At 43.1% G+C, this 1,153,433-nt stretch overlaps 1 protein-coding gene across 1 annotated transcript; it reads left to right on the forward strand.

Moving 5' to 3' along the window:
* Nucleotides 1-478,667: 478,667 nt before the first annotated feature.
* Nucleotides 478,668-969,589, forward strand: LOC124613716. Its single transcript, XM_047142436.1, has 4 exons — nt 478,668-478,802; nt 577,452-577,751; nt 847,315-847,379; nt 969,475-969,589. Exons 1-4 carry the CDS (start codon nt 478,668-478,670, stop codon nt 969,587-969,589), a joined length of 615 nt encoding a protein of 204 aa, XP_046998392.1.
* The last annotated feature ends 183,844 nt before the right edge of the window (nt 969,590-1,153,433 follow it).

Here is a 1,153,433-nt window from a genome sequence, read left to right on the forward strand (position 1 = left end):
AACTGATTTTCGAAGAACGTAATCGTTGCATCAGTTAAATGTGTGTTGTCCAGCACACGAGTTTTAACACCATAGTGATCCAGTATGATAATGGTGCCCTGCAGCAAGTCTTCCGCACGTTAATTATTTAAGGCATTTCGTTCCCCTTACCGTTCCAGATTTGGTACTTACCAATATTTATCAGCATCCCACGCTGGTTCAACATCTTGAAGCACTTTTCAACATCACTTCCACCATTGCTGTTTATGACCACATCCAAGCCTTCAGGGTGGACTTCCAGAATTTCTTCAACGTAATCTTCATCATGCTCGAATGCGCGATCTATTCTTAGGGCATTGAGCTTTCTATGCTTTGACTCAGAGGCACTTCCGTAAATTTTGACAAGAGGTATTGTCTTCGCAAGTTCGATGACGGCCGTACCAACGCCACCTGCAATCAGATGCAATACTAGAAGTATTACCACAGTAGAATACTGCAAAAAAATTGTTTAATTTTATAATAGACAGCCGAAAACGTACCGCAAAGAAGGTAGGTTCATTATTTTCAAATTTTTAAAACACGCTACTGTATGGGATTATGGATATGCGACAAATATTGTTTGGAAGTATCATTTATTAGAAACAACATTGGCAACTTCGAAATTGGCCGAGTAGTCTCGTTACGGTGGAGAGAATTTAAATTTAATGTTAACGTTTTCGTTGGGCGATTGTTTACCATTTCCACAAACGACTAACTCAACAGCGCCTCAGACCTTATCGCCCAACCTTTAGATATAAATCGCTTTCAAAGGAGATTTTACAACTGACTCGTAGAAATCGTAATGACAGTTTTTTTTTCACCGGTAAGTCTCGATGAGGTCGGCCAAACCCATCCGTAGCACCAAGGAGAGCAATTTTGTGTGCAGCGTCATTAAGCAGGAACGCCATTTGTCATACCGTGAAAGACATCTGTGCAGAACTACGAACTGTCTATCAGCTTTTAGTTCAGAATTTCTGTTCACAGACATTCTGTTCACAGACATTCTGTTCACAGACATTCTGTTCACAGACATTCTGTTCACAGACATTCTGTTCACAGACATTCTGTTCACAGACATTCTGTTCACAGACATTCTGTTCACAGACATTCTGTTCACAGACATTCTGTTCACAGACATTCTGTTCACAGACATTCTGTTCACAGACATTCTGTTCACAGACATTCTGTTCACAGACATTCTGTTCACAGACATTCTGTTCACAGACATTCTGTTCACAGACATTCTGTTCACAGACATTCTGTTCACAGACATTCTGTTCACAGACATTCTGTTCAGGCAATGCAAAAATCCGTATAGAAAACAGTAACAGAGCAGGGAACTATCATGAGCAGGACACTAAGCAGTCTGCTGTTCAGACGTTCCGACATGAACCGAAATCCGGGAGTGACCTGCTCACGAGGCGTTTCTGTGATATGAGAGCTAGTTTCTCTAGTTACACAGGGCATAAACCGGTTAGTGGGTTAAAAAACCCAAGCACAGTTCGTGCTGAGTGGCATGGACCATTTGGTCACAGGCTATGATGAAATGGAAAGAAGCAAAACCAATCATGGCTGTGCCAGCCCTCATACAGAACGTGGAACATTGGAATTAATATTTTGTCTTTATCCACCTGGTTGACAGACTGACAGCCTTTTTTGTCCGTTTACTAGACGAAACACTCTGGACAGTTTTCGCATACAGAAGCTGTTTAACCATTGCAAGCAGTTTGTTTGGTAGTGCCAAAGGTGGAAGACTTGTTTCCGGAACTGTGAACCATATGCAACAATGGAAACATTTTTAAGGCAAATAATTTTAGAAAAAAAAGATTTGTACTGGAAAGGGCTTTATGTCCGTTCTTGCAAAAAACGCAAAAGGCGGCCCTCGTACAAATAGGCGAAAGTAATCTTACAATCCTAAAGAATTTTGACCACTCGCGTAAGTAAGGAGCTGTGGTTTGGCATTGTAGTAGGTAACCGTTTTCTCAGATTTGTCTGGTTAAGCTGCGAAAAGTTTCATCAAAATATTGAAATTTAGTGGCAGGTTACTCGGCGAAGCCCCTAACAATCTCCAAGGATAATGTGCAGGAATGTTTTGAGGATTGGAAAGAAGGAGGGAGGGAACGCAAATGTGTGTTCTCACTTCATCCTTTTCTGAAAGCGGCTTCCTCCAACTACATGAATGTTAAGAGCACAAACTTGCAGCATCAGTGGAGTGTCAATGTGGTGGAAGTTTGGTGAATCGAGGAATGTACCTGGTTTGCAGTGTCATTTCTGAGGTGCGTGCGCCTTTTCTTTAAGGGTGTATTTAGAAGCAGTTGAGCTCAGCTACAACATTTAAAAATAAATCTTGCTTATCCCTACACTGCATAGGATCTCCACTAAATCGCGAACCCTTTGTGAGGCTTACCGAAACTAATGCTCAGAACTCGCGCTAATTTGTTACCACAATTGCTGTTCAGTACTATAGCGGACAGTGTACATAAAAATGAAAGATCGCTAAACCCGACGTATTTGTGTGTAACACTAATTCAGGAAAGTCATTAGAAAATTTTTGCGAAATACATGCCTACAGCTTTACAACAAATCAGCGTGAATACAGAAAAGATACGAAACTGCTAAGATGAGTGCTCGATGTATCAACTGGTAACAGTTTTAGGTAGCACCATTAGAAAGTATTGAGGCTGAAGTACATGCTAGAGAATTCATTGGGGGGGGGGGGGGGGGGGGGGGGGGGGGATCGTAGAGGAACGTACTTCACAAATTTTAACATAGTTTAGCTGCGCAGCAACTGAATTGTTCAGAAATTAAGAGAAGCAGCCTTCAGTTGCAAAGTAAAAATGTTAGCTTATATAGTTTTCGATGCCAATAACGGTATATTTTTCAGAACCTATAAATCAACCCATACGGACGTATGTCACACATTGCAATACATCATCAATCTAATGATTTCATAATGAAGAAAATCGTAGTACTTAAAGAAACTAAATTGTTTGGAGGGCCAAATGTTGGCCATGTCACAGAATAAAATTAAAACAGAGTAAAGACGCGTAGTCATAAGATTATGTCCGTCAAAACTAGAAACATTAAGACAAACGTAGACGGAGCTACGCCAGCCAGGAATAAGAGCCACAAGTAATCAACGAGGAAACTAGGTGCCGCGAGCAGTTCCGCAGCTAGGCTCGGCCAGCGGCCAAGCGCATGCGCGAGAGCGGGAGACAAGCTGTGTCAAAATTGCTTAGAGCAAACGTAAACATAAATTGTAAACAAATTGTGACGGGATGCAGTCCCACAAATGGACAAAACTAACTATTGGTACAAGACATTAAACAATTACCTGAGAACTAGCTGCAAAGCCAAGGCATGAAAGTTTACATTCAAATATTCTCTTAATTTCTGAACGTACTTTATTTACAGACCATGTCGCCTAAGATTCTCTTCCAGTCAGATCCTGAGTATGTCATCAATCTGGGACAAAGACGTTCTGGATGAGTTACTGATTCGTCAAGTTACTGGGAGTAAGTCACTAACAATATCCAGTTTAACACTGGAGAAGATCGTTTACGTTAAGCAGAGAGAATACGCAAAGCGCACTTTAATTTTGTAGTACGTCTTGTGCTTATGAGCATTTAATATAAGTTCGGGGTTGCAGGAAGTGTTCTTTCAAGTTACACATTTCGCTCACTGTAGTCTATAGCAGATTACCGGGCGATGATTTACTTATTTTTGTGTGTATAATTGTCACCCTTATTTTCTGCTCTTACAATCAAGTAACTAATCTGCTTCATTTAAAAGACTGCATACGCGTATAGCGTGAAAGACATTTTAATTAAGTCTAGGTACCTCTAAAGGAGCATACCGGCACAGATTGCGTAGAATAGATTGTCAAATAATTGAAGTCTTTTCTGTATTATAGGTAACTTGGGTCTAGTAAAGGTTTACCTTTACGTATACGGAAATAGCCTACCTGCAATCGACTGCATAAAAATTTTATGTCTTGGTTTTAAATCGCTGAATATCGAACAAGCAGACGTGCGCCACTAAGAAGTTTAGACCAATGGCGACGGCATCTTTGAGATCTGTGTCTCTGGGCACCTCGAAACAGTGCTTCCGTGGGCACCTGAACAACGTGACGAAACAGGCCGCCCTGCATTTTTCAAACAAAGCACTTTCTGTCCTACCTGAAATGAAAGGTTACATTCTTTAGAATGATGTTCACAGCATATTAAAAGTTCAGCCTATAAACAAGTACACTACCTCAAGATCTATTATGTCTTCTCCAAGCGCGTGATGACTCCGGAACATTCACTGCCCATGATTACTGGGAAGTTATTATTTCTTATGATGCCCAAGCGTAAGTAATTGTCGGTGAAGTTCAAGCCGCAGTAACGAACCTCTATTTCAACGTGGTTTCTTGCGAGATTTTCCTCGAGTGGCGTCTCTTCGACCTAAATATGATCAATTTGCATTAGAATACTACATACAAACAACGTTTAAATTCTGAATGTCATACATACGACTAAGCCGCTAAAAGCTAAAAAAAATTGAGGAACAACTGATAAACTTTGGCGTAAAATTGTTACAGTTAAGCTAACTATTTATTCATGAACGCCCTTTGTATTTACTTTCCGCAAGCTTTGCGCAAATGTAGGGGAGTCCAACACTTTACAGTTTTACACTATCCGACAACCATTACGGAGGTTTGCTATGTAACGCTTGTATAAGGGTCCTAGGGGCAACGTTCAGTATTCGGGAATAACAGGAACGATCATTCGAAGCAATACAGTGTAGTACACATGAGCTCTGAAACTCATACCTTACGAACTATGAGCGCTGCTTCAGTGGAAGATTCGTTTCACAGTAGCGAAGATGAAGTGCTCACAGCTCTTAAGGAATGCGCTTAAGAGTCCATGTTTATCGGACGTACTTCCTGCGAACGATCGTTTCTATCGTATTCCAGAAAACTGGCCATTCCTCCTGGGACATCCTGTACAGGTTTAGTGAAACATGACCGTATGTGATCTTTACCTGGAGATTACGAAATTCAGCAATGGGTGTCCCTTTTATTAGTAACTATTACCATTACATTGCAGAAGCAATTACTGCACGGTTGTAAGTAACTCTTTGTTAAACACTTAGCTGGTTGCTATGTGTTTTGTATTATCTCAGAAGCATATTTGGAACAAACTCCCTTAGGTTAACGAGCTACTTCCGACCTTTTTCAGATGCATGCTAACTAAAGCAGCGAGCAAGTGAATGGCATGCTAACACGCTGTCCACTGCAATTAAACTTTTTTTCGTCTTAGGAATAATTACTTTTTCATCACAACTTACTACCACTGGTCTACGGGGAACGTTATCAGAGGGCAAAACTGATAAAAACTGAAATCCAATACCACAAGTTAAGCCTTCAGTCTGCCACTTTCGCATGAAAGTAGAAAATGATTGGGGGTCACGAAAGATGCGAGCGCAGTTACAAAGAAATTTTGCTACTCGTTACTTCATCACGGCAGACATACAGGGAAAAGCCGTTAACCCGAACATACGCTACATTTACAGCACTAGCAGAACAGTCACAGATACATTACTGCACTTTTATCTTGGATTAAGAGTTCTTTAATTTTCGGAGCAATACACTGAAAGTGTTCAATTTGCCCTCTTAGTGTTAGTTCTTTAACGTTATTTGAAGTTTTCCATCTAATGTCAGTTTAAAGAAACATGCATCATCGAATTAAATAATTCAGCTTACCTTGATTCTCCTAAACTGACCGTGTCCATGCAGCGTAATGGATTTCACCATACGGGTAGTATCTGTGGCTGGAATCTGAAATATTAAGCTCTTTCAGGAAACAATTGTTTAGCTTATTGATAAAGAATAGTGGCTATTTTTAACCAGAATAGCAATTTAGCTTTATGTTCTGAAGACGCTTTGGAGCGGTATACAAAAGCGGCATGTTTAACATTCCTTGAAAGTGAATATTTCCGCGATTTTTTCCGACCAACACTAAGCGTAAATCAAATATCCATCAAATCTAGGTACCCAATGCCTTACTTTAATGTTATTTTTACCGTTCTTAAGCACTAAGATAATATTCTTTGCCATTTCTATCCCGGTGTTTCTTTTTCTCTCAACATCCACGATTATGAAACCACGCTGATAAGAACTAAGCAGATGTGTTTGTTTCTCAGCCTCGCACCGCTGATCTCTGTCCAGTGACGTCTGAACTAATTAAGTTAAATCTCTTCTGAATAGTTCTCAATTACTGCAAACAGTTTCAGGATTTGAGACTACGTTCTGAATAGCGATATACCGCAAGTGGTTATTTCACAGCTTCCGTAGTCTGAAGTCTATGAATTACTTTTCCGATATTTCATGTTTACGCATGGTTTCTGGCCGAGAAGCTTGAACACATTTTTGCTTAATTAACTGAACAGTCTACTCTTACTTCAGTTAACAACGAAGTAGGTGTTTTAATCTCAGAATACTTGTGGCAATTTGGCTAGATAACTTACCACTGTGGGTGCTGTGTATTGAAGAGGAAACGAATCCATGGCTGCAGGGTACTGACTGAAATAGAAAAATGTGTTTTTAATTACTTTCGCATACTTCCATCACTTAACCCCATCCCAGTGCGAACGTCACTATGTTTCCTAATTTCGTTTTAACCGTTTTTCGTAATCAACTTTTATAGTGGCACACATTTAAAATTTACGACCTCTTCCGCTTGTGATGATACTACATTTATTACATTACACAAATATTTACAGCAACCGTTTCCGACTTCCTTTGTTGTAGCTATGTTGCTGACGTGAACCAAAAATGATTCTTTAGATTTTTTAGTAAATTAAGTACCATGAACTTTTGACTGTAGCGATGCGAATAAAGCTACAAAATATTTTGTCAATCGTTCTTGTCGGGTTAATCGTGAAAGCTCTTTCAGGACAGAAAGCTTTTAGTAAGTATCACTTTCCTTCTCATTGTAAGTGTAACAATTTTCGTTTGATCTGCCTCACACGATATTACTGAAACAGGCCACGAAATTAATGGAAAAAGAAGCAAACAAATTTAAGATCATGACCGTAATTGAAAGTTCGTTGACTGCACGCCGACATAGTCTAAACATTGATAAATACAGGATTATAGTTTAGACATAGAAACATTAACGGAAATCCAACAGCAATTCCACCATGAAATCGACACCACAGAAGGTCTACCGAAAACTAACAAACTAAATGATAGTAAAATGTTAACAGAAACAGATTTTAATTGTTCTACCCATCCCTTCCTCCACCCTCTCGCTTTAATGTTTTAAGATATCGCAACTGCTGGTCTAGGTCCTCAGGTACTGTTATTGCATGCAAGTTCTGAGAGACTTTACTATTACAAAAATAGCCTCAAATTTGAAAATAAAACCAAGAACAGTCGCATAAACCGTTAAACAATTCCATCACCAACTCAAATGAAGAATGTAGCTGGTCAATGTAGCATGATTCAACCTTTTACTATTATGAAATAATTAAACGTCACGTCTTTTCAAATATTTGATCAGTGCAGCGGTCATGTAGAAATGCAACGGTGAATCACTTTAAGAGCTAAGCGAAACACAAATAAAGGAAAATAAACACTGGCTCCGACAAATTAACTTACATTAATCAACTTCACAAATAATACCTACCACCTGACGGAGAAACCAGACGCAACTGTGAAGAATAAGTTGTCATCAGTTCCTTATAAGACGCGAGACATGGGCGTGGCTGTCTTCCACAGTAGATTGGTCGTCCGCCTGTCATGTGGTGGTACGTATACTTCTGTCAAAACAAAGCGTGTGTCATCGGGAATGGAGCTGAGTTGCTACGACTGACCGAGTCAAGTGGGCAATATGTTTACGTTATTTCAGAGACTGACGAGCTATCCACACAGAGAGCTGAATTTATTCAAACTACTAACAAAAAGAACGTTGTCCTGTCTTGTATTTATTTCGCACTCACTTAATTTCGCACGGTTTACTTTGAGCTTCTCCTCGTACTGGAGCACATCCGGCCAGAAAAATACTCCTCGCATTATCACAAGAAAACGCTTGCAGTTACATGGCCCTACAGACGCATCAACCAACCGACCGACTGACAAGTTGTACCTGTGTAAGGGTTTTGAGTGACCGACCGACGAACTTTTCTGGCTGGGGTGTCGTTCGAGGTAGGACCACCTGATTAGCAGCTCTCCTCACTCAATCTCCCCCCCCCCCCCCCCCCCCCCCCGCAATACTCAACATTCCACCCAATAAATTGCGCTTTGTGTAGAGGTGTCGTGCCAAGCCGGCCGGGGTGGCTGAGAGCCGGCACGGTAGCTCAGCGTGTTCGGTCAGAGAGCTGGTTGGCCTCTGTAATAAAAAAAAACTGAGTGGAAGGATCAACAAAAGAACTTCAACGGATGTCATGTGACGTCCGCAACTACCAACCACAACGATAAAAAAAAAGCGGTTCTAGGCGCTACAGTCTGGAACCGCGCGACCGCTACGGTCGCAGGTTCCAATCCTGCCTTGGGCATGGTTGTGTGTGATGCCTTTAGGTTAGTTAGGTTTAAGTAGTTCTAAGTTCTAGGGTACTGATGACCTCAGAAGTTAAGTCCCATAGTGCTCAGAGCCATTTGAACCATTTTGTCCTGCCAAACGCCCCACAAAAGTCCGGCTTTTGCTTTTGTCATTGCTCGTGAGTCTAAATGCTAATACACATAACAGGGTGCGAGTCGTACGAAACTTTAAGGACAGAGTTTCTGGAGAAATTTAAACTCTGGATGGTTTTGGTACGTGTTGTGCAAGGAGCGAAGGAAGCAATACAGATGCGAGAAATCAAGCACCTGTTCTATTTTTTAACGAATCGATAATGCTTTCGTGTGGCACATAAAGAGAATCCGTAGACCTTCTGTACTTCCATTTTTGAGTTTTATTACCGATACTTGCCGGGAATGAAATCTAAAAACTGAAAATTCGCCTTTCAACGGGCTTTAATTTATAAAATGTACTTGCTTCGTTGTTTAAGTGTTTAAAACGCATGGCGTATATATCCCTCATTTCTAACAATTGCTAAATGCTTCATATCTTAAGCAATCGTTACTATATTTATTAGATGATGTGCGCCACCACCATGTGTAGTCTCTCTTCTTCGAATGTGAAATAAGTTTCTTAAACTTACAGGTCATCTTTTATGCTAAATACATAGATAAATTAATAACATTTACATAAACATCTTTTATTTTATTAATGTTCCTTTAACATGACGTATTTCCTCAGTGAACTATAAACCACTTGTAAATTTCAGAAATTAGCGTAGTTAATTATTGTATGGATACATCACTGAATTTAAGGTTTTCTTAACTCCTGCCAGTGGTCAGACATCATAACGGATCTGACAGCCTCTCCTCGCAGCTTACAGTCTTTTTCAAGACTGTATTCTTTTTGCGTTGAGAGTCGTCTGGTGATCTTCAGTAGCTACGAAATGGGTGATCCATCCATTCTTGGATCATTACGAAAATCATCGGCTCCAAGCAGCTTAAGTAACAGACCGCATTAGTGACTTCTTTGTCCACAGCTTCCTCTCGACATTTTTGGCCTTGTTACCTCTAGAACAGCCAAGACAAACCCCGTTTTTTTCTATGTGTAACAAAGCGAGATCTCGTAGAGTATAAACTCAATGAACCTAAGACAAACAAATCACTGCAACAGGGCGTCGTTGTAATCGAGTGCAGTTGGTCGGAACATCTGTAAGCTACCACGAAATTGGTCGGTCGGCTGGTCGACCGATAAATTGGTACGTATATAGGAACCTTAAAGAACCGCTTTTAATGTACATTTATTTTCACTTACGTTCAAAGATCATCCGTTTTAAGAACTGAGTTATTTAGTAATTCCATTTTTACACATTTCCGTGTTTATGTAAGTAGGTGAAAGTTTGACAAGCATACCTGTACAATTATTTTGTGAAAACTTGTCAAAATTCCTTTCCAGTCAGCTTTACCGGTGTGATAGATAAATAAAAAATAGTAAATAAATAAATAAAAAGCACATACACACGGAAAGAAAACACGATGTATGGTGTAAAGACGGGTTAATGGAACGAAAATCTCACTGTGAAATACTCAGTGTGTTGACATTATATTCATAGGACAGTCATAAGTATTTCAGGACTGATAAGGAAAAGTTCGTGAACTTCCTATCACTCACAACACCACTGATTAAAAAACAGGATTCTACATTCAGAGAAAAGCTGTAACAAATCACGAAATATTGACAGCTATATTGCATTTCTCTCGAGCTGAAGGGACTATGAAACCTCCAATCCCCATCTATACAAATCTGTAATGCGCAAGTATTGACTTCTGTACTTCGCCGTCTTCTGTCCCAGATTATAAGTACCTTGCATATTCCCCATCCTTCAGTTGGGTCTAGGAAAATTTTCTGTTTAATGATAACATGTCTACTTGCGACAATAGCAGTTAATTGTAATATAATGCACATAATATCCCTTTTAGTCTTGGCGTAACAGGCTTTCGATTTCATACCCTTGAAACAAAATTTGTTTTCATATACGCTAGAAAACTTTTCCAGGAATTTGCAATTGATTTGTTGCGCACTGCTCGAAATTATGTTGCTACGAAGACGCGACAATTTGGCGTTTGATTTTAGAAGCCACGCCAGCCTCTGTGGCCTAACGGTTCTAGGCGCTTCAGTCCGGAGCCGCGCTGCTGCTACGGTCGCAGGTTTGAATCCGCCTCGGGCATGGATGTGTGTGATGTCTTTAGGTTAGTTAGGTTTAAGTAGTTCTAAGTCTAGGGGACTGATGCTCTCAGATGTTATATCTCATAGAGCTTAGAGCCATTTGAACCATTTAGAAGCCACCACAGTGTCCGTAAACACGATCAAGCCTATTAACGTTGCACAAGCTAATATAACTGAAAACCGATCTAGTCCCAAGGTGTTTAAGCGTAGAAATGTGTTAAATCTTGTGGGACTTAACTTCAAAATGGTTCAAACGGCTCTGAGCACTATGCGAATTAACTTCTGAGGTCATCAGTCGCCTAGAACTTAGAACTAATTAAACCTAACTAACCTAAATGCATCACACACGTCCATGCCCGAGCCAGGATTCGAACCTGCGACCGTAGCAGCAGCGCGGTTCCGGACTGAAGCACCTGGAACCACTCGGCCACAGCGGCCGGCCGTTCGCAAGCAGTTTGCAACAAATTACACAAACCATGGACACCTTACAAACCAGCACAAAGTTTCAATCTGTTCCTTGTTTCCCTTCGTTACCACAACAGGTTAAGTCCGCGAGTCACTGTGACTTGCGTGGCAGACGGATAGTTTTCTTCTGTCGTGTATTATGGTTTCCTCCCGTTCCACTCATGGAAGGAATAAGAGAATAATGACAGCTCGTATGCCTCTGTGTGAGTTGTTATTTGCGTAATTTTATTTTCACAGCCTCTACTCAGTCGATATTCCACGACCTCCACTGAATCGGCATGTTCAAAATGGTTCAAATGGCTCTGAGCAATATGGGACTTAACATCTTAGATCATCAGTCCCCTAGAACTTAGAACTACTTAAACCTAACTAACCTAAGGACATCATATACATCCATGCCCGAGGCAGGATTCGAACCTGCGACCGTAGCGATCCCGCGGTTCCAGACTGAAGCGCCTAGAAACACTCGGCCACTCCGACCGGCTGTGACAGTATGAATAGCACTTCTGGTCATGTGAGCAGAGGATTCTAAATACCAAATCAAATAGCGGTAATGCAGGAATTATTTTAGTAATGAATAAGAAAATAGAAATATGGATAAACCACTACGAACGGCATAGTGAACGCATTATCATAGTCGTGATAGAAAGCCAACATCCATCACAGTAGTGCTACTTTATATGCCAACCATTCCCGCAAACGATGAAGTGACTGAAAAAACGTATGACGAGACAAAAGGAACTATTCGTATAGTTAAGGGAGAAGAAAAATTAATTGTGAGAGGAGACTGGAATTCGACAGTAGAAAGAGGAGGAGAAGAAAATACAACAGGTGAAAGTGGATTGGGAGAAAGGAATGAAAGATGAAGCTGCCTGTAGAATTTTGCATAGATCACAATTTAATCATCGCTGTTTAAGAATTATGAGAGAAGGCTGTATACCCTGGGAGAGACTTGGAGACATAGGAAGGTATCAAATTAAGATGGTAAGAGAGAGATTTCGACAATTCTAAGACACTCCCAGGGGCAGATGTGGACTCTGACCACAATTTATTGGTTATGAACCGTAGATTAAAACTGTAAAAACTGAAAAAAAAGGTAGGAAATTAAAGAGATGGGACCTGGATACGCTGAAAGAACCAGAGGTTGCTGAGAGTTTCAGAGTGAGCAGTAGGCAATGATCGACTGAAACAAGGGAAAGGAATACAGTAAAAGACGAATGAGTAGCTTTGAGAGATGAAATAGTGAAGGCAGCAGAGGATCAAACAGGTAAGAAGATATCGTTGCATATCACAGAAGATAATATAATTGATGAAATGAGAAAATATAAAAATTCAACAAATGAAGTAAACGAAGGAGGATACAAACGTTTGAAAATGAGACTGACAGGAAATGCGAAATGGCTAAGCAGGAATGCCTGGAGGACAAATATTGCAGCATGTATAACTAGGGGAAAGATAGATACTCCCTACAGGAAAATAAAAAAAAGAACCTGGTGAATATCAAGAGTTCAGATAGAAAACCAGCTCAAAACAAGGAAGAGAAAGCTGATTTGTCGGAGGATTATACGGAAGGGCTATGTACTTGAAGGCAATATTATAGAACGAGAAGAGGATGTGGATGACGATGAGTTAGGAGATGATACTGCAAAAAGAATTCGAAAGACTACTGGAAGACCTAGCTCGAAACAAGGCCCCAGAGTAGATGACATTTTGTCAGAACAACTGATATGCATGAGAGAGCCAGTAATAACAAAACTATTCCACCTGGATGCAAGATGTACGGGAGAGGCGCAAAATCCTAATTTCAGGAAGAGTGTAATAATTTCAGTTCCAAAGAAAGCAGTTTCTGACCAGTGAGAATGTTACCGAATCATCAGTTTAAGAAATCATGGTTGTAAGATACCAACACGAATTGCTTACAGAAGACTGGAGAAACTGGTAGAAACTGACCTCGGGGAAGATAAGTTTGGATTCCGTAGCAATGTAGGAACACGCAAGGTAATACTATAGTCACGACACTCTTGTTCGTTTTTGTCAACACTGTGGCAGCTGCTTTCCAGTCGTACATAAAGCTACACTTCTCAAAACGATATCGAGTGACTGAGAACAGTTACGTTCATACTGATTTGTAACATAGTTTTTACAATACGGAGCGTATGTAGGGCAAAAAAAAATCGCCAGTAACTAATAAATTACGCCACATTTGTAATTCTTTATTTTCTTAAGGATCTTAGGAGGTATAAAACGGTACACTACAAGTAAGTGCATTTATGATTCTCTTATAACCTACAGATATATAACGACGAATGGCTTTTTCTTTTAATAACAAAAAATGGCTAGTAAACAACAGAAGGCCTGTTTTTTTTCAAGAAATAGATCGTATATCTATTCAACGCTTTTTTTTTTTTTTTTTTTTTTTTTTTTTTTTTACACTTCCACTCAAATAGGATCGGCACGAATGTGTATTGTGAGAGTGGAATGTTGGAAACTTGTATGGTATTCAGTACCTACATTAGGCTTAAGCCACCACATCTGTAAATGAAAGGTAAACCACTCAGACCTGATAACAAAACGTCAAAACCAATAAAATCGGTTCAAACACAGAACACCATTTCCACAATTGTTGCTGCATCTGAGCCATAAATGCCAAAAATCTTTAACACATTCGCTTTTGATGCAAATGTAATTACTTTTACAAAATTGTTTGTGTATCAGTTAGTCCAGTGAAGTTTAAGGTGTGAATCATTAGACTTCATACAAAACACTTTTTGTCGAGAAAAGTGCTTACCATAATAAGAACGGACAACAACAGAAGTATAGGCTTATTATGCATGGAATATTTGTTTACATTCTCTGGCTTTCAGTGGGGTAAGCTGCAATTCAAGTTTCTTCGTGAGTAAGTTGTAGCTTTGGCCTATGTGACTGATAGAATGAGATTCGGCGGTTCTTACATTTATTTCCCGACCGTTCATGTCTCCCGATCATTTACTAACGCCTAGAACGCAAAAATATAATAACTGTTTCATTAATGAAGTAGAAAAATAATCGGAAACAGACATTAATCTTACGGTTGGCTTCCTCGGCGCCACCGAGCGAGGTGGCGCAGTGGTTAGCACACTGGACTCGCATTCGGGAGGACGACGGTTCAATCCCGTCTCCGGCCATCCTGATTTAGGTTTTTCCGTGATTTCCCTAAATCGCTTCAGGCAAATGCCGGGATGGTTCCTTTGAAAGGGCACAGCCGATTTCCTTCCCCATCCTTCCCTCACCCGAGCTTGCGCTCCGTCTCTAATGACCTCGTTGTCGACGGGACGTTAAACACTAATATCCTCTTCCTCCTCCTCGCCGCCAGGGGCACTTATCATCCATTTCGTAATGATTGACCACTGACTTCTGAATTTGGGCTCGTGTTTTGGCCACATCGCATTACGAATATCGATATGTTATACCCTGCTGGAATCGTGGAAACGTTTACTTTTGTTTAGGGTATGAATATTATATCTCTGTTGGAATGGGGGTGACATATGCGGTAACATTTAAGAGAAACCGTACTTTTTCTAGCTTTGTTTCGGCGAGTATCGACTTCAAGGACGCATAAAATTCATACCGTAACTATGAGAAAAATTTCCTCAACGTAATTTAAAGATACAACCTTTTTCTATTTACAAGCGTATTTTCGTAATTTTTCTGATTGTTCGTTTTTGCTATAATGTCAAACGCAAGATACTGCGACTGAGCTTACCGTTGTAGCTATTGCGACGGAAAAGACACTGGCGTTAAGCTTGAACTTTCGTTGATTACTTCATATGAACGCACTAATGAATGTTCCTCGTGATTGTTATAAGAGTTTGTAAAGCAATTGTTTTAGTTGCCGCAAGGTACGTGTGGCTGTGATGGGGCGCAGTTGCCACATCAGCGCGCAGCTATTGCTGTATTGTGCCATAAGCGCCTGTTCTTCTGAAAACAACTGCAACTTCATAATCGCCAAATAAATGCTCGATATGCACATTTCAATAGCAAATGGAAAAGTCGGTTAGCTCGAATAAATTTTGCAGTAAAGGATGATGACTGAAACAAAACCTAACTAGAAGGTAGGAGACGAGATACTGGCAGAAGTAAAGCTGTGAGACCGGGCGTGAGTCGTGCTTCGGTAGCTCAGTTGGTAGAGCACTTGCCCGCGAAAGGCAAAAATCCCGAGTTCGAGTCTCGGTCGGGCACACAGTTTTAATCTGCCAGGAAGTTTCAAAACCTAACTTAGTCGTTTGCGTTGCTGGCTGAGGTCTCGATGCTGCTGTTGCAATAGTCTACTTGGGTCACCAACGGTTCTATTGCTATGTCAAGACAGTGGGCTCTTTGCGCACAACTATTTTCAAGCTTGTGTACACGACTCACTGAATTCCTCGACACACTTTCCAGAGAGGAACGACACAACTGTAAAGTATAATTTATTTTTTTTCTCCTTTGCTAGCCTGTTCTTAACAAATTCCCAAATAATTTTTATGGCGTTCAATTCGCAGTGCGCTACAGGCAACCACAGAAGTTTAATTTCCTTGTCCAGTGATCGCAATATGCTTTCCAAAAGGAAGGGCGGTCGTGCATGTTTCAGTAGGCCAGCTTCGGCAAATCCCTCATATGAAGTGTCATTCGATGGAAGCTCTAATTTATTACTTTCCACCCATTCAGTAATTAGAATCCTTTCTCCATTCCGTAAACGGATTTCGTGTTACTGGATTTATCATCGTGTGATACGGAGCCTGATAGAAAACAATCGCAGATCTATTTATTAATTTTTCGAGAACGCTCCAAAACCACTCTTCTTAGTATCCGTCATTCATTTCAGAATGATAATCTGCACCCCCTATTTGTCCAATAAAAATAAGCCAGCATTTTATACGAACCCATCTTCGTTCCCAGTGTGGCACATTGCAGTCCTTTTACCAGAACCGGACGGTGTTTGAATGCTTCCTTTCCAGTCATTCCACTCTTCAACACTTTCTCTGTGTTAATCGTATATATTTTCTGATGGGTAAGGCATTTCTTGTCCCCGCCAACCAAACTTTCTGGAATGATTTTCACCACACCAATTCTCATCAGTTTAATAAGTAGTCCATCTAGTACTGAGCAAGCGTCTTATTTCCCGCAAGAACCCGTTTCCTGCTACATGACTGTTTTCCAACAGCACAGGTTTTTTATTGAACTTTGTGTATTGAAGCCTAATTTTCGAATATCACACCAAGGGGTTGTTTCACTCATATCAGGAAAATCTTCCACTTCAGTCTCCAACTATTCCAACACGGCTGCCACTGCTGAAAACTGCTTTTCCACATAGAAATTGTGGATTTTTTTTCTTATGAGTCCCCGTGTAAACTCCAATACAAACGTCTGTCACCTGCCAGATATCTTTTTTGGTGATGCAAGACATGTATTCTCTCGATATTCACTTCACTATACTTTCATTAATACAGAGACACTCAGAAGTTCTCTTTACTGGCTATGATACGGAGCTGCTCGCGCACTGTCTCGAAGTAACCAAGTGCACAGATCACCATAGACTTTTCACACAAGCACAAGGCAACAATTACGTTACGAACACTGTGTCACACGAATACACAACAACGCATGGGAACACGATTGTTTCCTATCTGTCGGGACGCCGGAATGTAAACACTGTATATATGAACAATGAAATGGGGGTACTGTTCAGAGATCCGGTAACAGCACACGCGAGCACGCAGCGCACAGAAACGCAAAAGCAAATAAACTAAAGATGTGATGTTAACAATTTATGTAGATTTACGTGCATATAAACAAGACGGCTGTGAAAGCCAAAAACAGAGCTTGCATTTACACTTTCCGTCTTGATAATATGTACCACAATTAGATGAACTGCAGCAGTCTACGTCCATCATCATTAGGACATAACGGCTAATTGGAAAGCTACGAAAATTGGTCTGTAAGTTGAGGATGGTTGTCGCTTTAAACTTGCAAATAAAATTTTTCTCCTAATTGCGGTCTGCCCTCTATGACTCCTCAAATTGCCACTCGCCAAAAAATGGCCGAAAAAGCACGCTTTCTCTTAAATACAGGGTGGTCCATTGATAGTGACCGGGCCAAATATCTCACGAAATAAGAATCAAATTAAACAACAACAAAGAACGAAACTCGTCTAGCTTGAAGGGGGACACCAGATGGCGCTATGGTTGGCCCACTAGATGGCGCTGCCAGAGATCAAACCGATATCAACTACGTTTTTTTTAAAAAAATAGGACCCCCCACTTTTATTACGTATTCGTGTAGTACGTAAAGAAATATGAATGTTTTAGTTGGACCACTTTTTTCGCTTTGTGATAGATGGCGCTGTAATAGTCACAAACGTAAAAGTACGTGGTATCACGCAACATTCCTCCAGTGCGGACGGCATTTGCTTCGTGATACATTACCGTGTTAAAATGGACCGTTTACCAATTGCGGAAAAGGTCAATATCGTTTTGATGTATGGCTATTGTGATCAAAATGCCCAACGGGCGTGTGCTACGTATGCTGCTCGGTATCCTGTACGACATCATCCAAGTGTCCGGACCGTTCGGCGGATAGTTTCGTTATTTGAGGAAACGGGAAGTGTTCAGCCACGTGTGGAACGTCAACCACGACCTGCAACAAATGATGATGCCCAAGTAGGTGTTTTAGCTGCTGTCGCGGCTAAACTGCACATCAGTAGCAGACAAATTGCGCGAGAATCGGGAATCTCAAAAACGTCGGTGTTGAAAATGCTACATCAACATCGATTGCAGCCATACCATATTTCTATGCACCAGGAATTGCATGGTGGCGACTTTGAACGTCGTGTACAGTTCTGCCATTGGGCAGAAGGGAAATTACGGGACGATGCAGATTTTTTGCACGCGTTCTATTTAGCGACGAAGCGTCATTCACCAACAGCGGTAAGGTAAACCGGTATAATATGCACAATTGGGCAACGGAAAATCCACGATGGCTGCGACAAGTGGAACATCAGCGACCTTGGCGGGTTAATATATGGTGCGGCATTATGGGAGGAAGGATAACTGGCCCCCGTTTTATCGATGGCAATCTAAATGGTGCAGAGTATGCTGATTTCTTACGTAATGTGCTACGGATATTACTAAAAGATGTTTCACTGCATGACAGAATGGCGATGTACTTCCAACATGATGGATGTCCGGCACATAGCTCGCGTGCGGTTGAAGCGGTATTGAATAGCATATTTCATGACAGGTGAGTTGGTCGTCGAAGCACTATACCATGGCCCGTACGTTCACCGGATCAGACGTCCCTTGATTTTTTTTCTGTGGGGAAAGTTGAAGGATATTTGCTATCTGGATCCACCGACAACGCCTGACAACATGCGTCAGCGTATTGTCAATGCATGTGCGAACATTACGGAAGGCGAACTACTCGCTGTTGAGAGGAATGTCGTTACACATATTGCCAAATGCACTGAGGTTGACAGACATTATTTTGAGCATTTATTGCACTAATGTGGTATTTACAGGTAATCACGCTGTAACAGCATGCATTCTCAGAAATGATAAGTTCACGAAGGTACATACACATTGGAACAACCGAAATAAAATGTTCAAACGTACCTACGTTCTGTATTTTAATTTAAAAAACCTACCTGTTACCAATTGTTCGTCTAAAATTGTGAGCCATATGTATGTGATTATTGCAGCGACATCTATCACAAAGCGAAAAATGTGGTCCAACTAAAACATTCATATTTCTTTATGTACTACACGAATATGTAATAAAAATGGGGGTTCCTATTTAAAAAACGCAGTTGATATCCGTTTGACGTATGGCAGCGCCATCTAGCAGGTCAATCATAACGCCATCTGGTTTCCCCCTTCAAGCTAGACAAGTTTTGTTCTTTGTAGTTTTTTCGTCTGATGCTTATTTCATGAGATATTTGGCCCGGTCACGATCAATGGACCGCCCTGTATAATCGTGTATAGCGGCTGCTTTTGAAATAAAATTTAATATTCATACAGCAAATGAAAGTAGACAGTTTCATGATTACATCAAAGTATAACACATCGACTTCCGTCATGCGATGTGACCAGAATATCAGCACAAAGACATCAATCATTATGAAATGGATAATAGTGACGCTCCACCTGGCTGACGATGCCGTTATTTACAGCAGTGAGTGGCGTGCCTGTATATGTTAGACCATAGTAATACTGATTCTAAGACGTATCTTAGATGCACATCTGAATACTCCAATTCTTGCACACTCAGAACTGTCACGTGATTTTTGATCGGCTACTGATTCATCAAATACTGGGATAGGTGCTCATCTGTACCAGGAATTTGAGGCAAATGGTTCCATTGTGCAAAGCAGTATAGCTTTTGCTAGTCGTGTTCTAATTAAATCAGGAAGAAATTATTCGGTAACCGAACTAAAGCTCTATAAATCATTTGGGCATTTTCTGAATTTCGTTTTCTCTTTTCTGGCAAACACATTAAATTCCACACAGACCAATGTGCACTACAGTTTTTAACATCTTCAAAACTGAATAATGACAGGCCAAAATGCTGGGTACTGTATCTTCAAGAATTCTTTTTAACTGTAGTTTATATTCCTGGCTCACAAATTATTGTCACTGACACTTCATCTCGAGCATCCACACGCTTAGAAAAAAGTAATATAGAAACGAGTCTTGAGAAAAGCTTCAGTATACTGTATACACAGAAGGTTGACTTTGAGAACTTTATTTCTTCCTTTTTGAAAGATATTGCACCGAAACAGGATTGGGATCCCATCTGGAGAGACCTGAAAAATAAGTGGCAGAACAAAACAAACACGGAGGTAAGACTTGAGTGCCTTGTACGCAAGAACATTCTCTTTAAGCGATGTACTTTTAACTACTCACTACGGGTTATGAGTCTTATGTATTCCCGATGATTTCTTAAAGAAACTACTTTCGTACAAATATCTCAGTTACGCTCATTTTGGACGTGTTACTTCAAAGACATGAAAAAGAGAATCAGGTAAGTTTTATCTGTATTCAAACTGTGTCAAACAGCAAAGCCGCGTACTGTTACCACTGAGCCCCACTACTTCCTATCACCTTTAAAAGAATTAGCAGCTGTAGATCTCCTTGGCCTACTCGTAAGAAATCAGAATGGATTTTCATATGTTTTTGTTGCCGTAGAGCTGACTTGTAAATTTGCCTCATTCACACCATTACAGAGAACAACTAAAAAAGCTGTATCACATGTTTTTGCAAACCGTTTCCTACGGGAGGTAGGAGATGTTGAAAAGGTAATTTTGAGCAACAACTCCCAGTTTTGGTGAGGCTTCTGGGCAATAACTTCAATAAATCACAAGTTTAAATCCATATGCATCCCTCTCTACTGACCACAAACTAATTCTTCTGAACCCCTGACGTAAGAAGTCAATAAAGTTTGCAGATTATACTGTGACCAACAATACCGGCATTGGGATAGACACATGCACGTGTTTGAGAAGATTTCAAACGAATTGACACATTATTCTACTTCATTGCCTCCTACTTGTACTTATGAATAAACGTTTACCGGACCGAATCAGCGAACCACTTCCTTACTCTCACAAACTAGGTCAGAAAGAAGTAACAGACTTACCAATAAGTAACACCGAGAAAGCTGCAGAGCGGAAAGTTAAACGCTCGTCAGAAAGTAGTGAAGTTTGAAGTCTTGTTCCACAACACTGTTCACATGCACGACACAGGATCCACCAACTGTCACTAGCGCTCAGCAGCTGAATATGAGATCTAAAGCACACTTTGCACAGAGAGAAAGTTTTTATAAAAGATTATTCAGTACTTTCATTTAGAGATAAATTTTATGGAAAACTTACATTTTCTGTAATGCATTGTGTAGCTGTTTGTATTGTTGCAGTCTTGCAGAAGACTTGCGCCTCACATATGATCGTACAAAAATAATGCCTTAAGAGAAAAGTTAAACCAATTTTAATGTCCTGCTTGACAGATTAGTTCATTCTATTCTGGGGGTATTCTAATGTCCATTATCCTTATAAACACTTCACTGATGCAATATGTTTGCTGTTGGCAGTAACTTTTTGTAACAAACCACATAAATATCCCTCGCAAGTTGGATTATATAGCGATAAATGATATAGTTCAAATGTTGACACAACTCCCATGAACGGAGGTTAGTGTTATGAACAAATGCCTCCACCCCAACAAAATAATCCTTTCACAGACTCAAATAAACTCGCGGGGCAGCTATTCTCTCGCGGACAAACAAATGGCACTGGAAAATCATTTGCAGAACACTGCAATATGAAATTTAAAGTTTCGCGAGAGTTGGCAGAGTTTATGACAGTGAAGATGAAATTTCATAAAATTATTAAAAGTTGTGACTGGGTTGTGGCTTTGAGTTTGGTGGTGGGAACTCAGGTACCGCTGTAACTCAGTATAGAATCACCTGAAGAACTCTGTCGACACGGGTTGCATAGTATTAGAGTACTCCGCCCGAGCACCACCACTTCAAGAAAATACTAAGACTTCCTTAGATGTTGTGACGAATTCTCATGCCAGGCCTTGGGACTTCGGTGTGACAAGCTATGAAGTTAACAACTACCACATCTCCTTGTGCGAGATTGCATTTCTGCGTCAGGTGTCAAAACGTTTGATTACGTCATTATCCATTATAGTAGGTGCAGTAGATTACAGGGCGGTATAAAAAGCTTTTAGCGTAATTTGAGTTAATAGGAGTATGCCTCGAGTGTAGAGACCGTATTTCAGTACACGGCACAAAAACCGAATGGATCATACTGACTCCAATAGCTGTCTTACTGCTGTTTTCAGTGGTTATTGCATTAGCATGCTGAATGGCCGTCTTGTCTGGATCACTAATTCCCGACAGATCCTTATTGGTTAACGGTGTCGTTTGTGATATTCAATCATTGTGAAGATGTTTATGGTGGAGGCCGCTGTACAACAGGTTTTCGTCTTCCATTTTTCGTTTCGATGAAGACAAGACCGTGATATTTGAAGGTACACAAAATCAGAACAGTTATGTGAATGGTGGGAGAAGGTGCCTTTGCTTTTATACTAACCTTTCTTTGGCGCTACTTCCCATCAGATTGCTTTAACGAAGACAGAGTTTCAATTGCAAATTTCTTTGTTCCTACTGTGAACTATAACGATACTTCTTTAACGATACATAACTTTATTTAATTTGCTCTTATTACGACCCCCAAATTGCATGTTACTACGTTTGAGGTTACCAGGCTGGGAGAGTAAGCCGGCCGCGGTGGCCGAGCGGTTCTAGGGCTTCAGTCCGGAACCGCGCGACTGCTACGGTCGCAGGTTCGAATCCTGCCTCGGGCATGGATGTGTGTGATGTCGTTAGGATAGTTAGGTTTAAATAGTTCTAAGTTCTAGGGGACTGATGACCTCAGATGTTAAGTCCCATAGTGCTCAGAGCCATTTGAACCATTTGGAAGAGTAAAAACCATACCAATATCCCATCTTTTTTCAGAGAAAAAGCATGTGAGCTTGATTTCTGCTGCTTTTGCTGTAATAATTTATATCACAGGTAAATGAAAGGTACATATCCGAATTTTAAAAAAGTCACTTTAGGTAAGAAAGTAATACGCGTAAGACTAACAGTGAGAGGGGACGGGATCATAAGACAGCGTATTAACTTGCATGTAACTGTAGGGAGCGGTGGAGAGCCTATATTGTACGCGAAGGCGAAATAGAATATATTAGACAAATAATGAAGATATGGGATGTAAATGCTACTCCGATACGAAGAGATTGTTACTGTAGAGGAGACAGTTGCGGACTGCGTCTAACCGGTCAGAAGATTGATGACTCCTAAATGTAACAGAAGAAAAGATATTATCAGGTTCCTCGAACTCACAGTTTTGACAACACTCGTAAGTGGTCAGAAAGTGGGGTCGCTCTTGTCACTAAACGAGAGGACGTGTTCATATAATTCAAACTTTCATCTACGGTATTTACTTATTTAATGAAAATGTTTTCTTGCGTATTTCGCTGTGGTCTCAGATGTGATGTAAGCTTACGATTACACACAGAAAATTGGCATCCTGACGAAGAATCTGACAAGGATTTCGCGAAGTTTGGGCTGATTTATTAGAACACTTTATTCACATTAGTATGACAGGGCATTATACTGCGTTAGGCAAACAGGTTCTTGCCTGTTCCCTACCGTCGCCAACCCTTGCAGGTTAGACATTTTTATGAATGGTACGTAAGCGAGGAAGAGTTGCTTGGAAACATGAGCTAGATCCACTTGGTGTTTTTTTATGCTTAAATTTTTTCGTCCGTCTAGAGTATACAGTATACAGGGTGAATCACCTAAAACTTGCATCGCAAATATTGCGGAAGTAGAAAGTCCTATTGACGTGCGGTTTTCACAGAATGGATAAGTATTCAGGGACTCGTATTGTTAGCCAATACCCAGAGTTCAATAATTCTTAGAAAGTTTATTTTTGTGGAAATATTCTCTTTTGTAAACGGAACATTGCCTATAGACATTAACAAACTAAAAGTAGGGTAAATTAGAATGGTGTCTTTTGTTGCAGGAGTCTAATGCGAGTCGTCTACAAGATATCATAATGTGCAAAGTTTCCACGTCGACGCTTGTTTGTTGCACTCAACCTGCGTAGTCTCTTGGTACGATGTTATGTTTGCTTACAGTGTGCTTTGTGTTTTTCGTGAGTGGATTACGACTTGCAAGTCAGTGTGTGACAGTCCAAGCATAGGCTGTGAGCGGACTATGGGATTTACCAATTCAGAAAATGCTGACATGCTCATTATGTATGGACAGTGTAGGAAGAATGCAGTTCTTTCTTGTACGGTGTATGCGGCAAGATATCCCATTAGACGTCAACTATATTGACAACTATTTACCAAAGCCGGCCGGAGTGGCCCAGTGGTTCTAGGCGCTACAGTCTGGAACCGCGTGACCGCTACGGTCGCAGGTTCGAATCCTGCCTCGGGCATGGATGTGTGTGATGTCCTTAGGTTAGTTAGGTTTAAGTAGTTCTAGGGGTCTGATGACCTCAGATGTTAAGTCCCATAGTGCTCAGAGCCATTTGAACTATTTTGAACCATCAAAAAACGTTCATTCAAACGTGTGTGAATTCCTAAGGGACCAAACTGCTGAGGTCATCGGTCCCTAGACGTACGCACTACCTAAACTATCTTAAACTAACTTATGCTAAGAACAACACACACACACACACGCCCGAGGGAGGACTCGAACCTCCGGCGGGAGGGGCCGCGCAATCCGTGACGTGGTGCCTCAAACGGCACGGCCGCTCCGCGCGGCAATTATTTATCAAACTCTTCGACTAGTTACATGAAAGTGGTAGTGTAACGATTACACAACGTAACAGACGAAAACAAACGACGATAGAAGAGGAGTCCATTAATGTTCTTGCTGCTGTTGTAATTGATCCACACGTTAGTTCCCGCGCAACCGCACAGAGAAGTGGTATGAGTCGTCCTGATAAGGATGGAACATGGGTCTACGAAGAATGCGCGGGACACTTGTCTGACTGCATTCTTCTTACACTCTCCGTACATAATGAGCATGTCGGCGTTTCTCTCCGTCAAGAGCTGCTTCGAAACCATTATGAGAATGGGCTTTAAGACAGGATACTCCAGATGTATCACGTATCTTGTTTAGTGGCGAATCCGCAATTAGCAATTAAAGCAAGGTAAACAACCGAAACATGCGCTTTTGGGCTGTCAACAACCTCCGTTCTTATATAATTGGGTAGGCTTCCGCGGCCAGAGTCAGTCGACATAAAAGTTTTCTGGGTATGGTACCGCGTCGTAATGTATAAAACTAGTGCTGCTGGAGAAAAACCAACGTTTCGGCCACGGTTGCAGCGGACTTCTTCTGGGTCTAACCCCCGTTCTCTTCGCCAGCGTCCATGGAGTATAAACGTGTGAAGTGAAATAGTGAACCATCAGCTCACATGCCCGTTTATCGTAGACGTAAAAATGAACGAGCACATGTATCGTAGCCTTCTAGCAGACCATCTACTATAAGTGCTAGAAGAAGTTCATCTGCAGACTAGGAGGAACATATTGTAGCAACATGATGGCTGTCCAGCCCATAGTGCACAAAGTACTACAGCACGTCTACACCAACTGTTTCCAAGTTGTTGGACTCGACGCAGAGAACCTGTATCTAGATCGACCCATTATCCTGATTTGACGCCTGCGGACTTTTTCTGTGGGGAAAGCCGAAACTATCTACAAGGACATACCAACTATACCCGATAATATGCAACGCCGTATTACTGAAGCCTTCTCGGATATCGCCGCTGAAACGCTAGCACGTCTGCAGCAGTCTTTCCATACCATGATGTAAGCGTGCAGTGTATCTGCCGGTGGTTATTTTGAACACAACCTGTGATGTTTTACTGTCTCGTTACTGGTCAGAATCCACATGACTAGTGCATGCACCTGTGTTGTTCTTTAGTGTGAGCTACCACAGGTATTGTATAAGTTGTAACACCAGTAATCGATAGATTTATCTATATTCCCTGTAACATTTCTGGTGATATTATACAATAATGTATCTTCATAGTTAAGATCTTTGCTTGTTTAAATATGTAATAATTATGTAAAATATTTTGGCGTTTAAAGAAATTCTATTGTATCTATACCTTTGGTTTTATGTGTAATACTCTGTGAAAGTAATAATTTGTAAAAAGTCTGTACATTTTACTGATCTTAAGTAGGAAAGTTAAATATAAAACCTGTAGTAAAGCCGCACCATACGGAAGTAGTTTGGCACAACTGGAAAAGATGGAGTTGGTGCGCAAGGCACTTGATTCCTTTGTGGCGAGTGGCGTAGCAGATTTCTGACTGTGATACTGAGTGTTTAACGGCAGCCTTGGTCAGCTATTGTGGTTCATTTGCACGCATTACTTGAGGCAAGGCGAGCTTGCGAGCATGTAAATTAGCCTCAGATGGAATATTAAGTGACCTATCGACCATGGTATCATTATTGGCCCTGTTCGGTTAAATTTACGACGCCAAGAAGAGTTATATCAGGGAGTGGCTAACATCAAGAACCATGGCTGCTCTGCCGCCTGTTCTGTAGCCTTTGTAATTTGTCGTAGGCGCTACCACCTTCAGTAGAATTTCTCTCTAAATATGTACGTCCAATGGACCAGGTATAATGTATTGTATAACAACTTTTTGGTGGAACTTCTAAATCCCGTGTGCACACATGATTATTCTCAGTCACATTCCTAGAGAGGGACCTTTCCAAGTGAACTAAGTCCGAGTTTCCTGCTTTAATTAAACTGACAATTTTGGCAGTAAAACATTTTGAAGTTCTTATTAACTTTGTGGAGGAAGAAGTTTGTTTGGTTTTCTGAACAGTAGTATATGGTTTATTCCATACAATTTTTCATCTTAAAGTGTCCTAAAGCATATTAATAAAGAACGCTTTTCATGAAATAAGAAGCTCCCATTAAGAGAACCAATGACAAAAATACAAAGTGCTTATAGCTGTCTGTAAGTAAAAGTTATAAAAAGACAGCAGTAACATTTCACTTTGAACAGATTTGTAAACTAGTAATTGTTTGTTTCTTTGTATATCTTGTTTCAAAGTAGTTTTTCAAGTTGTTTAGTTATTTACAAAACCCGTTTGACTTTGAGTACAATGAGAGACTTGTTGCTAGGTCCTTTGTTAACTGTTGAACAAACTTTGCGTTATTCATTACACTTAAAGTTGTTACTAAAGTTATTCGCCAATTTCTTAATTTTGTGTGTTGCCATTTACAATTGATAATGGTTCTTCAGACCATACCAGTTTAAGGGATCCCGTAAGCTACTTAATTATGTGATAAACGACAGTAAAGACTCTTTCTGAACAAGTGCGGCAACCGGTACAATTTATTTTGCATTCTTGTGAGTAATAACTGTATTGTCCATTTCTCCAGGGTAACTTCATGTGATGAAGCTCATAGTAATCAGTATTGTTTCAAAATCATCGTCTATTTTGTGATAGTTAATTAAAATAATAGTAATTCATGCTATTACCAGTCAGACTTCTTTAGTACGTTTATATATCCTACTGCATTTGTTCATTATACTGCACAGTAGTTGTTTTGTCAGTAGTAAGTGTTACTGTGAGACAGTGTGTATTGCTGCGCTTATTGGTTCAAAATGGTTCAAATGGCTCTGAGGACTATGGGACTTAACATCTGAGGTCATCAGTCCCCTAGAACTTAGAACTTCTTAAACCTAACTAACCTAAGGACATCACACACATCCATGCCCGAGGCAGGATTCGAACCTGCGACCGTAGCGGTCGCTCGGTTCCGGACTGAAGTGCCTAGAACAGCTGGGCCACTACGGCCGGCACTTATTGGTCATTATTCTACTTTCTGCATAAGGATTTGGTGTTGTGTTGTTCGCTAGGGCATGTTACTGTATAATATTCAGAGTAACTATGTTAGAAGAGATTAGTTAGGGTATTCCGTGAGGTTAGTTTTCTTAGGTGAAGTTTATTTCTGCTTTGCCACAGAACTTGATATCACATTGTCTAAGGAGGCTGGCGACCGCATATATATACGCTGGTGTCCAAAATTAAAGCAACAAACCACTGTTTCCTCGACCTGCATCTAATTCACGATATAATCATACAAACTGTTCTGCACGGAAGATGGCATTTCGGTCAACGGAAAACAACGCCAACGATGACGTCAGGGCACCTATCAAACGGAGTAGTGTTTGCCGGGTAATCGCACATCCACAGTCGCTGTGTACGCAGTCACAGACGGTGCAGTATTGCAAGGAGAAGATGCCTACCAGACTCTCTGCGGTGGAGGACCACAGGAAAAATGGAAGCAGTACAGTAGGAAACTGATGTGGCCCGATAGCTTAACGTGAATAGTTCTGTTGTTTCTCGGATGAGGCGACAGTTTATAAAGACCGAAACTGTATCCCGAAGACCAGGACAGGGCCGACCACGTTTGAAATCAGAAAGACAGGACCGTTATTAGGCTGTACGGGCACGACCGTACCGCCTTGGTACTGCGCAACAACTCGCGTCTAACCTCGCACCGTCCACTGGACGTGAGGTATCGAGGCAAATGGTGTAGAGAAGGCTTCGACACAGCGGCCTTTATTATCGGAGACCTGCTGTATGTGTGCCTCTGACGCGTCTTGTGAGAAGGGAACGTCTAGAGTGGAGTCGTCAAAATGCCACCTGGACACTCGAACAGTGGGCCAATTTTCTTCTCACAAATGAATCCCGATTTGGTCTGGAGAGTGATTCTCCACAGATTCGCATCTGAAGAAAATGTAGAACACGATTCCGAGACCCGAACAGTGTGGAAAGGGAGCGAATAACGGGGAGGATGGCTAATGGTGTGGGCAGGGATTGTGTTGATCAATCTAACACCTCTTCATGAACTTGTACGGGTGAATCAGCAAGGTTTAACTGCTGTCAGCTATCGTGACGAGCTCTTGGGACCTCATGTACGCTTGTTGCGAGGTGCTGTGCACTCAGACTTTGTATTGATGGACGGTAGTGCTCGACCTTGTAGAGCACGAGTGCTTGATGTTTTCTTGGAAACGGAAGATCCGGAACGCATGGTGTGGCATGCTCGCTCTCACGATTTGAATCCCATCTGGGATGCACTAGGCAGACGGGCTGCGTCACGTAAGGATCCACCAACCACTCTCTAAGACTTGCGAGCTGCTCCTCAAGAAGAGTGGGTGTTATTGCCTCGACATGGCACTGATGACATTTCACTTGGAGCAGCTCCTCAGGAAGAATGGGCGTTATTGCCTCAACATGACACAGATGACGTTATTCACAAGCATGCTCCGTCGTTGTCAGGCATGTATTGCTACCAGAGGTGGTCACACCCCATAAAGAGCACATTAATCAGTTGTCGGAATGTCTGTGCAAGTCTATTAAGTTAGAAAAAACGAAGAACATTTTCTTCTACTGTTATGCATGTTGTAGTTGTTTACCTTCTGTATTTTTTACATTGTTTCTACTTTGCTATCACCAGTTTATACTGTTTTTGGCAATATAAATACAACCTTGCAACCACCACTGAAATTCTAATTTACCGTACTTCAACGTTTTTAACGTCAACAGTCATTGTTCCACTTAAAAAAGTGTAAGTGTGAGAAAAATACACTTTCAAAGTATTATTATAATCAGTTGATTGGCTAACAATTCGCGCTCCTGACTACCATTCTATTCTGGAATACCACACATCAATAGTACCTTCCATTTCAAAATTTTATTTTTGTGGTGGTCCAGAGCCTAAACGTGTTTTGAGAATGAAAATATAGTCCAAACAGGCTGTGCGATCCAATTTCCATCTAGGCCGTTTTCAAGCTTAAGATGCGTTTTCGTTGTAAGATACGTGCTTGAAAATGATCCACGGTTGAAACTGGCCAATTACATACATAATAAAAAGAATACATCCCACTTTTACCATGTTTTCATTCTCAAAACTTTCTATTTCCGCAGTATTTGCGGTGCAAGTTTCAGATGATTCACCATGTGTATTTTTAATGCTGAGTTTTCACTGTCATCCAACCAATTTCAGATCCCAATATTTTGCTTACAAGAATAAACCGTCATATCATATGAGAAATGAGCATTCTAAGACGTTCTAAGACTGTATCAATGTGGACTCTTACTTCACAGTAATATATAAATGAACTGGACAATCCTTACCCTCTCGCGTCTAGTTGAAAGGAGTCAGTCATTCCACCTCTCGTATAGTTTTGGTGGTTACGCCTTGCCACGTTCGGCAGAATATGCTTCCTCTGTCTACATCTGGTAGTATTTTCCATGCTCATATGTGCATGCCAGGGTGTAAGATCTCTCCTTAACGACATCTGACCGTCGGGTCAACCTACAACCACCTGTCCCAAACATGGATGATTGTTCATTTGGAATGAATGTGAGCCTAATAACAAATGCTTGTAGCTATGCAAACTCAGGTGGAATCTCTCAGTTTGGGTATGCAGCATCAACCTGGAAAGGCAGCTGAACGTTTCTTTCGAAGCTACATTCGTTGGCGGCATTCTGGCGCTACTCCGTGTCGCCAGAAGCAGCCAAGCATCTCCAGGCGTGGAGCTTCGCGGTTGGCTGTTTCCATATCCTAGCATTGAAATGCAGTCTTCAAACTTTCATCCGTTGAACTGAATGGAAAATTTTGCACCGATAGAAGTGGACGTTTTCTTTGCTGCGTTCTGACTGGAGGAAACGCATGCTCTTTCTAAAACAAGCAGTTTAGGGATTGGTCAATCTGCCCCCGCAGAGGTTTGTCGCTCTGTACGCATAGGCGAGGAAGTTTTGCAGCGAAAACTTACCCAGACGTGAACTGCTTTATTAACTGAGTAACGAGTCTGAATGGTAGTTAGTTTCGATTTCGAGTTAAAATTTTATGACGATGAAACTCCGCCGGTAAGAGCAGTGCGGAATTCTCGCTTGTGACGATTTCAGTATCGTTTTAAGCCGGCCGGTGTGGCCTAGCTGTTCTAGGCGCTTCTGCCTGGAACCGGCGACCGCTACGGTCGCAGGTTCGAATCCTGCCTCTGGCATGGATGTGTGTGATGTCCTTAGGTTAGTTAGGTTTAAGTAGTTCTTAGTTCTAGGGGACTGATGACCTCAGATGTTAAGTTCCCTAGTGCACATCACACACGTCCATGCCCAAGGCAGGATTCGAACCTGTGACCGTAGCGGTCGCTCGGTTCCGGACTGAAGCGCCTTGAACCGCTCGGCCACCGCGGCCGGCTGATTTGTACATATCTTGTCGTCCTTTGACTAGTAATTTACAGATCTGTGTAATTCACAGCCGGCCGGAGTGACCGAAGTGTTCTAAGCGCTTCAGTCTGGAACCGCGCGACCGCTACGGTCACAGGTTCGAATCCTGCCTTTGGCATGGACGTGTGTGATGTGCTTACGTTAGTTAGGTTTAAGTAGTTCTATGTTCTAGGAGACTGATGACCTCAGACGTTATGTCCCATAGTGCTCAGAGCCATTTGAACCGTTTGTAATACACAAGACACCATACCATGCAGGTTGTAAAATACTGCCTCTCTTCAATATTCAGAAGACTTCCTCTAAGGTCTTTGGATTATTGGAAAGACAAAGCCAGCGCCTGTGGCCGAGCGGTTCTAGGCGCTTCAGTCCGGAACCACGCTGCTGGTACGGTCGCAGGTTCGAATCCTGCCTCAGGCATGTATGTGTGTGATGTCCTTAGGTTTGTTAGGTTTAAGTACTTCTAAGTCTAGGGGACTGAGACCTCAGATGTAGCGTCCCATAGCGCTCACCGCCATTTGAACCATTTGAATGACAAAGTACGTAGTGTTGCTGCTCACTGTTTCTAATTGACTATGCTGCATGGTCTTTGAGTCCATGCTACATGTTTGATTATGACATTCTTAACAATATGAGAATCATAATTAAACTCATCGGTTACATACTCGCTTTTGTTCGGTCACTGTGGTTGAAAATGGCCCTCGTACTGCAACATCTCACATATGGCGATGTCAAACACAGCCAACGTCCTAATTATTTACTAGTTTCATATTTCAACCTAGTGCCACGTGCTGGTACTATACAACGAATTCAAAATTTAAATTTCTTCAGGTATTAATTCGTTAAAAGTACATTCTTTGACATAAAACCTGGCCGGCGGCCGGTCACTACAGAATCTAAGCCCATGCTGATCGCGAAACGGGGAAGATCACATGGCCATATTGATAATAATCTAAGTCCGGCTATCTGCAAAAAGTGGCAACATTGTAGGCTGCAGCAGTTACTGGAGGAAGACTCCTGTTTCAGCTGTTATGCTATATCTACCGACGTGTCAGGTGGTAAAATGGTTCAAATGGCTCTGAGCACTATGGGACTTAACTTCTGTGGTCATCAGTCCCCTAGAACTTAGAACTACTTAAACCTAACTAACCTAAAGGCATAACACACATCCATGCCCGAGGGAGGATTCGAACCTGCGACCGCAGCAGTCCCGCGGTTCCGGACTGCGCGCCTAGAACCACTAGACCACCGCGGCCGGCCCGTGTCAGGTGGTAAACCGCACGTCTTCTGAATGCAACTTCTCACGGTCGAAACTATTCGTTACCTGAATTTTTATAGAGCTTTTCATCTGAACGCTGTTTTTACGGTACATATTGTGGTGTCACCGCCAGACAGCACACTTGTTAGGTGGTAGCCTTTAAATCGGCCGCGGTCCATTAGTATACGTCGGACCCGCGTGTCGCCACTGTCAGTGATAGCAGACCGAGCGCCACCACACGGCAGGTCTAGAGAGACGTCCTGGCACTCGCCCCAGTTGTACAGCCGACGTTCATAGCAAAGGTTCACTGACAACTACGCTCTCATTTGCCGAGACGATAGTTAGCACAGCCTTCAGCTACGTCATTTGCTACGACCTAGCAAGGCGCCGTAGCAGTTGATAATTGATATTATGAAGCATGTACCGTAACGAGAGATGTTCTACAATTGTGGATTAAAGTTAAGTGTTACATCATCTACGTACTTTATTTGGAATTCTCAAGATATTGTCCTGTTCCAGACCTCACGCCAGTCAGCGTGTAATTAAACGCGTGCATTTCGGCCTCCTCTAGAAAAACAGTGTTGGCTCTTCTGCCAACACTACACATATTATCCCAGAAAAGTGTAAATCATCAGCTGTAAAATGACGAATGCATATAATTTTATATACGAATTTTTCGTTTACGACTTACACTCGGTTCCTGGAAAACTATATGCAATCACAATTTCTAATTTTTTTTCCTTTCTCTTTCCTGCCTTTATGAAATTTATTGATAAATACCACATATTAAATATATTAGTAATGTAAAAATTGAAAATATAAAAAAATAGCCTACACACACGGAGTCGAAGCCACGACCCTCAGCTTAGCACTTTCTCCACTGTGTCAGCCAATCCTAATAAAACAGGATGCTATAAATGCTCTATGCCTCGCCCGAGCCGCGCCGAAAATCCTATTTTCTTTCAAACGCCCGTTCGCTTGGAGCTCCCTCCTACTTCTCTCCCGAAGCGCTGCATATGTCATAAATCCGGACGAAATCGGTGATGAAGAGTAGACTCAGTCCCATTGTGAGCTGCAGACTATTTGCTCGTGATGTGTTAAGATAGCACGCTCGCCGCCAGCGCACTCAAATAAACTGCAGTACTGTAACTTCTACGCTGGAGCGTCAAAGGAACTGGTGTAGACAAGCGTATTCAAATACAGAGATATGTAAACAGGCAGAATTCGACGTCGAGGTCAGCAACACCTATGTAAGACAACAAGTGTCTGGCGAAGTTGTTACATCGATTACTGCTGCTACAATGGCAGGTTATCAAGATTTAAGTCGACGCACGAGCTCTGGGACACAGCTTCACCGAGGCAGCGATGAATTGGGGATTTTCCCGTACGACCACTTCAGGAGTGTACCGTGAATGTTAGCAATCCGGTAAAATATCAAATCTGCGACATAACTGCGGTCGGAAAAAAGTCCCTCAAGATGACGACTAAAGAGAGCCTTTCAACGTGGCGGAAGTGCAATCCTTCCGCCAATTGCTTCAATGCTGGTCCGTCAACATGTGTCAGTGTGGGAACCATTCAACGAAACATCATCGATATGGGCTTTCGGAGCCGAAGGCTTACTTGTGTACCCGTGATGGCTGCACGACACAAAGCTTTACGCCTCTCCTGGACCCATCAACAACGACACTGGACTGTTGATGACTGGAAACATGTTGTCTGGTCGGGCGAGTTCCGTTTCAAATTGTGTCAAGCGAATGGACGTATACGAGCATGGAAACAACTTCATGAATCCATGCACCCTGCACGTAAGCAGGGGACCATCCAAGCTGGTGGATGCTCCGTAATGGTATGGGGCGCGAGCGGTTAGAGTGATATGGGACCCGTGATACGCCTAGACTCTGACAGGTGGCACATACGTAAGCATCCTGTCTGACCACCTGCATCCATTCACTCCATTGTACATTCCGACGGACTTGGGCAATTCCAGAAGGACAATGCGACACCACACACGTACAAATTGCTACGTTGTGACCCCAGGAACAATCTTCTGAGTTTAAACACTTCCACTGGCTAACAAACACCCCAGACATGACTTTATTGAGTATATACCTTGCAATGTGCTGTTCAGAAGAGATCTGCGCCCCCCTTCCCTCCTCGTACTCTTACGGATTTATGGACAGCCTGCAGGATTCATGGTGTCAGTTCCCTTCAGCGCTACTTCAGACATTGGTTGAGCCCATGCCATGTCGTACTGCGGCACTTCTGCGTGCTCGCGGGGGCCCTACACGATATTAGGCAGCTGTACAAGTTTCTTCGGCTCTTCAGTGTATTTCTCCATACTGCAGCGACTGTAGAGAGATGTGGCTGGCTTTCCTACTTTAAAAACATCTGCTATAAGTTAGTTACTTTTTGTACACAGTAATGTGTCACCTAAAATAAACTAAATGTAAAGTAGACGGCGACCACATTTTTCACTGTCAAGCTTTCGAATTTTATGCTAGAGAGCGCATGGAAATGATGTATCACAGTGACTATGTCCCATATCGAAAAACGACACTTCATTATCAAACTGTGATATGAAACTATAAGACAAGAGACAAAAAAATTATTCATATGTCAGTCGTTTTCCTCAGAATGTAATGAGAGATAACATGTACAGTACTGAACAAGAAGCAGAAAATCGGAACAAGTTGTTCATAATTTTTTAACGAAATTGAAGAACATGTAGCGAAACCTAACTCCAAGAGTTGATGTTTCTTTACTTTATTTACATGCAGTACTTTTTACAGTTTAATGAGCTTCTATTGTATACAACAAGAAAATCGGAAACCTCATTTTTTTTCATACACTGCTATCAGCTCCTTTTGGGAACCGCTCATTACTTTCCTGTGTGTTCCTTTCTCTTACAACTGCTCATTATACACGTATAATTATGACTTTAACAGTACATCAAACAACTGTTTACTATAAGTAGCCATAGCATTTGAAATGTGCAATGAATAAAATAAACAAAACGTATCCATTCACCTTTGACTTCAAACACGGCTGTTTACTCTCTATTCGTGTCATGGTCGTAATCAAAAAGTCGTAGCTATCTGTAGCAGTCGCAGAGACCATAATACATATAAGGTTGTTGAGGGATGTACTGCGACACGCATTTATCTGTTTTCACGATGGTAATTCAACAGTAATTGTTGCACAGCTCTGCCTACGTCACCGGCCTCCTTTTGTCATCTTTTCTTACTGGGCTTCTTCTATTGCCCTGGAAACGATATCGGCCAGGAATTTAATGCTACCTGACGCAGCAAGCTATTGTAACGATTACACCTCAATAGTAATTTCCATATGAATATGTAAATATTTTTGTACTTACAACCCTTGTGGTAGCAATCAAGAAGTAAACTTGGAGGAAACTTGCACTGTCTCAACCCTTCATCATGTAATATGGTAAACCTGCTGCCCTTATTATTTTGTTCCTTTCTATCTGAAATGTACTGCAAATTGGAAAAGTTTGTCTGCCAGATGCTGTTCTCATGTACTGATAAAGCTTCCTGAGTGACCATGCAGTAAACATTATATGTAGATGACACTTTTCGTTCTTTGAAAGTGTAGATATATAGACAGAAGGGCAATAAACTGGAGTTGAATTAAGCCAGTTTTGCCTTGTAGGTGGCAAAAGATTTGATAGTGGCAGAAATAAAACTCATATAAAATACAGGCTGGCGGAAATAAGAACAGTTTTTCTTAAAAGATAAACACGCTGATATCAAAGACAAATTTGAGTGTTAGGAAGCCTTTGCTAAAAGTATTTGTCAGCTTTCCTGCTGTTATTTAATGGCGTATGTTGTTGTCTGTATTCATAAGCATTATCCGTAGCTAATCATTACCCATGGCCAGAGTCACAGAGATGGTGTAATATTCAGTTTTCTACTCTTTCTAAGCAGCTCGCCACACCACATACTGTAACTAGCAGGGGTACCCGGCTTCGCTGGGGAAGTTGATATGAGATTGTGTAGTAGTTGGAATAAAATGATTAATTTTAAAGCATAAGAGGTAAAAAATGTTTATTGGAAACATGTTCTGTTTGCAATACTCTGCCTACGTCACCGGCCTCCTTTTGTCATCTTTTCTTACTGGGCTTCTTCTATTGCCCTGGAAACGATATCGGCCAGGAATTTCATGCTACCTGACGCTACCTGATGCTTGAAAACATATTCTAACCATTCACAATACTTGCTTATAAATAAAATTTTTGATTTCGTTAGCTGGGGCATATAAATACAAAATTTCTAGTTTCCTACTCGAGTGCAAGCTGCATACAGCTGGTCGTGAGAGAAGCAGGAGTCTTTGAGATTGATGCTGCAGTATTTTAAAGTTTGTTCTTGCGCTTTGTTCATTGTAAAACTGTAGGCTAATTTGACTGGAAATTGCAATATTTTAAATTGGTATTCTGACGATAAATAGTGTATGTTCTTTGTACTTTCCAGTCATAAGTCCGGTTTCGATGATGTTGTTCTATAGCTGTTTGACGGTCATTCTTGTTCCATTACAAGGTTTTGCTGAGTTAAGGATCCAATTTTAAGTCTAAGGCAGTGTAATGGCATTCCTGGCACTTATAAACAGCTTAGAAATTCTGTAGGAAAGTTTATAATTTCTTCAATGTTTACCATCGTGTAGATACATTTGTATATTCTCTCTTCACCGGGGATTTTCTTTTGAATATTAAAGTTGATATCGTCGAAAACATTATTTTAGTTGCCAGAATTGCGGTTTCAAATAGCCAGATCGAGTTGGTACAGTTGTGAACAATATTTGGATAAATTTGTTCAATGAGTTCGTTTTTAGCAGTGCCTATGTTGCAGAATTCATTGTTGAGATTAATGATGTTGGTCGTCTGGTCAGTAGGATATGAGCCTTCATATATTTGTAAAAGTTGTTGAGCAAAATGTACTGTTGTTTCGTCTTTCTACAATTCAACTCTTATATTATTTTTTAGTTGCAATATTTGTGTGTGTGACCAGCAATGTGATATTTTGAAGCTTTCATTGACATCGTCTGCTGGTGTTGACTTGGAATAACTGGAAGTGTTTGTCTAAAAGCTCCTGAGAGTATGAGTAGAACTTCTCCCATCACTTCAGAATTTCCTCACAAGTTTTGCAATGTTCTGTCTGTGGCTTCAGTGATTTTTCTTTTATGTCCCATTGTTCAATCGTGCCAGAAGATAATTTTAGCTTCCTTTAGAAGTTCAACCAGTCCAGATGCTCTTTAGATTTTACATACTGGAATTCTTCTTCGTCAATATTCAACGGTAATTATAGGGCGGAGTGGGCAGTTCGTCCTCTCTCGGTAAGTGTGGCAGCAATGCCGTATGATGCCAGTGAAAATGCGATGAGTTGTTTAGGAAGTACTTCCACCAGGAACAGATTTATTGGAAACATTATCCCGGTGCTGCCTGCTGCGTCCAAATAAATAATTCCGCCGGTGTTGTTGTCGATCCGGTCCACGATACCGTTGTAAATTTTCTTTTGATTGACACTGAGGAGTGATTTGTTGTGAGCAATGTATTGAAGTAGTTCACTGATGGTGTAGCTTTTTTCCTTTGTACCTTCGAAATTTAGCACAATTGTAGCTTCTTTTCGTGTTGCTTGCATCCCAAGTTGTACTAAGGTTTGACTGTTTATTGCTAAACATTTATATTCTGGGCGAAAGAGTGTTTCCCTGAAGATGTCGTTGAATTCAATGGTCTGTTCAGGACGGGTTTGTCGGATATGGTACACTTGTACTCCCTTTGAAGGAGTCCCATAGCTGTTTTGGATTCGATGGGCTGCATTTTGTTAAAATTATGGCAAATAATTCTCTCATTTGTTCAGCTGAGGCTGTGAGTGAGGCTCCTTGTAGTGTTAATGCCCAGTGGTTGTCGTTTCCCTGCATGCCTCTCTGTACGTCTGGCAGAGGTAACCGTCAACAGTCTTGAGATCTCTAAAACTTGTTAGTATCGTATTTCGTGTAGCAAGATCCGGAGACAGAAACATTCGGTGTTACACGATCCGGTCTAGTGCGCAATTTTTCATGATTCCTGGATGATTTTCTACTCGAATTTCTTGTTTTCATCGTTGAGAGTTTTCTCTTGTGTTCCTCGTATAATAGGTTGGGACATCGATATATAGTAATGTTTTCGCGGATGGATTCGTTTGGATTAGTTGGTTAAAAGGTTAATGTGATGTTCTGAGATGGTTCGTTGCAATTTTTCTGGCGGTCCCTTTTGTGCAGTAAATTCTCCGTCCATTCTCCAAATGCACTGCTAGTTATTGCACAGTTGGTTCGCGTTCGTGTACGGGAAAACCGAATTTCCGCCACGGTGTTTCGGTACTGTAGATGTATCTTCCCATTTGGAGGTTCTCATCGCTTCTGACTTGCTGTTCGCTGTCTTTGGCTGTTCGAAATACTGCATGTCACTGCCTTTCTTCACATACTCACAGACATATTTGATGGATTTACTGAACTGCAGTATTCTACGCTTATGTGTGCTTGGAACGTTTTGTAAAGTACTCTGTTATATGGTACTGCCAATTGATTATTTCCAGTACGTCGCTACCACGTATTCGTATTTATGCTGTAAAGCCAAAGCCGTCTTCTGTATTTGGGACAGCCATCAACATTGGTTTGTGTGTCGTCCAAGTATGGTCTTTTCCGTCACTCATACATGGCGAATTGGGGTTTAATGGTCCGCATGGTCCGTGAATCGTGTTTTTCGCTACTATATCGTACAGTTCCGCTTGGATGAATTTATCGATATCTGTGAGATGAATTCTGTTGTGTAGCCTATGAGATTGTGTGAGTGAAGCAGTCCTCGTTTTTGCCATTCGATTGTGTACATCCAGCATCTAACGGTTAAAAAGGTGATGACTTCAATAAATCTCTTTTGTTTTTGTTGGAAAACTCGGGCTATTATGTCATGTCGATGAATGAGAGCTTCTCCGTATCTTAGTTGTTCTTTGATTTCTGGCCACGAGGAGCTGCATGTCAATGTTATGAAGAGGTCGCGTCGTCTTTTTTTTCTTGTGTAGGTCATGACATCTCAATTGTATTTGTCCAATGTGTCTCGGACTTCCTATGTCTGATGCATATAACCATTATTACAATTGCGTCAATGTTTCCGTCATTTATAATTACGTCTCTTCCGAGCGTAGTTTTTTCTGATTCAGCCTTACGTAAAGCAACCTCTCCGCTTCTACTTCTGCTTACATATCTACCAGGAATTGTTGGAATATACGGCGACTGATGACAATGTGTCTATATGTTTCATTGTCTGTGATAATTAAGCGGTAAGCACAGAACTGCTTTGAAATGACGTTTTTGTATGTTTCTACTCCTGTTTAGGGTTGGATTTGTTCCACATTAAACTGACATCCGTCCTCTCCGTGTAGAAATATTAATAGATATTCCACGACAACATATAAATGGTGTGTCTTTGCAATGCGTTTCAATCCTTCTCTTCTTCGTTGTACAGTTATGTCATTGTCCACATGTCATACAGTGGTCACAATTACTTCATCTATCCGGATACATTAAGTAGGTTTTCGTGTTCTCCAGGTGGTCTTTCGTCGGCTCGAATTATAGCTTCACAGTCATCAGAAATCATTCGGTCTAGTGCTGTTTTGAATATTTTAACCAGTTGATTGTATTTGTTTAAGATCCTCTGTACATCTTGGGCTACTTATCGTCCCAGTCCACTGATATCTGCCGGCCGAAGTGGCCGTGCGGTTAAAGGCGCTGCAGTCTGGAACCGCAAGGCCGCTACGGTCGCAGGTTCGAATCCTGCCTCGGGCATGGATGTTTGTGATGTCCTTAGGTTAGTTAGGTTTAACTAGTTCTAAGTTCTAGGGGACTAATGACCTCAGCAGTTGAGTCCCATAGTGCTCAGAACCATTTGAACCACTGGTATCTGTACATTGTCAATCAGCGACTGCTTCTTTATTTTCGATGAAATTACTAGCAGAAATTTATGGTCTTCGCTGGGTAGTGGCAGCAGTAATCCCATGTTGTGTTAGATCTGTCCTTGGATGGAAAAAATTAACTGATTTCATCTGTTTTAGTATTAATTGATTTGACACCGAAAGAAGACATTTGGAACTAGGCGTTGTGCACGTCTACATTTTGAAGTAATTGTTTTGATTCAGGAGTCTCCACTACCATATAACGTAAAAATTACTACGGGGGTTCGCATTCGGGAGGACGACGGTTCCATCCCGCGTCCGGCTTTCCGTGACTTCCCTAAATCGCTCCAGGCAAATGCAGGGATGGTTCCTTTGAAAGGGCACTACCGACGTCTTTCCTCTTCCTTCCCTAATCCGATGAGATCGATGACCTCGCTGTCTGGTCTCCTCCCCTAAAAACAAACCAACTACGGAGGTCTTTCCAGTACGGTAACAGAGTTTTTCCATTAATGCAACAGATTCCTACTGTTTCTCTACTGAATTTTTTGCGTTGCCAGACTGACAAATTTTCTTCATTTTTCCAATTACGATGTGTTTGCGTTTGATATATTCTTTCCTCGAGGCGTTGTGGAATGCTTCATTTGCTAGGTTGTACTGTTTACTTGTCTTCGTCCGCGCTTCTCGTAGGGTGATATTTCCATGGCTGGATTGACTTCGCAGTCTCTTATTATAAGATTGCGTCGGAATACTTGATTCTTCATATCGTTCATTTCATTGTTCTTCGGTTTTCTGCGTCTCACAGTGCTCATTCTCGGTCGTTGGGAACTTAATGGAGTCTCACGCTCTTGGTCTGTTTCGTTTCTTCGCTGTTCTTTACGTTTTCGCTGTTTTACTTCAGAACCGGCGAGATCTCCTCCTCTTTTACATTTGGGCATTGTCGAAAATATAAATCAAAACGCTTATTAAAAGCAAATACGCTACGTACATTTTAAACACTATCCACACATTAATTTCGATTTTCATTCAGTCACTCTGTCACTCTGACTACTCGCACTTAACTATCGTCGTTATTCACTCTCTGTACTACTTTTTCGCTTCCTCCCTTCCTCACTGATAAGCGCTTCCTCCCTTCCTCACTGATAAGAAACTGACGTTCGAACCCACAAGGTGTACTTACCAATGGGAAGCTCCACCAGTGAAGAATTCCAGATCATACCAACAAGGCTTCGAATGGTCCACAATGTTCAGAACATTACACAACATTCCATAGTGTTGTGGAGTTTTCCACATTGATCTGGGATGTTCCCGAACATTCTGGAATCTTCCCGAATATTCCAAACTATTCCCGAACATTCCACAACATCCCGGATCATTGTGAAACATTCCGGAACATTCTAGAATGTTGTGGAATCATGTCAAATACTATCGAACGTTCTGGAACGTTCCAGAAATTTACAGAGGGCGATACTTCATATCCTTTATACCTTTAAAAGTAAGCCCTTCAGGTAAAAACGGGAAGCTTCTTCGTGGATGGGGATAGAAGGCTGCACACCATACAACTCCCTCGATCGTAATGGGACTAGTTTCAGTGTTTTACCGGAACACACTTTGTACACTTGCTTTTATAGTTCATATTTACTGATTAAAAAAACGAGGGTGGATTTTCATCCTTCACTATCTCTAGCTTATACACTGACGAGTCAAAACGTTATGACCCCTTATAACTTGTTGGTCCATCTTTGGAACCAAATCGTCGCAGATTCTACGTATCATGGATTTGACGGGTTGTTGGTAGGGTTGTGGAGATGTGTCTCACCAGATGTCCACACACAAGTAATTTCCTTCAGCAGCGGGCCCCCGATTAGCGTACGCAGCGTTGGTGCCTGATAGCGACCCAAGTGGAGTCCACTGGCTTAAGATCAAGCCAATTTAGTGGCCGAGACATCAATGTGAGTACATTATCACGCTCCTCAAACCACTGCAACACGGTTCTGGCTTTGGGAAATGGACAATTATCCCGCTGGAAGATGACATCGGCGGCGGGGAAGGCATCAAGATGAAGGGGTGCAGGTGGTCCACAACTGTCAGCGTGTCTTCAATTACTACCGCAAGTCCAAAGCGAGCGAAGGCGAATATCTCCCACAGTACAATAGTGCTCTCACCAGCCTGCGTCCTTGGTGCAGTCCACTTTTCCAACCGGCGTTCGCGTGGATGACAGCGTTTGTGGAGACGACCATCGACCCGGTGTAGCAAAAACATGATTCATCCGACGAGGTGACACGTTTCCATTGATCGACGGTCCAGTCTTGATGATCCCTTCGCCACTGCAATCGGAACTGACGATGTTGTTTTGCCAGCATGTGTGACGATGTTGTTTTGCCAACATGTGAACATGTAGGATTCGTCTCCTGCGGAACACCGTGTTCGGTGGAGTACGAAGAACGGTGTGCTTCTAAACACTTACGCACGCACCAACATTGAGCTGTTCAGGCAAAGATGCCACAGACAGCAACCTATTCTGCTTTACATAGCAGGCGGTGGCCTCAGCACTGTGGGACCTTGTGACATGGACCGAATGAATGGAGCTCTGTAGTGGAAACAAATAAATCGTTTGGAAAGTTCTCGCCCAGTTTTAATATGGCTCCTCCTGACAATCACCTACTGCATTTGGTGTCAATGCGCCGCATTTGGCGACTGATGCCACAACAATACAGTGTTCGGATGGCACGGACCGTTTCAATGCCGTCAAACAAGTCAGAATGGCGAGGGTGCACTGGAAAACTGTATGCGAAAATATGGGAAACGCAACCCAAGGGGAGCTCCTGATGCGACGATGGAAAGAAGTGAAAAATGAGTCGCTGATCGATTTTCACCAACTTATGATACATTTTCAACCTGATATTTTGAATTCCGTTACTGCCAGATGATTTCTCATTCTGCACAGGAAACTATCACACATGCTGTTTCTCAAGTCTATCAAATTTTGCCTCACTTTACTTGTTCTCTTGACGTGGCATCCTATGAATTCGCCTTGTTTCCTCGGATGAAAATATAGTTGAGTGACTGGCATCTCCAGAATGATGACAAAATGATTTCTGAGGCAGAACATTCCTGAAAGGTTAAACTGTAGAACTGTACAACCAAATTATTCTCCAAGCCGTTCATAGTTGGGATAAACATGTCTCATTGAATGGTGACCATACAGAGAAGCACTAAGAACATCATCAAGACTGATGTTCTTAGCCCTTCTCTGCATAGTCACAGGTAGATTTATTGAGATGATATTTAAATTTTTATAATATGTAGTACTCGTGGTGAAAGATGGTTTAAAAAACGAAACAACTGCGCTCTGAGGGTTCCGTACAAACTTAATTTTGTAGATAGATAATAATCGTTTGTTGTGGCTCAATGACCAGGTGCAAGTCTTGCTACTGGATGCCGCTTCGGCAACTTGAGTGTCCCTAACCTAACCCAGTTACCCAACCGGGGAATGGGGCCGACAGTTTGACGTGGAATCCGAACCACATGTTGTTTCTGGCAATTTCTCACACCGCCGGGAGGTGAAGACTATCCGTGGCTTGACTAAGATTGGATCCCGCGTGCCGGCCGGTGTGGCCGTGCGGTTCTGCGCGGAATACTACTGTATGTAATCGATTTGTTCTCTCTGTAGTAGACGTATCAAGTTACTGATCAAATTCTTTACTAGTAACGTAGCCGGCCAGAGTGGCCGAGCGGTTCTAGGCGCTTCAGTCTGGAACCGCGTGACCGCTACGGTCGCAGGTTCGAATCCTGCCTTGGGCATGGATGTGTGTTATGTCCTTAGGTTAGTTAGGTTTACGTAGTTCTGAGTTGTAGGTGACTGATGACCACAGATGTTAAGTCTCATTGTACTCAGAGCCATTTGAACCATTTTTCGATCCCGCGACCTTTCGGTTTGCAGGCACACGCTTTACCGATTGACCACCAAGCCAGACACGTAAACGGATAGTTCATCTGTAGGTTTTGATGAGTGAGTTTGTGAGTTCCAAGACATATTACATCCATGGCGGTGTCTTACGATTGCATTGACTTAGAAGCTTATATTATTTACACAACGAAGGGACCGTAGTCCTTAGTACTTGACATAAATTTCAGCTTGATACCTCCACACGTTCCTACGGAAAGGGAGTCTTAACAGTCAGTCAGGGAGACAAACGGACGGACGGCAAGGTGATCCTGTAAGGGACCTGTTTCTACCAACTGGGGTGCGAAACACTAGAAAAAGGAACAAAGCGGTGCAACGACTGACTCAAAGGATTCGTAAAATGCGGGAACGAAGTATACCATCCGACGCTTTAATCCTCATGTCATATCATGAAAATACGGCGAAAAAGACACACAAACAAACGATGACGGATGTATGAGGGGCAGTCAAATGAAAACCGAACACCCGCTATGGTTCCGTTCAGAAGTAATTATCGCACTCGTTAAAACATTTACCCCAGTTGGAGAGGAGACGCTCACTTCCTGTTTCGTAGAACGCGGACGGCCGCTGACAGATCCACAACCGCACCCATCCCTGCAATTCCTCTTCCGACTGAAACCGACACCTACGCATGTTCTTTTTCAGGTCGTCAATGAAATGAAATTCACACGGTGAAAGATTCGGGTAGTACTGAGGATGTTGTAGTGTTTCACAACCAATTTGCTGAAATGTAGCCTTTATTCCGTTGGCAGTGAGGGGCTTTATCGTGACAGGACGATTCCGTCCGAAAGCATTCCTGGACGTTTTGACTTTAGGGGGCGTTGCCGTTTCTTCAAAGTGCCTTCATAATGCTGCGCATTGATAGAAGTTCAACACTCGAGGAATGCAACGTGCAGTGTCCCTGCAGTCGAAGAAGAGGGTCATCATGCCCTTCCCGGAACCTATATGAACAACTATGGATGTCTTTGGCGGGGGAAATGTGGGATATTCCGAATGATGGCCTCGCCGTTTGCCCTCGGGCTGTCACAATGCTGTCTGACGGAATCGCCTTGTCGCACGATAACGCCCACCCCACACTGACAATCGGACGAAAGCTACGCTATGGGGACTTTACTGGGAGCACTGCAGTACCTCTGTACAGCCGGGCTCTTTTACTAGTGTGATTGTCACGTATTTTGCGGAGTAAAGAAAGACTTGCGTGGACGTCGTTTTAGTCGGACGCGAAAATACAAGACTGGGTGCGGTTGTGTATGCACCGGCGACTGGCCGCGCTCTATGAATTAGGAACTGATGGTCTCGTCTCCCAGTGAGGTAAATGTACTAATGCGTGTGGTGATTACTTTTGACTCGACCCATTCCATGGTCCCATTGTGGTGGGTGTTTGGTTTTCATTGGAATGCCCCTTATAGTTGGAACCTTTCACTGTACCTATCGTCTTTTTCGTGGGTGTGTGTCTATCTGTTCTTCAGGTCTGATTAGGATAGTTGAAAGATCAGAAATGCGATTGTTTGCTAATAAACAGTAGTTTTACTTATGAAACAACCATCACGCACTGAAGTTTCCCTCCTGTCGCCGTGATTATTCCACATCGCGTAGAATCCTCACGTTGGCAGAGCCTTCTCCACCGGTAAATAAATCACTGAGAGGCTCAACATGTAACTGTCTTCAGAAAAAGACTTTAGACAGTCTTGAGATATCCGCATCGACGATATAAGGACACACTGCACAGCAGCTCAGCCATATCCTCATTTTCTTTGCTCCCAGCTTGAGCACTCGTCTCTTCGTTATCACACTTGTGTTGTCGTAAATTTATCTACAAGTTGTCTCATACCAAAGAGGTGCTTCCACTCTGAAAGTTGATATCAAACCTTCTCACTGTTAGAATATGGTAAATCCCTAAAAGGAAATGGAAAAATTTGCGCCTTGTCCTTTGTTTTTATACTACTAAGTCGCTCATTTTCGTGGTAGTAATTAGTAACTATTGCATTACTAAAGACGTTCAAATGTGACGAATAAAAGTCATTTTCGTTATATATATCCCGTCTTGCAGCGCAAAGGGTTTCTTCATACACTGCCTGATACGAAAAGTGAAGCGCTCGGAAGAGGAGAAAGGGAAGAGAAAACGGGAAAGCGCCCAAGTCATAACCTTAGAACGCCAATAAGTAAAAGGAATTAAAAACGACCGTACTTCAAGTCTAATCGACAGAAGGGAAGAGAGCTAACAGCAAAGACTTCCTCGTAGAGCAAGGTGCACAAAATACGTCGTACAGACAACGAAGTTCCCTAACCAAAGATTAAATGTCTTTCGCCATATTGCTTCGACGGATAGAAAAGTAAAATGCGATCGAAAGCCCGCGCGTCGTTCGATAAAACGACCTCTAACTCCGACGGCAAACGTATACCGGACGTAGGCGGTTAAAGAAAGGGCATCGGATCAGGAGATAGCGAACCCTCAGAGGTTGATAAAAATGAGCACAAAGTGCTGGGGATCACCACTTAACAAATGGTTATAGCTAAAAAGGCAGTGTCCAATACAAAACCTTATTAAATGTACTCCTCACGACGAGTCGACGAGAGCAGGTCGGCCAAGCCTTTGGGAGGGATTTAATTCGACGGAACTTGTCCCCGTGAAGAGATGACCAGTGGCGAAGCCGAAGTTACACCGAATTCCGACCGACAGACACACAGATGTCACCCGAATGAAGGAAAGAGGTAGAAGGCCGGGGTAGGACTGCAGCCATGGCAGCAGGGTCAGCAGCCTCATTTCCCATCAGACCGACGTGACGTGGAACCACATGAACATCACCGTGAACGTACAAGATTATCACGGTGACTGCTTCAACAGCGAGCAAACGGAAGCTTTCTTGAACCCTTGAACTAAGGGATGCTCCGTGTACAGCAAACAAACGCTCTGAAGGGCAGTGAGAGAATCGCAGCATACGACGCAAGTAAAAAGCCAGTGTCGCAGGATCTACTGGGTGGCTTGATAAAGGGCGAAGAGTTATGCGGTAAAAGTCGAGCAGTGTTCTGGAAGCCGATACCGAAAATGAGTGAGTGTGTGATGGTATTTCAGTGTTTATAAAATAAAGTAAAATTTACAAAAACTCTTGACAGTATGAGTACACTGATCGGAATGACGTTGTACTCTCTCCATCCTGCATGCATGCTGTAATTCCGTTGGGATGGGTGTTGAACAGTGATTTATTTTCAAAGAATATTCGTAAGGATTTATTTTATTTACTAGCGATTCATCAAGAACATTAACACATTTAATCACACTATGTAAGCATGGAAGTAGATGCCAGGAAGTAACTGATGAAATCATAACCAAATTCCTTTTAACAAATGGGAATTTTATTCACTTTAATAGTGCCTAAAAGCATTTTTTAAAGAAACAGATTCAAAATTATAATCAGAAAGCACCCTCTAAATATCAAAGTTATAATTTTTTAAGAGACAGAAAGAAACAAGTTTTGACTGTATAAGCTTTCGGGCAGAGAACCTTGCCGCTCCCTTTTGACACGGCCGTAGTTACGACCGCTCAAACAGCCGTTGAAAGACTACACTGGTGCAAATCTGCAACACACCATATTACTTTAAACTAAGAGTTTTAACAACTTACACAAGCACACAAAGGGATGGAAATGGTACAAAACACTAAAAATTAAAATATTAACCTTGCCACCAAAGGTGCAACTTGATTTTAACTTCAAAGAAAAATCTTACAGTGAAAGGGTGGCAAATATATACACTCCTGGACATTGAAATAAGAACACCGTGAATTCATTGTCCCAGGAAGGGGAAACTTTATTGACACATTCCTGGGGTCAGATACATCACATGATCACACTGACAGAACCACAGGCACATAGACACAGGCAACAGAGCATGCACAATGTCGGCACTAGTACAGTGTATATCCACCTTTCGCAGCAACGCAGGCTGCTATTCTCCCATGGAGACGATCGTAGAGATGCTGGATGTAGTCCTGTGGAACGGCTTGCCATGTCATTTCCACCTGGCGCCTCAGTTGGACCAGCGTTCGTGCTGGACGTGCAGACCGCGTGAGACGACGCTTCATCCAGTCCCAAACATGCTCAATGGGGGACAGATCCGGAGATATTGCTGGCCAGGGTAGTTGACTTACACCTTCTAGAGCACGTTGGGTGGCACGGGATACATGCGGACGTGCATTGTCCTGTTGGAACAGCAAGTTCCCTTGCCGGTCTAGGAATGGTAGAACGATGGGTTCGATGACGGTTTGGATGTACCGTGCACTATTCAGTGTCCCCTCGACGATCACCAGTGGTGTACGGCCAGCGTAGGAGATCGCTCCCCACACCATGATGCCGGGTGTTGGCCCTGTGTGCCTCGGTCGTATGCAGTCCTGATTGTGGCGCTCACCTGCACGGCGCCAAACACGCATACGACCATCATTCGCACCAAGGCAGAAGCGACTCTCATCGCTGAAGACGACACGTCTCCATTCGTCCCTCCATTCACGCCTGTCGCGACACCACTGGAGGCGGGCTGCACGATGTTGGGGCGTGAGCGGAAGACGGCCTAACGGTGTGCGGGACCGTAGCCCAGCTTCATGGAGACGGTTGCGAATGGTCCTCGCCGATACCCCAGGAGCAACAGTGTCCCTAATTTGCTGGGAAGTGGCGGTGCGGTCCCCTACGGCACTGCGTAGGATCCTACGGTCTTGGCGTGCATCCGTGCGTCGCTGCGGTCCGGTCCCAGGTCGACGGGCACGTGCACCTTCCGCTGACCACTGGCGACAACATCGATGTACTGTGGAGACCTCACGCCCCACGTGTTGAGCAATTCGGCGGTACGTCCACCCGGCCTCCCGCATGCCCACTATACGCCCTCGCTCAAAGTCCGTCAACTGCCCATACGGTTCACGTCCATGCTGTCGCGGCATGCTACCAGTGTTAAAGACTGCGATGGAGCTCCGTATGCCACGGCAAACTGGCTGACACTGACGGCGGCGGTGCACAAATGCTGCGCAGCTAGCGCCATTCGACGGCCAACACCGCGGTTCCTGGTGTGTCCGCTGTGCCGTGCGTGTGATCATTGCTTGTACAGCCCTCTCGCAGTGTCCGGAGCAAGTATGGTGGGTCTGACACACCGGTGTCAATGTGTTCTTTTTTCCATTTCCAGGAGTGTATACTAAAATGGTCATTTACATAAAAGCCCATGAAATGCAATCTTATATAAAATTCTACAATGAAAGGGTGGCAAATATATATACTAAAACGGTCATTTAAATAAAAGCCCATGAAATGCAATCTTATATAAAATTCTACAAGGTTGGCAAAACGATAGTTAAGATGCTCTACAGTACACAGATACCGCCTCTCAAGATCATAGGCAATAATATCAAAGATCACAACCTATTTCAGGTATTAGGCCGTTACAGTCCAAGCAATAAATTCGTTAACACACCATATCCGACAAACATGACAGAGGCAGCTACTAACGGACGGTAGATTGATAGGGAGATTACCGAACAACCCGACGCAGGTTGCTCTAACACGCCCCTACTCCAGAAGGGAAAAACGGACCACCCAAATTATAAAAAACCACCTTCCCGTGTGTGGGCAAGCGGAGAAGAATGGTGGGACGACCCCAAAGCAAAACGGCTGGTGACCTCACCATGAAAACAAATAGAATATAACAAAAGGAAATCAAAAAACACATCACCAATCACTTAACTTCCAACAAACTGCGATTTGTCCAGAAGACGTGGGGCAGCACCCCCAAATCGGTCTCCCGAACCGTCCGCTGCCAGCCGCCTCAACGGACGCAGGAAGGCGAGTCGATCTCTCGTCTCACGGCGTCGCAGCTCGCACCGACCAGACTGATGTCATGCGCCGACGCTCAAGACGGACAAGTCATCTTGTGTCTCAGTGAGCGACTTACCAACCGATCGATTCAACCGCCAATGACCATTGTCTGAGCAAACTCGAGCCTAACGCGCAGACTCAGATGCAGGAACAAAGCCCCGACCGGGCGACCTCTCGCTGAGTTCTCTTACTGGCGCAGTGGAAAGACTCTCATTTTGCTTGCTTTAAAGGTTGATCCGAACAACAGACATACTAGCACTCCGAACGACAGACAGACACTAACTGCCTAACAAATGACGACGAGAGACAGGCCAGCAAGATGGGGATGAGAGACTGACCCAGACTGGCGAGCTCATAGCGCCCCTTAAATGCACGTTAACAGGCAACCTTTCCCCTTTCCCACCAGAGGGAGACACCAAAGCTGCGATTGCCACAGCGGCGCCACCACCAGAAACGGAGGGCAGCTGCTTCATGCCACGCGCAGCGGCGCGCTCTTCAAAACAGCAATTTTTACCACGGCTCAGGTGTCCTACAGTGGTTGTATCCTCTCCTGAGGCAAGCTGACACACAACAGGTCCTTGATATCCTAGATACTGGCAGTGGGACAGAGTTGACATCCAAGCTGATCGCACGGATGCTCTACCGGATCTGGGACCTCGCTGGCCACGGCAGTGCCTCAACGTCACATAGAAAGGTCACAGAGACACGGCCATGTATAGATGAACATTATCCTGTTGAAACATCGTGCCATGATACTGTCGCATGAGAGGTTACAAGTGAGCATGCAGGTCGTTTGTGACGTACGGTTGTGTTGTCACAGTTCCCTCAATCACTGTTAGCCCTACCTGGAAGTCATACCCGAAGGCTCCCCGTACCACGACTCCAGGAGCAGTGCCGATGTGCCTCTGGCGGCCGCTGTGGCCGAGCGGCTCTAGGCGCTTCAGTCCGGAACCGCGCTGCTGCTGTTGTCGCAGGTTCGAATCCTGCCTCGGGCATGGATGTGTGTGATGTCCTTAGGTTAGTTAAGTTTAAGTAGTTCTAAGTTTTTGGGGATGATGACCTGAGATGTTGAGTCTCACAGTGTTAGAGCCATTTGAACCATTTTTGTGCGTCTCTAAAACATTGGGAGAAACGGACATCTCCCCAAGTCTCCGCTGTATTCACCGACAATGCTCATGTGCCATTGTGAAGCGCCGCGATTCATCGCAGAACACAGCGTGACGCCATTAATCAGGGATCCAAGCTTTCCTGTCAGGGCACCACTCCAAACGCAGGCGTTTGTGTCGTGGTGTTACCGACAGCCTACGCATGGCACGATGTTTCCCTAGTCTGTCCCCCTGGTCAGTGGGGCGGGATGACACTGGACGTTGCACGGGGTCCATTACTTGTTCTCGGATGGCAAGCGCAGGTGTGAAGGGGTTACGATGGGCTAGGTGCACAATACGGCGATCCTACATTGTGGCGGACATATGTGCTCGATCCGAAGTTTGACGACGACTGCTCTAACCCTCACGTCCCCATACAGTCCAGCACTGGGCTACTCTCACATCTGACTGCCCCACCTGTCCTTCACAGTGATCGCTCAACATGTGGCGATGTTCACGCGTGGCACCGACACTAAACGCGGAGAACGCTAATGCACTTTGGTTAACGTTCTGAATGTAACAGACAATTGAAGCTACAATCATTACGTATGCTCCACGATGTGTACATTTAGAAAGTTACAGTGATATTCTGCGGTGTGTTTGGGTGATTAATACTTTTGTCCCTTTATAAGCTGAAACCGATGTTTTATGAGGAAAATACATGTCACCCCAACGCTTGGAGGCGTTTACGGGAACTGAGGTCTAAGCAGAAGAAGAAAATACATAACATTTCAGATACTACAGAAACGTCATTTCAAACAGAACAGGTTCTGAGGTAGAACAAATAGCAAACTAGATAATTGGCATAATATTCTGCAACAAACCATCTACTGCACCTTTGAAGTGATTTACAGTCGCTGCGAGGTAGTCTTTACAGTACAAAGGTACAGATCCCAAACGTGGACATCTGGAAGAAGCCATCCGTTTAAATTCTCTGTTGCGCAGGTTGCCTGAGCATAGTACAACGAAGTATGTGCCTAACTCTGGATGGCGCTTTGCATAATATGAAATGTGTTATCTGTTCGCGGAAATCAGCTATAGTATTAAAAAAGCGAGGTCTGTATGCCAGTACCTTATACGTTATAGGCGCTATTTGAAGCGTGGTTGCTGAGGGGTTCATACAGTATAGTGGAAAAGATCACAATTAATTTCTTTCTGCCTTAGAATAGTCTGCGTCCCCTTCTGTGCTTCTTAAAGAAACGTATTACAGCAAAACAATAATGACATAATATAATAAGGAAAAGAGCACGTGCACCTTAACTGTGACCTGCCTTACTTTATGAAGTAAGTAAGCCGCAAAATAAGTGTATGTGGCACACCAACCTCATACGTTGTGTAAAACAGATTCAATAATCAGAAGCTCAAGAATGAAAACCAAATGTGTGCAGATCACTAACTAAGCTAAATTTGTAGGCCATATACAAAATTTTATCACTTGGAAACATTTGCTAAACTGGACATGAGCAGCGGCATTCTCGTCTGGATGATGTACATGCATATTACGGTATTGTGCTCGGGAAATTATATGCCAGTCAAGACTATGTACCTACAAATAAACAAAAAATTAACTACATTAACACTGTCCCTCCTCTGGGAGTACAGGTTCTCACCCTGTTTTTAAGCGCCAACAAGACGCTGATTGCCCGATAACTATTTGGGAGTCTCAGAGAACTCTTTGGCAGCCGCAGATATTTGACTGTGTTCAGAACTGTGTTCTGAACCCTGAGATAGGAAGTTTTGAAATATTTAGTGAGGGTTGGAACGTGTATCGGAAAGACAGATTAGACACCGTAGGAGGTGGTGTCTTCATTGCAGTTGACAAAAATATTGTGTCTACTGAGGTCGAAGTAGAGTGTGATTGTGAAGTTGTCTGGACACGTTTAACAGGGATAGGAGAATTAAAGTTAATTGTTGGGTGTTATTACCGGCCACCAGGTTCCACCGTGACAGTTCTAGAATCATTCAAAGGGAGTCTATACACTCTGTGTCGCAGAAGTACCCGGATCATGCTATATTAGTCGGAGGCGACTTCAACCTACCTAGTATAGACTGGGATGTCTATGGATTCATTACAGGTGGTACAGACAAGCCGTCGTATGAATTACTTTTGAACACATTATCCGAAAACTGTCTTGAGCAGCTAAATCGACAGCCAACGCGTAATGGAAATATTTTAGATCTGGTAGGCACGAACAGACCAGACCCCATCGACGGTGTCATTGTTGAGACAAGGATTAGTGATCATGATGTTGTCATTACGACTATGGTTACGAAAGTTAAAAAGTCGGTCAAGAAGGCTAGGAGAGTATTCTTACTACCAAGAGCAGTTGTTAGCATCTCACTTAGTAAATGAATCGACTTCATTTGCTTCCGGTGCGATGGACGTGGAAGAATTATGGGCAAATTTTAAACACATTGTAGATCACGCATTGGAGAAGTATGTGCCGAAAACGTGGGTTACGGACGGAAAAGACCCACCGTCGTTTAACAGCGCAATTCGGAGAATGCTCAGGAAGCAAAGACAGTTGCACTCGCGGTACAAGAAATATCGGGAGAATGACGACAGGCAAAAGTTAGTAGAGATTCGTGCTGCTGTAGAAAGAGCGATGCATACAACCTTTACCACCGTCATACCATAGCAAAAGATCTTGCTGAGACCCCAAGGAAATTCTTGTCTTACGTAAAATCGGTAAGCGGGTCGATGGTTTCCATCCAGTCACTCACTGATCAGTCTGGCCTGGCAACAGAAGACAGCAAAACGAAAGCTTAAATTTTAAATTTAGCATTTGAAAAATCTTTCACGCAGGAGGATCGTACAAACATACCGCCGTTTGAGTCTCGTACAGATTCCCGTATGCAGGACATAGTGATAGACATCCCTGGGGTTGCGAAGCAGCTGAATGGGTTGAAAATAAATAAAGCACCAGGTCCTGATGGGATTCCAATTTGGTTTTACAGAGAGTACTCTACTGCATTGGCTCCCACCTAGCTTATATTTATTGCGAATCTCTTGCCAAACATAAAGTCACGAGCGACTGGAAAAAAGCGCAGATGACGCCTGTATATAAGAAGGGTAGAAGGACGGATCCTCAAAATTACAGACCAATATCCTTAACATCGGTTTGTTGCAGGATTTTCGAACATATTCTCAGTTCGAATACAATGAATTTCCTTGAGACAGAGAAGTTGCTGTCCACGCATCAGCACGGTTTTAGAAAGCATCGCTCCTGCGAAACGCGACTCCCCCTTTTTTCACATGATACCTTGCGAACCATGGATGAAGGGTATCAGACGGATACCATATTTCTTGACTTCCGGAAAGCGTTTGACTCGGTGCCCCACTGCAGACTCCTAACTAAGGTACGAGCATATGGGATTGGTTTCCAAATATGCGAGTGGCTCTAAGACTTCTTAAGTAATAGAACCCAGTACGTTTTCCTCGATGGTGAGTGTTCATCGGAGGTGAGGGTATCATCTGGAGTGCACCATGGAAGTGTGGTAGGTCCGCTGTTGTTTTCTATCTACATAAATGATCTTTTGGATAGGGTGGATAGCAATGTGCGGCTGTTTGCTGATGATGCTGTGGTGTACGGGAAGGTATCGTCGTTGAGTGACTGTAGGAGGATACAAGATGGCTTGGACAGGATTTGTAGTTGGTGTAAAGAATGGCAGCTAACTCTAAATATAGATAAATGTAAATTAATGCAGATGAATAGGAAAAAGAATCCCGTAATGTTTGAATACTCCATTAGTAGTGTAGCGCTTGACACAGTGAAGTCGATTAAATATTTGGGCGTAACATTGCAGAGCGATATGAAGTGGGACAAGCATGTAATGGCAGTTGTGGGGAAGGCGGGTAGTTGTCTTCGCTTCGTTGGTAGAATTTCGGGAATATGTGGTTCATCTGTAAAGGAGACCGCATATAAAACTCTAATACGACCTATTCTTGAGTGCTGCTGGAGCGTTTGGGGTCCCTATCAGGTCGGATTGAGGGAGGACATAGAAGCAATTCAGAGGCGGGCTGCTAGATTTGTTACTGGTAGGTTTGGTCATCACGCGAGTGTTACGGAAATGTTTCAGGAACTCGGGTGGGAGTCTCTGGAGGAAAGGAGACGTTTTTTTCATGAATCACTACTGAGGAAATTTAGAGAACCAGCATCTGAGGCTGACTGCAGTACAATTTTACTGCCGCCAACTTATATTTCGCGGAAACACCACGAAGATGAGATAAGAGAAATCAGGGCTCGTACAGAGGCATATAGGCAGTCATTTTTCCATCGTTCTCTTTGGGAGTGGAACAGGGAGGGAAGATGCTAGTTGTGGTACGAGGTACCCTCCGCCACAGACCGTATGGTGGATTGCGGAGTATGTACGTAGATGTAGATGTAGAACAACCACTACCTTGTTATATTCTCATGTCGTTCGCCAGTTGACAGTACGGGATATGTCACTGAAGAGAGATATACTATCACATACATCTTCCTGAGGCAGTTGCCTTAGATGCTAGTTGGTTAGTCGGTGAGGTCCTGCAATCTTTCTAGTAGGCAGTGTTAAAAAACTGACCGTCCACCTATTCTGCAGTAATGGAGTCGAACCCATCGCCTCTATTTAGGCAATATATTCATTTCGTTAGACATACATTTAGCCTAACCTTTAAGGGGAAAGACCACTATCATATGCCAGCGTAAAATATAAGCGGCGATTTAGAGTTTTTTCACGTAATCCTTATAAAAGTTTTAATGGTTTACGATCAGTTCAACGAGGCAGATACAGCGTGACACTGACATTTGCATCGTGTGAAACTTGTTTGCTGTACAGTCTCTCGCACACATTCCTTGTGACAGTCTTAATACGTCAAATAGATCTGAATTCCGTACAGTTACAAAATTCTCAAGAATCAGTATACACCTTTATCACACTCTCAATGCACCTGATAAATCTGCACTGAGAACCAATAATACGTGCGAGAAATCTGTACTGAGAAACTTTAAGAAACTCAAGATGCTGTATTCAGTTTTATTGCATTTATTTGACTAACAACATGGTAACATTCTGTTTATTGGAGTTGAAGGAAATACTCCGTCAACAACAACAGCGACATCAGGAATTTTCGCAGAGGATCCCCGGGAACTCGAGAAGGCCCGTCCACATCGAACACGCCCGGTACCGTCGCAGCTTGTATTCTCAGTACACATGGTTGTCCACGACTAAGTTGCAGCGTCTTCCCCCAGAAGTGAGAGTGAGTACGACTTGATGCAAACACCTCAGCTCCAACCTGCGAATACAAAGCAGTGGTGTCGATCTGCAAATGGGTTACGAAATGAGATGAGTTTGTAACACAGTTGGGAGCTCCTATGTAGCGAAATACCATCGGTACTTACTGACCTGAGGAAGTACTGCGCACAGCTTCGCCATTGGCATATCCATAAGCTTTAGCACTTCTTTTTCACCACCTCTTCTGTTTGTGACTATGGGATGCCCTCTCAGCTTGGTTGTGTATTACAAGCCAACGATGCGACGTCCACTTGGCTAACGAGTTCATCGCTACGAGCTAGAGACGCGATGTCCTCTTGATTTCCTTGTACACTACTAGAAACGAACGACGCGATGTCCTCTTGGCTTCCTTGTACACTACTAGAAGCGAACGACGCGATGTCCTCTTTCGTTTGGTTGTACACTACTAGAAGCGAACGACGCGATGTCCTCTTTCGTTTGGTTGTACACTACTAGAAGCGAACGACGCGATGTCCTCTTTCGTTTGGTTGTACACTACTAGAAGCGAACGACGCGATGTCCTCTTTCGTTTGGTTGTACACTACTAGAAGCGAACGACGCGATGTCCTCTTTCGTTTGGTTGTACACTACTAGAAGCGAACGACGCGATGTCCTCTTTCGTTTGGTTGTACACTACTAGAAGCGAACGACGCGATGTCCTCTTTCGTTTGGTTGTACACTACTAGAAGCGAACGACGCGATGTCCTCTTGGCTTCCGTGTACACCACTAGAAACCAATGACGCGATGTCCTCTTTGGTTTGGTTGTACCCTACTACAGGCTCTTCTCCCATCACTGAGCGTGTGACACTCTGGTGTAAAATATCCAGCGCTTTCTCTTTTATAGTTGTACGACAATACAGTGAGTGATTTCCCCGGAAACGACCGCTGACGTCATTGCTTCTCCCATTGTTTACGATTATTTTCGCTACGTACTACAATATTACACTGCATTTCACGGTCTACCAAACGATGAAAGGTATATTACTTCAGTCATTGGGCTTTACATTTTTCATCTAGGCTGAATACTTTCAGCTTATATTCGCCAGATCCATGTTAGGTAACTTGAAAACACCTTCCCAGACGCCGCGTATTAATCTTTTCCGACACTCTCCAGTTTAGTGCCAGTACTTTCCTCATTTTCAAAAAGTATTTGAACTGGCAAAACCTCACTGTATACATTTTTTTAACGTCAGACGTTCAACAGCAGCTGAACCAGCAGAATCTTAACCGAAAGAAATGAGATGGACATACGTATCTTTTTATTTTATGGCTTCCTATAATCATATGATATGAATACCGGTATCGTTCCATTAAAAGGTCACGATCCAAAAGTCATAAAGCCCCCTCCCGAGGCCTCTCTTATTTTCCGTTTTATGCTTTGATCTCCTGACTTGGTTGTGGGACAGACATTGACGTCTACCGCGAATGTCGGAGCTAACACAGCTTGTTGACTCATGAGCGGTTGTGGGACTTCCAGTTCTCGTCCAGGTTTAAGTCCCGTTGTTGGTCAGCCTAGATCGCAGCGAAGTTGAGAAGCTTCGTGAAGGAAACAAGTTACCATTTCCCTCTCAGTACTACTCTCTACGAACTTCCTAAAAAACCGAACGAACCAGTAGTCAGTAAGTACGCCAATACTGCTTTGGTTTCAGCTAACGAATATATCAATTCCCTTGTTTTTCAGCGTCTGTTCTCTCATTACTCGGTGAACTACACAGTGTGAAAGACGGCCATACACGAAATGTGCACATATATATATTCGATTGTCTGAAATTTACTGAGTTATAATACATAGATGAATTGCTTCTTGATTTCTGGGTCACACGGAAAAATCTACGTATTGTCATATGTAATAAAAATATTATTTTAAACTGGTCCCTTACTTAGTCCACTCGGAAATGTCAGGATAAACTTATTTTCTTTCTGTTTACAAACACTATTCAACCAGATATGAAACTTCTTGGCAGATTAAAACTGTGTGCCGGACCGAGACTCCAACTCGGGGCCTTTGCCATTCGCGGGCTAGTGCTCTACCAACTGAGCTACACAAGCATGACTCACGCCACGTACTCACAGCTTTACGTCTGCCAGTATCTCGTCTCCTACCTTCCAAACTTCACAGAAGCTCTCCTGCGAACCCTGCAGAACTGCAGGAGAGCTTCTGTAAAGTTGGAAGGTAGGAGACGAGGTGCTGGCAGAAGTAAAGCTGTGAGTACGTGGCGTGAGTCGTGCTTGGGTAGCTCAGCTGGTAGAGCACTAACCCGCGAAAGGCAAAGGTCCCGAATTCGAGTCTCGGTCCGGCACACAGTTTTAATCTTCCAGGAAGTTTCATATCAGCGCACACTCCGCTGCAGAGTGAAAATCTCATACTATTCTACCAGATTTTCGTACATTACTCTGTTAAATACGTAGATCACCTTATGTGTCGAACACCTTCCTGTTCACAGGCAATATATCAGCAGTAACACTTGAATTCAAACTTTGGACTTTCCATGTTGCTTCTAGAACTTTCACAGTGTTTTTGTCGATTATTGATAAACGTTGCCAACCTTTCTGGTGATGATCTTCTGGAAAGCTCCTGTCTGGGGAAAATCTTTTATGCTGTTCGAAGACAGGAGTAGTACGCAACAAACACTCATCCTCATACGTTTCTGATCCCACCTGAAAAGTGATGTTACTGATTTCTGAAATTTCACAATAATCATGATGTTTACTCGCTGTTCACTTCAAGTAAGCATCATATTTCGGCGCAGCGCAAACCCTTTCTGATATCTGTGAAATGACCTTTCTTGAAGTTCCTAAAGATGTATTAAATTTTGCCCCTGTTTCTTGTGGATGCAGTCAGTCTGCAGGAACAGAGTCAAGGGCGTGTCTGACACGACGGCCAGTGTCAAGAAGAAGTGTCATTTTGACTCTCTTTATAAACAAAATATTGTCTGAATAGTGATTTTATTTGGACAATCGTTTGAGCAACCTCGAAGCAGTGAGGTACAATACGCTCTATGAAAAAGAGTCTGTGAGGAGTCCCCTTTTGGTAATACTGATATGTTTTGCTTTTGCTTTGTGCCCGCAACAGTAATTGGAAAGAATGTATCACCGCACAAATTTCAAATCGCTCTGTATATTTTCAGGATAAAATTATAAATTATACATTTCGCTTGTAACGAGAAGCAGAACGTCGTTTTCCCTTCACTTTTGATTAGCGCACGAGGAGAGCTTTTGCGACGAGGCACTAAAGGTTTTAACAAGTCCCACGCATTCGTAACCGGCTTCACGCCTTTTGAAGGAACGTGTTCGCAAAGTGAACGTAGTGTGCTCATGTATTATTAACTTGGAAGATGAACCCATCGCCGAAATTCTGACTGATGGTTAAGCTATTACACTGGAGGATCGTGTTCAGACACTACACAGCGCTGACATTCACTTCGGTAGCGATGAGAGGCGACGAACATCCGTACGTGACACTGGCTCGAAAAATAGTCGACCAACATTTCTGCTGGGCTCACTACACGTGAGACAAAATCGTTTGTACTTCTCTGTGTCCTTTCCCTTCTACGAATATCGTGAAATGAACCCTTCATTCGGCGCCGGATAGAGCCTGACCCCATTATTCCAAGCACCTCTGCACATAAATTTTCGCAAACCTCTTTGCTCAGTACTTAGGGATTTGTACTGTTGTTCGTAACGGACGCTAGATTTTGAGCGGAATTGTCTTTCCCCGCATTCTTTATGCTTGGATCTATTGCAGCATTACATTTCTTTTGAGGAATGTTAAATGAATTTCCAACGTTAGGCAGTTTCTTCATTCGAAATAAACACTTTATTTCGTTTCCAGTTTGTTAATTTCACCACTTACAGCATTTTCAAGCAACTTAATGATGCGACTAACGACATAAATTGTGGTCAGTTTCAGATAAAAAACAAATTACATACATCCTAGGTACGTCTCACAAGAATTACATTACATTCTATTCTCACACGTGTAGGGAACAATATGGGAAAAGCAACATGTAATGTTGTCTCTTCTGCAACAAAAAGACGGTAGGTATGCTCACAAGCTTCATGTAGATACACTAACATTCTCACCACAAGCCAAAAAATACCGTCGTACCATATTTTTGTCTGTTTACTTGTTTCTTTCTTTGTTTGAAGCTGACACAATGTACGTTTCTATATTACCGTCACTTCTGTTTGTACCGAAGTGAAAGAAATTATCAAGGTGCAAATTAAATAAAGTGTATATTTAGAATACGCAACAGCCTGTGTCAAAAATACATACCGGGTAGTTGTAATTAAAGTGCTGGTGCTCACGGAGGTCCAGTGTACGCTGTAACTATCGTATGGCAGAGAAACTTGGTAGATATGGTAATGCGTTAATGCGAAACCAATTTAAGCCATTAAATGCAAATCTGACGCTGTTCATTGCTTATATGGGGGTGAAACATCCACACTGTCATTTGACAAACCATAACGAGAGTTGACAGTGTGGCTATGGAAAAGAGAGACTGTGCGATAATAGCGAAACTTTTTTACGTAAACGGCATCAAATACAGTGTTGGACTGAGAGAGTATCGCCGACTGGAAGGTCTAAGGAGACGTCAGATGTCATTAAATGGTTTAAAGAAGATGATGATAAAACTTAAAACGACGGGTCAGCTTGGTGTGGCACCTGAAAGTCGTCCTATCCCGATAGAAGTTATTGACTGAGTTGATGTTGCTTTAACTGACCATGAAACAAGAGCCCCAGGTAGTGGTGGTGCTCGCGCAGTCTCACGAGAATCGGCCATTCTATGGTCAACGGTACAGTAAGCTTTGCGGTCTGTTTTACACTCGTACCCGTACACAGCACAGACGGCGCAGCAAAGGAAACCTGACGATCCGCAGCACCGTCCTGAATTAGGTCTTCGGTTTTTGCCACGGGTCGAAGTTGACATATGGCCGGGCAATATTCTGTGGAGTGACGACTCTCGTTTTTCATTTTATACTACAGGGTGCAGTGATACATGGAACTCTGAATTAGGGGTACTTTTAAAGGCGTTTTGTGCACTAAGAGCCATTGAACTTGCGGTATGTGTATGTGTGGTGTTGATCTGAAAACACCTTTATTCTCGGTCTATTCCTCTTTGAAGAGAATACAACCAGAGGACCTGTCAGGTGTACCGCGATGTCTGCACGTTATCGAGACCCTCTCGTGCAGCAAGAGATTCCTGATGTGGAAGGGCGCAGCTGTGTGGAAAGCACCGTTTTGCAGAAGAATGGCCTACGAGACCACATGATCTGAATCCATGTGACTTGTGACTCTGAGGATATCAAAAGAACGCGTATACCAAACACACGTTCGGTCTCTACCTGATCTGAAGGTCAGCATACTGCAACACGTTACTCAGATTCCATCCGCACTGCTGAGAGCAACTGTTCATCTCGTTGCTTCAAGGATGTAGCATGTCGTCGACGTTTTCGGTGTAAGCAGCGGTTAATAATAGAATAAACATTATGCCTGCCTATTTTCACATACTTTTGCCCACGTCCGTTTCATAAACAATTACATATGAAGACATTTCTATACGCCTTTCTTGCATTAACAGTGCCAGATTTTCACCTTGTGGCCAAAATTGTAACTAATTTTCCTTCCAGCGTAGATCGATTTCTCATTGGAGCGTTAAATTGGTGTTCTATTGAGGGCAGGACACATGAGGTAGACAGGACGTACATGGAAAGTGTTGCTGCGTGGAGCTTTACCCTGAAGCTCCCTGTCGGAGGGATAAGGGCTTCAGAGAAAAATACTGCGTAGTTTCTCCACCAGGGTACCTCCTCGGAAGGATGATGGGACGAAATTACAAGAAAACGCAGACAAAAGCTTGTACTTCTCAAAGATTTATTATACATATCCCCAAACACAGTTTTACAAAATCTTTTACAAAACCGTCCTTTCTATAGACACCAATAACAAATATAATTAAAAACTTTATACAGTCTTTACAAAGGTGTATGGCATGAAGCAAGTTAAGTAAAGATTCTTCCTTTTAACTAAATAACAAATAGCCCCAGATAAATATAAATGTCAAGCATAATTTCCCACAAATTTAATAGAAATTTACCGGGACTACATCCGCATTGGTGAAACAAGCAACAGCACGGAATATTAAATAACAAATTTTAAGTAAAAAAGCAAATGCCCAATGAGAAACTTAGGCCAATAAACAGATCATAGAACAACGGAATTCCACCAATTGTATAGTGTCTTATTCCTCTGAACTCGTGAAATACCTTTCAAGTATAAAACAATATTTAGGCACAAAAGACAGTTATGTTAATAGTCAGTTTAAGTTCCACGCAACAGCGAGCACAGCCCCACGGATGACCCACCCTAAAACAAGGGTGACCAAACTACTAGGCACAGGGGACGCATCTTCGTGCTGCCCGAACACATTAACGAGAGGAATCTTCAATAGTTAGGAGATAGTATACTCAACTCCTGTCAACTACTATGGCGAACAGCGGCTCTGACAGGATACCACTAAGTAGCGCCGAGCGTCACCAAGACCTAACCGACCGAACTGACGCCGTCCGAACATATTTCAGTCAACGCGCCGTCCCCTGTATTGGTCAATCCGGAATTGATTGTGACCGCCGCTCGTGGTACACTGTAACATTAAAAAAAAAAAAAAAAAAAAGACAGAAAGACAGACAACCAAACCAAAGAAAATAACGCAGATCCTCTTATTTTACAGTTATGCCCCCTCCCTCTAAATTTAGTACCCTTAACACATGGCCGGCCGGTGTGTCAGTGCAGTTCTAGGCGCTTCAGTCTGGAACCGCGCGACCGCTACGTTCGCAGGTTCGAATCCTACCTCGGGCATGGATGTGTGTGGTTTCCTTAGGTTAGTCAGATTTAAGTAGTTCTAAATGGTTCAAATGGCTCTGAGCACTATGGGACTTAACATCTATGGTCATCAGTCCCCTAGAACTTAGAACTACTTAAACCTAACTAACCTAAGGACAGCACACAACACCCAGCCATCACGAGGCAGAGAAAATCCCTGACCCCACCGGGAATCGAACCCGGGAACCCGGGCGTGGGAAGCGAGAACGCTACCGCACGACCAAGTAGTTCTAAGTTCCAGGGGACTGATGACCTAAGTTGTTAAGTCCCATAGTGCTCAGAGCCTTAACACATGCAAGACCTCAAACAAGTAGCACGGAAAGCTATTCACTTCTTACAGATCACAGTTCTTTACGCTTACAGACAGACCCCAATAACATGGCCCCTTCAAACACAGACCACAGAATGAATCACGAGGTACTCAAGTAATTTTACAAGCACACTGTCTTAACACTGAACATAGTCTGCGCACTATCCTAGAATGACTCATGCAGCCTTCACGCTATTCACGCTTAGTGCTCCCGTCACTGAGCAATGTTTTAGTCTTAACAGCAGTATTCAACATATACCGGAACCAAGAGCGAATTCCTTACTCCTGCCACGGCGGGGATCATCACATACAAGCTACTGTTTCCGGCTGTGGACACAAATTGCGATCAGATTGATCACAAACACAACTTCAAAGAAAAAGCTGTTTCCCATCGTTAGTAGCGGCAAATGCCGAGAATCCACACAACATACACAGGCATCCAGCATGTTGTCGTGGTCTTCACTCCTCAGACTGGTTTGATGCAGCTCTCCATGCTACTCTATCCCGTTCAAGCTTCTTCATCTCCCATTACCTACTGCAACCTACATTCTTCTGAATCTGTTTAACGTATTCATCTCTTGGTCTCCCTCTACGATTTTTACCCTCTACGCTGCCCTCCAATATTCAATTTGTGATCCCTTGATGCCGCAGAATATGCCCCACCAACCGATCCCTTCTCCTAGGCAAGTTGTGCCACAAATTTCTGTTCTCTCCAATTCTATTCAATACCTCCTCATTGGTTATGTGATTTACCCACCTAATCTTCAGCATTCTTCTGTAGCACCACATTTCGAAAGCTTCTATTCTTTTATTGTCTAAACTATTTATCGTCCACGTTTCACTTCCGTACATTGCTACACTCCATACAAATGCTTTCAGGAACGACTTCCAGACACTTAAATCTGTACTCGATGTTAACAAATTTCTTTTCTTCAGAAACGCTTTCCTTTCCATTGCTTGTATACATTTTATATCCTCTCTACTTCGACCATCATCAGTTATATTGCTCCCCAAATAGCAAAACTCATTTACTACTTTTAGCCTCTCATTTCATAATCTAATTCCGCAGCATCACCCAATTTAATTCGACTACATTCCATTATCCTCGTTTTGCTTCAGTTGATGTTCATCTTATATCCTCCTTTCAAGAGACTGTCCATTCCGTTCTGCTGCTCTTCCAGGTCCTTTGCTGTCTCTGACAGAATTACAATGTCATCGGCGAACCTCAAAGTTTTTGTTTCTTCCCAATGGATTTTAATTCCTACTCCGAATTTTTCTTTTGTTTCCTTTACTGCTTGCTCAATATACTGATTGAATAACATCGGAGATAGGCTACAACTCTGTATCACTCCCTTCCCAACCACTGCTTCTCTTTCATGTCCCTCGACTCTTATAACTGCCATCTGGTTTCTGTAAAAATTGTAAGTAGCCTTTCGCTCCCTTTATTTTACCCTTGCCGCCTTCAGAATTTGAAAGTTTTTCAAATGCTTTCTCTAAGTCTAGAAATGCTAGAAACGTAAGTTGGCCTTTCCTTAATTTATTTTCTAAGATAAGTCGTAGGGTCAGTATAGCCTCACGTGTTCCAACATTTCTACGGAATCCAAACTGATCTTCCCCGAAGTCGGCTTCTACCAGTTTTTCCATTCGTCTGTAAAGAATTCGTGTTAGTGTTTTGCAGCCGTGGCTTATTAAACTGACAGTTCGGTAATTTTCACATCTGTCAACACCTGCTTTCTTTGGGATTGGAGTTATTATACTCTTCTTGAAGTCTGAGAGTATTTCGCCTATCTCATACATCTTGCTCACTAGATGGTAGCGTTTTGTTAGGCCTGGCTCTCTCAAGGCTGTCACTAGCTCTATTTGAATGTTGTCTACTCCCGGGGATTTGTTTGGACTTAGGTCTTTCAGTGCTCTGTCAAACTCTTCACGCAGTGTCATATCTCCTATTTCTTCTTCATCTACATTCTCTTCCATTTCTATAATATTGTCCTCAAGAACATCGCCCTTGTATAGTCCCTGTATATACACCTTCTACCGTTCTGCTTTCCCTTCTTTCCTTACAACTGGGTTTCCATCTGAGCTCTTGATTCACATGCAAGTGGTTCTCTTTTCTACAAAGGTCTCTTTAATTTTCCTGAAGGCAGTATCTATCTTACCCCTAGTGATAGGCGCCTCTACATCCTTACATTTGTCCTCTAGCCATCCCTGCTTAGCCATTTTGCCCTCCTGTCGATCTTATTTTTGAGACGCTTGTATTCCTTTTTGCCTGCTTCATGTACTGCATTTTTATATTTTCTCGTTTCATCATTTAAATTCAGTATCTCTTCTGTTACCCAAGGATTCCTACCAGCCCTCGTCTTTTTACCTACTTCATCCTCTGCTACCTTCACTATTTCATGTCTCAAAGTTACCCATTTTTCTTCTACTGTATTTCTTTCCCCCATTCTTGTCAATCGTTTTCTAATGCTCTCCATGAAGTTTAAAACCTGGTTCCTGTATCTCTGTCTTACCATTATATAATCTATCTGAGACCTGAATGAGATTTTCACTCTGCAGCGGAGTGTGCGCTGATATGAAACTTCCTGGCAGATTAAAACTGTGTGCCGGACCGAGACTCGAACTCGGGACCTTTGTCTTTCGCGGGCAAGTGCTCTACCAACTGAGCTACCGAAGCACGACTCACGGCCGTCGTCACAGGTAGGTACTGGCAGAAGCGAAGCTGTGAGGACGGGGCGTGAGTCGTGCTTGGGTAAGTCAGTTGGTGGAGCACTTGCCCGCGAAAGGTAAAGGTTCCGAGTTCGAGTCTCGGTCCGGCACACAGTTTTAATATGCCAGGAAGTTTCATATCTGAGACCTTCCAGTATCTCCAGGCTTCTTCCATGTATACAACCTTCTTCTATGATTCTTGAACCAAGTGTTATCTATGATTAAGTTATGCTCTGTGCAAAACTGTACCTGGTGGCTTCCTCTTTCATTCCTTAATCCCATTCAAAAATGGTTCAAATGGCTCTGAGCACTATGGTAATCCCATTCCATATTCACCTACTACATTATAAGGTAGTGCAATATACACACCTGCTAGTGTATTGGAGGTCATCACCACCAGCCCGCCGCCGACACACTCCTCAAATCAAAGCACAACGCCACGAGCAACCAGCGCTACTCTGTTTAACGGTCACTCCGAGACTCGCCAACACATGTGCCCAAGCAGCGGGCAAGCACGACCACTGGGACCTCGTAGCGGAAAAGCGAGAGAACCATAGCCGGAAGCGCCGAGCTTAAGTAGCCACCAGAAGAGGAAAGCCAAAGAGAAATCGGGCATGCCAACTCGAACCTACTAGATAAGAGAATCATTGGCGCCAGCGACTCCACCACGTCTCAGATGAGACCAACCTGCGTCCAGAAATACGGTATGATCATCACGGAAAAATCGACGTTCCTTGGGCCAAGAAAGGTCGCCTCCGCTTTAGAGAAGATCGAACACATTAATAAACATTTGAAAATACAAAACAGAAAAAAAGTTAACATGAATAGGGTGTGGGATTCTTATAGAAGCAACCCCAATCAGACAGAATGAGAACCTGATGGTTACCCATGTCACGTTTCCGCCAGTAGTTGACCCAGGCCAGTAGCTGACCCAAGTGAGGCGATCGCAGCAAACAACCGGACGTGGGTCACAGTCCGTAATGCTCCACTAAAGGGGTAAGAAACTGCATTTCCACTCCTGCTGTTCCGTTCAAATCTTCCGTAGGTGCTGAATCGTAGAGGGCCAAGGACCCTGAATTACGTGTGTAAGTGGGTGCAATATAGCCAACGCTGCGTTTCTTACTTTCTGATGTGTAACGGGATGAACTACATCCCGGCGGCAGTGACTTAATAAAGGTACGCACTCGCATATCTAGGTCGCTATGGTGAAAATGACAGTAACGCAGCATATACACATAAGGCAATGGAATCTTCTTAGCTGGATACATAACAGCAAATAGATTAAGAATCGAAAGTGTGATGCTTTCGAAATACTGACGTGTTTTTCAGGAAAAACTACTTACGTTTAAGGGCGTCTCCACTCTTCAGCTGTTGCTCTGCACCCCCGTTCGACAGTTTCGCACGATCATAGTAATCTTCTTCCTTCAGATTTCTCTGCCTCATCATTCCAGTCACCCCCGCTCTCCAGGTTTACCTCTGACGTCCACATTTCCTCATTCGTGGCAGCGACAATTCCAGGATTGCTTTTGGCCATCGCCCTTGCTCCTTTTGCCGTTCATGGCCATACCACTGCACTGCTCTATTCTCAACTCTTTGCACGACTGGTTGTTCCATACCCATTATCTCCCTAATGTCCTCATTCCTTTTCTCTGTTCTGGATATCCTGGCTGCCCTCCTTCTGCTTCTCTGCCGCTCCACCAGAGTCCATCCTTCTGCAGCGTACGTTCATATACTTTTAATTTCTGTTTGCAGAATCGTCGTCCTTGGTTCTTTTGATATTTCCCGTCTCCACAGAACTCCATTTAGCATTTTAATTGCTCCTCTTGCGTGCTCGTTTCTGCGTACCACATTTGCTTCACAGCTTCCCGAGGAATGGATAATGGATCCAAAGTTTTTAAACTGTTTTACAGCGTCAATGGTTCCCTGTGGCAGTACTAATTCCCTTCTAACTCCTCAAACTACTAGATATTATGTTTTGCTCATATTTATTCCAAGACCGCCTCGTTCAAATGCTTTCATTAACTTCTTCATCGTAAATCTGACATCCTCTCTACTTCGTTCTATCAGTACCTGATCATCGACAAATAATGATGAGTAAATAGTAGCATGCTGGAAATGAAATCCCATATCTCTGCATGACTGATTACACCGTTTCAATATATACTACAAACATATTTTAATCAGGGTCGGTGACATAGTGCAGTCCTGTCTAAACAGAGGAAAAAGCTGGCATAATAAGTATGCATGTGTACCACATGGACGTGATACCACATGACATATTTTTCCGCAAGCCTTACTCCGTTCCGTGGACGAAGTGAGAGGCTGTTGACCGAGAAATAAGAAAAAAAAATGGTTCAAATGGTTCTGAGCATTATGGGACTCAACTGATGTGGTCATAAGTCCCCTAGAACTTAGAACTAGTTAAACCTAACTAACCTAAGGACATCACACACATCCATGCCCGAGGCAGGATTCGAACCTGCGACCGTAGCGGTCGTGCGGTTAAAGACTGTAGCGCCTTTAACCGCTCGGCCACTCCGGCCGGCTGAGAAATAAGAAAAATGCTTCAGCCGAAAGTGACTGATCCATCACATTTACCGTACTGTAGTCGATTACTCACAGTAAAAGAATATAACGACCAAATACACCTCGTTTTGGATATGTGTACTATTAATAAAGTAATTCTATTAGTTTGCATGCAGTCAGATGTTCTAGAAGAACAATTACAAAAAATTCATGCAGTTTGGGCTATCTGATTGGCCTAGATCTCCACTATTCCTATTGGCAGTTCTTATTCTCCAATGAGTCACGAAATATACAATTTTTGTCCGCGCTGGCAGAAGCTATTAGTTTTGTGTTCTTATATTTAAACATAACGTAAATCCGGGTGTATTTATTATCGCACTAGACACAGTTCTCTAACCAGACACCCTAGACAAAGAAGCACTAGATTTTGATATCTACACTGCTACTCCTAAATGGGTAAAATACCTTGAATTACTGGACCGAACGTTACGTAAATTTTCACAGGCTGGAGTCACAGTTAACATGTAGAAACCGAAGTTTGGTCGTTAGGAAACAATTTTTTTTGTCATGTTATATATTCTGCAGGAATAGCACATGATACTGAATAGTGCAGTGAAAAATTTTCCCTCTCCGAAGACAAAAGGGTAGTTGAAATCCTTCCTTCGCCTTTGTTACTTTTTCGTCGGTTTTGTTCCTGGACAGTTACTTAACGGTCCAGATTTGCTGAGCCTGTTTAGGAAGAATTCTGCGTGGTACTGGTCAGAAAAATCTCGCAGATTTCGATGCAATAAAGAATTCCTTAGTAGATTCTGAAATGCTATGTCACTCTGACATGAGTTTAGATTTTGCGTTTCCATCGACGCATCCTTTTCGGGAGCAGGTGCATGCCTCTTTCAAACGGCTGAAAAGGGTGGTAATATTGAAGTTAACATAATTAGTTTTGTTAGTAGAACTCTTTAAGGGTGCGAAGGTGGATACTCTGTTTCTGAGTGAGAAGCTCTGGCCCTAATATGAGCGTTTAAGGAGTTCAGTTATTACACATGTGGAAAACACGTTAAGGTAATTTGTGACTACCCCGCTCTGAACTTTTTATTGACCTTGATTTTAAAGTCGTGCAAAGGTTGGTAACTTGCTTTAAATATTCAGAAACGTAAAACTGTGCACTTCACAAAACGGAAAAATGTAGTATCCTATAATTTGAATGAGTCACTGTGGGAATCGGCCAACTCATACAAATACCTGGTTGTAGCATTTCGTAGGTACGTGAAATGTAATGGTCACATAGGATCAGTCATGTGTAAATCAGGTGGTAGACGTCGGTCTATGTGTAGAATACTGGGGAAGTGCAATCAGTCTACAAAAAAGATTACTTAAAAATCACTCGTGCGGTCAGTTGTAGAATATTGCTCAAATGCATGGGACTCATTCCTAATACGAATAACAGGGGATATTAAACGTATACAGAGAAGGGCAGCACGAATGGTCACAGGTTTCTTTCATCCGTGGGAGAGTACCACAGAAATACTGAAGGAACTTACGACTTTCGAAGACGGACGTGAACTAGTAAACTATCCAGAGAAAGTCTGTTAACCATATTTCAAGAACCTGGTTCAAATGATTGCACTAGGAATATACTACTGTCACTGCGTATTGCTCACATGGATCGTGAGGATAAGATTAGAATAATCACTACATGCACAGTGGCATTCAGCACAGCCATTCCTCCCGCGCCCCATACGTGAACGGAACCAGAAGAAACCACAATAACAGTTACGTAGATGTAGTTGTAGTATCTGTAAGCTACTATATTCCTGTAGTACAGCTACCCATCTAGTAGTACTATGATAGCTTCAATATAATGCACATAAAAGGCAAGAACAGTGTTATGGTTGACGATTTGTCGAGTCTTCCGCAAGGAGTGACTGATGTTACGGATTTAACAGCACAAATAACTGATCATAGAACAGCGTTAATGAAAGAAACTAACTACAGACAACAGTAGGTACGTGTGACAAAATGGCTACATTATAGGATGCAAATCCGATGTGGCTTAAAATAAAGACTCTTCTTACACAAAACCAACCTGACAAAATTTTTCAGCGTTAAAAATCTCAAAACAACGTTGTATTCTGCAGATGTAGCGTTTTTCCTGACAACTGATGTATGTGCATTCCAGATACTGGTTATGTTTGGGATCATTACGATGCTACAATAGTTTAAGAAAATTATATCTATACTGCTACTTTCCAAATATGCGTCGGGAAGTTAAACAGCTATTAAAAACTTGGGTATTGTCAAAATGCAAAACTTACTAGTAAGCGCTGCCTCATGGAATTACACTCTATCTAACAAACACAGCCACCACAAATTGTATCTCTTGATGTCAACGGAATAGACCCTCTGGACGAGGTGGTGTTAAGTATTTAGTGACCATTTATGATTTTCTCTCAGAATATACCCAGCTATATGCTACAAAATCGGCGGCAGCGTCTTTTAATACTAGGAGGATCTTCAAACGTTATATGCCAACAGATGACAAGACAGTCACATTCCTCAAAGACAATGAGTGAAATTGTACGTGCAAGAAATAGAAAATATTTTTTAAAAGAGAACAGCATTAAACACATTTTGAGACCGTGGTACCACCCTCACAGTAAACTAAAAAAATGGTTCAAATGGCTCTGAGCACTATGGGACTTAACAGCTGTGGTCATCAGTCCCCTAGAACTTAGAACTACTTAAACCTAACTAACCTAAGGACATCACACACATCTATGCCCGAGGTAGGATTCGAACCTGCGACCATAGTCGCGCGGTTCCGGACTGCGCGCCTAGAACCGCGAGACCACCGCGGCCGGCCACAGTAAACTGGTTGAAAGCGTTTTCACATAACCCAGTCCATTTATAAGAACTTATGCCACTACACACACACACACACACACACACACACACACACACACACGATGGCCATAATTTATTGAACCGTTTGAAAATATTCTAAATAATTTGTCTATTTACGCAACACCATACACATCTACAGAGCTACCATAATCTAACCAACGAATGGATAAACTAATTGCTATGCCTGCCTAAATAAACCTGCTCTGGGAGAAAAAGTAAGGAACTTGCTTGTCGCACTCACTGACCACGCCAGAATTATAAAAAAACATACGACAGAAAGTCAGGTCACGTACATATCCGTTTAGTCGGATAAACAGTACTGCCCAATTCACATCCGAAATCGTCTGCTTTACATAAAAGAAATAGCAATCAGCTATTACTCTCTACAGAACCCTGTTGAATAGTCAACATACCACACACAGGTGATTATCTTTCGGCCTTTTGTACTGTCACCAGACCTGAAAAGATATCTACACGTGTAAAATTAATTATCTTGTTCTCTGATCTGAGGAAGTATTAGATGTACAGTCGTGCTCAAAAGTATCCGAACGACCTGAATTGCATTTCGCTTGATTCGCATGCAACCCGCATAACACAGCTGTCTAGCAGGTCCTCTAATCGCTCCATGGTACAGTCGTTTGACTATTGAAAATGGTTCCAACAAGTCACCACTAGAAAACACTGCTCTGTATCGCAATAACTCAGGATGTAATACCACGATACCACAAATATTAGGGAACACCTTATCACAGATAAGACGTTATTCACGAGCAGCTAGTTGAGAATATGTATGAACTTCAAATGACACGACTAACCGCCTCATTCTGCTTATGGATTTAAATCCAGGTCAGGCAGACTAAGATTTCGTGACTGACAGAGAGTAACAGTCATTCCTGACTAGGCATACAGAGAGTGATATACCTCGATTTTAGACAGTATCAGTTAGGAAATATTAACTTTAAAATACATAACGTAAACATTTTTAACGGACGCGGATTCCTAACCAGCTGTTAACGACCCTGTTAACGAACTACGAGAGAAGTTAAATATTGCTTCTTCACAAGTAGCTTACTTGAAATGGCATGAGATAAAGCTTTGCGCTGAACAAGTAATCGAACCCAGAAACTAATCGGATTCTTATCGAAGCACAAACAACTGTGACATATCAGACTTTCTTGGCGGTAACTAGATGTTTTAACTGAAATGACGAGACGAAACATTAATTTTTTCCTTCCCAGGACTCCAACCCGGCACCTATCGCTGTTATATTCTAGAGAAAACGAACGTTAAATATGGGTTTGTTACAACAGCAGCGACATGTGAGCATGTTTGAACTAGAAATAATATGACGAAGAGCTCAGTGCTGATTGGAATCCAACCGCACATATACCGTTGTTGACTACATACAAAGAGACGTCAGCTACCGAATTTTTCTCCACCAGCAGCTCGGAATAACATCCTTGAACTTACAGTGATCTGTCAAATAGTTCTGTGTGTCACTGGGAGTCAAAAACGTCAGATATCGTCAGTGTTGACAACGAATGAAAATGTATTAAAAATCAAGATTATTATCCACCAGCAGACAGGTGTTCTCATGCTAGAGCTTGTTAATATATCATGAAAACTTCAGTGCCAGGCCAGGATTCGAACCCATTCACGCGCAATGTGTGGATATGTTGAGAAATCAGCAGTTTTGAACAAACAACAAATTGTAGTCGAGCTGTATTGTCACGAAGGGATCAAATTCCGCGTTAAGGGCGGTCTGAGTTCAGAACCAATTTTATTGACATACAGAAGCTCAAATAAAAGATGGAATAAGTTTCCTGTGATCCTACATAGCGTTTGTTTCGTCACTAGAAATAAATAACTAGTATAAGAGAGGTTACTGGTGGTAGAGTTTCTACATGTCTCCACTCCTGACTTTATTGTGGTTCAACCTAACGTCTACTTGGTAGAGAAGGAATATAATGTTCAATGTGAATTTCAGACCACAATGCCATTATAGCTTCTTCACTTGGTGTACCCAGAAGTGAATAGAATCTCTCTCCCCCTATGAAAAACCATCGGCAGAACTTGAAATCGAATCCAGAAAATAAGTATAGGAACATATCATCAATCCAACAGACCACCTAATCCTTTCTCTGTGACTCATTTTTCTATCATAACACCGTTGCGGCACACTCGATGAGAATTCTGACACACAGGTTCCCTGTAGTGGTTTGCAGTATGTTCAGTACATTAATTGGTTGTCCGAATCGCCATGAACTAGTTGCCTCTGCTACCCGGTGCATACATTTGACTCTATTTTGTAGTCACTGAAGTAAAATAACGTAACTGCCACCTACACAGAACTGCCAACAGTGTTGGATGCAGAAATTTAAATAGGAAATGTTTCTTTCCAATTGAGCTACTCTATTGCGCTGTCAGTTTGTTGAAACCGTCGAGCAGTGCAAAAGAATAGTAGTAACTGTATGCCTCTCAGAAGTCTAGATCCGGCCATATGCATTATATCACAGCACTGTGGAATGCAGAAGTTCTGGAGGAAGTGTTGTTGACCTCTGGACATGCTGCAGCTACGTGACAGCTAGTAGTGTAACGGTAAGCATGGCGCACTGTGGCTAAGACGTTCACGAGTTCTATTATACACTCCTGGAAATTGAAATAAGAACACCGTGAATTCATTGTCCCAGGAAGGGGAAACTTTATTGACACATTCCTGGGGTCCGATACATCACATGAACACACTGACAGAACCACAGGCACATAGACACAGGCAACAGAGTATGCACAATGTCGGCACTAGTACAGTGCATATCCACCTTTCGCAGCAATGCAGGCTGCTATTCTCCCATGGAGACGATCGTAGAGATGCTGGATGTAGTCCTGTGGAACGGCTTGCCATGCCATTTCCACCTGGCGCCTCAGTTGGACCAGCGTTCGTGCTGGACGTGCAGACCGCGTGAGACGACGCTTCATCCAGTCCCAAACATGCTCAATGGGGGACAGATCCGGAGATCTTGCTGGCCAGGGTAGTTGACTTACACCTTCTAGAGCATGTTGGGTGGCACGGGATACATGCGGACGTGCATTGTCCTGTTGGAACAGCAAGTTCCCTTGCCGGTCTAGGAATGGTAGAACGATGGGTTCGATGACGGTTTGGATGTACCGTGCACTATTCAGTGTCCCCTCGACGATCACCAGTGGTGTACGGCAGTGTAGGAGATCGCTCCCCACACCATGATGCCGGGTGTTGGCCCTGTGTGCCTCGGTCGTATGCAGTCCTGATTGTGGCGCTCACCTGCACGGCGCCAAACACGCATACGACCATCATTGGCACCAAGGCAGAAGCGACTCTCATCGCTGAAGACGACACGTCTCCATTCGTCCCTCCATTCACGCCTGTCGCGACACCACTGGAGGCGGGCTGCACGATGCTGGGGCGTGAGCGGAAGACGGCCTAACGGTGTGCGGGACCGTAGCCCAGCTTCATGGAGACGGTTGCGAATGGTCCTCGCCGATACCCCAGGAGCAACAGTGTCCCTAATTTGCTGGGAAGTGGCGGTGCGGTCCCCTACGGCACTGCGTAGGATCCTACGGTCTTGGCGTGCATCCGTGCGTCGCTGCGGTCCGGTCCCAGGTCGACGGGCACGTGCACCTTCCGCCGACCACTGGCGACATCGATGTACTGTGGAGACCTCACGCCCCACGTGTTGAGCAATTCGGCGGTACGTCCACCCGTCCTCCCGCATGGCCACTATACGCCCTCGCTCAAAGTCCGTCAACTGCACATACGGTTCACGTCCACGCTGTCGCGGCATGCTACCAGTGTTAAAGACTGCGATGGAGCTCCGTATGCCACGGCAAACTGGCTGACACTGACGGCGGCGGTGCACAAATGCTGCGCAGCTAGCGCCATTCGACGGCCAACACCGCGGTTCCTGGTGTGTCCGCTGTGCCGTGCGTGTGATCATTGCTTGTACACCCCTCTCGCAGTGTCCGGAGCAAGTATGGTGGGTCTGACACACCGGTGTCAATGTGTTCTTTTTTCCATTTCCAGGAGTGTATTTGCTGCTACAGGTTTTAACACGCAATTCTGCTGTCTGCTGAAGTTAACAGTTTAATGCAACTGTGATCATAATTCCCTTCACTTCTCAACCCAAAATTGTCGCATGTGGAAAAGGGCTAACTTCTTCGACATTTTGTTATTTCAAGTTTAATAGACGGCCAGGCAGCAGATGCATCTCGAAGCTTTTGTATTATGTATGGGGAGAGCGCATCGTGCCAAAATGGTCAGAAAAGTATTTTTCTTTATTAGCTGTCGTCTGGTAGTGGCATTTTATTCTTCCTCAAACGTTTTTTAACAGATTTATCTCTGAACAAGTTTTTACATGCTTGTAATCAATTAACTGCATGTGTATTGTCAGACTGTTACAGATAACATAAGAGAATTCGCATATATCGTTGATGGTTAATTTCTCTCTCATGTGTGGTATTGTTTTAACAACACTAAAGGAAACCTTACGAAAATTGTGCCCTGTATTATAAGAAATTAAATAAAACTACCCACGATAACCTTACGCCGAAAGTCTGTTTTAATAAGACTGAATATGTGTACACAAGCGTGCCTCTATCGGCCTCTTTATTTCGTAAATAAAGTTATGTATTCCTAGAAACCCAAAATTTATTTGTCAGCAGCGGAAAGAGGCGTTACCTGTTGTGCAGCATTGTAAGGTTTTCACCGTTGCACTATGAGCTGCAAGTATTTTCTTGCAATTTGCTTATCAATTCGTTTCCTTCATACTTATCACCCTGGCATGTGAGTCTTAAGTGAAGAACAATATTGAATTTCATATCGTTGACGGTCGATTCGAATTTCTTCAGAGACGATTGTATTGTGAAGCAGCTTGGCAGTCAGAAAGCAGAAACGTGTGACCATTAACACAACTTACTGAGTCGAGCTACCAAGACGATTTGTTGTGTAAAGGTTTTCTTCTGATTTCGTTACAGAATTTTTTCTGGAAAATCGCAGCTCCATAAAATATACCACAAAAAGCTTGCATACGTTGGCCCCTACTATGGTTGGAACTGACGACTCCTTGAACCGTTGCAACACGAGACACGGGAGGTACCACAGGGCTACGGACACACTGCTGCTAGCATCCCACTCTCATCATGGTATTGGTCGCTCAGCCTCATTACGCATCGTGAAAGATAATAAAAGTTGTTACTTATGTCAATAATAGCATTTCCTTAGCCAAAAAATGAATTTACCGCCTCGGTGTCTTAGTTTACATGAGGATTATATAGCACGAGTCATTCAAATGGAAAGGGAATATCAAGAGAATTTAGCGAGTCAACTCAGTACGTACGATATGCGGAAGTGATTGCACTGTCACAGTGTTGCCAAATGTTTGTGACGATGTTGTCAATTCTCTGCAGTGCTAGGAACAGCTCTGTAGCGTTATTGGAGGAGAATAATGCGCTCGTGTCATAGGAGAATACGGAGAGGAGGCGCGAGGTTTGGTTAGTATGCAACGTTTTCTCCTACCAGTTGTGTCAAATATTCAAGTGCGTAATCTTCCATCACGATTATAGTTTGCCACAAAATATATACGAATAAAGCACTTTCCTTATTACTTTGTGACAAAAGATTATTTCAGTACAATAAAAAGTCTTTGGAAATCAACTTTGCCCACCTGTCGTAAAAAGTAAGATAACAAACACTTTGAACCACGAAATCGATTGCATCTATGCGCAGTCTTGTGATCATACAAATAGAATTTCATGAATTGCACGAGACTGTAGAAAACTGGTGGTGCTAATGGAAGCTGTAAAAAACACAGTTAACTAATTATTCTGTGCCAAGTAATAATCAATTCATTTGAAATTTCAGAAGAGAAGAAACTAAAAATTATGCCCATTAAGACAGAAACTAAAGGGCAGATGCGGGCACTGTGCAGATCTGCGCTTTTTCATCTTCAGATCTACACAAATAATGTATACTAACCAGAGTATTCATTGATTTCGTAATGTTTCCCTCTTGTTTAGTCTTCTAATGATGAACTGGATCCACACCCATGAGTCTGATTATTTCCTCGTATCCTTCCATCTATTATCTTTGTGTGTTATTGTTCGGTGTTCAAAGAGCAAAATATTATGCCTGCTCCCACGAGGTATTAGAACGAGGTCGCAAGAAGGCTAACGAATTATAATCAAAATAAAGAGAGACGCCAATTTGTCTGTCGTCATGCTGTTAAGTCGACAGATATAGTTGGGTGTTATTGCCTACATAACCGGCATCTCGTTGTCATCTTCTCTTACTGAGATTTTCATATTACATTGAACACAAGACGCCGAGATAATAATGTATATTCTCCGTGACGAAACATCCCGCACTCCATTCATACTGATCCATTCGTTACGTGCATCGACAGCAATGAGTGATAGGAATACTGTTGTGAGGTGCCGAATAACTATAACAGTGGTCGTAATAACAAATCAATAATCAAGAATGTTTACTGCATTACAGATGATTAACAAAATAACCAAGAAAAGCTGAGTGTTTAATTGGCGCACTGCGTAGGTGTTCTTACCACTTTGTTACTGAATTCTGTTGTCGTTGTTTACAGAGAGAACAGAAAGAACCCTGTAGCCATAGGTATCGCTAGTACAACGAGATATTACCTATCAACTATCCTTGCTTTACATCACGAGACGAACATGACATCACTGAGGTGGTATTTGAAATACATTTCTGTTTTCTCTCTCTGTCTCTACCTTTATTTTTATTTTTATTTTTTGAGGAACGCTTTGAGAAACGCGAATAATAAGCATGTAGGCATATAACCTATTTAATGTTATTTTCAAAAATGGCTCTGAGCACTATGGGACTTAACTGCTGAGGTCATCAGTCTCCTAGAACTTAGAACTAATTAAACCTAACTAACCTAAGGACATCACGCACATCCACGGCCGAGGCAGGATTCGAAACTGGGTTGCGGTCGCGCGGTTCCAGACTGAAGCGCCTAGAACCGCTCGGCCACCCGGCCGGCACAGTTATTTTCATCAGAATTCATAATGCAAAAATACAAGTCTTAAATGTATTATTGCGTAATTCCAGTTATTGACAGTCTATTCGTGAGCTTTCTCGCATTCAGTGGGGTGAAACCTGTCACAGAAGCAAGCAAAACACAAATATTTCTTGCACGATGCGCAACACACAAACGAAATCTCGCTGCACTGACGTGTTGACCGATATATTGCACGGAAAACGTATCTGATTCATGTTGCTAAATACAGCTCTATCAGACATCAATTTGAATGCGTACCAAGTGTATATAAGTATATCTTCAAATACACAGAAAGGCACATAGAGGTATTCGACTGAAACATAGCCATGAACAAGACTGTAAATGGGGTCGACAGCATCGTCGTCTACCACCTTGACAACTCGAACGGTGACAGTGCTCAGCCGGTTACTTACGTTTACTGGTATCAAAGCTACAGCATGAAAACACAAAAATGTTAATAACCCGAAGATCATTAATTTTTGGAACCCATAGAAAGTAAAGCAGTCATCAGTCGGAAGAGTGGTTTGAACACCACAGTACTGTACTAGGCACGGTCTTGTTGGAGGTGGTATGCCGTTGCTTACCTTCGATCTTTGAGTTGACTTACCTAGCCAGTTAATAGGGGAACCTAAAATTTAACGTAGCTTTCGGACCAGAGTGCAACTCGGCATTTTTACATCAACAAACACTGCCCGAGGGAAAATAAGTGTAAAATGGCACATAAAAATCGTGGGACTGACGAGGGATCGAACCTGAGACCTTCGTACCCCTAGTCTTGCTCTTTATCACCTTCCCACCATGCAGCGAACACTGTGGATCATGCTTGGCATTAAAATTAAGGATCTCTCGTTTGTGCATGCGTTGGCACTTGCGTGTCCCTTCGGAGACCTTCCCTTTGGGATTACCCTCGTATACGTGTGTGTAAACGCTTTCCAATGCCCACTCAAGGAAGACAATGATACACAGTCTAGCTTCAATATTATAAATACGCCTCAGTTTGTGGATGAACTTAGACTTAGGTTGATATGTTGACAATAATTTTGAATATTTAGCAGTGCTATAACCATTGGTGTTAAACTCGTTTAGAACCAATGATTCCAACAGCTACAGGAACACTACTTGTGATACCTCTTAGACAAAATACTTACACAGTGCTATAAGACGAAAAGATCAACCTGACACAAAAATGTGGGAAGTTTGTTTTGCAACCTTCGTACCTGGATAAAGAGCTTTTCCTATTTGAGATATCTGTTAACGTTGCTGCTTAAGACGATTTCAGAAGAAAGTAAATTCCTTAAGCTACGCCAGTGTTTAAAGAAATCGTCTTAACAGCACTAAATCGTGCTTTATGACTCGTTTACCGGACGCACTCTGCCGCATTTGGCTGACTGGAAGGCAAAAAGCTTACTGACAAATTTCACAGAAGGAAAAGGGGGATGAAATGTCTCCCACTCGAATGGGCCCGTTTAGGTCAGGCAAATTGTATACAGAAGTGGAGGAGAGAGCACCACTAAATTCTACAATCCGTATGCATTGCATACACACAGAAATTACTGTTACAATGTACTTATGGCGCCCAATGAGTGAATTGCGTATTTTCCAGTGAGAAAGAGCACTCGCAAACAGTCTTCGCTACATTAGGTTACTTAACCTGGTGTTACTCTGAGCTAGAACTAATGGTCAGGGACTAAGTGTAAAGACAATGAGTCCAATACGGGTTTTGCAACTGTGAAATACTTTCCTACATTATAGAAGCGAATATTAAATTTGAAATAATATTGCGAAAATTTTGGATTTGGATAGCTTAGAATGAAAATCTTTCTGTCTATTGCAAAGGAAAACAATTGATTTTCTAAAACATTCTCTGTCATACACAACTTGAAACAGGTCATGTCGACCAAATCATTTGGATGAACTGGCGTAAGATCACTTGGCTTTTGGTTTGGCAGTATTCGACAGCCATTTCTAGGCGCAAGTAAATGAAAAAAGGCAGAGCGTTTTGTTATCAACTAACGTCTTCATCAATTACTTTAGTTTTAATATGATCTACGAGTAATTGCTGATGTTTAATATCAACATGAAACGGATTTCGTAGACAGGGAAAGACCCTGTTCTTGGGCAACTACTTCTATAATGTCCAAAAGGCCTTAAATGATCTTCCAGGACATGTGGTCCAGTAGCGGTATGAAGAAAATGATAGTATTAATGACGATAATAATCGAATTATCCGGTAACTTCACACTTTACAGTGGGTTTTCTCGAACTAAGACATTTCCTGAATTAGTGAAAATTTCAAAATGGCTTGAAATCGAGGCTATGATGCCTGGCAGAGTCTTTACATCCAGCTAACATGAGAATAGCATAATCTCCGGGTCAGAAGGTTGCTTCTACTTAACCATTTAATAGACTCGCATTTTTTCCACCGTTACTAATTTTGTAAGCTAAGTACATCATCCGTTATAGCACATTTATGGGGCTGGGAAATGGGGTCACATTGGTTTGGTGGAACAGCTATCACAAGTGCAATGCGTGGGTTCAGGCATTTACTTTTACGAGGCACAAATAGATTTACTTTACCTTTCGTAACCTCAAGAGTCCGCATTAAACATCACGTTCCTTCACTCCCAACTGGGCAGAGACGGTTTACGTTGAGGAATGACATAGGCGGAAGTCATGGTAAACAGAAATACTGTCGCCAGTAAACTTACTTACATTAGAAAATTTTATTTTATTTGATGAACCGATAGCCATTTAAAGGAACAAGGCTCTTATTTGACTTGTACTTGATTGAACTAGAGACGTTGAAAAATTAGGTGTTGGACGGTGATTCGAATTCGTATCTCCTCTTTCGAGGATCTGGATATCTCGGAACAGTATAGTTCAATCATTTAGTTCCTTTTTCCAAGATGCAAATCTTCTCTAGGTCTCCTTCAAATGTAATTATGTTGGTCTGAATCCAGTACAAAAATATTCATAATTTCATTTCAAACCCTATCACGTGCACACCGGCCTGCTAGTGAAAATTAACGTGCATTTTTAATGTCTGTTCATGTGTTGCAAATAATTTCTGGTCAAACACGCACACATCTTACTGTTGGTGAGTAAGCAATTGATACTTAAGCTATATTCGTGGACGATAAAAAAGAACGATAGCAGTGCGGTTCGATTGTCGCTGAGGACAAAAATTTGTATCATTTTAGATTCGAACACTCAGCAGCTGGTGAGAAAAACCGATACGTAACATTTGATTTTACTTAGTTAACAATCCGATTACGTGTTGGGTTCGTATCTCCGTCACAGAACACACAATGCGCTTCATCTTTACAATCATGCACACTTTGTTACTTCTGATTGGAGGTACACCAAACATCTTTCGTGGTTAGTTAACAGGGATGAAAGGGTCTTGATAAGAGTCCCGGTTTATTACAAAAAGTGTCTTCTTTTATTTTCAAGTTAAGGTTTGATTACGGACATTGGCGAAAATTTCGGTAATTCGTGACACTTCAAGGCTAGTTAGCAATATGATTAGATTAGATTAGATTAGATTAATACTTGTTCCGTAGATCAAGAATACATTTCTTAACGAAGTGGAACGTGTCATTTTAATGAAAGATTTCTTTACATACCAGTATTTAATTTCGTTACAACAGTTTTTTGCCCTCTCTTTCATTATTTTTTTATATTATCTCTCTCTCTCTCTCTCTCTCTCACACACACACACACACACACACACACACACACACACACACACACACACACACATACGTTCTCTCTTTATTTTTATTTGTTTGTTGTGCTCAACTATCGCCGAGGCATGAAAACGTCCTTGAATGAGTTTCCTAGTTTTGAGTACAGTTATGAAAGAAATATAAAAACTATGAGAGTTACTGATTTATGATGTTTAGTTTGCAGTCAGTTCTGAGTATTATTAGTAACTACGCTCCAGTTCCTAAACCTAGTTACAGAAATGCGAATCAGACGCGTTACGTATTCCAGGCCGTAGCAGCCGCGTCTTTGAGACGCCAGCTATAGTCACTTCCCAGCCCGCTGTAGGATCACATCGGTTCGTCTTCTTCCTGCTGTTACTGTAACTGATATTTGGCAACAAGGCAAGGCATGGTTGGAAACTCTGTGATCGACGAGTTACTTCCTGGTGTGCATGGAATTAAACCTCAAATTTCACTTGATTTTTCTTGTGATATCCATTGAATAATCTGAGTTATTACCGCTTGAGGTGTAACAGAAGATTGTAAAGTTACTGTTTTCAGCCCAGGACAGTCGTTGCACATGGAAATCGTAACTAATCTCGTCCTTTAAATAGCAGTTTACGAGTTCTAGCCACTATTAGCCTCGTAGGATGAAAGCACAACGCATTCCTCTTCCCTAGCTCTGTGGTGACGTGCTGACCTGTGAAAAACTCTGTTATGGTTCGCGGTTCCAGTCTTGCTGACTGAAGTTTTTATTCCTTCTGTGAAAGAGCTACAAGCAGTCAGATCAAACATCGATAAGCAAATCGCAAGAAACTACCTTCAGCTCATAGTGCAATGGAGAAAAACTTTAAATGCTGCACAACAGGTAACGCCTCTTTCCGCTGGTGAAAAGCAAATCTTGGGTTTCTAGGAATACATAACTTTATTTATGAAATGCCATATTTGCATGCCTCTTGAGTATGACACAGCATACCAATTAAACACAGACCCAGTAGAAATCTAAGTGAGTAGTATTTTACTAATTCTTTTCGATAGAGGCACGCTTGTGTACAGATACGCAGTTCTATTAAAACAGACTTTCGTCGTAAGGTTATCGTGGGTAGTTTTATTTCATTTCTTATAATACAGGGCACAATTTTCGTAAGGTTTCCTTTAGTGTTCTTAAAACAATACTACACATGAGAGAGAAATTAACCATCAACGATAAATGCTAATTCTCTCATGTTATCTGTAACAGTCTGACAATGCACATGCAGTTAATTGATTACACGCATGTAAAAAAACTTGTTCAGAGTTAAATCTGTTAAAGGTTTGAGGAAGAATAAAATGCCGCTAACAGACGACAGCTAACGTAGAAAAAAACTTTTCTGACTATTTTGGCACAATACATAATACAAAAGCTTCGAGATGCATCTGCTGCCTGGCTGTCTATTAAACTTGAAATAACTAAATGTCGAAGTTAGCCCTTTTCCACATGCGACAATTTTGGGTTGAGAAGTGAAGGGAATTATGTTCAAAGTTGCATTAAACTGATACCTTCAGCAGACAGTAGAATTGCGTGTTAAAAAATGTAGCAGCAAATGTAACGTGATGACTGGGTGTTGTGAGCTGTCCTTAGGTTGGTTAGTTTTAAGTAGTTCGAAGTTTTAGGGGACTGATGACCATTGATGTTAAGCCCCATAGTGCTCAGAGCAATTTGAACCATTTTGAGCAAATGTAATAGAACTCGCGACGTCTTAGCTACAGTGCGCGATGCTTACCGTTACACTACTAGCTGTCACGTAGCTGCAGCATGTCCAGAAGTCAACAACACTTCCTGCAGAACTTCTGCATTTCACAGTGCTGTGAGATAATGCATATGGCCGGATCTAGACTTGACATACAGTTACAACTTTTCTTTTGCACTGCTCGACGGTTTCAACAAACAGACAGAATAATAGAGTAGCTCAATTGGAAAGAAACATTTCTTATTTAAATTTCTGCATCCAACACTGTTGGCAGTTCTTTGTAGGTGGCAGTTACGTTATATTACTTCGGTGACTACTAAATGGAGTCAAATGTATGCACCGGGTAGCAGAGGCAACTAGTTCATGGCGATTCGGACAACCAAGTAAATGAATGTACTAAACATACTGCAAACCACTACAGAGAGCCTGTGTGTCAGAATTCTCATAGAGTGTGCCGCAACGGTGTTATGATAGAAAAATGAGTCACAGGGAAAGGATTAGGTGGTCTGTTGGATTGATGATATGTTCCTATACTTGTATTCTGGATTCGATTTCAAGTTCTGCCGATGGTTTTTCATAGGGAGAGACAGATTCTATTCACTTCTGGCTACACCAAGTGAAGAAGCTATAATGGCATTGTGGTCTGAAATTCACATTGAACATTACATTCCTTCTCTACCAAGTAGACGTTAGGTTGAACCACAATAAAGTCAGGAGTGGAAACATGTAGAAACTCTACCACCAGTAACCTCTCTTATACTAGTTATTTATTTCTAGTGACGAAACAAACGCTATTTAGGGTCACAGGAAACTTATTCCATCTTTTATTTGAGCTTCTGTATGTCGATAAAATTGGTTCTGAACTGGGAATGCAACTCAGACCGACCTTAACGCGGAATTTGATCCCTTCGTGACAATCCAGCTCGACTACAATTTGTTGTTTGTTCAAAACTGTTGATTCTTCAACATCTCCACATATTGCGCGTGAATGGGTTATAATCCTTGTCTGGCACTAAAGTTTTCATTATATACATGAGAACACCTGTCTGCTGGTGGATAATAATCTTAATTTTAACACATTTTCACTCGTTGTCAACACTGACGATATCTGACTTTTTTGACTCCCAGTGACACACAGAACTATTGGACAGATTACTGTAAGTTCAAGGATGTTATTCCGAGCTGCTGGTGGAGAAAAATTCGGTAGCTGACGTTTCTTTGTGTGTAGTCAACAACGATATGTGTGGGGTTGGATTCCAATCATCACTGAACACTTCGTCATATTATTCTAGTTCAAACATGCTCACATGTCGCTGCTGTTGTAACAAACCCATATTTAACGTTCGTTTTCTCTAGATTATAACAGCGATAGGTGCCGGGTTGGAGCCCTGAGAAGGAAAAACTATCTAGCTATGCCAAGAAAATCCGATATGTCACAGTTGATTGTGCTTCGAAATCAATCCCATTAGGTTCTGGTTTCGAATCCCTGTCCAGCGCAAAGCTTTATCTCACGGTATTTCAAGTAAGTTATTTGTGAAGAAACAATATTTAACATCTCTCGTAGTTCGTTAACAGGGACAATAGATGCTGGTAGGAATTCGCGTCCGTTAATAACGTTTACGTTATGTAATTTACAGTTTATGTTTGCTAAATAATACTGTCTAAGATTGAGGTATATCACTCTCTGTATGCCTAGTAAGGAATGACTTATTTTCCGTCAGTCACGAAATCTTTGCTTAGTCTGCATGACCTGGGTTTGGATCCATATGCAGAACGAGACGGTTCGTCGTGCCATTTGAAGTTCATAGATATTCTCAACTAGCTGCTCCTGAGTAACTTAAATTTTTAATGCCATTTTGTGTTAAATACCTAGTACAGTATGTTACTTTGAAGAGGAAATCATGAATACAACGAACATACTACGTGCATTACCTACCTGACGTAATGATGAGAGTGTTAACATTTCAGGTCTCTCATTTATTGCAATAAATGTGAGCTTTCAAGCCTTAAGGACAGTCTTATCCGTGATAAGGTGTTCCCTGATATTTGTAGTATCGTGGTATTACGTTACATCTTGAGTTATTGCGGTAGAGAGCAGTGTTTTCTAGTGGTGACTTGTTGGAACCATTTTCAATAGTCGAACGACTGCACCAATGAGCGATTAGAGGACCTGCTAGACAGCTGTGTTATGCGGGTTGCATACGAATCAGGCGAAATGCAATTCAGGTCGTTCGGATACTTTTGAGCATGACTGTGCTAACATTTTCTATTTTCACAAATGAAGTGTGCGAAAACCGAATTAACCACAGAACGAAAACTACCTTTTTATACTGTGAATTTAATGTTAGTCAAATACATGCCGTGCTCATTAATTAAGGATAATTGCAGAATGTGGTTCCACACAACGTGGCACTACACAAAACTGGCTCTAATAGCATAGGCACATAGGGAACACACACGACACAGAGCTGCAAGTCCACGGTATAAGGGGTAAGTTGAGAAAACCGTCCCGAAACACATGTGCTACAAAACGCTACCGTTTCCTGCGCATGTACCTCGACATCAGTAAGGGATATGATCAACATGCACACGTACACAGGCAGCACAACGTTTTGGCGTACTCTGGATCAGGCGGTGGAGCAGCTGCTGGGGGCAAAGCCTCCCATTCTTGCACCAGTGCCTGTCGGAGCTCCTGAAGTGTCCTAGGGGTTTGAACACGTGCCGCGATACGTCGATCGAGAGCATCCCAGACGTGCTCGATGGGGTTTAGGTCTGGAGAATAGGCACATCATTCCAATCGCCTGATCTCTTCTGTTTCAAGGTACTCCTCCACGATGGCAGCTTGGTGGCCTGTGCGTTATCATCCATCAGGAGGAAGGTTGGACCCACGGCACCCTTAAAAGGCCGACATGTGTAAAATGATGTCCCGAAAAACTTGACCTGTTACAGTTCCTCTGTCAAGGACATGCAGGGGTGTACGTCCACCAATCATAATCCCACCCCACACCATCAAACCACGATCTCAATACGGGTCCCTTCCAAGGACATTAAGGGATTGGTATCTGGTTCACGCCAGATGAAAACCCGGCGAGATTCACTTTCAGACTACACCTGGACTCGTCCGTGAACATAACCTGGGACCACTGTTCCAATGACCAAGTACTGTGGTTCAAATGGCTCTGAGCACTGTGGGACTTAACATCTGTGGTCATCAGTCCCCTAGAACTTAGAACTACTTAAACCTAACTAACCTAAGGACATCACACACATCCATGCCCGAGGCAGGATTCGAACCTGCGACCGTAGCAGTCGCGCGGTTCCGGACTGAGCGCCTAGAACCGCGAGACCACCGCGGCCGGCGACCATGTACTGTGTTCTTGATACCACGCTTTACGGGCTCTCCTGTGACCAGGGGTCAGTGAAATGCACCTTGCACGTTTCCGGGCGATTAAACCATGTCTGTTCAGTCGTCTGTAGACTGTGTATCTGGGGACAACTGTTCCAGCAGCTGCGGTAAGGTCCTAAGCAAGGCTACCTGCAGTACTCCGTGGCCGTCTGTGAGTACTGATAGTGATATTTTACTCTTCTTGTGGTGTTGCACACTGTGGACGTCCAGTACTGCAGCGCCTGGAGACGTTTCCTGTCTGCTGGAAACATTGCCATAATCTTGAGATCATACTTTGTGGCACACGGAGTGCCCGTGCTACGACCTGCTGTGTTTGACCAGCCTCCAATCGCTCTAGTATTCTACCCCTCATATGTGTCCTTTGAGCCAATTTCGACACACAGTCACCATTTGCACGTCTGAGAACGTCTGCACACTTGCTCGCTGCACAATTTTAGGCGAACAGTTGGTAACAGGTATGTTTTTTTTTAATTAAAATACAGAACGTAGGTATGTAAGAACATTTTATTTCGGTTGTTCTAATGTAATACGTGTACCTTTGAGAACTTATCATTTCTGAGAAAGCATGCTGTTACAGCATGATTACCTGTAAATACCACATTAATGTAGTAAATGCTCAAAATGATGTCAGTCAACCTCAATGCATTTGGCAATACGTGTAACGACATTCCTCTCAACAGCGAGTAGTTCGCCTGCCGTAATGTTCGCACATCCATTGACAATGCGCTGCCGCATTTTGTAGTCATTGTCGGTTGATCACGATAGCAAATATCCTTCAACTTTCCCCCCAGAAAGATATCCGGGAACGTCAGATCCGGTGAACGTGCGTCCATGGTATGGCGCTTCGACGACCAATCCACCTGTCATGAAATATGCTACTCAATACCGCTTCAACCGCACGCGAGCTATGCCCCGGACATCCATCATCTTGGAAGTACATCGCCATTCTGCCATGCAGTGAAACATCTTGTAGTAACATCGGTAGAACAATACGTTGGAAATCAGCATATATTGCAACATTTAGATTGCCATCGATTACATTAACCCGCCAAGATCGCTGATGTTCCACTTGTCGCAGCCATCGTGGATTTTCCGTTGCCCAATAGTGCATATTATGCCGGTTTACGTTACCGCTGTGGGTGAATGACGCTTCAAAAATTGGTTCAAATGGGTCTGAGCACTATGGGACTTAACTTATAAGGTAATCAGTACCCTAGAACTTAGAACTACTTAAACCTAACTAATCTAAGAGCATCACACACATCCATGCCCGAGGCAGGATTCGAACCTGCGATCGTAGCGGTCGCGCGGTTCCAGACTGTAGGGCCTAGAACCGCTCGGCCACCGGGGCCAGGCATGACGCTTCGTCGCTAAATAGAAAGCGTGCAAAAAATCTGTCATCGACCCGTAATTTCTCTTGTGCCCAGTGGCAGAACTATACATGTCGTTCAAAGTCGTCGCCATGCTATTCCTAGTACATAGAAATATGGTACGGGTGCAATCGATGTTGATGTAGCATTCTCAACACCGACGTTTTTGAGATTCCCGATTCTCGCGCAATTTATCTGCTACTGATGTGCGGGTTAGCCGCGACAGCAGCTGAAACACCTACTTGGGCATCATCATGTGACGTGGTTGACGTTTCACATGTGGCTGAACACTTCCTGTTACCTTAAATAACGTAAGTATCCGGTGGGCGGTCCGGACACTTGGATGATGTCGTCCAGGATACCGACAGCATACATAACACACGCCCGTTGGGCATTTTGATCACAATAGCCATACATCAACACGATATCGAATATCGACCTTTTCCGCAATTGGTAAACGGTCAACGTATAACGAAGCAATTACCGTCCGCACTGGCGGAATGTTACATGATACCACGTACTTATACGTTTGTGACTATTACAGCGCAATCTATCGCAAACCGGAAAAAAGTTTTCCAACTAAAACATTCATATTTCTTTACATATTACACGAATATGTTAAAAAAATTGGGAGTTCCTATTTAAAAAACGCAGTTGATATCCGTTTGACCTATGGCAGCGACATCCGGCGAGCCAACCATAGCGGCATCTAGTTGCCCCCTTCAAACTATACAGGTTTCGTTCTATGTAGTTTTTTCGTTTGATACTTATTTCGTGAGATATTAGGCCCGGTCACTAGCAATGGACCACCCTGTATACAAGCTGTATGTAAGATGAGACACTGAGACAGAAAATTTAATGTTTTGGACTCCAGGATTGCCGTGCTTCACGTAAGTAACAGCTGTTCTTATCTTTAACGTTGCTTTATGAGGCTAAGCGACCAGTATTGCCAGGAGATAGACCTGCTCCCAAGAACGCCTAGTTAGTTCGGTACCTCAGCGTGTACGGTCAGAGGGTTGGCTCCCTTTGTAATAATTAACGGAGTCTAGTATTCAACGATCAACTTAGAGTGTGAAGTGACGACCATACACACCAAATAAGTGTCGAACTAAATGGAGAAAAAAAATGTAGTCCGGCACATTTACTGAACTTCAAGGGTGGTTCGAGTTGTCGGTTCGAATCGCCGCGCAGACCAGTGAAATCTAGATTCTTGTTTTCCATTTTATTTAATGTAGCTGCAAACTGCTATTATAAATTCTTTAAAAAAATCGAAGAAAATCTTATGCATTAAGTCTCCTTAGGAGCTCGACTCAGTAAGCTGTGTTAACTGCCGGACATCTGCTTTGTGAAGTAATTTCTTAAATATACAAACGTCTTTGAAGAGCTTCGACTCGGCCTACAACGAGTCGAACTTTTTGTTCGTCATGTAGGACACTTAAGCCACGGGACTAGTTACGAAGTGAGTGTAGTTCCTCTACCTAAATCTCTGTAACAGTAATGAGACACCCCTGTAGACGTTCGCTGACACTAGCACTGGAACCTGACTTCCACTCTGGGTAGCTTCAAGAATAGCGAATTTTAGAAATAATTCAAAAGCCAAGATCGCTTAAATACTGTTTACTGGATAACCCGTTTCAACACGCTAAAGATGCCATCATCGGATCTGAATGTAGATTAACGTTTATAAACCATATGGGTACAAGGACACATGAGGCCGACCAGCTGATATAAAATCATTGTCAGCAAAAAATAAAAATATCTTTTCCATAAGATATGTACAACCGAAGTCGGAAGATAAAACTATTTGGTACATGACCGCTGCTCGACTAACAACGGTCGGCTTCACACTGCACTTCGGTTTTACATATCTTATGGAAAAGAATGACCATGAGAGCAGTTTTTTTGTATTTTGGTGACAATGATTTTATATCTGCTCTTCGGCCTCATGTATCTTTGTACCAAAATGGTTTATAAATGTTAATCAACATTCAGATCCGATAATGGCACCTTTAGTGTACTGAAAGCGGTTATCCAGTAAACAGTATTTAAACGATCTTGACTTTTGAATTATTTCTACAACAGAGTGATCGCCCCACTACGCACTGTGTGGTCAGGGCAAATCAGGGAATTTTTTTGGTTTAAATTTAACAGAATACCTCAAATATCACTTTCGATCAGTGTTTACGTTCTCCATGAAAACACACGTTGACCTCAAAATGTACAGTGTGCACGCTTTGCTATAGAGCACACAATGATGGTATTCACACAGTTTTTCGCATACGTTTTCGGTAAGAAATGAAACAATGATAGTAAAATGCATTAAACCACAATTACTTACTGTGGCTTGACGAAAAAATTGCTTGAAGAAATGCTTCCAAAAGAAAAAAAAAAGAAGTATAACGCATTAATAGTAACATTAACAAGGTAATGAGTATGCTGATTGTATCACAAACTACAAAACTAATTTGGACCTTATTCGTGTCTTGTGTATTAGTGTAATACAATACACATCACATTAAAACGGGTCGTCTACCCCAGTTGCTATCTCGTGTGAAATGCAAATCGTAGACATTTATTTTGGTCCGTCACTCTACAACAGTTCATACTCTCCAGTGCGATGATCGGTAGTTGTATCTTTCGATAAATGGCGAGGTGGCCCGTAGAGACATGGCGTATGCGGCTTTAAAGGCTGATAGCCCGCACAAAAAATGACAGTTGTTGGAGTTGTTACAGGACGAAACTGTTACTACCGGTATGTCAAAGCAAAAAATGGTTGTAGCTGTGCTACCAATACACTCAGAATGTCAGCATTCAGACGAAAGGCGCTATAAAAATTTAGGTAGCGAGTAGTTTCGACCATGAGACGTTGCAGTCAGAAGATGTGCGGTTTGACACATTTCCTACTCTAGGAGTATTCATTACATTTAATTTCAGCATTCTACACTTGTGTGTTAACATTGTTTCCCTTTTTGACACTAGCTGGTAGCCTTTGCTGATTGATTGCAACGAGTACGGGAATGTTACTGAAACTTAAGTTATCAGTGAGTGCTGGAATCTCAGTGGTTATGCCCTCTCCACATTAACTGGTTGTATTCTCGCCAGCTCAATAATGATTCATATTATGAGGCACTCTTGTGTAACGATTGTCTTTACGGCACTGTTACGGTTTAGGAGACTTCTTTAACTGTCTCATTCATTCCTGGTCCTACGTTTCTATACTCTGAGAACTAAACTAGACTAAAATTTCATGTAGGATTGAAAGCTATTTGCCGGCCGCCAGCCAGGCTTTATATCGAAACTACACCTGCAGAGGGTTGATACTGTCGTGGTCAGAAGTCTACAACAGATAGTGGCAAGCAGTTTATGTTTTTTAAAACTCTTTACTGTAGAAGGAGTATATTAAGTGGAGCATATCAGTAGGTTATCTACAAACAGCAAACAAATGATGACATAACTAATTTCCGATATGCAATTCTACAATACCATTTCCAGTGATTCCCAATTTGTTACTGATGAAGTATAGTATCCTGATTTTTTTTCACTCTCTTGCCTCTGAAGCTTCGTCATCTAAGTACGTGTCCATGATTTTCGATCAGCCTTTTATACCTTTGTGCAAGTGCTTCAGAAAATTGGTCTCACCGTCGTGCAGAATATTTCCGAAGTAAATTTACTAAGAATTTGTAAGACTAAAAGATGTTTGAAAAATACTTAACGTTTTCCAAGAAATAAGCGACCATGATTATAAACTTTAAATTTTAGAGTAACGAATTAGATTATTTGCTACTGCATCTACGCCTATGCTCCGCAGATCACCTTATGGCTTGTGGCGTGTGCTCCAGTCGTGAATGGGTCATGGAAAGATCGATTCATGTTGACTCTCAGCCACAAAGGAGTCGCAGGTGACCTAGGGATAGGAATTAAAATAGGCACTTAGCTAAAGCGCACACGCAAGTTAACAAAACCATGAACTTTGAAATTTTGCATGTGTGGTGGTTATGTGAAATACTTACACGTACCGTTTATGTAGACTACAAATGATGTGGTGTGGTAAGTACTATGTAAAATCTTTATGACATCACAGAGAGAGAGAGAGAGAGAGAGAGAGAGAGAGAGAGAGAGAGAGAGAGAGAGAGAATGAATTTCTACATGACGGAAGGGCAATGCCCCTAGAAAACTCAGAAACACGACTGCGGGGAAAGAAATATAATAGTAACACACATGCATGTATCAAATTTAGAATTTACATAACCTGCCGTTACACTCAAAACTGTGAATAAATTCTCCTGACGCCGTGTGTTACGCGTGAGAAACATATCTGGCGGAGTACATTTATTATTTGCATCGTTGTATTTAGAAGCAGACATTTACAGTGGACACCTTGGCAGTCACTGAACCGTATGACAAGTAAGAAACACGTATTTCGTCAAAGAAATACTGTGAGATTCAAATGGGAACGTAGGACTCTATGCAATATTAAATTATATCCTCCGGTGTAGTTACGAATGGACCACCGCAGTAGATTCGCTTTAAGAACGAGCGTCAGGCGCTTTATCGTCGCAATATCAAATATTTTCTTACCACTTGCCGCTGGCCATCTGTTCCGTTGCTCCGAACCTGGCTGTATAAGCAAACACAAGAACCGATAGCTCCCATTGGAAGGTGGGTAAACTATCGAACAAACGGGTCACATTTCTTTCAGACCACTGCATTTATTCGGCACCAGGTCCTCTGTGTGTCCGAAAAAGATTCAGAATACTCACGATTACATTCTCTAAGATCAGGTAAAATAGTGTTCTGGTATCATCCTGTAACATTTAAAATACTCTGAGCCTGACAGTGAACTATAATCAAGGTATGGGCCTAACCACTTCGTTTGGAACCTACAATTCCCGCACTGTCCCGCCTAGAATGTGTTAGTTCCAACGTTTGCTCTCATACTGAACCAGCCATCAGTCACTGTACGGCGTCAACTACGTAACTGATTATGTGTAGCTACTTAAAGCACGTCTTCGGGCAGATTTTTCTCTAGCGCTGAAGGCGACGTAATTGTATGCAAAGTTAAGCAGCAGGGAAAGAAAATGCAGGTACTGAAGAAAACGTTACGGTGGATTTGGAACTTTTCAATTAAACTGTGTCGCATTTATAGTATTTTATTATGCTGTTAGCAATGCGTGCATGAACCAAAAATGGAATAAGTGTTCAAACCTTACAGGATAGTAATGGCTGTTGCGATAACTTCGTTAGAGCCTCACCAATTATACGGTCTACAGGAACGCGGGAAGTTTAATTTTAATACACGCAGTGCTGTGAAATACATCCAAGCGTTGAGAGTTTGTCCGATTCATTAATGGCCAGGATCACTTTCGGCAGGTAGTTGACAACGTTTCCCTTCTGTATTTTTCTGCTTGTTTGGCCATAGCGGCACCATCTTCACGTTTCGTGGAGCCCCGCCTGCTCGTCTTTGCATTCTGGACGCCCGAGGCAACCCGGGAGAGTGAATGCCGGACCTGAGACGGGAACTGGTGCGTCCCAGACATCGGTCTTCTTATCAACTGCGAGGAGCACTTTGCCACAGTTCTCTCTCTCGCAGAGTTGCGTGAGTCCGTCAACAACCTGCAGAAAAAAAAATGTTTCAGACAGAGTTTGCAATTTTTCACCGACGTCCGGTCGCAAAGCAGCTTACCCTTGTAAAAGGTTGAATGGAATGAACGCAAGGCGTTATCTTTCCACTGGAATGCATCTCAAATATTCGATCAAGAACAAATCGTATCTTCTTTGGATAAGTTTGTAGCAACCTGCCGACATTTATACCTACCATGGTGTGGTTCTTCTTTATCATTTCTACAGTTGTTACCAGCTTGCTGTCCCATGTCGGCCGAATCAATCCCCATGCCGCGGCTTTTGGATATAGAGCCGAACTGTTTGTGCCTGAAACAATTACACCACTTTCTTAATCATAATTTACTGGCTGCAAGACATCTACATGCGTGACGCCTAACATGCTTCTTTTTTATCTTTTGATGGTTGTCATTTTTACACTTCCTTTCTCTGATTCTGATGGTTAATGGCACTAATACCTATCTGATTGAATTATTTAGGTTATTTAATGATGACCACTTTGCTATTCAACCTTCGTCAGATATTAGCCATCATGGTTATTTTTCCAATACGGTTATTAACTTGTCACGTTATTCTAGCACGTTTAACGTTTCTTGTAGTCTTACGTTGGATACCTAGTGCTATTATTCATGTTAATTCTACGTAAGAAAGAGAGATAAAATGGATCCTCGTCGCTTATATTCTCACATAATTGTAGACAATAAATATGTAGGGCTAATTTTTGCATTACATTCACTCTACTGTTTATTGTTGTTTATGTTAGGTGACCGACGTGCTTATTTTAAGGTTGCATGTCGTATTGTTCGATCGTATTATCTTTCATTATAACCTGAATATTTTACTGCATTGTTGTTTTCTTTTACTTGTATGCATTAATATTTATCATCTGTTTTGTTCATGTAATAAATGGTTCAAATGGCTCTGAGCACTACCGGACTTAACTGCTGTGGTCATCAGTCCCCTAGAGCTTAGAACTTAGACCTAACTGACCTAAGGACTTCACACACATCCATGCCTGAGGCAGGATTCGAACCTGCGGCCGTAGCAGTCACGCGGTTCCAGACTGACGTGCCTAGAACCGCACGGCCACACCGGCCGGCCTTCATGTAATATTGTTTGCGACATTCTGTTATGTCTTTATCTGCTGTGTTTTAACTTTATTGCACAGGACTGAAGCTGAAGTCAATGGAACTTTGAAACATCAGAGTAACAGCTGTGAGTACAGTACTATTACAGTGCATCGACCAGCCGCAGTCCCGCGCTCCTCAACCCAGAATTTACTGGTTTGAGAATGTGAAGATTTTAGGTAACTATGTTGCTGCTATGCTTGCTCGCGCGTAATTTATGAGTTTGCGAAAGGCTAATTTTCGGCGCTTTTTCTTTATTAGTTCGGATCACCTACTTCGATTGTTGAGATTAAGCAAAATTATCTGATCGTATAGCTTGCATTCAGAGTTAGAGCCATCACTCCTTTACCTTTCTTTCAATTACTATTATGGCAGAGAAGTATTTTTCAAAAAATAAGTTATTTTTTTGTAAAGATAGTTATAAGTGTCAAGGAATTACCATTATTCCCAATATAGGTTTTGAATGCTGATCTCTTGTACATCATTCAGTAAATGCGAATCTTCCACGGTCTCGACACGAAAACTGTCTTTGTAGTTGTGTTTTGCCACATTGCACTTCGCGGAATACAGTGGCTAAAAGGAAGGGTTAACCTAATGTGCTTAGCATAACTTCAAGTCCCTGCACTGCACTTGTGCAAGGCTTTCTTTCTTTTGTCTCAGCTAGTCTGCTGCTGTGCTGCATTTCTGATGTTCACCACTGTTGAGCAGAACCAAGTTTCCGTTGCTACAGGTAAGCCGTGCAAATCTGTTAGGGACAGCTGAATATTACCAGCTAGGACACAGTTAAATCATTTACAGTTAGACATTGCACAACACAGTCATTGCACAACACAGTCATTGCACAACACAGTCATTGCACAACACAGTCATTGCACAACACAGTCATTGCACAACACAGTCATTGCACAACACAGTCATTGCACAACACAGTCATTGCACAACACAGTCATTGCACAACACAGTCATTGCACAACACAGTCATTGCACAACACAGTCATTGCACAACACAGTCATTGCACAACACAGTCATTGCACAACACAGTCATTGCACAACACAGTCATTGCACAACACAGTCATTGCACAACACAGTCATTGCACAACACAGTCATTGCACAACACAGTCATTGCACAACACAGTCATTGCACAACACAGTCATTGCACAACACAGTCATTGCACAACACAGTCATTGCACAACACAGTCATTGCACAACACAGTCATTGCACAACACAGTCATTGCACAACACAGTCATTGCACAACACAGTCATTGCACAACACAGTCATTGCACAACACAGTCATTGCACAACACAGTCATTGCACAACACAGTCATTGCACAACACAGTCATTGCACAACACAGTCATTGCACAACACAGTCATTGCACAACACAGTCATTGTACAACACAGTCATTGCACAACACAATCATTGCACAACAAAATCATCGTCAGGATCAGTTTCAGTAAAGTTCAGTTCGAACTTCACTTCTTTGTCAAACTTATTCTTACAGAGGAATGTTACATTCGCACTTTTCGTTTAATGTTTAGAACCTTATTTAATCAGTTTGTGTAGATAAATTTAGTGTGAACTTCTATAGAAGCAGTCTAGACATTTACTCCTTCAAAGATCGACTCTTAATTGTATGAAGAATTTTTACTCTGTTAGCTGTTTGAGTTGGAACTGCAAGCCACGTGCTGCGACGTCACGCATGGTAGCAATGTTCACTGCAGTGCACGGTACAGAATCTCTCAGTAGAGCTTATTTAAGATACGGTTTTACGTTTGCTATTTTTTGGCAAAAGTTAATTACAATACAGTTTTAGCATTTTAGACATTCAGTTATTCTTTATCGTATACCGTTTACATAATTACACTACTTCCATTATTCAAGATAATAATACAGACACACGCGAAGTTAAGAACAGGAAACCTGCATAGTCCATTTGCAGTTCGTAACGACAACGACAAACCCAACAAGTTACGAAATATGAGTCCACAGACGAGCCATTTGCAATACAGTAGCGACCAGTCTTCGCTGAGTTCACTCAATTTAAACGTCGTTATGTTTTACTCTGTGGACACAAGAAACGGACCGCGGTGTGTTAATGTTTACAGACACCAACAATCCACCAGGTGGTCAATGAGGCCAAAAAGCCCTACCTTACAGAGATGAATTGAAACTAACAGTGCTGCTAGTGCCAGTGGTAGCATGTGACACCTCACCGAAGCCAAATTAGAGCAGTAAGCCAAATTAGAGCAGTCTATGAATAAATGGACCACTTTGAGGTGGGCTCCGCATCGGCTGTGAGGGGGATCCGCATGTCAGAGAATGTGGCCATGGGTCAGCCAAGGGTGGGTGATGTGAAGACGACAGAGGACGGTTGATTCCATGTGAGAAGCATGCAGGGAATACTGCCACATGGTCGTGGTCTCCTTAGTTGTCCTCAGTTTGGAGAGATCAGGACAGACTATTCTGAGTGCTAGACTTCCAGCAATCTGTGTCATATAAGCGACTGAAGGTCCGATTCTGGGACCCTCATATCCAGAACCAGCCAACTGGTCAGCACATTCATTTTCCGAAATCTTAAATGACCAGGGAGTCCAAATGAAAATGACTGGCTGCCCAGCTTGATGGATGTCATAGACAAGATCCTGAATTGCCCTAATCAGAGGATGAGGAGAGTATCTTTAGTCTAATGCCTGAAGGCCACGAAGAGTGTCACTATATATCAGGATACTCTGGCCAGTGCAAAAACAAACGAGGCTAAGGGCTAGTTTAATGGCCATCAATTCAGCAGTGAAAACACTGCAGACATTTGGCAGATAGTGGAGTTCACTGCACAATGCATATGTGTATCCAAAACCTGTTCATCCATCGACTGTTGAGCCATCATTGAGTACTTCTGAACCCAGAAGGATAAGTGGCAAAAAATCGCGTGGTTAATGGCATCTTTTGGCGCAAAGGATAATTAGTGACAAATCTGAGGATGGGCCGCAAGGTATGGTGGGCGGGGGAGGGGGGGGGGCGGGGGAGGGGGGACACATGTTATATTCCTGACGAGAGGCGACAGTGGAGGAAATTGAAGTTCTGGACAGACACTGGAGGTGTGCAGTAATTGTGAACCCCAGTCCAAGTCGCTGTTGTGGAAGGTGGAGCTACGTTCCAAGGAAAAGGTCATGGTAGTTGGGATGTTCAGGGAAGCTAATGAATGCGTTTAGCATAATTCAGCAGCCATTGTTGGCACTCTAGCCTCTACTAATAGATTGTTTACATGGCTACTTCAGAGGATTCCTTTTGCAAGTCAGACTACACAATGATAAATGAGGTTTAGAATCAGCAGTGCTGATGGTGACGTGAACTATTTCCGACAAAGGAAAGAATCAGTGCTTCATAGATTTGCAAAAAGGTAGTCTTACTGAGGCAGTTAGTGTTCCTGAGCCAACAAAGTTAAATGAAATGTCCTCAGTACTTTCGCTTAAGTTGGAGAGTGTGGGCAAGCCTTATCATCCAATGATCTGACCAATCCCAAAAAACGGTTTATCTCAAATATAAATAATTGATTATCTAGGCAAAGCTTTGGATGTGAATGGCCAGTAGAACTGCGACAGAAGTGCATGACACGACTCTTGGCGACTGAAAACCAAGTGCAGTGGGTGAGAGCCCATGACTGCAACTTCCTTAAGGAGATGCATCCCTTTAGATGCTCAGCGATACACACACACACACACACACACACACACACACACACACACACACACACACACAGGCAGGCAATAATAAAGGTAAAATTTGTGATCATGTAAGTAGAGCGATACCGAAGATCCCACAGCCACTGCTAGACCATTGAAGGCCACCAGAAAGAGGGGGGCAGTCAGTACAGAGCCCCACAGGACCCCTTTCTCTTGGGTATGGGGGGAGGGTACTACGACGCGCAATATGTGGTGTGAAAGGAAGCTCTTGAAAATTGAGAGTGGACCCAGAGGCCCAACTCATGTAGTGTAGTAAGGATGTGGTGACTCCATGTCATGTCCTAGGCCTTCTGTAGGTCGAAAAATACATCGTTGAGTTGCTGATGACATTCTTAGGCCGTCCTGGTGGTAGACTCCAGGTGCATCAGATTATCAGTAGTGGAGCACCCTGTGCAACAACCGTCCTGATATGAAGCCAAGAGAGCTCAAGACTCAAGGAACCAACCCAGGTTTGCTCGCCATGTGTTCAAGCAACTTACAGTGTCAGTAAGGCTGACTGGGCGACAACTGTCCATCTTTAATAGGTTCTTACCCAGTTTCAGTACCGAAACTATCGCACTTTCTCGCCACTGAGATGGGATCTCACCATGTTCCAGATGCAACTGATCTGGCAAAGATGTAACGCTGAGAATCTACTGAGAAATGTTTGAGCATTTGGATGTGGATGCGGTCTGGGGTCTTGGAGCAATGGGCTGGGGCACTGGAGCGTTCCCTTTCACTGCACAGGGCATTACATTGCTCCAGGTGGTGGGTAGACGAAGAAACATCCATGTGTTCCACCTGCTGTTTAATGAGCTGAAAGGCGGGGTGATGGTTCTTGGAAGGAGATGTTTGAGCAAAATGCTCAGAAAAATGTTCAGCTACACTGTCTATCTCCATATAAACTGCACCATCTAAGGAAAAACTTGGTGCACCTGCAGGGGAGTGGAAGCTATAGTGGCATCTGATCTTAGCCCATATCTGTAATGGAGAGGTACATGATCCAATGGTGGAAACAGTGTTCGAAGTATTCTTGCCTTATTTGTTTTTTGAGGTAACAGCTGCAGACACAGAGTCATTTGAAGGCAGTGAGGTGCTTCAGATGCCAAGCTGGCCACCAGGATCCTGGAAATGAGGGTCACAGAATTGGACTTCAATTCATTTGCATGCCATAGATTGCTGGAAGTCTAGAACTCAGAATAGTCTGCCGTGGCTTTTCCAAGCACACTAAGGACAACTAAGGAGACGATGACCATGTGACAGTCTTCCCTGCATGCTTCTCACAGGGAATGAACTGTCCTCTGTTGTCTTCATATCAGCCACCCTTGGCTCCTGATTATGGTGTTGGGGAGTCCACCTGCTATCTCTAATGGCCACAGCGGACTCTGTATTCTACCAGGACACTGTCATCCAATGGGGCACGGCGGGTCCTGAGGAATACGGGTTTTCTTTGTTGGCTGCTGGAAGAGTGGCTGCCATTGTCTGCTTAACAGACTTGTGATGGGGAGCTAAGGACGACAAGAGAAGTGAACCCATTCCAGTCAACATTATGGACAACCAGTCAGGGTGAGCATCCAGGGGAGCAATTCTGAGGGAGGTACAGGGAAATCAGGATGTGGTCACAGCCACACAGGTCATTATCGACCCTCCAGTGGGTATATGGTGTAAGATCAGGGCTGCTGTAGCGGGACTTTGAATTTCGCCGCGCTGCAGTCGTTCCCTCAGACACGAATTGTGCCGTCACAGCGGTATGAGCGCTCGGCAGCAGAGAAAATACTAAAATTGTAACTCTTTTTTGCTTTTCTATCCGTTTCATCTTTGTCTCGTGATAGCCGAAGTTTAAAGCAGACGTAATCTGATGAAGACGTTAAAAAACTTTTTAGCTAGTCTTGATCTGATTTTAATGTGTAGACATATTGTGGAAGTTGTTAAGAAATTCGGAGGATGGAAGTAGCAAAGTAAATTAAATTGCATACAGTATCAAGATGATTTTAATTGGTATAGGTTAGTGATTCCTGGCCGATTGCAAGATTTCGGAGCAGACTTTTCACGCCGAAATGAAGGAGATTTTTGAAGACCTGGACGCCGCACGAAAGAAGACAAGTTAACCTGGTAAAGGATGAACTCTTATCTACGCCACTTCCCCCTGTCAGTTACATTTTGTTATTCTCTGTTTCTTTTCAATAATTTTTGTAGTGGAAATTTGTTTAACTTTTGCTCAAAAACGCCACAAGGACCACCCCAACTATAGCTTTTCTGTAATACGAAGTCCGATCTGCATTGCTTTCTTTCTTTCTTTCCCTTTTTTCACAGTCATTAACGATTTCAAAAAAAAAAAAAAAAAATTTCACTTACGATTTATTCCCACATTTTCAACCTTTTTTCTTTTTCTTTTCTTCTCTCTTTTATTTTTTTAATTAACCACTACAACTGGCTCCCGCGACAGGACCCCATTTTCGGATGTGTCATTTTTGAGCAAATTTGAAACTTTAATTTGTATTTTTTCCCAACAGAGAATAAACAAAAATCCTGAAGTTTAAAGGGTAACGAAAACACCAACTTTATTGTACCTAAGCAAATGATTATACAACAATATTGTAAAGAATTTTTGTAACTAATTCAATCTGTTTTCTTTTCATGGCATATATTGATGCAAAACTGTTATTTTGAGACCTTTTGGTGATTATCCGATGGAGATGTATTAAGAAAATCCATATTTTGACGAATGCGATTTACGCAGAAGTGTTTGGCCAGCCACTGCAGGACAGAAATATTAATGGTGAGTCACACAATTATGTTTCATTCAAACATTCAATAGCCAAGTGCAGAATCCATTTTTCCCTTTCCACGCACCCTGTAGTTTTCTTCTAGACTTTTCCAAAATTATCTATCTCTATTGTAGTTTGTGGTAATCATAGTATTGTTGTAGCATATGAAGATCGTGAATTTGACCGCCAAACAGTCATTTGTTACGAAAAATTTTGTCCGCCATGCTGCATCTTTCTCAACCATTGTTTGCAATAGAGCAATCATTTACATTGACGAGAAAATATTTCGTCCTAAATTTGAGTCAAATCTTTATTAATCAGACTTATATTATTCCCTTTTTGACTTACGATTATACATCCTATTACAACGGAACGCGGTAAGGTAGAGAGAGTTTCGGCAGATGAGTTACGTGAAGTAGATTCATCTTTCAACCAACAAGAAATTCCGCGTTTCCCTCCATGGACGAGTTCACAGATCAATCCAATGATTTTGCCTCAAACTCGCAACATTTGTGATAATACCCAGATGGCGATTTTAAATGACGAAATGTGGAACGGACGGGAGACTAGACCGTCAGCGCCATTGTTAACATCGATGTCAGAACCGAATATGAGACAAATTCAGCAATGTGACACAAATCGGACACAGGAAACTGACAAACTGGACCAACTATTAGAGTTATTTGCAGACATGAAACGAGACGTTAGTCAGAAAATTGACATATTAAACCATACTATGACCGAAAATTTTGAACGAACGACAAAACAGATGACAGAATCAAATAACACCACTCAAGAGCTCAGCCAGCGATTTGAGACATTGTCCGACCGAGTCACTAAACAGGAAGAAACTTTGGTTACATTCACACATGAAACAAAAAACAATATCACCCGATGTGAGAATCAGTTAACTCAAATAGTTAATGTGCAGCAGGAAGTGAACACCCGTGTCGAAGAGTTAGCTCAGCCTCACACTTCAGCTAGCTCCACCCAAGAAAAGCTGACTGAAGAAGTGGGAAATATTACCCGACAACTCACAATGGTAGTTCTTGAACAAACCCACCTCAAAGAAAAGATAGAAAAATTAGAAGACCGAGCGGACCTTGCGTCACTAAACAACGACACCAACATGGCCGAAAGAATTGTACGTGAATGTAAATTGTGTGACGACTATCTGGACAAAAAACGTGAAACAATTACACAGGACATACTTTCAAAAACAAAGATACATGTTAAAGACGAGACAAAACACATAGAAGACGAAGTGAGAAAATTACGAGATAATGTTGTTCCGTGTTTGGCGATTGGTGCAAATGCATCGACAAGGAACGACAAAACAGCTAAAACCATGGCTAATGACACAGACAGAACACCTATTGTGGAATCACCTATTTCAAGTCAAAATTACAATGTGCCGCTTTCTTTTCCACCAAATCAGCAATATTACGGTACGACACCTAGAGTAGCAAGTGACACAAACCACGTCAATACAGTCATGCCAACCGGCATGGCCGATGACACGTTTGTAAGGCATGGGTATTTCCAAACATTTTCCTGTGAGGATAAGCACAAAGTCCACCCTATGGTGTTTATTAGATCATTTGACGGTGTTTTTCCAAGTAGTTGGTCAGAAGTCGATAAAATCAGATACGTCACCAATCTCATGAGAGGACGAGCAGCTAAGTGGGGTGCCTCTATCAAGCGGCGGTGCCGTACGTTTGAAAAGTTCGATCAAGCCTTCTTGGACGAATTCTGGTCAGAGAATGAGCAACAGAGTCAGAGGAGAGAAGTGTGCAAGCCCGAGGCCTATGACCCTAAAAAAGAGACATTAAGACAATACTTTGAGAGGTACTTAGACAAGACACTGTACTGGTCCAAACCAGTCGACTTGCCAGCGATAATTGATACTTTAAAGAGCCACTTACCCTTTCCATACCGAGACAGATTAATAGGAGTACCGGAGAATGACGTTAAGACTTTCTTAAACTTCTTAGATCAAATGGACGTAGTTTATAGAGGCGATTCACGCCATTCAAATTTTACTCATATTAGTAACCAAAATCAGCACCCACCCCAAAGGAACCGTGGTGACGGTGGTTGGTGGAACCATCCCTCCGCGCCGCGACGCAGTACGATGCCTGCGCGCGAAACATATTCAAATGGAAACGTGTATGACGGTAGGAACAACCGCAGAAATTCGTGGAATAATAACAATAGCAACAATAATTATCACCCATATCAAAATGGTAACTACAAGCAAAATGAAAATCACAGACAGTACAACAACATCATCAACAACAACAACAACAACAACAACAGCAATAGGAGACGTAGGAATAACCGGTACAACCCGGGCTACTTTGACAGGAACATGCCATATAACAGACATAATTACCATCAAAACAATAACAATCCCAACAATCACCGACCGAATATGTGGAACACACAACATTCACGCATGACAAATCATAACCCTCCACGGAATCTGCCGCCGTTCCCCAGTACAGTCATGCTCTCCCCGCCACGAAGTAGCAATAACAATTGCGGCGCGCCATCAGCTGACGCGTGGGCGCCAACCGGCCGGAATGTAAACCTAGTGGAGCTGGTCAATGAACCCGGCCAAACACAGCAGACGACGGAAAACAGTCGACGACCGAGCTAAGCGCTCATGCTTCGGTCGTGAGGTGTTGTAAGAGCGCAACGGCTGAGACGGTTTGTTTCCTCAGGTACGACGACAAAATGACGGCAGAACAGGAATTAACAAACCTGTCAGGTTGATGACCTTGTTCTTTTGCGTTCACATCCCAAGTCTACAAAATTAAAACAACTGAACAGAAAATGGCAGCTATTATATTCAGGTCCTTTCACAATAGCAAGCATACCTCACCCAGGTTGTTACTCCCTAGAATACCCGTTATCTCACAAGGAGAGGGGGCTGCATCCCACAGACATTTGAAACCCTTTGTGCACTAAAACAACATAATATAATGATAGCTAAGTCGAACATGAGCAAGTTGCTGTGAAAACGAGATCATAAATATTTGTATTGAATACACGAGCATTAAGTTATACAGCCTAAGAACACAAACATTAATTTATGGAAATTATATACTGTAGTTACACTTTAACACATAATTATGAAGAGAATGTAAACCCAGGTGAGTACACTTACTTAATGAGAAAAGATATTCATATAGGAATGAGGTCTACGCAGGTTACATTGGTTGTTAGTTGTAAATTATAAGGTGAATCAATAATTAGTTATTTCAAGGCACTCTAATGACAGGAGATAATAACTGTTGAAATCAGAAATGACGTAGGTATGTAGCAGAATGAATGAGGACGTAAGAATGAATGATCAGTATGAATGAGTTAATATTTGGGTTAATATAAGAAGGTAAGTTACTGTGAAGTAGTAGATGGAGACAAGAGATTATTTGAGGAAGATGATATTGGAGTTTTATGAGAATGGAAGTGTCAGATGGCCACACGTATGTGATATATTAATGTTTGATGAGGAATATGTTTAATGTATAAGGATATATATGTTATGATGAATATGTGTGTAAGGAATGAGTGAGAATGTTTTGGTAATATTGTGATACATGGAGAAGTGAGTAAACAGTCTACATCTTTAAGATTACATAAGAATTTCAGTTTAAAGAAAACATTTGTGATGAGTTAGAACACGTGAGTACAAGGCTTTAAAGGTGAATCTATTTACAGTGCCCTTGAAAATGAACGAATGCAAGAAAAGCAGAGTGAACATAATGATGATTACAGCTGTTAAAAGAAGTGTAATAAGAATTTGACTCTGAAACACATAAGCTTTAATTTATTTCAGAAGTGTAACTTAGTAACCTTTCGTTAAGTTTTGTTAAGCCATTGTGTGGAAGAAATCATTTATAGTTCGTGTTCAGACAGGAGAATGATATTTTAAGGAACTAAGGTTGAAATATAGTTTTCACACAGCCCTCATGTGAATACATTTGTGTATATGAAAGTGAAATTTAGTGCCATGTTAGCCTTTATTATACTTACACATGACAGAAAACCCTGAGGAAACAAAAGATAGGAGAGTTATTAAGGCCGTTTTGTGATTCGTACAACACCTCCACTTAAGCGAACAGATGACCAAATTTAACTCTACTTTGAAGACAACATTTGACTTTTCAGGTAATGCAAGGTAAGTGCAAAGGAGCAGTGACCACCTGTGCAACCAACATCGAGCAACGGACACTGAGAAAGAGACATTTTACTGTCAATTATAATACTATGTTCTTTATTTATGTTTTATAGAAAGAAATGATATATATACACCACAAACATGATGTTTAACCTTTACTAAAGTAGAAGAAAGTTCATGGTTGAACTCTTGAGAGGAAATTTGGTATGTTATTACATAATACACATTATGAGAGAGACAATCTGTGTGAGATATATTTTCCATTTGTATAGACGATATCCATAAGAAGTGGAGATATCGAGGAAGTACTGAGCAGCTATGTGATTTACTCATGCAAGGATTTGTTAATGTATAATACACTTAGTCATATGGACAGTCAGAACACAAACGGAGAATCTGTCATGATGTTACACTACACAGACTTGACGTAAGGACACATTTACCCATGATTTGGTAAATTGTAAGCACCTCCTTTCACACATCCCTTGAAGGTGATGCAAACGTTATAATGTATTGTGTTCTATTTTTATGTAGTAGCTGTAGGATTTGGTAGTTTATAGGTAGTGAATAGTTTCTTCCAGTCTATCTGTCTTTCTTTATCCATTATCCTACCACCTCCTGCAGCCGGGTATTGTTTGTTTATGGAATGTAAGAATATATTGTGTGACAGTAAACTTTCAGGTATGAATAAAAAGAGATGAATATTGATGGAATTACAAGCCTGGTCAACCACTAGCCAGCCAAGATATGGAATCGAAAGAAAGAAATAAGAAATGAAGGAAAGCCCATGCTTTAAACATTAAGTCTTATATCCCTTGGCACGCCAAAACCTTAATAAGGAAAATCAAAATGACCATAAACCCCAATAAAAGAAAGTAGCCAATGGGACTTAGTATAATTTTTAGTGTAAATATTTCACATGCATATTCTTGTAAATTTGTATATATTTGTGTATGTGTTAAAACTCTGCATATTGTCAACATATTTTGAAATGTGACCACGAAATGTAAGCTTTCATAATTAACGATGTAAACATGCTGGGACACAGTGAACTTTGTTAAAATGTAAATATTGCAAAAAAGTGTTGCAAACTGTGAACGTTATAAACGAGGAATTTTGTGTTGTTTGTGAAACTTATGGTGCATAAACCAAATAACTGTTTGTAAATCGATATGAACTGCAATTTACTTCGACGATAATAAGGATTTTCACACTGCAAATGGAAGTTTGTTGGCAAGTGTAAACAACGTGGTGAAACACCTACCTTTCCAAACATCGACGCCGTTGTTCCTGGCCGGCCTTCAGTTGCTTTGGAGACAATAAACTCAGCGCCTGTCGTAGGCGATGTGGAGGCTAAAAACTACATCGACCATATATGCCCCGGGGACAATAGTCATGAAAACGCACAAGGACCTGGAGTGTTGTGTCGTAACAGAAGACATGGACGTTGCTTCAGATCACGCACACGCTCAATCTTATGGTGTCACCGCACCTAACACGCCATTTATGCTGGAATAACAACTTGTAATGAACACTATGTGAAAGTGAATACTGTTCAAGACTGTCATAACACAGCGATTTTGAAACTGCCGGACGCGAAATTCAGTAATGCTATCGGGCATGCGCAAAGACTACATGCTGCCAGAGATGCATTGGGAAACCAACGCTGGGAGCACACAACATTAACTGCGCTGGCGAGCAGCTTGTTCAAACAACCTGTATGAAAATATATATTAATTGTGTAAAAAGGATCAAAACTGTAATAATTGTATTTAGTATATAGGTTTAGAAAGTAAGTGTTGGCAAAGATTATCCCCTATGAATGCACGTGGCCTTTCCAATGAAAATAAGCATATATTGACTTTTAGGTTTGCTAGCCTGCCACGCTAAATGTTTTAGCGTGACAGTCGAGGGGGCGATGTAGCGGGACTTTGAATTTCGCCGCGCTGCACTCGTTCCCTCAGACACGAATTGTGTCGTCGCAGCGGTATGAGCGCTTGGCGGCAGAGAAAATACTAAAATTGTAACTCTTTTTTGTTTTTCTATCCGTTTCTTCTTTGTCTCTTGATAGCCGAAGCTTAAGGCAGACGTGATCTGATGAAGACGTTAAAAAAACTTTTTAGCTAGTCTTGATCTGATTTTAATGTGTAGACATATTGTGGAAGTTATTAAGAAATTCGGAGGATGCAAGTAGCAAAGTAAATTAAATTGCATACAGTATCAAGATGATTTTAATTGGTATAAGTTAGTGATTCCTGGACGATTGCAAGATTTCGGAGCAGATTTTTCACGCCGAAATGAAGGAGATTTTTGAAGACCTGGACGCCGCACGAAAGAAGACAAGTTAACCTGGTAAAGGATGAACTCTTATCTACGCCACTTCCCCCTGTCAGTTACATTTTGTTATTCTCCGTTTCTTTTCAATAATTTTTGTAGTGGAAATTGGTTTAACTTCTGTTTAAAAACGCCACAAGGACCACCCCAACTATAGCTTTTCTGTAATACGAAGTCCAATCTGTATTTCTTTCTTTCTTTCTTTCCCTTTTTTCACGGTCATTAACGATTTAAAAAAAGAACATTTTCATTTACGTTTTCTTCCAACATTTTCAACCTTTTTCTTTTTCTTTTCTTCTCTCTTTTCTTTTTTAATTAACCACTACACTGCACAACGAGCTATCAATGGCCAAATAAGTTTTGTGTATCTCACTTAAGTGCCTGGGCCATCAGAGTTTTAGAGGCAGAGATCAAGCCAAGGTAGTAATGTTTCAATATCTTTACCAGGGGCAATGATCCTAGTACACACCACAAAACATTATGGACTTTGAAGTCGCTCAAGACTAGGACAGGAGGGGGATGCTGAGAGAGTAATGCAGACAGCACATCCTGGGACACGTCATCATCAGGAGGGAGATCAACATTCCAGACGGTAAAATACTGAAGTGCCCTAATGTGAACAGCCACAGCCTCCAAACGTGTATCCATAGGCACAAGGTCACTGTATACAGAGTCCAGGGCATACATACAAGCTCCACTATCAAGTCGGTGTGATTCTTAAAGTAACTTCAGCAGCCACAAAGGGCATGGTCTTTTGTTCCAGCAAACCACATATCCTGGATGGCAGCATGGAATGCAGTGCATGTGTTCAATAGCTGCCATACCTCAGCCAGGTGGTGGAAAAATCCGTTACAGTTCCACTGGAGGATCCAGTTGTCTGAATGCTGTGGAGGCATGAAGCCAACAGGGTGGGAGGCAGGTTAGGACCCAGGCTCATGTGCTGCCACCAGTTAAGGCGTCAGGGGATCCCCTTACTTCTGAAGCACAATGCCGGGGGAGATCTGCTGCCTCGGGGACCACCAGTATCTCCACCTTGGGCATGAAAGGAGTACATGCAGAGTCCAGTGATGTGGAGGCCACTGGAGTTTCCTTCATCTTGGAGACATTTTCTTGTCCTTCTTGTCCTTCTCCTTAGTAGATGAGGCCTGGGAAGGGGTCCCTGAATTCGTTTCAGGGACAGAGGAAGAATGAGAAGCCAACAGCAGGCAGCATGCCGTTCTTTCAGTCGCCGGCTGGTGTCTGGCTGTGAACCAGCAGGAATTATGGAATGGAGACCTCCCACATCATTGGGTTTGAGCTGCCAGATTTTACAGAAGTGTGTGTCGTGCAGGGAAAGTTGTTCACTGTGGTGTGTGTGCATCAGCTCTGTGCCCCTCCATCCTGACACCCTTCCCACCCATGCCCGGGTTCCCGGGTTCGATTCCCAGCGGGGTTGGGGAATCATGGAATGGAGACCTCCAAGGAACCTCTTCCTAGCTGGAGAAGCTGGAGGAGGACGACATGCCTCTAGCTGGAGAATGAGGTCCAGTACCCCCAGCAGGTGTGGAGCCAGTGCTCAAGTGTATGTAGTGGAAGCACCAGGAGCACCCCTGAGTGCCTGAAGGGGGGGGAGGGGGGAGAAGGGGCAGCTCTGAGGGCTCATTGTAAGAGGCTCAACAGAGAAAAGCATTGTCTAAAGAGAGGGAGATGACATTGCAGTTGTAGTGTAAGATTGTGCCATTTGTATGGGGTTAAGATGCTCATACTTTTTCTCGCCTCCAGGTATGTGAACTTGTCCAGGGTCTTATACTCATGGATTTCCATCTCACACTTAAAAATTGAGGAATCTGGTGAGCACGGAGTGTGAAGTTCGCCACAGTTTACACAGGTGGGAGGTGGGGGGTTAAATGCACAAGGAATGTTCATGTGCATTTGACACCCACAATCCCTGCAGACAGAGGTGGCTGTGCAATGGGGAGATGTACATATGAACTTGATATACAAGAATCTTCTCATACAAGGAGGAGCACAGGGTTTCATATCACACTGGTAGACCTTCACCTTGATCTTCTCAGGCAACTTATCACACTCAAAACCCAAGATGAAGGGGCCAGGTAGCAACTCTGTTTTCCCTTGGTCCCCTATGAACACTACAGATGAAATGCACATCCCATCACTCCAAGTTGGCTCACAGCCAATCGTCAGATTGCAAAAGAAGATCACAGGGAAAGATGATGCCTGGACCATATTGAGAGTCTTGTGGAGAGTGACAGTCATGTCACCCAACTTTTCATGGAAGACCAATACCTCTGACTGGGCAGGAGACGACAATTTAGTCAGGAGGGAACTGTTCATCATATGAGAGCTGATTCCACTTCCCCATATTTATCTTCAAAGTGTCCCACAAAAAATAAAGGCCAAAAAGCTGCCGTTCAGTCCTGGTACATACCAGGAATTGTGGAAGGATTTTGCTCTTTGTCACCTACTCGTGCATTCCACCCATGCCATGGCAAGAGAAGGGAATGCATTGGGGCCATATTTTGTTGCATAACATGAGGCCTTTCCATTTGAAGCGACTGCTGGGTCCATGTGACCACCAGCAGGAGGAAGTGTCAACCGCTTCATGTGAGAACTATCCGCCATGATACCACCAACTCCAAACAGGGGCTCTCCCCAGGGGGGCCACCCAGGTAAAGCAACGGATATCCGGTTAGTAATCCATTCGCAGGAGTCCCCATGCCTGTGTCATGATGGGCACATACTCCATGGCATACATAGGGAGTGAGAAACACAGGCAACCTCCACAATGGGATGGCTACTTTCCTGGGTTTTGGGTGTATTACAGCGACAGGAAGGAAAGGTTAAAAAAAATGGCTCTGAGCACTTTGGGACTTAACATCTATGGTCATCAGTCCCCTAGAACTTAGAACTACTTAAACCTAACCAACCTAAGGACAGCACAAAACACCCAGTCATCACAAGGCAGAGAAAATCCCCGACCCCGCTGGGAATCGAACCCAGGAACCCGGGCGTGGGAGGGAAGGGTGTCAGGATGGAGGGGCACAGAGGTGATGCACACACACCACAGTGAACAACTTTCCCTGCACGACACACACTTCTGTAAAATCTGGCAGCTCAAACCCAATGATGTGGGCCATATAATGGCTAATGGAAGGTTGAGATAGTGCCGAGAGTTAAACTAAAAAGGACCATCCGACAATGTCAGAGGAGGTAAGATACAGCCGAGTGCCGGTTTGCAGCACAGAAAGAGGAAGTAGTGCTGAAAAGACTGGAGCCCCTTTTTGGCCTGCCAAGCACTTACTCATCGAAGATTAAACCACTGGGGCGGGGGGGGGGGGGGGGGGGGGAGGGGGATGGGGAATGGGAGGGAGAGGGAAAGGAGGAGAGAATATTTGGGCGCTAGTAACTTCGTCGTTGAGCGCCTCTAAGATGTTTCCTCTAGGATTAAGAGGTTGACGCTGAAGAGGAATTCGTGGCGGACAGCATCAATCCAGGAGACTGATAAAAAAAGTTACTCGTTTTTGATGCGACGCAAACGCATCCCGTGCTCATGAGTCGTATCAGCATTGTTTCTCATTCAATGTGTGGCTGGAGGTTACTAGGTGACATCCTCATTTGGCCACTCATTCTTTCAAAAAAACCTTTTGCACGAGGGAACTTTCGGTTTCTGTGAAGGGGTCTCCAAGACTGCTCGAGAATGCTCACAATGCTCAACGTCGGTGCATACTGCACATGCACAATAGAGCACCATCACATTTTGATGCTTTTGTAAGGAGATGTATAACGTGTCAATACAATCCGAGATGGATGAGAAGAGCAGGGTCTGTACCTTGGCCTATAAGATCTGCTGACCGCAATGTATCTTATTTTTCTGTGCGTTGTCATCTCAAAAGGGAAGTGTACAGCACTCCCGTTAATACAGCTGAAGCAGAATAGGAATTGTGCAGCCTTGTCTATCTTTGCGAGATGGCTGCAGTATCGCATCCACATGCGAAAACTACACGTGGAATACCTTCTTCAACAAGGAGAAATATACAATGAATCGAAACGTGAAACGTGGTGATGTGGGATCACATTTCTTGTTAAGACAGGCCATTTGTGACGTTTGAGCTCTAACTGGGTCGGGTCGTAATTAAAACGTTTACATTTCGAATACATTTGTGCTAACTAGAACAATATTTTGTAGTGACGTCAATTGCGGGTAGTAGGCCTAACCACAAGTTTGCATTTACCTCAGCACACGACTCATTTCTCATTTACATATAAAAGTGAACTGGAACGGTTTTGCTTCTGTTATCATATAATTTCACCCCTGTCAGTTTATCCACAAATTATGATAGATGCAATACAAAAGGATAATTGAACATAGCTTCAGATAGAGTTATTAATACGTAAACGGCTGTTTTTGCCTGGTGTGATCCTTTGCGTTTTTCTTCTTTTTTTTTAAAAGAAAATAGAAAAAACTACGTCGATGTTCATTGTTCGTCGAGATCTTACCTATTGTAATCAGCCTTCCAGAAGGTGTAAGCATTCTGAAATCTCGATCGAAATGTTTTCCTCCGCCGCTATTAATAACAAGGTCTACGCCTTTAGGATAAGCTTCCAATATTGCGTCCACGTACTTATCCTCATGTCGATAGAGACGGTCTGCACCCAGAGACAGTAATTTTTTGTGCTTTGACTCTGAAGCTGTTCCAAAGATTTTGACACCAGGTACTGTTCTTGCAAGTTTAATCACAGCGGTGCCAACGCTACCTGCAACAAAAAACTTCGTGCTCCTGTAATGCAACTTACCAGTCGGCCTATCCTTCACTAGGTCAGAAAAAGAAAAAGTACGAAAGACAGAAAGAGAAAGAGAGAGAGAGAGAGAGAGAGAGAGAGAGAGAGAGAGGAAAATTACCTTTTAACTGTCAATTAAGGTTTCTTTGTGTATGGTGACCTAATCCTAACTTCAATGTAAGTGTATAACATAGTTAACTGTAGGCAACAATGCTCTTCTTAATAACCATACCTCCAATGGAATCCATGAAAATGGTGTTTGTCCTCTTGGGGCAGCCAAACTCAAACAGACAGAGGTGAGCCACTACGAAGTTAAGACCGAGGCTGACTGCCGTTCTGAGGCTCATCGCGTCCGGGACCACGAAGCAGCACGCCTGTGGCACGTGGACGATGTGGCGGAACAGACCGCCCTGAATTCTCAAGCACAGGACCCGCTGCCCCACCTGCAATAGAGTTTTACTACAAGCTTACTTATTTCTCTCAGTTAACACGTTTGTAAATACTCTATAAATCTTGACACTCATACCTGGAGGTCTCTTACGCCATTACCCACGCCCGTTACGACACCGCAGCACTCACTGCCCATAATCACAGGGAATATGTCATTCCTCATAATTCCCAAGCGCAAGTAATTATCCGTAAAACTCAAACCACAATAGTAAACCTCTACTTCGACATGGCTGTCTGGAATACCATTCTCAATTGGTGTGTCCTCAACCTGGAAGTTAATTTTAAAATAAGGTTATGTATGTCGTTGAACGTCGATGGTTTATTGTCACATCGTGCTGTATCCTCAGTGAAAACATTACTTGGTATCCTGAAACCGAGAGGTTTTTGATCTGTTGACTCCAGAGAATATGCTACAATCGTTACGATTTTTGCAGTCAGTGCTATTAAGTGGTTCACTCTTCTATTTGTTGCATCTAAGGGAAACTATACAAGTCTTGACAATAATACACAGAATATACTGACTTATTCTACTCAAGAAAACCATGCGCTCATTTCTTTTAGATCACAGGTTTTCTACTATCGGCAAATATTCAAAATTGACAAAAGGATAGATTATCCACTGTTGGTCATGATCATCAGCGTTGTATCTTTCAAGAAGAAGTCATATACGTGAGGTTCCTTAAGGACTGCTGCAGCCTTAAGAGCCCACGCCATTGTTTTATCAGTACTGAGTAATCGGTGATTGAGAATATTTAGCAGAAATGAAAACAAACATTATAAGTATCTTATATTGCAAAGAAAAATTAACGATTCCAAAATTTGCTAATTAACCTTTCAAAATTTTTCGCATGAGAAGGATTCTAGTCCCATGCAACAGTTCTACCGACATAAGACACTATATAACTACCAAAACTGTCATACTTTATAATACATATAGATGATGTATGTTTTAAGATACTGCACTTGCCTTGATGCCTTCCATTTTTCCATGTCTGTGTAATGTAACTGACTGGACCATACGAGTTGATTCACCGGCCTCAATCTGAAAATTACATACCAATTAATCAATATGAAGGTTACCTACATTTTCCATAATAATGAATCTGTTGTTTCGTACAGTTTAGTTGGGTTCCAAAGATCAGCTCGACTTTGAAAGAGCCGAACACTTGTAACTGATGTCTGCTTTATAGATCTACTTATGTCAAGAAAAAATACATCAGTAAATTTTTTTAATGTAATGTACGTGCCAGATATTAAAGACGAATTTACATATACTACTAATTTTATACAGGAATTGTTATAACTGATGTAAACTGATTGTAGAAGTCTTCTTGAAAAGCGTTCATCTACCCTCTGGAACAACGTAAAATACGTTGTGGACAAGGTATTAAATTTTCCACAATTTCTAATAAAAGAGAGTTTTAAGGAAGCACAACACCTAGTCTGCGAATGTATGCGTACATTTCCTAATCCCATATTTCTTATGCGCTCCACCTAATGTTTCGTCTTTAATAACATAGCATAAAGTATTGCTGTAGTCCATAATTTGAGTATGAGAAAAAGTTTGTGTTTGTTTCTTTAGCGAAACATCATGGAAGTAAACGTAGCACGCACTGCAACGCATGTGGTTGAGTTAACGGAAGGCAAATTCTACACATTGCTTCAGCGAAGTTAATGAAAGTTGAATATTTTGTTAGGTTTTTATCCACTGTACGATTACGAGCGAGTACGCTGGTACTATTACTTGCGCTGCCGTTACTGAGCTGTCCTTGTAACAGCTCCGTTTGTCATTAGCGTTATGGTTGCCAATTCGACTGGAGAACTTCACATCTTGTAGACCTCTGTAGCAGGATTTCCCATACTATTTCGCGGAACACTGCTGTTCCCCGGGAAGTGAATACGGGCTCCGCGAAAAATTATTATTAAGAAGGCGTTTCCTTTTTTCGGTATTTTGCTGCTACAAACTGTTTTTTAAGTTTATTATTGTTTCTGTGTCATTAGTTATGACTTAAAACTGACGTATTCACCGAATAAAAACGTTTTTCCTCATTTCTTCAAATTTTATTAGCCTTCGAAATAGACAAGATACTACATCAGAGTACCGGGATTCTCAACGTGTTCCGTCAAAGTTTGGAAACCTCTTTTCCAGAGAATAAGTATATTATACTAACCACCTTTGCCTTGGTAGCTGCTACTGTTACGTCTGAGGAACTGAACTTCCGCTGTTTGAGAGGGCTGCATGAAAAACAAGTAATCGTAGGACATTGAACCTTACATTAGTGAGAACGTGCGGAAGTAACGAATAAAGCATAGAAAGAAACATTTTAAATTCCACATCAAAGAGTAACATTTGTTAGTTACGTACCATGTTTACGTTCCAGGTTAGACGCGTGCTCAATGTGACAACCGTCTACAGACACGGCAGCCTGGAACCGCACCAGAGGTTGATCTACTGCTGCTAAAAACTTCAGTTCTGTTGTTGGGTACCTCCCTCTCTATCATCGCCTTGCACCGCCAACTTGTGTTATCGTCTCATTGTCCTTCACATAAGACCACCCACCGTCAGAAATCACTCTGGTTCAGATCTGGTGATCTTGGTGGCCACGCTGTTTGGAATGATCGACCAATGGTTTAGTTTGTTCCAAATGTGTTACGAAGCACCCGAGTGACCTTACGAGCAATGTGAGCTTCGCCTCCTCGTGTATCAAAACAATGGAGTCCAAAGCACCTCTCTCCCATAGAACAGCGATCACATGTTGGCGAAGCAGCACACAGTAACCTGTGTCGCTCACACTGCATATTCTTGGTGTCTGAGTTTCTACCACGTCGACGTACCACTACCGGCACCTAACGGCAAATCATGTCACTACCACTACTAACGACGCAAATTGTGCAGTGCACATTTTAAGTATCATTCCTAGAAAGTTGGGTACCCGTAAGGGAAATAGTTTCAAGCAGAGACACTTTAATTTTAACCACCCTGTGTAATTTTACTCCGAAAGCCACGTCATGTTCTTTGTCGGAGGGTATTTCTACTATCACTATCTCCCGCCCCCCCCTCCCCCCCTCCACACCATTCCTTTGCGTTCTATTCACCAAAGGCACGTAGGAAAAGAATTGTCGGTTGAACTCCATATTAGGGTATATAATTTCTCAAAATTTCTACTCGTGATCATTTCGCGAGAGGTATGTTGAAGATAGTAATACATTGTCAAGGCTTCTTCTAAAGTAATCTCTCGTAGTGTCAAACACAGACGTCTCCGCGTACGCACACCGCCTCATGTAGCGTCTGCCGGTGTAGTTTATCGATCGTCTTCGTAACTCTTTCCCGTCGAATAAACGATCCCCTGACGCTTTTCGTTGGATATACTTTCGCTCTTGTATTAACGTTCTTTGATAAGGGTCTTAGACTGATTAACAATACTCGAGAATCCATCGACCGATTGCTTTGCAAGCCGCTTTGTCATACTGGGGTCGCAAAGATCCTGCAAATATGTGTTTCTAATGCGGTAGCATTTATGTTGCTTTGGACACAGGCAGTTTGCCTTCATTACATCATATGACTTTTAAGCTTCCTGCCAATTTATATTTTTTTCTCTTGTTTCATTGCAGTCATTTAGTCGGCGGCAATCTGTCATAGGTATGTGGTGCTTAACACTGATAAAACGCTTCGCTGCAAAATCTGATCGTAATGCCAGAATCGAAAACGTCTCTTTACGAATGTTAAAGTACCTCAAATTGAAGCGGAAAAATTTTGCTTTCAAAGGATAACAGTACATACCATTCTTATTTCTTGTATCAAATTCTACGTTAACACTTCCTCACGATATCTAGAGCAACCAATGCACGTATTAACATTTAAATTTTAGTTTCTATTTAACACTTAAGACTACAAACGCTTTATTGATTATCTCAGTCTATCACGCTGAAGCGAAAGCCTTTATAACAGCTCAAACACTAGAATGTTTCGCCAAAAAGATGCTACTGATAGAGAATCAAGATAGGGGTTTCTCCACTGATTTTGTAACTACACGCAATCCTCCCACGCCTAAATCGAATAAATACTCACTCTTGCTCTAGAATCCATGGAAAATTTCCGGACTTGTATTTCGTGGCATCTGCAAACTATACAAATGACGTGTGGTGCTACGCAGCTACACGCAACTTTTCTGCGCTAAACCCAAACAACTACTGGCTCCTCGCATTTCTGGCGCATGACCGCTGGCTCGTGTGCATTGACGAGCCTAACCACAAGACAACACCCCAGACGGGAAAAGACGCAGTCAGCTCCGGAAGTTCTAGAGAACCAATTATTCCTATGCGTCGCGAATGACTATGTCATACCGAGTAGAAGCACCCCTTACAAGTCTGACGCCCTCTATTACGGACACACAACAGCGTGATTCCAATACAACATTAATTTATTTCTCTCCAAGGAACGTACATCATGGAATATAAAACATTAATTCAAGGATAATCAATATTTCCAGAGTGTCTATAATTACAAATATCAACCCGCAACACCCTCCCCACCCTGGTCAACTTCTAGAGGAATGACCAGTTGAACGGGACGTGAGATTATGGATCCTTCTGAAGTTCGTAAGGTTACAGTTCGTATTTTCCAATCTCTTCCTTCATGAAGATATTCTATCCGCGCCTTGCTCCAGATGTGTCGTGACGAACATCCTCTTGTAGAAGAACGACATCACCCAGCTGGAGTCTTCTTGAACCTGGCCTTGGTTGATGAGTTTGATGGAAGTTTTTGAGCAGGATCAGATATTCTTTCTTCCACCTGTTCCAGAAGTGTTCTACCATCTTCTGCAGCCGTTGAAATTTCTTGGACACGTCCTTTCTAACTGGTGATTCTGGACCAGTAGATAGTGTTGCGAGTCGATCACCTACAAGGAAGTGTGCGGGCGTCAGTGGCTCAGATTCCTCTCCCCCTTACGTAACTGGTCTAGAGTTCAGTGCTGCTTCTATGCTGACCAGGATTGTGTTGAGACCTCCTTCGTCCAACTGTGACTGTCCTAAAACTTTTTTCAGGCAGCGTTTGATAGATAGTTTGATAGGTAGTTACTGTACGTGTAGTTGTTAAAATAGGAATCGTTGTTTGTACCATGAAGTCTTCGTCTGTTAATTTCTTCTTTTCTGGCAAGGAGTGCTCTTCCGTCTGTAAAATTCGGGGCCACTGTGTTCTATTCTTTGTTAACCAAGCAGGTCCATGGTACCATACAGAAGCATGGTGAAGTTTATCTGCTGTGGTACCTGTGTAGGTTAGATCAGCTGGATTTTCGTCACCAGGGCAGTGCCTCCACTATGACGGATTCGTTAGTCGTTGTATTTCCGTAACACGGTGTGACACAAAGGTTTTCCATCGATTAGGGTAATGTTGTATCCATCCTAAGGCCACAGTTGAGTCAGTCCACAACGTTGCACGACTTGCATTGTAGCTCGTGGCCTTACAGAAATAAAGAAGTAGTCTTGATCCAAGAAATATCGCTAGAAGTTCCAGCCGTGGAACAGTTATTTTTTTGATGGGAGCTAGTCGGTCTTTACTGCAAACTAAATGGACTGATACCATATTTGCTGTGGAGCACCGTACATAAAGGACTGCTCCGTAGGCCTTTTCTGATGCGTCGCAAAGGACATGGAATTCTGGCTCAGTGTTTTCGGATACAACGACCCATCGGGGCATTTTTATGTGTGTACATGATGGCAATGTTGATACCCACATTCGCCAGCGTTTGCTAAGATGAAGGGGTAAAAGCTCATCCCATTCAATTCCTCTTGACTAAATTTCTTGAAAAATTATTTTTGCAGTGAGGGACACAAGCGACAACAAACCTCGTGGGTCATAGAATCTAGCAGTGTTTCGTAGTACTTCTCGCTTAGTGGCAGGACGATTTATAACATTGTCGATAACATTGTTGTGAACAACACTGAGCGTATCAGTCTGTGTGGTCCAGTGGACTCCAAGTACCTCCGTATCTGTAGTGTTTCTGACACCTTCTGATTGCCATATTCCAATAAATTGGCTTTAATTGGTGGCCCACTTTGCCATTGGTAGACTGATCTGTCCCATGAGTGATGTAAGCTCATATTATAAGTTAATTACGGCATTGTCATCTTTAGCACCCGCTACATGTACATATTATCTTCAACAAGTAAAGCAGCTTGCGGAAAATTCGTTTTGCGCATTACAGCAAGTTCTTTCAGCGTGGCTGCAAGAAGAAACGGACTGCAGGTAAGTCCGAAAGGTAGCCGGGTGAAGCGGTATGTAATCCTTCTGTCAGTTGTAATATAGTTTCCTTGTTGATCTACGATTACTTTGTACCAAAAAACCCTCGTGAGATCTCTATCTTTCCTGTGAAGAACTAACTGTAGAAATGCTTGTTTGATGTCGGCAGTTAAGGCTACTTGATGTAGACGATTTCTCAGTTATATTGAAAGAATGCCAGGAAGTAAATTAGGACCTATTTCTAAAGAGACATTCAATGAACGTGCATTCTGGTCGTGCGACGAACCATCAAATACAATCCTCCATTTAATGACACTTTTCTTTATTTACTGCATGATGTGGCAGGTAAAATGTGTCATGCAATTTCTGTGCAGAAGGGGTGACTTCCACATGTTTCTTCTTTATGTGTTCTATCATTTGCACCTCGTAAATTTGTTTCAGTTTCTTGTCCTTCGTAAATTTTTTCTCTAGTGAAGCAAATCTCTTCTCTGCTTGCTGAAGATTATTAGATAACATAACGTTTGGTTTTCTGGCGAAAGGCAACACTCTTCTTTTGTCTTAGATGCAGTAGGATTTTGAGAAATCTTGCAATAACGCCAATTCCTTCTGATTCAGAGTTGTTGTTTCATCTTCTGGGATCCCCATTGTTCTAAATTCCAGAAACGTCGTAGAATATCGGCTGTTGTCGCTGTCTCTAAACTGATGTAGTTTGCCGTCACAAGGTTAGCCGTGGTGCTTGATTTGCTTCCACTAAAAATCCAACCTAGAATGGAAGGTACCAGAACAACTGATGACGTTAGTCGAATCGGAGGGGAATCTTTAACGATTTTCCAATAGTAATCTGCTCCGATAAGAATCTCTATGGGAAGATCTTCTGTACCATCCCTTAGGTGCGCAAACTGAAGTCCCCGTGTGCGTATAAAGGAGTATGTGCTTTCAAACGCAGTCATAGACGTCTTGGAATTAGTCCATATACCCTGTAGTGTGAATTCTACGGCTCTACGATGCGTTGAAGTCGCGGATGGCATTTCAAAGGAGTTGACAGATCGGTCACGACGTTCTATAGTTCTTAAATCTAGCTCATCAATCAGGAACTTGGAAATGAAGCTTGACTGACTACCGCTATCCAGAACGCAGCAAGTAAGTTTGCTTAATCCTGCGGGTCCACTGACCCAAACTCAAGCTGTCTGAAGATAAGTAAAACCTGCAGAACTTACATCGATTCTCCCAACAGATGTAGAGCTAATATGCTGAGAAGATGAATAAGAGGCAGCAATGTCAGTACAGATAGCTTTTTGATGACTTTTCTTGCACTTAGAACACGAGACCTTGCCCTTCTCACTGCAGTTTCTAGCATTATGACCTCGATTTAGACATATAAAACAGCGATTATCTTGCTTTAGTTTATCGATACGTTGTTGGCTGTCAGTTACTATGTTGCAGTCTTGGGCCCAATGAGAGTGAGCTTCGCAAAATACGCAATATGGTTGTACCGGTACTTCTCGTTTAGGCTTACGCAGATTTTTCGCTTGCTTTGAATTTATGTGAATCACTGCTGCAGTGGGCGTGAAGCTAGGAGATGACTGATATTCTGTACGAATCTTTTGTGCAGTGAGAGCACCACGAACTTCTTCCAAAAAGTTAAGTAGTTTCTGTACATCTGTTTCCGCTACTTCGTTTCTTCTAGCATGAATGACCCATTTCTGGCACCAAAATATTACGGACACACAACACCGTGATTCCAATACAACATTAATTTATTTCTCTCCAAGGAACGTACATCTTTGAATATAAAACATTAATTCAAGGATAATCAATATTTCTATAATTACAAATATCAACCCGCAACACCCTCTACGTCATCTGCATGTACACTATACTCTGCAATTCACAATGATGTGCTTGGCAGAGGATTTATCGTACCATTTTTAAGCTTTTTTTTCCACCACTCCACACACTAACAGCGAGTGGGGAAAATGAGCACTTAAATCGTTTCGTGCGAGCTCTGATTCATTATATTATGTTGATTATTTCTTCCTACATAGGTGGGCACCATTGAAACATTTTCGCAATCTGATGAGAAATTTCATAATATGATTCGGCCGCAACGAAAAACGCCTTTGTTTTAGTGATTGTCATTCCAACTCACGTATCATAACCTAGCAATCTCTCCTCTGTATTATGATAGTAAAAAACCAGCTATAGTTCTTTGGACTTCTTTAATGTACTCTGTCAGTCCCATGTGATGCCGATCCTACACTTCACGCGGAGGGCGGACAAGCGAAATGTATGCTGTCTCTTTAGTAGCCATGTTGCATTTTCTTAGTGTTGTGCCAATAAATCGCAGTCTTTTTATTTTCTTTACCCACAACGTTATCTATGTGATCGTTCCAATTTAAGTTACTCGTAATTGTAATCCCCAAGTATTTAAATGAGTTAACAGCCTTTAGATTTGTGTAACCGAAATTTAGCGGATTTTCTTTAGTACTCGTGTACTATAACATACGTTTCACGATTTAGAGTCAATTGCCTCTTTTCACAACTTAAGGATAGCTTGTCTTCATAATTTTGCGATTGGTTTTGATTATCTGATGACTTTAAAATATGGTAAATCACATTATTATCTGCAAACACACTAACAAGCTGCTCAGATTGTCTCCTATCTGGTTAATGTAGATCGGGAACAGCAGAGCCCTTTAACACCTCCTTGGGGAACGGCAGATATTACTTCTGTTTTACTAGTAAACTTTCAATCAGTTACTACAAAGTGTAACCTTTCTGACAAGAAATCACGAATCCAGTCGCGCAACTGAGGCGACACTCCAAAGGCACGCTATTTCATTAGAGGTCGCTTGTGAGGAACGGTTTCAAAAGCCTTCTGGAAGTCTAAAAATATGGAATCAATTTCACATTCCTTGTCATCAGCATTCATTCATTATTTGGTGAGAATAAAGAGCTAAATGTGTTACAAAAGAAAGATGTTTTCTGAATACATATGGACTATTTTTTAATAAATCGTTTCCTTCGGGGTAATTCATAACGTCCAAACACGATATGTGCTCAAAAATCCAACTGCAGATGAAAGTAAGTAATGTGTGTCTGTAATTCAGTGCAGGCTTTCGGAATTCGGCAGTAACTGACAGTGTTTGTTAGGTGAGTCGTGCGTTTCTTTGCCGTAAAGGTATGTGTTTAATTGTGAGCAAAACTTGCAGAAAAGTGGAAATATGTGCAGAAAAACAAATTCTTCTTTCTAATAAAAACTGTCAAGATTTTCACACGATACATTTTTGGTGAGAGGGGAGTGAAGGGAAGAGGGGACGGTGGGGTAGGAGCAGGATAGTGGGACAGGAGGGGGGAAGAGTGGAGGTAAAAGGATGTGTGAGGGAGGGGTGTGTAGATGGTGAGAAAGGGGGGCACGTGAGGAAGCGGGCCTGCGTGAAGAAGCGGGCCTGCGTGAGGAGGAGGAGGAGGAGGATATTAGTGTTTAACGTCCCGTCGACAACGAGGTCATTAGAGACGGAGCACAAGCTCGGATTAAGGAAGGATGGGGAAGGAAATCGGCAGTGCCCTTTCAAAGGAACCATCCCGGCATTCGCCTGAAGCGAGTTAGGGAAATCACGGAAAACCTAAATCAGGATGGCCGGAGACGGGATTGAACCGTCGTCCTCCCGAATGCGAGTCCAGCGTGCTAACCACTGCGCCACCTCGCTCGGTGGACCTGCGTGAGGAAGCGGGCCTGCGTGAGGAAGCGGGGTAAGCGAGAAGCGGGGTAATTGAGAAGTGAGAAAGTAGTAGGTGGAAGAGGGGAGAGGCAGAGTTTCAGGTGTGATATATATGTGTGAGTTTGTGTGTGGGGGGAGAGGGAGAGAGGAGGAGGGGGGGGGAGAGAGATAGATAGATAGATAGATAGATAGAGAGAGAGAGAGAGAGAGAGAGAGAGAGAAGTGTGGTGGGGGGGAAGGGCGGAGCTTTATAGCGACAGTACGGTGATTACTTAAAATTTGACTGTTCTGCAACTGAAGCTTCGTCATTCTGAATTGGCTGAGACTCTAGTAATTAAAGATGGAATGAGTTAAGTTAGACGCTTGACTTTTAGTGGCGCCGTTATAACTTAAGCCCGAATGTACCTCTGTATACGGTCCAATAGTTCACTGCATGCTTAACACCAGTGGAGACGAACCGCAGAAACATTCAGCACTGAGAGGTATTATAAGAAGGCAGAAGCTCTAGATACCAAAAGCAACTCACTAAATTTTTACTGAAGGCAGACACTCTGTAAACGACGGAACCTATCCAGTACCAATAAAAATCTCTTCCGTTAAACAATCTGAAGCGTCGTCAAGTAATAGAGTCCATAACACAGCCAAAGTTTGCTTTTGTGCATTGACCACTTAATCGACGTTGTGAAGGTCGATGGTTTTGTCGACACCATTTAGCGGACTAACAGCTTCCTGGATTCTATTTTTTCGTTTTTTATTTTACTTGTTTTTTACCGAACCTCTAAATTCTGAAGCTTTTAGAGATGCACAATGAGAGTAAGTAAGAAGATTAATCTTCCTTTGATGTCTTGACACCAGGTTCTTTAACCAGGTAGTAGGTAAAGCTGAAGCCATCACCTGTAATGCTGGTTTTCCCACAACTTCAGAATGCATTAATACAGCCGTTTAAAGAGGAGAGGGCGAGGTGGAGAGGGCTACGGTTAACGTAGTCTCAGTAACAACGGCGCAACTGGGTATTTTTTTTACATTTAGAAACTTTATTGAAAATGAAACAAGTGCTGTTTGACGAATATCCCGCGGACTCATAGGAGACTGAGTCCTAAAGCTTTGTATACTCTTACAGTTCTGCAGTTGAACCACTGCGCCAGACACAATACACTTGGGAAACTATGACAGCTTCTAAAGTAAATACCACTATTAATAACTTAGTCTTTTAGAGAGCGCCGCTATTTTTACGTGCTTCAACATAGTCAAACTTAGTACTTCATATTTAATTTTCCGACCAGTCACATTCACGGAAACAGTACTATGGCCCAGAGCACTATGGGACTCAACTGCTGAGGCCATTAGTCACGGAAACAGTACTGGCGTGGTTTACGAAACATAAATGTAGACCACTCCATCTGACCAACCATGTACCCCGTTTCACTATTCGGCTTGGATAGGGAATAGGAGAGTAAAATTTCACATCCCCTCAAAACCGTAAGCTACTTGATACGGAACGGTACCTCAGTTATATCAAGACAGTGAAGGATATCAGCAGTGCTCCTTTAAAAGATCCATGTCGGATTTTATTTCTAATGCCTTCTATACAGTCAGTGCTGCGATGTTACAGTGAAAGATTTCTCACCTTTGTGAAGTGAGACTGTACTGCACAGAAATGCTTCTTGTAACAATATCTACTAAGACGATGTACCCTCAGCGTTACTGATTCACTTCAGAGAACCTTGCATGACAATATTCCACCTGGTATTAAAAGCATGTCACACAGGAGAAATACTCTCAGATTTTAAAAAGAAAGTAATAACTACGATTCCAAAGAAGACAATTGCTGGAAGGACTGGATATTACCAAACCACCACTTAAGTAAGTCTTGGTTGCAAAATACTGAGACGAGTTATTTAAAGAAAAATTAAAATACTGGCAGAATTCAACCTTACGTGAGATTTTTGAGAAATGTACGAACACGCTATGCAACTGACTTAGAAGATAGACTGAAGGAAGAGAAACCTACGTTTATAACATTTGTACATTTAGAGAAAGCTTTGACAATATTGCAGGTATCACAGATAATGTACGGAAAGCGAAAGGCTATCTACAATATGCACAGAAACCAGACTGCAATTATAAAAGCTTAAGTATATGAAAAGCAGGCAGTAGAGAAGGAAAGACAGACAGGACTGCAATCTCTCCCTCTTTTTTATTCAGTCTGTACTTGGAGCAAACAGTCAAGGAAGCGAAGGAGAAATTGGTAGAAGGATTTAATGTTTATGGGTTAGAAACAAATACTTTGAGGTTTGCTAGTGACAAAGGATCTGTAAGATCAATTGAACTGAATGCGTAATGTCTTGAAAAGTGGTTGTAAAATGAATAACAACAAAAGCGAAATACAGGTAATGAATTGTAGTTGAGTTAAATCAGGTGATTCTGTGGGAATTGATCAGGAAAAAGTAGTAAATTAAATTTGTTTATGGGTCAGTGCAATAACCGACGATGGCAGAAGTAGGATACGAAATTCAGAGTGTAAACAGCAAGAAAAGAGTTTCAGAAATGAGAATTACTTTAACACGAATATAAATTTAAACATTAGGAACTGTTTGTCGGAAGTGCTCCCTTGTAAAGTGGTGAAAGGTGGATAACACAAACTTAGACAAGAAGAAAATACTAGTATTTAAAATGTGATGCTACAGGAGACATTAAGGTGTTAAGACGACCACCACCACCATCACCACCAAAACCACAACCACAACCGACAACTTCCAACAAGTAATTCTAAGGTTTTTTCTGCGTGTTCTCAATTTTTATCCATATAGATTCCCTACTTCGAGGACTACAAACAACATTCTTTCTCAGAAATAAAAAAGGTAAGTGTTAACTAGCAGCAGCGAAATTTATATTATGTAAGGTTTTAAGACTATTGTGTGATAGTATAGAGTTCATTAAGGATGTTCGCCGTTGGTTCCAGTGCGACTGTAGAAAGAAAGAAAGAAAGAAAGAAACAAGAAAAAGTTTGCATCGAGCTCATTTGAATACAGCAGCAGCTCAGTAGGGTTTGGTTAGGGCAGAAAACAAGTGGTTTTGTCTCAGGTAACTTTCTTGTACGCAAGAAATGACGGAAAAATTAGATAAAAAGAATAGCACGGCAGCGGTCATCCTTTTACAAATACGACTCCAGTTTTTAAGTTGTTTTTCCCTTGATTTATAAAGCATGAAAATACCCATGTAAGACGCATTTTAGTTCTAAAGACAAAGAAAATGTAACAGTGAAAGCAAAAATAATCTTCGATAGGAGCTAACATTATTTACATTATCCTTACAATAGAGCTAACAGCGCTCATTCTACGTAAAAGTCTTAAGAATGGGAAAACAATAAAAAAGTAATACATTCGTTAACATGCAAATGAGCTGAGTCACATGCAAACCTGCACTTGTGTCCAGTGTACGCGTCATGCCCCCACTGTTGGGCGGTGACACATTAATATATATAGAATAGCATAGACGCTAAGTTGAAAACGATTTATCTTACCACTAAAGGTGCAAAGAATCGTAGAGGATTAACTTCCATGGCTCACTGGACTTTTTCTGAAAAAAAAAAAAAAAGAGTAAATATTCATTATATATTAAACTTCGTGCAACTTGTGACAATAGCGTAGAAAATAAGTCTTAAATACAAACGATATACATACCAGTGCCTACAAGCAATGTTCACTGTGGCACAGTACACACATTTATTTAACAACCACATGACAATATACAAGAAGCCCACTTATTCAAAATGTAAAATTATAATCTATACCTCACCTCCAATTCAGAGAATGAGATACTTAACTGTCAGGAGTACTGTATTATCCTACCTCTAAGAATCCCCATTACAATTCATTTTCAAAACTCTGTTGATGTAACTATTTGTAAAGCCTCTTTTTTTCCATCAAGGTCATCGGTTGTTTCCGCTATGCGTTAATGTTGCTCCCAAAGCGTACTGAATTTTTTTCTTTTGTATGTATACAGGATATCGGAAGAACTGACGTAGCACGAAATCAACGCCCCATTTAAAACCTTCCCTAATATGTGACTGTAATGGAAAGTTGGTGGACCCATCATTCAGCCACTGTTGCAAGGGATCGTCATTAGAGTGATGTAAACGTACGTCATATTCGTAAATTTCGACTCCGATAGTGTGCGAAACGATAGTCTACAGAGCAACATATCAGTCGCATGGCCGTGTAAGTTTTAAAATGGTTCAAATGCCTCTCAACAATATGGGACTTAACATCTGATATCATCAGTCCCCTAGACTTAGAACTACTTAAACGTAACTAACCTAAGGGCATCACGCACATCCATACCCGAGGCAGGATTCGAACCTGCAACCGTAGCAGCAGCGTGGTTCCGGACTGAAGTGCCTAGAACCGGTCGGTCACTTCGGCCGGCGTGTAACTTTTATTGAGGTCAACGGCCACGGGTGATTACGACGTAAATGATTCCAAAGATACTAGCCGAGATTTAATTGAGGTTTAAAATACTATTGTCAAACTAATTCACCTGCTTGTTCTTGAAAACATGATGCTGAGAGCTGTCCATTCTCCCACGCACGTAATAATGGCTTACGTTGGGCGTACTGTATTAGTGTTATCTGTCAATATTGGATGAGTAACTTTACAGGTTGGAGGGGCCGGCCACTCAGTGTTCTGATCAAACAAAAGCAATGACTGGATCTAATGCTTTCTTGGCAATACCTTTTCATAATGAAAATGGTAACAGCGGACTTCATTCAACTGCTGTGAGATCTGTATGACAGAATGCTTCACCTCACTGTTCTCTGTAACCATCCTCTGTTCAAACCTAATCACTTCTCTTACTCATTCTCACATTAATCTTCTATCGTCGTGGCTCATTTTTCCTGTTCTTGTTTACATTTAGATCCGCAATCCGACACGTTACACAAAACGGACGTTGAAGCCCTAGGCCTCTGAACCATTCCGTTCCACATGATACTGTGTTATAAAAATACGTACCTATCATTCATATAATTCTAAACAAATTAGACCTTAGGACGGCAGCGTAATTGAATGAATTGGAAGAGAAACGCGGGAAGATTAACGATTGAAAGAAACGTCATGCAAATTAATCGTGAATTAATCTTACTTTGTAGCAGAGTGCGTGCTGTTTCAAATATTTCAGGAATATAAAAGTTGTATTATGTGCCTAAATGTCAGACCTTATCTTGCCAGCATAATAAAAGTATTACGCCTTACGGCCCACGAAACTTTACAAGCCTCCTCCACACTTTAAATTTCGTTGCCTGGCTCACAGTTTTAATCCGTGGGTAAGTTCCAAGCAATCGTATATTACCAAAGTGAAATGTTCCTTAGAAAATGGGTCTCTAAGAGTCGTTCATATAAAGTGTGACATAAATGTTAAAATACGTTAAAAGCGCGATTTACTCCTTGGAGCCTGGCGCATCCGAGCACTCGAATGCAGCCGATGTAATACGACAACAGTTACCGATGGAATAGGGGTCCTGTCAGGTTCATATAGCATCGCAGATGGAATTAGCATCAAGTAAAATACTATTCTCAAAGATATTTTTCTTCGTAACATGAGTCGCTTGTAGTGAACAGTCAATGTACGTGCTTGTCTCTCGTCTGCTTAACTTGTCATTTCGCTTTCTTTATATGAAGCAAAACATGAGAGCTTGAAAACTACAAACATTTCTATAGAAAAGCTTCGAAAGTAATCCCAATCGTGCAAAAAACGCTTCTATTAGGAAGCGGAAGCCAGTAAATCGACATAATTTCGTCAAAATGAGAGTGAAGCAAAGCTCTGGCATTGCCGATTGAACTGGTGTCTAGTTTCAATATTAAAGAACGCAGCCTGAAATTTTAAATGTTTGCTATTTCCAAACATTTTTTTCACATTGGCGGGAACTGTAACACATGCAGTTTTATTTTACGTTTTCGTAACTTCAGAGTCTGCGTTTTTTCTACTGTAATAGGTAGTACTTTGCGACATATTTTAACTTCAATTTTTGGTGCAAGTTTTTATAACGTCATTTTCGTGGCAAACTGACTTATTTCTGAGTGCCGCCATTTTGTTAAAAACTATTTTTTAATGTCCCTATGTATTAAATTAGAAATTATCATCATTTTCAAAGCAGTTTTTGAAATTTTGTCCTAGACTGGAAACAGTGGCGTTGAGACCTCCTACTAACAGCCCTCTCACTCCGCGAAGGCCTTTCGTTGAAGTCGTGTGGTGTCCTCTGGATGCAAGTTTTTTTTTTCTTTAAAGAATTCATAATACAATCGTAAGGGTGTACGATAAAGTTCTAAGGTAAGTTTTGTAAATTGTTTGTTATTTTGTTGAAAACATCGTGAGTGTCGGTTCCAAAATAGAGCTTCACCCTGGTCTACCCTTTCAAACAAAACTTTGTTGAACAGACAACTGATATTAAATGGAAGTGGCAGATTGAGTTATTCAGTAACTCACAACCGCTGCTAAGTAATTTCTCTGAACTTGAGACTGCGTGACAGTAGAACTGCTTAACGAACAAAATGTTTAATTTTTGCATCAGTTCTGACCTCATACACGGAGTGCACGTTTCATTTTTAATACTGAATCAAGTTACTATCGAAAAGAAACAAGAATGTAAGACAGGATAAATGATATACTGAAGAAAGCAATGGCAAAAATATTGTAATACGTGTGCCCTAAGGCTGAATAGGTGTCATACTATAAATACAAAGGGTCGGAGCTCCTTTCTCCACCCGTTCTGCCACTACTTCGTCTGATAGTGAATGCGACAGGTAGACTTGCGACGCGGTTCAGTCCACGCCAAACTGCGTCCTCCGGTCCAGTCATATTTAACAGAAGTCAGTATTCTTGTCGCAGGAATGGAAGGTCATACGATTTCTAATAAGGGTCTGTGCTTTGTAAATCTTCTGGTAGAGGACGCCTTCAGTTAGGGAAATCCAAGAATATGACTAAAAAAAAAGTTGGCATAGTGAAATTAGACGAAAACTGCCATCAATGGGCGATAGCGCGGTAATAACTGAAGCGTCGGAACAGTTCTTCGAGCAACACTGAAATGCAGACAGACAACAACAGCAACAACGCGGACATCACAATGCTTTAAATACGCTAAGAGAAGAGTGACAATAACATCTACGACTACTTTAGTACTTTGCAATGTCTGTTTTATAGTAAAGTGAGAGCACTAAAGCCTCTCACTTATTTGGTGCTAATAGTGTGTGTCACTTATTTTGGAGCATAATATTGTCATCAGATACATTATTATTGATAAAAGGTTGTGGCGCTTTCATGTACTAGTCGAGACTGTTTAGAATATTTACTCGCGAGACGCCTGGATTGATCTGAAAGTGACTTCAATAAGTAGATCATTGCGGTAATGTTAATGTGCCCGTAACGTCTCGTGAAAACTGTTCTGTGCCAATAAGTCTAAGGCAGAAAATATGTGACAAGAGATTTTCATGCCGTTGTGGTTAATGAAGTGATAATAAGAAATGAAATTGTTGCTATTTACTGTATATATCTATTAGTCCTGACAAGATTAGAGCCAAATAACAAGGCATCCTACAAATTTTACATATTGAAAGTGGTCTACATGTAATATAGAATCCAACATTTAGAATTAACTGCGACACAAATAATGAGAACAATAGCAGGTCCAGGAGAGAAAAACAGTTTTTATTCTTTGTTGAAATTTAGAACAAAGAAATTACAGGTGAGCACATTTAAACTATGAGCGTTAGTGGCAATGGATGTAAGAGAAGGTTTGAAAGAGGGAGAGAAACAAGTAATGAAGCTTAGGAGAGCAGGACGTGGCATGACTGACTATAAAATGTGAACGGAAGGCAGCATGACTGGGAGGAGATGACAGTATTTGCTTTACTGTTTGACAGAGTAAAACTTCCCTTAGTTATTCAATTTTAGGGAAAAATGCTATGAAGCTGAAAGGAGAAAGTGCTTTGGATGCCTATTAAACAGAGTTGGGAATCGCATTGTGCACAGCGGGCGGGGTAGATTGTTCCAGGGGCAGAGAGCCGCAACGAACTAGGAGAATAAGATATGAGAATGTTCTTGTTTTAACTATGGGCTTAGCTAGGGTTCTAGGTTATTACAAGCAAAGCGAGCACATGACAAAAAAAAACAGTTCTCAATTTATAGTTTTCTGGTTCGGTTCTCCCTGGTGCAGGAACCTCTCTCTCTTTTGTCAGGTGACTGTCAACAGCATCGATATACCTGAAAAAACGCATGATACACACTGCGCTGTCTTACAGTGTATTCATTCACATCCGGGAGGTTACGATCACGAATCATCTTCACAGTGGAGAAATATCTATTGTGTTAGCTTCACATGTTATACATGCTATTCAACCAGAACAGTATACCCCGTGGCTGACTTGAAAACGTCAGAAAATTAATTCTCATGGCGGCTGATGGTTTAAAGTCGGCTATGGTGTATACTTTTCTGATTCAATAACATATGTGACAAATTGTCACAATATATATTTTTCCACTCTGGAGATGGTCCGTGATCGAAACCGTTTGGCAATAAATATGTTGTAAGACAGCATAGTGTGTATCATTCACTTCTCTAGTCTTTAATGTTGCGAGCATTAGGTGATGAATTAAGTGGACTACGATGTAAGGATGTAGACAGTGTGGTATGCGGAAGTTTGGGTCGGTCGAGGGAGCGTGAACGGATAGCCTAAGTGATTACGGTGACCGCTCGCGAAAATCGGGAAATCCGGGTTAGAGTCCCGGTCCGCCACAAGTTTTCACGTGCCACTATTGGATAGTATATCTATACCTAATACAGTTGAAGTCAAGCAGTCTTGTTAGTGAATTAATTTCGAAGTATTTCTCAGATTATTATTATTATTATTATTATTATTATTATTATTATTATTAGTAGTAGTAGTAGAAAATCAAATGCTAATATTAACACTAGAATGCAACACGCTCCCATTATAAATTTACATGTGCTTCATTTTTCTGCATACTGCAGAGCAATGCGTATTTGCCAAAGGTAAATGGCCACCAAAACAGTATTAACAGAAGCTAATTAAATGTTTTGTTATGGTCTTCAGTCCGAAGACTGGTTTGATGCAGCTGTCCATTCTATTCTATCCGTGAAAACATCATCTCCGAATAACTACTGCAACCTACATACTGCTGAATCTGCTTGCTGTATTCATTTCTACGTCTCTCTGTATGGCTTTTATCTGCCCCCCCTCCCCCCCCTAAAACAAAAAACAAAAAAAAAAAAACAAAAAACAAAAAAAACACTGTCTCTCTCTCTCTCTCTCTCTCTCTCTCTCTCTCTCTCTCTCTCTCTCTCTCCTCTCTCTCTCTCTAATACTAAACTGGTGATGCTTTGATGTCTAAGAATGTGTCCTAACAACCCATCTAGTCAGGTTGTGATAGAAATTTCTTTTCTCCCCAATTCCATTCAGTACATCATTATCAGTTATGTGATCTACCCGTCTTATCAGCATTCTTCCGTAGCACCACATTTTAAAAGCTTCTATTCTCTTCTTATGTAAATTGATTATCGTCCTTGTTTCACTTCCATACGTGGGTACTCTCCACATTAATACCTTCAGAAAATACTTCCTGACAAATTTATGTTCGACGTTAACGAATTTGTCTTTCTCCGAAACATTTTTCTTGTGATTGCCAGTCTACGTTTTGTATCCTATCTACTTTGGCCATCACCAGTTATTTTTCTGCTCAAAAAGTAAAACGCATCCACCACTTCAAGTTTCTCATTTCCTAATCTAATTCCCTCTGCATCACCTGATTTAATTCGACTGCATTCCGTTATACTTGTTTTGATATCTGATCTGAAGTTACAAATACGCACGATCTCGCTCGACAAATAATCTTTAATCAAAGGCTAATCTTACCAGAACAACATCTGACTTCCGTTCGCATGCTATCACCAGTGATAAACAGCTGACTGCACTAGCGCCCGTTTGTTTGGAAGACAAGGAACTTGGGCACTAATCGAATGCTGTTGCAAGACTGACTGGTGGTGTATCACGTGAGTGCTAGTTGGATTTCCTCCAGTAGAGGAAGTTCCATCCACATCAGGAAACGGCGGGCAGTACGAGTACACTAATTTATATCACGCGGAATTCGAAGATGGTCAAAAGCTGATTCTGAAATACGAAACTCTTATTTCCTCGTTCGCCACTAATTGTATAAGTGGCTATTTCGAATCAGAGTCATCCATACCTCTGAGAGCGAAATCGAAGTTTGATTTGTCAACCAATGAATTCTTCAGCTGTCCTTTCTAAATGAAAATTACGAGTAACAACCTTTTCTTTTTACCTTATGAATTTTCAGGTGGTGTCAACATGGTTTGTTAACATATGTATTATTATTTCCCTATATCTGATAGCAGTATTCCTGTTTATCCCTTACGCGTTATATGGCCTACAAACACGTCTGAAGAGATCAAAAATAGGCCGACGTATGTAGTGGGAGAGCCTACAATAACAGGAAAAGTGAAAACGAAATTTGTTCAGAAGTTTTACTGGTAGTGCCGTGTACATCTCACAAAAGAGCAGAAGTACAACTGAGGCATTTTTAACAATGAAACACTTATTCCTATAGTTTCTTAGTGAATAAAATACTTATTTTGTGAAGCAATATTGGTATTTATTACCACGGGCACGTTTTCGTTTAGCTATGAGAAGTTTCCAGTGGATGATTTGAAATATTGCACAGTTTCCTCATATTAATTATTTATTCAAACCTGTTCATACCTTGATGTTTGCATATAATGCAATGGTACAAAGAGTTAATTTTACATTTCCTGACGATCTAGTTTAGCAGGCATTCAGTATTTTAAGACCTTAATTGTGAAATTGCTTCTGAGGCGCTGGACACTTTTTTGCAAGATCGGGGCTGAAATCCTCTCCTGTCAAGTAGGTTTCTATGTTCTCGGTTTTCTTAAATCGATTACAGTTAATGGCGGGACTAACCCTTTGAAATGAAGACAACCGATGTTTTTCTCAATTCTTGTCCTATACAATGTAGTGCTATGATTATACTGACCTCGTCGTCCGCGGGACTTTGTATTAAAAAAATCCTCTTACATTTCGCTTGCGAACGTTTGTCATTGTAATTATTCGGTTCTGTGAAGACTGTGTGACGTTTATACGTCACTGAAGATCTGTTCGCAAGTATAATTTCAAGTGCAGATCAGTTGGTCTGATCACTAGTACAGTTTCCTTTTCATCCGCTCACAGTACATAAGAAAACCTCTTGTTACAAGAAAAACTAACAATTTCAGCGCCAATGAAGCAATATAGATCACAAATTGGAAATGTATGGTAAGGACTATGGGACCAAAATGCTGAGGTCATCGGTCCCTAGGCTTACGCACTACTTCATCTAACTGAAACTAACTTACGCTAAGGACACCGCACATACACACCCATGCCCGAGGGAGGACTCTAACTTTCGACGGAGGGAGCCGCGCGAACCGTGACAAGACGCTATAGATCGCAAGTCAAGCGCAAAACGCGTTTTCTGCCCATTAAAACTTTCATGTAGCTACTGTGTAAAATGTTGACCACGACTAATTTGTTTGTTTTGATGCAGTAGTTTCAGTGTTCACTGACATTGTGTTAAGGAGCATAGAATAGTTCACAGATGTGTGCCACTCAACTCCCATTGAGCAACAATTTCGCCTCGTATGTGCACTGGAAGCATTATTTTACATACTGCAGTAAATACTGTTAAACAGTGACCGCCCGCAGCTGCCACTAAATCTATATCATTTTATAAACTGAAGTCCCCAGTCGCGTTTTTATGTCTGTATCTTAGGGATAATCTCAGGAACTACTGTAGAGATTTTGATAAGACTTTCACTAATAGACTAATTTACACCCAAGGTTTGTGTGTATAATTTATTATCGCCGCGCCAGTCAATTCGTTCGGGCGTAATTCGTTAGAGCTACCGTTGCGAAGCCGCATTGCGCATATATGTGAAAGCTCTCACTCTGCTTTTGTGAAGGCTTATTTTTAACTTTTTTGGTTATTTTGATAACCCAGTCTTTTTAAACTTTTTTACCCTTTCCTCCTCTTTCTCAGTTTTTCTATTTGAATGGAAAACTGTGGTAAATGACTTGAAATAAAATTTATGATAGGCCCTTTGCAGATGTTATGTTGCACACATTTATTCCCACAACGTTTATGTCATCATGATGCAGTCTTATAGAAGACTTTGGTGTACATCCAGCAGGAACTAAAGCGATGAAGAAAGAGATCACAGGATCTGAAAATGTGATACTGGATTTATCCAGGAGCTGGATAAATGCAGCAATCTCTTCTTTCCTTCAGTTACGATATTTCAAGTTATCTCGAATCATATTACAAACCCGTATGTAAAAAAGCCTTCATGTTGACCATTTACAGGTTGTGTTTCGTTTATTAATACATGTATGAATTCGTAATCACTACCCATTACTATTTACGTACTACGCAAATTGAGATTCTTCTACGGAACAGAAGCTGTCAAAAAAAAACATTTTCAGTTTGTTTTCTAATTTAAATTTGCTATCTGTTAGATGTTTTATATCACTGGGTAAGTGATGAGAAATTTTGGTGGCAGCGTTGTACACTAGAGTCTGCCATTGTTCCATTTCAGCTATAGTTGTTCATTTACAACGAACTTGATGAGGGAATAAATATATTGTAAAAAAAAAACACCATCCGAACAGGTCTTGAAGGCCCAACGGTACCAACCGGCCGCCATATCATACTCAGCCAAAAGTCGTCACCGGATGCAGATGAGCGTGTGGTCAGCATACCGCTCTCCCGATCGTTGTCAGTTTTCGTGACTTGTGCGTCTACTTCTCAGTCAAGTTGCTCATCAATTGGCCTGACAAGGGCTGAGTGCTTCCCGCTTGCCAACATAACCCGGCAGACCCGAATGGTGACCCATCCAAGTGCTAGTCAAGCCCGACAACGCATGACTTCAGTGATCTGACAGAAACCGTTGTTATTATTGCGGCAGGGCCGTTGACAAATATACTGGAAAGCAGTAGTCAAAAAGGCTAACTCCTTAAGCAGACGTCTACAAGATGATCTTGGGTGAGTGCCACATATTATTCTTGGAAAGGCGACATTTATGATGAGTTGGAGACCGCAGGGAACCGTTGTTTTGAGAATAATTTAATTATCCGGTACAACTACATTTATTTCTAACGAAATTACCGGCTTCGGTAGGCATCGACCCGCCTCAGCTTGCAAAATACAGGCCACGATTCAGTTCCACTAATGCAAAAACAACTGATAAAACCAGTAATTTCGTTAGAAATAAATGTGATTTTCCAGAATAGTTATTCTCAATCATACCGCTCTTTTTCCGGCAACGAATTCTTTCTTAAAGCTGAGATGTTCCTGCACACTATTTTCTGCATCATGCAGAGAATCGGAAAACGGTATGTTGCTTGATTTTTTTGGGTATATATGCTTATTTAGGCTTTATTGACTTAATCAGTACCTCTACAAATAATTGCATTTATGTATAATTCACATAATTTATAAAGACCTTTTTACATTTGATGTTCTACTCATCTCCTGACGTTTTAGAAGGATTATACCTACGATATACTACATGAACAAACCTATTTTAGGCGCACAAAGTTTCAAAAATTATTGAAGTTTTGTGTACTGACAACGGATAAGAATTCCAGAGATTACAAACACATCAATAACAGTTCCAAAGGTACACGACCCACAACCACAAAAATATCTTTTAGTAAAGAACTAGCTGTCAAGCATGAATTTCTAAAAGTATCGGATAGAAAAAAAAATTATTATAATGTAAGCGCAAAAGCAAATTTTCGCACAGCTTTAAAACTTTGCTTAAAATAGTATTACGGTCAACACTTACAGACAACAGTAATGGTGTATGCGAAGTTGACACACTCCATCTACAAAGTCAGGACGCGAATACATCAAATATAAAAAAATCTTTATAAATTATATATTATGTAAATTACAAAGAAATGCGATTGTTTGCATATGTATTGATGAAGGCAACAAAGCTGAAATAGCTTATATACCATAATAAAAATCAAGCATCATACTGTTTTCCAGTTCTCTGTATAATATCCGACTGTTACATGATATAGGCTGCAGGTCCCACAATAAACAAAATTCTGTATATCAATAGATGAAAAAAGGCAAAGTTAACTTGCTGGTGTTGCGTGCAAAGATATGCAATAACTCGAAGTGGAAATGTTGAGTGATCCGAGTTACTTTAGAAGTCAGTTTTTTGGAAATGAACAGGGCGACCATGAATGTCAGTTGATATGGAGATGTGCCATCTCTGAACTACTGTGAAGCACCAAAAACCACCACATATGAAACTGTTTATCGAGCGAGGTGGTATACTGGGAACACACCGAACTCGTATTCGGGACCGAGCGATATGGCGCAGTGGTAATCACACTGGACTCGCATTCAGGAGGACGGCGGTTCAAATCCACACAAAACCATCTTGATTTAGGTTTCCCATGATTTCCCTAAATCGCTCCAGACAAATCTCGAAATGGTTCCTATGAAAGGGCACAGCCGATTTCCCCGTCCTTGACTCAATCCGAGATTGTGCTCCGCCCCTAATGACCTCGATCTCGACGAGACGTTAAATCGAATCTTCCTTCCCTCTTTCGTATTTGGGAAGGCAGCGGTTCAAATCCTATACGGCGATGAAAACTTAGGTTTTCTATGATTTTCTTAAATCCCTTAAGGCGAATACAAGGATGATTCGTCTGAAATGAGGATCCGCTTCCCCTCACCGCCCTTCCCTAAGCCACTAAACCGAACTTGTGCCACTTCTCTAATGACCTTGTCGTCGACTGAACGCTAAACCGTGATCTCCCTGCTTCTGCTGCTGCTTTCCATTGCATACTTCGGCTGCAGGTAGTGTTTCCAGGTGTCCCGATTTTCGGTGGATGTCCCGCTTCTGCGGGTGTGATGACCCTACCACCGAAAGCATTGTAAGGGACACAAAATGCTCAACTTTGCGGCAGTGCTAGCAATTTGATATACAATACTGGCCATCACAATTGCTACACCACGAAGATGACGTGCCACAGACGCGAAATTTAACCGACAGGAAGAAGATGCTATGATATGCAAATTATTAGCTTTTCAGAGCATTCACACAAGTTTGGAGCCGGTGGCGACACCTACAACGTGCTGACATGAGGAAAGTTTCCAACCGATTTCTCATACACAAACAGCAGTTGAACGGCGTTGCCTGGTGAAACGTTGTTGTGATGCCTCGTATAAGGAGGAGAAATGCGTACCATCACGTTTCCGACTTTGATAAAGGTCGGATTGTAGCCTATCGCGATTGCGGTTTATCGTATCGCGACATTGCTGCTCGCGTTGGTCGACATCCAATGAGTGTTAGCAGAATATGGAATCGGGGGGTTCAGGAGGGTAATACGGAACGCCGTGCTGGATCCCAACGGCATAGTATCACCAGCAGTCGAGATGACAGGCATCTTATCCGCATGGCTATAACAGATCGAGCAGCCACTTCTCGATCCCTGAGTCAAGAGATGGGGACGTTTGCAAGACAACGACCATCTACACGAACAGTTCGACGACGTTTGCAGCAGCATGGACTATCAGCTCAGAGACGATAGCTGCGGTTACCCTTGACGCTGCATCACAGACTGTAGCGCCTGCGATGGTGTACTCAACGACGAACCTGGGAGCACGAATTGCAAAACGTCATTTTTTCGGATGAATCTAGGTTCTGTTTACAGCATCATGATGGTCGCATCCGTGTTTGACATCGAGGTGAACGCACATTGGAAGCGTGTATTCGTCATCGCCATACTGGCGTGATGGTATGGGGTTCGATTGGTTACACGTCTCGGTCACCTCTTGTTCGCACTGACGGAACTTTGAACAGTGGACGTTACGTTTCAGATGTGTTACGAACCGTGGCTCTACCCTTCATTCGATCCCTGCGAAACCCTACATTTCAGCAGGATATCACGACCGCATGTTGCAGGTCCTGTACGGACCTTTCTGGATACAGATAATGTTCGAATGCTGCCCTGGCCAGCACATTCTCCAGATCTCTCACCAATTGAAAACGTCTGGTAAATGGTGGCCGAGCAACTGGCTCGTCACAATACGCTAGTCACTACTCTTGATGAACTGTGGTATCGTGTTGAAGCTGCATGGGCAGCTGTAAATGTACGCGCCATCCAAGCTCTGTTTGACTCAATGCGCAGGCGTATCAAGGTCGTTATTACGGCCAGAGGTAGTTGTTCTGGGTACTGATTTCCCAGGATCTATGCAGCCAAATTGCTTGAAAATGTAATCACATTTAAGTTCTAGTATAATATTTTTGTCCAATTAATACCCGTTTATCATCTGCATTTCTTCCTGGTGTAGCAATTTTAATGGCCAGTGGTGTATCAGATTAAACCATACGATTCTAAACACCTTTACAAGTTTTATATCACACATTTTTGGGACTTGAAAAGGTCTATGGAACATAGTTTCATCCGATTAAAGCTCCTGTGCGTTGGTTTCAGGCAGAACTACCCCTTTAATTCTGTGCTGAGGTTCAATTCCAATACAGTTATTGAGCCTCTGTAATGCTCTATGTTCGCTTCGCCGTACCGGCAACGCATCATATGACGACGCGAAAAGTTTATTGCGTCCCTCAAAGGGGTCGACCCATGAATTGACCGAGTCGAAAAATCCATATGTCCGATGGAAGGTCGTGTGGGAAAAGATAAGGACGGGCCTGAAGCACATTGATGTTCAGTCCAAGTGGTATGTAACTATCAGTTGCAAACAGGTGACACAATCACCGGATCAACATGGCAGACTCAACCACCTCCGGCGGAACACCAGACATGGATGCACATCATCTATCCTGTGGTGAGGCCGGTGGCATCTGGCACCTGTTTCGAAAAATCCTGGCCTATTTTTTCCGAATGTCGCCGGTAAATATTGATCCACAGGCCATCCTTTTCCCTTATCAGACCTACTAACGTCGTACGAAAGCCAATGTAGTCGCATGGATCAAAGGACACGGGGTTCTTTACCTGTTTCTGAATGATACCAAAGACGTCTTGGATTTCTGGAATTACTTGAAAGAAAGGAATACCAAAACCGTTCGCATCCCGAAGTATCAACAGTTCTTTTCAAATGACCTAGGCAGTGCTTTCCGCGGCCCTCCGTGTAACTGGAACCTCCCAGGCAGTAGACGACACCCGTCCGCGAACTGAAGACTCCTAACATGCAGAACCCCATTCTGGGGAGCTAATGCATCTCCCCCTGAAGACGTACCAGACAGATACCCCCTTGAGAGGCTTTGTTTATTTCTTGTTCCTTCCATTCCATTGTCGTCGTACTGAGCATTTCGCCGTTAAGAAACACATAAATAGAAATAAAACAAAAAAGATACTATCTATCTGTATTTTCAATATGCTTCACCCTTCCTTCACCAAAAGTCAGACCCGGCAGTTGGAGATACGGGGGACAATGTGGCCAGGCCTCGAGTCCGACCCCTGGCCACTCTGCCCCCCCCCCCCCAAAACACAGCTGCCGTAAGTTAAATTAAAAGAAAGGAAAGCAGTATATGCGCGTTCGAATCCCGACCTTGGTATAAATTTTCATCCGTCGCTTCAGCCTGCTTATATGCTCATACATGTTTGAGACTCGAAAAGGTCTCTGGAACCATATAGTTTCATTTGATGTTTGCAGTTGTAAGCATTCCGGAAAATTCGAGCATCTGGCGTATTGGTTAGCGTATCTGCTTAGTGAGCAGGAACATGGGATTGAATCAAGGCCTTGGTATAAATTTTCATTCGTCTTTACAGCCTTTATATAAATATGTTATTTCAAAAATGGTAACGTAAATTGCAGTTTAAAAAAGAGCGCGTGGATGGCAACATTTAAGAAGGAATACGGTACGCTCGAACGTCTCATTCATAAAATTAGTGATTATCTACACAGGCCAATGAACTGAAAGGGCGACACAGCGCATATCGCAATTGTACTCTTCGAAGACACTTATCCGTGTGGCTTCCATTGCGGTGTTATTACCGCCGCGCCCCTCTTTTCTGAGCAGTGTTTCAACTTCTGCACCCCTCTGCCCATTGACTGCCCGCAACTTCTTTTGGAGCACCAATTAGTAACCCCATTCCATGGCTGTGACTACTCATCTCTCCCGCCCATTTGTTCGTTTCGTGCTTTTGTTTACAGCGGGAAACAAAACGCCGGAGGGTTTTAGATATATGCACGATGTCCATCGATGTTTCCAACTCATTCGGTGGAAACGCGATTGGTAAGTAATTTATAGAATTTGTTTATGTTTGGAAACACGATAAATACAAACTATTTTAAAGTAGCCACATGTCGGTTAAAGACACTAGCCTAAACATCGACCCGTCTTACGTTTCACTGGAGTTCTTAGTAAAAGCAAATCATACAATTCTGTACAACGCGACTGTTTCTTTATATTTTATCTTTTAATGAGAGTTTCTTGTATTTTTTTTTTAGATGAACTTGCCATAGATGTCAGGACGACAACTCTTTCATTCCCTGATCTTTATCCCGTATCGGTAACTTCCGGATTTGGCAGTGTTTGAAGCAGAGGGGGGTCTTCCAGCTCATGGTACGTAATTCTGTGTACTTCAAGTACGTCTCCGTCTACTGCAAATGTTTTCCAAAAGTTTCCGCATCGCGGGACCATTATTCACCTAATCGGACAACTCCTAAAATATCCATCCTAGCTGGCACACCGACCCTTCTCGTCGGACAGATTCCACCCGGGATCGGCGCACCTCCCTGAATCACGGAAGTGGCATGCTATCGCGCGAACCTGTCCGGGCGCGTGTCTGGAAGACTAATCATAGGTCTACTTTTCACATTTTTACAAAATATCTTTTATTACCAGCTAAAAGTTGATATTTTTGATGACCAAAAAATTCAAATGGCTCTGAGCACTATGGGACTTACTATCTGTGGTCATCAGTCCCCTAGAACTTAGAACTACTTAAACCTAAGTAACCTAAGGACATCACACACATCCATGCCCGAGGCAGGATTCGAACCTGCGACCGTAGTGGTCACGCGGTTCCAGACTGATGCGCCTAGGTCCGCACGGCCACACAGGCCGGCTTTCATGACCAGAACAATACTTTTGCGTGTAGGTGCACCAATTTTGTTCATAATATACTACCAGAAAACATTAAATATAAACCTAAAGATCCCTCTCCAAGTCCCGATTTCCTGCAAATTGGATCTCTCAACACTAGCTGCAAGTCTCAACGAAAAATCTCGTTGACACTTGATGTAAGCGACATTCACATCTGTTAATGGGTACGAGACACGCAGTGTAGTTTTTCTGTGCTAATGCGTTTTGTTTTAAGCTTGTTCGTCATCATCAAGCTTAATCTGTTGCCTTTTCTATGCATTTCTATCTACGTATATCTCATGGTCACGTGGATTAAGTGCACTTCTCAGTCCTTTTCCTTTTGGTGTTCCTGATTTATTTATAAGACTGGAGCTATAATTACTCTTGCAAATAATCGCTATTTTTACGAATACATCTACAATAGAGGAAAATATTGATTGGAAATATGTAAAATTGAGGGAAAACGACGAAATATGTAATATCACGAAAAAGACTTTCAAAATTACATAAACTGACTGAGAACACATAAAATTATAGTAAAAAGTACCATGAAATGCAGCGAATTGAGGTGGGTTGGGAATACCCAGACACTCAGAGAAAAGCTTAAAAATTTTTCTCTGGCTGCATTCAGTTTCAAGCGCCCCCCCCCCGTCCCCCCCTGAAAACTACGTAGGATTTCGTAACACATACTTAATAAAGGCGACATACGCTTCACACAGATGCGCTATATTAAAGCAGGCGAATCGTATATATCCCAGTAACTGTTTCTCACACATGCAGTTGGATATAGAAATTACCGAATTACAGTTGGTTCTCACAAGCAATGTTATTCCTTACATACTAAGGAGAAGAATCAAAGTTTTTTCCACATTTAAGCCATTCCATAGAGTGTTCTGTAGGAGAGTGGACTGATGCCATATATATATCTCCCTTAATTTTGTGATTGCGGTGTGTTCGATAGACGTGGTGTTAGAAGGAAATTGTCATATTATCGTAACACGAGCAAAACTACTTAATATCAGATCAGGACTTCTTTGTACAAGAGCAATGCTGCCAGATCCGTGTAGCTGCTACAGTTAACAGCAGGAATACTGTAACATTTCCTTTGGCTACTGATCGTGATGCTTACTTCCTCTTAAGAAGTTGCTGCCTCTTCGTGTGCATTTTCGTGTAGCATGGTGTGGGTGGTATCTCACTGTATGAGCTATCGAAAGTATTCATGTCGGTTTTTATTCGCTCTATTTCCTAGTGAAACAGAGCCGCATCTGTCAAAAGTGACACTACTGCTATTAATGATAGCATGAATGACGCGTGAAGTGTGGTTGAGGGTACGGACGTTTCCGACTTAAAAAGGCATATAAAATCCATTAATTTCCTAAGAGACAGAACAGTTGGTTTTCAAGCAGTTCGAGCGGCGTATCTACACTTATGATGCCTTACTAAGACACCAGAATAGTGCAGGTGGAAGTAGTTTTATCATTTTAAGGTTTGTCACCATAGTGATTGTGGTAGGAAACTTGCGGGGTGGTTCAATATCCTAAGAGACAGAGCAGTTGGTTTGTAAGCAGTTCGAGCGGCGGATATGCACTTATGATGCCTTCCTAAGACACCGGAGTAGAACAGGAGGAAGTAGTTCTATCATTTTAAAGTTTGTCACCATATTGACTGGGGTAGGAAACTTGCAGGGTGGTGGAATGTCTCATGTCGGGCAAATATATCCTGCATTAGAGTATTAAAAGCGTTAGATTCCTCACAACTAATATTTTGGAAACCGTATGGCTTTAACAATATAGGATTTTTAGGGGAAGAACCGTGTAGCCATAGGAGTGTGTGCTTATGCTCAATGATCATTTCTCTCATGCAGGTAACTTTTCGGTACTGACTCCAGACAGAGGAATAATACTTCAGAAATGATAGCACAGTTAACAAACATGAAATGTTTTAAACACCATCTGTCTGGAGCTCCATCTTCTTAACCGTCTGCTATTTCACCACAACGCTATCATGTCTACTACACACCGATAAGAGGTGCTACCCTCCTCGACATGCACCTACCTGGAGAGACCTTGTGCATTTGCGGGGGGGGGGGGGGGGTGATGTGGGTAAGATTGGTGCGGAACTGTCTTCGCCGAACAGCAGTTATGGGCCCTGTTCCTTGACGAGACGTGGAATGTAATGGGTGTAGGACCCTCACACGTCTGGTCAGTTGCAGATTAAATTGGCGACCGTTTTCCATGGAGGACTGGTCAAGGACAGTGTGGGAGGGATCTGTTCATCTCAGACTTTATCCTACGAATACGAGAACACTGCGACACCCATCCACGCAGGAAAGATGGCCAGTCGCAATCGTAAATTCTGCACTATGATCGATGCGCGGGAAATATGTTGCATCGGTATAGGATGCTGTCTGTTATACTTTGGTGTATATAGCCGAACAGACGAACTGTACAGTTGTCTATCAGGATTCGCACTCTAGTATATGGTATTTGCAAAGTAGAGTAGGAGTGATTTCGCGATGATACAGAAACTGGGAAGTACTGTGCTGTGTCATTGGCTGGCGTCGAAATTACAGAACAACTGGTAAATTTGCTAAAATTGATCGTGTTATCAAATGCAGTGCATATTACACTACGTCGGCCAATATCAACGGTGCCTTTCACGTCGCATTCTCCACTGGTATGCTGTTCATTACCACATAATGATTGACTGATACCACTTGGTTGAGATGGAGAGAAACTTGGTGGAACACTGGACATCTGCTACTTGTCACTGTGGAGCATGGGATTAAATGTACTTCGAACGTGGATTAGTCACTGGATACCTTCTGTGCAAGAAATCCATCTGTGATATTTCAACCCTTATAAAGCTATCCAAGACGACAGTTGATGATGTTATTGTGAAATGGAAACGCAAATGAATAACCACAGATAAACCAAGACTAGGCAGCCATCTTGTTTGGAAGGAGAGGGTCTGTCGAGCATTGCGAAGAGTGGTTGTAAGAAATGGCGTGAACCCGTGAGTTCCAAGGCGCTACCAGCAGTCCAGCTAGCACAATGACCGTGCGCAGGGAGTTAAAAAGATTAGCGTGCAGTGGTCGAGTAGCTCTTCATAAGCCCCACATTTCTGCAGTCAGCGCTAAGCGACGCATGAGGTGGTGTAAAGAGCGACGGCACCGGACTGTGGGTTTCTGGAAACGAGTGATTTGAAGGGCTGAATCACGGTGCACCTTGTAGTGGGTGGTGTCGTGTGACTAGGGCCTCCCGTAGGACAGACCGTTCGCCGGGCGTAAGTCTTTCGATCTGACGCCATTTCGGTGACTTTCGCGTCGATGTGGATGAAATGATGATGATTAGGACAACACAAAACCCAGTCCCTGAGCGGAGAAAATCTCAGACCCAGTCAGGAATCTAACCCGGGCCCTTACGATTGACATTCTGTCACGCTGGCCACTCAGCTACCTGGGACGGACACACCTTGTAGTAATCCCACGGAAGGTTTTGTGTTTGGTAAATCTTACTTCAGCTGTCACGCGTATCTCTGTAATTATATTTGTTTTGTACAGCTGTTTCCAATTGTACCGTTTCAAGTCAACATATGTCAAGAAGAAACTTGACAATCATTTCATACACTACTGCTGTTACCGTCTGATAGACATCACTCAGTTTCTGCCCGATCTTCTCTTTTATGTACAGACAACTTAATAAATTCAACATATTTATAATAAAGCTCCCTGGTTGATTAAAATTGTGTGCCGGACCGAGACACAAACTCGGAACCTTTGCCTTTTGCGGGCAAGTGCTCTACCATCAAATTTCATTATGTATATTTATAATAGTTCAAATACTAGTAACTTGAAAACACAATACTAATGTTCCACAATTAATTCAATACTAAACGTAAATTCAGTTAAAATTCATGGCTGTACGAAGATTGTTGTAAAACGACATGTGATATTTTATGTGGAAGAGCATGTATTTCCTGCTGGTAAAAGCTCTTGTCCTGTAGGCGTAACCATGTTTTCATTGCATGACTGACACTCTGGTCAGCTTCAAAGAGTGTTCCCCGTAGAGATGCAAGTTCCCCAAAGAGATGCAAGTCCAAGGGTGCCAGGTCTGGAATGTAGGGTGGATGAGGCAATGATGTGACAGGACGTCCCGAACGTGGCTGATCATGGAGGTCTGTTTCTGCATTTCCTGAGGCTGTAACTTTCTTTACCCATCGCCCAACTGCACTATCAACTGCAGCATCGCCATACATTGCACACAAACGTTTATGAATGTTCAGCACGGTTTCTTTTTCTGAACACAGAATTCAATAACAGCACGCTGCTTGTAACGTGAGTCGTATGTAGACGCCACTTTGACGCTGTACTACGGCTCTGCCGGTAGATGTGGCCGAGCAGTTCTAGGCGCTTCAGTCCGGAACCGTGCGACTGCTACGGTAGCAGGTTCGAATCCTGCCTCGGGCATGGATGTGTTTGAAGTGCTTAGTTAGTTAGGTTTAAGTAGTTCTAAGTTCTAGGGGACTTATGACCTCAGATGTTAAGTCCCATAGTGCTCAGAGCCATTTGAACCATTTGAATTACGGCTCTGCAATCTCCCAGAACGGTTCGAAACTCCACCGGCGCACAGAACGAACATCAAATGTGGAGCATCAAAAAGGACGTTTGTCTATGTATGTTAATGCCTTTTAAAAAAATGTGGGGCTTTACTTATTGAACAGCCCCCGTATCTAATTGTGAGAGAAATAATGATCGGTTACTGATACTTTAATAAGTGTGAGTGATGGACGTATGTTTGCTCATTAATGGCCGAGTCTGGATTTGTTGATTGGTGTTTATCAGTATCCACAATTTCAAGTAATGTTAGTTTTCTGCATTTAGTTCCTTTATGGAGAACATTACGTTTGATGTCTTATGAATAACATTCATTTTGAGCATGTTCAGCAAACGGTGGAATCTTTCTATTTCCATCTCCAACTCCTTTCACGCTCAGTGAGTCTAGTAGCCGAAAGCCGATTCAATACGAACTACTACATAAATAATTGTGGAACATGAATACTAGGTATTCAAGTTGTCTATGTTCCTCCAAGAACCTACGGAATATTCCAAAAACAGTTAAAACATTCTTAATATTACACAAAAGATCCAGTGTAGTAACACCGATGCTTGACGAGGCAGAATTGAGGGAAACGACGTGTAGATTAGGCAAAAGTAATACTCTAGCACTGAATTATTTTGGCGAAACAGCAGCAACTGTAGAGCTAGCACTTTACGGGTGTTCATTGACAGTGACCTTTGGCCAATGACGTCCAGGCAGTCCGTCGTTTTAGTCATTTTACGTCAGTTTAGTCATTCAAGCATATTAAATAAAGATTAGAGTATGATGCTGTACATTAGCGACCTAGCGCAAACGGTCAATTCAAGAAGATTTGGATATCTATTAGCGTAATGAAGTTTCCACAATTAGAATAGTTGATTGTTCTTGTAAAGTACTTCAGTTTTATTTGAAACTTAGCGAAGCGCAATAAACTTACACTGTTAAAGAACGTTTTGAACATTTTTCTGTTTTGGTTCTTGTTTTGGTTTTTCCTGCTAATAAACAGCACGTGGCTATCAAAGCACCAGACTTCTAGTAGCACCAATCCACTGCCAGATGCCGTTATCCGTCCCACGCAGCGCTTCAAGATTGGCAAGCAAACCTACCCAAGGGATACACTTCGATTTTGTCGGCTTTCAATGTGTTGTAGTGTAGAGAGACACATATTTATTTGTAAGTACCCATATGGCCGTAAGGGGGATGAAACACCTCCTTGAAAAAAACTGAGTTTAATATTTCCGAGTGAATACAGATATTAAGAAATAATTTTACATAAAAGTTCTGAGGTTTCTGATGTACGCTAAAATGTTGAAAAAGGCACTTTTTTTCGAAACCTCTCCACCCTATCCACTATTTTTTCATTTCGATATTTGACTGATAGCAAAATGTATAGCATCGTTAATACCAAGTTCAATAGTATATGATCAAGTGGTATTAGAAAGACCCATTTGTCAGCAGTAAGCTATAAATATCTCTATCACAGTACGTGTGCACGATGTGTGTCCGCTTCAATGCGAATTGTCATGTTGCGTTGTTTAACAAGTCTTTCCCATGTGGATATATTTTAAATATATGATCTACATATATTTTTCACGTATGTATTACACTAATTTTACGGGGTATAAAGTATCGTGTATTGTCTTTATGCTTTCTTTATATATTCGGTGTATTTTTTGCATTCATGTAGCAACCTTTTCAGATTTAATTGTTGTAATTGAACAACAAAGGCGCAGAACCGTTCGGGTAAAAAAAAAAAAAAAAAAAAAATTGCTGCCACGTGGGATTAGCCGAGCGGTCTAGGGCGCTGCAGTCATGGACTGTGTGGCTGGTTCCGGCGGAGGTTCGAGTCCTCCCTCGGGCATGGGTGTGTGTGTGTTTTTCCTTAGGACAATTTAGGTCAGGTAGGTTAAGTAGTGTGTAAGCTTAGGGACTGATGACCTTAGTCCCATAAGATTTCACACACATCTGAACATTACAAAAAAAAAAAAAATACAGAATGAGCTTTGATATAGAAATGCTGCTAGCTTACTTCTGGAAAATACGTCTCTCGAATACCACTTCATCATACGAGGGGCGTTTGAAACGTCTGTGCAAAGTCCGAGGGATGGCAGCACCGGGGTGTGTCGAGGTCATTTTTAGTTAGTAGGATCTTTGCATAGAGCGCACACCAAGTTTCAGCCATATTGATCTATTTCTTTGTGTTTGGCATTCGTGTGAATCAAGGAAGTCGAGTGACTGCCAAAAAATGGACGAAAAAGAATTTCGTGTGGTGATTTAACATTACTTTATGAAAGACAAAACGCCTCAGGAGACTAAAGAGAAGCTTGATAAACATCGCTTGGACTCTGCGCCTTCGATTAGAAGAGTTTATAAGTGGTTTAAAGATTTTCGGAGTGGCCATGTGGGCACAAGTGATGCTGAACGTTCTGGACGCCCTGTGGAGGTTATGACTCCAGAAATCATTGATAAAATCCATGATATGGTGATGGATGACAGAAGAACTAAGTTGCGTGAGACTGCTAGTGCTGTGTGCATCTCGAATGAACGGGTACATAATATTTTGCATAAACATTTGGGGAATGAGATATCCGCATGATGGGTTCCGCGATTGCTCACGTTTGACCAAAAACGGAATCGTGTGAAGTGTTGCAAGGATGGTTTGCAGCTGTTCAGGAAGAATCCACAGGACTTTAAGAGTCGTTTCGTCACTGTGGATGAAACATGGATACATTACTATACTATACTCCTGAGACCAAATAACAATCTAAACTATGGGTTACGAACGGAGATTCTGCACCAAAAATGGCTAAGACCATTCCTTCGGCCAGAAAGGTTATGGTGACTGTCTTTTTGGATAATCCTCATCGACTATCTAGAAAAGGGTAGAACTATTACAGGTGAATACTATTCATCCGATTGGACCGCAAAAAAGTCCTTTTCCGTCACGACATTGCACCAGCACACACCTCAGCAGTTGCGGTCAAAAAATTAATAGGAAAAGGATTCTAACTCTTTTCACGTTCCCCCTAATCTCCAGACTTAGCTCCCTCGGATCACTAACACAATTTGAAAAAATGGCTGGCGGGACAAAGATTTTATTAAAACGAGTAGGTAATTGTAGCAACTAATAGCTATTTTGTAGACTTGGACAATTCCTATTATTCAGAAGGAATCAACAAATTAGCACAGCGTTGGACGAAGTATACAAGTCTAAAAGGAGACTACGTCGAAAAATTAAAAAGGCTTACTCCAAACACGTAAGAAGTTTTTATTTTTGCACGGACTTTTCAAACGCCCTCGTATATAGTTTAATTTGTTATTACCGATGGAATACGTTTTAGTATTGGACAAACATCGAAATGAAAAACAAAATGGTGGGTGAGAGGCGACTTCGAAAAAAAAAAAAAAAAAAAAAAAAAAAAATACTCCTTCGACAAATCTGGTTGCACCATTGTAACGGACATCAAAATTCATATAACTTTTATTTGAAGCTTTTCCCTTAATATGTGTTACCGTTTAAACGGTATTCATTCAGAAGTATTAAAGTCAGTCTTTTGAAGTGGGTTTTTCACCCACTTATGGGCCGTATGGGGACGTATACAAACATTTGTCTCCTTTTTTTTTTTTTTTTTTTTTTTTTTTTTTTTTTTTGCTCTTCACTACAGCATATCCGAAACAGATCAAAGTTGATGTTTATCCCTTGAGTAGAGTTACCGGTCAGCAGCCTGAGCTTTGCCTTTCCGACGGGGCAACAGACTGTATCAGATGCCAGCTTAATGGCGTCTGTTGGGATCCGAATTCGTGGCAAAAGAGACAACTGACCTGCAGACACAAGCGACGTCCACTGAAACCCACTTCGTTCTTACACCTTGCATGTTTCACAGTGTAACTTGTTTGAAAGAAACGTTTGTTGCTGTAAACTGAACCGGATTCAATTCTTTAATTTGTGCGTGTTTATATTACAATCCAGAACAATGCAAGTTGCGTAATTACGAAAAGTATCTAATAAAATGAAACCCCAAAATTATTTGAAACTGTATAATTGTTTTTGAGTTAACTTTTATCAAATTAATTAGAAAACTGAAAATTGTATACTGAATGAGCTGTTCTGTGCAACTGTGTATCGCGAAGTGCGGTGAACAGTTCTACAACGCGCGATGTCATAGTGCTTGAGTTACCGTTCCAACACACAAAGGTAACAGAATAATTCTTCATAAATTCACCGATCGAGTTTTGAAAGAATAAATGTCCAAATTGCCTCTACCAGAAATGCCCTGTAAATTCATGTACGCAAACTGACAAAATAAAGTTCCACACGTTAAGTGACGAACATGCGAATGTAACACTGCACTCTAAGAATTTCTGCATAAGGAATGAAATTTTAACTATATTTTACCTAAATTGAACCTGATGACAATTTTTAAATGCAAAGCTTAACTGTGAATGATCTCGTTGTATCCTGACTGATGTTAAACTGGCCCTAACAAATTTTCGTGGCTTTCCTGTGGCAACAAACTCTGTACTGCTCGTAGGCTGTGAACATTAAAATACAGCGCTGCAGCAGACAAGCTGGAAAGAAAGGATAGCCGTGTGCCATACAATGCAAGGACATGCAGCTATGATAGGCATGGATATGTGCCACTCAGAGTAATGTGGTGGCACAATTGCAAAAACAAAACTTGGATGAGGAGACGATGGAAGAAATTAAAATGATTGAATTCACAGAATGATTAGAAAGAGCCTAATATTCAAAAAGTATGTCGCAAAATTGTGATACCTTAACAGCTACACTATCTTTACAAAAATCACTTCTTATTAACAAAAACATTTCTCTGCTCGGAAATTATTACAGAAATGGAAACGGTGTGGTAAATCTACAGCTTCTGAGTGCAAACCATGTAAGCAGACAATTGTGCTTAATCACGTTTTGACAATCGAATTACCCCAAGCCAAAAAAGAAAATTCCTAAAACTTTTCCTTTCTCAAACACATCATAAATTACGTACAAGTAAGCAATTCAGCGACAATATTACCTGAAAATCTTCACACTTCTGAAATTAAACTGTACAAAATCGTATTTCCAAAATTCAGCATCTTCTGCATTTGCATCTCTGGTCTCTACTAGCTATTCCCAGACCGTTCAGTACAATGACAAAAGCCGACTCTCTCTCACTTCATTCTGAATGCTACCAATAACGACAAAGGTACTAAGAACCAACGATCACATTCCTTGCACTCAGGGCTTTTGCTGCGTAAAGTGTCGATTTCTGAAGACTTCTGTTTGAAAAATATCCAGTATAAAGATATGAAGTACAACATATCGATTGAAAATAGATCTCACATTACTTCCACTGCATACCAAAGATAGGCTATAAACCTTTAAACTGCAGTTCCTTGCCGTACCGTAGATGGGCACAAATGCAGTTTGTTGAATTGTGCCATAAACTTAGAGCGTTATAGTACTTGGTAGGTTTCAACATACAAGACAGAATTAAATACAAAATACAGTTCAGTAATTGTAACGACACGAAAAAAATAAATTTGAAAAGCAAATTACAGTTATTTGGGAAGCATCTCTAATGAAAATGGAAGTTTTGCTGGAAAATACTGATATCACAGAAAAAGCAAGACTTCAAAGTAGCCGGCCAGAGTGGCCGAGCGGTTCTAGGCGCTTCAGTCTAGAACCGCGCGACAGCTACGGTCGCAGGTTCGAATCCTGCCTCGGGCATGGATGTGTGCGATGTCCGTAGGTTGTTAGGTTTAAGTAGTTTTAAGTTCTAGGGGACTGATGATCTCAGAAGTTAAGTCCCATAGTGCTCAGAGCCATTTGAACCATTTGAACTTCAAAGCAAAGTTAAGGTATTTGTCAGGAACAGATTTAACAAACATCTACAATCATCATTAAGTGTAGTATAATATGACTCAGACTGATTATAATCTCTCTGAATCGTTGAGAAAACTGACCGGATAGACAGAAAGGAGTGATTAAGCATTCTAAAGAGTAAAAATGAAACTGGAGGCATCAGAAGACAAGTGAATTAGGTCGCGGACCTTTAACGGCATACATTTTGAAAATCATTAAAGGGAAAACGAGATAGGAAAAGCAGAGATAGAAGATGATAAGGTATATCCTAAGAAGAGCTAACCGAAAGAGTTGGGAACATGACCTCTTGGAACGCAATGTTCAGCTGAAAACTGTTCCGGCAGATATATGTTTGTTACGTTTACATCATCCACCTTTACTATTCTGCTTTATAAGTGCGTCACGACGATAACTGAAGGCCTAACCTCGTATGATCACTAGCTTACGTCATTTGTTACATGTTACGCAGTCTCATTTTTAAACTCCAGAGGACTCTTTCTTCCTGCTTTTGTGATGATAGTAAATCTAAATAAATTCATATACACTGTGCTTATATTTTACGAACGGCTGCCTTATACTGTCACATGAGGCAAAAGTGACAGTATGAATTCGATAATTCAAGTACATTTCTCGAAAATGCTGATTTGCAAGTGAGAATGGAGGTAGGTTTACAGAAAATGTTTTTTATGTATTCATGTTTACTCTGTTTCGGATAACAACACTATAAACATGAAAAAATCCGTAAGAGACTTAGTAGATGTAAGTCTGTGAGATTTGGCTTACACAAATACAAAACAAAGGGAAAAATTGAGGATATGGGATAGGAAAACAAGATATTTACTTCTGGTTTTAATCAGTTGTATTTAATATTATTTCACATGACAAAAGTTACCATTTTAGCTATTAGTCATTGACTGTCCTCAGAAAACGTTCTTGACGTTTTTGCGAGTTTGTGCCGATCATACAACTTTAAAAGTTATAGAATGTGTGGTTTAAAATTAGTGTCTATAATGACATACCAGACGTAATTCTACTTCAGTTAGTGTCTCTCCATTTTCTTTATTTCATAATTGTCAAAACGGTGTTGCGTTGTTACCCAGAGAAGTTACGACACTCGTGTCTTATTGCACGGAAAATGTGAAAGAACGCTATGTCATAAATTAAGTACAGCATGACCATTAACTTGCGAAAATATAACCAAAATTTTCTTTTTTTACAAAGGATACGCTTATTGGTTTAATAAGCCATCTGCAACGTAAATGAATCTAAGAAATCTATCTTGAGAAAAAACTTAATTTCGAAGAAAAAGTGTCGAAGATTGAGTTTAGGCGCTGGAATGTATGTGGTGAACGAAGGAGGGAAGTACAATATCCTAGAGGACCTACCTACCACCGGGAACAAAATTTGAAAATCCGAAAATACCAAGCGTTAGCATGACGACTTCAACTCATTTGTTTTGAACATTCGAGGTGGCTTGGGGCTGCTTGTTGTTCACCATAAATGTGTTAGGTTTTGATATGCTGAAATGAGCAACTCTTGCTGCTCGTTTTAGTTAGTTATTAAGCGTAATTAAAACCACCTTTTTTGTTTTCAAATGTGTATCATTTGATAACTTGTAATTGCTTCAGTTTGGAAAAAATTTAGTTTTAGGACACATTAAAATTTTAATTTACAGTTCTAGCTGAATTATTTACGCCGATCGAGCACCATGTAACCTGAAACCCTCACCTGAGCCTTGTCAATGTGCGCTGACTTCTGTCGTTTCCTCTGCGACCTTATCTTTTGGTAACTCAGGGTGGTAGGATTGAACTACTTTTGGGTCCGTTGAGGAATAGTCTAGGTCTAAAGGTTAAAGAGATAGTTAAAATTAAGACTATTATAATACATTTGAACATCATAATATCAGGAAAAAAAATTGGAGTAGGTGAGCTACATTGACTATCATTGTTGCATACCATTTACTTTCCGCCAATGCTCCGAACTTTATTTCAATTCTAAAGTTTGCTTTTTCGTTTGTTTGCAATGATCAGGTTCTCCGGTTTGAAATATTTCACTGCCATTGTATTTTTATTATACAAGTAGCCAATATTATTCCTACAAGCTCTATTGTTTGATATTTTACAAGCAACACAAAATACTGATAACAAATTAATGATGAGAGGCACTGCGCACCACATTTTTCGATAATACCGGAGCCTATAATGACTATAAGTAAAGCACGTTGCATGCTAAACCAATAAATTAGCAACTGTGTAGTGATTACAGAAACACTTTCTCGATGTAAGGGATTTCACCACCAATAATACACTCATCAAAAAAAGTTTTGCATCACCTCGGTTCCGAGAGTTCCAGAATCTGTACAGAAAATTGGAATAGAAATCAACATAAACATTTCCGCTCTTTTTATTGCTCATGAAAATCACACATTACATGCTGTACCATCATACAGCGAGATCTTCAGAGGTGGTGGTCCAGAATGCTGAACACACCAGTACCTCTAATACACAGTAGCATGTCCTCTTGCATTGATGCATACGTCGATTCGTCTTGGCATACTATCCACAAGTTCATCAAGGCACTAAAGGTCCAGATTGTCCCACTCCTCAACGGCGATTCGGCGTGGATCCCCCAGAGTGGTTGATTGGTCACGTCGTCCATAAACAGCCCTTTTCAATCTATCCAGGGATGTTCGATGGGGTTCATGTCTGGAGAACATGCTGGCCACTCTAGTCGAGCGATGTCGTTATCCTGAAGGAAGTCCTTCACAAGATGTGCACTATGAGGTCTCGCATTGTCGTCCATGAAGACGAATGCCTCGGCAATATGCGGCCTATATGGTTGCACCATCGGTCGGAGGATGGCATTCACGTATCGTACAGCCGTTACGACGCCTTTCATGATCAACAGCGGCGGTCAGCCTGACCGGGTTGCCTCCAAACACGTCTCCAATGACTGTCTGGTTGAAGGCATGTACGACACTCATCGGTGAAGAGAACGTGATGCCAATCCTGAGCGGTCCATTCGGCATGTTATTGGGCCTATCTGTACTGCGCTGCATTGTTTCGTGGTTGCAAAGATGGACTTCGCCATGGACGCCGGGAGTGAAATTAAGCGTCGTGCAGCCTATTGCGCACACTTTGGGTTGTAAAACGACGTCCTGTGTCTGCACGAAAAGCATTATTCAACACGGTGGCGTTGCTGTCAGGGTTCCTCCGAACCATAATCCGTAGGTAACGGTCATCCACTGCAGTAGTAGCCCTTTGGCGGCCTGAGAGAGACGTGTTATCGGCATTCACACTCAAGACGTATTAATGTTAGCATAAGAAAGTGTAGAACAGGCATACTATGGCTCCACCCCAAGACACTGTCCCTCTCAGAGAAGACAGCAGCGGCTAAGGCTTGCTTTGGGGCGGGTGAAAAAGAATCGTTCGTCGTACTGTTCAAAATAGAGGTCCACCTACCTCAGTACGGCTTCTACTCGACGTCCCTTCACTCTGCAACGTAGATACTTAGTAGACGGCGGAAAGCAGCGTTGAAGAAAACGCCGCCTAATATCAGTCCTGCAAAGTTCTCTTAAACTCTAGTAGTATTTCAGATCCTGCAATCTCATATATATCAATATTTCGGGTATTGATATGGTACATTTTTTCTCGCAGTAAATGTTCAAAAAATTTGTAGATAAGCCTTTTTATTGCTTCCAGCACACACGAAAATGGGTCATCAATTACGAATTTACCTAAATAATGTATCTATAGCTCTCTGTTCACAGTTCATACAACTAATTTCACACGCAAAACAGCCAGATATTTACTAAGTCCGACCTGATTGATGACGCGATCTCTCAGTCACAGATCCGCTACTATAAACGAGTTTCACATTCGGTCCTGTTCAGTGGGTTTCTTTAAAAGAAACTGCTCGTCAAATACTCCATAACTGAATACAGAATATGCCACACGGAATTTTAATAAGGGCCGAAAGTTCACATGCGACTGACTTTCCAACAAAACACTCCAGAAACTCCAAACTTATCAAACTGTTCGTAGATACATCAGCGTTGGTCATGACACGTATTAAACGCGAGGAATTCAATATGCTTGAATTTTACACATAATGAGAATCATCACATTTAACATGTCTTTCTGCGTCCGAAGATGGCGAGCGACTCTCTCGATACTGCCTGACTCACAGTGTAACTATCTGTGCACGGGAACTAATTAATTCTGATTGACTGATCAGTCTGAGGGACCAATCAGAATGATCCCTTGAGATCATATTCGCCTAACCCAATCGCTGTTCTGAAAATAATTTGTCGTCCCAAAATGCAATTACTAACACAATGTTTAATAAAACGAAACGAAATAAAATTAATCTTGGAAATAATTTAGAAAACGATTGCACTTTAAACTAATAGTCTGGATTCCTTCATACAAAAGCAATCACCCCTGGACATACCCTGTCAGCTGTGTGGGTAAATTACATCTTTCCCACGTTTCAATTACGTAATGTTGTACATAATATAATATTGAATTTTTTCGTATGTCCCACGTATATACTCTCACTCATTCTCATGTATTCACACAACAACATAATTAACAGATACTATTTTTTTCTGAATTTTTATACTACGAAATGAAGAATAATTAAAGTTTTGAAAATAAAAATCCAAATTAATTGATGTGATGCACTGATAACTCTGTGAATGACTTCAAATGATAACAAAAGACAAACTGTAACCGCTCCTAACTTAATTTTTCACCTTCAGTGTCGGTTTGGTGGGTTTTAGGTAATTTTCTGGATCTCAGAACTACTGTACGTACAGCTTTCAAATTTGGAGATCTTCTTCTGAAAAACAAAAAATAATATGCCAAGTTTGAAAATAATCGGTTAATGTTTAATACAGTACGTTTTATTTAGATTTGTAGGGCGGTATGAATATACGGTCGTTCTAAGTGACACAGAAGCCAATTCTCATGCTGACTAATAGCGACAGCTGTGCTATGAGTCATGGCTAAGACACAAGTTTGCAGCCTCCTGTATGTTCACCGGGCTCCATGTCTAGATATCTTACTGCAATAAATGTTATCCCATAATGACTTGCGATGTCACAGGCTTAGCTTACCAAGCCCCAGGATCCGAACGCTACCTTGTTGACTAAGTTTACTAGCTCATCTGGCCACTGTATTCAAAAAATTATGTTTTTCCAGGATTTTGGATATTCTGCCGAATTTTTATTTTTTGTTAGACATAGAAAACATAAGATTTTTTTACCATGAAGCTAATTTTAATACGGATGTCCCATACTGATCTGGATTTTTAGCAAACCGTTTAGTCTAGTTCGAGAATTTTTTAAAATTTTGTTCTGTTAGGGAAGAATCCTTCAGTGTAGGGTAGTTTGGTGTTGGATTAATCATGTAAATAAATTCTGGGATGACGGGTTTAAATCATTTTCAAACAAGTTATTCGGTATCAACAACAGGTTTGTGCGGTTAAGAATGACTGGTAGCTCCATTTCATAAAATGGATCGTTAGATATAACAATTTAAACCACTGGCGCTTTTGTAAATTTTAACATCTTTTTTCCAGGTGTCTGAATTTATCGATGGGGAGTGAGCTCAGCCCTCGGTGCAGCTGTGGAGTCAGAAATGGGATACTGACTCCAGCATCCCATTGCTATACACCCCAGTTACATCCTTTGGCTTTTCCTACTTTTAGTCAAGGATGTAGTTTTTCCTGAAGCATACTTCAGTACAGTGTGTGACAAAATTGGTGTAAGATACGTGAATCTGGTTACAAGCAACTGATATACGACTTAATCTGGTGTAATTAGTTGTCTTTTGTTCATTGTTCGTGCTCTAACGGACATACCGAGGAAGTGGTTCTGTACTTAATCTTTGGTAACATTCTTAATAACTAGAATTTTGTTTCATTCCTTTCTTAATAATTATGAACTGTCCTAATTGTGAAACTTTTATATTTCCAGCTTATTACCCCGGTGGAGGTGATAGAGGTGGTGAAGCGAGGATCGCGTGCCATCATCGCACTGTTGAATATAGATCAACATTTTCACAAGTAGAGCCCGCTCCCGTATTTTCTTTCCACGAAATCCAAGTACCTTTGCTATTTTCATGTGGATCATTTATTAAATTCCAATTTGCTATTTTCATGGCCCTGTGTCACGAAGTTTTTCCGCTTTCCCCGACTTTTACACGAACTTAAAATATTAGGTGAATGAATATTCATTGACGCCGTAGGAGTAGCAGTTGTATGATTAACATGAAATTCTATGTCACTATTAAATTCCTGCTGTCATCAATGTGATGTGTCCCACCTTCTAAATAACTGATCGCGTAAGTTCACTTCTTACATTTATTTCGTATTTTTGTGGGATGTATTTCATGCCCATCTTCTCTTGTTATACATGGTACACAAAAACGACAACCAAGTCCGCCCGTACTTGAACAGTGCTTGTAAGCGGTCCGGCTAAAATAACTGCGTAGGTAATAGGAGAAATTTTTCGACTGTGGTCCATACCACGCATCTGAAGCTTCAATATATATGAAGATAGTATCTGTTCTCGAAAAAACAGATACCATTGATGACCGTGCAGCTTCTATAGAATAAATGACAATTAATTGAAACCCTCAGCTGCCGACAGGTGTTGTTGATATACCTCGATGGGGCAGCTGAAAATGTGTGTCCCGACCGGGACTCAAACACTGGATCTCCTGCTTACATGGCAGATGCTCATCTATCTGAGCCACGGAGGACACAGATGAATAACGCGACTGTAGGCAGTTATCCCTTGCACACCTCCCGTGAGACCCACATTCCCAACAGTCCACAGTCTACATACGTAATGTACCTAACAGATATTTGCCCATCCACTCATTACTTGCGCACTCTAAGGTGACGATTCCCGTAAGAGTTCGGGCATCCTGTGCTCATCCGCACAGACGAAGGTCAATGTCTGGGTAGCCTTTTACTATATATTTATATATATATATATATATGAAGATAGTAACTTTTCTCGAAAGAACAGATACCATTGATGACCTTGGAGCTTCTCTAGAATAAATGGTAATTAATTTCAATTAACTGCTAGGTAATGACTCCCTTTGTCCTCAAACAAACAGGTCTATATGACGGTAAAAGAAAAATGGTTCAAATGGCTCTGAGCACTATGGGACTTAACATCTGTGGTCATCAGTCCCCTATAACTTAGAACTACTTAAACCTAACTAACCTAAGGACGTCACACACATCCATGCCCGAGGCAGGATTCGAACCTGCGACCGTAGCAGTCGCGCGGTTCCGGACTGAGCGCCTGAACCGCTAGACCACCGCGGCCGGCACGGTAAAACAGATAAGACTACTGCACAATACCCACAGGAAGGAAACCCACATGTCTACCAATGTCAGCGAATCTGAGGTAAGGGACAAAAAGAAGGGGGACAGAGAAACAAAGGCAAGGAAGATGCACCGCCAAATAAGCAGCCAGAAGCCCCTGAAAGCAGAGTGCAATGAGGGGACATACACCCACAGCCCCTGCCGCTTACAAGAGGTATTCTACTTCGAGATTGCCTTGGAGAGACTAGCAACATGGATAGGGTAAGACAAGCACAGAGATACTAACAAATCTAACAGACCACATAAGATGGGGGTTGGGGGGGGGGGGGGGCGAAGAAAAGTAAAAGATAAGGTACTGTTCCGGCCGGTGTCGCCGAGCGTTTCTAGGCGCGTTAGTCTGGAAACGCGCGACCGCTATGGTTGTAGGGTCGAATCCTGCCTCGGGCATGGATGTGTGTGATGTCCTTAGTTTCGATAGGTTTAAGTAGTTCTAGGGGACTGATGACCTCAGATGTTAAGTCCCTTAGTGCTCAGAGCCATTTGAACCATTTAGAAGGTACTGTGGCGACTGGGCTGGACCACTGAGCCCAGGCAGCTGCAGTCTGGTCTGGGCACAGGCGGCAAAAGAGTGTTCGGCCAATCCTTCAGTTGGCTAATGACATCAAATTCCCCTCTGTTGAAGATAATGTAAAAGCCCATTTCCTGAATAGAACATAGAACTAAGTCAGCCACTGGGGCATCATCTAACACCAGGGGTGGCTAGTCAGGGACAGTAAGAATGCACCACAGTGTAGCTAGGTTGTAACAGTCCAGCAAAATGTAGACCACCATCAAACAGGAGCCACAATGAGAATTGGGTGGTTCTCACTACAGAGAAGATGTCAATGATTCAGCGAAGTATGGCTGATGCAGAATCGGCAAAGAATGATAGAGTGCTTGCGAGAGGATGTGGGGAGGACCTCCTTTATCAACCTGTTTAGTGTAGTTAAGTCAGAATGAGCCGTTCAGTATTCCATGCACCTGAAACTTGAGGGCGTAATACCGATACGAGGTCTGTCACCAGACTAATGACATCAAGACTCACTTCGCTGGTAGCCAGTTTGGCCAGGCTATCGCGAGTTCATTGCCTATGATCCTGAGGTGGCCCAGCGTCGAGACTGTCACTGAGCGTCGACACTCTTCAAGGGCATACAGGGAATCCTGGATAGCAATGACCAAGGGATAGCGAGGGTCGCGCTGGTCCTGAGCTTGCCAATAGCTCAAGTAGCCACTGCAGATCAGGAAGGACCGATCAAGGGACGAATATGTATGTTCCAGAGCTTGAGATATGGCTACCAACTCCGCAGAGAAATTATTACAGCCGTATGGCAAGGAGAGCAGTTCAGCATGTCCCACATGAGTACAAGCAAAGCCAACATTGCTGGCTGCCATCGAACTATCGGTGTAGACAACTTCTGAATCATGGAAATCGCCAAGGATGTTTGATTGGTTGGTTGGTTGGCTGGCTGGCAGTTTAAAGAGACTAAACTTCGTGGTTATCAGTCCCTGTTTACTCAGTCACACAAACCTAGGATTAAAAACACACCGCAAAATAATTCTACCGCCTGAGATCTGGGGAAGGAACAGAATGCGTCGAACTGTGTGTGTAGCCCCACTGAAGAAGAAAGCGAAAGTAGAAAGCCGAACTGAGAACATTAAATAAAATAAAAAAGAAATATAAAGTGTTAAAACAATTTAGCAGACAACCTTGGGTGGCTGCATCATGGATGGAGGTAAACGCACCAAGGAAGGTGTCCTCGCCCAAGAGATGGAGAATGAGCGGAAGGGACGACATCCAAAAAAAATCGATTTCCAGAAAATTGTTATGTCGAATATAGGGATTCGTTATACTTAGCTACGAGTGCGCTCTCTGACCGAATGGAGCACTAACCGTTAAACACAGATTCGAAACTACGTGGTACTGAATACCAAAAAGGATAAAGGATACATTCAAACTATCTGTGTGTTCCCTTTTCACCTAATGCTTTATTTGTAGAACCTTACGTATCGGCTGTGGAGAATATGCACTTTCTTCGAGAGCTCCCTTTAAGTGTGAGAACTCATTCAGCAGAACGTTGTCGGCAGCAATACTACGTGCTATGTCAACCAGTTGTAACAGTACGCGCCTGTAAATGATGGTGGCTGCTATTTGAATGTAAATATAAGTCGACATCCGATAAATTGCATATTGAAATTTTAGCATCAACTTCGCCTTTTTTTTTTTTTTTTTTTTTTTTAAAGCAACTGAAATTCGCTTACCGAAGAATTTAATTAACGTAGATAGTGGTTTCAGCCTGGAGTTCGGCGTTTGTTTAACAAATAAGCTACAGTGCAGCGTGAATCGATCGCGTAGCCACTCATTAAATTTATTTTGACGCCGATCAGCTTCCCTGGAACTTTTATGGGGGTAACAGTCGTTGCACAACACTTCTTGCAAACTTGACGTCATTTTGACGTTAAACACAACACCGACGATCGCATGGTAGGTTATCGACTTTATGACGGGGAAGAACATGCATGTAATTGCTTCTCGATTCACTCACAGCAATTTATGCTCTCCTCTTAGGTTCCTGCTTAACCACACACACTGAGTCGCCACCTATTTGGAAATAAAGAGCCAAATATTTATGAGAAGAAAGAATACGAATTGCTGCCCGTACCAGTCGCAGCTCTTTAAGCTGTTTTCTTAAGTTCCTGCACTGGGAAATTGTTGAAGATTTACCGGTATTTTGCCAGCTGTTGTGGCCGTGCGGTTCTAGGCGCTACTGTTTGGAACCACGTGACCGCTACTGTCGCAGGTTCGAATCCTGCCTCGGGCATGGATGTGTGTGCTCTCTTTAGGTTAGTTAGGTTTAACTAGTTCTAAGTTATAGGGGACTGATGACCACAGATGTTAAGTCCCGTAGTGCTCAGAGCCATTTGAACCATTTTTACCGGTATTTTATCCTTCGTTCTTAAATCAGACATAATACAAGCAACACCTAATACTGGAGAACATGCTCATAAGGAAGTTCCAAAATGTCTTAACAACGCTAACATGAAAAAAAAAAAGATATTTGCATGAGGCAATACGCGAACCCACACATTTCAGCTCCCGAATCCACGAATTATTCATTGCACTAGCACATAGTAAAGTGATTTTTGTTTCTTGTATTGATTATCATAGTCTCTCTCTAAGGTTTATGTCGCTGATATGTTATTAAGTGATCATGACAAGGGCGACGTCCCGTTACTTTGAAACGGCATATTGCAAATTATAATGCAAGGGTGTTTCAAGCTTAATTTGTGAATTATTGACAAAAACTCATTCCTCAGCGAGCACTCTGATATGTTGGCATTAATCATCCATAAATCATTATGTGACAATTAATTATAGCAGTAATCATAAAAAAAATAATTCCAAGGTCGACGTGTTTTTGTAAATCTCCGATACGCATGCATGAAGTCTTTTGAGAGGTCCGTATTGAACGCTAACGAAAGTCCATAGTCGATGATGTGGTCGTCGATATTTGCAGGAACGAGGCCTACGAGAAAGACAGGCTGTCGTGCGTACGTCACAGCATGTGACCCTGCAGGTCATTGGCGGGGAGCGGCTTGCCATACCATTTCCACCTGGCGCCTCAGTTGGACCAGCGTTCGTGCTGGACGTGCATACCGCGTGAGACGACGCTTCATCCAGTCCCCAAACATGCTCAATGGGGGACAGATCCGGAGATCTTGCTGGCCAGGGTAGTTGACTCACACCTTCTAGAGCACGTTGGGTGGCACGGGATACATGCGGACGTGCATTGTCCTGTTGGAACAGCAAGTTCCCTTGCCGGTCTAGGAATGGTAGAACGATGGGTTCGATGACGGTTTGGATGTACCGTGCACTATTCAGTGTCCCCTCGACGATCACCAGTGGTGTACGGCCAGTGTAGGAGATCGCTCCCCACACCATGATGCCGGGTGTTGGCCCTGTGTGCCTCGGTCGTATGCAGTCCTGATTGTGGCGCTCACCTGCACGGCGCCAAACACGCATACGACCATCATTGGAACCAAGGCAGAAGCGACTCTCATCGCTGAAGACGACACGTCTCCACTCGTCCCTCCATTCACGCTTGACGCGACACCACTGGAGGCGGGCTGCACGATGTTGGGGCGTGAGCGGAAGACGGCCTAACGGTGTGCGGGACCGTAGCCCAGCTTCATGGAGACGGTTGCGAATGGTCCTCGCCGATACCCCAGGAGCAACAGTGTCCCTAATTTGCTGGGAAGTGGCGGTGCGGTCCCCTACGGCACTGCGTAGGATCCTACGGTCTTGGCGTGCATCCGTGCGTCGCTGCGGTCCGGTCCCAGGTCGACGGGCACGTGCACCTTCCGCCGACCACTGGCGACAACATCGATGTACTGTGGAGACCTCACGCCCCACGTGTTGAGCAATTCGGCGGTACGTCCACCCGGCCTCGCGTATGCCCACTATACGCCCTCGCTCAAAGTCCGTCAACTGCACATACGGTTCACGTCCACACTGTCGCGGCATGCTACCAGTGTTAAAGACTGCGATGGAGCTCCGTATGCCACGGCAAACTGGCTGACACTGACGGTGGCGGTGCACAAATGCTGCGCAGCTAGCGCCATTCGACGGCTAACACCGCGGTTCCTGGTGTGTCCGCTGTGCCGTGCTTCTGATCATTGCTTGTACAGCCCTCTCGCAGTGTCCGGAGCAAGTATGGTGGGTCTGACACACCGGTGTCAATGTGTTCTTTTCTCCATTTCCAGGAGTGTATTTTCAATTAAATACTGATTTCCCGTAGGCCCTGCACAGAAGCGAGCGTTCACGAAGTGTGGCGGATAAGCCGATTAGTGCGACATCGCGACTTCGTTGCAACCCACGTATATCACGTTGACCCCGTACAGTGAGTGTTGTGAAACGAATGTTGACCCTTGTGTGTCTGTGGTTTAAAATGACGGAACGCGTATTGTAGCTTCAGACTGACGGCTCACTCTGAAAATTTCCGGAAAGTAAACATCGAAATATTTGGAGATGATATTTAGTGGATCAGTTGTTGCTCCGCGAAAACACGAAGATGCACTTCGGAACACAGGGTGATTAGCAGGAGGGGGTGGGGGGTGCAAACACGAGGCTTACCCCTGGCAGCAAGTAACCCCGTTTAGCAGGTGACACCTCTTTATGTCATCTGGCGGGCGTCGGCATGATGATCGACCGCACGTTGGGCAAACCGCGTGCCACCATTGCATTCGCCTGCGGCTTGATCGGTCGTGCTGGACAAGTGGGACATTCCAACTGCGGGTTCGTGTAGGCACTAGGGTTTTCACGCCCCACCGTTTGGAGGCTGTATCGGAAGCATACCTCCTTTCGAAAAACCCGCTCCCGCCAGAGTCAACGGATGACAGTCAACTATCGTGGAGTGATTGACGGCATTAGAAGTTAAGCCTGCTGGGTTTGGTGTGCCGGTGGCCACTCAACCACAGCCTTTTGTCGGTTTTTAAAGTGTTTCTAGCAGCTCAGCTTCTTGGAAGGTAAACTTAAATCAGTAGAAAGTATAGCTCTAAAATACTAAGAAATGGAATGGCAAAGCTGCTACGATTTTGTTTGACAGATGCACCTACTGAGCCGTGGCTGGCTCGTGTTACGCTCCGCATTAAACCTTGGTTGCGATTCTGTGATTAGTCTCCCGCGGTTATCGAGATTATGCTGTTATCCTCTCTGTCCGCGAGTCGCAGGAGTAGCGTGAATCACCCTTGTACTATCTGTGGTCTCGCGCTTATATGAGGGTAATCCCAAAAGTAAGATCTCCTATTTTTTTTATAAGTACAGATCTCTGTGTGGCAATTGGTCACACTGTTATGAAGAGTGCTTCACGTGCTGTGTGTAAACATGCGCACGCCGCGCTGAGGCGCTCAGTCTTGGCTTGGCAGCCGTTGGGAATGGAGCTTCCGTTGGATGTAACCGCCAAGTGCCAATTGCGCGCAGTTATTCGGTTTTTGAACGCAAAGGGCACTGCGCCGATTGAAATCCATTGCCAATTGACGGAAGTGTATGGTGAGTCGTGCATGGATGTCAAAAATGTTAAGTGGTGTAGAGAGTTTGCAGCTGGTCGGACCGAAATTCACGACGAATAAACGAGCGGGAGACCGTCAGTTTCTGAGGAGACAGTGTTGAACGTTGAGCAAAGCATGCGTGAAGATCGGCGGATCACCCTGAATGATCTGTGAACGTTTGTTCCTGAGGATTCACAAAGCACCGCTCACAAAATTTTAACGAAAACGTTGAATTACCGGAAGCTGTCTTTTCACAACATATATAAATGACCTAGTAGATAGTTTCGGAAGTTCCATGCGGCTTTTCGCGGATGATGCTGTAGTATACAGAGAAGTTGCAGCATTAGAAAATTGTAGCGAAGTGCAGGAAGATCTGCAGCGGATAGGCACTTGGTGCAGGGAGTGGCAACTGACCCTTAACATAGACAAATGTAATGTATTGCGAATACATAGAAAGAAGGATCCTTTATTGTATGATTATATGATAGCGGAACAAACACTGGTAGCAGTTACTTCTGTAAAATATCTGGGAGTAGGCGTGCGGAACGATTTGAAGTGGAATGATCATATAAAATTAATTGTTGGTAAGGCGGGTACCAGGTTGAAATTCATTGGGAGAGTCCTTAGAAAATGTAGTCCATCAACAAAGGAGGTGGCTTACAAAACACTCGTTCGACCTATACTTGAGTATTGCTCATCAGTGTGGGATTCTTACCAGATCGGGTTGACGGAGGAGATAGAGAAGATCCAAAGAAGAGCGGCGCGTTTCGTCACAGGGTTATTTGGTAACCGTGATAGCGTTACGGAGATGTTTAACAAACTCAAGTGGCAGACTCTGCAAGAGAGGCGCTCTGCATCGCGGTGTAGCTTGCTCGCCAGGTTTCGAGATGGTGCGTTTCTGGATGAGGTATCGAATATATTGCTTCCCCCTACTTATACCTCCCGAGGAGATCACGAATGTAAAATTAGAGAGATTAGAGCGCGCACGGAGGCTTTCAGACAGTCGTTCTTCCCGCGAACCATACGCGACTGGAATAGGAATGGAAGGTAATGACAGTGGCACGTAAAGTGCCCTCCGCCACACGCCGTTGGGTGGATTGCGGAGTATGAATGTAGATGTAGATGTAGATGTAGAAGATGGGTGCCACGCATGCTGACTGAGGACCACACGCGGCAACAAGATGATGCTTCCCGCGCATTTCTTCACCGCCTTGCAGCCGAACAGGACAACTTTCTGCACTCAGTTGTCACGTGTGACGAAACCTGGGCATACCACTTTACACCTCAAACCAAGCAACAATCACGCCAGTTCGTAACTTTCTGAATAGCATGGCGGCGAGCTGGTATGACATGAGCATACAGAAACTGCCACAGCGTCTACAAACTTGCATCGACAGAAATGGTGATTATGTCGAGAAATAGCTAAATGTTCAAGCTGTAAACTGATGTAAACCATTGTAGAAATAAACAGAGCTATGTACTTATAAAAAAATAGGAGACCTTACTTTTGGGATTAGCCTCACAGTTTCCGGCTGCACCATGTGCGGGCAGTTGGTCAGTTGGCGAGGAGCAGTGAGGAAGTCCCCGTGGCGCGTGTCTGGCCGGGGGCCGCTGGCGTCATCCACGCGCGGTCGGAGTGTGGTGGTGCTGTTCCCATTGCTACGAGGTCCGTGGCTCACCGATCCCGGACACGAAAGTTGAGTCTTTACTGAATCTACCAGCCAGCACAAACTGTTCACATTGTGTCGTTTGAATTTCCTTGTGGGCTGTTGGGACATTCCCGCGAGCAACAAGGTGTGTTTTCAAGTTGGCGAAATTCTAGCCGCCCTCCTGTGTAGTTTAAGATGATTATTTTGAATTGAAGTGCACCAGCGGAATCTTCTGCCTCGTGGCCGTTAACGCACCGGTTACCTGCCCTGGGCGTTGACGTAAATTCAGGCAGTGTATTTTCCTCGTCGTGTTGTGGCTGTCCAGCACGGCGTGTAGTTAGATAGCTGAATGTGGAGCTCGTTGTGGGCGCCGATACCTTCTGCGTTGTTCCATTGAACTCCCTTTTGTGTGCTGGTCGTGTGGAGCGGAAGTTGTCCAGTCGCTTGGTCCGTTGACTGACTGTCGCTTGGATTGCCGTCGGATTGAGAATTTGTTCGGCCGACTGCTTATGTCACCTAAGTGAGTGTTAGTGTTTGAATTCCAGGCCGACCCTTGGAAGCTTCTGAGGGCCGTTTGATGTGCTGCCTTTTCTTATTTGCCCTTGTTGTTTATGTAAGACTTCTAGCCGATTTTAAAATAAAGTTGTTTTGCCCCTAATGCGTGAGACTGAACGGCGCATTTGGGCAGGAATCAAGTTCTAAAATTAATGTTTGGCTTGCTCTGGTTTTAATGTTTCCTTTACTCTTGTAATGTTCATCAAATGAATGAAGTAGTATGTTCGAGTGCAACTGACAGCCACTCATTTTGGCCCCTTTCCACAAATTAAACTATCTGTCCTGTCCTGCGGATATAGCAGGGGATCTCACTGGTAGCAGAGCGTGGTTACGCTTGTGCTTGCCATTCCAGTTGCTGTCAGTTTCACTCTTGTTCTGTTTTTGTGTTGGTGTGACACCATACTGTCTTGGCTGTTACTTGTTTCAGGTGCTTATCGTAATGGCAGTCAGCGTGGGGGAATCGGCCTGCTGGGAAAAGACCACCTCGTTTACGAGTTGGCAATAAGGCGCCAGCCGATTGAGGGCAGTGTTCCGGAATTTTTAGGTCGTTTACGCGCTGCCGTTCTTCAACCGGTTGACGTCACGTCGGCGGTGGTGAGACGGGAGCGGCAATCGAATTTTTATTTGAAGGTGTTAGAGGCCTTGAGCAACCTATTTGTGTTTTGGTGGGAATCCAACCTAGTGACAGTAAGCTGGATAAGGTGCGGGCACAGTTAATGCATTTAACCAATCGGATAGCGGATTTAGGCACGTTAGCTTTCGTTGATGATCACAGAAAATTAACCGTTGAGTTCGAAACTTTGGTGAGCGCATTACAGTTTAAGCTTACGTGTTTGGAGTTGGATGGGAGGAGGATTGAAAATCGGGACTTGCTCTGTCAGGGAGAGGGTGAGAGCCAGCCCTGGGGTGGTACTGTTACATCGTCTGTTAAGTTAGATGCTGTATTTGCCAAGTTGCCTAATCCTCTGGCCTATTTCTTCCGAGATATTACTGAATTGGTTGTGGAGCGACCTGATCAGGTGGAATAACTATTATGGCTTGAGTGTCGTTACATTTGGGAAGCACAGCGGTATGAGGAGCAGTTACATCAGTATGTCAATGGAGTTCAAACAGCCTCCTTGGCCTTATTAATTGATTTACCTGAACAAGAGTTGGTCTCTATCGTTCTTAGGGGAAGGCGCGCGGCTGATAAGTCGCATTTTGTCTCCCGTAAGCAGCCTTCAACCTGGGAAGAGCTCCGTGACGTGGTCGTAGCAGTATCCGCATTACCAGTTGACAACAATGTACGTCACGAGGTTAAGGGGCAGCTCGTCGGCACTGATTCCGGATTATATACGACGGGCGTTCAGAAAGTAAGCTCCGATCGGTCGCGAAATGGAAACGACTATGAAAATCCGATAAAGCTTTGCACAGATGTGTTGGGTAGTGTCTCTAGTATAACCCCAGTTAGCATCACGTCGCTCTTCTCATTTCTGAGCTCGCAGTGAGTGCGTAAAGATGTCTAGAAAATAGTGTCTGCCGCCAAGTACGAGGGCCTGGTGAGAAATTTCGCCTGAAGCTATGCAGCTAACATTACATAACTGTCGTGCTGTTTCTTCTTCAAGACAATTCTCAGCCGCATTCTGCAGGGGCAATGAAGATGCTCCTGCATCGTTTTCAAATGGAAATGTTAGATTACCCACAATACAGTCCGCAATTGTCTCCCCCTGAGTTTCATCTCTGGTCACATGAACCGTTGTCTTTGAAGACAACATTTTGACACAGACAACGAGGTGTAGGCCAGCGTGGAGAATTGGCGGAAAGCACTGGCGGCTGCCTTCTATGCTGAGGCTATTGAAAAGTTGGTACAACGCTATGACAAAAGTCTAAGTCAGAACGGCGATTACGTAGAGAAGTAGCTGAAAGGTGTAGCTAATTGTTACAAGTAAAACATTTCTGATGTTCACTGTGGTTTCAATTTGGCAATCAATCGGAGCTTACTTTCTGAACAGGCCTCGTACATCCGCTGAAGCTATCAGAAGGGAACCCCGGCACTGTTTCAGGTGCGGCAGTACGGCTCATTTCGTGCACTCTTGTCTTCAGCCTCGTGCACCCAGAGCCGATAAATGACGCCGGGCTGGGCCGCGAACTCGGTAACGAGAATTCAGACCTTGGCGTACTCGTGTGGCCGCTCTCTCATCACCGGCCTTGCCCTACGTTTGTTCTCAGGTAGTGTAAGGTTGATGCATTAAGTTGTTCTGAAAGCAGTGCTGATATTCAAGATAATAAAACCGCGTTAAAAGCTGTGAGCTATCTGGGGAAGTTATCCTTGCATTACTGAGCAACTGTTTCACCAGGTATCCAGTCTAGTTTACCAAATTGCCAACCAGGCTGCCATTAATTATAATCTTTATATATATATATATATATATATATATATATATATATATATATATATATATATATATAAAGAGAATTTAAATAAAAATAAATAAATCAGTTTATATTTGGACATTTATTTTAACATTGATCATTGTTCCTTTAAAATTTCAGTATATTAAACTTGATTCATAACTAAACTGGTGCCTTATTCAGGACTGTGATAATGTGAGTTTGTAATCTTACGGAACACATCAAATATGGAGCCAAGATTGGGAGACTGCATACAACACTGCATTCATGAAATAACACAAGAAGAACGTTGAAACATATGCAAGAGGAAATTAACCACAAGCAACCGATTCAATTTTCACCCAAAGAAGTTACTGTCGTAGCGCAGTCCTGTCCCTCATGAAATTACCACACACTGGTATACTAAATTCATACTAACACTCTGTGAAATCTTCCCGAAAAGAATAGCTGAGGGCTACTTTGATGATTACACCACATGCTTCACGTGGTCAACTTGGTTTGCACAAGGAGTGTAACGCCACAACAATTTGGTAATTAAAATAAATTACATCGAAACGGAATTTACAAAAGAAAAACCTCGAACAGGTTCCTATCGTCATACTATTAACCTGATTGGTCAAACAATTATATAAGCACGTGGTACTGATCTCCCAGATTACACCCCATGTGGGTTGAACATAAAGAAAAGTTGCTATATTGAAAAATATTGTCAAGACGAGACTTTATAATCTCACGCACATTCGCATTTAAGATTGATTTTCTTAGTTAGAGTTACGGATCATCCACACGTGGTTCCACTTTACTCACAAACTAGTGACAGAGCAACTACTGGAAGATATTCTGAACTTCACACTCGAATTACACTGCGTTGCAATTTAAGATAACATTAGATATTTTAGAAATCCATTGTCCTACGGACTCAGCAGAGACGCGCTTAGCCAGAGATCTTGTCACTTCAGACGCTCGCCGCGGACTGACTGCGGAGGGCCTCTACCGAGGGTGCCTCACAGATACAATCGGAAGTGACCAGAGAGGCAGCTTCCTATACCACCATGACAAGGGACAGACAGGGCCATACCAAGAATAGAAACCTCCTTGCTTTTTGAAAGCATAGCCACCTGTTCCGACGTTGGTCCTACTGTTCTCTAGCTGACCGGCTTGTCTGCTACCATCAAGCATGCAACTAGAAATACATTTGCTCATTCATCCTTTCACACAGAAGGGAAGTGGGATGACAGTATCTTATCATATACACTATATAAACAAAGCGGATGTAGGTTCCATATGAGACTGTGTGACATGAATTACATATAAACTGTGTTTTAAAGTGTAGTAGTGTGACAGATCGTTCTTGTTTATGTGTAAAAGTAACATGTTCCACTGCTCAGTCTCCTCCCAGATAGTCAGAAACACCACAGTAAATTTAGAAGTGGAATGTATGCCGTAAATGACAACAGATTTAAGAAATTAACATGAAAGGAATTCAACGGAGAACTTTCGGTACGTGGCGAGCCGATTTGTGCTCTTTTGGATTCTGGTAGTTCCTTTACATTATTGAGCTTCGAGCGGTTTTTGGAACTTGAGCATCTTACGAAACTTCTGTCAGTCCCTTCGCCAGTCCAGAGATGTCGGGTGGCCAATGGCCAAGTGTTGCCTCTGCATGGTTGGCTCTGGGGAAGTATATCGGTCGGCGAATTTTCCTGGTTTATGTCTTTAGCCGTGGTTAAGGAACTGCCGGTTGATCTAATTTTGGGGTGTGATTTCATCAATGAAACCGGGTTGGTCTTGGATTATTCCGGGCACACCTTTTCCTTTAAGTACACCCCTGAGGAGAAGTTTGGTTTTTTGCGAATGCGCTAAACCTTTTGGGCATCGAATTGTCGGCGCGTTGGCGTTGCTAACGAGTTTGATCTGGCCCACCTATTGTCCAATCAGGCTTCTCAGTTACGCGATTTGTTGCACAGTTTTCCCCAGCTCCTGAGTGATAACTTGGGTGTTACTAACGTTCTTGATTATCACATCCTTCTGTCCGACAATATTCAAGTTATGAAGTCCCCATATCGCCTCTCACCCACTAAGGTGAAGATACTCAAGGCTAAAATATCTCAGATGCTCGAACAAGGAGTGATTAGGCCTTCTACATCTGCTTATGGCCGGCCGGAGTGGCCGTGCGGTTCTAGGCGCTACAGTCTGGAGCCGAGCGACCGCTACGGTCGCAGGTTCGAATCCTGCCTCGGGTATGGATGTGTGAGATGTCCTTAGGTTAGTTAGGTTTAATTAGTTCTAGGGGACTGATGACCTCAGTTGTTAAGTCGCATAGTGCTCAGAGCCATTTTAACCATTTCTGCTTATGCTTCCCCAATATTTCTTGTACCTAAAGATCAGGGGTGCGATTTCAGACCTGTGGTTGACTACCACCGTTTAAACGCTAAGGTTGTCCTTGAATCGGTACCCCTACTTGATCTACATAATTCTTTTACTTTGTTTGCCATCGCTAATCGGTTTATGGTCCTCGATTTGAATCAGGCCTATTATCAGATTCCCTTGGCTTAAGACTGTAAAAATGTTACCGCATTTTGTACTGATTGGAACTTGTTTGAGTTTAACAGAGTGCCTTTTGGGCTAGCGACTGGTGCGGTTGTGCTTACTTGTTTGCTGGATAATATCCTTGGCGACTTTAAGTTAGTTTGTGTGTATAATGATTTGGTGCTAGCACTCCGTTGCAACTAATGAAACAAACTTTTGCCATTCAAGGTTGCCACCGGCGGCAATCCTTATGTTTCACAACGGCCTCACCACGTCACAACAAAACAAGTAGAACCAAATGCAGCATCTCTAGAATGGTAGCAGCTACTCCGTAACGGTTGTTTCCGTCACTTTACTTAGGTGGGCACGCTTTTGTATTTCTCCTTACCAACAAGCAGTTTATCGAACGCAACTGTTGTCGGAGCCAATTCTTGCAACAACTCGCAACGGCCGCATCACAAAACAAGGCTAGGAAATCAGCACATCGCACTCAGTTGAAGAGTAACGCTAACAATTCGCAGTCGTTACCGACCATCTATAAGCAAATGAGCCAACGTAACTGTCTTAGTTCTCGTGGCAACATCACGTACCTTCTTATCGTCGACATGGTCCAACGGCGTTGTCTTCTTCAGGTAGAACAGCGTTACGGGTGCGCTATTCACCACTTAAGCGAACCCGGCTGGCAACGTTGAAGAAAAACAGGAACGATCAACCGAGCCTTCCCACAAATCTTGGGTACGAATTACTCTCTCTAGTGTCCTGACTGAATCCAGCTAATAACCAAACTTGGTGAACAGCAACGTGGAACTAAAGCACCACAGACATATTTCAACACTTACGCAGAGTTTAACGCCAACGGACACCCTTGCTGTTGGCAGTCACGACCCTGACCAACACAGCTCTGCCTCGTCGCTGCGGTGACCCTACGCAACCCTGCGACCGTAAACACCGGTAGTCGACAACTGGTCGCCCGGCCTAGCTTGCACTACTCTATGCCGTCACCTCTGACGCCGCTAGCACCACCGCACCGACACTTGCAGTCCTAGGCACAGCCAACACTCCGCAGAAAGCAGAGGTACAGTGGTAGACCAGCAACGGCGCGAAATACAAATTGCCGGAGGAGGAAGCCAACCGGAACAGATGAGACAGTATTCTGTCTCGCTGTGGTCACTAATTCCTGTATGCGTCATGATTCTACCTGTTTTCTCAGGATTATTTGTTGGCAAGAGGCCAAGTATTTTTTCGCAGCCATTTACGCTTCGAGTGGGCTCCTGAAATAAGTGTTCAAAATAATTTTCTGCCACTGGATTCAGAACGATTTCGGACAAAGTTGTATGCCTATCTCCGACTTTAAACATGTATTTTCGCCAACATATCGAGGGTAGATTGAAGGAGTAGGAGGAGATTTGTGTTTAACGTTCTGTCAACAACGAGATAAACAGAGACGGAGTAACAGCTCAGAATGGGGAAGGTGGGAGAAGGAAAGCGGCCGTGCCCTTCCGAAGGAACCGTCCCGGCGTTTACCTTAATCAATTTTAGGAAACTCAGGATGGTCAAACGCAGGTCTGAAACGTTGTCCTCTCCAGTTCGAGTCCAGTGTGCTGACCACTGCGCTACCCCGCTCGGTGGTAGGTTGAAGTCACGACCAACTATCTGTATGATTGGAATAGCAATTTGAAATGAGGCTCAAGTTTTCTTTGAACTGTTCAGAAACTATCATCTGAGTGGTGGGGGAGGGACTAAAAGGAACAAATTATTAATTTATTCCGGTTATCAAGTGTAACCTCTAACCATAATAATTTACAGGAACTATCTACCTCGATTTCAAAACAAGGTAAACTACTTATGACAGCAATAAACACTCCACCACCAACTGTATTTAATCTATCCTTTCTGAGCACGGTTAGGTCCTTTGTAAAAGTTTCGTGTGGACTTATTTTTTGCTTTAGCCAGCTTCCCGTACCTATAACGTTTGAAACTTCAGTGTTTTCTATTAGCGCTTGGAGCTCTGGTTGTTTTCCAACACAGCTATGACAGTTTACAGCTACAATACCGAATTTTTCTCCGTCTACTGTCCTGTGTTTGACCTGCACCCTTTTAGACTGATGCCCTCTCTGTAGTTTCCCAAGAGCATTTAACCTAAAAAAATCGGCCAGTCCCCTCCACATTGCCGTTGCTGTCTTTGTAGCCGCTTCCTCTGTGTAGTGGTCTCTTGACCTATTAAGCTGACTTCACCGGAAATGTACTATATCAAAAGCAAAGATAGCATAGGCCACAGCGTCTCGATAAAAAACATTGTCTGTATACCACTGGTGGTGTAAACAAAATAAAATTCCTTTCATAGTCGTTTTCTTAGGGCTTTCCGGCGTACAACAATATTAAGTACATTGAACTACCAAAGGTATATCTGTTTTAAGGTAACAATGCGAGTTCGCAGGAAGGCGAATTTCAGTTAGGCGGATAAGTGCTGTTCTCTATACATAAATTATCCCACGGGTAGGATGAGCAGCAATCTGCAACTGTTTGGCTATGACGTTGTAGTATGCGGGAAAATATCGTCGTTCAGTTACTTTACAGGGATACAGGACGACTGATGGGTGGCAACTTGCTCCAAATGTATAAAAATGTAATTTCAGGCAGAATAGTAGGAAAACTATCATGTGATCTTCCAGAACAATATTAGTGTTATGCTGCTTGACACAGTCATGTCGATTACATTCTCGCGTTAGTGTTTCAAAAGAGAGATGAGATGTAGCGAGCACTTAAGGACGTTAGTACGGAAGAGAAATAACCAATTTCGGATAAATTGGGAGAATTTTAGGAAAGTTTAGCTCATCCATTAACCAGAGAGTGTTTAGAACACTAGTGTGACCCATTCTTGAGTACTTCTCGAGGGTTTGGGAACCCCACTAGGGTGGATCAAACCTCCGTCGTAGCAGTTAGGAGGCGTGCTTCTAGATTTGTTATCGGTAGGTTCGATCAACGCACGAGTGCAGAGGAATGCTTGGGGCACTCATATGGGAATCCCTGGAGGGAAGATGACGCTCTTTTCGAAGGGCATTATTGCGGAAATTTACAGAAACGGCATCTGAGACCGCCAATGTACATTTCGCGTAAAGATCACGAAGATAAGTGGATGGAAATTAGTATTCGTACGAGGCTTATAGACAATCCACTTTACATTTTTTTAATTTGCTAGTGAAACAACAAAGAGGACTAGCACTGGTACAAGGTACCCTCTGCCATGCCCAGTCCGGTGACTGGAGTATTTTATGGTTGTGGGTGTAGATGTACTGTAAAGCGAATAACAGTATTGCCTGAGTTCGGCCCCGACCCTAACTTCTGCAACCAGCAGAAAAAACGGGCAGGCATAATTGCAGTCTGCTTCCGCTCCCAGTATGTTTCATACTGTCTTCCTTCCTTTCACAGTAATTCTGAACAGAAAACCCGTACCTCATATTCCATAGTTACAAATTTTTCCACCTTTTCTTAAACACCCCACTCTGCATGCCTGCGACAAAGCTGAGCTGTTGACACAAGGGGATCCACACATTAGCCACGGACAGGAGCATGTGTTACCAGATAACTCCGTGAGCCACACGTGTAAGCGTAAATCACTGATCGCAGCGATGAATCGCTGATCCTCCTAGTTCCTATGTAGTCCGGTTAATCTCAGACTACATATTGCCTATGCAATATTGATATTTAGTTGTTTTAGTGATCACAAATTAAATCTGGCCTCTCTGGATGTCGACCGCTTTCCTCCTCTTGATCTTTCGCCGTCAGTTGTGACTCGAGCGCGAGGTGGCGCTCTCTGACGCAGAAAAGGGGGTAGCCGGAGAGAGGTGAGAACAGTTGGTGACTCGCTAAGTAGTCGCAGATTTGACTGACGTCGGCAGTATTTTACGGTGTGTTGTGGACTAACCGGGAAGCCTGGGCACTTGAGAGCCGTTGACAGCTATTGCTGTGTGGATCTGGTTCACTTACCTGACAATTGGAGAATTTATGTTTTCTCTTGTGGATTCTTGGAAACGTTTTTAAGTGTTTACGTCGTCCTGTTTGAACATATTTCCTGGCCTATGTGTCTGCAGGTGTGTTTATCCTTCAGTTCTTTTAAGACGTTTGCTCTTTGCTCCTGAACTCTGAATTCATATTCAGAATTCATTGCGTTGGTCTTTGTTACTATCCGTTAAGTTCAGAGTGGTGCTGAACAATAATTCAAGGTTTCAATGGCAGGATTTGAGTTGTTACACTGACTTCATTACGTTGAAATTTTGTGATCATTGTTGGTGTTTGTTGTTTTACCCTCTCCTAGCACTTGGTCTGTTCCAGGCCACATTGCGTATTGCCGAGCAGGGGTCGTATTCGACAGCCTTTTTATTCCACCAGATATTTTCTAGTTAGTTTCGTGTGTTGCTTCTGCCCCAGGTAGACAATGACGGTAAGGCAGATTTATAATTGGATATCTTTTGATTTGGCAAATTTGATTTGGTTTTGACCCGAGCATGTTAAGATTTAAATTTCTTGCCCACTTGATTTGGCTGTATTTCCCTGTGTGTTCGTAAATCAAATTTAGTACACTCAGTTGAAATTTTGTCACAGCATAGGGGTTCTCTGGAGTGTTATGGGCTTAGTTGTGTTAATTTAAGTTGTTGTGCACGTTGTTGGGGGGGGGAGTCCGTAATGTTTACTAATGCATGCTCCGTACTCCGGGTATCTACGCTGAACTTGATTGCTTGTGGGTCTTATACGTCTATGTGCGGGTCTGAGTGTTGAAACCTGGTTGGGACTTGTGGTTCTGTCTCACATGCCCGTAGTCTATCGGTACACTGACTGTACTTTCGGTGGCTGTCGAGCTGTCACGTTAGCGAGGCATTACCTGTGGCTACTGCGGTGTGCGACGGTGTTATCGGAGCCCAATACGTGCACGGAATTCACATCCAAAATAAGTTTCATTCGCTTTGTGCTACCCTCAGACTGACACAGTTTTGGAGAGTTGCTTTAGCTTCTGCTCCCCAAAGTATCACTGAATTCCACGTCAAAGAAACGCATTTTAATTCTGTACATCACCCATCGCCTCTAGTTGTATACATAGTGATGTATTTTTATATTTCTAAAAGAAGAAATGTTCATATCGTAATGCTTTCCTAAAAATGTTGGAGGTTATGAAGAAGTTCGCCCATGGCATTCACTACGAATATGAGGGTCTCTCGTCCCCGCTAACAGTTATGACACAGTGTTCTAATAAGCAAGGTTTTGATCCCCTCACTTTCATGGATCGAGTTCTTGCCGATTATTGCCATCGTCTTGTTCTTTCTATAGAAAATTATTATTAGTATGGCTGCCGCCCCTTGGGTCCTATTTTCTGATGTAAATAAATTGTAAGAATTGTCATTATTCGTTCGACCCTTTGTTAATTGTTAAAATTGTTATTAATGGTTTCATGCGAAATGACGCGATACTTATGTCTTGCCGACTAAGGAGTTGTTTCCAAAGTTATTCAAACAAATTTTGAAATTCGTTTGGATCAAATTGTCTTTCTATCCGAAAGCTGTATATTGTATTATTTTAAAATACTAAACCTGGTTTGAGTTTAGAAAACCTTTAAATATTCATGTTTGTTTTAATTCTGAAACTTCTTATGAATAGATGATTGCGTGTTCTATAAATAGTGAATGATGATCCAAAATACTGGGATGTAGCCGATCCTCTAGGATCTTTACCCTCGATTTTAGGGCGCTAATGTTTCCCCATTATATTGTAGAACTAATACGTTAGTATCTTAGTAAGAGTAACAGCAACATTTTTTCAGGCACATCGGAACAAAGGGTCGAACGAATAATGACAATTCTTACAATTTATTTACATCAGAAAATAGGACCCAAGGGGCGGCAGCCATACTAATAATAATTTTCTATAGAAAGAACAAGACGATGGCAATAATCAGCAAGAACTCGATCCATGAAAGTGAGGGGATCAAAACCTTGCTTATTAGAACACTGTGTCATAACTAATGTGATATTCGCTATTTTTGGCTTAATTAAAACAGCAAATTCAGCCAGAAGGCAAATACTTGTTTATAAAGAATGATTAATATATATATTAAGGCGTCGCATGGCGACGGTGGAATTTTCTAGTGATGTAATTTGTCGTCTTTGGGCGGCAATAAAAACAGAAAAATACGGATAGATATACGATCCTTCACTATTTTGTTCGAGGGAGAACAAATGAAGCCTGGAGCGCTAAGAAGACTTGTACTGTTTTTCTCGAGTAAGACGGACGCAGATTTGTGGCGGTCTGATCTAATTATTTTTACTAAATAAATAAAAACGTGTTCCGTCTAAGTTTTGAGTGAAGTGTAGGAAGAAGAACTGTTGTAACTTACCGTGACGACGCACGAGCGACTCAAAGAAGACAATGGCTATATAAAAGAGCGCTAAATGGACATGATATGGACATAACAATCTACCGTCATTGTAGTATTAAGCTTAAGGTACGATATATGTTTTAGTTATAATAAATATTTGTTCTGGGAATACTGAATCATTTAGCAGTGCTCATTTCTATTATCTCCTCAGTATTATTTTCATTTTAATTATGCATTTTGCTAATATTACAGACTCCAAGATCAGCAGTCCAATGTGCGTGTTACCTTGATAAAAAGAAAACTGTTTTATCGTCTTCTTGCATCAGCTTTAATATTGAATTTCTCTTTTGTGTGATGTTACAGTTGTTTTTGCGCCCTTAAGAACTTTCTGGTCCCTTAGGAAATTTTTTTTTTGTCATAACAATAACTTCACAACCGGGTATGATCGTATCTACGATCATGAAGTAATTAGAAAGACGATAACGCAACTTCTTAATCAATAGCACGCTAGTTGTGACTGCCTCAAGCCATGCCAAACCGCAAGTAAAAACTATTCACATCTCATAATGCAATATTTTATGACAATGGTCAATCCATGATTCTTACGCCAATTGTGATTGATAAAACAGTTAGTTAAATCTCAATTTCCAACTTTCCATTGAATAGCAACATCACTTTTATTTTGTAACATCACACTTGGCGCCCGAACAGGGACTCGACCAAAAATTAGTTCAAATTCTTGGAAAATTTTCTATGTGCTTGTGTTAATAAATGTTCTGTCGTTTCATGTACACATCATCTCTCTGTGAGTAAGACAGAAAATACGCTGGTCGATAACGCAGTTTAATTATCGAGAGAAAGGAAAAGAAAAGAGACGTGAATTTGCTGAGACAACATAGCGGTATTCAAGTCATCAAAAAGTAAGTCAGAATTTTGCATACGCAGTGTAGTGCTTCAGTAGCAACGTTGCTTTTCCAAGTCGATCCACATCCTTTCTATCTCCTTCCCGCTATAGAAAATCTGCTTTATTTTATCTTTCAAAGTAAAATTCTTCGTAGTCTGATAACAGAAATTATTTCTCCCCATTGTTAGTATAGCTGTATTACATTTTCAACATGGAGGATAGTGTGTGCAATTTGCAGTGAAGAGCATCTTCATTCATTTGTCTGAAACGGTTAGGTTCCATCTTGTCTTCTTGCCAGATAGAATTTCATTTGTTGCTCACGCGAGAGTGGTGCTCTTAGCGGACTCACCACGTCACTGACAAACGACGAAAGCCTTGCGTAGCACGTGATTTACTAACGAAAATGGCAGATAGTAAACAGAGACAGGTGACAACAGGAGACGGGAGTGAAGACGTTAATAGTATTCCATACCCTTTACGATCGCGAACGGTAGGTTCCCGTGTGGAAACTGAACTAACCATGTCTGTAACAGGGGAAAGTGACCCTAAAGTCCAAATTCTTCCCGCTGCAGCTACAAATGACCTCGGTGCGTTAATGGAAATGCTGAAACAACAGTTTGACGCAGTAAATGAGACTATAAAAACACAAAATGAGACTGTTAACGCCCGATTAGATGCTGTAAGCGAATCAGTAAAAACACAAAATGAGACTATAAAAACACAAAATGAGACTGTTAACGCCCGATTAGATGCTGTAAGCGAATCATTAAAAACACAGCTAGGCACAATCAAAACAGATCTGCATAAAGAAATTACGGCTGAATTAAATACCCATTTGGGTGAGGTGCAAACTAAGATCAGTGATCAAATTCAGAAAATGCAGAAACAGGTGAAAAGTGAAATAGCTGAAGTATCTGGAACATTAAACACAATAATTCAGGCAGCTACCAAAGAAATAAACTCAGTTAGAAATGCAGTATCTGACATTGAAGGTGTAGTGGAGGATCTGTCGAGGCAGATAGACTCAATCAATATTGAAGAACAGGTTAAGAGCACCGTGAAAGCACACACGGAGGCATTGTCGGAACACTACGGTGAATGGATAAAGGGTAAAGATATTTTTATCGAAAAGAAGGTCAGGGAGGAGCTTAGGGAGACTGTCAAGGATGTAACTTATGAAATCTTAGCTGCTCCTGGTAAGTCTGGAGACACAGTGGTTTCTGAATTGGGACAGATTCGGAGGACACTTACACGGGATCTTCCCGAGTGGAAGCAGCAAGTAGTGGACGAAGTCAGAATGCTGAGAAACTGGGTAGAAAATCCGCACACACATACGCAAACTATAGGGAACAACTCTTTAGACGGTGACGAATGTCAGTCAACTCCTTATCGTTCACCGCCTGATTACATGCAAAACAACAGTCCTGTTGAGTCCCGAGTAGGGAAACTAAATGATCCGCCCACAATTGTGAGTTTAATGCAAGAGGAAAGTGTGATTAAGCATTGCACTTTTCCTGTTTTTCATCCGCAGAAGCGAGAAATACACCCCATCGTGTTCCTAAAGAATTTTTCCGGCATATTTCCCAGGAGCTGGACAGACAGACAGCGTATTCAGTTCGTCACTGGCTTTATTTCTGGTGATGCAGCATTATGGGGAACGGAAATGGTAGACACGTGTAGGAATTATGAAGAGTTTGAGAAAATGTTCTTGGCAAAATTTTGGAGTAATGGGGTACAGCAAAGATTAAGGAAGGAGGTGTATGGTGCGGAAATTTTCAATGAGAAGCATGGAAGTCTCCGGCGATACTTCGAGAAGTATCTAGCAAAAATTAAATTCTGGGATTCTCCGATTTCTTCCAAGGACGTAATTATGATTCTCAAAAGTAAACTCCCTGTGTCTATTAGAGAGAAATTAGTAAATGTGTCCGAAGAAGACACGGATGTATTCCTTTCTGTGCTGGATTCCTTAGATTTAATTAGCGAGGATGTGCGCTCCAAGGTTGGCAGCGGCAAATTCTTCCCTGGCAGCCAGCAGAATGCATCGCACGCGGACAACAATGCGCCCAAGGAGAGAGCGAGCTACTGCGACCGCTGTTACCAACCTGCCAGCGGTTATGAAAACGCAAATGGCAATAACTTTAAATGGAAGCAGAAAACCAATTACAGTAATCAGCAGAGATACCACCCAATTTACAACCACCAGGTACAACATCAGTACGGAAACCCACCCTTTAATTCTGCGCCTGAGCAGTATGGAAATTCTCCACAAACTAGTGGTAATTTTTCAAATGGGCCAGTGTACAATCAAAGTTATAGGTCGAAATATAGCAAGTGGCATGGGCAAGGCGGAGGCCACCCAGCACAACATAAGAACAACTATTCACAGAATAGAGGACCGCGGAACAATTTTCAAACGGTACCAAATGCGAACTTTCCTTCACAAGGAAATGGTTCTGCCGGCAACCAAAAGATCGGGCGACAGCAGACGTCTCAAGTATTTTATTCACAAGTGAATGCACCCAGTGGATTTGACCCCTTTACACCGGCATTTGTACCACATAACCAGCACCAATATGAAACGGAACAAACACTTAAGGCCATGAATGACAAACAGGTTAAACATCCTGCGGAAAATTAGAGGCAGCACCTTTCAGCCTCCTAGAGGTCGCTGCCGGTTCCAGTGGGGGTACTAACGAATACTCTGATTCTGAGTATGTTAATGCGATACGGTACGACCATGAGACCGACTTACGAGATGACCTTGCACCTGACCTAGAAGCTCAAGACATTAATGACATTTATGATGAACAGGTCCAGGCTTCGATTAAGATTTCTATTACTAACATTCCTGTCACAGCCATTGTTGATACAGGAGCAAACATCAGTGTGATGTCATCATGTCTTTTCATCTTCTGTTTCAAAAGTTTTATCATTGCCGATTCAGGGCTGCTCCATATCGGGAGCGATTGGTCCACTGAAATAGAGAGTTAGTTTACAGACACAGCCTCAACTGCAGATAGCATCTGTTTTGGTTTCTTACCTCTTGCGTACTGGAAATTTCCTTGTGTGAACTGTTAATGCTAAGTATTGTGTTGAACAGCGCACTGACTACATGGTAACGGCTACTACATGTCATCTTTAAGTATTAAATGCTATGTATGGAAAAATTGTTTATAGTGATGGACATGAACTGATATTTCTTCAACAAGTTGAAGCAGGAAATAGGGGTTGCACCAAGAATTTCAATTTAATTTTAAGTTAGTAATAAGAAAAAAAGTGCTTGCGAGGCGATTGCCCGGAGCTATATAAATATGTAAAGGTGAGAAATGGAGGAGGATGCGTAAATAAGCACTTCTCTCAAGGTACAAGAATATTTATAGATTTATTTTTAGTAATGTAAGTACTTGAAGTTCTGTAGTAAAAGCCCAAATTACCTGCTTAAAAAAAAAAGGGTACATGTTCAAACAGTCCAGACAGTGGACAGGAGTAGAAGAAATAGCTTAAAGTTCAGTTAAAGCGTGCTGTTAAATGGAAAAACAAGTGGTAACCCACATGTGTTCACGCAAGGAGACAATAAGCTGTAGTAAACTAAGTTAGGTGAAATACAGTACAAATAGAGGCAAACCATGAAGCATCAATAATGTAGCGTAAGTACTCCACGAGGCCACTAATTGCTATGAAAGTAAACTATTTCCCTGTGATCTGAGCCCAATGTAAAGAGTATATGAGGAATGTTAGCTGACGAATTGATTTCAGTAGAATCGAGGTACTAAATAACCACACAGCAAGCCCCCTGTATCATAAATAAGTCCAAGTAAAGATCTTCAGAAGATCTGTAGTGTAATCTAGCGACCATTCAATACCCTAATTGAAGGCTAATCTAAAGAACAAGCAATGCAGTGATATTTAAACTTAATATTGACTATAACCTGAGTAAGACGTAGAAGTAGCAAAGCATGCTGTAAGGAAGGAGGTTGAAGTTTATATATGTGCCTATGTTTATTAAGGTAATTTTATTTACATGCAGATTTTATTGTAAAAATGTCTCCTAAGACACTCCTCTTATGAAATCCATTTTCCTTGTGCCCGTTCCTTTTGATCCTGGTTCATTAACCCAGACCAAGGGTCGACTTGTAAAAGGCACGTGTGCTTCGAAGCAAAGCAGTGCTTATGAGAAATGAGACACGTAGCGTGATGAACTTCGCTAGCTTTGGTAATGTTTGTTATGGACCGGTTGCGTAAACCCAGTGAACTGTCGGTAATTCCATTCATGCAAAAAAAAAATAGTAGACACGCGTTACCCTATTTTTTTTTAACAGAGAACGATTGCTGAGTACATGAAGCGAAGAGGGAGACCTATTGTTATCCAGTCTGCCCTCAAATTTATAAAAAAAAAAAATTTGGCAAGCACAAAAAAAAAAAAAAAGATTCAGCGTTAAATGCGTACTCGTTATGTAGTAGATATGCTGCGTGGCAGTAGAAAATGATCTTGGGTGCACTAAAGAATAAATGCAACGAGTGTTGCAAAGCCTGTAGTTCTCATAATGATGAGATGAGCCCTTAAAAGAAAGTTTGAAAGAATATTTTTAGGTTCACTAGTGAAAGTAAACCTTGAGATATAAAGAGTCCATTCATAAAGCAGTTGTTCACTGGACTTAACAAAAGGAGTGACCATTAATTGTAAATATTAGCTCGTAAGTGATATTTTGTAAATAGTAGAATATAAGTCTTTCCATATCAGTGGAGGAAACGTGCAAAATTGATTGTTTTGTAAATGAACTCCATCGGCGAAGGAACTAAGCACGAATGATGTGTGAAGATGCACACTAAAGTGCGACGTGCATAATAAAAGTAACTGTTCACTGTATATTAGTGGTAGTGTTGTACTGCAAGTGTAAAAAGAAGTCAAGGCTACGACAACAGGTGCAACGCAAAGTTCAGTGTTGTTCTAAGTGCAGCGACAGCTAAAACATTCGTCGTCACTTACCTGTGAGCCTCATGGGAGGCAGTTGACAGAGAAGTATGGAGGCAACTTCAGTGTCCGGCTCCTCCGATGGGAAACGCGCGCGAGGTGTTTGTATCAATGCACTCGTGTGATACGAAGTTCACAAAAAAAAAAAAAAAAAAAAAAAAAAAAAAAAAAAAAAAAAAAAAAAGGGAGCACTCGACGACCAGCAGCTCTGTTACAGCCTGAGCGCGAACGGATACTAAGTATTGGAGCTCACGCAACACTGTGCAGCCGCTGTGAGTGGCTGACGTGTGGGTGACGAAACAATCCAAGCTTTAAACTGCTAACCGCCATGACTTCCATCATACATACTGGAGGAAAGACATTTGTACACTTGTGTGACTACATCTTCATATGTAAATTAAGCGATTTTCTTGAGTTGAAGTTAAGATGAGTGAGAAGTAGATTGTTAGATTACTCAGACCTTAAAGCCATTAATACCGGCACTCCTGAACACTGCTAAAATGAATTATAATCCTGTCTCTTGATGGACAAAGAAAATGAATGTGCACTATAGGAAGACCCTAAACTCCAGACCAGTCCCGATCCTTAACAAATGTATCCAATAGGTTATAAGTTATACTAATAATTTTCCACTTCTTCTGTTTCATATTGTAAATAAAAACCCGGGAAGCCGCATGAATTCCTGGCACCACAGTGGAAAGGACAGATGTACTGCATGATGAACGCCGTAGACAGCTAACACAGAAAGTGAAAGCATCACGAAGTGTAGTGCTACGTTATTAAACTGTAATTGAACCACAAGGAGTCAACAGATGCTCGAACATTGTCCACTCTAGTTTAGTGAAAATAAGCACTCACTGTACTTATGTATTAGTTGTTAAGCTCAAGAGAAAATAATTCCTGAATTCTATCCCCTGAAGTGCGAAATGAACGTTCACTTATTGTTATAAGCAAATATGGACCAAACTTAAATATGCACATAAATCTTAATCTTGGTATTATGGAATGAAGTGACTGATGAACAAAGAATGAAAAACTTTATTTTGAAAAATGATAAATATCTGATATATGTTTATAAATGTGATTTCAATTTATGTACTTTGTACGCCAGTAACGTTATGTAAATGTCACATCAAAAATCACGAATATCTCATGAGGACATGAGGATCGAGGTAATCCTTCGGCATTCCCTCTCTCCTCATGGGAGGCAATGTGATATTCGCTATTTTTGGCTTAATTAAAACAGCAAATTCAGCCAGAAGGCAAATACTTGTTTATAAAGAATGATTAATATATATATTAAGGCGTCGCATGGCGACGGTGGAATTTTCTAGTGATGTAATTTGTCGTCTTTGGGCGGCAATAAAAACAGAAAAATACGGATAGATATACGATCCTTCACTATTTTGTTCGAGGGAGAACAAATGAAGCCTGGAGCGCTAAGAAGACTTGTACTGTTTTTCTCGAGTAAGACGGACGCAGATTTGTGGCGGTCTGATCTAATTATTTTTACTAAATAAATAAAAACGTGTTCCGTCTAAGTTTTGAGTGAAGTGTAGGAAGAAGAACTGTTGTAACTTACCGTGACGACGCACGAGCGACTCAAAGAAGACAATGGCTATATAAAAGAGCGCTAAATGGACATGATATGGACATAACAATCTACCGTCATTGTAGTATTAAGCTTAAGGTACGATACATGTTTTAGTTATAATAAATATTTGTTCTGGGAATACTGAATCATTTAGCAGTGCTCATTTCTATTATCTCCTCAGTATTATTTTCATTTTAATTATGCATTTTGCTAATATTACAGACTCCAAGATCAGCAGTCCAATGTGCGTGTTACCTTGATAAAAAGAAAACTGTTTTATAGTCTTCTTGCATCAGCTTTAATATTGAGTTTCTCTTTTGTGTGATGTTACAGTTGTTTTTGCGCCCTTAAGAACTTTCTGGTCCCTTAGGAAATTTTTTTTTTGTCATAACAATAACTTCACAACCGGGTATGATCGTATCTACGATCATGAAGTAATTAGAAAGACGATAACGCAACTTCTTAATCAATAGCACGCTAGTTGTGACTGCCTCAAGCCATGCCAAACCGCAAGTAAAAACTATTCACATCTCATAATGCAATATTTTATGACAATGGTCAATCCATGATTCTTACGCCAATTGTGATTGATAAAACAGTTAGTTAAATCTCAATTTCCAACTTTCCATTGAATAGCAACATCACTTCTATTTTGTAACATCACACCCGAGCATGTTAAGATATAAATTTCTTGCTCACTTGATTTGGCTGTATTTCCCTGTGTGTTCGTAAATCAAATTTAGTACACTCAGTTGAAATTTTGTCACAGCATAGGGGTTCTCTGGAGTGTTATGGGCTTAGTTGTGTTAATTTAAGTTGTTGTGCACGTTGTTGGGGGGGGGGGGGGGGGAGTCCGTAATGTTTACTAATGCATGCTCCGTACTCCGGGTATCTACGCTGAACTTGATTGCTTGTGGGTCTTATACGTCTATGTGCGGGTCTGAGTGTTGAAACCTGGTTGGGACTTGTGGTTCTGTCTCACATGCCCGTAGTCTATCGGTACACTGACTGTACTTTCGGTGGCTGTCGAGCTGTCACGTTAGCGAGGCATTACCTGTGGCTACTGCGGTGTGCGACGGTGTTATCGGAGCCCAATACGTGCACGGAATTCACATCCAAAATAAGTTTCATTCGCTTTGTGCTACCCTCAGACTGACACAGTTTTGGAGAGTTGCTTTAGCTTCTGCTCCCCAAAGTATCACTGAATTCCACGTCAAAGAAACGCATTTTAATTCTGTACATCACCCATCGCCTCTAGTTGTATACATAGTGATGTATTTTTATATTTCTAAAAGAAGAAATGTTCATATCGTAATGCTTTCCTAAAAATGTTGGAGGTTATGAAGAAGTTCGCCCATGGCATTCACTACGAATATGAGGGTCTCTCGTCCCCGCTAACAGTTATGACACAGTGTTCTAATAAGCAAGGTTTTGATCCCCTCACTTTCATGGATCGAGTTCTTGCCGATTATTGCCATCGTCTTGTTCTTTCTATAGAAAATTATTATTAGTATGGCTGCCGCCCCTTGGGTCCTATTTTCTGATGTAAATAAATTGTAAGAATTGTCATTATTCGTTCGACCCTTTGTTAATTGTTAAAATTGTTATTAATGGTTTCATGCGAAATGACGCGATACTTATGTCTTGCCGACTAAGGAGTTGTTTCCAAAGTTATTCAAACAAATTTTGAAATTCGTTTGGATCAAATTGTCTTTCTATCCGAAAGCTGTATATTGTATTATTTTAAAATACTAAACCTGGTTTGAGTTTAGAAAACCTTTAAATATTCATGTTTGTTTTAATTCTGAAACTTCTTATGAATAGATGATTGCGTGTTCTATAAATAGTGAATGATGATCCAAAATACTGGGATGTAGCCGATCCTCTAGGATCTTTACCCTCGATTTTAGGGCGCTAAGGTTTCCCCATTATATTGTAGAACTAATACGTTAGTATCTTAGTAAGAGTAACAGCAACATTTTTTCAGGCACATCGGAAATGAAAAGTTATAGTGTAAATGTATGTAGCTGAACTACAACGCTAGTAAATGAAAAACGATCTGAGGACGTCGATTAATGTTTGTGGAATTAAGACATTAACAGTTGTACTGTAAAATTCTAAACAAAATCTTAATAGATACTTAATACACATTTTCAAGAAAAATGAGTTAATCCAGTAGCAAGTTAAAATGTTTGGAATATAGTAAGAAGCAGTACAGATAAAAATAATAGCCGGTAGTTCTCAAGAAAAGGCCACCGAATAAAAGAAAAATGTTACACAGATTAGCTGCCACAACAAGTTCAGTAAGCATAAATTCCCTTTTCTTCCAAAGTATTAATCGACATATGCGTATCAACTGCCACTGCTGCTGAACGAAGCGCTTCTTTGTTCATAGCAAAACATGACAACAAGGGCGTTAAAAATACGTTTTAAAATTGCTTGGTAATTCGCTCGAATGTGCTGGGGCGAAAGAGGGCGACCATTAGCGAGCGATATTAATACCGACGCTGCCAGTAAAACATCAGTCGTGTGAGGGGCACGTATATATTCTGCAGGAGAGTAAGCATTAATATTGCATTTCGGTATTTGATGGCGAGTTTTTCCAGTAGTTGGTAAGCATACCAGTGGGCCTCTAGGACGGTTGTCATGTTTTCAGTTACAGTACCTGCGTCTACTGGAACCATATACTCACACATTGAACTCTACCAATTATTTGTCATCGGTTGAAAGTAATGACACCTTCCTTCCATTAGCTTATTCTCTCGCTCTCCCATTTGTCACGCATGTAAGAGTCAGGTCAACTGCTCCGTTGCCTAGGTACCGGTTGATTCTTCGATGTAAGGTTCTGCCCCCGCTCCCGTCTTTTTTTAACAACTTATTTAATGTTTTCTATACAACATGGTAATAAATTGATTTGTCATTTAAAATGCTTTCATTTTTAGTATTTTTGGAATTGCTGGAACATTTTTCTGTGCAAAAATCAAGCTGACGCACCATGCCAGGATACGTTGACCTTTTCTCAACCCTAAACGGGTAAAAGATACTAAAACGTGGTTGGTAATGAAGCGAAAGAGTAGCTACAAGACGAAGAAGAAACTGGCATGTTCATTCAGATTTTTATGAACCCATTTGTGTATCATGTTGCTATATAAGACAGAAAAGAACAATAAAAGCCATCAGTTGCCAGTGGGCATCGATTTATATTGCTCGGAGCGGGCGTCCCATGACATCCATCGAAGTTCATCGTTGATCCATTCATTCAATTGTTTTATTAAAGAAGGCAGCTGAACCTCTGACCGAACACGCTGACCTGTGTTGGGTGGGATTCAAACCCGGGTATCCCGCTTACTAGGGACGAATGCACAACAGCGCTTAAAAGTCACTCGAAACCATGGTCAGAACGTTGCAAGACTTGCGAGGAAACTGAAGTGATGGGAGGAGCTACACTCATTCTCTCAGGAGCTTTTCGACAAACGCTTCCAGTTCTCTTCTAGTCAACACCAGCAGCCGAGATCAAAACATGCTAAAAAGAATCACGTCTCTGGCCACACATAAAAATACGACTAACAAAATATGAGAGTTGAACTATCGAAAGATGGAACGACAGCAAATTTTTCTCAATAACTTTTACAAATAGGCGAAGGCACATATCCTGCTGACACGACGACCGGCCACATTAAACTCAACAGTGATATCTGAAACATAGCCACTGCCGAAAACGAACTCATCGACGAAATTTATCCGAACATTGTTCACAAATATATCATCCGGATTGACTAATTGAAATTTCGGCTACTAAAAGTAATATTGTCTAAACTCTTTGCAAGTACCAGTAATTACATTACACAGCCTTAGACTTAATACTGGATCTCCGACCGTACTACTCAGAAATCTCAACTCACCAAAACTATGTGATGGAACAAGGGTGATCATCAAACACCTACCGAGTAACATCATGAAAGCCGAACTGGAAAGCCAACTGGGAAGTACAAAGGACACACTATTTCTCCCCAGAATACCAGTGATCTCTACTGAATTGCCATTTCAAATTAAGACTGCAATTTCCAATCAAATTATCCCACACTTTTACAATTTCTAAAGCGCAAGGACAAAGTTTAAAATATTGCGGCATGAACCTCAAAGACTCCTGCGTGTCTCGAGTAGGAAATTTGAAAAATTTCTACATACATAGGCCGGATAAGAAAATGAAAATTGTTAATAAACAAGTATCGTAAATATGTCTAATATGTTTTCAATAAAAAATTTTACCTCATAATTTAAGAACTACTGTAAATATTTAGGATATGTTTTGAATAAATTGTTTTGCCTCTTATACTTTAAACTTTATCCTTTTATTCGAACTACCACGAACCCTCATATTAACCCCCTGAGCGAAGCGGGTGCCCAGCTAGTGCTAAATAAAGTTACTAATAAAATTTTCGAAGAATGAATCACCCAAATGTATGTATAACAATGCCCTGTGAATTTACATGCGAAATTGACTGACAAAATTCTAGACGCTGAATACTACACAAGCTCATCTAACACTGCACTGTGAAAGTAAAACTGTCTGCATGAGAAATGAAATCCTAAAAGAAACCAATTTTACTGTGACAATTATTGCACATAATTGCCACTATTAGTTTACATACGTAACAGGACGTTTATTCTCTTGGGAGTGTGAGAAGAAACTGAGTGACAGATTGGAAGCTTCCAAAAGATGATGATTTGAAGAAACTGGAGAAAGGAATGTGTGTTAGCAGTTGAAGGTGTTGAAATCTCCAGTGCTGTGTGTAAATACAGCAAAACTGCTATGTTTCTTTCTACTCTTGCCGGAAAGTAAGACCTGAGGAAAATGAGCAGATGTAAGAGGAAATACGAAAATATGTCCACGACTGATAATGTTACGAAACAAATATGTGGGAGCTGTTGATTTATTATACATCATCGGCAGACACAGAATGAGCTCTCAGAAGTGGTGCCTCAATATTCTACCAACTCTTAGACATGGGCATTAGTAAATGATTTTTTTCTTTTTTACAAAAGATCAGCAGAACGTAAAGGGACTCATAAGACCATAAAGTTAAGCAAACTTGGTATGGAAGTTGCTGGATGGTATGCCAGTCTGGTGCCAGTGCACAAGAACGACGGAGATCAAGCAATGAAGCGGGACAACAAATCCGAGCAAATAAGAGTATGGGACCAACAGCTCAATTGCATCAAAGAACGTAAGACAGAATCAAGTGTCATTTTCCATTTCACTTCAAAATTACCAGGGTGTGAGGGATTACCCTGAATTTATTGTCAATAGTGTGTACTACCATTAAGCTTCCACAAAAACAAAACTTGCTTTAATTTATTTCAGATGCAACAGGATGAAATTGTTACACCTAAAATGAGTTGAAAAATGCTCTGGTCTTGCTGTATTTAAATAAATTGTTGTGCTTTTTACATAATTTCCTGAAACTTGTTTACTATTTTTTTAAAGTTTCCTTTATTTAATATCAATTAAGAAGCCTCTGTGTGAATGCACGATGTTCACTTTTTGACTGGAAGGTAACTACCAAGAACCAGTTGATGCAAAGTTGTCTTTGGCATCTTAACTGCAAAATGCGTTATGTAACTCATGTGCTACAAACCATTGAATTATAACTAACAGCCTCAAAGTAATTTCTTACTATTTTTCTGGCTTTTGACGGACTTAAATAAACCACGAACATATTTTCAATAAACAACCCATTTACGGGTTAATAAAGGAAGTCCTCTAGTCGAAATAGCGTATTAGTTATGTTCCTTTCACCCTGACCCATACGTAGCAATCTTATGCAACAAATCGCTCGTCGAAAGATCCGTACCTAAGGACCGAAGAGTTGCACATGTCACACCAATACCCAAGTAAGGAAATAGGAGTAATCCACTGAATCACTCACCCAGTAGGATTGCAGTAAGATTGGAGTAGGATTTTGGAACGTATACTGTGTTCAAACATTATAAAATACCTCGAAGGAAACGATTTATTCACGCATAGTGAACACGGATTAAGAAAATATCGTTCTTGCGAAACACAACTAGCTCTTTACTCTCACGAAGTTTTCAGTCATATCGAGAGGGAATATGAAACTGATTCCATAGTTTTAGATATCCAGAAGGTTTTTGAGTTCCTCACAAGCGACTTCAAATCAGGTTCTGTGTCTATGGAGTACCGTCTCAGTTGTAATATTGGATTCGTGATTTCCTGTCACGAAAGTGGCAACTGATGGAAGGTCAAGTGAAACAGAATAATATCTGGCATTTCCCAAGCAAATGTTATAGACCGTCTGCTGTTCCTAATCTATGAAAACGACTAGGAGTCAATATGAGCGGCAATCTCACTCAGACTGTTGGCCCATGATGCTGTCATGTACCGTCTTGTCAAGTCATCAGATGATAAACACTAACTGTAAAATGATTTAGACAGGGTATATGTGCTGCTAAAAATTGCAACTGACTAAATAATGAAAAGTGAAAAGTCATCCTCACGAGTACTGATAAGATATCTACTAAATTTCGGTTACATGATAAATTACACAAATATGAAGGTTGTGAATGCCACTAAACGGTTAGGATTTACAATTACATTAAATTGAAACGACCACATAATGTTGTGCGGAAAGTGAATCCAAGACTGCGATATTTTGGCGAAACACAAGATGCAACAGGTCTACTAAGGAGACTGCTTACACTGCGCTTCTACGACTTTTCTGGAGTACTGCTGCGTGGTCTGGGATCCTCATCAGATAAGACTGACGGAGGACATCGAAAGTGTTCAAAGAAGCACAACTCGTATCAGAGAAATAGGTGAGACGCTTATCCCGTGTGTGGTTCTATAGTGGAACGGTAGAGGAATAACTATAAGGCTGACCGATTAAACCTCTGACACACACTTGACTCGAATTGCAAAGTAACCATGTAGACGTAGATGTAGACGTGTACACATAATCTGCGAGACAGAGCAGTAAGACGGATGACCTTATAATACAGTCTGCAACAGTAACAGCTGGACTGTGCTGTCTGCCCATAAATGTTGGTTTCAAAGTTAGTGACACTGTCTCCCCTGAACGTTTCTCAATCAGCAAAGGGCATGGATGAAAAACAGACTGGATCAGCAGCTTGATCGCGGAGCCACAGGCAAAAGTCAACCCGTTGCTGATTCGTTAGGTTGTATGTATGTATGTATGTATGTATGTATGTATGTATGTATGTATGTAGAGGCTACCGATTTCGAAAAGATAAAAATTTATGTCCAGCCATTCGCAACCCTTGTAGAGTGTTCTTCAGTATAGCCTGGCCGTGCAAAAGTCCGCCACTTTTATTTTATCATTTTTCATGTAATTTGACCAATTTTTTGTGAACTCCATTTGGTTTTCTTCTCGGTATTAATTTACCTCTTTCATTCTTATGGTTCTGACTATCATATCAGTAAATCTGATTACACCGGTATTGGCACTACGGCGTTTAAGTGCCCGAGTATGGTGATTCAGAGACAACGCGATTTTTGTGTGTTTTGCACGATCTTTTAAGTGACAATCTGGTAGAACATGTACACAACCCTACACTGAAAATGTCGACACACTTCCTCCTCACAATCTGATTGAAAATTGCATGTTTTCTGCATGGTATCGAACGATACTGGACGAATAGTGGATTCCTGGCGTGTCAACCGATGTCTCCAAAATGTAACATTTCGTGTCACTATGACACTGCTTCTTATTTTAACTGAATGTTATTTGTATGCTGACTAGAGGGTACTAATCGGTTTGACTAGACATGTGCCGTCTATTTAAGCGGTCAATGGACGAGTTTAGGACGGATTTTTTAGTGACTGAGTGGTTGGCTCCTTTCCGCATCTTATATTTGTGGTCAGCACACCTGGTGAAATATTTACTGGTTATATCCAAATACTCGTAATTTTTGCAAGTAAAATTATATGTTAGTATTACCACAATTTTATTTAAGCGCGAGGCATGTGCTCCTGCTTTTGAGGTTTCATGCAAACAATCATTCAAACTTTCAGTTTTGATCAAAATAAACGCGTTACAAATAATGCTGAACATTCCTGGGATGTTAAAACTCTGTACTTGACCTAAACTCCAACCTAGGACTTCTGCCTTTTCCGATCAAGTGCACTACCGACTGACGTATCCAAGCACGACTCACGAACCGCCCTCACGGACGTGCTTTCGCCAGTATCTCTTCTCCTCCCTCAGTACAGGCTCTCTCAGCAGACAACTGTCAACTTTATTCGGGACAAATAATTTAGGTATTTAAAAAGACGTTAAATGCGTTTAGGTTCACTTTTTTACTATAGTTTTTAACTGCGCCAGTTTCGGTTATTGTGTGCACCCGCTCTACCATCAGCGATCTCCCAAAAAGAGATTACCACATATAGTCAGAAAAACTTTGTTTCCATCGAACTCCACCCCTGTAACGCTGTTTTTGACGAAAGCACTCTTCGGTCAGTACTTAATCAAGTCGTTGAGCACCATAAAACGTCGTCGTCGTCAATATTCAAGGAGTGAATGATCGCCGAACTTCATGAGTCGTGAAATGGCGCCTGGCTTTCTATGTAGACACTAGATTCAGTATCTGGTGAACTAGTTAAAGCAATGATAACAAACGATAGCCAGAGTGTCCTCGTTTTATTCGTTAATGACCTGACCGAGTTGAAGAAAATGGTAGCTGCATTATTCCTGGACGACACTGCTTTGCTCTTCAGCAGTTGTCGAGTACACGCGACGATAACCCACCTTCGGTGGTAGTTGACGGCCACGGAACAGTGGGCAAAAAAACAACACAAGGTTAAACGCAGACAGAATACACCCAGTGATGTTTACTCGCAGAACACGACTTGAGAGAGGGGCTGTTAATTATCAACACAGACGTCCAGTGGGCCTACCAGGTTAGATACCTAGCAGTGGTGCCCGATAAAAAGCCCATATTGAAACGAAGTGGGGAAAAAGATGATCCCGCTAATTTACACCATGCGTACCTTACTGTGAAGTGTAAAATAAAAGTAAACATAGAGGTTCGAATTTATAATGCAATCGTTCTACCAGCTGGAGCACAGACTGCCAAAAACAAACGTCATCCAGGTAATCCAAACAGATGCTTGAGACTAATACTGAGAGCACCCAGATGGAGCAGAACCAGGGCTGACACGAAGAACTGAACAGTCTCCCTCAGCAACATTTTTTTGTTTTACAGCAAAAAAAGGGCCCACGCCGTAAGGGCCCACGCCGTAAGGGCCCACGCCGTAAGGGCCCACGCCGTAAGGGCCCACGCCGTAACCTTAGATGATCAAGAAGTTAAACGTGACTATATGTGAAGCAAAGTCGACGGAAGGAAAGCGAGCTAAGAACAAGGACTTCTTTATGGAGAAAGGTCTACAAAACACGCTGTATAGACAGCGGAGGTCCCAAACCAAAGATTAAATGTGCTTCGCTAGACTGATACGATGGATAAAAAGTACAATGCATTCGACAGTCAATGCGTCGTTCGCTGAAACAGTCGTTAACTCAGACAGCATACGTAAAGAGAACTTAAGTACTTCCAAAAAAGCATATACTTTAAAAAAGGCATTCGGTCAGGAAAGTCTGACGATAATGAGCAGAAAGTGGTGGGGGAGACCACCTAAAAAATGGAAATGGATAGAACGACAGTGCCCAATATGCACTTAGCTAAAATGACCTCACGGCGAGAGGGCCGAGATGAGGTTGGCCAAGCCTCTGGGAGAGGTTTAATCTCCCGGGGCTTGTTCGCGTGAAGAAAAGGTTAGTGGTGATGCCCAAGTGACACCACCTGCCGACAGCCATCAACATGGAGATCATCCGAAGGGATGGAAGAACTAGTGGACCGAGGTAGGAGAACTGCAGCCTTGGCAGCAGCGTCAGCAGCCTCATTTCCCGTCAGACCGACGTGACGTAGAACCCACGTGAATATCACAGTGGCTCCATCAACAGCAAGCAAATGGAAGCTTCTTGGGCCCGTTGGACTAAGGGATGGACTGTCTACAGTACAGACTCTGAAGGGCACAGAGAATGGTAGCATTAGACAGTTAAAAAGCCTGTGTCGCCGGATGTACTTGGTGGCTCGATAGGAGGCGAAGAGCTCTACTGTAAATACTGATCAGCGTGTTGGAAGCCGATAACGAAAATGGTTGGTACCTACGACGAAAAAAAAGGCACATCCGACACCAAAATCTGTCTCAGAGGTTTCAGTGTACACGAAGGTACTACCACTAAAATTCGTGCAAAGGTCGAGAAACGGCGATAAATCGAATCCGGAGTAGTTTCATTAGGAAGCGAATGAAGCTTAAGATAAACACGGGGCGCCGCTCGAAGCCAAGGTCGTGAAGGGTTCAGTCCCATGAGGAACGTGGCAGGTAGCGCGACAATAAGCCGCCGGAGCAAAAGCCGATAGCGAACTCCGGGAGATAACAGAAGGATGTGCCCTATACTGGCAGTCATTTTCTGAAAGTACTAAATATATGTGTGCTGAAAAACTCCTTTTAGTGTAATTAAAAAGTAACATAGTAAATAAAACGTGTAACGGTCATGGGAGTTTATTTTTTATGAAACATTTTAAAACTGTCTTTTCACTGTAAGGCAAGGCAAATCTTACCACTTTCGGTCAACTGGATTACAGCCAAATCCTTGGTTAGTGTAGTAAGGGTATGTGGTCTTCCCCTGATAAAACGTAAAGTCTGTCAAGTCCATTGGGATTTGTAAGAGCAAACGCTTTCAGACCAACAGGATTTGGCTTGTTTGGGTATTACTGCTTCAGACTATTTGTACTGAAAAACGGTACAATCATCTCATCTACTGCCATGTCTGCCTCTTTTTCTTGCTTCAAACGCACTTCTCTAATTTTTGTTATCAGTGGGCGTAATTTTCATAGCCTGTCTTCTTTCTTCTTGACATAACAAACTCAACTTTCAAACTGGTCCTAATTACGAAGAATCTGTTTCTAGTCATGTTATCACTCACCACAGGTTTTCGCCATCTTATTTCAATACATACGGATAATGGGGTATTTAAGCAGCTCGTGATTAGGCATATGCCAGTAAACATTTTCAGTTCAGTCAAATGTAAACCTAAAGGGCTGCCATTCACTTTATCGAAAGTTGTATAGTTTTTCTCAACTATTAGTTGCAGTATGTCATCGTCCAGATACTGTCTAAAATAATCGACGTATTTGTAGTTCTAGTGTCTGTTGGAGGTAGTGCTGGTTGGGAAATTTTTGTTACTGAAGCTGGGTTGAATATCTTCCTCGACAGTGACACCTCGGTACAATCGGAAGACGAAACTGAAATTTAAAATAGATTGATTTGATTTATTTGAATACATGTTGATTCTTTGTTATCTGTTCATACATTAGCACTTATTACATGAAGGAGAAAATGTTTGCAAATCTCTGCAAAATTTTGGAACAGTAAAATTGTTTAATTGCTGTTCTACAAATTTGTTGACTCAGTTTCCTCCTCGGATTCGTCTTTGTCAGATTCGTTTTCATTTATCTTCTGTAGCAGTGGCGGAGTCACTATTGCGGTGGTGTTACCATTTTCTGAAACATCATCGCCGTAAAAAATCTCCTTCACACTCATCACGGCAGTCTATCAATCCTCCAGACAAGGTAAAATTTCATAATCTGAAATAAAAGTAATTACCTCTATTAGATTTTCTAATGTAATGGTCACTTATGATCATTAACAATATTAGTAACATTATTAATGAATATACTGTTCCATAAATTAAACAAGCAGTTTTTGGATATGAGACAGTAATGTCAAATTTTACTAATGAGATCAGTTAAGCTGAGTCCCGAAGTGAAGGATACTGAGCCTCTTGATTGTGGTCATTACCTCAACTAAAATTGAACACAAAATTGTTCTTTCCTTCTTAAAAGACTCCTCATATTTATAATTAATTCTTCCTTTGTTATATGTGCTAAAACGAAAGCGATAAATTGTAATTCACACTTACCTCAGAGGATGTTTCTTTCACGGCGTGAACTGGTCGCTGCCATTTCCTAAAATGGTTTAGAGAGACGTGCAGAAGATCAGGTTCAAGTATACAAAATGCTTCCTAAATGTCAGCAGTAACCGTTGAGCAAAGGAAGACTATTTCATGCTGCCATCTGGCGGAGAATTTTTTAAATTTGAAGTACAGTATACCGTACTAGGGGCCCCAAAAGGATAGGATGGATGCCTGGGCATGGCAGACAAGCAACACGCGTATCAGCTGAGGAGAACATCACGCCGGTAGTTCGGCAGTAACACGATCAAGCAACATACCAGGAAACTCCTTGGGAAAGTCGAAAATCTGAGACCAACTTCACGTCACCTACAGTGCATGGAAACAGTGAACTCTGAACGATGGCACTGTCTACGATTTCCACGCTTGGTCAGAGGACCCTGTGTAGGAATAAAGCAAAACCAGCATCTGAACAGTCCATATAGGCTAGAGCCCAAATGTCCTGTTAACGACTGACATGTCAAAATGATTGTGAGGTGTTATGTTAAGAAGTCCGGCTTCAAAGAAGGCAGTACTTCTTGGGAAATAAACGTCATTTCTATCTATATTATAAAAGCGCTCTCTATATTAAGAAAGCGTGTAGCTACATAGATGGGTGTGTTGCTAAGTACAGGAGCCTTTACTCTGCACTGCCCTAGCAGTCAACATCCACACAGCGAAGATGAGGTTGGTGGTACTCTTGTGACACTGAAAGAAGCGGGCTGCTTTAAAGGTGTACGTGCAGCTCTCTGCTTGCCACAGTTTGTCTTTATCGTTTTGTTGTGGTACAATTCTTAAAGCAGCTTAGAAACGGAGTGAAAATCTCATTCGGGACGAAGTCTGCTTTGAAACAAAAACCAACTGCGGCATTTTTAACTGTTATCAACCCACCATCTATACGCCTCAAATAGCGTATTAAACGTATAAATTGCAAGCGCACAGACAGGAGTGTTTCACAGCTGCCTGCATTTGAATTTGATTTCGGCGAGGAGTTCAAATCACAGAATACGAAGCGCCAAACAGAGAGCAAACTTAGCCTAACTTACCTCGTTACGGTATCATCAAGGTATATCTGCAACAGAGTAAGCAGTTAGCTGCCTTCCAAGCCTCCGTATTTGGAATCTGAACCTCTGTATTATGTCGAGTACCTCGCAGGTACTGTAAATCAGTTCACAAAGGAAGTATATGGTTTGTTCCAGAATATTATGCCGATTACGTTGGGTGATCTGCACTATAAATCAAACACTTCTCTCTGAAATAACGTATGTGATCCTTAATTCAATGTGCTACATGTTTGCAGTCGACAGTGGGTTATTGTTATACAAATCCTAGTATAAAAATAGCTGCCGAATTGTAAACGGGTATCTTAATGAAACGTCACAGGTACGTAGGTGTGGCAGCCTTAACCTTCTAATTATGATCTGGAAAAAATAAAGTACTTTATTTGTCTGCTATTACAGGGCTGTAGTCCTGCTACACAAAAAAGTCACCGGCCCACAATCGCGTAGCTACAGGAGCCATAGAGAAATTGGCACAACCCATTAATTCAGTGGAGTATCGTGAGGTAATTCGTTCTATGGAGTTGATGTAAAACACCGCAACAGCCAGTGCTGACTAGGAAGTAAAGAGGAACAGTTCATCATCGTTATGACACAGTGGTCACTGATCAGGGACTGAGGACTGGGAACCGCGACGGAAGAGACCCTTGTACTTGAAGGCTGGCGTGTACTCAGGCAGGCGTATCGACATTAAAGCTATAATGGAAAAGTGAAAAGTCATGGGTCAGCTTTGAACGTCTTCCACAACAAGAAAGGTCACCCTCCACTGAATTCCACGGCTGCACGGGACACAATGACACATGCAGTTTCTTTAGGCTATAAAACTTTGTCTCACTCTCAGTATTCTCCTGTTATGTCAACCACGACACCGTACGACCACCCTGGTATCACTGCTAGTAGCCACTTCATTTCTTGTTCCATTCGCAAGTAGAGCGAGGAAGAAACGTCTGCATGCCTCTGTACGCGACTTATGTCAGTGCTCATCCGTAAAATGTATTAGGTGCAGTCAAAGAAGACAAAGGCGATGAAGGAAGCTAACTGTTCATTATTTCGGAAGTAGTCGAATTTCTTGATATGTCTTTCCCACAGAGAGACAAGGCGGTCGTGCCTCGATCTTCACCTTTTTCATTACCGATCCGATTGCTATGCGCCAGTCTTCGTATAACAGCTCCTCCGCATGTCTCGTTATTCCCAGTCCTACACAGAGTGCCAATTCGACCTTCCTCATTCGGACTTGACTGATCTCACAAAGTATCTGTGTCAACTGACGATTGTGTCATGACAAAGGTGAACTCTCGCCGTATACATGCACTAACTCAGCACGGACTGTTGCGGCGGCTTTCCCCTTAAACTGTAGAAAACGAATTACCGCACAGTTCTCCACTTTATCGATGGTTTGCACTGTTCTTTTTGTCTCCTTTATGTTCGAGATTGTGGCGTGGAGATATCAGTGTCTACCGGAACTAAAGAAACCAACAAAATATTTTTTTGGAGACGATAATTACAACTTTATGACTATCTCACATACATTCTGGTGTGGGATACTTGTGTGGCTTTTAAGAAAATGGTTTTCTGTGCACTTTATATTGTTAGTGCCCTAATATCATCCTTTTTCCCCATGGGCCCTTAGTCCAGTGAGATTAAGTTTCAGTACTGCGAAAAGTTACGCTAAAAGTACGTAGGAGTACCTTTACTCTAAAAGAAACATCAAAATCTGCAGGTCGGTCGCGAATGATTTCGTGTGTTACTATGATCACTTCAGGTGTTCCTTTCACAGTCACTCGATTTTGTATACAGAAGGACTTAATGCCGCCACTAATAGCAATCTAGTGATCTGGCGATCGTGTTGGACACGTTACTGACCAGTGAGTGCTTATACACTTGTCCTGGAAAATGTCACTGCAGTTGTGATATTACAACTCAAAAAGCAGTCTTGCTTACACATTGTGACTCGAACGTCTATCTTGCTTAGCCGTATGGTTTCTCCTGTGTTTAGGGGTGTACTGTCCAGAAATGCTTGAGAGGTGTATGCTTTTGGTATCGAAAGTAGACAAATGGCAAAACGCAATCAGCACCTTCACTGGGCGACAGCAATGATATTCATACTAATGACAGTGCCACTGAAGCAGGGTTACTAATAATGGTTTTCCGACATTCCTTCGCCGAAGAAGTAAATATTTCAGAATTCGAATCCCTGACCACGTGATCCACTTACAAATAGCTCTCCTCAGTGCAGCGGACTATATACAGGGAAGTCTTCTGCTCCAGATTCTACAACAGTCAGGTTCCTGTCAGAGTATACTGAAACTATAGTTCCATACTTAGCAATCATATGCAACCTCTCACTCGTCGAAAGATCCGTACCTACAGACTGGAAAGTTGCACAAGTCTCACCAGTATCCAAGAATGAAATTAGGAGTAATCCACTGAATTATAGAACCATATTGCTAACACCGTGCTTGCTGCAGGGAACGGAGTAAGATTTACGGCAAAATATGTCATGTATCACGTCCATGTGGTATACATTTATTATGACAAGTTTTTCCTCAGTTTAGACAGGACTGCACCATCCCACTGACCCTACTTAAAATATGTATGTAGCATATATTGAAACGGTGTAATCAGTCATGCAGTGGTATGGTATTTTCTTTCCAGCATGCTACTATTTACTCATTATCTGCCGATCAGGTACTGATAGAACGAAGTAGAGAGGCTGTCAAAGTTATGATGAAGTTAATGCAAGCATTTGAACGAGAAAGGCTTAGAATAAATACAAGCAAAACGTAATATCTAGAAGTTTGAGCAGACAGAAGGGATTTAGTACTGTCGCAGGGAACTATCGAAGGTTTAAAACAGATTAAAAACTTTGGATGCATTATCCATTCCTCGGGAAGCTTTGAAGCAAATGTGGTACGCAGATTGCAACACGCAAGAGGAGCAATTAAAATGCTAAATAGAGATCCGTGGAGCCGGCAAATATCAAAAGAAACAAGGACGACGATTCTGCAAACAGAAACGAGAAGTATATTAACGTACGCTGCAGAAGGCTGGACTCTGATGGAGAGGCAGAGAAGCAGATGGAGTAAGGAGGGCAGCCAGGATATCCAGAACAGAGCGGAGAAGGAATGAGGACATTAGGGAGATAACGGATATGGAAAGAACCAGTCGTGCAAACAATTGAGAATTGAGCTGTGTAGTGATATGGTCATAAACGGCAAAAGGAGCAAGGACGATGGCCAAAAGAAATCCTGGAATTGTCGCTGCCACGAATGAGGAGATGTGAACGTCCGAGGTTAACCTGGAGAGCGGTGGTTACTGGAATGATGAAGAGAAATCTTGAAGAGGAAGACTACCATGATCGTAAAAACTGTCGAACGGTGGTGCAGAGCAACTGCTGAAGAGTGGAGAAGCCCTTAAAAGTAAGTAGTTTTTCCTAAAAAACACGTCAGTATTTCAAAAGTATCACACTAGATTCTTAATCTAATTACTGCTACGTATCCATTGCCTTGTTACGTGTATATGCTTTGCTATTGTCATTTTCAGCATAGCGACCTAGATATGCGAGTACGTACCTTCATTAAGTCACTGCCGCCGAGATGTAGGTCAACCCGTTACACAACAGAAAGTAAGAAACGCAGCGTTGGCTAGATTGCACCCACTTATACTCGTAATTCAGGGCCCTTGGCCCTCTACGATTCAGCACTTACGGAAGATATGAATGGAACAGCAGGAGTGCAAATGCAGTTTCTCTTTCCTTTAGTGGAGCAATACGGACTGTGACCCACGTCCGGTTGTTTGCTGCGCTCGCCTCACGTGTAGGTTTTTTTTTTTTTTTTTTTTTTTGTGGTTTTAGGGCGCAAAACTTCTATGGTCATTAGCGCCCAGCCCGTGACGTAGAAAACAGGAAGAAAACGAAATTTAAAATCAGCAGCAATGGGAACAAAGTCATAAAATTTGAGAAACTAAAGGCAGAAGGAATGCTTAAAAATCCACTATAGAAAGGGGTTGGTTGTCCCCCAAAAAAAAGGCTTCAAATGACTGACGTCATTTCACTGTCACTAATAAACTGTAGAACGCGGTCAGCTGAGCGCGTGTCATCTGCTAAAATCGACGATAGATCAGGCGATAGCTGTAGACGGGAGCGTAACGGATTAAAATAGGGGCATTCAATTAAAAGGTGTCTGACCGTCCACGGCTGAGAGCAGTGGGGACAGAGTGGGGGAGGATCACCGCTTAAAAGATGTCGATGACTAAAAAGACAGTGCCCTATCCGGAGTCTAGCTAAAATTACCTCCTCCCGACGACGCGATCGGGAGGAAGAGGTCCATGCGCAAGGAAGGGCTTTCACTTCCCGCAATTTATTATGGGGAAGTGTTGACCAATGCGCATGCCATAAATGAGCAACTTGGCGACATAAACCGCTCCGTAGATCGGTAAACGGAAGAGACTGAATAGCTGGCCGAGGAAGAGAGACTGCAGCCTTGGCCGCTATATCGGCCGCCTCATTTCCACAGATACCAGCGTGTCCTGGGAGCCAGAGGAACGCCACTGAGACGCCCCCCAGGTGGAGCAAGCGCAGACAGTCCTGAAACCGGTGGACCAGAGGGTGCACAGGGTAAAGAGCTTGGAGACTTAGGAGAGAGCTGAGAGAATCTGAGCAGATTACGTACTGTATCCGCTGATGGGGGCGGATGTAGTGGACAGCCTGGAGAATAGCGTAAAGCTCCGCAGTATAAACCGAACACTGGTCGGGAAGCCGGAAGTGATTTGGGGTGTCGCCAACAATATAGGCACTCCCTACACCTAACGATGTTTTCGAGCCATCGGTGTAAATAAATGTGGCTTCCGTCATTTGTGCACATAGAGCAGCAAATGCCCGACGGTAAACAAGTGTAGGAGTACCATCCTTGGGAAATTGACATAGGTCTCTGAGCAAGTCGATCCGGGGACGGAGCCAAGGCGGTGCTGTACCCCAAGTTGTCAAGAAGGTTTTAGGAAAGCGGAAGGAAAGGGAATGGAGCAGTTGACTGAAGCGGACTCCCGGGGGTAGTAGGGAGGAGGAGCGGCCTGCATACCCGACATCAAGGGAGGCGTCGAAAAAAAGGTCATGGGCTGGATTAGCAGGTATGGAAGACAAATGGCTAGCATAACGACTCAGAAGGACTGCCCGCCAATTGGATAGCGGAGGTTCAGCAGTCTCAGCATAAAGGCTTTCCACAGGGCTGGTGTAAAAAGCTCCAGACACTAAACGTAATCCACGGTGGTGGATAGAGTCGAGACGCCGAAGAATAGACGGCCGAGCAGAGGAGTAGACTATGCTTCCATAATCCAATTTCGAGCGCACTAAGGCGCGATAGAGGCGGAGAAGGACCACTCGGTCCGCTCCCCAAGAGGTACCATTCAGGACACGGAGGGTGTTAAGGGAACGCAGACAGCGAGCCGAAAGATAGGAAACGTGGGAGGACCAGCACAGTTTTCTGTCAAACATAAGACCCAAGAATTTAGCGACGTCGGAAAACGGAAGGTTGACAGGACCTAGATGTAAGGAGGGCGGAAGAAACTCCTTACGTCGCCACGTGTAGGTTGAAGGCCTGGGTCGGGTACTGGCGGAAACGTGGCAGGGGCGACTCCTTTCGACGACCATGACGTTCTCATTCTGTCTGATTGGGGTGGCTTCTACACTCCTGGAAATTGAAATAACAACACCGTGAATTCATTGTCCCAGGAAGGGGAAACTTTATTAACACATTCCTGGGGTCAGATACATCACATGATCACACTGACAGAACCACAGGCACATAGACACAGGCAACAGAGCATGCACAATGTCGGCACTAGTGCAGTGTATATCCACCTTTCGCAGCAATGCAGGCTGCTATTCTCCCATGGAGACGATCGTAGAGATGCTGGATGTAGTCCTGTGGAACGGCTTGCCATGCCATTTCCACCTGCGCCTCAGTTGGACCAGCGTTCGTGCTGGACGTGCAGACCGCGTGAGACGACGCTTCATCCAGTCCCAAATATGCTCAATGGGGGACAGATCCGGAGATCTTGCTGGCCAGGGTAGTTGACTTACACCTTCTAGAGCACGTTGGGTGGCACGGTATACATGCGGACGTGTATTGTTCTGTTGGAACAGCAAGTTCCCTTGCCGGTCTAGGAATAGTAGAACGATGGGTTCGATGACGGTTTGGATGTACCGTGCACTATTCAGTGTCCCCTCGACCATCACCAGTGGTGTACGGCCAGTGTAGGAGATCGCTCCCCACACCATGATGCCGGGTGTTGGCCCTGTGTGCCTCGGTCGTATGCAGTCCTGATTGTGGCGCTCACCTGCACGGCGCCAAACACGCATGCGACCATCATTGGCACCAAGGCAGAAGCGACTCTCATCGCTGAAGACGACACGTCTCCATTCGTCCCTCCATTCACCCTGTCGCGACACCACTGGAGGCGGGCTGCACGATGTTGGGGCGTGAGCGGAAGACGGCCTAACGGTGTGCGGGACCGTAGCCCAGCTTCATGGAGACGGTTGCGAATGGTCCTCGCCGATACCCCAGGAGCAACAGTGTCCCTAATTTGCTGGGAAGTGGCGGTGCGGTCCCCTACGGCACTGCGTAGGATCCTACGGTCTTGGCGTGCATCCGTGCGTCGCTGCGGTCCGGTCCCAGGTCGACGGGCACGTGCACCTTCCGCCGACCACTGGCGACAACATCGATGTACTGTGGAGACCTCACGCCCCACGTGTTGAGCAATTCGGCGGTATGTCCACCCGGCCTCCCGCATGCCCACTATACGCCCTCGCTCAAAGTCCGTCAACTGCACATACGGTGCACGTCCACGCTGTCGCGGCATGCTACCAGTGTTAAAGACTGCGATGGAGCTCCGTATGCCACGGCAAACTGGCTGACACTGACGGCGGCGGTGCACAAATGCTGCGCAGCTAGCGCCATTCGACGGCCAACACCGCGGTTCCTGGTGTGTCCGCTGTGCCGTGCGTGTGATCATTGCTTGTACAGCCCTCTCGCAGTGTCTGGAGCAAGTATGGTGGGTCTGACACACCGGTGTCAATGTGTTCTTTTTTCCATTTCCAGGAGTGTATAACAACCCCACACACTATTCATGTTAACTTTTTATCTGTTTTGTATTTTCAAATGTTTACTAATGTGTCCGATCTTCTCTAAGGCGGAGGCGACCTTCCGTGGCCCAAGCAACGTCGCTTTTTCCGTGGTGATCATGCCGTATTTCCGGACCCAGGTTGGTCTCATTTGAGCCGAGGTGGAGTCGCTGGCGCCAATGATTCTATCTAGTAGGGGCAGTAATCCCGTTCGAGTTGGCATGCACGTTTTCTGTTTGGTTTTCCTCTTCTGGCCGCTATTTAAGCGCGTAACTTCCGGCGATGGTTCTCTCGCTTTTCCGCTACGGGGCCCCTGTGGTCGTGCTTTCCCATTGCTTGGGCACGTGTTGTGTTGGCGAGTCTGGGAGTGACCGTTACGGAGGAGCGCTGGTTGCTCGCGGCGTTGTGCTTTGATTTGAGCAGTGTGTCTGCGGTGGGCTGGTGGTGATGACTTCCAATACACTAGGAAGTGTGTGTATTGTACTGCCTTATGCTGGATGCTGTATGCTTATGTAGGTTGTGTGGATTCTCATCGTTTGCCGCCATACACGGTGGGCATCACTTATTTCTCTGAAGTTGTGTTTGTGATCAATCTGATCGTAATTTGTGTTCATCACCGGAAACAGTTTTCGTATATAATTATCCCCGCCGTGGCGGGAATAAGGAATTCACTCTTGGTTCCGGCATGTGTTGATTAGTGGTGTTAAAGACTGTCAAACATTGCTCAGTGACGGGAGCAGTAAGCAAGAATAGCGTGAAGTCTGCATGAGTCATTCTAGGATAGTGCACAGGCCATGTTCAGTGTTACGACAGTGTGCTTGTAATGTTACTTGAGTATCTTGTGATACATTCTGTGGTCTCCGTTTGAATGGGCCGTGACTTTGGTGTCTTGTACTATGGGTTTTTATGCTCTTGCTTCGGCAGGCCGTTAACTTCTCCGGACTTATGCTTGTTGTTGGGGGTCTGCCTGTAAACGCAAAAAATTGTGAGCTATAAGAAGTGAATAGTTTTCCATGCTACTTGTTTGAGGTCTTTCATGTGTTGAGGGTATTAAATTTAAAGGTAGGGGGCACAACTCTAAAATAAGAGGGTTTGTGTTATGTTCTTTGGTTTGGTTGTCTATGTTACACTGTACAACGAACAGCGGGCACAATCAGTTCCCTATTGACCAATACAGGGGAAGGCGCCTTGATTGAAATATATTCGGCGTTAGCTCGGCCGATTAGGTCTTGGTGACGCTCGGCGCTACTTGTCTGTATCCTGTCAGAGTCGCTGCTCGCCCCAGCAGTTGACACAGGTTGAGTATTGTATCTCTTAACTATTGGAGATTCCTCTTGTTAGCGCGTTCGGGCGGCACCAAGGTGCGTTCCCTGTGCCTAGTAGATTGGTCACACTTGTTTCAGGTTGGGTCATCAATGGGGCTGTGCCCGCTGTTGCGTGAAACTAACTGACTATTAAGGTAACTGTCTTCTGCCTAAATATTGTGTTGTACTTGAAAAGAATTTCATAAGTGATTTCAGTGGAAAAAGTAGCTATACAATTGGTGGAATTCAGTTGATTTATTATCTGTTAATTGGTCTAAGGTTCCTGTTGGGCATTTGCCTTTTTACTTAAAATTTGTTATGTAATATTCCGTGCTGTTGCTGGTTTTCCCATTGGGGATGTAGTTCCAGTACGTTTCTGTTAAATTCTTCAGAAATTATGCTTGTCATCTATATTCATCTGCTGCTCTTTGTAATTTAGTTAAAAGGAAGAATCTTAACTTGCTTCATGCCATACACTCTTGTGAAGACTGTATAAAGTTTTTAATTATATTTCTTATTGGTGGCATTGTTAGGTCGGTTTTGTAAAAGATTTTGCAAAGCTATGTTTGCGGATGTGTGTAATAAAACTTTGTGAACTAGAAGCTTTTGTCTGCGTTGACTGGCGAATCACGTGAAATCATCCTTCCGAGGTTGTACCCTGGTGGAGAAACTATGCAGTATTTTTCTTCATAGCCGTTATCCCTGCGAGAGCGAGCTTCAGTGGAAAGCTCCATGCAGCAACACTTTCCATTAAGCCCTGTCTCCCTCATGTGTCCTGCCTTCAGTAGGACAACAATTTAACTCTTCAATGAGGAATTGATCTACGCTGGAAAGAAAATTAGTTGCAATTTTGACTACGAAGTGTAAATCTGGCGCTGTTAATGCAATAAAGGCGTATAGAAATGTCTTCATATGTAATTGTTTATGAAACGGACGTGGGCAAAAAAGGGGAAATAGGAAGGCATGATGTTCATTTTGTTATTAACTGCTGCTTACAGCGGAAACGCCGACGACATGCTGCATCCTTAAAACGACGAGATGAACAGTTGCTCGCAGCAGTGCGGATGGAATTTGAGTAACGTGTTCCTGTATTATACTAACCATCAGGTGAGGTAGAGTGCGAACGTGTCCTTGGTATACACGTTCTTTAGATATCCCCAGAGTCAAGTCATATGGATTCAGATCATGTGGTCTTGTAGGCCATTCTTCTGGAAAGCGGTGCTTTCCACACAACTGCGCTCTTCCACAACAGGAATCACTTGCTGCACAAGGTGGTCTCGATTACGTGCAGACATCGCGGTACACCTGACAGGCCCTCTGGGTGTCTTCTCTTAAAAAGAGGAATGGACCGAGAATGAAGGTGCTTTTGAATGAGCACCACACAGACACATACCGCAAGTTCAATGGCTCTTCGTGCGCGAAACGCGATTTAAAAGAGCCCGCAATTCAGAGTTCCGTCTATCACGGCACCCTGGAATATAGAATGTAAAATGAGAGTCGTCACTCCATAGAATATTTCCCGGCCATATGTCAACTTCGACCCGTGGCAAAAACCGAAGACCTAATTCAGGACGGTGCTGCGGATCGTCAGGTTTCACTTGTTGCACCGTCTGGGCTTTGTACGGGTACGAGTGTAAAACAGACCGCAAAGCTTTCTGTACCGTTTATCATGGAATGACAATTCTCGTCAGACTGCGCGAGCACTACCACTAACTGGGGCACGTGTTCCATGGTCAGTTACAGCAACAGCAACCTAGTCAATAACTTCTATCGGGATAGGACGACTTTCTCTTTCAGGTGCCACACCAAGCTGACCCGTGTTTTCGAGTTTTACCACCACCACCACCACCACCACCACCACCACCACCACCACCAAACCAGTCGGTGATACTCTCTCAGTCCAACACTGTAATTGATGACGTTCACGTAAAACGGTTTCGCTAACAGCGCACAGGCTCTTCTCCATAGCCACTGTTATGGTATGTCAAATGACAATGTGGTTCTTACACCGTCATATAAACAATGAACAACGCCAGATTTGCATTTAATGGCCAGAATCTGAAATAATTTGTTTTCCAGTGTAAATTGGTTTCTCATTTCGATATCTAACAGGTTTCGCTGCCATACGATGGTGACAGCTTACTCTACATCCGTGAGCACCTGCACTTTAATTACAACTACCCGGTATGTAGGTTTGGCACAGGCTGTTTCGTATTCCAAATACACACTGTATTTCATTTGCACCTAGGTAATTTCTTTCTCTTGGGTAGAAACAGACATGACGGTAATAAACGTACGTTGCGTCAGCTTCAAACAAAGAAAGGAAGGAAGTAACAGACAAAAATGTAGTATGACTATTTTTTGTCTTGCGAGAATATTAGTGCATTTACATACAGTTTGTTAGCGTATCTTCCGCCTTTTTGTTGCAGAAGAGACATTACATGTTGCCTTTTCCTTTTTCCGTACTGTTCCCTACACGTGTAAGAATACAAAGTAATTTTTTGTGAGACGTATCTAGGACGTATGTTATTTCTTTTTCATCTGAAACTGTCCACAATTTATGTCATTAGTCGTATCATTAAGTTGCTTGAAAATGCTTTAAGTAGCGAAATTAACTGGAAACGAGATAAAGTGTTTATTTAGAATGAACAAACTGCCTAACGCTGGAAATTCATTTAACATTCCTCAAAAGAAATGTAATGCGGCCGTAGATCCAAGCGTAAAGAATGCTGGGGAAGACAATTTCGCTCAAAATCTAGCGTCCATTACCAAAAACAGTACAAATCAGTGATGAGCGAAGAAGGCTTGCGAAAATTTATTTGCAAAGGTACTTGGAATAATGGGGTCAGGATCTATCCGGCGCCGAATGAAGGATTCATTTGACCATATTGGTAGAAGAGAATGGACACAGAAATAACAACGAATGTGTGTGTCACATGAAGTGGGTACAGGAGAAAGGCTGGTCGACTATTTTTGGAGGCAGTGTCACGTATGGATTTTTTGTTTTGTTTTGGTTTTAGGGCGCAAAACTGCTATGGTCGTTAGCGCCCGGTCCGTGACTTAGGAAACAGTAAAAAACGAAAATGGAAAGCAGCAGCAATGGGAACGAAACAAAAACCTGGAGAAACTAAAAGCAGAAGAAAAGCTTAAAAATCCACTACAGAAAGGGGTTGGTTGTCCCCAAAAAGAGCTTCAAACGACTGACGTTATCTCACTGGCACTAATAAACTCGAGAACGCGATCGGCCGAGCGCGTGTCATCTGCTAAAATGGACGATATATCAGGCGACAGCTGTAGACGGGCGCGTAACGGAGTAAAATAGGGGGCACTCAAAAGGTGTCTTACCGTCCACAGCTGAGAGCAGTGGGGACAGAGTGGGGGAGGATCGCCGCTTAAAAGATGTCGATGGCTAAAAAGACAGTGCCCTATCGGGAGTCTCGTTAAAATTACCTCCTCCCGACGACGCTTTCGGGGGGAAGAGGTCCAAGCACAGGGAAGAGCTTTCACGTCCCGCAATTTATTATTGGGAAGTGTCGACCAATGTGAGTGCCACAAAAGAGTAACACGATGACATAAAATGCTCCGTAGATCGGGGAAGGGAATCGATCGAATAGCTTGTCGAAGAAGAGGGACTGCAGCCTTGGCCGCTATATCGGCCGCCTCATTGCCACAGATACCGACGTGTCCTGGGAGCCAGAGGAACGCCACAGAGACGCCCCCGAAATGGAGCAAGCGTAGGCAGTCCTGAATCCGGTGGACCAGAGGGTGGACAGGGTAGAGAGCTTGGAGACTGAGGAGAGAGCTGAGAGAATCTGAACAGATAACATACTGTATCCGCTGATGGCGGCGCATGTATTGGACAGCCGGAAGAACAGCGTAAAGCTCCGCAGTATAAACCGAACACTGGTCGGGAAGCTGAAATCGATTTGGGGTGTCGGCAACAATATAGGCACTCCCTACACCTAATGTTTTCGAGCCATCAGTGTAAATAAATGTGGCTTCTTTCATTTGTGCACAGAGCAGCAAATGCCCGACGATAAACAAGTGAAGGGGTACCATCCTTGGGAAATTGACAAAGGTCACGGAGCAGGCAGATCCGGGGACGGAGCCAAGACGGTGCTGTACACCAAGTTGTCAAGAAGGTTTTAGGAAAGCGGAAGGAAAGGGAATGGAGCAGTTGACGGAAGGGGACTCCCGGTGGTAGTAGGGAGGAAGGGCGGCCTGCATACCCTACATCCAAGGAGGCGTCGAAAAAATGTCATGGGCCGGATTAGCAGGCACGGAAGACAGATGGCTAGCATAACGACTCTAAAGGACAGCTCGCCGATTGGACAGCAGAGGTTAGGCAGTCTCAGCATAAAGGCTTTCCACAGGGCTGGTGTAAAAAGCTCCAGACACAAAGTAATCCACGGCGGTGGATAGAGTCGAGACGCCGAAGAGCAGACGGCCGAGCAGAGGAGTAAACTATGCTTCCATAGCCCAATTTCGAGCGCACTAAGGCGCGATAGAGGCGGAGAAGGACCACTCGGTCCGCTCCCCAGAAGGTACCATTCAGGACACAGAGGGTGTTGAGGGATCGCAGACAGGGAGCCGAAAGATAGGAAACGTGGGAGGACCAGCACAGTTTTCTGTCAAACATAAGACTCAAGAATTTAGCTACGTCCGAAAACGGAAGGTTGACAGGTCCAAGATGTAAGGAGGGTGGAAGAAACTCCTTACGTCGCCAAAAATTAACACAAACGGTCTTACTGGGAGAAAAACGGAAGCCGGTTTCGATGCTCTAAGAGTGGAGGTGATCGAGACATCCTTGAAGACGTTCAAGAAGGCTGGTCCGTTGAGAGCTGTAGTAGATCGCAAAATCGTCCACAAAGAGGGATCCCGAGACATCAGGAAGGAGACAATCCATAATTGGATTTATGGAAATGGCAAACAGTACAACACTCAGCACGGAGCCCTGGGGTACCCCGTTTTCTTGGGATTAAGTACGGGAGAGAGTAGTGTTCACCCGCACTCTAAATGTGCGCTCTGCCATAAATTCGCGAAGGAAAAGGGGCAGCCGGCCTCGAAAGCCCCAAGAGAACAGTGTGCGGAGGATGCCTGTCCTCCAACAGGTATCGTATGCTCTCTCCAGATCAAAAATATTGCTACTGTTTGGAGTTTCCGGAGAAAATTGTTCATTATGTAAGTGGAGAGAGCAACAAGATGTTCAACTGCAGAACGATGCTTTCGGAAACCGCATTGGGCAGGTGTTAGACTGCGGGACTCCAGCCACCAAGCTAAACGGCAATTCACCATACGCTCCAAAACCTTACATACACTACTCGTGAGAGAAATGGGGGCGATAGCTAGAGGGGAGATGTTTGTCCTTTCCAGGTTTCGGAACAGGAACGACGATAGCTTCCCGCCATCGTCTGGGAAAGTACTGTCGGTCCAAATTCGATTATAAAGGCGAAGGAGGAAACGCAGACTATGGGTGGATAAATGCAGCAACATTTGGACATGGACACCATCCGGTCCTGGGGCGGAGGAGTGAGAAGAATAGAGTGCATGTTGGAGTTCCCGCATGGAGAAAACAGTATTGTAGCTTTCGCGATTTTGAGATGAAAAAGCAAGAGGTCGCACTTCCGCCGCACGTTTCTTTGGGGGAAACGCTGGCGGGTAATTTGAAGAGCTCAGAGACCGGGGAGAAACTAGGCGCGCCTGAGAACCGTCGAATCCGACTCCAAACTTCCGAGGAGGGAGTGAAGGTGTTAAATGAGCTAGTAAAGAATTTCCAGCTTTCCTTCTTGCTATCGCGGATGACGCGACGGCATCGCGCTCGTAACTGCTTATAGCGGATACAGTGGCTCAAAGTAGGATGGTGGCGAAGAGCACGTCGCCGCTCACGTATTGCGTCACGGCATGCCGCGTTCCACCAAGGAACTGGGGGGCGCCGGGGCAATGCGGAGGTGCGTGTCATTGAACGTTTCGCAGCTGTAAGAATAACGTCTAATATGTGTGACCTCATCGTCGACGCTGGGAAAGTGACGGTCATCGAATGTCGCTAGAGACGAAAAAAGTGTCCAATCGGCTTGGCCAAACTTCCAGCGAAGCGGGCGCATATATGGCTGTTGAGGCTGCAGTCTAAGGACACATGGAAAGTGGTCACTCGAGTGTGTATCAACAAGGGCGAACCATTCGAAGCGCCGAGCTAGCGGAACAGTACCGACCGAAAGGTCCAAATGAGATAAATTTGTCGTGGAGGCAGACAAAAATGTAGGGTCCCCCAGTGTTGAGGCAAACTAGATCCGCTTGGTGGAAGACGTCTAACAATAGTGAGCCACACAGACAAGGATGTGGAGATCCCCAATGCAGGTGGTGGGCATTGAAGTCCCCAACCAGCAAGTAGGGGGGTGGAAGCTGGCCAAGAAGATGGAGATCAGCTCGTGCCATTGGTGTGGACGATGGAATGTATACGGTACAAAGAAGCAGGCGAAAGCAGGCGAAAGTGGTGAGGTTAAAAGGGCGATCTTTGCGCTGGCCGATCTGACGACCGTGGCACTAAAGGTAAGGTCACAAGTCTGCGTGGCTGCCTCCTTTGTTGGCCGAGGAGAGGCAAGGACAGTGCTGTATTTTCCTGTCTGAGGTATGGTGGGCTGTCGACTGGCGAATAATTTTCGAGCAGCAAAGGTCGACACCTTTTCCTTCCCTCTGATTTCCTGAATTAGCTTTTCGTCTTTAAAAATGGGGCAATCTCGAGAGGAAGCAGCGTGGTCACCTATACAGTTGATGCAACGAGGGAATGGAGGTGGACAAGCACCCTCATGGGCATCCTTGCCACACGTAACACATTTGGCCGGATTGGAACAGGACTGGCTGATGTGATTGAACCGCTGACACCGATAGCAACACGTAGGGTTTGGGATGTAAGGGCGAACGGAAATTATCTCATAGCCTGCTTTGATTTTCGATGGGAGTTGAACTTTGTCAAATGTCAAGAAGACAGTACGGGTTGGAATGATGTTCGTGTCAACCCTTTTCATGACTATGAACTCCCGTTACGCCCTGGTCAGACAGGTAGTGTTGAATTTCCTCGTCGGACAATCCGTCTAGGGAGTGAGTATAAACGACCCCACGTGATGAATTTAAAGTACGGTGCGGTTCCACACGGACAGGGAAGGTGTGTAGCAGTTAAATACGCAGCAATTTTTGTGCCTGGAGGGCACTGACTGTTTCTAACAACAAGGTGCCATTTCGTAATCTGGAACAAGACTTTACAGGACCTGCAATTGCGTCGACACCTTTCTGAATAATGAAAGGGTTGACCGTGGAGAAGTCATGACCTTCGTCAGACCGAGAAACCAAGGAACTGTGGCAACGATGGGAGGACTGTTTGTGGCTGAGACTCATTGAACTTACGCTTGTGAGCAGACATAGTAGAAGATGAGGAAACCATTGCCAAAGTATCCCCCATGATTACCGGCGTCTCCGATGGCGCGCTCCTTCCTTGAGGGGGCCCTCTCTGAGGGCACTCCCGCCTTAGGTGATTGTTCACACCTTGGGTCACACCTCCCGACAAACAGACGGAGGGACCAATCGGCACTTTCGGAAGGTATCAGCTCGGGTAATCACCCCTCCCTGGGCCTGGTCGTTACCAGGGGGTACATGTGTCCTACCTGTCTACCCGGGGTGGGGAATTACGCGTTACCCTGTCACCGGCTATGCATGAAAATGCGTGGGTCGGCCTTCAGACACGCATAGGGAGGAAAAAAGAGAAAGGGAAAGTAAAGAAGTGGTCTCAAACGCCGCAGCGGAGAAAAGGGCAAAGAGAAGAGGTAAGGGAAAGAGAAGGACAAAGGAAGGACAAAGGAAGGACTAAGACTTGCAAGCGGAGAAAGCTAAGAATTTGTTACAGTTTCGAGCGTCCGTCTCCGGACGTAGGTACAAAACAGACTCCCAGAGGGGGAGAAAGGGAAGGGAAAAGGTGGAGGTGAGGGGGGGGGGGGGGGGGGAGCGAAGATGGGGAAGGGGAAGGATGCGGAAAGGGAAGGTATGCAGGCCGGAAAGGAAGGAAGGCCACATTAGCTCAGGGTCCCGTGCTCGCTACGCACGTATCCACAAAAGAGTTTTGAACCCCCAGGGGGTCACGTATGGATGAACGTCGCCTCTCGTCGCTACCGACATGAATGTCAGTGCTGTGTAGTGTAGGAAAACGATGCTCTTGTTCTCATTACAAACGAAATATGTAATTTATAATTTTATCCTGAAAATGTATAGAATGAATTGAAATTTGTGCGGTGAGACATTCTTTCCAATTACGGCTGCAGACACATAGCAAAAAATAAGAATCAGTATTTCCAAAAGCGGACTCCTCAGAATTTTTCATGGAGTGTATTGTACATCACTCGTTCGAGGTTGCTCTAACGATTGTCCAAAAAAAAAAAATCACTATTCAGACAATTTGTTTATAAAGAGTCAAAGTGACACTTGTAACGGAACTGAAATGATGGTGGGCTGACGGTAATTTGGAGCCCACGCGTCGGAAACGGGCGCGCTGGTGTGAGACTGCCAGGGAGTGCACCCTGATGCCATCTATTGGCGAAACTGGGAATTAGCGCTGTCTCAGACAATGCACTAAACTCTCGGAGTCAAATGTATTCTTTTGGATGGTAATTATAAGTTATTACTGTATGATTTAATGTTATAAAGTGCTAGTAGTAAATTATTATGACTGGTATGAACTCCAGGATAATAAATATAAATATTCTTAAATACTAAATGATTTTGGTGAAAAGGTGGTAGGGGAACGCCCCCACTCTTGGTGGTACGAGCGTAGCTAGAGGTAGCTGGAGACACAGGGATTGAACAATGAAATGGCCTGGGGAGTGTTGACGTGAGCGGACGTGCATAACTGTGCTCATGCAAAAGTGATTGTGCAACAGCGAAGAGGCGAATATCGTCGCCGTTTGTGGAGTAGAATGCGACGAATGTTTGTCGAAGCCGTCTCTATGCCACTGGGGCTGATTGTAAGAGTTCCTGCGCCCAGATTTCATGGCGGACGTGCAGTAGCTTATACGAGTGCTACAGCTCGTAGTTCCAGCCGCCATTAAGGGCACGAGGCGTGAAGAGGAAGAGCTGCGTTAGCCACATGCATCTCACCACCAGCACCGACACGTCTACCCAAGGCAAGACTGCTTGAAATTGTTAAGTCGAACTTTGTATACATGTAAAAGGAGAATACCAGTTTTCTTTTGTGCAAGTGCAGAGGACAGAATATAGTAATGAGTAAAATTACGACGCATGTTGTTCATTGTAAAGTGTAGTAACCTGAAACAGTGTAGTGAAATCAGACTGAGGCCACCATCGCCTCTTTCATTTACAATTCTTTTCGGTGTAGAATACTTTAGCGTATAAGAATATTGAAAAGAGCAATGGTCACACCAGAATGAGTCGCCTATTTATAGTTACTTAAATTTTTCTGAGTAACCTGTCAAGTAAAGTCACTTAACTAATTCTATAGCAATTGTCCAAAGAGTAATATCCAAAATCATTAAGTTGAAGGATAGAATTTTGTTAACCTAAGTTGCATAAATTGTCTTGGTGGTAATTACCGAGCCAACTCACAGAAATTGAGAGAGTATTTGCTTTGTAGAATCACCTAGAATGATCAGAAATAGTAATATTCAGAATTAAGTTTAAAATTCAACTCAAGCCGTTTCACTTTGAAACGAGCCAAAAAATTGATTTATTCTTTTGCTCCTTCAGAGCTGGCGACCATAGTTATAAGTATTTTCAGGGGGATTCGACGGTAAGTCTGCTGCTCTCGTCGTGCTGATAGGATTATCCACTGCTGCTAGCAGTGGTGATTGGATACATAAGCTCACTACCAAGTTAAGTGGGTCAGGTAGGCAGTGTTACCGTGTGAACTGTAGGGCACTGTAGGCCGTGGATCGAACCCGTTCAATCATCACAGCTCTTTGAGAAATAGTCCGGTTAGGAGTGTACTAATCCAATAGGTAAATACTGGCGAGTAACGGTCAAAAATGTATACGCAAGTGAATTTAGAAAGGTCCATGTAGCACCTAGTTAATGTGGTGCAATGGCGAGGGTAGGAGTGGAGTAAAAGTGAGCTGAGCTTGTGACAGCTGTGCTGTCTTCAAAGATTAATAACGTGAATCCACTACTAACTCTTACCATTAGGGCTGAGCTATTTACGGTTAAAATACGTAGCAGTAAGCGCAAAGGCGTGACAGCTACAAGTCCGTATTGGCTTTATACATACGGAAGTAGGAAGCGGGTCATTCCGTCAGTGGAGGGGTTAAAACAACCGAGTCAGTTGAGAACATACCCCATTTACTGATGGAAAGATTCGGCGGTTCGGTCGCACACTTCTTGTTGACACTGGCCGTCGTGTCAGAGACGCCCTTGACACTTCTTGCTGACTGCATCCACAAAAAACAGGGGTAAAGTTGAATACACCTTTAGGAACTTCAAGAAAGGTCATTTCACAAGTATCTGAAAGGGTTTGCATTGTGACGAAAGATGATATGTACTTTAAGTGAACAGCGAGTACACATTAAGATTATTGTGAGATTTCAGAAATCAATAACATGACTTTTCAGGTGGGATCAGAAACGTATGGAGAGGAGTGTGTTCCGTACTACTACTACTACTACTATTGTTTTCGAACAGCGTAAGACTTTTCCCTAGACAGGAGCTCTCCAGAATATGACCAGAAAGGTTGGCCACGTTTATCAATAATCGACAAAAACATTGTGAACTTTCTAGAAGCAACATGGAAATTCTTAAGTTTGAATGCAAGTGTTACAGCAGTTATGTCGTGTGTGGATGAGAAGGTGTTCGACACGTAAGGTGATATACGAATTTAACACAGAAGTGTACGAAAAGGGGTAGAATAGTGTTTGTAAACAGAAACAATGATTATTCTAACTTTTCCGAATGGACCAAGAGGAAATTTCTTAAATAATATTTAACGTATGATAACGTGGAATTTTCTGTGCAACCTAAAAACCAAGAAGCAATTCATCTATGTATTAGAGCTCAGTAAATTTCAGAAATGAGTGTGAGTGTGAGTGTGTGTGTGTGTGTGTGTGTGTGTGTGTGTGTGTGTGTGTGTGTGTGTGTGTGTGTGTGTGTGGCGCACTTTTGTACAGCTGTCTGAAATATTGTACTTACTGTTCCGTCCGTTTTTAGGAGGTGCGTAGAGAGTAGTACTGAGAGGAAAATAAGTTGTTTCCTTCACGAAGCTTCTCAACTTCGCTGCGATCTAGGCTGACCAATAACCGGACTTAAACCTGGACCAGGACTTACAGTCCCACAACCGCTAGCGAGGCAACAAGATGGGTTAGCTCCGCTATTCTGGGTAGACTTCAATGTCTGGCCCACATCCCAGTCAGGAGACCAGAGCATAAAACGGAAAACAAGAGAGCGGCCTTGGGAGAGGCTTTGGGACTTTTAGATTGTGAACTTTTACTGGAACAATACGGAATTTCGCATCATATGATTATAGGAAGCCATAAAATAAAAAGATACGAACGTCCATCTCGTTCCTTCCGGTTACGATTCTGCTAGTTCAGCTACTGTTGCACGTCTGACGTTAAAACGATGTATACAATGAGGTTTTGCCAGTTGAAATACTTTTTTTGAAAATGAGGCAAGTACTGGCATTAACCTGGAGTGTCCGAAGAGATTAATACGCGACGTCTGGGAAAGTATTTTCAAGTTACCAAACATGGATCTGGCGAATATAAGCTGAAAGTATTCCTCCCAGATGGAAAATATAAAACTCAATGGTTAAAGAAATATACCTTTCATCGTTTGGTAGACCGTGAAATGCAGTATAATATTGTAGCACGTAGCGAAAATAATAATAGACAATGGGAGAAGCAATGACGTCAGCGGTCGTTTCCGGGGAAATCACTCACTGTATTGTCGTACAACTATAAAAGAGAAAGCGCTGGATATTTTACACCAGAGAGTCACACGCTCAGTGATGGGAGAAGAGCCTGTAGTAGGGTACAACCAAACCAAAGAGGACATCGCGTCATTGGTTTCTAGTGGTGTACACGGAAGCCAAGAGGACATCGCGTCGTTCGCTTCTAGTAGTGTACAACCAAACGAAAGAGGACATCGCGTCGTTCGCTTCTAGTAGTGTACAACCAAACGAAAGAGGACATCGCGTCGTTCGCTTCTAGTAGTGTACAACCAAACGAAAGAGGACATCGCGTCGTTCGCTTCTAGTAGTGTACAACCAAACGAAAGAGGACATCGCGTCGTTCGCTTCTAGTAGTGTACAACCAAACGAAAGAGGACATCGCGTCGTTCGCTTCTAGTAGTGTACAACCAAACGAAAGAGGACATCGCGTCGTTCGCTTCTAGTAGTGTACAAGGAAGCCAAGAGGACATCGCGTCATTCGTTTCTAGTAGTGTACAAGGAAATCAAGAGGACATCGCGTCTCTAGCTTGTAGCGATGAACTCGTTAGCCAAATGGACATCGCATCGTTGGCTTGTAATACACAACCAAGCTAAGAGGGCATCCCATAGTCACAAAAAGAAGAGGTGGTGAAAAAGTAAGAAGTGCTAAAGCTTATGCCAATGTCGAAGCTGTGTGCAGTACTTCCTCAGGTCAAGTAAGTACCGATGGTATTTCGCTACATAGGAGCTCCCATCTCTCTTAAAAACTCATCTCATTTCGTGACCCATTTGCAGATCGACACCACTGCTTTGTATTCGCAGGTTGGAGCTGAAGTGTTTGCATCAAGTCGTACTCTCTTTCACTTCTGGGGGAAGACGCTGCAACTTAGTCGTGGACAGCCATGTTTACCGAAAATACAAGCTGCGACGCCACCGGGCGTGTTTGTCGTGGACGGGGCCTCTCGAGTTCCCGGGGATCCTCTGCGAAAATTCCTGATGTCGCTACTGTTGCTGAGTCTTTCCTTCGAGTCCAATAAAGCGAATGTTACAATGTTGTATACCGAATAAATGTAATAAAACTGAATACATCATCTTGAGTTTTCTTAGTGCAGTTTTCTCGCACGTTGTCTAGGCTCAGTGCAGATTTATCTGGAGCACTGAGTGTGATAAACGCGAATACTGACTCTTGAGATTTTTGTAACTACTGGATTCAGATCTATTTGAAGTATTAAGACTGAGAAACTTTCACATGATGCAAATGTCAAAGGTAGTGTAACGCTCTTCCTGCCTCGTTGAACTGGTCGTAAACGATCAAACTTTCATACGGATTACGTGAAAAAATTCTAAAAATCGCCGCTTATATTCTACACTGGATATGAGTGCTCTTTCCTCTAAAGTAAGCAAAATTTATGTCTAGCCAAACGAATATATTGCGTAAATACAGGCGATGGGTTTGACTCCAATACTTCGGAGTAGGACTACGGCCAGTTTTTTTAACACTGCCTACCAGCAAGATTGCTGCATCTCACCGACTGACCAACTAGCATCTAAAACAACTGCCTCAGCCAAATGTATGTCATATTACAGCTCTCTTCAGTGAGATATCCCGTACTGTCAACTGACCAGCGACGATAGAATAGGACAAGGTAGTGGTTGCTCTGAACACAGGCAAATACCTGCGGCTCCCAAAGAGTTCTCTGAGACTCCCAAATAGTTACCAAGCAATCAGCGTCCTGTTGGCAGCTTCAAAACAGGGTGAGAAGCTGTACTTCAGAGGATGGACAGTGTTACTGTAATTTTTTGGTGACTTGTAGGTACGTAGTCCTGACTGGCATCGAATTCGCCGAGGACACTACCGTAATATTTGGGCACATTTTCGCCGAGGACACTACCGTAATATTTGGGTACATTATCCAGACGAGAATGCCGCTGCTAATCTCCAGTTTAGCAAATGTTTCCAAATGATGAAATATATATGGCCTAGACATTTAGTTAGTGATCTGCACACATTTGGTTTCCTTGTCAGGATTCCTTTAACTCCTTTCTTCAGCTTCTGATCACCGACTCTGGATTGGTACGGTGTTGTCCGAGTGCCTAGATGTGGTAATTCTGGGACACACTGATTCTCACAAAAACGAGCATACGCAAGTGAAACACCATACCCCGTGTATCATTTTGGGTTTTATAACGGCCAGTCCACGATGCAACAGTGTGGCTGGTGCAGAATACAAGAGACGTAATGGAACTCTGGGAAGTCTTCCACGCCTTCTTCCAGCATGTCTGCTTTACACTACGTATGAGGTTCGTGTGCCACATACACTTATTTTGCGGCGCACTTACATGATACAACAGAGAAAAGTAGCTCACAGTTAAGGTGCATGTGCTGTTGTCCTTACTACTTATACTACGTCATTATTGTTGTGTTGTAATATGTTTCTCTAAGAAGCATAGAACGGGACGCAGACTGCTCTAAGGCAGAAAGAAATAAATTGTGACGTTTTCCACTATATTGTATTAACCCCTCAGCAACCACGCTTCTCATAGCGCCTAAAACGTGTACGTTACTGGCATACAGACCTCACTTTCTTATTACGATAGCTGCTTTACTACGAATATGGTTTCCGCGAACAGATACTGCATTTCATGTTATGCGAAGCGCCATCCAGAGTCAGGCACATACTTCGTTGTATTATGCTCAGGCAACCTGCGCAACAGAGAATTTAAACGGATGGCTTCTTCCACGTGTCCACGTTTGGGGTCTGAGCCTTTATACTGTATAGAGTACCTCGCAGTGACTGTTAATCACTTCAAAAGTGCAGTAGTTGATTTGTTGCAGTATATTATGCCGATTACCTAGCTTGCTATTTGTTATACCTCAGAAGCTGTTCTGTTTGAAATGACGTTTCTGTAATATCTGAAATGTTACGTATTTTCTTCTTCTGCTTATTCTTCAGTTTCCGTAAACTCTTCCAAGCGTTGGGGTGATATGTAGTTTCCTCAAAATATCGGTGTCAGGTTATAAAGACAAATTTCGCCTCTTTCAGCATGTTTCATCAAGCACTGCGTATTAATTTTAGTGAATGCTTGTGTGCAAAAGTAAATTTTGTAAAATAGAGTTACATACTATCTGAAAATGTACTTTGATATCTATTACAGAAATACACTGCCTGACAAAAGTATTCATTACCCGAAGGCACCACAGGATGTCACTAACTTTCTACATGTACACATCGAGAAGGGTACGTAATGATTGTAGCTTCAGTTCTGTGACATTTAGAACGGTAACCATAGCGCATTACTGTTCTCCGCCTTTAGTGTTGCTGCCACACCTGCTTGTGTATGTAAGACGCGGGAACATCGCCACATATTAAGCGATCACTGTGAATGCCAGGTGAGGCAGTCAGATGTGAGAGTAGCCCAGTGCTGGACTGTATGGGGACGCGAGGGTTAGAGCAGTCGTCGTCAAACTTCGGATCGAGCACGTATGTCCACCACAATGTAGGATCGCCGTATTGTGCACCGATCACATCGTAACCCCTTCACAACTGCGCTTGCCATCCGAGAACAAGTAATGGACCCCGTGCAACGTTCAGTGTCATCCCGCCCCACTGATCAGGGGGACAGACTAGGGAAACGTCATCCCATGCGTAGGCTGTCGGTAACACCACGACACAAACGCCTGCGTTTGAAGTGGTGTCCTGAGGGGGTAGCGTGGATCGCTGATTAATGGCGTCACACTGTGCTCTGCGATGAATCGCGGTGCTTCAAAACCGCACATGAGCATCGATGGTGAAGATGGCGGAGACCTGGGGAGATGTTCCTTTCTCCCAAGATTTTAGAGACGCACAAAATTGATTCACATGGCTCTAACACTATGGGACTTCACATCTGAGGTCATCAGTCCCCTAGACTTACAACTACTTAAATCTAGCTAACACAAGGACATCACACACATCCATGCCCGAGTCAGGCTTCGAACCTGCGACCATAGCGCTCGCGTGGTTCCGGACTGAAGCGCCTAGAATCGCTCGGCCACAGCGGCCGGCAGAGAGGCGCATCGGCACTACTGCTGGAGTCGTCGTGTGGGGAGCCTTCGGGTATGACTTCCAGGTAGGGTTAACAGTGGTTGAGGGAACTGTGACACCACAACGGTACGTCACAAACAACCTGCATGCTCACGTGTAACCTCTCATGCGACAGTATCACGGCACCCTCTTTCAACAGGACAATGTTCATCTATACATGACCGTGTCTCTGACCTTTCTATGTGACTGAGGCACTGCCGTGGCCAGCGAGATCCGACATCCATATCAAGAACCAGTTGTGTGCCAGCTTGTCTCTGGACAGGATACAACCGTTGCAGGACACCCATCCCAACGGAATTAGAGCATGCATGCAGCATGGGGACTGTACAACTTCATACCGGTAAGTGGACAAATCCTGTCAAAATTTTTGTGAATTTTTATGTGTTATGTAAACACTGAAATACCATCACACACTCATTTTCGGTATCGTCTTTCACAACACTGCTCGATTCTTACCGCATAACTCTTCGCACTGTTTTAGGGCACCAAGTACAGTCTCTGTGTCGTATGCTCCGATTCCCTCACTGCCCTCCTGAGCTTATGTTTGCTGTACACTGAGCATTCTTTAGTTGAAGGGTTCAAGAACGCTTACGTTTGCTCGCTGTTGAAGCAGTCACCGTGATTTTCTTGTGCGTCCAGCGTGATGTTCATATTGCTCCACGTCACGTCGGTCTGACGGGAAATGAGGCTGCTGACCCTGCTGCCAAGGCTACAGTCCTCCTTCCTCGGCCTCCTACCTCTTCCCTTCATTCAGGTGATGTCTGTGTGTCTGTCGGTCGGAATTCGGTGTAACTTCGGCATCGCCACTGGTCTTCCCATCACTTTGGCAAGCTCCGGCGAATTAAATCCCTCCCAAACGCTTGGCCGACTTCTCATCGACTCGCCGTGAGGGGAAAATTTAACAAAGGTCTGTATTGGTCACTGCCTTTTTAGTTATCACCATTTGTTAAGTGGTGATCCCCAGCACTTTGTGCTCATTTTCATTAACTTCTGACGGTTCGCTATTTCCTGATCCGATGCTCTTTCTTTAACCGCTTGCGTCTGGTATAACTTTGCCGTCGGAGTTCTCGATCGTTTTATCGAATGAGGCGCCAGCTTTCGATCGCGTTTTACTTTTCTATCTGTCGAAGAAATATGGCGAAATACATTTAATCTTTGGCTAGGGAACTTCGATGTGTCTACGGCGTATTTTGTGCACCTTCCTGCACGAGGAAGTCCTTGCTGTTAGCTATCTTCCCTTCTGTCGATTGAGATTAACGTGCGGTCGCTTTTAATTCCTTTTTACTTATTGGCGTTGTAAGGTTATCACTTGGGCGCTTACCCATTTCCTCTTCCCTTTCTCCTCTTCTGAGCACTCCAGTTTCCTTGCCAGGCAGTGCACTGAGAAAACCGTTGCGCTGCAAGACGGGATATAGGTAACGAAAATGATTTTTATTAGTCACATTTGAACGTCTTTAGTAATGAAGTAGCTACTAATTACTCCCACGAGATACTTAGTAGTTTGAAAACGAAGGACAAGCCTCATATTTTTCCATTTTCTTTCATGGGTTTACTTTATTCTAACAGAAGGTTTGAGATCGACTTTCAGAGTGCAAGCACCTCTTTGCTATGAGCCAACTTGCAGATAAATTTATAACACTAGATTGATAACGAAGAGACGAGGGGTCAAGCTAGTAGCAAAGAAGTTGAGGATTTGGCTGAGCTGCTGTGGAAAGTGTGCTTATATCGTCGATGCGGATCTCAAAACTGTCTAAAGTCTTTTCCTGAAGATAGTTACACGCTGAGCCTCTGAGCGATTTATTTACCGGTGCAGAAGGCTCTGCCAATGCGAGTGTAAGGATTCTAAGCGATGTGGCATAATCTCGGCGATCGGAGGGAAACTTCAGTGCGTGATGGTTGTTTCATGAGTAAAACTACTGTTTATTAGCAAACAATCTCATTTCTGATCTTTCAACTACACTCATCAGACTTGAAGTCAAAAGTAATCACCACACGCGTTAGCACATTTACCTCACTGGGAGACGAGACCATCAGTTCCTAATTCATAGAGCGCGGCCAGTCGCCGATGCATACACAACCGCACCCAGTCTTGTATTTTCGCGTCCGACTAAAACGACGTCCACGCAAGTCTTTCTACAGTCCGCAAAATACGTGACAATCACACCAGTAAAAGAGCCCTTCTGTACAGAGGTACTGCAGTGCTTCCCATTGAAGTACCCGTAGCGTAGCTTCTTTCGTCCGATTGGCAGCGTGGGGGGGGGGGGGGGGGGGCGTAATCGTGCAACATGGCGATTCCGTCAGACAGCATTGTGACAGCCGGAGAAGTGACAGGAAATTGGGTAAGTGGTCTACCACACAGGTCGTCATGTGCTCTCTAGTGGATAGATGGGAAAAGTTCTGGGCTGCAAATTGATAAATCAATGGTCGAGTTGTAAGGTGTCAGGCAAATCCAGCACCTTCCATGAAAACCCTGACATGATAAGCAAATCCAGTAGTATGTCACATGGCTCCGAATAAATCGTGACATTAAATTAACCAAAGTAATAGGAGTAACGAGTGAGCAAATGGAATACCACGGACTAACACAAGAATGCCAAAATGCATGTCATACCTTCCCACCGTGAGACAGACTCAGTTCCGAGGGGAGAAACGAGAACAGAAGCAGAGAGCAGAACCGTTTTAAGCTAGAAGGCCCTACGATAAGGGACGGACTGGACACACACGTCACCAGCTAGCTAACCACTAGGACCACCCCAGTTGCAAGTTTTAGCGTGAGACTTTTTCGCGTCTGTTACGTTGCAAACTTTAAAAACATTGCCCCACCACGAAAAGTATAACGTTTCTCACTGGATAGACAATTTTTGTAGGCGGAGCTTAAGGTTAACATTGAGACCCTGATTGGTCAGATGAAAACAGAGCCAGATAGTTTTTTAAACCAACTTCGGCAAATTGTATGAAGGAGAAGTTAGGAGATAGTTGCTTCCGAGACGGCGAGGTGAGCGGAGCTGTGCTGCCCACCGCCCCCTGACAAACACCGACAATGTACTGAACGCACGCGATGCGGCATAACAGCGCATAAAGCTTCACTCAGAACTGCAGAAGTCTCATCTGTTACACCCCCTATTTGCGTAATACTAGTGTCGATCGTCAATTAAAGCTCATGGTGTTCACATTTGCCACTTAAAGTAAAAATCTGAAACGCGATGATTTTTCTGTTTTATAGTTATTGAGAAGCCACTGTAATTTACGGCAAGTTAGATAAGTAATTGAAGATAATTGAGGGTCACTGTAGACCATTTTGATAGTTTTTCTCTTTTGTGAAACTTAATTTAAACCTACGTATCCAGACAGTCACAGATTCAAGGAGAGTTTGAAGGGGCACAGTTTCACTACATAATGAGTTCAGGACATTAACGCAGACTCCACCTCACACCCTATTATATTCGCTATGGTTCTTGTAGTATCCCCTGTAACTGCGAAGGGTAAGGGTCCACATTACAGGGAATCAGGTTTACTGGAGCGCAATGCAGAGAGCAGGTGTAAAGCTTAACAGTTGCTGTAACTCAGGCAGGTGGTGGAAAAAACCACCTCAGTTCCACTGGAGGATGACGATCATGAGACTGCGAAGGCATTAAAAAATGAGGCAGTCTATGCCTCAGGGTCACCTACTGCCACCGACTTATAGCTAGGTCCTCAGCAGATACCACAATCTCCTCCTCATACACAGAGCTTGTAGGTAGCGTTGGTGTGGGTGCCACCTAGTTACCTTGGTCTTTGATTTCTTCCTGGGTTTCTCACGCTAATCCGTGAGTTTCTCTGGCTGGGAGGGCTTCACTAATTCTATATCCAGGACTGAGGATGATCATGAAGCCCTACAACTAGCTGCTTTTGGGCACCTCAGCCATTGGCGCGTGACTTCTTTCCCACTAGCAGAAACCTGGGAAGGGAGAACCACACGACCCCTTCCTAGAGGAGCCAAAGAAGAATTACGCTTCTCCAGCTCAGAAGGGTGGACTGGTGTCCCTGATGGTTGGTGGGACAGTGCTCCTGAGGTAGGTGGTGTGGGATCAACAGGGAGAGTATTGCCCACCACCATCAAGGGGGCAGTTGTAGTCTTCTAGCTCAGAGCAGACTGGATGGTGGGTTCGTTGATAGTGTCACCTAAACTGCACGAAGTTTATTAGCCAGGGAGGTAGCCTCCCAAGAGTTAGCCCATGATTGTGTGAAGTGGAATTTAATATGAAGCTGTAAATCCGCCACAAGAGGGGCGGGGAGTAGGAGTGGGAAGGTAGGAGGAAGGGAGTAGGAAGCTGCTAAGGGGCAGTTAAAGCAGCAGGTGTAAGAGTCCTGTCACGAGGGAGATAAAGACTGCAAACTGTGACCCCAGAGTCTAGGTGGACCCGAACAGCAACCGCTTCCAATGTAGTTTGAAGAGGAATCCATGTGCTAGCAAAAGTCCCTATGGACCAACGTACAAACGCCACCAGAGGCTCGCAGGGGCCGACTGATTTCGACAGGAAGCATAAAAACCATTGAGGGTCGGTGAGTGATCAGTAAAATGATGTTCCTGTAGAACCATACAAGTTGCAGAGTAAAACGAAATAAGGGATTTCAACTGCAGAATGTGACATATCCAATACAATTCCATTGGAAAACCACAGAACGATGATACAAATATGACGCAAACAGGCTAAAGTCAGTCATGCCATCACTAAAAGGGGGTGACGTCTGAAAAGCAGGTCAGAGTCAGGACCCATGGCGACACCAGAAGCTTCTTGTCCCAGGACTTATGTTTCTTCTTCTGTTCTGTTTGAGATCGAGAAGGAGCCAGCTGCAGCTAGATCTGCAACAGAAAGAGTAAGCGACCTGGGGGCGCACAGACTGTGGTTCTTGTGGTCGTGGTGTGGCAGCAGACCTTTGGCCTGGAAGGTGCCGGGAAGGGGGGTTCCAGGAGTGGTTCCCTTGAATGGCAGACGAAGAAGTAGGACACTTCTCTGGCTGGGGAGGGGGAGCGGCACCCAGAGGATGGAGGGGAGAAGGGTTTAGGACTTGGGTGAGAATGGGGGAGGAAGGGGTGAAAATGTAACTAAAGCACAGCTAGATGTCATTGACACAGGATGAAGACGTGCATACTTCTTACAAGCCTCAGTGTACGTTAGATGATCAAAGGACATATACTCCTGTATCTTCTTTTGCTTCTTATAAGCTGGGCAATCCGGTGAACATGGGGAGTGATTGCCAAGATAATTAACACACAGGAGGGGGAACACTGGAACCACCCCTCATGGAGTGGACGTCCTCAGTCACCACTGAGGTGTCTGCGAACAGCAGGAAGTCTTGTCCAAAATGCAAGCACTTAAAACATCTCATAGGTGGTGGGATGTACGGCTTCACATCACATCGATAAACCATAATCTGTACCTTCTCAGGGAGGGTATCCCTTCGAAGGCCAGGATAAAGGCACCAGAATCAGTGTGATTGTCCCTTGGACCCTTCTGAACATGCCGAACAAAGTGAACACCCCACAGTCCTAGATTTTCCTTAAGTTCATCAGTTTGTAGGATGAGGTACCTGTGAAAACTTACACCTTGAACCATATTCGATGACTGATGGGGTGTAACGGACACAGGAATTGTGCCAAGATGGTCACAGGCACGAAGCGCCACAGACTAGGCAACTGAATCGGTTGATCAACAACGATCCCGACCGCAACTTGCTCAGAGAGTCCACTTCGCCAAACTTGGCTTCAATGTTTTCCACAAAAAAAATAAAGGTTGGTATTGGTGAAAGTATCAACATCACTCCTGGTGCAAACCAAATAGCGGGGGAAAGGTTTCACCTTTAGCCGATGAGCCTGACCCTCCTCCCTGGGGTTAGCCATGGAAGGGAAGGCTGAAGGAGCAGAAGAAGCAATTCTAAACGAATCCATTCAAAGAGAAGACTGTAGAGGAACCACTAGAGTTCTGAACCTGTACACGTATCATTTGCCTAGCGTCTGCCCTGATACCACCCACTCCCATCAGGGGCACTCCCCATGGGCGCCACCCAGCCACAGCAAGGGCCACCAAGCATGGCGACCCTTGCCGGGAGTTAAGCACCAGGATGGCAAGCAACCACTCCTAGGCTTACATGAGGTCACAGCTCAGGTATCAGAAGCGTGATCCCTGTGTTTTCATGGGGCTCAACCAAAAGAGTACATAGCGACGCCACCACACTGGCTGGCTACCTTGCTGGCTACGTACCCTGGCATCAGATTACGTGAACGAAAAGTTGGAAGGAACTAGGAGGGCACACCAGAGACACTAGGGGTAAGGCACTCTTCCCCAAATGGCTCCCACTACGGAATTGGAATTTAGTAAAGGAAGCCAAACCCCAGAGCGGGACGAGAGAATGCGAAAAGGATGAGATAATTACTCAGCAAAACCAAATCGCAAAGCTAACATAACCAGGAGGATAGCGGGGCCAACATTAACAAGGACACGAGGAGAGGGCAGAGGGGATAGAGCAAGGACAGGCAATGAGGGGAGTGGAAAGGAAATGCAGCCCAGGAAAGAAGGAAGGGTGCAATAGCTCAAGGCCCTGTGCTCACCACGCACGTACTCACGAAAGGACCTTGAGCCTCCTGGAGGTGGGGAGTAAGGAAATGGACAAGCTGTTGTCGGCACCTGATCTGCAGTGGTGATATCCCAGCCTCCCTGAGTAAGCTGTTGATAGCGCTAATTTGAAAGGCTCCTGTCAAGTCGTACCCGACAGTGGTGTGTCAGGTCCAGTATCCACAGTGCTGAGGGGTGATGCCGAACCGTATGCCAGGCTCCCATAATCGAAGTAGGATATTGTCAGGGCAGAAGGGTAGTGCGATCTGCATCCCAGCTGGTGTTACGCAGCGAAGTGTATTAAGGTGCAGCCAGTATTTTCGCTTAAGCTGACAAAGATGGGGAACCCATGTCAACTGAGAATGGAAGACCAGTTCTAAAAAGCAGTAAGTCTCCGCAGCATTGAATAGTTGATCGTCGAAGTAAAATTCTGGTTGTGTGTGAACAGTAGGAAGTCGAATGAAGTGCTTGACGAGTCTTGGCAACAGAAAATCCTAAGCCGTGAGTGAGAGCCCATGCCTGTACATTTCCTATGTCGCCTTGCAGTCTACATTCAGCGACACCCACGCTAGAGTAGGAATAAGGAGGAGGAGGAGTAGTAGTAGAGGATGATACTGAGGAAAGCACTGCTACGTAATTGATGGGTACTACACAGAGGGACAGGACCCCATTCTCTTGGATATGAGGGATACTGCAGGAAGCATCTACTTGAACCTGGAACGTGTTCTGCGACGAAGTACTGGCTGAAAATCTGGAGTGGATCATTGAGACCCCACTCATGGACAAGGATATGATATCACCAAGTGGTGTCATAAACCTCTCGCAGGTGAAAGAAAACACTTATAACGTTTTGACATTGGGCAAAAGTTGTCTGGATGGCAGACTCCAGGGAAACCAGGTTACCAGTAGTGGAACGGCCTTGGCGAAAACCATCCTGGGACAGAGCCAGAAGAGACAGACTCAAGGAGCCAACACAGCCATGTGCTCAAGCAACTTCCAGATAACATTGGCGAGACCTATTGGGTGATAACTCCATTTGTAGTGGGTAGCTGGAAATGACGCTTTCTCGCCATTGCGATCGGAACTCCTCACTCCAGATGCGGTTGAAGATGTGAAGGATATGACAGAATCCACCAGTAGTTGCTTATTTGGCTGTGGTGTGAATACTAGAAATATCGCCCCAGTAAGTGATGCGGTGCGGATCACGAAACAGGAACGTCTCTATAACACGGTGTCTGGCAGTCCCTGACAGCCTCTTACAAATTTCCCATACGTTTTACTCTATGTAACAGCTTCTTACTACACAAGCATCGTCCATCTAGGGCTGTGAGAGGGTACACAGACATTCCCATTCACTGAATGGAGCAGCATGTGGCTTCACGTGGAATGTGGTAGAAGATAATTGCTTTCGCTTCAACCGCTGTTTCAGGAAAGGAAGTTTGGTAACACTCAGACGCTGAATCTTGACCATAGTGCAGAGCAAAATGTTCAGCGACAGCGCCTGGGCCAGTGTAGACAGTGCCATCCAAAGTAATACGAAGTACACCTGCAGGTGTCTGGGATCCACAGATATGTCTTATCTTAGGCCAAACCTGCGAAGGAGAGGTAGGTGGCCCGATGGTATCGTCCCCAGTAGTCTTGCTCCATTCTTCATTAGGTGGTGGATCAGGCACCGAGCCACTTAAAGGCAACTTATGCACATGTTATATATATATTGCCGAACGTGCTTTATGCTTTTATGTATTTCTGTTAGGACAAACTTTTTATAATGTTCTGACTTGTCCACCAGACAACCTGATTTGAGGTTCAACGTAAAATGAATGTCTCGCAGCAAAAAGATTTTTAGCATTCAAGATGACAGCGAAGTCTGAGGAAACTAGTTTTCTTAAATATTTTATGCGATCTACGCTGATCACCGTTTTTTATCGAAATCACTCCTTCAGTACTTTCAAAATGAGAATATTCAATTTCGTAAGTATTTGCTCTTTTCACAAATTCGAACCAGCGAACATGTTGATAGCCTGAGGCGAATTCAGCTAGCGGCACAGAAAGTCATTCGCTACCTCAAGTTACAAACAATAACCGCAACCTGCGACATTGTCGCGAATTAAACAGTAACCAGAATATAGAATAAATTTCCTTTACGTCTATGGTCAAACTTTTTGTTAACAGCTTATAACAATAAAATGACCATTATGAAAAGTGCTACTGACATACATATACATTAGTGTTCTGTAGGTATGAAGAGACATACCTACATCTATATCTACATTGATACTCCGCAAATCACATTTAAGTGCCTGGCAGAGGGTTCATCGAAGCACCTTCACAATTTTCTATTATTCCAATCTCGTATAGCGCGCGGAAAGATTGAACACACATCTTTCCACACGAGCTCTCATTTCCCTTATTTTATCGTGGTGATCGTTCCGCCCTGTATAGGTCGGTGTCAACAAAATATTTTCGCATTCGGAGGAGAAAGTTGGTGATTGGAATTTCGTGAGAAGATTCCGTCGCAATGAAAAACGCCTTTATTTTAACGATTTCCAGCCCAAATCCTGTATCATTTCTGTGACACACTCTCCCATATCCCGTGATAACAAAACGTGCTGCCTTTCTTTGAACTTTTTCGATGTACTCCGTCAGTGCTAGCTGGTGAGGATCCCACACCACGCAGCAGTGTTCTAAAAGAGGACGGACAAGCGTAGTGTAGGCAGTCTCCTTAGTAGGTCTGTTACATTTTCTGAGTGTCTTGCCAATAAAACGCAGCCTTTGGTTAGCCTTCCCCACAACATTTTCTGTGTGTTCTTTCCAATTTAAGTTGTTCGTAATTGTAATACCTAGGTATTTAGTTGAATTTACGGCTTTTAGATTAGACTGATTTATCGTGTAACCGAAGTTTAACGAGTTCCTTTTAGCACTCATGTGGATGACCTCACAATTTTCATTATTTAGGGTCAACTGCCACTTTTCGCACCATTCAGATGTTTTTTTCTAAATCGTTTTGCAGTTTGTTTTGATCTTCTGATGACTATTAGTCGATAAACGAAAGCGTCATCTGCAAACAACCGAAGACGGCTGCTCAGTTTGTCTCCCAAATCGTTTATATAGATAAGGAACAACAAAGGGCCTATAACACTACCTTGGGGAACTCCTGAAATCACTTCTGTTTTACTCGATGACTTTCCGTCAATTACTACGAACTGTGACCTCTGACAGGAAATCGCAAATCCAGACACGTAACATACAATATTCCAGAAGCACGCAATTTTACTACGAGCCGCTTGTGTGGTAGTGTCAAAAGCCTTCCGGAAATCCTGGAATACGGAATCTATCTGAAATCCCTTATCAATAGCACTCAGCACTTCATGTGAATAAAGAGCTAGTTATGTTTCACAGGAACGATGTTTTCTAAACCCATGTTGACTGTGTGAATAGACCGCTTCCTTCGAGGTAATTCATAATGTTCGAACAATATATGTTCAAAAATCCTGCTGCATATCGACTTTAACGATATGGGCCTGTAATTTAGTGGATTACTCCTACTACCTTTCTTGAGTATTGGTGTGACCTGCGCAACTTCCCAGTCTGGGTAAGGATCTTTCGTCGAGCGAACGGTTGTATGATTCTTAAGTATGGAGCTAATGCATCAGCATACTCCGAAAGGAACCTAATTGGTATACAGTCTGGACCAGGAGACTTGCTTTTATTAAGTGATTTGAGTTGCTTCACTACTCCGAGGATATTTACTTCTACGTTACTCATGTTGGCAGCTGTTCTCGATTCGAATTCTGGAATATTTACTTCTTTTGTGAAGGCATTTCGGAAGGCAGTGTTTAGTAAATCTGGTTTGGCAGCACTGTCTTCGATAGTATCTCCATTGTTATCGCGCACAAAATGCATTCATTGTTTCTTGCCGCTAACATTTCACATAAGACCAGAATCTCTGGATTTTCTGCCATGTTTCGAGACAAAGTTTCGTTGTGGAAACTGTTGTAGGCGTCTCGCATTGAACTCCGCTCTAAGTTTCGAGCTTCTGTAAAAGATGGTCCATCTTGGGGATTTTCCGTCTGTTTAAATTTGGCATGTTTGTTTCGTTGTTTCTGCAACAGAGTTCTAACCCGTTTTGTGTACCAAGGAGGATCAGCTCCGTGGTTTGTTAGTTTATTTAGTATAAACCTCTCGATTGCTGCCGATATTTCTTTGAATTTTAGCCACATCTGGTCTACACTTATTAATTTGGAATGAGTGCAGATTGTCTCTCAGGTAGGCGTCAAGTGAATTTTTATCTGCTTTTATGAATAGGCATATTTTTCGCTTATTTTTCGAGGATTTGGGGATTACAATGTTCAATCTCGCTACGACAACCCTGTGTTCACTAATTCCTATATCGGTTTTGATGCTGGGTATTAACTTCGGATTATTTGTTGCTAAGAGGTCTAGTGTGCTTTCACAACAGTTTACTATTCGCGTGGGTTCATGATCTACATGCTCGAAATAATTTTCAGAGAATGCGTTTAGCACAATTTCGGATGATATTTTATGCGTACCTCCGGAATTAAACATGTATTTCCGCCAACATATTGAGGGTAAATTAAAGTCACCAACTATTATCGTATGAGTCGGGTACGTGTTTGAAATCAAACAAGTTCTCTTTGAACCTTTCAGCAACTGTATCATCTGAACTGGGAGGTCGGTAAAAGTATCCAATTATTTTATTCCGGTTGCCAATAATTACCTCTGCCTATACTAACTCACAGGAAGTATCTACTTCAATTTCGTGACAAGCGAAACTACTTCTAACAGCAACAAACACGCCACCGGCCACCTTGTTTAGCTAATCTTTTCGGAACACCGTTAGGTTCTTCGCAAAAATTTCGGCTGAGCTCATATCAGGCTTTAGCCAGCTTTCAGTGCCTACAACGTTTGGTCATCAGTGCTTTCTATTAGCGCTTGGAGATCTGGTACTTTCCGAACACAGCTACGATAATTTACAACTGTTATACCAATGGTTCTTGTATCTATGTTTCTGTGTTCAGTCTGCACCCTTTTTGACTGAAGCCCTTATGTTTTCCCGAGACCCTCTAACCTAAAAAACCACCCACTACAAGCCACACAGCCCCTGCTACCCGTGTAGCCGCCTCCTGCGTGTAGTGGACACCTGACCTATTCAGCGGAACCCGAAACCCAACCACCTTTTGGCGCAAGTCGAGGAATCTGCAGCCTACACGGTCACAGAACCGTCTGAGCCTCTGATTCAGACCCTCCACTCGGCTCTGTACCAGAGGTCCGCAATGGGTTCTGTCGACTATGCTGCAAATGGTCAGCTCTGCTTTCATCTTGCAAGCCAGAGTGGCAGCCTTTACCACTTCTGTTAGGCGCTCGAAACCAGAGAGAATCTCTTCTGATCCAAACTGACACACATCATTGGTACCGACGTGAGCAGCCACCTGCAGTTGGCTGCACCCTGTGCTCTTCATGGCATCCGGGAGGACCCTTTCAACATCTGGAATGACTCCACCCGATATGCACACGGAGTGCACATTGGGTTTTCTTACCCTCCTTGTCAGCCAAGTGCCTAAGGGGCCCCAAAACGCGGCTAACGTTCGAGCTCCCAACTACCAATAGTCCCACACTCTGCGATTGCCCGGATCTTGCAGGCAGAGTGGTTTCCTCTGAAACAGGACAGGCGACAGCATCCAGCTCAGCGACAGTGTCAGCCACAGACAGCAACTGGATCCTGATTGTCAGACTAACTGGGGAGGCCTTACGTGCCGCCGTCTGGGAAGTCTTTCGCCGCCTGCCTCGCCCCAGGGCGACCTCCCACTCGACCACAGGTGAGGGGTCAGCCTCAGTACGAGCAGTAACTGGTTTGGCCACCGGTGAGGACCGATCGGAGGACTGACGCGCTGGACGTCTGTTGGATCCCCACAGCCAGCCCACAACAGTGGTGCCCATCCACTGCAGCCTCAAGCTGTGTAACCGAAGCCATCACAGCCTGAAGCTGAGAGCAAAGTGTCGCTAACTCGGCTCGCATCCGCACATAATCGCAGTCCGTCCATACCAAAGACCGTGGAAAATTAAACTATGCAGATAAACAGACCATCGACTCGCGCTATGAAAATCTACTGCAGACCCTGACGAAAACGCACGAGCTGTGTCTAGTAATACGCAGATATTCAAGAACCTAACTACCAAGCACTCAGGTGAAACTAAATTTGCCCCTGATAAGGAACTTAATATATCACAAAATCGGTTCATTTTGACGGAAACGGAAACGCGGGAACTGTGGCTATTAGATTTCAAATTTACACGCACAAAATCAGGAAACTAAACTGTTAAAGCACACAGACGATATAAAACTCGCTCCTGGTTAGGAACTCGTAAATGTCACAAAAGCGGTTTACTTATCTGTTGCTGCGTCTGTCGCGGTCGGCTACTACTGCCTGATTGTCATAAAAACAATGTCCTTATGTACTGCAGTCATAGTGGTATCGTCAAATGTAAATTACAAAATCAGCACCAGTATCGTCAAATATATATAAAAGACAGCATCATCATAGACAATTTGCTGGTGTATGTTTTCCCACATTTTGCTGCAGACCTGAGGATGGTCATTATAGACCGAAACTGGTAATCTGTTGACAAAGTCTACTACCATAGACGCAAAGGAAATTTATACAGAAATTATTTGCAGCCATTTGTCAGAACAGTACAGTGTAGTGTTTCTGCAAATCTGGGTTTACAAATTGCTGAAGTCGTTAAAGTTGAATAAAATTTCAAGTCCTGATGGAATCTGTATCCGATTCTATTCAGAATGTGGTAGTCATTCCCTCTTTTGATCATAATATACCGCAGATTCCTCTAACATAGCTGTGCCCACTAGTATGAATGAAGTACATGTCACATTCGTCTAGAATTACTTGAGTGTTGGATCACAATCTGTACTCAAACTCTAACAAAGTAACCTTAATATCAACCAGCTCGAATCCCGGAAAAATTAGCTATTTAAAACCTAAGTATCACTTTTCTCATTTAAAATCCTGAAAGACATGCATCAAAGCAATCAGAGAGATGCATTATTTCTGGACTTCCGGAAACCTTTTGACTCTGAACAGTTAACGCTTACCAACGAAACTACGGTCGTAACAGGTACCAATCGAGATTGGTGACTGAATTGAGGATTTGTAGCTATGGAAGACTTAGCATGATTTCTTGGACGGAGATTGTGGACAGATGAAATTACTTCATGTATACGTTAGGGAAGCATGTTGTGGCCTGGCAGACGTAATAGTAATGTAAGACACTTCGAGACGCAGTCATCTACAATGAAGTATCGTCTGGAAAAAACTGCAGAAATATTAAATTAGACATTAAGATTTGAAATGTATACAAAACTCAGCCACTTGCTTTAAATTTTCATAAATGTAAAACGTGCCCTTCAAAAATAAATTCTAACATGCTAACTACTAGCAGCAGCTGGGATCGGTAAATAAATACCTGTCACCAACAATCTATAGAATCAAAATATGATTTCCCAAGCTCATGGGCAAAGCAGGTGGTATACTTGGTTCATTGTTACTGGGAAAATTTAATTTATCTACAAAGGAGATTGCTTACTCTTGCGACCCATCTTCGATTATTGCTGAACTGTGTGGGACGTATCGACATGCGTAAGATGTGGGGACATGAATATTAACATAGGTGTTGAGGTTAAAATAAGTAACTTCCTAAACATTTTGAGCACTTTAGCGTAGCGCAAGTGGTAAATATCGCTACGGGGGTTCAAAAAGTTACACTTCAGTTTTAAAGCAACTACGCCAAGATATTTATGGGAAAAACTGTAAAATATTTCTAAGAAACTAGCCCTTTCCCGCGGCTGCGCTCACACATCAGGTTTTTCTTTGTGATGAGTGACGGCGAGTAAGCAAGCTCTTAAATGCAGTAACGTCAGTTGCCCTCACATCTGTCTGACCTGTCTAGCATAGCTCGTGATTGCGATTGTGCAGTGTTGTAAATTAACGCCGAACATAAATCTGACATTATTTACTTCAGAGTAGAGAAAGGGCTGTCACATTTAACAGACATTAATACACAGATTGGGTAACATTCAAAGTTTTTGGTCGGATGAACATTGTCATCTAATATGGACTGAACACGAAGATACTGGGGAAAGGAATGTCATCAGCTTGCTATGCTCTTAGGTTTAGCGTTAGTTTGTAACAGCCTATGTCCTTTGACGTACGATGCCTAAGTAACTCAGTTCTTATCTATGGGATTAGCTTCGGCGGATCGAAGGCACAAAACGGACACAGTTTTTGAAATGGAGAAGAGGCCCATAAGAATATTAAAATAATGGCCGGACCCACTATAAAGGGATACTTTAAAAAATTGGCGTCCTTATTGCACTAAGTGAGTTCATCTGCCAATCTTGTTACCTATAAGGGAAAATTATAGAATACTTTTGCAATTACGCCAACTGACGAAAATCTCAACAGCTGAGAATTTATTAATGACGACTAGATTCGACAGAAACATCTTCAGCTTACTCCTTATGGAGTCTTAAGCGCAACTAAGAGAAGTCTTCGAGTACGATGTCTTAGTACAAAACTGGCGCCATAATCTACGTAACACTATTGAATGATATGACCAGATGGACGTCACCAGGACATACGTGGAATAACTGAGGCAGCGGCCGGATACACTTCGGTACTGGAAGATCGGGTACTTTAATTAGCCTTACGGAGTTTTGAGGACGTTATGAAGTTGAAGGTCAACAGTTTTAACTGAAGATTTGACTGCCACTTAACTAATCGTGAGTTATTAACCATTCTGAGCAGCTCCTGCTGTCTTCACTAACTGAAATGTATCCTCACAGCTGTGGTTTCCCCCTACCAAGTGATATTGTATCTTCACTAACACTTTTTCCAGGTCATAACGGGAGTGGTAGAGCAACCAGTGCGTGTGATATGAAGAAACAAGCCGTCTTCGTTGCAGTCTTAAGATTTTTTATTCCCTCCCACTGACATTTCACTTTTATTTAGGCGTCTTCGGATTGTCCAACGGAAGAAAACATTTCACAACAGTGGCGTCACACCATTTAGCGAGATTAGATTACCAAGATGAATATTAAACTTACTAATATTTGGTAACAATGGGAACATGGGGTACGGCGTATAAAATATCCCAGCAGATAATTGCCCCTTGTCAATTTTTTTTAAAAAATACCTTTCAGTTTTCGGTTGTGTAAGACAGCGATCAATGTTTTTAAAGCTTTAAGAGAGCATTTACCTGCTGAGATATTTTGTGTGAGGTATCCCACGTACCCATCGCTACCAAATATCACTAAGTTGTTTAATATTTTCTTGCTAATCTACTTACTGAACGAGGTCACGACATTATAATGAAATTTTTGTATTTCTTCCATAGGCCAATCCGAAAATGCCTAAAAGTTGAAACGCTTCATTGGGGAATAAATTTTAACACCGCAACCAAGATTGCTTGTTTCTTCATACTTCGCTAATAGTTCACACAGCGATGTGACAGAAGCCAGTATAACGGTACTTCGCGGGCAGGCGTGTCAATTAGCATCATGTTAATTAAAATGCGGGATGAATAAACTATTTTGGAAGAATTAAAAAAGGGGAGTAATACGAAACTTTAGTAACTGCACAGTATTACTGAAAAAAATGGAATTGAAGTCCCATGCTTCTTTATAGAGAGTAGGGGAACGATGCGGGAGACCTGCACCGCTTTACTAGGCAAGGTCCTAGTGGAGGTGGTTTGCCATTGCCTTCCTCCGACCGTAATGGGAATGAATGATGAAGAGTACACAACACCACCCAGTCATCTCGAGGCAGGAAAAATTCCTGACCCCGCCGGGAATCGAACCCGGGACCACGTGCTCGGGAAGCGAGAACGCTACCGCGAGACCACGAGCAGCGGACAACAGTATTACTAAGAAGCAATATAATGAAAAGTAATAGAGAGCAAAGTAGCAAAGACCAAGCGGGACAAAGGTAGGTGCGCGTTTGTTTTTCAATACATGTAAAAGAACATGTATCATTATTGAGCGCTCTACCTTCAGTTATCGCGATCGAGATAGTCGATGAAAAAGTGGTAAGCGACTGCGAAAATCGTTAAGGAGATTAAAGACTATTCAAGCACGTTTAAAATACATTACGAGTGACGAAGTGAGCACAGGCGTTTATTGTCGGCTGGAGCGGAAATGAATCCGACAACATAATTGAACTGTGTTAGCTGGGAAAAATTCTCTTGGGAAACTTATGGTTGTGGAACCCACGAAAGTTGTGTGCAACGGAAAGCTATAGTTTACGTAATTCTTTTTTATAAAATGGTGAAACGCGTGTGAGCGGAACATTAATAGAATTGTTCTTACAGCGGATGTATAATGCATGCGTGTGGCGAACTATATTGAGAAACTGAACATCCATTACGTACTTGCATGTTTATCTGCGAAAATGGTCGTTGTCGGTACATCAGCATGTAGTTCGAATAGAACCGCTGGAACATTGCAAACCATTCAGACTAATCGAATATCTAAATACGCATAATGCTAGTACCACCAGGATGTGTTCTTTCTCCTCACCCCTCTGGCAGTAATTGAATTAAGAGTCAGCCCGGAAATACTTTTAAATTAATTGACGACCATTGAGCTAGCGTCACCAATTTTCAAACGTCCACTGCCATGTATGAAGGCGAGTGACACCACGAGTGTCAACGTCGATCGAGGGGTGTCGTCGTGATCGTATTGAATGACATTGAGCGGCTACACACGCAGAAAGGAGAATAAGTTTGGCAGTACATAGGTCAATAAAAACCGAACAAGAGTCAAGAAACAGCATTATGTATCAAGGAATGAAATTTTACAACAGAAATTAAAATAAGTATTAAAATATGTTTAAAAAGGCAGCTAAGACGGTGACTGACGGGGGTTATGGGAATAAACGGCGAGATGACCAGTCCCGCGAGTCCAAAGAGAGGGGGATCCACTAAAAGTGGAGAGCAGTCAAAGCACAAAACGAGGAAGCTACAAAGCAGAGGAGAAGGTAGAAAAGGGTAGCCTAAACCTAGAAACTGGGGAAACAGGTAAGAGAGCTGTCTTTGCAAGGGCGAGTGGTCATGAAGAGAGGCCCCAACAACAACAACCACCCTACCCCTGCTACATCTACATTTACATTTATTCTCCGCAAGCCACCCAACGGTGTGTGGCGGAGGGCACTTTACGTGCCACTGTCATTACCTCCCTTTCCTCTTCCAGTGGCGTATGGTTCGCTGGAAGAACGACTGTCTGAAAGCCTCCGTGCGCGCTCGAATGTCTAATTTTACATTCGTGATCTCCCCGGGAGTTATAAGTAGGGGGAAGCAATATATTCGATACCTCATCCAAAAACGCACCCTCTCGAAACCTGGACAGCAAGCTACACCGCGATGCAGAGCGCCTCTCTTGCAGAGTCTGCCACTTGAGTTTGCTAAACATCTGCGTAACGCTATCACGGTTACCAAACCTGTGACGAAACGCGCCGCTCTTCTTTGGATCTTCTCTATCTCCTGCGTCAACCCGATCTGGTACGGATCCCACACTGATGAGCAATACTCAAGTATAGGTCGAACGAGTTTTGTAAGTCAACTTTGTTGATGGGCTAGATTTTCTAAGGACTCTCCCAATGAATCTCAATCTGGTACCCGCCTTACCAACAATTAATTTTATATGATCATTCCACTTCAAATCGTTCCGCACGCATACTCCCAGATATTTTACAGAAGTAACTGCTACCAGTGTGTTCCGCTATCATATAATCATACAATGAAGGATCCTTCTTTCTATGTATTCGCAATACATTACATTTGTCTATGTTAAAGGTCAGTTGCCACTCCCTGCACAAAGTGCCTATCCGCTGCAGATCTTCCTGCATTTCGCTACAATTTTCTAATGCTGTAACTTCTCTGATTACTACAGCACTATCCGTGAAAAGCCGCATGGAATTCCCGACACTATCTACTAGGTCATTTATATATATTGTGAAAAGCAATGGTCCCATAACACTCCCCTGTGGCACGCCAGAGGTTACTTTGACGTCTGTAGACGTCTCTCCATTGATAACAACATGCTGTGTTCTGTTTGCTAAAAACTCTTCAATCCAGCCACACAGCTGGTCTGATATTCCGTAGGCTCATACTTTATCAGGCGACAGTGCGGAACTGTATCGAACGGAAGTCAAGGAAAATAGCATCTACCTGGCAGCTCCAGGAGTAAAGCACATCCTTGTACTGGAATATAAAACCCATTTTCCAGGAGGAAACAGGACCACTTCAACCATCCGAGAATCGTCTGCTAACATTACATTTTAAGGAATCTAGGACTATACTTAGTACGAAGGGCCAAAAGAAGGGGACATTCCACCTATATATGGGATACCATCAGTCTGGTTCCACAACACACATTGTCGGGGTGGTTTGTTACGGAAGAGGAAACAGTGAGTGAGCCAGGTATGACTAATGCGTAGACGGTATAAGATAGTGGACTCCCAACGAGAGGAGCTGACGGGAGAGCAAGCCGCAGGACACGTTCTGATTCTACGGAGTTTATTAGTGTGGACGGTAGTGCACCAGATATCATTCCACTTTCGGGCAAAGAGATTTGGCGGAGATCCGCGTATCCGTAGCTGAAAACAGGAAAGGGAAATGGGTAAGTATCTGCTTCTCTAGCCAAACGGTCAGTCAGTTTATTCCATGGAATGCCCACGTGACTTGGGACCCAAAGACAACTAAGCAGGCGGCAGGCCAATGGCAGAGGGGTGGTCATGGATAGCAGAGACCGAAGGGTGAAGAGAGCGGCATCGATCGATAGCCTAAAGGCTGCTCATTTAGTCGGTACACATTAAAACACCATGAAGGGAGGCCTGAGAAACAAACTGGAGGGCTCTTAAATGGCTAGGAGCTCTGCTGTGAGCTCACTACAGGATTCCGGCAATAAGTGGTGTTCAAAGCCAGTAGGAGACGTGAAAGCGTATCCCGCCTTAGCTAAGATGTTAGTAAAGGCATACTACAAAGATTAGAGGACAGTAGTTGGTAGTAACAAAAGGAGATAACTACAACACCTCGTCGCATTGAATACATGGTCGTAATTCACTGCTTCTGTAAAAAAAATTGTGTAAATGTGTAAAATGCGTAACAGTACTATCTGCTGATTCAGTTTTTGAGCTGGAGTGACAAGCATGCTTGAATATGCGGGAATGCAGCGCAAGAGGAACAGCTATACCTTCACGAGTTCATCAGTGGTTATTTGCAAGGCAGTGAAGAGCGAAAGTTTTGTACTACAAGTCACCTGCAAAAACATGTATCTAGGAACGTTATACAATAGGGATTAACCAAATCAGGCAGTGCAGCTGTTAATACACTGGCCTCATATTCGGGAGAACAGTTGCTCTGTCCCTTGTTTTCGTAGTTCGATAAGTTAAATGCCAGGAAGGCTCCTTAACTGCCCTAAACACGCAGCAAACAACCGACCGACAAACTTGTGTAGACTTGACAGACCACCCCACCACTTCAACCAACAAACTGTACGTATGTAGCTATGTATCAACCGCCCGACGAAAATTTTTGTCACTACGTAAATGCGGTTCTAATATACATTAAAAGTGCGCGGCAGATTCGACTTTAAGGGCAGAATTTCCAGAGAAATTTAAAGCCTGCTGATATTTGTGGGACACGTGCTTGCATAGCAATATAGCAAGGAATGAAGCACTTTGCATTTTTAACGAATTCATAATGGTTTAGTGTAGTACGTAGAAAAACGTTCGTCGACTTTCTGTTTTTAGGTTTTACTTCCGATACTTACAGGAAACCATATCTAAAAATCGAAATACTACATTCAGTTAACGTTAATTGATAGATTTAATTCCTTCACTGTTTCGTGAGTTAAAGTCCAGTCTATATGCAGATCCTCTGCTATGAAGAGCAAAATGTGGGACTTGTTTTTGCCGTTTTAACAGTTGCTAAATGCTTGATTTCTCATCTATCTGATGTATTTATTAGATGTGCGCCAGCATCCTATGTAGTCTAATTTGAAATGAGTTTCTGAAACTTACGGGTCATCTTTTATAAAAACGTTTACATGAACGTCTTATTTGGCTTTAGCCAAAGTATTTACTCAGTCGACTGCAAAACAATTTGCAGGTATCAGGAATCATTTTAAGCAATAATTATGGGAACACAAGAGCACTGAAACAGAGGTGGTCTTCTGCCAGTGGCTAGAATTCGTGAGGTAACCAACACACTCTTCTTGCACGTTACAGACTCATGAATATTCACTTTCGTGAAGAACGGTTTGTTGATGTTCACCAGCTCCGAAATGCATTGTTCGCCCATTCTGGGGTTTGTAATTACGAAAATTGGTAGCGCCAAGTTGATTAAGTATCATGTGTGTAAATTCTTTCCTTGTATTAACGACTTGTTTGTCCAAAGCTTTCTCTACTTTTTGAGCTTGTTACCTCAAAAACAGTCAAGGAAAACTCAATTTTTTAAAAACCAGGCGAGATTTCGTAGAACAAACTCATTGAACTTAAACACATCACAACAGGGTGGCCCTGCAATCGCCGAATGCAGTCGGTCAGGACGCGTGTAGGCTGACGCTAAATTGGTCCGCATCCCCTGTACGCAGTTACATATGGATCGGAGCAGCAGTCACTGTGGTACGCTTTGTTCTTGACCCACGCACTACACTGGAATCTCGCAGTTTTTAAATAACATAGCGGCTTTCAAAAGTGTGTTGTTTTGACTTACGACTGTTAGGAAAAAAGATTCCGAGCTTTTCCGCTGTAATATTTTAATCGTATGTTCACCTAAGGATATGGCTTTTAGGGCCACGAAACCGGTAGTGATATGGTAATAAAGGACCAAATACAGCTGAAGCTGTTAATACCCAACATGAATAGTCATCGCTGTGGTTGCCCCACCTGGGGTTATGTTCGACGACATGTGACTTGGGTTTAGGCAGAATCGAATATGAGTTGTCTTGAACGATCTGTGACAAACCCGAAAATCTGGAGATTTACGTATTAGGACACGCATTGATACTATGAAATAGTGCACTAATAATGGCTACGCACTAGCCGAAATCTAGATTTGCCTAGTAAAACCTGAAAGAAAAGGACTACTGACTGCTGGGCTCTATCACTTTAAAGTCTTAACAGTCGTTGACTGCACACACATTCCTAATGGAAGGTAACTTGAATTTGCTTTGGTTGTTTTAGAACTAATAAGGCCAAAAAATCAGAAAAGCTGCAGGCAAAGAAATGGCCAACGCAAATAAATACATCGACGCGCTGTTACTGAAGGTGGGGGATATTATTTTCGCAATTCTGTAAGAATAGATGAAACCTGATTTTCGGAATTGCTGAACTTCGAACGATGTTGTTGTGGTCTTCAGTCGTGAGACTGGTTTGATGCAGCTCTCCATGCTACTCTACCCTGTGCAAGATTCCTCATCTCCCAGTACTTACTGCAACCTAAATCCTTCTGAAACTGCTTAGTGTATTCATATCTTCGTCTCTCTACGATTTTTACCCTCCACACTGCCCTCCAAAGCTAAATTTGTGATCCCTGATGCCTCAAAACATGTCCTACAAACCGGTCCCTTCCTGTCAAGTTGTGCCACAAACTTCTCTTCTCCCCAATTCTATTCAATACCTCATTAGTTATGTGATCTACCCATCTAATCTTCAGCTTTCTTCTGTAGCACCACATTTCGAAAGCTTCTATTCTCTTCTTGTCCAAACTATTTATCGTCCATGTTTCACTTCCATACATGGCTACACTCCATACAAATACTTTCAGAAACGACTTCCTGACAAATCTATACTCGATGTTAAATTTCTCTTCTTCAGAAACGCTTTCCTTGCCATTGCTGGTCTACATTTTATATCCTGTCTACTTCGACCACCATCAGTTATCTTGCTCCCCAAACAGTAAAACTCCTTTACTACTTTAAGTGTCATTTCCTAATCTAATTCCCTCAGCATCACCCGACTTAATTCGACAACATTCGATTATCCTCGTTTTGCTTTTGTTGATCATTTTATATCTTACTTTCAAGACACTGTCCATTCCGTTCAACTGCTCTTCCAAGTCCTTTGCTGTCTGACAGAATTACAATGTCATCGGTGAACCTCAAAGTTTTTATTTCTTCTCCATGGATTTTAATACCTACACCAAATTTTTCTTTTGTTTCCTTTACTGCTTGCTCAATATACAGATAGAATAACATTGGGGATAGGCTACAACCCTGTCTCACGCCCTTCCCAACCACTGCTTCCCTTTCATGTCCCTCGACTCATAACTGCCATCTGGTTTCTGTACAAATTGTAAATAGCCTTTCGCTCCCTGTATTTTACCCCTGCCACCTTTAGAATTTTAAAGAGTATTCCAGTCAACATTGTCAAAAGCTTTCTCTAAGTCTACAAATGCTAGAAACGTAGGTTTGCCTTTCCTTAATCTTTCTTCTAAGATAAGTCGTAAGGTCAGTACTGCCTCACGTGTTCCAACATTTCTACGGAACCCAAACTGATCTTCCCTGAGGTCGGCTTCTACAAGTTTTTCCATTCGTCTGTAAAGAATTCGTGTTAGTATTTTGCAGCCATGACTTATTAAACTGATAGTTCGGTAATTTTCACATCTCTCAACACCTGCTTTCTTTGGGATTGGAATTACTATATTTTCCTTGAAGTCTGAGGGTATTTCCCCTGTCTCATACATCTTGCACACCAGATGGTAGAGTTTTGTTAGGACTGGCTCTCCCAAGGCCGTCAGTAGTACTAATGGAATGTTTTCTGCTCCCGGGGCCTTGTTTCGACTTAGGTCTTTCAGAGCTCTGTCAAACTCTTCACGCAGTATTGTATCTCCCATTTCATCTTCATCTACATCCTCTTCCATTTCTATAATATGGTCCTCACGTACATCGCCCTTGTATAGACCCTCTATATAGTGCTTCCGCCTTTCTGCTTTCCCTTCTTTGCTTAGAACTGCGTTTCCATCTGAGCTCTTGATGTTCATACAAGTGGCTCTTTTCTCCAAAGGTCTAATTTTCCTGTAGGCCGTATATTTTGCCCCTAGTGAGGTAAGCCTCTACATCCTTACATTTGTCCTCTAGCGATCCCTGCTTAGCCATTTTGCACTTCCTGTTCTCATTTTTGATACGTTTGTATTCTTTTTTGCCTGTTTCATTGACTGCATTTTTATATTTTTTCCTTTCATCAATAAAATTCAATATTTCTGCTGTTACCTAAGGATTTCTACTAGCCCTCGTCTTTTTACCTACTTGATCCTCTGCTGCCTTCACTACTTCATCCCTCAGAGCTACCCATTCTTCCTTTACTGTATTTCTTTCCCCCATTCCTGTCAATTGCTCCCTTATGCTCTCCCTGAAACTCTGTATAATCTCTGGTTCTTTCAGTTTATCCAGATCCCATCTCCTTAAATTCCCACCTTTTTGCAGTTTCTTCAGTTTTAATCTACAGTTCATAACCAATAGATTGTGGTCAGAGTCCACATCTGCCCCTGGAAATGTCTTACAATTTAAAACCTGGTTCCTAAATCTGTCTTACCATTATATAATCTGATACCTACTAGTATCTCCAGGATTCTTCCATGTATACAACCTTTCGTGATTCTTGAACCAAGTTTTAGCTATGATTAAGTTATGCTCTGTGCAAAATTCTACCAGGCGGCTTCCTCTTTCAATTCTTAACCTCAATCCATATTCACCTATGTTTCCTTCTCTCCCTTTTCCTACTCTCAAATTCCAGTCACCCATGACTTAAATTTTCATCTCCTTTCACTACCTGAATAATTTCTTTTACCTCATCATACATTTCATCAATTTCTTCATCCTGTGCAGAGCTAGTTGGCACATAAACTTGTACTACTGTAGTAGGCATGGGCTTCGTGTCTATCTTAGCCACAATAACGCGTTCACTATGCTGTTTGTAGTAGCTTACCCGCACACCTATCTTTATTCATTATTAAATCTACTCCTGCATTACCCCTATTTGATTTTGTATTTATAACCCTGTATTCGCCTGACCAGAAGTCTTTTTCCTCCTGCCACCGAACTTCACTCATTCCCACTATATATAACTTTAACCTATCCATTTCCCTTTTTAAATTTTCTAACCTACGTGCCCGATGAAGGCATCTGACATTCCACGCTCCGATCCGTAGAACGCCAGTTTTCTTTCTCCTGATAACGACGTCCTCTCGAGTAGTCCCCGCCCGGAGATCCGAATGGAGGACTATTACCTCCGGAATATTTTACCCAATAGGACGCTATCATTTGACCATACAGTAAAGCTGCATGCCCTCGTGAAAAATTACGGCTGTAGTTTCCCCTTGCTTTCAGCCGTTCGCAGTACCAGCACAGCAAGGCTGTTTTGGTTAGTGTTACAAGGCCAGATCAGTCAATCATCCAGACTGTTGCCCCTGCAACTACTGAAAAGTCTGCTGCCCTTCTTCAGGAACCACATGTTTGTCTGGCCTCTCAACAGATACCCCTCCGTTGTGGGTGCACCTACGGTACGGCCATCTGTATCGCTGAGGTACGCAAGCCTGGGGGGGGGGGGGGGTTTCAAACGATACTAAACGAGAAAGAATGCAGCTGCGAGAGGGGCTGTAATCTGCAAGAAGAGGCAGGTCAGCTACATTTCGCCTTCTAACTACTTGCAGTAGTTGCGGGGTCAAATCTAGTTTGTATCTCCGAAGTATAATAGAAAACGAGAACTGAAACCTACAACGTGATTTACAGATGCCAGAGGAAATACTTCATGGTAAAGCAAAATAAATGAAATACGATGTTCGTGTAAACGTTAATTTACTTATGTGGAACAAAAATGTCCCCTGGAAGTTTAACAAGTTCAGTTCAAATTAGAGGAAAGACTACAAACAGTGGCTGCGTGCACCTAATACAGCAGATAAAAAATGAAGCATTTACTAACGGTTGAAACAAACATCTAGACATTCTTCATAGCAGAAGGCTTGGAAATAGGCTGGGTTCTTTCACAACTTCCAAAAAAGAATCTAGTCCACGAACAAAAGTAACTACCGTCTATATTTCGGTTTTTAGGTTTTATGTCCTATACGTAAGGATAATGGAATTAAAGTCTGATCTATTTCAGTTTTTAGATCAGAAACGAAACCATAAAACGAGATACAAAAGGCCGACGGACGTATTCATAAAATATATACCTTTTACTCTGTGCCACATGTAACTCATGGATTCCTTAATGAAACAAGTGCTTCATTTCTTCCATCTACATTGGTATACTCACACGGCGTGTCCCACAAAGATCTGCAGTTTCTAAATTTCTCCGTAAACTCTGTTATACCCACCTCTCACTCGTGTGCATATTAAACAAGCATTTAATCCTGCTCAGTTGTACGAGACAAATTTTTCTGGTGGTTGGCACGACAGCGCTACACAGGGCACGATCTGTAAGATTGAACAGTGGTGAAGGGGGTCGACCTGTCCTGTGCTCATACCCAACCGACAGACCGACCAAAAATGTCGGTCGGTGGTGGTGGTGCCAACGTACTGTTTTCCCAGCTCCAGAAACCATGTCTCTAAACGCTCTTCTGTAAAGTATTGCAAAAAGTGGGCAAACAGCTAGTGAATTCTTCCCAGAGAAAGGAACTGCAGGAGCTCACGCTTTAATGAAACTGCTGCTGCAGGGCTAATTTGGAACGTTGTTCGTCGCGAAAAATGATAGCTTCCGTTAAAGGGAATTTGATTCCACTTTGGGTAACTTCTCATTTGACCACTCATTAAGCCGAGGGCAGACAGGTAAACAAAAACACATTACAGCGAATTTAGAGCGTTCTCAGCACATACCACATTTTCATTTAAAATGCACGTAACCTCGAACAGTTTAGCCCTTTATCATAACTAAGAGCGGACTGGGCGCTTCACTGTATTCACGTCATCTCACTTGCTCACGTTAAAATAACTAAATATTAAGCGATATGTTGCTGTATCGCATTCGGAGGAAATTTAAATTGTCCTGTCAGTGTGATAGTTTTTTCCAGCCTATGTCTAAACAGAAGAATATCTCAATATTTCGTAAAAGGAAATTTTGTTCGTTGAAGGCTGTACATAGACTATTTGCTGTGCTATCCGCCAAGTTACACTTACTCCTTATCAAGCACATATACGTTAACAGTACGCACCACTCAAGAGATTTGGCATACAAATCAAGTTATTAATCCACATCTGAAGCCACGCGTGAACAACAGTATGTTCTATTTGATGTGTGTGATTCCCTACAGAACCATATACGTGCGAACCACAATCCACTAGTGGTAACACTTATTACATGTGTGGTTCGCTTATAATGTATTTCTGTAGCCAATAGACGAAATGTTCGTCAATTTACACTTCATACTTCTGATTTACACATTGTCCTTTCATTTGGATTAGAGACGAAGCATACTGTTGTGTGGCTTCACGTGAAGTGAAAGTGATGGGTTTGCAATATTTCGTGTCAGTTGGCGCAAACTCTTCGTTCATATGTGATTGATGACGTCTTAGTCGAAATTGGCCAACAGCACAGCAAATAAATGATGTAAATATACAGCCTACGGGAGTAAAACCATTTTTTTTACGAAATATTCGGAGGTTGGGAATTCGCATATGAACAAAAATATCGCAGCAGTTGTCAGAGCGACGACTGTTTCCACCTTAGTCGGTAACTAACCTTTTATGCAGCTTATGAGGAAGATAAGCTGTCCTTTACGTAAGTCTTCAGTAAATTACACACATAGTAAAGTGTGTATCAATTTTTTTACATCTTTCAAAAATATTACGTTGATGTCAAATCAGGTATTAATCAAAATTAACAAATTGCCCAATTAGGAGCCAACAGCTGTTTCAATCCAGTGCTGCGAACATGAATCAGCATTTGATGTTACTCCACATAATGGGCCACTTATAAAATTTCGTGTTCGTTTCCAAATGAACGAACGTATGTGGCAAGCTACGACGGTATGCCAGATCGGGAGTCGAAGCCACAGTGGGCTATCACCTGCACTATCCGAACACCTGAGGAACTGATTCAAAACAATATTGCTCCACACCTTATGTGCTAAGGTGTAGAGGCTCTCACGATGCACACCTGACACCGCAGTGGCCAGCGACAAGCTGAATATCAATGGACGCGTCATTCGTATTCGGTTTTTAAGTCCTGTAGCGCACTGCCTGCTAAAGGAAGGAGGTCCGGGTTCAGGTCACGTCCCATGACAATTTTAAGTTGTTACAGATGCCTGAAACAGCTGGAACACTCCGACAAATAGCTGAACTCGCCTCCACATGAAAATGCGATGGTCTGATGACAGTACGGAAAGGAGGAATGATTTTCTACTTTTTTTAATAGGAAGGGTTTCTACAGTTCTACATCTTGGAAAGATTCCGAAAACATGTCACATGCGTGGTATCGAATCATAATAAAAGTGAGAGTAAAATACTTCCAGGTTGTAACTTATTGACATAGTTCGGCAGGTTTGCTAAGAAATTAAAGCTAAAGTGCACAATAGCTCCAGACCTATAGTTCAGCCTCTGATCTACTTTATTGTAGACAACGAAATGTGTTGCATCAAGTACTCCTTATAGCTGAATTCTGTAATGAGTCCGTCGGCTCACTAGCCGTTTATGGGCTATTAATTACTTGCGACTTTGTAAAGCCACTGCAGAGTTTGTGTGACCATTTGAAAATCCATGTAGCCTTTGTTTGAACGAAGTTCTCGATTCCTTGAAGATATTCGATTCAGTAGAGAAAAACTTTAGTAACTACTTTGACAGAACGAATCCTTTCGTTCTCCATGCAAAAAAATGAGCAAAAATTAAGTTTCTGCACAGTATGAAATACATGTTTGCGTGGTACAGCTTTTGTATTTTGAAAAATGATTTTTTCTACACCTGAAACAGTTAGGTACGTTACAAATTTCACGTTTAATGCACCTCAATTAAAATTAGATTTTTTTTAGTTCGACGAGATCTAGAGTACTCTAATACGTATATAAGTGTCAACCACGTAAGTGTGCATTATCTGCACCACTTCTGAATTAAACCGGTTACATGAAACTGGAATTGCCGAAACATTCAAACTTTTAAACATACCTTCGAATCCGACAGACGTACATTGCCTGTACGAAACTGCAGAACTGAACCTCTTTATCTGTAAAATGTCTTAGTTTAAAAGACATGCCAAGACCTCATTTCCAATGCCAAAAACTCCTGTTTATGTGTAATCGCAGCCTCAGACATGCTGTACATGTACTAATCGAGACAAAGTACTGAATTAGTAATGGAATTCAGTGTGACGAAATCAGGGAGGTTATCGAAAAGTTTTGTAAAGCCCTAGAGGAAATTACAAATGATGAAATATGTCCTGTGAATCCATTCAATTCGCCCCGTCTTTGATCTTAAGTTTTGTAAAAGTTACTGAATAATAAGCAGACACTAATCGCGTTATCAGAACGTAATGAACGTATCACGGACATTTCACGATGCCGAAAGGCCTGTACCGCACTTAACGGAAGATAACAGCATCCCATAACAGCGTTAAAGATTTTTTTATAAAATGTCTTGAAATATAAACAGTGTATAGGGGCATAAATAGTCAATTGTTACTATGATTCACTCGGGGGAGAAAAATAAAATTCGAAATACGAGTAGTATATGAAAACATCCCAGAGGAAAGAAAGAGAGTCGGCAACATTGACAGCGTAATCACAAGAAGACAGAATACTTCACCGATGTTATCCCTTGGCCGGGACAGACTGAAGGCCCACAGCAACCCGTTGTCGGCAGCCGCTACATGTGAGTGCAACGCGGGGAATTGCGGCCGTTGTGCTGTCTGGGGGGCGACACCTGTTGTGTTTTGACGGAATGCCTGGCGTCGCCATCACATGACATCCTTCCGGCCAATACGTTCTGGTAGTGGCCACATTCCCGACACGCCCACAGACCACGTTCGTATAAGAGAGCGCACAGGGCTCCGTATCATTAGTTGCATCTTGGAGTCCGGTGAGGTTATGTAAGTATGTATATTGACGTAACTGTAGATGTTTGTGGACTGTGTTCACAGTCTATACTTGTTCTGGGTTGGAGTAAGAAGCTTGAATGGTGTTGGACACTCTTGTCCAGACGTAGCGTTTTGACTACGCTTAAGACGTACGTTAAAGTGTACAAGCCATTCAGTGGAAGTGATGTAAATGAATTTCGTGGGTTTTTTTTTTTTTTCGAAAAATATTGATCGCAGTTCCACGTAAAGTAAGTCGGCTCAATTTGTTTCTACATAGTTCAGAAGTCTTAAACACGGAAAATTTTATGTCTTCATGAAAAATCTCACGTAAAAATGTGTTCATCTAGTTCTAAATTTTTTTTTTTTGTTCGCAGCTGGTAACATTCGGCCATGGATATGTTTCCGCTTCAGTTCACTGCACCCCTTGTGGTAAGATGTTAATTAAATACCATTAACTTCGTGTAATAAGTTCAATAAAACTCGCCAACTGCTACATAACGTATCTACCGATTTAGAATAGGTAGACTTAATTCTTACCTTATCGGACTCGGTTGTTACCGACTCTTCAGACTGTCGGTATGAAAGCTTAACTCAACAGTCGAATAGTTACTGTCAAATAACCCTAAACATGAAAACATTTTTGTGAGTTGACAATATCCAGTAACTGTAGGCACTTGAAAATGCGGAATAACCTGAAAGGAGATACATTTGCCCCCGATATGTCACTGAAGTCAATGTCTCACTGGAGTAATTTTCGTTACTTTCTTAATTTAAGACTTAATAAAAATTTCTATATAGCCTTCCATATGCTGCTTAACTTTTACTAACATTCGGATATATCTTTAATCGTGCCTAAGATTACTAGTTTCAGCCTCCATAGTATAAAATGTTTCAGAAAACGCGAACTGTATTTTACTTCTGAAAGTAACTGGCAGTAACAATGTGTAGACCCCATATTCTGAAATGTATGGGGTGCTTAACAAGAATAACAATGTGGGTCACTTTAGTTTTCTCGGTAGATAATCATTTTAATTGCTAGCAGTACTGGTAACTAATACAATCCATAACTAGCCGCAATAAGTGAAGAATGCAGAATTTGTCGTGCAACCATTACAAAGCTGGCTGTCGACATTCACAGCTCCAAACACATTACATAGCAAAATTAATCTCTACTTACTTGGCCTTTTTGTCTTCCAGGATGTAGAATCAGAAGAAAACCATATGGTGCCCTCAGTTACACTTAACGGGCATGGAGCAATCAATAGGATAAAGGTAAATAATGAAATGTACCAAAATTTAGATTATCAAATTTCTAGTGTAAAAACTAAAATTTGGCGAAAGTTTTGTCACTTTTTCAGAAATATTCGCAGCAAGTTTTATTCCCGTGGTGGCTAAAATGTCATCCTAACATAAACATGTTCGAATAACCGGAGATAAATTTGTCAGTAATTGCAACTCAGTTTGCAGCTTCAGAATACTCTCCCAAACGACCCGTAAAGCTATTTCCAAATTAATGAAAATAGGAAATTGAGTCTGCAACTGTACTCTGCATCGTCACTTTGCAAACATTTTCAGTTAAAGCAAACACCGAAGTTCAAGGATTATATTGAACTTAACCTATCCGGCTCGTAAATATGACGAAAGTCCGTTTTACGAACTAGCATCTGGATGATAGAAAAACGTAAAACTTAAAATACAGTAAGGGAGCCACTGTGAAGTCTCATCTTGATAATTGCTATTAAGAACTCAAATCGTCCCACGGTTTGCTGAAATTCTCCAGCAAAAAACATTTTCAAGAGACTTAAACTGAATAAAATGAAGTCATGCATGGGCCGCGTTCATCCAAAGGTATGGTTAGACGTACTTGATCAATCGCTTCTTAGTCTCCCTCGGCTTTCCTTTAGGTTTGATCATCTACATCATCCAGTTTCAGAACTAGACGTAATAAAAAATCACGAGCAATAAATGTCTTTTGTTAAATTGTATCTGACATTTCTCCTGTTAACTGTTTCCTGACGCTACAAAGCGCAGGTGTTCTGGTCGTAGCGTGTTCTTCAGAATCTATAGCAGATAGTGTAGATAAGCTTTAGGACTCTCATAATATGCAAGGAAATGTTTTTCTTAACCTCAACTTATCTCCATATTAAAATGTAGAATAATACCAGCCACCGCGATGCGTCATACTACGGTTTCGGCAATAACTTTACAATAATGCGTGTGCTCCAAAGTTTAAAACATGACACGTACTGTTGCCTCTGGCTATAGATCATTCGACCCTAATGACTAGACATAAAAATTAAATTTCATATAAATTTAATATAGAATCAACGCGTATATTCACACTAAGAGTGGTCCAGCCATCGCGTTGCTAGCACTGATAGCGATAAATTTTCGTTGCACGTATTCCTCGCTTTAGTGACTCGAAATTATTCTAACAGAACAGTCCACGCAATTTTTCAGTGGAGTCAAATTGCGTTAGAAGAAAATCTGTAGAGAATTTCACGTGCCATACATGGAAATTACGAAAATACGGTGCCCTTCGGTCCCATTGTGTCGAATATTGTCTCTGAAAGCGGAAACGCCAATCCAATTTTTTCATAATTGGAAAACAGCCTCGATGTTTCTATGAAACATGACTAAACTTAATGTTAGTCAACTTAAGAGCTGTTCGACCACATTACCTTCTATTCACTTTGACTCGAAACAATTTTTTTGGAAGAGGTTACAGCTTTTAAATTACAAATTAAATAAGGTTAACATTTACCTAATGGTTGCAAACATAGAACGCATATAGATTCCTTCATATGTCTACGACGTAACAGATACTAGCGAACACTTGGTGCTTTATCGCAGTTCGCGACTAATACAAATTAGATGTGCTGCCAATTTTTTATAAAAGGTAAATCCTCATTAATTCCGATGAGCTTCCCTTAATTTAATGGGAATGTCCAAAGCTGCCAGACCATTGCTTCCACATACTCGTCACCAGTGACATTACCTCCTGTTAACAGTGTTACAGGTTGATTTTCATCGCCTATATGTAAATTCTAATAGTTTGCCTTATCTTAGGTATAGCTTCGGACTGTTGCTACATTTTTAGTCTAAAAGTAACAGCTGTCACTGTTCCTAAAGTGGCAATACGTCTTTAAAACACTTCATCGTATCAAAACGCTTGACGTGTTGACAAAACTTAAACTTTTACAGGTCGAAGATTCGCCCCTTAACAATGCTCTTAAAAGCGACTACGTCGAAGTGGAGGTAGAATACTGCGGTATGAACTTCACGGACAACTACCTGCGTTTGGGCATAATAAGAAATTACAAATTCCCCGTCGTCATGGGCAGTGAATGCTGCGGCGTTGTGACACGTGTCGGAAATGCTGTTACCGACCTGAAGGTGAGTTTGACTGAATTCGCAGAATAACGGTGATATTTGCGACGTAGATGTTGAGCAATCGGTTTGTTGCAGGCCGGGCAGAAGGTGCTGTGCTTGAAAATGCAAGGCGGCCTGTTCAGACGAATGGTCCACGTCCCGCGGAGAAACTGCTTTCTGGTGCCAGCCGATATCAGCCTCCAGGATGCCATTGGTCTTGGTCTCAACTACTTGGTAGCTCACATCTGCTTGTTCGAACTGGGCTGCATCAAAGCAGACGACGTAATTTTCATGCAGTCCATTGCAGGTATGAAGCTCAAATACTAAACAGTTAACGTAACATCTTGATTTGAGGAACTGAAACTTTCGTGCCTTTTTGTAAATGTAAACACTTAAGCACCTGGATTGTTTAATGCTGTGAAACCGTGAACTGTCTCCATAAAATGACTTAAACTTCGCACCACACAACTTGTAAGATTTAAAACAATTTTAAGACTAGTGGCTATGGTAATAAACAAATTGTTACCTGAATCCAGGTGGTGTTGGAACGGCTGTTACCCAGCTTAGTCAGACACTACAAAATGTTAAACTCCTGGGAACCGCTTCAGAATCAAAGTTCGCTGATCTAAAATCTCATGGAGTGGACCGTGTTTTCCGCCACGGCGAAGATTACGTACAAGAAATTCTCAAAACCAATCCTGAAGGAGTAGATATCATCATAAACAGCGAGGGTGGAACGGACATTGAAAGGTGCTTTAAAATGCTGAAACGTTGTGGCACTTTGATCCTGATAGGTAAGTAATGAAATAACAATTCACGACCCACTATGTATACTAAACTTCCATAGCTTCAATGACTACATTTTCAAACATGTAGGTATCTTTCAATGGTTAATACTTAATGACTAGGCTTGCGTACCTAAATCAAGTAAAAAAGCTAACTCCTGTAGCACCACTTTGTTAGTCTGTCCACCTGTCAAACCTTTTCGTCAAACTGAGTATCGAAACTTCAGCAGTGTTAGTCTATAATCAATTGGCGCTTCAAATTTCAGTTCAGGAGACCGTGTAAAACTTGAGCACTCAACCTACTGTAATACCCGTCGACCTACAATGAAATTACCGAGCGAGGTGGCGCAGTGGTTAGCACACTGGACTCGCATTCGGGAGGACGACGGTTCAATCCCGTCTCCGGCCATCCTGATTTAGGTTTTCCGTGATTTCCCTAAATCGTATCGGGCAAATGCCGGGATGGTTCCTTCGAAAGGGCACGGCCGATTTCCTTCCCAATACTTTCCTAACCCGAGCTTGCGTTCCGTCTCTAATGACCTCGCTGTCGACGGGACGTTAAACACTAACCACCACCTACAATGAAATTTAGCAACAAAGGTTCAAAGCACAGTGAAGAGTCCGAAGCTGTCAATTGGAAATTATAGCACGAAAAAGTTTGTTACCTGACTTAAGACAAACTTTATCCAAACATCTAGAACCTGGAACCGATGTCTTAACAGTATCAATGTCGATGAAGCAAAAATCACTAGTGTTCCTAGAACACATATCGATACAGCCTGAAACTTCAGACGCTCTTAGAGCATACATTCCCAAACACAAGAATAAATGCAGTGCAAACTAATTCAAAATTTAGTGAATTACTCTCTGCCATACGCTTTTGCTCAGATGTAGTTCGCTTAATATTTCGATAAATGCGCTTAGCATTTAGAAACAAGACGTCACTACTCTCACAACTTACCTTTATTTATCACTGCAAATGTTCTGCCGATTTGAAAGTGCAAATCTGCAGAATTTTTTTTTTTTGGAACCTGGATCGCTTAATAGGCCTGAAACTGAGATGGATATAAAATAGAGCAAAATATCTGACAATATTCTTCGCCAATTCATTCAGGAGTAACTTCCTTGTGCATAATTTTAAACGAGTTCAACATTAAACATTACTGTAGCCTCAGATGTTAATAACTTAGAATACTGAAATGATCATTCTGTGCGACAAAACATTTTTGCCACATAGATACCTTCTTAGTCACTCAGATCTTCGCTATAATCGTAAAATTCTGGTATTTTATGCTCAAATAACACACGGGTTTCTGTGAAGCATACTCCTAAATACAGGCAGAGGTGGTGGTTGATAGTGAGAACAGAGGCGGAGCGTGTGGGAGAGTGCTTTTCAGGCTATAAACCAGTGAAGTTGACTTGTTACCATAGCACTTGAGATCCGACAAATGATTCCATGTAACTGATCCTTGTAATATTGACAGGTTCCAACTGCACTGCTTCGTATCCCAAAACTAAAGCCTGGGGCATGATCAGGCCAACGTGGGATACCCAGACGGTGTCGTCAGCTGAGCTGATTAGCAAAAACCACACTGTGGCGGGCGTAAATATTGGGCTGTTGCTGCAAACTGAACAGGAAATGATGCAGGCCATAGTCGCAGAGATATTTGAACTACGATCCAGTGGGAAAATTGAACCTCGTATTCATTCAGTTCTGCCTTTCGAAAAGGTAAGGTTCCTTTTTGTACGGGCTGTCAAGTGCGAGTTACCACTAAAACTGGTGTCTAACGCGTAATTCTGTGTTGCAGGTCACTGAGGGTATGATCGAGCTATGCGAGAGAAAGAACTACGGAAAGATTATCTTGGATGTGAAGCGAAAAGCGGCCACGCCAGACGAGCCTGATGTTCCCGTCGCAGCGGAATCAGAACAGCAGCCTCTTCTTGCATATGAGGAACAGGGCCGGGTGGAGACAAATCAGAAGGGCGTCGAGACACAGGAACCTAGTCTGGAAGCGGCAGCGGAAGCAGAGCCTGAGCTAGCTCGTACTGAAGATACTGAGGATACTGAAGCATCAAAAGAAACAGAACCAGTCGAAGAGAAACAGCAATCCGAAGAAAAGATCGCCGAGGAGCCGAAGGATGCCAGTGGATCTCAGTGAGAAAGATGCAGCTAAAGATGTGATGTACTATTTATACTGCTGTTAAATTATTCTCTTAAATTCTTTTAAACTTGTTAAAGATTTTTAATTATGCTTGTTAAAACACTTTAAAAATGTTTTGAACGTAATTTAAACTTGAAGAAATTAGAAATTTTATTGTAATCTTCGTATTTATAAACAATAAAACGTTGAATGCATAATTCATTTAATTTATTCCTTGTAGATACGAATTAAACATGAACACAACTCCGCTCATAATACATGCCACAGGTCAGAGTGCGAAAACTATTTCATTGAGCTTGATTACTGCGTGTTGCTTATTCAGTTGACTACTAGATTAGTAGCAACCTGTACATCAGACTTGCGCATGTGTGTGAAACATGAGATATTTCACAAACAGGCTGCGACCTTCCATTCCTCATGGAAGTTGCGCGCGTGAATACTGCACAGAAGAAAGTTCCGTGCAGGTATGAAAACTGAAAACAAACACGTCGTTCCTCATTTAACTCCACATTTAACGGAGATTATGAGAGAGTTATGATGCAAACGCTCATACACTTAAGATAACTAAATTATGCAAATAGTTTAATAATAGTTAAGTCAAACGTTTCATAATTGGACATCTTAGGTAACAGACCTTCCCCTAAATGTCGGTAAGCAACGTTCAGAATACGTATACAAAGATGTAGCCACAAGAAATTCTTTACATTAAAGAATTTCGTAACTATTGCTGGTTCATGAATCCGGACAGGTCCCGAAATAGCTGAATTAAGCAAGTGACACTCTTCACTCATTCGTAGCATATACATCAGCTTTACTCACAAATCACTTGCAGAATCTCTAAAATTTCAATCACATGGACTCACACGTACTTTACTCCACCCTTATACGCATTTCTCGATGTCAGTACTAGTCGTTCAACTACTCGGTCAACATTCTAGTTCCAGGAAATGTCATACTAACCCTCTTTACCCTCCCTTCTTCAACGTTCAACAGCAGTTTCCTCTGCTTCTACACAATTAAAGCAGCATCTAGACAAGAGGAAACATACAGGGATAATACACATTTAAGAAATTTGGGGAGATGTGTCAAGAGTACCTATTTTGAGGTTTTATTTATTGTAGCGTAAACATAAATTTAGTTATTTAATCAACGTCTTCAACTGTAGGATGATGGTATGATTTAAAAATGGAAATTCTGAGAAACATATCCAATATTTAAATGTCTAACCAAGAGGTGCAGAGTAGATATCTGGCCACTTTACTTCTACTAGCGCATGTTAATCTTATACCACCCTTAAAAGCTATATCCCTGAGTTTATAGATACGTACAATTCTAACTATAGCGAAGTGTTCCATATTTTGTCAAATCATTTTCAGGCACTGCAATAGTTTTTTCACTTCTTTAAAAGACCCTGTACATTTTGCATGAATTCACATTTTGAATTTCATGCAGGTGATTATTTCTTCCATTAGGTCATCCTCGCACAACTCGTTATGCCATTGCTCTGCTTCGTGAATTTTTGTGGCGGTATTCCCGAGAAGTCTCAACAATTCCTCTTTAAAGGTGGTTCTGTAGCTCCAGATTTCTTCCCCGTTACTTCGGTTAGTTTTTCTTTTGCATGCGCTGTTCGTCAGCTCACAGGTCCCCCTATAATTTCCCTTGGATTCGGCAATATTTCTTTCGTGGACATCTTCAGCCCACTTGCCAGCGATGGGCTCTTCTGCAGTCAGGTTATGAGGCAGTTCTTTTCGTTCTGCAATGTCGAACGTGTTTTTATTTAGTTCGACGTACTCAAATGTAAGAAAGTACTCTTCCAATTCATTTTCAATGTTGTTGGATGACTACTGCAGTCAAATACTTTTGCATCACCTTTTGGATTTTCCTTTTATTTTCAGAATACTTTTAATTGTGACTTAAAATTTTATATTTGTGCACATTAATTTAAATCATGATCCTCATTTCAGGACACAGTTACAGCTAAACGTAATTCACCTGCGCTCCACTTTCCATAACACTGTTTGTTTCCATACTGTAGTTAATATCTTAAAATGAATGTTACAAAATTCGTATAACTTCTGACATTATGCTGAACTAATTGCATGCATTTTTAAAGTTCACTATACGAGCCAATTTCATCAAATTGTATCGGTACAATATCGAAAATTTACTGCTAGTTATAGGCGAGGTCTCACTTTTCGTCACTGTCAACATCCTCTCACGAACTAAACTAATACAGATTTGTGACTATCTGAAGACAAGTTTTCATGGATACTCACCCATAAAGGAAACATCATGTTGCCTCTTATCGTACAATAATAATTCTATTCGCCACGTAGATAATAAGTTCGATGGAAACTACAACAAAATCAACGCCATCATCAGACGATCTGTTCAACATGCATAACTCATGGCTGGCAATATGGCTCCAAGATGGACACAGTTCCGGCTGACGTCACTAAATGTCGGCTGGTGCAAATTGTATGCGTTTATTTGGTAGTGGTACCTATTATATGTAACATATCTCAATTAAATTCATATATCAAAGAAAAAAATTAACACGCTAAGAAAATTACCTAAAAAAAATAACGTCCATTTGATTGCAGGAGGCGTTTGGTGTAAAATACCGCTTTCCCAGCTGCATGTTGAAATTGAAGGGCCGGATCAAACGACTTATTGTTTCTTCCGAGTTATCTGGGCACTAGTGCTTATTTTCACGATACTATATGCTTATTTGCATTACGGACACCAGCGGCATCTCTAACTGGAAGATAAGAATGTTATGCTCTTTTGTAACGCAAGTATCGAAGTTTGCGGGCCGGCCGGAGTGGCCGAGTGGTTCTAGGCGCTAGTCTGGAACCGCGAGACCGATGCGGTCGCAGGTTAGAATCCTGCCTCGGGCATGAATGAATGTGTGATGTCCTTAGGTTAGTTAGGTTTAAGTAGTTCTAAGTTCTAGGGGACTGATGACCTCAGATGTTAAGTCCCATAGTGCTCAGAGCCATTTGAACCATGTTTTTTATTTTTATTTTTTATTTTCTTTATTTTTTATTAGTTTGCGGTACCCACTTTAATTACCTCAGAGCCGCCAATAACGTGGATCTCAAACTAGAAAGGCAATAGTGCTGCTAACTGGTTGTAAGTTAATTATGAACAGTGCGCAGGAAAGGCCAGGAATACCGGTATTTCAAAAGGACGGAAGGAAAATTAGGGTTTAACGTCTCCGTCAGCGAATGGCCGTTTCTGTGGCCTTGCTTTCGTCAATGCTATCATGTCACGAAATGTCTGTGACATCTGTTTACATGGACAGCTCAGACGGATCGTGATGTCACTTGGAAAACACTGGTAAAAGCAGTGACTCTGAAAGTTTCACAGCCTGCTGGCTCCTTTAGCTTTTCTGTATACGCGACTCCTCCCGCTACTACTGTGATTAAAATGCTTCTAATGAAATTACACCTGTCTAAACAGGTTTCACTCTCTGTAGAACACTAGCTGCATTCTGAATAAACGCTAAATAAACGCCTAAAGAGACAAGGTCTTGTAAACTCATCCCGCTGTGTCTGGGCGATTCTTAGTTGAAACACCTTTCTTTGCGGCGATCGGTCGTGGGTGACGGATGGTTAACAAAGAGAACACGCTTCGTAAGGGACCTGATCGTGTTGCCTAAAACTAAAGCTTGTCTATTTCCATTAATGATATTGAAGTCTTCAGTTTCGTTTATATTCATAAGCATACTTCCAATCAACGTTTTGGCTCAGCCGTACTCACATAGAGTTAAATTTTGTTCCATATTCGAGTGAAGTTTCCCATTGTTGTATTGCTTCAAGTAAAGCAATCACGCTTAAAGTTCGTGGTAACCTGCATCATAATGTTCAAGTAATTATGTAGTCCGCTAACAGACGCTACTACTAATAGTGACGATACTGTTTCGTCCACTGATTTCGTTTGTGATTACGTGCAGCACCATAAACTGATTCATTTGGATTAACCAATCCAAATGAAAACTTCCAAACCCACGACAGTTCAAGCGAAGCCCGAGCGACAACTGTCCCCGCCTCGCATACAGTGACATAAACGGTAGCGCTGGAAACTTTCCTTCCTGCCGATAAATACCTGCTCAGTTCCGACTGTTCCGGAGAACCAGCGATGTTTGAGCGGTAAAGTTTCCTGCATCTGTCGGTAGCAGTACCCATTACGGGGGATCTATACTGCAGCGTAATTCAAAAGAAAGAACAGATTTCAGTTGTTTATTACAAACTATGAATGATAGAAACATTTTGAGCATGTCACTGGATAGAGGAAGGTTCAAAGTTTTATGTTCGCGCAGGCACTATACCGTACACTCAACATGAGCACCATGTGTTTCTCGGGAAACATCGAAAACGTAGTCAATTTCATACCACACACGAATCAGAAGGTCCCTCTTTATTCAATCGATAGCGTCAACAGTTCGATTTTTCGGCTCTAGAAGGATAGCCGCCATAGTTAGGATAAAGACTCTTTTTACGTATCCCCCACAGAAAAAAATCGCGAGGTATCAGGTCTGGTGACCTGGGAGGGCAATAGATGAACAAGATCTTGTTGTCCACCTCTTCCAATCAAACGTTGTGAGATGGTATTGTTAAGATAACGCCGTATCTCAAGGTGAAACAGCATAAAAACGACATTGGAATCGGCGTGAAGTTGAGGAAGCAGCTGAATTCGCAGCATGCCCATGTGTGAGACATTTCTGTCAGTCTCCTCCACAAAAAGAATGGCCTATGAACTTTGTCAACAGAAACAGCACAGAACACATTGAGCTTCGGTGAGTCTCTTTCGCTGTCGACGACGAAGTCACAATTTTGTTACCCTAAAATTCTTTTCCCGATAGATGAGAAGTCGATTCGTCTGAAAACACATTTCATTCCTAGAGAAATGAAATGCAGAATTCTTACCTTCTGTTATGGTCGCCGGGATGAAACTGCTGCAGTAACTGCATCTTGTAAGGCTCCATATGCAGGTATCATTTCACGACACGCCACACCCTTGTTTGAGGAACGGTTTCGTGACACTAAACATGTCATCTTCAGGTTATATGTTCACATCAAGATGTGGCTTTTAGTGCCACGAAACCGATAGTGATCTAATAATAAAGGACTAAATATAGCTGAAGCGGTTTATTAATACCCAATATGTTACCACAGCCTCTATTTCGCATTCACTTTCGTTGACTTCATCGACTCAGTCTGACCTAGACATCGGGCTAATCTCTCTCTCTCTCTCTCTCTCTCTCTCTCTATATATATATATATATATATATATATATATATATATATATATATATCAGTCTCTCATCGCAACCAAATTTCACCGATTTCAACTGAACGCCATTTATATCATACTCATTTTACGACTCAAGAGAAATATTAATAGCTTAAGTGCACAAAACAAGTTGTCACGTGTAGATAGCAATAGTCAAAGTAATTTTTGAATAGTTCTCTCTCGTAGGTAGAGAAAAAAAGAAATTAGAGGAAATATCGCCGACGAAATTACCTGGATATTTCCTATATTCATTTCCTTTTGCTGCACCACAGGGCTCTGAAAGATAACAAACTGGTACGATACGTCGAAATATGGCATACCTTGGAATCTGTACTAAACTAATTAACGAAATGCAATAGTACAACTTTGTGATACTATCGCATTCTGTAAAGTTTATTTACAGGTGCCAGTGCCGGGTATATCCATGAATCATGTATGTGCATTGCGAATGCAGTTTTGCTATAGAAGTAAAGTTAAGCGGGGGGAGGACATTAGAGATGGGGGTAAAATAAAGAACACCTGATCAACTAAATCTTTCTCAGCATTTTCATTTGAGTCATGGGTCTTTGCTATGGTTTGCTTATTCTTTATCATATCATTCGAGGATCTTCGCCGGAAAGAAGTTCAGTGAAAAATACCATCCTAGTCTGTAAAAGAAATGTATAGAAACCTTTTTGCAGATCTGACAGAGTCGCCTGTAGACTCAGAAGCTCTTCACTGAGACTGGAGTACTTACTTTACACCATTCCAAAACCATATATCCACATGAATTTCTACACGGCACAACGGTTCAAAGTTCTAAAAAGATGACTCAAGAGCAAGAGCATTTAATCTAGACAATTTTACAATACTTAATGAAAAACATTAATTCCAGTATAAATCGCTCAGATTGATTGGAATTTGTAAATGTGCACCGAGGTAGCTTAGTATATTTGAAAAACATACAGGGTGCAATGGTTAAGTCCACATACTGGTACGTTAATATCTAGACACGTTTGTGTGTTGGTTGTTTTTCCTCTGTGTGGAACAGTCTTCCCACAATGTCACATAATTTACGACCTGATGTTTTCTGCATAGTCATAACTGCCCCACTAAGCCGACGAATGGACGCAAAATGATTAGCCTAGACTAAAAGTCTAGGCTGCCCAGAGGGAAATAAGCATTCCCTAGACCTTCGAGCTACCAAAATAGGGAAAGCAAACAGAATCCGAACATAATTAGAACTGCACACCATACAGTGTTAGTCCTTTGTGTGTTTTACATCCTTACAAAATATAAATTAAATTTTACAAGTAATAAAAATTAGTTGACCACTTCTGCGTTTTTATGTAACTAAAGGAATTACTTTTGAAGCACGTAAAGTTCACATGCACAACCACAACACTACTACTACTTTGTTACTTTGTACTCAATAGAATATTCTTAATTATGATTAAAGGCAAGGGTTTCCTGTTATTATTGATGGGTGTAAGTTGTTTACCATGTTTTATATAAACTTTGAAGTATTGAAGCGATGTTTGATATGGTTTTGTTTTGCATTTTTTAAATTTTTACCTTATTTTGCAGAAACTGCCTTTTCTAACGCTGCAGTCATGGACTGTGCAGCTGGTCCCGGCGGAGGTTCGAATCCTCCCTTATCCTTAGGATAATTTAGGTTAAGTCGTGTGTAAGCTTAGGGACTGATGACCTTAGCAGTTAAGTCCCATAAGACTTCACACACATTTGAACATTTTCTAACGCTACTTGAAGAATCTGTATTCTTTTATTTTTACAATGTCTCTCTGTTTCATGTTACAAATCAATAATTTTCGAATAAAATCTGGGTTAAACATTGATAATAGCAATTTTAATACAAATATTGTTTATTTTTAAGGAACAGACAGTGGGATAACTATGTAGAACAAATGTTCCATAGGTTACACATTCCTATATATATCCTCACTCACTCACTCACTGCTTCTGGTTTCTATGAGAACAAAATAGACACTGACTGCACACACGAACAAGAACAAGGTGATCGAAATGAAGTAACGCCTGACAGGTATCCAACACACCTAACATACAGGTAATGCAGTTGCGATCTTAACCGACCAAGGCTACTAGGAAAATTACTATAATCTACGCCTACTTACCATAGTTTACTCTAGCCTATGGTAGTTTTACAACTCTGCTCTTGCCACTACTCCTAATAGCTATAATTATTAGTCTACAAATGAAGTAAATACCGATGTAATGTTGTTCAATACAATGGTCACAGTCACCAATAAAAATATCTGCGCTTATATCCAATACACCCAGTATCATTGCTGAAGACAGCTCTCTTAGCGCACTTCTCCACTGACCATAAAATACATAGAGAAAACACAAATTTTACAAAAGTATGCGTCTAATCTTAAAGACACTTTACATAATATACTCTCCCAGTACCCTCCATGTAATGGTAATACTAAATTTACTACGCAAGCTTTCCTGAGCACTCCCAAACGATTGCAGAACAGCCTGTGACGTCATGTTTTAGCCCTGGGCAGAGACAGCTAGAGGGAGAGTTTGCGTTTGTCTCTAAAAATTGGCGTCGGTCGGTTGACGGAAAGCCTTAAGGTATATTTACGTATTGTACGGCAATTTCGCGGCCTCACGAGTTGCAGCCACATCTCCAATTACCTGGCAATGTTTGCTGCAGTACATTTCTGGCCCATAAGTGTTTGCAAAAGCCACACTGTGACCACAAAATGTACGATACACACCTGCTCCAGAATTTTGACAGACTGTTGAAACACGGTTTCGAACTTTTCGTTCAAGCGTTTATCCGAGAGCTGCTAAAACCGATGGAAATATAAAATACTGCATTACAGTTACAGTCCGGCTGTCGATCACCCTCCAGTTTTTAGCTACTGGTGATTCTCACAGTAGTTAGTGCACCTCTTGAAAATTAACTCTTCATCAGTAAGTCTCTCTGTAGCAGAAGAGTGCAATACTTTGGTCGAAGGACTGAAAGATTACATTAAGGTAAGTTTGAAACAAGAATACAGTTTTCATTGTCACTTCACTATTTAATTCACCAGCACCCATCACTGTTTACACTATCAATTTCTGCTTCAAGTACGTCTCGAAATAGTATGAAACACACAGCATCAAACGCAAACCGTGTGGATGAAGAGCCACCCGTCCATCTACTCTTCCTGTGCAATTTACTTAGCTTCAACTTTGGCATAGGTTCGAAGACTGAAATTTTTTTTTGTGTGCTTCATGAAGCATAATTCTGTCCCACAGCTCTGGTCGCAGGTGGCTCCAATGCACAAAACACATAGTTCTCTAGTTTGATCACTTCTCCATTGCTGAACACGACAAACTCACCACAATCAACAAATACAGAACGTGTGGCCATATTTACGCATGTAAACTTTGGAACAAATCCGAAAGGATATTGTTTTCGCACAACATATAACTGCAGCGCTGTCAGTGAGAGGAGTAGGAAACAGAAAGCGAGAGGTAAGCATTTACAGACAAGGACAGAGATAAATATTGTCATGCAATACGAAACGTTCTCCACTCGTTGTGAACAACACCGGCTAACCCTCGGCAGTAGGTTGGCAGCTTCCCACAACATCAGCAATAGTGTCCACCCAATCTCAAAACTGCGTTTATTGCAGTATTGTTGACGGCATTGCCGTAAAATATGGCCCATCTAAACGCATTCTTATTTGGCTCCACACACGTAGGCGATGAGGCCATTAAAGAGAGTAAGGTCGACTTGGGAATCATGAGATCGCCTGGATTCGACTTAATCGATTCGTAGAGACCACGTGGTTTGAAGCTTGCTCCTGTGCAAGCGAGTTAAATGTTCAAATGTGTGTGAAATCTTATGGGACTTAACTGCTAAGGTCATCAGTCCCTAAGCTTACACACTATTTAACCTAAATTATCCTAAGAACAAACACACACACCCATGTCCGAGGGAGGACTCGAACCTCCGCCGGGACCAGCCGCACAGTCCATGACTGCGGCGCCCCAGACCGCTCGGCTAATCCCGCGCGGCGCAAGCGAGTTAAAAAATGGCTCTGAGCACTATGGGACTTAACATCTGAGGTCATCAGTCCCCTAGAACTGAGAACTACTTAAACCTAACTAACTTAAGGACATCACACACATCCATGGCCAAGGCAGGATTCGAATCTGCGACCGTAGTGGTTGCGCGGTTCCAGACTGAAGCCCCTAGAACCGCTCGGCCACACCGGCCGGCTGCAAGCGAGTCCAAAGCCGTCCTCATACGGGACGAGACAGCTGACGTTGACATGGACGTAGACGGGACATACTACCTCACGAGGGACAGGATCGTCGGCTCACGGCGCGAGCTGATGTGATTCTTGTTAACAGTGCTCTCCAGCGGCCGTTGTAGGTTTCATTGGTTCGCAAATCATGTACTTTCCTTACGAAAATGGACGCGCTTAAAATAGCTGCGTTAACTCTGTTAGCGATTGTCGAAGGAGAGTGGAGGAAATTGCGAAGAAAATCTGGACTCGCCGATGGTTTCAACAGCGAACTGCTGGTAGACGAACTCTACGAAATGCTGTACAACGATCTGAGGTACATACCGGTAGAAGTCATTTGTTGACTCAGCTTAATTTTCATCCCAAAAAAATGGCTCTGAGCACTATGCGACTTAACGTCTGACGTCATCAGTCGCCTAGAACTTAGAACTAATCAAACTTAACTAACCTAAGGACATCACACACATCCATGCCCGAGGCAGGATTCGAACCTGCGACCGTAGCGATCGCTCGGTTCCAGACTGTAGCGCCCAGAAAATTTTCATCCCAAATTCGGTTTTAAAGTGAATGTAAAAGTATCATGCTTAGTGTCAGTTTGTGCACACGTAATATCCATATTCTTTTTTTATTTATGCTTTCTTGTTTTCCTTTTTTCTTTTTTCCAGTTTTCTTTTTTTCTTTTCTTTCTTTTTCTTTTTTGATTTTTTTTCTTTTTTTGTTTCTTTCTCGATGTTGCATTGACTTCCAACCTTCTGAAATAAGTTAATACATCACATAGGTTTCAAGATCGAGATTCGTTTCGTAATTTCATTCAAATGGGAGAGGGGAGTTATTTCTAAGCTGCTCGCCATCATTGAAAAAGATACACTCCTGGAAATGGAAAAAAGAACACATTGACACCGGTGTGTCAGACCCACCATACTTGCTCCGGACACTGCGAGAGGGCTGTACAAGCAATGATCACACGCACGGCACAGCGGACACACCAGGAACCGCGGTGTTGGCCGTCGAATGGCGCTAGCTGCGCAGCATTTGTGCACCGCCGCCGTCAGTGTCAGCCAGTTTGCCGTGGCATACGGAGCTCCATCGCAGTCTTTAACACTGGTAGCATGCCGCGACAGCGTGGACGTGAACCGTATGTGCAGTTGACGGACTTTGAGCGAGGGCGTATAGTGGGCATGCGGGAGGCCGGGTGGACGTACCGCCGAATTGCTCAACACGTGGGGCGTGAGGTCTCCACAGTACATCGATGTTGTCGCCAGTGGTCGGCGGAAGGTGCACGTGCCCGTCGACCTGGGACCGAACCGCAGCGACGCACGGATGCACGCCAAGACCGTAGGATCCTACGCAGTGCCGTAGGGGACCGCACCGCCACTTCCCAGCAAATTAGGGACACTGTTGCTCCTGGGGTATCGGCGAGGACCATTCGCAACCGTCTCCATGAAGCTGGGCTACGGTCCCGCACACCGTTAGGCCGTCTTCCGCTCACGCCCCAACATCTTGCAGCCCGCCTTCAGTGGTGTCGCGACAGGCGTGAATGGAGGGACGAATGGAGACGTGTCGTCTTCAGCGATGAGAGTCGCTTCTGCCTTGGTGCCAATGATGGTCGTATGCGTGTTTGGCGCCGTGCAGGTGAGCGCCACAATCAGGACTGCATACGACCGAGGCACACAGGGCCAACACCCGGCATCATGGTGTGGGGAGCGATCTCCTACACTGGCCGTACACCACTGGTGATCGTCGAGGGGACACTGAATAGTGCACGGTACATCCAAACCGTCATCGATCCCATCGTTCTACCATTCCTAGACCGGCAAGGGAACTTGCTGTTCCAACAGGACAATGCACGTCCGCATGTATCCCGTGCCACCCAACGTGCTCTAGAAGGTGTAAGTCAACTACCCTGGCCAGCAAGATCTCCGGATCTGTCCCCCATTGAGCATGTTTGGGACTGGATGAAGCGTCGTCTCACGCGGTCTGCACGTCCAGCACGAACGCTGGTCCAACTGAGGCGCCAGGTGGAAATGGCATGGCAAGCCGTTCCACAGGACTACATCCAGCATCTCTACGATCGTCTCCATGGGAGAATAGCAGCCTGCATTGCTGCGAAAGGTGGATATACACTGTACTAGTGCCGACATTGTGCATGCTCTGTTGCCTGTGTCTATGTGCCTGTGGTTCTGTCAGTGTGATCATGTGATGTATCTGACCCCAGGAATGTGTCCATAAAGTTTCCCCTTCCTGGGACAATGAATTCACGGTGTTCTTATTTCAATTTCCAGGAGTGTATTTACAGGCAGTATACAAACATGAGCCAGTCCATAAATCCAGAGACAGATGTATGTGTTTTACAGAATGTTTCATAACAGCAAAAACTTCCAGTGCCTAACTTGTGTTTACTTTCAGACGCAGACAGGCAGCCACGTTAAGATTTCTGCCACTGGTGAAACACTCCATTCGTTGGTCTTTTCAAAAAGAACTGCAGAAAATACATCCACTTTTGAGGTAATACCCGTATTAAGTGAATAAGATAGACCCAGTACCTGTTAGAAAACAAAAGGTGAGAAAAAACTTTTTGCTTCACAACTCCAGGGCTCACGATGCTATCAACTGCGCTACAGCAATCGTGTCTCCGTACGGGGTTTGGATAATTTAAAAACTTTATCTGCTGACGTAGTTACCTGATATTTAGTATTGATTTAATATTTTAAAATTGTACCAGAAAGACGCGCTTTTGATATATCACCATTCTGCCGTAGCACTGAAACGGTATAATTTCGTAGCACATAAGCTGTAGCACTAAAGCCGGCCGCAGTGGTCTAGCGGTTCTAGGCGCTCAGTCCGGAACCGCGCGACTGCTACGGTCGCAGGTTCGAATCCTGCCTCGGGCATGGATGTGTGTGATGTCCTTAGGTTAGTTAGGTTTAAGTAGTTCTAAGTTCTAGGGGACTGATGACCACAGATGTTAAGTCCCATAGTGCTCAGAGCCATTTGAACCTATAGCACTAAAAATAATACCTACAGGAAACTTTACCTACGGTTATATATTTTCCCGTCTTTTATTATAACAAATTGTAGTTAAAATGACGCGTTTTAGAGAGATCCTCAATTTGCTGGCCTTTAAATTTATAATCATAACACGTACTCTATGACAAAGAAACCCACCAAATAAGATGTCTAGCGCCATATGATAAAGCGGCTTATTTCACGCTCCCAACGTAGTGTAACGTGGAATTCCAACGAGGCCCACGAGAAAGTCGGGCCCTGGCGCGTAAGTCTTAGCACGTGACACTACAGGTCGTGCCAACAGCCGTCTCCGGCGGGTAGCGAGTAACTACACTCCTGGAAATGGAAAAAAGAACACATTGACACCGGTGTGTCACACCCACCATACTTGCTCCGGACACTGCGAGAGGGCTGTACAAGCAATGATCACACGCACGGCACAGCGGACACACCAGGAACCGCGGTGTTGGCCGTCGAATGGCGCTAGCTGCGCAGCATTTGTGCACCGCCGCCGTCAGTGTCAGCCAGTTTGCCGTGGCATACGGAGCTCCATCGCAGTCTTTAACAAAATGGCTCTGAGCACTATGGGACTCAACTGCTGAGGTCATTAGTCCCCTAGAACTTAGAACTAGTTAAACCTAACTAACCTAAGGACATCACAAACATCCATGCCCGAGGCAGGATTCGAACCTGCGACCGCAGCGGTCTCGCGGATCCAGACTGCAGCGCCTTTAACCGCACGGCCACTTCGGCCGGCACAGTCTTTAACACTGGTAGCATGCCGCGACAGCGTGGACGGAACCGTATGTGCAGTTGACGGACTTTGAGCGAGGGCGTATAGTGGGCATGCGGGAGGCCGGGTGGACGTACCGCCGAATTGCTCAACACGTGGGGCGTGAGGTCTCCACAGTACATCGATGTTGTCGCCAGTGGTCGGCGGAAGGTGCACGTGCCCGTCGACCTGGGACCGCACCGCAGCGACGCACGGATGCACGCCAAGACCGTAGGATCCTACGCAGTGCCGTAGGGGACCGCACCGCCACTTCCCAGCAAATTAGGGACACTGTTGCTCCTGGGGCATTGGCGAGGACCATTCGCAACCGTCTCCATGAAGCTGGGCTACGGTCCTGCACACCGTTAGGCCGTCTTCCGCTCACGCCCCAACATCGTGCAGCCCGCCTTCAGTGGTGTCGCGACAGGCGTGAATGGAGGGACGAATGGAGACGTGTCGTCTTCAGCGACGAGAGTCGCTTCTGCCTTGGTGCCAATGATGGTCGTATGCGTGTTTGGCGCCGTGCAGGTGAGCGCCACAATCAGGACTGCATACGACGAGGCACACAGGGCCAACACCCGGCATCATGGTGTGGGGGGCGATCTCCTACACTGGCCGTACACCACTGGTGATCGTCGAGGGGACACTGAATAGTGCACGGTACATCCAAACCGTCATCGAACCCATCGTTCTACCATTCCTAGACCGGCAAGGGAACTTACTGTTCCAACAGGACAATGCACGTCCGCATGTATCCCGTGCCACCCAACGTGCTCTAGAAGGTGTAAGTCAACTACCCTGGCCAGCAAGATCTCCGGATCTGTCCCCCATTGAGCATGTTTGGGACTGGATGAAGCGTCGTCTCACGCGGTCTGCACGTCCAGCACGAACGCTGGTCCAACTGAGGCGCCAGGTGGAAATGGCATGGCAAGCCGTTCCACAGGACTACATCCAGCATCTCTACGATCGTCTTCATGGGAGAATAGCAGCCTGCATTGCTGCGAAAGGTGGATATACACTGTACTAGTGCCGACATTGTGCATGCTCTGTTGCCTGTGTCTATGTGCCTGTGGTTCTGTCAGTGTGATCATGTGATGTATCTGACCCCAGGAATGTGTCAATAAAGTTTCCCCTTCCTGGGACAATGAATTCACGGTGTTCTTATTTCAATTTCCAGGAGTGTATTTCAATCGAGTTTAATAATTCTTGTCTGCGTGTTTAAATGCCTGCAAGTTCACGATAGCACACGACAGAATTAAGGCCTTTAGTTTGTACCTTTTCAGTTAAATATTGATTTCCTTTGGCCCCTGCACGGAGCCAAGCGTTCACGAAATGTGGCGGACAAGCCGACTAGTGTGACGTCACACGTTCGTTGCAAGGTCTGTATATCTCGTTGGTCTAGAATTCCAAGCTGGGACGTCGCCAGCTCCTCGACCACATGCATTCTCACTTCGCGTGAGAGAACACTTAACTGTGCTAACTTCTGTGTCACCTCCGTTTCCTTGTCAGGAACCGAGGAACAGAATGTTCTGCTAGGAACATAAGGAAAGTTAGCTTTCTTTGGGCTGTAAACCCAATGAAAACATAATTGTCAAAAAATTACAGGAATCTCTCAACACAAACACCATCGAAACTGAGGCACTTTTCATATCTTAGTATCTGTTGTTCGTCACTATGTTGGACTGAAAGTGGGCTACCTTGGACTGAAACCGTTCTGTCACAATTCACTCTAGCCGTTCATTGCCTTTCAAACTGTCGACAGAGTAGGAATTTTATAAGTGTACGAAAAGGTCGAAAACACTAATAGAGATTTGAGACCTTTGCTATGGGCGGTCAGGCACCCAGAAGCGCAACACGTGCTTCAGATGTGATGTTAGCGAGCCGTATGGGACGGCGCAATTTCGTGAATTGCCTGAAACGAGAATCCCTCGCCTCTAGTCCATCGCACACTCCATGCCAAGTATACCTGCAGGAAATGCCTTCTGAGTTCTTTAATTGTACAGCGCTGGTTCCTGATAAGGCGCTGCTGACCACAATCTACATAATCATAAATGATTGCATTCTGTTTCCTTTTCCTCATGGACATTTTTAAGAAATGCCTGAACTTATGCTGACTCATAATACGCTCTCTAGAATTCGGTAACCACTACCATCGCCGGTATATTTTGTGTATTTAGAATTTTTTTTCAAGGGTACGTACTGCTAGCCCGAGGAGGAGAAGGTTGGTTTGTTGGTTTAGGGGATTAAAGGGACCAAACTGCTATGGACATCGGTCCCGGAGAAGGAGGTATACGATGGGTGGCCATGCATGGCAAACAAGCGGCATGCTTATCTGCTGAGGAGGAAGCCACGGTGGTAGGACAGCAGTAGTTCGGCAGCTTCTGCGTGCAGGCTCCCAACCGGACTAATGTAAAAGATGCCAGTGCCCAAACGGTTGCCACGATGATGGATAGTATTGAGACGGCGCAACAAGGACGGACGCGCAGATGCTTGAACGAAACACCCGTAGTCTGGATTCGAACGGACAAGAACCGGTACAGACGGAGGAGAGTGGTTCGATCTGCACCCCGGGAAGTACCGCTGAGGAGACGTAGGCCATTGAGGGACCACATAGAGCGGGTAAAGAAAGTTTCCTGTCAAGCATGAGTCCCAGAAATTTCGTAGCTCCAACGAACGCGAGAGCAACAGGCTCAAGATGTAAAGACGGTGGACGAAACCAATGGCACCGCCAGAAATTCAAACAAAGTATTTTGTCAATGGAAAAACGAAAGGCACTGTCGATGCTTCATGAGTAAAGACGATCGGGACATCGCTGAAGACACCGCTCGATGAGACCAGGCCATGGAGAATTGCAATAGATGGCAAAATCGTTAACGAAAAGGGAGCCGGAGATAACCGACGGTAGACAGGCCATTATAGGGTTAATGTCGATAGCAAAAAAGACGACGCTCAGGACGGAACCCTGAGGCACACCGTTTTCCTGGATAAAGGTGTCCGACAAGGCAGAACCCACACGTACCTTGAAGTCACGGTCTTTTAAAAATTCCTGAAGGAAATGGGACAGGCGGCCATGGAAGCCCCACGTGTAGAGAGTACGGAGGGTACCAGTCCTCCAGCGGGTCTCGTAGGCTTCCTCCAAATCGAAAAACACGGCCACAGTCTGGGATTTCCGCAGAAAACCATTCGTGACATGGGTGGACAAAGTGACAATCGACAACTGTAGAACGGCACGCTCGAAATCTATACTATGCGGTGGTTAGTAAACTGCGAGACTCAAGCCACCATACCAGCCGGGCCTGAATCATACGTTCCATCACCCTGAAAACATAGCTAGTGTTCTCCATGCCAGTCTATCCTGTGTAAGTATTTCTACAAATGTGCTTCAGCTGTCTTGGTATCCAAACACAGTTTTCATCTATCCTTTTTCATCTATCCTTTCCCCCAACAATTCTCCTATTCTCCAATTTCCCGTTTATACTTCTGACTGTTTTCTGTCAACCCGTTTCTTCTTTTATTCAAGTTCTGCCACAGTTTTCTTTTCAAGCCGACAAATCTTCGATATTCTTATGTAAGGCAATATTTCAAATGCTCCCTTTCCCTTCCTGCCTACACTTTTTATTCTCCCTGTTTTATTTATATAAAACATCTTTACATAAAACACTCTTAGAAAAATTTTCCAAACATTTAAATTTGTCTTCACTGCTAACACAGTAGTCTTGCACGTAAAAAAAAAAAAAAAATATTTTTGCTAGTTACATTTTACATCTCATTACTTCTGCCAGCCATCGTCCGTTATTTTGCTACCCAAGTAGCTAAATTCACCTATTGATTTTTGTGTCTCATTTCTTAATCATGCGTATCACCAGCTTAAATTCTGCTTGTTCCACTTTTGTTAATATTCACCCCGTAACGTCTCTCCAACACAAGTTAACCCTGGTAATTTGGAATTACAAAGTGTTTATTTCAGTCTATGTTATTACTGTTTAGATACATTATCTACAAAGAAACAGTGCACTAAGAAAGAAATTTCAACAAGATTCTCTCAGGACGGCTAGCTCGAGAAAGAGTGTTACATATAATATTGCGAGAAAAGTGTTAAATGGACCAATATATTCAAGTGTTTATTAAAATATTGAGTAATATTTGCGATGATTTGTCGACTTGATAGCATAGTGGTCACGGTATGAAAAAAGGAAATTTTCCGCAGTGGAAAGCGAGCGAAGTGGCTCTGTGGTGAGACATTGGACTCGCATTCGCCAGAACGTCGGTTCAAATCCCCTCCAATCTCGAAGATTCAGGTTTTCCGTGAATTTATTAAATCCGTTAACCCCAATGCAATGATGTAGCTTTTGGAAAGGTTACAGCCTATTTCCTTTCCCTAATCCTTTTTGCCAGTGGGCAAATTTTCTACCGGAACTGTGGTTACATAAAATACTCGCCTGGCTGTGTGTCCCAGCCTGCTAAGAAACACAGGCAGCAATAACAGGACAAACCATCCGCCAAATCAACATCTTTGACATCGATCTCACCACACAATTATCTTACTACAACACTGAAATTCTTGGGACTAACTTTCGACTGGAAACTAAACTTGGAAACCTTTTATACTAACTCTGAAAAAAAAAATTGCAACAAACGACCTCGTAACATACCACACTCCTGAACTGCTCTATTTCAGAGCCTTTCACAACTCAAAGAACCTTATCCGGCTCATCCATAGCAACATTTATTGCTCTTTCCGAAGTTTATCACTCTTTACAAGTCAAGCGTATCCTGTGCTTCAACTTAACATCGTGTTCTTTACGAGTGCGTTAAGTTCCCACACCTGCACAAATTGCTAATTCCATGAATAATGGTTGTCATCCATTCCCCTTTAACTCTCATCCCACACCATCAACATTCATTCTACAACCAACATTCATAACACCAATGGCTCTGAGCACTATGGGACTCAACTGCTGAGGTCATCAGTCCCCTAGAACTTAGAACTACTTAAACCTAACTAACCTAAGGACATCACACACATCCATGCCCGAGGCAGGATTCGAACCTGCGACCGTAGCGGTCTTGCGGTTCCAGACTGCAGCGCCTTTAACCGCACGGCCATTTCGGCCGGCTTCATAACACCAAGCCCTCCCACGAAACCCATACAAAGGTCATGTTACCTGTATTAGGACACACGCCTGCACTCCACCCTCCCCCCGCCCGCCACCACACCATACACACGTCCATCGACCCACTTAAAATCACAAATATCAGCTACTCACTCGCAAGCTGTCCACAGGCTCTGAGTACTGTGGGACTTAACATCTGAGGTCATCAGTCCCCTAGAACTTAGAACTACTTAAACCTAACCAACCTAAGGACATCACACACATCCATGCCCGAGGTAGGATTCGAACCTGCGACCGTAGCAGTCTCGCGGTTCCAGACTGAAGCGCCTAGAACCGCTCGGCCACCAAGGCCGGCCTGTCCACAGCTACCAAATAGTTAACAACAAATTTCGTACAGACTTGGGATGGATTAAAACTGTGTCGGACCGGAACTCGAACCCACAATTTTTGCTTTGCTGGTCTGTGGCCTTACCGTCTGAGCTATCCACGTAAAAGTTACAAATCTCGCAAAGTTACGGAGATTTTATGTTTTTAACACCTCTCATTATTTAAAAATAGTTCTGTTTTTAAAATTTTCGTATGCTCAAGATCGCCAAGGTGACAGTTGACAGTCCACCCCATGATATGAAAAAGAAACTGTCGATAAAAAACAAAAGAAATAAACAACTCTCAGTAGTGTGCCACTGTTTGATTTGACGACTTTTCGGAGGCTTGTTTAATTAGGTTCACGCCCGGAGCGTACGAGACAGAGTGGACCCATTTCAGAATCTTCATTCTCGAGACAAATTTAGATGGTTACGAACAGTTAACGCATAACCTCTGTATTTGTAGCCAGCGACTTTAACCACAACACCGCCCCGAAAATGACGGCGTAACAGCTGGTGACATCTACGAAGTCGAGAGTATGAGCTACCGCCCATGGCGACACCTATCGTGTGTTGACGATGAGTTCTGAGTGTTGTCACGTGTCGCGTTTCGTACCAATGGAGTTTTGCGGAGGTCCAGACACGCCCTATATGCATTCTGTTTGTATAAGGTGGTTCATTCAGACTATCTCGCACAGCTTAGTCGAAGTTCTCGCTGCTGTGGTAAGTTTAATAATATAATAAATAGGTGTAACAGCCTGTCTGTCGATTGAAAAAAATTGTGGGAATCCTATATTGAGTATTCAGTGTAAGAAAGGATTGTGTTCTGATATTAATTTCTGAAAGACACTTTGACTTTACTGCAAGTGAAAACATGAAACTGAGTTAGTTCCGCGTAAGCACGTGTCAGGAGACACGGAAAGCGTGTGCGCTTATCTGTTTATGCAGCTCCATCACCAAATTTAATTTTTTAAATAATTTTCCATTGGATCACAGGGATTGCTTCATAGCGTTGATTGTGGTGGTGGTGGTGGTGGTGGTGGTGGTTTGGTATGTGGGGGCTCAACTGCGCTGTCAGCAGCGCCCAATAGCTATAATTAAAGGTACTGAAATTTAAGGTCACAAGGGTTGCAATATTTACTTCTAGCAGAAATCATTGAATGCCCGATAGTTATTTGTTAGCATGGACGGCAAGCTGATTCGTATGAACATTGGTATTGCGCTTACTCTATATATATGGGAGGGGGGGAGGGCCCGAGGATGGACTGTTGCAGATTTCCAAACTGATCTTTAGCCTGGTCGGACGTTTGCGTTAGACTGGAAGGTGGCAGTCTGGTTGAACTTCGGGGAAGGCACTGTGACATAGAGTATAACCATAACTTTTATCACCCGTATTTTGTGCATATTGCGTTATCGTGGTTTGTTCTCCATTGTGATAAGATTCCAAGGAGACGGATCGTATAGAAGGTTCAATATTTCTTAAACTATGTCGTAATGTCCTGACTATCCTCACCCTATCGTAATACGTAAATATTTTATACGTATGTTTTAATTCTTTTTGTTTCTCACATGTCCGATACTGCTCTAGAAAATGGTTTATGGACGAATAAATAAATAAATCTCTCGATTAAAAAATCCTAGTTGTATCGTAGGGTATTAAATCACTGTTTAAACTGCACCCGCAGCTAATAATATTCTCTCTTGCAGCCACTGCCCTGCAGTCATGGGTCGGTTCCCTCTTCAGTTCACTGCACCGACTGTGGTAAGAAGTTAAGCAAAGTAAATTTATTCTAGTGTTACATTTTTCATAAATGTTCTTAATGGTTTGATACTGCTTCCCATGAATTCCTCTCCTGCGCCAACCTTGTCATCTCTGAGTAGTGCTTGCAAACTAAGTCAATTATTTTCTGGACGTATCCCAGTCCCAGATATTATAAAAGATGTCCTAGCATTCCGTCCCTCCTCCTTGTCGGTGTTTCCCCACATCTTACTTTCTGAATCTCGGAAGAACCTGCTCAAAACTCGACCTGATTCAACATGCTTTTGTATCACCTCATTTCATATGCTTAGATTCTCTTCTTTCTCCGATTTCCCCAGAGTCCATACCTCACTGCCTTACAATGCTGTGCTCCAAACGTACGTTTTCAAAGATTTCTTCCTCAAATTAAGACCTGAATTCCTTAACTTCATCTAGTTCATGATGACCAATTCTGAATTTCTCTGTTCCCATTTCTACTACTTCCCCTTACTTTCGTCTTTCTTCAATTTACGCTCAATCCGTATTCTGTACTTATTAGTCTGTTCAACAGACTCTGTAATCCTTCATTGCGCCTGCCGGTGTGGCCGAGCGGTTCTAGGCGCTTCAGTCTGGAACCGCGCGTCCGCTACGGTCGCAGGTTCGAATCCTGCCTCGGGCATGGGTGTGTGTGATGTCCTTCGGTTAATTAGGTAGTTCTAAGTTCTAGGGGACTGATGACCTCAGATGTTAAGTTCGATAGTGCTCAGAGCCATTTGAACCTTCACTTGCTTTGAGGATAGCAGTGTCATCAGCGAATCATAACTGATATCCTTATCTTATTTAGTCCCGCTCTTGAACCTTTATTTCCGTCATCACTTCTTCGACGTAGTCTGAACAGCAGGGACGAATAACTATATCCCTGTTTACACGATTTCTAATCCGAGCACTTCGTTCTTTGTCATCCAGTCTTATTATTCCCTCTTCGTTCTTGTCCATGTTTTATCTTACTAGTCTCTCTATAGCTCACCCCTATTTTTCTCATAATTTCGAACATCTTGCACCATTCTACAGTGTTGGTTTTCTTCAGTCTTCCCTTATCAACCGAACGTCACAATTGCGTCTCTGGTGCCTTCTACTTCCCTAATGCTAAACTGACCATCTTTCAGATCCTCAGTTTTCTATTCCATTCTTCTGTATATTCTTGTCTAAGCTGATTGAGTGATAATTCGCGCACTTGGTGGCTTTTGCAAACTTGGTAATTGCGTGGTTTCGGGAAATCTGGTAGTATATCGCCAGTCTCACACATTCGACACTGACGTGAATAATAGTTCTGTCACTTCCGCCAATGATTTAAGAAATTCCGATGGAATGTTATTCTTCCTGTGTACTGGATTTGTCTTACAAAGTTCCTCTAAATCATAAGTGTTAACTGTGAATAATTTACTTGAAGATTTAGCAAGATGAATCTGCGATGTTTCTAATATGTATGAAACTTTCTTCAATCGCGGAGGATTTGTACTTATCTGCACTATCGACTTATAACAAATCTGGAAAATTATTTCGTATACAAATTGTTGCACTGTAATTCTCCGTAATTACTTTGTGGTATGGGTAATGCAGAGTTACGTACTTGGGCGATCGAGATGAGTTGTACAGTTAAAATATTTTGGAGAGGACTGCCAGAAAACGTATCTTGAACGTTAAGCATGCTTCAGTCGGCAGCGTCTTGCGTATAAACAGTCGATGAGTTGCGGAGATATAGACCACAAATTTATGAACGATTTGTATAAGACTGGTAAAATAAATGAATTTTCTCTATTAGTGAAATATCAGTATACTGAAAATCTGGCTTGCTACAGTGAGATATGAACTCACACAGCTTTTCGATTACGAAATATAATCACCCAGTGATCGGGTCGCATCATCGCGATGGAGATGTAGTTACTGCTTTCGCGGCAGAGCCCAACCAAGAGATGAGGCAGGAGAGTAGGTTGACCTGTACTTCGGAGTGAGACGGATACAGAACTGTTCATATGGGAGAACCATTTGCAATGTGTGTTCATCAGGAAAAGAAAAGCTTAAAAACAAAATATGCGCTGGTATTACTACGCCGTTTTACTTCTTGTTCCACGAGGGTATCGTAGGTTTTCGACGTTTCGAAGGGTTTACTTCTTGTGTTGCCTTTTTCTGTGTTTACTTGCTTCTGTTTGACCTTAATTTTTCTGAAATAGCAGATCTCCGCTAAATTAGACTAGCTGTTTTTAAAGAATCAGTAAGCTTGACGGTGTCATTAGAAACATGATTTAAGGGTGGGTTACACTATTTTTGTGAAGCTTTAAATTACACTTATTCAATTGTTTGGAAATTACACACCACCTATCCGACTCAATGAAGACAAAATTTTTGTCTATAATAATGTCGTAATGTGCCTATAGCTTGGTCAGAGAATTCGGCTGAAGTCTACATCAGGGTCAGCGGCAATCACGGCGGTGCTTAGTTCATCACAGGTTGGCAACGCGTCAGTTCGCGTATCCAATGGGATGACTCTTTGACATAACCAATGAGGCAAGAAGAGAGGAGATGTCTGGTATTTCCAGCGCCGAAACTGAAACCATTGTGTTGTTCGCTTTGGTATGTTATTGACTTTCGAGAGAAATATTTTGTGATCATGGCAGCGAGTGATTTGTTTCTGTATGCTGACGTCGTCCTTGCTGTATGTTTCATGGATTAATTCCGGAAACAGGAAAATACGTAAAATGTGGTGGTGAAATGACTATACAATCGATCTGCGTGAACACACTAAGTGGGTCAGTTTTTTAATTAAATCACGGGAGAGTCGATCAATATTTATTATTAATAAAGTCGCACGTTCGAGATACTAATAAACATTTATCCACCAACTGTATATACTGGACTCGCATTCGGGAGGACGACGGTTCAATCCCGCGTCCGGTCATCCTGATTTAGGTTTTCCGAGATTTCCCTAAATCGCTTAAGGCATTTGCCGGGATGGTTCCTTCGAAAGGGCACGGCCGAATTCCTTCCCTAATCCGATGAGACCGATGACCTTGCAGTTTCGTCTCTTTCCCCAAATAACCCAACCTACTGTATCTTCTCCCTGATTTTTAATTGAAACTGATCCAGATACATTTGCTGAAGCAGATACATTTCGTACCAACAATAAATAATTCACAGCTTTCCCGAATATATCACGAGTTGGGACGCTGTCCTTGGTTTGCAGATACTAGCACAGTGTAAATAGCTGAGACTCGAACAAGGAGCAACTAAATTACAATCCTAGTTTACAGTACTGTTTCGCCCTTTATTCTGAAGCACGTCGTCTGCCAGCTGCTTTCTCATTTGCTCCGAAACAGAAACAGCTGACAGACAACAAATACCTCACGGCAAGCGGTGACAACATTCCTGCACGAAACATGTAAGTACGCCACTGGCCCTATGCTGCACCTTTACCGAGAATTCTTAACTTGCTACTAGCGTAGTCGCAAAAGTCTTTCTAAAACTTAGGCCAATTTTGTTTACAAGAAATCTTCTACTGTGCCTCAAGGACTTACAGTAAATTACAACATCTATTCACCCCTAGCTTTAGAATTTAGATTACATGACGAGCTGTCATGACGCAGAAAATGCGCTGTAACCTTCCACGGCCAGCAGCTTGGTGATATCTTTAGGTATAAAATATGTGGTAAGATCCCGGTATGTCCGAAATACTGAGGCAAGATGAGAAATTCGTGGTGCGGAAGTCCACAGCAAACTAATGTAAAACTTCGTCTACACAAATAGAAGATAAGACCAGTGGCCAGTACTCTCACAGGTCACTAGGGGCAAACAGCTCGTTCCTCACCCCCGTCAAACAGTAGATAGAAGTCAGGCTAGTTCCGCTGCTTACACAGGAAAGCCTCAGCGTCGTTCGCGTTTATTTAGAGTTGTTACTTCCTTCCAAATTCAGCTACCATTATTATCCACATCTTAGCACGTTCTTTGGATTTGCGATAATACTGAAGTTTCGGGCTTAGCTTGGATCTGATGTGGTCACTGTGCTTCGAGAAACTGAAAATAGTGTTCAACAGTTCATTTATGTTAACTCCGGTTATTACTGCAAAAAGTTTAAATAGGTTCCGCAAAACAATTCGTCAAATTTTACCTGATATGCTACTACTGCAACTGGTTGCAAAAAATGATTCGCCATCTCAGTTGCACGTAGTTCAATGACAGATTGAATGAATAAGCAGAGGCCATTGTACACTAAAACCAGTCGTCATATTTATGTTGGTACCACAGAGCGAAACTCGTACGACATAATCACAGGTAGGGACCTCTTGCTTGGCCACAACGTCTGATCATACGAAACGCACTTCCCGCTGTTTTCATGAGGTACTGAAAGCCGTGGATCAACGTAGTCATGTGGCTGCAGTATTTGACTTCGGAGAATGTTTGACGGTGTCACAAAAATACTTCACAAAAGTTGTGAGGGTGTCAAACGAGACTCGTGAGTGGGATGAGCGTTTGTAGGAAGAACGATGCCTACTATCTTAGTGATGGACGGATGGGTGGATGTGTAAGCAGGCTGTTTAGGCTTTTATGTTGGTAACGCCAAGTAGCGCTCTATATGAAAATCACTGACTGTGCTGTGTGAAGTCTGTGGCTGGTTGGCATTGTTAAAATATTCTCTATTGTAGTGTTGGGCAGTTGGAGATGAGCCACCAACAGTGGTGGATGTGGGGAGAGATGGCAGAATTTTGAGAGCGGACGATCTGGACGTGTGTCCATCAGAAAGAGTAAATTTGTATTATTGGATATCATGAACTGATACATATATGATTTTTGAACATTATTAAAGTATAAATACATCGTTTGTTCATCAACATCTTTCATTTGTTGACAATGCCTATCAGTAGTTAGTGCCTTCAGTAGTTAGAATCTTTTATTCAGCTGGCAGTATGGGCGCACGCTGTATTGCAGTAACGAAGATTTTTGTGAGGTACGTGATTCATGAAACGTATAGGTTATTGTTAGTCAGGGCCATTTTTTTGTAGGGATTTTTGAAAGATTGCGTTGCGCTAAAAATATTATTTCAGTTTAGTGTTGATCAGAATAAGTAAAGAGAGAAATAAATGTCTAAGTACGTTCAGTTCTGCTCAGCTGTTTGAAAATCAAATAATGTAAGAGGTTTATCAGCACAAAAATTCACTAATTGTTCTAAGGGGACGTTTCAGATGGAGTTCAGAAGATAGGAAATCTGACGTTGACAGATGAAGTAACGCCAGGCGAGTCCCAGAAAAGTGTTGGGATCCTAAACATTAACGTTGTATATTACTGACTTGGCAGGCAATATTAACACGAACCTCACTTTTCAGATGATGCAGTTGTGTATAATGCTATACTATCTAGAAACAGCTGCACGAATATTGTCAAACTTTGATTTGATTCAAAAGCGGTTCAATTTCGCAATTTGGTTTAAATTATTATAAATATAAAATTATGGACTCAATAAAACGCAACTGTATGTAATATAAAAACCCCAGAAAATACCTGGGGGTAGCATTGTGTAGGGTCATGGACAGGAATGATAATATACGCTCATTAATAGACAAACCAGTTACGTGGTACAATACTGGGAAAAGACGATCGATCTAAAGCGGACGTTGTTTTCGTACATATCTACCTCGATTACATATACTCAGTGAACGGTGGGGCGGGAACATCGCATCAATGTTGTCGACTTTCTTTTATATTGCGAACGCGTATTGAGCGAGGAGAAAATGAGTGTATCCCTCAGGACGTGCCCTGATGCCATATTCTCACATTCTACATGCGAGACGTAACAGCAAGATAGTCACAATATTCTTCAGACACAAGATCTCTGTATTTATCCAACAGGGTTTCACATGCGCTATGTTGTCGTCCTTCCAGTGATGGGGATTTTCATTCGGGTTCCCCGAGCATTTGTCAGTTTAGCATGTACGGGAAAAACTTGTTAGGATTCTACCAATGCGTCTTAATTCGTTCGGTATCTGTTAGTCACGGCTACTTCACAATAACTCCAAACATTGGAATAACAGGGTCAGTCGCTCTAGCCCCTTGTATGCGACTACCTCTATATAAGCATTCAATTTTCCTAGAACCGTTCATATAAGTATTCCTTTCGCTTTCCCTAACAATTTCACATAAACGTCCCACTCAATATTACTTATCAATACCCCCATAATCTCGCGCAAGCCTACTGCCAAAGATTAAAGAACAAGTATTAAGTAAGGAACCAAGGAAATACCGTTCGTATGGCTCGGTAGGGTCCGCAAATACGACACTATTACATGCATAGACGTATTCATGCTTTCTGTACTCAAATTTAACGGTAAGTAGCCTAAATGTAGAGTATAATGGGAAGTACTAACTGTAATGAATTTCACGTTGGTCCGCGAGCGTGGATGTCGGTGTAGATTAAGATCTGGGTACTATTCAAGGACAGCTTCATCATCCTACCTGACAAACACCTGCCAGATGTCTTAATCAAGTCACTGGGATATAGTGAGAAGAGTCATTCACGGGATGGACGGATGCGACAGACTGGAGAAGCTATCCGCTTAAGGTATAATATTCTGGGGTAGTTCCTCGCTTAGGCACAAGTAATCATTGTACCAAAAAAGAAATAAGAATTGTGTGCAGTTGATACACGTACATCTTGCAGGTCTCTCTTCAAACATTAACAACCGCCTAACAGTATACATTTTTCACTTCAGATATTTATCAACAATCCCCAGTTTGAGTAAGAGATATCCACAACACGAGTTGCGTTACCATTCAGTGAACCTAACGTCGGCTCTGAAAGGTGTCAAATCAGCCACAACACACTTTGACAGTGTCCCCATGGAAGTAAAATGTCTGAAATGTTTTTGAATGTAGAATAAGTTTTTCCTTACCACATCCATCTACACTGAGAAATTCTTGACCAGTCATTTTTTGAAGGAAATTCATTAAATTAGCGAGTATGTAACGATATAAATATTTTGATTTAATGAGTTCTGTGTTTTCTTTGACACGTCCCACGTATTTGTGTATTTGGGAAATTTGTGGTAAGGTCTTATGGGACCAAAAAGCTGAGGCCATCGGTCCGTTTGTGTGTTTAATCTGTGGAACTAATTATATTCTCAAGTTGTGCTGCCGCTCACTCTGTGATTGTGCTATAGATACACCAGATGGTCTGCAGATAAGACCGCAGGTTATAAAAAACGCCCAATTGGAGTGAGGTTAGGATTAGACTTATTCGGATGGGGAACCAGTCTTGCTGTTAGATTACAGAGCATTTTTCATTTTTAACATCAGTTAAACTAGTGCCTTCACGCGCAGAGAAATCATTTCTTTAACTACCAGCCGAAAGAACCCTTCGTACGTATAAAAGACTCGAAGATAAGAAGCCTCAAGGTCGTAAATGAACTGCTGTGAAAGAAAGGACATAAGAGAGAATCTGCCAACTCAAAATGGTTCGAACAGGGTAGTCATGGATCTATACTACCTAAAACATTATTCCTGATTTATATTGCTGTTGAAAAATTTCGTCAAGTTCTCGTACGGTTTTGAATTTTTCTTGTAACTTGAGCTATAATGGGTTAGTTACATTGTCACTCAGTTGCTGCTCTTCTCCATGCAGTTTCTCTAAAGAGAACCGGTATGCTATTGGTTCCTTTCAGTATCAGTGACCTGCACTTCGGCGTGGTATTCCGGCTGATTCACTTGAATTTCTCTCAGATCCCAAACGTGCTTTCTTTTTGACATTGGTTTATAGTATCAGATTTTTCAAAATGCCTTAAGCAGTTGGCATGAGCTCCTAAGTCTATAGTGACTGACATAGTGAAGTGGCTAAGCCAGAACCTAATGGATTGTTTCCAAAGTATATGTCCCCGAAAGGAAAGTCGAGCAGTTGTAACTTGCATGTTCCACTGTAGTAAAATGTAGTAGCTGACGTTTTTAAGGTGAACAACAGACTGTTACGATCTTAGTTATTTTTGCGACACTTGTACTTGGATTTCACTTGTGCTCTATTAACTGCAGATTATTTCCAAAAAATATTGTTTGTTATTGTATCTTTAGGAACAGTTAATGAACAGATTCAAATGACTTTCACTATCAATTGTTATGTATCATAAATCCGAATACCTCTAATTGAGAACGGTAAGTTAGCTGTTTGCAGCAACAGTTCAATTCCTGCCTAAGTTTCTGTACCATACAGATCGGAAATTTCGCACTTTATTTGATAAATAAAATGGACTTGTCATGGGTGAAATTCATTACAGAGTGAAATTAAACGCCCTATGGGCAGCTAACTATAGTTGTCGTAATGGTTTGAAAGAACTGAAGTTCGCATCATACTAATAGAACATTGTGGTAAGCATATTGAAACTAGGAATAATCTTTGATTCACTTTTCAGGATCGTGCAACATGTTCTACCAGGATGATTCAGTCAGTCACACTGAGTGGCCACGGGGACCTCAGCAGGGTAAAGGTAAGCGACGCCTAGAATAAAATATTCACACGTCCCTTCCACAAGGTATCGTAATAACGAAAGCGAGTCCTTACATACGACTTGTATGATATAGTGCATACGTTTCGAAATTGAAATAGACATACGTTTCTGCACAGAAGGAAATAGACTTGCTCTCACTGTCAACCATTTTATATAAAGACCTATTGCCAGATCTTAATGTTGTTCGCCTCTTCACAAATAATTTCACCAAAGACTGGTGGTAATTTTTTTCTCCTAGAGTTAGAAATACAGAACTCGGTAATACTTTCCAAAAACCTTTGTTAAAAGTAGTACTGCTAGCAATAAACAAAAATAAATTGTCTTGATACCCATGTTATAGAAAGGATACATTTTTCGAAAATATATTTGAAAAGTCTGTTAAACAGCAACGGCTTCAATTATGGAAGTCACTAAGTCTTCTTCGACGACTATAGGCACTTTCCGATCTATCTTCCTCTATAAACTGGAGAATTCTATAGAATACACGACCGTTTAATAGCTTCGTCAGGGCCATAATTTCCTCTTTATCCCAACTGGCATTTCTAGTGCGATGAGACGTAACTGTCGATCTGGAGAAGATAATCTTTTTACTATCAGAATACTGCTGTGCGCTAAGTTATTTCTGGTGCTGCAGCATTAATAGGGTAATGGCAATAGCTCACATCTGAAACTGCTGATTGTATGAATATCAGCGAATCATCAGATTTAGTTAACAACTGCCTTCTCCAAATCGACAATTTTCATATACGCTAACATTTAATATTTCCTAAGTTTTTCCACTAACCCACACTGTACGTTAAGGAATAAGACAATAAGGAAAAAGTGTTCGTGTGACCTGTTGCAATACTTCATGCAGATCGGCAATTAAGGTTGCTGCTTTGTATAACGCTGCGCTCTGTCTGAAAGAATACTCGTACATTTGTACTAATTTTTATAGTCTTTCTTCGAGCACACTGTTTAAAACAACCCAGTATCAAGCATCAGTGCAGCTGTTTCCATCCTTTCGAAAGAAATGTGATTATCATATTTGGTATGTTCAATATATCACTACCAGCATTCCTCAAATGCTTTCAAAGTGAACTACAATTAGCCATATTTCCTTGCCATGTTGTGAAATAAGACGTTACTACAATAAAGCTCTCAACCCGAAGGTTGGGCCAGTCACCACAGTGGTGCTGTAATAAACTTTCCTATTGGAGGTGGTCTGTCTTTGCCTTCTTCCTATGAACAGACTTTCCTAATCACTTACGTGACGATTGTATACTCGAAATCACGGTGCCCGTCGGACTTGGACACCCATGATAAACTTTCTAGACCATGATATGCTCTACGTTGTACCGCGATCACGTTTATTCTTGTAGCTGTAAGTGGTGGTCAGTGGCGATGGATGTATAACCCGCAAGTATATTCGCTGGTTATATTTTGATCCGCGCAGATGTCACTCTTAAGGCTCCCTCGGCGTCGACTTCTCACACGGCTGCCGAGAAACATTTGCACGTAACTACCGCTAGAAACATTCAACAATTGTTTGTAGAATCCACTTTCCCAAAGCTCACAAGGATTACATACTTTTCCCCGAAGAAAAAAATGTACAAACATTTATAAAGTTTTACTTACAATGAACTAATGGTGCCTCAATAAGCCCCCAAAAGTCCACCGTAGAATAAAGTAAAAGAATCATCAACTGATTTGCTCCATGTGTCTAACACAAGGGCTATCCAAAATGCTGGACCAGATATTTTCATCCCGTTTCATATGCGCGGCATTTTGGAACACTAAAGGTAAGCATGCTGTTGCGCGCATACCGCTAGGACATTACTGTTACTATGTATGAGACTGTCATTTGAAAAAAATCTATGTACATACAGGTGTTTTTACCTCTGTATCAAATGCCACTGCTGATGATCTATAATCTCGGAAAGCGATTTTCGCAAATCAATATTTCTAGTGTAGCTCATGGTGTATAGATGATGTCCTTTAATAAATAACACATTGTTTCAGTGGAGAGCACCGAATCAGGAACAAATGTTTCGACACTTGTTTCTTGTTTGACTAGGATTAAAATATTTTCTCATACAGCTTGTATTAATCAAGAGTAAGGTGAAATCTTCACTGTTATATGTACCTAAAGATTGGTATCGCGGTTAGCTGACTTAAGAAGCTGTAGATTCCGTTAGCTTCAAAATAGTAGTCTCGTGTCACACTTCAGATTATTCTCCATAATTTACCACCAAGATGCATTGACTAAAATTTTAAACCACAGTCAGAGGAAATGAACGTTGACAATCTCCAACTTCTTATTTGACCATCAGAAACTGTCAAATGCGTGGAAACGATACTCAGGTGTCTTATCAGATTTGGATGTAAAAAGATAGTCGCTGCAACCTCAGATCTGCAGATGTCACGTCCATGGCCAACGTAATGTTCACCCGAAATGAGATAAACTTCAGGAAACTCATCTTGTGTCCACAAACGATTCTATTGTTGTCGCAGCTTCTACAGCTGTGTAAGGTGAAGTCACAAAATCCAACAAACAATGGCATTTGTAAAAAGAAAATCTCAAATCAACAGTGCTAAGTTTACGTGCACGTCAATAACCTACCTACATTCACATTTTATGTTTAGAAACTGTTTGGATCTGTTTCCAGGTCGAGCAGAGCGCCACGGAGATGACTCTCAGAGACGACCACGTTGAGGTGGTGGTCCATTACTGCGGCCTCAGCTTCACGGACAACTACTTACGGCTGGGTATTATAAGAAACGAGAAGTTTCCAGTCGTTATGGGAAGTGAATGCTCTGGTTATGTCACGCGCGTGGGAGGAGACGTCAAGGATCTTGAGGTGGATTCCATAATTCTTCGTGGAAATCACAATACTGAACATGAGCAGTCGTTTGTAGTTTCTGTTTTTGCAGGCAGGACAGAAAGTGCTGTGCCTGAAAATGCAAGGCGGTCTCTTCAGCAGAATTGTCCACGTCCCTCGCAAACACTGCTTCCGGTTGCCGGAAGACCTCCCTCTCACGGATGCAGTCGCCCTGGGCCTTAACTTCGTAGTGGCACACCTCTGCTTGTTTGAAATTGGCCACTTAAAGCCGAAAGACAGAGTTTTCATGCAGTCCATCGCAGGTATAAAAGTGGTGGTAAAGATTAATTTTACAGTATATTAACTTTGTAACAGAATTACTTCATTTAGCAGCTTTAATCTACAAATCAGGATCAATCCAAAGCACATTTTCGTGTTATTAGTTCTAAAAAATAATATACAAACAATAGTAGGAATCATTTTTAAATAAAGTAAAACGACACGTTACACAATTTCAATCTGCTGTTAGAACCTTTCACGCATTTTATTACACCATTCGCCTATTTAAAGTTCAACATGTATTTGCTGACTGATTAAAAAGGACTTTGCCCAAGAAATAATTTACTTGCATAAATTTCTCTTTAAGCTTGTATGTGAAATACGGAGTGATAAACAGTTTTAGAGTTTTGTCGCATAATTTTATTCGTTCATTTTGTTAAATTCTCCAAAAATACAACCGACATCTCGTTCATCTTCAGCCTTCAAAAGTGCAACAATCTGTTCTACACTTCAGCGTAGAGAAATTTCTTGCCCATTTATATGACCCCCAGACATAGCTGAATAGGAAACGCTGGTTCGTATCCTGTTAATTGAAGAAATTTTGATCACTAATATCCGAACGTTCTTCTTGGTTTATGGCTGGTGGAGTGTTAAATCACTTTTACAAGGACATTGAACACGTCATGCTCTTACAGTTCTTCAATTAATATATACTGGCAGTTACATCACTGGTTTCACAGAGATGTGAAAACTAGTCGGCCTTATTCTTACATTAGAAACTGTCCCAGCATTTTTCTGGAGTAATTTAGGCAGACCACAAACCTTTAGATAAGGATGGCTAGATAACCGGAGCTTCCACCCTTCTGAATACTGGGCAAGTCTCTTTCAAGCAGAACTACTCCATTTGGTTTCTCTCTAATGTAAAATATTGTTTTACAAGGAAGTTATTAAAAGTAAAAGGCTAGTACTAAAGTGTTTATTTCCAATATGATAAAAGATACTAATCACACCCCATTACGTAGTACACTATTCATACTACCTCCCAACATCAGGACCATATCGACGATGTTGGGTTTTACTTTTATCTAAAACTGCCTGACCTAAAGAATTGATTAAGCATTCCTCTGATTTTTGAAATGTTGATTCCAAAACGATGTTTAGGAGTAAACGTTCTGACTATTGGCATTTGCAGATATCGTCGTCTGTTCGCACCACTTCAACTGAGAATATTCATTACTAGAAATTTTGTTTATTAGTTGACACCTGTACCGTCTATATTTCAAATTTACTGTCTCCAAGCTACAATTTGACATTTTACCACGTTAAATGTCATCACATAATGCAGCCTTCAAATGAAATTGTACATTATATCCAGTATTTGCTGAAATTATACGACGGAGGTAACAAGTTCACATCGATCTTAAAATGAAGGTTCGTGATTTTATAAACCTGCTTACTGAGGTGCGTAAGGTAATGCTTAGAGGACTGCAGAATTTATAGCTCCAATTCGGTACAAATGTTAGTTTTCAATATCATAAACCGCTAATAGTATTGTGTGAAATAACCAGAACACAAACTTGATTTCGCAAAAGTTTATAGTTGAAAAATTTGTAAGTAATTGTCAAAGCATTTTTGTTCGTAGATGAAGAAACGGCATACAAGGGAAGTACGTACCAAATAACGCACAGCTCTATATACATGTAATCTCTTGGCTAGATAGGATCATAAATTAGATTCACCATACCAAAAAGTTTATGTACTTCAGTTCTTACGTCTGCAAGTAATAAACGAACCATTTACTGAAAAATTTGAAATAAACAAATTACTATATTTTAGTAAGTATGGACGGTCATCGGTTAGCACTCTACTTATGATACTTACTTTGTCAAATCTGTACGAAGGCTGATTTTCCCTCAAAACCATTTAAGTCTTAACACGTCTGTATTTCCTTACATTCTGTGTTGCACTACACGTTGAGACATGGCCCCACAAAACTTTCCATTTCGTGTCAACGCACCCCCTGTGTCTGTTCTCATTTTTCCACGTTTAATTTTATGCTTTAAAAGAATAGAATACGCTAATAAGTGTTCCTAGTTAAATGGCCATTTCTTTGTAACCTGTCCACTTAACTCTGCTGCTTAGTGAGAAATCAGTTTGCTAGTAACAAATTCATTTTCTGGATTTCTGACAGCACCGCTAACTTGATTGTTGTTGTAGCCAAAGACTTTCGGAATATTTTCCGCTCCACCATTACTTAACTGACAAGCGTTGTTTGCAGGTGGCGTTGGTACGGCTTTGGTCCAGCTGTGTCGAACTGTACCTGATGTCGAAATCTTTGGGACCGCTTCAGAAATGAAACATGATCATCTTATGACTCTTGGAGTGAAGTGCGTCTATTGCCCAGAAGAAAACTACGTCGAAAGAATGCTGCAGTTTTACCCTGAAGGCGTAGATATCGTGGTAAACAGTAACGGTGGAAAGGATACTGGAAAATGTTGTAAATTGCTTAAGCCATGCGGGACGCTGATAAATATTGGTAAGTATGACGTGCATTGGATTCTACGTAACTTTGATAAGTGTGACTCTGTGTGTGACTAAACACTCAGATAATTCCAATTTCTGAAATTCCACAAACCGTGACGCCTGTTGAAAGAAAATTTACGAACCATGCGTGTCGAGAGCGATCAGGAGAACCTATTGGCGGGCGACTGCTCTATCCTTAGGATCTCGAACAAAATTACTCGCACTATTAATCGAAACCTCTAAACAGACTATACATTCTAAGAACATGGATTACATGCGTAATAAACAATGAACTCTACGCAGAGGCTTCCCTGCGAAACTGCGTTGCTTCTGTTACAAGGCCTCAACCTACCTCCGGAGTAGAGGCACTGTGATTGGGATGTGGCTTCTCCCACTGTAAGCTCTCTGGGCTTCCCCAACTCTACCTCCTCAACCAGCTATTCTTTCATCCCTCCTTAACTCCTTTCTAATCGCGTTTAGATTTAGTATGCCTCCTTATTGCCGCATCCAATTTTCTGTTGTAGTTTCACATGTTCGAAAAATGGGCGCTCTTGACTAATGGGCCAGGGGTGGGACATTTCTGTTCATGAAGAGCCCTGGTGTTGCCCACCTGCCGACTTCCCTGTTTCTCTGCCCTTGCTTCTATTATTGCAAGATGTCCATTACGTTTTTAGTCCTCTTGCTTTTTCTGTTACTAATCTACCACCTAGATCATAAAACGTTCTCGGTGGACGTCTCTACTTCGGGATGCAACACGTCCGGATCGTGATTTTGTTTCGTCCTGTGCAGCCCCTTTCCCGCCGCCCTTCCTCCCCCCCCCCCCCCCCCCAACAACCAGCTAGGCAAGGACGGACCGAAGATAGATTCTGGTCTTCCAGCAATCGCAATAAAATTTAGTGCTATTTGTCATCATAGCATAACGTTGATACACAAACTGTACTTCATTTTTCTTGGCAAAAACAGCCAACTTACTTCACTACTAGAAACATTAATTTGGCCTGAAAGACACTTCACATTTCCTAAAGCTGCAATCACCATCTTGAAGATAAGAGAACTACGTGTGCCATGTTCCGGAAAATCCAATAATGAAAATTAAATCTACATCTACATCTATACTCCGCAAGCCACCTGACAGTGTGTAGCGGAGGGTACCTTGAGTACCTCTATCGGTTCTCCCTTCTATTCCAGTCTCGTGTTGTTCGTGAAAAGGATTGTCTGTATGCTTCTTCGTGGGCTCTAATCTCTCTGATTTTATCCTCATGGTCTCTTCGCGAGATAAACGTAGGAAGGAGCAATATACTGCTTGACTCGTCAGCGAAGGTATGTTCTCGAAACTTTAGCAAAAGCCCGTACCGAGCTACTGAGCGTCTCTCCTGCAGAGTCTTCCAATCGAATTTATCTATCATCTCCGTAACGCTTTTGCTATTACTTAATGATCCTGTAACGAAGCGCGCTGCTCTCCGTTGGATCTTCTCTATCTCTTCATCAACCCTATCTGGTACGGATCCCACACTGCTGAGCAGTATTCAAGCTGTGGACGAACAAGCGTACTGTACCCTACTTCGTTTTCGGATTGCATTTCCTTAGGATTCTTCCAATGAATCTGTCTGGCATCTGCTTTACTGACGATCAGCTTTATATGATCATTCCATTTTAAATCACTCCTAATGCGTACTCCCAGATAATTTATGGAATTAACTGCTTCCAGTTACTGACCCGCAATTTTGTAGCTAAATGATAAGGGATCTATCTTTCTATGTGCTCGCAGCACATTACACTTGTCTACATTGAGATTCAATTGCCATTCCCTGCACCATGCTTCAATTCGCTGCAGGTCGTCCTGCATTTCACTACAATTTTCCATTGTTACAACCTCTCGATACACCACAGCATCATCCGCAAAAAGCCTCAGTGAACTTCCGATGTCATCCACGAGGTCATTTATGTATATTGTGAATAGCAACGGTCCTACGACACTCCCCTGCAGCACACCTGAAATCACTCTTACTTCGCAAGACTTCTCTCCATTGAGAATGACATGCTGCGTTATGTTATCTAGGAACTCTTCAATCCAATCACACAATTGGTCTGATAGTCCATATGGACTTAATTTGTTCATTAAACGACCGTGGGGAACTGTATCGAACGCCTTGCGGAAGTCAAGAAACACGGCATCTACCTGTGAACCCGTGTCTATGGCCTTCAGTCTCGTGGACGAATAGCGCGAGCTGGGTTTCACACGACCGTCTTTCTCGAAACCCATGCTGATTCCTACAGAGTAGATTTCTAGTCTCCAGAAAAGTCATTCTACTCGAACATAATACGTGTTCCAAAATTCTACAACTGATCGATGTTAGAGATATAGGTTTATAGTTTTGACAATCTGTTCGACGTCCCTTCTTGAAAACGGGGATGACCTGTGCCCTTTTTCAATCCTTTGGAACGCTACGCTCTTCTAGAGACCTACGATACACCGCTGCAAGAAGGGGGACAAATTCCTTCAGGTACTTTGTGTAAAATCGAACTGGTGTCCCATCAGGTCCAGTGACCTTTCCCCTTTTGAGCGATTTTAATTGTTTCTCTATCCCTCTGTCGTCTATTTCAATATCTACCATTTTGTCATCTGTACGACAATCTTGAGAAGGTACTACAGTGCAGTCTTCATCTGTGAAACAGCTTTGCAAAAAGACCTTCAGTATTTCGGCCTTTAGTCTGTCATCCTCTGTTTCAGTACCATTTTGGTTCAGTGTGTCTGGACTTTCGTTTTGATCCACCTACCACTTTGACATAAGACCTAAATTTCTTAGGATTTTCTGCCAAGTCAGTACGCAGAACTTTACTTTCGAATTCATTGAACGCCTCTCGCATAGCCCTCATCACACTACATTTCGCTTCGCGTAATTTTTGTTTGTCTGCAAGGCTTTGGCTATATTTATGTTTGCTGTAAAGTTCCCTTTGCTTCTACAGCAGTTTTCTAACTCTGTTGTTGTACCACGGTGGCCCTTTTCCATCTCTTACGCTCTCGCTTGGCACATACTCATCCAACGCATATTGTACGATGGTTTTGAACTTTGTCCGCTGATCCTCAACACTATCTGTACTTGAGACAAAACTTTTGTGTTGAGCCGTCAGGTACTCTGTAATCTGCTTTTTGTTACTTTTGCTAGACAGAAAAATCTTCCTTCTTTTATATTTTTATTTACGGCTGAAATCATCGATGCAGTAACAGCTTTATGATTGCTGATTCCCTGTTCTGTGTTAACTGTTCGAAATAGTTCGGGTCTGTTTGTCACCAGGAGGTCTAATATGTTACCGCCACGAGTCGGTTCTCTGTTTAACTGCTCAAGATAGTTTTCAGATAAAGCACTTAAAAAAAATTTCACTGGATTCTTTGTCCCTGCCACCTATTATGAACGTTTGAGCCTCCCAGTTTATATCCGGCAAATTAAAATCTCCACCCAGAACTATAACATGGTGGGGAAATCTACTCGATATATTTTCCAAATTATCCTTCAGGTGCTCAGCCACAGCTGTTGCTGAGCCAGGGGGCCTATAGAGACATCCAATCACCATGTCTGAGCCTGCTTTAACCGTGATCTTCACCCAAATTACTTCACATTTCGGATCTCCGTCAATTTCCTTAGATACAATTGCGCTTCTTATCGCTATAAACAAGCCTCCCCCTTCACTGTCCAGCCCGTCTCTGCGGTATACATTCCAATTTGAGTTTAGGATTTCATTACTGTTTACGTCTGGTTTCAGCGAACTTTCTGTGCCTAGTACTATATGGGCATTGTGACCGTTTATTAATGAGAGCAGTTCTGTGACCTTTCTATAGACGCTCCTGCAGTTTACTATTAGCACATTAATATTATTCCCTGTTGCATTTTGCCTACTCCTACCTTTCCACGTCTCAGGAGCCGTCTAGTCGGGCCTAGGGAGGGAATTCTCTAACCTAAAAAACCCACATGTGCACTCCACACGTACTCCGCTACCCTTGTAGCCACTTCCGGCGTGTAGTGCAAATCCTTGTGTTTAACCCATAAAATCGAAGCTTGTTGCTGGATTTACCTTTAACTGTACTCTTTCCACAATGTTTGTACAAATCAGGCAAAATATTGATTGAATTGTCTTGGTGACTAAATATTGTTAAAATTTGTATCGTTGAAAATATCCTCGCAGATTGTCACCTGTGATATACCAACTTGTTAGTAAAGAAAACATCTTACGATTCTATCCTGAAGAATGTGGGACACGGTTTTTCAGCAGAGAACACATGTAGGGTAACAGTCGTGTCAAATTTTCACTCCAGCAGCAAATCGCATTAAATACCTCACGTGAAAACGTTGCTCCAGTGGAAGTCGCCAATTTTAATTCAACTAGTTACCTCTGATTATTACTATGATAATGTATGTGAAAAGCACAAGTTGATTTAGTTGTCTTCTAGGAATAATTGCGATGATCGATGTACCAATGAAAGTGGACTATCACGGAAGCATAATGTTCGCAAGTAAGACATACTATCGAAGCGGTTGTCATTACTGAAATAGCCTGATGGCAGATGTAAAAGTTTTAACTCCTTCATTTATCTCAGGCTAGAATTTTCTAAAGTTTTCAGTGATCGAATACCAGATGTGTCCATAACAATCCTTTTTAAATAAATTACGTCTCGGGAGATATGCAAATCTCCCTTCACTTGGCATCACCCGAAAAATACGAAAATGGAAAACAGAAAACCATTCCTAAATCGAATGACTTCAAAGAGCATCCTGTACAATCTCTCGAACAGCCCGCCCTCCTTCCTAAATGGAGGGGGTCAACGTGGCACAAAGTTTCCATTGCACCCGCTCGTTGAAACTACATAGGTATGATTTCTGACATAAATCCCAGAGTGTCAATAAGGTTAAATCTGGAGCCAACACTTCAAAGTGAGTGGAAAAGCATCAACCGTCCCTGCGCCACTCGGCGTGCCTAGAACGAAACTGTCACTTCCTTCAAGTAATCACCCACAAATCTAATTCTCAGACAGATGATTTGGCGGTGGTAAATCTGAAGCAAAATCTGAAATGTGATAAACACACTGTCAATGGGAGAAGATCCAAAGCAGCTGGTTTGTCTTTCATGTTTCACACCATAGAGTTTTGCCTTGATCCCTGTTCTCGCTCTCAAACGACATATTCATATCCGTCGTATCTGCGTCCGTAAGTCCCTAATTACTTTCCTAGTACGAACGTCGTGAAGCTCAGGTAAGAGCGAAACGGGTGATAAAAAGAAAATGGGACAATATTGAATTAAGGGTCCATTCAATTAGCCTATTAAAGAACAGATCCTTCAGGTTTTTTGGAAAAATTATGAATAAATCAACGTATCTTTCCGCGCACAATCTATTCGTGGATAAATTTGATTTTTAACGAAACTATCATTAAACCCCCCCCCCCCCAAATCCGTGGACTTAGTTGATCTGTTCAAACTGAGGTGTGCCCATGACGTAAGTCCCACAGTCAGCGAAACTTACCTAAAATCAAACAGTTTCTTTAATCCGTAGGATACTGCGCATGGAGTCGTAACACAGTCCATCGAAATTTGGAAAAAAAATTGTGGACGTTTGAAACAGATGTATTGTTTTTGATCACGTGTTCTGCAATGACTAAAAAATAAATTAAAATTAATCAGCCAGTTACTCCTTGCGACAAATCACGAGGAGTAATTCAGCCGAATTTCAGATATATTTTTATTAGTGGGACCGCAGTCCATTCCGTGACCTGGAGATAGTTTCAAGCTGACAGAGTTTGCGGGCGTATTAACAAAGACCTCTCTGTGAAATACGGCTGAACTACTCCCCAGGGATGTACACAAGGAGTATTAGGCTAATTCTTTTTAATTCATTAGTCATTGCAAAAAATATGATCATAACCACGACAGAAATAGCTTTGTTTCAAACACACTCAATTATATATTCTCAAATTTCAAAAACTGTAAAATACTACATGCGAAATATTCTATAGATTGAGGTAATAGTTGTTTGATTTCAGATACCATTGTAGACGGCAGAACTTCCGTCATGGTCACACCTCAGTTTGGTCAGAGGCTTAATGATTTCTTAAATCACTGTTGCCCAAGAATCAACAAAGGTGCAAAAAGGTCTACGTTGATTTATCCCTAATTTTATAGGCTGATTGAGAATGGACACTTAAGACACAATAGTGACGTTTCAATAGTAGTAACAATATCTATATTTGGATTCTATACTCTCCTGAATTACAAATCTAAGCAAATTTGAAGGCCTTTCGTAATTATAATTCGAGATTGGACTTACCTCATTGAAAGGTAACTGAGAGAAGGCCACTAATCAAATGTCACAACATCGAAAAGGATGTGTTCTTGTCCTAGAAAGCAGATTTTCTCCAAATTTTCTGGTTAGAGAACAGACATCATACAAGGACTTCACTCTGAGACTGAACTGCGTGATAGCAGTAAAGTGTGTATATAATACTTAGCTCCTATTGCTGGTAGCTTTACTGAAAAGTACGCGTTGCTCTTAGACGTGCAAGAAATTGATAACTGTTGAAATGGACCCAACACCGCAGTCATATATGCATTAGCATAGCTTGCTGTTGCAGGAAATTTCTAGGAAAAGTTCACCTCAAGCGAAAGTGTTTGAATGATAGCCGCAATTGACAGATTAGTCCAAAGTGAGAACAACCAGAACGTTCATTTGAGTATTATCACGTTTTACTAACATAAACCGATAGTTACACTAACCGGAGAATGTTCCACGGAAGCAATATTGTCAGCCCAAGGGATCACTGCAAGATCTCTCTTCAGTATATGCAAATCAATTGTCAAATAGGATTAGCGGCATTAAGATAGCTTGTTAGTAACGCAGTTTTGTACAGGAAAGAGCGTTGTTGGGCGATGGTAAGGAAACTGAGAAATATTTGGTCAGTTTCAACATTGTGTAATTAATACCACCGCTCATTGAATGTGGATAAATGTGAGGTAATGCCTTCAATATAAAGAAATTATTAAAATCTTCTGGGTTGTCAGGCTGCGTCCATTTTCAAGTTCTGACCCGGCTGCTGGTATGTTCAGCATCTTGTGGTGTCCACTGTTGTCTGAAAACTTCCAGAGACCAGAATTGCGTTCCATAGTTTCCCGCATTTGTACTGGAGAAATGGGATTACTGGGTACAATTCTTGTGGATACCACTGATGGATCATGGTCATTCGTTAGAATGTTTTTCCCGCAGTTTTGTTGTAGAGGTTCCTGTTAAAATTCATCCTGCTGCTAACACCAACGGGCCGTCGTCATTGGCTAGAACCGAAACTGGTAGAGTAAGAGGGGAATCTTTAACCAAAGTATTATCCGCAGGCGTGGCCTCCAGGGCGTTGCTTCTATTGCTCGCACGCTGTGGCCACGTATTCACTTCTTTGAATATGGGGATCCACGATGCCGTAAGCCTAAAGCTATCCCTTCTACTAAAGTTACATGCGTCCTTACAGATTTCAATCGCTTCTCGGATATTTTACTCTATAAATGTCGGATTTCTTAGCCAGCACACGAACATTATTGAAATGGGTGTCAAGACTGCAGTTCTCGTGGTGATCCGCTAACGCAGATTCAGATTTATGTAGCAAAGTGTGGCGTTTGTGTTCTAAATCTGCAGTTATGTGATGAGTGTTCATTAATATAAAAACACGGGAGAACTGCCGGATGTCAGTAACGTCCTGCCACGATATTTCGGCGCAGTCTTCTGGCCATCTCCAGGTGACTACCACTGTAGTAGTACTGACATCCGGCAACAATCAGTACGCCAGCAAAGCTTTAAAAATCACAAATTCCTTAATATATTCTGTAACAGTCCTTACCGTTTCGTCTATACAGGATGTTACAAAAAGGTACGGCCAAACTTTCAGGAAACGTTCCTCACACACAAATAAAGAAAAGATGTTATGTGGACATGTGTCCGGAAACGCTTAATTTCCATGTTAGAGCTTATTTTAGTTTCTTCCACCTACGCTCAATGGAGCACGTTATGATTTCATACGGGATACTCTACCTGTGCTGCTAGAACATGTGCCTTTACAAGTACGACACAACATGTGGTTCATGCACGATGGAGCTCCTGCACATTTCAGTCGAAGTGTTCGTACGCTTCTCAACAACAGATTTGGTGACCGATGGATTGGTAGAGGCGGACCAATTCCATGGACTCCACGCTCTCTTATCCTCAACCCTCTTGACTTTCATTTATGGGGGCATTTGAAAGCTCTTGTCTACGCAACCCCGGCACCAAATGTAGAGACTCTTCGTGCTCGTATTGTGGAGAGCTGTGATACAATACGCCATTCTCCAGGGAGAGGGTGAATGCATGTATCCTCGCTAACGGAGGACATTTTGAACATTTCCTGTAACAATGTGTTTGAAGTCACGCTGGTACGTTCTGTTGCTGTGTGTTTCCATTCCATGATTAATGTGATTTGAAGAGAAGTAATAAAATGAACTCTAGCATGGAAAGTAAGCGTTTCCGGACACATGTCCACATAACTTACTTTCTTTGTGTGTGAGGAATGTTTCCTGAAAGTTTGGCCGTACCTTTTGGTAACACCCTGTATACACTTTGCTGTAGCAACATTTCATAGACGCATGCATTGTGGAGGCAGTCAGGTGCATCCGTTTTTTGTCGGAAAATTCCTCTATTCTGACTAAAGAGGAATGAATAACGTTTTTCCTTAGACTTGTGCTTATACGGTCAGACCACAGAAACGGTAAAATAACTGAGAAGGCAGTTCCTCGTCATTATTATTAGCGTTATTCAAATTTCTCTTGAAAGCCATGTTCATGTACAAACTGTAATAGCCCTTGGACTTCATTCCAAGGTGTTATCGCTGATATCGAAGGCACGTAAAGGCCGAACGTTGAGCACTGCTTGCTTCTGGGCTAGGTGGTGGTGGTGGTGCGAAGCGGCGTCTAAGTAACTGTTTGTGTCAGTACTGTACGCTTGAGTGTTGTCAGATCTTCTAAGTACCAAAACAGCTAGGAACAGAAGACCGACTCACTCTCACTATAGATCTCAAAGGAAGCATGTTCTTCGTGTATACTGGGTAGTCTATTCTGGGTCAGACACGTATTGAGGACGTTCTATTTTTTGTAATAGAGCTATCCGTTCTAGGGTCTGATATCAGATTTTTTCGCTTTCCGATCGACCCTGCCCGTTGTATAGTTTTTCCAGGTTGCGATACACAAGATCAACTAACAGTTCTTCCATCTTGTGATATTCCACAGCGTTTATAGCCAGTAGCGTGCCCCTTACTTTGATTACTTGATACTTCCTGATCACGAGGTTAGTAAAGTCTTCCGCACCTCATACCCTACTCGTGTTCTCACTGGGTAAAAAAATTTACAGGAAAACTCAGTGCCTCTGTAAATGAATCAACATACCAGGAGGTAGGGCAACCGTTTCGAAAGTGTTGGTTCACTGTTCCCAGTTCTTAGCACACACAGTGTCTTCAAACATTGTCTGTCTGTTTTGTCTTCCTGCCCATGTTCTATCATCACATTTTTGTGCTAATACTGTTTTTGGGGAGTTGTGACATCTTTCCATGTGCTATACTTTATTAAATTTAGATTCGAGAGGTTGTTTTAGCCACTGTTGTTTACTTAGGCCACAGTTTTAGTAATACGCCTTCTCCAATGACATTTTATTCTCCTGTTTAAACCCGACACTTTTCGGAGCTGCACCTTTTCACGACGACATCGTTGATGTTTCTTGGGCGTTACCTCTGTTTGTTTACCACAAGCAGTAAATGCGAAAGTAGGCCTCGACGACATAGTTGCAGTGCCGAAAGGAAATGAACTGAACCAGAGTAATAAAATAGTGTGAAATGAGACTAAGTGTTACCAGCGTGAAATATTTTCAACCTATTACTTACGGAGAACCTCTGAGGAAACGCTCTAGAGTTTTTTCCTTAGTAATTTCGTTCTTACTTCTGTTGTTGTGGTCTTCAGTCCAGAGACTGGTTTGATGCAGCTATCCATGCTACTCTATCCTGTGCAAGCTTCATCTCCCAGTCCCTGCTGCAACTTACATCCTTCTGAATCTGCTTAGTGTATTCATCTATTGGTCTCCCTCTACGATTTTTACCCTCCACGTTTCCCTCTCACTAAATTGGTGATCCCTTGATGCCACAGAGCGTGTCCTACTAACCGATCAATTCTTCTAGTCAAGTTGAGCCACAAGTTCCTCTTCTCCCCGATTCTATTCAGTGCCTCCTCATTAGTTACGTGATCTACCCATCTAATCTTCAGCATTCTTTTGTAGCACCACATTTAGAAAGCTTCTACTCTCTTCTTGTCTAAACTATTTATCGTCCATGTTTCACATCCATACATGGCTACCCTCCATATATATATATATACACCTTTAGAAGAGATTTCCTGACATTTAAATCTGTCCTCGATGTTAACAAATTTCTCTTCAGAAACACTTTTCCTGTCATTGCCTGGTTACAATTTATATCCCCTCTACTTCAACAGTCATCAGTTATTTTGCTCCCCAAATGGCAGAACTCATCTACTACTTTAAGTGTTCCATTTCCTAATCTAATTCCCTTAGAATCACCTCATTTAATTAGACTGCACTTCATTATCCTCGTTTTGACACTGTTCATTCTGTTAAACTGCTCTTCCAGGCCCTTTGCTGTCTCTGACAGAATTACAATGTCATCAGCAAACATCAAAGTTTTTATATCTTCTCCATGGATTTTAATTCCTACTCCAAACTTTTTTGTTCCATTTACTGCTTGCTTAATATACAGATTGAATAACATCGGGGATAGGCTACAACCCTGTCTCACTCCCTTCCCAACTGCTGCTTCCTTTTCATGCCCCTCGATTCTTATAACTGTCATCTGGTTCTTGTACCAATTGTAAATAGCCCTCCACGCCCTGTATTTAAACCCTACCTTCAGAATTTGAAAGAGTATTACAGTCTACCTCGTCAAAAGCTTTCTCTACGTCTACAAATGATGGAAACGTAGGTTTGCCTTTCCTTAACCTATATACTAAGGTAAGTTGTAGGGTCAGTATTGCCTCACGTGTTCCAACATTTCTACGGAATCCGAACTGAGCGTCTCCAAGGTCGGCTTCTACCAGTTTTCCAGTCGTCTGTACAGAATTCGTGTAAGTATTTTGCAGCCGTGACTCATTAAACCGATAGTTCCGTAATTTTCACATCTGTCAACACCTGCTTTCTTTGGGATTGGAATTATATTCTTCTTCTTGAAGTCTTGAGGGTATTTCGCCTGTCCCATACATCTTGCTCACCAGATGGTAGTTTTGTCACAGCTGGCTCTCCCAAGGCTATCAGTAGTTCTAATGGAATGTTGTCTACTCCAGGGGCTTTGTTTCGACTTACGTCTTTCAGTGTTCTGTCAAATTCTTCACGCAGTATCACATCTCCCATTTCACCTTCACTCACGTCCTTCCCATTTCCATAACATTGCCCTCAAGTAAATCGCCCTTGTATAGACCCTCTATATACTCCTTCCACCTTTCCGCCTTCCCTTCTCTGCTTAGAACTGGTTTTACATCTGAGCTCTTGATATTCACACAAATGGTTCTCTTTCTCCAAAGGTCACTTTAATTTTCCTGTAGGCAGTATCTATCTTACCCCCTAGTGATATATGCCTCTGCAGCCTAACATTTGTCGTCTAGCAATCCTTGCTTAGCAATTTTGCACTTCCTGTCGATCTCATTTTTGAGACATTTGTATTCCTTTTTACCTGCTTCATTTACTGCATTTTTATATTTTCTCCTTTCTTCAATTAAATTCAATGTCTCTTCCGTTTCCCAAGGATTTCTACCAGCCCTCGGCTTTTTACCTACTTGATCCTCTGCTGCGTTCACTATTTCATCTCTCAAACCTATCAATTCTTCTACCGTATTTCTTTCCCCTGTGAGACGCAGCGCCTTCGCATCGCTCCTGTCACTTGTTAGGACGATATCGTTATAGGCATGAGTCATCGACAGATGTCACCAGCTGACATGGACCTGAGTTACAAAGCTGCACGTAGTTGTACTAGTAGACGGACAGTGCTGGCAGTCGTCAAAACGATGTTGTAAAGTTATGTTTGATTAATATTTAATGTATTTGCATAATTAATTGTTTTATATGTGTAGTAATTAGCAGTGTGTGTGAGTGTGTGTGTGTGTGTGTGTGTGTGTTGTATGAGTGAAGAAGAACAGAAGTAAATGAAAATTGTTTTGTTTATTCACGGAGTACCAGTTAAACTATACAGGGGATTTACTACAATTAAATGTGCAGTCAGTTTATGGTACTAATAAATCGTGAGTAGAACACAAATTAATCAGTAATTTCGGAAGGAGTAATTTTAAATTTGATACTTTTCTAAATTTATTTAGCAATTCCCATAGAACGAAATGTTGTACTATGATCGGTCATTGAAGTAAATCGAGGGTTAGCGCGTGATAATACTGCAACCTGATTTGCTGTTTGTGATATCGGCCAATCAGAAAAATGCAGGCTCGCGCCAATCTATGCTGGGAACAAAGCCTTTGGTGTGATCTAGCAGAGTTGGGACCGAGGGTTGGAACTAGTAACATCTCATTGAAAGAAGCTCCGACGAAAGTACTATAAAATCGCGGAAAATTGCTAATTACGGGTTCGCGAAGTAGTGCAAAGTGTATTTAAGTGAACGGTATAGTGGAAGTCGTGTGGAATTTCGGGCGGAATATCAGAATTATTGCTTTTGACTGTTAGATCGCACAACACGCCACGCTGTTTTAACTAAGACTGGTGCAGGTATTACGTGTAGAGCAGAGTGTACAACATTTGAGCGAGCATTTTCATAACCAAACGATCCGGTGAACTCTATTAACTTCGGTAACTGGTGTAAATACCATAAACTGGCTACGTGTGTGATTGTGGTGCGCGTGGGAACTTTGTATTGTGTAGCCACTTAGTACGAACTTTGCAGTATTAACTGTGATCTTTATCGTAAAAAATACACCTGAAAATTTACATTGCCAAGTTAAAACTTTTATCTCAGTACTAGCCACATCCCGTTTACCGGACAATTCTATGTATGTTGCGACCTGCAGTAGACAGTAGTGGTTTAGTATTTTCTACTACAGCTTTTAGCTAGACAAATGAACATTGCAGGACACTGGCAGGGCGGCAAAACGGAACGTGCCGCGCCGCACCTGTTCCTGTCAATCGTTCCCTAATGTTCTCTCCGAAACTATCTAGAATCTTTGGTTTTTTCAGTTTATCCAGGTCCCATCATCTTACATTCCCACCTCTTTGCAGTTTCTTCAGTTTTACTCTACAGTTCATAACCAGTAGATACTGGTCAGAGTCCACATCTGCCCCTGGAAATGACTTAAAATTTAAAACCTGGTTCCTAAATCTGTCTTTCCATTATATAATCTATTTGAAACCTTCGAGTGCCTCCAGGCCTCTTCCATGAATACAACCTTCTTTCATGATTCTTAAACCAAGTGTTACCTATGACCAAGTTATGCTTCGTGCAAAATTCTGCAGACGGCATTCCTACTTATCAAGTAAAATCAATTTTTGTAGGAACCAAAATTGTTCTAGATCTTAATACCAACGCTCGTTGCTAATCTTAGCTAGCCCATTCAAAAAAGAACGTTTTCCACTATGGTTTTAGACAGAAAAGCCTGACTTCAGTCGCCTTAAACATCTTATCGTCAACACACCCGAAATGAATAATTTCTTTAAAGTAAATACTTAAAAAGTCCTTTATTTATACATTTGTGTACACACTGCTTTTAATGTTGGTTCTCATCATAAACATGGGAGAGTCATTGAATACATTTCTACGTAACACGTTAATACCAGTCTCTCCAACACATAGTTTCTTAAAATTTTATACACCTCCTGTATGCTTTTCATTAACTTTAATTATTCGTTAGTGAGTTTGTTGCTGTTAACTTCATGAAATACTTTTGCAAAACATGTCGAAAGTTACAAAAACTGGAACAGTAAATCATTGCATTTCGTAAGATTAATTTATAAAAAATACCTAATTTGTTCCAGGTTCAAACAGCACTGCTTGTTACCCCAGATCGACAGCGTGGGGATTTGCGAAACCATCATGGGATACCAAACGCATACGTACAGTAGAGTTAGTCAGTCACAACTACAGGGTAGCAGGTTTGAACGTCGGAACGTGGCTAGAAACTCACCCGAACAAAGTGCAGACCATCCTAGCAAAAGTATTTGAACTGCATCAGAGAGGACTGATTCGACCTTGTGTTCATTCCGTTATACCTTTCGATCGAGTGAGTTTTCTGGTGTTGAACGTTACTTACTGCTACAAAATGCCACTAACACATGTAACGCTAATACTTGTTCTAGGTGACTGATGGGATAAAGGAGCTGTGCGAAAGGAGAAACTACGGAAAGATCGTTCTCGATCAAGAGCAGTTCTCCACCCATACCCCTAAGAGACTACGGCAGGGTTCGAAGCCACAGCGAGGAACTTCGCAATGGAGAAAACTGTCAGACGAGGACGACGATACGGAAGCAGAAGAGATGGTTCTGGACCCTGAAGATGAAGATTTTTCCGAAGACATGCCACTTCTCTAGGAACTGTCGTCAGGCTCACTAGCATAATTTCATTTTTAGTCTCCTTACTCAATTTGCGGTTTCAAAAATATCAATCCAACACATTTGTCAAATAGTTTAAGTAATGGGTGATAATTTCGTATTTTTCACTCTGAGCTCTATTAAGATTCCAAGCAAAACTCTCAAGCATTAACAATAAAACATGTGCAGTCTTAATGCGTAACTTAATTGCATAATTTACACTACTTCCATATTAGATTTACACGCTGAAACGCCAGTAAAACATCAGAAGTGATTTAACTGTAGCTCTCACTCATTGTTCTCTGCGTGTTCAGGTCATCTCGCGGGTAATAACTTTCACTGCACTTACTTCCTTTGACCCCTATGTGGCATAGGACATCAAAGAGAAATCACCATCCGTCTCTCCTTTGCTATTTCTCAATTCTCCAGAGTTCTTGCAAATTCTTTTTGCTTCCCCTTCCTCTGTTCCTTGTTCCCTAGGGATTCCATTCCAGTGCTTTTTTTCTCGGTGGCTCCCTCTGGTTTTCTCAATGTGTGCCCCAACCAACACCACTTTCTCTCGTATCTGGTCTTCTATAGGTATCTTGTTTGTTATTCGTTAGAGCTCCTCATTACATTTTTTTGTGGCCGCCAGATAATCATGATGAATCGGAGACTTATGAAAGTTTGTAACTGTGATGTTATCTTTTTATTCATTTTCCAGCTTACACTGGCGTACAGGACAGCCTTCACATTTGTATTAAAAATACGGATTTTTGTTTTGTAGCTGATATCTCTATTTTTCCATATTGGATACAGTTGTATTAAGGCAGCATTCGCCTTTTTAATGCGGTTTTTCACGTCATCTCAACTCCATCTTCCGTCCCTACACTACCCAGATACAGGAATGAGTTGTCTCCACCCGCTGCTCCCCTATTAAGTGGCACCTCCATGTTCCCAGAATTTACTCATTTCCTTTGTTTCGCCTGTATTTATCTTGAGGCCAGCAGTCTCTGCTTCTTCTTTCAGCAAGTTTAATTTAGCTTGCAAATCAGTCAGCCTTTAAACTAATAAAACATCGTCTGTAAAATACAAATCCTCCAGACGCACATGGATCCCCCACTGGATTCCTTGCCTCGTGCATGCTGTGACTCTTCTCATAACTGAGTCTAGAAAGAGTAGGACAAGTGTTGGTGATAAAATGCAAACCTTCCGGACTCCAGTTCGTACTTTTATGGGCTCTGTCATATTTCCCTTGTGGAGTACGCAACATTTCTAGCCATCATATAGATCTTTCATGGTTATTAAGATCTCGTGTGGTATGCTATACGTCCGCAACACCTGCCAGAGCACTTTGTTTCATGGAATCGAAGGCCTTTTGAGAATCAATGAATGCCAGGTACATGGTTGCTTCGAATTCTTTGCTTTGCTCTAAAATGATCCTAAGAGTGTTAATAAGGTCAACATAACTGCGTTGTCCCCTAAAACCGGCCTGTTATTTACGCAGTCGCTTCTTAAGAGACTCTTTAATTCTGTTTAAAATAACTATGGTGAAGACATTAGTGGGCACTGACATCAAAGTAATACCACGGCAGTTGTTCCAGTCTGACAAATTTCCCTTTTCTGGGAGCTTTACCACTAAACCATTTTTCCACTCCTTTAGAGATTTCTCTTCAATCCGAATATGCTTCAGCAAGGCATTGAGCATTTTAACAGTACTTTCAATATCGGCTTTTAAGAGCGCCGGTGTTATGTTGTCTAGGCATAGAGCCTTTGTATTCTGTAGGGTTTTCAAAGCAATCCTAATTTCGCCCATTGTGGGGTACTGCAGATATGTATCTTTTTCTTTTTCCTCTGGATCATCTCTTACCCGTTCCTCTTGGTTGTCTTCACAATTTAACAGTTCCTTGAAGTGAAGTGCTCCTCCCATCTCTGTAGTCGTGCCTGCTGAGTTGTAAGCATCACCCCGTCCTTGATATTAACTGGTCCTTCACGTCTGAAGTTCTTCATTGACAACCGTTTGGTTATATTGTATAGCTCTTTCATATTGCCTGGTCTTCCTGCCTCTTCTGCTAACTTTGCTTGCTCATCCATCCATTTCCTTTTATCTCGACGTACCCATGTTTACACTTTTTTGTTCGCCTCCGTGTATTCTTTACGCGCTTCACTCTTCTGCGCTTTTGTCTTACAAAGATTTAAGTTTTAGTTCTTTCCTGTGGCTGATTTCATTCCATGTAGCATGGGAGATCTAGTCCTTCCTTTGATGTGCCTTAAACCCTAATGTTCTCCCCCCCCCCCCCCATATAAATGCCTTTGATTTTTTGCCAGCATGTTTCAATTCCCTCTTCCATAAAGTTTTCTCCAGAGAGGACCTGGAATCTGTTTTGTAGTTAAAGAGCAAATGTTTCTTTGATTTGTTAGTCTTTCAACCTTGCCACATCTATTTTCTTGCTCCTGTGTTTGAGCTTCGTTCTATTTGCCACTATCTGCAGTCTTAATTCCGCCGAAAGTAGGTTGTGGCCGCATCCAACGTCTGCTCCTCTTCTATTTCTGACTTCTAACAGTGTGTCGAAACTTGCGGCTTATGGCTATGTGGTCTATTTGATTTTCGGTGACGTGGTCTGGAGAAACCCACGTTATCTTATGGCAGTTACAATGTGCCTCCAATGACTAAATCATGTTCAGTGCACGTATCAATAGTTCACCATTTACATCTCTGACCCCAATGCCATGCACACCCATGATATCTTTAAGCCCCTCATTTTCAGAACCAACTTTTGCGTTCAAATCACCCATTAAAATTTTTATGTCCCTAGAATTTGTTTGTCTAAGGACTCCGTTAAGTTCTGTATAAAATGCATCTTTTACTTCTCCTTTAGCTATTTCAGTAGATGCATAGCATTGAATTACAGTGACATATCGCACATTTGTTTTAAGGCGTGCGGTTGTTATCCGTTCTGAGACTGGTTTCCACTCCAGTAAGTTCTTATTCCTGATTTTAAATAGTTGTTAAAACACTGGACCCTTGGTATCTTCACATTCTTGATACGATGGGGTGTTCCGCATCGAGCTGCTTCAATATCTCCCTCTTGTGGTCATGGGTTGGCACTCCGACTTCGACTTTCGGCTTGCGTGTTAATCCTGGTTATGCTGCTCCAGCACGAGATGGATAACTGTTAGAGAGAAACTGAAGGAATGGTGGCACAGCAGCAACACCCACTGTAATAAAATCCGCCGTCAGATGTCTCCACCAACAGAAGCGCAAAGTTGGCATTGAGAATATGTAGGCGGTTCTGCCAAATGACAACTCATTCTTCGCTCACTTAAATTACACCTATACTGTCACACATTACTCTTTTTATGATATTCAATATGTACTTTTCCTGACTTTACGTGTAAAACAAAATATCACTCCTGAAAAATTGACTTCTATCATAAATGATAATTACGTACTTCCAAGCACTAGACCTTCATTAACTTGTCTTTCTTTCAGACCGGTGATAATCAGACATTAACTGTTTCTCTTAACACTTTTAAAATGAGTTTAAGTTAACAATTTTTTAGTGAGTAACTGCTTCTGTATATTGCCTGGATAAACCGGGCGCGTATCACTAAAGACTTCCTGGAAACGTCATCTTGAGGTCATGCGCAGGATCGACAACAGCAGGAACTGTGATAAACTTTAGTTAGCGTTTGATAACAATCTCTCAAGACTTCACACACGTGTATTGGAGATCAATAAAATCTTTCCATTCTTGGTACTACGTTTGTTAATCGTTATAATCAAACGTCACGTAACCAATTAACGACGGTTAACACTTCCATATAAGTGCTCTCTCAGGAGTGAGTTAGCGTCAAATTTCACAAATGAGGCGTGAAACGCGCTTGTCTTACAATCTCAAAACGCCGTTTTAAGATAACGGCGCAATGAAAATTTATCGCACACATTTACTCATTGAATATCAATAACGCACCAACGATATAAGCCTTAGATACTAAACGCAGACGGGAATCAAATATCACAGGGGGAGGGCTGGCGTAACGGATAATGTGGTGGTTACTGGAGACGATGGATGTAGGTTCATATCCCGCAACACGCAAATAGACTCCTGTTCAGAGAAAGACACAGAACGACTAGACAGAGGACGTCCATATTCACGAGATATGTACATTACTATGTTCTGCAGAAATAATTGGCATTCGTCACCTCGGTTCAGCATGTGTCCTGTTCTCCAGTAGGCAGAGGGTCCGCCATGGGCCCTGACAACCTGTTGCATGCGTGATGGCGTCGGCGCGTATCAGGTGCAAGTGATGTCCTGTGGTATAGCCATCCATGCTGCATTCACCTGGTTCCAAAGTTCATCTGTGGTGGTTGCCTTTGGCTCACAGTGCTGCAGCCGTAGTTTCACGGTATCCCAGACATTTCCGATTGCGACAAGCCTGGTGATTTGGCGAACAATGGCAAAAAGCTGAATCCTATGGCACCAAGAAGGCACGTGTCAGCGCAGCAACATGTGGTCGTGCACTGTCTTGCTGAAAACCGGCGTCTGGGGTGCTGGGTAGAAGCGGTATGGTTATGGGTCGCGGGATGTCATTTACGTAGGTCACACTGGACGCAGACCAATTATGATTTATGATTGTACCCAGTAGGACCGCACACCGTGAGGCCTTGAGTTGGCGCTGTATGTTCTGTGCGAGTGCAGTCACAGTGATACTGTTCCCCGGTGTGCGGCGAACCAAATTCCGGGCATCATTTTCAAACAAGACCACCATTCGTCCGAAAACACTGGTGCCAATCCTGACCCCAGTGTACGTTCCTTACACCATTGCCGTCTAGCATGTTTCTGCACATTCGTCAAAGGTAGGCGGAGAAGTGGACGACGTTTACGTAACCATGCCGTAATAAACGGCGACGGACAGTCACCCTTGATAGTGTACCACATGTTACTGTTCCACTGCTGCGCCACAGCCGAGGACGGCGCACGTCCGTCCTGCAATGCCATTCGGATGAAGTGTTCATCTTCTTGGGGTGTTGTCTGGGTGCTGCTACATGACATTTCTTCGTGTTCTACGGCCTTCCGTGAACGTTTCTGCACACACTCATTGCACTGCCGAAACACTTCGTCCCACACGGGCAGCAATCTTCCGGATGGATGTCACATTCTCTCATGTCAAAAATGCGCCCTTTATCACTCATTGATTAGATCATACGATTCGTGCGAAGCATCCTGTACCTCTTCTCAATTCACACCTTCTGTTTACAGCGCCAAGGAGAGCGGCAGTCCATTTTACCGGTTGGTGGTGTTCCGCGCGATATCGAAGTTGAGCCCTGAACCCGCAGACCGACAATGTTCAAATGCTAATCAGTTCTGCAGAACATAGTAATGTACATGTCCTGTGAATACGAACGTCCTGTCTCTAGTCGTTCAAAGTGTTCAGAAAAGAACAACATGTGTACTTTCTCGTCTCAGTGGTAACACCCTGGACAATTTCATGAATGCAACAAAGGTCTGTTCTGCAATATTCGGTGTTTAAATTTCCATCTGACTTGATAAAGAAGGATGAAGTATTTGCAATTCTAGTGTGTGGTTAGGCGGAAGCCCGTAAGACAGCTTAAATTGCATAAACAAAAATGAACAATAACATTCGTATTCTCGCTAGTCACAGTCGATTGCCGTTCCTGCGATTGTCGATAATGTACTTGACGTCATAATGAGGGAACGATTGCAGGAAGTCTTGTGAAAAGTTACCCAACGCAGGCGTGCGCACAGATCTCGCGACGGCCTATACTGTACACATTGGTGGCCAGATTTACGCGGCCCTGCTCGATCTGGCAGCGCGCCATGCCCCGATTATCCAGCGACGTAAAACGTAAGTGAAATCGGCTCTTGCAGAACTATGCCCAGCAATTAAACGCAAAGTACACGTACCTTCTCTCAATAAACCATTCTGTAAACCAAACTATACGTTAAATCGGGTGCAACACTAAACTGGTGTCATAACGTTTTGGGACTCAGTCTGCTGACGGCAGCAATTGCATGCAATATGGAGAAACACCAGTCAGCATGCCTGTATCCTTGCTTTGTCAGTTGCCTCGAGCAGCTACTCACGGAGCTCCTCATTTGCAATAGAGAGACAGAGTGCATTCATTTGCAGTCCGCCTCCCACCAACAATAAGCCCTGCAAGTGCCAGGAGCTCAAAGCTGCCCATCCGCATAGCAGTCTCTCAAGCTAATTGCTCAGCTACGGACGCAGACATGGACTCCCACTCATCTTACATTCAAATACCACTATTTTACGATTACCTTGAAGCGCATAACGCGAGTACGAGGACTGCTCCTTCAACAGACCGCGAATAAAGCTCCTCACTACGCGTATGTCCTATTCTTGACTTTAACAGAACGTTAAAACAAATTTCCCTTCATTCAGCGTAATTATGGATGGTCAGAAGTTTGAGATGGAGCATTGAGTGTTTGACTACTGTTGAATACCGATAGGAAGTCGGAAAAGTCTAGACAGTTTCGAAATTTTTTAGCGCAAAATGCCCTAGGAGCAAACAGTGTTCCGTTGAAACGTGAAAATCGAACAGACGTGGATAAGAAATTTCGGGCTACACTAGAATGTGTAGATAGGGTTAGTGCCCCTGGTTACGAAAGTGCATACTTTGATTAGTGGTAGCTGAATTACACTTTTCCGAAATGGGGGGAAAGTCTGTGGCGGGGAAATAACTACACTCCTGGAAATTGAAATAAGAACACCGTGAAATCATTGTCCCAGGAAAGGGAAACTTTGACACATTCCTGGGGTCAGATACATCACATGATCACACTGACAGAACCACAGGCACATAGACACAGGCAACAGAGCATGCACAATGTCGGCACTAGTACAGTGTATATCCACCTTTCGCAGCAATGCAGGCTGCTATTCTCCCATGGAGACGATCGTAGAGATGCTGGATGTAGTCCTGTGGAACGGCTTGCCATGCCATTTCCACCTGGCGCCTCAGTTGGACCAGCGTTCGTGCTGGACGTGCAGACCGCGTGAGACGACGCTTCATCCAGTCCCAAACATGCTCAATGGGGGGACAGATCCGGAGATCTTGCTGGCCAGGGTAGTTGACTTACACCTTCTAGAGCACGTTGGGTGGCACGGGATACATGCGGACGTGCATTGTCCTGTTGGAACAGCAAGTTCCCTTGCCGGTCTAGGAATGGTAGAACGATGGGTTCGATGACGGTTTGGATGTACCGTGCACTATTCATTGTCCCCTCGACGATCACCAGTGGTGTACGGCCAGTGTAGGAGATCTCTCCCCACACCATGATGCCGGGTGTTGGCCCTGTGTGCCTCGGTCGTATGCAGTCCTGATTGTGGCGCTCACCTGCACGGCGCCAAACACGCATACGACCATCATTGGCACCAAGGCAGAAGCGACTCTCATCGCTGAAGACGACACCTCTCCATTCGTCCCTCCATTCACGCCTGTCGCGACGGCACTGGAGGCGGGCTGCACGATGTTGGGGCGTGAGCGGAAGACGGCCTAACGGTGTGCGGGACCGTAGCCCAGCTTCGTGGAGACGGTTGCGAATGGTCCTCGCCGATACCCCAGGAGCAACAGTGTCCCTAATTTGCTGGGAAGTGGCGGTGCGGTCCCCTACGGCACTTCGTAGGATCCTACGGTCTTGGCGTGCATCCGTGCGTCGCTGCGGTCCGGTCCCAGGTCGACGGGCACGTGCACCTTCCGCCGACCACTGGCGATAACATCGATGTACTGTGGAGACCTCACGCCCCACGTGTTGAGCAATTCGGCGGTACGTCCACCCGGCCTCCCGCATGCCCACTATACACCCTCGCTCAAAGTCCGTCAACTGCACATACGGTTCACGTCCACGCTGTCGCGCCATGCTACCAGTGTTAAAGACTGTGATGGAGCTCCGTATGCCACGGCAAACTGGCTGACACTGACGGCGGCGGTGCACAAATGCTGCGCAGCTAGCGCCATTCGACGGCCAACACCGCGGTTCCTGGTGTGTCCGCTGTGCCGTGCGTGTGATCATTGCTTGTACAGCCCTCTCGCAGTGTCCGGAGCAAGTATGGTGGGTCTGACACACCGGTGTCAACGTGTTCTTTTTTCCATTTCCAGGAGTGTATTTGATCAAATAAATGGCTTAAACGGAGTTAGAGAAACAGAAGAGGCGTGAAACGTATAGGATTAGTCTAAACTGGGCGCCACAAATTTATTTATTGAGGGCAATTACTAACCATTCCCTTCTATCAATAGAAAACAATGGACATTTGAAAATGTCCCAGAAAAATGTCTCCATATTTGTTCAATTAACGTTATTTTGTTGTAGGAAAACTGTAAACACTTCCAGGGTCGTAGTTTGTAGAAGTTACATAATGTTCGGTTGTACACACACACACACACACACACACACACACACACACACACACACACACACACCGGTTCCTGAAGATGTATGTTGACTGTGGATATTGTATCACAGACACAGTCCCTTTGACTGCTCAAAGATGTCACTAAACCCGCCCAAAGATGTAAACAACCACGCATGAGCAGCGCCTATTGGACGGACGGAGTCTGACAGCCGATCACCTCAACATTCCACCAGGAAGGGGGTTCACGACTCGTGTTGTATGTAGTTCAAACATGCCTAGACGGTCAATACAGCTGTTCAGTTGCGTCCGCATTGTTGTTACTTTGTGCCAGGAAGGCCTCTCGACAAGAGAAGTGTCCAGGCGTCTCGGAGTGAACCAAAGCGATGTTGTTCGGACGTTGAGGAGATGTAGACAAGAACGGTCGATGACATGCCTCGCTCAGGCTGCCCAAGGGCTACTACTGCAGTGGATGACCGCTACCTACGGATTATGGCTCGGGGCACCCTGACAGCAGCGCCACCATGTTGAATAATGCTTTTCGTGCAGCCACAGCACGTCGTTTTACGACTCAAATTGTGCGCAGTAGGCTACATGATAGGCAACTTCGCTACCGACGTCCATGGCGAGGTCCATCTTTGCAAACACGACACCATGCAGCGCGGTACAGATGGACCCAACAACCTGCCGAATGGACCGCTCAGGATTGGCATCACGTTCTCTTCACCGATGCGTGTCGCATATGCCTTCAACCAGACAATCGTCGGAGATGTGTTTGGAGGCTGCCCGGTCAGGCTGAACACCTTAGACGCACAGTCCAGCGAGTGCAGCAAGGTGGACGTTCCTGATGATGCCTAGGGGTGGCATTATGTGGGGCCGACGTACGCCGCTGATGGTCATGGAAGACGCCATAACGGTTGTACGATACGTGAATGCCATCCTCCGACCGATAGTGCAACCATATCGGCAGCGTATTGGCGCGGCAATCTTATTCATGGACGACAATTCGCGCCACCCCCCCCCCCCCCCCCCCCCCCCGTGCACAGCTTGTGAATGACTTCCTTCAGGATAACATCTCTCGACTAGTGACCAGCATGTTCTCCAGACATGAACCCTATCGAACATTGCTGTTTATGGACGATGTGACGCACTGACCACTCTGAGGGATCTACACCGAATCGCCGTTGAGGAGTGGGACAATCTGGACCAACAGTGCCTTGACGAACTTGTGGATAGTATGCCATGACGAATACAGGCATACATCAATGGAAGAGGACGTGCTACTGGGTATTAGAGGTACATGAGTGTATAGCAACCTGGACCACCACCTCTGAAGGTCTCGCTGTATGGAGGTACAACATGCAGTGTGTGGCTTTCATGCGCAATAAATAGGGCGGAAATGGTTTATGTTCACCTCTATTCCAATTGTGTGTACAGGTTCCGGAGGTGATACAAAGCTTTTTTTGATGTTTGTCTACTAAATAAACGATTGTTAACAAATACAAAATAAAACTTCGGATGACGAAACACAGCAACACAAAACTATTAAGAGAATACAGTCTCTTCATAAACACTCCAAACTAGGTTGTTATTGGGCAGCTATTCCAAATTAGTTCTATTCATATTAAAATCAAAGCAGACGTTATGCATTTTCTGGAGAAAGTGTAACTGCAGCACCATTTACCTCAAGATTTTTCCAGTTTATCTGGAGCTATAATGCAATTGTGTAATAACATGTTAGCTAAAATTTTACCATGGATAGCAAATTCTCTTAGGTGCGTATGCCGTATTCGCCAGAGGTGTAAAATTTGTAACGTCCATGAGCTTGAGTTTCGTTCTAAGTGTTCATGGTACTTCCTCACAACACTTAACATTTTTAACTAAAGACATTTAGAGATATGTGATGCACGACAGTAACTAAGCTTGACCTACGTATTTATTTTTGGTAAAGGGATATTAAAAAAAAGCTTGACCTTGGAATTTAGCGTTTTCGCCTTTTCCCCCCGCTCTAGAAGTTCTTGCAGTCATCTGTGTACACTGATCACTCCAAAATAATTCTTTCAAAATAGTTGTTACACGACAATAGGGCAGACAGTACTCAGTTAAAGCCAAGATAACAATCTTACGTCAGGGTCACGAGACAAGACTTGCGGCTACCCACGTACTTCAGGCAATTTGGGTTACGTTCAAGGTCGGAGGAAACTCAACGTATTAGCCAATTGTGGCACATGCACCAATGTGTGACAGTTCTGGTGCCTATAATGATACATCTCAATTGCATACCTTAAGAATGACAGGAAACCTCCACACTTTTCCTATCTATACCAGTAAGGATCAAAGTGCTCCTCCCCACACAGTCTTTCATGACTGGAACAAACGCATGAGCCATGTCACTAGACGTCTGTACACAATAGGTGGAAACATTGTAATGAAGAGTCAGCAGAGACCAGACAACTACTCCAGGTAAAATAAAAATAAGACATGTACCCCCTCATATCTGGATTGTAGGAATGTTGCCTTATTTCCAGATACCTATATTTCGAGTCTAAGACCTATGTGAATTCGATTCAGAATTACTTCAGGACTTTAACAAATTAGATTGGTTCAAATGGCTCTGAGCACTATAGGACGTAACGTCTGAGGTCATCAGTCCCATAGAACTTAGAACTACTTAAACCAAACTAATCTAAGGACATCACACACTCCCATGCCCGAGGCAGGATTCGAATCTGCGACCGTAGTGGTAGCGCGGTTCCAGACTGAGGCCCCCTAGAACCACTCGGCCACAGAAGCCGGCTAATTACAATGGTACTGGGACTAATTTCTGCAATGCTTTATTTATCAATAAATACGCTTGGCAAGTACAGTATAAATTTTCCCAATGACACCTGAGTACTCGCAGTACACTTACGACGAAAAATTCACACGCAACGCGTTGCTAAGTTCACACTGTAAAAAAAGTTACCATCATACTTGACAGAAATGCCGAAAAATTAGATTCAAAATTAATGCTCACTGATCACATGAATTTCTTGATGTAATGTATTATCTTCTTTCGGGATGGTTTGATATAGAGGGCGTTAATAGGACGCCTTAGCAGAGTCGAACTAAAAGAATGTGGTACATTTGCAAACAAAGATGGAGCGTTTGGACACACTGCTGCAACGCACATTAACAATTTTGTCACCGCGGGGTAGGAATGGTAGAGAAAGTCAGTAAAAAAAACAAAGAAAACAAGTACGTGATTATCTTCTAACCAGCTTCCAGATGGCCGGGCCTGTTGCTGCAGCAAGGTGACAGTCGTCAGAACCCAACGTGCGGACAGCACATGCCTTTGCCAGCAACGGGCAATGTTTATAGGTGCTCCTTTGACTGTGAAGAGGCAGCAACCAGGGAACATAATACTATCATAGTTGAGCAACACCTGTGATGACGTATCACACGCGACGCTACCACGTGCTGGGGCTTGATGCAGACAGTACATCAGTAGAAGCACCCAGCAGCATATATTAAACACTCCAATTTTTAATTATAAATTTCTCCAATTCTTGAGGATATTTTCAGAAGATCTATGCACCACACATTTGTCAAGTACAGTTAAAAACGTTCTGCTACATTTACAGTGACAATTACACAATGAACTGTTCAATGGTTACAGGCAGAACACGACGCTGAAATAATTGAAGTCTGTGGTGTGTCTGTGGTGTGTTCAAAATACCCCTCCGCAGGCATATTGCTCGTTACTGCCCCCCCCCCCCCCCACACACACAATTCCACAATTTTACGAAAGTCTGGAGACACCTGTGTTCCAGCCGTTTAGAACACGCGTTATTTTAAAGCAAGGTGTAAGGATGAGCATGGGATACTGCACCCATTTATAGTTTGTGCAGGCGAAACTGGGAGATAATTCGTCGGCGCTGGCTAGTGTTCAGCGCGACCTGCCAAGAATAATCAAATACGGCTCGGAAGCTCCGTGGCCGGCAGTAAAGAGTAATGTAGCTTTGTATTGTTGAAAAACAATTGTAGTGACTCGAGACAGTGACTGTTTTAGTAGACGTTGAACAGCTGTTGAGTACGTGGATAGTCAGCCACGATAAAAGCTTACGTATTGTGTTCAAAAATGTGTAATTAACTGATTCTGGGTGCCCGGTAATGTGTGGGCTTATGTCATATAGTTTAGTTTTTTTTTACCCTTCGTACAAAGTGGAAATATGTTCTGGTGCATTGAATGATATTCCAAGAGTAGCTTACTTTTTAAAATAAGGGGGGGGGGGGGGGGGGGGGGGAGAGAGAGAGAGAGAATTTCCCCTTCCTAACAGTGAAATTTTCGGAGAAGCGTCCGGTGCTAGCAGAAGACATCGGCGCTGCAAAAAAAGCAGAACCAGCATTCAACTAGTACGTCCACGAAAACGCCTAACATTACACAGTGCCACCGCAAGCTGTCGCCAGAGCAACAAAGATATTTGACAGCCAGCAAGTGCGTGTCTGTCCCATCGTTTAATAACTACCTCATTGCATTATTTAATGCGAAGTATAACTAGGTGGCGTTGAAATGGATAGACTTTCTGCAACAATACCGTCAAAAATTCGTTTTTAGGGTATAGAAAGACATGTGTAGTGCTGTCATTCTGCAATAGCACACCTTGAAAAAGTGTGGTAGGTTCGTGATGTCACCAGTTTGTCAATGTAGACCATACTGCTTCAACACACAAGTGTTTGAAAAATGAGTTAGTGCCGTATTGCACCATTTGTACTAAGCCGCTGGAAACGATAGCGGCTATAAAATTCCCAGACTAGAATCCTGTATCACGTGCGTGATATTTTGGAAAATTATATCGTTTTTCAAGTGTGTTTCAGGTGTGTCGGGTGCTGTCACAGCATCTGCCAGATTCATTTGTAATATTACATTAAACTGTAGGTAATTTTAGGAAATTAATCGTTCTTGCATACTTTTTGAGTGTTTTTTTTTCGGAAAATTAATTTCTCTGGTTGTTGTAAAGGGGAAGGGGGAAGAGAGAGAGAGAGAGAGAGAGAGATAGTGCAGGTTACGAGAATTAGAAATTTGGAAGTCAAAATGGTTAATAAATAATACCACTCAACTGGAGTTAATAGCTTACAAAATACACGTATGAATCAGGTTTTTATCGTTCGCAATTGGGAACCACCTATGTGGAACCTGATGAGAACTGTAACAAGGGTGTTTCACTGTGGACCCCACTGTCTATGGGAATAGAAAATGGAAAACGCAGACACAGTTACAGTATTATTGAGGAATGATTAAAAATTTTGTTTCACCTTTCGTAGGTAATAAAATTAGGTAATACAGTGTACTTTCCTAAGAATAGCCACATCACGTCACCTGTAAGTGCTCCACTTAATCATAGTTGTGCGGTAGGCTAGGGTGCTGGCGTTGCCTCGACAGAGCCGTTCCTGTCCGAGGTTACAATGCTACGTGTAACAGCTAGCTAGCGCCTGTGTCCTATAGTTCAGCGTTTAACACTTACAACCGTGCATTACTATAAATAAATACGGTGTTACCACAAAAGGAACTAGTCGATGTTAGTGAGTACTCTTAATTTTGCAACAGCTTCGTGCAGACGATCCATGTATTATCTTATTAAAAGCTGGAGGAACACATTTTAGTGCAATTAAAGCTTGAGACAGGAAGTTCTTATTGCATTGATGGCTTATACGTACACTGGGTACTAGTTTCGGCAGGGCTGAGCTGCGATCTTCAAATTCGATTGCTTGAAAAAGATTAAAGAAGTACTAAGTTGTTGTAAATGTAATCGTAAATTAACAATCTTACACAAGTACTTCTTAATTTACCCTCAGCGTACGGCTTGTGAGATAGACTGCACTTTTATTTAACCATCAGAACGGAACGTGATTTGAAATTAAGGTAAAAGTACCTTCACGTAAGTTATTACACTAAATAGGCCTATATAAAATCCAAAATTTGCCGAAGATAACACTATCTCATGACGAAAAGAGGAAAAAATATTAGTTTACTGTCTTTATGGCAACGTAGTCGTACAGGCACGACAAACCAAGACATCCCGCATCTGTCTGAGTTGCCTGCAGGCCACAAGTATACACAACATTTATAACCAGATACCCAGAATTAACATTTTTAACAGAACGACTGGCTGATCAGATCCGTGTGATAATAAAAAAATAACAGGATACCCCAGTTAGAATTAGAAAACATCAAACAAGTACAACAAATACTGGAACAAAATAATGTGCAATCAGAAGAAGGAAATAGAGTAACGGACTCAAACATCCCAGAGTAAACAAAGAACAACACGCATCAATTAAACAATCAGAGGATAACGAAATCTTAAGACAGCCACCAGAACAACCACAAATAGAACTCGAAGTAACACACATTTTATATACAGAAGAAAAATTTCAGCTGACATATATAGAATACAAAGACACAAATACAGACATTAGACCATTCTTGCATAGACCGCCAAATAACCCACAAGTCGAAACAACAATAAAAACTATCAACACAATCATACACAACAAAATAAATGAAAACATAACTACGGAAGAGTTACAACTACTGGTTTATATAGGAGCACTCACTATACTACATATACACACTAGGCAGAGATCAGAACCAACCAACCAACACACAGAAGAAACCCACAAAACCAGTATGGCAACACAGGCTACAGATCAGAATAGAAAAACTGAGAAAAGACATCGGACAGCTAACACAATTTATAGGAAATGAAATGTAAGATAAAAACGAAAAAGGTTAGGTAAAATGTCACAACAAGAAGCGACAGATCAATTTGATGAAAAGAAGCAGAAATTACAAGCATTGGCCAAACGACTTAGAAGATGCAAAAAAAAGTGTAAATAGAATGAAACAAAACAAAACATTCAACACAAACCAAAAGAAATTTTACCAGACAATAGATAACACACACATTAAAATAAACAATCCACCAAACACAACAGACATGGAACACTTTTGGAGCAACATATGGTCAAACCCGGTATAACATAACAGGCATGCACGGTGGATACAAGCAGAAACAGATACATACAAGATGATACCACAAATGCCTGAAGTGATAATTTTGCAACATGAAGTAACCCAAGCAATTAATTATACTCACAATTGGAAAGCCCGTGGAAAAGATAAAATAACAAATTTCTGGCCAAAGAAGTTCATCTCAACACATTCACATCTAACTAAATTATTTAACAGTTACATTGCAGACCCATACAAATTCCCTGATACACTTACACATGGAATAACTTATCTGAAATCTAAAGATCAAGCAGACACAGCAAACCCAGCTAAATATCGCCCCCATAACCTGCCTACCAACAATATACAAAATATTAATTTCAGTCATTACACAGAAATTAATGACACATACAACACAGAACAAAATTCTAAATGAAGAACAAAAAGGCCGTTGCAAAGGAGCACGAGTATGTCAAGAGAAACTGTTAATAGGTGCAGAGGTGATATATCAAGCTAAAACTAAACAAAGGTCGCTACACTATGCATACATTGATTACCAAAAAGCTTTTGATAGTGTACCCCACTCATGGTTACTACAAACATTGGAAATATACAAAGTAGAACCTAAATTGATACAGTTCCTAAACATAGTAATGAAAAATTGGAAAACCACACTTAATATAGAAACAAATTCAAATACTACATCACAGCCAATACCGATTAAGTGTGGAATATACCAAGGAGACTCTTTAAGTCCTTTATGGTTCGGCCTTGCTCTGAACCCACTATCCAACATGCTAAATAATACAAATTATGGATACAATATTACTGGAACATACCCACACAAAATCACACATTTGCTATACATGGATGATCTAAAACTACTGGCAGCAACAAATCAACAACTCAACCAATTGCTAAAGATAACAGAAGTATTCAGCAATGATGTAAATATGGCTTTTGGAACAGACAAATGTAAGAAAAATAGCATAGTAAAGGGAAAACACACTAAACAGGAAGATTACATATTGGATAACCACAGCGACTGCATAGAAGCGATGGAAAAAACAGATGCCTATAAATATCTAGGATACAGACAAAATATAGGAATAGATAATACAAATATTAAAGAACTAAAAGAAAAATATAGACAAAGACTAACAAAAATACTGAAAACTGAATTGACAGCAAGAAACAAGACAAAAGCTACAAATACTTACCCTATACCAATATTGACCTACTGATTTGGAGTAGTGAAATGGAGTAACACAGACTTAGAAGCACTAAATACACTTACACGATCACAATGCCACAAATATAGAATATATCACATACATTCAGCAACTGAAAGATTCACATTAAGCAGAAAGGAAGGAGGAAGGGGATTTATCGACATAAAAAACCTACATTATGGACAGGTAGCCAATTTAAGAAAATTCGTTCTAGAACTAGCAGAAACTAGCAAAATACACAAAGCAATCACTCATATAAATACATCGGCTACACCACTGCAATTTCATAACCACTTCTACAACCCTTTAGATCACATAATATCAACAGATACGAAGAAAGTAAATTGGAAATAGAAAACACTACATGGCAAGCACCCGTATCATCTAACACAGCCCCACATCGATCAAGACGCATCCAACACATGGCTAAGACAAGGCAATATATACAGTGAGACGGAAGGATTCATTATTACAATACAGATCAAACAATAAACACCAGATATTACATTAAGCATATTATTAAAGATCCCAATACCACAACAGATAAATTCAGACTTTGCAAACAACAAATAGAAACAGTAGATGACATCACAAGCGGATGCACAATACTAGTATATACAGAATAAACCAGAAGACATGACATTGTAGTAAAAATAATACATCAACAACTTGCCAGACAACATAAATTAATAAAACACGTTCCCACACACAAGTATGTACCACAAAATGTACTGGAGATTGATGAATACAAATTATACTGAAACAGAACCATTATAACAGATAAAACAACACGACATAACAAACCTGACATCATACTCACCAATAAAAAGAAGAAATTAACACAACTAAACCAAATATCCATACCCAATACAACAAATATACAAAACAGGAGAAAAAAATTGAAAAATACATCCAACTGGCTGAGGAAGTCAAGGACATGTGGCATCAGGATAAAGTTGACATTATACCAATTATACTATCAACTACAAGAGTCATACCACACGATATCCACCAGTACATCAATGCAATACAGCTACATCCAAAATTATATATACAACTACAGAAATCTGTAATTATTGATACATGGTCAATTACCCAAAAGTTCCTAAATGCAATATAACACATACTGTACAGTTAAAAGGAAGTCACGCTTGATCAAGGTCCGCGTCACTTTCCATTTTTGACCAGACATAACGCCTGAGAAAAGATATATATATATATATAACTTTTTTTTTTTTTTTCTTTTTTTTTTTTTTTTTTTTTTTTTTTTTTTTTTTTTTTTTTTTTTTTTTCGTCAGTCTACAGACTGGTTTGATGCGGCCCTCCACGAATTCCTTTCCTGTGCTAACCTCTTCATCTCAGAGTAGCACTTGCAACCTACGTCCTCAATTATTTGCTTGACGTATTCCAATCTCTGTCTTCCTCTACAGTTTTTGCCCTCTACAGCTCCCTCTAGTACCATGGAAGTCATTCCCTCATGTCTTAGCAGATGTCCTATCATCCTGTCCCTTTTCCTCATCAGTGTTTTCCACATATTCCTTTCCTCTCCGATTCTGCGTAGAACTTCCTCATTCCTTACCTTATCAGTCCACCTAATTTTCAAAATTCGTCTATAGCACCACATCTCAAATGCTTCGATTCTCTTCTGTTCCGGTTTTCCCACAGTCCATGTTTCACTACCATACAATGCTGTACTCCAGACGTACATGCTCAGAAATTTCTTCCTCAAATTAAGGCCGGTATTTGATATTAGTAGACTTCTCTTGGCGAAAAATTCCTTTTTTGCTATAGCGAGTCTGCTTTTGATGTCCTCCTTGCTCCTTCCGTCATTGGTTATTTTACTGCCTAGGTAGCAGAATTCCTTAACTTCGTCGACTTCATGACCATCAATCCTGATGTTAAGTTTCTCGCTGTTCTCATTTCTACTACTTCTCATTACCTTCGCATTTCTCCGATTTACTCTCAAACCATACTGTGTACTCATTAGACTGTTCATTCCGTTCAGCAGATCATTTAATTATTCTTCACTTTCACTCAGGATAGCAATGTCATCAGCGAATCGTATCATTGACATCCTTTCATCTTGTATTTTAATTCCACTCCTGAACCTTTCTTTTATTTCCATCATTGCTTCCTCGATGTACAGATTGAAGAGTAGGGGCGAAAGGCTACAGCCTTGTCTGACACCCTTCTTAATACGAGCACTTCGTTCTTGATCGTCCACTCTTATTATCCCCTCTCGGTTGTTGTACATTTTGTATATGACTCGTCTCTCCCTATAGCTTACCCCTACTTTTTTCAGAATCTCGAACAGCTTGCACCATTTTACATTGTCGAACGCTTTTTCCAGGCCGACAGATCGTATGAAAGTGTTTTGATTTTTCTTTAGCGTCCATTATTAGCCGTAGCATCAGAATTGCCTCTCTCGTCCCTTTACTTTTCCTAAAGCCAAACTGATCGTCACCTAGGGCATTCTCGATTTTCTTTTCCATTCATCTGTATATTATTCTTGTAAGCAGCTTCGATGCATGAGCTGTTAAGCTGATTGTGCGATAATTCTCGCACATGTCAGCTCTTGCCGTCTTCGGAATTGTGTGGATGATGCTTTTCCGAAAGTCAGATGGTACATCTTCTTCTTCTTCAGTAGCTCTACAGCCCTTGGTGAGCCTTGGCTTCTTCAACAATCTTCCTCCACACTTCTCGGTTATTTGCTGCTCTTTTCCACCCCCGGACTCCTATATTGCTGATATCCATTATTACCTCATCGATCCATCTTCTTCTAGGTCTCCCTTTTCGCCTAACTGAATGGATCATACCTTTCATCATTTTCTTTGGAATTCTATCCTCTGCCATTCTCTCCAAGTGTCCTAGCCATCGTATTCGGTGTGATTTAACAAATTTTACTATGTCCCTGCCTTGAATTAACTCCTGTAATTCAGCATTGTAGCGTATTGTCCAGCCTTCTTCCTCCCTTATTGGCCCATAGATTTTGCGTAGTATTTTCCGCTCAATGCTTCTTAGTGCATTTTTATCGTGTTCTGTCAACGTCCATACCTCTGAGCCGTATATTATATATTAGCAATTTAGTTTTTCTTGTAACAAGGCTACTTTTGAAAAGCTGCATATTTGCAAAGTAAGCTCTGTTTCCTGCTTGTATTCTTTCCCTTATAGCCTTTCCAATACTGGTATCATTTGTTATTAGGGCTCCCAAGTAGTTAAAAGAGGACACTCCATTGAAGCATTTCCCATTGATGTTTAGGTTTTTAGGGGTTCTTCTGGCCTCAGATTGTGACATTACCATATATTTTGTTTTGTTTACATTTACTATGAGGCCAATTTTTAAGGCTTCTGTTTCCATTGCCCAGTATGTTTCTAGGAGTGTATTGGTATTTATTCCTACTATAGCAATGTCATCAGCGTATGCACATATCTAGCTAGTTTTCATAAATATGGTGCCTCTTTTGTTGATTTTATTTACTGCACTATGCAGGGCAATGTTGAATAGGACAGTGGAGAGACTATCCCCTTGCTTCACACCTTTATTAAAGTCAAAGCTTTCACTTGTTCTGCTAAGGACATATACTTTTGCTCTTGTCTCTGTCATTGTCATTCTGATTAGTCTTATTAATTTAGCACATATACCAACTTCTTTTAGTACAGATGGTACATCGCCAGACTCATATATTCTACACACCAACGTGAATAGTCGTTTTGTTGCCACTTCCCCCAATGATTTTAGAAATCCTGATGGAATGTTATCTATCCCTTCTGCCTTATTTGACCCTAAGTCCTCCAAAGCTCTTTTAAATTCCGATTCTAATACTGGATCACCTATCTCTTCTAAATCGACTCCTGTTTCTTCTTCTATCACATCAGACAAATCTTCACCCTCATAGAGGCTTTCAATGTATTCTTTCCACCTATCTGCTCTCTCTTCTGCATTTAACAGTGGAATTCCCGTTGCACTCTTAATGTTACCACCGTTGCTTTTAGTGTCACCGAAGGTTGTTTTGATTTTCCTGTATGCTAAGTCTGTCCTTCCGACAATCATATCTTTATTGATGTCTTCACATTTTTCCTGCAGCCATTTCGTCTTAGCTTCCCTGCACTTCCTATTTATTTCATTCCTCAGCGACTTGTATTTCGGTATTCCTGATTTTCCCGGAACATGTTTGTACTTCCTCCTTTCATCAATCAACTTAAGTATTTCTTCTGTTACCCATGGTTTCTTCACAGCTACCTTCTTTGTACCTATGTTTTCCTTCCCAACTTCTGCGATGGCCCTTTTTAGAGATGTCCATTCCTCTTCAACTGTACTGCCTACTGCGCTATTCTTTATTCCTTTATCTATAGCGTTAGAGAACTTCAAACGTATCCCACTTCTTTGCGTATTGATTCTTCCTCACTAATGTCTTGAACTTCAGCCTACTCTTCATCACTACTATATTGTGATCTGAGTCTATATCTGCCCCTGGGTACGCCTTACAATCCAGTATCTGATTTCGGAATCGCTGTCTGACCATGATATGATCTAATTGAAATCTTCCCGTATCTCCCGGCCTTTTCCAAGTATACCTCCTCCTCTTGTGATTCTTGAACAGGGTATTCGCTGTTACTAGCTGAAACTTCTTACAGAACTCAATTAGTCTTTCTCCTCTTTCATTCCTTGTCCCAAGCCCATATTCCCCTGTAACCTTTTCTTCTACTCCTTCCCCTACAACTGCATTCCTGTCGCCCATGACTATTAGATTTTCGTCCCCCTTTACATACTGCATTACCCTTTCAGAATCCTCATACACTTTCTCTATCTGTTCATCTTCAGCTTGCGACGTCGGCATGTATACCTGAACTATCGTTGACGGTGTTAATGTGCTGTCGATTCTGATTAGAACAACCCGGTCCCTTTTTCTGCTGCTGTTGATATTACCCGATACTCATCTGGCCAGAAATCCTTGTCTTCCTTCCACTTCATTTCACTGACCCCTTCTATATCTAGACTGAGCCTTTGCATTTCCCTTTTCAGATTTTCTAGTTTCCCTACTACGTTCAAGCTTCTGACATTCCATGCCCCGTCTCGTAGAACGTTATCCTTTCGATGATTATTCAATCTTTTTCTCATGGTAACCTCCCCCTTGGCAGTCCCCTCCCGGAGATCCGAATGGGGGACTATTCCGGAATCTTTTGTCAATGGAGAGATCATTACGACACTTCTTCAATTACAGGCCACATGTCCTGTGGAGACACGTTACGTGTCTTTAACGCAGTGGTTTCCATTGCCTTCTGCATCCTCATGTCGTTGATCATTGCTGATTCTTCCGCCTTTAGGGACAATTTCCCACCCATAGCACAAGAGTGCCCTGAACCTCTATCCGCTCCTCCGCCCTCTTTGACAAGGCCGTTGGCAGAATGAGGCTGACTTCTTATGCCGGAAGTCTTCGGCCGCCAATGCTGATTATCTATCAAAATTTAGGAAGTGGCGGGGATCGAACCCGGGACCGAAGACGTTTTGATTATGAAGCGAAGACGCTACCCCTAGACCATGGGTCGGTCCCTAAAGAATTAATAATAATAATAATAATAATAATAATAATAATAATAATAATAATAATAATAATAATAATAATAATAATTTCTGGGTTCTTTAGCAATGTGCGAACATGTAACAGTACCTGATAGAATACAATGTGAATCATTTAAATAGTACAACGTTAGTCACATAAAATTAGAAATATAGTAGATAATACTTCGACAATTTTCAAGATCGTAAAAATTATTCCCAATAAGTCAGTTAACATTAAACATTTGTTAAAGGTCACAAGAACGACGCAAAGTGGGACACAATATAGATAACTGTATGAGAGTCGATCATTTTGTAGCACTATGGTATAAAGCCTAGTTACAAATTCTATCATGTATTATACTTTTCGTCTCACAGTAGACGTCACATGGGCCGGCCGAAGTGGCCGTGCGGTTAAAGGCGCTGCAGTCTGGAACCGCAAGACCGCTACGGTCGCAGGTTCGAATCCTGCCTCGGGCGTGGATGTTTGTGATGTCCTTAGGTTAGTTAGGTTTAACTAGTTCTAAGTTCTAGGGGACTAATGACCTCAGCAGTTCAGTCCCATAGTGCTCAGAGCCATTTTTTTGACGGCACATGGAAATTTCCAATTATAGAGCAGTTTTACATACTCGTTTAATTGTAATGTATACATCGATACACAAAACATAGCACAGAAGTCATGGTATTTTGACGTATTACAATAATGGATGTGTACATGTCAAGATGATATGCCATTAATTGAGGTCTAGATTACTCACTTGAGGTGAACAATGACACTGGACAATGACACTGGACAATGCCATTTCACAGTAAGTGCTCAAATATGCATTTTCTTATGTCCTGATAATGAGATCTGGAATAAGGAAATAATGCAAGACAAATTTCAGTTGGTCAGATTTTGTCTTTCGATGACTAGGACGTGCGTCTAGGTAACAGCTTAACAGTATGATTACCGAAATGTGATGTTGTAACAATTTTAGAGACTTCATAAAGTACCGAAAGAAAGGAAGTTAGCCATATTAGAGAATTTACCGAGATATATATTTATATCGGGAATAAAAGGTCACCACGCAGAATATTGAAAGACCAATTAGCTCAACAAAACATTTTAACTTTTTTCTCTGCGTTAATTTTCAATTCTTTTGCAAGCCAAAGCGATTGATCGGGCACTTAAGAGTCGCCTAGTGAGTCGCCTAGTGGATGTGTAACTACAGAGGCCGGAAGAAGTAAAGGAAATTACTATGAAAGACATGCTTACTTGGTTGATGGTTCAAACAGTATAGTAGATGAATCCATAAGAAATTCAGGTCGTTCTATGGGGAGCAAAATGATCAATTCCGTGGGAGTATTTAAAGACGAATTAAAAACTGAATTGGAAAATTCTATGGGGTGTTTAAAAAATGATTTGAGTGGTAAAATACAGGGATTAATCAGTAAAGTGGATTATTGAACACTAGAACCACAGTTGGGTCACTAACGACCCGCGTTTATTTCCCTTTTATTATTCTGGATCATTGGGTTATTGTTACTACTAATAAATCTAATCTTTAAAATGTTGTAAATTTTATTATGAAATCAATGAAAATAAAGTAGTTTTTCACAAATTATCATTTATTATTTTAAAAATGTTACACACATTTGCTGTGGGCCTTTACTGGGTACCCTCTTAATGGTGAGTACAAATAAGTCTTTTGATGTACATTTGTTGCAGACAGTTTTTTGCACGTAGGACACATCACAAATTATATTTTTTTCCTTCACAGTTAGATTTTACGAGGCACCGTTTCGCTTTCCTTGTCTTTCAAGAGTGTCTTAGGGTGTGACAGAGGCACTACTCTCCTGGTTATTGCGTACCAAGCTCCTCCCCCACCTGCAGTAAGAAATCTCTGTGTTTGAAATGTTTCTCGTTTAGAGCATTGTGCAATACTTGGGCATTCATTCCAGCGAAATCCAGTAAGTTGTAAAGTTTATGATCAGTCAAACGACACGATGGTGCCTTGACAGAGTATTAGCGATCCGTCTGGTCAAGCACGTCCACTCCATATTTAGAGCACTTATAAAATGTAACTGTATCTGGCTTCTTTATCAAACCATCTTCAATTTTAATATGAGGATGAATAGTGCTAGAATCAGGATATTCATGTGGCTCTTTTCCTGGTAAACTGTCAGTGTGGTGTCATTCTTCCTCAACAATACTATGATGTACACTTCTTTTGCCTTCTTGATACAGAGTGTAATTTCCCTAGGCTTGCCCTATAGACTTGTAGCATTTGCTTTCAAGGTTTCAGAGAGAGCCAAGGAGGTGAAAAAATTGTCACATCTGACATTTTTTCCTTTATTGATGTAAGGTTGCATCAATTTTTCTACATCAAAATAGCCAAGACTCTTATCACTCGGCCTAGTGTTATCCTTCCCTAGATAAGGGAAGGAATTCACAAAATAGTTGGAGTATTTGTCTAGTGTCATCCAAAGCTTTTTCCTGTATTTGTCCGGTTTTGAGACCGTGAACTGTGTGAATCTGCAAAGGTACTATGGAGGAAAAAGCTGTTCGTCGATTATTATATATGGACTCAGTATGTAGCAACATTGTGCATTCGCAATGAACTCATTCCAGATCTCTAATAGCAAAGCAAACTTCTTTCAGTCGTTCTGATCTTGTCCATCTAAAGTCAAATCTGAGATAAAGCATTATCTCTCTGAATCTGTTACGAGCCGTTGTTGAGTTCACAAGCACCACGGACGTACACTATAGCTACAAAAGCCTCCGATTCTTCAGGGTTCGTAGTCCAATCGTCTGAACCCAATACTCGACGTGGTTCAGTCTCAGTGAATTTTACAATGTGTTTCAGAATGTTGTCCGTTATCGTAAGGTGCCAAGCACTGTAGCATGTCTCATTCACGTTTCGTTTTGCATGCGAAAATTGTCCTGCATGGTCTATGAAAACATTTTGTTGTGCATATCTGCCAACTGAACAGTCATATGTAACTCCCACTTTCCATGTACCTCTCTCTGCTTTCTCTACCTGAAGGAAACTGAAGTAGTCCACAACCTTGGACATTTCGTTGTCCACGACATCCACAACCACGATCTGACGTAGCCTTTTTGGGAGCTGTTCCTGTAATAGTAGTAACTATTATTACAACAATTGGTATTCAATATAATGTGGAATATTAGAACAAAAACAAATCTCTGTAAATGTAATGTAAGACTTGTAAAAAGTCAAGAAAGTATAACGTCTAAATGTGTTGCAATTGAAATCTGTGTCTATGCAGCACATACATGAACAATAATTGTTATAAAAACAAAACACACAGACTTACATATCTTCCTTATCATTATTCAATAGAACATCCTGAGGAGTAACATCATCTTCTGATGAAAAATCTGGAACTGCAGGCGGTGGCAATTCTTCCTCAGCTGATGACTCAACCAGCGCGACGTCAGATTCGTGAGCCAAAATCTCATTTAGCGCATTTATAATGTACTCTTCTGTTCATAGTCGTTTGGCCATAATAAATTTGTATGTTGCAAACAGTATATACACAGTTAGGAATGCACTACTAAAACTGTATTGCATGAAACAAAACACTATATACACAGTTAGAATGCACTACTAAAACCGTATTGCATGAAACAAAACACCGGCTACGCAATAAGTGCATACACCATTGGACGCGTTTCAACCTGCGCTCTAACTCTCTCTCTCTCTCTCTCTCTCTCTCTCTCTCTCTCTCTCTCTCTCTCTCTCTCCCCCCTCTCTCCTCCCACGCTGGAAAACTGCAACGCCAGCGAGATAAAAGGGAGTGAGACATAAGAGAATTTTGTGATTGTTGGCCAAACACAATCTAACAATAAGCATGAAGCTGCACGAAAAATATGATTGTTATAGCCACTGCAGCGGAGGGGTCAGAACTATCTGTCTGCGGTTCTAGGTGAATCTTCATATTTCTCTTTTAAGGTTTCCCCATGAAGTATAAAATTAAGTATAATCGCTAATTACCTTATTTTATAATAAGTAACAGAAATTCAGCACTCTAGGCAGTAACGTAGAAGAGTGACAAACGAAAGAATTAAGAAGCTTGTCATTAATGAGCCAGCTGCGGTTCTGGTGTAAACGGTAAAGTTTGGGAGGTGGAGAGGAATTTGATCGCCAGAACTGATACAGTTGAGACTGAACTGAGGTCTGAGATTGCTTCAGGTAAGCAGGTTATAATAAAAGGGATGAGGAAGACAAAGTAAGCTCTTTTTGAGGTGGATAGAAACGTTGTGGTTAGCTGTGATGAAACAGAAACTTTGCTGTTGGTCGAACTAACAGGCACATCTACCAGTCTGAGAAAAGAAATGAAAAGTGTGGTAGCTGTAAATACAGTAATTGTGAAATTTCTAAAGTAAACAGTAGAATAAGTAACTTAGGATTATATAGTGCTTCAGGAAATGTGGGATGGCTTATAACACAGGCACCCAGTTGTGAAAATTTTTCAGGAGAAAGTAAATGCCATGCTGAGGATTTCGTTGCAGGTTACAAGTTTTATTGAAGGGCTGAGTGACCAAAGTAAAACAAAGTTTGTTAAGTTCTGCTGGGACAGGAGCAAATCAATATGCTGATCACTTCATTTTGTATAATGTATTTGAACAGTTAATTTTGAATAGGTATTGGAGTCAAGCCAAGCAATGTAGGTTACATAATGAGTTTATGAATGGACCAGTGTGCGAGGTTGGGGGGCACATATAGTATGAGAGTGTTCTGTCACGAGAAAGTAAGAATCTGGGTTAAAACAACTGGACCATGTCGTCCAAATTCATGTTTAGGAATTAAGATAGATGTTGCATTTAGATGGATGATGAAGAAGGTTATCTGAGAATTTGTCTTAGACGTAAATACTTCACCTGAAGATGACAAGTAAGAAACATGCTGAAATGTTACTGGAGAACAATGCATTGACTTGGCTGTCAACCTGAGAAGATTTTATCATCAGTTAATACATTGTCCTACAGACTCTGTAGAGAGTTACTTAGATTTTATATAGAGAATGGATCAGACATTGAGCCTTAAGCCAAGCTCTGGGGGGTAATGATCAGGAAACCAATCACAGAAACTATACAACAATAGAACAATCCAGAGAAACAGAACAGGGATAGAAGTCATGATAACTGGAGAGGGAATAGACAAAGGACTAGGAATGGGGGGGGGGGGGAATCAATGGGAAAACAATTACAGGAAGGAACCAAGGCTAATGAATGAAAGTAGTGCTAGGATTGTGGAACTAAATAATAGACAGTAACAAGAACAGAATTCAGAAAAGAAAATGTGATGGAACCAGGGTACATTTTGGGACAAGACATAATGTAAGATCAATAGACAGGATACTGTTTATAGGCACGATATCAGGGTTTTTTATATCACTAAAGAAGTAAGGAAAGAGAGGATATATGAATGGAGACAGTTATAAGGAACAATAAGTTCTTTGGAGGCTGATTTAAACAGCATTATAAAAAAAATGCTTATACAAGAATTTCTTACAAAGAAACTGAAAAGCAAAGGACAGAAATTAAATTGGGCATCTAATCAATATAGGGGATGACAGTGTTGCGAATGTAGAGCAAAATAGTGTTGGTTTGGCATCTATGTTAAATAATGGATCACAATTGGCTGTGGAGACTGGCCAGATAAATGTGTCTTGTGATGTTGGTAGTATTTGCAACAGAAATGATACTGAAGTAGGTAAAATGGAATCTACTCGTAGTTCAGTTGAAGTAGATATCAATTGAGTGAAGGCAATAGTGCCGCAGTGTTTGTGTGAATGGGTATGTACAAGGCACATACAATGTGAGTGACATTAAGAGTTGCTGGGCAGTTATTCTTATACAAGATGATGTTGGTGACAATTTTTGCAGTATGCAGAGTATAGTTGCAGATAATGATATTTTTGTGTTAGAAGTTGTAACACCATTAATCCTAGTGATGTAACTTCTGTTGCAGACAGTATGGATGAAGATGTGGGACAGGTCCCTTTATTTGTCAAACCTTGGGAGGCTAAGCAGAAGACTGAGTTTGATTCAAGAGAGTGGGTAGCCTTAGCCAAGTGGTTTCAGAAGTAGGTGCATACAGATTGGAAGATTATTGAACATGATTATACTAGGCAGATCAGCGAGCAAAGTGAAAAGAATGCGGATAATGATTTTAAGTGGATGGGGGAGAGTATGAAATGATGATCAGCGTATTGGTATGGGTGTGTGTGAATTAAACACTGAAAGGATAGGGAAAGCTGGGTAGCATTTGAAAAATTTCACCAGCAGTTGATACAAGGGACATGAGAGAAAGTAAAGTGTAATGTTGCCAGAAGGCTTGGGTCTGGAGGGGGGGGGGGGGAGTGGAGTGCAGGAAGTTTAAAATTTAAAGAAGCTTTGAATTTATTATTTGCAGGGGATATTGAGACAGAACAGTTTAATGAAAATCAGATGTGTTCTGTGATGAAAGATTGTGTGCATGAAGTAGAGGAAGATCTTTTAGCTGAAACTGAATTAAAATATAACATCATTGAAATGGTTCAGCCTATAATAGGTATTCAGGTACGAGAAATATGAGACTGTTTTAGTAAATACTGGGAGTTTTGTTTGTGGCTTGGCAGAGGATTCACATGAGCACATTAAAAATGAGGAAACAGAAGAATTTTCAGTCAAAGGAAAAGGAATAAAAATTGGGATTTGCAGTAAGCTAGTAAAGAGGTAAGTTGTGTTACATGTAGACATTTGTGGAGAAATATTTAATCATGCATTTCTTCTGGTGCCAAATCTGAGCATAAATGTGGTGCTGGGCATTGGCTTTCTGAGTAAATATGAGGTAAATGTATACTACAAAAAAGGGGCACTTGGAATAAATGCAGAAAGTTGCAGGAAGAAAGTCAAACTTCAGAATACGTTGATTTGAAAGAACTTGGTGGCCAGATTATGTGTAGAGGTGACAAGTGAGAAGCAGGCAGTGAAATACGGACTAGGTTAAGGTGATTCAGGAATGAATGCCAGTGTATATATTAGAGTAAGCGTTAGCATATAGTTTGCAGTAAAAGTGAGCCACATTATGCAAGCAGCAGTTATTAACAGCCATTGCTGTGGTGAAATGGAATGATACGTATAAAGTGGATATTTGTCTTGGTTCAGGTTAATTTTTTTGTTGGGCGGGGGGGGGGGGGGGAGGGGGGTGTCTTATGAGTATGCATGTGGTTAAAAATACTGGAGGTCTAATGAGTATATACATGTTAGGTTCATGTTTTGGGAGCTGATTCATTTTGTATATATAAAATGTTTAGTTTAAAGGTTTTGTTTAAAGGATTTGTTAGAGCTAAGAAGTTTCTTTTGAGAGTGGAAATTGAAAATATGAACTACAGATCAAGGGGAAAGTAAAGTATTGCTCAGTAAGATTAATTGCTTATAGCAATTACTTGTTTTAATTTGAATAAGCAGAAAGGTTAAGCTGAAATGAGTTATTATGTAATATTGTTGCATTAGTGATTTTAATTTGGTCGCAAATACAACAGTCAGTCTCTTTTTGGTTTGGTTCAAAGAATAATTAGTTTATTTGCTGAATCTTGTTCATGACTTTGGTCACCTGTTTGATACTCTGAGTGTTTATATTTATGCCATATGTTGATTTTATTTGGGTTGGAGAAACTTTGTCTCAGTCTAGTACAGTGGCAATGGCCTAGGCTATTCTGGGCTTGAATGGAATAAGTTGTAAAAGATATGAAAAATCTCTGTTTAATATGCATTCCTTGCCAACAGTTCTATCTGTTTAGTTGTGTCAGTTTTCCCTCTAAGATTTAGTTTCTTGATTGTGTCAAGCCTGGATGTCACAGGAGTTGGTTTTTGATCTGTCCGATCCTTGGTGTTCTGACTCATGTAAATGCTACGTACTTATTGGCTGATCTTTGTTTCTTTGTAACCACCGAGCGAGGTGGCGCAGTGGTTAGCACACTGGACTCTCATTCGGGAGGACGACGGTTCAATCCTGTCTCCAGCCATCCTGATTTAGGTTTTCCGTGATTTCCCTAAATCGTTTCAGGCAAATGCCAGGATGGTTCCTTTGAAAGGGCACGGCCGATTTCCTTCCCCATCCTTCCCTAATCTGAGCTTGCGCTCTGTCTCTAATGACCTCATTGTCGACGGGACGTTAAAAAACACTAACCTAACCTTTGTAACATCATGCAAAGCAGCTAGCAGTAGAACTGGAAACAGTGCCAACATTCTGAGCTGCATTGTCATAGTCAACTGGGAGGCACATATCAGAACATCAAAGGTATTGTGATCAGTGTTCATTTGTGCAACAGTATAAATGGTTAAATTCATAAGCCATTACAAAAGTGGTAACAGAAACATTTGTAGAGGGCATTAAGCAATCATCGTGGGTCTGTGATCACAGAAACTGAATTTAAATTTGAATTTTAATTGTTTGTTATGTTTATCAGATTGATTGCTCTAAAGTATACATGCAAATACAGGGGAGACTAGAACCACTAACATACTATGATACATTTTGTTGCTTGTTTCATTCACACATTTGTACATAATTCTTGGTTTACACAGGGATAAAAATATTTAAATATGTTTAGGATAGGAGATGATGCCACATTTTAAATGAGCTTTCCTGAAATGTCTTTGTGTTTAAAGAGATAAATACGATATTTTTGTAAGTAAGTGTTTGGAGCTGCCTGTGACACTATTCGCTACATGTATGGAGTAGCAAGATAGGATATTTAGGCAGTACACCCTATAAATGCTTATGAAAACTTTAACAGCGAATACACAATGCGCACGTGCACTGATGTAATGCTAGCAGCTCAGTCGACGAAAGTTATGACAATCATGAAAGTGGGGTTTGACTGCTGAGGGTGCCATGCTAAGTCAGACGATCTGTCAGTAGGTGGCGGGACTTTGATGCGCAGTGACTGGCGGATCTCAGAGTCTGAGAAATCATCAGTACCAATCAGCTAGCTGGAGACACAGGTCATGTGGTGGGTGAAACTGGACTGTGTGAATGAACTGTGGAGGATAGATGCTGGGGCCGAACTACCTGAGTAAAGAAAACATGAATTAAGGGAAACTCTAAACAAAACGAGTGACAGAGATACCAGTCACATGGTTTTAAGGGCTAAAGTTAGACGAGTGTGTGAATAAAGACATGCCTTCGCTTCGAGATTTAGTTTACAAGTTATTAAATGTTAAATGTTTTGGGTATAAAATTATTTATAAAATTTAATAACTCACTGATGCCTTAGGCGATTCAGACAAAAGTAATGTCAATGGTTAGGGCTCAGTGAACACTATAACTGTTCTAATAAATTTTCTGTGAATATTTCGTATTTCAAACTATAGTCTGGAATGTATATTCCGCACATGAATAAGTGAATTTTGTAGTAAATGAAACATGAATCAGTGAAAGTAGTAACAGCATTAGCGAACAGATTAAATTATTGATGCATGACTGTAATTAGTTTAACTGTTTAATATTATTATTAGTGATATATACTCAATATTAGGACAAAAACTATTTGTGTGAAAACCATTAAACATACGCAAAACCTACGACCAGCATTGAAATGACGGTGAAATTTTCGTCCAAATTCATATGGATATATAACATTAAATTTACAGTTCATATATGTTTCCAGAAGTCGGTTGTGCATTCGTTTCACTCACGTCAGTGCAAGAGTACAAGTAACGGCTACTATTTTCGCGTGTGATGACTAGGGTTTCGGCATGCAGTTATGGTGGAGTTCGCATGCGGGTAAGATATATGTGTTACTGAAGTCACCTCGTGCATGTAACTGAAATATTTTCTATGTCTTCAGTAAATGACTTTTAAAAGTTTCACATTAGGTGACTTAGTCTACACATCTATGAACTGTTCTGCGGTTAACTTTGACGGTGATCTGCAAATAAAAAAATACCGTTACTTCACAATTATAGAACGTAAACATAGAAATGTTACATATTTTCTAAAGTCAAGCAAGTAAGTGATGCTAGTCGATTTATTTAGGTTCTCACACTGACAAATATCATTTAATAATAAATTGTTGTGAATAGTACTGCAACAAATTCAGTCCGTGAAAAGTGAGAAGTGAACATTATTTCACCACAAATTCCTGCCTGCGCATTTATTAAACTTGTGACTGATTTCATCTGGGTTAATGTGTCAGATGCATTGGTTGGCCGCTGGATAGAGATCTAGCCGGAATTTTACAATCCAACCAAGCACTAGGAGGCCCCATGAACAGTACTTTTCCTTGAATTATACAAATTTTTATTGGTGCAGATGCACGCGGGGGCGGGGGGGGGGGGTCTCACTAGTCGATCTCAGGTTGAAAAACAGTGATTAACGTCACCATTAGTAATTTATTTTTTCAACAGCAAGAAGCATGAAGAGCGGTGTGAACATTGCATTAACATTTCACATTCCCAAAAAACTTCCGTATCGTCAGACGAAATATTGTAAAACTATGTGGGGTATCTGTGTTACACATTTGATTCCATTACTCTGCTGGAGGAATGACTAGGCGTTGTAAGCAAATTGCATTTCAAATACAGCATGGGATGTATATGCCACAGAAGATTTGTTTTTGTAATGGAATGTGTGTTAATGTTGGGATGTGGTACACTATATCAGTAACTCTGCTTAAAAAAGAGGAGTCTGACAGATGTGCTGCAGACGATTTTTGTTCACATGGACTCCATAACAGACGAGATATGTATTACATTAAAGGTGGAGGCACTACTTTTCTTTTAGTGTGATATAATATGCATCGAAATTCTTTATTGAGACGAATAGCATCTACATGAACCATTGAATCGAGCAGATATAAGCCACTCCCTACTAATGATTTCCAGTAAAGTTTCATGTGTGACACTACTGTTGTTGTGCCGTTTCATCTACTGGGAAAGTCCTCTGTCTGCCTACTTTTTTCTAAATTATATACGTTTAGAAAGGTGAAGAAGAAGAGTGTTAAAAACACGACGTATGTGTTATACATAGGTGCTATATTAAAGATGAAACATATTTTTCTCAGTCCAGGATATTCTTCTCCATACTACTCTCAAATACGTCCTTGAAGGGCCAACGGTACCGACAGATCTCCGTGTCATCCTCCGCCCACAGGCGTCATAGGATGCGGATGTGGAGGGGCGTGTGGTCGGCGTCACCTTTCGCAACCGGAGACGCTACTCCCTAGTTCAGTAGCTCCTAAATTCACCTCACAAGGGCTGAGTGCACCCGACCTGCCAACAGCGTTGGCAGTCTGAACGGTCACCCATCCAAATGTTAGTCAGTTACTACAGGTCTTAACTTCAGTGATCTGACGGGAACCAGTGTTACCAATGCGGCAAGGTCGTTGGCGAGCTTTTCAAACCTGTGGAATAATTATATATAGCGATCATTTGCATTAGTAGAGTGATAAAGAGCGTCGAAATCGATTATACAGATTCCAACAGTATTTATGAATTGGCAGCCAGTTTCCTGGGTCACATCCTTGGTGAGTTGCCGATTGTACCAACTTCGTAGATATTCTCTGGCTTGCAGGATGGATCCAAATTACTGTTGGATTCTAAAGAAACTTGGTAGTGTAGGCAATAAGAGAATAAATATTCTTGTACGTTTACACGCAGATCATGGAAAATATGAAAAATATGGAACAATCGAGAAAAGTGTAGAAAAAATCCGGACACGAAAATGGGAATACTGGACATCTGTATTTAGAATTCAAATTTGCAATATAAACAGTAGATGCCCAGGAGTGAAATAGCAGCACACATACACTTAGTGAAAACAAAAAGCGTTGCACAAGGGGAGTAGCCGGAATTTGCAGTAGAAGCTGCAGGTCTTTATATTGGCACTAGCTAGATATATAAGAGCGACGGCGTAACGTATATTTGCTTTAATAGTGAAATGTCAGTACACTCTAGAGACAACACTGTAATATTAGACAACATATAGGCAATACTGCATCAGCAACAGGTATTTCGGGAAAAAAATAGCAGAAAACTGCTCGAAGCCTTTAAAAGTAAACACAAAAAGAAAATCTGTGGATATGTCATACGCCACTGTTAAACTATTGTTCAAAGGGATCAAGTGGCTGCGTGCAAATAATGCAATACTTTGAGAGATTTTTGTGACAAAATGGCTAAGATTGGCCTCGCACTATCAAACCACAAATTCTGTGTGCAAGAGGAAGGCTGCCAGGGAAGCGGATAAGTCATTTAGCATCCTTAAGAACTATTGTCATAGAGCCTGTAGGGCTTTAATGTAACTAGTAGATATATGAAATGGATGACTCTACATATATGAGCTTTAATAGTGGAAGGACTAGACGTTGCAGAGACATAGTGTCAAAATTTAACTGCCATATTCCCCTAAACATGGACCATACTGCATTAGCAACAGCCATATTAAAAAAAATAGCAATGAAGCGCTGGAAATCAATTACATTAAATAAAAGAAATCCATGGCTGTGCCATGTAAAGTGTAGCTGGGAGACGTTGTAATGCAAGACTATGCTAGACTTATTAACGAAATGGAGAACTGTGACTACTTAGTATCAAACATTCGTGAACTGGTTGGGAGCTAGAATCTGGGAGTAGGTTTGAGAAATATAAAATAATGTACAAATTAAAATTATTTGTTGATGTATGACCAGGCCGATCTCTGAATTACAGAAGAATGTAATACTTGTTCGTCACAAAGGCCAAGTTTTAAAACCATATCACTAGCCCCAGAAAAACACCCAAGATTTATCAAAATTTTTCTCAAATAACAGTTTCTGTACTAAAAATCTACAAGTATCTGTAAAGCATATAGAATAAAGAATAGAACGTGGCATCATTAAATACAAAAATTTACAGATAAAAGAATTACAAAACAAAAAAATTAAGAATTTACATACAAAGTTGAAAAAAACTAGAGGTGATTGTTCCAAAATAATTTGTGCAACCAAGGAAAGTAGAAAACTTGAAGTAACATACCCATACGTGAAGCAGACCACTGCATCGACTAATATCAATCACACAGATGAGAAAATTAGTATCAAAAATTTTTGGACTTTACATACACAGCTGTAAGACAACCAAAGGGATTGCGATTTCACTAATATGCAAAACTATAGAATACAAAAATTTTAAATAATGTACATATTATGTGAAATAGACTTACGCATCAACAAACATAAATCACACAAATGAAGAACTTCGTATAAAAACAATTCTAAATTTTACATACATGGCTGTGAAGCAGCCGAAGGGAATTGTTAGTTCAGTAATATGTGTAATCATAGAAAACAGAAAATTTCAAATAATTTTCACGTTTCGTCTGTAAATCAGACTTTATCGTCAGAAAATATCAGTCCCACAGGTAAGAATATTGATAATAATTTGTTTAGCTCTACATACGTAGCTTTGAAGCTGCCAACGAGAATTACTATGTCACTAATATGTGTAAACATTCTAAACAGAACAGTTAAAATTAATGTACTAGTCTGCGAAGCAGACTGAGAATCTTTATTAACAACAAAATCTCAAGTTACTGATGGACCTAGAGCACATGACTTAGGCAATCACAGTAATTTCTCAGTTTCGGCGACCTCTCAGATGGCTCCTTGACAAATTCTAAAACATATACACAAACTAAATGTACACAGCAAGTGGATAATAAGCAGTACAGGTACCCCCAACAACAACAGAAACATGAGGGCGTACAACTGGGTCCACTTGAACTGTTAGTACCAAAGATAAGAACAAAATTATGTAATGTAGGAGTATATCTGCAGACTGAACCGTTGAATGAAAATTTGTGCCAAGGCCGGGATTCGAACGTTGGTCTCCTGCTCATTAGGCAGGTGTGCTAAACAATACGCCACCCTGACACAGTGGCTTTGCACACCAGCACAGACTACCCTAGCAGCTCCCCTCCTCAATCCATATTCCCATTCACGCCTCAGATCACTTGGAATTCCCCCTTAACTAGAATAGCACGGCAGAGGATCTCCAACTGTGTTGGAATAGCACCACAGCACTGAACGAGATGGAGGAGCCTGCCTGAAAATCCCAGACACAGGTGCTTTTTAATACCATTCGAGTTTAGGGGAGTACCAAGTGGGCTGAGGCGTCAGTGATAATTTGGGTTGAGGAGGGAGGCATTCTAGGATAGTCTGTCCAGCAATGCAAATTACTGTGCCAAGGTGGTATGGTGGCTAGCGCATCTGCCTCGTGAACAGGAGACCGGAGTTCCAATCCCGACCTTAGTTCAAATTTTCATTGGTCGCTTCAGTATGCGTATACACGCCGTAGATGTTTGGGAATTGAAAATACCTCTGGAACCATATAATTTAGTTAAAATATATATAAATCACGTAAATACAGGAAACAGCGAACATAAAAACTTCAATTTAGAAAACACTTACGTCTACTGAAACTAATGTCCTCTTACAATTAAATTATTATTTAACTCATACAGGTTCTTATCGCCAGGCTGCTGATCCACATAAAGGCAGCGACCAGTCAAGTCCAGTAGAACGATCTGAGTTCACTGTGAAACTAAAAAACGACTCTGAGAAGTGACTGCACAAGGTGAGTTTTCTCGCAATTGTGACCAACACTTAAAGTCCACAAGAAACGGTGCTCACCGTCATTCCTGTGTCAGATCAAAGTGATTCATGAACGGTGTATGTGGCAACGTCCACCTGTCAGGGCAGCAGGAACACGACCAAAGTCCATCTCCAGAATGAGGCTCGTCACCGCACAGGCGGGATAAAGTTGCATTTCTCCAGTACGAGTAGGCTCGGTCTGCGATGTAAATATAAACCTCGTAGACATGATGAGCAACCACCACGGCTCCCAGGTAAAAGCCACGATATTACCTGGAGTTCCGTGAAAGTGGCAAACCCCAGCAGATCACGCGTCTTCTGCACACGTACTTAAATCTCTCGCCCAACTACCAATGCACCACCATTGGAGACGCAAGGGAAACGATAGATAAGTGACGCTAGGCTAGGAATATACCTGAAGATATTCTTGGAAAAGATCAGGAAGTACAGGAAGATTTCAGTTAGGTTACGTCGTAATCAGGTGGTGATTCCCAAATCAGATACTTTGTTCTAAGGCGTAGGTGAAGAAAGATACGGACTCGGATCATAGTTTCGTGATGAAGTGTAGACTGAAGTTTAAGAGACGAGTCAGGAAGAATCAATGCACAAGGACATGGGATACGGAAATACTAGGGAATGAAGAGATACGCTTGAAGTTCTCTGAGGCTATAGATACTTCGGTAATGAATAACTCAGTAGGCAGTTCAGTTAAAGATGAACGGACACATCCAAAAAGGGCAGTCACGGAAGTTGGAGAAAAAAACGTAGGTACAAGGAAGCTAACTGCGAGGACACCGAGGCTAACAGAAGAAATACTTCAGCTGATCGATGAAAGAAGGAAATACAAAAGTGCTCGGGGAAATTCAGGAATTCAGAAATACAAGTCATTCAGGGACGAAATAAGTAGGAAGTGCAGGAAAGCTAAGGCAAAATGGCTAAATGAAAAATTTTAAGAAATTCGGAAAGAAATGATTATTGGAAGAACTGAAATAGCATACAGAAAACTCTTGGTGAAATTAAAAGCAAGGGTGGTAACATTAAGAGTGCAATGGTAATTCCACTGTTAAAAGCAGGGGAGAGAACTGATAGGTGCGAAGAGTACTCTGAAGGCCTCTATGGGGCGCAGGACTTCTGGCACGACAGGAGGTGGAAGAGGAGGAGGAGATTAGTGTTTAAAGTCCCGCCGACAACGGAGTCATTAGAGACGGAGCACAAGTTCGGATTATGGAAGGATTGGGAAGGAAATCGGCTGTGCCCTTTCAAAGGAAATCCCGGCATTTGCCTGAAACGATTTAGGGAAATCATGGAAAACCTAAATCTGGATGGTCGGAGACGGGTTGGCGCGACAGAACAAGAAACTGGAGTCGATAGGGAAGAGATAGGGGATCCAGTATTAGAATAAGAATTTAGAAGAGCTTTGGCAGACTTGAAATCAAATAACGAGAAACGATAGGTAATATTGCACCGGAATTTCTAAAATCGTTGGCGGAAGTGGCAACAAAACGATTATTCACGTTGGTGTGTCGAACATATAAGATCGGCGATGTACAATCAGACTTTCGGAAATGCATTATCCACACACTTCCCAAGATTGCAAAGGCCGGCAAGTGCGAGGACTATTGCACAATCAGCTTAAGGTCTGATGCATCCACATTCCTGATAACAATAACACAAATGGTTCAAATGCCTCTGAGCACTATGGGACTTAACATCTATGGTCATCAGTCCCCTAGAACTTAGAACTACTTAAACCTAATTAACCTAAGGACATCACACAACACCCAGTATCACGAGGCAGAGAAAATCCCTAACAATAATACACATAAGAATGGAAAAAAAACTGAGGATCTATTAGATGACGATCAGTTTGGCTTTAGTACAGGTAAAGGTACCAGAGAGACCGTTTTGACGTTTCTGTTGATAATGGAAGCAAGACTGAAGAAATGCAGAATATGTACCGGAAACAAGAGGGAACCATAGGAGAGGAAAACCAAGCACGAGGTGCTCAGGTTAAAAAGCATGTAAGGCAGGGATGTAGTCTAACGTTCCTTCTGTTTATACTATACATCGAAGAAGCAATGACGGAAATAAAAGTATGGTTCAAGAGTGGAATTAAGATTCAAGGTGAAAGGATATCAATAGGATTTGCTGATAACATTGCTATCCTCATCGAAACTGAAGAAGAATTACAGGATCTGCTGAATGCGATGAACAGTCTAATGAGTAAATAATGTGGACTGAGAGTAAATAGAGGAAAGTTGAAAGTAATAAGAAGTAGTAGAAATGAGAAAAGTGAGAAACGTAGCATCAGAATTGGTGATCAAGGAGTAGACGAAGTCAAGGAGTTCTGCTACCTAGGCAGCAAAATAACCCGTGACGGACGGAGCATGCAGGACATAAAAAGCATACTAGCAGTGGCAATAAGGGAAGTTCTGACCAATACAAGTCTACTAGTAACAAACATAGGCCTTAATTTGTGAAAGAAATTTCTAAAAATTCGCGTCTGGAGCAGAATTGTGCGGTAATGAAATGTGGATTTTGGGAAAACCGGAAAATAAGAGAATCGTAGCATTTGATATGTGGTGCTACATAAGAATGCTGAACATTAAATACGCTGATGTAAGGAATGAGGAGATTCTGTGCAGAACTGGCGAGGAAAAAAATTTATGTAAATCAGGAAAACACTGACAAGAAGAAGGGACAGGATGATAACTGCTCTGTTAACACATCAGGGAATAACTTCCATGGTACTAGAAGACAGAGCTTGAAATACATCCAACAAATAATTGGCACAGGAGAGAAATTCATGGCGGGCCGCATCACATCAGTCAGAAGACTGCGCACAGCTCAATGTCGTTCGGTTTTTTGTCTGCACTTTAATTGCCATGATGCTTCGGGCATGTATGTTACAGAAGTTAAGTTGATGTTTTGGATATTCTGCATCCCTGCCTTACATCCTTTTTAACCTGAGCACCTCGTGCTTTGTTTTCCTCTCTTATGGTTCCCTCTTGTTTCCTGTACATATTCTGCATTTCTTCAATCTTGCTTGCATTATCAACATTGCATTAGGGATACACATTCGCTGATCATTGGTGACTCCTGTAGCACATCATCGCTCATTTCTGCCCCTACCAAACCATGGACACTGAGGAGGTCAGTGATGCTCTCTTAGCAATCAGCTGTCATCAGAGCAGCGAAGAAATCTCATTGCATATTTTGAATTATAGGATGAAAAATATTTTTACATAATTTACTTATTGCAATTTTTATATGAGACCCCTCTTGCTAAACCCATAACATACCTGCCACTCCCCTTCACCCCTCTCCTCCCTCCCTCATTTTCCTGCCCTCAGTACCTCTCTCTCCATTATATAATTTTCCTATTTTATGTTGTTTACAATTTACACAACTATTGTTCCTCACTAATAATATTTGAGTGATCATTATTACATAATTAGAGTTTTTGTAGTTTTAGCATTAGACCCTCTCATGTTACAGCAATGAAATTCTCACCACTGGCCCTTCCTGCTTCCTTTCCCATCACAATCACTACATTTTTCCCCTCCCTCCCTTTCCCTAATCTTCACCAGATGCCAAATTGAAACATTGACCACAGTTGCCAAACAGTACTCTATGATGTTCTGAGAGAAAAGTCGAGTTACTGAGGAAACTACTTAGGTAAATTCTGCATTTACGCACAATATTTATTTAGTATTATTTCGTTTTAAAACTAAAGATGATTCAGAGAGATCGAAACAAGTCACGTAATTAGAATCGTGCACCTGAGACTGAAGAATGAATGAAGATTGTTTTACTGTGCTGTAATGTCCAAAAACCCGGCCACAAATTGTTGCGTGGTCTCGTCCTACGCCCTTTAAACACGATCTACTATGATACTACAACTTAAACAAGAAAATAAACTCAAATGTATTGAAACAATATTCTGTTTCTAGTTAAGGTACGTTAAGAATGAAATTAGGTCCCCATTAAATGGAGACTTAATCGAAAAGTTTACATTTCAAATGAATTTCTACCAATTAGGAGAGACTATGGTGCTTATAAGCTCTCATTTGCAGTTATTTGGCGAGCGTCTCTGCCACGTACCCAAATTTATTGAAACGTTTCTGCTTATATTATCGTTCTGTCCTATGTCACTTTCCGAAATCGGTTAAGATGCACACTGTACAAGACAGATTAGACTAAGAACGGCGTTATGTAGTTTTTTTTTTTTCTTTTTCCCCACTTCATCTTTGAGTAGAATATGTCTGAGTGTGGTTAATATTGCTACTACGTACCTCCAACACATACTGCACACTGGTGTTGAAGCAAACATGAATGATAATTGCATATTAGGAAAGAGTTTCGTAGCAAGCGCCGTTGCGATTATTAGTGACGGAGCCTTTGTTCAGACTGCATAAGCTTCGCAAAAGGGAACAGCTTAGTCCTTGAACTAGCATCTGAGACAACATAACTCTATGCTGCTGAACGGGGAACTGAACCCCACTTTAGGAGATACCACCTCAGTGAGTTTGTGGCCGTGCCGATTCACTCGCTGTCTCGAGATATGTACGATCTGAGTTCCTACCAGGAATTTCATGGATATGCTTGAAGAGAAACACAGAGTGTGTGAATCAGGACTGCTGAAGAGACATTTTAACGCTCACTCCTCACCCGTCAATAGTTTTATCAGTGAACAGCAACGACTAATGTGCGTGTGCGTGTGTGTGTATGTGTGTATGTGTGTGTGTGTGTGTGTGTGTGTGTGTGTGTGTGTGTGTGTGTGTGAATCATTATACACACGATAACTGCCCTTTCGTCATCTCGTATCTGCAAAACCTTTGTTTCTGTGTCCGAAATTTCTTCATTGAGACTGATAAAAAAGTAGTCCTACACTCAAATTTATTCTGCTAGTGAGTAAAACTCTTCGATAACATCACCCAGGAAACATGAGAAATACTGCTCAGTAGCCCTCTGAAAGAAGTAGCAGTAACAACTACCAATAACTTGCAAAGACAGAGGCAAGTCAAGTTCTTTCAGAAAAAGACTTCCAAACACTTAAATTTACGTAACATGTTAAGGCACAGTCCTCTTACTCAGAAGAGTTTCTCTTGCAGTTTGGATTTCACAACCTGTTTAGTCTTACTGCTATCAGCTATTTTGCTGCCCAAGTAAACTCATCTACTGTTTTCAACGTCTCACTCATAACTCCCACAGAAACTTCAGACATAATTCGATTATACTGCATAAAGCTTGTCTTACATTCATGTGCGTTCATCATAAACCTCTTTTCAAGACAGTATACGCTCCATCCAACCGATTTTTCAAGTCACGTATCTAACAGAATTATGATGTCATTGGCAAATGTTAATTTTGTTTCCTAAAGTTTGATTTCACTTTAGTTTCACATACTGAGAATTCTCACTCTCTTCTCCATTAGTGCCTCTCTTTCACGTCCTTCGACTTCTAGAACTGTAGTGTGGTTTCTGTATAAACTGCAGAACCCCCTTCACTTCCTGAACTTTCGCCTTTCCATCTTAGAATTGATAGTGCGTTCCAGTTAACATTCTCAACAATATTTTTCTAGATCTAAGTGTTATAAAAGTGGGTTTCCTTTCCCTTGACCTATTTGTAAGCTGTGCAGTATGTCAACATTATTTCGCGTGTTCTTATATTTCTCCGAAATACTAACTAATCCTCCTTCCACGTAGGTCTCTACTTGCTCCATCCTCATCCTTCTATAGATGATTTGTGTTAGCAGTTTGAAATAGTGCTTTACGCTGATTGCTCTGCGATTGTGACTCGTGTCGGCTAACCACATGTGAATAAAATTGCTTCTGGAACGTATAGAAGCGTATCATAGGAAATTGAGCATGACGAAGGTAACGCGATAGTATATGCTCCAGCTTGTCAAACTACATCTTTCCTTATCTCTACTGATTAAGATGGTTAGTTATTCAGCACAGTGGAGTTGAATGCAGGGAGACCATCCTAAAGAGTGCAGTCATAGTCATTTAGCTTTTCTTTTTATTGCGACAGCATTGGGATGAGATATAGAACAATTGCTTATTTGGTAGGAAAACATTATGGTATTCGTGGACGGGATTTAAAGCAACCGTGGAGAATTTTAATCAGGGTGAATGCACAGAGGTCAGAATCCAGCTAATTTCAGTTGCTTTGTGTCGCTATATAGCTATTATCAGAATACTGATAATAGTGTCAGTATGTTGGTATTTGGAATGAAAGTTGGTAGTTTTTGGCGATTCCGAGACTCCAACGTGGATTCGTGTCTAAAGCGAGCAATTACCTTACCATTAGACAATAAAACCACACACTTGGTCCTACTCAAATTCTCCTTGTGAGCCTGATGTTTCCTCTTACATGCAGGACTCTTGGCTGGAACGAAATGTATCCACAGTAAGATATTTGCTATAATTGTGTAAGACTTTCACGGAAAAATTGCTTATAGAATTTGCCATGCTTCGGCCGAGTTTGGATCTCCCAAATTCGGGTAAAATAAATGATTCGTTTCTTCATAATTTCGTTTTTCTTTTCTCAGCCATTTAGCAATTTTCCGTTTCTTAAAAAGAGGGAAAACAAAACTTTCGAAATCGGTAGACGTAACAGTCTTGTAAAATAAGTGCAGTCACACAAATACGACGATAAAAGAAAGTGACAAAGTGATCCATTTATAAACCGACAGGTACATCCGCCTGCAACTTATAAACCAGTTCCTGCTAAATGTCGAATAAATTTCAGCCCGGTAAAAGTTGCAAGACACGAATGGGCTCTCATATCTTATGGAACACTTGTTTATTTACATCTGATGTCCGACAACAAGTTAGTGGTAACCTCATGGAAACATTCCGTGTGCAGATTCTTCCGTATTCTGTGGACTTTGTTTTCATAGAAGAGCCTCGATATCGCGTCACGTGATATTCCAACCAATCCGTTTGCACAGCTGATTACATCCGGGTGTTGCCCCAGTCCTGCGCCTTATTACAGGAGACACGCTCGCAAGAGACCTGATTACCTGCCACTGCTTACTGCTACGAAGGCTGGAGCATAGCACGCGCAGCTGTCGTTCGTAGCCAGCTTGCAGTGCTGATAGATGTATTGTGCAAGGTATAACGCCATTGAATATGTGATTCTATTTGTTTTTACGGTATATCTCTCATTAGATCAGGCTTTTTTAAGGTAACAGTATCGTCAGTATGTAAGATGCGTGACACTGAGATTGTAATACGAGTACTCATAGTGTACTCACATGTCACGTGTAATAAAAAAAAAGGTCTTGCTGTTAAGTAGAAATCTCAACTTAGCAATAGTCAGCGTGCAGATTTATAGCACATCCCATTTGTTTTTACATGTCAATCATTTTCGAAGTGTGGCGGTTTTCCAAATGATTAATTTTTTTTCCTTTCTCTGATAAAAATCGTTCTGAAGTTCCTCTAGCATAGTTTTTTGGCATTCTCAATCTTGCTATCGCAATAACACTGTTCAAAAAGAGAAATTTAAATTGTGTAATTAGGAAAAAGGCAGTATGCATGATCTCTGAATACAAAGGTCGTAATCAAAGTTATTCTGTATCTCAAATTAATTACGTTAAGGCTCCTATACACGCACTAACTTATCGGCCGGCAGACCGACCGACAGACCAACTTCGTAGCACCCTACACTCGTTCCGACCGACTGCACTCAGTGCCTTTCTGTTGTTATGATTTAAGTTCATTACTTATGTTCACGAGATCCCGCTTGGTTTGACATAGTCGGGGGTTTTGCCTCCGCTGTCTTAGGGGTAACAAGGCAAAAAACGCCGACAGGGAGCTGTAGAGAAAGAAGTGGCTCATGCAAGGAAAGAAGTTTACCCACGTTCTGTTACTTGAGCAGCTGGGAGCCGATGATTTTCGTTTAAAAACGGGTGAAACATGAATTTCGGAGCTGCTGAACATCATCAAACCACACTTAATGCAAAAGAATACAGTCGTTAGAGAGGCCGTGAGAGACTGTTAACTAAGTTACCATTTCTAGCTGGTGGCAGAAGTTAAGAGGACCCAAATTCATTGCTGTTATAGCCCCATAATTATTAACTAAAATGCCTCCTGAAACCTTCAATGTGATTGACAGTTGACGGAGGGAGTACATCATGGTCAAGCAAAATAAACCGAATGAAAGATGGTCGTGTAGCCATTATTAGTTTCATTATGTATGTTGCATAAAAGATTAACTGTAAGTTTAAGAAATTCATTTCAAATTCGAAGAAGACTACACACGGTGATAGCGCACATCTAATACACAACAAATACATAAGAAATTAAGCATTTAGCAGCAGTTAGAACTGAAAAAAAGAAAAAATCCCACACTTTGCTGTTCCAAGCAAGAAGACTTGGTTATATATTGTACTTTAACACTTATACCAATGAACAAAGTGTATTAAATGATTTGAAACTAAACCCGCCTCGATTGCGAAAAAAGCACCTAGGTGCTTTTTTCGCAATCGAGGCGGGTTTTTAGTTTTTTAATATATTAACCAACCATTGCTGACGCGCTGCGATGTTGAAGGTTCTTGTATTTAATGAATTAATGGCCATTAAACGTCGATATTTAGATTTTTAAATTCACATTTCCGGTAAGTATCTGAAATAAAACATAAAAACAGGATCGCTGGAGGTCGACGGACTTCTATTGTCTCTGTGCCACACGAACCATTGCGGGTGCGTTAAAAATGAGAAAATTGCTTAGTTTACAGCATCTCCATTGCTGTACGCGCACAACGTGTACCAGTGACATCTGCAGTCTGTAAATTTCTCCAAAAACTCGGTTCTTAAAGTTTCGTCCGCCTCGCACCCTGTTGTGCAGATTAAAACAGCATTTATCCCGTGAACAGAGACTAAAGACGTATTTTTGTCGGGCGGTTGGTACTACGCCACACATGGCAAAATTTGAATTTGTTCGGCATGGTGTGGAGGGGGGGGGGGGAGGGAAGTCGTTTGGCTGTCTGGTGGTCCTATACGACCGACATCTCGACAAGAAAGTCGGTCGGTCGTAGAACCTAGACGCATCAAATTTGTCGGTCAATCGGTCGTGTAGTTGGGGCGAGTGTTGGGTCCGTAAAACTCAAATTTTCGTCAGTGTGAGATAGTAAACACGAATTTACAGTAGTGGAGTGACCGGTTCATTGTCCTTGGCACATGGACCGATTTCGTTATTTCTATAAATGATTTAAGGTTCCAGAGATACCACAACCCAGCTACTACAGTATTGTGAAATACTAAAAGACTTACGGAGCTGTTTACCAGACCTTAAAAATATAATACACAACTGTACTAGAAACAGTTTCATGCAGAGCAAAGACATTTATCTAAATAGTACTTATAAAGTCTGACCAATTTTCTAATATACTAATTTTTGTGCATTTAGTCATGTTCACAAATCCTTAATAATCTGTAACCAGTATTGTTTCATCTTATTGAGTTTGATACTTAACTAGAACTTAACTAGAACACTTCAGTATGAAAGTATTCTCTTCTTCCAGCATACCGCGCAGTATGACAGATAACTCACCTCTACATTTCACTGCGCCGCATGTGGTAAGCTTAAGCTGTTTTCTCTTAATGAATAAACTCGTAACGACCACTTGAGGTCTCTTTTTTCATTAATATTTTTTCACATTATGAATATACTGTAGTGTTTAGTTATTTCGTATAGTCGTCTCTGCAACAACAGGTGGAAAATATGGTTTTCGATTTCTGAAATGTATTATCATAAAGCGAAGGGCTGTGCAACTTTTAAGGTGTTCCGCGCAGTCACGGATATGGGAGAAAAGACAGTTTATACTGTAAACGTAGAAGTCATTAGATACATGGCAAGTGTTCCGTTGGGCGGAGTGGAGTGGAAGTTAAACGTTTAGGTCAAGAAACCTCCTGAGCGTACGCCTAAAAGATAAGGGAAACTACAGATAACCTAACTCAGGATTGTCGGACGCGGATTTGAACCGCAAAGCACGGAAACTGGTATAACTGGCGTATACTGTACAACGTCATTAATAACAATATTTTTTGAAGTTACATCTCTTATGTAATAATAGGTGGCACCTGTGATGGTGGTGTTTGTATGTTTCAGTCGTGAATATTGTTCGTGTGGTTTGTTTAAATCATGAGCACGGAGGAGTACATAGTATGTTTACCCGACCTATATAGGTGTGGCAGAGATGATAACTAACGAATCCCTCTTCATCTCCCACCCCACGTGTCTCCTGCCTCTTCGTGTACCCGTTGACGCCACTCCTCTCTTCATCCCGCCGCTTCCCCTGCTGCTCCTTGCTCTCCCCTCCTTTTCCATGCTCTGACCTTTCCCTCGGCAGGTCCCACCTGGCAGGTTTATTCTTCGTCGTGTGTGCTACAAGTCGGTTTTAAGTGTGTTGTTCTGGGGTGTTTTTAATACTGTGGCCGACTTTTAACCTGTGCATGTGCATTCAGTGTCTTCTCGGCGTTTTAAGAATCGCCAATTGTGTTTAACTTTCTGGAGACTCTTTTAACTGTCCCCCATGAACGTCTCCATGTCAGTCTGTTTTTACCTCCATTTTCTCCCTTTCCTCTGTATTATGTTCCCCTTTTTTATCGCTTTATGTATGTAAAATTTTATTCTTATTTTAGTTGCCATGGCACTCGGCTGAAGAGCGGCGGATTGTGCCGTCGACAGCCCTCCCCTGCTCATATGGGGCAGGGGAATGAAATCACAATAAAGAAAAAATCACTAACGAATTTTGAAGACGGCCATATTTCCGTTCTACTTTGACTGTGACGTCATCACCGTTTCTTATTAAAGTGGTGATAACGAGCTGAACTCTAACACAGCTCGAGGCACAGATGAGGTGCAAAGGTGACATTTTGATAGACATTAAAGCCAGTCAATTTCGTGACAATTATTTTTTATGTATTCCGCATTGTAAAGTTAGATTTACGTCTTTTACGAAAGCTCGACTTTTTCAATAAAAGTCTGATATTTTCAAGTATCAATAAGCGTGAAGAAATTAGTGACACAAATCTATGCATTGATCCTTGTCTCTCAGTGGAGGTCCTATTAGTTACTGTTTTATTTTGCTAAACTTCTCACGACAGTGACGTCCTTCGTTGCTTGTTTAATTCTCCTGTCTGCATTATGCCAACGTTGTATTGGCGTGTGATCCCGTTACCCGATCCCCGTGAATCAGTAAATTACCATGAATGAAGCTCAATAGTTTCCTGACCTTCAGCAGAGCATAAACTGTTACAACATTTGCAGAAAAGTCATGTTCTGAACGAGGTTTTTAAATGACACTAGTGTCCTAGTGCTGTAAGACGGAGACATAGTTTTCGCCTATCTAGATATTTCTTTACTTGTATACGTCTCGAAAGAAGGTCTTTCAATTTGTCAAGACACTGGTTAAGACCAGTTTATACCGCCGCTAGAGATGTGGCAGCGTCATTGAGATTCCATTCTATTCCAATAGTTTAATTGATAAGACACTAAAATAGCAATGCGGATCTAAAATTGTAGTATTGGAGCCGTCCGGGGTGGCCGAGCGGTTCTAGGCACTACAGTCTGGAGCCACGCGACCACTACAGTCGCAGGTTCGAATCCTGCCTCGGGCATGGATGTGTGTGATGTCCTTAGGTTAGTTACGTTTAAGTAGTTCTAAGAGACTGATGACCTCAGAAGTTAAGTCCCATAGTGCTCAGAGCCATTTTAACCATTTTTGTAGTATTGGAGTACGAGACGTTTCGTACATGTTAGAGGGGTCGTAAACTAAAACCTTATGGGGCATAATTCGTTCAATTTTCCAACTCTCAACAAAATGGACTTCTCACCTAACCAACACAGTAGCGCACAACCTTCAGCCCAAATACGCCAGACGAAAAAAGATCAGCTCGAGTGCTAGTAATACTGTGACCATTTCCTCAAGTTATTGTTTACCTAAAACTAGCCTAGCAGTTACATATGTGTTCCGTCATACTATTGGCAGATAAGGTGAACTGGCGTATCATATTGCATGTTACAATCGTGAATATACTTACGTATTTGTAGTGTTTCTGTTATCGTGAAAGACTGTACTGCCTCTGGCTACCGCTCCTAAACGCTGCTTCATAAGTTGTAAACGAAAATTAAAAAGAAATTAGAAGTATGCATATAAATATGCTGACATGTATCCTTGTCTAGCAAATAGTAACATGTGCGTAAAAGATGAAAGAAACGTTTTCCCTATTTTTATTGTACAGAAAGTAACTCCGCTCTTACTTTCATTATTCCTATTTTGTAGTAAAGGAACTGAAGGAAAGACCGTTCCCACTAAATTACTACATCGCCAAGATTTTCTCTACGGATGACTTGTGAAGTCCCCTTGATCAGTTGCTTCTTATGTTCTGGAGAACGAGAAAAAGCAACACTATCAAAATTTCCAGTTGGCTGTACTTCATTGCTTGCAAATGAGACAACAAAGAATTTTGAAATCTGGTCTTCCTGAGATGTGAATTTTCAGTAATGAAATAATTAGTATACCAATATTTTTGTTTCTCGATGTGAAATTGAGGATCGCAGTAAGTTTTTGTTAGCATATTAGATTGCCTCCGTGTTTTGTCATGCAGCAAGTAAACGAGTGTTGTGAATAAAGTTCTGCATAAACTACATTCATCGCTCTATAGAACCAGGATAAGGAAGGAGAGAACCCTTGCATTCACCTTGCGTGACGTTCAAATACTTGAAAACCTAAGTCATTGAGACAGAAACAGGATTTAAGTCACTACTTTCAAAAATAAACTGATGTTACCTATTCGCCATGGGCCTTGTACTCCTAAGACAAATAAAAAGTAAGCCAAACCCCTACTTCATACTTTGGAAAACCGTGTATTAGCAAATGGTCCAATATTTACTTTTGCAGAGTTTCCTAAAAGTATATCGTTGCGCTAACGTCATTTTGACCACTGTCCTTGTCCCAACACAAGGCTGCCTAGACATAATCAGCACATACAAACTTAAAACAGTCCAACTGTATCAATATCAATACATACCTAGGCTGCAAATTACTAAACATCTGCAGCTGACTGGTATTTGTCTTCATTTTGACTGTCGTGTGACATGATGCTTCGTCATTGATTCAACAGTCAAATTTTACAAAAAAGTACATTGTGAAATCCTGTGCTTGTTATTCATTCTTGATGTTTGCCGTGAAAATACTTTCACTGATTAATTTCGATTGTCTTGGCCATTTATTCGCTTTTGTGTGTGCTTGGAATTCTTGTGGCTCTCTTATTATAGCGATGTTGGATAAAATATAAGCTTACCAAGTTCCAAACCGAATTTCTAACTAGGTTTATTACATACTTGCATGTTGACACTGTTGCTAAAGGGACGAAATAAGTAAAAGGAAAGGTAATTTGGGCGTACCGCCATGGCAGTGTTGCAGGGTCGTTATTGTTGACAATATTGATGAATAAGCTAGGAAACACCGTGGGGCTGCTCGCCGGCGATACTGCTGTCTACCCTAAGGCTGCAACATCAGAAGAGTGCATAAAAATGCATGAAGACATGCAGAGGATCAGAAATTGGTGCATAGTCAGTCATCCAATTGTCTTGAACGTGAATAAGCCTTGCGTATTTCGCATATAGGTGAATAGATCCAATACTGTTAGACTGCAATATTGTGGATATCTCACTAAAATCAGAACTACCGTAATATGCCTGAGAGTGGCTGTAGGCAGCTATCTGAACTGAAACTAACAGTTAAAATTAGTTGCCGGAAAAGTATATTCCAAGCTAAGGTTCATTGGAAGAATATATACTACGTGGTGCACATGTCCACCATTGTGGACAGCTGTTCATGTCGCTTCCTTAGCGTTTTATGTCAGTTCTGAGGCTGCAAATGCACACAAACTCCACTCATTGGACGCTCTCCCCTGGTGCTGTGTCCTGTGTACATTTTCAGGCTCAAGACCGATTTCGAACTCAAAGAAGCGAACACACACTTTCCACTCGGACCACAGTGACTGCTGCAGTCCCCAGACGTCGTAAACGTTTTAGACCCCTTTGTGTGACTCCTACTTAAAAGGTGGAATGATTCAAGCAGAATACCGTTCTTTTCAGAAATACTGTCAACGATTTCAAAACAGTTGTCAATTTCGGAACCAGAGAATTCAAGAAGCCTCAGAATTTCATCAGAGTGCGGCGTTTCGCAATTGACCATCTCGTTACTTTGTCCACCCATGTCATGAATGGTATTCTGCGGAAAGCCCTGACTGTGGTCGTGCTTTTCGATTTGGAGAAGGCCTACGACACCTGCTGGAGAACTGGAATCCTCCGTATTCTTGACACGTCGTGCTCCCGTGGTCGCCTGCCCTGTTCCCTTCAGGCATTTTTTTAAAGATAGTTTTCAAGGTGCATGTGGGTTCTGCCTTGTCGGACACCTGTATCCAGCAAACGGTGTGCCTCAAGGTTCCGTCCTGAGTGTCGTCCTCTTTGCTACCGCCATTAAGCCTACAATGGCCTGTCTCCGGCCGGGCATCTCCGGCACACTTTCTGTTGACGATTATGCCATCGATAGAGGTTCTCTAAGGGCCTGTCTAGCTGAGCGGCGTCTTCAGCGATGTCATGATCATCGTTACTCCTGGAGCATCGACAATGGCTTTCGCTTTTCCACCGCCAAAACCGTTTATATGGATGTCTGGCGACGCAAGTGGTTTCTCCCACCAGCTTTACATCTTGACCCTGTTGCCCTCCCGTTCAATGAAACTACGAATTGCTGGGGCTCATGCTCGATGGGAAAATCGGTCTTCCCACGTGTCGTACCTGGCAGCTAGCTGTACGCGGTTCCTCAATGTCCTACGTATCCTCAATGGTACTTCCTGGGTTGCCGATCGAACCACCCTCCTCCGTTTGTACCTGTCCCTTGTCCGTTAGAAACTCGACCATGGGGTCTTCGTTTATGCGTCAGATCGCCCATCCCTCTTACGCCGTCTCAACACTATCAACTCTCGTGGCATCTTTTTGGTCACAGGCGCGTTTTACACTAGCCAGGTTGGGAGTCTGTATGCTGAAGCTGCTGCATTACCACTGCCCTACCGCCGAGACTTTCTCCTCAGCAAGTATGCATGATGTTTGTCTGCAATGTGTGGCCACCCATCCTATTCCTCCTCCTTTGATGTCTCCTTTGTTGTCAGTATGGGGCGCCTCCCACTCCTCTGTTACCTCCTGGAGTCCGCTTTCGGCACTTGCCACGGCAGCTTGACTTCACACTACCGGCGACTTTCCCGGTGGGTGTGAACCTTCACCAATTTGGCTTCGTGAAGCGGCCCATGTTAGCCTTCATTCGTTTCCTATGTACACTACTCCAGCCTCGGTCTATCGCCTTCAGTTTCACGACCTTCGCATGGAACTTCGCAATAGTACCTTTGTATACGCTGATGGGGTCGGGTGTGCCTTCGTTATTGGCGTCCGTGTCTTTCGATAACGGCATTCGGCACACTGCGTAGTATTTACGGCCGAGCTCTTCGTCCTGTATCAGGCCACGGAGCACATCCGGCGACACAGCCTTTTGAGTCCTCTGCTCAGACTCACTCAGCGCCCTTCAAAGTCAATGTGCGCTGTACACCATCCATTCCATAGCGCAGCGGGTCCATGAAAACAGTTACTTGCTCACGCTTGGTGGAGCCAGTGTTAAGTTTCTGTGGGTTCCTCATGTCGGTCTGCCAGGAAATGACGCTGCTGACGTTGCTGCCAAGGCTGCAGTGCTTATACCTCAGCCCGCGAATACCTATAACCCCTCCGAAGATCTCTGTATGGCTGCCTGTCGGGAGGTGGTGTCCCTTTGGCATCGCCAATGGTCCTCCCTTCACGGGAATAACCTCCGGCTTACTAACCCTGCTTGGACGACCTTCTCTCGGCCCTCCCGCCGGGAGGAGGTCATTTTAACTAGGCTGCGTATTGGGCACAGCCTTTTCAGCCAAAGTTACTTGCTAAGTGGCGCTACCCCACCACTTTGTACACACAGTCCAAGTTTTAACTATCCGCCACTTCCTGAAGGAATGCCCATTTTTTTTAACATTTACGCTCACACTTGGGTTGCCGTGTGATTTGTCGGCCGTTTTAGCAAATGACCCGCGGGCTGCCGACCGCGTTCTTTTTTATCCGCCATAGCAATATGGCGAAGGCCATTTCTTAGTTTTGGGCCTCCGTTTCAGTATGTTATCTTTTTTAGCCCTTTTTGCACGTGCCTAATTTTAGCTGTCTTCTCTTATGTTAATTGGGACTGACGTATAGTCGTTATTTAACTCCTCTGTCTTCGTGTTTTATTTTGACTTACTTGCGCATGACCCCAATTTTTTGCGCCCTAAAGCAAAACAAAACCTAACCAAGAATATCATCATCAGTCAAAATGCTTCCTCATTTTACGACAAATGTTAGCAATCAACATAACTTCGGAAACACACTGCACCAAAGTAAGTCACGTATCAGCTTGTGGAAGCAGGAATATCCATTTAGCGACTCTTTAAAGGAGTAAAAGAGTAAACTTCAAACCCTCACTGTTCGGGAATAATGCATCGTGAAGTAACAACCAGAAAAGTCGCGCTTGGAGATTCTTCGAGCGCCGACTGTTAGAGAAATCACAATGTCAATGCAGTTTCTATGGACAGAGACTGAAACATGTTGCTGTATTGACATTTGGCCCACAGGGTTAAGGAACTGTAATTAGTCGACGGAAGAAGTGGCTTACAAAATACTCGTTCGATCGATTCCTCAGTATTGCTTATTTCGCGACCCGTATCAGATTACAGATAGTGAGATTGTGGATTTCGTCAGGGGACTGTTCAGTCGGGGATCGTACAGTGGCGGACGCTACAATAGATACGTTGTGCATGACGGAGAGGTTTGCTCTTCAAATTCCGACAACGTGCTCTCCAAGAGAAGTGCTAAAATATATTACTTCCTCCGACATGTTTCGCGAAAAGACGACTAATAGAAAGAGAAACTAGAGCTCATAAAGAGATTTAAAACCGTTCTCTAAATGCACGAATCGAAGGGACAAAAAGTTATACCAAAAGTATCCTCTGCTACACACCATGAGTATACATGGGCAATATATTCTAAACTGTATGTAGCAGAGTTTTCATCCATATTGTGTGAAGAGCCGACCGGAATCGGTCGCGTGCCCGTCGCAGTTACATGAGCTGCCTGTCTCTTCAGCAGGCCTCTGCATTATTGTCAACTCCGCCCCCGGATGACCTTACCTACCCACGCCTCCCGTCTGCTTCCCTGTGCCACTCCTACCACCTGGTCATTCGACTCTTCCTGTCACGCGCTGTCATTTGACTCTGCCTTCTCGACTTACGGCCCCCAACGTTACCAGCTGCTAATTATCAGATGAAAATTTCGTGTGGCTCAATGGTCGTGTGAAAGTCTGTTGGATGCCACTTTTCGGCGACTTGAATGTGTAGCCTGCTCCTCCCCCCCCCCTCCCCCTACAGTTACCCGAACACGTTTTTTAAAGTGGAATCCGCACCACGTGTCGTTTCTGACAACTACTCACGTCGTTGGTCTGTGTAGGTTGCATTAAAGACTAAAATTTGCGTAGTCCCTTCGGAATTCGATCCCATGCCCTCTCGGTGTCTAAGTACGCTAGACCACCAGTCCCGACAACGCTCTCTGAAGCTACTAGTAACGCCTCCCTTACTTATTCTCCCGTAAAGCATCGACACACATATATAGACGTCGTGCTGTTCCTTCACATTTTTATTGGGAAAGCCACAAATCAGAATAAAGTAAATAAAAAAGATATTTTTTTGTCAATAATAAAACTCAGTATTTAAGCCCACAGATAATTATTGTTTAGGAACCTCAGGCGTCGCCGTTAGGGAACAAGACGACCATTGTAAGCAAACTGCCACCCGTCGAGTATTCCTTTATTTTAAGAGTTTGCTCAGTATACGTTAGCGCCCTGAGATTTACTATCATTGTCCCAGCTGAGACTGCTCGCGTCTGATAAAACTAGTCAAATTAAATGCTGAGCGCTCTGTTTAGGTTTAAGCTGTACAATAATTCGTTTTGCAAATGAAGTTTAACAAATTACGCATTTACGCTTCTTCCTCTTCTGACTAAAGCCCTTATGCCAGTAAATCCAATGAACGGTACAAAACACTCAAGTTTTTCGGAAACATCAGTCTGTTGCAAGGTTCTTTGCCTTAAATGAGAAATTCGTATCTGCAATGAATAACTTGATATATTGCCGGCAGTATATATTCCTACAGAGTGAGCTTGCATTTCTTTTCAGTTTGTCATTACGTTACTTTGAAAAATTTATCATCTTAGGCCTACATTTTTTTGTACGTATTTCAATTTGTTTTATGTCTATTGAACAAATCTGCGACTAAATTGTTTGTTTTTTATCAAAGTTTTTCAAGAATATATGTGCAACACCAGTTTAAAATCGTTGCAAACTTTCCAGTATGTTTATTATTTGCTCGGCTTCCGTTTATTATTATAGTGCTCAAATTGTCGCCTTTAGTTAAATTATATTTTCCCAACCAACATTATATTCACTTTTTTCCCCACTTAGAAGCTTAAGCCTGAACTTTATTTCATATTATTGATAAGTCCTGTAACTTGTTTTCTGCGACTTATTAGTTCCACCACACAGTGTGTGTTACATAATGTAAACTTGTTTAAATTTCCAGAAATGTCCGTCCGATTCAGAACGTGTGGTTCCATCTCTGACGTTAATTGGACATGGAGATATTGATAGAATAAAGGTAAACTATGTCCTATAGTTAAAATCCGTGTTACTGTTCCCATCAGTTATTAATTGAACTGTTTTCATTTTATGTACACATTGATGAAATTTTACTGCCTTTAAGCATTAGGGTACCTTAAATAATTAAAGGTACTGCATATTGTATTAGAGGCATATTACTAACTCTGTGAAAAATTCGAATACTAGTTCAATAAAATCTTTTACAATCACGTTTGCAGCGAAATGTAGTTGTGGAAAGCCTTCAGCCTTTCGTATGAACGTTTCTTAATTTCCTCTCTTCATAATATTCTTTACTTTAGTCATTAGATTCGCAGATTTGATATAAAGTTTCTACCGAGACAACTTTATAAGGATATGCTATATTTTCTACAATGAACAGATCACATACAGACGATCCACACAAAAAATTGTAAGTATTTCTAAGTGAGCTTTATTATTCAAGAATACCGGGACACGGAAGGTCGAAAATTATTATTGCATCAATGCAGATATAAAAAATTTATTTTGCTGATTTCGTTTCCCCCCATGGAAAACGCAAAACGGAGCTGTATAATGTGGTTACATGTATAATTACGTAATTCTACTTCATATACTGGTCTGTTCAATACTAACGCTAATCGTTAGTGATATGAGGTGAAAGCTCTAAACTACGGTAAGAAATAACGCCATTGTGACTAGGAAGTCTCTCAACATACATAAGGAAACTAAGGCTTATTGCTGATGTAATCGTGTTACAATGGCCATATTAAAAAGTGGTTTGTAAAATGTTTACGAACGTGAAATAACTTCTGCATTGCAGGTGACAAATGCTCCCCTCCCGGAAGCCCCCAGTGCAGACGAGGTTGAGGTGGACATCTACTACTGCGGGATGAATTTCACCGATAATTACTTGCGCCTTGGTCTCATAAGGAACACTCACTTCCCAGTCATCATGGGGAGTGAATGCGCTGGAATCATTACACGCGTTGGGGCTAACGTAACTGATTTCAAGGTTCGACGAACTGACAGACTTTCAACAATACAATCGTGCTTACTCAGACTGAGTCTAGCGGTTGTGCCTGCTGTTGCAGGTTGGACACAGAGTGCTGTGTTTGCGGATGCAGGGCGGTCTCTTCCGCCACATAGTCCACGTTCAACAGAGAAACTGCTTCCTGATACCGGACCCAATCACGTTGCTGGATGCTGTCGGGATTGGTCTCAACTTCTTGATGGCCCATCTGTGTTTATTTGACTTCGGTCATCTCCGAAAGGGGCAAGTTGTTTTTATGGAATCCATTGCTGGTAAGTACATCTGTACTTACAGGGAAATCCAGATTCGGTCACTATCTTGTGCACATAAATACGTTATCAAATATTTTCTAAAATTACAGAAAGGTGTAACTAGTAACTCCAGCTGTACTTATTTTCTGCCCACCTCATGCATTTACGCACTGTAAATTACTAAACAGAATAAGAATAAACCTGTATCGGAAACCATTAAACTGAACAGAAATAACTGTTTAACCACAGGAACTTTTCCAGACTTGCCGATTAGCCAGAAACTAAGTGGCAACACTGTAAAAAAGGGGGGGAAATGAATCATGGTTAACTTTAAGCACAGAAAATGACGACATGATTGTGTATATTAAACCGCACAGTCAGACTTCTTCAAATGTTCTTTGCGAGCTCTCCTATTTTAAGCAAACTAACTTCCTGTTCATTAGCTCTTCATTTTACTTTGTATTACATCATTCTTTTAACTTACCATTCGTTTCAGTTATCTTAGAATGCTGTATAGAAGGAATACACCTGAAGCAATATCGTAAGCGCTGTCCCTTGACAAACTGATCATTCTACATACGAATGTGCCACTCGTTTACCTCCGTCGTAATTTCTCTTACTGGTCACGTAATCTCCTGCAGCATGCCAGTAATTCAGATAAACTAATAACAAAATATTTCGACGAAACTGTGTATCTGTGAACCCTCTGATGCCATAAAGTTTGTGCAAAGGGTTAACGCAACGGTCCTCAGGATGTGCAATCGGCTTCGTATCAGTAGATATGACAGACCATTCCTTTCGGATTATTTCTGTCTTCTGGAAGGAGGCGTTCACCAGGCGAGCGCACTGTGCTTGTGCATTATCTTCCCCTTTGCTGGAATGACGAGAGTACCGCTGGATGACAAACATCTTTCCCGACACTGCACAGCCTTCGGATTTTCCTATATATTTTTTAATGTGGAGTCAGACACCCATCCACGATTCTTTGAGTCATCAGTCTTCTGACGAGTTCGATGCCGCTCGCTGCGAATTTATCTCCTGTGCAAACAATTTCAGAGTAGCACTTGCAACCTACGTTCTCAATTATTTGCTGGTTGTATTCCAAATTCTGTCTTCAGTTTTTACCCTCCACAGCTCTTTCTAGTGCCATGGAAGTTTTCCTCTGATGTCTTAAGATGCCCTACCATCCAGTAATTTCTTCGTGTCAGTATTTCCCATGTACTCCTTTCCTCGCCTGTTCTACGGACAACCTCCTCATTCCTTACGTTATCGCTCCACCTAATTTTAAACTTTCTTCTGTGGCACCACATCTCAAATGCCTTAATTCTCTTCTCTCCCGGTTTTACCAAAGTCAGTTTCACTACCGCACAAAGCTCTGCTCCAAACGCACATTCTCAGAAATTTCTTCCTCAAATTAAGACCTTGATTCTAGTTGATTACTCCTGGCCAGGAAAGTCATTTTTGCCAGTGCTAATCTGCTTTTGAGATCCTTCGTGCTCCGTCCGTCACGGGTTATTTTGCTGCCAAGGTGGTAGTATTCCTTAACTTTATCTACACTGACCATCAATCCTGATAAGTTTCTCTTTTCTTCGTTTTGCTACTTCTCATTACTTTCGTCTTTCTTCGATTTACTCTGAATCCATATTCTGTACTCATTAGACTGTTCATTCCATTCAGCAGATGCTGTAATTCTTCACTTTCACTCAGCAATGTCATCAGCAATTCATATCATATCCTTTCGCCTTGAATTTCAATCCTACCCTTAAACCTTTCGTTTATTTTCTTCATTGCGTCTTCAATGTGTAGATTGAACAGTAAACTGCATCCCTTTTTAATCCGGCCACTTCGTTCTTGCTCTTCCACTCTTATTATTCTCTTGGTTCCCGCAGGACATATTGTATATTACCCGTATTTCCTTATAGCTTACCCCTATCCTCCTCAGAATTTCGAACATATTGCACCATTTTATATTGTCGTACTCTATCTCCAGGTCGACAAATCCTATTAACGTGTTTTGACGTTTCTTTGGTCTTGCTTCCATTACCAACCGCAACGTCAGAATTGCCTCTCTTGAGAAAGGTCGAAATTAAAAGCAAGGGTGGTAATATTAAGAGTGCAATGAGAATTTATTTATTAAATGCAGGTGAGTGAGCGAATGGGTGGAAATAGGAAAATGAGCCGGCCGCTGGTGGCCGAGCGGTTCTGGCGCTACAGTCTGGAACCGCGCGACTGCTACGGTCGCAGGTTCGAATCCTGCCTCGGGCATGGATGTGTGTGTTGTCCTTAGGTTAGTTAGGTTTAAGTAGTTCTAAGTTCTAGGGGACTTATGACCTCAGCAGTTGAGTCCCATAGTGCTCAGAGCCATTTGAACCATTTTTTAGGAAAATGAAGGCATCTGTGAGAAGGAAGACGCTTGGGCGACCCACGGTTACGTCGTGCGCTGTGAAGACCCGCCTGAGTGGTGCGGCGCCCGGTTGACAGTGGCCCATATTCTGGCGCACTGTCCCACTTTGACTGCCCAGCGACGAAATCTTGGATTACCGGACTCGCTGCCGCTAATGTTATCTGACAACGCCTCATCGGCTGATTTAGTTTTACGTTTTATTCTTGAGGGTGGGTTTTATCACAGGTTCTAAGGTTTAGCGGATGTCCTTTGTCCCTCTGTGTCCTCCACCCTAGTGCTTCTAGGGTGGTGGTTTTAATGTCCTGCAGAGTGGCTCGCTTCTCCTTTTTTATTCTTATGGTCAGCCAACCATAGTAATCTGCTTTGTTGTTTTAATTTCTTCATCCTGTTTCTTGCGTTTCTGTGGTTTTCTTGTCCCTCTTTGTTCATTTACATGTTTGTTGCCCTTCATCATTGTTGTGATTTTTCCTTTCATTCCGTTTTGAGTTGTCAGTCTCGTTTATTTTATTCTCACAGTTTTGTCATGGTTTTGTTTGGAACAAGGGACTGATGGCCTCGTAGTTTGGTCCATTCCCCCCCCCCCCCCCCCCTCCTTTTAATCCAACCAACCAACTTACTCGCTCTTGATGGAGTGACTGTAATGTTTATGTGGGTTCCTTGACGCGTCGGTCTGACAGGAATCGAGGCTGCTGTCGCTGCTGCCAAGGCTGCAGTCCTCGTATCTCCTAGATCTTCCATTTCCTCCTCTGATCTCTGTGTTGCCATCTGACAACAGGTGGTGCCACTTCGGCATCACCTCTGGTTCTCTCTTCATTTGAACTAGCTCTGAGCAACTAAGCCTCTCGCCGCGAGGGGTGATTTTTAACTAGGTTGCGTATTGGGCGCTGTATTTTTAGCTATCTACATTTAAGTAGCGCTCACTCGCCACTTTGTACGCGTTGTCCTCTACCTCTGAAGGTTCACCATTTCCTGACGGAATGCCCTTTTCTTAACCACTTAGGTTCTCATTTATTTTTATCGTCTGACTTGGCTGTTTTAGCGAAGGACGCGAGGGCGTTTCACTTTTATCCGTCGTAGAAATATGTCGAAGGATTTTTAACCTTGAGTTAGGATCTTCGTTGAGTCTATGGCGTATTTTATGGACCTTTCTTAAAGTCCCTGATTGTAGCTGTCTTTCTTTCCGTCGACTGAGCTTAACATGCAGTTGTTTTTGCCTGCTTTTTTTCTTCGTGTTCTACGGTTATGACATGGGAGCCTAAGACCATAGTTGCTTTGGCACCTTAAAACAAAACATGTAACGAATCCTACCAACGTTAAAATTTTCTGCTGCTGTTGATGTTACCATATACTCTCCTGAACAGAAATTCTCGTCTTTTCACTTCACTTGACTGTTAACTGACCTCTATTACATCTAGACTGAACCAATGCGTTTTACCTTCTAGATTTCTAATTTCCCTACCACTTTCAAACTTTTGATATTCCGCGCCCCGACTCTTCGAACATTATCCTTTTGTTCGTTAATCTGTCTTCTTCTCATGGTCATCACCCCTTCGGAGTTCCCTCCCGGGGATATGAATGGGGAATTATTCCGGAATATTTTGCCAATGGATAGGTCATCATTACACTTTCTCAATTACGTGCCACATGTCCTGTGGACATACATCATATGTCTTTAGTGCAGTGGTGTCCATTGTCCTTTGAATCCTCACGAAGTTGATCAATGCTGATTTTTTTCCGCCTTTTAGAGGCAGTTTCCCATCCCAAGGGCAAAAGGGTGCCCTGCACCTCTGCCCATCAATGATATTGGTCCAGAAAATGACGCTCTTCTGTTGAAACGTGAAACTGCACACCTGCCATCTGCGTTTCTACCTGATCACTTCCACACACTTTTTCATTGATCACCTGCTAAATGTTGTTTCCGAAGAGCATTCGGCGTCATCGATCCAGATTGTCTTCCAGCTGTTATATTCATCGCTAATTCTGGAGCTTCGTATTGCTCCTATAGGACTCGTAGAGGCGGTATTGATCATGCAAAAAACAGTTGTGCACTGACTCGGTCCACGCATCCATCGCAGTTGCCTATAAAGAAGCAACCCACTGTTGCATTGTCTTTGCCTTACAGATAGCAACGAGCCATAATTTGTAAGTGATGGTCATCAGCTGGAGGTAACCGTGGGCGACTCTATTACCTAGGCTTCTAGCGTTACATGTGTCTCGCGTTAGTGACTGAATGTCAGAACGACGTCGCTGTGGGGAAAGCTAATACGGTGGTAAGGTTTGTGCTGACAACCCTTCTTGAGGTAAAACGATGACGCCCTCTCGGTCTAAGCGTAAAACAACGCTTAGGGGCACGGTAACAGACTGAACAAGCCGCAACATCTCTTTCACGACGCGCGCTCTACTGACCTGAATTTGCATCGTATGTTTGTACTTTTTACCGTTTCAAATTGGTTGTTGCACTAGACTACTTTACCAAAGATAATGAATAAATACTCCAGAATTCGAATCAAGCACAGCTACAAACATGAGTAACATAGATGTAGATATCCTCGGAGTATTGAAGCAGCTTACATTACTTAATCAAAGGAAGTCTTCCGGTCAAGACTGTACACCAATTAGGTTCCTTTCAGAGTATGCTGATGCAATAGCTCTGTACCTAATAATCATACGCAACCGCTCGCTGACGAAAGATCGGTACCTAAAGACTGTAAACTTGCACACGTCACACAAGTATTAAAGAAAGGCAACTGGAGTAATCAACTAACTTGCAGACCCATATCATTAACGTCGACATGCAGCAGGATTTTTCAACATATATTGTTCGAACTTCATGAATTAGCTCGAATCAACACGGATTTAGGAAACGTCGTTCTTGTAAAACACAATTAGCTCTTTACTCACACGAAGTGTTGAGCGCTATTGGCAAAGGATTTCAAATTGATTTCGTGTTTTTTAAAGTTTCCAGAAGGTTTTTGACACCGTAGCTCACAAGCGGCTTGTAATCAAATCGTGTGCTTATGGAACATCGTCTCAATTACGCGACTGGATTCGTAATTTCCTGTCAGAGGTCACAGTTGTAGTAACCGACGGAAAGCAATCGAGTGAAACAGAAGTGATTTCTGGCATTCCCCAAGGCAGTGTCAAGGCTATCTGCTGTTCCTTAAATGGATAAAAGATTTAGGAGACTATCTGAGCAGCCATCTTAGATTGTTTGCAGATGATGCTGTCGTTTATCAGAACATCAAAAACAATGGCAAGACTATTTGAACAAGAGTTTTTTGATGCGAAAATTGGCAGTTCAGCCTAAATAATAAAAAGTGAGGCCATCCAGATAAGCGGTAGAAGGAATCTGTTAAATTTCGGATACACGATAAATCAATGAAACCTAAATACTGTAAACTCAACTAAATATATAGGAAATATCATTACGAACAACTTGAATTGGAAATAAAACACAGAACATATTGTGAGGAAGGCAAACAAAAGACTACGTTGCATTGACAGAACTCTTAGAAGAAAAGAGGGAATTAGAGCTCGCATGAAAAAGTGTAAATGTTCGTTTCTTCTGCGCGCTGTTAGATAGTTGAGTTACACAATTATTGTGAAGGTATGATGAACCCTCTTCCAGGCACTTGAGTGTAATTTCCAGAATAGTCATGTAGATACAGGTAGATCACAAGGGCTGTGCAGAACTGTTTCTGGGCAATTTTTTGTGACAAAGGTGTTGTGTAAATGTGTCGAACAGATCTTTCACTTTTTATATTCAATTTTAATAGTATTAAGTATTCTTTTACTTCCAATACTACATTCCACACCCGTTTCTCACTCCATCCAAGTGTATGGAGTCATTCTCTGACAAGTCTTTCTGCGGCTCCCAGTTTGATTTTCTGTTGCTTTCCTTGTGTCCCCTTTAAACATTTATCACGGATTTTGTTGCACAATAGACAACTGGGGGAGGATTTACACGTTTCTACGCTGTAGAGTTTTACTCGTAACAAAATATTTCTTTGTCATAAATACTTGTTTTGCTCTCCTATTAGATATGTCTCCCCTTCATACTATCGAGATAGCAGCACAGTTGCGTTGCTTAAGTCTTGAGCTGTCTTTATCTGCATGTTCGTTTGTGTAATACTGTTGCTAGTTGACCGTTTGCTTACGATTGTAGGTGGCGTCGGCACAGCAGTATGCCAGCTTGCGCGGACCGTGCCTCTTGTGACCGTCATGGGAACCGCCTCTCAAATAAAGCACGCAAACGTGTCACAACTCGGGACGCACCGCGTTTTTCTACACCAAGAGAACTATGAAGATGTGGTCGCGACCCGGTGTCCTCGTGGTGTGGATATCATAATTAATAGCAGCGGTGGAAGTTACATAGAAAAATATTCCAAACTTCTGAGACCATGCGGAAAATTAATCAATATTGGTAAGGGTATAAACAGATACACAGAACTGAATGTTTTGTTCCGCATGATTTTCCATACAAGAGAAGAGGATACCTTGGCGTTCTGATTTCAAAGTTGTAACTTCTCTGAAAAGTGATTTCCTTTGTTCAGTTCGTGTTTCCAATGTATTCCTATTAACTGGATTAATCTACAGATAGTCTGGTACATGATTTTACGGTACGCTGTTCCAGTGTGTAGCAATCTCTTCCAAATGTCGTCAATGCATTTGTTATTGGACTCTTTCACGTTTGTGACACTTGGTGCACTTGTCGATGTCATTCGTGAATATATCTGGTAGATCGTGAATCATACGCCTTACACTTGTTTCTCATTGCAAAAATAACACTAGTGTTCTTGTAGAGGCACCGGGACAGGTCAGTAACTTAATACACAAGTACTTTAAGCTGCCTACTGGTTACAGTTTACTGACCAAATTTCGTATAGCAAAACTGGTCCAGAGTGCATTGAAGTAATATAACATGAAAATGCAACATCGAAACATACTGAGACACACGCATTTATTTTTAGTGGCGTTTTTGGTGCGTTCGCTATTGATCAGCTAGTCCTGCAGTGCAGAGCGTGTCACATAAATGTTGATACTCTCATGCTCATACTTGTCCTCCTCTAATAAGAGAAATAACGGCAACTCTTTCAAAGCGCAGAAATCGAGCCTGTTTAGTGGTAGGATACAAATCGTTGATACAAAGAGGGAGTCACATTAGTAAAATTTCTCTCCTTTAATAGAGTAACTTATTTATGTACACTGTCTAAAGTACTTTCTGCTATTTTACTTCACTTGTCACTTTCCTCTAGTCTCCATTTTCGGAGTCGGTAATTCTTCCTTGTGGTTTTTTGAAGTCCGGGGATGTTATATATCATATTAATTTAGCGTTGTTGCTAAACTTGCATACTACGCTAAATTTTACGAGTTTGGCAATATTCTAGCAATACAATGTACGTAACACTACTAACGGTATTATTAGTAGTTCGTTTACTAGTAAGTAACATGGTGTTCCTCTGATGACAAATCATTTAACTCTGTGTGTAGTACTATTGCCACATTAATATCAAATGCTTCAGACTTAATATTAATTTGAGGAAGCATTTACTGAAAGTTATATGAAGATGCACTTTTCAGGTTCAAATAACTCAGCTATATATCCTGAATCATCAATTTGGGGCTTCCTGAAACCGAAATGGGATACCACGTTCATACCTACAGCAGATCTGATCAGTCGTAACTACAGTGTAGCAGGTATCAACATCGGAAGTTTGCTGCAGTCTGATCAAGATCGCATAAGACGTGTGCTTATAGATATATTTAGTCTCCACATCAAGAAGAGAATACGGTCTCACGTCGACGTAGTATTACCTTTCGAAAGAGTAAGTACATGACCAACCATAGCAGGAAAGATATTGGAAAATGTCCACTCATTAAATTGTTTTCTCATTTTACAGTTTGAAGATGGTTTTAGGCAGTTGTGTACAAGGAGCAATTGCGGAAAGATAGTATTAAGAGTAAAGATGGAGCCTGAACCACCCGCTGCGGTGGTCACGCATGTAAGTCTGGATGATCTATCTGCGCATAAAATACAAGAAACTTCTAACAATAGTAGCTGTGCTGATGACAAACACGAAGACGGTACCAAAGCACCTGAAGCAAGCTGAAAGCAGAAATTTCGACGAATCGTCCAGATTAGATTTGATGTGATGAAACGCATGTATTATTAAAAAATTTAGATTACTGTAGAAACAGAATAATACGCAGTGGTTTTGGTAAAATAGCTCAGTTTATATCTGGAAGGATAGTCCAACTTAAATTTCGTCAAACAGTATTATTATTTTATATATTATGCTAAAACCTCGATTTTTAACAGTTGTAATAATAGTTCAAACCTTGTTAATCTAAGGTTGAAGTTTTTGAATACTAAAACAAGTAAATGTTACGAAAAATAGTCTACATTCTATACCCATTTCTCTAGCATACGTCCTTCAAAATGGTCACGTGATTTAAAAAAAATGGTCTGAGCTGCTCTACAAAACTTACTATTCAAAGGAGCTTTAGCTGATAGTTTCTCATCATTTTTAAGGAGAAAAAGTGAAATTAGAGTATAAATTATGTACTTTGAACTGTGGCTTGGTCAATATAAGGTGCAAGAGTCCAAAATATATTTAAGTCTGGGATATCAACGAATTTAACGAAGGGAAGACGTTTTAGTTTGGCACCAAAAATCACGAGGTCAGCTAAATGTCTTCTACTTCAGTGTGTTCGATAGCACCAGCGTCTAGGAGATGCTCCGCCGTGTGGTATTATCACTTCGGTAACCAATTTACGTCCTATCTTGTGGTGTGCGAGGTCAGAATTTGGTTAGTGAAAATAAACGGTCTCCGCTGAAATTAAGCAAAGGTTTGTACAAACTGGATCAGCTACTGGCTGCAAGTCATGGAACACAAACACAAAAGATCCACTGTTTATTCTCCCGACCAACAATCAAATCCTCCAAGATTTGAAACTTCTCAGAACGACAGAAATACAAAACTCTTTACGAAATAATTACTATGCTACTTGCTCCTTCCATATGTTCTAAGTGAAACAGTCCTCTAAGCCGTCGAATAACTCTAACGTTTTAAATGTGATTTTTAAGTGAATGAAAAACCGAACAGAAACGTAAACATCAGTACTGAAACAGATAGGTAATATTTAGGCTATTGTTACACTGCATAGTAAAAATAATCTCCTATGATACTTATATGCGTAACAAGTGCATAACAAGCATGCTGAGGACGTGTAGTATTTAAAACTGGCTTAGCGCTCTTGTATGATACACTACCTCTTCCGAAATTCGTCAGCCGTGTAAGAACGGCAGACAAATTTTATACGTCTCTTCAACTGTACTTTCTTACAAGATAAAATTTTTATTGTTATTAAATAATTTCTGGCATAAATGACTTCGTTTATACAGAGTGTTCTTATTCCTAATATCGAGTCCTTGAACTATGTTGTTAGTCTGACATTAGTACAATTTTCGTTAAGGTAGAAGGTAATAAGCAAGGGGAAAACAGAATACAGTTAATTGAAGAGTAGTCTCAATGTGCAACATCCTGGAATTAAGCATTGAGATCATGTCGCAAGTAAGAGCAACGATGAAGTCGCTTCTAAAATCATTGGGTAAGAAAGTATCAGAACTGATGTAATTAGTTAATATTTACTTCCAAAGAGTACTTGCCAATGATAAATGTCTTAGACGGCGTTTTGTGCGATACATATTGCGCTGATAAGTTTATTATAGTTCCTATTTTTCTTAAATACGCCTGTTTCCAATTTGCAGCCTTCTTTCAAAGTTGATAATGTCGCACAATCAACACTAAATTACGTTCTTACCAGACTTTCAGTAGATGGTAGAGAATGTAGACCCCGAAGGTAGAAAATAGAGAGAAAGAATACCTTAAGTTTTCGATTACATAGTGCACTTCCGAAAGGGATGACTTAGTTTCTTGATTTGAACGTAATGCTTAAGTTTGATTTATTTACCTTAGTACAATATATACAACCTGCGGTGGGAATTCTTGTGAAGTTATTTTCTCTAAAGCTCCAGAGTAGAAGTATTAAGATGTCCGAATGCAATTTCCACTTTATGTACGAGAAGGAAAGTGAGAGGCAGGTAAATAAGTAAATTTTTTTAAACTACTAAAAGGAAACAGCTAATTCGTGCCGTACTTAAGTGATACAAGCAAGAAGATTGATCCCTAATGTAGAAAAGGAACTTCCATGCACGACATAATGGGTAGCGTGGTACTAGTCGTATCTCCGCTAGAAGACTATAAAAGAGCTACTAGTTGGTGCATCACTGCTTTTAAATATTTCGTAGTTCTAACAGCGACACATTCGTTTAGAGAATTCAGCTGCTTTGATAATAAAAAAAATGAGTTTTTGCCGTCTCACTTGCACGTTTATTTTACGGTCTGGCTTTTCTGCATCTATGTAAGTACTCAGCAACATATTCTGCTAGCCACCGTTAGATACATCGCGGAGGGCACCAATGTCGTTACTACTACTACTACTACTACTACTACTACTACCGGTACTGCTACTGCTGCTTTCCTTTCCTGGTGGAGTCTGTTCCACCGCAAATGGAGCGAGGGAAAAACGACCGTCTATACGTCTCCGTACCAGACCTAATTTCTCTTTCGAAATTAGAATTACATTAATACCTTAAGCTGCTAACGGGGACAGGTGAAAATGTGTCCCGACCGGGACCCGAACCCGGGATCTCCTGCTTACATGGCAGACGCTCTATCCATCTGAGCCACCGAGGGCACAGAGGATAGCGCGACTGCAGGTACTATCTCGCGCACGCCTCCCGCGAGACCCACATTCTCACCTTGTATGTCCACACACTACATTCATAGTGTCCCACCCCAACACTCATTACTCGTGGAAGACATTCTTACAAAGTCCCGTAGGAGTCCGGAGAATGTGTGTGCATCCGCACAGGAGGAGGTCATAGCCGGTGTTGCCGGAAATATATACTTACATGGATATGATGTCTGTTCTTTCGGACATGTCCGAAAGAACACACCATATCCATATAAGTATATAGTTTCTCTTTGTCGTGGTCCTTACGGGAAACGTACGTTGGCGGCACTAGAATGTTCTGAGATCAGCTTCAAACGCCAGTTCTATAGATTTTCTTAGTTGTGCCTCGCGAAAGTAGTAGTCTTCCTTCCAGGTGTTACCATTTTTCACGAAGCATTTCGTAATACTTGAACTGACAGCTCAATGCTCCCCGCCTTCTTTTATATTGATAGTTCCAGCTTTCGTGAAATTTAATGGTGAATTCCGCATATCATAGGGGTGTCCGTATGCATTTGATCACATTGTGGAATTGAAAGGTGATACACCCTCACACTTCAAGAACAGTGTAGAAATGCCAATTCCAAAGAAAACTAGTGCCGATCCCTGTGAATATTACGGCGCCATCAGTTTGATTCACGGGTGCAGAATACTAGCGCCAATTATTTATGACGGCGATCGTATATATTCGGAAAGCTTTGATGTGTCCGTTTACCACGATCAGGCTGTCGAATTTCGTAATTATTTCAAATACAGATTTCTCCAGGGAGGATAACTTCAGCCGCGCTTAAATTTATCCTTTTAGAAGCAGGTGGCTTGCAGTAGTGACGAAAGACTCTGCCTTTCATCTCTGCCGCCATCCTTATTCTTAAACAAGTTTAATCATTATAAGCGGCAGTGTTCCTGTTCCATTGCCGCAAATGACAAGCTGATTCGAGCTTATTGAGCAGAAACACTGCGTCGATTAAGCAATAAATTTGTGTCGTGGCTGACAGAGTGCAGTTTTCGATCGGAAACTCAGAAAAATAATTGTAGCTTTTTACAATTCATCTTATTGTCTTAGGAGCAAGTACACATGTGCCTTCTGTGATCAGTGTGTTAGTTCTGTGAGGCTAGACACAAGTCTTTGACTTTCACGTTTATTATTCGTGATTTATTGTTGGTATTTCAGATACTTAAGGTTTCCATGACTGACCGAACCATGCTTCCCATCTGCTTCTTGCTGTTGTAAGAGTACTCCCGACCTTGTACCTCAACCACTATTATTGTGGCGTCCCTACATATCGTACTAAGCGACGTGACGTAGTGTTCTCGGGCGGTATACTCATATTCGGTGGGAGTGGTATTAGATTCCCGTCTGGTCTTAAAGATTCACACTTCTACAGGTTTCTCTAAGTTGTTTTAGACAAATTTTGGTTCCTTAGAGACCGACACGGCCTATTTCATTCCCAATTCCCACATTGCATTGCACTGACTTTGTCGACGGCGAGACGTTAAACGTTCATATTTCGTCTTCCTTTCCATGCGTTTGGTTCAAAAAGTAAGGTTATCTTTGCGATTAAAGATTTATTAGATCATTACTTTTCAACATAGTTACCATGCTTGTCTATGCATTTGTTCTATCGGTCGATAGTAGTCACGGCTTCTCCACAGGAGAAAGGGTATAAACCAGCAGCATACTTTGCGTGTCCCAAAAGACTGTGGCAATAACTTTCTTGGCATCGCACCTGTGCAAGGGAGGATGAGAGGGGGAGGTTTCGAAATATGCGCTCTCCTTGACATGAATTCATTTTGAGTGAACTCATTTCCAATATTGGGCGGCGTCCTTCTGAAACATTCAACCCACTAAAACCAACGTTTCCACCGGTTCCGCAGTGTTCCTCTTCAGTACGAAAAGAGAACCGCCACAAAGGCGGTCGAAACAGACATATTAGTTGTTTCATAATGACGCGACCTAATACCCACAGTGATTTTATTGAAACTGGTACTGGCCACGGAACTCTATGAAATTAACATGGATTCATTACTAGACACAGATATCAGAAACTGTGCAGGAAGAAAATACGATCCTGCTGATACTACGTTAACTGCCGAACAGACAATCCCATTCACGCTACATTCTTCTCGTCCGAAAGTTGTCCTGGTACTCATCACGAACAAGTCTTCCTATAGCCAATTGTGTTGTCAACAGTATTCACCAAGCTGTGAACGAAGACTTTGAGTAATTACGATAGCTAGAAACAGTAATACTTACGTTGGTCTCGCCTAATTACTTATAAGAGTTGATCATTCGTTTATTTCTTCATTTAACAAAACTTTTACTGTAGAGTTGTAATACGTGATATTCAAAGTTATTGGTTCCCTTCGTCTTTATCAGAGCAAGAACAAAATCAATCGGAGTTAGTAACATTACATTCAACACCAGAGACAATAAAAGTTAATGTAACGATAATGTTCCATTTTCTTATGCAAAGAGTAACGTCTTCAGTTTCTACACACAGCACAGTATCTGACTCGGCTATTTGCATAACAAAATGTGATACATATCAACGCTCCCCTCTTGAAAATCTGTTTCGGAACGCAACAGCGCAACTATTGGCAGCATTTGAAAATTTTTATCGTCTTCTTAGCTTGACATGGAAATTAAATCGCTCTTGTTACATTGTTTATTGGACGACATAAGTAATGATGGTTAAGCCTGAGCGACGGGCGAAGCATTCACCCGTAAAAATGTGAACTCCCTGGACCAAAGTCCTAGCACAGACATTGTGACACATGGCGCTGTTTCGATTTGTGTGTACACAGTGAGCCAGGGATCTTTCCGCTTTCCACTGAGCTGGTACGTTGTGGTAATTTAGTTGAACCTATTGACCACTGTCAGCTATGAATTTCATATTAACACAGAGTTTGGTGTTAAATAAAATCGTCAGTACCCGAAATTAAATAATCTTAAATGTACAACACATGAAAACTATCAAATTAAAAGTGATTCGTACCAAATATTTTTGTTTACACATTTAAAATAATCTGTTGTCTCTCGATCTACATGTGTAATCGCCTTTTGCAATCTAGGTTGCTAGTGTGTTGACACTTGGAGAAATCATTGACGCGGAACACTTCTGCTCCTTATGGCAGAGGGGAGGGAGGGAGGGAGGGAGGGAGGGAGGGAGGGAGGGAGACGGGACGGGACTGCACGGAGGTTGACAGGACTGCACGGAGGTTGATCGACAAGTGAACCCAAGACGTCGGATTTTTGTTTATATTACAGCGTTCGTGTGTCGTCCGGCACCGTCATGCTGAAAGAGAGGATACTCCGCGTGTCTATGAACTCTTCGAATTCGTGCTTCCAGTTTTCTGACTGTTTCTCTCGCCCAAATACAGTTACATAAACACCGTTACGTTGGCTGTTATACTGGGTGTCCCAGGAGGAATGGTCAATATTCAAGGATTCTACAGCAACGCTCATTTGAAGCAAAAACTCAGTCAGTAAACCCTTCTTCCTTTCAAACAGTGTTTGAATTTTTCAGAATAACTTTCTGCATTCAGTTTTTAAATTATGATTCAAACCAGTTGTGGTTAAAGGCATCAGTTTCATGATTAACACCCTACATTAAACGAATTATATATTGTGAACCATTTGCAATAGGGCATATATCCTTAAAAAATTTTTGCTTAAATGAGCCTTCCTGTCATATTTCTGAACACTGGTCATTCCTCCTGGAACAACCTGCGTTTAAGTACACTATTTTAGCTTTCAGTTCCATTGCAACGGTTCAGTTGTAACTTAAAGCAACAGTAGGTGGCAACAGTGCTATTCTGGCAGTATTGAACATAGCTTTTAGACAGAAAGTTAACGGGAAACGAACTTTACGTGTACAACACGGTGAATTTAACCGCTCATATCTCACAGATTGCAGGAACAGAAAGTATTAGTTTCTCTTTGCTTCTTACTTTACTGTAAGGTGTTATTGCAAGATACATGGTCAGTGGTAAACTGAACTTCATTCTTACAACTTAACAAAATCGTTTTACAGTAGTCAGGAATCCCATTCGGTTACGGTAATAACTTTAATTCCTGCGCTCGATGTAATAAAGCGAGGTAAATAAAATTTGAGATAGTGATTTCCCTAAATCGTTTCAGGCAAATGCCGGGATGGTTCCTTTGAAAGGGCACGGCCGATTTCCTTCCCTAACCCGAGATTGCGCTCCGTCTCTAATGACCTCGTTGTCGAAGGGACGTTAAACAACACTAACCTAACCTAACCAATTTGAGATATTCATCGATGGGGTTTGTCGTACGCTGTTATCATCAGATATCTAAGTACAAACTCGTTTTCGGCTCTGATATACAAAAGTGCTTCTCATGTCATTTAATATATAATGACCAACGTTTCCACAATACAAGCTTTTCCGATGATATTCTATTTTATAAGAAAAATGGAGGGACTTTACGAACTAATGTGTCTAACGACTGCTTCAATTTAAATAAATTCCTGGCCTTTATGTAGCGTCGATTTTGCGTTGACCTAGATCTGATTTCTACTGGGCCAAAGACCGAGCACTTCTGAAGAGTTGATGGAAATAAGCCAGAAACGACCAACAACATATTGGGACACTGTGTATTGTCTAATGATAGTCTGGCACTCGACATTTACGTAACTTATCGGCACTGATAATGGCTAAGCACCCTCTCGTATGCAGTAGGGATGTCGAAGGGAGCGTTCTCATCAGCTGTGGTCGTCGGAGAAAGAGAGTCACAGACAACAAATGTCAGTCACAAGGCAAAATATAATCTGTCAGCATATTAATACAGCCCCATGGTTTCCATAAATAACTTCAAACGCATTAGGGAGGCTTTCTTAAATCGAATGCGACCGCTTTCTTACATCACCATTTTCTACCTGACGTACTCCTCTGTCCCTGACGATCTCACCTTTAAAGAGATACTAACTTCCCCTTCTTAAAGGAATGTAAAAACACTAACAGGTAGGGAGGCAATGTGTGTTTTAGATACGGTTTGCTGTAAGCCATAACGTTAACGAGGAATACGAAGAAGACACGAAGAGCTGGATTGAAACTGATCGTGAGTTTAAACGTAGGCTTCCGCGGACATTGTCACAGTCAATAAAATTTTGCAAAATGTAAAACTACCGACGTTTCAGTCACTGTTGCAAGTGACCTGCTTTGTTTACTGCAAGCAGGAAGGTCACTTGTAACAGTGACCGAAACTTTGGTAGCTTTACGTATTGACAATGAGGTCACAAAGACGGAGAAATTTTATTGACACTGAGTTTATTAGGTGATGAAGCTGGACATGAAATTGCTTTACGTTCATAGATATATAATCCCGGTTGACTGTCTGCGTCTTAAAGTGTGGATCAACGTTCGGCTTCAGAAGAACTGATTTTACTTTTTACGACCGTTTTCAAGACAATAGTTCCCTCAGTGCATAAGCAGTGTTAATTCTCAGGGTCTGAGTATAAAACAATTGTTTTTTTTTCAGTTGTAGGTTCGTTTATTGTCACAAGAGGAAAGCAGATTCATTTTTAGTCGGCTGAATGCCTTGTCTGGAAGACGATGTTTATTCTCGAAGATTATCTTGTGGTTCGTTTTTCAGAGTGTCATTGTACGTCTGCAAGCGCTTCATCGATATTCAACCGTTGTCTTTTCTTATCGTCTGATGGTTCACTTCAGCAAATAACGCTTCAAAATTATTTTCATGTAATGTTCAAAATTATTTCATCCTTTATAGGAAATATCAGTACTGGATAGAAAAATCTCCCAGTGCAACATAATTTATAATCACCACAAATACGGATGCACATATTCTGCAACTCGTAATAACAGTTCATGGGAACTCGACAAAATCTCAAATGTAAGTGAACGCTACATGACACATTACATTGCTGACACATAGGTTTTTTTTTCATTCATTTTATTGTTACAATGGATTATTACAATTTACTGTGGAGTCAGAGACTGGTAACAGTGAAAGGTAAGATCTTGCGATCGCTGGTTGTTCCGTAAGCTGTGGCGGTGGCAGTCTCAGCGTCCATTGCAGCTGTAACGAAAAGTCTCCTCGAGTTCTCAACATGCCGCACTTGGTCGTCGGTATGCGATTCCTCATCTCAGTTAAAGACAAAAGTGCTTGTAGCCAAACCTAGTCCCGCCAATAGATTTAATAGAAGTGGGACTTAAAAAAAAACGAAGCTCTGACAACGCTGTAACTACGTGCATCGTGCCAAAGAACAGGTAATATTAACTCTGCGATGTTCCGGAGCTCTGTCCCATTAGTTCAGTGAGAAGAGGCAACGTTCAAATAGCGTTCGAATCAGTTTCTATTCAGTTAAAGCATCAAACTGTATCCAATTTACATCTCCACAATGAGCTGACTCGTGTATTTCTTTCGGTTACTGTTACTTTTATTTAAACATTAAGACCTAATATGAACGTTTTACAGACGTTAAGGATCATTTTGTTTCGTCCATGACACAAATAAAGCCAATAGAAAATAATAGTGGGCACAGCAACGCAGTCTGTATCCCATGAGATACAAAAAGCACGATTGGTAGGCTTCACTAGATTGCGCGTTATGCTACGCACAGTAATTCCACTTTTGGTCGTTTCACGTCCAGGCTTATCTCCAGAGCCGGGTACGTACACGTACGAACAACGTTCACTTTAGAGATGATGTTCAAAGCGACCACGTTGCATCTGCAAACATTTCGCCACTTGCTGGATCATACTTCGCTATAACCAACGCAACACACTTGCATCCGCCATTGCCGAAGTGGCATGCACAAGAGGTATTACATAGTGTACATCCATGGGCCGAGTACTATAAACGTGTTACCTTAGCTGTCCCCACAAACAAAAATATAGTGGATTAAGGTCTGTCGCGTGTGATTAGCCGAGGGTCTAAGGCGCTGCAGTCATGGACTGTGCGGCTGATCCCGGCCGAGGTTAGAGTCCTCCCTCGGGCGTGTGTGCGTGTGTGCGTGTGTGCGTGTGTCCTTAGTATTATTTAGGTTACGTAGTGTGTAAGCTTAGAGACAGATGACCTTACCAGTTAAGCCCCATAAGATTTCACACACATTTGAACTTTTTTTTTAATTTGATTAAGGTCCGGGGAAAGTGGAGGCCAGAACACTGGATCTCCATGACTAATCCACTTCCCTGGGAACGCTGCATTTAAATCGTCACACACATTCACTCCAAAGTGTGGTGGTGCAGCATCATGCTGAAACCATAGCTGTCGTCGAACACCAAGGTGAACTTTGCTTAATGCGTCAGGCAAAGAATTGCGAAGGAACGTATGATACAGAGGCGCATTCAACTTGTTCGGCATTAGGCAAGGGCCAAAAAGCAGTCTTTCCACGATTACAGCCCATAGGTTTATGCCAAAGCTTGCCCAAAAGCTACTTTCACGGGTGACGTGTTCCGACCAATAACGGCTGTTGTGGAGGTCGAAAATAACTTTACGAGAGAAGCTAGGTTCATCAATCCATATCAAGCTATTTATAAAATGTTCGTTATCTTCCACTTGGTGCAACAACCGTCCACAAAACTGTACTCGTGGAATTGCGGTCTCCTGGCCAGTGGTGTTGAGTTGACATATAATGATGCAATTCTTCATCGTGAAACGCTTCAACAACCAGTCTTCGGGATATCTGGAATTTCCTTGCAGTATCACGGGTGCATGGCCGAGGTGACTGGAGTACGGTTTCGAGAATCGTGTTTTCTGCCTGTCTAGTCCTTGGCTACCTCTGTCCGTTGCTTGTGGACGAAACTTACTGTTTACCGTAGGTGTTTGTAATGGTACTTGAATTACGTAACCATTACGGCACCTCACCTCAACCTCTCGATACCAGCAATATTCTACTGTGTTTCTGTAAAGTAGTTAACATATTTCTGTGACAACATTCAGATTTGATTTCATTAATGAAGAGGTACTTTGATACATCGATATGTTTATATTGCAATGATATTACTCTTACGTGTCTTCTTTCTTTTGTCACTATGATCTTTGACGTACTTGTAACTCTGATTTTTGGGTGCGTAAGCGGTTATTAGAGAGTAAAGTCTTAGGCGTCATGTTGAAAAGACGCAAATTGTTGTCAGTTTATGAAATGTGAACTTTAACAGTGAGGAAGATATTTTCAAGTATGTTTTATATTGCGAAGTGATGTGGCAACAAAAGTAATAAAAAAGAAGTGCAACTTAAATTCGGAGTGCTGATTACTTTTTTTACATCACCATTTTCTTAAATTGCAAAAGTTTAATCTTCAAGAATGGCTTATGAAACACATCTATAAAACTTTTGAATATCGCAGAATAACACCAAGGCCTCTTTGCATCTGAGCTTGGAATCATCACTACCTAGATTTTCGACGATTGAGCCATGAGATCACCACGAGACCAGCGTGGGAAACACGAAAAGATGAATGCCTAGTTTATCCATTATTTCATGAAATGACTTAACTGTGCTCTAATGACACGTGCCACATAATGTAACTTTGTTGTTGCCCGAAAATGCAATATTTAGCAGCTTGAGCAACACGACAATCATTAATTTTTGACCTTTGTTGTGGTAGGGTTGTTAGATGTTGCACCAGGCTACGGAAAACATTCTTACCAGTGTGGCGCCTTTGAGGGTACCATGCACCCAGCGCCACAAGCATATCGACACATCCTTCGTTTGTGTACTCCGTCGGGAAGCCGCCCTATACGAACTTGACAGGACCACTTATGGCTCTGCACTGCGTGGTTAGTAGACACATGCTTAATTTGGCAATTATGATCGACATTGCGGGTGTTTTTGATAATCTCAGACTTCAAGAAGCCCAGACAACTAGAGGTACCCGAAACACTATACAACAGTCTACCAGACTACTGTGAGAACAGAGTAGTCGAATGCCAGATGGACGGCCGAAAAGTAATCAAACAAGTTACAAAAGGCTGCCCCCCAAGGGTCGATCTGTGGTCTCATCTTGTGGGACACCACTATTGAACCCATCCTGCAACTACTGGAAGGAACAATAACGACAGATGGAGTTGTCGCATACGCAGACGACCTTTTAGTCCTAGTGTCTGCTAAGAATAGGTCCCCGGTAGAAGGTAGAGCAAATGGAACACTTAAAACAATAACGTAATGGTGTCACGACAACAAACCCAAGATAGCCGATAACAAAACATACACTTGACTGAAAGGGTCTCTCCAGAGGAACCCTAGTGCAAAAGTAGGAGACACAAACATTAAACGAGCAGTCAGCACACGCTACCTTCAGGTACACATAGACAAAAGCAAAATTTCCATGAACACTTGCGCATTGTCACAAATAAAGCAGAAAAAAATGCTGCACAAACTGGCAAGACTAAATTCAGAAAAATTTAAACTCTCCATGTCAGTTACACGGACATACCATTGTGCTCTCTTCGAGTCGATACTTATCTTCGAGCCAGCACATGGGCTCACAGATTAAGTTTATCAACAAACCGAATCCTCGTCAGACAAGGACAAAGGAGCGGCTTACTCAGGCTATCGGGAGCTGTCGGCACCACGTCAGTGGAATCACTCTGTGTGGTGCACGGAATCCCCAACAGACATTACGATAAGATAAAGAGCTGTTATGCACTGGCTTAAGGTCAATAGGCACGACCAGGTTCGAAAGGTCAATGGAGAACCAACTGACACGAAACGCGAACTTAAATCTTGGAGGATGGTTATCTGGCAAGGTGAGTGGGACACAAGTGATAGGGACCGCAGGCTGCACCAGCTCTTTCCCGATGTAGGGGAGAGACTAAAACTAAACCACAACGATCCCAGCCGCGGTATGGTGCACTTCTTAATAGGACGCGGCCCTTATCCCACGGACTTAAACCACGTGTCTGAGGCAGACACCAACATGCACATATGGGGAAGAAGGCTCTACAGAACACATCGTCTTTTTCTGTGGTCGATACACAAAGATCAGACACACACAATAGACAAACCTCAACAATATTCAAGACAGCGTACACGCAATGTTCAGAGACTAAGACCAATGGGCCATGTTAAACGCACTCACTGCCGATATACCCAAAGCGACCTTTAGAGAGTATGTCCAAGACAAGACTAAGAGTCTAACTACCAGTCTATATGCAAAGACAGGAAGGAATCCACAGGTTGTAAAACAGCACTGATTCCGACATGGAATCAAGTGATGACACTGATCCCGACATGACCGTAAATGAAAATGAAGAAATGCCCTAAATAAACAACACAGGAGCCTAAAAAAAGAAAATTGAGGCTAAGGTTTGGTTATTAGGAAATCTAGAGTAGATGTTAGATTTAGATGAGGAGCTGTGAATGGCCGTCGGTGGCTTGATGGACAATCCCAAGAGACTCACCATCATACACACCTGGGGAAGGGACATTCTTCCACTATCATCTTTCCTATCTTCTGTTTTTATTCTTCCTAAAAATACGGTTATGGTTTATAATTATAGGTCTAGCGGTTCTAGGCGCGCAGTCCGGAACCGCGCGACTGCTACGGTCGCAGGTTCGAATCCTGCCTCGGGCATGGATGTGTGTGATGTCCTTAGGTTAGTTAGGTTTAAGTAGTTCTAAGTTCTAGGGGACTGATGACCAAAGTAGTTAAGTCCCATAGTGCTCAGAGCCATTTGAACCATTTTTTATATTTCCAAAATTTTGTTAATTTCATAAATGTTTAGTATCTTTTATCTGGCCATCTTAAACGTATGAATCTTGTTTATTTTAGAAAAAATATTCCCGATTTCATCATGTCTGAAACTTATGTCATAACTAAGATTTTCGTTTATTAATTACTTCCAAATTTGTAAGTATTTAAAGCTGCAATGTTATTAATCCATTTTAAAAAATAAAAATTAAGTAACATATTTTGTACATGTACAATTTCGTACTGTGAAAGTATGACAAGGTGGTAGGTCATTTGTAAATGGGAGAAAATAAATAAATAAGTAGCCACCTCTCAGCTGCAGGTCAATGGACGGACGGTGGGCCCAACGCCCACTAAGAGATCTCTACGACGAAGTTGCCTCCTTTGTACCCACCTTTGTGCAACCGCGCTCGAGCCACTCCTCGAGGGTCTCAACTGCAGGCTATCTGGCATCACCCTGCGGACCTCCGCTAGAAGGTATATGCCGACGATCTGTTACTGCGCGTTCGTTCCTCCGATGAAGTCCGCCGTGTACTAAACTGGATCGAGAGATACGGACAGACTGCGGGCAGTATTCTGGTCATCAAAAAGTCATCAGTGTTAGCTATCGGTCGCAGACTCGGGCTGAGCCCACCTCCCGCTGGTTAAGAACTGAGGCGTCTGGGAATCACGTTTACGAAGGACGTGCGAGGAGTGGCTGCGGCAAACTATCTGTGATTACTACAGATTGTAAGCATGATGGCGCGCCATAACCTTCTCTGGGACTTGAGCCAGCTGCAAGGGCGTCTACACTCAGTCACGTGGCACAGTTCCCCCCATTACCGGCGACGACAGGTCGCAGACGTCAGGCGACCTTCGGTTATTTCTTATCCAAAAGACACATATTTAAAGTACGTTACGACACTCTCATCCTCCCGCTGTATGATGGATGGATGGATGGGACTGGTTAACGTCTGCGCACAGGCAGCTACCCTCTGAATGGGAAATATGTGGAATTGGTGGACCACTAACATGCTTCCCTTACAGGCCGTCCGGTGGAGGTTTCGATGCCGGTCTCTCACGTTCCGGTGGTGCCGCGACGCAGGTCGCGACACAGCTCACCGATGTCCTCAAATACAGCGGTCTCGGATCTCCACGCAACGTGCCCGTCGAAGGCGAAAGATTCTTACATTGCCCTTCTGAGGTCGGTTACTCGTAACATGGTAGATATCAAGAACCAAATTTCCGTTCACCATGGCCGGCCGAAGTGGCCGAGCAGTTCTAGGCGCTACAGTCTGGAACCGCGCGACCGCTACGGTCGCAGGTTCGAATCCCGCCTCTGGCATGGATGTGTGTGACGTCCTTAGGTTGGTTAGGTTTAAGTCGTTCTAAATTCTAGGGGACTGATGACCTTAGAAGTTATGTCCCATAGTGCTCAGAGCCATTTGAACCATTTGAATCCATTCACCACAAGTGTGGAAAACGATACATCTACAAGTTCTTACCACCAACCCAGTGCGCGGCGTGATATTAAGTCAGGAACAAAAACTATGCAACGAGACACCGGTTGCACGCTGTTGGATTAACGAACACCTCTCTTTGCCCTAACTGTCGCCTCCTGCACAGCGACGAACGTCACTTCACATGCGTGTCTTCGTCCGGCGTTTAGCGACTGACATGGAAGATAGCTTGTTACCTCCACGTCACACATGATGTGACTGAACATCGGACCCTCCTCTGTCTAGATGAATGTTACTTACTCACCACAAAATGTCACGCGTTACGTGGCTCAGGGGAATTATCGACTACGTCTTCGGCCAGGGGGACAAAGTGGAGCTTGATTACTGGTGGTACCTGCAAAATCCTCACAACGCACTAGAACACACGCCAAGGTACTGTTCGCAAATCGTTTCTACAGTATTTTCGTTAACCGCTCCCCCCTCCCCGCAGTTGAGAAGCGTCAGGCTCAGCATCGCATTGAAGACAGAATGTTTTGAATTGCAAGCAGTGAAGGAGGAGAGAGATTGTCTGATTCATAGTTGCATTCACTGACGCATTAGCAAAGCAGAATGAATCTGCTGTAAATATGCTTACACATAGACAATGCCAATGGCAGTGGACAAGAAAAATCCAGTTGAAAAATTCCCTGAAGATAGTTTTCGCTGATGTAGCGCAGGTAATACATAAATGTTATTTTTGTTTATTATATGAATAACGTTCTAGTTTTAAAATTATGAATTTATGTTTTATAGAATTTTCATTTGTAAGCATTTAGTAATTATAATCATGTTGTGTGTGTGTGTGTGTGTAGCAAGGTGGATCTTATAACCTTCGTATAATTTTTGGGAACAATTAGGGGCAATGCCTGAAGAGGGATAGTTCATTTTTATAGTGGGATGAAAGTGGTGATGGCAAGTAGGAGTCACATTGATTTTTGTTGTAATTTGTTAAGTTCAAAGTTAGTTAGATACGTAGATAGTTAAACGAAAAAAGGAAGTTGTCAGTGCTTTAGACAACCAAACAGCTGGTTGGTGTGCGATTACTGTCGTGGCTTTTTCATTCGATATTTTTTTCGATGTATCTGTAATATTCTGGTAATCAGAATACTTTCCTTCGACTTTTTAAAAGTAAAACTTTGGGTGGTGTGATTATTATTCAAATCAGCATTTATAATGTATTGACAGTTATTTTCATCGTGATACATACTACAAAAGCAGACGAAGTGTATTACTGTGTCATTCGAACTGATCGTCTGTTCGTGAACGTTCCTGTAAATGGTTCAATGGCTCTGAGCACTAAGAGACTTAACATCTGAGGTCATCAGTTCCCTAGAACTACTTAAACCTAACTAAGCTAAGGACATCACACACGTACATGCCCGAGACAGGATTCGAACCTGCGACCGTAGCAGTCGCGCGGTTCCAGACTGAAGCGCCTAGAACCGTTCGGCCACCGCGGCCGGCAACGTTCCTTTAAACAGTGGGCCGAAAATCATAATAGAAACAAGCAACACATAAATAATTCTCGCACCACGCGCAACACAAGAACGAACTATCACCGTATTAACATGTTTTAGGGTACACTGTTCGTGGAGAACATATCTGATTAGCGTTGCTAAAAACAGATCTATCAGATATCAGTTTCGATGCATACCAATTGTATAAAAAATATCTTGAAAGACAGACGGGGACCTCTGGCTATGGAGGAACGCATGAATTTTGATAGAACCTGCCCCATCTTGTAATTCTCTGTCAAGCTGTGATTTCGGATGATTCTGAATTCGTGCGATGAAATTGTTTACCTGTCGGAAAAAGTAAACGTTACACGGTTAACAAAGAGAGGTACATTTCACTGGTATCACTTGCACGGTGCAGGTGGGTTGAACATCATCATCTACCAAAGTAGGGCCTACTGTCGTAGCCTGTCATAACGATGCCAGCAAGTATCAATCAATACCTTATATATATTATTTGTTTATTAATTACACCGTCAAATGTTTTACTTTAAAAAAGCCAAAGAAAGATATTCTCGTTATCAGAATATTATTTTATACACTGAAGAAAAGACCGAATGAAAAAATAAGCCACCACTAAGAGTTGGACAAGGAACAGCGATTTATTAGTTTCTGGCTTCGAACGTTCAACCACTTTTTTTTCCCTCTCTCTTAATTTTGTTCGTTGTATTTGGACTGGGCGGACGTCACATAACATCCGTTCACGTCCATCGTTGAGTCCTTCACTCAGCTCTTTTGCTATTATTATTGCGGAAAGCAGTCATCCATGCGTCCAAAGATGCTGGTTTACCATGGCAGCTGAGCTCCCAACCACCAACCTCGCTCTGTTAGACGCATAGTATGACAGGTACCCTAGTTACAACGTGATCTTGCGATGTATAGCACTGAAAATACGATTTTCCGTCATCAACGTCGGCATCATTTTGTTTTCAAAAACCAGGGATTGTTTGGCAAAAATCTGAATCACGTTTCTCTTTGTTTTTAATAGCGAATTTCCTTGCAAAAGCCGGCCGCGGTGGTCTAGCGGTTCTGGCGCTGCAGTCCAGAACCGCGGGACTGCTACGGTCGCAGGTTCGAATCCTGCCTCGGGCATGGGTGTGTGTGATGTCCTTAGGTTAGTTAGGTTTAAGTAGTTCTAAGTTCTAGGGGACTTATGACCTAAGATGTTGAGTCCCATAGTGCTCAGAGCCATTTGAACCATTTGAACCTTGCAAAAGTTGATCAAAATTGGTGACACACACGTCAGTACCACCTCTCGTAATTGAAAATAGACATCGAGAGGTTTGATTACAGATACAGGTTTCCCTTGTTCATGAATGCTAATGTGTGAGATGTGATAAACGCTTGTGTTTTTAGTTTAAAGCAATTCGAATATAAATTTTGCTGTGTATAAATAAGGTATCCGTACTTTCCTTTTTGTGTATCTACCCTGTATTGTAGATTTCTCTTGCACTTTTTCATCACGTGCCACCTATGGCCGCAGCTTCGATTTTTTTTTTAACAGTCCTTTCTCTGAATAAAAGCTATTATGTCCAGAAAAATAATAAAAGATGATTTGCAGTAGAAGACGCGAAGGTTTTGGTAACCACATAGTCGGTACCAAGTTAATTCATCGCACTGTTACTGATTAAAAGGTTTCAGCTTTGAGTTCCGGTAAGAAGCATGCTTCATGCAAAATCACAGGTGAATCTCAATGGTCTGCTAATTCCAGGGGGCTGCTAGAATGTTGAAAGCTTGCTGCAGATACAGAACTATAGAGTAGATAGTATGGTGGTTTTATGCAGTCAGAAAAGGTTACTCATATCTAAATTTTTGTTTAAATAAGCGTATTTCAGTTTCGTTGCGTTTAAATCTTCATTATAGCCAGATAAATAAATTTTTTGTCATATGTATTTTATTAGCAGTTCGTTGCGTCCTTACATTCATTATCAGTCCATTTCATCACTCTCATGAACTTTAATAATGAGGCTTAGTCAGATGCTCCTGTAGTCAGTATAAGTCAAATGAGCCTCGACGGAAAGTTTTTCCCTTTTTGCTAACACAGGCACTGATACTGACTCCGTGGAGTCAGTATCACTTTCTACTAACAAATGGAGTTGGCTATATTACTCGATGAATCATAGTGAACGCATTACCATAGCTGTTTGTCTGCTGCTGGCAAGTGTCGTAGGAGCGCACTTCTTCCAACTAGACCATTTTTTAATAAATGTAACACCACTGTACTTGTTAAGTTAATGAAAATTTGTCTTCAGTAATTTTTTACGTATTCTGTTCGCCCTTAATGAAAGAAAAGAAAAATAATTAATACTTACTTACTCTTACTCTCCTGACCTCACAAACTGCTCTCGGTTTTTGGCCTCGTCAAATAGCCTCTTCTACATTATTCAGTCTTCAGCATCTTCTTTCCTTTCTCTCAGTACCCGGAGATCCTTCGTAACCTGGTCCCTCCATCTGATTTTGGCCTGCCTAGAGGTCCTCGTCCTTTCGGTTTATTCTCTGAGACTTCTCTCAGTAAAGATCCGTGCTCTCTTCTATAGACGCGGCTGGTCCATATTAGTCTTCTGGTCTTGGCTTCTGCAACTACATTTGGTTCATTTACAGCTACGTCTTCTTTCTTCTTCTTTGGAATAAATATCTTTCGCAGGATTTTATTTTCAAAACTTCTATCTTTCTCTCCACTGTTTATCTATTCTCCATATCTGTGCCCCACATAGTAATACTGGTCTGATTATGGTTTTATATATTCTTACTTTGATTCCTCTTAAAAACTTTTAGATAACAATAGTTTGTTGAATGGGTACGATGCTCTGGATGCAGCTTCGATTCTCGCCTCTAGGCCGGCCGAAGTGGCCGTGCAGTTAAAGGCGCTGCAGTCTGGAACCGCAAGACCGCTACGGTCGCAGGTTCGAATCCTGCCTCGGGTATGGATGTTTGTGATGTCCTTAGGTTAGTTAGGTTTAACTAGTTCTAAGTTCTAGGGGACTAATGACCTCCGCAGTTGAGTCCCATAGTGCTCAGAGCCATTCTCGTCTCTATTTCTTGCTTCTCATCGTTTTTGTTGTTTGCTACTATCCCCAGATATTTAAACTCATCTATTCTTCGAACATTTGGTATCTATCTGCAGAGTTTCCTGTCCTTTTGTTTGTAATTACTTTCTACCCCACATGAATTTTGTTTTCATATCATTTACTTATAATCCAGCTTCCTTTGCTCTTTGAAAGAGTCTTTTTGCCACTATTTTAAGATCCTCCGGATTTTCAGCGATTAATGTTACGTCATCTGTAAAGGCCAGTAAATTTATTTTTGTTCCTGTTTTAATTCCCTCTTCTGCTTCACTTGCTGCGTCCAGCGCTTCTTGTATTACAATTCTGAACAAGAGGGATGATATGCCATTTCCTTGTCTGACTCCTGTTTTTATGTCAAACGCCTTGGAATATTCTCCATCCATTTTCACTACCCATTTCGAGCCTTTGGTGTCACTTTCACAAAATTTATAATCTTCTTCTTTGTTCCGAGTCTCTGCATTTTCTCCCACAACTTATCTCTGGATATACTGTCATAGGTTTTCTTAAAATCAACAAATAGTATTGCCATTGTTTTGTTACACTCCCAGTATTTGGATATGGCTTCTTTCAGTATGAATGGCTGGTCAGTCGTTGAGCAATTCTTCGTAAACCCCGCTTGTTTCTCATTTATTATTCCTTTCAAATATGGTTCTCATTTTGTCTGGAGGATCTTGGAGGAGACGGTGCTAGTTAATGAGATGCCTCTGTAGTTCCTGCATTGTTGTTTGTCGCTCTTTTTATGAATTAGTATTACTATCGCTTCTGTCCACTTCTCTGGCATTCTTTCTTCATTCCAGACGTTCGTAACAAGTTTGTGTATTTGTTTTGTAATTTTTATTCCTACATTCTTAAATAATTCAGCTGTTATGCCATTTCTTGCTGGAGCTTTGTTGTTTTTTAGTATTTTGTTTGAGTCTATTTTCACTGTCGGCCGTTCTACGAAGGGATCTACATTCTGATAATAGTTTTGTTGCTTCATTTCGGTAATTCTGTCTTCAAAATTTAGAATCAAATTACGCCCTCCAAATTAAATTTTCGTACGTTTGGATCTTTCCAAAACAGTGTTACCACTTTTATCCATACCAAAATCTGGCATGCTTTAACTTTAAATTTATATTGTGACGTTTCTGAAGAAGGCTACATTATTATAGCCGAAACCTAGGTAAAGTTTCTTTGCTTATGCAACTGAAGGCTGAATTTTAATATAATCACATTTTACAGTTGCTGACTCTGCTGCATCATCCTTAAACTATTCAAACTTCTAACAAGAGTTTTAGTTTCTCTATTAAAACTTCCATATGATTCCTTAGTTCCGCTGAGATCTTCTTGTAGACGTTTTTCCTTCGCTGCTCTTTTTTCTTCCACTTCTTGCTCACATTCTTCTGAAAACCATGGATTTTTCTTCCTTCTTTTTCTTTTTCCACATACTTTTAGTGCCACTTCTCCCACATTTGTTTTTATGATTTCCCAGTGGTCTTCAGTGCCAAGGTTGTCTTCCTGTCTTCCATTGTTAGAGCATCAAATTTGTTTTGTAGCTTAATTACAAGCTCCTGTGCTTTGCTGTTATCCTTAAATCTGTCTAGGTCAATGTTATGGTCTTTTTTGCTCTTCCCCCCCCTCCCCCCTTGGCTTTTCTTTGGCTATTTTTTGGCGTACCTCTGCTACGACTGGATAGTGGTCTGTGACTGCCTCGGCTCCCCTTATGGTTTTCGCATTCATGTCTTTTGATCTACCAAGATATGGTCCATACCGTTTTTTTTTCTTCCATCTGGTGATACCCAAGTTGCCTTGTGAATGTCCTTGCGAGGAAAGGGTGTGCTCATAACCCTTAGGTTGGTTGCACTTGCACTGCTTAGTAGCCTCAGTTCATCATCATTACTTTCAACGTGTAGGCATTCAGTCCCAACTACTCCCTTCCAGATGATCTCCTTTCCCACTTTAGCGTTGTCATCTCCCACAATAAGCTTCATATTATATTCTAGTGTCTTAGTAATTACCTCTACGAGAATTTCTTTTCGACCTCCGCTTCCTCGTTCGGAGCTTATATTGCAACTATTGTTGTATTTATGAATCTACCTTTAGTCTCGTGGCAGCTACTCTGTCATCAATCGGTTGGAAATCAATTACTGCCGCTGCTAAACTTTCGCTGATCATAAAACCTATTCCCTTCTGGAACTTTCCATCTTCCGATCCACTGCCAGTTTCCAATTTTTCTGTTTCTGGATATCTAATTTCTTGCAGTGCTACAAGATACCTTTCATATCTGTAGAGTTCTTCTGACAGAATATTGAGAGCTCCAGGTATCGCCAAAGTCCAAATATTCCACGTTCCAAATCGTAAGCTGTTTTCTATATTCCAAGTTTCTATTTTCCGCCGAGGGATTTTCTTGTTTCGTAACTAGTTCCTTTTTATGGGATGGGTTGTTGCCCAAAGCTCGACTTAGACGACCAGTCCAGTTATTCTTTCACGATGAGTATTTTATTTCCCCAATAACCTCCGACTCTGCTGGCGGCAGAGCCGGCGAGCTTTCCCCAATTCCATTGGGGACGCACACGATGGAGGTAACTGGATAATCCCCACAAGGGGAAAAATAGTTCATGTTGTCTTTAAATTTTAATGAGGACGGTAAAAATGTTCAGTTTAATGGATTTACACATTGCTTCTTTAGGTGAGATCAGACCCCTATGCCGTCAATGCTAAATTCTTTCAACTTTTAACCCATTATTTCTAAGACTATATACGATATCACCACCAAATTTTTACCAACTGACTATCTGAGCGTATTTAGTTCACTGATCTAGAATGGAAAAAGTACACGTAATGGAAATAGAGATACAATTTTTTATAAATATGCCTGTTTATTTGAATAAATTATTGTGTTTTATACAGCACAGCATCAATTGTACACTCCTGGAAATGGAAAAAAGAACACCTTGACACCGGTGTGTCAGACCCACCATACTTGCTCCGGACACTGCGAGAGGGCTGTACAAGCAATGATCACACGCACGGCACAGCGGACACACCAGGAACCGCGGTGTTGGCCGTCGAATGGCGCTAGCTGCGCAGCATTTGTGCACCGCCGCATTCAGTGTCAGCCAGTTTGCCGTGGCATACGGAGCTCCATCGCAGTCTTTAACACTGGTAGCATGCTGCGACAGCGTGGACGTGAACCGTATGTGCAGTTGACGGACTTTGAGCGAGGGCGTATAGTGGGCATGCGGGAGGCCGGGTGGACGTACCGCCGAATTGCTCAACACGTGGGGCGTGAGGTCTCCACAGTACATCGATGTTGTCGCCAGTGGTCGGCGGAAGGTGCACGTGCCCGTCTACCTGGGACCGGACCGCAGCGACGCACGGATGCACGCCAAGACCGTAGGATCCTACGCAGTGCCGTAGGGGACCGCACCGCCACTTCCCAGCAAATTAGGGACACTGTTGCTCCTGGGGTATCGGCGAGGACCATTCGCAACCGTCTCCATGAAGCTGGGCTACAGTCCCACACACCGTTAGGCCGTCTTCCGCTCACGCCCCAACGTCGTGCAGCCCGCCTCCAGTGGTGTCGCGACAGGCGTGAATGGAGGGACGAATGGAGACGTGTCGTCTTCAGCGATGAGAGTCGCTTCTGCCTTGGTGCCAATGATGGTCGTATGCGTGTTTGTCGCCGTGCAGGTGAGCGCCACAATCAGGACTGCATACGACCGAGGCACACAGGGCCAACACCCGGCATCATGGTGTGGGGAGCGATCTCCTACACTGGCCGTACACCACTGGTGATCGTCGAGGGGACACTGAATAGTGCACGGTACATCCAAACCGTCATCGAACCCATCGTTCTACCATTCCTAGACCGGCAAGGGAACTTGCTGTTCCAACAGGACAATGCACGTCCGCATGTATCCCGTGCCACCCAACGTGCTCTAGAAGGTGTAAGTCAACTACCCTGGCCAGCAAGATCTCCGGATCTGTCCCCCATTGAGCATGTTTGGGACTGGATGAAGCGTCGTCTCACGCGGTCTGCACGTCCAGCACGAACGCTGGTCCAACTGAGGCGCCAGGTGGAAATGGCATGGCAAGCCGTTCCACAGGACTACATCCAGCATCTCTACGATCGTCTCCATGGGAGAATAGCAGCCTGCATTGCTGCGAAAGGTGGATATACACTGTACTAGTGCCGACATTGTGCATGCTCTGTTGCCTGTGTCTATGTGCCTGTGGTTCTGTCAGTGTGATCATGTGATGTATCTGACCCCAGGAATGTGTCAATAAAGTTTCCCCTTCCTGGGACAATGAATTCACGGTGTTCTTATTTCAATTTCCAGGAGTGTATAACTCTCAAAATACTGATTGTACACCCATATCATCAGGTCCTCTATATAAACAATCCGCATAAATTTTTTGGTTCATGATAAAATGGGTCTTTTGCATGAAAATTTACAATTTTGAGAAAATTCAAGTTTAAATAAGATGTCTATAGAAACACACCTTTCTTCTTAAAAAAAAACTGGCTAAAAACAGCCTGCTACATAATCCGCTCCTTCTTCTTCACCTAAATTCTTAATTCTTCTCTTCTTTCTTGCCTCCTCGGTCACTTGATGAGCAGAAATTTCTGCTTTACGCACCCTTAATCATCCATAGCTTCCAATATAGTTGCCGTATTCTACCCTATATTTATTTCCAGCTGACCCAGGACTTTTAATCTCCCATAATTCCCATTATTGAAAGAAATAACTGCATCTCACACACCCAGTCTTTAGGTTTTTATACCTACAAACACATTTTTTTTTATCCGTATCCACACAATATTGTTAAATGCCTCATTATCATTCTGTGCCTTCCCATGAAGGTATTTCTTTGGCAAGTTTGGATGTGCTAAGTCTCTGATATAGGCTTAATGGCCTCGTTTACTGCTTCAGGTATTGAATGCTTATGTTGAAATCCATTTCATTTTCCTGATTCCTCTGCTTTTCTATACTTGCATCATGTATCTGGTGCAGACGGGCACAAGCTATGTACAGCGTTAGTGTCTGGGATAGCCTGTGAAAGTATGTTGCCCACACTGCCCTTTTCATACTTACCAAATCATGTGGGTTTTCTCTTATGGCTTTGCCATTGTATTCTGAAATTTGGCAGAAGTTAGAAATGATTTTTTGACACCACAATTTATGCTTATAATTTTAAGTTTACACACTGCTCCACTCCTAGCAATCAGATCTTCTGAAAGCAATCTCCACCACGTAACTTGCATGCTGAAGTCTCTTTCAGCACTGCTGTTAAAATATTCAAATCTGTAATTACATTCACACCACTGCATTCATGGACAGATAAAGCATCTCCTTCTCACTGAGCTTGCAGTTTTCTTTACGATACGCTGGGAAGAGTGCCAACAGTCTTCTTGCCTTTACAGCTATTATTTTGATTCAATTCGTATTATGCACAATTGGTGAAGTTCTATAGTACCTATTTCCTATGTTTTGGCGTCTCTTGGGGATACCTTTTGGTTTTGTCATTTTAATAAGAGCAACAACACACATCATTTTCACTATAAACACAGCAAACTACCAAACATGTTAACATTTCCCTTGTTTTCAAAGATATGCAAGTGTATGGGAAACGAATATTTAATAATCAGTGCAGCCAACCCATGGTGAACAATGCCAAAGAGCCTTCTAGAGCATTTATTTCTGAGATTTGAATATAAATCTGAGAGGTCGATAAAATCGCGATGTGTCAAGCAAAAGTGTAAAAAAGTGAAAAATACATTTAAACGGAATTTTTCAAAAATTATGCACCAACATCTCCGGGAAAGTCCAAATATTTACGTAGCATAAAAAAACTAAATTATCTTTTTTTTGAAAATTTGGGATCTGATCTCACCTTAAATAAGTTTTAGCTTTGTCTGAATACCCCTCCGTAGTTATTTGTCTTTTTCATCTTTTTTAAGGGTGTCATCAAACAATGGAATCATGTTCGTTTACAGTTCAAGCCCTCCATGGCAGCGGAATACCTAACACTAAAATTGCCCAAAACATGGTGTTGAGCTGAAAACTATTGGACTTTTGGTTAATATAGGCGATGCCAATGTTGGTGATAGCAACACAGTTTGGCGACCAACAAACACTAAAACAATATGAGGAATATGGGAAAGTTAAAAATTGCCGTCTCTAATTGGGCAGTTACCAGACGTCTGAATTATTGGCATGATTACCGGCATAGACGGAAGACGATCGATAGGACAACTATAAAAGACTTAATTCGTAGACAGTACTGGTGAACACATGGTTATGTCCAGCCAACAAAAACCATGTTATCAGAAAGAAATATTATTGATCGTTAGGAATTTTGTGAGAGAACAAAGAAGGTTTCTGATGCCACGCCTGAAGGAAAGAGGAAAAGGATGCAAATTTTGTTTAGAGACGAGTTGAGATTTACCCAAATCCCGGCAATTAAAATGCCCGAATCCATATAAATGAACCAGAGAAAATTACGCATCCCACAGAAGAAATCAAGGATTGAAAATAATGATCGCTGGTGGTGTCTGTGGCTATGGAAAAACTGCATGCGACTGATGCACAAAGGGCCGTCAGTGGGGATTACTACCGGGAAAGCGTTGTTCCTGTCTATGTTCAAACAGTTCAGAATGGTTCTTTCACAAATCAAGACATTGCTGTTTGTAGGCATAATGGAGCAACTACTGAAGAGGAAGTTCCCTGTATTTTGAGATGACTGACCTGAAAAGGCTCGAAAAAAACTCTATAGAGCGCCTGCGCCCCAGACTAAAGTTTGTAGCCTTCAAATAATATCGTTCAAGCAACGGTGAACAGTTTATTCATCGTCTTCAGCAGGAATGGAACTCAGCCACCCATGAAGACACAGCAGTACTCGCGAAGAGTTTTGGTAGATGAATTTAAGGATGTGTTCACAATCAGGGACACCATACAAAATACTGAAAAAGTGAAGACATGACTCTCCAAGTCATTCATTCAAATGTAGAAATGTTTTTCTGTAAAAGGAAAAAAGCCTATGTAAGAACATTCTAAAAAAACTCGAGGGAGAAACTTTCCGTCTGCCCCGTATATTCAACGTAAGTGTACGTATGGCAATCATAACGACCTACTACTTCAACTAAAAAACATTTCACTTAATTCTTGTAAGTTTTCGGTCATTTCTTTATTGTTCTGCTCCTTTTCAAACGTTTATTGAAACATTCCTTCATAAAATCACTGCTGACGAACCCACAAGCTGGTAAACCCTGCACACCCAGTCTTGTGTGAAAAGATTCATTGCTGCTCGATTACGCCATGTAACATCTAGGCGCAACAGTTCAGAGCAACGGAAAATGAAACGACCACATTAAGTTAGGTGCAGGAGGAGCAGATGTCAGGCTGAAATTCACTGGAAGAACCGTAAGAAGTTCAGTTCGCCTGTGAAAGAAGTGGCTCCACACTCATTTGACAGATTATTGAGTACCGATGGATTTGGAATTAGGATGAATACAGGAGACTGGGCGTTGGCGGCCAGTCTACGACATTTTGAGGTAGGACCGATACAAGAGGCAGGGAAGAGTTGCACGTTCACGGGAGCGTTTAGAGAGGCGTAGTGTACCGTGGAGAGATTCACGCTTAAAATTCAGAGAGCGTACACTCCAAAAAGAGCTGGGGAACACATTTCTTCCTTCCACATACATCTCGTAAATGATCACGACGGGAGAATCAGATGAATTAGAGTCCACATACTCCCACACTGACTGTCACTCTTTACATTTTCAAGTGAGAGAGGAGCGGATAAATGACAGTTGTAACCGAAGTGCCACGCATCATGATGTGGCTTCGGGAATGCAGATCTAGTACAAGATCTGTTCCTCAAACCCCTCTGCTTTGTCACTGTCAAACAATCGTTCTCCAGTGCGCTCTTCTACGTAATTTTTCATCTAGTCGCCTCAGAACAATAACAATAATCGCTTTTTTTTCCATATCATACGGGAAGTCATCTGCTGCCAGACACCATACCATGTATTCATGCGCGCGTCTGTCTCAAGGACTCTGTAGTCACTTCTCCGTCTCCTTGGACAGCTCACCTTTGGATGAAGACTATGAATCTATGTCTCAGCTAGTGGATTAAGCTTTGACGTGAGCCGGCCAATAGCAAAACTTGGAAATTAAAGGGCAGGGTTACCATCTTTGGCCCGAAGAAATTGTCTTCTTTGAGAATTTTTTTCTCGGGATGTGCTATAGATATCATTGTCAAATTTGGTCAAAACATATATTTATATTTTCTCTACAAACTAGAATTTTTTCGACCGGAAATGTCGAAGAACAAAGGCGGAAGTGCTGTGGTAACGAAACAAAATTTCGATGTAGACCTCCACGCGCGGTGTGTCACAGGTCAGCCGGCTATTCTGAAATCAAAATTGAGTTGACGTTAGAGAAGTATATAAGATTCTTTAGGAGTTGTACCTCGCTTACGTTATTTGTACCATAGGGAAAAAAATGGCGGCCATTTGAAAAAAATAGGGTTTTTTTCATCGATTTTTCTACTTCGTCGGCCAAGTAAAGATATTTATAGTTCATGGATCGGAAAAAAGTGGTAAAACTCCTAGAAAATTTAGGTAGCTTCGTCGGAAACAAAGAATCATGCCAATCGGTTCAGTAGATTTGAAGTTACCATACCCCGCGATAAAAAAAAAAACATCACTTCGAGAAAAACGCGTTTGAAGTTTTGACTACATATAAATGAATTATTATGCAACTTACTTTCAATCTGTGTTCCGGGTCTTTAAACTAGTCCCTCCTCTTCCTCATAGAGGGCGTTCTGCTGGATCTGGGCCATCCTCCGCTGCTCCAGAGCCGCACGTACGGCCTGTGACAAGCGGTTTTCGGCCGCTTGAATCCGGCGGTCGTCGGAATGCTTGGCGAACTGCGTCGAATAAAGTCCCAGGGTGACGTCCATCGTTGTCGTAGTCTTCGGAATTGCTGAATACCCTTCGTTGAAGCTACTCACTGCCAGGAAAGTCGCAATCTCCACTGTCTTCGCACCAGAATGCAAATGCTTGGGGGCTAACTTCCAAGCACATGCGTTCAAACTTTCATTTGAATTTTGTGTGTTTCCTCCCAAGCACCGGTACGATAACCCGTCCTCCGAAATAAAAAAAAACTGGTGCGTGAAAAAGGCCGATTTCAGGCAGGTGCATTTTTTTGTTCAACCGCGAATAACAGAAATTTCCGTTCCGGAAAAACCGTTGCAGGGGTGGATTCTAAACACTTTTATGGATCCAAAACGCAATTTAAAAAAAATAGATATTTTGAACCGAGAGATAGTAAACCTCCCCTCAAATCGGTTAGTGTGGTCACTTGGTCATCCGGCAATAGGGCACTTTGGTCTTTCACCTGGTGCATAAGTCTGTGCTGATGTGTTTAATATTCTTTGTCTTGTGATAATGAAATAAACAAGTTGAAGCAACTTAGTTCTGCATTTGTGTGATTGTACATATGCTACTTTTTCCTAACCTCCGATCATCTAGTATGACCGTCTATAGTCTGTCGCACTTTTGATTTCTGAACGTGCAGCGTCTGCTTAGGGGTTTCGCCTGATTTCATGCAGCCCACGTAATGTCACTGTATTGTGTCTCCTTCTTCATGACAATCTTCGGCTGCAGGTGCGACGAAGGCACCTGCAGAATTTTCCATGAGAAGTGTTCAATCACCCACCATACGACCCAGAATAGACTCCTTCTCATCTTCATCTCTTAGCTCACATGAACCGTTGGCGCAGGCCGTAGTGGCCGAGCGGTTCTAGGCACTACAGTCTGGAGCCGTGTGACCGCTACGGTCGCGGGTTCGAATCCTGCCTCGGGCATGGATGTGTGTGTTGTCCTTAGGTTAGTTAGGTTTAAGTAGTTCTAAGTTCTAGGGGACTGATGACCTCAGCAGTTAAGTCTCATAGTGCTCAGAGCCATTTGAACCATTTTTGAACCTATTGGCTATGAGGACAGCATTTTGGCACAGATAACGAGCTGCAGACCATGGCGGGAAATTGAAGGAAATTACAGGCGTCTACCTTCTATGACAAGGGTATTGGAAAATTGATACCACACTACGACAAATGTCCAAGTTGGAGAGGCGACTATGTAGAGAAATAACTGGAAGGTGTAGCTAAATGTTGCAAATAAAACACTTTTGATTTTCGCTGTGATTTCTCTTTTGCAGCCTATTGGAGATATAGCCCTAGTATGTTACGTGGTCTCTCAGATTACAGGAAATTAGAATTTTTTGGCAAGATACGTTGCAGTCCTATTTAACGTTAGGTCTTTCATCGTGTTCACAGCTTCGTTACAACAACTGTGAATCACTATACAATTTTTATTCAATCACCCGTGGTTTTAGGTTGATTATCACGCTACTCTTCCATTCATCACACAATACTTTAGATTTTAGTAAGAGTATATGTGTTCTGTATATGGGAGGTTGTGTAAGGACACATTGTCTGTTAAACGATATCTTTAAATGAAACATGAGGTATTTTGTTCAATTTCTCAGCATTATATTGTGTTCATGTACTACGGGTTTCTTAAGAACTTATTTATCACTCCTCTGATCTTTATTCAAATATCTACATGTATTCACTTAAGAACTACATTTTGGAACGTACTACGTTCGCTTTAATTACATTTAAAGCCGAGAGGGGAAAACTGCCTTCAGCAGCGATGACGTTTTTATTCAAACGAAATTTTCAGCTAAACTGCAGTTAAGTTCATGTATGTGTTGAACTTAAGACACATACTTGCGGAGACGGAGATGTCGAGTTAAATTTCTGCTACCGCACTACTTCATATCCTTACCATCCAACAGATGTTGTAGGGCGCAGAGTGCAAACACCTTCGCATCGCACGAATATAGTTGATGTGAGTGAATGCCTGAGAACTGTTCTAAGGATTATGGTTTCAGATTGTCTTGGTTAAACTCCTGTTAAAACATCCCTTTAATTGTTTCGTTGCACTATAAGAAATTTTTGGCACTACGAGATTTGAAAACAAAGTTAATCAGATTGCGTTTATTCATATATGGGTCAGATTTCATACGAAAGGGTAATATCACAGAGCAGTAAAAACTGGGGTTATAGGCTCTTGTGGATCATCTATCAAAAATAAAATAGTACAAGGCTTTCAATACGTCTACATATTTATCACCGACAATCCAATACTTTTTAGATATTTTAAATTACGGTTTCAGTTCTGAGACGTCTTTTACATGAATAATCTAGAAATATATCCATGTTTGGATTCAGCTGTTCATTTTGAATTGTTTTAAAAAAGGAACACATTGTTTATAAGCTTCTGAAATTTTTGATGACTCTCCGATCACAATAAACCACCAAAGCATTGGCCGCGGGGAATTTCCAGTTTATCCGTTCGACCGAAACCACACAACACGGCCTTAAAAACACTATAACAGAATTATTTCGAGGATAAAAGAGACACTTGAGATACGTTATTTCACAGCACTTACCGAAATAATAAAATTAAACTTTCATTTGTATCTGTGTTGTCTTTGCCATGCAGAGATCGTTGCATATTGCCCTGATATTTGCCAGTAAAAAGTATTCCTTACCCAATATGCACCTCAGTGCTTCCCCTCTCTTCGTCAAAATTATTTTGATCTGCTTTTATGTCATTGGTGAGGTGATATGTTGACTCAAACGAGAAAGCATATTACATTAGGTGCTATAGTTCAAGCACGGTTATCAGTTTTAATAAGAATTAAAAAAATGAATTAATAAATATTTTTTTCAACAAACGGCCGGGGGCGGGGCCAAATGACTTCCTGAAGTCAAGAAACACGGCATCAAGCTGAGTGTGTTTGTCTACAGCGCTATGTAGCTCAATGAGGAACAGAGAGAGCTGAGTTTCGCAGTATTTCTGTTTGCAAAATTCATGTTGATTTTTATACGGGAGATTTTCGTTCTCCAAGAATGTCATAATTCTTGAGCATAAAACATTTTCCATAACATTGCAACAGATTGACGTCAACGATGTAGGCCTACAATTACGTCCAGCATCTAGAAAACGGGAATGAACTGCGCTTTTTTCCAGTAGGTGGGTACCCTACGATAAACTGCTGCTAGAAGTTCCTTTTCAAAATCTTTGTAGAATCTTACAGGCATCTCATCTCGTCTTGATGCCTTTGCTCTACTAAGCGTTTGCAGTTGATTTTCTACTTAGTGATCGGTTTTTTGGGTTAGATGCCCTCGGGAAAGAACAGAAAGGGCAACAGCCTCAAAGGGTGTGAGGCAAAGTCAGGACATGCGGGGACGAAGCAGCAATCGGTATTGTAATCGTAGACTGTCGAAGCTGCGTTGGAAAAGTACCGGAACTTCAAGCGCTGATAGAAAGCACCGAAGCTGAAATCGTTATAGGTACGGAAAGCTGGTTGAAGCCAGAGATAAATTCTGCCGAAATTTTTACAAAGGCACAGACGATGTTTAGAAAGGATAGATTGCATGCAACCGTTGGTGGTGTGTTTGTCGCTGTTAGTAGTAGTTTATCCTGTAGTGAAATAGATGTGGATAGTTCCTGCGAATTATTATGGGTGGAGGTCATACTCAACAACCGAGCTAGGTTAATAATTGGCTCCGTTTACCGACCTCCCGACTCAGCAGCATTACTGGCAGAACTGAAGGAAAATCTGGAATACATTTCACATAAATTTCCTCAGCATGTTATAGTCTTAGGTGGAGATTTCAATTTACCAGATATAGACTGGGACACTCAGAGGTTTAGGATGGGTGGTAGGGACAGAGCATCGGGTGACATTATACTGAGTGTACTAACCGAAAATTACCTCGAGCAATTAAACAGAGAAACGACTCGTGGAGATAACATCTTGGACCTACTGATAACAAACAGACCCGAACTTTTCGACTCTGTAAGCGCAGAAAAGGGAATCAGTCATCATAAGGCCGTTGCAGCATCCCTGAATATGGAAGTAAATAGGAATATAAAAAAAAGGCAGGAAGGTTTATCTGTTTAACAAGAGTAATAGGAGGCAGATTTAATACTACCTAACAGATCAAAACGAAAACTTCTGTTCCGACACTGACAATGTTGAGTGTTTATGGAAAAAGCTCAAGGCAATCGTTAAATGCGTTTTAGACAGGTGCGTGCCGAGTAAAACTGTGAGGGACTGTATAAACCCACAGTGTTTCAACAACAAAGTTAGGAAACTACTGCGAAAGCAAAGAGAGCTTCGTTGCAAATTTAAACGCAGCCAAAACCTCTCAGACAAACAGAAGCTAACCGATGTCAAAGTTAGCGTAAGGAGGGCCATGCATGAAGCGTTCAGTGAATTCGAATGTAAAATTCTATGTACCGACTTGACAGAAAATCCTAGGAAGTTCTGGTCTTCCGTTAAATCAGTATGTGGATCGAAACACCATATGCAGACACTCTGGGATGATAATGGCATTGAAACAGAGGATGACACGCGTAAAGCTGAAATACTAAACACTTTTTTCCAAAACTGGTTCACAGAGGAAAACCGCACTGCAGTTCCTTCTCTAAATCCTCGAACGAACGAAAAAAATGGCTGACATCGAAATAAGTGTCCAAGTAATTGAAAAGCAACTGAAATCACTCATCAGAGGAAAGTCCACTGGACCTGGCGGGATACCAATTCGATTCTACACAGAGTACGCGAAAGAACTTGCCCCCTTCTAACAGCCGTGTACCGCAAGTCTCTAGAGGAACGGAAGGTTCCAAATGATTGGAAAAGAGCACAGGTAGTTCCAGTTTTCAGGAAGAGTCGTCGAGCAGATGCGCAAAACTACAGGCCTATATCTCTGACATCGATCTGTTGTAGAATTTTAGAACATGTTTTTTGCTCACGTATCATGTCATTTCTAGAAACCCAGAATCTACTCTGTAGGAATCAACATGGATTCCGGAAACAGCGATCGTGTGAGACCCAATTAGCTTTATTTGTTCATGAGACCCAGAAAATATTAGGTACAGGCCATTTTCCTGACTTCCGGAAGGCGTTCGATACAGTTCCTCACTGTCACCTGATAAACAAAGTAAGAGCCCACGGAATATCAGACCAGCTGTGTGACTGGATTGAAGAGTTTTTAGCAAACAGAACACAGCATGTTGTTATCAATGGAGAGACGTCTACAGACGTCAAAGTAACCTCTGGCGTGCCACTGGGGAGTGTTATGGGACCATTGCTTTTCACAATATATATAAATTACCTAGTAGATAGTGTCGGAAGTTCCATGCGGCTTTTCGCGGATGATGCTGTAGTATACAGAGAAGTTGCAGCATTAGAAAATTGCAGCGAAATGCAGGAAGATCTGCAGCTGATAGGCACTTGGTGCAGGGAGTGGCAACTGACCCTTAACACAAACAAATGTAGCGTATTGCGAATACATAGAAAGAAGGATCCTTTATTGTTTGATTATATGATAGCGGAACAAACACTGGCAGCAGTTACTTCTGTAAAATATCTGGGAGTATGCATACGGAACGATTTGAAGTGAAATGATCATATAAAATTAATTGTTGGTAAGGCGGATGCAGGTTGAGATTCATTCGAAAATGTAGTCCATCAACAAAGGAGGTGGCTTACAAACCACTCGTTCGGCCTATATTTGAGTATTGCTCATCAGTGTGGGATCCGTACCAAGTCGGGTTGACAGAGGAGATAGAGAATATCTAAATAAGAGCGGCGCGTTTCGTCACAGGGTTATTTGGTAAGCGTGATAGCGTTACGGAGATGTTTAGCAAACTCAAGTGGCAGACTCTTCAAGAGAAGCGCTCTACATCGCGGTGTAGCTTGCTGTCCAGGTTTCGCGAGGGTGCGTTTCTGGATGAGGTATCGAATATATTGCTTCCCCCTACTTATACCTCCCGAGGAGATCACGAATGTAAAATTAGAGAGATTCGAGCGCGCACGGAGGCTTTCCGGCAGTCGTTCTTCCCGCGAACCATAGGCGACTGGAACAGGAAAGGGAGGTAATGACAGTGGCACGTGAAGTGCCCTCCGCGACACACCTTTGCGTGGCTTGCGGAGTATAAATGTAGATGCAGATGCAGATGTAGATCTACCATTTCGACCTCCGTACGATTGTTGAAAGTAGGGATCCTATTACTATCTTCCACGGCGAAACAAATTCGGAGGAACAAATTCAGTTGTTCGGCCTTCTCTCTGTCATCATCCGTTTCGATGCTAGTACAGACTGACTGAATAGATGATTTCGAACAGCTTATTGATTTTACGTAAGACCAAAACCTCTTAGGATCTTGTAACACGGAAAATGCAGATAAAATACCTTCTGCATCGTCCAAAATTTTCGCCGTTTAATATCCGTTGATAACCTCTACTGTAAATTCTGATTCTGAATCTGTAAGCTTTGTTACAAAATCTATATTTAATGCATAATCTATGTAATAGTGTATTTATTTCTGCCTGTATATAACTGATTGTAATTATAATGAAAATGTTGTAAATTACTGGGTAATGGCCAAGGGAAATTTATTTCAATCTATCGATAGCGACGACAAATGGCAGCAGCTGTGCCGTTGTTTATCTTTGCGTATGGACAGTCTCCGTCGCGTTGCGAGCCAAGAGGAAGCAGAGCAACTATGGTGACGAAAGAGTGTGGAAGTGCTTGTTGAGTGCTCCAGGTGTGCTCGAACCAATGTAGACGCGCCTGATTCTACGACCCGCGAGTAATGAGAACACGGCAGGAGTGGACAAGCGGAGGAAGCTGCAATTGTGTTGCCTGTTCCATAAGCATCCGTGGCCCCGGAGACAACTCGGGTTTCTCATCCTGCAGCAGCAGCACCAGCGGCAGCTCAGCTTTGTTGTCCATTGCTTTCTTCGTCATCCGCACAGCTACAACATCGTAAGAGTGTAAAGTGAAAAATTGTAAACTTACTTAGGCATTACCCAGTGACATTTCTTTCACAAAATATGACTAACTTGAATAATATACTGTAATAGTTCAAACTTGTAGGACACCTGTGTTGTCATTGTCCTCAGACATTATTACCAGGCAGAGTCCCTTTCCATGCAATCACCGAGTGTCGTAAGAAAATGAAAATTCATTAACTATTTACTGCCAGTTTTGTGTCTTTGCTAATGGCTAGTTACACGGTAAATTTTCTGCATCAGTAACTGTTCATTCTCGTATTGCATAACAGAGGCTTAAATAATCTGCAGTTTAAGTAGTAACTTCATTCACTTAAGGCGACGTAAAATTTCATTGGCAAAACTAATAACTAAAGATGCAGACAAATTAAGAGTGCGCAATTACATTTTTTCTGTACTTAGCTTAGCGAGCGACTTCTGTTGGCTTGGTATGTATTTTATTGTTGTTATATTAAAAGTAAAATCAGTTGCTCATTTGCTTAAAGTAAATTCACTTCAGTCTTTCAATAATCAGAAGTAAATTGCTTGCCTGTTTCTAAATGTTGCATTCTGTTACACTGAGATTACTGAAAGTCATTTTTTACATAACAAAATTTAATAAGTAAAAGGCACCAGTTTGCTTTTGTTCTACAATATTACTTTTATTGTATATATATATATATATATATATGTATATGTATATATATATATATATATATATATATATATATATATATATATATATATATATATATATATTGTATAATACCAGTTTGCTTTTCTTCTACAATATTACTTTGATTGTAAATTACAAAAAAAGTAATATTGTAGAACAAAAGCAAACTGGTGCTTTCCATTTATTATAATGTTGTTCTACCAAGAACTGACGGAAGATTCTGTTAAAATAACAAAATTTAAGTTAAGCCAATCATTTATTTAACGAGTACCTCCATTCAACCTTACTTTCAAAATTTAGTATTTCAGAATAAGTAACTGGGAACTCAGTGATTTCTGATTAGTTTATTTTCTCGTGAAATGTTGTGCTGTGCAAAAGCGTGTCAACCTTTTGTTGCTACGCCAGTGATTATTTGCTTAGATTTCTTTGCCATTACTATTCTTAAGATTCTGCAGATTCATTGCTCTAGCGGGCTGGCGACCGTTTAATTATCTCCTTTTTAGCTAATCAGTGTTTTCTTCATGTTATCAGTAGTTTTGTAGTAAATTTACGTGGTAACCTTTTTCCCTCTTGTGTGGTTTGTCAGCGATTGCACCATATTCCACCCATTTCAAAATCATCATCAGTATTTAGCTTCAATTTAGAACATTCTTCCTTCAGAAGAGTTTCTTGTATATTTTACTCCAACTAATCCGTGTTATTTTCCTTCGGTAACGATAGCCTTACTCACCGTAAAATTTCATTAGGCATATGCGATCGCGGTCAGTTATATCGCAATCCAGTATGCCGATTAGGAATGGGGAGGTTACAGGTTTTAGTCAAATCGGTCGACAAAATTTTAGCTTTCAAAGTGATTGAGCGCTTCTCTCATTGCTCTCCTTGCGCTCGTTGTTTCCGCTTCGTTCGGCTTCTCGTCATCAGCTTGGTTTTGACTTTTCTTCAATCTTTGATGAAGATCTCTTTGTCTACGAAGCAGTTTTCTAACATGGTCATTAAACTGCGGTGGGTCTTTCCCATCCCTTGTTCGGATCATACTTGTCTAAGGCATACTGAACGATGCTTTTGAATTTTTTTTCTATTTTTGCTCCATATCTTCGTTCTCAGCGCGAATATTTGATGTTGACTACTCAGATCCTCTGCAATTTGTATCCTTTCACTCTGGACATGGACCAGTACCGTGGTGTTGCAATTGACTAAAAGAGGAGAAAAATACTCTCAGAATTAATAAGCTGGTCTTTGGTCGTGGTAAACCGGTAAAGGCAGCGCCCGAGAGGGACCAAAGCCCGTCTGTCACAATGTTTTGGTCTTTCAGAAAGTGGCCGGCCGAAGTGGCCGTGCGGTTAAAGGCGCTGCAGTCTGGAACCGCAAGACCGCTACGGTCGCAGGTTCGAATCCTGCCTCGCACATGGATGTTTGTGATGTCCTTAGGTTAGTTAGGTTTAACTAGTTCTAAGTTCTAGGGGAATAATGACCTTGAAACGTCCCCTTTGAAGAATTATACATGACTTTTTTTTAGCGCAACGCAATCTGACTTTCAGAAATCCCTACAAAAGAATGGCCCTGACTAACATTAACCTATACGTTTCACAAATCACTTACCTCACAAAAATCTTCTTTACTCAAGCTACTGCAATACAGCGAGCGCCACTACTGCCAGCTAAATAAAGGATTCAAACTACGGAAGCCACTAACTACTGATAGGCATAGTTAGCAAATGAAAGATTTTAATAGAGAACAAACAATGTATTTACCTTAATAATGTTGAAAACTCATAATATACATAGCAGTTCATGACACCCAGTTTTAAAAATTTCACAACTCCGCCACCTCTCTTCCCACATCCACCACTGCTGGCGGCTCACCTCCAACTGCGCAACGCTACGCGCTGTTCACATCCAGCTGCCGCTGCCCAACACTACAATGGCAGACAACAGTGCAAATTAGACACAGACTGCACACAGTACAGCCAGTGATTTTTATACAGAGGTTGCGTTACCAATAAGAAAACCTAAACAGCCTACTTACAACCTCAGCAGTTGAGTCCCATAGAGCTCAGAGCCATTTGAACCATTTTCTTTCAGAAAGTGCGCGATCCCGCCGGGTGGACGAGACTCTGAATCAGTTTTGTCTGGACAGAGCATTTAGGATATGTTTAGGCCACCCTCGTGGTAATTTTCCAGGTGTGTGCTAGTCATTGTCATAGTAAGACAGCAGATACAAATAAAAGTCTGAGCAGAGCGGCAGAGTGATAACTGTAGCGAACCTTCCACAAAACAACTGGATATTGGAATGTCCAGGACATAGAAATGAAGGGAGAGAGCAAGAAAGAGAGAGAGAGAGAGAGAGAGAGAGAGAGAGAGAGAGAGAGAGCAAGAAACAGAGACGGTTTGACGGTGAGTCGAATGTGAAGGGCGTCCTTGAGTGAAACATACCTGTATTGTTGTGACTGACTGATAGTGTGAGCAGGAATCCATATACGAAGAAACTTCGACGGCTGAAATTTTTTTACAATGGATATTTCGCTCTCTAGTTTCATCGTTTTTGGTCTCAATGGCGACTGTTTACTGTTATGGACGACTATTTCATTCACTGCACAGTTTATTTTGTGTGTGAGATGCAAGGTGCTATCATTCAAACACCAGATACAGCAGTACCGTTGAAAATACATGGGAAGGGTGTGAAAGATGTATTGGGCTACGTGAGCTCCTCATTCGACTCTTGGAGATAGTTCTTGAGCAGATACAGAATATCTCACATCGTTGATGTCACTTAGTCCATGTCATGCAAGTGTTCGTCCTCCTTGGTGACTAAACTCTCTATTAGACGAAAGTAATATTGATGATTTACGGAATTTTTAAACTGATGATAAAATAGTCCTCTAAAGTCATACAAAATTTACGGAATTACTGCTTCAGTATGTGACGTTATTATGCGTTGTCTCGACGTAAATCTTCATTTTAACTATCATCTTAATGATTTACGCCATCTGTTCCTTTCTCAAGGTAATTTTTTCGCAACTTCTTATATTTATTTGTTCTTTGGTTTATATTGCAGAAAATACATTGACAAAAACATCACAACACCAAAAAAAAAAAATTAATCAATGAATAGTAAAGAAATTTCGGGAATACATTAGTCTAGGTAACATATTTAAGTGAGTAACATTTCAAGATCACATTTTAATACAAGCAAGAGATAAGCCCCTGGTGTACCTGGTCCTGGCAGAGGTTCGAGTCCTCCCTCGGGCATGGGTGTGTGTGTTTGTCCTTAGGATAATTTAGGTTAAGTAGAGTGTACGCTTAGGGACTGATGACCTTAGCAGTTAAGACCCATAAGATTTTACACACATTTGAACATTTTGAGATAAGCCCCTCCAAATTTAAAATGCTGGCACATTAACAACCGGGATAACCGCCAGACTGTTGAATGCATACATGCAAACGTGTCACACAATGCTTGTCCTCAGACCAAAACTCCAGGTGTAGGTCCAATGTGCTTAGCACGCAGGCATGTTGGTTCCTGGCCCTCAACTGGCGTCCTTCTGACAAACACACGGCCGTCACAGGCACTGAGGCAGAACCAGCTTCCATCAGAAAAAGCAACCGACCTTCAGCCTTCCCTCGAACGAAATCTCACTACACACCACTAAAGTAGGAAACGGCGTTGGTTTGGGGTCAGTGGAATGTAGGCTACAGGGCCTCTAGATCGGAGCCGTCTTTGAGGTAACCGATTTGTAACAGTTCGTTTTGTCACTGCGGTGTCAACTGCGGCTGAAATTCCTACTGCAGATACAGTACGACGCGCCAGAGCCATACGCCGAACACGATGGTCTTCTGTCTCGGTAGTGCCACGTAGCCGTCTGGAACGCGGTCTTTATTGCGACTGTACTTTCTCGTGCCCACCACTGCCAGCAATCGTGTACAGTGGCCACATTCTTGCCAAGGATTTCTGCATTATCGCAGAAGGAACATCCAGTTCTCGTAGCCTTATAACGCGGCCTCGTTCAAACTCGATGAACTGCTGATAAGGGCGTCTTTATCGCCTTAAAAGCATTCTTCACTCACATCAACTCATCACGTCCAATCTCAAATGTAACTAACGCTTAAGACCGTTACTGTGTGTATCTCAAGCGAAGCTGATTTTCATCCTCGCAGTGGAAGCATTAGCGCCACATTTATGCGAGTGATGTAGAAGCGTGCCTACCAACTTTCGTTTCTGCCGCACAACTCCTTTTTGGTGTTAGGATATTTGTTCAGTCAGTGCATTTGAGATTGTATTATTGTCTATTCGTTAAGTATGCTACTTCCATTTCACGTTTCCTTGCATCCTTTTGCTATGAAAATTTCCCGTTGTTTTTGCTTAGATTCTTTGTTACATTTATGTATGACCTGTTTCGGCAACCTGTGCCTTTTGATGTGAAAATGCAATGTATTTAATTTCCAGGAGGATAACGATTCACCTTGCTTCGTGCAAAGAGCCAGTTTAGGAAAAGAGATTTGAGCGATGAATCTAAAGCGTCCAAGTTCAGGCCTGCGCAGTACCTCATTAGCGAAACCACCTGCTTGCTTCGCGCGCTGATCGATTGCCACCGAGAACAGCCCCCTTCACGAGAGCATTCGCGACGGTCCGCGCTGAGCAGCGCCTCGGGGAGTGGCCTCCCTCTTTCTCTCTCTCTCTCTCTCTCTTCTTCCCTCCGGCGGTGTTCCGGGGTCGAGAACAGCCGACCACCCAGAACGCCGAGCGCCCTCCCGTTTAATCGCAGCCGTAATTTAAATCGCCGCAGCCAGCGGCGGACTCAATTATATTTTAGCATTTCATTAATCTGCGGCTGGCAGCCGCCGCGGCGGAGGAGGAACCGGGCGCGTTGGATTTAATTAAGCCCAGCTGGGCAGCGCCCGCGTTGATGAAACCCGATAGCTGACACGCCCTCTGCCGTGCCCGAGGGGCGTGTCCCGTCCCGTAGCAGCCGGGTGCGAACCGCCGTGGAATGCCGCTCCCCTTACCTCTCCAGCCCCCCGTCTTGACGATTTTATCCTCTATTAAGAGCAGCTCACTTGGCGATCTCAGACACCTTGCGAAAATTTTGTGGTCGGGTGACTGACATGGTTGACTACTATTAGCAATTCCGTTCAGCACTTTAAGCTCAAGTAGCCACCAGTTGCACATATTTTCAGCGTCGGCAGTCAATGGTCCATCTTCTGTCACAATAACTAAACTCCGTCCGACAACAGTGTCATCGTCATCCGAAGGCGCCACTGGATGCGGATACGGAGGGGTATGTTTTCAGCACACCGCCCTCCCGGTCGTTATCAGCTTTCGTGGCCAGGGCCACTGCTTCTCAGTCAAATAGCTCCTCTATTGGCCTCAGAATGACTAACTCGTTTGCCAGCAGCGCTAGGCAGAACTGAACGGTCTACCGTCCAACTGCTGAACAAGCACGGCAGTGCTGACGGGAACTGGCGTTACCGCTGCGGCAAGGCAGTTGTCATCCCAGTAACTACCTCCTCCACATACATGTCTGCAGATAACTCCAGTCACCTGCTGGAGACCACCACAGGAACCAGAACGTGATTTTCACTCTGCAGCGGAGTGTGCGCTGATATGAAACTTAGTGGCAGATTAAAACTATGTGCCGCACCGAGACTCGAACTCGGGACCTTTGCCTTTCGCGGGAAAGTGCTCTACCATCTGAGCTACCCAAGCCCCGACGGGGCGTGAGTCGTGCTTGAGTAGCTCAGATGGTAGAGCACTTGCCCGCGAAAGGCAAAGGTCCCGAGTTCGAGTCTCGGTGCGGCACATAGTTTTAATTTGCCAGGAAGTTCCCACCACAGGAACCTTTAACAACATGCCGCCAAAATGTCCCAGTTAAACAAAAGTAATACCGAGTGAGATGACGCAGTGGTTAGCACACCGGACTCGCATTCGGGAGGACGACGGTTCAAACCAGCACCCGGCCATGCTGATTTAGATTTTCCGTAATTTCACTAAATCGTTTCAGGCAAATTCCTGGATGATCGTACCTCTCTGACATGATTCGAGCATCATTCAAGTGTCTGTGAGTGTTAGAGCAACACGATGGAGTGCACGTTTGCAGAGTACACCAACATGATTCTTTTGAATGACGAAGCTTACGGTAATGGAAGAACTGTTTGTAGTCTTCATCAAGATCGTTCTCCACAGCACACTCTTTTCGCCCTAATTATTCAACGGCTTCGAGAAAGAGTACCTTCATCGTCAGCAGGCATGAGTGTTGTGCTCCAAGAAGACACGGCACACTCGAATTGGAAGTGGATGTAATCCATCACGTTGAAGAGAACCCATTAACAGTACACGAGCCGTTTCTTTCGCTATTACTGAGTGTAATTATTAAGTAAGTGATACTCTGTGTCACGCCTCATCAACTACTTGTGAAAGTGGTCGCATTATCAAGATGTTTTTAAATCACTGTAGCACGGAAGCGGTACGTTTCCAGACACTGGTTCCAATTCAACTGGTTCACTGTCCCCTACAAGTCCTAAAAATCTATAACGGGAATTTTCGATCGCCCTGTATTTTGGATACATCAAATAAGACCTTGCCGTTGACTCCCCCCGTAAGTTACTAGAAGGCAGCAACATCTTATCGGAAGTCCTTACAGAGCTGGGGAGATATATTGCTGACTGAAGACTAATTCCAAGCAGTACCAAAACTGAGGTGTCCTGCTTTCATCTCAGTAATAAACAAGCACATCTAAAGGCACAAGTGTTCTCGACCAGTGACGTAGTTCACTGAGCCATGCGCGGCTCGTGTTCGTGCCGTTTATTGCTTGACATCTTGTCTTTGCGGTACTGCCGTCTCGTTTCTTATTCGATTTACTGGCGTCACTAAGCTGCTGACTTGCCTGCCCGTGAGTGGCAGCAGCAGCGCTTATCGATAAGAGCACTGTCGTACTGTCTTTGGAATGACCGCTAGTATTTCCGGGTCGTCGTGTGTCGGGAGCTGAGTCGGGGCGGAGCAGTAGTGAGGTCCGGATAGCCATCCATGACTCCCGCGACCGTTACCGACACACATGACTTGAGTAGGGACGACCTTGGTTGGTCATTCGGTCGGTCGTCTCATCGAACGACGTGTATTTGGTCGCCGACCGCTTATGGGTTCTCCGTGTGTGTCGACTTGTGATTCGTCCTTGTTGCTACACAGTCACTGGTCTTAGTATTGTTCGGGTTGTTTGTGGAAGTGTTTACGTGGAACCGTGAGTAGCTTGTCTGGTTCAGATTAAAAACAAAAGGAATCTTGGAGATCGATTTCTTTTTTTAAATTAAAAATTTGGAGATTGATTTTATTTAAAAAAAGAATTTTTTTTCCTTAGAATCGGTTCTATCTGAAATTGGTTGCAATCCAGGCCCTAAGCCGTTAGTTGTTTTAAGTGTTATGTGTAGCGCTCAGCCGAGGATTTACGTAACCCCTTTTAATAAGACATTCGGCCGTGTGTCTTCTTTAAAGGAAAACTTTTTATAAGAAGGAAGGGGTTAGTTTAAATTGTTTGTCTGACTTGTTGTTCAGGTCTTCAGCCGTTGTCTCACATTTGTTTGTGGCCTTCAGCCGTCCAATAAGTTAATATTTCTTTAATTAGGCTTTCGGTCGTTCTGTTGTAAGTTTAAAATGAAATTTCTTGGTTAGAAAAATTGTTTATTAATATGTTTTAATTATAGTTGTCAGCTGCTAATTGTTTCAATTGCATGTTTTTTTAAAAAGAAAAATTTTTACCTTCTATTTTTAATTACATTTGTTTTCTAATCCAGGCCTTCAGCCGTTCTTGTTTTTTGTGTGGTTTTGGGCCTTCAGCCCAGAAAGCATCTCAAGTTTTCTTTAACTAGGCCTTCAACCGCATTGTTTAGTTGTGATCTTTTAAAGCAATGTGTCAATAAGTGGTTCTTAGAAAAATAAAGTTGTGTGTTTGATTGTGCAACTCACAGTAGCGATTAACAGCCCCTTCCACAACCGTAATCTTATCCTTTGCGCTCTCTGAGTACCTACCCACCAGGTTTCATTCACTATAATCTTTCCCAAAATATTCAGTGACAATAATGGACTAAACACTATCTTTTAGAAAGCATCTAGAAAACACCGTAGGAAAACTCAACACCAGGAATAATACGCTCCATAAATTGTGCTTGGGGGGGGGGGGGGGGGGGGGGGAGGGGATTGTAACCATCCTCAACACTTATTCTTCTGTAGTCCAATCTGGTTAAATAGCCACCACTTGAAGAATGAATAAGATTGATACCAAACTGAGTGAGACCATGAGAATAATTAGTGAATATATAAAAAGCACTCCACTTCCTTTGCAACCTGTTTAAAGCCATATCACCCCTCTCCATATCCACAGACGGGAGAGATTAGTTAAGGAATACAAGAAAATTGTAGCCTACCTTCCAATGCACAGTGACCTGGCTAACGCTGTTCTACAGAGACTGCCATTATCAGAACTACTTTTGTGGGACTTACGGAGAGAACACAGGAAAGCCTCAAACTGGCTAACACTCCACCCACTATCGATCCTACTCCACCACAACCAGAAATGAAACTGTATCGCCACGTATGTAAAGCACTCAAAAGAATACGGCTGTCACATGACATCTGTGGTGACTCATTTTACAAATGAGGAATAACCGAATTACCGACCTGCCACTGAGGAGAACCTCGTCAGATTATTCACCACACTGTCACCGAATTCCGCCTTACAGCATATCCAGGAAAAAAAATGGTTTGTTTGAAGCTTCAGACTCTGTTCTGGAGTGAATAAATGATCACAGTTTTAAAATATAAATGTATATACACACTGTTAGTATATTCTGCCTTATCCTTGTAACTACATTGTGAAATTTTATCACTTTGTTTAGCACATATCATTTTTACATATAGTTGCGTTCAGTTAATTGTCTCCAGTGTTGTTCAGAGTTATGCAAAATGTCTGATTTTTTAATGACTGATGCCCTAATACCGCCCTTATGGATTCCTTCAAAAATAATTGGTGTACATGTAGTATCTTTAAACACAGTTCTTTTACGTGGAAAAAGGGAAAACTTAGTATCCATAAGGAGTAGCGAAGGTAATAAAGCCACACTGAAATTCTCTCACATTTGTGACATCCAAAGTACCACACATTAGTCAAAAATGAAAAACAAATGTGTAGTTATAACCAATAATCGAGGTGGTACATTCAATAGTTATGGATACAGTGCAAAATAGAGCATACAATAAATTTTAAATTCAGTCACTTTCAAGTTCAGCACAGCCATCTTCGCTCAATGTACACATGTTTCATAACACCATGTTTTACATTGGGCACTGAAACCAATCCTTGCTCCTTGAGGTTTTCTTCTGAGCATTTGCAACCTCCAATGTTGATGTTGCCGGTGAATCAGTATTCAACAGCACTCTGTTGAGACACAGAAATCGGTGCAAATGATGTTTCTGAGAAAATATTTTGGTTGTATGGAAGAATTCTGGTTGCCCTAAATCCATAACTAGCATTAGCACGAGTCAACAGTTTTGGAAGTTGTAGCTTCCCAGGTGATCGTCCTGAATTCTGACAACGGAAACTGTCAACAGCCTTATCGCAGTGAACTTTGAGAGATTTGGAGCTCATGACTGCAATGGGCAGGAAGGCAGAGTATCTTGTTACTCAGTTCTTCTGCTCCATCCAGTACACTGACATCCATGTGAATTCTATGATCAACCAAAGTGAGCAAGCAGTTTTCAGAAGACCGGTACGAAACGTCTCGGAAATGAGCAGACAACCTCTGTAGCCACGTAGTCGTTCCTTGTCATAGCAAATGTGCTGTCAGTTGGCAAGTGATCTCCGAAATCTTGTTTTGCACAGACGCCTTTGTAAAGGACCATTAACGGAATCCACATACCAGGATCATTACAACAAGCAACAATTGTAATTGTTTCTTCTTATTCCGCTCGTGTTACCACATGCACTCTTTCACTGCTCTTTCAAGCGAGAACTTTATCGGAACCACTGAATATTACTTGATGGCCAGTTTTATGCCCATTATAAATTCTATGTGGCAACAGTTAAGTTTGGTCATACACCGAAGGCAAAAAATCAAAAAAGTTCTTGAGTGTCTGCATTCAGACTCGCATAAGACCGCCACAACTTGAATTTTCACCTTTTCTTAAAACAATGTTTGAGTTACGCTTCAGAAATCCTTTAAAGCCATATCTTCCTGCATGCCTGACCGAGCGAGGTGGCACAGTGGTTAGCGCACTGGACTCTCTTTCGGGAGGACGACGATTCAAACCCACGTCCGGCCATCGTGATGTAGGTTTTCAGTCATTTCCCCAAAATTGCTTCGGGTGAATGCCAGGAGGGTACCTTTGAAAAGGGGACGGGAAATTTCCTTCCCTATCCTTTCCTAATAACAGCTAGTGCTCCGTCTCTAATGACCTCCTTGTCGACGGGACGTTAAACACTAACTCCTCTCCTCCTCCTCGTGCTTGATCGCCAAAGAAAGCCGTTTTTGTGCCCAAGACTGTGCTGATAACAGCTGCCTTCTTGCATAGAAGTTTTTGGCGATACCAAAACCAATTTGCTGCAGCCTAACAACTCTTTCTTTAACTCCTTTTTCAATGTTGGGATTCAACATAGGATTACGACCAAATTTCCTAGTTTGGCGTTTTCCCCTCGTCCTTGTTCAGCCAGTCTCGAAGAGATCTTCGTGGGATTTTAAATGTCCTTGAAACCTCCGAAACAGTAATTCCAGACCTAACTCCTTCAACGGCCTTCCATAGATCCTCGCAGCCCACTTTGCAAAAAGATTTTGACAGGGTTCACACATATCGTCACCTAGATGAGAAAAATACAGGAATTGCGTTATTTCTTGCTCGTATCATATTAAAGTTTTATCAAATGTACTGAAAAGTATTTAATTATTTTAAAATCTATTTATATGCTTTAATACACAAAAGAATGTATTTTAATCACATAGTAATCGAAACATGAAATGATAACGACGTTAGCAATTTATATGTACCTCCTTTAACTCACGGGAGATATTCAGCGTCAATACAAAGTAAACTTTTAGAACAAGGCCTCACTCTGACAGCTGTTCAACCCACACTGAGGTTGCTATTGTTACAAGGATGCTACAGGCATGCAGTGGTAGTTTGTTATTCGTTACTTACCCGGTGCTGCCATTGTCGGAATATTTCCAAACTAGCTATTAAACTGCACATGGCGTTAAAACCTGCACGGCGTTATTACCTTCCCTAAGGCATGCACTAAATGAATAAAAGGGGAAAATGGAAATTTCGAGGTAAAAATATCGTCACATGCCTCGGATGAATGGCGTAGTGTTGAGTGGTGTGGTGCGTTAGACGCATTTCTTTTGCTGTAATCGCCGAACTGTGCCAAAAACGTCTAAAAACTGCGCCGTCTAGAGCGGAACGGTCGATTTCCGACCACTAAAATTTCTTAGCGAGTCGAGTGTAGCGCTCGAGCCGGGAGAGGGTAAATGACGTGGGCTCGCGTTGGACACAAGCGCGGCCGTTGCCCAGCTAGGGACAGGCAAGGTACCGACGGCGCTAGAGTGCCACGGAGGAGTAAGTTTCTGGCAGAGCCAAGAGCTAGTACCTCAAGAAACTAGTGTGTTCGGGACCACACGACCACACGACAGTCTCCATGCCGGGGCTACCGTGTGGACAACTAACTTGTGGAGCGGATACCATAGTATCCGGCTGGAAGCACATCACTTCCAGTGAAGGTGCAGGAACGGCTCGTGCATGATATTAAGAAGTACTATCTGTGTGCTTCCGCACCTGATGGTGACAATCTGGGGGCACGCGGTTATATGCGAATCGAACCCTACATACAGTGTAGCCACTGGTAAGCAAATTCCTGCGAGGATACCTATGGGTGTTATGTTACCAGTTCCTTGTTATTTATGACTCACGGACGTGACACAGTGTACCTGTGACGTAGGGTGGGGATAACTGTGTTATTATTACAAGCTTTGGTAATAATTGAGCCGCCAGAGTAAATCATTTGGCTACTCCAATGGTTTTGACAGTTTGTTTTGTTTCTAGGTTTAGGTGACTGAGCCAATGGCTCACTCTTGCGGTCCGAACGGCCTGGTGTAGTGGTTAGCACAATGGTCTCGCATTCGGGAGGACGACGGTTCAAACCCGCGTCCGACAATCCTGATTTAGGCTTTCCGTGATTTTTCGTAAGTCGCTTCAGGGACTGGATGGTTCTCTTGACAGGGCACGGCCGACTTCCTTCCGTTATCGGACGATACCGATGATATTGTTGTTTCCCCCTCTACCCTCAAATCAACCAACCAACCAATCACCCGTGGCACTGTTTTGCTTTGTTATTGCCTTTGTGTGATTGAGCTGTTACATATATTGTTGTGTGAGAAGCTACTCGGTAGCAAGTATAGGTATTTTGGGAGGATGGTGAGTAGCTGGTGCCCTATTTGTCTGGTGACGGTAGGAATAGTAAGTCAAAGTGTAGTTAGACGTCGTACTACTCATCCTAGATAAGTTTAAGATTTTTTTGGGATCGTATGTTAAACAGTTGCTGTTTGTGGTCACAGGTAAGTGCCACAAAACTGTTAATTGTGTAGATTCATGCTCCGTTGTCTGTTGTAGGACAAGAATTGTATTTATTCTGTTTGCATCTACATCTACATCTACATGGATACTCTACAAATCACATTTAAGTGCTTGGCAGAGGGTTCATCGAGCCACCTTCACAATTCTCTATTATTCCTATCTCGTATAACCGCGCGGAAAGAATGAACACCTATATCTTTCGGTACGATCTCTGATTTCCGTTTCTTTATCGTGGTGATCGTTCCTCCCTATGTGAGCCGGTGTTAACAAAATATTTTCGCATTCGGAGGAGAAAGTTGGTGATTGGAATTTCGTGAGAAGATTCCGTAGGAACGAAAAGCGCCTTTCTTTTAATGATGTCCAGCCCAAATCCTGTATCATTTCTGTGACACTCTCTCCCATTTTTCGCGATAATACAAAACGTACTGCCTTTCTTTGAACTTTTTCGATGTACTTCGTCGTATCTGGTAAGTATCCCACACCGTGCAGCAGTATTCTAAAAGAGGACGGACAAGCATAGTGTAGGCAATCTCCTTAGTAGGTCTGTTACATTTTCTAAGTGTCCTGCCAATAAAACGCACTCTTTGGTTAGCCTTCCCCACAACATTTTCTGTATGTTCCTTCCAATTTAAGTTGTTCGTAATTGTAATACCTAGGTATTTAGTTGAATTTACGGCTTTTATATTAGACTGATTTATCGTATAGCCGAAGTTTAACGAGTTACTTTTAGCACTCATGTGGATGACCTCACACTTTTCGTTATTTAGGGTCAACTGGCACTTTTCGCACCGTTCAGGTATCTTTTCTAAATCGTTTTGCGGTTTGTTTTGATCTTCTGATGACTTTGTTAGTCGATAAACGACAGCTTCATCTGCAAACAACCGAAGACGGCTGCTCAGATTGTCTCCCAAATCGTTAATATAGATGGGGAACAGAAAAGGGACTATAACACTACCTTGGGAAAGGCCAGAAATCACTTCTGTTTTACTCGATGACTTTTCGTCAATTACTGTATTTGAATCTATTGTGTTATTGTTGTACGGATGACTGACAAACGTGTTGGGATCTGAAAGCTCATTGGAAAGGCACTAATACTTTACTGGTTCCCCATTAGAAACAACGTTGAGATTATTTTAACCATTTTCAGAAGATTTTGGGTAATGTGAGGTCCAACATCCTATTTTCCGTTTCCCGTTTGCTCAAAACGAACTTTACTCGGAAACCATCAGTCGCAACGTTCCCGAAAAATGTGAATGTATAGTAGGTCGGAAGCACTCTGTTTAAGGCCAAGGAACAAGAAGCCTTCATTCCCTTCGTAGAGCACTCTGGTTACTTTGTAGCGTTGTAGATTGTGTAGAACGATGAGAGGTTGCTGAAAAAGAATGCCTCCGAATTTTCAATGTGGAAACTCCTAATTTTTTAAAATAAAACAAACTTTATTAACATTCTATATCTTTGTTCTTCACGTGTGCGTATTTATTTCTCAACATTGTTACTCTCGCGACGAACATATTTTCCCAACGATAGGTGTGTTGATACCATTACTGAAACATGTTTGACCCTGTTGACGGAACCAGAATCTCACCACTGCTTGCACCACTTGATCACTGTTAAACTGTTATTTAAGTTTTGCAAGCAGATGATAATCGAATGGAGCCCAGTAGGGACTGTACGCAGTATGATCGACGACAGTGGGCCTAGGTCGTGGGATTGTTGCAGATGTCGCGGCTCCCGTGTGTGGTCTGGCATTGTCATTCTGAAGGAGAGGCTACTCTACGTCTGGACGAGCTCTTCGAATTAGTGCTTTCAGTGTCCTCATGTCTTGCAGTACCTTGCAGAGTTTGTGGTGGTGCCATTGGGTAAGAATTCCAATTGCACCACAACTTGAATGTCCCAGAATACTATAAGCATGACTCATGGCATGGACTTGAACACTTTTGGTGTTGGTGATAGTGGAACTCCATCGATGCTCTTACTTTCGGGATCAAAATGGTGAACCCAACTTTCATCATCTATCAGAATGTTGTTAAGGAACTCATCACCATCACGCTTAAAACACAAAAGAAATTGTCAATAGATATGCAGTCTCCTCTGTTTAAAGTCAGGAGTGGATATTTGAGACACCGACCCTCCATATAGTCTTCCGTACCGTAGTTCTGCAGTAATGGCCGGTACATGCCCCCGTAACATTCCACACTTATCTGAGAGCTGTGTTTGTGTAACCTGACTATTTTCCCTTATCAGACCGATTCCGCGATTCCGATGAGCCTCGTTGGTTGCTGTACACTGTCGCCCACTGAGAACTCTGTTTTCGATTTATTTGTTTTCGTCAGGTTGATCTAAAGTCTTTAATTGCTTATTATTCTGTAGCTCATATGAGAATCACACGTTGACGTTAGCACCACTGTTGTCTTCATTACGGACACGAATAACACGTCGTCGCACGTTACTGACGTCAATACGATCATCGCCGTACACAGCTTTCATTCTTCTATGCATTTCACTGGGAGGCACTTTTTCTGCCATTAGAAACTGTTCTCACGCACAGACACAGTTACGCTGCAGGTCAGAGCCCTCTAGAGGCAGCGGGCTGCAACTTGCGTCAGCGAAGTGGGCAACTCGACCGAGTAGTATGTATTGTATGTAATACCTTTGCAGATGTTGAGAACGTAATAAAATATTCGGATGTGACCATGCAGCTCTCTTAGATTGAAATTATAATTAAATCAAGACACTAAGCTGTCAAAAGGCTTTGTATACATCGACGGAGACAGCTGAAAATGTGTGCCCCGACCGGGACCCGAAGATGGGATCTCCTGCTTACATGGCAGACTCTCTATCCATCTGAGCCACCGAGGGCACAGAGGATAATGCGACTGCAGGGATTTATCTCTTGCACGCTCCCCGTGAGACCCACATTCCCTACTTAATGTCCACACGCTACATTCAGAGTGCCGCTGCCCATTACACCCATTACTCACGCTGCATGATCATCGATGGTATCAGTTCTTTCGCACATGTCCGAAAGAACAGATACCATCTTCATATAGTTAAGGCTAACCGGCCATTGACTTTCTTCTTCTGTGCTGGATGCACATGCATTGCCCGAACTCTTACGGGACTCGCTAAGATTGTCTGCCGCGCGTAATGAGTGCAATTGGCAGGGGCACTACGAATGTAGTGTGTAGACATTAAATTGAGAACGTGGATCTCACGGGAAGCGTGCAAGGGATAAATCCTTGCAGTCGCACTATCCTCTGTGCCCTCGGTGCCTCAGATGGATAGAGCATCTGCCATGTAAGCAGGAGATCCCGGTCGGGGCACATATTTTCAGCAGTCCCCGTTGATGTATATCAACGCTTGTTGACAGCTTAGGGTTTCGATTTAATTATCATTTTAAAATATTCGGAGGCCTTATATTTCAGCACGCCCTCGTAGAATCAAGCCGTCACGTGTGGGATTGGTTGTGGTGGTGGTGGTGGTGTGTATCTGTGTGATATTAGCTTGTATGAAAACAGCACAGTAAGATGAATCGACGTGGTGGCATGACAGAACGACATGAAGGAGCTCTCCTCTTTGTTCGTGCGCATGACCACCCCCAGAATGATGATGCTTTATTTGTTGGTGTAGCGAAGTGAACTGCCCAAAGTGTCTGCAAGGGGTGGTGTAAAAACAGCGGTCCTAATCGACATCTTGGACCTACTGATAACAAACAGACCCGAACTTTTTGACTCTGTATGTACAGAACAGGGAATCAGTGATCATAAGGCCGTTGCAACATCCCTGAATATGGAAGTTAATAGGAATATAAAAAAAGGGAGGAAGGTCTATCTGTTTAGCAAGAGTAATAGAAGGCAGATTTCAGACTACCTAACAGATCAAAACGAAAATTTCTGTTCCGACACTGACAATGTTGAGTGTTTATGGAAAAAGTTCAAGGCAATTGTAAAATGCGTTTTAGACAGGTACGTGCCGAGTAAAACTGTGAGGGACGGGAAAAACCCACCGTGGTACAACAACACAGTTAGGAAACTACTACGACAGCAAAGAGAGCTCCACTCCAAGTTTAAACGCAGCCAAAACCTCTCAGACAAACAGAAGCTAAACGATGTCAAAGTTAGCGTAAGGAGGGCTATGCGTGAAGCGTTCATTGAATTCGAAATTAAAATTCTATGTACCGACTTGACAGAAAATCCTAGGAAGTTCTGGTCTTACGTTAAATCAGTAAGTGGATCGAAACAGCATATCCAGACACTACGGGATGATGATGGCATTGAAACAGAGGATGAAACGCGTAAAGCTGAAAAACTAAACACCTTTTTCCAAAGCTGTTTCACATAGGAAGACCGCACTGCAGTTCCTTCTATAAATCCTCGCACAAACGAAAAAATGGCTGACATCGAAATAAGTGTCCAAGGAATAGAAAAGCAACTGAAATCACTCAACAGAGGAAAGTCCACTGGACCTGACGGGATACCAATTCGATTCTACACAGAGTACGTGAAAGAACTTGCCCCCCTTCTAACAGCCGTGTACCGCAAGTCTCTAGAGGAACGGAGGGTTCCAAATGATTGGAAAAGAGCACAGATAGTCCCAGTCTTCAAGAAGGGTCGTCGAGCAGATGCGCAAAACTATAGACCTATATCTCTGACGTCGATCTCTTGTAGAATTTTAGAACCTGTTTTTTGCTCGCGTATCATGTCATTTCTGGAAACCCAGAATCTACTATGTAGGAATCAACATGGATTACGGAAACAGCGATCGTGTGAGACCCAACTCGCCTTATTTGTTCATGAGACCCAGAAAATATTAGATACAGGCTCCCAGGTAGATGCTATTTTTCTTGACTTCCGGAAGGCGTTCGATACAGTTCCGCACTGTCGCCTGATAAACAAAGTAAGAGCCTACGGAATATCAGACCAGCTGTGTGGCTGGATTGAAGAGTTTTTAGCAAACAGAACACAGCATGTTGTTATCAATGGAGAGACGTCTACAGACGTTAAAGTAACCTCTGGCGTGCCACAGGGGAGTGTTATGGGACCATTACTTTTCACAGTATATATAAATGACCTAGTAGATAGTGTCGGAAGTTCCATGCGGCTTTTCGCGGATGATGCTGTAGTATACAGAGAAGTTGCAGCATTAGAAAATTGTAGCGAAATGCAGGAAGATCTGCAGCGGATAGGCACTTGGTGCAGGGAGTGGCAACTGACCCTTAACATAGACAAATGTAGTGTATTGCGAATACATAGAAAGAAGGATCCTTTATTGTATGATTATATGATAGCGGAACAAACACTGGTAGCAGTTACTTCTGTAAAATATCTGGGAGTATGCGTGCGGAACGATTTGAAGTGGAATGATCATATAAAATTAATTGTTGGAAAGGCGGGTACCAGATTGAGATTCATTGGGAGAGTGCTTAGAAAATGTAGTCCATCAACAAAGGAGGTGGCTTACAAAACACTCGTTCGACCTATACTTGAGTATTGCTCATCAGTGTGGGATCCGTACCAGATCGGTCTGACGGAGGAGATAGAGAAGATCCAAAGAAGAGCGGCGCGTTTCGTCACAGGGTTATTTGGTAACCGTGATAGCGTTACGGAGATGTTTAATAAACTCAAGTGGCAGACTCTGCAAGAGAGGCGCTCTGCATCGCGGTGTAGCTTGCTCGCCAGGTTTCGAGAGGGTGCGTTTCTGGATGAGGTATCTAATATATTGCTTCCCCCTACTTATACCTCCCGAGGAGATCACGAATGTAAAATTAGAGAGATTAGAGCGCGCACGGAGGCTTTCAGACAGTCGTTCTTCCCGCGAACCATACGCGACTGGAACAGGAAAGGGAGGTAATGACAGTGGCACGTAAAGTGCCCTCCGCCACACACCGTTGGGTGGCTTGCGGAGTATCAATGTAGATGTAGATGTAGATGTAGATGTAGATGTACTGGAGAGGAGAGTCTGGCTATGCCAATAACAGTCGGTTTCATATCCGACAAACATTGCTGTGTTAGTGAGCGAAGGAACTTGTGAAGCAGTTCCCAAGAGGAACTTGCTCAGACAACTGCATGGAGTGAACATTTGGAAACGGGTACCTCGCAAAGGACGGTAGATCACAGCAAAACATAAAGCTGCAAGTCTACAATTGGCCAAACAACATAAAATTGGATAATAGCTTGCTGAAGGAGTGTAGTGTGGTTCTACGAGTCGCGATTTTGTCTATCTGCACGTGACGAAAGGCGTCGAGTGCACTGACGCCAGTGAGGTATTTGATTTGCAGTGTACGGAGGCTCTACGTCAGGCCAGAAGTGGCTCTTGGATCCTTTTGGGCGGCTTTCTTACCCTGATATGTGCCCACTTATTCGGATTAACGTGAATATGAGCTAGGAGGTTTATTGCTAAACTATCGGCAACCACGTCCCGCCCTTTCTTCTACACTGTCGGATAAAATTGTACACCTGGAAAGACGACGTCGATTTTGATCCGATGACGACATATGCCTCCTGGGTGATAGCAGATGTACTGATAATGGTTTCAATGTCGTCCACCAGCAAATACCGTAGTGGCTTAACTACCAGGGCGCCATTTGAGTCTACCCTTTAATAGAGAACGCTCACAGCCAGAAGGCTCAGTGTGGTGCAAACGTGTGAAGCAAGCAGACAACCATGTCACAGAGACGTACTCGTCCTTAATACAGCCAACTGAGTAGCTCTGAAAGGGGTCGAATTGTGGCCTTCCGAGTGGCGAATGGTACTTCCGGAGAACTACCACACGAGTTGACGTGGTGCATCGCTTGTGTAATATTGCTGGTAACACAACCGTAGACAAGGTTCTGGAAGACTCCGCACCAGAGACGCCTGCCAGGATCGACGTTTTGTAAGGGCAACGGTGGCAGATCGTACAGCAACCACAGCACAGATAAGAAGAATTGTGAGTCCAGATGTGTAAACACGAACTGTTGTGAACCTATTATTAGCAGTGGGGCAATGGGCATCCACACCTCTAGACAGTCTTCCAGTCACGCCACAGAATAGACGGGCACGGCTCGACTAGTGCCTTCAGAGGATCACCTGGAAGATGCAACGGAGCGCCGTGGTCTTCAGCGATAAAAGCAGATTCTTCCTGCAAGCAAGCAATGATCGTTTGCACGTAGAACATAGAGCTCGTGATCGCTGCCTCTTAGAGTGCATTCGTCCAAGACACACATTCTCCATCCCAGGCCTTGTGGTCTGCGGTGCGATAAGCTACCACTCTCATTCATCTTTGGTGCTTCTAGAGGGGACAATAACCAGCTTTCCGTATGTGCAGAATGTTGTTAGACTCCTTCTTTTGCCACTCTTGAAATAGGAAGGCGATGCGTTGTTCCAACAGGATAATGCTCGGCCACACACTGCCCGTGAAACTCAATGTGCTCTGCAAAATGTGCAGCAACTCCTTTGGCTAGCAAGATCTCCGGCCTCCTATCAACCACATGTGGGATATGATGGGACGAGAAGTGCCTCATGTGACGCGTGAGCCAAGAATTCTTACAGAACTACCTGAACAGGTCGATCAGACGTGGCAAAACGTACCCAAGGACAGTATTCGCCATCTGTGCGATCGACTGGATGTCAGAGTCTGCGTCTATATTTGCCGTCCGTGAGGGTTACACCACGTACTAATATGAGTGTTCCAGTATGGGTCCATACCTGGTAAATTTTCTAACCTGCTTAACCTATTAATGGCAATACCAGTTTTGTTTGTCCTGATGACGACACCCTCCCGACCAGTCGCCACCTGGAGATCCTAATGGATACTACTTTACGTCCGAAATATTTTATAGAAGAATATGCCACCATCATTTGACCATACAGTAGACATGAAAGTCTTCGAGAAAAATAACGGTTGTAGTTTCCCCCTACTTTCAGCTGTTCGTAGTAACAGCACAGAAAGGCAAGGCTGGCTGATATTAGGACAGTTCAGTGATCAGTACTGTTCCCCCTGCAGCTATTGAAAAGACACAACCCCCGTTCAGGAATCATATGTTTGGCCTGTCAACAGTCACCTCTTCGCTGTGGTTGCACATACTGTACGGCTATATGTATTGCCGAGGCACGCAAACCATCCAACCACGACATTACCCGTGGTTCATCGAAATCAATTCTTTGTATAGGAATGTATATCCGTTTTTTGACGTCTCCATAATTCTTTCAACACGATAACACAAGAATGTCATGTGCTGTCCTGACGCACCTCGATACTGAGGGTGTTCAGTTGTTGCCCTGGCCAGTACGTCCTTTAGATCTCTCACCCATAGAAAACATGTGGTCAAACGTAGAAGAGGGACTGGCACATCATTATTCGCAAGCCACTGTGGTTCATGAACTTTACCATAGTTCTGAGCCAGTTTAATCATTTATTCTTCCCATAATGTTGCATATCCACAAAAAGTAAAATTTCGCTATTGCTGCCCTTGCTACTATTACCAGTAGTATAATAAGAAACCTACTAAAAAAGGTTCTTGCTATAACTTGTAGCGATTGCAGTCCGAAGACTGAGTGCCCTTCAGATCTGAAAACGTTTTGTAGATAAACGATAATGTTAACGGAAAAAATATAAGGTTTATTTCAGTCGAGGATATCTCTCTACATCAGCGGTTCGCAACCTGGGTATAATTACACCCTGATAAGTAAAATTAAATTTTCTGTGGAGTGAAAAAAGGAGGGTGGTATCTTTGTGTTTCAGTGAGGAAATTAAAATTTTTTAAAAGAGTAACACTCTCACTACTACTGCATAACACTGATTACATAAGTTACCAATAAATACATTTTCTTTCAAACACTAACATATACGAACAACACAGTGTGGTATAGGTTACAGATTGTGAAAGCAATCTGTGGCTAACGTGACCCACGACACACACACACTTCATACTTCGCACCACGCATCCATGACAGTAAAATTGAGACATGTCCCCACAAATGTTAATATATCTCATGAAAATTCCTTCTTCGAGTTGTAGGTAGTTCCTGCAACGGACCAGAACCTGTTTCATTATTCACTTCGTAACAGGTAAACGAACAAATTGATACCATAACACGACAATAACTATGCAATGGCTACCGCATTGCAATAGCGCCTACACAGAATTGTTATTAATGGCAGCGGTCAGACACTGGTACTGAAGACTTCCAGTTTCTGGCAGTTCTCAAGTAAGAAGTCCAGCAATCAAATGATTCACAGGCAGTAAGTATAGCACGCAGTAAGCGGTAACTTCCGCGATGCATTGCGAATTGCTTCATCATTCTCTATAAAAGGCTATTAGTAACGACGGGTACCAAGTGTCTCACTGATTCATTAATTCATAGTATAATAACATGCTTACAAAATCAAACTGTCACTTACTTAAGGTAGGAGACGAGGTACTGGCAGAAGTAAAGCTGTGAGTACCGGCTGTTAGTCGTGCTTCGGTAGCTCAGTTGGTAGAGCACTTGCCCGCGAAAGGCAAAGGTCCCGAGTTCGAGTCTCGGTCGGGCACACAGTTTTAATCTGCCAGGAAGTTTCATCTTTAAGCTCACCTTTCACAAAATTTTCAGTTCCACATAATAATTGAAGCTGCACATAGACAATGGAAGCATAAAACGTCTGACAAGGGTTATATTTCCGTTCAAACCTATGCCACTAGACGTGTGGTGCTATTTTTTAATCACCGATATATAATTTCGTGATACTGTATTATGACAATTCGAAACAAAAATTGCGCGATGACTTTAAAACACGTTCAGTGTTCACTGAAGTTGTAAATAATGCTATAGAGAATATCACACTAGGTAGTTCAGTCTACAAAACCCAAGTGGTAAGAGAGGTGTGGACAAGGTTGCAGTTTATAGCCACTGCTTTTAAACTTGCGCGACGAAGAAGCAATGATGTATATGACAAAAACTTTCATAAGTCGTATAATAGCACGAAGGGAAAAGATACTGCTAAGGTTTGCAGGCAACATGGACCTAACGACCAGATATAGGAAATAATGGGAATGTTAAAAGGAACTGTGAGCACTAGGATAAGCAAGGCAAAAGGAAGGTGATGAGGATTAGGTAAGAAAGAAAAGGACTAGCGTAACAACAGAAACTGGAAACAAAATTTTGTGCAATAAGTGACGGAATTCTATCTGGAAAGGAAGACTTTACAGAATGGCGGAAGCTAGACAGGTATTAGACGTCGATTATCACAGGCGAAAAGAGAGCTAATACTTTCAAATATTGATACGTAAATGAGGAAAAACTTTCTGAAAGCAGGCTATGGCACAGATGTGGAACGAGAACCATTTGGCATCCATAGAAGAAGTAACTAGAAGCACTGGAACGCACTCTTACTGAAAAATGTGAAAAATTAAATGGAAAGATAAATAACAAAATTAATGAGAACTAAGAAAATAGATAAGGAAATAAGTTTATGAAAGATCTTAACCACAATAAGGAACAGATTAGTGGGAAATCTGCTGTGGCATTCAGCTACACTCAACAGTACGCTTGAAGCAGCAGTGGAAGGCGAATATTGTAGAGACAAAAAAAAAGAGAAGATACAGAACATATTAGACCCAACGTTGATTATCGTTTCGTTGCTTGTAGCTTTTATGCAGGAATAAATGGATTAGCACAAAATAGGAAAAGGTGGGCAACAAAATCAAGCCAGTGGAAAATTGACAACACAAAACTACAACAAAGATAATCACGGCTAATCAACGCTTTAATTTCTACCAGTCGAAGCGTGATATTTGGACTGTAAATGAATAATGTTTTCTGATGCCCATTATAATAGCAACAACATGAAGGCACAACGTCAGACTGGTATGATGTATGCTACACGTTTGGATACGGAAATAATTGAAACGATTGGCATTTCAGACAAATGCGCACACTTGGTAGGAGTAACGTCATCCACATTTTATTGTTTCACAAGTCGTATTGCAGGCTTCTAGAAGTTTTAGAGAGGTCTTCGTAGATAAAGGTTTGATAAGGACCTCATGTCCGCAAGTCTACCTTTTGGAAATAAAAATTTTTGTAAACTGGATCGCTTTCAAATCACCCACTTAGTGGCACGCACAAGGTCTCTCTTGGAATTACGGCATTACTTATAATTTTAGTCAGGGGTCTCCCATCGCGGAGTACGCAAATGGCGTCTGCGTGGGGCCTAGCCGAGGCTGGCCGCGCTTCCGCTGACTCCTGCCAAATCCCCGTCTCCTTTTCTATCTGCTGCCCTGGGCCAGCTATTGTTTTTCTGAGGCCCAAGTTTATTTGGTTTCTAGGCCTAAGGGCCTCTATCCCTTTAAAACTCCTTATCGCCTATCCGTCAGAGAAGCAGTGATGAAGTTCCATTATCCTCGAGAACAAAGTTCGTGATGAATGACATCAAGTTTAAATGTTTCGAAATAGCCCCTCAGTCGGATCTCCGGGTAGGAGCAACTTTGATGGTTACTTCCGGAAGACGAAGATGTGTGAACAGCAAAATCCAGATCATACAAGTCTGCCCATGCAGTTGCCGTGCACAATTAGCCAACGATAGATTAGAATAAACTGAAGAGGAACTGGAAAAGCTTAGTTGCAGTAATGTCGATCTAACCGAAGGCTGTTTCGTTTTGTGATCTGGAAATAAGTTCTGTCGCTTTGGTGATCCCGATGGGGTTTCGTAATGGGTTTGAGTTCTTAATAAACGAAAACATTGCTGATAACATATCTATATTAGAAGGGACATCCCTCAGAAATGCTCCACTGGTTTTAAAAATTTTCTCGAGCTATACGAATTACAAATTGTACAAGGACAAAGAGCTTGACTGCTCCTACGAGAACGTTATCGAAACGCGTGAAAAAGAGAAAGATTACCGCTTTAAACCAGTTATTGTTGATTTTAACGCTAAGATAGGAACACACACAGGGGGTGAGACGGTGGTTGGTATTTACGGAGTCAACGATTTAAAAGAGAGAGGAGAGTGATTACGACAGATTGCAGAATTTACTAAAATGCCGGTGATTAACACTTTTTTAAAAATCTTCCTAACCGGAAAGGAAACAGCGAAGCCTCAATTTCAATGTTAAACATGGGACAGACTTTATACTTTCGAATGCTCCTAGTATTGTGAAAGATGTCTCAGTTTTAACACTGGCAGTGACCACTAATTTGTAAGAACAAGTTCTGAGATAAATGCAAGATAAGAAGGTGTAAACTTCTGAGACGGGAAAGAAACACTATTAACTTCCCGAAACTTGAAGAGAACAAAGAAATCTTCCAGCGAGTATTCAATGTTCGGCAGAAAATCTTGAAAAACAATTATTTCAAGAGCACAAGAAGTTGGTGTCTCAAGTAAGAATAAATATGAACTTTGTCATGAAACTAAAAATTTACTTAAACTGAGTAGGAAGTTAGATTTCAATCTGATTATGGCAAAACAGTGTTTGGGTAAAGACTTTAGAAAAGATATGAAGGTCGACTTAAAGGAAAAGAATAGGGCCATTCCAACATCCAGTTTAGAGAATAAAACAAGCTTAAATAAAGGTAAACGAAAGCTCATGACTGAAAAGAAGCAGATTATTGCAGTAGCTGGGGGCAACGGTAGAATTACCAGTAAAGATGAAATTTTAAATTTTGTCAAGAATTTTTACAGTCACCTATATGCAAAATAAAAGCTAATCACTACATTATCCGACTTTTCGCACACATTTCCTTCAGAAGTCAAATATGACACTGATACCTTGAGAAAGGGCCCTGCTCCTGGTTTTGATGAGTTGTCTGTTGATATTCGTAGGTTTGTGGTTAGGTAACTTACGAGCACCTGTCAGCACTCTTTGCCTCAACTATTGACCGTGCGAAGTCCTTGACTCATAGAACAGAGCAGTGACTGTACTGTTGTTCGAGAAAGGATGCATTCTCAACATAAAAGACTATCGCCCAATAGGCCCAATCTGGGTTTTGTGCAAAGTGTTACAAGAAAGTGTTAAATCGTAGCATTCGCCTGCCTGACACAGCTCCATCCATTGAGCAGGCTGGATTCCGCAGCAGCTTCAGCACGCCATACCACATTTTCGTTCTGGTGTAAGTGATAAGAGGAGCAAACGAAGAGCAGATCCTCTACGTATAGTCATGTATATTTTGAGAAAACATTTGATTTAGATAGCAATCCTGCTGTCGTGAAAGCGTTAGCTAAACAAGTTGTGGAGGTGGCCTATATTAGAATCCTGCGCCGTATACTGTATACGAAACTTTTATAGTTTTTGTTAGGGAACCAGCACAAGAGTTTGTAATTCACAGAGGAGTGAAACCAAGTAATTCCATCTCCCCCAAGCTGTTATGTTCCATCCTGGAAATGGCAATGTCAAAACTGCAGTGGGAAGAAAAAGGAACTAGAATCAATGAGTAGACGACATTGTACTACTTGCAAATTATTGTGACCAACTAAAGACGTTAGTATCGGATCTCACATCGGGTGTGGGACTGAGCATAAGCTAGTCCAAAACGAACTTTATGTCTAATAAATGGAGAATAATAGAAAACGTACAATTCAAAAACATTCTGCTAGACATTGTTAGAGAATATTTGTATCCTGGTCGGCTTGTAAACAGCACGGAAGGCATAAGATCGGAAATCTTGTAACGCTCCAAGCTAGGCTGATAAACATCTGTAAGACATTCAACTATCTTCAGGTAAAACATGGCTGTAAAACAGAAAAAATAGTATTTGATCAACGCCTCCCCCCACCCCCCACCTCCCCACCCCCACGTTTTGACTTACTGTCCGGACATTTCATGAATATACAAGACGGAAACTTAGAACTTCATAGGGAAACTTGGAAAGGTCTATATCTGGATTTAAAAATGAATGCAAAAAAAAAGGGCAGAAGAAATCAGATCAATTATTGACGTCAAGGACAACCTGGAGAGAACAGAACAGCCACTATATAATGGCAATAGACTGTCCATGTTGAGAGAAGAAATGATGACCGCCAAGGGCGCCCATGAGATATATTGAAGGGGTGGGGGACGGGGGGTGGAGGATAGATCAGGGGGTATGAAATATTTTTAATACTTTGGAAGAGGAATTGCGACTTCTAAGCAGCGATGAAAATGTTCCAGTTCCGAGCCTATTAAAAAGCTGCGTAATACCGACTTTTCAATCATTTTCATGAAAGAAAAACACTGCACAATATTTTTTCCTTTCCCCGAGAGTTAAGGTGACGGGGTTCCGACCTCCCCTTGCCCCCGGGTGTGAGCGTTCTTCGTAACTGCTGGAAAAAGATGGTGCTGGAACTGATTCCAAGAGAAAGGGGCAAATCACAAGGAAGACCTCCAGACCGATGGGACAGAGACCTGCTGAAGACGTTCATTGTAACCTGACTCCAAATTGTGATTATGGTGTGTGGGATTGCGGCTGGCCGATGGGTTGTATAAGTAATATTCCAACAGCGGTTACTATCATATAGCTTTTTATTTAGAATACCATTTTCGGCTCCTTGTAGCCTAAACAAAAAGTTATAAAGATAACGGCTGTTGGAATATTACTTTACCATTTACGAATCTCAGTGTCTTCACTGTGTGTGTACCGTGAAGCTGCAGATTTGAAAGTAATCCGATCTTTAAGTGCATTTACACCCTGTTATCTGCGCACATACGTACAAGGGTTTCCTTGTGAAAACTTCATCCTCGAAGTCCTCGGTACAACTCCTAGAAGCCTATTCAGGAACTTGTGTAATAGCTTGTGGAAGAAAAGATTATCCTACAAATGGGATTTCACATACAGATATCGAATGTGAATGTTTGTTATTTCTTTGAGGATCGTGTTCATGTCTCCTGTAAAAGTGACGAATGCCCATATCCAGCAGCACTTCCCGGGCTTTGGCAGCACTAGGAATGTGGTCTATGAAGACAGAGGTTTATCGTTTCTAGATATAGCTGGTTGGGATCCCATGACTGCGGTGCGAACCCCACTTATCGACTCCATGCCTGGGGACTCACCCTTATAAAATCGTGCAGCCATTTCATGTACCTTTAGGCGGGAATTGGGATTGTTTACAGCTAGAACAATATCTACATGGACAGTACGATGAAGCTCGAGCAGACCTGAGTTGCAGCATGGTGACCATTGCTATATCTTCCCTTGACGCTGCAGCAAAGAGAACTGCGCTAGCAGTGGTGCACCCGACAACAGCATTGGTCACAAGAAATGCATACCGCCCTTTTACAGCCTGATGGAAGTATCTTTGTGTGGAGGTTCTAACGAGAACGAACGCTGTCATCGTTATAGGGGCCCAGCAACTAGCTTGCTGGTACGGGATACCATCCATTACATAACATATGACCTCTGATTCACATTGACGGTAATTTGGACAGCAGCTGCCACATTCCTGACAGCTTAAGGTTCTGTCGTCGAGGGCAAAAAGGTATTATCTTTTAACATGGCAAACAAGACACCACGTGTATCTCTGAGGGCCTGATTCAACATGTTGAAGAGGGTTTTTCAGCAGTCATTGAGGGAACAGGGAGCACCTTGGAACAAATGATGCCTGTCGTCTGGGCTCTGAGGTCATACTTGGGTCATTCCAGCGACTGGCAGAGAAGTTTGAGAAGACCAGCAATATTTGCAGTACTGTCCCCAGAACTGATCGTGGCCCTTTCTTTCGAAAGGAAGGACTAAAGCAGAGACTTCCAATGTTCTGTGACAAGCTAGGCTGCAACTTCCTGGACTTGCGCCATGGTGTTGAGAATTTTAGGGTCTCCTCAAAATGGGTAAGGTGTGCACCAGACGTCGGAGACTGCTACTCAATTACCTGACTGTGTGTGGGGTGCACAGAAGCATATTTTTAGATTAGGCAACTCTTCATCCAATACAGGTAACGATAGCTGTAGGAAACCCAGATGTATCCGTGTAAGATCGAAAGAATTGCCTCCCACAGGTGAGAGTATCAAAATCCTAATGGTTAACCGACGAAGCATTTACAACAGAGCACCAAAGTTTGAAGCGATAGCAAAAACCAGTGAAGCCCACATAGTACTAGGTACAGAAAGCTGGTTGAAAACTGAAACTGATAGCAGTGAGATATTTGGGGAAAATCTGAGAGTACATCGAAAAGATAGGCAATTGGGAAACGGAGTAGACAAGAAACTCAAATCCACCGAGATGGAAACTGAAGCTGCATGTTTGATTGTATGGGGAAGACGTAATATCAGGGGTGGGTATAAAATGATAGTTGGATCCTGCTATCAAACACCAGGCTCATCTCCTGATGTAACCAAAAACTGTAGAGAAAGCCTCAGTTCACATATACGCAAGTTCCACCGTGGTACTGTGGAAACTTTTATCACCCAACAATTATTTGGAGAAATTACGGTTTTATTAGTGGTGGGCGTGGTAAGACATCCTGTGAAACAATACTAAATTTCTTCTTGGAAAACCAGCTAGTACTGATAGTTATGATGGAAACATATTGGATCTAATGGCAACAAATAGACCTGACCTCTTTGAGGATATCCACACCAAAACTAGTATCAGTGGCCAATACCCGGTCCTGGCAACAATGATAAACAAAATGCAAGGGAAACTGTAACAACCAGAAAGATATCTATGTTCATTAAATAAATAATCAGTATTGTCATACCTCAATGAGGAACTTGAAACCATAGCTCAAATTTGAAAGAACAGCTGACCATGCACTGTATAGATAAGTACGCAGTAGAACATTTCATATTGGGACAGACCCTCCATGGTACACAGTCACTGTAAAGAAACTTCGATAGAAACAGAGATTACTGCATAACAGTTGTATAACAAAATGTAGGGCTATAGACAGAGAGATGCTGAATGAAACGCGTTTATCTGTCAAGAGAGAAATGCGTGATGCCTTCAAATCTTCAATGACTACGGTAGCAGAATAGTATCAAATGATATTTCACAAAACCCAGATAAATTCTAGTTGTATGTAAAGACTGTTAGTGGCACTAAAGATAATGTAAAGTCCCCAGCGAATGAGACAAGAACTGAAATTTAGGGCAGCAAAAGTTGAAATGCTTAACTAAGTTTCCAAATCTTCCTATACAAAAGCAATCCTCTTGCCACCGAAAAGAAGAATGAAATAAGTATTAGAGTCAGTGGTGTTTAAAAACAACCGAAATCGTTAAAATTAAACAAAGTTACAGGGCCCAATGGAATCCCTATCAGATTCTATACTGAATTTGCGGCTCAATTATCCCAACTATAGCATATTATCGATCCCTTGAACAAAAAACCGTGCCCACTTCTTAGCAGAAACCACAGGGTACACCTGGTTACAAGAAGTGTAGTAAAAGTGATCCACAAAATTATCGTCCAATATCCTTCACAACGATTTGTTCAAGAATCTTAGAACACATTCTGAGCTCAAACAGCCGGCCGCTGTGGCCGAGCAGTTCTAGGCGCTTCTGTCCGTAACCGCGCTGCTGCTACGGTCACAGGTTCGAATCCTGCCTCGGGCATGGATGTGTGTGATGTCCTTACGTTAGTTAGGTTTCAGTAGTTCAAAGTCTACGGGATTGATGACCTCAGACGTTAGGTCCCATAGTGCTTAGAGCCATTTGAACCAGTTTTTTGAGCTCAAACATAATCAGACAACAGAATGACAACCAGCATGGATTCCAAAAACATCGCTCATATGAAACCCAACTCGCACTTTTCTCACATTATATACTGAATGCTTTGGAACAAGGCAGTCAGGTAGATGCAGTCTTTCCTCATTCTCTAAAAGCATTTGACTCAGTACCACGCCTACGCTTACTGTCAAAAGCACGATCATGTGGGGAATCAAGTGAAATATGTGACACTGGACTGAGGACTTTTTTGTTAAGGTGGACTTTGGATGGAGAAGCATCGCCAGATGTAGAAGCAATTTCAGGTGCAGATTATGCAGTTATCTGTGGTGAAGTACGGTCTGAAAGAAGCTGTGTAAATACTCAGTCAGCTCTGAATAAGTTTTCAAGGTGGTGCAAAGTTTAGCAACTTGCTTTAAATGTTCAGAACTGTAAAACAATGTACTTCACACAAAAAAGTAGTATGCTATGACTATAATTTCAATGATTTACTGTTGCAGTCGACCAACTCATACAAATACCTTGGTGTAACAAATTGTAGGGATGTGAAATGGAATGATCAAACAGGCTCAGTTGTGGGTAAGGAAGATAGTAGACTTCGGTTTACTGGTAGAACGCTGCGGGAGTGCAATCAGTCTACAAAGGAGATTGCTTACAAATACTCATACGAAGGGTTCTAAAATATTGCTCAATTGTGCGGGACCCGTACCAAAGAAGACTAACAGGCGATATTGAACGTATTTAGAGGAGGGCAGCACGAATGGTCACAGGTTTTATTGATCCGTGGGAGAGTGTCACAGAGATACTGAAGGGACTGAACTCAAAGACTCTTGGAGATAAACGTAAACAATCCCGAGAAAGTATGTTAGCAAAGTTCCAAAAACAGGAATTAAACGAAGACTTTAGGGATATACTACAACCCTCTACGTACTGCTCACAGAAGGACCTTGAGGATAAGATTAATTACTGCACACGCAGATGCATTCAAACAATCGCTCTTCCCACGCTTTATAAGTGAATGGAACAGAAAGGAACCCTGATAACTGGTACGGAGGGATGTACCCTTTGCCATGCACCTTACGGTGGTTTGCAGAGTATAAATGCAGATGTACAAGTAGAAGACCGTTTGTCGCCATACCGAGAGACTGTCACGCCTCCACTCGGCCAGCCACTGATATTGACGAACTCTGCCACAACGGTTGAGACAGCACGGAATGACGTGTCGGAATCTTTCATCCTAGCTCACTTCGACTCAGTACCAACCGGATTAAAGACATTAGTGGTGCCAGAAATGGCAGCCCTGTGTATGAAATTTCTCACCCTTTATACCCCCAAATCACATACAAATATAATCGCGTATTCTTCCTACAGTATCACAAGCTGCGACATTGTTGCGAATAGAACAGTGACCCATATATACAATACGTTTCCTTTATTTTACGTAAATGGTCACAAACTTTTTGTTAACAAATTACCGGTTCCGGTCTATAATGACAGATCTGATGGTTTTCATTACAGACCGAAACCGCTAATCTGTTAACAAAAAATTTGTGGCCCAAGACGAAAATTAAAGGAAACATACCTTCCTACAATATTTCACACACTATCAGTAAAATTTACTTATTTACTATCCTCTCTGTTGTTCTGGTTTCAATAGCCAGTAGCGTAGATGATGTAAGGAAGGTAATCATAAATTTGAAGCCGAAAACTAGAGAAGTAGAAAAATATGAAAGTATTTCCATTTGTCTTAATGAATGACAGCTCCTATTAAAATACAGATAATTGCTCGGAAACGCTTGAACAATGTCAGGTTCCTGCTAGTAATGGGAAACGTATTTCCTATGTAATTAATTCCGGATATGCCCTGAATTAAAAAGATACCCTCTCATAAACAATATTTAGACGCTGTCTGCGTGCTAAATTTTTAGTATATTAACTAGACAGGGAGCGCTTATTTTGTGCTGTTTACAATGGACACAGCAAAAGGAAACTGAATTTACGTGAACTTGAGCCATCATAACAAATATCTCACAACGCTTGAATGTTGGTATAAACTAATATAAATAGGGAAGTGATGGCAACGAATAGTTGATTTAAAATAACGATTGAATACAAATCTATATAATCGTCTCCAAACGTAGTTAAACCACAATAGCACATGTAACGTTAATGCTCCAAAAGCACATGGCCAATAGAGTATCCGGAAACTTGCCTGAAAATGGCTTACAAGTTCGTGGCGCCCTTCATCGGTAATTGTGGAATTCAATATGGTGTTGGCCCAACCTTAGCCTTGATGACAGCTCCCACTCTCGCAGGTATAAGTTCAATCTGGTGCTGGAAGGTTTCTTAGAGAATGGCAGCCCATTCTTCACGGAGTGCTGCGCTGAGGAGAGGTATCGGCGTCGGTCGGTGAGGCCTGGCACTAAGTCGGCGTTCCAAAACATCCCAAAGGTGTTCTATAGGTTTCAGGTCAGGACTCTGTGCAGGCCAGTCCATTACAGGGATGTTATTGTCGTGTCACCTCTCCGCCACAGGCCGTGCGTTATGAACAGGTGCTCGTGAGAGTTGAAATATGCATTTGTCATCCCCGAATTGCTCTTCAACAGTGGGAAGCAAGAAGGTGCTTAAAACATCAATGTAGGCCTGTGCTGTGATAGTGCCACGCAAAATAACAAGGGATGCAAGCCCCTTCCATGAAAAACACGATCACACCATAACACCACCGCTTCCGAACTTCACTGTTGGCACTACACACGCTGGCTGATGACGTTCACCGGGAATTCGCCATACCCACACGCTACCATCGGATCACCTCACTGTGTACCATGATTGGTCACTCAATACAATGTTTTTCCACTGTTCAATCGTCCAATGTTTAAACTCCTTAGACCAAGCGAGGCCTCGTTTGGCAATTACCGGCGTGATGCGTGGCTTATGAGCAGCCGCTCGATCATTAAATCCAAATTTTCTCACCTCTCCCCTGTCATAGTACTTGCAGTGGATCATGATGCAGTTTGGAATTGTTGTGTGATGGTCTGGATAGATGTCTGCCTATCACACATTACGACCCTCTTCAACTGTCAGCGGTCTCTACCAGTCAACAGACGAGGTTGGCCTCTACGCTTTTGTGCAGTACGTGTCCCTTCACGTTTCCACTTCACTGTCACGTCGGAAACAGTGGACCTAAATGTTTAGGAGTGTGGAAATGTCGCGTACAGACGTATGACACAAGTGACACCCAATCTCCTGACCACGTTCGAAGTCCGTGAGTTACGCGGAGCGCCCCATTCTGCTCTCTCACGATGTCTAATGACTATTGAGGTCACTGATATGGAGAACCTGGCAGTAGGTGGCAGCACTATGCCCTAATATGAAAAACGTATATTTCTGGGGGTGTCGGGACACCTTTGATCACATAGTGTATGAGAAAATAAAGCAAGGCAAAATCTAAGAAGTCGCAGAACATTGACAAAGACTCATTGCTAGGGAGTGTGACTAAATTAAATGTCGTAGCGTACGGACGGATTAGTAACAAATTGGTTCTATACCGAGTATCGAAACCTACTCTCCTTACATGGACACACGGGAGACATGCTTCCAAGTCATAAAAGTTTCTGTGTAGTCCACCTCCTTAAACTTACCTGTACTAATCAAGAAAATAGTTACCCATGAACCACCAAATCGCTCTGAATGATTAACAAAACGATATTGCAAGTGTGCTCTTCCTGCACGCGATCAAACTGCATCCTAACACTACGTTATGTCCGAAACAGCTAACAGTGCCACCCTATTCTAAAGAATACCTTCCGCTAGGCTACCTAGAAGCGCTTCTTCGAAGACTTGAGGCGGTCTGTGAACTGATTAGTCAGCTCAGTTGGAGCTCATAGAATACTTGTTGACACCTCACAGACTGACCCAAAGATAAAATTTGTTGTTCGCAATCAAGAACTAGGAGTAGAATTGGATCTTTAGAGTAGGCCTGCGCCAACTAATACGTGAAAAAATGGAATAGCGAAAGTTGCAAATTAAGTAGCGAAATCTGAGAACACAACAGCCAGCTTTCAATATACGGAAATAAACCAACAGTATCCAACTCGATGATAAAAATGTGGCATCTTTGACATGGTTTTATCTAGGGGTATTGCGAAGAATCGATAAGAAATGTGACGAATAGTGGAAATCAAAAAGAGAGAACGAGAATTAAAAATTTAGGTTTTTTGAGGCGATACGATAAAAAAGCGAAGGACTTGTAAAGGAAAACACCTAAAACGATTACCTCTAAATTATTCTCTAAGCAGCTTTTCAGATAGACATTACAGACGGCGTCTAACGTATTGAGACGCATGCGTTTGTGTAGCATCGTGAAATATTAAGTGATGCGGAAGTGTATGACGGTAAAACAGACAGCGTGCTCAAAATCGCCGATGTAGCTTCAAGACGAAAGGCGTGCACCACGTGATATGTTTTGTTATTTAGTCTGCAGTGAAATGAGGCCTGCACCAATCAGAATAGATTCCTAGAAGGATAGAGCACTTTTCACATAATTGCGTTATTGAATAACTCGGTTTGAAAGCTAGTGTATGGTTGTGCCTTGTAAAAAATTAAGGCCCGTATGATGGTGCGGACATCAAATGAAAGAGATTTTCGAGAGAGAACATATGCGCTATGTGATGAGAGAAATCATATTATTAAGTCATAATAAGTTTTTCTATAAACCTACCATTTCACTTCTGTTTTCAACAGAACTCTGGTGTTTTATTTATGATATCATAAATATATCACCTCTCGTTTTGGTCAATGGAAAGTTGTGGAATAACTGTTTTGGTATCAACAGATCGTACGTTCGTATAATAACGTACTTTGTGGCGCCTTCTTAGAAAAACAGGGATCTTCGGAATGCAATAACATTTGTGGAAAATGTAGCACCCAAGCAGAATAGTTGGAACGAGTCCAGTCTCCAATAAATGCTTGCGAAATACCCCTCCCGTATGTGACGGAAATATTTTTGCTACGCAAAGATTAGACAATGAAGAGCCTTGTGTACGAAAAGGAGCGCAACTTCAACTTCTGATGTGGACACAATGGACCCACATTCTGGAGGACGACGTTTCAAACCCGAGTCCAGACATCATGATTTAGGTTTTCCGTGATTTCCCTAAATCGCTTCAGGCAAATGCCGGGATGGTTCCTTTGAAAGGGCACCGCTGACTTTCTTCCCCATCCTTCCCTAATCCGATGGGACTGATGAGCTCGCTGTTTTGGTCTCTTCCTCCAAATCAACCAACCAGGTGTGGAACGGGAGTAATCAGCCTCTGAGAAATTGCTTCCACCTAGTGTTAAAACATCTACAACGCCAAATGAATACTCTGCATTCACAATTAAGCGCCTGGCAGAGAGTTTATCGAACCACTTCCACACTCTTCCTCTATCGTTCCTCTCTTTGACAGCGTGCGGATAATACGAACACTTAAACCTTTCCGTGCGAACTCTGATTTCTCTTATTTTATTACATACATCATTTCTCCCTATGTAAGTGGGTAACAATAACACACTTTTTTTCTTCGCATCCTAAGGTGAAGTTGGAGATTTAAATTTCGTGAAAAGATCTCTCCGCAACGAAAAACGCTTCTGTTTTAATGATTGCCACCTGAACTCGGGTATCATATCCGCGACTATATCTCACTTATTTCGTGATAATACAAAACTACCTGCCCTTCCTTGAACTTTTTCAGTGTTCTCCGTCAGTTCAGTGTCGCAAAGATCCCATACTGCACAGCGATTCTCTAGCAGAATACGAACAAACGCTGTGTAGGCAGTCTCTTTAGTAGATCTGCTCCATCTTCTAACGTTCTGCCAACAAAACGTAGTCTTTGCTTTTCCCTAAAAACAACATTATCTATGTCGTTTGTAATTGTAATTCCTAGGTATTTAGTTCAATAGCCTTCAGATTTGTGTGATGTATCACACAACCGAAATGTAACGGATTCCTTTTACGACTTATGTGGATTGCCTCACACTTTTTATTATTTAGGATCAATTTCCACTATTCTCACCATACAGGTATCTTCCCTAAATCATTTTCCAATTTGTTTTGATCCCCTGATGACTTTCTTGAGGAACACCAAATGTCACTCCTATTTCACATGATGACTTCGTGTCAATTACTACGAACTGAGATCATTCCGACAGGAGATCACTAATCCAGTCGCACAAATGAGACGATATTCCAGTGAAGCAACTTGATAATAACCCACTTGCGAGGGACGGTACCAAAAGCCTTTAGAGAATCTAGGAATCAATATGAGTTCCTCTGTCGATAGCTCTCATTACTTCTTGAAAGCTAGTTGTATTTCATAAGACCGATATTCTTTGAATCCATGCTGACAGTGTGTCAAAAGAGCGTTTTCCTCGAAGGTAATTTATATTTTTCTACCACAGTATATGTTCCTTAATCCTACTGAAAATCGACGTCAATTATATGTGTCTGTAATTAATCGGATTACCCTTACTCAGTTTCTTGAACAATGGTGTGACATGTGCAACTTTCCAGTCTTTAGGTAAGGATCTCTCGTGAAGAGACCAGTTGTGTAAGATTTTAAGTACGAGCTAGTATATCGGCGTACTATGAAATGAATCTAATTGGCATAAATTCTGGGCTTCCTATTAGTGATTTAAGCTGCTTTGTTATACCTAGGATTTCTACTTCTAAGTTACTCATTTTGGTAGCAGTTATTGATTCGAATTCAGAAATATTTACTTCGTCCTCTTCGGTGAAGGGCTTTCAGTAAACTATATTAAGAAATTCCGCATTGGTGGGACTGTCATCGGTAACATTCATTTGCTGTCGTGAAATGAAGGCGGCGAATGTGTCTTTCCGCTGGTGTACTTCGCATACGACCAGAACCTCTTTGGAATTTCTGCTAGATTTATAGACAGAGCTTCGTTGTGGAAATCATTGAAAGCATCTCGCATTGAAGTTCGCGCTGAATTTCAAGCTTCTGTAAAGTTTGGCGAATGTTGAGGATTTTGGGTTCTTTTAAATTTGGTATGCTTTTTCGTTGTTTCTGCAAACATGTTCTGAATTGTTCTGTGTATCGTGGTGGATCAGTTCCATCAGTTAATAATTTATTTGGTAGAAATCTCTCTATTGCTCGCATTACTATTTCTTTGAATTCAAGTCACATCTGGTCTACACGTCCATACTTAGTTCGGAAAAAGAATGGAGGTTGTCTCAGGAAGGCATCAAACGAAATGTTATCTGTTTTTTTAAGCATATATATTTTCCGTGTACTTTTGGAGTATTTGGTTGTTGCTGTATTCAGTCTGCCTACTAATCCAAGTATCCGTCATAATTCTCCTTATTTGCTCGGGATTATTTGTTGCTAAGAGGTCGAGCATATTTTCGCAACCACGTACACTTAGGGTGGGCTCCTAACCTAAATGTTCAAAATAATTTTATGAGTAAGCGTTTAGTACCATTTCGGACGATGTTTTATGTCTAACACCGGCTTAAAACATTTTGCCAGGAAATCTAAGGAAGAGTGAAGTCATCACCCAAGTATTATTGTATGAGAAGAGTACCTGTTGAAATGTGCCTCAAGTATTCTTTGAAATCTCCAGCAGCTGTGTCATCTGAGTCGGTAAAAGGAACGAATTATTAATTCGTTCAGGTTGTCAAGTACAAACTCTAGCCATACTAACTCACAGGAATTATCTAAGTCAATTTTGTTATAGTATACGCTACTTCGAACAGCAACAAACACACCACCAGCAACTGTATGTAACCCATCCTTTATGAACATCTTCAGGTCCTTTGTAAAAATTATCTATAGTTTTTGGCAGTTTTCAGTACCTGTAGCGATTTGTGCTTCTGTGCTTTCTATTGGTTCCTGGCGCTCTGCTTCTTTCCCGACACAGCTACGCCAATTTACTACTACTAGGATAGTACTTATGGCTCCTACGTTAGTCCTTGTCCTGCGTGTGACCTGCACTCTTTGACGCTGAAACACTTTTTGTTCTTTCCCGAGACCTTCTGACCTATGGATAGAGAAGGATGGTATAGAACGACGGACAGTGTGACCACAGCACGGGATGACTGCCATCTTGCTCGCACGGTGGCAACAAGTGTGGCCGATACTACGGTGTTGCCACTGGAGCACCGAGACAGATGTAGACTTCTGTGAGTCGACGCTACGACGACAATCGGGCAGCACGCATGCTAGTGCCTAGGTATGGGCCAAACTATTAATATATTAAAGATCAGATAATAGGTTCCAAATACCTTTTAGTTGTTTAAGGGGCTCCACGCTACCGTGAAGTACTTTGAAGCAAGCGAAATGGTTTTCATTGGTGCTTCCTGTTTTACTGTGTTATATGGTGCGGAATAAAATTACTGTATTTCAGACGTGGGTGTGCTGCAAACCGTTTCAGCGTTTTCCCCGGCGGGCTGCCTACAAGGAAAGAGCTAGATGGAGGCGCGGTACGCGTCACAGAACCTCCCAAGTAACCGAGGATGCTAGCTCACTTGTGTGCACCGGTATCTGACCTCCTAGACTGATAACATTTCTCATGACGTTTGAATGGCAAGGGAAAGAGTACCTTTGCAGCTTCAGAACACTGCACCGCGCTGCAATGCCGTAGATTCAGTTACAAATCTTAGTGCAGTGTCTTATGGAAGGAGGTTATTTGAAACTGTTGGCAATGTGTTCTTCTAAATGTAATATTAATTAAGACATGTTCATCCGAATCTGGAGTAGAATTTCACCACCAGTTTTCGCTCTCTGCCCTGTGTTTCTACATTCAACCACAAAATACAAACCCAGCACTGTAGCTACCATCACCATCACCAACACGACGTAGATGAATAGCTGTGTAGAATCCTATAGTCAGAATACACTTTTATCCAATAGGTATCCCTTGTAATGCTCACGCTGTGGAATGCACAAGGACTGACTCTGGAAACCTGCTGACTGATGCCCAGGCAGGGAGCTCGTGGTAGCGGTCAGAAGTCAGGCGGCCCGTGCAGGCAGACAAGCTGTTCCACGCTTCGAGCTTTACTCCCTATCGCTGCAACTCTGTGCGAACCAATCGGTGATTCTGAATTGACTTCGTTATTAGACGCCTGTCGCCCACAAAATTCGGTCACACAGTTCGCTCTCGTTCTCTCAGCTGACCCTCATTTCTTGTTTCCTTCTCAGTTGTCACCCGTCAGCCGTCGCAACTCAGTCTGCTCAGGCGCCGTATTACTGGCGATCTCGAGTGTCCTTTGCAATAGTCGTGTCCGCGACGCGAAGTGATTTGTCGGAGTTGCCATCTCAAATGTCTGTCCGTAATATTTTGTAGGGCCGCTACCAGGTTAAGAGTAAAATTTGTGAGAAGGTGTGGTGGAATAATGCATTAGCCACCAGTGACCGGTGAGCGAGAAGTGTCGATATTTAGGTAAAGACAACAATCGTTTGAAACTACTGCAAGACGGGCTAGTCTGGCAATGGTAATACACCGCAAAGACACGCTGATGTCGCCACCATCGGGATTTTAGTGGTATTGCCGAGCACGTGATCAGGAGTGGTGCGGTGACATGACAGGTGCACTCCTGTGCAGCAGAGACATTGACCGTCCAGTAGTACAACCAGGACGCAGGGGTGCGCCGGATGAGGAGGTGACATGGAGCCACCTGCCGCACCTCCAGGTTCGAGTCCGCACCGTGGTTCACTTCCTGCACCAAGACTGCCATTTGACTTGCTACCACAACGCAGTGTGCGTGCTCGTCACTCCTTCCAGCAGACAGCGGGTCGTGTCCCAGATACAGCGGTCATTTACCGGCAACTCGATGGGCACATCTGTTGCTGGTTGCCTTGGACGCCTGCGTATGGTCATTCATGGAAGAGGGACAGCCTCTGCAAGATTCCAGTACATGCCGCTGACGTGGGTCAAGCAGCATAGCCGTGGATCAAGAGTGCAGACGTCAGCATAGCATGGCCCCAGCACGTGTTGCAGGCATCTGGACGGACACTGGCGGCCAGGTGGCAGGCTACCAGTCCACTCCTGTAAGGCAGATGCGTGAACGCCTCCGCATCACATCGCAGTAGCAGTTTATCAACTGGAATCAAATGTTACTTTTGCTTCTTCCTAGGCCTCACCCTACGGCTCTCAGCCGCCTGTAAACGTAGCCACCCCACGACACCTCCAGATTCGGCTATAGTTTGATGCTGTCCTTATACAGGGTGAGTCACCTAACATTACCGCTGGATATATTTCGTAAACCACATCAAATACTGACGAACCGATTCCACACACCGAACGTGAGGAGAGGGGCTAGTGTAATTGGTTAATACAAACCATAAAAAATGCACAGAAGTATGTTTTTTAACACAAACCTACGTTTTTTTTAAAATGGAACCCCGTTAGTTTTGTTAGCACATCTGAACATATAAACAAATACGTAATCAGTGCCGTTTGTTGCAGTGTAAAATGTTAATTACTTCCGGAGATATTGTAACCTAAAGTTGACGCTTGAATACCACTCCTCCGCTGTTCGATCGTGTGTATCGGAGAGCACCGAATTACGTAGGGATCCAAAGGGAACGGTGATGGACCTCAGGTACAGAAGAGACTGGAACAGCACATTACGTCCACATGCTAATACCTTTTTATTGGTCTTTTTCACTGACACACATGTACATTACCATGAGGGGTGAGGTACACGTACACACGTGGTTTCCGTTTTCAATTACGGAGTGGAATAGAGTGTGTCCCGACATGTCAGGCCAATAGATGTTCAATGTGGTGGCCATCATTTGCTGCACACAATTGCAATCTCTGGCGTAATGAATGTCGTACACGGCGCAGTACATCTGGTGTAATGTCGCCCCAGGCTGCCACAATACGTTGTTTCACATCCTCTGGGGTTGTAGGCACATCACGGTACACATCCTCCTTTAACGTACCCCACAGAAAGAAGTCCAGAGGTGTAAGATCAAGAGAACGGGCTGGCCAATTTATGCGTCCTCCACGTCCTATGAAACGCCCGTCGAACATCCTGTCAAGGGTCAGCCTAGTGTTAATTGCGGAATGTGCAGGTTCACCACCATGCTGATACCACATACGTCGACGCGTTTCCAGTGGGACATTTTCGAGCAACGTTGGCACATCATTCTGTAGAAATGCGATGTATGTTGCAGTGCTCTCCGATACACACGATCGAACAGCGGAGGAGTGGTACTCAAGCGTCAACTTTAGGTTACAATATCTCCGGATGTAATTAACATTTTACAATGCAACAAACGGCACTGATTACGTATTTGTTTATATGTTCAGATGTGCTAACAAAACTAACGTGGTTCCATTTAAAAAACGTAGGTTTGTGTTAAAAAACATACTTCCGTGCATTTTTTATGGTTTGTATTAAACAATTACACTAGCCCCTCTTCTCACGTTCGGTCTGTGGAATCGGTTCGTCAGTATTTGATGTGGTTTACGAAATATATCCAGCGGTAACGTTAGGTGACTCACCCTGTATATCTCACCAACATCGTACCAGGCAAGAAAACTGGCACATTTCTCCCCAGTCTGGTTACTGTAACTACAGCTTTCATTCAGAAGATTGCGTGAATTTATTCTAACCATCCAACAATTTCGAGAACCTGGTTCACCTTCAGTCCTGAGGAGGTTGTATCGAAACTGGCTCAGATGACTTCAAGCCTTGTCATGCGAGAGTCCGATGTAATGAAATGGTCTTATTCTTAATTTCCATGACAAATAATACTTCCAATAGGATTCCGCCACTATGTTAAAGTAAACTATCGAATTTTTATGGTGAATGTGCCTAAACACTTTACTCAGTACTGCTTTGAAGTATTATTTAATCACTTCCAAGCTGGAACAATCCTTTTCGACACTAAAGTTACTACAAAGTTCACGTTCGTAGTTGCTAAACGTAAATCGCCCATCAGTAATAGTAGGGAAATGACATGGCTAACAACGAGAATAAAATTACATTAGCAATTATTCGAAACTACTTACACAATCTTCGCAGAGGGAGAAGCGAAAGATACACAGGTTAATTATAAATACACAGCGTCTTACAATACAAGCGTTGCAGAGCTATACATTTTACTATAAAACAGACACGTAAACTGACAATATAATGCACCCATATTGCAATGTTGTAAAAACAGAAACGATAAGAAAAAGATAGTACCACTTGAAACACAGACCAACGAAACATTTTTTTAAACTTTTTTCACTTTGATAGCTGATCTTTATAGATTTTATGAGATGGATCCAAATCTAGCCTTAGGTTTTTCGTATCAACCATAGTTTTCGAGCAATATGCTTTTTACTATATAGTATAAAAATCCTATGATATGGTAACGGGGGAATTAATGAAACGCTTTGTTACATTATAAGCATGGTTTGTATTTACCGTAAGCTACTTAAAACAATGATATGTGTTAATAGAGGTTTCACTTGTCAGCTGGAATTGGTTTGTATTTCCTTTCTCTTTTTTCTTTGAAGCTTCTTGTGTAGCTTTTTCCACAATGAGCCGCTTTCTGAACTTCTCGGTGAAGTGACCAACAGTAGCCACCATCATGTTGGTGTTCCAGCGTGTTTTCATAGCTTTCTTTCATATGTACAGAATGTCCAACAGGTATAGATGCATGCATGTTACCATTGTGTAATAAAACAGCCTTTAAACTAGTTGCCTTGATGGCGACCGCAGTTCGACGAGGAGAAAGTCCACAACTTTCTTGAGGTACTCTGCATCCGACTGAAGCCACATACTGATGACTGCATTCCGTAGATGTTCCAAATTGTGGGGATGCTGATTACTTCGTTTCAACAACTATTTCATATAGTTCCAGACTTTTTTATGGGACTAAAATCAAGCAGTCCAGTCGAAAATAAGGTGCCTGAGTATTCGTGAAGATCAGGAGTGAATGCTTGAGGGCCTGTTATCACGGCTGTTATTGTGAAATATTGCAGTACCCACACTGTACTCATAATGATGATGTAGAAGAAGTGGCAACACAAAATCATCGAGGATCACCTATGTCATGATACCACAAACACTTTCAAAACACCACACTATCATCTTCAACATGAACTACACTTTTCATATAATGCGCGTTAAAACCACACTAGGCCATCGTCATTTGAAAAAGAGCCGAGATCGAGATTTGTTGGTCCACTCTACACTTCTACAGTCAGCCACTGTCCATTTCTGTGTTGTTTGTCCCGTTGAAGGCGACGTACCCAAATCGATTTGTGAATTGCATCCTGTTTCTTTCGTAATGTTCGCACGGAAACTGATTGAGATAGATATTCACTGGCAGCAGAAACAACTGTCAGGTTTTAAACCAGTTGTTAACTGAAAGGTGTTACACTCTTATCCGGTCCCTCTCGGCTAAGATTGTCTTAAGACCCCATTCTCAAGCATTGTTACAATGCTGCAAGTGGTGTATTATACCTCGTACACACTCTGGACTTTCCAAGTCATCGCACAACGTCATCCATGACGTGGTCATGGGCATGTCCAGGAATTATATCTATTTTCTTCAGTCCTGTCTTGTCTCGTCACCTGATCTGACCGCGTTGATTCCAACAAAGCGAATGGCACATACACATCACTTCATTACCACGTCAGCAGGGGAGGTTCATATGACCGCCTACACAATCTACAGCGCTCCAATGTGACCAGTGTCTTGTTTTAAGAGGATGACTAAAAAAAGGGGCGATCAAAAACCTTTTCGTACGAAGGCCGTACACTCCAAAATCGGTACGCCAATCAGGCAAAATCGCCTTGAGCACTGAGGCTATTACCTTACTGATGTACCAGGTTGAAGATACCCGTTTGGTAAAACATCGTGTTCTGTTCCGCAAGGATGTCCTTAACTATCTGCTGCACATTCTCGTCCGACATGAATCGTCGACCCTTCAAAGCCCTTTCTAAGGCGTCGTAGTCGCCCACTTTGGTGGTAGTAGACTCGTTCTGCAATCTGTCCGCAAATGGCGGTTGTCTAATCTTTCTTTCTCCGTAGCGTTTTGAAAAAATAATTTTTTTCTTCCAGGGATTTTCAGCACGGAACTTGGCGGACCATTACGGAACGGTGGTTTTCATCAGACATCCTGCCCAAACACATTTTTCATTCTTCTATGGATTTCTACCTGTGTTTGTCCTTTGGAAGCCAAGAAGACTTTAGTCCTTTTGGACGCAATTGGTAATAATGTCGCCATAATTCACGTTCCCGCATTTACCACAAGCACATCGAAAAGACACGAATGCCACACTGATACTTGCCTAAGTGTCGGTGCTTACATACCCGTACTGGAGTCACGTAACGTTGCATATGCGCTGGAGCAACGCCCTTGAGCGGAAACTTGTTGATGTCCCTTTACTGCCCTGTTGGTTTGTAGCCAGATCGGCGGTAGGCAGCGACTGAGCTGCTTACTGTAAGGTAAGTGCTTCTTGGGGCTGTTGAACTATGTTTAGATATCACGAATGAAGGGCCCGCCCGCTGGTGTGCGACGTGACACGTGTGCGTCGCACCTGTGGTTGCTGCCTCGTCTACCACGTGCAAGGCACTTCCTCCCAGCCCTTCCAACACGGATGGCCTCGCTGCCTGCTCTATATTTAGAGGGGCTGGGCGCAGCCCATCATTAGCATCATCTGTTTTTAGGATATCACTCCATCGCTGCACTGCCTTTACAATACGAGATTATGTGTACGCTTTTGACTTCATAGCGTCTCACACTATGCTACACGGTGTGAAGGCTGGGAGAACTTATTTTACCACTTTTACAAGCAAAAATTAATTCTATCTTTGTCCAGAATCGTAGATGGCTTGAACAAGTATGGGCGATCTCCACATTTATGCAGCGTTCCGCAGCTGGTTAGTAACCGCTAGTCAGCTGCGGAAGACGTAAGACATTTGAAGCCTAACAGTATTGGTTAACTGAAGACAACGTAAACTAGACTATGTTGTTCAGAATTATAGCCGGCCGTTGTGACCGAGCGGTTCTAGGCGCTTCAGTCCGGAACCGCGATGCTGCTACGGTTGCAGGTTCGAATCCTGCCTCGGACATGGATGTGTGTATTGTACTTACGTTAGTTAGGTTTAAGTAGTTCTAAGTCTAGGGGACTGATGTTAGGTCCCATAGTGCTTGGAGCCATTTAAACCATCAGAATTATATATATATTTCAATATAAAAATTCCAGCATAAGAAAAGATGATGTTAAGAGTCTACAGGTGTGTAGATTATAGCTCAGACCACATCCTGTTAGGTACAAGGATGGTAGTAACATCCGGGGCCAAAGACAAATTGAGGAAGCAAATATTCCCACGAGGACAGTGGATACTTTAAAATACAACTTAGACAGATTGAAACACAAGCGTGTACTGTTTCCTTATAAATTACGGTTATCAAGCAACTGAGGCACTTAGAAGAAGAGACGGCTGAGCATATGTACCAAGAAATTAAAAAATGTATACATGAAGCAGTATTTAAACCACTGGGGCAGCAAGAGGAGGAAAGAAAGCGGCGCACACAATGGTGGGCTGCAAGCAATGAAGAACAAGTGAACCTAAAAAAGATGTTCTACAATGATCTGTTGAGAACACGGTACAAACGTGATAGAGCCTTATGTGTTACAACGAACATAGAAGTAAAAAAGGACATCTGTAAAAGGAAACAAGGAACCTGGGAGGATAAATCCGAAGAACCCAATCGATGCATATGAGGCAACAAAGTGGCGGCAGCATGGAAAATAATTGCAGAGCTGAGGAAAGAAGTAAAAGAAAGAGCAAAGGTGCCGATTATCAGTCTGGTAGAGTGGGAGAAGCATTTTAAATGTCTGTTAGAAATGACAGAGTGGAAGAAAGTAAAGTGGGAAATACAGGAGAACATGGAGGGTTAACAGGCAGAGAAAATAACTGAGAAAGAGGTACAGAAGGCGGCTACACAAATGGAAATTGGGAAATCACCAGGACCTGAAATATACTAATAGAATTAGCGAGGTAGGGTTCAAGCATTCCGTATGAATATCTAAGCAAGTTATTTAATAAATGCATGTGGGACTGGGAAGAAATTGCAACAGAGTGGAACTTCGCGTATCTAAACTCCACACATAATAAAATAAAGGAAATATGTAGCAATTGCTATGGCATAAGTGGTACCAGTACAATTAGCATGCTGTACGGGAGGATTTTGAAATTGAGGATGGAGAGGTTGTAAATGAAGTGGTAGAACAAAGTGGCTTTAGAAGAGGCAGGTCCTGTGTAGATAACATCTTTACCCTAAGACAGATCGTGAAGAAGAGATTGGAAAGGAATCTAAACAGTTATTTAGTTTTCAGAGACCTAGAGAAAGCAAAGTCCCACCAAAGCTTATTTTTCCAGGTACTCTGGTCATTGGAACTCCCAACACTTTATGTAAGAAGCATCATAAACCTCTACAAGTCAGCAGAATGTGTCATTAAAGTAGGGAAAAAATTTCTAGATGTACCTTCAAAAATCAATATAGGACTGAAGCTAGGATGCTGTCTGTCTCCCACACTCTTTATGATACATGTGCAGAAGGTACTTTAATCTGTGGTGTGGAAAGTGCACTGACATGGGGATTGAAGGAGTCCAGTGTATGTACACACTTTTCTATGCTGATAAAAAATTTGTTGCAGCAAACGACGAAGGGCATGTGTCTTACGACCTCAGAAACTTGTTGGAAGAGTAAGTAAGTAGTGTTGCGGAGAAGTTATTAACCTCGACATTGGCGGAGTTTAGAGTAGTATCCTATCACATGATGAAAGATGTGACAGAGATATCCAACAAAGGATCAGGCGGGAAAGGGTGGCTATCCAAAAATGAGTTTAAATATTAAAATTCATTTATACAAGTCTATTTTGGAGTCAATAACCTACTGGATTGAGTGCAGGGAACTCACAGAAAGCAACAAAACAGACTTGGCGCTTAGCACTTGAGAAGAGCCTGTAGGATTTCCCGACTTGACCACGTAAGATATGAGGAAATAAAAGAAAGGGCGCATACTCATTATGGTTTTACAGATGAAATAGAAGAAAGACAACTTATGATGGTTCGGGCACGTCGAAAGACTGGATGAAGACAGATGGCTCAGGAGAGTAATTTCATGGCAACTCGTGGAAGGAGAAAAAGAGGAAGGCCACGGAAAGTGTGGCTAAGTGTTATCGAAGAAGCGATGGACAAAAGCAAAATGGAAGAGGAGGGGGGAAAATGGTGAGACCGAGGCATTTGGCGACAGAGATGCTGGATGTGGGGCAGCTGTAGGACCCCCACAACAAGGAAGAAGAAGTTATGATGGCCATACATCCTGAATGGTCGATTAAGCAGCCTTCCAGACAACACCAACTTGCCTGTTTCCATACTTGATTTGTTAGATTTCGTTTGTCATTGACAGCGCAGATTTCTGATCCACATTCAAACTTTGTTGATTTTTCTCAGGCAGGTGCTTTCTAACATCACTATACTTAATATACCTGGAAATGTTTGTGAGGGTTTTTACTCGTAGATATATTACTTCCGCCAAGTCACATACACTGTTAAGGAAAGAGAAGGGAGGAATTTCAGTTACAGGTTTTATTATAAGCAAGAAAATTAACAACAGTAGGACAGATTTTGGTGGAGTCTCACACGAGAAAACAATACTGGAAATAAACGAAAGATACTTCATGAAAATCTTATAATCTATCTTCCAACGTGCTCATATTCTTTGGAGAGTTACTGTAGTTAATAAATGACAAAATATTTCACTATAGGGTGATCATGGGGAATTTTAGTGCAAAATTAGGGCCAACACTGAAGAACAATTCCCATATGATGCGAGGAATGACTGAGGTTAGCAGAATTTGGAGAGACCAGACGTGGAGAAATTACACGACTTTTGCATGTCAGGTGGTTACAAACAAGTAAGAAGCAGAGTAAAAGTAGATACAAAGCTGGAAAGATTCTGATTCGTAAAAAAGAAATTCAGAAATGATGAATATGAGATTTTATTTCAATAATGAGATATTCCATACTGCAACGGACAGTACCCTTGCTGCATGCAAAGAAACGGATGTAATTCAAATTATCAACTCAACCGACCACCTTACGCAGGATACAGAGAGTAGAATCAGTCGACAGAACATGCTAAAATGTGCGGTCGTGATCCACGAGATCCGGCGCCGGTCTCGGAAACGGCGCGCTCCGGAACTAATGTTGCAGAAAACAGGTTGGAAGTCACAATGAACGCCATTAAATGCGTACATATCACAGATGTGGAGGAAGATCTATATTGACAGTAAGCAGACAATCATAAAGAAATTTTATCGTCTTGCTGATTTCTCTGTTCCATCTACTGATTCTGTTTCAAAGCGTAAGATACTATCATTTGCAAACTTATTATTTATCCAGAATTTTTATGTGGACTAAGTCCACAGCCTTCATATTACTTAATGTAATGAGCCCTTCAACAACGTTGAAAAATATTAATTGTTATTGACATTTCGACAACTTGTCGTTTGCAAGCATACCAAAACCAAATACTGTCACCAAATGAAATGCGTAAGCATTAAAAATAAATTAACAGAACATTAAAACTACAGAAATAAGTAGTACTTACGTGGGATGTACTCCTTACGTCCTTACTCTGTATGTTTATGCCTGTATCATTTTAGCGCTGCTATGATCCAGCCACCACGTTGGCTACACGAGCGATTCGTTTCCGTGCATATTGTAGACGAAGGCTATCATTTTGTCTAAGTGGAACGCTGTTTTTCTGCTCGCTGCATGAGTCGTGCTCGCATGGCGTGTGAACGTGCAGGTATACACGACCATAAGCACAGTAAGAACAGAAAAAAACTTGAAAGACTAGAGATAGGACGTTCATATTCATAGGAGATGTACGATTAGCGTTTGAATCATGTCCACCCGCGGGTCCAAGATCAACATCGACATGGCGGCGCAACACCAAATCTACCTGCCGCTCTCGTTGTCCCTATAAACCGAAGATAATGGGTCAGAGTGACTTGAGTAGACGTGTAGGATGCCTCTCAGACGTATGCGTGAACTTTACTGACAAATTAATGAGCTTGAAAGAGGGCGCACAGTTGACTTGGAAGGATGTGATTCATCCACCCGGAAAATTGCTGCTCGTGTGGGTTACGTCAAGGAGATGCATTATCAAGTTTATTATTTAATGTAGCACTCGAGAAGGTGATTAGGGAAGCAGGCCTACAGACCAGAGGCACCATCTTCTACAAGTCAGTGCAGATGTTAGCATATGCAGATGAAGTAGACACTATAGCACGGACAGTATCAGCACTGAAAGAAACTTTTACAGCTTTAAGTCAAGCAAGTAAGAAGATGAGTCTTATGATAAATGAAGATAAAACTAAATACATGGCCAGTGGGAAATCATATCAACCCAATATGCAATCAACTTTCAGTGTGGATGGATACCAATTTGAAAGAGTTGATAGCTTCAAGTATCTTGGTTCCACAGTTACTTGCTTTAATGACATCTCAACTGAAATTAAAATTAGGCTGATACCAGCAAATAATGCATATTTCGCGTTGAGTAATTTATTCCGATCAAGACTCCTCGGCCGCCCGTTGTTATACTAGTTCTCACTTACGCTTCGGAAACATGGCCCTTGACGGAAACCGATGCAAGGCTGCTCGATGGATTTGAGAGGAACGTTTTGAGGAGAATAATTGGCCCTGCGTATGGCAGAGAACATTGGAAGAAAAGGTACAGTGTAGAATTGTACACCATATATGCCGATGCTTCTGTAACAAAAATCATACGATCAGAATGGAGGAGTCTGAGGTGATAAGGAAGATTCTCTTTGGTAATCCAGGAGGACAAAGAGGGCGAGGTCGACCTCGAGCAAGATGGTAGGATGGAGTGGAAGAAGACCTACGGAAGATCGGATGCAGAACCTGGAGGAGGGTAGCATGTGATCGTGATGGATAGCGGAAGTTTGTTGGGAAATCCAAGGTTCATACTGGACTGTGGCGCCACAGAAGAAAGAAAGAAGTGGGACGAACTGTTTCTGCAGTGCAACGGATGAGTGCAGAATGGTTCACGGAAGACCTTAGACTCGACGAGATGGGTCAGGTCACACCACTCAGACCACCCCAAGAGAAGACCGATACCTCATCGGAAGGCATTGCAACACTCATCTACGTGCTCCTCGGCTGTGGCGCGAAATTGGTCAGTGTAACCCATCGTACATCAACAGGGCAGAAAGTCTGTCATCGTTTATTACGGCATGGGTTATGTGCGCGACGTCCTCCGATTGCATTTGACAACTATGCAGAAACATGCTAGACGTCACTGGGGACTGGGATGGCATCATAAGTGTTTTCGGATAAATCCAGATTCTGTCTGTTTGAAAATGATGATCGAATTTTGGTTCATCACAGAAAGGGGTAGCAGCACAATGCCTGTTCTGGCCAATTTGACAAATGTGACCTACGTGAATGATATCCCACGACCCATAGCCATACCCTTTCTGCACAACTCCCTAGATGACTTTTTCAGCGAGACAACGCACGACCGCATGTTACTGCACGATCACTTGCCTTCTTGGTGTCACTGGATGTCAGCCATTTATCCTAGCCAGCCAAATCAGACTTGTCTCCAATCGAAAATGTGTGAGATATGGTGAAGTGATGGGTGCAGCGTTGTGAACCAATATCAACCACCACAGGCAAACTGGAACTAGCTGAATGGATGCCTATACCACAGGATGCCATTCACACCTTATACGTGTCGATGCCATCGCGCTTAGAATAAGTTATCTGGGCCCATGGAGGACCCTGTGGCTGTTAGGCAACAGGCCGCGTGCTGAACCGAGGTGACTGAAATACTAATCATTTCTGCTGTACATACTAATGTACATGTCCTGTGAATATGAATGTCCTATCTCTAGTCACAAACATTGTCGGTAGAACAGAGACGGGGATTTCAATGTCCCAGTAAGTTACCACGTAAGTACTAGCTAAGTTTTGGATTTTATATGTTATCTGATTGTATTTTCAGTGCCAACATATCTCATTTGGTGACAATAGTAGTCGAGAGATGAGGTTCTCAGCGCAGTTTTAATATGATATTGATATGCAAATCAATTAAATTGATCAGTTACTCACACTTCCACCCCCAGCCACCCCCACACCCGACCGCGCCCACCTCTGCCCACGACCACACCCACCTTCACCTCTGGATAAAAAATGGAAATGTCGTGTGGCGAGGGCCTCCCGTCGGGTAGACCGTTCGCCTGGGGCAAGTCTTTCGATTTGACGCCACTTCGGCGACCTGCGCGTCGATGAGGATGAAAATTTCCGACCCAGCCGGGAATCGAACCCGGGCCCTTAGGATTGACAGTCTGTCAGGCTGACCACTCAGCTACCGGGGGGGACCCACCTCTGGATGACGTCATGTGTTCTTCTCAGCCTGCACGTGTTGGACAGAGAGTTTAAAATGTTTATTACCTGTGAGCATACAGTATCTATCATTGTTTGACATCAGAGTTCGCTACAGACACCTACTTAAAAACCAACCTGCGGCACAGGTAACCGAAGACAACACATAATACTATAACTGATGGAGAAAAATGCGTCACAGTTCTAATTACACTTCGAAATTTTCGTGGAAATACCAGCAATCGTAAAGAATGGGTCATAATGTAGCACATGTACTGGTGAAACTCGTCGTCCTAAAAGACTGTAGAGGGGGCGGTAGTTGAACGTGCGTTCTCTTTGATGTACAGTCACAAACTGCCGAAAGTCGAGGCCCTCTTCCTCACACCTTCCTCTCCACCCCCCACCCCCCCTTCAATCATCCTGGGGGAGGACACAGGCTTTTTCAAATGGCAAGCTGCTCTGCCGAACACCTCGTAGTACGTGCTAGTCACTTCCACCCTTTGCCGTTATTCTGCAGCTCAACTGCCACCCCTCTATGGCCACTGGCCTCCTCAGTATGAGGCTTGTCTTGTGGTGACAGTCCTAGACAATAGAAAGGGGTTAATTTTGTAGCACCACCACACCCATCCAGAAAATGCTGCAGATGACTTTTCCAAAAGCCGGCTGCTTGCAAAAAGAGGAAGCCCCTTCCACCTAAAGCGAGTACAGCCTCACTCCACGGTGTCTTCAGTACCAAGCACTTCAGCGAGCATGCTGCCAGGTGGTCAGCTACGCAGACAATAGAGATTGACGCTGGTATTCCTTAGAACAAAACTAAGATAAATGAGGGCTATCCTGAGTGCTGGTTGTTTGTCTAAAGGAAGAGCCGTGGCCTCTTATGGAACTGGCTATGGTTCAAATGGCTCTGAGCACTATGGGATTAACTTCTGAGTTCATCAGTCCCCTAGAACTTGGAACTACTTAAACCTAACTAACCTAAGGACATCACACACATCCATGACCGAGGCAGGGTTCGAACCTGCGACCGTAGCGGTCGTGCAGTTCCAGACTGTAGTGCCTAGAACCTCTCGGCCACTCCGGCCGGCTCTTATGGAACTCACCCACACGCTTTTCTGAGCACTGGACTGTAGAAAACACAATCTCGACGACAATAAATGTCCTCTTTCCACGAAAATAGGCATAGTCCATTTCTTTTTTTGTTTTATTAGCAAAATCGGTATAGTTTTTACATACAGCTGCAGAATACAATTCGCATCTCATTATTTTGCTACGTGCAGTGAAGTGCACCTACACCGATCACAGATGATCACGAGTGTATTACAAACATTTGTGACACGTAAAATAACATTAGAGAATACAATCTTTCACGCCATTAGCTCACATTTCGGAAATAAACACATTTATTTTAAGTTCGACAACAACAAGCTATAATTCAAGAGGATGCTGTATCATACTAGCCTTTACGAAACAAATCGTGAAAGCCTGTCTCTCCCTGTGTAGGTGGGAGATTGAAATGTCGTTAAAAGATATCATCACAACGAAAAAAAGAAAAAAGAAAAAGGAAACACCTGTGAAGAACATTCCCTGGTGCCCTAGCCATCTCCTCGACCCACTAGGCTACACGTCATTGATATCAGTTTGATAGGCTAAGTAATTAAATTGATCATGAGATTCTATTTGCATGACAAGTAGTTTTTCTTCAGTAGTCGGATTACACTCACAAGGTAGGTCAAATGGGAATCTGTGGAGGCAAGACGTTTTCGAGGAACACTAATGAGAACCGACGTTTGAAGCTGAGTGCATAAGGATTCTACAGCCAAACCATACATTTTGCACAAGGACTGCACTATTAAAAATAGTATCATAATGACTATGTTACCGTCACCCTGCATAAGAAGTGGTCTTGAGTCTACAGGCACACAAGAGTTACTGATGGCGTTACGCTTTCTGGTAGAAATGCTCTCTGGGATTTGGTATCAAGTCTGTCTATTCTACCACATACTTACATTGGACCCTGTAGAGATGTCTTTTAATGATTACAGCCACTGATGGATCATATTCGTGCCACTTCCATATCTCGAAATGAGTCACCTTTTTTCGAGCCTATCTGCTAAGGATCTCATACTGCATAAACCCCAACCCTGTTTTTTGACAGTCCCTCTGCATCTAGTGACTACTCCTCAATCTCTGCCCTGACATACCTGCAGCTTCATCCATATGATCGTCCCGGTTTAAGTCAGACTTGAACCGAAGTCAGAGAGCGCTGTACCTAAAACCTTCTGCATCTCGTGGAGAAACAGGACGAGCCGAGCTAATGCGACAGGACCGCGTTTTGACCCCTCAGTGGAAATGCCAACCGTGTACAACGAGTAAGGCCAGTGCCAAACGAAGCTTTCCCTTGCAACATGAGGTAGTAGAAAAGATAGTATGAGCGGTTATGGTGGTGATTTTTGTTGGGAAAATTAGGAAGACTCCACATCATATATGGCATGGAGGAAGGATGAATATTTTGCTACTGCATTGCGACACATCTCCAAACTACATACAGGTACTGCAGTCTGAAGGAGATCTGCTTCTCTCTAGGTGCATTCATATCTATCACCCATACATTCTCTCCCACTTTGGTATTTTGTACCAGAGAAAACCTACGAGCTATAAAAACTCTGCTAATATCATCCGTCACAGAACTCGATAAGATGTTACCATGTCCCTTTCTTCTGAGATATCTGAAACAATCTGCTTTCCAGCGTTGACCATATACAGCGATCCTATTAAATGTTCAGGTATTGGTTCAGTGGAGCAGGTGGCTCGTGATCGAAGTCGCTTCCACAGACTAGTGTAAAGTTTCATCGTCTTACTGTTCCGGTGTTGACCACTGCCGGAAGGTGCTTTTTGCAACACACGTGAGGTAGCACACATAAAAAGAGGTACTGTTATCTTATTGGTGAAAAAAATAAAAAACAAAAACCTGTGGAGGACATCGCAGCACATGGAAATAGGATGAGTCTGTAGCAATGAGGAACGCTTCCAAACAACTGCATGAAAGCGATGACCTCTACATTTAATCCCACGCTCCACAGCGACAAGTAGTAGATATCCGATGTCCCACCAAGGCTCCCTCCTTCTTAACCGAGTCGTGTCAGTCAATCATTATGCGGTAATCAACAGCTTACCCAGTGGATGGTCGGGATGGGAATGACACCGTTGATATGGGACGATGTACTGTAATACACACCGCAATTGATAGCGAGATCAGTTTTAACAATTTTACCCAGAAGTCAGAGAGAGCTATATCTACCACATTCTGCAAACAGAGTGAGCTGCGTTAATGCTATAGGACCATGTTTTCACCACTCTGTGGAAATGGGAACATGTTGTCGTAGCTCTGCCAACCACATACGATGTGTAAGCTCAGCGCCAAACGAAGCCTGCTTCTGGAACACGACGTAAACAGTTACGGTAGTGTTTCTCATCATGCAAATTAGGAAGACTCAACGTCATGCCGCCTGACAAGAAAAATCGTGCATTTGCTCTACATTTACAAGCAATTTTAGAACACGGAACTGGAAGTGATGTCATGATCGCATGGATAGAAGTGACATAAAATCGATAAAATGACGGGAAATATGTATGAATTGAGGGTAAATACGCCGAAATGCGGGGAAAGTGAGGTGTACTTACATGTCTTCTCATTGATGCAGAACAATTCTTGTACTTAGGAACGATTATATGACAGCAAGAGGAATACGAGAAAACATTGAGATGGAAGCACTGGGAACTGGGGAAACAGTCTTATTTTTCGTCGAGACATCATTCTACTGTATCTCTGTTGAGGTAACAGTGCTGTCTTTGATGCTTTCCTGGAAAAAAAGAGAACCATCTGCCTCTAAACTTACCTGCATATGCGTTAAAGGATGACAGAGACTGGATGGAGTGATCGGTTGAGATGGAGTTGTAACGAAGTATGATGCAATGGTAGACTGATGATATTCTAGAGAGAGAGGGAGGGGGGACATGTCACTGCAAGTCATTTGACCATTTTTGTCCGTTGTCCCATCGGGATGCATCAGTTGTGTGACATAACGTGTGTTCGACTCGCATACAACTGTGTGTGTGTTCTGTGTGTGACTTAGAGCACGGTCTACTTGCGATCGTTAACAGCAAACCTCTCGGTCATCAGAGGACTTCCATCCTGTTTCGACACATTCCTCTAGACGAACGAAGATTTATGAGACGTACTCCATTCCCCTGCTGCATCTTGGGTATGAAATCGAATCTTCCGTTTCATAACTATGGTGATTCTAAGTTAGTGACAGGTGTTTGTGAGGTACTACAATTCCCATCTATACAACTGCTTGACAGATGCCCTGTTTACGGAGTTAGTGGTGGCATGACGTATTATTTCGCATGTCAAACACCTCTACTATTGTTTGTCTCTCTCTTTGTAAGAGGCTTTCTCCGTTACTAACGGTCATTTTATATAGGACTGATATGAGCATAGTGTAATTTGCGAACAGTGATCGGATGTGAACAGTGGGGACCACCCTCCTCTGGAAAGCTATATTGTACATCTATCACAAGGAATCGAAGTTTTAAGAAAGTAGTTTTTCATTTTACAGTTTGTCACAATAATTTATCATAGAGAACCCTGTAAGGAGAACGTACGTCATGCGCTGGAAATATATTTCTTACATTGGGATCGTAACAGCGTACCATTTCATACGACCAATAAGTCAGAAACAGCAACGATCTAACATAATAGCGTGCAGAGCCTTGTAGCTTTAGGAGTGCTACCTTCTTGGTGATGAACCCAGACACTAGAATAATGCTTTAGAATTGATAGCGCAGCTGACTTACGTAAAATGATGCAAACTCCATCAGTCTGGAGTTCCGTTATTCATAAAAACCACCCGTTACTTGTTCTTAACCGTTTGTTATATCATCACAACAGTTTCATATCTACTGTACAGCGATAAGTGGTGCTAACCTCCTCGACGTTCATCTGGGCATTCATCTGGAGAAGTCTCGTGCTCTTGGATTGGTGCGGAACAGCAGTTACGGCTTCGGTTCGTACTATTCCCCCACAAATCGTGCAATGTAGCGATCTACTTTTGGTCAGCTTCAGATTAAATCGGCGCTAGTGCTGCAGGGAGCGTTGCGCAAAGACAATCCGAGGAGATCTTTCGGTCTCTAACTTTATCCTAAGAATGCAACAATGCCCTGTTGGCTCCCATCCACACAGAGACATGTCGTATATTACACACTATGATCGAACTCCTAGAGGGATGTAGGCAACTGTCTGGTATACTTTGGTGTATATTTCGAGAATTAACAATGAATGAACGTACTGCGCAGTCATCTACTTACATTCGCAATGGAACTCGCAAAGTAGTGGATTGCCTGTTTAGCGATGATACAAAAACTGGGAAGCATACTCCCACGTCAATTGCTGGTGTTGAAATTACGATAAAACTGCTACTTACTGTGATGCTTACTATTACAGTACATCGACGGTGTGTTATCCATCCCATCTGTCCACTGGTTCGCTGTTGATTACCACATGATAACTGAGTGACAAGAATAAAGATAGTACCTTACAGCCCTGCCTTTTTTCCTGCCAGCTTGTAGGTGAAGGGTAGAGTTTGAGTATGTCTGTCACTAGTTTAGAGTGGTACTGCGAAATTTTTTCCAGCAGAATAACATCAGTTGTATGGTATCGACTGTTTTTGAGTTGTATAGCGATTTTAGGCCGTCCTTGTGTAGCGCCACGTTGTGTAAGTAGGTCTGATCTTTATGATTAATTACGTAATTAGTACCTATATTTACTTCATTTTCCCAACCAAAATAAGTAAAGTACACTTACCTAACCTTCCTCTCCTGCATCTGGACAGCTTCCATGTGTTGGAGGGTGCGCTTGGACTTTCCATCCAGTAGAATCAAGGTGTGAGTCCTGGAAAAGGCAACGCCATTTTCAATTTCCCGTCAATTCCAAGCGCCTCTGGTGGTATAATTGTGTTAGATTGGGGTGCACTTGGGCTTTCCATCCAGGAGGACCAGGGTTCGAGTCCCAGAAAGGGTACCACCAGTTCCTGGGTAGGGGTAGTGTGGGACGCCAGCACATCCCAGGGACAAAGAAATTCCCATCAAAATTCGAAATTCCCACCAACAAGGTAGGTTGGGGGAGGGGGAGAGCGGGGAGGGGTGAGAGGGGAGGGGGTTGGGAGCCACGTGCAGGCTGAGAAAAACACGTGACGTCGTCCGGGAGTGGGGGTGGACGTGGTCGGGGGTTGGGGTGGCCCTGGTCAGTGGGTGATAAATCGATTAGTTTAATTTATTTGTATATCAATTTGATATCAAAATTGCGTTGAGATCCCCATCTACCTACTACCGACAATATCTGCAGAAAGCCGACAGTCCAGATAAGAGGTGGGTCAATCGTGAAGGAATGTGTGCAATGGAACGGCTCACTAAACTAGACAGAAGAACTGAGGAATAACTTGTTAGGAATGCTCGTTCTCGGTTTCCTTAAAGTCGGTCTTGCTCGCTCTCAATCACGTTCGGTCGGTGTCGTTTCTCATTCCCGTTCCTATATTCCTAGTTCACATCCTGGTCGCGTTCGGTCAGTCTCGTTCCTTTTCGCTTGATCATTCAACACACAGAGCCCCGCTCTGTTGGACCTCGTTTTTTTTCCTAGTGCGTGTTTTTGAAAACAAAGTGCTCATATTTATTTCGCTCAGTATTGACTGGGAATTCCCCTGTAACTTCTGAAATATAGCAGTTTGAAATGCGTGTCGGTGTATACGTGAAGATAGACTATAGTGCTGTCTATCGCCGCCAGACAGTTTGTGCTTTGCAACACAACTTTTTCTGGCTTGCGATTATGCTGATGGCCATGGATAAGACAACACGGAAGTTGACAAACCTGGGAAATGACAGTTGGTTTCTCAGGAGGCAAAGAGTTACTCTTTTTTTGTGGGGGAACCCACCTTGTCCCAGATCTGTGTTTTGCTGGGTATCAGTTTTCAGAGGCGGCGGGGCTGTGCTGAAAAGGGCAAACCCGTTGGACGTCCAGCAATTGCTTGCAAACCGAACAATGCTCAATGTGTCAATAACTCGATAACGGAGCACAGGCGAATCAAGTTTGATGAACTACAGAAGACAATAGGTCACAGGCAAACGTCCATACCAGCATCCAAGAGGATTTGCAGAGGAAGTAGGTGTGTGTACAGTGGGAACCCCATTCCCTCATCATTGAGCAGAAATGGAAGCGTATGGAGATATGCCAACAGTTGGTGCAATAGTACAGTGCAGATCCAGTGGAGTTCATCGTCGCCGAGTCAAGGCTCTTCCATGAGACTTCAGAAAAGAAACGCCAGTCTATATAGAGTGGAAGCATATTGGCAGCTCTCGTCCCAGGAAACCACAGCTGCATGCAGCAGCAGAGACATTTAGCGACTGCGTTCTTGGATGAGGAAGGGGTAGTGTTGGTTGACTGGCGCTCTCGCAATACGATCCTCAACGGTGATCGGTACTGCAGTTCACTGCATCATCTCCGCCAACGCATTCAACAACGCCATGGCGTTCTGCTCCAACACATCAATGAGTGGCCATGTGCCGGTCGCCACACTATTGCCACCATGTACATCCCCATATTCGCCGGATCTGATTCCTAACGACTACGCCCTATTCGACAAAATGAGAGATGTCATGTGAGGTAAGAAGTTCACAATGACGAACTTAATGCTGTTATGCACCAGTGGTGCCGGGATAACCCCAGAGAATGTTTTTTTACGCAAGTACGAAAGCTACCAGAACAATAGCAAAAGTGCTTAGAGATTGGTGGGGAGTTGTTGTTGTTGTTGTTGTGGTCTTCAGTCCTGAGACTGTTTTGATGCAGCTCTCCAAGCTTCTTCATCTCCCAGTACTTACTGCAACCTACATCCTTCTGAATCTGCTTATTGTATTCATCTCTTGGTTTCCCTCTACGATTTTTACCCTCCACGCTGCCCTCCAATGCTAAGTTTGTGATCCCTTGATGCCTCAGACATGTCCTACAACCCGGTCCCTTCTTCTTGTCAAGTTGTGTCACAAACTCCTCTTCTCCCCTGTTCTATTCAATACCTCCTCATTAGTTATGAGATCTATCCATCTAATCTTCAGCATTCTTCTGTAGCACCACATTTCGAAAGCTTCTATTCTCTTCTTGGTCAAACTATTTATCGTCCATGTTTCACTTCCATACATGGCTACACTCCATACAAATACTTTCAGAAATGACTTCCTGACACTTAAATCTATACTCGATGTTAACAAATTTCTCTTCTTCAGAAACTCTTTCCTTGCCATTGACAGTCTACATTTTATATCGTCTCTATTTCGACCATCATCAGTTACTTTGCTCCCCAAATAGCAAAACTCCTTTACTACTTTAAGTGTCCCATTTCCTAATCTAATTCCCTCAGCATCACCCGACTTAATTCGACAACATTCCATTATCCTCGTTTTGCTTTTGTTGATGTTCATCTTATATCCTCCTTTCAAGACGCTGTCCATTCCGTTCAACTGCTTTTCCAAGTCCTTTGCTGTCTCTGACAGAATTACAATGTCATCGGCGAACCTCAAAGTTTTTGTTTCTTCTCCCAGGATTTTAATACCTACTCCGAATTTTTCTTTTGTTTCGTTCACTGCTTGCTCAATATACAGATTGAATAACATCGGGGAGAGGCTACAACCCTGTGTCAATGCCTTCCCAACCACTACTTCCCTTTCCTGCCTCTCGATTCTTATAACTGCCATCTGCTTTCTGTACAAATTGTATATAGCCTTTCGCTCCCTGTATCTTACCCCTGCCACCTTTAGAATTTGAAAGAGAGTATTCCATTCTCAAAAGCTTTCTCTAAGTCTACAAATGCTAGAAACGTAGGTTGGCCTTTCCTTAATCTTTCTTCTAAGATAAGTCGTAAGGTCAGTATTGTCTCACGTGTTCCAACATTTCTACGGAATCAAAAAAATGGTTCAAATGGCTCTGAGCACTATGGGACTCAACTGCTGAGGTCATTAGTCCCCTAGAACTTAGAACTAGTTAAACCTAACTAACCTAAGGACATCACAAACATCCATGCCCGAGGCAGGATTCGAACCTGCGACCGTAGCGGTCTTGCGGTTCCAGACTGCAGCGCCTTTAACCGCACGGCCACTTCGGCCGGCTCTACGGAATCCAAACTGATCTTCCCTGACGTCGGCTTCTACCAGTTTTTCCATTCGTCTGTAAAGAATTCGTGTTAGTTTTCTGCAGGTGTGACTTATTAAACTGATAGTTCGGTAATTTTCACATCTGTCAACACCTGCTTTCTTTGGGATTGGAATTATTATATTCTTCTTGAAGTCTGAGGGTATTTCGCCTGTCTCATACACCTTCCTCACCAGAAGGTGAAGTTTTGTCAGGGCTGGCTCTCCCAAGGCTGTCAGCAGTTCTAATGGAATGTTGTCTACTACCGAGGCCTTGTTTCGACGCAGGTCTTTCAGTGCTCTGTCAATGGTGGGAAGTACCTGTAATATAATATGTATTCGTTTGTGCAGTAAGTGGTACCTGTGAACACACCAAGTAATTTCTACTTTACCTCTCACAACTAATACTTATCAATGGCAATATTTTAGTGTGTAAACTCACCACAAGATGTCGAAGTCGTCAAACTGCAAACGCGAAAAGAAAACCACTGAATACTACTGAACTGGTTCCCAAAGATGAACGAGTAGATGACAGGCACCTCTAGTGCAGACGCACAGAGGACCTGATTCAACACTTTCCTGAGGTAAACAACCGGTGGCCCATCACGTGACCCACGGCTGCAATGGCGATCCCCCACCCCCTCCCCACTACCCACGGCAGAGAGCGACACGCGAGCGGCGGCGCGCCCGTAACCAGTCGCGTGGCGCGGGCCGTTGGGAGCTGAACGGCTATCTCGATCTGAGCGCGCCCGCCGCTGATTGAAACTATTTGTAAAAGGCGGCCGGCCGGCAGAGCGGGTCTCGTGGGAGCCGCGCCAGGGCGACAATTTGCATGTCAATGAGGCGGCCGCGGCCGGGTGCCGGCCCAGTGGCCTCAACCCTCGTGCTGCTCGGTGCCCCGCACCGCTCCGCAGCGCTAGCCACGTCGCTCTCTGATACCGCGGCAGCAATAGCCTCGGCCCTCTTCAAATAATGCTTCGACGGCTAGTTGCGTCTCTACTCCCGATTATCAAACAACAGGAAATACGGATCCGACTCTGTCTTTCGATCGATAAATGATCACCACCATGCTCGGAAGGTCGGTTGGATATTAACCTCCTGATGACAAGATAATTAATTTACACAGGTCCTCTTCAGTTGCCCTAATTATTTATTCCAAGCATGGCGGTTTCGGTATTTTGAAATCCATTCTTCAGTTGCATCAATTGTATTTGGTAACACATAGAATGCGGTCGGGCCAGTCAGGGGCACTGTGATCCTCGAATTCCTCGAGCGTGGAACCACAATCAGTGCATAGTTCTATGATGACACTTTGCAGAAACTGCGACGCACCATAAAGTCAATACGCCCAGGAATGCTGTCAGATGGGGTCATGCTCTGTGTCAAAGACAATTAGGCGAATAAGTACGCATAAATAATTCCTTTGGTCAGTTTTCATAAGAATCCATCCTACCAACACAGCAAATTAATTTCGAAGTTAGAATTTTGGACTTAATACAATAAAACAGCTGTCATCGATAGTATGAGACTTATTTCAATTTCCAAGTAAATAAACTGTGTAAAGTAGACTCATCCTTATATGGAGTAGCAGGATGGTCACAAGCCTAAAATACCACGTCGAAAGAATTAAGGTGCGACCATCAAAACTGGAGATGGTGTCGGTCCTACTTCAAGTATTCATCCTTCAATGCGCCACATTTTTGACCGAGCAGTTCTAGGCGCTTCAGTCTGGAACCGCGCTGCTGCTAGTGTAGCAGGTTCGAATCCTGCCTCGGGAATGGATGTGTGTGATGTCTTAAGGTTAGTTAGGTTTAAGTAGTTCCAAGTTCTAGGGGACGGATGACCTCAGATGTTAAGTCCCATAGTGCGTAGAGCCATTTGAAACATTTTTTTAGCCACATTTTCTCCAGCGGTGCATAACTTAGTGGAACGTTAGTTAAAGAAGTCTGCCTTTCACCTGCGCGAGAAACGTTCCACCTCAAAACTCTCGTCTTAGTAGTAGAAACGCCTTTCGCGCAATGGTTCCTTCTTCAGAGGAAAGAGTGAGAAGTCTTCTTCCCGTTGCGGGGATCCCACAGCTGTCGATACGTCCCGCATCTCTGTTGCCAAACGCCACGTTCTCGCCAGTCTTCCTCATCATCTACTATTCCTCATCTCTCAGCCGGTTCTTGGATACCACTTAGCGACATTTTCCGTGGTCTTCCCTTTCTTCTCCCTACAACAACGGATCAGGCAGGGAAGGAATTAAATCCTGTTCTTTGGTCCTCAAAAATGAGTTTTAAGGTTAAAATGCAATTGTACAAATCCATCGTGGAACCAGTTACGAGCTTTGGAGTGAGTACTGGGAACTTACAGAAAGAAATAAAAAGAGACTTTGAAATTTCGAAATGGACCGCTTGAGAACAGCAAGTAGAGTTTTCCGATTTGACCAAGTAAGACATGAGGATATGAGAGAAAGAACGCAGACTAACTATTACGGATAGAATAGAAGAAAGACAACTAGGATAGTCTGGTCAGGTCAAAGGAATTGATGAAGACAGGTGGCCCAAGAGAGTTCTTTCATGTCGGCCTCCTGAAGATGAAGAAAAATAAGTCTCTGAGCTCTACATCAGGATAATACGGGGAGAGGGGGCTAACATTCAATAGCCCACAGAGACAGCAGATATGCCTACCTCGCGTGCAGAATGAAGTGATGCTGTGGTGCAAAACACCTCCTTCGACAGCTCCAGCGATGTTTCGTCTTGACACCTTCGAGCAACTTGGTAAGGAGATTTTGTCAGTATGGCCCTGTGGATTTGCTTCTTACGAGAATAATCTGTTAGCATCACACCAAGGCAGTCCTAAAATTAGATCACATTACCCGATGACGGGTGGGTGTTCACCTTCGTCGGCAGTGTAGAGTCCAAGTGTTACCATTGCTTCCTTTGGTCCTTTGTCTGGAGTTCACAGTGATATACCTAGCACTCACACCTGATGATTAGACAGCTAAACAAAGCCACGTGGATCTCCATGACACAGCTGGAAAATTTCCTCTCCTGCGTCGGTTCGTCAGGCTTCTTGAATGGGGGCGAACCCAGCTGCCAGCGGCCTTTGTCATGTTCAAGATATTCTGTAAGATATTGAAAACGTGACTATTGTTAACTCTATGCACAGTCGCCTCGATTCTGACAAGCCGGCAGTCGAACATCTGGACATACTCGTGTGATCCCAGTTTTCCGGAGAGAAATGGTCTGCCACTTCGTTATTAGTCATTGAGAATTGTTTTCAGCGCCTTGGGAGCGTCTGAACCACGTAAGCATTAAGACAAATGACGGTACATAGTTGTCATAAGCTTCCACCGAACTCGCATGCAATGTAGCAGAGTTATTTTTCTTCCAGTGCAGAACACGAACTTCAGTGCGCTGCGCCATTTGGTTTGGACTCGTCTTGCAGCGTGCTACGACACTGTGGTGCGGAGATTTCGACACGTACGAAGACTACAGGCATATCAATTGCATTACTAAGAATTGCATCAGCTAATGCATTTTCCTTCTTCTTTATCTGCTGCTTGCGAGATTATGGTTTACAACCTGGCTTGCTCTCGATGAAGCTTCTAACTACACTTGTCCTACTCTTGTTGGCCCATAAAATGAATGCATGTTACTGCATGTGCGTAGCCAACGATGTTTTTCAATGCATATTGAACTCGTTTTTACGATTTGAACTATCTGAAAGTGGCTGTAAAAAGCAACCGAAACTAGTCGTCATGTTTTAGTTGTATAACGAAAATTGCGGTCGACGCATTAAAATCTTTTACATTACTTTTTTAATTTAATTAATGACGTGAAGACTGCTGTCTCCTTCCGAACAATGTCAGACTTCATTAGTCATTGATTTTGTTCGTGCCATTGTTCAGAAGGTAAACTTATAATTAAGCTGTGAGCTTATATGATTTTGTTAGCGCCATTGTATCGAAAATTATCTCTTTAATTTACCCTCCGATAGTGATCTGTTTTATCTGTCATATTATACGGAAAATTGTATTGAGAAATTTCTGTAGGTGGTAATGCAGATGGTTGATAGCAAATTTGTTTTAATGACTAGCTAGTGATGGGAGTTGTCGTAGATCTATATTTAGCTGAGTGCTAATGTAAGTAGCCTTCAGTAAATAACAGAGTTGTCTTTTAGTTTATTGTTCGTTGGAAATGTTAATTTTCTGCTGCCGCTAGGAGTCAGAAGCTGTAAACTAGAAGGTGCGATCAAGAAATTTCCGTTCGAAGGCCTTACAGTCGAGACCAATTACGCCAATCAGGAAAAATTGGCGTAAGGATTGAGCCAATCATTCCACCGATACATCATTTTGAAGACATCCGTCTGGGAAAACACCGTGTCTTGCTGCATGAAGAATTTCGTAACTGCCTGCTGCACATCCTCGTTAGACAGGAATCGTGTGGAGACTCCAAGGCCTTTTCTAAGGAGCCGATGGTGTAATAATCGCATTGGACAGGGCTATGGGGCGGGTGCTCAAATATCTCGCACTTGAGGTGTGTAACTTCTGCTTTGCGCGGTATTAGGTCGTGGTTTATCGAAGCAGCAACACCCCTTGTCGCAGTTTTCGACAGCCTGCTGCCACACGAAGATTGTTCATTCTCTAATGGATGTCTAGCTTTGGTCCTGTTTGGATAAGTTTGATAATACATCACCATAGTTCACGTTTACGCGTTTACCCCAGGCACGTCAGAAAGACACATGTCGGTGCTTATACACCCGCATCGGTATCGCGCTACGTTGCATGCACGCTGCAGCAGTGCTCTCGAACGGAAACTTTTTGATCGCTCCATATATTACTACGCCAATTCTACCTGCTGGGGTGACGTCCATTGTAATTTGTTTTCGTTGTTTTAAAGGTGTTTTCTGTTGGTAGTACCTTGTTGGGCCCTGCCTTCAAAACTCTTAAGTTCTGTTATCAAAAAAAATGTGTGTGAAATCTTTTGGGACTTAACTGCTAAGGTCATCAATTCCTAAGCTTACACACTACTTAACCTAAATTATCCTAAGGACAAACACACACACCCATGCCCGAGGGAGGACTCGAACCTCCGCCGGAATCAGCCGCACAGTCCATGACTGCAGCGCCTTAGACCGCTTTTATTTATAAATCTCATTTTGTTCGCTTTTGTTCGTTGCATCTGCTCGGGGCGGACGTCGTAAGACTTCCGTTTAAGTTCGTTGTTGATCGATTAACTCAGTTTTTTTATTACAGAGGGCAGCTAACCCTCTGACCGAACACGCTGAGCTACCGTGCCGGCTGACCGTTCGGCTAACCCCACGGGGCTCTGTTACCATTTGGCACGCCTTCACAACGCCGAGCTAGACTCCAACCAAATGCCAAGCTATAAAATAGATAAGCACACGGTCCTTTTAGGGAAGGCTGATCTCACGCGTCATGTTTCGCCCAGCGTGGGTGGCGCCATGGAGGCGAAGAAGCCGGCGACGTCACTCGACGCTCAGCGTCGCGGCGGCAAACAGCGGAGGCGGCGGGCCCGGAATAGCGGCCGCTTCCGGAGGCGCGCCTCGCTTCCGATCGCCGGCGGGGCGGCCGAGCACGTGGCCCCATTGCCGCGCCTGGGCCCAGCCTAAGCAGCGCGACTCCTGAGTCACCCGCCAGGTGGTGCGGGGGAAGCGTCAGGGCAGGACCATAATGCTTGACTTCCTAAGTTAAGCGAACAACATTACACAGCTAATCAAAACTATCCGCACTTCCATATAATCGTGGAATTGACGATTAGATGTCACGAAAGGCGGATCCGCCACTGTCAAAGAGGGTGTGGCGGGAGGGGGGGGGGGGGGGATCGTTAAGAGAGGAGCGTTAACAGTAGCAGAGTCTACATCTACATCTACAAAGATACTCCGCAAGCTTCCGTACCGTACCCTGTGCCACTATTATTCATTTCCTTTTCCGTTCCTGTAGCAAACAGGGCGACGGCAAACAAACTGTCTAAATGCCTCCACGTGAGCCCTAATTTATCGCATCTTATCTTCGTTGTTCTTACGCACAATTTACACTACTGGCCATTAAAATTGCTACACCACGAACATGACGTGCTACAGACGCAAAATTTAACCGACAGGAAGGAGATGCTGTGATATGCAAATGATTAGCTTTTCGGAGCATTCACACAAGATTGGAGCCGGTGGCGACACCTGCAACGTGCTGATATGAGGAAAGTTTCCAACCGATTTCTCTTACACAAACAGCAGTTGACCGGCGTTGCCTGTTGAAACGTTGTTGTGATGCCTCGTGTAAGGAGGAGAAATGCGTACCATCACGTTTCCGACTTCGATAAAGGACGGATTGTAGCCTATCGCGATTGCGGTTATTGGAACGCGACATTGCTGCTCGCGTTGGTCGATATCCAATGACTGTCAGCAGAATATGGAATTGGTGGGTTCAGGAGGGTAATACGGAACGCCGTGCTGGATCCCAATGGCCTCGTATCACTAGCAGTCGAGATTGCAGGCATCTTATCCGCATAGCTGTAACGGATCGTGCAGCCACGTCTCGATCCCTGAGTCAACAGATGGGGACGTTTGCAAGACAACAACCATCTGCACGAACGGTTCGACGACGTTTGCAGCAGCATGGACTATCAGCTCGGAGACCATGGCTGCGGTTACCCTTTACGCTGCATCACAGATAGGAGCGCCTGCGATGGTGTGCTCAACGACGAACCTGGGTGCAGCAATGGCAAAACGTCATTTTTTCGGCTGAATCCAGGTTCTGTTTACAGCATCGGGATGGTCGCAGCTGCAGAATCATTCGACAGTCAGCTTCAAGTGCCGGTTCTCTAAATTTTGTCAACAGTGTTTCTCGAAAAGAACGTCTACTTTCCTCCAGGGACTCTCATATTTGAGTTCCGCAACATTCTCCGTAACATTTGCGTGTTGTTCGAGCCTACCTGTAACAAATCTAGCAACCCGCTTCTGAATTGCTTCAGTGCGTTCCTTCAGTCCGAGAAGAACTCAGCGTTCTATATGCCGTCTCCCGTTAGGAGTCTTTACGAGAGGAGTAGTTACGAGAGGAGCAGTAAAATGGGAGAATTCAGTGACTTCGAATGTGGACTACTCGTTAAATGTTACCTGAACAACAAATCTGTCAGCTATATTTCAACCCTTCTGAAGCTTCCGAAGTCGTTTGTTGATGACGTGATTCTCAAGTGAAAAAGCGAAGAGTTAGACAGGAACCGTGAAACACTGCGAAGGGTGGTTATTATAAAAACTCGCATGAAATCGGCGGAAGGAATCCCTCATGAGTTACAAAGCACTAGCAGCAGTCCATCTACTACAATGACTGTGCCACTTCTTCCTCCTAAGTCATCTTCTAATTTTTACCCTCTACAGCTCCCTGAAGTACCATGAAAGTTAATACCTGATGCCTTAACAGATGTCCTGTCATCCTCTTCCTTCTATTTGTCAGTGCTTTCTGTATATTACCTTCCTCGTCGACTCTGCAGAGAACCGTCTCGCTCTTTACCTTATCACTCCATCCAGCCCGCGGTCTAACGCACTGCTTCCCGATCGGGAAGGCGTGCCGGTCCCCGGCACCAATCCGCCTGGCGGATTAGTGTCGAGATCCGGTGTGCCGGCCAGTCTGTGGATGTTTTTTAAGGCAGTTTTCCATGTCTCGGCAAATGCGGGCTGGTTTCCTTTATTCCGCCTCAAATGGTTCAAATGGCTCTGAGCACTATGGGACTTAACAGCTATGGTCATCAGTCCTCTAGAACTTAGAACTTCTTAAACCTAACTAACCTAAGGATATCACACAGCCGGCCGAAGTGGCCGTGCGGTTAAAGGCGCTGCAGTCTGGAACCGCAAGACCGCTCCGGTCGCAGGTTCGAATCCTGCCTCGGGCATGGATATTTGTGATGTCCTTAGGTTAGTTAGGTTTAACTAGTTCTAAGTTCTAGGGCACTAATGACCTCAGCAGTTGAGTCCCATAGTGCTCAGAGCCATTTGAACCAAGGATATCACACAACACCCAGGCATCACGAGGCAGAGAAAATCCCTGACCCCGCCGGGAATCGAACCCGGGAACCCGGGCGTGGGAAGCGAGAACGCTACCGCACGACCACGAGCTGAGGCCCTATTCCGCCTCAGTTACACTATGTCGGCCATTGCTGCGTAAACACTGTCTCCAAGTACGTATACACCATAAGTACTAGGGTATTGCATTGTATTGTATGTTAACGGGGGAGCTAGAAATGGCGGAGAGGCTACGTCCCCGCCGCAGCCGCAGTGGTCCGCAACCCCGCGACGACTACCGCAGTCCACTACACCCCTCCGCCACCCCACACCGAACCCAGGGTTATTGTGCGGTTCGGCCCCCGGTGGACCCCCAGGGAACGTCTCACACCAGACGAGTGTAACCCCTATGTTCGCGTGTTAGAGTAATGGTGGTGTATGAGTACGCGGAGAACTTGTTTGCGCGGCAATCGACGACATAGTGTAACTGAGAAGGAATAAGGGGAACCAGCCCGCATTCGCCGAGGCAGATGAAAAACCATCAACAGGCTGGCCGGTTCACCGGACCTCGACACAAATCAGCCGGGCGGATTCGTGCCGGGGACCAGGCGCTCCTTCCCGCCCGGAAAGCCGTGCATTAGACCGCACGGCCAACCGGGCGGGCAAGTACGAGGGTAATGTCTCCTATTTTTTATAAGTACATAGACCTGATTATTTTTGCAATGTTTTAAATCAGTTTACAGCTTGAACATTTAGCTATTTTTCGACATAATCACCATTTCTGTCAATGCATTTTTGTAGACGCTGTGGCAGTTTTCGTATGCCCGTGATATACCAGCTGGCCGCCATGCTATTCAAAAAGTTATGAACCTCTTCTTTCACCTCGTCGTCGGAGCTGAATCGCTTTCCGGCCAAATGTTCTTTTAACCTAGGGAACAGGTGATAGTCACTGGGCGCCAAGTCAGGACTATAGGGTGGGTGAATGATTGTGAAACGTCCCCTTAGAAAAATTTATGAATTACTGTGCTGGTGAACCTCTACGTTATTTGATTTTCAAACAGCTAAGAAAAACTGAACGTACTCCGACATTTCTCTGTTTACTTTTTCTGATCAGCACAATGTTTTTAAAGCAGCGGAATCTGATTATCAATAATCTCTACAAAAGAATGGCCCTGACTAACAATAACCTATACCTTTCATGAATCACTTATCTCACAAAAATCTTCGTTACTCCAATTACTGCAATACAGCGAGCGCCAGTACTGCCACCTAATTAAAAGATTCTAAAAAAGAAAAAAAGAAATGTCTGAGTACGTTCAGTTTTGCTCAGCTGTTTGAAAACCAAATGACGTAGAGGTTTACCAGCACAGTAATTCATAAATTTTTCCAAGGGGTCGTTTCAATTATGTTCCACTGAAACTGTTGCAGAAGAACAACGGTTTGCCGAGCGATTTGTCGGCGAGCGTTGTCATGGAGAATGTGTACGCCCTTGCTCAGCATTCCTCTTCTCCGGTTCTAATTGCCTGTTTCAGTTTTTTCAGAGTATCACAGTACCTGTCAGCGTGGTCCCAGCGATTCAGCGATTCACCATACAAAAACTGCCACAGCGTCTACAAAAATGCATCGTCAGAAATGGTGATTATGTCGAAAAATAGCTAAATGTTCAAGCTGTAAACTGATGTAAACCATTGTAGATGATGGTTCAGATGGCTCTGAGCACTATGGGACTTAACTTCTGAGGTTATCAGTCCCGTAGAACTTAGAACTACTTAAACCTAACTAACCTAAGGACATCACACACATCCATGCCCGAGGCAGGACTCGAACCTGCGACCGTAGCGGTCCCGCGCTTCCAGACTGTAGCGCCTAGAACCGCTCGGCCACCTCGGCCGGCTAAACCATTGTAGAAATAAATAGGTCTATGTACTTATAAACAATAGGAGACCTTACTTTGGGGATTACCCTCGTACTCTACCGCGCAAACATTTGGGGCTGCACTCGTCTGGTATGCGACGTTCCCGGGGGAGTCTACTGGGAGCCGAACTGCACAGTAACCCTGGGTTCTCGGGGCGGCTGTGAGGTGGGTGGACAGCTGTGGCCAGTTGTGGTATTGTGAACCACTGAGGGCTATGGCGGGACGAAGCCTCTCCCTCGTTTCTAGGTCACCGGTTTAATGCACACATATTACACACTCTCCATCTGATTTTCAACATTCTTCTGTAGCACTACATTTCAAATGCTGTAATTCTCTTCTGTTCTGCGTTTCCCGCAGTCCGTGTTTCACTACCATACAACGCTGTGCTCCAAACGTATATACCCAGAAATTTCCTGCTCAAAGTAGGACCTATATTTGATACTAGTAGACTTCACTTACCCAGGAATGGCCTTTTTGCCAGTGCCAATTTTGTTTTCGATGTCCACTTTGCTCCGTCTGTCATGAGTTATTCTGCATTCTAGGCAGTACAATTCCGTAACTTCATCTGGTTCGTGACTACGAATTTTAATGTTAAGTTTCTTACTTCTCAATACTTTCGTCTTTCTTCGATTTACTCCAAATCCTTATCCTGTACTCATTAGGCAGTTCATTCCAGTCAACAGATCCTGCACTTCTTATCCACTTTCAATGAGGATATCAACGCCATCAGCAAATCTTATCATTGATATCCTTTCACCTTGAATTTTAAGTCCACTTTTGAAACTTTCTTCCATTTTCGTTATTGCTCCTTTGATATATAGATTGAACAGTAGGGGCGAAAGACTACGTCCCTGATTTACACTCTTTTAATCCGAGCATTTCGTTTTTGATCTTCCATTCTTCTTGTCCCCTCTTAGTTCTTGTACAACCGTCACTCCTTTCAGCTTATCGCAATTTCTCTCAGAATTTCGAACTTTTGCACCATTTTAAATTGTCGAACGCTTTCTCCAGGTTGACGAATCCTATGAACGTATCTTGATTTTTCTTTACTCTTGCTTCTATTATCAACTGCAACGTCATAACTATGCCTCTGGTGCCTTTGTCTTTTCTAAAGCCGAACTGATGGCCATCTAACAGATTCTCAATTTTCTGTTCCATTCTCCTATATATTATTTTTGTCAGCAGCTTGGGTGCATGAAATTTTAAGCTGATTGTACGATAATCCTCGCACTTGTCGGGTCTTGTACTCTTCTGAATTGTGTGGGAGATGTTTTTCCAAAAGTCTAATGATATATCGCCAGTCTCATACATTCTACACTCCAACAAGAGCAGACTTTTTGTTGTCACTTGCCGAAATGATCTTAGAAATTCCTATGGAATATTATCCATCCCTTCTGCCTCGTTTGATCTTAAGTTGTCCAAAGCTCTTTTAAATTCTGATTCTGATACTGGATTTCCCATCTCTTCCTTGTTGACTCCCGTTTCTTCTTCTATCACATCAGATAAGTCGTCCCCATCGTAGAGGGCTTCAGTGTACTTCTTCCACGTAATCGCTCTCTCCTCTGTGTCTAGCAATGGAACTTACATTGCACTCTTAATGTTAACGGCCCTGCTTTTAATTTCACCGTAGGCTGTTTTGACTTCTCTGTATGATGAATCAGTCCTACCGACAATCGTTTCGTTTTCGATTTCTTTACATTTTTCATGTAGTCATTTAGCATTAGCTTCCTTCGCTTCCTATTTATTTAATTCCTAAGTGACTTGTATTTCTGTAATCCTGAATTTCACTGAATATTTTTGTGCTACCTTCTTTCGTCGATCAACTTGAGTATTTTCTTCTGTTATCCATGGCTTCTTCGCAGTTAGCTTCCAAATTCTGTGACATACCATTTTAGAGATGTCCATTCCTCTTCAGCTGAACTGCCCACTGAGCTTTTCATTATCACACCTGCTATATCCCTAGAGAATTTCAATCGTATCTCATAATCCATTAATACTTCCGCATCCCACTTCTTTGCGCACTTATTTGTAGTGACTAGTCTCCTAAACTTAAGCCTACTCTTTATCATTACTATACACTGATCTTAGTCTATATCTGCTCCTCGGTACGTCTTCGGAATCTCTTCCTGACCATGATGTCATTTAATTGAAATCTCCCGAATCACCCGGCCTTTTACAAGTATACCTCCTTCTCTTGTGATTCCTGAACAGAGTATTCGTTATTACCAGCTGAAATGTATTACAGAACCCAATTAGTCTTTCTCTTCTCTCATTCCTTGTCCCAAGCCTATATTCTTCCGTAACCCTTTCATCTACTCCTTCCCCCACAACTGCATTCCAATCCCCAATGACTATTAGATTTTTATCTCCGTTTACGTACGGAACTACCCTTGAATATCCTCGTATACTTTCTCTATCTCTTCATCTTCAGCTTGCAACGTCGTCATGTATACCTTAACTATTGTTGTCAGTGTTGGTTGATTCTTCTGATGAGAACAACCCTGTCACTTGAATGCTCGCTGTAGCTCACTCTTTGCCCTACCTCCCTCTTCATAACGAACTCTACTCCCGTTGTACCATTTTCTGCTGCTGATATTACCCTATACTCAACTTACCAGAAATCCCTGTATTCGCTTCAATTCACTTCACTGAACCCGAATATTTCTACACCCAGTCATAGCATTTCCCTTTTAAGATTTTATAGCATCCCTGCCATGTTCAAACTCCTGACATTCAACGTCCTGTTTCGTGGTTATTCAGTCATTTTCTCATGGCCGCCTTTCCCTTGACAGTCCCTCTCGGAGATCCGAATGGGGGACTAGTCCGGAGTCTTTTGCCAATGACAATTTTTCAATTACAGGTCATATGTCCTTTTGGTACACATTATGTGGCTTTAATGCAGTGGTCGCCATCGCCTTCTGCATCCTCTTGCCGTTGATCATTGCTGGTTTTTCTACGTTTTAGGGGCAGTTTTCGACCCTAAGGGCAAGAGAGTTCTCTAATTGTGCGTAGGGACTTAAAAAGAATGGGGTACAATTGTCGCCGGTCGTTGTGGCCGAGCGGTTCTACGTGCTTCAGTCTGGATCCGTGTGACCGCTGGATGTGCGTGATGTCCTTAGGTTAGTTAGGTTTAAGTAGTTCTAAGTTATAGGGGACTGATGACCTCAGATGTTAAGTCCCGGAGTGCTCAGAGCCATTTGAACCATTTTGGTACAATTGTCGAGTACCTTCTCATTTGTATAGTCAGTGCTAAGCGCCCATGAAGGTTGTGTAAGAACGACAGCTCGTGACAACAGGAAACTGTTTTTCTGGAGTGATGAATTATGCTATAGCTTGTTGCATTCCGAAGCAAGGGTTTGGGTTTGGCGAATGCTTGAAGAACGTTACCACCCATCTTGGATAGCACCAACAATAGTTATGGTGTGATTCCTCTACTGCACTAAAGAAAACCCTAAATGCAGAAGGATATAAACACAATTTACCTCACTGCTTATTGGGTACGATAGAGAAACATTTCGCAGACCATTATTAATTGTATCAGTATGACAAGGCACCTGTGAATATTTCGTCCATAAAGAAAGGCAAGGTAAGTGCTGCGACTGTTGATAAATCTAAATAAAACAGGTTTCTGTGTCGGTTATTTAATCATTTTGCCTCTGCGCGTTTCGATGGATCACACCATTATCTTCAGTTGGAGAACTGTCTAGTTACGTTGCTGGTGTCAGTGAAGATCGCAGACGCCTTTGCACCTAAGCAGACTAGGTGTAGGTTGTCTTACGTCTTTTGAAGGGAGACAGAATCGAAACAATGCTATACACTGCTGCTTGTTGTCTGCGCGCTTCAGTATACGTTCGTTTATGCCATAGTTTCAAAAATATTGTACTCGGCAGAGGTATATGCTTGGTGTCCTGTTAAAAATAGACTGAGAAATTATAGGTGTAGAGCAATGATAAAAAATAGAAAACAGAAACAGTGAAGGTATAAAATTTCTGTTCAACGGTGGCGACGGCCTCTTTCGGATAGCAAACTAACGCTATCGACCATTACAGCGTGTAGCCTAATCAACGCTGATTTATATCCTCTTAGTGGTGTTACTGCCGCCAATCTAATGTGATTATCGTGAAATCTAGCCAGATGAATCATGATATCTCAAAAAGAAAAATGTATATTTCCATTATTTGCACGACGATTTTGGAGGTGTAATCAAATTTTCAATATCTTTATTAGTTTAAAGTTTAGTATCTGACGGTAAATTATACAAGTAACACCCAGCAACGAATTTCCAAAATATCAACGCCTCATCCGATTTTGTCGATCGTCATGTCTTTAGAAAGTTATTAGTGTAAACCTAAACTGGTATGAATTACAGGCATGTGACTTGATTAATACATGAGTTATTGGAGGTAAAAATGGCCGATTACTATCGATCGCATCAGGCCAAAAGTACTGTAGGCGCCCCGGTGGTCCCGATCGCCTACGGTGGACTGGAGCCGAGCGGTGACCTCTCCAGTTGTCAGGATGCTAGGAAATGACTGTGGACACGCCAGAAACGCCAAAGAAACATTATTAATTCATGACACCTTTATTCATGCCGAGTACAATGTGGCCCGCATAACACAGGCTGGCTGAGCTTGGTGATATCAACGACCTTCCCCGAGTCCTCGCTGACTCGTAGCGATGACACCAGCTCCGGGCCGCACCAGTCTTGATGGCGCAGCGCCGCGTGCTGTGACGTAGCGTGGAATGCCCTTACTTCGGCCGTGCGTGGCTGGCAGCGCCCGGCTGGCCGGCCGGCTCGGCGGCGGTCAGCAGGCCGCTGCGCGTAGGAGGCTCCGGGTTGGAGTCCCAGCGCTGTCAACACGAGAGGCGTTCTCGTAGTGCGGAGTGTACTCTATCCCACCCCTGCTCCTCCTGGTGGCTCGTCCGCGGTGGACGGGCGAAATTGGCTGCAGTTCCCCAGCGTCGTCGGCTCACCCGGTTGTGACGGCGGATGCACAGGGCCTAGGCCCCGCACGATCTCGACGACGGCTCACTGATGTGGTCAGCATTGGCGGCGAGCGAGTCTGCCGCGATGTCTGCTAATCCTGGGTTGATGATTGACAGCGGCAGCAGAGAGGACCAGAGCTGGCACTGTCCCCTCACGGCTGCTGCTGGATGGGCCGCCCTTACTGCAACATCTCCTTAATAAAGATTAACATGTCGATCACCGAGCTGAGCGCTACGCAGCGACCCAGTACACGTCTAACTGCAAGTCTAACTGCCAGTGTCTTGTTGCTATCAAAGCTGGCGTATTTAAGGGAAGCACGAGCTACGTCCTGACGTCGTGCTCGTTTGTAAAGAACGCATTCGTTCCACTTATACTGCTGATTCATCTGTCGTACTCGCCCCTTAGGTGTTCTTACGTGTTTTTACGACACACTTACGCGAAGTTACGAAATGCAGTACAGCTGACGCTATACCTCTGTCTTACACTCTACGAAAGTCTCCGTCTAACACAAACCCGCGTGCTAAGCAATTCTCTCTCGCCTGTTGTGTCTAACCTGGCCACTGCCCCTGCGTGACGACACATTCCCATACATGTGCAATCCGCTTATGTCTTGGCTAACCTACTGCCTCTGGCTCTCGGCATGGGCAACGAGCCGCGGTGGTCTCGCGGTTCTAGGCGCTCAGTTCAGAGCCGCGCGACTGCTACGGTCGCAGGTTCGAATCCTGCCTCGGGCATGGATGTGTGTGATGTCCTTAGGTTAGTTAGGTTTAATTAGTTCTAAGTTCTAGGGGACTGATGACCACAATTGTTAAGTCCCATAGTGCTCAGAGCCATTTGAACCATTTGAACCATGGGCAACGAAACTTTGACAATATTCCACGTTTCCAACTCTTTACTATTCCACGACACTACAGTACTCAACAGTTACACGATAAAACGGTAGCAGTATGTTATAAATATACTTATTCATCTATGTCTTTGTTTATATCCGATATATACTATTCATGAAGAAACTGGTTAAATATTTACTGTGTTTTAGAAAGCACAGAGACATTAGGCTACTGGCCTATCTTTTGTTCCATTCGTTTGATATATGTTTATTTAATTTGTTTATGTATCTAATAATGTGTGTTAAAGCGTGTTTATGGTCCAGCCGTAGGAATATTTATATAATTTCAAGTTATTTAAATGTAAATCCAGTACTTCGAATGTGTTTCATTAGGTTCGTGTGGGTGCGTTGGCATGAAGACATGGCGCGAGCGCTCTAACCAATCACAGCGCTCGTGAATGGGGAGACTGGATGGAAGCGAGTTCGGGTTAAGAGTGCTGGGAGTACGGCAGAGGACACGGGAAGGGCTGGACGCGACGGCGCGATGGACGCACAGTCGCGGGAAAGACTTGGAGCAGTTTGCGCGTGGTCGCGCGAGAAAAAAAAAAAAATACTTCGCAGTGCCGACTTGTGCACTTGTGAGACTTCCATAGCTTCTACAGAGAAGACGTAGTGTGCATTTAGAAGTGAATATCTCGCGAGCTATGTTGTTGTTCATAACTAATTACGTGCAGTAGGAATCTATTGTTTCCCTGTTATTCAACTTATATTTTATTTAATTGCTGGACCATCGACACCAATAAGCGTTTTGCAGAAATATACCGCATTCTCAAAAGTATTTCTACTATCGTACTCATCATTTAAAGTCGATAAGATGGTACCTGCAGATTTTATTTAATTGCAGTCTTTCATTTATAACTTTATATGTTACTTTCATAATTCGCAATTTCCGAGTGATAGAAACCTTCGACCATTCGATTCATGTGTGTTTTCTTATCGTATGCTGTAGACTCAGCAGCATTTGGCCTGTAATACGGCAACTACGTATCCCAGCCTCTAGGCAACGAAACCAGCCTAAAGTTATAATATTTCAACGTTGAGTCGGAGGGTGCGTAGTTAATTGAAAGCCCGCAAGAATAAACCAACGGATGTCAAAAGTAAGAAATAGTATCAGAATTAAGATTAGTGATGAATCTAACAGATTATCACTTAGTAGATAAAGTGCAGGAATTCTGTTACTTTGGACGAAAAATAACACGTGACAGAGGAAGAAAGGGGGTCATAATAAGAGGACTAGCGCAGGCAAAGACTGAATTTCTCGCTAGAAGTCTTCTACAAACGAACATAGGCCTTAATTTGAAGAAAATACTTCTGGGCATTTATATCTAGAGCACAATATTGTATGCAAGGAAATCATAGGCTACTGGAAATCTGAAGAAGAAAAAAATTCAAGTGTTTAAATTTAGCGTTACAGAAGAATACTGAAAATTATATGGAAAACGCTAGAAGAAAGGGCAGACTGATCGGATAAGTGTTAAGACATCAAGGAGTAACATCTATGGTACTAGTGTAAGCCATAGAGAATAAAAACTGTTTCCAAAGACAGACGTTAAAAGTTATTCAACAAATAAATGAGAAAGTTTTGCGTAGCTGCTACTTTAAGAAGAAGAGACTAGCGAATTCCAGCTGGAGAAAAAAAAGTAAATCACCACACAAAAATAAATCGTCCCCCTCCAGGAGAAATCAGGCTAATAACATGCAGAAGGATTTGATAATGTACTCATTTCGGTGAGAAAGGGGGTCCACAAATCTGTGTTAACTATGCCACTTCCAGCTGAAGCCAACCACTGTTGTATGTATCCTGTACAGTAATAAAATATCGTGTAGAGCAGTCTTGATCGCACAAAAACCCATTTACTAATAAGTGGTGGCAGGTTACGACACGATGTGGATCATTTTCGGACCGTGGTCCAGTGATGACGAGTGGAGACGATGGTGCGGAACAAGATCTGTTGATACTAGCCACTGATCTCAACTACTCAGAGGGTTGCATTGACAGTTCCTGCTCCATGCCCATCGTCTCCAAACATCGTCACTGGAATGTGATACGAAGATGATACACAGCAGGTCGAAACCGGTCACCACTTATGAATAAAATGTTTTATGCGATCAAGAATTGTGTAATATTTTATTGCTGATTATTGTGATCGAGGCTATGTCCAATATGTACAGCTATCAAATTTTGTGGATGCTGATTGACACGTTTCACTCGCTCCTCCAAACTGTCATAAAAATTTTAACGTGATTAAGGTTGAATGGTTCAGCGGACCATTCGAAGGGCAATGAAGTGCCCCAGAGTTCGTCGTACCAGGAACGTAGGCATTCATATCCTTTGCATCCAGTTCCCTTCGCCGCTTTCGCTGATAAAGTGTTTAAGGTGGCTCTTCATTCGTTGACAGCAGCAGTTTCTTTCGGGCATGACAAAGTGTAATGCTAGTTTCCAGTTCCTGACTGATAGAATCTTCTTACGACTACTGTTCATACGCCATCTTACTTGGCTGCAAGGAGTACAACATGCCTTGTAGACACGTAGCACAATTCGCGTTGATACATCAATAAATCGGCCAATTCCATTCATGCTCATGTCACATCTTAATGGCCACCGGCCCTGCTACGTTGATTCCATAAGACCAACTTTCTACACAACCAACTTGCACATACGCACCGCTTCAGTGCTATGGCTTACGGCAGCGGTTGTAATACCCATATAACCGCATGGTACCAGTTTTAGAACCTTTATAGTGCTTCAAAGTGGGCAGTGTGCTCTTTTAAGGGAGTCACTAACATTCTGTGTGGCGAGCTTACGTCACTGGAGATGTGTGTCAGTCATTTCCACCAGGACGTAGCTATTAAGGCAGTGTCGTTGTACGTACGGATCCCCAAGAGTCTAGACCTGCTTTCCACTTGCCATATCTGTCCGAAGACGCCTGCATCCTGTTCATTTACTAGCTAGCGACACAGAAAGCATTTATACAGTCGTCGGTGACGACGTCCATTCCAGATACTCCTACGACGTAACGGCTTCCCATAAGACGCAGAACCACTGGAGATGCTGTAGTGAACCGTAATTGGAAGGTGCATTGCGCCATTACTGTTACATGCAGGTGCGCGCGATGACTTAAAATCAAGCGGTCAGTGGAACTTCGTGGCCACTCCCCAACACCGTTCCTTGTAGCTCTAGATAGCAATGACAAGCAAACGGTTTGAAGCAGTCGTCAGATAGTGCGTTACTGGCCTGATAAAGAAGACATCCAATCTGGAATAACACACGCTCTCTTTCGCAGACTGTGACACATATTCTACTCGTATGTGCGAGAAAAAGTGTACCGTCCAGATGGTAAAAACTGACATAGGACAGTAGTTTTAAAAAATCATATTCGGAGGCTTTCGACGAGTTTTATGCGAAAATACATCCAGGGGCGACCATAACCAGGGTAGGGGATGCCACAAACTCCTTCACCCTACCCCCCCCCCCCCCACACACACACACATACACATACACCCCTAAGCTCTTAGGGGTACTTCCAAGTCTCTATTCTTCTTCCAAAACATTAAAAATACTCCGTACATCCTGGTCTACCAATCGTAAGGGGTTCGTTGAATATATCTCTTTCCATCTTGTGACAAGCGCACCACCTTTGCACCCAACAAATCAATAATATTTTATGTATGTGCTAATCTTAGTCTGTCCCCACCGTTTACCGACTTTACTATTCGAAGTTGCAACAGCACAACATCTACTTATTTCGGTAATGATCTTGTATACTTTACTTAAAATTCTCTATAGTACTTCTTTCTTTCCACATGCAAAGCATCCTACGTTCTAGTATCACATTTGAAGCAGTTTTAGTTTTCACTTCACTACATTCCCCTTCCCTAAAATTCCATATTTCATCTCCACTTGCGCCGCTTCGTCACTTTCAAATTGAAGTCCTTGATTGTGTTCTTTAAGCTTTGGAAAAGTCGATTGCGGCCAAGTCGGAACTTTATTGAGGGTGATCAGCCACAGCCAACCCAAGGCGTCGGATTGTTGTAGATGTCGCAGCATTAGTGTATGGTCTGGCATTGACACGCCCCATGTGTGAACGAACTCTTAAAATTCGAAATTGGATTACAGCACGCTGCTTCTCACGCGCAGACACAGTAGCTTTGCACACTTCCATGTTACATGCTACATTGTGGAACCCTCTAGCTGAAGGGGGCTGGAAATATGGAGACATGAAGAATAAAGATGTAGAATGTTAATACCGGTTGATTTATTTAAAATGCTTTAAAGTTTTCACGTAAAAAATTCGGAAGTATTATTTTGTAGCACGTCTTTGTATTTTGTCTTGACTTGTACCAAGACGTCTTCGTAACAGGTTGTACTTAAATTTTGTGTGTACCAACGGCAAATAGAACGTAGCAGTCTGCCTCCCAGTTCGTGTGCCTTATGGTCAATACATCCGAATTTATACCAGATATATTTGCCAGTCTGTAGTTTCATTTAGCTGTCAGAAGCCCCTGCTAGACGGGAAGGAGTCCTTTGCCACTAAAGTCGAGGCGACAGAAGACTGGCAGGTGACATGAATTGCCCCATATAATAGTGAATCGGAGGCAGACACTTCAGATTCCAATTCACAATCGTCATTCCACATCCATTTCCTCTAGATCATCGGCACCGAAGTTACACTTACAGCTTAACACCAATTCTCCTAAAAATAAGAAAGTGTCCGATGTTTACATACGACTGTCTTGCAGCAGACAAGTAGAAATGGGAAATAGACATGTTACTGCTTCTCTGCCTTGCTGCAACCGATTTTCGTTGGACATGTTTGACACTTTCGTCTACGGTACTAACTCTGTCTCTTTGCGACGTGTGCTGCGCACTTGTTGACAAAGGAAACGTTGATAATGCCAAACAGTTCAACAGAATATTTTTGTTCTGCCTTGTGTCACGTGATAAGAAACGACCAACCCGTGACAAAGTCGGATAGAACACGTTCGTCAGAGTCATTCTTATGTGCATTTCCTTCATGGCTGGTCGCACGTAGTACTTGGTGGCAGGACGGTAATCTCATCAGATTAAATTACATCACTTTTTTTAATGGAACTCAACTCATTTTTCACTTGACTTTAAGTGATTTTCTAATTTTCGTTCTCGCATTGAATGATTGAGGGGACTAGCCATAGGTACATACAAGTGATTTATTTAACGTAACGAATTTTATAATGCAATATGATGGATGCCGTGACACTTACATGTATCTTCAGTAAGAGCACGTTAATCTTATCTGTATTAATCTAGCAAATTGCCTATGGATTTTCTATCCGTTTCCTTGAACTATCTTTCGGATAATTGATTATTCAATATATTCAGACAAGTTGCCTGTCCCCTTCAAACTGACCCAAAAGTTATGCTAAATCATATAAATAAAACAAATTGGGGGTGAATATCAAATAATGTCAAAGTACAGCAGCAAGTATAGTGTCTTAACAGCTGTCTCCTAAAAAAGAGCACAAGACAGCAACTCCATCCGTCGTCTGCACTGACCGTGCACGATCTTGTAAGTAGGCTGTTTAGGTTTTTATGTTGGTAACGCCACGTAGCGCTTTGTATGAAAATCACTGACTGTTCTGTGTGCAGTCTGTGACTGATTGGCATTGTTGGAATATTCGCTATTGTAGTGTTGGTCAGTTTGATGTGAACATCGCGTAGATTTGTGCAGTTGGAGGTGAGCCGCCAGCAGTAGTGGATGTGGGGAGAGAGATGCCAGAGTTTTAAGCGGACGATCTGGACGTGTGTCCGTCAGAAAAAGGAATTTTTTTAATTGTATGTCACAAAATTATACATATATATCTAATGACTTTTGAACTCTTTTAAGGTAAATACATTGTACTCTACCAAACTCTTTCATTTGCTAACTATGCTTATCAGCAGTTAGTGCCTTCAATAGTTAGAATCTTTTATTTAGCTGGCAGTATTGACGCTCGCTCTATTGCAGTAGTTCGAGTAACGAAGATTTTTGTGAGGTAAGTGATTCATGAAAGGTATAGGTTATTGTTAGTCGGGGCCATTCTTTTGTAGGGATTATTGAAAGTCAGACTGCGTTGCGCTAAAAAAAACTATTGTGTGTCAGTTTAGTGATGATCAGAATAAGTAAAGAGAGAACTGTCGGAGTACGTTCAGTTTTACTCAGCTGTTTTTGTATCAAAAGTTTACCAGCACAGTAAATCACAATTTTTCTAAGGGGACGTTTCAATCTGAACGAGCTCTAAGACGAAGGACTGCAGACTGGCCACATTTCTCTACTGCGTTTCCTGCAGCAAGTCTCGGTTCCTCTCCCCTTTAAACGTGGATGTGAATCAAATTTCTCGAAGTCGCTTTCTTCCGCGCGCCGACCAATCTCCAACATCGATTTTGGTTATGGTGTCAAAGCTTCTTGAACATCTTCCTACTTCATCGACAAAATGAGAACCTACGAATCGGCGTCAAGTCGGTCAAACTTCCCGTGGGAACACGCCGTGCCTACAAGGTCATCAAGTTACCGGCCAGCGGAGCAGTCGTGGTGGTTCTCAAGCCGTGCGGAATCCGCTGCATTGTCTGCGGTCACGATGGCCGGGCGCCGGACATCACAGCGTCTCGGTTCGCGACTCTTACTCAGCTGCTGCCCCTGTTCTCCGCCGAAGTCTGCAAAGACAGCCGCCGTCGACCGCTAGTCATTCCCAAGACTCCGTGTCTCGAGAGCTTCCCGGAGGGAAACGGCCTGGTATAAGCATACGCTCCCATTCTTCCCAATATTTAGCTAGTACAGCATTGCTTATATTCAGTCATCCATCATGCCCAAAAAATATGAATTAACTAAGTGTACCTGATAATGTCAGTCACACAGATGATCCAGTAACGAATTAGAACCTGTGTTGACATCTCCATTTAGTCACTTAATCAAGTAATATTGGAGGGAAGGCTCCTTGTAAGATGTCAAATACTATTACCTTAAATTCAACTGACTTAACTCGGTAATTAAGATTTCTGAAACTCGCACAACTTCATGGCATGTATATTTTCAGCGCGTTGGTTTCTCCGCCACACTGTTTCTGACGAGGTGTTTCATCAGTGAAGTAAAGCTTGATTTACAGTCATTGTCCTTTAGTCTTCTGACTGGTTCGATGTAGGCCACCCGAATTTTTCTCGAGTGCCATCCTATTCACCATAGAGTAGCACTTGCACTCTACTTCCTCAATTATTTGCTGGATGTGCTACAGTCTCCCCCTTCCCGCACAGCCATTACCCTCTACACCTCCCTGTAGTATCCGAAAGTTATTCCTTGATGTGTTATATCCTATTATCTTGTCCCTTCTACTTGCCAATGTTTCCCTTCTTCGCGGATTCTGTGGAGAACCACCCTATTCCTTATCAGATCACCTAATTTTCAGCATCCATCTACGACACAACATCTAACGCGCTTCTTATCTGGTTTTCCCACAATCCATGACTCACTATCGTACAATGTTCTCCCCTAAACGTACATTCTCAGGAATTGCTTCCTCAGATTCATGCTAGCAGGCTTCTGTTGGCAGAAATGCCGTCTTTTCCTGCATTAATTTACTTTTATGTCCTCTTTGCTTCGTGCACTATGTGCATTTTCGTTTTCGTCTTTCTTCGTTTTATTCTCAATCCATATTGTGTACTCATTAGACTATACTTCCCATTCAACACATCCTGTAATTCTTCCTCACTTTCACTGAAGAATGCGATCAGCGTACCTTATCACTGATATCTTTTCACACTGTATTGTAATCTTGAACCTTCTTCAATGTATAGATTGTACAGTAAGGGAGGAAGTCTTCATTCCTGTCTCATACACCTGTTAATCAGAGCAGTTCCTTCTTGGTCTTCCATTCCTATTATTCTCTCTAGGTGAAAACTTTCTGTAGCCAAGATCGCATAAATACTTTTTTACTTTCGATAACCGGTTTTGGCCGTCCGGTGTGGCCGTGCGGTTCTAGGCGCTTCAGTCTGGAACCGCGTGACCGCTACGGTCGCAGGTTCGAATCCTGCCTCGGGCATTGATGCGTGTGATGTCCTTAGGTTGGTTAGGTTTAAGTAGTTCTAAGTTCTAGGGGACTGATGACCTCAGATGTTATGTCCCATAGTGCTCAAAGCCATTTGAACCATTTGAACAACTGGTTTTGAGAGAATCTGCTGTCGCTTTCAGGTCTTCAAAAATTTTTGTTACAAATTTCGTTCACTGTGAGCTGGAACCTCATGCCAAATTATCATATCAATGGATAAAAAGTAGCATACCATAAACCTTTGCGTTGTAAACAAGTACGGGACTACCCTGCCCGTTGCCGCATTCGTAGGTGGGTTCTCTCCTGGGCGTGGGTTGTGTCGACGGATGGCTCCTGATGACAGAATAACAAATTTATCGATCAACTACAATACATTGGTTGCTTGCCCTCTGGATGAGGTTTGCTACCACTCATAATATTCTCGGCGGTAACGAATGCGGCCAGCGGACGTCCAAACACGCGCCCGTTGCGGCGGTTGTAGCTGTTCTATTTTCACAAGTCCGTCTTGATCACATAGATTTCTTTACACTTTATGACCGGTTTCGGCTTATCGCTATCTTCAAATTTGTTGTAAATCTCACACAATATTTATATTTACACCAGATCTGAAGATGGTGATAAGCCGAAACCGGTCAAAAGTGTAAAGAAATTTGTGTATCAAGACGGACTCGTGAAAAAAAAGCTGCTAAAAATAAAATGATCGCGGACTCATATACAGACTTTATGTCTTCAATTGACAAGGTTGTAGCTGTGCTGGCGCAACTGAAAATCCGCTGCCTCGGCAGCGCTGCTCCGGCCATGCTGTGTCATAACACAGTGGCTGGAACCACGTGCCTCGGGCCTCTGTTGTGATCGCGCCTGGGGGTTGGGGGGGGGGGGGGGGACTTGAGCCCCTGCCACAGTGTTTGTGGCAGAAACCTAGGACGATATTGCTGCAGCGCGTTACCACAACGCAGCCCAGCAATGACTCCCATTACAGGCGGCTCCCTGCTGACGGCATCCGACAATAGTGACGGCAGTGTCTACAGTGGCAGAATTACTCTGGTGCCTCCTAGGCGACGACCTGCATTACAGTAGCGACTGTTAGGATGACAGTTATGACTTCGAACTGTTGGCGGCGCTGAGAGACACAAGTCTTACGTCACTCCAACGCCTCACGAAGTCGATGATGACGATCTGGCTGCTGGTCTTTAAATACGGCTTTCTGCTGCTGATGCCTGCGCTTCTTCTTGCCCAGTATGTCAGTGGAATCTTCTGGTGTTACTCGGCAGGCGTAAATGACCCAGGTCGGTGACACAGTATTCTCCTTCGTGTTTCTTAGTACTCCGGCGACCCGCTTGCGTCACGGTAGGATACCACTGAGCTGTGCAATTCACATACTACTTCCGGCTCCCAATATTCCTTCGCATTTTTACGAACTTCATTACTGTGAAACTCCTACCTTTAACCAACTTAATCACTCTAAACATTTGAACCTCTACATTCCCCTCTTCTACGGAAAGAATGTGTCCCCGCATTCTGCCACTACATCTATTTACACTTGATTCTATTTACATGTTTTTGAAATCTCTACCAATTCTGGTCTTGTTCCTTACGTACACGGTTCAGTTCCTTTGGAACTGTATAGCGACGCTTGTCACTACTAATGACGTCACAGTTCCCTCTCTAACACACCACCGTTCGTTATGGTCCTTGAGCACACTTTGTCTTTGCCTCTATGACGGTTCACTCATTACACTTCCTTGTGGTGGGGGAGCCGTGGAATTTGGGAAACTCCTCTCTTGAACAAGAAGTATATAAGTCCAATCAGCACAAGGAACGCACAAGTGGGTGATGAATGAACCAATAACTAGCAGTTGCTGCTGCTGCTTACATCTGTAGCTTTTCACGTGCTCTAAGAGATTTTCCATGGCAACACGACCATGCTGGGTGGTTTTCATTTGATCCAGAGAGCAGAGTAGGTCCTCGTCAATGGTATCATTAAGAAAACGAAAGGTGTTCGAGAGGCAAAACCGAAGATGGTGAGTCAGGTACGTAAATTAAGGAATGGATCATCCTACGGCTATGGTTCCCGTTATCATTGCTGGTAAGTGGCAAGTGGGTCCAGATATCTCACAGCGAATTCCACTGAGTATTAACTCTTGACTCTGCAGAACCAAACTTTCTGTACCATCTAACTTGTCTTGCATGTAAAATGTCCAAATAACGACTGTCAGCGCTCCCACCGATTACAACCAGTGCTGCCGTGTAAGGTGTTAGGCAAATCCAACACCTTCCATGAAAACCCTGACGTGATAAGCAAATCCAGTAGTATGTCACATAGCTCCGAATAAATCGTGACATTGAATTAACCAACGTAATACGAGTAACGAGTGAGGAAATGGAATACCACAGACTAACACAAGAATACCTAAATGCATGTCATACCTTCCCACCGTGAGACAGGCGCAGTTCCGAGGGGAGAAACGAGAACAGAAGCCGAGAGCAGAACAGTGTTAAGCTGAAGGCCCTCCGATAAGGGACGGACACCAACGTACCAGCTAACCTCTAGGACCACACCCCAGCCGCAAGTTTTAGCGTGAGACTTTTTCGCGTCTCTGTTCCGTCAGGACTACCCCCCAGCCCATGTTAAAAGTTAGAGCCCTCCAGAAGAACAGTATAGATCTTACGATAACACAAAAAGGGCCACCCCCAGCCGCAAGTTTTAGCGTGAGACTTTTTCGCGTCGCTGTTACGTCAGGACCACCCCCCCCCCCGCCCCCCCTCCAGCCAATGTTAAAAGCTAGAGCCCTCCAGAAGAACAGTATAGATCTTACGATAACACAAAAAGGGCCACCCCAGTCGCAAGTTTTAGCGTGAGACTTTTTCGCGTCTCTGTTACGTTGCAAACTTTAAAAACATTGCCCCACCACGAAAAGTATAACGTTTCTCATTGGATAGACAGAATTTTTGTAGGCAGAGCTTAAGGTTAACATTGAGACCCTGATTGGTCAGATGGAAACACAGTCAGATAGTTTTTTTAAACCAACTTCGGTAAATTGTAGGAAGGAGAAGTTAGGAGAGAGTTGCTTCCGAGACGGCGAGGTGAGCGGAGCTGTGCTGTCCGCCGCCCCCTGACGAACACCGACAAGGTAATGAACGCACTGATGCCGCATAACAGCGCATAAAGCTTCACTCAGAACTGCAGAAGTCTAATCTGTTACACCCCCTTTTTGCGTAATACTAGTGTCGATCGTCAATTAAAGCTCATGGTGTTCACATTTGCCACTTGAAGTAAAAATCTGAAACGCAATGATTTTTCTGCTTTACAGTTAATGAGAACACCGACAAGGTGATGAACGCACCGATGCCGCATAACAGCGCATAAAGCTTCACTCAGAACTGCAGAAGTCTCATCTGTTACACCCCCTTTTTGCGTAATACTAGTGTCGATCGTCAATTAAAGCTCGTGGTGTTCACATTTGCCACTTGAAGTAAAAATCTGAAACGCGATGATTTTTCTGCTTTACAGTTACTGAGAAGCCACATCAGCCACTGTAATTTATGACAAGTTAGATAAGTAATTAAAGATAACTGAGGGTCACTGTAGACCATTTTGATAGTTTTCTCTTTTGTGAAACTTAATTTAAACGTAGTTTATAGATGTGATATGGCATAGGTCATCCTTCGACCCATTGTAGAACTTGGAAACCCACTCAGGGAATATTCGTTCACATTTTTTGTTGAACGCAGTTGGTTTTTACCATCCTGTATTAAAACATTTCCTTTTATCAATAGTGCAGTTTATAAACAATGTTTTGTGAGTAGAATAAAATTTCCAGTGGTAAACTTAACTGCTTTTTCGACGTTATTTTACCAGCTAACTAAAAATAGGGAAGCCTTGAACCCCTTCCACTAAATTTAATTAGTATTAAGATTCTTTTACAGGGAGTGCAGTGGAGCTGACGCTGAAATCATTAAGTATTTGGTTATATCATCGCTAGTCTCACTGAACTCTTCTGAACTCTGCATGTCATGTGTGGTCTGGCGTCTCCTTACCAGCAACAAGTCCCAGGTTCAAACTAGTCAATTCCCTAAAAAACACGCTCAGAGCGTCGTTGCGCGAAAGTGGTAGGGAGACACGATATAGAACAAACAGACACCATGCAGAATGTTAGAGCCGTAGCCACCGGAAGTACTCCCCCTCATCCGAGAGTACTTTCTTAGGGCATTCTGCGACCCCCTTCTTTGAACGAAACAATGCACTCTATGCACTAGCAGCGAAGGGCAGATGGAAACCAGTCCTGCGCCACAGCGTACACATTACAGTGTAGACTTTTTTTTTTTTTTTTTTTTTTTTTTTAGTCATCAGTCTTCTGACTGATCTGATGCTTCCCGCCACCAATTCCTCTCCTGTATCTACCTCTTCAGCTCAGAGTAGCATTTGCAACCTACGTTCTCAATTATTTGCTAGATGTATTCCAATCTTTTTCTTCCTCTAGAGCCATGCAAATCATCCCCTCATGTCCATCATCGTGTCCCTTCTCCTTGTCAGTGATCTCCACGTATTCCTTTCCTCTCCGATTTTACACAGTACCTCCTCATTCTTTACCTTATCAGTCTAATTAATTTTCGACATACGTTTGTAGCACCACAATTCAAATGCTTCGATTCTATTCTGTTCCAGTTTTCCCACAGTTTATGTTTCACTACCATACAACACAGTGCTCCAAACGTACATTCTCACAAATTTCTTCCTCAAATTAAGGTCTATGTTTGATTCTACTAAACTTCTCTTGTCCACGAATTCCTTTTCTGCTAGTGCTAGTCTGCTTTTCATATCCTCCTTGCTCCATTCGTCATTTGTTATTTTGCTGCATAGGTAGCAGAATTCCTTAACTTCGTCTACTTCGTGACCATCAATCCCGATGTCAAGTTTCTAGCTGTTCTCATTTCTGATTCTTCTCCTTACTTTCGTCTTTTTTCCGTTAACTCTCGATATATATTCTGCACTCATTAGTCTGTTCATTCAATTCAGCGGATCATGTAATTCTTCTTCACTTTCACTCAGGATAGCAATGTCACCAGCGAGTCGTATCATTGATATCCTTTCATCCTGATTTGCATTCCACACCTAAACTTTTCCTTTTCTTCCATCATTATTTCTTCGATGAACAGCTTGAAAACTAAGGCCGAAAGACTACATCCCTGTGTTACACCCTTTTTAATCCGAGCGCTTTGTTCTTAGTGGTCCACTCTTATTATTCCCTTTTGGCTCTTGTACATGCTGTGTATTACCCGTCTCTCCCTATAGCTTACCCCTATTGTTCTAAGGATTTCGTACATCTTGCACCATTTTACACTGTCAAAAGCTTTTTCCAGGTCGACAAATCCTATGAACATGTCCTGGTTTTTCTTAGACTTGCTTCCATTATTAACCACAACGTCATAATTGCCTCTCTGGTGCCTTCGCCTTTCCTAAAGCCAACTGATCGTCATCTAACACATCCTCAATTTTCTTGAAATTCTTCTGTATATTATTCTCGTCGGTAACTTGGGTCCATTAGTTTTCATACTGATTGTGCAATAATTCTCGCACTTATCAGCTCTTGCAGTCTCGGAATTGTGTGGATGATATTTTTCCGAAAGTCAGATGATATGTCGCCAGCCAGACTCATACATTCTACAAACCAACCTGCTACTTTCTCCAATGATTTTACAAATTCTGATAGAATTTTATCGATCTCTTCTGCCTTATTTGATCGTAAGTCCTCCAAAGCTCTCTTAAATTCTGATTCTAGTACTGGATCGCCTATCTCTTCTCAATTAACTCCTGTTTCTTCTTCTATCAGATCAGACAAATCTTCCCCCTCATAGAGGCCTTCAATGATCTCTTTCCATCTACCCGCTCTCTCCTTTGCATTTCACAGTGGAGTTGCCGTTGCAATCTGAATGTTATCAACCTTGTTTTTCATTTCACCGAAGGTTGTTTTGACTTTCCAATATGCTAAATAAGTCCTTCAGGCAATCATTTCTTTTCCGATTTCTTCACATTTTTCGTCCAACAATTTCGTCTTAGCTTCCCTGAACTTCCACTTGTTTTCTATATTCCTGAACTTCGCTGAACATTTTTGTACTTTCTTCTTTCATCGAACGACTGAAGTGTATCTTTTGCTACCCATGGTTTCTTCGCAATTACCTTCTTTGTACCTATGTTTTCTTTCCAGCTTCTGTGATTGCCCTTTTTAGATATGTCAATTCCTCTTCATCTGTACTGCCTACTGAGCTATTCTATATTGCTGTATCTATGGTCTTAGAGAACTTCAAGCGTACCTCGTCGTTGCTCAGTACAGCAGTATTCCACTTAATTGCGTATTGATTCTTCCTGACTAATCTCTTAAACTTCAGCCTACTCTTCGTCACTGCTGCATTGTGGTCCTGTATACGCCTTACAATCTAGTATCTGATTTCGGAATCTCTGTCTGACCATGATGTAATCTAATTGAAATCTTCCCGTATTACCCGGACTTTTCCAAGTATACCTGCTCCTCTTGTGATTCTTGAACAGAGAATTCGCTATTACTTGCTGAAATTTATTACAGACGCAATTAGTCTTTCCTCTCTCTCTCTTTCCTTGTCCCAAGCCCATATTGTCCTGTAATATTTTCTTCTACTCCTCCCCTACAATAGTATTCCGGTCCCCCATGAATATTAGATTTTCATCTCTCTTTGCGTACTGCTTTGCCCTTTCAACGTCCTCATATGCATTCTCTCTCTCTTCATCTTCAGCTTGCGACGTCGACATGTCTACCTGAATTATCGGTGTTGGTTCGCTCTCAATTTGGTAATAACAATTCCATCACTGAACTATTCGCAGTAATACACTCTCTGCCTTATCTTCCTATCCATAGCAAATCCTACTCCCGTTATACCATTTCCTGCTGCTGTTGATATTACCCTATACTTATCCGACCAGAAATCCTTGTCTTCTCTCCATTTCACTTCACTGACCCATGCTATATCTAGCTTGAGTCTCTGCATTTCCCTTTCCAGATTTTCTAGCTTCCCTACCACGTTCAAGCTTCTGACATTCCACGCCCTGACTAATGGAACAATATCCTTTCTTTGGTTATTCAATCTGTCTCTCATGGTCACCTCCCTCTTGGCAGTTCCCTCCCGGAGATCTGAATGAGGGACTATACCGAAATGTTTTGCCAGTGGAGAGATCACCATGACACTTTTTCAATGATAGACCACACATCCTGTGGATACACGATATGTGTCTTTAATGCAGTGGTTTCCATTGCCTTCTGCATCGTAATACCGTTGACCATTACTGATTCTTCCACCTTTAGGGGCATTTTCCCTCCCCAAGGACAAGAGACTGCCGTTGGCAGAATGAGGTGTGACTTCTTAGGCAGGTAGTATTCGGGCGCCAATGCTGAATATTAATCGAAATTGAACTTGTGGCGTGTTTCGAACCCAGAACGTTTTCATTACTAATCACAGACGCTACCCCGAGACCATGGGCTACTGCTGCCAGACTGGCTGGATGGAGTAAGGGACATTTACTGCAGGTTGCTGGACTGAAATTAACTGGAGATGCTGGAGTACATGTTATATGTAACGAGAATCTGAGGTAGGCTGAAACATTTGATGATTTTCAGGAAGGGTTAATAGAGCGATATCAGAAGAAGAACATGGGAACTTATTGTCGGGAACAACTTACTAGGTTTTTTCGTAAGCGGGATGAATGGACTGACAGTTACGCCAACTGTATCTGCAAAATCACTGTAGGAACCTATGAGCTCACGGATGATGGCAGGGCCACTCTGTAATACTGAAGGAAGCAGAGCAAAGGTGTCTTAACGAATTTTTGAGGGGATTTACAACCGGAAGTGGTAAGAAAGATTCGTTTGGAATTTCCTAAGCATTTGAGTGCAGCAATGGATGTTTCATTATCATTAGAGGAAATTGAGTCATTGGCTAGGTCATGTAAACTTTGGACAGGGTTTAGTATGGACATAAGTGGTGTTTGGTGTGGACGAAAGGGTCACGTACAAAGAGATTCCAGACAGCAAAGTTGCTGGTATTGTAAGAAATTTGGCCACTAGGAGCGGCAATACCGTAACAGAAATCAGCAACAGCAGAAGATTCAGTCGCAGGGTAGATCTTACGGGCAGCAGTTAAACAGCGCAGGGGGCAGGGAGTCAGCTGAGCCATGCTCCCAGTAAGAATTAACGTATGTAAGAAAGCAGTGGCAGACTTTTTTCTGACCAGCTATGTGGGAGATAAATTATGTAAAAATGTTGTTGGATGTCGTTTCTCAGGTATTGGTTGCAAGTAAGCGAGTATTTGGGGCAAATATGGTAAGTGCACCGCGCTGGACGTTAAGTGGCGTAGTTGGAGAGCGTGTAAATTCACTCGGTTCTGGAGCGTTGAAGTTCCGAGTGGGGGAGGTTAACTTCCATGTGGTTCAAAATGTTTCAAATGGCTCTGAGCACTGCGGGACTAACATCTCAGGTCATCAGTCCCCTAGAACGTAGAACTACGTAAACCTAACTATCTTAAGGACATCACACACACCCATGCCCGAGACAAGATTCGAACCTGCGACCGTAGCGGTCGCGCGGTTCCAGACTGAAGCGCCTAGAACCTCTCGGCCACCGACAGCCGGGCTTCCATGTGGATGCAGAAATTCTTCTGTGGTTAGCGGTAGGTACGACGTTATTCTCGGACTCGATTTCCTGGTTGCACACCGCGCCGTAATTGTCCTGGAACGATGTATAGTAGAACTGGATGGAACTTAGTTTCAGCAAGGCTCTGTGGAGTCAGAATACCCACATTGTCGCAAGGTCTACCCCGGGGTCAGGGGGAACCAATTAAACCGAGCACAAGGTCCCTTAAGGTCAACCTGAGGGATCGCATACCGACAGGTAAAGGAAAAGTAGTCTAGATTGATGTTGGTACTGATCTGCCAGTGAACCTTTGGCAGATAGCTAAGTATTAGACGCAGTTAATGATTTATACAACGTAGCGCATCCTGTATTCGGGAGGTGCACAGCACGAGGGTACTGCCTGTAAGTAATGATGAGTTTGGCCTCGAGGAAGTAAAGTTATCTCAAGGTACCCTCGCAGCGAATTTAGCAGTGTTAAATGAGGAAGACGACGATTTTACCGTAAATTACACAATGCCAGGAGCACCTGCTGACTGTTCAGCACTAAGGAGTAAGGTAACAGATCTTGAAACAAAGGGTAGAGCATTAGTGGAAAAACTGTTGGATAAGTAATTACGTAATCCGTCGTGTCCATTACTCGCAACACCGCTCGTTCAGCACCAAATTCCTACTGGAAGTGAAGCACTCTATAAACGACCGTATCGAGTACCAAGGCATTTACAGCCGATTATGGCTGAGTTTATAGATCAGCAACCTAGAGATGGCATCATAAAACCTAGTTGTAGTTGCTCCCATTGTAATTGTAAGCAAAGTCTCACCAGATGGTGGCAAATCGTATCGTTTCTGCTGTGACTATCGGTTCCTCAATCAGAAAACGGTGTCAGATACGTGTCCTATGGTTATAGTACCCTCCCAGGAAGTTCGCAGTTGTTTTGTGATTCGTGCATGGTGCCTTGGGGCCCTGAGCTATTGCAGCCCATTCTTCCTTCCCAGGCTGCATTTTCTTCACCGTGCTCCTCCCTCCCTATCCTGGCTCCTTCGCTGCTGCCCTCCTTCCCCTGTCTTGGAGTTTTTATTCATGTCGACCTGGCTATACAGCTGATTCCTTGTGATTTTGTTCATTTAGACAGTTATTTTATCCTTTTTGGCATTTTTGGTCCCCTCTTGAGGTTTGATCTCCAATTATAAACTTTCTACCTTTAGTGTGAGCCATTTGTGGAAGAACTCCCTCTGTAGCGTCTATAGCGTGGTTTCCTCTTCCATGAATCGCAACACCTCTTGTTCAGCACCAAATTCCTACTGGAAGCGGAATTCCTTCTCCTCTTCCTTGCCCACCACAGCCGTAGTGTCTGGCGCCACTAGCTCAAAGGTAGTATCGACTATCCTTCTTGCGGCCCCATTTCCGGTATGTGTGAGGAAGAGTTGGTATCTGTGGGTAGTGTCTTTAGAAGATCTTTATTTGCCGATATATATAAGGTTCGACTGCCGAAGAGAGGAGGCACCAAGCTTGAGGATTGGTGGTAGCGTCGCGACAAGAGGTGGATACGACGTCCTAGCGGCTGAAGCCACGAGTTACTCAAGGAGGATCTGTGCCGAGCAAATATTCTGGAGTACTTCACCGGGGTCAGCATCGACTACAAGCGGCAGGCCGACATCCCGTCGGTTGGTTGGTAACACTTGTGTCGGAAGACCGCTCGTGGCCTGGCTGCCCCCTTCTACCTGGCTTTCATCGGCACCACTCAGTAACCGCCGCGACGCACCGTGGATCCATGGAATGGCTTGCTGATAAAGGGGAGTAACAATCTATAATCCTCGTGATGATTAGTGTCATTGTGTACCCGACCTCCTAATTATTTTCTGGTTTGTACCCATTCCTCAGAGTTTTACTCGGTCGCCTCTTTGGTTGTAAATTTAGATCGTTGTATTGTACTAGACACTAGTTGTTTGATAATTTGTTCTAATATTATATTGCCCTTCCTTTTTAGTTTATACCCGACCATTAATTTTTTATTGAATCAGCTCCTGGTCGGAAATACAGGCGGAACAATTGTACCAAGGCACAGGTTGCCGTTAAACAAACAGGGGTCTTGTGGATACATTTATATGTTAACCTGTGCAGTTCCTTGATTGTAATTGGACTTGAGATAATCTGAACTACCTGGTGTGCCGGCCATTGTGGCCGAGCGGTTCTAGGCGCTTCAGTCTGGAACCGCGCGTTCGCTACGGTCCTGCCTCGGGCATGGATGTGTGTAATGTCTTTAGGTTAGTTAGGTTTAAGTAGTTCTAAGTTATAGGGGACTGATGACCTCAGATCTTAAGTCCCATAGTGCTCAGAGCCATTTGAACCATCTACCTGTTATACTAAATTGTGCGTTCCTGTCTTTGAAAGACCGCCGGCCGAAGTGGCCGTGCGGTTAAAGGCGCTGCAGTCTGGAACCGCAAGACCGCTACGGTCGCAGGTTCGAATCCTGCCTCGGGCATGGATGTTTGTGATGTCCTTAGGTTAGTTAGGTTTAACTAGTTCTAAGTTCTAGAGGACTAATGACCTCAGCAGTTGAGTCCCATAGTGCTCAGAGCCATTTGAACCATCTTTGAAAGACCGGGTCCTTTTTGCTGTATTTATAACTCGATCTTGTGGTTCCGCCGAGTGAGTCCTCTTGTAATAAGCGCTCATACGTGATGTTGTAAGTAGGTTGTTTAGGTTTTTATGTTGGTAACACCACGTAGCGCTCTGTATGAAAATCACTGACTGTGCTGTGTGCAATCTGTGGCTGGTTGGCATTGTCGGAATATTTGCTATTTTAGTATTGGGCAGTTGGATGTGAACAGCGCGTAGTGTTGCTCAGTTGGAGGTGAAACGCCAGTAGTGGTGAGTGTGGGGAGAGAGATGGCAGAATTTTGAGAGCGGACGATCTGGACGTGTGTCCATCAGAAAGAGTAAATCTGTAATACTGTATATCATGAACTGATATATATATATATATATATATAATGACTTTTGAACGCTATGAAGGTAAATACATTGTTTGTTCTCTATCAAAATCTTTCATTTGCTAACTATGCCTATCAGTAGTTAGTGCCTTCAGTAGTTCGAATTTTTTATTTAGCTGGCAGTATTTGCGCTCGCTGTATCGCAGTAGTTCGAGTAACGAAGATTTTTGTGAGGTAAGTGATTCATGAAAGGTATGGGTTATTGTTAGTCTTGAACATTCTTTTGTAGGGATTATTGACAGTAAGATTGCGTTGCGCTAAAAATATTGTGTGTCAGTTTAGTGATGATCAGAATAAGTAAAGAGAGAAATGTCTGAGTACGTTCAGTTTTGCTCAGCTGTTTGAAAATCAAATAACATAGAGGTTTTCCAGCACTGTCATTTATAAAATTTTTCTAAGGGGATATTTCAATGTTTTAAAACGTTCCTTCAGAACAGCCTTTATGAAAGCAATTTAACTTTCGACATATTAACAGCCATCTGTCACCAGGGCTTTAGTGAGAATGAGATTGTCGCAAGGAAGGGATTGGGATCCAGTCGCAATTTGGTTGCTGATTGAAAGGAGAAGTTGCTAGCTTTGAAGCAAGCCTTATCATTGTCAAAATTTTTTCCTAATTTGTTTAACCTATAAGCTAGGAGAGCATCTTAACCTCGAACCTTCCGTATTTTACGTCATCTGTTTGAGTAATTGAAGCACACTTGTCATCAATATTACTTACAGGTTTTCACGTGTTGCAGAAGGGCATTGAATAAGAGAAACTGTCCAGCGCGGCGTAAACACCACTGTTTCACCCGATAATGGACTGGTTGAAGGTCTGGGCCCTGGATAATTATCATGTTGTTCTTATTTGATTTCTCTTGTAAAAGCCTATTCATTCCACAAATTTGTTAATATGTGAAGAAAACAAATTTATGATTATACATTGTTAAATAAATAGTGTGGTGTCACCGCCAGACACCACACTTGCTAGGTGGTAGCTTAAATCGGCCGCGGTCCATTTAGTACATGTCGGACCCGCGTGTCGCCACTGTGTGATCGCAGACCGAGCGCCACCACAAGGCAGGTCTCGAGATACGGGATAGCACTCGCCCCAGTTGTACGACGACTTTGCTAGCGACTACACTGACGAAGCCTTTCTCTCATTTGCCGAGAGACAGTTAGAATAGCCTTCAGCCAAGTCCATGGCTACGACCTATCAAGACGCCATTAGCCTTACATAGCAAGTGATAGTTTGATAGTTATCATATGAAATGTCTCATCCAGAATGCTGTATTCACATCAAAGAATAAAAGTTAAGTATTCGAGGAGCTGCATACTTTTCTTATTAGCATTCAATACTTATCCTGTTCCAGACATTACGCCAGTCGGCGTGTGTGTACGCGTGCCTTTCTTTCGGCTACCCGTCACTGTGGACTGGCTGCCTTAGCAGTCCACATCAAATAGGTTGTGTCCATTCCACTTTTCCTTAATACCAGCAAATTCCACGTCTCACTCATGTATGAACAGTATTGTATCATTTTACACTGATTAAACTGAGGGTTTGGAATACTTTATTGCCTAGTTCAATAGCCGTCTTCGGATCTGTAAAGATTTCCAATGAAATACAAGTCAATACCTCTTAGCCAAACCGAAAATGTTATACCCATACAGTAACATCAGAGCCGTTAACCAGCATTGATATGACCGTGTAGGTGATACACAGTTGTAAATCTTTACAAATCTGAAAATGGCTAGTGAACGGACTGAAACTATCTGCGTAACAAAACTTGTGATCTGGGCAATAAAGTGTTCTCAAAGGATACCAGACTCACAAATACAGGAAATCGCCTTCTGCTTCCATTGACGATGGTTAAACTGAATTACATTTCCCTATTTCCATTACTCAATTAAGCGCCCCCAAGGATTTGGTGCATTATATATAGAAGGAGAGTGTCACGAAAATAACTTTCGAAATCTGTAGTTTATCACTAATTGACTAGTTCTTAGAAACCTATTGAAAATGCTAATTTTGGAATACTACACACATATGAACAGCGCTTAGCGGATTTTGTCGTAACAGTTCGCATATGTTTCGTCATGCCGTTACTGAACACGTGTTTCAACAGTCTGTCAGCAAAATTAGAGCTCCTTGCAGTGCTAAACACCTTTTTTCTTTACAACAACCGGAAGAGGGTGGTACTCGGGGTTGCTTAAACCTACAGTATCTCAATTTGTGTTGGATATAAAACAACCTCCAGCTGCCCCGTCATAAAGCTGTCAGTGACTTTATGTGCTGACTTAAGTAATGCCTGTGTGAAACGCCCATCTTTCAAACTTGAGGTTTTTATATGGACTCGGAACCTGGTATCATTATATTCGCATCTGTTTCCATCGCAATCAGCGTTAATTGCTTCGTTTCTGAGCTTCTGATAATTACGGCGTCAAATTGCTCCCGAGGGACCAGTAATGAGAAATACGAACTAACAGCTTCATCGCCGTCACTTTTTGCAGTCGCTGTCGGTTTTGCGTTATTTACACTTTGCCACGAAGATGATTTTTGAAACCGGAGAGCTATCACATGCTCTTGTCTGCAGATTCTCCTGTGCCATTCGTATATTATTTCCTAACATGAGGTGTTTACAGAGCTATGTGAAGTATTCTTTGAATGGAAAGCTGTTAGTAAAGGTGTAAAATTTATGGAGTTGTCCCCTTTTGAGATAAATTCCTCTTCCTTTCATTAATCTATTGTTAATAGCAGATCACACAAATGATACAGTGATTTAATGAAGCAACCGAGCTCCATTTCACAGCACGAAACGTTGTTAATGTAGTCGGCCGAGCAAAGATACGTATAGAAACACCCATTTCGTAAATCTGGGAACGTGTATCACCGAACATCGGTTTTTCTGAAAAAGAGTATAAAAGTAAACGATAACATATGTTTGTGACAAAGGGAATTAAAAACTGTGGTGACATTGTGGTAAAGATACGACTCGAAACCACAGACTGTAAACTGACTATAGAAAAAACAGCACTCCGTCCTCAGGCCACGAGTGGCCTACCGGGATCATCCGACCGCCGTGTCATCCTCAGTGGAGGATGCGGATAGGAGGGGCGTGGGGTCAGCACACCGCTCTCCCGGTCGTAATGATGGTATTCTTGGCCGAAGGCGCTACTATTTTTTTAAATCTCATTTTGTTCGATTTCGTTCGTTGTATCTGCTCGGGGCGAACGTCGGAAGACACCCGTTTCAGTTCGTCGTTGCTCCATTAACTCAGTTTACATATGCAGTATATTATTACAGAGGGCAGCTAACCCTCTGACCGAACACGCTGAGCTACCGTGCCGGTATACTATTCGGTCGAGTAGCTCCTCAATTGGCATCACGAGGCTGAGTGCACCCCGAGAAATGGCAACACAGCATGGCGGCCTGGATGGTCACCTATCCAAGTGCCGACCACGCCCGACAGCGCTTAACTTCGGTGATCTCACGGGAACCGGTGTATCCACTGCGGCAGGGCCGTTGCCCAGACTGCCTGTAGAGGCAATGATAATTTACCAAACTGACACTTGCTGTAAACCAGGTGTACCGCTACCGCCCAAGTCCGGACACCGTCTCAAGTATACTTACGGTGTACTCAACGAATGTGACGAAAAGAGTGTAAAAAGATCTTACCTCTTAATTTTACTGGTATTTACGCCCGGCAAGAGCGTGAATAGAGCACTTTCTTGGCGGAGCGAACACAAGAAAGAATCATGATAATATGTGGGACCTGAAATTATACTTTCGTAAAATAGTACTCTGAACTCTGATTATTTAACAGCGCGCGACTCGCCGCCTCGTTAGTACAGGATTCAAAAACGTAAACATAGTCTCAGGGATTGTCTTTCGTGTTATCACGTTAAAATATTGCTGCAGGATATCTTTACTATAGTGAAATTTAATTAAAAGAAATCTTTTAGTGAAAGAAAGTATTCCCCTTTTTTAAACGAAGCAATCTTCGTCTTGCCGAGAAGCGGCCACTGAACTTAACTGAATGTTCTCGGTTTTTACCCTAATACAACATAAATTAATATATTCACTTTCTTTCCCTTAATAATTATGGTGCGAGTCTCTTAAAGCCTCCGTTGATGAACGCAATGAAATTATAATGAAATTTTTCCAATGCAAGATGCCTGCCTAGAACGGTCGATTGTTCTGCCGTACTTGTTGTTTATCTCGCTTGCTGAAAACCTTACAAATAATTTTTTACTTCTGCATGAAGATCACAAGCCATATGTAAGAAAAAATGCACAGTCGGCATAAATTACCATATATTATTTAAAATTTACACCTTACAATTCGAAATGGCCGCGGTAGCGTGCGTTAGCTTTGAGATTGGAACAGAGAGGGAATAATAACGCTGGTCTTTTAGTTTCTTTCGCCAGCGAGTAAAAGAACAATTAATTACCACAAAGATCCTATATAGTTACCTTATAGAGTCTGTCTGTATCATTATTATTTCATTCCATTATAAATTAACGTTATGCAGCTAATTGTCATGAGCATTTTCAGAGTTTTTACAATTTTCATTTTACTTTATTCTGTGTCTGACTTGTCGTCGCACGATTCAATATTTTGTGCCGTGTATCGGTACACAGGGTTTTCTCTAGCTATCAATTGTGTTAAATACAAACTGTAAGCAGTGTAATCAACTAAGAAAAACAGTAATGAAACAAAATTAAAAATTGTGATACAATAATCACCACTTACTGCCTTTAACAAAGCATTGGGATAAGAAACGAATGATCATATGGCTCCCTTGTAGGTACATCATGTGGTATAGTTCGGTTCCCAGGCGTAGCGTTGGAAACATCAGAGAGTGAAAGAGGCTGCAGTCGTAACACTTTTATCACATACAAGCTACGAACAAAAGAGATGAGATCCCTGTTACTATGAGGGCGCACTGAAAAGTAATGCCCCCGAAGTTTTATGTGAAAACGCTTAAATATTTTTAAGCGAACCAAACGCCATTAATATTCCACATCCATATTCTTCATGTCTACATATTTGCTTCTCTGTGTCGCTACACGTCTCCGAATTGTAGCGAGTAACATTCCGGTGTATAATGTAACTATGTCGGTCCGTGAGAAACAGCGTGCTGTAATCGAGTTTCGAATGCGAAGAGTTTTTCCACACATGGCGCACCCTCTCCTTCAACATGAAAATGCCAGACCAGGCACGGGCGTCGCGACATCCGTAACAATTAGACGTCTTAGGTTCACTGTCATCGATCGTCCTTCATATTGTCCCGATTTGGCCCATCAAATTTTCATATGTTCCCAAAACTAAAGACCTTCGAAGACTTCACTTCGATATAGAGATGAAGTAGCGCAAAAAGAGATTTGGTTGTGGCTCCGTCAACAAAATCGAACATTCTACGGTGACGGTATCAACAAAGTGATCTCTCGATGGGAGAAATGTGTTCGTCGTCATGGTGACTATGTTGAAAATAAATGTGTAGACACCAAGAATAAAAACGCAGAATGTTGATAACGTTTGTTTTGTTTAAAAGGTCTTAAGAGTTTTCACATAAAAATTCGGAGGCATTAATTGTCAACCCGTCCGCATAGTATTTCTCGAGGTGTAATACGTCAGCGACACTGTTTTCCAAACTTCAACTACGTCCTTGCGTCCAGGCAAGTTGAATCAAAACCGATCAGTTCAGAAACAGTGCACAAGAAGTTTTTCTGCGGAGGAGTTTTACATCGACCAAGGAAATACGCATGACGTCTGACTCAAAAGAAACGAAACTATGCTGAAAACGAGTGCACTTGTCAAAAGTATTCAGTTAGGGGGAGTCACCCTGAAAGTAGGAAACGTTTTCGTTCTACTGCTACAAAATTTCTGGATCTTCTGGTCCATGAGCAAATACAACTGTTGGTATATCCCAAGCAGGCATAAATTATACTGCCTGTCGTTCATAAATGACGTCTGTTACCCCACTCCGTTAAATTGTAACTGAGGTAATACTTAAAGGTGTTCCTTTGCAGTAACCTGTGATTCTGTAGTTCAAATCAACGATAACGGAATAATGTCACACAAAATTACTGAATAGATTTGTAAATGAGTGCTGACGGCGACAGTGATGTAGATTATTGGATTTGCTAAATGCTTTCATCCCGAAGATAGATTCTGGTTACGTAGGTCCAAGCATTCCGAAGAATTGTCAGGCTCTCTGTGGAATGAAAAATGAATTCTTTTTTCATATCTGATATGACACCCAAGACGTGTTCGATCGGGTTCAGATCTGGAGAGTTGGGGGGCCAGTACATCAACTGGAACTCGCGACTGTGTTCCTCGATCCACTCTATCACACTTCTGGCCTTGTGACATGGCGCATTATCTTGTTGAAATATGCCACTGCTCTCGAGAAACATGATCGTCATCAAGGGTGTATGTGGTCTGCAACCAGTATACGATACTCCTTGACCATCGTGCTGCCTTGCTCGAGCTCCACTGGATCTATGGATGCATGTGAATGTTCTCCAGAGCATTAAGGAGACCCCGCCAACAATCCAGGTGTCAAGCGGTTGTTCCACTGGAAGACGACGGATTCGCGCCATCCCATCGGCATTATGAAGAAGGTAATGGGCTTCATCAGACCATGCAACGCTCTGACACTGCGCCAACGTCCAGTGCCGCTTGTCACATGCCCATTTCAGTCGTAGTTGCCGATGTCGTGGTGTTAACGTCGGTACATATGTAGGTTGGCGGCTGCAGAGGCCCATCTTTCGGAATGTTCGGTGCACTTTGTGTTCAAACATACTTGTCACCCAGCATTAAAGTCATTTACGCCACAGTTCGCCGCCCATCCTGTTTTACCAGCCTGTTCGACCAACGACGTCTGACATCTTGTAATATTTCTGGCTTAGTCAGCCATCATATTAGGATCCAAGAAGCTGTTCCCAGAGCAGTGGAGATGCAAGTAGTACACAGATGACGAAATGTGGTGTGAGGCACCTGTGACAGATTCGGTACCATTGCCGTGAGAAAGACCACCTGCATAATGCTACTGCTCTGTGATTGGTTGCTGTGTTCGAAGCAAGGGCGCCATAATGTTAAAGTATAGTTATTATTATTAGTTTAACTACTTATTGGAATTGTAAGTGGGCTGTTTAGGTTTTTATATTGGTAACGCCACGTAGCGCTCTGTATGAAAATCACTGGCAGTGCTGTGTGCAGTCTGTGGCTGGTTTGCATTGTTGTTGGCTATTGTAGTGTTGGGCAGTTGGCTGTTAACAGCGCGTAGCGTTGCGCAGTTGGAGGTGAGCCGCCAGCAGTGGTGGATGTGGGGAGAGAGATGGCGGAATTTTGAGAGCGGACGATCTGGGCGTGTGTCCATCAGAAAGAGTAAATTGGTGATATTGGATATCATGGACTGATATATATATATATATTATGACTTTTGAACACTATTAAGGTAAATACATTGTTTGTTCTCTATCAAAATCTTTCATTTGCTAACTATGCCTATCAGTAGTTAGTGCCTTCAGTAGTTAGAATCTTTTATTTAGCTGGCAGTAGTGGCGCTCGCTGTATTGCAGTAGCTTGAGTAACGAAGATTTTTGTGAGGTAAGTGATTTGTGAAAGGTATAGGTTAATGTTAGTCAGGGCCATTCATTTGTAGGGATTACTGAAAGTCAGATTGCGTTGCGCTAAAAGTACTGTGTGTCAGTTTAAGCACAGTCATGTATAATTTTCCTAAGGGGACGTTTCAGAATGACTTCACTTTTTAATATAAATATCTCTCAACAGCTGACTATCAATCAGTCATTTTAGAATTATTAAAAACAATTTAAATCAAAAACAAAAGACTGACGAAATTGCAGGCGAAGCATTTCGGAAGCGTTCGGGTCACGCCTTTTCTGGTAAGGCGCGTGAAGTGTGTCGGGATGTTCGTCACTCTGGATTAAGCAGTCGAGAAGAACAGTCATATTGTCTGTCGTAGGATGTGTTTCCAATTTTTATTTAAGTTCCTGTTCGTCACTCTGGATTAGGCAATCGAGATGTACAGTCATGTTGTCTGTGGCAGGATATGTTTGCCAGTATTCAGTATTAAAAGATTCACTCCGGTACTCATGAGGCGCAGACACGTGCCACAAATACTGTAAATATACATTTTCGTAAACATTGTGTTTGATCATGTACTTCGCTGTATCAGAAGGTGTTGTATTAAGATCATGTAGTCTTCTCGTGTGGCTATATTAAAATACGCGAGTGGCATCCCAAAGAAGTGATACATTATTTCAGAACAGAACCTCGTTAAAAGTCAGTTTCAGCCTCAAGATACAGAACCTGCGTGCTGTCTTCTGCGCTGGGAACATCAACTTGAAGACAGTAGGTTAGTGAACTATAACAGAACCTTCGTATTCCACACAGTGCAGTGGAAACAACTAGGCGCCTCACGTGTACTGCATGCACAGAACAAATGTGTCCAGTGACACGTCACCTGCAGTAATGCAGAGGGGGTAAAGGAGGATGATCGTTATTAACAACAACAATCAGTTCATTCTTCCTTTCTTGTTGTAATCTGTAATGATGGGTGGCCGCCCAACGTCAGGACGTGGTTTCACCATTTTATCACTCCTCGAACACACGACAAATCGTGCAGTTTCCGAAATGCTCATCCCGAGCCTCCAGGTCATCACAATCTGCCCTCGGTGAAACCCAAATAGATCGCGCGCCTTCCCCATTCGACACACGGACAGCACGCTCAGTGATGCTACATGCAGCATGCTAGTATCTGACTAGCAGTCATTCCCCGCCAGACGATGCTGCTATCGCCTGAACGGATTTATATCGATGGTATGTCGGTTGTAATAATGTTCTAGCTGATCAGCGCTGGTCGTACACATGATAGTAAAATAAGTCTGCATTCTCGCCGGGTAGTGTGGTGGAAATTTATATTTTCCCCTTACGCTAAGGGTATTTTTAAACAGTAGAGGAAGTGGCATTGCTAAGTAACACCAAAACATGTATCGGTAGGTAAAGGCTAAACGGGCAAGGATTCAGTCAAAAACATCTACACGTTAGATTTTGTATCGATAACATCGTGTATCAAAGAGTCTACTGACTTAAATAAAGAACTGTTATTTTATTTAGTATGAAATTGAAAGGGATCTATGATAAATTTGATGGCTCTGGAGTATATAGGATTGACTGCAGTAATTGTGGCAAATATTATATAGGTCAAACAGGCCGCTCTTTTAAGTTAAGGTTTAAAAATATCTCACAGCCACGAAACAAAACGGCTTTAGGACAGCATTTGTCTGATACTGGCGATTCCATAGAGAGAATTGAGAATTGTATGCGTATTCTTCACAGGGTGGAAAAGGGCCGTGCTCTTAATTTGTTAGAGCAGCTCGAAATTTATAAAGCAAAAAATAGAGAGCCAAATAAACTGCTTAACTGGCATAATAATTTTGCTCCCAATGGCTACTTAGTTTTATTTGACAATGTTTTTACCCTAATCACTTTTTTTTCTTTATTGTTATTTTAATACCTAAACAAGCAGGTAGGCTGTCAGCGGCATGCTACGCCGCTCTTCAGCCATAGTGTTGACAATAACAGAACACAGAATGGAGAATCAGAATGAACATAGTGACGTGCAAAAAAGAGTGTTCACAGATACACAGAAAACACGGAGCCGTTCACACTCGACGATAACGACACTGAAAACACGTTGACACGGCGCACAGAACACTGATGAATCCGACGGCACAAGTGAACGTAGAGGCGTGACGGCGGACACTAAAAAACACGAAACGACGTCACACACAAGAGACACAGATGGCGATGATCTCCGGCGCGCGAATGTTCACTGAGCGTGTACGAGTCCCCTAATCACTGCACGCCTCTGTTATATATAGTGTGTTCGCAAATTCACCTCGTATTGAGTGCATCACATATTAACTTCGTTTTCATACGTTTTACGCATAACTCTAGTAGGTTCTTGTTCCTTCTTTATTCATTTCATAGACTGCATTAATCTGATAATGCAGATCATCCACTGTTACGGAATTTTATCATTCCTTTCTTGCAACGGAGTACCGCAGGGTAGGAGGGGCTCTCTGCCGGTCACGTTGCTCCAACCGCTTCCCGCCTGTGCGGAATTCTGGCGTTAGCGCTAACAGGGGCCGCTGATTATGTTCAGAACTATATTTTCTTTTATTTGTGGCTCCTTTAGCGATTTGTTTTATGTTGTTTAATATTACCCGGTGCAATATCAATGGTGTTTAATATTTATGTCATTGTCTAGAATATTGGCACTAGAGCATATGTCAACCACTGTTTTTTAACTCTTCGTCTTTTTAACAATATTACTTTTGTCGTGTTCTTCTTTATATTGCTTTTTATTACTGTAACACCTTTTATACTTTATAAGCTTATTACAGACTTTAACTATTGTATCCCCCTTTTATTTTCGCTGTTTAAATTAATTATTGGAAACTAGTGTATGCCGACATTAGCGACATCTGGTCAGAACACAAACATCTTGTGGCTACTGTACGGCAGCTTGTTTTAAACAGTAGTTTTACTGACAACATGACTCGTGCATGTGATGTTATTTATATGTATTTGACGATGCTGGTGCTGATTCCGCATTTAACATTTGACGATGCCACTATGGCTGCAGTACATTAGGACTTTGTTTTTATGAAACAGGTATGCCCCTTCGTATTTAAAGCGCACAAATGTAAATATTGTACTACTTTTCAATATGCTCGGCATTCGAGGGTTGGATTCCCTCACTTCTTCATCGAAGACTTTAACTGCCTGGGCTACTCTCAGCGTGCATCTTCGACGTGGAAGACCCCCACCATTTCCTTGCCGTGTCGTCTGCTCGCCGTCACTACTGCTCGCCGCCGCCAACACCTGGTCGCCGCCTGCGGGTGCTCGCCGCCGCCGCCGTTTGGTCGCTGCCCGCTGCCGCCGCCTGGTCGCCGCCGCCGTCGCCACCTGCCGGTGCTCGCCGCCGCCGCCGTTCGGTCGCTGCCTGCAGCCGCCTGGTCGCCGCAGCCGTCAGCTGCCGCCTCGCCGCCGCCTGGTCGCCGCCTGCCGGTGCTCGCCGCCGCGGCGGCCGCCGCCGCCGCCGCCCTTCTCGCGCGCCGCCACCATGTCCCAACCCACCACCACTATCATTTTCACCTCTCCCTCCGCTGCTCCAACCACCATCACATGGAGCTCATCCTCCACCCCACTTCCCGTCCTTCCTTCTCTCCCTGTCCAGCCCACCCCTGTGCCACTTTCGGCTGTAACCACCCCCAACTCCTCCTCCCCTATCGTTGTCGCCCCATCGACAGCTACTGACTTTCCGCCGCTCCCTGCACCGCCTCCGACAGGCTCCAAGCCAGCACGGATTTCGGCTCGACGTTCCACAGTCTCTGTGACACCCACGCCCCCTCCATCTGCATCATCCGCTGCTCAGGGTGGTCCTGCCCCCCGCCATCCCCCCCTGCTACCCATCCCCCTGCCCCCTCTCCACCCGGTTGTGACCAGGAAACCTTCAAAGCACCCGAATGTTGACCCTTCCCCCTAAGTCTCCTCCAAAAAAAACCCCAATCCCCATGACCCACCCACCCCCATGGACGCGGCCCCGACGCCCACCCCCGCCACACCTGCCACCCACACCTTTGTCCTCTCCAATCCTGACCCTCAATTCCTTGATGCCCACTCCCTCACCCTCGCCATCCGGAAATACTACCCCAATGCCCCCATCTCCCTTCTGATTCCTCGCAAGGACTTAGTCCTCATTAAATCCCACAATGCTTCCTTCCACACCAATCTCCTCTCCCGCATCCCCCGTATCCAATTTGGCTGACGTGCAACCCTGACCCCCTACCACACCCCATCCTCTCCCCATCAGCCTCAACCTCCCCGACGTCCGCCAACCTTCACTGCTGTGATCAAGAAGCTTAGCCCCGTGATCACGGAGGCTGAGGTGTTGGCGGAACTCAACTCCCGGCCCGACATTGAAATCCGCTCAGCCCATCGCATCTTCAATGATGCCGGGCCGACCTTTCTCATGCGGATATTCACTGAATCCTCCTCCTCCATTGACCGCCTCCTCACTGAGGGAGCCCTCATCTGCAATCGCCATCATAAGATGGACCCCTCCTGTTCCCCAGTCCATTCCTACCGCTGCCAATGCTGTCTCACCTACAACAACCATGTGACCTCTGCCTGCAAGAACCCCCCTACTTGTCCCCACTGCAAAGCTTCACACTTCCTCAAGAATTGCCCCAACCTCACCTCTCCCCCCTCCTGCAACACTTGCAACGAACCACATCCTACCTACTCCTCGAAGTGTAAAGCGAAACCTCCACCAGTCACCCCTGAGCTCACCATCCCTGTCCATCCTGTTGATGACCCCATCCACCCCAACAACTCGCTCCGCCCTCCCCCTACTGCTGAGGACATCATCCGTTTCACCACCATTGTGCTCTAAAACATCCACCCGTTCCAGCACTCACACACTCTTTACCAAATCGCCCTCGCTGCCCATTCCATCTTCCATCTTACCACGTATGCTACATACTCCCACAACCAGGCCCACTTCACCTTCACCCCCTTCACCACCCTCGTCTAACTCTCCCCTCCCATGGTACAACAACCCTACTCTGTACCACAACATTCACTCCCTGCCCACCGAAAAAACTCCTCTTCCTCCACACCCTCCGTCAGCACCGCGTGGATGCCTTCGTCCTAAATGAAACCTTCCTTCAACCCCATATCCCCGTCTCCACGGCTCCTTACACCCAACACCACACCGATAACCCGTACCCTCTGGTGCATGGCGGAGTTGCTATAGGCCACCTCAAGCACCTCCCTGTCCGGCCCCAACCTCTCCTTAACAATCCTGCTGAGCATCTCACCCTCAGCCTCTTCTTCCCCACCCTTACCATCACCTGTGCCACCATTTATGTCCACCCTCGCACCCCCAGCCCATACGATTTCCTGGCCCACATTGACCGCACCTTCTCCACCTACTCCACCTACGTGATTGCCGCCGACCTCAATATCCACAGCCGTGATCCTGCCAACCTCCAGTGGTGGCATCAGTTTCTCACCACTCTCCAGGGCGACCTGGTTCCCCTGCCTCAGCACACCCGACCCGAATCCATCACCACTCCTGATGTGGTCCTTGCCTCTCCCAACCTCCTTGGGCGTATCACCACAGATGTACTTGACCTCATTGGCAGTGACCATGCTCCTGTTCACCTCACTATCTCTACTGGTCGCCATCCCCACAACGCTCCTCGCCCTGACGTCCCTCCTAAACTTGTCCATGATTACTCCCGTGCCAACTGGGATGCCTACCGGGACTCCGTTCACACCCAGGTTGACGGCCACGACCTTACCCTCCAATTTCCTAATGACATCTCTTGCACTGCTGCCTTCCTGCACCAGACCTTTTCTGACGCCGTCGCCACCCATATCCCCACCAAAGCCATCCACCCTCACCACCCCACCCTGCCTCCAAAGGCCGTCCTTATCCTTCGAGAGTCCCGCCACGTCTACCGCTCTTGCCCGCATCTCGTGGTCGTGCGGTAGCGTTCTCACTTCCCACGCCCGGGTTCCCGGGTTCGAGTCCCGGCAGGGTCAGGGATTTTCTCTGCCTCGTGATGGCTGGGTGTTGTGTGCTGTCCGTAGGTTAGTTAGGTTTAAGTAGTCATCAGCTCCTTTCCGGGTCCCCCCCCCCCTTCGCTTTTACTCTCCTTACCCCCCTTTATTATTTTCCCATCATCTGTCCAGTTTCCCCCCCACCTGCTCTCGGCTGTGGTATGTCAGATTTGCCAATTTTTTAGTGCAGTGTTCCAGTGACTGTTCAGTGTTGTTCGTCTTTCTCGTGTTGCGAGCAGAAACCATGCTGTCGCTAAGTGTGAATTTTATGTTTTTTGCGAACAGACACCAGACTGACGCCGTGTTTTTTAATTGTCTGTCTATTGTTTTACCTGTCTGCTTCGTATGTATTTTATTAGCCTCATCATCCCTCTGTTCTTTGTTTTAAGTTCCACGATTTCTTTTCGCTATGTTACTCTTTAAGTCTCCGATTTTGTCGCCTGTTTTTATTATTTATTCTCTTCATCTTTCTAGCAAAGTCTGTAGGCTGAAGAGGGGCATACAAAGCTGCTGCTAGCCCGCCCCCTTCGGGGGAATTGAAATTCAATAAAGAAAAAAAAAGAAAAAAAACAATATGCTCTATGTATTGTTCTTAAGCTGTATACAGTTTGCGAGTGTATTTATATTTTTCCCATTTTTGCTGCAGATCTGATGATGGTCATTAAAGACTGAAACCGGTAATCTGTTAAACAAAAAAGATTGTGACCATAGACGTAAATTAAAGAAACTTATCAGATATATGGGTCACTGTGTTTTTTCGCGACGATGTCGCAGCTTGTGAAGTTTTGTATTTAAGTTTCGAGCATGAATGTCAACAACATAATTAAGAACTATTTCGGATCTGTAAGAGACCTGAAAATTTTATGAAGTTTTTTGAAGTTTAATACGAGCATGTCTTTCTGTAGCGGAGACTTTCACCTCTAGCCTGCTCTATAATTAAAGTTTAATATATTTTCTTATTCTATTTTGAAATGATAATATTCAGTTTGTGTGTGCTGCAGTCTCTTTCTGAAACTGCAAAAATTACTCTGGAAAAGTAAGGTTTACCCATATGTGAAAATCTGTTGCAAGGTGTTCCTCGTGGGCGTGCGGTAGCGTTTTCGCTTCCCACGCCCGGGTTCCCGGATTCGATTGCCGGCGGAGTCAGGGATTTTCTCTGCCTCGTGATGACTGGGTGTTGTGTGATGTCCTTAGATTAGTTAGGTTTAAGTAGTTCTAAGTTCTAGGGGACTGATGACCAAGGTGTTCCGGCGTAAAGTCAAGCGCCGGCACGACGGTCAAGAACGTTAGAGCAGAGAGGGCTGTGAGACGACGTCAGCCCATAGTACGCTCTCTAGGACGACACCGAGACAGCAGCGCCATCTACACGAAGAGACATAAGCGCCACCCCGCCTGCCCGAGGCCCGGTTCTTCTAGCCGTTCTACGAAAGCTACAGCAGCGACCTAGGAAATGTATTGTTTCACTACTGGAATTGTATGTATTGAAGAGACTTCATATTTGTCTGTCGCCATTTGCTTGTGATACCACTGTAAATTGTCAGAGTTAAATATTGTCATTTATCTTAATGTAATAAAAATCCATTAATATGATTTTCTTGAATTGTTGTCTAGCAATCCGGGAAAGCAGGTTTCCTAGCTACCCTACATTAGACGAGGGGACAAGACGCAACACAAGGTACAACATACTCATTTACCTAGGTACAAATATCCTATTCAAATTTAAAAGTATTGGAATGGAGAAAATCTTGTCCATACTGTTTTTAATAGTCTATATGTTACATTATTATCCCACTAGTCACCAATAATCAGTAAGTAAAATCAAATGAAGAAGATGTATTACGAACTGATTACAAGCAAAAAACATTTTGAAATAGGAACTATTGGCAACTAACACAACTTTCCATTTCGAGACGGGGAAAATTCAAAAAAGGCAGCTCATTTGCCAATATCACGTGTTCCATAGTAAAAAGATCTTCTGTATAAGAGGGTGTACGTGTTCTGAAGTATAAATTAACCGTCCACACGATAAACAACTAGTTTTTAAAATGTATAGAATTATACACACCATAAAACTCTGTAACTGAAAAATTAACAATATCTTCAAAATAACTTTAATATATTATACAGCTTTTAAATGAGTAGAACTCGTAATATTTACAGACGCTGCATGAAACACAGCTTCATCTGTCGCAACCAAAACAGTAAAATTGCTGGAACTATTTATGGAGATTTCTTCTGCGCGTTTCTTCACGTGATTCTAAATCTGTCACTAGATAAACTGTTCATTTTATTGCCTACCCTTTATCTTTCCCACTATGGGGTATTGTTCTATGGCATTTTCCTTACTTATTTCTTTACGTTCGGATACAGCCATTCTGATGCTTTCCAATTTCTGATGGCTGTTTCACTGTTTAAAACCGCTCCGCTGCGGAGCAATCGCTAAGGTTGCAACGAAGTGTGTGCTCGGAGCCTGACGATGACAACTAGAGGAGCTGTCGAAATGTCGTGTAAAGAGAAAACAACCACTCGGTTGCAAAGCCAGAAAACTTTTAAAATGTCAGTTATTCCGAGAAAAACCTGAGGGACCACATTAAGCGATATTTATATTTAGCAGTATGGCCTCTTGGACAATTCATGGTAGGATACGGAAGCTCTTACTTGTTGCAGTTTCTGATAGGACTATAGTGGTAATGTCAGTGAGAAACTCAGCAAAATCCTTGTTTGGTATAATGGGAATATGTCCAAGCGATCTTGACCTACTATAACAGGAATACAACGCAGGCTGTTATTAACACTTAAGTTTCTTAGGTTCTATTTTGAAGGTAAACATGAAACAGCAGAGGCGATAAAGAGCAACTGGTAAACAGCAACTGGTCTCACTTGTGTTCAAATAACTACTTCCGGTAAAAGACTTGTTCGATAATGAGGTGAAATGTGGTTTTCTCATTTCAGGAAATGAGCAAATTGCAGAGATATAACTTAGGAGAGTCATTATTTATCACCCGACACGCAGATTCGTAAGGCGTGTCGTAAACGCTGTCATATGTAATGAGCCTTGTGCGCAGTAAACATATCAACAAATACTCATTTGTTCCTTAAACTGCTGTGGGTAAAGGTAATTGCACAAGGTCACTCGTCGAGGGACAAGTACTACCGAGAGTCAATTTTTTTTTTTTTTTAATTCTGTTCATTACCGTGTCAAAAACGAATTCATTGGCCGAAAAAGGGGTTCTTCATTTTTACTGCCAAGATTGTAGAAAAATCAGAGGCAGTTAACGGTCAATTCACTCTGCAATTGCACTTGCGAGGGACAATAAAGACGAAGTAACGTCTCAGTACTAATCGTAAAATTACAGACAGGTTCTCGGCTCCAGAACTTGTGCCACTAATTTCTGCTTTGGAGCCATGTACTAGAACAGAAGCAAGAAGGCTCCCAGTAGTTTCCATTCAGTATTTACAACCTCCAGCTTTGTCTTCAGCATATGTCAGGGCCATATTTCTTCAGTTAAAGCATAATGAGGCCAGCTCGCGGCCGTTTTTATATCCTACCTCCCAGCAGGGATACAAATCTCTCGCACAACTTATAAACGCAAAGCACCTGACTTCTGTCTCAATAAATAGCAGCGGATTCCAGACTCCTTTTGAACTGGTGCCGATTTTGCAACGTGTGATGCCACGGCTAACAACGAGATATAATTTTCTTTTCCTTTCTTTTTCTGCTTTGTACTCCATAGATATGTTTCTGATGACGTAGAATATTTTTGTTTAGTTATATAGTGTCGAACATGAAATGTGTGTGACTATGTTTACTGTGCTGTTTCTGTACGAGTTCCTTACGTAAAGACTTTGATTTTGTTTCTGGTGATATTTCAAATAGTTTTATATAATGTATTGTGTGATACGGAATGCAATAGGAAGAACTGCTACAAGAACGAGAGAGTTATCGATAGTTGTTGGGTCGAACAGTGAGTGGACAGTGGCAGATGGCGCGAAAGCTACGGAGGTGAGTACTGTGTGTTGTAATGGTGTGCGTTTAAAGCGATATTAACACTGGACTTTCTTGTCTTAGACCGGTTTGAAGTTTGACGTTATGGTGGATATTCTAAACAGACGTTTTATTACGCGAATGCTGTTGGTTTTTGCAGAACGGTGCTTGTGGCAGTGTCAATGCGCTGATGAACAGACAGTATTGCCGTCGGTTTACAATTGAGCTGCGTTACATAAACTGTCAATTTAATATTGCTCATTTTCTTGACTACGATACATGACGTGTGCTTAAACACTAACTGCCAATGTGTAAACTGTAAACCGTGGCCGGCCGAAGTGGCCGTGCGGTTAAAGGCGCTGCAGTCTGGAACCGCAAGACTGCTACGGTCGCAGGTTCGAATCCTGCCTCGGGCATGGATGTTTCTGATGTCCTTAGGTTAGTTAGGTTTAACTAGTTCTAAGTTCTAGGGGACTAATGACCTCAGCAGTTGAGTCCCATAGTGCTCAGAGCCATTTGAACCATTTTTTTTTGTAAACCGTGTTGCTACATAAGTGCCTGTTTTCGCGGGAACAGGGTTACTATGAACCAAGAATATTAACAGTAGATGGACTGTCTAGCTTCGCAGTTGGCAAAGTACAACAAGTGGAATGTTAATTTAAACACGATGTGGACTCTGCCAAACTGCCGGCCGTTGTGGCCGTGCGGTTCTAGGTGCTTCAGTCTGCAACCGCGTGACCGCTACGGTCGCAGGTTCGAATGCTGCCTCGGACATGGATGTGTGTGATGTCCTTAGGTTAGCTGGGTTTAAGTAGTTCTAAGTTCTAGGGGACTGATGGCCACAGATGTTAAGTCCCATAGTGTTCAGAGCCATTTTTTGTGTCAAACTATCGTGTGTGAAAGTTTCAGTTGCACTAATACGACTTTCTGGTGCTGCACAAGCAGTTACTTTGTTTCGGCCTACGGTAAATAATGGATGCTACGCCACTTATTACCACCTGCAGCCGAAACAGGAGGTAAGGACACGACTGGATGAACTTATAGGATTCATATCAGTAAGTTCAAACTGCTTCTACCGCCGTCGCCACATTACGCCGACCCAGAACACATGAGAATTTAAAACATTCCTCTCTTCGAGAAACACAATTGTAACCAATTCAATTGGTTTATGCTTTGTAATAGGCTATCTCTTAATGTTACTCTCTCTAAATAAAAGTAGTGTATTGTAAAGACTTTTCACCTTCAGTGATTGTTGATCCCACCCCTAACAGTAGTTATTGCCATACTTATTTGATTTTGTTTTTCGGTATATTTGTAAAATGGCTCTGAGCACTATGGGACTCAACTGCTGAGGTCATTAGTCCCCTAGAGCTTAGAACTAGTTAAACCTAACTAACCTAAGGCCATCACAAACATCCATTCCCGAGGCAGGATTCGAACCTGCGACCGTAGCGGTCTTGCGGTTCCAGACTGCAGCGCCTTTAACCGCACGGCCACTTCGGCCGGCGGTATATTTGTAAAAGTCGTTGCATGCGTTGTATGTTTCGTTTAGAAGGGCGTGCTTCGATGCCTAGGTACAGTAATTTAGACAGGAGAATGTATGTGTTGCACTGCGAAATGTGGCCAAACGTGTAAGTTGAGGCATCTGCCATTGAAGTTATTTACACCGACCAATTACAGAGGAGTCGCTTATTCGCCACTGGTTCAAGTTAGCATATTGGAGGGAACTTTGAAACTGACAGTTGTCAAAGTGCGCGATCTATGTTTACATGCTACTTAATGTCATATTCCCATTCACTCGGCGGCCGAAATGGCCGAGCGGTTCTAGGCGCTACAGTCCTGAACCGCGCGACCTCTGCGGTCGCAGGTTCGAATCCTGCCTCGGGCATGGATGTGTGTGATGTCCTTAGGTTTAAGTAGTTCTAAGTTCTAGGGGACTGATGACCTCAGAAGTTAAGTCCCATAGTGCTCAGAGCCATTTGAACCAACCCATTCACTCATGTTACGATGCAAATTTATCTGGGTTTAACTGTTACTGGTAAGCAAAATTACAGTACACTGTGTCATTATCTATCAAATTAGCTTCAGATTGTTTTGCTGTTTTCCACTATCAAAGGATTTTATTACCAGGATTTTAACAGGACTGGGAAACTTCTCATATAGAGGTGTGCTTTTGAAGTTTCCGGAAGTAAAACGGGTTCGTGAGATTTGCACAATATTAAGTTACTTCAAGTAGTTTTTCTTTAAACATTTTCTGATTAGAAATTTATGGTCATAGTAAATCTCCAGGAACCGTTTTCTTCCCTAACGGAACATTACACACGCACAGCCTCACACACACACACGCACACACACAAACGCACAAAGGATCTAAATTTCCAACACTATGACTACTGCTCTGTCTCCCAAGTGGTTCAAGCAAGATATGTATTCAAATCCATTCAACGGGCTGGTCAACCAAAATCTGTGTCAAGCACCTATCACAGTCAGGGTACGCCAGGAATGGTTTTTGTGACCTCAGAGGTCGCATCAGTAGCGTGTAGGATTCACATTGTCTGGTATATTTTGGTCTCATACTGTTCACACAAACAGAAATTATGAAGTCCTAGCAATACTTCTACTACAGGTTCGAGAAGTCCAAAAGGTAACCATATTTAAGGAGGACAACATAAAACTTCATTAGTACTGGCTACAGGGCAAGTAGATTTTACGAAAATGTCATTCAGAAAGAATTATAGAAGACTACTAGTCTCCGAATAATTTGAGAAAGTATCCTTACCTTTTTTCTGCTTCTGTATAGCATAGCCCCCTGGTAATTCTAGTAGATATAGCACAGTTTATGCAAGAAGCTGAAAAATCAATTCACATTATTTTCTTTATAATTCCTCTTGGCGTAATCTTGTCTGACGTGTGACGTACTTGTACGAAACCCAGTTCGGGATTCACAATAAGTAAAAGATCCACATAAGCAATTCATACCTTGCAGTTAGCAATGAGAAGAAAATGAAACCAAGACCACAGTATTTCTACATGTAGAGAAAGTGTTCTACATTGTTAAGCGTAATGTGACGTTCTAAATCTTGAGAGGAACGGAAGTGAAGTACCTTCAACGTCAACAAGAACGAAACAGTACCACTAAAGCCGAAAGATAAAAAGCGGTAAGATTTGATTACGAACATATGCATATTTTAACTATTGTTTGAAGTCTGTGTCCAAGGAGTGAAAGAGAAAATGTCATCAGAGCAATAAATGTGCAAAATGAACAAACAGCAACGCTAAGGTTTTCGGCAATATAACTCTTTTTCCCGAAGACTCGAAAGGACTACCGTAATGAAATGAACGTAATATGTAGAATGAAACATGGGATACGGATGAGGAAAGGCAAAAATTATAAAGAGCGCTAGAGAGAAGAGTATTAGCTTTCTTCACATCAAAACAGATAACGAATCTAGGTAGCGCAATAATTAAGACATTGGATTCGCATTTCGACGGACGGCGGTTCAAAATCCCATGCTGTGAAACTGGTTTATCCTGATTTATGTGTTCGTGCTTTTTGTAAAACATTTAGTGCAAATGTCGGGCTTCTTCATTTGAATGGAAAAGCGACGATTTTCATTCTCGGCCATCCCCAGTTCAAACTTGTGAACCATCTTGATGATCTAGTGATAATCTGAACGTTAATCTTCGTTCTTCCTTCGTTCCTAAATTCGCTCTTATTGCGAGTATTTACCACAAATATCATTAGGGAGATGCAAGATATTCGGTTATCAACTTCTAATAATCTTCTTACTCCACGCTTCAGTAGAATAAATATTTTTTTCACCTTAGTTGCTTTGCGCCAGGGTATTATGCCATGAGTATAGAATAAAAGTATGCACACTATTCTGGCAGCTTCGTCCGCAGTTCAGGAACATAAGGGGGATTTCTAAATGCAGAAGTGAACTTTTTGCTTAACTTATGCGCGTCCAAGTTATCTTAGTTTATTAGTGATCTGGAAGTCAAAGAACTTTACAAACAGAATTTTAATTGGGGTGTTTGCAGTGATCTCTGTCTATTTTTATCGTGAGTAATTTCCCTCGTCTCGAACATGGCTCTAAGTGCTGTGCTGGAGTTATGCAACTGGAAACACTACTCATAAGACGTAATAATAATAAATGGGAAGTTACTGAAAGTCGGTATTTAAACATTGGTTTCATCTTGGTTGGTACTCTTCAAGGGCAGCGTTACTGGGATCCTATTCTGTTTTTGGTTACCAAATATATTGTTGCTATTGGTGTGATGCTCTGTCTGAAGGCTTGCTTGATATAGCTCATGACGTTAACTGACCGTGTGAAACACTGTTTCCCTCCAAATAACTGCTCGTTTCACGCAGTTCACGTATATCGGAACAGTAGTAGAGTAGTGTGGTTACGAGCACACTTTTGATATCAAATTGATATGCAAATTAATTAAATTGATCAACTAATTACCCCCACTCCTGCCCACAACCAAACCCACCCCCACACCCGGAAGACGTCATGTGTTTTTCTCAGTTGCATATGTGGCCCAGCCCCCCCCTCCCCCCTCCACTCCCCCCTCGTCACCCGAACCTACCATATTACCGGGAATTTCGAATTTTGGCAGGAATTTCGTATTTTGGCGGGAGTTTCGAATTTTGGTGGGAATTTCGAATTTTTGAGGGAATTTCTTTGTCCCAGGGATGTGCTGATGTGACCACCCCACCCCACCCAACACCCCCACCTGGGAACTGGCGGGAAATACAAATCTGGGAGGGAATTTTCTTTTCTCCACTCACGTGACCAGATTTGGTGGGACACGTTCAGTCTTTCCTGAGCTGTCATTGTGGAACCATCATGATGTGTATGATCATTGAGATTAATGTGAAGGATAGAGCAGCTTTCAATGGCTGCATTACATGTACACATTCAAAGGAGGACTATAGCCACAGTTCACTACATGAGGAATGGAAGACAATGATAATGGAACAGTGTAGGAGAAAGAAGCATAAGAATTCAGTTCAGCACATTGAGACAATGTAGAGGGATGTAGCCAAGATGTATGTCGTAACCGAAACATGCTCATGCGCATGCACAAACTGTCGAGATATTACTCATGAAGTATTCACTCTCCCAAAACAGAAGAGTCGGGCAGTTGATGCCAATTCGCTTCAGTAGAAGCATATTCGTATATGTGATACATACTATTGAAGAGCAACTACTCATCCCCATTCAGTTTCCCTCCACCAACCCATCCTCGTGGCTGTGCGGAATGTGTTCCATTGAAGAGCTGTTGGTGTCTGACTGGGAGGAGCTTAACAACCATGTTGTCTGTAAGCATTCATACGATATTTTACATCCGAGGTACTTTAAATATTTTACCCGTTCTATTGTATTTCCATCAACTACTGTTTTACTTCTCACTGAATAATTTCGACAAAAATCCATTGGCTTAGATTTATTCGAAGTGTGGTTAGTTAACAATTCGTTAGTTGCTGAATAGGACTTCCAGGTCCCAGTCTAAAACTAATATTTTCGTCATGTAATTTCACTTATTGAAACAAATTTGCGTTTACAAGCGCTAAAGACGATCGCATATCTACACTACTGGCCATTAAAATTGCTGCACCAAGAAGAAATGCAGATGATAAACGGGTATTCATTGGACAAATTTATTATACTAGAACTGACATGTGATTACATTATCACGCAATTTGGGTGCATAGATCCTGAGAAATCAGTACCCAGAACAACCACCTCTGGCCGTAATAACGGCCTTGATACGCCTGGGCATTGAGTCAAACAGAGCTTGGATGACGTGTTCAAGTACAGCTGCCCATGCAGCTTCAACACGATACCACAGTTCATCAAGAGTCACTACTGGCATATAGTGACGAACCAGTTGCTCGGCCACCATTGACCAGACATTTTCATTTGGTGAGAGATCTGGAGAATGTGCAGGCCAGGGCAGCAGTCGAACATTTTCTGTATCCAGAAAGGCCCGTACAGGACATGCAACATGCGGTCGTGCATTATCCTGCTGAAATGTAGGGCTTCGCAGGGATCGAATGAAGGGCAGAGCCACGGGTCGTAGCACATCTGAAATATAACGTCCACTGTTCAAAGTGCCGTCAGTGCGAACAAGAGGTGAGCGAGACGTGTAACCAATGGCACCACATACCATCACGACGGGTGATACGCCAGTATGGCGATGACGAATACACGCTTCCAATGTGTGTTCACTGCGATGTCGCCAAACACGGACGCGACCATCATGATGCTGTAAACAGAACCTGTATCCATCAGAAAAAATGACGTTTTGCCATTCGTGCATCCAGGTTCGTCGTTGAGTACACCATCGCAGGCGCTCCTGTCTGTAATGCAGCGTCAAGGGTAACCGCAGCCATGGTCTCCGAGCTGATAGTCCCTGCTGGTGCAAACGTCATCGAACTGTTCGTGCAGATGGTTGTTCTCTTGCAAACGTCCCCATCTGTTGACTCAGGGATCGAGACGTGGCTGCGCGATCCGTTACAACCATGCGGATAAGATGCCTGTCATCTCGACTGCTAGTGGTACGAGGCCGTTGGGATCCAGCACGGCGTTCCGTATTACCCTCCTGAACCCACCGATTCCATATTCTGCTAACAGTCATTGGATGTCGACCAACGCGAGCAGCAATGTCGCGATACGATAAACCGCAATCGCGATAGACCACAATCCGACCTTTATCCAAGGCGGAAACGTGATCGTACGCATTTCTCCTCCTTATATGAGACATCACAACAACGTTTCACCAGGCAACGCCGGTAAACTGCTGTTTGTGTATGAGAAATCGGTTGGAAACTTTCCTCATGTCAGCACGTAGTAGGTGTCGCCACAGGCGCCAACCTTGTCTCAATGCTCTGAAAAGCTAATCATTTGCATATCACAGCATTTTCTTCCTGTCGGTTAAATTTCACTGCCGTAGCAAGCCATCTTCGTGGTGTAGCAATTTTAATGGCCAGTAGTGTAGTAACCTGTTTTCCGATATTTACAGTATCGTGTTAATTTGCATCTTGACTGATCGCCATAAAAAGCAATTTTCCCTTGTGGTAACCATTTTGTGTAGTCAAACGGCTTTACTGAAAAGAGATTAGATTTCCTGCAAGAAATTTACATTGTGTGTGCTGCATGCAAATGAACGCAATTCACGTCGTTTGGATACTAGTAAGGATGAGACAAGCACTTCTCAGGATCCGCCCTCGCAGCTTTACTTCTGCCAGTGTATCATCTCCTATCTCGCAAGCTCCACGTAAGTTCTCCTGCATACATCCTGGGACTAACACTCTTTGGAGAAAGGAGGTTGTGGAGCCATGGCTTAGCAACGCACTGTGGACTGCTCCCAGAATGAATTTTCATTCCGCAGCTATAAGGTCAATTGCCAGTAGACGTTTTGATTCACATGACAGAGAGAATGATGCAGTCACTGTGTGGCGGGATACTTGATTTTAAATTATTTTGTCATGAAAGAGTTCTTTTTTATCTACTTACGTGTTCTGGAAACTATTTAATGCCAAATATACTGTAATTAAGCACTGTATTGTTCTGAAAAGTTCCAGAGGTCTCATTTTCGTATTAACATTGATTGTTGGAGACTAGTGTAGAGGAGATATGTCTCTCTTTTTATGAACGTCAGTGATGAAGGGCATATATTTCCCCGAGTTCGTGAACAGATGCTTTGTGTGTGTCTAGAAAGTACGGCTTTTAGATTCCGACTGTCCATATTTAGTCCCCTCTAATTGCTTTTAACTACTTTTGAGAAATCTAGAATGTTTCTTCTATAAGCCGGCGGGGATGGCCGAGCGGTTCTAGGCACTACAGTCTGGAACCGCGCGACCGCTCCGGCGCAGGTTCGAATCCTGCCTCGTGCATGCATGTGTGTGATGTCCTTAGGTTAGTTAGGTTTAAGTAGTTCTAAGTTATAGGGGACTGATGACCTCAGAAGTTAAGTCCCATTGTGCTCAGAGCCCTTTTGAACCATTTTTTCTTCTATAAGAAAACTGCCGACACGTTTCCATACGAACAAATTTAATGTTCTCACCGTAGATGGTGTCTCAAATTCGAACTTCTCCGTTTCTTTTTCATTTCGTTCCATTTTGTAGGAGACGATAGAATGAATTCTCTCTACCTCCTTTTTACGCACGATGAAAACATTTCATAAGCATGCTTATTCTGCCTTGTTTGCTTCTGCTTGTTTTCTTGGAAGTTTCTTTTCCTGAGCATGAAGCGTGCCAGAATCCAAGTACTCCGGAAAAACGTTCCAAGTGTGCCTTTTCACCCCACAGCAAAGGCAGTTTGGCGACAGAGAAACTCATTTGAGATTCGCGGAAGCCACAGCAGCACGATGTGGTTCCAGTGGACGCTATTGAAGAAGAATGATCAGGGTTTTATGTGCCATAGACGACGCGGTCATGAGAGACGTATAACAAGCAGGGATTGGAAGGAAATAAAATTACGTGTGTTGTTATCAAAAACCTTAAGCGATTTAAGTAAACCACAGAAAATTTAAATGTATGTGACCGGACAGGTAACTGAACTCTATTCTTCCAAAATGCAAATCCAATGTCTTCCTCACTCGATGAAGCATATTGAGTTGCACACGTAAACACCTCTGACTGAATATGAGATTAATGTCATTTCTATTGAACATGCAAAGGCTCAATGTAGATATAGTAGGGGTCTGTGAAGTGAAATGGAAGGAAGACAAGGATTTCTGATCAGGTTGGTATCGGGTAATATCAACAGCAGCAGAAAATGGTATAACAGGTGTAGGATTCGTTATGAATAGGAAGGTAGGGCAGAGGGTGTGTTACTGTGAACAGTTCAGTGACCGGGTTGTTCTAATCAGAATCGACAGCAGACCAACACCGACAACGATAGTTCAGGTATACATGCCGACATCACAAGCTGAAGATGAACAGATAGAGAAAGTGTATGAGGATATTGCATGGGTAATGCAGTATGTAAAGGAGGACGAAAATCTAATAGTCATGGGCGACTGGAATGCAGTTGTAGGGGAAGGAGTAGAAGAAAAGGTGACAGGAGAATATGGGCTTGGAACAAGGAATAAAATTGAGTTCTGTAACAAGTTTCAGCTAGTAATAGCGAATACCCTGTTCAAGAATCACAAGAGGAGGAGGTATACTTGGAAAAGGCCGGGAGATACGGGAAGATTTCAATTAGATTACATCATGGTCAGACAGAGATTCCGAAATCAGATACTGGATTGTAAGGCGTACCCAGGAGCAGATATAGACTCAGATCACAATATAGTAGTGATGAAGAGTAGGCTAAAGTTCAAGACATTAGTCAGGAAGAATCAATACGCAAAGAAGTGGGATACGGAAGTACTAAGGAATGACGAAATACTTTTGAAGTTCTCTAACGCTATAGATACAGCAATAAGGAATAGCGCAGTAGGCAGTACAGTTTAAGAGGAATGGACATCTCTAAAAAGGGCCATCACAGAAGTTGGGAGGGAAAACATAGGTACAAAGAAGGTAGCTGCGAAGAAACCATGGGTAACAGAAGAAATACTTCAGTTGATTGATGAAAGGAGGAAGTACAAACATGTTCCGGGAAAATCAGGAATACAGAAATAAATAGGAAGTGCAGGGAAGCTAAGACGAAATGGCTGCAGGAAAAATGAGAAGACATCGAAAAAGATATGATTGTCGGATGGACAGACTCAGCATACAGGAAAGTCAAAACAACCTTTGGTGACATTAAAAGCGACGGTGGTAACATTAAGAGTGCAACGGGAATTCCACTGTTAAATGCAGAGGAGAGAGCAGATAGGTGGAAAGAATACATTGAAAGCCTCTATGAGGGTGACGATTTGTCTGATGTGATAGAACAAGAAACAGCAGTCGATTTAGAAGAGATAGGGGACCCAGTACTAGAATCGGAATTTAAAAGAGCTTTGGAGGACTTACGGTCAAATAAGGCAGAAGGGATACATAACATTCCATCAGAATTTCTAAAATCATTGGGGGAAGTGGCAACAAAACGACTATTCACGTTGGTGTGTAGAATATATGAGTCTGGCGATATACCATCTGACTTTCGGAAAAGCATCATCCACACAATTCCGAAGACGGCAAGAGCTGACAAGTGCGAGAATTATCGCACAATCAGCTTAACAGCTCATGCATCGAAGCTGCTTACAAGAATAATATACAGAAGAATGGAAAAGAAAATTGAGAATGCGCTAGGTGACGATCAGTTTGGCTTTAGGGAAAGTAAAGGGACGAGAGAGGCAATTCTGACGTTACGGCTAATAATGGAAGCAAGGCTAAAGAAAAATCAAGACACTTTCATAGGATTTGTCGACCTGGAAAAAGCGTTCGACAATATAAAATGGTGCAAGGTGTTCGAGATTCTGAAAAAAGTAGGGGTAAGCTATAGGGAGGGACAGGTCAAATACAATATGTACAACAACCAAGAGGGAATAATAAGAGTGGACAATCGAGAACGAAGTGCTCGTATTAAGAAGGGTGTAAGACAAGGCTGTAGCCTTTCGCTCCTACTCTTCAATCTGTACGTCGAGGAAGCAATGATAGAAATAAAAGAAAGGTTCAGGAGTGGAATTAAAATGCAAGGTGAATGGATATCAATAATACGATTCGCTGATGACATTGCTATCCTGAGTGAAAGTCAAGAAGAATTAAATGATCTACTGAACGGAATGAACAGTCTAATGAGTACGCAGTATGGTTTGAGAGTAAATCGGAGAAAGACGAAGGCAATGAGAAGTAGTAGAAATGAGAACAGCGAGAAATTTAACATCAGGATTGAGGGTCACGAAGTCAATGAAGTTAAGGAATTCTGCTACCTAGGCAGTAAAATAACCAATGACGGACGGAGCAAGGAGGACATCAAAAGCAGACTCGCTATGGCAAAAAAGGCATTTCGGCCAAGAGAAGTCTACTAATATCAAATACCGGCCTTAATTTGAGGAAGAAATTTCTGAGGATGAATTGTATGGTAGTGAAACATGGACTGTGGGAAAACCGGAAGAGAAGAGAATCGAAGCATTTCAGATGTGGTGCTATAGACGAATGTTGAAAATTAGGTGGACTGATAAGGTAAGGAATGAGGAGGTTCTACGCAGAATCGGAGAGGAAAGGAATATGTGGAAAACACTGATAAGGAAAGGGACAGGATGATAGGACATCTGCTAAGACATGAGGGAATGACTTCCATGGTACTAGAGGGAGCTGTAGATGGCAAAAACTGTAGAGGAATACAGAGATTGGAATACGTCAAGGAAATAGTTGAGGACGTAGGTTGCAAGTGCTACTCTGAGATGAAGAGGTTAGCACAGGAAAGGAATTCGTGGCGGGCCGCATCAAACCAGTCAGTAGAGTGAAGACCAAAAAAAAAAAAATAGAACATATAGAAACATGCTTGCACAACAGTTAAGAATCAATAGAAAAAATTTCGTGTGATTTTATTGGACGTTAATTTTAATTTGTGGCAAATCTGTTTTCTAGTAAGCAACATCAAAACCGCTAATTTTACAAGATAAACTGACACTACGACTTATCTTAGAAAATAGATTAAGGAAAGAAAAACCTACGTTTCTAGCATTTGTTGTAGACTTAGAGAAAGCTTTTGACAATATTGACTGGAATACTCTCTTTCAAATTCTGAAGGTGGCAGGGGTAAAATACAGGGACCGAAAGGCTATTTACAATTTGTACAGAAACCAGATGGCTGTTGTAAGAGTCGAGGGGCATGAAAGGGAAGCAGTGGTTGGGAAAGGATTGAGACAGGGTTGTAGCCTATCCCCGATGTTATTCAATCTGTATATTGAGCAAGCAGTAAAGGAAACAAAAGATTGGACAATGTCTTGAAAGGGGGATATAAGATTAACATCAACAAAAGCAAAACGAGGATAATGGAATGTAGTCGAATTAAATCGGGTGATGTTGCCGCAATTAGATTAAGAACGAGACATTTAAAGTAGTAAAGTAGTTTTGCTACTTGGGGAGCAAAATAACTGATGACGGTCGAAGTAGAGAGGATATAAAATGTAGACTGGCAATGGCAAGGAAAGCGTTTCTGAGAAAGAGAAATTTGTTAACATTGATTTTAGATTTAAATGTCAGGAAGTCGTTTCTGAAAGTATTTGTATGGAGTGTAGCCATGCATGGAAGTGAAACGTGGACGATAAATAGTTTAGACAAGAAGAGAATAGAAGCTTTCGAAATCTGGTTCTACAAGAAGAATGCTGAAGATTAGATGGGTAGATCACATGAGTAATGAGGAGGTATTGAATAGAATTGGAGAGAAGAGAAATTTGTGACGCAACTCGACTAGAAAAAGGGATCTATTGGTAGGGCATATTCTGAGGCATCAAGGGATCACCAATTTAGTACTGGAGAGCAGCGTGGAGGGTAAAAATCGTAGAGGGAGAACAAGGGATGAGTACACCAAGCAGATTCAGAAGGATGTAGGTTGCAGTAGGTACTGGGAGATGAAGAAGGTTGCGCAGGATAGAGTAGCATGGAGAGCTGCATCAAACCAGCCTCTGGACTGAAGACCACAACAACAACAACAAGCTTTGGAAGGTAAAGAAACAAGATTTTCAACATATCCTTGTGCACGTATGAGTATATATTTAGCTGTAACGCAGATTTTCGTGACTTATTCATGCAGCAAGTTTTTGGAGTTCCTGTGGTTTTCTTTACAGGTGATTATGGGAATTTTTTAAAAAATACATTCGAGAATATTTCACAAAAATATCTTGAATATGTCTTAATATTGATTGCCTGAGCATTGTTCACGTCCCGTAGTGCAATGTTTACATCATAATGGAGGTTAAATTCTTGTTGTCAGATTTTGCTTGTTTTACATTTGGGACGGAAATGAATGCTCACTGTCATGCAATAAATATTAAGTTTATTAGAGTGTCTTTAGTATGTCGAACAGTACTGTAAACTGATCAGTTCTCAGTTTATGGTTTGGGTGCTGCGGAACTTCGAAGACCGTACACCAGCCTTACTCTGATGGTTAATGGCATGTATAGCTCATTAGCGTATCAAACACAATCGTACGTTGACACAACTGCTCTCAAACATCAATGCTCCACAGAACTAACCTATGAGTTTCTGGACGGAGGTTCCCCTTGAAGCTTGCTCTCCCGCATAACAGACTAATCGTTGTCAGTATGTTTTTGATACACCCTGGAAAATGTAAAATTAATAATGTGAATTATGTGAAAGGAGGACGACAATGCAACGGTAGACAAAACGAGACTTCTTAACCGTAACATATTCGATACAGTGTTTTAGTACCTGTGTTGTTAAGAAGAACGACGCATTGTTCCTTCGGACAGGCATGTACGAGGGTTATTCCAAAAGTAAGGTCCGATCGGTCGCGAAATGGAAACGACTATGAAAATCCGATAAAGCTTTGCACAGATGTGTTGGGTAGTGTCTCTAGTATAACCCCAGTTAGCATCACGTCGCTCTTCTCATTTCTGAGCTCGCAGTGAGTGCGTAAAGATGTCTAGAAAATAGTGTCTGCCGCCAAGTACGAGGGCCTGGTGAGAAATTTCGCCTGAAGCTATGCAGCCAACATTACATAACTGTCGTGCTGTTTCGTCTTCACGACAATTCTCAGCCGCATTCTGCAGGGGCAATGAAGATGCTCCTGCATCGTTTTCAAATGGAAATGCTAGATTACCCACAATACAGTCCGCAATTGTCTCCCCCTGAGTTTCATCTCTGGTCACATGAACCGCTGTCTTTGAAGACAACATTTTGACACAGACAACGAGGTGTAGGCCAGCGTGGAGAATTGGCGGAAAGCACTGGCGGCTGCCTTCTATGATGAGGCTATTGAAAAGTTGGTACAACGCTATGACAAAAGTCTAAGTCAGAACGGCGACTACGTAGAGAAGTAGCTGAAAGGTGTAGCTAATTGTTACAAGTAAAACATTTCTGATGTTCACTGTGGTTTCAATTTGGCAATCAATCGGACCTTACTTTTGGAATAACCCTCGTATGTCCGACAGAACACTACATCGTTCGTCTTAAAAGCACAGGCTCTGCAATACCACATTTATCCGCCAATACCACTCAGCGACTTTGAATTAGAATGTCAGCGCCCGTACGGGAATTATATAATGTGTGTACGAGTACGGGTTGTGACGAAAGAACGACGACATGTGGCTGTTTGGGTCTAGCTGTGAGCCGCGCACGGATAACCAAAGCTGTTGGAAGGTGACCGCTCGCGTAGAGCAGGGAATCCGAGTTCCAGTCCTGTTCCGGCACAAATTTTCATTGTCAGCATTTCCTTGCACAGCTGGTGGTTGTCCATATTCGGAACTGCGAATACATTTAATGTATTTCGTAACATAGGCTATTACCCTCTGCTCAAAGCTAAAAGAAGCTGTGGGTCAGGAAGACCTAACTTTACCAATGGCGAATGTGAGCCACGTGCGGCTCGCGTTCATGCCGTTCGTTCTTTGGCATTTTGTCACATCGAGTGGCGTCTTGTTTCTTCCTTACTTACTGGCGTAACGAAGTTGCTGGCTCGCCTCCTTGAGTGGCAGCAGCGGCGCTTATCGATACTAGTACTTTCGTACTCTCTTTGATGGGACCACTAGTATTTCCGAGTTGTGGTTGTGTGTGTGGTAGTCTGTAGGTTGGGACGGAGCAGCGAGGAAGTCCCCGCAGCGCGGGGCCAGGCTGGGATCACTGGCGGCGTGCACGCACTGTCTGATTGTGAGGCGCTAGCTGCGAGAGCGGCAAAGTTCGTTGCCCACAGAACCTGGACGCTGAAGCTGACTGATCTGTTAACCTGTTATGAAACCTCAACTATTGTGACATCTCTTCATTCATTTGCGGGTTGTTGCTCCCTGCGCCATTCCAGCAAGTAGCTACATATGATGTGTTAGAGTTGGCGAAATCTTGCAGCCGTCTTCCTATGTTGTGATGAATTATTAAATTGACTGTTACTTGCCAGTGAAGAGCACCAGCGGTATTTCCTGCCCTGTGACCGTTAACGCCCCAGTTACCTGCCCTGGTCGTTAGCGTAGTTTTCCGGCAGTGTGCCTTTCCTCGTTGTGTTGATGCTGTCTGGCACGGCGTGTAGTTCAACAGCAAAAAATATTCAAATGTGTGTGAAATCTTATGGGATTTAACTGCTAAGGTCATCAGTCCCTAAGCTTACACACTACTTAACCTAAATTATCCTAAGGACAAACACACACACCCATGCCCGAGGGAGGACTCGAACCTCTGCCGGGACCAGCCACACAGAGTTCAACAGCCTTTTAAGTTGTTTGGTTCATATTTTGCTTAGAGTGGTTATTGTTCCCTTGGATGTTTTTAAACGCCACTTTCTGAAGATGTAGTGCTGTTCGCATCCTTGTCCCCGGCCTTTATCTTCCATCGTTGTGCCATTGGTTGGATGGAAGGGAATTGATGAAGTTGTTGGTCGGTCCTTGGGCCATCCCTAGTTTGGGTTCCCATCCGATTATTTAACTTCAACTCTTTGTCTGCCTCTCTCACCTCACCTTACATTCGAGCTACCTTCTCAGGCCGACCCTTGGAACACTTCAAAGCACCACTTTTTCTGTTTGTTTTAGATGGTGATTTTCATTTTAGTTTGATGCCTTCAGCTGTGTATTAATTCAGTTCTTTTTAAATTTTACATATAGGCCTTCAGCTGTGTTAAATTAAAATTTTGGAGATTGACTTTATTTAAAAATATATTTTTTCTTAAAATTTGTTCTATCTGAAATTTTTTGTAATTCAGGCCCTAAGCCATTACTTGTTCGATGTATTATCTGTGGCCCTCAGCCGAGGATTTACGTTAACCCCTTTTAATAAGGCCTTCAGCCGTGTGTAATCTTTAAAGGAATTTTTTTTATAGGAATGAAGGGGTTTATTTTAAATTGTTTGTCTGACTTGTTGTTCCGGCCTTCAGCTATTGTTTCAAATTTGTTTGTGGCCTTCAGCAGTGCAATAAGTTAATATTTCTTTCATTAGGCTTTCGGAAATTCTATTGTAAGTTTAAAAAGAAATTTCGTGGTTAGAAGAAGTTGTTTATTAATGTGTTTTAATTATAGTTGTCCTTCAGACGTGTAGTGTAGGCCTTCAGCCGCTAATTGTTTTCAGTTGCATGTGTTTTTTTTTTAATTTTCACCTTCTATTTTTAATTGCTTTTGATTTCTAAGCCCGGTCTTCAGCTGTTCTTGTTTTTGGTGCGGTTTTGGGCCTTCAGCCCAGAAAGCATCTCAAGTTTTCTTTAACTAGGTCTTGAGCCGTATTGTCTAATTGTGATCTTTTGAAGCAGTGTGTAAGTAAGTGGTTCTTGAAAAAAATAAGGTTGTGTGTTTGATTGTGCAACTCATAGTAATTTTGTTTACGGCCCCATCCACAACCGTAACATTATCCTGTGCGCTCTCTGAGTACCTACCAACCAGGTTTGAGAATGTTAAAAAAATGTTGGAAAACTAGGGGATCCTTATCTGAGTGCAAACTCCTGCTAAAGTGAAACGACTTCGATGAAGACTTCAGACAAGAAGAGATCAGAAGCTTGTAAACTGCATATTGCTCTATTATTCGACAGTCCGCTTTCTTTGGTGCACGATCGATAGTTTTGGGATTCCCCGATACAGTGATGGATGTGTGGTTCGCTCGTCGGTTCTAGGGACGGCACGGAAGTTAAAAGGTTTACTTGAGTGGTGAAATGGGTATTATTTGGAGGTGCAAGTATGTGTGTGTTGCTCAATATTCCAATTCAGTGCAGAATTTTAGCCAGTAAGTGCACGTTATGAACTAATATTGGGAGACATCTGCTATACAGCATTAGGTGAATCAGGAGGACTGTACAATGCTCACGAGAACGCAATCAGTAGATTTCTGTGAAAGCAATTCGGATTTATGTATGAGAACAGCGCGTATACTGTGATAGACCCAAAACTGTTACCTTAATCGGTATAACAGCACCCACTCTCTCCGTGTCGGACGTCATTTTCAGCATTTCTATAAACTACAGTGCTAAGGAGAAAGGTTCAGCCTGTGCTGAAGCTTCAAGTAGGAGATATAGGTCGCTACCGCAAAACAAACCCTCCTATCACCTACCGAAGTGCAATTTAAAGTTACACTAACGAAAAAATGCTCCTAATGGACCGCAAAAACTGGTGAATATGCTGCTGTTTAAAAGACCCTGAAAAGTGAGCTTCCTTAGCATCTTTAACAAATTTCGCAAAACATTTGACGTGCCACCATATTCACGCTCTTTTTAACATGCAACTCACTTCTCACTCCTACGAGTTCCCCTAAATGTAACCCGCTCACACCCTCTAGTCCATCGCTGTTAAGTCGCCCATACCCGTCCACTCCCACTTGCCCATTCTCACGGACTCTTTCACCTCAACTCATTGCCGTTATCTCTTTGTGCCTCTCTAACTGTACCGTCTCCTGTCTCACAGCCACAGTCTCCTTCGTTCTTCCTTACTACTACTGCCTTATCTCATTGTCACCGTCTCCCTCGTGCCCTCTCTTACTGCTAGTGTCTCATTCATGCCTTCCCACTACTGCTGTTTCTGCTCACTGTCACTGTCTCGCTCTGCATCGTTCTGAAAGTCATAGACTCTGTCTCTCGTTATCACTATCTTTCATCCACTTCCACTTTCTCCGTCTCTTTATTCCACTCACACTGGCACTGTCTCCTTCACTCATTTCCTGTCACTGTTCTGTATCTGTGAGCTACGTTCGAGTGCCGCTGTGTCCATCTCTCTCTCACGCTGTCATCGTCTCCTTCGCTGTTTCTATATCGCAACCACTGCCTATCATCTTCCAGTATTTATTACTTTCCCGTCTCTTTCCTGCTGCCATTCTACTTCTATCTCGGCATAAAAAAGCGTGAATATGTAGCATGCCAAACTTTTTTGGGAAAATTTTTGAAGGTACTGAGGAAGGCAGAACGAAGCAGCTGCTTTCAAATGGGAGCAGATTCGCCTTTTTTGTGCTCCGATAGGAGCATTTTTCCATTGGTTCCCTTCCTTTTTCTACCACAACAATGGATCTTTATTGGTCAAGAAAATTTTGATAGTTTACGTATGTGAAATTGAAATTACGCAATAGTAATTTTACTCTTCAGGTCGGATTTTAAGTACACAAAAATTCTGCATGTGCTTCAGAACTAAAAGGTAGTGTCCCAGAACCATTCTGATGATAACGGAGACACTTTACAGCATACAACTACGTTTTCGCCTCACACCAAATTTTACGTGCATATTTTATGTGTACGAGCAGGGTAACTTTCAAACTCTGTATCTCTGAAAAAATGAAATGCTGGCCAGAGTGGTCGAGCGGTTCTAGGCGCTACAGTCTGGAACCGCGAGACCGCTACGGTCGCAGGATCGAATCCTGCCTCGGGCATGGATGTTTGTGATGTCCTTCGGTAAGTTAGGTTTAAGTAGTTCTAAGTTCTAGGGGACTGATGACCTCAGAAGTTAAGTCCCATAGTGTTCAGAGCCATTTTTTTTTTTTTAATGAAATGATCGCAGGACAGTTTTGGGTGGGAGGCCCGAAACGGGGAAGTTCGGCCGCCGAGTGCAAGTCTTATTTCAGTCGACGCCACAATGTTCGACTTGCATGCCGGTGATGAGGATGAAATGATGATGAGAACAACACAACACCCAGCCCACGAGTGGAGAAAATCTCCAACCCGGCCGGAAATCGACCCCAGGCACTTTGCATGGGACACAAAAACTCAGCTAAGCAGGCGGACATCTCGGAAACAAATAAAGGTACAAGAAAATTTTCAAGGTTGATCGTTATCGGGATCTTAGAAATATTTTATAATAATTTCAGACATTTGCTATTCGTAGCCGTCTTGGAATCCGCGGCTGATTTTTGGTACGAAGAAAATTTCTTTAGGTCTTCTAAGGAACCTTTCATGATGTAATGGTGCCTCCATAACCCCTTAAGGCTCACCTAGAGTACATCACATTTAAAAAGAACCAAACGATTTCCTCTATTTGCTTGACAAGAGGAAATGTGTAATATTCGTATTTTGACCCTTTATTGTAGGGAAGCGACGTTGAGACTATCCTTCTCTTAGGTATAGCCGGCCGGAGTGGCCGAGCGGTTCTAGGCGCTACAGTCTGGAACCGTGCGACCGCTGCGGTCGCAGGTTCGAATCCTACCTCGGGCATGGATGTGTGTGATGTCCTTAGGTTAGTTAGGTTTAAGTAGTTCTAAGTTCTACGGGACTGACGACCTCAGAAGTTAAGTCCCATAGTGCTCAGAGCCATTTGAACCATTTTTTTGTTAGGTATACAAATGGTCCCTAGCCCAGTGGCTATGCAAGAACCCTGTTTTTATGTGCGGCGTTTTTGGAACCCATTAGGCAGCGCGTGCCGTCGCATGATATCGATTGTTACAGCCTGACCACTTACAGGTTGCTGAAATACGGCGCGTCAGGGAAATGCCGAAGACTAGGTGAACAGATCGGATAATTAATGAGGAGGTACAAATCGAACTGACGAGGAAAGAAATTTATGGCACAACTTGACCAAAACAAGTGATCGGTTGATTCCTGAGGCGTCAAGGAATTGCCAGTTTGGAAGTGGAGGGAAGTGTAAGGACAAAAATTTAGAGCGAGTCCAAGTTTGTACTACAGTAAGCGGGTGCAGATGGCTGTAGTTTGCAGTAGTCATGCAGAAACGAAGAAATGTACACGGGACAGGCTGACATGGGGAGCTAGACTAAATAGTCTTCGGACTGAAGACCATACGAACAACAATAACGACAACAAGATCTAGTGCACTCAGGAGTAGCACAGGTAAGTGCCTGAAAAAGATGTGCCTTCTACACTTACGTACCATCATGTAATGCCACTTCCTCGGACGAAAAATGAAAAAAGAAAAAATAGCAACCAATACCGCAAAAATTTCCCCAAAACAGGTTCCAAATTCCATGAAAAGTGAACAAGTAACCAAAGTTCCATTTAACACTATTATTTGGATAATAACCAGCAGTTGAAACAAGAACCTTATACTTAGTAATTTATCAACTTACAAAAGAAAGGTAGAATCTCAGTAAACTCAAACTCAAAATCATAGTAAATCACAAAATCATTATAATTAAAATTAGCAAAGTAGAACCAACGATATCGAAGAACACTTCGTGTGAGTGCTCTTTGAGAATCGCGAGTAATGGCTAACGAAAATTTGATCCATTGTCAGTACGTTACGAGAGTTAGCCGAAGCTGATCAGACTTGTTTGAATACTCGTTTATGTAGGCGCGGTTAGATTATTTTTCGAGGGTAGATAATTGCGATCTACTATGACGCAGTGAAACGAAACATTGACTTCAACTATAACATCGTTTAGAATTCAGATAGAGGACTACCATATATTAGGCTGAAGTGAACTTTTTAATTAGATAAATCGAACCCAACTCTAGTTAGGCATTGAACAGTGATAGACAATTAACTTCATTCGCAATTGCAAATGCGCTCTGGAACTTGGCATTAGTTTTAAAGCAGACAATTTATAAATCCCCCCCATCGGCTCTGAGCACTATGGGACGTCTGAGGTCATCAGTCCCCTAGAACTTATAACTAATGAAACCTAACTAACCTACGGACACCACACACATCCATGCCCAAGGCAGGATTCCAACCTGTGACCGTAGCGGTCACGCGGTTCCAGACTGTAGCGCCTAGAACCGCACGGCCACTTCGGCCGCCCCCCCCCCCCCCACCAGCTGGGGAGGCTTCTTCCTCACGGCTTTGTTAGGAAGTGATTGTTATTGTGAAATAATCTACCCTTTTGTGCCAGTTTGCGCATTTGTGATTCCAAATTACAAATTTTTTTAGAGACACAGCTGTGATCTTTTGCGGGCTGCGATAATACTTGATTTGTGGCGACGTCATTTATCCACTGCGCCAAAAACAGCGGGTAAAAGCTGCAGCTGATAGATATTTATCTTTGCCGTAGTCGGCTTGGTTACGAGTTGTTTATTCTTGTTAGTTTTTGATCCGTGCTTGGAAAATAAAATGTTTTCTCATCTCATGAAAAAGCTGTTACTTCATAAAATATAAAGGCTCCCATAGTGGTGACTCCGAAAAATCGTAGCAGAAGCATAAAGAAAATATATATACCGACGAGAATAATGAATTCAGAGACAAAAGCATGGGGCAGTGGAATCAAGATTGAAGACTACAGTCTGTTCGACCAAGGATCGCGGTCCACGCCCTTTGACTCGCCACAAAACGGAACGACAGATGTTAACGCAAAAGATGGGAGTACCTACGCGCGACACGGAAATGTTAAGGTTTCCGCGTTCTGGCCGACGCGCCCCCAGCTTTGGTTTACGCAGGCTGAATGCATATTTCGGCAGCGTGGGGTGTCTAACAACGTTGACAAATTTAATATAGTGTTTTCACATCCAAATTTAGAAGTGATAGAGCAAGTAGAGGAAACCTTGTCGCAACAAAATTACTTTGTGCTAAAGGAAGCTCTCATACAGCATTATACGTTGTCACCAGATTTGCGACTACAAAAAATTTTCGCATACGAAGATTTGGGCGACAAGACTACGTCACAAGTACTCAAAGCCTTACGTACATTACCCGGCCTGGGACTCCTACCTGAAGAGTCTTTACGTCTAATATGGCTTCGTAAACTTCCTGCCAACATCCGTGCCGTCATTGCAGCAGATACGGACTTACCATTGCAAGTCTTAGCAAAAAGGCAGACACCATCGCAAACACCTTAACCGAAGTTTCTGCGTGTTCCGAATTCAACTACAGCCAGGATAGAGGCCCAAGAACGTGTAGTGTGATGGAATCTGACGTCAGTGAGCCAGGAACATGCAATAATACTTCCCAACAGCAGTGCTCATTGACCGAACCCACCATACAGCAAATGGCAGCACAAGTGGCAAAACTCAACGTGCAAGTAACTTCACACCACCAGCAGCTACGAAGTCGCAGTTGGAAAAGACGAAGAAATGCTATCCAACAGGATTTGACAGATCAATGGTGCTGGTACCACAGACGCTTCGGTAACACTGCCCGTCAATGTATTCAACCCTGCAGCTACCCAAACTTAAAAGGCGGGGGTTAAAGGGCGCTAACGTTCGTCAACAACAACATAGGCGCCCGAGTGATAGCGTGATTCAAAGAGGTGAAAACGCCACGGTATCTGCAGTCAACCAATCACACCGATTGTTCATGTTGGACCTCTCTTCAGGTGAGAAGTTTCTGATTGACACAGGTTCAGAAGTCAGTGTTTATCCAAGAAAGAGAGGTGATATACTCACGACAACAACGCAGCTTGTGCTGACTGCGGCAAACCATTCCAGAATATCAACCTATGGTGAGAAACAGTTGGCATTACATCTGAATTCCAACTTCCATCCAAAATGGACTTTTGTGGTTGCTGATGTGCCGAGTCCTATAATTTTAGCGGACTTTTTACGGAACTACCGACTTATGCCCGACCTAGTTAACTGTCGTTTGGTGACAGTTCCCACAGAAGGGATATTGCCTACTGCGTCTTCCGCGTCGGTTCAAGTGCAGTGCGATGTGCCCGTGTCTTTCCGCACGAAGATTTCCGGCTCCTCTACCGCGTCATCCGCGTCGGGATATTGTGATACGATTTCGTACCCGCAACTAAGCGGGGCGCACACGTGTGCGTCACGCAAGAAGACACCCGACAGTCGTAACGATTCGTATACTGTAGGCAATATCAGAGCACTGTCGGAGGAATCACTTTTTCGTAAACTTCTTCAAGACTTTCCAGCACTTACCGAACCCGTCAACGCAACCAGGAAATGCAGACACAATACTCAACACCACATCAGCACGACACATGGTCAACCCGTTGTCTTCCGCCCGCGGCGTCTGCCTCCAGAGAGTTGGACAGACTTCTAAAAACAGGTATTGTAAGTAGGTCTGATAGTTCATGGGCATCTCCAATTCACATGGTCCGTAAAAAAGACAATTCATGGAGAGTATGTGGAGACTACAGGGCGCTCAATGCCTGCACAATTCCCGACCGCTACCCAGTACCCAACGTGACTGATTTTAACAGTACGATAAGCAATGCCAAAATATTTAGTGCGATTGATTGCGCCAAAGCATTTTCCCAGATTCCCATGGCTCCATCTGACATAAAAAAAACAGCAGTTATCACACCATTCGGTTTGTTTGAGTACAATTTTATGCCATTTGGCCTCAGAAACGCTGCCCAAACATGGCAAAGATTCATGCATGAGGTGCTTCTAGAATTACCATTCGTATTTTGTTATATGGAGACATTTTAGTATTCTCTGGTTCTGTATATCAGCATGTCGAACATCTGCGGCAGCTTTTCCGCCGTCTGACGGAGTATGGCATAATTATTAACGAAACAAAGTGCACGTTTGGAAAACGCGAGGTTAAGTTCCTGGGATATTTGGTTTCAGCAGCAGGCCTGTCACCTTTGCCTGAGAGGGTTGAAGCAGTACAACAGATGCCCCTTCCCACAACGTACAAAGGATTTCGCAGATTTTTAGGCATGCTCAACTATTACAGACGTCACTTACCTAAATTAGCTGCCGCCCAAGAGCCACTCACAACGTTACTTGCAGGTAAAAATACAACAGGAAATCGTAAAATTCCATGGAGTCCAGATGCTGAAGCAGCTTTCCATGACAAAGAAATGTCTTTCTCGGGCAACACTACTGGGACATCCAAGATTGAGCGCTCCTTTAGCGCTCATGGTTGATGCGAGCCAAACAGCAGTGGGTGCAGCGCTACAGCAAGAAGTTGATGGCAGATGGCAGCCGCTCGCATTTTTCTCTAAAAACCTGACTCGACAGCAGCAAAAATGGAGTTCTATTGACCGTGCGTTGCTTGCTATTTACTTAGCCATAAAGCATTTTCGCATGTCTGTCGAAGGGAGGCACTTTGCAATTTTTACCGATCACAAGCCGTTAGTAGCTATATTTCAACGAGACACAGAGCTCAATTCACCACGTCAGTGCAGGCAAGTCGATTACACAGTTCACAACTGACGTGCGTCACATTTCAGGAAAAGACAACCTGGTCGCAGATTGCGTGTCTAGGAATTGTGTCAGTTTAAATTCAATTCGTTGGACCGAGTTAGCGTCTAAACAACGAGAAGATCCTTTCTTGCGCCGTATAATAGAGGAACAGAGAACTGCGCTGCAGCTCAGACGTGTGTCTGTCCCAAATGTTCCAGACGGAATTTGGTGTGATGTAGCAAAAGGAAAGGAGCGACCTTACATACCAGAACAATATCGTCGCGAGATTTATAGTGCACTCACTACATAACCTATCACATCCAGGAGTACGAGCTACAGCCAAGTTAGTTTCCTCCAAAGTAGTGTGGCCTGGAATACAAAAAGCTTGTCGTGCATGGGCGCGTGCATGCCTAACATGCCAGCGTAATAAAATCAATTGACATGTCTTTGCACCTATTGCTGACTTCCCGACGCCATCTGCAAGATTTTCACATATACATGTGGACATTGTGGGCCCGCTATCACTCTCTTCAGAACAACGCTATTTGCTCACAATCATTTATCGTTTTACCAGGTGGCCAGAAGTAGTTGTAATACAAGACATTTCTGAGGAATCGGTTGCAAAAGCACTGTTGCGTTCATGGTTCTCCAGGTTTGGCGTTCCGCAAAACATAACAACACATCGGGGAAAACAGTTTGAAAGCCAACTTTTCAATGAACTTTTACTACTGTGCGGGTGCAACCAACTACGCACCACAAGCTATCATCCATCTAGTAATGGAATGGTGGAACGACTACACCGCTCACTCAAAGCTGCATTAATGAGTAGTTCCACTTCATGGCCTGAAACACTACCGCTGGTCCTACTCGGATTGAGAACGGTCGTGAAGGAGAACTTACAATGCTCTTCCGCAGAATTGGTTTATGGCGAGCAATTGAGGGTTCCTGGAGAATTTATCGTTCCAGCATCTACACAGCCGTTCGCCCCTGAGCTATGCACGCAATTCGCGGGACAACTCAGCGTTAGAATGAGAAACATCAAACCCACTAACCCTGTCAGACATGGAGACCGGAGAGTGTTTGTACATAAAGACCTGCAAGCAACGTCCCACGGGTGGCTTAGGGATGATACGGTGCGCCCGCCGCTTGTTTCGCCTTACTCTGGACCTTACAGGGTAATCACAAGAGGAAGCCGCAGCTTCAAAATCGATGAGGATGGTAAAGAAGAAACAGTCTCAATTGAGCGGCTTAAACCTGCTTACACCGAAGAGGGTACACTCGTTCCTCGGTCTGCAAAATCACCCTCAAACGTGGAGGCCAAAGAAACAGCAGATAGTCTCGCCGAGCCCTCGGCTTCAGAAGACAACGAAGCAGCAAGTGCAGAACAGGAGCAGCCATTGGCTGCACCAGATGTTTTCACGAGAGCTGGTAGAAAAATCAAGTGCAAGTTTCCCCACATACCTGGTGCACCCTGTTTCAAAAGGAGGGGGGCTGATGTGCGGACGTCATTTATCCACTGCGCCAAAAACAGCGGGTGAAAGCTGCAGCTGATAGATATTTATCTTTGCCGTAGTCGGTTTGGTTACGAGTTGTTTATTCTTGTTAGTTTTTGATCTGTGCTTGGAAAATAAAATGTTTTCTCATCTCATGAAAAAGCTGTTACTTCATAAAATATAAAGGCTCCCATAGATTGAAGCGCTCGGCGCATATATAGAAACTCTTTGACGTTAGGAAGCTACCGCAATGTTACGACTTATTAGAGATTTGAAATTACAACCAAACTATGGGGAACTTCAAGGCAGATTAAAACTGTTAGCCGAAACGAGACTCGAACTCGGGACCTTTGCCTTTCGCGGGCAAGTGCTCTACCGACTTTTTTTTTTAATCTCATTTTGTTCTGTATTGTTCGTTAGATTTGTTCGTGGCGGACGCCCGATGACACCCGTTCAGGTTCTTTGTTGATCCGTTCACTCAGTTTTTTATTACAGAGGGTAGCTAACCCTCTGACCAAGCACGCTGAGCTACCGTGCCGGCTTCGATATAGTTCGTTGCGTTTGGTCTGGGCGGACGTCACAAGACATCAGTTCAAGTTTATCGTTGATTCCTTTACTCAGCTTTTTATTACAGAGGGCAAGCAGCCCTCTGACCGAACACGCTGAGCTACTGTGCCGGTGCTCTACCGACTGAGCAACCCAAGCACGACTCGCGCCCCGTCCTCACAGCAGTTCTTCTGCCAGTATCTCGTCTCCTACCTTCCAAACTTTACAGAAGCTCTCCTGCGAACCCTGGAGAACTAGCACTCCTGAAAGAAACGATATTGCGGAGACATGGCTTAGCCACAGCCTGGGTGATGTTTCCAGAATGAGATTTTCACTCTGCAGCCGAGTGTGCGCTGAAATGAAACTTCCTGGCAGATTAAAACTGTGTGCCGGACCGAGACTCGAGTACCGACTGAGCTACCCAAGCATGACTCATGCCCCGTCCTCAAAGCTTTACTTCTGCCAGTACCTCGTCTCCTACCTTCCAAAGCCTGCAGAAGCACTTGCCCACGAAAGGCAAACGTCCCGAATTCGAGTATCGGTCCGGCACACAGTTTTAATCTACCGGAAGTTTCATATCAGCGCTCACTCCGCTGCAGAGTGAAAATCTCATTGTGGAAACTATGGGGAGGTTGGTGTCGGTGGAACTAAATTGAACTTTTCAGTAATATTTATATAGCAACTGTTAAACCATCGAATACAAACGAGTTAATTACGACAAGTAGCGTAATATTGGTCACAACTGGTGAAGTAAATATGACGCACACGTTCAGAGTTCATTTCAGCACTGTTTTTTGTAACGTCGTCTTTACCTAATAACAGTATCATCGCTCTACCGACTATCACCGAGTTTTAGCCAGGGCCGATCAATACTAATCTATCAACCACTAATTAGAAAAACCGATGACGTTACACTCAGAATTGCCAATCACGAAAAAAGAAAAGTCGTGGATGGTATTTGATTCGGAGCCACAACAGCGGTAGATATACCATGGCAGCCACTGCTGTCCCGTATTAAAACTTCCAGCCTATGCTCGAGTGATTTAACAATGTTACAATAAAATAGAACCGTATAGCAGGCCTCTACGAACATGCTACTGGAACACAATTGATATCACAGCTCGGCGACACGTCATACGTGACTAATACCTCGCAACCTTCGAGCTGTAAACAGTTCCTCCCTGCCGAGGGACTTGGCAATAGTTTTAAAGCAGACAATTTATAAATTCCCCCCCCCCCCCTCCCTCCCCACCACCACCACCTGGGGAAGCTTCTCCCTCACGGCCTTGTTAGGAAGTGATTGTTATTGCGAAATAAACCACCCTTTCGTGCCAGTTTGCGCATTTGTGATTCCAAATTACAAAATTGTTTAGAGACATAACTGTGATCTTTTGCGGGCTGCGATAATATTTTACTGAAGCGCTCGGCGCATATATAGAAACTCTTTGACGTTAGGAAGCATTCGCAATGTTACGACTTATTAGAGATTTGAAATTATAAACCAAGCTATGGGGAGGTTGGTGTCGGTGGAACTAAATTGAACTTTTCATTAATATTTTTATAGCAACTGTTAAACCATCGAATATAAACGAGTTAATTACGACAAGTAGCGTAATATTGGTCACAATTGGCGAAGTAAATATCACGCACACGTAGAGAGTTCCGTTCAGCACTGATTTTTGTAACGTCGTCTTTACATAATAACAATATCATCGCTCTACCGACTATCGCCGAGTTTTAGCCAGGGCCGATCAATACTAATCTATCAACCACCAACTAGAAAAACCGGTGACGTTACACTCAGCCGGCAAATATCTACCGAAACATCAGCAAGAATGCTCCAGACGACTCTTAGGTGTGCCGGACGCGGTGCCCGTGCGGTTCTAGCCGCTACAGTCTGGAATCGCGCAACCGCTACGGTCGCAGGTTCGAATCCTGCCTCGGGCATGGGTGTGTGTGTGTCCTTAGGTTAGTTCGGTTTAAGTAGTTCTAAGTTCTAGGGGACTGATGACCTCAGAAGTTAAGTCTCATAGTGCTCAGAGCCATTTGAACCATTATTTACACTTAGAATTACCAATCATGAAAAAAGTAAAGTCGTGGACGGAATTTGATTCGGAGCCACAACAGCGCTAGATATACCAGGGCAGCCACTGTTTTCCCATATTCCGGCCTTTGCTCGAGTGATTTAACAATGTTACAATAAAATAGAACCGTATAGCAGGCCTCTACGAACATGCTACTGGAACACAATTGATATCACAGCTCGGCGACACGTCATACGTGAATAATACCTCGCAACCTTCGAGCGGTAAACAGTTCCTCCCTGGCGAGGGTGCACGCGCCTGGGTGCAAGTACGCTTGTGCTATGGTATATGACCGTGCTTCCGCCGCGACACGGCCGCCTGGGAGGAATGCAGCCGCGAGAGCGTGCTCGGCGTCACCTCGGGGCGCGCGACAGGAGCCGTGTTCCAGTGCGGGCACCCCGCGTGCGTGTGTGTCGCCTCTCGCGCTGCAGCGGCCACGCTCTGGCCTCACAGTACAAGAGGGCCGCGGTACCTTTAAGAGCGGCGGGGTGGGGGTAGGGGCGGCGGCGACACTGACACCGACACCGACGGCGGCGGCGGGACAAGGCGCGACAACAGGACGGTGCGCGCCGCGCCGAGCCGCGCCGGATAAATATACACGCGACAGCTCCACTGCTACAGGCCATCTCGCAGACATCGGTACCGGTGCAACGAACCTACCGCGCTCGCCAACTTCGGCGTCCTGCTCATCCCTCCGATGCTGCAGCCACCGGTTCCGTGAAAAACATGCGATAGTAACCACCACCCTTGACGAGTGACGTAATAGTGTCTGTGTGATGTGGCGTCACGTGTTGGTGCGTATTCGGAATGTAGGCGTAACGACCACATAACATTACTGATTGTCATAGTTACGTTGTCTTATTTTTTATCTATGCTTCTCATGAGAAGTAAAATGTTACCAGGAAAGAAAAACTCCGTTTTGTTGAGAATTATTATACGCCATCGGCTTACAGGTATTTTTTCTTTGCGATAAATGCGTGTTTTTTTATTTCATTATTCACACGACACTCGATTCAATTTATTTCTGACGAAAAGCCTTCTTATGATGTCCGTTTCGATTTGGTTCTGATGTATACCTTATATGTAGTGGTAATTACGTATCGCTATCTCTACTTGAGCTTTCTATGTCGGGCAGACAGGAAGGTCGTTTTTTACTCGTTTTCAAGGACACACAAATGCACATAACAAGACTGCATTTGGAGACCATATGCGGGCGTCTAAGCATAAAGTGTTAGTTATACTCTGAGACATGGAGGTTTTGCATAGAGCCCCCAAAGGAAAAAAGCTTGATATTCTAGAAAACATTCAAATTTATAGAAACAAAAAAAGATACCCTAACTTATTGTCTAGTGATCAACTCGAATCTGCAGTATTTTTGACGAGGTCCTATAGAGCCCTTTGAAGCAATAGTGAACCATGGGAACGCAGTCAACTCTTTCATGAATATGGGGAGAATGTCCTATTTTAGGGCAATAGGCACGCCCCCGCCCCCTAGCCCCCCCCCCCCCCCCACGTCAGCTTAGGTGCATGTCAATTTTTGTATCATTTATAGACATAATAAGTATGTTACCTGAGTAATTTCGTGGTTTAACGTAATATGCCTAAGTTTGAATACAACTACTAACTAGTATATTAACTACCACTCCTAAATACATTACCACAGCAACATCCTCACAACCAGGATTCATTCAACATTATTTAAGTATACCGAACGTAGAACATTCCTTGGTAAATGTAAATACGGTACGTGCACATCAGACTGTGTCATAACTTGAAAGTATCCTTCTTAAACTTAATGGTTATTATTCTGCCATTTGTTGCCAAATAAAACGCTTATGCAAAAGTAACTTTCCTAATTAATCATTGATGTAGTCTTGTGGTAAATAGAGCGGAGATTGAACAGACTAATCATCTTAAAGGTTAGATCCTGGAATTTTTAAGACCTCATTATACGTTAACGAATGTACGCTGCGCGATCAAAAGTGTCCGGACACATGGCTGAAAATGACTTACAAATTCGTGGCGCCCTATATCGGTAATGCTGGAATTCAATATGGTGTTAGACCACCATTAGCGTTGATGACAACTTCCACTCTCACAGGCATATGTTCAATCAGGTGTTGGAAGGTATCTTGGGGAATTGCAGTCCATTCTTCAGGGAGTGCTGCACTGAGGAGAGGTATCGATGTCGGTCTGTGTGGCCTGGCACGAAGTCGCCATTTCAAAATATCCCAAAGGCGTTCTATAGGATACAGGCCAGGATTCAGTGCAGGCCACTCCATTACAGGGATGCTATTGTCGTGTAGCCACTCGACCAAAGGCCGTACGTTATCAACAGGTGCTCGATCGTGTTGAAAGATTCAGTCGTCATCCCCGAATTGCTCTTCACCAGTGGGAAGCAAGAAGGTGCTTAAACCATCAACGTACACCTGTACTGCGGTATTGCAAAACAACAAGGGGTGCTAGCCCCCTCCATGAAAAACACGACCACATCATAACACCACCGCCTCCGAATTTTACTGTTGGCACTACACATGCTGACAGATGACGTTCACCGTGCATTCGCCATACCCACACCCTACCATCGGATCGCCACACTGTGTACCGTGATTCGTCACTCCACACAACGTTTTTCCACTGTTCAGTCGTCCAATATTTATGCTCCTTATACCAAGCGACTCGTCGTTTGGCATTTACCGGCGTGATTGTGGCTTATCAGCAGTCGCTCGACCATGAAATCCAAGTTTTCTCACCTCTCGCGCAGCTGACGTAGTACTTGCAGTGGATCCTGATGCAGTTTGGAATTCCTGTGTGATGGTCTGGGGGGGGGGGGGGGGGGGTCTGCCTGTTACACATTACGACCGTCTTCAACTATCGGCCGTTTCTGTCAGTCAACAGACGAGGTCGGCCTGCACGCTTTTGCGCTGTATGTGTCCGTTCACGTTTCCACTTCACTATCACATCGGAAACAGTGAACCTAGGGATGTTTAGGAGTGTGGAAATCTCGCGTATAGTCGTATGACACAAGTGACACCCAATCACCTCACCACGTTCGAACTCTGTGAGTTCCGCGGAGCGCCCCATTCTGCTCTCTCACGGCGTCTAATGTCTACTGAGGACGCTGATTTAGAGTACCGGGCAGTAGGTGGCAGCACAATACACCTAATATGAAACACGTATGTTTAGTAGGTGTCCAGATACTTTTGATCACAAAATGTAGGTTATTCCGTGTAGGGACGACCATTCCTACCAGTGTACAAATAACTCTTGAAGAAAATGCTAAATTCGCTTGTCGTTTATTGCCCCAAAGAGCATAGCACAAGGTAAGTTAGGATCGAGTGTCACAGACATCTTTGAGGTTGCTAAGGCCAGCAACTGCTTGCATGGAAAAAGCAAACGAAACTAGCAATTTCATTTCAACCTAGTGCAGTAACAAACCATTTGAATCACATGAATAACAACATTCATCTCTGTCATAATCTCTGTCTCTCATCCCCCTCCCTCTCTCTCTCCCAACACCATCGCCGCACACATAATATCATCTTAATATGATAATAATGTAAAATGCTGTATTTAATATGTCATTACTGGCAGCAGTATTACTACCACATGCCTGTTTTTTGCTGCAATAGTTAGTTCTTAATACTCCAGCTTTGATAAATTCAGTTTACAGAAAGTGTACATAATGTGTAATTATTACTGTAAAAGGAACATCACTGAAAAGTTTTAACGCCTTTATTACTCTTCATCTATGCAACCAAAACTCCACAAAATTTTAATCTTTTTACAAAAAAAAAAAAAAAAAAAAAAAAAAAAAAAGTCCCGTGTCTGTTACTGCCAGACAGTGCCAGTGGTTACCGAAAAGTCGTACATGCAATACACTTAAGTGTTATTAATTGACATAAATGATGAAAGTACTCGTAATTCTCAGAAACTCGTAGCGGAATTGACTGATTACAGTAAACTGTATTTTCAATTGATCATAGATGGTGTTTAAAAATTGTGTTCCATACGCTTAAACGCGATAATAGTAGATAAAACTAGAAAACATATAAACTGCAGCGTACTGCATAGAAACTAATTTCCGTGATATTCACTAATAATGGCATTTGTCAACGATTAAATTTTCCAACCTAAAGGACTACATAACTGTTAATAAAATTGTTAAGCTAGCACTAGCTGAATTGGCTCTGAGCACTATGCGACTTAACATCTGAGGTCATCAGTCGCCTAGAACTTAGAACTAATTAAACCTAACTAACCTAAGGACATCACCCACATCCATGCCCGAGGCAGAATTCGAACCTGCGACCGTAGCGGTCGCTCGGCTCCAGACTGAAGCGCTTAGAACCGCACGGCCACTCCGGCCGGCACTAGCTGAATTACTCTGCATCGAAGCCAAGATCACCTTTTTTAAAATTCTTTCTGTAAACTACGTCGCTGAGTAAGAACTGGCATGTAGGTGCAATTGAACAAATGCAATTTACATATTGTCGTAGGCATTTTGTCTCAACACCTATTTATATGGAGCATGTTTCACTTACAGATTCTGCCAACCTAATTTCATGTTATCATCTTTGCCAGACGTGGCAAAACAAACTAACGAGTAATTTAGAGACACCAGCGTAGTATCCTGCAGCACCTGTCGCTGCCCTGACGGTGGCGACGCGTCATGCCATGAACTCCTCGAAAAGCTGAAAAATTTGGCAGCTCTCCTCTCGTTCCGTAGAACCGAGGGAGGTGACCTGAATGGCGACACAAGCACACTTGCGTTCGTGGCCTGTTCCTCAAACCATTTAGACTCATGGAATGCATGACACGCTCTGTCTATATATCCTTTATCATCAGTATCGGTTTCGGTTAATAACTACCACCACAGCATTAAATTATGCTTGTTATTTGCGTATCATGTGCTTATAGCAATATGGTAGTGTTATTAATGCAGTTCCAACTGAACTGCTGAATATCAAAAGAACAAATAGATGTACTCACTCTAGAGGCAGTGTGTCAAGTTAGGTTTTCACATCTGTCGCATCACCTGCTTAGTAATGACACCGAACTGTTCTCTTGTTGTTTATCAGTTCTGATGGGGCTGCATTAACAACGTTGCCATATTGGATATGAGTGATATGATACGTTAAATAATAAGCACTACTGGAAAATGGAAAGAGAACACCTTGACGCAAGTAAGTAAGGCATGCCATGCTTGCATGGGACACAGCGAGAGAGCAGTTAATGCGATGGTCAGACGACTCAGAAACCTCGTTATCGGACGTGGGATGTTTTAAGCTCCGCAGTAGTTGTTCCGTGCGATACAGAGCTACGCCTGTGTCTGGAACGTTGTTAGTATTCCGCGACAGCGTGGACGTGAGCTGTTTGTGTAACTGACGGAGTTTCAGGTAATGCGTGTAGTGGGCTGGCGGGAGGCAGAACTGCGCTACACGTGGGGCGAGAAGTTTCCACAGTGCATCGATGATGTCGCCAGTGGTCAGCGGAAGGGGCACGAGACGATCAGCCTGGGTCCACACAGCGGCGACGCACAGCTGTACTCCAAGACAGTCGCACCTTCAACGGAGTGTCGTATCCGATTACAAATTAGGGACGCTGCTTATCCGCGGGTATCAGAGAGGATCGTCTGGAACCGTCACAATGAAGCAGGGCTACGATCGTAACATGCCCGACATCACGCAACCTGTGATGTCGCGATAGGCGCATATGGAAGAATGAATGGGGACTTGTCGTCTTCAGTGATGGGAGTCGCTTCTGCCTTGATGCCAACGATGATCACATGCGTCTGTTGCATCGTGGAGGTGAACGACAGCGTCTGGATTGTACACAACAGAGGTAAACAGGGCCAACAGCCGGACGGTGAACGATACCTTACAACGGCCGTTCTCCTCTGGCGATCGTGGACGGAGCATCGAACTGTGCACTGTGCATCAAAAACATTATTGAATGCGTCGTGCTACGGTTCGTGCACTAACAAGACGATGTGCTTTTCCATCGTGGCAGTACACGTCCTCATACGAGATCCCATGCCACCCAACTTGCTATACGAAGTGTACGTCAACTATCCTGGCCAGCGCGATCTCCAGATCTGTCCCCCACTGAGCGTGTTTGAGACTGGACGAAACATCATCTTGTGCACTATTCAAGAACAGCAGGAAATCTTTCTTGGTTGAGGCACAAGATGGAAATCGCATTATAGGCCATCACGTAAGACTATCTTCATCACCTCAAAGATCGTCTCCATTGGAGAATCGCAGACTGCATTGCTGCAAAAGGAGTATATACTGGTTACTCCCTCGCTACTGCACTTAGATGCGTGTAGCTCTGCTATACTGATCATTTGTTTTATATATCCTCAAGAGTGTGCCAATACAATTCCACTCTGCTGGGTTCGCAAATTCATGGTGCTTTTTTTTTTCATTTTTCAGTAGTGCACGCACTTTTGTACTGTGACGATGCTTATTAACCGAAGCCAGATGTGACAATGAAGGATGTAGCCCGAGTACATGAACAGCAACCATGGCACAGCCCACAGTCATAAGTGGGTGAAAAAGTCTTTCATGAACTACGCAATGCTACTAAGGGTCCCAAAAATACAGTTTATGTTTGTTAAGCCATCCATTTCATAAAATGCTTAACAACTGTTGGCAACCACCTTAAAAAAGTTAAAACATTTTGACTCAGTTAAGCTGTGATTAAGTGATATATTTTAGTGTTAAAAAAGGACCCACCTGATGCGGCAGCTAACTCTGGATCCTTTGCCAGTCTGAGAGGATGTGAGGGTCCCCATTTAATCCCATTTCGACATCTACCACTCGATGATGTCGATGATATTTGGTTTGTGGGGCGCTCAACTGCGCGGTCATCAGCTCCCGTAAAAATTACCAACCTGTGCTCAGTCCAATGCCGCCATTTGCAGGAATGATGATGGCAACACGAACAACCAGTCATCTCCAGGCAGGTGAAAATCACTGACCCCGTGCTTGGTAAGCGAGAACGCGACCGCGAGACCACGAGCTGCGGACGCTACCACTCCACATGCTACCTGGAAACTGCCGTGATGGAGAGCGACTTGTACACCTCATTTGCTTTCCGAAATGTTTGGATTAAAAAAAGACGTAAGGGAACTATAAAGTGTTCTCCCCAACTGTTCAAACTGCACATTGAAGGAACAATTACCGAAATGGAGGTTTGTTACTCGGATTAAAATTCTGGGTGAAAGGGTATTCGTCATAAGATACGCTCATGGCGTTGTTATTCTCATTCAAAGTCAGCAAGAGTACAGGACATGTCGAAGGGCATGAAAAGTCTACTAAACAAGGGATATAGAAGACGACAGTAACTGAGGAGTAGTAGAAATGAGATTGGCGTGAGAGACGAAGACAAAGAATTCTCCTAAATTGAAAGGAGAGTGACGCATGACACACAAGCAAAGTGGTTGTAAGACACATGCAAACACAAACAAAGAGGGCATTCCAGGCCAAAAGAAGTGTAGTAGCATCAAAGACAAGCTTTAATTTCCTCCTGTTTATCCGTCGTCCCCGCCAATTCTGCCAGAAAAAACGTGTTCGGCATGTACATAACGTTCGAAGTTCAGTGTCCCTATTACGCTGTATTCCAGAAAAAGAAAGAAAGAAAAAAAAGGCCAGCAGCAACTACGGCAAAATTCACCGTCGCAGGTGGGTGAAGAAGTCTTTCACGTACTACACAAGACTGTTCAGGGCCCCTAAAGTATCGGTGCTGTTTCTTTAACAGAACAATTTAAGTGAATATGCATTTCGTATCTCATACACACTATTTCATTAGAGTTATCCTCAATGATCAGTTACTCATGCACACAAAGGCTCCTCGTTTCTGGAAATACCTGTCCTTCATCTCCTTTATACGGCACCTAGTACTGATAACAGTTGACTGTGGTTAAAATTTAAGAAAATGTTCACGTGCCATCCGTTCCACTGGCTGTGACTGTTCACAGTAATAGTGGCCTATGGAGATGGTCAAGAAAAACGTGTGTGACGCAGACACAGGTGCCGATCTGCTCTGGTGCATTGAGTTTCTTTCACGTAGTACGTCACTAATTACTTCGTCACACGCGTCACTCATCCGTTCACTTTCATTCTCATTGACACAATGTGTGTTTTGCCTACTTGTTTCGTGGATTACGCTGGTGTCTGTTTGTCATGGTGTTCACAATTGCCCGCATCTCGTAGTCGTGCGGTAGCGTTCTCGCTTCCCACGTCCGGGTTCCCGGGTTCGATTCCCGGCGGGGTCAGAGATTTTCTCTGCTTCGTGATGGCTGGGTGTTGTGTGCTGTCCTTAGGTTAGTTAGGTTTAAGTAGTTCTAAGTTCTAGGGGACTGATGACCATAGATGTTAAGTCCCATAGTGCTCAGAGCCATTTGAACCATTTGTTCACAATTTTGCGCAGCTGAGGGTTTACGTTTAATCGGTTTTCTTGTATTATCTATTGTCTAAGGAGGTTGTACTAAGGACACTGCAATATATTGTAGCCAGTCGAAGTGGCCGTGCGGTTAAAGGCGCTGCAGTCTGGAACCGCAAGACCGCTATGGTCGCAGGTTCGAATCCTGCTTCGGGCATGGATGTTTGTGATGTCCTTAGGTTAGTTAGGTTCAAATGGTTCAAATGGCTCTGAGCACTATGGGACTCAACTGCTGTGGTCATAAGTCCCCTAGAACTTAGAACTACTTAAACCTAACTAACCTAAGGACAGCACATAACACCCAGCCATCACGAGGCAGAGAAAATCCCTGACCCCGCCGGGAATCGAACCCGGGAACCCGGGCGTGGGAAGCGAGAACGCTACCGCACGACCACGAGATGCGGGCGTTAGTTAGGTTTAACTAGTTCTACGTTCTAGGGGACTAATGACCTTAGCAGTTGAGTCCCATAGTGCTCAGAGCCGAGCCAGCCATATATTGTGTTCAGGGAAACCAACCATCGCACAGTTACTTATCCTATCGTTGTTGGATTCTACAGAGGTACTGTGGATAAGGACAATGCGCCGTAGCTCCTTTCTTTCTTTCTTTCTTTTTTTTTTTTAAAAAAAACTTTGATTCCATAAGGAACCGTTGTGGGCACAGCGACAATAGACTAGAAAGAATGAGAGACATACAGTAATCTGTCGGAATCCCATTAGTTTTTATTACTCTTTTGCTTATCTAGATTTCGCCTATAAATGGCCATCTCCAGTGCATTTGAGTTACTATCCAACAAATTCACAAATCCATGGCAGTACATGTCACCGTACGATCTTACTGGTGTACAGGCAGTCATCAGAGGTTGACTGGTTTAACGCAGCCCGTCAGGAATTCTTCTCCTTTACCAACATTTTCATCTCAGAGTAGTACTTGCAATCTCCAGCCTCAATTGTTTTCTGGATGTATCTCAGTCTCTGTCTTCCTCTACAGTTTTTACGCTCTACAGCTTCCACTAATACCATGGAAGTTATTCCGTGATGTCTTAACAGATGTCCTACCGTGCTGACCCTTCTTCTTGATAATGTTTTCCATGTACTACTTTCCTCGTAGATACTGTGGAGAATCTCTTCATTCCTTACCTCATGCGTCCACCTAATTTTCAACATTCCTCTTGCGGGCTTTCAGATAGATAATAAAATGTGATGGCCCTCAACTACATACCCTCTAACTCAGAGTTGGAATATTAAAAGTTTTGGCTGATTTCGTCGTCTAGGGGCTGGGATACGTAGTTGCCGCATTACAAGCCATATATTGCTGAGTCTACAGTATATAATATGAATATACACATGAATCGAATGGTCGAAGGTCCCTATCACTCGGCAATTGCGAATTTTGAACGTAATGTAGACATTTATAAATGAAAGATTGCAATTAAATAAATTCTGCAGGTACTATTTTAACGACTTTAAATGATGAGTACGATAGCAGAAGTACCTTTAAGAATGACCTTCATTACTGAATAACTCTTAATGGTGTCGATGATCCAGCAGTTAAATAAAATATAAGTTGAATAACAGGGAAACAATAGATTCCTACTTCATGTAATTAGTTATGAACAACAACATAGCTCACGAGATATTCACTTCTAAACGCACACTACGTCTTGACTGTAGAAACCACGGAAATCTCACAAGTGCACAAGTCGGCACTGCGAAATATTTCTGTCTCCCGCGACCACGCGCAAACTGCTCCACTGTCCAAGTAGTTCCGGCGACCGCCCGTTGCTGCTTCCTGTCCAGCACTACCGAGTCCTCCCAGCACTCCTCCCCCACTTCCATCCAGTCTCCCCGTTAACGAGCGCTGTGAATGGCTAGAGCGCTCTCGCCATTTCTCCAGGCCAATGCACACTCACAAAGGTATTGAAACACATACGAAATAAAGGATTTACATTTAAGTAACTTGAAGTTAAATAAATATTTCCACAGCTGGACCCTAAACACGCTCTAACACACATTAGCAAATACATTAACAAATCAAATCAACATATAGCAAAGGAATAGAAACAAAAGATAGACCAGTAGCCTAATGTCTCAGTGCTTTCTAAAACACAGTAAATACTTAACCAATTTCTTCATGAATTGTATATATCGGATATAAACAAATACATAGACCAATAAATACATTTATAAGCATGCTGCTACCATATTTACGTGTAACTGAGGAGTACTTATGGCCTGACACGATCGATAGTAATCAGCTCCTTTGACCTCCAATAACTCATGTACTATTCAAGTTACATGCCTGTAATTCATACCATTAGGTTTGCATTAATATCTTTCTAAAGACACGTCGATCGAAAAAATCTGATTAGCTGTTTAGATTTTTGAAATTCATTGCTGGGTGTTTTTTGAATAATTTACAGACAGGTACTAAACTTTAAACTAACAAAGGTATTGAAAATCTGATTACACCACCAGAATCGTCATGCAAATATTGGAAATATACATATTTCTTTTTGAGGTATCGTGATTCATCTGGCTATTATTAATTTCTATACTAACTGTGAAATGTCTGCCATTAAGGTTTCACGAAGTCCACCATCTTTGACACTCCAGGCATATCACCTTCATCGACACTGCGTCACCATGGAATTCCCAGCCACAGGGTCGGCTGGACCACGTGGTCCGGCCATTGTGCGGCATCACACGGTTGCTAACGAGCCACGGCTTGCCGAGCGGCCCGAGCAGTGGCCACCAACTCTGAACTTAAAATATTTCCAGGGTGCCACAACTCGCCCGTTACCTCACACACATGTCAGTTGCACCTGTTCTCTTCTGTTCCAGTTTTCCTGCAGTCCATGTTTCGCTGCCATGCAATGCTGTGCACCAAACGTACATTCTCGAAAATTTCTTCATAAAATTAAAACCTATGTTTGATACTAGATGCCTTCTCTTTGGCAGAAATGCCCTTTTGGCAGTGCTCATCTGCTTTTTATATCTTCCTTGCTCCGTCCGTCATTGGTTTCTTTTTGCTGCCTAGATAGCAGATTTCCTTAACTTCATCTACTTCGTGATCACCAATTCTGATGTTAAGTTTGGCCGGCCGCGGTGGTCTCGCGGTTAAGGCGCTCAGTCCGGAACTGCGCGATTGCTACGGTCGCAGGTTCGAATCCTGCCTCGGGCATGGATGTGTGTGCTGTCCTTAGGTTAGTTAGATTTACGTAGTTCTAAGTTCTAGGGGACTGATGACCACAGAAGTTAAGTCCCATAGTGCTCAGAACCATTTGAACCATTTTGATGTTAAGTTTCTCGCTGCTCTCATTTCTGCTGTTTCTCATTGCTTTCATTTTTCTTCGATTTGGTCTCAGTCCATATTCTGTACTCATTAGACTGCTCATTCCGTTCAGTTGATCCCGTAGTTCTGCTTCATTTTCGCTGAGGACAGCAATATCATCAGCGAATCTTAACACTGGTATGTTTCGACCTTGAATTTCAATCCCAGTCTTGAATCTGTCTTAATATTTCCGTATAGACTGAACAGCAAGGCGAAAGGCTACATCTTTGACTTGCATCCTATTTAATCTGCGACCTTCGTTCTTGGTCTAAAACGGATCAAATGGCTCTGAGCACTATGGGACATAACTTCTTAGATCATCAGCCCCCTAGAACTTAGGACTACTTAAACCTAACTAACCTAAGGACATCACACACATCCATACCCGAGGCAACATTCGAACCTGCGACCATAGCGGTCACGTGGTTCGAGACTGTAACGCCTAGAACCGCTCGGCCACTCCAGCCTGCGTTCTTGGTCTTCCACTGTTACTGTTCCCTCTCGTTTCTTGTATATACTGTATATTACACGTCTTCCACCAAAGCTTATCCCTATTTTTCTCAGTATTTAAAACACCTTGACCGTTTTACACTGTCGAACACTTTTTCCTGGTCAACAAGTCTTATGAGCTTTTCCTATGTTCAGTCTTGTTTCCATTATCAGCGTCAGAGCTGCCTCACTGGTGCATTAGCATTTTCTAATGCCAAACTGATTGTTATCTAACAGATCTTCAATTTATCTCCCCATTCTTCTGTATATTATTATTGGCAGCAACTCCGACGCTTGGGCAGTTAAGCTGATAGTGTCTTAGCTAGACTTTATTGCAAACAACTGTGCATTGGTTGTGAACACCATGACTTCGTCCAGGTATCGTGCACATCCTCTGTCCAATAGCTGCTGAAGTGGCGTACAGTCTGAGGTATGAGGAGCCTCCTTGTCACCACTGACAGCTGTGTACTAGCCAACCTAAAAGCGTCCGTCTCGCTCAGGTGACCCCGTATTTCGAGAGCAGTTAGATGCCCCCGATTACGTCTCAACCTAATGGGGTGAGGGGTGCCCCTGGAGGGACAGCCGGCGGCCCGGCAGACACGGCTACCGTGTAGCCCGCGACCTTCGACAGGAGTCGGCGGCGGCGTAACACGGCGGCGGTGCACGGCCGGCAGCCGGCAGCCGGCGGCCGTCCCTCTCCCGGTGGCGGTCGTGCCACGTCCGCGCCTGTTCGCTGTCGCCCGCGCGCACGACACTCATTTGTCTGCTGACGCCGCGTGCGCAGCCTGCAGCGGACGCGCCGAGCTGACTCAGGCTCCGCAATTTCCCCCGTGTTTCACTGCTCTCCGTGAATTAGGGTAAGGTCAAAGAAACGGAGACCGGAAACCTCCCGTATAAAAAGCAACGTCGGTCTCGTAAACAGAAGAATGGCAAACTGATGAAGTTCTAGTTTTTTGAGTTGGAACAAACTCGAAACGCGAATTCCGCCAAGAGAGGAGTAAGGCATACAAATGCATGAAGATGACCGATATCTGAAATGTATGGATTAAAAATCCTAGGGCAAGAGCGCAAAAACATCTTTGTTGAGAACTAGTTTCAACTGATGGGCCAGCCATCTTCAGATCAATATAAAAGTATTACACTGTTTGCTGTGTATCATTCACGTGGCGTTAAACAACTCCGTCCGAACAGGCCATGGAAACCCAACATTACCCACCGGCCGCCGTGTCACCCTGAGCCCAAAGGCGTCACTGGACGGGCATGTTCTCAGCACTCCGCTCTCCCGTACGTCAGTTGGAGACCGAACCCACTACTTCTCAATAAATTAGCTGCTCAATTAGGCTGAGATGAATCGTTATTATTAAATTGAAATGTCGTATTGGCAACCATGTAAGCTTATTTGTCCGTCGCTGACATAGAAGACCGCAAAACTTCTTTCCTTCCCCTCTGGGCAAGCTGTGCTGTGACTAGACTACATGTAAATCCTAGCTACAATGAAGTCGATAATTCGATTGTAATATTGTCATTTTAATTTGATATCCCTCACAACTGACAAAATTTATAAAAAAAATGTGAATTTCTTTGTCCACCCACACACTCCTGAGAATGACACATTTACAATTTGCAATTACGCGCCCCTATTACCGGCAGCTGCGTTGATTAATACTCGGCACCTCACAAGGATAACTACCAGCTCAAGAATATTAGGTAAGTTGTTGGAAGTGTTTAAGAGTTGGTGAAAATCTCGCTTCTGAGCACACAGAGAGCTCTAACCGCAGAACTCTGCACGGAACACGCGTTGGTGCAGTGCTGCGATACAGACCGTATATCTCCCTTCGAAGGCGGTGGCCAAGATGCCGTCTCCAAGTCCATACCGCGCGATGGCTGAAGGCGAGGTCCGCTTTCTCCACAATTCTCCCGCCTCACCACGCGTACGAAAACGCGGCGGAAGAATACTCAGTTTCGGCCAATGTAGAACGCACTATCATCGCCGAAATCCCTCCACTGAGATCTACCCAATGATCAAGTAGGTCATAACGCCCGTAGGCAAACGAAACTCCCGTCTTCGCCACGTGTTGCCCAGCACAGATGGCTCCGGATGCCGGGCTATCCCTAAAAGCTCCGTAATGTCCCACGCTTCCGGTGACCGCTACCTGCCGCACACGGCGGCCCAGCGAGCTACTGCCAGCTGCAGACTTAAATTCCACAATTGTCAACTTCCGACACTTTTCACCAAGGCTTTAAGTTAGTGGCCCAATCATGCAGACATGCAGGGAATACTGCTCGAGAGTGCCTCATATTTATCATAATTCAATAGTCATGATCTGATGCCCTTGCCAGTCCCTTTAGTATTAATACTAATGTTGGTAAGGTAACGTGTAAGTGCCCATGTCCTGGCACCATACAAGCACATATTAAAGTAAAAAGTTGTCGTTTTCATGACGATGGCCACTTATCGTACTGCCACACTTGTTTATTAATGTAAAGTGATTGGCAGTTGTAACGGTTACATACACCATGTGTGGAGGTAAACAAGACGTGGCACGCCAGCTACAGGAACAAGAAAGTGACTTTACTACGACTGTCAGAGAACTGGCCGATATTTAGCGAAAATTCTTAACTGCCAGATGACGCTATCAACCACCTAAAATAGGTGTAAAGCCTAGTGACTGATACATGTCGATCAGAATATTAATTTCATGTTCATATGAAAATGGCTCGTCAATGAGCTGAAGCTAGTTATCAATGAAGTTATATTTGCCCTATTGGCCAAGGATTTTTAATCCATACATTTTAACGTAACAGATCCCTTGTGTCCCTATTTGATAATGTCAAATAACAAGATCGATATGTCCTTCAATATGCTTAAGGGTACACAACTCGAAACGCCATCCTAACTGTTGTCAAAAGCTTCATCCTCCACCCTGTTTACTATACCAAGCATTACTGTATAAAGTCCCCATCAGGTACAGCGAAGCTGCGACGGTCTGTAGGATTCTGACGACACCAGATAGAAGTAGCTTCACTGTCCCAGTTTGGAGTATAAGCTGTGTGCTTACTGTAACCGAAACGTAACCAAAGCAGATCCAAAGATGACAGCAAGATAGGAAGCGGCAGCCACGTGACAAACAGTTTCGTACATATGAGATTCTTCCTTTTATTTTATAGTGATTTCATTTGCATTTGGAGTTACACTAGCAATGGACGTTTCCGTTCTTCAGCTACTGGTATTGGAGTGATTCCTACCGCGTCCAGAAACAAATCTGTATTACTAAACCACTATCGCGGAACGCACTATCAGTTGCAGGTTGCCTAACTAACGGCTACCAGGGGTAATAAAAATTTGTTTTCAACATTTTGCGTGGTTACTGACCGAATTTAAACATTTAAATTTGTCACAATCTTATGTGAAAAGTATAACACAGTAAAGCAACTACTACAGTTTGTGTGTTTGTCTTGAGGCAACATAGTTGACGGCGCGCAATACCCGGACTTCACTCATCTAGTGAGCACTTAGAGACTTCCAACAGACTTCACACTCTCCCACAAAATGATGAAAGGAAAGTAATTTACCCTTACTACATTTTCACTGTTCTTGCAGGCAAACACAGCATTAGGCATGATATCTTAATGTGTTACTTATCTAGTACCGACCCTATTCGTAACGCAGTTTGCAGACAGTATCCACTTGTATCACTGAGTGTGCCTGCAAACATACATCATTGTACGATACTCAGTTCGAGTCATATGACTAGATAAACATTTCGATGCTTCAAATACTAGCTTTCGCTTAAAATGGAGCGGAGTAAAAGTTCAGCATCGTCCATGGAGTTTTAATTTATTACTACTTTACTACCAACTCTGTTCGCAACACACCCTGTAGACAGTATCTACATACATCACTGAATGTACCTGACAAATTATATCATTCTACGATACACACAGGGTGCTCACCGAGGGAATCTCTGATTTCAAAACTAAATCTCTCGTAAACTTAGATCGTCAGACGAGTGCAATAACACGCATGTTTATTGTGAAAACTGTAAGAGTTTCATACAGTAGTTTCGAAGTAGTTCGAAAAAGTGCTAAGGGATGGCACTCTACCCTGTGCATCTCGTACAGTACTACCATACATCATTAAACTCGTCCTCTGCAAGCAGTCACTGTAGTTACATAACAATCTTTTCGAAACGCCCACTACTCGCAGTTCGGAGGTGGCAACGTACAATGAAATTTGCTACCATATATTGCAGTGTCTCAGCGGAAATGGTTTCAGATGCCACACAGATCGCCGATTCAAGCTCGTCAAGCATGGTGGGATAATTCTGGTAGACAGTGTCTTTCAATGTGCCCCACATAAATTAGTCACAAAGAGTCAGATCGGGCGAATATGGAGGCCAGTCCACCCCTGCACCAGTACATTTGCAATAATTCTCGAAGTATTCAACAAGAAAGCGAGACACCGGTTTGGATCGATTTGTCTGGCCCCATGTTGCATGAACCATTAGGTGCCTGGTCGATCCTCCACCGGTAGCTGCGCGGCGACAAATTGTTCCAAAACATTCAATGGTGATCGTTTCTTGCATGACAAATGGGTCAGTAATGCCTACGCTGCACACCACAGCACAAACAGGACTTTGGGAGAATACAGTGGCATCGTCTCATACAAATGGGAATTTTCGGAAAACCACAATCGCCAGTTTTGTTTATTCACGGCTCCATTCAGATGGAAGTGTGTTTCATCTGTGAACCAGATGCATCCAAATCAAATCCTTCATTATCAGTCACTGTGAGACTTTTTTTTCCTTTAAGCACCGATTTCTACATGATGCAAATAAGCTTGGAGATTGGTGCATGGACTGGCGATTAGGAACTTTACCACGACAGCTCTGCCCCTTCCTGAATACGAAGTATTAATTACAATTTAGTCCACCGCCAGAAATCGAGCTGGTTACTTCTTCTTGCATGTAGTAACGGCGACTCTCATAAACTTCGTTTACTGGATTTATTTCATTTATATGCACCCAACCTTAGGCCACACTCTGATTCTGGATAATCACGTTGATATCGGGGTTCATCACCATATTTTTGTAGAAGTTCCAGAAATAATCGGTGTCCGCAAAACGTCTTATAGTGTTTGGTACGTATGGTAGCAATTCATTAACTCCTGGTGCTAAGATGGACTGCTGTAACACAGAATCCGGCTGCATATATACTGCCTGACAAAACAGATGAAGCAGCAAGAAGACATGGTGGGATGGTCATGTACCTTTGAACACGTACACACTGTCAGCCGGAAGCTAAATGATTAAGAATTCTACTTTTCTGTGGCCGGTAGAACGGCCTCCAGAGTGCATTACTGTTATTAGTGTTTTAGTGTTGCTAGCAGTACTAGTAGTGTACGTAACGTGAGTGAACAGCGCCACACGTTGAGTGGTCACTGTGAAAGACACGGGGATGCCGCTGCTTGTGTAAGACAGTTTTATCCACATCTGACAGTGTGAACGGAATCTCATTTTGGATCTCAATTCAGCCGGATGGTCAAGCGACGCAATATTCATATCTGTGGGACATTCGGGTGTGTCAGTGGCCCGCCTTGGACTGTATGAGAACGTGAGGGCAGGCATTCTCATCGTCAAGGTTCCCATCGACAACTTCTGAACACCACGAAGGAGGGTCTCTGTATTGTACATGAGGCACATCGTAGCCCCTTCACAACTGTGCCTTCTCATCTGAGAACAAGTAATTGACTCCTTGGATTCTTTGTCATCCCATAGCATTGGTCAGAGACCGGTAGAAGGTCTTTGGAATTAGCTGCCCTCATCACCAAAACACAAGAGGTTGTGCTTGTAGTGGTAGCGTGACCTGGAGGCGTGAACTTCTAATGAATGGCGTCACACATGAATCGTAGTGTAGCCCTACCATGGATAACCATCGTCGGAAAGTATGGCGGGAACCTGAGCAGAGATACGAGTCTTCAAATTATTGGAGAGGCACAGCAGTATTACTCTTGGCATCATGGTGTGGGGAGCCATTGGGTATGACTTCAGATCACAGGATGTAGTGGTTAAGGGAACACTTATAACACAATGGTCTGTCACGGATATCCTGAGTCTTAGTGTGTTACCTCTCACGTGGGCGATTGTTCGACAGACACCTGTCTCTGTGAAGCGTCTTCATTGTGTGGAAGTACTGCAGTAGGCAGTATGAACCCTGGATCTGTCCCCGATAGAACATCTGTGGACCAGTTCAAACATCAACTCCACCTTAGCGCCAATACCGAGGATATCAAGAACCAGTCACAACAGTTGTCCGCAACTCCCTGAGAAGGAGATGGAACAGTTTTATAACAACTACCCCACTCAGCGCATCCGTCGAAGCCAGAGGGGTTAAATAGCCACACTGTTAAATGGGCTCATACTGCCAAGTTCCTTGTAAGTTTCAATGGTTCAAATTGCTCTGAGCACTATGGGACTTAACATCTGAGGTCATCAGTCCCCTAGAATATAGAACTACTTAAACCTAACTAACCTAAGGACATCACACACATCCATGCCCGAGGCAGGATTCGATCCTGCGACCGTAGCGGTCGCGTGGTTGCAGACTGAAGCACCTAGAACCACTCGGCCACAGTGGCCAGTTTTGTAGGTTTGACTCGAGTTTACAATCATATACTTTCTCGTTTCCTCCTCCCTTTATCGGCGCTTCACTTTTCGGATCAGGCAGTGTAAATAAAATCCGTAAATACATTCTAAGACAAAAAAGAGACGAGTCACGAAAGAATTAATAGAATGGGGCGGAAACCGCTGGAAGAGATGTACGTGTGCAGACAAACAAATAATTACAATCTCAGAATAATTGGGTGATTTATTCAAGAGAAAGAGTTTCACAGATTGAGCAAGTCAATAAGGCTCTGGACCTTATGCAAGCAGTTATTCGACTTATCAATGATTGACAGTCATCGGATGTCCTCCTCAAGGATACTGTGCAAAATTCTATCCAATAGGCGCATTAGATCGTCAGAATCACTAGCTGGTTTGAGGTCCCTGCTTCAATGGTCCAAACATTCTAAATTGGGAAAAGATCTGGCGATCTTGGTGGCCAAGTGTAGGATTTGACAAACACAAGGACAAACAGTAGAAACTCTCACCGAGTGCCGGTGGGGATTATCTTGCTGAAATCTATGCCCAGGATGGCTTGCCATGAAGGGTAACAAAACGGGGTGTCGATTATCTTCTAGATATTGCGGTGCTATGAGGGTACCACGGATGAGAACCAAAGGGGTCCTTTTATGAAGAGAAATGGCATCTCAGACCGTCCCTATTGGCTGTTGGGCCGTTTGGCGAATAATAGTTATGTTGGTATCCCACTGCTGTCCTGTTCGTCTCCAGACACGTCTCCACTGGTCATTGGGACCAAATTCGAAGTGGGGCTCATCACTGAAGATAATTCCAATCAATGATATTCCATGCCAAAGAAGTGTCTAGAGACGCCCCAGACAGCAGTGGGGTAGCAACCTGGCTGTTGCTCGCGCTACGGCGATGATGGTTAGGGGTGCCATTTCTTTCAAGCAGGACCCCTTTGGTTTTCATCTACGGTCCCCTTACAGCACGGTGGTACGTCGACGATATCCTACGCCTCGTTTCGTTGCCCTTCACAGCAAGCCATCCCGGGCTTACATTTCAGCAAGAGAATGAACGCGAATAAACAGCGAGAGTTTCTACTGCTCGTCTTCGTGCTTGTCAAACCCCTACCCTGGCCAGCAAGGGCGCTCCATCTCACCCCAACTGAGAACTACAGGAGCACTATTGCCAGAGCCCTACAACCAGCTCGCTATTTTGACGATCTAACGCACCAATAGGGCAGAATTTGATGTTATATCACTCTGGAGGACATCCAATAACACTTCTTCTTCTTGGTTAGCTCTACAGTCTTTGAAGAACCTTGGCCTCCTGTATCACCTGTCTCCATTCTTCTCTGTCCATCGCCTTCCTTCTCCAATTTCTTATTCCCATCGCCTTTAGATCTTCTTCCATATCGTCCAGCCACCTTTTCCTGGGTTTACCTCTTCTCCTTCTCCCGTCAGGTTTTACCATGAAAACTTCCTTGACACTCCGACTTTCTGGCATTCTCTGTACATGTCCTACCAATCTTATTCTTCCCTGCCTAATTTTAACATCAATATCCATCTGTCCCAAAAGTGTTTGTAGTTCTACATTTTTCCTGACTCTCCAGCCATCTTCCTCTCTCACTGCTCCAAAAATCCTTCTCAGTATCCTTCTTTCCCATGTCAATAACCAGTTCTCCTCCTTTACTGTCAATACCCAGCCTCTGATCCATATATTACTGTAGGTCTTAATATGGTCGTGTATATTTTGATTTTTGTATTCTTACCATCATCCCTGGAATTAAATACATTCTGCAAGACAAAATACGATTTCCACTCGGTATCCTTTCTTGAATTTCTACTGCCACTTTACAGTCTTCCGTTATTACAGAACCTAAATATTAATTTTTTTTACTCTTTCTTATTCTTCCCATTCATTACTTTTAAATTCTTTCGTCCGTTTATATTGGGCTCACCCATCACCAAATACTTTGTTTTGTTTATGTTTACTGCTAAACCCACTTCTCTTGCTGCTTCCTCTAATGTATCGTACTTCCCCTTTAGTGCCCTAACATTCCTTGCCATAAATGCTACGTTATCCGCATATGCTACCACTTGAACTTGCGGTTAAGTATATCCAACAATTCTATCAAACTGACTAACTGCATGCATGAGGTCGAGAGGTGGACCAACGCATTGCTGACTCGCTCAACTTGTGAAATTCTTTCTCTTGAATAAATCATCAAATTTTTCAGAAACTACACTACTAGCCACTAAAATTGGTACACCAAGAAGAATTGCAGATGATAAACGGGTATTCATTGGACAAATATATTGTACTAGAACTGACATGTGATTACATTTTCACGCAATTTGGGTGCACAGATCCGGAGAAATCAGGATCCAGAACAACCACCTCTGGCCGTAATAACGGCCTTGATACGCCTGGGCATTGAGTCAAACAGAGCTTGGATGGCGCGCACAGGTACAGCTGCCCATGCATCTTCAAAACGATACCACAGTTCATCAAGAGTAGTGACTGGCGTATTGTGACAAGCCAGTTGCACGGTCATCATTGACCTGACGTTTTCAGTTGTTGAGAGATCTGGAGAATGTGCTGGCCATGGCAGCATTCGAACATTTTCTGTATCCAGAAAGGCCCGTACAGGACCTGCAACATGCGGTCGTGCATTATCCTGCTGAAATGTAGGGTTTCGCAGCGATCGAATGCAGCGTAGAGCCACGGGTCGTAACACATCTGAAATGTAACGCCCACTGTTCAAAGTGCCGTCAATGCGAACAAGAGGTGACCTAGACGTGTAACCAATGGCAATCCTGCCTCGGGCATGGATGTGTGTGATGTCCTTAGGTTAGTTAGGTTTAAGTAGTTCTAAGTTCTAGGGGACTGATGACCACAGAAGTTAAGTCCCATAGTGCTCAGAGCCATTTGAACCATTTTTGATACGCCAGTATGGTGATGAAGAATACGCGCTTCCAATGTGCGTTCACCGCGATGTCCCCAAACATGGATGCGACCATCATGATGCTGTAAACAGAACCTGGATTCATCCGAAAAAATGACGTTTTGCCATTCGTGCACCCAGCTTCGTCGTTGAGTACACCATCGCAGGCACTCCTGTCTGTGATGCAGCGTCAAGAGTAACCGTGGCCATGGTCTCCGAGCTGATAGTCCATGCTGCCGCAAACGTCGTCGAACTGTTCGTGCAGATGGTTGTGGTCTTGCAAACGTCCCCATCTGTTGACTCCGGGATCGAGACGTGGGTGCACGATCCGTTACAGCCATGCGGATAAGATGCCTGTCATCTCGACTGCTGGTGATACGAGGCCGTTGGGATCCAGCATGGCGTTCCGTATTACCCTCCTGAACCCACCGATTCCATATTCTGCAACAGTAATTGAATCTCGACCAACGCGAGCAGCAATGTCGCGATACGATAAACCGCATTCGCGATAGGCTACAATCCAACCTTTATCAAAATCGGAAACGTGATGGTACACATTTCTCCTCCTTACACGAGGCATCACAACAACGTTACACCAGGCAACGCCGGTCAACTGCTGTTTGTGGATGATAAATCGCTTGGAAACTTTCCTCATGTCAGCACGTTGTAAGTGTCGCCACCGGCGCCAACCTTGTGTGAATGCTCTGAGAAACTAATCATTTGCATATCACAGCATCTTCTTCCTGTCGTTTAAATTTCGCGTCTGTAGCACGTCGTCATCGTGGTGTAGCAATTATATTAGCCAGTAGTGTATGATCATTTGTTTGTCCCTACACGTACATCACATCTACCGATATCCCTTCCATAATTCCTTTGTGATGCGCCACTTTTTTTTTTTTTTTTTGTCAGAATGTACAGCTGATGTTATCGCTCTTACGTGAAAGATGTAACAACAGTTGTTGTCCCAGTATCCGTGAGGAGATGGGTGGACGGAGACTGGTTACCTGTTGTCCGAGCGCTACTTCAGTGGCTTCCTCGCTCATCAGACCCAGTGTCTCTGGTAGCGGCAGCGCACTTCTCCAGTGGGCGCGCGCCCCAGCACCAGTAGCGGGTCTCTGTCGCTGTCTCTGCTGCCGCCGCCGTCGCCGGCGCCGCGGTATTTTTAGGCGCCTCGCCGCGCCGCCCGCGGTCGTTTATAAAGGCGGGTGGCGCGCGCGCCGCCCCAGTACGAGTGGCGTGGGCGACGTCCGCCGCCGGCCCAGCCTCACGCACCGCGCACGCACAGTGCCGGCCGGCGACGCACCGCGACGCGACGCGCCGCCCCGCTACACGACCTCACACCGACGACCGGCGCCCGACCCGCGCCGAAGGCTACGCGCTGAGCGACTACCACACCCGACTGATACAGGTAGGTCGCCGAGCAGTACGCCGCAGTGCTCGTGGGATCCCGTCGGCCTCAGAATGGGCGCCTGTGAGCGGCGGCTGTCCAGCGCCGGTGCTGAGGGTCTAGACGGACTGTGGTTCGAAGTTGTACCTCATATTTCCGCCGCTACTGTGTTATATCGAAACTGTTACACCTCGGCGAGATGGAACGTGGCTCTTTCGTCCGACAGATAAAGAGTGGTCTTTTGCAACCAGTGTCACTGTTTGATGTAATTTACCGTCTACTAAGGTCATCCGAAGACCAGTATCGGTTGCAAAGCGATTTAGAAAAGATTGCTGTATGGTGTGGCAGGTGGCAGTTGACGCTAAATAACGAAAAGTGTGAGGTGATCCACATGAGTTCCAAAATAAATCCGTTGGAATTCGATTACTCGATAAATATTATAATTATCAAGGCTGTAAATTCAACTAAGAACGTGGGTGTTAAAATTACGAACAACTTCAGTTGGAAAGACCACATAGATAGTATTGTGGGGAAGGCGAGCCAAAGATTGCGTTTCATTGGCAGGACACTTAGAAGACGCAACAAGTCCACTAAAGAGACAGCTTACACTACACTCGTTCGTTCTCTGTTTGAATATTGCTGCGCGGTTTGGGATCCTTACCAGGACGGATTGACGGAGGACATCGAAAGGGTGCAAAAAAAGGCAGCTCGTTTTGTATTGTCACGTAATAGGGGAGAGAGTGTGGCAGACACGATACGCGAGTTGGGATGGAAGTCATTAAAGCAAAGACGTTTTTCGTCGCGGCGAGATCTATTTACGAAATTTCAGTCACCAACTTTCTCTTCCGAATGCGAAATTATTTTGTTGAGCCCAACCTACATAGGTAGGAATGATCATCAAAATAAAATAAGAGAAATCAGAGTTCGAACAGAAATGTTTAGGTGTTCGTTTTTCCCGCGTGCTGTTGGGGAGTGGAATGGTAGAGAGATAGTATGATTGTGGTTCGATGGACCCTCTGTCAAGCACTTAAATGTGAATTGCAGAGTAATCATGTAGATGTAGATGTAGCTATGATGTGTCCCCCGACGCGATTTATATTCCAGCTGTTGCAAAGCTACGGATTGATACCTACATTTATATGGATACTCAAAAATGCCTCTGAGCACTATAGGACTTAACTTCTGAGGTCACCAGTCCCCTAGAACTTAGAACTACTTAAACCTAACTAACCTGAGGTCATCACACACATCCATGCCCGAGGCAGGATTCGAACCTGCGACCGTAGGGGTCGCACGGTTCCAAACTGTAGCGCCTAGAACCGCTCGGCCACCCAGGCCGGCTATGGATATTCTGCAAACCACATTTAAGTGCCTTCACAGTTCTCTATAATTCCAATCTCGTATAGCGCGCGGGAAGAATGAACACCTGTATCTTTCCGTACCAGATCTGATTTCCCTTATTTTATCTTAGTGGTCGTTCCTCCCTATGTACGTGGGTGTCAACAATATATTTTCGCATTCGGAGGAGACAGTTGGTGATTGCAATTTCGTGAGAAGATTCCGTCGCAACGAAAAACGCCTTTCTTTTAATGATGTCCATCCCAAAACCTGTATCATTTCTGTGACACTCTCTCCCATATTTCGCGGTAATACAAAGCTTGCTGCCTTTCTTTGAATTTTTTCGATGTGCTCAGTCGGTCCTATCTGGTAAGGATCCCACACCGCGCAACAGTATTCTAAAGGAGGACGGACAACCGCAGTATAGGCCGACTCCTTAGTAGATCTGTTACATTTTCTAAGTGTCCTACCAATAAAACGCAGCCTTAGCTTAGCCTTCCCCACAACATTTTCTATGTGTTCTTTCCAATTTAAGTTGTTCGTAATTGTAATTCTTAGGTATTTATTTGAATTACGGCTTTTAGATTAGACTGATTTATCGTGTAACCCAAGTTTAACGAGTTCCTTTAGTACTATAGTGGATGACCTCACTCTTTTCGTTATTTAAGGTCAACTGCCACCTTTCGCACCATTTCGATATTTCTTTTATATTGTTTTGCAGTTTGTTTTGATCTTAAACGACAGCGTCATCTGCAAACAACCGAAGACGGCTGCTCGGATTGTCCCCGAAATCGTTTATATAGATAAGGAACAGAAAGGCCCTATAACACTACCTTGGGGAACGCCAGAAATCACTTCTGTTTACTCGATGACTTTCCGTCTATTACAACGAACTGTGACCCCTCTGACAGGAAATCACAGATAGGAGAGAGTGAACACCAAATAAAGTGTATTTGGAATATTGTTATTAAATTGGTGCTTAAGTTCGTAGCATTTTTGTTTTGAATGTTAGTATTCCGGTTGGTATGAGGTTATCTGTCGATTTTTTTATTTGTCGTTCACTGTTGCTATTCGAGTTGCATATTGTCATTTTTTGATTTGAGTAATGGATGGACCTGTGGACGCTAGAAAATAGAGTGCCAAATGGAGAAACAGAAACGTTTCCGGCATATTCTTCGGGTTGAGTTCAGTAGAGGGGTGACAGCCGCGGAGGCAGCCAGAAGCATTTGCGTCGTGTATGGGTACAATGCCACTGGACAAAGCACGGCAAGAAAATTGTTATCTCGTTTTAAGCAGGATCATTTTGACATCAGTGACTCTCAACTATCAGGATGACTTTAGGAGTTTGATGAAGACGGTTCAAAGGCATTACCTCATTCCGCTCGAGAACTGCCAAATATGATAATCTGTGATCATTCCTCTGTTGAATTCAATGAGGAAGGTTTAAAAATCGTGTGTATGGGTACCGCTTGCTCGCCAAAATCTCCAGAATCAGTGGGTGACCATATGTGCATCTCTGCTGGCCAGTCATCGAGTGGCTCGTCAACAACACTGACCACTCCTATCCTGTATCGTTAGTGGCGACGAGGAATGGTGGCTTTAAGATAACATTAGGAAAAGATAGGAATGATAGAGCCCAAAAAATAACAATTATTCCCCGTAGAAAGACCTGTCCCCATCCACAAAAAATCAGGTTACGCATCTGGAGGAACAGCGGTAGTGTGGTGTGCTACGAATTGCTTCCCCGAGATATAACCGCCATTGCTGACATTTACTGTCGACAACTGAGATGTCTTGGAGACGTAATTCGAGAACAACGACTACGAAGACTGCGTGAAGTGGTGCTACTCCAAAATAACGCCTGCCCGCATTGTCCTAGACTGTCAAAATACGCTATGCAGGATTTGGGAAGTTATTCCGAATTCACATTTACCTTGAAACTTACTGGCAGATTAAAACTGTGTGATGGACCGAGACTCGAACTCGGGACCTTTGCCTTTCGCGGGCAAGTGCTCTACCAACTGAGCTACCCAAACACGACTCACGCCCCGTCCTCACAGCTTAAATTCCGCCAGTACCTCGTCTCCTACCTTCCAAACTCCACAGAAGCTCTCCTGCGAACCTTGCAGAACTAGCACTCCTGGAAGAAAGGATAGAGCACTTGCCCGCAAAAGGCAAAGGTCCCGAGTTCGAGTCTCGGTCCGGCACACAGTTTTAATCTGCCAGGAAGTTTCATATCAGCGCACACTCCGCTGTAGAGTGAAAATGTCATTCACATTTACCTTATCCTGCCCCCTCGGATTTTTCATCTTTTCCGCTCTCTGTCGAACAATCTTCAGTCAGTTTCCTTTCCGGAAGAAAATGCGTTCATAATATGTCTCGACGAGCTCTTCACCTCAAAACTATGCGATTTCTACCGTCTGAATCTAAACGTTAACCCAGCATTGGCAGTCTATTGTAAATTGCGAAGGAGAATAGGCGATGACGAAAACTCTCTTACGTGTATCTATTGTGTTTAGCACACTTATGGACAAATGTTATGAACTTATGCACTAACCTAAGAATAAGGGTGGCTACATCTACTTATGATACGAGTGAACATGTCCAGAGAAGCTATAATCGTTGTGTGACACGCTACCTCAATCGATGGAAATTTTTGCGATCGTCTTCCAATTCAGTAGTAGTTATACGTGCCGGCTGGTTTTAAGCTTGCATACGAAAGTTAATCAGTCTCGTACATTGATTTTCGTGCTTGGCTACGAGATGTAAGGTGATGCGACGATCCATCACTTCGGAAATAGACATAGAGTTGAAACCATAGCAGTTTCGGTGAGACACCGTTGCTGGGTGCGTGATATCTCTGTCCGCTGAGGCGGGCAGGGAAGAGTGCAGTCGCTACTGGTACACCATCAGGTGTCTCGATGTTCAGCGATCTAAATGACCCAACTGTGGAAAGACCCATTGAAGTTCACAGAAGTATATTCCACTGCCCTCTAGAAATGTCACTATAGTTTTTCCAATGTTACACAGCTCGATCTAACTTCTTTCTAAACGTTGTTGGAAACACTGAAGTAAGTGAGACAAGCAATTCAGCCCCCGCGATGTCTTTCATCGATCATGAAAATTGGAAACGTTCCCCAAAACAGGATTTAGAACACGATCTACTGCCAATTTCGGGAACCAGACTTAGCAGTTCAGGCCACTGGATTATGTCTCCAGAATCATTTCGAACTCGGAATGTTTCCGATCTTTTTCTCCCAAATATTTCTTAATATCCTAACGTCTGTGATGGAACCTTACTCGAACTCGGAATGTTTCCGATCTTTTTCTCCCAAATATTTCTTAATATCCTAACGTCTGTGATGGAACCTTACCCCAACAGCAAATGTCGTCCTTCAGCTGCGTTATCCGCACATACACCGTGGAAAATGAGGATGCATGTCCGGATAGCCTTATTGGTTAAGACGACTTCTCGTGTTGAGCAGGAGATGCAAACGGGTTCAGATATAAACTGTTATATCGCAAGAATACTTTGTAAATACAGACGTCAGCAATACTATTCCAAACTCTTCTAACATAATTTCTTTTTAATATAATTTTCTTTTACAAAAACTGATTCGGAATGTTTGTTCTGATATCTTGTCTGTCCCTCCAAATGTGAAGGAATAATGAAACATGACACTGTAATTCAGGGACTCAAACCAGATGCTGGTTCCGTTTTAAGGAGCAATAATTCTGCGAGTATCCAGGTCGACTGGCTGCAGTCCAGAAACGGAAGCAACACCTTGGAAACTATTGCTCACGAAACATGCCGAAGAAAGTTGAGTCTGTTGTCGAAACACTGCGAAGAAAAAATGGAATACAGCCCGCGCATTGTTGCGCACAGTTTCTCTGCTAGCTGTATTTGTGTTTATCAAGGCCGTACAAATATTCGGACTAACAGCTTATAAACGTGACTGAAATTCCTTATATTATTCTTAACAACCATTTAAAATGTATAGAATCTTGTGTTTTCCAATAAATGTCTGTAAGACAGAGAACGGCAATTTTCTGGCCTCCAGCATTTCATAAAAGAATCGAGAAATCGAAAAATACCTATCCCATTTTTTGTAGGATGCAAAGGAACTAGTATTTTTCTGGAACTCTAATTTCTTCACTGATTTTTCTTTCGGGATGAAGCTTTCTTTTTAATGGAACCTTGATTCATATGGGACTCTACGCTTCTGGAAACAAAGAGTACAATATCACTCATATTTATGTGCAACATTTCAAAACATATATATGATGATGATGGTACTATGGCGCTAAACTGCTGTGTTACCAGCGCCCATACAAAAAATAGAGAAGAGAGTGGCTAAACTCCATTAACCTTGTAAGAATCTCAAAAACGAATAGGAACAACACACTGCTACATCAAACGGAATTCAAAATACTGACTAAAGTAAGGCCATAAAAGCAATAACAGAAAACGCAGCTAAAACCTATGCAGAGTAGTTTTTGATAAAAGGCTTAATAACGAAACGTTACAAATTTATTTTAAAATGCAGAAAGTACTGTGTCTCAGAGGCCACTTACTAATTGTGAACAACCTAGCAGTTCTGTAGCGCGCTAAATCTCCTTTCACTAGTAACTTTACATCTAAATCTACATCCATACTCCTCAAACCATATAACGGCGTGTGGTGTAGAGTGCTTTGTCTACAATAGGCATGAGCCCCCTTTTCTGTTCCATTCACAAATGGGCCTTGGTTGTTTGGTAAGTCTTTGTGTGAGCTATAAAATCTCTAATTTTACCTTCGTAGCCTTCCGGGAGATGTTCGTAGGAGAAAGCAGTATACTGGTTGACTCTCCTAGGAAACAATGCTAGCGGAGTTGTAAGAGTACAACACACCGTGATGTAAAACGTCTCTCCTGTCACGTCCACCATTCGTGTTGGCTTGGCATTTCCGTGACACATACGCGCTTGTTAAATGAACCTATACCGCAATGCGTCGCTCTATTTTGAATCTTCTCTTTCTCCTTATCAATCCTATCCGTTATGGGTCCCAAAATGACGAGTAATATGCAAGTATTGGTCGAACGAGAGATTTGTATGCTGGTTCCTTTGTGTGGAATATCTTTCATCAGATCTGATTTATTACGATTTATTATTTTTCCTATAAGTTTTATTCTTGCTTATTTATTCACTTCTTCTTCGTATTATATGTACTTTTTATTAGACACTTGCTGAGTATTCTTGTAATGAATCTCAGTGCGGCATCCGTCTGTTAGGCCAGACAGCAAATAAAATCTTACAACCGTCCCACACTTGTCTCATCGTCATTTAAAACAGTGATCAGGTCCTACGGAAGACAGAATACCAGCCCTCGGACAAGAAAATAAAACACGTTCAGCTGTTGAAGATGAAGATGAAGACAACTGTCGAAATGACTGCAATTTCATTCTAAGCGATGCGGCTTCATTCCAGTGCTTTCACAACCTCCTGAAATATATCAGTATTTTTATTCACTCTGTACCGAAGAACAAAAACACAAGTATTTTGCTGCCTTTCGCGGGAAGTAATGGATATGCATTGTTGAAGTGCCGCTAAGGTCTGAAATCAGTATCATCCGGTCTTCCGAGAACCCAGCGAAACTAGCAAGCAACCCTCTGAAGTAGTGTCAAATCAATACACTTGCCCCAAGGTGATTGTTTACAATCCCTCCTACATCTCGTTTGCTATTTAAATTTCACCGTCTGCAATCAAAAGGCATTACTCTTGTCAGACTTTGGGAATGAAAATCAGATGGCGGTAGCAGACAGCGTATGCAGACCACAGGTGTTGTACAATTTTATATTTAATTGTATTTAATGAAGTGACCCCATCCAGTCTATGATATTCCCTGATCCTTTAATTCGCGCTACTAAATGGTATTGTAGTTGGTGTAGCAATAAATGGCCCTCTCAGTGAAATCAGGGCGACATCAACGCTCATTCAAAATCCTTCTGGTAGATCGTTTACCCATAAACTGCAAAGATAAGGAAAGTGTTCAGATTAGAAAGGGTCTGTTCAGTCAGTACGTTGAGGAAGCAATGACGTAAGTAAAACAAGAGTTTAGGAGTGGAATTAAAATTCAGGATAGAAGGATCTCAACGATTCGTTTTCCGCAGTGGAAATGAAGTGAAGAAGAATTGCGCTTCTAGCTAGCACAAGCTATGGATTAAGAGTAAACCGAAGAAAGAAGAAAGTAATCAGGAGTACTACAAATGAGATTATCAAGTAATTTAACACCAAAGTTGAAAACCACTAGATGGTCGAAGTGAAGGAATTCTGCTACCTTGGAAACAAAATAACACATGACGGGTGAAGCTAGAAGGCATACGACTTGGTACATGCCTGGTTTTTGTTGAAGTATTTAAATGTGTCTGAACGGTATTTGTTTTTTGTGTGTGTTAATTCGTGTATGTCTGACATTTAGTACCAGCTAAGTTTCTTGTGTATAGTGTAGTAGGAGCGACTGCGAAAACTGCTTAAAATTGTTTATTCATTTGTAGCTGAAAGAACATTGCTCACTGCTACTATCTAGATATACTGTATTATGAGGCGTAGTTGACATTACAGAATTTTCAGCTTTTAATGTCAAGGTTTCCAGTATATTGCCGAGAATTCACTTGATTTTTATCTGTACGAAGGGACTGTTACAACTTCCGTCATGGTGACAGTTTTAAACGTTTCTTGTCTCGCTGAAGAGAACAACTGCGAAATGATAGCAGTAATTCCTTTGAAAAGCTGTTTATTTTGAATTAATGGAATCCTAAGGAAATATTTTCAGCGCTGCTGCATATGTCCCTTTTTGATAAAATAAGCCTTTTAACTAAGTTGTTTCTGTTATGTATCACATTCCCTTCCTATTAATAAAAAGCACTTTTATTGCGGCTGCGTGTCTATGGCTACAGAATATTGCTTTCTGAACTTCAGACTTTTCGTCTGCTGATGGTAAAGAAAATACTGCCAGTTTCACTGTAATACACTAAATCAGTTTTTAAACGCTGACGTTTTACATTAAAATTTAAAGGATATATAAATGGCATTAAAAGCGTATTGTGTTACTGAATGCCTTCCACACACATTAACGGATTTAGTAATACAATCATGAAATAATGTATACATAAAACATTCCAGAGCATTAAACGTTAAACATTACAGCGGATTTCCTACACTGACAAGCATTTTTTTAAGTGAAACAGAAATCATCATTCAGAGCCCCAGCATGCAAGTTTGGGTTTAACATATAACAGTGAAACTGATAGTGTTTCTATTAAGTTTGGGTATTCTGTAACTACATCTATACTGTAAATAGACAGCAATTTTTTTTGTTCGATAATATTATAAACACAGTTTTAGAACCTAGTTGTCATTTAGATTTAGGTTTTGTTTAACAGATTTGAAAATGTGTGACATTGACCAAAACCGATCATCTTGATAAAATAAAATTTTGAGAGAATAAAACAATAGTTGCCAGACGGAAAAAAAGTGTATTTTCTGGAACTAAGGTCGCGTACGATTCCCTACAGATGAGTGTGTCTGTTTTTGATAAAATAATATTTCCTTCCTAATATGCATTTTTATACAACACATTCTCTTCGCATTAATAAAAAACATCACGTAATATAAAATAATTTACGTATCATACTATATAATGTTAACATTACAAGCCTAGGCGCAGTCTACGCACCTTACACTGTTTACAAGTTTTAAACGATTTGTTTCACTGACAAATACCACAATTACAGTGAAGCGCAGTTCTGATAACCATGTGACAAACTGCCTTATCTCAAAATGAACCAAAATCTTCGAAACGAGTGGCGAATAAAAAGTAAGTAAGTTGAGCGATGGTTACAAGCATTTATTTTTTTCTAAATTAATTTTGTCCGTTGCCACAGTACTGTCGACTTCCAGCCGTTAAGCGTAATAAACAGCTCGACCGTATTATTTAGCGTGTTTACGCATCGCAGGAAGAATGTGGGCAGGCGCACAAGTCTACGGCCGTTTCCAACACCTCTGCCCAGCAACGTCATCTAAAAATAATGTCTGTAAACCGCAGCTGAGGCTCGTGGTCTTGCGGGCACAGAACAGCGTAAAACCGCAATGTCAGTTTCCGATATTATGGTCTGACACTTCGGTACCGCTCCGACAAAATTGTACCTTACAATTTTTACGTCATGTAGCTTCTGATTTGTGACCGCCTGTGAGAGTTAAATAACAGAAGAGGCAAATTTCTGCCGGTAGAAATGAGAGTAAATGTTTTGTCCAGAACGTACGTTATAAAACGATATCTGCACGCGTTGCCCAAGCGATACGGTAGGCAACCCGCTGTGTCGGCAGTTCAGCAATTTGTTTGCCAGTGTTTTATAACTTGGGGATTCCGCTGGTACTCCGTGAAAGAGCAAAAAAAGCTGTTTCCGCCGTGGTTAAGTACGCGGATACCTCGTTGTTAATTTTATCTCTCCAAGCTGGGTCGAATTTTATTTCGTCCAGGAATTTCTCGTGTTCCTAACGCTGTGTAATCTGCTTAAATCTATGAGAAAGCAAAATGAATTGGAAAAAAAGTACACGCAAGAAAAAGGACAAAGGCTTGGATTTTCGCGCGGCGAATCTCGTGTTTCCGCAACGGGGTCGAACATGTAATCCATTATTACCGCCACCGAAATAAAAGAGAATCCAGCGCAAAGAGCGGTTACAAGGAATCCAATTTATGTACCATTCACAGTATCCAGATCTGAACTTCTGATACTCGTTCTGAACCAAATAAAACTGTGTTCAGCTTGCAATAGGAGCTGAAAAAATGCAGTGGTAGCTAATTTGTAATACAAACCGTACTGTTTTAAATTTGCATTGTGACTAAACCTCACAAATTTTAGGTATTACCAGAGGCTCGCTAACAATAAAGGGTAGACCGTTAGGACTGTTTATAAATTGGCATCAGATTCATGCTTCCACTTTCCGTGGTTGACATAATGTTGCCGGATGAAATCTTTATTAAATTCTGCTGTGCCTATATCTGAACTCTTAAGTAAGGGCTTGCACTTGATTTGCAGTGAAACATAACGGACATGTCTCAGACACCTTATGTTAGGGAATTACCATGCAGCACGGTGACATCAGGGACATCTGAAGACCTTCGGGGAGTAGACTACCTTTCGTTATACAAAGATTTTTGTGACAACACCAATCAGACCGGTAACATAGACCACAAAATAACATACTCTTTTCTACAGTCTACATTCCATTAAAATGTTATTTTATCACGACCGCGGTTTCGAAATATATATGTCCATTTTTCGTGAAATGAGGTAAAAGTTGAAGATGCTACAATCAGATTTTGAGATATATGGAAATAAAGAGCTTTCACAGATAACAGAGATTAAGCACCGTCTATGTAACACTCACTGACATTAAAACAAAGGAAAAAAGTGTTTCTAATGCACTTCCAGAGATAAAACTGTTGCGTTTCGTGTTACTTAACCAGATTCCTGTAGTAGTGAGTAAAGAAAATATGTTTTATCGCTTAGTATCTGTCCACTAGAAGTGTCTAGCCCATTAGCTTTCTATCGTTCGCGACAGTGAGTACTTTTTCCACGTGTTTTAAGTATTTTTGTCTGATTTCTAGAATCTTTTGTCCAAAAGCTGTTATGTTTTTTGGTGATTCTCGAAAGTAACAGAGACTGATCAATCGTTTTATCTGTGTAATACGAACCAAATTATTTAAAGTGACCTATTCCATATCACTTTCGTTTGGGGGAGACTGTATTTACAACTGAAAAAAGTCTGGCCAATGTCCCCACTGCGCAGGAATACAACGAACATATAGCTATGTTCATGATAATGGTAAGAAATATTCCCGCACATGTCAGAACTCATAGTTTGTTGTGAGACGTTTTGGACTCCATTCTGTCGACAGTAAAATATTTTCGTTGTTTCAGAATTCTTTCGAGAGGATGAAAACGGTGAGTGTGAGATGGTAGAAGTATTTAATGCTATTTACGGTGATGATGATGTTCGGTTTATGGGGCGCTCAACTGCGCGGCTATCAACGCCCGTACAAATTCCAATTTCTTTACACAGTCCAGTCGAGCCTCTGTCACTAATGATGATGATGAAATAATGAGGACACCACAAAGTCCCTGGGCAGAGAAAATCCCCAACCCCGCCGGGAATCGAACCCCGGACCCCGTGATCCAGAGGCACCAACGCTGGCCACTAAAGCACGAGCTGCGGACGCTATTGACGGTGTTTAATTCACGGCCAAAATATTCATCTGCGTTTGGAACGTATAGCATTAGAAAAGACATCTAGAAATCGCCAAATATTGTTACATTAATAACTTTTATAACTACTCAGGCGTGCTGTCTTCTTCACTTGGCTCATCTGATTGAAGTCCACAAGGAATTCTCTTGAACAAGCTAGGATCTTACTTAGCTATGAGTGCTTCTTTAGGGCTTACAGTGTTAAGAGATTCATAACTTTTTTGACATTTATCCAGATACACTTTCGTGGTATACTGTGGGAACCCAAAACTTGCTCATCTGAAGCGGAGAATCAGAACTACATTGTGAAATCATGATGTTTGATACGGTTCACTCCTGTGTTCTGCTCGTATTTTTGATGTCATCCTCTCACGTCGTGTCGACAATATTTGTTGACCTGATGGTTTAAGTCCTAAACTAAACGAAATAGTAAAAATTTTAACAGCTTCTGGCGGTTTTAAGGTGTCTTTTCTGAATTGTTTAACGAACTGCGGAGTACTGCTTGCAGAAAGTGTGCAGCATTAAGGTGATCATCAATTGAACCACACAAATATTTTTTAAAATGTTGTTTGTCGTCGTTTTCAGGCTGAAGGCTGGATTGATGTAGTTATCCACGTCAGCCTATCCAGTGAAAACCTCTTCATCTGTGCATTACTGTCACAACGTACATCCACTTGCACCTGCTCACTATATTGAAATCTTGGCTTCCCTCTATAATTTTTACCCCGCACTTATGTAATTTAGCTTTTCAGCAACTTCTATTCCCTTCTTGTCTGACCTGTTATTCTTCTTTTTTCTATTACAAGTGCATACGCAAAGCTTGTGCAAATATCCCCGAAAAGTACCTGTATTGAGTCCATAATGACTATAGCTCTTAATTTCACACAAAGCCGAAAGTTTTTGTGTTTTTAACGTGTCAAAGAAAATCTACAGTGGTCTATAACGCACAGTATGGCTTCATAGATTATTGCATATCTACTTCTAGAATTGTCGCGGTGAACACTGAGGGATTTGGTGCTTCTTAACTTCAGTTTTGACAGTCCCCTCTTCTAACATACAGTACCACTGACTGGTGCACAATCAGAACATGACAGTATCACGGAACTTCTCACCGACGCAAATAATTTTCTAACAGAGTGTTTCATATTCAGAGTGACGTTATTGTCGAAAGATTTCGGACAGAACTTCTGTCTTTGAAGAATATCAGTAATTTTAATTACTGCTAATAGTGCTACAAACAGATAAATTGTTGTTATTATTGTAAAGATAAATTCTGGGTAATCATATAACTTTTCTAATGATGTAATTATTTCTTGACAATTAACTGAATTACACGGTCCAGTTCCATTAATTTGACCACCAGTCAAAAACCTGAATAGCAACCTTTTGTAGTTCGGACCGCTGCTAGATGGGAAGAAAATCCGTTTCTGGAACGAACCGACGGGGTTGTGGAGCCAGGCCGACTCCATTGCAGTGGTCAGGTAAGCTAGATTTCTCTGTTAAGGACGCATGGCGCAAACAGCCCGATCGAGATAGTCTCATAGATTCTCGTTGGGTCTTAATTCGAGGAGTCTGGTGATTAGGTGAGAACAGTAAACTTATCCTGGTGCTCTTCTAACCACACACATAGTGTGACTCGTTGCTTTGTCCTGCTGGTAGATGCTATCGTGCTGAGGTCAAAAGCAGACTGCATGCAGGGGCGGACATGATACACAAGGGTAGTTACATCCTTGTGTTTATCCATTGTGCCTCCCAGAATAACGTGATCATTCAGGGAATTCCCTACGGCCTGAGCTTTTCTAACGATTGTTGTAGCGTGTTTGCTTTCAGACGTTTCAAGCCGTACACGCCAATGGCTATCTGTGCGATAGAGTGTAAAACGTGATTTATCTGCAAAGGTCACCTATCACCACTCAGTGGTCATCCAGTTGTGGTATTGCCGTGCAAATTCCAGCCTTCGTCGCCAGCGAACAGCAGTCAGCATGGGTGCATGAATTAGGTGCTCGCTGCGGAGACCCACACGCAGCACCGTCGCTGAATGGCCATTGAGGAGACACTGTTGAAACCCCCTTGGCTCATCTGCTTGGTCAGTTGCTCAACAATTGCACGTCTATTCGCCTCTACATATCTCCACAGTCGTAGTTCACTCCTGCCGTCTGTGGCACGTGGTGCACCACAGCTAGCTCGGCGCCACTTTTGGATGGTGCCATTTTGCCAAGCAAGGCATAATTTAGCCATGGTGACATGCAAACATACAAACTTAGCCGTTTCGGAGATGCTACCACCCATGGTCCGAAAGCCAATGACCATGCCCTTTTGGACATTAGATAAATAGCTCCGTTTCCACGAAACGACAACGACTGCATTGTTTTCCGCATCTTCTCGACGCACTTTGTATACCTTTCACTGGTGCTGCTGTTACCGGCCGTCTGTTAGTGGTTATTCCACGTTGACGTCGCACGTAGGTGGTGCTCACATTAACGTAACTGGACCGGGTATAGGTTTTAAAAAATAGTTCAAATGGCTCTGAGCACTATGGGACTTAACATCTGAGGTCATCAGCCCCTAGAAATTAAAACTACTCAAACCTAGCCAATCTAAGGACATCACAAACATCCATGCCCGAAGCAGGATTCGAGTCTGCGACCGTAGCAGTAGCATGGTTCCAGACTGAAGCGCCTAGAACCGCTCGGTCACAGCGGCCGGCTATAGTATTTAGAGTTTCTGTATTTTTAAATAATCAACCGCTTGCGACTAAAATCTGCCTTTGTCAAAGACTGAGCAAAAGAGTGCCATTGGAGATATTGTCATTGTTGCAACTTGACAAAGACAGCAAAGAATTGCGCAACAGGATTTTCCATTCGATATGATTTTCGAATAAATGTTTAAAATCATGTGGCTGTCGTTAAATTAATATTACTTTCAGGGCAACCTGTAACGTTTAGAAATTTTATAATTAAATTTTCCCCAATATATGTAAGTCTCATCTTTATCTACTATAACTACAGTTATATATTTGATGAAACATTGTAGTTGACACACAAGAAAATATCTTTTTAAATACACACAACACATGCTAGAAAATATGCTTGGAACAAGGAACCTATGTCAAAGGAAACGAAAAGTTACGGAACACAGGGAAAATTTTATCATCGTTTGTAATTTTTGTAATTGTACATATACAAGAACAATCTCGCACAGAGGGCGGTTGGTACTCACAATCCATGTTCGACACTGCTACTCAACAGAAATAATTCATTGACGAGTGGAGTGGTACATACGTTGTGCATTTCTGCAATGCAAGCAGCTGCTAATAGAACGTGATTTTCACTGGGGTTAGTCTTGAGTGTTTGGGAACAGTATTATGTTGTTCTAAAGTGGAGTTTTGAACCTTTACACATGACCATTACACCGTCGTTTCTGTCCTCTAAAACTTGTGTTTTTCAACGAGTTGATCGTATACTGGACACCAATATCTTAACGTATTTAAACATTTCGCGTTCTGTGACCGTTTTGTACTCACAGACGCATCCATATTCTGCAAAATCATAATAAAATGCCACACGTTGTATCACATTCTTGGGTTTCTTTTCCATTCCATTGGCGTATGGAGCGCGCGAACAGTGACTGTTTAAATGCCTCTGTGCCCTGTAATGTATTTAAGCTAACCTTGTCTTCGCAGTACGTAGAGATGTGATTCGTATTCCTAGATTTCATGATTAGTACTGTTTCTGAATCTTTGTAACTATGCTTTCGTGAGATAGTTCAGGTCTATCGTTAAGAGCCTGCCAATTCAGGGTATTCCGCATTTTCAGTATGCTCTTCCGTGAGAGAAACACCTGTGATCATTATTGCTACTTTTCTTTTTGATACGTTCTGTATCCTCCGTCATCCCTGTATGGCGTGGATCCCGCACTCTCAAGGAGTATTCTAGGGTGGGTCACACGAGTGTTTTTAAAGCCATTGTCTTAGTTCTTCTTCAGCGATTCCAGCTGTTTCTCAGCCTCACTAGCACTAATATCTACGGGGTGAGCGCATGATAATGTTACAGACTTTAAGGGATGATGGAGAAGGGTAAATGCATTCATTTGAGAGAAGAGATTCTGCTCCGGAAACGACCAACTCGAAAGCCATAAGCGAAAATCGGTCTGATACCTCTGACAATGGACCTCTTCTAGAGCAAGCTCTTTGTTTTCCATATTTTGAGCGGTGGTAGTATGGACCAAAACAAGAAAAGTCGCGGTAAATATGGACTCCAAAGTGCATACATTAACAGCTATGTTCGTCTTTCACTGAACAAGTAGTCGTAACTTTTAACGTATACATTTAAGAGCCCATGTTTACTGGACATTTATTTCTTGTTTTGGTCCACATTACCTTCTCCCAAAATTCGGAAAACAAAGAGCTTGTTGTGGTGGTGGTCCACTGTCAGACTATCAGAACGATTTTCGCTTACAACTTTCAACGCGGTCTTTGCAGGACCAGGGTTCCTTATCTCAAACTGATACATATACCCTCCCCCACCATACGTGAAGATCTGTAATATCATCACAGTATGTGTACATCATTCAACTTTGCAATGATACGAGAATTAAACTGGGAAAATACCCCAGTAACTTCGTTTGTAAATGTGCTTAGCATTTCCACTTTTGTTTTGCTATACTCAGATTTGGTACCTGTGTCTTACGAGAGTATCAGAACAATAATATTCTGGTGTCAAATAACAACCTATACATTTGACAAGAATTTTTTTTGTGAGAAATCTTTCGATAAGAATCTGCTACGGTAGCGGTTAAAGGCCTTACGCGTTGCTCTGTTGAAATCCAAACTTGCTTCATTTCCCATCTCTCTGTATACATCCCTATGATTTTTTTTCCGTCTGTCGTGTAGTATTTGCTGTTTCTTTACTGGGACTGTATGCCAGGGAAGGGTTCTCCCTTCATGAACTGCTGTACTAGGTGCTTATCCAGTGGTTGGACGATTAATTTTCTTCTAACATTGAGCCACAGGTCTTCTGCGTGCTCCTTGAGAGATTACACTACTACTTCTTTTTCAAGTTTTCTGAGGATATAAATCTTTCTACCTATTTTATTCGCATTTATTACTTCAGTAACCGTTGTTGCTACTACTACCTACCGGTTAGTGATACCAGTTTCAAAGTGACCACTTTGATGTGTCGAAATAGGGAACTCAAATGCGTCTTGGATTTTCCGAACCGACTGCGTATATTGCCTGATACACTAGAGCATTAACATTTAAAACATGTATCTCCATAAGACAGATGTGTGGAGAAAACTGCACAAAAAATAAAATGTGATGGTATGCGTTTTATTATGGAACTGTAAGTTCTGGGACTGGTAATGGTCTACCTATTGAGAAACTGAAGACTACTATTCGGAAAATACGTTTCCCATACAAGGAAATTTATACAGTTTGCGACCACATTTTTTCTAGATTTATATATGAACCCTCCATCAACATTCGTATCGGGATTTTGTTATCTCCTTGAATTTAGGAAATGACTTCATTGGTCGATGTAACACCCACTCGCCTAGCTGCATGTTCCGTCCACCTCTAATAAAATTTCATTCATTTATAACTACGTCTTTTAACCAGTCTGTTAACTATTCATCTACTCATTTTTCTGTCTCTCCCCGAGATTGCCAACCAGAATGTCTCCACTGGCTCCAAAGCATCTATGATACTGTGTCTTACCGAATTTCGAAACACACGCTGAGCGTAATCTTCCGACACATCTGCAAACTGTATTTAGTTTTGCAATAGGTCTCCAGGCTGTTATCATTCCTCTGTTTATTTCTCTCTCAAAGTACCCACTTGCTGTTTTCAACTTCGCTAAATACCAAAATTCTTCTGTGTCTTATATGACTTCCTTTTTCATTTGCATAATCGTTTTCGCTGTATTGATTATATACTAAAGCGCCAAAGAAACTGGTATAGGCATGCGTATTCAACTACAGAGATGTGTAAATGGGCTGAATATGGCGCTGCAGTCGGCAACGCCTATATAAGACAACAAGTGTCTGGCGCAGTTGTTAGATTGGTTACTACTGCTATAATGGCAGGTTATCAGGATTTAAGTGAGTTTGAACGTGCTGTCACTGTCGGCGCACGAGCGATGGGACACAGCATCTCGAAAGTAGCGATGAAGGATTCGATGAAGGATTCGAACCTGCGACCGTAGCGGTCCCCCGGTTCCGGACTGTGGGGCCTAGAAGCGCTTGGCCACTCCGGCCGGCCTCCCCAGACATGAACATTATTGAGCATATCTGTGATTGCCTTGCATCACGGGTGTACTGTGAATATCAGGAATCCGGTAAAACATCAAATCTCCGACATCGCAGAGGCCGGAGAAAGATCCTGCAAGAACAAATGGCTCTGAGCACTATGGGACTTAACATCTATGGTAATCAGTCCCCTAGAACTTAGAACTACTTAAACCTAACTAACCTAAGGACATCACACAACACCCAGTCATCACGAGGCAAAGAAAATCCCTGACCCCGCCGGGAATCGAACCCGGGAACCCGTGCGTGGGCCTGCAAGAATAGGACCAACGCCGACTGAAGAGAATCGTTCAAAGTGACAGAAGTGCAACCCTTCCGCAAATTGCTGCAGATTTCAATGCTGGGCCATCAACAAGCGTCAGCGTGCGAACCGTTCAACGAAACATCATCGATATGTGCTTTCGGAGCCGAAGGCCCACTCGTGTATCCTTGATGACTGCACGACACAGAGCTTAACCCCTCACCCGGGTCCGTCAACAAAAAATGGCTCAGTCGCCTAGAACTTAGAACTAATTAAACCTAACTAACCTAAGGACATCACATACATTCATGCCCGAGGCAGGATTCGAACCTGCGACCGTAGCGGTTCCAGACTGTAGCGCCTAGAACCGCTCGGCCACTCCGGCCGGCCTCCCCAGACATGAACTTTATTTGGCATATCTGTGGTTGCCTTGCAACGTGCTGTTCAGAAGAGATCTCCGTCCTCATATACTCTTACGGATTTATGGACAGACCTGGAGGATTCATGGTGTCAATTCCCTCCAGCACTACTTTAGACATTAGTGGCGTCCATGCGACGTCGTGTTGAAGCACTTCTGCGTCCTTGCGGGGTCCCTACACGATATTAGACGGGTGTACCAGTTTCTTTGGCTCTTCAGTGTACATAATTAAGCTTAGCGCCCGTTGCTTCGCTCTCGTAGATTCCATGGTCGGCACAGACATTTTTTTTTTGTTTTTCTTAATCGAATTCGTATGTTACTTATGTGTATATCTACACACTGAGGCAGCAGTGTATATTGTTCAAACCCAGGAACCTAGTTTCAGTAAATGAGATAGTGACCATTTATATGGCTTTGCATAATTAAAGTGTTCCAACTGTTTTAATTTAATTTCGTATGGAGGGTTAAAAAAAGAAAGAGACAAATTGGATAAGTGGTTGTGTAGTTATTGCCGCCTGTCTCACGGCGTGGCCGCGTGGTTTCAGGCGCCATGTCACGGACTGCGCAGCCCCTCCCGCCGGAGGTTCGAGTCCTCCCTCGGGCATGGGTGTGTGTGTTGTCCTTAGCATAAGGTAGTTTGGGTAGTGTATAAGTCTAGGGACCGAGGATCTCAGCAGTTTGGTGCCTTAGAAATTCACACGCATTTGAATATTTTTATTACCGCCAGTCCTACACCAAGTGCTCGATTCTCTCATCTCGAACGGATTTTCCTGTACCTGAAATCGCATTAGTAATGATCATTTTCATAGTAACTACAACAAAAATAATTTTATAAAAAAACGATTTCTTTAAGAGTCATTTATTTTTTATATGCAATTCAGAAATTGTCAGTGTGTCGTGATGACTGTCAAATAGAAATATGTTGTAACATTTTTAAAGCTAAATCTATGAATATTGGCATTTAGCTTCTTTGATTTAGGTAATATATTGCAACACCTTCTAAACATTTCATGTTAATTGAGGCCAAAAGAACATGGTCTTTTCCGCATGTATTTTTGACCAAAAGCGCCGGCCGTGGTGGTCTCGCGGTTCTAGGCGCGCAGTCCGGAACCGTGCGACTGCTACGGTCGCAGGTTCGAATCCTGCCTCGGGCATGGATGTGTGTGATGTCCTTAGGTTAGTTTGGTTTAAGTAGTTCTAAGTTCTAGGGGACTGATAACCACAGCAGTTGAGTCCCATAGTGCTCAGAGCCATTTTTTTTTTTTTTGACCAAAAGCGACTCTGGTAACTGTATACCGAGATTTTTGTTACCTGCCTTTTGAGTTCCTGTGCCAATATAGAAAATTTCATCCCCTAACAGATATTTCTTTATTTCTAACCGAGAAGCTAAATGCCAATATTCATAGATTTAGCTTTAAAAATGTTACAACATACTTCTTTATTTTTCACTGAGCAGTAAAATACCACTTTTCAGAGATGTAGCTTTAAAAATGCTTTATAAGTTCTTTAATGTAGATTTATTGAAAAAATCTTTCACCCACTACTTTAACCCCACAGGTGCTGGATTTTTAAAAATGTTGAAACACGTCCTTCTTTTTTTCTGACTGAGAAACTAAATAGTAATTTTCGTGGTCCTAGCTTCAAAAGTGCCTTAATAGCGACATATTTTCAAAAAGCATTTCATCCCCCATTTCACTGCATTAGGGGTGGAAGTTAGAAAAATCGCTCCCTAACGGGGCTTAAATATAAGATCAACAGCTACTTCAGATTTCAAGCTTTTATCCTTTGCAATTTTGACTGGGCAATCATCAGTCAGTCAGTGAATCAGGACATTTAATTTTATGTATAGACTTCAGGGACACTCTGAAAAATGCTCAACTAAGTTCGTCCCTTAGTTATTGAAGGTTGTTTACGCAGGGGACAAACGGTAGAATGTCATCGGCAAAACGAAAGCGGTTTACTTATCACATTCACGTGTGTATCTTCTTCATTTCCGAGATTAGAGAACTGGAGACTTCCTCTAGTGGAGCTGCCTGAGTCTTCTTACAATTCTGCGCTTATAAATATCTTGATGAAGTGTACTAGAAGCGGTAGCACTGACTCATTTACTGAAATGGAAACTTTTAGAGCGTCGACCTCCTGTCCGATGTTTATCACACCTGCTGGACTTCCTCATCACATAACGGGTACTGAAAGATAAACTTTCACGGTATTCGGAACTGATATTCACAACAAACAACAGTATGTCACGTGAATACCGCTGTCACGAATACACTCTTGTACTTGTTGTTTCATGGAATAAACCAATTCCGAACGTCAACTTGAGGGAAAATCACATCTTGTTCAGGTGAAGTATCTTCATTTCGAAATCCATTGCCAAATACTTGAATAAACTGGGATAAACCTAGGTTAAGGTAAGAGCTTAAACGTAAATTATGCTGAAAGAACATTCCTCAAAACGGTAGTATTGGAAGTCGATGTTTTCCAACTGCTATTTGAACGGAGTCCCGGATGGGACTACGTGGCTGGACTACATGATGGGACTACGAGACTTTGTCACTATCGGAAGGCAAAGATTACGGGTTTTCATTGTAGAGCTTATATTTTGTGAATCGTTAAGTGGTGTGCATAGCTCCAGACTATACTGGAGGCTTGGCTATCCCTGCCAGCACATTCCATGCAGTCGCGTGGTTCGCACGCGGTCATCGGCAGACGCCCGACCAGTGGGTGTCACGCCGGGCAGGAAGTTGCGCAATTGTGCGTCAGCCCGAGCGGGTGCAGACAAGCGGGCGCGGCGCTGAACTATGCGTCAGTGAGGCCCTGGTCAGGGTCCGGCTGTGGGGGCGGAGGTCGTCACCGCCAGCCTCCGACACCTCTGTGCTAGCCTTCTGCACGTGACGTCTCTCGTTCCCAGCGGAGAGAGATCAGTTGTCTGACGGCATTAACGGAAATGTAAGTACGCAGCTGCAGTAAGGAATGGAATACTACAGCCGGGTCCGAAAAACAACGACTCATTGACGTCAGCTGAACACGTGCTCACACGGCAGAAGAAGTGCATTAGGCTACTCGGCGCCCGCCTTTATTTTATCCCAGTAGCATTGCCGTTCTTCCCTTGATGACTATATAGTCTGATCATTACGTTCCCAAGCTATTCCGCGTATCATACGTATCGCGTCCTCCCATTCATAACGAACGCACGTGATACTTACGGCACCTTGCGTCTCCTTCATATTGATTCATCATAGCCGGCCGATGGGGCCGAGCAGTTCTAGGCGCTTCAGTCTGGAACCACGCGACCGCTACAGTCGCAGGTTCGAATCCTGCCGCGGGCATGGATGTGTGTGATGTCATTAGGTTAGTTAGGTTTAAGTAGTTCTAAGTTCTAGGGGACTGAGACTTCACCTGTTAAGTCCCATAGTGCTCAGAGCCATTTGAACCATTTTTTTGATTCATCATAAACTTTACACGCAAACAAATTTTGTGATACAGCTCTGAGAGTAAATCGACACTATTTATGGAATACATTCACCAGTTAAATAAAGTTCACATGAGTGTCTTACACAGAATGGACCTAGTGGGAAAAAATTCCATGTACCAGGTGTTTTGTCCTTACTTGCGATCCAAGTTTCCATTTCTTATTTACTTGTTTAGAAAAACATAACTCTATAAAATAAATGTTTAACCATCAGCAAATTTGCTACTAAATGTCCTGTGTGGTATACTGGAATTCATGACATGCTCCACATATGAGACGTGGCCAGTATTTAAGCAATGACAGATGTGATGTTGTGGCCTAAAATGTTTTAAACCTAACCCGTGAAGACGGTCTGTGACTGAAACCGGTCGATATTACCGAGCGAGGTGGCACAGTGGTTAGCACATTCTAACATTCTGCGTGGTATCTGTTTGTTCTATATCGTGTCTCCCTACCACTTTCGCGCAACGACGCTCTGAGAGTGCTTTTTAGAGAATTGACTAGTTTGAACCTGGGACCTGTTGCTGGTAAGGAGACACCAGACCACACATGACATGTAGAGTTCAGAAGAGTTCAGTGAGACTAGCGATGATATAACCAAATACTTAATGTTTTCAGCGTTAGCTCCACTGCACTCCCTGTAAAAGAATCTTAATACTAACTAAATTTAGTGGAAGGGGTTCAAGGCTTTCCTATTTTTAGTTAGCTGGTAAAATAACGTCGAAAAATCAGTTAAGTTTACCACTGGAAATATTATTCTACTCACAAAACTTTGTTTATAAATTGCACTATTGATAAAAGGAAATGTTTTAATACAGGATGGTAAAAACCAACTGCGTTCAACAAAATGTGAACGAATATTCCCTGAATGGGTTTCCAAGTTCTACAATGGATCGAAGGATGACCTATGCCATATCACATCTATAATCTAGGTTTAAATAAAGTTTGACAAAAGAGAAAACTATCAAAATGGTCTACAGTGACCCTCAATTATCTTTAATTGTTTATCTAACTTGTCGTAAATCACAGTGGCTGATGTGGCTTCTCAATAATTATATAACAGAGAAATCATCGCGTTTCAGATTTTAACTTACGTAGCAAATGTGAATACCATGAGATTTAATTGACGATCGACACTAGTATTGCGTAAAAAGGGGATGTAACAGATGAGACTTCTGCAGTTCTGAGTGAAGCCTTATGCGCTCAAAAATGCGGCATCACGTGTGTTCATTACCTTGTCGGTGTTCGTCAGGGGGCGGCGGACAGCACAGCTCCGCTCACCTCGCCGTCTCGGAAGCAACTCTCCCCTAACTTCTCCTTACTACAATTTACCGAAGTTGGTTTAAAAAAACTATCTGGCTGTGTTTCCATCTGACCAATCAGGGTCTCAATGTTAACCTTAAGCTCCGCCTACAAAAATTCTGTCTATGCAATGAGAAACGTTATACTTTTCGTGGTGGGGCAATGTTTTTAAAGTTTGCAACGTAACAGAGGCGCAAAAAGTCTCACTCTAAAACTTGCAGCTGGTGTGGTCCTTTTAGTGTTATCATAAGATCTATACTGTTCTTCTGGAGGGCTCTATCTTTTAATATGGGCTGGGGGGGGGGGGGTGGTTCTGACGTAACAGAGACGCGAAAAAGTCTCACGCTAAAACTTGCAGTTTGGGTGGTCCTAGCGGTTAGCTGGCGACATGGGTGTCCGTCCCTTATCGTAGGGCCTTCAGCTTAACACGGTTCTGCTCTCGGCTTCTGTTCTCGTTTCTCCCCTCAGAACTGCGTCTGTCTCACGGTGGGAAGGTATGACATGCATTTAGGCACTCTTGTGTTAGTCTGTGGTACTCCATTTGCTCACTCGTTACTCGTATTACTTTGGTTAATTTAATGTCACGACTTAATCGGAGCTATGTGACATACTACTGGATTTGCTTATAATGTCAGGGTTTTCATGGAAGGTGTTGGATTTGCCTGACACCTTACAACATTGGAATCGCATTCGGGAGCACGACGGTTCAAACCCGTGTCCACCATCCTGATTTAGGTTGTCAGTGATTTCCCCAAATCGCTTCAGGCAAATGCCAGGATGGTTCCTTTGAAAGGGCACGACCAATTTCCTTCGCCATCCTTCCCTAATCCGAACTTGTGCTCCGTCTGTAATAACCCCGTTATCGACGGGACGTTAAACGCTAATCTCCTCTCCCTCCGGTCGATATTTGGGTTTTAAATAAAAAAGCAGCTCATGGTCAAACACACATTTTATACGTTTCTTGACAGATGTTAATAGTCACCTTCCAAACATGTTTAGAGATTGAATTCATTTTAACTTGGCCCCGTATTGTCTAAGCTGATGAGAAATCGCTGAACTCTGTACCATTTCTTATAATGAGACACAGCTGTTCTACTGTTGCTGAGTAGAATTTAGTGTGGTTAGAGAACGATCTAAACTCAATACAAAAGTTTAACATTTAAATTTTTCTTTTATTTTTTAACAAGACTAAATTAATTTTTGCTGCAAAGGTTAAGTGACTATTAATTTTCTCCACATTACCTAAGCTGGTGACAAGACATTGACATGTGCACCAGTTTTTGTTTTTATAAGATACATGGTTGTTCCACTATTCCTGAGATGACTCAAGTATAGTTTAAGCTCAAAAAGGATCTATGCTCAATCCAGAAATCGATCGCTTTTCTCCACGGTGCTCTTGTTCGTTAAAATCCTGAAGCGGTGGGAGCTGTTCAAGCTATGCTGTTCTTGCTGTAGTACACTCCTGGAAATTGAAATAAGAACACCGTGAATTCATTGTCCCAGGAAGGGGAAAATTTATTGACACATTCCTGGGGTCAGATACATCACATGATCACACTGACAGAACCACAGGCACATAGACACAGGCAACAGAGCATGCACAATGTCGGCACTAGTACAGTGTATATCCACCCTTCGCAGCAATGCAGGCTGCTATTCTCCCATGGAGACGATCGTAGAGATGCTGGATGTAGTCCTGTGGAACGGCTTGCCATGCCATTTCCACCTGGCGCCTCAGTTGGACCAGCGTTCGTGCTGGACGTGCAGACCGCGTGAGACGACGCTTCATTCAGTCCCAAACATGCTCAATGGGGGACAGATCGGGAAATCTTGTTGACCAGGGTAGTTGACTTACACCTTCTAGAGCACGTTGGGTGGCACGGGATACATGCGGAAGTGCATTGTCCTGTTGGAACAGCAAGTTCCCTTGCCGGTCTAGGAATGGTAGAACGAGGGGTTCGATGACGGTTTGGATGTACCGTGCACTATTCAGTGTCCCCTCGACGATCACCAGTGGTGCACGACCAGTGTAGGAGATCGCTCCCCACACCATGAAGCCTGGTGTTGGCCCTGTGTGCCTCGGTCGTGTGCAGTCCTGATTGTGGCGCTCACCTGCACGGCGCCAAACACGCATACGACCATCATTGGCACCAAGGCAGAAGCGACTCTCATCGCTGAAGACGACACGTCTCCATTCGTCCCTCCATTCACGCCTGTCGCGACACCACTGGAGGCGGGCTGCACGATGTTGGGGCGTGAGCGGAAGACGGCCTAACGGTGTGCGGGACCGTAGCCCAGCTTCACGGAAACGGTTGTGAATGGTCCTCGCCGATACCCCAGGAGCAACAGTGTCCCTAATTTGCTGGGAAGTGGCGGTGCGGTCCCCTACGGCACTGCGTAGGATCCTACGGTCTTGGCGTGCATCCGTGCGTCGCTGCGGTCCGGTCCCAGGTCGACGGGCACGTGCACCTTCCGCCGATCACTGGCGACAACATCGATGTACTGTGGAGACCTCACGCCCCACGTGTTGAGCAATTCGGCGGAACGTCCACTCAGCCTCCCGCATGCCCACTATACGCCCTCGCTCAAAGTCCGTCAACTGCACATACGGTTCACGTCCACGCTGTCGCGGCATGCTACCAGTGTTAAAGACTGCGATGGAGCTCCGTATGCCACGGCAAACTGGCTGACACTGACGGCGGCGGTGCACAAATGCTGCGCAGCTAGCGCCATTCGACGGCCAACACCGCGGTTCCTGGTGTGTCCGCTGTGCCGTGCGTGTGATCATTGCTTGTACAGCCCTCTCGCAGTGTCGGGACCAAGTATGGTGGGTCTGACACACCGGTGTCAATGTGTTCTTTTTTCCATTTCCAGGAGTGTATAATAACGAATGAAGTAATTTCCTTCCTTTATATATTTCGAAAGTACAGTTTATAACTGAGTCATCATATTATCACAATGGACATTCGTTAAATTTACCGTATACAAAGATATGATATTTTGGATTATTTACTACACTACAAGAATAAAGCTGAAGACTGATCGAGTACTGATCAAACTAAATATGTATGCTAGGAACTTTCGATTATAATACCACTATTACTTGCGAAAGATATAATAGTGGAAACTTGATGCAAGACTTCCAGGATCATTTTCCTCAACTGTAGTTACTGGTGTTAGTTCTACAAACTATCTATTTCGAAAATAGATAGAAACATATTCAGGAAACGAATTAAAATGACTCACGCGTATAAAGCTACTGTAAGTGGATACATCTTAAGGATGATGGTTAGTGCACATAATACCAGAACATGGGCAAAGATGTAACACTGGCCAAAGATTTAAACTGAAGGTAGACTAACAGTTTCAGAGATGTAGTATACAACAAGAATAGCTTCGCATTCGAGCACAGATGGGAAAGTCGGTCCAATGAAAATTTGGTGTTCTGTATTTGCATTATGGATACCACTCTCACAGTTAATCACGCTAAAAGTTACACTGAGCAAGCAAATCAGTTCTTCCAGTTATTTTTCTACAGTACCATTGTTAAATGCTTCCTCCTTTGAGGACTGAAAAAGAGGTAATTCCCGTGAGTCATCAAACGGATAACACTTCAAAGTTACTCTCATGGTTAGGGAATAAGCATCATTAAAATAATTCCGTGAGGTATACTTTCTAATATGCATATGTTTTGGTAGGGAATCTGCGTCACGTCGCCGACCCATAACTAAGTGGTTGCCGACAGACGTTTAAACTCCTGTAAGCTGTTCGACAATTTTACATTTGTGTCATTCAATACGACGCACACCAAGATTAACACGACCCGGAGAGCGCTTTCCCTTAATGAGGCTACTAATTTAGCGCGCCGCGCCGATGTTTTCTGAATGGTCCGCACACGAGTCCCACCCGGTGGCCTATATTTAGGAGCTTCTCGGTCGGTGAGTCAGTGACGCCTGTCGAATCTCGTCTGGACAGAACAACAGACAGGAGACCAGAGAGCCGCGTGCGGGCCAAGTCTAAGCACGACCGTCCTCTGAGGACCGCGCTCTAAAATAAGACCTGCAGTCACGGAAATGGAACACCTAACACCTCTCCAGAGGGCGCGCGGCCCGGTCCTGTTCCGAGCACTGGTAACCGCTCCCACTCGCTCACTCCTTTGTAACTGTCTCCAGGTGATCCGTTACACTTTTTGCGCCGCAATTTATGTTACAATAATTCTCCAGGTAGTGATTCCCTTGCATGTGTAGGAATCATAACCCAATTTTCCAATTGAAATCGATACAACCAAACGGAATTTTAAAAATCGTTGGCTTTGAGGATAAAAAAGTAAATATCATCATCTCTTGAACGTAACTTAACCATCGCATAACAGTATTGGGTGTACTCGTAAAATTTCGCTGCTTATTCCACTCACGTCGGCTCCAAGCGAACTTCGTGGATTATACGACATGAGTCACACGTGCTCATAAATTAGTCGAGAAAGAACTCCTCAGAAAAGAAACACTTTCATAAAAACTTTCTTTAAATGAAATGTAAGAAAAACACGACACATCACGAAGGAATCGTCTACGAATGGGTCGGAAACGGAAATCGGTAAATGCTTACAGTTTCAGAAAAATTGGATGACTTATTCAAGAGAGTGAGAGCTTCAGAGACTGACCAATACAGTAACGTGTTGGTCCACCTCTAGTTCTTATGCAAGCATTTAAGCTGCTTGGTATTGATTGATGGAATTGTTTGAAGTCCTCCTGAGGAATATAGTGCCAAACTCTGTCTAGTTGGCGCGTTAAATCGTCAAAATCCCGATACGGTCGGTGTTCCCCGCGCATAATGCTCCGAACGTTCTGGAACTGGGAGAAATCCAGCGAGTTTGCTAGCTAAAGGTAGGGTTTGGCAAACAAGAAGACATGCAGTAGAAATTCTGACCGTGTGCGGGCGAGCATTATCTTGCTGAAACGCAAGCTCAGATGGTTTGCCATTAAATACGTACATACCGTTGTCCTGTAAGGGTGTCGCGGATCATAACCAAAGGAGACTTTCTGTGAAAAGAAACGGCACCCCAGACGATCACTCCTGGTAGTCGGACAGTATAGCCGGGCGACAGTGAGGTTGGTATCCCACCACTGACCAGGGCGTTTCCAGACACGTCTTAGGCCTGTAATCTCACTGTCTGGAGTACAATTATCTTTAGTGATGAGTCCCTCTTCGAATTGAACCCAGATGATCTTCAAAGACGTTGTTCGGAGAGGCCCAAGACACTGGTGTTATACAAACCTGTCGACCATCATTTTTGTTCTGGATATAACGAAATGCTAGAATGAAAGTTTCTGCTTCCAAAAAAGTGTTGTAATGTTGTGGGAAGATCGTGTTATACCTCGCGTAAGCACAAGAAACGTTTATCATCACGTATCGGAATTCGACACCGTCAGGACAGCGGACTGTTGAGACTGAGGTTTATAGTAACGCTATTTTGCTGTTCGTATTGGTCAAGACCTCCGCTTCTAAGAAACGAATATGGTGTATATCGGTTCAGGAGAGACGTAAGTAATGCCATTCACGACCTTACCAACCTCAGGCGAATACTAGCGCGGAGAGGCAACATTATGCTGTTACATCACTGATGTTGAGTCAACTAAATAAAATCTGACACGACCCACAGACAACTCCTGACGATGATTGTGATCGAAGCCGTCCAAAGCTTGAGATGACATACATTCCGGCCGCGGAAGAAATTCAAAGAAGCATTTATCCCGAGTGTGAGCTTGTTTGCATCAAGACACGTATGACGTGTTCTCGAGCACCACGGACTGACTGCCTGGCGTTCATGCGAGCGGATTCACTCTATGTGGCAGCAGAGGCATACCATCAGCAGTAAGCTCAATGACATTACCGGACTCAGGTGACCTTACATGAGAGACCCGGTTACGCACGCAGCATCACGACGGACCTATCGGTGTGTGGAGGTTCCAGGAACCAGCATCGCCGTATTGATTTAGTTATCTTCATACTGGCCCAGCGCCTGGCGTGATAGCAGTGCTGTTGGGTACACGACACGATCACCTCTAGTTCGCATAGTTGGGAATTTGGACAGCAGCCGTTATACACGAGGGCCATTAAAATTGCTACACCACGAAGAAGACGTGCTGCAGACGCGAAATTTAACCGACAGGAAAAAGATGCTGTGATATGCGAATGATTAGCTTTTCAGGGCATTCACACAAGGTTGGCGCCGGTGGCGACTCCTACAACGTGCTGACATGAGGAAAGTTTCCAACCGATTTCTCATACACAAACAGCAGTTGACCGGCGTTGCCTGGTGAAACGTTATTGTGATGCCTCGTGTAAGGAGGAGAAATGCGTACCATCAAGTTTCCGACTTTGATAAAGGTCGGATTGTAGCCTATCGCGATTGCGGTTTATCGTATCGCGACATTGCTGCTCGCATTGGTCGAGATCCAATGACTGTTAGCAGAATATGGAATCGGTGGATTCAGGAGGGTAACACGGAATGCCGTGCTGGATCTCAACGGCCTCGTATAACTAGCAGTCGAGATAACAGGCATCTTATCCGCATGGCTGCAACGGATCGCGAGGCCACGTCTCGATCCCTGAGTCAACAGATGGGACATTTGCAAGACAACAACCATCTGCACGAACAGTTCGACGACGTTTGCAGCAGCATGGACTATCAGCTCGGAGACCATGGCTGCGGTTACCCTTGACGCTGCATCACAGACAGGAGCGCCTGCGATGGTGTACTCAACGACGAACCTGGGTGCACGAATGGTAAAACGTCATTTTTTCGGATGAATCCAGGTTCTGTCGACAGCATCATGATGGTCGCATCCGTGTTTGGCGACATCGCGGTGAACGCACATTGGAAGCGTGTATTTGTCATCTCCATACTGGCGTATCACCAGGCGTGATGGTATGGGGTGCCATTGGTTACACATCTCGGTCACCTCTTGTTCGCATTGATGGCACTTTGAACAGTGGACGTTACATTTCAGATGTGTTACGACCCGTGGCTCTACACTTCATTCGATCCCTGCGAAACCCTACGCTTCAGCAGGATAATGCACGACCGCATGTTGAAGGTCCTGTACGGGTCTTTCTGGATACAGAAATTGTTGGACTGCTGCCCTGGCCAGCACATTTTCCATATCTCTCACCAACTGAAAACGTCTGGTCAATGGTGGCCAAGCAACTGGCTCGTCACAATACGCCAGTCACTACTCATGATGGACTGTGGTATCGTGTTGAAGCTGCATGGGCATCTGTACCTGTACACGCCATCCAAGCTCTGTTTGACTCAATGCCCAGGCGTATCAAGGCCGTTATTACGGCCAGCGGTGGTTGTTCTGGGTACTGGATTCTCAGGATCTATGAACCCAAATTGCGTGAAAATGTAATCGGAAACGTGTGTGTAAACTTATGGGACTTAACTGCTAAGGTCATCAGTCCACAAGTTTACACACGACTTAACCTAAATTATCCTAAGGACAAACACACCCACCCATGCCCGAGGGAGGACTTGAACCTCCGCCGGTATCAGCCGCACAGTCCATGACTGCAGCGCCTAGACCGCTCGGCTAATACCGCTCGGCGAATATGTAATCACATGTCAGTTCTAGTATAATATATTTGTCCAATGAATACCAGTTTATCATCTGCATTTCTTGTTGGTTTAGCAATTTTAATGGCCATAGGGTGTTTCCGACGTTTTAGGACTCATGTCTGGACTCTGTTTCCAGGTCAACTTTCAACGAGACATTACAAGACAGTATGCTACCCATGGTGTCCTGAGCCATCTCGATACAGAGGGTGTTCAGTTATTTTCCTGGACAACAACTGCTCCAGATTTTCACCTACTGAAAACATCGGATCCTGGACTGCTCAGTTGACTCGATTCTCAGAAGGGATAGCCGCAATGATACTGCCAGAGGTGGCAACAGGATGTACTGAATTTCTCACCCTGCATTCACCCAAATCACATAATAAAAAATAATGTAATCTTCCTATTACATTTTGAATACACAATAAATAAAAAATTGCGTTGGTTGGTATCATTCCTAGTGTTGCAGTTCGAATGAATAGAATCGTATATCTGTGTCACACTCAGCTGCGCTAGTAATCTTTTTTTTTAATTTGTGGTAAGTCCCTATGGGACCAAACTAGGCTTGCACACTACTTTATCTACCTTAAACTAACTTACCCTAAGGACAACAAACACACCCATGCCCGAGGGAGGACTCGAACCTACGACGGGGGCAGCCGCGCAAACCGTGGCAAGGCGTCCTAGACCGCGAGGCTATCCCGCGCGTCTAGACACCTTTGAAAAAATTTATTCAGTTAGATCATTTGTATTCCAGATGTGTATGTCTTTCCTGATCAGTGCTCTTAGAGACTGTAATAACCTGTGGCATCGCTATAATTTTTCAAAAAATTTTTTACGACGTTTCTTGGCACTAGAGCATTACTGAACAAATTTTAGTCGCGTAAAATTCAGCTCAGTTTAGCAAGGACTCAAAATGACGATGGAATACAAAAATTTAAAACTGTTTGCCAGGATATCTAGGTAAACGGCCCTATCACTTGAAGTCGCTATGAAAAGTCACCAGACAGTAGTGGATACAAAAAGAAAAAAAAATTTTGCGAGCGTCAAAAGACAAGTCTGGTATTTAATCGTGCTTTGAAGAAGTAATATAATAAACTAGAGCAAAGTTTCAGAGCAGCAGTGAAAGTATGATAGCAGCAGATTACAATGTTAAGATTGTGGAGCCGAGAGTGTATATGATGTAAAAATATTGAATGTAATAGAGCTACCAACGTAGTAACGGCAACAACTGGACATCAAAATTTGGGAAGTAAATTGGCTATCTAGGAAGCTACATTGAACTAGATGACTGAACCTACGGAGACATATTTAGACTGACACAGGCACCCTTTATTCAAAAGAATTCTACTTGTTCTAATCATAAAGTAAAATTGAAAAGTGCGAGGGCTATTCGGAAAGTAAGGAACGATATGTCGCGAAATGGAAACCATAATGAAAATCAAAACTGTTTATTTGCAACAGCTGGAGCTGGCCTCAACTTCCAGCTACTATCTCCATTGTCGCAGATCCGATTTAGGCTAACTTTCCAATACCCTCGTTATAGAAGGCAGCCGCCAGTGCCTTCCACCAATTCTCTATGCTGGTCTACAGCTCGTTGTCCGTGCCAAAATGTTTTCTTCATAGCCACCCACTCATGTGAGCAGAGATGAAACTCAGAGGGAGACAATTACGGGCTAATCAAACATTTCCAATTGAAAACGATGCAGGAGCATTTTCATTGCCTCTGCAGAATGCGGCTGAGAATTGTCGTGAAGAAGAAAACGCACAACAGTTATGCAATGTTGGCTGCATAGCTTCAGGCGAAATTTCTCACAAGGCCCTCGTACTTGGCGGGAGACACTATTGTTCTAGGTATCTTTATGTGCTCTCTGTGTGCTCAGAACTAAAAAGAACGACGTAACGCGATCGATGGGCATACTAGAGACACTGCCCAAAACACCTGTACAAAACTTTATCGGATTTTCACAGTGGTTTCCATATCGCGACCGATCGTTCCTTACTTTCTGAATAAACCTCCTATATTCCTGAAACTAAGTCTGGAGGTGGTGGTTAGAGGTAGGGAGAGGAATATTACATGGGAATTCCGTATGAATCGTGGGGAAATGTAGAGGACCTGCAGGATTTTGGAAATGCAGTGCTTTAGAAAGGCGTTAAAAATGGACAGGTATGAAGAGGTAATAGAAATTAGAGAAGGGATGGGAAGTGTGTGGCCGAAGTCTATAGCCAAAGGGAGAGTTAGCCGTTACATAATACGAAAAGCACCCTATAATTCTGTCTGGAATGTTAGTTCACGAAACTGCGGCAATCATGATGCCAAATGCCTCTTCAAGTTGTTCGACAAAAACGCTATTTATTCCGTGGCAAGACATTTGTCTATTTTCATTTCTCTCTTTTTGCACGAAAGGTTACAACTGAATACTGAAGTAGTACATGCATTTCATCAGCTCACCTCTGTTCACTTGATACTGGACTACATTTCCGGCAGTATGTAAATAAGGTAAGTCTAATATGTGGCCAAGTTAATAAGAAAAGTATTTTTCTTTTCTGCCCCACAATTTGAAAGCAGTGACGTACTACCCTCATTTCTGTTCGTGCGCGGTTGTTATGTCGGTTCAGTGAATTTCATTCTAAGTGCCCCGTTGCCCGTATGTATCAAGGAAGAAATGAGAATGCTTTCAAAAGGTATGACTTTCCTTCAGGCCTCATACAGCTGATAAAACATCCAGTGTATTCAGGACCTTAGTATTGAAGTGCTGGAGCACCCAGATTATAGCTCTGTCCTAGCTCGAAGTAATTTTCGGTATTTTGGTCCGATGAAGGAGCATCCGAATGAATGTAAATTTTCGTCAGATGACGAGTTTGTGGAGGTGCTGTAAGAGTGCATGTGAATAAAACCAAAAAGCTTCTTCCAAGGCAAAATTTGGACATTTTCTAAACTTAATATTACACGACCAGAAATGTACACTAATTATGCTGTTCCGCGCAGTTATGTCGTGATCGGATATGTTTCTTGTTGAAACCCAGGCTTCCGTTTCCATCTGGAGAGCAAAGCGGTTGTATCTTTTTCGAAGATCCAATGCGCACTTCGTCTCGCTACTGACTGAAGTAAAATTCTGATCAGAGAGACAGGCCAGCTGTAGTGGAACATGCTTTGCATCACCGGATTAAATTTGATTGACAGCCACAAGCGGATACTATGAAAGATTATAGAGATTACTGAACACCGAAATAATTTCAATCAAGAGAAGGAGGGTCTGAAATTAGCTGGGATTCCAGTATTGAAGAAGATGGGCACCAGTCTTCACCATAGAGTGATGGCAACAACGGGCTATAATATGTGACAACGGTCAGTTGCGCTCTAGCTTTCAAAACATGTGACATCACATCTCTGTACTGGAGTGCGCGGAATTTTCCTTCAATTATCAGTGATCTAGGGTATGGATCGGAGCTCCGAAGAATTTTCAACTCCCTTTGAAGATGGTCTCCGCAGATGGGGACGAAATTTTGGGTTTCAATAAGAAACACATCCCACCACGACGTGATAACTTGTCAAGAAAAGTACTAACTTCACATTGGTTGAGGGAGACGATGCGGATAAATTATGTTAATTGTTATGTTATTTTATCAATAAAAAGTTTCTTTTTCAAAAATGGTATTAACGTTTTTACTTGCCCTTGAAAAGCAGCAGATACAAAACGAACAAATTAGATCACAAATGCACTGTAACAGCTTACCAAGGACAAAAAATCTGAATAATACTGAAATTTCAGGAAGAAAATACCAAAAATTGTAATAAATATATAAATAATAAACACAATTAACTTAGTTTTACAGTCTAAATAACGAGCAAGGAAAAAGAAAGATGCCAGCCACGTTCAGTTAGTTACCATCCCAAAAATTAAATTAGGTTCATTTGGGAAATATGTGGAAAAACAAAGTCAGTATTTAATAACCATTCGATATACAGAATATAATGACGCATCTGACACCGCAGTAATTGAGCATAGTAAAATTTCAGAATGAAACTTGTAAATGCTGGAGGACATTTTTTTCAGTAATAACATAAACAGTAAATTTTATGTTATTCTAAAGAGAAGTATGGTCCAAACTCTACTTTGATAGTTTAGAATGAGCTTCATTGGCTATGTAGATGTAGTATCTTTCACTTTTTGGTTATCAGCTACAATAATACAATAATTACAGTTGCCATTTTAATACTGCTTGGAAACAACTACAGTTTCAAAGACAAAACGATCATTAAGTTTGATGAGACTGTAGAAATCCATTCCCCCTGATATTTGACATGTGTGTTTCCACATGCTCGTGAACACTATGTAAAGAATAACTGATTAGAGAAGGACATACGTACAACTCATTATATTAACAAGAGGCAGAAATCAAAGCGAACTCTTTCACATGTTCAATGAAAGTGCGTGCAAAGCAAATATTAGCTGTAGATGTTCGTCTATTGTAAATCTCAGTGTGAGTGATAAATGCTGAGGTACGTGTACATCGATGTCAATATCAGTAACAAGTTTATATACAGTAGACCATATACAAACGCTAATACTTACGACTGCAACAACAAAATATGACGGAAAGCCGTAGGCATGAATCATCTATTGCTCTTGAGAAAAAATCACGGGTTGGTTATGATTTTTAATAAACTGCAGAGAGCCCGTGAGAGACCTACAAATAATGTATTCGCTTAACCTCGTGGGCTGAGATAACTCCGTTGTTCTCATAATTGATGTCGTTGCTTTTAACGTTAAAGGTCGAGGAAAAAATCTGATGAGAGATGTTTGTGGTAGTTTTAAGAAGTAATCTACAGATCAGAAGTAATCCTCAGTTCAGAAAGCGAAGAACCTTTGATCTTTCGTCTCCGTCGGCCACATCGGACTCCTTGGTTCCGGGCACCGGAGCTCCTAATATATGTGGCGCGGCTTGAGGGAAAGCAGACTCCGTCTTTCTGTATCTTTCCCGCTCTCTCGATATACGACTTTATCTCCCCCTCCCCCTCCCTCGCCCGCACCTCTCTCTCTCTCTCTCTCTCTCTCTCTCTCTCTCTCTCTCTTTCTCTCTCCCTCCCTCACTCCCTCCCTCTCTCTTCCACTAAAGTTTGATTTAAAATAACGTAAACAACATCTTGTTAAAAAGTAAACAACATTTTAATTGCCTAGATCGCTTACTTATATAAAAATTAAAATATGATGACTAGACTAGTATCAGCTATCAATGCAACTATCCTCAGATCTGTGAACAAGCACAAAAACAGTCAACAAAGATAAACATTTTTTCCAAACTCAAAATGTTTGAAGAAATACAGTCGAAAAGATAATAACACAGTCCTGGTAAAAATGTCACGTACGGAATGAACATCACATATAAATACAGCTTGAACGTGAATCACAAGCAACTTTATAGTGTTACATCACAATTCTTTTTAAACGTTGCATGCTCGATTAGACGCGGATTGCAAAAAGAAACTAAATGTGGCAGTTAAAACTATACCATGCAGTAACTTGCACCTGTATGAGAGGCAAGTTCAATGGAATTTTTTAGTTATAAAACCTAGTCTACATCTGGTCTGCATCTGAAATGCAGGAGGATCTGCAACGAATTGACGCATGGTGCAGGGAATGGCAATCGAATCTCAACGTAGATAAGTGTAACGTGCTGCGAATACATAGAATGAAAGATCGTTTATCATTTACCTACATCATAGCATGTCAACAACTGGAAGCAGTTAATTCCATAAATTATCTGGGAGTAGGCATTAGGAGTGATTTAAAATGGAATGACCATATAAAATTAATCGTCGGTAAAGCAGATGACAGACTGAGATTCATTGGAAGAATCGTAAGGAAATGCAGTCCGAAAACAAAGGAAGTAGGTTACAGTACACTTGTTCGGCCACTGCTTGAATACTGATGAGCGATGTGGGATCCGTACTAGATAGGGTTGATAGGAGAGATAGAGGAATGCAACGGAGAGCTTCGTTTCAGGATCATTTAGCAATCGCGAAAGAGTTACGGAGATGATAAATAAACTCCAGTGGAAGGCTCTGCAAGAGAGACGCTCAGTAGCTCGGTATGGGCTTTTGTTGAAGTTTCGAGAACATACCTTCACCGAGGTATATCTCGCGAATAGACCATGATGCTAAAATCAGAGAGATTAGAGCCCACACAGAGGCACACCGACAATCTTTCTTTCCACTAACAATACGAGACTGGAATAGCAGGGAGAACCGATAGAGGTACTCAAGGTACCCTCCGCCACACACCGTCAGGTGGCTTGCGGAGTATGGGTGCAGATGTAGATGTAGATGTAGGACTACACGAACCAGGAAAATAAGTAGTAAACAGTAAAACAAGATTTGTAAGGCTAAAAGCCGCGACAAAATTGAAAGGAAGAACATAGCACTGATAAATAAATCCTAATCAAACGTTAGATATAATAAGGCCATCGTTACACAACTTTGTTTTCGGGTGATTGATTCAAAATTACTGACACAATGAAGTCTTCAGTTAATGACAATGAACAGACTTTAACTTCACCGTTTATTTGCTAAAAACTTCACCATCATAATAAATTCCAATTTACCAACGTAATCGATATTTGATATGCGTGTTTTAATCATTTGACATGAACACGTGCTGTGCTGTCTGTCCTCCCCCCCCCCCCCCCCCTTTCCAGAGTCGGCAGCTACTGGCCTCAGTGCTCAGCATACCGGCAGCTGCCTACGTCTTCGAAACACAGTAGCCTCCGCCTCCTGCAATTCCATCTCTGTATCAAAACGAATAAAGGACTGTTGTAGCAGGTGTGTTTCATTAACGGCTTACTAAGCAGTTCCAGTCACTGCCATCTCTACAACACACGTCCACACAAGGAGACGCCGTCTTCCTCTCCGAACGGCCAATTCGTCCACGGTTCTCAGAGTCAACACTCCACCTCAGCAGAATAAATATGAGATGTATTCAAGAAAATAACAGAATTTTATTTAGAAACAATTTTATTTTTCCGTTCAGTCAAATGTCACCCTGTGGAAAATGGCTCCCATTACATATCGTACGCTTATGCCAGAGCTTTATCCAATCCCTGAAACACCACTGGAACTATCTTTGGCATAGCTTTTAGATCTCTCAGTAATACGTTTTTAATTTTGTCCACTCTTGTAAAACGATGGTCCTTTAAAGTTTTCTTTATTTTTGGGAACAGAAAAAAGGCCACGTATGGTGGACTGTGCGTCATTATAATATAGCTTTTGACCAGAAGTTCACGAACAAGAACCAAAGCGTTGAAAGGTACCGATTTATGTGGCATTTTCATTTCTTCCTATTACATCTTGCAAAATTTTAAACATGGCTAAAGCAGCAACTGTTGAAAATCTTCACGTTAAATGATAGCAGCCAAACAGTTGCACGATAAAGATTTATTGACGGTTTCGGTATATCTAAATATACCTTCACCGGAAGCAAAAATACACTAAAATCACATCCTGCAATGAAGATACATAAAACAATCGTGTCAAAGGCACTACTGACGACGCCTTTGGCACGATTGTTTTGTGTATCTCCACTGCAGGATGTGATTTTAGTGTATTTTTGCTTCTGATGAAGGTATATTTAGATATACCGAAACCGTGGTCACGGATTTCAATAAATCTTTATCCTGCAACTTTTTGGCTGTTATTATTATATTTTCTTTCTATGATCGCAATATTTATCTTTGCTGCACTCTACGCGAGTATGCTGTATTCAGTTTCAATTGAGCGACATAAACACTGCAGCAACATTTTTACATAGTTATTGAAATTCTAAGTCTACATGTACATGACTATTCTGCAATTCACATTTAAGTGCTTGGCAGAGGGTTCATCGAACCACAATCATACTATCTCTCTACCATTCCACTCCCGAACAGCGCGCGGGAAAAACGAACACCTAAACCTTTCTGTTCGAGCTCTGATTTCTCTAATTTTATTTTGATGATCATTCCTACCTATGTAGGTTGGGCTCAAAAAAATATTTTCGCATTCGGAAGAGAAAGTTGGTGACTGAAATTTCGTAAATAGATCTCGCCGCGACGAAAAACATCTTTGCTGTAATGATTTCCATCCCAATTCGCGTATCATATCTGCCACACTCTCTCCCCTATTACGTGATAATACAAAACGAGCTGCCCTTTTTTGCACCCTTTCGATGTCATCCGTCAATCCCACCTGGTAAGGATCCCACACCGTGCAGCAATATTCTAACAGAGGACGAACGAGTGTAGTGTAAGCTGTCTCTTTAGTGGACTTGTTGCATCTTCTAAGTGTCCTGCCAATGAAACGCAACCTTTGGCTCGCCTTCCCCACAATATTATCTATGTGGTCTTTCCAACTGAAGTTGTTCGTAATTTTAACACCCAGGTACTTAGTCGAATTGACAGCCTTGATAATTGTACTATTTATCGAGTAATCGAATTTCAACGGATTTCTTTTGGAGCTCATGTGGATCACCTCACATTTTTCGTTATTTAACGTCAACTGCCACCTGCCACACCATACAGCAATCTTTTCTAAATCACTTTGCAACTGATACTGGTCTTCGGATGACCTTACTAGACGGTAAATTACAGCATCATCCGCGAACAACCTAAGAGAACTGCTCAGATTATCACCCACGTCATTTATATAGATCAGGAACAGCAGAGGCCCCAGGACGCGTCCCTGGGGAACACCTGATATCACTTCAGTTTTACTCGATGATTTGCCGTCTATTACTACGAGCTGCGACCTTCCTGACAGGAAATCACGAATCCAGTCGCACAACTGAGACGATACCCCATAGGCCCGCAGCTTGATTAGAAGTCGCTTGTGAGGAACGGTGTCAAGTCTTTGGGGCTGAATTTTTGTTTCGACCAAGGGATTCGGTCGCGGGTGTCAGAATGTAAGGTTTTGCTCGTCTAAAAGAGACTTTCCCATTCAGGTTTCTGATTTCTGATGGTTTGTCGAGTCTGTTCTGTGCTCTGATACTGAGAGGAAACACTGCCTTTGTCTGGTGGGGGTCCACGCTGTCGTGCAGTTTCTACAGTGACTTAGGAATTCGGTGCGAGTATTTCAATTTATTTATCATGCTGAAAATTCTTCAGAGTGGCAGTCTTAGACTGTTATTACTTAGCTCCTGTAACGGTGCTAGTAGGCATGGGAGGAAGTGCTGGCCGGCCGCTGTGGCCGAGCGGTTCTGGGCGCTTCAGTCTGGAACCCCGCGGCCGCTACGTAGTAGCTCTAACTTCTAGGGGACTGATGACCTAAGATGTTAAGTCCCACAGTGTTCAGAGCCATTTGAACCATTTGAGTAAGTGCTTACGCGTCATAAAGCGAATGCTCATGGACTCAGAAGCTGGTTATCACCGTACGTTACCTTTTATCTTCAGATTGTTGTAACCTCAAGGATGTTACCCTCTCATGAAATACAAAATAGATTTGCTCGCTGAAGAATCATGAGAAATCAAAAATGTTCTGTTTGTTTGCCGTCAATATGATCTTGTGCTTATAAGCTTGAATGGCTAAGCTGGTCTTTAAGTTGGTTTAGTTTTTGCTGAGACAATACAAATCTTTATTGCTCTAAATCTGTAGGGCTTGTTCAAAGAAATCTGGTCATTCTTTGCTGTTTAATGCTGGAAATTATGCCACGTTGCATCTTGTGAACTTGCTTCACGACTCTTACCTGTTGAGCTGTTGCATTTGATTTTAGGTTCCAGGTGCTGGTAAATGTAGCTCGATGAGTGCTGTTTTGTTGATTGCTGTTCGTCAGATATCGTGCGACTTAATCTTGTCTACTACTATGGTGTTAGGTAGGAATCAGAATAAGGAATTAGTTGGTCACTCAGATGATTTTTTTCCATTTTTAAGCATCGTATTGGTGGTCACAGACTCGAGGAAACGTCCTCATAGCACAACTGGACGCTGTAATCAGAATGTAGCAAAAATAATCAGTCCACATCACAAATGGTTTTTAATTTTGTGCTATGCTACACAGGCCATCTGCAGACTACTGACGTTCCCATTGGTGACACGTGGAGTCGATGCACAGAGCTCTTGTAAGTGCAAGAGGCACCTGTCGCCACCTGCAGTCTCTGAGTTAGTTGGCTGATTTTAAGGTGGGGATCTGATAACAGATGGCAATATTTGAAAAGTGAAATCAATATTGTGAGAAGAGAGAGAGAGACTGGGACGGAGCTGTGATAGTGGTGGTAATCTGGTGTGTTCGTTGGTGGCTTGACAATGGGTCTGCGTGGGTACAAAGGTGAGTGAGTAGGCTTATGGGCTTGGGTAGCGAGTAACCATCTGACTGATGAAACAGGAAGTCATTGAATTGTTTCATTAGACGAGTTTGAATGGAAAAAAATAATCATTTTGGCGTAGGCATGAATGCAGTAAAAGGAAAATGAATGGCAGCCTTCCCTGGAAATAGTCTGCTGTGTTTTCGATAGCAGATTGGATTTAGGTATGTTTTCAGTGCTGGGGCAGTGCTTTGAATGTGGAGAAAACTTAGTTGACCATATTTTTGTAACTGAACATTTGAATAAATGTTATTTTGTAGCTCTGTTTATATTAATATGTTTCCTTCTCAGTAGTTGGTCTACAGTTCTAGTTACTTTGCATGTTTTTATATGTTTTATTTTGGTCGATGGTATCATCCCGATAATCAACCTATGTTTCACCGATCCAACGAAAAAACCGCAGATTTTCGATACAGAAATTGTCAGAAATTTTTGAAATTTTCGAAAACATATTCAGCGATCTTAAAATTTGTTAAAATTAAAATTTAAAACAGTCTTGATCGCAATTTTTTTATTAGAGTGAGTGACCGGTTTCGACTCTTTCATAGAGTCATCTTCAGACTCCAGAGCGGTGGATGGACACTGCCAGACGAGTTACACGAGCTTCGACGGTCGACGGAACTTGTCTCGCAGTGTCCATCCACCGCTCTGGAGTCTGAAGAAGACGCTATGAGAGTCAAAACCGGTCACTCACTCCAATAAAAAAATTGCGATCAAGACTGTTTTAAATTTTAATTTTAATAATTGTCAGAAAGGCTAAGATTGTCAGCCTATACCTCAAGGGCGTTTTCGGATGTAAAGCGACGGTGACAGCCCTTGGATACAGTCCATAAGATACGGAGAGAGCCAGACAGCATTGGGATGATTTGCATATTTTTTGACACCCTTGACTGGTGTCTCAACTGGTATTCGAGATACAGTATGGTTCAAATGGCTCGGAGCACTATGCGACTTAACTTCCGAGGTCATCAGTCGCCTAGAACTTAGAACTAATGAAACCTAACTAACCTAAGGACATCACACACATCCATGCCCGACGCAGGATTCGAACCTGCGACCGTAGCGGTCACGCGGTTCCAGACTGAAGCGCCTAGAACCGCACGGCCACACCGGCCGGCCGAGATACAGTATGAGACGAGAAAAACAGGTACGGTAAGTTACACAATCTACACGATATGGCATCTCGACTCCTCGTATTGAGCGCAACCTAAACAGTAACTTCCGGTTCAGAAATGTTTTAGAGCTCCACCTTGCTTTCGGCCTGCTTCATGCGACATGGATAAGGAAGATGTTGAACAACCGTAGGCGGCTATAACCAATTTCCCTTGCGCGCAAGTTCGCCAGGTAAGCTGAGCATCGAATATGTGTGGACATGGACGGTCAGAAAACGTGCCCGTCACGTTCCACCAGAGTGCTAATGCTACATGGGTTTTATAAAAATCCACGTGTGTTGAAGTACCCCAGGAACATATCCAGGCTCTGCTTAATTCCGTGCCTAGGTCTTACGAAGCTACGATTGTAGCATACAGAGGCATACACCACGTACTTTTCGGAAAACCGGATCACGTTCCTAAGCTGCAGAGCAAATGTTTGTAGCTCTAAAAGCAAGCGCTTTTGCGTACTTAATTATGAGACTTCAGGTACACTATTACGCAAGCAACTAACCATTTTACTCCCGAAACATGTTTCGAGACATTTCTGCCACAATCAATGGGTATCTTTAATCTAATATTTTTATATTTGCTGCAAAAAATGGGCTCACCAAAACACTTACTCAGTTCCTCAAACTACAAGCAAGTTTTAAACCAGCGGAAAAATGCTCCTGTCGGAGCTCAAAAAATGCGAATATGTTCCTGTTTATTAAAAAAATCCTGACTGAAAAGTGGGGGTACTAGCTGCCTCATTCTACCTCCCTGAGCCCCTTTAAAAATTTTCCCAGAAATTAGGGCAAACGAGCAAATTCACGCTTTTTTTAACATGCAACTCGCCTCAAACTCCCACAAACATCCCTAAGAGTAATTGATTCCACGCACTGGTTCATCGCTGTAAGTCGCCCGTATCTATCCACTCCCAATTCCCCTTCGTCATTCATTCGTTTGAGTCCAGTTCATTACCATTATCTCTTTGTGTCTCTTTGTCACTGTCTCCCGTGCCACAGTCACAGTGCCCTTCTTGCTGTCCTACTACTACAGTGTCCTCTCATTGTCACTGTTTCCCTCTCGCTCTCTCTTTCTGCTGAGAATTCCTCCCTTCCTTCCCACTGCTACTGTCTCTTCTCGCTGTCACTATCTCACTCTTCCTCGTTGTTATTGTCACAGACGCTCTCTCTCATTATCACTGACGCTCACTCATTTCCACTTCCTCTTCCTCCTTATTCCTGTCCGTCTGACACTTCACTCTTTTCCTAGCACTGTTCTGCCGCTGTCAACTACGCCCCACTGGCACAATGTCACTCTCTTTCTCTCACATGGTTATTCTCGACTTCGCCCTTTCTACAAAACAACCAACGTCTACTATCTTCCAGAATTTATTACTTTTCCGCCTCCTTCCCACTGCCACTGTCTCCTTCTCTCAGCATAAAAAAGCGCTAATATTTTTGGGAAAATTCTTAAAGATGCTGAGGAAGGTAGTATGAGGAACAACTGGTAATCCTTTTGTTCTTACGCTACCTTTCGACTTGGAAATAATTCCTAAACGCTTCATGCATACTTTCATGCATACATTCGTCGCCTGCTGTATGACTTCTATGCGACCTAGCAAGCTAAACTATAGTTCTACACATACTTAATTTTCATGTAGTCCGCAGCTTCCGCGGTACTTTCGCTTACTGCCACGAATGTCCCCTTTATCAAAATACTGGCCCACCGTCCTGTGTCCGCGAAGCGTTGCTCGTTTCGAGAAGTCATTCGCCCGGATGACGGCGCATCGCCACACGACCATCAACTTGGTCTAACAGGAGCATGGGTCATCAGACCAGGCCACTTTTTTCCATTGCTTCGAGGTCTAATCTTGATGATTCCGTGCATATTCCAATCATAATTGATGATATCATTGGGTCAACATGCAAAAACATAAGGGTAGTTTGCTGCGCAGGTCCCTGTAAACAATGTTTGCTGATCGATGCGCTACGAAACACTTGTTCCTGCACCAGCAACGTATTGTGTCCTCAGATCTGCCACACCACGCGCCCTATCCTGCTTTACAGAGCGGGCAAGCCACTCTCTACGTTCTAAGGCGTAGACGTCCAACACCACGTCGCTTTCTCGTGTTACTACAACAGCCAGCCATATTTACTAGAGACAGTGGCATACGAGCAGCCGATCAGCTTCGACCTTCCCTAGACGCTGGTTCGCAGTCGTCAGGACCTAACAGTAAGTCCCTGCCCAGTTTTCACTGTCAGTAAATGTCCCCCTTTGCTGTGCCTATCGTAGATGGAATGATTCCTCATTCGTCTCTGTTCCGCTTTTATAGTTTTACCCGCGACTCCGCCAGGTAAAATTCAGTCTCGCGACATGTCTTTAAAAGTAATCACAATATCTTATCTCGTCAGTGCATATCTGCCTTGGTGCTGTCATTTTCTCAAATGGTAAAGGAGAGCCGAGTAGCTGGCCGCTGTGACCGAGCGGTTCTGGGCTCTTCAGTCCGGAACAGCGCTGCTGCTTCGGTTGCAGGTTCGAGTCCTACCTCGGGCACTGATGTATGTGATGTCCTTAGTTAGATTTAAGTAGTTCTAAGTCTAGGGGACTGATGACGTCAGATGTTAACTCCCATAGTGCTTGAAACCATTTGAACCATTTTTTAGAGCCGGGTGAAATGGCCGTGGCGCGCAGAGGAGGTATTGGGGGCCTGGGTCTATAAGATGTGCCATGACACAGGAAATGCTTTAATTTATGCGCCGTGGAGGACCCAATCACCTCATGAAGTCTAAACTGATTGTTTTGCGATCTTCAGGGATATAACAATTTTTGTGGATTACCGTTATGGTTCAAATGGCTCTGAGCACTATGGGACTTAGCAGCTGAGGTCATCAGTCCCCTAGAATTTAGAACTACTTAACCCTGACTAACCTAAGGACATCACACACATCCATGCCCGAGGCAGGATTCGAACCTGCGACCGTTGAGGTCGCGCGGTTCCAGACTGAAGCGCCTAGAACCGCTCGGCCACACCGGCCGGTATTTTTGTTATAATGATGTAGAGTAAGTGGTCGGTTTGCGTATTTATCGTGGAGAGGGAGCGTGAGTGATTATGTCTTTTTAGTCATATCTTGACTCCACAAAAATCCAGCTTCAGTTACTGAAATTTCGGTAATACTATTGGGGCATTTACAGCTTGTGTCTTATGGCGTCAATAGGTGCACAGTGGCGAGTGAACGGTGTCTTTTGGTCACACTGTGAAGTGAGAAAACGTAAAAACAGCGGCCGAAAGTAGAACTACGCAGCGATATTTACAGCAAGTCTTATAAAAGTCATTTAGAAGCGACAAGTAAAGAAAGAGTAGAAAAATAAAACAAAAAGAAGGAAGAGCCGGAAGCATAGCTGAAGAGAAGAAAGGAAGAAACAACAATTGTACGTATCTCAGGAAACCCAACCCTAGAAGGGCAGTTTTTGGAGACAACAGTGAAGACAGAGTGCGTGTACTGCGAAAAAAAACTCAAATTCAAGGGCAAAGTACACTCATGCTCATAAATTAAGGATAATTGCAAAATGTGGTGCCACACAACGTGGCACTACACAAAACTGGTGCTAATAGCGTAGGCACATAGGGAACACACACAGATCTGTAAGTCCACGGTATTGGTGATAAGTTGAGAAAACCATCCCGAAACACATGTACTACAAAACGCCACTGTTTCCTGCGCATGTATCCCGACATCAGTATGGGACATGATCACCATGCACACGTACACAGGCCGCACAAACGGCTGCCACACTCTAGATCAGGTGGTCGAGCAGCTGCTGGGGTATAGCCTCCCATTCTTGCACCAGTGCCTCTTGGAGCTCCTGAAGTATCCTAGAGATTTGAAGACGTGCAGCGATACGTCGACCGAGAGCATCCAGTCGTGCTCGATGGGATTTAGGTCTGGAGAACAGGCAGGCCACTCCGTTCGCCTGATGTCTTCTGTTTCAAGGTACTCCTCCACGATGGCAGCTCGGTGGGGCCGTGCGTTATCATCCATCAGGAGGAAGGTGGGACCCACTGCACCCCTTAAAAGGCGGACATACTGGTGCAAAATGACGTCACGATACGCCTCACCTGTTACAGTTCCTCTGTCAAAGACATGCAGGAGTGTACGTGCACCAATCATAACCCCACCCCACACCATGATACCACGACCTCCATACAGATCCCTTTCAAGGACATTAAGGGGCTAGTATCTGGTTCCTAGTTCACGCCAGGTGAAAACCCGACGAGAATCACTGTTAAAACTGTACCTGGACTCGTCCGTGAACATAACTTGGGACCACTGTTCCAATGACCATGTACTGTGTTCTTGACACCAGTCCTTACGGGCTCTCCTGTGACCAGGGGTCAGTGGAATGCACCTTGCATGTCTCCAGGCGAATGAACCATGTCTGTTCAGTTGTCTGTAGACCGTGTGTCTGGAGACAGTTGTTCCAGTGACTGCGATAAGGTCCCGAGCAAGGCTACCTGCAGTACTCCGTGGCCGTATGCGGGCACTGATGGTAAGATATCGGTTTTCTTGTCGTGTTGTACACTGTGGACGTCCCGTACTGTAGCACCTGGACACGTTTCCTGTCTGCTGGAATCGTTGCCACAGTCTTGAGATCACACTTTGTGGCACAAAGAGGGCCCGTGCTACGACCTGCTGTGTTTGACCAGCCTCCAGTCGCCCTAGTATTCTACCCCTCATAACGCCATCAATAAGTTTTCTTTGAGCCATTTTCAACACACAGTCACCATTAGCACGTATGAAAACATCTGCGCACTTACTCGCTGCACCGTACTCTGACATACACCAACACACTGGACTGCTGCCAGCGCCACCGTGCGACGACCGCAGGTCAAATGCACCGCATGGTCATACCCCGATGTGATTTAAACCCGCAAACCGCCCACCAGAGCGTTGTTTCACCATGTATCAGGATTATCCTTAATTTATGAGCATGAGTGTAGTAGTGCCAGTTGTGCTCCCTCTGGACCCGCGAACTCTGCACAGGAGTTCAGGAACACATACTTTTTATAGTGAAACGTGTAAATAATTTAATCCGACTCATGTTTTACAATAAAATGTATTTAGTTGTTCGTTAAAATAGTTTACTATCCCTTATTTTTTAGTTTAAAACTACGGGACCACTTCACCCGCTCATGTGTGCAAATTTAATTAATTACTCAAACTGATTCTAATGTAATTAAACTATTCGATGTTATACTTCAATAGTTGCAGATTACAGCCAGTCTTTTCCAAGCAATCAGTCAGTTATACGCATTGCAATGCATTCCCGTCTCACCTTAAAAAATAGAAATACCTTAAGCTGGCTTCTTTGCCCGGGTCATCCCTACACTTCGAGTCGCGACGCGACTAACTGTAACACCCATTTTGCGAGGAGGAGGCAGTGCCAGACCGGCAGCAGCGGCGTCGCCGGCGCTGGTGTTGCTCTCCTCGTGTGAACGCGCAGCGGACCGTCACGTCATCGCCAGCCGCCGCTCTGCTTGCTGGATGCCGGCAGAGAAGCTCCGCCGCCACACAGAGCCGCCTTTGTCTACTTTTCGCCGCTGCTTTGCTCTTAACGTACTTTTCATCGCTACGAGGCATTGTAAACAATCCCTTTAAACTCTCTCTCTCTCTCCCGTCCACTTTTTCTTCTACCGGTCGGCGGAAGCCGTAGGATTTAAGCTGAAAGATGCAAACATTGCTGTTGTGAAAGTAAACACGTGGAATTTTTTACTGACAAACAGACAATTAATAGAATTCTGCTTTTTCACACCGCTGCATTAGTCAACGCTGTGAGATTTGTTACAACTACAGCTTTCTGAAATCTATTTGATTTGTTGTTGTTGTTGTTGTGGTCTTCAGTCCTGAGACTGGTTTGATGCAGCTCTCCATGCTACTCTATCCTGTGCAAGCTTCTTCATCTCCCAGTACCTACTGCAACCTACATCCTTCTGAATCTGCTTAGTGTATTCATCTCTTGGTCTCCCTCTACGATTTTTACCCTCCACGCTGCCCTCCAATACTAAATTGGTGATCCCTTGATGCCTCAGAACATGTCCTACCAACCGATCCCTTCTACTCGTCAAGTTGTGCCACAAACTCCTCTTCTCCCCAATTCTATTCAATACTTCCTCATTAGTTATGTGATCTACCCATCTAATCTTCATCATTCTTCTGTAGCACCACATTTCGAAAGGTTCTATTCTCTTCTTGTCTAAACTATTTATCGTCCATGTTTCACTTCCATACATGGCTACACTCCATACAAATACTTTCAGAAAAGACTTCCTGACACTTAAATCTATACTCGATATTAACAAATTTCTCTTCTTCAGAAACGCTTTCCTTGCCATTGCCAGTCTACATTTTATATCCTCTCTACTTCGACCATCATCAGTTATTTTGCTCCCCAAATTGCAAAACTCCTTTACTACTTTAAGTGTCTCATTTCCTAATCTAATTCCCTCCGCATCACCCGACTTAATTCGACTACATTCCATTATCCTCGTTTTGCTTTTGTTGATGTTCATCTTATATACTCCTCTCAAGACACTGTCCATTCCACTCAACTGCTCTTCCAAGTCCTTTGTTGTCTCTGACAGAATTACAATGTCATCGGCGAACCTCAAAGTTTTTATTTCTTCTCCATGGGTTTTAATACCTACTCCGAATTTTTCTTTTGTTTCCTTTACTGCTTGCTCAATATACAGATTGAATAACATCGGGGAGAGACTACAACTTTGTCTTACTCCCTTCCCAACCACTGTTTCCCTTGCATGTCCCTCGACTCTTATAACTGCCATCTGGTTTCTGTACAAATTGTAAATAGCCTTTCGCTCCCAATATTTTATGTTGTGGATTGGCAAGACAGCCAACCCACTAAGAGAGGAAGCCGAAAGGCACGCGTTTTAGCTCACGAAGGCGGCCTGAGGTCTGGAACAGGTAAAGGAAATGAGACTAACAAAAAACGTACGTAGCTGCTGGAATACTTAACTTTAATCCATAATTGGTGAACATCGCTCTTGACGGTACTTGTTTTACAGCATCAATAGTAACTGGTAATGGCGCCTTGCTAGGTCGTAGCAAATGTCGTAGCTGAAGGCTATGCTAACTATCGTCTCGGCAAATGAGAGCGTATTTTGTCAGTGAACCATCGCTAGCAAAGTCGGCTGTACAACTAGAGCGAGTGCTAGGAAGTCTCTCTAGACCTGCCGTGTGGCGGCGCTCGGTCTGCAATCACTGATAGTGGCGACACGCGGGTCCGACGTATACTAATGGACCGCGGCCGATTTAAAGGCTACCACCTAGTAAGTGTGGTGTCTGGCGGTGACACCACATTTTAACCCTGCCACCTTTAGAATTTGAAAGACAGTATTCCAGTCAACATTGTCAAAAGCTTTCTCTAAGTCTACAAATGTTAGAAACGTAGGTTTGCCTTTCCTTAATCTTTCTTCTAAGATAAGTCGTACGGTCAGTATTGCCTCGCGTGTTCCAGTATTTCTACGGAATCCAAACTGATCTTCCCCGAGGTCGGCTTCTACTAGTTTTTCCATTCGTCTATAATGAATTCGTGTTAGTATTTTGCAGCTGTGGCTTATTAAACTGATTGTTCGGTAATTTTCACATCTGTCAACACCTGCTTTCTTTGGGATTGGAATTATTATATTCTTCTTGAAGTCTGAGGGTATTTCGCCTGTTTCATACATCTTGCCCACCAGATGGTAGAGTTTTGTCAGGACTGGCTCTCCCAAGGCAGTCAGTAGTTCCAATGGAATGTTGTCTACTCCCGGGGCCTTGTTTCGACTCAGGTCTTTCAGTGCTCTGTCAAACTCTTCACGCAGTATCGCAGCTCACATTTCATCTTCATCTTCATCCTCTTCCATTTCCATAATATTGTCCTCAAGTACATCGCCCTTGTATAGGCCCACTATATACTCCTTCCATCTTTCTGCTTTCCCTTCTTTGCTTAGAACTGGGTTTCCATCTGAGCTCTTGATGTTCATACAAGGGGTTCTCCTATCTCCAAAGGTCTGTTTAATTTTCCTGTAGGCAGTATCTGTCTTACCCCTAGTGAGATAAGCCTCTACATCCTTACATTTGTCCTCTAGCCATCCCTGCTTAGCCATTTTGAGCTTCCTGTCGATCTCATTTTTTGCCTGCTTCATTTATTGCATTTTTATATTTTCTCCTTTCATCAATTAAATTCAGAATTTCTTCTGTTACCCAAGGATTTCTACTAGCCCTCGTCTTTTTACCTACTTGATCCTCTGCTGCCTTCACTACTTCATCCCTCAAAGCTACCCATTCTTCTTCTACTGTATTTCTTTCCCCCATTCCTGTCAATTGTTCCCTTATGCTCTCCCTGAAACACTGTACAACCCCTGGTTCTTTCAGTTTATCCAAGTACCATCTCCTTAAATTCCCACCTTTTTGCAGTTTCTTCAGTTTTAATCTACAGGTCATAACCAATAGATTGTGGTCAGAGTCCACATCTGCCCCTGGAAATGTCTTACAATTTAAAACCTGGTTCCTAAATCTGTGTCTTACCATTATATAATCTATCTGATACCCTTTAGTATCTCCAGGGTTCTTCCATGTATACAACCTTCTTTCATGATTCTTAAACCAAGTGTTAGCTATGATTAAGTTGTGCTCTGTGCAAAATTCTAACAGGCGGCTTCCTCTTTCATTTCTTAGCCCCAATCCATATCCACCTACTACGTTTCATTCTCTCCCTTTTCCTACACTCGAATTCCAGTCACCCATGACCATTAAATTTTCATCTCCCTTCACTATCTGAATAATTTCTTTTATTTCATCATACATTTCTTCAATTTCTTCGTCATCTGCAGAGGTAGTTGGCATATAAACTTGTACTACTGTAGTAGGTGTGGGCTTCGTATCTATCTTGGCCACAATAATGCGTTCACTATGCTGTTTGTAGTAGCTTACCGGCATTCCTATTTTCCTATTCATTATTAAACCTACTCCTGCATTACCCCTATTTGATATTGTGTTTATAACCCTGTATGCACCTGACCAGAAGTCTTGTTCCTCCTGCCACCGAACTTCACTAATTCCCACTATATCTATCTTTAACCTATCCATTTCCCTTTTTAAATTTTCTAACGTACCTGCCCGATTAAGGGATCTGACACTCCACGCTCCGGTCCGTAGAACGCCAGTTTTCTTTCTCCTGATAACGACATCCTCTTGAGTAGTCCCCGCCCGGAGATCCGAATGGGGGACTATTTTACCTCCGGAATATTTTACCCAAGAGGACGCCATCATCATTTAATCATACAGTAAAGCTGCATGCCCTCGGGAAAAATTACGGCCGTAGTTTCCCCTTGCTTTCAGCCGTTCGCAGTACCAGCACAGCAAGGCTGTTTTGGTTATTGTTACAAGGCCAGATCAGTCAATCATCCAGACTGTTGCCCTTGCAACTACTGAAAAGGCTGCTGCCCCTCTTCAGGAACCACACGTTTGTCTGGCCTCTCAACAGATACCCCTCCGTTGTGGTTGTACCTACGGTACGGCTATCTGTATTTGATTTATCATCAAAAAATTCGCTTCAGTTGTAAATTTTTTTATACGTACCGTCAAACGGGTTGATTTCGGACGGTTTTGTCGTTTTTTGATTGTAAATTTCGTATATATTGTTAGATTAAATTGATTTTTGTGGAAGCGTAGGGTATATGTGTAACGAATAAAATATCCCAGAACCAGAAAGTGTATGTGTAGGTATATTCATCTGAGGCAGTTAAATAAAGTGTCCGAAATCACCCCAATCCATGGGGTGATTTCGGACAGACGTGTTTTTTAAACCTCTGTCCGAAGTTACAGTATATAGAGGGCGAATTCGGACAGTTACTGCCTTTTTAAAAAAATTCTATATGCTTTTTATTTGATTTTGGTGACATTTTACTCATTTTAAGGGAGCCCTTTGCTACGAATAAGTGATATAGAATGATATAATGAATTTTATGTATTACAGATAAGTTTTTATTTTGTAAGAATTTAAATAAACAGTCTCTTTGTTCACTTCTGCACGAGCTCATTTAATATTTTCGCTTAAGCGAATGGAAAGATCTTCTGACTGTCGTTTGAGGAATAAATGCACCCATTCTTCTCCTTGCAAGATATTACGAAATTTCTTCTCTTTTTGGCTAGATTTATCAAGATAGCCTTTAACTAAATATTTAATATCCAATATAGTGAAGGGAAATCCCCAATGTGCGGCCCTCAAGATACCTTGCTTCAACATTTCTTTTTCTCATTTATTTAGCACTGGCTGTCCTCCCATTTTTTTTTCGGATATGCTTCCTGCACTTTATTTTGTAGGGTTGATTTAGGTATACCATACAAATCACATGCTTTTCTGTATGATAATTTACCACTCTGAATATCACGAACAGCTTTATCTAAATGTTCCGGGTCATAATTACACCATACTGTAGTACCATTCCTGCTCTTATATGTTCTTGGCATTGTCCGAAATCACCCCACACAGTACACAGTTTTACAAAAACCGTGGTTATTGTGTAACCTTGCACGAGAAACTCGACAAACTTGTACAGAAATTGTCTCAATGCTGTTAGCTACTGAGCACGTCGACAATAATACGGTTGCAATAGTTTCCCGCTCGGCGCAACAATAGAAAGTTTCCACTTTACGATAATGCATGGATTTTTAACACTGAGACTGTTCGTCAGTTATTCACCTAGGGAAACAATTGACACAAAATAAAAGTCGTGGAAAGCCGTAAATGCAATCTTGCGCTTAAAATAACTGGCACACGGACATGAAAATAAGTAACTCTTTGTTTCTATGCAGTAGCAAAGGCCAAATAAGCCATACTGTCCGAATTCGCCCCGGTGTCTAAAATCACCCCGTTTGACGGTACATAAAATGCGACGACATAAAAGTCGAATAATACAGGTTAAATTAGGTTATTCCACTTTCATGACATGACATGAGGTTTTCTTCTTAAGAACTTTAGTATAACTTCTGTTTAACTTTTGTGATGCTAACAATTCGGATAGGCGTCTTTATTTATTTATATCTTTGATAAATGCACCTGAAGATGGGACTCATGTCCCGAAACCCGATTGTGCTTTCCTTTTAGGAAAAAAATATTATAACTGTAGCAAATCTTACCATTGATGATTTTATCAACAGCTGTGGATGACCCGTCAAGAGACATGTGTCCTATTTGGTTTCTTTAAGTAACTCGTGATGGCCGAAACAGAAAGGATATAAAGCTCAGGCTGGCAATAGCAAGAAACGCATTTCGGAAAAAGAGGACTTTGTTAGTATCTAATATAAAATCAAGTGTTGGAAAGTCTTTTCTGGAGATATTTGGAGTGTAGCCTTGTAAGGAAGTTAAACGCGGACGATAAAGAGTTCAGACACGAAGAGGATACAAGCTTATGAAACGTGATGCCACAGAGCAATACTGAAGATTGGAGAGGTAGATCAGATAACTAACGAGCAGCTACTGCACTGAATCCGGGAGAAACATTATTAAAGGAAGGTATCGGTTGATGGAGTACATCCCGAGGCATCAAGGAATAGTCAGTTTACATATGGGGGTGGGGGGTGGAGGGATTGTAGGGAGAGACGTAGCCACGAATACATGAATACACTAAGCAGACTCAAATGGCTGTAGATGCTGCCGCTTTTCAGAGATGACAAGGCTTTTACAGAACACACTAGCACGAAGGGTTGCATAAAAAGCGTTTAACACAATGCCACACTGTAGAACAAAGGTGCAAGCAAACGGATCAGAGTAGCAGTTTCGTGAGTTGCTCGAGGACTTCCTAAGTAACAGAACCCAGTATGTCGTCATCGGCGGCTAGTGTTCATCAGAGACAAGAGTGTTGTCAGGAGTACCCCAGAGAAGTGTGATAGGACGCTCTTATTTTCTACACACATAAATGATCTGGCAGACAAAGTAAGCAGCAGTGTGCGGCTGTTTGCTCATGATGATGTGGTGTGTGTGAAGGCGTCGTCGTTGACTGACTGTACAAGATGACTTAGACCAGATTTATAGTTCGTGTTATGAGTGGCACCTAGGTCTAAATGTAGAAAAATGTAAGTTAACGCAGATAAGTAGCAAAAACAAACCCATAACGTTGGATTACGGCACTAGTAGCGTCTTGCTTGACACAGTCGCGTCGATTAAATATCGAATCGTAACGATGCAGAGCAAAATGAAATGGAATGAGCCTGTAAAGATTGAAGCAGAGGAGACGAATGGTTGACTTACGTTTATTGGAATAATTTTAGGACAGTGCGGTACCTCAGTAAGGGAGACAGCATGCAGGACACTAGCGCGACCCATTGTTGAGTACTCTTCGAGGGTTTGGGATCCTGCTTCGATAACTCAAAGGGAAATCTATGGAGGGAAGGCGACGTTCTTTTTTTTTAGTTGTGCTATTGAGAAAATTTAAACTCGGTGTTTGAAACTGACTGCAGAACGATTCTACTGCCGGCAATGAACATTTCACGAAAGGACCACAAAGATGACACCAGAGAAATTAGAGCTAGTACGTAGGCATACAGACATCCCTCTTTCTCTCGCTCTGTTTGCGAGTGGAACAGGAAAGGAAATGACTAGTAGTGTTGTAGAGTACCCTTCGCCACACACCTATACAGTGGCTTACGGAGGAAGTATGTACATGTAGATTTAGGTGTAGACACCAGTCTTAGGACTGAACATCACAACAACGACATAAATGTATCATATTTTTCCGTTCTGCTTCTCCGTAGCATGTTAACATTCGTACTGTATTTTGTTATCTTCGCTTGTTCCACTTAAAATACTACACGTGTTACTTATCTTTTTCCATTGGAAACAGCGAATATGTCTAGTTTACGTAATCTGTGGATTTCCACTTCACACTTCTTGAAATTATTGCATTTTCATTGTAAATGTCTTTATTCTTCTGTTCTACGAGTAAGAACCTGTCGCTACTTTTCTAGTTCCACGTGTGAACAAGGCTCCTAACCAGATATAGTCGCTGTACGAATAAAATTATATGCTTCCGTATGGCTCTGAGCACAGTTAGATCTCTTCCCAGGTATTTCCGTCCTCTAGCTGCAAGAACGTGTTACTCATCATGCTGGTTAAAGCTTTTCCTACTTGGAAAAGAATCAGGGAACTGCCTTAATGCCCACTCTGCGTGTTACTTTACTTGGCACTCAATTTAATTACGAATACATTATAAGATATAGCAGTCAGACGGTGACTCTTAATGGGCATCTTTTTCTAAACTGGTAGGTATGGGGCCTGTCTTCCGATAAATTAGTTATACGAAACCAAACGTTTTAGACAGGTTTTGATTGAAATTTCATAGCAGGAAATGTGAATATTTAGTTAGTGAGTTTGCCATACAGTACCGACACTAGACCAGTACTTACTTTTTCAACACTTAACAGAACGCAAACAACATCACCAATCTGAGCAAAGACGGCACCCTGGTAAAAATGGCTGATTTTTCTCTCCTGAATAATCTTTTCTGCTACACTCTTAATCTGACATGCTACTCTCTTACACCTGTGCATGCTGCGTTGGGGCTTCCTAAATCATTCGAAGCGAACAATGCGTGCTTTCGTGAGTAAGACTACCAGCTGTTTCACTCTCTATCTTGCCATCGCAGATTGAACTGTATACTCTCGAATAATATAGGTGAGAAAACCTACTGTATTCACAAGATGCAGAATTATTGTGTGATCTGATAATAAAATGTGGCACCAGTGACACAATGCCACTGAAGATGGCAGGGAGTTAAGTTGCAGAACCTCCAACAGATACTTGTCGGATAAAGAAAGATGCAGAATTTCCAGTCCACTTCTTGCTCTGGGCGGCAGCGCCTGTTCAGCTTTCAAAGTTACGTTACTTTAAATTTCAGCGCATGTAAATAAAGTTGGCAGACACACGAATGCAATATATGCTGAGCAAATAAGGTTGCGTAAAGTAATCGCAGGAAGCCATTTCTTTGAGGGGAGAGTCTTATGACCAAGTCCTGTCAATATAACACTTTCATGCATTCTGCACTAGCCGATGGAACTCGTTTCTGAATACTGAATGAGCCGCACTTGAGCAAGTCGAATAAGTCAGAGCCGGAGGTGAATTCCCAGCATACTGCTGGGAGTTTTAGATTTCTATGTTCCTTGAGATCTTACATACATCTAATATTTATCGCTGCGGTATTAACGAAAGAGGTGCCACCACCTGTACTTGTGTTTTTGAAGATTTAACGTTCATAAAGAACGAACCAGTGAAATCTGAATGGTTACGTTGACAAATTAGCCCGTTTCCCTTGAAAACGAGTCTTTTCTCCCGTTACTGCCATGATAGAAAAGAACATGAGACTTTTCGTCAGTGTTGCGTAACTAATTTCCTTGTGGCGTGTCAGTAACATTTGGATTAGATTGTAATTAACGTTATACGACTGAAAACGCACATTAGTTGAAACACTGATTTCGCGTTCGGAAGAAGTGAGATTAAAGATCCCATCCAGCTAGCCACGATTCCACTGAGTCATTTGTAAGTTTCTTGAGAAAGGCTCCGTCCAGTTCCAAACACCATCGTTGTTGAATTGAGTCAGTGCTCCATTGTAATGACACTGATGTTGACGGGACGTTAAACTTTTTTTCAACATTCTTCGGAAATTTTTTGCTTCGGGCTTTCGTGATCTGAGTACGAATCAGTAATATTCTTCTGTGTGTGTGTGTGTTCGCGCGCGTCCATGTCATGTGCCAAATTAAAAGAAACCATTTTCGACTGTTAATGAGACAGACTTCGTCAGTATGTCTCTCGTAAGGAGTGCCTCCTACAGTAACAAGGAAGAATCTAAACTGAATTTTTCTGTAGCCATATGAGACTTACCCAAAACAGTTTTCTACTGTCCAAATTCCCCTAAATATTTCACTGACTATGCCAGCTTCGACTAAACTACCATTTTTCAATATTCGATAGACCATAAGATCAGGCTCTTCCTGAGGCAACGTCACGTGGAGAGACCGTCCTCAAGCATGCGACGTTTTTAACAGTACACCTCGGTGTACATCGTGTTTCAATAGAATTCATCATATTTCAGAATACTTTTTCTTCTAAGTGAAGGCAGACAGAAACTGTAGCAAATTTTAACTTACGAACTGTCTTGTCCGTTCACGTGGTTGACAGCAGGGGCTCCTTTGTACAACTGTCTTGCTAGTACGTTCATTACCAAATGCGTCGAGTAGAGGCGATAACTCGACACCTAAAGCACTTACTCGATTCAGTAGTTCCAGATCAATTACAATTTTTCCGGTGTGATTTTCATGGAGAGTACGGCACTGCACTTTCTGCAGCTCAAAACACTCGACGGCGGCACAAACTGCGAAGACTCTGGTTGTTTGCATAAGAAGAAATTTATAGGCAGTTGTTGTGTTCTCGTTCAAGTCACAGAGTGCATTCAAGAGAGGTCTGCACGTGGTGCGTGAAAGTCTAATCGTTGTACCAGCCGAGGGATACCACTTCTCACACGACTGTATGGCGTGTTTCGCGGCGACGTTTCTCCGTAAGTCATGGAAAACACAACCACTACGAGCCATCCATGATGGTGATAAAGAAACAAAGAGATTGCTGTTATGAATTCATTTTGAGCCTGAAGATAGTACATCACAATTTCCATTGAGTGATGAGAAGCCTTTTGGACATTCTATTTTAAAGTGGAGAAGTAAAACGCCACAAAGTAAGAATATGGGGAAGGCAGCAGCTACGTGACATAGCCAAGTATCAGAGAGACCTTTTAAAGCTTCATGAATTTTGCGCTTCTTGCCGAGAATATAACTGTTGTCCGTTTTGCTTGTGCGGGAAAGATGGTTATAGAAATCACTTGCCTGGATGTGTCGGAGATCAGGCTTTTTGAACAACTGAAAGAACGTGTCGAAAAAATCATTTTTCAACAAGACGAAGCTCTGTCGCACTGGAACTGTCAAGTCTTTTCTCACGGCTTCCGTTTAGTTAATCAATCTTCTCTTGTGAACTGCTCTCACAATGCAGATTACATTCTATGAACTCTCGAAAACATGTTTCCGAACGTTATTATTTTGGCCACCTTGGAAAATAAAATTTGACGCTTTTCGGATTAGCTATACAGGGCAATTATAATTAAAGTTAAACTTTCAAACCGCTGTAGAAATAACACCACTGGTCAGAATGAAGTCAAATTGCAACGGAATATTATCGGAGAAGGACAAAAACATATGGCAGAAAAAAATAAGTAGTTACAAAATGTAGCAATAGAATAGCGCTGTAAGCATCATAATTTAATAGTCGTCGACTAGAAATGACAAATGAATCACACAACAATGAGTCAGATGTACGTTTGACGTTAAACCAACTGCACTACTCAGTGTGGATGGGTGTAGAGGTGTGATACAGTTAGTTACGTAAGCCCATCCTCCACGGCAAGGTCATATCATATCGGATGGGAAAAATCTGGTTTTAATTGTCCTGAGGCTAAAATCCGCATAAAAAGCATCACTCACATCGGTTTTCAATTGTCCTGAGGCCAAAACCAGCATAAAAATCAAATCGGATTATTAATTTCCCTGTGACTGGCACAATAAGTGTTCAATATGCTGTCCACCGTTTTCTGCAACAAGCTGAAATCGAGAAACAGCATGTTCCACAACTGATCGATGTGTTTCCGGGGTCATGTTCAGAATGCGTATCAGATAGCCTCACAGGCAGAAGTAACACGGATTAAGATCAGGTGATCGAGATGGCCAGGCTGTAGGGAAATGGCGGGTGATAATTCTAGCATTTCCGAAACGACGCTTCAGCAGCTGCTTAACTGGATTTGCAATGTGCAGAGGTGCACCATATTGCATAACATTGATCCCATCCACACATCCACACTGTTGGAAAGCTGGAATGGCGTGATTGCGCAAAAGACACTCATAGCGCTTACCAGTGACGGTACAGGTAACAGGACCGGGAGCACCTGTCTCTTCGAAAAAATATGACCCTATTATAAATGATGCCGTGAACCCGCACCAAACAGTGACCTTTTCAATATGAAGTAGTACTGGTTGATTTGCTTACGGATTTTCCATTGCCCATATTCGACAATTCTGTATATTGACATATCCTCTCAGGTGTCTGCCCACAAAATCTACCACGGCCACTTAAGCAACTCGTGCACATGGGTAATTTTGAACGGATAGCAAAGAAGGATGTTTCGTAGGATTTTAGGCACCGTGCTCACGGGTATGTCCAATGTTCGAGCAACTCTCCGTGCATTACACGTTTGCACACCACCACTCGTCTCCTCCTCCACTGCTGTGGCCACTGCTTCCACTGGCGTCGAGCCAATTCGTTTCCTCCCTCTATCAGGTTGCACACCAAAAGAACCCGTCTTTTCGAATTTCCAAATCATTTTCTCCAGACCCACGCCCGTCATCGGACCAACGCACGTTTTCAAACTCTTCAGTGTCGGGAAATTCTGCAGAGCGACGTGCACACAGTCACCGTTCTTGTAATACAGCCTTACAAGCAGAGCGCGATCCTACATTGAGACAGGCATGGCGAACGTCGCAGACGCAAAATGGAGAAAAAGCCACGTACCCAGCGTGTTTATACTAACTTCAATAGGTCGTGCGCATGACAGTTGTTCAAATGTTCGAATGAGTTTGAAATCTTATGGGACTTAACTGCTAAGGTCATCAGTCCCTAAGCTGACACACTACTTAACCTAAATTATCCTAAAGATAAACACACACACCCATGCCCGAGGAAGGACTCGAACCTCCGCCGGGACCAGCCGCACAGTTCATGACTGCAGCGCCTATACCGCTCGCCTAATCCCGCGCGGCTCATGACAGGTGTTTTCATTTACGCTTTCTGACACATACAGCGCCATCTATTGATCAATTTTCACAATATTTTTTTTTCTTCTGTCAAACGTTTCCCCCCTTCTCCGACAATATTCCGTTGAAATTTGACGTCATTCTGAACAGTGGTGTTATTTCTACAGCGTCTTGAAAGTTTAATTTTCATTATAATCACCCTGTACATGAATACTCTACTGCTACATAAAGTTCGGAATTTGTTGAAAATAATATTCCTGATTCCCGAAAAATTAGTGTAAAATAAATCGACAGACTTTTCCGTAGTAAGTGGCGTTACGTTTTGTGTGACGAGGAGAATATTCATCACCAAGTGGCGACACCGACAGATGACAAAAACGGCAGTGTCGGTTAGAAAACTGTCCTGTGTAAGAAAGGTCACCAACGGCTTGAGCAGTTTTGTCCTTAGATGCTTTCTATCGCTACTGTGGGCGCGGAAGCAGGAGACAGCGAATGGAGGGAACGAGTTGCTCCCACTGAACCAGTCCGACGAGCTATTCATAAACATGGTACCCGTATCAAACGAGCTGTACAATTTATAAAGCACCGATTTATAAAGCTCCACCTTTTTAAAGATAATACGAGAATACAGAGGACGAATATTAATCAACAAGTACGAGTAAGTTATAAAAGAGTATAGATAGAACTTGAATGAGAGTACCGACTTGTATAGTAGTTCTGTTCCCTCTGAAAAATAAAATTACAGCAAAGAATTCTTTTGGCTGTAAGGACTTCTTGTTTGATATTTCGCAGTGCTTTACTTGTCTAGTTTTTTTTGTGAAAACGTTATGAGATTAAAGTAAAACCTCCTTCTGAGAAGTTCCGCCCATTTTTCCTAATGGTTGTAATCAGTTTTCTGGAGATTTTACTGTGATTAGTCAACGAGTGTGAAATGCACTGAAGATAATAAGAGCACCCTTTCGTAATGTCTGATGGCTTTGAGCATCACTTTGCAATCGATTGCGTCACCTGGAGCACATTTTTGTCACTTACAATTTGCTGCGCACTGGGAGATGAAAATTGATGAGCAAACACAGAACGGCAGCGGCTTCAGTGCCTACAGATGTCCGTTAGTCTGTTATGGTTAAGACCTCAACAGGTTGTACGTTTGCTTCCGTGACAATCTTCAGTGATCGCTGCTCATGGTGTTACTCTCATAAGTTGTCAACTTATGATTCACCCTTGAGATAAAATCTTCAAACACTTGCGTCCAAAACCCTGAAGAGCAAGAACCTTCCCATTGGAGGTGGAGTGCTGTTGAAAGTTGTTCTGTCATTGAGAGTGTTCACCATGTTACAAGTTTACCACATTACAAGTTTACAGCTTCTGTTCTACTTCTGAAAACATGGACTGTCCCAGTCGTAATGTCGCTAATGCTGACAGCTAGCGTCAGTCTCTTCTAACACGTAGACACTGAAACCAAATACCAACTACTTGTCTCACCCTAGGCAAACTAGACCCGTTAATATGTAAACTTCAGTAACCGGCTTTTTTTTTCTGAAACTGTAATACCACGACTTTTGCAAGTGATTCACGGATACTGCGACTGCTACTACTACTATTACCTGTAACATCACTCCTTCTCGTATATAATATACAGACTACAACTAATGAGATATGACTGTGAAACTCTCCTAGTACCATTGTGGCACGGAGCGTAGTGTCTCTGTGATAATTCAATGAAACGAAAAAAGATGTGAACGAAGTTTACGTTCTAGTGTTTGCTAAAAAATGATACATACGCAACTAAAACAGTGCACGCCCACTCGTAATTAATCAACTTTTGCATATATTTACTGACAATACGAAATTGTTATTTACGTCGAACAACACAGTGGTTGCAAATGCTACTTTAGCGAAATAACCAAGTTATCTGCAAAGAAATCAACAAACCAGTTATGCTACGTGGTGTAAGAATTCATACAGTCTTCCTTGTGGATTATTCGACTAAGCAGTCGCACATCTTCTTTCATATATGGTAACAAACATTAATATTCGTTTCGGAGGGCAGCGGGATCGATAATTGTAGGTAATTACTGCCGGCACGTTCCTTGCGAAGAAACAATTTTATTGTTTCTGTTGCTAATTTACTTTATGGTAAGATTAGTTTCGATCAATGTAGATCATCCTTAAATCATGTGTACTCCATTATTTTACGATAAGTAGAAAAGCATTGCACATAACTACTTACCTTTTTCATTGGTTACTACAACGTACGCAAGTACAAAGATAAACTCAACAATTATGAGCAATACTTTCCTGCTTATTATAAAATAACCGGAAGTACATAAGTAGTATTCTTTACTTTGATTTTAGATCTGAAGCTGATAAGCTGTGATCGTACCTAGTTATACCGTAAAATAAATTTGCAACTGAGATGTCAAAACAAACGATAAGGAATTTTAAATTACTGGTAATATATGGTAATCTTTTAATTTAGAAGACACTACTAGATTTAGTCTCAGACGAGGTCATTTTTTAATGACTTCAAGTCCATGTTCAATAAGATTAACAGATGAACAATGCCAAGGCATTTGACATCATTAACCTCACTGAGCGTTTCATATAACAAGCAGTTATTTATGAAAGGTATGTAAAGTATTTATGGTGTAATGGACTCCGGGGTATCAGAAGAGAAGAGAAGGGTATTGAAGCGTATCAGATGTTCTTCTGAAAATCGGGGAGAAGAAGAATTTGTGGGAACCACTTGCTTGAAGAAGGTACAGGAAGACGAGACAATAAGATACACTAGTAAAGGAAGCTGTAGACAGCAAATATAGAGAGGTCAGAAATTTCAATATATCATATACATAATTGTGGACTACTCTGATATGAAGAGGGTGATCAGGAGAGGAAATCGTGGCCTGCCACAGCACGCGAGTCAGAAGACTAATATAAAAAAAAAAAATGCCCTACCATGTGTGCTAGCCCGGAAAACAAATCCCTCAAATATGGAACATCAAGCGTCTAAAGCGGTCAGTTCGCTCCCCTGACTTAAACCCAACCGAACACGCATGGGCACTCTAATCGAATAAGGTCTAGCCTTAAGAGCGCCACTGCAACCGCTGCTAGCAGTCGGAGGACGTTTATCCATCAATTCTGATGCGCAGTAAAGGGAGCTGGATGCATCCTGCGTTGCTAAACGAAGCCGCTACACACCGTATGATTTTCGGTATGCCGCGGTAGAGGGATAACGCATACGCGAAATCTCATACACCGACAACAGCCAGATTTCCGGATTCTCTTCCATCGCTTCAGCACGCATCTCTCTCTCCTCTGGGTACTTCTCAATGAACACGCTATCGCCTTGCCCCAACTTGTTTCGTGTATCTCGAAAAGACCTATTAAAGGATACACAGGGGTGCATCGTATTATCTATAGTGCTTTATAGCAAAGTATATTCCAACTCAAGGATTTTCATCGTGTCTGGAGCACCACTGTACCAGTCACAACGCAGAGTAAAAACATCAAACATGTAGCACTTCTACGTAGATACCCAGCAGTTCATCGTACGGCGAGGGGCGGAGGGTACCCCGTACCACTACTTGTCATTTCCTATCCCACTCGAAAACAGAGTGAGAGAAAAAGGTCTGCTATATGCCTCCATATGAGCCCTAATTTCTCGCATCTTATCTCCGGGGTCCTCACGTGCATTGGATGTGGAGGCTATAGAATGGCTTTGCAGTCTCCTTCAAATGGCTGTTCGCAAATTTCCCAATAGTGTTTCTTGAAAATAGTATCGCCTTCTCTCCAAGGATTCCATTTGAGCCGCTGAACCATGGCCGTAACACTTGCGTGTTGTTCAAGAAGTGTCACAGCACGCCTCTGAATTGTTTCGCTGCTTCCTTTAATCCGACCCGCTAAGGATCTCAGATACTCGAGCAGTACTCAAGAAGAGGTCGTATTTAGTGTCACATATGCGGTCTCTTTTACAGATAAGCCACACTTTCATAGAATTCTCCCAACAAACCGAAGTCGGTCATTCGCCTTCCCTACCACAGCCCTCACAAGCTCGTTCCATATCATATAACTTCGCAAAGTTACGCCCAGATATTTAAACGACGTGACTGTTTCAAGCAGGATACTACTAATGCTGCATCCCAAAATGACGGGTTTTTTTCCTACTCATTCGCATTAACTCACATTTTTCTGCATTTAGGGCTCTCGTTTGTCGCCGGATCGTGTTGTGTACATTCTACAATAACTTCCTCGAGGCGAATGGCCGATATCTTGAGGTTGTTGTTGTTGGTTATAGTTGGAAATCTGTAATTGCTCTTGGTACTTGCCACCAGAAGCCAGTTTCAATCACCCGAAGATGTAGAACTGTTTGTGAGGGTGATACATCCTTAAAAGCCAAAGCACTGCCTGCCATCCATCTGAATGAATCAGTGAGAATTACTACGGATACACTAAAATCCACACCGAACCATTGGCTGCACACCATCAGTAACATTCAAACACCAGAACTGCGAAGTCAAGAAGACCGATCGAGAATTGAGGTAGCTGCTTCACCCTGACTACCCCCAAGACCTTCCAGTTCATACAGTCTTAAATGACCCTCCTCTAGACCGCTTGACATCACACACTCCACTGTGACATAATGGAAGAAACAACAAAAAGTTTGACCTTAAAGAAGAGTGCTGCAGGAGATGGAATGCTGCAACAACAAATGATCAAGGTGTTCAAGATCCATCTGCCAGTCTACCAGGATTTGATCCAAAGGGAAGTGAGTGGACACGGCTGAATACGATAACAACCAGGCACGCCGGCTGCAATGCTCTGATTCATAAGTGAGGACTCACTCTCCAACCTGTGGTTGTGGGGGAGGGGGGGGGAGGGGCGTGGTCATGAACAAACCGTTAAGCATATTATCAGAGGCTGACCCCTGAGAAAGGACCCAGGGCCATTCAGTGATTTTATTAATGGTGCTCCCTCTGCTGTCAACTGGCTGCATTCAACAGCTGTTCAACTCAGATTAAATGTATCTGTTTTAATTAACGATTATAATTTTATAGTTTAAACGTCATCCTTTCAGTATTATTTAATATTAACTTTAAGAATTTGAACGTATTAGCTCTGTTCCTAAAGCCTTAAACGTATAATTGTAAACTGTATGTATTTCTCAATATTTGCTGTTGTCGCCATACGATAAATAAATAATAACATAAAAATTGAAGCACCCCGAAGGGCAGGACGAAACGAAATGAAACTTCATGTATGTGATGTTAATCAGTGGTTACAAAATCTAATCAAATTTACAAAGAACCTGGCAGCATGAGCCCACTTGCCAGCATAACGTTGCACCCTCCCTTTCCTGGTTACATGCACTGATTCGATTGGGTGTCACAAAACCGTTGCATCCTCTCGTGAGGCACGTTGAGCCACAACTGTTGCAACAGATCCTTGGCATCCTGGGTACTGCCTCTGGAATGTAACTGACGTTCAAGCGGCTCCCGCCTATCAAAGGGAACTGCTGGTCCTTTACATACCCTCCGTTGATGTGTGCGCTTACGAAGTTCGTTGACATCCGACCAGACCTTACAGGTGCTTCACCTTTTTTGGCGGGCGGTGTACTATTTTTCGACAATTTTATTAACATTATTCTTCAGTGTGGCTCTAAACCAACGTGTGACGTATACAGCAACAGTTGGTCAATCTGTATGCGGTGGCAACAGGTAATCCTAGTCTGCAGACAACGTTCAATGAACAACGTTGATGCTCGCGCGGTGCGCCAGCTGGTCAAAGGTTTGAGGTAGATGTATACTACACGATCAAAAGTACCCGGACACCCCCAAAAACATGTTTTTCTTATTAGGTGCATTGTGCTGCCACCTACTGCCATATACGCCGTATCAGCGACCTCAGTAGTCATCACACATCGTGAGAGAGCAGAATGGGGCGCTCTGCGGAACTCAAGGACTTCGAACGTGGTCGGGTGACTGGGTGTCAGTTGTGTCATAGGTCTGTACGCGAGATTTCCGCACTCCTAAACACCCCTAGGTCCACTGTTTCCGATGTGATAGTGAAGTGGAAACATTAAGGGACACGTACTGCACAAAAGTGTACAGGCTGTTGACTGTCAGAGACCGCCGTCAGTTGAAGAGGGTCGTAATGTGTAATAGGCAGAGATCTATCCAGACCAACACACATGGATTCCAAACTGCATCAGGATCCACTACAAGTACTATAACAGTTAGGCGGAAGGTGAGAAAACTTCGATTTTATGGTCGAGCGGCTGTTCGTAAGCCACACATCACGCCGGTAAATGCCAAACGACGCCTCGCTTGGTAAGGAGTGTAAACAGTGGACGATTTAACACTGGAAAAACTTTGTGTGTAGTGACAAATCGCGGTACACAATGTGGTGATCAGACGGCAGGGTGTGGGTATGGCTAATGTCCAGTGTACTTTGTCTTCCAGCGTGTATAGTGCCGACAGTAAAACTCGGAGGCGTTCGTGTTATGGTGTGGTCGTGTTTTTCATGGAAGGGGCTTGCACCCCTTATTTTGTGTGGCACTATCGCAGCGGAGGCCTACATTGATATTTTAAGCACCTTCTTGCTCCCCACTGTTAAAGAGCAATTCGGGGATGGCAATTGCATCTTTCAACACGATCGGGCACCTGTTGATAATGCACGTCCTGTGGCGGAGTGGTTACAGGACAAATACATCCCTATAATGAAGTGTCCTGCACAGAAACCTGACCTGAATTCTATAGAACACCTGTGAGATGTTTTGGAACGCCGACTTCGTGCCAGGCCTCACCGATCGACATCGATATCTCTCTTCAGTGCGGTATTCCTCAAGAAACCTTCCAGCACCTGATTGAACGTATGCCTGTGAGAGTGGAAGCTGTCATCAAGGCTAAGGATGGTCCAACACTATATTGAATTCCAGCATTGCCGATAGAGGGCGCCACGAACTTGTAAGTCATTTTCAGCCAGGTGTCCGGATACCTTTGATCACATAGTTTAGTTGTTCGGCAGCGTTTACGAGATGAGGTCGCGCTGATAAGTGCGTCATGCTACATCATCAAAAGCATTACTGTTTCTGATATGGCGCTAGATATTAAGCATTCTCTTTAGTGTTCTCACTGACTTAATGTATCATTGCGATGGGTATAACGTGAAGTCGTGGCAAACAATCATTTTTCATTGCGTCTTTTCGATAACTGGTGTTGCTGTAACAAATGAAGCAGTAAATAAGAACTCTGATGCCCACAACCAACCGTTAGAGCACGCGGTCCGTTCATTTGCCGCATCATCGAACGATTCACAATAAATTCGATCCAGAATAAATTCTCACAGTATCAAAAGTCTGAACGCAGTAAATGAAGATTAACAGCCCACAGTTTAGGAAAGAATACGACAGGATTGGAACTCGAGATGAGGACTGATATGAAACTGCGCTTTCGGTGAGAAAGTTACAAGTTTGCACGAAGACATTACATGAGGTGACAGAAGTCATCGGATACTTCCTAATATCGTGTAGGATCTCCTCTTGCACAGCGTAGTCCAGCAACTGGACGTGTCATAGAATCAACAAGCCGTTGGAAGTCCTCTGCAGAAATACTGAGCCACGCTGCATCTACAACTGTCCATAGTTGTGGAAGTACTGCAGCAATTTGTGCATAAGCTGAACTCCCTATTATCTCCCATAAATGTGCTATGAGATTCATGTCGAGTGTTCCGGATGGTCAAATCATGCGCTCGAATTGTCCAGAATGTTCTTCAAAGCAATCGTGAATACTTGTGACACGGTGATACGAGATTGTTGTTTACGAACATGAAGTCAATGCATGGCTACAAAAGGTCTCCAAGTAGCCCAACATAATTATTTCCAGTCAATGATCGGTTCACTTGGACCAGAGGACGCAGTCGATTCCACGTCTGCACTGCCCACGCTGTTATGGAACCACCACCAGTTTGCACAGTGCCTTGTTGACAACTTGGGTATATGGCTTCTTAGGGTCTGCGATACTCTCTAACCCTACAATCAGCCCTTACCAACTGAAATCGGGTCTCACATGATCGGGCCACGATTTTACCAGTATTCTAGGGTGCATCCGATATGGTCACGTGCCCAGGAGAGGCGCTGCAGGCGATGTCGTGCTGTTAGCGAAGGCATTCGCTTCGGCCGTCTGCTACCATAGCCCACTAATGCTATATTCCGTCGCACTTTCCAAACGGATACGTTCATCGTACGTCGCACATTCATTTCTGCAGTTATTTCACACAGTGTTGCTTGACTGTTTGAATTGCCAAGTCTACGTAAACGCCACTGCTCTCGGTGGTTAAGTGGTTCAAAAATGGTACAAATAGCTCTGAGCGCTATGGGACTTAACATCTTAGGTCATCAGTCCCCTAGAACTTAGAACTACCTAACTAACCTAAGGACATCACACACATCCATGCCCGAAGCAGGATTCGAACCTGCGACCATAGCGGTCGCGGGGTTCCAGACTGAAGCGCCTAGAACCGCTCGGCCGCTCCGGCCGGTGGGGGTTAAGTGAAGGCTGCCGCTCACTGCGTTGTCCGCGGTGAGAGGTAATGCCTGAAATTTGGTGTTCTCGAGACACTGTGGACACTGTGGATGTCGCAATACTGAATTCCTATGCGTCTCGCTCCAACTACACTACTGGCCATTAAAATTGCTACACCAAGAAGAAATGCAGATGGTAAACGGGTATCCATTGGACAAGTATATTATACTAGAACTGATATGTGGTTACATTTTCACGCAATTTTGGTGCATAGATCCTGAGAAATCAGTACCCACAACAACCACCTCTGGCCATAATAACGGCCTTGATTCGCTTGAGCTCTGTTTAGAGCTTGGATGGCGTGTACAGGTACAGCTCCCCATGCAGCTTCAACCCGATACCACAGTTCATCAAAGGTAGTGACTAGCACATTGTGACGAGCCAGTTGCTCTGTCACCATTGACCAGATCTGGAGAATGTGCTGGCCAGGGCAGCAGTCGAACAATTTCTGTATCCAGAAAGGCCCGTACAGGAACTGCAACATACGGTCGTGCATTATCCTGCTGAAATGTAGGGTTTCACAGGGATGGAGTGAAGGGTAGAGCCACGGGTCGTAACACGTCTGAAATGTAACGTTCACTGCTCAAAGTGCCGTCAGTGCGAACAAGAGATGACCGAGACGTGTAACCAATGGCACCTCATACCATCACGCGGGTGATACGCCAGTATGGCGATGACGAATACACGCTTCCAATGTGCGTTCACCGTGATGTCGCCAAACACGGATGCGACCATCATGATGCTGTAAACAGAACCTGGATTCATCCGAAAAAATGACGTTTTGCCATTCGTGCACCCAGGTTCGTCGCTGAGTACACCATCGCAGGCGCTCCTGTCTGTGATGCAGCGTCAAGGATAACCACAGCCATGGTCTCCGAGCTGATAGTCCATGCTGCTGCAAACGTCGTCGAACTGTTCGTACAGATGGTTGTCGTCTTGCAAACGTCCCCGTCTGTTGACTCAGGGATCGATACGTGGCTGCACGATTCGTTACAGCCATGCGGATAAGATGCCTATCATCTCGAGTGCTAGTGATACAAGCCCGTTGGGATCCAGCACGGCGTTCCGTATTACGCTCCTGAACCCACCGATTCCATATTCTGGTAACAGTCATTAGATCTAGACCAACACGAGCAGCAATGTCGCGATAGTGTACCTTTCCGCGCTCAGAGTATGTTTATTCCTGTCGTGCTGCAATAGCCACATCGGAAACCTATTCGCATGAATCACCTGAGTACAAATGACAGGTTCGGCACCGCACTGCCCTTTTATACCTTGTTGAGCGATACCACCGCCGCCTGTATATGTTCATATCGGTATCCCCTGACTTTTGTCACCTCAGAGTATTATGAAACGACCCCAAAGCGACCCAGCGACACACCGGGAACCTTCCTGTCGCGGTGACTGAACTCGTCGTCTACCACACGAGCCGGCCTGCTCGGGACAACGGGCTGGTCAGTACGGCGTGCAGCTTGGCGTCACGTGTGCGGCTGCCTGCTGGCTCCTTGCCCGGCGCCGTCAGCTGTTGCCCGTGACGTTCGCCTGCATACCACAGGCGCGTCGCGGCGTCTGGCCGACGTCTGGCGGCGCACTATATATATACACAAACAGCGTCGCGACGCGGGCGGCGCAGGCGCACTGAGTGCTGCGGTGCGCCGACAGACGGCCAGCCCGCCAGCGGCGCACAAAGCACGCACTGCCTCTCACCGCCCGTGTCGGATCATAATAAACGCCACACGTGTCTGCCACTCGTCACCCACCAAGTACGCGCAATGCATCCTCTGTCCGTGCCACAAGACGCACACCTGTTGCACAAGCTCTCGCCTACAAGAAGGTTTCTTGCGGCACAGCCTTTTCATCTGTTTAATTAAGCTTCCTGTTCCGTACAATACCAAGGAACTCTCTTCATCTCTGTGTCTATTCTTATACTGAACACATCGTCTTCAATAACATGAACTGAAGTCCTTTCTTCTGTTTTCCTCCAGAATATTTTTCTCTTTGTGTCTCTCCCGTGAACTAAGCCGTACATTAACGTCTGAAAGTTCAGTAAAAGCTGGATCTGATGAAAGTTCTCCACACTCCGCAAGCCACTGTGCGTTCTTTGCCTAACATAATTTCTGGAATTACTATCTTTTTCACCGAAAGATGCATGGGATAAAAGATTGTCGGTAAAGTTCCGTACGACCCTTGTAATTATGCTGACCTTGCGCTCGTGCTCATTTCACGAGACTTATGTGCAGGATGCAATATGTCGTGTGACTCTTCTTGCAATTTCGACAGTCTTAGTTTAGTTTTTAGTTATGTCATGTTGCGTAGATCATTTTCCCGATTATGTAACCGACATGATCAGTACCCGTGGTCTACACAGTCCGCCTTTCGCCGCGGAGCAGCTCGGACTTGTTTACGTCCCGGCTGCGAACGGTCGCGGAAGAAGCGGTGTTTACACCGTCGTCACTCGCGTGTGTTACTGTTTAAATCGAACGCAATGGCACACAATTTCCGAAAAACCACGATACAGTTCACGTTCTGTAACGAGTATGCAAGACCGAAGGCTTTCGAAATCGAACGTTTCTTGAGGGACGAAGTGCATCTTAATTACACGGAGATTATTGGAATTCATTTATCAATCGTGAGCAGCACTCTTTACGTGAAGATGATTGATGACGCAGCATGTGATAGGATCATTGAAGCCGCCAAACGAGGATTCCAGTTCCGACACTCCGATGGTCATATTGGCGAAGTTTTAGTCGCTCATTCGGGCCTGGGCGTGCGTACGATTCGAATCTACGAGCTGCCTTTCGAGGTACCCGAATCATTGGTCACTGAATCACTCCAGCCATATGGCAGAGTTATTAGTCATACGGCCGAACGCTGGGCAAGTTTTAGCACGTATCCAGTGCTCAATGGAGTCCGACAGGTGCGAATTGCCCTTACAAAACATGTGCCATCGTACATAAACATCGGCGGCTGTAGAGCTATTGTCATCTATGATGGACAGCCCAGGACATGCTCCAGGTGTGGTGGTGAAGGACATCTTCGATCAGCGTGTATGCAGAGGAGACTCGTGCAACTCCCCAGCGGAGACTTCCAGAATCCGACCACACCAACGTCACTGCCGATGACCTACGTGAAGGCACTTCGCGGGGAGGTGACGCCGAGGTCGGAGCGCACCATCGAACCGACGCCACAGTTGATTGAGGCGCCTTCGGACGCCACTGAAGAAGGAATGGCTCAGACCAACCTCCAATCTGAGACACTACAAGTGGCGCAGAAAAAGGATGAGAGCATCACAATAGGCATGGAAGCTGAAGTGGAACGGCCCCAGGGGATTGTGGCGGCGGCGGGAACGCAGGAGATGCAAGATGCGCCAACACCAGAGGCCGAGGTTAGGGCCCGCAAACAACGCTCGCCAAAGCGCCGCAAGAAGCGCCGACTAAACTCTGCGGAGACGCTCCCTTCTCTTCTAGGGAGCCCAGACGAGTCTAACACTATGGACCTGTCTGACATGGAACCACAAGCTTCGGATGTCGCAGATCATATGAATTCGGACAGTGAAATGATGTCATATCGTTCAGACGACGCATCCGCTCAGGGGCCTGCTACCCCTTCGGCGGTGGAGTCTACAGCTGCGAAAGAACAACAGATGTCACACAACAATGCCGCACAGGAAAATTTGGAGCACACCAATAGTATCAGCTGGTATGAGCAGGACGACGACATCACCGATGCGAACCATTCTATTGGTGGGGCCTTGCATCCGTCCGCATCTCAAGAAACCTAATGCCGCAGGGACACGTTCCTCGGGCGACCCTCGGCGGATGTGCAACGGGACTATCGACACGGTGAAACTTTGTCATTTTAACATTATGTGGAGATGACAGCTACTCGATCCCAGGCATACAGAATAGGGACAGTGAATGTAAATACCATTAGATCGCCCGTGAAACAGCAGTTGTTTAGGGACATGATATACGCGTCGGATGTGGATATACTGATGGTGCAGGAAATTTACATTCCTGAGTTCCAGGACGTACATGGATACATCTCCTACACCTCGCCGCACTCGAACAACGACAGTGGAACGGCGATATTGGTCCGGGACGGGATTCCGGTCCGAGACCTGGCTTATCTACCTTCGGCACGAGGACTGGCGATAACTGTTAATGGAATTCGCATTCTCAATGTTTATGCCCCTTCCGGCACAGACAACAGACGGGCGCGTGCGAGATATTATTCGGAAGAGATTGTGCCCTTATTTACCGGCAGATTCGATCATTTCATTATAGGTGGTGACTTCAATTGTGTTTTAGCCCAAAAAGACCAGACACCACATTACAATACTTGTCGTGAATTGCATGTGCTATGCCGGGATCTGGAGTTAAGCGACACCTGGGACATGATTCATAGTAACCGTGAGGGATATACTTTTTTTACCAGTCACTCGGCGAGTAGACTCGATCGAATATATGTTTCGGTTGGCCTACAGGATAAGGTGGTCGACGCGGAACGATGGCCTGCGGCATTTACTGATCATCTGGCTTACATTTGTACCATGTCACTCCCTAGGCAAAGTGTGTGGAGAAGCCGCGGGACATGGAAGCTCAATTCGTCCCTTTTGGAGGACCCCGAATGTCGTCAGAGAGTCGAGGAGGTATGGACCACATGTCAACGCCGTCTACCAACGTATACCTACGTGCTTCAATGGTGGCTCGAGTGCACTAAGCCGGCAATAAGAAGAGCTCTAATACAGTATGGTCGGGATAAGGCGAGATAGCAGAGAGACACTCTTGATTATTATTTCACCATGCTTCGTGAGCTGTCCTTCCAGGTGCCGTCTGCAGAACATCATGCGGAAGTTCATCGTGTCAAGGCACAAATCCTATCGATCACGCGACGACGACTGGGTGGCATCCCAATACGGGCAAGATGTCTTGACACCATCACTGGGGAACGTACCCCGATGCACCATGTGTCGCGGGAACATAAGCGTTACCGCCGGGCATTGGTAACAGTGCTCCACGGTTTAGATGGCCGTCAACTGACAACACAACAGGACATTGCAAATGAATTTTTAGAGCATTTCCGCCATCTCTATGCCGGTACACCGACGGACCGTCAGGTAGGGGAAGAGATACAGCAACATCTGCAAACGACACTGACAGAGACGGATAAGGCAGCGCTTATGGAGCCACTCACAGAAGACGATATAAAGGTGGCACTCACAAAAGGAGCGGCCCATAAATCACCGGGGCCAGATGGGATTACGCTAGAGTTTTATCGAGAATTCGTGGACATGATGATGCCACAGTTGGTGTCGATGTACAATGAGGCGATGAGTCCGAACATGCGCCTACCGTCGGATTTTGTGACGGGCTTTCTTCTTCCCATCCCGAAGATGGAGAGGAGTCGTAGTGTTACTCAATATCGGCCTCTCACTATGCTAAACACCGATTATAAAATTTTTGCACGGCTACTAGCGTCTCGTCTCAAGCTGGCGATATCCAGGACAATATCCCCTGATCAGGCTTGCCTAGGGGTGCGAAGCAACATCTCCTCGGCGTTAAGTGAATACCGTGACGTTATCGCCCTTGCGGAAACTTGTAAAATGCGAGCAGCGATGATATCTGTGGACTTCGACCGTGCGTTCGACAGGATAAACCACGACTTCTTGGCGTCAGTCATGAGCCGAATGGAGATTCCACCTGTTTTCATCTCCATCATTATGAGGCTAATACGAGGGGCTACATCGAAGGTGATTGTAAACGGTCGGGAAGCGGGCTCGGTTCCTATTAACAGCTCCGTCCGACAAGGGTGCCCACTCTCCATGATGCTGTTTGCGATAGCGCTTGAGCCGCTGATGTGTGTTATGAGGCGCTCACTTACTGGGATAGCGCTTAATGAGAACTCTTTCGTTTGTCGTGCATATGCGGACGACCTGATCCTTCTTGTCAGATCAGGTCATAAAGTGCATCAGGCTGTTGAATATCTAGACTCTTACGGGACGGCAGCAGGCAGTGTCATTAACATGACGAAATCCAAAATTATGCACATTGGACGGGTTCTGGAAGACATACCGGGACCGTTTCAGACGGTGGAATCGCTGAGATGTCTGGGGATCACATTTACCCGCTCACTACGGCGGTCAGCGGCGGCGAGTTCTCGGCGGCTTCTGCAAAATGTTCGTCTGGCGATACGGAACAACTCACTGAGAGCCTTTGACATGATCCAGCGTGTGGCATACACTAACGTTCACATAGCGTCACGTCTGCCCCATTTAGCGCAGATCCTACCAATACCGAAGGGTATTGCAGACCGCCTCATGGCTGCCTTTGGTTACTATGTTAGTACTGGGATGTTGTTTAAGATCACATATGACACGTTAACGCTGCACTTCCGGAACGGTGGCCTCAACCTCACAAACGTGCGAAACAAAGCTCTGGCGCTTTACATGCGAGCGATGATACGAAATTGGCAACAACGAAAGCACACCATTACGTCAGCTCTGATAGAAGTACTTGTTCCGCCTTCGTACGAACCCCCTATTGCGGTGGGCAATATTTCGCCTGCTCTTGCACACATTGCCTCATTTCTGGTTGATTACAGTTATGTTCGTCTGAAAGTACCTTCGACGAGACTACCCACGACTCGGGAGATCTATAGGTGCTTGATGGATCACCATGCCCGCAATGTAATGGAATTCAAATACCCGTCGAGAACGTGGAACCACATTTGGTGTGCAGTGCATACTCCATTACTGTCAACAGCAGCGAGATCGATGTGGTACATTCTTATAAACCGTAAACTTGTGACCAGGAGTCGATTACATACAATTCATATGGTCGATTCTCCTCTTTGCACAAACTGTGGCCTGTTAGCAACGGAAGAACATGGTTTAGTGTGTGGCGCAGCGAGGGACGTCTGGATGCTGACGTGTCGAATATTGGCCTTCCTTCGGCGCACTAACTACACAGAAATCACATCGGATGTACTTTTTCTACCGGACCTTTTTTCCCAAACAAAAGACGTATGCGGTCAATTGGATCGCTGGACATGCGACGAAATATTTGTATTCGTACGATATTAAGTCCGTGATGGATTATTGGATGTATTTACAAGAACAACACGAGCTCATACGGAGTCATACGAAATACAGGACTTACTTTTCCAATTTTTTAGGAAGTGTTTTTCACAATCCGCCCGACAGCTGGGGTGTCCCAGAACTGAGAAGACTCCTGCAGCAGAACGACTAGAAACAATACTGCGCGGCTCAGTTATATTGGCATACAGCACACTGAGAAGACAACGGGCCCCTACATGGTCGACGCAGGAGAAATACATGAATATATGCCGCCCACAAAGGCAGAAATGGTCAAGATTATATGGCTGTCTGCCAGATTTATGATGCGACACCGCGTGCTGCAGGGATTGTGATGCAGATGATAACTTCATTTTCACTCCCGCCCGTGACTAGGATTGTCATTTACTTTCTTCATGTTACACAAACAAAAAAGGGCGGCCTTAAAGTTGATTTTCTGGTTTCCAAATTGTTTTTGCTTTGTTTTTGCTGTCTCGATCATTTTCTTATCCCTAAGATAGTACAATTGTACGAATAAAGATTGTTTGTTTACCCTGCCTTCCTGCTCCCAAAAAAAAAAAAAAAAGATAAAACCATCCACTTGGAATACGGATTTTTTTTTTATTTTTTTGATTTTTTTTCACTTTCATTTAAGTTGTATGTAAATCTTATTTATGTATTTGTATAGATGTATGACATTTAAGTAAAAAAAAAAAAAACAAAGTCCGGAACCGCGCGACTGAAAAAAAAGTCCGCCCTCGAGTTAAAAAAAAAATAAAAAATAAATAAATAAAAAAGATAAAAAAAAGGGGTAGCGTCTTTGATTCATAATCAAAACGTCGTCGGTCCCGGGTTCGATCCCCCCCACTGCCTGAATTTTTATAAGTAATCAGCATTGGCGGCCGAAGACTTCCGGCATAAGAAGTCAGCCTCATTCTGCCAACGGCCTTGTCAAATAGGGCGGAGGAGCGGATAGAGGTTCAGGGCACTCTCTTGTCCTAGGGGTGGGAAATTGCCCCTAAAGGCGGAAGAATCAGCAATGATCAACGACATGAGGATGCAGAAGGCAAGGAAACCACTGCATTAAAGACACGTAACGTGTATCCACAGGACATGTGGCCTGTAATTGAAGAAGTGTCATGGTGATCTCTCCATTGGCACAAGATTCCGGAATAGTCCCCCATTCGGATCTCCGGGAGGGGACTGCCAAGGGGGAGGTTACCATGAGAAAAAGATTGAATAATCAACGAAAGGATAACGTTCTACGAGTCGGGGCGTGGAATGTCAGAAGCTTGAACGTGGTACGGAAACTAGAAAATCTGAAAAGGGAAATGCAAAGGCTTAATCTAGATATAGTAGGAGTCAGTGAAGTGAAGTGGAAGGAAGACAAGGATTTCTGGTCAGATGAGTATCGGGTAATATCAACAGTAGCAGAAAATATTATAACAGGTGTAGGATTCGTTATGAATAGGAAAGTAGGGCAGAGGGTGTGTTACTGTGAACAGTTCAATGACCGGGTTGTTCTAATCAGAAACGACAGCAGACCAACACCGACAACGATAGTTCAGGTATACATGCCGACGTCGCAAGCTGAAGATGAACAGATAGAGAAAGTGTATGAGGATATTGAAAGGGTAATGCAGTATGTAAAGGGGGACGAAAATCTAATAGTCATGGGCGACTGGAATGCAGTTGTAGGGGAAGGAGCAGAAGAAGGAGTAGGAGGGGAAGGAGTAGAAGAAAAGGTTACAGGAGAATATGGGCTTGGGACAAGGAATGAAAGAGGAGAAAGACTAATTGAGTTCTGTAACAAGTTTCAGCTAGTAATAGCGAATACCCTGTTCAAGAATCACAAGAGGAGGAGGTATACTTGGAAAAGGCCGGGAGATACGGGAAGATTTCAATTAGATTACATCATGATCAGACAGAGATTCCGAAATCAGATACTGGATTGTAAGGCGTACCCAGGAGCAGATATAGGCTCAGATCACAATATAGTAGTGATGAAGAGTAGGCTAAAGTTCAAGACATTAGTCAGGAAGAATCAATACGCAAAGAAGTGGGATACGGAAGTACTAAGGAATGACGAGATACGTTTGAAGTTCTCTAACGCTATAGATACAGCAGTAAGGAATAGCGCAGTAGGCAGTACAGTTGAAGAGGAACGGACATCTCTAAAAAGGGCCATTACACAAGTTGGGAAGGAAAACATAGGTACAAAGAAGGTAGCTGCGAAGAAACTATGGGTAACAGAAGAAATACTTCAGTTGATTGATGAAAGGAGGAAGTACAAACATGTTCCGGGAAAATCAGGAATACAGAAATACAAGTCGCTGAGGAATGAAATAAATAGGAAGTGCAGGGAAGCTAAGACGAAATGGCTGCAGGAAAAATGTGAAGACATCGAAAAAGATATGATTGTCGGAAGGACAGACTCAGCATACAGGAAAGTCAAAACAACCTTTGGTGACATTAAAAGCAACGGTGGTAACGTTACGAGTGCAACGGAAATTCCACTGTTAAATGCAGAGGAGAGAGCAGATAGGTGGAAAGAATGAATTGAAAGATTCTATGAGGGTGAAGATTTGTATGATGTGATAGAAGAAGAAAGAGGAGTCGATTTAGAAGAGATAGGGGATCCCGTATTAGAATCGGAATTTAAAAGAGCTTTGGAGGACTTACGGTCAAATAAGGCAGAAGGGATAGATAATATCCCATCAGAATTTCTAAAATCATTGGGGGAAGTGGCAACAAAACGACTGTTCACGTTGGTGTGTAGAATATATGAGTCTGCCGACATACCATCTGACTTTCGGAAAAGCATCGTCCACACAATTCCGAAGACGGCAAGAGCTGACAAGTGCGAGAATTATCGCACAATCAGCTTAACAGCTCATGCATCGAAACTGCTTACAAGAATAATATACAGAAGAATGGAAAAGAAAATTGAGAATGCGCTAGGTGACGATCAGTTTGGCTTTAGGAAAAGTAAAGGGACGAGAGAGGCAATTCTGACGTTACGGCTAATAATGGAAGCAAGGCTAAAGAAAAATCAAGACACTTTCATAGGATTTGTCGACCTGGAAAAAGTGTTCGACAATATAAAATGGTGCAAGCTGTTCGAGATTCTGAAAAAAGTAGGGGTAAGCTATAGGGAGAGACGGGTCATATACAATATGTACAACAACCAAGAGGGAATAATAAGAGTGGACGATCAAGAACGAAGTGCTTGTATTAAGAAGGGTGTAAGACAAGGCTGTAGCCTTTCGCCCCTGCTCTTCAATCTGTACATCGAGGAAGCAATGATGGAAATAAAAGAAAGGTTCAGGAGTGGAATTAAAATACAAGGTGAAAGGATATCAATGACACGATTCGCTGATGACATTGCTATCCTGAGTGAAAGTGAAGAAGAATTAAATGATCTGCTGAACAGAATGAACAGTCTAATGAGTACACAGTATGGTTTGAGAGTAAATCGGAGAAAGACGAAGATAATGAGAGGTAGTAGAAATGAGAACAGCGAGAAACTTAACATCAGGATTGATGGTCACGAAGTCAATGAAGTTAAGGAATTCTGCTACCTAGGCAGTAAAATAACCAATGACGGACGAAGCAAGGAGGACATCAAAAGCAGACTCGCTATGGCAAAAAAGGCATTTCTGGCCAAGAGAAGACCACTAATACCAAATACTGGCCTTGATTTGAGGAAGAAATTTCTGAGGATGTACGTCTGGAGTACAGCATTGTATGGTAGTGAAACATGGACTGTGGGAAAACCGGAACAGAAGAGAATCGAAGCATCTGAGATGTGGTGCTATAGACGAATGTTGAAAATTAGGTGGACTGATAAGGTAAGGAATGAGGAGGTTCTACGCAGAATCGGAGAGGAAAGGATTATGTGGAAAACACTGATATGGAGAAGGGACAGGATGATAGGACATCTGCTAAGACGTGAGGGAATGACTTCCATGGTACTAGAGGGAGCTGTAGAGGGCAAAAACTGTAGAGGAAGACCGAGATTGGAATATGTCACGCAAATAATTGAGGACGTAGGTTGCAAGTGCTACTCTGAGACGAAGAGGTTAGCACAGGAAAGGAATTCGTGGCGGGCCGCATCAAACCAGTCAGTAGACTGATGACCAAAAAAAAAAAAAGTTATAGTTATTGTACAAGTCAGATTACAAGATATACAGGGTGAGTCACCTAACGTTACCGCAGGATATATTTCGTAAACCACATCAAATATTGACGAACCGATTCCACAGACCGAACGTGAGGAGAGGGGCTAGTGTAACTGGTTAATACAAACCATACAAAAATGCACGGAAGTATGTTTTTAACACACACCTACGTTTTTTAAATGGAAGCCTGTTAGTTTTGTTAGCACATTTGAACATATAAACAAATACGTAATCAGTGCCGTTTGTTGCATTGTAAAGTGTTAATTACATCCGGAGATATTGTAACCTAAAGTTGACGCTTGAGTACCACTCCTCCGCTGTTCGATCGTGTGTATCGGAGAGCACCGAATTACGTAGGGATCCAAAGGGAACGGTGATGGACCTTAGGTACAGAAGAGACTGGAACAGCACATTACGTCCACATGCTAACACCTTTTTATTGGTCTTTTTACTGACGCACATGTACATTACCATGAGGGGTAAGATACACGTACACCCGTGGTTTCCGTTTTCAATTACGGAGTGGAATAGAGTGTGTCCCGACATGTCAGGCCAATAGATGTTCAATGTGGTGGCCATCATTTGCTGCACACAATTGCAATCTCTGGCGTAATGAATGTCGTACACGCCGCAGTACATCTGGTGTAATGTCGCCGCAGGCTGCCACAATACGCTGTTTCATATCCTCTGGGGTTGTAGGCACATCACGGAACACATTCTCCTTTAACGTACCCCACAGAAAGAAGTCCAGAGGTGTAAGATCAGGAGAACGGGCTGGCCAATTTATGCGTCCTGCACGTCCTATGAAACGCCCGTCGAACATCCTGTCAAGGGTCAGCCTAGTGTTAATTGCGGAATGTGCAGGTGCGCCATCATGCTGATACCACATACGTCGACGCGTTTCCAGTGGGACATTTTCGAGCAACGTTGGCAGATCATTCTGTAGAAACGCGATGTATGTTGCAGTGCTCAAAGATTTTTGTTGCTGAATAATGTACTCCTTTTTGAGCAACTGACAGCTTCAATAACGGATAGGAAAGACTATTAGATCATGCACAACGCCTCTCTTGTAACGTCCGCCAGTTCAGTTTATTCAATGTGACGTAACCCTGCTCTTTTATTAATCTCACTTGGTAAAGGTCCCTGGCTGATGATCAATACTAAAAAATAGGTCACTTGATGAACGGAAGTGATGAATTCGGGTCATAGCAATATATTTGCTGTTAAACATGCCATACTGTGTATTAATAATTTCTAATTGTGCACAATGTCATCAATATCACGTATCTTTGATATGTACTCGTATCCTGTTATACGACAACTGGTCTGTAAGTCCATAGATACGTCACAGGCAGGTCAGATATATCTTAACTTTTCAGCATGCGCTTCAGAATGGCTACAATTCCAAAATGATGACTGCGTAGAATAAACGAAAATTAATAATCAAATGGCGTAAATTTTTATCAAAATATTCTACACGGCTTTGGTCCCCCACGAAGGAAAGATCGTTAAGTAAAAAACAGGTCAAACAAATAGTCTTTAAGCCACGTCTTTCATAGATGAATTACATTTCCAAAACGTTATTCCTACGAATCACAGTCTGTCACTTGTATTTCCTACATTTTTTGTGTGGTCATTCCACTTAAGGTCACTCCAGATGGTTGTTCCTAGATATTTGACGGTAGTTAATCTTTCCACCGATTTGTCACTAATAGTGTAACTGTACAGTACTCGAACTCTTCGCCTTTATATGTCCAATCCGCTACATTTATTTTCGTTTATGGTCGACTGCCAGGACGTGCACCAATCGTCGACGCTCTCCAGGCCTTTTCGCATTTCGCTACAGTCTTCTGACTTTGGAACCTTTCTGTAGCGTCGTCCTCGAATGTCCTCATAGCGCCTCCAACAATATCCACCAAACTATTACTAACTACTGTGAAGACTAACGACTCTATCATACTCCCTTGGGCTACCCCGCAATTATTGCACTTACATCCGTCGATTTTGTTCTGTTATGGAGGAGGCGCTGAGTGCTATTTGCAACGCAGTCCTAAGTGAGAAAAGATGAGCGTTCGTGTCCTAATAGGGACAAGATAAAAAAGAAGGTGGCAGAGCAATGAAGTACACCTATAATGTCACAGCTATTGTGTCTTAATGGTATGTGCTTTTCCCTTGTCAGGAGACTATCAGCTGTTCGTGAAGAACGCTGCGTAAAACGTTTAGTCGGTTATGTGTTCCCACGTCTCACCATAAGAGGGTTCGTAACATTGTCGAACACGAGCGTTAGGGTACTCCAGGTGTTATGATGTGGGGAGGCATAACCTTGGATAGGCGTTTTTTTTTTTTGGTCATTAGTCCACTGACTGGTTTGATGCGGCCCGCCACGAATTCCTTTCCTGTGCTAACCTCTTCATCTCAGAGTAGCACATGCAACCTACGTATTCCAATCTCTGTCTTCAGTTTTTGCCCTCTACAGCTCCCTCTAGTACCATGGAAGTCATTCCCTCATGTCTTAGCAGATGTCCTATCATCCTGTCCCTTCTCCTTATCAGTGTTTTCCATATATTCCTTTCCTCTCCGATTCTGCGTAGAACCTCCTCATTCCTTACCTTATCAGTCCACCTAATTTTCAACATTCGTCTATAGCACCACATCTCAAATGCTACGATTCTCTTCTGTTCCGGTTTTCCCACAGTCCATGTTTCACTACCATACAATGCTGTACTCCAGACGTACACCCTCAGACGTACTGACCTTCAAATCTTGGAACACGATACACCCAGCGGTCTGCGATATGGAGACACTCTACTCCTTCCCCATGAGCGTCTCTTCAGGGGTGCATCCGGTTCTAACTTCATTTTTACTGACGATAATGAACAATCGAACAGTGAAGCTGGAGGAGCTCTTGGAACGAAAGATTATCCCGCTCGTTCCCCCGACCTAAATCCTCCAACGTGTGGGGTGCGTTGGGGTGGCGTAATGGGAGGCATAATGCAGCACTTCGTCACGCACCAACACCCATCCACCAGTTTTCAACCGTGATAGTGAAGTAATGCAAACGCCCTGCCACAACAAACACATTACGGACCTTGTGGCCATTATGCGACCACTTTGCAGAGTATCCATTGCCGTCCGAAATGACCACACATCCTATTAAAAACCATATCCCGCCTTTTCTAACGTCCAGGGGACCATCGTAAATTGTGGTGATTCCAGTCTAACTATTATCTTAGAATAAGTCGATTCTGTTCGTCTCATTGCATATTTCTTTCAGTTACCTTTTGTGCTACAGTGTAGCATTTCTTTCCATGTAAAGTTCAAGTTTCATCGAGATATTTACTTTGCAGTGACGCATCACGCGATAGTTACTTTCGTCCGAATGTTTTGCAGACCCGTATACTTACAATAAAAAGCGAGTAATGTTTGCTGGAGTTTGAAGTATTTGCGGATGGTTATAATATTTATTCGCTACAGATCCCGTTCCGCTCCATTTTGCAGACTTTTTTGGAGGTTTCGCCAAAATTCTTCCAGGCCTAAACTCTTGCTCAAACAGTTTCACACACGTTTCCCACTAACCCTGCTTCGCATGACACCCCACAATAAACAGGAGCTGTTTTATCGTGAGCGCCATTTTGCGCTGCATTCAACAGGTCACTAAGTACGTCTGACCTGTCGCTCACTTAAACGTAATCAACTTGGGAACGCGTATGTGCAGACGTTACAATAACCGATTAGTGCATATAAATCACTGTTTCTAGCATCTTTTGCTAATGAGCAGTTCTTGTACATTAACAATAGTCAACTACGCCTCAATTTTACACATATTTTCCGGGCCAGTTGTATTTTCCTCACCTAGTACGCACTCTCATCTAACATCTATTTATTGTTAAAAAGTAAAAAAATGGAAAGCCCCATATACGATGGAAAGACATCGAAATATGTATGGGTATAGACAAAAAAGCAATAAATTCTATTTTGTTCAAGGCATAACTTTAAAAACTTATTTATAATCCCATTAGATTCATATTTGGATAACCCACTACTTATGTCTTTCAATAACCGGATCTAAGCGCAATAAGCTTTGCTATTACAATAGAAATAACGTTTCGGTGCCGCTTTCTTAGAATCATAGCTTTTTTTACTTTGAATGGTTGTATTAAGTTCACAAACAATAATCTTTTGATTCAGATGGCAGCGTCCTTTCCACGTTTATTTCTAATGTAAAAACCACGACCGACTTCGGACCTCATGGCCTGATCAGGCGGTGTGTGCTCTCACAGAAAGTCTGGAATATAACCACTGGGTAATGGCATTCGAAACGGATGGGGGGTGGGGGGGTGGTTCGAAGTGAACGCGGTTTTTACAATAGAAATAAACATGCAACTGGTGCTGGCATTTTATTCAAAACCAATACTAAATTTGCGGACTCAGCGTCAACAAGCTCCTTTCGTTGGATGAGAAATTAATAATAGGATACTTACTATTGAAAGACTACAATGTCTACTGGCTTATTACGTTATCTTAGGATTCATCTACTTTGGTTGGCGTACGGTAGATTTACTTCGCAATATTTCTAGAAGTTTAATAAATGTTCAAATTCAAATGTGTGTGAAATCTTATGGGACTTAACAGCTAAGGTCATCAGTCCCTAAGCTCACACATTACTTAACCTAAATTAAACTAAGGACAAACACACACGTCCATGCCCGAGGGAGGACTCGAACCTCCGCCGGGACCAGCCGCACAGTCCATGACTGCAGCGCCTCAGACTGCTCTGCTAATCCCGCGGGGCGAAGCTTCATACCTAACCGTTTTTGCGCTTACGTAATTTTCGAAAATTTTTGTGTAGTTACCACCAGCGTCAAGGTGAACAAAAAAGCAGATGCTATTGAGGAGCCTGCACCGTGACGTCGAACCAGATCGACGTATTATGTACCACTGCAGACGCGATGCTTACGCATTTGGTCTCAGTAAGAGAAGTCGCATTCAGTGGTAAAGGATTTTCTACTGAATAATTGGATGGACAACTTTAAAACTGAGGAGCCAAAAATACGAAGAGCACGATCGATTAAACTGAACTGTTGAGCCAGAAATCTAATCTTAGTTAGGATGCAGTGATAGTAAATAGTTTTATATTTCGAGAATGGCATCTCAGGCCGGAAGTTTTAAATGAAATAAACACAGGCCGTTAAAAGCCGGAATTTTTTTTAGCTCCCAGTCCCAATTATGAGCGCTGTCGTTGAGTTTTGAGTCACAACAGGCGAATCTCGCGTAGCAGATAACAGACTACCGTCCCGTGACGAAACACAAAAGAGCGGGTTCGGCTAGCCGTTCTCACTGAACAGGCTAAGCTGGTTGCTGAGTAGGTGCACACCGATGGAGCGGTGGCTCCCTGCTGCTGGCTAGATTAGTAATTACCCCTCTGCCAAAAAGCAATGAAAGTGTACAGCAGAACATCTTAGTACCTAGTAAACGAAGCGGAATATCCTAATACAAATGCAATTAGACTGACGATGTTTTAGTGAATAAAGCTTAATGTGAAGCGAGGGTAGCGTTTGGGGCGAGTCAAGGCAGTGTGATAATGCCCCTCCTATTCATGAGATACTGCAGGAGAATGTCTGTATTCCTACGAGTACAGATACGGACAGATGTGTATATCCGCAGATAATATCTCCAGATACCCGAAATAATAAATATTTTGTGGTTAAAAGTTAAGGACAGTTTCAGTAATGATATTCTTCTATTTCATCCGCAAGTCACGATTGGTGCATGGCGGAGGGTAGCTTGTACCTAGACTATTCGTTTCCTTTCGTGTCCCACTCGCAAATAAAGAGAGGGAGCCCTAATTTCTCCTAGCTCTATGATTCTTACTCGAAATGTACGTTGGAATCACTAGAAGCGTTCTGCAGTCAGTTTCAGAGCGTCGTTCTTCCATAAGGATTGATCGATCCCACCCACAAAAAATCTAGCATTTCGTCACAGCCACTGAGTAATACTGATTATTGTTGTATTGAGCGGCAATTATTACTCATTCGTGACTGTGCCGCAGTACTGACTTGAAGGCGTAGTTTTCTAGAGAAGATGTGTTGTTAAAATCTACAAGGGCTAAAGTTCGCGACATGTCCATCCTCGTGGTTTTCCCATCTATTACAAGTACTTCCACCATCCGTATTCCTGTTTCATTTGCATTAGCAGAGGTCATTTACGTAATTAACGCAAGCTGCCACAAGGCGACACGAAGGTTATTCAAGGAAACTCTATGCATTGGAGCCTTCCATTCATGGTAACTCACCTGTCTATGTATCATGTACGATATTATTAAAGTTCGGTGTCATTGAAACCTTCAACGTTATCTTAAATAGGCAATATTTATGGGTACCCAGCGCAACCTTCAATTTTCTGTAAAATCTGGTACGTTAACATGGTATTAACTTCTTTCGTGATAATACTCAGTAAATGTCTGAAGATGGCCTTGTAAGCCGAAAACCGGTTAACAATAAAAGTAATATTGTAGAACAAAAGCAAGCTGGTGCTTTTCATTTCTTATTAACATAAGGAGAATACCACGAACATCTAATGTATGCGATGTGTGACAAGTCGTAACACAGCTTAATTTGAATTCACCGTGTTGAGGAAACATTATCCAGATAACTTCACGAACTTCTAGTCAGTAATTACGACATAATGATTTAAGTTCAGGAAAATATCACGAATATGTGATCATAAATAATTTAAATTACGAGGTCTGAATTCAGTAGCAAAATTCAAGCCAGGGGCAAAAACTACCGTCAGAACTCCGGCGTATCCAATGGCTGAAATTGATTTACAATACTTTAACATTCTAGGCTGCGGATGTAGGATCTGCAGATGGGAATTTGAGTGTGGATAAGGGACTTTTGGTTACGGATAGTATTTCTCTTTCTCGCACAGATCTCTACCTATGAGGCTGTTCACATATCCTGCAGCCTTTTTTGGAAAGATGACATGGCTACAAACTTGTTCCGGCAATTCATCAGCCTCTGGAAACCAACCAACTGTAAACGAAAGAAATAAATGCACTCTAATGTCTGTAGATAGACGAAACGGTGCAATGTTGTTTTATTACGCAATCGGCGATCCATAACTGGAATCAACGTCAAAAATCAAATATCTACGTGTTTCTTTCTGGAGCTATTTAAGGTGGAAAGACCTCATTAATCTAATCGTGCGAATAGCATAATACAATTTGATATACAGAAAGAACCTTATGGAAGTGTAATTTCCTCACGAAAGGGGTCGAATACAAAACCCTGGCTCATCAAATTCCCTCGTATTGTTTTTGATCTGGAGCCTTCGCGAGTTCATTTTTTTATTTTTTTTATTTTTATTTTATTTTGTGTCATCACTCTACTGGCTGATTTGATACGTCCCGCCATGATTTGCTCTCCTGCGCCAACCTCTTCACGTCAGAATAGCAGTTGCATCCTAAGTCCTCAATTATTTGTTCAATCTATTCCAATACATATCTTCCCCTGCAATTTTTACGCTTTTCGAGCTCTCTGGCACTACGTAAGTTATTCCTTGATGCCTTAAAACATGTACTATTATCCAGCCCCTTCTTCTTCTTGTGCTTTCCGTGTGTTTCTTTCCACACCAGTTCTACGGACAACCTCATTCCTTGTATTATCTGCCTACCTAATTTTCCATATCCTTTTACAGCACGACATCACAAATCTTCGATTTTCTTTTCCGATTTTTCCACAATCGAAAAAGCGCTACCGTATAATTCTCTACTCGAAATGCAAATTCAGAGAAATTTCTTCCTGGATATTTGATGCTACTAGACTTCTTTTGCCCAGGAATTGTAGGTAGCAGAATTCCTTTTCTTCGTTTATTTCGTGATCCCCAATTTTTGTGCTAAGTATGTCACTAATCTCATTTCTCGTACTCCTCATTACCTTCGTCTTTCTTCGGTTCATACTTTATCCATAGTCTGTGGTCATTACACTATTCATTCCATTCAACAGGTCCTCCAGTTTTTCCTCGCTTTCACTGAGAACAGCAGCGTCATCAGCGAATCATGTCGTTGATATCATTTCACCTCGAATTTAAGTCCCGCTCTTGAACCTTTCTCTTATTTCCATCATCGCTTCTCCAATATATGGATTGAACAAGAGAGGCGAAAGACTCTATTCCTGCTTTATATCATTTTCAAACCGAGCACTTCGCTCTTAGTCCTCTTCTTGGTGTTAGTACATATTGTATATTATCCGTCTTTCCCTGTAGTTTAGTCTTATTTTCTCAGAATTTCAAAACTCTGGTGCCATTTTACACTATTGAACGCTTTCTGTACGTAGATAAATCTTCTGAAAGTGTCTTGATTATTCTTATGTCTTACTCCCATTATCACGCACAACGTCAAAACTGCGTCACTGTTGCCTTTACCTTCCTTAAACGAAAACTGCTCGTCATCTGACAGATCCCCACGTTTTTTGTTTTTCTTTTTCGTTTTTCTGTGTACATTCTTCTCATTAGGGTGAATGAACTTCTTAGCTGATTGTGTGGTAGTTCTCATACTTATCTGCGCTTACATCTTGGAGGGTGTAGGGATGATACTTTTCCGAAAGACTGACGGTCTCCTCCCTGTAAAATTCTTCAATGAACACTTTCCGCCTATCCGCTCTCTTCTCTGCGTTTAAAAGTAGAATTCCAATTGCATTCATAGTGTTGCCGCCCTTGCTTTCAGTTTCAAAGGCTACGGAATCTCTCCATTCAATAATCATTTCTTTTTCGATTATTTTTTTCACATTTTTCCTGTAGTCATTTCACCTTGGCTTCCCCACGCTTCCACTTACTACATTCCTAGGTGACTTATATTGCACCGAGCGAGGTGGCGCAGAAGTTAGCACACTGGACTCGCATTCGGGAAGACGGTGGTTCAGTCCCTCGTCCGGCCATCGGGATTTCCCTAAATCGATCCAGGCAAATGCCGGGATGGTTCCTCTGAAAGGGCACGGCCGACTTCCTTCCCCGTCCTTCCCTAAACAGATGAGACCGATGATTGGTCTGTTCCTCCAAACAACCCAATCCCCCCCCCCCCCCCCCCCAACTTACATTGCTGTGCTACTGTCTTTCCCGAACATTTCATATTTCCTAAGTTTCTCGATCGTCTATGGGCCAATGTTTCTTCATCTGCATTGTACCTACGTTTGTTTGTCGAGCATCTGCAACAGCGCTTTCTAAATAAGTCAGTTCCTCCTGAAATAAAAATGCCTACTGTGATATTCATTATTGCTGTGTCTGCAGAATTAGAGAACTTTAAACATATCATTTCATCACTTCAGTATTCAACTTGTCTCCACACTGAAGCATCCGGATGATTTTCTTCAACTTCAGTCTGTTCTACGTCGATTAAGTGGAGATTAAAAAATTTTTAAATATAGATATACGATTAATTACATGTTTATTTGGACAGTGTGAGAGCTTCACAAAGGTGCTCAAGAAACTGAAGTGAGAGAGGCTTTGTACATTTCGGAGAGCCTTACGAAATTCAGTGAGCCCTTGTTCCAGCGAATCGGGAAACATACTGTCTCACACGACACCTATCTCGCGTAGTGACGAGTGGGATTAAATTAGAGAATTTCTTGCCCATGCAGAGGTGTAACAACGATTTTTCATCCGGCCCACAACTGCAAATGGAACAAGGAAAGGGGGGAAGAGGGGAAATGAAGCGGGCATGCTTTCTACCCGCACCCCACACTCCCATCCCAATTACACTCATATGGACGTCAACGGCTTCCTCAGAGTTTTTTACGAAAGATCTCCAGCTTTTCCTGTATGATTTGAAACTGGCCGATGATGCTGAACACCAGCAATTACTCTTGAAATCTTATTTGACTCTGCCAGTGAAAAACTAATTTAAAATTATTTTTTTATCAATCACGGACTGATCTCCATTACAACAGGATTGTCGTTCTCTCCAAAAGGAAAGAAGTTATGAATAGGACAACTGACAACGTTAAGAGAGGCTTGCGACGAAACAATTTGTTAGAAAGGACTCTCTCTTGGGTGTTATTTCCTCGCTGTTAGGGAGAAAATCATGCCAAATGGGAGGAAATGAATAGGAAAATCATGCCAATGGGGAGGTCTATGAATGGATGGAAGTACAGATCTGTAGCAGATTTAGCAAACTGTTCTCCTGCGGTGGACATCTCTCCAAAAATGACTTGAAGACGATCGAAATATACTTAGTGAAATGGCATCTGGTCATCTCTTCCGGCAGCATGACTCACCTTTGTGTAGTACTTCAAGTTTACACCCGCTGTCTATTTAAGGTATCAGTGAGATTGCAATACCGTTTTGAGCAAATTTATGGCCCAACTATTACATGGAAAATTTTAAAGTCTCAGTGGCTAGTTTATTTTTGTATGTCTAGTGTATTCTCTTTTGCGCTCGGTTATGATACACCAGTCACGGCTTTCTAAACAGACTTTTGAGATGAAAATTATACAAACGCCAAACGTTCAAAAAGTGAATATTTGGAAATAATGACTCAATGATTGAAAATGAATAACGCGGAATGAGGTGCAGAATGAGCTATAGGTGTGACGTGCGTGTTTGTGCTTGAACTTTGGTGGCACTACTTTGACAGACAATATACAGTCGTCTGTGTGCCTCCGCGGTAATTTTTTTTTTTTTCGTTTTGGAGTTGCATAAAGACTTTGGTGTTTGTAGCCACAATATAAATTGAAAAAAAAGTAATTTGAAAAAAAACAGCTGTTTTGTAAACTGATTAATCTAAACGCGAGAAATAATACAAATTAGAGAAATATCCACGCGCCTTTGAATGTCGCTCGAAATCACGTACAGTTAATGAGGCACGTCAGATATTTCTCAAATCTATTTTATTTCTTATTTTTAGACTAATCATTTAAAAAAAATTTTGACAGTTTTTTCCCTGTTTCTTAATTATTTCTTCATTTTCAAGTTCTGAGTGTAAAGTATGAAATGTAGTATATTTAAACTTCTATCTAAATATATTTAAACGTCGATCGGTATTCAGTTACTGCTAGCAAAGGCAGCAATGCTTCACAATCACTAATTATATATGGGAATTGGATGCACAGGGTACTTATAATTAAACTTTCGCTACTTGAGAGGGTCCAAATGAAAAATATGTGCTCGTAGGACAATGAAACTTTGTGGAAACGTTTATAAGGACATGGGTCAGAGAAATAACGCATAAACCATTGAAAGAAACACATTTTAATTTCTGCGTGAGAGGATAACATTTGTTAATTGCGTAACATGTTTACGTTCCAGCTTACAAACGTTACTCAGCGTGACGTACATCTGCTTCCTTGACAGCCTGACACCACACTAGAGATTGCTCTACTACTGCCCGAAACATCTCAGGTGGGATGTTGCCTTCCTCCCTCGCTATGCTCATCTTCAACCTCCAACGTGTGTTAATGTCGCGATTGTAAACCCTGTTCATTAGATAGCCCCACAGCCAAAAATCACACTGGTTCAAATCTGGTGATCTTGGTGGCCACGTAGTTTGGAAAGATCGGTCAATGATTCGGTTTTCTCCAAATTACGAAGTAACCGAACGACCGGACAAGCGATGTGAGGTGGAGCTCCATCGTGCATCAAAACTGTTGATTCCGAAGCACCTTCATCCCATAGAGCAGGGTTCACATGTTGGCGAAGCAGATCACAGTACGAGTAACGTGTTCCGTTCACGCTGCGAAGCAGGAGAGCTTCTGTAAAGTTTGGAAGGTAAGAGACGAAATACTGGCAGAAGTAAAGCTGTGAGTACCGGCCGTGAGTCGTGCTTCGGTAGCTCAGATGGTAGAGCACTTGCCCGCGAAAGGCAAAGGTCCCGAGTTCGAGTCTCGGTCGGGCACACAGTTTTAATCTGCCAGGAAGTTTCAATCAGCGCAAACTCCGCTGCAGAGTGAAAATCTCATTCTGGAAACATCCCCCAGGCTGCGGCTAAGCCATGTCTCCGCAGTATCCTTTGTTTCAGGAGTGTTAGTTCTGCAAGGTTCGTAGGAGAGCTTCTGTAAAGTTTGGAAGGTAGGAGACGAGATACTGGCAGAAGTAAAGCTGTGAGTACCGGGCGTGAGTCGTGCTTCGCTAGCTCAGATGGTAGACCACTTGCCCGCGAAAGGCAAAGGTCCCGAGTTCGAGTCTCGGTCGGGCACACAGTTTTAATCTGCAAGGAAGTTTCATATCAGCGCACACTCCGCTGCAGAGTGAAAATCTCATTCTGGAAATATGAACCAGTCATAAACTTTGACGTGAAGCCACATCACACAGTGACGCGTCCACTTTGCAGGGATACTTTATGTACGTTCGTTGGCTGCGAAGATACAAAAATGCGACAACTGTCAGTGTTCACTGACTCGGCGAGCGTAAAGTGTGACACATCACTTCACAAAATGTTCCAATGCCGCATGTCGTCAGCTTCAACCCTTGCAAGAAACGTAAGAGCGAAGTGTACTCGAGTGTCTGCGTCACGTGGCAAAAGTTGGTAAATAATGTGAAGTTTGTACGGATACCATTTTACCATTGTTCGCAGCACTTTTCGAACGGTGGACCATGGAATGTTCAGCTGTTGTGACACAGCTCTTGTACTGCTTGAAGAGCACAGACTGCGTCCAGCATTCTCAGCCATGGTAACAGTAATCTCTTCATCAATTTGTGGCGCAATTGACCGTCGGCCACAGTAGCAAACCGAATCATTGGCCGATCGTTCTAAACTGCTGTCCACTAATATTACCAGATTTGACCCTCTCATGTGAGAAGTGAAACGTGTTTCTTTCAACGGTTTATTCGTTACTTCTCTTCCGCAAGTCCTTACAGATATTTCCACAAAGTTTCATTACCTTACTATCACTCGTTTTTCACCGGAGCCCTCTCAAGTAGCGAAAGTTAATTATAATAGCCCAGTACTTTCTAAATTCCTTTTCCCCTCTCTCTGTTCTTGCCCTTCCGCCCTTCTCCTTGTCCATCTCCTTCGCCCTGCCCCATCTCTCTGAGAAAGAAAAACGAAACCGCACATTTCCACTGCAGATCATTTTCTTTCTCGCAGTCCGTTTTAGCAGAAAATCTGCACATTGTCGTTTAGAAACATATGTACTTAATATCTGAATATTTATAAGAGTGTCGTGTAAAAATTTGTAGTAAATAGGTCAAAAGCCTTTAGAGATTTTTGCTAACAACATTTAACCTATAAAATGTAGCCTATGTCCGTTCTAATGTTTATTGGAAAATCGTGTAAAAATCTGAAGCAAATTGGCTAAGTACTTTTCGAGAATTTTGGTAACAACATTAAACAACGTTCTGTCTTGATATAGTAGTATAGATTGAGTGAATATGATCAAGAGAGATCAGACACGTTTAATGTATGCTGTAGTTTGATATTTATTTTATTTTTTTAAGCGTGAAAGAAGGGATGCCACCATTTTTACACCAACGTAGTTTTTTATGCGTAAAATAGCTATACCGTGAAGAGATGAACTTTTTGAATGTTCGCTTACATAACTAGCAGTAGCTGTTCGTAAAATATTTTAGTTTTCCTCTTACCACTAATTTTTTTTAATTATGCTGACTACTTTCACATCATAAAACTTTTTTTTGTGCAAAACTAGAGGTCACGGTGATCAGTTTTATATCCCATTTATCCGTTCCCTCTCTTAGTTTCACTATGATAAGTCGGACAAATATTCGTTCTTTAATTTTCCCTCTAATTACTAATTAAGTTTTCCTTAATTATTCTGATGACTTTAACGCCTTTAAATACTTTTACAGTAAAAGTAAGCCTCATCGTGGCCAGCTAGAAACCTTGTCTATACATTTCCCAGTGCTCATTCGGCTGTAAAAATTCAGACAAACATTTTCCATCAAACCAGTAGCAAGGTATTTCCTAATCACCCTAATTACTTTCAACCATTATCTTTCTTCGCAAAACTAGACCTCCCGTTGGTGAATTTGATACCACCTTTGTCCATTTCCCGCTCTTCGCTACGCTACGAAAATTCGGACAAGCATGCATTGCGTAATTACTAGGGAGTTTTGTTTTCGCTTTTCCCAAACATTTGGCAAAAAGAACTGGTTAACTGGGCCCTAGCTGTTTATGTCATTGTACAGCAGTCATCAGGAATGTTTGAGCGACTGTGGCCAAATTTATTCATGCACTGACTCTGGCGATCTTTATTTTGAAGGGTTATTATAAGCTTAAGCTGTAAGTTGTTTATAGCAGTAAAAAGTAAATCTTGAGAATTTTGTACATTGTGGCGGAATGCGCTGGGCACGCAGCTGCGGTTTTTGCTGTCGTTCATATAAGCTAGTGCAACGCGTCTTCACTACCAGCTCGGTATTCGGCTGCAGGCTCCCTCCACTCCAATTGGTCATTGCTTGAAGAGCCCACTCTGCATTTAGATGAAGAAAATGAAAAGCATTTTTGTAATCTTTCACTTCAGAGTTTTGGGATTCACATCAGGGTTTCCGTATTTCTACTAGATATCATGCTTTGCCATTTTCAAGGATGCCTAATTGTGGATGGGACACCAGTTAAACCTGGCGTATGCTTCTACTGAAAATCAAATGATTATCTTTTTTAAATAATAGAATCTAGTTCTGTTAATGTATTATGTCGTAATGTACCTAATGAGACTAGCGATCGTCACTCTGAGTGTTTTCTATCATCTTTAATTGTAACTGTGAGGTGTAACTTGTTTTCCTCCTTAAAATACAAAAATATTCATATCTGATCAATTGTTCTTTATCACACGGTACTCAGTTTATGATTCCTCTCGTGTGACTCCCAACATCCTTAATTACTTGTCGGATATACAGTCTAAGTCAAAATTATCAGAATGGGGCGCGAACTCGGTAATGTGAGCTACATGTACCGACAAACAAATGGGTACAGCTTTAGAAAAATCGGATGATCTATTCTAGACAAAGAGTTCATAAATTGAGCAACTCAGTAACGCATTCGTTCATCTCTAGCTCATATCACTCCGTCTCCAGGCCACAAGTGGCGCATCGGGACCATCCAACCGCCGTGTCATCCTCAGAGGAGGATGCGGATAGGAGGGGCGTGGGGTCAGCACACCGCTCTCCCGGTCGTAATGATGGTATTCTTGACCCCGAAAAATGACAACAGCGCATGGCGGCCTGGATGGTCACCCATCCAAGTGCCGACCACGCCCGACACTTCCAAGGAGTTCTATGCTTGCTGCTTAATGATCAGAGACAATGAAATATACAGTCACATTCTCGATACTCGCCGCTATTTCGACAATTCCTGGCACAGATGAATCCAAAAATAAAAGCGGAACGAATGCCTTACATAAGACTGAATCAGAAGAAACTATGCACGGAAGAATACATCAACCTTCGAGACGCATTACCCTCATCATACATAGGACGTCCGAGACACATGCACGAGTACACTCAAGATGCCATGACCTACATAAGAAAACATGGACGACCTGACCTGCTCATAACATTCACATCCAACTTACCGTGGCCAGAAACGAAAGAACATATAAGATACGGACAAGCCCCCACACGTCGACATGACATAACAACCAGTGTTTTCCGACGAAAACAAATGAGGTTAATTGAAGTCATCACAAAACACTACATCTTTGGAATCGTTAGATGCTGGTTGTACATAGTCGAATGGCCCCACTTACACAGTCTCATATGACTACACGACAGAAGTCATCCCACAGATATCGACAAAATCATCGAAGCTGAATTTCCCAATCCCCAATAAGATCCGGAACTATACGACATAGTAGTAAAAAACATGATTCACGGACCATGCAGGTTATTAAACCTCAATTCGTTCTGTATGAGTGATGGAAAATGTACAAAAAGATACGCCAAGTCATACTTGGACCACATACAAACCGGTGTTGATGGCTGTCTCAAATACAGAAGATGATCACACGAAAACGGTGGCTTCACGGCAAAAATACGAGTACGAGGCAACGGTGAACTGGAAATAGATAATCAATGGTCAGTACTATATAATACACTATTTTCCAAAATGTTACAAGAACACATAAACGTAGTTCAGTGAAATCCATCAAATATGTCCGTTAGTACGTGATCAAAGGCAGTATTTCAGATAGCTAAAGACAGAGAACAACAAAATAGAAACGACAACATCCTCATGTTGTAAACGGGAAGATACATCAACAATAACAAAGCAGCATGGCGGATTTTCGGTTTTTCCACACACGAACGCGAACCAACTGTACATATTTGGAAAATGGGCAGAGCGTCGACTTCAATAAAGACACCGTTAGAAAAATTTGAAACGAACCACCTCAGAAAACAACACTAACAACTGTTTACAGACTGTGCCAAACGGATCCATTCACGAAAACATTGCTACATATCGAAGTCCCTACCTATTATATGTGTAACACAACACGAAAACTCTTTCAACGGCGAAGACAAGGAATTCCAGTGGAAGATCATACCGGAATCATAAAAACTGGCTCACGAGGGTGAGTACACATCGTACATCTGAACAACGCCGAATGTTTCTATCTCCGGCTGTTGCTACACGAAATACGGGAATCAACAAGTTTCACAGATCTCAAGACTGTTGACGGTTACCTATGCCAGGTGTATAGAGAAGAGTGTCAACGCTCACGACTACTGGGAAACGACAACCACTGGGATTTAACACTACAAGGAGCCTCACTCACAGCCTCAGCTGAACAAACGAGAGACTTATTCATCAAAATTCTAACAATATGTAACCAATCGAATCGAAAACAGCTATGGGACTCGGTCAAAGAGAGTATCAGTGACAACATACCGTACCAAACCCGACAAACTTATCCTGAACTGACCATCGAATTCTATGGCAGCTTCAATGAAGCACTCATTCGCCTAAAAGGTAAATGTTTAGCAATAAACAACCAGATCATACAAGGGGAGGCCGCCAATTGTGAAATTCAGATTCGATTCATACTGCGCATAATAAAAGCTCATGGCCAGAGGTGTAATGTGGCAAAGCACCAAGATGCACTTCTCAGCCGTTGTCGAGAAAATCGACAGTTAAAAGAAACCGTTGCGGTGAAATACTCTCTACGATTAATAATTTTCTACAGCGTCGTGGCGCAGCGGTAAGCGGTCGGGTTCGTAATCCACGACAAACGACTTTCAACAATTTATTATGCATATAATGCATATTATGCATATAATAAGTTGTTGAAAGTCGTTTGTCGTGGAAAAACTGGCGACTTCGAACATCATTATGTTATCCGCAAACAAAGTTGTATTTCACAGATGTTATTAATTATCTTCATAATGTTATCCACGTATAGTTAACGGAAGACGTAGAACCAATATTCCGAAACGAATACGCATAGCGTAAGTCAAACGTTCGAATTAGAATAGAGACACCACGAACACAAATTTGCTCTGGCAGGTATGAAATATAAACTCCGTTACTCGCTCGTTACACTTGAAGGACAGATGTTGAATGGGCCGAAACGAGCCCCCGCATAACAGCGTAGTTGCGTGCTAACTTCGAAAGAAGGTAGATGCGGTCCCTAGCGCAACTTATAACATCGTCGAAAATCAGTGCGGACGGGAGAACTTTGGTACACCCTGTTAAAAAAAAAAAGGGAAAAATGGAGGCGGTACAATCGGAGAGCGATCCGCCTTCACCAACATGCATAAGCAATTCATTAATAGTTATATATATATATATATATATATATATATATATATATATATATATATATATTTGAATTGCAAAAAACTAATAATAAAAAAATATTGCATGGCGCGAGATTCGATCCGGCGACCTTCGGATAACGAACCCGAGCGCTTACCGCTGCGCCACGACGCTGTAGAAAATTATTAATCGTAGAGAGTATTTCACCGCAACGGTTTCTTTTAACTGTCGATTTTCTCGACAACGGCTGAGAAGTGCATCTTGGTGCTTTGCCACATTACACCTTTGGCCATGAGCTTTTATTATGCGCAGTATGAATCGAATCTGAATTTCACAATTGGCGGCCTCCCCTTGTTAGTGCAACTGGCGATGCAAGCACCATGAAAAGGTGCTATCAGTGTGCTATACTTCGAAATTACAAAGGAAGAAAGCTACAATACCAACGAACTAATTCAATACGAAATCTGTTCAAGGAATTTTAGAACTTTGTCCACAAAATTTTTCTACGCTTACTTTTTACTTGTTGTGAATTTTCTCTTTCGAAATATTCTCCTGCACAATTGTTACACTGCTACGTTTTCACTTCCGGAACCAATTTTTGTACGCCTCTTGGTGGATCGCCCGAAGCGCCGTCTGCGAGTTTTCTTTTATCTCGTCTACCGTTGCAGATCGTCGTCCTTTCAACGGGGTTTTCAACTTTGGACGTAAAAAAATGTCCGCAAGAGTCAGGTCTGGAGAGTACGGAGGATGAGGCAGTGCAGTCACATACCAGCAGGGACGACTGGGCGGGTGCGTTATCGAGATGTAAGAGCCATGAATTGTCTCGCCACGTTTCAGGCCATTTCCTTGTCACATTTTCTCGCAGGCGGCGCAACGAGTCCCGATAGTACCACCGATTAACAGTTTGTCCCTGTGGCCTAAGCATGGCTTTGACATTTGACCTGACCTGACGAGCTTTCTTTTTTGTCTTGGAAAACCTTTCCCGACCCATTGTGAAGACTGAACCTTGGTCTCAACATCATAACCGTAGACCCAGGTCTCATCACGAGTTACGGTTCTCTTAAGAGAGATCTCATTCTCATTTGCATGTTCCAAAGGCTCTTCACAGATTGCCAGACGAAGGTCTTTCTCGTCTTGACTCATGAGCCGTGGGACAAACTTGGTGATAGCACGACGCATTCCAAGATGCTGTGTCAGGGATGTCATGACATGATCTAATTGAAATGTTACATTCTTCTGAAATCTCTCGAACAGTCAGTCTTCGACTGGCACGCACAATTTCGTTGACGTTCCTGACATGAGCGTCGTCGGTAGATGTCGAAGGGAGCCATTTTTAGACCGTGTGAATCATTCGTAACACCGAACACGGCTTAAGCACTCATCACCGTAGGCTTCTTGCATCGTCTGGTGTATCTCTGTAAATGTCTTCTTAAGTTTCACGCAAAATTTAATACAGACGCATTGCTCCTCTAACTCTGCCATCTGGAAATTCGCAAACTGTGCGACATAACGTTCTACTCAATAAAGCACTGAACAATCACTAACAGACATACAACAATGAAACTTCTGGCAGTTACACTTTAAACACAGGAGAGTGCAGGGATGCCAAGCGCATTTCACTCTAATACACCACTGATGCGAAATTACGAATGTTCCGGAATTTTTTGAACAGAGCTCTTACATTGCTCACAACAAACCACACAATCAAAACGAAGTTTACAGCGTTAACATGGAGCGCATCGACGACAATGCTGGCGGAATTATCTACTTGGACGCACCAGGTGGCACCGGGAATACGTTTCAAATAAACCTTTTTCTGGAGGAAATATAAATACATGCTAAACAACACCGACATCATCCAGCATTGCAGTCACACTTACGGAAGGAGGACAAACTGCCCATTCCGCCGTACAACTACTGTTGAATATAGCCGAAGAACCGTTACCTGTATGTAAAAATCTCAAGAGCATCTGGGCGGGGTGATCTTCTAAAGCAAGCTGAAATTATCCTCTGGGACGAATGCACACTGGCACATGAAAATCAATTGAAGCCCTGGACAGAACGTTACTAGACTTGCGGGGAAACTTCGAAATGATGGGAGGAGCTCCAGTTATAGTCTCAGATGATTTTCGACAAACACTTCCAGTTATCCCTGCAGGCGAGATCAATGCACGCTTAAAAAAATCACGTCTCTGGCCACACATATAAATACTGCGACTAACGAAAAATATGAGTGTTGAACTATTCGAAAGACGAAACAGCAGCACATTTTGCTCACCAATTTTTGCAAGCAGGTGAAGGCACATATACCACTCACCAGACGACCGGCCTCATTAAACTCAAAAGTGATTTCTGCAACACAGCCACTGCTGAAAACGAAGTCATAGACCAAATCTATCCAAACATTGTTCACAAATATACCAACCCGGACTGGATCTTTGAAAGGGCAATTTTGGTAAGTAAAAATAATATTGTCGACGATCTTAGCTTTAATGTTCAAAAGAAAATTTCCAGTGGAAAGAGAATATACAAATCGTTCGGCAAGATGGTAAATGGTGAAGAATGTGTGAACTTCTTTACAGAATTTCTAAACTCTTTGCAAGTGCTAGGAATACCGATACACTGCCTTCGACTTAACATTGGATTTCCGATCATACTACTCAGAAATCTCAAGTCACCAAAACTTTTAATGGAACAAGAGCTATCGACTAACATCATCGAAGCCGAACTTATGACTGGAAAGTATACCGAGAATACCACTGCACTGCATTTAAAAGACAGCAATTTTCAATCAAATCAACCTACAGTTTTACAATCAACAAAGCGCCAGGACGAACTTTGAGATATTTCGGTATCAGCCTCAAAGACTCCTGTTTCTCTCACGGTCAACTATACGTAGCTGGCTTTCGAGTAGGAAAAAATTCGAAAAATTTTTATATATCTACCCCGGACAACAAAATGAAAAATACAGCAAATGTATTCACAGATGCGAATATGGACCGCCATCAGCTGCAGAATGGAATGACGACAATGAAAATTCGTGCCTGACCAGGACTCGAATGCGGATTTCCCGCTTATCGCGAGCGGTGCCTTACCATTCGGCTATCCGTGCATGACTCAAGGCCGGACCCGAACTTCCATATGTCGTTATCCATACGTCTACGACCTGTACTCGTACAACCATTGCGTGTATTCCCATACAGGGGAGACGTTTCACTTGAAAGTCGTTTGCCCGGTATCGGCGGATAAATACGATATCACCGCGCCCGTGTTATTCTGAGTACGATGCAAACTTCCTTTGGACATCCATGTAGACGCCGCAGTGCCTGTTACTTTGGACGTGCATGCATGTCCAAAGTAATTTAGCACCATAATCAGAATAACACGGCCACAGCAATATCGTAAATGTTGTTTATAAACAAGTGTAGTAAATGGTTAGGATATGTTTTCAATAAATATTTTTGCTTCTTATATTTTAAAGTTTACCCTTTTATTCCAACCACCACAAAATCTCATATCAACTACCGGAGCGCAGCCGGGTACCCCAGCTAGTCCTGCATAGAGAGAAGTAAGATTGACGTCTTAATTCCCGCAGTCACTAAGATTCTTTTGCTATAAAAGTGAGCATTCACCGGCTGACATCAATCTAACTCAAACCAAACAAATTTAAATCAATATACCAGGTCTACAACTTAGCTTCCGCCGTTTTTTCTCGAAGTCCGGCACTTTATTGTGAAAAACTTACAAAACAAATATGATTCGTAATAGTGCCCATCACTGGCCACTACATTCGCCCATCTTTCGGATAGCATACGGATCCTGTGGCGGAAAAACTGGACATCTTTTGTGGAGACCCATGAATCGATTCAATTTTGCACTTGTTCATATGATCGGAAGTGCTGGTCAGCCAGACTGTATGTCACTGATCGAAAAAGGTGGTAGTCAGAGAGCAACATATGGAGAATACGGCGGAAGGGATAGGACTTCTCATTTCAACATTTCCATGGATATTTTGATAGGTTTTGCGACATGGGGTCGAACACTGACCTGCTGCAAAATTACCTCGACGTATCTATCGCTGTATTGTGGCCGTTTGTGTTTCAGTGCTGGGCTCGAACGCAACAATTGTTTTCGATAATGATGTGACTGTCTTCGTCTATTTCAGTAGCTACGAAAACGTTCTGTCTTCCACGGGCAAGTCGTACTTTGAGATCAAAATCACCGTTTTTAAGGCATTGAAAACATTCTCTGCACGTTCTTCCACTAATAGTTCCTTCACCATTGGTCTTACCCAGCATTTTAAGAGCTACAGCCGCAAATTTCTTCATGTTAAAGCAAAAAATTAAAACTCTCCGCAAATGGCGAGGAATAGGTACGTAAGTTAACGTTCTTAATCGAGAATAACCTTATGACGCAATCAAAAATCGATTAATATTTTTATGACAATATGTTTACAGATTCCTAAACTTATTTTATTACACCTATGAGCAACCACCCGAACCCCATTTGCTGCTACTGCCGTCTATTGCGAAACGGCAGAAGCAGAGTTGTAGACCTAATAAATAAAAATCAATTGGTGCATGTATGAAAGATCACCACTTGAGAACGGCTCGACCAAATGGCTTTTTTTTTTTTTTTTGTTCTTTTTTGTGCGTTCGTAATTGTCAAGAGCAGGTTTCTGCGAAAGAAATATTTTTGAAAATCTAGTCAGAAATTTAGACGGTATTTTTGAATGAAAATCTCAATGAAAAAAAGTCGCATGTTTTCATAACAACAAATTCCGCATTGAATATTGATATTTTGCGAAAAAGAATACAATTGAAAGCGACATTTCAGTGCCTTATCGATAGTGATCATATCTTTGGTGTGTTGCAAAGATTGAACTGATGTCAGTTCATGGTGTGTTGCTAACGTCCAATTGATTTCGGTTCTCGGTTTATTTGTTTGGAAAAAATTGTATCAGTGAGGTGCCAAAATATCGACCGGCGTACGCGCATCGCAGGCCAGCTACATCGTCGTCGAGTCAATTAGACCGACGTAGAGCGCAGACAGAAATAAGAATTTCTCATCACCACTTGAGAACGGCTCGACCAAATGGCTTTTTTTTTTTTGGTTCTTTTTTGTGCGTTCGTAATTGTCAAGAGCAGGTTTGTGCGAAAGAAATTTTTTTGAAAATCTAGTCAGAAATTTAGACGGTATTTTTGAATGAAAATCTCAATGAAAAAAAGTCGCATGTTTCAATAGCAACAAATTCCGCAATTGAATATTGATATTTTGCGAAAAAGAATACAATTGAAAGCGACATTTCAGTGCCTTATCGATGGTGATCATATCTTTGGTGTGTTGCAAAGATTGAACTGATGTCAGTTCATGGTGTGTTGCAAACGTCCAATTGATTTCTGTTCTCGGTTTATTTGTTTGGAAAAAATTGTATCAGTGACGTGCCGAAATATCGACCGGCGTACGCGCATCGCAGGCCAGCTACATCGTCGTCGAGTCAATTAGCCCGACGTAGAGCGCAGACAGAAATAAGAATTTCTCAAGGTCGATGCATTTATGACTCTGGAACCACGGATACAGTCTAGTTCAACTCGCTTATTTGGAGCTTCCACTACAAATAATTTTGAACGTCGACAAAGCAGACGCCAAATGTGTGTTATCAAATGGTTCAAATGGCTCAGAACATTATGGGACTTAACTTCTCAGGTCATCAGTCCCCTAGAACTTAGAACTACTTAAACCTAACTAACCTAAGGACGTGACATACATCCATGCTCGAGGCAGCATTCGAGCCTCGAGTGTAGCGTTCGCGCGGTTCCAGACTGAGGCGCCTAGAACCACTCGGCCACACAGGCCGGCTGTGTGTTATCGATGTCGATCATATCTTTGCTGTGTTGCAAAGATTAAATCGACAGTTTTTGGTAATTTGGTGTGTTGCAACAACAACGCGAAATACTATCGATAAAGCACTATCGTCACACATCCACCAGCTGGAAAGGTCTCTCACATTGCCCGCGTACGAATGATTCCAACAGATTTACTCTCATTGCCCGCGTACTAATGATTCCAACAGATTTACTCTCATTGCCCGCGTACGAATGATTCCAACAGGTTTAGCCATTCATTTTGACGTCTATTCGATGCCAAGGTTCCGTTTTCTCTAACAATATAGACTATGTGATCAAAAGTATCCGGACACCTGACTGAAAATGACTTACATCAGTCTAGATGGTGTACTGAATAATGAAACAAAGCAGTAGGCCCTGCCAGAAATATCGATTCTTAGATAATGAGCCTAATAGTGTATTTTAATACACTATGCCTACTTAGGCAATTTATAACAGTTAAAACACTTGATAATCACAGTTTGAAGCCGAAACCATGATTGTGTAAGTGTAAATGCAACACTGTAAATAAACAACAGTCTAATAGTGGTACTGACTTTAAAGAGATTTCCAGACTAGGTTTGGTGCCACTCTGCAATACAACGGATGTACAGCGGCGACAGCGAGAAACTACCGGCCGTGCGGTTCTAGGCGCTACAGTCTGGAGCCGAGCGACCGCTACGGTCGCAGGTTCGAATCCTGCCTCGGGCATGGATATGTGTGACGTCTTTAGGTTAGTTAGGTTTAATTAGTTCTAAGTTCTAGGCGACTTATGACCTCAGAAGTTGAGTCGCATAGTGCTCAGAGCCATTTGAACCATTTTTTTGAGAAACTACCGCCTAGACCAGGTGGAGGCAAGTCTTACACACTGCACGTACACATCTACCTTAAGCCTCGACACTCGCCAAACAGGGACATTATTGTCTCGGTAATGCTGTACTAATTCTTATGGCAAGTGTTTGTCGCTCAATCCTGTTAGCATGGTTATTAAAATGAAACTGATCGCTTTTCCCATTTCATCGAACAATGCAGTATTTCAAACCAACACAAATTTTACGAATAAAAGTTACTGCTTTTCTTAAAAAGGTATGTTTGAAAACGGAAAAGAATTGCATTGCTGCAGCGGTCAACTGATATGTCGGTTTTTTAGCTGGTCATTAGTTAAATTAAAAAACGCCTGCTATAACCGGGACCAAAACAATACCACAAAATGCCGGTTATTCGGAACTAGAATACCGGTACCGGTTTTAACAGGTCGGCTATGCCATCTCTGGTTTCCGGTTGCCACTTGCCGGCGTTGCGAGTAACGCAGGCCTCTTCTTTGCGACCTTGCACGTGCCCCAGATGAGGTCGAACAAATACCGAAGAATATCTCTTACTGAGAATTAAATCACCGGTGCTGGTTTTAACAGGTCGGTATTTTCCCATCTCTAGATGCCGGTTACCGCTTGCTGGCAGTCCGTGTAGCGCGGGCCTCCCCTTTGCGACCCTGCAGGCGCCCCAGATGAGGCGGCTGGCGGCGGCTCAAGATAGCTGCGTCCGCCGAGGCCTGCTGGGGGTCCCCAGGCACGCGCCGCGCCTCCCCGGGCCGTTGCCCTGCCCACTCCCTCCTGACGGAAATACGCTCCGCCCGCCGGGCGCTGCGAGCCGGAGACATCCCGCCCCCACATCGTTCGTCACATTCTCACACATCCGCACCGGCACCCCACCTTCCCAGCTAATGTGCGCACCGCCCTTCAAAGGGCTGCTATTTCGGAGCATAACGCAACAACTAATTCACGCGACACACCACGGAGGCTCCAGAATGAATTGACATAGTACAGCAAAAAGCGCGATGATGGAGATTATCACTTTACGGTGCACGGCAGCTGCGTCATTAGCGACCTTACTCGTTCCCCAAGGTACTGTTATAGGCCCTTTGCTGTTCCTTGTCTATATAAACGATTTTGGAGACAATTTGAGCAGCCGTCTTCGGTTGCTTACAGATGACCCTGTCGTTTATCGACTAATGAAGTCATCAGAAGACCAAAACAATTTGCAAAACGATTTAGTAAATACATCTGAATGGTACGAAAATTGGCTGTTGAACCTAAATAACGAAAAGTGTGAGGTCATCAACATGAGTGCTAAAAGGAACTCGTTAAACTTCCGCTACACGATATATCAGTCTAATCTAAAAGCCGTAAATTGAACTGAATACCTGGGTATTACACTTACGAACAACTGAAATTGGAAATAACACATAGAAAATGTTGTGGGGAAGGCTAACCAAAGACTGCGTTTTATTGGCAGGGCACTTAGAAAATGTAATAGACCTACTAAGGAGACTGCCTACACTACGCTTGTCCGTCCACTTTTAGAATACTGCAGCGCGGTGTGGAAGCCTTACCAGATAGGACTGACGGAGTACATCGAAAAAGTTCAAAGAAAGGCAGCACGTTTTATATTATCGCGAAATATGGGAGAGAGTGTCACAGAAATGATACAGGATTGGGGCTGGACATCATTAAAGGAAAGGCGTTTTTCGTTGCGACGGAATCTTCTCACGAAAATCCAATCACCAACTTTCTCCTCCGAATGTGAAAATATTTTGTTGACACCAACCTACTTAGGGAGGAACGATCACCAAGATAAAGTAAAGGAAATCAGAGCTCGTACGGAAAAATAGAGGTGTTCATTCTTTCCGTGCGCTATACGAGATTGGAATTATAGATAACTGTGAAGGTGGTTCCATGAACCCTCTGCCAGGCACTTAAATGTGATTTGCAGAGTATCCAAGTAGATGTAGATGTTTGCCACAAAAATGGTACGTTAGCGAGATATGAGGTGAAATACACACACCAACCAGTTGATTATTCGAGTTAGCTATATACTAAAGAATGGAAACACTGGGAGAAACTGACCTCTGGGTATAATAATTTGGATTCCGGGTAAATATACAAACATGTGAATCAATACTGACCTTATAGCGTGTCTTCGAAGATGGGCTGAAGAAAGGTGAACCTAATTTTGACAACGCTTCCAGGGTTACTGTAAGCTTTTGACCCAGTTGATTGGAATATAGAATTTCCTGCTTTAATTCGAACCAATCATCAGAGACAAAGTCTCGTCACACTACTGGTTTCGGTCCACAGTGACTATCTTCTGATCTTTCGGGAACAGTGAACAGGGAATTATATGGAAATCCATCGTTCTCAAAGACATGAGACAGTGGGCTATTCATATAAATAAAGAAAACAAACCACCATAGCCGTATCAGCAAAGAAATTTGTTTCATAAGTCTAGTTACGCCGCAACATTTACGCCGTTTTCAGGTCCACTAAAAACCATAAGAGTACTTTGATTTCTTGGCCCATGTTAGGATGACAAAATGTTGTTGAGTATACACTCCTCATGTATGCAGTCCTTGATAACTAGTACTATATTGGTTCTATGACGAATGGGCGATGAAGGTACTCTTTTCGTTTGGATAGGGAAAACCGCGTAAGTGTTGCGCTGAAACCAGTAGTTCGGAATAAATTTCTTTGATGATACGGTTGTGATGGTTCGTTTTCATAATTTGTATATGCAAACTATGGCAATTTTCGTCTTGTAAACAGGAAATTATTAAATAGTGAAAAGTCACTGAGGTCACGAACTGAAGCGCCAAAGAAACTGGTATAGCCAAGCGTATTCAAATACAGAGATATGTAAACAGGTAGAATACGGTGATGCGGTCGGCAACGCCTTTATAACAAAAGTGGCTGGCGCAGTTGCTACATCGGTTACTACTGCTACAGTGGCAAGTTACCAAGATTTAAATGAGTTACGACGTCGTATTATAGCCGGCGTACGAGCGATGGGACACAGCATCTCGGAGTAAGCGATGGAGGTTTTCCCGTACGACCATTTCACGAGTGTACCGTGAATATAAGGAATCCAGCAAAACATCAGTTCTCTAATATCGCTGCGGTCGGAAAAATTTCCTGCAAGAATCGGACCAACGACGAGTGAAGAGAATCGTTCAACATGACAGAAGTGCAATCCTTCCGCAAATTGCTGCAGATTTGAGTGCTGTGCCATCAAGAAGTATCAGCCTGCGAACCATTCAACGAAACATCATTGGTATGGGTTTTCAGAGCCGAAGCCCAGTCGTGTATCATTGATGACTGCACGACACAAAGCTTTACGTCCCACCTACCCCCGTCAACACCGATATAGGACCGTTCATGACTGAAAACGTGTTGCCTGGTCGGGCGAGTCTCGTTTCAAATTATATGGAACGGATGGATAGATACGGGTACATGGTGTGGGGCGTGTGCAATTGGAGTGACATAGGATCCCTGATACGTCTAGATTCAACTCCGACAGACGACATGTGCGTAAGCGTCCTGTCTGATCACCTGCATCCATTCACGGCATTGTGCATTCCGACGAACTTGCGCAATTCCAGCAGGACAATGCGACAGCCCACAAGTCCAGAACTGCTACAGAGTTTCTCCAGGAACACCCTTCTGAGTTTAAATACTTCCGCTGGCCATTTACCTCCCCAGACATGAAGCTTGTTGAGCATATCTGGGATGCCTTACAACGTGCTGTTCAGAGCACACCTCCATCCCCTCCTACTCTTACATATTTATGGACAGTTCTGCAAGATTCATGGTGTCAGTTCGCTCCAGCGCTACTTCAGACATTAGTCGAGTCCATGCCACGTCGTGTTGCGGCACTTCTGCGTGCTCGCGAGGGCCCTACATGATGTTAGGCAGATGTACCAGTTTCTTCAGCTCTTCAGTGTATATACAGGAAACAGGAGCTAGAAATGTGATGAAACGAACTGTTAGAAACAGAAGAAACCTAATATGATTAAGCCAACAACTTGTTTAGTCCAACAAGTGTAACAATATAGTGGAAACCAGGCCACAATTCCCGGAGTATCACAGTGTGAATGGCGTTCCTGTTCACAGAAAACTGGAGTGCTGTTGCGACACACAATAGGTCAATGAACTTAAAACGTATTAATGTTATTAAGAAGGAAATTTTTGAGTGACAGTGTGTGATGCCGAAAAAATAGTGGTTGAATCGTTGCGCGATCGGTAGCTCGAACCACGTCTCGTGGAACGCGATTTTTTGGCGTGAAGGTGGCGTGGCAAGTTTGCCGCGAGTGGCGTTGGGGCCGTTTTGCGGGAGAGGCAGTGAGTAAAGCTGCACGGACAGCGCAGACCTGCGGGGCAACGGGCTGGCTGTTTGTTTTATACCCGTGTGATCTTCAAGTTTGTCTGGCTGAGAATCTTCCAGTCACGAGGGACGTGCACCGGAAACGGGAGTGAACACATTATTCCTTTGCCCGATCAGGTCTGGACGCGGGCGGTGTGTCGCCGTCATCCACGCATTCCCTGGCGGCTCCAAGTTTTTCCACTGTTTTCCGCCCCACAGCGGCTTTGGATGCTCGATGAGCTGCTATTAGTTCGTTGCTTCGGTGTCGAGACCACGCGGCATTCGTAAATACTGATCTTGCTCCTCGCTGTGTGCGTCGTAATTGTGACTGGTTCGGTTCCTGCACGTGTTTGTGTCTTGCTGGTTCTACATCAGTTCAGCCTCCTTTTGTTCTTGTTTCTCGTTTCTGTGCCTGGCCATGCAATTTGAGGAGCGTGTCGCTAGTATGAAAACATAATAGCTTCAATTTGGTAATTGTCGAAGAGTTGTGATTTGACTGTGTATTTTAAATTACGGGGGTTTTGGATTGCTCGCGGTTATGTAAATTTCTTTTATTTTGAATGTGTCATTACTTATGACGTTCAATTTCTTTTGTGTTTTCCTTGTACGTTGTGCACTAAATCGCTAATTCGCTTTCTTTGGTTGTTTGGAGACCGCAAGCTTGTGCGTCTTATGGGGGCAAATCTTGTTGCATGTATTTTGGTGAGTTATACCTCCAAGCCAAGCTTGTGTTTAACGTAGGTGAGGTTCATCAGCCAAAATCAGGTGGGATGGGGAGTGTGTACCAGAACAGGCATCGTAGGTACAATGTCTGTAACAACGTTGGTGGTCGCTACAGCGAGCCACTGTTGTAACGCATCTGTCCAGTTTGCTTGATTCTGTGTTGTTTTCGAATAACGTAAACACGTAATGTTTAAGTGTTAATACAAAAAAATGTGCTTAAGTGATAAATGGAGGTTTTTGTTACGTTTCCTTTAGAATTGTTACCTAATAATTGCACAACGTCATGCGTAATTCAATTCCTGTAGCAGAAGTGGATGAGAAACGTCTGAATTGAAACCGTCGTAGAAAGGATACGGTACGCTTCTGAACATGTGTTCCTGCTCAAAATATTATGTACTCGTTCGCCTCTACACGTGCTAGAAGTTTGTAACGGGAATTTCCAGACACCCTGTATCTTCCGACCAGGGCAAAGACGGATTTCTTAGCTAGAGCATCTATAATTCTCACAGTGTTTCCTCTCTCAAATATACATGTTACGACTATGTCCACTTTCCAGCTGTTCTGAATTTATTTCCTTGGTTAGTCGTGGGCCTTAACTGTGCAGAAGCCTTAGTTGCACAAACAGTTTCTGCAGCGTTTGGACTAGAGTCGGGTGAAGGTGGTGGAGGGGGGAAGGAAGGGGGGAGAAGACGCATCTGCGTGGCCCACGGTATTTCTGACAGGCTGACTCAGACGAGGCAGCTCCCTCGCGCTGTAGCTCTTCCCCAAGGGCGTCGCCACTTGGGACCTAACACGTCACGGCCAGAGGTGCCCGCAAGGTTACTGGCAATAGATCAGACATCGGTGCTATGGTATTACACCACACCGCGTGGAATACGTCAAGCAGACCAGCGAAGGGTTAAGCAACACCATTAAGGGATGTAAATACAACTTTTGAATTAATTAGACTCAGGAAACTGGGGCAATTGAGACAAGAAAGTAATTCATAAGCATCAGTAATTATTATGGGAAATTCTCATAGAAATTTGGGACCTGTTGGGAGAACGGCCAAGAGAATACGTATATAGTGACCATACATAAATATAGTATTTTGCCTAGTTGCGTTAGTAAGTTACCAATTCTCGCTAAGATGGCGATTTCTGTAAAAACTTAGCGTTTCTATGAAATTGGCAGTAACAAGACGCCAGTCCCTGGCTACTTAATATCCGAAAGAGGTCCTTCTAGAGGTACATTAGTGCAGTGTCTGTATTTGACACTGTCTGTAAAGTTCAATGCAATGTTACGAGAAAACTAAATAAGTCTCTGCCTGTGGGGGGATCACATAATCATGCAGGTACTATGGGTAGCAGACACTGGGTCATATGGATGTTTGGGTCAGTCCGTGAAGCGTGCTCAGGTAGTTGAAGGTCAAGGCTACCACTCGCTTAAAGCAGGAAGCCTGGGTTCGAGTCCCGGTTGTTTCCACTCAATTGTATAGCTTTGGTGGTACCGTGCAGTTTGCGAATACATTTCATGATCTGCCAGAAATGCTGCAAAAGACAGAGGTTGCCTATAAATGTAATAAATTTGTCACGGTAAATGATGACAGCCAAATAGTTCCAGGATAAAGATTTATTAAAATCCTTAACCACGGTTTTGGTATATCTAAATATACTTTCATTAAAAGTAAAATACACTAAAATCACATCCTGGAGTGGAGATACATAAAACAATCGTGCCAAAGGCGTCGTCAGTAGTTAAAATATCGCCTGACGTTGCTCATTGATTTGTGAAAGTACGACCGCGACTGAACCTTAGGGTCATCCATGCAGCCGATTTGATGACTCTAACGTTCTGCTTATGCAGTAGCACCATCGGACAGAATATCTGTCTCTTTTTACTCCCTTTCTCCCTCTCTCTCTCTCTCTCTCTCTCTTCCTCCTTCTCTCTCCCCCCTCCCTTCCTCTCTCTCACCGGATCATTTTATTTCATCCTGTATTTCAGCATTTATTGTGTATGTTTGCCTCCAGGTGATGCATATGTTGAGAAATTTATTGACCTTGTACATATATAAATATAGAGTTTCTAAAAAAACGCCGATATTTTGAACAAGCGCTACAGAAGTACTGTTCAAATGAACATAAAATAACAAAGTTTTGTTTACAGGATCGTTGGGGTCAAACGTTGACCCTGACATGCGCAAAAAATTGCGCACTGGCGTGCCGCCACTTTGACGCGCATACCAGTACGATGTTGACGGTACAACAGAAGGTACATCCGTTCTTTCGTACACTGAGTTTAAATAAATTGTTAGTCTACAACGTCGCCTTCGGGAGACTCATCCGGAATAATATGCAGCCGATGACAAATCTGTTCGTCCATGGTTCTACCAGTTTCAGATAAAGAAAGCGTGTTGAAAGGAAAGTCACCATTTCGGCCAAAAACAAGTGAACACAAAGTTGGGGAAATCCGGTAACCTGGTATCAGAAGCCCGAAAACTTCTCTTGTCCGACGAAGTCTTCAGTTAAGGATACCTAAAACAATACTCTGCAGTGTCATGCTAAAAAGGTTACGACTGCATGGTTACAAAATTCAGATTAGACAAGAGGTAAAACCAACAGATCGCCCTAAGCAAACAAACTTCGAAAATATAAGGCTAAGTGAAATTGATGACAATCCAAATTTTCTTAAACGAGTACTCTTTTCAGGCGAAGTAACATTGTATACAGATGGTTGTGTTAATCATCACAATTGCCGGACGTGGGGTTCAGAACAACCTATCGAACATTACTAACATTTCCGTCATTCGCAAAAAGTAAACGTGTGGTGTGGGTTACTTACCATCAAATATAGGCTCTTTTGTAGGCCCTTTCGTTTTTGGTGAAATGAACAACTACAGGCTGTATTCGCTTGAACCGTTTGTTTTCCCTCAAATGGCGAAACTGAACAAGAAACTGTTCAACGCGTCATTTTCATGCAAAATGGCTCATCATCGCCATCTCGAAGTGCGCAACAAACTAGATAACAGATTTCCAAATGGTTGGATAGGCAGGGATATGCCTGTTCCCCAGCATTCCAGAAGTCCTGATCTGACCTCTTTAGGCGCCCTGGTGCTACGTAAAGGACAATGTCAATGCAAAAGAAAAAAATCGAAATACGAGTATCTGCGGAAGAGAATTTCGACTGCGTTGTTGTTGTTGGATTGTTTTTGGGGAAGAAGACCGGACTGCGAGGTCATCGGTCTCATCGGATTAGGAATGGATGGGGAAGGAAGTCGGCCGTGCCCTTTGAAAGGAACCATCGCGGCATTTGCCTGGAGCGATTTATGGAAGTCACGGAAAACCTAAATCAGGATGGCCGGACGCGGGATTGAACCGTCGTCCTCCCGAATGCGAGTCCAGTGTATTTCGACTGCCATCATGACTATAAAACCAGAAATGCTACATAACACATGGCGCGGAATCGAGTATCGCTCTTATGTCTCCAGAGCAACAAATGGAGCTCACATCATAACTTATTACGGTACGAAACAAATTTTTTTTCTCTCTTCAGTTTGACAGTTAAATTGTTTCATTATCTTGAACAGTTTTTCTGTAGAACTTGTTCAAATTGCCGCATTCTTTTTGAGACACCCTCTATATGCACCATTAGGCTTTCATAATTTTTTTTATTTTTTGCCTGGAACGTATTGCCTCAGTATTAAATGAAAAATAATTCTCAACTCCTGTTCTGACCTAGGTTTTTGGGAAGTTTCTTGGCTGCAAGGCAAATGCTGAAACCGGAAATCCTTTCCCAAATGTTCGCAACTGGGACTGCCTTTTCCCCACTGCCAGCTCGCCTGACATTTGCATGAAAAGTCCCTGTCTCTCCACTGGTCCATTACCCGAACAGCCCGCTATACCTTTACGGGCTGGGAAAGAAAAGAATTTTAAGAAATTTATAAAATCCTCAATTCAGCTAGTGGTAATTTACGGTTCAATAGCCTGTACAAACTGAATTTAAGAACGCTTTCCCATTCGTTTCAGTGCTGTCATATTCATTGATCAAACCAGCTTGCTGTATCAGTATCAGAAGGCGTTATTCAATATATGTTCTTTTAGTAAGTCGTTTAAGTAACTTTGTGATCTTCCCTCGTTTCCTTAATTTCTATTAACTCTTGAGATCAAGGTTAATTGCGCCAGCAAGTACGAGAGGAAGCTGATGCCTGAGTCAGGGTCGGACAGGTACTTGTAAGGTGAGTGCACATTTCTAATCGAGAACAGACAGCATTTGGGCAGGTTTTGCAAAAGGACCAAGAAACATCAATGGAATTATTAATCGAATTAAAGAATACTGAGTAATGGCTTTTTATTAAACAGAGGAAACAGTTACTGGCTACAGTTGAGCACTTCTTTCTCCACCCCTCATGAAACTATTACAATTTTGTTAAGAAAGACGCTATGAAATAGCGAGTTGCTGGACCACGAATTATTTGCAAGTTGAGAAGATCAACATAATAAATGAAACACTCATGAAATAACACAACTCATTTACTATCATATAAAACTTATATGCCACAGCAATTCTCTTGTGAATGCTGCTGTTCTTGTTATTTCCGTGCTTGCTAAAAAAACTTGGAGAAAATATCCGCCATATGCCAGACTCCGTTTTGTAGTTTTGTTTTCACCCAGTCATGTTTCAGCACTTTTGTGCTACCTTCAGTGTGTTTATTTGTGTATTTTCTTGCTCACATGTAGATATTGTTTGTTTATGTTGGTAGTTTGAAGAAATTTTTTACACAGTGTACAGCGTGCCATAGTTTATGGTGTTTTGGCGTTTTTCCCCTTGTTCTTATCGAGATAACACGCGCCAGAAATTCTGTGCTTGGCGAACAAGGCTTACAAAATGCATGTGTAACAACAGGGAAAGAAATAAGCGTGTTACCTCGACACTGACAGGAAGAAAAACACTATAACACCAAAAACTATAACACGCTGTAGATTGTTTATTACATTTAAAGCTACCAGCATAAACAACCAAAAGCTTCATGTGAGAAAGATGACAAACAAATAAAGCCACTGAAAATAGCACAAAAAGTGCTGAGACATGTCTGGCTGAAAACAAAATTACAAAACGGCGGAATTCCACTTCAGTTTTTCTTATACATCATAGTTATTCAGAGACAGACCTACGCTGCGTCCGCCAGGTGTGAATCCTCGTGAAGAAGTGTCTTTCAACGTTGGAACAGCATTGCCTCGTGAGCAGCTCACACAATGGGTGCTGCGTAGGTCAACCTTCGACTGACAAACCTCATTACTCTTGACCTTAACAAAAATTTTGAAGTTCTGCAGCCTTTAGTAAATCTAATAACGCATATAGGTTCGGAGGCTGAATCCATTTGCCTATGTGCCTAGGGCGTAAGTAACACTTTGGTTAAAATTAAGTCAAATACAAGCTAGTTCGCTGGTTCGATTTGGCAGAACGTGGCACCTTCCAGCACTCCTTTAGCTGCTGGATGGCAACCCTTGCCAAGTGCCAGTAGCTGTTTTTAAGCGCTAATTGCTTAAACGCACACATTGTTTGCACTTTCCTATCAAAATGGTTCAAATGGCTCTGAGCACTATTGGACTTAACATCTGTGGCCATCAGTCCCCTAGAACTTAGAACTACTTAAACCTAACTAACCTAAGGACATCACACACATCCATGCCCGAGGCAGGATTCGAACCTGCGACCGTAGCGGTCACGCGGTTCCAGACTGAAGCGCCTAGAACCGCACGGCCACACCGGACGGCCGCACGTTCCTATCCTTGTTGGTAAAATAGTAAACTGTTCTTTGGCAGCTGGACCGTGCACTTGAATTTCGCGGGTGGTGCATTAAAAATAAGCCATCTGGATAGGTTTACATGGGCTGTCTCATTATAGTACAAGCATTTTCGTAGAAACGGTGGTATTTGTGGTAACAAAACAAACAGAGGGTGCCTCATACCAAAATATTCAAAAATTGTGCCTAAACAACCTTCGAAATTTTGTAGAATGAATTCTCATGCTGCAGTGGCGTGCGCACTGATCCAAACTTCTAGGCTGATTACAACTGTGAGCAGGACTGGGATTCGGAACTTCGGGCTTTTGTGCTTTGCAGGAAACGGCTCACTTGTATCAGCCCCCCCCCCCCCCCCCCCCCAGAGATTCAGTTTATCTCATCGCTTATTGAAGTTCTCCTATATACTTTGCTGGGTTTGCACTCCTGGAAAAAAGAGTGTTGCGGAGACATGGCTTACCTACCGATAGAGGAAGGTGGGTACTAGTGGAGGTGAAGGTATGAGGCTGGCTCGTGAATCGTGGTTGCATATCTCAGTTGGTAGAGTTTTCAGGTCCGAGTCTTGGTCCAGCAATCACTTTTAATCCCCAAAATTTAGTCGATAGTGTTTGGGTTCACATTGTACGATGCCTTTTTATTTGATGAGTATTTCAAGCCCAACAATTTCAGTCCACACTCGCACTCACCATAATTGTCACAATACCATTTTCACTACTGTTAGTGTCGTTCTGAAATATTCGCTACGAAAATGTAATTAAAACGGCGTATGCTACAGTTGACTTGTGATACTTAAAACTTAAACACTACTTCTTTAGTAACTCCTTATCATCATTTTTTCATGCATATTACTAATAAATATTCTTCTTTTAATCACCTTTCTTCTACTTCACTTATAATGCGCGTTAATTTCACGTTTTATATTCATGTAAATCATTTCCTCAAAATTCTGCCTCTGGACTAAAGCAACTCGCTAACTATAAAAACGCATACGCACTCGAGTAAAATATCTCGCATTATCAACACTGCAATGCCCAAAGATAACCGGCAGACGGGGTACACTTACAGCATGCAGACCCTCTACAACTTGGTATACGATAGTTAGAAGCTTTCTTTGTAGCACGTGGGGCCTTCACAATATGCCGAGATAATATGCGCTTCTGCTATCTGATTATGTATGTATTTATATGTGCGTAATCAGTCAACTCAACATTTGTCTATCAATTGACGCTGAACTTAGTATAGCTATACACTGAACATAGAAAATTTCAATTCAGCTGATATCTATACTCTGTGTCGATGTTGCCTCGATGTTGCCATAATGTCCAAGTAACAGCTTTAGTTGTTGGCATTCTCAAGTTGCAGTGGAAAGAGAACTTGTAGTTTTGAAACGAGGAAAATGTAATTAGGATTAAGTTCGACGTTTAGGCGTTCCAAATCTCAGATGTAACCGTTTTTTCAGTGTGTGTTGATGAATTTCACCATAGTACCTGCTAGCTGTTAGGGAAGGCTGACTGAAAGAAAGGTTTTAGTACACGACTTATTTATCAGATTATCTCTCTCGGTCAAAGCGCTGTCTATTCTTCAGTATAAATACTTTTTTTCGGTACCATGCAAGGATTTCTTTTGTACAAATTCCTTTCATTTAGTTTTTATACATTATAAATTAATATTCGGCTGATAAAATTAAATTAAGACATTGCCGAGAGAAGGTGATGGTTCCGTTACTCTTTAGCTACGTCATAAAAAATGAAAGCATAGAATAATGCAAATTGAAATCGCAAGTTAAAATTGACCATACTGTCAAATAATGGATAACTTGGTTAGATTCTGCAGACGACTTGGTGATTCTTTGTTTGGATATTGCAACAAGAATAAACAGAAACAAGGCAATTTTTTTTAAAAACATCAGGAACAGTGATCGGTTACTATTATTTTGTTCTCGCTCTGTTTCCTGATAACACTACGACTGAAAATGATCAAGTACACCTGCTGTGCGCCACATACTCGTGTATTAGTTCCCCCCAAAAATTTATTTTGCATTAATTCTTTAGTTCAACAGTTACGCTATCATGATAGAGGGAGAGTCCCATAACAAGACAAAGATGTAACGAATATTGTAATACAGTAGGCTAAGTGGTTTATCAGTTCAGAGCCAAAAGCAGATCAACGCATTCAAATGTGACTCTGCAAAGGCTGCCTCTCCATGCTGCAGTGTACTTACCTGTTACTTGAAATGCATGCACGAAAGGCATGTATGAAAATATGAAAGAAAGATTACAATATACTGGACATACTAGTCTCAGAAATTTGAAAAAGGCCGTGCTCAGTGACCAAATTCACAAAGAAATTTCTTTGCAATAATATATTGCGGAACATGGACGTGACAAAAATTACAAAAACGCATGGTGGCATATTAGAGAGGCGAGCGTAAAGAAATTACAAGTATATGAAGTGGCGTGAATGAAGATCAAATTACAGTAGAAATGTCCAACATGACTTAAGTACAAATAAACTCATGTTTGACATAGATTACATAGTTCAGATGGATTGATGTTGATAACTAACATGAATTACCTCGTGCAGCTATCTGTATGCTATACCCTTGTGTGAACTACTCGAGAATTCACCGTCAAGTGTTACTGAGATGTTTTTTTTTTTCAGAAAACTTTGTAATATAAGCAACTATAACTGAAGCCATGCATTCTTGAAAAATAAACCGCAAACATCTGTAGGGCTGTTGGATAACCCTTTAACAGTACTACCGATTTCACAACGTTAGAGTCACATATTCAGATACATCTAAATGAAGAAGAATAGCACATGAGGGATATATAACTCACAAATGTTTTTTGGAAATGACAAGAATCCAGGAAGAACAAAGTATAACGTGATGTACGATACGTAGCAGTCAAAAGCAAATTTAAATATGGAGGTCACCTTATTTATTTTCAGATCACTGACATGAGAAAGCTGAGTGTATTGGACGTCCCATCATTGCCAATCGAGTAATAACAGATTCATCAAAACTGTCCTGCTTTTACAGTCGTCTTCTTCATTCAGTCCGTTTTAAATTCTGACTTTCGTCATTTTGACCAGAACATTGTAACCTGACTGGGAATAAGGGGGCGTCCAATGAGCTCGACTTCTTCATGTAAATGAACTGAAAATAAGTAAGCTGACTACTTACTCAAATTTAGTTTTGTCAGTTACGTACCGTATTTGCTTCTTCCTAGATTCTTGCAATTTCTAAAAATTTATGTTACTTTTAAATCCCTAATGTGATCTTCTATTGTGCTATTCTTCTTTTGTGCTATTCTTCTTTATTAACATGTGCCTGAAGATGCAACTCTAACGCTGTAAAATAGGTAGTACCATTAAAGGATCATACAACGTCTGTTTGCGGTTTATTTTTCTGGAGTGTATCATTTAAATTTTATTTAATGTGACCGCCGACGCCGGCCGGTGTGGCCGAGTGGTTCTAGGCGCTTCAGTCTGCAACCACGCGACCCCTACGGTCGCAGGTTTGAATCCTGCCTCGGGCATGGATGTGTGTGATGACCTTAGGTTAGTTAGGTTTAAGTAGTTCTAAGTTCTAGGGGACTGATGACCTCAGATGTTAAGTCCCATAGTGCTCAGAGCCATTTGAACCATTTGACCGCCGTCCGAAGTATTTTGATGCCAGCATTTTGTGTTACCAACCTCCGAGAATATAATGAGCTATGATGCGATCCTCTAATTTATCAAGGAATCGGGATTTTTTATATTAGTTTTCATTTGAGCCACTGAAGAGTCAGGGAATTAACGGTCATATATCAGGCGAGATGGCAGTGGGCGAGAGAGAATCCCAGATAGGAACATTTGGGAACGGATTTCCAGTTTGCCAAAGACATGTGTACGGTAGTGTGAAAATTAAATGGGACAAGACAATTAAACTTTAAATGTGCACAATAATATATACTGAATATTAATAGCTAATGCGTCCTCCTTTTGCTGTAATGACCTTATGAACATGCTGTGGCATAAATTCGACAAGGTCAGAGCAAATGTCGTCCTGAAACCACACTCTTACACCATTTAATAATATGCATTATTTCTTTAACAGTACACTGTACCAAGATACCTTTTCACAATACAACACAAATTCTCGATGGGATTTAAGTCTGGTAAATTACCAGGCCACTGTAGCACACTAATCTTGTTTTCGACCATGAAGGTATTGACCGCTTTAGAAGTGTGATACGGGCCCAGAATATGTTGAAATGTTCCTCCACCATCTGCAAAGGTCTGTAGGAATTTCACAATCCATTCGGCTGAATTCAATGTACCATCAACAGTAACTAGTTCAAATGGTTCAAATGGCTCTGAGCACTATGGGACTCAACTGCTGAGGTCATTAGTCCCCCTAGAACGTAGAACTAGTTAAACCTAACTAACCTAAGGACATCACAAACATCCATGCCCGAGGCAGGATTCGAACCTGCGACCGTAGCGGTCTTGCGGTTCCAGACTGCAGCGCCTTTAACCGCACGGCCACTTCGGCCGGCCAGTAACTAGTGCCTCACAGCCACTTGCAGTGAAGAAACACCAAAATATTTTTTTGGGATAATGTTTTACAGTCTGTTCAAGACGCACAGATCTCTCTGCTCATCTTGGGTGCTTCGCCTAATAATCCTTGTTCTGTAATCTTCAAAAATAAAATGTGATACATCACTGAAAATTACTCGTTTCCGGTCATTGGAGATCCAAGATTCATATATTTTGGCACAAGCTAACCGTTTTTTCTTTCCGAGATTTATATATTTTGACACATACTAACCTTTTTTTCTTCGTGGCAGATGTTAACAACTGCTTCCGTCCACAATCAAGAAGCCAAGTCGTACCGCTGAAGAGACAGTTCAGTCCAGTAGAGGAAAAACCTCTCTCAAGGTCCTTACTTGTCTTTTGAGAATGAGTTCTACTAAGTACAGTTTTGTCAGTTATAAGTGTGGTTTCTTGTTTTCGTACACACCTACCGTTTCTCTTTGGAGAAAACGAGACAGCATCATTATATGCCTTAATAAGTCTTGAAACACTAGATTTTCCGACACTAGGAACAAAAGCGATGCCTCCTATAGTCATACACTTATGTTCATCAAGAGCAACTATTTTTGCCCGTTCCTTATATGAAATGTCCATTTTAACATAAAGGCGGAGTTTTCGTGTCGCGAACACAGAAACAACACACGTCGTTGCTACAGATAGAGGCACTCAGTATAACTGGTGGGAACCTACAGCTGTTGTTCATCGTCAAGGCAACAACAGTGCGTCAAAACTCCAATTAAATGGCGGATTAAATTGCTTATACCTAATTAGCTTCAAATCCTTGTAAAATATGAGCATGTCCCAATGAATTTCCAAACTACTGTAGTATACCAGTGAACAATCGTCTATGGTACGACAAATCTTTATAAATACTGAGCATTTTGATGTCTTTACGGAGCTAACTCACTTCAGATGTAACGATAAATATTGAAAAAAATTCAGAAGAGATAAAAAAAGTAATCACGAAAATCTTAGGTCCAAATTACTCTGAAGAAATAACACAGACTAGGCACAAATAAGGAAACTCAAAACGGTAATTTTTTTTTCAAATATCAGAAAACGCATGCTAATATGGTTTATTTATTTAATACCGCAAGTTCTCAGACTGTCAGTTTTCGACAAGCTATCGTTGTTGTTGTTGTGGTCTTCAGTCCTGAGACTGGCTTGATGCAGCTCTCCATGCTACTCTATCCTGTGCAAGCTTCTTCATCTCCCAATACCTATTGCAACCTACATCCTTCTGAATCTGCTTAGTGTATTCACCTCTTGGTCTCCCTCTACGATTTTTACCCTCCACGCTGCCTTCCAGTGCTAAATTGGTGATCCCTTGATGCCTCAGAACATGTCCTACCAATCGATCCCTTCTCTAGTCAAGTTGTGCCACAAACTTTTCTTCTCCCCAATCCTATTCAGTATCTCCTCATTAGTTATGTGATCTACCCATCTTATCTTAAGCATTCTTCTGTAGCACCACATTTCGAAAGCTTCTATTCTCTTCTTGTCCAAACTATTTATCGTCCATGTTTCACTTCCATACATGGCTACACTCCATACAAATACTTTCAGAAAAGACTTCCTGACACTTAAATCTATACTCGATGTTAACAAATTTCTCTTCTTCAGAAACGCTTTCCTTCCCATTGCCAGTCTACATTTTATATCCTCTCTACTTCGACCATCATCAGTTATTTTGCTCCCCAAATAGCAAAACTCCTTTACTACTTTAAGTGTCTCATTTCCTAATCTAATACCCTCAGCATCTCCCGACTTAATTCGACTACATTCCATTATCCTCGTTTCGCTTTTGTTGATGTTCATCTTATATCCTCCATTCAAGACGCAATCCATTCCGTTTAACTGCTCTTCCAAGTCCTTTGCTATCTCTGACAGAATTACAATGTCATCGGCGAACCTCAAGGTTTTTATTTCTTCTCCATGGATTTTAATACCTACTCCGAATTTTTCTTTTGTTTACTTCACTGCTTGTTCAATATACAGCTTGAATAACATCGGGGAGAGGCTACAACCCTGTCTCACTCCCTTCCCAACCAATGCTTCCCTTTCATGTTCCTCAACTTTTATAACTGTCATTTGGTTTCTGTACAAATTGTAAATAGCCTTTCGTTCCCTGTATTTTTCCCCTGCCACCTTCAGAATCTGAAAGAGAGTATTCCAGTCAACATTGTCAAAAGCTTTCTCCAAGTATACAAATGCTAGGAACGTAGGTTTGCCTTTCCTTAATCTAGCTTCCAAGGTCAGTCGTAGGGTCAGTATTGCTCACGTGTTCCAATATTTCTACGGAATCCAAACTGATCTTCCCCGAGGTCGGCTTCTACTAGTTTTTCCATTCGTCTGTAAAGAATTCGTGTTAGTATTTTGCATCCGTGACTTATTAAACTGATAGTTCGGTAATTTTCACATCTGTCAACACCTGCTTTCTTTGGGATTGGGATTATTATATTCTTCTTGAAGTCTGAGGGTATTTTGCCTGTCTCATACATCTTGCTCACCAGATGGTAGAATTTTGTCAGGACTGGCGCTTCCAAGGCTGTCAGTAGTTCTAATGGAATGTTATCTACTCCCGGGGCCTTGTTTCGACTCAGGTCTTTCAGTGCTCTGTCAAACTCTTCACGCAGTATCATATCTCCCATTTCATCTTCATCTACATGCTCTTCCATTTCCATAATATTATCCTCAAATACATCGCCCTTGTATAGACCCTCTACATACTCCTTCCACCTTTCTGCTTTCCCTTCTTTGCTTAGAACTTGGTTTCCATCTGAGCTCTTGATGTTCATACAAGTGGTTCTCCTTTCTCCAAAGGTCTCTTTAATTTTCCTGTAGGCAGTATCTATCTTACCCCTAGTGAGATAAGCCTCTATATCCTTACGTTGGTCCTCTAGCCATCCCTGCTTAGCCACTTTGCACTTCCTGTCGATCTCATTTTTGTGACGTTTGTATTCCTTTTTGCCTGCTTCATTTTCTGCATTTTTATATTTTCTCCTTTCATCAATTAAATTCAATATTTCTTCTGTTACTCAAGGATTTCCACTAGCCCTCGTCTTTTTACCTACTTGATCCTCTGTTGCCTTCACTACTTCATCCCTCAAAGCTACCCATTCTTCTTCTACTGTATTTCTTTCCCCCATTCCTGTCAATTGTTCCCTTATGGTCTCCCTGAATCTCTGTACAGCCTCTGGTTCTTTCAGTTTATCCAGGTCCCATCTCCTTAAATTCCAAGTTTTTTGCAGTTTCTTCAGTTTAAATCTACAGTTCGTAACCAATAGATTGTGGTCAGAGCCCACATCTGCCCCTGGAAATGTCTTACAATTTAAAACCTGGTTCGTAAATCTCTGTCTTACCATTATATAATCTATCTGAAATCTGTCAGTATCTCCAGGCTTCTTCCATGTATACAACCTTCTTCTATGATTTTTGAACCAAGTGTTAGCTATGATTAAGTTGTGCTCTGTGCAAAATTCTACCAGACGGCTTCCTCTTTCATTTCTTACCCCCATTCCATATTCACCTATTACGTTTCATTCTCTCCCTTTTCCTACTACCGAATTCCAGTCACCCATGACTATTAAATTTTCATCTCCGTTCACTATCTGAATAATTTCTTTTATTTCATCATATATTTCTTCAATTTCTTGGTCATCTGCAGAGGTAGTTGGCATATAAACTTGTACTACTGTAGTAGGCGTGGGCTTCGTGTCTATCTTGGCCACAATAATGCGTTCACTATGCTGTTTGTAGTAGCTTACCCGCATTCCTATTTTTTATTCATTATTAAACCTACTCCTGCATTACCTCTATTTGACTTTGTATTTATAACCCTGTATTCGCCTAACCAAAAGTCTTGTTCCTCCTGCCACCGGAATTCACTAATTCCCTTTTTAAATTTTCTAACCTACTTGCCCGATTAAGGGATCTGACATTCCACTCTCCGATCCGAAGAACGCCAGTTTTCTTTCTCCTGATAACGACGTCCTCTTGAGTAGTCCCCGCCCGGAGATCCGAATGGGGGACTATTTTACCTCCGGAATATTTTACCCAAGAGGACGCCATCATCATTAACCACACAGTAGAGCTGCATGCCCTCGGGAAAAATTACGGCTGTAGTTTCCACTTGCTCTCAACCGTTCGCAGTACCAGCACAGCAAGGCCGTTTTGGTTAGTGTTACAAGGCCAAATCAGTCAATCATCCAGACCGTTGCCCCTGCAACTACTGAAAAGGCTGCTGCCCCTCTTCAGGAACCACACGTTTGTCTTGCCTCTCAACAGATACCCCTCCGTTGTGGTTGCACCTACAGCACGGCTATCTGTATCGCTGAGGCTCGCAAGCCTCCCCACCAACGGCAAGGTCCATGGTTCATGCTATCGTTATGCATGCTAATATTCTGTGGGTGATTGTTTTTCTGTATAATCAACCGGATCTCGTAACCAGCTTGTGGAATTTTTCGAAACTCACAGTAAAGATAGAACTGAGACAGTAAGATGGACCGCAGAAGTAAAAGTGAAAGTAGAAGGGATAGAACACACCAAAAACACACAGAAAGCAATTTATCGGTAAATTACGACTAGGCATTTTCAGTAAGAAAAACATTCTAGGTTTCAAATGACAGAAGAATCTTAATTTACACTATAACAGCTTTTTGAGGCATCTTCAGAATCATACATCCTTCAAGTTTATAAATATGGCTATAGCTTAGCATTGCTGCATGCCTTTGCTGAAGGTGCATCCTAAAATTTTGGCTATTTATAACTTATTTGTTACCCACAATTCCCAAAAAATTTCTCAAGATGTCTCAAAAAACGCGGAATGCGTAAATAAAGCTTCTGCTGTCATTTGCTGTCCATAATGTTTTTCTTACTGAAAATATATCACCGAGGTCTCTGCACCATATTTATGGAGTGGGAGGATTTATTTACACCTAGACAGTTTACCAGCGGAAAAACCAAAAACCGTCAGAACAATCTCTGTGTTACGATAGGAAAAGAGCCTATTCTGACACAACGGGCACTTAGGAAAGCTAAAATAAAACTCTAAAATGCCACTTATTGTTAATGTGTGTTCCAGTAGAGTCAAAATGTGAATGATAATAATAGATTAACTTTCAATGTAATTGTGAATAGCAAGTTTCTCACCAATAAAAAAATGTAACAAATTAATTTAGCAATGACGGAATCGATATTTTTATCTTTTTCCGTATTCAGTCAATCGACAACCAACCAGTCAGTCTGCCCTAGTAGTAAAGATTAGCAGAGATGTTAACTTGGTTCTAGGGAAACGTCAGAGATGTACCAAATACTAATTTTATGCTATCTCATGAGCGTTGATGCTCTGTTTTCAGTTGATGTAAGTTCGGCGATTTGTTGATATCTCGTTTACTTTACAACTGTCCGTCATTTGACAGCCCAGTTTTGTTCTTCTGGTTAAGTTTCGCAATAATTTCGTTTCTTTTGTGGGAAATTTCTCTACATTTATCACGACTGACGAAATTATGAATCCTAATTTAATATACCTGTAAATTCATCATTTTAACGCATCACTCGTTACACGGAAATCTGACACAGAATTGTGTAACATGTTGAGATGAATATTACCCATACGATTCACTCAGATTCACCAAGTAACTACATCAGTATTAAAATTCAGAATATTAACTTACAGGAAGAAACAAATGAAAGGCTATGCTTACGTAACGTGAATAACGTAGCAGAGTACCAGACAGCCATCTACTTAGCCAAACGTCGCAACTTCCATTTCACAGACTCGCAAAGACTCCACAACATATGAAGCATTTCTCAACGCAGTGTTCGGGGGTATTTTGCTACATTACCTGTGATTCACGGCCCGGGCAACAGCTGCAGAATTTAAAGTAGGCCCTTACGGACTTCTTCTGCAAGAAAGACCAATACATGGTGCTGAAACCAGATTCTGGTGAAATTGATGCGATGGGGTTATCACAAACGAGATACCAAGACACATACCGCAAGGGAACCATAAAATTCGGAAGCGAGAGAGTGGAAGAAATATCACCGCACCCAATAAACGGATACTGCGCTCCGTTCTCATGGACCGCTGCACGGTATATCAGCCACTGACTGGCTGCAAGGTAAGCCATAATACTGGACGGAAAAGCCTTTTCGCTTCAAAATTTTATTCAGAAACTTGTAAGCAGACTTCTGGCCTCTGTATAAAAATAAGATGGCGATTTTCCAACTGATAAAAGATTCGAGTGAAGACTACCCGATGGGGTAATGTTGCGGAAGCTTTTAAGTGTGGTAGCATAACGGCGGTCTTTATAAAGAAACACCCGTATAAATCAGTCTCGTTGTATATTATCCTCACTGTCGCCTTAATGGCTGGTTTTCCCTTTGCTCTCTACTTCTGCCCATACATCTTAACAGCAAAAAAGCGGGTTTGTGGAGATAGTTCAGTAAAGGCATCAGACATCGTCATCTGATCAGTTTCCCACATAATAAAATTTCAGAGACTGCCTGGAGAGTACCAGGTTTACTGCGACAAGTACATATTTCAGAGAATCTGCTTCATCTGCAAATATGTGTGCCAATGGTCGCCAGCAGTTTTTGGAAAGTTCTAGGGGTTTTCGAAGTCAGAAATTTCAAAGACTTGGTGTTCCAACTGCAGTATCACTCACGCAGCTTGTAAAAGTATTGAATTTCATTGGCTCGAAACTAGGACGGACAGAATGATCTTTTCCACGCCAACTAGCAAAACAAGTAGCAGCGAAACCTTCGATCATGCAAAACCCTACTCGCACTTTTGTCGCACAAATAGGCTGTTGAAGTATTTCTTAACTCCTGAAACCAACAGCGATTTTTATTAATAAAAGTAGGATCGTTTGGGTTATCAAGCAGAGTCTGTGTCTCGATTGAGGACGCAGAATGTTATCTTGTATTGGGAGTCATGTATTACGCTAATGACCAAATAGCAATATTAATGGTGACCTTACATGTTTTACAGATGATGTAGTTAGCAATAATGACAAAAGTACACAAAAATGTAGGCAGATCTTGAAAAGAATTGAAAGCTGTGTGAAGACTGACAACATGCTATGAACAGACACAAATGTAAATTTGTGCACTTTATGAAATGTAGAGAAGTAAAATCCTATGGCTACAGCGTCAACTTACATTCACGTCCACATCTACATCTACAATACTGGCCATTAAAATTGCTACAACACGAAGATGACGTGCTACAGACGCGAAATTTAACCGACAGGAAGAAGACGCTGTGATATGCAAATGATTAGCTTTTCAGAGAATTCATACAAGGCTGTCGCCGGTGGCGACATCTACAACGTGCTGACATGAGGAAACATTCCAACCGATTTCTCACACACAAACAGCAGTTGCCCGGTGTTGCCTGATGAAACGTTGTTGTAATGCCTCGTGTAAGGAGGATAAATGCGTACCATAACGTTTCGACATTGATAACGGTCGGATTGGAGCCTATCGCGATTGCGGTTTATCGTATCGCGATATTGCTGCTCGCGTTGCTCAAAATCCAATTACTGATAACAGAATATGGAATCGGTGGGTACAGGAGGGTAATACAGAACGCCGTGCTGGATCCCAACGGCCTCGTATCACTAGCACTCGAGATGACAGGCATTTTATCCGCATTGCTGTAAAGGATCGTGAAGCCACGTCTCGATCCCTGAGTCAACATGTGGCGACGTTTACAAGACAGTAACTATCTACACGAACAGTTCAACGACGTTTGCAGCAGAATGGACTACCCTTGACGCTGCATCACAGACAGGAACACCTGTGATGGTGTACTCAACGACGAACCTGGGTGCACGCACGGCAAAACGTCATTTTTTCGGATGAATCCAGGTTCTGCTTACAGCATCATGATGGTCGCATCCGAGTCTGGCGACATCGTGGTGAACGCACATTGGAAGCGTGTATTCGTCATCGCCATACTGGTGTATCACCCGGCGTGATGGTATGGGGTGCCATTGGTTACACGTCTCGGACACCTCTTGTTCGCATTGATGACACTTTGAACAGTGGACGTTACATTTCAGATGTGTTACGACCCGTGGCTCTACCCTTCATTCGATCCCTGCGAAATCCTACATTTCAGCAGGATAATGCACGACCACATGTTGCAGGTCCTGTACGGGCCTTTCTGGATACAGAAAATGTTCGACTGGTGCCCTGGTCAGCACATTCTCCAGATCTCTCACCAATTGAAAACGCCTGTTCAACGGTGGACGAGCAACTGGCTCGTCACAATACGCCAGCACTACTCTTGATGAACAGTGGTGTCGTGTTAAAGCAGCATGGGCAGCTGTACCTACACACGCCCTTCAAGCTCTGTTTGATTCAATGCCCAGGCGCATCAAGGCCGTTATTACGGCCAGAGGTGGTTTTTCTGGGTACTGATTTCTCAGGATCTATGCACCCAAATTGCGTGAAAATGTAATCACATGTCAGTTCTAGTATAATACATTTGTCCAATGAATATCCGTTTATCATCATTTCTTCCTAGAGTAGCAATTTTAATGGCCAGTAGTGTACATACACGCTCCGCAAACTACCGTGTGGCGCGTTCCACTCCTAAACAGAGCGAGTGTAAAACGACTGTCTTTATGTCTCTATATGAGCCATAACTTATTTTATCTTTGTGGTTCTCAAGCGAAATGTACGTTGGCGGCAGTAGCTCTGCAGTGAGCTGCAAATGTAGGTTCTCTACAATTTCTCATTAATGCTCCACGAAAAGAACGTCGTCTTCCCTCCAGGGATTCGAATTTGAATTCACGAAGCATCTCCATAGCGCTCGCGCTTTGATCGAACCTACCGCTAACAACTCTAGCATCCCGTCTCTGAGTTGCTTCGAAGTCTTCCTTTAATGCGACCTAGTGGGGATATCAAACACTCGAACAATATTCAGGAATGGCTCGTACTTGTGTTTTATATGCGGTCTGCTTCATATGTGAACCACACTCTCCTAAAATTCTCCCGATAAAACAAAGTCGACCTTTCACCTCCGCTGCTAGCGCTCTTACGTGCTCGTTCCATTTCATATCGCTTTGCAGTGTTACGCCTGGATATTTAATCGACATGGCTGTGCCAAGCAGTATACTACTAACGATATATTCGAACATTACAGGACGTTTTATCCTGCTCAAATGCGTTAACAAACATTTTTCTACAGTTAGAGCGCGCTTGCATTCATCACACCAACTACAAATTCTGTCTGTATCAACATGCACACTCCACCAGTATCGCGATTGGAAGCAGTCAATTCAGAGAAATCGATGGCTAAAACAATTTGTGTGGATGTGAAATGGAAAGATCGCAGAGGCTCTGACGTAGGTAAAGGAAGTGATACACTTTGGTTCATTGCCAGGATACTCGGAAATAATGTGTCTTCACTTATACGTCCCATATTAGAGTACTGTTGAACTGTGGGACCACCGCCAGATACGATTATAGAACGAGTAAAACAACATGTAGCTTTAGACAGTTCTGCGCAGAGCCTGCAGAGAGAAATGTTATTGCAGTGATGCCAACCTCTGAAGCTCAAAAGTCCCAACCGGGTACTCAAAATATCGGTGAAATGTGTCCCATGGTAAATAAAAACATGTGATGCCTAAAAAAATGGGAGAGAGAGAGAGAGTGAGTGAGTAGGTACAATAGAAGAAATAATGGATTACAGTTCAACAGGCAGGACGATAAACTACAGTAAAGTTGAGGGAGCATAACTATAATATTTACTACTGCTTCTACAATACTACGTAATATAACGTAAAATCAGTATTTACGTTATTGAAGTGCCTGCGTCTCCTTGCAGTAGATACACCTTTCCTTTTGTAGAAACATTACTCCCCAAACACATACTCCTCCCTCTTTTAGTCCGTATCGCACACTTAAACTTTCACTTAGTACAAGTTTTTATTTTTGCGAATAAGATTTTTTTTCCACTTCATAAGTTGTGCAGTTACGAAGCTTGAAACGAAAATCTCACAACACACATGGAATTTACATCTTGACCTCAATATCTGTTCCGTTTTCTCATTTTTAAATCACTTGCAATAGAAAATATTCTTTCGACTTAAGCATTAGAACGTGGAAGTGAAAGAACCAACTTAGCAATTTTACTGATAGTTTCAAAACGTAGCTGATCCTGGAAGTATTTCAACTTTGAGATTTCACTCCACATGCGAGGGTTGAATCAAAAGTAATGCCTCTACCTTCGTTAACTGAGTTGGAATCGGAATATTTTAATAAATCAAACGCAGAAATAATCCTTAGAATGTGGTCTTCAGTTACCAGAATTCACTTTTCCACATAATCACTAGCCAACTGCATACATTTCTCCCAACGTTGAACAAGTTTTCTGAAACCGTCACGGAAGAAGTCGACACTCTGTATCCACAACCACAATCTCACAGTTCTCTCAACGTCTTCATCAGAAGCATAATGATGTCCCCTAAGATGATGATGATGATGATGATGATGATGATTAGTGTTTTAGGGCGCACAACAGCGAGGTTATCAGCGCCCGTTCCCAAAAGTTCAATTCAGAGCCGAATCGTGAGAGAAGTGGTATTGTTCAAATTGCAAGATTGGACACAGCACATCAAAACAGGGAGATAAAACTAAAAATAAAATAGCAGTACAAACAGGGAAAAATAAGTAACGGTGGCTGAGTGACCACTTACAAATAATGGGTGACCAAACCACTGGACAGCACATTAAGACTTCAATCCCAATATTTTGGGAAGAAGGCCAGACATCACACAAAAACGTAAAACTCTAGTGACACTCGCCTCATTATTAGTTAAAAGAGAGGGTAGGTCTGGTGGGAAACTGAAATCTTCCCTCAAACCTGCATATAAAACACACTCAGTTAAAATATGCCGTATCGACAACTGTGTCCCACATGTCTGACACGTTGGTGGCTCCTCACGACGTAACAGAAAACCATGTGTCAAAGGACAATGTCCTATTCTAAGCCGTGTAAGGGCTACTTCCTCAGCGCGTCGTTGTCGCAAGGAGGTGAGCCACGGTCGGACAGAATCCTTCACCGCTCGCAACTTATTATCCCTCACGTCCAGCCACTGAGCCTCCCAACAACGCATGACCTTCCGAGTCACGAAAGACATAATGGCCTGCAGGGGGACGGAACAGCGAGCAGGAGGTGGGATGGAGCAAGCCTCCTTGGCAACCGCATCTGCAAGTTCATTTCCAGGAATCCCTATGTGCCCTGGAACCCAGCAGAAAATCACATCCTTACCCTGCTGTTGCAAGAGCAGGAGTGCGTCCTGCACCTCTTGCACCATCCGATCTGCTGGGTACATTTGTTGAAGAGCGTGTAGAGCACTTTGGGAATCGGAGCAGATGATGAATTTCGTGCCACGATGTCGGCGCATATGCTCTAATGCTTGCAGAATGGCAAACAGTTCTGCATAGTAAACTGAGAACTGCTCTGGGAGCCCTATCCGATGGACAGTATCGGGAAACACAGCAGAGCAGCCCATAAAATCCCCCTGTTGAGAACCATCCGTGTAAACAGTAGTAAAATCGGAATGGCGTTCTAAAATCTCAGTAAGTTTAATTTTAAAAAGGTGGTCCGGGGTACAATACTTCCTGTAAGCACCCAGATCAAGAAGTAATCTTGGCCTTTGTAGTCGCCAGGGAGATCCCCTACTCCATCCCTGGTGGAGGACCTTAATGCCCTCCAGGTGTACCGACTCGAGACTCTCCTTTGCACGGATGCCAAACGGCTTTGTTGCTGCCGGACGGTGGCGGAAGAGACGTGCCAGTGCCGGCTGGGAAAAAGTGTCGGACGCTAATGAAAGAGGAGTGGACTTGGTCCTGTACGCGTGCCGTACCACGAGGAGAAGACGCCGAATGGACAGCGGAGGCTCTCCCGCCTCGACACACACACTAGCAACCGGACTCGTGCGATAAGCCCCCGTTGAAAGCCTAATACCCTCATGGTGAATCACATCCAACATTTTGAGGTAGGAAGGTCTTGCAGAGCCATAAGCTTGACATCCGTATTCCAGTCGAGGTCGCACAAAGGCCTTATAAAGTTGGAGCAGACGTGCCCTGTCAGCGCCCCAGGATCTATGACTGACGCATCGAAGGACGTTTAAAGCCTTGAAACAGCGTACCTTTAGATCCTTTAAGTGTGGCAACCATGTGAGCTTCTCATCAAAAATAAGCCCGAGATATTTCACTTTTTCCATAAAGGGGAGAACAGTGTCTCCTAGTTTTAAAACAGGGAGATTAAAAAGAGAACGGGAACGGTTAAAATCTACACAAATGGTCTTCTCCAAAGAGAATTTAAAGCCCGTGGTCAGACCATTTCTCCAATCGCACGAGTGTCAGCTGTAATTGGCGTGTAGCAGCTGTGACGGAGGAAGACGCACAGAAAATGGAGAAATCGTCCACAAACAAGGAGCACTGCACGGGCCGTCGTACTGTGGACGCAATACTATTGATGGCAATTGCGAAAGCTGTCACACTGAGGACACTTCCTTGAGGGACACCGTTCTCCTGCTTAAAACGGTCAGACAGGACATTCCCAACCTTATACGTAAAATACCTGTCTGACAGAAAGGATCGGATGAGTGTGGGTAAACGCCCACGGAAACCCCACTCATAAAGCTGCCGCAAAATGGTATGCCTCCAGGTAGTATCGTACGCCTTCTCCAGGTCGAAGAAAACCCCGATAAGGTGTTGCTTACGTAGGAAAGCATCTTGTATCGCTGTTTCGAGTAGGATCAGATTATCTAGGGTGGAATGATACCTCCTGAATCCACACTGGCAGCGGGTAAGTAAGGATCTAGATTCGAGAACCCACACCAGGCGCCTATTGACCATACGCTCAAATGTCTTTCCGACGCAGCTCGTGAGACTAATGCTACGGTAGCTACTGGGTCCGGTCCGATCCTTCCCTGGTTTTAAAAGCGGAATTAAAATCGATTCTTTCCACGAACTAGGAAAGTCGCCTGTCTTCCAAATTTCATTAAAAAGTTGAAGGAGGACTTCCTTTGACCGCAGATCCAACTGCTGCAGCATGCTATACGATATCAGGTCTGGACCAGGTGCGGTATCCCGAGATATGGACAGTGCAGAGTCCAACTCCCACAAAGAGAAAGGCTGGTTGTATTCCTCAGTGTTCTGTGAACGGAAATCAAAACCAGCCCTCTCCTGTGTACCCCGATAGCGCAGAAATTCTGGGTCCTGGCTAGAATCGGCCGTAATAGTTTGAAAAGATTCTGCCAACGCCCGGGCGATGTCTCTCGGAGATGTTAGGAGACACCCCCGCTCACGTATAGCGGCTAGTGGCGGTCGAGAGTATCGCCTTGAGATCCTCCTAATGGCTTCCCATACTTTGCTTGAAGATGTGGACCTATTGATGGAATTCAGGAACTCACGCCAAGATCTCCGTTTACTCTCCCTAACGATTTTCCTCTCCCGCGCCCGTGCTATCCGGAAAGTTGTCAGATGCGCAGCAGTGGGGCACCGACGGAATCTCCTCAAAGCCGCCCGCCTGTCTCTGATGACGGTACGACAGTCGTCATTCCACCAAGGGACAGGCTGCCTCACAGGTGTTCCCTTTGACTTTGGTATGGATTCATCAGCGGCCTGGTGCATCACCGCCGTAATGTGATCCACCCAATCCTGGACGCCTTCACACCGTTCAAAAACATCCAACTGCCGGTAGAGCGTCCAGTTTCCCTTCCGGAACAACCATTTCGGCGGCTGTGCGACACGACCCATTTCAACTGGCAGATGGAGCCAGATAGGGTAATGGTCGCTGCCATGAAGGTCGTCGTCGACGACCCACTGAGCAATGTCCGCAAGCACAGGCGAACAAAGAGAGAGGTCTATGGCAGAAGACGAACCTGAAGCGGTGCTAAAATGCGTGGCCTGACCTGTGTTCAGCAGTATGACGTCGGAAGTCCTGAGCATCTGCTCAATCATCTGGCCTCTGGGGCACGTTTTGTTGGAACCCCATAATGCATTATGAGCATTAAAGTCTCCTAAAATGAGAAAGGGACGGGGTAGCTGATCAATGAGCCGTGCGAGGGCTTCACTGTCAATGAGCTCAGCGGGTGGTAAATACAAGGAGCACACTGTAACATGAACCTGGGCCAGGATCCGAGCTGCAACCGCTTGTAGCGTCGTGGTTAAGGTCACAGGTGAGGAGTGGAATGTGTCCTTAATGAACACTGCCACCCCACCCTGAGCCCTATTACCAGTCAGGTCGTCTTTCCTGTACATGTGATATCCCGTAAGTACAGGCGTGTCAGTCTCTTTAAAATGTGTCTCTTGCAAAGAGATGCAAATGGGGTTTGCCTGTACTAACAGCCGCAATTCTGCAAGGCGAGGTCTGACTCCATTCAGATTCCACTGAAGTATGGGAGCCATATCAGCGTTTCGGTTTAGATTTCCCCCTGTCTTTGCACCGCGCTGGTGAGGCACTTGTAGAGAGAGTGGCAGCAGAGGGGCTGCCAGGTTCTGGGGAAGAGGTATCAAAATCCATGACGATGTCCTCCTCATCAGTCAGGGATGCCATGACGACATCCGATGGTGCCTTTGGCAGGTGTGACGTCAAACGCCGTGCCCCTTTCCCTGGTCCCGTTTTCTTTGTGGAAGCTGGGGACGGGGGAAGTGGAGAGGCACTCTGTTTCTGGAGGGCCTTCGAAGGCTTCACTGGAGCTTTCTCTGCAATAGCGGTGGGTGCAGGCGGAGCAGCCTGAATAGCTATATCGTTAGTGGGAGTGCTCTGGCAGGTACAAACACAGGTACAGGTATTGGTGGAGGATACTGCGACGCTGGACATGGTCTGCGTCGAAGCGTCTACTCGCGACGCACGATTGTGCACCAAGGAGGCATAGGATGTGGCAAAGACAGGGGGTTTTGTAGCCCTATACTCTTTTTTGGCTTCCACATAAGGTAGCCTCTTTGTCACCTTGATCTCCTGAATTTTTCGTTCTTCCGCAAAGACGGGGCAGTCTCTGCTCCAGACGGGATGGCTCCCAGAGCAGTTTATACACAGCGCTGGAGATGTGCAGTTGGTCCCAGCTTCATGAACTGCCTTGCCACAGATACCGCAGGTTGGTTCACCCCCACAACTCATTGTCGTATGGCCAAATCGCTGACATTTGAAACAGCGCGTAGGGTTAGGTATAAAAGGCCGAACCCTAAGTCTGAGGAAACCAGCCAGAACGTATGCAGGTAAGACAGGCGAATTGAAAGTCACAATGAAAGTGGCAGATTTCTCAGTGACTCCATTATTTCTACGTGTCCTTTGTTCCACGTCTACAATCCCCTGTGTTGCCCATTCTTGCTTCAGCTCGTCGACATCGATATCCATTAAATCACGGCAGGTGACAACGCCTTTACTGGAGTTGAGGGAATTGTGCAACTCGACAGTAATATCATACTCGCCGAACTTGGGTGACTTCCGAAGCAGCTCCACTTGCGATGCCCTAGTAGTCTCAACTAACAGGGTACCATTCCTCAGGCGTTTGATAGATTTCAGTGTACCTGCGAGTCCTTCTAAACCTTTATGTATGTAGAAAGGAGACACTTTTTCAAATGAGCCCTCCTTCCTCTTAATCACGATGAAAACATTGTCATTTACGACTCCATGAGCCCTGTTACTCTTTTCCATCTGCATATCTGGAGGACTAGCCTCCCTCATGCGCTTGACTGATTGCGAAGTTGGTGAAGGGAAATACGCGGTTGCCATGTGCGTCCCACGAGCAGCTAGGGAACGAAACGTCAGCCCAGACAGAGCCCCGCATGCCTGGGTAAGCCTTATACAACTGAGGTGCGGCAGGTGCCTCAGAGGTCGCCCGCTAGCGACTGTTCCACCTCAACAGCCATGCATCTTATCGGCGCGCAGCACACCTTAAGATTGAAGGGTTTTTAGAGAGGTATGTACCATCCTCGCGATCCAGGCAATCAAGCCAAGATCCCCGGTCCCTGCGACACACAACGTTCCACCGTTGCGCCACACGGTGGTCGCTGAAGCATGCCCAGAGCTTACGGTGTCAGAGGACTGGCGGCGCACACCAGTCCCCAGCTCGGGGATCCCGGGTTCGCCAAGCCCGTACCCAGCACATAAATGCTGAGTCCCCTGAGGGGGCCCCTAAGATCGTCTTTCATTATCGGGAACGGATGGAAGTCAGACAATGCTAAATCTGGACTGTATGGGGGATGCCGTACGGTGCTGAGATACAGTCTCTGAAGTTCTGCTGTGGTGACACGTGCAGTGTGTGGTTTGCCCAGCAAAGCAATAATGTGACCAACACGTTCTTTTGAAATGCCGATTGTGCTTGCATTTTCTGTCTGAGTGATACGACGATTGTCCTGGATCTGTCAACATCTTGCTTGTGAATCTCGGTGGTTGCTGCCACAGGACGTACAACTCTTTGCCACGCAGGTCAGATGTTCCCGCCTCACCATTTTTAAACTTACTCGCCAAACGACGCACAGTACTCACATCAACACAGTCACCATGAACTGCTTTCATTCTCTGATGAATCTCCTTTGGGGTGGCACCTTCTGCTGTCAAGAATTCAATGACTGCACGTTGCTTAAATCGTATTGACCAACCGTCTGCGCAGGGTTCCATACTTTACACGGTAACAACACAACCGTTCAATTCTAAGGCCTCCCGCCATCTGAAGCTGTAGAGAAGAGGCTACAGAACAAGCCAGTACCTGCCACATACCAATGCTGTCAGCGCATTACTTTTCAATCAACCCTCGTACGATCCAAGTCCATTTCTGGAAGTTCCTTCTCCCTGTCCTCAGGCACAAGCGGAAGGTTCAAATGGTTCAAATGGCTCTGAGCACTATGGGAGTCAACTGCTGAGGTCATTAGTCCCCTAGAACTGAGAACTAGTTAAACCTAACCAACCTAAGGACATCACACACAGCCATGCCCGAGGCAGGATTCGAACCTGCGACCGTAGCGGTCTCGCGGTTCCAGACTGCAGCGCCAGAACCGCGCGGCCACTTCGGCCGGCACAAGCGGAAGGCTTCTCCATTCAAATGCTAAGGTATTTAGGTCAAATCCTCCCAACTTTGATGCAACACACGATACATCCTCTATCTGAGACCTTCTGTGAGCTGTTAATGCAATATTTGCCCCTATTAATTTTAAATTTCTAAAAAAATCCATCATGTATAGGTAGACGTTTCTTCATTTCTCCGGTTGCTGCGACATATAAATCAAGGCATTTAAGACTTAATTGACGAATTCCCCTTCCGCATCCTCTAGGAAGAGTTTGTAATAACAACATTCGCGGCCAAGATACGCTGATTCTAAAGAGAGATGAAGGCGTGGCTAAAGTGTACTAATCTTGCGCATTTCAGTGAGAACACCAGTGTTTAGAAAGTTCTGACCAATGTTTTGAAACAAACGCAAAGAATCTTCCGAAAACTTGTGAATAAATATTTTTCTCGTTTGGAAAAGGGCATTAAAACTGTTGTTGTAAACCAGAACATACATTAGAAGCAACATGTAAGCTTCAGCATACGAATTTTCTGATTCGCGAAGAATTATCTCTGCAGACTTTATCTTCAACAATTGTTAACTGGAAGTAGTGCAAAGATACATCCCAGTTTTCCAGCAGACGAACAGCACATGCACGTAAAACAAGCCGACGCGTACCCATTAATTTAAGCACCTTTATACGTTCGACTCGACAAAATTCTTGTAAAATAACGCAACGCTTTGCACTGCCAGATATGTAGCTTGTCACTTTTGTTCTGAACAACATATTTGCAAAGCATCCCAGATATGCTCAATAATGTTCATGTCTGGGGAGTTTGACGGTCGGCGGAAGTGTTTAAACTGAGAAGAGTGTTCCTGGAGCCACTCTGTAACAACTCTGGACGTGTGGGGTTCGCACTGTCCTGCTGGAATTACCCAAGTCCGTCGAAATGCACAATGGACATGAACAGATGCAAGTGATCTGACCGAATGCTAACGTACGTGTCACCTGTCTGAGTCGTATCTAGACGTATCAGGGATCCCATATTACTCCAACTGCACACGCCCCACATCATTGCAGAGCCTCCACCAGCTTGAACAGCCCCCTGCTGACTTGCAGGGTTCATGGATTCATGAGGTGGTCTCCATACCTGCACACGTCCATCCGCGCGATACAATTTGAAACGAGGCTCGTCCGACCAGTTAACATGTTTCCAGTCATCAAGAGTCCAATCGAGGCGTAAAGCTTTGTGTCGTCAGTCGTCAAGAGTACACGAGTGGGCCTTCGGCTCCGGAAGCCCATATCGATGATGTTTCGTTGAATGGTTCGCAGGGTGACACTTTTTAATGACCCAGCATTGAAATATGTACCAATCTGCGGAAAGGTTGCACTTTGGCCACCTCGAACAATTCTCTTAAGTCGACGTTGGTCCCGTTTTTGCAGCATCTTTTTCCGGTCGCAGTGATGTCGAAGATTTGATGTTTCACCGGATTCCTGGTGCTCGCGGTACACTCGTGAAATGCTCATAGGAAAAATCCACATTCACCGTTACTTAGGAAATGCTGTGTCCCATCGCTCGTACGTCGACTATAACACCACGTTCAAATTCTCTTAAATCTAGATAACCTACCATTGTAGCAGCAGTAACCGATCTGACAACTGCGCCAGACACTTGTCTTATATAGACGTTGCCGACCGCAACTCCGTATCCTGCCTGCTTACATATCTCTGTATTTGAATACTCTTGCCTATACCAGTTTCTTTGGCGCTTCAGTGTATGTTATGCTTTGGTGATTGGATACAATAGGGTGGGATGTAATGAAGAGGGTTAAGTGGTAGAGGGATTACAGGAAGATAATTAGGTTTAATTTAGCAGTGGCATTGAGATCGAAGACGAGACCCGCCAGGTTAGCCGAGAGCGCTAATGCGCTGCTTGCTGGACTCGGGTAGGCGCGCCGGCCCCGGGTCGAATACGCCCGCAGGATTACCGACGAGGGCCAGTGTGCCAGCCAGCCTGGATGTGGTTTTTAGGCGATTTCCCACATCCCTATATGTGAATACCGGGCTGGTCCCCACGTCCCGCCTCAGGTACACGACTCACAGACATTTGAAACACATCCGCTTTTTCCCGCTATTTACACTGGACACAGACAGATGGGGTACTCTGATTCCGTCGCAGGGGGTATGGGGTGGCAGCAGGAAGGGCATCCGGCCACCCTTTCACATTAACATGCCAAATCCGATTTAGCCACGCCAACCCCGTGCAAAATGCGGGACAAAGGCGCAAGCGATAGATAGAATTGAGATCGAAGACGAAACACGCAGCCAGTAGCTTTTGTAGGAGGCTTTGGGTCGTCATGGGTGTGGACGTATTATACAACTGTGGAGACAAAGTGGACGGTGCCTTGGGCGGTGGGAGAAGGACGTCGGGAGTTGACCGTTGGCAGTGGTGTGTCAGTGGGGTGAATAGGGACCTATAGTAATGTATAGCATGGGAACTGATCACAGATATTGCATTTGAGAGGGGACTGCAAGATATGTGATGATGATGATTGGATTTGCTGTGTGCGTAGATGGGTTAGTTTTAACGGTCTTATTATACCTGTATGTGGGTTCGTTATATGTGGGGCAAATTTTGGCGGTGGTATGCATGGGTTTGAGAAAATGAGTGTCGAATGGGAAATGCCATCGACAGATGATAGAATTACCGGGAAAATGTGGACAATCGATATTGGGCCAAAGTTATTGTGGATTCGGTGAACGTCTCTCCTGGGGGATGTCCTTTTCCATACGTTGGTATGAGCAATAAAACAAAGAAATAGCGCCTTGCTACCTATGTCTTGCTACACTGATAGCTAGAAGATTTATGGATGACTTTCTCTCAGATTAACATCGTAGTCATAGTCTGAATATCAGTGCAGAAGGGTAACGTGCTCGGCGCTCGTTCTACGAGAATCATTGAGCGAGGTGAACTTTAACGACCGAACGTACTCGGTGTAACAGGTTGTTCGATGCCGCTGCGAGCGCTTACCGCATCGCGGGGTGCTACGCCGTGCACGGTGGCGCTCGGCGCTAATAAACAGGGCAGCGATGGACGGCGCTGTTAAGGCACTCATTACTGGAGACAGTTGTAACTAAGCTCGGCTCATAAGTAAGGGCGTCTCTGGTCGCGGTCTGGCTCGGCTAACGAGAGAGCCGCTGCGGGGTACGCTGAAAAAGCCCTCGGTATGCGAGAGCGACTGCTCCGGCCGCGCTATCAATGGAAACCTGACTGCAAAGCGTTCGTTTGGCTACCAGAGGCTCCTTAATGAGGAGCGATCCTGCGACGAAGCATTTCAAGTGTTTTTAGCATTCGTGTGCTGATTAGGGCTGGACAGATGCTCAATGTAGTGCAGAAAGCACGCAGGCTTCACATCTGCCCTGGTGGCCCAAAGAGGAAAAGCAACATATGGTTGTTCGAGATGGACAAACGGAGCACCAGTAAGAAAGCCCTATGCGTTAAGCGTAGGAGTTTCTTAAGAGAAGATCCGCAACTGACCTACACTGAGACGGAAAGCATCCACTTTTGTTGTGACTATTTTATTATAACAACGAGCGGTTTCGGGAAAATAATATTCCTATATGTAGGTGGAAGAAACTGACACGACGATGTGGTACAGAGAGCATGGGAACATAATTTTAACGAAACCTATTCCGTTTATAATAAAACAGAGTCACAACTGAATTGGATATTTACAATCTCAACAAAGGTCGTTAGCAAACTGGTGAAGACTAGTGCTGTAAAACCAATTTGAAGGAAACGTTCTGAAAATATTGTGAAAGCATAACATAAGCAAGCAAGTAGTAAAGCAAGCAGTAAAGGAAACAAAAGAAAAATTCGGAGTAGGAATTAAAATCCATAGAGAAGAAATAAATACCGATGACATTGTATTTCTGTCAGAGACAGCAAAGGACCTGGAAGAGCAATTAAACGGATTGGACAGTGTCTTCAAAGGAGGATATAAGATGAACACCAACAAAAGCAAAACGAGGATAATGGAATGTAGTAGAATTAAATCGGATGATGCTGGGGGAATTAGATCAGGAAATGAGACACCTCAAATAGTAAATGAGTTTTGGGAGACCAAGGGATGAATACACTAAACAAATTCACAAGGATATAGGTTGCAGAAGGAACTGGGAGATGAAGAAGCTTGCACAGGATAGAGTAGCATGGAGAGCTGCATGAAACCAGTCTCTGGACTGAAGCCCACAACAACAACAACAACATAATATAGAAGTGGCAAAAGTCATGGGATACCTCCTAATATCGTGTCGAACCTCCTTTTTTTCCAGCGTAGTGCAGCAACTAGACTTGTCATGGACCCAACAAGTCGTTGGAAATCCTCTACGGAAATACTGAGCCGTGTCGCCTCTATAGCCGTTCATAATTGCGAAAGTGTTGCCGGTACAGGATTTTGTGCACGAACTGACCTCTCGATTTTGACCCATAAATGTTCGTTAGGATTCATGTCGGGAGATGTGGCTCACAAATCGTTCGCTCGACATGATCAGAATACACTTCAAACCAGGCCTGGTAACATGGAGCACTGTCATCCATAAGAAAATTCATCGTTGTTTGGGACCATGAAGTCCACGAATGGCTAGAAATGGTCTCCAAGTAGCCGAACATAACCATTTCCGGTAAATGATCGGGTCACTTGGACCAGAGGACGCAGTCCACTCCAGGTAAACACAGCCCACACCGTTATGGAGCCACCACCAGCTTGGACAATGCTTTGTTTACATACACGGCTTCGTGGGGTCAGCGCCGTACTTGAACCCTACCATCAGCTCTTACCAGCTGAAATAGGGGCTCATCGGACCAGGACACGGCTTTCCAGTCGCTCGGGGTCCAACCAGTACGGTCACGAGCCCAGGAGAGGAGCTGCAAGCGATGTCGTGCTGTTAGCAAAGGCATTCGCGTCGGTCTTCTGCTGCCATAGGCCATTAATGCCAAATTTCGCCGCGCTGTCCTAACGGATACGTTGATCGTTCGTCCCACACTGTTATCTGCGGTTATTTCACGAGTGTTGACTGTTGGTTAATTCAAATGGTTCAAATGGCTCTAAGCACTATGGGACTTAACATCTGAGGTCATCAGTCCCATAGACTTAGAACTACTTAAACCTAACTAACCTAAGGACATCACACACATCCATGCCCGAGGCAGGATTCGAACCTCCGACCGTAGTAGCCACTCGGTTCCGGACTAAAGCGCCTAGAACCGCTCGACCTCAGCGGCCGGCTGTCGGTTAGTACTGACAACTCCACTCAAACATTTTTGCTCTCTCGTTAAGTCCGTGACGAGAGGTAATGCCTGAAATTTGGTTTTCTCAGGACACTCTTGACACTGTGGATCTCGGAATACAAATGACAGCTTCGCCAATGCACTGGCTTTTTATGCCTTGTGTACGCGATACTACCGCCATCTGTTTATGAGCATACCTGTTGTGGCGTAACAAGCTTGCTACGCCACACTGGGAAGGGAGCCGAAAGAAAGGCACGCGTACACACACGCCGTCTGGCGTCAATTCTGGAACAGGATACGTTATGACTGCTATAAAGAAAATACGTAGCTTTGGAATATACTTAACTTTATTCTTTGTTGGTTTACAACGTTCTTCTTGAGACATTTATACGATAACTCTCAAACTAGGTAAGGCTAATGGCGCCTTGCTAGGTCGTAGCCATGGACTTAGCAGAAGGCTATTCTAACTGTCTCTCGGCAAATGAGAGGAAGGCTTCGTCCGTATTGTCGCTAGCAATGTCGTCCGTACAACTGGGGCGAGTGCTATCTCGTATCTCGAGACCTGCCTTGTGGTGGCGCTCGGTCTGCGATCACACAGTGGCGACACGCGGGTCCGACATGTACTAAATGGACCGCGGCCGATTTAAGCTACCACCTAGCAAGCGTGGTGTCTGGCGGTGACACCACAATACCGCTATCCCATTTTGTCATCTCAGTGTATACTGAAGAGCCTGTAGTAGATTGGGTACTCACGTTGTAGAAAGACAAGTTGGGGTTGACGAGGGTAAAGTCAGGTTTCTAGACTTCCACAACCGAGCTCTCCGTTAATGCACTCAGCTTTGGGTAAACTGTATCTTATTGAAAGGTTAATAAGTAGGGAAGGACTAGCAACCATGAGGTTTCACTACCGCAGCTTGATTTTTGCGTAGTGATACTTGAAAGTTATTGTTTTATGTTTCCAGCCACTGTTGTGTATAAGCTACCGGACGTTTGTCTCTAAGCTTCCTTGTTCACTAGTATTCACTATTACAACGTTACTTCGGGATGCTAAAAGATGTACACTACTATTCCCGGCGGGGTCAGGGATTTTCTCTGCCTCGTGATGACTGGGTGTTGTGTGTTGTCCTTAGGTTAGTTAGGTTTAAGTAGTTCTAAGTTCTAGGGGACTGGTGACCATAGATGTTAAGTCCCATAGTGCTCAGAGCCATTTGAACCATTTGTACACTACTGGCCATTAAAATTGCTACACCAAGAAGAAATGCAGATGATAAACGGGTATTCATTGGACAAATATATTATACTAGAACTGACATGTGATTACATTTTCACACCATTTGTGTGCATAGATCCTGAGAAATCAGTACCCAGAACAACCACCTCTGGCCGTAATAACTTCCTTGATACGCCTGGGCATTGAGTCAAACTGAGCTAGGATGATAATATTCTTCTCGGGTATGCAGCCGGATCATAACGTCTTCATGACACAATATTTCCGCGGTCCATCTGGCCGCCATCTTCAGGTGAGAGTGCTGGTGCACGAACTCGCCGGAACTGACTTCCTAGCGCAAGCTGCGGCCCCTATATAGGCCAGCAGAAGACACACAACGCGTGCGCGAGAAGGTGCCGTAACTGCCCTCTAGCGCAGTAAACATACCGCGCCGCCAGTGGTGGAAATAGGCGAAATCGAGATATCGCTGTCAAAAATTAAAAAACTTTTTATTCCGACGATCGAAACACAGACCGTTGTTTTTTGATGTCAGATAACACCGGGTCCCAAGTCTTACTTAAAAGATAGCCCTTGTCTCTATTAAGAAGATTGTCAGATAAACGAATCTCTATGGATTCTTTTAAAACACAGTCCCAATAGCGAGATGCAGGGGCAACCATTTGTGTCTTGTCATAGAGCATTCTGTGTCCTTCGGTGAGACAGTGCTCCGCCACTGCGGACTTCTCAGGTTGAAGCAGCCATGTGTGCCGCTGATGCTCAACACATCGGTCCTGAATGGTCCGGATTGTCTGCCCAATATAAGCCTTCCCACAGTGGCAAGGGATCTTGTACACGCCGGGCTTCCTCAAACCCAAGTCATTCTTTACAGAGCCAAGGAGCGCTCTAATCTTAGCTGGCGGACGAAAAATACTTTTGATGTGGTATATTTTCAGAATTCGTCCTATCTTCGAGGAAATGCTCCCAGAAAAAGGCAAAAAGGCCACCGATTTGCAGGTATCTTCTGGTGGTTCAGGTGAAGGTTCATACTGGAAAGCACGACGGATCTGTTTATCTGTATAGCCATTCTGCTTGAACACAACCTTAAGATGGTCCAATTCTTGTGTCAAGCTTTCTCCATCTAAAATGGAATAAGCTCTTCTCGCCAACGTCCGCAGGACCCCCGTACGCTGGAACGATGGATGACAGCTAGAAGCATGCAGGTAACGGTCCGTGTGCGTAAGCTTTCGATAAACACTGTGTCCCAGTGTCCCCTCATCTTTTCTGTACACCAGAACATCCAGAAACGGAAGCTTCCCATCACTTTCCACCTCCATGGTAAACTTGATGCTAGGATGCAGGGAATTAAAATGATCTGAACCCACCGATTCCATATTCTGCTAACAGTCATTGATTGTATCTTGACCAACACGAGCAGCAATGTCGCGATACGATAAACCGCAATCGCGATAGGCTACAATCCGACCTTTATCAAAGTCGGAAACGTGATAGTACGCATTTCTCCTCCTTACACGAGGTATCACAACAACGTTTCACCAGGCAACGCCGGTCAATTGCTGTTTGTGTATGAGAAATCGGTTGGAAACTTTCCTCATGTCAGCACGTTGTAGGTGTCGCCACCGGCGCCAACCTTGTGTGAATGCTCTGAAAAACCAATCATTTGCATATCACAGCATCTTCTTCCTGTCGGTTAAATTTCGCGTCTGTAGCACGTCATCTTCGTCGTGTAGCAATTTTAATGGACAGTAGTGTAGTTTAAAGCAAGGATGAGTGTTAACTAAAAACATACGCGTAAATAAACCTCCGCGTAATTTTCAAAAGCTGGTAATATGTTTGACACACGAACCGAATGAAGTGGGCCACTAATAAGAGAGAGAGTAGTTCATTAGCGCCGGGCTGAGTCCGTTGCTGTCTGGGCACTGAAACAAGTGCCGAGGGTGGCATTGTCCAGCTGCGCACGTGGCGGCCCGTCATTAGCGCCGGGCCTGTATCTTCATATGCTCCGAGTTACGGCACTCTCGAGCGGAGTAATGGCCGGGCCCCAGTCTCGAGCGTGGACGCCGTAAAACAGGCAGCGGGGAGTGGAGTGCGGGAGGGGGACGAGGCTGTAGCGTCTGCAGGTGGGTCGCTGCAGCAGGTGGTCGCGGGTTCAACGCCCGGGGCGCGCTGCGCAGTCGCGCCACCAGACGCTGGATAGCTCCTTGGCCGTGGCGTCCAGTGGAACACTCTAATGAGAGCTCTCACAACACCTAGGGACACTCGGATGAGTGTATCGATACTTTTTGTTTCGAGGCGAGCGGACTTCAAAAAGCGAGTTATAGATTACTACGCACATCAAGTAACTTTTACGAACATCCAGCATTGCAGGTCAGCAACTTGTGTTAACCATTACAACGGAAAAAGAGCCATCGTTGCAAATTTCACTTTTACTAAATTGACGTCTGGTATCGGGTTGGGACCCATTTTCAAATCATCGAGGTAGTCAAAATGGTATTTCTCAAAATTTGTTTGTTATCTTGATATGGTTCTAATGTTTTGAGAAATACGATTTTGACCGATTTGAAAACGAGTCTCGACCCGAAACTAGTCGTCAAGTAAATAAAAGAGAAATTTGCAATTTTGGCTGTTTTGCCATTGTATCAAGTAGCTGCATTACGGGTCAAAATGACATACATGCATGCCAGTTTTTGGTCACAAAGTCTCTGTAAACAGCGCCCGAAACTTTCTACCAGTCTCTCAATTCGTCGACGATAGAAATCAGTTTCTCGGTCTCGGAACATTTCGAAAACCGCTGTGTGAGCGGCCTCATCGTTATTTCCTCCCCCTACACTTTCGGCTTACGAAAAAAAAAAGAAATCGCATGATGCGTGATCTGGCTCCATCGAGCAGCATCACCGGCGTCTGTGAGGCCTCGGTCAAACAGCTAGCACCATTTCGCTACGGCTGGACTCTGCATTTGGTCCGTATACCGCCAGAGTCCCGCGACGAATCTCTGTGCAATTCAGACGTTTTGCTCACAAGAATCTTACTGTCCCGCGTACTTCAACTTTGTTGAATACTTCCATTTGCCGCGCAGTTTCAGTCACACGCTGCAATGCACTTCCTATCCGTACCGCTACAGAACTGTACCTGCAGGACGCCCAGAATATGTATTCTCTTCTGACAATGTGCCTCTCTTGTTGTGCTATGGTTTAGCGTGGGACTACCTGTGCATCTTCCTGAAGTCCCTTTCTCTGAAGCATCAGAATCGACATCAAGCATTCGTTAGTTTCATGGAGTCGTAAGAAATATCTGAATTTGGGATTAAAATAAGAACGTTTCACTAATATACAGGGTGTCTCTCCTAAGAGTCGTCGGGTGCATTTTCCCTGGTGTTTCAGCAGGTATTTTCGATATCGTTTTTGCACTGTGTTGCTAGTATCACCCCAAACAATTACTGCTCGTCACATCCTTCTTGCAATGCTTTCGATTATAAACAAAATTATTTTTAATCAAAATTGTTTTAGATCGAAATTTTACGTGCCCATTCGATAGAGACCTGCCGAATTAGACTAGTGCGACATTAGTTTTATCTGTATGTATTGACAGGGACAGCAAAATGCGAAGAATAAACAGCACACCAGCACCAACTCAATAGTGCCGGATGCTTGGCGGCAGCAGTCAGCGCTTGCCAGGGCAGTGCTATCGCTGCTGGAATAGTGGTTATACAAATGATTCAGATGGCTCTGAGCACTATGGGACTTAACTTCTGAGGTCATCAGTCCCCTAGAACTTAGAACTACTTAAACCTAACTAGCGTAAGGACATCACACACATCCATGCCCAAGGCAGGATTCGAACCTGCGACCGTAGCGGTCGCGCGGTTCCAGTTGAAGCGCCTAGAACCGCTCGGCCAGTCCGGCCGGCAGTAGTGGTTATTCTTCGACTTTTACTGTCTCTTCTAAAACATGTCGATAAAACAAATAACGCACCAGACTAATCTTGGAGCACTCTATCGAAAGGGCACGTAAAATTCCACCTTAAAAATTTAGTTTATTTGTAACGGGAAATAAACCCACGCTTTCCGTCGACACAGGGCCTCACATGAAGGCCGTGATCACTACTATTTATTTGGACTGACTCCAGCTACAAAATGCAAAACCGAAATTGCAAATATCATTTGAGACACCAGAAAAAATGCGTCTGACGCAGGACAGACGCCCCTGTACATTTGAAGGGATACATGTTTCCACGAAAAACTGCCCTAGTAACTGATATTGTTGATTTTAGTTCCGGCAAGAAGTACTAAGTCGACAAAGAAAACATTACAACAAAAACATCTTAGCATGATAAATCAACGTGTGAAACGTTGTATCCAAGTTAACAATGTGACAACAGAATAGCCACAGTCATGCCCGACACTAGAAGCCCTACTTGCAGATTTTAGATCTACTGGTATACGTCATACAGCTGTGACAGAACTGTCTCGTTACGTGCTCTGGAGATCATATGAGAGCAGTACAGACGGTTCTGATGTAAATTTCCATTCACCAAGACAACTGTTAACTTGAATATGACGTTTTACATGTTACCCTAACCTATCAAGAAGTATTTTTACATCGACTGGAGAATGGTACTTCCTGCCGAAAGTAGTTGTCAATAAGGCATTTATCACTAAGCACTAATATAAATTTCTTCAAACTTATTAGAGCTGTGGACCACGTTGTACAAAAAATGCTTTCACTAATAGTGCCAATAAAATTCTTCTGGGCTGTTGACCGACTTGTCAATACATAAAACCGTCCAACGTTTCGGCGACTGTTGCAAGTGGCCTTCCTCAGAGCTCTGTGCTGAGCTAACTGCTAAATGACAGAGACTTTAGATTAGTAACGGAGGAAGCTGTTTACTTAATTTGCTAGAGTACTTGAGGATAGGAGGAGGAGTGTTAGGCGTTCTTTATTGGTCTCTGTATTATTCCTTCCCATTGGTGGATAAAGACGAGCTTGGTTAGTGTTTACATTATTTCCTGCCATTGGTGAAACCAGGTGAATTCGAAACGGACGGTACCTATGACGTAGCGCTTTTTACTTGTTGCCAGATGCGGGCTGAGGCGTGTACGTACGACCACTGCTGTCTCCTGTGCGCCTGCGTGAGATGCTTTGCGCGAGATGCCGTCCCATCACTGCTGGCAGCCAGTACACGGGAAGCCTGAACCCGGCCTCTCTGTTCATGTTGGCGGACCGCTTGGCTATTTATATCGCCACTTGCAACAGTGGCCAAAGCTTCGGAAAATTTTATATATTGACAACGTGGTCAACAGCCCAGAAGAGTTTTATTGAAAGTGACAATGCCGCGGAAGCCTGCGCTTACGTTTCCACTAAGTGTTTAATGAGAGTGTAATTGTATTCAGTAGCTATGATGTTCATCACAAACATAATGCGTAATTTCACTGTCGCCATAGTGGCAACTCTTGTCAAAACCAACACAGTACAGTGAATAAGCAGCTTAATAATAATAGCTACCTATGTCTTATCAATAGCGTATTGTACATTTCATACCCACATTCTCACCATTAGGCCTTCACTTGCAATGTAAGGAGCTTTATTACGATATCAACGCGCAAGAAACGCATATCTGTAAATTTTGCTGTTTTATGTCTTTATGATATCACAGCTAAGTATCTCCACATCCAGCTTGTGGTGTTAACATCGCAATGAATATTCTTACATAACAACTGAGGCATTTCTGATGAAGCTATTAACGTAAACTATGTTAACAGCTTTCCCTCGTCGAATGCATCGGTTCTTGTCAGGACACCGAAGTTAAGCAACGTCGGGCGTGACCAATACTTGGGTGGGTAGCCGACTGGGTATGCAAAGTACTGTTGCTTACCTTCCCGTTGCCTTTCCGGCGAAGGGGAAGAGGGGTGGTGGTTTAAGGTGCTTGATCATTAGTCTTTGCAGCAATGATCTAGATTAAATTTCAAACCCCTCACGCAGTGTCACAAGAGCTGAGATCATGTCGCACTGTTGATGGTGATTGGTGATCCGTCTGTCGATGGGGACGTTAAGTTTGGCGGTACCCTTGGTGCTGTTTGAGAGGAGACACCAGGCTTCACCCTCTCCCTTCTCTCATTCAACACATGTATGATGCCATACTACACACACACACACACACACACACACACACACACACACATTCAACACATCCATAATGCCTTATTACACACACACACACACACACACACACACACACACGTCACCTATTTTTACCACACACACTTTAAAATAACACTTCATTATGCGCAAGGGACTGGGAAAGCCGTCCAATTAGGTGGCTGAACCTGCCCTCGCCGTCTCCCAGCCAACCTTTTTTTTCCTTCAAAATGTACACTGGCAAAGTATAAACGCTATTGAAAAGAGAAATGACGGACTTTATTAATTTGTCCATACAACGTACAATACTATGAACTATCGTACCATGACGGGTGTATGATGAACGTATCAGAGTTTAGCAACATACATAACATTTTGTATGTTCCCAACAGCATGTACTGTGTTGCACAACTAGACCAGACTTCATTTAGTCAACGTAACAGCTTTGATCGAAAACTGGAGCCATAGCCAGGCGCCAGAAATACTGGCTTTTTGCCAAAGATATAGAAAAGTTACATTTTCACGCAGTGCACCAAGAAAAGAATTATTAGACAAGACCAACCCATAGAGCACTCACCCCGCCCCACCACTACCAACCCAGCTCTCCCCCCTTCCCACACACACACACACACACACACACACACACACACACACACAAACTACCGACTCTCTCTCTCTCTCTCTCTCCCCTCTCCCCCTCCCTCTCCCTCTCCCTTTTCACACTCCACACACACACACACACACACACACACACACACACACACACACAAAATTCACAGACACCTCTGAAAGATTCAGAACAACTGCCAGAAACACTTTCAACTGTTCCACTGTCAGCCATCTTCTTTTTTCACCTTCAACTGTTCCACTGCCCGCCATGTTGGTTTTTAGACATGGTAAACAGTGAAACAGTAACAGTGACAGTGACAGTGGCAGTGGCAACTCAATATATAATGTTTGACAGTGATGAAGATGAGGAAAAATAAAACATAAGTGAAACATTATGTAAATAGACACACACACACATAGCATTAATTAATTTCAGGCATAGAAATAACAATTTCAAATCGTAATTTTGGCTTAAACAATTTATCTACTTTAAGGTACAAGTGGTTGCAAATGACAAACTGTGGAACAAAACAGTCACTGTAGAAACACAACACATCAGAAAAACCACATCATGTGGTAAAAAGATACAAACTCATGATTTACGTGTTGTTCTTTTTTTCAAATATCTGTAAGTACGATTTAGTTACATGCATACAAACAGTAAAGAACATTCTTTATCTTTAACATATGAGAAATAAAAGCCCAATGAACATGCTGCAACTGCAATGAAACATGTTTGGGTTAAAAAACAAAATTGTGTTTTGCTAAAGGCGGACCCTATCCAAAAACATACGTATTGTTAAAGCCAACACGGGAAAAAGTGCTTCAACCCCAAGAAGAAAAGAATAGCTCAAGTAGGCAAGACCTTTTACTAAAGAATAATTTTTATTCTAATAATGACGCCTGTGTATGTATGTACGTGTGTTCGCGTGCGTGTGTATGTATTTGTGTGTGTGTGTGTGTGTGTGTGTGTGTGTGTGTGAGTGAGTGAGTGTGAGTGTGTAACATGCAATTTACGTCAAGGCCTACACTTAAATTATGTAGAACATCGTTCTCTCACGTTTGTTACAAGTTGGTTTATGGGAACATTGTACCATTTTCACATTTCGCTTCGTATTCTAAATACGTCGTTTGTGTTAAAGAAAAGCTTAAGATGCATTTCAAAAAGAAAACCAATGACTTGCAACACAGTCGGTAACGATACTTCGTTCCAGTATTATGGACGTGTTGGTGTAATATTGGGTAGCCTGTATCAATCGTTCCATTGAGGATTAAATTAATCTCTCGTCTCACTGTAAATACAAACCAACGGGATAACGAATAGACCAATCGACCATGCAGCTAAATCAAACTATAAACAGCCGGGACACGAATCGTGACCATTGCCCTTCGTCGGTAATGCTCTGATCAGCTAAGATATCCTATCACGGACTCACTGATTCAGTCTGCCAGTGCCTCTTCCCTTCATTCAACGCACCGCTGATGTTCTCCATTACACGAGTACTTTACTGGCGTGTCATTCGTGGTACAAAATTCCGACAAAATTAGCTTCCCCCATGTTGCTAGGATGTCAGATATAGGGCGTGCATTACATCAAGAAGGGAAAATGCACGTGGGAAATATGTTACACTAGCACGTAGAAGGTCGATGATTCAATCCCTCATCCAGCCATGTTGATAGGTTTTCTGTGGTTTCCCTCAATATAGGGACAGTGGGTTCCCAACTAGCAATAATGGGATGAAATTACCTGTTCTAACATTTGCCTTACAAAGAAGTGGTAGAAACTTAATCAGAAGTCGGGCTTTCGAACTGTTTTGTAATAAATTTTTGGCACAATATAACTGAAACAGAAATGTGAACGCCAAATGGCTTCAAATGGCTCTGAGCACTATGGGACTCAACTGCTGAGGTCATTAGTCCCCTAGAACTTAGAACTAGTGAAACCTAACTAACCTAAGGACATCACAAACATCCATGCCCGAGGCAGGATTCGAACCTGCGACCGTAGCGGTCTTGCGGTTCCAGACTGCAGCGCCTTTAACCGCACGGCCACTTCGGCCGGCTGAACGCCAAATGTTTGCTTGTGTATCTGTTTGTGTAAGACAGTAAAGTTGCCGACTTAATTGACATGGGCACCGTACCTGTACCACGTGAGCGTGGATATAAAAGATTTCTCATCGGTCGCCCTGTTTCGTTTCACTTGTCCACTGTTTGCAGCACTTTACAAAGGTCGCCCTGTTTCGTTTTACTTGTCTACAGTTAGTAGCACTTTACAAAGGTCTCTCCACACACACACACACACACACACACACACACACACACACATATATATATATATATATATATATATATATATATGTGTGTGTGTGTGTGTGTGTGTGTGTGTGTGTGTCATTACACGAGTACTTTACTGGCGTGTCATTCGTGGTACAAAATTCCGACAAAATTAGCTTCCCCCATGTTGCTAGGATGTCAGATATAGGGCGTGCATTACATCAAGAATCGGCAATCCACAAACAAACAGACGCACACACACACACACACACACACACACACATATATATATATATATATATATATATATATATGTGTGTGTGTGTGTGTGTGTGTGTGTGTGTGTGTGTGTGTGTGTCTGTTTGTTTGTGGATTGCCGATCTTTTAGGCATCCAGACGCCATCTTTCCCTGGTTTCTAGTAAGTTCGCAGTCGCGACCTTACCACTGGGAGAATAGAGTTTGTGAAGAATGGCCGTAGCCAAAGAGGAACAGGAATACACAGGTGAACGTAGTGGTACCGGCCGTAGCGCCTACGTGGATTTTCTTGTTAGTAAGATCATCCTTAACGAAAGTTAAGGGTCTATTTTTGAGATCCACTTTTAGTGTGCCATTTGCAGCCAGGACTTTTACCCACATAAACTGTTTCAAGAACACTGAGCCACCTATTACTGGCGTGCCGTGTATATCACACGTTTCCAAGCTGTCCTGCTACAAAATAGGGCCCTTTTAAACGGTAGGCCTTGAATCTGTGAATCCAAATTCTTGGAACTGAAGTGATATGCATTACATTAAAACTAAGGAAACACTTCAGACGAGGGGAGCAAAGGTTCGTCTTTCGCTAACTGTAGATTCTGTTTACCTTGTGAAGCTACTCGCATTCCACAGAGTCAGATGGGAGCCTTCAAGCAGGAATTAATGTGGGTTGTGTCGTCCCTTCGCCATTATGATGACTTGAACTCTGCTGGGGACACTTCGATTGAGATGTCTGAAGGTCTGTGGATAAATGGCAGCCCATTCGTCCTCAAGAGCCGAAACCAGAGAAGGTAACGATGTTGGACTCTGTAGTCTGGAGTGAAGACGATGTTCCAACTCATCCTTGGGTGCTCCATTGGGCTCAGATCGGAACTCTGGGCAAGTCACCCACCTATTTCAGGAATGTTATTATTCGCAAATGATTGCCTCACAGATGCTACTTTATGGCCGGGTACATTGTCATGCAATCATCGTCCTGGAACTGTTCCTGCACTGTACGCAATACATAGTGCTGCACAGTGTGTTCACATTGTTCATACCCTTGCGCATTTAGCGTTTTTTTTGAGCGCATTAATCACGAGAATACTCTCTCGACCCCCTTCGACGCTCCCCCTCCTCCCCCCCGGCAATATGACAGTTAAGCGGGAGGTGAGAAAATTTGGATTTCATGGTCGAGCGGCTGCTCATAAGCCACACATCACGCCGGTAAATGCCAAACGATGCTTCGCTTGGTGTAAGGAGCGTAAACATTCGATGACTGAACAGTGGAAAAACGTTGTGTGGAGTGACGAATCGCGGTACACAATGTGGCAATCCGATGGCAGGGTGTGGATATGGCGAATGCCCGGTGAACGTCATCTGCCAACATGTGTAGTGCACCCCTTGTTGTTTTGCGTGGCACTACCACAGCACAGGTGTACATTGAGCTTTAAGAACTTTCTTGCTTCCCGCTGTTGAAGAGCAATTCGAGGACGGCAGTTGCATCTTTCGACACGATCGAGCACCTGTTCATAGTGCACGGCCTGTGGCGGAGTGGTTACACGACAGTAACATCCCTGTAATGGACTGGCCTGCACAGAGTCCTGACCTGAATCCTACAGAACACCGTTTGGATGTTTTGTAACGCCGACTTCGTTCCATGCCTCACCGACCGAAATCGATACCTCTCCTCAGTGGAGCAGTCCGTGAAGAATGGACTGCCATTTCCCAAGAAACCTTCCAGCAACTGACTGAACGTATTCCTGCGAGAGGGGAAGCTGTCATCAAGGCTAAGGATGGGTCAACACCATATTGAATTCCAGCATTACCTATGGAGGGTGCCACGAACTTGTAAGACATTTTCAGCCAGGTGTCCGGATGCCATTGATCACAGAGTGTGTTATAGAATGTGCAGCAAGCACATGTGATCAACTTGCTTTTCTTCACTACGCATTCTGTAGTTATTCATATTGCTTTGAGCATTTTATTTACAGTCCTCACTCGCATTTATGTTTTATGTTTGGCTTTTACAGTGATATGTGCAGTGATATCTAGAGCACTTTTGTAGTGTGTTGTAGAAAAACGACACTCGCCAGCAGCTTAAGAGGAACGCAATAGTCCTATAACCAAAATTTCATAAAGGTATGTTCTTTGGAACGCAAATACTTTCCTTGTGAGTGTACCCCACTCCAGTCCTCCACCATGAAAAAATTTCTCGCAGTTGTTGTTGTTGTCATCTTCAGTCCATAGACTGGTTTAATGCAGCTCTCCATGTCACTCTAGCCTGTGCAAGCTTCTTCATCTCCAAGTAACTACTGCACCCTACATGCTTCTGAATCTGCTTAGTGTTTTCATCTCTTGGTCCCCCTCTACGTTGCCCTCCAATACTAAATTGGTGATCGCTTGGTGCCTCAGAACATGTCCTACCAACCGATCCCTTCTTCTAGTCAAGTTGTGCCAGAAATTCCTCTTCTCCCAAATACTGTTCAGTACCTCCTCATTAGTTACGTTATCTACCCGTCTACTCTTCAGCGTTCTTCTGTAGCACCACATTTCGAAAGCTTCTATTCTCTTCCCTGTCTAAACTATTTATCGTCCATTTTTCACATTCATACATGGCCACCCTCCATACAAATACATATAGAAAAGCCTTCCTGACACTTAAATCTATACTCGTTGTTAGCAAATTTCTCTTCTTCAGAAGCCCTTTTCTTGCTATTGCCAGTCTACATTTTATATCCTCTCTACTTCGACCATCATCAGTTGTTTTACTCCCCAAACAGCAGAACTCATCGACTACTTAAAGTGTCTCATTTCCTAATCGAATTCGCTCAGCACCACCTGGTTTAATTAGACTATACTCCATCATCCTCGTTTTGCTTTTGATGATGTTCATCTTATATCCTCCTTTCAAGACACTGTCCATTACGTTCAACTGCTCTTCCAGGTCCTTCGCAGTCTCTGACAGAATTACAATCTCATCAGCAAAGATCAAAACTTTTATTTCTTCTCCATGGATTTTAATTCCTACTCCGAATTTTTTCTTTTGTTTCCTTACCGCTTGCTCAATATACAAATTGAATAACGCAGTATCGCGAATTAAACCCGAGGTCCTCCGCACGGATGCCTGACCACTCCGCTACCTTGGCCGACCGCAGTGTCTAACACTTTTCAGAAATCGAGATCGGCGGAATATACCCGTTCACCTGCATCTGCTATTTTTGAGATGTCGAGTGTGAATCCACGTTGAATACTGCCGTTCCGAGCAGAAGCGCAGTGTCTGACCACTGTGCCATGTTGCTTGGTGTTAACTGCAAGACTTCCGAGGCGGTATCGTGGTCTGGGCGGTGGAGAGGCGCGCCTTGGAGGCAGACTGCCGCCGCCGCCGCCAGTGGCACCTCAGAAATAGACGGCTGCTACTGGCGGCCAAACACAGGAAGCCACGACCGCAGCTGACCGCAGGCTGCGGGAGGAGACCAAGGGCCCACCGCAGGGTCACTGCCGAGGCCGCCGCGCCGGTTGAATAGCTCACACTACTTCCACAGACTTCTGCGTTCCTGGAGAAAAAATCGTATCAACAGGAAACAACACAGCTTTTTCGAATAGAGTCTTTGAAAGTCTGCTTGCCCTGTTCGTCCATCAGATCCAGTCCTGTAGACAACCGTGTCCAGGTTGATGCCGTGTTTCTAGACTTCTGAAAGGTAATCGATGTCATCTTGCCGGCCGCTGTGGCCGAGGGGTTCTAGGTGCTTCAGTCCGGAACCGCGCTGCTGCTATGGTCGCAGGTTCGAATCCTGGCTTGGGCATGGATGTGTGTGATGTCCTTAGGTTAGTTAGGTTTAAGTAGTTCTAAGTTCTAGGGGGCTGATGATCTAAGAAGTTATGTCCCATAGTGCTCAGAGCCATTTGAATTTTTGATCTCATCTTGTGAACTATATTCCAAATTACCGAATGACAGCCCAAATTTGTGACTGGATTCAGGGCTTCCTTGCAGACAGAACAAGTCGCCCATAGTGGAACGGAAGGACAGATGTAAAAGTAACTTCGTGCGTATCCCAACAGAATGTTACAGGACTGTCAGTATACACGATCCAGTCACAACATGTGATCACCGCCTACATTCGACGGGTAAACACTAACAGGCCGCTGGCGGAAACACTAGCAATGGAGCGTACATAAACGGTCTTGCAGGAACGCTCAGAATAGTGCAGTCGTTGTCGTAATGCGAAAACGGAGCAATTTATCTGATGTCCATGAGCCGTGTTGCGGCTCGCATTGGTAGGTTGGCATCGTGTTATACGGGTAGTGGCGTCTCGTTTTCTTGTTGTGTTTACTGGCGCCACTACGTTAGCTAGCGTTATCTGTCTGCGAGTGGCAGCAGCAGCATTTATAGATATCTAGTACCGCGGTACTATCTTTAGAAGGAAGACAAGTGTTTTCTGGGTCGGAGTGTGGTAGATTTCCATTGGGACGGAGCAGCAGCCAGGACATGCCGGGACCGCTGGCGGCATGCAGGCATTGCCAGATCGAGGGGCTGTAGTTGAGAGGGCCACAGCCTCATTGTCCACCGGATCCAGGACGTTTCAGTTGATTGAACATTAACCCAGTAGTGAAACCTCCACTATTTTGATATCACACCGTTTGTTCGCGCTTTGCTGCTCGCAGGGACGCTGAGACGATGAGGAACGAGTGGAGTGTTTCGACTTGGCGAGATTAGTTAGCCTTCCTCCGCTTTTTATTGTTAATCATTGAATTCCTTGTGTTTATTGGTGAAGTTCAACCAGCGGTATTTTTCTGCCTAGTGGCTGCTAGTGCCCCAGTTACCTACCTGCCCTGGAGTCCAGCGTATTTTCGCGGCAGTGTACCTTTCCTCGCCTTGCCGCTGCTGTCTGGTAAGGCGTGTAGTTCGACAGCCTCCTTGACTGTGGTCTGGATACATTGTTTCTTTTGGAATACTTTGGTCATAGTGGTTCCTTCTGCTTTTGGATGTTCTAAACATTTGATTCTGAAGACGAAATACTGTCCGCCAGTTCCGCCTTGCCTCGGTTATTCCATCGTGTACTAGTTATCAGACATTAGGTAGATGTTACAAGAGTCTTTTGGTCTGCGTTTAAATTGCCACTAGTTTGATTTGCCATCTAGTTAAGTGAACACATGTCTTGGCTGCTGTCTCATCGGTTACGAAATTCAGCGACTTTCCCAGGCCGATCCTTGGAGTACTGTTTGAGGCCCACTTCTCTGTTGGTTTGATCAAATTGTGATGACTGTTTTTTTTTAAAAAAAGAAAATATTTTAATTTTGAGTTATTACTATTGGGGCACTCAAACGACAAATAATTTGAATTCCTGGTCAATAAGGCCTTCAGCAGTGAATGCAATTTGGGTAATTTTTAATTAGATATTGTCTCTTAATAGTGAAATTTTAATGTGTTTTTTTTTCAAATATTTTAGTATCTCTTGGCGAAGTTTAACTGTTTTTAAGAATTTGCCGTCCAGGCCTTCAGCCGATAAATTGTTTTTGAGTTATTACTATTGGGGCCTTCAGCCGACAAATAATTTCAATTTCTGCTCAATAAGGCCATCAGCCGTGAGCGTAACCTGCTTAAGAATTTTTTATTAGACATCTTGTCTTAATAGTCAAATTTGATAATTGTTTCTTATTGTCAACCTCATTTGCAATTGTTTCCAAATAAGGAGTATGTGGTTAAAGAAAACTGAGCAACCAGCGGTAAGGCTCCGTCCACACCGAATCCTGCCTTTCCCAAAGTCACATCTTTCAGTCCAAAAGGGCATGATCGTTGGCTTTAGGGATAGAGGTTGAACGATTTCCGAAACGGCTGTGTCTTTAAAGGGTTCACGTGCTGCCGTGGTTTAAGTATTCCACCCGCGGCTAAACCGGCGCCGAGGCAACTGTGATGCAACACGGGCCATAGATTACAGGAGTGAACTACGGCTGCGGAGATGTGCGCGAGTGAACGGAAGTGCAACTGTCGACCGACTGACCGCCCAGATGAACCAAGGGCTACCAACAGTGTCTCCGCAGCGACCGTTCAGAGACATTCAGTGCGTACGGGCCTCCGCAGCAGACGTCTGATGTACGCACACACGGTGACTCCTGTTCACCGACGACGAAGGGTGGTTTTGCAGGTCAGTACTGCAAACGGACGTCCACTGAGTAGTGACACACGGCCATTTCGATGAATCACGTCTTCTGCTCCATCAGATTGATGGAACGGCTTGGTACTTTTGAAAGGAAATACCCCAGAACAATCTCCGGGAGGATCCAGGCCGAAGGAGGGAGCGATATGGTCTGGGAAACGTTTTTGTGGCATTCCCTGGGTGATCTCGTCGCTGTGGAGGGCATAATGGATCAACACACTACACATCTATCGTTGGGAACCATGTCTACCCCTACATGCAGTTTTTTTCCCCTCGTCTCGGTGGCATCTACCAGCAGGACAATGCAACGTGTCACGCAGCTCGCAGTGTACGTGCGTGTTTCGGAGAGCACAAGAATGAGTTTACCGTACTCCACTGGCCACCAAACTCCTCGAATTTGAACTCTATCGATAATCTGTTGGACCATCTCGATTGAGCTGTTCGCGCTATAGATCCTCAACCGAGAAAACTACCGAAGGTGGCCACGACGCTGGAGTCGGCATAGCTTCACATGCCGGTATGGTTCAAATGGCTCTGAGCACTATGGGACTTAACAGCTATGGTCATCAGTCCCCTAGAACTTAGAACTCATTAAACCTAACTAACTTAAGGACATCACACACATCCACGCCCGAGGCAGGATTCGAACCTGCGACCGTAGGGGTCGCGCGGTTTTAGACTGAAGCGCCTAGAACCGCTCGGCCACACCGGCTGGCCCTGTCGGTATCTTCCAGACCGTCACTGACTCTCCTCCTGAACGTATCACTGTGGTCTGCGCTGCAAAAGGTGGTTATTCAGGCTCTTGAGAGATGGTTGGATTAATGTGGGTAGACGTGTATATTTTTCTATATTAAAACTGGCTGCATTCCAATAATCCTGTACGACTTTCTCCAGCACACGGGGGTGACGAATGCTACAGCCTGCTAGAAGCCTTCTGCTGGTGTCTTGTCAACAGCGTATTTGTCACAGAACCGCGCGCTGGGAAAAACCTCCTTCCCGCAAGAGGCCCATGCATCCGGTCCAGCGTCAATAAAGCCTCCCTTCTGGCTTCATGTCATTTATTTTCTTATTGAAGTCACTGTTCTATAATCATTTGGGTTTTTTCGTAGTAAAATGGTGGCGATTTCACGAAGGAATAGCGTTATATACAATTTTCCTATTAAGTATTGCACTGGTCAACACTCATTTTCTTGCCAAGGATATTTGAGTGGCTTTAGGATGGGTTAGTGGTGCTGAGGACGAATATAGCAACCATTTATGCAGTTTGGCTCTAGTTTTTGAGATAATGCATGATTTATTCAAAAAATTAGAAAAAGTTGCTAATACTGAACTCGAGCGCTACAAACTACAATGAAACAAGAAAATAATCTTTATAAATAGCTTCTATGAAAACCTGATAGGCATTTGCCCACGTATAAAACATAATTGAAAAGTTTCTCTATAAGTATATCATTTTCCGTCCATGACGAACCGCTTCCTGCACGCTTTCCTTTTATAGGTCTCTTCAGAACAGTCACGTTGCAGATTCCAGCAATAATCTGCCATCATATGCCTGTCCCACCTTCCTTTATATCTTTCCTCTATTCCTTTCATATCTTGATGGAACCGCTCTCCTTGTTCCTCACTGAAATCACCTAGATTACGAGGAAATCGATCCAAGTGGCTGTGAAGGAAGTGCAATTTTATGCTCATGTTAGCTCCTAAGTTTTGAAAGTTAGTGAGCATGTTTTTGACCAGTTCCTCGTAATTGGGAGCTTTATGATTGCCCAAAAAACATTTTACAACAGCGACAAAACTGTTCCAGGCCGATGCTTCAGTGACAGTCATGACACTTGTAAAATTGGTATCGTTGATGAGCCTGCGAATTTGAGGACCATCAAATATTCCTGCCTTAAGTTTTTCACTACTGAGTCCAGGGAACGTATTGCAGATGTATGTGAAGCAATTACCATTTCTGTCTAAAGCTTTGGTGAATTGCTTCATTAGTCCTAACTTAATATGTAATGGTGGAAGAACAATCTTGTCCCTACTAACCAGAGGTTCATTAATGATGTTTGCTTCACCAACAGCCATATGTTCCCTTGGAGGCCATGTTTTCTGCTTCCAATGTTCGTGCTTTGCCCTACTATCCCACATGCAGATAAAACATGGGTGCTTTGTGTATCCACTTTGTTGTCCAAGCAAGAAGTTCACCATTTTCAAATCAACACAAATCAACCACTGGTGCTGCATATACTGAATTTTCTGCAGATGTTAGCATATGCTTCACAAAGTTTTGTTGAGTGGGCAATTGGAATAGATGCGTAACGATTGCCATTGTGTAGAAGAACACATTTTAAACTTCTAGTGGAACTGTTTATGAAGAGACGCCAGTCCTCTGGTCTATATTCCGGCAGCCCCAATTCAAGTAAAAGTCCAGGTATATTGCTGCAATACACTATAACCTCTTCTTGGTTGAAGTATGGAAGAAGGTTTTCTTCTCTCGTCCGGTAAGCTGTTATTTTAACACTTGGATGAATACAGTTCTTTTCCTTAAGCCTGGATGCTAAGAGTTCTGATGCTTGCTTTGAAAGATTGAGTTCTCGTATCAAGTCACTGAGCTCCTTCTGGTCGAACTGCTGGGGTTGTGTCTCACGTCCTTCGTATTCCGAACCACTACTTGTACATTCCTCGCCGTGCACATCGTCATCTGATGATGTTAGCGTGGGTAATGTTGTGAAGGTTGGTACAGGAACATCGTTTTCTGAACCTATTAAAACCTTTCACATTAACAATGCAAAAATAGCAATAATCTGCATGGTTCTTCTGCTCTCGCCATACCATAGGCACTCCGAAGTTTAAGCTTTTCCTTTTTCGTTTTGTCCACTGCCGTAAGCACTCCACACAGCATTTACAAACTTTATGGGGTGCCCACGCCTTGTATTGATCTCCAAGTTTAATTCCGAAATATGCCAGATACGCTTCCTTCACAAAAGGAGTGATATTCTTCCTGTTCTTTTGAAGAACGTATTCACCACAAATGTAGCAGAACTCATCTGGATGGTTCACGCAAAGACGGCGTGAAGAACTCATGTTTTCCTAAATCAAAATTGCACAAATACTACATATTATGCAGAACTTTCTTGTATTTGCATGTCAATCACATCCAACAAACATCATTAATTGTTTTGTGTGAAATGAATACTCACCTCTTATTTGCTACGTCACGATGAAAAGGTTCTATCTCCTTGAAGCTGCACTGCACATGTGTGTGACTTTCGACCATCGCCATTTTTCTTGTTTACACTGAACGCTACCTATCGGCTGTTGCGGGGATTACCTCGGCCAACAAATGAATGTCGAGTACCGCCGAATTCAAATCTGCACAACCCTCAATATCTTCAACACACGCACCGCACAACAGGACTGAACACATGCTGACAGTGTGATGTTTGCATGATGTAATCCTCAACCATACAGATGCACTCCCTGAGCACAATTGTTTAATAAAGATAGTACAATATCACTAATTAAAAAACAGGTAGCAAATACATTACACCATATATGGACCCTGCAGTCGATATTATCCACATGAAACTCTCATTTCCACAAATAACCTATATCTCAAAAACCAGAGCCAATTTGGAAAAAGTACAAATATACTCGGAATGAGTATCATAACAATATCCCATTTTCGTTCAAACTTCCCTGGCAACGAAAAAAAAATTTTATTTTGTAGAGCTGTGTTGTCTTTAATAGGATCTCAAAACAGAAAATAAGATCTTCCCATCCAAATGACAGAAGTTAAAAAAATTCTTCGCAGATCACTCGAAGACTATGTGTTGCACCATGAGGATATGAATCCACTGATGTCCTGATGTCATCTGGCAACAGCTAAGCGCTCAGTTTTATATTTATTATGATTTTGTACTATCGGTCAAGCTCTACCATTCATGTGAATGTTGTAGTTCTGCTGATAAAGAAACAAACAATGCAACGATCTGAGTTAAATAGAACTGGAACTGGATAAACTCTCACTCGTAGAAACAGTTATGAAGATACACGAGGAAGAAGTAGCAGATCAGATTTGGAAAAGTCAGAATTAATGCCCGGGAAATGGGTATACTCAATAAGGTCCTTCAACTCTACAGCCAGTGACGCCATAGACGGGATAAACCATAGACGGTCGGAATTACTTTGTTCTCTGATTCTGATATCGGAGACAATATAATTTGTAATTATCTTACATCTACTGATGATGGCTACATCGTGTCAGCTGGCAGAGAAATGGAGGCTAGTATGGTGCAGAAAAGTTAAAACTGGGGCAAAACTTTTGTTGTTGTTTTGGTATGAGGTATAAGTATCAAATGGCTCTAAGCACTATGGAACTTAACATCTGAGGTTATCAGTCCCCTAGAACTTAGAACTACTTAAACCTAACTAACCTAAGGACATCACACACATCCATGCCCGATGTACGATTCGAACCTGCGACCGTAGCAGCAGCGCGGTTCCGAATGGTTCAAATGGCTCTGAGCACTATGGGACTTAACATCTGTGGTCATCAGTCCCCTAGAACTTAGAACTAATTAAACCTAACTAACCTAAGGACATCACACACATCCATGCTCGAGGCAGGATTCGAACCTGCGACCGTAGCAGCCGCGCGGTTCCTGACTGAGCGCCTAGAACCGCGAGACCACCGCGGCCGGCCGCGGTTCCGAACTGAACCGCTTAGAACCTCCCGGTCACACCGGAATGAGATACAAGTGCATAAAAAAATGTAATATGAAAATTTTGTTTTTGTGTGAATAATGAAAAGAAGATTTCTAACCAATACGACACACGGAAAGAAAATATTTTCTAACAATTTGAAATACAGTAAAAGTGTCTGGGAGTATGAGCCATAGAACAAGGTATAGATTTTTAAATAAACTTTTTCTTTTTGTTTCACAGACAAATGTAATCTCTTTATACCTCAAAAGTACAATAGGTTAAAAAAATAAAGTCAAAACTTAAAACAGATGGACAGATTTCGTTACGAAGAATAGAATATTTGGTCCTTTCAGACAATCCAAGTTGGCTAAACAATACTTGTCTAATCATCAAAGTTGAAAGTAAAAGAATTTTTTTCTTTTTTTTTTCTTTTTTAGTATAAGGAATCTTCAGTGTACGCTCAGGCTTGATGTGCCCTGCTGTTTCACTCTGCATTTAATTTTCTTTAAAAGATTCCCCGTAAACAATGCTGGTTTGATAAGTCCCGTCTCAAGTCTTCTGTTTCCCTACAGATGATTTTAATCTCCTCTGCAGTGAAGTTCAGGAACACTAAAACGATCGACAAAAATCCTTTCGGACATTTTGCTTTCCAAAACTGCCTCCTACCATTCCCCTCGACCATCACTGACGAACTTCTCCTTGAACCTCAGCTTCGTGCCCTAAAAGCAAAACAAAAATTTGCCTGACTTTGGTATCCGACTGACATCCCACGTTAAAACATTATGAAAAAAGGAACTGGGATGAGTGAGCGGGATTACGTTAGCATAAAACAATCTACATTATACGTTTGAATACTAATAATAGTACTAAAATATTCTTATCTTAAACGGTACAAACCAATGCTGAAAATTATACCGTTCACCAGCTTCGGCTGTAAGAAAACGAAATTTGTTGGTCATACTAGCTGTACAGCTACATCACTCAAGTTCTACAAAATCTGGTGTGATGTCTGAGCTCTATTCCAAGCACTGCTTTCGTCCTCTGTCCAATGGCAATCATGCGAAACATCAAATTGCTGATACTAGCCGCCGGCCCATGCTAACAGCTGTTCCGTTACATCACTCACTAACATGCACAATAACTAGACGGAACTCCTGGTTGAAGCGAGTGAACCAAGTGAAGCTGATCAGCTTCTGTGTACTCCAACATCACTTGGACATCATCATTAAGAAGGACCTAACAGTTCTAAAGATACATGTGAGTTTTTTCACTCTCAGAGAGCTTTTACGAGCAATACTAGTCGTGTAAACAGCGCCGAGAGGCAGTTCGCTGGCCGTGTCCAAGAATGGAACTAGATCTCAGGTAGTCGCTCTCTGCGAGTTCCGACCTCTCATGTAGACGCCAGCCTCCATCTACCGAGAGCTGCTTGCCATATCTCTCAGACGAGAAAAATTCTACCAGCATTGTTGGGAGAGCTGAGATTACTTGGAGAGTGCCGAGCGGCCTGGCTGAGACAAATATTTGTACCGTATTTCACAGCTTCTAGAGACCTTGGCAACATATTTTGTCGTACTCACGTTCACATTACATAAAAGTACCCACGAATGTGCATGTTTTGAGCGTGGCCGTGGAAAGTTCCTGAAGGAAGAAATCGCCCGCTGTGCCTCCAAAACGAACAGCAAGAACGTCTGGCCCATTTCGAATGGTCTAGACTTAAACAACGCTATGCAGCAAGTAACGTATGAAAACATCGTAGACATATTACAAAGAATTAACGAAAATAAAAAAATAATTGTCACTGAAGAGACTCGATCACACATTAAAACGAAAATACGAATGAAAGATTAGCGTGCTACTCACCCCGCCACATAAAAACATGTACCAACATTGTCGGGACAGTTGAGATTACCATCGCGATGCGTCAGCGCTACGAGTGAATGTCAGCGATGTGTTGGCAAAAAATTGTTGAAGAACGCTGCCAGGAAGTGGACTCAGGAAAAAGTTGTGAATTAATTTAGTTTTTACGATGAAAACTAGCGTTGTGGAATGTGTACTTACTGGGCTACGGAATACCCACAATCTAAGCAATTTACGAGTGGTTCCTTTAGTAGATAGGTACAAGTAAAATCGTTCAAGTAACTGTATGCCCCGAACTACTTCATTTATCAGATATCAGCCCTACTTTGCATTTGAAAGTCTTTGGGTATCAGGATCAAATTGGTGCAATTTTATTTCATTTCAATCGTTCCTTTGCCAAATATTAAAGAGAATAACCGTAGCTGAAATTTGAAATATTAGTGTCACAGGCAATCTGTCTTTAACAGCAATGGATTTACGCATAATGGTATCTATACTGACAATTATTGGTCCATTTATAGATAAGTATTTCTTCTATCTGCTTAGCTATCGTTCTCGTAAAATTTCCATATTATGGGTTTTCCATCACAAGGTCTACAATGAGATTCCTTCGTGTTCCAAAATCGTCCTTCCGACTAAAAAGAAAGAAATGATTCAAATGACTCTGAGCGCTATGGGACTTAACATCTAAGGTCATTGCTCCCCTAGAACTTAGAACTACTTAAACCTAACTAACCTAAGGACATCACACACATCCATGCCCGAGGCAGGATTTTAAAAAAAATGTGTGTTAAATCTTATGGGACTTAACTGCTAAGGTCATCAATCCCTAAGCTTACGCACTACTTAACCTAAATTATCCTAAGGACAAACACACACATTCCCGAGGGAGGACTCAAACCTCCGCCGGGACCAGCCGCACAGTCTACGACTGCAGCGCCCTAGACCGCTCGGCCAATCCCGTGCGGCGGCAGGATTCGAACCTGCTACCGTCGCGGTCGCGCGGTTCCAGGCTGAAGCGCCTAGTACCGCTCGGCCACCCTGCCGCGTAATTCGCTATCTTATCCAACAAGTGCAGACTCGTTTACGTTTTTTTCTTTGCCGCTAAAAGCACTAAAAACGCAGTTGCAGGCTGCAACTTCCATTACCAGCTCTTCCTTCACGCACAGGACTACGATAGAGAAGTCTCAAGGAGAAAATTAGCCCCTAGTGTAAGCAATTCTGCGCGTACTGTCTGAAAATACCAAACTGTCTGACAGCAAAAAACTCGCACATGTATCTCAACCCTTAAGGTTTGCTGATGACATACTCGATATAATCGGATGTGAGAAAGATCTGGAATACCTGCTGAAAGTTTGCACACTATACTTGGTATAGAATATGGCTAAACAAAACAGACGCGAAGATGATGAAGAGAGACAGAAATGAGACTAATGACTTGTTTAATGCGACAAAAAAGTGGAAAATGTGGAATAATTCGCCTGTCTGGGATGTAAGATTAAGGACGACACTACAACAAGGACAGCACTGTCAAACACAGTTTTCTTCAGCAAAGGGCACTACTGTCATCAGTCATTCATATGGAAATGAGGAAGTAGTTCCTGAAAATGTACCTAAGGGGCAAACCGCTACATGGAAGCAAAACAAGGACTATCGGAAATCCGGATAAGAAGAAACCGGGACTATTTGAAGTTTGGTGCAATCGAAAAACTAAATGAAGTAGACTGATGAAGTACGAAACGAAGAAGTAGTAATCTATAGTCGAGAAAACAAGTCTGCGAAGATTGTTACCAGAAGAAGGGAAATCATAATAGGACATCTGCTATGACATGCAGGAATGGCTAACTTGGTTCTGAATGGAGAAGCAGAGGGAAATAATACACTACTGGCCATTAAAATTGCTACACCAAGAAGAAATGCAGATGATAAACGGTTATTCATTTGACGAATATATTATACTAGAACTGACATTTGATTACATTTTCACTCAATTTGGGTGCATAGATCCTGAGAAATCAGTACCCAGAACAACCACCTCTGGCCGTAATAACGGCCTTGATACGCCTGGGCATTGACTCAAACAGAGCTTGGATGGCGTGTACAGGTACAGGTGCCCATGCAGCTTCAACACGATACCACAGTTCATCAAGAATAGTGACTGGGGTATTGTGACTAGCCAGTTGCTCGGCCACCATTGCCCAGACGTTTTCAGTTGGTGAGAGATCTGGAGAATGTGCTGGCCAGGGCAGCAGTCGAACATTTTCTGTATCCAGAAAGTCCTGCACAGGACCTGCAACATGCGGTCGTGCATTATCCTGCTGAAATGTAGGGTTTCGCTGGGATCGAATGAAGGATAGAGCCACGGGTCGTAACACATCTGAAATGTAATGTCCACTGTTCAAAGTGCCGTCAATGCGAACAAGAGGTGACTGAGACCCGTAACCAATGGCATCCCATACCATCACGCCGGGTGATACGCCAGTAAGGCGATGACAAATACACGCTTCCAATGTGCATTCACCGCGATGTCGCCAAACACGGATGCGACCATCATGATGCTGTAAACAGAACCTGGATTCAACCGAAGAAATGACGTTTTGCCATTCGTGAACCCAGGTTCGTCGTTGAGTGCACCATCACAGTCGCTCCTGTTTGTAATGCAGCGTCAAGGGTAACCGCAGCCATGGCCTCCGAGCTGATAGTTCATTCTGCTACAAACGTAGTCAAACTGTTCGTGCAGATGGTTGTGTCTTGCAAACGTCCCCATCTGTTGACTCAGGGATCGAGACGTGGCTGCACGATCCGTTACAGCCATGCGAATAAGATGCCTGTCATCTCGACTGATAGTGATACGAGGCCGTTGGGATGCAGCATGGCGTTCCGTATTACCCTCCTGAACCCAACGACTCCATATTTTGCTAACAGTCATTGGATCTCGACCAACGCGAGCAGCAATGTCGCGATACGATAAACCGCAATCGCGACAGGCTACAATCCGACCTTTACCAACGTCGGAAACGTGATGGTACGTATTTCTCCTCCTTACACGAGCCAATCACAATAACGTTTCACCAGGCAAGGCCGGTCAACTGCTGTTTGTGTATGAGAAATCGGTGGGAAACTTTCCTCATGTCAGCAGGTTGTAGGTGTCGCCACCGGCGCCAACCTTGTATTAATGTTGTGAAAAGCTAATCATTTGCATACCACAGCATCTACTTACTGTCGGTTAAATTTCGCGGCTGTAGCATGTTATCTTCGTGGTGTAGCAATTTTAATAGGCAGTAGTGTAGTATAGACAATAACCACAGCCGTTTCCATTTTCCTGTGGTTTGTGGTTTCCCCTCATCACGTCGGTGGAGTCTGGGAGGAGCATTTCGACAAGTCACAGTGCAGTGGGACTCTCCTAATTCGCAAGAGCAGTTCAAGACACGTATTTCTAACTCTTTCAGCATCAAACATCGGTATTGAAACTCGAGGATATGAAGTGTGGCACATAAAAAATGAAATATGTAAACAGATTATACAAGATATAGGGTCTGTTAGTCACGTAGACACGAAACAATTAGCACAATATGAGAAACGGATCGATAACTGAATCAATCCAGTTGCGAAATTCATGGCTAAAAAACTGAATTCCTCACGGTTAACAAAAAACTTCCCGGCAATTCATGTTAGTTTTTTCAAACGAAAACTGCTTCCTTTGAGCTGCTCCTCAAACATTCTCAAAGGGCTGAGGATGCCTCATCGGACAAAATGGTAATCACTGGAGATCAGGAGCAACGAATTAGACAGTCTGATCACTCATCTACGGACGTAGAAGTTATACATGGTCGTACCGTATCTGTGTTGTCGCAGTAGCTACTAAAAGTAAAAATTTAACAGAATAGTGACTGGACATGTTCTGGCATGATGGGTCAAAGACGACAATTTTGAAGCCAGTTTGCTGGACGGTACAAATGAAGTATTCGGGGATGACAGTGTCAAGAAGAAGAGTCTATGCTGCACATACGGGCAAGCAGGTTCGTCATAAACTTTCATTACAAACGGCGAGGCGACATGGGGGCCGAGGTACGAGCCAGGTTAGGCGACATCTTATTTAATTAGGCGGGGCACGTTGGGCGCGATTTATGAGGCAGCAGCAGCAGCAGCAGCCCCAGCACGCGCCCTGCCCCAGGGCGACGGCTCGGCTGCAGCCCTAATGGCGCACCAAGATGGACGGCGTCCGCCGCCGGCCCCTGGGGGATTCCCCTGCGGCTACCCCACAGGCTGCAGCTGTCGCTCGCCGCGCCTGTTTGGCAGCTGCAGCTGCACTTTATCGCTAGCCTCTAGCTGTTCTGTTAGACCGGAAGCTACACCTGGCTGTACGCGAGTAGTCTGTAAGTTACTATGCCCGTCACATATATCGAAGTCCCCGACAGTGGCCACAGTTGAGTACCGAAGTGGCCGATGTTACTGGTTAGCAATAACCGATACGAAATTGTGATCGTGGCATCTATAGCTGTGCAGTTCTCTAGCGAATACATGCACCTACATTTCGTATCCATAGCATCGTAACAAAGTTACCACTAGGTCTGCAGGCTTTCGTGGGCGTTGTCATTGAAGTTAAAATCTTCTGAGTTATTAGGCCACGTCATATTTCCTCAAAAAAGATCGACGTTTCGACCCTTCTGCTGGGATCTTCCTCAGGATCATCAGGTGATCCGTACATTGGAGGAATAATTAATTTACTCCCCAGCATAAACAGTCTTTAAAAATAAGTGATCATCATCACACAAGGCCGTAATAATAGTATTCTCACATTATCTCTGAAATGTGATAAAACACTTATAGCCAAGCCCACTCTTCACCGTCAAGCAATAAAAATAAGTAACTCGCTCTACAGCGGTGGTCAAAGTCAAATAACTGAGGTCGAAAAGCTACCCATAAAATAACGGCATTTCTCCGTAACCATGAAAAACGGAAGAAGTCGAAAAAGGCCGTAGGTACCACAAGAACATGTGAATGCATGACGTCAAATAAACGTAGCCGAACATCAAGTAGGAGGAAAGCTGAACACATATCTTACCCGTTGCCTGCTTAGGGAGGTAACACGGCATCAAACTGAGCTAAACTGGCAGAAAGCTGCCATGGTGTCGCACGGAGATTGGCGCAAACGCACAGTTACAGAAGTTCCAAGTCGCGTGTACCGACGAGAAGGATGAAAAATGCGTTCACAGCGTTTCGAAACAAATCCTCCTAAACAAAAAAAGAAAAACACAAAAATAACAAAAGATATGAATATATTGTCATCTAAAGGCAGTGCGTAAAGAATATGCTTCTAGGAAGCAATAACCTATTTATTTAAGCAATCAAAATTAACCGAAAAATTTCCATGGTATAAATATGTTTGTGCATATGTTTTTCATCATTTTCAGTTTATGAACTAAGTACACAGGATTGATGATTTCCTCTCTGCAAAGAATTTACCGTAAGCAATTTCTCACTCGTCAAATCCGATTAAAAATTGTCGTGTTTTGTTATAAACAAACCGTTCAGTACAGTCACTGACTATTTCTGGAATTTGATTTTTTTTTTTACTTGAATCTTTGAATATCTGCATCTGATCATTTTATCTTACGATTCAATAGCTACTCTATTTTTATTTCTCATTCAGAATACAAACTGGAAACAAAGAAAGCAAAGATGATAGATTCAGTAGACAGGTTCCACAAAAGTGTTTTGAAGCTACGCTAGAAATACCACGATCGACAACCTGATATTTAACAAATTTGCAAAGCAAGTTGAAAACCTAGTGTGATAATTTGGTTGGCAGACGGGGCACAGGTCACACTTCAGGGAAAATACAAATATCACAATTTGCGTTCTGCTGTTGTGATAATAATTGAAATTCGCCACGGAAGCGCTAATTAGCTTCCTACATTCACCTTGCATGATGAGTAGCCTCTAGAACACAGAAAAATGCTTTAGAAGTTGGTGCTTCGTCAAAAATAGCAGCAATTGTTTAAAAACTCTGCGTGTTTTTAGTTGCCTCCATTATTTATACAAAGCGTCTAATTTTGGTGTGCAACTTCTTGACTCCTGTTTCGGAATTCGTCCTTTCTGCCAACAAATTGTCTTTTCTGGCACTTTGTCGCATTATTAATTATAGCTGAAAATTGTAGAAGAAAACCCTAAAAGTTTTTTTGGCAGATGGAGTTTGAATCCAGTTGTTATATGCGAGTAGCACAGGAGCAAATAAAATATCTACCTTAAGCGATCTGAAGACGTAGACACTTTTCTTGGTTGCGAGTGCTGCCTTCCCTCTAAAGGTGAAAGACGGGTCGGATATTCTGCTTTCGCTGTAAGAAGGAATGGCTCAGATCTCTGAGCCCTCTCTCTGTTCTTCTTGGGATCAGTCATCGCACCCGATCTGTGTGATGAGTGAAACGAGAACGCAAAATAAGCGGTACCTCTTTAAAGAGGCTGACATTAAGAACGACCCTACGCTAGGTATTGAATGAATTTGCCACGAAATTAGCGGTTTTCTCTTTTTCTTAATTTTTCAGATTTTCGGGGCCTACAGGCACTCCTTAGCCCAAAAACCTTACATTTCATTTCTAAGTGTAGCCAAAGTGGTACACAGAAGAAAAAGTATGATACCCTTTGATATAGGTACCCTTCGTACAGGCCAGAATTTCTCTAATTTTCGCCTTGTGATCCTTGTGTTGATGGGGTAGAGATGATATTTACCATATTTTGCATTGTCTAGCACTGCTTCCTTTCCAGTGCAGTGTACAAACGAGCGAGTCATCAGTGCAATGACCTTCCCGACACTTCTAATGACCAGTGGCGATGTTTTAACGCTCAGACTAAGCTCTGTGCCATGCGATGCGCCGTGAGTACAGGTACTCTTTACTGTGGAGATTTCTGTACCACAGGGCGAAGAGGAAGCCCCTAATTCTGCGTGGTATAGCTGCTCATTGAAAGTTGATGCCCGACACTGAATTGGTGCATGATTTAATACAATAAGATTCACAGTCCACTGGTACAATTCGCAATGATCAACGACACCACGATGTATTTGACAACTACAGCTGATACTACCAGCTTCCAAAAATCGAGATACTCGCGGTACACACTTCACATAGTAGTTCATTAAACCTCCAGTATCTATAGGAGCTCGGGGATTTAAATATGCTGCCATCGCGAGTCTTCCCCATCATGTATCTGAGTGTTGTGCCAACAGTCAGCACAAAATCAAATGGTATTCACGTTAACACATAAACTATTGTATTCGACGATGTGACAATACCGCTCTCTCAAAAGTAGCAGCTGCTTGACAAGAATTCCTGATGATAGGTTCGTATAGTATGCACACGACTCCAGTAATTTTGAGTAAACTCTCGAACCCTTGACCGCTAAAATCATACAGCATTCTAAACCATGCATTTCCCTCTGTTAACGCACAATGGGCGAAAGCCTCTGCACAACTTCGCCGCATTGCTTCTGCATCTGGGTGTATACGTTCCATGAGCAAAAGACAGAGGCAACTGCGTTGTTGTAGAAAGACCAACCCCTTCGCTAAAGCGAGTGGAGTAGTTCGAAGCCCTGTGACAGTCAATCTGTTGACCAACACCACATAGTTGGTATATTAACTATTAAGCATGTTGTAAGCACTGAGCTTCTCACGTGGTACAGCCGCCACCGGTTGAGAAAATTGGTGTGGTCATCAACTTGTACATGGCATAGAATACCTTATTCTACTGATGATTGTAATAGCAAAGGACGGACCACCGTTCAAAAAGGAAGTCCCTCAAAGAGCCAAAAAGACCATGTACAAAACTTATCTCCTGCCAAAATGATGTATAGTCTAGAGGCCTGTGTCATAAATAAGAGAGAAGAGAATAGCAAAGGACGGACCACCGTTCAAAAAGGAAGTCCATCAAAGAGCCAAAAAGACCATGTACAAAACTTATCTCCTGCCAATATGATGTATAGTCTAGAGGCCTGTGTCATAAATAAGAGAGAATAGCAAAGGACAGACCACCGTTCAAAAAGGAAGTCCCTCAAAGAGCCAAAAAGACCATGTATCTCCTGCCAGTATGATGCATAGTCTAGAGGCCTGTGTCATAAATAAGAGAGAATAGCAAACCACGGACTACTGTTCAAAAAGGAAGTCCCTCAAAGAGCCAAAAAGACCATGTACAAAACTCATCTCCTGCCAATATGATGTATAGTCTAGAGGCCTGTGTCATAAATAAGAGAGAAGAGAGTCAAATACAAGCATGTGAAATAAATTTCCTTAGATCAGCTCTACAAAAAACTAGAAGAGACAGGGTCAGGTATGATTGTGTAAGGAGAGACCTGCTGGTGACATTGACTACAGAGGACAGAATGAATGCTTTGAGATTGAAGTGAGGCGAATGCACCAGACTCGAACTCCACTTCAGTATTTGGAGATGGAGGTAACAGGAAGAAGACCAATTGGGCCACCTAGAAGGAGACGGACAGACCAGGTTAAGAAATATCTCAAGAGGAGAGGAGTAACATGGGAGGTAGTGGAGCGGAAAAAGCTATACCCGGACAAAAACCAATGGAGGCATATCGTTCACAAAGTTCCTACCCGGCTCGCTGGAAGGAAATCCTGATGATGATGATGATGATGATGATGATGAATAAATAATCCTCCTTCTTCTCTTCAGACATTATGTGAAATTACCTGTTATGGCGCCTATCGTTGAAGGGCCTACTCCCATGAACCATGGACCTTGCCGTTGGTGGGGAGGCTTGCGTGCCTCAGCGATACAGATAGCTGTACCGTAGGTGCAACCACAACGGAGGGGTATCTGTTGAGAGACAAGACAAACGTGTGGTTCCTGAAGAGGGGCAGCAGCCTTTTCAGTAGTTGCAAGGGCAACGGTCTGGATGTTTGACTGATCTGGCCTTGTAACACTAACCAAAACGGCCTTGCTGTGCTGGTATTGCGAACGGCTGAAAGCAAGGGGAAACTACAGCCGTAATTTTTCCCGAGGGCATGCAGCTTTACTGTATGGTTAAATGATGATGGCGTCCTCTTGGGTAAAACATTCCGGAGGTAAAATAGTCCCCCATTCGGATCTCCGGGCGGGGACTACTCGAGAGGACGTCGTTATCAGGAGAAAGAAAACTGGCATTCTACGGATCGGAGCGTGGAATGTCAGATCCCTTAATCGGGCAGGCAGGTTAGAAAATTTAAAAAGGGAAATGGATAGGTTAAAGTTAGATATAGTGGGAATTAGTGAAGTTCGGTGGCAGGAGGAACAAGACTTCTGGTCAGGTGAATACAGGGTTATAAACACAAAATCAAATATGGGTAATGCAGGAGTAGGTTTAATAATGAATAGGAAAATAGGAATGCGGGTAAGCTACTACAAACAGCATAGTGAACGCATTATTGTGGCCAAGATAGATACGAAGCCCACGTCTACCACAGTAGTACAAGTTTATATGCCAACTAGCTCTGCAGATGATGAAGAAATTGAAGAAATGTATGATGAAATAAAAGAAATTATTCGGATAGTGAAGGGAGATGAAAATTTAATAGTTATGGGTGACTGGAATTCGTCAGTAGGGAAAGGGAGAGAAGGAAACGTAGTAGGTGAATATGGATTGGGGGTAAGAAACGAAAGAGGAAGCCGCCTGGTAGAATTTTGCACAAAGCACAACCTAATCATAGCTAACACTTGGTTCAAGAATCATAAATGAAGATTGTATACATGGAGGAAGCCTGGAGATACTGACAGGTTTCAGATAGATTATATAATGGTAAGACAGAGATTTAGGAACCAGGTTTTAAATTGTAAGACATTTCCAGGGGCAGATGTGGGCTCTGACCACAATCTATTGGCTATGAACTGTAGATTAAAACTGAAGAAACTGCAAAATCGCGGGAATTTAAGGAGATGGAACCTGGATAAACTGAAAGAACCAGAGGTTGTACAGAGTTTCAGGGAGAGCATAAGGGAACAATTGACAGGAATGGGGGAAAGAAATACAGTAGAAGAAGAATGGGTAGCTTTGAGGGCTGAAGTAGTGAAGGCAGCAGAGGAGCAAGTAGGTAAAAAGACGAGGGCTAGTAGAAATCTTTGGGTAACAGAAGAAATATTGAATTTAATTGATGAAAGGAAAAAATATAAAAATGCAGTAAATGAAGCAGGCAAAAAGGAATACAAACGTCACAAAAATGAGATCGACAGGAAGTGCAAAATGGCTAAGCAGGGATGGCTAGAGGACCATTGTAAGGATATAGAGATCTCACTAGGGGTAAGATAGATACTGCCTACAGGAAAATTAAAGAGACCTTTGGAGAAAGGAGAACCACTTGCATGAATATCAAGAGCTCAGATGGAAACACAGTTCTAAGCAAAGAAGGGAAAGCAGAAAGGTGGAAGGAGTATATAGAGGGTCTATACAAGGGCGATGTATTTGAGGACAATATTATGGAAATGGAAGAGGATGTAGATGAAGATGAAATGGGAGATATGATACTGCGTGAAGAGTTTGACAAAGCACTGAAAGACCTGAGTAGCAAAAAAGCTCCGTGAGTAGACAACATTCCATTAGAACTACTGAGAGCCTTGGGAGAGCCAATCCTGACAAAACTCTGCCATCTGGTGAGCAAGATGTATGAGGCAGCGAAATACCCTCAGACTTCAGGAAGAGTATAATACTTCCAATCCCAAAGACGGCAGGTGTTGACAGATGTGAAACTTACCGAATTATCAGTTTAATAAGTCACAGCTGCAAAATACTAACACGAATTCTTTACAGACGAATGGAAAATCTTGTAGAAGCCGACGTTGGGGAAGATCAGTTTGGATTCCGTAGAAATACTGGAACACGTGAGGCAATACTGACCTTACGACTTATCTTAGAAGAAAGATTAAGGAAAGGCAAACCTACGTTTCTAGCATTTGTAGACTTAGAGGAAGCTTTTGACAATGTTGACTGGAAAACTCTCTTTCAAATTCAAAAGGTGGCAGGGGTAAAATACAGGGAACGAAAGGCTATTTACAATTTGTACAGCAACCAGATGGCAGTTATAAGAGTCGAGGGACATCAAAGGGAAGCAGTGGTTGGGAAGGGAGTGAGACAGGGTTGTAGCCTCTCCCAGATGTTATTCAATCTGTATATTGAGCAAGCAGTAAAGGAAACAAAAGAAAAATTCGGAGTAGGTATTAAAATCCATGGAGAAGAAATAAAAACTTTGAGGTTCGCCGATGACATTGTAATTCTGTCAGAGACAACAAAGACTTGGAAGAGCAGTTGAACGGAATGGAAAGTGTCTTGAAAGGAAGATATAAGATGAACATCAAAAAAAGCAAAACAAGGATAATGGAATGTAGTCGAATTACGTCGGGTGATGCTGAGGGTATTAGATTAGGAAATGAGACGCTTAAAGTAGTCAAGGAGTTTTGCTATTTGGGGAGCAAAATAACTGATGATGGTCGAAGTAGAGAGGATATACAATGTAGACTGGCAATGGCAAGGAAAGCGTTTCTGAAGAAGAGAAATTTGATAACATCGAGTATTGATTTAAGTGTCAGGAAGTCGTTTCTGAGAGTATTTGTATGGAGTGTAGCCATGTATGGAAGTGAAACATGGACGATAAATAGTTTGGACAAGAAGAGAAAGAAGCGTTCGAAATGTGGTGTTATAGAAGAATGCTGAAGATTAGATGAGTAGATCACATAACTAATGAGGAAGTATTGAATAGAATTGGGGAGAAGAGAAGTTTGTGGCACAACTTGACCAGAAGAAGGGGTCGGTTAGTAGGACATGTTCTGAGGCATCAAGGGATCACCAATTTAGTAATGGAGGGCAGCGTGGAGGGTAAAAATCGTAGAGGGAGACCAAGAGATGAGTACACTAAACAGATACAGAAGGATGTAGGTTGCAGTAGGTACTGGGAGATGAAGAAGCTTGCACAGGATAGAGTAGCATGGAGAGCTGCATCAAACCAGTCTCAGGACTGAAGACCACAACAACAACAACGTTGAAGGGGTCCAGAGGCTTCTTGTGGTACTAGGTTTGGGGTTATCTCCTTTACCCGATATGTCATGGTTACTTTAAGGCGCCGGAAAACTCACCTTTCGTCCTCTCCCGTTGACCATATAACGTACGTCATGCATTGATCAGAGGTAACGCAACTCATGTCTTCTTGGATTTGTTGGCAGAGCTATTTTGAATTCTTTAAGGTCTGATTCATTCATTAAATTCCAGTGGGCGTTTCTCAGAGTTTTGATTCTGAACATGTATCAGTAGCCTGAACAGACTCTGAGATCCTTTGCCAAACTCTGACATCAATAAATAACATCGTTGTCAATCAGATGTAAGGTTTTATTCACTGCACTTATAAACTATGACTTAAAACTCCAAGTTCATTAACTTCCTTTTAGAGATCACTGTAGAGTGAAACAATGCGTACTCTCGAGTATTTAGAAAGGTATGCTGAGATGTTTTGAACATACCGAGAGGATGAACTAAAGAAGGTAGACGAAACAAGTCTGCAAGATGAGTGTGGATGGGAGAGTTCAACAGGTCGACCTCTGTGAACGTACCCCAATCAGATTGAAAAAGTTTTTAGCAGTGACCAGATTAGGAGTACCGTAATCAAGTTGAGACAAGTGTAGCTACCTATAAACACTGACGGGGAGAAAATTGCAACACCAAAAAATTATTAATGTAGAGTAATGAAATATCGGCAATGCACTTGTCTAGGTAAAATATTTAAGTGATTAACATTGGAAGACCACAGGTTAATGTAAGCTCGAGATAAACCTTGCAGATGTAAAATGCAGGTACAATAATAGCGGGTGTAACCATCAGAACGTTGAATGAAAGCATGCAAACGTGCATGCATTGTGTTGTACAGATGCCGGATGTCAGATTCTGGGGTGGAGTTCAATGCCCCTGTTGCACTTGGTCGGTCAATACAGGTACGATTAATGTTTATTACGGATGATGGTACAGTTGTCGGTCGATGATGTCCGATAGGTGTCCTACTGGAGACAGATCTGGTGATCGAGCAGGCCAGGGCAATATGTTGACACATTGCAGAGCATGGTGGGTTACAACAGTGGTATCTGGGCGAGCGTTATTCTGTTGGAAAACACTCCTTGTGATTCTGTTCTTGAATAGCAGCACAACAGGTCGAATCACCAGACTGACGTAAAATTTTGTAGTCTGGGTGCCTGGGACAATCACGAGAGTACTGCTCTAGTACGAAATCGCACCCCAGACCATAACTCCAGGTGTACGTCCAATGTGTCTAGCACACAAACAGGTTGAGTGCAGATCTCAACTGGCATTCTTCTAATCAATACACGGCCATTACTGGCAACGAAGCAGAACCAGTTTTCATCAGAAAACACAACACCTCCACCTCGCCCTCCAATGAGCTCTCGCTTGGTTCAAATGGTTCAAATGGCTCTGAGCGCTATGGGACTTAACTTCTGAGGTCATCAGTCCCCTAGAACTTAGAACTACTTAAACCTAACTAACCTAAGGACATCACACACATCCATGCCCGAGGCAGGATTCGAACCTGCGACCGTAGCGGTCGCTCGGCTCCAGACTGTAGCGCCTAGAACCGCACGGCCACTCCGGCCGGCCAGCTCTCGCTTGGCAACACTAAAGTCTCAAGTGGTGGTGATTTGGGGTCAGTAGAACACGCGATGCAGGGCGCCTGGCTCGGATCTGTCCTTGAAGAAATCGACTTCTAACAGTTTGTTGTGTCACTGTAGTACCAACTGCTGCTCACATTGCTGCTGCAGAAACAGTACGATGCGCCGGAGCCATAAGCCGGATACGATTGTCTTCCTTCTCGGTAGTGCCAAGTTGCCATCTGGTGCCCGGTCTTCTTGCGACCGTGCATTCTCGTCGCCACCGCTGCCAGCAGTTCTGTGCAGTTGCTATATTTCTGAGAAGCCTTTCTGCAGTATCGTACAAGGGACGTCCAGTTTCTCGTAGCTCTATTAGGCGACCTCGTTCAAACTCAGTGAGATGCTGATAATGGCGTCGTTGTCGCCTTAAAGGCGTTCTTGATTAGTATCACCTCACCACGTCCAATGTCAAACGTGAGTAACGTTCACGATTGTTACATACATACATACATTAATCCTTGTTCCACAGATCGTGAATACGACATTTCGTAATGATGTGGAACGTGTCACTTTAACATAAGTTTCCTTTACACAAAATAATTAATTAATTAATTTTCATTACAGTTACTACTTCATATCTAAGAATTCATCTATTGAGTAGAAGGAGTTGTCATTCAGAAATTCTTTTAATTTGCTTTTTAATGTTGGTTGGCTATCTGTCAGACTTTTAATACTATTTGGCAAATGACCAAAGATTTTTGTGGCAGTATAATTCACCCCTTTCTGTGCCAAAGTGAGATTTAATTCAGAATAGCGAATTTCATCCTCTCTTCTAGTGTTGTAGCTATGCACTTCACTGTTATTTTTTAATTGGGATGGGTTGTTAATGACAAATTTCATAAGTGAATATATGTATTGCCAAGGTTCCTTAAATGAATGTCTGCAAGGTGGTCTTGGATAGGCTCCAACTATTATTCAGTTTACACGCTTTTGTGCAATGAATACTTTCTCTCTTAATGACGAATTGCACCAAAATATGATGCCATATGAAAGCAGTGACTGAAAATAGGCATAGTAGGTTAATTTACTAATATGTTTATCACCAAAATTTGAAATAACCCTAATAGCATAAGTAGCTGATCCTAACCATTTCAGCAGATCATTGATGTGTTTCTTCCAATTCAGTTTCTCACCAATGCACACACTCAGAAATTTTGAGTATTCTACCTTAGCAACAGACTTCTGTTCATAGTCTATATTTATCAATGGTGTTATACCATTTACTGTACAGAATTGTATAAACTGTGTTTTCTCAAAATTTTGTGAGAGCCCATTTGCAGAGAACAAGTTAATAATTTTCTGAAAGACATTATTTGCAATTTCCTCAGCTGATTCTTGTTTTTTGGGTGTGATTACTATACTTGTATCATCAGCAAAAGAACTAACTTTGCATCTTCATGAATACTGAGTGGCAAGTCGTTAATATATATTAAGAACAATAAGGGACCCAAGACTGAACCCTGTGGGACACCATTCTTGATACCTCCCCAATTAGAGGACTCTGCTAGTTTTTGTAGGCTGTCTGTACAGTTAATTTCAACCTTCTGCATTCTTCCAGTTATGTATGAATTAAATCATTTGGCGCTCTCCCACTCCTACCACAATACTGATTTGCATCATCATAGTGACGCTACTAGCGCTACTCTTAGGCGAATAGTGCGAAATTTGAATAGACATCTTCCTTCAGATATATAAACCCGCAGGCCAACCCTCGCTTATGTCAGACAACTCCTTCTTGGTACCGCGACTTCTTTCCGCCAGTGTAGCTTCCATTTAAACAATTTTTGTACTACTCATATTTTACTCTGTTGACTAGTGAGTTTGCCGACCACTGGACTAGGATATTCAACCATCTCGCTGCTGTGATTTCGTAAGCGTTTCTGGGTCCGATAAGTGCCTGGTGCCAGTCCTAAGCCATCTCCAGCGCTCCAAAGCGACCAATGTGCTCTTCAAAGAGGTGACTAATATCTCGTCCCGTGAACTTAAGTCAAGGACACAGGAACCTAGTGTCCGATGACGTGCACCCATTTTGTCACCTATAGCACACCACAGACAACAGTCACGATGGTTTGTGGAATATTCCAGGTCGTAAGAGCGTTTGTGTTACTCTCCAGGTCACCTAACCCCCGTCACGTTGGTTGTAACACCTGGAATAGTATTCGTGATTCATATAATCAGCTGAAGTTCCGTGAGCAATTTCCGTGAGTTTAGGATGACGCTTGAGCTGTCGTATATCTGGACTACTCCCCAGTCGTTTTTATGTCCTGTTGAATCCGTCTCCGTCATCAGGGATGCAGTACGCGACAGGTGTCGCTAATTCATTTCCGTGTAATATCATATGCTCTCCGGTGGATAGCATGGTCCCATACAGAAAGCTTTCACTATGGAGTCCGGAGACTTACACCACAATTGTTATCAATTTTCAGACAGTCGAATCTTGTCCCCTTTGAGGACAGGAAATTGATCATACATCTTAAATCGATTCTTGGAGATAGCAGTTTGATTTACCCAACGACCACGGCTCCAGTTAATACATCGAAAGATGAAATGTGAATTCGTTGCCTCCATCTAGTTAACGGGGAAAAGTCGTAAATCTTCTGCTCTTCAGAACTGCAACAGCGAGGATAAGAGGATATTATGCTGTCGCCAGTGAATCTCAGTATAATGGTGTGGCCATTACGGTAACGAATGGGTTTCCATTGACAGTTCCATAAACTCCAAAAGTGCCACCATTTTCCGTCTAAATATAATGACCTGCTAAATTACAACATAGGCGTGACCTTCTATGTGATACCGAACGTTAACACAGATGCTTTCAGAAATAAGTACGCTACATCTCTTCGATCGTTTTATTGCAGTATTCTTATTGCGCTCTGAATATGTCACGCAAAATGTGCTGAAAATCACTAATAAAATCCATGCTTTTTCTTCAAGCAAGTGCGATGACTCTACAATATAGATTGATTAACCGAAGTAAAAGATTTAAAGCCTTATCGATGAAGTCGGTGATTAAATGAAACTTCAAGTAGCGTGTCTAAAGCTTCTTCTGATCGGCTGTAAAAAGTGGTCAGCGTTAGCAATCGTATGTTACATAGCAGTAAATGCAGCCAACCTGTTGATTAATCATTGAACTTGCTTTAGCATTTTTTCTTTTGTGTGTGTGTGTGTGTGTGTGTGTGTGTGTGTGTGTGTGTGTGTGTGTGTGCTTTTGCTCTTGTTTTCTTTCCTATGCTTTCTGCTTGCATGCAGGTCCGTTCTTCAGCTTTTCCTTTTTTCAAACCCGTGTTCGTATTGCAAGAGCACAATAGAGGAAGAGGAGAAAATACTCGGATTACGTAATTATGAGACGGGAAATTAGATGTAGTATTTCAAAGGAACCATTCCCGAATTCACCCTAAGTGATTTAGGATAACCACAAATACCACATCTGAGTTGCTGGGCTGTGGCTTAAACCACTCCTTTCGAATATTATCTCATGTATGGAATGTGGTTCGCTTAGCCCCGTAGTTGATCGAATGTAGAAGCAGCGACATTGGCATCTAAATCGCCGAAGCTGTATCAGACCTAAGTGGCACAAGAAAGGAACATAAAGGCACTCCCTTGTTTTTTTTTTACGACGTACGGTTGTTATTAGATAATTAGTTTCTCAACCAGTAATGGATTTTGCCGGTCATTCGATGTTCATTCGGTCTGCTCGCGACATACTCGCCGGTGGGACTTCCGTATGTAATGAAGAGGCTAGCTTTGCTGTTGACTTTTAGCAATGTAATTTCCTTTCGCTTCCCGAGAAAAGTGTACTGCCATATTCCGAATAACTAATAATATGCGAAAAGTTTTAGGAATAAATAAATTGCTAATAGCATCACACAAGCCAAACAAACAATCGTAAAATTGTAAGATTTTGCAATACACGCTGCAATTTTACTAACAGTCACCTTTGAAAATCAAAGACTTCATAACGAAAAAGTCGAACAAATGGAGGAAAGCTGAATTTGTTTCAGGCAAGCGCCGTAACAACCCTTTAGTTAACGGCTGTATTTCCGATATGTGACGCTCGTGTAGCAGAACCTACCACGTTGTACCGGTACGTAAATAGACACATCGTGCCGTATCTAAATTCTGTAGTGGTTCCCGTCACGTCAACTCTGATAACTGCAAAAGGTAAATCATAGTTAATAATGCTGTTTTTGCACCGTAAAGTAAGCGAAGAGAACTGAACTGAGTTCAAATGCATTTCACGTCTACGAGGAGATTCTAAATTTTTTGCTCTAAGCCAGTTAACTTCCAGACACCCTAGGCAAAAAGTTTAGCCTTTACTGTTTTATGTCCTCGTTAACTTGTCACTAATATAAAGTAAGTAGCACTGCGTACAATTTTTGCCTGAGTGCATAGCAGTTATAATAAATAGGCCCAAGTAAGTTAATGTTATTATTTTCTCTGCTTGGTCTTCTACGATCACTCTGAATAACTTAAAGTAGAAAAAGAGGAAGATACTCGAACACATCCCTTCTCTACAGACTGTGATTGAATTTTACACGAGATAGTTACAAATCAGTGCTATCTACAGGCCACCTTTTCTTGACTGATCTCCATATTTAACATCATAAGAGCTAAATTTATTCGAATTAGTTAGATTTATGTAGAGCAGCTCAATCTTAACGACAAATGTTGGAAAGTGTTACGACGAGTGTTGGTGTTATTAATGTATTAAGAATTTTAAAAATGAAAATAAACGTAAAACACAGACTGCAGATCTTCTAGACTGCAGGCCATATGTAAGAATAACGACAAATAAATAAATAGAACTCAATCACAATTCCGTCAACTTCTCAAGTTTTTGCTCGTTCAGTGACGTAGTGACGTCTGTCGGTACTATCTCCTCGAGGGGTCTTGCCGCTGTAATTTATTTTTGTGATCTCATGGTCAGTTTAATTAGAGTTTTTCATTCTTAGGCACTTAATTTATAATTAATTTCCTTCTTTGTTTTATCTAGATGTTACGATCCTTTTTTCCTGCTGACTGACTACTGGTAGCCTTTTCTGCTATGTAAGCAGTAATCGAATCGCACAATCGTTCATTTACAACTTACTTGGTCAATTATTACAGTGTTTAACAATCAAATAAAATATTGTATTTGCTTCAGAGTCGAGTAATATTTATTGAAGGACAATATTTACGCCTTTGATTGTTAGCTTAAACGTTTATATATCCATACTTACCGCACGAGAAAATAAAATAGAAGTTTTTATGGTTGTAGAATTTAGTTCTATTTTCAGCTGCATTTCATGAAATTGTCAGATTTGAGGCATAGTTATAGCTTGATGTTGTAGCACCTTCGTAATCTCTGACAATCGCTTGCACTTGCACAGCAAGAGTCGAATGTCACGTGATAGTTCGAAAAGCGCTCGACAATGCATCGAGCTCTGCCGCGTGTAGGGAAATCCCGAGCCCGTTCGAACATCAGTATCGTTTTCCCAGCCCTGATCAATTCAATGGGTAAAATTTCCCGGCAGATTAAAACTGTGTGCCGGAAGTGGATTCGAACGCGGAACATCGCGTTTCTCCCGGCAGAGCTGATCCATTAAAATATGCGCGGCGGCTTCTGTGGAGTTTGGAAGGTAGAATAGAGGTGCTGAAAGAACTGAACATGTGAGTCGTGGCCGTATAGCTTAGTAGGTAAGAGCGCTACGCACGAAAGGCGAATTTTCGTGTTCGCCTCCCTTTCGGGTACACAGGTTTAATTTGCCCGGAAGTGTCAGGAGTGCATACATCCCGCTTCTGGCTGAAAGATTTGTCCTATGAACTCAGTAACTGTTCCAACGTCTCAAATGGCAATGGATGGTTCACCACCCAAGCAGCTCAAATTTAGCTCGAAAAGACCGTAAAGTTTGTTCGGAAATGAAGAAGTATTCACCGAACTGTTTCACCTCAAATGAAACATTGCAGGATATATGGCTCTAAAGGCAGACAGCACAACTTTTACAGAGAGCATAAGGAAAGCGACCTAACTGAGGCAAAATACAGTCTATAGGCTCTACTGTTTCTATACGAAAGTTTCCAAAGATAAATATTTCTCCATTTCAGAATGATCGGATAATCAGTGAGCTCGGACATTGTAAATTTCTTTAATGAAGATGGAAAAATGGAAAACTTACTTAGAAATATTTAGATTATCAGACAGGAAGTGAATTCTATAGTGTGTACTATCTACTGTGACTGACCTTGCAAAGCTACAGTACTCTTTTCTGTTGCTGATATTTTTCACTGTGATGTCCTACAATAATTTTTGGGTACACAGGGGTGTTCATACTCCACAAAAACTGTTAAGACCGAACTGCGTTTCAGTTTGCACCCTGAAATCATCCACTATTCAAGCTTTTAGTAATTTTTACATGCCACTTACTGAGCACATACCCTCTCGTGGAATTTGTAATTAAGAACGAAAGATGGTTTAGAGAAACTGCAGCATTCATTCAGTGAACATCAGATGAAAAACTGTTTCTATTTGTATAATATTTGTGAACATCGGTATGCAGTGTTTTAACGTGTTCTGCTTTCAAATAACATTGATCTCATGAGAAAGATGAACCACAATTCTCAAGAAGAAGTTGAAGTCCTTTATAGTGGCATGGTGTTTTCGTATTGTGCAGGAGTGTCTAGTAATTTAGTGACTTTCTCTGTATTATTTAACGGAAATCTCTTACTTTTTTCTTTGCATTTTTTCATTGTGGAAAAGAGGAATTTGATAACATCTAAAGTCGGTCTAAGTATTAGGAAATTTTTCTTAAAGTTTTTGTCTGGTGTGTGGCCTTATACGGAAGTGAAAAGGGGACGATAAGCAGGTCGGACAAGAAGTGAATAGAAACTTCTGAAATGCGGTGATGTAGAAGACAGATTAGGCGGGTGACTCGAATAACAGACGAGGAAGTACTGAATCGAATAGGAAAAAAACGAGATTTAGGGGCACAACTTGACTAAAAGACGGTATCTTTTGGTAGGACATATCCTGAGGGTACAGGGATTGTCAGTTTGGTAATGGAAGGGAATGTGGGGGGATAAAACTGTAGCGGGAGACTAAGAATTAAAATACAGCAAACAGGTTCAAATGGATGTAGGGTGCGGAAGTTTTGCAGAAATGGAGAGACTTCCTCAGTAGAGACTAGCACAGAGAGCTGTATCAGATCATCTTTGGACTGAAGATTACAACAAAAACAGTCAGCGTTCCGTAAACTTTAGCGCAGATGATGACACGGTAGCTGGATAAGGAAACAGAATTTTACCTGTAATTTAAAACTGGCGACATAATCTATCCCCCTTCAAGCGGTATTGCATAATTCCAAAATGACGTCCCAGAAGACTCCAGTTGATTGACAAGAAATGACATTCTTTGATTTTACCCCCCTTTAAAAGCACACAATTTCATCCTTTTAAGTTGGACTCAATGATGCTCTAGCAAGGCGGGCCCTTATGCTGATAACAAAACTGTGTGAACCTCGATGCAGGCAAGCTGCAGCTGTTCATTTGAATTACTCTCTAAACCGATTTTATGCTCTGTTTGCTTATAAACAGAAAGCAACGACGCTCTTTCTTACGCATCACTGTGTTGATCTGATACGCATCCGTGGAGCGTACGTCGGGCGCAGCAACAACCCTGAGGAAGTCTAGTAAATCTGATCGAATGATGCTAGCAACATTTCGGTCCTTTCCTATGGCGCCGAAATGGTTAAGGACAACACCTAGATTAAAAGCACTGCTGATATTACATCCAATAAATTTTTCGTTCGTTTGTTCCAGTAATATGCAGTTAACGTCCGACTACATTTAGGAAATAATTGGTATTCGACTCAGCAATTCGTTTATAACACTGCAGTAATATGCAGTCAACGTCCGACTACATTTAGGAAATAATTGGTATTCAACTCAGCAATTCGTTTATAACACTGCAGCGTAACTACTGTATCGGTAATTGAACAGCAACGTAACGTTTTCTATACGACTGAATTGACGCCAACACCAAGCAGATTCGCTACAAGATAGTGTTTTATTTGACTAACAAATAAAAACGACTGCGGGAGCAGTACACTCAAACTGCTGACATCGTAGTTATCTTCAGCAACACAATCTATTGGACAAAGTAGGACGGGCGAGGCATGAGTCATTTATGTTAGCGTAATTACAAGGCAGCGGTTGGGCAGCGGAAAGAGTACAGAACGTTAACACGAGGGTCAGGGGGTCTAATTCATACCCACAAACTTTTTTACATTTTTTAAATTTCAGTTGATACGTTACTTACACTGTAAATAAACCTAAATTGCATTTATTAATATTTTCATAAAGGAAATGAAAAGGAAATGCAAAGGATACTTTGGAACTGCAAATACATTTCCAGGGAAGGATGATGCTTACGGCATCCACGAAGGCTGTGCAAATAACTTCCCAAGAAGAGTTTTTAATTAAAGCTTACAGGACTTCAGTAAAGAATCTGACCGAAAAAACTACTATCTTATCGATGGAGAAAAGCTAATTACATCCCGAGAGGACTCCATCAAAATATTCTACAGTCCACTGTACATCACCAGCTATCATCACCAATTTAACCATTTGCTGCTAAACTGTTCGTAGAGAGAAAATCTTTTATGAATATAAACCAAGTTCGTTTCTCAACAGACATTTTAATACAACCATGTAATGTTAAAATGTGGCGTTTATAAGGCGTGCAAGATGCCGAGATAATTATTGTTTCCCCTGTTTTTGCAATGAATTTCACCCCAGCACGTGTAAATTATCAACTGAAAGATAATAAAAGTAGCTAATTTCATGTATGAAGTTAAGGTGCAAGCTTTACAATTCCTTCCTGCAAATTAATTTGGTATCCCAAATTTTCCTTTGCATTTCCTCTGCATGTCAATCATGAAATTTTCAGTAAATACACAATACTGAGTATTTTTAGGTTTATTTGCAGTATAAAACACAAAAAAATGAATATAAAAAGGTTTCAACGGAGGTATTCGATCCCATGACTATTGAACTACTATCCTACTCTCTTTCCGCAGCGCCTGCCGCTGCCAAAACTATGTTAACATAACATGGCTCATGTCCCGCCAAGCCCGCACATGAAATGCTAATTTTTTTTGCTAAACCTTTAGCCATTTGGACGTTAAAGTTCTGGCATTTTCATTTCTGTCCATGCCCCGCATACACCATAAATTTGGGACGAAATAGGTGATAAGTAGGAACGGTTAGTAATAAATAGCCACATGACTAGAGCTTCAGTGACTGTCAACCTTTATTTATCAGTGAAACTCGCAAACTTCAAAGTAGTGCAAAACTTGGCATCTTGCTTTCAATATACTGAAATGTAAAACTGTACAGTTCACGGAACGCAGAAGAGTAATATCCTAGCCGCGCGAGATTAGCCGAGCGGTCTTAGGCGCTGCAGTCATGGACTGTGCGGCTGGTCCCGGCGGAGGTTCGAGTCCTCCCTCGGGCATGGGTGTGTGTGTGTTTGTCCATAGGATAATTTAAGTAGTGTGTAAGCTTAGGGACTGATGACCTTATCAGTTAAGTCCCATAAGATTTCACACACATTTGAACATTTTTTTGAATAATATCCTGCGAGTACAATGTCAATTATTCACAACTGGAATTCGTCAGCTCGTACGAGTAAATTTACCTGGGTGACACAATTTAGATATGAAATGGAATGATCACATAGGCTTAGAATATTGCTCAACTCTGTGGGTCTCATTTATATAAGAAAAAATACAGCGCATAGAGAGAAATTTAAGAAGGCAGTCGTTTTGCGCTCAATACCCCAAGGGAACTCGAAGAAACCCTAACTTGTGGTACAATGCTAACTAGATACACTTTGCCATGTAGTTTGCATTGACTTACAAGTTTTCTGCTACCATCACACTGTTGTCCGCCATACTTACCCCACCATCAACCCAAAGGCATTGCCTCACAGAGAAAGCAGCTGATGATTATAAGATGTTTGGCTATTTTGTGTTAACCATGCGAGAAGTCGTCCTTGGTCTGGTTATGGGTTAAATGCGGTGTACAAATGGTTGTGTGATGATGACGGTTGCTACTGTTACGGGTACTAGTACTGTTAATAAAAAATGTACTCGTGGCGAAAATAAAACTGAATGTAAGTGCATGTGGTGAATATACTATTGTTGTAGTCAGTGTCAGGTTCCCTTGAATATGCATAAAGGAGTATGACCAACAGGAAAATAGCTAGCACTTTTTTGAGCACAGTATTAATATATGCCGCATGACTCACATCGACTGTATACCTAATCGTAATTTTCCTGGACGATAAAAGTACAACGAAAGTGTGAAATCAGATGTCGTAACGTAGATGAACGATGTCGACTTAATAGGAGAAATGTCTGAAAGAGTAGTATTTCTTAAGAGGAAAACACTTTCTTGTTGTGGTGCGCGATGTTTATGAAGTATTGTGCTAGTGTTGCGATCCTATTTAGTTCTGATTAAAGAAACAGATTGCCGGAATTCTTATCCGTGCAGCTGGACTGACCTTAAGTCCGTAGGAGACTATGTCCGTAGGAGAATATTAGAGAGTTGCAGGGATCTTATACCTAGAGTCTTTGGAGAAAAAGACGGCGTTCTTTCCGCGAAACGTTGGCGAAACGCCGGCGGCCAAATTAAAGTATCACTGTTCGAAACAGTTCGAATCCTTGCATTTCCCCTCTTGCACACCTCGCTAAGAAACCACGAGGCCAGGTTAAGTCTTTATGCTCGCGCCTCATTCCCGAGTGCAGCTGAAGAGAGGGAGTGGTTTACAATGGTACGAAGCCGTGTATGCAATGCACTGTACAACAGCGTATGTAGAAAAACTGAACGCTGTAATTTTGTTAAGAACCATTACATTCCGAAAATTTATATCCAAGAGAAAAGCGTTTGAATTTCACAAACACACAAAGATTTACGTCAGGGAGACTATTACGAAGAAGGGACACCCCAATAATACGAAAAGTATTTCAACAGTATAAATACATTACTTAAATATCTAAATATCTAAATTCATGACCTTCCGTCCATATCTCTCGAGATTGTTCACTGGCGACTTGGCTGTATCAATTAAGTAAAGGGAAAATCATCAGTTTCAAATACCAAATTCCTGACTCGATAATGTTTATTGGCACAAAACTCAGTAATTTAAATTGCGCTGTTCGAACTTTTATGGGCTTCTCTGTTATCTTGAAAGGTGATATTGCCGGCGCGATCTGGGAACTGAACCGACCAATAAAAGATGTACATCTTAATGTTAGCTCTTTCAAGTGCGCCGTCCGAGTAAGAAGAGGAGCTTGTTTTTTGCCAATTAGCCTATTTACACGTCTGTAAAACAACTCGGATGCTCTCCAACAATCTCAAACGTCTGCTCTTGTGGTTACTGTTCCTTGGGGGCACCGTTTCACGGTTATTTCCAGTGGAAGTCCAGGTGGTCGTTTGTCGCATGAGATAGTCCCAGCCACGAGGTAAAACATCAAAACTAAAGCTGAAGACAGCTGTTAGTACAAGTATGTTAAGCCGAAGCCAGAGACAAACATTTGTCTCGTCGATATTTGATGTTTCTGTCTTCGTACTTCGACACCCCGCGTCTGTCGCTCGTCCTTTTCTGTACAGACCACTATTTTTAGGACTTTTGTGATGTATCTTTTGGTGACATGGTATTACAGCTTGTGAAAATAGCACCGCAAGCAAACATAACCACACTGTTACCTACAGGTCGAATCCGGTAAGACTTATTTTAACCGATAATGAAAAAGATAAAGAAACTAACGAAAGTATAACCAGTCACTATTTCAGTTTTTAAATTCGCCAAAACACGTTATGCTCCATTCTCACACGCCTTACAAGTCAGTCGTCACTTTCTTGGGTACGAATGTCTCTATCAAATAATAAACCTACAATTATTATCATTGCGAATTTATAAAAGTTAATAAATCCCGTAGGAATCACGGTGCAGACGCCACACACACACACACACACACACAAATTCTGTATAACAATGGGCTTTATCGTACAATAGTTTTTTATCTTCAGAAGTTACGGAACACTCACTTGTGGAAGAGCGAATTTTATTTTCCCACCAAGAGAATTCTGCTGACGAATTTGACATATTTTGCCATGATTATCTACAATTATTATACCTTGGGTAATAGAGCATGTTCAAAAATGGTTCAAAATGGCTCTGAGCACTATGGGACTTAACATCTGTGGTCATCAGTCCCCTAGAACTTAGAACTACTTCAACCTAACTAACCTAAGGACATCACACACATCCATGCCCGAGGCAGGATTCGAACCTGCGGCCGTAGCAGTCGCGCGGTTCCGGACTGAGCGCCTAGAACCGCTAGACCACCGCGGCTGGCAATAGAGCATGTAAAACATCATGTGACGTACTCGAAAAGGCTCTGTATATAGCATTTTAAGTTACAATAGAGGAGGTCTTTGGTAATATTTACGATGTAACTTATTCAACAGGTTGTCCGCCCCGAAAGCTGAGTGGTGCCGGCACGGTAGCTCAGCGTGTTCGGTCAGAGAGTTTAACTGCCCTCTGTAATAAAAAAAACTGAGTGAACGGATCAACGAACAATCTGAACGGGTGTCATCGGACGTCCGCCACGAACAAATTCAACGAACAATATAGAACAAAATAAAAGAAAAGTGGTGCGCGCGGCGGTCCGTCACGCCAAGGGGCCCGGGTTCGATTCCCGGCCGGGTCGGAGATTTTCTCCGCTCAGGGACTGGGTGTTGCGTTGTCCTCATTATCATTTCATCATCATTAGTGCAAGGCAAGGGGAAAACACCACTGGAACCACTTCCCTAGACGCTCATGCGGTGGACCTCTCTGACAAGGCTTCCCCCATGACAATTCCTGCCGTAAGGCAGAACACAAAGTTTTTAGTTAGTTATTTGATAGGTTAATGGGGAAGTGAGAACACAATAATTTGCGTAGTAAACCTGTCCGTTAAGTGTACTGTTTCCGTTCTACAACGGTTGCTGTTCAGATGTTTGACCCACCCACTTCTGCTTCACGAATTGAATTCGCCGTGATGCAGTACAATTATTAGGTAACAATTCGAAAGGGAACGTGACGAAACATCCATTTGTCGAGCCTCTGTTGTAGTTCATCAGTACTGTTCTGTGCGTATAGTATGTTGGGATCCTTTTTGAATTGATATCACGCAAACACACGATGTTTAAGTGTTAATACAAACAAATGTGTTTAAGTAATGAATGGGTGTTTCGTTATATTACCTTTCGAACTCTTACCTCATAATTGTACTGCATTACACCTAATTCAGTTCCTCGAGCAGAAGTGGATGACTTAAATATTTGAACTGAAATCGTTGTAGAATGGAAGCGGTACATTGCCAGACATTGGTACCTACTCAAAATATTACGCACTCACAACCCTCTACAGTTCCTATAAATCTGTAATGGAAATTTCTGGACACCACATATAAGGATACAAGTTTCCTCGCTTATTGGTCTAGTAATCGGACGTGTATCAACTTGGTCTAAAATCGATGTTTCCGTAAGTGGGCTATGTGCCAGCTTTCGGTGATCAGGCAAGCAACAGCGTCGAGTGAACGAAATGTTTTAATATATATTCTACTCGTCATCTTCCGGAGAAGTCATCAAGAGCAGCTGTACTTTGCTGACAAAATGAAAATAATTTCTACTCTATTTTATTTAAATTGGGAGGTTCTAAGCTTCTAGAATGCGAATGCAGTTATGGTTCTCTATCAAAAATTTCCATTTCGAATGTTTTTCGCTGGAAATATTTGGTTTTCCAATATACAGGGTGAGTCACCTAACGTTACCGCTGGATATATTTCGTAAACCACATCAAATACTGACGAACCGACTCCACAGACCGAACGTGAGGAGAGGGGCTAGTGTAATTGGTTAATACAAACCATACAAAAATGCACGGAAGTATGTTTTTTAACACAAACCTACGTTTTTTTAAAAATAGAACCACGTTAGTTTTGTTAGCACATCTGAATATATAAACAAATACGTAATCAGTGCCGTTTGTTGCATTGTAAAATGTTAATTACATCCGGAGATATTGTAACCTAATGTTGACGCTTGAAACCTCCGACGTTCAGTTGCGTGTTGTAACAAACAGCTGCAACATACATCGCGTTTGTACAGAATGATCTGCCAACGTTGCTCGAAAATGTCTCACTGGAAACGCGTCGACGTATGTGGTATCAGCATGATGGTGCACCTGCACATTCCGCAATTAACACTAGGCTGACCCTTGACAGGATGTTCGACGGGCGTTTCATAGGACGTGGAGGACGCATAAATTGGCCAGCCCGTTCTCCTGATCTTACACCTCTGGACTTCTTTCTGTGGGGTACGTTAAAGGAGAATGTGTTCCGTGATGTGCCTACAACCCAGAGGATATGAAACAACGTATTGTGGCAGCCTGCGGCGACATTACACCAGATGTACTGCTGCGTGTACGACATTCATTACGCCAGAGGTTGCAATTGTGTGCAGCAAATGATGGCCACCACATTGAACATCTATTGGCCTGACATGTCGGGACACACTCTATTCCACTCCGTAATTGAAAACGGAAACCACGTGTGTACGTGTACCTCACCCCTCATGGTAATGTACATGTGCGTCAGTGAAAAAGACCAATAAAAAGGTGTTAGCATGTGGACGTAATGTGCTGTTCCAGTCTCTTCTGTACCTAAGGTCCATCACCGTTCCCTTAGGATCCCTAAGCAATTCGGTGCTCTCCGATACACACGATCGAACATCGGAGAAGTGGTACTCAAGCGTCAACTTTAGGTTACAATATCTCCGGATGTAATTAACATTTTACAATGCAACAAACGGCACTGATTACATATTTGTTTATATATTCAGATGTGCTAACAAAACTAACAGGGTTCCATTTAAAAAAAACGTAAGTTTGTGTTAAAAAGCATACTTTCGTGCATTTTTTTATGGTTTGTATTAACCAATTACACTAGCCCCTCTCCTCACGTTCGGTCTGTGGAATCGATTGGTCAGTATTTGATGTGGTTTACGAAATATATCCAGCGGTAATGTTAGGTGACTCACCTTGTATAATTTTCGAAGCAATAGCATAGATATTATTGATTGGTGACAGTTACAATACAACCAATAGGCTAACCATCACTAAAAAATTAATGAAAGGAAAATTTAAGAACCTTGATTTACATGCGACCTTCTATTAATTGCATAAATAATATTCTGTTTCATAGAAAACTCTTCGCCATTTTTGAAAGTGTCTATAATATGCTATGACTCAATCGTTAAAATTCATAAATCAACATTATAAAGGAGCTCGCGCCTAGTAATAAAGCCACAGAAATAATTAAATGAACGTGAGTGAACATAAAAGAAAAAGTAAAATTTATTGCAGAACTGTCAGAACCTTTTAAAATAAATCATGTGTAAGACAAGCAGATGGCTTGTCACCTCTACTTTTTCAACTGTGTATGAGAGAAAGAAGGAGATCCATCAGTACTAAGGATGTGCAACTGGGAAGAAATCCAAATTAATTCACCATAGATTGTCTGGATTTTGCAGACGAAATGGCGTTAATTAGTGACCCACTGGATAGTGCCAAATTATAGGTCTACGGAAATAAGTGGCCAAAATAGGAAGAAAAACATCATTTGAGAAAAAGACAGTTCATGACAAATATCACTGACGTCCGTCAAAACCTTAAAACACATAAAAATGTAATGTCTAAAACAATCTATTTAAATAACCCGGAAAATGGATAACAAGCAGTACAAAAGCAAAGAGAGCAGCAGAAAATAGAGCACAGAATATGAGAAGGACAATTCACACCACAAAAGCACACAACAAAAATTCTTTGTCCTGGAAACCAAACTAAGAATCAATCAAACATTGGTAAGGCTTGAGGCATGGTATGCAGAGGAAAAACTTAAGCTAGCATGATCTGGGGATCTTGAAAAAGTTAAAAGAAGATTTATGAGGAAAATACTGGGACCTAAAAGGAATTGTAATGTTGAATACGGACTATGATAAAACACAGAGCTCTATTTGAAAGCTAACTGATATGATGCGGACAAAATGACTAGACTTCTATGGAGATATATACCGAATGGATAATAACACACTAGCCATACAGATCTTCAAATCACAAGACAGCTACATATCTAAATCAATATGATTCACTGAAATCGCCAAGATATGAAAAAAACCATAATTAGAATGGACTTCGTAAATAACGGAAGATTTTAAAGAATAAACACAGCAGGTTTTCAGGAAAGGAAAAGGTCAGCAAACAGAGGGAAGTAGAGCAGGGAATAAAAGGAGCGACACACTAGAAAAATTAAGGAAGTCCGGGAGCAAAGAAATTTAAACACAAAGCATCAAAGCCAAAGCTGATTTGACGTACATTCTAAAAGGGTTATTCGAGTATATAAATAAATAAATACTTAAAAAAGTAAGATAGGGAACTCTAAGATGATATTGAACAAATTTGTGATACATTTTCTTTGCGAGCACCATCCGAGATCAAAACAGAAAGAGAAGATTGACTCGGATGGAATGATTTCTTGTACTACGCACCCTTCAGCACACACCAGAGTGTGACTTGTGCTGTTGGATATACACCCTGCAAAAAAACTGAGTGACTATAGGAAATTCAAAACTTCCATTCGAAACTGGAGAGATTTCTCCTTCCTTCGGACTGCTACAGAATCTATTCTGCCAAACATAGATATCGAGACTTAAGATCAGATTCCTCATTCCAGAGTCAACACACACACTGACCTTACAAAGTACAGTATATTATGAAAATGTGCTGAAATGGTAAAAGAACGATATACGTGGAAAACTCTTCCCACGTGAAAAGAAAGTTATTGGATCATTTGAAAAGTCTCCTTTTATTTACGTCTATGGTCACAAACTTTTTGTTAACAGATTACAGGTTTCGGTCTACAATGACCATCATCAGATCTGTTTTATAAAAGTAGCCAGGGATGAGAGCTACCTTGCCACAAGAAGTAACACAGAAGAATCGGATGAATGAAGTTTTGAACATCAAAAACAGATTACATAATATTTTTATGTGTTGCGAGATGATGCCTGTGTGCTGTTTAGCGTACCCCTCGATTCTGTAGTCTAGACTCATGTGACCTAGAGAGAATGGAAACATCTTACAGAAATGATAATTATTAGGGGTTTCCGAATCAGGTATGAAAATGTGGATCCCATTGTGGTGATAACAGATCAGAGGATATCACAAAATGTAACAGAATCATACGAAATAGCACCTCCTCGAACACCGACTGACCTAGAAGCGATCATGTTCCATTAATCGGACTGACAGTACTACGATCTGTCTTCCCTAAATTTACTGCGCCCAGAAATTTTAAGTTAACTGGATCACAGTAATACTCACATCTGTTTGGCTGAATATTACATTCACACATGCAAGTAACTACCCAAAAACTGCAACATTATGAATGGTCGCCCATTAGCACCAAATCAAACAGATTACCGCTGGCGAAATATTCTTCTGAACAAAATGAACAACTCGAGACGTGCGGTGAATAATGCATAGTGCGTAAAATTCATCAGTAGAGCTCAATAATTCGTACGAGATTAAGTGCACAACAGCAATACCTGCAAAAGTCAGTGAACAAAGACTACATACATAAACAAGCATTGGCAATTAAAAGCAAATGAAAAGAAACCAAAACTGTTTAACTCTTATCTCATTAGTATTGGTAACTATGGTTTGTAAATTTATAGGTTTGTTAAGTTATTATGGTTAAGAAAAGAAATAAGTAAATGAATGAAACCATGTTTTAAATACTGTTTTGAATGTTTTTTTTTAAATAAAGCTAAATAGTATTACAATGTGACAATTTAAAATCACGTAAAACGAACGACCAAGTTATTGTTGTTCCTATATAAGAACGATGCAGTTCATCGTGTCTCTTAGTCAATGATCCTTCAAGGCAGTTCCATTTAACTGATGCTGCTGGCGAGTCGTCAACACCCGCAGCGTTAGTTCATGATCCTTGAGCGTGTAATCCAATAATTGCTATAGTCTTGTGAGCTCCTTAATGGTGGGCATCTGTAAGAAATCTAAGAGGAACGCTTGATATTTGCAGAATTAATTACAGTCTGTGTAGCTGCATGTAACGATGAATACAAAACACTAGTCTTTCCAATAAAGCGTGACGTAACCTGATGTCATAAAGTTTGTTACACACTTTAGCGGCAGTTTTTAGGTTTGATCACGCCGCGGTACTTTTCACAGTATATCCGTCAGCACTATGATATTAAATCAAGTCATTTCCACCATAATGCATGTGTCCCTGTTTATTCACCGAACAATCAATACCGTGATCAGTTCAGTTACACGGCAATCAGCACATAGTACATCAGCATTGAAAGTTCTTCGTATCAATACGTGTAACCATATTTCCTGTTTAGTTCCACAGTCCGTGGTATGCATAAACACTTCGTGCAGTCTATAATTGAAAAAAGTGCCTTTATTGCGTCCGAATAGCTTTCTGGCGTCCATATCAAAGTTTTACATGTAATGGGTCCAGTCACAGTTCCGGCAAATGAGCATCGCGAAGCGTAAAGTCACTAGGTCTTTAACTATGGTACACACCGTGATCATAAATGTAGCACTATCCAAACACTAATATTTCTCGCCGACCACGAACACAGTGTATAGCAGTATATGCACAGCACGACAGTCTCCTCAGATTTTTTCTTCTCGCTCATGACACTTTGCTGATGCTTTCTCTATCGACCTCTCAGTGTGAGTAAATTGCTCATACATCTCGACTCACATAACACTTTTGAAGATTTTGATTACATCGATTTACAGTTTTATACACAATCAAAATTTCATATCACTCTGTCCATATAAAATGAATTCAAATATAATGTTAACGAATAAGAAGGTATAGAACATCAGAATAATTTAAAATGGCAGTCACACTCATAACAACAAGAATAGGTAAACAGAAACACAATTATACCAAGAACTAAATTTACAAAATTCATTGTGAAAAATAACCTTTTCAATGTATGATGAAAATAAAGGAGGAGAGACATAAAAGAAAAAAACAGTAAAAAGGAAAAAAATCTATATTAGCCTCTATGTTATCTTCACACTACGCCACATCGCAAACATGGTAACACTGATATAACTGAATGAACCTTTTACAATTGCACAAAGGATTATAATCGTAAAATTTAACCAGTCACACGCGCGTAGGCACAATAAAAGCATAATTTTGAGAGTATTTCGTGGATACGACACGTGACTGCAAGAGTAGTTAGCTGATTACAAAAATAACACGGAAAAAATAGGTACAAATACCAGTAAGATCGAAAAAGTGCGTAACGAAAGCAACCAGCTGACTGTAAAATGTTAGAGCTGTGCATATTTCTCCTGAAACAAGTTGACTAATACCGCGCCCCTGTCACACCGGTTTTTGCAACGCTGGACCATTCTTACCAAACACGTGTAGCGAGACCGCAGAAGACAGCGGCACTAATGGCTGAAGAATCTGAGTTCAGTTCACTTCTGTAATCAGTGCCAGAGAGAGGACATCCTTCTTCATGACAACAAAGCTCATCTCATGAGTTGCCTGATAACAAGTCTTTACACCATTATCTGAAAGAGTCAAGTCATTATTCCGTGCCTAGCATCAAGTGTTCCCTTTCCTAACACTCAAACGTGGCTGCCCCTGTCCGAATCTCGTCGGCCAATAGTAGCAGACATTGTGAGTTCCATCCAGTAATACTTTAGTAACAAGGTAAACAGGCTCCTCTTCCTTTCGTTATTTTTGACCAGTTGTGCTCCTCCAGGAGGCTTCTCCGACCCCACAATATGATTCTGAAGCGAACAGTAATAGACATTGTGAGTTCCATCCAGTAATACTTTAGTAGCATGGTAAACAGGCTCGTCTTGTTGTTAATTTCGTTATTATTGACCAGTTGTGCTGCGATGTGGGGAGGAAACCAGGAGGCTTCTTCCACTCCATGATACGATTCTGAAGCGGACCTATTTAAAGGCTTACACATAGGTATGAACGAGAAAGCACACGGTACAGACGACAAGAGTATGAAGCAACAGGAGTGCTTATTTCTAAAAGTTTAAACGGAAAATTCATCTGCAGCGTGGCTGCTGAGGCAACGGTCTTTCTCACGCTGGCCTCTGGCAAGCGACACCCGGTTTCACTTTTGTCTTTTGTAAGGGGTCCGCAGGCCCTTACTGCTAGGTTTGCACTCACACAGGTCGACAGGGCAACTATCGATTAGTGTGTCGGGTCGCGAGAGCGAGAGTTGAGTCAAGTCAGTGCTTGTTGTAGGTTCCCGCGAGGCGGGCAGAGCTGAGCAGAAGCCAGCAATTGATAGAAATTACCGACAAAGGGAGTGGCCATCGCCGCGGTTCAACCCCTTTGCGTTAGTATTATACGGGAAAGTGAGAAAGTTTAATTAACAGAGTGATTCAGTGATATTTATGTGCCGTTATTGAGATTCCGCGTCTACCGCGCCGGCATTATTTGGATTACAGTGTTGGATTACAGTGATTGTATGTTGCGTGTGACGATTATGAATAGCGAGGAAGCCTGTGCTGAGATTAGCCGTTATTAACAGTGTATTGACGAAGGCAGTGGCTGTCTCCTTATCTTTGTGGTTTTTGATAAGAATATAGGTTTTGTTTAGTGAAGCTGTGTTTGTTGTTCTTCTTGCCACCAAACAGTACATTATTACAGCATTCGAGAAGGACAAAATGGAATGTAACAACTCCGTAGCAGTCCAATCCGATTGCCAGCCCCATTAGGCACACGGTCACAATTAATTAATATCTATGTGGGCTGCTATCAGATTCCGATCGAGCGGGATAAGTCAGAATATTAAACCGGAGTGTTACACTTTCTAAAAGGATTCTTCGAACCATACTGTTTTTTTTCGGCTGCTCGCAGTCCCTGTGAAATGGGTAGAGTGCAAGGGATGACGGATGTGAATGCCCTGTTTGCTACCTGGGCTGAAATTAGCTTTTTACTCTTAGCACGTTTATGTTCCAGCCTGTCCCTTTTGACAAAACGTCTGTCTTTACTCAGCCAGCACGAAGACTTTCAACTTTACAGTCCCTCACTGTAATAAGAGAGAAGGGAGAGCAAGGCAATTAAACTGGTCAGTCACTGGTGGTACTGAACATTATCTACAATTATGAAGCAGCGTAAGAAAAAGACTACACTGATCAAGGGGACGAGCCTGTACTACACTCTGGTGACGGATGTCCTGGGATACCTTGTAATATCTTGTCGGACCTCCTGTTGCCTAGCTAGCCTAGCAATGGACTTGGCATGGACTCAACATGTCTTTGGAAGTCGGCAGCAGAAATTTTGAGCCATCCTGCCTTTATAGGCATCCACATCTGCGCAAGTGGTGCCGATGCAGGATTTTCTACACAAACTGACCTCTCGATTACGTCCTAAAATGGTTCAAATGGCCCTGAGCACTATGGGACTTAACATCTATGGTCATCAGTCCCCTAGGACTTGTTGTTGTTGTTGTGGTCTTCAGTCCTGAGACTGGTTTGATGCAGCTCTCCATGCTACTCTATCCTGTGCAAGCTTTTTCATCTCCCAGTACCTACTGCAACCTACATCCTTCTGAATCTGCTTAGTCTATTCATCTTTTGGTCTCCCTCTACGATTTTTACCCTCCACGCTGCCCTCCAATACTAAATTGGTGATCCCTTGATGCCTCAGAACATGTCCTACCAACCGATCCCTTCTTCTGGTCAAGTTGTGCCACAAACTTCTGTTCTCCCCAATCCTATTCAATACTTCCTCATTAGTTATGTGATCTACCCATCTAATCTTCAGCATTCTTCTGTAGCACCACATTTCGAAAGCTTCTATTCTCTTCTTGTCCAAACTATTTATCGTCGATGTTTCACTTCCATACATGGCTACACTCCATACGAATACTTTCAGAAATGACTTCCTGACACTTAAATCAATACTGGATGTTAACAAACTAGGACTTAGAACTACTTAAACCTAACTAACCTAACGACATCACACAACACCCAGTCATCACGAGGCAGAGAAAAGATTTCGTCCTATAAACGTTTCATGGGATTCATGTAAGGCGATCCGGGAGGCTAGATCATTCGCTCGAATTGTCCAAAATGTTCTTCCCACCAATTGCGAACAATTGTGGCCCAGTGACATGGTGAATTGTCGTCCACAAAAATCCCATCATAGTTTGGGAACATAGCGTCCCTGAATGGCTTCACATGGTCTCTAAGTAGCCGAACGTAATCAGGACTCAGTCCATTTCACGTAAACATAGCCCATACCATTATATAGCGGTAACCAGCTCGCAAAATGCCTTGTTGACAACTTGTGCCCTTGGCTTCGTAGGGTCTGCGGTACACACTAACCCTACCATCAGGTCTTACCGGCTGAAATCGGAACTCAGCTGTCCAGGCCATGGTTTTCCAGTGACAGGATCCAAACGATATGGTTGCGATCCGAGAGGAGAGGCGCAGCAGGCGATGGTGGGTTCTTAGCAAAGGCACTCGCATCGGTCGTCTGCAACCATAGCCCTTTAACGCCAAATTTCGCTACACTGTCCTAACGGATATGTTCGTCGTGCATCCCATGTCGTGCTATGAGCAAAGGCACTCGCGTTGGTCTTCTGCTGCCATAACCCATTAACGCCCAATTTTGCCGCCCTCTCCTAACGGATATATTCGTCGTAGCCTCACATTGATTTCGGCGGTTATTTCACTCAGTGCTGCTTGTCTGTTAGCACTGACAACTCTACGCAAACGCTGCTGGTCTCGGTCTATAAGTGAAGATGTCGGCCACTGCGTTTTCCGTGGCGAGAGTTAATGCCTAAAATATGGTATTGTCGGTACACTCTTGAAGCTGTGGATCGCAGGATACTGAATTCCCTGACGATTTCGGAAATGGAATGTCCCACTTGTGTAGCTCCAGCGACCACTCCATGATCAATGTCTGCTAATTCCCGTCGTGCAGCTCTTTGATATCAATCAGCTGAGTGCAAATGACAGCACCGCCAGAGCACTGTTTTTTTACACCTTGTGTGTGCGATACAATCGCCATCTGCGTCTTTACGTACCGCTATCTAATGACTTTTGTCACCTCACTGAATTGTGAAATCTGGTGTGTGACTGTCTTAGGGAAAACTGCCATGTAACACAGTGTATGTAATGGTGGAAAGCTTATCGCTAGATAGTACACGATCTAGGGAATCACCACGTCGAAGAAGCTGACGACTTAGAAAAGAAATTAATTTTGTTTCAAGACTCTGAAGTCCTGAGTGCTGTACATACTTGATATATTTTGGAATGATGCTACAGCAAACAGTTTCGAATTATTTCAGAATAGAAACAGTCTTGTTTTCGAAGTAATTCTGAAATCTGTTTTCGCAGGACAGAGCGGATGAGGTTGTGGAAAGGGGCCAAGATCGGTTACTGCTAGTTACACAAGAACACACAACTTTATTCCACGAAACCAATGCACAGTTTTCTCTTTAAAACAACAAGAATCTATTCACGGCTGAGGGCCCAGATAACTTCTCAGTAATAAAGTTTAAATAATTACTTTTAAAACTCAAGGATTTAGAAAAATGGCTGAAGGCTAAAGGCCCAAATAATATTTCAGATCAGGAAAGGAAATTCTTTAAAAGGCAAGCATCTACAAATCTCGGCTAGAAGCCAATAAAATTTAAATTAATTCGTCGGCTGAAAGCCCAATAATTTTTCAATACAATAAAAGGCAACCTTTAAAGACAAGCATTTACACAGTAAAATAGAAATCCATCTTAAGAAAAGTTGAAATATCTTGACAGCTGAAGGCCCAAACAATTATTCAAAATAAAGACATACCTTAAGATAACCATTTACACACTACAGCTGAAGGTCATTTTAAGAATACAAGATAATTAAAGAGAAACCTTACAGACAGGAATTTACACATTACAGCTGAAAGCGACAGATTCTAAAACATATGCGGCTGAAGGCCTAAACACAGAGCAAACAAGAATTTTAAATGAAACACAGCTGAAGGCCTAATCTTAAAATACTTCACATAAGGTTCAGCCGAAGGCCATATACTGAACATAGAACAGACAAAATTAATACACGGCTAAAGGCCTGGCACGGAACTTCTGACAAAAGAAAATCACAATCACAAACAAGAGAACACTGGTGCTGAGAAGTGTTCCAAGGGTCGGCCTGGGGAGGCAGCTCTAACAACAGTTTAGGTGAGACAGGCAGCCAAGCGTAACGCTAAATAATTTGGTGGCAGCACGACCTATGGACGGCTGAAGAACCAACCAACAACCTAATCAATTCCCTTCCACCCAACCAAGAGGACGACAACCAAAAATATCAGCGAGGACGAGGATCGCAGCAGGACTATGTCTTAATAATTGGCGTCTAAACACAGTCAAGGTACAATAACCACCAAAGAAAAGGGAGAACAACATCAAGCTGTCGAACTACACGCTGTGCCAGCAGCATCAATACGGCGAGGAAAACACACTGCCGGAAAACTGCGCTGACGACCAGTGCAGGTAACCGGAACGTTAACGGCCACAAGACAGAAGACACCGCTGGTGCACTTCACTAATAAATTATAATCATTTCAAAAGTTGAACACCATACAGGAAGGAGGTTTCATAATAGGTTCACTGATTGCTCAACTCCAGGATGCAGGTTCGGCGGGCGACGAACTTTGCAGCTCTCGCCAGCGGCCCCGGCCTGCCCTCACTCTGTGGAGACCTCCTCGCTGCTCCATCGCAACCGACCAAGTGGCTACTCCAGTATGCAGACAGCATTCATCTGCTCAGTGGAAATCACAGAAGCTACACACAGTTCCACGTAAACACTTGCACCAACAACTCCGACAATCCTTAAAGCAATCACTGTGGGATAACAGGGAGAAATGACAAGTCGACACACACAGTTTCCATTAACCTGTCGGCGACCAAATACACGTTGTCCGATGAGACGACCAACCAAGATCGTCCCCACTCAATTATACGTGTCGGCAACGCTCAGGTTAGTCTTCGCTGTCCGAAGCTCACTGCAGCTCGAAGCCGACTCAACTCGATGTTCAGAACTCGGAGACACAGCGACCCGGACACACTGGTTCGGACCCAACCATGCAGAGGTAACTCTTGCCCAACTGCGACGACATCTCTGCACGAGGAACGAACCGATCCACGTCAGGCAAGATGACCAACTGACGACGCCCAGAAATGGTCAAAAGACCAAATACACGTTGCCCAATGACCAACCGAACGACCAACCGGCGGTCGTTGCCCCTCCAGTCTCCTTCCGTCGGACAGTTCATGGGTGTGGCCAGCGGTCGGCAAGTACTGGCTGTCCACCTCAATGGCGCTCCTTCCCCAACTCAGCTCCAGACACATGACGACCCGGAAATACTCCAGGGATGGTACAACAGTGCCATTATCGATAAGCGCTGCTGCTGCCACTCACGGGCAAGCAAACCAGCAAACTAGTGAAGCCAGTAAATCGAATTAAAAAAAAACGAGGCAACAGAACCAGAAAAACAAGATGACGAGCAATAAACGGCATGACGGCGAGCCACGCACGGCTCAAATTTTGCCCCTTTTGGGGCATCATCAGATAGTGTAAAAGTAGCTGCATATGTAAAGCATCCGTCATAAATCCGTGTAAAATGTGAAATCGATGGGTTACATTTCCAGCTACTTTTACATACCCAGTTACTGTTGCGTCCATTTTTCCATTTCGTATAGCTTTATGACGAATGACTTGCACGTCCAGCTACTTTCACGCAGTCTGAAGATGCCCCAAAAGGGTGAAATGCGTCACTGATATTAAATACACTACTGGCCATTAAAATTGCTACACCAAGAAGAAATGCAAACGATAAACGGTTATTCATTGGACAAATATATTATACTAGAACTGACATGTGATTACATTTTCAGGCAATTTGGGTGTATAGATCCTGAGAAATCAGTACCCAGAAGAATCACCTCTGGTCGTAATAACGGCCTTGATACGCCTAGGCATTGAGTCAAACAGAGCTTGGATGGCGTGTGCAGGTACGGCTGCCCATACAGCTTCAACACGACACCACAGTTCATCAAGAGTAGTGACTGGCGTATTGTGACGAGCCAGTTGCTCGGCCACCATTGACCAGACGTTTTCAATTGGTGAGAGACCTGGAGAATGTGCTGGTCAGGGCAGCAGTCGAACATCTTCTGTATCCAGACAGGCCCGTACAGGACCTACAACATGCGGTCGTGCATTATCCTGCTGAAATGTAGGGTTTCGCAGGGATCGAATGAAAAGTAACGCCACGGTTCGTAACACATCTGAAATGTAACGTCCACTGTTCAAAGTGCCGTCAATGCGAAAAAAGAGGTGACCGAGACGTATGGCACCCCATACCATCACGCTGGGTGATATGCCAGAATGGCGATGACGAATACACGCTTCCCATGTGCGCTCACCACGATGTCGCCAAACACGGGTGCGATCATCATGATGCTGTAAACAGAACCTGGATTCATCCTAAAAAATGACCTTTTGCCATTCGTGCACCCAGGTTCGTTGTTGAGTACACCATCGCAGGCGCTCCTGTCTGTGATGCAGCGTCATGGGTAAAGGCAGCCATGGTCCCCGAGCTGACAGTCCATGCTGCTGCAAACGTCGTCGAACTGTTCGTGCAGATGGTTGTTGTCCTGCAAGCGTCCCCATTTGTTGACTCAGGGATCGAGACGTGGCTGCACGATACGTTACAGCCATGCGGATAAGATGCCTACCATCTCGACTGCTAGTGATACGAGGCCGTTGGGATCCAGCACGGCGTTCCGTATTACCCTCCTGAACTCACCGATTCCATATTCCGCTAACAGTCATTGGATCTTGACCAATGCGAGCAGCAATGTCGCGATACGATAAACCGCAATCGCGATAGGCTACAATCCGACCTTTATCGAAGTCGGAAACGTGATGGTACGCATTTCTCCTCCTTACACGAGGCATCACAACAACGTTTCACCAGGCAACGCCGGTCAACTGCTGTTTGTGTATGAGAAATCGGTTGGAACCTTTCCTCGTGTCTGCACGTTGTAGATGTCGCCACCGGCGCCAACCTTGTGTGAATGCTCTGAAAAGCTAATCATTTGCATATCACATCATCTCCATCTTGTCGGTTAAATTTCGCGTCTGTAGCACGTCATCTTCGTGGTGTAGCAATTTTAATTGCCAGTAGTGTAACTTTGCAACGTAATTGTTTTCATTCCGACTTAACATATTTATTAGTAAGTAGTAACTAAGCTTCGCATTGATGTTTGCGGTTCCTTGCTGACTGCTGTACGGCGACTCTACTAAAGTGCCACACACTTTTTCGTGGCTAAGTGAAGAGCACGATTGTTGGTGGGGCTACGTTTACTACTCTCGAGACGTACTATGCCTCTTGTTGCTTATCTGACGGCAGGCCGCTTGTAAGAGGGAGAGCAGTTAGTTTGTCAGCGACGTGCTGTGCTGCTGCGCGGCTGCATTCTCTGGGACGATAATGATCGGACGCAGGAAGCGGAGAGCCGCGTCCGCGAGCCGCGCATTCCGCGCCTGCGGCCTCCCTGCTGCGAGCACTTCCGACCTTACGCAGCGACACAGCCATTCTTACGCCCGTGCACGATGACCCGCTGCACACGCCCACAATTGTCTCGGTCTTCTACATGCATATTGTGAAGTAAAATTACTACTGCCGCCTGCTAGCGTTCAGAATAAACACCATTTGTAGCTAGAAACCGGACGAGGAGTATGAGGTATGGTGTCTACAGGAAGACCGACAATATCCCGAGTATCTAGCAGACCCCATAGCCGAGTTTTCGAGTTCATAAAATTTGAGAACATGTATTGTACTATCCTGAGAGAGTATTTATTCAAGCACTGCATCTTTATTGAAATTATTATAGTTTGTTGTTGTGTTTGTAAACTGTAAATATGTAAACTGTAAACTGGTTTCCTATTCTAAACCCTCCTGTGCGCTTATGTCATAAGGTGAAACTGAACAATGTATGTGGTGTACTTACGTAAACACATTCTGATTAAAAGGATCGCCAAATCCATTAGTAACTGTGTAACTGTATCTCATTTAACTTTTACCATTTAGCTAGAGCCTCCCGTCGGGTAAACCGTTCACCTGGTGCAAGTCTTTCGAGTTGACGCTACTTCGGCGACTTGCGTGTCGATGGGGATGAAATGATGATGATAAGGAGAACACAACATCCAGTCCCTGAGCGTAGAAAAGCTCCAACACAGCCGGGAGTCGAACCTGGGCCGTTAGTTATGACATTCCGTCGCACTGACCACTCAGCTACCAGGGGCGGACACTTTTGCCATAAATATTTGGAAAACCTAAAACTGTATACTAAAGGCACTATCCTCTGAAATCCTGTATTGTGCAGTGCAGTGAACAGTGCTACAACGCGCGACATCACTGTATATGTGCCGCAGTTCCAACACACAAAACTGAGTAAAAATTCGGAAAAAATTACAAACCCAACTTTTCCTAAACAGACCCTGAAGAATATCTTGCAATGCATTGCTTAACTGTGAATGATTTTATTGTGACCTAACAGTGGTGTTAAATTGGTCCCAACAAATCTTCATGACTTACTCTATGGCAACGGAAACTCGGTACTGCTCGAAAGCGATGAATATTGAAACACAGCGCCGCAGCAGACCAGCTACAGAAAAATATTGTCAAGAGAAAATGGTTCGAATGGCTCTGAGCACTATGAGACTTAACATCTGCGGTCATCAGCCCCTAGAACTTAGAACTACTTAAACTTAACTAACCTATGGACATCACACACATCCATGCCCAAGGCAGGATTCGAACCTGCGACCGTAGCGGTCGTGCGGTTCCAGACTGAAGCGCCTAGAACCGTTCGGCCACAGCGGTCGGCTATTGTCAAGAGAAATGCAAAGAACAACAGCTGTGATAAGGACTCCATGCTTTAGTTTGAGTGACTGTGTTGCACTCAGTGCAATGCGGCGACACACAATTACAAAACAAAATTTTCGTGAAAGAAACTTAACTTACTGAATGATTGAAAGGAGACTAGCGTTCAAAATTGTAATAGGAACCTCATACGTAAACAGTTATAACTATCTTTACAAAAATCTCTTCCTAAATGTCCGCCCCCGGTAGCTGAGTGGACGCCGGCACGGTAGCTCAGCGTGTGCGGTCAGAGGGTTAGCTGCCCTCTGTAATAAAAAAAAACTGAGTGAATGGATCAATAACGAACTTCAATGGGCGTCAAGGGACGTCCACAACGAACAATTGCACCCAACTATAACGAAGGAAAAAAAATAAAAGTGGTCAGCGCAACAGAATGTAAATCCTAAGGGCCCGGGTTCGATTCCCGGCTGGGTCGGAGATTTTCTCCACTCAGGGACTGGGTATTGTGTTGTCCTAAGCATCATCATTTCATCAGCATCGACGCGCAAGTAGCCGAAGTGGCATCAATTCGAAAGACTTGCACCCGGCAAACGGTCTACCCGACGGGAGGCCCGTGTCACACGACATTTGCATTTTTTTACTTTCTAATAAATATGACTGGGACATGAAATTATTTAATGAAATGGTACGGCAGTGCAACTTCGAGTCCAAACTATGTGAGCAGATAACGTCGTTTAATCACGTTTCGACAGCCATACGGCGCCTGCCGCTGTGGTCGGCCGGTTCTAGGCGCTTCAGTCCGGAACCAAGCGGCTGCTACGGTCACAGGTTCGAATCCTGCCTCGGGCATGGATGTATGTGATGTCCTTAGGTTAATCAGATTTAAGTAGTTCTAAGTCTAGGGGACTGATGACCTCACATGTTAAGTCCCATAGTGCTTAGAGGCATTTGAACCATTTGACAACCAAACTGACAGACCCAAATCAGTAACGAAAAAATTATGTTTAATATTTGCCTTTTTCAAACTCTTGATTACCCGAATATCTTCACACTTCTCAAAACAATCTTTACAAAATCATATTTCCGACAAGTAACATCCTCTGCATTTGCACTTTTGTGCTGTGCTAGACGTTTCCAGACGGCTGAGCAGCGTGACCAGCAGCAGACTCTCTCGCTTGCTTCTCACTGAATACTATACGGCAACTAGAGTACTGCTAACAACCAAAGATCGCATTGCTTGTACTCAGAACCTCTGTCGCCTAACGTATCGACTATTGAAAACTTCTCTCTGAGAAATATCCAGTGAGCTATTATGAAGTATGACACTTGGAACAAAAGAGAGCTCACATAACTTTCATTGACTACCATGAATAAGTACAACACGACACGGTAAACAGCAAGCAGTGCAAGATGGGATTTCATAGAGCAAACCAAGCACAGCTGCGGAGCAATAAAACACAAGACTATACGCTTAATTCCCTGACTGACAGCTCGAAATGCGACTCCAAGCTGTAGAGTTTGAGATATGACTTATTAGAGAGCTTCATTTCTTTTCAGCCGAGTGCCAGGTTATATGGTATTGGGGCTGGTACCGCATACACAGTGTGAACCAGAATACCACCGACAACCTTACAGAGTGGCATAAGGGACCTAAGATATCCTGCGGCTCGCAGAGTTAATGCATTCCCTTTGGCATCTTGCCCCAATCAGCGGCGTGGTAGTATAGCACTGAAAATACAGCACAACAGTGCAAATGTCAGTGCTGTGTGCTGCGTCTTGTTCGGTGAGAAATTTGTTCCATTCGCTTACTTACGAGACTCACATCGATACTGATGTGGACCTGGTTGCTAGGATTATCGCAGCCGTGGAAGTAGTGCACCGAACCCCTGGCATTTTCGAGCGTGTAAGGCAGTCCCTCTACATACTGCCGTGATGATGGTAGTCGATATTTTGAACAATACCTCCAAGGGAACAATTATGCATTTGTTAATGCTGTACTGCACACTGACAGAACAGGCTGAACACACGGTGATAAAAGTATACGTGTTTCATCTGAAGCTTGTCAGGTTATTCTGTGTTATGCGTCGTACGTTTTCGTTACTGCATGTTACCGGCTCCTTCACTGTTGTGAAAAGATAAGAGTGACTGCGGTAACGAACCAGATAAATCATAAACTGTTGTCTTTAACGAGCTGCCGCCCGCCGTAGGTCCCTTACATTAAAATATTCAGAAGTCCATGAACAAGCTCTGAAACTTTGTCGGTGAAGATCTGGTTCATCCTTTGGACACATCAAAAACAGTTTTGCATCACCTCGATTCCGAGAGTTCCCAAACCTGTACAGAAAATTGAAATAGAGATCAATATAAACATCATTTTGGTACTTTTTACTGATCATGAAAACCACACATTGCATGTTGTACCACCATACAACGAGACCTTCAGAGGTGGTGGTCCATATTGCTGAACACACTGGTACCTCGGCTCTGAGCACTATGGGACTTAACATCTATGGTCATCAGTCCCCTAGAACTTAGAACTACTTAAACCAAACTAACCTAAGGACATCACAAAACACCCAGTCATCACGAGGCAGAGAAAATTCCTGACCCCGACGGGAATCGCACTGGTACCTCTAATACCCAGTAGCACGTCCTCTTGCATGCTTGTATTAGCAGTGGCACACTATCCACATGTTCACATTGTCCCACTCCTCAACGGCGACTCGGCGTAGATCCCTGAGAGTGGTTGGTGGGTCACGTCGTCCATAAACAGCCCTTTTTAATCAGTCCCAGGTATGTTTGATAGGGTTCATGTCTGGAGAACACGCTGGCCACGCTCGTCGAGCGATGTCGTTATCCTGAAGGAAGTCATTCACAAGATGTGCACGATGGGGGCGCGAATTGTCGTCCACGAAGACGAATGTCTCGCCAATATGCTGCCGATATGGTTGCACTGTCGGTCGGAGGATGGCATTCACGTATCGTACAGCCGTTACGGTGCCTTCCAAGACCACCAACGGCGCACGTCGGCCCCACATAATGCCACCCCAAAACAGCAGAGAACCTCCACATTGCTGCACTCGCTGGACAGTGTGTCTAAGGCGTTCAGTCTGACCAGGTTACCTCCAAGCATGTCTCCGACATTGTCTGGTTGAAGCCATATGGGACACTCATCGGTGAAGAGAACGTGATGCCAATCCTGAGCGGTCCATTCGGCATGTCGTTGGGCCCATCTGTACCGCGCTTCATGGTGTCATGGTTGCAAAGATGTAGTACGCCATGGACGTCGGAAGTGAAGTTGCGCGTCATGCAGCCTATTGCGCACAGTTTGAGTTGTAACACGAAGTCCTGTGGCTGCACGAAAAGCATTATTCAACATGTTGGCGTTGCTGTCTCTGTCCTCCGAGTCATAATCCGTAGGCAGCGGTCATCCATTGCAGTAGTAGCCCCTTGGCGGCCTAGGCGAGGCATGTCATCGCCAGTTCATGTCACTCTGTGTCTTCTCCATGTCCGAACAACATCGCTTTGGTTCATTCCGAGACGCCTGGACACTTCATCTGTTGAGAGCCCTTCCCGGTACAAAGTAACAATGCGGACGCGATCGAACCGCGGTATTGAGCGTCTATGGATGGTTGAATTACAGACAACACGAGCCGTGTTCCTCCTTCCTGGTGGAATGACTGTAACTGATCGGCTTTCGGACCCCCTCCGTCTAAGAGGCGTTGCTCATGCATGGTTGTTTACGTCTTTGGGCGCGGTTAGTGACATCTCTGAACAACAACAAAAAATGTTCAAATGTGTGTAAAATCTTATGGGACTTAACTGCTAAGGTCATCAGTCCCTAAGCTTACATACTACATAACCTAAATTATCCTAAGGACAAACACACACCCCATGCCCGAGGGAGGACTCGAACCTCCGCCGGGACCAGCCGCACAGCATCTCTGAACAGTCAAAGGGACTGTGTCTGTGATACAATATCCATAGTCAACGTCATTCTACAGGAGTTCTGGAAACTGGGGTGATGCAAAACTTTTTTTGATGTGTGTATATGGTTCGTGTTATGTAGCAGTAGAAGAGTAAGATTACGCTGCAAACAAACAGGCCATGTTGATTAAATTTTCTATGCCTCTCAAAAGAACAGACATTTCAGAACGCTAAAGCGCATATATGTGTTCTGCTGCACAATTACGGATGTCCTTCATTCACAGCAAATCACACCTGTCACTTATTGTTCATTCACAATATATCAAATAGGAACGCATGAAGGTAGCAGCAAAGAGAAAAAAGGCCGCGTAATTGTATCTAAAGCTACTTCTGTGGATGGTATTAATATAAAATTGTAATATATGTATAACTGTAAAAGTTTTACGTCGGACGATTATGACGTACCGTGTTAACGTAGGCAAAACAAACATTAACGATGTTCCTTCCGACCACGTGCGTCATAGTGAACTACGGTCGTCTAACTATACATGTAATGCTGTTGCTTAGATATTAATCCAAGATAGTGAATGTGTTCTCTAAACTATTTTCCCAACAAGATTACCTTCACACACACACACACACACACACACACACAAAGTTGCTTTCCGAGAGTGCTGTTAACCACAGTCGCTTGCTTTGTAGGAGTTCGATTGCTTCGCCTTTTCTAGATGCTCGCCTTCCGGGCACCCTCTCCCTGCTGCTAGCATTAGACCCAATGGCTGCTTAAAGCCCCTGCCCTAGTACATTTTAACTCTTATCGGGAAAAGAAGAATATCCATAACTGCTAGTAGCGATAGGGTATGACTGAGCATCTAGCTGACATAGGTGGGTCGAGATGAGAGAAAAACAAAAAAGCGGCTTTCGCCATACGGGGAAACCGGTTGCGGTATGGAGTCAGCAGACCTCCGAGGCGCTACTCCGTCAAGTAACTCCTCAGATGGCATCACGATGCCGAGTGGACCCCTTTCCTGCCCTCCGACTAAAGGAAACCCGTAGCAGTACCAGGAAAGGAACCCGGGTCTTTTACAAGGCATTCAGACACGCTGACCACTCATCTATGGTGAAAGACAACTGGAAGGAGGAATAAAATGGTAGTGAACAATAATTATCGCGCACCCTGAACAGCAGTGAAGGAAGGAAACAGATATTCGCGGCTTTTATACAATCTAGTGGTAAAAAAGTAACACATTTCATAACTTGAACGCTTTTCACATCTTGGTGCGTATGTGAGGAGACAAACTCATTGCTTAGGCTTGTAACCTATGCCCAAGGGTGTTCTGTCATCACTTAACTTCGCTCCCATCATTTAACTTCGCTCCCACTCGCCCACTGCCTATCACAGTTTATCTCCCCGAAAAATTCCTTCGAAAAAGATATAGGAAAATGGTTACAAATCCTTGTAGTACTTTATGGTCACGTCCTCGTCAAACTACACGTCTGTATTCTAGGAATAAGCTGTTTTTCACAGTATGCTGCACATTTTCCTCTAAAATAATCAGTTTGAGCAAATATCAAGAGACCAACTGCAGTATTTGGAAGGAAGGACGGAGGTACCGGTAGGGTGGCGGACAGAGATAAGTGATTGGTGCTGAGCCATGACAGGTTTGTTTGTTACATACCGCCTTCATACACTACTGGCCGTTAAAATTGCTACACCATGAAGATGACGTGCTACAGTCGCGAAATTTAATCGACAGGAAGAAGAAACTGGCTCGTCACAATACGCCAGTCACTACTCTTGATGAACTGTGGTATCGTGTTGAAGCTGCATGGGCAGCTGTACCTGAACACGCCATCCAAACTCTGTTTGACTCAATACCCAGGCGTATCAAGGCCGTTATTACGGGCAGAGGTGGTTGCTCTGGGTACTGATTTCTCAGGACCTATGCACCCAAACTGCGTGAAAATGTAATCAGATGTCAGTTCTAGTATAATATATTTGTCCAATGAATACCCGTTTTTCACCTGCATTTCTTCTTGGTGTAGCAGTTTTTATGGCCAGTAGTGTATAACTGATCATCAAAATGCTCATGACAATCTGACGATGGCTTCTGCCAGAAACGCGACAAATAATGTCATTACTTTATCAGCTGGTGGTTCCTTATTTTGTGACCAAAATAGCAATTGTGCAGCACTATTGTTGTTTTTCAATATGATGTATTCTTTCTGAGTGACTTTGTGTCACACTTATAAGGATGTGTTGGTGTCCGTATCCGACACTCGGTTTCATACTGATGTTTATATTGGGCGAAGTACGCTTATGGTTCCATGCAGTACGGTCTCTGCGACCATGTAAGTCACTATTAGCTCTCGGATGGATAAGAGTAGAGCTTAGGAAAAAGAGGAAGACTTTGAGCGCCGCCTCTCCGTGGTGAAATTAGTCGGCGGATGTCAGGTTAGCGAAGCACTTCCGGCGGCGCCAGCGAGCCGCAACAACACACAGCTGCGCCGCCACCGCCTGGCTGGCGGAAGTCCTTGGGATGCCTCCGGCGGCGCCAGCCGCGCACAGGGCTCGAGCTGCGCACAGCATCCTCCATGACAATCGCCTCAAGTCGGTGAGGGAGTGCACAAATTTCTTCAGGTATCCTATTTCCAGCTACATCTACATCTACATTTATACTCCGCAAGCCACCCAGCGGTGTGTGGCGGAGGGCACTTTACGTGCCACTGTCATCACCTCCCTTTCCTGTTCCAGTCGCGTATGGTTCGCGGGAAGAACGACTGCCGGCAAGCCTCCGTGCGCTCTCAAATCTCTCTGATTTTACATTCGTGACCTCCTCGGGAGGTATAAGTAGGGGGAAGCAATATATTCGATACTTCATCCAGAAACGCACCCTCTCGAAACCTGGACAGCAAGCTACAACGCGATGCAGAGCGCCTCTCTTGCAGAGTCTGCCACTTGAGTTTGCTAAACATCTCCGTAACGCTATCACGCTTACCAAATAACCCTGTGACGAAACGCGCCGCCCTTCTTTGGATCTTCTCTATCTCCTCTGTCAACTCGACCTGGTACGGATCCCATACTGATGAGCAATACTCAAGTATAGGTCGAACGAGTGTTTTGTAAGCCACCTCCTTTGTTGATGGACTACATTTTCCAAGGACTCTCCCAATCAATCTTAACCTGGCACCCGCCTTACCAACAATTAATTTTATTTGATCATTCCACTTCAAATCGTTCCGTACGCTTATTCCCAGATATTTTACAGGAGTAACTGCTACCAGTGTTTGTTCCGCTATCATATAATCATACAATAAAGGATCCTTCTTTCTATGTATTCGCAATACATTACATTTGTCTATGTTAAGGGTCAGTTGCCACTCCCTGCACCAAGTGCCTATCCGCTGCAGATCTTCCTGCATTTCGCTACAATTTTCTAATGCTGCAACTTCTCTGTATACTACAGCATCATCCGCGAAAAGCCGCATGGAACTTCCGACACTATCTACTAGGTCATTTATATATATTGTGAAAAGCAATGGTCCCATAACACTCCCCTGTGGTACGGCAGAGGTTACTTTAACGTCTGTAGACGTCTCTCCATTGAGAACAACATGCTGTGTTCTGTTTGCTAAATACTCTTTAATCCAGCCACACAGCTGGTCTGATATTCCGTAGGCTCTTATTTTGTTTATCAGGCGACAGTGCGGAACCATATTGAACGCCTTCCGAAAGTCAAGGAAAATGGCAGCTACCTGGGAGCCTGTATCTAATATTTTCTTGGTCTCATGAACAAAAAAAGTGAGTTGTTGTCTCACACGATCGCTCTTTCCGGAATCCATGTTTATTCCTACAGAGTAGATTCTGGGTTTCCAGAAATGACATTATACGCGAGCAAAAAACGTGTTCTAAAATTCTACAACAGATCTATGTCAGAGATATAGGTCTATAGTTTTGTGGATCTGCTCGACGACCCTTCTTGAAGACTGGAACTACCTGTGCTCTTTTCCAATCATTTGGAACCTTCCGTTCCTCTAGAGACTTGCGGTACACTGCTGTTAGAAAGGGGGCAAGTTCCTTCGCGTACTCTGTGTAGAATCGAATTGGTATCCCGTAAGGTCCAGTGGACTTTCCTCTGTTGAGTGACTTCAGTTGCTTTTCTATTCCTTGGACACTTATTTCGATATCAGCCATGTTTTCGTTTGTGCGAAGATTTAGAGAAGGAACTGCAGTGCGGTCTTCCTCTGTGAAACAGCTTTGGAAAAAGGTGTTTAGTATTTCAGCTTTACGCGTGTCATCCCTCCGCCAAAGCGGGGATGCCCACTGCTACGTTCAACCCACTGTTGCAAATAGTTCAAGAAATTTACTGTGGGTTTGAGGCCAAGCGAATTAACAGGCTGGTCGAAATGCAAAAGAATGTCTCAGTCAAACTAGGAACGCATACGTGCAGTCTCGTGAACACGGCTGTTGTCATCTTGCAAGAAGGGAGTATCCATTGATCATGAAGACGTACGAGAGAGGGCAACATTTGGTCACAGAGAATGTTGAAATAACCGTCGTGATAGGTGTCCACGGTAACCTGAAAGAGTGGGCGTAAGTCGTGATACGAAACACACTTTCAAAACGTCACACACCCGTCTCCGGTTTGAACTACATACGCCACACATTGCTGGCTAAACAACTGATTGAACCGTTTGTGCATTCTGCGCCTTGCATCATTTGATAACAATCGAAATCTCGGCCTCTACGGAAGGCACTACACGCCTCCAGTCACTTACTACCCTGTTTCTGTGTTGTTTGGCCCACTGAAGAAAAAAATGGTTCAAATGGCTCTGAGAACTATGGGACTTAACTTCGGAGGTCATCAGTCCCCTAGAACTTAGAACTACTTAAACCTAACTAATCTAAGGACATCACACACATCCATGCCCGAGGTAGGATTCGAGCCTGCGACCGTAGCGGTCGCGTGGTTACAGACTGTAGCGCTTAGAACCGCTCGGCCACTCGGGCCGGCCCCACTGAAGACATGCAGCTTTAAGAGAAATGGTCTTCTTCGAGTTACCGACTAGAAATCATTTTATGCAGTTCTCTTTTCTACATTAACTCGGAAACTAGTTGAGATGGAGCTGCATTCACCGACACCAGCACTTCCTCTCCGGTTTGAAGCCAATTGTCATTCACAAAGTGTGATGCTGGTCTCCTGTCCCCGTTTGTTACAACCTTTTCATGACCATGCTTCTCACACCGTGTTACATGACTACTATTGGTACATCATTGCTTGTGGACACGTGATCAGCTTGCATTGATACATCAGCAAACCGTGCAACTTCATTCACGTCCAGGCACGACAGTCCTTTCCCTCCATTCTGTCACGTCTCTATAGCGATCCGTCTTACTGCACTGAGTCTTTAGAACACACAAATGCCCTCGCGCGCAAAGGAAGACTCCTTAAATGTCTCAGTACGTGCTGCAGTTGTCTACTCTTCTCTTCGCTATCCCTAAGGTCCTCGAAAATTAGTAATTATGCTTTTGCAGGATAACTGGCGTCTTTCACCAAGGGTCTGCCACGTCAGACATTTTAGCATTTCCGTAACGTTCTCCAGTGAATCAAACAAATCTGTTAACATTCGAGCAGTCATTATTTGTATACTTTTAGTATCCCCTGTTAGTCAATTTGGTATTGGTGGGGTTGCTAGACTTTTGTAAAATAAAAAAGGAGTGACGATTTGGTATTTGTTTACAACTAAAACACGCATTATATATAATAGTATCACACAAAACTGTAGCTCTTCTATACATTTAATAGGATGTACAAAATATTCCAACGAAAATAAATTGAAAGTCTTTTCTGGACGCCTTAAAAAAGAAACAAACTTATTAACATTTTAGGAGCAATAATTTCAAATGTAGTGCTTTCACATGATGGTCTGGAAGCCTTTGCAGAATCACTAAAAAATATGGGACGTAAGTTTGTTTCCGTAGTCCGGACCTGATGACTTAGATTGTGTCCGACCCGCGTCGGATTCGCGTTATATTGCATATACGATGAAGCAACGGCCTCAGATGGAAACTTTTTGACTTCCCATTATACTATATTACAGATAACTGCCATTTGCTAATAAAATTCTGAGGTGAATATTAATGTTGTCTGCCGGATCATTAATGTACAACATTAACTAAAACTTGCCACAGATTTTATCTAATCGAACTAGTTCATCTTTTACGGTGTAAAAAGCTAAATGCCATTTAGATTCTTCTCCATGCACTACAAACGTCACATTTATTTTTTTAAGACTACTTCTCTATAGAGAATACTGTTGGTCCTAATGCTTTAACCATGCCGACCCCGCGTCGATGCGAGACAGAGGCACAAGAAAAAGAAGAAAACGAAACGTTGGTTCATTCATTGGCGCGGAACGGATAATCCAGTGTATAATTTGTGTCTTTACCAGCAAGCTACTCTTATGTTTGACAAGTTTCTGTTCGGAGAGAACAGTTGCAATGGCAACACAAACATCGCAAAGTAACACACCAACGAAGATATACAGTATCTTATCATCAAGCTACCAGTATTGACAGCTCTAGCCTACTAACAATATTTTGCCATAACGAAATATCTCTTAACGGCTTTCACACTGGGCTTTTATTCAGTCGTTCCTGGATCCGATAAGAAATGCAACGTATTCTGAAAATGGTATTCGCTATGTCTACTTCACAAATGAGTTCATTTATTGTTAAGATGAGACTTTTTCGATGTATCTCTGAACTGTCTGATGGTGCAGTACTACGCTGCAAATAACTAATAATCGTCTAACAAGTTACTGAACGTTTTTTAATTGATACGGAACACAGATCAAGTATTGACGGTTCTGATAATTGAAGATACGAGAGGAACACAATAAATCATCTTCCCCCGTCATCGTAATTACCTTATATTACAACTCAAGGTGAGAGAGCAAAAATTATTCATCGGACTCCTACAATAAATAAGATGCGGACCGTATAATATACATCTTCATGATGAGGAAAATATTATAATTCAAGAAATGTTTAGTTCACATTGAAATATTCAAGCGCTATCGCGAAGACATTCTAGACGTGATGCACGCAAATGAAGGCCGTAAATCCTTTCTGCATACAAAATTGTGTCCGTGAGTCATTGCATGGACATGGGAAAATTGTCCTCTTCGCGTCATTATCCTGATTGTTTTAACATATGTCAGTTCTCGCCCTTACCGCATACTCCAATCACCAGCCTCACAGGACCTTTCAGATTCTCGCGTGACTTTCGTTCATCACCTTTCCGAACATCAATGCACACGAATCTCCTCTTCATCGTGAAGTCTTAACAGGCGCCCGATTCTCATCTACAGATTTTCGTACCGTCCTCTTCCACTACCTTTCGCTGTGATAGTCATGATTCTCCTCCCTCTTCTTGAAAGATACAGGACGCAATAACCTTGCGAGTTTTATTTCTTCCTCTCCATAAAAACATCATCCTGTCTATTCAGTAATCAGTGCCACTCTAATCTCCCCCAGTTTTTCCTTCTGCTGTGTGGCAACTGCCCGGCCAATTAGTCCTGCATTCCTTACCAGTGTCACATTATTCTCTCCCATGTTACGACAAAGATGTTTGAAAAAAAGTTAAAGCTTCATCAATCCGAAGCTTAGTTTGACTAATACAGTACTTTACTAGCCTCCCTCCATAAAGTTATATGGAAACCCACTGTTTAGTGCGGTCTCTCGACCACAATGACAATCGGCACTTTTTACAATTAACAAACATTGTATCAGAGGTGAAAGAAGTGACAAATGAGAGACAAAAATCCTAGGACCGATTGGGAATCAAACCCCAGATCTTTGGATCTGTATTCTGGCCCTTGACAACAGCCAGATTCTCCTTTTCTTTAATGTAGCCCCCATCCTCCACGACAATCCCTCTTTACGCTCGCTAAATTCTCCTTCTTCATTGGTTTGTTCTTGTGCCGTTATCATTAAATTTCTTATTATTTCTGTCCCCTCACTACGCCTTGTTTCCTTAAGGTCGTCACCATCCTTTCTTGACATAATATTACAATGGCTTCCTTTCTTGACGTAATATTACAATTCAAAACAGTGAGTATACATTTAAAATTAGCTGAATTCTTCTGATAACAACAATCTTATACGTATAAGAGAAAGCAAACTTCTTCATCTCGATTATAAAATTCATTCAAGAACATATGTAAAAGGACATTAATAACATCTTCGATCCTCACAATAATATTTTTTTTGTTCTAAAATAACTTCTAAATATCTCTGATGTAGGTTTGGTAATATTTAAATTCTGTGGTTTTCTGTCGTGCTGTTCTTAGAAAATTAACAAAACACTACAGTCCTTTAACATGTCCACTTATGATTTAGTCGACAAAGTTCCCCATCAGCCATAGTATATCATTTCTCTTTTTGGCGGGTAGTGAACTTTGTCTGACTATAAAATTTCTCTTACTTTTTCCCGCTGAAGCACGTAGGTTTTTTATTTTAGAAAAAAAAAGCAATGGTTCAAATGGCTGTGAGCAATATGGGACTTAACATCTGAAGTCATCAGTCCCCTAGAACTTAGAAATATTTAAACCTAACTAACGTAAGGACATCACACACATCCATGCTCAAGGCAGGATTCGAACCTGCGACCGTAGCGGTCGCGTGGTTCCAGACTGAAGCGCCTAGAACCGCTCGGGTACACCGGCCGGCTTTATTTAACAGCATATCACAATGCCTCATGTCTAGGGTGTCGTTGGTATCCAACAAGTTTCTGCTTCGGTAATAAATAAGAATTTTTGGAGCCAAGATCTCGCGTTCAAATATTTTTATTTTGTCAATGGCCGGTTTCAACAGAGTCTAGCAGTCATCTTCAGATCTACAGTGTACCAGAAGAAGAACAATGCTATGATAGTCTGCATAATTGTACAGCCAATATACAAGTGGAAAAACATAACCATATATGACATTTATGTGAAGCCCATGGCATGCCACCTTTCCCTATCTACGCACCAAATGATGATAGGTAGCCTTCACAAGACGCGTTAGACTGTGTTTCTGTCACTAAGATGCTCTTTCACCTCAAATGTAACAAATATTATTCACTGAATTTACACATTTCTGTGGCCTTCTGATTTAATAATTTTTACACTTCAAAATCATTCGAAAGCATGAAAATCTGCACTAATTATGAGGTAAACAATATGAAACTCAAACTAACAGCGACAGTAATAATGTTGACAACCTACAAAGAGGTGGAAGACGTTGCGTTTCATTAGTTAACGGACTAGATTAACGGACTGGACCACTCCAAAAACAAAATTATTCCCAAGCTAAAAATGACTTGTTATTGTATCTCTAAATCAAGAGCTAGCAGGTCGTTTCTAAGGTGATTTTTGAATTCATCACATGGAAATGCAGGACATAAGAAATTTTGAGTCGGAAAATTTTCAGTGTTATGCCGTGATGATATCGTCTGCATGTTTGGAACCTAAAATCTGAAGACAATATTATTAATATCAGTATCAAGATAGTTCATTCACTTCAAGTTGTTCTGATTGCTCTTTCCAAATAAGATTGTTAATACTGACTGCACGTTGGGCCTAAGCAATACATTTCTTCGGAGAAGGAGAAAGATAGTTACAAAATCTAGCCCTTTGATTTTTGATATCTGAGTCGTGTAGCTTTCTGAAGCAGTAGATGTTTATTCCCTATGTTAAAGACAGTATGTGGAGTTTTTATTATTCACTTACTGACGGTGTATAACACCTTTTGAAAGTCGATGTTTAATAATCGACACTTATTTTACATCTAATTTGTTGCAGCCAGCGTATCTCGCTTGCATCCTGGGTTCACTTTTTTGAGTAGGCTTTCACCATTCTTTGTTGAGACACAGGATCCTTACAGGACAAAAGCGGGACTCAAATTACTTTTATGGGGAGCCAGATGTCGGTTTTCCGTTGTTTCCCTAAACCTCATCAGAAAATTTTGAGATAGTTCCTTCGTCGTACATCCGAGCTTGTGCTTCATCGCATATGACATCGACTCGAGATGTTTCTTTCTGAAAATACACATGTTTTGCTCATTGATGTTAGGGTTAGAGCCTAGCTCTACTGCCTATGCGTACCTTTCCTTCTTTAATTACGTATGTACAAATTTTCTTTAAGTGATATTGTAAAACGCAAATATTCTATGAAAGAAACCAGCAATCTGTATTTCAAATCAGAACTTTCTAGACACTCTGACACATGCGATATTCGTTTGCTAAATTAAGAAAATTTAAATGTACTTCTACTGTTTTATAGGCGCTAGCTCACTTCTATTTTGTCTTCCTTCTCCTGCGCTGCAGATTTGAACTATTCTTTGTATCTGCGTGTGTACGTATTTTCCGTTGGCTCTAAATATGATTAGAGTTCTTTATGTAGCTTATATTATTGTCATCATTTAAAGAATACTTTCCTTTCCTCGAATTATGACAAGCATATTTATTTATTAGTTATTTTTCAGAATATTCAACGGCTGGAATAGCGAAGTTGGCAACGAATTGTTGGTAGACATATTGAGGCAATACATATCATGTTCAGTCATTATTTGTCTTTGAACAAAGCGGCTCTCAGCTAGATCACCGATCATTGAAAGCATCTTTTTCGTGCAAGCTATGCTGAGAATGACTCGGACATTGGTCTCCGTACAACGGCGCTGTCGATCTTCTATACTGGTTAGATAGGAGCCCCGCTGCACTATTTTAATTGATGGTGGCAAAAGAAAAACTATTATTCTCACACAGCACTCTGTGCTGAACATAAGTACTTTCTTTTCGAAGCACGAACGCCATGAGATAACAGAATCGCTTGCTACCGTTAAATGAAGTGCTGTCCTCTAGTTTTGGCTGTTGTCTGTATCAATACACATCGTTTAACGTAATTAATTCGATTGAACCGCCTCTCTGAAAGCTTTCGCTACTTCAGAGAAAGCGGAGGGAGGAAACACTTCAGACCAAACTTTAAATTTTACTTCACCTTCTTTGCTGATGACCTCATCAGGACATTAAACACTAGCTTCCTTCTGTAATATCTCTTTCTTCCAACGTTTGCCTCTCCCACGAATTATACCGTCTCAACTACCTATTCCGACAAATTCCGCGATTTTATGTATCTCAGTACAACCCTGTCTAACTAAATTGTAGACCATTCTTTCCGTCCTTTTCACTGAATCAATGTGAATAGGAAACTAAAACAAGAAGAAAGTATGGTATAGCATTGACTATCCTAAAGATATGGGGACGGGCGGTGCTTAGATCATTTAGGAAACATATTGTGTCAATGTTCATTGGAATATGAAACAAACAAATGCTAATCTGAACAGAAAACTGTGTATATACGTTTCGAACAATACGCCTTACATATAACAAACAAAACTGACGACAGAGCCTAGTTCGAAAATTTCAAAATTGTCTTTAAAGTTGGCCTAAAGTTGAGGAAAGGAAATCCTAAATTTGTTTTTATTCAGAGCCGATAAACGTTCCCTATCCGCTAAATCTAGCACAAGTTTTAAAGGTAGCATCTCTACAGCACCATGTTTTTCTCGTCCTTCCAACCATTTCACAACCGTCTCAATCAGTCAAAATCTTCGTCACTGTTGGTTGTTTTTCACCGGTGTCACTGTCGTTACACACTTCCGCGTCGCCGCAAGAGACTTTGGGTCGATAACACACCGTCATTTGCATTTTCATCGTTAATAGTTGATCGCTAGTCACCATCATTACTTTTGAGGAAGGCTTGAATATTTTCAGTGTCAAATTCTTCAAATCCTGAAGATTTTATATGAAACGGAACAGCTCGGACACAACTTGGCTGTTCGGTGATTCTTCAGGTGCAGCGACAGACTCATTTCTAGAAGGAGATTATTCCAAGTTTTCTGCGGTGTCTAAATCCTGATTTTCTATCATTTTCATCGTTTTCTGTGTCCCACCTTCACTGTTAAATGTATTTCTAAATTTTTGTCATGATGTTACCGTTATTTTTAATGTCTGATGTTTTAGCGTTTCTAACCCCATATTTCCGAGCTAAACTTGACCCGCTAATACCTGTCTTCAACTGGTCTGTTAAGTTCATTAAAAACCCTGGGAACAATGTATTTACTTTTAGTCGCCATTGCGAATGGCACAACAGTATCATCTGTCACAAGCAAAGGATCAGATGTCAGCACAGAAACAAAAGCAATGACAGTTGGCAGAGAGTGGAAAACTGTCGAAATGGCTAGCCCAGCTCCAGCATGGCGCTCACGCGAATTTACTTAATTTTTTAAAAAATCAGGTTGGTTTTATTCAGAATTCCAATACACAATATTATTCCCAACTCTTCTGGCTACAAAAATATATTTTTCAGCATACTCTCCGTTAAGTACGACGGCCTTATGCCAACTTAGTCGAAGGGCCTGTGTGCCGGCATGGTACCATTCTACAGGTCGAGGGCGGGAGCCAACGTCTTGCTGCAACAACAAACTCCCCATCATCCACGTATTGCTTCTTGCCTAGTGCCTCCATTGGTTTTTATCCGTCGATCACATTGACTGAGAATGTCCGGACGTTCGAACACTGCAGCAGTCTTAGGCGTGTGCCGCCGGCCGGTATGTGGGAGATCGTTCAACGTCTCACCGTGCTTTTGTTCACTGCCAGGTCTCCATAGACATTCTGCTAGTGCCTATGAATATCTGCGAAGCTCTGACTTTCTGCCAAAGGAAAGTCAATGACAGTTCTCCGCTTGGGACGCTTCGCCGTTACAGACGCCATATTGAAGGCCATGTATAGCGCCACAACCTAATGGATCTTCGTGAAACTACAGTATCTGAAGCGAGAATCCACGATGTCCCACAGCAAATTCCGCATTTTCTCAGCCGAAATTGTTCGAGAAAACAATATGTTACATTGCTTGGTGAACGCCCCTGGTACGTTAACTGATGCAGATATAGACTTTCCGATGGAAAGTATCTGTCGCTTATTAGTGGACATTAATATGTAGAATATTCACCATTCGCCTTTATGACGGCTTCAACTCTGCTTAGGTACACTTTCAATAAGGTGACTGAAGTCTGTGGAGGAATGGCAGCCCATTTTTGCTCAAGAGCCGAAATTAGAGAAGGCGGTAATGTTGGGCGCTGGAGTCTGGAGTGAGGTCGACGTTCTAGCTCATCCCAAATGTGTTTCATTGGTTTCAGGTAAGGACTCTGGGCAGTTCAGTACATTTCAGAGACGTTTATTTCCACGAATCGTTGCCTCTCCGATGTCACTTTATGACACGATGCTTTGTTGTGCTGATACCAACAGTCAGGGTCTCCGAACTGTTCTACTTCTCGCAGTACAAAATGCTGTAAAATGTGTCATACCCTTCCGCACCTAGCGTTTCTTGAAGCACAATAAGGGTATTACACCGTGTACACTAGAAACACTCGCTGTTGGTGCCACACATCACGACAAACGCAGACCCTGCCATCGAAGTGCCACAGGGTACAGCGTGATTCATCACTCCAAATCACTAATTTCCAGTCATCCACAGTCCAGAGCCGTCCTCTTTAGACCACCTCAAAAGTCGCTTAGCATTGAGCGCTGTTGTACACCATTCTTTTCAAGTCTTTTGCACAGTTATTGTGCTACATGGACTGCTGGTGACGCTTCGGAATCGAAGATTTCTTTCGCTGATTTCATGCGAGTTTATACAACCAAGCTCGGCAATACTTGACGATCTCTGTCCGTCATTATTTTAGATATGCGTGGACTATGCTTAACTGTGTTTGTTCCTTCGCATTTCCACTTCACAGTCATGTCACCAAGGACCAACTTGGGCAGCTTTAGAAGGGTTTAAATGTCCATAACACATTTGTTAGGTGGCATCCGGTGACTAGTCCACATTTGAAATCACTGTTCCTTCCAGATCGACATATTCTGCTATTGAAGCTTCTCTACTGACAACACAATATGCTCCGCCTTCTTTTATAGTTACTAGGAGCTCGTCACATTGGGGGTCCTTAAACTTTTGATCAGATACTGTATAGCTGGATCTTGACATCGTCACATTGGTCTTTATACAGTCTGCTTCATCTCCTTCGAAGAATGATGTAATGGTCAAATACAATATATTTGGTACATAAGTTCGTAGCGTTTTTGTCTCGCATGTTAGTATTCCGGTTAGTATTCCGGCATTAATCCACAACGATTCGCGTCAGTGTACTCGAGAAGTAGCTAATGTGATGAACTGTGATCACTGCACCATCACCCGACATCTGCACGCAAGGTGGAAGGTTGAAAAATCGGGTGTACGAATACATCATGCTCTAAGCCAAAATCACAAAAATTAGAGGGGGGCCAAATGTGCGTCTCTGTCTGGTCGTCATCTACATCTACATTTATACTCCGCAAGCCACCCAACGGTGTGTGGCGGAGGGCACTTTACGTGCCACTGTCATTACCTCCCTTTCCTGTTCCAGTCGCGTATGGTTCGCGGGAATAACGACTGTCTGAAAGCCTCCGTGCGCGCTCTAATCTCTCTAATTTTACATTCGTGATCTCCTCGGGAGGTATAAGTAGGGGGAAGCAATATATTCGATACCTCATCCAGAAACGCACCCTCTCGAAACCTGGCGAGCAAGCTACACCGCGATGCAGAGCGCCTCTCTTGCAGAGTCTGCCACTTGAGTTTATTAAACATCTCCGTAACGCTATCACGGTTACCAAATAACCCTGTGACGAAACGCGCCGCTCTTCTTTGTATCTTCTTTGGATTGCCTAGTAAACACTACCGACCATTCCTAGGCTGCATTCTTACTGGTGACGAGAAATGGTGTTTTTCTGCTAAAATAAGGAAAAGAAAGAAACGGTTGGGCTCAAACAAAAGAGCAGCTCCCCGTACTAAGACTTGCGCGCATCCATGGATGATAATGTAAAGTGTCTGGTGGAACATCGACGGCGCGACGTACTACGAATTGTTCCACCGAGATGTAACCATTAAAGACGCAATCGAAGAACAACGAACAGGAAGACTGCCTGACGTGATGCTGCTTCACGACAATGCCCGCTCGCATTCTGCTAGAAAACAAAAAACACCATACAGGAGTTAGGCTGGCAAATCACTCCGCACCCACCTTATTCATCTAATCTTGCGCCCTCAGATTTTCATCTTTTCCGCTATTTATCGAACAACCTTCAAGGAATTTCCTTTCCGGATGAAAATGCGATTCGAACATGGCTTGAAGAGTTTTTCGCCTCAGACCAAGCGGAATCGAAAATTTACCACAGCAGTGGCAGACTGTTGTAAGTAGAAAAGGAGTATATCTGAATGATGATTATAATATCTCTTATGTTTGTTTTTGCTGTGTTTATTAAACTTATGGAAAAACTCTACGAACTTACACACCAACCCAGCACGTTATTATTTCTCTACCCACTTGTATAACACATACGATGATACTTTCAAAACAGTCACATTATAGCTGAATCCCATACCTGAACATTCCTAGTCGTATTTCAAGCGTCGCTGCGCTGAACTACACTTGAATTCACAGAGTGATTCAGAATGAAGTATATGGAACATCTCCTTTAAAGATTCTTGATCAGAAATTCTATACTGAATGTCTAGTACCCTGCACCAAAAAAAAGGAAAGCTAATGCTTGTCCTAGGGGTGGGAAATTGCCCCTAAAGGCGGAAGAGTCAGCAATGATCAACGACATGAGGATGCAGAAGGCAATGGAAATCACTGCATTAAAGACACGTAACGTGTATCCACGGGACATGTGGCCTGTAATTGAAGAAGTGTCATGATGATCTCTCCATTGGCAAAAGATTCCGAAATAGTCCCCCATTCGGATCTCCGGGAGGGGACTGCCAAGGGGGAGCTTACCATGAGAAAAAGATTGAATAATCAACGAAAGGGTAACGTTCTACGAGTCGGGGCGTGGAATGTCAGAAGCTTGAACGTGGTAGGGAAACTAGAAAATCTGAAAAGGGAAATGCAAAGGCTCAATCTAGATATAGTAGGGGTCAGTGAAGTGAAGTGGAAGGAAGACAAGGATTTCTGGTCATATGAGTATCGGGTAATATCAACAGCAGCGGAAAATGGTATAACAGGTGTAGGATTCGTTATGAATAGGAAGGTAGGGCAGAGGGGGTGTTACTGTGAACAGTTCAGTGACCGGGTTGTTCTAATCAGAATCGACAGCAGACCAACACCGACAACGATAGTTCAGGTATACATGCCGACGTCGCAAGCTGAAGATGAACAGATAGAGAAAGTATATGAGGATATTGAAAGGGTAATGCAGTACGTAAAGGGGGACGAAAATCTAATAGTCGTGGTCGACTGGAATGCAGTTGTAGGGGAAGGAGTAGAAGAAAAGGTTACAGGAGAACATGGGCTTGGGACAAAGAGTGAAAGAGGAGAAAGGCTAATTGAATTCTGTAACAAGTTTCAGCTAGTAATAGCGAATACCCTTTTCAAGAATCACAAGAGGAGGAGGTATACTTGGAATAGGCCGGGAGATACGGGAAGATTTCAATTAGATTACATCATGGTCAGACAGAGATTCCGAAATCAGATACTGGATTGTAAGGCGTACCCAGGACCCCATATAGACTCAGATCACAATATAGTAGTGATGAAGAGTAGGCTGAAGTTCAAGACATTAGTCAGGAAGAATCAATACGCAAAGAAGTGGGATACGGAAGTACTAAGGAATGACGAGATACGTTTGAAGTTCACTAACGCTATAGATACAGCAATAAGAAATAGTGCAATACGCGGTACAGTTGAAGAGGAATGGACATCTCTAAAAAGGGCCATCACAGAAGTTGGGAAGGAAAACATAGGTACAAAGAAGGTAGCTGCGAAGAAACCATGGGTAACAGAAGAAATACTTCAGTTGATTGATGAAAGGAGGAAGTACAAACATGTTCCGGGAAAATCAGGAATACAGAAATACAAGTCGCTGAGGAATGAAATAAATAGGAAGTGCAGGGAAGCTAAGACGAAATGGCTGCAGGAAAAATGTGAAGACATCGAAAAAGATATGATGTCGGAAGGACAGACTCAGCATACAGGAAAGTCAAAACAACCTTTGGTGACATTAAAAGCAACGGTGGTAACATTAAGAGTGCAACGGAATTCCACTGTTAAATGCAGAGGAGAGAGAGAGAGCAGATAGGTGGAAAGAATACGTTGAAAGCCTCTATGAGGCTGAAGATTCGTCTGATGTGATAGAAGAAGAAACAGGAGTCGATTTAGAAGAGATAGGGGATCCAGTATTAGAATCGGAATTTAAAAGAGCTTTGGAGGACTTAAGAAAATAAGGCTGAAGGGATAGATAACATTCCATCAGAATTTCTAAAATAATTGGGGAAGTGTCAACAAAACGACTATTCAGGTTGGGGTGTACAATGTATGTCTGGCGACATACCAACTGACTTTCGAAAAAGCATCATCCACACAATTCCGAAGACGGCAAGAGCTGACAAGTGCAAGAATTATCGCACAATCAGTTTAACAGCTCATGCATCGAAGCTGCTTACAAGAATAATATACAGAAGAATGGAAAAGAAAATTGAGAATGCGCTAGGTGACGATCAGTTTGGCTTTAGGAAAAGTAAAGGGACGAGAGAGGCAATTCTGACGTTACGGCTAATAATGGAAGCAAGGCTAAAGAAAAATCAAGACACTTTCATAGGATTTGTCGACCTAAAAAATGCGTTCGACAATATAAAATGGTGCAAGCTGTTCGAGATTCTGAAAAAAGTAGGGGTAAGCTATAGGGAGAGACGGGTCATATACAATATGTACAACAACCAAGAGGGAATAATAAGAGTGGACGAACAAGAACGAAGTGCTCGTATTAAGAAGGGTGTAAGCCTTTCGCCTCTACTCTTCAATCTGTGCATCGAGGAAGCAATGATGGAAATAAAAGAAAGGTTCAGGAGTGGAATTAAAATACAAGGTGAAAGGATATCAATGATACGATTCGCTGATGACATTCCTATCCTGAGTGAAAGTGAAGAAGAATTAAATGATCTGCTGAACGGAATGAACAGTCTAATGAGTACACAGTATGGTTTGAGAGTAAGTCGGAGAAAGACGAAGGTAATGAGAAGTAGTACAAATGAGAACAGCGAGAAACTTAACATCAGGATTGATGGTCATGAAGTCAATGAAGTTAAGGAATTCTGCTACCTAGGCAGTAAAATAACCAATGACGGACGGAGCAAGGAGGACATCAAAAGCAGACTCGCTATGGCAAAAAAGGCATTTCTGGCCAAGAGAAGACTACTAATACCAAATACCGGCCTTAATTTGAGGAAGAAATTTCTGAGGATGTACGTCTGGAGTACAGCATTGTATGGTAGTGAAACATGGACTGTGGGAAAACCGGAAGAGAAGAGAATCGAAGCATCTGAGATGTGGTACTATAGACGAATGTTGAAAATTAGGTGGACTGATAAGGTAAGGAATGAGGAGGTTCTACGCAGAATCGGAGAGGAAAGGAATATATGGAAAACACTGATAAGGAGAAGGGACAGGATGATAGGACATCTGCTAAGACATGAGGGAATGACTTCCATGGTACTAGAGGGAGTTGTAGAGGGCAAAAACTGTAGAGGAAGACAGAGATTGGAATACGTCAAGCAAATAATTGAGGACGTAGGCTGCAAGTGCTACTCTGAGATGAAGAGGTTAGCACAGGAAAGGAATTCCTGGCGGGCTGCATAAAAAAAAAAAAAAAAAAAAAAAAATGCTCGACTGACGTAGCTAATATCTTACGTAAGGATTAAATACAAACAAAAGGTACAAGACCGGTGGAATGAGGCACAGGTGCAGCAGATAAATCACCCGATTACTCGCTACCAGATTGACCGATGATTACAACCATCACTGAAATCCGCGTTCCGAGCGCGACTTTCACACACTGTGTCGCCTAGCAGTTTTTACCGCTCCGGCAGTCCCAGTGCGGGCCGGAAAAACCTGTACTCGCGACGCTGGAATGTATTCCGAGGCCTACATAGTACACGCTCTTCCTGACAGCTGTAAATAATACTCTCCAGCGGCAGTCGCGAGGCGGTGTTTTACGCGGCTTTAAGTCGCAGTGACTGCGGCCGGTCGTTGCCATCCTATCGCTTCCGTATCCGAAGACCAGTCTTGCTGTACCACGACCCTGTTCGCACTCGGCACAGCACTATCCTATACACTGAGCAGTATCAGGTGCATCTATAGAGATCGTAGATGTTCACCTTCCCTCTTTAATCACTGCCTGTAGCGATATAGACCAGATAACTCGGGCAGTTGTAACGCGTTATTTAGATTCAGAAAGCTTCCATTTGAATATTATCAAAAGCTGCCGTGCTGTTATATTTTCAACTGCTGTATTCATCATGGTACTCGATTACTTCATATCTGAAGCCACATCCCTCGAGACCGGACAATAATACTGGCGAACAGGTTCAAACACGACTCTGTAAACGGCCATCATGTTGCTGCAGAAGCAACTGAAAGATGTGTCTCATTATTCGTATATACTTTTTAGCAGTGCGCCACGTTCCACATTCTAGCGGTTTGTCGTTTGTATGAGCCACGTAGCAAGCAACCATTCACGCTGAATTACCACTTAGTCCGCTAAGACCTCATTCCGCCCTAGATGGATGATGGAGTAGCACTATAACTGACTTATTACATTTTTGGAACTACCAGTTCCTTGTACAAATCTAGACGATAAATTTAAGAGGAGCTTCGAGTGAAGCCGCCCTCTCTTTCCGTCTGGCTCTTTTGTGCTGAGTTCGTTATTCAGTTTGTCCTGTGCTGTCGAACTGATATGCTCTTGTAAGGCGTTGTGGCGAAACCGGTTTACAGTATTTCGTGACTTTAATTACTTATAAATGATATTTCAGGTAGATCAAAAATATATAAAACCAGTTACCTATTGTCAGCGTAACAATTCGTTTGATCTCAAAAATGGTTAACCCGGCTAATATTTTTCAGTCTGCTAAAGAAATCTCCAGTTGACCTTGTGTAGAAACGTTGTCTGTAAAGTCGTGTGAGTGACACTAAATTGCCTATCATTTGTCAGATTTTACACAACTGTTACTTAAGATTGAAGCACTTTTCTCTAGCAAAGGGAACATTTAGTCACAAAATACTACCCGAGCACAGCACTGACGTATGTTTCCTATTAAAATATTTCATGTAAATCGTCCGAAATAATTAGGCTTCATACATCAGCAATTAAGAAATTCATATTATGTAACGTGCTGCGAGCACTGTTTTTAAAGATTCAATCTGAGTTGATTTCTGTTTTTTTAAAGTAGATTCGGGGCCACCGGTGCACATTTATTTCCATTCATTTATATTTAACAACATTTATGTTTGTTCAAATTCTCGATTCAAAACTGCTGCGGAGATATTTTTGGTAAGATGGCAGCAGACAGACGATAGTCAATTTGTCTATTGTTATTCTCTATTCCTTTTATATCTAGTTAATACATTCGGATAAAAGTCTTTAAGCCTTTTGCTCTATATTCTTTAGCAGTTAAAATTATTCTCAATGAAAAATACTTCATATTTTTTATACCAGCTACTAGTAAACTCCGCTGTGAGTTACTAGTGCTAATGGCTGCGCTCCTAATTGCGGAACGGAAAATAAACACTTGAAAACATTAATTAGATTGGTTTACAACTGAAATGAACACAAATCCACGTCTAGACAATAGCGACTCTATTTTTCAGATAATAATTAACAATACAGGTTTTCTCTTTACAGACCTCACACGTCTCACGTCCTAACAGTTCATCGGTTAGCACAGAAAGAATAACTGAACCACAATGATCACAGATAACAAAAAAAGATAATAATTGTCGCTGTCTATGAATGTAGTTCTCTGATGATAGTTTTAATTTACACAGAAATTAAATTATTACAGAAATAATGAAATAATTATCGTCATTTTTACACGATACAGTCTTTTTATACGTGGTATCGATAATATTTGTTGAAGTTTGTGCACTTAGTTCATTTTAACATCTTGTGGCTAAAACATAGTGTCGTGGATATTACAGCGTCCACCACTGACGTCAGTATTACAATAGTGCATTGTTGCAGGTTTTCCTCAGATCTGTCTCTCTTTACACACATCCCTCACAGCTGCAGGCCGGAGTGGCCGAGCGGTTCTAGGCGCTACAGTCTGGAACCGCGCTACCGCTACGGTCGCAGGTTCGAATCCTGCCTCGGGCATGGGTGTGTGTGATGCCCTTAGGTTAGTTAGGTTTAAGTAGTTCTAACTTCTAGGGGACTGATGACATCACATGTTAAGTCTCATAGTGCTCAGAGCCATTCTGAACCTCCCAGTTGACTGTGTGCCTTTAGACATTTCCCTGTATTGGCGGGACTCGGATGTTCGGATGCGTGTAACAGGGCCCAGGCACTGAAGACGTTATTGCTGAACAAACTATACATGATACGTGAGCGCTGCAGAATATTGATTTTTGTGGGGTTACACATCCATTGAATATAGATGAGCCTTCTGCGTCAGTGAATATGAAAATTAATCAACAATTTTCCTTGCCTTGTGAAGTTCAGTAAAGCTTAGAATTAAACATAAGGAAACTGCTGTTCCGCCGGCCGGAGTGGCCGAGCGGTTCTAGGCGCTTCATTCTGTAACAGTGCGACAGCTACGGTCGCAGGTTCGAATCTTGCATCGGGCATGGATGTGTGTGATATCCTTAGGTTAGTTAGGTTTAAGCAGTTCTAAGTTCTAGGGGACTGATGACCTCGCATGTTAAGTCTCATAGTGCTCAGGACGAAAATAGTTTGCTTAGACTGCTGACTCGCGATACAGTTGGTGCACGTCAGTGGTAAGGCGCAAGTAAGACGAAAATCACAGGAGATGATACATCTAGTGTGCCAAGAGGGACGTGTTCACTAGATTACATTACATTAGCAGTAATCAATGGATTCCATGAACGGTGGTCTCCGTGATGTGGATAGAAGTCAAAGAAATGCATTTTATTTAGTAGAAGTGCATAAACTGAATTGACATTGTTATATTACAGAGTTATTGTAAATGAATCTAAATCATTAAATTTAAGAATTTTTGTGAAGATACTCCTACATAGAATAGCAAAATTTACCCAATAGCAAACGCTTTAATTTAGTCGTACACTCCCTCTCGTTATCTACATTACAGTTAATGCGCTCTGGTAGGTTGCTGGATACATGTGTATCCACGTGTCTCACCCCCTTCTGTACTGGTGGCAGTGTTGGTAAGGTTGTTTTTGGTCCATGTGCTACAGTCATAATTTACACTTTTTTTATACAAGAGAAATTTTGGTAATGATAGACGGCATTAATGAATTCATATATTGCGAGGTAGTTGTCCAAACATCAAGTTGCTGGAAAAGGTCTTCGCAGGGTGATGCAGAATTAAAACCAGATTTAATTCTTATGATATCTTCTGTATTGTAAGTTGACTTTTCTTAGAAAATAGTTCCGTAACTTATTAATAGGCGTAAAGAGAAGGAATAAACTAATTTCTTCCGTTTTAAATCACCAATAGCAGTAATCAAGTGTACTGCGAACGTAGGTGCACTAGGACACTTCATTTATTCTGGATAGCGTGTTTTCCAATTAAAGTTGTGGTCTATCTGCAATCCCAAAAGTTTAACACTTTGTACTCTTAGTATTAGATTGTTTGAGAAACCTATTTTCAGAGCTTGTAGAGTTATTTAAGAAGTACTGAGCTGTATGTACAGAGTCTTGTCAAATTTAAATGATAATTCACCTGTCTAGTTTCGAATATTTCATCAGGTGCCTTTTCAGTGAGCGGTTTGGTACTATTTTTTATCCCTATAATATCATTTGAAGAAAATGGTAAAATTTACTTATTCTGAAACTGTAAGCGGGTGATCATTTATGTGTGTCTGAAGTAAAAAACTGTACAAAACTGAATACTGTGGTACACCATTCCCGATATTTTCAATTCTGAGTGCCTATCGTGTTGCGATTTTCATGGAACTGGTACGTACATCCGAGTCAGTGAATTGGTAGCAACTTTTCAGATAGTGCAGACAATCATTTCAACTCATCTGGGTGTGATTTACATAAATTATGAAAGCGATAGTATTAACTTCGTAATCATTTTATTTTTGCTTACCTCGTCATAGTGGGCACGGGTTCTGCACGTTTGTCCACCTGACTGAAAACGTATTTAACATTGTCTTTACTTCACAGTTAAATTTGTCAAAATGTTTCTAGTGATACCTATACCCACTCCGAATTCCCCTCCTGTGCTAACGTCTTCAGCTCAGAGTTGCACTTGCAACCTACGTCCTTAATTATTTGCTGGATGTATTCCAATCTCTGCCTTCCTCTACGGGTTTTAACCTCTACAGCTCTCTCTAGTACCACGGACGTTATACCTTGGTGTCTGAACAGATGTCCTATCATTCTGTCCCTTCTCTTTGTCAGTGTTTCCACATATTCCTTTTCCTTCCGATTCTGGGCAGAACCTCCTTATTCCTCACCTTATCAGTCCATCTAATGTTTAACATTCGTCTACAGCACCACATCTGAAATGCTTCGATTCTCTTCAGTTTTTCCCAAGGTCCATCTTTCACTTCAGTGCAATGCTGTTTGTTTCCAAACATACATTCTCAGCAATTTCTTCCTCAAATTAAGGGTTTTGTTTGATACTAGTCGACTTCTCTTGGCCAGGAATGCCCTTTTTGCCAGTGCTGGTCTGCTTCTGAGGTCCTCCTCGCTCCGTCCGTCACTGGTTTTTTGCTGCCTAGATAGTAGAATTCCTTAACCTCATCTACTTCGTGACCATCAAACCCGACGTTAAGTTTCTTGCTGTTCTCATTTCTGCTACTTCTCATTATTTTCGTCTTTCTTCGGTTTACTCTCACTCCATATTCTCTACTCATTAGACAGTTCATTCCACTCAGCAGATCATGTAATTCTTCTTCACTTTCACTCAGCATAGCAGCGTCATCAGCGAATTGTATCATTGCTATCCCTTCACCTTGAATTTCAATTCCACACCTTAAACTTCATTTTAATTCCATCATTGCTTCTTCGGAGTACAGATTGAACAGTAGAGACGAAAGACTCTATCCCTGTCTCACACCTTTTTTAATCCGAGCATTTCGTTCTTGGTCAACCATTCTTATTATTCTCTCTTTGATCTTGTACTTACTGTATATTACCCGTCTCTCCCTATAGCTTTCCCACATTTTCCCAGAATTTAGGACATCTTGGTCCATTTTAGACTGTCGAACGCTTTTTGCAGGCCGATAAATCCTATGAACGTGTCTTGATTTTTCTTTAGTCTCGCTACCATTATTAAGCGTAACGTCAGAATTGCCTTTAGCCTGTCTTACCAAACTGATCGTCATCTAGCGCATCCTCAATTTTCTTTTCCATTGTTCTGTAAATTATTCTTGTATGCAATTTGGATGTATGAGGTGTTAAGCTGATTGTGCGATAATTCTCGCACTTGTCAGCGCTTGCCGTCTTAAGAATGGTGTGGATGATGTTTTTCCGAAAGTCAGATGGTATGTTGCCAGACAATCCAGTATCCGATTTCGGAATCTCTGTCTGACCATGATGAAATCTAACTGAAATCTTCTCGTATTACCTGCGTTTTTCAAGTATACCTCCTCCTCTTGTGATTCTTGAACAGAGTATTCGCTATTACTAGCTGAAACTTGTTACAAAACTCAATTAGTCTTTCTCCTCTCTCATTCCTTGTCCCAAGCCCACATTCTTCTGTAAACATTTCTTCTGCTCTTTCCCGTACAATTGCATTCCAGTCTGCCATGACTATTAGATTTTTTTTTTTTTTTTTTAGATTTTCATCTCCCTTTAAGTGCTACATTACCTTTTCAATATCCTCATATACTTTCTCTATTTAGTCATCTTCAGATCGCGACGTCGACATGTAGATCTGAACTATTGTTGTCGGCGTTGGTTTGCTCCCGTTTCTGAAAAGAACAATTCTGTCACGGAACTGTTCACAGTAACACACTCCCTGCCCCAACTTCCTATTCATAACGAATCCTACATCCGTTATACCATTTTCCGCTGTTGTTATTACGCAATACCCATCTGACCAGAAATTGTCTTCTTTCAATTTCAGTTCACCAAGCCTTACTCTATCTTGGTTGAGCCTTTGCATTTCCAATTTTCTAGCTTCCCTACCACGTTCAAACTTCTGACATTCCACGCCCCAACGTGTAGAACGTTTCCTTTCGTCGGTTATTCAGGCTTTTTCTCGTAGGCACCTCCCCCTTCGCATTTCCCTCCCAGAGGCCCGAATTCCGGAATCTTTTGCCAATGGAGAGATCATCATGACACTTTTCCAATTACAGGCTACATGTACCGTTGATACAAGTTATGTGTCTTTAATGCAGTGGTATCCATTGCCTTCTGCATCCTCATGCTATTGATCTTTGCTGATTCTTCCTCTTTTAGGGGCAGTTTTGCATCCGAAGGGCAAGAGAGGGCGCTGAGCCTCTGTCCACTCCTCTGCCCTCTTTGACAAGGCCGTTGGCAGAATGAAGGAGACGTCTTAGGCCGGGCGTCTTCAGGCTGTCTTGTCCCACTGACGAGTCCTGAGAGAGAGTGGAAGGACTGCAAGGATTCACGTCAAGCAGCTTACTTGACAGGAGGTCTCGTGGTCGTGGGCTACCTTCTGTGTAGCTGCTCCACTGAAAGGAGGGCTGTAGGATGAGTTAGAATACGGAATTCGGCTGGGATCTCAGGGTACACTGAATGCAATCATAAATCAGTGCATGACCATAAATACAATGGAAGCACCCCTAGAACATCCGTTTTATAAACAGTTCTATATTCAAAGTCTACTAACTGCCTTTCTAACATTCTGCGTGGTGTGTTTGTTCGAAGTCGTGTCTCCCTTCCACTTTCGAGCAACGACACTCTGAGCGTGTTTTTTAGGGAATTGACTAGTTTGAACCTGGGACCTGTTGCTGGTAAGGAGACGCCAGACCACACATGACATGTAGAGTTCAGAAGAGTTCAGTGAGACTAGCGATGATATAATCAAATACTCAATGATTTTAGCGTCAGCTCCACTGCACTCCCTGTAAAAGAATCTTAATACTAACTAAATTTAGAGGAAGGGGTTCAAGGTTTTCCTGTTTTTAGTTAGCTGGTAAAATAACGTCGAGAAAGTAGTTAAGTTTACCATTGGGATTTTTATTCTACTCACAAAACATTGTTTATAAATTGCACTATTGATAAAAGGAAATATTTTAATACAGGACGATAAAACCAACTGCGTTCAACAAAAATGTGAACGAATAGTCCCTGAATGGGTTTCCAAGTTCTATAATGGACCGAAGGATGACCTATGCCATATCACATCTATAATCTAGGTTTAAATGAAGTTTCATAAAAGAGAAAACTATCAAAAACGGTCTACAGTGACCCTCAATTATCTTTAATTACTTATGTAACTTGTCGTAAATTACAGAGGCTGACGTGGATTCTCAATAATTATATAATAGAAAAATGATCGTGTTTCAGATTTTTAACTTCTAATAGCAAATGTGAATACCACTAAGTTTAATTGACGATCGACACTAGTATTACGTAAAAAGGGGATGTAACAGATGAGACTTCTGCAGTTCTGAGTGAAGCCTTATGACTCTTATGCGGCATCGAGTGCGTTCATTACCTTGTCGTTGGTTAGGCAGCGTCAGGGGGCGGCGGGCGGCGCAGCTCCACACACCTCGCCGTCTCGGAAACAACTCTCTCTAACTTCTCCTTACTACAATTTACTGAAGTTGGTTTAAGAAAAGCTATCTGGCTGTGTTTTCAACTGACCAATCAGGGTCTCAATGCTAACCTTAAGCTCTGCCTACAAAAATTCTGTCTATCCAATGAGAAACGTTATACTTCTCGTGGTGGGGCAATGTTTTTAACGCTTGCAACGTAACAGAGACGCGTATAGTCTCACGCTAAAGCTTGCAGCTGGTGTGGCCCTTTTAGTGTTATCGGTAAGATCTATACTGTTCTTCTGGAGGGTTCTATCTTTTAACATGGGCTGGGGGGTGGTCTTGGCGGTCGGCCGGTGATGTGGGTGTCCGTCCCTTATCGTAGGGCCTTCTAGCTTAACACGGTTCTGCTCTCGGCTTCTGTTCTCGTTTCTACCCTCGGAACTGCGTCTGTTTCACGGTGGGAAGGTATGACATGCATTTAGGCGTTCTTGTGTTAGTCTGTGGTATTCCATTTGCTCACTCGTTGATCGTATTACTTTGGTTAATTTAATGTTAGGATTTATTCCGAGCTACGTGACATACTGCCGGATTTGCTATCATGTCAGGGTTTTCATGGAAGATGTTAGATTTGCCTGACACCTTACAAAGTCTACTAACTGCTTTCTTAGTAGTGTAACTTCTCATATTTCCTGAGTTTACATCCCAATAAAGCAGAGGTGGGCACGCAGGGCTCAGTGTTGACTTCATGGAAATAAGTCTAAGTCCCCTCGTAGTTACGCAGCGCTGCACTGCGATCTCACAGCATCAGAACCCCAGCTAAACCATATCTGACCGACTGACCTGCTTCTCCATCACTGCCATCACTCCCATCACTTTCATCACCTCCTCAAGAATATGGCGGCTAGCCTTTTTATAGCGGTAATGCACCCGGCACTACTTGTTGTAAAAGTTTCCAGTACTCTTGAGCATTGCGTGTGTGTCACGCGGTAGCAGTAGAGGCCTACATGACGAACAAGCCGTACGCCGCTCTCCAAGGGTGCGCCTTGCGACGGCTCTCGTGCCTCGTGATGCGGCATGGTCTGCTCTTGTTAACAGAGTCAGCATTACACATAACCTACATCCGGTCACGTCTGCCTCGCTGGTATCAAGAATTTCCAAGCCTACATCTTACTTGATTCTTAACTCTCATTTCTATCATTCGCGACAGGGCGGCAATGCTGATTATTAATAGAAATTTTATCGGTGGTGGGTTTCGAACACGGAACCGTTGACGTTTTGATTACTAATCAAATACCCCACACCAGACCACGGGGCGCAGTGACGTCACAGATATCTAACAGGCAGCAAGCATATGCCCCAAAGAACGACTACGATCTAAGCTGCTGCTGGTAATTGCAGGAAGTCTGTGTGTGATTGTTTTTTGTTGTTGTTGTTGTGGTCTTCAGTCATGAGACTGGTTTGATGCACCTCTCCATCCTACCCTATCTTGTCCAAGCTTCTTCATCTCCCAGTACTTACTGCATCCTACATCCTTCTGAATCTGCTTAGTGTATTCACCTCTTGGTCTCCCTCTACGATTTTTACCCTCCACGCTGCCCTCCAATGCTAAATTTGTGATCCCTTGATGCCACAGAACATGTCCTACCAACCGGTCCCTTCTTCTTGTCAAGTTCAAATGGCTCTGAGCACTATGGGACTTAACATCTGAGGTCATCAGTCCCCTAGAACTTAGAACTACTTAAACCTAACTAACCTAAGGACATCACACACATCCATGCCCGAGGCAGGATTCGAACCTGCAAGCGTAGCGGTCGCGCGGTTCCGGACTGTAGCGCCTGGAACCGCTTGGCGACTCCGGCCGGCTTCTTGTCAAGTTGTGCCACAAACTCTTCTTCTCCCCAATTCTATTCAATACCGCCTCATCAGTTATGTGATCTACCCATCTAATCTTCAGCATTCTTCTGTAGCACCACATTTCGAAATCTTCTATTCTCTTCTTGTCCAAACTATATATCGTCCATGTTTCACTTCCATGCAAGGCTACACTCCATACAAATACTTTCAGAAACGGCTTCCTGACACTTAAATCTATACTCGATGTTAACAAATTTCTCCTTGCCATTGCCAGTCTACATTTTATATCTTCTCTACTTCGACCATCATCAGTTATTTTGTTACCCAAATAGCAAACCTCCTTTACTACTTTAAGTTTTATGAACATCTTCTAACACTCCAGGAGCTGATAGTCTTATCGATCAAGATGGTGCACTAGAACAGAATTCGAAAAGATTTGAGTTGTAGCCCCTTTTTGGTTATCCTGGTTTAGATTCCGTGATTTCCCCACATCGTTCATGAGAATTTAACAGCCTACAGCCGATTTGTTAAAGTCTCTTTGTATTTCTCAGGCGGTGTTCGTCTCCAATAATTTGTTTTATACCTGACGCGAAATTAAATACGTATCTTTGGCAGCCTTGAAGTTACTCACAGTTTTTTTATTGCGCATTTTCTTAATTTTCAGTTAGTTATGACATATCCAAAACTCCTGCATAGTCCTGAAATATTTACGGCTGTGTCGTACTATGCGCTCGGGACAAGGTGGAAACCCGTTTCGCAAGGTTGCAAAAGCTGCGGATGTCCGTATAATTCCGCTTTATGAGACTACCAGCGTGGCGAGCTGCCACAATTGGCACTCTAGGTGTGCAGTAACCTTATCTGGCCACGCGACTAATGCCTCTCGCCCTGGCCTCTCCCGCTTTTCGGGGAGTGCTTATCGTCCGGCAATTTAACGCATCGTGCGCAGCCGGCGTCCATCACACCTGTCTCATTAAAAGAAGCTGCGGAAGGCGGCAACCGGCGGCGGTGGCGCAAATCCCGTCGAGACGGTCCAGCCACGGCTCCATTAGACGCGAAGCCGTTCCCCGTGTCGCCACGTTATCGCACTGACTGCCCCAGTCGCGAACCGTAAACACGTTAATGGCGATCCTCAAAATCGGCGCCTGCTCTGGGAATACCTGTCTTCGCTATTAGCCACCACGTCGGCCCGAACACGAGGGTGTGTCTCACTGGGTTGCCATCACCTGTGAGAATCTTTGCTTAATTCAATGTAGTTTAATTATTTGCACGTGCCATGGATGATAGATTCGATTTTTCGCTATGATGACAAACAAACCACTTTTAAAATTACAATATAACTTCTCGGTGAAAAATGTGGGTGAAAAATGCTGACCACTTATAGGATTATCTACATAAAGAGTGTCTTGGCTTCCCCATTCTCCACAGCAAGCACGGAAATATTTGTTTTGTAAATAAAAACACCTTCTCTTGCTGCACTATGTTTTATTTTCCAGAAGCGTTTCGCCTTTTTTCAGTTTAGGGCACCATCAGATGGATGGTTCTTCCTGTTCTGTTTGGCATCGGTGTTTCCTCTCACCTGGTCACATGGACGTCGCACTACCACTCTGTTTACGAAACATAAGCACGTTTTTTGTGCTTCGACATTTTTCTCTCCGTTGGCAAAAGATTAAGCATTAGTCACCCATTCGGATCTCCGGAAGCGGACTGCCAAGGGCAAGGTGACCAGGAGAAAAAGTTTGATAATCAACGAAAGGGTAACACTTTTTCTCGAAGTGTATAAATGCGATATGCTTCCCTATTGAACTCTCTTTTTTCCTCTATAACTTTTTTTACGTGTGGGATCTTACTTCCTTGAAACCGTTTTCTTCTTCGGATAACAGATTTTCAGCAATAATTTGTACACGTTTATTATCTTGGCTGAAATGAAGAGAAAGCTTTTGACCATGTAAGTAGGAAAATCATATGAAACATGAAAGGATATTCACGGCAGGTGATAGAAAGCCTATACAAATGTACAAAAAAAAAAAAAAAGAATAAAGACTAACCACGCTTTAACAGAAAACTTACCTATAAACCAAAGTGTCCGATAAGAGAGTAGCTTACCATGCACACTTTTTAATATACCTTTATGCATTGACCATATGACTCAGACATGGGAACAGTAAATTGACCTAGGCTACACATTTTCAGACGAGATATTTCTTAGTATAATTCTCTTTGCAGACAATCTTCAATCGTACAGGATATCGAAACATCTCTACAAAGATCCATATATACCCTCAACGCAATTTCTAAAGAATACAATATGAGAACATCCATTTCAAAAACAGAGGTGGTGGCTTTCAAAGGGAAAAAACCGCTGAGGACTAAGATCATCACACGAAACAAAACAATTGAACAAGTCAGCCGCTCAGTCACCTAAGATATATTATTAGCCACCAGAATAAATTTGATATTGACACCAAACTGTGGAAATATATGATTTGCGGAACAATAAAAAGAACATTTAGAAATAAAGTTATGAAAGACACAAAAATGAGGTTTTATATGGCAAAGGCCGCCCCCACATTGCTCTTTGGTAGTGAAACTTGGACAACTACTTAAAAGCAAGAATGTAGAATTCATGTGGCAGAAATGAATATGCTAACAGGGGCGAAAGGGTAGACAAGATCAGATGGACATCAGGGATTGGCATGTGTGCTATAAATTACAAGCTGACGTCTAATCGACTAAGCTTGCTAGAATGCCTACAAAGACTACCAGATTCGAGACTACGAAAAAATCCTTAAATTTCAGAACTTTAGGCACAAGATCCTTAGCAAGACCAAGAAAAAGACGTACGCCAACACTATGATAAAAGAAGAAGAAGGGTAACACTCTACGAGTTGCATCGTGGAAGAGAAGCTGAAAAACGCAAAGACACAGTCTGGATAAAGTAAACATCAGCGAAGTCAACTGGAAAAAAGACAATGATTTCTGATTAGACGAGTATAAAGTAATATCAACAGCAGCAGATAATGTCGTAACGGGAATCGGATTCATTACGAACAGAAAGGCAGGCAAGTGAATGAGTTACAGTGAACAGTCAGTGACACGATTATTCTCATCAAAATTGACAGTAGACCGAGGCCAGAAATGCATGTTCAGGTAGACATGCCGACGTCACTTACGAAAGGTAAAGACGTAGAGAAAGGAAAAGAGGTTATCGAACGTGTGATTCAGCATCTAAAATTAGAAATGAGATGAAAAACTAATAATCACTGGCAGTTGGAACTCTTTAGTAGGGGAAAGATTAGACGACTGAGTTAGTGGAGAATATGGTTTAGGAAGTAAATAATGATGGGCTGCACCGAATCAGAAGACTGATGAGTTGGAAAGAAGTAGGTATGAGAGAAGACAAAGACTTATTTTGTTCTGAAATAAACTATAGCTAGTAATAGCGTCCAAGAAACACAAGAGCAGGACTGGGAAAAGGCATACTGTAGACTTGGAAAAGGCACGGGAAGATTTCAGCTGGATTACATCATGGTAAGAGATTGTGAGATTAGGTATTAGATCGTAAGGCGTACCCAGGAAAATGTTACAGACACACATCACAATTTAGTGATGATGAAGAACAGAAAGACGTTCAAGGAAAGAGTCCAGAAGAATCAAGGTGAAAAGAAGTAGGAACTGCAGAATGCCGACGTGCGCTTGATGTTTTGTAAAGTTGTAAATACTGACATAATGGATATCACAATAGGCACGTTAGTTAAAGTCAGACATCTTTAAGGAAGGGGAAGGTGGAAATACAAGAGTAGGTGCAAGAGAGGCAATTGCGAAGAAACCTTGGCTGACAGAAGAAATTCTTCAGCTTACCGACAAAAAGAGGGAAGTATAAAAATATGCAGGTAAAGGGGGTATTACAGCGAACTAAGGAATGAAATGAATAGGAATCACAGGGAAGTTAAAACGAAACGGATGCAGGAAACATGTGAAGAAATCTAAAACAACTGATCGTCTGAAGGACTGGTTCGGTGTTAAGTGAATCAAGATAATTTTCGATGAGTTTAAAAATAAAGGTGTTAAAATTTACTGGTACAGTGCTTGAGGCATTCCACTGGTAGAAGCAGGAGAGAGCGGGCAGGTGGAAAGAGTACAATGAACGCCTTTACTAGAGGGAGGATTTGTGTGATGACTTGATGTAAGAAGAAATAGGAGTCGATGTGGAAGACATATGGGTTCCAGTATGAGAATTAGAGTTTAAAACAGCATTGCAAATCTTGCGATCAAACAAGGTGAAAGGCATAGATAATTTTATTCGGATTATCTAAAAATCACTAAGAGAAGTCACAACTAAACGTCTACTGAATTTTTTTGTATAATCTATGAGTCTAGAGACACGCCATCAGACATTCAGAAGATGTCTACACAATCCTGAAGATTGCACGTGGGGATATGAACGAGAACTATAACACAATCAGCAGCGCAGTTCATGTATTCAAGTTGCTGACAAGAATAACTTACAGAAGAAAGAAAAAGAAAATTTAGGACCTGTTGGATGGTAAAAGTTTGCTTTAGGAAGGGTAATGGCACTAGAGAAGTAGTTCTAACGTTCCGCTTGGTAACTGATGCAACACTTAAGAAAAGTCAAGAGAGGTTTATAGGATTTGTCGACAAATAGAATCTATTCGACAAATTAAAATTGTGCAAGATGTTCGAAATATTCTGGAAAATAGGTATAAGCTATAGGGAAAGGCGAGTAATACATAATATATACAAGAACCAAGAGGGAAAAATAAGAATGGAAAAAAAATGGTTCAAATGGCTCTGAGCACGAGGTCATCAGTCCCCTAGAACTTAGAACGACTTAAACCTAACTAACCTAAGGACATCACACACATCCATGCCCGAGGCAGGATTCGAACCTGCGACCGTAGCGGTCGCGCGGTTCCAGACTGAAGCGCCTAGAACCCCTCGGTCACACCGGCCGGCTAAGAATGGAAAACTAAGAACTAAATCCTTACATTAGAAAACATATAAGACAGCCATGTAGTCTTCACTCCTGTTCTTCAGTCCGTACATCGACGAAGCAGAGACGGAAAGGAAAGAAAGGTAATTGAAGTCAGAAATTAGTGATTAGTGGATTGCAACCACGATGAATAAGAAAAGTGCCAAGAGTGTGATTAACATCTACACTCCTGGAAATTGAAATAAGAACACCGTAAATTCATTGTCCCAGGAAGGGGAAACTTTATTGACACATTCCTGGGGTCAGATACATCACATGATCACACTGACAGAACCACAGGCACATAGACACAGGCAACAGAGCATGCACAATGTCGGCACTAGTACAGTGTATATCCACCTTTCGCAGCAATGCAGGCTGCTATTCTCCCATGGAGACGATCGTAGAGATGCTGGATGTAGTCCTGTGGAACGGCTTGCCATGCCATTTCCACCTGGCGCCTCAGTTGGACCAGCGTTCGTGCTGGACGTGCAGACCGCGTGAGACGACGCTTCATCCAGTCCCAAACATGCTCAATGGGGGACAGATCCGGAGATCTTGCTGGCCAGGGTAGTTGACTTACACCTTCTAGAGCACGTTGGGTGGCACGGGATACATGCGGACGTGCATTGTCCTGTTGGAACAGCAAGTTCCCTTGCCGGTCTAGGAATGGTAGAACGATGGGTTCGATGACGGTTTGGATGTACCGTGCACTATTCAGTGTCCCCTCGACGATCACCAGTGGTGTACGGCCAGTGTAGGAGATCGCTCCCCACACCATGATGCTGGGTGTTGGCCCTGTGTGCCTCGGTCGTATGCAGTCCTGATTGTGGCGCTCACCTGCACGGCGCCAAACACGCATACGACCATCATTGGCACCAAGGCAGAAGCGACTCTCATCGCTGAAGACGACACGTCTCCATTCGTCCCTCCATTCACGCCTGTCGCGACACCACTGGAGGCGGGCTGCATGTTGTTGGGGCGTGAGCGGAAGACGGCCTAACGGTGTGCGGGACCGTAGCCCAGCTTCATGGAGACGGTTGCGAATGGTCCTCGCCGATACCCCAGGAGCAACAGTGTCCCTAATGTGCTGGGAAGTGGCGGTGCGGTCCCCTACGGCACTGCGTAGGATCCTACGGTCTTGGCGTGCATCCGTGCGTCGCTGCGGTCCGGTCCCAGGTCGACGGGCACGTGCACCTTCCGCCGACCACTGGCGACAACATCGATGTACTGTGGAGACCTCACGCCCCACGTGTTGAGCAATTCGGCGGTACGTCCACCCGGCCTCCCGCATGCCCACTATACGCCCTCGCTCAAAGTCCGTCAACTGCACATACGGTTCACGTCCACGCTGTCGCGGCATGCTACCAGTGTTAAAGACTGCGATGGAGCTCCGTATGCCACGGCAAACTGGCTGACACTGACGGCGGCGGGGCACAAATGCTGCGCAGCTAGCGCCATTCGACGGTCAACACCGCGGTTCCTGCTGTGTCCGCTGTGCCGTGCGTGTGATCATTGCTTGTACAGCCCTCTCGCAGTGTCCGGAGCAAGTATGGTGGGTCTGACACACCGGTGTCAATGTGTTCTTTTTTCCATTTTCAAGAGTGTATTATGAAATTTCGCTGATGTGTTTGCTATCCTCGCTGAAAGTGGGGAAGAACTGCAGGAACTCTTGAACAGAATGAGCAGTCTAACTGTCGCGCACTATGGATTGAAAATAAACCAAAGAACGACGAAAGTAATCAGGAGTAGCAGAAATGAGACACGCAGTAAAAGTAATGTCAAAAGTGAATGAAGTGAATGAATTCTGCTACCCTGGAAGCGTAATAACACATGACGGAAAAAGCAAGGTTGACAGTATAGGCAAAGAGGACATTTCAGGTCAAAAGTAGTCAAATAATATCAGACATCAGCTTTAACTGGGGAAGAAATTTCTAAGTCTGTACGTGTGGAGAACAGCATTGTATGGAAATTAATCATGGTTTGTGAGAAAACCGGAAAACAATCGAAGCGTCTGAGGTGTGGTGCGATGCAAGGACGTTGAAAATGAAGTGAACTGATAAGATAAAGAATGAATCGGTTCTCCACAAAATCAGTGAACGAAGGAACATACGGTTAACATTGAGAAGAAGATGGGGCTAGAAGATAGAACAGGGAATAACTACTTCTTTAATAGGGTACACTGCACGGGTAAAAACTGTAGGGAAAGACCAAGACTGGAATACGTCCAACAAATAACTGCCGGACGTGGGGTGCAAGTGCGAGTCTGATAAAGTACGTTTGCGCAAGAGAGGAATTCGTGGCGGGATGCATGAAACAAACCAGAAGACTAATAACTCGAAAATAAATCTGACATCTACAGAGCTCTTTTATGGAAGAGAGCTGTCATTTATTGCACTAAATTACTTCTAATAAATGCACATTGCCTAGCCAGCCATCGGGTATAATCATGTTATGTAGACAGCAGAATACGTTCACTCCTTTTACTGAAATGTCATTCCCAATTTCTATGTTAATCAAGCCATTTACCTTTGATTACTTCTTTAGAGCCCAGCCCTTTTATTCCTCTTCCAAAATTTGTTTCCATTTCCTCATTGCTTTCTCAACGAATACGTTAAACAACGATGGTGAGTATCTCCAATCGTCCCTTACACCCTTTTTAACATGAATCTGTCTCTCTCGACCTTGCACTTGTATTAACCAACGTGAATTCAATTGATATTGTAGATTATTCTTCTGTGTATGTGAATGAATTCTGCTATCCTGGAAGCATAATAACACATGACGGAAAAAGCAAGGATGACGAAAAGACAGCCCAGTATAGGCAAGGAGGACATTCCAGGCCAAAAGTAGTCAAACAATATCAGACATCGGCTTTAACTGGGGAAGAAACTTGTAAGTCTGTACGTGTGGAGAACAGCATTGCATGAGAAAACGGGAAAAGAAAAGAATCGGAGCGTTTGAGATGTGGTGCTATACAAGGACGTTGAAAATGAGGTGGACTGATAAGATAAAGAATGAATCGGTTCTCCACAAAATCAGTGAACAAAGGAACATACGGTTAACATTGAGAAGAAGGATGACAATGAAGAAAGTCGAAATAAGGACGTCTGTACGAGATTCAAGCAACGCCCAGGCAGAGAGTTCAACCTCTTTGCCACCCCGCTCGGTGGTTCTCAGAAATGGACTCTCCCTTAGTTTTGAAAAAACTCACTGTATCCAGTTCTGTACACCGAACAGATAGCATATGAACAGGGTTCAGTTAACAAGGTAGATTTCTCCAATGTTTGGTTGTTCACATTGATGACAACTTGAACTGGAAGAAGCATATTACTGAGCTTCTCAAACAATTAAGTTCAGCTTCTTTCGCTCTTCGTACGATCGCTAGTCTTGGTAATAAACAGATCAGCCTCCTAACGTATTTTGCATATGTCCACTCAATAATGTCTTACGGAATAGTTTTCTGGGGTAACTCACCACTTAAAGATAAAATACTGATAGCACAAAAGAGAGCAGTGAGAATAATTAGAGGTGTTCACCCAAGGACGTCATGTGGGCACCTATTCAAGGAGTCAGATATTTTAACTGCACCATCAGAGAACATATATTCGCTACTGAAATTCGTTATAACTAATCCATCTCAATTCGCGAAGAACAGTGATGTTCATATGTAGAACACTACAGGGAAAAATGACCTTTCCTATCCGTTATTGAAGCTGTCAGTCGCTCAAACAGGAGTACGTTATTCAGCAACAAAAATCTTTGATCATTTACCCAACAATAAAGTGTCTGGCAGGTGGCAGATCAAGTTTTAAATCTAGCTTAAAATCATTTCTTTTGGACAACTCCTTCTATTCCATGGACTAGTTTCTGTTTGATAACTGGTAAAAAAAAAAAAATTGTACCTCTACATGTAGTTGCATGTGTAGAACTAAAAATTTCAGTAATATTAATATTAGCACTATTCATGTGTGTATATTCAGGGTGCGTCAAAAAAATGTATACACACTTTGAACTGTCATAGACAATTTATTTCCCGTTCTTTAAGGTTAAATATCTGTGAGAAAGTAATGTTAAGTTTCTTCAACATGTGGCAGCAGTGGCAAGGAAGTAACTGCAACATGACGGACGTGCGTTTGAGCTTTGAAGCGCGGAAGCATATAATTAAGTGGTACTGGAAGTTTTAGAATGTAGCTGCGGTTCTAAGACAGTGGAGAAGTGAGTATGGTACAGAACCACCTTCAAGGTTAACGTCTACGAGACAAATTCGAAATTCATGGAACAGTGTGTGATGTGCATAAAGGTCGATCAGGGCGACCTCGTACAGCTACAAGTGATGATTCCACAATTGCGGTCTTGGAACTGTTTCAGCGTTCACCTCAAAAATCTTCAAGGCAAGCGGCACGTGAGAATAATGTAAGTGCCAGTAGTGTGCTACGCATTCTGAAGAAAGGCAAGTTTCGTGTGTACCTTCCAAGGCTGGTGCAACAGCTAAGTGACGACGATCCAGATCGAAGGTTAGAATTTTGTGAATGGGTTCAGGAGTTGGTGAGACGTGAACCGGGATTTATGGGTAGCATAATTTGGTCGGATGACGCCCAATTCAAACTCAATGGAACTGTCAATAGGCACAATTGTGTGTACTGGGCCGAAGATAATCCTCACATTACAGTTGAAAAGGCTGTGAATTTGCCTGGTGTAAACGTGTGGTGTGCTTTGTCTGCAAGAGGACTCGTTGGACCTTTCAGCTTTGAATGTACTGTTACTGGAGAAACGTACCTAACAATGCTTTCTGACTCCATATTCCCTGCCATTCGTGCATTATACGGTAATGATAAGTTTTATTTCCATCAAGATGGCGCCCGCCACACTATCATAGGGACGTACGAGCATACCTGGATCACAAAGTGTCAGGCCAGTGGATAGGACGTAGGGGACCAATCGAGTTTCCTGCACGCTCTCCAGACCTCAGGCCGCCGGATTTCTTCTTATGGGGCACAGTAAAAGACGAGGTGTACAAACGTAAACCACGTAACCTGGACACACTTTGGAATGAGATTCAGGCAGTGTGCGCAGAAATCTCATTGGACACTGTGGTGTTCGTACTATAAGACCTTCGGTAGACACACCATCAGATTTTTACTTGTCGCTCTAGCGAAGTAGGCGAGTGTCAGCAATATGTCTCGTGGTCTTATCGTGGCATGTTTATCTTCCGCCATTAGGTCAGACGACAGAAATGCCACCTGCACGCTTAGAGTAGCAGATTGACGGTGACCAACTTTAAACAGAACTTGATTAATTTTCACACACATTTATTAAAATAATAACAAGCATAGAAATTACTTAACTTCCTTCTGGATGCTGTTTACAATTGACAATCTGAAGTTCATTTGGTCTTGGTACGTTAATCTTATTCTCTGATACTTCACAAAGTGTCTATTCATTTATCTTCATGGCTATGTACAGGAATATGGTAATCTTATTAGGCGCAGACTGACACTTGACTGCAGACTAATGCAGACTGACTAATCGGAGGTCTGTACACTTATTATAATACCTCGCGCATTCAGGTATCACTGCGCGAGTGTGATCCGTGAGGAGAAAAGGTTCTACGTTAGCAGCGATCTCATTGGCTGCGTTACATATTAATATAGGGATCGGCGGAAGCAGAATTTGGTCCGCCCCTAAGGCAGCGCCATCTCGTAGTGCGGAGACGGACGAGCGCTGCGCCTGCGCTGTTGTGCTTAGCGGGGCGCGCTCTAGTGGGAGAGTTGTGTACGCACTGACTACGCGGAACTATGTACACAACTGACACTTTGGTACGATGTACGGAATCAGTGGTGACTCGTACTCAGAAATGTATTGATGCTGAAGGCCACCAGTTTGAACATTAATCACATTTGCAAAGTACATTTATGTTTCCAATTGGACTTTAAGCTTTCCGCTTCCAGAAATTTAACATTGTACAACGGAAAATAAATTTTCTATGACGCTTCAAAGTGTGTATACATTTTTTGATGCACCCTATATATCTTGTAATCTGACTTGTTCCATATCATATAGATACAATAATCGTAAAAATGATCCACGGAACATGACATAACGAAACTAAACAAGTGGGAACCTAAAAGCACAGCCGGCCAATGTGGCCGTGCGGTTCTAGGCGCTTCAGTCTGGAACCGCGTGACCGCTACGGTCGCAGGTTCGAATCCTACCTCAGGCATGGATGTGTGTGGTGTCCTTAGGTTAGTTAGGTTTAAGTAGTTCTATGTTCTAGGGGACTGAAGTCCCATACTGCTCAGAACCATTTGAACCTAAAAGCACAGGGATTCCCTTAAACGGTGACAATTAATGTCGAGTGTGGAGGCGTTTATGTATTTTTAACCTAAGCTGCAGTTAGTCACACTAGCCGAGAATATTTGGAGAAATGGGAAGCGTTATGGTGTTTTAAACGCGTGTCGCTTAATACCGATTTACTGTCGACGGAGACGACCCGCCGCGACGACCCGACGGTGGTCGCGCCGTTATCCGGACCTGTTGTGAAGCTCCAGGAATTCCTTTTTACTAAACGGGAGGAGGAGGAGGAGGAGGAGGAGGAGGGTGAGCCGGGGGGCGGCCTTCCCGACAGGTGCGCGACGTCTGGTCGGGGGCCCACGCAGGCCACGGCAGGCCACGCGCCGACAGCCGGCGAGCCGGCGGGCCCACCCGACCAGTCGGACACCCGATACCGCGCCCTAATCAGCAGCCGGCCATCTGCGGCTACACCTCGCCGCCTGTCTCGACCGACACGCCACATTTCGTCTTCCGAGTTCACACGGAAACGGTTCTCTCACTGCCAGTTCCCACCGCAGCTCGCCCACGCCGCTGTAGCACTCGGCACACGCAATGCTGAGGTGGTGTGCAAGAAATGCAAAATCATTATTATTCTCGAATCAGAAACATACAAATTTACAGTAGCCGTACACATCAATAAATATGTACATATACAGGGTGTTACAAAAAGGTACGGCCAAACTTTCAGGAAACATTCCTCACACACAAAGAAAGAAAATATGTTATGTGGACATGTGTCCGGAAACGCTTACTTTCCATGTTAGAGCTCATTTTACTACTTCTCTTCAAATCACATTAATCATGGAATGGAAACACACAGCAACAGAACGTACCATCGTGACTTCAAATACTTTGTCACAGGAAATGTTCAAAATGTCCTCCGTTAGCGAGGATACATGCATCCACCCTCCGTCGCATGGAATCCCTGATGCGCTGATGCAGCCCTGGAGAATGGCGTATTGTATCACAGCCGTCCACAATACGAGCACGAAGAATCTACATTTGGTACCGGGGTTGCGTAGACAAGAGCTTTCAAATGCCCCCATAATTGAAAGTGAAGAGGGTTGAGGTCAGGAGAGCGTGGAGGCCATGGAATTGGTCCGCCTCTACCAATCCATCGGTCACCGAATCTGTTGTTGAGAAGTGTACGAACACTTCGACTGAAGTGTGCAGGAGCTCCATCGTGCATGAATCACATGTTGTGTTGTACTTGTAAAGGCACATGTTCTAGCAGCACAGGTAGAGTATCCCATATGAAATCATGATAACGTGCTCCATTGAGCGTAGGTGGAAGATCATGGGGCCCAATCAAGACATCACCAACAATGCCTGCCCAAACGTTCACAGAAAATCTGTGTTGATGACGTGATTGCACAATTGCGCGCGGATTCTCGTCAGCCCACACATGTTGATTGTGAAAATTTACAATTTGATCACGTTGGAATGAAGCCTCATCCGTAAAGAGAACATTTGCACTGAAATGAGGATTGACACATTGTTGGATGAACCATTCGCAGAAGTGTACCCGTGGAGGCCAATCAGCTGCTGATAGTGCCTGCACACGGTGTACATGGTACGGAAACAACTGGTTCTCCCGTAGCACTCTCCATAGAGTGACGTGGTCAACGTTACCTTGTACAGCAGCAACTTCTCTGACGCTGACATTAGGGTTATCGTCAACTGCACGAAGACTTGCCTCGTCCATTGCAGGTGTGCTCGTCATTCTAGGTCTTCCCCAGTCGCGAGTCATAGACTGGAATGTTCCGTGCTCCCTAAGACGCCGATCAATTGCTTCGAACGTCTTCCTATCGGGACACCTTCGTTCTGGAAATCTGTCTCGATACAAACGTACCGCGCCACGGCTATTGCCCCGTGCTAATACATACATCAAATGGGTATCTGCCAATTCCGCATTTGTAAACATTGCACTGACTGCAAAACCACGTTCGTGATGAACACTAACCTGTTGATGCTACGTACTGATGTGCTTGATGCTAGTACTGTAGAGCAATGAGTCGCATGTCAACACAAGCACCGAAGTCAACATTACCTTCCTTCAATTGGGCCAACTGGCGGTGAATCCAGGAAGTACAGTACATACTGACGAAACTAAAATGAGCTCTAACATGGAAATTAAGAGTTTCCGGACACATGTCCACATAACATCTTTTCTTTATTTGTGAGTGAGGAATTTTTCTTGAAAATTTGGCCGTACCTTTTTGTAACACCCTGTATATACACAAATTGTGTTTATATTACATGTGCCCAGTACTTTGCAACCTCCAAGGCGCTTGGAGTGGCTTGCAGGAGATCAATCTTCGTGCAGGATGTAGGACACAAAAGGCACTGGAACATGTGGCTTGTGGTTGTTCTTGTCCACAATCACAGGACGTATCTTCTGTTATGAAGCCCCATCTCTTCAGGTTGTCTCTGGATCGTCCAACTCCTGATCGTAATCTGTTTAAAGATTTCCATACCAGCCAGCTCTCGTTGTGTCCAGGTGGTAGTTCTTCAGCTTCTGGCGTCTGCAGGTGAGGCGTCGACTTCTTCCATAACTCCAGCCTTGCCTTCTCTCGTGAAATGGTGAGCTTCTCGGATGTTCTCAGGAAGCTCTTTCACGATCTCAGCCGTTGCTGTGGTGGATTATGTCCGTGCAGTGGATGGGCACTGTCCTGTTCCACTTCCAGTCTCTCCTTGTTGGTAGCCACTGTTCTGCGTATCCATGGTGGCGCTATTCCAGCCAGGCAGTAGAGCTTATCAGTTGGGGTAGGTCTTAAACAACCTGTGATCAACCTGCAGGTTTCGTTGAGAGCAATGTCTACTTGTCTGGCATGAGATGACCTGTACCAGACTGGAGAAGCACATTCAGCAGTAGAAAATCACAGTGCCATTGCAGAACAGCGAATAGTTTGTGGATGTGACCCCCGCCGTGTCCCCGCTAGTTTGCGAATTAGGTTGTTTCGAGCGGAGATTTTCATTTTGGTGTTCTTGCAGTGAGTTTTGAATGTCAGAGTTCTATCGAGAGTGACTCCCAAGTATTTAGGTGCGTGATGCTGCTGGAGTTGGATGTCTGACCAAATCGTCAGCATTCCCCACCTACATTCTGTAGATCTGATGCAATTAAAATTGGACTTTTTTTCATTCGTGCCTCGAGAAGAAGGAAAAGCGTAAGCCCCAGTTGAAATTTGACAGCAGCAGAATCGTAATCGAAACTGCAGTTTGTCCTTCAGCGATACCGCAGCTCACATTATTACGGATACAGCCACTGTAGTGCAACTATGGAATCGATCGATTCAGTAGGGCCGCGCGGGATTAGCCGAGCGGTCCAAAGCGCTGCAATCATGGACTGTGAGGTTGGTCCCGGCGGAGGTTCGAGTCCTCCCTCGGGCATGGGTGTGTGGGTTTGTCCTTACGATAATTTAGCTTAAGTAGTCTGTTAGCTTAGGGACTGATGACCTTAGCAGTTAAGTCCCATAAGATTTCACACACACACACACACACACACACACACACACACACACACACACAAGTGATTCAGTAGGGCCGTACTCATCGCCATGCAGGAGCACAGCGACCTCACGCGACTAGCACGCGAGAGGTCAGACATACTGTTCACGTGAATGGCCAGGATAGTGCAGTCACATTACATATCTTATTTACAGCAACACCAATAGCCAGCCACACCCACGTTCCGATGGTGTCAGGAGCACCACGAACTTGAAAGAAATTACATTTCTGTTGTGTTCAAGGCGTCAGTGATTGTGTTGGAAAATAAACTATTTAAAACAAGCACCGTGGACTGTCGGCTCGACGGTAGTTGCCGAGTCTTACCTCTACGCTGCAGCACAGGCAGGCGCATCTACGGTGGTGTACTCAACTACAACATTTAAAACAAAGTGCTCGTTTTTTCCGCGTGCCGTTCGAGAGTGGAACGGTAGAGAGACAGCTTGAAGGTGGTTCTTTGAACCCTCTGCTAGGCACTTCATTGTGAATAGCAGAGTTACCACTTAGATGTAGATGTAGAAATAAGGATCGCGTCTTTTCAGACGTTTCGGCTCTGCGTACAACATCGCGATGCACTTGTCTGTGTGTGCAGGCTCCGAAGACAACGAACTTCGTAAGACAGCGTTGGTCATCGTCATTCAGACCCAGCACCTGGCGTGATGGTAGAGGATGACAATGGGTACAAAACACGATCACTTCTGGTTCGCCGGCCGAGGTGGCCGAGCGGTTCTACGCGCTACATTCCGGAACCGCGCGACCGCAACGGCCGCAGGTTCGAATCCTGCCTCGGGCATGGGTGTGTGTGATGTCCTTAGGTTAGTTAGGTTTGAGTAGTTCTAAGTTCTAGGGGACTGGTGACCTCAGAAGTTAAGCCCCGTAGTGCTCAGAGCCATTTGAACCATTTCTGAACTTCGGATAAATGATAATTTCGACGGCAGCCATTACATATCTATCGTGATAATTGAGGTAACTGTGCCCTATCTTCGTGGTTACCACGAGTTGTCTTTCAATAAGACAATACATGACCCCAAGATGCCCATGCTGCTCTGGTCTACCTCGATGACAGAGGGTGTTGGACTGTTCCCCTGACCAGAGTATTTTTCCTGATCTCTCATTCAATGACATGTCATGAGTTGCCGAGAGAATGACATGTCACCACTCAACAACCGGTGTGACTGATACACTTCGGCGTTGACGCCGCATCGAATGAGGTATCTTTTTCTGTTACCCAACAGTCCTGTTAAATTTTGATTCTTCGAGGAAAGGTTTGCAGAAGTTTTTTTCGCAAGTTGTCTATATGTTTTCGAATGTCCTAAATCCGAATTTTCGAAGTTTCGCGAAAGTTTCAGCCCGGAAATGATTCAAAAGTTGGCAACAAACACGAAAAAGTATAACTTGGAAACTAATCAGTTTTCGTCAAAGTTGACTATTCGTGAAAATAAAGAGGATAAAATTTCCCACAAAATAAGTCTCGGTAATCTTTTCCGTCAGTCCAACAGTATGGCGTGTAGCGCTTGTTGAAGTTACCGTAGCTTCAGGTGCCATTACCAAAACCCAACTCCTTATCCCTCAGTATGCTATGATTTTCGACAAAGAGCAAAATGAAAGCTTTCATCATTCCTACAGTTAAAAGGTGTCCAAATAACTTACATGAATGACAGAACAATTACCCTTTATTTCGCATTTGGCAGTAATAATAATAATAATCTCAATAATATATTATTAATGTAATAATTTTAAATAAATTTCTTCCTTTTCGTGCTTCAAACCTCCCCTGCCCTCGTCTTCTCTTGATTTGTCTGCAGCATGAGAATATATATCATTATGTTACTGCTAAGTAAGATAACAGAAGGTTAATTTCAGTACATAGCAGACAACAGGAAATTAATAATTTATAATTACAAAATACATTAGAGTTGAAATCGAAGTATAGTGTTTCTTACCGCAATGTCATGAGATTTCACAAAGGGAAATTATAATAACAACACTGTGAAATACTGCTTACAACCGTCTGAAGCAGTCCTCATTTCTGTCTCCTGTTCCTTCTTCACTTCCAACACGGCTTCTTCCAGGTCTTGCGAAGCGAGGTAGCTGACACACTCGCAGACTGTATCACTTAAGTGCCTAGCAGAGGGTTCGTCGAACCACCTTCGCAATACTTCTCTATTATTCCACTCTCGTACAACGCGCGGGAAAAACGAACACCTACATCTTTAGCGAACTCTGATTTCCCTTATTTTATTATGATAATCGTTTCTCCCTGTACAGGTTGGCGTCAACAAAATATTTTCGCATTCAGAGGAGAAAGATGGTGATTGAAATTTCGTGAGTAGATCCCGCCACAAAGAGAACTGCTTTGTTTTAATGATGTCCACCTCAAATCCTGTATCATGTACGTGGCACACTCTCCGCTATTTCTCTATGATACAAAACGCGCTGCCCTTCTTTCTCGGTGTACACCGTTAATCCTATCCGGTAAGGATCCCACACAGTGCAGCAATACTCCAAAAGAGGACGGACAATAGTAGTGTAGGCACTCTCTTTAGTAGATCTGTTCCATCTTCTAAGTATTCTGCGTATAAAACGCAGTCTTTTGTTCGCCTTCCCCCCGACATTTTCAGTGTGCTTTTTCCACTTGAAGTTGTTCGTAATTGCTATTAGATTTGATTGATTTACCCTGTAACCGAAGTTTAACGGATTCCTTTTAGAACTGATGTGGATGACCTCACACGTTTTATTATTTAGGATTAATTGCCAATTTTCACACCATACAGATGTCTTTTCTAAATCGTTTTGCAATTTGTTTTGTTCTTCTGATGACTTTACTAGAAGATAAACGACAGTATCATCTGCAAACACATAAGGCGACTGCTTAGATTGTCTTCTACATCATTTACATAGATAAAGGACAGCAGAGGGGCTATAACACTACGTTGGGGAACACCGGATATGACTTCTATTTTACTCGACGACTTACCATCAGTTGTTACGAACTGTGACCTCTCTGATAGAAAATCACGAGTCAAGTTGCATAACTGCGATGCTATTCCCTAAGCATGGAATCTGATTATAAGCCGCTTGTGAGGTACTGTGGCTAAGGCCTTCTGTAAATCTAGAAATACGGAATCAATTTGAAATCACTTTTGATAGCACTCAACACTTAGTATTAGTAAAGAGATAGTTGTGTTTCACAAGAACGATGTTTTGTAAATCCTTGTTAACTGTGTGTCAATAGACCGTTCCCTTCAAGCTATTTCATAATATATGACCTGAAGTCCTGCTGCATATCGACGTCAATGACATCGACCTAAAGTTTAGTGGATTGCTCCTATTGCCTTTCTTGAATATTGGAGTGACCTGTGCTGCTTTTCAGTCTTTGGGTACTGAACATTCGTCGAGCGAGCTGTTGTATATGATTGTTAAATATGGAGCTGTTGAAAGGAATCTAATTGGTACTGAAACAGTTGCTTTAATTAAGTGACTGAAGTTACTTCACCACTCCGAGGATACCTACTTCTAAGTCACTCATGTTAGCAGCTGTTCTTGATTCGAATTCTGGAATATTTACTTTGTCTTCTTTGTGGAGGACTTTTGGATGGCTGTGTTTAGTAGCTCTACTATAGCAGCATTGTCATCCATAGTATTTCCGTTGTTATCGCGCAGAAAAGGCATTAATTGTGTCTTGTCGCTAGCATACTTTAAATACGATCAGAATCTCTTTGGATTCTCTGTCAGGTTTAGAGAAAGTTTCGTAGTTGGGAACTATTACACGCATCTCGCATTGGAGTCCGCGCTAAATTTCGAGCTTCTGTAAAAGAAGGCCAGTCGTGGGCAAGTGTTCGTTTGAATTTAGTAGACTTTTTTTCGTTGTTTCTGCAACAGTGTTTCACTTGTTTTGTGCACCATGGACAAATATCTTCGTCGTTTGTTAATTTATTTGGCATGAATCTCTCATCTAGGCGCGCAGTCAGGAACCGTGCGACTGCTACGGTCGCAGGTTCGAATCCTGCCTCGGGCATGGATGTGTGTGATGTCCTTAGGTTAGTTAGGTTTAAGTAGTTCTAAGTTCTAGGGGACTGATGACCACAGCAGTTGAGTCCCATAGTGCTCAGAGCCATTTGAACCATGAATCTCTCAACTACTGTCGATACTATTTTTTTGAATTCAAGTCACATCTGGTCTACACTTACATTGTTAATTTGGAAAAAGTGGAGGTTGTCTCTCAGGAAGGCGTCAAGTGAATTTTAATCTGTTTTTTTTTTAATAGCTATATTTTCCCTATATTTTTGGTGGACTTGGGAGTTACAGAACTCAATCTCGCTACGAGAACCCGCTGTTTACTAACCCCTGAATCCGTTTTGATGCTAGTTATTAGATCAGGATTATTTGTTGCTACGAGGTCAAGTGTTCTTCACAACTGTTTACCATTCGAGTGGGCTCATGAACTAATTGCTTGAAATAATTTTCAGAGAACGTGTGAAGCACAATTACGGATGACGTTTTATGCATACCTCCGGATTTAAACATGTATTTGCGGCAACATATCGAGGGTAAACTCAAGTCACTACCAACTGCAATTGGATGAGCCGGGTACGTGTTTGAAATTAGACTCAAGTTTTCTTTGAAACTTTCAGTGATTGTATCATCTGAGTTGGCAGATGGGTAGAAGGATGCAATTATTATTTTATTCCTCTACCCATACTAACTCAATGGAACTATTTACTTCAATTTTGCTACTAGATAAACTACTCTTAACTGCAGGAATCTCATGCTTTAGCCAGCTTTCAGTGCCTATAACGATTTGAGGATCAATGCTTACTATTAGTTTTTGGAGCTCTGGTACTTTCCCCCGCCCTATCCACGACATACAGTCCCCACTACCCACGTAGACTACACCTGCATGTAATGGACTCGTGACCCACTTACCGGAACCCGAAACCTCAGCATCCTATGGGGCAAGTCGAGGAACCTGCAGCGCAGCCTACACGGCCGCAGAACTGTGTGAGCCTCTGATTTAGACCCTCCATTCGGCTCTCTACCAGAGGACCGTAATCACTGGAGCTCCCAACTAACAGTAATCCCACTCTTTGTGACTGTGCTGATCTTACAGGCTGAGTGGTTTCTTCTGAAATAGGACAAGCGACTGCATTCGTGCTTCAAACAGTGGAGATCCACGGCAATCGATCTGCGTTGCATGCGATATAGGTCAGAAAAACATCAGGTGCTGGCGGCTAAGACATAGCGGTTGGAACCAGGCGATGCTTGGACCTCGTCCAACCCCATTCCTCGCGATTTTTATTTTTGCCCAGACGCTGTTGTACCTGGTAGTACACTAGGAGAATATGCTGGCAAACAGCATCCTCATTAGTGGCAGAGAAGCGATATTGGCAGTTGTTCTGAATGCCGATTTGATATAGATTCTGTATCTGAGGTGATTCAGGTACTTGCCGCGTATACGACCGTACAACTAACTTGATGAGGAATCGTTTATTCCACTATCGCCTCCTTGTCCACTTTCTGATCTTTAAATATTTGTGTGTCATTTTGAAGTTCAGAATTTTTCTTCAGCGTAGTCATGCACTTCACTTTGCCGCCGGCCGCAGTGGCCGAGCGGTTCTAGGCGCTCCAGTCTGGAACCACGCGACCGCTACGGTCGCAGGTACAAATCCTGCCTCGGGCATGGATGTGTGTGGTGTCCTTAGGTTGGTTAGGTTTAAGTAATTCTAATTTCTAGGGGACTGATGACATCAGATGTTAAGTTCAATAGTGCTCAGAGCCATCAGAACCATTCACTTTGCCGTAATTACAAAGAGGAGAAGTTGTGTCACAGCCACTGACTGCATGCAAAAACAGGATGGTAACTAGAGTGGGATCGTAAATTCCCTGAGGAGCGTTAAACTGCGGTGGGATTTTCCCTCTCCCTGGTTTTATCAATAATACATTGTTCTGTTCACTGAGGCCTGTTAGTGTGACGAGGAGGTCCACGTCTTCCTCAACAACTATGACGGTTGAACGTGGGTAGGAGGCCAAAGGTAGTGCGGTGTTGATAATTAAGGTACCAGCCTCTTCCACAGCATGCTTGGAAGCTAGGCCTACTTTGGCCAATTTGTCCATAAACAATGATACTAAGCGATTTTTCTCCTTTGAATTATAGAGGAATTTTTCTTGAGCGGCATGTGTTAACCATTGTTTCGTTGAAGATAATTTATATAGATCTTTGTAGGAGCATCTAGCTCGATCGTTCTCCTTGGTGCTGATGCTCAACTTCTCAGGGTAGCCATCAAACAGTGCAGAACTTGAATTTTACTTAGACTGAATGAATGAAACGTAGCTTTCACAAATATCTGAAAATGACTGTCTACTGTGACAAACAATTCGAAGCAACAAGTATCCCCCATGAGAAGGGAAAGTCAATGCAATCTCATAAACATCTAAACCGTCCACTACGGCAAATATCAACTACGAACCACTCCATCGTGACACGAGTGGAGGATGGAATTCAGCAATGGACGTGCAACAAACCACGGCAAGGGCGCCGGGCGGATTCCTGAGATGGCCCATCTCCTCCTGAGTTCAACACGCCATACGCTAGATCTGACGAAAAAAGTCACTCAGATCTATTTTCCGGGAAATTTTATCCTCTATTTTCAGAACTATTCAAGGTTGCCGAAAACTACGTCGTTTCTGAGCTATAAACGAAAATCTCAAAAAAGTAATGTTTTTTCGTGGTTATTTTTTAGTTTTGACCCGTTCAGGCCGAAATTTTGATAGGACCTAAAAAATTCCGATTCAGAACCCTCTAATTGTCAAAAAAAATTCTACAGAACTTCTCGCTATTTGATATTTCTGAGTATCACTTGACTGGACTCCAAACTCAGTTCTGCTCGATGCTCAGCCAGGATAGGATCTTCTTTTTTGCTGGCAGTGTTGGCAGCATTGTGTAGTAAGTTTCGAACCTTGTGCACCCCCAAATCACCTACAAATTTTATAATGTATTCTTCCTTCTATACTATATACAGACATTAAGAATTCGATAATTTCTATCCTTCCTGGCCAGCAATGGCCAGCAATGTACTCGGCGATTTGCGGCAGTCGACTCTGGTCCACAGAGCTATATATTGGAGGCAACTATCCGCCTCTGTAAGCGAGCTGGACACCTGAGTATAATGCAGAGAATACGTAGTGATGGCGTGATAAGGAAGAAAGGTACCCTCTGATAGTTTAGAGGACAGTCGTCGGCGCAAATTGAGGAGACTGCGCACAGAGGTCAGCAGCGTGTGTTGTACTTCCAAGGGAAAAAACACCTACACAAGCCGGAGATTCTATCTGGCAGTTTACAGCGCATCGCATCACAGACAGGCATAACGGAACGCAAAACATTTTGTCGACGAAGTGCACAATGGGGTGTGGTTACGGCAATGCCACGCGGCGTCCGAGTACCATATATCTTTATGTTAAAACGCTCACAGACGGCAAGTGTGTGCACGAGCACGTCTTCACTGTCCAATGCGTTAAGGATTCCTTGTCACTAAAGCTGAACTGAGAGTTGTACCAAAGCACTAAAATCATAAGAGTTTAATTCACAGTACTCCACTCCACTTAGCTATATACAGAAGCTGTCAAGCAGGAATGTTGTGACCTATTAAGGGTAAATACTGTATACTTGCTACTAACGACATCTATGTGCAAGCTGCAAGAAAACGGTACAAGCTACATTATTACCCTTATATATTCTCATAGCTACAAAACACACTACGCAGACTGCGTGCGTCTGACAACACCGTGGCCACACACGAAGTGAAGCTGCATCTGCCGAAAAAACTCAGCGGCCACACGCCGCTATTGTATGGTCCACTAGGGCTTTTAGCGTCGGCACGGTCTTTAGGAAGCAGCTTGTCATACTACAATGCCCTCAGTGGCATTGTAGCGAGGAGGAAGTACTTCTCTGGTCGCTTTATCACTAACCTGGTGTCCTGCTGCTTCGGTAGTCTCTCTTCGCACAGAAGTAGCGCTCAGGCGCCAGGTTCCATGTAGGTTGCGACCCTGCTGAAGTGGACTGTTTAGGGGTGCCAGTTGTTAATTGTTAACTACGTTTGTACTATACTCGTTTTAATAAAGAAAATACTTTGGCACACACGTCACAGAATTTGCAATATGGCGGCTCTGGGCTACGCCGTTATATTCAACCGTTTACAATACATTAACACAGTTCTCCCTTGCCATACTCTTGATAGACACTGCCCACGACACGTAGCGTTCTGATAACTAATACCTTCACTTTATCTTGTTTAACAGCTGAAATATTTACTCGCGACCGTTCTTTTAGAGCCGCCCCAGTTACTCGACCGTACGTTTTGAGTGGCGTCTCGCTAGTATATGTATACAAACTTTCAGTCAATGGGCGTTCATATTTCTGTTGCTAGACGGATCTGACTTCACGTTTGCGGACATTGTGACGGAAGTTTGTCTCGGAACACCGGAACACTGTCTCAGATTGTAAGATCCTACTACCGAGTAGTCGGATCTTGTCCCTACCAAGGTTGCACAACATTGCCTCCTATGATTTCATCACTAATGCTCCTTGCTGACGCTTCACTGTCAAATGGACATGTAGCCTGGCTGCTACTGAGCATTCCCGAGCTTGAATCGGTGTCGAGCCGGAGCAAGACTTCGTTTACAGACATATCTGTGCGAAATTTAGGCAATGTAGACGGCAGATAAGGACTGAGGCGTTTGTCAGATTAAAGAAATTTAATTCTAACCAAGTAAATAAAAGTGCTGCCTCTACTTACAGATATTAAGGATGAGAACTAAGTGTGAGAGCTAATAAAACAAATCTCTAGATATCATCGAAATGTCATTTGCGTGGACTCAAGTTTATCGTTGTTGCGTAATTCTACGTTTCGAATGATTTTTTTTACCCTAGCCTGAAATTCATGCACAGAATTGTGCGTGGCTTTTCTTCCGTGTCTCCTCTGCCTCCTTTACTGAAACAGAGAAACTGGGATATAACTGTTTGATCCGGACGGTTTGTCTTCAACAAAAGTTCACACAAAGTTGATTAAATTTTGCATGGACTACGCTCCAACAGTTCGTAAATGGGTGTCTGCACTCAGAAGTAGATTCTCTGAAAAATGATCCTCATGAAGGACTCTCAAAACTGCAACCACAGATGAAAACAACGAGAACGCGCACGATACGCTAATGGAAAGTTGCCGATTGCATTTATTTGAAACAACAGACCCCGCAGACGTAATTACACTAATTATTAATTAATATAAAGATTTCTGCTAGATTTTTGCCGCATTTACCGAATGCTAAGCAAAAGAAAACGGGCTTCGCAGCAATATTTTAAATTTATACACGGCTTTGCCACTGTGAATGAGAGGTAGGTCCAACGCCAGGCACCACAAACTAAATAGCGATTTAAACCGCGGATATAAGTCAGTGGCAGTGAGAAAATGAAACAGAAGTCGATTTCATCTGCCTTGACTCTTAGGGCTAGAGTTCTCTGCAACAGGGAAGGTATTGTTTCTGTTGATTACCTTGCAGAGTATAAAACAATAACTTGTTGGTACCACACAACTATGCTGGACTAACTGGATGTAAAATTAGTTGAGAAGTCATAACTGCCAAAGAATAGACGTCTTCGTTCCTCAGGACTGTCCCACAGGACTGTGTCCTGGCCTTGGCAGTCTGTAAACTGTGGGATATGACTTGACTGTGTGCCGGACCGAGACTCGAACTCGGGACTTTTGCCTTTCGTGGGATAGTGTTCTAGAAACAAGATTCATTGCTGAATATCACACAGTACCAATCAGAGTCCCTGTCGTCTGTGGTATAATGCCAGCGGTAAAGTTCTCATGGCAAATCGAGATCTCAACATTCCAGTAATCTATTCCCAGTTTTTCGTGGTGACGCACTGCCTATAACCTCTGCTAGGATTTCAGCTGTTGTTATTAGTCTATTCGTCAGAGCTACTCGAACAGTCCTACGACGTCCTCGTGGTGCGGTCCTTCTGGAACGACCCGTACTTACTCTTCCGTCACATTGTTGTCCTCAGTCCGTCATATTATCGGTCGTTCTACAGTCAAGGTACCAACTGTGTGTGATTAGTCGGCATGATGTTCCCATGCCCCTCACGCCTGTCACTCGACCATTTTCCAAATACGAAAGGTCAGGATAAGCGGTATTTGCATGTGGCCGTGCTGTACTGCGATCTCCACATGAAAACTTCGGTAACGTTGGACACATTCGAGTACTTCCACCATTCTTCGTATGTAGGGAAGGTTTCCTTCTGTACTAGACACTCTGGAAATAAGCTCGCATCACAAGAAATTTTAATAAACACAGTCTGCAGGCAGTGCTGGAGTATCAGCTCGGTACCGAACAGGCAAGGTGTTAAAGCTGTAACACTTTCCACTTCCGTTAGTCTATTTTGACAAAAATGTTCTGTCGAACAAAACCATATGAAGCTGCAAAATGTATTTATTTAGTGGTAGTGGATAGAGTCTTAAAATACACTTTAGGACAAAGAAAAAACGACCTTGCACCACGAAGGATTTATCCGAATGGGAGGGAAATCGGCAGATGTAATGTACATGTACAGACAAACAAGTTATTATATTTCAGAAAAACTGGATGATTAATTCAAGAGAAAGAGCTACACAAATTGAACAAGTCAATAATACGATGGTCACGTCTGGCAATTACGCAAGCAGTTATTCGGCTTGGCACTGACAGAGTTGATGGATGTCCTCCTGAGGGATAACGTGGCGAATTCTGTCCAGCTGGCCAGTTACATTGTCAAAATTCAAAGTCGTTTAGAGGGCCCTGCCCATAATGCTCCAAACGTCCTCAGTTGGAGAGAGATCCGGTGATCTTGCTCGCCTAGTAAGTGTTTAGCAACCACGTAGAGCTTCGGCCTGGAAAAGATATGTCTGGAACCGCCCTGGACAGCGCTGAGAACCAACCTGCCAAAGGCCCGACAACCAGGAGTGATGGTCTGAGGTGCCATTTCTTTTCACAGCAGGACATCGCAGCACCTTTACAGCGCAGCGATATGTTGACGATGTTCTACGCGCTTCATCGTAAACCACCTTGGGCTCACATTTCCACAAGATAAGTAAGTGTTTAGCAACCACGTAGAGCTTCGGCCTGGAAAAGATATGTCTGGAACCGCCCTGGACAGCGCTGAGAACCAACCTGCCACAGGCCCGACAACCAGGAGTGATGGTCTGTGCCATTTCTTTTCACAGCAGGACATAGCAGCACCTTTACAGCGCAGCGATATGTTGACGATGTTCTACGCGCTTCACCGTAAACCACCTTGGGCTCACATTTCCACAAGATAATGCCCGCCCTTACACGACCAGAATTTTTACTACTTGTCTTCGTCCGCAGCTCGTGGTAGTGCCGTAGCGTTCTCGCTTCCCACGCCCGGGTTCCCGGGTTCGATTCCCGGCTGGGTCAGGGATTTTCTCTGCCTCGTGATGACTGGGTGTTGTGTGCTGTCCTTAGGTTAGTTAGGTTTAAGTGGTTCTAAGTTCTAGGGGACTGATGATCATAGATGTTAAGTCCCATAGTGCTCAGAGCCATTTGAACCATTTGAACGTCTTCGGGCTTGCGAATCCTGCATCGGTCAGCAAGGTCGTCCTATATCTCCGCAGTTGAGAACGTTTCGGGTATTATGGGCTGCGAAGTCCAACCAGCATGATATTTTGACGATCTAACGTGCCATTTGGACTTAATTTGGCACTATATCCCTCAGGAGGGCATCCAACAACTACTAATCAATGCCAAGCCGAATAACTGCCCCTATAAGGCCCAAAGGTGGACGAACGCGTTCTTGACTTGCTCAATTTGTGAAGGTCGTTATCTTGAATTAATCTTCCAGTTTTTCTGAAATTGTGATCATTTGACTGTCTGTACATCTGCCGATTTCCATCCCATACAGATAATCCATTTGTGGTCCGTCATTTTTTTACCAAGATGTTACTCCGGGCGGGTGTAAAATGAATGTGCTCAACGGAGAGTAATAAACGCTAAAATGAAGATCTGGCCCTGTCTGACTACCCCATGAAGCAGATCTTAGGATCTCTTAATTCTATAAGCTACAATTTAAACACAATGAATGATGAAGGTAACAAATCCTACTAAATGATAAACGTTGTACGTGCTCATATATTTATTTTAGATTTAAAAAACCTTTATATTACAAATTTTACATCTCCTAAGTAAAATCACTAATCAATTGCCCAACTCTGCCCCTTATTATGACTGCGTGGTGTAATATCAATAACGGGAAATGGCTGACATCATCTACGTACCAAACACTAGAAGACACTACTTTCAAAGACGATATACGGTGGTGTGGAACCTCAGTGGAAATAAACTAACGTGATCACAGCTGTTTAGTTTTATAGTTCTAATAAGCCGAAGCAATTTGCGATATCACCGTATGTACTGCGTCCGGTGCGTCGAAGTGATGGTTCTCGTACTCGTCTGCGACGATGGAAGAACTCCAGCCACAAATAAACTCTTTCAAACACTAGGACGACAAAAGGCGGTCCTCTAATATACTCTGATACTGCCTTCTCCTCTCTGTGTTCTACAGACGAGAAACGCGAATTCCCAGCCACAAGGACAGAGTTCAGATAACGTCTCAACATAAGTATAGGCAGAGTAAGTGCTCTCAATTACTGAACGCTGCCTACTCAACGACGACTTCCAACCCGGAGGTGAAGTCCAGAATCGTATAGGTTCGTAACAGGACAGTGCCTGACTGTTATCACTATAAACTCTCCTGAGAGCAAAGACAGCAAGTCCGTCCGTACCAACAAAGCTGATATCGAGCGACAGTCACACACGGGCGCTCACAACGGAAGACCACGTCTCTCCAGAGCTGGCTTCCCAGCAAGGCTTGGCTCACCACCATCGTAATTACGAAAACGAATGATATTCCCGAAACCACGGAACATTCTCCCTCTCTACAGAATCTTCCGAACGCCGACCAACCATTTAAGTCTTTTGTCGTCCAGCGCGGGAAGTTTGCGAGGAAAAACCTGTACTAGTACAATGATACGCTTCTGAGTAAAAATCCATGAAAATAACCCGGCCTGCGTGGTTTCCGAGGTGCCGTTTCTTCGTTCCTCTCACCTGCGTCCAAGATTGTCAGCGTTCGGAAGTGTTATCCGGTTATCCTTACGGCCCCTACTATAATAGCGGCCGGCCGTCACCCTATTGTGCTCCAGAGCTCAGGTGCCACGACGTCCGTGTAACTGCTTCCTGTGTTTAAGCAGGACTAACACCTGTGCGGGCCGTCCACCCAGAGCTTGAGTTCTGCCTGCCGTTTCATCTCCACTGGCGTTCCAACCTCTACTAGTATAGGTTCAAATGGTTCAAATGGCTCTGAGCACTATAGGACTTAACTTCTGAGGTCATCAGTCCCCTATAACTTAGAACTACTTAAACCTAACTAACCTAAGGATATCACACACATCCATGCCCGAGGCAGGATTCGAACCTGCGACCGTAGCGGTCGCGCGGCTCCAGACTGTAGCGCCCAGAACCGCTCGGCCACTCCTGCCGGCACTAGTATAGGCAATCATTCATTACACCGTTTTCATAATAAAGACACTCCGTCACCTTTCATGCAATAAGCGTTGACAATTACTCACAAGACATACGTGACAATGTCAGTCTCCTTTATATATTCATATATACGATGTACAACCTATCACATGATACTTAATTGTGTTTGTGGATCACGGCAAAGTATGTGGATGAGTTCTTGTAAGGTGCAAAATTATAGCCACCTTACATTTTATTACGGTGTGGTTATACGTTTCTCGGCACTGTCCCCACTTGCTCCCTCCTTACATAAATACAACGTCTGACTGTTCCTGTTGCAGACGCAGCTTCCAGCGGCGGCCGCGGAGGCAGCGTGCGTGCGGACACGGGAGAGACACGTGTGCAGGTAGGGCGCTCGCTCGCTCCCGCGCCATTACCAGGCACTCCCTCTCCTCCTGCCTGCCCCATCCTACTCTACCTTACGTTCCCGCTTCACCGCCGGCAGTCCATCCTCAACTCACCATCATGTTGCGATTCCAACATTCCGCGCCATTACACGTTTCTGGCCCTTTCTACGCGTGCACTCTTCATTTATTCCGCCGTTCGCGCACGCTACATTAAGGCCTTCAGATAAGTTCTTAAATCAGTCCAGCAGTTCCACTTTACACTGAAACCTAATGTAGTATCGAAAAATATCTTTGATATTTAAGACCACCGTACAGTGTGTGACGTATCGTAATTCCGAAACAAAAATAATTTCAAAATTGTTAAGCCTTTCGTGGCCACTTGTTGACAAACTGCCTATTGGTTTCTGTCTCAAGGTCTTCAGCCGACGTTCGTCTGATGATTTTACTGACGTTTCGCCAGCACGAAAGGCTGGCATTGGTCAAAGCTTCACCCTCCATTGCCGGTGATGAACTGGAGCCGAGCTCGCGGCCGCAGACTATATGTACCATGGTATCATGCCATGCACATGCGAAAATTTTATGTCGGAATGATTGGCCGATCAATCAACACCAGGATCAAAGAACATAAGTGACATGCAGGTTGGGGCAGGTGGGGAAATCGGCCGTGGCAGAGCACGCGCTGAGTGAGACCGACCACGTAATAAAATTCGCCGACACGGAAGTTCTGTGTGTAGAGAAGCACTATCACACCCTCTTGTTCAGAGAAGCTGTAGAAATACAAAACACGGGAATAGTTTCAACAAGCAAGAAGAAAACCTTAAGGTAAACGGATCCTGGCTTCCCTTACTGCAGCGAGTGACCGTCGCAGGTAGCAAGAGGAGTACCGCAGCGGAAATGACCGCGGAGAAGCCCTCGTAAGTCAGCGCGCCAGGTACATATAGTCTGCGGCCGTGAGCTCGGCAGTTCATCACCTTCAATAGAGGGTGAAGCTTTCACAATGCCAGCCACTCGTGCTGGCGAAAGTTCAGTAAAATCGTCAGACGAACGTCGGCCGAAGAACTCGAGACAGAAGCCAATAGGCAGTTTCTCAAAAATAATTTCCCCCTTTCACTGTTCTATTTGCGAATTGCGCATCGGAAGGACGATTCTCAGCATTTCGAGCTATGACTTTTAATTTTCTCTTTCTCTCGTTGTGAGCATTTTGAAAGAAGTATACTACCGGTCAAAAGTTTTCGATCGCCCATGAAAAAAGCTGTACACTTTATTTCAGCGTACAAACAAACTGTACAGACTAAATACATCAACAAAATAAATATTTTTCTCTCTCTATCATTAAGTTCAGTGCAACATGTTTTAGATTTTAGTCTCTTCAGAGTATTCACCCCTTGCTCTCAGAACAGCTCCGAAAACTCTTGGCATTCTGGAGATTTTGTACTGTTTTATAGATATCGTAGTCCAACACGTCTGGAAATTATTCCGTAGTCCTCCAACATTAGATGACCTCCGTTTTCTGACCTCCCCGTCAAGTTCATCCCATAAGAAATCGTTGAGATTTAAGTCAGATGACTGAGTGGCCATACCACATTCTTTAGTTTCCCACATTTCTCTTTTATATTGACTCATCCCATGCACAATATAGAAGCATGTTTGGGACCGTGGTGCTGCTGTAGAACAAACCCATAACTCATAAGTTCCTTTCCAGATGGAACTGTGTTGTTGATCAGTGTCCTGTTGCATCCTTCCTTCGTTAACATTCATTAATTTTCAGTAGACCACGGACTTTATCACCCTCAAAACATCACCACACCATGACCGACCGTCCACCAGGCTTCACGTTGGTGTCACACACTGCGCTTCACATTTCCTTCACGAAGCCGATGAAAAAACTTTCGACGATGGCTTCCAGGTACTTCAAACTTAGATTCATCCGTGAATAACAGCTTAGACCATTGCAGCATTCTACAATTTTTATGTTACCGTGCCCATTGCTATCGTTTCACCTTATTTTGTTTGCGTAATAAAGGGTTTTTGCCCGCTATGCAGCCTTTAAACCTTTTTCATGGAGACAGAGATTGAAGCCGCTCACATACAATCTGTTTCCTCGCGAATTTCAGGTGCAGTACGAGTCCTCTGACGTTTATCTGCACACATGTGAACTGATCTTCCCTAATGATGTTAACGTCCTCCAGTTGGCGTTACACTTGCATTGGCATCAGTTTGCGTGAACCGCTACAACGTATACACCACTGCAGACTGGACTATGTCAACATTTGTTGGTGTCGTCTTACTAGAATAGCGTGCCTGATGTAGAGCTACAATTAGAGTACGTTTTCAGTTCCAGTCTCCTGTTTCTGTCCCATTATGGCGTAATATGGTATGAGCCTGATCAAGTATACAAACATACTGCTAGACGCACACACAGTACTAACGCGAACTGGAAAAAAATGTTCAAATGTGTGTGAAATCGTATGGGACTTAACTGCTAAGGTCATCAGTCCCTAAGCTTACACACTACTTAACCTAAATTATCCTAAGGACAAACACACACACCCACGCCCGAGGGAGGACTCGAACCTCCGTCGGGACCAGCCGCACTAACGCGAACTGATTGGTACACAGACAGCAGAAGGAATGAGGTCTATTCGAACGGAACGTTCTTAGGTAAAGGCACGTGAGTGGTGTTGTGGATACTCATCATTGCCCCTCTAGGCAAACACCCAACAGAGTCGCTCAGTCTTTATATGTTTATACTTGGCTTATTATTGGGATGGGGACAGGACAGAATATTCAAAACGAAATCCCTGTTTTAACCAAAAATCCATAGTTTTGATAGGTAATCGGAAACATTTGACTCGCAGTGTACGTCGAAGTAATCCGTAGTCCGATTTTTCTATTACACTCCTGGAATTTCAGCGGTAAATCTCTCCGCGATACACGATGGCTCTTTTGTAGCGTCCGCCACTCGCGCTTAGCACTTAGTAAGCGATACCGTGACGAATTCCACCGCTCCTCGTTGGATCTGCTCTGTCTCTTCTACTTATCCTCTCTGGCAAGATAACAAACTATCAGTACCCGATACCCTGTCAAGCAAGGGTCGTGTGTATTCCTCACCTGTCGTGGATGAATTTTATTTCCTTCAGATTTCTCCAATGAATCTCAGTTTAGCATAAAGCCGTCGGCACACGGACGGTGCATCCGAACGTTGAGCGTTGAACGTGCCGAGTTTCTGACGTCACAGCGTGGAACAGCACGTTCAGGAGTCTTTCCGAACGTGCAGAGCAATATCTGGCATGTCAGATATTTTGAGCGTGCGTCTGAGCGTTGACCAATGAGATAGCACAATGCCACCTACGTCACACGCACGCCGTCTCCCTTCAGTACAGAGTTGTGAGGCGCCATATTGGCATTCATTTCAAGGCTACATGTATATAATTATGCCGTTTTTGAGCACCAGCAAATTGAGAATCACTGGAAAACCCGTTGTTAAATGTGTGATTCGTTCCAATAAAATAATGAAAAGCATAATATTCGTGGCAAAAGAATTATTGTAAGTTGCATATTATGAGAGTTGCCTATTTGAAGGCAACGACACACTGAAGATCCACCCAAAGCGCATTGTTTCAGTTAGTAACATATCTACGATTAAGATTTTCAGCAAGGTCTAAGATACTAAGATTAAGATCGAAAGTTTTGATGTCGGTTTAGCGTAATGAGTAGCGGCACTGGCCAAAACGCAGTAATTTTGTTGGAACGGTGGTTCGCGTCTTGACACAACCAAAATTTTTCGAAACATTCGCGTTTTTATTAGGTTCTGATACTTTATTGTTAGTTTAATATAAGTATGTACTATAATATTTGATGTTATGTAAGTAGAAGTTCACCTTTTTTGAGGGGTGACTTTGTTCGATTGGCTTAATCTAAAGGACAGCTTGCGCTACTTGTATAAAGATATTTTCCTCCTTTTTCTTTTACGCTTCATAAGTCACATGTTGCAAAGATTCTGCTACGGGTTAGGAGCAGTTATGAAGTAAGACTGACCTTGGAGTTATACTAAAATGTGGGAATGATGAAATAATGTTTATCTTATGCAGAGAATTATTCCAAATTTGTAACGCACTGTTTGTAATGGAACTTTAATAAGCCTGTGTGCTTATTGATTGGACATGGTACTTTCCTTTTCGTGGAAATGTGCGTTTTAATAGAGCTAACGTGGGAATTTTACGCGCGCCCGTTGAGTAAACAGTGTGATTTACGAACTAGAAACATTCCTCAACTGCCGCTCGAGTGCGTTGCGATCGCGTATACCACGTTGGGGCCCACGTACCGTATGCACAAGTGGCATCGTTCCTGAGCGTTCAGCAGCACGTTGAACTTGGCACGCTCAACGTTAACGTTCGACAGCACGGGCCGTGTGCCGACGGCTTAAGGTTGAACAACACGCTATTGAATGTCACGCAGCAGAAGATTCTTATTTCGCAGATGTGTACAAGAGATTGCGTCTTTTGTTAATGACTTGTTCTTAATGCACAGCAAAGTCTTTTTTTTTTTTTTTTTTTTAGGTAGATTCATGAGGCTTATTCTTTCGTTCCGTCCTCCTCTCGCTTTAAGACACGTACATTTGCAGATATGCATAAGATACAATTCACATGATTTTCTACCTTTGACTATAATTATTGTTCATTTTCCGCTGTTGGTCAGTTTCGGCTTCATGCCTCTTCAAGCTTCAGCTGCAAAACACAGATCGCATTCATATACAACATTGACCTTGGTAAAAAACAAATTAAAAAATTGAAAACCTTACAAATAACAAAATTACAAGTCATGTTTATTATATCATTGCTGTCAATTAATAAAACCTACTTTATGTGCATGAACAAAATCCTCGAAGGTAGTCAGCCAACACCATATGGCGGACAAACATACAACTTACGACTTGTAGTCATGCGTAGAGTATAGTAAAAGCTTAAATCTATGGCGTTTAGTCTGTGAACGGGATTCTGGAGGTAGAATGCAATGCACCTTCTGAAATTTTATCTTAAGTCGATTTTCTAGGTGATGTTCAGCCGCAGTCGACTCCTCAAGCTCCCCTTGTTTCATTTGTCGTGATTGCTCAGTACGACGCTTAGCAACATTGCCAATGTTTTGTCTTATGTAAATGCTACTGCATTCGCTGGGTACGCCGTGAACTCCTGGAACTCTAAGACCTACCTTGTCTTTAACAAGGCGCAACATATCTCGTATCTTGGAGGCAGACCAGAACCCCAGCGTCCGTCCATTCTCTGCAGCATGCGTCCTGTCTCGCTAGTCGTTGATCCACAGCATGGAAGTAATGTTCTCGGCTCGGCCTTTTCGCCGTTTCATGAGGTGTCTTTTGCCGGTGGCACCTGAAATCCTTTGCAGTCTCTCCTTCGCCGTAACCATTTCCCGTGAGCACGCGTCTCAGATGCTCAAATTGCGACTGTAGATGGTCGCCGTCAGAAATAATCTTCGTCCTATGTACTAACGTGTTCAGGACCGCTCTCCAGTGTACAGGTTGGTGAAAACTGTTGGTGTTCAAGTACCGGTCAGTGTGCGTAGACCTCCTATACACATGAATATCCAAGCCAGTCTCCTGTCTTCCGCTCAACTAAAACATCCAAGAGCGGAAGCTTGCAATCACTCTCCATTTCGGCAGTTAACTTAATGTTGGGGATACCTATTGAGAGCTCTAGTATTTTACTCGAATGGACGTGGCTTGTAAACCAAGGAGAGTTTACTCAACCGTGTAGTGTTACTGGACGCTGTGTACAGTAAAGCCTAGACTAGCAGAAAAATACTTCCATCTGGGCTCAAAAACGCGAATATGCTCCTGATTAAAAGACTGAGTGGAATGATGGTACTATCTGCCTCGTTCTGTCTTCCTCGGCACATTTCAAATATATTAATAAACTGTAATACAAAATGGAATTTGAAGAACCGATTTAGCGTTGCATTATCAATAGCAAACCACCCTACGTGTGAATGTATTCGCGCTCTATTTAACATGCAACTCACCTCTCACTCCCCCAAGCTCCTCTAAATGTACACTAACTCGTTCATACCCATTAGTCCATCGTTGTAAGTCGCTGATATCCATTCACTCCGATTGCCCAGTCTCACTTACTTATTCAATCCAATTCATTGTCATTATCTCCTTTTGTCTCTCCAACTCTCTCCTGTCTCACATCCATAATCTCCTTCGTTCTGTAGTACTAAAACAGTCTCCTATCGTTGTTTCTGTCTCCCTCTTGCTCTCTCTTACTGCTATTATCCCATTTATTCCTTCCCACTGTTGCTTCTCGTCTCACCGTCACTATCTCTCTCTTCTTCGTTATAATTGTCATAGACTCTGTCTCTTATTATCACTGACAATCCTCCATTTCACCTTCTCCTTCCCCTTACTCCTTTTCCACTGGTACTGTCGCCTTCTCTGTGTTCCTAGCACTCCTCTGTCAATGTCAACTATGTTCCACTGCCACTGTAACCCTCTCTTTCTCTCACACTGCCGCCGTCTCCTTCGCTCTTTCTGTACCACATTCATTGTCTACTATCTTCCAATATGTATTACTTTCCCGTCTCTTTCACACTGCCACTTTTTCATTCTCTCTGAGTATAAAGAACCGCGAATAAGTTTTCATACTAAAATTTTTGGGAAAATTTTTAGAGGTGCTGAGGAATGTAGAACTAAACAAGAGAATATTCACTTTTTTGTGTTCCTTCAGGAGCATTTTTCCGCTGGTTCTCGTCTTTCGCATGTTACAGCAGGGCATGTCACTCATATGAAAATAACTTCGTGTGTCAGTAAAATCTTAATACTTTACGTATATGAAATTCAAACAATTTTACACCTCAGACCGGAATTTACGTTCATAAAAATTTTTCATGTGCTTGAGTACTCCAACATAGGCTTCCCAGAACCTTCTGATGATAACGGAGACAGTTTACAGCAAATTTCTCCGTGCTGCGTCAGTTCATAAATTGGGTTTTCGCGTCACACCTGATTTTAAGTGCGTATTTTACGTGTACAAGTAGGGTAACTTTGGACCTCCGTATCTTGCAAATGGGTTTAGATACGAAGAAAATCTTGCACATAGTTCGAGATCTGTCTCTCAGGAATATATTGCAAAAATTTCAGACACTTGCTGTGCATAGCCGCCTCGGAATCCGCGGCTCAGTTTTGGTACCCAAAAACTATGTTGTGTTTCTCTATAACGGAGAAAGACGTTTAAAAACAAAGAGATGGCACTTCCAGATAAAAGTTGAGCAATATTCTGGGGTTAGTCATTTAGATATTTGCTGATGACGGCGAAAAAATGCTGGAAAAACGCTTTTTTCGGACATTCTCAGTAACCACTCACGAATCCAATGGTGCCACCATAAGCCCTTAAGAGCAGCGTAGATCACATGTGATGGAAAAAGAAGCAATGGATTTGCTCCATTTGCGTAAACTGGTGGAAGTTTGCAATATTCAGACTTTAACCCTGTGTGTGTGTGTGTGTGTGTGTGTGTGTGCGTTCGTGTGTGTGCGCGCGGGTGTGTGTGTGTGGTAGAGCTAACAAGCGCTGAAGGGCAAGGTTATCAGCGTCCTTACACACATTAAAAGAAAGGAATGTGGATATACGAAAATAGTTGTCACACCACTAAAATGGACGCCGATGCATTCATTCCCACCTAAGTCGCTTTGACCTATCCAGTCGCTCTCTCTCACACGCCTTAAGAAAACGGAGAAAGGGTTAAATGCGCAATACCTGGTAGACTGGCGATGGCAAGGAAAGCGTTTCTGAATAAGAGAAATTTTTTGACATCTAGTATAGATTTAAGTGTCAGGAAGACGTTTCTGAAAGTATTTGTATGGAGTGTAGCTATGTATGGGAGTGAAAATGGATGATAAATAGTTTAGACAAGAAGAGAATAGAAGCTTTCGAAATGTGGTGCTACAGAAGAATGCTGAAGATTAGATGGGTAGACCATATAACTAATGAGGAGGTATTGAATAGAATTGGGGAGAAGAGGAATTTGTGGCACAGCTTGACTAGAAGAAGGGATCGGTTGCTAGGACATGTTCTGAGGCTTGAAGAGATCACCAGTTTAGTATTAGAGGGCAGCGCGGAGGGCAAAAATCGGAGGCCAAGAGATGAATACACTAAACAGATTCAGAAGGATGTAGGTTGCAGTAGGTACTGGGAGATGAAGAAGCTTGCACACGATAGAGTAGCATGGAGAGCTGCATCAAATCAGTCTCTGGACTGAAGACCACAATAACAACAACCTGGGATTAAAACAGAAGTAAATCGACAGAGGAGCTAAAAGAAAAGCACTGGAAGACCACTTACAAGAAACATGGGTGAGCCTGTTAATACGTTAAAAATTTCTCCATAAAGTTTTTGGAAGTAAGATGGACAAATCACAAAACCTTAAACTCTTACCACATGCGTCTGAACGTTACTTAAAACGGAGGGAAGATTGTTAGCAAATCTGCCATTCTCCGCTGGTAGGAAAATGAAACACAATCTAATAAAATGTGGCCCACAGTGGTCTGCACGCCACAAGCACCACACACTAGAGCGTCCTCTCGCCGGAGCAAAAAGCCATATGTCATGGGGCTGTGGCCTATGCGAAGACGAGTAAGGAGAACCATGTCCCAGCTGTGTGGCTGGACGGAGGTACGCCACGGCCGCGTTGTGGGCTTTACTGGACGGAGCTTGTTGTCTGTTACTTCCAGCCACTCATCTTCCCACTGACACATGTTTCCGTACAACAGGGAGACGAAAGCATGCAGGGGGAAGGCATAATGAACTGAGAAACACGACACGCCTCCTTGGCTGCTACATCCGTTCTTTCGTTCCCCGCAATACCCATTTTCCCCGGAACCCAGCGGAAGGACATCACCTTCACCAGCTTGTGTTGACGCAGGAGGTCGTCCTGCATTTAAGTGACCTGGATACAAGCACTGCAAAAACTGAAGGGCACTCAGGGAGTCGAAACAGACGAGGAATTTAGCAGGGATGGCACATCTCATCTGCTCCAGCGGCCTCAAGATCGGGTTGTTCGGCATCGAATCCAGAGGCAACCGAATCTTAAGGACACCACACGGCAAAACAACATAGCCAACTTTCACCTTATACTGTAGGATAATTACAGGAAGAGGATCCTTCTCTTGGGTATAGAAATGGTTCCTATACCAATGGCCTTAGACAATGTACACTGGAATACTCTCTTTGAAATTTTGAATGTGGCAGGGGTAAAATACAGGGAGCGAAAGGCTATTTACAATTTGTACAGAAACCAGAAGGCAGTTATAAGAGTCGAGGGACATGAAAGAGAAGCAGTGGTTGGGAAGGGAGTGAGACAGGGGTGTAGCCTCTCCCCGATGTTATTCAATTTGTATACCGAGCAAGCAGTAAAGGAAACAAAAGAAAAATTCAGAGTAGGTATTAAAATCCATGGAGAAGAAATAAAAACTTTAAGGTTCGCCGATGACATTGTAATTCTGTCAGAGACAGCAAAGGACTTGGAAGAGTAGTTGAACGGAATGGACAGTGCCTTGAAAGGAGGGTATAAGATGAACATCAACAAAATCAAAACGAGGGTAATGGAATGTAGTGGAATTAAGTCGGGTGATGCTGAGGGAATTAGATTAGGAAATGAGACACTTAAAGTAGTAAAGGAGTTTTGCTATTTAGGGAGTAAAATAACTGATGATGGTCGAAGTAGAGAGGATATAAAATGCAGACTGGCAATGGCAAGGAAAGCGTTTCTGAAGAAGAGGAATTTGTTAACGTTGAGTATAGATTTAAGTGTCAGGAAGTCGTTTCTGAAAGTATTTGTATGGAGTGTAGCCGTGTATGGAAGCCATGGACGATAAATAGTTTGGACAAGAAGAGAATAGAAGCTTCCGAAATGTGGTGCTACAAAAGAATGCTGAAGATTAGATGGGTAGGTCGCATAACTAATGAGGAGGTACTGAATAGAATTGGGGAGAAGAGGAGTTTGTGGCACAACTTGACTGGAAGAAGGGATCGGTTGGTAGGACATGTTCTGAGGCTTCAAGGGATCACAAATTTAGTATTGGAGGGCAGCGTGGAGGATAAAAATCGTAGAGGGAGACCAAGAGATGAAAACATTAAGCAGGTTCAGAAGGATGTAGGCTGCAGTACGTACTGCGAGATGAAGCAGCTTGCACAGGATAGGGTAGCATGGACAGCCGCGCGGGAGTAACCGAGCGGTCTGAGGCCCCTTAGTCATGGACTGTACGTGTGGTCCCGGCGGAGGTTCGAGTCCTCCCTCGAGCATGGGTGTGTGTCCGTAGGATAATTTGGGTTAAGTAGTGTGTAAGCTTAGGGAGTGATGACCTTAGCATAAGATTTCACACACACACGCACAGCATGGAGAGCTGCATCAAACCAGTCCCAGGACTGAAGACCGCAACAACAACCAATGGCAGACCCTCGCTTTTTATCACTAACAAGAATCCGAGGTACGAGCCCCGAAAAAATATCGTTTCTATACGCGGCGTTTTTCAACGTTTAGATTGCGCATATTGTCGCAAGCGTACCGATTGGGGATGTACGGCGAGGTACTGCGGTGCTGATTGTAGCCGTCGCGCTGGCCGTGCAGCCCGAACTGAGGAGCGTCAGTCAGCAAGGACGACAGGTGGCGCCCCTTCCCGGCCGCCGCCCTCAGCGCGCCTCTTTCGCCTCTGGTAGTCGCGACTAAGGCGCTCTGCGGAGAGGCGGCCACTGATCTGCTCGCTGGAGGCGCTGCCTGCCCGACCTGCAGCGGACGCGCACCAACAGGTGATCTGAATCGGCTCTCGCCTCTGTGCTGCACGTAGCATCCGGGACTGGATATACACTTTGCTATTTCTGCTAAAACCAAAACAAAGCAAAAACAAATGACAGTAGGCGTGTTTCTGAGGGCGATGCAAGTTTACCAGTACCTTAAATTACCTCGTTCGTGGATAACGATGTGCCGTTCAACCATGTAAAACTTACGTGTGTTTGTGTCTAAGTATAATGGAGAGGAAAGGCTGGTGTATAATTTGCTCGACGCATGTACTGTCGGAAGATCCATGCGGCATTTCGCGGATGATGCTGTAGTATACAGAGAATTGTTGCAGCATTAGAAAATTGCAGCGAAGCGCAGGAAGATCTGCAGAGGATAGGCACTTGGTGAAGGGAGTGGCAACTGACCCTTAATATAGACAAATGCAATGTATTGCGAATACATAGAAAGAAGGATCCTTTATTGTATGTGTGGTAGGCGTACTGTAAGACCTTCGGTACGCACACTATCAGATTATTTGACTTGTCGCTCTAACGAAGTAGGCGAGTGTCAGCAATATGTCTCGTGGTTTTATCGTGGCGTGTTTATCTTTTGCCGTTAGGTCAGATGATAGAAATGCCACTTGCACGCTTGGAGTAGCAGATTGACAGTGACCAACTTTAGACAGAACTTGATTAATTTTCACACACATTTATTAAAATAATAACAAGCATAAACATAACATAACTTGATTCTGGATGCTATTTACAATTGAGAATCTGAAGTTCCTTTGGTATTGGTACGTTAATCTTATTCTCACATATCTCTGATACTTGACAAAGGGTCTATACATTTATCTTCATGGCTATGTACAGCAATATGATAATCTTATTAGGTGCAGACTGAAACTTGACTAGAGACTGGTGCAGACTAATGCAGACTGGTACAGACTGGTGCAGACTGCCTAATCAGAGGTCTGTACACTCGTTATAATACATCGCGCATTCAGGTATCACTGTGTGAGTGTGATCCACGAGGAGGAAAGGTTCTACGTTAGCAGCAATCTCATTGGCTGCGTTACATATTAATACGCGGATTGGCGGAAGCAGAATTTGGTCCGTCTCTAAGGCAGCGCCATCTCGTACTGCGAAGACGGACGAGCGGTGCACCTGCGCTGTTGTGCTTTGCGGGGTGTGCTCTAGTGGGAAAGTTGTGTACGCGCTGACTATGCGGAACTATGTACACAACAGTATGATTATATGATACCGAAACAAACACTGGTAGCAGTTACTTCTGTAAAATATTTGGGAGTATGTGTACGGAACAATTTGAAGTGGAATGATCATATAAAATTAATTGTTGGTAACGGGGGTGCCGGGTTGAGATTCATTGGGAGAGTCTTTAGAAAATGAAGTCCATCAACAAAGGAGGTGGCTTACAAAACACTCGTTCGACCTATACTCGAGTATTGCTCATCAGTGTGCGATCCGTACCAGGTCGGGTTGACAGAGGGGATAGAGAAGATCCAAAGAAGAGCGGCGCGTTTCGTCACAGGGCTATTTGGTAAGCGTGATAGCGTTACGGAGATGTTTAGCAAACTCAAGTGGCAGACTCTGCAAGAGAGGCACTCTGCATCGCGGTGTAGCTTGTTGTCCAGGTTTCGAGAGGGTGCGTTTCTGGATGAGGTATCGAATATATTGCTTCCCGCTACTTATACCTCCCGAGGAGATCAAGAAAGTAAAATTAGAGAGATTCGAGTGCGCATGGAGGCTTTCCGGCAGTCGTTCTTCCCGCGAACCATACGCGACTGGAACAGAAAAGGGAGGTAATGACAGTGGCACGTAAAGTGGCCTCCGCCACACTCCGTTGGCTGGCTTGCGGAGTATAAATGTAGATATACATCTACTGTAGAGTGTGTAATGAGCAGTTTACCTCCACACCTCCAAGGGCAGCAAACACCCTCTGTATCACTGTTTTGATCATCTCGAAGTGCAGAAGTAGATGTAATAAATTCTGCTGTAGTACGATGCGTTCCTGAAACGTTTCCGAGAAATTGATGTTCAAAGTTTTATGAGACTGTAAGATACGATATCCCGTGTTTTCTTTTTCGGATCTCTCACAAAACACTTGTATCGCTACAGTAAGTAATGTTTCTTCGGGAAGGAGTAATACCAATAGTCACAATCGCTGTGACACATTTGTGGTGAGCCGTAGTCAAAGTATAATAAGTAATCGAAACGTAATGATTATTCATTAATCGATATACTCACGTGAAGTCGTGCCAGCCCGTACCTGTTTTGATTAATATGCACAGGATTTGCAATATACTCATGCATGTATCGATAAATAAATATTCGTATAGTCACCATCTCCAGCTACACCTGTATTATACCACGTCACGAATTTACCAGAACGACTAAGGCGATTATCGAACAGCGAGGTCAGCCGCGCGTGTTGACATGCTTGTTCCGGGATACGGGGCAGCGCGCCGATTACGGACTGAATCCTCCCGACGGATCAATGACAAGGACCGGAGTGCTAGTCAGTCTGGATATGGTTTTCAGACGGTTTCCCACATCCGACTAAGTGAATACCGGGCCGGTACCCACGTGCTGCCTCAGTTACACGTTCGCAAACATTTAAAAAAAAAATTCGCACACTTTCACATGTGATAAAACTGCAGCAGACAGTTGGAGTACACAAATTCCGTGCCGGTGTGGAAGGGGGTGGCGACAGGAAGCACATCTGGTTACCGTTTACCACCAACATTTCCAGATCCAATAATCAACACGACGACGAAATGTGATTAGTTTTAGCGATACAAGTATTTGAAGGGAGATTATACGAAAAAAATAAAACAGCGTCACTCGAACGCAGACTTTGCGACCTTAACCAGTTGCACTAACGCCCCTGCTCGACGGCTGGCCCTCTGCTATGGTACTCAGCAGGCTCATAAAACTCTGAACTTCAGTTTCTTGCATGCGCTTGAGCAAGGTATCGTACTAGAGCAAAATTTTTTCGTCTAGCTTTTTGCAACAGCCGTGCGCAAGATGAACAATATAGGTGACGTGTTGGCAGTACACTTCCACTTCCTTTGTCAGCGCAACCCCAATTTCCCGCGTCTGGCTGATATTTTCATTTTTGGAGTTTATACTGACGTTACAGATCTTACGAACGCAAGAGTACTATGTGATTTGTGAAATTTTGTTTTTTGTGTTCCTTTTGTGCAATTGACAAGGAAAATATCAAATTATTATTATTTTGTTAGCTTTCACGATTATTTTTATGTTATTAGCTGAAGATAAGCAATGTAAGTTTGCACTACAAGCGGCTATAGAAACGGGCAGATTTTGCACTTATCGACAGATATACAAATAGCTGAGTCTGTCGTACTGTAGATCAATTTCAAAGACCACAAATGAGGAATCTGCGAAACTGCTTTATGGCACTCTTCATACGCTGCTTTGGTTACATCAAACGTATGGTGGTGTTCACTTTATGAAAGTATATATTTTGAAAATCGTCTTGCTCAATGAAAAAAAAACTGTTACAAAGAAAAGAATTTCTTCACATGCAGTATTTACTGATAGCGGTAAGAAAAAAGCGAAATGAAGATTATAGTTTAAAGTCCAGTGGACGACAAGGAACGCTGAGAAAGGGAGAGGGAGAGGGAGAGAGAAAGAGAAAGATTGTTGGGTTGTTTGGGGAAGGAGACGAGACAGCGAGGTCATCGGTCTCATCGGATTAGGGAAGGATGGGGAAGGAAGTCGGCCGTGCCCTTTCAGAGGAACCATCCCGGCAGTTGCCTGGAGCGATTTAGGGAAATCACGGAAAACCTAAATCAGGATGGCCGGACGCGGGATTGAACCGCCGTCCTCCTGAATGCGAATCCAGTGTCTAACCACTGCGCCACCCCACTTGGTAAAGAGAAACAGAGAGAAGGAGAGAGGGAGAGGGAGAGGGAGAGGGAGAGGGAGAGGGAGAGGGAGAGGGAGAGGGAGAGGGAGAGGGAGAGGGAGAGGGAGAGGGAGAGGGAGAGGGAGAGGGAGAGGGAGAGGGAGAGGGAGAGGGAGAGGTAGAGGGAGAGGGAGAGAGGGAGAGAGGGAGAGAGGGAGAGAGGGAGGGAGAGAGAGAGAGAGAGAGAGAGAGAGAGAGAGAGAGAGAGAGAGAGATGAAAGGGCAAGGAAATAGACCGTGGAAAATGATAATCTGTATGATCTCAGGAGGATTTCAACCGCCATCCTCTCGAATTAGAATCCAGTGCAACAAGCATTGCGCTTCGCCGTTCAGTACTACAGTTAGAGACGACGGTGGTGTTATAGACACAGACAGTCTGACCTGTTAGAAAAGTTAGCAGTTCTAAAACCTGTCATATATTTGTAATAATTCCTTTTCACTTTCCCGATACTGATTAGTTCAAGTGAATTTTCACTTGTAACTTAACAGAAATTCATCTTTTCCAGTATGTTACGATTTAAAAAGTTGTGTAACTTTGTAATTAGGTGCTATAAGGAATATGCTTCTCGTTGCTTAGATTTAAGACCAATAATTCTTACTTTTGTCTGACTCCAAACAAATTTATTCCATCGAATAATTTATAGTGATGTGGTTCACTTACATCGTCTTATTTATTTATTTTCTCTTTATAGAATACTGAAACTGTATGCAAAAGTGAAGACCACCTATCCCCAATTGTCGAAAATTCATGCTCTGCTATATGAAATAATGCTAACGTCCGTAAGTTTTCGACGAACAGATAGGTAGTTTTCTCGTGTAAGCCTCAGGTTTACACATATTTCTCCATGCAAATTACAGACACTAATGAAATTCACGTGTTAAAATTACGATATGACACTGACATCGATAGTCGAGTGAATCGGAGCGGCAGATTCGTATGCGGCGGGAGATGAGTTCAAATCCACTTCAAGCCGCCATGGTGTAGCTTATCGGGTTTTCCTAAATCTTTCTAGACAAATACGGGGATTTTAGAATTGCTCCTGCAAATCACTAGTCAAGGGAAATTAAGATATCCTCTCCTACTGTGCACTGTATGACACGTTATCGAAGGAAGCATTTAGTTTACTACAGCCAAGGCATCTTACGTTAAGTAACAAGGGACACACATCTACACTCCGTCAAATTTCTCCTTAGTGACAATGTTTTGAGCTAGAGATTGTATTCCTTCATTGCTGACGAGTCCTTGCCGACTTGCGTTACCTTCAGAACCACATTCCAGTTTCTCAAGTTACGTATTGTGGTGGAGGAACCACAACATCTCAGACGCTACTCGTCTCGCTGCAAACTCGACGCTCTCGGCTGCCCTCGCACTGAGTCATTTAACAGCATAATCCAAGGACTATACATAGCTCATTACAGTAGAAAGTCTTCCCAGTTCTACTTGAAACCTATGTATTTGGCAGTTGATTTTCTTCCCAGATGTATTTCTATTTACAGTTGTCAACCTGTCAAAGCCTGTTGCACACTGTGAGACTGAATGTGCGTAAAACACTTACACACAGGGCTCACATCGTCTCCCACCTAGATAGTTTGCCTAAAGAACTCGTCCGCGTAAAGCCAGCGTTCAGAGCATATTAATATTCCGCTTGGCAGCTTAACAAAGCACTGGCAGTTAAAACCGAAACCAGGAAATGGCTAAAGAGGAGAGGGTAATAGAAGACAGATTTCAGATTACCTAACAGATCAAAACGAAAATTTCTGTTCCGACACTGACAATGTTGAGTGTTTATGGAAAAAGTTCAAGGCAATCGTAAAATGTGTTTTAGACAGGTACGTGCCGAGTAAAACTGTGAGGGACGGGAAAAACCCACCGTGGTACAACAGCAAAGTTAGGAAACTACTGCGAAAGCAAAGAGAGCTTCACTCTAAGTTTAAACGCAGCCAAAACCTCTCAGACAAACAGAAGCTAAACGATGTCAAAGTTAGCGTAAGGAGGGCTATGCGTGAAGCGTTCAGTGAATTCGAAAGTAAAATGCTATGTACCGACTTGACAGAAAATCCTAGGAAGTTCTGGTCTTACGTTAAATCAGTTAGTGGCTCGAAACAGCATATCCAGACACTCCGGGATGATGATGGCATTGAAACAGAGGATGACACGCGTAAAGCTGAAATACTAAACACCTTTTTCCAAAGCTGTTTCACAGAGGAAGACCGCACTGCAGTTCCTTCTCTAAATCCTCACACAAACGAAAAAATGGCTGACATCGAAATAAGTGTCCCAGGAATAGAAAAGCAACTGGAATCACTCAACAGAGGAAAGTCCACTGGACCTGACGGGATACCAATTCGACTCTACACAGAGTACGCGAAAGAACTTGCCCCCCTTCTAACAGCCGTGTACCGCAAGTCTCTAGAGGAACGGAAGGTTCCAAATGATTGGAAAAGAGCACAGGTAGTCCCAGTCTTCAAGAAGGGTCGTCGAGCAGATGCGCAAAACTATAGACCTATATCTCTGACGTCGATCTGTTGTAGAATTTTAGAACATGTTTTTTGCTTTAGTATCATGTCGTTTTTGGAAACCCAGAATCTACTATGTAGGAATCAACATGGATTCCCAGAATCTACTATGTAGGAATCCACATGGATTCCAACTCGCTTTATTTGTTCAGAAAATATTAGATACAGGCTCCCAGGTAGATGCTATTTTTCTTGACTTCCGGAAGGCGTTCGACACAGTTCCGCACTGTCGCCTGATAAACAAAGTAAGAGCCTACGGAATATCAGACCAGCTGTGTGGCTGGATTGAAGAGTTTTTAGCAAACAGAACACAGCATGTTATCAATGGAGAGACGTCTACAGACGTTAAAGTAACCTCTGGCGTGCCACAGGGGAGTGTTATGGGACCATTGCTTTTCACAATATATATAAACGACCTAGTAGATAGTGTCGGTAGTCCCATGCGGCTTTTCGCGGATGATGCTGTAGTATACAGAGAAGTTGCAGCATTAGAAAATTGTAGCGAAATGCAGGAAGATCTGCAGAGGATAGGCACTTGGTGCAGGGAGTGGCAACTGACCCTTAACATAGACAAATGTAATGTATTGCGAATACATAGAAAGAAGGATCCTTTATTGTATGATTATATGATAGCGGAACAAACACTGGTAGCAGTTACTTCTGTAAAATATTTGGGAGTATGTGTGCGGAACGATTTGAAGTGGAACGATCAAATAAAATTAATTGTTGGTGAGGCGGGTACCAGGTTGAGATTCATTGGGAGAGTCCTTAGAAAATGTAGTCCATCAACAAAGGAGGTGGCTTACAAAACACTCGTTCGACCTATACTTGAGTATTGCTCATCAGTGTGGAATCCGTACCAGATCGGGTTGACGGAGGAGATAGAGAAGATCCAAAGAAGAGCGGCGCGTTTCGTCACAGGGTTATTTGGTAACCGTGATAGCGTTGCGGAGATGTTTAACAAACTCAAGTGGCAGACTCTGCAAGAGAGGCGCTCTGCATCGCGGTGTAGCTTGCTCGCCAGGTTTCGAGAGGGCGCGTTTCTGGATAAGGTATCGAATATATTGCTTCCCCCTACTTATACCTCCCGAGGAGGTAAAATTAGAGAGATTAGAGCGCGCACGGAGGCTTTCAGACAGTCGTTCTTCCCGTGAACCATACGCGACTGGAACAGGAAAGGGAGGTAATGACAGTGGCACGTAAAGTGCCCTCCGCCACACACCGTTGGGTGGCTTGCGGAGTATAAATGTAGATGTAGATGTAAGTTGGTAATGTTTCGTTGAAGATAGTCCTCTCTGGAAATCTCAGGTTATCAAGTTAAACTGGTTATCTGCCCATCATATAATATTTCAGACCTGATATCGATTATTGCAGAAGGAATGTACTAAGTAGCTTACTAATTTGATAAGGCTTACATAGGGCCGGCCGTTGTGACCGAGCAGTTCTAGACGCTCCAGTCCGGAACCGCGCTGCTGCTACGGTCGCAGGTTCGAATCCTGCCTCGGGCATGGATTTGTGTAATGTCCTTAGGTTAGTTAGGTTTAAGTAGTTCTAGGTTCTAGGTGACAGATGACTTCATAAGTTAAGTCCCATAGTGCTTAAAAAGAGCCATTTGAACCATTATGAGCTTACATAGGCTATACTACGACCACTGTGGAAGAACGCTGCCTTTTGCAACCAACAAAATGTGCTACTGCTAAACATTGTTTCTCCACCCGATGTACAATGGAGTATGATAAAACAATAATTTTGGCCACAGAACAACTTTCTGGACAGCATTATTACAGAACACACGGATATACGCATGGGAAAGTATCTGATGAACCGTAGTGGAGGGTACAAGTTCGATAACGCATAACTTCCACAATTTGCTCTAAATTAAGACGAGAGAGTACGCCAATGGCCAAGGCGAGCGGTAGTTCTCAGGACAACTGAGTTGGGCAATTCCTCCTACAACAGCATCGCCCGTCGAGTAGAACAGTCTGTCACCGCTGGCTTAACCTAAATTATCCTAAGGGCAAACCCACACACCCATGTCCGAGGGAGGACTCGAACCTTCGCCGGGACCAGCCGCACAGTCCCTGACTGCAGCGCCCTAGACCATTCGGCTAATCCCGCGCGGCTGAACTTACTCGTCTAATAATGACTGACCAAGAATTGCTTTTTAGAAATTATAGTACATTTCATTATTTTATTGAAGGATTTTCAAGCTATATGCTAGTATATTTCTGAGCTTGAGTGATTGAAGACTATGCAGCATCGAAAGGTGAACGAACCTAGAAATGCATCGCGCACATTTCATTTCGTGATGTGGTATGGGTGTAAGCAATGCGGTGAACTAGTATAATAAAACAATACCAATACACAACGAAAGACTCCTACATGCACCCTTTCTCCGCATAAGAAAACATGAAACACACTCACAGTTATAATACGACAACTCACATGGACAAGTTCATACGATGGCACACGTGCCTTCCCTCCGTTGGATTTACCAGCAGCTGTGGTAGCAGGAAAGACATCCAGTCACAAAGTTAAAAATAAACTGTTAGATCACGAACTAAAGCGAGCGTTAAGACTACGGTACAACGCCTGGAACGAAAGATTCGGTACTACGTAATAGTTTTGACTAGAAGTATAGTTGCCCGTGACCCAGGGCTAAGAATTGCAGGGGTCAGAACATGGTCGTTAACGTATCAAGTTCTCCAATAATTAAATGCAATTGAAGTGACTTTTGGGCTAGACAGCAGCAAAATATATAGCTAGAGATCGGCGACATAACTCTGATGTTAGGAATGAATTTCGAGCAGATGTAATAAGACGCTATACAGAAAAAACGGAAAGGCAAAACCGTGCCGCTAGTACAGTTAAAAGACATCTGGTCCGATAGTCGGGAAACTCCAGCAATGCAGCCAGTCGTATGTGGGTGTCCTCATCCAACAGGTTCGCTACCACAGGCTAGAGGCGCATTGTGCTGCTGGGACACTAACAAACCATAGTTATATATTTGAATATATATTTTTAAATAACAACAGTAATAATTATATTATTACTATATACTTATTTTCAAATCTAACAGTCTTACTCCTCTCTTGCGTGGGGCACTGGTTGGTTCCATCTGCTGGCGCATCATCATCCTCTGATTATGAAATTCAGACCCCCGAAGAATGGGGGCTAAGGCTGCTCGATTCATAACATAATCGAGGTAGGGGATGGGAGGGTGTGCGGACATTTGCCACCCCGGACATTTGCCACGCCGGACATCTGCCACTATTTTACCTGCTCCGAAGGGTTGCGTCCGTTGTCTCCCCCTCCTCCTCCTCATCCGTCGCCCGAACCCTGGAACTGCATTTAGTAACTCTACTTAGTGGCACTGTCGTCAGTAACGTTACCGACACTGTAGCGCAGTGAAGGTACTTCCGGAGGCTTTCCGCCGGTTTGCTTAACATAGGTCCAGAGTCTCTTTGGATTTTCCGCCACATCTCTATAGAGAGTTTCGTCGTGGAAACTATTAAATGCATCTGGCATTGAAATCCGCGCCAAATTTCGAGTCTCAGTAAAACTTCGCCAATCTTGGAGTATTTGCGTTCATCTAAATTATACGTGCCTTTTTCGGTGCTCCTGCAGCAGCTTTCTGTCGTGTTTTGTGTATCATATGGTATCATTTCCGTATCTTATTAATTTATTTGGTATGTATCTCTGGAATGCTGTTGATACTATTTCTTTGAACTTAAGCCACATATGGTCTTCACTTACATAGTTTGGAAGGATTGGAGACTGTCTCTTAGAAAGACGTCAACCGAATTTTTAGCTGCTTTTATAAATAGACATATTTCGAGTTTAGTTTTAGTGGATTTCTTTGTTACGGAATTGAGCCTCTCTACGACTGCGTGTTCACTAATCCCTGTATCCATCGTGATGCTCAGAATTATTTGTGGCTATGAGATCAAGTGTGTTTTCGTAACCATTTACGATTTGAATGGCCTCGTGAACTAATTGTTCAAAATAATTTTTTAAAAAAGCATTTAGAATAATTACGGAAGTTGTTTTCTATCCATAATAGGGTCTGAAAATGTATTTTTGTCTACATGCGGAAGGTAGATTGAAGTCACTGCCAATCATTTCCTTATTTCTAACATTTTAAAGTTGTACGTCGACTTTAGATGACATGTCAATCATAGACGTCCTTATCTCTATTTAGTGAACGTATTTTCGGTCATGAACATTGTCCCGCTACACTTTATCAACTAATTCGCCGCAAGGGATATCGAATTTTTGAGAGTAAATTAATATGGAGTATATCGTTCTTCTTTTCAAACATTCACATACCCATTTCTTTTTTCCTTTTGTCTTTTGGGCATGCTGTTGTAGTAATTAAAGTAGGCACAAATACAGTGATCAAAAAGAAATGATTAGCGTAAATTCGCATTGTCTTTACATCGGTCCTTTTTTGTTGCTCCCATGGCGATGGACTGTTTCTATCGCAACAGGAAGCGTGAAAGGAAGCTACCGTACAGACAGAGGGATCCATATTTATAGTTGGCAGAACTAATTACGTACTGACATAATCGTCTGCATTGCTTTCGTTTCCCAAAAGTTAAAAATATTGCGAATTCGAAAAAGAAGCTCTGTATTTCGCCAAGATGTCGAAGAAGAAGGTCTCTTACGTACTGGTTGTATCGAGGAAGATGTGGAGACAGCGGTTTGAAAGCGGACAGAAGAAGTACGAGGAGGGGGGTCTCCTACCTGAGGGATCGCTACTCAAGCTACGTGCCAAAGGGGCAAGTGTGGCAAATCGCCGGCGTGGCAAATGGCCGGCATTCGACGGGAGAGCTGTATTCCTATTGATCAATTGGGTATTCCACGATTTTATGAGCTGCCAATGGCTGAGGGGTAGTTACCGCCATTTTTATGTAGCGTGACACAATTGCATAATGCTTGTGGGGAATTCCCCTGTCTGACCTTGATCAATTCGCGGTGGTTTCGGGAGAAGTGGTGGGGTGGGGTAGGGGACACCAAAAAGCCCATGTGTGTATAGCCTGACACCAGATGTGCGTATCTGTTGAAACGTCGCCTTTCAGCAATTATACATGACTGTGCTTAAACTGACACACAATATTTTTAGCGCAACGCAATCTGACTTTCAATAATTCCTACAAAAGAATGGCCCTGACTAACATTAACCTATACCTTTCACAAATCACTTACCTCTCAAAAATCTTCGTTACTCGAACTACTGCAATACAGCGAGCGCCACTACTGCCAGCCAAATAAAAGATTCAAACTACGGAAGGCACTAACTACTGATAGGCATAGTTAGCAAATGAAAGATTTTAATAGAGAACAAACAATGTATTTACCTTAATAGTCATAATATATATAGCAGTTCATGACATCCAGTCTTACAAATTTCAAAACTCCGCCATCTCTCTCCCCACATCCACCACTGCTGGCGGCTCACCTCCAACTGCGCAACGCTACACGCTGTTCACATCCAGCTGCCCAACATTACAATGGCAGACAACAATGCAAACTAGCCACAGACTGCACACAGCACAGCCAGCGATTTTTCATACAGAGCGCTACGTGGCGTTACCAATAAGAAAACCTAAACAGCCTACTTACATAGCCACCATGCTCCCCACAAAAAATTTTACAAATTGTTTTGGGCAGTGACCAATAATGATTTGATAAAATTTTTCATAATTACAATAACAAAGATATCAAATGCACACACTTATTAATACAATGTTGGTCAAAAGCTAAAATTTTCTCACAGTTCATAAAGACAGTCCTGATCATTCATCACAGTAAAACTGCCTTTTCTTTTCTCAAAGTCTGAGCAGTAAAAGACAATGCACACGGAAGTAGTGGATTTCCATGCAGTCTTGAAGAAGTAGTGTTGTCCTTCCAACGGAAAGACAGTGCTGACTCTTGACATGCTGACAGGTAATGGGTCACAACAGAGCAAATCCACAGCAGAGTCATTCGACGTTTTGAAGAATATTGGTAGGTAGGTCATCACAGAGCAGATCCACTGTAGTCCTGGTAGAGAGTATGGTATTGGTGGGCCACCAGAGGTGCAGACCCACTGTAGTCCTGGTAGAGATTGTGGTATTGGTGGGCCACCAGATGTGCAGAACCACTGCAGTCCTTGTAGAAGTAATGGTACTGGTGAGTCAGCAAAGGTGTAGACCCACCATAGTCCTTGTAGAAATAATGGTATTAGTGGGTCATCAAAGATGCAGACCCACTGTAGTCCTTGTAGAGATGGCCAGCAGCCATCTGTTGTGAGTGTGCGGGTGCACAATCACCATTGAAGAGTCTTGTGGATAATATAGCAAGTCCATAACCACCACTTGTGCACTCACAAAGTTTTTGGAATTGTTCTTAAAACCAGCAATGCTGTTATCCTGTCCCTTGCTGAATTATTAACACACGTGCAAGCACTAACAGTCCCAACTTCTCACATATTGTGCATGTACTATGACCAACAGAAATGTGTGCAGTGAAATGTAACTTACAAGTTACTTAATTTGATGAACTGGTGTCAATTACAATTATAAATTTACAACATAAGAATACAATTACAAAGGTGCAAAATACATCATTCAAGAACATAACAATACAGATAACATTTGTAGTAAAACAGGCTTTACAAAAGAATAGAAATAAACATGTACATCAGTGTTACAAGAATTATGACATAAGTACATACATAAAAGATCAGAATGACTTTCGAAACATCAACATGAGCATTAAAACAAAACAGAATAAATAATGTCTAAACATCTTTACGAAGAAAATAAAAGATCAGAATAACTTTTGAAACATCAACTTTACACATGAGCATTAAAACAGAACAGAATAAATAATGTCTAAACATCTTTACGAAGTAAATAACATATTACTAATGCAAATTATATTTGAGGATAGTAGTATTCCTCATCATAGTGAATGTAGCTTAGTATTAGAAGAGAAAAAAATTCTATGAAACAGTACACAGAGACAGGAAGGAGACAAATACACAAGGGTACACAAACACATAGTGGGATAACACAAAAGGAAAGGACAGGGTTTGTCTTCAGTGTAACATTTGGTACTGCAGTCCAACCCAAAACTTCATTCCATAGATCGTCCCTCTTATTGCAACATTTGTTTCCACCAAAAAAAATCCTATCCAAGCATGCTTTCTGTATTTATATGTACACATATTTCTTACCTCATTATTTATTTTCCATTATCTTACCTCATCATTTATTTCCTAGAAAATCCTACCTATACCTGCTTTCTGTACTTTTTTCGTAAAACTTCTCAATGCATTTCTTCCAATTCATCGCAACTCATTCTCTTATATAGTCTACCCCCTCTTAAGCTAACTTAAATCTACTGAGCTCAGATGCTAAACTAAGGGACGAGGCAATTCAGCAGCATAAAACAATTAACACAAACAGCAATGAAAAAAATGGAATTTGTCAAAGCAAGCTGCAATAAATCTCAATTACCAAGCAATGCAACATTACAACTAATATGAGCCAATGTGCAGCAACAAGAAAAATAAATCAGTACTAAAACTAGCTTAACAGAGTAATACAAAGTGAAAGTGCTTAAACTGACACACAATATTTTTATCGCAACGCAATCTGACTTTCAATAATTCCTACAAAAGAATGGCCCTGACTAACATTAACCTATACCTTTCAAAAATCACTTACCTCACAAAAATCTTCGTTACTCGAACTACTGCAATACAGCGAGCGCCACTACTGCCAGCTAAATAAAAGATTCAAACTACGGAAGGCACTAACTACTGATAGGCATAGTTAGCAAATGAAAGATTTTAATAGAGAACAATAGTCATAATACACATAGCAGTTCATGACATCCAGTCTTACAAATTTCAAAACTCCGCCATCTCTCTCCCCACATCCACCACTGCTGGCGGCTCACTTCCAACTGCGCAACGCTACACGCTGTTCACATCCAGCTGCCCAACACTACAATGGCAGACAACAATGCAAAATAGCCACAGACTGCACGCAGCACAGCCAGTGATTTTTCATACAGAGCGCTACGTGGCGTTACCAATAAGAAAACCTAAACAGCCTACTTACACAGTGACCTTGAAATAAGAAAACAGTTATAAGCGATCTTAACCCATAACATGCATTGCTATTCTGCCTCTTGGCATTAGTACATTGCTACATACAAAGTTGACTTTAGAAGAACTTTGGTTAATACTGAGATCGAGGCACAGTTTCGTCAAGAATAGGACAAGTTAGTGGATCTGATCACCAAAAATTGATAATAAGGCCAATTGCCAATCTACGGCATCAGATAAAGCTTTCACCATTCAGAGTACCGCAACATCTGACGTCTAGAATCCATAAGCGCGGAGGACTTAGCGCTGTTGTAAGCCAGTCACGAACGCCCCATTACCTTGCGGCACAGCAGAAGCATACCTTGTTCATAAAATTTGCAAGCAATCTTGCACGGTTGTTTCCTCCACATTGACTGGTGAAGCGGCAAGGCGGAGAAGGAACGGGGTGGGAAGAGGGAAGGGAGTGAGGGAGGGAGTGCTCAATCACGGCTCTTCCCGGCGATTGCGAGATACCGGTGATTGCCGGTCCTGCCGGCCTCGCCGGCTGTTTGAACAGCTCACTCCGCCGGACAGGGACGGCGTTAATGAGGAGGCTTCGTTAAGCGCAACAGCGTTATGTCCGCCGCGATGACTATCGGCCGCGGCCGCTTATTCGAGCGTAGACGAGGACATGACCTGCCCACACTACACACACGAGTGACCCCATACAGTCTAGCCCATACGTTCACTGCCATACGAGAGCAACGTGAAAATTTGACGGCTTTGCACAGAGACGGCACTGAAATCAATTATTTACAGGGTGGTTATAATTAAACTTTCGCTACTTCCGATGGTCCCCCTTCGAAAATGAGTGATCGCAGGACAATGGCGCTTCGTGGAATCTTTTGAAAGATCACGTGGATGAGAAACAACGAATAAACCATTTTAAGTACCCCGTCCCGTAACGTGATGTATTAAGACGTGAATAAGCTACCTTCTTTAAATGAAACAACAAGTTTACTGTTACCAGTCACTGTTTATTTATCTCCACGATGCGTTTCAAAGGTTTAAACCTCCATCATCAGGTGGATTTACATTTGTTAGTATGACATTTGTGTCTGTGTTGTGTTATGATTTTTTGGAGGAACTTGTGGCACTGCCTCCAGTGGTCACAGGTTCCTTTCACTGTCATAACACAACAAATGTAAATCCACCTGATGATGGAGGTTTAAAACTTTGAAACGCGTCGTGGAGATAAATAAACAGTGACTGGTAACAGTAAACTTGTTGTTTCATTTAATGTCAATAACAGTCGCGGTAAAGCCTAACCTAAAATGTTCACATTCCTCCGTAGACTACTCTTCAGCTGACAAACATGACCGTATTTAGCGCCGTTGAACGAAGCCTCATACAAAGTTTTATTTCTTCTCTAATATTGCATTATATTGGCATTGTTATTCTCGACTGCGTTCATTATATTGCGCAGGATCGTTTAATCTGACCTAGACAGAAGGGACGGCTTAAACAGCGGTGTATAATCCGTCGTAGTAGGTCATAAGCTCCACAAAGTTGCGAAGACAATGAAGCGTCGACTTGAAAAAAAAAATAATTCAATCAAGCCGCGATATATTATAGTTTCGTTGTGGTGTAAAGTCTTGAATCCAATACTGAAACACCTTCAGCCGCAATATTCCAATCACTTGTACCTGTTTATGCAGGCTGAGTGTGCATTTAACTTCGAATGCTACTTGCTATATACCGAAATAGATTACGTCCTTAAAAATCAACAGCAAAGTTCATATCTGTCTACGCTGAGATCGATAGCTTGGTACTACATCGATCAAAACTGACGTCAAGCATTTTTTATTGGGTTTGAATTTTCGACTATTTATCGCTGATTACTTTTTTTAAAAAAAAGCTTCCGTGTTTATCACTTTTGGAATGCACTGTTCTTCACAAACAGTTTCAAATAATACCTAGGAAAAACTCAATTTCGGCAAACATGTGACTTGCACAATGAAATACTTTTCAAAAACACTTCAGCAACAAGAAATGACATCAGTATCTTCTGTGGACTTCCTTTTCACGTTATTTCTCAGTATCAACATCCAACGTGAAGGTTTGAGACACTTTAATTTTTTTTTTCATGTAAATAACTCTTGACTTCATTATTCCTGAAGAATTTCCTCAACACCACATTTCTTTTTATAAATGTTTGACATTGCGTCAGTTTGGCGAGCCATCTAGAAGTTGTATTATTCTTGAAGAATCTAGTTTGCGAAGATCTGTAGTAATTATTTTTATTACAACGCCTGCTTTCGACAGATCTACGCAGTCATCATTGGATCTTGTAATATTATCAGTTGTACATGCTTGTTACAATACTGAAAGTCACATAATGTTGTTGCGTCGTATAAAACGTGGCAGGGAACATCAACTTGTCGCAAATAACGCACAATTAAAATGTACAACAAGTTGCCCTCATGTCTCAGCATACACAAATCACTTAGCACCACCACGGCGACTTAGCTAGTATCTACGCGCTGATGTCCCTTATCACCTTTTATTCGACGCACCATTACTCTGTGACGTTCAGTATTGTAACAGGCATGTAAGAATAATAATATTACAAGATCCTATGATGACAGCGTAGATCTGTCGAAACCAGTCGTAGTAACAAAAAGAATTGCTATCGATCTTCACGAACTTGATTCTTCAAGAATAGTATATAATTCTCTTTTTAGCGGTGTAACAGGTCGAACCTCTCGATCATCGTACATGTTAACAGCTCGAGAGTCAAACTGTAAGTTTTTTACTTTTTACAATATTTTCTCTTTTGAAATTCCTTAACAATGAATACGGAGATTCAAGACAATGGTACAGCAATTTTCTCGCCGATGATAACTGCTTCGGAGGAGGACACCGCTGAAACACTTTGTCTACATTCTCCTCAGGTTACATGGACCAAACGGACAGAAAGGACAAATTTTAAGCATATATATTTAACAAACATTTATTCAGATTATTAACGTAAATAGGGCTTATCTCCTTTAGCCCAAGCGGAGAGGCAGACAGTACTGCCTATGTAAACTTCCGCACTACGCATTGAACAGAAAAGGGAGGTAATGACAGTGGCACGTAAAGTGCCCTCCGCCACACACCGTTGGGTGGCTTGCGGAGTATAAATGTACACGTAGATGTAGATGAATACATTTTAATTTCCACATGAGAGGGCAACATTTGTTACTTGCGCACCGCATTTACGTTCCAGGTTACAAACGTTGTTCAGTGTGACGACCATCTGCTCTTACGACAGGCTGGAACCGCACTAGAGATTGCTCTGCTGCTGCCCGAAACATCTCAGGTGGGATGCTGGCTACCCTCACTAAGCTCGTCTTCGACCTCAAATGTGTGTCAGTGTCTGGCTGATAAGCCCCGTCCTATAAGTAACCCCCACAGACAGAAAACTCACGGCTTCAGATCTGGAGATCTTGATGGCCTCGCAGGCTTTCTCCAAATGTATCATATAGTAACCGAGTGACCTCGCAGGCAGTGTGAAGTGGAGCTCCATAGGGTATCGAAACAGTCCAAAGCATCTCTCTCCTGTAGGGCAGGTATCACATGTTGGCGAAGCTGATCACAGTAACGTGTGCCGTTCACGCTGTATGTTGTTGGTCCATGGGGGCCTCTCTCTTCAAAGAAAAATGACCCAATTATGAACTGAGCCGCGAAGCCACACCACACAGTGATGCATTCACCATGCAGGGGAAGTTCATGAACGTTCGTTGGCGGTGACGATCCCCAGATGCTAGAGTTGTATGTGGTCAGCGCCCCATTTAGTGTAAGGTGTGCAACACCACTCTAGAAAATGTTCCAAGTCCACGTGTCCTCGACTTCAACCCTAGCAAGTAGTGTAAGAGCAAAGTCTACTCTAACATCTGCGTCACGTGCAAAAACTGATGTTAATTTGAGGTTTGTACGGATACCATTTCACAATTGCTCGCAGCACTTTTTCGAAAGATGGATAATGACATTTTTGTTTGTCATCATACATCTCGTGCACTGCTTGAAGATTACAAAAAAATGGTTTAAATGGCTCTGAGCACTATGGGACTTAACTTTTAAGGTCATCAGTCCCCTAGAACTTAGAACTACTTAAACCTAACTAACCTAAGGACATCACACACATCCATGCCCGATGCAGGATTCGAACCTGCGACCGTAGCGGTCGCGCGGTTCCAGACTGTAGCGCCTAGAACCCCTCGGCCATCCTGGCCGGCTTGAAGGTTACAGTTTCCGTTCAACGTTCTCAGTCTTCCAACAGTACCTTCTTCAACAATATATAGCACAACTGACCGTCGGCCTGGCGTAATTCCCAAATCCCCAGTTAATTCTAACTCCCGAATCATGGTCTTCAAACCCGGTGCGGAAAGAGGGTCTCTCCGTATTCCTTTAATGCTTCGATATTCGCGAAGAGCAGCAGCACTTCTGCTGTTGTTTTGATAAAATGCTTAACGAGTATGGCCCTGTTCTACTTGTCCAAATCCATGTTGACTGTCTGCATCTGTAATGCACGCTGATGCTTGTGTTTAAGTCCTACATCTCCGTACTGCTACCGGCGCCTTCCTGCAAGCCATGACGCTATCACTAATAACGAAGGAAATCCTGCGCGTAAGTCTGAACATCATTTCCACAAAGTTGGGTACACTGGCTCGAGCAGCAAAAGTTTAATTGTAACCATCCTGCGCTTTTATGATGGCACGTGTGAAACGCTTCCTTCCTCCATGCCTACCAACTACCGTGACGTCGAGCGATGTGGGATTCACGGTCGCAGCCTGAATCCCCGTACTCTTCGAGACGTCTGTGAGACAAACTACGTGACGTAATACTCCGCACAGTTAACTGGAAACGTTATTGGCAGACTAGGGTAAATTCTTGATGCAATAATTTACCAACAGCCGTATGATTTGTAGAAGTTTATTTTATTTTATGAACTTCTATGTGCTGCTACCAGTTTCGGCATTACATTGATGCCATCTTCAGGTCCCATTCGTCATAGTCGTAAAATTGCTATACACGGAAGGAGCCATATAACTGGATCCGTGAATCAATCATCCTGCAACAGCTCTTGGTGGCCAAACGACACAGACTCACGACTATGACGAATGGAGCCTGAAGATGGCATCAATGAAATGCCGAAACTGGCAGCAGCACATAGAAGTTCATAAAATGAAATAAACTTGTACAAATCATACGGCTGTTAGTAAATTATTGCATCAAGAAGTTCATGCCAGCCGTCGTCCCACAATCCATAATGGATCAACGAAGATTAGGGTAAATTCTGTGCTCTGCTAGACTTCAAGTCAACGTAAAGGAGGGTCGCGAGCCTCGCTTTGGCCCTCAAGGCAGGGTTAAGCTACTCACTGCTCCGATGTCAATATTCGAACTCCTGTATCAGACCAACTGCTTTCCGCGAGATTCCAAGATCCGATTAGAGAGTTGCATACCTCGTCAGACCCAAAAGTTTCCAGACTGGAGTAATAAAATATACAGAAGTGTTCGATCGTCGTTTTAATGTTTAATGGTCTCTTCCACTTGACCACAATGCACTCGTGCGCCTCTTGGCTTCAATGTCAATTATGTAGTCAAAGTGTCTATCCTTGACGGAATGTCAGCACTTGGTCGTTTTCTGGTAAGTTCATACTGATAACTCAATGTCTCGTCACCCTGATGATTTTTTTCAGAAAGTACTTGTTCAGTCAAGTCGCGACTGACGTCCTCTAGTCATTATTTTTATTCAGCAGTCATGGAGGGCGCGACAAACTTTGTACACACTATTCTGTTCTGCCGCACGGGATTAGCCGGTCTGAGGCGCTGCAGTCATGGACTGTGCGGCTGGTCCGGCGGAGGCTAGAGTCCTCCCTCGGGCATGGTGGTGTGTTTGTTCTTAGGATAATTTAGATTAAGTAGTGTGTAAGCTTAGGGGCTGATGACCTTAGCAGTTAAGTCCCATAAGATTCCACACATTAAAAAACTATGCTCTTCTCGAAACATCCTGGAGAATTCCTTGAAGCCTTGATTTAGAGATGTTGCTCCGTTCCGGTTTGTGATACGACAATGTTGACACACTACAGCCCCATGTCTACTACTTAACACTGTATACTCACAGCTAACTCATCGAATCCACAACTGTTGTAACTGCGTAGGCTTCCACGGCCATTGCTATAATGATTAAAATTCTTCTGGGCGATGTACAGCGTCATTATATAAAACCTTTTGATTATAAATCTAAAACCAACCTGAGGAAGTCTGTTTAATATGGCCGAAACGTTGGTTTCAATTTTATTAATTAAATTATTTTTTACAGTAATGCGGTAGAACATCCAGAACAATGTTAATCATAATGCTCACCTGTTGTTCTGTCGTTTACATGTGATACTCAAGCTAGCACCATAGTTACTGCGCTGCCGTCGCTTGTACGCCAAGAACAAACTCAGTCTCGGAACCTTTTGGACGGATGGGGTATGCAGACAGCTTACAGTTCTTACAACGCCTACATCTGCCTCATAACGAGTTCCACCGATAATTTCCTTATAAGAAAATAGACATACAATCCATTGTCAGTAAAATTAAAAGTCTCACAGGAACACAACGTCTATGGAAACAAACAGAATTTATTTGTTTCAGTTAAACCTCGCACCAAGGCCGTTTCGTCCAGTGAAACACCAGTCTCAAGCTAGGTACTGACTGCATGAGCTGATGTAAGGGTTCTGCCTTTCGGGAACTTGTACATTGACAACACTCGCCTACAAAACCAGAAAATGCCTAATCAAAATTCCAGGCTCGTACGCGCTTTCGATTCTTGCAGACATCCCGTACTCAGTATCAACAACTACTTACTTCAGAAACATACTTTAGAACACTGCATTCGACTGAGAGGTTTATACCGTTGGAGACTGTTTCCCCCAAATGTAGGTGCTCGCGGTACTCCCTGGACGTGGTGGCATGTAAAAGACAATTGCCTGTACGATCTCGTATTACTCTGGCGACCAGGATCTGGATTCGAGGTAATGAACCGTCAGAATGTTGCCAAGTGGGTTATGTTGTTTAACCAAGGACGTAACGACACCCACGACAAAGAAAGGAGTGGGAGAACCTCCTCATTTCAGAAGATGTTGGGCAGCAGGTTGGAGAAAAAATTCGCATTGCTCGTCGTGTGACGCTTATCTCCCTTACAGCAAATTTTCCGCGCGGTTCACGAGTTCTGGGTGAAATTGTGCCGAAAGATTTGGGTTTCTGAAGTTGTGTGCCCGGTGGGTACCAAAAATATTGACCCCGGAACACAGCGAAAATAAAGTGTCGGTTGCACGAGAATTTCGTAAACATTTTCAAACTGAGGATGAATCCATTATCGACTCAGTTGTGACTGGGGCAAAACGTTGATGTGTCACTACAATCCAAAGTCAAAAATACAGTCTGTGGAGGGGCGCCTTACCCATTCTCTATCCTCCAAAAAATTCAAGGTTCAATCTTTTGAAAGGGAATTCGTAGCGTCCGTGTTTAGGAACTGAAGGGCTGTTGTTGGTCGATTTCATTCCCAAAGGGACCACCATCAAGGCACGTGCCTATTATGAGACCCTACAAAAGCTGAGAAAAAAACAGCAAGAACAAAAGAAGACGACTGTTGACTTGTGGTGTGTCACTTCTTCATGGCAACACCAGACCCCGGCTCACTCTTGATCTGACAATGTCGTTTGAATGGGGTACTGTGAGGCACCACCCTACTCCACTGACTTGGCACCCTCGAATTACAATATTTTCACTAAACTGAATTAGTTCTTGGATAAACAGCGTGTTTAGAACGAGGTGTCGGTCATGGTGAGTGTGACAAAGTACTTTGAGGAGGAGGAGCAAACGGTTTACGATGAGGGTACACAAAAACTGGTGCCCCGTCTTCAGAAGTGCACTGATGTCAACGGCGAATAGTGGAGAAATCGTAACGTACTCTGGCACATGCTATGTAAGTTTCATTACAATATATTCATTGTTCGATTTATAACAACTGCTGCATTCTTACTTCCTGGATGTCCCTTGTACCTCTACGGGAAAAATATAAGAAATGTGACAGCATTGGGTAATAGATCTCGCTGATATGCATAAAACGATAAAAGTTTATGTAAGACATAACGTAGAGAACGTTCTGAAATCTGCAATTCTCTTGAGACCCTGTTAACTACAGTCTTGGGGGCCTCACACACGCACACATACACACGCAAACACGAGCAAACGCACATACAGATACACTCACACAACCTTTTTTATCGGAAAATTCCCTGTGCTGAGTCCAGCCCCTCTTGGTAAGCTGATACTAACATATCACGCTCAAAAACTTTTGATATCGGGCGGCCACGGTCGTTGATGACTGCGTCTCGTAATAGTAGAGAACACTTTAATGTTATTTTTTCTTTTCCTGGTTCGAGAACACAGCCTCTTTTCTGCACATTACAAACTGCTACCTCACAGTCACGTTAATGAAAGTCGGTTAATTTTGCCACATGTTTGCTCCAATTTCATCTTCCTATCTGAAATTGATTTGAAAGCATTTGTTTTAATCACAATCACTACCACTACAGTTTTGTCAAGTGGATGATCAGGATATGTCATTCAGGAAACGTATAAAGTAAATGCCAAGACATAAAAATGGTTCAAATGGCTCTGAGCACTATGGGACTTCACTTCTGAGGTCATCAGTCCCCTAGAACTTAGAACTACTTAAACCTAACTAACCTAAGGACATCACACACATCTATGCCCGAAGCAGGATTCGAACCTGCAACCGTAGCGGTCGCGCGGTTACAGACTGTAGCGCCTAGAACCGCTTGGCCACCAGGGCCGGCAAATGCCAAGACAAATCACTTATTTATTTACTTTACTTGGAGGACAAATATTCCACATACCACTTTCGGATATACCGAACTGTTTATCTCTGTGCGACGGCAAAGGAATGTGCCTGCGTTAGGGAAGTAGAAAGGTGAAATACTGTTAATCAGAACGGTGCCCGTGTAACAATGCGGACCTAGAAAGCTTCCATTCTCGCGCCAATCACCCCTTATTTATTGAACCTAAACGTGTACCATCATTTCTCCTACGGCGGCGAGTTACAGTACTTGGTGTTGAAACCTTTCTAGGGAGGAATGCAGTACCGAACACAGGGTCGTAAAATTGATCAAGTCGTGGAACGAACGTAATGGCGGCAACATAAGTTCCATTTTCATTTCCTCGGCACTTCAAACACACGCGCGTTCACTTACTTGAGAGCACATTGTTTAAGCCGCTGTACTCTTCATAGGTCTTCTGCAGTGACATGCGTAATGTACACGTTCACCGTGGAATTTGTTGTTGAGACACACTGAACCTTGACCGTCGTATAGCAGCCCTGATTATTTTATCTGTAGACCGGTGTAAACACCTGCCGCAGCGGATTTGCTGGAGTCGCATTTGACAGAATTGAGATTAGGAGTTTGTACTGTTCTTTAAACTACAACCAGTTTCCCTAATTATACAGTTTCGCAATTAAGCGAGTGATTTCCAAGAGTGAGGAATGTCTCCTTCACCATGATGTTATTGTTACTCATCCTGACATGTGTGGTTGCCAAGCGACATCTCACAAGTTTGCTGAAGCAGAGCACAAGCTGTCTTCTTTCTACTCGACAAAAACATGAGCCAGATCACTCGTAACATGTGTCGCCTCGACCGTTGTGCGGTGAGGAGACTCTTGTTAGATGTGATCTGACCCTTGTGTATGTCGGGCAGTACAATTACAGTGTGTGTCTTTTTACAGCCCTCACGAATACTTGATAATTGGACTTCGACGCTCGAACTATTAGTGGAGAAATAAGTAAATACACAAATTAGCTGTTGAACAGTTATTTCCAGAAAAAGGAACATGTATTAGACTCCGGGGAGACAGTCCATACACCGCTTCCTGCCGCAGCGCCTATTAGCCACGAAGATACGCATATATCAGACAGTTTCTTACAAATGTGGAACTTGGACGAGAATGTACTTTTTGGGTTGTCATATTGCAGTTTTCAGTAGGGCTGACACCCACACTGCAAGGGTACGCCATTGGTGAAGTGCATCAATTTGTCAGAAGGGGGTAGCATCATCTACATCTTCATCGATACTCTGCAAATCACATTTAAGTGCCTGGCAGAGGGTTTCATCGAACCACATTCACAATTCTCTATTATTCCAATCTCGTATAGCGCGCGAAAGGAATGAACACCTGTATCTTTCCGTACGAGCTCTGATTTCCCTTATTTTATCTTGGTGATCGTTCCTCCCTATGTATGTCAGTGTCAACAAAATATTTTCGCATTCGGAGGAGAAAGTTGGTGATTGGAATTTCGTGAGAAGATTCCGTCGCAACGAAAAACGCCTTTCTTTTAACGATGTCCAGCCCAAATCCTGTATCATTTCTGTGACACTCTCTCCCATATTTCGCGATAATACAAAACGTGCTGCCTTTCTCTGAACTTTTTCGATGTACTCCATCAGTCGTATCTGGTAAGGATCCCACACCGCGCAGCAGTATTCTAAAAGAGAATGGAGAAGCGTAGTGTAGGCAGTCTCCTTAGTAAAATGGTTCAAATGGCTCTGACCACTATGGGACTTAACTGCTGTGCTCATCAGTCCCCTAGAACTTAGAACTACTTAAACCTAAGTAACCTAAGGACATCAAACACATCCATGTCCGAGGCAGGATTCGAACCTGCGACCGTAGCGGTCGCGCGGTTCCGGACTGTAGCGCCTAGAACCGCTCGGCCACTCCGGCCGGCAGTCTGCTTAGTAGGACTGTTACATTTTCTAAGTGTCCTGCCAATAAAACGCAGTCTTTGGTTAGCCTTCCCCACAACATATCTGTTCCTTCCAATTTAAGTTGTTCATTATTGTAATACCTAGCCCGCATCTCGTGGTCGTGCGGTAGCGTTCTCGCTTCCCACGCCCGGGTTCCCGGGTTCGATTCCCGGCGGGATCAGGGATTTTCTCTGCCTCGTGATGGCTGGGTGTTGTGTGATGTCCTTAGGTTGGTTAGGTTTAAGTAGTTCTAAGTTCTAGGGGACTGATGACCATAGATGTTAAGTCCCATAGTGCTCAGAGCCATTTGAACCATTTTTTGTAATACCTAGGCATTTAGTTGAATTTACGCCTTTTAGATTAGACTGATTTATCGTGTAATCGCAATAGGAATTGCTTGATCTGACAGAGAAGCAACTCGGCTTCTCTTGCTCTTTAGCCGTAATAACCACTATTACAGAGTCACTGAGACCTTTCCGCAGAGTTTTTCAACAAACTGAACACAATCCACGGATGTATGCATTGATCCGCAATGGAATTAGGTCTACATAAATGTCAGAGAAGGCCTAAACCGTACTAACTTTGTTGTCGACTCTCTTTCGTTCAACCGTTGCAGTTCCGCATGCGCTAAAAACTGTTTCGGGAAAGGGGGCAACTCACCATACGTCTTCCCCAGTCTTCCGTGGTTCTTGTGCTATCGCTAAATACATGGTCCTGCCAGTGTTCAACGTCACCGTAGAATAACCACTTACAGACGGCAGGGGCAGAACTAACAGTGGAAGGTACAAAAAGTAAGTCAGAAGACGCGGAAAACAGGCAGTCGTTGTAGTAATACGAAAACGGAGCGACTTATCTGACATCCAAAAGGGCGTGCTCATTGCCTTCCGGGCCAAGCATTCCGAAAGCGGCTGTTTGTAGATAGTTCGCATGCCGCAGTGGTTAAAGTATACCGTGCCTGGGTCAAAGGCACTAACCAGGACCGACGCTGAGGCAGCAGTGGCGCACCACGGGACATAGATGGCAGTAGTGAACGACGCTTGCGGAGATGTGTGCGGCCGAACAGACCTGCAACTATTGAGCAGCTGGCCACCAGACGAATCAAGGGGCTACCAGGAATGTCTCATCGACAGATTAGCGAACGTTGCCTCGCAGGGGCCTCCACAGCAGCTCCTGGTTCATGCACCCATGCTGATTGCTATTCATCGGCGACAAAGGCTGGAATCGCGAGGCAATAACGCAACTGGCCGCAACTGCACATCCACTTGGTGGCGACAGGTGGCCTTTCCAGATGAATCACATCTTGTGTTCCATCGGACAGATGGCTGTTGGCGTGTAAAATGTGAAATGTCTCTGGCTCTGAGCACTATGGGACTTAACATGTGTGGTCATCAGTCCCCTAGAACTTAGAACTCCTTAAACCTAACTAACCTAAGGACATCACACACATCCATGCCCAATATAGGATTCGAACCTGTGACCGTAGCGGTCACGCGGTTCCGAACTGAAGAGCCTAGAACCGCTCGGCCACACCGGCCGACTGTGAAATGTCTGAAAGCGCACACCCTACATGCATTATGGTCTGGGGATCGTTTTCTTGGCATTAGTTGTGTGATCTCGTCGTTTTGGAAGGTACAGTGGACCAACACAAGTATGCATCTGTCCTTGGGAATAGGTCCACCCCTACATGCAGTTTATTTTTCCTCACATGATGGCCTCTACCTGCCGGACGATACAAGGTGTAACTCAGCTTACAGTGTACTTGCGTAGTTTGAAGAGGAGCAATTGGAGTTTACCGTACACCACTCCTACCGAACCCGCCGGATTTAAACTCAGTCGAGTATCTGTGGGACCACCTCCATCGGGCCGTCCGTGCCACGGGTGTTCAACCGAGAAACCTAGCGCAGCTGGGCGCGGCACTGGAATCGGCAAATTTAGACATCCCTGCCTGTACCTCCCAGAACGTCACTGACTCTCTTCCGTACGTAAGAAGTAATACCTCGGGTTCTGAAATCTCCATGACGTGACATATGCATCATTATTTTGCTAGAATACTCTGATGGCATGATGTGACAAATCCACTTGCCTTATGTGGTGATTCTGATTCCCCACCCAGCTCGAATATCAACGTTGACATAGGGTAGAAAACTTATTGGCACATTCGAGCTCTCTTGCATGATACTGGGTGCTTTTGACATCGCCCAAGGACGATGGTTGAGGTGGGGCTGGAAGGGTTGGGGGTGGAGTGGCGTATGATCACGCAAGAGAGAGCTTGATGTGTTTCTTGAAGTTTTCCCGGCATTCTGAATATTCAATAAGGTATCGGGAGGAGTCCGCACAGTGGCGGTCACCTGAAGATGGCTGAACGGTTGCCAGCTGAAATACTGTAGCATGAAGTCAACATTATCCTACTGCAACCCCAAAACCCTACAGAATAAGAGAGAGCTTCGCTGGACCTACGAGTATTCCATATGATTTCAGCTATAATCATCTACTACTGGTAGTCCTAAGTTGTTCTACGAATTACCGAATTTCAAATGTTTTTAAGTACTTCGCCCTGGGTGGTGCAGTTTTGGTGTATCATTTTTCACAAGCTATTTAGTTTTGAAAAAAATATGTTGAATACTGTGAAATTCGTATGAAAAACTGCGTAAATGTGTGTACGTAGTTAGCTAACCTAAACACTTGAAGGCGGAGAAGGCTTAGTCAAGAAATCTGACCTGGGACAAGAAAGGAAGGCTGACGCATGCCGCGGCATGTTTCGCCCTTGGGCAACGACAGTCGTCCGCGCCGCCGGTTGTAAGAGATCCCGCTCTTCGAGGACGGGCCGCAGCCGGCCAGGATCACACTCGCGCTGACGTGTCCTGCTCATGTTCGACTATAGTCCCAATGCCTACTGCGCTGTCCAGTCCCATTGAGGGGGGGTGGGGGCGGGGGGGGGGGGGACGTTGATGAAAAACACACACACTATTTCAAAAAGGCACCGAATCCACAGTTTTGGAGATATGGCAATGAAATTTTGTACCACGCTTTACATGAAAGTAACACATTTACATATTAAATCCTTTGATTATATATAATAATCTTATTTTTGAATGAAATTTGAAGTTTTATTTTCAAAAAATAGTGCATGTTCCTTTTTCTCAGAAAGTATTCAAGAGATTTCTACAAAAATTTCTCTGTTTCATCTCTTTATATGTTGTAAGCTTCTCTCATGAGGTTTTTGGAATAGGTCAAATAGGAGAATTTTCATAATATTTTAATTACAATTCCACAAGTGCAATTTTAAATTCACGCAAAATTCCAAGCATTTTGCCCCATATCTCAGCTTGCAATCAGAATTTTAAAATTTGCTCTTGAGACAACGTTTATTAGGTTTACGGAACTATGTGTACAAAATTTCATAATTGTAGCACTCATAGAATCTGAAGAAAAGGTACATAAACTTTAAAAAACAAACTTTTCAGAAAACGGAATTTAAAGTTCAACCTAACTTTTTTCCTTATGTCACTTCTTCAGAAGGCACCACATTTGTACTCTGGGTCGTCTTTCCCTTCAAGGCTTATCTTCTGCTTTCTTGTTATCTGTCTTCTTTTCTTTACCGGGTTTTCAACTGACTTTTCAGCTGCAGAGATGCGCTGTAAATCTATTTTTCTCAGGATGTCTTGAGTAAAATTTCCTATCTTGAAGCCCATTCTTCCTAATACCTTCATCCTCCCAACTTCCCATCATTAAATACAATAACCACATCATAAGTTGCAGTTCTGGCGACTGTAACAGATGCAAATGTGTTTTTAGGGCATCGTTTCCATATGAGTGAATTTAGAGACTCACTTTTATTTTGGGTTTTGCCACGAACACACTTTTTGAGAAGTGCAGGATCGGCCAAAGATGGTCTATAAAACCAAAGAGTATGTATCACGGTCTTCTAGATGTATCCCGCACCTTTCGTTGAAAGTAATACACAGATTCGTTGTTCACTGAGCTGGTACTGAAGCGCTGCTTCAAAACGTGGGCGTGGTAGGGAGGCCGCGTCACACTTTTCATCAATTTTCAGGCACTTCGGATGCGATTTCAGCATTGAAACTTTGGAAACTTATTGTCCATGAGCTGTACTAACAGATAAAAAATATATCGAAAGTTGACATTTTAGTCAATTTCATCTTTCAGCAGGCCCACGCAGCAGCAGCATAGGGCGAGTAGCGTGCCAGGTCGCTTCGAAGTAGGACGTGTATTATTGCTTCGCTGGCCTTCAATTTCATTTGACGTGACAGGGATGTAGTTGATCGGAAAATTGTTCCTAACTCTCCTCCAGTAGAGTCACAACCTACACTGAGGGACATTCTCCCGGCCCTATTTGATTCCATGCAGTGACACTTAGATGCTCTGATTCCATCACATAGGTGCATCCCCATAAAGTTAAAGTTTATGGGGATAACGCACTGCATCGAAGCACACGGTCACTGCGCGCTTCCCATTTCCGAGGAGTCCATAAAAATGCCGTCGCGAACGGTGTAAAATCAAACTGATGATGAGTGTGGCTTATGACAAGAAGGGAGTGATAGCAACAAAGTGCCCCATGGAACCACTTTAACGGGGCGATACTACACGTGCTTTCGGATAAGTGTTTCGCGGCGAAACGTCACTAAAGGTCATACATTTTCGCAGCTGGGTTGCTCATTTTGCACGATAGCTCAAGACCGCTTATTGCCATAACAGAACGCAGAGTTTTGGATAATTACGGATAGGAAATCCTTCCCCGTCCACCCTTCAGTCCTGAAATGAATCAGCTAGACTTTCATTCGTTTCCAGAACTCCGCTCTGAGGTAAACGTACCAAACCACTGAGGGGCTCATGTCGCTGTGACCACAGAAATCAAACAGATCGAAAGAGTTGGCGTCCCAACAGCAATACAAGACCTGCCGAAACGCTGGGCTACTGTTGTTGGGAAGAATGAAGTTTACACTAAGGCATATAAAGTCATTCCGTACAATAAAAAAACTGAACCATTTGAAGGTGTGCAGGTTTTTTGAAATGACCCTTGTATATCTCGAATATTCATCGTAGAGGATTCCTGGGTCACAGTCGTTTATTATAATAATCCGCTCATGCTCATAAATTAAGGATAATGCTGATACATTGTGATACAAGCTGTGGTGGGCGGTTTGAGGGGTTTAAATCACCTCAGGGTATGACCATGCGATGCATTTGACCTGCGGTCGTCGCACGGTGGCGCTGGCAGTCGTCCACATACGCAGAGTTGTGTTGGTGCATGTCAAGAGTAAGGTGCAGCGAGTACGTGTTCAGACGTTTTTAGACGTGCTAATGGTGACTGTGTGTTGAAAATGGCTCAAAGAACACATGTTGATGACGTTATGAGGGGTAGAATACTAGGGACGACTGGAGGCTGGTCAAACACAGCAGGTCGTAGCACGGGCCCTCCGTGTGCCACAAAGTGTAATCTCCCGATTATGGCAATGATTCCAGCATACAGGAAACGTGTCCAGGCTCTACAGTACGGGACGTCCACAGCGTACAACACCACAAGAAGACCGATATCTCACCATCAGTACCCGCAGACGGCACGAAGTACTGCAGGTAGCCTTGCTCGGGACCTTACCGCACCCACTGGAACAGTTGTCTCCAGACACACAGTCTCCAGACGACTGACCAGACATGGTTTATTCGCCTGGAGACCTGTAAGGTGCATTCCACTGACCCCTGGTCACAGGAGAGCCCGTAAAGCGTGGTGCCAAGAACACACTACATGGTCATTGGAACAGTGGTGCCAGGTTATGTTCACGGACGAGTCCAGGTATAGTCTGAACAGTGATTCTCACTGGGTTTTAATCTGGCGTGAACCAGGAACCAGATAACAACCCCTTAATGTCCTTGAAAGGGACCTATATAGGGTCGTGGTTTGATGGTGTGTGGGCGTGGGATTATGATTGGTGCACGTACGTCCCTGCATGTCTTTGAAAGAGGAACTGTAACAGGTCAGGTGTATCAGGACGTCATCTTGCACCAGTATGTACGCCTTTTCAGGTGTGCAGTGGGTCCCACCTTCCTCCTGATGGATGATAACGCACAGCGCCACCGAGCTGCTATCGTGGAGGAGTACCTTGAAACAGAAAATATCAGGTGAATGGAGTGGCCTACCTGTTCTCCAGACGTAAACGCCATCGATCACGTTGGAATTCTCTCGGTCGGCGTATCGCTGCACGTCTTCAAATTCTTACGACACTTCAGGAGCTCCGACAGGCACTGGTACAAGAAGGGGAGGCTATACCCCAACAGCTGCTCGACCACCTGATCCAAAGTATGTCAACCCATTGTGCGGCCTGCGTACGTGTGCATAGTGATCATATCCCATATTGATGTCGGAGTACATGCGTGGGAAACAGTGGCGTCTTGTAGCACATGTGTTTCGGACGGTTTTCTCACCTTATCACCAATACCGTGGACTTACAGATCCGTGTCGCGTGTGTTCCCAATGTGCCTATGCTATGAGCGTCAGTTTTGTGTAGTGCCGCATTGTGTGTCAACACATTCTGCAATCATCCCTAATTTATGAGCATGAGTGTAATAACTGATATAGCCTACAGCTGCAAAGATGGTTTTATAACCTATTTTTACTCCGATTTGCACCCTGAGGCTGTCTTAGTTACTGTTATTGCAAGTAACGGCTGTGTCTCCACCAATCCACTTGATACATATTCAAGATATATACATTCCACATCGAGAAATGGTAACTGTGCACAGGTACATCTGAAGATGGGACATGAAGTCACCAAATTGATCACAGAATGTGGAAGTTAAAAACCATCCTTACGCCTGAGGTTGTTTTAGTGATATAACACACGGCTGCTTTCCCACCAGTCTCCAGCTATGGATATTCAAAGATATTTTTTTTTTCTAGATTTCGCCATGGTAAGTGGTATGTTCCTCTGGGACTAAACTGCTGAGGTCATCGGTCCTTAGACTTAGACACTACTTAATCTCACTTAAACTAACTTACGCCAATAACACACACCCATGCCCAAGGGAGGAATCGAACCTCCGACGGGGGAAGCCGCGAGAACAGTGGTAAGACGCGCCAGACCGCGCGACTACCCCGCGCGGTATTTCGCCATGTACGCCTAACTTATCAAACATAATCTTCAGTTAGGTGATGGTTCGACGATTCGCTATGTCCGCTCTTACTATCGAGTGCACGTACGCCCAGTAAACTGCAACACTCTCCTAGAAAGCCGCCAAATGCGCCAGGCCAAATATCAGGCCCGCGCACGGCAACACACTCGCTCGGGCAGAACAGCTTCACTGATCACTAAGGAAGACTAATTGCAGCTAAAACAGTGAATTTTTATATCACAATGTATTTAGTAGCTCGGAATCTCATCATCAACTCTGCAGAGAAACCTTGAGACACTGGTGAAGACTATACGATGAGACAGACTGGTTACTACGTGAACCACTGGATTACAATAAGCACATATCACTCAGCCACTGCAGCGAAAACACAGCCTGGAATAACTTTAATTTTAAGGGTGATGTTTAAGAGAAATGGTGTACCGTGATTAATCATCCATTAAACATGCATTAAAGAATAAGGCCACATTAGTCGGGGTACTTAATTTACTACCGTCATGGCAAACCAAAGACAAACCAAATTTGATAATTCATCCAACTAAAATAATTTGGCATAGGCTAAAATTTACGGCAACTAATTCGTGACTCATGGCTCAGACCATGCATGAGGATTACAATTTGAACAGCCTTTAAACACCAAGTTGAGTTCCAGATTGCGCTGAGGGGAAAAGTGTCACGTGTACAAATACAATAACATCCAGTGCTGCTCAGCATAGTAGCATTCTCATCTAGATCTACATATATACTCCACTAGCCACCAAGCGGTGTGTGGCGGCGGGCACTATTCGCTCCAAAGTCATATTCCCCCCCCCCCCCCCCCCCCACCCTCTCTGTTCCACTCGCGGATCGCGCGAGGTAAAAACGACTGTCTAAACGCCTCAGTGTGAGTTCTAATTACCCTTATCTATGAATGGTGATCATTGCGCGATTTGAAAGTTGGTGGTAATAATATATGCTTTACATCCTCGGCGAAGATCGGATTTAAGAATTTCATGAGCAGCCCCTTCCGTTTAGCGCGTCGTCTATCTGCAAGTGTGTCCGACTTCAAACCTTCTATGAGATTTATAACGCTCCCGCGATGGCTAAATGTACAAGTCACGAATCTTGCCGCTCTTCTTTGGACCTTCTCAATCTCTTGAATCAGACCCAACTAGTAAGGGTCCCACACAGACGAACAATACTCCAAGACTGAACGAAGTATTGTAAGCCTTACAAGAAAACTTGATATCAGTTGCACGTCAGTAAAATACTCAGATAATAAAAATTCATACACTCGGCATATCAGAGCAAAAGTTCCACTAAACAACTCGAAAGCCTCACAGAAACAAAATTTAACAGACCTTAATGTCAACTCGCTCTCTTTACCACTGGAAAGCCACTACCATCTACCACCATGGTGACGACAGTAGTCATTAATCGAACAAAGCAGAAAAACCCCCTTCCGTCATGGTGAGCACGCCTCTGACAGCCTGGTACCTCCATCGTAACCAATTCCGTCCTCCTCAAAGACGGCAGGCGATGAATAGGAGGTTGCTTCAAGATGCGATGTTGAGAGCCTTTTTCCGTTATTGCACTGACAGACCATGCCCCAACAGAAAACTTGTTTTTTATTCTGCTCCACAGCCCATACCACCACGACCAAAGACAACCAAACCCCGGTTTGCCACGGTCCTGCTAGAGGGAGCCACACTCGTGTTTCAAAGCCCTGTGGTCAAAGATGAAAGGCGACTACCACAGTCGTTATCGCCCGATTAGCCGCCACGGCTCAAGTTGTTTTCTTCTGTCACATTATTTACGTCTTACACTACCACTTTCACGGAACCCGTTGAAGAGGTTGGTAAATAACTGCCGAGAAGGGTGAGATCTATTGGGATATCTTGCCGCATACACCGTACAAGAACGAATTGCATTCTTCCTACACTCTCCGTACACCATGAGCATGACGGCTTTTACTGCGTTGATAAATCCCATAGTCCACTGATGACCTACTACTTGGACGAACTCACCAGCAAGTCGAACTGCGCTCAATGAACACGCAAGAACACTGTACAACTTCGCACCTAGCAATTACGCAATTTGAATGGCGCAAATAAGTGTCGTTGTGGGAACTTTTCAAAATACGATATATCGTACACGACCGGAACTAGAATCCTGCGCCGGCCGGAGTGGGCGTGCGGTTCTAGGCGCTACAGCCTGGAGCCGAGCGACCGCTACGGTCGCAGGTTCGAATCGTGCCTCGGGCATGGATGTGTGTGATGTCCTTAGGTTAGTTAGGTTTAATTAGTTCTAAGTTCTAGGCGACTGATGGCCTCAGAAGTTGAGTCATATAGTGCTCAGAGCCATTTGAACCTAGAATCCTGCAACAAAACACCACTGACGTTCTAATTTACGCTAATTTTAGTCTGTAAACGTCAATAGGCATTGCTCCATTTAAAAAGTGTATGTTTGCAAAAAAAAAAAAAATACACATCTAAATATTATTATAATCTGTTCATTGGCTAACAATAGGAGCCCCTGACTACCAGTCCATTCTGTGAAAACTGCAGATGAATAGCGCTTTCCATTTCCGCAATATTTGTGGTGCAACTTTTCGGTGGTTCGCCCTTTACGTGCAGACTAAAGCGATGAATGAAAATTTTTACCAAGGCCGGTATTCGAACCCAGATCTAGTGCTCACTAGGCAGAAACGCTAACCACTACGCCACCCTGGCACAATTGTTCGGACCCTTGCACAAAATACTGTAGCATGCCTCCCTCCTCCATCCCAATTCTCATTCATGCCTCAGCCTAAACTCGAAGAGCACTGCCGAGGCTCTCGCACCGGGTCAGAATACCATAGCCGCGCGCGATTAGCCGAGCGGTCTCAGGCGCTGCAGTCATGGACTGTGCGGCTGGTCCCGGCGGAGGTTCGAGTCCCCCCTCGGGCATGGGTGTGTGTGTGTTTGTCCTTATGATAATTTAGGTTAAGTAGTGTGTAAGCTTAGGGACTGATGACCTTAGCAGTTAAGTCCCATAAAAGAAAAAAAAAAAAACAGGGAATACCACGTCAGTGTCGAACGAAACGGGGGATCCAGCATAGTTAGCAGCAGACCTGGTTTCGAATTTCTGCCTTGTTATAAATTTTCATTCATCTCTTCAGCTTCCCGCCAGCACTTATCAAAGGTTATCCTTGATGGGAATGAGAGCCAGCCTCGTAGGCCCCAACCACAACCTATTTAGAAGATAACAGAGAGACCGGGTGCATCGGCTTCTGGCTGAACAGAACCCCACGTATCCCAAATCCGGAAACCGGAGCTGGTGTCTACAACAGTGAATCGGAAAAACCCAATGGCGTGGCTTTGAATGATATCTTACACGGCGCCTGTATTCAACGAACAATTAAATTGAGAGAACCCAGTAATTCTGAAGAGCCGATGTGAACACAGATTAGTTGCAACATCGGTTCTACAACCTATAAACAACTGGCGACAAAACAAGTTGGACCTTCGAGCTGTTTTGTGTTGATATATCAATAAACTTTTAATTTCGTAGCCCATTATACGAATTACCAGGACATATAAGTGGTGTAGGCAGGATACGCAAACATCGCAGCAGCCGGAGTAAAGTGCGCCTGCGGCCGTAGGTGTAGGGAGTGGGGACGCGCATTTGAAAGTAAAAATACGGGCCGGCCGACGCAGGCCTCATCTGCGATGTATGAGGTCTGTTTCCTGGCGCGCTCGGGCCAGTCGGCAGCCGCTCTAACAGGTGCGCAGTGCCACCACGGCGTGGAAAGCCGCGCTGGATCGCTTCAATCGCTGAGCCTTACTTCCTTTCACAGCTGATAGGAGCCTTCCATTTCCCGTATCTTAACACGCCTCTGATAAACTAGTTAATTTTCAATCGCGGGATGGTAGCGACCCGTAGCAATCAAAGAATAAGAAATAAATAGATGATCAACCTGTGCTTGGTTCAAATGGCTCCGAGCTCTATGGGACATAACATCTGAGGTCATCAGTCCCCTGGACTTAGAACTACTTAAACCTAACTAATCTAAGGACATCACACACATCCATGGCCGGCCGCGCTGGCCGAGCGGCTCTAGGCGCTTCAGTCCGGAACCGCGCGACTGCTACGGTCGCAGGTTCGAATCCTGCCTCGGGCATGGATGTGTGTGATGTCCTTAGGTTAGTTAGGTTTAAGTAGTTCCACGTTCTAGCGGACTGATGACCTCAGATGTTAAGTTCCATAGCGCTCTGAGCCATATGAACCATTTGAACACATCCATGCCCGAGGCAGGATTCGAACCTGCGACCGTAGCAGCAGGGCGGTTCCGGACTGAAGCGCCTAGAACCACTCGGCCACAACGGCCGGCAACCTGTGCTATTGTAATGGATTTGCTGCTGCTGATGGTCACAAGTTTCTTTTACTTGCTTCTTGCAGGACGTGTATCGAAAAATGACTCCCGTTTTTAAGTTCGTTTTTGGTATATTAAGGCATTAAGCGTAATATTTTCGATCTGTGACATGCTGCATTATTCTATTCTCTTTTTCTGTGATATACACTGACGGGAAAATGATGCAGCACCAAAAAATAATTAATGTAGAGTAATGAAATCTTGGGAACACATTTGTCTAGGTAACATATTTAAGTGATTAACATTGCAAGATCACAGGTTAATACACTCCTGGTCATTAAAATTGCTACACCACGAAGATGACGTGCTACAGACGCGAAATTTAACCGACAGGAAGAAGATGCTGTGATATGCAAATGATTAGCTTTTCAGAGCATTCACACAAGGTTGGCGCCAGTGGCGACACCTACAACGTGCTGACATGAGGAAATTTTCCAACCGATTTCACATACACAAACAGCAGCTAACCGGCGTTGCCTACTGAAATGTTGTTGTGATGTCTCGTGTAAGGAGGAGAAATGCGTACCATCACGTTTCCGATTTTGATAAAGGTCGGATTGTAGCCTATCACGATTGCGGTTTATCGTATCGCGACATTGCTGCTCGCGTTGGTCGAGATCCAATGACTGTTAGCAGAATATGGAATCGGTGGGTTCAGGAGGGTAATACGGAACGCCGTGTTGGATCCCAACGGCCTCGTATCACTAGCAGTTGAGATGACAGGCATTTTATCCGCATGGCTGTAACGGATCGTGCAGCCACGTCTCTATCCCTGAGTCATAATCTGGGGCCGGCCGAAGTGGCCGTGCGGTTAAAGGAGCTGCAGTCTGGAACCGCAAAATCGCTACGGTCGCAGGTTCGAATCCTGCCTCGGGCATGGATGTTTGTGATGTCCTTAGGTTAGTTAGGTTTAACTAGTTCTAAGTTATAGGGGACTAATGACCTCAGCAGCTGAGTCCCATAGTGCTCAGAGCCATTTGAACCACCATAATCTGGGGACGTTTGCAAGACAACAATCATCTGCACGAACAGTTCGACGACGTTTGCAGCATCATGGACTATCAGCTCGGAGACCATGGCTGCGGTTACCCTTGACACTGCATCACAGACAGGAGCGCCTGCGATGGTGTACTCAACGACGAACCTGGGTACACGAATGGCAAAACGTCATTTTTTCGGATGAATCCAGGTTCTGTTTACAGCATCATGATGGTCGCATTTGTGTTTGGCGACATCGCGGTGAACGCACATTGGAAGCGAGTATTCGTCATCGCCATACTGGCGTATCACCCGGCGTGATGGTATGGGGTGCCATTGGTTACACGTCTCGGTCCGTCTTGTTCGCATTGACGGCAATTTGAACAGTGGACGTTACATTTCAGATGTGTTACGTCCCGTGGCTCTACCCTTCATTCGGTCCCTGCGAAACCGTACATTTCAGCAGGATAATGCACAACCGCATGTTGAAGGTCCTGTACGGGCCTTTCTGGATACAGAAAATGTTCGACTGCGGCCATGGCCAGCACATTCTCCAGATCGCTCACCAATTGAAAACGTCTGGTCAATTGTGGCCGAGCAACTGGCTCGTCACAATACGCCAGTCACTACTCTTGATGAACTGTGGTATTGTGTTGAAGCTGCATGGGCAGCTGTACCTGTACACGCCATCCAAGCTCTGTTTGGTTCAATGCCCAGGCGTATCAAGGCCGTTATTATTCTGGGTACTGATTTCTCAGGATCTATGCACCCAAATTGCGTGAAAATGTAATCACATGTCAGTTCTAGTATAATATATTTGTCCAATGAATACCCGTTTATCGTCTGCATTTCTTCTTGGTGTAGCAATTTTAATGGTCAGTAGTGTACAAGCGCGAGATAAGCAATTGCAAATGTGAAATGCTAGTACATTAATAACCGGTGTAGCCGCGAGAATGTTGAACGCAAGCATGCAGCCATGAATGCATGGTGTTGTGCCGATGCCAGGTTGTCGGATGGAGTTCCTTGCCTGTTGCACTTAGTCGGTCAATGCAGGATCGGTTAATACTGGGCGTGGATCACGCTGGAATTGCCGTCCGATTATGTCACATATGTGCTCGATTTGAGACAGATCTGGCGATCTATCAGGCCAAGACATGTCGCCACTCTGTAGGGCATGTTCTATTACAATAGCGGAAAGTGGGCGAGCGTTATCCTGTTGGAAAACACCCCTGGGGTGCTGTTCACGAATGGCAGCACATCGGGTCGAATCACTAGATTGAGGTACAGTTTTGCAGTCAAGGTGTGATGGATAACCACGAGTGTGTTGAATAACCACGAGAGGGCTCCTGCTTTCGCACGAAATCACACCCCAAACTATAGGGCCAATTGTAGATTCAGTGCGTCTAGCACGCAGACAGGTTGGATGCTGGTCCTCAGCTGGCCTCTGTCTGGCCGACACTGCCTTCACTGGCACCGAGGTAAAACCAGCTTTCATCATAAAACACAGCAGACCTCCACTCTGCCATCCAAAAAGTTCTCGCTTGACATCACTGAAGTCGCAAGTGATGGTGGTTTGGGGTCAGTGAAATGCACGCTACAGGGTGTCTGCCTCGGAGCTGTCTTGGAGGTAATCAATTTGCAACAGTTCCTTGTGTCGCTATGGTGCCAACTGCTACTCAAATTTCGGCTGCGGGTGCAGTACGGTGCGACAGAGCCACCTGCTGAACACAATGGTCTTCCCTCTCGGTAGTGTCGATTGGCCGCCCGGAGCCCGGTCTTCTTGGACCGTACATTCCTGTGACCACCGTTGCCAGCAGTCATGAACAGTGGCTACAATCTTGAGTCATGTCTTCCTGCAGTACCGGAGAAGGAAGATGCAGCTCCTTGAAGCCCTATTACACGACCTCGTTCAAACTCATGTTGATAATAGCATGTGGCCTTCAAGGCATACTTGACTAACATTAACTCGCCACGTCCAATCTCGAAGGCAACTAATGTTCACCACCGCTACATCGTGTATTTGAAGCAAACCTGGTTTGCATCCTCATAGTTGCGCTACTACCGCCATTCTTACGCGACTGGCGCGAAGACAACATCTTTCAGATGTGGAAATACGTCTACTAACTATCGTTTATGTCGTGCAGCTACATCTTGATGTTGTAATTTTTTTCCGTCAGTATATAAACACATAATTTTGCAAATTAATGATGGATCTTTGTATTTAGTTAACTGCAAATTTGGGAAAAAATACTTTTACTTGCGGTTGTCATGTAGTCCAATTACGCAGAAGCTCACACACATAAAGCATCTATCACACAGTTTACAGTACTCAGTACACATCGGAAACAGGAAACATAAAATAACAGTCACAAACATATTTGCTATAAGTCAGCAGATACAACACTACATAAAATAACCAACAGTCACAAAAATATTTGACATCAGTCAGCAGACACAACACTACGGATCGCACAGAGAGTAGCGAGTAAACTTTGCGCTGAGTGTTGCAGTTCTGAGCTCACCGAGTAGCAAATTGCTAAAGACCGCAAGTCACCCATGGTTTGTCCTTCCATCCCTGTTCCAGATACCATTTTAACCAACGAATATTGATAAAATGTCTCACCACTCAAATTTACCGTGAATTAGCCCTTCTGTTAACATGTTCTTCGCCGGCAATTTTCCGACCTTACTCCTATCTACATTAACATCTAAATCTATATGTACTTACATATTTCGTAATCACAATATGGTGCATGGTCGGGGGTACCTCGTAACACCACTACTTATTCCCTTTCCTGTTTCAGTGACAAAAGGAGTGACAGAAAGCGGCGGCCCCAATGCTACCCATTCTTCATTCTCCCATGGATGTCTACCAGTGATTGTTCTTTGACAGCGAAGAAAGGAATAACAGTCCGTTAGTCCTGTTTGGACACATTTTGTAATAACGTTGCCATAGTTCAACATTTAGTGCAAGCTTGTCGGAAAGACATGAATTTCACACTAATTCCTTGACTACATATCAGTCCTTATACAGGGAGTAAATTTTAAGTTGACAAATCAAAATAACTCGAAAAATAAGCTTCACACGAAAAAATGTGTAGAATCCAAAACTGATTATTTTCGAGGGGGACATCTGCTGGTGCTAAAATTATCCCGCCACCCCAGCCACCTAAGGGGATGGGGCGGGAGCAACTTTAAAATTTCAAATGGGAACCCACATTTTTTATTGCAGAATCAGACTTTACATAAAATACTACGTACATTTTGTCTTAAACATTTGTTTTGATTCTTGGCAGTTGGCGCTGTAATTCAAGAAAATCCATGTTCCCATTTTTACGTGGAAAATGCTTACGGATAAATAAAAAAAATGCTTATTTACTGAGTATATTTTGATTCGCTTAATCTAGAACTTTCCCTCTCTCCCATAGGGTGGGGTTTGAGAGAGAAGAATTAGGGTTTTACAAATGTTGACCCAAACGACTGAAGAGCCTAGAAACGCTCGGCCACACCGGCCGGCGTCATTGGTTATTCTGCTCCCTCGGCAGCAGAATTCCTTAACTTCATCTACTTCATGACCATCAATCCTGATGTTAAGTTTCTCGCTGTTCTCATTTCTACTATTTCTCATTACCTTCGACTTTCTTCGATTTACTCTCAGTCCATACTGTGTACCCATTAGACTGTTCATTCCGTTCAGCAGGTCATGTAATTCTTATTCACTTTCACTCAGGATAGCACTGTCATCAGCGAATCGTATCATCGATTTTCTTTCACCTTGAATTTTAATTCCACTCCTGAGCCTTTCTTTTATTTCCATCATTGCTTCCTCGATGTACAGATTGAACAGTAGGGGCGAAAGGCTACATCCTTGTCTTACACACTTTTTTAACACGAGCACTTCGTTCTTGGTCGTCCGCTCTTATTATTCTCTCTTGGCTGTTGTACATATTGTATACGACCCGTCTCTCCCTATAGCTTACCCCTACTTTTCTCAGAATTTCGAACTTCTTGCAGCAATTTACGTTGTCGAACGCTTTTTCCAGACCGATAAATCCTATGATCGTGCCTTACCAAACTGATCGTCATCTAGCGCATCCTCAATTTTCTTTTCCATTGTTATCTACACTCCTGGAAATTGAAATAAGAACACCGTGAATTCATTGTCCCAGGAAGGGGAAACTTTATTGACACATTCCTGGGGTCAGATACATCACATGATCACACTGACAGAACCACAGGCACATAGACACAGGCAACAGAGCATGCACAATGTCGGCACTAGTACAGTGTATATCCACCTTTCGCAGCAATGCAGGCTGCTATTCTCCCATGGAGACGATCGTAGAGATGCTGGATGTAGTCCTGTGGAACGGCTTGCCATGCCATTTCCACCTGGCGCCTCAGTTGGACCAGCGTTCGTGCTGGACGTGCAGACCGCGTGAGACGACGCTTCATCCAGACCCAAACATGCTCAATGGGGGACAGATCCGGAGATCTTGCTGGCCAGGGTAGTTGACTTACACCTTCTAGAGCACGTTGGGTGGCACGGGATACATGCGGACGTGCATTGTCCTGTTGGAACAGCAAGTTCCCTTGCCGGTCTAGGAATGGTAGAACGATGGGTTCGATGACGGTTTGGATGTACCGTGCACTATTCAGTGTCCCCTCGACGATCACCAGTGGTGTACGGCCAGTGTAGGAGATCGCTCCCCACACCATGATGCCGGGTGTTGGCCCTGTGTGCCTCGGTCGTATGCAGTCCTGATTGTGGCGCTCACCTGCACGGCGCCAAACACGCATACGACCATCATTGGCACCAAGGCAGAAGCGACTCTCATCGCTGAAGACGACACGTCTCCATTCGTCCCTCCATTCACGCCTGTCGCGACACCACTGGAGGCGGGCTGCACGATGTTGGGGCGTGAGCGGAAGACGGCCTAACGGTGTGCGGGACCGTAGCCCAGCTTCATGGAGACGGTTGCGAATGGTCCTCGCCGATACCCCGGGAGCAACAGTGTCCCTAATTTGCTGGGAAGTGGCGGTGCGGTCCCCTACGGCACTGCGTAGGATCCTACGGTCTTGGCGTGCATCCGTGCGTCGCTGCGGTCCGGTCCCAGGTCGACGGGCACGTGCACCTTCCGCCGACCACTGGCGACAACATCGATGTACTGTGGAGACCTCACGCCCCACGTGTTGAGCAATTCGGCGGTACGTCCACCCGGCCTCCCGCATGCCCACTATACGCCCTCGCTCAAAGTCCGTCAACTGCACATACGGTTCACGTCCACGCTGTCGCGGCATGCTACCAGTGTTAAAGACTGCGATGGAGCTCCGTATGCCACGGCAAACTGGCTGACACTGACGGCGGCGGTGCACAAATGCTGCGCAGCTAGCGCCATTCGACGGCCAACACCGCGGTTCCTGGTGTGTCCGCTGTGCCGTGCGTGTGATCATTGCTTGTACAGCCCTCTCGCAGTGTCCGGAGCAAGTATGGTGGGTCTGACACACCGGTGTCAATGTGTTCTTTTTTCCATTTCCAGGAGTGTATATTATGCTTGTAAGCAACTTGGATGCATGAGCTGTTAAGCTGATTGTGCGATAATTCTCGCACTTGTCAGCTCTTGCCGTCTTCGGAATTGTGTGGATGATGTTTTTTCGAAAGTCAGTTGTTATGTCGCCAGACATACATTCCACACACCAACCTGAATAGTCGTTTTGTTGCCACTTCCCCAATTATTTTAGAAATTCTGATGGAATGTTATCTATCCTTTCAGCCTTATTTTCTTAAGTCCTCCAAAGCTCATTTAAATTCTGATTCTAATACTGAATCCCCTATCTCTTCTAAATTGACATCTGTTTCTTCTTCTGTCATATCAGACAAATCTTCCCACCTCGTAGAGGCTTTCAATTTATTCTTTCCACCTATCCTCTCTCTCCTCTGCATTTAACAGTGGAATTCCCCTTGCGCTCTTAATGTTACCACACTTGTTTTTAATGTCACCGAATGTTGTTTTGACTTCCCTGTATGCTGAGTCTGTCCTTCCGACAATCATTTCTTTTACGATGTCTTCACATTTTTCCTCCAGCCATTTTGTCTTAGCTTCCCTGCACTTCCTATTTATTTCATTCCTCAGCGACATGTATTTCTGTATTCCTGAGTTTCCCAGAACATTTTTGTACTTCCTTCTTTCATCAATCAACTAACGTATTTCTTCTGTTACCCATGGTTTCTTCGCACTTATCTTCTTTGTACCTATGTATCCCTTCCCAACTTCTGTGACGGGCCAACTTCTGTGATGGCCTTTTTAGAGATATCCATTCCTCTTCAACTGTACTGCCTACTGAACTATTCCTTTATCTATAGCCTTAGAGAACTTCAAGCGCATCTTGTTATTCCTTAGTACTTCCGTATCCCACTTCTTTGCGTATTGATTCTTCCTGACTAATGTCTTAAATTTCAGCCTACTCTTCATCACTACTATATTGTGATCTGAGTCTATATCTCCTCCTGCGTACGCCTTACAGTCCACTATCTGATTTCGGAATCTCTGTCTGACCAAGATGTAATCTAATTGAAATCTTCCCGTATCACCTGGCCTTTTCCAAGTATACCTCCTCAAATGGCTGGTTCAAATGGCTCTGAGCACTATGGGACTCAACTGCTGAGGTCATTAGTCCCCTAGAACTTAGAACTAGTTAAATCTAACTAACCTAAGGACATCACAAACATCCATGCCCGAGGCAGGATTCGAACCTGCGACCGTAGCGGTCCTGCGGTTCCAGACTGCAGCGCCTTTAACCGCACGGCCACTTCGGCCGGCATACACCCTCCTCCTGTGATTCTTGAACAGGGTATTCGCTATTACTAGCTGAAACTTGTTACAGAATTCAATTAGTCTTTCTCCTCTCTCATTCCTTGTCCCAAGCCCATACTGTCCTGTAACCTTTTCCTGCCTATAACAAAGAAAGAAAACCCGATGACATTCCATTGCAAGATTAGTAGTGAACTTCTTGAATACATCATATTGTACAAGTATTTATGGATATCACTAAGTAGCTGTATAAAATGGGAAGATCTCGTCAAATCAGTTTTAAGGAAATCGAATAAAGGACTTATATTTGGTAGAATGGTTCTGGGAAAGAGCTCTGCATCTGGAAAGGAAACTGCTGAAAGACGCCTGTTCGACCATTTCTGTTGCTTGCAGTCGTTATCAAGAGGGAATGGCAACAGACATCGAACTAAATCTGCAGTACCCTGATAGGATCGTAACAGGTCGGTTAGAAAGACGACACAGATCTCGTGAAAAGCTGTATTAGAGAAATTCGATTGTCACAATCAAATATGTAGCGTCGGGATCATGAGAGTAAGGTAAGACAGATTACGACACGTTCGGAGACATATAGGCAGTCATTTTACCCTCGTTCAGTGTCTACATCTATATCTACTCCGCAAGCCACCATGGGGGCATGGCAGAGGGTACTTTATACATGCCAGCCGCTGTGGCCGAGCGGTTCTAGGCTCTTCAGTCCGAAACCGCGCTGCTGCTACAGTCGCAGGCTCGAATCCTTCCTTGGGCATGGATGTGTGAGATGTCCTTAGGTTAGTTAGGTTTATGTAGTTCTAAGTTTAGGGGACTGATGACCTCATATGTTAAGTCCCATAGTGCTCAGAGCCATTTACTTTATATACTACTGTCACTTTTCCACTTTCCTGTTCCAGTCACAGATGATTCGCAGGAAGACCGATTGTCGGTAAGGCTCAGTATGTCTCGAATATTTGTGATATTATCTCTATGGTCTTTTCGTGAGATGTATGTAGGAGGAAGCAATATATTTGTTAATTTTTTTAGGAACGGATGCCTCTATTGCAGCGTCTGGAGTTCTTTGGATCATCTCTGAGACACCTTGGCGCTTACTAAATGAACCTGTAACGAAACGCGCTGCTCTTCTTTGGATCTTCTGTGTTTCCTCTATCAGTCCTGTCTAGTACGGATCCCATGCTGACGAGCAGTATTCAAATATTTCTCGAGCGAGTGTTTTAAGCTACTACATTTCCTGAGGATTAATCCAATGAATTTCAGTACTCTAACTGATTTAATCGTAATTAATTTTATGTGATCGTTCCACTTCAGATCGCTCCGTATGCATACTCCTACAGATTTTGTGAATGGAACTGCTTCCAGTGATTGTTCTGCAATGGAGTTATAATACAGTAACGGGTTTTCCGATCTTCGTATTCGCAATAATACGCTAAAAGCCTCATGGAACTTCTTACGCGAATACAGTAGGACAGAGAACCGATAACATTGGTACTACGCACCCTCCGTCATGCGTTGTGCAATGGCTTGCGGAGTATAGGGGTGGATATTCAACAAACGAGTCAGAAAACTGCTGCTGAAGCAAAGGGAACTTCACAGCAAACATAAACATAGCCAAAGCCTTGCAGACAAAAAAAAATACGAGAAGTGAAATGTAGTATAAGGAAGGCTATGCGAGAGGCGTTCAATAAATTCGAAAGTAAAGTTCTATGTACTGACATGGCAGAAAATCCTAAGAAATTCTGGTCTTATGTCAAAGCGGTAGGTGGATTAAAACAAAATGTCCAGACACTCTGTGACCAAAATGGTACTGAAACAGAGGATGACAGACTAAAGACCGAAATACTAAATTTCTTTTTCCAAAGCTGTTTCACAGAAGAAGACTGCACTATAGTTCCTTCTCTAGATTGTCACACAGATGACAAAGTGGTAGATATCGAAATAGATGACAGAGGGATAGAAAAACAATTAAAATCGCTCAAAAGAGGAAAGGCCGCTGGACCTGATGGCATACCAATTCGATTTTACACAGAGAACGCGAAGGAACTTGCCCCCCTTCTTTCAGCGGTGTACCTTAGGTCTCTAGAAGAGCGTAGCGTTCCAAAAGATTGGAAAAGGGCACAGGTCATCCTTGTTTTCAAGAATGGACGTCGAACCGATGTGCAGAACTATAGACCTACAGCTCTAACGTCAATCAGTTGTAGAATTTGGGAACACGTATTGTGTTCGAGTATAATGACTTTTCTGGAGACTAGAAATCTACTCTGTGGGAATCAAAATGGGTTTCGAAAAAGACGATCGCGTGAAACCCAGCTCGCGCTATTCGTCCACGAGACTCAGAGGGCCATAGACACGGGTTCCCAGGTAGATGCCGTGTTTCTTGACTTCCGCAAAGCGTTCGATACAGTTCCCCACAGTCGTTTAATGAACATAGTAAGAGGATATGGACTATTAGACCAATTGTGTGATTGGATTGAGGAGTTCCTAGATAACAGAACGCAGCATGTCATTCTCAATGGAGAGAAGTCTTCCGAAGTAAGAGTGATTTCATGTGTTCCCCAAGGGAGTGTCGAAGGACCGTTGCTGTTCACAATATACATAAATGACCTTGTGGATAACATCGGGAGTTCGCTGAGTCTTTTTGCGGATGATGCTGTGGTTTATCGAGAGGTTGTAACAAAGGAAAATTGTACTGAAATGCAGGATGACATGCAACGAATTGCATGGTGGTGGGAATGGCAACTGAATTTCAATGTAGACAAGTGTAATGTGTTGCATATACATAGAAAGAAAGATCCTTAAACATTTAGCTACAATATAGCAGGTCAGCAACTGGAAGCAGTTAATTCCATAAATTATCTGGGAGTAGGCATTAGGAGTGATTTAAAATGGAATGATCATATAAAGTTGATCGTCGGTAAAGCAGATGCTAGACTGAGATTCATTGGAAGAATCCTAAGGAAATGCAATCCGAAAACAAAGGAAGTGTGTTACAGTACACTTGTTCGCCCACTGCTTGAATATTGCTCACCAGTGTGAGATCCGTATGAGATAGGGTTGATAGAAGTGATAGAGATGATCCAACGGAGAGCAGCGCGCTTCGTTACAGGATCATTTAGTAATCGCGAAAGAGATGATAGGTAAACTCCAGTGGAAGACTCTGCAGGAGAGACGCTTAGTAGCTCGGTACGGGCTTTTGTTGAAGTTTCGAGAACATACCTTCACCGAGGAGTCAAGCAGTACATTGCTCCCTCCTACGTATATCTCGCATTTAGACCATGAGGATAAAATCAGAGAGATTAGAGCCCACACAGAGGCATACCGACAATCTTTCTTTGCAAGAACAATACGAGACTGGAATAGAAGGGGGAACCGATAGAGGTACTCAAAGTACCCTCCGCCACACACCGTCAGGTGGCTTACGGAGTATGGATGTAGATGGATGTTAGCAACAGATAGTTTTCTCCAGGGGTCGCTCTTCAACACAGACCCTACAAGACGCAAGTCACACGCCGCGGGAAACCAGACTGCTGCAACAACCAGCTCCCCTCCTCGCGGTCTTGGCCGAGAGAGCGGTCTCCAGACAGGTGCAAATGTCGCAGCCCCGTCCAGTTCCGCGCGCGACCCGCAGGGGTCACGGCGGTGCGCGTGTTTCGATCCCTGCCGGCTTTCCATTCCTTCCCCTCCCGCTTCGCAAATGACCGGCCGGGACTGCAGCCCTAAATTCCGCGTGCACGCCTTGAGTTAGGGCGGCGAGCGCTCCGGCGCGACCCCACACGCTATAAGCTGTGCCTCCACCACAATTAGGGCCGCCATACTTCTTCGGCATTCTCGCGCGACCTCGAGCCGCGTTTGTCTGCGCACCGCCGCGCAGGTAAATTTCTCGCCGCGCCGCAAACGAGATTAATGCCGGTTCGCCACCCTCCACGTGGAATGTTCCGCTTCCAGAGCCGGTCCCTTGACTTACGGCTACCGGAAAATACTATTTTGAGGCCGTATACCGCAATTATTCAAAACGCGAGGAGGTGCAAACTGCCTGCGCCCACCGCCGCCTCTTATAACAGCTGTACTTCACGCAACATCTTTAGGAACGTCGACAATTGCGGTGACCTTTTGCTTCCAGCTCCAAGGCTTGCGTTTCACGCTGGCCGCACTTTCTTCTCTCTTCTCTCTCTCTCTCTCTCTCTCTCTCTCTCTCTCTCTCTGTCTCACACACACACACACACACACACACACACAGATACATTCACACACTCACTCACTTTGTGCGGCTCCTCTCTCCCACCGATGTGAGTCTCAATGCTCTCTGCATCATGACGATTACAAAATACAGTGATACGTGTTACAAACCGGACACAATAGGAAGGCCCAGGCCCCTTTGCTTTTTTTCTTTTATCACTCGTTTATTACACCAGAGAAATACATACTTTAAGAGAAAATTTAACTACATGAAACATTGCTCCCAGTAAAGGTTAACATAAGCAGTGACAAAACTTAGTTCTCTTGAAACGTCCCCTTAGAAAATTAATGAATTACTGTGCTGATAAACCTCTTACATTATTTGATTTTCAAACAACTCAGCAGAACTGAACGTACTCAGACATTTCGCTCTTTACCTATTCTGATCAACACTAAACTGACAGCCAATATTTTTAGCGCAACGCAATCTGACTTTCAATAATCCCTACAAAAGAATGGCACTAACTAACAATAACCTATACCTTTCATGAATTCTTCGTTACTCAAATTACTGCAATACAGCGAGCGCCACTACTGCCAGCTTAATAAAAGATTCAAACTACTGAAGGCACTAACTACTGATAGGCATAGTTAGCAAATGAAAGGTTTTGATAGAGAACAAACAATGTATTTATCTTAACAGTGTTCACAAGTCATAATATATATATATAGCAGTTCATGGCATCCAGTCTTACAAATTTACTGTCTCTGATGGACACACGTCCAGATCATCTGCTCTCAAAACTCCGCCATTTCTCTCCCCACACCCACCACTGCTGGCGGCTCACCTCCAACTGCGCAACGCTACGCGCTGTTAACAGCCAACTGCCCAACACTACATTGGCGAATATTACAACAATGCCAACCAAGCACAGACTGCACACAGCACAAATGGCTCTGAGCACTATGAGACTTAACAGCTGCGGTCATCAGTCCCCTAGAACTCAGAACTACTTAAACCTAACTAACCTAAGGACATCACACACATCCATGCCCGAGGCAGGATTCGAACCTGCGACCGTAGCAGTCGCGCGGTTCCGGACTGGGCGCCTAGAACCGCGAGACACCGCGGCCGGAGCACACAGCACAGCCAGTGATTAGCATACAGAGCGCTACGTGGCGTTTCCAATATAAAAACCTAAACAGCCTAGTTACACTCTTAAGGGTTTCTGCTGGCAACAAATTTTAGGGAGGCAATGTAAGGTTTATATCAATTCAGCTCAGACACGCAGCTAGTGATTGAATCACGACACAGACACCTTAACAATTTCGGCAACAAATGAATAGCGTGAATTTGTACTCTCAGTAACCAACTAATCAACAGCCTTGCCATTGAATAAGTAGTTGGCCATTTGGAACGAGTCAGCAACACCCAGAAACTAGGGGAGTTAATACCAACAGTCTTTAAATGTCTTGCTCCCCATTAAATAAACAAACTTACACCAATTAAATGAATAATAAATCAAACATACTACGCTCCACTCAAACTCTTCAGTGGAAGCGAAGCCAAAATGAAGATTCCATTAACTGACTAGCACTGAAGTCACACTAAAGTTCATCTCTGTGTTCCCAGACACACACTGAGCAAACTTACGCAAGACAAGATTTTGAAGGGAGCACATCAGTAAAACCGGTAGTGGAGCTAACTCGTGCCACTGAAAATTAAGGTACTAGACCGGGGCACAAGGTGGTATACAGTGAGGTTTCCTTAGTGCTATACTGCGCTCCAAAATATTAACTCAAATGGCCAATTCAAAATTAAGTACACATAAACCAGCATTAATTAACGAGGAGTGACACCAGGACGCTCGAAGGGATGAAAACACTTAATTGAAAAGACGAATGCCGGAGGCGGTAGTAACATCAAACACCTTCTCCGAGTTTTAACCAGGAGTCACTTCCCGCTATACAAGTAAACATTTAACCAAGCACAAGGAAGGTACCCCAAAGAGAAAATTCAAATAAAACCCCCAATAAATTATAAAGGACAGGGAACGCCAACTATTTAAATTTAAAAGAATTAGCTCTCCCCAGTGTAAACGCTAAGGCCACACTTAAGAGGCTACCAAAATTGGTTATAAAAGTCTTATACATTTGCTCCTTGTCTTTAAAAGAAACACAAGGCTGCTTAACTTCTGCTGGACGTCCGGTAGGGCTCGTGTAGGATACACCAGGCAGCAACCCAAGCTAGGCGGTCGCAAGGCACGGCGAGCAAAATCAGGAGAGCAGACAGGCAGGCAGCCAACACATATCCTCCATCCTGAACCGGCAGACCGCGTACTACCAACTCCACATATACGTGGTTGCTTCCCACTTCGTACCTCGCGGCGTCTCAGCAGGTAGCCCGAGCAAACGTCAACTGCCACTCGCCCCGCGAATGCGGAAAACAAGGCAGGCAAAGATAAGAACCATCGAAGGATCGATAATGGACATCCAAGAGACTGGCGCGCCAGTAACGAGCGCCACGGCTCATACACTACTTCATTCTGACGTTTTATTTTCTTTTGGCTCTTCTACATACGCTCTAACGAAAAAAACGAAAAAAAAGAAAGACGACGCACCAGACATAATTATTTGAATGGGACGGAAATCGGTGAATATGATGTACATATATAGACAAACAGATGATAACGACTTCAAATGGGGAGAGATCCGCGACCTTGCTGGCCAATGCAGGGTTTTGCAAGCACGAAGACAAGCAGAGTAGGGGAGGGCATTACCTTGCTGAAACGTGTGCCCAGGATGGCTTGACAATACTACTTCAGTCAACTAAATTTGAGGCCGAAGAAGTGTCTGGAGACGCCCGTGACAGCGATGGGAAACCGAACTGACTGTCGCTCGCAAAGAGGCCCGACAACCAGACAACCGGGAGTGATGGTCTGGGATGTCATTTCTTTTCATAGCAAGACCCCCTTGGCTGTCATCCGCGGCACTTACAGCACAGCGATACGTCGACGATACACTATGCCCTGTTTTGTTGCCCTTCATGGCAAGTCATGCTGGGCTTACATTTCAGCAAGATAGTGCCCGCCCGCGCGCGGCGAGTGTTTCTGTTGTTTGCCTTCGTGCTTGCCGAATAGTACTTTTGGCAGGCAAGGTCGCCGGATCTCTCCCCAACTCAGAACGGTTGGAACTTTATGGACTGGGCCCTCCAACCAGCTCGGGATTTGGAGAGAATTTGGCACTGTACCCCTCAGAATGCCATCCAACAACTCTATCAATCAAATAACTGCTTGCATAATGGCCAGAAGTGGACCACCGTGTTACTGACTGTGTCAATTTTTGAAGCTCTTTCTCTTGAATAAATCATCCAGTTTGCCTGAAACTGTAATAATTTTTGTCTCTGTACATTTGCATCACATCTACCGAACCCATTCGGATAAATCCTTCTCGATGCGCGTTATTTTTTCCCTTTTTTTCTGAAAGTATGTGTATAAAGAACGAGGCGTGAGATTCGACAAAGATACTTGTAATCCATCCTCACCTAGATGAGTGTGTGAGAAGTATTTTCGAAACTTTATTCATGGCAGATACGTATGACACAAGTTTAGTGATATACGACTTAAAACTACAAAGGATAAAAATGTTGAAGATAGGGATATTTGTGCTATTGGTGCACCATTTTAATGAAAATTTACGACACACTCGATAAAAAACTGTGTTGTCACTGCAAGATATATTTCATTAGTGTGTGTGCCGCCCACTGGCCATAAATTAATGTCCTACCGACGTACTATTCATTAATAAATAGTACTGCACACCTGCAAATGATGTACGCATTACTAACGTTATACTAAGTGGATGTTTTACATGCAACTCACTTTAAACGGATTGTAACAACACACAGCTGATGAAGTACCTCTCGTCTGACGACACAGTTTTCGGTCGAGAGTGGTGTAAACATCAGTTATCGCTTGCCTCAGTGACACTACTTTTCATGGATACCATGAAAGATGTCTGTCTCAGCCACCTCTCAAGAAGTTTCAATTGTAATGATGAACTAGGCTTTACTTATTCCAGCTGATTCCTTTTCTGCTACTTGTTTATCATATAAGCATGGCTAGGAGAAGCATTGCATGGGAAACCAACTTCATTGATGTTATTTTCTTTTATATCATATCTGAATGCTACATTCTTTACCCATAACCTAATCAAGTTTATCTCTGTCGATTATGAACGTATGGTTAATTGAAAGAGTTGATCAGTGTCCTTTGGTTTCGACCCGAGAGGGTTTGTCGACTCTGTGATGGTCTTGGCTGCAGAATTATAGACCTGCGTTATAGTGTGGGGATTTGTAGGACTCCCCTTGATAGGTCAGGAATGCACTACACCAAGGAAACAGAAAGGCGCTTTGCTGAACACACGCCAGTAGATAGGCAGCAAGGGAAGTCAAACAACGTTCCTAATAAAGACACTGGCCATACAGATAAACAGATCCGCCGTGCTTTCCAGTTTGGACCTTCGCCTGAACCACCATAAGATACCTGCAAATCGGTGGCTCTTCTGCCTTTTGCTGGGAGCATTTCCCGAATTTACTGCCCATCAAGAAAGTTCTCGTGTTCAGATTATTCTTGGAATCGAGAGCTGGCTGAAATCCAAAATGAAAGGCTCTGAGATAATTAGCGAGTCATGGAACATGTATCGGAAAAATAGATTAGAGCCATAGGAGGGGGAGTGTTCATTGCAGTTCACAAAAATATTGTCTCTATTGAGGTCGAAGTTGAGCGTGATAGTGAAGTTATCTGGTCGCATATAACAGGTGTAGATGAACCCAAGTTAATTGTTTGATGTTTTTACTTGCCACCCGATTCCACTGTGACAGCTCCAGAGTCATTTACAGACAGTCTACGGCGAATAGCGCGTAAATACCCAGCTCATGCAATACTAGATGGAGGGGACTTTAAGCTACCGTGTATAGACTGGGATGTTTACGGATTCACGGTGTGGGGGTTGCAGACAGACAGTCATGCGAAATACTTTTGAACCGTTTTCTGAAAGCTGTCTTAAACAGCAATCTCGGCACCACACAACCAATGGAAATATCTTAGACCCTGTAGCTACAAATAGGCTGTACCTCGAAGACAATATCGGTATAGAAACGGGGATTAGCGATCGTGATATCATTATAACAACTATGATTATGAAAGTTTATAAATCAGTAAAGAAGGCTAGGAGAATGTTACTGCTAGATGACACGCTTGGGCAGAAATCTGCGACTGTTTGCTGAAGATGCTGTGGTGTACGGTAAGGTGGCGAAGCTGAATGACTGTAGGAACATACAAGAAGACTAAGACACAATTTCCAGTCGGTGTGATGAATGGCTGCTAGCTTTAAATGTAGAAAAATGAGGAGGATGAACAGATCTGTAATGTTCGATTACTGTATTACTAGTGACCTGCTTGACACAGTCAAGTCGTTTAAATACGAAGGTAGTCCAGAAAGTAAGTTCCGATCGGAAGTGAAATGGAAACAACTGGGAAAATCCGGTAAAGCTTTGTACAGATGTGTTGGGCAGTGTCTCTAGTATGCCCGTCGACCGTGTCGTGTCGCTCTTTTCAGCTTTGAGTGAAGAGTGAGCACTTAAAGATGCGTAGGGAATAGCGTCTCCTGCCAAGTATGAGGGCCCGGTTAGAGAGTTCGCCTGTGTCATGCAGCCCACATAACACAACTGTCGAGCAGTTCCTTCTTCATGCCAATTCTCGGCCGCACACTGCAGGGGCAATGAAGACGCTCCTGCAGCATTTCCGATGAGAAGTGTTTAATCACCCACAATACAGTCCGTAATAGGCTCCACCTGAGTCTCACCTCTGCTCTCAAGAACCGTTGGCTATGAAGACAAAATTTTTCCATAGACAAGGGGCTGCAGACCAGTGCAGATAACTGGCCAAAAGCGCAGGTGGCTGCTTTCTATGACGAGGATATTGGAAAGTTGATACAACACTACGACAGAACTCGAAGTCGGAGCGAAGACTATTTAGAGAAGAAGGTGGAAGGTGTACCTACCTGTTGCAAATAAAACATTTCTGGTTTTCACTGTGGTTTCCATTTCGCAACTGATCGTAACTTACTTTCTGGAGAACCCTCGTACCTGGTCGAAACGTTGCAAAGCGGTATGAAATGGAACGAATATGTGAGAACTGTGGTAGGGAAGGCGAATGAGAAACTTCGGTTTATTAGGAGAATTTTAGAAAAGAGTCGTTCGCCTGTAAAGGAGACCGCTGGTGCGACCTATTCTTGAGTACTGCTCGAGTGTTTGGGAACCGTACCAGATAGGAAGACTTCGAAGTAATTCAGACTAGATCTGTTACCGGTAGGTTCGAATAACATCTAAGTGTTACGGAAATGCTTCGGGAAACATTACGAGGGGAACGAGGCGTTCTTTTAGAGAAACATTATTGAGAAAATTTAGAGAACCAGTATTTGAAGCTGACTGCCAAACGAGTGTACTGCCGCCAACAGACATTGCGTTTAAAGACCACGAAGACAAGATACGAGAAATTAGGACTCATACGGAGGCATATAGACAATTAGTTTTCCCTTTCGCTGTTGGGGAGTGGAGCAGGAAAGGAAACAATGGCTAGTGGTACAGGGTACCTTCCGCCACGTATAGTACGGTAGCTTGAGGAGTAGATACACTGAAGCGCCAACGAAACTGGTATAGAGATGCTATTCAAATACAGAGATAAGTAAATAGGCAGAGTATGACGCTGCGGTCGACAACGCGTATAAAATACAAGTGTCTGGCGCCGTTGTTAGATCGGTCACTGTTGCTATAATGGCAGGTTATCAAGACTTAAATGAGTTTGAACGTGGTGTTACAGTAAGTGCACGAGCAATCGGACACAGCATCTCCGAGGCAGCAGTGACGTGGAGATTCTCCCATACGACCATTTCACGAGTGCAGCGTCAATATCAGGAATCCGGTAAAACAGAAAATCTTCGACATCGGTGAGGCTGGAAAAAGATCCTACAAAAAGGGACCAACGACGACTGAAGACGATCGTTCAACGTGACAGAAGTGCAATCCTTCCACAAATTACCGCAGAATTCAGTGCTGGACCACCAACAAGTGTCAGTGTGCGAAACATTCAACGAAACATCATCGATTTGGGCTTTGGGAGCTGAAGCCCCATTCGTGTACTCTCGATGACTGCAAGACACATTCGCCTAGTTTGGGCCCGTCAACATCGACATTGGACTGTTGATGGCTGGATACATGTTACATGGTCGGACGATTCTTGTTTCAAATTGCATCGAGCGGATGGACGTGTATGGGTATGGAGACAACCTCATGAACCCATGGACTCTGCATGTCAGCAGGCGACTGATCAAGTTTGTGGAGGCTCTGTAATAGTGTGAGGAGTGTTCATTTGGAGTGATATATGACCCCTGATATGTCTAGATACGTTTCTAACGGGTGACACGTACTTAAGCATCCTGTCTGATCACCTGTATCCACTCATGTCCATTGTGAATTCCTACGGACTTCGGCAATTATAGGAGGACAATGGGGCACCCCACACGTCCAGAATTGCTATAGAGTGATTCCGGGAACATTCTTCTGAGTTTAAACACTTCCGCTGGCCACTAAACTCCCACAGACATGGAGATTATAGAGCATATCTGGGATGCCTTGCAACGTACTGTTCAGATCTCCACCCCTTCGTACTCTTACCGATTAATGGACAGCGCTTCACGATTCATGGCGTCAGTTGGCTCCAGCAGCACTTCAGACGTCAGTTGAGCCCATGCCACGTCGTGTTGCGGCACTTCTGCCTGCTCGTGGTGGCCCTGCACGATATTAGGCATGTGTGCCATTTTCTTTGGTTCTTCAGTGTAGATCCATAGTTGTAAAATAATGGGATTGGCCTTCATTGTCTAAGGTCTCTGTTACATTAGGCATGGAGCAGACATCTATGACCATCCACTGGTTCAAATACCAGTATCTACAAAGTAACCTATCCACTTTCTGGCCATTTGATGTCAAGTTTTGATTGTATAAGAATAATACTGCTGCATATTTCAGTTCCCAAATTCCAGTCGTTCCTGAAGAACTGGGTCACTAATTAGGAAGCGGGCCGAATGAATAAATACTGCACTGGCTATCTATAACAGGCCACGGATACGACACTGTGTTATTAGAAAGCATATCACACGCAGTGTATGGCTAGGTCTCACCTAAGCAAACTGCGCAGTGACTGGTGTAGTCTGCATCCTTCACCTCCAGAACTGAACTCCTAACTAAAGCAAATGACTCAAGCTGTATATTTGAGGGCCACCTTTCCTTGTAGCCCACAAAGATCTCCTGAAGAATATACTACTGTTGTCTGCCCAAGTGCCAGTTTCCTTCCAGTGACTGAGGGTGCAAAACTAAGAAGCAGAGACACTCTACTCATTTACTTCGAGACTACTGGTGGGACTGTTACAGACAGCTCAGAGAGGATTCCCACTACAATTACTACGATGATAAAGGTAGAATAATGGGAACTAATGCATTCAGATCTACAAAATACTAGTTATTTCTCTGATTTTGTTAATCTCTTCCATTTTTATTCATGCAGGAACTTAATTTGGATCGAGTTATGAAATCCGTCGCTACACTTATAACCAATCTATTTCAGTGTAAGTGAATGAATACACAGGATCTGTAAAGGGGAAGATAAAATGGTTCAAATTGCTCTGAGGGCTATGGGACATAACATCTGAGGCCATCAGTCCTCTAGAACTTAGAAGTACTTAAATCTAACTAACCTAAGGACATCACACACATCCATGCCAGAGGCAGGATTCGAACCTGGGACCCTAGGAGTCGCGCGGTTCCGGACTGAAGGGCCTAGAACCGCTCGGCCACCGCGGCCGGCAAAGGGGAAGACAAACGGAAGGCAGTGGTGTCCGAGTTTTGGAAAATTGCTGTTCATCTATTAAGGATTTCGATCAGATCTAGAAAATTGTATGAGTATTTGGGGTGCTTGTCTACTGGACTTGGTAAATGTCTCGAAGGGATTCAGAGCCAAGACGAGTATAACATGTTGATATAGGCCTTCTGAAAGCCAAATAATGATGTCTAGGAGATTTAAACGAGGGCCATTGTAAGAAAAGTGACTCTTTCTTCCAAAAACTTCTTAGGTTAATTTAGAAAATTGGTATTTGATGTAGCATGTGCAAGAATAGTACTCCCTCCAGCACATTTTTATAGTCGAGATGGGAACAAGAGAGACAAGCCTAAGAATGTAAAAGGATACATACAGTCATTCCATCCCCTCATTCCATACTAAAATGTAATAGGAAGGAGAGAGATTAGCATTGTTGCAGAGTAGCCTCCGCCTTTCACTGTACAGTAACTTTCATTGTACACACGCCGCTAGCCGTTAAATTTTGCAACACCATGAAGACAGCACACAGCAGACGTCAAACTGACATTTCAGTTCAACTGCCCGAAGCAGGTAATAGCAACATGATAAATATCATGTATACTTGGAAAGATTATCAAGAGGGTTCCTCACTCATAAATTGCATTCATATTTATGAAGTTGCGAGAAGATCGTTTTATGCCTCGTGTAAGAAAGAGAAAGTAGAGAAACGTATACTAGCATACTGGATGGTGGTCTATGGAGACTACAGTTCATTGCTTTACTATATTGCTGCACGCACTAGTTGGAATTCCATGACTGGTATGCAAATATGATACCAATGAGTTCAGGCCCTGCCGCGCGGGTCAGAGGCGCCTTGTCACGGTCCGTGCGGTTCCCCACGTCGGAGGTTCGAGTCCTCCCTCGGGCATGGGTGGGTGTGTTGTTCTTAGTCGTAAGTTAGTTTAAGTTAGATTAAGTAGTGCTGGTACTGCGAACGGCTGAAAGCAAGGGGAAACTACAGCCGTAATTTTTCCCGAGGGCATGCAGCTTTAAGATCAGTCTGGATTCCACAGAAATGTGGGAACACGTGAGGCAATACTGACCCTACGACTTATCTTAGAAAATAGATTAGGGAAAGGCAAACCTACGTTTCTAGCGTTTGTAGAATTAGAGAAAGCTTTTGACAATGTTGACTGGAATACTCTCTTTCAAATTCTGAAGGTGGCAGTGATAAAATACAGGGAGCGAAAGGCTATTTACAATTTGCACAGAAAGCAGATGGAAGTTATAAGAGTCGAGGGGTATGAAAGGTAATCAGTGGTTGGGGAGGGAATGAGACAGGGTTGTAGCCTATCCCCGAAGTTATTCAATCTGTATACTGAGCAAGCAGTAAAGGAAACAAAAAAAACTTCGGAGTAGGTATTAAAATGCATGGAGAAGAAATAAAGACTTTGAGGTTTGCCGATGACATTGTAATTCTGTCAGAGATAGCAAAGGACTTGGAAGAGTAGTCAAACGGAATGGACAGTGTCTTGAAAGGGGGGTATAAGATGAACATCAACAAAAGCAAAACGAGGCTAATGGAATGTAGTCGAATTAAGCCGGGTAATGCTGAGGGAATTAGATTAGGAAATGAGACGTTTAAAGTAGTAAAGGAGTTTTGCTATTTGGGGAGCAAAATAACTGATAATGTTCGAAGTAGAGAAGATGTAAAATGTAGACTGGCAATGGCAAGGAAAGCGTTTCTAGAGAAGAAAAATTTGTTGACATCGAGTATAAATTTAAATGTCAGGAAGTCGTTTCTGAAAGTATTTGTATGGAGTGTAGCCATGTATGGAAGTGAAACGTGGATGATAAATAGTTTACACTAGAAGAGAATAGAAGCTTTCGAAATGTGGTGCTACAGAAGAATACTGAAGATTAGATGGCTATATCACATAACTAATGAGGAGGTTTTGAATAGAATTGGGGAGAAGAGGAGTTTGTGGCACAACTTGACAAAAAGAAGGGACCGGTTGGTAGGACATGTTCTGAGGCATGAGGGGATCACAAATTTAGCATTGGAGGGCAGCGTGGAGGGTAAAAATCGTAGAGGGAGACCAAGATATGAATACACTAAGCAGATTCAGAAGGATGTAGGTTGCAGTAAGCACTGGGAGATGAAGAAGTTTGCACAGGATAGAGTAGCATAGACAGCTGCATCAAACCAGTCTCAGGACTGAAGACAACAACAACAACAAGAGTAGGAACCGATGACCTCAGCAGTTTGGTCCCATAAGACATTACAACAATTTTTTCCAGTTCAGGACCACAGCTGCCCCATGTGCTTAAGACGATAGCCATTTTGTTCGTTGTGCCATGCAGCATCGTACAATGCTGTCACATACGTAGACTCAGGAAAAGGGCTTGTCTGAAACGTGTGCATCTGGAGAGTGCAACGACGTCAGGGACACCAACTGTCAGCGCATCTATCACTGTCACGCCTTTTCTTGTTGCAGCAGTAGAGAACGGCACACTGACACTGATGGGTTCAACGTCAATACTCGACACAGTAGTAGCACCACATCTTTTTTTCAGACTATCCTTGGTTCTGCATACAGCATAGTGATGGAGATTCCCATGTGTGGAAGCTTCAAAGCTCCGAGGAGAATGAACGCTGCCAGGTTGCATGATGGTGTGCTGTCTTATTGGGTACACATCACTATCACCAATGGTTCACATAGTTGGTAATTTGAACAGTAGGTGTTATATTTCTGACGTTTTAAGGCTGGCGGCTGTGTTCTGTCTTCGAAGTCTCTGTGATTTTATCTTCCAACAAGATAATACCAGACCGTGTGTCCTCAGCCGCCTCTATAAGGAGTGTGTTCAAATTCTACTCTGCCCACCAAGTTCCCCGGATCTTTCTTCCAAACTTTTGGTTGTTAAGATATTGGCGCACCACCACTTGCCAGTCATTGTAACTGATGAACTCTGACACTGGATGAAGCAACATGGAATGACGTACCGTCATCTGCCATCAACTCTGTCATAGAGATGAAGCAGCATGGAATGACAGAACAGTATCTGCCATCAACCCTGACACAGAGATGAAGCAGCATGGAATTACGTACTAGTGACTGCCATCGACTCTGACAAAGAGATGAAGCAGGATGGAATGACAGAACAGTATCTGCCATCAACCCTGACACAGAGATGAAGCAGCAAGATATGATATACCAGTATTTGGCATCGATATGATATAGAGATGAAGCAATGTAACAGCGACTGCCATCCACTCTGACATATAGCATTATTGAATGACATAATAGTACCTGCCATCGACTCTGACGTACTCCCGCCGGAGATTCGAGTCCTCCCCCGGGCATGGGTGTGTGTGTGTGTGTGTGTGTGTGTGTGTGTGTGTGTGTGTGTGTGTGTATGTATGTATGTGTGTGTGTGTGTGTGTGTGTGTGTGTGTGTGTGTGTGTGTGTGTGTGTGTTTTTTGTTCTTAACCGGCCGCGGTGGCCGAGCGGTTCTAGGCGCTTCAGTCCGGAACGGCGCGACTGCTACGGTCGCAGTTTCGAATCCTACCTCGGGTAGGATGTGTGTGATGCCCTTAGGTTAGTTAGGTTTAAGTAGTTCTAAGTACTAGGGGACTGATGACCTCCGATGTTAAGTCCCATAGTGCTCAGAGCCATTTGAACCATTTTCTTGTTCTTAGCGTAAGTAAGTTTAAGTAGTGTGTAAGTCTAGGGACCGATGACCTCAGCAGTTTAGTCCCTTAGGACTCTGACGTAGAGTAGGAGCAGCATGGAAAGACGTAACAGTGTCAGCCTTCAACTCTGACATAGCAGAGTGGAATGACGTACCAGTATCGGCCATCGACTCGATGTCTGCCTGGATAGAGTCACTGTGTTATAGGAGAGCCAACCTTTTTTACCTCCAAATCACAAGCAAATTTAATCATGAATTGTTCCTACTGTACTGCATATGCATAATAAATACGACGGTAAGTCAATTATTATCCACAGTTTAGTTATATTTTTGTTTATTTTGATAGTGCTCTCGTTCTACGTTGATGACACATGCTTTGTTTATTTGTTGTTATATCTTTGCAATTTTCAAGCTGCTAGGTTAGTTTCGTTATCGCTACCGTGCTGTTAATTATGGCTGCTCCGCTGTCTATTTGCACCAAAGAAGAGCAACGTTCAGTGATCCGTTTTTTGTGATCGGAAGGCGTATCAGGGGCCGAAATTCATCGAAGACTTTCAGTAGAGTACGGGAACATTGTTTTGCCACAACGGAGTGTCTACGAATGGATTGAAAATTCCGAAATGGTCGCATAAGTGTTACGCACGACGAAGGAACCGGACGACCGTTTAACACCACAAATGAAAAAACCATTTCGAGTTCACGTGAAATGATTCTCTTAGACAGAGAACTAACTATTGACGACGTGGTACATCGTATGCAAATTAGTCATGGTTCTGCCTACGAAATCATCCACAACAGACTTGGGTTTCATAAAGTTTGTGTAAGATGGGTCTCAAAACAACTCACACAGTTGCATAAACAAACGCGCTTGGACATCTGCAAAAAACATTTGGATCGCTATGGTAACGAAGGGAACAACTTCTTAGACAGGATCATTACTGGTGACGAAACGTAGATCCATAATTACGAGCCGGAGAGTAAACGGCGGAGTATGAAATGGAAACATCCAAATTCGCCGTGCAAGAGAAAGTTCATGACCCAACCGTCTGCAGGAAATCTGATGCTTACGGTTTTTTGGGACGTACAAGGTCCAGTGCTGGAACATTATGGGGAAAGGGGCGCAACAATGAACAGTGTACGTTACTGCAAGGCTCAAGCCTGCAATTCGAAGCAAACCCCCAGGATTGCGGTCAAAAGGTGTTTTGTTGTGGCATGACAGTGTCTGTCCGCATACTGCTACCCACGCTGCTGAAACGCTCCAGAAACTGAAATTTGAAGTACTAGATCATCCTCCATATAGTCGCGATCCTGCCCCTTCTGACTATCACTTGTTTGGTCCACTTAAACAGGCAGTGAGAGCCAGTCGATTTGCCTCGAACGAAGCAATGAAAGAAGCGGTGCATTCCTGGTTCGCAGCCCAACCGAGAATCTTCATTTATGAGGGCATCAGGAAGCTTGTAAAACGATGGACCAAGTGCGTTGAAGCGCAAGGAGACTATGTCGAAAAATGATGTTCTTGTAAATTTCCTATTTGACTGCAATAAACTTTTGTAACTACTTTGATGATAATAATTGATTTACCCACGCAAAATTTTGTTATTTACTCTCCTTCCTGCTGATGCAGTTTTAATGGCCAGCAGTCTAGTTAGGTACAGAAGTCTTCAGAAGAATCTGTCACGTGTAAGCGAATGAAAGGTACATCCTAACCGAAGAAGTAAAAACTATATTTATCTGTAGAAATTAATCGAACTTTGATAATTTGACTCTGAATTTACTGTGGAAAATAGCTCAAATGGCTCTATGCACTATGGGACTTAACATCTGAGGTCATCAATCCCCTTGCTTAGAACTACTTAAACCTAACTAACCTAAGGACATCACACACATCCATGCCCAAGGCAGGATTCGAACCTGCGACCGTAGCAGCAGCGTGGTTCCGGACTGAAGCATCTAGAACCGCTCGGTCACAGCGGCCGACCGAAAAATAGCAATTGTAAAACGATTATAGACTGAAATATGTCGTAACACAGATTTCATGTGGGATCCGCAGTATTACGATTCAGGTATAAAAGTCATCAACCATATGCTTATGGTTTGAACACAAAGTCTTAACTAGGTTTTGTCACACTGGTTGTAGTGTATCCATGCTTCCCATCGAGCTTAGAACGGGTTTCTTATAGCAGGTATCGGGGCACCTGTAGCTTAAAGTTAAGACATTAAATAAATTCATAGTTCATTAATTAATTTTAGATGCACAACTGAATCCTGAGCTCCAGAAATAACCGACTATTCATGATAATTCATCACAAGATCTGTGTACCTTTCCTTTCCAGTTTTCTGGACTTATTGTAAGAAATGAACAGTCTCTGATGTTAACAACATTTCCTAAACATATGCAGGTGTTTCACAGTTCCTGGTACAGCCTTTTTAGCTGTTATAGAGGAGACAGTAGACAAAGTTTTGACAAGGGCTCATGACCGGAAATGCACGGTTTGGATACAGGTGTGTTTGAAAATCGGATAACTTTCAGATCTCCTGTGTCACGGTATGCTCAGCGGAAAGAATAAGCCTTGACCAGCGTGCTCTACAGGGGCACATGGTAGGGCAATGTTTCGCGTATTCGTCATCAGGTTTTCTTCTACGTGACAATAGACGTCCTCTTCAAAGTCGGCGAGTCCGTGGAGCATCACAGTCAACCCCCCTAGCAGCAATCGCACCAGTGTCTCGCAGTCGTTATTGCAGTCAGAGAAAAATGGTCTGGGATAGCGTAACTACAGGGCTTGACGACGATGCCCTCTTTCTATACTGTGTGCGTACTGTAAAGTGGGAGGTCTGAAAGTCATTAGATCCTCGGACTTATTTATATCCAAACGGTACATTTCCGGATTTGGATTCCCTATCAAAATCAAATTTTATCTATAAAACCCTCACGAACACACAGAAACTTGTAACAGGATTTTTAAAACCCCTTATTTTCCTATGGTAAATGAGCTCAAAACCTTCAGTTATTTTCATAAGAGTAAAGGAAAGTATGCCACAGTGTAATGTGCCATTGACTCAGAGATGACTAAGGACAGAGTACTTGCCCAGTTAGTCACGGGTAATCAAACAATGTGGTCTATACTTGGTGTTTCGCAAATGTAATCGAAGAGAACCGCCATACCGTTATCAGTACAAATTTTGGAACTCTGACCAGTTTTTCTCTTTGGTACAGGATGCAATGAAACAATAGTGTGCGATAAGTTAAAAATGTTTTCCTGACGTACCTGGAACCGAGTATAACCTACGGTTTGATTCCCATGCGCGCTAATACTTCATATATCGTGTTGGCTACTAGTACACATCATTGTTCTTCGCATATTTAAGTCTCTTTCTCACTTTTAATGTTCACAAGACACCTTATCTGGTAGTGGAAAATAATCTGAAGAGGTCATAAATCGATCTGAAAGGAATAAACAGACAAACAGAGCAACAGCAATCTTCCTTGTAACTGAACGATTCCTTTCATTTCGAAACCTGTTGGAAGCCGCTAACGAGGAAGGCAGCCGAATGTTATGACGTGCAAGCTAGAAACGTTTCGAGTCCGCGATATTTTACTTGCTGCGTTCGCCCATTCACTGCAGTAACAACTTGATTATACTGCGTTTCCCTCGACGCCGGTAGGCGGCGAACCTGATTTCACAAAGCTGCAATTCTGACTGTCACATTTCTACTCATTAAGTACCGCCTGGGACTGAAAATGATCGTAAATTGCAGCTGTATACGCCATTAATCTAAAGGTTTCCATTATGCCGAAATTTACGACGGCAATCGTGAACAACTTCGTCTTAACAGTGACCTTTCTATCTTGTTCGTTCTGTTGCATAATAAAAAAAAGTCTGGCGGTAATGTATGATTGTGAACGTGTGTGTGTGTGTGGGTGTGTGTTTGGTAGTGGAAATGTGTACGACAAACAGTTATAGTTCTCCGGAAAAAAAAGTTTCCCTATAAGCAGTAATTTTTGAGGGAACAAATCTGGATTTAGAATTCAACATTGCTATTTTGCAAATGGTTTTTTTATCAACAGCAGATGAGTCTTGTAATACTACTAATACTACATGACAAGATATAATTCATTGTAACTATCCCATACTTCCATTCCGGTTCACTGACTGCTGAGAACTATAATCCCGATTCAAGATTTAGTCTCCGTTATGTACCACCAAAAATGTGCTGTAAAAGTGTATTTCGCTACTACTAGTTTTAAAGTACCTCTATGTCATACGACAGAGTTTAAAGACTAATAAGTATACACCACACGATCGTTACTGAGTTTTAAATATATGCTTAATACTGTAGAAGAAAGTGAGTCTCGTGTCTCTCACATCATTCAGCATCCGAACAAATGTTAACAGGAAAAAAGAAGAAATTAGGATACCTCCAAAAACATACGAAAACCGGGATAAGTGTATGGCATTTCTACACTCAGAGCGAGCCATCGAAAATATTAATGAGATTATAACGATTGGTATCTGAGGAGAATGGCGAAGGTGTACAGCGATAGACATGAGATTTATAGCGTTATGTCATCACCAACGGATGCAACCGGAGCTGGCGCGCTGACAGTTTCCGTCCATAACCGGAATATGCCAGCAGTTGTCCGACATAGATAATGACACTTCGTACGACGACACGTGTTTGCGGAGTTCAATGCGGACCTATAGGACGTCATAGAGAATGTGATACGTTTCAAAGGTGTTCCACTTCTCTTCCATGTAGCTTAAGACCGTGCCGTACTGCCGTAACGCATCAGTGACGAGAGTGGCCGAAGCTTCGAACGACATTTCGAGTATGCGGATCGTACGAAACCTCATACCTGCGTGGCCCACGGCTATCGTGATGACTTTACCGTCAGCATGGCGAAAGTGGTAGCCGTTGGTGGAACGTCGAACTAGGTTCACACACGCCTTTTTGTTCTTAATCTTGAGTTGGACCGTCCTGGATGAGATAGAAAGATGGATGCCTATCAGCTTGTAGGGATCGACGTGCATGTCGTCTCTCAAAAACTGTTCGATTTCATAAGCCTCAGGCGCGCGTAGGGTTCGTCGAAGGTGAGTTTCACTGTCGCCTGGCGGTAAGAGAACGCCATAACTAGACAGAGCTATAAATTAAAACAACAATCGCTGTACCTCGCGCAAGCGAGTAAACACATACGTGCAGAGCGCTACTCGGAGCCCCACGCGTCCTAGCCGTGTCGTGTCTGAAGGCCTACTGAGACCGACTAGAGCTACGTCGAAAGTAAAGCGGTGAGGACGGGTAGCTCAGTGTAACGAAACAAATCTCGATCAAGTACCTTATTTCAGAGTGCTGATAATCAATGTAACGTCGAGAGTATGGATATTATCAATGCACAAACAGACATTAGACACTGCACCTCAGCTATAGTCCATTTAAAACCGAAAACGGGATGAAAATTCTACTGAGTTAAAGAATAACTTCTGCTACTATCTCAGATCGTTGTACAGCTTTATACAGCGTTGCTCTATGAACAGTTCGCTCTTAAGTCCATCGACGAGTTCAGAATCTTCCTCGAAATCTTCTCCGCTCTTTCTGACGATCACTAACAGAGTTATTGCATCTATTTCACGCGCGTTCATTTTCGCAAAAAAATAGAAAAAAGTTTGTGGATTGCGAGCCAAATAAAGCCGACAACTGCCGCTGGAGAGCCCTGAGAGTGTAAATAACCAGCTCGTCCCGTGTGGCGATGGCGCTGTCTCTGGCGAGCTCAGATGTCCCGTCCGCCTCCACGTCAACGTAAAAAAAAGAAGTTAGTAGAACACATGCTGGCGAAAGGCAAAGGTCCAGAGTTTGAGTCTCGATCCGGCACACAGTTTTAATCTGTCAGGAAGTTTCATATCAGCGCACCCTCCGCTGCAGAGTGAAAATTTCGTGCTCGAAACTAAACATTCACGTCACATTAGAGCTATACAGGTCACAACTCATTTGTCCATGCATGATAACATTTTCCTTGGTATAACAGATTCTTGGCTAACGCTGGTGCATTATTGCGCGAGAACTGGTACTAACTGTAGGTTCCGGTTCAAATGGTTCAGATGGCTCTGAGCACTATGGAACTTAACATCTGTGGTCATCAGTCCTTAGAACTTAGAACTACTTAAACCTAACTAACCTAAGGACATCACACACATCCATGCCTGAGGCAGGATTCGTACCTGCGACCGTAGCGATCGTGCGGATCTGGACTGAAGCGCCTAGAAAAGCTCGGCCACCGCTCCCGGCGTAGGTTCTTGAGTGATGACTGACCCATGAAGTTGTAGAACCCGACCATTAACATTACTACGTTGTGCACCACACAAGTACAGTTGTAGCTCTTCGTTTTAATTCCTATTTGTTGGGGTACTTAGAAGGTCGAAAAGTTCTGTTTGACGTAGACTGTAGTATGCACTAAAACGCCAGGGGCATGGCACTGAAACATGTGCCCTGGTGTTCCGAGGACACACACCGACAGTACTGTTGAAAAATGTGTTTGCATTGTTTAACAAATGTACTTTAAAAACAACGACCAGCCTTGAAGTGTCTCATGCGTTTGAGTGACTGACCGAGTGAGAAGACGCAGCAGAAGACACTTCACTCCTATTAAACACGGGCGCTCGGCGATCCCAAACCATTGTGAAAAAAGACTCGCTAATTTCGTAATTCATCTTTCATCAGTACAACACTGGGTTCGATCCCTTATAACCTCGCCGTCGACAGTCGTTAAATCCCATTTCTGGTACTCCTTTCCTGTCTTATTCCCCTATATAGCTATAGATGCTTTATCTAACATCAGTTCAGGAGGAGGTGGAGCTCTCAAGTCTCCAACGAATTCCTCTTTATCCAGTTGTGTGGCCTCTCTGTAGGATATTCATTTCCAGGTATTGACCAATGACAGCTTTCACTCTGCCTGTGGCTCCACGCTCCCATATTTATAACTCAGCTGCATGCAGCAGAAGACTCACTAGAAGTGCTTCCGCTGGTCTAGTTCTTCAGGCTGCCGTAAATCTGATGAGCACTCATCGTTGCATTCTGCGCAAGGTACTAAATGGTCGCTCTCAAGAACAGGTTCTGAAGCAGAGTCTGGATTTCAGAATCACAGCACCATAAAAGAACTTGATTTTAACAGTGGCTATTCTGGCAATCTTTTCATAGTTTTGGATGCTTATTCACCTACATTGTTCATTGGTTCGAACAACAGTTCTGTATGCACGCCTAAATATACGCTTAACGTCGCTCATATTAAAGATACATAATTCAATCGTTGCGTTTCTCAACGAAATGTTGATATTTAGCAACATCTATGTCTTGCAGTCGCGAGGTTGGCTTGACGATAGAAGCAAGACTTAGGACAAATCAAATTCCTGCCATATAATTTCTGTATCGATATATTGCGCTCGACAACGTAAAATGGTGGGAGATGAAATTCGCAGAACAATCGGTGTAAGGTATAGGATATAAGGGTTAATACACTCCTGGAAATTGAAATAAGAACACCGTGAATTCATTGTCCCAGGAAGGGGAAACTTTATTGACACATTCCTGGGGTCAGATACATCACATGATCACACTGACAGAACCACAGGCACATAGACACAGGCAACAGAGCATGCACAATGTCGGCACTAGTACAGTGTATATCCACCTTTCGCAGCAATGCAGGCTGCTATTCTCCCATGGAGACGATCGTAGAGATGCTGGATGTAGTCCTGTGGAACGGCTTGCCATGCCATTTCCACCTGGCGCCTCAGTTGGACCAGCGTTCGTGCTGGACGTGCAGACCGCGTGAGACGACGCTTCATCCAGTCCCAAACATGCTCAATGGGGGACAGATCCGGAGATCTTGCTGGCCAGGGTAGTTGACTACACCTTCTAGAGCACGTTGGGTGGCACGGGATACATGCGGACGTGCATTGTCCTGTTGGAACAGCAAGTTCCCTTGCCGGTCTAGGAATGGTAGAACGATGGGTTCGATGACGGTTTGGATGTACCGTGCACTATTCAGTGTCCCCTCGACGATCACCAGTGGTGTACGGCCAGTGTAGGAGATCGCTCCCCACACCATGATGCCGGGTGTTGGCCCTGTGTGCCTCGGTCGTATGCAGTCCTAATTGTGGCGCTCACCTGCACGGCGCCAAACACGCATACGACCATCATTGGCACCAAGGCAGAAGCGACTCTCATCGCTGAAGACGACACGTCTCCATTCGTCCCTCCATTCACGCCTGTCGCGACACCACTGGAGGCGGGCTGCACGATGTTGGGGCGTGAGCGGAAGACGGCCTAACGGTGTGCGGGACCGTAGCCCAGCTTCATGGAGACGGTTGCGAATGGTCCTCGCCGATACCCCAGGAGCAACAGTGTCCCTAATTTGCTGGGAAGTGGCGGTGCGGTCCCCTACGGCACTGCGTAGGATCCTACGGTCTTGGCGTGCATCCGTGCGTCGCTGCGGTCCGGTCCCAGGTCGACGGGCACGTGCACCTTCCGCCGACCACTGGCGACAACATCGATGTACTGTGGAGACCTCACGCCCCACGTGTTGAGCAATTCGGCGGTACGCCCACCCGGCCTCCCGCATGCCCACTATACGCCCTCGCTCAAAGTCCGTCAACTGCACAATCGGTTCACGTCCACGCTGTCGCGGCATGCTACCAGTGTTAAAGACTGCGATGGAGCTCCGTATGCCACGGCAAACTGGCTGACACTGACGGCGGCGGTGCACAAATGCTGCGCAGCTAGCGCCATTCGACGGCCAACACCGCGGTTCCTGGTGTGTCCACTGTGCCGTGCGTGTGATCATTGCTTGTACAGCCCTCTCGCAGTGCCCGGAGCAAGTATGGTGGGTCTGACACACCGGTGTCAATGTGTTCTTTTTTCCATTTCCAGGAGTGTATATACTGATCAGCCAGAACTTTATGACCACCACCTACTATCGATATAAACTCGTCCAAGCGATAGCAATGAGTGCTAGTCAGACACAAGCACGCTGCATCTATCATCAATGAGTGTGCTGTTAGTGTTTAGAATGGAGGACGTGCGCGGCCTGTCTGAGTTCGACAGCGCCTGGAGGCTCGGCACGAGAATTTCTGATACCGCACGACTTGTCAGGTGTTTGAGGCGAAACCGAGGTGAAGCCACCTCCAGACGTCGTGGGGTTGGGCGGCCATCCCTCATTAGAGATGTCGGACTTCGTAGACTCGGCAGACTGATAAAGCAGGACAGCCGGCGAACTGTGACGGAACTACACTAGACGTGCTACAGTCACGAAATTTAACCGACAGGAAGAAGATGCTGTGATATGCAAATGGCTAGCTTTTCAGACCATTGACACAAGGTTGGCGCCGGTGGCGCCACCGACAACGTGCTGACACGACGAAAGTTTCCAAACGATTTCTCATACACAAACAGCAGTTGACCGGCGTTGCCTGGTGAAACGTTGTTGTGATGCCTCTTGTAAGGAGGAGAAATGCGTACCATCACGTTTCGGACTTTGATAAAGGTCGGATTGTAGCCTATCGCGATTGCGGTTTATCGTATCGAGACATTGCTGCTCGCGTTGGTCGAGATCCAATGACTGTTAGCAGAATATGGAATCGGTGGGTTCAGGAGGGTAATACGGAACGCCATGCTGGATCCCAAAGGCCTCGGGGCTGTTTGCAAGACAACAAGCATCTGCACGAACAGTTTGACGACGTTTGCAGCAGCATGGACTATCAGCTCGGACACCATGGCTGCAGTTACCCTTGACGCTGCATCACAGACAGGAGCGCCTACGATGGTGTACTCAACGACGAATCTGGGTGCACGAATGGCAAAACGTCATTTTTTCGGATGAATCCAGGTTCTGTTTACAGCATCATGATGGTCGCATCTGTGTTTGGCGTGTATTCGTCATCGCCATACTGGCGTATCATCCGGTGTGATGGTATGGGTCACCTCTTGTTCGCACTATGAACAGTGGACGTTACATTTCAGATGTGTTACGACCCATGGCTCTACCCTTCATTCAGATCCCTGCGAAACCCTACTTTTCGGCAGGATAATGCACGACCGCGTTTTTCAGGTAGTGTACGGGCCTTTCTGCATACAGAAAATGTTCGACTGCTGCACTGGCCAGCACATTCTCCAGATATCTCACCAATTGAAAACGTCTGGTCAATAGTAGCCGAGCAACTGGATCGCCACAATACGCCAGTCACTACTCTTGATGAACTGTGGTATCGTGTTGAAGCTGCATGGGGAGCTGTACCTGTACACGCCATCGAAGCTCTGTTTGAGTCAATGCCCAGGCGTATCAAGGCCGTTATTACGGCCAGAGGTGGTTGTTCTGGGTACTGATTTCTCAGGATCTATCCACCTAAATTGCGTGAAAATGTAATCACATGTCAGTTCTAGTATAATATATTTGTCCAGTGAATACCCGTTTATCATCTGCATTTCTTCTTGGTGTAGCAATTTTAATGGCCAGTAGTGTAGCATCAGACTTTAATGTTGGGCAGAGTACAAGTGTGTGCGAACACACAGCGCACCGCAGCCGACGACCCATGCACGTGCTAATGTTAACACGGTGACATCTGCAACTACGACTGAAACGGGCGAGTGTCAATCGGCACTTGACGTTGGCGCAGTGGCAGAGCGTTGCATGGTCTGATGAATCCCATCTTCACCACGCTGATGAGAGGGCGCCAATTCGTCTTCTTCCAGGGGAAAAGCTTCCTGACACCTGTGTACTGCGGGACGGACACAAGCTAGCGGCGGCTCCATTATGCTCTGGGGAACATTTACGTGGGCATCCATGGGTCCAGTGGAGCTCGTGCAAGGCACCATGACGGCCAAAGATCACTGTACACTGGTTGCAGACCAAGTACACCCATTCATGACGATCATGTCTCCGACAGCAGTGGCATTTTTCAAAAAGATAATGCGCCGTGTCACTATGCAAGGAGTATGACGTAGTGTTTCGAGGAACACAGTGGCGAGTTCCAGTTCATGTGCTGGCAAGATATGAACCCGATCGAACACATCTGGGATGTTATTGAACGTGACGTCAGAGCTCATCGATCTCGTTCCCGGAATTTGCGGGAATCCTGTGAGATGTGTGTGCAGATGTAGTGCCAACTCCCTCCAGCGACCTACCAAGGCCTCACTGCTTCCATTCCACGATGCGTCGCCACTGTTATCCGTGTGAAAAGTGGGCAGACCGGCTATTAGGTAGGCGGTCATAATGTTCTGGATGATCTGTGTCCAAAAAATGTTCAGATGTGTGTGAAATCTTATGGGACTAACTGCTAAGGTCATCAGTCCCTAAGCTTACACGCTACTTAACGTAAATTACCCTAAGGACAAACACACACACTCATGCCCGAGGGAGGACTCGAACCTCCACCGATATCTGTGTTCAATATGCACAAAAACCCTGAGCGAACACTAAAAATAGAAGACCAAGAACGAAGAAGTGCTTGGAATAAAAAGGATGTAAGACAGAGATGCAGCCTTTCTGCCCTGCTTTTTAATCTGTACCCCGAAAAAGCAGTGACGGAAATAAAAGAAAGATTCGACGCTTACCTCTGTGAATCTCTGTGATAATATTCGCGCATGAGAGTTCTCCTTGGTGCAAGTGAGGTAGAAGCAATGTATCTCTTGAACGTAATGAAGGCAAACGTATTAAAAGCAAACCGAAGAAAAGAAGTAAAGAGGAGTAGCAGAAATAAGATTAGAGAAAAAGTTAACATGGGGTTAACAAAATAGGCGAAGTAAAGAAATTCTGCTGCCTTGGAAACAACATAACACATGACGGCCGAAACAAAGGTAACGTAAAAAGGAGACTATCGCAGCCAAAGAGGGCCTCCCTGGCCATAAGGAGTCAACCAATGTCAAATATCGGCCATAATTTGAGGAAGAAATTTCTGGGAATTGACGTTTTGAACACAGCGTTATTTGAAGTCAATCTTTGACCGCGGGAAAACCGAGAAAGAGAATGGGAGGGCTCGAAATGTAGAACCTTGACAGGCGCATTGATAAAAAAAAGTGGCAGATCTCCACAGAATCGACGAGGAAAGGAATGCATGGAAAACAATGTAATGAAACTGGAACAGGTCGATAGAACATGTATTAAAACACCGAGATATAACTTCTATGGTATTAGAGGGAGCTATGGAGGGTGAAAACTGTAAAGGAAGACAGAAATTGGAATCAAAACACCATGAAGACTAATTACCTACAGCACTGAAATGTGACAAACGCATAGTGCGAAAATAAGACATAATTTCTTTTCGTATAATCACCAAGTTTTCATAATTTGTAGTAAACTAGCAGAAATGGCCCTAGCCTACATATCGCCGGGACGCAAGCACTATTTTGGCATATCCTCCTAATGATGGCGTCAATTTAATTAGCTCATCCAGCCTCTGGTATTAAAAAATATATTGAGATATTATTTTTGTTTTAATATTTACAAATTTGTACATCCCTAATTTATCATAAATACAACACTAAAACACATATCTAGCCATTCTCTTTTAAAAAATAATAAAAATATTTGGAGAAAATATAGTTTCCAAGCATTATTAATCGCAAATTTCATGAGAATGTTAGTAATTTCAGTTCAGTTTCGCGGAGCACCCAGTTAAACATCAGACGCAAAAGTGTCAGGCGCTTGCCACTCATATAAAACAGATGCGCTACTCATGTTGATACGTGTCGTAAATTAGTGATGTAGTAACCATGAGTATAAATTAATAATTAACTTGGTGATGGATGGCGCGTTCAGCCTTCGGCGTCGCCCTCGGGCTACTGAGCGCCCCTTGCACTACCAGGTAGGATCATTTCTGTTCACCAGTAACTTCTTCGTCAGGTGGAATGTCGTAGCGCGTGCAATGCCTTAGAGGCCTTGACAGAAAGTGTTCTGCGAGACGAATGCCGGCAGACCACCTGTTGCAAGAGTCCCTCTTGTATCGCCGCGTATAAGGCAGTCGTTGCCCGACCACTTTCCTTTCCGTATCTTTCCAGTTCCTCGGAAGGCTGGACTCATCGCGTGCAAGCGTTGCAGCAGCTTTGAGTTCAGAGAATTGTTATCAGTCGACCGCTGTTCTTGTTCAGTACATTTGCGCTTCACAACACAGATTTCGAAAGTTTTTGGCACAGGAGCAATGATGTTCTTAATTGTTGTTGTTACTGTTGTTGTGGTCTTCAATCCGAACACTGCTTTGATGCGGCTCACCATGCTTCCCTGCTGTGCAAGCCTCTTCATCTCCGAGTGACTACTGTAACCTTCATCCTTTTGTACCTGCTTACTGTATTCATCCCTTGGTCTCCCTCCACAAATTTTCTCCATTCATTCCTCCAATACTAATTAGGTGATCCCGTCATGTCTCAGAACGTGGGCTGCAACCGATACCTTCTTTTAGCCAAGCTGCGACACAAATTTCTTTTTTGCCAAATTATGTTCAGTACCACCTTTAATTGCATGACCTACCCACCTATTCGTCAACATTCTTCTGTAGCATCGTATTTCGAAGGCTCCTCTTGTGTAAACTTTTTATCTTCCAAGTTTGTCTTCCGCAAAGGCTACACTCCAGACCAATATCTTCGCTGAAGACTTCTTAACAATTCCATATTCGATGTTAAATAATATGTCTTCTTCAGAAAAGATTTTCGTGCCATTGCCAGTCTACCTATTATATCCTCTCTACTTCGGAAACATCAGTTATTTTACTGCCAAAATAGCAAATGTCATCTACTATTTTAAGTATCTCGTTTCCTAACCTAATTCCCTCAGAATTGCCTTATTTGATTCGAATACATTCCGATATCTTCATTTTGCTTTTGTTGATGTTCATCTTATATCCATAACGTTAGCGGCAAAACTTAATAGAATAGAAGTCGTAGGGTCAGTGCTGCTTCGCGTGATCCAACATTTTTCCGAAATCCGAAGTAATCTTCCCTGAAATCGGCTTCTAACAGTTTTTTTTTCCATTCTTCAGTAAACACTGGTTCGTATTTTTCCATCATGACTTAAACTTTGAAATCAGGATTATTACATTCTTCTTGAATTCTGAGGATATTTAAGCTGTCTCATCCGTCTTGCACAAAAGGTGGAATTGTTTTGTCGTCGCTGGATCTCCCGAGGATATCAATAGTTCCTGAGGGAATGTCGTCTACACTAGAGCCTTGTTTCGACTTAGGTCTTCCAGTGATCTGTCAGATTCTTCTCGCACCATCATAGCTTCCATCACATTTTCATCTGCAGCCTCTTTTCTTTCTACAGTACTGAAGGTTCACTTCCCTTGAATAGTCCCCTGTATACTCCTTCCACTTTTTACCTTTCCCTTGTTTGCTTAGTATTTGTTTTCCATCTGAGTTCTTGATATTCATACAGCTGTTTCTCTTTTCTCCAAAGGCCTCTTTAATTTCCCTACACGCGTTATCCATCTTTCCCCTTGCAATACGTGCATCTATATCCTTACATTTGTCTTCTCGCCATTCGTTCTTAGACATTTTGCACTTTCTGTCAATCTCATTTTTTAGCCGTTTGTAGTCCCTTTCGCCTTTCATTTGCCATATTTTTATGGTTTCTTCTTTCACCAGTATCTCCTGTGATATCTAAGAATTTTTACTAGGCCCTTTTATCTCATCATATATTTCTGTAATCTCTTTAACATCTGTGGAACTAGTTGGCATATAATCAAGTTAATTGCCAAATAAATTAATTATTCATGAATTTCACTAGGCAGTGATTGCTAAGCGATTTCTACCTGAAAAAGCAGTTGATATAACTCATTTCGGAAGCGCCATGAAATCATCAAATATGTATTTGATTCTATCAAACTGAATAAAATTCTTTTATGTGTCTCAGAGCATCCTGGCATAAATCAGTGTCCGATGGGGAGATAGTAACCACGAGAGAAACCCAAACGATCAGCGCAGGTACTAAGTGCAATCAGGAATCATGTGGATGCAGATTCATGTTTACAAAAGCTGTTCGAGTTTTGCACACTACTAACAATGCAGACACCACACTGTCAGAATTAACTCTGGCAGACTAAAAATATCATGCAACTAATAAGACCTAACCTTATCATGTGATAGAAATAAGCGATCTTACGTATTTAGATGTTATTTATATATTTTTAAATCTTTTAATTTTCTTGAGGCGAATAACCATCTTCAGATTACTTATGGTAAAGACTGAGTCTACATACAGTGTTGGCTAGAACTCCATCGCTGATAATATTTCTCGGCAAATGCTCTCTAATAAGCTAGGTTTCAACACTGTTGGTTATACCAAATAAGCTATAGAGTGCAATCCTGGACCTTACTTATTAAGAAGTATACCTGAGCACAAAGTTTACGCATCCTCGTTACGCATTGCAAGGAATTCTGCGAAAAGTAAGTCTCCTATCCTCCAAAGGTTCCCATCTACGACCCCGTAACACAATCGTACTGACAGAACCGACTGGGAGCTGCGTGCCTCTGAATCCCTTCTACCTCTTACCCTAACACAACGTCTAGCAGTACTCTAAAACAGATCGCACGAGACATCGTGCGCGGTCTTCTTAAAGCGTGCACAACACTTCCGCAGCACTCTCTTAGTGAATCTATGTCGGCACTTCTCTTTCTCTGCAGCTAAACTGCGCTCGATTCGGTTCATGTCGTTTGGACAAGATATTTCATCGACGTGGCTGAGTCAAGTATCACACCACTAACTGCGTACTCCAACATTTCAGAAATGTTTCTCGTGCACATCTGTGCTAACTTACATGTAAATAACTGTAAAGGAAGTTGCACCTGATCGTAGCAAATAGAAATTATATCCATGTCGTGCAGAGTCCTCCTACAGTCTTTCGACGATGACACATTTCCTAACACTAAAGTGCCGTTAGGAAGTATCCTCTATATACCTTAAGAAGGTAGTACCCCATAGCTCTCAAGTATTTAAAAAGAAACTTCATGATTCACCACCAAGAACCGCTGATAACAGTTCCTTCCTTGGACAAATATTTTTGGTCCAGGGACCATCATGAGGTACCACAAAATATTCAAGGAAGCTTACAATGTGATACAAAATCAATGGCGTCAAAAAAAAAATACAAAATCCATTATCCGCCACTTGTCAAACTGTAACATAAACTACATCGTCAATAGTAAATCATTTACCAGAGACTGCTCTCCTCCACGTTATATTGGACTGCCTTCGCACACCGTTACGAGAGGAGGCACTCCGCATAGTGTCGAATGCACAGCTGATAACTCACGTTGTGTAAGTCTGCCGGCTTTCGTGGCAATTGTCGTTGATGACAGCGTAACAATTATTTTCGAGCTCCTTCAATGTTCAGCAGCAGAGGTATGTAACAAGGCCTGAAGTCTCAGAAATGTAACGATGTCTCATTTTGCTGCACACCCTGCAAGATCGGTACAGCTAAACATTTCATGATCCACCGTTCGATAAGTGTTGCGAACAGCTGTGAAATGGTATCTGTAGTACGGTTCCATGTTGTGGATGCGGTTGGTAGTCACGCTGAGCAACATTTGTAACCTGGAACGTAAACATGATTAAGGGGGTAGTCCAGGATAAAAATTTCTTTTTGAGCCTAATTTTACCTAATTTTTTATTGGCTTCAATGTTCCTTAGAGAACATGTTTTTAAGATTGGCTCGTATAAAGTGTGCCATAAATGTTAAAATACGCTAAAACCGCGATTTATTGCATGCGGGGGTGGGTAAGGGGGCGGGAGGGGACTGTCTTGCGTATCCGAGTGCTCGAATACGCCCGATGTAATACTATAACAGTTACTGACGGAATAGGGGGCCTGTCAGTTTCGGATAGGATCACAGAGGGCATTAGTATCAACTAAAATAATATTCTCAACCAGATCTGTTTCGTAACATGACTGATGTATGGTAAACAGTCTGAAAGTACGTGCCTGTCTCACGTCTGTGTAACTTCTCATTCCGCTTTTTTTTATATACGAAATAAAACGGGAGTGCTTGAAAATGACAAAGAAACGTATTTACACCGACAGAAAAGGTTCGAAAAGTAATCCCAATAGTGCAAACAACCCTTCGTTTGGTAAGCAGAAGCCAGTTAATCGATACTATCTCGTCAAAATGAGAGTGCTTCGACATGGCGACAAATGCAAACTGTATGGTCCGGGCATTGTCGATTAAAGGTTTTCATTTTCAGTGTTAAAGGACATTGTCGACACATTAAACGTTTGTTTTTCCAAAACAACATGTTTCAAGTTGGCAGGAGCTCTAACTTATGAAATATATAAGCAATTACATTATACCGTTTTGTAACATTGTCTGTCTGTATTTCTTCGACTGCAGTACGTACGATTTTCGTAGTATATTTCGGTTTCGATTTTTGGTGCACATTTTTGTCGAAAAACTTATTTTTTCAGAGTACCACAATTTCGTTAAAAACCATTTTTTAAATGTCCCTACGTTCTACGTTACACAATATAATCAATTTCAAAGCAGTTTTTTTTTTATTTTTGTTCTAGGTTGAAAATTGTGGCGTTCAGTGCACCCACCGCCATCTCATTCCGCAAAGGCCTATCGTCGGCGTCGTGTAGTGTCCCCGGGAGCAAGTTTTTTGCTTAAAAATGTATAATGAAATTATAAGGCTGTAGAGTAAAGGTCTAAAGTCAGTGATATAATTTGTTTGTAATTTTATTGGATAAAAATCATGAATATCTGTTGCAAAATCGAGTCGCACCCTGGTCTATCCCCTTAACAAATGTTACCCCCTGACGCTCAACTTAAAATGTTTCTTTCAATAGGTTATTTGTTATTTCTCTTCCGTATGTTCTTACAAATGTTTCCACAAAGTTTCGTTGTCCGACGATAACTCGTTTTCGATGGGGGTCCCATTCAAGTACCAAAAGTTTAATTACGAGGCGTGTTTTTTAAGTAAGTACCGTTTTGAAATTAAAAAAAGAGATGCTAAGATATCTCAATAATTTTATTTTTACATGAAAGCCTGTACCTTAATCTACGCACTGACGCCATTACAGTCTGATTCTTCCTTCCAGAATGATTCTTCCTTGTTTACGTTGTGTACTGAGTGTTTAAGATGCCACCGATAATCGTGAGTCCCGCCGACTGTGAAGTACGGGCTGTTATAAGATTTCTTAGTGCTAAAGGCCTAAAAGCGATCGATATTGATCGTGAGATCTGTGCAGTTTAGGGAGAAAACATTATGAGTGATATAATGGTAAGAAAGTGGGTGAGAGCATTTAAAGATGGCCGGACGAATGTGGATTATGAATAACGGAGTGGGCGTCCTTCGGTCATTAATGAAAGTTTCGTGCAGGAAGTGGACAATAATGTGAAAGAAAACAAACGCTTTACGATTTCATCCTTGCGGGATGACTTTCCTAATGTTTCTCGTAGTGCTTTGTATGGCGTTGTGACCGAGCACTTGAATTACCGAAAATTGTGCGCACGTTGGGTACCGAAAATGTTTACGGATGTGAACAAAACCAAACGTTTAGACAGCGCATTGACTTTCCTTGAGCGGTACCATAACGACGGTGATGATTTCTTAAGCCATATTGTTACGGGCGATAAAACTTGGGTGGCCTACGTCACACCAGAATCAAAGCAACAGTCCGTGGAAGTTGAGCAAGGGCATCGTTTTACTGCAAGACAATGCCCGTCCGCATGTGGCGAATCAGACCAAAGATCTCATCACATCTTTTCGATGGAAAACTCTAGGTCGTCCGCCGTATAGCCCCGATCTTGCGGCCAGTGACTACCATCTGTTCCTGCACTTGAAGAAACACTGGGGCGGTCAGCGTCTTCAAGACGATGACGAAACAGTGGTGATGCAGTGGTTAACAAGTCAGGCGACAGACTTCTATGAGGAGGGTTTCAAAAACTGGTACAACGTTATGAAAAGTGCGTCAATATTGCCGGAAATTATGTAGAAAAGTAGATTAAGGTACAGGCTTTCATGTAAAAATAAAATCATTGAGATGTGTTAGTACGTCTTTTTTTTTAATTTCAAAACGGTACTTACATAAAAAACACGCATCGTATTAACGCCCTGCAGACGGGGAACAATAGCGGTGGTATCATTCTTCCCTGGGGGACTCATGAAGTTGCGTCTCTCATGAAGGTATTACTGCGTCGGAAATTTTCAGACTCTCTGCTGCAGTTCGTTGCATTCTTTGGAGTCCGGAAGCTGTCCAGACTCGACTGAGAGCTGACGGCGCCGCTCTCCCCCTTGCCACCTCGCCGCACCGGACGTGCTGTTGTTGTGTTTTGTTGTTGTTGTTGTTGTTGCCGCCGGTGTCAACAACACGGCGAGCCTCCGGGCCGGCCGCCGCTTTGGAGGACGACGAGTGTGAGTCAGCGCGGCCTGCAGACCGCAACACGGCTGGCGGCTGGAGGCTGCCGGCTGGCGCAGCCGCGGTCGCCGCCGTCGTTTTGCGTCCAAATATAGCGAGCGGCGGCGGCGGCGCCTCCAGCCCTGGAGCGCGCCGGAAGCGGCGGACAATGGCTAGCGCGGCCACCGCTCCATTACCGCCCCCGCCAGCGAGAGCAGGCGTGTCGCCTGGAGAACGAGCACCGCGAGGTATTCTTGTCAAATACCAGCCGGCAGTACTCGCCAAATTAGCAACACCGTTATCAGGACCCTGCACTGTGCTGTAGAAAACAGTATTCGTATCACCTGATGCAGGCGCTGCACAACTCCGACTAAAGTGTCCGATCATAGCGTTTACAGTCGAGGTCATAGCTGCAGTGTTAATGCAACGTAGCTGGTATATAACCCCGACATGAAGACAAGGAATTAGGGTGGCATTCGTGTCTTTCCGACGTGTGTGCTGTAAATGTGCAGACGTGAACGTGACGACATTATTACCAAATGAGTCCAAACAGGACCATAGTGCTGTTATTCTTTTCTTGGCTGCCGAAGGGCCAAGACAACGAGGGCCTGACATCTGATAAATTTTGTCAAGACGGTAGCTGTCCTCTCAGTCCGCTTAGCCGGTAACCACGGCCGTCACCGCACAACGAAATTTGACTACACAGCTGTGGCCGTGGTCTGGAACCGCGCGACTGCTACGGTCGCAGGTTCGAATCCTGCCTCGGGCACGGATGTGTGTGATGTCCTTAGGTAAGCTAGGTTTCAGTAGTTCTAAAATGACGATCGCGCCCAATAAATCAACGTATCTCTTACTCAAAGGCCAACTGGTCAGAAATCCCACAGTGAGAATCAATGGCTCGCCAGTTCTTCGGCGCCGCGAGGCCCGATATCTTGGTTTAGTCATCGATGAGAGGTGGAACTTCGCATCACATATTGATACCGTATCTCAAAGATCCTTAGTGCTGCTAAACAACCTCATTGGAATAGGCCACAAACGCTTTCAACTTCCACCCAATTTAATCAAACTATATCACAATAGTACTTTAACTTCAGTAGTAGGATACGGATCAGGGGTCTGGGCACACAGACTCACGAGGGTCATGCCTGCTATGGCCGTAAGAAGAGTGCAGCGAAACATGCTCCTACGTTCAGCAGGGTCATACAGGACAACACCTGGAGTGGCGCTTCTTGTGCTAATGGGAATCTGTCCACAGGACATTAAAATCCGTGAGCAGGCCGCCTGGTACTGCGCGAAGAAGGAAAAAAGGGATAAGATAAGGAAGATACTTGGGGTTTACGCTCGGGAGAAAAATGCAATTAAAAAGAGAGGGATCGAACTATGACAGGAACAGTGGAACAACGAGGATACGGGGCGCACAACTTATGAGCTGTTACCGGACATAAACGAGTAAAGCTTACGTACTTCATGCGTACGAGAGGAATGCTGCACTTTCTTACTGGACATGGACCCTACCCGACATATCTATGTCGGTTTGGGAAGCAGGCTACACCCGCGTGCGACTGTGGTGCTGTGCAAGGCACACCAGAACATGTGGTGTATGAGTGCCACCTCTTCTATGACGTAGCCAACGACCTACGACAACAACTCCCGAATAACTACACGTACCATCTGCTAAGGCATGACAACACCTTCAATCTCTTGAACAAACTGACAGACCAAACTTCGAAAAAAGTCCTTAAGAACTTTCTAATCAGTAAAAATTACACCAACTCAGACTCCGTGCACCTTTCCTGTTACGCTGGGCCGGGACTTGGCCAGCCGCTTCACGGCTGGAATCCGCCTTGCTCTGGACTAGGAGGGAAGCGTGTACAATAACCGGATAGGACCACGCACCAATTAAGACACTAGATGTAAAATTAGGTTAGATGCAGAAGATAGGATAAGGCTTTTAGGATAGACTGCAGCGAAACCAAGTTAGAGGCCAGTCCAGTGCCTGGGGCACGCCTACTGGGATTAGCTCAGTGGGCCAGGCCAGCAGCCATCAGGTTTATAGAGCACTGGCACACCTGTAACGCTGCAGGTTGCATAAGTTTCCTTGTAGATTAAGTAGAATTAGGAACCACATAGCGGTAAGAACATAACTAAGATTACCTTTAGTGTAGAATAGAGACCTGTATTTTTCTGTATGAAAATAGGACCCACTAATGTAGTCAGGTAGTGGGTTAATACGTATAATGTAATGAGTTGAATAAAGAATTCTTTAAAAAAAATAGTTCTAGGGGACTGATGACGTAAGAAGCTAAGTCCCATAGTGCTCAGAGCCATTTGAACCATTATGTGGCCGTGGACACAGTTGCCCATGCTGCACCACGTGGAGGTGGGGCGTCGTGGAAGTCTTTTGTACTTTTTAACTTAAGATGCAACTGTGTTTAGTTCCTGGAATTAAAACAAATGAAATTATAAAGTGGAAACCATAAAATATTAGTTTTTAAGAAGAGAAAAAAATGATAAGAAAGATAAGTGCTGGTGTTGATTGTCTATTCACTGGCGCTACACAAGAAGGTGGTCTCGGAATGTGTCCTCGAGCCCGACGTCCTCTGATAGCGGGCCTCATTGTTAGTTTATTACACGAGATAATTCACGTCTCGGATGTCACGGGTCGATTCATGTCACGCATAACTGTTCTAATATCTACCTCTTGGTAGTGATTTTACACTGTATGTGTGAACTGATCAGCTAGATTATGTGAGAGACAGTTTTTCTATGTTAGTGTAGTCTAATCACAGGTTTAACGTGGCACCTGATACAATAACCGGCTACAATCTATGCTACTGAATGTGTGGACAGGTTTCTGTTCTACTTTATCTCTCTCCTACCGTTTTTATGTTTAGTGTCATTTGTTGCATATATTCAGTCTAATTTTTGTCTCGTCGTTGTGTAACTAACCGGTTACTACGGGTTATTCCTTATTATTGGGAATGGAAATACTTATCGCTTATGAAATCAACGTGAGAAGAATAGGGTCGCCACCGACTCAAACCATACAACTAATAAAAGATTTGGTCGAGTCGGAAAATAAATTAATTTGATCACAGACCAAAAACTCACAAAAATGCATACGTTGTGAGGTCACTCACAGCGGATACGATGTAATTAATAGTATTGCCCGTGCGCTGTTCACGACAATCAAACATTTAAAATACAATAGAAAATGCATGAACACTGCATAAGCTCAGCTCCCAGCAACACACCTGAAAATATGGCTTAATCTAAAGCATTTGTTATAAAATACAAGACGAGACTAATCACTGGACCTGTGCATAAGGAAACGCATTGGATGTGATAATGGGAAAGCTACGAGGTGAGTGGCTTAGGCGCAAAAACGTAATCTCGGAACACAAGAGAAAATTGTAGACAAAATCATTTATTCCTAAACTAAGGATGTGAGGCATGTACACGATTCCTGATAACACGTGGTTTGTGGAGGCACAATTTCTAGGTATAGTGCCAAATTCCAACAATATCACATCATACAATCATGTTAACATTTTCTAAAACAAACATGCGATCGGACAGTTAGTGATGCCGGTAGCCCAACAACTATAATGTTCTACCACGTGGTTGGCTCCCCACGGACGAAAGACACGGAAAGTAAGGAAAATTTACGAGAAGGCAAGGCTCTAAATATTTAGAAAGGTGAAAGCTTATACAGGCACAGCTGAAGGCAAACAGACATTCATACAGAAGCGAGTGCTCACTTCTTATCGACACCTTTGTGTGGCGCTCTCCCGGCGGATCCAAGTCTGCTACAGAAATTTGCTAAAAGAAAAATCTGCCAAAGTTTTGCATTCCTTGCTGCGACAAGGCAAAGCAATCTTCCAGATTTGAAAAGCGAGACCAAAGGCTAACAGCTCTCCCCTCGCCAAGTAACAACGCGCCACGCGGTCAGTCTAACTCACCCTTCTTCGACTGGAGCACAGCTGTGGACGCTTCCCGTACCGGCGGCAGACTGCCTCCCGCTTCTCCAGCCTCTTCCACGCTCCGCGTGGACCGGAAAACCCCAAGACGCCATTTCCGCCACCAACCTAACGCAGGTGGATTTCTCACAAGTAGCGGAAACCTCTTTGCCGACTTGACCACTACGAGAGTTGGCTATTCTGTGCAACTGCTGCTGAATCTGTACGACTATCGCAGACTTTCTGCAGCAGACTACGCCACCGTCTAGCAACGTGACACACAACCACATTCATTCAATCACACTACTATGAGAGTAAAGAGAATAGAGAAACAAGGAAAAGAAAGAGAAATGGTAATGAAAATGGGCTACCGGACTAATGAAAGGTGGCTACAGGACCCTTTCAATTGTATGTGTGTTAATTAGCGAGATTACTTGTACTGTAGTTTCTGCTGTACTAATGTAGTCAGATACATGTTTTATGTGATTCATGGTACAATAACGAGCCACAAACTAACCTACTTAATGGACTGACAGGTCCCTTTTCTAATTTCTCTGTGTATTACTACGTCATCATTTGGTGTCGTGCATTTGTCATGTATGCACATTTTATTGTTCATTTGTCTCGTTAGGGGCGTTTAAGTCAGAGGAACACGTTCGTGACGCGTTGTCTAATTCGATGTTGAAATGGTCTCATCACTTTTATAGATAGCGTGATCAGTTTCGGAGATTTCATGTGTGTGTTTATTTAACAGTTCCCTGAGAGTTATTTGTAGGGTTTCAGTGGTAATTTCTGGTATGTTTCTATGTAACTGGCTGTACCGTTCACAATACAGAGGTAATTGTTTCGGAGATCCGTATCGCCCACATTTGCAGTCACCGTTGTCAGCAAGCGAAACGCTCTGCAAATACGCTGGATAAGGGCCGTGTCCAGTTAGGAACAGAACCGCCACGGCTCGGATTGGCACGTTTCATTCGCAGCTGCTATCTGTTGTTTGGGAAAGAGGTGTACAGCCTTCAACCCTTACCACTATGGAACCACTCTCGTTCCGAGATGTCAGACCGCTAGCAGTTTAGTTGCCGATTCCGCACGATATTTTCTACTTAAACGTCCCTATCCCTACCGGATCTTCTCCTCTTAAGTCAGTAACATACAGCTCGATATTTGATGGTTGTATCTATGCCGAAGGACAAACACCGGTAGATATCCGTCGAACAATGTAGAATGTGGGGCAACATGTCTTTCGAAAACTACAAGTTCAAGAGCCAGCCATCTGCTGAAAATGTGCCGCTCACCCTCTTCTTTGATTATCGTGCGCCATTGCTTCTTGGGTTCAAGGAACCTAGTGCCTGCACCACTAGGGAACGGTACTGCGAAACAAGGCAGAAATTATGGCGTGTAATTAAGGAGAAACTTCCCGGAGAACTGCGACAAATGGTGCTGCTGCTTCATGATAGCGCACGTCCCCTATCGCAAATGTCGTAAAACAAAAGTTACGCCAACTCAAGTGTAAGACACTCTAGCACCCACCCTATAGTCCTAATCTCTCCTCATGCGATTATAACGCCTTCGGTCTCAAAATCTTTGGAGTCGACGATTCCCGTCGGACGAGGATGTGTAGCTGGCAGTTACGGACTTCTTCAGGCGGCAGTACACGATGTTTTACTAAAACGGCACCTCCAACCTTCTGCGTTGGCAGGATGATTCCCTCAATGCTCGTGGAGATTTTGCCTCATTGACATACCAATTCTGGGCTGTACGGCTTTCGAACGGAAACTTTTTGCTCGCCTCGTATAGTTCATTGGATATACTCTTTCCCCTACAAAGATACTGCCGACCAGGGTGGCCGAGCGGTTCTAGGCGCTTCAATCTGGAACCGCGCGACCGCTACGGTCGCAGGTTCGAATCCTGCCTAGGGCATGGATGTGTGTGATGTCCTTAGGTTAGGTTTAAGTAGTTCTAAGTTTTAGGGGACTGATGACCTCAGATGTTAAGTCCCATACTGCTCAGAGCCATTTGAATCATTTAAACCAAGATACTGGTCTCATTTGTATTCGAACTGCAGTCGGTGTGGAGGTCGTAGTCCGATCTTAATGCATCGGAAAAGATCGCAAAGCTATGAGAATTGTGTTGACCTGGCTTCTTCGTTCCAAGTGGTTGTTCCAGCACAGTGAGAGACGGTCAGGTACTGCTGAATGAAATGGGCAGCTACCACAGGCGACGCGGATACTCAGGCTCAGGCAGACTGTTATGTGACGCAGCTGAAACTGCAAAAGGTATAACGGTCATTTTATTCAAGACATTATCGTTGGTTAAAGTAACAAAATCACAGTCGTCACAAAGTGCTACGCTCAGTAAGAGATCTTTAAATCCACACAAAATAAATCCACGCTTTTAACAAATTTACACGGTCCAGTCACGTTACTATGACCACCTGTCAAAAGCCTGAATAACTATCTTTTGTAGCATAGACTTCTAGGAAGAGAGTCAATAAGATTCTGGAAGGTAACAACAGGGGTGTGGTACCATACCGACTCCAGTGCCGCTGCGTTGTATTTCTCGGTTGAGAATCCACGGTGCGAACAGCTCAATGAAGGTGGTCCCACAGCTTCTCAACTGGGTTTAAATTCGCGGAGTTTGGAGGACATTGCATTGTCCTACTGGTAGATGCCATCGTCCTGACGAAAAACTGCTGAATGTAGGGGTTGACATGGTCCCCGAGGGTAGATCCATATCTTATTTGATCGATTGTGCCTCCAAGGAAGATGAGATCACTCAGGGAGTGCCTCGAAGACATTCCCGAGACCATAGCGCTCCTCCTCCGGCCTGGCCCCCTCCGACGATTGTTGCAGGGCCACACATGCCAAAGGCCATGTGCCCGATGGAGCATAAAACGTGATCATCTGAAAAGGCCACCTGTCGCTATTCAGTTTCGGTATAGGCACGCAAATTCCGGCCTTTGTCGTCGATGAACAGCAGTCAGCATGGGTGCACGAAGACTGAGCCTGTTGCGGAGGCTCATACGCAGCAACGTTCGCTGAACACTTGTTGAGCAGACACTTTTGGTAACCTCTTGGTTCATCTTGGTGGTCAGTTGCTCAATAGTTGCACGTCTATTTGCCCGTGTCATCATTGCAGCCTCACCCCTGTCATCTAAGAGTATACTTTAACCACGGTGGCACGCAGACAGTTTACAGACTTAAACGATTTGGAAAATGGTTCCACCCTTGGCCCAACATGCCTTTTTGGACGTCAAATAAATCGCTCCGTTTCCACTTTACGACAGTGACTGCTGTTTTCCCCCTCCCCCCCCCCCCCTCACTTTGTCCCTGGCGCGGTGCGATCGCAAATGAGAGCGATGAGTCAGATCAATTTTCTTGATGTAGAGAGCTCCAACGAAGTCTAAAGAAAAATTCAATATGTTAGCTAAATTTCACACGCAGCAACATACTATGTAATATGCACTAGACGCAAAATCATAGCGACCCCCTATTTTTCTCTGCAAACTTTTTCGATTTTCGCGCAGAGTCTTACATGCACGTAAATATCAAAATAACTACGACCATTAACGAAACATGGGCGCATCATAATCACCCTCACATATAAAGCAGTAAGGAAGCAAAAATGAACTTATCTAATGAATAGTTTCTGCGAAATCATTTGAGAAAGATTGTCATCACCGACTGGCATGGTGTCAAACGCATGTCGGCTTCCACTTCCGAACAAACGAATGAACTCGCTCTGCTCACTGCTCATCGGCTACCGTATCCTGCGCGAGCTATAACTGCTGGCGTCATGGCTTCTGGTCACACTGGCGTGATAACGGTACGTCACAGATATTTTGCGTCCTCATGTGTTATCCTCGTGTGATACATCTCATTCGACTGTACTGTGGTGCCATTTTTCCGGCGGGACAGTGTTTTTCCACTCATGACACGTTTCTCTATGAACTGTCTTCGTGATATTCAGATACTTCCGTTGCCAGCAAGACCCTCCGACCTGTCCCCGATAGGAAATTTATGAGACCAACTCAGACGTTACCTCTCACGCAGTATCAGTATCTAAGAATCAGTTACAAGAGTTGTGGGCCAATTTGTCTCAGAAGAGGATAAACCGATTTTATGACACCCTTACCAACCGAATTGTGCATCAAGGCTAGAAGGCGTGCAATGTCATACTGCTACGTGGGCTCATATTGCCGAGTTGTAAATTTGACTCTGTTTTTGTAATCACTGAAATAAATTCAGTTGCCCTTTCAGTTCTTGAAGTTCTATTTACACTCATGCTCATAAATTAAGGATGATGCTGATATATGATGAAACAAAGCTCTGGTGGTTGGTTTGCGGGTTTAAATCACCTCAGGATATAACTATGCAAATCATTTGACCTGCGGTCGTCACACGGTGGCGCTGGCAGCAGTCCACATATGCAGAGGTGTGTTGGTGCATGTCAGAGTACGGTGCAGTGAGTAAGAGTGCAGACGTTTTCAGACGTGCTAATGGTGACTGTGTGTTGAAAATGGCTCAAAGAAAACTTATTGATGACGTTATGAGGAGTAGAAAACTAGGGCGACTGGAGGCTGGTCAAACACAGCAGGTCGTAGCACGGGCCCTCCGAGTGGGACAAAATGTGATCTCAAGATTATGGCAACGATCCGAGCAGACAGGAAACGTGTCCAGGCGCTAAAGTACGGGACGTCCACAGTGTACAACACCACAAGTAGACCGATATCTCACCATCAGTGCCCGCATACGGCCACGGAGTACTGCAAGTAGCCTTGCTCGGGACCTTACTGCAGCCACTGGAACAGTTGTCTCCAGACACACAGTCTATAGACGACTGAACAGACATGGTTTTTTCGCCCGGAGACCTGCAAGGTGCATTCCACTGACCCCTGGTCACAGGAGAGCTCGTAAAGCCTGGTTTCAAGAACACAGTACATGGTCATTAGAACAGTGGCCCCAGGGTATGTTCACGGAGGATTCCAGGTTTAGTCTGAACAGTGATTCTCGCCGGGCTTTCATCTGGAGTGAACCAGGAAACAGATACCAACCCCTGAATGTCCCCCAAAGGGACCTGTTCGGCGGTCGTAGTTGGATGGTGTGGAGTGGGATTATGATTGGTGTACGAACACCCCTGCATGTCTTTGACAGAGAAACTGTAACAGGTCAGGTGTATCAGGACGTCATTTTGCACCAGTATGTCCGCCTTTTCAGGGGTGCAGTAGATCCCACCACCCTACTGATGGAGGATAACGCACGGCCTCACCGAGCTGCCATCGCGGAGGAATACATTGAAACAGAAGATATCAGGCGAATGGAGTGGCCTGCCTGTTCTCCAGACCTAAACCCCATCGAGCAAGTCTGGGATGCTCTCGGTTGATGTATCGCTGCACGTCTTCAAACCCCGAGGACACTTCAGGAGCTCCGACAGGCACTGTTGCAAGAATGGGAGGCTATACCCCAGCAGCTGCTCGACCACCTGATCCAGAGTATGCCAAGCCATTGTGCGGCCTGCGTACGTGTGCATGGTGATCATATCCTATATTGATGTCGGGGTACATGCGCAGGAAACAGTGGCGTTTTGTAGCACATGTGTTTCGGGACGGTTTTCTCAACTTATCACCAGTACCGTGAACTTACAGGCGTGTGTCGTGTGTGTTCCCTATGTGCCTATGCTGTTAGCGCCAGTTTTGTGTAGTGCCACGTTGTGTGGCACCACATTCTGCAATTATACTTAATTTATGAGCATGAATGTATTTTTCTCTTCTCATTATAGTGCTTCACTTTACTTTTCAGGTAGTTTTATTCACAAAATAAGAGTGACAGCGTCCCGGAAACAGATAAGTGAAATTAGTTGTAATGCTTGTACTAGAATATTATACAGGATGTACATATTTCATTCGATGTCAGTTGAATAGTAAGCATATTAAGGAGCGAAGCAGGCTAGGCGAGTCGAGTAAGTTACAACACCCCGCTAAATAGTAAGATATTTTGGAACAAACAGTGGTATAATAACTTTCAAAGGTCATACCTAATCTTATTCATTTCATATTTTATTGTTATCCTCTCTACACTCAAAACTCTATATGAATTTTGTACGTTGCAGCAACCAGTATGAATACTGCAATACAGTATATTCATCCCGTGGTTAATGCTCACTTAGGAATTACAGTGTTTCTCTTTCGCTCGGGGCAGTTTTCGCCAGCGAGAGAGTTTTCTTAGCTCATGTAGTGCGGTAGGTAGGGCTGCTTTATTCAGGACGAGGTAATAACACGAGATTTACGGCGAGTCGCTATGCGTATTAAGCGTATCGCTGGGTAGCCATCGGCAGTAACTCGCTGCAACAGTGTTTTAAAAGAGGGCTGCGAAAAGTTTTAACTATGATGTTCAAGAGCCGCAGCTGGCGCTTCAGGTGCGGTACTGCGAGTATTACGGAGTTTACTCGCTGTACTGTACAGTTACAACCGTTATTTTCTCTCGCTTATAGTCATAGGCGTGGCTTAGCACAGTTTGGTTCCCCAGAAGGGATGCGAGTATCGTACGATCTCAGACGTGGCGTGTCACTAATTTTTAAATTAAGTATTTAATGATATATTATACAGTAATCAATATTTAAGGCCACTTATTTACGAACTTTACCTGCCAGCATGCCATTAATGCACTGGCTTTCACTAACACATGGCAATTTATGTCAAATGACTCTCTGAATATTATAAACTAGTAGTTATATTCGCTATAATATATCATCAAACATTTATTAACAACTTTGTAGATGTCGCTGATTTCTGCACCAAGGCTCAGTGTTATAATTTAAAACACCTTTTTCCTGTTTCTATATAATTTTAAATTTTCATACACATTTCGCCTTTTTATACTTCTTCAAATGATTTTCTTTCTGAAGTGATAGATTAGATGGGTAGATGACATAAGTAATGATGAAATATTAAATAGAATTGGGGAGAAGAGGAGTTTGTGGCACAACTTGACAAAAAGAAGGGACCGGTTAGTAGGACGTGTTCGGATGCATCAAGGGATCACAAATTTAGCATTGGAGGGCAGGGCGTGGAGGGTAAAAATCGTACAGGATAGGGTAGCATGGAGAGCTGCATCAAACCAGTCTCAGGACTGAAGACCACAACAACAACAACAGCTGTGTTTCACACATGATACACAATCAAGACAGATCCCATCATAATTTTTACATAAACAATATGCTACTTACACTTTACTGGTTTGTCGTGCCAAAATCTGCGTTTCCTTTCTTGTTGTCACAAGTTAAGAAACGCACTTCACTTTCGAACTTGGCCTCATATTCTCGTAGAAATCTACTGATTTCCTCGTTTCCACATTTTGTTTTTCGCTAACTAAGAGGTGTGAAACACTGATCAGCAATTGCTTTAGATGTATCGTACGAGCACTGTGGCGATTTTTGTTATAAGCGGTGTTTGTTTATTTTCCATCTTCTGTCTTGTCTGAGTACACAACTGTTACCATCCTGATCTCTGTCACTTTTCTGTTCTTTATGTCTCTTCTTTTGTGTGTGTGTGTGTGTGTGTGTAGCACAGTTTTTAAGCTTTTTAAAGTTTTTTTTTTTTTTTTTTTTTTTTTTTTTTTTAAGGAAAGTAGTGGAAGGCGTGGTAGAATGTTGTAATTTGCAACTTTCAAAACAAACTCGTTCATTCTCCTTACATATCTAGTCTTGGTATAATTCCACAGAAAACATATCACATGTTGACTGACGTAGTACGCTAGCACTAATCACACCAGCACAAGTGGTAGTGACAGTTGTAGCAAATATGGCTACCTCCGCTGGTCGCAAGTGTCCTGGCTGTGTTTTGGTTTGAAGACTCAAGGTCTGCGGCAGCTGTGCTTAAGATTCATAGTGTGTGCAATTTATGCACTTCTAACACACTCATAACTTAAGCCACCCAGTGCCGGACATTTCTCAACACAGCAGAAGTACCGGAAGTACGAGTGTTCAGGTTAGCGTATCAAATCAATCCTTTGCTGCATACGAATATAGCATCGTTTTACTCCTATAAAGAAGCTCAATAATCGTCAGTCTTCTGTCTCTCCCTCGCAACTATAAGACGTCTCCACTTGCAGATTATGCCACCAGTCCAGGTAAACACTGACATAGTCCTAAGGCCAAATCAGTGTTATTCGCCAAGTACTTTAACAAGCCAGCAGTACTCGTGTACCTGAATAGCACTGTGTTGCCGCACAGGCCTCCACCCATCGACTTCAGCAGGCTGCGCGCGCCCTGCCTTTACGACTCCCGATGGCGCCATCAGCAACGGTCAAAGAGGGGATAATTCACAGATGTGCCACTCATCGGCACGGAAAGAAATTTGTATATTTAAATAATTACGAATTTATTTATTCAGTGACAAAAAGCTGCCTCAATCTTGTACGGGCAATAATTTTTGCAGACAACGCTGTTATCTACAATGAAATACTGTCTGAAAAAGCTGCACAAATATTAATTCAAATTTTGATAAGATTTTGAAGTGGCGTAAAGATTGCCGATCTGCTTCACATGTTCAGAAATGTAAAATTGACCTTGACATTGTATCCTGCGATTACTGTAGCAATGAATCACAATTAGAAGGAGTCAACTCCTACGAATAGCTAAACACAAAAGCTTGCAGGGATATAAAATGGAATTATCACATAGGCTCACCCGTTGATAAAACTGATGACAGACTTTGCTTCATTGGTAGGATCCTAACAAAATACCGATGTCCAAAGAAGATTGCTTACGAAACACTCGTGCGACCCATCCTAGAATATTACTCAAGTGTTTGGTACCCATCCCAAATAGGACCAATTGGATACATGAGCATATTCACAGAACGACTGCACAAATGGTAACAGGTTTGTTTGACCAATGGGAGGGCGTCACGAAGCTGTTGAAAAACTTCAACTGGCAGACACTTAAAGGAAGAAGTGAAATATCTGCTGAAAGCCTACTTAACGAAGGTTCAATGACGATTATTAAGTGACCAGTCTGTGTACTACAACCGCGTACATATCGCGAAGACAAGATTACACCAATTACAGGGCGCGCCGAGTAGTTTAAGCAGTTATTCTTTCCGTTACCCAAATGCGACTGGAAGGGGCAGAAAGCCTGATACACGATGCAGAAGGAAGTTCTCTCTACAGACATTCTACAGTGGATTTCAGAGTATAGAAGTAGAATGAGACGTAGATTTGAATTTATTGTGACTACCGTGACGCGGAGGGTTTCTCCAAAGACCTATGCGTGATCACTTCTGTTTTTTACAGATGGTGTTTCAGGAAAAATTAAAATGTTAACATGTGACAATGCAGACCGGTTCGAATAAAAACGTTTACATAGCGTGTGTCTAACTTTTGTTGGTTTCTGATATATAGCTGATTACAGTTTTCCTTTCACGTGCTGGTACTCCAGTTGTTCTGGGTTTATTTATCGATAATCATTCCTAGTTCTGAAGTTCAAGTTGTGAAGTTGTGCTTAACTTTACAAAAATTGGGTTTTTCAACTGGGTTTGTGATTTTTTGGCCATTTCTCCTCTATCGTCCGAACATGCCGCACGTTTTTACAAATGCGGGCGTATGCCGATGTGAAACAATGGAAAATCTGGGGTGGAATGACAGTAATATGAATCAGAAAAGATTATAAGTCATAACATAGTCAAGTTGTTGAGCAGAAAACACACTTATTTAAAAAAAATGAAAACAGACTGAGCTATTGGACTCAGCCTTTCTTCAGACTTACGAGGAAACATTGCCAACTTGGCCTCACATTTTAAGGAAATAAAGTGCACTTGGATGACATCGGCACGAGATCCCATGCGAAAATTTGGGTCATAACCTTTACAGTACGCAGTTATGACCTTCTGAATGTACAGCTTTTAAAGTTCACGAGCGCCGGTTCCTTGTCATTCGCTCCACTGCAAGCGCCTAACGCTTCAACGCGAAGTACTGTACAATGGAGTGACAACCAGAGCCCTCCTGTTCGCAGGATGTTGAAGGCGAGGGAGAGAATGGGGAGGCGAGAGCATCTGCATAGCGTGTTATGAGATGTTATTCGAGAAAACATGTTATTCTAAGCGCAAAATAGGTAAGTAGCGTGAGTACATAACACGTCAACCTCAACCCCATATAGGCACAACATTATTTAACAATATTTTTATTTTGTTATTACCCAAGAAGTAGCGGTTGTTATGTTTTTACAGTAATAACTGGTAGCATTCAACCGTAACTTTTGTCCTGCACACAACTCAAAACGGGTTTCGAAAGACAATGTTCTTATCAGGTTGTAAAACTTAGCTCATCAGGTTAAAACTCTAAAAAGTCTACCAACACAATTGTGTCATTCATTCCATTTTATTTTGTGAACGCCGTAATTGCACTGGCAGAATTTTTAGCTCTTTAACATCATGAGCTAAGCTTTGCAACCTAATAATCAGAGGATAATCTCTCGAAACGGGATACTGAGTTGTTAGTAGGACTAAAATTCTCTTACTAATATTCTGCAGATATTCAAATGCGTCAAAAGCAAAATGAGTAAACGTAAGCAACTGAAGGATTATTATGGAGTGAAGTTAATTATTTTCAATTTACAATTTAATCATGACAATCACGTTTAAGGGTAACGTATCTCCTGCAAATGTACTTCACTTTAACATTGTCAGCTTTAAGATCCAAAGAAATTAATTGACGACAGCTGTGTTAATGAATAAACAGTGTTACGCCACTTTCTTAATGACGCATCCTTTCATTCATTTGCAGTGCATTTGTGAAACGCAACATAAAAACGTTCAAAGCAAAGAGCTCTCTGATATAAGCTACAGGTTAGAAACAGTGCACTTTGACATAATGAACAAAGCTTGTTACCAATGTCACAACAGTATTTCACAAACCTCTTACTCACTCCACTGTACAGTACCTTGCGCTCAGGCACTAGGCGGCTGCAGTGGGGCGGAACGAGTGACAAACTGGCGGTGTGTGCGCGTGTTTAAAAGCTGTACATTCAAAAGGTCATAACTGCCTACTGTCAGACTTATGGCCCAATTTTCGAGCAGAATCGATTGCTGGCGCTGATATCTTGATATCTTGCAGTTGTGCTATTTTCCTTTTAAATTTGAGGTTAAGTTGGTGATGTTTCCTTGTCAGAAAGTACACACACACGTACGCACACACACGCACACACACACACACACACACACACACACACACACACGCACACACAAATACACTGCGTTCATAGATGCACAACTAATACCCACACGTATGGTTACTGTCGTCTCCGGGTGGCTCAGGCGTTATTTCTCAAAATGTGAAGAAGTACTCCTTCGATAGCTTACTCTCCGCTTCAATGTACCGTAAATAGAGTGTACTTGACCAATTTTTAGGTTCAAATGTGATTGTCATAACTGTTTTTTTTTTAATTCTGCGATATTAACGTTGGTGAACATGGGAACATGTGCACTGATAACGTAAGGAATGAAGAGGTTCTGCGAAGAATTGCAGAGGAAAGGAATATGTGAAAAACACTGACAGGAAGAAGGAAGAGGATGATAGGACATCTGTTAAGACATCAGCTTGTAGCTTCCATGGTTCTGGAGAGAGATATAGAGGGTAAAAACTGTAAATGAAGACAGAGACTGAAACACATCCAGGAAATGATTGAGTACGTAGGTTGCAAGTGATATTCTGAGATGAAGAGGTTTTCACAGGAGAAGAAATCGTGGCGGCCCGCATCAAACCAGTAAGAAGACTGAGGACTCGAAAAATGAAAGGGTTGCACACTAATTAGTACAACACATTTTCTAAAATGCAGAGGGGTAATGGAAAAAATTGTAAGAGGTCAAAGTTATCATGGATGCGGAGATACATCGACTGGCCTATACTTGCACCACAACTGTTAGCTACCATTCCATTTGTGACCAATATTTCAAAAATACAATGAAATTTGACCACCTACAAATAGATACATTGATCTAAAATTTTCTTACTTGTTTTTTTTTCAGCCTCATAAAAGAAAAAACCTAGTGCGGTACATAGGTCAGTGTGATCCATCATCAAAATTATAATTACGATGAGAGGTACTAAGATGGAGTACCACATACCTAGCGTAATACTTTCAATTTCATCCATCTTAGACGTAAATATCCGTTTCAAAACATCCATCGCAGTTAGAATTAAGGTTATCTGTTCTTCATTTATCGAGACAATACTGGTACTTGTGGTCAAACAAACCACTGCCTGAATCGTAACAGCTTTCAATTTGAGCAGCCTATGACTGACATTTGTTTTTCTTAGTTGTAGGCACATTAACAGTTACAAATAAACCTTCATCTATATACCGATGGTTAGTGTTTGTGTTCCTTAGTTCCACACTGTCATTGGCACCAAAATTGTTTAATAAACATGCACATGAACTCAAAATGCATAATATAGTGGCAGACATATACTTCTGAACAAAAAACTAATCGGTGGTCTGTTTTGAAAAATAATCGAGTAACATACGTGATATACTTGAAAATAGCGATCGCTTGGACAACCTGACTTTAACACACTTTTTCGTATACAGTTATAAGTCGCAACACCTTCACCAACGGTTGCACAAGAAAAATCGGCAGTACATAGCGCCATTTAGAGTATATTTATGGAACTTTACTACCAAACGATGTATACTAAACACCCAACTGAGAGCCAGCAGAGAGATATAAAACTCTTGGTGTCTGAGTGGCCAAAGTAACCACGGCGGTCAAAGTACACCCGGTTTACAGAAGCTTTAAACGTTCCTGTTTACCGCTCAACACGTCCTCTATGTGGTGGGTGACGGTCTATCCTAATTGATATGGAAACGCTGCTGCCGCTGGTTGTAGAGAATACGATCCATCATCTACACTTTCTAGAAAATGGGCTTCCAGCATTATTGGAAGAGGTTCCTTTGGCTACAAGGATGCGTGTGTTCTTCCACCACGACAGGAACCCTGCACATTCTAGTCGTCAGGTGACATTATCTAAATCTAATATCTCTCGGTAGATGGATCGGCAAAAATGGTCACGTTTCTTGGTCAACGAGGTCCCCGGACCTAGCCCCTTTAGACTTTTGAAAAGCGAAGTCTACAAAGTGAGAGTAAATACAAGAGACGAACTGATCATTTGAGTTATGTATGGTCGTGCCCTCATAAAAGAGCACCACGACGTCAGAAGAGCTATACATAGTTGTTTTCAAGAAAATTCCAAATTGCACTGAAGTCGGAGATAGAATTTACAATCAACTGTGAACTTAATCATTTGACTTTCCTTAACATTCTGTGAGTTTTTGGTTTACATTCTAGCAGATGTACGTCTGTAATCAATAAAAATTGGACACGTGTCATTCGAATTAGTCTATACAATCACCTCTGAAACACCCTGTATATACAGGGCTACTGTAAACAACTTATTAGTTTCCAGCGTTGTACATTTGCTAAAGTACTGCATGTGCAGGTGTGGCTGGTGCATAAACTCACTAAATTTGTATTTTACGCTTTACAAATATCCGATCACACACGTCCAAGTTATTTCCATAACTAATGTAACAACACGCTTTGAGTGGCCATCACGGCACAACTGACGCCTTCTCTGAGCTGTTCTAGTCCACCTGTCTGTCGGCGGGGGGAGGGGGGGGGGCAGGGGTACGTAAACACGGTCCAAAGATCCTTAATGTACCCCCAAAGAATGAGGTTACAAGGAATCAGATCAGGCGACCTGGCGGTGGGGGCGGGGTGAGGGGGGGGGGGGGGCAAGGGAACACTATGCCCAACCCAGCGATCAGCGATTTAGGTAACGACGATCATCGATGCTCTAATTAGGGGTGCCCCGTCTTGTTGAAAGAGCTGTGGAAACGACCACCACTGCAACATCTCAAGGTGAAAGGCACCTGTCACAATCTTCTCACAGAAGAAAAACGGCCTATACAGCTTCGCGTCGTCGTCGAATCTCGTTCCAGTGCCACAATTTCATGAGGATCTTCAGCGCCCCACACTCTCACATTGTGGCGATACACTTTTCAGATAAATGGAAGGATGCTTCATCGCTGAACGTTAGCTTGTCCATACTCAGGTGCTTCTTGCATTGTGATACAAAATTGAAGGCACCAGCCACAATTTTCTGATTTTAATTGTTGCGCGAGCTGCACACGGTACGGTCTGAAATGTAGCCACTGTTGCAAAATTTGCCACATAGTTTGCTGCGGTATTCCATGTTCGTGGCTTTCGCGGGTCGTTACTTTGTTTGGACTGCAAGCTAAACCTTCCCTCACTCTCACCACAGTTGCCTTTGGCACATTTGCTCGACCGGTACCTTTTTGTTCACAGAAACAGCCACTGTCGATGTCTACACACAATGCTGTGTTTACATGCCTTTTCATTTCCATAATTCCTTCTGAATGGGCGCCACCGCGTTGTAACAGATAAACATATCGCATGTTCCAACATACGAGTACAAAAAGTCCTTTCTTGATTTGTCGTCATTTAGTCAAGGTACTGTACTGGTAACGCCAACTGGTGGGCACAATCTAAACTCGGTGAATTAACGGTTCTATTCATGCATCAGTGATATCTGTATATGTAAAACATTGAGAAATAGGAAATTTTGAAAACGAGTGAATCGCTTATAGTAGCCCCGTATATTAATCAATACAATAATCATATTACTCATACATAGGAGTAGTGGATTTGATATATTTGCTAAACACTAGTTGAACAAATCGTGTAGTGCAAAAAATTCGATATGTGGCTTGTGTTAGAATTGCTTCGTAATGGAATACAATGCAACCTGAACGTTTTTTACGCAGTGTGGTAAGGCCTGGGATTTATGTCAAAAATGAATACTCATTGAAGTGGAGAGGCTCAGTGTTCTTGGGTTCAGAAAAGGACAGAGGTAAAACGGGAAGTAATATTCTGTCGTCACTGGTTACCAAGGTGCGAATGTTCTAGAAGAAAATCTGGGAAGTAAATAATGAATCATTCTCAACACAAACACAATCAAAAAATTCAAGAGCCTGAAGTTTATCAGCGATAATGATTATTACGAAATAACCAAGTATTCGCACTAGATGTTAGTGTCCTTATTATTCGCAGGTCGTATTAAAACCACCTTGCGGTACTCCCGAACATCATACGCAAGTTTTTTGCTTCCTCTTTTAATAAAACGTCACACTTCTTTATTTCTGATGCGTTAACCGTGATACGCCTAACAGACATACATGAACGCCGTAAATCACACGCTATTACCTCGTCCTGCATAAAGCCGCCGTCCCATCACGCGGCGCGCAGGAAGAAAACTCCCTCACCAGCGAAAATTGCCACGGCGGAGGAGAAACATAGTAATTTGAAAGTGGGCAGAAACTGGAGGAGGTACTATCACCAAGTAATATGCATGCTGTCGGCTGTAACCGGGAAGTCATAAAATTTCGAAAGCGCTTTAATTGGACACCAAACGCCAATAAAATGTAAAAGGGAGCTAGTTGAGAATTTGATAGAGATTCAATTACAGCGATCAGATTCCGCATTACTCTGTACATGAAGGTAAGTTTTTATCTTAAGTTTGAACTCCTGGAATTTTTGTTTCATTGAGGTATGCACTCTAATAATTGCGATGCAGTTTATGTAGATGGGTGACGTAAGACCTGTTGTGATACGCATCTAAATATTGATATCACTTTGATGGTATCGGTAATTAAATGGCGAAGCAACGATGCAGTAGAGGAAAGGTTTCTCAGAAGGTCTAGATGATGGCAAAGTGGAAAGAATGCGTGGGAGATTATTTTACTAACTTATTTGTTCTCTTTCCACAAGAATCCTTTAATCAGAGGTGAAGGCATTGGCTTGCATTCAAAGAATAAGTATTGCGCAGGATATCTTCTTCACCTTGAAAATGGTCGCACTTTTACATGCACAACATACCCGTCACAAATATTCGTTCCTCCAACGGTCTTTATATTGCGTATCTCAAAATTTCTAAAATTCAACCTGGACTTGCAAACATAATGGTTGAAAATCAGCAGCGTCCTCTTAACTGCTATGGAATTGGCTCACCCCTGGCATCTATAGCACATAAATCATTCGATTAAGAAATTTAGGCACGTAAAAATTTGAGCATCACGTTTCGTCGTATCGTGCTCGGGATGTACTTTGGCAGCCAGGTAGGATAGAGTGAAAGCTCACGAAGCACTGAGAAGCAATGCTGGTATCGCCATGTTAATAAAACCAGGTGCATTAATGACCATCTCTTGTCCGCGCGTGGTATCTGAGTGGTCAGCGCGCCGAAATGTCCTACCCAACGGCTCGGGTTCGATTACCGGCTGGGTTGGATATTTTCTCCACTCAGGGACTGGGTGTTTTGTTGTCATCATCATCATCATCATCATTTCATCCCCATCGGCACGCAAGTCGCCGAAGTGGCGTCGCCTCGAAAGACTTGCACCAGGCGAACAGTCTACCCTAGCCACACGGCATTTACATAATGACCATCTTAAAAATTTGCAACCCATTCAGCCTTATAGTATAAACATTTAGAAATGCCAGAAAAATATTGACTTTGATTACGACTTTGTAACAGGCATATGTGGATTGTGGCATTCATACTGCAAACATTTATAGAGCATGTGCTGTCGCTCAATGTTTATTATTAAAACCAGACACTGTCAGTGCAGCCTCAGAAGCCCAGGCTTGAAAATGAACCTGTAACGGTCCAAGATGCTACTCCAGGCGGGTGTAAAGTGCATGTGCGCAGCGGAAAATACTGAACGCTAAAATAATGATTTGGCCCGTCTGAATACCCCCTGAAGCAGATCTTAGCATTTCTTAATGCTCTTTAACATATAAATTACAATATTAACATAAATGAATGATTAAGGCAACTAATACTACTAAATGATAAACGTTGTTTCTCATTATAATTTATTGTAGATTAAAAAACAACCCTTTATATTACAATTGTCTAAATTTCCTGACTACAAATTGCTGAGCAATTGCCCAACTCTGCCCCTTTTTTATGGCCACACGATCTAACATAAATAACGCGAAATGACTGACATCGTCTATGTACCGAACACTAGAAGACACTACTTTCAAAGATGATCTACGGTGGTGTCGAACCTCAGTGAAAATAACTAGCGTGATCACAATTGTTTAGCTTCATAGCCCTAATAAGCTGAAGCAATTAGCAATATCACCTTATGTACTGCGTCCGGTTCGTCGGAGTGATGGTTCTCGTACACGTCTGCGACGATGGAAGAACTCCAGCCACAACACTAGGACGGCAGAAGACGGTCTTCTGACTAATACACTCTAATACTGTCTTCTCCTCTCTGTGTTCTACAGACGAAAAATGCGAACTCCAAGCACAAGGACGGAGTACAATAACGTCTCAACGTAAGTATAGGCAGAAGAAGTGCTCTCAATCACTGAACCCTGTGTACTCAACGACGACTTCCAACCCAGAGGCGAAGTCCAGAATCGTATAAGTTCGCATCAGTACAGTGCCTAACCGTTCTAACTATAAACTCTCCTGAGAGCAAGGACAGCAAGTCCACCTGTACCAACAAAGCTGATACTGAGAGACCATCACACACGGGCGCTCAAAAACGGAAGACCACGTCCTCTCCACCGCTGGCATCCCACAAGACTCGGCTCCCCTCCCTCGTAACTGCAGAAGGCGTATCATATTCTCGAAATCCCGGAATATTCTTCCTCTCTACAGATTCTTCCGAGCGCCGACCAACCATATTCTAGTCTTTTGTCGTCCAGCGCGGAAAGTTTGCGAGGGAATACCTCTACTCGTACAATGGTACGCTTCTCAGTAAAAATTCTTGGAAATAACCCAGCCTGTATGATTCCCGAGGCGAGCATCCTCGTTCCTCTCAGCTGCGTCCAAGATTTGCAGTCCCCGGTTATCGTTCCGGTCCTGCTACAAGGGCCGCGACTCTATTGTGCTCCAGAGCTCAGGTGCCCCAACGTCGGTCTTGCTACTTCCTGTGTTTAACACAAATATGGTTGAAATGGCTCTGAGCACTATGGGACTTAACTTCTGAGGTCATTAGTGCCCTAGAACTTAGAACTACTTAAACCTAACTAACCTAAGGACATCACACACATCCAAGCCCGAGGCAGCATTCGAACCTGCGACCGTAGCGATCGTGCGGTTCCAGACTGTAGCGCCTAGAACAGCTCGGTCAAGTCGGCCGACGACCAACACACCTGTGTGCGCGTTCCACCCAGGGCTTGAGTTCCGCCTGCCGTTTCATATCCACTGGCGTTCCAGCCTCTACTAGTAAAGGCAATCATTCATTACGCCGTTTTGATAATAAAGATACTCCGTCGCCTTTCACGCAAAAGCGTTAACAATTATATACAAGGTGTACGAGACAATGTCAGTCTCTTTAAATATTAATGTATATGATGTACAACCTATCAAATGATACCTAATTGTGGTTGTAGATCACGGCAAAGCATGCAGATCAGTGCTTGTAAGGTGCGAAATTATAGCCACCTTACAAGGGCTCTAAACTAGTCGCGTAATAAATACTGCAGCTGTTGACAGAACCATTAATAAACGCTTTAAGAAACATATTTCATGCATATGTTTCCTATTTTACGCTCATTATGAATATGAGGAAAATATCTCACAGATTGTAGCATCTCCACTACCTGCTAACAATATTCAGATATGTACAACTTGTATGTACGTAACGTTAAAAGTAGTGAGAAACCAATCATATTACACTGTAATTGATACAGTGTTGACCACAAAAACGTACAAGTTACTCTTAGTGAAGCTGTTTCTACACTGTACTTAGATAATAATTATAGTCTAAGCATGATAGATTTCTTACTATTTTTAATGTTTAATACTTTCATAAAAATGTATGTTTTTAAATATTGATGGGAGTTTTGCATTCGTACATTAACTGAAAAACAAGTATTCCGTTTTTTTCCCTTATATCTGAAGGTTATTGCTAGTCATCGGAACCGATTATCATCTAATTATTATTACATTATATTGGGATCAAGACTATTTAAAACATTATAATGAATAATAAAGATGACTTTGTCTCCTTCACAGGTCTGCATGTCCAGCATGCATTTGCAAATATTACGTGGGCGATTACTGTAAAAGTAATAGGATAGGCCAGCAGCGCCTTCGTGGATTTCCACCATTACCACTCGAATCACAGTCTGGAACCACGCGACCGCTACGGTCCCAGGTTCGAATCCTGCCTCGGGCATGGATGTGTGTGATGTCCTTAAGTTAGTTAGGTTTAAGTAATTCTAAGTTCTATGGGACTTATGACCTCAGAAGTTAAGTCCCATAGTGCTCAGAGCCATTTGAACCATTTGAATTACTCGAATCTCTGCACGTATTTCAAGGTGGTACTCTTAACGTTTGTCGAGGACTTTTTACCAGTTATCCACACTGAATTATGTTGGCGATGTAAAGAGTTAAATAAAGTAGGACATCCGTTGTGGAATAAATGAAAACTGGTGATTAAGTGTTGACGAAAGCAAAAGAGTGAAGTACGACTTATGGAAATCTATGTGCTGGATTTTTAGTAGTTTACGACACTATTGCAGAATGCCGAAGGGAAGACTCCAGTAGCCCCTAACTTAACCTGAAGCACATGAAAAGGGCTAATTTATTTTCCTATTTTTACTCTTACAATTACTTTCCTCTTAAATCGTACATGAACGCAAATAACGAAAAATCCGGTTAAACTGTAAATGTTGCATTAAATTTATCGGTTCCATTTTCTTCAATGAACCATCATCCGCTTACTTAGAAGTTTATTATTACTTGTTACTTAGAAATGTGTTATTAGACAGCAGTTTCTGGCATTTTATGAACAAAACAAAGAAACTTTGTGAGAAGTTCGCAGTTTTTGTCGCGCAGAACTAGACCGACATTACAAAGAAAGTTCTGAACAAAAAATTGTTCTCTGTACGGGATTTGGCATTAAAAGGTTGCAGAATGAAGGAGTCAACATGTGCGATCGAGATTAGCTTTTTAGGAATAAATGATCAAAAGTAAAGCGGCCAGTGGTTTCTTCACACAACCTACACTGTGAGTAAATGCGATAGTGTGCGTGGAGTATTTTCAAACAAAAGTGACGGTCAGTATTTGATTGTGTTACGCAGGGCATAGGCTCATAGGAATGTAGCGTGTGAAAACGCTGCACTTGTAAAAGCTCGTGTGTGCGCAGACGTGGATCCGAGGAGGAGGGGAAGTTTGTATGGGAGTCATAGCTCTCCTTCCTCTTCCTCAAAAAATTTTTATCGAAAAGTGTTTACATTTCTACATAAATCAATAATCAAATTTTTCAGCTTAATTTCCGAGAATATAGTATGATAAAAGGTAGGAGTTTCAAAAATGCAGTGAATCTTGTAAACAGACGATACTTTCCAGTTTACAGCCAGAGTGGATGGGCTTACGGCTGGAAAGGCTGTGAAAAACATTCCGTACAGATAAAGGTGCCCATTCATAGATGCTGATCGTACCTGGTGGTTCGTAAGTTCACAGGCGGAACAGGTGTTGAGAACAGAAAGGGAAAGACACTCAACTACAAAAAAAGTAGCTGAGAGATTGAGTTTCCGAAAGGATGCGAAACAACTGCGGAGTCAGCGGTCCTTCTATTTACGCGCTCGCATACCCGTACTCTCCAGTAGAGATCAGAAATAAACTCCGTACTCCGTAGTTTACGGACTATAACATCTTTTTTTTCGAAAAGTTGCCTCCAAAATTCAAGTGCGTCTTATACTCAAAATTAACATAAGAATGTCCAGTGTTTGATTTAAAAGTGACGCCAGTATTAAAAATGGCCTTATATTCGATGCCGCGGGAAACCTATGTCTATCTCGCAACATTGGATTCAACTGACAACAGGTGTACACCGATGTGACGAATATGAGTTGCAGGGATACAAAAGTTTACTAACAATGTCTCCCCCGCCTGCCCCGGTATCACAAACCTAGAACTCTGTCTGCCTAGGAGGCATCACTGAAGCCTACGGTGCAAGTGAACTTGAATTGGAAGCGATTTGCGTTATCAGTAATAGAACAATAGTTTTGTTAGTAGCTAGTTTCAAAATGGAAAGAAAGGTATCCATATGGCGCGGGCTATAAATTGAAAATAACAGCATATGCAGAAGAATTTGGAAAGAAAGCAACTGAGCGTCATTTCGGCTCTCCGCGACCGGAAAAAAACAATCGGGACTGACGGGCTTGTAAAGAAGAACTGAAAAAAATGACGAAGACTAAATGTGCAAATAGAGGACTAAATGCAAATTGGCCAAAACTAGGAGATGAAATACTGAAATGGATTCAAAGACACTGTCAAAATGGCACTACAATTAACACAAAAATATTTCAAATACACGCTCGTAAGCTAGAGCTACAGTGGAAATTGACAAACTTTAAGGTTGGAGTTGGTTGGTGCTACAGGTTTATGAAGCGTCATGGGCTTAGCATGCGAGCAAAAACCAAAATATCACAGAAAACGCCACAAGAGTACAAAGATAAAATGTTATCTTTCGATCGCTTTATTATTTAACATCGAAAGAAAACCAGTCTGGAATTAAGCCAAATAACGAAAAATGAAAGAAACTATTCTGACATTTGACGTGTAACAGAAAGGTTGCCGCGAAAGATGCTAAAACTGTAATTGTAAAAACCAATAGACGTGAAAAAAATACACTACACTGTTATCCTTTCGTGTTGTTCTGACGGTACTAAACTTAATCCAGTGATCATTTTCAAGCCAAAACCTTCTGAAATACCGCCCGGTGTTATTCACGTACATGACAAGAGTTGGATGGACGGGGCTGGTACGAAATTATGGAGAGAAGAAAAGGTGCTTTATTGAAGAAGAGTTTCCTTCTTGTGCTAGATCACTTTAGTAGTCATTTGAAATATTTTGTCAAAGAGAAATTGAGACAGGAGAGCTTGCTTTTATTTCGGCAGGACTTACTTCACAAATGCAAACTCTTGATGTCTCGATAAAATACACAATCTGAAGTGTATATGGAAAAGGAATGGAACAAATGGACGATGGATAAAATAGTCGTGGTCTAGATGAGAGAAGACATTATTGTTGAATCTTTCAAGAAGTCCAGCATAGATAACGCTCTCGATGACAGTGAAGACGAGCTTATACATATGAAGAGAACAACAATGACGACGAAGGGGAAGAAGAAGAAGAAGAAGGAAGTTCAGATAACGATTTTCAGGGATTTTAAAGGCCAGTTCTGTTTTATAAACTAACATTTTGTTTAGTCTGGGTTTGCAATCTAATATAAAAGTGGTAAAAATAATATTTAAAAAATGTTTAATAATTAAGGTACGTCTTGTAGTCCGTAACGTCTTATAGTCCGTAAAATACCTTACTCGCTTTAAACTCGCCAGCTGGTCTTGTGACGTCATCTCCGAACTCGCCGTGTCTGTGTGCCTGTAGACTCAACAACTGAGTCTTCGCCGCAGACCAGTCGTCGCTTAAGTCTGTTGTAAGGTACAAAATGGACTACACTCCTTCAGAAAGGAGAGCGAGTACACGAGTTCGCAAGTATAACCGCGGTCTCGCGACATTCCAGCTACATACGAAACCGTTTTGAGAGAAATTCCCGCAATGAAACTGTAAATTACTATTGTTTCATTTTACGCGGTCAAGATTTCGGCTTTATAGCCATTCTCAAGTGCAATTTGAAACGTCACAAAATGTCAGACCTACCTAAATGATAAGTTATATACCATGTAATGACTTATCGATTCGCAGTGAATATTGTTTAACCGACAGGAAGGAGATGCTGTGATATGCAAATGATTAGCTTTCCAGAGCATTCACACAAGGTTGGCGTGACGACACCTACAACGTGCTGACATGAGGAAAGTTTACAACCGATTTCTCACACACAAACAGCAGTTCACCGGCGTTGCCTGGTGAAACGTTGTTGTGATGCCTCGTGTAAGGAGGAGAAATGCGTACCATCGCGTTTCCGACATTTATAAAGGTCGGATTGTAGCCTATTGCGATTGCCGTTTATCGTATCGCGACATTGCTGCTTGCGTTGGTCGAGACCTAATGACTGTTTGCAAAATATGGAATCGGGGGGTTCAGGAGGGTAATACGGAACGCCGTGCTGGATCCCAGCAGCCTCGTATCACTAGCAGTCGAGATGACTGGCATCTTATCTGCATGGCTGTAACGGATCGTGCAGCCACGACTCGATCCCTGAGTCAACAGATGGGAACCTTTGCAAGACAACAACCATCTGCACCAACAGTTCGACGACGTTTGCAGCAGCATGGACTATCAGCTCAGAGACGATAGCTGCGGTTACATTTGACGCTGCATCACAGACTGGAGCGCCTGCGATGGTGTACTCAACGACGAACCTGGGACCACGAATGGCAAAACGTCATTTTTTCAGATGAATCCAGGTTCTGTTTACAGCATCATGATGGTCGCATCCGTGTTTGGCGACATCGAGGTGAACGCACATTGGAAGCGTGTATTCGTCATCGCCATACTGGCGTATCACCCAGCGTGATTGTATGGGGTGCCATTGGTTACACGTCTCGGTCACCTCTTGTTCGCATTGACGGCACTTTGAACACGTTACAGTTCAGATGTGTTACGACCCGCGGCTCTACGCTTCATTCGATCCCTGCGAACCCTACATTTCAGCAGGATAATGCACTACCCCATGTTGCAGGTCCTGTACGGGACTTTCTGGATACAGAAAATGTTCGACTGCTGCCCTGGCCAGCACATTCTCCAGATCTCTCACCAACTAAAAAAGTCTGGTCAATGGCCGAGAAACTGGCTCGTCACAATACGCTAGTCACTACTCTTGATGAACTGTGGTATCGTGTTGAAGCTGCATGGGCAACTGTACCTGTACACGCCATCCAAGCTCTGTTTGACTCAATGCCCAGGTGTATCAAGGCCGTTATTACGGCCAGAGGTGGTTGTTCTGGGTACTGATTTCTCAGGATCTATGCACCCAAATTGCGTGAAAATGTAATCACATGTCAGTTCTAGTATAATATATTTGTCCAATGAATACCCGTTTATCATCTGAATTTCTTCTTGGTGTAGCAATTTTAATGGCCAGTAGTGTACATTTATATAGATAAAACGTTTTCAAAGACTGCTGTAAATTTATTTCAGTTTTTAATATCTACCAACAGAATTCTACCAGTTACGTTGATATATACACACTTTCGAGGCGTTACCCAATCTGGACGACAGTAACAGAAAACATGACCTGTGGATGAAGTTCTATCTCTAAATGAGATTAATTGCTAAACTAAATTACAGATATGAATGATAAGGTGCATTCATCGCTGTTAGCCCACAAACGCAAGTTGTCATGGGCAAATGAAAAGAGAAATAGTGAGTTTTTTGTCGCAGGTATACAACAGTCGTCGTTTCACGCAGCACTTATGTTTCCTCTTTGTGCAAGTGGAGTAAACACGAATACAACCATTAAGCTTGAATTTTTTGTCGTCTGAAATGTGGACGATAGCGTGAAACGTATTCCAGATATCACTCCCTCTTTAATGGAACCCGTTTGCAATTGTGTACATTGCATCAATTAATTTTCGTCTTACACCATTGACTCAGGAAACAAAAGTTTATTAAATGGAATCAGATTATGTCAATAGATCATTTCGCCTTATCAGTGCTACTTTACAGCAGTAAGATTGTGTATTCATCTTCTATACTAACAGTAGGTCACTACTAGCCTTACACTCCAGCACGCTGCGGTAAGAGAGAACGAGTCGACGAGTATGATGCGACTGCAGCGCCACAGTTCTGAGACTCGTAAAACTCGTAGAAATACATCATGGACGAACACAGTCTGTCAGCACTGATTTTACAGCGGCGTCTTGATTTGTGAAGTATGCAACCCGAATATTAGACTCGTATTCGCTCCGTTTCTGATCTCTCGTCTTCAGATTTGTTTCCACAACCTGAATGCTAAGAAGGATACTGATAATGATGAGCTCAGTCCTCACTTCAATGTCACATCGTGAAAATCGTGACGCTGTCAATGCTGCGAAAGTTTTTATGGTTCCGTACCTCCACCAGTAAAAAAGAAACCCTTATTGGATCACTTTGTTAGTCGTCTGCCAGTCTGTCTGCCTGTCCTACTGCTAAGCACCTTTCTCTCAGGAACCAGTAAACGAATCAAGTTGAAATTTACGTCACATACTACGGTCTATTATGGTCCCTTGGTGATGTAAGAAATTTAATCTTCTACGTCAATGCAATCAACATATACTGTCATATATGTCACATATTTTGACAGTCGTGACCTCAAAACCCATAGTCATTACACAGAATCATGAAATTTGAGAAGGAGCAAGTTTTTACAGTACAAGTCAAGGAAAAAAATCTGAAACTTGTCTATTTGTAATTATATCACACGGAAAAAATATTTTTTGACATGTTATCCGATTGTCTGTCTGTTCGTCTGTAACATCCGTTTTTCTTAGGAACGGGCAGATATGTCAAGCTCAAATTTATGTGACATGTTAAATTCCACGTTCCCTTAACGATGTAAAAAATTTAAGATTGTAAGTCAATGCAATCAAAAGATACGGCCGTTCATTTCAAATATTTTGGTACTTTATAAGTATCAATATCGATAACAGGCAAAAATCGTCGAAATTCTTGGTCTGCGTGATGGATGAACTGTTTACATACGTAATTAAGATTTTATGGAACCCTCGGTGGGCGAGTCCCGTTCGCACTTACCCGGGTTTATTTTATATTATTATAGTTGTTAAATCATTGCATGGCGTATTAACTTCTCGAATTTTCTGACGAATGGTTTTGAGATGTATTTTCCTAAATTACATTTTCTTGCAAAGCACTCGAAGGCGATGTACTTAGCACTAACGTAAACAAATTATCATCACTATATTGAAACATTTGTTATGAAAATCGCAGGCGTCTGTGGCACGTTAAAAATGAGTTTGACAGAAGAATGTAATAAAGTCAACCCCCCCCCCCCCCCCCAAACCCTCGCTAAGACTCAAACTTGGGCCTACACCAGAGTGTACGGAGCTACTTCCTCCCCTCCACACTTCTCGAGTATAAACATGACGGCGCTACCATTCTAGTAAAGTCGTCAGCTGATTTCGTCCAATATTACAGGAGTCGAAGTCAGAGCAACTCCAATTCATCGTTGTGCAGAATTTCAGACGCGCAGAAGCAGGCTGATCGAGAAGAGAGCGTGAGCAAGGACGGCAGATGTTTTTCCCTCTGGCGGCGCCTCCCGGATCCCATTTCCTGCTACAAGTGCCACCCCACCCCCTACACCGCCTCCCGCTGCCTGCCCGCAGCCTCCGCCGGTTTCCTTGTGGCGTGACGAGGCGAGCGCCTGGTTTGTGTGTGTGTCTCTTGCAGAGCTCCGTCCGTCCGAATGGCGGAGGACACTTCTTCCGCGGCGGAGGCGCAGACGCCGCTACGGGCGGAAAGCGTCGAGGAGCGGTACCTGCGAATCTGGAACCACGGTGAGTAGGCGCCGCTCTGAGGGGGTATCGGCGCGGCCAGCGAGGGCTGCCGCTCGTCCCAGATGGTGCGCGTACATGCAGCACTTCAATGAACTCTTTCAATAAGTATACTACCGCGCACGACAGCGTCATTTGAACGTGTTCACCGACTGGAACAATGGAGCTTCGTAGTGAATGGACGCACTTGACAGCGGCGGAACTAATAAAGTCGCTATTTGTTGCAGCGGGTCCATTGTAGAACTCTGGATCGACAGGGGCGGTCGTTAATCTAGGGAAGAGATTCACGAATTGAATCTAAAATAAAATCAGAAACCAATTTGAGGCGAAGATCATGAGCTAGAATATTCAAATGTGATTATCGTGAATTTTTTTCTAACAGCGAACGTAGGGGCTTGTATGAAGGGATCAGATACTAATTAATACAATACATTTCGTAAACTGTAGAGGAAGTAATGGAAAAAGTTAGGTGATCAAACGTAGTATTGATTTGGGGATACATTGCCAGGTCATGCTTCCACCACAGCTGTCAGCTACCATACCATTTATGGTCAGTATTTCAAAAACACAATGAAACTTTGGTCATCCAGAAATAAATACATTAATATAAAGTTTTCTTCGGTGCTTTACTAAACCTCATGAAAGAAAAACACCTAGTATGATACGTAAATCAAACAATGTGACCCATCATCAAAATTACAAGTATAATGAAAGGTACTAAGATGGAGTATCTCTCACATAGCTCTAAATTTGACTGAGCATAACATCTCCGATTTCATCCATTTTAGACGTAAACCCTCGACGCAAAACGACCACTGCAATTGGAATTACGGTTATCTGTTCTTCATTTATTGGGGGAATGTTTGCAACTTGTGGCCAAAAAAACTTCGTTCCTTGTTTCCGGAGACATTTCACATGGTGTATAGTACTCCAATCACTGCCTTGAGCATCAAATGTATGACATTTGTTTTTCTCAGTCGTTCGAATCAAATGGTTCAAATGGCTCTGAGCACTACGGGACTTAACATCTGAGGTCATCAATCCCCTAGACTTAGAACTACTTAAACCTAACATCACACACATCCATGCCCGAGGCAGGATTCGAACCTGCGACCGTAGCGGTGGCATAGTTCCAGACTGAAGCGCCTAGAACCGATCGGCCACACCGACCGGCCGTACGAATCAGCCTGCGTCTATATACAGATAGTATGTATTCCTTAATTCCACGCCATCATCGGCATGAACACAGGTTCATAAATTGCATATTTCTTATCCCGGGGTAACAATGAGAAGTAATCATGCAGTTGACATCAGAAATAGTGATATAGTGGCAGATCTATACATGTGAACAAAATACTTTGCAATTAAATGATAACGGTGGACTCGGCACAACCTGAATTTAACATACTTTTTCGTATACAATTATAAATCGCATCACATTCACCAACTGCTGCACAAGAAAATCGACACCACATGGCGCCTTTAGCGTACATTGATGGAGCTTTACCACCAAACAGTGTAGAATTCACACCCAACTGAGAGCCAGCAGAGAGCTACAAAACTTTTGCTGTTTGAGTGGTCAAAGTAACCACTATGGTCGAGTATTCCCGGTTTACGGTACCAATGGTGCTGCCACGGTAGCGGCGAAAATACAAAAGTCTGTTTGTAGTAGAGGGTCTACTGTAAAATCTCCCACCGACAAAGGCGGTGGTTTAACTGACATAGAGGATCAAGGAACCAACTTTAAATCGGAAACCAAACTGAAGTCAATGTCGTCGTAAACCGTAATCGGCACTACCAATTTCCTACTCCGTGAACATAAACAGGAAGAGAGCGCAGGGTTCTTACACAGGTACCAGAAAGTCGCGTTACTGGCGAGGTAATATAGTTCAGTGAGTGTCGGTGGCTTTTTTTTTTTTAAAACAGTTATTTACAGACATTTTACAAGGGATAGGCTGAAAGCGGCCAAGTTGTCATTCTTCAGCCATTTGATTACGTAACATGTTTGGATCACATAAATAATTCAAGAAGTTAAAAATAAGTGATGTGATGTTAATTCCTGGTAACTGTGGAACTGGGATGAGCGAAGTATTGGAGAGATGTAATACGCAAAAGGTTATGGGTAATCTATATGGAAAGCGAGCGATACGTGGAATCTAGGTGTTAGGAGGTGAGTGGCAAGACATCTGGCCTAGAAAAGGGTGGACTGAAGTCTTCATTACGGTTGCGTTTTGTAGGGTAGTTTATAGTTGGAAGGAAGAATAGATTTTCGGAATGAGTCTATAGTCTGGTAGGGGAAGGCAACTGAAATTATGTTGCGAAAGGACATGGAATGTTGGCAAGCGAAGGGAAGATGGGATGGGTTAATAGAGGCACGAAAGTAGGGTTTTCTAGTGTGTATAGTGTATTGGAATTCCTGTTTAGGAGCGCTCTAGGAGAGGCGAAGGTATTCTTATGTGTTTGAAGACTCGTGGCAATTTTTTGAGCTGATGAGGAGTAATAGAAATGAATTTAGTGATGAACTTCACATAAAAATTGGTGACCACGAAATAGGGGAAATGAAGGAATTGTGATATATTGGAAACAAAACCACACACGATGGACGAAAGAGTAAATTGGCGTTCAAGAAAATCTTCTGGAAGAATTAACGTCGAAAAAAGTAGGACACTGAAGTACTGAAGAATGATAAGGTGTGCTTGCAGTTCTCTAAGGCTATGTATACTGCAATAATAAATAACACAGTAGGCTGTTTCGTCGAAGAAGTATGGGTAGCCCTAAAAGGGGCAGTCGCAGGACAGACAATTACTGATACAAAGAACACCACTGTGAGAACACGCTGGGAAGAAAGAAAGAAAAGAACGAACGAACGAAAAATAGAGCTTAATGTCCGGTTATTACAGGCGGTGCACAAACTCGGACTACGAAAGGATGGGGAAGGAAATGAGCCTTGTTCTGTACAAAGGAACTATCCTGCCACTTCCTGGAGCGATTTAGGAAAACCATGGAAAATTGAAATCGTGATGGACAATCGCGAATTTGAACCGTTCTGTTCCCGAATGAGAGCCCACTTCGCTAACAAAGACCCTTGGGTAACAGAAGAATTACTATAATTGCTCAACGAAAGAAGGCAGTACAAAAGTGTTCAGGAAGAGGCGGGAATACAACAACATGAATTAATTTCGAATGAAATAAGAAGGAAGTCCGGGGAAGCTACTGCGAAATGTCTGCAAGAGAAATGTGAAGAAATTGAAAAGAAAAAGTCGTTGGAAGCAGCGATTCCGCATATAGAAAAGTCAAAACAACTTTCAGTAAAATTAAGAGCAAAGGAAGCAACATTAAGTGTGCAGAGGTAATTCCTTTGTTAAGTGCAGCGGAGAGAGGGGATAGTTGAAATGGATACAATGAAGGCCTCTTCTACGCGGGTGCTTGTCTTGTGATGAGAGAAATAGGAGATCCCGGTCGGGGCTTTGGAAGACTTGCGATTAAGTAAGGCAAAAAGAATAGATCACATCCCTTCGTAATTTCTAAAATCACTGGCGGGGGGGGGGGGGGGGAGGGGGAGGGGGAGAATATTCAGGTTTTCAGGTTGGTGTGTAGAGTCTATGACACTGTAAACTTTGGGAAAAATATCATTCACACATCCCGAAGATAGCAAGGGCAGGTAAGAGTGAGACGTATCGCCCAATAAGCTTAAAATCATACGATTCATGACAAGGAGAATATTTAACGTTTGAGATGAAGGATGTTGAAAATTATGAGGACTGATGAAACAAGGAATGAAGCGATGCTCCACAGATTCAGCAAAGTAAGGAACAGACGCGAAACACTGAAAGAAGAAGGGAGAGGATGATAGGACATGTGTTAAGACATCAGGGAGGACTAACTGTTGCGCCAGAGGGAGCTGTAGAGAACAAAAACTTTGGGGGTAGACAGAGATTGGGCTACATACAACAAATAACTGTGAATGTAGGGTCCAAATGCTCCTCTGAGATGAGGAGGCTGGCACAAGAGAGCGTGAAGGGGCCGCATCAAACAAGTCCTGTTTTAATTACTATAGTTTAACTTACTGTCTCCAAAGTCTATAGTGTAACGTGGGCTTTGACGCATCACAAAGGAATAATCCGAATGGAAGTTGGTAGATCTGACGTACATGTACAGACGAACAAATGATTACAGTTTCAGAAAAATTTAATGATTTATTCAAGAGGAAGGACTTCACAAATTGGGCAAGTTAGTAACGCGCTGGTCCACCTCTGTCCCATATGTAAGCAGTTATTCGGTTGGCATTGATTGACAGAATTGTTGGATGTCCTCCTGAGGGATGTCGTTCCAAATTCTGTCCAATTGGCGCTTTACATTGTCAAAATACGGAGCTGGTTGGAAGGCCTTTCCTACAAAGCTCCAAACGTTCTCAACTGGGGAGAGATTCGGCGACCTCACTGCCCAAGGTGGGGCTTGTCAAGCACGAAGACAAGCAGTGGAAACTCTCATCGTTTGCGGAAGGGCTTCATTATCCTGAAATGTAACCCCAGGATGGCTTTCCATGAAGGCCAACAAAACGGGGCGTAGAATGTCGTCGACGTACCCCTGCATTGCAAGGGTTCCGCGGATGAGAATTAAATGAAATGTCACCCCAGACCATCACTCCTGGTTGTCGGACTGTATGGTGAACGACAGTCAGTCCCACCACATCCTCGGCTCACATTCAACTTGATTGGTGCGAAAAGTGGCAATTGATCCTGAATAAAGAAAAGCGTGAAGTTATTCAAATGAGTACTAAAATTAGCTAAATTTCGATTACGCGATAATTCACACAAATCTGAAGGCTGTAAAATCAGCTAATTACTTAGGGATTACAATTACAAATAACCTAGATTGGAACGATCACATAGATAATATTGTGGGTAGGGCAAACCAAAGATTAATTGGTAGAATACTTAGAAGGTGCAACAGGTCTATTAAAAAGGCAGCTTATACCACGCTTGTCCGCCCTATTCTGGAGTATTGCTGTGCAGTGTGGGATCCGCATCAGGTGGGACAGACGGATGACATCGAAAAAGTACAAAGAAGGGCAGCTCGTTTTGTATTATCGCGAAATAGAGGAGATAGTGTCACAGACATGATGCATGAATTGGACTGGCAATCATTAAAACAAAGGTGTTTTTCGTTACGACGGGATCTTCTCATGAAATTTCAATTACCAGTTATCTCCTCCGATTGCGAAAACATTCTGTTGGCACCCACCTACGCAGGGAGAAATGATCATCACGATAAAATAAGAGAAATCAGGGCTCGCACAGAAAAATTTTAGAGTTCGTTTTTCCCGCGTGCCGTTCAAGAGTGGAACGGTAGAGAGACAGCTTGATGGTGGTTCATTGAACCCTCTACCAGGCACTTTATTGTGAACAGCAGAGTAATCGCGTAGATGTAGATGTAGATAAGACCTTCAGCACACGGCGTGGGTTTCATTCCTTCTCTTCGTGCTTGTCAAACTCTGCCTTGGCCAGCAAGATCGCAAGATCCCTCCCCAATTTAGAACGTATGGAGCTTTACGGGGATGACCCTCCAACGAACTTGGGATTTTGACGATCTAATTCCCAATTGGACACAATTAGACACTATATCCCTAAGGAGGACATCCGACAACTCTATGAATCAGTGCCAAGCAAAGTAACTGTTCCTAAAAGGCCAGAGGTAGGCCAACGCTCTATTGACTTGCTTAATTTGTTAATCTCTTAAGCTCATCTGTTGAATAAATCATCCAATTTTTCTGAAATTGTTATCATTTGTTTGCTATACATGTACGTCATATCTACCGATTTCCGTCCCATTCGGATAATTTCTTAATGGTGCGTCGTTCTTTCTTTTGGTCCATAAATTACGTTTTGTAGTAGATAAAATAAGGTCAGGATAACGATGTAACAACATAGGAATATGTCTGGGTAAGTATGACAAGTGATATAATTGCGTAGACTTCCGCGGCCAGAATCAGTCGACATAAAAGTTTTCTGGGTGTGGTGCCGCGACATAATGTATAAAACTACTGCTGCTGGAGAAAAACGAACGTTTCTGGGTCTAGTCCCAGAAGAAGGCCGCTGGAACCGTGGCCGAAACATTGGTCTTCCTCCAGCAGTAGTAGTTTTATACATTATGACGCGGTACCACACCCAGTAAAATTTTATGTCGATGAAAGTGCTGTTACTACATCTCGAGAGGGAATCGTCGAACTAGACTGTAGTATTCATATAGCGAGTGCTTACTAGAAACAATTTATTTAAAGTGCTGCTGTAACAAGAGACCCGCCGTTTCTTTAAACAATCCATACGAAAATCGCTTGCTATTTGCCCTGCATTTTGGGCAGGTACCTTTTCGTTATGTCTTGCGAAAGTGAAAGGTTACAAATCTTGATTATTTTTCATATACAATAAATACATAGTTATTCTGTAAACATTCTTATAATCCACACAATTTATAAAAAAAAAGTTATTGGCAGGAAGAGTTACGGTCAGCAGTAATAAATTTCTTCATCTTCATGGAGCTTTAAGTGCAGGCGAGTTTTAACAATAAAATTTGGGAATGGTCTGTAAACGTATATCATAAAAATTTCTCGAACGTTGATGTGAACGACAGAGTATTTCGTAACTTCATAATGGTGAACGGGATCAGAAAATCTTTTGATCTATGATCATTTTCCGATCTTCTCTGGAAGGAAATTCGATAGAATGTGTCAGAAACTCAGAATTTCATTGCTAACTGCCGTTAAGCAATGACTAATTCTTTCGACTACCTTTTCCTTGCCAGTGTCGTTCGGGGAACGAAGGCGTCATAATTTCCTTATCTGAGTAACAATTTTCACTCAAATACCTCGCAGCGTATCTCATCTCTTTCCTCGAACGTCGCATTTCGTGACACTATGATGTTTGCAAGTGGCGCGCTACAACGCCCTGTTTCATAAGAACCAGTGATTCACTTGCCCAGCAACAATGCGCTTTTACTTCATCATACGTACTGGCGCCCAATCGGTTAAAAGCTTCTTCTTTAGAAATATTTTATATATTACGGCGTTTCCGTTACCGAAAACTAATATACAGAAAACAAACGAATATGCGACATTTGTGTGGAAGTGGAATTTGTTGACGTTTCTAGGGAGCTCAGGACACTCCTGCCAGTGGACTTAGAAATAGTGCCTCAGTGTGTAATGAATGTAACTTATGGCGTTGTGTAAACTTTATAAAGAATACATGTAAAGCAAGACTACTTACTAAAAATAATAATTTTAGGTGAAGGTAGCATGTTTGTTTCCCAAATGACGCAGCAAATGAAGTGCGAATACATTTTGTAACTCGAAAAAAAAAAACGTGCTAAAGAAACAGGTGCTACAATTTCACTAGCTTACGTTGAAGAAGTAGGGCAGCTCTTCAATCAAAGCTACCACTTAGTGACGTCGTTATACTCACATAGAAGTGGGAAACAATAGCTGCATCGCATTAGGCAAAATAATGTGGGAACTCCGCAATAATCGACAGGTTCTGGAGGAATGTATTTCACGAAAATAATTGATGAATGGTGACAACAATTTTGTTTTCTTGCAGAGAAGATTCTAGAGGAATACATTTCACGAAAATAATTGATGGATGGTGATAACAATTTTTTACTTGCAGAGAAGTTCGAAAAATGATCATAGATCAAAAGATATTTTGATCCCGTTCACCATTATGAAGTTACGAAAGATTCTGTCGTTCACATCAACCGTATACCGTATGAGAGACTATCGGTGTTTACCAGAAAAGGGAAAATCACGCCTCTCTACTGTCAATCATTCTTTGGGAACGGAGCGGTCACAAGATCGAGCACGCAGTTTGGACAGTTGATTATACTCCACGCCAATCTCACAAGTTCTTTGAATGAGAAAAACATTATTCCAGCTGCTTACACTTCGCTACCGAACGAAAAGCGAGAAAGGTTCGGTCGCTTTCTTAAAGCTATTCAAGCTAAGAGGACTTCTCCAGCCGGCCGAGGTGGCCGAACGGTTCTAGGCGCTACAGTTTGGAACCGCTACGGTCGCAGGTTCGAATCCTGCCTCGGGCGTGTATGTGTGTGATCTCCTTAGGTTAGTTACGTTTAAATAATTCTAGGTTCTAGGGGACTGATGACCTCAGAAGTTAAGTCACATAGTGCTCAGAGCCATTTTCTTGCCTTATCCATCATGAGCGGTAACGAGCGTATGATAAGAGAACTATGGTACTCACATGAATGACAAAAGTTCATCCAAATTTGTTCTCGTTGCAAAAAAAAAAAAAAAAAAAAAAAAAAAAAAAAAAAAAAAAAAAAAAAAAACACCTTGAGAAGACGCACAGTACACGGCCACCAGTTTAAGCAATTAAATTCAAATTTCGATCTGGAAGGAAGAAAGAAGTCAGCAATTAAGACTGAGGAATTATACAAAATCATTGCTACAGAAAATCAGGTAAATGGCATGCAACTACATTCATTCATTCTACCTCCATCTGAAGACAGGAAAACCAATATGAAAGCCCTTGAGGCTAAATTAATTATCATGGCAAAGAGTGGTCGTAGTTTCACAACCTTTCAATATATATTGAAACTAGTTCACAGTAACAGGTGTCGTAGACTACACGCTGCTGTATATTGAAGCTGTAATACTGGCTTGTAACGGCGAAAAGCAGCTATTGCAGCAAGAGTCTTAGGCTCCGTAGAAATGTCTACATCTACATCGTACTCCAAAAGCCACCTAACAAATCTCGCCTTCCCTTTTCCATTCACGAATGTCTCATGGAAAGTATGATTGTCGGTAAACGTCATTATTTTGGGCTCTAATTTCCCGAATTTTATTGTGTCTCGTGTCACACGGAGCAGGGACTCTTTCCGGAAAGTGCTGTCTCGAAATTTCAATAGTAAACCTCTCCGTGATGCACAACGCCTCCCTTGTAATGTCTGTCGGTGGAGTCTGTTATGCTCTCGCCCCGACTGAACGAACGCGTGACGAAACGCACCGTTCTTCGTTGGATCCTCTCTGTCTCTTATATCAATCCTACCCGGTAAAGATCCCAGATTGATGAACAGAAGAATTGGTCGAGGAAGCACCTTGTAAGCCAATTCCTTCGGGAATTCCTTAAGATTCTTCCTATTAATCTCAGTCTGGCATCAGCTTTTCCTACAGTTTATTCTATGTGGTCTTCCCACTTAACGTCGCTCTGATAGTTACTTCTATGTATTCTACGATAGATAATATTTCCAGAAATTTGTTATCGGTAGTGTAGTTTACTTTAGTGTCATCTGCCTTACGCTGAGGCGTTCATCAATCCTCCGCAGATCAGTCTGGCATTGCCATTTTCTAATAGACAACCACATTATCTGCGAACAGTCTTAAAGAGTTAGCGACGCTTTTTCTACTAGATCATTTATAGACATTGTAAACAGTAAAGGTTCTGTCATTCTTCCCTGCTGTACTCCGGAAATTACATCTGTCGATTTTGTTCCGTTAAGGGCGACGTGCGTAAATCTTGAATCCAGCTGCAATCCGATGTAGTTTTTTCACTGAACAGCAGTGCGGGACGGTGTCAAACGCCTTCCTGAAGTCAGCGAAAGGCATAAATGTGAGCGCCGTGTCTACAGCGCTATCAGTCTCATGGAGGAACAGAACAAGCTGAGTTTCGCAAGCTCTCTTTTTGCAGCATCCATGTTGACTTTTATTGAGGGCATTTTCGTTCTCCAAAGAGTCACAATTCTTGAGCACAAAACATGTCCCATAATTCTACAACAGATTGACGTCAACCTTACAGGCCTATAGTTAAGTGCATCTGTCCTACGTTCCTTCGTGGAAACGGGAATGACCTGCGCTTATTTCCAATCGGTAGGTACCATTCGTTGCTCCAGCGATCTACAACAAACTGCTGCTAGAAAAGAAGCAAGTTCTCTCACATATATAATCTTTGTATAATCTTATAAGTCATCTCATCTGGTCTTTCCGCTAAAGAAAGACTGTAGTTGCTTTTGTATTCCTTGTTTGGTTATCTCAGTATCTGCCATTTCGACGTTTGTACGTTGATGCAAAGGAGGGACTGCGTCATGATCTTCCGCAGTGAAACGATGTCGGAAGACTACATCCAGTATTTCGACGTCTGTTATCTTCCGTTTAGGTGCCAGTAAAGTCACTGTGTGAATAAACTTTCCGTAGAAGTGTCATTTCGCACAAGCGTTCCAATCCTGAGGAAACTACGTTGGTTTGCTTCTGTCACGAAATCTCTAAGGGGATATTATGACTAGCAGCAACTTGGATACAGGTGTAGTTACTACTTTATGCCAGCTACTAAATCCGGCAGTGGTTTTCATAACAGCGATCAGCGTTAGCCATTCACCGGAATATGTTACAGTTTTCATGCATATCGGCTCCTCTCCTCCTTTCTTCTAAGTTATTGTTAGCACGAAAACAGAAAAAGCGAGAACAAAGTAGATCATCTCGCGAAAAGGCTACAGCCTCCTTCCTACAAAGAAGACTTCTTACAGAATACTTGTGGGACCTATGCTAGAATTATGCGCAGAAGCCGAACCAAATAGGTATTACGGGGGGCAGTAAATGTATCCAAGAAAGGGAAGCATTACACTGAGGTGACAAAAGTCATGCGGTAGCGAGCAGCATCTATACAGATGGCGGTAGTATCGCGTACACGAGGCATAAAAGGGCAGTGCATTTACGGAGCTGTCATTCCTTTCCCCCATCTGCTCCTATTCCTTGAACATATCCGCATCCTCTACACCTCCCGCCGTCTTGAACCCCCTCACCCCCTGGTTGCTCCTCTCCTCTCTGATCCCCGCCCCCTGCCACGTCTTCACCGTTGTGTCCCCCCTACCCTCCATCTCTACACCCTTTATCTCCTTTCCCAAGGTGGCTTCCGTCAACTCCCCCTCCCGGATGATGCCCTCTCTCCCTCCATTTATCCCTCATATCAACTCTGATCCTCACTCCCCCTCCTTTCCTCTGTCCTTTTCCCAGGCTCCCTCTCCCCCCCCTTTCCATCCTCTTTCTTCCACACCTCCCCTCTCTTTGCCCCCTTCTCTCCCCCGAGTCCTTTTACATTTCCCTCCTCTGCCTCCTCTCATTCCGTCTCGCGTCTGCCCTTCTCCCCCTTTATTAGTCCTCTCCCTCCTTGGTTCCCCCCCCCCCCCCTTTTCGTTTTTTCCTCTCCTCCCTCCTTGTTTTTCCCCCTACTCCAGGTCCCCCCCCCCCCCCCATCTGCCTTGAATCGGGAGATCCATCTTTGTGCCGCCTTTTTCGTGCAGTGTTTTACAGTGTGTTTTTCCAGTGCGTGCTCCGTGTTGTGTCTTTTGGGAAGTGTAGCGAACAGCCATCATACTGTCGCTGGGTGTGCTTTTCATCACTTGCGAACAGACACCAGACTGTCGCCATGTTTTTTTAATTGTGTGTCTACTATGTTACTTGTCTGATTCCTGTGTATTTCATCAACATTGCCGTCCCCTTTCGCTTTCTGTTTTAACTTTCCGCATTTTTCCGCCATTTTCCACTTTAAATCACCATTTTATCGCCTGTTTTTTTTCTTGTTTCTTTCGTCTTACTTTTTTCAAACAAAAGTCTGTACGCTGTAGAGCAGCGTAGTAAGCTGCTGCCAGCCCACCCCCTTCGGGGCGAATTGAAAATCAATAAAGAAAAAAAAAAAAAAAAAGACGGAGCTGTCATTTCTACACAGGTGATTCACGTGAAAAAGTTTCTGGAGTGATTATGACCGCACGACGCAGTGGTCGACGGCCTTAATTTAACGACCGAAAGCAGCGGCGTTCGCGTAGAATTGTCAGTACTAACATACAAGCAACACTGCGAGAATAGCCGCAGAAATCAATGTGGGATGTACCGCGAACGTTTCTGTTTGCACAGTACGGCGAAATTTGGTATTAATGGGCTATGGTAGCAGACGACCGACGCGAGTGCCTTTGTTACATTACGACATCACCTGCAGTGCCTCTGCTGGGCAATAGAGGCAGCATTGCTCAATATTTCTGCAAGTGACTTCCAACGACTTGTTGAATCCACGCCACGTCGAGTTCCTGCATTACGCCTGGACAAAAGGAAATCCGTCTCGATATAAGGAGGTATCCCATGACCTCATTATAACGAACACGGGTGAGCGTCACTGCTGACAAATTTTGACTGACAAACACTTGAAGATAAACGCCAACTATAACAAGAATGCTTACAAAGTTTCGAAGACAGGAATTTTGGAATGCACAACATCTCTCTACATATCACTCTCGCAGGGAAGTCGAAGATAATATTTGAGAAATTACAGTGGACGCAGAGGTTATGAGCATTCAAACTTCCCTCTCTCCGAAGGTGAAAGGAAAGAGGAGAAACCTTAAAGAGTGGTACAATGTGCTAGACCTTGGAGGACGCAAGGACGAGAATGAGAGGGAAGTGTCGATGACAAAACAGAGGCAGGTATGGACAGTCACGCGAAGCATTTTCTTTCCTAGGCGCATATCACCCCGGCCACAACTCGGCTAGTACCTGCAGCAACCTGCTCCATCAGCAGCACTGCCAGGCAATACGGCAATATTGCTGTCTGTTGTAGGCACATTGAAGCAATGTTGACGCAACACTGTTGCGCCCACACAGTGCCGTTTAACCCTTAAGCGGCCGCGCCATTTTTCATACCACAAGTGGACGCGCCGCGCAGTTCGTACAGATATAGAGAATAGGTGTCTTTATGTTACCAAGGTAAATATGTATGAGCAAAATCACAGTTTAATCTTAGTTTAATTGAGCAATGATAAAATAAACTTATACAATATGACCTAAAACACTCTTTAATTATACAATAATTAAATAATCTTCCATTATATCACTCTGTTGCCCTATAGTAATGACCCACTCGAAGCATTAAACAGTGGAATGGCATCAGATCCAGACAACTGCTGTTTCGATAACTATTAACCCCGTAGTGGCCTCATTGTGGCATTGTGTTGCTAGGTCGCAATCTGGGTCATTTTCTTGCAGGGATCGTAATTTTATTTTATTTTATATTACAGCTGCTTCGTTGGACGCTTGTGATAGTAGAATCAAAAATGAATGTGAGACCTGGCGCCATTGAATTAATAGGCTGTTCTGTCTGGCGTCACTGGCTCAGTTGTAGTATCGACTATCCCTCTTGCGGCCCATTTCCAATATCAATGAGGTAAAGTTGGTATCTGTGGGTTGTGTTTTTATAAGGTCTTTGTTTGCCTACACACACACACACACACACACACAGACACACACACACATATATATATATATATATATATATATATATACGGGGTTCACTGGCCCAAGAGGAAGGCACGAAATTTGCGGATTGGCGGTAGCGTCGCGACAAGAGGTGGACACGAGGTCCGAGCGGCCGAAGCCACGAGCTGCGCAAGGAGGGCCTGCACAGAGCGAAGATACCGGAGTACTTCACTAGGGTCAGCATCGACTACAAGCAACACGATGACATCCCGTCGTTTGGTTGACAACATTCTAGTCAGACGACCGTTCGTGGCCTGCCTGCGCTCTTCTATCTGGCACCACTCAGTAACCGCTGCGACGCACCGAGGATTCGTGGAACTGCTTGCTGATTAAAGGGAGTAACATTTTGTAATCCTCGTGGTGATTTGTTTCATTGACTGCCTGCCCTCCTTATTATTTTCTAGTTTGCACCCTGTCCCTAAGAGTTTTACTCGATCGGCTCTTAGTATTGTATGAAGACACTAGTTGTTGCTTGAAAATTTAGCCGGCCGGTGTGGCCGAGTGGTTCTAGGCGCTTTAGTATGGATCCGCGGGACCTCTACGGTCGCAGGTTCGAATCCTGCCACGGGCATGGATGTGTGAGATGTTCTTGGATTAGTTAGGTTTAAGTAGCTCTAGGTTCCAGGGGACCTGATGACCTCAGATGTTAAGTCCCATAGTGCTCAGAGCCATTTGAACCATTTGAAAATTTGTCCCACTATTATATTTCCTTTCCTTTCTGGCTTGGACTCGATCATTAATGTTCTAATTAATCAGTTCTTGGTCGTAAATACAGCTGGGACAATTGTACTAAAGCACAGGTTGCAGTTAAACAAAAGAGGGACCTTGTGGTTAGATTTAGCTGTTAACCTGTTCAATTCTTTGATTGTAATTACATTTCTCAGTCATTAGTTATAATCTGAACAACCTGTTGTACTAAGCTCCTCGTTTCTGTGTTTGAAAAACCGGGTTATTATTAATGTATTTTAGCTGGAACTTGTGTAACGCCGAGTGAGTTCTCTTGTAATGAGTGTACACAAGTAATGTTTTTAGATGTTCCTCCAGAGCCGTCTTAATAGTCACCAGGGTTTCAGTCAAAATAAAACAGTCAGAAGTGACGGCTTGGGATCCAGTCGCATCTTGGTTGCCGATTGAAATTAAGAGGTATGTTGCTTTGAAGTAAACCTTATCAGTGTCATATTGTTTGCTAATCTGTTTAATCTTTAAGCACAGGTACGCAACTTAACCCCCGAACCTTTCGACATACAGCTTTCCAATTACATCTACATCTGAATCTACATCTACACGGATACTCTGCAAATCACATTTACTTGCCTGGCAGAGGGTTCACTGAACTACCTTCACAATTCTCTATTATTCCAATCTCGTATAGAGAGCGCAAAGAACGAACACCTATATCTTTCCATACGAGCTTCGATTTCCCGTATTTTATCGTAGTGATCGTTTCTCCCTATGTAGGTCGGTGTCAACAAAATATCTTCGCATTCGGAGGAGAAAGTTGGTGATTGGAATTTCGTGAGAAGATTCCGTCGCAACGAAAAACGCCTTTCTTTTAATAATGTCCAGCCCAAATCCTGTATCATTTCTGTGACACTCTCTCCCATATTTCGCATTAATACGAAACGCGCTATCCTTCTTTGAACTTTATCGACGTACTCCGTCAGTCCTATATGGTAAGGATCCCATACCGCTCAGCAGTATTCTAAAAGAGGACGGACAAGCGTAGTGTAGGCAGTCTCCTTAGTAGGTCTGTTACATTTTCTAAGTGTCCTGCCAATAAAACGCATTTTCTATGTTTTCCTTCCAATTTAGGTTGTTCGAAATTGCAGTATCTAGGTTTTTAGTTGAATTTACGGCTTTTAGATTAGAGTGATTAATGTGTAACCGAAGTTTAACGAATTCCTTTTAGCACTCATGTGGATGACCTCGCACTTTTCGTTATTTAGGGTGAACTGTCAATATGCGCACCATTCAGATGTTGTTGTTGTTGTTGTTGTTGTTGTTGTTGTCGTCTTCAGCCCTGAGACTGGTTTGATGCAGCTCTCCATGCTACTCTATATTGTGCAAGCTGCTTCATCTCCCAGTACTTACTGCAACCTACATCCTTCTGAATCTGCTTAGTGTATTCATCTCTTGGTCTCCCTCTACGATTTTTACCCTCCACGCTGCCCTCCAACGCTAAATTTGTGATCCCTTGATGCCTCAAAACATGTCCTACTAACCGGTCCCTCCTTCTGGTCACGTTGTGCCACAAACACCTCTTCTCCCCAATTCTATTCAATACCTCCTCATTAGTTATGTGATCTACCCATCTAATCTTCAGCATTCTTCTGTAGCACCACATTTCGAAAGCTTCTATTCTCTTCTTGTCCAAACTATTTATCGTCCATGTTTCACTTCCATACACTCCATACAAATACTTTCAGAAACGACTTCCTGACACTTAAATCTATACTCGATGTTAACAAATTTCTCTTCTTCAGAAACGCTTTCCTTGCCATTGCCAGTCTACATTTTATATCCTCTCTACTTCGACCAACATCAGTTATTTTGCTCCCCAAATAGCAAAACTCCTTTACTATTTTAAGTGTTTCGTTTCCTAATCCAATTCTCTCAGCATCACCCGACTTAATTCGACTACATTCCATTATCCTCGTTTTGCTTTTGTTGATGTTCATCTTATATCCTCCTTTCAAGACACTGTCCATTCCGTTCAACTGCTCTTCCAAGTCCTTTGCTGTCTCTGACAGAATTACAATGTCATCAGTGAACCTCAAAGTTTTTTTTATTTCTTCTCCATGGATTTTAATACCTACTCCGGAGTTTTCTTTTGTTTCCTTTACTGCTTGCTCAATATAGAGATTGAATAACATCGGGGACAGGCTGCAACCCTATCTTACTCATTTCCCAACCGCTGCTTCCCTTTCATGCCCCTCGACTCCTACAATTGCCATCTGGCTTCTGTACAAATTGTAAATTTGTATCTTTTCTAAATCGTTTTTCAATTTGTTTTGATCTTGTGATGACTTCATTAGTCGATAAACGACAGCGTCATCTGCAATCAACCGAAGACAGCTGCTCAGATTGTCTCACAAATAGTTTATACAGATAAGGAACAGCTAAGGGCCTATAACACTACTTTGGGCGCCAGAAATCACTTCTGTTTTACTCGATGACTTTCCGTTAATTACTGCGAACTATGACCTCTCTGACAGGAAATCACAAATCCAGTCACATAACTGACACTATATTCCATAAGCACGCAATTTCACTACAATCCGCTTGTGTGGTACAGTGCCAAAAGGCTTCCGGAAATCCAGGAATATGGAATCGATGTGAAATCCCTTGTCAATAACACTCAACACTTCATGTGAATAAAGAGCTAGTTGTGCTTCACAGGAACGATGTTTTCTAAACCCGTGTTGACCGTGTGTCAATAGACAGTTTTCTTCGAGGTAATTCATAATGTTTGAAGACAGTATATGTTCTAAAATCCTGCTGCATATCGACGTTAACGATATGGGCCTGTAATTTAGAGGATTACTCGTACTACCTTTCTTTAATATTGGTGTGACCTGTGCAAGTTTCCAGTTTTTGGGTACGGATCTTTCGTCGAGCGAACGGTTGTATATGATTCTTAAGTATGGAGCTAATGCATCAGCATACTCCGAAAGGAACCTAATTGGTATGCAGTTCTGGACCAGAAGACTTGCTTTTATTAAGTGATTTAAGTTGCTTGACTACTTCGAGGATATTTACTTCTACGTTACTCATGCTGGCAGCTGTTCTCGATTCGAATTCTGGAGTATTTACTTCGTCTTCTTTTGTGAAGGCATTTCGGAAGGCTGTGTTTAGTAACTCTGCTTTGGCAGCCCTGTCCTAGATAGTACCTCCATTGCTATCGCGCAGGGAAGGCATCGATTGTTTCTTGCCGCCAACATATTTCACATTCGACCAGAATCTCTTTGGATTTTCTGCCAGGTTTCGACACAAAGTTCGGTTGTGGAAACTGTTATAAGCATCTCGCATTGAAGTCCGCACTAAATTTCGAGCTTCTATAAAAGATCACCAATCTTGGGGATTTTGCGTCTGTTTAAATTTGGCATGTTTGTTTCGTTGTTTCTGCAGCAGTAGTCTAACCCGTTTTGTGTTCCAATGAGGATCAGCTCCGTCGTTTGTTAATTTATTTGGTATAAATCTCTCAACTGCTGCCGATACTAATTCTTTGAATTCAAGCCACATCTGGTCTGCAATTATATTATTAATTTGGAATGAGTGGAGATTGTCTCTCGGGAAGGCTTGAAGTGAATTTTTATATGCGTTCTTGAATAGGTATATTTTTCGCTTATTTTTGGAGGATTTGGGGATTACAATATTCAGTCTCGCTACGACAAGCCTGTGTTCACTAATTCCTGTATCAGTTTTGATTCCCGTTATTAACTCAGTATTTGTTGCTAAGAGGTCAAGTGTGTTTTCACAACCGTTTACTATTCGCATAGGCTCATGAACTAACTGCTCGAAATAATTTTCAGAGAATGCGCTTAGCACAATTTCGGGTGATATTTTATGCGTTCCTCCGGAATTAAACATGTATTTTCGCCAACATATCGAGGATAAATTAAAGTCACCACCAACTACTATCGTATGAGTCGGGTACCTGTTAAAGGTAAGTCATATGTTTTGAGTAAATGAATCACTCTTGTCATCAGTGGAGCATATATGGTTTCGTGTGTTTCAGAAGGACGTTTAATAACCTAGACTGTGTCCAGTGCGGTAGTAAACACCGCTGTTTCACCCGATAACGGGCGGGCTGCAGGTCCGGCCGTCTTGTAATCATTGTCATATTGTTTGCTGTTTTGCAATACCGCACTTCAGATTTCTTTAGCAAAGATTAAAATCTTATTAAGGTCAAAATAATTTTGCAGATTTGTTCATTTTGTTAAAGAAAATTTTATGGTTAAATGCTTCGATTATCTGTAGTACACAGTCTGTATATTGTTAAATAAACAGGTTGTGTGAAAAGTAAGGTTTACATTGGTGTGTCCTCCCTTCCACGTTTTCCTTAATTCCAGTAACTACCACGTATCAGAAGGAACATGTATAGGCTCGCTATGGTGAAACAACAATGGAACTGTGCAAAACAGTTTTACTTGTGGTTGGCGCACTTTATACCTGGTCCGTGCAAACGTACCTTTTTGGTGCCGCACACGCTCCAGTTGACGGGTTTTGAGGTCGCTCATTATGCTACGGTGACGAGGGCCACTGGGTATCGGCGGCAGAAACACACCAGATTGCCGGAAAAAACATCAGAATGCTTTCATTACGTGACACCACGGGGCAGAAATGTGCCTGGCACACCTACTGGCGGGCAAAGAGCTTTGCTTTTTCAGCCTTTTTTTTTTTTTTTTTTTTTTTTACTTCGCGCAATAGCTCGTTTCCAGCAATAAATTCTTACAAACGACATCTATTGCGTTCGCAAATTCCAGAGGGAATAATAACAGGCACAGATTGAACGAAACAAGTACTCATGTTGTTATTGTTGTGGTCTTCAGTCCTGAGACTGGTTTGATGCAGCTCTCCATACTACCCTATCCTGTGCAAGCTTCTTCATCTCCCAGTACTTACTGCAACCTGCATCCTTCTTCTAAATCTGCTTAGTGTATTCATCTCTTGGTCTCCCTACGATTTTTACCCTCCACGCTGCCCTCCAATGCTAAATTTGTGATCCCTTGATGCCTCAGAACATGTCTTACTAACTGGCCCCTTCTTTTTGTCAAGTTGTGCCACAAACTCCTCTTTTCCCCAATTCTATTCAATACTTCGTCATTAGTTATGTGATCTACCCATCTAATCTTCAGCATTCTTCTGTAGCACCACATTTCGAAAGCTTCTATTCTCTTCTTGTCCAAACTAGTTATTGTCCATGTTTCACTTCCAGACATGGCTACACTCCATACAAATACTTTCAGAAACGACTTCCTGACACTTAAATCTATACTCGATGTTAACAAATTGCTCTTCTTCAGAAACGCTTTCCTTGCCATTGCCAGTCTACATTTTATATCCTCTCTACTTCGACCAACATCAGTTATTTTGCTCCCCAAATAGCAAAACTCCTTTACTACTTTAAGTGTCTCATTTCCTAAAATAATTCCCTCAGCATCACCCGACTTAATTCGACTACATTCCATTATGCTCGTTTTGCTTTTGTTGATGTTCATCTTATATCCTTCTTTCAAGACACTGTCCTTTCCGTTCAACTGCTCTTCCAAGTCCTTTGCTGTCTCTGATAGAATTACGTCATCGGCGAACCTCAAAGTTTTAATTTCTTCTCCATGGATTTTAATACCTACTCCGAATTTTTCTTTTGTTTCCTCATGTACTCAGTGCAAATGAAGAACTCCGTTCGAAATGTCAGATTCATTTTCTCGATTATTGTCCCCGTTCGCCCCACTATACTACGCAGTTGTAGTTCGCAAACTGTTGAGCACTATTAAGTCACTTACACAAACGTCATCTGTATTTACATCTTTATTCGCATATTAGCGTACGATGTATGGAAAGGGTAAATTGTATTAGAAGTAGTGATTTACTCCCATAACAGATGTTCGAAGGAAGGATTACTGTCGGAACGTCTCCGTACTAAGGCGTACGCAGCATACGAGAAGCAAGAGTAAGGCAGCTTATGTTAGTCTCATGGTGAATCACAACATGCACTACGCAACACATTCGAGAATCACTTTTCCGAAACGCCGCAACAGTCTCTCACTGCGACGTAGAAGTTTGAAATTTAGCTCAAAGGTGTCTGCAACCTTCCTCTTCAGTACTTCAAAAGCAAGACGCCCTGTAACGTGAATCTCGGACTGGCGATCGCCTCAAGCAGTAAGGGTTTTGACACACTTGACAAAAAAAAGCCACAACGCAGAAGCTTATGTGCGTGTAAAGCGTGTTAATGATGTAGCATTCACTACAATTATGCACACCGCCAACGTGGACGTGACACGCGATGGGAAGGCCGTCACGCTCCTTCTTACCCACTTTTTACCCTTTCTTTTGACGCCTCTGGCATGGGGATCAAGACTGCGACGCCCAGCATTGAAATCATGCGATCTTCTTAAGTAATAGAACCCAGTACGTTGTCCTCGATGGTGAGTGTTCATAGGAGGTGAGGGTATCATCTGGAGTGCCCCAGGGAAGTGTGGTAGGTCCGCTGTTGTATTCTATCTACATAAATGATCTTTTGGATAGGGTGGATAGCAATGTGTGGCTGTTTGCTGATGACGCTGTGGTGTACGGGAAGATGTCGTCGTTTAGTGACTGTAGGAGGATACAAAATGACTTCGACAGGATTTGTGCTTGGTATAAAGAATGGCAGCTAACTCTAAATATAGATAAATGTAAATTAATGCAGATGAATAGGAAAAAGAATCCCGTAATGTTTGAATACTCCATTAGTAGTGTAGCGCTTGACACAGTCACGTCGATTAAATATGTGGGCGTAACATTTCAGAGCGATATGAAGTGGGACAAACATGTAATGGCAGTTGTGGGGAAGGCGGCTGGTCGTCTTCGGTTCATTGGTAGAATATTGGGAAGATGTGGTTCATCTGTAAAGGAGACCGCTTATAAAACACTAATACGACCTATTCTTGAGTACTGCTCGAGCGTTTGGGATCCCTATCAGGTCGGATAGAGGGAAGACATAGAAGCAATTCAGAGGCGGGCTGCTATATTTGTTACTGGTAGGTTTGATCATCACGCGAATGTCACGGAAATGCTTCAGGAACTCGGGTGGGAGTCTCTAGAGGAAAGGAGGCGTTCTTTTCGTGAATCGCTACTGAGGAAATTTAGAGAACCAGCATTTGAGGCTGACTGCAGTACAATTTTACTGCCGCCAACTTTTATTTCGCGGAAAGACCACAAACATAAGATAAGAGAGATTAGGGCTCGTACAGAGGCATGTAGGCAGTCATTTTTCCCTCGTTCTGTTTGGGAATGGAACAGGAAGAGAAGATGCTAGTTGTGGTACGAGGTACCCTCCGCCATGCACCGTATGGTGGATTGCGGAGTATGTGTGTAGATGTCCGAGGGAAACATTTCAGATACACCACTGCTCAGAAGCAACAAGAGAAGTTCTTGGGAGTGGCATAATGGCTTCAATGTTACCACTCCTTTCCTTGAGGTGTTGATTTCCGCACATTTCGAGGTCGAATACGACATTTTGCAGTGTGATGTGCAACAGGACGACGTTCTTGACAACCTTTGACAATGCTGACACCTACCCCCCCCCCCCCCCCTCGTCCCTGTCCCCCGGACGATTCAACCCATCTCTAACTCATCGTGGGCGAGCAACCTCGTTGAACGTGGTCGCACCCCTTTGGAGCGCAGTGTGACCAGAGTTTTTGTTCTGGTGAACAGGGTGGAACCACTAGGGTCTGTTCATTCGACGAAATCGGAACGACATCCGAAGCAACAGAGGGTGCTTTTAGTTTTCAGCCCCTCCTGTCTTGCGTCATCCTGTGGCTTGATCATTTAGGGGTGCATTGTTGACACATGAGTGAATGGAACGGCAAAGTGTCCCTCCAAGAGCCTCCAGATCGGCAACATCCTTGGTGCCACACGGCCATCTTTGTTGAGCACTTTAAATGAGAGTCTTAGGCGCCCGGTGCTTTTACAGCTGTTAGCCGTGCGGAATCGTAGTGGTATCAAGAGTTGCCATCCTAAAGTGCCAAGGACTCCGTCACAGTTTGTACAGGTAGTGTTTAAAACAACTGGACAAGGGGAGGGGGGCGGCACAGAGGTTGTTGCCTAACTGGCAGGTCTTGGATATAGATTCTTTGCTGTAGATTCTTTGCTGTTTTATTCACGCATGTGAAACCATAAGCACTTTTTGTTGCTACTGATTGAATTCCATTTTCGTCGAGAGGTTTTGAACAGTCCACAGTGGTTCCACCCTGTATTCCACCCTGTACGACAAAGCAAAAACTGTGTTCGCACTGCAAACAAAGGGGTGCGACCACGTTTAATGAGACTGGTCGCCCACAATATCCCGAGAGGAGGACTGAATCGTTCGGGGGACGGGGGTGTAAGCAGTAAGAAAGGTTGTCAAAAAACTCGATTTGTCGAGTTTTCGACCGCGAAATATATGGGAATCAACGTCCCAAGGAAAATGGTGCTTTCATTGATGCGCTTTATGCAATCCCCTAAGAGCTTCTCATGTCGGTTGTGAGCGGCAGTGTGTCTCAAATGTCCTCCTCAGACACCCATAAGAAAGCCGCATGAATTCTACGTTGGGCGTTGAGGATATCATCTCTGTCGCAGAGGCGCCAAAAGAAGGGGTGAAATGTGGGTAAGAAGGAGTGTGACGACCTTTCTACCGTGTGAAACATCCACGGAGACACTGGGCATAATTGTGATGAAATACGGTGCAAATGTGACATATCGCATGAACTTCCGAGCTGTGACCTTTTTTGCTATTTTGTCTAAAACTGACATGTTGAGAGCGTGGCTGTGTACAGTTAATGTAGGTTAATTCTTACAAAGAAGAGGACAGCAACCAGCCAATATTAATGCAGCTATTTATTTTGGCAAATAGCGCCGTTACCGGTTTCGAAGTGGCAAGTTCATCATCAGACGGCTGTTCACATGATTTCCCAGATACACTTTACATCATCGTCCGTTTTCGATTTTTATTCTTCCACTGCGACGCAGTATTTTTGGTTTGTTGTTGCCCTACGGTAGAAAACAGTGTCAGAAGCGCCGTATGTGAAAATAACTAATTTTCACATAGGGTGCTTCTAACACTGTTTTCTACCGTAGGGCAACAACACTTCTTTCTTTTTTTTTCACTAGCTGCTTATATTTTATGACCCACTGTCTAATTTCTTATGGTGGGTCGTATGTTGCCACTTAGCCGCTGTGACTGGGTCCGGGAACCGGTGTGACTGAGAGTGACACCACACCGGGTCCCATTCCCACTCACACCGTTGCCCGTGTCCCGCCACGTGGAGGCGGGCTCAAATTTTTTACATCCATTTGATATCTTTTTCTTGTGCAGCATTAGAAAAACTTATGACTAATACAAAATCATGTGAGATATTAATAAACTAACCAAAAATACTTCGTCACAGTGGAAGAATAAAAATCGAAAACGGACGATAATGTAAAGTGTACCTTGTAAATCATGTGAACAGCCGTCTGATGATGAACTTGGCACTTCGAAACCGGTAACGGCGCTATTTACCAAAATAAATAGCTGTATTAATAGTGGCTGGTTGCTGTCCTCTTCTTCGTAAGAATTAACCTACATTATCTGACCTTTCTGCACGTGTGTTGACACCTTACTGTTTGAAGCCTCACCGAGCCCGAAGATGATATCGCAGGGCGCCACGCTTTTGCACCGTTGCAGAGAAAAGTTGTAGGCACCTTTCAGTCAATTTTCCAACTTTCACTTCACGATGGGTGGCAATTATGGTACACCGAAAAAGTTATCCTCTAATTGTGTTGTGCAGTGTTGTTTTGAGATTTCACGGAAATAGCTCTATGTACACTAGCTATTAATCAATATCCATTACATGTTACAGCTTTTTTTTTCAGATCGAGACTGAACTGATACCTATGTGTGTTTGGGTTAACCGGATGCAGATTCTATTTCAGAAATTTCATATGGAAGCAGTGTTAGAAACTTGGAAAATGAAGAGGGGGGGCGGTGTCAAACTGCCCTCCCCTGCCCCTAGATTGGTACACCCTTGCCATCGTACATAAGCACAACTTCCTCTACTTTTAAATCTGCCTACATACTCTGCAAGCGACTGTACAGTGCATGGCGGAAGGTTCTTTGCATCAGGTTTATCAACTTATATTCGATTCATGATTTTAATGAGGGACAAAACATTATAGTGTATCCACGGAGGAATGGTCAGTATTCAGGAATATGGTGGGTACGCTCATTTGAAGTAAGAAACATCGTATGGGCATAGGTCGTATTCCAAATGGTTTAACGTACATTTATTTTCGGGCTAGTGGCGTGCGCTTATTTGCTTTGTCCACCCATCGTGTGTTCAAATAACATAGCTGGATTATCTGCAAAAAGGACAGATGGAATGTTCACACTGGTGGGCAAATCATTAAGAAGGAACAGAAAAACAGAACTGAGGTTAGAACCTAGTGGGACACCTTGTGTCGCTGTTAAAACTCTGTATATGTCCATGTACGTGCTTTAATCTCTCTTGCCTTACTCTCATTATCACTACGCGAGATATACGATGGTGGTAGTCGAGTCGTCGCACAGTCATATTCCATTACATGTTCTTTAAATTTACCCAGAAGTATTTCGCAAGAACTACATAGACTTCCGTCCAGCGATTCAAAATAGCTTCCCCGACCATTTTTGTTACACTTTAGTGTGTGTTATACCAACCTCTTACAGTCCTAGCCAATCATTCTATGTCTTTAAAGAGTTTATTAATGATTCTGTCAACACTCGTCTAGTATAAATACTCCAGCTATTACAGAATTATAAATCCAAGAATTTCAAAAAGTTGCTGGTTCTCTGAAAGAAAATGTTGAAACGGAAGAAACGTTCTATGTCTGTTTCATGCCCATTCGATAAGGACTCTAAACGCTGGATCAGTTCCGCGAAAATCAATACGTGAACCTTTTCAAGAAATCAGTAATCTGTGTGCTGACTCCTATCGATAGTGTTAGCTCTCGTACCTTTAAAGTGCATCCGTCATTCGCACGAACTTCCTAGTAACGTCTCCAACCAGAGTTGAGCGATTTCTATGACTTCGCTTTGATTAAACGAACACTTGCAGAAGCGCACAGCTCTTCTCTTATTCTTCACTATTATTGGATCTAAATTGGCAGTATTTTTAGAATAAATCACAATGACACGAAGGGAATATGCAGTATTGATCCTGTAAGAGATAATACGAACAGCGGCGAAAAAATGAAAAAGTTATTAGAAGCTGCGAAAGTTCCTACAAAATTAGTGCATTTCAGTCTTTCTTTCTTAGTTGCGAACTGTTTGCTCCCTAAATTATCTGAAAACTGAAATCAGCCGACAGTTGTCTCGTAAGTCTTAGAAATTGGTCAGTATCTCGATAGTCACAGCGCAAGCTTCACATCTGCAGAGTTGGTTATGCCACAATCTTTGTCTTTAGGTAGGGCAACGCCCCTATGAGGGGGAGGACTCGTCTGATGACGTGATAGAAGAAGAAATTAGAGACGATATGGAAGACATAGGTAATCCAGAATTTAAAAGAGCTTTGGAAGACTTGAGATCAAATAAGGCAGAAGGGATGGACAACATTTCACCCGAAGTCAAAAAAGTGACAACCAAACTACTATTCAAGCTGGTGTGTAGAGTCTATGAGTCTGGCCTTTGGAAAAATATAATTCACGCAGCTTCAAACTGCAAGAGGTGACAAGTGCGAGAATTATCGGACAATCGGCTTAACAGCTCATGCATCCAAGCTGCTGACAAGAATAGTATACAGAAGAATGGAAAAGAAAATTGAGGATATTTCAGATGAAGATCACTCTGAGTTTTGTAAAGATAATGGCACCAGAAGGTGCAGTTCTGACGTTGCGCTTGATCATGGAATCAAAAATCAAAACACATTCATAGGATTTGCAGAATTAGAAAAAGCGTTCGACAATGTAAAATGGTTCAAGGGGTTCAAACTCTGGAAAAAATATGAGTAAGCTACAGCGAAAGGCGGGTAATATATAGTATGTACAAGAACCAAAGGGAACAAGAAAACTGGAACATGAAGAGCAAAGTACTCGAATTAGAAAGGGTGTGAGCTCCTGCTGTTCGGCCTGTACATTGAAGAAGAAATGAAGGAAGTAAAAGGAAGGATCGAAATACAGAGTGAAGCTGATGACAGTGCTACCGTCAGTGAAAGTGAAGAAGAATTACAGGATCTCTCAAATGGAATGAACTGTCTAATGAGTAAAGAATATGGTGAGAGCAGACCCAAGGAAGACAAAAGTAATGAGAAGTAGCAGAAATACGAATAACTAAAAACTTCACTTCAAAATTGATGATTACGAAGTAGAGGAAGCTAAGGAATTCTGATATCTTGGAATGCAAAATAACACATGACGGAGCAAGCAAGGAGGACATAAAAAGCAGACTAACACAACCAAAGAGGCCGTTCCTGGTCAGGAGAAGTCTACTGGTGTAAAATATTGGCCTTTATTTGAGGAAGAAATTTCTGAGAATGTACGTTTGAAACTTATCACTGTATGGTAGTAGATCATGGAGGGTGGGAAAACTAGAACAGAAGAGAACAGAACCGTCTGATATGTAGTGCTACAAAAAAAGCATAGCATTATATAGTAGTGAATCATGGACCATGGGGCAACCGGAATAGAAGAGAATAAATGATTTGAGATGTGGTTCTACAGAAGAATGTTGAGAAATAAATAGACTGATAAGGTAAGGAATAAGGAGGGTCTCCGCAGAATCAGCGAAAAAAGGAACACATGGAAAACACTGACAAGGAGAAGAGACAGGATGATAGGAAATATGTTAAGACATCAAGGAATAACTTCCATGGTACCAGAGGGAGCTGTAGAGGGTTAAAAACTGTAGTGGAAGACAGAGATTCGAATACATCCAACAAATAATTGAGTGCTACACTCAAGAGGTTAAGGCAGAAGAAGAATTCATGGCGGGTCGCACGAAACTAGTCAGAAGACCAGAAGACTGGTGACTCGAAAAAGGAGCAACGCTCTCACTGAGACCACAAACGTCATTTGTCCGACTCACAATCGAAAGCAATGGAAATTAATTCTTGGAATAAGATTTACTACCGACTGTAAGTCGTAATACCCAAGCAGCAGGCACAATAGCGAGACGGGAGTAAAAAAAATCATCCAGCAACGAACTGACTGACGGCCAACCGTTGGGAATGAGTACATTCGTAGCGGCAGATGGACCAGCCACAAACGCGAGGGAAGAGGAACTCGTTTCTGTCGCTAAACGCTGTGAACGTTGATTTAATGTTGCTCCTAGTGTACGCGCGGCGCCACTTATGAATGTGAATAGCCGCTCCTGATGACTTTATGCTGTGAAACGTTAATCAGGGCCGCAATTTGTCCGAACGCAGTAGCGGCTTACGAGCCTCGACCAGGGCGTTAGGTAATTTAACACCTCCGCCGGTTTTTCTCCGCCTCAACTGCGCACGCCGTAACCACAGCGTCCACGGAGTGAGAGCACGGGGTTCTCTCCAGAGACGTTCCCACCGCGCATCGCCGAAATAAATATTTAATTTCTGTACGGCCGTTCACACCGTCACGTCTGGTAATGATTCGTTTAAAAATTACATACTTGCAGCTTGCTGGCCCGTTCTTAGAGAGCGAAGCTGTGTTTTTACTCGCACCCGTTACCACTGGCGTTCTCACAACATAATCATTAGTGCCACAGACGGTTCTCTACGAATAATTTGTTCCACGAGTATTACCCTAATTGGAACAGCGGTGTACGTGCCTATGACTGAATATTATATTCCCTTGCGGCTTCTCTTAAGGTCTTTGAAGTGTTATATAAGGATATGGTTCATCCGCCCGCCTTCAGTTCACTTCTTTTGGGTTTGCGACCGTAGCGTCATCTAAAATGATACACAGGGTGAGTCAGGAGAGAACTTACATGCTTTGGGGAGCGATAGTATTGGTCATCCGGAACAAAAAATTTCCTTTTCTTAATGCCCCCGTGGCTCCCCCCGTCGGAGGTTCGAGTCCTCCCACGGGCATGGGTGTGTGTCGTCCTTAGCTTAATTTAGTGTAAGTTAGATAAAGTAATGTATAAGCTTAGGGACCGATGACAGCAGCAGTTTGGTGCCGTCAGTCCTTACCACAAATTTCCAATTTTTTAAATGCCCTTTTATTCTATCCTTCATACAGCTGTTCGAAAATCACGGGCGTCAGTTGCATGTACTTCACCAAACCAAAGCGACATCAGGCTACGTAGTACTGTCTTTACCCAAACATTTCAATGATGACCAACACATCGATCCAGTTGTTTGTATCCTTATTTCCTCTAAAATGTTTACCAGAATACTTGGAGGATATTCCTTTGGCAAGAAGAAGTCGTATGTGCTTTCAGCACAACGGAGCTCCGGCACATTCTGTACGGCAAGTGACACAGTGCCTCACTGAAACTTATCCTGGGCGTTGGATCGGTCGCCGTGCAGTCATTTCTTTTCCATCGGGGTCACCGATCTCACTCCATCAGATTACTGTCGGTGGGGATGGCTTAAGAGCAAAGTCTACTAGCGCAGAGCGGACACAAGAGGAGAAACTTCTCGCTTGTACTTTACGTGTGCTCGAGTAGAGGACTGTAAGAATGAGCTCAGATCAGCAATACAGTAGGTGTCTACAAGGGCTGCACAATGCATTGCAATTGATGGTGTAATTTTTGAACAACTTTTTTAAAGAAACATACACAATTAAACGAAACATAAGATCACATTATTTCGTCTCAGTCACCTACCTTTCTTGTCTTCACCACTGTTTTCATTGTTTTCCTCCGAAACTGTTAAGAACAGGACATACATAAACATGATGTTTTTGTTCAGAATTACTAATACTGCATATCCCTCTCCTCCTGACTCTCCCTGTACGTACTGTGGCCATGTAGACTTAGGCTGCACTTACACCACTGCAGAATTGCATCTGTTATTTTCATACTCAGAGCTTGTGTCGGTCTGTTTACGGCGACACACACACCACTCGTTATTTAGTCCTTGCATCTTATTATCTTAAAATAAAGACATTTGCATGTGTTTGATTATTTTGACTTTTTGACTTTTGGGCTAAGGTACGATCGTCTTGAATGAAAAAAGGGACGCCATTAAGTGACAGTTACTCAGACATTCAAATGTGGTGCTGTCCTTCTGAACTTCAAAACTTGTACAAAACTCTGCACAGCAAATGTGGTGCGGTCCTTCTGAACCTCAGAACTTGTACAAAACTCTTATTGCTTCGTCTTCCTATGCCAAAGACAAAGTAGTCGAAAGGTTGTGTTATCAACACTACAAAATACAAACAACAAAACATACTTGAAGTACAAAAACAAACAGAATACATTGGTGTGCATAAAAGACTGTTGTCAGAAATGCATAGTACTGCAGAACATCTAAAAATTAGAGCAAAATTATCAGTGTCTAACACTGAAAAACAACGATGTGCTGGCAGACGGCATTTCCCGATGTAAGCGAGAAATCAGCCGAAAAATCAACGTAAGTACGAATCAACCTATTCCTAAAGAACTGTTTTTCGATCTAAAAATCAAATAAAAATGTGAATAAGTTAATTACAGACCACTGATGATGCTTTAACTCAATAAAGCGAAACAAAAATACTCTCAAGAATTATAAAGCAACTACGAACACTATGGAACCACTCCACACAGTCACATAAGCTGAGTACAGTGGTTGTTCCAGGGCAACGTATGGCGGAGGAGAACTTCATATGCTACAGTTCTGTGCATTCGCGGCACTCTGTGGAGTAAAATATGCGTTGTCCGTCCAAAGAAAATTCCCCAGCCACATGTTATCCATTACCACGAAAGCCAAAAGACGAAGGACAAAGCCACGGCGTTGTAGCCTACCTTGAGTATCCTTCTGGTTCACATTCTGAATTTTGTAGGGATACCAGGTAAAATGCAGCGCAAAATCTTTTGAACTGTTGACCAGGGAAGAGAAAATTCTCGTGACACAGCTCGAGCACTGACTGCAGAATTTGAGGCACGTGCTTCTCAGTCGGCTATAGCTACAACAATTCTTCAACAACTGCCATGGGAATGGGCTGCCTCCCTCTTACTGCTGCACCATTTAATTCAGCTGCTTCTTCAGATTTGTTGATCATATTCTTTAACCCATTTATTGAAATGGGGCCTCTTCGTAGCTGTTTCTGTACACGATATTCCCGCAATGCACCGTCGTGTTCTCAATAGCCACTGCGTTTCGTATATAAAACTTCAAAATTCATAACCCGTTACACCAACAGTCAATTCACAAAACACCTTACAGCGCCATATTTTGAACTGGTGGCAGAAAGTGAAACTATTATTTTTTCAGTATACTCCGTGAGCGACCGATTAACGAAAATCCCTACGGTGTTTCAGCGTCCTCTGACTAATACAGCCCGCTCTCCTGCACTCGAAACACCTCAGTACAATCATAAGCTCGTCATACGTTAAACATAACGCGGCCCAGACTAAACCTGATTCTTGAGTGATTTCTTAACGCGGTACAAATTTCAGTTATTAATTGGCAACCAATGCTGTATAATCGCAATAAAGTCATGAGATGTTCAATTGACTCTTTTATTAGAACATGTTACGCGTTTCGGGATTAGACCCATCTTCAGACATCAAAAACTTCAACTCCTTCCTAACCAACCAGGCGTACAGCCTTGACAATTCAAAGAAAGTGTCGAATAACATATGACTGCGACACAAGCGGTGCTCTGCTTCAGGACTGCTTGTGTCGCAGTTATATGCTATTCGACACATTCTTTGAGTTTTCAAGGCTGTACGCCTGGCGTTAGGAAGGATTTGAAGTTTGTGATGTCTGAAGATCGGTGTAATCCCGAAACGCGTAACATGTTCTAATAAAAGAGTCAGTTGAACATCTCATTACTTTAAAGCGATTGTACAGCATTGGCTGCCAATTATTAACATAAAAGGATGGCAGGCGTCAGACGGGATTTTATGTCATGTATATCATAAATTTCAGTGTTACATTTTGGACAGCCTTTGGTCCAGACCAATCGTTTAAGTAAAGACCTATCTATTAACCCTACACTGGAGAACAGCTCCCATCTCTGGCAACGCGAAAACCGACGCTGGCTTCCACGGTAGCGACCAGCTCTTGTCGAAGAGGGAGGACAGAAATGTTATGTTACAGTAATTTCGACGTCTGTTAATAGGCGACGATGGAAAGAAGGGGGGAGAGGCGAGGGAAGGGGTGTATGATTATGAACACTACCTTCTGCCACACACCACACAAAGGCTTGTGGAGTGCAAATATACTAGGGGCGATCAGTAAGTAATGCAAAACACTTTTTTCTCTGGCAATTTCGGTTGAAAAAATGCAGAATTTGTTGTATGTAATATCCCACTTCAGCACGTATAGTTTCATGAAGTTCCGGTAGGAGGCAGCGCTACACGTAGCTTTCACAAAGGTGTCTGTAGTGGAGGTGGGTTCCAAGCAGAGAGCTGTCGTTGACTTTCTTTTGCAGGAAAACTAGAGCATCACAGATATTCATAGGCTCTTGCATAACGTCTACGGAGATCCGTTAGTAAACAAAAGCACGGAGAGTCATTGTACAAGACAGCTGTCATCACTGCATCAAGATCGTGCAAACCTGTCCTATCTCCGGCGTGCCGGCTCACGCAACTGTGTTACCCTTACGAAATTAAAGAAACTACTTCAACGCGTTCGTCGCCACGTCCCCATGACAACGCAAGGCCTCACACAAGTCTGCACACGAACTTCATTGCGCTGTTCTTCCTCGTCCACGCTACAGCCCGGACCTCGCACCTTTCGATCTCCATCTGTTTGACCCAGTGAAGGATGCACTCGACGGGAAGCAGTAACGTGGATGATGGGGAGTTTATTGATACAGCAAGACGCTGGCTCCGATGTCGATCAATAGAGTGGTGTCATTTGGGCACGCACGCCCTCGCAGTAAAGAAGCGTAAGGGCACTGAACAAGATTGGGCTGAAATTAGAGTTTTGTATCTTAACAAATGGGGAATAATATGGTGTATTGGAATACCGAATAAAGGTAACCTACTGTCAGAAAAAAAGTGTTGCACTTCTTATTGTTTATGGTCATGGACATTCAGTGCCTCGTCACCGAATAGCCGCATCAGTGCAATTCGTCACACCCTCGTCATTTACGTGCTGCCTTCTACATCTACATCTACATATATAATCCGCTAGCCACCAAGCGGTGTGTGTGGCGGAGGGCACAATTCGCGCCAAAGTCATACTTCCCCCCTCTGTTCCACTCGCGGATCGCGCGAGGGAAAAACGACTGTCTGAACGCCTCAGTACGAGCTCTTATTTCCCTTATCTTTGAATGATGATCATTACGCGATTTGAAAGTCGGTGGTAGTAATATATGCTCTACATCCTCGGTGAAGATTGGATTTCGGAATTTAGAGAGCAGTCCCTTCTGTTTAGCGCGTCGTCTATCAGCAACTGTGTCCCACTTCAAATTTCTAGGAGATTTGTAACGCTCTAGCGATGGCTAAATGTACCAGTCGCGAATCTTGCCGCTCTTCTGTGGACCTTCTCAATCTCTTGAATCAGACCCAACTGGTAAGGGTCCCATACAGGTGAACAATGCTCTAAGACTGGACGAACTAACGAATTGTAAGCTATTGCCTTTGTTGAAGGACTGCATCGCTTAAGGATTCTGCCAATAAACCACAATCTAGAGTTTACCTTACCCGTTACTTGTGTAATCTGATCATTCCATTGGAGATCATTTCGAATAGTCACACCCAGATACTTGACTGATGTAACCGCTTCCAAAGACTCATACATTAATGGGGATTTTCGCCTCGTTATACGCAGTAGATTACACTTACTAATATTGAGAGACAACTGCCAGTCATTACAAAAATGGTTCAAATGGCTCTGAGCACTATGCGACTTAACTTCTTAGGTCATCAGTCGCCTAGAACTTAGAACTAATTAAACCTAACTAACCTAAGGACATCACACACATCCATGCCCGAGGCAGGATTCGAACCTGCGACCGTAGCGGTCGCTCGGCTCCAGGCCAGTCAATACACCACGCATTTATTTTCTGCGAGAATCCTAATTGATTTGTTCACAACTTTCGTGTGATACTACTTTCCTGTAGACTACAGCATCATCGGCAAACAGTCTAAGGCCGCTGTCAATACCATCAACCAGATCGTTTATGTAAATCGTAAAAAGCAGAGGACCTATTACGCTGCTCTGGGGCACACCTGAAGTTACTCTTGTTTCTGTTAAAGTTACCCCGTTCAGGACGACATACTGCTCCCATTCCCGTGGAACTTTGCCGTTCCAATGATCTCTGACAGATGACGGATAAGAATGGTGCTATATTTGTAGCATAGTATTGTGTACATAGTTCCGCGTAGTCAGCGCGTACACAACTTTCCCACTAGAGCGCGCCCCGCTAAGCACAACAGCGCAGGCGCAGCGCTCGTCCGTCTCCGCACTACGAGATGGCTGCCATAGAAACGGACAAAATTCAGCTTCCGCCGATCCGCGTATTAATATGTAACGTAGCCAATGAGACTGCTGCTAACGTAGAACCTTTCCTCCTCGCGGATCACGCTCGCGCAGTGATATGTGAACGCGCGAGTGTGCAGACCTCCGATTAGCCTGTACCAGTCTGCATTGGTCTGTACCAGTCTGTACGACTTCTACATTTGTCTGTACCAGTCTATAGTCAAGTATCAGCCTGCGCCTAATAAGATTACCATATTCATGTACACAGCCATGAAGATAAATGTACAGACACTTTTGTCAAGTATCAGAGATATATGTGAGAATAAGATAAACGTACCAATACCAAAGGAATCTCAGATTGTCAATTGTAAATAGCATCCAGAACCAAGTTAAGTAATTTTTATGCTTGTTATTATTTTAATAAATGTGTGTGAAAATTAATCAAGTTCTGTTTAAAGTTGGTCATCGTCAATCTGCTACTCTAAGCGTGCAAGCGGTATTTCTATCGTCTGACCTAACGGTAGAAGATAAACAAGCCACGATAAAACCACGAGACATATTGCTGACACTCGCTTACTTCGTTAGAGCGACAAGTCAAATAATCTGATGGTGTGTGCACTGAAGGTCTTACAGTACGCACACCACCCATAGTCAACATAAAATCTTACGGGGATACCGCCTGGGCAAGATGCCTTTCTTGCGTCGAGGATCTTAACTGTTTTACAATTCCAGATACATTAAACACTATGTCAGCCTTGTTTCTACGCTCTCGACTGAACGATTTCTCTATCTCGGCGTTAGAGCATTAGCTGTCTTCCGTGGGAGGTAGGCGTCTAGGAATCATGATGGTTGACAAGTGTACATGGCGAAAGGTGTGGACTAGTACAGCTGGGACTGAAGCAGTCCTTCCGTGAGTCTTTTCTACGTGCGGAGGAAGACCGCGCCCCGGTACACCTGCGTCTTGTGCCGGCTGCTGGAAGAATTCCAGGTCAGACGGGGCGGCAGCGTATCGCAATCACGATCGTGGGCTGGAGCACAGACAGCCTACGCCTCAGCGTGTGCGTGCGCTCCGCCTACGGCGCCGACTGCTCCTCCCGGAATCCCGCCGCCAGCTGGAGTATGGAGGCTGCTCGCTGGAGGCTAAATGTAGCCGCGGAAGGCGCGCTTCCGGCAGCTCCGGCCCGCAGCCTCGGCCGCAGCCCAGCCACGGCCAGGGCCGTGTGACTCAGAGCGCAGCAGCCTCCTCTCACTCTGTCACGTGTTCCATTCCTGGAGCTATCTACAACAGAACTACGCAAACCACTGTGCGGTGCTTGTCGGACGATAATTTGCACTGTTGTTTTCTATTGTGTGCGAGAAAAAAGGGCGAGTGCGTGATGCTTTCTGCGATCTGAGAGTGCGATAATACACTGCTGGCCATTAAAATTGATACACCAAGAAGAAACGGAGATGATAAGCGGGTATTAATTGGACAAATATATTACACTAGAACTGACATGTGATTACATTTTCACGTAATTTGGGTGCATAGATCCTGAGAAATCAGCACCCAGTACAACCACCTCTGGCCGTAATAACGGCCATGATACGCCTGGGCATTGAGTCAAACAGAGCTTGGATGGCGTGAACAGGTACAGCTGCCCATGGAGCTTCAACACGATGCCACAGATCATCAAGAGCAGTAACTAGCGTATTGTGACGAGCCAGTTGCTCGGCTACCATTGACCAGACGTTTTCAATTGGTGAGAGATCTGGAGAATGTGCTGACCAGAGCAGCAGTCGAACATTTTCTGTATCCAGAAAGGCCCGTACAGGACCTGCAACGTGCGGTCGTGCATTATCCTGCTGAAATGTAGGGTTTCGCAGGGCTCGAATGAAGGGTAAAGCCACGGGTCGTAAGACATCTGAAATGTAACGTCCACTGTTCAAAATGCCGTCAATGCGAAAAACAGGTGACTGAGACGTGTAACCAATGGCACCCCATACCATCACGCCGGGTGATACGCCAGTATGGCGATGACGATTACACGCATCTAACGTGCGTTCACCGCGATGTCGCCAAACACGGATGCGACCATCATGATGCTGTAAACAGAATCTGCACTCATCCGAAAAAATGACGTTTTGCCATTCGTGCACCCAGGTTCGTCGTTGAGTACACCATCGCAGGCGCTCCTGTCTGTGATGCAGCGTCGAGGATAACGCAGCCATGGTCTCCGAGCTGACAGTCCATGCTGCTGCAAACGTCGTCGAACTGTTCGTGCAGATGGTTGTTGTCTTGCAAACGTCCCCATCTGTTGACTCAGGGAACGAGACGTGGCTGCACGATCCGTTACAGCAATGCGGATAGGATGCCTGTCATCTCGACTGCTAGTGATACGAGGCCGTTGGGATCCAGCACGGCGTTCCGTATTACCCTCCTGAACCCACCGATTACATATTCTGCCAACAGTCATTGGACCTCGACCAACTCGAGCAGCAATGTCGCGATACGATAAACCGAAATCGCGATAGGCTACAATCCGACCTTTGTCAAAGTCGGAAACGTGATGGTACACATTTATCCTTCTTACACGAGGCATCACAACGTTTCACCAGGCGACGCCGGTCAACTGCTATTTGTGTATGAGAAATCGGTTGGTAATTTTCCTCATGTCAGCACGCTGTAGGTGTCGCCACAGGCGCCAACCTTGTGTGAATGCTCTGAAAAGTTGGTCATTTGCATATCACAGCCATCTTCTTCCTGTCGGTAAATTTCGCGTCTGTAGCACGTCATCTTCGTGGTGTAGCAATTTTAATGGGCAGTAGCGTACTTTGCGGTTCCGTCAGTGTGTCTCCGGTTTGTCGTGAAAACTTCTATTCGCTCGTCGCCGTATTTTCCTGTATGACGAAATACCGTTAGAATTGAATTGGCAGTAAGTACGAGGCTGATCAAGCATAAACAGTGATTGAGCCCACAACGAACAGATCACGTCTGTACGTGTAGACCTTTCGACTTTTCTGGCGAGGGGTTGTCATCTTGGAAAATCGGGATTTCTGCCGGTAATCCGCGTCGCTCTTGCACGATATTTCCATCGCATAACTCACAGTCTCCATCAGGTGTTCCCTGAGGCCGAATCCAGTATGGAGCGGGTTCTGTTTATACCTATATCTGTGGCTAGGCGCTCTGTCAGAGGCCTGCGCATCGCCAGGCATCCCGTCCGAGGTACGAGCCGGTCGGCAGCAGCAACGGTAGTATTTTTTAGCTGTAGCTGTCCTGCCTGCTATGCGCGTATTTTTTGGCTTTTGTCAGTACGTGTTTGTCGCGCACTATTTAATTTTCCTGTGACATCATCGTACGACTATAGGCGAATGCGCGTGACTGTTACGAAGTATCCTTGCGAAAAACTGTAAATTGGCGTGTCGTGGAATCGCGTTTAGCTAGGACATTGATTCGGTTATCATTGTGAAGAGCTAGCGGAGCACTGCTAGGTCCCAAAGTGAGACAATTCGTCCGACTATAAGTGACAGTCGGTATTAACACTAGCAATAGCAAAACGTTTTCCATAAGGGGCAGTACCAATAGGGGGAGGGATATTAATGCCCACCCTAAAAAATTGAAAAAAAATAGAAAATTCGTTAAATGTTTGTTGACTTATATTAATAACATACTTTTTAAAGACGTACACATGTGTTACTAGTGTTCTGAGCATGAGCATATCTTTTAGCACATTCTAGGGAACATCAACGCATTTTCAGTAACGTGTTCTGCCGGGGAGGAGAGGGGAGGGGTGTCACTTTATGCCTACTCTAAAAAAAATAAATGTAAATTTCGTTGATTATTGTTGACTTTTAGTCACAACTTACTTTTAAAAGAGATATTTGTATGGAAGTAAGGTCCTGAACCTGGAAATACTGAATATATCATTCATCAAGGGAAGTGACATATACTATGTTTTTGATTAAGTTTGACTGAAAAATTTAAAATACTTATGGAATATGGCAGAAGAATTCATTAATGACAATGACTTTTTTCAGAATTTTAAAATATATCTAAACTGACTAGACTGCTATATTTTCAAAATGTGAGCGCGAAGTACCCCTCTCCCTCCTCTCTTGGTATTGCGAGTGTTAAATTGAAGATTTAAAAATAATGAAGGATATCGTCTCATACGACTTTTAAATATGCTCGGTATTATAAGAAACGCAAGTCACAAGAAAGCTCACGTCGAAGGGAATCCAAAAAAACCTACAAAAATATAATATTTCTGGCTTTAGCAGCCGTATCTAAATCCAAGAGCAGTTGAGATCGCAACCTTAAACAGATTACGAATAAGTAGTGTGACGTACCAGTAGCAGATGGTATGACCGGAACCCCTTTCGTGGGAAAGACCGCCCGAATTGTAGTCCGTCATTGTGACTGCTGCTGAATTCGGAGGAAGTTCGCCAAAACGCTTATTTTCTATCATTAATATTAAAAAATTTATGCATTAAATTTCTTTCGCTTTCAGATACAGGCATCCAGAAGTCATAATAATAAGAAAAACTAAGAACAAAAGCTAAACGAAAAAGCGGACAAAGCACTACGATACCTTCGCATCCCGCCTAAACTGCGCATTTAGGCGAAGTGGTTTGCGCTGCCTAATTACTAAAGAACGAGGAGTCATGAGGCACAGACGTGGTGTCTGGTACGATCAGTTGTGCTTCAGTTCTGTAAAGAAATGTTACGTCTAGAACAGTCAAAAGAATAAATAGATACATGGTCAATTACCGGTGTTTACAGAGAGAACTTATGAAATTATTAATGACATGTAAATTGCTAAATAGACTGTGGATTAAGTTTGTAATTCGCAGTTTCTTGTGTTCTGCTAGAATAAATAAGAGTAGTACCCCAAAAAGTGAAAGAATCAGTCATTTGAGAAGTATCAGTTCCTCGCTAACAGTTCATTATAGCGTTAAGACAAAGGATCTACGAACTAAGTGCTGTTCCCCGCGCAGGTTGGTGAACTTCATCTGTAATCCCATGTATTTCACTCAGAGTGGTGAAAAACATGCTTCAAATGGCTCTGAGCACTATGGGACTCAACTGCTGAGGTCATTAGTCCCCTAGAACTTAGAACTACTTAAACCTAACTAACCTAAGGACATCACAAACATCCATGCCCGAGGCAGGATTCGAACCTGCGACCGTAGCGGTCTTGCGGTTCCAGACTGCAGCGCCTTTAACCGCACGGCCACTTCAGCCGGCAGAGTGGTGAAAACAACTAGGCATCTCGCATTTACTGTTTCCTCGCTACAAATGGGATCAGTGGCACATAACTGTGACGCCAAGACATACGAAGTCATTCTCAAAGTAAAATTATTCTAAAGTCCAGTACCGAGCGAACGTGGCGGTAGCGACGTCGAAAAGGAAACCAAACACGGCTCAAAGCGATTGCGTAGCAGGTCCGTCGGGAAAACACCAGTAAGCGACAATCGATACTTGCGATTTATGTACTGTGTAACCATTATACTACTCTGTGTAGTCATTGTATGTAGAGACTGATAGATTACTTATTAATACGAAACACTCCCTATGGTGTTATCCCAAAATTTTCACAAAAAATCTAGGTTGCGAGTCCGAACTGTATACACACAATTTCTTTTGTTCCAAGCCACGCCTGCCTTCTCCAATAACTGGCCCGCTGGTTAGGTATCACATTGAGCCATTAATCCTGATTCTGACTGTCCGTAGGAAAATGTATATGGTCGGAAAATTATCCCTGTCACTTCTTTACGTTAAGTTTGCTGCATGCCGCCGATAATGAAAGCCACAGTGGTTGATCACTTTCATAACACCTAAACTAACATACAGGTGGGGCACCATGGTGCTAATGGCTGTAGCCTCACGCAATGCACTACTCCTTACTACCGCTTATTTAACCTCTAAGTACCTTTTTACGCGAACATCACTCTAGTCATTATCAGTCCTGTTCTATTCTCCCTGTATGGAATCTCATCAGAGCTCACGAGCATTTCCGTAATACATTCGTACAGATCAAAACCGGAAACAAATCGTGCAGCGCGACTTCCTCCTATCATCCAGGCCATTCGGTGTCCCAGTCACTCAAACAATATCCTAGAGCGGCATAGAATTGTTGAAGCTTTCTCAGGCACTTCTAGAAGTGTTCCCCGTTGGCGCGCACATTGGCATATTTGGTGAACGATCATTTAGCTGTTATTCTGACATTTCGCCGGTAAAAGTGAATAGTACTGGCAAAGATTCACCTTTTACTGAGACTGTCACCAGTCTCTCTAACAGTGCTTTCCATTCGATCAGACGAAATGTCATAGGAACCACGAATACTTTGGGAACGAGTTTGTTTGTCTTTCCAGATGTATGTCACAGATGACATTTCACTGATGCCATTTGTACCGAGAAAACAGTACATGCGAGATGCCTAATTGGCTTCACCACTCTGAGTGAAATGCATGCGAAATCTCCAGAGGAGCCCCTACACGCTACACGAAAAGTGGCTGCGAAGGCCTCAACAATATTATACCACCTTAGACTATCACGCGAGTGACTGGAATCCCCAGAGGGTCCCAGCAAAGGATGAAATCGCGCTACACGACTTATTACTATCAGCCGAAGATTTCAGCCCAGTTTCCAATAAACTGTTCCCGACAATCCGAGCAAAACTCTACTAGGATTTCAGCTGTCAACATCCGTCTATTCGTCAGAGCCAGACGAACATTTCTGCGACTTTCTCGCAGTGCAGTCTTGATGGAAGGATACTTGTCTGCCGGCCGGCTACAGTCTGCAGCCGCGCGACCGCTACGGTCGCAGGTTCGAATCCTGCCTCGGGCATGGATGAGTGTTATGTCCTTAGGTTAGTTGGGTTCTAGGGGACTGATGACCTTAGAAGTTAAGTCCCATAGTACTCAGAGCCATTTGAACCATTTGATACTCTTGTTTCTGTTGAAGTTACCCCGTTCAGGACGACATACTGCTCCCTGCCAACTTTTGTGTTGAGCCCACTATTCGTTGTGTAGTCATTGCGCTACAGCAATCTGTCCGTGTGACGTCAGTATACTGTTCCCACGTCCCCCAAGCCAATGGCTCGGCTTTCCTAAAATACGACGGTAAGCCGCATGTGCAGCTCCTCAGCGCATGCTGTGTTGTGATCTCCACGAGAATATATTTACAACGATAGACCCTCTAGGCGGCCGTTGTGACCGAGCGGTTCTAGGTGCTTCAGTGTGGAACTGCGTGACCGCCACGGTCGCAGGTTCGAATCCTACCTCGGGCATCGATGTGTGTGATATCCTTAGGTTAGATAGCTTTAAGTAGTTCCAAGTTCTAGGAGACTTATGACCTCAGATGTTAAGTCCAATAGTGCTCGGTGCCATTTGAACCACATTTTTTTAAATTTTTTTTTAGACCCTCTACAAGTGGTCATTGTGTATTCACATCACTCTTCATCTGCAGGAATGGCCTTTTTCTATGCTGCAAATACTAAAATAAAGCTCGCATAACGAAGGAATTTTAATCAAAAAAAATGGTTCAAATGGCTCTGAGCGCTATGGGACTTAACTTCTGAGGTCATCAGTCCCCTAGAACTTAGAACTACTTAAACCTAACTAACCTAAGGAAATCACACACCTCCATGCCCGAGGCAGGATTTGAACCTGCGACCGTAACAGTCACGCGGTTCCGAACTGAAGCGACTAGAACCGCTCGGGCACGGCGGCCGGCTTGAATTTTAATCAAGACATCCCTCAGGTATTGAAACAGTGGAGTACGAGTTCGACCAAGTTGTCCATGGTGTGACGCTTTCCATTACTGCCAGTGTATTCTACAAAATGCTCATATGCTTTTCACACATCGGAAAATTTTTGCGCAAACTCGTCTCCACTTGCAGAATAACTAGTGCTTGATAACTGCGATCTACTGATACATTCGGTTCAATCTCTTGGGCAGGCGTTCGCGTTTTATAACGTTTGACAACCGGTCAAGCAACTCTGTGCTTTACTGGATCTTGTATGTCCTCTAAGAGAACAGCGACACTGGAGCTAACAAAGTAGTCACCCGGGTTACAGAAGAAAAACCGATTTGTCGCAAATATTTCCAGTGTAATAGCCGGTCGTTGTCGTGAGTGTCAGTTTTTACTACGCACAGTTCCTCCCTGCAAGACTTACTGGCGCGCGCTCCGACAACGTAATAAGGACAAGCGGCCAGGACGGAGAAATACGACCACATGAGCGGGGGACGGAGAGAGAAAGGGAGCCTTCTCGGCGTGAGCAACAAAAATGACAATGTGCCGCGCCGCACCGAGGCGTGCACGTTGATAGAGAAGAGCCGGGCCGGCCGGCCCTCTTATCGGCGCTGAGATCGCGGAGCGCCGGCGCGGCAGCCTGACGCTCTGATGTGGTCGCGATTATTTGCGGGGAACCCGATCCGCGGCGTGTCGCGGGGTTGGCAGCACTGACTGCGCGGCGGGCACGCGAGGCAGGTGGGGGAAGCCCCGGCGCTGCATGGCGAGGCGTGGAGTGGAGCGGAGAGGCGCAGTGGTGGCGGAGCGCTTTACGACGCAGATCTGATCGTCGGGCGACGGAGGCGGCGGCGAGGTAACTGGATCTGGCGGGGGTCAGGTGCACGCCCGCCTCGCTGAGCCTCCCGGAAACGAAACGTTGCCTGCTTGCTCCACTCGTTCGTCGCTTTGTTGTTCAGCGGCGATGATAGCGCAGGCGAACCGAGTCCACAGTAGGTGCCATGGAAACATATACGAGCAAATTTTAGAAGAGCTTCCTGAGAACTACAGGGACTAATTTCCATCTTATAGTAAGACTGTGGGAATTAGTGAAGTTCGGTGGCAGGAGGAACAAGACTTCTGGTCAGGTGACTACAGGGTTATAAACACAAAATCAAATAGGGGTAATGCAGGAGTAGGTTTAATAATGAATAGGAAAATAGGAATGCGGGTAAGCTACTACAAACAGCATAGTGAACGCATTATTGTGGCCAAGATAGATACGAAGCCCACACCTACTACAGTAGTACAAGTTTATATGCCAACTAGCTCTGCAGATGACGAAGAAATTGAAGAAATGTATGATGAAATGAAAGAAATTATTCAGATTGTGAAGGGAGACGAAAATTTAATAGTCATGGGTGACTGGAATTCGAGTGTAGGAAAAGGGAGAGAAGGAAACATAGTAGGTGAATATGGATTGGGGGACAGAAATGAAAGAGGAAGCCGCCTGGTCGAATTTTGCACAGAGCACAACATAATCATAACTAACACTTGGTTTAAGAATCATGAAAGAAGGTTGTATACATGGAAGAACCCAGGAGATACTAAAAGGTATCAGATAGATTATATAATGGTAAGACAGAGATTTAGGAACCAGGTTTAAAATTGTAAGACATTTCCAGGGGCAGATGTGGACTCTGACCACAATCTATTGGTTATGACCTGTAGATTAAAACTGAAGAAACTGCAAAAAGGTGGGAATTTAAGGAGATGGGACCTGGATAAACTAAAAGAACCAGAGGTTGTACAGAGATTCAGGGAGAGCATAAGGGAGCAATTGACAGGAATGGAGGAAATAAATACAGTAGAAGAAGAATGGGTAGCTTTGAGGGATGAAGTAGTGAAGGCAGCAGAGGATCAAGTAGGTAAAAAGACGAGGGCTAGTAGAAATCCTTGTGTAACAGAAGAAATATTGAATTTAATTGATGAAAGGAGAAAATATAAAAATGCAGTAAGCGAAACAGGCAAAAAGGAATACAAACGTCTCAAAAATGAGATCGACAGGAAGTGCAAAATGGCTAAGCAGGGATGGCTAGAGGACAAATGTAAGGATGTAGAGGCCTATCTCACTAGGGGTAAGATAGCTACCGCCTACAGGAAAATTAAAGAGACCTTTGGAGATAAGAGAACCACTTGTATGAATATCAAGAGCTCAGATGGAAACCCAGTTCTAAGCAAAGAATGGAAAGCAGAAAGGTGGAAGGAGTATATAGAGGGTCTATACAAGGGCGATGTACTTGAGGACAATATTATGGAAATGGAAGAGGATGTAGATGAAGATGAAATGGGAGATACGATACTGCGTGAAGAGTTTGACAGAGCACTGAAAGACCTGAGTCGAAACAAGGCCCCCGGAGTAGACAATATTCCATTGGAACTACTGACGGCCTTGGGAGAGCCAGTCCTGACAAAACTCTACCATCTGGTGAGCAAGGTGTATGAAACAGGTGAAATACCCTCAGACTTCAAGAAGAATATAATAATTCCAATCCCAAAGAAAGCAGGTGTTGACAGATGTGAAAATTACCGAACAATCAGTTTAATAAGCCACAGCTGCAAAATACTAACACGAATTCTTTACAGACGAATGGAAAAACTAGTAGAAGCCAACCTCGGGGAAGATCAGTTTGGATTCCGTAGAAACACTGGAACACGTGAGGCAATACTGACCTTACGACTTATCTTAGAAGAAAGATTAAGGAAAGGCAAACCTACGTTTCTAGCATTTGTAGACTTAGAGAAAGCTTTTGACAATGTTGACTGGAATACTCTCTTTCAAATTCTAAAGGTGGCAGGGGTAAAATACAGGGAGCGAAAGGCTATTTACAATTTGTACAGAAACCAGATGGCAGTTATAAGAGTCGAGGGACATGAAAGGGAAGCAGTGGTTGGGAAGGAAGTAAGACAGGGTTGTAGCCTGTCCCCGATGTTGTTCAATCTGTATATTGAGCAAGCAGTAAAGGAAACAAAAGAAAAATTCGTAGTAGGTATTAAAATTCATGGAGAAGAAATAAAAACTTTGAGGTTCGCCGATGACATTGTAATTCTGTCAGAGACAGCAAAGGACTTGGAAGAGCAGTTGAATGGAATGGACAGTGTCTTGAAAGGAGGATATAAGATGAACATCAACAAAAGCAAAACAAGGATAATGGAATGTAGTCTAATTAAGTCGGGTGATGATGAGGGAATTAGATTAGGAAATGAGGCACTTAAAGTAGTAAAGGAGTTTTGCTATTTGGGGAGTAAAAGTAACTGATGATGGTCGAAGTAGAGAGGATATAAAATGTAGGCTGGCAATGGCAAGGAAAGCGTTTCTGAAGAAGAGAAATTTGTTAACATCCAGTATTGACTTAAGTGTCAGGAAGTTATTTCTGAAAGTATTCGTATGGAGTGTAGCCATGTATGGAAGTGAAACATGGACGATAAATAGTTTGGACAAGAAGAGAATAGAAGCTTTCGAAATGTGGTGCTACAGAAGAATGCTGTAGATTAGATGGGTAGATCACATAACTAATGAGGAAGTATTGAATAGAATTGGGGAGAAGAGAAATTTGTGGCACAACTTGACCAGAAGAAGGGATCGGTTGGTAGGACATGTTCTGAGGCATCAAGGGATCACCAATTTAGTATTGGAGGGCAGCGTGGAGGGTAAAAATCGTAGGGGGAGACCAAGAGATGAATACACTAAGCAGATTCAGAAGGATGTAGGTTGCAGTAGGTACTGGGAGATGAAAAAGCTTGCACAGGATAGAGTAGCATGGAGAGCTGCATCAAACCAGTCTCAGGACTGAAGACCACAACAACAACAGTAAGACTGCGGAAGGCAAAGAAGATATAATTGACATGTCTGTGAAGCAGCATCGCCAAAAGTAGAAAAGTCAAAGCCTAAATTTTCTTGCTTTCATCCCAGCGTTTTAACCCATTTCTGTAGAGTTAATGCACTGCCTTACTTCTGTCGATCTATGACGTCTTCTCGCCAGAGGCCAATGATCTTTACATTCACAGTGAGACGGCTAAGACAGACCACTCCAAATTAAAGCAGAGCTAGTAAATATATCGACGTGCTGTTTTCTCTAAGATCCAGTCGACAATGTGGCGAACTTTCTGACGAACACAAGTAATTTTTAACGTTAATAGCAGCCAAATTAAGACATCGCCCTCCTTTTACGAACTATTGTACTTTATGCGTAGAACTGGAAAGAGTTTTCGAAGACGACTTCAACGACGTAATATCTGCGGATCAGATACTAACAAGACAAGCGCTGCAAACCGCTGTTCCGCCTTTAGGGGAAAAGGTCTCACAAATGTCTGCTCTGGTACAGTTCGTGTGTTGGCAGTTATGACTGGCATATCAAGGGCTCACAATGTTAACTCTGAGCACTGATACATGCTACAGAGCTATACCGGATAGTACTGCTCGTTGAATTTCATCTGGACGTACCGCACCACAGGCTCCTGTCATAAGGCATTTGTATGTCTTCGGGAGGGTATGGTTTTCCTTGTGGTACATATTCTGTGGACTGAGGAGACTGATTTGTCCATGGCTTATAAACGACGCGTCATCCGTAAACTGTCTTGTACAGAAATACCGTATCACGTGGAGGATTTTCATTGCTCAGTCGTATTCACTCGTATAAAGCATAAGACTTGGGAGAAACTGCAGCAGAAATATATGGGATTACACACCGTCTTCAAGAAATATACCTGTCTGTAAAGAAAAAAATCATTCACTCTTTTTTAAGAGCTACAGATATTCCACTGTTTCCCCCTACCTACTGAAATAAGAGTTTCTCGAATTCTGCAAACTACTTGATTGTGTAAATGATGCGCTGCCTGAAGACTATATAACAGATAACGGTTCAAAGTCCCGTCAATGGAAGGGGAAGGATAGAGAAGAAATTCGACAGTGCTCTTTCTAGTGGCGCCCCACCCCTCGTAGCATCGGTGCTTGTTAGTTTGTCATATCTGAATGCATCAATAAAGCAAAAGAGTATTTTAGGCAAGAGCTTGATGGCATCGTGGCACGGTAGCAGCATCTTGCAGTTCAAAATTCTTGCGTACAGTTATCCATCAACCACATGATCGCAGTAAATTAATCCTAAACTTACGCATTTCGTCTTGAGGGCCTCCTTGTTAGTATTATAGCACACTCTCCTTGTGCAGAAAAGAAATGCAAAATTTCCTATGTTTCATCGAGTGGGAAGAACTTCCTGGCCATTTCAGCATTTCGTCTCCTTCTTGTTCCTCTTTCCTCTCCACCTTCGCCCTCACTCTTCCCCCCTCCCTATCTCATTTCTTGGGCAAGCGCCCCAATTCGCATACCCTAGATACAACGCTGCCTTTATCCCTTGAATACCGGCCCGCATGCGAGTAGAGCGGAGTACGCATTTGTATAGGTGCATCCCATTCAGGCTTGTAACGCGAGCGGAGATAACCGCCCAGTGCGAAAGACAATACGGGTGCTTGATAAGAATCCACTCTCTGTGTTTCTCACACACACACACACACACACACACACATTACTGTGCAAGCTCTACACGGGGAACTGAGCGCGCAGCGATAGTGTCTGTGAGGAAAACAATGACTGAGACCCTAACAGGAATACGAGCGACACCGTACGTCAACTCCTATGTACACATGGCCATAGCTGTTGTACAGAACACTGCATTGAGTCACATTTCAGCGAACGTATGCCCGGATATCCCACCCACGTAACAGATTCACGGATGTTACAACCTAACTTTCCTATTTCCGTTCAATTTAATGTAGTTATATCGGTTTTTGAGACAAAAATAATCTGCCTGTAACAAGTAATATCGGTTTAGCCAACAGCTTCTCGTGAAACTCAGCTCACTCCGATCGTCCATGATACACTGAAGATCCAAAGAAATTGGTACACCTGCCTAATATCGCGCAGAGTCCCCGCGAGCACGCAGAAGTGCCGCAAAACGACATGGCATGGACTCGACTAATGTATGAAATAGTGCTGGTGGAATTGACACCATAAATCATGCAGGGCTGTTCATAAATTCGTAAGAGTACGAGGGGATGGAGATCACTTCTGAATAGTACCTTGCAAGGCGTCCCACGTATGGTCAATAATGTTCATGTCTGTGGAGTTTGGTGGTCGGCAGAAGTGTTTTAACTCAGAAGAGTGTTCCTGGAGCCACTCCGTAGCAATTCTGGACGTATGGTGTGCCGCATTGCCCTGCTGGAATTGCCCAAGTCCTTCGGAATGCACAATGGACATGAATGGATGCAGGTGATCAGACAGGATGCTTACGTACGTGACACCTGCCAGAGTCCTATCTAGACGTATCTGGCGTCCCTTATTACTCCAACTTCACGCACCCCACACAATTACAGAGCCTCCACCAGCCTTAAAATCCCCCTGCTGACATATAGGGTCCATGGGTTAATGAGGTTGTCTCCATACTCATACACGTCTATCCGCTCGATACAATTTGAAACGAGGCTCGTCCGACCAGGCAACATGTTTCCAGTCATCAACCATGCAATCATCAAGGGTACACGAGTGGGCCTTCGGCTTCGAAAGCCCATATCGATGATGTTTCTTTGAATGGTTCCACGCTGGCACTTGTTGATGGCCCAGCAGTGAAATCTGCAGCAATTTGCGGAATTAAGCCAAGAGCCCCTATCGGTTCGCAAATCAACTTCTGTAGCACCAATGTCACCTCCTCACTCCGAATGGTGGAACAGACCGTGCATATACCCCACCCTCAACGCACACAATATCAACGGAGTAAACCAAACCATTACTACATTCCAAGATGAGTTATGAGAAGAATTGTGTCTCGAAGCCTTGTACAATTATTTCTGAACCAAAAATGCAAGTACGGTCCAGTGAGTGCTACTTTCCAGAATCATTCACATAGCCTGACTGCTCCATTCAGAATTTATGGCTCCCATTCCATCGCTCTTTCTGTCCTCTGTCGCCTTCACTACGGCCCCTCAGGTACAAGGCCTGTACAGGCTACACATGCAGTCATAAGAACATTCTGCACACAATATCCTCATGTGAAAAGGTCAATGGCTCTGAGCACTATGGGACTCAACTGCTGTGGTCATAAGTCCCCTAGAACTTAGAACTACTTAAACCTAACTAACCTAAGGACATCACACACATCCATGCCCGAGGCAGGATTCGAACCTGCGACCGTAGCGGTCGTGCGGTTCCAGACTGTAGCGCCTTTAACCGCTCGGCCACTTCGGCCGGCTGAAAAGGTCATAAAACACACATACCAAATGCAGTACTGGTGAATACCGAGATCATGACCTAAAATATGAATATTAATCTGGCTGACAATATCGCTGAAGTGAGAGAGTGAGTACCGTCTCTCAAATTTAATATCATTCTTGAGATTTTTACTAAGAATACTTTGTATACGAGTGAGGTGGGCTTCAGTTTAGTGCAGAACAAACTGACTTTGGCTTCCCAGGACATTCGGTTAGTAGGTTCATTGTCAATGTGTGTGGTATAAATGAAATTAAAAGTGGCTTGAAATTGAATTCTAGATCTTTCATGAGTTTTTGGAATTGATACTGGTTAACTTTTGGAATTGATATTGGTTAGCATTGTGCAGCCAAACTGCTACGTCGTCAGTGGTAGAGTCTAAGCCGATTCTTTGTTAACCTACGGTGAATGGTTCAAATGGCTCTAAACAGTATGGGACTTAACATCTGAGATCATCAGTCCCCTAGACTTAGAACTAATTAAACCTAACTTAACCTAAGGACATAACTCACATGCTTGCCCGAGGCAGGATTAGAACCTGCGACCGTAGCAGCAGCGCGGTTACGGACTGAAGCACCTAGAACCGCTCGGCCACAGCGGCCGACCTACGGTGAATGTGAGCACCTTCATTGTCTGAGTGTTGTATGAAATGCATTCCAAATTTCTACTTATTTTTTCTGTTTTAAATCGATGCTTTTCCGTTGTGTGAATCTGGATTTACTCAACCACGTGTGACCAGAGTAAAGCGTATTGCATTTTTACAATGAGTCAGTAGACTGATCTCGATCTGTAGTGTGGAATATGCATTTGCTTAGCCAAATTATCCAGATCAAGTAGTGTATTTACTTTGCTGATAAAAGTCTGTGCAGACGCGGATATCCAATTGTACGTCAACGGGTATCCACAGATATCGTAATGGTGGACGGTGAAAGAATGATTCAAATGACTGTGAGCGCTATGGGACTTAGCTTCTGATGTCATCAGTCCCCTAGAACTTAGAACTACTTAAACCTAACTAACCTAAGGACATCACACACATCCATGCCGAGGCAGGATTCGAACCTGCGACCTAGCGGTCGCACGGTTCCAGACTGAAGCGCCTAGAATTGCTCGGCCACAGCAGCCGGCGGTGGACGGTGATCTAGAAATGATTAGTTTATGGTTAAAAGTTAAAGGTCGATTCAAACATTACGATTTTCGTCTGTTTGTACTACATGTAGCTAATAATAACAATTCTAATTATTTAAAGTTACCTATTGGGGAACAAGTGTCACTACATTGGCACGAAACCGGTCATGGCAATGAAACAAACCTTTTTTAAAGACTTTTCGACAGTTGGGAAATGAAAGCTGTTCGGGGAGATTCTATTCATTGGAATCTTGGCCAGCCATCAGACATCGGGCGTACAGACCAGGATAAGTGGTTTACAGCGTTTTGCTACACCGCAGAGTGCTGTGCCGCCCGCGGCGCTTCCTCTTTGCTTCGGCGGTGCTGTCGCCACTTTGCAGGCTCGCCCGCCCGGCCGGTGACTCAGCGGCGCTTTCGCCGCCGCGCTATGGGGCACCGGCCGTCGGCTCTGTGCAGTCGGGCGCCGGCTGCATCTCGCCTGGCCGGCCGTTTACCTCCAGTGGCGACAAATGTCAGCGGGAAGACTTTCCCCGCACGAGACACACTAGCAGCGTGTCATGGAGGCGTCACCGTCCACCAGCACGCGATGGGTAGTCATCAAGTTACCAAATCTAAAAAAATAAAGCTACGGTCCTGATATACTTTGAAATCACCGCTCCAAAGTACTGTAGGACGCCATTAAGGTACAAAAACAAAATCACAAAGCCCATTCATAATGTTGAATATGGTGCAGTAATTCGTTTTGTGTATTTGAACCCATTTTGAAGTGCCGCCATAGGACGCAGTGGTTAGGCGAGAGTATAAAAAATGGAAATCAGCCATAGATAAGATTTCAGCCTCTCGCACGACATTTTGAACGTGATAAGCGTCGCTCCCTACAGGGTTCAGTGACTGCTAACGTCTATTCAAAAAGCCGTCCGAATCGAGGCAGTAGCGGCCAATGCAGATTGAAATGCCTGGGCTAGCAGGACAGAGCGGATTAGGTTGTGGAAAGGGGCCAAAATGAGTTCCTGTCAGTTGCACTCAACATACAAACCTTATTTATCAACACACAATATTACAACAAGGATGCAAAACACTCAAAACTTTAATCGACCTCCTTTGATTAACTTTAGATAGGCTGAAGGCCACACTCAAAATCCAAGACACAAGACCTAAGCAAGAAATTGAAATACAAGGCTCTTCTGGAGGTTTCACCCAAAAATATTTTCTAAATCTTCAATCTAAGCAGGCTGAAGGCCTTAGCAATTTAATTTTAATCCAACTTGGCTGGAGGCCGCATATTAAGCAATAAGAAGAGTTACAATCAAACAGCAGAAGGCCTTATTTTACAACATTTCATGCACAATTCGGCTGAAGGCCCCTATAAACAATAACAATCTCATGCCTTAAGGGCAAGACAAGAACATTACTTTAAGACATATTAATACTCGGCTGAAGACCACATATTAACAAAATGTGTTTAACGGCTTAAGACCTAGAAAAAGAGTTTCAATTTAAAAGGCAGAAGGCCTTATCTTAAAACATCTCGCGTAAAATTCGGCTGAAGGTTCCATATAAAAGAATAACAATCTCATGCCTTCAGTGCAAGACAAGAACATTAATTTAAGAGATATTGATACTCGGCTGAAGGCTAAACATCAGCCAAATAACTAAAACCCAAACAGGGAAATTACTACGTAACACACAAGGAACGGCGCTCTGAAGTTTCCAAGGGTCGGCCTGACATTGTAACACCAAGGCCCGTTTAGGTGAGACAGACAGCCTGTCCAACGACTTCTTAATCTGAAGGCAACCCAACCGACAGACTGCCGACCGACCAATCAACATAATCAGTTCCGGTCCACGCAGCGAGCAAAACGACCACAAGATTTCAATACGACACACAGAATATTGGCGCCTACAGCGACCAACACCTCAGCTGTCGAACTACACGCCGCGCTGGACGTCAAGAACATGACGAGGAAAATACACGAAAATTAAGCCAACGACCAGGGCAGGCAACCGCAACGTCAAAGGCCACAAGGCAGAAGATACCGCTGGTCAACGTCAATAACAGGGAATAAATTAAGATGGCTGGAATCTTAGGAGACTTGAATACACACACGTTGTTGCTCGCAGGAATGTCCCAATAGTGACAACCAGGATCAAACGAAGAAATGTAAACAGTTGAGGCTCGATAGTAGGTTAAGTGAGGACTCAACTTTCATGTCCAAGATCGGTGGGCGACGAACTTCTTAGCACTCGCAAGCAGCACCTCACACTCCATATGCGCCGGCACACCGCCAGCGGCCCCGGCCAGAGCACGCGCGACGGAGACTTCCTCGCTGCTCCACGCCAACCGACCGACTGCCCAGGCCTGGAAACGGCGAAACGACCAAATACACGCCGGCCGATGAGACGACCTACCGAACGACCAACCAACGGTCGTCCCGCTCCGTTGGACAGTTCATGTGTGTCGCCAGCGATCGGCGAGCACTGGCTGTCCGCCGCCTCACCGACGCTCCGTCCCGACTGCACTGCTGGTCCAACTGACTGCCAGACACACGACGACCCGTAAATACTATCGATACGCGCTGCTGCTGCCACTCACGGGCAAGTAAGGCAGGAAGTTAGTCACGCCAATAAATTGAATAAGAAAACGAAGCGGCAGTACCGTAATAGAAGATGACAAACAATAAATGGCATGAACACTAGCCGTGCACGGCTCACAGATGACAACATTCGACGCTCAGTCACCAAGGATGAGTGCTGGATCGGTATGATCCCCATAAAAAGAATGAAACAAGCAATGGGAACATGTGGACGCACCACCACAGAAAAAATGCGAAGACTCGTCAGTCATGGGACATATCGATGCTGACAATAAGTATTTTTCGGGAATGACGTAGTGCGGTGCTAACACATTATCCTAAATCGCCAGTCAACACAGGAGTGTGCTATCAAAATTCCCTGACGAGGTTACAAGACAAGGCTGTCAAGACGAAACTTCGCGCGAAGCCGTCCAAGGGAGTGGGTTTCCTCCATGCCATAGAACACACACATGTACCTCTGTGGGCAGTCAATTTGTATCTCACCCTCTGTATTCTCCTGCCTTAGCGCTCTTAAGGCACTGAACGGTAAGAGGTAGAAATGAGAAAAAATTATAGAAAACGCACTCACATTGCCTCAGGCAAATTCAAGTCAGAACAGAGACGGAAGCAGGAAGCGAGCCAAGTGGGTCAGGTCGACGACTCTAAGGAATAAGCATTGAGCAGAAAAGAAGACAGAAAACTAAAGGAAGCGAAACAAGAATATTCGTTATCTCGTTGTGCACTTTGCAAGAAACTGTATCTACACTACTGGCCATTAAAATTGCTACACCAAGAAGAAATGCAGATGATATACGTGTATTCATTGGACAAATATATTATACTAGAACTGACATGTGATTACATTTTCACGCAATTTGGGTGCATAGATCCTGAGAAATCAGTACCCAGAACAACCACCTCTGGCCATAATAACGGCCTTGATACGCCTGGGCATTGAGTCAAACAGAGCTAGGATGGCGTGTACAGGTACAGCTACCCATGCAGCTTTAACACGACACCACAGTTCATCAAAAGTAGTGACTGCCGTATTGCGACGAGCCAGTTGCTCGGCCACCATTGACCGGACGTTTTCAATTGGTGAGAGATCTGGAGAATGTGCTGGCCAGGGCAGCAGTCGAATATTTTCTGTATCCAGAAAGGCCTGTACAGGACCTGCAACATGCGGTCGTGCATTATCCTGGTGAAATGTAGGGTTTTGCAGGGATCGAATGAAGGGTAGAGCCACGGGTCGTAACACACCTGAAATGTAACGTCCACTGTTCAAAGTGCCGTCAATGCGAACAAGAGGTGACCGAGACGTGTAACCAATGGCACCCCATACCATTACGCCGGGTGATACGCCAGTACGGCGATGACGAATACACGCTTCCCATGTGCGTTCACCGCGATGTCGCCAAACACTCATGCTACCATCGTGAAGCTGTAAACAGAACCTGGATTCATCCGGAAAAATGACGTTTTTCCATTCGTGCACCCAGGTTCGTCGTGGAGTACACCATCGCAGGCGCTCCTGTCTGTGAAGCGGCGTCACGGGTAACCGCAGCCATGGTCACCGAGCTGATACTCCATGCTGCTGCAAACGTCGTCGAGCTGTTCGTGCAGATGGTTGTTGTCTTGCAAACGTCCCCATCTGTTGACTCAGGGATCGAGACGTGGCTGCACGATCCGTTACAGCCATGCGGATAAGATGCCTGTCATCTCGACTGCTAGTGATACGAGGCCGTTGGGATCCAGCACAGCGTTCCGTATTACCCTCCTGACCCACCGATTCCATATTCTGCTAACAGTCATTGGATCTCGACCAACGCGAGCAGCAATGTCGCGATACGATAAACCGCAATCGCGATAGGCTACAATACGACCTTTATTAAAGTCGGAAACGTGATGGTACACATTGCTCAAATCACTTGCTACATAATGCTACGAAACATGCTTGTGATGCTTTACATGTAGATATTGAAATGCTGGTTATGAAAATATATGGCCATTTTTTCTGCATCTGCAAAGAGAAGATAAGAGTTGCAAACATTCTTCAATTTTGTTGATGCTGAGTGGCTAGAAATTGTTCCTCATGTTCCTACCCGTTGGCTTTCGTTAACATCTGCTGTGGACAGACTAATCCAGAACTGGTTACCAATTAAGAGTTATTTCAAGAGTGTGGATGACTGTCCAAAAACATTAACAAAGTTTTTTTGTGAAGAAGATCCAGAAAAGGAATGTATTATTGAGGCATATCTAAATTTCTTTTCCAACGTAGGTGGTTTACTTGTTCAGTCTGGAAAAATCCTTCAGACTTCAAATTTCTGCATCATGGAGTGCTATGAAGTGATGAAAGATGTGTGTAATAAGATTCAGCAAAGGTTTAAGAACAGTTTTTTGGTACTACCACTGAACAATTATTGAACAGTTTAAGTCCATCCATGGAAAAATGTGTCAGAGACGATTTTACTAACTTCTACCTTGCTTAAATAATAACATAACAATCAATTTTGATGTATCAAATGCAAAACCAGTTCACTGTCTTTTACCATTAAAGTTAAAAACTGAACATCCTTTCAGAGTGTTACAAGCCATAGTTATAGAATTTGCTCTTGATTTTGTAAATGAGGATGCACTGTATGAGGAGTTTTCTACTGTCAAAAAGTGCTGTCAGTACGGTGAAAAAAAAACAACAGCAGAAAGTTGGGTAAAAATTTATAAAGATTTAAAATACAAGCAAATTGATGTCCCAAACCTTAGCAAAATCATAAGCTTTGTATTAAGCATGCCAGAATAAAATGCTCCCACAGAAAGAGTTTTTTCTCCTATGAACAATAAGTGGTGGACAGATCAAATAAACAGTTGCAGCTCAGAACTTATTAAGGCAGATCTTACGATTGAAATTAATTTTGATTATAATTACAAAGAGTTTTTTAAATTTGCTCAGGAAGATAAAAAACTGCAGAGTTATGCTGCTTCTGTAAACAAGTATGTGTGAATTTGCTACATTTTGTTGTGATTATTTTGGAACATTTTATGCCATGGAAAAAATAAATTGTTTTGTTTTAATTCCTTTTTGATTCCATAGACAAAAAAAAAGTGTGGATCCTTGTAGGTGTGAAACATAAGAGAAAACATAACAAACATGCTTAGAAGACATCTGTGTAACACATATTTCACATATTTCAGTGCACTTTTAATATATTGAATTTACTCCACAAATGAGTCTTATTAATTTCATTGCACTCTTAAAATCCTGCTCGCAGCTTGAAGAGCTACCCCAAAACATGATATATGAGTAAAAGTAAGCATAGTATGTCTTACTTTTTATGTTTACATCCCCATTGTCATCCAGTTCAAGGAAATGCGTATAACTGCGTGGCTGAAATTCACTATGACTAAATCTCCCTTATTCTTCCTTATAATGATGGTCAGATTTTGGTCACCTCCCTTAAACCCGTAGTCAAAAGTTGGTCGCCCTCGTGTATTTTCTGTTCAAAGCTAACCTCGTAGAGCGAAATACCTGTCTTTTCATGGATTGTGGAATTTTAGATGCTTATGACATCTGTAATAGTTTGCTCTATTCATGATGGCTACTAATTACTTAATAACTCAGCCCTTTACTCAATGTTCTACGAACTCTCCCTGTCCTACTATTCGCTTGCAGGTGAAGGGTGCTAGTTCGTAACATTCTTAAGCACAATAGTCGAAGTAGGTGATTGAATAATCTAGGCATAAAGTTCGTGTCATGATCTGTTATTATCATTTCTGATGTCCTGAATTCAATAGCCACTGGTTAACTTAAGTATGAGGTATTGTACTTGTTCGTTTGGTATGGCTAGCATCGCCAAGTAACATGATATATGGTCAATTATAGTAAATATAAATCGATTTATCGTTAGTGTTTGTGCAAATAGTCCAAGCACGTCAAGTCCTACCTTTTGAAACTGTTTCTCTGCTTCAGGCATCTTTGCAGTGGGATTCGCTAATGACTCACATTGACTCTGGGATAGCAATAAATGCAGTTCTTTACGTAGCACTCAACGTATTGTTTTCTCTGTGGCCACCTGTAATTTTTCGTAATGTGGCCTTAAGTGGCTCGTTGTCCGCTAAACCCAACTAAAACGGAATCATGGGCTTGCCTCAGTACTTCGCACTGCAAAATGTTCAGATGGCTCTAAGCACTATGGGACTTAACATCTGAGGTCATCAGTCCCCTAGACTTAGAACTACTTAAACCTAACTAACCTAAGGACATCACACACATCCATGCCCGAGGCAGGATTCGAACCTGAAACCGTAGCAGCCGCGTGGTTCCGGACTGAAGCGCCTAGAACCACTCGGTCACAGCGGCCGGCTCGCACTGCAGACAGGCTGGTTTGGTAACATAGAGTGCAACGAGAATTCCACTGTTAAATGCAGAGGAGAGAGCGGATAGGTGGCAAGAGTACACTGAAGGCGTGTAGGGCGGGGAAGATTTGTCTGGTGTGATAGAACAAGAAATAGAAATCGATTTAGAAGAAATAGGAGATCCAGTATTAGAATCAGAATTTAAAAGAGCTTTGGGGGACTTACAATCAAATAAGGCAGAAGGAACAGATATAACATTGCATCAGAATTTCTAAAATTATTGTGGGAAGTGGCAACAAAGCGACTATTGACGTTGGTGTATAGAATGTATAAGTCTGGATGCATACCATCTGACTTTCGGAAAAATATCATCCACACAATTCCGAAGACTGCAAGAGCTGACAAGTGAGAAAATTATCACACGATCAGCTTGATACCTCATGCATAGAAGTTGCTGACAAGAATAATATACAGAAGATTGGAAAAGAAAATTGAGGATGTGTTAGAGGACGACCAGTTTGGCTTTAGGAAAGGTAAAGGCACCAGAGAAGCAATTATGACGTTACAGTTGATAATGGAAGTAAGAGTGAAGATTCATAGGATTTGTCGACCTGGGAAAAGCGTCTGACAATGTGAAATGGGGTAAGCTATAGGGAGAGACAGGTAATATACAATATGTACAAAAGCAAAGAGGGTATCATAAGAGTGGATGACCAAGAACGAAGCGCTCGGATTAAAAAGGGTATAAGAAAGTGGTGTAATTTTTCGCCCCTAATGATAAATCTGTACATCGAAGAAGCAATGATAGAAATAAAAGAAAGGTTCAAGAGTGGCATTAAAATTCAAGGAGAAAGGATTTCAATGACATTATTTGCTGATGACATTGCTGAGTGAAAGTGAAGAAGAATTACAGGATCTACTGAATGGAAAGAACTGTGTAATGAGTACAGAATACGGACTGAGAATAATGACAAGTAGCAGAAATGAGAACAGCGAGAAACTTATCGGGATTGATGGTCACGAAGTAGTTGAAGTTAAGGAATTCTACTACCTAGGTAGCAATATAACCAATTATCAACGCAGCAAGGAGGACAAAAAAGCAGGCTATCACTGGCAAAAAGGACATTCCTGGCCAAGAGAAGTGTACTAGTATCAAACATAGGCCTTAATTTGAGGAAGAAATTTCTGACAATACATATGGAGCACAACATTGTAGCGTAGTGAAACATGGACAGTGGGAAAACCTGAGCAGAAGAGTAGCGAAGCATTTGAGATGCGGTGCTACAGACAAATGTTGAAAGTTAGGTTGACTGATAAGGAAAGGAATGAGAACGTTCTGCGCAGAATCGGATAGGAAAGGAATTTGCGGAAGATACTGACAAGGAGAAGGGACAGGATGATAAGACATCTGTTAAGAGACAGGGAATATCTTCCATGGTATTAGAGGGAGCTGTAGAGAGCAAAAACTGTAGAGGAAGACAGAAATTGGAATACATCAGTAAATAATTGAAGAAAAGAAGGCAGGTTGGCACAACTATGCGGCAACCACATCTTGTTTGCTTGTAAAGCAGTCTGTCATCGGAGCTAAACTGCGCGTGTTTTGTGTACCGCTGACAATCGATGTCAGGCGCCTACACTCTGCACTACTCTTCTGTGTCTATTCCTATGCATTCTACAGCACATATTTTGCGACTTAACCTATTAGCGTTGCCTTGATACTTCCCTCAACGATGCACTACATCAATACCGAATTTGATAAGTCTTACACCCCAGTGGGTTAGACTACTGGTGGAATCCTTTAACCCCAGAAGCCATCTAATGTGGCATGATATTTTATGACCTTCAGTCGCCCCCCGTAGAGATACGTGATACGAAAAGTTAGCGCCAGAGTTTATTTTTCCGTAGTTTAAAAATGTTTTCTGCTTTATTTAGTTATCTGGAAGCACATTCCTTGAGGCGTTCCTCCCCTTCCACCACTTGGCTCAGAATACAGCTGATGGCATGGTTGTTCGAATCACAATATTAGATAAATTGGTTTCGATAATCTGGGAAAATGAGAAGGGTACTTATGGTCAATAATTCCTTTAACCAGTGAAAATCTTCCTGACAGTCTGCAACCAAGTAAATTTTACTCCATTTTTTAGCAAATGCCTAGAGGCCTTGCTACCTCTGCTAATTTTGGAATATACTTCCTATAGAAATCCGCGATCCCGAGATTTGACTGTACTTCTTTTAGAGTGCTAGCCCCTGGAAAATCTGTTACAGCTCGCACACGTCGTTGGTCGGTACGTACTTCATGCTGGCCAACAATCTGTCCTAAATAGTGGAGCTCCTGCAATACAAAGTGAGCTTTTTCTGAGAGTCAGCCAGACTGCTCGAAACGAATATTTCCCACAAAAGCACCATGTGCTCTTGCATTTCCTTGGAGCGTGCTATTACGTCATCTAGGTAAACTGGGCACTGTTTTGCTTTCAGCCCCGGTATAACCCCATCCAACCAGCGTTACAAAGTCACCGGCCTGCTTTTCAAACCGAAAGACTTCTGACGTTACTGGAAGTATCCAGATGAGACCGAAAGTGCTGTTTTGGGCCACTCTTCTGCTGCTACTCCTAACTGATGATAGCTGCTGTGTTAAGTCTAAGGTGATGAAGTAATGGCATTGCCCCAGATTGTCTAATGTCTCTGTGATATTGGGCCGCACGGGAATAGCCGAGCGGTCTGGGGCGCTGCTGTCATGGATTGTGCGGCTGATACCGGCGGACGTTCGAGTCCTCCTTCGGGCATGGGTGTGTGTGTTTGTCCTTACGATAATGTAGGTTAAGTAATGTGTACCCGTGGAGAACAGTCGTGCTCAGGCACTCGGCCAGTGCACATCGCGCGGTGACGGGCGGTAGCGCGGGCCAGTGTTTACGTCGCGAGCAGTGCTGCGGTGGAGAGCTGCGCAGCGTGTGCGAGCGCTGTTAACGTTTGTTTCTGTACCACTGTTGTAAGTAAGATGTCGACAATTAACAGAGCGAACAGCGTTCAGTGTGTTTTCGATCGTGCTGCCTTGCGACCGACGGCTTTCGAAATCCATGAGTGGATTTTTGAGGATCTGAAATTGCCGGAAGATATAGTCGACACGTTCCAGTTGGACTTTGTGCAGTACTCATTATGTATCAAATTTATTTCGAGTGACATGAGAAATTCGTTGAGGAGCATGCTGGTGTGAGACCATTTCGTCATAATGATGGCAGTATTAGCAATGTCCAAATCGTGCCTTCGGGATACGGAGTGAGAACCGTCAGGGTATTTAATGTGCCACCTGAGTGCCCTAATGACCTGATTGCACGTTCTCTGTCACTGTACGGCGTTGTTTTGTCAGTTACCAATGAAAAATGGTCGAGTGCATATCGCTACCAAGTTAACAGCGGGGTGCGAAGTGGCCGTGTGGACTTAAAAAAGCATATACCTTCGTATGTTACCATTGGCGGCTGTCGTGCACAGGTAACTTACATTGGACAACCCCCTACCTGTTCGATCTGCCATTCAACAGAACATCTGCGGATGAACTGTACACGTCGACGTCCATTTCAACTTCCACGGGAACGTCCTGCAGACGGTAGTGAAAAGTTTGTTCCGCTATTGAGTGAGGTAGTCGCGGGGACGGTACCACCACCTCGGCAGCCGGAACGTGTTAGCGAGGCGGAGATACCAGTTCAGGTGGAATGCAGTGCCCAAGACATTTGCGGTAGGACGGACGTCGATCCGGCACCGTCATCCTCACCGGGGCAGTTACCGCTGGATAAAACTGATGCGCCAGCCACCTCTGAAACTAAGCCGTGTGAGATACAGGAGCGGGTGCAGATCAGTTTGCCTGAACCGCCCCTATCGGTAGAGACTGCAGCAGACACGAAGAAAGGCCGCCGAAGGAGAAGCAAAGGGAATAGTAGCAAAGAGGAAAAGTCGGATGATTTGAGACCCGTACACATGTCAGAAAGTGGCAGCGAGACTGAACCTCAATCTTCTTGCTCCGTGCGCTGCGAGGACACCGCGAGGCAAGAAAGCATTCGTGAACAGACCAAACACCTGAATGCACTACTGAGCGCTGAGAGGGAACAGAGCACCGTAACGGCTAAGAGGAAGAGCGAGCAGAGCAGCGAGCAGCTGCAGCAGCGCTCCCGCAGGAACTCGATGACGTCAGTCGCAGCCCCGCGTGGTGGTCAGGCGGACGCGACCACGTTGACAGACTCAGCCGGCGGTGGCGGGCAGGGCGGCGCGCGCACCGCGAAGCACCCCGACAGCAATGAGCCGTGGTGGCAGCAGGACGAGGAGATGCAGCAGTAGCTGCTCTCGCGCATGACCATCGCGCTGCGACATTTCCACTCTCTGAGTACTCCAGACGTTCCCAACGAGTTTGATTCAAAGACGACGAGAAGGACGATCCAACACAGAGCTCATTGTCCTCTGAACCATCATGTGCGATAGCCAAACCTACAACGTTACCACACTTAACGTCAATAGAATTCAAAGTGCAGTGAAACTCCGTTCGCTAACTGATTTCTTGTATGGTACCAGCGTTGACATTGCCCTCCTACAGGAGGTAGTCACAGTCTTAGAAGTGCCCGGTTACGTTCTCATTGATAACATCAACCTCCAGGATGCTGTAGGCACTGCCATACTTCTGCGTGACGGTATACCATTTACGGATGTGCAGCGGCTGCCTAGTGGTCGTGGCATTTCTCTTCGAGTGAATGGTGTGCAGATTGTTAACGTGTACGCTCCCTCAGGTAGCACTCATAAGAGAGATCGCTCAACATTTTATAAAAACGAGGTTCCCATTCTTCTTAGCGCTTATCGTGCACATCTCATCCTCGGTGGTGACTTCAATTGTGTGCTTAACGACAGAGACCAAACTCCTCACACGAACAGATGTATCGAACTTGAACATTTAATTCATGGCATGCGTCTTCACGATACATGGCAACAACTGCACGGTGAACGGGTAGCGTACACCTTCGTAACTAGTCATTCTGCCAGTCGGTTGGATAGGATCTATGTGTCCGAGGCCCTCCAGCGGCACGCTGTGAACTGTGACATAGCTCCTGTCAACATCTCCGACCATTGTGCGTATCAGTGTTACCTTAACCTACACCGCCAGCAAATATACCGCGGGAAAGGCTACTGGAAATTGAATGTCAGCCTTCTGCAGGATGCCCAACTTGAAGAGGAGGTGAACATGACGTGGCAACAGCTCCAGCGGCAACGACGTCGTTACGATAGCGCTCTCCAGTGGTGGACTCAGTGTGCTAAGCCTAAATTACGCCTCACCCTCATGAGTTACGCCCGACAAAAAAGCTTTTGGCAGAAACAGACTATTGAGTTTTATTATCGCTGTTTGAGAGAACTGTACAGTCGCGCTAACAATCCTTCTGGCGATATCGACATAAAGATCAAACGATATAAAGCGAAAATCACGGCGATACAACGCCAACGAATGCAAGGCATCATCGTGCGAGCCCACCCAAAGGACGTTGCCGCCGAAGAACGGGCCTCTCTGTACCACATTCTGAGAACGACGAAACGGTGTAAAGCCATGTTGATTGAAGCCGTTGTTGATGACGCTGAGAATGCCATCACGAAGCAACGTGACATCATCTCGCACGTCTACGACTATTATAGTCAACTTTACAAGAAGCAAGCCGTTGATGAACACTCGTGCGACGATTTTCTTAGGACCTTGAGCTGTCGCTTGTCGCAACAGGATACTGCAAATCTGGAATCTCTTTTCACAGAGGACGAAATCCGACTGGCGGTCCACAGTGCAAAGAAAGGGAAGTCACCAGGACCCGACGGTCTCAGCGCTGAGTTTTACCAGCGTTACTGGAACCTCCTCGGTCCTACACTCCTCGAGATAGCGAATGAACTCTGGCACCTGGAAGTTATACCCAAGGCATTTACGGAAGGTATCATCCTGCCCTTACCGAAAAAAGGGAACAGCAGGAAGGTCGAAAACATGCGACCCATCACACTCCTGAATGCCGATTTCAAAATCATCACCAGATCGATTAAGCTAAGGATGCAAACCGTTATGTACAAGGTTTTGGGCAGTTACCAGTACAGTGCAGTGCAAGGCCGAAGTGCAATCTCAGCAGCCTGCGATTTGAGGGACATCATCTGTTCGTATGCTGAAACCAAAGGACAGGGCGCTCTGATCTTTCTAGATTTTGAGAAGGCTTATGACCGTGTACGTCATGACTTCCTCTTTAAAAGCATGAAGAAACTAGGTTTTGGACTTCATCTCATAGAATTAATTCGCAAACTTACTACAAACGCCTCTTCACGGATTCTCATTAATGGCCATTTTACAAAAGAAGTTTCCATTGAGCAATCCGTCCGCCAAGGATGTCCTCTGTCAATGATTTTGTACGCCATTGCAGTGGAGCCGCTACTGAACAACTTGGCGCATAGCGGGATCGGACTTAGCGTCCAGTCTGTCACTATCCCATGCATTGCGTATGCTGACGATATATGCGTAACTGTGTCATCATCGCAACAACTTCTGTCAGCGGAAACTCTTTTACAAAAATTCACGTTTCTTTCAGGAGCAATACTCAATAGAACTAAAACCACAGCTTTGCAGATCGGTGGCGGTATCGGAGACATATCCCATGTCACCTGGTGCAAGGTCAAGGATTCTCACACAACCCTCGGTGTTACTTTTGAGGCCAAACCAGACAAATTCCTGACGAAGAACTGGTCACACATGCTTAATAAATTACGTGCTGCTTTGATACTTCACTCCGACCGTGACTTGAACATACTACAGAAAGTTAAGACCATCGAGATCGCCATTACGAGCAAGATGACTTATTTGGCGCAAATTCTTCCAATCTCCGACCATCTAGCCAAGAGTATACAACAAGCGTTATGTTGGTTTCTTTTTAGGGGGCACATTTTCAAAGTTCAATTCGATACCTTAACCTTACCTTCGTTCAAAGGTGGCCTTAACCTCATTAAAGTACACAAAAAATGTGTCACCCTGCTCCTAAATCGCATCAGGAAGGAGCTCCGCACCCGGAGGACCAGTATCATCACAAACCTCATTCAGCGGTGGAAGCCTCATAGCCTTGACCCACCCGTTAATATCGCCGGCATTCCACTTTCTTACCGACATGTGCGACTGTACTACATGGAAATGAGCTACATTCGACACAACATCGTCGATAACGGAAGCCTGACGAACAGGAAGCTTTATGGCTTTCTCACGACAACAAACCACAGGAATCGTCTCGAAGAAAAACATCCACATACACATTGGAGTATAGTATGGCGGAATGTGCACAGCGACGTGTTACCGTCACGCGTCATAGCCGACTGGTATCTAACAGTCAACGATAAAGTAGCAACGAATGAAAAGCTACATAAAATTGGCCTTCATCCAACGCCCAACTGTGACGCATGCGGAAGGGTCGATACGCTTCTTCATAGGTTCACGTGCGGACATGCAGAACAAATTACTACATTTCTTCGTCAACGATTGTCGGTGATAGACCGTACGACGCCCTGTGGTGTAGATCTTTTAGAGATCATTCAGCCACAAAAACTGAGATATCCACGAGCAAAAAACAACGCTGCAACGTGGATCATGGGCCACACAGCATCGTTTATTATGCAGAATAGGCATGCTACTTTCCTCGACTATTATTCTTACATAGAAATTGAACACTTTAAAATGAGACAACACTGTGACTACAGGAGGATATTTGGAAATATGCTGAACATCATAATTAACGGTTAAATGCTTCAAATACAATCTTTCGGATCGCAGAGGTTGCCAGTGACCTGTATGTATGACTCCCACTTGCTTCCTGGGACTTTAGCACTTGCCGCAATTTTACGATACTATTCAGATGCTCACCAATGCAGAAGGCATTTTTTCTTTCCCATTTTCGCTTTCACATTTCCCTTCTCTCGCAGAGCGAGCGGAGCAACCTTCCTTCAATTATGAAGTGATAGCCTTTTGTGCACCATAACAATTTCTGTTTACTACTTGGTCAAAAAAAAAAGAAAAAAAAAAAAAAAAAAAAAGAAACCTCAAGAAGACATTTCATTTCTTATATTGCGCTACGGCAGCCTAGCAATGATATACACTTTGTTCATTCTTTCTTATTACAAATTGGCGCAAATGTTAAAATAAATAAAAAAAATAAAACAAAAATAAAACAAAAAAAACCTCAAGAAGACTTTTCATTTCTTATATTGCGCTACGGCAGCCTAGCAATGATATACACTTTGTTCATTCTATTCTTATTACCAATTGGCGCAAATTTAAAAAAAAAAAAAAAAAAAAAGTTGGTAGAGCACTTGCCCGCGAAAGGCAAAGGTCCCGAGTTCGAGTCTCGGTAATAAAAAAAAAAGAAAAAAAAAGTGGTCTGGGGGTAGCGTCTTTCATTCATAATCGAAACGTCTTCCGTCCCGGGTTCGATCCCCGTCACTGCCTAAATTTTGATTAATAATCAGCATTGGCGGCCGAAGACTTCCGGCATAAGAAGTTAGCCTCATTCTGCCAACGGCCTTGTCAAAGAAGGCGGAGGAGCGGATAGAGGTTCAGGGCACTATCTTGTCCTAGGGGTGGGAAATTGCCCCTAAAGGCGGAAGAATCAGCAATGATCAACGACATGAGGATGCAGAAGGCAATGGAAACCACTGCATTAAAGACACGTAACGTTTATCCACAGGACATGTGGCCTGTAATTGAAGAAGTGTCATGATGATCTCTCCATTGGCAAAAGATTCCGGAATAGTCCCCCATTCGGATCTCCGGGAGGGGACTGCCAAGGGGGAGCTTACCATGAGAAAAAGATTGAATAATCAACGAAAGGATAACGTTCTACGAGTCGGGACGTGGAATGTCAGAAGCTTGACCGTGGTAGGGAAACTAGAAAATCTGAAAAGGGAAATGCAAAGGCTCAATCTAGATATAGTAGGGGTCAGTGAAGTGAAGTGGAAGGAAGAGAAGGATATCTGGTCAGATGAGTATCGGGTAATATCAACAGCAGCAGAAAATGGTATAACAGGTGTAGGATTCGTTATGAATAGGAAGGTAGGGCAGAGGGTGTGTTACTGTGAACAGTTCAGTGACCGGGTTGTTCTAATCAGAATCGACAGCAGACCAACACCGACAACGATAGTTCAGGTATACATGCCGACGTCGCAAGCTGAAGATGAACAGATAGAGAAAGTGTATGAGGATATTGAAAGGGTAATGCAGTATGTAAAGGGGGACGAAAATCTAATAGTCATGGGCGACTGGAATGAAGTTGTAGGGGAAGGAGTAGAAGAAAAGGTTACAGGAGAATATGGGCTTGGGACAAGGAATGAAAGAGGAGAAAGACTAATTGAGTTCTGTAACAAGTTTCAGCTAGTAATAGCGAATACCCCGTTCAAGAATCACAAGAGGAGGAGGTATACTTGAAAAAGGCCGGGAGATACGGGAAGATTTCAATTAGATTACATCATGGTCAGACAGAGATTCCGAAATCAGATACTGGATTGTAAGGCGTACCCAGGAGCAGATATAGACTCAGATCACAATATAATAGTGATGAAGAGTAGGCTGAAGTTCAAGACATTAGTCAGGAAGAATCAATACGCAAAGAAGTGGGATACGGAAGTACTAAGGAATGACGACATACGTTTGAAGTTCTCTAACGCTATAGATACAGCAATAAGAAATAGCGCAGTAGGCAGTACAGTGGAAGAGGAATGGACATCTCTAAAAAGTGCCATCACAGAAGTTGGGAAGGAAAACGTAGGTACAAAGAAGGTAGCTGCGAAGAAACCATGGGTAACAGAGGAAATACTTCAGTTGCTTGATGAAAGGAGGAAGTACAAACATGATCCGGGAAAATCAGGAATACAGAAATACAAGTCGCTGAGGAATGAAATAAATAGGAAGTGCAGGGAAGCTAAGACGAAATGGCTGCAGGAAAAATGTGAAGACATAGAAAAAGATATGACTGTCGGAAGGACAGACTCAGCATACAGGAAAGTCAAAACAACCTTTGGTGACATTAAAAGCAACGGTGGTAACATTAAGAGTGCAATGGGAATTCCACTGTTAAATGCAGAGGAGAGAGCAGATAGGTGGAAAGAATACATTGAAAGCCTCTATGACGGTGAAGATTTGTCTGATGTGATAGAAGAAGAAACAGGAGTCGATTAGAAGTGATAGGAGATCCAGTATTAGAATCGGAATTTAAAAGAGCTTTGGAGGACTTACGGTCAAATAAGGCAGAAGGGATAGATAACATTCCATCAGAATTTCTAAAATCATTGGGGGAAGTGGCAACATAACGACTATTCACGTTGGTGTGTCGAGTATATGAGTCTGGCGACATACCATCTGACTTTCGGAAAAGCATCATCCACACAATTCCGAAGACGGCAAGAGCTGACAAGTGCGAGAATTATCGCACAATCAGCTTAACAGCTCATGCATCGAAGCTGCTTATAAGAATAATATACAGAAGAATGGAAAAGGAAATTGAGAATGCGCTAGGTGACGATCAGTTTGGCTTTAGGAAAAGTAAAGGGACGAGAGAGGCAATTCTGACGTTACGGCTAATAATGGAAGCAAGGCTAAAGAAAAATCTAGACACTTTCATAGGATTTGTCGACCTGGAAAAAGCGTTCGACAATATAAAATGGTGCAAGCTATTCGAGATTCGGAAAAAAGTAGGGGTAAGCTATAGGGAGAGACGGGTCATATACAATATGTACAACAACCAAGAGGGAATAATAAGAGTGGACGATCAAGAATGAAGTGCTCGTATTAAGAATGGTGTAAGACAAGGCTGTAGCCTTTCGCCCCTACTCTTCAATCTGTACATCGAGCAAGCAATGATGAAAATAAAAGAAAGGTTCAGGAGTGGAATTAAAACAGAAGGTGAAAGGATATCAATGATACGATTCGCTGATGACATTGCTATCCTGAGTGAAAGTGAAGAAGAATTAAATGATCTGTTGATCGGAATGAACAGTCTAATGAGTACACAGTATGGTTTGAGAGTAAATCGGATAAAGATGAAGGTAATGAGAAGTAGTAGAAATGAGAACAGCGAGAAACTTAACATCAGGATTGGTGGTCACGAAGTCAATGAAGTTAAGGAATTCTGCTACCTAGGTAGTAAAATAACCAATAAAGGACGGAGCAAGGAGGACATCAAAAGCAGACTCGCTGTGGCAAAAAAGGCATTTGTGGCCAAGAGAAGTCTACTAATATCAAATACCGGCCTTAATTTGAGGAAGAAATTTCTGAGGATGTACGTCTGGAGTATAGCATTGTATGGTAGTGAAACATGGACTGTGGGAAAACCGGAACAGAAGAGAATCGAAGCATTTGAGATGTGGTGCTATAGACGAATGTTGAAAATTAGGTGGACTGATAAGGTAAGGAATGAGGAGATTCTACGCAGAATCGGAGAGGAAAGGAATATGTGGAAAACACTGATAAGGAGAAGGGACAGGATGATAGGACATCTGCTAAGACATGAGGAAATGACTTCCATGGAACTAGAGGGAGCTGTAGAGGGCAAAAACTGTAGAGGAAGACAGAGATTGGAACACGTCAAGCAAATAATTGAGGATGTAGGTTGCAAGTGCTACTCTGAGATGAAGAGGTTAGCACAGGAAAGGAATTCGTGGCGGACCGCATCAAACCAGTCAGTAGACTGACGACAAAAAAAAAAAAAAAAGTTTAAGCTTAGGGGCTGATGACCTTAGCGGTTAAATTCCATAAGATTTCACACTCATTTGAACATTTTTTGTGATATTGGGCATGGTGTAACCATCGGTGACTGTTCACTAATTTAGAAATTTGTAACCGCAGCAGAACCTACAAGCATTTTCCCATCCGAGGACTTCCTGGGTACAGGTATTTTCAGACCCGACCAGTGACTGCCACTTTCTTCTATAATTCCATCGCAAAGCTGTTGGTCAATGAACACCTCCATCACCGGTTCTAAGCAGTGGGCGACACTGTACGGTTTCTTGTATATAGACCATTCCCAGTGGGAATTTTATGTTCCATCAGAGGTGTAGTTGGCACTGGTCCAGGTAGGTTAAATAATCCTGCGTATTCCTCCAATAACTTCATACATAGTGTATCACATTCTTTCAGATGCGATACTTTTGCCTTGGCGCAGTTAAATCGACAGACTGTCCTAGCCCTTGGTATTAATTCTCTACAACTTCTAAGTTAGCTATCAGCATTCCTTGTGATAGCCTCATTTACTCTGAACCAGGGCTCTGCTTGCCTACTGTCTACCTCCTGCTCATATGGCAAACTACGTCGTATGAACTATTGCGCCTGATCCAGTACCTCATTCTCTGGCAAGAGCTCTACCATACATACGGTGTTAATCGGCAGATCAGCTTCTACATTAATCTAGACCAGCCTTCCTGTATCTTTCGGTATAGTAGCCCTCGAGTCAAGTCCAAGAGGCCGTGTACGCAGTTAAATTGGCTCACCCGACAACTGAGGTGTTTCTTGCGATAGTTTGGTTCTTAGAATCGTAAAACTGAGGCAGACCGATGTCCCCACCAGCTCCACCATGGATTGTCGTAGATCGACTTTGGCGTGATTTTTAATCATCAAGTCCAGACCCACAGTGATGTTGTACCTAACTCCCACACTAGGAAGAATTCCACTCGTACTCGGGAAGTCTCTCCCTCCCACTCGAAAACCCAACAATGTTGAACTGAGATAATTACCATCCACACCACTTAACCTACAGCGTGGTGGGCTCAAATTCACTTTATTTAATGGATACCGGTTAGACGAAGATCCTGCGATCCTTCATCTAACAACAACGTACACAACCTTCTTTTTACGTAGCCGCATGGACTGATGTCTGCCACTGGTTTTGAAGTGGGTTGTCCCTTAGTCGTAGCTACTGGAGGGGTTGCACTGTGGCCACACCGCTTCCCGGTCCGTTTAATGCAGAGGCGTGAGTGTTACGTTGATTCCACCGTCTATGCACCTGCGGATATTTTGAACGGAGTGCCCTACTTGCTTGCACTTCAGGCACAGAAACTACAAGTGCCTTTTAATTCGTACTTATTGATAATGATTCTTCTGATACAGTCCACAAACCGTCTACTGGTTCTCCTTACTTCTGCGCAACACCATTATATTTTTCGCGACAGTAACGTGAGGTATTTCTCTTCCTGTAACGACCCGTTAAGCTTTCCTGAAAATCTGTGAAGGTTTGAGCATTCCACAGTTTTTCATTGTGCATGACATATGTTCTAGCATCCCTTACTAATTTTAAACGAGCCACACTTAACAACTGTTCATTACTGCAGTTCCCTAATTTCGCGGCTGCATGCAAATTATCGGTTAGTCATGCACTAGGGGCCCACGAGACGAATCTCTGGTTGGCTCCCGGAAACGCCGACTGCAGAATTAGTGATTGCTGACGTTGCTAAGCTGACAGGGCATTTGCCGGCAGACTGGGGTCCATTTCATTGCTGCGTTGCTTTTCCTGCTGCCGGATACCGAACCAGTATAACTCGATACTGCGCTACGCTTTCCGGTCAGTATTGTCTCAGTGTGTTGACTGAAAGGAGGAAGCGTACCAAGACCTTACTCGGACTTTTGACATCCTCCGTTTCGGTGCCAGTATCATCACTAATTGACAGGCTTTGTTCTGTTTACGAATATAAGACCAAAATCGTCTTAGACGTTTTTTTGTATTATCGGTGGACAGAATTTTACTTTTGATTTCGTTACACGCTTTTATGCGTGGATCTCCCTACACTCATTTTCTCTTCTTTCATATTTTGTACGTCAAAAACTGTTTGACTACGCTTAAATATGTGGCTAAGTTTGCATTTCATTTGGAACAGCTTTATAGCACGCATCTTCAACCACATTGGGTCTTCTTCAAACCTCACAGCCTTTCTAATGAGATACATTAGGCGTGTTATAGAAGGTGGTCCATTGATCGTGACCGGGCAAAATATCTCACGAAATAAGCGTCAAACGAAAAAACTATAAAGAACGAAATTTGTCTAGCTTGAAGGGGGAAACCAGATAGCGCTATGGTTGACCCGCAAGACGGCGCTGCCATAGGTCAAACGGATATCAACAACGATTTTTTACATAGGAACCCCTATTTTTTATTGCACATTCGTCTAGTACGTAAAGAAATATGAATGTTTTAGTTGGACACTTTTTTCGCTTTGTGATAGATGGCGCTGTAATAGTCACAAACTCATAAGTGCGTGGTATCACGTAACATTCCGCCAGTGCGGACGGTATTTGCTTCGTGATACATTACCCGTGTTAAAATGGACCGTTTACCAATTGTTTCGGCGTGAAAGTAGTCTTTTCTTATTTGAAAGGCCAACGTCCCAGAGGTCTTTTTAGTAACAGTGTGTGTCTCACGTAGGGAATCTGAAGTGTGATCGAAGAGGTGTACTGGTTTGATGAGATCGCAATTTTAAACGATTGCTGAAAACGATATCTCGAGTGTTCCACTGGTAACCAAAGAGTGCTTCTATTTTCTGCTAACTGTCGGAAACCATTTTGGTTTAAGGCCTTCAACAGATGCATTATTGAACCATGATTTCTCCTCGAACATCGCTGACAGTTTGTCTCATCACCTTGAGCAACCAAGAGCAGTTAGGACACTGTGTAAACTCCGCTATATTATGGCAAAAGAAGAAAATTTTAATGTAGAGAAGTAGGTTTTAGTCAAAATTTGCCACTCGTGACACTTCTCTGAAAGTCACAAATGGTTAGCCAGGTAAAAATAAATCGCTGCATTTTTGGCGAAATTGATTTTAGATACTAACCAAAGCAGAGGTGACATATCTTTTTGGATGGTTGCAACGTAGGGGGGGGGGGGGGGGGTATAATGTTTATAAAACATCCTTACTTATTTAGTGCTATCCCACTTTGGGTCTGTTTAACTGCGCGAATAACACCCCCAATACCGTTTGCATCAATTTTGAATAATAATTTCTGCTAATGGAAACTCTCACTCTCATTAAGTGGTTTACTACCTACGGAAATGATAATAAATTTAATCATGGTATGTAATCAAATAACAAATTTATTAATCAAAAACACGATGAGCAATGTTACTAACCTAAGACATTACAACACCAATCAAATTAACCTCTTAAACTAAGTACTCTACCATAGGCGCAATGGAAACTCTATTTCTTTCGCGCCCCTCTCCCAACCTTACAATGGTTGATACTGGTCATGCAAGTCTTTGTTCTACTGAAGCTCCACCTAGACGGACAGAATCAGAGAGCTCAAGCAAACAGCTTTTGGAACACGTACTCATTTACGATTACACTGCCCTACTTTGTCAGCTGTTTGCGCTAATATCACCGTAATTCAGTGTGAAGATCACGACGATTGTCCCAGGCACCGGCGTGATGTCGTCTTTCCCCTGTGAAATATCGACTTTATCTAAAAACGTGGACGTGATCTTGGTCCAAAAACTCCTGGGCGTAAGTTGCTCAACTCCGGAGTCCGTCACGAGTCGATACACAATTTACGAGTACTTGCACAAATGCCAGGTGTAGTTGGTAGACTCAAGTGCGCGGCAGCAAAGGAACACTTAAAGTTGCATTCGAACGCCACAAGTGTGCACAAATCTGTTTTCTCTCCTCAGAGCAATAGATGATTTTACTTTTGTGGAGATGTATGCACTGACTCCAAAAAACTGGAAAGGGATCACTGGTCGCAATGCCAGCAATACCTCTGAACTTAACCATGTCTAGGCCTCCACTCGCAGACGAGACACTCCGTGTCTACCCAGCACCACACCAGGCACCAGATCCCCTACATCTTGTTGCCGCCAAACTTTCCAATTCCTCTCACATGTATCCCTATGCGTTTTCGGCCGATCAGGACTCTGAAATTTCGTGCGATTCTCCCACCTTTCGGAGGTCACCAGTGTCCTAGAACTTAAACCTAACTAACCTAAGGACATCACACACATCCATGCCCGAGGCAGGATTCGAACCTGCGACCGTAGCAGCAGCGCGGTTCCGGACTGAAGCGCCTAGAATCGCTCGGCCACAACGGCCGGCACCCTCTCTCCCTTCGCTTGCTGAGTCATAAACGCTTGTATCAGAAAACATTTCTTTGAAATATGAACTGTTGCGGAAACTACCATGATGCTGTGTGAGAGAAGTGAACGTCGTGAACTCAGCATGTTGTAGAAACTACTTTGGGAGTTTCAAGACACATTTTTAGGTTATTTACGAATGACTGTAAAATCGTTCATCCGTCTCTTACAGAGAAACTACAGAAACGATATACTAATTACGGAGCTAGTATATCTCCTGAGTATCTCTCCAAGAAGTGGAAATGGATCTGATGATATTGCCACAAGCTCTTTGCACTTTTTTAAACAGTTACAATTTTTAAAAAATGCTTCGGTGGACGAGGAACAGAGAGAGCGGAAGCCAATCAACAACAGATGAAAGTGCTACGGTGTTTCAGTATGTTCAATCTCCGAAGTTACCAGATTTTCCTCAGATAGTTAACACACCTGAGTCTCAGAGGAAAAAATGTATACCAGTGTATGTATAAGCAAAGACGAACGGTTGTTGGACATCGAGCGAAAAAAAAAGAAAAAGGAATACTGGATCAAGACATATACAGAAACTTAAATGGCGATCTTTGTTCTTTCAGAGTTTGTTAGTCACAAACATATGGCTCACAATTTTACCCGATATTAAAATACAGAACATAGGTACGTTTGAACATTTTATTTCGGTTGTTCCAATGTGATACATGTACCTTTGTGAACTTTTCATTTCTGAGAACTCATGCCGTTACAGCGTGATTACCTGTAAATACCACATTAGTGCAATAAATGCTCAAAATGATGCCCGTCAACCTCAATGCATTTGGCAATACATGTAACGACATTCCTCTCAACAGCCAGTAGTTCGCCTTCCGTAATGTTCGCACATGCATTGACAATGCGCTGAGGCATGTTGTCAGGCGTTGCAGGTGGATCACGATAGCAAATATCCTTCAACTTCCCCCACAGAGAGAAATCCGAGGACGTCAGATCTGGTGAACGTGCGGGCCATGGTTTGATGCTTCGACGACCAATCCACCTGCCATGAAATATGCTATTCAGTACCGCTTCAACCGCACGCGAGCTATGTACCGAACATCCACCATGTTGGAAGTACATCGCCATTCTGTCATGCAATGAAACATCTTGTAGTACCATCGGTAGAACATTACGTAGGAAATCAACATAAATTGCACCATTCAGATTGCCATGGATAAAATGGGGGCCAATTGTCCTTCCTCCCATACTGCCGCACCATACACTAGCCCGCCAAGGTCGCTGATGTTACACTTGTCACAGCCATCGTGGATTTTCCGTTGCCCAATAGTGCATATTATGCCGGTTTACGTTACCGCTGTTGGTGAATGACGCTTCGTCGCTAAAGAGAACGCGTGCAAAAAATCAGTCATCGTCCCGTAATTTCTCTTGCGGCCAGTGGCAGAACTGTACACGACGTTCAAAGTCGTCGCCATGCAATTCCTAGTGCATAGATATATGGTACGGGTGCAACCGTTGGTGATGTAGCATTCTCAACACCGACGTTTTTCAGATGCCCGATTCTCGCGCAATTTGTCTGCTACTGATGTGCGGATTAGCCGCGACAGCAGCTAAAACACCCACTTGGGCATCATCATTTCTTGCAGGTCGTGGCTGACGTTTCACATGTGGCTGAACACTTCCTGTTTCCATAAATAGCATAACTATCCGGCGAACGGTCCGTGCAGGATACCGAGCAGCATACATAGCTCACAGCCGTTGGGAATTTTGATCACAATAGCCATATATCAACACGATATCGACCTTTTCCGCAATTGGTAAACGGTCCATTTTAACACGGGTAATGTATCACGAAGCAAATACCGTCCGCACTGGCAGAATGGTACGTGATACCACGTACTTATACGTTTGTGACTATTACAGCGGCATCTATCACAAAGCGAAAAATTAGTCCAACTAAAACATTCGTATTTCTTTACGTACTACACGAATATGTAATAAAAATGGGGGTTCCTATTTAAAAAATCACAGTTGATATCCGTTTGACCTATGGCAGCGCCATCTAGCGGGCCAACCATAGCGCCATCTGGTTTCCCCCTTCAAGCTAGACAAGGTCCGTTCTTTGTAATTTTTTCGTTTGACGCTTATTTTGTGAGATATTTGGCCCGGTCACGATCAATGGACCACCATCGTTGCTAAATCTTCCAATGCCAAGGAAAATTCAAAATATTATTGTTTCAGAATTTGAATCGGTTCCAGATGTCGTTCCGCTTTTGAAAACTACTGATATTAATGCTTCGTCATTTGCGGTAGGAGAGAAACAAACAAAATGACGTAATCAGCAAAGTTTATCAGGCAGTATACTCTTCGAAGACGCTGGGCGACACACCAGGAAGGACCAACACAACCGTGCATCTAGCGACATGCGAAGCGACTCGCTTAGTCAGTTATCGCTCACCGAGGCCGGCCTCCATAGTTCACGACTGTTTGTTATGAAGATGAGTCACCTGCTGACAAGTGGAGAGCTACCTAGGTGCCAAGCGAGGCGCGTCCGATGTGGCAGTAGCTTTAGGCAGCTTACAACGGCGACTCAGAAGGAAATTGTATGACTGAACAACCTTTTCTGTCTTTCTGAATCCATTCTGGGTCACTCGCTGCGCGGTCAGGCGGTAACGAGGATGCAGCAGCCGGTCTCGCCTTCCGCATAAGCTCACGCAAGAGTGGTGTGCCATCCGGATTCACACCTCACCGATGGCCAGCGGCGCTTCCTCCCGGGACCGGGAGGCCTGGGAGCTGGCTGGCTTTCCCACGCGGACAGACCGACTTGCGTGTGACTCAACAGCCAGCGACCGCAGTGCCAGGTATTTGGGCTGCGGCGTTACTCTACGACCGCTGGCCTGTGTGGAACGCGATCGGCACGCCGGGATGCGGCAACGCGGGCTTTCTTTGTGCCCCACGTGCCACGAATAGTATCCACGGTAGCGTGCCTGCGGTATCACCCAGTTTCCGGCAAAAGGGTCTGCTGAAGAAATTCCAGAAAGTCCACTGAATTGTATGTCCAAAACGGACGCAGTCCTCATTGAAAATGTGGAAGAGCTGCAGAACCTGGAATTATCAGGGGCAGAATATGCATTGGAAGTAAACTGAAGAAAGACGAAGAACTGAGGAACAGCAGAAATGAATTATGGATAAACTTGTCATAAATTAAGAACCACAAAGTAGCCGAAGTAATTAACACATGGTGGACGCAGCAAGAAACGCAATAAAAAAAATTTAAAAAAGAAAGAGACTGGCATCGGCTAAACGGGTATTACTGGCTATTGAAGTCTACTTGTATCAAATATTGGCCTTGATCTGAGGAAGAAAGGCCGGCCGTCGTGGCTGAGCGGTTCTAGGCGCTTCAGTCCGGAACCGCGCTGCTGCTACGGTCGCAGGTTCGAATCCTGCCTCAGGCATGGATGTGTATGATGTCCTTAGGTTAGTTCGGTTTAAGTAGTTCTAAGTCTAGGGGACTGATGACCTCACATATTAAGTCCCATAGTGCTCAGAGCCATTTGAACCATTTGAGGAAGAAATCTGTTAAAACATACCTTTGGAGTAGCATTTGGAAGTGAATCATGGACTATTACGAAATAGATTTGCCTTATGAGGACCTGGATTGACGTCAGCTGTTTGCAACTCTCGAAAATTTTTACGTGGCTAGAACCAGGATTTCCAGATTATCGCGAGCGGTCGCTTTAACCGCTTCGGCTATCCGATCACGCCTCCAGAACAGAACGAGACTTACTTACGCCATGCAGTCCACAACCTTTACGCACGCACGTTTCGTAATTAACGAATATGAAGAGACAAACATTTTATCGTCATTTTAGCTTCGACGCGTGGACACATTTTGGGTGCATGAAACGTACTCGCGGTTGCAAATACGAGCAACAATCAGCTGTGTAAGTGAATGATGACACGAAATTTGTGCTAGATCAGGGTTCGAATCCGGATTTCCCACTTTACACCAGCAGTCGCCTTAATCGCTTTGGCTATCCAACTTCCATATGCTATCGTGTCACAACCCATACTCGTGCAAACATTATGCAATTCCGGTACTGGGAAGGACACTTGATTTGGAAGTTGCGGATAAATAAAATATTCCAGTACCTGTATTCTTAGGAAGAAACGTGCAGTGTCTGTATATTCACAGTACAATGTCCTTTTGACATGCATGCATGATACATACACCAGATAACACAGAGATTGTAACCATCAATGATGTATCCATGCCTCCACGGGCTAAACTGACGATGAAACATTTGTCCCCCCCTGTGTGGGAATCACGAAATGCGCGAGCATAAGTGTTGTGGACTCTGTGACATTGGGAGGTTTGGGTCTGTCCTAGACGCGTGATTGGATAGCCGAAGAGCACTCATGCCCATAAATTAAGGATAATGCTGATACTTGGTGAAACAACGCTCTGGTGAGCGGTTTGCGGGTTTAAATCACCTCGGGGTATGACCATGCAGTGCATTTGACCTGTGGTCGTCGCACGGTGGCGCTGGCAGCAGTCCATATACGCAGAGGTGTGTTGGTGCATGTCAGAGTACGGTGTGAGGGGCAGAATACTAGGGCGACTGGAGGCTGGTCAAACACAGCAGGTCGTAGCACGGGCCCTCTGTGTGCCACAAAGTGTGAACTCAAGATTATGGCAACGATTCCAGCAGACAAGAAACATGTCCAGGTGCTACAGTACGGGACGTCCACAGTGTACAACACCACAAGAAGACCGATATCTCACCATCAGTGCCTGCAGACGGCCACAGAGTACTGCAGGTACCCTTGCACGGTACCTTACTGCAGCCACTGGAATAGCTGTCTCCAGACACCCAGTCTACAGACGACTGAACAGACATGGTTTATTCGCCCGGAGACCTGCAAGGTGCATTCCACTGACCCCTGCTCACAGGAGAGCCCGTAAAGCCTGGTGTCAAGAACACAGTACATGGTCACTGGAACAGTGGTCCCAGGTTATGTTCACGGACAAGTTCAGGTATAGTCTGAACAGTGATTATCGCCAGGTTTGCATCTAGCGTGAACCAGGAACCAGATACCAACCCCTTAACGTCCTTGAAAGAGACCTGTATGGAGGTCGTGGTTTGATGGTGTGAGGTGGGATTATGATTGGTGCACGTATACCCCTGCATGTCTTTGACGGAGGAACTGTAACCGGTCAGGTGCATCGGGACGTCATTTTGCACCAGTATGTCCGCCTTTTCAGGGGTACAGTGGGTTCCACCTTCCTTCTGATGGATGATAACGCACGTCCCCACCGAGCTGCCATCGTGGAGTTGTACCCTGAAACAGAAGATGTCAGGCTAATGGAGTGGCCTGCCTGTTCTCCAGACCTAAAACCCATCGAGCACATCTGGGATGCTCTTGGTTGACGTATCGCTGCACGTCTTCAAACCCCTATAGCACTTCAGGAGCTCCGACAGTCACTGGTGCAAGAATGGGAGGCTATACCTCAGAAGCTGCTCGACCACCCGATCCAGTGTATGCCAACCCGTTGTGCGGCCTGTGTACCTGTGCATCGTATTCCATATTGATGTCGGGGTACATGCGCAGGAAACAGTGGCGTTTTGTAGCACATGTGTTTCGGGACGGTTTTCTCAACTTATCATCAATACCGTAGACTTACAGATCCGCGTCGTATGTGTTCCCTATGTGCCTGTGCTATTAGCGCCAGTTTTGTGTAGTGGTGTAGCGCCACGTTGTGTGGTACCACATTCTGCAATCATCCTTAATTTATGAGCATGAGTGTAGTTAAGGCGACCGCTCGCGATAAGCGTGAGATCTTGGTTCGAGTCTCGATTCGGCACAAATTTCCATTTGTCGCAAACAGCTGACGATTAACCAGATTCGCGAAAGTCGAATACATCTCCTAATATTTACCATGGCTGTAGTAGTCAGAACATTGTCTGTTCCTTCAGATATGGATGCATAGCTGAAGAACATTGCAATGTGAAAATACATACGTTGTATAAACACAGACATTGTAACCAACAATAATCAGTCATGAACTGTCGCTGAAATATCGAAGAAGGAGAGAATCGAAATATTTGAGATGCGCCGCTATAGAAGGACGTTGAAAATTAGATGGATTAGTAAGGTAAGAGATGAGGAGGTTCTCCGTAGAATTGGTGACGAGAGAAACATGTGGAAAACCTTAACATGTAGAAATGACTAGATGATAGGACAGGTGCTAAGATATCAAAGAACAACGTCAATGTTAATTAAGGGAGCTGTGGAAGTTAAAAATAGGAGAAGACAGAGATTTGATTACATCCAAGAAATGAATGTGGACGTTGGATGTAGGTGGTGTTCTGAGATGAACAGATTGGCCCAGAAGAGGAATTAGTGATGGATCTCACCAGAAGACTGATGACCCAAAAAAACAGTGTGAGTTGTAGATTCAAAATCTGCAAAATGTGCCATAAATAGTCGCTATTTTAGTATATACGTACGAGAGGAGAGCACTCCAGCTCGCTCATCTATCTGTAAAAGTCGGGACTGGAACAGCTGGACAGAGTGACACTTGCACGGAGTGACACTTCCGCGGGGCCTGGGGCTCTTGCTAGGATGAGCGGCTTCCCAGAGGTACAGGCGTATTGAGATGTCTAGCAGCGTAGCACAGCGCGTTGCGGTCTACTACATGTCTTCAGACGGAGGGAGAATGAGTGGGTGCAGTTGCATATCATTTGACAGCTTTTCGGCTGCAAAAATTTTGGATTCGGTGCCCCACTCACACAGATTTCGCTTCGGAGACTTTCACAAGGAGAATGCCGCGACGATTCTCTAGAAGAGACAAGGCCATTGAGACAGTCGTTCTACATCAGCAAATATTTTATAAATTGGAAGAGACACTTAAACGACTTTTTGTCGTTTCCCAGGAAAAGCATGAGGAAGTAGTCTCATTTCGCACCCCATTCAACGTATTTACAAAAAATGGCTCTGAGCACTATGGGACTTAACTTCTGAGGTCATCAGTCGCCTAGAACTTAGAACTACTTAAACCTAATTAACCTAAGGACATCACACACATCCATGCCCGAGTCAGGATTCGAACCTGCGACCGTAGCGGTCGCTCGGCTCCAGACTGTAGCGCCTAGAACCGCACGGCCACCGGCCGACAACGTATTTACAACATTTACAAGACTGCCAAGGGGTATGACGTGAATTAAACAAATTTTCAATATTTACATATTTTCCAGTGGTTGTGACGTTTTCTGCTTCACTGTAATGTCTTTGAGCAGGCTACACAAGTCAGAAATGTTGCTAAATTGCCGCAAAGTCATTGCAGAAGTCCCATCAGTCTTAATTGCTGAATTCTTTCTTCCTGTCCCACCTAAATTTAATTCACGAACACTCCATGCTGTTTATGTGTGGAACACAACCTACGAACAGCCTAGAGACAGAAGTGATGACACTTTCTGCAGGACAATGCTCAAGCACGTACAGTGCAAGCTGTTACTGATTTGTTTGACTGATGGGGCTGCTAAGTGCTATACCACATACTGCGCTCCCCTGACTTAAGCCCTCGTGAGTTCAACTCGATTTCTAAACTGAAGGAAACACTTCACGGCATTCGCTTCAGAACTGCTACAAATTCGTCGGACAATAGACTGCGCCGCTCGAACTATCAACACAACTGGCACTGCTATGAGTAATCTACGAATTCCACATCGCTGGCACAATGCTGGTGACTAATTTGAAGGTCACTAAAACTTTGAAACACGTATCTATTTTGCGCGAGCTGTAAGTAAATAGTTGCCACTATTAAAGTTCCAACCCTCGTATATGCAAAGTAGAGCAACCTCTGTGCCGGTGAATAAGCACCTACATATAGGAAACGGATTAGTGTGGCTTTCGTGTCTTTCTGACGTGCTTGCAGTGAGTGTGGAAACGTGAACTTTGGCGACGTTATTACCAAATGCGTTCAAGCAAGACCAACGTGCTGGTATTCTTTTCTTGGTTGCCGAAGGATAGACACCAGTAGACATCCATCGGAGAACGAATAACGTGAGTGGGGCAGCATGTCTGCCACAAGGGGTGCTGTTGGTTCATGATAAACGCATTTCTCCATATCCGAAATGTCGTAACGCACAAGCTAGGCCGTCTCAAGTGGGAGACACTCGAGCATTCTCCCTAAAGACCTGATCTCTCCCCATCCTATTATCATGCTTTCGCTCCCTTAAAGAGTGTCTCGAAGGTTGGACGATCCCTATCCGAGGAGGATGTGCAGTAGGCAGTTAGTGACTTCATCACGCACCAGATCACGTTGTATTACCAAACGGGTATCTTCAACGTGACGCTTCGGTGGGGCAATTGCCTCAATGCGCACGGCAATTTTGCCTGCTTGGCGTTACGATTCTAGACTGTACTGCACTCAAACGGAAATATTTTTATCACCCCTTAGCCGGCCGCGGTGGCCGAGCGGTTTAGGTGCTTCAGTCGGGAGCCGCGCGACTGCTACGGTCGCAGCAGGTTCAAATCCTGCCTCGGGCATGAATGTGTGTGATGTCCTTAGGTTAGTTAGGTTTAAGTAGTTCTAAGTTCTAGGGGACTGATGTCCTCCGATGTTAAGTCCCATAGTGCTCAGAGCCATTTGAACCATCTGAACCATCACCCCTTGCGCAAGGTGATTCAGCTGCACCTACCGCTGTCGATTTACGCAACCCGCAATGTTACATCTGGCCTTCAGAAACCACGCGCGAGATTTTCATATTGTCTCGCTGACTACGTACAAACTATTAGGCCCATAGCAAAAAAGGAACGGGACCTTTTTGTAGGAAAATTTATATAGTCAATATAGTACTGAGATACGGTTTCGTTGGAGACAAAGGTTTCAGAGTTACTCAAGAAAATGGTAAAAAAAAGTGATCTCTAAATGCAGTCCCACTCCCACGCTCAGTCCCTACTTCTCAGGATTTCTAGTACGTTTTTCGTGGCAATCCGTCTTACCACTGTACAAATATTTGCGGCTGCACGAATTATTTCCACGTTCGACCTTGTTGTGGCCTTCATTGACTGGCTTTATTACGCTACCGGCTTGTTGAGCACTTACAAATTGCAAAACTGATGTTTGTGTGAATTTTGCCTATGTGACCAAGAAACTACTGTGCTTGTAAGGTTTAAGTTTGGATCGAATTGTCAACGTTATTAGTTCTAGCGTAACGTTTACGAAAGTCGTTTTCCTTTCATTACCCTCAAGGTCACGTTTAAATTAATGATGTCTACGAAGTAGTCGACTATGCTGGTGACGTGGTAGCCCATTCAATAGAAATAAAAAAAGGTTTAATATCGGGAATAGATTTTTTCTACAGCTGTAGAAGGAAGCGCCACGAGCAACGTACTAGACATGCTGATTGTTGAAGGATGGACGTGGGGTGAAGGTACATTTGAAGGTCACTTTAGTATGTTTTTATTGAATAAGTCGAACAACGTGGCCTCCAGCAAAAACATATCCCAGCCAGACCACCCTGTATAACAATCTTCTAGAGTTACTAAGGCATATATCAGCCCATGACACGAAAACAACAATAAAAACATCAGTAACAGCGATGTATGTAAAACTGCAAAGACGACAAAGACTTCCAAATGCAGTCCAAACACAAAAAAAGGTAACTGATACCATATTAACAGACACGCAGCCTACTTTCTTTCGCTGTTCTGTTCAAAAAAGTTATTACCTTTTACAAATTTTAGTAGTTTATTACCAGCAGGCTCATAATATTCTAGGGATCACAAATGATTCCTATACGCCAAAAGTAGCACTATATTCTTACTATTTATAGTTGCATAGCACAGATTTACTTCATGAGATGCGAATAACGTAAAACTTTCACCAATAAGGAATTGAAGTGAGTTAATGTGTTCACGATCGTACCTATTTCCATATTTTTAAGGCTTTATTTTAGTGCTGTTTCTGATGGATATGTGTAATTGATAGTTTTGTGTGTTTTTTCACACATGACCTTCTTCCTAGCAGCATGTTGCATTGCTATGTAATCATGCTGCGTCTCAGTTGTAACAAATCAGTAAACAGATCGCTTTGAAATCATCTCAATCACCATAACACATAGTTTATTAAATGTTTTTCGTAAGAGAAAGCGTTTCGTATGCAGTTACTTCTGCGTATACATCTTTATCAGAGCGTGGTATAATCTCGAGCTAAATAGCCTTTTTCGACATGTTAATTTATGTAAAATGAAAGGAAATTATTATAAACGATTGCAACGAAAAAATACGAGGCCAGTGGCTGTGGGCTCCATTAATAACTTCATTTTCTGCAGCAGAAATGGCTAGTTCTACTCTTAATTATTTGCTTAGTAATATTCCGTTCCCATTTCTTAAACAAGATCCAACGGTGTATTACATATCAGCTTTGTAGATTCCGGCTCACGCCCTTACGCAAATGACTTAATAAAGACCCTGGGTGGAGGTAATCAGGTGGGTCTGCCTTATTGATTTTTAAAAGCCCTTTGCATGACTGCCGTCCTGACTTTTCGTGCTTCGTTCTCTAGCTTACCATATAGGTGGTATTAACATAACGATATCTAAAAAATGGCTCTGAGCACTATGGGACTTAACATCTGTGGTCATCAGTCCCCTAGAACTTAGAATTACTTAAACCTAACTAACCTAAGGACATCACACACATCCATGCCCAAGGCAGGATTCGAACCTGCGACCGTAGCGGTCACGCGGTTCCAGACTGAAGCGCCTAGAACTGCACGGCCACACCGGCCGGCAACGATACCTATATAGTCAAATAATGGAGTATCATGTTCTTGAAATGTGCACAACAGACAAAGTAATTAATTTCGAAAGGTCGACAATGAATAATTTGACAATGGCTACAAACCCGAAACTGCAAGGGAGTACCCAGAATGAAACAAATAACAGGCCAATGGCGTAAGCTTTAGCATTTAGAGAATCTCAACGAAATGTGTTAGTACTAAATATCGAATATCGGGAGTACTGACACATTTGCCGTTTCTGGTACAGAAAACTCACGGAAAAGTGATAGAAAATGCTGCACTAGTTACATTCTTGATCGTTTACAGAGAGTCGCCGTAAGAATTTAGAAACCGTTTTACACAGCATCAACTCGGGACATTCATAGCTGACTTTTAACGATAAAGCTGTAATCATAAAAAGCAAAATCAGATCAATTACGGCAGATACTTTATCAGCAGAGCTATCCCAATGATAACCTATTTGAACACGGAAAGTGTGCGGTACTTCTGGTTAATGAAACTAAGACTTAAATCATAATCGGTACATTCACAGGAAGCATAAAATCTGTTGCTTATGGCGAGGCTAATAATTTTCAGATGAGAAATTTTTTTTCTACATTCTCGGAAAAATTAAATCATAAGGAATGAGCATATTCACGCTTTACTATCGAAGTCATTAGAGGGTGAGAACGAGCTGAGAACATTTCAAGGAAGGAGAAAGAAATCAGCTGTGCCCTTTCAAAGGAACCATAAAGGCATTTGCCTGGAGCCGTTTATGGAAGTCACGGAATGGTCGGGCGCGGATTTAAACCGTCGTCCTCTGGAATACGACTCCAGTGTGCTAACTATTACGCCATCTTTGCACGGTTTCTACTGGAGTAAAGACTGCAGCTTCAAATTTTCGAAGACGTGACGACCAGAAATATATAATTTATTGTCAGTTACCTTGTGAGAGGCAATGTGAATTGCATTCTGACTAGAACATATGTCTTCAGTCTCTACAACAGCCGCGTCAGGCAAATAAACAAACATTGCAGTCATCCGCAATTATGTTCCTCAGCTCAGGAATTCATTATGTAAAATCCGTTGGCTGCACTGAACACATGCGACAAGCGAAATAAAAACTATACAGTTCTTGTCTACAATTTATTGGAAAGTTTTCAAACGATTGGGGTTACGAGAGGAATTGAAACCTCAGGAGCCGGACAGAAAATAGTGCTCTGACAAAGTGATAGTACAACATCGCTTTATTTACAGATGTTTCAAAGACAACGTTGTCAACACTTGCGTCAGTTATAGCAAACTGTAGAAACCTCTGCGAAAAATGGTGCCGGAAGTCTTAACTAGCGTAAGCAACGACCAGATATTAGCAACTAAGCATTTTGATGTCGTTGTAGTTAACCTCAATTTGGAGGTATCCGTCAGTTTTGCTACAAAGCAATTATTTTTTTATGTTCTCTAATCAGCTCAGACAGAGGTGAATGTATATGAAATAAGGCAATAGTCCCACCTCGGCTGCGTTGACCTACTGTGTCGTTCTACAACACGGGCCGTGTTTACGGCGTCATACTTCTCTTTTTCTTTTTTTTTTTGTAGATTTCCGGAACGGTATCGCAGTAGTCAGTTACAGTTCTCTTATTCTTAATGAACGGAAAAACAGTAGCTGATCCATTGCGTTGTAGCGTTGTACACATCTCTCTTCCGGCAGTGTATCTGAAGAAGAATGTTATCCCCGAAATGTATTGCGCATAATAGAGCAATAAAGAAGGATAATACAACCGAAGTGGATTTACTTCTTCGTATCCCGCGTCAGCAAAATGACGGTGCCACCACAGCCTGTATCGAACAAAACGGACGGATTAGGTTGTAAACCTATTACACTCAATCCGCGCTACACAACATGACCACTTTTAAATGTGACGTCAATCAGCTACGACAGAATCGACGATGAATGTTTCCCTTGTGGCAAAGTTTCAAACCTTTTGTACGACTTGTCCAGAAAGTCCCTTCATTTTTTATTTGTATGTATGTTACGCCATCTTTCGAAGGAATTGAAGACAAATTTAGTGGTTATGAATTTTTTAAACATCCGGTGATTGTGTCAGATATAGCCAATGTATGCTGCACAATGATCTCGTCAGCGGATGTTGATTTGTTTTCATGAAAATAAATGGCGCTGGAACAGACAAACGTACAAGAAGTAAGTTTAAACTCCGAGGTAGAAAAGTGATGTTAACGTGTGGAAACGGCATCCGGTAGCATAATTGGCTGTTTACCACTGGCAATTTCACTACGCTTCACATAGAGTACATTTTTCAATATGATATTTCGACAATACATGTCCGCTCATTTTCACATAAATGACATTAGATGCAAACGGTTGTGGTACACATATCCCGTCCAGTGTGTAACAGAGAACGACGGTAAGAGCACCCGTCCACCCCTTAAACTAACTGTGCCGAATCCGTTGCTAACCATGCCGACTCTGCGCCGATGCAGGACAAAGGCAGAAGAACAAGAATAAGAAGAAGAAGAAAAAGAAGATAGTTCCACAACGTGACTATCCTACCGTGAGGATTCTAAAATAAAATAAAAAAGAGACTATCTCACATGCTTCAACAAGTAAAGTTTGACTTTCCGATACTGTGCAATTTAACAAGCGTTTGACATGAATTGTGAGTACATTTGAAATAATCCCCTTTATTATTCTTCATGAAAAGTGTCTAAGTTAATTTTGGTACACTTGAATAATATTCTGTTGGATTACAACCAGGCACTACACTCATCTATTCTCTACATGTCTCTGAAGCCTATTCTCGCATCCTCCCCTTTTCCAAGTTCTTGTACAATCGAAATTTGTACAGAGTATCTTCATTACTCATTCACTTGCTGATGTGTATAGTAAACATATTTCGTGTGTGTTTAGATGATGATACATTATTCATCCATATGGAATGCAAATGAGGTGTGAAATATCAGTCTGAATATAACAGCTAGAGGTTTTCAACACTTTGTTGATACTTAAAAAGGATCTGCCAGTAACAAGAGAAAGAGAAATAAAAGTAGAGCTTAAACGAAGCGACTAATACTGCCCTGCTGTAAACTTAGCTGTCTTCTGACCAGCCTTGGCGGTAGAAATACTACCACTTGCTGGAGACCTCATTTGGGAAGACGAGTTGTGAATGATCTTGCGCAACAGTACTTACGGACACATCCTCTCTTAGCGCGGCAGGAAAATAAAATAAATAAATAAAAGAAGTGAAGAAAACGCTAACTCAGCGCAGATACGCGAGGCACCAGACAGGTCTCAGTGGGAGGACGTTCACCAGATAATCACGCCTCTTCGCATTTGCAGTTACGCTACTGGTCTCGTCAAATATCGTGTTGCAGCTTATTCCAAAAGAGAAATCGGCGACAGCAAATAACGAAGACGCTGTACTGGTCGCTCTTTCGAATTCTCTCTCTCTCACATATGAAGTCATAGGGTCAAGTGTCGATAACGCAGTTCCATCTGGGGTTGATCATCACGTACATAATGAGACCTGGGGTCGTATTTTATAGCGTAGGAGGATTAGACTGTATTTAAAAACTGAAGGTGATGGGTCAGTAGAAATAAGAAAGTTCTTGTGAGAATGGGGGGAGTTAATGAACTTTTAATGTTAATGAAGCAACAGTAACCGTAGAACAAATAAATATGTCAAACTCTACATTAGGACGAGTAAACTTTTTACGTTCTCCACACAGTCGAATATTCAAAACAGTAGGGATGGGTGACGAACACAGTAGAGAGGTGTTAACTATATTTCCAATGTTTCTAGTAAAAAAAATTAATAGTAACATGGCAATTCGAAGCGTGGAGCAACTATCTAGTTCTGTAGACTATCTTTCTCCGTTCAGATAGGCACAGTTCCTTCCCAATATGTAAGTACTGTGTCTGAAGTGTATCTATTTAGTATAGACTTCGATGGAAGTCGTTGAATATAGTATTGCGTTTTCACGGCGAAGTGAAAGGCGCAGAGCCTACACCGATGTAAGTACGAAGCCCGTCACCGAGCTAGCCTACAACTGCAATTGTCGTTTTAAAATCCACTTTTCGTTTGGCCAATGTCCGACCTGGACAATTAGCTTGGCTCCCTTTAATGTCGTAGGGAGGCCTTACATCAGCGCTTTAAAGCCCATACATTTTTTAAAGACCTATCCCTTAGATCGTCATAATATGGTAGGCAGGTTAGCAAAATGTAAATAAAGAAACTGTGTGACTAAATCCCTTTGAAACGATAATGTTGTCGAAGTACAATAACTATAACTTACATCCAATAAATGTTTATTGCAAATAATTCACACATTTTAAAACGGTGGCCACACCCAATTGCGGATTCAAATGAAAACAAAAATAAATAAGCAATAGAGCAACGTAAACGCAACATGTGCGTGCAAAGTTTGTTTAATAATGCAGTTACCAAGAAATTCATAAACAAATACTCGAAAGTCCGACAGCACAATTTCTCACTAGTAATTGTGACGTGACTGCGAAAACAAGAACGTCACAAGAGCGTCTCAATATCAACTGCATTCACCAAAAATATTTGAAGCTCAAAAGTTAAAGTATGTAACTAGCGCGGCTGCTTCGCCGATCAGTCTCAGCTACCACCAAGCACATCTGCCAACACAATAGCAAATTGTGAAACAATGGCCACCATTAAAAACTAAGAGTATTTGCACATATTCGCATATAATTTGAATAAACCCATGATTAGTATCATCATTTTGCGACCTTTCTTTACAAAAATAAGTAAGTATGCCTAACTTACTAACAAAATTACGGCGTCGTACCACTATCAGTCGAGATGACAGGCATCTTATCTGCATGGCTGCAACGGATCGCGCAGCCACGTCTCGATCCCTGAGTCAACAGATGGGGACGTTTGCAAGACAACAACCATCTGCACGAACAGTTCGAGGACGTTTGCAGCAGGACGGACTATCAGCCGGGAGACCACGGCTGCGGTTACCCTTGGCGCTGCATCACAGACAAGAGCGCCTACTCAACGACGAACCTGGGTGCACGAATGGCAAAACGTCATTTTTTCGGATGAATCCAAGTTCTGTTTACAGCATCATGATGGTCGCATCCGTGTTTGGCGACATGGCGGTGAACGCACATTGGAAGCGTGGATTCGTTATCGCCATATTGGCGTATCACCCAGCTTGATGGTATGGGGTGCCATTGCTTACACGTCTCGGTCACCTCTTGTTCGCATTGACGGCACTTTGAACTGTGGACGTTACATTTCAGATGTGTTACGACCCGTGGCTCTACCCTTCATTCGATCCCTGCGACGCCCTACATTTCAGCAGGATAATGCATGACCGCATGTTGCATGTCCTGTACGGGCCTTTCTGGACACAGAAAATGTTCGACTGCTGCCCTGGCCAGCACATTCTCCAGATCTCTCACCAACTGAAATCGTCTGGTCAATGGTGACCGAGCAACTGCCTCGCACAATACGCCAGTCACCACTCTTGATGAACTGTGGTATCGTGTTGAAGCTGCATGGGCAGCTGTACCTGTACACATCATCCAAGCTCTGTTTGACTCAATGCACAGGCGTATCGAAGCCGTTATTACGGCGAGAGGTGGTTGTTCTGGGTACTGATTTCTCAGGATCTATGCACCCAAATTGCGTGAAAATGTAATCACATGTCAGCTCTAGTATAATATATTTGTCCAATGAATACCCCTTTTATTATCTGCATTTCTTCTTGGTGTAGCAATTTTAATGGCCAGTAGTGTACATAATGATTGAGTGTACAGGGATTGGATAAAAAAGGGAAACACCACGAGATTCGCATGTTTGTACATAAATGCGTACGCTAGCCAAGGATGGAGATTGCACCGTTGTATTTTAACATGAACGGCAACTGTGCACGGCAACTGTGCAATGGCCTCAATAAGTTGAAAGCATCTGTCGTTGTCAGAAAAGTGTTCTGTGTAGCTGTGACTGCGTATTACGGAACTAAGTGAATTCAAAGGTGAGCAAATTGTTGATGTTCATACGCTAGGTACTTCCGCAACCAAGGGAGCCGAAGTGCTTGGTGTTTCAAGAGGCAACGTCCCGAAGATTTATGCCACATACAGGAAAAGGGGAAACACCTTACACGCTAAGTCACAATGCCGACGAAAATGTGTGCTGGGTGATTGTGACAGGCGGTGACTGAAGTGGACTGTGAAGAAGAATAAGCAGGCGACAGCTGTAAAAGGCACTTCAGAACTCAATACTGCCCTCGTGAACGCTGTCAGCACCAGCATAATACGAAGGGAATTTCAGAACGACCTGGAATTCCAAAACCACTCATTAGTGTTGCAGATGACCGCAACAGGAAGACGTCGTGCCGAAGCCATAAAACCTGGACTGTGGAGCAATAAAAGAAAGTCATTTGTTCGGATGAGTCTAATTTCGCTCTGTTTCAAACTTCAGGCCGATTTTAGGTCCCAAGAGTGAAACGTAGCGGGAATTCGGTGATGATTTTGGGAGCCGTATCGTGACATTCCATGGGTCCCGTGGTTACTCTGCGAGGTACGATTACTGGTAAGGACTGTGACACCAGTTTGGCTAGTCAGATCCATTCCATGGTACGAGGCGTGTTTATTAAGTAAGTACTGTTTTGAAATTAAAAAAAGACGTGCTAAGATATCTCAATAATTTTATTTTTACATGAGAGCCTGTACCTTAATCTACTTTTCTATATAATTTCCGTCAATGTTGAGACACTTGTCATAACGTTGTACCAGTTTCTGAATACCCTCCTCATAGAAGTCTGCCGCGTCACTTGTTAACCACTGCATCACCACTGTTTTGACTTCGTCGTCGTCTTGAAGACGGTGACCGCCCAGGTGTTTCTTCAAGTGCAGGAACAGATGGAAGTCACTGGGCGCAAGATCGGGGCTGTACGGAGGATGATCTAGAGCAGGGCTTCCCAACCTTTTCAGCTGGTGGACCCCTTCTTCAGTCTAAAATCCATGGCGGAACCCTAGTCAGCCAAGAGCACAGTAACTTTACATTTCAGAGCGAAACCCATAGGAACTGAAAGCTTCTTAATGCAAGTTCCATTTTCCCAATGACTCCCCCCCCCCCCCCCCCCCCCACCGAAGTATCAATAGTCTTTGGTTTAAAGATGAATGAATGAATGAAAACAACTTGAAGGTCAAAAATCGACTTACGAAATTGGTAGTGTACTGACAAAGCAAGTTTAACATTTAATGATGCCTGGAGCCGCACATGTGCCAGGCGAGTGCTGTGATTGGTCGACAAAGCTCACTCCGCGCATGCGTAAAAGGTTTCAGCGCATCTACCGCCGTGAGCCGGCGCACAAACGACCCCCGTATTGTTGCGAAACAGTCGATCAGAGAAGCCGCATTCTCCGGCAGTAAACTGTGTATGCGTTCTCACTTAGGAACCGCAAAGGCTGCTTGGGAAAACGACCTGAAGTAAAAGTACACGTTTTTCACACAAAAAAAATAGCGATGAATTTAATTTTCACATTTTTATTCAATAATTTTACTCATTATTTTACACGATTTGGTGAAGGGTTGCCGCGGACCCCCTAGAAAGAGCCGGCGGACCCCTAAGGGGTCCGCGGACCACTGGTTGGGAGGCCCTGATCTAGAGTTTCCAATCGAAAATATGTGATGAGATCTTTGGTCTGATTCGCCACATGCGGACGGGCATTGTCTTGCAGCAAAACGATGCCCTTGCTCAACTTCCATGGACTGTTACTTTGATTCTGGTGTGACGTAGGCGACCCATGTTTCATCGCCCGTAACAGTTTGGCTTAAGAAACCATCACCGTCGTTGGAACTGCTCAAAGAAAGTCAATGGACTGTCTAAATGTTTGGTTTCGTGCACATCCGTCAACATTTTTAGTACCCAACGTGTGCACAATTTTCGGTAATTCAAGTGCTTGGTCACAGTGCCAAACAAAACAGTACGAGAAACATTAGGAAAGTCATCCCGCAAGGAGGAAATCGTAAAGCTTTTGTTTTCTCTCACCTTATTGTCCATTTCCTGCACCAAACTTTCGTTAACGACCGAAGGATGCCCACTCCGTTGTTCATCATGCACATTTGTGCGGCCGTCTTTAAATGCTCTCACCCACTTTCTTACCATTCCATCACTCATAATGTTTCCTCCGTAAACTGGACAGATCTCACGATGAATATCGATCGCTTTTAGGTCTTTATCACTAAGAAATCTTATAACAGCCCGTACTTCACTGTCGGTGGGACTCACGATTATCGGAGGCATCTTAAAGACTCACTACACAACGTAAACAAAGAAGAATCAGACTGTAATGGCTCAGTGCGTAGATTAAGTTACAGGCTTTCACGTAAAAAAAAATATTGAGATATCTTAGCACTTTTTTTTAATTTAAAAATGGTACTTACTTAAAAAACACCCCTCGTACAGTGGTTTTTCCCCAGTGGTGGTGCTGTGTGTCAAAGCGGCAGGTCCCGTATTCACACAGCTCGCTTCATCCAGGAGTGGTTTTGTGAGCACCTCGGTGAACTGTTGCATCTGCCCTGGCCACCACAAACTTTGTGGTCTACTTTGGAGAGAAAAGTGCATAATCGTTATCAATCTCGGTCATCTTTACCTTAACTTGCTACTGTTTTGCACGAAAATGGTATAAGAATCCCTTGAATACCGTAGATGAGCTGTATCTATCCATTCCGTGACTACTGAAATATGTTTTGAAAGCCAACGGGTTTCCTGCGCCTTTTCACGGGTGGTGATATGTGCGTTTTCTGATGTTTCCATATTTTTGTCCAACCCCTTCTAACATACCTCTACTTTTCTACTGCTGCTTAATGGTGGCGGAGACTTACCACGAGAACGTACAAGTGATAATTTGCGCAATGGATATTTTAACGCGACTGGAGTCGCCCTGAAACTTATACGTTCCCCAGTCGGTGTATTTTATTCCCTTTGATTAAGTAAATTGTCGTGTGATAGCACTGTTTCCTAATCGTATCCTGTGGATGCGATTGTATGTCAGGATTAGCCGATAAAATCCAATTCCCTTTTAACGAATAAGTTGAAGGAAGTATAAAATGTACACAAGTGACAAGGTTAATTACCACAGGAAAATACTATCTACTAAAGGATAAATGCCCTGATTTTAATATGTTTATTCATCATAAACACAATTCAAGGAGACTAAACAATAATTACAACTCTCAGGTTCTCCCTGAATTAATATTGGCCTTTAGACTGTCTGGCTCTGCCCTATAATGCACTCGCGATCTGTGATTAGGTGCGGAGTAACTGACATCCCCATTGTACTAAATAGCAAGAAGGAACTACTATCTCAATGAGCAGTGTGAAACATCAGTGCAGAACGGAGTAGAACATGTGATTCAGCGATGTAAATTTACTTTCCTACACGCCGGTGCATAAGCAAGATCACCGTAGTGATCAGACGCTATAGCCGCAGAACTTCTCTCCTCAGCGAGATAATAGTAAAATTATACTTCACCAAAATTACAGCTGAAGACGTCCGTCGACTGCTGTGAACCCATGAAGACCCTCTAGCTCCACGATCCGGCAACGAATTTGTAGCTCCACGTCCAAGGAACGACCTCTCAGCTCCACGTCCCAGGAACGACAGACCTCTCACTTCCCTCCACTTTTTCCCAGCTCAAACTCTTTTCTCCCACCCTATATTTGGGTATCGAATCATCTTTCCGGAAAGCGCTCGTTTCCGAACGCCGACCAATCTCAGTTTAGACTCCAGACTGAAGTTTCTGGAAGTTCTTTCTACGTCCGTAGGAAAGTCCGCGAATACTTGCTGCCACGAGTTTTTGACGGACCCGCTGCCTTCTCACGCCTCCCCTCCATGCTCACTATGAGTGACAGCCTCCCAGAGGTTGCCTAAAAAAGAGGAGTCTTTGTCCTATGACATTTACTCCAAAATAATGTGTGGAATGTTAAAACTGGGACAAGGGAAAAACTCGACTTGCCCGAGCAAGGCAGGATAAAATAACTTCCATATGCTAGTAGATCTAGCGAAGTTTCTTCTTGGTCCTGGCTCTTAACATCACATCTATGAGGGATTGCCAATCCCTGGGCGTGAAGATCGGATGGGAATTAATCAGGGCTAGGTCTTTTTTATATACGACGTTGTGCAGGTTTGCAGCTGCCCAACAAAAGTCGTATGGTTGGCGAGGAAGAGGGGGTTTGGGAACATCGGGAGGGGTAAAAGGGTATGGATGGTAGAGGTACGGATATGTACCATCTCGCAACGACTCCGCTAGTACGTCCCATCACCAGCTTAGCAGCTCGCGGGTTGTCCGGTAGCGGCAGGTGGTCATGTTTGCCATGTTTTGCACCCTCCTCTCGGACTATTAAAGTGACAGCAGCGACTTATGCTGCCTCTTCGTCGTCCTCTTCTTCCGGCTGCTGTACCACCTTCCTAATGGTGGTCGGCGCCTCTTCTTTCCGAGTCGAAAGGGTCAAGGCTTCCGTCAGCTGCCACACCTGACGGCCTCTTCCAATTCCGCCCTCAGGGACGCCCTCTCCTCCGCGATGGCTGATTTAAGGGCGGCAACGGCATCGTTCGTGGCTTTCTGTAGCGATTCGCGGAAACTATCGTAATCGTCTTTTTCTCGGCGGCGCGGTCCTCTTCCCCTTCTTGGATAGGGGGGCGGGGCGGACGCCTTGTCTTGCTGGGCCACTTCTCCAGGTTTAGCGGCCTCAGTCTTCTTATTCCGCTTCTGCTTCCTCCAATTCTTTATGTAGTTGCAACGACGATGGTTTGCAGCGTGTGCGCCGCCGCAGTTGACGCACTTCGGAGCGGCATCTTGCGGCTTATTACAGTCGCGTGTATCATGTCTCCTCGCACACTTTATGCACGCGACCGTGTTGCTGCGTGACTTTGCTACATGGCCAAGCTGTTGGCTGCGTCTTCATCTTCTTCTCACGCCTGCTCTCCGGACACGCGTTCTCGTTTTGCAGGTGGTCCAGCTCCCTTGCATCCCGAGATTAGCACTGGAAGCGGCTGCGCCTTCCTATTGTCCGAAGAGATGTGTGAGCTCCCTGTGGCCTTCCGATCTACCACGAGTTTCACAGCTCTGCTTGTTCCTCAGCCACCCAACACGCAGACATACAATAAATGAAGTGTACTGGACGATGTCAGTCGCATACATCTTTTTAATTGAAGGGGCTTACTTGTGTCGTATTGGATGTAAACGCCGTTTGTACAACAACGCCACCATACACCCTGTACGTCTAATAGCTAACTGCGGATAGTCATTATCTGCCATGATCAACTGACGACCTGGAAAATCATGCTGCCCTCGTACTGCATGTAGCTTTTGCAGTATATATTCTGTGCCATACTAACATATTTAAATGTTATAAAATCGTCTGTAATTTTTGATGTAGTCGCTGAATATAAAAAGTAGCATGTTAAGGTGGTTGCTGATGTCTCAGTTTTCATTTGATAATTCATATGATGTAATAATAATAATAATAATGTCGTGTGACGAGGACCTCCCGTCGGGTAGACCGTTCGCCTGGTGCAAGTCTATCGATTTGACGCTACTTCGGCGACGTGCGCGTCGATGGGGATGAAATGATGATGATGATTAGGACAACACAACACCCAGTCCCTGAGCGGAGAAAATCTGCGGCCGAGCCGGGAATCGAACCCGGGCCATTAGGATTGACAGTCTGTCGCGCTGACCACTTTTTTTTTTTTAATCTTTATTATTGAACAAACGGAGAGTACATATATATATATACAAAGCAAAAGTTCTTCAAGGTACCAGTTAAACATATACAAATGAGTGTTAGGTAAACAAATTATTAGAATAACATTAAATACAACTAAATAGAACATATCCTGTTTTCCTTTTTTTTTGTTCTTTTTTTGTTTTTGTTTTTCAAAAAATGGTTCAAATGGCTCTGAGCACTATGGGGCTCAACATCTTAGGTCATAAGTCCCCGAGAACTTAGAACTACTTAAACCTAACTAACCTAAGGACATCACACACATCCATGCCCGAGGCAGGATTCGAACCTGCGACCGTAGCAGTCCCGCGGTTCCAGACTGCAGCGCCAGAACCGCTAGACCACCGCGGCCGGCTACATGTTTTTGTTTTTGTTTAAAAATTTGTATTGAACAAACTAAAAGTTCATATATATTCACTATGCAAGAGTTCTTCAAGGTACCATTTAAAAATATACAAATGACTGTTAGTTAAACAAAAAAAATATTAAAAAAGAAAAACATTAAATACAACAAAATATAACATATTCTGTCTTCTTCCTTTTTTTAAAAAAAAAATTGTGTTTGTTTTTGGTCGATGCATGAGAACGTGGATAAGGGTGTTGCATCATGTGACAGGTAGGCATGGTACACCCCAACTTTGAGGGGGGTCAAGGAAGACGCTGCGGAGATAACCGGCAAAAGTTTGTCGGTAAGATGGTTTTCGGGTGAGGGTGCTATGCGCGGTCACAACTTTGTACCAGAAGTCAAGGACTGTATGAGGACCACTCTGAAAGAGATATTCTAAAGCTTGTCCTCGAAACCAGATTAGGGTTTGGTGCTTAGCAAGAGGGTAGTGAAATGTCTGGGACAACAACAGGAAATCCGGGGTTACCGTCGTTGGCGGGGCACGGAGGTAAAAGCCCACGATTCGTTGGATGAGGAGCCATACGGTTTGTTTCAGGGGGCACGTAAGACGGTGCTCGTCGGTGGCTTCGAGCTGACAGTCAGGGCAGAGTGGGGAGGTGGCCAGTCCTATGCGATAAAGTCGACTATTAGTCGGGAATTTTCCATAGACTAAAACATACCAGAGCGCAGACACAGACGACGGTAAAAAGGGTGCATGCACACACCCCCAAACCGTGCGCCAGTTAGTGTCAGGATGCTGTAGCACCATGGGGTCGCAAGGGTTGGACAGCATAAACAAACGATAATAATCTTTTGTACGGGGAGGACGGGTGACTGTAAGATCGGCCCGAACGTAGCTGAGTTCTATGAAACAATTGGCGACGTAGTACAATAATGGAGAAATAGGTGCCACATTGATCGGTGGATCGAGAGAAGCTGGTCGGAAGATATCTAAGAGACTGCGTGTTAAGGACGGGACCGGCCCCTGCCAGTGCCGCAACAGAGTGTGGACAAAGAGTGCAGAAGAGCGTGCCCGCACGTTGATGAGTCCGAGGCCACCTTTTGCAGGAGGCAGTGTTAGAGTGTTGTAGCGGACTTTGAAAAGTGCCCCTGCTGACACGAAATATCCAAAGGCTGATTGGATGCGGCGGCCAAGGAGTAACGGCATTGAGAGGATCTGGGCGACGTGTACCAGTTTAGGGGCGACATAGATGTTGACATAGGACACACGTTGGAGTTGGTTTAAGTTACGGTGAACTTGACCGCTGACATGGTGCCGAATCGACTGCAAAAGCCGTCGGTAAGCCAGGGCCACTGTGCGGTATGTGGAGCTCGTAAATTCGATACCCAAGTAACGAAGGGTGGCACTGACTGGGAGTAGGGTCGGCACCATAGCCGGGAGGCCGCGCCCAATGTGCATCATAGTCGATTTACGGACATTAAGAATGCTACCAGAAAGACGTCCATACTGGTGGATCCATTGGATGGCGTCATTGAGTTCCGTGGAGGAGCAGGTGAGAAAGAGGAAATCGTCCGCATAAGCCCTACAGTGAAAGGTGTGGTCAGCAAAGTGAGGCCCTGCAGTCTAGAGGTTAGTCCAGTGATGAGGGGCTCAAGTGCAATGGCATATAGTAAAGTAGACATAGGGCATCCTTGACGCACAGAGCGGCGTATAGGAATCGGTCCTACAAGCATCCCATTGACTTGTACCATCGAGACCGCGGGAAGTAGTAACCGGCGAATGGCATCGACAAAAAGCAATGGGAACCCCATACGTGTCGCCACCATGAGGAGGAATGGGTGTCGAACGCCATCAAAGGCACTCGTGAAATTGACGGATACCAGTTCTGCACGAAGGCGACAAACCGACGCCAGTGCAATGAGGTCACGGCATTCTCCTAGGGCTGTTTGTAAGGTGGCCCCACAACCACGTGCAGTCTGCTCAGGTGAAAGGACCGTAGGTAAGACGGTGCGTATGCGCGCTGCTAAGAGGCGTGCATAGATTTTATAGTCTGCATTCAAGAGGGTAAGGGGGCGATATGCAGAGACATGAGACCCTCCCTTCGGTTTAGGCACAGGTAGAAGAATGCCAGTGACGAATTCAGGTGGAACTGGGAAGGACGGAGTAAAGAGTTCCTGAATCATTTCCGTCCAGCGAGGAACCATTAACGTGGTGAACGCCAGGTAAAACTCCACTGGGAGACCATCTGGTCCGGGTGATTTGTTCTTGGCCCCTTTGTTGACCGCATCTACCACCTCTTCTGCGGTGATTGCAGACATCATGGACGTTGACTCCGCTACGGTGAGGGTCCAATCAGGGGAAGGACGGAGATCATCAGGAATGGGCGTCGCCATCGGTTCATCATCATAAAATTGGCGATAATGTTCAGCAAAGGCAGACACGACTGCCAACTGTGTTGTGTGGTGAACACCATCGGAGGTCGTGATGTTGGGGACGAAAAGCCGACGTCGACGACTATGGTCGGATGCGGCATGGATTGTGGATGGGGTTTCGTCGTGGAGGAGGTTGTCGTCGGGAACGCACCACGACACCATGCAGTCGTGCACGTTGAAGAGAGAGGAGACGAGCTTTAGTACGTTGTCGTTCCCTGTGGGTGTCTGGTGATGGAGGGAGCGCATCGAGCTCACGGAGGACGGCGTAGTGAAAATTTGTGGTGTCTCGCTGCCATTCTGCTGCTTCCTTGCCACATTGTATGAAGGCATTTCTGATCGCAGGTTTGGCACATTTGAGCCACCAATGGAACGTGGATGTGCACTGCGGAAGGCGTCTTTCGCAAGACCCCCATGTAGTGGCAATACATTGTCGGCAGTGTGGATCATTAAGGAGGGAGGTATTAAGCTTCCAGTAACCTCTGCTGCGCCACACTGACTGAGGTGGCAGAGCCAGGGAGCACATGACGACGCAATGGTCCGAAAATGCAAGGGGCCATCGTTCAGCTTGGGCGACTTCATTGCCGAGGTGAGCAGAGACATAAAACCGGTCCAGTCTGCTCGCAGAATGTGCTGTATAATGGGTAAAACCGGAAGTATTGCCATGAATTTTCTCCCAAACGTCCACTAGATGAAAATCTTTGATTGAGGTGAGCAGCGCCGGGCATGGCGAATAACCAGGCACTTGGTCCTGCGGATGGAGGACACAGTTGAAATTGCCTCCCATGATAAGGCGATCATAGCGTCCAGAAAACAGGGGCGCCACGTCATGTCCGAAGAAAGTGTACCGCTGCCGACGGTTCGTGGAGCCAGACGGAGCGTAGATATTGATGACGCGCGTGTCGAAGATGGTAACAGCCATGCCTCTTCCACAGGGAAGGATTGTCGTGTCCGTGAGTGGGATTCCTTCGCGTATGTAGAAAGCCACTCCACGCTCTGATGGATCACATGTGGACGTGTATGAGTCGTAGCCGTAGACTGGTGGTAGTGTGGCAACGCGTACTTCCTGAAGAAGGGCGACGTTGACGTCAGAGGCCCGAAGCATGTCACATAGGAGTTGCAGCTTGGGTGCAGTGCCGATCATGTTGATGTTCAGTGTGGCAAACCGGTACGTTTGTTTCGGTGGTGGTGGACGCGCATCTACCATCACCAAGGGAAGTAAGAGGAGGGCACCGACAGGAAGTCCCGTCCCATCAGCTGCAATGCCTCGCTTTTGATGTTAACAGGCAGCCTCGTCCGGCGGAGGCAACTCATCCGGAGGCCCATGCTCCTGTGCCGTGGGTCTGTCCAATGTCCATGGGAATTGCGTCGTGGTGAGAGAGATCTGGAGTTGTCGGCGGGGAGACGGGCGTCTCAACCGGCGCACCGATCGTTACATTGTGCGTGGCGACCTCCATAGTGGTCCCGTCCTGCGAAACGTCTTGTTGATCGTGAAAGTTGTCCGCCGACCTCTGCGTGGAAATGTCGGCTGCTTGGGTGTCGTCTTCGTCGTCGCTGGTGGCGACGCTTTGAGAGCCCGTGGGTGAACGGCGACGGCGTTTGCGCCTACGTGGCGAGCGTTGTTTGCGCACGTGTTCCTCAGTGTCGGACGACGGCAAGGAGGAGCGTCGACCTGGTTCGAAGGCGTCGGTGGGTACAATGAAATTGTCAAACAGGTGTTGTGAAGATGTACTGGCCTCCTCAGCGTCCGGTGCGGGAGCCTGTTCGGCGGCAAGGTTGTCAGGTGGGACGTCTGCACCGTCCGTTGGTGACTGGGACGGTGGGACGTGCCGATCGGAAGGACCGGGCGACGGACTGGACGAAACTGTAGACGTGGCAAGAGCCGCTGCGCAAGTGACCGGTAGGGCGGTCATCGTGGGCGTGACGGACGCTTCCGACAACGGGAGCTGCGCGACACGTCGTTGAATGCATTCAGACCGTAGGTGACCTTCTTTCCAGCAACCGGAACAGGTCCGAGGTTGGCCGTCGTACATTATAATGGCACGGCAGCCTCCGATACGTAGATAGGAAGGCACGTGTTTCTGCAACTCGATGCGGACCTGTGTAACACCGTTTAAAACTGGATAGGTCTGAAATTGTACCCATCGTTCGGCAACATGTTCCAGAACGTTGCCATAGGGACGGAGCGCCTCGATGACGACGTCTGCAGGTAGTTCGAACGGCAGTTCGAAGATCCTTATCGTCCGTGTGCCGAGACCTGCGTGATCGACGGTAACGGGTCCGACGTTGCCGTCGGAATGACAGAAGCGCAGTCCACGTTTTGCCTCTTGAAGCACCTTGTCGCAAGCCGCATCGTTGATCATTTTGACGTAGACGGTACTGCTAACTATGGACAAGTGGATACCAATTAGATCCGTTGGTGGTATTTTAACTTCATCGCGTATAAATCGTTCTACCTCCAGGGCCTTGGGTCGGGCGAAGTCGGAACAAAAGTTGAAACGTAATGTCTTCTTCCGATAGTTGTGCGCCATGGTGGTCTAGAAGGAAACGGCACTTACAGCGGCCGAAGTAAACACAAACACACCGTGCGCGCCTCGCCCGCAGCGCTCTGGCCACTCAGCTACCGGGGGCGGACCATATGATGTTATTATTCCAGTAGTTTAATTATTATCAATTTCTTTTGATAATGAAAATAGGTTTAAATTTCTTAATACTTATCGTTAGAGTTGCAATGAGCTCTTCACACCGTCGCGATTTTAATGTTGTGTTTGGTTTTATTGCATCATGTTTGTAAGGTCTGTGACACAGTTTCCCTGAAAACACAATACCATTTTATATTTCGTTCGCCGGCCGTAGTGGGCAAGCAGTTCTAGGAGTTTCAGTCCGGAACCGCGCGACTGCAACGGTCACAGGTTCGAATCCTGCCTCAGACATGGATGTCTGTGATGTCCTTAGGTTAGTTAGGTTTAAGTAGTTCTAAGTTCTAGGGGACTGATGACGTCAGATGTTAAGTCCCAAGTGCTCATACCCATTTGAATCATTTTACATTTCGTTCACTGTTGTCTCCATTGCGACTTTTTCAAACGCCTCATCCATGCCTGCGTGAACGAGGCGGGCAATATCCCGCACCCACCGGCCACTCTGCTCACCTGCCTGCTAACCTTCCCATGCCGCCAGAGTGACAGTTAATGTCCACCAAGCCACAACCGTCGTTGCACTCCGCATGCGAACAGTCTTGTATAGCACTCATCGTAAGTCCTGCGAAGAGGTTTTGGATTCATCCTAGCGTATCTGCTCAAGGCTTCGTGATTTTTAACAAAAACAGTCCAGATCGCAACAAATATTTATGATTTCTGGTAACTGACTTCAGTCAGAAATGACCATCTTCAAGTCACTAACTCCTTGGTGACGCGTGGAGCCGATACATTTAGATGCTGTACGTATCAAAAGGCACCACTAAACAAAGCAGTTGTGTGCATCAGTAATTAATTTGTCGACTTAGAATGACCTCCAATAAATCTGGAGAAACGCGTTATCTGAAAAGCATTTGTCCTGTAATTTCAGAGGTGCATGTGTCAAGCTATTCATTTTAGAACAACCTTCACATCTTTTAAACTTGCACGATATAAAAATGAAATATGCATTCATTAGCAGCAGTTACACTAGCTTTAAGATTGTCGGCAGATTGTGAGTATGTAAAAATTTCGAAATCAATACACGTAAAAATTGGAAAGCATTTAGTAAAATATACCACGGCCTCTCTCCCCCCTTGGACTCTTGCCTGAACCGAACGGGCTACCTAATGGGTCGAGCGTCAGCACCCTACAACCTCAGCTGCGGTAAAATGCAGTGCATTAGCTTCTAGCTCACCCAAACAGAAAAAGGTAATACCGTTTCAATCTCGTAAAGCTCACACACTTGTCATAAGTTAGGTGGTGTCCTCTTCAGGCAGGTATCGTTAGCGTCCACAGTCAGTTTGCGTACAAATAAATATCATCTCACTCAGTCCGGGATTCTAGCAAATAATACGTGCACACTCGTATGTAACCGTAACCTAGGTTTTAACAACCAGGTTCCTCGGCGCGCTAATCCCCGCAACCACTATCACAACCACCACCAGCCAACGTTCAAATTGCGGTTGTCCATGTTCTCAGAAGACCGTATTCAGTTAAAGAAATAGTTTTTTTAATTGTACCATAGTTATTACTAATTATATTAACATTTTGTTATAATAAAATTAAAATACGACGCATTTCGAGCGAATTCACCTCGCCAGCGGTAGTGTAACAAACGATAGAAACAAAAGTGTGCTACTGAACGCAGTTCACCAAATAAACCGAATCCCAAGAGAAGAAATAGTGAAATTCAACAGAACAGAATGGAAGTCATGAAATTCAACAGAACAGAATGGAAGTCATGAAATGCACACTGAGCGTAGAACAATATCCACTTGTCGGTCTTGAGATAATTTCATTTTTAAATTGGGTTATTGCGGCCTCCAATTCTCAAAAAATACTTTCTTTGCAATTTCCGCCTTCGGCCATACCCAAGATGTAAAATTTCTTACTTTAGTACATGTTAAATTGCAAAATATATGCGACGATGTATTGCGTGTCATTGTATGATATATTTTCAATTGTCGCATGTTCTAAAGCACGAAACAAGACGAAAGACTAAAATTTGCAGTCGTGGAGTTTGCAAATGAAGTAATTTTAGAAGTCAAAGATGACGGTTATTTTTTGAAAGGTTTTACGTGACGTCTTTCATATTTATTTATTCAGTCTGGTTGAGTTTTCCTATTGGCCGTTACAGGTAAGATATAGCACACCGCTCTGAGAATCAATTTTAATGTATTTGTCTCTCCATTAATTTACATTATTTATCATTTTACTTTTAAAGAAACAAAATGTCCTACATGAACGTAAACACAACCCAAGAAAGGATAATCTGAAGCATACGAAGAGGTATGAATGTCACCTTAAATCGTTGACGAATATGTAATGTCGCTCTTGCCCATCGCCGAAATCATCTGGTCGTATAACGTAAATGACAGTGACTGTATAACAGCCAAACTGTCTGATGACGTGTTAGACGAAATTGCACTTTATTTTGAGGATGTAAGGAACGCACCATTACAATCAGAGTTTGAGAGATCTTTCGTAGTCTTGTGTTCAGACAAGCAGAAGGGGTAGATAACCTACCTACAGAATTTTTAAAATCATTGAGGGAAGTGGCAACCAAGTGATTATATAAGTTAGCGAGTACATACCTTGGGATTTCACAAGAAAATCATTCACAGAATCGTATAGACATACAGGACAGATAAATTCCAAATTTGATTTCACAGCTTTAACGTCCAAGTTGATAAAGGGGAATAGACAAGGAAAGCTGAGGATACGTTGGATGGCGATTAGTTTGGTTTTAGGTAGGAGACCATCTGACATTAAATTTGGTAATGGAAGCAACTTATGAAAAAGCTTTTGACAATATAAGGCGATGTAAAATTTTTAATGCCTCAGAATTATAGGTTTGGACTCCTCTAAAAGACGGGTAGTTTATAATATGTAAGAACCAAGAAAGAATTATGGGAATGGTCTTCCAAGCGAGAAGTCCTCGGAATGAAAAGTATATAAAGCAGAGACGCAGTCTTTCTGCCCTGCTGTTCAGTCTCTACATCGGCTAAACAAAATAGAAGAAGATCCAGAAATGGGTTCAAATATTCACTGATGACATTACTCTGAAAAGTCTACTGACTGCAGATATGTACTGAGAGCAAATCAGACAAGGTCGAAATGATTAAAGACACAAAAATAAGAATGTATAGTAGATGAAGTGAATGTATTCTGCTACATTAGAAGTAACATAATGCGTAACAGATGAAGTGAGGATGACGTAAGTAACAGATGAGCACAGGAAAACAAAGCATTCCTGGCCAAAAGAAGTCTACTAGTATCAAACATAGGCCTTAATTTCAGAAAGAAATGTAAGTCACAGCATTCTATGCGAGTGTCTCATGAACTATGGGAAACCCGAAGTGGAAGAGAATGGAAGCATCTGAGAAGCTGGAGATAAGGTGGACTGATAACGTAAGATGACTGGTAGAATCGAACCACTTTAATCGTACTGAACAAAATACAAGATTCTCATCAGGTTTTCAACACTCACGTCATATGTTTCAACCCGCCAATAACTTAACAACACAGTTTCAGTGTTTATAAAATAAAATAAAAAGACGCTGGACTATATATAGTCCCTCATCTCATATCAAATCGTTCACTTCTGTTGTTGTCAGTCATACTACACGCTCGCAAGTGAGATCATGTCGTCTTCGTCAGATGTGGGCACCGAGGGTATCAAGTTGCCCCTTCTTGTGGTGTCCGATGTGAGCTGCAATCAGCGTGCTAACTGAGTATTGACAATCTGGCGAGCATTTGCTTTCTAAGTGCGTTGCTGTATTGTGGAAAGTATGGTTATGCTAATTGAATGCTACCATTCATTACTGATGAAGTATAGCAACTGATATCTCACATCGGAGGATAGGACAAGCGGCCAGACATAATGAATGAACTTCCATGGTACTAGAGTGCATTGTTAAAGCAACAAGGAATTGGAATATATCCAACAAATAATTGAGTACGTTGAGTGTAGACGAACAGGTTGGCGGAGAAGAAGAAATCGTGGCTGACTGTATGAAACGAATCAGAAGACTCATATTCGGTAGATCATTGCTTGCGAAGGCAAATTCCCGCCTTTCGTGTCCCAATTCGGCACACAGTTTTAATTCCTCCAGGAAGTTTCATATCAGTGCACACTCCGGAAACATCCCTCAGGCTGTGACTACGCCATGTCTCCGCAATATCCTTTCTTCCAGAAGTGCTAGTCCCACAAGTTACGCAGGAATACTTCTGTGAAGTTTGGAAGGAAGGAGATGAGGTAGTGGCGGAAGTAGAGCAACGAGGAGGAGTCGTGAGTCGTGCTTAGGTAGCTCAGTCGGTAGAGCACATGCCTCTGAATGGCTAAAGTCCTGGGTTCGAATCCCGGGCTGGCAAGCAGTTTTGACCCACAGGTAGTTTCATATCAGCGCACACTACGCTGCAGAGCGAAAATTTCATTTTGCAGTAGGAATACTGATTAAAAAATAAATTAGCAAATAACATAAAAAGAAGAGAGACATTGTGTAGCCGACGAAATACCGAAACTTCCTTGGAAACTGCTGGTAGCAGGTTATCTTCGACATATTATCGACAGAGCATACACCAGGGAGTCCCATGCGAGAACTACATTTTATGTAACTGGGTGGGGTGGCGCAATGTCAAGGCAGTGAACTCGCACTCGGGAAGGCAGGGATTCAAATCCCAGACAGACCAACCAGTGTTTGGTTCATCGTGTTCCCACTATATCGGTTAAGGCTGTGGTCACAGTGGCACCGATATGGTGGATGCCGCCGACAGCCAACATTGGCCGGAGATGGCCGAGCTTTTGAAATCAGTACACCACTACGTTCGCGTTCACACTGTAGCCGATCTCACAGTCCGAATGTACAGGCTTCAAGCAGTGAAATTCAAATAAGCTTGTTTTCTTCGGTCAAATCGACCGACGTTCTGACTTACAGGGAATATGGACTGTGAGAAGCTGAGAAGTTTATTCCAAGAATGAGTGAATTCATGGCAACTTCATGATGAAAAATATCCTAATCGGGGTTTAGTTCAGAATCTATGGCATTACATCACAGGTTTATAGGAAACAGAAGTAGGCAAAACCTTTACCCGTAATTTTAGTAGTAAATTATAACCTCATAAAATAATTTGTGGAAGTGAAAAGGGTGGCGTACTTATGCTTATACAGTATTGTAGTGGATATTCTTTGATTTCTGGTAGGAGGGTAATTGATGTCTAAAAATTAGTTACACTACTTATTGGCACTTTTATTCTGGTGATTCTGTTATATGAAGTGGTTTGCAGATGTACTGTATGTGTTCCTATTGCCGGCCGTGGTGGCCGAACGGTTCTAGGCTCTTCCGTCCGGAATCGCACAACTGCTACGGTCGCAGGTTCGAATCCTGCCTCGGGCATGGATGTGTATGATGTCCTTAGATTAGTTAGGTTTAAGGAGTTCTAAGTTCTAGGGGACTGATGACCTCAGATGTTAAGCCCCATAGTGCTCAGGGCCATTTGAACAATTTTGTGTTTCTATTTTTCACAGTTATTCTAAAATTTAAATTTTTCTTTCACACGTGTGCTGAATGACATTCACTGAATGTTAATTGACGTATGTCTGCACATCTTCAAATAAATATAGGAAACCAGAGTGTTCGTAATATTATATTATATGTTCGTAAACTGGTCCGGTTATTCCGATAACTGAGTACAGACTGTACAGTACTTCGTACGATACAGATATAGACCCCAGCTTATTCAGATGCATCTGGTGTCCCTTTAATAGCAAAAGCCGTAACGCATCACTCGTCTGCAAGCACAGAGGCATTATGGTATCCAACTCATCCCAGGTTAAAATCTAATCTAATCTACTTCATACAGAGAACAGATTCCAACCTAACCTAACCTCGCTGACCTTGCCAAAAGCTGCACTGTGACTAAGCTGTCCGCCGATTTTATCGGGCGACCGCTGACGACGTCTGGCAACTGTTGTTGGTGACGCTGCAGACGCAGCCTAAGGTCGTGAGGTATACATATTATTTTGGTCACACTTTAAATTCTGTCTCTTACATAAATATCGAGATGCCTATGCAGCTTCAACACGATACCACAGTTCATCAAGAGTAGTGACTGGCGTATTGTGACGAGCCAGTTGCCCGGCCACCATTGAACAGATGTTTTCAATTGGTGAGAGATCTGGAGAATGTGCTGGCCAGGGCAGCAGTCGAACATTTTCTGTATCCAGAAAGGCCCGTACAGGACTTGCAACATGCGGTCGTGCATTATCCTGCTGAAATGTCGGGTTTCGCAGGGATCGCATGAAGGGTAGAGCCGCAGGTCGTAACACATTTGAAATGTAACGTCCACTGTTCAAAGTGCCGTCAATGCGGAAAAGAGGTGACCGAGACGTGTAACCAATGGCTCCCCATACCATCACGCCGGGTGATACGCCAGTATGGCGATGACGAATACACGCTTCCCATGTGCGTTCACCGCGATGTCGCCAAACACGGATGCGACCATCATGATGCTGTAAACAGCACCTGGATTCATCCGAAAAAATGATGTTTTGGCATTCGTGGACCCAGGTTTGTCGTTGAGTACACCATCGCAGGCGCTCCTGTCTGTGATGCAGCCTCAGCGGTAACCGCAGCCATGGTCTCCGAGCTGATAGTCCATGCTGCTGCAAACGTCGTCGAACTGTTCGTGCAGATTTTTGTTGTCTTGCAAACGTCCCCATCTGTTGACTCAGGGATCGAGACGTGGCTGCCCGATCCGTTACACCCATGCGGATAAGATGCCTGTCATCTCGACTGCTAGTGATACGAGGCCGTTGTGATCCAGCACGGTGTTCCGTATTACCCTCCTGAACCCACCTATTCGATATTCTGCTAACAGTCACTGGATCTCGACTAACGCGAGCAGCAATGTCGCGATACGATAAACCGCAATCGCGATAGGCTACAATCCGACGTTTATCAAAGTCGGAAACGTGATGGTACGCATTTCTACTCCTTACACGAGGCATGACAACAACGTTTCACCAGGCAACGCCGGTCAACTGCTGTTCGTGTATGAGCAATCGGTTGGAAACTTCCCTCATGTCAGCACGTTGTAGGTGTCGCCACCGGCGGCAACCTTGTCTGAATGCTCTGAAAGGCTAATCATTTGCATATCACAGCAACTTCTTCCTGTCGGTTAAATTTCGCGTCTGTAGCATGTCATCCTCGTCTTGTAGCAATTTTAATGGCCAGTAGTGTATCAAGTCTTTGTACTGTATAATTCATTATAGTCAAGAGTTTTGCGGAGTCCACGAGCGTAAGTTAGGAAGTAATTTGTTTGGTAATCTGTTATGAGAAGTTTCACTCAGAGAGTAGCAGACAAGCGGTTAAGCTACATGATGAATACTGGGACTATTCCATCAAAAGAGAACAGCCGATTTCAAAGGCATAAACGATTTCCTTCCCTGTCCCTCCTCCTTCCCAGCTTGTACTCCAACAAGCTCGTCCTCCTCGATCACTTTGGTAGAAGATGCCTTGTGCCGTGAGGTCCCTGGACTGGCGATGTAAGCCAGGACGGCCGCGGTACGACACTAGTTGCGGAGCCATTGTCCGGCACGTGACCCGGCGCGCGCTGCGGGTTAGCCGACCGCCGCGGGGCACCTGCCGCCGCTGCTGCCGCTGCCGGAGCACGACGCCGCCTGCCGGCCGCGCCTCGCCATCTATTATTTGTAATGGGGGCCTTGAACCAGCTGCGCAGCTACTAACACCCGCCATAACGAAAAATAAAAGGGAGCGCGGCGGCGGCGGCGGCGCCGTCGGCAGGAACAGGTTCAGCGCGGCCGCTGGCGCCGAGAATAGCTGCAGCACGGCACAGGGCCCGGGCCCTTCCCTCCCCTTCCCGTCATTAACTCCTCTGCTTATCGCCTCAGTGCGCCCACCGCGCCGCGTATCCCACGCGTTCCGCCGCTGCGAGGCTAATGACTGTGACCTACGCTACCGAGTTACGACCCCCTTCCTGACACACTGGTTAGCAAAACTCCACCGTGCTGGCGTTTCGAACCACTGACGTCGTGTGGTGGTATTCCAGGTACAGTTTCTGAGCCGACCTACTCCATATAGGAGTAATAATAGCGAAAAATTAAAAACTGAGGTGCGTGTTACGAAGAGCGTAGGGCAGGGCTGCAGCTTACTGCTCCTCTTGTTCGAGACTGAAGCGCCAAAGAATCTAGTATGGACCTGTGTATTCAAATACCGAGATATGTAAACGGGCAGAATACGGCGCTGCGGTCGGCAACCCCTTTATAAAACAAGTGTCTGGCGCAGGTGTTAGATCGGTTACTGCTGCTCCAATGGCAAGTTATCAAGATTTAAGCTAATTTGAACGAGGTGTTATAGTCGGCGCACGAGCGATGCGACACAGCATCTCCGTCACAGCGATAAAGTGGGGATTTTCAAAAAAAAATGTTCGAATGTCTGTAAAATCTTATGGGACGTAACTGCTAAGGTCATCAGTCTCTAAGCTTACAAACTACTTAGCCTAAATTATCCTAAGGACAACACACACATCCATGCCCGAGGGAGGACTCGGACCTCCGCCGGGACCAGCCGCGAAGTCCATGACTGCAGCGCCTAAGACCGCTCGGCTAATCCCGCGCGGCTGGGGATATTCCCGTACGACTATTTCACGAGAGTACCGTGAATATCAAGAATCCGGTAAAACATCAAATCTGCGACATTGCTGCGGCCGGAATAAGATCCTGCAAGAACGGGTCCAACGACGACTGGAGAGAATCGTTCAACGTGACAGAAGTGCAACCCTTACGCAAATTGTTGCAGATTTCAGTGCTGGGCCATCAACTAGTGTCAGCCTGCGAACCGTTCATCGAAGGCCCACTCGTGTACCCTTGATGATTGAACGACACAAAGCTCGCCTGGGCCCATCAATAACGACATTGGAGTGTTGATGATTGGAAACATGTTGCTTGGTCGGACGAGTCTCGCTTCAAATTCTATCTAGCGGATGGACGTGTACGGGCATGAAGACGACCTCATGAATCCATGTACCATGCATGTCAAGCTGGTGGAGGCTCTGTAATGGTGAGGGCCGTGTGCAGTTTGAGTGATATTGGACCCCTGATACGTCTAGATACGACTCTGACAGGTGACTCGTACGTAAGCATCCATTCATGTCCATTGTGCATTCCGAGGGACGTGGACATTTCCAACAGGGCAATGCCACATCCCACACGTCCAGAATTGCTACAGAGTGGCTCCAGGAACACTCTTCTGAGTTTAAACACTTCCGCTAGCCACCAAACTCCCCAGACACGAACATTATTGAGCGTATCTGGGACGTCTTGCAACGTTATGTTCAGAAGAGATCTCGACCCCCTCTTACTCTTACGGATCAACGGACAGCCCTGCAGGATTCATGGTGTCAGTTTCCTCCATCGCTACTTCAGACATTAGTCGAGTCGATGCCACGTCATGCTGCGGCAGTTCTGCGTGCTCGCGGGGGCCCTACCCGATATTAGGCAGGTGTATCAGTTTCTTTGGCTCTTCAGTGTTTGCAAGTTGAAAAAGCAATGAAATAAATCAAAGAATATTTCGGGACAGAGGTAAAAGAGCTTTGCGGATGATACCAGTCATGAGGTTATGCATAGGCCTTTATTGCAACTCATACTTTGGTTTACTAGGTCTGTATTTTGACCTGTTGGTGGCAAAAGCTGGAAAGTCGTAACAAAAAATACATTCATTAAGCCACCCTGATGACTTCATTCACAAATAAATATAATTTTCGTAGGCTTCTTTGCGGCCCTTTCTCCCTATTATAGTGCGGTTCATAGACAGAAGAACCCTCTGGAAGATTACTGTTAGAATAGGGTGCATACATGATACAGAATACGGTGTAAGATTGCGCACCTTGAGTTAGTAGAGCGGTATCAAGATAGAACCTGCACCAACACCACAAGAACCTAACAATCAACTGGCTGAGGTGAATGGAGTGCAGTTGGTCTCCAAGCAGCGGAACTGCCTGGTCTTGGATGCATGGCGGTTGACTTCGCGAACATATGAATTTCGTCCCATATGTGTTAAGGACGGGGCACTTGCTGTTATCTTCGTATCCGGAGTCAGTTTTGCAGGACGGAACCTCACGGACTTGAACACTCAGCTGAGGAGCCGAGTGGTGGTTGGCATTGGCGAGCGGTCCCAAATGCTACGAGTACTGGCCGGCCAGTGTTGTCTTGGTATCGGCTAGCCTGTTATTGCCGTTCCTGGTGAGCGCCAGCAGGGACGGTGATTAGAGCTGTGTGAGTGTGTCTTACATACAGTGCTTCATAAGGGCCAATGCGAGTTGTTCTTAAGTATGCCCGCTGTACTTTCAGGAAACTGAACAGTCACATAGCATACACGGACTATGCTTCAGTAGAAAGTTGTCCATATTCTTACACAGCTTGTCACTGATTTTGAGTGTCGTTGGTAACGCCTGGTTATGATTCTCCTGGCTACCGTTATTTCATGCAGTCCTTGAAATAATATAGTGCGAATAAAACGTGTACTGTCATTTTATAATGCAGTTGCATTTGGAAGACAAAGCTGTTTTAGGGTAAATTCAGCCAACGGTGGTGATTACGTTATTAATTCAGATTTTCATTACACTGTTCATTTGCGGCGTTTTGAGCATGGCAGACTAGAACTCAGTTTTTCTGTGCACTGTATGGGCGAGATTCTAAGTGGGATTTATTCTGCTATTTTGTGGTTCCATTACTAGCGGCTTTTCCCTCATAAGGTTTTGTTTTGTTCATTGCGTATTCGTTAAGAAAACCTTAATCACTGTATGGAAATTATATACGTTCACTATCATTCAGAAGTTATGTACTATTCATTGTCTATTCATTCAGAATGTTTTAATTACTGCTATTCGTTGTGTATTTATTAGATAAACTCGTGGTACCACTTAACAGGTTGGCCGTAAGGTTCCATGGTTTATATGTGTCCAGTCCAAGATGCCTGTGGTCATCAGTATTATGCCAAGCAGTGCGCGGTAGGGATGATCTGTTTACGCTCGAAAGCGCAAAGGAAAGATTACCCATAATGACACGTCTTCCCAGGGCACTTACTGCTCAGTGGGACGAGATCCCCAACAGCAGTAGCAGGTACACGTCTGTCTGGCAGTATTTCTGCATAGTGGACGGCTCGTGTGACGGCCATTACGCCACGGCGTCGTATCCGGAACAGTCTGGGCAACGATGGGCAGCAGGTCTACGAGCTGACTTCTGAAGTGCCGTCGTTGATGTCGAAGACACATCGCAGGAGACTGGCCCTCCAGCCCAGAGTGAAGTACTCGTCGTTATGTGGAGTTCGAACTGCAGCCTCCAGTTAGGAGACAGAGGTTGCCAGCATCATCAGTGTTGGCAGCAGGAACGCAGGAACAGGGCCAGCAGCAACAGTGGCTTACACTCACGAGGACGGATGGCGAACAACTTTCAGCCCAGCTGGTCAAGTCTCCATTGGGCCACAACATTGATGGAAGTCTCTGCACCCCGTGAGTGATGATGCAGCTGGTGGGGCTGCTGTGTGCAGTGGCAGAGTCACTCCAGCGAGACTTGGGTTCTCCATAGATGATCGTATGTGGTTAGGTGTGCAGAGGGTCGACTGGCACAGCCTCCTCTCACCGTAGAACCGCTGCAAATGAGATCATTGATTAAGAAAGCCTAATATTTATGTTGGTGCTTCCCACACACTCTGCCATATTGTGGGTAGCAAACATTGCCCACTAAAGGTAAAAGTTCGAGTCTCGGTCTGGCTCCCAGTTTTAAACTGCCAGGAAGTTTCATATCAGCGCACACTCCGCTGCAGAGTGGAAGTTTAATTCTGGATCATGTGTACTAGTTTTGTCATTACCAGGTGGCTTCAGACTTTCGTAACTCTTTTCCGTTGCGTCACTGGCTTAACGCTTACTGTTGCACTATTTCTGGCTTCTTGTGACACTCTGGTCGGCCACCAGTATCAGTGCTTCCTGATGCCGTGATGTAACTCTGCTTTGTTCACGGACTTGGCCATTTGTCTAGTCCCACAATCCCACTTGTCACAATCATTTCCGCATTCCCCTCAACCTCAACCTGCTCATAATTTACTCCCCCCCCCCTCCCCCCCCCCCCCCCCCCCCCCCGGAGAATTTCAACGAATTTTTAATGTTCACCTGAGATACTGTTCTGTGGCTCAACATATTACTGTGTACGTTTTTAACAGACTTGCTTGTTTACAGTTATTTACGATATTTATGTTGCCAATGTAATGTATGTTGATAGAAAAGCATTCGTCTCCACAAACTCCAGTCACTTCCACTCCTCAACCTATGTTGCTGCTAATACTGCCGCCGGCCACAACCTTTACGCTCGCACGTTTCGTGATTAACACAACATGAAGAGACAAACGCCGCCCGGTGCGGCCTAGCGGTTCTAGGCGCTACAGTCTGGAACCACGCGACCGCTACGGTCGCAGGTTCGAATCCTGCCTCTGGCATGGATGTGTGTGATGTCCTTAGGTTAGTTAGGTTTAAGTAGTTCTAAGTTCTAGGGGACTGATGACCTCAGAAGTTAAGTCCCATAGTGCTCAGAGCCATTTGAACCATTTGCTAATACTGCCATACCAGTAGTAGAAAAGATAATAACTACTTGCCGGACATCAAGCTAGGTAAAGACATAGTAATGGAAGAAACGAAAGAATTGTGCTTTCAAGAAACCAAGCTTACCCAGGATGTCGCAAGCAAGGAAGGTATCAGAAGTAGCTCGGAACAGTGGAAAAAAGCTTTCTTCAACAAAAGACCTCTATTGATACCATATATTGGTTTGAAACACAGCCAAGTTCTTGAAGAGGGACCTCTGCAACACATTATTGTATGAAAGTGATGCGGGCCCTTGGAAATCTGGAGAGGACAAAACTGAAAGCATTGAAGACGTTGAGTGTAGTTGTGATGTAAGGGTGAAAAGTTTACCAGACGATCTGAAAAGATTGACTACAGCAACATATTAGTAGAAAGAATGATTTTAAAAATAGTAATAATGAAACTGTCGTTAGAACTCCATGTGGCCAGAGATCAAAAGACACACATATATAAAGACTGAACCAAGTTCCGTGCAGTCAGACGTCACAGAGCCATTCCATTCACACTGATAGTTCAACAATGTCTGCGACAAAGTTTCGTTCCGTGCTTATTTTCAGTAGAAAATGGACGTTAGAGAAAGGTAATATGGGAACACAGCAATCACAAGCACCACAAGTTCAAAATGGCTCTGAGCACGATGGGACTTAACTTCTGAAGTCATCAGTCGCACCACAAGAATCTTCATTCACTGCTGTTTAGCTGTTCTGCACAGTTAGTAGACTAGGTAGACTTTTGCGTTACAGTAATTGAGTTCGTCTGTTAGAGTCCATGTCTCAGTGGATTTTTCTTTTTTTAATTTTGTAAGGTATGCTTCGTGATATTGTATCTGGCTTCATAACCGTTATACAGCCTTACAGCAGGTCCTACACAAAAAAATGTGTGATTATTTGATACCAACATGGAGGGGAGGGGGGGGGGCTTGCAATTGGTTCGCCTCTTACTTTAAGAACAGAAAGCAGAAGGTAATTCTCCGCAATATTGAGAGTGGTAGTGATGTTCAGTCGAAATGGGGCACTGATAAGTGGGGCGTTCGCGAAGGGTCGGTCCTGGGTCCACTGCTGTTTCTTATTTATATAAATGATATGCCTTCTAGTATTACAGGTGATTCAAAAATATTTCTGTTTGCTGATGACACCGGCTTGGTAGTGAAGGATCTTGTGTGTAATATTCAAACAGTATAAAATAATGTAGTTCATGAAATAAGTTCGTGGCTTGTGGAAAACAATTTGATGCTAAATCACTGTAAGACTCAGTTTTTACAGTTTCTAACTCGCAATTCAACAAGAACCGATATATTGATCAGACAGAAAGGGCATATTATAAGAGAGACGGAACAGTTCAAGTTCCTAGGCGTTCGGATAGATAGTAAGCTGTTGTGGAAAGCCCATGTCCAGGATCTTGTTCAGAAACTAAATGCTGCTTTATTTACCATTACAACAGTATCTGAAATAAGTGACAGTTCAACACAAAAGGTAGTCTACTTCCCATATTTTCATACGCTTATGTCGTATGGTATTATTTTTTGGGGTAATTCTTCTGATTCAAAAAGGGTAATATTGGCTCAAAAACGGGCTGTTCGAGCTATATGTGGTGTAAGTTCGAGAACCTCTTGTCGACCCCTGTTCAAGAGTCTGGGAATTCTGACATTGCCCTCACAGTACATATTTTCTTTAATGTCGTTTGTTGTTAGCAATATTAGCCTATTCCTAAGAGTTAGCAGCTTTCACTCAGTTAATACTAGGCAGAAATCAAATCTGTATGTGGAATGCACTTCCTTGACTCTTGTGCAGAAAGGAGTGCAGTATTCTGCTGCATCCATTTTCAATAAGCTACCACAAGAACTCAAAAATCTTAGCAGTAGCCCAAAGTCTTTTAAGTCTAAACTGAAGAGCTTCCTCATGGCTCACTCCTTCTATTCTGCCGAGGAGCTCCTGGAAGAGCTAAAAAATTAAGCAAATTCCAGTGTTACGTTGTTGATTTTCTTTATTTAAACTTTCGACTTGTCGCCTGAATATGTTTTTTATATTTCATTTTATCTGTTTCTACTATCGTGTTATAATTTCATGTATTGTCCCGTTCCATGACCATGGAGATTTCTCCTTAATATGGTCCCACGGAACAATAAATAAATAAAATAAAAAAAACCAACACGGATATGAAAGTACAGTCATTTTAAAGAAGTAGCCCTACACGTTTACTCTATTCTCTTCCATGCACCACACCCCTCCCGCATTGCTTCCCTTTTCTTGAGTTACACCCCTTCCCCTAAAGTAGGAAAATTATTCCTTTTCTTTGTAGCCGACCCCTGCTTCTTTTAACCTAAATGGTTCTCCTGAAGCCAGGTAAATCACGTCGCCACATCGCCTAAGATTATTGTGTCGTACTACTTCGTAAACAATTTTCGAACCTAGCTTCCAGTATACGTTCCTGCCATATCACGCTTACTACTTTCACGTCCATTACATTTCCTGAATCCATTACGTCATGAGACTTCTCAGGCAAGTCTCAAAATCTGTTACTACCACACTGCTCTTGTTACTGTGGATGCACCTATGCGACGAAGGGTTCAGTGAACTCTTAGTGAATGTAGTATTACAAGGGGCGATCAAAAAGTTTCTTTTCGAAGGTCTCAGTAATCCCATTTCCTATATGACGCTGCTTATATACCCGCATCGAAGTCGTGCTGGGTTGCATATACGCTGCAGCAACACCAGCAAAACGGAAAGTACTCGTATTTGACAGCCTCCCCCTCCACATTGACAAGTTTTGTAGTAATTTCTGTCATACGACATGCAATTAATTTTTGACTTATTATTATTCATTGTTATTTCTGACGAATCTAACCAACAATTACTATGTCCGACGTTAAAAAAATGTAGAATTTGTATCATTTACGAATATGTGCATGCCACTGCATTACTGAGCAGATCGAAATTAGATAATAAAAAACTGTTACCTGGATCTGAAAAAGAACTCACGAACTCGAGTGTTCTAACGCAAAACTGTACTCAGTGCACTAATTGGGGCAGCACGGTTCCAAGCTATTGTATCAAGGTACTTGTGGTTACAATGTTCCCAAACTTTTAGTTTTATTTTTTGCCGAAAATGTTGTTACGGGCATTTTTGTACTGTTAATATGGAAGGACTGTGGCGTCTGAGAGGCTGAATTTTGGTTCAGCCTGTAGATCTGCACTCGGCACGCCACTTTATGGAGTGAGTAAGAAGTAAGAAGCGGGCTACACTATGGATCAGTTTCATCCCCTTCCGCTCCGTCCTCGAGCCCTACAGTTCCCTGTCCCCCTCCCCAGCACCCCGTCTCCCCCCAGTCCAGTGCCAAATACCCCCTTGTTTCCTACCCAGTTCCACAAATAAATGGTGTGTAGAAAGAGTGACTGTGTTTAAGCCTCTCCATGTATATGGTCAGTGTCATTTTGTGCAGTTTGTTACATGTTACTAGAGTTCCGCTGTACCAAAACTACAGTTCAGTAGTTTTGGTACAGTACTTAAAAGCCGTAGTAAATGGTAGGATTATCGATAGTATTGGTAGCATTGGTAGAAAAAGGAACACCAAGACGGGGGACTGTATGGGAAGAAACTGGGAACCGACGACTTCTCTTTGTTTTTGGTTTATTTATTTTACACATAATTGGAACCACACATCGATCAATGTTAGTCCATTGTGAATTTTATATCCTTACAAATTACAAACTGCAAAGTAATAAAAATTTGTTGATCGCTTAAGTTCTGGGCTTTTATGTAACCAAAGCAATTACTCTTGATGCTAGTAAAGTTTACATGCTCAAACATAAGATATCCATTTAATTACTGTTTTTATTTTGTACTCAAAAGAACGTTCTTCATCAAATGCAAGAGTTTCCTGTTATTAATGATAAATGCGAAAGCTGTTTATGAATAATAGAGAGATGCTTTATACACGCCCGAAGAAGTAGTTTTTTTTTTAAATTTTACCTTTTATTGAGAAAATTGCGTTTTCTAGCACTGTAAGACAAATCTATATTGCCCTTTTTTTCTGCTTTTACTACAACGTCCTTCTGTTTCACATTACAGATCAACAATTTTCGAATAAAACCTAAATTATTATTTTGTTGTAAAAGCAGTTTATTCCTAAGTAACATAGAGGGGGATAACTATGTAGACCAAAAATGTTCTATAGGTTACATGGCGCTTTATACATCCTCACTCAGTTTCTAGACGATTCACCGCTTCTGGTTTCTAGTAGAATCTACGTACTAAGCCACTAATCGAACATGTAAACGAAGGGACCGAAATGAGGTGACCCCCAATAGGTATGCAACACACTTAATGTACGGGTAGTGTGACCAAGGCTACTAGGAAATCTACTTATGATAGTCTACCGTAGCCTATGGTTGTTTTACAACCCTTGGTGTGACATTCTTGCGCTAAAAGCAGTTTCCTACTTATTTGTTCGTTGGCTCTGTTAGGAGCAAACACTACGGACCCCCTCGGCAGCGTCACAGTAGACGACGTGCATTCGTTTCACGAGTAGGAGGTACGAACGCATACATGCATCGGCTCATGTGACTGCCGACTCGAAAGTCGAACGGAAGCAATGCGAGTGTGTTACTTGGCTCTTCTTGGAACGTGCACTCTCGTCTGCCACTGGAGTCGGATTAGCATCTCCGTGACGTTTTTGCGTGACGGGCAGTTCTTTGAACTTCTCCATCTCTGTCAGTCCAGTCCGATAACCCGATAAACGCTCCAGACAAGGATTGGTTGTAATACAGAAGTGGCCGCCTTCGAGGATGGATTACTTTTCGTTAATATTCTTCGGCTGAATCTCAGTTTGTCATCTGTATGTTCTACAACTAGTTTTGTGCGGTCGTTACGCTAAATGCTATCAATTTTAAAGACGATGTTTGTGAGACTGAATAGACCTCAGTAATCTAATCAGATATTAATCAAACTTTCTGCGTTTTTACGTAAGTTCCACTTTTATTCGTTCCAAAACGTTTGTTTTACGTTGAGGAAGACATTTGGTTAACTGAGTTTGGAATTGTACCCATTGCCCAATCTATAATCTGGCACATTAGGTATTCATGATCTTCAGTCACAAGGTAGTAAATTTTCCTTCACAAACGTACCATAAAACATTAAAGTTATACAGAGGAATGTGAGGCTGATTGTCAGTAAACATGTCAACCGAACTCCATCGCAAAAAGGAAGAAATATTTTATATAAGTCAGTTGAGGTACAGAAATGGTTGTGTGAAAATTATCTTTACCGCTATCTGTTTTCAGCCAAGACTGCACGACTCGTATCGTTTCTTTCTCATTTTTCTCCTTTATCTGTTGTTGTTCGTCCTTACACTTATAAGACAGCGAAGATATTAATGAATGGAATATAGCTTTGTTTCCAAAAAAATAGTATTTGAGGAGAGCCTGTTTTATACTCGTTCTATTATTCCACAGCAAATGATATATAACTTCTGATGAAATTCACAGCTGCGACTGGCGATTCAGACCAAAAACAATTTTTTGCAGTCAGTAATGAAAACAAATTGACAATGTTTTTAAACAACTCAGGTGGGGTTATTTATTTTAGATGTGGAAGTACTGGACACGTAATTTTTATAATAAATTATTCGGATATTTTTGAGCACAGTCAAGATGGGGCCGCGACTGTAACGGTCTCTTTTATATTAATGCCGGCTGAAATACTAGGCTTTGATTTGTAGATGAGGGAGTGAGATGGTACATTATGCATTGCGTCTGGTTTTATGTAGTTTTCCCTTTTTCGTTACGGAGAGCCCCACTATTCAGTTATACTAGCGCGCTTCTCATAAGGCGGCCAAGTGAATTTTCTTAATTAGTACTAATACTCAAGACGTCTCCGATCAAGAAATAGAATATTCCTACCTGAAAGCGATCCGTCGTTATTGTAAAGTTACCTCCAGCTTCATACACAATTTCAGTACTTCGCTGTTATTGGCTCGACACAGCGGGAGTTGATTTTTAATTCCCCAGTTGACGCCAAATAACGAAAAGTGTGAGGTGATCCACATGAGTTCCAAAAGAAATCCGTTGGAATTCGATTACTCGATAAATAGTACAATTCTCAAGGCTGTCAATCCAACTAAGTACCTGGGTGTTAAAATTACGAACAACTTCAGTTGGAAAGACCACATAGATAATATTGTGGGGAAGGCGAGCCAAAGGTTGCGTTTCATCGGCAGGACACTTAGAAGATGCAACAAGTCCACTAAAGAGGCAGCTTAAACTACACTCGTTCGTCATGTTACAATATTGCTGCGCAGTGTGGGATCCTTACCAGGTGGGATTGACGGAGGACATCGAAAGGGTGGAAAAAAGGGCAGCTCGTTTTGTATTATCACGTAATATGGGAGAGAGTGCGGCAGATATGATACGCGAGTTGGGATGGAAGTCATTAAAGCAAAGACTTTTTCGTCGCGGCGAGATCTATTTACGAAATTTCAGTCACCAACTTTCTCTTCCGAATGCGAAAATATTTTGTTGAGCCCAATCTACATAGGTAGGAATGATCATCAAAATAAAAAAAGAGAAATCAGAGCTCGAACAGAAAGATTTAGGTGTTCGTTTTTCCCGCGCGCTGTTCAGGAGTGGAATGGTACAGAGATAGTATGATTGTGGTTCGATGAACCCTCTGCCAAGCACTTAAATGTGAATTGCAGAGTAATCATCTAGATGTAGGTTAACGAAAGTGACTTGGATCCGCCAGCTTGGATTAGTTTACTAGCTCATTCATTTTTAATACTATACTCTGATTAGTTGGAAAAAGTTGGATGGGAAAGTAGAGGAAGGGGAGGAGGAGAGAGCATAAATTGCCATGTGATAGGGATGGGCCGTGGGTTGTCACGTGACAGATAAGAGGGGTGTGGCTTGTCATGTGATAAGGCAGACGTTATATCCACGTTCATGAATTCTGAGGGCAATAGCCTGCTCACGTGATATAAACTAAGTGCACCAAAGTGCCCAAAGTAAGCAAAGTGGACTGGAGACCCTATAGATGTATAAGTTCCACTACTATTCTTCTTCCATTTTCGGACTGCATTACGTATGGGGTAAAATGCTCACACTTGTCTAACTCCTTTGTCTATGGTTCAGGCAGCCCCACTATCTAACTATACCATCGCAACTCTCACAAAATGACCAGGTGAATTTTTCTGATTAGTGCAAATAATCAAAACAGCCTCCGATCAAGGTATAGAATGTTTCTTTCCGGAAGCGCTCCATCGTTTTTGCAGAGTTATATTAATGTTTCTTCGGTGTCTACATGCTCATTGTTTAGCTTTGTCGCTCATTTGTCAGAGGTGCTTGACAAATACTCTTTGTTATTGAGCAAACAACATCCACTGGTTCCACGTCTGATTGCTCCCCATCCATAGATATTGGGAGGACCATCTCATACACTTTCATTGTTGCTAGAGGTTCCGGCGGCTGAATCTTCTCCGTGGCTGCCTCGTTATACTCTCTAACCAGTGTACACTACTGGCCATAAAAATTGTTACACCACGAAGATGACGTGCTACAGACGCGAAATTTAACCGACAGGAATAAGATGTTGTCATATGCAAATTATTAGTTTTTCAGAGCATTCACACAAGGTTGGCGCCGGTGGCGACACCTACAACTTGTTGACATGACAAAAGTTTCCAACCAATTTCTCATACACAAACAGCAGTTGACCGGCGTTTCATTTGGGAAACGTTGTTGTGATGCCTCGTGTAAGGAGGAGAAATGCGCGTTTCCGACTTTGATAAAGGTCGGATTGTAGCCTATCGCGACGGCGGTTTATCCTATCGCGACATTGCTACTCGCGTTGGTCGAGATCCAATGACTGTTGGCAGAATATGGAATTGGTGGGTTCAAGAGGGTAATACGGAACGCCGTGTTCGATCCCAACGGCCTCGTATCACTAGCAGTCGAGAAGACAGGCTTCTTATCCGCGTGGCTGTAACAGACCGTGCATCCAAGTCTCGATCCCTGAGTCAACAGATGGGGACGTTTGCAAGACAACAACCATCTGCACGAACAGTTCGACGACGTTTGCAGCATCATGGACTATCAGCTCGGAGACCATGGCTGCGTTATCCTCGACGCTGCATCACAGACAGGAGCGCCTGCGATGGTGTACTCAACGACGAACCTGGGTCCACGGATGGCAAAACGTAATTTTCTCGGATGAATCCAGATTCTGTTTAGCCGGCCGAAGTGGCCGCGCGGTTCTGGCGCTGCAGTCTGGAACCGCGAGACCGCTACGGTCGCAGGTTCGAATCCTGCCTCGGGCATGGATGTGTGTGATGTCCTTAGGTTAGTTAGGTTTAACTAGTTCTAAGTTCTAGGGGACTAATGGCCTCAGCAGTTGAGTCCCATAGTGCTCAGAGCCATTTGAACCATTTTGAACCAGATTCTGTTTACAGCATCGTGATGGTCGCATCCGTGTTTGGTGACATCGCGGTGAACGCACATTGTGTGTATTCGTCATCGCCATACTGGCGTATCACCCGGCGTGATGGTATGGGGTACCCATTGGTTACACGTCTCGGTCACCTCTTGTTCGCATTGACGGCACTTTGAACAGTGGACGTTACATTTCAGATGTGTTACGTCCTGTTGCTCTACCCTTCATTCGATCCCTGCGAAACCCGACATTTCAGCAGGATAATGCACGACCGCATGTTGCAGGTCCTGTACGGGCCTTTCTGGATACAGAAAATGTTCGACTGCTGCCCTGGTCAGCACATTCTCCAGATCTCTCACCAATTGAAAACGTCTGGTCAATGGTGGCCGAGCAAGTGGCTCGTCAAAATACGCCAGTCACTTCTCTTGATGAACTGTGGTATCGTGTTGAAGCTGCATGGGCAGCTGTACCTGTACACGCCATCCAAGCTCTGTTTGATTCAATGCCCAGGCGTAATAAGGCCGTTATTACGGCCAGTGGTGGTTGTTCTAGGTACTGATTGCTCAGGATCTATGCGCCAAATTGCGTGAAAATGTAATCTCATATCAGTTCTAGTACAATATATTTTTCCAATGAATACCCATTTATCATCTGCATTTCTTCTTGGTGTAGCAATTTTAATGGCCAGTAGTGAAACTTCAATAACAGTCGCCCGCTTTGCCTGTGAGTCCTCTCCCTCAGTACAGCCCAAAGAAAGTGGCGCACACTGACGCCTGGATGAAAGCCGCACGTTGGTGGTTATTCCCACAACGCTTCTTCACCTCTTCCGGAATATCGCAATCTACAGTCTTATTAGAAAACACTTTCAAGCCTCTTCCAAACTGCCTGGCGGAACTGACCACTTTGACGGCGAGTTCACTTGGTATCTGGACTGTTATTTACGGCCCGTCTGCAACTGCCCACCAGTGCAGTGTAGCACAGGTCGGTTAGAGTAGACCCCCTGGCCGAGATTCGCAACTGGACAACCAACCAGGGTCCGGTGAGTGCTGGGACGCGACTGTACCGCGTCCAGAGCGACGGGCGCCGCGCGCACTCAACCCTCGCCCGCAGGTGCCGACGCAGTGAGTTATGGGGTCGCAAGGTCACGCTCGGGGGAGGAGCCACCCCGCGCACGATGTGGGTCACTCGGCGCCGCCCACACAGCCGCCCACCGCTCGCCACTCCACTGGGCTCCCCGCCCCCGCTGCGCAGCACGATAGCCATGTCCGCCAGCGCGCGGAAAATCTTCACTCTCTCTTCGAGTAATGTGCCAGAGAGAGGTGACTCAGACCTGAGTACTTCCCTATACACTGAGGTGACAAAAGTCGTGCGGTAGCGCTATGCACATGGCGGTAGTGCCGCGTACACGACTGTCGCGTCCCGGCACAGCCTCACTATGCCATAATGAAGTAAGTGCGATCTGCGTAGCGCAATCGGGACGTTAACGACAATGTGTTAGTTATAAATTTCTGTCAACCTTCATATCGGAGATGAGAGGGAGAGAAACTCCTTGGTTCAGAGCAAATAAGTTTCCTGAAAATAGGTTACAGAATTGCAGTAGGCAGGAAAGATTGGTTAGTTTCTATCAAGTTTATTCTCACACATACTTATGTGAGGTGTTGGATCATAAACCACTTAGTAAGATTCAGTCAATTTATTCGGACTTGTTACTTCAAAGCTAATTGCCGGTACTTATAAGAAACAAGTACAAAGCAAATCACTTGTTCTTGGTTAGCGCTGAAATCTCTCTAAGTAATTGAGACAAAGACTGACAGCCTCTGTTCAACACTATTCCAATGAAACTCTAAAAATCCTACTTGACCTGCAGTTCCTGAGTGTCCAGCAGAGTCTATCACCGTCTTCTCGTAGTTGAAGTCTTTATCCGCTGTATCGGCTGCTATGGGCCTACTCGGCCCCGCTGGCGTCTCGCTGTGGAATCTCCAAACTGCCGGCGCTGGCTCTGAATCTGCATCTCAATCTCTGCTTCTAGCTATTCCGCTGCCTGGCCTTTTATTTCTCATGTACTTGGGGTGATGCTGAGGGTATTAGATTAGGAAATGAGTCATAGTAGTAAAGAAGTTTTGCTATTTGGGGAGCAAAATAACTGATGATGGTCGAAGTAGAGAAGATATAAAATGTAGACTGGCAATGGCAAGGAAAGCGTTTCTGAAGAAGAGAAATTTGTTACATCAAGCATAGATTTAAGTGTCAGCAAGTCGTTTCTGAAAGTATTTGTATGGAGCATAGCTATGTATGGAAGTGAAACATGGACGATAAATAGTATGGACAGGAAGAGAATAGAAGCTTTCGAAATGTGGTGCTACAGAAGAATGCTGAAGATTAGATGGGTAGAGCACATAACTAATGATGAAGTATTGAATAGAATTGGGGAGAAGAGGAGTATGTGGCACGACTTGACAAAAAGAAGGGATCGGTTGGTAGGACATGTTCTGAGGCATCAAGGGATCACAAATTTAGCATTGGAGGGCAGCGTGGAGGGTAAAAATCGTAGAGGGAGACCAAGAGATGAATACACTAAGCAGATTCAGAAGAAGGATGCAGGTTGCAGTAAGTACTGGGAGATGAAGAAGCTTGCACAGGATAGGGTAGCATGTAGAGCTGCATCGAACCAGTCTCAGGGCTGAAGACCACCACAACAACAACAACTTGAGTGCACGCGAGTTAATTTGTTTCACAGGACCCTTTCATTTCTAATTGGTCGGCTTGCGCAAGAATGTCTTCGGTTCCATACGACACTTTCGTTTCTAGCTGCACACAACTTAATTTGGTTCCACACGAGTCTCTGCCGCACGTGACTTACACTCTCTCTTGCTGTATTATCGCCCTGGTGTTTGCGTCTTCCATTGCGCAAGTTCGATTCATGCTGCTTCCTCTGCTAGGAAGTCAAACACTAAGTTACTTGATCAACAAGCCATACTTGGCAGCCTCCGCCGCTTATCTTGTCCCTATGTCCAGGTTGACTATTTCTTAATGTCGGCTGGCTGTTTGGAGCCTGGACTCTTATTATGGCACGAAAGCAAGAATAAAAATTAAAATTTTCTACAGTCACAACACGACATATAAGGGACATTGGTGGAGTTGTCATTTGTACTCAGGTGATTCATGTGGAAAGGTTTCCGAAATAATTATGACTGCACGACAGAAATTAACAGATTTCGAACCCCGAATGTTAGTTGGAGCTCGGCGCATGGAACTTTCCACTTAGGAAATCATTAGGGAATTCAATATTCTGAGATCCACAGTCTCAAGATTGTGTCAAGAATCCCAAATTTCAGACAGTACCGCTCGCCACAGGCAAGGCAGTGGCCGAAGGCCTTCACTTAATGACCGAGAGCAGCGGCGTCTGCGTAGTGTTGTCAGTGTTAACAGACAAGCAACATTAGTGAAATAACGGTAGAAATCAATGTGGGGCGTATGACGAACGAACCCATTAGGACAGTACGGTGAAAGTTCGCGTTAATGGACTGTTGCTGCGGAAGACCGACGCGAGTGTTTTTGTTAACAGCACATCTTCTTCAGCGCCTGTCCTGACCTTGTGTCCGAATCAGCTGGATCTTAGACGACTGGAAAACCGTCGCCTGGTCAGATGAGTCCAGATTCCGGTTGGCGGTTGGTAAGAGCTTATGGTAGGGATCGAGTGTGGCGCAGATCCCACTGTAACAGGGATCCAAGTTGTCAATAAGGCTCTGTGCAAGATAGTGGTGCCTCCAAAATGGTGTGCGCTGTGTTTTTGCATGCAATGGAGCGGGTCCTCTAGTCCAACTGATCCGAACATTGATTGTGATTACTTTCGGCTACTTGGAATTTTTATGGATGACAATGCGCCATGCATTAGGAAATGCATTACTAAAACAAAGGGAGCAGGTTACAGTACACTTGTTCGCCCACTGCTTGAATACTGCTCACCGGTGTGGGCTCCGTACTAGATGGGGTTGACAGAAAAGATAGAGAAGATCCAACGGAGAGGTGCGCGCTTCGTTACAGGATCATTTAGTAATCACGAAACTCCAGTGGAAGACTCTGCAAGAGAGGCGCTCAGTAGCTCGGTACGGGCTTTTGTTGAAGTTTCGAGAACATACCTTCACCGAGGAATCAAGCAGTATATTGCTCCCTCCTATGTATATCTCGCGAAGAGACCATGAGGATAAAATCAGAGAGATTAGAGCCCACACAGAGACATACCGACAATCTTTCTTTCCACGAACAATACGAGACTGGAACAGAAGAGAGAACCGATAGAGGTACTCCACCACACACCTCAGGTGCCTTACGAAGTATGGATGTAGATGTGGATGTCACTGGGCCACAACTGCTCGCAACTGGTTTGAAGAACATTCTGGACAATTCGAGAGAATGATTTGACCACCCGGTTGCCTGACATGAACCCCATAGAACATTTATCTGACGCAATCGAGAGGTCAGTTCGTACACAAATCCTGCATCGGCAACGCTTTCGTAATTATGGACTGGAGTTTATGGCATGTCGAGTTGCTGCACTACGCCGAGCAAAAGGAGCTCCAACACGATGTTAGGTGGTATCCCATGACTTTTGTCGCCTCGTTGTTTTTAGTACTACGCATGTGTGTAGTAGCGATTTATGTTCAGAGGAAGGCTACTAAATTGATGTCAGGTGTTCCACGACTCAGAGCGACACAGAGAAATCGGAAAGCCTTCATTCACCCACTATCTGCAACTCACAGAGTGACTGGATCCGAGGCGATGGAGGAGTGTCATTTTCAGTGACATAGGGGTGAGGTTCTAACCCATGTGTTTACACTGGGTGTCTCTCCTAAATGTCCTCAGAAGCATTTCCTATGTCGCTCCGGCAAATATTTCCTATTTTGTTTTTTCGGTGTATAGCTGGAGCCAGCGCAAACAAATGTTGCTTATCGAGAATTCCGTGCAACACCCATTTTCAACGGAAAGCGTCGGTTTGTTTCCCATTACAAACAAAATTATTTTTAAAGCAGAACTGTAGCCGCACATTCTATAGAGCGGTCTCAGGTTAGCCTAGTACTATACTTGTTTTTTTAAATATAAGTCAATGGTCGATAATCCTCTTAGTATTTCCTCTGACTGACCGAGCTTTCTGATTGAAAACAAAGAGTGATATCGTCTGCAGAGCAAAATTTCTTTGTAGATGTTTTTGGAAGGCCAGAAAGACACTACTGGTCATTAAAATTACTACACCACGAAGATGACGTCCTACAGACGCGAAATTTAATCGACAGGAAGAAGATGCTGTGATATACATATGATTAGCTTTTCAGAGCATTCACACAAGGTTGGCGCCGGTGGCGACACCTAAAACGTGCTGACATGAGGAAAGTTTCCAACCGATTTCTAATACACAAACATCAGTTGACCGGTGTTGCCTGGTGAAACGTTGTTCTGATGCCTCGTGTAAGGAGGAGAAATGTGTACCATCACGCTTCAGACTTTGATAAAGGTCGGATTGTAGCCTACTGCGATTGTGGTTTATCGTATCGCGACATTGCTGCTCGCGTTGGTCGAGAACCAATGACTGTTTGCAGAATATGTAATCGGTGGGTTCAGGAGGGTAATACGGAACGCCGTGCTGGATCCCAACGGCCTCGTATCACTAGCAGTCGATATGAAAGGCATCTTATCCGCATGGCTGTAACGGATCGTGCAGCCACGTCTCGATCCCTGAGTCAACAGATGGGGACGTTTGCAAGACAACAACCATCTTCACGAGCAGTTCGACGACGTTTGTAGCAGCATGGACTATCAGCTCGGAGACCATGGCTGCGGTTACCCTTGACGCTGCATCACAGACAGGAGCGCCTGCGGTGGTGTACTCAACGACGAACCTGGGTGCACGGATGGGAAAACGTCATTTTTTCGGATGAATGCAGGTTCTGTTTACAGCATCATGAAGGTCGCATCCCTATTTGGCGACATCGCGGTGAACGCACGTTGGAAGCGTGTATTCGTCATCGCCATACTGGCGTATCACCCGGCGTCATGGTATGGGGTGCCATTGGGTACACGTCTCGGTCACCTGTTGTTCGCATTGACGGCTCTTTGAACAGTGGACGTTTCATTTCAGATGTGTTACGCCCTGTGGCTCTACCATTCATTCGATCCCTGCGAAACCCGACATTTCAGCAGGATAATGCACGACCGCATGTTGCAGGGCCTTTCTGGATACAGAAAATGTTCGACTGCTGCCCTGGCCAGCACATTCTCCAGATCTCTCGCCAATTGAAAACGTCTGGTCAATGGTGGCCGAGCAACTGGCTTGTCACAATACGCCAGTTGATGAACTGTGGTATCGTGTTGAAGCTGCATGGGCAGCTGTACCTGTACACGCCATCCATCCTCTGTTTGACTCAATGCCCAAGCGTATCAAGGCCGTTATTACGGCCAGACGTTGTTGTTCTGCGTACTGATTTCTCAGTATCTATGCACCCAAATTGCGTGAAAATGTAATCACATGTCAGTTCTAGTATCGTATATTTGTCCAATGAATACCCGTTTATTATCTGCATTTCCTCTTGGTGTAGCAATTTTAATGGCCAGTAGTATATAACATGGTCATTAGCATAGGAAGAATCACCAGCAGCGGCAGCACCACCCTGGCTCCCGTCATGCAGCAGCGCTGCTGTCACTACTGGAATACTCGTTATTCATAGTGGAGCACACCCATTAATGCGTAATCATAAAACGAATATATGCACTAGACTAATCTGGGACTCTCTGTCGAATGAGCACATAAAATTCTGCACTGAAAATTATTTTGTTTGTAACAGTAAACAAGCCGACGTTTTCCGTCGAAACTGGGCGTCACATCAAAGAAAATTGAAGCTGGTGGAGGGGAAAGGAATATTGATGTCAGCTGCATCGAGACTTTATACAGAATCAGAGGCGATGAATGGAACTGCGTGCCAGACTGGGATTCGAACCTCGACCGACCGACCCATATTCCCATCCTGCTACTCCTATCCGCACTCCCCGTCATGTCCTCCATGCTCGTTACTTAGAGACCCCCGAAAGAATTCGAACGTAATTGTCCACCCGCGTTGAAGGTGGATGCACAATTACGTTCCACATGTCCGAAAGAAGAGCACCCGTTCGCATAATTGATTCGCCTCGATGGGCAATGAATCCACCATCTTCAGTGACGATGCACAGTTACGTTGGACCTCATTCGTGAATCTCAAAGTATGGAGGACTTGGATGGAGACTTCTGCTGAACGTACCGTATTAAAGGCGAAGTCTAGACACATAAAAGAGCTATAAAAATTTGGTCTCTAACACTCACTTCATTTGTTGCTTCCGTTCATTTCTTATCATCTTTCTCTCATGATATGCTCATAATTCAAAAGAACAACGAATGGGAGATATCAGCACGATTTCCATAACTCGTTATTGTACACAATATTTCAGTTAGCTCGTCAAAACTTGATTTAGAATGGTGAGAATCTGTCGTTTCATAGCTATTGCTTTTATCACCATAACATTCCCATTAATCGTTTCTGGAGTCACAGAATTAGGAGACTTATTTACATGTACGATGGTGTAACTCAGAAAGTTCAGTCTTGATCCGGAAATACAATTCAGTGATTTAAGGATGAATTTTTGTATCCCGTTTGACACTCCTTTCTAATACTGTACACTACAAAGTTTTTTACAATATGCTGTAAGAAATTAATCAAGCGGGTGCAAATATTGACGTATTTTCTGTTGCCTTTATTGTTTGAAGCGAGAATGGAACGTTTCTGACACCTATTTTGGATTTCATATAATGCCAAAATCTGTTTAAATGATTTTCATAAATCTCATCACCACATTAAAATAGTTTCACAGCTCTTCGCCTGTGTTTTGCAGTTTTCTAGTTGCTTTACTCTATCTATGGGTCATTCTCTACTCTGATAACACGGAGTCCTCTAAATCTTTATTTTATATTCTTACTGTTGGGTGAGAGTTCAAAACGTATGAACATTCTGAGCCAAGGGTATGCGACTTCCTTTGAGAAACAGTAGACGTCTCCTCTTCATATTCTGAACAGGATACCAGGATTAAATCGTCTAATTAGTGAATTGTGATGGCAGGAAGAACAGTACTTCTGGTCAGGTGAGTATGGGGTCGTAAATACCAATTCACATAGGGATAATTCACGAGAAGGTCTAATAATGAATAAGAAAACAGAAATGCGGTTAAGCAACTATGAACAGCGAGGTTAAAGCATTATCGTAGACAAGCACGAAGCCAACACCGCAACAGTAGTAAAAATTTCCATGCCAACTAGCTCCACACCGATGAACATTTCAAAATACGTCTCATGCGACGACAGAAATTCTTCAGATAGTTATGTGTAATAAGAATTGTATTTGGTTCCTTTAGTTCTCTCTCACGTTTCCATTTCACATTCCTGACTATTTTCGTTGTGCGCATTCGCTTTTCATTAAATAAACTTTATTCTAAAGCGTGACTTCTTTCGCTTGATCATATACCCGTCACTATAAATGCATACATAATACTTTGATGAGTGATATAACATCCTATTACTTAAACAAATTCGTACACAAAATCTTTTGTTTGCCCGAGAGCATAATTCTCTGATGGCGAAAGCAAAATTAAAAAATTCTCCTGTAGAATAATGAGAGTGTGGATTTTAGGCGTTTCTTGGACATCTCTCTCGTGCTAGTCTTCAAATTTGGTTGTACTACCTTTGTTGGCTTGTTGGAAAGAAAAACAACGTTAGAAGTAAACTCATAAGTTCATTCCATCAGGCAGCTTCCCTCTCTATTAGTTAGTACGCTGATTGTGCACCGATACATGTAAGATCTTGATGGTGGGCTGAGGTGCTTTCGCTCACATGGCTCCTTTAGAGAGATTATTTATATGACCGGTAGCATACGTTTAAATGTCTCTTTTTCTGTATAACAGTAGCGTAGCAATCAATTTCCTCTTTTCTGTTAATTTCAGCGTCGCCAATTTTTGCTGTGCAGTGTGTATCAGTTTAAGAGTTAATTGAAGCATTTCGTAACGTTTAATTTAATAGCCAGTTCCTGCAATTTCCGTCACGCAGATGCCTTTATAAACTGATTATAAATCAGTTTCGTGACATCCTGTCCAGATCTTAAAGGTATGATGGATTTATCACGTTTCTCTCAGCCATATGATTGCTTGAGGCGTGCTCTTTTCAAGCGACTAAGACAAGCAGGAGAAGTAATCTTATGAAATATTTTTTGTAAACGGGGGTAGCAATTATAGCGTCACATTTAATTGGTGACCATTTATTTACTTTCATAGAAGACGTCCTCCAGATGCCGCTGTCCAGGCTTTATTAGCTTCCCATATCTAGTTCGTTTTTTTGTTTGTTTTTTTTTTTGTTTTTTTTTTTCTCCAGATACAACCGGTATGCAACTTCTTTTCTTTGAAATCGTTTTAACGGACATTGATGGCATATTTATGTTCGTTTAGACAGTGTCCTAAAAATAACATCGTGTTCTTCACTTTCTTCATAAAGTTAGTAATTTTTCCTTTAAGAGTGTTCAGAAATTCTGTTTCAGGACATATGACACCAATGAATAAATGTTGATCACTGCCTCTATGAAAATAATTATTCTATAATAAGCATATGCTGATTTAAACACAGTTGGTAGAGCTACTGCACTGAGTTTGAATTCCTCAGTATAGCACTTTTGTAAGTGGTATACTAGTGAGATTGGTCTGCTGGAATATGAGATCTGGTGTAATGTTCTTAGTAATAATACAGTAACTGTAGAATATTGTGGACTGCGATTTTGCTGTCTAATCCACCATTATTTGAAAAGATTTTTAGGCTATGAACTGAGTTACAAACGAACTGTATATTTCTTATCTAACAGTAAAACTCGGAAAATAGAAGTATTCTATCAGTCTTATATTATGATTTTTAGAATTAAATATCATAGCACAAAAAAGGATACAGTATCTGAGACAGTCCACTTGTCAACAGGGACGCGTGAATCTTTGGCAAACGTAGTGCGCTATGAAGCAAGTGCATGGTCAAGGTATTCCACTAGCAAGTGAACGTTTCCTCCTTCAAATGGCGAATCAAAAATGAGAAGTGCGCTAATTTAGCTAAATATATGTAAGGGTTGTAATGGTTGACACACTAATGGTTTAGTATCAGAAGACAATTATCTTGACGTAACGTACCGTAGTCCAAGAATATTTATTTTTGGAGGTTTGGGTAAAGAAAACTGTTGTCATCATCATGATGGCTGTCGGTCGCTAAAGGGGGTGATGTGAACCTTCGGGACCTCAGAAGCTCATTTTTTGTGAGTTCTGAGGTCAATATAGGCCAAATCTGAAGCCGCAAGCTCTCTGACACTGTTGACAGACATCTGTGTCAACCACAGCAAGCTGAGAGTTGTTTGTTCGAGTGGTCACACTTTTCTTCCTTGCGTGTCGCTTATCCATATCAAATTTTTGACGTGCCTGTTAGAGGTTTCATAGACCTTTAACAGCTTATCGACCCTATGATTGTCGAGTAGATGGTGTTGCTTCCTAGTTTTGAAAATTGGTCAAGCATTTCTCCACGTTGCATTCCGCGCTGTCGTCCCTGCGTTTCCGTTTGTTTCCCATCCGCAAGTTGAAGTTACATGATTTGATTATGGATACGGGAGTCTGCATATGGTCCGCACACGCTGTTCCGACCGGAAGGCTGTGGCATGTCGTCACCGTAAGGCTCAAGACGCTCAGCTCTGCGCTACCCCGTAATGAGATGCTGCTTCTAGTTGAGTAGACGTCTATTTGTAACGCAGGGAACGGAAATTTACAAATACGTATGAGAGGACGGATAGGTTCTCAAGACTGTACTTTATCAACACTAAAACGAATTGTACATTACGAAAGTCAGTCTCTTCATCACATGTTACTTCATTAATGTTGACAACTATTATCAGATCTAAAAATGAGAAAATGTAAACAAAAAACGTATCATCAATTAATTCATAAAACAAGAAAATGTACTTACTAAATGTGCGAAAAAAGACCAAGTTATCTAAAACTTGCAGCAGTGCGTAGCCAAAACATAGAAAAACTTGAGCAGGTAGTGCAAATTTATAAATTAAGTAGAGTTTACAATGATCGGCGCTTACAAAATACAGTAAAATAATAATTAATATCAATTACAAACAGTTGAAAAAAATGGCTCTGAGCACTATGGGACTTAACTTCTGAGGTCATCAGTCCCCTAGAACTTAGAACTACTTAAACCTAACTAACCTAAGGACATCACACACATCCATGCCCGGGGCAGGATTCGAATCTGCGACCGTAGCTGTCGCGCGGTTCCAGACTTGAAAGTATGTGTTTTAAAAATAGATAGTAAATATAATCTCTGTAAAAGCTATAGATCAGTGCATTTCAAGTGTGGTAAAAGAACGTAACACACACGGTGTTAGGAATGTAAGTGCAGATACGTTTATTGGTGATTGAGGACAGCATACTGAACAACATTACATCATTTTTCCAAAGAAAATTCCGCACTGGCTGTATCAATGATTTTTATTAAATCTGCGACCGGTTTCGCACCACTTATAGGTGCATCATCAGGCAATCTGTACAAAAAATTATATAATAAGAGCACTTATAAACTATTCGATCCCCCAATTCTGAAGTATAAACTGAACTTTTAAACAACCAGTTTTTTGAATGAGACAAGAAAGTACTCATATACGCTATTTACAACATGGTAACGTTGAACATTGCCCTGTAGCCACTCCCCACCATTCACGTCCCACGTCACATACGCTATTTATAACATGGTAACGTTGAACATCAGTATTTACTTCATTTGCAAACTGATAGTTACAGCTATTGGGTGTAGTATGTTTTTAGGTTGGTTAATATCTCCAAGTACATGTGGCAGGAATAAGCACTTAACCCTTTCGGTCATGGTGTCCTCATATAAGGACATACTAAATAAATGCTTAGTATATTAAAATTCTTTAAATTTTACCATTTGTGATTTTTTCTTCATATTGTCACAAGCACAGAGTTTATTTGAGAAAAGTGTCGACATCTCCTGTCAATCTGTGGTAGCACAAAACAAAACTGAATGTCCACAGTCACATGGAAGCTTCCCAATAATCTTTGTACCTCCCACCAGCCGGTTAATATCTTCTGACATTAGGTAAAAAAAAATATTTGTGCTTAGAAAGGTGTGTTCTTGAAGGTGAAAAATAAAGGTGTCTTTCAGAACGAAAGGTAAGTGACGAATTTATAACTTTATACATGTCTCCAAATGAGGACATTGTGATTGAAAGGTTGTAATAACGCAGAAATTTAGGACATTATTTCGCTGTCTTTTTAGTCATCTTACGGTGATTTCACATTGCCCCCAGTCCAAGATAGACGAAGGCCATTTACAAAAGAAGAAGTTATAGAGCTCCTTAATTCATCTGAGATTGACGATCAATCCGATGATCCTGGCGATAATTTTGAACAAGAGGATAATGATGGAGGTAATGTTAGACGTTTTATATCATACGGTTTATTAAAAGCTGAGTAGCCTAGATGCAAAGCCCGTTTACTGCATGATAAGTGACACTGACATAATCACGAAACACTCGTCCCATCCAAACGACAATGCATTGGCAGCGAGAATGTTAGTGTTGTGTACGAATTTGTTACAGCGCAGCCAACCTAACGCTCATAAGAAAAACATCTGTTCTAATAGTAACAGACTGAAAGATAGCTTTGAATGTCCAAATTGGTAACTCTGATGTCTGATTGCATCCGGACATGGCAGGGCGACAGCCACGCCTATTGGGCATTTAGAAGCTTTGCACCCGAAGACAACATGCAGTTAGCTACTTTTGAAACCGAACACGATTTTCGACAACCATTTTCGACGGTTTACAGCCGGTTTTGCAACCTGAAAATATTCCATCATGTAGGCGCTGAAAAAACTATACAGCCTTGTGCCCACCTCAAAATCGACATAAAATGAATTTTTTAATGTCAATAAACTTCATCAACAGCGGTATACTCTAAGATATTTTATTTGATTCTGAAAGCAACCGGTTTCGGCAATTCATTTTGCCATCTTCAGGCCCTATACGCTTTTATCCAAATAAACGAACTTATCGTATAGCGCAATAAAACACTTGATATCGTGAATTTCAGTCGTTATGCAAATGCTTCATTTGTGTAATTTATGTATTTCGGTGAAATAAAATCAAATAAGATGACTTTTAGACTTATTCTGCACGCACTTTAACACAATTTCCTCATTTGGGGACGCGTTGTATCTCCCCTTGGAGGGAGGGGGGGGGGGGGGGGCACCTCGAAATATTTAATACATCTGAAAAATCATAATTTAATTCGAAGAACTGGATAGCAAAGCGAAGATTGTTTTTTTTTTTCAGGAAAAAAATAATTCATGACCAAAAGGGTTAATGTTTATTTTAACCTGTGCAGCAGGTCAGATTTTGACGCTTCGATGTGTGGACGGAAAATGGTCGATCTGTACTGACAGCGTAGTCCACTTAGTTGTGCAGTTATGACCATCCAGAAAGCATCAGGTAGTCAATTATGTGACATGTTATGGAAATACTATTAGATGCAGAGAATAAAAAACAACGAGAATAAAAAACAACTACGAGACTGAAGTGGGTACGTATTAAGGTACCAGTGATCACAGTATCTGCACTTATATGTCTAACATCCCGTATGATGCAAGATATAAGGTAAACGCACAAAAAATTAAACCGCACTTCGAAGGTGTATCTACACAGCTGGATCACACAGGCATTACGTGAAAAGCAGTGCATGGTATCGCAGCTGCCACACAACTCTGTACATGATTCATAGAATGCAGGGCATTATATCGAAAGCGAAGCCGAGTTAAAATGAGCTACAAGGCATGAGATGTTAATGTAAGGTGGCTTGAATAAAAATGTAAGTAAGTAAATAGTTGTATAAATATAATTTTAAAAATCGATTACTCTCGAAGTAGGAGTGGCGAAGCAGCGCAGGTGACGTCAGAGTTGGAATTAGCTCAGGGTGACCATCGGCGACTGTAGCGGCAGACAGGGAGGCGGCGCGGGTAGTCCGTCGCCTTGTGTTGACGTTGGTGGGCCGCGAGGTCGCTGTAGGCATGAAGCACAGTGGTGGCTATGCGCCTAGAAAGCATCCATAAGTGTTTTGTCAAAACAAATTTCTAAAAATGTGCTATGGTGTTGTTCCTTTAGGGAGTTCAAGCGGTTAATTTTTTCTGCTGGCACAGATTTCAGTTTCTTTCATCGCGATGAGTAGAGCACCTTTTGTTTTCCACGTAGAATTTTGGAATCGGACTGCATGCCGTTCACAGTGTGCCCAGTGGCGTTCGTATACTTCCATATGCTGTTTCGTTACTCTGTTCATAAATGTGGTCTTTGTATTACGGAGAAAAGGTCCTGCATCTTTAGCCAACGTTTTCTTTATCGGAGTTTCCGCACTTAAGACTGTACGCTTTAGAGCTAAAAAAATAAGTCACTTTCGTGAAATGTTACATTATGAATTAATTTGTTTCCCAGTGTTCTTTCGGGACTTGAAAGCATATTTTAATATTATGTTTATGCAGCCATTGTGTTATTTGAACTGATATTGGTCCGTGGTATGTCGTTGCGACATATCTTGCTTTCTCTTCATTGCTGTTGCTGCCTTGCCACAGTGGTAATACCAATTCCGGTCACATAACTGGAGTCAAGCGTTGTCCGGCTGCGCTAGAGCTGGATGGGTGACCGTCCGATTTGCCGAGTGCTGTTGGCAAGCGCAGTGCCCTCAGCACTTGTGATGACGCCTATTATCTGAGGATGACACGGCGGTCGGTTGGTACCGTTGTGCCCTCATGGCCTTTTCGGACTGAGTTCTTATATTGTCTCGTTACTGGTTCGATGCAGTCCGCCACGAATTCCTGTCCTGTGCCAACTAGCGCTTGAAACCTACATCTTCACTTATTTGCTGAATGTATTCCGGTTTCTGTCTTTCTCTACAGTTTTTACTCTCTACAGTTTTTAATCTCTGTAGCACCCTCTAGTATCATGGAAGTTATTTTCTAATGTATTAACAGATGTCCTATCACCCTGTCTCTTCTTCTGTCCTTTCCTCGGCGATTCATTGGAGGACGTCCTCGTTCCTTACGTTATCAGTTCACTTAACATTCGCCTGTAGCGCCACATTCCATATGGTTCGATTCTTTTCTCTTCCAAGTTTACTCACAGTCCATGTCTCAGTACCATACAACGCTGTGCTCCAGACGTACGCTCTCAGAAATCTCTTCCTCATATTAAGATCTATGTTTGATACTAGTATACTCTTGCACAGGAATGGTCTTTTTGCCAGTACTAGCCTGCTTGTCATGTCCTCCTTGCTCCATCCGTCGTGCGCTATTTTGCTGCCTAGGTAGCATAATTCCTTAACCTCATCACCTTCATGATAAACAATTCTGATGTTCAGTTTCTCACTGTTCTCGTTTTGATACGAACGGCAACGCCTGCTGCTAGGCCACCCCTGTTGCAGTAAACGTGGCTTTGTATGCTTACGAACCGTAGGCGGAACGAGTCGCAATGTTGTTTGTTATTCAGTGATCCCTACTGATTGCTAAGATTGCCAGTGGAGAAGGAGCTTGCAGCGCTGTAGGCAGGCTTCATCTTCTATGAATACGATGCTCTCTTACTTTGGTGAATGACAGTTTTGGACATGGGTTTCCAGCCGCAGTTTACTTTTTTCCCCTGTATACCGAAATATATTGGATATTTTACGCGTTCCAGATGAGAAATAAACTGAAGATGATAGCCTGTGTCCAAAACCATCATCCACAGATGAAACAGAGGATTGCATTCGTAGGAGACAAGGCTTTTCTATGTAGCAGCTAGCACCACTTTCTCCACTGGCAATCATGGCAATCAGTCGCAATCACTGAATAACAAACAACATTGCGAGACGTTCCATCTGTGGTCCGTCAGCGTACCGATTCACGTTTGCTGGCAAAACGGTGGAAGAGTGGCAGGCGTCAGCGTCTAGAACGTCGACGCTCTGTAGCGTCGTTGGATGAAGTTTCCGGACACGGACTCCTATCTCGATTTGCTCGTCAAGATACACTCTACAGCCACTCGAATTTGTCGCAACATTTCTGGAACACACAGTACATCTGTTCTGCCATATCACATTTCTGGCAACACAACCACACCTGTTTTCGCAAATTTCCACTAGTTGATTGTTTATTTCAGGTGTGGCCATTTTCTTCAGTCTTATTACACTTGATACAGTCTTATTACACTTGATACTGCAATCTCCAGCCACATATCCGTCAATCCCTCCATCTTGAAACGGTATTTCGAACTGATACAATGTAGTTACCGTCATCATTTTAAAGCTATGATCGTCTTTTGTATCTAGACACTGATATAATTTATATGTGGTGCGGACACAGTAGTGAGAGCTTCTTGTTACTTTTCCACCCTTATAGTGACAATTTTAACTCCTTCTCGCGGGACAAATAGAGGCGGGTGACCACAAAAAAATATTTTTACGAAGTATGTCCTCAGAATTAGACTAGATCCGTGAACAAACATTTCCCGTTTTTTCAGAGGAGTGATCAGTCTGAAACTTTGTCTCTAGCGGTGCACATAACTGAGAGTGTATGGGTTTTGGCTGCAACCAGAATGAGAGTTTGCACAATGTTACGAGGGTGGACGAAAAAGTAATGCCTCCACCTTCGTAATTCTTCAACTGTTGGCAGCATTGTTATGCGGCAGGTACGGGCTTGTTCCTTAGCGTCTTCTCTACAGCTCCAGTTGGAGGGAAGCCTTAGCGTTGAACGATTGTGTAGTTACAGTGTAAAGTATAGAACCCTGTGCAGACGGTCGGCAATGGGATTTAAGCAACGTGCCGACACTGAATTCTTGAAAGATGAAGGTGTCATCCCAAAGGAGATTCATCTGTGAATGAAAGCAGTTTAAGGCGATTGTGTTGATGTGAGTACTGTGCGTCGTTGGGCGAGTAAGTTTGAAGATGTTGAGGCGGGAACAGAAGAGTTTGACGGCCTGTGACAGCAACCACCGAGTTTCACAAGCAAAATGTTGACAGATTGATTCAGGACGATCGTCTTATCACTCAGAGAGAAATTGCAAGCACAATCGGCATTTCACAAGAACGTGTGGGTCACATTATTGCTTAGCTTGGCTATCGGAAGATCTGTGCACGATCGTTACCCCGGATGCTGACCCCTGAAATGAAAGAACACAGACCTGAAATTTGCCAGGAACTCCTCTCGCGTTACGAGAATGAAGGTGAATCCTTTCTCTATTCAATTGTGACAGGAGACAAAACATGGGTACACCATTACGACCCGGAGACGAAACAGTCTATGGAAGATCGACACAAAGACTCGCCCCAGAAAAAAAAAAAAAAAAATTCAAGACGCATCCCTCAGCTGTAAAAATCATGGCCACAGTCTTCTAGGACGCAGATGGTGTTATCCATGCTGATTTCCTTGATCGTGGAATAACAATAAATTCAGAGCGTTACATCACAACGCTGCGAACTCTGAAACGACGATTAACAAGGGTCCGAAACGAAAAGGGAAATGTTTTCCTGCAGTATGACAATGCCAAACCACACACTTCACGTGCCACCACAGCAGAACTTCAGAGACTGGATCTCACCATCGTACGGCATCCTCCATACAGTTAAAAACTAGCACCGTCTGACTTCCATCTGTTCCCGATAATGAAAGACGATCTGCCGGGACATCATTATGCTTCTGTTGAAGACGTTGAGAGAACTGTGAGACTGTGGTTGCGGAAACAGAGTGGCGACTTCTTCTGTGACGGCTTCAGAAAACTTGTTCAAATGGTTCAGATGGCTCTGAGCACTATGGGACTTTACTTCTAGGTCATCAGTCCCCTAGAACTTAGAACTACTTAAACCTAACTAACCTAAGGACATCACACACATCCATGGCCGAGGCAGGATTCGAACCTGCGACCTTAGCGGTCGCGCGGTTCCAGACTGTAGCGCCTAGAGCCGCCCGGCCACCTCGGCCGGCAAAACATGTTCAACATTGGCAGAAATGTATCCAGTTGGCTGGTGATTACGTGGAAAAGTGAATATTAGTAATTAAAGATCACTTTCTAACGACTATTTCTACGTTTGATTTATTAAAATATTCCCATCGAAACCCAATTAACGAAGATGGAGGCATTTCTTCTCATTCAATCCTCGTACAAGGCTCCAAGAATGAGACAAAAGAACTTTCAAGCTGTATGGAACTACTGACATTATTACATGAACAAATATGCTTGTCTCCCACAGCCCCTTTAATCTCCTAACTGAAATCCGAGCCGGAGAAGTCATTGACATGTGTGCTCATCATTAGTCATCTCGAAAATGAAGTGTTGCAAGTGGAAAAGTTCAGAAGATTGAAGCCAAGACAAAAACAGTGAGGTTGTTCAGACACTACTGAACGTGGACTCAGTTTATGGAATTCAGGCCGTTTGGATAGTTGCGAACATGGTGCCAATGTACGCAATTCAGATTATTCGTACACTTTTGAACAGAGTGCCAATTTACTCAATCCAAGTCGTCTGGATACTTTTGAATGTGGGAAGGTGGTGGCCTGGGCTGCATACTGATCGGCTATTTAGTTTTCATGGGCGCTAGTTCCGCCATCTCGGATTTTTCTATAATTTCTCGCTAGCAAAACTTTGCTGGTTCTGTCATCTTACATTTTTTAATTTCCCACTACCGCCATCTTAGCTTCCACCTTGTACTGTAACATCGATGAGTTATGAGGGTGTGTTACTGTGAACAGTTCAGTGACCGGGTTGTTCTAATCAGAATCGACAGCAGACCAACACCGACAACGATATTTCAGGCATACATGCCGACGTCGCAAAATAGGCAATACGCGCATGAGATGATGTAATCCACGCATGTGACGTCATTCCTCCAACAGTGACGTCAGCTTGAAGAAACTGACACCAGTTACTGAAGAACGGTTGCGGCTACCTGTGGGGCGTCCAGCCGAGTGAGCCCACGCCGCGGGCATCTCTCCCGCTCGCTGCGATCAGGCGGCTCGTCGGAGTGATCCAGCCGGCGCGGGTCGGCGCGGCGCGGCCACGACTAATGGCCGCGAATTACAACGGAATTAACGAGCCACCAGCTCGTTAGGTGGTCCGCCGGCAACAGTTTTATGGTTGCCAAGTGCAGCTGGGAGGAGCCGGCTCAACAGTTTGGTCTTGCGCAGCACCTCGTGATTAAACCCGGGCCCAACGAGCGGGTGCGCATGCGCGAGTGCCCCTCCCACTTCCTCGTCTGTCTGCCGGCCTGCTTTATTTGCCGCCGACTCTCGTTCGGCGAAAAACTCGTCTAACCCTCTTACGAAATCGCCTTTTATTGCAGGTGAAATACCCAGCCGCCATAAATTAAGTCGAGAGTTCGCGATTACGCATCCCAACAGTTTTCCAATTTCGCTTCCCTCAGTTTCTTTACGCACATTTGGGGATATCGGTTTTTGCTTCCTCCTTTGTGCAGGGAAATCAAGTACAGAGTATTATGCACCTCAAGAAACTCCTCCGCTGCTTAAAACGAAGCGCGCTTAGTAATAACCACAAGTTTATTTCCCCGGAGCGTAAAAGTAATAATTAATTTCTTTCTTTTCAGGTAAATACTGCTGCGCCTGCATTGGCTTGAGCATCGTCCACCCTGTAAGTACAAAATTTTCTACTAACGTAATGCAATACGCCCATGCCTTAAAACCATTGACAAACTGCGTTTTCCGCACATTGAACTGTCCAGTTTAATGCACTGCACTGTCACTCCGAGAATTAAGAATGTTTTACGACGCTGGCGACGTTCATTACAGACCTTGTGGCTAATTGTATTAAATTATGAGCGAAGAATTTTTGAGAAGATGGAACTGGAGATGGACCAAGCTTTTCAAGGCAGCTACTAATGAGAAACAAGAGGGAAAAAAATCTGAATAAACACTGTGCAAAGATTCCGAGATATAATTGTCGAGAACCGAAAAACTTAGCGCAGTATACAACATAACTGTTGCTGAAATGTCGTACATCATTTGCATGTTCATTTACTCGAATGGTGTAAAGACAAGGGAAAGAATAATTCCTAGTCAACTGAATTCTTGATGTTACTGCAACCGCAAACAAACCGCAGGTTGGTCACTTCAGCATCAAACGATATTCAGCAGTCAGCGTTGCTTTCGATAAATAAATGATAAGTTCTCCCTAGACAAGATATCGCTGACACCATTTCTGGACAAGCAATCCAGTTTTGAATTTCTGTGAGGACTTAAAATTACATTCCCGTGCATGAACCAAAATCAGGTGTAAGCATATAGAAATCAGTATTCTACCAAATATACTATTTGCGTATACCTCATTTACTGCCACAATGTGCATTTCTGAGTTGTTGACCTTCGGGCCTGCCACGTTCATCTAATTAAGTAGCAATCTGTCCTTTCCTATATTCATAATTAAGTTTTTATTTGTCGATAAACAATGGAGAAGAACACAGGCACAGATCAAGTAAAACATTCGTAAAAGTCTACATTGTCACCCATACCTTCGTACTTTGAGGAAGGGTGCCACATTTAAACACCAACGTACCGTTTCCCTACTTTTAAATACAGCAAATGGTACGAATAATGTTGCTTTTCTGCTAATTTTATTTTGGTTTTCACTCGTTACTGACGACATAAAAAGTTTAGGCTAAACAGCAGGTGGAAACAATTTTTACCGAACTCCAGCATTTTCATTATTGAAATAACTGGTTGGAATTCCATTGAAAGTCGCATTAAGGAATATCCTTCGTTTCTTGGAGATGTCTAATTTCGGGCATTTTGGCCATTATCAAACCATACGTCTTCGTAAGTACTTAGATTACAGTGAAACATGTACCCTCGCAAATAGCCACAGCAGACAGTCCGGAGTGACAATAAGGTAGTTCAACTCTCAATAAACAAACTTAAAAGTACAGAGATAAATGTTCAACATAGTATGTTTATTCAGGGCTGAAGTACCTGAATTGCCGCCCTGGACTGTCTGTGGTGACTATTCCCGAGCATGCGTATTTGATTTTACTCTAATTGATTATGAAGAGGGATGATTTGATAATGGACAAAACGTTCGAAACTAGTCAACACTGATAAATAAAGGATACTACCTAAAGCGACTTCCGACAGAATTCCAACCATTTATTTCAAGAGCAAAATTTTATCATAAATGTGCAGAAATCGTAGGCGGCAGGATTAGATGCTCTGCCACCGTCATATATATAAGAGTTAAAGTAAAAAGTGACCTACAGAGATGAGCGACCGCATGTGTGATGTGGAGAAAACAGGTGGAATTGTAGGGAGACTAGGAACAAGACGAAGAAAGTGTGTGGAATTAATTTGAAACAGCATTTTTTATATATATATTAAGTTGTAGTAACCTCTAGGATTTGCAGGAAAAAATTAATTGCAGATGGAATCCTGTGTCTAAAGCTATCATCCACCAAGGTAACAGAGCATCGCAATCGTAGGAGACAAGACCTGTCTACGCAGCACCTAGCTCCATCTTCTCCACCGGCGATCACAGCAATTAGTCGCGATCACTTTCAAATAACTTCCGGGAATTCAGCCAGGTAACACTAACAGCGACCGCCGATATTCCGGCGGGAGAACACCCCACCATTTTCAAGGCAAACTGCAACGGACAGACGGCGTACATGCAAATTTAAAACCTCGGTTCTCGGACTGAAGCAGGAAAGATAACACACACACTGAACACTAGTGCCACCACAGATGACCAAAGTCAGAGCTATCGGTAGTGAGACTATGAATTCGTAGGTGAGGTAGCATTGACTCTGTCCCTCTGTTTTTTGACAAGGGAGAGGGCCGGATTCCAAACAGATTTTAAACAGAAACCTCCATCCCTGTTGATGAGGTTGCTCGCCAATTTAATCTCAACTGCCTCCCTAATAACACTGTCCCAATAGCTGGACGTGCATGCCAATATCTCGGTGTTTTATATAACACGGGGTGACCAGTATCTAAGCAATGTTCGGCAATAGCAGATCTAACTGGCTGCTGTAATCGTGTGTGCCGTTTATGCTCAGTACATCGGTCCTCCACGGTCCTGATAGTTTGACCAATATATGCCATGCCGCAGCTACAAGGAATACGATATACACCCGCCTTACGCACTCCAAGATCATCCTTAACGGAACTCAAAAGTGCTCTAATTTTAGATGGAGGTCGGAAAACACATTTCACATCATATTTCCGTAAAATACGACCGATCTTGTTGGACGTATTTCCTACGTAAGGCAAAAAGGCAGTAGACTTAGGTGTTGACTCAGAATTATCATCAATCACCCGATGTACAGTTGGTCGATAGCGCAACTTACGTTCAATCTGTCTATCACTATAACCATTTTGACGAAATGTAACTTAAAGATGGGACAGCTCAGCTGGAAAAGTCTTAGCGTCAGAAACGACATGTGCTCTGTAACTTGGTACACAGCACCATCGCAAGCGATTATTTGGAGATTTTTATGAAACATGAAAGCTGAAACATGCTGTGCATATTTTGTTCCCTGTGTCATAACTGGACAAAATTCATCTTTATTTCTGTTTTATCATTCACTGCTAATTAATTCTGAGTCAAATAATCAACAATAGTAGGTAATTCTTGATAACTATGTGAGACCTTATTTTCTGCAGTCGATAATCAGTTGGTCCCTAGTAGCTACCCTGAACATTTTCATTTATCAGTCTATTAAGAACTGTCTCCCAATTTAGATGCTGATTGCTTTTAGAATTCTCTCTTTTCATTTAGTGTTTTGTCAAGCAGATATTTGTCATGAAGGATGAAGTAGTATTTTTATTTTTCAGTTCGTTCTTCACCACGACAGTGTTGAGGTTCATCTAGAAGTTTCGGATATTTGATTTCCTACTTTCGTTTCTTTTGTTTTTTATCTATTAGGATTTGAGCAATGCTGTGCTGCTGTCCATCGCATCAACGTACTATCTTCCTTAACACGTATTTTACTGTATATTTTCTTTATAACTCAAGCTTCGTTGCTCACGAATTTGCAAGGAAACGTATAGTCGTCTATTCGAGGGATACATTCCGACAACCACCTAGAGAGATCGAGGGAAACAACCGGAATCCTATGGCCAAAACTGGATTTCAACGCCAGTTGATCTAAATTTAGGTCCACCTTGAAGTACCCATTTTGGAGTCGTCTGAGCTGACGAGAGATCAAGAAAGCAAGGAATACTGTTACTCAATTGAGAAGAATAGCACATGTACCGTAGATTAGGCGAGAAAAATGCAAGTGTTTTTCAGCCTGAAGCACAGTTAATTCACACGACGATCGATGAAGCTCTAGCCCACTATTCCTGAACAGCAGCACTCGTCACTGTGGCATCAAAGCAAGTTGCATCCGTATATCATTCAGATCAAAACTGTAACTGTCTGCTGCTTTCTAATTCATCACCAGCGGGAAAATCAGCGTTTGTTATTAGCGTTGTGTGAAAAGTAACGATACTAATTTCAACGTCTTCTGAGATTAATGCCACATGTTAGCTGTCAGAGGCGTGGTGTAGGTAATGTTTGTGTAGCGGAGACGTGTTATCCGTCAGGAATTAATTAACGCAGCGACCGTGTTTCATTTCCGTCGGGCTATCTGGCTGGTAAGAATGCGGGCGTTGACCATCAGATGGAAACGTGCGGTCGTAGTAACGAGCACTACACCGATTGGGCAGGAGTAAGATTATGCGATTAACAGCTGGCCGCAGCTGCAACCTCTGCTGGTAAAGCTTAGCTGGCCTGCAGGGAGAGCGGCAAAACATGAATTTCTAATTGTCGGAAAACTACGTCACTGAGAAATGTGCCAGAATTGCTTCTGTTGAACTAAGGTCAAATTATTAACGAGGGTCATGAGGCTGTTGTTTCGGTCTACAACCGTAACATTGGTATTATGTATTACTGCATTCATTATAACTGCTGCACCCTGCTTTACCTTGCATACTAATATCCACGCCTGCCCTGCTATTTTAATTTTACATCACTCCCTAGCAGCACCAATGTATTAATGCATGGCCAGCCATATCTCGTATCCACGCGTAAAATAAGTCAAAAGCACGTGGAAATATTTCATCACTCAGGTATAAGAGTCTACATAAACTGAGTAGAAGAAAGCCACGGGAAGAGTTGTCCCAATTCTTTATGCCCCGAAGCTGCGGCATTTCGTGCGAGTGTAGATTCAGCATCTGAGCAGACTGTTACAGTCAGATGTGTTGTGAATGTGGCAGCCGACATTGAGCATGGGATGATAATCGATGCAATACGCTTGGGTCATACAGTACTGGAGACTGTCCATTATAATTATCCGGGCTGTTATGCCGTGGTCGGTTGATGAATTCTGTGGTGATTCCCAACGTTTCGTCTCCGACTGCGGGAGATATCTTCAAGGGGGTCCGTAGCTTGATGGAAAGTCCAACACACACACTGGGATTCGGAAGTTGAAGAAAAGTCTCTTTTTTCCGAGTAGCAGAAGAGGAGGTTCGGTGAAATACATATTCATTTTGAGTCATTCTAGTCTAGAAGATGGTGGATTTTGTTCTTTCTTCCTTTTCACCATATTTCAGTCTTACTTATTTATTTCTCTGCAGTTTCACCCTCTTTCAAGTAGTACCGGCTATTCTCAATTCGAAACTTCTTCCGCTCACCTGTAACACATGCTTTCTGTAGTGAGCAGAACCATCTCTGAAAGTCAAGATCCGTTGCACCTAAGAAACTGAAGATGTCTGTTCTGCTGCAATGCTAACTAAAATAAGGTTTTAGAAATCTAGCTTCTGTAATCGTAGTATGTTCCAGCCAAATATGACCCCAGGTAAACCATTTTTAATTACTACTTCCATGATGTATATTGCAGGTTCGCCGAATTCATTCTAAGTGGCCAAAATGGTTCATTCTAAATAGCCCAAATGCATTTTAGCTAATATTAACTTCGTTTTACATATAATGTTAAGCTAAAAAGTACGTATCTGAAAGAAGCTTTTCTTTCACACTTAGCTTACGTCGCTCTACATTGTCTACCACCAGAATGTGGTTTTTAATATCCACTGAGACTTATTTTTTTCCTGTTTCAATCAATATTTGCTCTATACTTCTCTATACTGCTATATTGCCTCAAATCAATATTTGCTCTATACTGCTCTATACTGCTATATTGCCTCAAATCCGTTGTACACATCTCCACATGCGTGTCAGGCAGTAAGTCTTTGTTCTCTTTCAACACTTTTGTGGAGTGAGGAAACTGCTGGTCAGATTTACAAACATGTAATATACTCTAGGTCCTATAATGAATGTTTAGTAACTTTTTACAGCCTCATAAACACACGACAGCTTCTCCCCTGCTTGACTTTGGCTCTGTTTAGTGACTGGTAAGTATTCCCCAATTCTTAATTTCTCCTCAATCTCTTTCAAGTTTGGTTTGTTGATTTTGCCGCTCCCACCGTTATGATAAATGAGCTGCAGTGAAACTATGCCATAATACAATTGTTGGATTGATAGCGTAGACTGTTGTCAGTTGTAGCAAGCCGAACGTGGCCCGTGAAACTCACCAGGTTTGCGGAAAACCAAGTTGGCCTGTTTTAACCACTGTGCTTCAATATACATGGACTCTTGTGTCTGCTTTAACGGTTGCGGCGGAGATAGGGACAGGTAAGCTAGAAGGAGGTCAGGTCTCCGCCGATTTCTACCAGAACCGTCCGTGAGCAAATACGTCGCATAGGCTTCAGCAGTCGATGACTTGACACAGAGACCAAACACTGACAAAAGGCTTGCGAACACTATCTGTGGACCATGGAATAGTCGCGCCGAGAGAAATGTTGCGGTGAAACCCTGGTTTAGTTGCATCGAGCTGATACATGCTTGAGAATGTGGCATATGTCTCATAGATTTATGGATGCAGCATGTCAGCAAGGCTAAATACAGGCAGGAGATGGTTCAGTTATGATGTGTGCTGTGCTCACATGGTCACAAATAAGCCCCATTGTCCGACCGCAGAGACCAAAGACAGACGGACGTTACGTGCGTATTCTTGCATACCATCTGTATACCTTTCTGGCAACAGAACACCCTGATCGATATGCCCTGAACCAACAGGACAGCATAACAAGTCACAGTCCTTTGGTTGCAAGCAGGTGATGAACATTTCATTGAATTCATAACAATGGCTTGGCTCGCCCAGATACCCGACTCTACCCAGTTGAGCATAATACATGGTTTGTTGCTAATACCCGTATAAGCTCAACGTACGCAGCACCAACGGCAAAAGAACACTTGTTGGTAGCACTGCAAGATGGTGTATAAATATCTATCGCGAACGAACCGCGGAGAGTCCACCGTTCGACATGCTTTTGCAATTTTGAGGGCTCCAATGACTTTGGCGACTTAATGTAATACCGTAAACAGCAGCTAAAATTTTGAATCTTTCTGTGAGGAAGAACCCACGATATTGATAAGTAACTTACAGGTACGTAGTACCATTTGTAAAAACTGACGCCGCGCGGGATTAGCCGAGCGGTCTTAGGCGCTGCAGTCATGGGCTGTGCGGCTGGTCCCGGCGGAGGTTCGAGTCCTCCCTCGGGCATGGATGTGTGTGTTTGTCCGTAGGATAATTTAGGTTAAGTAGCGTGTAAGTTTAGGAACTGATGACCTTAGCAGTTATGTCCCATAAGATTTTACACACATTTGAACATTCTGTGTAATTTTTTTAGGTCAAAAAAGCATCTGTTAAATCTACAAAGGAAGAAGCAATGAAGGTTAGGGCTTGAACGCCGACGAAGTCTTTAGAGACGGAGGACAAGCTTACGTTCCAATAATTCGATATATCCCTGAGTTTTTTGTCAACAAAAGAGGAATAAGATGATTTGTTGGTCTAGAACATTTATATAGTACTAGCTGAGTATCCGGTGTTGCCCAAGTACATATATATTCTAATCTTCTGCTAGTGTGTCTCATCCTTCCACCTCTCTCGTCCACTTCCTCCTCCTTCCTCTCTCTGCCCACCTCTTCCTCGTCCCTGCCTCTGTCCATTTCATTCTCTTTCCTTTCCCTGTCCATCTACTCCTCTCCCCTCTCTCTGTCCACTTCCTCCTCCCTCTATCTCTGTCCATTCCTCTTCCAGCCTCTCTCAGTCCATCTCCTCATCCCCATCTTTCCCCTCTCGCTGTCCATTTCCTCCTAGCCCCTCTCTCTGTTCATCTCTCCTTTCCTTTCTCGCCGACCGCTGTGGCCGAGCGGTTCTAGGCGCTTCAGCCCGGAACCGCGTTGCTGCTACGGTCGCAGGTTCGAATCCTGTCTCGGGCATGGATGTGTGTGATGTCCTGAGGTCAGTTACGTTTAAGTAGTTCTAAGCCTAGGGGACTGATGACCTCGGATATTAAGTCCCATAGTGCTTAGAGCCATTTGAACCATTTTTTCCTTTGTCCATCTCCTCCTTTCCCCTTTCTCTGTCCATCTCCATCTCTCCCACTGTGGGATTCGCATGCTGCCCGAAAGATGGAGGAAAGTAGTGGCCAGCGATGGCGAACACACCGAATCGTAAATTTTTTGGAACTTCGAGAAAAACGGCGAAAGCAAAGTTGTAGGCCTAATACATTATTGGATTCAGATCTGGGGACCTCACCACTGGATTTTACCCGTTAATCTTCAGTGGCCCTCGCTATACTCCGTGGTACGGCGTCAGTTACCTGCCAGGAGATTGTTCGCGCATCCGGCCTAGCCCGCAGGAGACGAGCCACAGGCGAAGTTTATTATGTGGGGGAAGGCTGCGACCCCGATCGGTTCTTTACGCAGTCCCGGGCAGCGGGAGCCGCGCGCCGTCAGCGGCGACTCGGCGCTTTACGCCGGTAGTAAACTCGCGTCGCTGACGTGCCAATGGCGGCGAGTGCAGATAGCCGCGCCGGCGCGCCGCTGCCCGTGAATCTGTCCACTCGGCCTCCGCTCTGGACCGCCGACTCCTCCAGACTTAACGCCGCGGACTACCCGCGCGCGCGCTCGTAGGTGCGTAGCGGGGCCGGTTAGTTATTTGTAGAGCAGCCTGCCGACAAGGATCGTCCGCTGCTCACAGGGCTTTATCGAGAATCAAAGCAACTTCTGCCGACGCGAGTTATTTAATGAATAGTATCCTTGTCTCTTTGCAGCGCTGGTCGGTAACTTCTGCTAACGAATAGAGGAAGGACTCCGTTTCCACAATCCCTACTCGTATGTCTGGAGCAAGGGAGAGTTTGCAGTGTTGGTCGTTGCATTATGAGCAGCGGTCTGACTTGGGGCATAACGCATTCCATGCAGATTTTATGCGATAGCTGGGCACTTGTGGAATCTACGCGTTGGGAAAGGAAGAAGGAATGAAGATTAGAGTTTGAAGGCCTGTCGACGACAAAGTCATCAGAGATGGGAGACAAGCTCACGTTCCAACAATTCGTTACATCGTTGATTTTTTTCAGTCGACAAAACGGCTTTTTGGACAGGAGTAATATGATTTGTTTTCATCTCTTTGGTCTAGAATATTTATGCAGCATTTGTCAGTCACCTTTGGAACGTACTGAATAAGGACCTTTCGCGTGTTGGAAAGCATTGAACATCCATCCTGGTGAATGAAATCGCTTCCTTTTTCTTCCTCTTCCAGGAGCATAGCTCTTCCAGCCAGTCCTTTCATTGTTGTCTGGCTTCTGGCGTGAAATGACACCACCTACAGTAGCATATGACCTTTTGCGTGTTGGAAAGCATTGAACATCCATCCGGGTGAATGAAATCGCTTCCTTTTTCTTCCTCTTCCAGGAGCATAGCTCTTCCAGCCAGTCCTTTCATTGTCGTCTGGCTTCTGGCGTGAAATGACACTACCTACAGTAGCATATGAACTTACAAAAGATTGCTGAGTAATTCATTTTATTATTTGATTTTTACCAGCATTCAATAAACGTTACATCCATCTAGTATATAGCTCTTTTATATGAGGGTTGGAACTTTAACAGCCGGCCGGAGTGGACGAGCGGTTCTAGACGCTTCAGTCTGGACCGCGCGACCGATACGGTCGCAGGTTCGAATCCTGCCTCGGGCATTAATGTGTGTGATGTCCTTAGGTTAGTTAGGTTTAGTTAGTTCTAGGGGACTGATGACCTCTGATGTTGAGTTCCATAGTGCTCAGAGCCATTTGAACCATTTTGTCATCACTTCTGTCTCTAAGCTGTTCATTTTTGGAATACAACCTACGACCGGCTTAGAGGCAGAAGTGATGACGCATTCGACAGACGTCGGATCAACTGCTTTCCTTCGTCTGCCACACAGCACTTCAAAAGAACCTGTCTTTCCAATGCTGCAATCTTTTTCACCAGACCCTTAGGAGACATCGAACTAATGTATTTTTTCCTACCTTTGAGTGTCCGGAACTTCTGCAAGGCCACTGTCGCACAGTCAGCGTTCTTGGGAAGTTCTGCAGGGCTACTGGCGCACAGTCAACGTTACAAGAACGTTGACTTTACCAACAGCCTGAGATCCTTTATGGTGACAGACATGTTGGGCGTCTGGGACGCTAACTGAGCTGCCCGTCTGCTGTTGTGAATATTCTTACGCTTACAGAACATCTATTGGTTATATTTTAGTGATTTTTTTCCCGTGACGTCTCCCCTGCGTCAGTAGTATACAGTTCAAATGTGACGTCATTCTGAGCAGTGGTTCTCCTTTCACTGCGTTTTAAAACTGGAACTTTAGTTATGGACACCCTGTACATTGTAGGCCTACGTAATAAACTCTCCATTTATATATAACATGATTGTTGTGTTTTCATAAAGGCTTATTATGGTTTTAATTAAATGGACTAGATATGTTCTTCAATACGCTCCACAGTTTTGTTCTCTATTTCCAGGAGTAAGTTAAACAAGAGCTGTAAAGCTTCCATATCGTTGTCCTGCCGGCAATGAACTCTGTGAAAACAAACTGAAACGGACAGGTGTAGTCATAATATCCTCTGCATCGCTGAAGCGATTCAAATAGTGGGGCATGTGAACCGAGCGCTGCCGCTAGATGCTTCGGAACTGACGTAACTAAAAGCTCAAGATCTGTAAGAGGCGATGCTCCTGAGATACCGCCGGGATAGTGGCTTTGAAGAGAACACGTCCGATTCCTTTCCACTTTCGCCCTACGTCAGACCGTGTGCTCCATCCCTACTGACCTTATCGTTGATGGGGCTTTAAAACCGTGTCTTCCTTCCGTTGTCTGCTGAAGTATTGCAATAACTACGATCGTTTACAATGGAGAGGAGTACCTTTCGACGGAAAGCAACGAAAATTTTCGTATTAAAACTTCGAAAATGTGTTAAATGCAGAGCTCTTTTATTGAGTTTGGCAATCAATTTCTGCCCCAGACAGATCAGTCACATCTACATCTACATCTACATCTACATCTACATCTACATCCATACTCCGCAAGCCACCTGATGGTGTGTGGTGGAGGGTACCCTGAGTACCTCTATCGGTTCTCCCTTCTATTCCAGTCTCGTATTGTTTGTGGAAAGAAGGATTGTCAGTATGCTTCTGTGTGGGCTCTAATCTCTCTGATTTTATCCTCATGGTCTCTTCGCGAGATATACGTAGGAGGGAGCAATATACTGCTTGATTCTTCGGTGAAGGTATGCTCTCGAAACTTTAACAAAAGCCCGTACCGAGCTACTGAGCGTCTCTCCTGCAGTCTTCCACTGGAGTTTATCTATCATCTCCGTAACGCTTTCGCGATTACTAAATGATCCTGTAACGAAGCGCGCTGCTCTCCATTGGATGTTCTCTATCTCTCCTATCAACCCTATCTGGCACGGATCCCACACTGCTGAACAGTAATCAAGCAGTGGGCGAACAAGCGTACTGTAACCTACTTCCTTTGTTTACGGATTGCATTTCCTTAGGATTCTTCCAATGAATCTCAGTCTGGCATCTGCTTTACCGACGATCAACTTTATATGATCATTCCATTTTAAATCACTCCTAATGCGTACTTCAAAATGGCTCTGAGCACTATGGGACTTAACATCTATGGTCATCAGTCCTCTAGAACTTAGAACTACTTAAACCTAACGAACCTAAGGACAGCACACAACACCCAGTCATCACGAGGCAGAGAAAATCCCTGACGCCGCCGGGAATCGAATCAGATTTTATGTTTCTGAATTTTTACATAAACCTAAGATCTGATGATTACAGAAAAGCTCTGTCAAAACTTGTCTTTCAGTAAGTGCTTATTTACGATCTTGGCCTGTGAAATTTTCTTCAGTTAAGAAAATAAAACAATTTAATTATTAGAGATTCATGCTAGATTACCTTTTGGTTGACAGTCTAGCGTAACTATATTCACTATCTGATCATATGTATCCGGACAACTATTAGAGGGTATTAATATGGTGCGTGTCCACACTTCACTTTTATGATGGCTTGAACTCTGCTGGGGACATTCATGTGGTGTCTGAATGTTTGTCTATGAATGGCAGCCCATTCTTCCTCAAGAGCCGAAACTAGGGATGTGTTTGGCCGCTGGAGCAAAGGCGACTTTCTAACTCATCCAAAGGTTTCCAGAATGAGATTTTCGCGCTGCAGCGGAGTGTGCGCTGATATGAAACTTCCTGGCAGATTAAAGCTGTGTGCCAGTCCGAGACTCGAACTCGGGACCTTTGCCTTTCATGGGCAAGTGCTCTACCAACTGAGCTACCCAAGCACGACTCACGCCCCGTCCTTACAGCTTTACTTCTGCAAAGGTCCCTAGTTCGAGTCTCGGTCAGGCACACAGTTTTAATCTGCCAGGAAGTTTCATCCAAAGGTGTTCCATTGGGTTAAAGTCGCGACTCTGGGTAGAGAAATCCATTTTACAAGTGTTACTATCCACAAGCCATCGCGTCACAGATGACGCCTTACAACTTTGCCAAGCTGATAAAGTCATCGTTTCCGAACTGTTCCTATACCGTACGCAAAACACAATGCCGTAAAATGTATTCATATCCGTCCGCATCTATCGGTTTCTTGAGCACAATAAGCGGACCATACCATAAATACCGTGTACCTTAAGACGACCTCCTCCGTACTTCACTATTGGAGACACACATGATGGCAGGCAACGTTCTCCATTGGATCACTGGATTATCAGAGGGTATAGCGTGATTCATCACTCTAACTGACTCGATTCCAGTCCTCCACTATCCAGTGGCGTCGCTTAGCACTGAGTGTAGCTTATGAGGAGCTGTGTTACACAATCATTGTGATAGCTGGATTGCTGGTACCACTCTGGAACTCACGAACTATTCCTTCAATCCTTCGCAATGCTGCACGGCCCCTGGTGGTCCAGTACATGATACCTGCGTGGTCTTGATTTAGCTGTGGTTGTTGCTTCTCTTTTACCACTTCACTATCACATCAACAACAGTTAAATTGGGCAGCTTTAGAGAGCATAAAATGTTACTGAGGAATCTGTTACTCGCAAGACATCCAATGGCTAGTCGAGGACACTGAAACCTCCTGACCGACCCATTACGCTTCTACTGGTAAACCCCCCCCCCCTCCCCCCTCCGCCCTCTTTTATGGTCGCGGGTCCACTTCTCGTGACTTCTAGTGGTCAGTTCCTCATTATGGATGTCCGGATACTTTTGCTCAGATACTGTGTCTGGTATCATTGTTACATCGTCTATGAATGGTCTTCAGTCCGAAGACAGGTTTGATGCAGATCTCAACGCTAGTCTATCATGTACAAGCCCACTCATCTCTACATAACCCACACTTCCCTGAAACATCAAATTGATTACTTTTTTAATGCCTCAGGATGGTCCTAATAATGATCCTTTCTTTTACTCGTGCCGTAAATTTATTTTCTCTCGGGTAGACTCAGTACGTCCGCATTAGTTATCTAATCTATTTTTCTGATCTTCGGCATTATTCTGGCTACATGTGAAATATGTTGTAAGCGTACTTTCCTAACATTCCTCGTACTGAAACCTCCTGGTAGTTCAAAATTGTGTGCCGGACCGGGAGCCGAACCTGGTACTTTTGCCTTTAGCAGGCAAGTACCCTAGCACTAAGCTATCCAAGCACGACGCACGACCCATTCTCACAGGAAGACCTCATCTACTAGCTTCCAAACTTCACGGAAGTTCTCCTGCATACCTTGAGGGACCGGAACTAGTACCTATGCTTTTACAAAGAGTACAGCTTTGGCCTCTTACGTAGGTTGCATTTTTCACGATTCTCTCGCCCAGTGCAACGTACTAAGTGACTGGAAAAAAGGAGCCGGTGGCTCGAGTACGTAAGAAGGGTAAAAGAACGGCCCCGAACAATTACAGACCAATATCCGTAACGCAGGTTTTCTGCACAATTATCGATTCTCTGTCGAATATAGTAAGTTTCCTACAGACCAGGAAGTTTATGTCCACGAATCACCACGGTTTTAGAAAGCATCTATCGTTTGAAACTCAGCTTGATCTTTTTTTCACATGAGACACTGCGAACTGTAGATGAAGGGCTACAGGCAGGTACCATTTTTCCAGATTTGGGGAAATCATTTGACATGACGTCCCACTGCAGATCTTTAGCGAAGGTACGAGCAGGTTTCCAGGTATGTAGGTGGCTGGAAGACTTGTTAAGAACCAGAAACCAGTACGTTGTCTTCGGCGGCGAGTGTTCATCAGAGAAAAGTTTTCGTCAAGAGTGCCACAGGTAAGTGTGACAGGACTATATAGGCTTAAATGATCTGGCGGACACGGTGGGCAGCAATCTGCGGTTGTTTGCTGATGATGCGGGGAGGTGTGTGCCGCGCGGGATAGCCGCGCGGTCTAAGACGCCTTGTCATGGTGCGTGAGGCTGCCCCCGTCGGAGGTTCGAGTCCTCCCTCGGGCATGGGTGTGTGTGTTGTCGATACCGTAAGTTAGTTTAAGTTAGATTAAGTAGTGTGTAGGCTTAGGGACCGATGACCTTAGCAGTTTGGCCCCGTAAGACCTTACCGCAAATTTCCAAAATTTCCGGGAAGGTGTAAAGTTGAGTGACTGTAGAAGGATACAAGGTGACTTAGACAAAATTTCTAGTTGGTGTGATCAATGGCAGCTAGTTCTAAACGTAGAAGAATGTAAGTTAATGCGTATGAGTAGGAAAAATAAAAGCTCAGTGTTCGAATACAGAATTAGTAGAGGGTCATTTGATGCAGTCACATCGTTTAGATATCTGGGAGTGACTTTACACAGCGATATGAAATGGAACGAGAATGTGAGGATTGTGGTACGCTAGAGTTATTCGGAGAATTTTAGGAATTATTTATTTAAGGTTATTGGAGAATCTTAGAGAAGTGTGGTTAATCTGTAAAGGAGATACTGTAACCTTTTCCTGTCTACTGATCTCGTGTTTGAGATACAGATCGGATTAAAGCAAGTCATCCAGGCAGTTCAGAGGCGGGCTGCTAGATTTATTACCGGTAGGTTCGAACGTGCAGGTACTACGGAGATGCTTCGTGAACTCAAATGAGAATCCCTGAAGAGAAGGAGACGTTCTTTCGAGGAACATTAATGAGAAATCTGGCATTTTAAGCTGACAGCAAAACGATTCTACTGCCCGGCAATATATATTTTGCGTAAGGACCAAGAAGATGATATACGATAAATTAGAACTCGTACGGAGGCCTATGTACTGACGGAAAAAGGTATCGCAATGCCAAGTAGGAGTTGTGAGACATAAACGGAAGTTGTTAGGAGTGTTTCTACACCTGAAAGATGACATCACTTCAACTTTCGCTCCAGTCGCATAAGAGTGGCGCTGGTAGTGCCACTATGAGGATGCAAATCAGTTTTTCTTTAAATACGTTCTACAACGGTCGTGAGGGTTAGTTACTTTTGAGGTAAGGCGAGATGACGCCATTATCAACATCTCACCGAGTTTGAATGAGGTCGTGTAATAGGGCTACGAGAAGCTGCGATACTGCAGAAGGACTTGACGGGAATGTAGCCATTGTACATGACAGTTGGCACAGTTGGTCACCAGAATGTACGGTCGCAAGAAGACCGGGTGCGCAAGGCCACGTGGCACTTCCTAGAGGTGCAAGACTGTCGTGTTCCGCATGTGGCTCTGGCGCATCGAACTGCACGTGCAGCAGCAATTTGAGCAGCAGTCGGCGCCGCAGTGACAGAACGAACTGTTACAAATCGGTTAATTCAAGGGCAGCCCAGAGGCAGGCGCCCCATAGTGTGCTTTCCACTTACCCCTAACCACTGCCATTTACGACTTCAGTGATGTCAAGCGCGAGTACATTGGAGGGCAGATTGGCGGTCTGTTGTGTTTTCTGACGACAGCTGGTTCTGCCCCGGTGCCAGTGATGGCCGTGTATTGGTTAGGAGGAGGCCAGTTGAGGGCCTGCAACCAATTTGGGTAGTAGACACACTGGACACACATCTGGAGTTATGGTCTAGGGTCTGGTTATCTCACACACCCTGACTGCAAATCTGTACTTCAATCTGGTGATTCGAACTGCTGCCAGTCGTGAAAAACATTCCAGGTGGTGTTTTCCAACAGGATAACACTCGCCCACGTATCGGTGTTGTAACCCAACATACGCTACAGAGCGTCGACATGTTGCCGTGGCCCGCTCGATCGCCAAATTGTCTGCAATCGAGCACATATGGTACACCTACGGACGACAACTCCAGCGTCATCCACAAACAGCGCTAACTTTTCCAATGCCGCCCGACAAAGTGCTACCGGCATGGAACTCCATCCCGCAACCTGACATCCGCCATCTCTACAACACAATGCTTTCACGTTTCCTTGCTTTTATTCAGAATTCTGGCGGTTACACCAGTTATTAATATACCAGCATTTCACATTTGCAATGACTTATCTCGCGCTTACATTAACTTGTGATCTTACAATGTTAATCACTTAAACATGTTACGTACACAAATGTACGAGGGTAATCCCAAAAGTAAGGTCTCCTATTTTTTTATAAGTACATAAACCTGTTTATTTCTACAACGGTTTACATCATTTTACAGCTTGAACATTTAGCTATCTTTCGACATAATCACCATTTCTGTTGATGCATTTTTGTAGACGCTGTTGCAGTTTTAGTATGCCCATGTCATTCCAGTTCGCCGCCATGCTGTTCAGAATGTTATGAACCTCTTCTTTCACCCGCCGGCCGGTGTGGCCGTGCGGTTAAAAGCGCTTCAGTCTGGAACCGCGTGACCGCTACGGTCGCAGGTTCGAATCCTGCCTTGGGCATGGATGTGTGTGATGTCGTTAGGTTTAATTAGTTCTAAGTTCTAGGCGAGTGATGACCTCAGAAGTTAAGTCGCATAGTGCTCAGAGCCACTTCTTCTTTCACCCCGTCGTCGGAGCTGTATCTCTGGGACCACAATTAACGCTGACAGGTACCGTGAGACTGAAAAAACTCAAACGGGCAATTCAGAACCGGAGAAGAGGGATGTAGAGCAAGGGCGTACACATTCTCCATGACAACGCTCGTTCACACATCGCTCGCAAAACCGTTGCTCTCCTGCAACAGTGGAACATAATCACCCACACACCCTATAGTCCTGACTTAGCGCCCAGTGACTATCACCTGTTCCCTAAGTTAAAAGAACATTTGGCCGGAAAATGATTCAGCTGCGACGACGAGGTGAACTTTCTGAACAGCATGGCGGCCAGCTGGTATGACATGCGCATACAGAAACTGCCACAGCGTCTACAAAAATGAATCGACAGAAATGGTGATATGTCGAAAAATAGCTAAATGTTCAAGCAGTAAACTGATGTAAACTGTTGTAGAAATAAACAGGTCTATGTACCTATAAAAAATAGGAGAGCTTACTTTTGGGATTACCCTCGTATTTCCCAAATTTCTTTGCTTACTCTACATCAATGATTTTTGATTTTGCGATTTTTTTTCCGCCTTTGTAGACAGTAGCTTTTTCCTCCGTTTCTGAGTGGAACCGAGAAGGAAGTGACTAGTGGTTGTACAGAGTAGCCTCCTCCACCATGCACCACACGGTGTGTTGGCGGAGTATGTATGTATATACAGATGTAGGTGAAATAAAGGGACTGCGGATTAGTAACAGTCCAGGTCGTGTCATGTTTGGGTTGCACAGTCTACTGCCAGCCGCCGCGCGGGACGGACGTGTGGCGCTCAGGAGCTGTGTCGGAGTATAAACAACGCTCAGCCTGAGACCAGTGCGGCTCGCGGCCGGACGTCTTTCTTCCACAGACTGTGAGTGACGACAACGACACCACGCAGACAGACGACCAGGAGACCTACGGCCAGATTCGGTTTGCGGTATGGGGAACAGCGCCCCATGTTGGTACCACTGACAGCTGGTTGGTCGTAACAGTCAATGTTTCTGTACTACTCTATCGCAAACTCTCCACCGCAAATTACGTTAAAGCAGTTAACGCTGACGTACATGCACGAGTGATAGGTCACTTTGATTTCATCGCTGATTTTTCCTACTTCCACAAAGAAGGATGTACAAAGTATTTGTTAGTTACGCCCGTATGGGACTGCATTCAAATAGCCCTTTCAAATGCCCAACGAGGTTATAAAACAGGCTGTAGCTTCCTCTCGAATTTTCTGCAAATACAAAAGGAGAAATGGTCCACAGACGGAGCATTCAATGCATAAAGGCTAATTCAGCTGCCCCTACTGCTAGGTTTTTATGCAGCCCTCAGTACCTTCAAATATGACGTGCAAGGTTTTCATATTCTCTCGCTCGCTGTGTGCAAACTATTAGTCCTGTAAATAAAATGAACAGAACCTTTTGGTAGCAAATTTCACGTAGTTAACTTTTGGATTAGCATACTTTTTTGGTGGAAACCACAGTTTTTGAGTTATTCAAGAAAAAACGCTTTTGGAGATCATTTTTGTACAGTTTTCTTGAATAATTCGGAAACGGGGGCTTCCTGCGAAATCCCAGAACGAAGTTTAACTTCATTAAATTTCTTACGAAATTGTCCAGTTCGTTTTCTTCTGTAGGACTGTAATTTGCACGAAGGGAACGTGAGCATATGAAAATCTTGCTTGCAGTATTGGAAGACAGTATGGGCAGCTGAATCACCTTGTATAGTGGTGTAAGAGTTGTGCAGATTGATTTGAAAAAGTATATACCCTCTTACTTGATAGCAAATGGCTGCAAAGCTGTAATTATGTACGAGAGCCAGCCCCACACTTGTGTGACGTGCGCTAGTTTCGACCACCTACTTGCCCAGAACATTGCAGTCATATAAGCACTCAGCTGTCGCGAAAACCTACGAAATCAGACTTCGCAGGCAGAGTCCTTTACTTGCTTAACAGCCGCCCTGTATCATCGGAGGTGGTTGACTGACAGGAGTGGAATGCATCCGCAATAAAAGGACTCAAACCCACCACCAAGTCAACAGGTGCGCTTACCCAGCCTCATGTTACCGCCACAGCCGGTTCGCCATCCACTAGTTCGACGACTATCGCCACTACTCCAGATCCACGCACAGTGGAGGTGAAGAGAGAAAGTCGAATTATACATTCATCTTAAGCATCGACCTCTTCGGGGCTTAGACTCGCGGCACGTGATTCAGCGACAGGCGAGAGGCCAGATCGGTTGCGCTCACCAAGATGACCCTCTGCTGCACAGAGAACTCGTTCTCAGTCTTCGGAGCTCAGAACGTAGCAGCTCATTCGAGCAAAACAGACTTGAACCCAAGGTGTGGATCCCATAGACGATCGACGCGAGAGACGCACACGTTCGCAGTTTAGAACTGCTACGTAATTTCAGTCTAGAGTACAGCCGTTGCGGAGTGAAAATTCGTTCCGGATTCCTCGTTCTTAATCCCCTTCGCCCTCTGCTTTGCTCCCGCAAATCCTTCGCCCCCCACGGATGTGAATGAACAAGTGTGTAGGCCCGGCCCGAGACGCGAATTGGGCTTGCACCTGCGCGACCTGCGAGAATCGACCGGGGCGTGTCGTGTTTTGGTTGGCGGGGCACCTGCCCCGAGCCTCGCCCCGTTATAAGGCGGGGCGCGGCGCCGGCCGCGCAGTCACGCGGAACGCACGGCGCGTAGCCGTAGCGCACGCGGGTCGACGCCCGCCGGCTGCGAGCGCGTCTCGCCTCGCACAGCCGCCGCCCCGTTGCTGACCACTGCAGGTTTACTCAGCAGGCGCGGGATGAACTCAACACTGTCGACAAATCCGTGGCTACATAATATCAAGTTACAGTGTATTCCAAAACGATTCTTCAGACTGCACAAGACGATAGCCGCCACATCAAATAATATGCAGAGTGGTCCATTGATTGTGGCCGGGCCAAATATCTCACGAAATAAGCGTCAAACGAAAAAACTGCAAAGAACGAAATTTGTCTAGCTTGAAGACGGAAACCAGATGGCGCTGTGCTTGGCACGCTAGATGGCGCTGCCGTAGGTCAAACGGATATCAACTGCGGTTTTTTTTTAAATAGGAACCCCCATTTTTATTACATATTCTTGTAGTACGTAAAGATATATGAATCTTTTAGTTGAACCACTTTTTTCGCTTTATGATAGATGGCGTTGTAATAGTCACAAACGTATAAGTAAGTGGTATCATGTAACATTCCGCCAGTGCGGACGATATTTGCTTCGTGATACATTACCCGTGTTAAAATCAACCGTTTACCAATTGCGGAAAACGTCGATATCGTGTTGATGTATGGCTGTTGTGATCAAAATGCCCAACGGGCGTGTGCTATGTATGCTGCTCGGTATCCTGGACGACATCATCCAAGTGTCCGGACCGTTCGCCGGATAGTTTCGTTATTTAAGGAAACACCAAGCGTTCAGCCACATCTGAAACGTAGGTAAATGATGATGCCCCAGGTAGGTGTTTTAGCTGCTGTCGCGGCTAATCCGCACATCAGTAGCCGACAAATTGCGCGAGATTCGGGAATCTTAAAAACGTCGGTGTTGAGAATGCTACATCAACATCTGTTGCACCCGTACCATATTTCTATGCACCAGGAATTGCATGACGACGACTTTGAACGTCGTGTACAGTTCTGCCACAGGCCACAAGAGAAATATGGGACGATGACTGATTTTTTGCACGCGTTCTATTTAGCGACGAAGCGTCATTCACCAGCAGCGGTAACGTAAATCGGCATAATATGCACTATTGGGCAACTGAAAATCCACGATGGCTGCGTCAAGTGGAACATCAGCGACCTTGGCGGGTTAATGTATGGTGCAGCATTATGGGAGGAAGGATAATTGGCCCCCATTTTATCGATGGAAATCAAAATGGTGCAATGTATGCTGATTTCCTACACAACGTTCTACCGTTGTTACTACAAGATGTTTCACTGTAGGACAGAATGGCGATGTACTTCCAACATGATGGATGTCCGGCACATAGCTCGCGTGCGGTTGAAGCAGTATGAATACCATATTTTATGACAGGTGGACTGGTCGTCGAAGCACCATACCATGGCCCGCACGTTCACCGGATCTGACTTCCCCGGATTTCTTTCTGTGGGGAAAGTTGAAGGATATTTGCCATCGTGATCCACCGACAACGCCTGACAACATGCGTCAGCGCATCGTCAATGCATGTGCGAACATTACGGAAGGCGAACTACTTGCTGTTGAGAGGAATGTCGTTACACGTATTTCCAAATGCATTGAGGTTGACGGACATCATTTTGAGAATTTATTGCATTAATGTGGTATTTACAGGTAATCACGCTATAACAGCCTGCGTTCTCAGAAATTATGAGTTCACAAAGGTACATGTATCACATAGGAGCAACCGAAATAAAATGTTCAAACGTACCTACATTCTGTATTTTAATTTAAAAAACCCACCTGTTACCAACTGTTCGTCTAAAATTGTGAGCCATATATTTGTGACTATTACAGCGCTATCTATCACTAAGCGAAAAAAGTGGTCCAACTAAAACATTCATATTTCTTTACGTGCTACACGACTATGTAATAAAAATGGGGGTTCCTATTTTTAAAAAAACGCAGTTGATATCCGTTTTACCTATGGCAGCGCCACCTAGTATGCCAACCATAGCGCCATCTGGTTTCCCCCTTCAAGCTACGCGAGTTTCGTTCTTTGTAGTTTTTTCGTTTGACGCTTATTTCGTGAGATATTTGGTCCGGTCACTATCAATGGTCCACCCAGTAGAATCTTGAGGTTAATGTTAACTTACCCATCGAAACTAAAAGTTTACTTTGGCGTCACTTGTAAGTTGTTTTCGTGGTTGCTCCTCGTGTATGATGGCTTAACACACGTGGAAGCATTGCCTGTGACACTGAAGATGCATTCTAGACTTTGCTGACGTCGGAATCCCGAATTTTAGTATAATCTCCTATATGCTATGACCCGTGCCTCTGGAACCGATTACTGTCCCATTTTCAAAGTCTCTTACACCGCGACCTGCTGCCATTTCCACTACACACCTTTGTACAATAGACTACTCAGATATCGAGTTAACACTCGTACCATACACAGCAGCTAGCCACGTTATTCGTGCGTCAAACAAGACACATATTCAAATGGGTCAGCCTTCCCCGTCATATTTGGCCACTAACGAGGAGAACACGGCAAGTGCCACACACTGATTTCCCAGAAAATTGGTGCAGTGAAAGAGGAACCAAAATAAAAAAATACTGGTTTCGGCTCATCCTTAGACACTCGAACGTCTCTGAAAAAACACCCGCCAATGTCTTTTAAGGCGCGATATTCTTAGGCCAACTGATGGCGTAGTGACCACCGTCGCGGCCTCTCGCTTTTGCGTCCCGTATTCTATACCCGACAATTGTCTTTATTTATTTTATTTTTTAGATTTAAAACAGCCGACCCGTTGCAATGGATAAAGTAATCTTTACCTAGGTTTCGATAAGTTTAAACCTATCTTCTGAAGATAGTAATCTTTACCTAGGTTTCGATAAGTTTAAACCTATCTTCTGAAGATAGGTTTAAACTTATCGAAACCTAGGTAAAGATTACTTTATCCTTTGCAACGGGTCGGCTGTTTTAAATCTAATTACGTGGAACCGTTGCTGTTACGCAGCTATGTTTAAAATATTTTATTTTTGTTTTTGGTTATACATGAATGTCGCTAATCAAGTTAGAGGATACAAGAGCGTTATATTACTTGTGAAATTACAACTGGTTTTCGCAATAAGTGGCACACATATATTATATATTATATGGGTGTATGGTATTTTCAGGGGTTACAATCTTTGCAAATAACATTCTTATATTTCATTTTTTCGTTAATTCTCATATTTTTTCTTACTTTTATTTTTTAGGAACATATGGTGCATTTACTTGGATGATACCGATCGTAGAAACATTCGAAACAGAGAAATTCCAAACACGGCGAGTATCGCGCAAAGGCAGCTTTGCAAGAGCATATGAATCTCACTCGGGAAAGAAACATTGTTAATATTGCGCAAGATTTCACTCGTTGGCAATAATTTCGCGGCAAAACCACACATAGTGGATCACTTTTCCGAAAACTGCTGCTTTCATTGAGTATGAATCAAGCTACATCACATGTATTTCATCGAGAACAATTTCAAATAACTTTTCCATTCATTTAGTGACTTTTCGTCTTATTATTCACCAGACGTACTATTAGTTGACGAACACGGACAATGTTATTTCAATCTACATTGGAAAACATTCGTGCAGTACTCTCCTACGAATATGTGTAGATAAATGAGAAACAGAAATAAAAATAATGATCCGATTTGGAACATGGGGACTAAAAGCGTGAAGCCGCAGCGATTCCCACGGTGCCACCGCTGCGGTTGAATTTTGTATGAAACGACTGAGTATCTTCAGATAAGCCGAGACGCGTGTTCATGTATTGCGTCCCCTCTTCCACTGACAAGGGAAGGCCGCCAATTGTGAAATTCAGATTCAATTCATACTGCGCATGATAAAAGCTCATGGCCAGAGGTGTAATGTGGCAAAGCACCAAGATGCACTTCTCAGCCGTTGTCGAGAAAATCGACAGTTAAAAGAAACCGTTGCGGTGAAATGCTCTCTACGGTTAATAGTTTTATACAGCGTCGTGGCGCAGCGGTAAGCGCTCGGGTTCGTAATCGGAAGGTCGCCGGATCGAATCTCGCGCCATGCAATTTTTTTTTTAGTATTTGTTATTCAAATGTGTCTATATATATATATATATATATATATATATATATATATATATATATATATATAATTCCCGGCAATCAGTTGCAACAATTATGCATATAATAAGTTGTTGAACGTCGTTTGTCGTGGAAAAACTGGGGACTTCGAACATCATTATGTTTTCCGCAAATAAAGTTGTATTTCTCAAGTGTTATTAATTGTCTTCATAATGTTAACCACGTATAGTTAACGGAAGACGTAGAAACGATATTCCGAAACGAATACGTATAGCCTAAGTCAAACGTTCGAATTAGAATAGAGACCCCACGAACACAAATTTGCTGTGGCAGGTATGAAATATAAGCTCCGTTACTCGCTCGTTACACTTGAAGGACAGATGTTGAACGGGCCGAAGCGAGCCGCCGCATAAAAGCGTAGTTGCCTACTAACTTCGAAAGAAGGTAGATGCGGTCCCTAGCGCAACTTATAACATCGTCGAAAATTAGTGCGGACGTGAGAGCTTTGGTACACCCTGTTAAACAAACGGAAAAATGGAGGCGGTACAATTGGAGAGCGATCCGCCTTCACCAAAATGCATAAGCAATTCATTAATAGTTTATATATACATATGTATATATTTGAATTACAAAAACCTAATAATAAAAAAAAAAATGTTGCATGGCGCGAGATTCGATCCGGCGACCTTCCGATTACAAACCCGAGCGCTTACCGCTGCGCCACGACGCTGTATAAAACTATTAACCGTAGAGGGCATTTCACCGCAACGGTTTCTTTTAACTGTCGATTTTCTCGACAACGGCTGGGAAGTGCATCTTGGTGCTTTGCCACATTACACCTCTGGCCATGAGCTTTTATTATGCGCAGTATGAATCGAATCTGAATTTCACAATTGGCGGCCTCCCCTTGTGAGCGGAGTTTCTGGGAAATCAGGTTATGGCACTTGCCGTGTTATCCCCGTAAGTGTAAAACATTTATCACACGCAGTACTACCTGCGAGGCCCACTGATTCTATTTTAGCTCCCTCCGGCCCCTACCTGTTTCCACGCCTTCAGAAATTTGTTGATTGGGAAACGTTCTGAGTGTAATGAAAAAGTTTTGGCAGCCGCAGATGAGTTATTTTCAGACCTTCCAGGATCGCGCATTAGGGGAAGAATCTACACTACTGGTCATTAAAATTTCTACACCACGAAGAAGACGTGCTACAGACGCGAAATTTAAGCGACAGGAAGAAGATGCGATGATATGTAAATGATTAGCTTTTCAGAGATTTCACACGAGGTTGGCGCCGTTGGCGACACCTACAACGCCCTAACATGAGGAACGTTTCCAATCGATTTCTCATACACAAACAGCGTTCCTTGGTTGTGATGCCTCGTGTAAGGAGGAGAAATGCGTACCATCACGTTTCCGACTTTGATAAAGGTCGGATTGTAGCCCTTCGCGATTGCGGTTTATCCTATCGCAACATTGCTGCTCGCGTTGGTCGAGATCCAATGACTGTTAGCAGAATATGGAATCGGTGGGTTCAAGGGGGTAATACGAAACGCCGTGCTGGATCCCAACGACCTCTTATCACTAGCAGTCGATATGAAAGGCATCTTATCCGCAAGGCTGTAACGGATCGAGCAGCCACGTCTCGATCCCTGAGTCAACAGATGGGGACGTTTGCAAGACAACAACCATCTGCACGAACAGTTCGACGACGTTTGCAGCAGCATGGACTATCAGCTCGGAGACCATGGCTGCGGTTACCCTTGACGCTGCATCACAGACAGGAGCACCTGCGATGGTGTACTCAACGACGAACCGGGCTGCACGAATGTAAAACGTCATTTTTGCGGATGAATCCAGGTTCTGTTTACAGTATCAGGATGGTCGCATCCGTGTTTGGCGACGTCGCGTTGAACGCAGATTGTAGGCATGTGTTCGTCGTCGCCATACTGGTGTGATGGTATGGGGTGCCATTGGTTACACGTTTCGGTCACCCCTTGTTGGCATGAAGGCACTTTGAATAGTGGACGTTACATTTCAAATGTGTTACGACCCGTGGCTCTGCCCTTCATTCGATCCCTGATAAACCCTACATTTCAGCAGGATAATGCACGACCGCATGTTGCAGGTCCTGTACGGGCCTTTCTGAATACAGAAAATGTTCGACTGCTGTCCTGGTCAGCACACTCTCCAGATCTCTCACCAATTGAAAACGTCTGGTCAATGGTGGCCGAGGAACTGGCTCGTCACAATACGCCAGTCACTACTCTTGATGAACTGTGGTATCGTGTTGAAGCTGCATGGGCAGCTGTACCTGTACACGCCATCCAAGCTCTGTTTGACTCAATGCCCAGGCGTATCAAGGCCGTTATTATGGCCAGAGGTACTGATTTCTCAGTATCTATGCACCCAAATTGCGTGAAAATGTAATCACATGTCAGGTCTAGTATAATATATTTGTCCAATGAATACCCGTTTATCAACTGCATTTCTTCTTGGTGTAGCAATTTTAATGGCCAGTAGTGTACTCGTTGGAATAAACTTTGCACGAAGTGTTATACACCAAAACGGAACCAAGTCGAGAAATGATAATTTTATGTAAAAGAAAGTGTTTCACTGACACATCGAAATCACATCATGTTGCCGTCATAACGCCTCACCGTGCCCTCCAATAACGCGTGCCACGTTCAACGTAAACATAGCTTGTGGGTGTCGCCGGAATGAATCAACGAGGAAACGCCGTGCTTTGACCCCGACCGCCGCGAGTTAAGTGTCTCAAGTGCGGCCGTGTCCTGTGCAGAGCAATCACAACGTCCGGCGTGGCAGCTCAGCGACTTGCGTTGGCCCCATTGTCCGAAACTGTGGGCAGCCACGCTAGGCCACTTGCCGCTGATGACCGCGTCCGCTGCCGCCGCTGCATCTCCATCAGGCGGGCTCTCCGGAGTGCTGTGCTGTTGGAGGCACACGGCGACCACAGTGTCACCATCGTTGCGGCTTCTGGCAATGTGCATAATCAAACGGCTAGAACGGTCACCCGATTCCAGCTGTACGTTTGCTATCTAATGGCTTCCAGAGGTAACAATTTACAAATTTCAATGCTGTCATAATCTACTCATTACCTACTCGTTAAGAGGAATGACGTTACGTTACAGGTTTAACACTGGAAGACCAGTATTAACGTTAGGAACTAAGTATAGGTCTTTAGGCAGCCTAACTCACGGCGTGCAAATTATCCAGGCTATATTCATCTAGTATACGAGACCGAGAGACTTAGCAACTTGTAACAAACTTCATACATAATTTCAAACCTTTTCGAAAATTATCCTCGCTAACAGCTCCTACCAAATAATTAAAGGATTAATGTTTATCACTCACTACATTTTCGTTGTTGTGCAGCAAAACTGCAGCCTCGGGCATGAGAATTTAAAGTTATTGATTATTTACAATTAAATGTATTCGGAACACATTTTGCGAATAGTATCCACGTATAATATTGAATGTACATGCAACATTTGTGCCGATTTTCGGCAGGATTGTGTTCCGGTCGCCAGTGTTAAGAATCGATATTGGCCTCGCCAGAGATACTGGGGCGGCGAGTTGGCGGCGAGTGGCCCTCTGGCGACAAGGAGAGGAGGGTTGGAGAGTACCGAGCGAGAAGGACAACGGCAGAGTGTTGGTATCCGGATGGTCCGAATTGTGCATTAATAATTTTGGCACTCTGTGGTAATGAACTGATGGTGAAACCGAGACGCTTGAAAAATTCAACGCTGCTGTGGAACGATAAGGCGTGGGCTCTGCAATTGTATGGACGCAATTTACAGCGAGCTATGGTCGATGTCGTTTGTGAGTGTTTTGCCACGGCAGATAAACAAGACAGCATGAGCCTAACCTGAACACGCTGTGCTGTAACATTTCGCCCACAATAAGGATGTCATGATATTGGAGAAGATAGCAGTGGAATAAGGTACGTGTATTAACCTTCAGTGACTTTTGCGGTGTTAGTTTGCTTAACTGTGTGGAGATTGAGCAGTGACTGTCACTTTTCAATGAAATTTACGATTGTGTAAAAGTTTGGTCAATGCTGGATGGTCGTTGTCATAAAGTTATTATATTTCTTATTTGGAACATAAATTTCTGTTATCAGGATATCTCATTGTACAGATTTGAAATTGTCAGTTCTGCGCTGTAGTTAAGAGGGTTATAAATACTGAAATTTAACAAATATGCTAACTGTGAGTTTTGGATACTTTTTTATATCTGCGTCTTAAATTAAAGTGAATTTTGAAGTTTGTAAAGTACTTTTATACGGTTACGATTCGGTAAGTTTTTATTTGGAAGTGATGTTGTTTGCTACTTATTGGTTGAGAATTTATTACCCGATTAATCAAACGAACAGTCATTTAACCATCCTTTCTATGAAATGTTCTAAGACTTGTTTTTCAGCGAACTATTATTAATAAATTACGTAAATCAGTAATGTTGTGTAAGCAGTTATTGAAGGCACCCATCTCCATTAGCCAATCAACCATGGCCAGTTGGAAACGGGCACTGATGTAATATTAGGGGATTAGAAGCTGTTTGTTAAGTTGTGGCAACGCTAATCCTGTTGTTTGTTGCTCTTGTTGAAGTGTCTAGTCGCCCTAAATTACGAGGGCAGTTCAATAAGTAATGCAACACATTTTTTTTCTGAAAAAGGGGTTGTTTTATTCAGCATTGAAATACACCAGGTTATTCCCCAATCTTTTAGCTACAGAACACTATTTTTCAACGTAATCTCCATTCAATGCTACGGCCTTACGCCACCTTGAAATGAGGGCCTGTATGCCTGCACGGTACCATTCCACTGGTCGATGTCGGAGCCAACGTCGTACTGCATCAATAACTTCATCATCCGCGTAGTGCCTCCCACGGATTGCGTCCTTCATTGGGCCAAACATATGGAAATCCGACGGTGCGAGATCGGGGCTGTAGGGTGCATGAGGAAGAACAGTCCACTGAAGTTTTGTGAGCTCCTCTCGGGTGCGAAGACTTGTGTGAGGTCTTGCGTTGTCATGAAGAAGGAGAAGTTCGTTCAGATTTTTGTGCCTACGAACACGCTGAAGTCGTTTCTTCAATTTCTGAAGAGTAGCACAATACACTTCAGAGTTGATCGTTTGACCATCGGGAAGGACATCTAACCATGACTTTACCGTCTGAGGGTATGGCTTTAAATTTTTTCTTGGTAGGGGAGTGGGTGTGGCGCCACTCCATTGATTGCCGTTTTGTTTCAGGTTCGAAGTGATGAACCCATGTTTCATCGCCTGTAACAATCTTTGACAAGAAATTGTCACCCTCAGCCACATGACGAGCAAGCAGTTCCGCACAGATGGTTCTCCTTTGCTCTGTATGGTGTTCGGTTAGACAACGAGGGACCCAGCGGGAACAAACCTTTGAATATCCCAACTGGTGAACAATTGTGACAGCACTACCAACAGAGATGTCAAGTTGAGCACTGAGTTGTTTGATGGCGATCCGTCGATCATCTCGAACAAGTGTGTTCGCACGCTCCGCCATTGCAGGAGTCACAGCTGTGCACGGCCGGCCCGCACGCGGGAGATCAGACAGTCTTGCTTGACCTTGCGGCGATGATGACACACGCTTTGCCCAACGACTCACCGTGCTTTTGTCCACTGCCAGATCACCGTAGACATTCTGCAAGCGCCTATGAATATCTGAGACGCCCTGGTTTTCCGCCAAAAGAAACTCGATCACTGCCCGTTGTTTGCAACGCACATCCGTTACAGACGCCATTTTAACAGCTCCGTACAGCGCTGCCACCAGTCGGAAGTCAATGAAACTATACGAGACGAAGCGGGAATGTTTGAAAATATTCCACAAGAAATTTCCGGTTTTTCCAACCAAAATTGGCCGAGAAAAAAAAATGTGTTGCATTACTTATTGAACTGCCCTCGTAAATACTAATTCCGCACATTGGTAGCAGAGGGTGGTTCAATGTGCAGAATTACTATTAAGGCGAGTACACCGTTAATTGGTCCCGGCGAAGGTTCGAGTCCTCCCTCGGGCATGGGTGTGTGTGTTTGTCCTTAGGATAATTTTGGTTAAGTAGTGTGTAAGCTTAGGGACTGATGACCTTAGCAGTTAAGTCCCACAAGATTTTACACACCCAGTTACCCAGTTACGCCGTTAATTTGTTATATATTTTTACGAGCTTCAAACAAGAGCGACTTATTTTCAGTTATTTGTGTAGTTACTAGTTTATTTTTGTTGTTTCTTGCGTGGTTGAGTGCTTATTAGGCACAACCTCTTATTTTAATAACAGTGTAGAGTACAATACCACCGTTGTTACCGACGCTTGTATTGACCCTCGAATCGTACAGACTTTTGCTTGTTTCGGTTAGTGTAGCTCAGTGTCAACAAGGAATGTAAGGACTGAGGATGGTCTCTTAGAAGGTCGAAACAGGTCATCTAAAAATAAAAATAACTTAAATGCGATCACTACTGTGCTTGTTAAATAAGTTATAATATTAATAGACTGAAGCGCTATAGGCATGGGTATTCAAACACAGATATACGTGAACAGGAGGAACATGGCGCTTCGGTCAGCAACGCCTGTACACGACAACAAGCGTCTGGCGCAATTGTTAGATCGGTTACTGCTGCTGCAATGGCAGGTTATCAGGATTTAAGTGAGTTTCAACGTGGTTTTTCGTATTTTTTTAGTCGGCGCACGAGCGATGGGACACAGCATCTCCGAAGTAGAGATGAAATGGGAATTTACCCATACCACCATTTCACGAGTGTACCGTGAATATGGGGAATCCGGTAAAACATCACACCACCGACATCGCTGCGGCCGGAAAATGATCCTGCAAGGACGGGACCAACGACGACTGAAGTGAATCATTCAACGTGACAGAAGCGCAACCCTTCCGCGAATTGCTGCAGATTTCAGTGTTGCCCATCAACAAGCGTCAGCGTGCGAATCATTCATCGAAACATCATTGATATGTGCTTTCGGAGCCGGAGGCCCAACCGTGCACCCTTGCTGACTGCAAGATACAAAGCTTTACGCCTCACCTGGGCCCCTCACCACCGACATTGGACTGTTGATGGCTGGAAAGATGGTCGGTCGATTCTCGTTTCAAATTGCGTCGAGTGGATGGACGTGTACGGGTATGGAAACTACCTCATGAATCCGTGGACCATGCATGTCAGCAGGGGACTGTTCAAGCCGGTGAAGGATCTGTAATGGTGTGGGGCACGTGCAATTGGAGTGATATGGTACCCCTGATTCGTCTAGATACGACTCTCAAAAATGTTCAAATGTGTGTGAAATCTTATGGGACTTAACTGCTAAGGTCATCAGTCCCTAAGCTTACACACTATTTAAACTAAATTATCCTAAGGACAAATACACACATCCATGCCCAAGGGAGGACTCGAACCTCCGCCGGGATGGATACGACTCTGACAGGTGACACGTACGTAAGCATCCTGTCTGGTCACCTGCATCCGTTTATGTCCATTGTGCATTCCGACGTACTTTGGCAATTCGAGCAGTACAATGCGATACTCCGCACGTCCAGAATTGCTATAGGGTGCCTCCAGGAACACTCTTCTGATTTTAAACACTTCCAATGTCCACCAAACTCTTCAGTCATGAGCATTATTGAGAATATCTGGGATGCCTTGCAAGGTGGTGTCCAGAAGAGACCTCCAGCCCCTCGTATTCTTACGGATTTATGGACCCCCATGTAGGATTCTTGTTGTCAATACCCTCCAGCATTACTTTAGACATTAGTTGAGTCCATGCCACGTCCTGTTGCGGTACTCCTCGTGCACGCAGGGGCCCTACACGATATTAGGCAGATGTACCAGTTTCTTTGGCTCTTCAGTGTAGATCCCTGTTTTTCCTGGAACTATGTTCCAAAAAAAATTAAATTCTTAAACTGTCTTTCTTTCTTGCTTTCTTTTTCTGCCGGTTTTGGCGCCACTTCGGTACGGCCCTGCATTCCATACAACAGATACTACGCGAGACGCCGTCCCTACTGCGTCGCATTGCAAAACTTTTAAGGCGAGAACCCGGCCACCTGGCCGCCGCCTTTGTGATACAACGGCTGCCCTGGGCATCCAAATAATAACGCCTCCATTAGGGCGGCGTTTTTTTCATTATTATTGAGTCGGCTATGAAATGCCGACGTGTCACGGCGTAACAATGGTTCGTAAAAGCGGCGCTAAGCAGAGCGGAACGGATACACTGGAGGCGTGCGGCGAGTCGACGCCCACCGTGGCGGCGGCGCAGTGTAGTGCAGTGTGTGGCTGGCTGGCGTGCTGGCATTGTGACCGGTGCGTACGTTTCCTGCTGCTAGGGGCAGAGAGAGAGAGAGAGAGAGAGAGAGAGGGAGAAGGGGGCACTGCCTCCCAAGAATGCCGTGCTTTCCTGCGTGGACTGCGTGTCCAATCGCGAAACGTTCCGTTCTCCGGGTGAAACTGTGGCGTCGGCGGCGCCAGAAAGCGGAATGAATCACAGGCGAGCGGAAGAAACGCGCCGCGAGTGCGCGGCCGCGGCGGAGCACACACGGTGTCGAAACGCGACTTGCCGTACGCTGTGGGTCGAGGCCTACGAGGCGTCTTTTAATGGTACGGAGGGTCATCTGCGGGATGGCGTGCAACACTTGCGGACGAAAATTGCTCAGAAGTATTGTATCATTTCACAACGATCCGCTACCTGATGCGTTGTAACGAATGTCTGTATCTGCGCCACAGAATTACCACTATGATTTTCCCGTCAGAATTGTTGCTGTGCTACTATTAACGTGCCTCTCTAATTAACTGAACGATGGTGTAGCTGCACGAGTATTACCTATACCGTGTTATTCCTGTAAAGACTGATTGACAGTGGACGTAAATGGAACGCGAAGGAACGTAGAGGCCAAATGAATGCGTGTTCACACAAGGTGGAACGTCAAAACAATGTCACATTACGCAGTGGTTATGCGGTTATGAGAAACGATACATGATATAAAAAGTCGATTTATAATTTCGGAATTAAAGTACAATCACATTAGTAGATTTCATTGGAGGTCAAAGCAAAATTCGTAGCAGAGATTCTTGACAGTGCTGGTAGGGCAAATTTTCAACGGTGTTGTGAAGTAAAAGAGGAGGAAAGTGTCTTACAAACATTTCAAAGAAATCAACAATTATTTGTTCTATAAAATATATACATACAAACAAATCAGACAACATTCACGAAACAATACGTAGCACCTCTTTCTTTATCCACTGCATGTTATGTTATTAGTACCAAATACTGTAAAGGTTGTATTTTATTCCTGACTTTTACTCTTGTCTTATTACTGCCAAATACTGTAAAAATTGTACTTTACTCCTGCCTTTTTGTAATGAAAATTGTTTCATCTATATACGTTGCTGTTTATGCATTTTCTCTGTCCAGTTACCAAAAAAATTGTTCAAATGACTCTGAGCACTATGGGACTTAACTTCTGAAGTCATCAGTCCCATAGAACTTAGAACTACTTAAACCTAACTAACCTAAGGACATCACACACATCCATGCCCGAGGCAGGATTTGAACCTGCGACCGTAGCGGTAGCGCGGTTCCAGACTGAAGCGCCTAGAACCGCTCGGCCACCTTGGCCGGCTAGCGTTTGTGCAGAGATGAAACAAATAGAATAGCAAATTAAAAATTGTGAATGACATTCTAAAATAATCTGATAAGAATGTCGATGTGGTGCTGAATATAGCGGAATAAGTTTTCTGATACGTTAATATATCTTCCTTTATAAAATAATAGCGGACCGCGATCGGAAGATGAAATCACGATTTTTTTCGTGGAATAGCTCTTATCAGCCAAGCAGATAAAAAGGGGTTCCCTTCTTTGTTAATACCAAGCAATCGAAGAGAGATTAAAACATGGTTTGTTCGGAGAACTTGAGTGATTACGCCGTTCTGATTTGGAGATACATATTCGCAGGTTCAGATTTGATAAGAAGTCAGACGCCAGCAGCAATATATATATATATGGTTTTGCATCACCCTGGTTCCCAGAACTCCTGAAGACAGACGTTGACTGTAGATATTGTATGGCAGGCCCAGTCCCTTTGACTGTTCAGAAATGTCACTAAACCCGCCCAAAGACGTAAATAACCAAAATAACCATGCATGAGCAGCGCCTATTAGACAGAGGGGGTCAGACAGCCGATCAGTTCCAGTCATTCCACCAGAAAGGAGGTACACGGCTCGTGTTGTCTGTAGTTGAACCATGCCTAGACGGTCAATAGCGCGGCTCGATCGCGTCCGCATTGTTACTTTGTGCCAGGAAGGGCTCTCAACAAGGGAAGTGTCCAGGCGTCTCCTAGTGAACCAAAGCAACGTTGTTCGGACATGGAGGAGACACAGAGAGACAGGAACTGTCGATGACATGCCTCGCTCAGGCAGCCCTAGGACTACTACTGCAGTGCTCGACCGCTGCCTACGGATTATGGCTCGGAGGAACCCTGACAGCAACGCCACCATGTTGAATAATGCTTTTCGTGCAGCCGCAGGACGTCGTGTTACTACTCAAACTGTGCGCAATAGGCTGCATGATGCGCAACTTCACTCCCGACGTCAATGGCAAGGTCCATCTTTGCAACCACGACACCATGCAGCGCGGTACAGATGGGCCCAACAACATGCCGAATGGACCGCTCAGCATTGGCATCACGTTCTCTTCATCGATGAGTGTCGCATATGCCTTCAACCAGACAATCGTCGGAGACGTGTTTGGAGGCAACCCGGTCAGTCTGAATGCCTTAGACACACTGTCCAGTGAGTGCAGCACGGTGGAGGTCCAATGCTGTTTTGGGGTGGCATTGTGTGGGGCCGACGTACGCCGCTGGTGGTCATGTAAGGCACCGTAACGGCTGTACGATACGTGAATTCCGTTCTCTGACCGACAGTGCAACCATATCGACAGCATATCGGCGAGGCATTCATCTTCATGGACGACAATTCGCACCCCCATCGTGCACATCTTGTGAATGACTTCCTTCAGGATAACGACATCGCTCGACTAGAGTAGCCAGCAGAATGTTCTCCAGACATGAACCCTGTCGAACATGCATGAGACAGTGTAAGTAGGCTGTTTATGTTTTCTCTATGTAAGTAGGCTGTTTATGTTTTCTTATTGGCAACGTTACGTAGCGCTCAATATGAAAATCACTGGCTGTGCTGTGTGCAGTCTGTGGCTGCTTTGCATTGTTGTAATACTCGCCATTGTAGTGTTAGGCAGCTGGCTGTGAACAGCGCGTAGCGTTGCGCAGTTGGAGGTGAGCCGCCAGCAGTGGTGGATGTGGGGAGAGAGATGGCGGAGGTTTGCAATTTGTCATGAACTGATATATATATTATGACTTGTGATGATATTAAGGTAAATACATTGTTTGTTCTCTATTAATATCTTTCATTTGCTAACTATCCCTATCAGTAGTTAGTGCCTTTAGTAGTTTGAATCTTTTATTTAGCTGGCAGTAGTGGCGCTTGCTGTATTGCAGTAGCTTGAGCAGCGAAGATTTTTGTGAGGTAAGCGATTTGTGAAAGGTATAGTTTAATGTTAGTCAGGGCCATTCTTTTGTAGAGAATTCTGAAAGTCAGATTGCGTTGCGCTAAAAATATTGTGTGTCAGGATGGGGGCTATGTAAGTAGGCTGTTTATGTTTTCTCTATGTAAGTAGGCTGTTTATGTTTTCTTATTGGCAACGTTACGTAGCGCTCAATATGAAAATCACTGGCTGTGCTGTGTGCAGTCTGTGGCTGCTTTGCATTGTTGTAATACTCGCCATTGTAGTGTTAGGCAGCTGGCTGTGAACAGCGCGTAGCGTTGCGCAGTTGGAGGTGAGCCGCCAGCAGTGGTGGATGTGGGGAGAGAGATGGCGGAGGTTTGCAATTTGTCATGAACTGATATATATATTATGACTTGTGATGATATTAAGGTAAATACATTGTTTGTTCTCTATTAATATCTTTCATTTGCTAACTATCCCTATCAGTAGTTAGTGCCTTTAGTAGTTTGAATCTTTTATTTAGCTGGCAGTAGTGGCGCTTGCTGTATTGCAGTAGCTTGAGCAGCGAAGATTTTTGTGAGGTAAGCGATTTGTGAAAGGTATAGTTTAATGTTAGTCAGGGCCATTCTTTTGTAGAGAATTCTGAAAGTCAGATTGCGTTGCGCTAAAAATATTGTGTGTCAGGTTAAGGACAGTCGAGTAAAATTGTTCAAAGGGGACGTTTCATATGTCGTTTCGATTCAATGTGATGTAACTCAGCAGTTAAATCCTCACGTGTTCGTTCAAGAGTTTGCTCCAATGAGTCTAACTTTTTAAGATTTTGTTCCATTGTGTCTAACTTTTGAAGCTTTTGCTGTGTTTGTCTCTGATTTTGTTCCATTGTGTCTAACTTTTTGAGATTTTGTTCCACTGTGTCTAACTTTTTGAGATTTTGTTCCACTGTGTCTAACTTTTTAAGATTTTGTCCCATTTGTCTCTGATTTTGTTCCATTTGTTGCATTAATTGCAATAATAATGTATTAGTGTCTGGAATCTGTTTCTCTACGCTTTTCGGCAGTGCATTTGCACCGGCAACATTCACATTTTGACAAGCAGAAAATGCGTCTTGACTTATTTGAGAAAACGGTGATAACCCAAAACCTGAATCTACAGTATTTGCGAAATTGTGTCCTGTCATTTCGGATTCCTGAGGCGAGCTGTTGCCGACCGATCGATCGATAATGCTTCCCTCTTCACTAATTGTTTCACTGTCCGTGCCATTGTTTGCCGCCCGCTCCATTTCCCTATGCACGATTACCAAATTACTACTTTGAACATCAGTTAATTCATTACTCTGCGGCGCTAACACACTGCCTTCGTCTTCACTGTCATTTCTCAGTTTACTTTGGAGCCTAGTATTACGTTTTTCACACGCCATTATTGTCACAGTATTTCACACGACAACACAGAAAAACACAATTTGAAGAGCAAAATAAAATAACGTAGCAATGGAAATAATGTCTAGTTAATTGCAGCTGCGAAATACTTGGTGCAAATCTACATGCATGCCACAACTGTTTTACTCTACAACAATGAAAAACTACAACTACAAAGGAGATTCTCTCTACAATTACGCGCTAGCAATAAACAAAAGCTACACTAAATACACAAACTACAAGAAAAAATCAGAAGATTCCAGTGAGGTATCCTAGGCTAAGGGTCGACATATGAAACGTCCCCTTTGAACAATTTTACTCGACTGTCCTTAACCTGACACACAATATTTTTAGCGCAACGCAATCTGACTTTCAGAATTCTCTACAAAAGAATGGCCCTGACTAACATTAAACTATACCTTTCACAAATCGCTTACCTCACAAAAATCTTCGCTGCTCAAGCTACTGCAATACAGCAAGCGCCACTACTGCCAGCTAAATAAAAGATTCAAACTACTAAAGGCACTAACTACTGATAGGGATAGTTAGCAAATGAAAGATATTAATAGAGAACAAACAATGTATTTACCTTAATATCATCACAAGTCATAATATATATATCAGTTCATGACAAATTGCAAACCTCCGCCATCTCTCTCCCCACATCCACCACTGCTGGCGGCTCACCTCCAACTGCGCAACGCTACGCGCTGTTCACAGCCAGCTGCCTAACACTACAATGGCGAGTATTACAACAATGCAAAGCAGCCACAGACTGCACACAGCACAGCCAGTGATTTTCATATTGAGCGCTACGTAACGTTGCCAATAAGAAAACATAAACAGCCTACTTACATAGAGAAAACATAAACAGCCTACTTACAACAGATTGAAAAGGGCTGTTTATGGACGACTTGACCCGCCAACAACTCTGAGGGATCTAGGCCGAATCGCCATTGAGGAGTGGGACAATCTGGACCAATAATTCCTTGATGAACTTGTGGATAGTATGCCACGACGAATATAGGCATGCATCAAGTGCAAGAGGACATGCTACTAGGTATTTGAGGTACCGGTGTGTACAGCAATCTGGACCACAACCTCTGAAGTTCTCGCTGTATGGTGGTACAACATGCAATGTGTGGTTTTCATGAGCAATAAAAAGAGCAGAAATGATGTTTATATTGATCACTATTCCAGTTTTCTGTACAGGTTCCGGAACTCTCGGGACCGAGATGATGCAAAACTTTTTTTGATGTGTATATGAAACTTCCTGACTAATTAAATACTCTGAACTCGTGGGAATTTCTCTATCAACTGAGCCGTCCAAGTGCGTGTCAAGATCCAACTCGTAGCTAGTATCACTCTGCTGGTCTCACAGAAGGTTCCCTGTATTCCTTGTTCGCACGTCACCCCTCGGTGAAAGGACATAGCTGAGAACGAGCGGGTCCAATCTAAAGTTTGTTTCGCTACCAATCTTTTGGTTTTGCAGCGATATGTATACTTTAGCAGAAACAATGTCATGTGGCATTGTTGGGAAGTAGACCCCGAAGAGATGCTTTAGGAGCCTAGCCAGAAACGCTTTCTTTCGACGAGTAAGACGGCACCTTTCCTTCGGGAAGTGAGGCAGTCGTGTCTCAAATATATCTGTCGAATGCATGAGAAAGTTTTGGTGTCGTGTTTGTCTAACTGAAGGAGAAGAAGAAGATGGTGATTATTATTATTATTATTATTATTATTATTATTATTATTATTAGTGAGAGTAAGGAGAGGATGAAGCCCACTGTCGGCATACAGTCGACTCTAGTCGAACAGCACCAACTACGCTTATATAACTCGCAAGTCACTGCATAGTGTAAGGCGGAGAGTGCTTCGCACCAACATTTTCTATTTTCTGATCTACTCCATTCACATGTTGAGCGAGGGAATGTGGCAGTTTGTAAGTCTTTGTACGTACCCTGGTCTTACCAAGTCTCAGTTTCCCTACGCTAGATACATGACTGTGCGAGCACAGTTTTCTTTGAATTCATATTCTCCAAATTTTACCTAACACTGTGTCGGGAGAACAATTTTTCTTCAAAAATTCCCGTGTTAGTTCTCTGAGCAATTGCATTAGGCTATCGTATAGGCTGTACCGAACTGTTACTATACTAGCAGCACGCCCCTGAATTGATTCGAAGTCTGTTTTCACCCCACTTGACAAGGACTCCAAACACTGGAACTGTATTCCAGATGAAGTCGTATTAACGTCTTACAAATACCGAGGTTTTCCAGCAACTCTTCCAAAAAATTTGAGAGTTACATTCGCTTTCCCCAATACCAATTATACGTGATTGCCACATTTCACGTTGCTTCTTGCCTAAATGCTTAAACACTGCGATGTGCTCAAGACGTTCACCACTAATCTCTCTCTCTCTCTCTCTCTCTCTCTCTCTCTCTCTCTCTCTCTCTCTTTTTTTTTTTTTTTTTTTTTTTTTTTTTTTTTTTTTTTTTTTTTTTTTACAGTGTAGTGCAGACACAGAGGGGGCGCCGAATTAAATGCTCCCGTCACGAGTGCAACATTTTCTGACTCTATGATACACTGCGGAAAAGTTCTGAATTTAGTCCACGACGTTGCCTCAGAGTGGTGATCACTAACTTCATGTCACCACCTTTCCTCCTCTTGCCAGGAAATGAAATTTTTTCACTAATAGATTTTGAACCGGTTACATATATCGCCCTATCAAGTTAACAGCTCATGCATCGAAGTTATTGATAAGAATGATGTATGGAAGAATGGAAATGAAAATTAATATCTGATAGACAACCAGTTTAGGTTTAGAAATAGTAAATGCACCAGAGGAATAATTCTGACGCTACGCTTGATACTGGAAGCAAGACTTTAGAGTCACCAAGACACGTTCATAATGTTTGTATATCTAGAAATAAGCTCTACAAGGTAGGTTAAAAATTCCAAGGGAAATAGGTGCAAGCTGTAGAGAAAGGTGGGTAATATACAAAATGTACAAGAATCAATATGGAAAAATAAGAATAGAAGACCAAGAACGTAGACAGGGATGTTGTATTTCGCCCCTACTGCAAATCTATACATCGAAGAAGCAGTGACGGAGTTAAAAGCAAGATTTCTGGAGAGCGTAAAAACCCAAGGTGGAAGATATCAATGATGATCCTTAGTGAAAGTGAGAAGGAACAGCAGTATCTATTAAATGGAATGAATTGGGTATTGAACATAGATTATGGGTTGAGAGGAAAAACAAGGAAGATAAAATAATGAGGAGTTACAAAAATGAGGTTAGAAATAAATGAAAATTGAGGATCACGTAGTGGAATTATGCTACCTTGGAACGAAAATAACACGTGATATAAAAAGCAAGAATTACATAAAAAGTGGCTTGCACAGACAAAGAGGTCATTCCTGGACGAGAGAAGTATACTGGCATCGAATATTGGCCTTAATTTGAGGAAGAGATTTCTAAGGATGTTCCTTTGGAGCTAAAATTTGTATGGAAGTGAATCATAGATTGCGGGAAAACCGGAAAAGAAGAAGATCGAAGCGTTTGAGGTGTTTTATTGTAGAAAGACGTTGGAAATTATATGGACTGATAAGAAACGAGGAGTTTCTCCGCAGAGTCGGCGAGGAACAAACATGTGGCATAGTCTGATAAGAAGAAGGGACAGGATGATAGGACATGTGTTAACTCATCAAGGAATAGCTTTCATGATGTTACAGGGCGCCGTAGCGGGTAAAACCTCTAGGGGAAGACAGAGAATCCAACATATCCAACAAATAATTGAGGACGTAGGGCACAAGTGCTACTCTGAGATGATGGATGAGGTTGGCACAGTAGAGGAAATTACTGTCGGGTCTCATCAGATTATTCAGAAGACTGCTGACACAAAAGAAGGTCAAAGTCGAGCCACACAAGAGTGCATTACCAAGCGAGGTGGCGCAGTCGTTGACACAATGGAATCGCATTCGGGAGGACCACGGTTCAAAACCGCGTCCGGAATTCCTGATTTAGGTTTTCCGTGATACCCCTAAATCGCTTCGGGCGAATGCCGGAATGGTTCCTTTGAAAGGGCACGGCCAACTTCCTTCCCGATCCTTCCAGAATCCGATGGGGCTGATGACCTCGCTGTTTGGTCCTCTCCCCCCAGATAAACCAACAAGGGTACGTTAACGACATTCGTTACGGATCCGAGTCTACATTTTAGTGAAAGTTTGTGGCAATGAAGGTACGTAATTACCGCAACACGACTGATTCAAATTTATTCTGCTTGCTAATTAAAAATCACGAGATGGGCAGGCTGATGGGACAAGTTTATTTTAAGGACGTTGTAAGCTCTCGCTGCTCGCTACAGTTATTTATGTTGTAGTTTGAAGAAACTAGGTGGGAAGTGACTTAATAAGAAAATAGGTACTAATGTTACGGCTTGCATACGATGCAACTAATCTTGCCGAAATCAAGAAAGGTGTAGAATAATTGCTTACTTGACATCGTACTTCAGTCAAGGATAAGGCAAAGATGAAAGTGATAAAGAATAGCATAAGTGAGAATCTCGATGTAGTGAACGTCAAAACAGTGGACGACTCAATAAAATGAAAGAATTTTCCTTTCCATGGAGCAAGGCAAGAAAGATCGTACAAGTACATCGAGATAAAAGAAAGCTTTACACAACGAATTTTCTGCTGTTCAGTGGAATATGTCGTGTTATATAACTTCCTGACACTAAATCTGAATTCTCGACTGGGATTCGAACCCGACCTCCGTTGCTATCTCGAACAATTCTCTTACCTTCTGAGCTATCCAGATACGTAGTCGAAAGACGAATTCTGTGAAGGCAAAGCCTAATAAATGTGATTAGGCTCATTTCAATGTGTCCAAGAAGAGCTTAAGCAAATAACACACAATGTTGTGCCAACATTATCGTCATATATATATTTTCCGTTATCGATTAATCGTAAAGTAAGATAAGGCTGTCCTGTCTTCGAAGGCTGGTTTGAACACCTACTCGCTTTACTGAAGGGCCTTCTTAGAGGTGGTGAGACTCCCTCTTCCTGTTGTTTGAATTTTCTCCCCCCCCCCCCCCCCTCCATCGCCCCTCTGCCTCTCTGTTTTCGGCGAACCTAGAGTATAATGCACTGTCCAATCCACAGTGCAGCTGCGTATTTTACACATTAAAAAATCATTTCCACACGTGAAACAAGCGATAAGTTGTTGTAGTTAATCACAGTAAAACTCAAGTACTACACGCAAATTTCACTTATTACCATGTTACAATCGCTTTGTTTCTATCAAACCTATAATCTTACTTTTCCTGTTGTGTAGGAAACAAGAAAGATTGTCGAATACGGCCGGCCTGTGTGGCCGTGCCGTTCTAGGCGCTACAGTCTGGAACCGCGCGACCGCTACGGTCGCAGGTTCGAATCCTGCCTCGGGCATGGATGTGTGTGTGATGTGCTTAGGTTAGTTAGGTTTAAGTAGTTCTAAGTTCTAGAGGACTCATGACCTTAGAAGTTAAGTCACATAGTGCTCAGAGCCATTTGAACCATTTTTTTTGTCGAATACGTCTTCAATATGAGGATAAACAGCGATGGAGCAATAATTAGGATGCCAAGGAGATAGAAAAAAATCCTGTGTTTTGATTAAGTAATGGTAAGGCAATCATACAAAACGGATAGAGAAACCATGGGAAGTTAGAATCTGGATTGCTTTATGGGTGTGAATGACATTCATACCGATTTTACTGTCGCTGCTCAATAACGGTGAGGTGGTCAC

The sequence above is a fragment of the Schistocerca americana genome, chromosome 4, assembly GCF_021461395.2.
Source record: "Schistocerca americana isolate TAMUIC-IGC-003095 chromosome 4, iqSchAmer2.1, whole genome shotgun sequence".
NCBI classification, from domain to species: Eukaryota; Metazoa; Arthropoda; class Insecta; order Orthoptera; family Acrididae; genus Schistocerca; species Schistocerca americana.

What these genes read in the sequence shown, in the direction of transcription:
- LOC124613716 (XM_047142436.1), top strand. Translation starts at nt 478,668, where the DNA reads ATGGAGGCGAAGAAGCCGGCGACGTCACTCGACGCTCAGCGTCGCGGC. An exon ending in CCGGCGGGGCGGCCGAGCAC is followed by an intron (nt 478,803 to 577,451) that starts GTGGCCCCATTG and finishes CAGCACCAGTAG; the next exon opens with CGGGTCTCTGTCGCTGTCTC. An exon ending in ACCACACCCGACTGATACAG is followed by an intron (nt 577,752 to 847,314) that starts GTAGGTCGCCGA and finishes TTCCTGTTGCAG; the next exon opens with ACGCAGCTTCCAGCGGCGGC.